The 1,153,433-nt window shown below is 45.7% G+C and overlaps 1 protein-coding gene and 1 long non-coding RNA gene across 6 annotated transcripts; both read right to left on the reverse strand.

The window, feature by feature from the left end:
* Positions 1 to 383,516: 383,516 nt before the first annotated feature.
* Positions 383,517 to 947,336, reverse strand: SLC6A9 (solute carrier family 6 member 9). 5 transcript variants are annotated; one of them, XM_085602774.1, is made up of 15 exons: positions 947,128 to 947,319; positions 843,915 to 844,063; positions 780,868 to 781,035; positions 541,926 to 542,082; positions 532,901 to 533,032; positions 492,997 to 493,279; positions 450,472 to 450,604; positions 445,705 to 445,839; positions 444,992 to 445,095; positions 436,881 to 437,118; positions 433,908 to 434,042; positions 433,364 to 433,463; positions 419,314 to 419,414; positions 418,680 to 418,850; positions 383,517 to 384,538 (listed from the first exon to the last, which is right to left on the reverse strand). In XM_085602774.1, the coding sequence occupies exons 3-15, from the start codon at positions 780,892 to 780,894 to the stop codon at positions 384,332 to 384,334; spliced, it is 1,923 nt and encodes a 640-aa protein (XP_085458900.1). In that variant the 5' UTR covers positions 780,895 to 781,035; positions 843,915 to 844,063; positions 947,128 to 947,319; the 3' UTR covers positions 383,517 to 384,331. The 5 variants fall into 5 exon arrangements, with proteins under 5 accessions (XP_085458900.1, XP_085458901.1, XP_085458899.1 ...); XM_085602775.1 differs by lacking the exon at positions 843,915 to 844,063 and having other exon boundaries at positions 947,128 to 947,336; XM_085602773.1 differs by lacking the exons at positions 780,868 to 781,035; positions 843,915 to 844,063; positions 947,128 to 947,319 and adding an exon at positions 647,095 to 647,185.
* Positions 947,337 to 995,266: 47,930 nt separating this feature from the next.
* On the reverse strand, positions 995,267 to 1,000,503 carry LOC146835114 (uncharacterized). The gene is made up of 3 exons (XR_014960387.1): positions 1,000,454 to 1,000,503; positions 999,453 to 1,000,077; positions 995,267 to 996,522 (listed from the first exon to the last, which is right to left on the reverse strand). It is a non-coding gene; the product is annotated as an uncharacterized LOC146835114 (long non-coding RNA).
* Between the last annotated feature and the right edge of the window lie 152,930 nt (positions 1,000,504 to 1,153,433).

Genomic DNA, 1,153,433 nt, shown 5'->3' on the forward strand with positions numbered 1-1,153,433 from the left:
GTGGAACCTTCTCACAGCCAGCACCTAACCCAGTATTGCTCCCCAAAATATTTTTTATCCCTTTCTTTCTTTTCCAAGGGTGTATGTGCACACTGAACAGCACCCACCGTCAGACTGGAGGAAGTCTTGCTGTTTTTCCCTTCGCCGATCATGACTATTACATTACGGTCGTAGTTGCCTTGCCTTAACTTGAAGGACATTATTACCATTGACCCTGACTTTTTTGGATTTGGATTTTAGATACCTTTGGATGGTTTTTATGACCTTAAGAACATCCTCTTCTATATACCCTTCATTATTTATGGAGGCTCTTTAATTCTGCATCTATCGCCCTGAAGAAGTCCTGTATATGAACAATACTACTTAGCTGCACAGCTCCAATGGCCAGCACAATGGCTTACCGGGGACAATGTGCAGGAGATGGGGAACTGTCCTTCTGGACTCGCTCTGCATGCATAAAGGTATTGATCTTGCACTGGCATGTGCCAAACCATGAACTTCCTTGGCTTGGAAGCACACAGCAGCACCCCCCATCAAGTGGGGAACTGGCATTGCGACTTAAAGAAGGCGGCATATGCAGAACTTGAGGCCCACACACAATCCACCTATAACACTGCACAGTCCCCACCCACAGTGGGAAGGTTACTGAGCATTTTGGAGGCCAAAACTGACTAAATATCACCCTGAACTGTCCCACTTAGTAGTTATTCTTTTGGTTTGGACCCCTCGCCCACTTTGTCTTCCATCCAGTTGTGCGATACCCCATTACAGCTTGTCAATGGTGGTGTCCCAATGCGCAACACTTATCCTACCCCAGCTTAGGCCAGCTTTGTGGCAGAACATTGGGTGACGTATCACATTCTATAGAATCCTCCCATTTTCCCACCTACCCTCATGCCTCTTCCATACCCTATAGACTGTTTGTTTAGAGTTTATTTAGTTATAAAAGTTAGCAGACTATAAGACCTCAGTATTCTCTTCAATGTAAATGGCACTGTCTTACCCTCATATTTGCACTCAAAACTCTAAGCAATTTTACAGTTACCACCATTGAGATGGTTGTGTTGACGGGGTGTGTATTTGACTGTTCTCTCAGATGGTTGTAAAGATGGTAGAAAGTTGTAATAAGCTTCCCACCCTGCTCTGCAGACCGCAATATGCCTCCCTTAAAGGACCAAACCCTTCCATTGAGATATTAGCAATCACTGGCACACAGGTCGCCCACAGGAATTCTTTGTGCAACAGTGCTACACAAAGGTCTGTGTAACTGCTGCAAAAGTGCAGAATCCAACACCAATGAACGTGATGGGCGTGCACAACTTTGTTTGTACACAGCATCTGTACCCAAAAAGCATTTTTGCCTGCCGGGTCAACCATGAACCATTTGACATTGAAATCTTCACACTAACACCCCACAGCTCTCAGAAATCAACACGTATCAGCGTATTAAGGATTTCTTTTATGCCCAGAACAAGCTGGCTAATAGTAACATTTATATGGCTGTCGTTGTAGGGTTTATTTATATATTTTTTACATACATCTTTGTATTGATACCCATTTTGTCTTTTCAATAGAGTGTGCAACAGTGCCGCAAAAAATCTGTCCTTTTTTGAAGATGTAATATTACTGGTAAAACGCAAAGACTCTTGGACAGTCATAAATTCTTATGTTAAACCAAAACCACAAGCTTATTTAGAGGCACACTTTCAATTGGTTTTAAAAAAGAGTTTCATGATGTACCGGTTTGGAGAATATGAAACCAAGGATTTGAGACACACATGGAAAGGAAAACCCCTAAACGCAAATTGCCGTTTATGTGGATATCACAACGAATCTTTATGCCATTTGATGTGTGTCTGCCCTACAGTGAAAGAAGCCCGAAGGAGACTTTTAAAACCCATGTTAAAAGATATTACCATTCGTACCTGTAGACAAACCGTAACCTGTTGGATGGAGGCAACATCAACCATTTTAATCTGTTGAGGGGCTAAGTGTCTCACCTTGATTGATACACTTTAACGAATAGTGGACAATACTAAATGAATCAGGTTATAAATTAGTTGAAAATTTTGTGTGAATCGTAAAATATTTTTTTATATATGAACAATCTTTTTATGTAATTATTTGAAAATTTCGCAATTGACTTTTAACAAATTTTTTAGTACTATGCTTTATGGCAGTAAAAACCAAATACAGTTTTTCCTGACTGATACCCATTTTGTCATTATGTCACTTCAGAATGCCGACAGTTAAGGAAATACATGAAGAAGGGAAAGTTAGTGTCCTACTAGGCAGGGTGAGTAGCCATGGCTGGTGGCCTTCAGTATGACCCAAGTTCCTTATCAATCACAGTTGCAGTCAAGTTGAAAAAGCTCAGTTTTCAGGTGTTTCATGAATGTCAGGTGGCTGGGTTCTGCTCTTAGGTTGGGGTTACCTGTTTCGTAGAGTGTCTGACCTTCCACACCTATAGAGCTGGAAGGAAGGGTCCTTGGGTAATCTGTGTCACCAGATGACTCCATATCACTGGAACACCTAGTTTTCAACTGTTAGAACCGGGGTCTCTAGTTGGCCGGGGTATGCACCCTAGTCCAAATAGGGACCACCGCTTCCGACAGGGTAGCTTGGCGCAAAGCAGGTAGAATAAACGCAGGAGGCAATGTGGAAAGTATTTGTGCAACTCACCCCCCCAACAGTGACACACTAACAACACTCACAAAAGGGTCACCACATCGGTTTTATGAAATCAAAGGTATCTTTATATAAAACTTTGGCAAGATCCCAAAAAAAAAAAGAAATATGGCAAGAATATTCCAGGCACCGTAATAAGGTTCCCAATAAGTGATGTCTCTGTGAAACGGTTGTGACTAGGCAGGTAGGAACTGTCTGTTAACAGGGAAACATTAGGGCAAGCAGCGCTGGAAACTGTCTGGTCTCCCACTAGGAGAAATGCGGATGCTTGGAACTGTTAAATCATATGCACCGATAGTGAACAGTCGTCCGGCCGGCCTGCAATGGAATACCAACAGTTCCCCGTGGCCGGCTCTCAGTGGATTCCCCAAGGTAAAGCAAGTTCCAGACACTGGCCCGGCCCGCAATGGAGTAAATACGGCCTCGGGATAAGGTGAGCAAGTTCATGCGGACCGGCTCGCAGTAGATGGGATTCCACGAATGCCCCAAAGCACAAGTCCAGGCGAACATGCCCGCAATTGCGTGCAGACAGTTCCCGGCGGTCCCGCCTCTGATAGCACTACACTCGGTGCCTTGCACTGCAGACAGTCCCCGGCAGTCCCGCCTCACACCACTGCCCACACGGTCTCCCGCCTCACGCTGCCCAAGGTAACTCAGCAGCCAGCAGCTTAGCGCACACGCTAAGCGATTACCTGGGATTGGGGCGAGCAGGCACCGGCGAGAAGCTCCTCCCTCCTCCGGGCACTTGATCCTCGATGCGCTGCACGGGGGAGGCACGGGACAGTCCTTCCGGCCCCAAGCACGGTCTCCTCGGCTAGATGCTAGCGTCAGCGGGAGCGCGCCTCAATGAAGTCCCGGTCGCTAGCCGACACCTTCCGCCAACACCAATCCCAGCGCGGCGCTCTCCTGTCGTCGCTGGGGATTCCCTTCGGTGCTTCCTGCAGCTCCCCAGGCCGGCTGCGGTGATTTCTGGGCAAGCAGAACTTGTAGTTTGGGAAGCGGTTGAGCTCCCAGGGCCTGCAGCGGTGATCTTTGGGGAAACCAGTGTGTTTCTGTCACAGCGCTTCCCAGTCACAGCGCAGTCAGGTCACGGGCGGTAATGACGGCAGTTGAAGGATGTTCCCCGTGCACCCACAGCGGCAATGATTTTAGCACACAGCACTTTAGTTCCTCCACAGCGCTACGTAGCACAGTTCGGTCCTTGGCAGCGGCGATGATTTATGGGTGATAGAATTAACCTCGCACGCCCAGTGCTACAGAGGCAGTTTAGGCAAGGAAGAAAGCGTGGTGGTCCTTATGAATTCCCCCACCAGGTAGGGGAGCAGTCAGCAGTTTGTGGTGGAGACACTCTGGGGGTGTTATTTCCAGTTCTCTCTAGCCGGGCAGGATTAGCAGGCAGTAGGGCAGCTCAGCAAATAGGGGCAGCAGTTCCTGGGAGCAGTCAGCCTCCTCACAAGTGGCAATCCTCCTGGCGCAGCAGTCCATACTCCAGCAGAGATTCCTCCAGGTCCAATAGTGTAACAGGGATGCGTGGCCAGAACCCTCCCTATTATACCCTAAGGTCAGGTGACCGGGAGGGGCGGCACTTTGTGGAAGAATCTAGGGGGCTGGAAATCCCAGGAAAAATCCAGGAGGCTCTGGGGTGTTCCCTTTCCTACCTGTCTGTCAACAGGGACAAAAGGCTACAGTTGCAAAAAGTCCCAGACCGTGCAGACAATCAGCATGCAGATGGAGGGTAGGCCTCACTGCAGAAGCAGGGCCTATGGCTGATACACTAGTGTCACCATGCTTTTAAGGGCGAGCACCTGCACCTCAGCACTGTTTAGCAGTGGTAAGGGGCCCAGAGTCCTAACTCCAACAAAAATGTGGGGTCCAGTGGGAGGTAAAGAAGGCAAAAAAATGTAGGGGAAGACCACCCTAGGCCTGACAGGTCTAACATCAACGATTTCCTTTAAATTAATAAACCTTGCATTCTGGGAGTTGTAGTCTTGGATCAGTACAATTGGACTAATATAAAAAAGGATTTACTCACACGTTTTGTTCTAATGACACAGAAACATGTGGTAACCTTACTTTGTGAAGCAAAACATTTATGGAACTTGGTCCTGCTTCCTAGACCAACCACCCTTTGGACCACAGGACTTGTGTTCAGATTCAGCAGAAGCAAAAATGTATCTGGTGTTTCTACGTGTGCAGATGCCAAAAGGAACTATTATGGTTGCCCCTGTTGATCGGTAATTTCTCTTAGTATGTACATACCAACAGGCATGGGTGTTGACTAGGTGTAGCCAGGGGTAGAAGCTTCTCCAACCAGGTTATCTTGGAGAACCCTGGAAGCGCCGCTGCTGACTCTGCTCTCCCGGGTTATAAATAAATGCAGCACCAGAAACAGAAGAAAGAGAGTTCTGAGAGTCATTAGAACATTGGAATGTTGAGCGCCCATTGAAAACAATGAAGTGCTTAGGGTTTTTAATGGCAGGTAGAAGACTGGAGCATCAACTTTCCAATGTTTGTTCACAGCTGTTGCTGTGAACAAAGACCTCACAGGGCCCTAGGAGAATTCGACCCCCTTGGGCTCCATGAGCCATTTGTTTTATTCATTAGAACATTCTGCCCTCTAGTAGCGGAATGTTCTAATAGCCTTAGAGCCCTCAGTAGCGGGCTCTACAGGCCATTAAAGGCTTGTTCCTTTGTTAAAGGCCCTCGCCTTCAGCTTGGGCCTTTTAATGCTAAAGCGGGCCTTTAATGGCCTATAGAGCCTGCTACGGTGGCCTCTAAGGCTATATTAAAACAGTTCAGCGACGTACTACTCTGCTGACATCTGCTATGATATGAAGGTCACAACATGGAATCCTGGCAAGTCCAACTCAGCCTTTCTTCCTCCTCAAGTTGCTGAATTGAGAGTCATTGCACCAGGTAGTATAAACACCTTTATTTACTTCACTTCGAAAGGGAATAGAAGTGGCAAAGAGCACCATATAAAACACATCAACATTCTGTGGTTTCCTCTCTTGCCCTTTAGTAGCAGGCAGGAGGCTGTTGAAGGGAAGGAGGGTAAGAATCAATTATAGGATATCTCTAGGAGGTTGACTGCATGATATCGCTTCTGTTACCCCTGGCATTTTTTGTAAATCGACATAAAGGTATGGGTTTTGGAGCTCAACAAATACAAATGTAAAAGAGCTGCCTCTTTTTAAGTCTTTGCTTTTACTACAATTATGCATCTAACATCCTTACTTATAGGGGCTTTCAACCCGTCCTCTTTTTCTATTGGTCTAATGTTATTTCATTCACATTTTAATTCTGCTCACTAGAGCATACAGCATGGGTAATGGGTCCGCCCGCTTCAGACATTGGCTAACTTCCCTGTGAGTGACAGCATCATGCTCTTTCACAAGGAGCAAATTTACACATAAAACCACTGCCAGCAACTTCTATGTCAATGGGTCCTTTTTGAGATCATAAATTTTTGTTTTTAGCCAATGTTTTCCTTTTACAATATTGAGGGCCTGGCAGCTTCCTCAAAAATAAAGTTTTACAAAAACCCAACGAAACCGAAACAAACATTAACAAATCCAAAGGTCTGGCAGCGAATGCTAGCCCTATTTGCTTTGCCAATGCTAGTTTTAAAAAGAAGAGAAAAGTGAGCGCAGACTAAATCGTGGCTGTATCCCCACTTAAGGCATCTCATTTTCCTTTGTGTTGCTCTGCATGTTAAGGGCCCTGTTTCTGTGGTTTGAACTTGGAACAGCACACAGCATATTTTAGACACTGACAGCCAAATGGTGAAGGCCTACAGCACAATGGCGGGGATTACCTCTGGGTTGATCCATTCAAAGGGTGACCCAGGCTGTGAATAAAATGTCTGAGCCGGCCTTGCTGGGGTTTTCAAGCGTGCCCTTTGTTGAGCACTGGACCGCGCTGCTGGGAAGAGCCGCTGTCTAGGCCAGCGGGCAATCTGGAAGAAAATTACTCAGGCCACTGAAAAAGAATATCTTCGAAAGAGTTAGTTTCATATAAGTATTTTTCTTACTTTTCAAAAATCGTCTCTATGGATCACAGCCAGTCCATTCACATCCCTCCCCTATTTCAGGTTGTATTTTTCACACTACAGGGAGCGTATTAGAGAACCCATAGACTGGTAGTAAGAAAGGACACACGTATTTACATAGTTTGTGCTGCTTGTGTGACAGGGAATACAAAATGCCATTTGCACCAGGTTAAGACATGGCCAAAGCAGGTTTAAAAAGATGTTGGCTCTGTGCATATGAGAAGAAACAAAGAAACTACAAGGCATATTATCAAGACAGGCGATAAAATTATCGCCGCTTTTGCAGCAGAAAACTGCCGCTAAAACGGCGATAATGGGCTTGATAATATGCTCTATGGAATTCCAATTGAAGCCCATGTTAGATGTGAAGGACGTCTAACCTGAGCTTCAATTGGAATTCCATAGAGCATATTATCAAGCCCATTATTGCCGTTTTAGCGGCAGTTTTCTGCAGCTAAAGCGGCGATAATTTTATCGCCTGTCTTGATAATATGCCCCTACATTTCCTCTTCTATCAATCAACTCGGATTTATAGAGCGCTGCTTATCACCCCTGGGGGTATCCAGGTGGGGAGGGGATAGCTGCTGCTGAGAGCTAGCCTTCGAAAAACCAGGTCTTCAGGCCCTTCCTGAACTCCTGAAGGGTCGAAGACGTTCAGAGCTGGAGTGGTGGGTTGTTCCAGGACTTTACGGCTAGGTGGGAGAAAGTGTGGCCGCCACTCCTGCTTCTGTGGATGTGTGGTGTGTGAACCAGGGACAGAGATGCGGAGCACAGCTCTCTGACAGGCTGCTGGAAGTTAACTCTGTGGTTGAGGTAGGCTGGTCCCTTGCTGTGGTGGGCCTTGTGGCACCGTTTGTTCATAGGGAGCCGTGTAGTGCTTTGAGGTGGGGGGGATGTTGGTACGTCTTGGAAGGTTGAGGTTGAGCCTTGTTGCTCCATTCAGAGTTGTCTGGAGTCTGTTTAGAAGTTGTGCGGTGATCCCAACATAGAGGGCAATTGCCATAGCCCAGGCGACTGGTAATAAGTGCCTGGGTGCCACTGCATCTGGAGTTGGTGGCGAGCTATTTGAATATTTTCTTCAACATGCGTAGGATGAGGAAACATGATGACGAGACAGTGTTTATCTGCTTCCTTATCGTGAGCTTGCTGTCGAGAATGATACCTTGGGTGTTCTGTGGGTGTGGGTGGAGGGCCAAGTTGGGTTGGCCACCATTCCAAGGGGAGATACTGCTCCCGAAGATGAGTACCTCAGTTTTGTCGGTGTTGGGTTTGAGGTAGTTGTTCTGTATCCAGCTGGTGGTGACGCTGGTCATGCACCTGTGAAAGTTTGATTTGGTGGTGGTGGGGTCTGAGGACAGATACGATGAGCTGAGTGTCGCCTGTGTAGGATATAATGTTCATCTCATGTACTCTGACAAGGGTAGCAAGCTGGGTCATGTATGTGTTGAAAAAGGTGGTACTGAGAGATGACCCTGGTAGGACGCCGCAGATGATGTCCTTTGGGCCCGAGGAGAAAGGCGGGAGGTGGATGCTCTGGGTTCTAACGGTGAGAAAGGGCTTGATCCATGTAAGGGCTTTCCCTTGGATGCCCACCTGGTGGAGACCCTATAGGAGGCTCTACTGGGACACGGTGTCGAAGACTGCTGAGAGGTCGAGGAGGATCAGGGCTGTTGTCTCTCCCTTGTCTAGGAGAGCCCTGATATAAGAGATCAAAACGGTTTCTGTGCTGTGATTTGAGCAGAATCCTGATTGGAGGGGGTCCAGGAGTTTGTTGGTTTCGAGGTGATTGGTGAGTTGGATGTTTTACGCTTTCTCCAGAACTTTTGCTGGAAAGCGGAGCAGAAAGATTGGCTGGCAGTTTTTGAACTCTGACGGGTTTGCAGAGGTTTTTTTTTATGAGCGGTTTGACATCTGCACGCTTCCAACCGACTGGGAAGTCAGCAGCGGTGATGGAAGTGTTGAGGATGGTGGTGAGTTCTTTGCTGGTGGAGTTCCCTAGGTTGAACATATGATGGGGGCAGGGATCTCTGGGTGCTCCTGCGCAGAGGGTGCTCATGATGGTGGCAGTGATCCGTGTGGCGAGAGGGTCCCACGCAGTCATTGTGTCTCGGTTGTGGTTGATAAAGATGGGGAGTTGTCTTACTGCGTTGCACCAAATGTTGATAAATCTGAGCCCTAGTGTCTGATGAGGGAAATGTCCTCCCCATTTAATGGTCCATCTTAAAGACCACAGTACAGATGCCCATACAGAGGTAGGAGACTGATTCCACGCCTCAGCTGATGATCTGTCTTTTAAATTAAAAAACAAACAACCCCACTCAATAGGTAAATTATCATGGCAAGGTCTTCTGTGGTAGAGTCTTGTAATTGTGGCTGTGACAGTCTCAAAGCAATATACACATTTAAAAGGACGGTATGTGCATAGAAAACTGAGCAGCGTAATTGTAGGACAATGGGCAAGACAGAAGGTACTCCATGAACTAGAGAGCGGACTGGAGGGAGGATGGTGTGATAACTGGACATGCCCTTACACCTGGTCATCCAACCCAATATGACAGCCGCATTACATGCGCACCAGAGTATGATGTGGGCATTTTAGCGTTGTGAATGGCCTGCAACGTGTCCATGATGTAAAAAGGCTGTCGATCAGTCCTCCTGTACTTAGAAGAGCATGCAACTCTTTGGTGATAGAACTTAGGTGGAACTAGTTTGCCACCTGGTAGCACCAAATGATAATGTGCAGGGCGCTAGTTACCAGCGTCACTCTCATGTGGCGAATTCTCTTTCAGTTAAGGGGAGAGGCCACGCCTGGTAGTTATTTGCAAAGCTGATATGGTGTAGAGGATGGTAAGCAATGAATTGAGACAGCACGCCTTCATCTTGCTGGGGTGGGAATCTTAATGGCCTCTTAGCACTCCATAATCCAGGTTCAGCAGACAAATGGCTGCGGTCTTCCCAACGTTATTTGTTAGTTTGCTGTTTGGTGCAAATTTTATTACACAACGTAAATATGAAAAAAATGTTGTGATATTCTAATTAGGTAAAATAGAACTATGCATGTGCAGTCAGTTGAAATCAGGGAATTTTGCAGTTTGCGAAAAAGTGCAAAGTTCCCCGAATTTTCCCATGACTAGAATGCCTAAATTTGGCTATCGCTGCAGTCACCTGAGTGTCAACGGGGAAATAGAATGGGCGCTGCTGCTTGGACCCAACATCTCCATCATGGAACTTGCTGCAGCGGCGGAAGGATATCTAGCACGGTGAGGTGGTTTTAGAGGTGCGCAAAGGTTCACCGTGTTCCATCACAATATGTACCCAGGGAGTTTCCCGTCTCGCGGTACGGAGGTCCGGGTACCATGAGGCAAGCCTCTTTCTCCTTCACACGCGCATCTCAGCTTTAGGTGACGCTGCATAAACGGCCAAAGTCGGGCTCTGCGAACAATTCAAAATGCACAAAACATACTGAGCAGCGCATGGCTGTTTCTGGGGTAACGTATACACGTCTTGGCTGCCTCAGACAGAAACAATGGACTGTGAGACAACACTCTAATCTCACGGCAACAACGTCAGAATACAGGCCGGGAACATCAAGTGGTAGCCCAGAAATTGGCAGCTATTAAAAACAGCCTCTCGCACAACACTCCCAGTTTGTTTAGTCTACGCACCAACAAAGCAGGACATTGTTTAAGACGGACTGCCAGCCCGCCAACATTTGGCAGGCAGAAGTAATCCATTCCGCAGAAATGTTTCAGCCTTCTGCGCTCTGCTCTCTGCCTTTGTCTCTTCTCTCAGTGTGTCCTGTGTCATCGCACCCCTTTTGATCGCCTAGCTACTCCCGCTGCCTTCTTTCTCGACCCCTCACTCATTTTTAATTGGTCTTTTCCTCCCATTCAGTCATTTTCAGCTCCAATCTTCCTTTTCATGGCTGCAGCTTGTTTTTTTTCTATCCCTATCTCATTTATTCTACTTCTGGGTAAAATGGATGCTCGGATACTATCTATGTGAATTTATGGGAAAAAACTATTTGAGGAAAAGGTTCCATAAAATTCAACCCACCCCTGATTAACTTGTATATTCAAAATGAAAGGTGTTAAGGAAACACACAATTCCAACATTTCTACTGCCATTTATTTGGAAAATGTGGACTCCTACTGTTTTTGCAGTCTCTCAACAGACAGTTTTTACAGTCTGCTACAGACAGCATTGTGGCCAATTCTTAACATACACTACTTATTGGGCCTTGGGTCTGCCACTTGCTCATGATTGGATGGCTTTCCTGTCTATTTGAGGTGCCTTCTCCCGATTTGATGACTTCTCTCTGTTGCTAATGCTTGTACAATTGTGTTGCAAACATTGGCAGGTGACCATCTTGTAATGTTATTTTATATACTCTAGTATTGTTGTACTGTTCCACGGAGGACATCTTGATGTCTATGAACACGGCAGCCATCTTAGCGTGGTACTCTAGTATTTAGGGTGGTACAAAAGTCCCGCACAGAATTGCATTATAAAATGACCGTTCAACACTATTTTCTGTCAGTGCTTGTGCTGAAATTGTACAAACGTTGGCAAAGCCAACAGGGCAGTTTTACAAGACTTGCAAAGTTAATAGGATAAGCTAGACTGATCTATATATTTGATAGGTTATATAGATTATTTTGTTGCATAGATTCTATCTGCATTTTTATTATTTTTTTGGGGGGAGTGGGCTGGCCATCCTAAACTTCCTGCTTTTTCCCCTGTTCTCATTCACTTCCTCTTATTGCCTCTTTTACTTCCAGATCTTGTCCTACTGCTGGTTTTTGTTCCCTCTTTATTCTCCATTCATTCTCTCTTGTCCTCGCTCTTTGTTCGTCTGCTATTTATTTCATAAATCACCATCACATATTGCCTTTTCCTCATTATTTGACCTCACAATTTTTTTTATTCCTATTTTTAAGTATCGTTGGACATGTTGCCCTACTTTGACAACCTTTATTTTAATATCTGGAAACAGGATTCAATACCTCATACATCATTTTCTACCATGCAATTAAAGGCATCATTCTACTGGAATGGAAGACATTACACCCCCCACCTCAATGACCATACACTCAGGCCAGTATCTGAGGGATGCTGTAAAGAACTAGACTGCTAACCTTTTCTCATACTGTGCCTATGCGTGAGTGCCATGCATATGACAGGGAGCTGGCAATGGGCATGGTGCTGGGGATGTGCTTCTGCTGGTTACACGGTTCTGGCCAGCTGTGGTTCACAGCATGGAAGTTCAGGCCAAGTCAGAGAGAACCAGCATCAGCTGCACAGTCCAAAATGCGTTACCTGATATCATCACAGTTACATATTTCCCTTGTTTTGAAGCCGCGGAGAAAGGTGTTCTTTCAGGGGAAGTAGTTGGATTTTATTCTAGGGAAGCAGGTTTTGATATGGAATTAATGTTGGAAATACTTTAGGTAGAATGATCAAAGAAATATGAAAGAATTGCACTGATTGATACCACTTAAACTGCACTTAGCTAGTCCTTGAGGAAAGTTCCAAGAGGGAACTGAAATGCATTAGGCATTGACATTAATGACCTAAAAAGTGTGAAGTGAACTTATTGAATGTTAATTACATTTTGAAGATGATGTGGTGATTAATTCAAGTAGATGATCATTTGTATTGAATTATCTATCTATCTATCTATCTATCTATCTATCTATCTATCTATCTATCTATCTATCTATCTATCTATCTATCTATCTATCTATCTATCTATCTATCTATCTATCTATCTATCTATCTATCTATCTATCTATCTATCTATCTATCTATCTATCTATCTATCATGATGCAATTCCTAAAACTTGAATTTGATTTTCACATGATGAATGCTCTCATTTTCAACAGTGAGAATGGATATCTCTGACTGTATGTAATTTAGCAAGGGCAATGGTGGAAGGAGATCCTTAGAAGGAGGAGGACCACCAAAACAATTTATAAGAATAGTTTTGAGCTCCATGTAAATTTGAGAGCAGGGCTATGAAATCATATCAAATGTGTCCCTCCTGTCATGCTGTGTCCCAGGAATCTTTCTTTCCTTAAACTCATGATATCCTGCAGGACTAATGATCACAATTTTTTTCAGTAAGCGTTACTCACATGTGAATCTTGGTGCAAATCTGCATTTTTTAAGTCTCCCTTCCATTTATTAAGCACAAAAAAACCCCAGAAAAAATCATGTGAACTTGCGCTCTAGTGTTACAACTTCTGTATGATTGCTATAAGATTGTACTACAGCTATTTAGTTTCACAACTAGTATCCGATCAGAACGGTCCTGAGAGAGAACCATATTCTAATTGGTTGAAAGGCTGGCAAATGAGTTTGATGAAACAAATTTCCGTTTTAACAATTCTTAATGGCCACCCTATGTTTCAGCCGTTATGATTTACCACTTTTTCAACCAATAAGAATAGGTTTCCGTTTTAGGACCATTCTGACTGGCTCATTCTGAAAACTCCAAGCCTCCCTGGCTCAGCTTTTGTGGTTCAGGGAGAAGGAAAGGATCAGAACACAGTTGTTGTGCTAGGGCACAAAATCCATCCTCAGTTATAGCCTGACACAGAGCGAATTTTAGCGATTTTTCAGACACATTCAATTGGCAGCCAATTAAGAAAAGGGGTTGAATTTCACCAACTTTGCATTTCTGCAAATTTTGTCACTCAAGGCTGATTCTAATCCTCTTTCTAAAATCTCTAAGAAACTAAATACACACAATACACTTACTTTTATCCCCAACTATTACTCTGCAGTTTCTGGAACAAAGTCCCCATAGCAATACACCAATCGTATCCTACCTATAAAACACCTAACCCGCCCAACAGCGGTGTAGTAAGGGTACCATGGGCCTTAAAGCAAGAATGGAATCCAGACTAGGCTATGGAGTAAACGACTCTCAGCCCAGCTGCCACTGCACTGGCTAGACCAATGATACTTTCCTGACACTGCTGCCGACAGCCCCACTCTCCCCCAGGTGAGAAGGAGACCTATGTTGCCACCATGAGCTCCTGTTTTCTTTTGATTAACTACGACCTCTGCTCTTTTGGAACCCCGCCCTCTTTCCATTTCGCTCATGTGTTTCTGGTTTCTGGTCTGCTTTTGCGCCCTTTATTTCTGTAAGGAAGACCTTCTGCATTTCCCATGAAAGGATGTCCTTCTTCTGTTTCTGTTGTGCCCTGTAACAGTTGGTACATGACTTTCACCCAACTCCGTAGGCGAGGAAACCCGACAACGCTCAAGCCTGATCGTCCTAGCATCATCATCTACAGTTTGACCCCTTCCTTATTGTCTGATACAAAACCTTTCATTTACACATGACTGTATAGTGGGGAGGTAGGACCCTGAGGAAAGTTCATGGCCCAAAGGTCATTCCACCCTGCTGGACTATGGACTTTCAGGAAGGGTACAGGACAGGAAGTGAGGAGGGACAGCAGGGCCTGATGGTCAGTTACAAGGAGGAACGGTGTTGAATCGCAAGACCCAAGGCTAGCTCATATAGCTGTGGAAGAACAGGAGACATCAATAAAGAAACGGTTGATAGCAATATCTGGCTGCTGATGTCTGCTTGAGATCTGTCCGATGGTAGACTGGGACCAAGATACAACATCTGGCAACGAGGGCGTATGCCACCAACTACATGAGCACCTCTGACTGCTTTAAGGGGCAAGGCGTATTTAAGACCACCAACTCGCGCTGCATGTGTGTGGTTCCACTTACAATTTTCTCACAATATTCACTAATTACAGATTGAAACCCAGGAAAGCGGCAGCCTGATATGCACAGCGTGAGTTCAGTTCAGCAGCAGTAACTCCACATAGAACAAAGGGAGGGTTGAACCTGCAAGCAGTGGTGGCACAAGGAGCACTGCATTATACAGAAGTGCGCCCCATACGTTATTGCACCCGGTGCACTGCCCAATACCAAACAGCATACTTGGTGGTGTGCTCCACAAAACCAACTAGCCCGATGTCTCCTACACACTGCAGCAAGTGAGCACAGGTGTTTGGAAAAACTATTGAGTAAAAAATATCATGTGGATAAAATATTGTGTCAAGAATATCGAGGATAAAAATATTGCTGAGGTAAGTCTCTATGGGCAAGCAAAGCTTTACTATACTAAACTAAACTCCATATGTGTGTACCTTGATAATATATATATATATATATATATATATATATTACCTACTGGCGGTCGCCAGTAGGTAGTTATAGTTAGGACCCCGTTTCCATAGGAAATCCGCAACATTCTATTTTGAATAACTTTGGCGCCGGTTGACGAATCCTCGCGAATTTCTCAAAATAGGTGGGGCGCTCCGCTCCGCTCCTACCCTGAAAGTCTCGGGGGGATTCGTCAAGCGGGGGCTGAGATAAAAGGGGGGTCCCAAAACGCGTTTTTCCCATGCATTTTTCCATAGGACCTTTAGACAGGGCTACAGCCCGAACGGCTGAACAGAATTACTAGAAATTTGGCAGAGAGGTAGTCCTCAGGTCAAGGAAGTGCCTTTTGTAGGTTTGGTGTAAACCTGTTCAGTAGATTCTGAGAAAATAGCCTTTAAATCAATATATATATCTGAGCCAGCTTACGGTACGCTTACCGTAAGCTTACTGTACGCGTACGGTGGCGTGCGCGAGCGCGATTCTGATTGGCTGTTACATCTAAGTAAACATTCGAATCGGTCGAAACCAGGAAGCGGCGGCCGCCATTTTCTCTCTCGCACTCTGAGGGGGGGGCTGTAAACAAAGGCAAAAAACATATAAAGGGGCTGTTTAGACAGCGCCCATGCACATAGCCATGTTAGTTGAGTCCTCAAAGATCCCCCAAGGCCAAAAACGGTAAATTTTTATTTTTTGAAAATTTCGCCGATTACGCTTACCGTACGCGTACGGTGCGCTTACGCTAAAAATTTTAATAAAAAAAAAAAACACTCTCTGTGCATGGCATATTATTGTCATCACTTACAAATTAAATTTAACCCCTTCGCTGCTGCGGACATTCCGCTGCAGCGCTGGGGGGGGCAGGGGGGCAGCGCGGTGGGCCTGTGCTCATGACGGAGCCGCTCCGTCATGAGCCACAGTTGAGCTGTGCTCATGACGGAACGGTTCCGTCATGACTCCGCCCATTTGCATTGTCCCCTCGCACAGGCGGGGAAACAGCGCCGCGCAGGCGGAGCGGCCGCCAACAGGATTGTCATGACGGAACCGTTCCGTCATGAGCACACGGCAACCGTGGCTCATGACGGAACGGTTCCGTCATGAGCGGGGAAGGGGTTAACAGATTACCTATCACAAGGAAGCGCATAATATGTCCTCCATGTGCGCACGGTGTGTAACGTGGGCACGCGGTGCGCGTAGCGCACTGCGTGCCCACCTTGCGTGTACGGCACTAACTGCGTAAAGTGGGCGCGCGGTGCGCGAAGCGCACCGCGTGCTCACTGTGCGCGCACGGTGCGCGCACGGAACGAACTGCGTTAAGTGGGCGTGCACGCCACGAATGGCGTAAAGTAACTTAGCATTTAAAAAACCGTACAAATTCACTGAAAAAACCATAGGTTTCACACACGTTATAGTTAGGAATTAGCATTTAAAAAACCTTGCAAATTCACTGAAAAAACCATAGGTTTCAGACATGTTATAGTTAGCGGAAATTTTACTGATAAAAAACCAATGAAATTCCCCCGTTATAGTTAGTGCAGGCAACTATAACTCACGCGACCGCAATCCTCTGCTGATGCTAATACTGTATTTAGACACTTATTTGCCCATGTCTTCTTCCATAAATTTTTAGCTATACATATATTACAAATATTTTGTTTTCATAAAGACACATATGTCATCAGCAGAAGATTGCGGTCGCGTGAGTTATAGTTGCCTGCACTAACTATAACGGGGGAATTTCATTGGTTTTTTATCAGTAAAATTTCCGCTAACTATAACATGTCTGAAACCTATGGTTTTTTCAGTGAATATATATATATATATATATATATATATATCAATGCTCAGGCTTGGGTCCAAAAGGCTTGAGGTGCACTCGAACATCAACTTGGGGCTCCAAGCACTAGCCCCCTTTATCGGTGCAGATGGCGCCAACCAGCTCCCTTTCACAGTCAAACACCACTCTCGCCGACGCGTTTCGAAAATATCTTTTCTTCTTCCAGGGCTCGTGGTGAGGGAATAGGCACGTACCAGCAGCTGTCTCTCTTTATGCAAAATAAGCGCGCCCTCTGATGGGCTGCTCTGAATGAGTCCGCGCTAGGCATCTTGGAGGTTGCAGTGCCAGATGCATTTCAATCCGTGCGTGCATTATCTGTGGGTAAAAAAGAACGCTGAATGAGTTCTCAGCTGGCAAGCGTCACCTCAATCCAACATTGATGCTCCACATGCAGAGGCTGTAGTATACTGGCCCCCGTGGCCCCCATGGGTTACTGAGGTGGTGCACACTCGGCGGTTATGGCCACCGCCAAATATCAATGCTCAGGCTTGGGTCCAAAAGGCTTGAGGTGCACTCGAACATCAACTTGGGGCTCCAAGCACTAGCCCCCTTTATCGGTGCAGATGGCGCCAACCAGCTCCCTTTCACAGTCAAACACCACTCTCGCCGACGCGTTTCGAAAATATCTTTTCTTCTTCCAGGGCTCGTGGTGAGGGAATAGGCACGTACCAGCAGCTGTCTCTCTTTATGCAAAATAAGCGCGCCCTCTGATGGGCTGCTCTGAATGAGTCCGCGCTAGGCATCTTGGAGGTTGCAGTGCCAGATGCATTTCAATCCGTGCGTGCATTATCTGTGGGTAAAAAAGAACGCTGAATGAGTTCTCAGCTGGCAAGCGTCACCTCAATCCAACATTGATGCTCCACATGCAGAGGCTGTAGTATACTGGCCCCCGTGGCCCCCATGGGTTACTGAGGTGGTGCACACTCGGCGGTTATGGCCACCGCCAAATATCAATGCTCAGGCTTGGGTCCAAAAGGCTTGAGGTGCACTCGAACATCAACTTGGGGCTCCAAGCACTAGCCCCCTTTATCGGTGCAGATGGCGCCAACCAGCTCCCTTTCACAGTCAAACACCACTCTCGCCGACGCGTTTCGAAAATATCTTTTCTTCTTCCAGGGCTCGTGGTGAGGGAATAGGCACGTACCAGCAGCTGTCTCTCTTTATGCAAAATAAGCGCGCCCTCTGATGGGCTGCTCTGAATGAGTCCGCGCTAGGCATCTTGGAGGTTGCAGTGCCAGATGCATTTCAATCCGTGCGTGCATTATCTGTGGGTAAAAAAGAACGCTGAATGAGTTCTCAGCTGGCAAGCGTCACCTCAATCCAACATTGATGCTCCACATGCAGAGGCTGTAGTATACTGGCCCCCGTGGCCCCCATGGGTTACTGAGGTGGTGCACACTCGGCGGTTATGGCCACCGCCAAATATCAATGCTCAGGCTTGGGTCCAAAAGGCTTGAGGTGCACTCGAACATCAACTTGGGGCTCCAAGCACTAGCCCCCTTTATCGGTGCAGATGGCGCCAACCAGCTCCCTTTCACAGTCAAACACCACTCTCGCCGACGCGTTTCGAAAATATCTTTTCTTCTTCCAGGGCTCGTGGTGAGGGAATAGGCACGTACCAGCAGCTGTCTCTCTTTATGCAAAATAAGCGCGCCCTCTGATGGGCTGCTCTGAATGAGTCCGCGCTAGGCATCTTGGAGGTTGCAGTGCCAGATGCATTTCAATCCGTGCGTGCATTATCTGTGGGTAAAAAAGAACGCTGAATGAGTTCTCAGCTGGCAAGCGTCACCGCCATCTGCACCGATAAAGGGGGCTAGTGCTTGGAGCCCCAAGTTGATGTTCGAGTGCACCTCAAGCCTTTTGGACCCAAGCCTGAGCATTGATATATATATATATATATATATATCACTACAAGTGCCCCGATACTTCAGAGACGTCACTCCATGAGGAAGTGGGTTTCCAACCTTTTATTAGCAGGAAGCTACGCACTGCAGCTGTACATTGAAGAGTCCCGACGTGTTTCGCAGCTCACGCTGCTTTTTCATAGGGTGGCAACCATCAAGTGACGAAAATCTCCAGCCATATTTATCCAATCCGCATGCACTCTCTGGAGAGTTGCATGCTGGTAGCTGTAGTTTGCTTTTTCCCTTCAGTGGGGTTCGTCACTAGAACTCAGTTCTTTTTGCCTTTATTTCCTTTTTCTGCCCTCCAGTGGGCTACAGACACAGTGATTAGCCTCTAATTGCAGCCTCCTCGTGCTGCATTCAAACTGTCAGATGGCAGTCAGCAGCCCCGCATTCATATTCCAAAGCGGGTGGTCCATCTCTCGCGGCTGAGGCCGCCGCGTACAACATCACTACAAGTGCCCCGATACTTCAGAGTCTTCACTCCATGAGGAAGTGGGTTTCCAACCTTTTATTAGCAGGAAGCTATGCACTGCAGCTGTACATTGAAGAGTCCCGACGCGTTTCGAAGCTCACGCTGCTTTTTCATAGGGTGGCAACCATCAAGTGACAAAAATCTCCAGCCATATTTATCCAATCCGCATGCACTCTCTGGTGAGTTGCATGCTGGTAGCTGTAGTTTGCTTTTTCCCTTCAGTGGGGTTTGTCACTAGAACTCAGTTATTTTTGCCTTTATTTCCTTTTTCTGCCCTCCAGTGGGCTACAGACACAGTGATTAGCCTCTAATTGCAGCTTCCTTGTGCTGCATTCAAACTGTCAGATGGCAGTCAGCATCCCCGCATTCATATTCCAAAGCGGGTGGTCCATCTCTCGCGGCTGAGGCCGCCGCGTACAACATCACTACAAGTGCCCCGATACTTCAGAGACGTCACTCCATGAGGAAGTGGGTTTCCAACCTTTTATTAGCAGGAAGCTATGCACTGCAGCTGTACATTGAAGAGTCCCGACGCGTTTCGAAGCTCACGCTGCTTTTTCATAGGGTGGCAACCATCAAGTGACAAAAATCTCCAGCCATATTTATCCAATCCGCATGCACTCCCTGGTGAGTTGCATGCTGGTAGCTGTAGTTTGCTTTTTCCCTTCAGTGGGGTTTGTCACTAGAACTCAGTTATTTTTGCCTTTATTTCCTTTTTCTGCCCTCCAGTGGGCTACAGACACAGTGATTAGCCTCTAATTGCAGCTTCCTTGTGCTGCATTCAAACTGTCAGATGGCAGTCAGCAGCCCCGCATTCATATTCCAAAGCGGGTGGTTCATCTCTCGCGGCTGAAGCCGCCGCGTACAACATCACTACAAGTGCCCCGATACTTCAGAGACGTCACTCCATGAGGAAGTGGGTTTCCAACCTTTTATTAGCAGGAAGCTACGCACTGCAGCTGTACATTGAAGAGTCCCGATATATATATATATATATATTCACTGAAAAAACCATAGGTTTCAGGGGTGTTATAGTTAGCTGGACTTTTCACTTGTACAAAACCATTGAAATTCCCCCGTTATAGTTAGTTCAGCTAACTATAACTCGCGCGCCCGCAATGCACTGCTGATGACGTCACATATTACATCACTCATGATATGGTCAGTGACATCACTCATGACATCACTGATGACATCTCAAATGACATCACTGATGACATCACTGATGACATCATCCAGTGAATGTGTGTTTGTCTGAAAATTAAATAAGTTTTATATATGTATATCTCAAGGTCGATGGAAGAATAAATGGGTATATAAGTGTCTAAATGGATGATTTGTTTTGGAAAAATTGATTGTGTAACTGACTAAGTGTATCATAGTGAATACATGGCTTAGTGAGTAATGTTTAAATATGTAAATATCTGTATCAGTCTCTCACTTTGTGTATAAGTGGCTGCATGGGTTGGTGAGTAGCTACATGGGTGTCTATATAGGTTATTAGTTGGTTTTTTGAGTATCAGTCTGAGTGTCTGCATGGTTCGGTGGGGGGTATTACGTAGTGCATAGGTGCATGAATGAGTGACTCACTGTTTGTATGTGTTGAACACAGCATGTGTGCAGGACTTTATGGGTGGATGAGTGTGTGTATGGGTGTGTTAGTGAGTGAATGACTGTCTCAATAGCGTCTTTATGAGTAACTATATATGTTTTAAACTAGTATATGTGACTATTGGTGTATATATGTGAGTATATGTGAGAGTGAGAGATTGAAAGATTTCCTGTATGAATAAGTATGTGTTTCTATAAGTGATTGTTTAAAAGACTAAGTATGTGTAAGTTTCTGTAGAAGTAAGTGTGGTGGTGTGTGTATAACTGTATATGCAAGTAAATGTATGTTTGATTCTTTATTAGCATGAGTGACTATGTGTGTGAGTAACTCTATGGATGAGTGGCATTGTGTAACAGGATGTATAGGTGTATGAGTACATATGACGAGTGAGTACATGTATGAGTGACTGTATAGGACTGTTGGTGAATGAGTGGATGTGTATGTGGATCTTAGAATTACTGAAGAGGTTGTTGTAACTGGTATTGGCATGTCCATTGTTTTGAAAATTTTAATCTCTATTTTTGAATGTGTGTATCAAAGGTTATATTAGGGTGAGAGGAGATCTGCCACTCTATCACAAGGATGATGTCATTTGAGATGTCATCAGTGATGTCATGCGTGATGTCACTGACCATGTCATGAGTGATGTAATATGTGACGTCATCAGCAGTGCATTGCGGGCGCGCGAGTTATAGTTAGCTGAACTAACTGTAACGGGGTCATTTCAATGGTTTTGTACAAGTGAAAAGTCCAGCTAACTATAACACCCCTGAAACCTATGGTTTTTTCAGTGAATTTCTGAGGTTTTTTAAATGCTAATTCCTAACTATAACGTGCCTGAAACCTATGTTTTTTTCTGTGAATTTCAAAGGTTTTTTAAATGCTAATTTCTAACTATGCCTACAGAGATAGGACATGTGAAGAAAGAAGAAAAAATGCACAGAAAGAAACAAAAGAAGTGCAGAAAGAAGCAACAGAAGTCCTCAAATACGAAGATAAGTGCAGGAAGAAGGATAACGTGCAGAAAGAACAAAAAGAAGAGCAGAAAGAAGCCATGTTGCAAAACCATCCTGTACCCTCAACTTTTTCAGACGGATACTGGTGGTAACTGAGTCTGACTAACCAGTCCTAGAGCCAGTGCTATGTTAAAAGACACTTAGAATACAGTGAAAACACCTACATACACTAGGGAACATTATGCGTTGGGGTCCCCCTGTAATTAGCATGACCTCCTCTGTAAGCCCCTAGTATATAATAGGGCATGGGGATTAAAACTACCTCTTAATACAGGCCACAGGGCGTTTTTGCACACGTTAACTCAGGCCCCGTCCCCTCCCTTCACCACTGTGTAAACACGCCCTGTGTCCGTTTTTAGTTGGGAGATTAAGTTCATTTGAATCCTGAGGGTCCCTAGGGTCCAACTAGCCCACTAGGTACCTCCAGTAAGTGCCACAGAGCTGCGTTGCAGAGAGGTGTAAAAAGTGGCACGGCCTGGACCACCTCTCTGCAATGCAGCTCAGTGGTGCTTACTGGAAGCACTTGGTGGGCTAGTTAGCCCCCAGGGGCCCTCAGTATTGAAGGGAAATTATATCCCCAATTTAAAACGTGCCATAGTGCGTGTTTGCACACGTCACCTCAGGCCCCGTCCCCTCCCTTCACCACTGTGTAAACGCACCCTGTGGCTGTTCTAAGTTGAGAGATTAAGTCCCCTTGAATCCTAAGGGTCCCTAGGGTCAAACTAGACCACTAGGTACCTCCAGTAAGTGCCACAGAGCTGCGTTACACAGAGGTGTAATAAGGGGCTTGGCCTCAGAACACCTGTCTGCAGCGCAGCTCCCTGGCGCATACTGGAGATGCCTGTTGGGGGCGCGTTTGCAGAGTGCTGCACGGAGGGGGCATGGCCTCCGGCACGATGCCAGTCTTTTATTTATTTTAATTTTTTAAGAAGGGGGGCTGAGTGGTTCCCCTTCTTATTCTAATTTATTGGCCCTGATGACCCCATCCCCCAGGGCTTGTCTCCTAATTATATTTTTTTGACCCCAATCCCCAGGGCCGGCCACTGTTTTTTATTATTTTTAAAAAATATATATTTATAGACACAACTAGGACATGCTGGACAAACCATCACCATGACGATTTGCGTGATATTCATAAAAAGGCGACTATGCATGCAATGAATCCACGTGGAATGTATTTACACCACTAGTGAAGCTCTGACATGTCTGATGCCCTACCGTGCCTAATCCCGGTAGACACCCTTGTCGTTTATTTATACAAACATGGGTAGCTATTGACGGGCACATTTAATACACATGCACACCAAGCCATTCAAAGGGGATTCGACAAAAATTCGACCAAAACTATGCAAGAAACCCCCCTCATGGTTAATAAAACACACATCCACTGCCGGATGTGTAATACTTTTTATTTTACTCTCTGGAAAGGGGACGAACATAACTTGAGAGTCACAGCGCGCTCCTGACAGAGCCCAATGCTGTGTTACACCCACCATTGCCTGCCGAGTGCCACACACCTCTGTGTTGTATTCCACTAGCTAGTGCATATGCTATGACACTCTCTAGCCCATGTGCACTGTAACACCACCCCATGAATATGTCATGCCACACTTGTCTTCGCACGGGTTATATTGCCCCATCTAACGTGCCTTCCTCGATGCCTATGTTATAACGCACAGTGCTATGCCATACATATTACAATCTGGGATCCATATCTTTGTCACAGTGCATATGCAACGTTACACTCCCCAGCACATATTTTATATTACAACTTTAGAGACTAGTTAGGTTACACAACACTGCCCTGTGCATATTACACTCCAAGGCGCATATCGCATAGCACGCGCTAGTGCCTGTGCTATCTCGCGCTCTCCAATGAATCTGTCATTCCGCACAATGTATTGCATATTATATTTCACGCCCGGTTCATCTTATATCACACTTTTTGGTGCATAGTTTATACCATACACTATATCTAGTTTTCATTTTCAATCGTGCTCTCAGGACTATGTTCTATATAACACTGTGTTCACCTACCCTTTTCACGGGCATTACATTTTGCGATAGGGGGTGGAGGGTCAGGGGGTGTTTCTGCCAAGTGAGCCCGGAGTCACAGTCACAAACGTCCTCTTCTTCCTGAATAAAAGTGAGATTATGCTGCATACTTGTTCATATTTTAAGTAGTTCGCACAGACACAATGTTTTAAAAACAATAAAGTTCCTAATACCCACCTTCTCTGAACAGTTAGCTTGCTGCCCCATCCCCCTCATCCCTATCCTCTGTTCTGTGAATCCATAGACTAGCCTCCTCCCTCCTGCCATGCATGGTCTGATGTGCTGCCACTGCCCTCAATTTAGTATGATGTACCAGTCCACTCCTCCTGCCCTCCATTGCCCAATTCTATGCCCCATCATTGACCTCCAGCTTAAACTCTGTGCTTAGCTTGCTGCCCCTATTCTCCTTCTCCCTGCCCTCCGATGGCTTTGTGCATGCCCCTGCTCCATCCTTTTTGCCCACCATGTCCCATGGACCTGCCACTCCTATCTACTCTGAGTGTTCTGTTGAGCTGCCACTCCCCTCCCACCTGCCTAGCATTGTCAGATGACTGTAACCTGTCCCTGCCACCTCCACCCTGCCTGTCCACATGCCATGCCCCTATCCTCTTCCTCCTGTCCTACATGGTCCATTGTACTGCCACACCCTTCTTGGCCCTGGTCTGTTGTGCTGCAACTGCTCCTCCTGCCTGCCCCGTGTGGTCTGTTGTGAGGCCCCTTCCCCTGAACTTTCTTGTCTGTGCACAGGTCCTGACCCTCCCTTCTATCCTCCATTGTCCTTTGTGCATGCCCCTGCACCCTCTTTCTTGCCCATCATAGCCATTGTGCTGCCACTAACCCTCCCACTTGCCATGCATGGTCTTCTGTGCTGCCATGGCCCCTCCCACCTTCCCTGTGTGGTCAGTTAGCTGCCCCTGACCCCCTCCCACCTTCCCTCCATGGTCTGTGTGTATGCCATCAGTCTCACTGTTGCTCTTCATGGTGTGTCTTGCTTCTAGTGCCCATCCTGCCTGACCTCCATGGCTATCTTGCTGCTCCTGCCCTGCCCCCTTGCCCCCAGCCCTCTGTTTACATGTTCAGACCCCTACTCCCTCCCTCCTGGCTTGTCTGTTCCATTGTAATGCCCCTGATCCGTCCCTCCTGCCCTTTATGGTCTGTTATGCTGCAGCTTTCTCTCCTGTCTGTCCATTATGGTCAGCTAGCTACCATTGCCTCTTGCCCCTCTGTTCTCTGTTGTCCATGTGCATGGTCCTGTCCCCTCCCTCTTGCTTTCTATGGATTGTTGTGCTGCACTCCCGTCCTGCATGCCCTGTGTGGTGTATTGTGCTGCTGCAAACCCTGATGCCTGCCCTGCAGGGTCAGTTTGGTGCACCTCTCCATGTCCCTCCTGTCCTCTGTTATCCAAGTCCATGTCCCTATCCCATTTCCTTCTATGATCCAATATACCATACTTGCGAACATTTTGAACTTGGTAAGTGGGAGATTTTGAAAAAAAACTAGGGTATTGATTTTCCCCTTTGAGTTACATTGAAAAAGAGGATATTGTAGACAGGAGACAGATCAAATAAAGCCCATTTGAGCTTAAAAACATTGGACGTTTCCTGGCTGAATCGGGTCTGTTGGCATGTATGGTTGTACTACCATTGCCTCTTCCTTCTGCCCACAATGGTCTATTACATTGCCACAGCCTCTCTTGCAAGTCCTGTATTGTTGGTTTGTTGCCCCTGCCCCCCTTTCCACTGCCCTCCATAGTCTGTTGTGCTTCCACGGCCCTTCCTGCCTGCTCAGTGTGGTTAAATTGTTGCCTTTGCACCCTCCTACTTGCCTTTAATTTTCAGAGTCCGTGCCCCTGGCCTCTGCCTCTCAACAGTATCCTAATGAACAACTAGATTGCTAACATTCTATATTTATTACAAAAGTGTGGAACGCCTGACATCATCTCGATGTAATCAAAACTGTAATACCTAGAGCATTTCCTTTAGAAATTACATATATGAGAGGGTCTTATTGGCATCAAAATTATGGTTAGTGCTCTAAAAGACTAAAATAAGGACATATTTTCTGAGTTTTCAAATAGCGACAAGGCACTTTTAAATTATTTGTTATCTTTATGTTTTTTTATCCAGTTGACCACTTGATTAAATGTTGCACTTAGGGGAGAGGATGTGGTGTTACTTCCAGAACTGCAGACTTTGCAACTGGGGAACCAGGTTGAAGTTTCTGCTTCAGCTCGACATTCTGTGATTCTGGTCAAATCACTTAGTCTCCCCATGTCTACAACCAAAATGAATTTGTTCTTGTGTGATGTAACCAATGCTCATGTAAAGCACTCCAATACCTCACAAGTCTGCACTATATCACACTGCAAAAACACAAAATAATAAGTGTTTTGCACACTTCTGTCATTGGGCTATATTTGGGCTACATCTGGGTGATTTTGGGCTACATTTGGGCTCTTTTGTCTCCGGTGGCCATCTTGGGAGATTTATTTGTTATGAAGTTTCCTAATTTCCTCATGTACTGCAGTCTCCTCAGTAGGAAATGCTTTCAGTTTTTTACTTTGATTCCATCATGAAGGTATTCAGATATGTCACACATTTGCCATAAATTCTGAATGTTAGCACTCTAGTTGCTCATTAGATCACTGTAGTAAAACTACTGTTCACCATGGAAGTCTGCTCCTGGTATTAAAAGTGCATGTTTCAGTCTGCATGTCAGAATTTTTTAATGAAATAGAAGAGGATTTGAGAAGTCACTCAAAATGTGCCCTTATTTTTTTTCTGCAGCACTAATCATACTTTTTATCGAAAAATGAACCCCCTCATTTTGTTCCTTTTTAAATTAAATGTTTTAAGTGTTACCAGTTTATTCCAAGCAAGATGGCTTCAGGTGTGCCATACGTTTACCATAAGTAGGACTGTTAGCGCTCTAGTAGTTCTTTGGAACACTCTGGGAAGCTGCAGTAGAACACAAAGGAATCAACTGACAGTCTCTGCCCTTGTTGGATGTACATGTTTTACTGAGAATGTCAGACTTCATTCTCACATGACTGAGAAAGATAATGTGAATTTACAGAAAATAAGCTCTCAGTTTAGCTTATAGATCACCTTCCAAACCTCTGTGGTAAAAGCATGAGAAAATATTTTTCTCTCAATCATGATATCCCAGCAGAAGGCTTTTTCACATGGTGAAATCACCTTAGAACATACCACAATTCCTAAAATGAGTATGGTACCATCACCAAATGATTTATAATGTAACTAAAGTCTTAAAACCTTCTATTAACTGCAATGTTTTTTAATGAGGTGCTATCATGTATATTGGTCCCAAGATGGCTGCCAACACTTCTTGGATGAAGTGCTGACAGCCAATCAGATCTCAGGATGAGATGTGTGGTTAGGCTCCGCCCACATATATATATGCTTTTAAATGCTATTTTCTCAGGAAATACTGAACAGATTTACACCAGACCTACAAAAGGCACTTCCGTGACCTTATGGCTACCTCTCTGCCAAATCGGGGGGATTCGTCAAGCGGGGGCTGAGATAAAAGGGGGGTCCCAAAAAACGCGTTTTTCCCATGCATTTTTCCATAGGACCTTTAGACAGGGCTACAGCCCGAACGGCTGAACAGAATTACTAGAAATTTGGCAGAGAGGTAGTCCCTAGGTCAAGGAAGTGCCTTTTGTAGGTTTGGTGTAAATCTGTTCAGTAGATTCTGAGAAAATAGCCTTTAAATCAATATATATATCTGAGCCAGCTTACGGTACGCTTACCGTAAGCTTACCGTACGCGTACGGTGGCGTGCGCGAGCGCGATTCTGATTGGCTCTTAGATCTTAGTAAACATTCGAATCGGCCGAAACCAGGAAGCGGCGGCCGCCATTTTCTCTCTCGCACTGAGAGTTAGGTAGTTAAATAAAACCAATACACATGTAAAGGAGCTGTTTTGACAGCTCACACACACATAGCCATGATGAGGGAGTCCCCCAAGACCCCCCAAGGCCAAAAAAGCCATTTTTTTTTTTTCGCTAATTTCGCCGATTACGCTTACCGTACGCGTACGGTAAAAAATATTTTTTAAAAAACACTATCCACACTCTCCCCACCCCCTGTTCTTTTGCTGGCCGCAGGCCACCAAATGTGCAGGGCTTATCTGAGGTGTAAAAAACCACAATATTTTTAACAAAAATAATCAAAGAAAAAATTATCCACACTCTCTCCACCCCGTGTGCAAATGGTGCCCGAAGGGCACCATTTGTGCATGGCTTATAAGCACCGTAAGCACAGTAAGCACCGCGTGCTTACTGTGCACGCACGGTGTGCGAAGCGCACCGTGCGCGCACGGAACAAACTGCGTTAAGTGGGCGCGCACGCCACTAATGGCGTAAAGTAACTTAGCATTTAAAAAACCGTACAAATTCACAGAAAAAACCATAGGTTTCACACACGTTATAGTTAGGAATTAGCATTTAAAAAACCTTGCAAATTCACTGAAAAAACCATAGGTTTCACACATGTTATAGTTAGCGGAAATTTTACTGATAAAAAACCAGTGAAATTCCCCCGTTATAGTTAGTGCAGGCAACTATAACTCACGCGACCGCAATCTTCTGCTGATGACATATGTGTCTTTATGAAAAAAAAATATTTGTAATATATGTATAGCTAAAAATGTATGGAAGAAGACATGGGTAAATAAGTGTCTAAATACAGTATTAGCATCAGCAGAGGATTGCGGTCGCGTGAGTTATAGTTGCCTGCACTAACTATAACGGGGGAATTTCACTGGTTTTTTATCAGTAAAATTTCCGCTAACTATAACATGTGTGAAACCTATGGTTTTTTCAGTGAATTTGCAAGGTTTTTTAAATGCTAATTCCTAACTATAACGTGTGTGAAACCTATGGTTTTTTCTGTGAATATATATATATATATATATCTTACCTACTGGCGGTCGCCAGTAGGTATAGTTAGGACCTAGTTTTCATAGAAAAAGCGTTTTTTGTTTTCCCAATAACTTTAGCGCCGGTTGACAAATATTCGTGAAATTTTCAAAACTAGTGGGGCGCTCCGGTCAGCTCCTGTCTTGAAAGTTTTGGGGTGAATCATCAAGCGGGGGCCGAGAAAAAAGGGGTCCCAAAAAGTGTTTTCCCCATGTTATTTTTCATAGGAAACTTTAGACAACAGCCCGAACTGCTGAGCGGAATTACACCAAATTTGGCAAAAAGGTAGCCCTTGGTTCAGACTTTTTTAGGTCTCGCCTTGTCTTGTGACAATAGCTTTCTATTGTCATGGCAACCAAGCTTCTTATCAGAAGCTTTGTCACGTCAGTTTCCTGTTCCCACCCCGTGACATTTTTTGTGACGTTTTTATTACTTTTATGAGCGCACGCCCGCTAGGGACACCGCGCTCACTTTATCTATTTATATTTTTGAGGCTATTGGCTATGCCAATGCTTAGTTTGCTATGTAGCTACAGCGTCTGCTGCTTGCTGGCAAGGACTAAGGGTTCCGAGAAGGACGCAAACAGTAACAAGAGATTCATTCCCACGCTGGAAGTGCTCTTAATCAGCTGGCCTGTGGAAGGAGGCTAGAGACAGACTTGAAAGACAAAAAGATCTACTTTCAACTACTGACACCACACGCGGCGCCCTCAAGGAATCCCGCACTCACTTTAATTATTTATATTTTTGCGGCTATTGGCTATGCCAATGCTTGGTTTGCTATGTAGCTACAGCGTCTGCTGCTTGCTGGCAAGGACTACGGGTTCCGAGAAGGACGCAAACAGTAACGAGAGATTCATTCCCGTGCTGGAAGCGCTCTTAATCAGCTGGCCTGTGGAAGGAGGCTAGAGGCAGACTTAAACGACAAAAAGATCTACTTTCAAGTTCAACTTCTGACACCACAATGCTGAAGACATGTCACTTCAGAAAAAAATATAGATTTTTTTTTTTTTTTTTTAGTACTTCAAAATGTAGTATACTCTGTATCGCCTTGTTTCTAATAGGTACTTGTAACATCTGGAATTTCACTAAATGTTACATTAAGCATACTGGTAGTGTCAGTGATATTTCCAATATGGAGTTTGAAATTCCACGGCGCATAGAGCAATGCAAATAAACAGAGGAACAAATAAATTATGCAATTAGATCTAATCAATTATTCTGAACAGTCGTCTACTACATTCAGGCAGAAATTCCTACAACCGATCACACAGGACACGTTTGTAGGGACTAAAACTTTCTTGCAACTCCACTAGGGGTTGGGGATTTGGTGCCTTGATGGTGACAGACAGTGCACTGGCTTTAGAAAAGCTTCGAAGGAGAGCTATTGATAAACCATGCTCGGCCCTGTAGATCGTGGTGGCTGCAATAACAGGACCAGCAAATAAATAAAGGTGATTATCAGCGATGCGCACATCTCGTACCTTACAAGGACCCCTGCATATTTATCCCATTTAACATACTCTTGGGATGAAATGGTCAAAAAGCTTGTTTTGCATGCAGTGCCACCACTGTAGCATGCACACAGATTTATGTAGGAGCATGGCAACCAGAAAACAACATTCCCTATCAAATATAGCACTCGTCACCGCTACAATGCAGGGGGGAATGACTACGAGGTGTAAAAGTAACCCAACCTAATGAAAACACAGACAGAGACGGTCATGCAATCAGCATGGCAAAGTAGGCCAGCATCCCACATCTGCAATGAATAACAAGCATTGGCATAGCCAATAGGTCCAGCCTTTGGGACCTTATAAGTGTTTAGTTATCCAGCACACTATCCTTGGTGCAACCACATCAAGTGTTGCATGGCTATACACTTATAAGGTCCCAAAGGCGAGACCTAATGGCTATGCCAATGCTTGTGTTAAATGGTGTAAATCCGTTCAGTAGTTCCTGAGAAATTCGAAAAAGAAAAAGTTTCGATATCTATGGCCGCGGTGGGTTCGCAAAGCCTCCCGAACACGAGCTTCACTGTGATTGGCTGCCAACATTCCAAACCAGGAAGTTGGAATAAGTCACAAGAAAACAGTGAAACAAAGTGAAAAAACAAGGTAGGTAGAAACACCCTGACCCCCTAGGCCTGCTCAGCGGGTCCCACAAGGACCCACAGAGCCAAAAAAAGCATTTAAAAAAAAAAAAAATCGGACGAATTCGCGCTGGGGTCGCGAATCTGGCCGAGAAAAAAAAAACGAAGTGCGGGCTCCTGCACTTCATTATATTTAAGCCCCCTGGGTGGGCCAGGGCCCGGGGGCACTGACAAAAATGTGTGGGGGGTCCCAATCCCCCCACACTGCCCCGGGGACCGCCACCTCCCCGGGGCTTCATTTATGAGTTGCAGGGGGGCATGCAGCCCCCCCGCAGACCCGGGGATCACCACCTCCCCGGGGCTCTTTATTTAATTTAAAACAAATGTGGGGGGAGGGCACGATATTTAATTTTGGGGGTCTGTTACGGACCCCCAACCCCCGGGGACCACCACCTCCCGGGGCTTCAAACACATTGGGATGGGGGCCGCGCGCCCCCACTCCTGGAGCCCTTAATGGCCTTGGGGGACTGCCACCCCCCAGGGCCGGCTCCTGCAGTGTCCCAGGGTACCTACCCACGGGACACTGCTGTTTGCTATGGCAGAGCGGGAGCCTGTCATAGCAAAGACTGGTTTGGATTTTGTAAGCGAGAGCAGGTTTCCTGCTCTCACTTACAAAATCCAAACCACATTGCTTTTCCACAAGGGGAGCTGCATGCTAGCAGCTCCCCGTGTGGAAAAGCAATGCCGGCTCCCGCAGGAGGCGGGGAGCCGGCGGGACCATTGGGGCATTGGGGCTCCCCCCACGGTCCCCAACGGAAACGGCTGGACCTGGGGGATGAGGTCCCCGGGGCCAGAAGTGGCCCCCTCCATCAATAAGTTAAAATAAAATGAGGCACAGCCCTGTAGTATGGGGTCCCAGGGGCCACTAGAGGCCGAAGGATGGGGGCCACTCAGCCCCCCTCCTTTAGAAATAATAATTTTAAAAAAATGTGGCCATGCCCCGGGGGATGGGGTCCCCGGGGCCGATATTGGCCTGGGGGCCCCCTTCCCGTTTTTTTAAATAAAAAAAAGAGCAGACCCGGGGGGATTGTGTCCCCAGGGCCCCAACTAATGTAAAAGAAGGGGGGACCACAGAGTCCCCGTTGTAAAATATAAATAAAAAACGGCATTGCGGCGGAGGCCCCGCCCCCTAACTGCAACACTCAACAAATGTGCCCCCTGGCGCGTTGTAAGTTGGGGAATTAATTTCGTTGAATACTGAGGGTCCCTGGGGGCCAACTAGCCCACCAGGTACCTCCAGTATGTGCCAGGGAGCTGGGTTATGGAGAGGAGCTCAGAGGCCACGCCCCTTTTTACACCACTCTGCAACGCAGCTCTGTGGCGCTTACTGGAGGTAGCTGGTGGGCTAGTTGCCCCCCAGGGACCCTCAGGACTCAAGGGGATTTAATCCCCCAATTTACAACGCACCAGGGGGCGCGTTTGCACAGTGGTGCAGGGAGGGAGCGTGGCCTGATGTGACAAGTGTGCAAATGCGCCCTATGGTGCGTTTTAAATTGGGGGATTAAATCCCCTTGAATCCTGAGGGTCCCTGGGGGCCAAATAACCCACCAGGTACCTCCAGTAAGCACCAGAGAGTTGCGTTGCAGAGAGGTGTAAAAAGGGGTGTGGCCTCCGACCACCTCTCTGCAACGCAGCTCTGTGGCGCTTACTGGAGGTACCTGGTGGGCTAGTTGGCCCCCAGGGATTCACCGTGCACTCTTCTTGCAGTACTCTAATCATCCAGTCAGTACCCATGTACTCATGCAATGACCCAGGCACTAACACATGCACTGCTACAATCCCCTGAGCACTACCCATGCAGTCCAGCTATCGCCCTGTCACTACCCATGCACTCCTCGAATCACCCAGCCAGCACCATGTACTTATGCAATGGCCCAGGCACTAATACATACACTGCTACAATCCCCTGAGCACTTCCCATGCAGACCTCTAACCACCTACACACTACTTATTCACTCCTCCAATTACCCAGGTAGTACCCATGCACTCCAGAAATCCTTCCGTCACTACCCATGCACTCCTCCAATCACCCATCCAGCATCATGTACTTATCCAATCACTCTGCCAAAATCCAAGCACTTATAATCACCATGCACTCTCCTTGTAGCAGTCTAATCATCCAGTCACTACTCATGTACTCATGCAATGACCCAGGCACTAACTCATGGCAAATACAGAGGAGGTCATGCTAATCACAGGGGTACCCTAACGCATAGTGTTCTCAAGTGTATGTAGGTGTTTTCACTGTATTCTAAGTGTCTTTTAAAATAGCACTGGCTCTAGGCCTGGTTAGACAGTCAGTTACCACCAGTACCCGTCAGCAAAACGTTGGGGGCACAGGAGGACTTTCTGCTGTTCTGTTGGTTCTTTCTGCACATCTCTTGCTTCTTCCTGCACATTTCTTCGTCTTTCTAGACTTCTGTTGCCTCTATCTGCATTTGTCTTGCTTCTTTCTGCGCTTTTCTTCCTCTTTCTTCACATGTCCTACCTTTGTAGGCATAGTTAGAAATTAGCATTTAAAAAACCTTTGAAATTCACTGAAAAAACCATAGGTTCCATGGACGTTATAGTTAGAAATTAGCATTTAAAAAACCTTTGAAATTCAGTGAAAAAAAAACACAGGTTTCAGGGACGTTATAGTTAGTTGGACATTTCACTCGTACAAAACCAGAGAAATTTGTCCTTTATAGTCAGTTCAGCTAACTACAACTCGCGCCCCCGCAATGCACTGCTGATGACGTCAAATATTACATCATTCATGACATGGTCAGTGACATCACTGATGACATCACTGATGACATCTCAAATGGCATCACTGATGACATCATCCACGTGATAATCTGATGCACCTCCTCATATACAAATATAACCTTTGATATAGACTACCATTTTCGAAACTATAGACACACCAATACCAGTTAATACATACCCATTCACTAATTCCTAGGTCTACACACACATCCACTCATTCACCCATACAGTCACTCATACATGCAGTCAACCATCAATACGGCATTATCATATGCACTCACATAGCTATACAGACACTCACACACCGCCACTCATCCATAGAGTTACTCACACACCTAGTCAGTCATGCAAAGAATCAATCACACTCCCATTTACTCACCTAGTCAGTTATACACACACCACCTCACTTATTCAAACATATACTAACACATACTTACACTCTTATACAATAACTAATACAAGCACACACTGATCGATACAGCCACTCTCACAATCACTCACTCTCACATTTAGTCATTTCTACACTCCAACACTCACATAAACTGCCTTTCACGTATGCAGTTACCCACATATGTACCAATGAGGCATCCATTCACTCACCAACAGACCCATACACACACTCACCCACCCATACAGCCCTTCACAAATGCACTCTTGAACCCATACACCCAGTGAATCATCCACTCACACATCTATGCACAGAGTCACACCCCCCACCCACCCACACAGACACTCAGGTACCCATACAGATACTGAGACAAACAATCAATAACCCATATAGATCCTCATTTAGCTACTCACCAACCCATGCAACCGCTTTCACACCAACTGACAAACTAAACTGTGTGAATGTCTGTATCAGTCACTAACCCATGCATTCAGTATGACACATTTGTTCACTCACTTATACAGTCAGTCACGCACCTACTAAATCATCCATCCTGACACTTATACACCCACTCATTCTTCAATACACCTTGGCATATATATATAAAACATATTTAAACTTTATAAAAACACAACGTCACTGGATGATGTCATCAGTGATGTCATCAGTGATGTCATTTGAGATGGCATCAGTGATGTCATCAGTGATGTCACTGGCCATGTCATGAATGATGTAATATGTGATGTCATCAGCAGTGCATTGCAGGGACGCGAGTTATCGTTAGCTGAACTAACTATAACGGCCTAATTTCTCTGGTTTTGTATGAGTGAAATGTCCAACTAACTATAACGTCCCTGAAACCTGTGTTTTTTTCAGTGAATATATATATATGAATATGCCAGTACAGGTACTGTTTTCAAAATAGAACAGCCCATTTCATGCAAATTGAAAGGAACATTTGGTGCAATGTCTAATGAACGGGAACGGGAGCTGGCGGCCGAGGAACTTTTCCTCAATTTACCTAAAGTGCCACAGGGAGGAGGAGGAGGCAGTAGAACTAATGATACGAGTGACGGGGGGCGTGGCCGAGCCGAGCTGCAAGATGGCCGCCGTGTAACGGGGCTCTGCCGGCCGAACGCCTAAATCCGTCAGTTCATCCGTTTTACGCCGACATCCTGGCCCGACAACGCTGAGGCGGAGGGTGCCCGGACGTAGCGGCACCGATCCCTGCAATCCGGACCGAAAGCGGTGCTCCCTTGAAGCCCAGGCGGTGGCTCTCCTGACTCCCGGCCGGGGATCCCAGCTACGCAAGTCCCGTGTCGCGGGCCAGAACACGACGTGCAAAAGGCCGCGGCTGCCGGAGGGGGGACGAATCCTGCGGTCCCTGGCGCCCCGGATGGCCCGGGGGGCCCTAATCTGCGGCGATCTCCCCGCCTCCTGACAATCTACGTGAGCACTGACGGGACGGCCCTGGGGCTGTGAGAGCGACGCCAATCCTGCTACCCTCGACGGTGACCCGGGTGGCGGAGTGCGCCTTCCATCAGCCTCCGCCCGGTGCATACCTATCGAACTACGGTGGATCCGGGGACTGCGGAGTGGGTGCCCGCTGTACGGCCGCCCCAGCTGCGGGTCACTAGCGGTGTGCCCATTTGGAGGGCCTGTCCCGGCCTCGGACCCGCACGTGGTGAGAGCTGCAGGCCTGCTGGGCCCGACTGTGCGTTGTAGATTCCCGCTGGCGGCGAAGACGGCCGGGCGGCCTTGGGAAGGAGCAGATTGGGCACAGTGGGCCCGTGACTTGGTCCGGACTCGAAGGCCTGTGAATACTCTGTTGGCCCCTTTTTTCCTACCCACCCTCCCGCTGAGACTCTGATGGTGTGACCCCTTTGCTGCGCCATGGGGAAGACGGATGCTAAGCAGAGGAAGCTCCAGTTTGGGAAGCACATGGCTCAGGACACTGAAACTGTCCCAGCGTCCCAGACGGTGGTCCCTGAAACGCAGCTAGAGCCGACGCAGGACGCCGAGGATGTCAAGAGCATGTTTCGGGATTTGAAGGGCTGCCTAAAAGAGATAGACGGCAAGTTGGACTCCATGGCCAGACGACTGGACGGAATATCGCACAAGGTGGATCAACACGAAGAACGACTGGCGGCGGTAGAGGCGCGGGTTGCCGACTGTGAAGAGAGTAGCGGTGACACCCGGGAGCAGCTGCTGCGCATGGACAAGGTCCTGGAGGTGATAAAGAGTCGCAACGAAGATTTGGAAGCCCGCTCTCGCAGAAATAACGTGAGAATTATTGGTATTGCGGAATCCACGAACATTGGCACTATGGAGCACTTCGTTGAAGGGATGTTCCGCGACCTGTTTGGTGAGGCCCTGTCGGCCATGTTCCTGGTTGAGAGGGCACATCGCACTCTGGGGCCGCGGCCGGTGACGGGGGCGCCGCCGCACCCGATCCTTGCCAGGATCCTCAACTATCGAGACAGAGACACGATCCTACGGCTGGCACGTGAGAGAGGTGAGCTAACATTCCAAAACATGGCAATATCACTGTTTCCCGACTTCACTCAGGCTGTGCAGGCCGCCAGGCGTGAATTCCTCCCGGCGAAGCGGATCTTCCAGAAAGTGGGGACAAAATATGCGATGTTATATCCTGCTAAGTTAAGGGTCCACCACGGGGGGAAACCGATGGTCTTCACGGCTGCGACGGACGCACTCAAATTTGCGAGACAGGCGGAGCGGACGCTGAGAGACAAACGTTCCGGGCAGGGGACACCGCCGCATGACCAGCTTAGCGACGTTGAGTAACTATGCCTACATTTTATGTACCCGTTGAACTGAAACGTATAGAGACGCCGGACAGCTTGGTTGTACCGTATCACTTGTTGCTCTATTACAGAGATTCTGAACTTATAGAGTGCCGTGGCTGCCGTGGGAAACGGAGAGGTCAAGGGATACGAGGTTCGGGGACTACTCTTGTACATTGACTGAGAACTTGTGAGGGGATCGGTGTTGGGCTTACCCCGCCGATGGCAGATAGTATATATGTTAATGGGCGGTAATGTTCGGCCACCCTGTCGCCTTTTGGACAGGGAAGTATGCCGGTGACCCACGCCCTCACAGGGATGATTCCCGTAATTTCATTGATGCAATATAGTTGTTGGGTGGGGTGGGGGGGGGGGCGAGTGTCTCAACCTGATTGGGGGGTTGGTGTGGGTGGTGAGGGGATTTGGTTAATGTTGTTTGGTTTTCTTCCACTGCACCATTTGTATGTAATACTACAGGATGATGTGGCCCTGCCGCTGACCGCTGCCATGTTTTTTTTGTTGTTACGAAATCCAGAGCGAGAGCTCTACCTGCGGACCACATGCGCGCTGCCGCTACTGAACCCATTGCTGCGTAGGAAACACCACCGCACACATACCTGACCGCGCTGCGTTGTTTTACTTGGAATATTCGTGGTCTGAATGACCATCGCAAGATCAGGTTGACCCATGCATATCTGACACGACACCAAGTTGACATCTGTTTCCTGCAGGAAACGCATTTGCCCCAAGTAGCCGGGGTGAGGCTTCGACATGCTAGATGGGGCGAAATACACACGTCTGGCTACTCCAGCTACTCCCGGGGAGTGGCCATTTTAATACGACGAGGCCTACCCTGGCAAACATATCGGGTGCATGCCGACACTGAGGGGCGCTACATAATATTGCAGGGGAAGCTTTTTCACATGCCAATGACACTAGTTAACATATATGGCCCAAACTCGGACGACCCTGATTTCTTCCGACACGTCTGGCACAAGACACAGTCGCTGGGAGAGGGCGCATGCATGTGGGGCGGCAACTTCAATGCGGTAATCTCGCAAGAACTAGACAGGGAGGGAGCGGCCCGCGTGCATCACCCGCATGTGGCTGACCTCCTCCGTGGCCTAATGACGGACTATCAGCTATTAGATTCGTGGCGCGTTCTGCACCCCGAGCGGCGGGAGGGCACTTGCTTCACCCCACACAGGGGAGCTTGGTCCCAGTTGGATTTTTGGCTTTTAACCCCACAGTACATGCATGGGTGTCGGACGTCGCGCACAGGGCGCGCACCCTTTCTGACCACTCACCAGTGGAACTGATGCTACGCGTGCCGCAGCCATATGTGACGCCCTTCGCGTGGCGCTTACCAGCGCAGGCCCTGACCGATCCGGTGTTTCGGGAAGACATATACCAACGCGTTACGGAATATTTTGAACAGAACACTGGCTCTGTTGCGTCGGAGGGCACCCTGTGGGACGCTTTCAAGGTGGTAATACGAGGTCACTGCATCGCGGGACAGGCCGCGGTGCTGAAGACCATCAGGGGAACGCTGAAGCGGCTGGAAGACGGCCTGCATGCTCTGGAGGTGCAGTACTGTTCGGACCTATCGGCGTCAACTCTGGCGGAAACACGCACCAAGCTCACGGAGTACCAGGCTGAAGCCGATAGGGAGCTTAAGTTTCTGACTAAACAGGCGGTGGCCCGCAGATATGGCGAGGGGGACCGACCGGGCAAGACGCTAGCTCTACTGCTGCGTTCGCAGCGGCCATCCCCCTTCATCTCCTCAGTGGCGACACCGGAGGGCGGGCATGCGTATACTCCTCCAACAATTCTAGATACGTTTCGGACTTTTTATAAAGAATTGTACCGCACCCGGGGTGCGCCGCTGCTGTCGGAGCTGTCGGGATACTTTGATACGATCCAGCTCATTTGGTTCAATGCACACCAAAAGGGGTACTTTGATCGCCCCTTTGAAATAGACGACATTAAAGAGGCGATAGGCGCATTGGCGGCCGGGAAGGCGCCGGGGCCGGACGGGTTACCGGCATAATTCTATAAGGAATATGCGGATCTGCTGGCTCCCAAGCTACTGGCAGTATATACTGAGGCCGTTGAAGCGGGTGTGCTCCCTGAATCGATGAGAGAGGCGGTCATTATCGCCCTCTTAAAATAAATAAAGACGCGCAACACTGCGATTCCTACAGGCCGCTATCCTTAATTAATACGGATGCAAAGATTTTCGCGAAAATGCTAGCATTGCGGTTGCAACCGGTACTGCCGCTCATGATACGGCCTGACCAATCGGGCTTTGTGCCGGGCCGCTCTACGTCTCACAATCTTCAAACTTTATTTGGGGTGCTGCACTACTTAGCCCCGCATGTACAAGCCGTAGCGGTGCTGTTAGACGCAACAAAAGCGTTCGACTCCCTGGAGTGGGGATTCCTGTTTCCCTTGCTGCAGCGAATGGGTATGAGTGAGGCATTCATTGGCTATATTCGCTTGTTGTACACCAGCATCACTGCCCGGGTACGGGTCAACGGGCTAGTCTCTGCGCCCTTCGCCATCGGGAGGGGTACGAGACAGGCCTGCCCCTTATCGCCCCTGCTATTTGCCATCGCCACAGAGCCCTTGGCGGCTCGCATCCGACAGCACCATGCAAACCGGGGCATAGGCTTTTCGTCGAGGGCACTGACCGTGTCTCTGTACGCGGATGATATCACCTTGTATGTAACCGACCCGCGGGAAAACCTTTCGCCCATGACAGGAGAATTGATAGAGTATGGCTTGCTATCAGGTGTAACCATAAATTGGGAGAAGTCGGTTATTCTACCTTTGACGGCCGGGACGACTCGCTTTTCCCCGAATTGCCCGCTGAAATGGGCGGACGGACCGGTGCGATACTTGGGGGTCTGTATCAGCACTGATATGCAGCAAATATGGTCGGAGAATTATGGGCGTGCACTGGGCTGGGTCGAAGAGCGGGTCGGCCGCTGGAAGCATTTGCCCCTTTCGCTGGCGGGCAGGATTGCGGTGGCCAAGATGGTCATCCTGCCGAAATTCTTGTATCTCTTCGGGAACATTCCGCTGCCCCTGACTGCTAGTTTTTTGCGCCAATTGCGCTCGCAGATGGTGGAGCTGGCGTGGGGCGGTAGGCTGCCGAGGGTGGCGTGGGAGACCCTCACTCTCCCGCAGCGACAGGGAGGCCTGGCGGCGCCGGATTTCCCGCTCTACGCCTACTGCGCGCAGGCACAGTTTTTACACCACTGGGTCCACCCAACGCCGTTCCAGCCACATGTGGCGATAGAAACTGATAGAGCGGCACCGTTGCCACTCGCCGTGGCCCTATATGCGCCGCACAAACGCCGATGCGCTGACATAGACCCGGTGCACGCACTTCGATGGGCCTGGGATGGGCTGCGACGCAGGGCTGGACTGGACCTCTTGTATGCTGGATCGATGCCGCTGCGACATAACCCGATGTGGGCCCCGCTGCAGAATATGCGCACTGGTGGGTGACTTGTTCCCGGGGGGTTCCTTCATCACGCTGGAGCAGATGTGTGGCGAGGAGGCTCCGACGCTGTTAGACACGCTACTTTACTGCCAGTTACGCCACACAGGTCAAAAACTGTTTCCCACGTTTCCGGCTCCTCCGCCAGATTTACCAGCCCTGGAGAACGTGCTGGCGGTGGAATCGGGGCGCAAGCTTATATCTAGATTGTACCAACGTATGCAATCTAGCCATCCTGTGGTGATCCCGGCGGCCCGTGAGCTGTGGTCTGCGGAATTGGGTTCCGACATTTCTGATGAACACTGGGATCTATGCTGCAGACTCTTGGGGGTCCTATCCCCTAATTACCGACTTCGCCTGATACACTTTAAATATATTCATATGATATATCGTACCCCTCACCGGCTCCACCGCATGGGATTGAGAGATTCCGATGCTTGCTGGCGGTGTCGCGCAGGCGGGGCGACCTTCATACATATGGCGTGGGACTGTCCCCCGCTGGCGGCATTCTGGGTCAAAGTGTTAAACATAGTAGGAACGATCACTGGTCTGCAGATCCCATGCACCCCGCAGGCTACACTGCTAGGTATATTGCCTATGGTCAAGCCCAAACACCGGAAATTGCCAGCGATGCTTATCCTACTAGCCAAACGCCAAGTTGCGATGCACTGGGGGGTGGCTACAGCGCCTAATATCAGGGACTGGGTGCGAAGCGTAGTATATTGCCAGTCGCAGCTAGCGCTATATTGGGAGATGATGCCGATGCGTTCCAGGCCAAAGGATATCTGGGAACCCTTTACTCATTGGTTGGCGCAGACAACGCTTCAAGAACTGTAATTTTCAAGTTCATTCCCTGATATTGCTGGGGGACGGATGCGGGTCGGATGGCATGTAGGGCACGCTAGACTAAATAGATGGGTCGGGAGACAGTACGGCGGGAGGGGGTGGGCGGATGGTTGGGTCAAGCGCATGGGGTTCGAATGGGGTTCGAACACTTTGTGAGGGAGCATGTCTATAGTATTACTGGTGGTGAAGTGGTGGGCGGAAGTCTCGTCCATAACATGTTATATGTACACTGCAGTGGATTGTATTGTTTTCTGTTGTTTAAAAATGCAAATAAAAAGAATAAAAAAAAAAATAAAAATGATACGAGTGACAATAACGATGTTAAAAGTCTAATGAAAGCATTGGAAAAAAACTCCCGAAGCGAACTCATTAAATGGTGGGAGATTTACTCGCTTGAGAAATATCATGAAGCAGGAAGGATCGCCAGGGGTTGAAGGATTATGTTGGCGCCTAGGTTTAATAGTCCTAACCCACTCCTTTTGAAGGAGTGGGCTGAGAGTAATCTGGAGGCATCAATGCGCCTGGTATGCTCATTGGTAAAATATGCAAAGATTGACCGCGACAAAAACAAAGAGGAAATAGTAAGGATAAGCAACAAACTAAGTAAACCTGAGTATTTAAGCAGTAAAGAATTAATCGATAAAAGCATTAAAGATATGAATGACCGGCTAAGAAAACAAGAGGCAGTGATAAAAACAAGAAAGGCGTTTAAGTTTGCCCGAGACAAACAGGATTATGAACAGAGGCAAATTTTTACATTTGCACGCAAGTTCGATAATCTGCGTAGACAAAAAAGCAGTGGTATTAATAAAACAACGATTAATGCCAGGAAACCGGACTTGGCGGCTAGCGATTCCAATGTTTCCACGTCTGATGTCAGTTTGGTCTCAAGTGAAGAGGAGTTGGATGACAGCAACCCTGGTGCAGAACGAGGGGATTTGGGTCAACTAACACTGGCTTCAGGAACAAAACCAAAGCGGCAACAGAACCGCTATTGGAGGAAGAACAAGCAATTAATGATAATACTATTATCAACCTTATTGACATTGATTTAGATCAAGCTGAGAAACAACTTTTATCACTAGGTTTGTCTTTCTGCCCTGAAAGCAATTTTGGATATTGCACTACACGTGTGGATGTCTATAAATTCATTAGGAAGATCAAACTCAGAAAGTACTTTACTATAAAAAACAACTTGGTACAGGTCCCTAAAGACAGACACGAGCTTAAGACTAACATCACTACTCAAGGATTGCAAGTTAAAGACATGCCCTTAGTTCGGACCCTACATGAACTCAATAGTGAAGACATCAAGGCTTGTAGCACACAGGAACTAGCGGAGGCAGAAGGAATTGACATCAACAAATCGAACATGAACCCTTTCAAGCCAGTTTCTTCATTTGTCCCGAATATGCATCGAGATGCCATTGATATTTACCATGACAGAGTCACTGAGGAATTGAAAAAACTGCATCACAGAACCAAACTACATCAAATACCACCTAATGTTCATACTAAACAATAGGCAGTATTAATGAATAAACTTAAGAAGAACAACACTGTCGTTGTTAATAAATCGGACAATGGTGGAAATGTAGTCTTGTGGGACAAAAAAGATTATATCAAAGAGGCATATCGCAACCTCAATGACAATACGTGTTATGAGAAAATCAATATGGCACTACTGAGAAACATACAAAAAAACTACAAGGATGAATTAAACGAATGGAAAAAAGAAGGGCTCATCTCTCGTGATGAATTCAAGTTTCTCAACAAAGAATTTCCTGTATTGCCGAATATTTATTTCATATCGAAGGTACACAAAAATGAATCACCCTTTCCTGGTAGACCAATTGTTTCATCTATCAATAGTACCTTTGAAAACACGTCGAAATATGTGGATTTTTACCTCCAAGACTTTGTCACGAGCTTACCAGCATACATCAAAGATAAAACTGACTTTATTTCAGTTGAGTAATTGTGAGTGGTCGGAAGAATACCTGTTCCTTACCATGGACATCTCCACCTTGTATACCAGCATTGCACATTCAGACGGATTGAGAGCCGTGAAATATTTTTGGGGTAAACGACCTATTGAACTATACCGCCACAATGAGATGTTGATCAAACTGGTACATTGGTGCCTTTATACCAATGTGTTTATTTTTAATAATGTGGTATTCCAGCAGCTACGTGGTGTGGCTATGGGGGCATGCTTTTCCCCCAGTTACGCTGGACTCCATGTGGGCTGGTGGGAGGAGCATGTCCTCAGGTCACAACACACCTCAATTTGGTCTGAGCATGTAATCAAATATTGGCGCTATATCGATGATGTCTTTATCATATGGCGAGGGACTAAAGATCAGGCCAGTCACTTTGTCGATACCATCAATGACAATGATCTAAATCTGCAATTCACTGCTAATATTGATTTCAATTTTGCTAATTTTTTGGACATCAGATTGGAATCAATCAATGGTAGAGTAGAAACTTGTCTGTATAGGAAGCCAACCTCTGGCAACACAGTTCTACATGCAAAAAGTTTCCATCCTCAACACACCATAGCTAGCATTCCATATGGCGAATTTATTCGCATACACAGAGCTTGCAGTACACTTGAAGCCCGTATGTACCATCAAATGGAGGCCAAAAAGAGATTGGAGTCTAGGGGCTATAAGTCCAGCGGATTAGATGTTGCTATGAGGAAGGCTAATACCCTTAATCATAGAGCTCTACTTGATCCAAACAGACATGAAAAATCCAATACTGTTGTCCTCAATGATACCCAAAACTGTGAAAATGCAGAGATAAGATTGGTTATAGGCTATAGTAGACAAGCTAAAATCATTAAACAAATTGTCAAAAAGGAATGGCCTATAGTCCTAACTGACCAAATTTTAAAGGAGGTCCTTCCGACCAGTCCTACTGTGACCTACAGTAGGGCTCATTCTATGCGCAACGACTTGGTTAAGAATAATCCAGAAACCAAGGAAATTGTCAATTGGTTGTTTCCCCGAACAGGCTTTTTTAGATGTAGCTCTTGCAGAGCTTGTAAGTTTGGTGTCAATACAGCTTCTTATTCTACACCATTTTCGAATAAGTCTATCGCACTGAAATCTCACTATACCTGTAGAACTGATCATGCCGTATACATCCTAAAATTTAGCTGTAATTTGTGCTACGTGGGCAGCACTAAACTACAGGTATATGTGCAGATTTTACAACATCTTCGGGCGATAGTTAGTTCCGACCCAACTTACCCAGTGGCCAGGCATTTCAAGGCAACACATAGCAATAATTTGAACTGTTTGCAATATTTTGTTATTGATGCCGTGGCACAAAACAAGAGGGGAGGCAACAGAGAAAAACAGCTGCGACAGCTGGAGTCACGATATACAGTAGAGCTGGACACCAAGTCCTCTAAAGGTTTGAACACCGGGGAAGACCTTCATAATTTTCTGTAATGATGTTCACATATATAGCCCTTGTTCAGATAGATTTTTCCATTTATCTGTCTTATTTTTATCTGGATATTTACAGTTCTTACCAACTTCTATCAGCTTTCATATATATGTACTATGTATTTTGACTTACATATATTGGCTATATTTAATCTTTAGCCATATATTTTTGTGACTATTCGTATTTTGGGGTATTTCGTATTCCATCTTGGTAGCCATATTCCTGCGACCTTTACCCCTCTGTGACTTACATGAGTCTCCTATGTGGCTTTTTAGTTGAGATATTGTTATATCTAACATGAATTTTTCTCAATAGGGATGGTCTTTCCCATTGTACTATGTTTGTTTCTAATTTAACTTAAATCGCGTTTTGGGGCCACGATAACATTTGGGAGTATTAATGTTTCCGCCAGTTTGTTTCCCCAATTTTTATGTATTTTTTAGTATTATCTCACTTTTTTGCACAAATTTTGCACTACTAAAACTCTCGAGGCGCATGAAGAATTTAGTCTTGACACAGATATTCATGAATATAGACCGTTCTAGAGGTATCTGTACCGAGATTTATGGATAAAATAACCATTTTTGTTGCACATAGGAGGCGTTGAAAGCTTGCACAAAATCCAGTATTTTGCACTAAATATACCATATTTCTTGCCCATCTAGCGTATTTGCACATTTATCATGCTTTGTTTGCACATGACTAGTGTTTACATATTCATGCGTATTTTGCACAATTGCGCCCTTTGCACATATTGTTATGGTCATACTACGATATTCTATATATTCACGTGATTTTTATAGATCACCCATTTGGGGGTTTGTTCTTAATTAATGAAATACAATATGCTATGTGCATTTTTCATCAATATAACCATGACTGATATAGGATTTTCTGTATAATTATTGCTTTATAGGTACGCAATCTGCATTGAATATGTTAGGCATTAAGGATAAACCATACGGGCGAAACTACAACTTTGTTTATGGTTTTCTAACTTATTGTATTTTTGTGCAGCTGAGCTGATGTGAATTTGTTTTTTTAACCTTGAACGTCTTTTTTCAATTATTTGAATTGCTCGTATGACGATGTTTTCCATATTTAGTATTTTTTCTATGTATATCATGACGTCATCCTGAGTGCCTTGACTCTGTGCCTTTAAATATCTGTGTTGTATTTCCGTTCGTCATGTGACCAAGGACACCGCTCTGTGTCCGAAACGCGTCTGAGACAGCACCATACGAAATCACTGCATTAAATAAATTCAATCTGGCATCAGCTATATCGAGAGTCCGTGTTTCTGCTTTGTGCTCGATAGCACTTGGGAAACTTTCCGTGTGGAGATATATATATATATATGTATATATCGTCAAGGTACGTAGCTGTGGAGGTAATAATAGTAAATCTAAGCTTACCTATTTGCACGTACCTTCTCAACTTACCTTCTCAATATTTTGGACCTCAATATTTTTGACATGATATTCTGTCCGCACAATATTTTTAGCTTCTATATTCTATCGGACCGCCGTGAGTACACTCACAAGTTGAAGCATTTAATGGATGTCATCATTTTGACAGAAAGGTCTACCAATGGAAATCATTTTGGCAAAGCACCTGAAATTGCTCATGAGCAGCAGGAACCAGAAGATAAAACGGCATAGTACCCCCTTTGTTTAAAAGATACAAAAATGGCATAACATGAATTAAATGGCACAAGTTAAAATAAAAACAATACAAGCCACAAGAATGAGAGCTTTTAAAAGGCCCCAGTAGCAAGAAAGAACAACACAGTGCCACCATACATATAGCAAATCTATCTTGGACAGTCACATCACTATCAGCTGAGAATGAGAGCGTCCGCCACTACACAACAGAGACATATAATCTAAGCAGGAGCCCCATTGATGTGAAGAAATGGTACAAGCAGTTCCATAAGAGTAGAGGATCACACAGCCAAGTTTGCTATAAGTATTGAAGCCTCCATAAATGCAATATGCATGGATAATTTCCAAAGGAAGAAAGACAGCCAGGACTACAAAAGTCTGAGGTAATGGTTAACACCTGGGCAGCGTCAAAGCCACTACAATGTATGGGGACATTGGAAGTCATTCTGAAGCATAATTCTGTTACACCATCAGAGAAGCAGTTCGACCAATGGAGAAAAACTTTCCTTATCAGAAGCAGCGCATTAACAAAATCAAGAACCTCCCGACCCTAGAGACTATCGAAGATTCTAAGAACCCCAATGACACTGTGAATGAGATGTGAATATTCGTTGACATGTGACAACCGAACAAAGTAAATGAAAGAGAGAACACCACGCAGCGCCCTACATTTCAGACACAATGGAACTGAACTGAGCTCATGTGTTCTCCAGAAATCGCCCTCAAAAAGGCAAGTGGACCTGAAAGAACATTTTAGATATATGTGAGGATGTTGATGACACTGTGACATAGAGCATGTTGATGCAATGAAGTGTCATGGAATGTGGTGATTTAACCCCTTGTGTGCCCCGCCCTTTCCCCGCCCTGTGCCGGGCGTTGAATTAGCGGGCGGGGTTCATGACGAGATAGTCTCGTCATGGGCACAGCGCAACCGCGGCCCATGACGAGACCATCTCGTCATGGGCACTCAAGGGGTTAAGGGAGATGTCGGAGCCCAGTTGAGGCCTGGCTCCAGCTGTACCAACAACATTCACAAACCTACGAGATAATGAACTGCAGAGAAGTGTACAAGAAGGCACTACAGATCTGGAGACAAGCAGACCGTATTTTTAATTGTCTAGTAATTACTTCTACCAGTTGAGAAATTGATTATTTTCATCATATACGGAATTGACCACGGGTATTTCAAAAGCCGTCAAGCAGGAGCCTGGGAAGTGCTTTAAAAAGACATGACTTCTTTCCACTGGCCAAGGCAGTTTTGGAAGGGGGGATTCACTGGCGCCTATAGGCTGGTGCCATCGGAGGGAAACCATTGAAATTGAACTGTGTGGCTGGCGCAGGGTGAGGAGTCTAACACGAGCGGCAGAACGATCACCTCTGTATGCGATGACACAGGTAGGGAATTAAATTGAATGTCAGTGGCAGCGACAGGTGGTGACAATTTTTTCGTGTTGTGACCTTACCTCATATGTTTTTCCTGCCTGCACATGTGAGCCTGGGTGCTTACATGTTTATGGGAGGTGGTCTTCAGCATGACACGACAAGTCACGTCCCCACTTCAGGCTTATTAATCGAGTATTGAATCGAATGCTCTACAAATAAGACAAGGAACAAGACAGACTTGGGAAATCAAGAAAGGAACTTGCTCGTATGCATTCCTCGAATAACTTATAACATTGTAACCAACCTGTTCGTGAATACTAATTTTGCACCACATTTTACATATTGTATCTAGGGGAAGCTTTTCTATGTGCTTCACTAATGAATAACTCGAGTGTCCTAAAATGGCCGCCAAAAACGCAGGAACTTTTCTGCGCATGCGTCTACTATATCTACGTAATATGACGTCTTCTGTCGCTTGGGGGCAAAATCTTTGCAGCTGCGCAATAGCTTTTAATATGGCTGCTTGAAACTATCGCACTAACGCACATGCTGTATTGTAACTAACCTATGCAAGTTTTACTAAGCTATTAATGAGAAATAAATATTAAGTAAATGGGGTTAGAGTAGAAGTAAGTGGTATACAGTGAAATCATTTAATTTTGTATTCTAACATGTTCTTTTCTCACTTTATTAATAGCTTGCATTTGGGCCTTGGAGGGTGACCGATGTTCCTATCCTTTGCGACAACTACGCATGCGCGCAACCTCCTTGCTCTGAAACTAATAAAGTCATTGGGTGACTGCCATTCCATGTGCCCAGCAAGGACATGGGAAGATCAACTCTTGACCCTAGGAGAGGAAGAAGATGCAACATTGTATTACAGACTCATCGATCCACATATGAAATGCTTGTGGGAATAAAGCTTGTGGGTATTAAAATGAAGGGGCGGGGAGCTAGACAATAGAACTAGAGAAAATTATTGCACTTAGTATGGTGTGATGTCTTCACCCCACTGCTTGGCCCAATCAAATTGCGGGCGTACATGGAATTGAAACATTTGGGGGTGGATCATACATTTGAATTGGTATAACAGAGGTAAGTTATAAATAGTTAGACACACTTGACCCACGAGATGCCAATGTATGCTGAGATGCTGCCCGATTTTGCTGCAACCTGACTGAAGAATCCAACACTAGGGAAAATTTGTGGAACAACCGAGGAGGCACATCTAGGAAGGGGTCCGGACGAGCCCGAGCCAGAGAGAGTAGCACCAGAGAGGGGTGTAACGCTGGCGTTACACTAGAAGAGGTCCCCCTCCCTGTCCTGGACCTGTCCTGAATCCTTGATACTCTGATGTCTAGGTCCTCACACCATTCTAGGTAAATATAGTTCTGTGGGTTGTGCTTCGTATTTGCTCTCTATTCTTTCTCTACTTAGGCACTGTCATCATATGAGATTAATTAATGTGAATTGAATTATAAACTAATTGAACTACTATTCCTGATGGAGAATTTTGATGTGTCTATGTGTATTCTGATTTTACTCACAACATTATTAATTCAGATAAACTTCTAAAACTCCTGCTGAGTCTGTGGTTCTTTGAATAAAAGATAAATATATTTTATTATTTCCTCCCTATTCTAATCTACTACTAGATATTTCGAAAGTGCATTTACTCAGGAGACAGGAATGGTAAGAATACTGGTGTAAAGGTTTCCTAGGGTAAAACAAAATTGATGACCAGTGGATATTTGCTAGCTCATTGAGTGTATGAATGTATATGGGCCCAAATGAGTGTTGTGTGTATGAATGTGTAGAGCTGGTAACCTCAGCTGCATCAATAGTATGGAGACTCCGGATAAGGTCATTTAAAGCAGATTCAGGAGCTATAGATGCACAATGATGCAAACGTGAAAGAAAAAAGAACTTGGTGTACTATTACTTAGGGATTGAAAGACAGAATATGCTCAGTTATGGGAAGATATGTCACTTCGTAAGAGTTTGCAGGGGTGATAGAAGAAATCATGTCAGATGTATTTTAGTTGATGATATACATAGCAATGAAACATCACATAATAAAAAATCAGAAGAGCTAGTTCTGGTTGTAAATAGGTGTGAAGAGCATAACAAAAAATAAGATTTGAAACACCTAAGAAGATATATGTTTCCATAACCAACACATCAGACTTTTAATACATTCAAGGGCAACAATCACCATTGTTACGAAAGTCAATTACAAGTTACCAATCTCTGAAAAATTACTTTTGTCACCTGATGCTACTTCCGTAGCATTTGAAAATTGAATTAATTGGTTATTATTAGGCAGACATTCAAATGCTTTGTAAAACCATCAGAAGTAAAATGTATGTAGTAGAAAAGGGGATCCATGGGCGCAAGTGGTGGCATCAGGCAAAGTTCATCATCACAATTAGACTTGGCCTACCCAACTCTATTTTTATTGAAGAAAATAATGTGAGTGTTTCCACAAGCAGAACGTTGTGTGGAAAAAGTAAGGTCATCCAGTGGAAACTCTTGCAGCACTAAGTGGGTTGGAAAAAATAGTCATGTTTTCAAAGATGAGCTGGGTAAGGGTGAAGGATCTTCATGTTATCAAAGTTCAACAAGGGGTCACACCAGTTAAATACAAGCTGCAAAATGTTCTGCATAGTGTGAGAGGTGACCTAGCAGCAAAGTTGAAGGACATGTCTGCACAGGGCCTCATTGAATTGGTAAATGTCACACTTTGATTATTACATATTTTGTTGGCGTGCAAAAAAAATGACACATTAAGACTACGTGTGGATATGCGAAGTGCGAATGAGGCTATCTGGGGGGAGAGTTCTGTTATTTAATCATATGTGTCCCGGTTTACCCATCTCCCAGCTGCTCTGCCAGTGTGAGTGTTGACAGTGGAATGTTGGTGTGACTGTGATGCTTGGAATAATTAGGTGCCTATGTGGATGAGTGGTGACAGGTGGCGGCCGCGAAGCTTTGGAACAGCTTGCCTCCGTTTTTGAGACAGGTGCATGACCTTCTTGGTTTCAGGTGCCTTCTTAAGACCTGGCTTTTCCAACAGTAGGGAGGCGCCTGATGTTTCTGTCTACACTGCTTTGTCAAGGGTTTTAAAACAGCGCCGGGACACTCCATGGAGTAGCCGCGCGCTTTACAAATCCCTCCTCCCATCACATCACAAGATGGGCTGAGCAGCAGGCTCCTGGTGGGGCTGGTGTATAAGGATTACCTGGCTGATGATCAGATGTAAATTATTACCATCCTGCAACCTGAACTTGATAAAGAAATACTTAAAATACAACTTGGCCACGTCTGGTAAGATACAACATATTTTGGCGACGACCTGGACCAAGACTCAAGTGTTCTACAAGTTTTAAAGAACCTGTCTTTGTATGGAAATGAAGAACCCAAAGAAACCTACAGAAACAAAGATTAAAGTGCCAAGAATGGAGCTCCAGGCAAGCCAGCCCCACCAGTGTCCTTGTAAGCGGACAGCCCCAGCCTGGATATGCTTCATTGGTCTGCTAAAGATGACATTGCAACAAGTAGGTAAGTGGTGTGAGGTTCACTACTTCCACATCTCAACTTTGTTACCTTCTACTTCTGGATGGATCACCTTGTTTTGTGGTGTTTACAAGCATAAACGTTTTATACAGCGGACTACCTTTTGCAGGGCATAGTTCTTTCTATTACAGTCCTGTATGTTCCAGCCATCGCGATCTCCAATGGCCTACAAAGAAAGTTTTGAGGTGCAATTTACAAGTGTTTTTTTTTGGAAACATATCAATGCATGTGCACTGGTTGGGAATATTGCTGCACACTGCATCTACATGTTTTGAAATTGAATTTGACAGCACTGTCTTTTCTGCGTGTGTTTCCACGGTTTGGGGTATGCCCAGCATTTTATTTGGAGCTCTGTCACGTTGCTTGCGACACTAGCAAGACTTTTGCATGAGTACATTACAGTGAAATCTACATCTAAACACGTTGTACTACAGGGGACAATTTGTCAGATTCCGGCTGCTGCTATGGACTTTTGAGGGTGAGCCAATCTTTGCTTCTAATGTTGTTTCGTCACAAGCAGCCGCCCCCCATGACATATGGCAGTTTAACCGCAGCGGTGCGGTTTGAAAAAAGAGGCGCGTGAGGCATATAGCACGCATGCTCTTACCCTCACCAGGATTCTCTGCGTTTTTTTCCACGTCTTGGCAGCTACGCAGCTCCCTGAGCTGCCAATGGACACTCTCCAGCTCGGACACGCTGAGAGCCACCCGGCGCTGTGTCTTCAGCGTGCCGCCATCTTGTGGTTGGATGCTGCTGCATGTACGAGATGTCTGGGAGTGTCAAGCTGGCTTCTGTTCCCCTTTGACCAACCACGTTTTAGCTGTTTGGTGTTTCGAGTATGTCGAGAAGACTTTCCACGTCAGGGGATCCTTCTGGACTAATGCTCTACACGAGGAATGTATCGGAGTGGTAAAGCATTTGCATCTGGTGTTGAAATGTTCACATTTTGCTTAATTTAACATTTTGTTTTCTTTTCTTACGGATTCAGACAATGCGGCTTCACATTTGTGTGGCTATTGGATATGTATTATGCCTGTAATTCCTGGGGGTCCACACACATTGTCTTTCAAGTTTGCATTTGGAAGGTTTACAGCAGTACGACTTTGCTGTAGTACTTTCTTAAGGGGTCATCACGTACGTGGACTTGTAATTCGACGCCTGGTAGTCGTGGCAGTGTACACGCATCGTCAATGTTTCTATGTTTCCCTCTATTGTCGACATTACTGGAGTGTGGTATGGTCTAATATTCCTAAGGAATTTGTGTGAGACATCGCTCACAAGAGGTTTTGCTGGTTTTGGTCTTGTTACAGTTTTTTTTTTAAACATACAAGAGACAAAGGAAAAGAGTTTGCATGTTTTAAAGTTTATATTGGAATAATGTTAATCACTTGCATTTTGTTTTAGTGATGCCATGGTACTACATGGGTCTTACGTCAATGTTTATGGAGACCACATCACATTGTACATATCCCTTACATTTGGGATCACGTAATGGTTTTAGTTGCCCACTTATTTTGGAAGCATAGGTACCCTTGCACAAGGGTGGTTCTAGTCTTTTAGTGGGTGGTGGTCACACATCTTTTGGTTCCATATTAACACTACTTTCCGTACATGAGGGAGGTTTTGAGCTCTTGGTGGGTGGTTTCCCATTTTATTTTTCATGCTCTTCTTTACATATGGGTTCTGTCATATGTGTGTAAGTCGCCATGTGCTACACGTCTTGTCTTGTCGGTGTGTAAGTCGCCATGCACTACACGTCTTGTTTTGTTGGTGTGCAAGTCACCATGCGCTACACTTCTTGTTTGTTTGGTGTGTAAGTCACCTCACGCTACACGTCCTGTATATATGGTGTGTAAGTCACCAGGTGCTACATGTATACATTTGTTTCTCACACTGGGTAGGTCTGATGGGTTTTGTCCCTTTCACATTAGGTTTCACTTTTACGTCAGGGGTAGGTTATGGGTGTTAGCACCATTTACACGTTTTACTTTAAATCCCCACACAGGGTGTGTTCACAATGGGTTTCTGAGTCCTATTCTCTGTGTGTATTTCATGTTCCTGACTTTAGGAATCTTGTTTACACTTTTCATTCCCTTGTTGGTGGGATCGTTGTCTCAGGGTGTGGCCCACCCTTTGCTACATTTTACATATTTTTCAAATTGTTTTATTGGGGAGGATGGGTTATATTGCTTGTCAATTTATTTATTGTTGCTTGTCAATATATTTACCCTTTCTTTCAGGTTACTTAGTGTTCAGACTCTCTCGTGAAGTTGTATTTTAATTTGCTTCCCTGAGTCTTGAACTTTTTCTCTGCTTTTGTATATTCTTGTTTATAGTTCCTCCCATGTTATATTGTTTTTTTCATTTAAAAGGAGGGGGATACGTTATATCCTGCCTATTTAATCATATGTGTCCCAGTTCACCTATCTCCTAGCTGCTCAGACGGTGTGAGTGTTGACAGTGGAACGTTGGTGTGACTGTGATGCTTGGAATGCTTGGATGCCTGTGTGGATGAGTGGTGACAGTTGGAAGATGGGCTGAGCAGCAGGCAGGCTTCTCCTGGTGGGGCTGGTGTATAAGGATTACCAGGCTGATAAGCAGATGTACAATATTACCATCCTGCAACCTGAACTTGATAAAGAAATACTTAAAATATAACTCGGCTACGTCTGGTAAGATACAACAAGTTCAAGGGGCGTGGCTTGCCGAGCTAAGATGGTGGTCCCACCTTGAGTGCGCTCCCGGACCCCTCCACCATCCGCTCGCCGTCCGCCCAAGGAGAGAGCCATTCAGCCATCTTTTCGCCGACTCGTTGCCTGTCACAAACCTGGCCGCAACCTTTGCCGTCGATTTACAATGGAGGGAGGATTTAAGAGGCGGATCGTGCGACAGGCGGGCCTCGGCCTCTAAAATGGCGGGCTGCCTTCTCTGACCAGCGAGCTCTCCAGCTCTTTGTTTCACTGAACTCTGTTGTGGCCGGTGCGGAGAGGAGGCACTGAAGGGCGCTCTCCGTGACAGAGGAGGTCCGGTGGTGCGCTGTGTGCCTGGAGCGCTCGTCTGCAGATACGTGGCTGAGGGCCCGCCCGGGCCTGCTGATCGGGCCGGCTGGGGCAGCGGGAGCCGTCAGGTGGGCCCCCCTTGCCAGAGATCGCTGCCATCATCTCCTGGGGTCCCCGCGGTGAGACGCACCCTTCGGCCATGGTTTCGCGTGGCGGGGACAGCTGGCCGAGTAGTGGCGGCCTGAGCGGTGTGGACTCCTGAGCTCACCTGGGGCCAGTGTCAGAATCACCCGGGCCCCCCCGGTCCGTGCCCGTGTGTACCGTCGCTGGAGCCGGCTGCCTGAGGAGAATCACGAGATCCGGTTGGCCAACGCTACAACACACCACTTTTGGCGGTGAGTTCAGGCCGCGGGAGGGGGTCCCGTGGTCGTTGGGAAGGGGGCCCCCTCTGCGGGTACATGCGGCCTGGCGCAGGGGTGAGCTACACCCTCATGTTTCTCTCCCCCCCTGATCCTGACTCTTACGCAACTCCATCTCTGTGGCAGAGCCCCCCCAGGACTAGTGACAGGGGGCGACGCAGTGGTGTCGGCTGCTTCATCGAGCAGCGGCGGGGGCCCCTCAGGCCTACGCTCCTCTTGCTCCATCAGTGCCACTGCATCCACCCGCCCGGCCTTCTGGGCAGCGCCTTCGGGCCAGGGGTGATCGGCCGCGTGTATCGGGCGGCGGGGGAGAGGTCCTGCCCCTGGGACCTCCTTCATCCTGGGCCTTCACGGAGCTTGTGAGCAGAGTACTTACATTTGGCACCTTCCCTAGCATCCTGCCTGAATCCCATCCTCGGGGACAGGGTCTGGTCTTGTGCGGCCCTCCTTTGGACTCCCTGGTTTGGACCCCGCGTGAGCCCTGGGGTTCGGGAGACCGGGCAGTGTTGGCCGATTCATCGGGCAGCAGTGGTGTCCCCGCGACGGGTACATCCTTCCGGGTCTTGGAGCCGGGGCCCTGGACCCACCGGGCATAAACCCTTTTTTTTAAACATCCTGTTACTGGGATCGGTGCCTTCCCTTCTGGGCGGGTGCGGCGAGGACTGGGGGTGTTCGGCCGCGCCTGTTGAGCGGCGTGAGGGCCTCACTGTGAGTTCCCCCTCCTCGGTGACCTGCATCCGGTGCCCTCCCCTGGCGTCCGTCCTTTGCCTTTCGGCCTCATCCTACACCACCACGTTGGGTGTCTCCACATCGTCCGCTTTGGTCAGGCCGCGAATGGTTTCGGGGGGTGGCCACCTCCACCTTGGGTCGTTCGTCATCATCAACCCCGGCCTCCTGGACAGTCCGGTGGCCCCCCTGTGCCCCGAGTCTCTCGGAGGGGTTTCCCTCCCTCACCCTGCCTCGCGGGGCGCAGCCGTGGGCCAGAATGGACCAGCTAAGACCCCGGCTACCCAGACCAAAATGGACCGCTTCACAACGACGGACAATGGGGCTACGGGGGGCGCTGCTGAAAAGGATGGTCCACCGGCTTCGAACCTAACCACCATCCTGCAGGCCATCCATACCTCGCAGTCCTCGGTGGAGGGGAAGATTGCAGAGGTCAGGGTGGACATGACCCTCATCCGGAAGGACCTCCGAAACGCCACGGCCCGGATCACAGGAACGGAATCCCGTATATCGTCAGTGGAAGACGACGTTTAACAACTTAAGGGGCAGGTGGCGTGCCTCCAGGCACACACCCAGGTGCTGCACCGGAGGGCCGAGGACGCCGAAAACAGATCGTGCCGCAACAACCTGCGCCTGGTGGGGTTCCTGGAGGGGGCAGAAGGAGGGCCGCCCCGCTGAATTCATCGAGAAATGGCTGAGATCCTGGCTCCCAGAGGGCTCTATTACTCCTTGGTTCGTCATAGAAAGAGCCCACCGATCCCTTGCCCAGAGGCCCCCGACGGGGGCACCGCCACGTCCGATCATAATGAGAATCCTCAATTATAGAGACCGCGACTCCATCTTGGCCGAGGCCCGCAAGCATCAACGCCTCCCCTACGAAAAGCGTTCAATCTTGATCTTTCCAGACTACACTCGGGAAGTTCAGGGTCAGCGCCGCTCGTTTGGAGAGGTCAAACAGAAGCTCAGAGCTCTCAAAATCCAGTATCGCTTCCTCTTCCCAGCACGCCTGCGGGTGGTGTTCACCAACAAAACCTTGTTCTTTGACTCTCTGGCGGATGCATGGTCTTGGGCCACGGAGGAGTGTCCCCTTCAGCCCACTGATCAGATTCCTTTCCAGGACGGGCGGGTAGATCTGCCCGATCGCACTGGTTTGCCAGACCCAAGGCCCCAGCACAACCGCTCACGTACATGCCGCGGGCATAGGAGGGCCCGCTCTGACTCTCCGTTGAATCCTTCCCGGGCGACCGGGCCGCCCCGGGAGGGCCTCCAGACTGTGCGACGTTCCGGCTCATCTGGCCGCCTAGGCCGTGGGGGGTCCTCACCAGCCTCCTCCATGCCTGATCTTCCGGACACTGCTCTTTCACGTAGCCCAACACTCCTCGGTGGCCCAGCCTGAGTCTGTTTCTACCCACCGGGCCTGGCTCCGCGGCCGGAGGCACGGGCCGGCTTACCCTGTTCTCTCTCTTCTTGGACTGGTTTAAGGACATCCTATCATGAGGAGGGGTCCTCCACGCCTTGTTTGATCCCAAGCGTTGTAGTTTGGTTCTGTACTGTGGTTATTATTAGGGCGACAGATGCTTCTGTTCCTGAAGTATAGGGTGGGGGGCAGGGGTAGGGCGGAGGCGGGGGGACCGTTGTCCCCTGGTTTTTGTTATTGTTTTTTTGTTGTCTTTTTGTTTCACCGCACCAGCACTCACGGGACGCCCCGTCTCTGGCATTGAGAGACATGACTCATAGTATCTGGGCCCCAATCACGCATCCCTGCGGCAGCGCCCTGGACAGAGCTCCACTTCAGGGCTGCCCCCCACCTCGAGACAGTCCATTAGGATGACAGTCATGTTACAGCAGGGTGTGTCCTTGTGCCTACTGTCCTGGAATGTCAATGGTCTCCTTGACCGCCTCAAGCGATCGGCGGTCCTTTGATACGCGCAGCGACAGGGGGTGGAGGTCCTAATGCTGCAAGAAGCACACTTACTGGGTAACCACTGCCCTTTCTTAGCGAGATACGGGTACGACAGGGTCTGTCACTCAGGCTTCAGGCTACGCGGGTCCCGCGGGGTTACGATTTTGGTGCAGCGCTCCCTTCCGTTTGTGGCGATGCGAGTGGTCCATGATGACCAGGGCACCTACGTGGCACTGTCCGGTACCCTAAATGGAGTACCCCTTAACTTGGTGTCATTGCTCTCTCTCCCATCGCGATTGACTGCAACCCTGGCCGCCTCCGCGGGACTCTTGGATTCCTTGCCCACGGGCCCCATCTTCCTGGGGGTGACTTCAACGCGGTTCCCTCTCCTGCGCTCGACACGACTAGGCCCCCTTCCCATGGCAGACTGACACATGCGAAACACCTAACGGACTAGGCTGAATCCCTGGGTCTTTGCGATGCCTGGCGTGTGTGGAACCTGCGGACTAGACAATTCACCCACATCTCGGCCGCGCACCATACACATGCACGCATAGACACCTTCTACATTCCCTCGACCGACTGCCTCTTGTTTCAAGATATCGCTATCCTCCCTAGGGGTATATCGAACCATTCCCCTGTGCTACTCACTGTGGGAGCCACCCCTGCCTCCATGCGTCAGACATGGAGAATGAATGCGTGGTTTCTCCAGGACAAAGACTTCCGCGAGGTGGTGGGGCGGGAGCTAAAACAATACTTCCAGACAAACGAGGGGTCGGTGTCATCTCCAGGCGTCTTATGGGAAGCTGGCAAGGCAACGATACGTGGAGTTGCCAAGGAGCAACTTAAAACCCAGTGGCGCTCCCAGCTGGAGCAACTCACCTCACATGAAGCGCAGGCCCTGCGCCTCGAGCGATCCACCGCCCTGAACCCAGACGCCTCCGAAGTGAGGCTCCTTGCTCACGTTCGGGAGGAGATTCGCCAATTGTCGCTTGACGCAGCCGAACTTCTCTGGAGCTCTTCTGTCACCAGGGTGTACGGGTGGGGAGACAAAAACGGCTCTCTCCTCCCTAGACTAGTCACCTACCCTAGAGCGAATTGGATAATTCCAGAAATTGCAGACCAAGACGGCTCGGTGCATAATTCCCAGGCCGACATGGCCCAGGCCTTTGCGACGTACCATCGTCAGCTCTACACGACCAGGACTCCCTCCCTAACCCTTACAGATCTGTTGCAGGCTGGAGTTTGTCACCTCCCTCAATTGGACTCCGAGGCTCAGGGCGATCTGGACCGTCCTATCACCCCTGTAGAAATTGGAGACGCGATTACCCTCGTCTTGTCCGTTAAGACGCCGGAACCAGACAGCCTCCCCCAGGAATTGTGTGCTCTGTATAGAGAGACGCTGACTGCATATCTCGCCCAGTTATTTTGGGAAGCGACAGAGAAAGGTTCCTTCCCCTTCGAAACCGACATGGCCAGCATTCCCAGATCTCAACCACCCTCGCCTCGATGCGTGGACTATCATCCCATCTCCCTCATTAATACGGAGCTGATGTTGTATGCTACAATACTCGCCCAGCGTCTTAAGCCCCATTTACGTACGTTGGTCCATCCGGACCAATGTGGGTTCATGCCGGCGTGTGGCACCCGTCATTGTTTGCGGAGGCTCCATACAGCTCTGGCTTATCGCAACTTGCTCACCCCCTACCTCTCTCTCCTCTTGGTAGACTGTGAGAAAGCCTTCCACTTGGTGGACTGGGGGTTCTTGGACGACGTTCTGGAGAAGATGGGCTTCGGTCCCTGCTACTGCGGTTTCGTCTGTCTATTATACGCTCGACCGAGGGCGCGCGTCCTAGTGAACGGTGTTCTGTCAGAACCCTTTCCGATCTGCAGGGGAATGAGGCAGGGATGCCCTCTCTCTCCCCTGCTCTTTGCCGTGGTGATGGAATCCCTGGCAGCCCCGATATGTTCCAGCGGGCAGGTGCTGGGCCAGGAGTGGCCCAACACAGAGATAGATAAAATCGCCCTTTACGCGGACGACGTCCTAATTTATTTGGTGGATCCCGCCAGATCGGGCCCTCACTGCCTCCAGATCCTCGGGTCCTTTAAACAGGCATCGGGCCTCCGGCTCAATCCCGAGAAATCGGTCCTGGTTCCCCTCCATATGTCCAAGGAGTGTTTTAATTGGCAATCCACTATACCACTCCGTCGCCTATCCTTTAAGTACCAAGGGATTTGGGTGACTTTAGTCCCTGAACTTAGCTGGGCCCTCAACGTTAACCCCCTGGTGAAGCGGGACAAGGCGGACCTGTCAAAATGGCAGTCATTGCCGTTGAACCCCATGGGAAGAGTCGCTCTGTTTAAGATGATGATTCTTCCCAGATTCCTCTACATGCTCCAAAACACCCCCATTAACCTTCCGAGAGCGTGGTTCCGGGAACTTGATAGCTTGGCTTTCAAATTCCTCTGGGGGGGGCAGGTCCCGACTGGCCCTGGGTGTTTGTCGGATCCCCTTCTTTGATGGGGGCTTAGGGATGACCCATCTGTATTTGTATTATCTAGCCACACGCCTGCTCTCCCTGCATGACTGGCTCAGCGGAGGATGGTCAGATCTGGCCTACAGACTAGAACTCAGTAAATTGGGCTTGTCCAACCTCCAGTCGATGATGTATGGGGCGCCTGTCCCATCTCGCTTACCGTAGGTGACACGTTTGGTGTTCCTGGCCTGGCGAGCCGCGCTGCGCCACACCGTGTGGACCCGCACACTGACTCAGTGCACACCCCTGTGGCAGGGTACCTGGATCAGAGAAGTCAATGGGCTGCAGAGCTTTCGGTCCTGGGACCTTATAGGCATTTCCCAACTCGGCGACATTTGGGTGGGTGACCACATGCGCTCCTTCCAGGACCTCCGGGCTAGGCATTCCTTGCATCACTCACAATTTTACAGATATTTGCAGCTTTGCCACGCCCTTCAAGTACACTTAACGACTGGTACGCGACTCCCGGATCATAGCCCTCCTGAGGCACAAATTATGCTGGGGGACCTGGGGAGATGGGGCATATCCCGCATTTATCGGTCACTCATTAATAACACTCCAACATCACTTGACCGACTACGGGCCCAATGGGAGAAAGAGGAAGACTGGCGCAATGCCCTTATGGCCCCCAGGACAGTCACTGCTTCCACTAGATAGCGTTTGACACAACTCTATTTTCTGCATGCTGCCTACCTGACGCCGGCACGATAACACCGCGCAGGGCTTCCTGTGACAGGTGCGGTTACAAGCCAGCCGACTTCTTTCACATGGTATGGAATTGCCCACACCTGACGCGCTTTTGGGGCGACATTGAGGAGGAACTCACTGAGGTGTTGGGTGGGAGGTCCCATATGACCCCAGACACGCACTGATGGGCATCACTGACGGGTTGGACGGGACCAGAAACTAAAAACTATTTTACACCACGGCAATGGTAGTGGCCAAAAGAGAAATAGCTTCCGCCTGGAGGTGTCCCGACCCTCCCTCCGTGGGGAAGTGGCGGGCCGGAGTGGACTGGTGCGCCACGTAAGAGAAGACACTGTACATAGCATGTGGCTGCCCCAAGAAGTATCGTAGGGTCTGGGGGAAGTGGTTGGGAGGTATGGTCTGATTTTGATGGGGATGCTCCCATATCCGACCTTTTGAATTTGTGTATCTATGGCCTTTGGGTTGTCCAGAGTAATGCAAGTAATTCTTTGTTACCGTGGTATCTTGGTGATTGGCTGGTATTTCCTGTAAAATCAAAAAAGATACAAGTTCCTCCATCCCAGAACTGCAAATCTTATTATTAAAATAGGTCAAGCATATTGGTTTACAAAGTTCGATTTAAAAGCAGCCTATCACTAGGTTGAACTGAATGTTCAGTCTTGACACTTGACTGTGATTGAAGTTGTTTTCCAATTTTTCAAAATGCCATTTTTTCAAGGCTATTCCAGACTCAAAAGAATACATAAGAGATTATACAAGTCTACAACAGTAACCCTATATTCCCCTAAGATTCTAAATTGTCACAACCGAGCAGCTCTTGTTCTAACTCAGTAACCTCCCTTAGTTCTGCCTTACTGTGTTCTAGAGCAGTTTCAATACCTAGGACCATCCAATGTCTTGAACAAGTAGAGGAGATATGCCTAAACCCTCTTCTGAATTTCTTACCTTTTCTAAAGATCCCTGGGACGTAACGAACTTGTAACTTTAGGGGAATGACACCTGCTTTAAGATAATCAGTACGCATGCAGGCATGGAGTTCAGTTCTGTTATGTTTTTTCTTGGCCTTCTCAAGTTTCTCTATGATAATCTGTCTTGGATTTAGTGACAGTGTAGATGCGTTTGAAGCAAAAAGTGATGGTCCACTAACTACTTTTGCAATTTCCTACTCTTTTATCTTGACGCACAGCAGAACAGCAGGAAGGCTTGCTGCGCTGCTGTGAGTCAAAATATTGGAAATGAGGCCCAATGAGGCCCAATGACTGCCCTATTAGATATTTGAGGATTTGGATTTAGTCCTCACAGAAGTCTGTGTATTTAGTTTGTATTTGCAAATAAGCTCCAAGTGAACACTTGTTCGTAATTAAATGTTGGTGCGCAGAATACTAAAGCTGGGTGGTCGTGAATTCACCTCAGACACTCCCTGCCCCTTTATCTCACTCTTGCGGCCCTGCTTTCTCCCTTTGTGATGGTTTTTCCGTCTTTCTCCTCCTCCGTCTTTCCGCCTTTTGTATTTTCTCTCTTTGTCTCAGTAAATGTCTGATGCGGGAAAATAACTGCTGGTTCCAAAAATGGGTGCCTGTGGGCCCCACCGGCTCATATTAAGCACTGGGTAGGACCTTGAGGAGAGCTAAAAAGAGAGTTCAAAGGTCCCCTGACCACACTGAACACTGGGCATTGGCCACTTCCAGGAATGGGGCAGGAAGGGACGTGGGGCAGGTTCATAGGGCCTGAGTATAGTTACAGGGAGGAAAGGAGTCGAGTCACAGGGATAGCAGCTAGCGCTAGCTTTTTCATCTGTAGAAGCAGGGCTTTAAGTGGGCCAGGTCTCACCAGTGCTGCGCACCGGCAGTTTTATTAAAGGAGGCCTCGAAACGGGTCTCTATCAGGCTCTGTTTTGTGCCCTGGCACAGGTGGTCCGTTTTTACCGGGCTGCAGGCACATCATGTGCGTGTGCTCACACTGCTCACTTCTCACTGGTGGAGAAGATACGGCATGATGTCATGCCAGGAGACCTTGTAGGGGAAGGGAAATCCTTTAGAGAGAGTTATTTTCTCTCAGGATTTCCCTTCTCTTTTTGAAACTCAGGAGCAGCAACATTGTCTTGGTAAGTGGAAGCTTTTTCAATATTATATAGAAGCCATAGTTGCTGCCTATTTATCTTATGCAACTAACAACCATTGACAAAGCCAATAGTCCTGACTTGTTGTAAGTATGTTACTTGTTGTATCATATATCTGGGTGCAATGACAGAAACAGCAAAATACAAGTCGGGCGGCACACTATGCTATGCTCAGATTTTTAGCTTCTGTGTTTTAAGCCACGCAATTAATTACATTAGCCACGCCCCTTTGAGATACCCCCCCTCCATTTTTTTCATCCCACTTACAGCCCTGTGTAGAAGAATGAATTAAAGAATTGGACGAGACATGAGTGGGGAACCTGTTGATATAAATAACTTTCCCAGCCCCAGTGTATGTCTGTGAGGGTAAGTGTCGGACCAGGATAAAGTAACCATGTGGAAGAAGCAAGACAAACAGAGGCGGCAGGAAGAATACATGAGAAAGGGTGGAGAACTAAAATATGAAACAAAAAAGAGAGAGAGAGGGAGAATGAGAGGAATACAGAGAGAGGAGATGAAATGAGAGAGAAAGTGAGTGTGGAAGACTGAAATGGAAAGAAAGGGAAAGAGAGCAAGAAAGAAAATAATAGGGAGAGAGAGAGAACGAAAAAAAGAGAGCTAGACAAAGTCTGAGAGGGGACTGACAGAGAGCGAGAAGGAGTCTAGGGTAAACCTAAAGCTTTTCACCTAAAACGCCTGCTTCTGATGCTCATTCCAAAAACAGAACAGAAAACCTGCTGTGTAGGCCCGAGCGGCTGGCCCCTTTATGTTTCATTCCTTTGGGTCTTTGCAGAACAGGGCGGGGATGGGGGGCGCAGGGCCGTGTTTCAAGCCGCGGGATCAGTGCCAGGTGTTCAGGAGGTTTCACGTCTCCACCTGCAGCCCTCACCCCGCCCCCTCTTCATCTGAAGTTTAATACAGTCTCAGACAAGACCCGCGCGCCCAAAGCTCTGCACGGCACTTCGGGGCAGGAAGTCGGGCGAGGAATGTTTCTGTCGAGGAAATAAAGGAGGGATTGTAAGAAAATGAGGAACAGACTGAGGAGAGAGCAGGTCGCGTGGCCGAGCTAAGGAATGTGAAATAACTGTGTACATTTAATAATAATAATAAAAAAAAGTACCTGCGGTTGAAGCTGTTACTCAGTACATCACAAAGGCCAAATGCCACGTTCAGAGCCTACGCAAACCAAACTCTGAGCTATGCAGCTGACGCAGGCGCTGAGATGTTATCACTCACAGGAGACACAGACCAAGCCACACTCAGGGGCATATTGTCACGTCAGGCGATAAAATTATCGCCGCTTTAGCGGCAGAAAACTGCCGCTAAAACGGCGATAATGAGCTTGATAATATGCTCTATGGAATTCCAATTGAAGCCCATGTTAGATGTGAAGGACATCTAACCTGAGCTTCAATTGGAATTCCATGGAGAATATATTCAAGCCCATTATCGCTGTTTTAGCGGCAGTTTTCTGCCGCTAAAGCGGCGATAATTTTATCGCCTGTCTTGATAATATGCCCCTCAGTCTCTCCCCCTGTGGATTTATTAGAAAACAAGCGAAAGGATTATAGAAGCAAGCTTTGGCAAAGCCAATAGCTCTGGCTTTAAAGAAATGTTGTATGGTAGTGTAAAGCATTACAAGTAAATAGCCTGTTCCAGGCAGGTCGCTACCCATGCCGCACAGCTCCACCTGCTGCTCCTGTGTCCCTGCACCCGGATCTCGCTGCTGCTGCGAGTTCGAGGCCCTCCTCCACCCGCAGGCTCCCGCCTGAGCCTCATCCCTGGTGGACCTGGGGTGAGCCGTAAGTTTCTGTCTGCCCACTCTGTTCCTTTTTTAGGTCTCGACTGGCGAAGCAGCGCATGCGCTGCTATCGTCAGAGAGAACCTTTTGGAATCGATTCTACCCGTGGTCTCATGCACGCGACTGCATGGACAAAGATGGCTGCTCTCGCCATCTGTCCAAAGTAGACAGCATGCACGTGTCCGTAGGACAGTGGACAGTCTGCCGCCATCTTGTTCACACCGGCTTCCTTCAACTCTGGCTCCGGCGTGCTTTCACTTTAAACAGTGCACGCTCGCGTGCGACGGACCCAGAGTTGAAGGAAGCCGGCACTGGGACAGTGGACAGTCCGCCGCCATCTAGTTTTCAGGTGAGTCGGAAGTGTGCGTCCGTGTTCGAAGAGGGCAGGGCTGGAATTTTCTGTAAGGAACATTAATACTGATTAGATCCCCCATACAGTTATGTATATATCCAACGCGTCCTGTGAGCGTCTAATAGAACAAAGGTGCACGAATGAACAGCCATCCTGTGATACTTGCTTCCAGGCTTGTGTGTGGCTTGTGCTTGTGTGTGTACGCTAGTTGTGAATTGTTTTGTGTTTACCTGTGTGTCTGTATGTTTGAGTGTGTCGAATGCGTGTTTTTGTTTCCAAGTGCCTGTGAGTTTTGGTGTGTAACAATCTGTGAGCATGTTTTTATGCAGGTGTTTGTGTGTCTGTGTTTATCTGTGTGCTGTATGCACGTGATATATTTTTATGTCCGTGCATTGTTGTGTGTCTATCTGTGAAATTGTTTCTATGTGGGCGATGTGTGTGTGTTTCTGTGTTTATCTCTGCTTGTCGGCATGTTTTGGTGTGTCGCATGTGTGTGTTTGTGTGCGTCTATGTCGCTGTGATTCTTTAGAGTCTGTACAATCATGAAAGTGATACTGTGACTACAGCGGGATGGGAGGAATGCCGATCGGGCAAGGTCGAATTCTCACTCCAAGAAATTACCCAAGCAATCAGAGGGCTAACTCGCAACAAAGCACCCGGGCGTGATGGGACGCCACCTGACCTTTACCTGAGTAACCCTGATCTCTGGGCTCCCATTATGACGAGGGTCCTAAATGCAGCAATTGCCACGGGTCTGCCACGGTCTTGGTCTACGGCACTGATTGTCCCTATGTTTAAGAAGGGGTGTAGGGACAATCCACAGTGCTACAGACCAATATCGTTGATAGACGTATCGGCCAAACTATTGGGCAGGGCAATTTTGAGTCGCTTGATGTCATGGACAGAAGAACATAACATTATAGCAGACACTCAATACGGCTTTAGGCCAGGCAAGTCTACCAGTGACCAATGCTTGAATTTGTACCTATTAATAACTAAATACACAAAAGCTGGTAAAGGCACACTATTCATGGGTTTCATGGACCTGGCGGCAGCCTTCGATAATGTTAACAGGAGCAAACTTTGGGATCTGATGACCAACCTGGGAATTGAGCCTGGACTCATTGACATCTTAAAAGAATTGCACTGGAACACCACTGCCAGGGTCCGCTGCACAACGGGGGGGGTGCACGGATCCCTTCCCCTGCACGAGCGGAGTGAGGCAGGGGTGTATCCTTGCCCCATTTTTGTTCTCTCTCTACATTAACGATTTGGAGAGAAGGTTGGTTGCCTTAAATGTGGATTGTCCCAAAGCTGGAAATCGTCACATACCGGTTCTACTGTATGCTGACGATGCCGTCCTGCTTGCCAGGACGGCCGTGAGCCTACAACAATTGGTCAATGGATTTGGGGGAACAACCTTTACAACGCAACTTTTACAACGCACTACCATTACAACGCATTTTTTACAACGCATAATCCATTACAACGCATGATATTACAACGCAGGATACTACAACGCATTTTTAAAAACTACCTTTACAACGCATTCCATTACAACGCATACTACCATTACAACGCATACCATTACAACGCATAATATTACATTATACTTTCCAACACTTACACTACTGATGCACCCCCTGGAGTTAGAATAGTAATTTTTACCCCTATACTATCCAACACTTACACTACTGATGCACCCCCTGGAGTTAGAATAGTAATTTTTACCCCTATACTATCCAACACTTACACTACTGATGCACCCCCTGGAGTTAGAATAGTAATTTTTACCCCTATACTATCCAACACTTACACTACTGATGCACCCCCTGGAGTTAGAATAGTAATTTTTACCCCTATACTATCCAACACTTACCCTACTGATGCACCCCCTGGAGTTAGAATAGTAATTTTTACCCCTATACTATCCAACACTTACCCTACTGATGCACCCCCTGGAGTTAGAATAGTAATTTTTACCCCTATACTATCCAACACTTACCCTACTGATGCACCCCCTGGAGTTAGAATAGTAATTTTTACCCCTATGCTATCCAACACTTACCCTACTGATGCACCCCCTGGAGTTAGAATAGTAATTTTTACCCCTATACTATCCAACACTTACCCTACTGATGCACCCCCTGGAGTTAGAATAGTAATTTTTACCCCTACACTATCCAACACTTACCCTACTGTTGCACCCCCTGGAGTTAGAATAGTAATTTTTACCCCTACACTATCCAACACTTACCCTACTGTTGCACCCCCTGGAGTTAGAATAGTAATTTTTACCCCTACACTATCCAACACTTACCCTACTGTTGCACCCCCTGGAGTTAGAATAGTAATTTTTACCCCTACACTATCCAACACTTACCCTACTGTTGCACCCCCTGGAGTTAGAATAGTAATTTTTACCCCTATACTATCTAATACTTACCTTAAATGTAATTTAATATTATGCGTTGTAATGGTATGCGTTGTAAAGGTAGTATGCGTTGTAATGGTAGTGCGTTGTAAAGGTATTTTTTAAAAATGCGTTGTAGTGTCATGCGTTGTAATGTCATGCGTTGTAATGGATTATGCGTTGTAAAAAATGCGTTGTAAGTGCATGCGTTGTAATAGTGTGCGTTGTAACGTCATACATCCATGGATTTGTGGAGTTTATGGGCGAATTAGATTTGTCCGTAAATTTGAGCAAATCGTATGTCATGATAGCTGGCAAGAAACCAAGCAGGAAATTTGCTTTTAAAATAGGGTCGCACAAATTGGAAACAGTGAGCTCATTTTCTTATCTGGGTCTACTGTTTGATGGGGATACAAAGTTTGATCTGTTAATGGAGGATAGATGCAGAAAGCTGGTATCGGCAAATGGGGCTATTCATAACTTTGCTCGTAGACTGGGGAGGTGGTCACCGGAACAGGTGATGAATCTGTATGTGGCGGTTAGCACCGCAAAAACCATTTACGGAGCGGAGGTTTGGGGATTTAGAGATGTAAGGCCCCTGCAACTGGAGCAAGATACATTTTTTAGGAGGATATTGAAGCTACCACAGGGTACCCCAGCAGGTATAACACACACAGAACTGGGGTTACCTTATATCACCGACTGGGTAAAGGTGAGACCCATTATGCTATGGCTTAGGTTATGGGTGAATCCCGCAGCGGAACTAAGCAGGCAAATAGCTCAGGACTGCTTGCAAATGGACAACCACCTACGTATCCCATGGCTGAGGTACATAAAAGAGACATTGGATTCAATCGACCACCTATCTCTTTTCAGTGATCCTACCTCCATTACCCCCACATGTAGAAACCAGATTAAAAGAGAGCTACTGGATAAATTTGAAGCACAAAGAGCAAGCACTGACTCCTTAAAGAAATCAGTTATAGCACACCACCGAGTGAGCAATGGAGCAGGAATGGAGCCCTATTTATATCTAATGCATAATCACCAGGACAGATTTTTAATGTGCCGTTTTAGGCTCAACCTGTTACACCACATTTTAGCTTATCCTCCAGGTTTCACAGTAACGGTTGAGCAGAAGGGTGCCTGCGGCTGCGACAATAGGTCTCCGCAGGACACCCTTCATTTTGTACTTCTGTGTTCTTTTTATCAAATCGCCCGTCGCAAATTTCTTGTTCATATCCTAACGGAGGCTAAAATACGTGAAGCCAAGAGTGCCCTGAATTTCTTACAAATGGCCGTGGACACCCGCACTTTGTGCTCGATTGTAAATTTCTTGAGAGTGTCGGTAAGATTGAGGAATACCCGTGACTGAATAATGATAAATTAATAATGTAATGTGCCCTTTGCAAAGTGCCTTTTTAAAGTTTCGTTTTTAACCTGTTTTTAATGTCCATCGGCTCAGATCTAATGTAAAAATACTGTACACTGTATATTGTATTTGTATTTTGTACTTTTTATGTTGATTTTTAATCAGCGAAATAAAGATTTACTGAACTGAACTGAACGGATTCTTTTTATGTGCCTATGTGTGTGTTTGTTATTTTATATGTGCATACGTCTGTGTGAGCGTATGTGTATGTTTGGTGGTCCATGTACAATGAAGGTGTTTGTATATGTATCCATATGTTCTAGTGCGGTGTGTGCGTGTGTTTGTCTGTGTGTGGGGGTCCTTCTTAGTACGCTCTTTTGTCTGTGTGTCATTATCTGTTCATGTTTCTGTGTTTAATTTTAAGTGACTGTCTTTGTTTGGGGATTGCGCGTGCCTGTATGCTTGCGCTTATGTGTGTGTGCCTGTGTGTCGGTGTGTTTATGCACTTATGCGTTTACCTTTGTGTCTGTATGTCTTTGTGTGTCGTATGCTTGGGTGTGTTTGCTCGTCTCATTTCCTTGAACGTGCCTGTGTGCTCATGTGTGTATGTGTACGTGCGGAAGTCTCTGTCCTTATGTACCTAGCTGTGTGTGCTGTGCACTCACTGGTGACCACAAATGCCCCCAACACATGATGCAACCGTGGCAAACACGTTGTAATCCACATGACCACAGCGTGACAGTCAAAGCAGCCTGACAGATGCTTCAAACACTAATTGGACAGTCTAGTGCTACTCGAATTCTCACTCCATTGTAGGCGCTTCCCCCAAAAAATGCCACGCTCAGAAGCGAGATTTGACGTCAATTTACAGTGTGCGGGTTTATATTTACACACGCAGGGGTGAGTATGTTTACTTGTGTGTGTATAATTGTAACTCTTTGCAGTCAGATTTTGCCAAATAGTGGTGTACGCTAGGTGAACAGTTGTCTATCCACACACTATGACCCTGATGAAAAAAGCTTCTTGGCAGTCTACAGTAGCTGAGCCTGGCGACGAGGCCACACGGAGCGGATCACACCTTGTTGCTGTCCAATAAATGAACTGTACATAACTGTAATCATTCCGAGTTTAACGAGGAACACTACAGCGTTTAACCCCTAGCAGCACAGCTGGGGAGGCTGCGCGAAACGCAGGCAGACGTCATTGCGACGTAAGAGCAGAGAAGAATTATGAGCCTGACGTAAACAGGAGAGAAATATTACAGAGAATTAACCATGCAATGGCATTTATAGCAATGCATATTCAAACTGTCACTTAAGTGATAAATGGAGCTTTATCAATAATAATTTGGCAGAGTTGGGACCATTTAATGTGGCAGATGGATATACGGCGGGAGTGTGTGGGGGGAGCTACAGCCCTCTCATCAGCAATGCCCCGACCTGTCAGACACATCACACAGTGCGGTCTTTATTGCAGGAAGCACGCCAAATCTGCCTCGTTTCAGCCCGACGCCAGCGGCTCTCAATCCGTTCAGCTGCTTAATGGGACCAGACGACCCCTTTATGCCGTTTGCTCTTCACTTGGTCACAAGAAAAGACACTTTCTCTGACGCAATTACCAGTATTTACATCCAGCAGCAGGAGACAAAGCCTTGAGCAGCGCCAGCGTCAGCGCCCTCCCTGTCACAAAAACATTATGTTATAGAACGTAAACAACACAACAACCTCACTGGAGACTTTGCGTCACTTTTAACATGGGAAAAGTGACGCAAAAGTGGCGCAAGGGGCTCATAAATCTGCCCATGTGTCTGTAAATAAAAACATCGCATCCTTCTTTTCTTTTCTTTTTGCACGCGCCATGTTTCTGATGTGCCATCAGAATCATTGTCAATGCATTTTAAAAATAAAAGTTACTTTGACGCACTTAAAATGCCCATCCAGTGATGCACAATACGGGGCAATTTGTATTTCCGTCCTCTCTTTTTTGCTCCTTCTCCTTTCGCTTGCGGTATTAAATCCATCATTCTAACTAATTTGATGTGAATTTGAGCGCACTCACCTGTGAACAAAGCGTCTGAGGTGATGCGCTCTCGTGTGTGCGCCCTGAAAATAACACGTGCCAGGCACTCTTAGTCGCCGTCCTATTTCGCTCAAAATCGAAACTCTGCGGGGGTTTCAGACCTTTTGTTGCATTGTCTGGAATTAATTTAAAAAAAAATGAGATGCACACTACAGCAGCGCCCAAGTCCCACGGATTGCAAAGTGTCTGTCTGTCTGTCTATCTAAATATCTATCCACCTCTCTCTCTCTCTCTCTCTCTCTCTCTCTCTCTCTCTCTCTCTCTCTGTCTGTCTGCCTGCCCCTGCCTGTCTGTCTGTCTGTCACTGGGAGAGGGGTGAGGGTAGTTTAAACTGCCAGTTTGTGGCCTCAGCTCCCATTAGACACGGCTGCTCTCCACTCAATAAAATAAATGGGGCACACACACACACATTTTGTGAAACCTGCGAAATCTACAAACTGCGTGGCAAATTACACAGCAATGTGTAAATCTGTGATTATGTATGGTAAAGGCTGCAGCCACAGTATGTCCTGAACTCACTTGCCCTCATCATTATCACCAATTTATTCATGAAGGGTAAACCTAGACATATACATTGCAATAAGAGCCCATTGGTTATCTGCACTCTGAAGAAAACAGTATTTTTACACTAACTGAGCTCAAACAATATGTTTAAATAATTTGCTGAAGAGGTCACATGAGTGCTATGGGTCTGATGTGCCACCTCGAGGCTCTGGCAACATTTACAAAACACTCAACAATCAGTTGTGCGGTTTATAATGTCACCAGAACCCCTCAATGGCAATGTGTACCATATAACAAGGTTACCCATTAAGTACTTATATATATATATATATATATATATATATACATATATATATATACACACACACACACTCTCTCTCTTTCTCTCTACACACACACACTTTCTCTCTACACATACCCACTTTCTCTCTACACATACCCACTTTCCCTCTACACATACCCACTTTCTCTCTACACACACACTTTTTCTCTCTCTACACACACTCTTTCTCTACACACACACACACGCTCTTTCTCGATAACACACACTCTTTCTCTCAATAACACACACCCTCTCTCTCTCTACACACACATACACACACACACACACACACACGTGTGTGTGCATGATTGGATTCTTTTATTTCTTAAAATAGTATGGTATAAAGTCTATTCTCCATGGGGGCCCATGAAACGTTTAAAATATTTCATAGGTTCCCCTGTAATATGAAAAATATTTAAGAGATCCCTGTGAAATAAGAGCGTCATCATCCTAATGAAAACCTCAAACCACTCAGCACGGCCCTACAATTGTCCACTATTTAATCAACATTTTAACAAGGAAGGTGAACTCAATCTAAACATTCGAACACAATCAGTGAGCGTTGTTAGGTGCAGCTTAACACCTTGAATAAAATAGCGTCAACACTCTTTACATGCTACAGACTGAATGTTTAATTTTTTCTAAAAGTCAACATTCTTCACTGCATATCAAAGCATTGTTCTTGGTTTGTTTCTACAGACACCCACACAGCAGAATCCAGTATTTCATGGACCACTGTCAACGAACATTAACGATGGTAAACACATTTTTTTACCTAACTGCCCTAAAATAAGTGTGTAATATAAAAAGACATAACATGTATACTGTATATAATTATATATCCCAAAAATTGTGAAGCGATCCACGTGCGCTCTCAGGAGAAAAACCACAAACAAGAATGATGCAGGAAAGGGTTGTTTAATTTAGTGGATTAAACAACCCTTTCCTGCATCATTCTTGTTTGTGGTTTTTCTCCTGAGAGCGCACGTGGATCGCTTCACAATTTTTGGGATTGAATTTAACCGGCACGCTCCGCCGGAGTGTGCGCCACCTCCCTCTTTGGGTCGCTGCAGTCGGAAGGAGCAATTTTGAGTCTGTTCGCATATAATTATATATGTACAGTCAGATAGATAGATAGATAGATAGATAGATAGATAGATAGACAGCTAGGCAGGCAGGCAGGCAGACGGATGGATGGATGGATGGATGGATATCTTATGGAGCAATCATTGGTGCTAAGGGCATCAGTGCTGGTGTCGCAGATCAGCCCCCTCGCCCCATTAGTCAATAAAATACCTGTAGGCAATCTAGTTCACAATTATTGGTATGATTTTGAAAACAGTTCGATGAAGAAAGAGTTCCTTTTTCATGTACAAATCAGAACAAATCCTGCCACTGGAACAGTTCCTTCCTGAAAATCCTCACTCTCCTTGGCTGGCAGGAGGCCCCATTTCCAGATGTACTTCTGGAAACTTCTGTGAATTTCCAAAAGTCAAACATCTGCACCCATGCACGGATGTAAGCCTATGGATACAGAGTTACAACTGGCTTTCCTGCATCGAGGACACTGGGTTTATTAAATTACGTCTCAATAGATGCTTTCGTAAGCTCAGCAGTAGAAGAGAAAACGAACTGACTTGGGTTCTCTTGGTTTTCAATGAGCCTTTATGGTCCAGGGTTTTAGTAGGCCGGGCCCTGCTGGTGCTCAGCACCGGCAGTTCTAAAAATCAGCCGCTGAGACGGGTCCCTATCGGGCTATCTATTTTTGTACTCACCCTCAGAGTGAAAAAAAAAATCTTAGCTCTGCAGCAGTGTCACCCTTTACTGCCGTTGGTGCAACTTCAATGAGACTTGTTGTAGTTCGTGCACAGTCTCATCATTTCAGGACTGAAGCATTTTCGAAATTCTATACATCAAAGTCATAGTTGTTGCTTATTTATCTTACACAACTAACAACCACAGACAAAGCCAATAGTCCTGGCTTGTTGTAGGTGTAATGTTATTTATTGTATTATATATCTGTGTGCAATGACAGAAACAGTGAAATACCAGTCGGCCGCTCACTATGCTATGCACAGATTTTAAGCTTAGGCATTTTAAGCCACTCCCTTAATTACATCGGCCACGCCCCTTTGAGAGACCCCCCCCCCCGTTTGTTCATTCCACTTAAACCCCTGTTTGTGATATTTAGAGAGCACACCAGCAGCTGCAAGTTTCATGGACTGTGCACTGGGAATTCATTTCCACACAAAGACTGAGAGTCAGCATTGAATCTGTAGCCGCCTAACGCCGCAGAGTTGCTGTATTTTTGATTTTCCAAATAGACTTTGAGTTGCAGTACCATGTGACAGCGCTATTAAATGCATTTATTTTCCCTGTATTCCAGTCGAATCCAGCTTCACCACCCGTGTGTCACTCCTGCAGGAGAGTTATTTATGTCTTACACATTCCCCGCTCAATGTTTTGAAATTATATTCGACGGGCAAGTTTAGACGGCAGTCCTATACTCATGCAGAAGGCAGTGCGATGTGCAACTGAAGACATTCGGCACTATATTTAAACAAGCATTAAAAATGCAATAGGTCTTGCCTTTTATTAAGAAAAGCCATTTGCTTTGCTATACAATACCATTAGCAAAGCAAATGTCTTTAACTTAACCAAAGGCGAGACCTGTTGTATTTTGAATGCTTGTTGTATTTTGGTATCTGTATTGTATTGTATTCTGTCTGCTGTATTCTGTTACTACATCTGTATCTGTTGTATCACTGCTGTAGTCTGTCTTCTACTACCCCTTTTCTTATTTCATTTTCGGTTCATTTTCCCCTTCAGCCCTTCAGTGTTTCTGGCTTCTCCTCTCCTGCCGCTGCATCCCCTGCGGCCCGTCCTTCCTCGCTCGCCCAATCGCTCCCGCCTCCCAGCTGCTCCTCCCTCCCACCTCCCCTTGTTATGGCGGCCACTGCGCGGTGAGGAGAGCGACCCTTGACCCTGTTCCAGGCAGGTCGCTCACCACGCCGCACAGCTCCACCTGCTGCGGCCCTGTCCCTGCACCCGGACCTCGTTGCTGCTGCGAGTTCGAGGCCCTCCTCCACCCGATGGCTCTTGCCTGCGCCTCATCCCTAGTGGCCCAGTGGTGAGCCGTAAGTTTCTGTCTGCCCGCTCTGTTCCTTTTTTGTATTTTGGTATCTGTATTGTATTGTATTGTGTCTGCTGTATTCTGTTACTGCATCTGTATCTGTTGTATCACTGCTGTAGTCCGTTTTCCCCTTTAGCCCTTCTAGTGTCTCTGCCTTCTCCTCTCCCGCCGCTGCATCCCCTGCGGCCCTGCCCCCCTCACTCGCCCAATTGCTCCCGCCTCCCAGCTCCTCCTTCCTCCCACCTCCTCTTCTTATGGCGGCCGCTGTGCGGCCGCACGCCTAAGGCAAGCCCGTCTGAGCCTGTCCGCGCCTGGACTGCGCCCAGCGCCAGACCCCCCTGACCACCTCAAGCTCCACGACACCAGACGCCGCTACGACGTCAACATCCTCCACGCACTCAACGCCGGCCGATCTACCACCTGCTTCCAGGCCACCCCGAAGCGCACCCACTGACCCTTCACCTGCCGAAACTACAGCTTCACCAGCCAGCGGGCACCAGCACATCCTGCCCCCCCCCCACCGAGGCAGGCCACAACTGTCTTAGATGCATACTGCTCAACACCCGCTCCGTCCACAGGCACGTCATCGAACTCTGGGACCTGCTTGACTCATCCTCCCCGGACGTCGCTTTCCTGACAGAGACCTGGATGAACACCTCATCGGCACCCGACGTTGCCATAGTCATCCCGGATGGCTACAAGATCACCCGCAGCGACCGCACCAACAGACCGAGAGGAGAATCCCCATCATCCACAGAAACACCCTCAGAATCTCGACCAACACCGAAGACACCCTCAGCCCCACCGAACACCTGCAATACCAGATCCACATCTATCTCAAAACCACCCTCAGAGGGACCCTCCTGTACAGACCCCCTGGACCCAGGACACAGTTCAGCGACTCCATCACAGACGTCGTCAGCCCGCACGCCTTGGCCTCCACAGACTACATCCTCCTCGGAGACCTGAACTTCCACCTCGAGAACGCTGACAACAGCATTTCCACCACACTAGCGGACAACCTCGCCAACCTTGGTCTCAAACAGCTCGTCATGACACCCATCCATTCCGCCGGACACACGCTCTACCCCATTTTCTCCGCCAGCAGCCACGTCACCTTCAGCCACACCACTGAACTCCATTGGACCGACCACGGCTGCATCCACTTCTCCTTCGAGAAACCCACCGCACACAACCACCAGCAAAGAGTCCCCCACTACAGCTAGAACAAGGTCACCGAAGACCAGCTAATCACCACCCTCGCCCGAGACCCACCAACTGACCACACCGACACAGCCGCCCGCAACCTCAGGCAATGGATGGACGACTGTGCCAACACTCTTTCCCTGATCAAGAAACCCTCAAACAGATGCACCGACAGAAGGGCTATCTGGTTCACCACCGACCTCCAGGCATCCAAGCAAACCTGCCGAAGACTAGAGAAGAAATGGCGCCACGAGCAAACACCGGACAACCATGCAGCCCTCAAGAACGCCAGCCGCCGACACCACCAACTCATTCGAACCGCTAAAAGGACCTCCTTCAAGGAACGCATCGACAACAATGCACACAACAGCAAAGAGCTCTTCAACATCATGAAGGAACTCGCCAACCCCAGCACCAGCTCCAACGACATCCCACCGTCACAAGACGTCTGCGACTCTCCAGCCACCTTCTTCCACCGCAAGATCATAGACATCCACGACCGCTCCAACATCCAGACCCCCCCGACAGCCGCCGACAACCTAGACTCACCGTCCCCCAGCCACACCAGCCTTCTGATCTCCTGGAACCACGTCAATGACAAAGACACCATCAAAACCATGAACACCATCCACTCCGGATTGCCGTCAGACCCCTGCCCCCACCACATCTTCAACAAATCGAGCTCCATCATCGCACCCCAACTCAGAAAGATCTTCAACAGCTCATTTGAGACCGCCACCTTCCCGAAAAGCTGGAAACACGCAGAGATCAACGCCCTACTCAAGAAACCCAAGGCAGACTCAAAGGACCTCAAGAACTTCCAGCCCATCTCCCTGCTCCCGTTCCCGGCGAAAGTCATCGAGAAGATCGTCAACAGACAACTGACCCGCTTCCTCAAAGAGAACAACACCCTGGACTTGTCCCAATCCGGATTCCGCAGAAACCACAGCACAGAATCCGCCCTCATCGCCACCACTGACGACATCAGGACCCTGCTGGACAAAGGCAAAACCGTGGCCCTCATCCTCCTAGACCTCTCGGCCGCCTTCAACACCATCTGCCACCCCACCCTACGCACACGCCTCTACAACGCAGGGATCCGCGACAAAGCCCTGGACTGGATCACCTCCTTCCTCACCGACAGAACCCAGAGAGTCTGCCTCCCGTCATTCCGATCCGAAGCCACCAAGATCACCTGTGGCGTACCCCAAGGATCATCCCGCAGCCCGACCCTCTTCAACGTCTACATGACACCGCTCACCAACATCGTCCAATCACACAACCTCAACATCATCTCATACGCCGACGACACCCAGCTGATCCTCTCCCTCACCACCGCCAAAACCAACTTCCATGATGGAATGAAGGCCGTCGCCAAATGGATGAAGAACAGTCGCCTGAAACTGAACTCGGACAAGACGGAGGTCCTCATCCTCGGCTCCACCCCCTCCGCCTGGGACGACTCCTGGTGGCTGGCCTCGCTAGGAGCTGCGCCGACACCCACCAACCACGCACACAACCTGGGGTTCCTCCTGGACTCATCTCTGTCAATGACCCAGCAAGTCAACGCTGTCTCCTCCTCCTGCTTCAAAACCCTCCGTATGCTTCGCAAGATCTACAGATGGATCCCCACCGGAACCAGAATAACGGTCACCCAGGCCCTCGTCACCAGCAGGCTGGACTACGGCAATGCCCTCTACGCGGGAACCACTGCTAAATTCCAGAAGAGGCTCCAACGCATGCAGAATGCCTCCGCACGCCTCATCCTCGACATCCCCTGCCCACCTGAGGAACCTGCACTGGCTCCCCATCAACAAGAGGATCACCTTCAAGCTCCACAAAGCACTCCATGACGCCGGACCAGCATACCTCAACAAACGACTCACCTTCTACACTCCCAACCGCCAGCTTCGCTCCACTGACCTTGCCCTCGCCACCGTTCCATGCATCCTCCGAACGACCACCGGCGGCAGATCTTTCTCTCACCTCGCCGCCAAGACATGGCACACCCTCCCCATCCACCTACGACAGACCCAGGACCTGCTGACCTTCAGGAGACTTCTCAAGAAACTGGTTGTTCGAACAGTAGCAGCTCCCCCGCACCCGCCTCCCATCAGTGCCTTGAGACCCTCACGGGTGAGTAGCGCGCTGTACAAATGTTTGATTGATTGATTAAAGAACTGTAGAATATTATTTGTGTAGGTAAAAGATCAGGTAACAGTTGCATTGTCAAGCCAGACCTAACATCTATGTAGATTAATGAATGCCCTCTTTCCATCTCTGCTGCTGCCAGAGAAAAACACCATAAATTATCTGTTTATCTAAGACACTTTAATAGCATTACTATGCAGGATGTGCCCCAGAAGGTTCAAGTTCTGGCAGTTGAACAAATAAAATGATCACAAGCTGTGTGGAGAACAAGCACTTCTTTTTGGAAGGACACAACTTCTGCCCAATCAAAACATGTTCCCCTGGCTCCCAAAATGTAGGCTGAGAAAAAGCCCCTCTCCTGGTGATTCTCATTCACACACAATTGGCTGGCAACAGCTGCGCTGTCAAGCAAGACCATAAAAATATCTAACCATGAGCGGCAGAGGAACCCTTCCTTATGTGCAAGCTGGATACAAGAAGTGTCTCAGTGGACACAGTAGTAGGAACCAGGAGCATGTGCTACGGCGCAGTTATCCCCCACCCTTCAGGTGCCCCCACACAGCTCAAGGCATATGAATATCTTTGGAATATAGGAGTGTCAAGGGCCCGAAACCACATTCTGCAGGGAGGCGGCATCGCTTTATGGAAGTCACTGACCAGGGGCAGCACGAGCCGTCCCACACCAAAACTGAGACTCCCAAAACATATTTTGCCAAATCAAAAGCCCACAATTTGAACTGTAAAAATGTCAACCATTCATAAAATCTGCAAACAAAAGTTTTCATCTCTATTTAATTCCAAATTCCAGCCAAAATCAATTTTCACCTATTTTGGGGCAAAGGGTAATTTACTATTCTAACTTCACTGCTATCAACCTTTGAGATATCTGCTTGACCAAAAGATTTGGTGAAGGTTGAAACTTTCAAAAGGTCAAGGTGTTGGTTAAGGCATGTTTTAGAGTCTATGGGCCTCATTTATGAGAAGTGACGCATTGCTGCGTGAAAGCAGCGATGCGTCACTTCTCAGTGCGCCCTCCTTGCGACACCAATGATGCGTCATATTGATAATATGACGCATCATGTCTCAAGGAAGGACAGATACGTCAGTAAAACTGATGTTTCTGTCGGCGCAAAAAGTGGCGCATTGCTGGAGTTGTGTCGGAAGCCTGATGCAACTCCAGTAATGTTCTTTTCACATGGGGCAAGCCCCATGTAAAAGGGCCTGCGTTACCCTTACGCCTGACATGAGGCAGCCGTAAGGTTTTGATGCATTGGCGTCCTAGTAGTGGCGCAGCGAAATCTCATAGATTTCGCAGCGCCACTCCTACGACCCTTTCTTGCGGGGGTACGCCCACCCTGCATACATTATACCTGGCGCAGGTATAATGTAGTGGAGGGGTTTACGAAGTGACGCATCTACCTAGATGCGTCACTTCGTAAATATGGCGCGACACGGCGCATGTTTTATCCCACTGGTGCATCACAAAAAGTGACGCACCAGTGGCGCAAAAGTGAAGCAGGGGCTCATAAATGAGCCCCGTTGTTTTTTAAAACTTTTGACACGCTGCCCTAAACACTAAACATATTTAAAAGTGCTTTCATACAGGATTATGAAGAAAAATGAGTTTTGGTGAATTTAATACTTGAATAAGATCACACAATTTAAGTGAGAAAGCCACAATTTATCCAGGTTTTTTCGTTTTGACTGTCTAAAACTTAGCCACTAAGACATGCTGGTGTACCACACAAAAGACAGAAACTTTCTTTGAAGTACATTCATGTTGGGAGTGCAAGATGGCGATTGTGTAGGTTCGCCGCAATAGAGCTCCTGCCCTAACGTCCCTCATTGCTTTCCTCGTGTCGGAGCTGGCGGATTCGGCGGTTTTGTGCTGACGGATGCTGGCGGGTGCGGATGCTGGCTCTTGGATCGGCGGCTGTATGCTGCGCACTCACGGATGATTCCTTGGCTGGCAGCGCGGACGGGACTCCCGCTGGTCGTGAGTGAGGTCATCTGCAGCGGAGCTGCCTTGGGAGCGGAGGAGGCACGGAGAGGAGGCGGGAGAAGGAGTAGCCCGGCAGCCCTCTACACTCTGACCGTGAGGCTTGCCTGCTCAGTCAGTGACGCTCTGCGAGAGTGGGTGTGTCACTGTAAAAAAACCTAAGATTCACCTGGAGGGTGAGGGAAACTGGACTCAGCCCTTTGCTGGAAGGAAACACGGGGATGCCTCCAAAAGCCAGTAAGCAAACCAGGGAGCTAGCAGCGCGGACTGCAATACAACTACAGGGGGTGAGACCGGAGTCTCCCCTAGATACTAAAAACAAGCATTGGCATAGCCAATAGGTCTCGCCTTTGAGACCTTATAAGGGATGTATGACGTTACAACGCATGCTGTTACAACGCATGCTGTTACAACAAAAGTTTTACAACGCGAGTGCATTGACAACGCAGGACATTACAACGCAAGTCTTTACATCGACTTGCACTAGATGGCGTGCTAACATTAAAAAAGTGTAATTTACTATTCCAACTCCAGTCCACGTAACAGTAGGGAAGGTGTTGGGATAGTAAACTACACTATTTTTAATGTTAGCACGCCATCTAGTGCAAGCCGATGTAAAGACTTGCGTTGTAATGTCCTGCGTTGTCAATGCACTCGCGTTGTAACAGTTTTGTTGTAATGGTAGTGCGTTGTAAAAGTTGCCTTGTAAAGGTTGTTCCCCCTTATAAGTGTTTAGCCATGCAACAGTTGCATAACTAAATACTTATAAGGTCCCAAAAGCGAGACCTATTGGCTATGCAAAGCGGCTGTGCGGCCACGAAAGTGAAAGTAATCGCAGTAAAGCGCGGCACGGGCGCCCGCGCAAATGCACTGTAGCTCTATGCTGGCCTGGTAGCACATTTTGGAGCCCTCTCAATAAGTCTCGCCAGACCAGCGCATACGCTGGGTCAGGCGAGACCTAATGAGAGTGCAGCTAAGCCTAGTACTGTTAAAAATAGGCTTGAAAGCACCGGCGCAGGTAAGAAAATACATTTAATGGAGAAATAACAAGGCGTGGTGAGGAAATCTTTGCTGGCTAAGTCAGGGGAAGAAGCGACTTTATCACCTGAGGGAGATAGCATGGGTCCCTTATCAACCCCACCTAATTTTTCCAACCCTGCCGTTCCTCCTCAGGCAGCCATAATGGATTTCTTCAAAATTAAATAAGTGGGGGCGAGCTGTACGCCCCAATAACAACTGTCTGGGTCAGACTTAAAGAAAACTAAGCAAAGGGCTCCAAGGGTCCAGGAGCCCATCTCAGTAATTTTGGACAAACAACAGATAGAGATCATGGTGACAGATGATGGATCTCTCTTGCAGACTACCCTCGCTCAGGAAGGAAGGGGAGAGATCCCTAGAGAGCTTACCCAGGAGGTACATAAGAACTTACCTGATTCACAGACGAAACACCAATCGTCTTTGATTTGTGGCTCTAGGGCAGGGAGCACAGCACACCCCCTCATGTAAGCCACATCAGAACTGACAGATAAAATGTTTTCCCTCACAGAGGATTCCTACTCAGGCATCACCAGTTCTAGCAACAGCGAAGTACATCACTATGTGACAACATCTGGATCTAGTACACTGGAAGCGCCCGAGACTGCTCTCAAACGTCATAGGCACCGGAGGAGTTTGAAAGCATCCAAAGGACACACTGACCCTTCAAACAGGGGAAGGCATAATACTACTCCCACACCAGGATGCTGGGATCACTGGAGGAGGGTACTGCTCAGCCAAGAAGTCACCAACATAACCAGCATGATGGTGGGGCAGTTAACATAGAACCTGCTCTGAGTCTGATATTAGAATCAATCAAGGAACATCGCTCAGAGACTACGGCAAATGGGAAAAGAGCAAGACATGCTACTAAAGAATTTGAAGGTGCGATCCGGAAGGTAGGGAAAGCATGTACCGAGATCGGTGAGCGGCTTAATAGTATGGAGGAAAGAACAGTTGCTATAGAGACTGACCTTTCTGCTGTGTGAGAGAAGACAAGCGTTCACGAAGCCCAGCTAACGGATGTCACGGGGAAGCTAGAGGACATGGAAAATCCCCTAAGAAGAAATAACCTTCGCTTTCTTGGTATAGAGGAGATTCTTAAAGGAGGTGACATTCCCGCTTTTATCTTGGATCATCTCAAGTAAGCCTTCCCGGACCTCACAGGCTGGAATTGGGAACGGGAAGTTCAGAGGGTCCATCGGTTCCCATTTACTCGCTACCAAAGTACACAGCCTGGCAGAGATACAATTCAACCAAGAGCCAGCCTGGTGTTCCTTGATAATTTTAGGTCGATTTCTTTCTTTGTTCGCCCTGATTTCTGCCACATAACGGTAGAACGTAGACGGTGTTTGCGGCAGGTAATCAAGCCTTATCAGGAGGCTGGCTTTGAGGCTTTTCTGCTCGCACCAGCCAGGCTGAAAACAATAGTAAGAGGGCTTGTTAAGTTTGTCACTTTCAAGATTAAAAGCCTGAGGGTATCTGGATCAGGTTCTATTAGAAAGGAAAAAATGTTAGTGAGCCTTGTTATTTCTGGGGGGCTATCTTTAAGGGAATCTCCTCTAAACTTTTCAGTATTATCTCCTCTCTCTTTTTCTTTCTTTCCCAGGGAACAGAGTGGTATTTCTGGGATGTAAATTTGCTAACTTTAGCTATCCGGCACACATTTCTCACATTGGGAGGTGGGTAGCAGGGGGGACACAGGGCAGGGAGCTCACAGGGCCCTATGCCATCAACATCACACAGACCTGGTTGGTCTGACTGCTTTCAATGTGGGGGGAATGGGGATGGGGGAGGGCAAAGGGGAGGGGGTTGTTCGGGCAAGTTTAAGCACACTTGAGATGATAGTTAAGATAGAGCAAAATTTATATTCTTGTTTTTAAGTTTCTGACAGCTTTTGATCATAGAATTCAGCATGCATATGGAAATAGATTGGGGAGTTGTTGTTCGCAAGATATACTCTCCACTATGGCTTGGAAAATCAAATGGCAAAACTTGATGCAAGATAATGGCTAAACTTCGCATTGCTACCATTATCTGTGGGTTGAACGATAATTCTAAAAGGAGGAAAGTACAAGAAAACTTAAAGGTCAAGAGGGCAGAAGTGTACTGCTTACAAGAAACACACGTAGCCCGGAATGATAGCAACCTTCTGAATGCATTAGGTCTGAAGGATGTCTGTCATACAACACAGGAAGTTAAGACTAGGGTGGTAGCGATATTAATGAAAGGTGATAGTGTCACACCAGGGAGAAAACTAGCAGTTAAAAATGGCAGATGGGCGATACTGGGATGCAGAATAGGGGATGTTGTTCTCACGCTTTGCTCGGTGTATGCTCCGGTTTTAGATGACCCTGGAGTATTAGATGTTTTAGCTAATTAACTACCTTCCTGGCCAGCACCCTATGTACTATGTGGGGATTTAAATATAAATGGTTCTAGAATATGCTCCGAGGGGACCAGTGCTGCTAGTAAGAGTCACACACCACAAACTATGCATTCCCTAAGTAATTTATTAAAAGATATGGGCTTGGTGGATGCTTGGCCAAGTTTGAAACTAACTGTGGAAAATGAACTCCACTCCGCTAGCGGAGGTTGCGGAGATTTGCTAACTACGCATTACATTAAAAAAACAGAACTCATGCAAAAACTCTGACTGCGCCATGTTAACTACTGCACCCAAAACCCTTTGATAAAACAACTTTACCTTTATATGCTAAAAAGCATATGATATAACCAATCCACAAAAGTGAACTTTGAAAAATATCAGGCAATGAGAGAGGTGATGATTTTTGGGTCCCCCCTAACCTAGGGGGGGGACCAAGCAGATGCCTTGGACAAAAAGAGCACATCATGCTGAACGATTCGGTGGTGGTCCCAACCTCCTAGGACCACTCCAAGCAAAGTTGTGGGCAAAAATACAATGCCAACTAAAGGCCCAGCAAAGCATTATGGGGCGAGATTCTAGAGTGCAGTGTTCGCTTTATATCTAGACCCACACCTTAGACGACTGGAAGACTCTAAGGATATTATTCCTGTAAGCATACAGGGGTGGGACACTAAGATATTGGCATATGCTGATGATGTGGCCGTAATCACTACCGACCCAGATAGAGCATTACAGGCGGTCAAAAACATAGCCGATGATTTTGGGATTCAATCTGGCTTCTTACTGAATAGGACTAAGACCCAGATTCTGATAAATAGGTTCACCCCAGCCTCTGACGGTAGGATTGTAAATGAAGCAATCTATCTCATAATAACCATCACAGCAAAGGTTGAGGTAATAGTGGATCTAAATCTTTCCCCTATAATGGGGAGAATTAAGAAAGACTTTCGCCTGTTCGGACAATCTGAGACTCAATTATGGGGAAGTGCAATTTAGTAAAAAATTATGGGGCAGATTTACAAGGCCTTTGCGCCACTTTTGCATCACTTTTCCCATGTTAAAAATGACGCAAAAGTGGCGCTTACTCATTTCGGTATTCACAGAAGTTAGGAGTCCCAACTTTAGGACTCCTAAATGCCATCTGTGAATACCGAAAGTCTTAAAGTTAGGATTTTTCTAAGATTAGGAGTAGTAAAGTTAGGACTCCTAACTTTAGGACTCCGAAATGAGTAAGTGCCTTCTGTGAATACCAAAATGAGTAAGTGTCCTCTGTGAATACCAAAATGGTAATAAGCTTAGGATTTTGTCTTAAGTTAGTTCTGTGAATCGGGCCCCTAGGGTCCTGCAAGATGACTGTTTGGTAAGGTGGGAGAAGGCTGGTTTTGGCAGGGTAAGGGATCATATTGCGTCTTTCGAGATAGTTAAGGAAAGATTCAACATTTTAAAATTGCTGCAATTAAGGGAATTTTTATATAAGAAAGCTGGAGGAGCTACAGGCTTTACACGGGTCCATTTAATGGAACTCTTTATGAAGGATAAGAGCCCCTCAATTTCACAGATATATAGCTGTCTGCTGGAGGAGTACCCGGACGATCTGAAGAAACACAGCTTGAAGTGGCAGGTCAGGCTAGAGCTATCTGATTCTTTGTTTCTCCAACCTTTAGCAATGGGGGCCTCAAAATTATGTTCTGCTAGCTTACAGTAACAGCATTATAAAACCTTCTTTGACCTGGACACATCTTGCTGCTGAGTACCAAATGCTTTTTGTTACCCAGCAGCACTCATTTTATCGACATCAGAAGAATGAAAGGCTGAGTGGACCCACCATCATTTGAATGTGTGACCTTGAGGTCGAACATAGACCCCTACAGTGGATGCATTAGTCCACTAAGCCATCAGACCAGCTTAAAGACGAGAATAAAGAATAAACCCATGGGCCATACACACCGGTAGTATGCCAGACTCTGATTGATGGGTGAAGTTGCTTGCACAATTAGGGAAGAGCATTTATGTATCGGGGCACTTAATTGGTCAGCATTTATTGGATAGTCTTTATATGCGGCTTTCAACCTTTACCCTTCTTACGCTTGTACCAGGTGGAACTACTTTATCATACGAATAACTTATTGTTTTTCAATTTAATCTGTTAAGTGCTTCTTACCTCTGATGAGACATTGAGTGCTTTAACATGCTTTGTATTCTGCACCATAGATGACAGCCTGGTGCAAAGGGTGTTTTTATCCTCTCTTATGTCGTAACACTTAATAGTGCACTGGCTGAAAGACGAGTGAGCTATGGATCACACACACTTTTTGGTTTATTTTGTGCTACTCTATAGAATCCCCTCAGAGTGACACCTTGAAGAACATGGGTCCTTAGGTCCTGAGTGTAGAAGATGAAGCCAGACTTCTATCAGGGCAGGATTAGGGATCTGTTTTACATTTTAATGATTCTGTTTCTCCGTGGCCTATGTGATGAAATCTCTGCATTCTACACCACATCTGCAGCATCCTTCGTACAAGAGACCCTTTCTAAGACTATTTAAGATCAGTAGAACCTCCTGGAGACCAATCCATGAATGATAAACACAAAATTATCATATGAAGAAGGAGAGATGTCAGATCGTTATACAGTAGACTCTGGACACTGCAGCCAGACAGGGGAGCGTCTCTCTAATGTCATCCCAAATCAATTCTCGTCAACGGCAAGTAGCAAGCAAACGGTTGGACGTCATATTGGCACTAGAAAAAAATATAGACAGTTATCTTTTTTTTTCTTCTTTTTTTAGTGCATATTGTTGATCTTTTACAACTCCTTTACCCCCTTGCCCATTCTTGTGTATGACGCTGTTTTGACGCCAGCATGATTTACTGTTGCACCACCCTTCCAACCGCTGTCATGCTAGCAATGTATACAAATAACATGCACAATTATACATTTTGAGTCATGCACTGTTCTTAGGATCCCAAAAAGGTAAAATGAATTACTGGCTCCATCTCAATTTTGGTCACTGTAGAAAATAAGCATTGACAAAGTCAATTGGTCTGTTGCTGGCAGTCGACCTTTTGGCTTAGTCATAGTTTCAAAAATCACACAAGATTGGAGCAGCAACTGACAGTAAATTACTAGTTTGTGGTTTGATGTGCCCATTGTGCAAGAGCAGAATGTTGTCGCACACAGTGATGCTAGACTATGGCTGAACTGGGCCGACCCAGTGGCCTATGCCTGTCTGCTGTAGAGAGGGAAGAAAAATTTGATACAACAACTGATCAATGTATGAAGAGAACGGGCTATAAGCTTCAATAAGTACGTTTCTTAATAGGTTTGTGCATAACTCGCATATTTCCGTGCATCGTAATCACATGGAATTACCCAAACATTCTGCAAGTTTAAGCAGAATTATACAAAAAAAGAGTAATTCTGCACTTAGTGCTATTTTCATTGTGCAAAATGGGCAAGGCGAGCGATGCATAGAGGGTGCCGCCATTATGGCGGTTTGGCCAGCCCCCGAGAAGGGAGGGGCAGGGGTCGCGCGCCACTGGATGACGCGGCCTTGCCCCACCTCCTCAACAACCTATCCAATGCGGGCAATTGGCCGGGGGCGTGAACCGGAAGCACTTCAGGTGTTTCCGGTTCTCGCGTTCGGCCAATGTCGGGGGGCAGGCAGGTTTAGATCAGCCTGCCCCCAGCAACCTTTAAAAAGGGTCAGCGGGAGCAAGAGTAGTCTCTTGTCTTCTCCCGCTGCACCTAGGGGTACCCGGGACACCAGCGGCCCCTTAAACTCATTTTGTTTGTATCTTGCAGGTTATCGAAGGAACTGGACCTGGATCGGGCGTTTTTGCTGCAGGTTATGGAAGCAGAGGAACTGGACCGGGATCGGGACTTTTGCTGTCGCGGGGACCGGAGCATCGAAGCGGACCGGTGTCGACGGGCGGAGCAGTGAGGATTGGCTGGATCAGCTGTTCGGTGTGCGTAGGAGGAGGCGTGAGCGGCCGCTGCCTGAGCCCGGTGAGTCGCGTCTGTGCAGCTGAGTGGGGCGGTGTGTAGCGCGAGGCGCACACTGGCACACAGGGGTGAAGTAAGTGCACGTTAGAGGCGTGCGCTCTCAAGGAGAAGTGTTCAATCCCTGGTGTATCAATAAAGCTAGTAAGGAGTCACTCTGGCCTAATGGTTAAGGTCTTAGACTCTTACTCTGAAGATTAGGTGTTCAATCCCTGGTCTTTCAATATCACTGTTTGCTCAGTCTAAAGTCTAGGCAATGGTATTTCCTTCAGTAAGGTTGGGAAATATTTTTAGCAGCAGTAATTGGGTGTGCCAGGCATCGGGAGCATTGAGGATTTGAATTGTGGGTTGGTGTAAGTTGATGTGAGGGGTGCCATCGGATATCAGTAGCGCCTACTGTTATATGGGGAATCTGATTTGTGCACTTTGTTGTGGGGGCATCAGCTGTTCCTGATCTTTAGCCTTGTCAGCAATCCGTTTCTTCCCTGATTAAGCGAATCTGTTGTTGTCAGCATATCGTGTCCCTGACTAACGTGATCTACCCTTTTGAACAAGTTTGCGCAGTGCATGAATGCGGGAACTGCGCTGCATGTAACATTGGGAGGGTCCATTTTTTCGGTCAATAGGGCATCATCTAATTGTGTGGCTGGGTACTGATCATTTGTGTCTCTTCTGTTTTAGGAATACTCCGGAATACAGCTGGGTCAGAGTTTTGCAAAGGCGCTAACAACGGCAAGCCTGAACTTCTAAGCGTAATTGGTGAGAGTATCTTTGGGTGCAGGGGGTGCTGCGCAACTACCATCAGGTACGGGTTTGGGCAGTGTCCCAGAACAGTGAGCAAAGGGGGTTGCGCGTCACCTAGTACGCAGTGCGCTTAGCGGGGGCACAATGGCACCAAAAGTGAGACGTATGGTAAAGAGATCCCGCACGGATGTTATGTTGGAGGCCTTAATGCAACAAGTGCCGGTTATGGGGCAGGCCCTGATGCGATTACAAGATAAAGTGGATGGTCCAGAGGGGTGGGGGGGCCCAGGCGGCCTATTATACCTCCTAGGCCGTACTCTCCACCTGTGGCAAAAAGGAGTAGGCCCAGGTCAGGCAGTAGCAGGCCCAGAGGCGGCACACGGAATGCCCCTAAAGAGAGTGTACCCCAACCTGCCGTTCCCACGCCAGACCTGCTAGATACCGGAGAGACCCTGAGGTGCCGGTAGGGACACAGCCACAGGCCCCAGGGGCCCCTCCTGTAGGGACAGAGCCACAGGCCCCAGGGGTTCCCCCAGTGGAAGGCACGGGTGGGACTGCACCGGTCCAGCCAGATATTCTAGCCAACCTGGCGGTAGTTTTGCCATGGCTGGAGACAGTGAGGAACTTGCTGCCGGCAGCGGGGACATCGGGCAGCGGGGTGATGCCATGGAGAAAGCAAGACAAATAATGTTTCAAATGGGGAAGGCAAAACCGAGTGCAGAGCTGGTAGTACCAGCAGGAGGGTCACTGCCGGCAGTTCCAACAGGAGCAGAATTACCGGGGGACGCAAGACCGGTAACTGGTGGTGGAAGTCCAGCAGCGGCAGGCGCGCCACCGGTCGCAGAAACACAGAAACCGGCTGACTCTGCTGCAGAAGGTATGATAAAAACCCTGCCACCACTAGGTTTGGGAGAACTGCGTTCATCTAGGGAACAGTTGGGGCGGCATTTGTCTCAAGAGACAAAGGAAAAAATATGGAAAGGGGTGTATCTTAACATTTTTTCTTTGTTGATAGATGAGGCAGACAGGGAAGAAGATAGGAAAAGCAAAGAGTGGTTGCTCCCCCAGGAATGGGCGAGTGTGGCCATGAAATACAGAGTTGAGGAAAATTTGGCAAATTGGGTGCAGGCATTCACCATTTACACGGCAATTATGCTAGAACAGATTCCCAAAATGCCACCTCGCAATCAAAAATGAACTTGAGGATGCATTTTGCATTAAGGAATACTGCTAAATGAACATGAATAATGAAAGAATATATTATAAAAGATATCATAGCATTGTGCCGAGGGCAATACTGTTTGTTAAAGGCCCGACGAGAGAGAGGGCATTTAACAACTGGTATAACTTGAGGCAAAGGGGCTATAAGGCTATCAAAACATTCCACCCACTGCGGGTAGAAAATTCTAAATTAAAAAAGGAGAAGCATGAAGATAAACATTGGAATGTTAGAGCAGAAGACTTATACAGGTCATTACAAGCCCAGAGCACTCCATTGTCTTCAGAGGAGCTCTCAAGTTTCCAATGTTCTCATATAATCCATAATATATATTATGATATTATAATATGTAAATAGATACTAAGTGAACTCAAATGGTGTAGGCTAACGCCAGACCTAAGAACCAGTAGGATCTGGGAGAGTAGTCGGTGTATTTTGACCGCCATGTTCTGGGCTCACACGTACAGTGCACCCCTTTGTTCGGAATGGTTTCCTCGTCTCTCTGTTACAGTCCCTGATTCTATCGCGCACTCGCTTGAGGATGTCTGAAGCCGGCGGTGACCACATCACAAGCAACAAGCCCCCTTTGTTCCCTCTCCGGCAGCTCTGACTTCTGAGCTGGGCCTCGTTTTTCGACCTGCCTTGTTTCCAATAAAAACAGCAGGCTGGTCTCATTGAAGTCCACTTCATTTCGGAGTCAAAAATCTAATTATGGCACCACATAGAAATTGAAAGTTCAGATCATTGCATTTTTCATTGTAGTCTCAACATGGATTCTATTACAGAAGCACGCAGCCTGACTATAAGAGTGCTGATGCCTAGAAACCCATTTTCCAGGGTTAAGCGATTTGTCAGCTGATGTCTTTGCTGTATCTATTTACAGGTCTCTGAGGCCGCAGTGAATATTTTCTCCTTCGTGAGTGTCTTAAATTAATTTGACCTTTCTTTGTACCCATACCTAATACACTCCTACTTGTTCATTCTGTTTTTTTTTTCAGATCATATATCCTAAGAAAGATAAATTTCTTGTAAAACTCTGCACAGAAATCACCTCTCCCCCCAGCAGTCCTTTATTAGTGTGACAGTTAGCGCACTAGTGTTTGCCGCTAGTGCGCGCCAGCCGTTCCCCGCCCCTGCGCTCACGCCGGCTGGCGTGATCGCTCCTTTAAATAAAGACGGGCGGAGCTGCGACGGCAGTCCGCGCCTAAAGTATACCTCTGCCTTTATTTAGCAGTGCCACTTGCGGCAATATCCCGAGGCAATCGGCGGGAGGGTGGGCCCCTGCCTGAATGTTATAGTGGCGACGAGGAGCGGAGGCAATTCACGCCTGCACCCACCTAGCACAAGGACTCCTCAGCAGGCCAGGACTACGTGGGCAGTACCCACTGACTGGAACTTTGCCTGCATGTGCTGCCACGGTCCCTGCCTAACCGCGACCCCAGCCCCAGCAGCTGGCACTAGGCAGCAGTACTCAACGCTGCCCTCCCTCCTTAGCAACCATTGGACAAGATACTTGGAGCCTCACAACCTGGGTGAGTCCAGCCAGCCACAGAGGAGGCCCTCACAGCGCGCCTTACTCCAAGTTAGACCCAGCTACGTGCCACGCGTCCAGGTGCACGACGGCCCATGCTATGCCCAGCATGCTGCGCACCACCTCCTGGCGTGCCTGGACCTCTCGCTAGTGAACAGCGCTCCAAACAAGTCACCTCTCCGCTCGCGCAACCACATCCATGGGGGATCAAGACAACGCGGCCCAGGCCCCTGCACCTGCGCCTCCGCACCACCCCCCCTCAGGAGTTCTACCCCCATTAAGGGAATCAGCGGACTCCACCACAGCGGCGCCTAGGTGGCAGACCTGGATCGGCCGATTGGAGAACTATTTCATTGCCACGAGGGAGAAGGATGGGGCGGTGAAATGGTCGCTGTTGCTCCACTATGCAGGTGAGGAGATCTTCCTGCTATTCAAGCGTCTACCGAACACAGGCCCTCCCGACGACTACACAGCAGCAGTCATCGCGTTAAACACTCCTTTCGACCCCCAAATGAACCCAGATTTCGAACACTTCAAGTTGAGGCAAGCCAAGCAAAGGGAAGGTGAGTCACGCAAGGCTCAGGGAGCTAGCCGACACTCACCTTGTGGGAGACCGAGCAGCGGAAGAGATCAGGGCCCAGCTAATTCTAGGGATACGCAGCAAAGTCCTGCGGGGCCTCATACTCAGGCAACCGAACATACCCATGAATGACATTCTGGTCCTAGCGCGATCCCACGACCTCTCGGCAGCACGAGCAGAGGAAATGGACATGGCATTGGTGCGGGGGCAAAAAAGAGCGTCGCTGTCAAGACAGAAAGAACAGACGCCGTCAGGACGAGAGACAAGCCCCACAGGCCACGTGACCGACAGCCGCAAACCCCAAAGAACCAGTGTGGGTACTGTGGGTATGAGGAACACCCCGCGCAGTCTTGCCCGGCACAAGGAACAACCTGCACTAACTGCGGCATCGCGAACCTCTTTGCGTCAGTGTGCAGAAGGAAGACACAGAGGAAGGAAGGGGGCCAACCCCGACAAATGCGGAGGATGGTTCGCCAACTATCGTACGTCTCTCTCACATCTCAACAAGGAGGGAAGAAAAGAGAGCAGTCTACCAAGAGGGCAATTCCACATCAGAAGACGAAGGAGAGACGTACCTAGTCTCCTTCACCCAAACCCTAAAGAGCAGGAGACGGCCCCAACCCTGCTGGACAGTACAAATTGCAGGATCAGAGGTAAATGCAGTGATCGACAAAGGTGCATCTGTGACAGTAATGGGGATCCAGCAGTACAACAAACTAAGACCCAAGCCAGAACTCAGGCCATTGAAAGCACAGATCTTTGCATATGGCAGTGACTCGCCACTACCCCTCCGAGGCAAAATGACCGTGCCGGTGCGGTCAGGAGGTGTTAAGATCACCATTGACATCCACGTCATCAACTAGGAAGTAGACACGCTGATCAGCAGTCATGCAGCTGAGGACTTAGGACTTAGGACTGGTGACGTTTTCTAGAAGAGTACAAGCAGACTAGACGGAAGAATTACTGAGCCAGTTTGGAGATTTGTTCAAAGGTCTGGGTAAGATAAAGAGAGCCCTCATACGACTTCACATAGACCCCGTCGTCCCGCTAACAGTGCTAAGACATCGGAGAATCCCGTTTCATCTCTGACCCCTAGTAGAGGAGCAACTGCAAAAGCTCGAAGACCAAGGAGTAATAGAGAAAGTATCTGGACCCACACCGTGGGTGTCACTCATAGTAATCGCAGAAAAGCCTCACCAACCAGGGAAGATCAGACTCTGCATTGTTATGCGCCTCCCGAATAAAGCCATCTGGCGAGAACGCCACCTAACGCCGACCATGGATGACATCGTGGCCGACCTGAACGGATACAAGTGTTCTCAAAGCTGGATCTAAATGCGGGCTATCACCAACTAGCCCTCACCAAAGACAGCCGGTATATCATCCGCCGCGGAGATATTCCAGAACGCAGTCAAAGAGATCCTGGTTGGACTACCCGGTGTCCTAAACGTGAGTGATGACATCCTCATCCACTCTAAGACAGCAGAAGAACATTACCGCCACGTGAGAGCCACCCTGAAGAGACTCCTAGACCACGAGGTCACTCTACACAAGAAAAAGTGCCTGCTGTTCCAGCAGAAGATAGAGTTCTTTGGTTACACGTTTACCCAAGAGGGCATACAAGTGGACCCCCGGAAGTCCCAAGCGATCAAGGTGGCAGCGGCTCCCCTCACCATGGCAGAAGTACGCGGCTTCCCAGGAATGGCCACATACTGCGGCTGCTTTATCCCAGATCTAGCTACTCTAGCAGAGCCCCTTTGGAATCTCACTCGGGCAGAGGCTATGTGGCAATGGGGCCCAGCCGAAGAATCAGCGTTTCGAGGTGTCAAGCAGGCCCTCCTTGACCACACCATGCTGGTGTACTTTGACCCTGCGAAGAAGACCGAAATCCTGGTAGACGCCAGCCCTGTAGGCCTAGGGGCAGTACTCACACAGGAACAGGAGCCTGGCCGATGGGCTGCCCTCGCATACGCCAGCAAAGCCCTATCCCCGACGGAGAAGCGGTACTCCCAAATTGAAAGAGAAGCACTAGCCATTCGGCGGGGCTGCCGGCATTTTCACTTGTACATCTGTGGACACCCATTCACTGTTGTCACAGATCACCAACCCCTGGTGCCACTGTTCAAGGGGTCAGCACCTCACCCACCGCCGCGAATTGAGAGGTGGGCCATCGGGCTCCAACACTACTACATGGACGTGGTATACCGGCCCGACGCCCAGAACCCAGCCGACTTCTTGTCGAGATACCCAGCATGGGGGCGAAGAACCCGGCAATGAGGACACTAAGGCACACCTTGACATGATCACAGCACTCACGTCCCCGTGAGTTCTGACACTCGAAGAAGTAGCAACAGCAGCAGAGCATGACCCCGTCATGGCCAATGTTCCGGATCACCATCCAAGGAGGCCTGATGCACATGTGGAGGGTGAGGAACGAGCTAAGCCTCACCCAAGGGGGCATTCTCCTCAGAGGACCCTGCATAGTTATACCAGCATCCCTGCAGCAGCGAGCAACACAACTAGCCCACGGAGGGCACCAGGGCGTGGAGAAAATGAAAGCCTGCATGAGAGAAAAGGTCTGGTTCCGAGGGATGGATGCCCGAGTGGAAGAGACTGTCCAGAGGTGCCCGTCCTGCCAAATAACAAGTGGGCCCGAAAGGCCAGCACCGATCCACACGGAAGAACACGGTCAAAGCCCTTGGGAGAAGGTAAGCGTGGATTTTGGGAGTTTCCCGGATGGGCGGGTCACACTAGCCCTCATCGACAGCTACTCCAAGTACCCAGTGGTAGAAGTTGTGAACTCAACGGCCTTTCTGCATGTCGGCCCAGATGTATGACGTTACAACGCATACATTTACATCGCGGTACACTACATCGCGGTTTTGACAACGCAAGTCGTTACAACGACTTGCGCTAGATGGCGCTCTAGGACAAGGAATAGGACTTAGGAGTAGTATAATTTACTATTCCAACTCCAATCTACGTACAGTAGGGAAGGTGTTGGATAGTAAATTATACTATTCCTTGTCCTAGAGCGCCATCTAGCGCAAGTCGTTGTAACGACTTGCGTTGTAAAAACCGCGATGTAATGGCATCACCATGTAATCCCCGCGTTGTAAACGATGTTTCCCTGTCGGCCCAGCTCTAGAGAAAATGTTTGGAATGTTCGGATGCCCAGAAGAGCTCCGCAGTGACAACGGGCCCCCATTCCAAGGAAATGAATTTCGCAAATTCATGCACCGCCATGGCATCAAGCACCGGCGTATCACCCCGCAGTGGCCCCAAGCCAATGGAGAGATTGAACGCCTCATGAGAACAATCAACAAGACGCTTCGCATCGCAGTAGTGGAACAAAGTGACCCGGCGCAAGAACTGCAGCGATTCCTGCGGGAGTATCGGAGCACGTCACACTGCTCAATTCATCAGGCACCCTGGGCGTTGATGTTCAACGGGGCCCGGCGAGACAGGCTTCCCACTGCACCAGGATGGTCCCCTCCCCCTTATTATGAAGGTCGCGCATTCAGGAGGAGAGAGAAATGCAATAACACCGCCAGCCAGACCCTGCGAGCAGTATCCCGCCAACTACAGCAAGGAGATGCTGTCATCTTGAAGGACCGAAGGCCCGGAGGGAAGTTCTGGTCTCGGTACGAACCAGGATACTGGACCGTGGTCAACAGACAAGGAACCCTAGTGACTGTCGAGAAGGAGGGGGAAACAGTAACCCGCAACCTCTCGTGATTCAAACAAGTGGACAGGCCCGCTCCTCCCGCTGACATCACGACTCACGCGGGGGAGACGGAGGTTAGCCATGAGGAGCCCCAAATGCCTAGCGAACACCACCCAGGAGCAACTGCTGAGCCGGCAAGCCCAGAGGCCGCCCGTGAGACGCCCGACCTGCTTACAGACCTGAACACCCCGACTGCTGCCTCCACCTCCGGCCGGGGGACGTCCAGATACACCTTGAGAGAAAACCCTCAATCGAGCACCCGCCTGAGAGACTTTGCCTGTCAAGTAAGTGGAACCTGTGATGCAAGGAATCCAGTCAAGGACTGAGTTGAGATGGGATGTGACAGTTAGCGCACTAGCGTTTGCCGCTAGTGCGCACCAGCCGTTCCCCGCCCCTGCGCTCACGCCGGCTGGCGTGATCGCGCCTTTAAATAAAGACGAGCGGAGCTGCAACGGCAGTCCGCGCCTAAAGTATACCTCTGCCTTTATTTAGCAGCACCACTCGCTGCATCATCCCGAGGCAATCGGCAGTAGGGTGGGCCCCTCACTGAATGTTACAATTAGGACATGGGTAATAGATGCTTGTAGCTGGGAAGTTCCAGTTATATACCTTAAATTATTCTGGCTAAAAGCATTGCAAAAAATCCTTTTCGGCAGTGTGAGTTATATAAAACAAAATATACAAAATATAAAGCCCGTCATAGATGTTCAACAACCACAGACATGATGAGGAGGTTTTCTAATAATATCATAGGAGCATCCAGTGTAGTTGAGCAGAGCCAGACTAAGCACGTGCCCTTGTTTTCAGACAACATTCAATATTAAATTAAGGCACATGCCCAGTAGGCACACAGGCCACCCTCACTACCTGGCCAGGGTCCAACTGCAGTTCAGCAGGAGAGAGTAGGAGAGCCCATGATGCAACCACAGAGTGATACCAGGCACATAAACCACCACATGAGAAAATTAAACCCTACCTCTTTACCAACATCCTGGAGCCAGCCGGGAGAGGAGCGTTTCCAGAGCAGTATCTGCTTCGCATCAGGGGCGTCACATAGGCGAGTTATTTTATTGCCCTTTGACTGCTCACAAGTGTATTTATCCTTTTGGGAGTCTTGGTTGGTGCTGAAAATGCCAGGTACTCCATGGCATTTTTGGGTGAATAGGCTGCTTTGCTGTTCCTCTTGAGGACTCAATGCTGTCTTTGAATACGTCATGCTTGGTGTCTTATAGAAGTAGCATTCTCCAAACTGCAAGCAGAATTTTCCTCCATACGATATTGTGTTATACGTTGGATTACCGAGGGAATGAGACAAGTATTGCTCTAAAGTGCACCTTTTCTTTTTTACTCTCTTAATGGTTGATATTCGTTGATATATAATCTCTCATCATTTTATTTAAGACGAAATTATGGTACGTACAAACGTGTATATGTCTGTAAGCACTGTAGTTGATATTGGTTTGAATAGCTATGACGAATATACCAGAAAAGTAAATACTCACAACGTGAAATGCACATAAAATTACACCCTTACACTTGCATACAAAGGGCCAGATTCGCAAACTGCATTTCATAGTATGCAAAGTAGTAGTACTTACTTACTACCAATGCAATTAAAAAAAACTTTGAGTAGAGCTCTCCACCTCAATCTTTTCTATACAGAGATCTCCACTACATAGGGTCTGATTGCGATGTCATCCGGAAAGCAGTCCCACCGAATCAGTTTCAGAATTGTTTCCGAATGACTCAGGTCGTGGAGTCCAACAGACCGATTATGGTGTGTCCGAACACCGTTTGGTCGGACGCCCATTGACTTCAATAGAAGCCTGTGTTCTGAACAAGAACACAGACTCCCATTGGAAAAAAGGTTGGTTGGGAAAAACCTTGCACCCTGTGGCAGGCACCTCGTGGTGCCTGCCACACTTTGCATACATGGAAAGGGGGGACCCATGGGTACCCCTATGGGCCCGATTCAGAGGGCCCCGAGTGAAGTGGGGCTGCTACGGGCCCCCAAAGTCAGATTCTGACAGCCGATCTGTGTCGGAACAACCAAATCGGAAAGGCTGTCCGAATCCAACATCCTAATCGTTCTTTCAGAAACACGGTCCGTAGACTGTACGAGTCGGCTCCAAACGACTCTGTTACTCCAAATGCCATTCGGAACCGAGTCGGACAGTTTAAATGGTTTCCGGACATCATAATTGGTCAACCGGAAATCGGATGCATTTGAAGCCTTTCCGAACGACATCGTAATCAACTCCTTAGTAGTAAATGTGGGAAGGACCGGGGAGTGACTGGAAAAAGGGGAATACTTACTACAAAATAGGAGGGCTTGAGGGAGGACATGCTTTCATTCTAGCTTAAATATGCTTTAAAGAGAAAATATGCTAAACCATTAAGGGAAGAACAGTAAGTACTATGCAGTGTGAACATTAAATGAGAACAGTATAAATCAATTTACATACACTGGATACATTCTATATAAAAATTGATAACTATATCTTAGCACTCAATATTTCAATACAGTACACTTAGATACATAAAACTAATCAATAAAGCATACTAAAAAAAATTAAACACAAATATAATAAAATAAAACATGCATAAATTAGATATTCAGTCAAAACAGCACTTAGAAATAGTAAAAAAATATAACATAATTAAGTTGACAACAGAGTATATTGTAAGCGATATAAGCACTACAATCTAACCCAATATTGGATTTAATTCCAGCTTAAGGTGGACAGAGAATATATTAGTATAGCATAGAGTTTTAGAATGATTTTTCAACAAGGAAATCATCTTATTTTCATAAAGGCATGTTATGAATGAATGAATGTAGCATTTCTATAGCGTGTGGTTACTCAAAGGAGTGTTCCGGCACATTTAGGCATGCAAAGGAGATCGTTCGCCCGTACTCCCCACTAAGGTCTGAAGAAGAATATTTTCAGTTCCTTTTTAAATTTAGCTTCTTCAGGGATCCATCTAAGATAATCCGGCAATTTATTCCACAAGTTAGCTACTTTAACAGTGAAGGATGAGCCTCCCCATCGCTGTTTCTCAAAGCGAGGAGTCACAATAAGACCCGCAGAGCTAGAGTGCAACGGCCTCCCAGGGCAGTATGCCTCGACACGGTCATTTAGATACCTAGGTCCCCTATTGCGGAGGGCTTAGAGCACTAGGGTCAATGCTTTGTACCAGATACACCGATGAACTGGCAGCCAGTGAAGTTTGTTCCCAAATGAAAATATCGAAGTGTATTTCGGAATTTTGAATAATAAGCGGACTGCCATATTCTGTATGGACCGTAAAAGCTGGATCAGATAGGACATTAGCTTAGTCCAACCTGGATAAATTCAGTGATATGACCACTGTAATTTGGGCCTCATCAGGAAGCAAGTGAAGAAACTTCCTCAACATACAAAACATCCCAAAGCAGGATTTTGCTACTGCTGACACGTGCTTCAAATGAAAGCTGGGTATCAAACAACACACCCAGACTTCTGGCCACCGCCGTTGGAGCAGGAACACTGTCGGGCCAGGGGCCAACCTAGCCAGGAAGGGGATCCTGCCCAAATAATAAGACTTCCGTCTTGTCAGGTTTGCTCTGCAGTCTATTGGCCTTCCGCCAATTTAGCAGTGCCACCAGAGAGTTGTCAAAGGCTGCCCTCTCACTGTCAGGCTACCCATCATACGCGAGCAGGAGTTGGGTATCATCAGCATAGGAGATTATGTTTTCATTATGCAATCATGACATAGAGGTAGAAACCTAATCAGCTAATTAGTTATATTTATTTAAACATGAGTTGGGGAATGCTCTGTTTTAAAAGTAATATGGGGCATATCAGCAAGGGCCGGTGATAATTATCGCTCAGCGCTCTTAGCGTGAGGATAATTATCTCCGGCCAACTCTGAATTTTATCGCGGAGATAGCGTGCTATCAGCAACGCTTATCTACAAAGCAATAAAATTCAGAGCGCAAGCTGCCAATTGTGCAATTATCGCTGGAAATACAGCGATAATAGCACAACTTTTGGCGATAGCTTGCTGATAGGGCATCACATACTTAGCCATGATATCCACCTTCCATAGGATATCATGGCTAAGTCAGTTTCAAAGCAGGCATAAGGAAGTAGCGATAACAGAGGTTATCGCTACTTTTCTTGTTGCTATGCTGCTATGCTGCTTTGCGTGAAGCTTGATAATAGGAGAAACGTCGCTTAGCAACATTTCTCCCGTTATCCTGGGGAGGAACGCCCACTTTGCATCTCATTAGAGATGCAAAGATGGGCATTAAGGGAAATGGTGATAAGGCAAGGTTTCACACAATAGCGTGAACTTGCTGTTAAGGCGATAAAATTATCGCCGCTTTTCGTCCGAAAACGGACGCAAAAGCGGCGATAATTTTTTATCGCCTTGTTGCTGATATGCCCCTATGTTTGTTAGAGTATGTAAAGGAATTTGTAAAGTTAACATTCTGCATGGCTTGAGGAAACAAAAAGGGTCCTAAAAGTTTATATGTACGTGGAATGACAGGCATAATAAATGCAGTTGCTTTCGCAGAACAACAGGGGAATTCATTAAAGGTGAAAGGCAAAATGAAAGATTCTTCCGTATTAGGCCACATAGGTTTAGATAGACCTTCATGAAATGTGATCCAAAGTTTATTTTGTCGTAGACAAAATGCTTAATGATACTGTTGAAAACGGGCAAAATTTACCCCCCCCTCCTCCTCTTGCTTTTTTAATTGGAGACGTGATAAGGCTACTCTAGACTTTTTATTAAGCTAGAATCTGTACGTTTACGGAAAATAGTTGGAATTAGAGTGGGAATTATGGAAATTAAATGTATCGCTAGAGGGGAGAGCATCATTTCAATAGAACTGAGTGTTATCCACCAGGCTAAGAATAATGGTTTCCATTTAGAAAATAAAGTTTCAAATTTCTTTGTGATGCAGTCAAAATTTATTTTAATGGTTTCCATTTTGGAATTTGTAAACCAACCCCCTAAATATTTATTCTTAGTAGGGTTCCAGGCAAAGCCTAAATTCCTGAAGGAGTCCTTAGTGTAAAATTTGTTAAGCGGTAACATTTTGCATTTATCTGAATTTAATTTATAACTTGAGAAAAGGCATGAACCTCTGCTTGGAAGGTAGGTATAGATTTATTTGAGTTAGAAATGTCGTGCCGCTGATGTCCCACTCGACACAACTCCCCGAGGCTATCTTGAGCAGGCGGGAAGCCCAGCAGCGAAACCGTGAGTCAGGGCTGGGGGAGTCAGAAGGATGCCTCACTCCCTAATTAGACTTAACTTCAAGCAGCCAGCCCATAAGAATAATGTCCCACACTGCCATTCTACACCCTGGAGGGGCCCTGCATTGGAGAGGTCATCTGCGTCTCCTTGGACCCAGAACTCCCTCTTCAGGAGCACATCATACACAGTCAAAGATGGCCACCTTGCCTTCTTAATTTACCTGAAAGTTCTCAATCCAAAACGGCGGCACCCTATTTCTTGATGTAATTGCCTATTTGCAAAGTACTTTCTTCCTTGTGTTGCAACGCTTTCTTGTGCTGTAGGTGTGTTTCCTCGCTCCTGATGCCTTTACAGGAGATATTTCCAGTTAACGAGTTCTTACTATTCCTCTGGCGTCCTACAGTCCTCTCTCTATGGTTTTCCTGCTACCAGATTTGCACTGTTATGCTCCCTGGTCTTCCTCCTACTGGAGTCTCGCTGTCATCAGGAGGTTTTTTGCCCTAGGGTTTTTTCCTCCATTTGGGGCTACTTCCTAAAGGCACTATCTGCTAGGTGGTACCTAGTGTCAGTGGCATTGTGGCTACTAGATGAGGTCACCCTTATCTCTGGCAGGCAAGGACAGCCAAAACTGGGGTTCTCCAGTCTACCCATCGCCAGAACCCTCAAGACCGGCATCAGTATACTGGCAGTTTGTAATGCCTCAAATCCAGGTCTGACTATGAAGACATGAAACAAGTGCAAGCCATCACCCAGACAGCTCAAATAGATCAAGCCCAGGCCCTGGTCCAGACCACTCAGCAACAGAAACAGGAGTGACAACAACTGCAAGACGGTAATCTGGCTCTTAGGCAAACCCTAGTGGTTAGGGTGCCTTGAAGTTCCAACTGTCTCTTCAGTAAATCCACTTTTTTCAGGAGATCAAGATAAATTGAAGGAAGGCTTGGATTCCCTTACAGGCTTCTTTGCCTTACATTCAGCTCAATTTTGGCAAGACAGAGCCACTGTCAGTTACCTGATCAGTGCCTTGTTGGGTTGGATGACGCCCCTAGTAGCCACAGAAGAATATTGTCTGCCAAATTACTCCACCTTCCTGTCAACCTTTAAAGGAATGTTCAAAAGACCAGACCTTGAATTATCTGCTGAAGAAGCTCTTTGCTATATGCAACAAGGAGGGCAAGACGTTTTGACCTACTTTACTAATTTTTTCCAGTTGGCTGCAGGTACTATGTGGGTTGAACAAACCTTAGTTACTCTGTTTCACAAAGGCCTTAAAGACGAGATTAAAGACAAATTGGTCCAGTCTGTCGGAGTGGAAAACCTCTCCATGCTGATGGATCAGGCCTTCATATTGAGCATTGAATGCAGAAATGTTGGTACATAAAATGTACAGCCCTCTTCTCTTTGGTGTTTGGTAGTCCTAGACCATCAGTATACAAGATGGAAGCTTTCTCCAAAGAGCCTACTTTCTCTTCTGGTGAACAACCCATGAACATTGTTCTGGCCCGTGGACCTCTTACCGAGTCTGAAAGAGAACACTGGCATTAGGATGGGCTATGTATGCAATGTGGGTATCTGGAGAATCTGGTTCGAGTCTGTCTGGTACATCCCCAGAAGTTTTTGGGGAATGCCAAGTCTGTCCCTTATGAAAGGAGAAAGGATGGGAAGACATCAAACCCCTTTCTTTGGAATGTATGGGAAATATGAAGCCTCACTTTTTTCCCTGCCTGTGTGTATGTGGAACTCCTGAATAGGAGTATGAAAAGGAGTTTGACCCTCTTCGGCAGTGGTACCAGTGGAGTGTATTTGTATTAAGGCTGAGCCAAAGAGTGAAAAGTTCTCAGTATCACTAAAGAGATACCTGAACAAGTGCACACTGTTGATGGTACATCCCTGGTTTCTGGTCCGTCAAAGTGGGCAATGAACTCCGCTCCGCTAGTGGAGATTGCTAACTTTACATTAAACACATGGAATTCATGAAAAAAACTCTGACTCCGCCATGTAGCGGAGATAGCTACTGCACCCACAACACTTTGTTAAAACAACTTTACCTTTACATGCTAAAAAAAAGCATATAACCAATTCACAAAAGTGAGCTTTGAAAAATATCAGGCAATGGGAGAGGTGATGATTTTGGGGTCCCCCCTAACCTAGGGAATGATAAAGCAGATTCCTTGAACACAAAGAGCATATCATGCTCAACGATTCGGTGGTGGTCCCATCCTCCTGGGACCACCCCAAGCAAAGTTATGGGCAAAAATACAGTGCCAACCAAAGGCCCAGCAAAGCATTATGGGGCAAGATTCTAGAGTGCAGAGAATATTATAGTATTAGCTCTCAGATGAGCCGGGAGAGCAGCTGCCCCTTGAGGAATGTTTTGATTTTGGAATACTATAATATTCACTGCACTCTAGAATCTCGTCCCATAATGCTTTGCAGGGCCTTTGGTTGGGATTGTATGCCCATAACTGTGCCTGGGGTGGTCCAATGGTTATCTGTAAAGACATTATTCACTGACAGTTCTTTTACACTTGGGTTTCACTATCTCCCCCTTTTAACTTCATTGGGTTTGAGTACACATACTTTCCCTTTGTTATTTGGAGAGAAAGTTACCTATGATGATAAGTGGGTATGCCGTTGAGTACACCAGCCAGCAGCCCCCTTGGTGTCACGACCGTGTGGTGCTTTCTCTCCTTTCCCACACTTTTTCCTTACTTTCGGGTGGGATAACCTCTATGATGGTCTTATGACATTGGTTTTATAAATTGCTACACCACGACACGTTGAATAGTGGTAAAGAATACACCGATTAGGGAGTTGAGAAATATTGCAAACCCCTTCAGTGTCTAAAATTGTAGTATCAGGTGTATACTGGTCAGGCCATCTGTTGTTTATAATGTGTTGAGTGGGGGCCGCCTGGCCTTTCTCTCCTCCTATAGCTCCCATTGTGTTGATAACTATCAGATGCACCCTTGCATACCGAACCCCAGGCCTGAGCTCTAGCTTCTGCAACACCATCGCAGACTTAATTGTGCCCCTAGCCTTGGAGTCCAAGGACGACATCTTCCTTGGTGACCTAAATTTCCACATCAATGACCCCAAAGACTAAAACACCGTACACCTCCTCTACAGTATGAGCAGCCTGGAATTGACCCAGACCATCCACGACCCCACACACACTGCAGGACACACTCTGGGCCCAATTTTCACCTCAATCAATCAATCAATCAATCAATCAATCAAGACATTTGTAAAGCGCGCTACTCACCCGGAGGGTCTCAAGGCGCTAGGGGGAGGGGGTCCGCTACTGCTCGAACAGCCAGGTCTTGAGTAGCTTCCTGAAGGAGAGGTGGTCTTGGGTCAGGCGGAGGTGGATGGGGAGGGAGTTCCAAGTCTTGGCTGCCAGGTAGGAGAAGGATCTTCCTCCCATGGTGGCTCTTCGGATGCGTGGAACGGCGGCGAGGGCGTGGCTGGTCGATCGTAGCTGGCGGGTGGGAGTGTAGAAGGTCAGGCGGTTGTTGAGGTATCTGGGGCCCAGGTCGTGGAGGGCCTTGTGTGCGTGGGTGAGGAGTCGGAATGTGATTCTCTTGCTGACAGGCAGCCAGTGCAGGTCTCTCAGGTGTCCGGAGATGTGGCTGTGTCGAGGGATGTCAAGGATGAGTCGTGCGGAGGCGTTCTGGATGCGTTGGAGTCTTTTCTGTAGTTTGGCTGTGGTTCTGGTGTAGAGGGTGTTTCCGTAGTCCAGTCGGCTGGTGACGAGAGCCTGGGTGACCGTCTTTCTGGTTACGGTGGGGATCCATCGGAAGATCTTTCGGAGCATGCGTAGGATGTTGAAACATGATGATGAGACGGCGTTGACTTGTCTGGTCATCGAGAGGGAGGAGTCCAGGATGAAGCCCAGGTTGCGTGCGTGGTCCGTAGGTTTGGGTGCACTGCCCAGGGCGGAGGGCCACCAGGAGTCGTCCCAGGCGGAGGGTGATGATCCCAGGATGAGGACTTCCGTCTTGTCTGAGTTCAGTTTCAGGCGGCTGTTCCTCATCCACTCGGCTACGTCTTTCATCCCTTCGTGTAGGTTGGGTCTGGCGGTGGCTGGGTCGTTGGTGAGGGAGAGGATCAGCTGAGTGTCATCGGCGTAGGAGATGATGTTGAGGTTGTGTTGGCGTGCGATGGCTGCGAGGGGGCTCATGTAGACGTTGAAGAGGGTGGGGCTGAGTGATGATCCTTGCGGAACGCCGCAGATGACTTCGGTGGCCTCGGATCTGAACGGGGGGAGGCGGACTCTCTGGGTTCTTCCGGCGAGGAACGAGATGATCCAATCTAGTGCCTTCTCTTGGATTCCGATGTTGCTGAGGCGCTATACTAGGGTGTGGTGGCAGACAGTATCGAACGCTGCGGAGAGGTCCAGGAGGATGAGGGCCACTGTTTCCCCGTTGTCGAGCAGGGCTCGGATGTCGTCAGTGGCTGCGATGAGGGCGGTCTCTGTGCTGTGGTTGGCTCGGAAGCCGGACTGCGAGTGGTCGAGGGATCCGTTTGTCTCGAGGAAGGCGGCAAGCTGTCTGTTGACGGTCTTCTCGATGACTTTGGCAGGAAAAGGGAGGAGCGAGATGGGGCGGTAGTTCTTGAGGTCGGAGGGGTCTGCTGATGGCTGCTTCAGGAGAGCGCTGAGTTCGGCGTGCTTCCAGCTCTCCGGGAAGGTGGCGGTGTTGAAGGAGCAGTTGATGATGTCCCGGAGTTGGGGTGCGATGACGGAGTCGGCCTTGTTGAAGACTTGGTGGGGGCATGGGTCGGTTGGTGATCCGGAGTGGATGGTGTTCATCGTGTGGATGGTGTGTTCGTTGCTGACCGGGGTCCAGGCGCGGAGGGTGGTGGTGGGGGTCGTCGGTTCGGTGGTTGGGTGCATGGTCTGTGCGTCGAAGCTGTTGTGTATCTCGGCGATCTTGCAGTGAAAGAACGAGGCGAGTGAGTCGCAGAGGTCTTGTGAGGGAGTGATGTCGTTGTTTCCGGCGCTGGGGTTGGAGAGCTCTTTGACGATGCTGAAGAGTTCCTTGCTGTTGTGTGCGTTGTTGTCTAGTCGTTCCTTGAATGCTGTCCTCTTGGTGGTGTGGATCAGCTGGTGGTGTTTGTGGGAGGCGTGCTTGAGGGCGGTCATGTTGTCTGTAGTCGGGTTTTTTCGCCAGGCTTTCTCGAAGGTACGGCAGTTCTTCTTGGAGTTCTTGAGGTCGTCGGGTGTGATGGAGGTGTTGATGGTGAGGGTCAGGGTGGTGCTGATTGGTGATGTTCCCAGATGTGGTGAGGTATGGGTCCATTGGGGCACCTGAGTGGATGGTCTGCATGATTGCTTCTGTGTTGTTTCTGGTGGGTGGAGGGTGTCCATTCGGTCAGTTTGCCATCTTGTTTGGTGGTGGGTAGGTTAGCAATGAGTTCTCTTGGGTTGGGTTGGTGTGCAAAGTTGCTGTAGATGTTTTTGATTTTGTTGTGGAAGAAGATAGATAGGTTGTCGCAGAGTTGTTAGGAGGCAGCAATGCTGGTGACAGTGGCTGAGGGCGAGGTGAAATCCTTGATGATCAAGAATATCTTCTTGCAGCTGTTGGAGCTTCCTTCGATGTGGTGCACTAGTGCTTTTTCTTGGTGTCTCCAATTTGCTGGTAATAGTGTCTGAGTGCAGCCTTGTATTTAGTTCTGTCTGTGGTGTTGTGGCCAGATCTCTATTTCCTTTTTAGCCATTTACAGTGTTGTTTGGTGTCTCGGAGTGGAAGAGGTGTGGCACAGCGGCCAGGGTGCCTGATTCCGGACTACGCGGTTCATGGTTCAATCCCCGGCGCCGGTGGCAGGTTAGCCCAGCACCATGTGACTCTGGGCAATAGCTCACTTAATCTGCCAGAGGGCCCCCAGCGCCGGGACACCACTTCGGAGGTAGCTGTGCACTTTACAAATACTGGTATTTCATATTATTTCATTTCATTTCTGTGCACCAGCTGACCTGCTTGTTTGAACTACTATGATTGTTGTGTTTGATGGGTGCAAGAAAGTATGTGCAGTTCTTGATCCAGTTGTTGACGTTGTTGATGTCCTTGTCGAGGTTGTCTGTGGGGCTAGGTTGATCAGTGCTGATGGCTCTGAGCCAGTCTGCTTCTGTGATTTTGCTCAGGTTTGGCTTGGAGTGCTGAACCTGGTAGGGGTGTTGACTTGAGGTGTGTTGATTCCAAAGTGGATGATGGAGTGGTCGGTCCATGTTGAGCCGCGTGGTTGAGTTTTTAAGGCTGATAGTAGTGGTGAAGATGGGGTCCAGTGTGTGTCATGGGGTGAATCCGACGTTGCCCAAGTTTATGAGAGTGCTGTTGAAAATGTAGGCTCTGGAGTCGATGATGAGAGGAGCGACAAAGTTGGTGATGTGGTTGGTAAAGATGGCTTGAGGTCTGGGTGGTCAATAGGAGAAGGTTAAGTTCAGGGTGAATTATTTGGAGATTTGCAGCTTGAAGATGTTTCATGAATTGGGTGGTGTTCTCTGTGGATATTGTGCATTTGATGGATTCCATGTAGATGATAGCGAGTCCTCCTCCTTGCTTGTGAAGGCGGTGATGTTGAGTGATCTTGTAGCCCGTTGGGAATGCTGTAACGATGTCAGAAGCCGATTAGGGGTTGAGCCAGATCTCTGTGATGAAGAGGATGTCAGGTGCATCACTGCTCAGAAGGTCCCATATTTCAGTTGAGTGTTTGCTGAGTGATCATATGTTGAGAAGCATGCATGTGAGTGGGTGTTTTCACATGTGGATTTGCTATGGTGTGTGGTGTAGGGTGAGAGTGTAGGCATTATTGGTGTTTGTGTGGTGTGTGTATTGGAAAGGGGTGTTGAGAGTGTTAGTATTTGCATGTGAGTGTAGGTGGGTGGCTGCTAGAGAACCATCAGTGGGTATAGGTGAAAGCTCCAACTGTGGTGTGGGGTGCAGCATGGCAGCAGTTGGGGGAACGATGTTCCGGGTTTAGCGACCTATGGAGTGCTGCAGAGTATCACTGGGCAGTGATCGGACCAAGGTTCCTGGCGCAGGGCATGGTCCAGGCGCGGACGGGCACTGGCGGGCTTGCCTTTAGTCCACCTTAGGCACACCTGCCGCATATGTCTGCTGCGCATCCGTGATGCAGATGCCATTAAGTAAGTCCTGGGAGGAGTCCAGCGTGCCATGATGTCACTACCCATCCAGATGGATGATGGAAAATTCAGTGATGTATTTTCCTGTGACGATGGGGGATGGCTATACATTTCCTACTTTAGCTCATTAAATCGAGACCCATTCAGAGACATTTTATGGCATGGGCTAAGTGGGCTCTGGTCCAGCCTTTTAGGGGCCCCCTTCTAGAGCCAGCTCTGTTCTGCAGAATCTTGCCCTGATGAACTTGAATAATTCTTAAACAGATTACTTCAATACCATTTTCTTTTAAGTTATTTTTAATGTTGGTGATATGTGAGTCTATTATAGGCATTTTACAAAGAAATGCTGTGTTTATGTTTCATGCAACATCCATAAAAAAGTTTCTTTTAGATCAAAACAGGACGTCGCATATTCATCTATCACCGAGATTATATGCAGTAGTATCAGTGAGCTGCTGCTTGGTTACAGTGTTGAGAACCCACGTCACTATCCCTAAATATTAGATGGAAACACATTTAGAATTTGGACGTGTGTGCCTGTGCACTGTCAGTGACCTGGCATAGAGGGCATGAAAGAGCTGAAACTGGATCATAAATTCAAAGCTGGTCCGAAAAGGGTCCCCCAAAATCATTAAGATGTCCCTGGACTCATTGGCTTTGACAGTGCTTGTTGCCAGATGTGCACCAGTCACGTGGCACACAGATGTGCAAGTGGGACGGTTCCATACCAACTTTTCAGGATGCCCACTATGTCAATGGATCCCATTAATATTCAACATATGAACATTTATCTCAAAACCTGCGGGGAAATGTGATATGGATCCAGTCCCATTGGACCTATTTGGATGCAAGGTGACACTCGATCTGACATATGTCCCACTGAATCCTCAGCTGGATTACATTTAGGTCACGTCTGATTAGTAATGAACATGTGGCTGCCCTGGCGCCCGCAGGGTGCCCTAGAAGGGCGGGCCTCTAGTGCCAGCAAGGCACAAGCCCACCCCCCTTTCTCTGATTATGGGGACCCCTCAAGGAGGAGTCCCCCTACTCAGGCAGCCAGGGGCAGAACGGGGGGGGGGTATATTGGCCTCCCCCACCCTCTGTCCTTCCTCTTTTGCGCCCCGGACACGCCATCTCCCACCCTACCGCTTACGCGGCGTGGAAGCAGAGGGGGTGGCATAGAATGTTGTAATGTTGTTCTTTTTAGTTGCAGGTGGAGTTACAGGACAATCTGGAAGCATATGGGTACCGAAGGGTACCTCTGCGCGGCACCATAGGGGGTGCCAGAGCCCAGGAGCCTCATGGGAGGTTCCTGGAAAACCGTGTCGGCGCCCAGTTAGTCCTTCGGGCGGTTGTGGGCCTCAACAACCGGGGGCTTGCCTTGCTACGCTCCGCCCTGAAAGGGGCGTGAGTAATAAGGGACCGTGATCGGGTAAGAGGATCACCGATGGGGTTCGCCCCAGTGCTGCTTGGCTCATCAGACGGGCAGGCGGCCCAGATGGTTGCCTGCCCTTGGTTCGCCCGTCAGATAACCCACCATATTACATAACGGTGTATGTAATAAACCTGCAGCAGTTTCTTACCCAAACAAAATTGGTGTGGTGTGTTTTATTTATGCGTAGTACATGCATGCTACTGTGGGGGGGTGGAGAGTGTTGCCTCCTGCTGGCGCTATGTTCCACAGCCTTTGCAGCAGATGACCCGTAGGTCGCCGTCTCTGGACATGACCTACGACTTGTACTTCTGGTTCCGAGTGCACACACAATGGGTTCTTGTGAGGCTGGTTTACATTGTGTGGGCCTTTTATTTCACACATTTATAACTGGCAAAGTCCCCAGCTATGCAGCTGTGCAGCACGGCGCTCTCCTTTGGGGGTCTTGGCAGCCAGCAGATGAATACTTAGGAAAAGTATGTAAGAGCGACTTTAAATTTAAGTAAGGCCTGCGTGCAGAAGAGAGGCCTTTAATGAACACCAGATCTGGACTCAGAGGAAATACAGGGAAAATCAATTTAACAGATTAATAGGAAAATGGCGTATTTAAAATCCAGATCTTAGCGGATTTCCTAAAAGTTGCAAATTTCTTTCGACACTGCAGAAAAGTTTCAACGTTTGGTAGCCGGTACTCGTTGTTAATCAGGGATTAATTAATAGTCTGGGGTCCGATGATTTCAACATCTAGAGGGACATCACTTTTCACTTTTTACTGCCAGTAATTATATATTTTTTCCCTGGGCAGCCTTATGAATCGTCATGAGCGGCTTTTTTTTTTTTTTTTTTTTTTTAAGAAATGACACAATAAATACCCCCAGTGGCATTTGTAATTACTCAGGCAGGGGCAGAAGTACATCTGTTAGGAGCAGCTGAACCCGTGACTATCGGGCGGATTCAAAAAGGCATAGATGGGCATGCGGAGTCGCACTCATTTACGTACTCTACATGCCTGTGTGAATTGACCCCAAAATGTCCAACATCCTATTAGTAATAAAAGTGCAAATAGGACCCAGCACTCCACTTGTATGAACTTTATTTGAAAATTCCAAGAATATTTCCCTTTTAAATGTCTCGGATCCAATTCACAATAGTAAGTATGAGTATGTAAAAGAAAGAGTACAGGAGCAGTGCTTTACACACCCCAAAATATCTTTTTGAATAAGCCCGTTCGTTTCTAGCTACTTGAAAGGCTGTCAGTCTCATGAAATAATGTGCTCCACCGGTAGTAACATGTAATGTACCATAAAAGGAGATTTTCACTCAGCCGGTGGCATTTCCTATGCAATAGGGTTTAAGGTCTTGAAATTGAGTCGTTTCTACTACCACCGAGTGAATAACATGACAAGTGCCCTAGTAAAGCACACGTTCACCCGGAGACATCTTGGTGCTGAATAACAGATGTTTATTGTTACCCAACGATACTAATTTTATCGACTTCAGAAGGATGAAAGACTGAGTGGACCTGTTGGGATTTGAAGCTGTGACCATGAGATCAAGCACTGGCCCTTACAGTGGGCCCATTAGTCCACTAAGCCACCAGACCCAGATGATTCCTGACTCCGATCGAGGGTTAAGGTTCAGAAGACCCTTTGAGTTAAACTCTACTCTTGCTTTGTTGACAAAGTTTTGTCTTTGAGGGTGTTAGTGTGATACATTTTAATTACAACCAGCAGGATGGGGTATTAATAAAGGACTGTTAGTCAGGGCTTAAAGTGGGCCGGGTCTCACCGGGTCTGAGCACCGGCAGTTTTTTAAAGGGGGCCTTGAAGACCCTGTGGTCGCATCACCATAATCCACCTCCCATGTTAGGTATGCCTTAGTCAGGAATTTAACAGACGTTAAATTCCTGCATTAAGGCATAGTTAACACGATGATTATTATCACTAAGGCTGTTTGCTGATATGGCGAAGCTGCCTTAGCGATAATTTCCCATGTAGTTTTCCCAGCCACGCCTACTTTGAATCTCATTAGCGATGTTTATCGCTGAGATGCCAGGCATTGGGAATTCGGCATCTAAAATGCACTAATGCATGTTAGTACCGCCTTGTTGATAGGGCATTAAAATTATCGCCGCTTTAGCGGCAAAAAGTGCCGCTAAAGCGGCGATAATGCCCTTGATGATATGCCGCCATGTTTTTTCCGGACTGCAGTGACAGCAGGCACATCAATGTGCGCAAGCTCACACTGCTTACTTCTCCCTAGTGGAAAAATTACAGCGTGACTTCATGCCAGGTGAGTGTTATTGGGGAAGGGAAATCCTTTAAAGAGAGTCTTTTTCTCTCTGGATTTCCCTTCTCTGTTTGGGACTCAGAAGCAGCAACATCGTCGTGGTGTCACCAGGGCTTTAAGGGGAAGCTTTCTCAATATTATATACAAGCCATAGTTTCTGCTTATTTATCTTATGCAACTAACAACCATTGACAAAGCCAATAGTCCTGACTCGTTGAAGGTATGATGTTTCTTGTTCTATCATATATCTGGATGCAATGACAGAAACTGCAAAATACAAGTCGGGCAGCACACTATGCAAAGCAAAGATTTTTTGCTTATGTGTTTTTAAGCCACGCCCTTAATTACATTGGCCACACCCCTTTGAGAGACCCCTCAGTTTTTTCATCCCACTTAAAGCCCTGCTGTTAGTCTTGCAAACTGATGTGCAGTCACAGGCTTAGGTCCAGCTGAAGACGGGAAATGGGGACCAGTTCACTCAAATTAACAAAGTACAACAGGTATGCTGTGAGGTTGGAGGAGATTGGGCGAGTGGGCAGTAGTGGGAGGTTTGTCTGCAGATCTTTGGAGGATGGACCAGTCTGCAGCTCGGAGGTGCATATCATGTGTCCGTTGTACACAAGGACAACTGCAGATAGTGGAGATGGCATTGGTGTTAGAGAAATACAGAAACAAGATGCATTTTAGAATTATGCATTGTTCCACTTTACATATTTATAATGGTAGAGTTTGCACAAAAATGCTAAAGCCGTCCTTATTTGAGAAGGGGCTGGGGGGTTAAGGACAGAGAGATACATAGTTCACGTTTGTATTTGAGTTCTTTGGGTTGCTTCAGGTGGGGGTTGCGGGGGGCGAATAAGGAGAATATGTGTTTTGTTCTTTTCTCCTTTGATCAGATCAGTTGGTTTTGGCGCTGCGGATATGTAGAGTAGGGGCCAGCAAAAGACACATTTTCTGCAAGATAGTCAGGCCTTTGTGCATGTACAACTTTGTAAGCGATGCACAGGGGCATACATGTGGGGCCAGATTTACCACAGTGTTGCATTGTCCTTGCGGGCAAGGTAACGCAGGGGCAACGCAACACTATAGTTAAATTTACTAAGCAACGCAAGTCCACCTTGCGTGGCCCTGCGGTGCTTGGTAAGTCCGGAATAATGCAAGGCAGCGCAAGTAGCTGCCTTGAGCTATTCTGCTCCAGGGAAGCATTTGATGTGTGGAGTGTGGGTGTTCCCTTGCATTCATCCATGGATTGTGGCACATTCCTAGATTTACAGTGAGTGGTAGACATGCGAATGCTTTAAAATGCTATACCTTCCCAGGGGAGGCATAACAACATAGAAAGAGGAAATAGCCTTAGAGATTAATTGTTTTTGTGCAGAAATGTGTTCCTTCCTGCACAAAAACAATCCAGCCTACAATGCGGCAACCTTGCCACAGGCCACAAGAGGACCTGTGTTTGACCAAGACACCACATTGTATGGCAGCACAAGGAGAAGACAGGAATGTCCCATATAATGTTGAATATGGCGCATTCCTGCCCTTCCCTTGAACGCAGCACAGCAAGGTATTTTGCTGCGTTGCATTGTGTGAAAGTTTGATACATCTAAGCAGTGGAATAACAAAACTTGATGGGGCCCTCAAACAAGGTACATGGAGGGGGTCCCCCATGCTCCGGACCCATTTAGGAGCTCTCAGCCACCGCCTGTGCACTGTGCCAGCAGGGGGCCCCTGGAGCTTGGGCCCCCTCGCACTGCGGGGCTGAAGAGGCTATTGATACGCCACTGCATCTAGGTTATGATGTGCACCAGAAGAGAGAGCCAGTGGATGTTTCTGAGGGGCAGGGAGGATGATGTGGTTGCATTTCCACCCTATAGTTATCAGGAGAGAAGCAGAGTGGAAAGCAGCTTTGAGTGGGGGTCACTATGGTGACAGGGATGTCGGTGACCAGAAGTTAATAATGCTCAAAGGAAAATGGCCTGCACCCACAACCTATGAGAACTCCATTTTGTCTGTTCCAATGGAATGCAACTAAGCTGTTGTAAGCCATTGAACATTCACCAGTGATAGTTTCTTTGTTTTTCACAAGAGGAATGTGGCCTAGGCCTGACCTGACTGTAACCAAGTCAGGAAAACTGTTGTAAAATCTAGGATGATGCCATGGTGGATCCTTCACAGGAATAGGTTCAGGACAGTGCTTTATATGAAAAAAATAAGTGCAGGTAAGCACCAAAAGGAGCGCTGGACTGGGGATGGATTTTGGGGGCAGGCTTAAAGGCGGTGCCAGGGCGAGTCAAAGGGTGGAAGTAAGGTTTTGACCTCTCTAAGTTTTATATGCAAGAAATCTGCATGCATTGTAAGAATGTCTGATGTAGCTGTCCATGAGTGATTACACGAACAACCATTTATATAGCACTTACCGATAAGTGTTTATTATTACCCAAAGTAATCCTTTTTTGGCAACCTTAGAATAACAAAATGTTGAAGAAAAAACAGCAAGGTTCTCAACGTATGCCTTGTAGTTTGCATGCATTTCCTTTATGCAGAATCATCGGTAACTAACCTATAGGACAAGCATTTTAACTTGCAACCTGCAGATAACACAAGGATCTCTGCAACAAAAACAGTAACCAACTGAGCTATCTACAGAAAAAAATCTGTGATCTGCATGTTTCATGCTGTGCTTCACAGCAGGCACGTTGACCCTCCATGCAATTTAATGCTGAGTTTAACCTTTGATTAGAGGCCTCACAGAACATTCCAGTAAATAAATTAACCACCAGAGTTATTAAAGTGCCACTGTACTCTGGTCTAGGTGATATTTGAAATGCAGCTAACTTAGGAGTTCCCCTTTTGGAGCGACAATGCCTCCATCAAGGACTGTGCGGGATCTTTGATGAACCACACCTATTAACCACTCTTATTAAAGTGGGAAAGGGAAAAGACCCTTTTCTTTATGCAACCCTCACCCACTCCAGTAGTGGCATGCTTCATCTCGAGTTCACCCTCACTCCTAAAGATCAGGGTGGGTTCAACCATATTTAAGGCAGCTCTTATGAAGAAGGTTGTTCAGGGGGCGTAAAACGAACACTATAAGGGTGTAAGGAGGTGATGGTCCTATGAGTCTAAAACACCAACATGTTTCAGCCCTCTTCTGAACCCAATGATGAAGCAAGCTTCTTCAAATACATGGATCAAATGTGGAGCTGCAGGCCCACTGCAACTTCCTTCAAAGACATGGATGTGTGATGCTGGGCAGTACCATTTAACGCCTTGCTTAAATACGATGAATAAGCAGAATTTAAGATGTAGTAAAAGCGGAAGGAACAGCACCGGGGTGGCTTGCCTCATACATAGAACAATTTTTCAAAACAGGTACAGCACCGGGCAAGAGTACGCACTTTCCTCACATCCATAGCATGCCGATCTGGTCAGAAACAATCCAGGCTTCCCTTGCATGCACAGAATGTGCACAGCATTGTCAGCAGCAGCCAAAGTCTGTGTGTAAACACACACACACAATGTGCAGCACTTGACAGCAATGTAAGCTCCCCTCATACACAGCACAGGTACAAGCAGCAGTGCAAGCTAATATATCCTCACATACAAAACAGATGTCACACTCTCAGCAGCATCTAAGCTTACTTCAGGGACAGAATACCCAGAGTAAATCATAGAGGTGGGTGAGCCGCTGAAGGCTTGAGTCACATGACAGACTCTGGTACAGCTTGAGGTCCTCATGAGCCCTCAAGCTGAAAATGAGTTTAGCTTCCATGTGGCTTCTAACTGCTACCCACATTCTAACCTCATGCACCAAGAATGAAAGACACAGCTTTAAACTTGGATATCAAACAGGAGTGAGCAAGAGAAAGCGACCTAGTGGCTGAAATACACAATGTGAATCCAGAAACTCTAGTCTGATTCCTAGCTTGACCATATGGCCTATTTCGGTGATCCTAAGCAATTATTTTATTTGATCAAGTCTGCTATTTTTTTCATTAATACAAACGAGAAAACCTTGAAATATGTGAGAATGTGTGATGTACAAAAATCTCTCTTGTGATTGACTACAATGTTGCTCTGTGTAAAATAAGACTATAGCCCACATACAGAGTGCAAATGACAACTGACTTCTCTCTTAGTTCACTAGTAGTATTGTCGTCAGGGTGGTGGGATGGGTGCATGAATGTTTATAAATTCATTTCTAACAAAGATCACTTTGAATAAATGCCTCTCAATGCAGTCTTATAATCCAATGTACTAAGATGAAACGCTTGTTAACATTTTTTTACTTTTTGGGATTTTGAGGACACATCATATTTTTAAGTAATATTTGTTGCACAATTTCCATGCCAAATGTTTCCATGGCTCAGCTTATGCCTGGGCTGTTAGAGCCGAATCAAGCTGCTAGAGCCAAGACAGGCCCTTGGCTCAGGTCTCCCCGTTAATTTGTTGGCTTGCCCGCCTCTACTACACTATTGTGTATAACACTTACTCGAGTTCCCCTTCCCTTACTATCTTGCTCCGAGGCGCAACATCTTGTTTTACGAGACTCTGACCAGTTTCCTCGGGTCTCAGAAAGACAACTATTCTTACTTCTGGTTTTAATAAGGAAGACTTGTCCATTAGTGACCCCAAGAAATTTACTTTGCATTTTTGTTTTAGCATAAAATGAAACAAACAAAGCTCAAATAATTAATTTTCTCAGTTCTAGCACTGTCATAAGTAAGTCTATGTTCTTCTACTGACCACCATTGTGTACTGTCAAGCAGTCAGGCTGAACACAGTGATTACTATGACTATCTTGTCTTCAGAAGTTACAAAGCAGCATGGGAATAACTTCTACTTTGACACTCTGCAGGCTGCAGGCAGCCAGGGCCGAATGGTGTACTCTGCATTTACAAACGTGAGCATGTGCACTGTTCGGCCATTCTGTGTGTCAAATATTGCCTTTGCAGTGGCTCCCGCAGGTACTTCAGTGGATTCTGCTGCTTGAAGTCTGACTCCTCTGCAGCTCAGGGAATCGGAGTCAATAGCAAGCTTCATTTGCTGCAAAAGCTGCTGTAGCCCTAGTAGGCAGTGGTTCTGGGACAATTTCAGTTTCAAGGAGCTGCCATCAATGTCACACCACTGAACCTGGGGGCTTCTGAAACATCCAAGCATCACACAAAGAACCGTACTGCCTGCTTCCTGCCTCCCGCCTTCTGCATACCCTCTGCCTCCCGCGTGCTACCTCCTGCCTTACCAATGCAGGACAATGGCAAGGGTGCAGTATGTGGCTGGTGTTGTATCTAGGAGCACACCATCACAAATATACTGCTAAAGCATGATGCAGTAGCCACTGTAATTTACAGACAGACTGAACTCTGCACAGACAAGCAATTTTACTAATAAAACTATATAGCGCACAAACAATAATGTGTGGAAATTGGGCTCATCGAATATTTGCCATTGGCCCATCACCAAGTAAAGTATATTCATTTGTTTTGGTCTTATCAAAGTCTTTGCTTTCATCCCACTTCAGAATTAAAAAATAAGTTCTTCATTTGTGCTTTCCTAATCGTTTATTTATTTTGAAATATTTGCACAGTTCATTTATAGGTATTTAACATTTTGTTCTGTATTAGAAGAAAACAACATCCTACAGCCTTTCCTTTCACACCAGCAAGTTTGCCACATAGTTCACCTTACAAATTCCCCACACTTTGCAACTTTTCTTTTAAAACGGGGAGTGGTGTTTATTTGTCGAGGCTGACGTAACCTCTGTCTTCAAACGCACATCAAATGTGACAAGACAAAAAGCAAGGGGCATATAAATGACATTGTCACTCAGTACAGCGCAGCAAGTCAACTTGAAGTGCTGCACTGATGACAGGGAAAGGGCAGGAATATACCATATTTAAAAGAATATGGCACATTCCTGCCTTTTCCCCTGCGCTGGCGTCATTTTGACTGCTTAGTGCCATTGCAGGCGCCCTTGCACCATGGTGCTTGCACCATGGTGCAAGGGTGCCTGTGTTGCATGCAGGATTGTTTTTGTGCAAGAAGAGGCACCTTCCTGCACCAAAACAATCATGAGAGCCATATTTCTCTGTCTATGTGTATGCAGCACACATAGAAAGAAGTAGTAATGAGGCAAAATATAGATATTTCTCCTTGTTACGCCCATCCTGGGAAGGTGTATCTTTTTGCCACACTCCAAGGTTTACCGGTTCTGGTAAATCTGGGCATGCGTCAAAAACCATGGGGGTTGTGTAAGAACACCCATGCAACACCCATGGAATGCCTTTCTTGCACACACTAAGGCAACACAGCGAAGTGTGCTGCGTTGCTCAACTCGAGATTTATGAAGCCATGTATGAACCTAACAAGGAACTGATTTACTAACTTTGTGGGACTATCCAGCTGATTAGTAATTTGGAAACTCACAACACTCTTACACCATGTATAATAGTTTAACCCTTTCCATGCCCCGCCTGCGCAATCAATCACCCACACCGCGGCAGATTTTTTACACCGCGGTCAACGGGTTAAGCTGAGAATGCCTTTGATAGTTCTGATTACCAAAACATATGCGTCATAATGAAGAATAGTGTTTTTCGTTTAATCCGATAAGAAGCATCAAAGTCTTATATGAATATATCCCTTGGACGTGACTGTCATTTATAATTTACCATCCATGAGTATAAAATACAATGGCGTATGGATCATGCCTGTCCATTCCGCCTGATCCTGTTTGTTGTGTGTGGAGCACTTGGGGGAGGTAATGAGATGCCCACTAACATTATATCACTGGTATTACAACTGCGGGTGCTCGTATGGCACTAAATGCTGATGAGCTTCTGACCTAGAGATTTGAGTACGATGAAACATTTTAGATTTTGGTGAAAATAGTAAGAGATAATGGAGCAGCATCTTGATACTTTTCCAATTAGCATAACTATGAGATATTGGAAATACACTTTTTTCCAGCTGCTACAAGTCAGCTTGCCAAAATTAAGAGGCATATTAACAAGCGGCAGCGATAATTATCGCTGGCAGCTCTTAGCGAGAAAAATGTTATCGCTGGCTATCGCAGGAAATTATCGCCATGCTAGCGTTGTATTAACAACGCATAGTGCAATTGCGATCATTTCCCAGCGATAGCGATGTTTTCCATGGAACATCGCTAATTTTCCAGCGATGTTCCATGGAAAACGGCGATAACCTTGCTGATACGACCCTGTGGTCGTATCAGCATAATCCACCCCCAATGGTAAGTATAGCTAAGTCTGCATTTTAGCAGACGTTAGTTTTTGGAGAAAACAGCTGTTTTCTCCAAAAACTAACGTCTGCTAAAATGCGTGGGCAGCCTTGTAACTATCGCGATGTGTAAATCAGCGATATTTACAAGGTTGTACTACCCAGTGACGCCCACTTTGCATCTCATTAGAGATGCAAAGGGAGGCGTCGGGTAAAAGGGTGCTAACATGCGCTAATGCATGTTATCACCCTCTTGTAAATAGGGCGATATTTTTATCTCCGCTTTTTTGGCTTTAAAAGCCATAAAAGCAGAGATATGGCCCTTGTAAATATGATCCTAAGTGTCTTGGGAGCTTGAATAGATTCGGATGGGTTTCCTACAAGTTGAAAGTTACTGTTATCTTTTATTTGGAAAATTAAAATTATTATAAAGATATTTTTTTCCTAAAGTACTTGGCATCATGGAATTAGTAAGTGTTTTCTTATAAGAAAAATGCTTTAGAGCAGTAAGGTATGGCATCTCTTATAAAAGAAACTTACAGATTAGTTGAGAAGTTAATCAGTTCAAAGCAGAGTTCAGATTGGGATCTTGTGGAGATGGTGCATTATTGAATTGAAACTCAAGGAATGGAAATGTTAATTAAATTCAGATGGGGCAACGTATGCGAGGCATTGCTCTATGTCCACAATACTGCTGGATTCTGAGGGAGGAGCTGCCTCTCCCCTACCTGTTTATGAAACAAATGTTTGCAACTTGTGGGAAGATTTGGAGAGTCCATAGTCCCATCTAATTGCCAATTATGCATCACTATTTACCAACCCAAATTGTGTAAGTCTTTCAGGCTCCCAAAGATTGGTCATCAATAAATGCAGCAGGTGGTAACTGGATTCATCGAATTAATAAGAAGGTGCTTTTTCATGTATAGATGATCTGAGGTATCAATAGCTGACACTTGGGCTTATAAGCATTTATAGTATTATATTGTGCAACAATTTCCATAAATTAACTTACTGTCATGTCTCTTTTGAAAAACAAGAATACATATCAGGCACTAATTGGAAATGGTGAAACACAAAATATAGGAGGAGAAGGTAACATTCTGCTAGAAGAAAGACTCTAGGTAATAAAGAGAGACATATATGTGGACATGGAAGTAGCATAGTAAAAGTAGCGTATAAAAGTTACACTATGGTAAGGGAATATACAGGAAAAGATATGATTCATAGGTATATAACATATATAGAACCAGTTGTACGACCATTTTTGCGGTTGCAAACGGGAAATCGGCCCATTTGCAACCGCAAAGAAGGTGGCGATATGTACAAACTCTATTTTGCGAGTCGGTGACTTAGAAAGGTGCCATTGTTTTGCAACCGCATTTGTGGGCGCAAAGCACTCGCAGTTTACCACCTACTTCAAGTAGGTGCTAAGCCACTCACAAACAAGAAGGGGTCCCCAGGGGACCCCTTCCCCTTTGCGAGTGGATGTGAAAATATTTTTTAAGAGCAGGGAGTGGTCCTACAGACCACTGCCTGCCCTTAAAAAATGAAACTGAAATGTTTCACTTTTCTTTTTTAAATGCATCATTTTCCTTTAAGTTAAACGGACTGAATTTAAGAAAACCTGCTTTATTGAAAAAGCAGTCACAAACATGGTGGTCTGCTGACTGCAACAGGCCACCATCCCTGTGAGTGTTAGCCATTCCCAATGCATCGCAAATTACAACCTGCCTCATGAATATTGATGAGGCAAATCATGTGCGACCCCATTAGGAATTGCAAACAGTGTCTGAGATTTTGTTCATTTTGCGAGTTGCAAAACTTCGCAATTTGCGACTCTCGAAATGGAATGGTCGTACATCTGGCCCATAGAATCAATCTTGAGGGTTCATTATGTGCCATATGAAAAGTAATCTTTAGCCATTGTTTTTAAGCTGCTGAGCTCAACGGTATACTGGCAAGAGATGTGTAACTGCCTGCAAAGTGCCACTCCTGTAGCTTACGAACACTACCACCAAGTATGTTTGTGACGCTATTTGAGGATGGCCTGTATTGGGCATGGAGAAGTTCACGTTTCTTTGTGTATAAGCAAATTGAAAGTACTTTGCCAAATAGTTTGAAGTCTGACATTTCTAGATAAAGCTGAGAAAGTTCATCTTAATCTGTGTTTCCACAATGATCCATTGTAGTTCATCTGACATAGAATAAAATTGCTTGATTAGTGTGATTCCAAATAGGGAATACAGTATTTACAACTCAGATCCTGGTTCTCTAAGGAAATGTCTGCAATTGCTAAATTGACTAATCATGTTATTTAACAGATTATTAGGAGGGACTATATTTTCAGTAGTATTGTATTGCCCTCTATGGTTCTCATTAAGAGACATTAGCGTGAATAAACTGAACCCGAAATCTGCTATGATGTAGCAATTGTTTCAAACAAAAGTCGATTCTAATGATGCTATGATATAAGGTGAGGTGCTGGCTTCTGACATGTGTACCTTGCTTGAATCTCCACAGACCCGAGAGAAGAGATAAAAAAGGGCAACTCACTGCCAGTGCCAGTCACCGCATACCCTCTCAGCTGTGGGTGTATGTTTACCAGCACTGGCAGGGAAAAAACATTCCATACTGACCAGCATCTCTCATAGATCAGCTGCTAGCTCTTTCTGGTCCTCCGCTTTCAATGTGAGGGTGGAGATCATACCTTTGGTCCAGTGCTTAATTTGTACAAAAAAATTAGTGCCAGGGATTTCGTCAGGAGGCCACTGAAGCATCCACCACACATTGCCCTGCACGCTGCCAATGATAGTAACAACACAACTACTAACCATCACACTCCTACAAGTGTGGCAATTTGGACTATTTCAGGCCCCCCAAGCTATAAGAATAACTTGGGCGGGAGGTAATAGTCATTTTTATGTATTTTGTATTAATAATTAACTGTTGTGGCCATCCCTAAATCAGCCAGACAGTGCCACCTTGTGGCAGACTGTCCCAAGCGCTGGTGTAGACAATTAAGTGCAGATGCCGAGCACAGGAAACCACAGGCTCAAATTAAGCACTACTTCGATCAGGGCGGAAAGAAACAGAGAGCGGTGTGGGAGATTGATAGGATGTCACGTAGGAGATGTTTATATTGGAGTGGCAGAGGGTGGGTGGGGATCGCAAGTGCCAGGTAGGGGTTTCTTTGGAATGTAGGGAATGCTCAGAGGGTTTTGTGAGAGTGCAGTAGAATACTAGGAAGCAATTGTGTTGTATTGGGTGAGGATAGGGTACTGCAAAGGGTGAACGGGCAGGGTACAGGATTCTCAGAGAGTGGTGTGGGAGGGAGGCAAGATGGTGGGTACAGATTTTTGTTTTGTGTGGAGGTAAAGGATGGAGGAAGGAGAAAATAATGCCATGTGTGGATGCATTAATCCTCTACACCTGCACTGCTCTCATTTATTTTATTTATTTGAGAGTTTTATAGAGCGCGGACAAGATCCTTGCGGGTATCAGATCGCTTAACAGTAAGTAAAGTTTTTATACATAAACAAAAGACGAGTTGAAGCATCAATACACAAAACATGCTACACAAGCAGGGTGATTAGGTACAACAGCACACTATCCTCATGCGATAAGCAACAGGAATATAGAATGTCCAGATTGCTTAGCCGGTCCCTTGTCCTAGTCAGGGAAATGGCCGCGCTGTGGTAGTTCGTCACAAAACATTGGGCCTTATTCAGGTGAATTTGGCCAAGAGGATTGATTTTACTTCCTTTTTGAATGAGACAGTAGAGGAGTTAAGTCTGGTTTCAGCTGGTAAAGCATTCCAGATTCTTGGGGCCATTCCTGAGAAGGTACGGTTGTATGTTTTTTTCTTGTTGAATCGCTGTGGTTTTAGTAATAGTTTTTCCCCACTTCTGGAAGATCTGAGCCCACCAGAGATAGTCAGCTTCTGTGTTAGATATCGGGGTGCGTTGTGGTGCATGGCTTTGTGCGTCATACACGCTATCTTCAAGTGAATTCTGGCTACCAGGGGAAGCCAGTTCAGTGATTTGAGGTCTGGTGAAATGTGAACCTTTCTTTTCGAGCCGGTGATAAGTCTCGCTGCGGCATTGATTGAGGCTCTTAGTGGTGCCGTAGTTGCTTTGGGAAGGCCGCAGAGAGAGACGCTTCCGTAATCCACTCTGGGGATAACTAGTGCTTGTACTGCTTGCTTGAAGTCCTTGCTTGGTAGGAAAGGTTTCAGCTTCCTCAGTGTGTTGATCTGGTAGTTAGCTCCCTTTGTAGCATTGCTGATATGTTTTTGCATATTGAGGCTACTGTCAAGAGTTATTCCCAGAGATTTAGCTGAGTCAACGATGGTAGGTTGAACATTGAGTGCCGTCAGGTGTTTTATCCACTCTTGCATTACAGGGACTTTGGTGGGTGGAGCTATAAGCAGGAATTCGGTTTTTAGGGCATTTAATTTTAGATGTTTTTTTGCCAGCCATATCTGAGTGTCCCCAAGCGTTGTGTTGAGCAGTTTGATGTCTTCTAAAGGGTTGATCTTGAGGTATAGTTGCGTGTCATCCGCGTACATGTGGTAGTGCACGTTAGATGCTTGAAGAAGTTCGGTGAGGGGTTCCATGAACAGGTTAAACAAAGTCGGGGATAAAGAGGACCCTTGCGGTACTCCTAGAGTAACTGGTACGGGTTTTGACATGGTGTTGTTGGCCTTGAATTGTTGTGTTCGATTTTGGAGAAATGAGGTAAACCAGTTTAACACTGCACCTGATTAACCCATTCTAAGCTTCAGGAGATCCAGCAGGTTCTCGTGCTTGACCGTATCAAAAGCTGATGATAAGTCTAGCAGGATGAGTAGGCAGGCTCCATTATGATCCAGGATTTGTAGTGCGTCATCAATTATGTGTATCATGGCTGATTCAGTACTGTAACCTACTCGGAATCCTGATTGGAATTTATTCAGCAAGTCAAAGTGGTCAATATGCCTTGTCAGTTGGAGGTGTACACATTTTTCCAAGAGTTTGGCTAGTGTAGGGATGTTGGAGATAGGGCGATAGTTGTTTAGGTCTGTTGGGTCCGCCGTGGGTTTCTTTAGAATGGGTGAGACCTGCCCCATCTTGAGGGTGTCCGGGATGCAGCCTTGTTGAAGTGAACTGTTTATGATCTTAGTCCAGAGGGGCAGAAGTAATGGTGTTAGGTCTTTAACGGCGTTTGCGGGTAGAGGATCGGTAAAGTGATTGGCAGGGTTCATGTCCCCAAGTATTTTACTTATGGCTTCTTCGGAGTATGTCTCAAAGGATGACCAGTTGGCGTCGTTTTTAGGGTTAGGCTGTGATAGGAAGTGGTACAGTGCAATTGGTATTTCAGGGGAGGACTTTGTGTGCGATCCCATGTGTAGGGTTAGATCATTGATGAGGTCCATCTTGATATTATCTGTCTTCAGAGTGAAGAAGGCAGAGAAATCTTCGGGTGGCTGAGGGAGTTGACCTCCAGGTGCGCTCCGAGGCTCGGAGGGAGCGTCTGTCATTGTTGAGCGTGCCATTGAACCACGGTTTGGAGTCCTTTATGGAGGCTCTCTTTAGTTGCAGGGGGGCTACCTCATTTATTATCCTGGTCATGGTATTCAGGTAGTGATTGGTAAGGTCATGGACTTCCGACGATCCAGTGGGTGGCAGGAGTAGGTTGTAACTGGACGATGGGAAGGTGTTAGGGTTTATTTATTTTGTATCTCTTTTCCAGACTTTAGGTCTTGTGGGTTGCGTCGGGTTCAATTTCACTACTTCCTTGATAAAGAAGGTGATGATATGATGATCTGACCAGTCACAAGGTTGGATCGAGTCTAGCTGAGTGCACTCTCTTTTTGAGATTATTATATCCAGTATTGAGCCTTTGTCGTGTGTGGGGCTGTTGCATATTTGAGTAAGGTCTAGGTCCTCTAAGAAGTTTTTGAGGCTATTCACCATTACATCCTTGGAGTCGTTCCAATGGAGATTGAAGTCGCCTAAGAAAATTTGTGTATTTTGGCGCCCAGTGTTTGTTGATATCATGTCCATGACGTGTTCAATGAAGGCCAGGTTGCTACCTGGTGGATGATATATCGTGTGTAAGGAGCAGAGTGGTTTGTCATTACTAGTGATGTTGAGGCATATGTATTCGCAGGAAGGGAATACCGGGGTAAGTGATCTGTTTACTGATATACTACTCCTGTGTATACAGGCGATGCCCCCGCCTGTTTTATCAGCTCTATCCAATCTGATGATGTCATAGTTAGGAGGTACTAGTATGTCAATGATAGGAGAGGAGGATTCATTTAGCCAAGTTTCAGTAAGCAGTATCAAGTCGAGATCTTGTGCGAGAATGAGGTCGGCTATATCTGCTGCGTGTCTAGCAGCCGATCTACAGTTTAAGAGGATGCATTTGATGCAGGGTGTGATGAGGGATGAAGTGGGTTCTTGGGTGAGGGGGACTCTTTTTAGGTTGTTGCCCATGATGCCTCTAGTGTTATGTTTGATGGGCCTGTGTAGGTTGAGGGGGATCGTTGGAATGGTCATTGTCAAGGGCGTGATAGGGTTCGTAAGGGCAGGGGCGTATGAGTGCAATAGAGATAGTAGATCCAACTCTGAGAGCGAAGTGGTGCTTCGGCGTGGGCGGGTTGGATTATTAATGGCGGGAACAGATTTCCAGCCGGGTAAGAACGGGATAGGGGTGTTTGTTGGGTGCATCAAGGGCCCGCTAGCATTGGGCTGTCTTGTAGTTCTAGAGAGCCATGGTTGTTTAGAAAGCAACTTCTTAAATGCTTGGAGTTCTTCTTTGATTTGATGTAGTGCACTCATGATCTCATCGAGTCTAGGGTCTGGGGTGTTGAAGAGTGGTGTTGTGGTCTGTAGTGTGGATGTGACTAGGAGCGTTGGGGTTTGGTCAGGTTTGTGGGCTAGTGCAGGTTTGGGTGGTGTGGGAGGAGGTGTAGCAGGCGCGAGAAGATGATGAGGGGATGTGGCAGGTTGAGCTGTAGATGTGGAAGGTTGGGAAGAGGGTGTAGGAGGTGTACTTGGGGACAGAAAGAGCTCAGGTGGTGGTAAATCCTCAACGTGGGGATGGAAAGTATTATTATGTTCTGACACTTGAACCGGGTGTGTTGGGCTGGACTGAGGGCTATCTGTGCCAGGAGTCCCGGAGGGTAAAGGCGATGGGGTAGCTGGAGTGTTGGTTATGGGGGAGTATGTTGACAAGTGGGACAACTATGCTCGAGCATGAGGGGTATTGGTTGTCTGTGATTTGTGCGTGTGCTTCCGCGGTAGTGCTAGGTTGGCATACCGGATCAAGGTTGGGAGGAGTGTTTGATAGGATGGTGTGCTGCGTGTTGTAGTCCTGGGTAGTCTGGGTGGCAGTAGTGTCTGAATCGGGTAGAGGTGGGGATGGTGCTGTGACCTGGCTGTCTGTGGAGGGTGACGCTGGGGTGCTTTGTGTGGTTATGGTGCAGATGGTCTGGGTAACAGTTTGGGATTTCGACACATGACCAGACAAAAAGGATGTGAGGCAATCCTACATGGTATAAGTAGATAGAGTAACTGCTAGTATTCTACCTAAATATCATAACAGATATTGACAATAATATGGTGCTCAAAATATTGCAACTACAAAAATATCATAAAGAAAAATGAAGGCTGTAGATGTTAATGTTTTACAACACTATTGAAGTTTAAAATATTGTTTAGTATGATATTTTTATAATGCAGTTTTATGGTATTGTATCATTATTTCAGTTCATTATATTTGATTCTGTGCAATTTTATTACATTTATTTTTAAAAAACTATTAGAGTAATATATTCTTGTTTTGGGATATTGGGTTTATTTGTAGATTTGGATGGGTAGTGTTTTTTTAACGTTATATCATAGGTTTAAATAACTAATGTGTTATTTATTATTTTTATGGTTATTTGTTAACTTGTTTAATGAATGCTTGATGTAACAAATTCGATTTTTAGGTTTGTAGGGTCTCCTGGGCTGCTGCCTTTACCCTCTGAAATGTGTACAAAAAAAAATCACAAATAGGGACACCTTCCCCTTTGTGAATATTTACCACCCCAAATTGGAAGTTGGAAACTTTTCGAATGTTTGCAACCGGAATTAGGGTTGCAAACCACTGATACATTGGATACTGATTCGGTATTAGAAGGGATGCCCACAACACACCCCTTCCAAATACCCAATCCGTATCCAGTTGCAATCACATTTTAGGAGTCAGAGAAACATTGCTGACTCCTAAAATTTCTTGTTTGCTGTCGCAAGCACCAATTTGGAGTGGTTGTGACTGTAAAAAAGGATTTTACACCTGGTCCATAATCTGCCCCTCCCCCACTACATACACTTTGCCCAATATTTGTTAGATTGAAGTTGTAAGTTGAGTTAAAATAGTAAATCGGACTCCCTCAATATATGCACTTTACTCAATATTTGTTAGATTGGAGTTAGAATACTAAATCACAACAATGTATGCATTTTTCCTACTGTTTGATGGGTTGTAGTTAGAGCAATGCATTTGAATTGTTTAATTATTTTATTATTTACAATGAATTAGTATTGAAGTTAGGTTACTACGTTACTGGACATTTTAACATATTTCGATAATATTTCCTTTAAAGGTATATATTTTTTTTATTGTTTGTCTATCTACTATATTTCTTTTGTGTTTTTTAAACAATTTTCTTATTTTCATCTGTTTAAGTATTTTCAAAATCCTATTTTTTTAATACATTTCCAAAACTTATAACGATGTAATACATTTAAAATGTATGTTTATACTTTTTAATTTATTAATAGTTATATGTGTTTATATTGTTTTGCAGTATTCAATAAGAAAACATTATTTGTATTATAATGATTTATATTTGTGTGCTAAATTCTTTGTGATGTATAATTTAACAATGTTATATTCATTTTTATAATTATTGTAACTTTATGTGCATTTAGAATATTTTTTATTAAAGTTAAAATATATATGTGTTATTTTTGTTCTATATTTTAGTACAATATTATTTTTTTAATTGATGTACATTTTAGTTAAATTATAACAATGTTAATTACAATTAATACATATAATTCATGTCGATATTATGCCCTCAATATTTTGGTAGTCAATAATTTTGTACATTACCTCATACGTATGTAATGTTGACTTTTTGTTTGTAGATATTTTGACACGATTATCTTTTGTATCACAATGTTTTAGTGGTTGTTAGCCTATCATATAGCCATGTAAAATAAAGAGGATGTTTTCTCAAAGGGGTTCTGCGTGACATGATAGACAACTCGAGCTTTACTCTAATCCTCCATCTGATGTTTCTCAAATCTCAGTGGTGAAAAATATTCCCCTTACTCACAATGAATCATCTATAATTTTACATAATCACCCAAGTGAAAGTGAATTGGACAGGGTTAGCACAGAATAATTGTCTGATTGCCTGTGCAGGGAGGTAACGCATGAAGACAAGTCTGACTTATTCGATTATGGACATAACCATGTCACGTCATCTTAGGAGTCTGGAATATGCACTTGGGTTCCTTTAAGAACAAGATTTATGAATGGCACATCTACAAATATGTTAGCATGAAATAATAAAATAAAATGATATAAAAAAGAACAATGAGTATTCCAAAGCCACATCTTAATCACAAGAATTTCGGTCTGTGCATGCATCTGCTAATGTTAGATTCTGAACCCTTTCTGTTGATGGCTACCGAATATAAATGCATTAGAAAAAGCTGGATGCCAGCTCAGCTCTCACCGGTAGGGAATGCTGCAATGATATTCTAAAAAAAAGAAGCAGGACACTGATTAAAAAAAAAATTCTGTGAGGAGGTGTGACCTCTTCCTGATGCATTTCTGCATTTCCAGGGGCTACTCATGATGGGATGCGACCTACTCCTGATGCATTCCTTCATTTCCAAGGACTACTCATGAGAGGATGCGACCTACTCCTGATGCATTCCTGCATTTCCAAGGACTACTCATGAGAGGATGCGACCTACTCCTGATGCATTCCTGCATTTCCAAGGACTACTCATGAGAGGATGCGACCTACTCCTGATGCATTCCTGAATTTCTAAGGACTACTCATGAGAGGATGCGACCTACTCCTGATGCATTCCTGCATTTCCAAGGACTACTCATGAGAGGATGCGACCTACTCCTGATGCATTTCTGCATTTCCAAGGGCTACTAATAAGAGGATGCGACTTACTCCTGATGCATTCCTGCATTTCTAAGGGCTTCTCATGAAAGGATGTGTTTTACTCCTGATGTATTCCTGCATTTCCAAGGGCTACTCATGAAAGGATGCAACCTACTCCTGATGCATTCTTGCATTTCCAAGGGCTACTAATAAGAGGATGCAACTTACTACTGATGCATTCCTGCATTTCCAGGGGCTACTCATTAAAGGATGCGAACTACTCCTGATGCATTCCTGCATTTCCAACGGATACTCATGAAAGGATGCAACCTACTCCTGATGCATTCCTTCATTTCCATGGGCTACATAGATTAGTACTCTGTGCCTGTTTTTAGGAAACTGTAGTTTCTTAAGCGCATACACTTAACCTAGAAGCTATAGACAGAGTAGCTCAGAGACAGGAAGCGCTAGTCTGTCTGTAGCATCTGGGTTAAAAGTCTATGCGCTTAGAAACTGTAATTTTCTAAAAACAGGCACACAGGAGCAGGGCCGTCTTAACAGCATTATAGGCCCCCGGGCAAAGCAGTGCACTGGCCCTGCCTACACAACCACTCACAGGAATAAAAATGTTTAATGGAAAATTAGTGTTAAATTCTGGTCTGCATGGGGGCCCCTATGCTCGTGGGGCCCCGTGTAACTGCCCAGCGTTAAGATGGCACTGCACAGGACACAGGAAGATGCAAGCACTGCTCGCTCTTTATAAGCTGCTCTGTCTTCTGCTCATCAGAAATATGAAAGAAAGAAGGTGAAAAAGATAGACAAAAACAACATAATACACCAAAGCTTTGATGGTTTAATTCACATGTCAATATTAGAAATGTAAAACAGTAACAGTGCTTAGGTAATTATTTCTAGTATTTCATTTTGTGTTGTACCAACAATGTCTTTTATTTATTTAGGGCTGGTGTAAGCCAAGACCTTTCGATTTTACTAAAATTATACATGTAATATACTTACTTATAGGGGCTCTCAGTCAGCCCTCAATCGGCCTTTCACATGTTTCTTCCACCCGCTACAGCATAGAGGATTGGCCCATGACAGCCATTGGCCGACTCCACGGTGAGCGACGCCATCCTGCTCTTTCACAAGGAGCCCATCCACATACAAAGTAGTTCCCTTTCAGCAAGAGTCTACAAATGAATCCCTTTAGAGACAAAAACAGTTTTAATGGTGTGCATTGGTTTCTATTTATATAGATGAGGAGGGCCCAGCAGCTCCACCAACAATAAAGGTTTACAAAAGCAATACGTAAACAAAACAAGTACTGGCAAAGTCAAAAGACTAGCAACAATGCCAGACCTACTGGTTTTGCCAATGTTTGTTTTCATCTTGTTTCAGCTACGTTCCACTATCCTATGGTCGAACCATGTTGTTGCTGTGCCTGACCGGGATACTGATTGGCTTTTCTCTTTTGACTTGAACTTGTTATGCTCCTGAAGAAAGGCAGTGCAAAGGGGAAAAAGGGACTCATGAATCCATTCCTCTGGCGGGTTCCCACAAACAGCCTTTTCATCCTTTAGCTCTGCTTGGTACAAGCTTGCACTTCATGTGGTGAGGTTTTGACTTACAACATCCCCCCGCAGGAGTTCTGCATGGCTTCTATTTGATAAAGTTTAGAGTTTTTTGTAGTTGGCGGGTTGACGCCGCTCCACCTGCCAGGCTCTGTGTGTGTGCTGGGATTGCAACCGCCTCACCTCCTAGCCTGCAGCATTTCATTGTGTCAGTTTTACGGTTCCCACCAGTACCCAGGCCCAGGATTGCTTAGGTTTGCTGCCTCTAAGTTCCAACACATTATGCCCGCAGCTCCAGCTCCTCCCCTCAGCCGCCTTTTATGATATTCATGCTGGCTGCAGCTGTACTTTCAATAACTTTAGCAACCTCTTTGTTAGGCCTCTATCGTTGTTGCACAAAGTAAAGTTCTTCAACAGACTTGGAAAGCAGAACTGGCAGGACTGGGGGCACACCATTCCCAGAGTGAGCACCTGAAGGTTCCCCCCCCCCCCGCCCCCTCCCGTGCACTCCTAAAACATTTGTTACTTTTGTTTTTCTTTTAGAGTCAGGTGAGGGCTGCTCTCTCATTTCGATATATTGTGTAGCTTTATAAAGCATACCGTCACTGTCTGTCCAAGTGTAGCAAATTGTGGAATTTGCCTGATCTCTTATTAAATGTTAAGCTCACCCTCCACCCTGCCTCCTGCCTCAATGTCTGCAGGATCCAGTTCCAAAAACACGTTTGTGACCACGTGCTGTGTTCCTTTTGTAGCCCGGGCTCAGGAGTATGTCCGTACATGACGCGTCAGTCAGCGGTTGAGGTTCTAGAAGCCAAATGACAAGAAGATGGGATTACACCTTCTCTGAGTCGAAAAGATGACTTGAGGCTTGTTGCTCTGGCAGGTATCCAGCTCCGAGAACTGACATCTACTGGGCTTTTCCTCCCCAGAAAGCAGTGCTTGGTCTGGTAGTAACTCATCTGTATTCACCTCCCATGTAACATAGACCACTCTGTTAGATATAAAATAAATGATTGTGAAAGAGCTGGGAATGCCATCACAGGACACCCAATCCATTTTAATGTAATCATTTCTGAACCTTGTAGAACATCCAGATCACTGAAACTGTTGAATGCTTGAACCTAGGAGAAAGTAAAAAAGCAAAAAAGGCACTGTAGACCAGATCCTGGACTCTGAAGCCGGTCTTCTCAGGAGGGGCCCTTGAACACTGAAACTCTTTACCTGTCTCCATCACGAAGGATCCCACTATAGAGGTGTTCAAAGATTAAATCAAGTCATTCCCACGCAAGCCTTCCTCACATAAGAAAGACTTCTGGCCAACTCACACCAAGTCCTCTCTTGAGTAGTCGAAGAAATCACACATAACTTTCCTAGACGTGTAAACTAGTCCCTTGAGATCCCTCACTTTGGTGGTTTGTGTTACAGATGTTGCCCTTCCCGGGCAATTTACATTTGAAGGGGAAGTTTGCACACCTTGTACAAGATCTGAGATATATACTTTTGGGATCCCAATGAAAAATATGACCCCTCCCTTTATTACACAGGGATGGTTCCTCCTACTTGGAATGCTAAGTGGCACCTACTTCTTTTTTCACAGAAAGTTTGCTCACTACATTACTTTGTATTTAGATGCCCTGATGTATACAACCTGGTCTTGTACAGCACTCTAATGCCCATGAGAACTTGTTTGATATTTATAAAACTATTTAAATAAATAAAGGAAAAAATCAGAAACTGACTCGCTTTTCTAAACCACAAGGTCTTCAGAGATGACAACACCACCATCTCCTTTCGTTTCACAAGGTGAGCGGGAGAAAGGTGCTATTTACTCTGGGGTTCCAAGCGTATCAACTTCCCCTGTGACCACTCTGGTAAGTCTTTCAAATGTTCAGTCTCTTCTGTGTTACATCTTTCCTCCACTCTTTCCTTCAGCTGGGTGGGCCAGATGGAGCAGATCTGTGTCAGCTGGATCACTGCAATGTGTCCTACAAGACCAGGCCAGGCCTTCTCTGGATGAATGGGGGAGGTTTTTTGGGTTCTCTCCCTTGGCCTCACCCCATCCCTTCAGATGCTTTCACCACGTTTCCATGGAGGTCCATTGTCCTGGCTGAGAAGGGAAGGTCTATTGGTCCACTAAGCAGTAATCAGACCTAACAAACCTAGCTCTCAAGTGAGCGGAGAGCCCTCTCAGTTTGGTGGTTGGTAGAAGTGAGCCCCAACAAGGCCCGCTGGGGTCCAGAGATCACATCCAGCACATGCTGGATTCTTAAGTCAGACTTGTAGAAGTGCCTTGGAGCTGTGCTGATCGCATCATGAGTGGTTCTATGCCATGCTGAGCAGTGCACATGATGAGTGGCACAGCTGTGATGAGCACATTAAGAGCAATTCAGGGCTTCACAATGAGTGGTTCAGCTGCACCAAGTGGCACACAACGACTGTGGGTACAATTCCTGCTCCGCGGCTGGAAGTTCCATTGGGTAGTCTCCTCTATGGGGGGGGGGCGCATCCAGCACCCTTCCTTATAGCATCCAGAAAGACACCTCAGGCAGGCAGCTACGTCTGGGTTTCACTCAGGGTAGACTGTTGTGCAGGATGCCCTCCAGTGCACCTCTGTCTGCATCAGCAGACCCCTCTTCCAAGGAAGATCCTCAGTAATAAGGTGTAGACGTCTGGGGGGAATGTCCCTGCACATCCATTGGAGGTTGCGGGACAGTGCGCTGGACCACAGCATTTTCTCGTGCACTCTGTGGGATGCGGCCAATCCTGGGTAATGAAAAGTCCTGGAACACCGAGTGGAAGTTTCTACCACTAGTTGTACTATCTTTTTGGATGCAGTGAGACCCTTTGGTGCATAGGTTTCAAGACAAGTCAGACACAGCCTTTGTCTTCCAGTGTGAGCAGGAAGGAGGGGTGCGGCTGGGATCCTCTCTCCCTGAGCAACCCAAAACACAGTCGAAAACGAGGAAGCAATCTTCAAACTTATGCCCATCCACCTATGGTTGGTAGCACCTCTCGGGGGACAAAAGTCAGGCCCTGGATGAAAAGATGAGCCCCACAATACAAAAGAGATAGCTGTCTCCAGTCCTAACACCTCCCATCTGTACCAATGGCAGTGCTTCTGTCTGGAACAAGAGGGCATGATTGCTCAGCAGCTGCAGCTTCCGATCTAAAGGTATCCCTTCCCTTCCTACATCCTCCACACCCCAGTGTATTGTGACTTCCATATGTTTCTGGGAGATATGCAATACCCTATGCTGGTCTGGCAGCCAACCCACCTCCATTTTCGACCCAAGTCAAGACAGACAAATCAAGAAGGATTCTGCTCTGCTCTTTAAGCAACATGGTACTGTCACTCCTTGCACACTTGTGTTTCACACCGAAGCATACACTCATACACGCTTATGCTACACTCATGCAGACAGACAGGGATGTAGCACCCGGCCTTGTTATAATGAACCAAACAGCAGGCTTACACTGTGAAGCAAGAAGCCACTCATCCATGAAGGAACCAGGTAAAAAGGCTTGCTTTGCAATTAGAAATGAATGCTGCCACCAAAGTCAGGTGCTTACAGCCTGGTGAGAGGACAGTCGTCACACTCACAAAGGAAAGCATGATTGGTACTCTCGGACCACAGAGTCCTACTCTGGGTCATAGTACCTTACTCAGGGGTTCTCCGTGCACATCTATGTGTCACACTTGAGCACTAAGCTGTTTCTTCTTTAGGTCGTGCGATCTTGTGGGACCGGGATGCAATCACAGAAGCTTGTTCCCAACTCCCCCCAGGCACCGTCACCACCGGAACACACCCTTGGTCCAGGTTGAGTCCACACCCGGGAGAAAGGGGAAGTGGATTGACAAAGAAAAAACCTTCTCAGTACAGCCTGGTTCCTCTTCGGGTGAACACCTATCATCTTACTTCCAGGTGCCCCCCCCTCTCAAGGTGCTAGTGTGTGCTACTAATCTAAAAGTAAAAGGTCGAATGTGTAAAACCTCACTCTACTAAACAGCAAAACCTACATTCACTCATTTTGCCTCTCTTTACCACAGTAGAATTCTTTAGATGATGGAAAATACTACGTCCTTTATGTATTCCTAAAATAAAACAGTTAGAATGATTTATAGGCGCTTATACGAAACATCAGAATCTTCACCCAAAAAATATTGCCCCGTCTTATGACTCCTGGAATGACCTGGTACTGGATACAAAGATTCCAAAAGGACATTTTTTTGAGGAATTTAGGGGCATATTATCAAGCCAGGCGATAAAATTATCGCCGCTTTAGCGGCAGAAAGCTGCCGCTAAAACGGCGATAATGGGCTCGATAATATGCTCTATGGAATTCCAATTGAAGCCCATGTTAGACGTCCTTCACATCTAACTTGGCTTCAATTGGAATTCCATAGAGCATATTATCAAGCCCATTATCGCCGTTTTAGCGGCAGTTTTCTGCCGCTAAAGCGGCGATAATTTTATCGCCTGGCTTGATAATATGCCGGGGGGTTGGCTTTACGTATGAAATAAAATATTACTTTAAATTAAAATAACACAGAAATTCACTGAAAAAAAACAAATGTTACAGTAATATCATCGTTAGGTGTGATAAAAATATCTGTTTTTGTTTAAACAAAACTTGGAACTTCATTGGAAAAAACAAAGTTTAAAGTAACGTTAGAGTTATGTGATAACATTAATGTTTTGAACTAAAAAACACAGAAAATCACGTTATTGTTAGCAGAGCTAACTATATCTTGCACGGACGCCATGCACTGCTTGTGACCTCACATATTACATCACCTGTGACATGTAGTATGACATCACGGATGACATCTCAAATGACATAATTGATGACATCACTGATTACATCATCCAAGGAGTTTGTTATTTTGTTTTATATTTTACATAGTGGCAGGTAACTACCATATTACTTTTCTACTTAATTTTATATAGCCTGTGTCCAGCTAATGGGCTTAAGTAAGGTATTGAACGCGCTATAAATCTTTGTATTAAAGAGTAGCAGTGTGTGCAGATGACAGCATGTTCCACACAAGATTTTTGGTACTGCAGAAACAGTTTCCAACAGGGCAACTATTCTCTGTACTAAGTACTGTAAGCAGCCTTGAGTTTTTAGACAAAACTGTCTCAGCATGACAATTTCTACATAACATAAAAGACTGTGTGCACCAAGTACTAACCGAAGTACATATGCTTGCATTGCTTCAGAAGATGAGTTATATGTAATGTTTTCATCACAGTATGCAGGGTTCAGGTAGTATAATCTTTAGCACCTTCAGGCCTTGGTTATTTTAATTGAATAGTCAAGCTTATGACAAGTATTGCATAGAGTGCATACTGTTCTTAGTAGATACATTTCAAGACTCTGTGGTGTATTTCTCCTGAGAGTTTCACTGTTTGCTAACAGTGTTGTTAGAAATGGGGGTCTCTAATTGACAGAGGTAGGTACATTTGTCCAAGTAGGGGCCCTCCTTCCCAGTGCAGGTAAGTGGGATACACTTCTGAAATAACTCCTGCTCACCCACTTAGTAGCTTGGCACGAGCAGACAGGCTTATCTCAGAGGCAGTGTGTAAAGCATTTGTGAACACATACAGTAATACAGTGAAAACACTACAAATGGACACCACACCAGTTTAAAAAAATAAGTGATCTTTATCTAAATCAAAACAAGACCAAACGACAAAAATCCACAATACAGCTATCAAGATATTCTTAAAAATAGGTTATTCACTCAAAGTTTTTAGCAACAAATAACTTCACCTGGAGTTATTACGACATTGTGACAGATGAAAAATCCAAAAGTACGGAGCTGACCCCGAAGTGAGTGGCATCAGGCGCAGAGTCAAGCAGACCCTCAAAGAAGAGTAGCTTGGAAACAATGAAAGCAAAGATGGGGCACGGCGTCGGGGTGGTAATGCTTGGATGGCGCCGGGCAGTGTCGGTCCATATGACCCCAGAGAAGCTGAAGGTTCAGTTCCTTACTGCAATGCAGGGGAGCTGAGACATCGGTTCCTTACAGTGTCTGGGAGGCGACGTCACGGTGGTTCCTTACAACGGCGCGATGACGATGGATTCGGGACTCACCCACGTCTAGTATCGACTCCGTGTTGATGATGCACTGGAGTCAGTGAAGTCGGGCTGCAGTGTGAGTCAGGACAGTGCGTCATTGATGTCACGAGCAGTGTCCTCGCCTCCGGTGCAGGCAGCCGCCTCGGTGACGGCTTTTGAGCCGATGCAGCACAGCGTCAGCAGGCGTCGGGCCTATGGTGCAAGTCGGGGCGGTGCGTCGCGTTCTTCACAAGCGGTGTCCACGGCTTCGGTGCAGGTTACGCATCGCTCACCGGAGTCGTTGTTGCAATTTCCTTCTGTGGCAGCTGAAACGGCAGTTCCACATGCAGAAAGACAGAAGAAATTAAGTCTTTGTGTCCCTGAGACTTCATAACAGGAGGCAAGCTCTATTTCAAGACCTTGGAGATCTTCCTCAAGCAGGGGACACAGCAAACAGCAAAGTCCTTCTCCTTTCCTTGGCAGCAAGTAGCCACTGCAGGCCAACCCCAGACAGCAAAACAGCACAGGGGCAATATTCCTCCTCAGCTTCTCTGACTCTTTTCCTTGACAAAGGTTCCTCTTGATTCCCAGAAGTGATCTAAAGTTCTGGGGTCTGGGCCCCAATATTTATCCCACAAAATCCTTTGTTCTCTGGTGGTAGAGAAGCCCTGTGCTCAGTCAAAAACAGTTCTGTCCTCTCTGGTGCAGCTTCCTGGCAGGAGGTGGAGACAGCATTGTGGAAGGCAGACCAGGCCCATTCAGGTGAAAGGAAATCTCCTCCCCCTACTCTAAATGCAGCCCAGGTCTATTCAGCCCAGCTTTGACTCATCAGACTCTCCGGAGCCACTGCACCTCTCCAGCCACTGACACTCCAAACCCAGACAGTCAATCCACATCCTAGCAGAGGCACACTGGATGGCTAAGCCAGAAAAAACCTACTTTCTAAAAGTGGTATTTTCAAACACAGAATGTAAAAATCACCCTCACTAAAAGGTGCATTTTAATTTTGTGAGTTCAAACATTCTAAACTTTATTTTCCTACCTTGTTCCCGGTGATAGTTAGGCTTATAAGATGTTATAAGGAAACTCCCTGTTCAATCCTATGGGAACAGGTATCCTTGCAATAGTGAAAAACGAAATTGGCAGTATTTCACTATCAGGACAAGCCACACACACCAGGGCATATCCTACCTTTCACATACGGGATATATGACGTTACAACGCATACATTTACAACACATGCCTTTACAACGCATACATTTACATCGCTACATCCTTTACAACGCATACATTTACATCGCAAACCACTACAACAAAGTTTTTAAAACTACATTTACAACGCATTCCATTACATCGCATTATACCTTTACAACGCATACCATTACATTGCATTTAAGGTAAGTGTTTGATAGTGTAGGGGTAAAAATTACTATTCCAACTCCAGGGAGTGCAACAGTAGGGTAAGTGTTGGATAGTGTAGGGGTAAAAATTACTATTCTAACTCCAGGGGGTGCAACAGTAGGGTAAGTGTTGGATAGTGTAGGGGTACTATGCGTTGTAATGGTATGCGTTGTAATGACATGCGATGTAATGCCTGAGTTGTAGTGAGATGCGATGTAGTGTCATGCGTTGTAGTGACATGCAATGTAATGGATGCGCAGTAGTGACATGCGTTGTAAAGGATGTTGCGATGTAGTGACTACGTTATAAATGTAGTGCAATGTAATGGTTGCGTTGTAAAGGTTGTTTCCCTTCACATACACTGCACCCTGCCCACAGGGGTACCTTGGGCCTGCCTTAGGGGTGACTAATATGTAAGAAAAGGAAAGTTTAGGGCCTGGCAAGTGGGTTCACTTGCCCAGTCGACATGGCAGTACTAAACTGCCTACAGGCACTGCAATGGGAGGCTTAAGTTACATTTACAGGCTGCTTATGTAGGTGGCACAATGTGTGCTGCAAGTCTACTAGCAGCATTTGATTTACAGGCCCTGGACCCACACAGTGCACTGTTCTAGGGACTGACTAGCAAATCAAATATGCCAATCATGGAAACACCAATACATAAGAATAATTTACAAAGAGAGCACTTGCACTTTTTTTTTGATAAACAAATTTTTATTGAGTTTTGCAGCATGAGAGACAACATCAAGAATGATATACAGCAGTGCATTGAACATGGCATCAATAGGTTCAATCCGGGATGTATCAGCAAGCAATTGTAAAGACCCCCTCTTCCTCCCCCATCCCCCGTCCCCGCCCCCTGCGCCCCCACCCTTCAAAACAGGCCCCCCAGCCATTTCCCCATATCTTGCGGAATTTTTTGGGGCAGCCCCGTGCAGCGTATAACGCCCGCTCCTGGGCCGCACACCAATCCACTCCTCTACTCCAGGTAGCCCTTCTGGGCGGGTCTGGGTGTGACCACACGGCCGCGATATCCCTCTTAGCCACCATAAGGGCAGTAGTGAGGAAATATTTCTCGTTACGGGACCCATCCATCCCGTCCGTGATGCCCAGCAAGGCCATTTTAGGCTCATGGGGAACCTCCCAACCCAGGACCTCCGCTAGATCGTCTTCAATCGCTGCCCAATAGGCCTCCAGGCGGGAACAAGACCACACCATGTGGAAGAAGTCCGCAGGAGCTACCCCACAGCGAGCGCAGGAGGCATCCACACGGAGGCCCGTGCGATACAGGCGGTCCGGGGTCAGATAAGCAGTGTGGAGGTAATAGATTTGGATGAGCCGCAGCCTAGCGGAGGAGGTGAGCGATCGAGGGGCCATAAGGGCGTCCCTCCAGTCCGCGTCATCCAGGGGTCCCACCCAGGCCTCCCAGCGTTGTTTTAGCCCGCTCCAGTCCACTGGGGTATTGTTAATCAGGGATTTATAAATGCGGGATATACCCCCCTTCCCCAGATACCCTAACATCACCTGAGCCTCCGGTGGACTATGGGAGGGCAATCTGGACTCTAGAGGGACGTGGGCCCTGACCGCATGGCGCAATTGAAGGTAACGGTAAAATTGAGACGGCTGTAGCGAGAAGCGGGCCTGGAGCTCTTGGAAGGAACACATGTGGCTTCCACGCCATATATCGCCCAAACAGGAGATACCGAGAAGATCCCACTGCCGAAAGCCCGCTAGGCCCACCACCTCCCGCAGCCATGTCCCTTGACAAAGCGGAGTGAGTTGCGTGAACGTCCCCGACCATCTGGTGTGTCGCAAGGCTGCGCGCCACGCGAGAAAGGGGGCCCGAACGACGCCGGGAAGCGACAGGGGGATCGCTGTGCCATAGAGCATATTTTGGATAAGGGAGAACCCGAGGCATTGCACCTCGAGTCGATACGCCGGGTCGCCCCAACCACCCGAGAACCAGTCATGGATCACCAATAGCTGGGTGGCCAGATAATAGAGATATAGGTTAGTCATGCTCATGCCGCCGTCATAGGAGGGAACCCTGCATCGATCTAAGGCCAGCCGAGGCCTACCACCGCCCCAGAGAAATTTGGTCACCGTCTTATCCAGGTCCGGAACCACGGGCGCGGAAAGGGGTACGGAGTGTTTTGTAGCATGTACAAAAACTTGGGGAGGATCATCATCTTATATAGGGCGACTCTCCCTAGCGGATTCAACGGGAGGGACTGCCACCGGAGCATATCTGATCTGGTCTTGTTGACTACAGGTGCCACGTTGAGGGCCCAGCAGAGTTCCGGAAGGAGGGTGACCCAGATCCCCAGGTACTTAAAGGAGAGTCGCCGGAGGGGAATATCCGACTGCCAGTCGAAACATTCCCGTGACGGGTGTAACGGGACTAGAACGGACTTTTTAGAGTTCAGATGAAGACCCGACGCTTGGCCAAACCGACGGAGAATCCGGCGGACCTGAGGTCCCGAGGTCGCTGGATCAGAAAGATAGAGGAGGACATCGTCTGCGTAGAGGGCAATCTTATCAGGGGCCACACCTGGCCAGTCCCATCCGCGAAGAACGGGGTCGGAACGAATCAACACCGCCAGGGGTTCCATGGCCAGAGCAAAAAGGAGGGGCGAGAGCGGACATCCCTGGCGTGTCCCCCGACCTATGGGAAACGGGCGAGATAGAGCCCCATTGACTAACACACGGGCCCGCGGGCTTGCGTACAGGACCGCTACCATGGCACGGAACCGGGGACCGAAACCCATACGCTCCAGAACGTCACCTAAGTACGCCCATCCCACTGAGTCGAAGGCCTTTTCAAAGTCGACCAACAGGAGGGCCAGATAGGGGGAAAGGCGGCCGCGGTGCGCCATCGCGACGTGCAAGCGCCGCAGGCAGTGTCTAGTCCCCCGATCCGGCATAAATCCACATTGATCCGGGTGGACCAGGGAGGCAAGAGACGGGCGCAACCGCTGCGCTAGGACCGTGGCATAGATTTTGAGTTCGGTGTTGATAAGGGATATAGGCCGGTAGTCGGAGCAGGACCGCGAGGGGGGCTGAGTTTTGGGGAGGACAACTATGGTTGCTGTGTCCGTCTCGGGTCGGAACGAGCCCATCTCCACCACCTCCGCAAAGAGGTCCCGAAGCCTCGGGGCCAGAGTCTCACGATAGTGAGCGTAGTATTCCTGGGGGAACCCGTCGGGTCCTGGGGTCTTCCCAGGCGCCAGGCGGCCGATCGCCTCTTCAATCTCCTGCAGCGCGATAGGCGACTCGAGGGTCTCAGAAACCTCAGGCCGCAGCCGCTCAAGCGTTGCCCCGGTCGTCCCCAGCAACTCCCCTAGGGAGAGCGTGGACGTCCGGGGACGGTACAGCCGGAAATAATAGTCAGCGAACGCCTGGGCCATCGCCACCGAGGCTGTGTGGAGGCCACCCGCAGAGTCCGCGATGGCCGGAATGATCCTACCCGCCCGGGGGTAAGTAGCCAGCCGGTGGAGCAGAGTGCCATTTTTGTCTCCCCAGCCGTATACCCGGGCCACCGAGGAGCGCCACAGAATCTTTGCCGCCTCCAGGGAATGTAAGCGAATCTCTTCCCGTAGGAAGGCCAGGCGACGAGAGCGCGTGTCATCATTCAAGTCCCCCAGATTGCGCTCCAGTTCCAAGGCTTGAGCCTCGCAATCCGCGAGTTTCTGGGATTGAGCCCGTCGTTGCCGCTGCAGATGCCCCTTAGCGGCACCCCGAACAGTCGCCTTGCCGGCCTCCCACAGGACGGCAGGGGAGGGGACAGAGCCCTCATTGTGAGAGTAGTAATCGGCTATCTCGCCCCCGACCACCTTCCGAAAAGCCTTGTCGTGAAGGAACCAGGCGTTCAAACGCCACTGCGGACGGGCAGAGAGGGGGGGGGGACCGAGAGCAAGGAGCACTGGCGAGTGGTCCGAAAGGCCCCTCGGAAGAATGCGCACATCCTGCACCCCTGCGCAGTCGGTAGATGGTACGAAGATGAGGTCGATCCAGGCATGGGAGTGATGGGCCGCCGATGTGTGGGTGTATTGGCGAGCCTGCGGGTGCCAGATCCTCCAAACATCGCAGAGGCCCTGAGATTCAGCCCAGGACGAGAGCTGTTTTGCGCGGGCGGCGCGGGCCAAGGATACCGGACCCGTCGAGTCCAGGTGAGGCGAGTAGACAGCGTTAAAGTCCCCGCTGAGAATGAGGGAACCCGCCGGGAGCGTCGGGAGGAGATCCGCTGTGCGGGAGAGGGCCGACGGCAGGAGGGATGGAGCCGCGTAGAGGGATATCAGGGTAAGGGGTCGCCCCTCCAGAGTGCCACATACCACCACCACCATGCCCTGGGGGTCCAACTGCACCTGGGACAGGACAAAGGGGAAGGACTTGCGAAGCAAAATGGCCACCCCTCGGGATCCCCGTGCAAAACCTGAATGCCATACCCTGTCATAACCATAGCGGCCAAGAAAGGGACAGTTATTGCCCAACAGGTGAGTCTCCTGGAGGAGGAGCACATCGATCTCTGTACGTTGTGCATATTTGAGGACCGCCATGCGTTTGAAACGGTCCAGAAGATAATTGACGTTCCAGGATAATATGCGCATGGCGGCCCTAGGGACAGGTGGGTCAGCCATAATCCAGGACAGAAGACGGGGCCAGTGGAGGCGCGGCTGAATGCGCCCCTAGAGAGGAAGGACAGCGGGACATCGGGCAGGAGAGCCGGTCAAAAAGTACATGATACCATGGCACACCAAATAAGAGGGAGTCATCCCCCACCAACAAAATCTCCCCAACGGGGAAGAAACAACACCACACCAACCCCAAACCCCCACCCCCCACCCTATACTTCGAAAACAGAAGCATCTGTCGCCCGAACCAAATGGAAGAAACACCAAGCTAAAACGCTCGGGCTTGAGCGCTGGTGGACCCCTGATACAATTGCAGTCAAGCCTGATTTACCTGCCCTTGCCAAGAGCAACACTGTCAGCGGAGCATTCTACCCCCCGCCCGGGCACCCCCCCCACCCCCCCCCCCCAAAGAAACAAAGAGAGTCAAATGTTAGGGCTGCGAGAGAGGTCTGAAGTGTCCACCAATTCGGCCGGCTGGGTTGCAGGGCCCGTGAGCCGGGGTGACACGGCCCGCCGCCCATCAGCCACGGGACTGGCGCGTGTGGCCGAGGAGGCAGATGAGGTTCTCGATCCCCAGCGTGGCCGTCCCCCAGAGCGCGTACTGATCGCCTCCCCCGTTGTGCGCTCCCGGGGTAATGTGCGATGCCGCCGACGGGTCTTCGATGTCCGGGGCCTCCCTCGCCCCCCCGCATATCCGTAGGCGATCCGCGCCCAGAGCGCTGCAGGGGGTGCTCCTCTGTCAACCAGGTCCAGGCCGCCCGTGGTGTATCGAAGAAAAGTGTCTTATACTGGAAGACAACCCGGAGGCGGGCCGGGAACTGGAGCTGGTACTGGAGTCCCAGGGAGCGCAGCTTTTGTTTTACTTCAGTGTAGGAGCGACGCAGCTCTTGGACTTTGCGGGTGTAGTCCGGGAATATCATGATTTTGTGGTTTTGGTAGTGGAGGGCGTCCGTGCGCCGGGCTTCGCGGAGAATGGCATCTCGGTCACGGAAATTTAAGAGCTTGAGGATGAACGGCCGGGGGGGCGCACCGGGGGGCCTGGGGGCCAGGGAGCGATGGGCTCTCTCCACCACGAACGAAGCCGATAGGCTGTCCGCCGGCATCCAGGACCGGAACCAGCGCTCCATGAAGTCGTCCGCCCGGCCCGATTCGACTCCCTCCGGGAATCCCACTAAGCGCAGGTTGCTGCGCCGAGCGCGGTTTTCTGCATCCTCGACCCGGCGGTGTAGCTCCTTAGAGTGGGTGGTCAGCTCCCGAACCTGGTCTTGTAGATGGCGGATGTCATCCTCAGCCGTGGATATCCGGGACTCGGCTTCCGAAATGCGGGCGGTGGCATTCCTCAGATCCTGCCGGAGAAGAGCGACGTCCACTTTGACCTCTCCCACCATGCCCTCGAGAGAGGCGCGGGATGAGTTGATGGCCTGCAGGATGGCAGCCAGGTCTGTAGCGGGGGCCGGGACCAGCTCGCCCGTGAGGCCGGGCCCCTTGTCGGAGGTCGTGAATCTGTCCATCCTGGTTTGGGTGGCCCCGGACGCCGGCTTGGTGGCCCTGTCCTTACCCATTTCTGGGGCGGCCGTCAGCGAAGGAGGGCAACGGGCTGGCGATACACCTGCAGGATGGCAACGGGTGCTCGGGCTGCCGTGGGACCAGCAGGAGGTATGGCCGGGAGGTCCCGCGGCTGGAAACGGCTGGGTACCACCAGCCTCAACGGTCAAGCCCCGATGGGCATCTCAGCGGGACTGCCCGTCCAGCCCCTGGTCGCAGGTGCGCCCGCAGGCTCCCCCCAACAAAGCGAGGCCCAGCAACGTAGTTCACAGTTCCAGGCCACCGGACCGTCACTCGGGAGCCCCTCAGCCGGTAATCGCCAAGGCCGCAACCCCTGTCTCAGCCCACCTCTCCAAGGGGACGCTTCGCCAGTTCAGTCTCCCCGCGGTCCCCGGGGGGGGCACAGTGCCACTTGTCGGGGTCCTCGGCCGGGGGCCCAAGCGATGGAAGGGGGGGGGACAGCACACACACCCCCCGGCCGCCAATGTGCGGCCCGAGTCAAGGAAGGCCCCCCCGCACCCGGAGTCGCAACCAGTTTCGGGCCGATGGAGCCGGTTCCGCGCTGCAGCCAGGAGGAGAAGGGAGGGAGAAGGGGGGGGCTGGGGGCCCGGGTCCCCCGGCCGCCGACGCACGGCCCGATGGGGGGGGTCTCCCCTCTGCACCCAACCCCACAGCCGCCCCGGTGAAGCGGTCGCAGCCAGCCGCATTCACCGCCTGATCCGCCACTCTCTGCCGCTTGGGGGGGTCCGTCCCAGCACTCCCGGGGCTCCGGACAGTATCAGCGGAGCAGGGCAGCGCCCGGCCAGCACCAACAGCACCCGCGGCAGCCTCGCGGCCGCCGCGTCCTCAACTCCAGCACGGTCAGGCCTGCGCCCCTCGTGGGCGCCCGCGGGCTAAATTTTCAGCTCGCCCGAGCCGCGGCTCCACAGCCGCCACCTTCCGTCGTCGGTCAGGTTCCGCGACGTCTAGGCAGGCTCCCGATGTCCGCAGCGACCCAGGATTAGGTTTGGAGCAGCAGGGCAGCTTCGCAGGCCCCCGCACTCCGAGCGAGCCGGCCAGGGCAGTCCAGGAGAGGAATCAGCAGGATTTGCGGGGACCGATGCCGGGAGCCTCACTGAAAGGCTTCCATGACGGTCAGGCGCCACCTAGCGCTCTGCTCGAGCACTTGCACTTTGGCACTGAACAGTAGTGGCAAAGAGCCCAAAGCATCTAGACCAGCAAAACGGAGTCCAACGCACAGCAAAAACACAGGAGGTCAAGGCAAAAAATACAGGGGAAACCCAGGCCAATGATGCCAGGTCTAACAAGTGTGATACAGAGTAAACTGTCTCCATAACGTAAACCGACCATATCGCCAAACCCGTTTCAGGAGTCGGGACTGATAAATACACTGCGAGTGCGGCGTTACTGTTTGCCTACCTGTTCTCCATGATGCCTAACCAGTGAACAAGGGAAAAGGATCACGTTTGGCGATAATGGGCGCATTGTGCTGGAGCACATTCATTTATATATATATACATATATATATAAATGTATATATATATATATATATATATATATATATTAACGCTCCAAATTCTTTCATATATAAAGAATGCAAGCACTCACGGGTGGCGTGGCAACGGGTCTTTATTTCCAGAACAGACGCGTTTCGGCGATCTGCCTTCCTCGGTGTTAACGGCACACCGTGAAACGCCATTTTTTATACATGCATCTCAGTGTGTCAAAACATAATAGACATAGACAGAGGACAGCGTGAAGTGTCAGTGGAGTTACTGGCGCCATCTTGTAATGTACCTGTATACGTATATACAATCCAAAGTATACTAATACAAAAGCGGTACCAAATTAACAGAATATATGTACAATATTCACTTTCAGTGTGTACCGCACCAATTTGGACATAAATTAAAAACTCACAATTCGTATATCACGTAAAGATGGCAGCATCACCACCCATATACAGGATAATGCCGTGTATCGGCGTTGCACTTCATGATGCCGTGTATCGGCTTACACTGGCTGTCAAACTCATTTATTTTATTTTTACATTACAATCGATCTAGTCTAAACACGTATAGCAAAGGGGTAATCGAAGTAGCTCAACACAGCAGGTTACCACAATCTGAAGACAAAGTCCATATACCCTCCATTGAATATCCAGACAAGTATATTAATTTCCCAAATGTACTGACAACTCTTCATTACTATTAAGGCCTGACGGAAACTTAGACTGAAGGTCAATAATGTAACGTGATTCTAACCTACGCAGTTTCTTCAGGCGGTCGCCACCTCTAATATTTTCTGGGACAAAGTCTAGACCAAAAAACTGTAAAACATTCTTACAATTAGGATGTTTTTCCTCATAATGTCTCGCTACAGGATATGAGGCATCTCCTTTCATTATAGCCCTCCTGTGTTCTAGTATTCGAATTTTTAAAGAATGAATGGTGCTGCCTATGTACCATAGGCCGCACGGGCAAACGAGACAATAGACTGCATAGGGGGTACTGCAAGTTAAAAACTTTTTAATGGGCCTTTTCAGATTAACATTGGGTATAGTGTAGGTTAAGACTCTATGGCTGTTGGAACAAGCCTTACACTTACCACACGGAAAGAAACCTTGCATGTGTTTCAAAGTGCCCTGCTGTGGTGGTTGTTTTGTTAAATGGCTATTAACCAATCTATCCTTTAATGACCTCGCCTTTTTAAAGGTTATCATTGGATAATCGGGAATGTCCTCCCCTATGATAGCATCACTCTTCAAGATATGCCAATTTTTGTTTAGCATCTTTTTCAAGAAATTGGACTCTGCAGAATATGTCGTGATCATTCTGAATTTACCTTCATGTGAATCGACGGAGTCTTTTCTTATTTCCGTCTTGTCCTCAAGCAAGTATTGTCTAGGGATCCCCCTAACTTTGTTTAGTGTCTTATCCAGTAATGCCTGTCCATAACCTCTAATTCGAAATCTGGTTACACATTCCCTGGCTGCTAGTTCAAAATCACAGGTTCTGGAGCTATTCCGTTTTAATCGTAGAAGCTCCCCATAGGGTATACTTTGTATCAATTTGGGGGGATGATTGCTGGTCGCAAAAAGGATCGAATTCCCCGCTGTAACCTTACGATACAAGGCTGTTTCTAGCTTGCCTTCTGAAATGAATACCTTCAGGTCCAGATAGTCCACTGCCACTGGACTTACTGTACCCGAAAAGTGTAAATTGAGGTTGTTCTCATTTAGATCCTCTATGTAACCTTCCGCTGATTCAATGGTTCCCTCCCAGACAATAAACAGGTCATCGATATATCGATACCATGCCTTTACCTGGCCTGTCACTTCTCCTCTCACATAGGTTCTGGACACCTGCTCCTCCCACCAACCCACCAACAAGTTGGCGTAGCTGGGGGCGAAACAGGTGCCCATCGCAGTCCCTGAGATTTGTTTGTAATACTGATCACCAAATACAAAAATGTTGTTGGAGAGGCAAAAGCTTGTGAATTCAATCAGCATAGAATTGTGTTCCGCAAATCTCAATTGTCGTCTATTGAGAAAAATTTGGACGGCTTTGATCCCATCTTCATGTTTTATACATGTGTATAAGCTGGTGATATCCAATACCATCAATACATACTTAGAGTCCCAAATTAGACTATTCAGTTTACTCAAAAAGTCTTTTGTGTCTCTCACATATGATTTCAATTGTAACACGAATGGGAACAGAAAATGGTCGATAAACATAGACATATGTTCTGTTAAACTTCCTTGCGAGGAGACTATGGGTCTACCCGGTGGCTTTGCCTTATCCTTAATTAATATTATGCGGTAGGCACCGCCGTATTTACAGCACCCGACCGCGAGTGACTCGTTTTTGGTGCAACTGGAGCAGTCCTCTCATATATATATATATATATATATATATATATATATATATATCACATACAATGTCCATGCATTTGGACACGCACTCCTCCAGCTGGTGATTTAGTCAAAATCATTTATTCAAAAGGAACAGGCATTTTCACTCCGATTGCTTCGTCCTGCTGCCTGACGTGTTTCTGAGCCTTCAAGCTCTTTCATCAGAGGCAGTTTGCGTGCATCAATAATGTTCAACTTCCACAGTTCCCTGCATTTCACTTAACATAACTGGCCTCCGGTGTGCCATTCTTGATAGAAATCTTTACAGTGCATGCCGGAACTTGTGGTACAATCAAAGTTAATTATTTCCTCCAGTGGATTTATGTGCACTTTCAAACCTTTTTCCAGGACCCAATTAAAGCCCTCCAGTGGGCCTCAGAGTAAGAATCCTGTTCCTGTAGTATAAGGAACCAGTTGCGCCATATTCTCACCGAACAGTTCAGGTAAGACAGGCCCCTCTGATCTTCCTGAAGGGCGGTGCGACCCTACCTGGAGGTCTGATAAGAGCTAGAACAGTTCTGGTTTCTTTTCCCACAATCTTGGGGCCCGATTCACAGAACTAACTTAAGACAAAATCCTAAACTTACAACCATTTTCGTATTCACAGAAAGCACTTAGTCATTTTGGTATTCACAGAAGACACTTACTCACTTCGGTATTCACAGAATTTAGGAGTCCTAACTTTAGGACTCCTAAATGCCTTCTGTGAATACCGAAAGTCTTAAAATTTGGATTTTTTTCAGTTTAGGAGTCCTAAAGTTAGGACTCCTAACTTTACTACTACTAAACTGAGAAAAATCCTAATTTTAAGTCTTTCGGTATTCACAGAAGGCATTTAGGAGTCCTAAAGTTAGGAGTCCTAACTTTACTACTACTAAATTGAGGAAAATCCTAATTTTAAGACTTTCGGTATTCACAGAAGGCATTTAGGAGTCCTAAAGTTAGGACTCCTAAGTTTACTACTACTAAATTGAGAAAAATCCTAATTTTAAGACTTTCGGTATTCACAGAAGGCATTTAGGAGTCCTAAAGTTAGGACTCCTAACTTCTGTGAATACCGAAATGAGTAAGTGCCTTCTGTGAATACCGAAATAAGTAAGTGCCTTCTGTGAATACCAAAATGGTAGTAAGTTTAGGATTTTGTCTTAAGTTAGATCTGTGAATCGGGCCCTTGAATTTTATCTCACAATCCTGGAATATTGTGGGTTCGTCACCCCATTATGTTGGGGTGTTCTGACAAGTGTCTTATCATACAGAGGAATCCTTGGTCCTTTGTTTTCTCTTGTCAAAGATCCAATTGTTCAGTGGATTCTACTACATACATTACATAATAAATCGCCTTTAAACGTACAAAGACTGAATTTGTTTCAACCCTCCCCTCTATTGGGTTGCGTAAATCATCCTTTCTTGTGCAACGATCACAACTGGTGGTCTATACATTAATTCAGAACACACATAATAGTCCAGTCATGGATCACAGAAACTATCCCTCAAGTTCTAAACTGTGCACAAGATGTTCCACATACTTGGAAGATATCTCACAGATGCTTGACAGGATGCCAAGTTCTTGGGCACCACCATTCAGCTGCTCTTAAATCATGTCCAGAGCTGCTCAGCCTTAGATGACTTGTGGTGCTGCTTCTCGCGGTCTTCTCACTGCTTGTCTTGTTCTCTGTGAGGTGATTCTTTGGGGGAGTACAGAATTACTGTCCCTGCCTCAGAAGGTTTTCCTAGGCTAGGACACTCCCTTTAAATCAGAGAGGTTTTTTTCTCCAGATTAGCAAATTATTAAATAGTACTTTTGTAGCTCACAATCCTCTGGGAGTGTGGGCCGTATATTTGCAGTTGTTACATTTTTAGTCGTTTGACTAGAGTTTGTGTATGCGATTATTTATGTTTTTTATGGTGTTTTCCTCGTGCATGCTTATGCATGATGTATTCCATACTGTGTGCAGACCTCATTGGATTGTAGCTCCTGTGCCCTTTTATGATAAATGCTCAGTTCTGGCATGTAGTCAGGAATAAAAATGTCATTATCCAATTTAGCTTCATTCCTCCTAAACTGACACATGTTCCACTATTTACAGCGAGCTTCAGTATCCTTCACTATGGGAAAATAAACATTTGAAGCATGTGTTAGTTCTGTTGACAAAGTAAACCCTCCAGGTTTTGATGTGTTTTATTTGTATCATTGTTAAGCCGGGCCTGTTTCAGTCTCTAGTGCCAATTTAATGAATATATCTTTCTGGGGTCTGAATTATTGTTTCATAGTTTTACCTTGATGTGTGATGACCATCTGCATGTTTGATAACGAAGCAAAAACTGGTCCAGGGGACTATGGTGTTGGTTGTTTGTTGCAGCTTCATCATGAGGGTGTTAAAAAGACTTGGACTGGCATGGTAACCTGCGGAGAGGTTGGAATCGAGGAAACAGTACTGAGACGTGTGTCATAGAATACCCAGTACAGATGTTATATTGCATCGTAAAGATAGTTCAGTGTGTGCCTCAGTTGATTTCCCTAGATAGTCTTGTAAACCATAGATTGTTTCTGAGGTCATCGCAGACATTACAATTTCGCAACCACACAATAATGAACAGCGCTAGCCAGATGCACAAAATCTTGCTGGAAAGAGAGACCAGATGCCCTGGGGTAACACAAATGCACAGAAATCTTGGATATGTGCTTCGGCCAAGATAGACTCTCTGGTGCAATGAATTGCTTAATAGGTTCACTTGGCACGGCTTCCTACGTATAACAGCAGCCCGCATCCTGGTGGACATGTTCTAGACTCAAGTTATCTCCACCTGGGATTGTTTCATGGAGGACAGATCCCAAAACCTCACGTGGTTAGATCTGCATTATTTTACACATTTGTGAGTCAAAGCATAGGTCTGTAGTACAATAAAAGTTAAATTCAGTGGGAATTAGTGGAATACATTGGGCAATGTCTAGGAATTTTGCATTTCATTGCTTAGCTGGAGTTCAGGATAAGCCAGGTAGAAAGGAAGCTCTTCTCATATTCCAGACCCTGAGTATCCCTATGTATCATTCTTTCGCCAGTGCTTCCGTGCGGAGTGACTACATAAGTGCCGAGGCTATGGTCACTGAGAGTACTAGGACGTGGGTCAGTCATTTACCTCCTGAAGCTCCTGAGGAAGCTCAGTGTTGATTCACTAGGGGGGAGCTCCCTGGGGATACTCATTGCTCTACTGAGCTTCCCAGGCTGCCAGGGTGTGGCTTTCGACTTCTATGGGCAAAAGTGGTACATTAAGACCTTCGTTCCCACCAGGGCGAAACTCCTGAGGCAGCATTTTGGACCTGAAATTAGTGATACCTATGGTATAAGTAACTCCAGGAAGAGAAATAACTCTGGCATTATGAGCTTTTCCTATGGAATGGGAAATTATCAGGGAAATTGGTGTGGAAATCGGTTTTGCTTCACTGATTTCCACAGACAATCCTTACATTCTGCACCATTTTCTATGGCCATATTTCCCAAGGTCATACTTATTGATTATATGTCATTGGAAAACCCTGAGGTATTACAGCATGCAGCAATAATACTGCATCACTTGGCTGGTAGCTGGAGTTACCGGCCGACTTAGAATGGGGTCTCGTGTCCAAATGAGTGCCAAGCTGTGTCGACTTCTTGGCACCACCTACAAAGTAGGGAAGGGCTCATTCACTCACAGATGCCTCGAGACAGATTTATGCGCTGGTTCAAAAGCATGAAGGGACAAGTTTGAAAGGGCATTGACTTGTTACCACAAGCAGTGCAGTGCACCTCTACATATCTACTTTATCATGTAATCTATTGCTTATTCTCCACATTTTTAAATTCATCCCATGATACACACCATTCTCCAGCATGTTTCGCTAATTTAAGGTACCGTATGGTGTGTGTATCAGTGGTGTTATCAACTGTGCTATGTCATTGCATTGAATTACCAAACTTACAATATGGTGTAAACAATCAAGGCTTCCTAGGGAAGCCATGCATTGCAAAAAGAACCATAGATGTGTCATTATGGAGATGTTTTTCATGGCGGGGCAGAGGAGTCATGGTGAAGCCCTACATACCATGGTCTCTCCCCCGTGACCCAAATGATATAAAAAATACTTTACCTGCCATACAAAAACCAAAACCCCACCACCTTCCCTGCCTTCCTTCCCACTCCTGAGAAAGGTGTCAGCATCAAGTGAACCAAGATTAAGGTTCATGGGAAAAAGCACGAGTGCTGAAGAATGAAGCGCAACACTCTGGGCAGGGGAAATCAGAGGCGTTGAGAAAAGGACTTCTCTCAAGGAAGTCAAGGCAGGATCTGCTGGCTATTCTATGGAACACTCAATTAATACATGAAAGAAAGTTTTGGAAAGCTCTTCATATCAGTTCCCAGAAATGATTCACTCAGAAACTGACATTTCCTAGGCGGAGGTAGACTCCCTAGTTTTCCAGCACAAGACAGAGAAACACACATTTGTGCAGCCTTGAAGTTGGTAGGAGCCCGGTCTGCCTGGTACAGGAGGGTCTCTCCCATCCCCAAGCGCTCCATGTCCACAGCCAAGTTCCGATTAGCTTCTAACTATCTAACAGTATCGGTACAACAACAATAATCCTATTCTAGCTAACAACAAGCTTGATAAGACATCTGCAGAGAAAAAAAGAACATGCAACTTGCAGATCATTGTATAGGATAGGATAGGATAGTATTTATAGAGCCCACTAATACAAAATCGTGTCAAGGCGCTGAGCGAACAGAGAGGAGTGAGACCACCAACAACCAGCTAGGAGGCAAAGAGCCAGCCAGGTCTTCAAAAGTTTCCTGAAGACCGGTTGAGAGTCTGCCTTGGAAATGGGAGGGGGCAGGAGGTTCCAAAGTTTGGCGGCTGCCCCAGAGAATGAGCGGCTACCCCATTTGGACCTGCGAAATCTGGGAAAAAAACATTTTTTTTAGAGTAGAGGATCTCAAGGCCCTCCCTAGAGTATACCACTGAAACCAAGTTCAGAACCTTGAAGGAGATGCGCTTCCTGATGGGAAGCCAGTGCAAGGCTCGGATTCCTTCCCTAGCTGACTGATACTTTGGGATGTTAATAATCAGCCTTGCCGCAGCATTATAAGTGTGCAATTCGTGTGACTAGGGCCTGGTTACAAGTTAGGCCAACTTTAAATCAACATGGCTTCCAAGCAAGGGCAGTTAGCATGATTAAATGCAAAGATCAATGTCTAGATTATTTATGTTCACCTTAAGGGGAAAACAACCACCTACTTCATTTGGTTAATAAAAATACACACAGATTAATATGCAAAACACATGTTGAATGTAATTTGCAGATAAATGTGTGTAGCACTAAATTACGCTGCCCCACTGTAAACCAAAACACACAAGGGCACCAGTATGGGGAACCGAATGGATTTTACCCAGAGATGGTCGACTGACTCCTCTTTAAGCAGTACAGGTAAAGGGCCTGTGCACCTCCATGGAATCACGCCCAGCTTTCAAAATTTGTGGTACCCTAGGGGGCCTACTTTGCATATCTGTCTCAGCATGAATACCCCCCCTATTGGAACAACTAACTTTGGAGAATAGCTGGAGATACAACCTGCCTCCTCATTAACCATGTCAAGTGCCTGTGTCGCTGACCACCGAAGCCCTAGCAGTGCCCTTAGCTCGCTATCCTCATCCAAGAATCAGCCTCTAAGGCCTGCCTCAAACTGAGCCAATCAGAGCTAAATTCATTCTCATCATCATCAGGCAGCTCTGATACAGATGCACTGGACTTTGAATTTGGAAACCAGCCCTATGAAACCCTGAAATCATATATTTTTATGTGAAAGTGAATCCCATGTTATATTGCATAGGGGTTTTATGGTGTTAACATTTCTTGGGATTTTGGGACATTGCTGTACATTTTCATCAGCCTGGGCTGAGAAACTAGGACAGAAAGACATTTCACAGAATGTTTGAAAACGTGTAATATTCTGCCTGATGCCTTTCTTCCTTTGATAGAGGTGGATAACACATTCAAGGCAACAGGCTAAGGATGTAGATTTATGAGGAGCACAGGTCTGTCACCTTGGATACCATAGATAACTATGTTAGGGTGCACCCCTTGAATATCGAATCAACAATATCGATGGGGCAGAATATAGAGGACAGATTATCAAAATAAACTATAAACAGGTAAGTCAGTCTAGGTTTTCTATACCTAACTGCACATATATGTACCTATGCTGTACATATATCTTCATGGTACGTAGATGTGGAGTTAGGAATAGTACATCTATACTTCCCTATATACACTTATCTTTCGATATTTTGTCCCTTGATATTCTTTATATCTATATATCGATATTAGTTTGCCACAATAATATTGGTGTCGATAGTCAGTAATACAATCCTATGTTAGATGTATTGTAGAACAGCACTCTTCACCACTGCACTCTACTCCACTGCACTTTACCCTAGTGCACTATAATCCACTCTACTCTACACTATTCTACATCACTTCACTCTACACCACTGCACTCTATTCTACACCACTCTACTCTCTGTCATTGCACTCTCTGCCACTGCACTCACTCTAACCTAGTCTGCATTAGTCTATGCCACTCCACTCTACTCTATGCCACTCCACACAACTTTATGCATTTTATGCCCCCCTGCACCCCTCCACTCAACACAGTTCCACTATACCCCTCTCCACTCCACACAATGCAACTTTACTCTACGCCACTCCACTCTATGCCACTCTACTTAAGTCTATGCCAATGCACTCTATGCCACTGCACTATACACGACACTACTCTACGCCAGCCCACTCCACTCTGCACCACTCCACTCTACGCCACTCCATTCTACGGCACTTCACTGAATGCCACTCTACCCCACACCATGTTATACCACTTCACTCTACTGTATGGCACTCCAAGCCACTCTACATAACTCCACTCCACTCTACACTATGCCACGCCACTCTATGCCACCTCACTCTACTCTATGCCACTCCAAGCCACTCTATGCCACTCCATGCCACGCTATGTGAATCCACTCTGTGCCATGCCACTCCACATGAATCCACTCTACGCCATGCGACTCCACTCCACTCTACCGTACTCTACTGCACGCTGCTGCACAGATTGCCTAAAAGACATTGGCAAAGCACTTGCGCAGGCAAAACCTATTGTTTTGCCAATTGCTTGTTAAAAATAGTAATAGGAGAGTGCTTAGGCCATTCTTACGGGTTTGGGTCACCTAGTGTAGCCAAATTGTTACATTTTTAGGACTGCAATGATAAGGAGGTGCTGTTGGTACTGGTATCTGGCACGGACTGTAGGTGGTGCAGACTGCACTTACTGTCTGAGAAATATCCTGGGCCCTGGCACTTATTATTTTACAAATTAAGCACTGCCCCAGTGTGCACCTTGAGTTAACAATTCTTGTGAGATACCAGTGGGAGACTGGTTTGCACAGAAAATATCTTGCAGAGAGACATTTTCTACTTGAACCAGTCTCCTGCTCTTATCTCGCAAGAATTATTTACTAAAATGGGTGCTCGGGTTAAAAAAGAGACGCGAGATACTGGGAAATCACATTTTGGTACATAAGTGTCATTTTATGAAGTTTTCACAAGAAAAAAAATACGCACTTTTGCCCAGCATGTCAAGAAGGCCATGTGAGTTCAGAGAAATGCCAACATATTGCATGTCTTTGTAACATCTAATATTTTAAATACTGAAGTGCTTCCTAGTAATATACTTCAGTATCAAGTGTGAAATGCACAATACTGTTCTGCACGACTGATTCGTGTCAGAAAGACTTACTTCCAGAGTCCCTAGCACAGACGCAGAATAAACCCTGGGCGCTCCAGGCCCATGGCCCACTCTCCATCCCCTGCAGCTTTTATTGCCCCGGAAAGTGATCCACGCCTGAGCTACACCTGGACATGCCTATAGCAAGCACAGCCTTTTTAACAAAACCTAACATAGCATGTGCATTTGTAAGTGCACGTTCACCCATAGGCATCTTGGATCTGAATAACAGATGTTTATTGTTACCCAACTCAATGGTACTCATTTTATCGACCTCCGATGGATGAAAGGCTGAGTGTACACACCAGGATTTGAACCTTTGACCATGAGGTCGAACACAGGCCCCTGCAGTAGACACATTAGTGCACTGTGCCACTAGAACCTCTAAAGTTTCTATGGCTTAGAGACCTCTTTATATCATCAACAATGTATGTCAAAATAGAAAGGTATCAATGTAACAAAATGTACCACATAATTTGCTTCATTTTTAAATTGCAGTATTTGTCTTTCCTGCAAAATTAGTGAGGCATCACTGCACATGCTCTGGTTCTGGTTCATACTTCCAGTGACCCTGTTCATACTGTATCAGAGTTACAAACCTACTACCACTTCTTGCATCAAGCATTGACTTCCATAGCCACCTACCTTTGAAGAATCAAGTGTACAATGAGTAACATGTTTACATGTTTGGAATGCAGTAGCACCCAATGACGTTGGACCTCAGTGGTAAAAGAGAGCCCCAAAAACAGATACTGCCCAATAACCACTGACTTCCCCAGGGCCCAAGAGAAAACGCCAAACCAGGGGACAAATTTACAACGAATTCACTCAATGTTGCAGTAACACAAGTTGCTGTACTGTGTTGCATGAGAGGGAGAGAGCAGAACAGCAGCATGTCTATTAAGATATATCACCGTTTTTCTCTTACCCTGCAATGGAACATTTGGGCTGCCTTGCTCCAGCACGCTCAGTGTTGCATATAGTGCAAGGGTGTTTGCGTAATATCAAGCACAGATTTTGTATTTGAAGGGCAACCTTCCAGTACACAACGCTATGATGTGGCAGAGCTTAACACCTTTATACATTTGTATGTTTGTTCTACACTACAGCACACATGCAAACTTTGTAAACTTTTGGAGAAAAGAAAAGTTTTCTCTAACATTACTCCTTTCTCGAGGTGGTGAAATTTGTCATCCAAATCCCTGTCTACCCATGTTAGTAGATAGGGATTTTCATCGAACATATGGGTGGTGAATAAGGAATGTGCTTGTTCCACCAATCGTATGCCACCTTGATGCAAAGTAGCACAGAGTAGTACAAAGTGCTACTTTATATTGCTTTAGGGCTACTTTCCAGTGCAAAACACATTTCCACCACATCTGCATATCTATAAGCTATATATACCACCAAGGTAGGGAGGTGTGGAGTTAGGTATCGAAAATGTACAGAAAACATACCTTTCAATCTTTTGTCCATTGATATTGTGGTAAGACTATTCGGTCCCGTAAATATCTGGAAAGTAAATACCTCAATCAACACTTTGCGCTAATTTGCACCACAAAACCCTGCACAAAGTGCTGATAAATTTGGTACGGGATTTTCCAAAGGTCCATTTGGGATCAGTCACAAGATGATAAGCCAAACTTGAAACAAGGGAGAGATGATGTTGATAAAAAGGCAGCCCAAATTCAACCCATCAGCAGTATAGATTTCTTACGTAAGATTTCTGCGGTTGACCAGGATCCACAAACTTGTTCCCATTTATATGAGAGGTGTTAGAAATGGGGGTCTCTAGTTGCCAGATGTAGGGACCTTTGTCCAAGTAGGGACCCTTCATCTTAGTCAGGGTAAGGGGGATACACTTCTAAAATGCCTGCTCACCCCCTTGGTAGCTTGGTACGAGCAGACATGCTTATCTCAGAGACAGTGTGTAAAGCATTTGTGCATGAATACAGTAACACAGTGAAAACACTACAAATGGACATCACATCCATTTAGAAAAATAAGCAAAACTTTATCGAAACCAACAAGACCAAAAATGACAAAAATCCAACCTACAATACTATAAAAATAGTTACTGTGCAAAATAACCTTTAAATTGCAGGAATAACGTGAAAACACAGTTCCTCCGACTCTGTAGCTATGTTTGGGGCTACCGCTATACCAAACACAACAGAGTCTAACAATTCCAGCCAACCACGTTGGTACGGGTCAGCTAAAGCGTCGACTCGGAGACAGTACCTTTCTTGTTGGGACCAACGCACCGTTGCAAGTCGGTCGGGGCAACCGCTGCGGTTGCGATGTGAAATGGAAGCGTTGCTGTGTGCGGTGTCTCCGCGGCTCGGTGCAGGCAGCGGCTCGTTGACGGAGTCGGTGAGACCAAGGTTTGCATTGCAGAGCGAGACGGTGCTCGATGCAGTGCTGGCAGGTCACAGTGCGACAAAGGAGCCGGTTGATGTTTGAGTCGGGCAGCGACAGAGTCGGTGACATCTGTTCAGCGTGTAGCAAAGCAGTGCGGAGTGCGGTGCCCACAGGATGCGGTACAGGCAGATGCTAGTTAACGGAGTCGGTGAGACCAGGGTTGCATTGTGAAGTGAGGTGGTACTCTCTGCAGTGCCTTCAGGACACGGAATCCTGCGACGGACACGGTAACAGAGTCGGTTGCCCTTTTCTTCTGCAGCGACTGAAACCAGCGGTTCCAGACGATGCCCAGAAGGATGGTGAGGTCTTTGCTTCTCCTGAGACCTCTTGAACAGGTGGCAAGCTTCACTTCAAGCCCTTGGAGAAACTTTTCAAGCAGGATACACACACAGTTCTTCTCCTTGACAGAAACAGCCACTGCAGGCCAACCCCAGATAGCACACAGCAAAGGGGCAGTACTCCCCCTCCAGTGTCTTCCAGCTCTTCTCCTTGGCAGAGGTTCCTCTTCATTTCCAGAAGTAGTCTAAAGTTCTGGGGTTTGGGCCCCAATATTTATACAGCAACATCCTTTGTTCTCTGGTGGCAGAGAAGCTCTGTGCCCAGCCAAAACAAGTTCTATCCTCTCTCGTGCAACTTCCTTGCAGGAGGTGGAGACAGTATTGTCCTTGGCAGACTAGGCCCATTCAGGTGTGAAAGAAATCTCCCCCCTACTCTGAATGCAGCCCAGGTCTATTCAGTCCAGCCCTGACTCACCCAGGTGGCTGTATGAACAGAATGAACATGCCCAGCCCCTGTCACTCCAAAGCCAGACAGTCAATAAACAACCTAGCAGAGGCACACTGGATGCTGAGCAAGAAAATACCTACTTTCTAAAAGTGGTATTTTCAAACCTAGAAGGTAAAAATCCCCCTCATTGAAAGATGCATCTCAACATTCTGAGTTCAGGAATACTAAACTTTATTTTCCTATCTTGTTCCCAAGGGCATTTATGCTTAAAAGATGTTATAACCAAACTCCCCATTCTATCCTATGAGGGCAGATAGCCTTACAATAGTGAAAAACGAATTTGGCAGTATTTCACTATCAGGACATGTCACACACATCAGGGCATGTCCCACCTTTCATATACACTGCACCCTGCCCACAGGGGTACCTTGGGCCTACTTTAGGAGTGACTAACATGTAAGAAAAGGGAAGGTTAGGGCTTCGCAAGTGAGTGCACTTGCCAAGTCAACATGGCAGAATCGGACTGCACACAGGATCTACAATGGCAGGCATGAGTTACATTCACAGGCTGCTTATGTGGGTGACACAATCAGTGCTACAGGCCCATTAGCAGCCTTTGACTTACAGGCCCTGGGCACACACAGTGCACTGCACCAGGGACTGACTAGTAAATCAAATATGCCAATCATGGAATCACCAATCTATAACAATAATTTACAAAGGGAGCACTTGCACTTTGGCACTGAACAGCAGTGGCAAAGTGCCAAAAACATCTAGAGCATCAAAACAAAGTTCAATCCACAGAAAAAAACATAGGAGGCAAAGGCAAAAATACAGGGGAAACCCACACCAATGATGCCAGGTTCAACACGTGTTCCCTCCAGCTGAAATGTGGAGAGAACTACACATCCTCTTGGAAGTTCTCTTCACTAAGGTGGAAAAATCTGGACAGACCATCAGTATTAGCGTGTTCTGTACCAGGGCAGTGTTCCACCGTGAAGTCCATCCCTTGTGGGAAATGGACCACCTCACCAACTTTGGGTTCTCACCCCTCATCTGCATCAACCATCTGAGGGGCCTGTGGTCGGTCTGAACCCGGAAGTGAGTCCCAAACAAATAGGGCCTCAGCTTCTTCAGCACCCAGACCACAGCAAAAGCCTCACGCTCAATCGCACTCCACCTCTGTTCCTGTGGAAGTAACCTCCTACTAATGAAGGCTACGGGTTGTCTAGGCTCTCCTCATTTAGCTGTGAGAGCACCGCCACCACACCTTGCTCTGAAGCATCTGTCTGCACCACCAATTCCTGTGAGAAGTTGGGTGCCTTGAACACGGGCGCCGTGCACATGGCAGATTTCCGGGCATAAAAAACGTTTTGGCAGGAGTCAGTCAAGTTCACCATCCTGGGCTGCTTCCTGGAAGTCAGCTCTGTCAAGGGGGCACAATGGAGCCATAACCCTTGAACCCACCTCTGTCTGGGTCTTAGGGGGTTCCCAAGCCAGAATTGTATCAATCTTGGGCTGTAGGGGCACCACCTGAACGCTCCCTACCTGCTGTCGCAAGTACAACACTGAACCCTGACGGATCTGGCACTTGCTTGCCTTGATCGTGAGGTCTGCCCACTGCAGTGCCTTTGACACTTCCCAGAGATGGTGCAGATGTTCCTCCCAAGTGGCACTGAGCACTGCGATGTCATCCAGGTAGGCGGCACTGAAATCCTCCAGTCCGGCAAACAGATGGTTGACCAACCTCTGAAAGGTGGCAGGGGTAATCTTCAACCCAAAGGGCATCACCCGGAATTGGTAGTGCCCCTCTGGCATTAAAAATGCTGACCTCTTCTTTGCTCCATCAGTTAAGGCAATCTGCCAGTATCCAGACTTTAAGTCAAATGTACTGGGGTACTTGGCAGCTCCCAACCGATCGATGAGCTTATCAGCTCTGGGGATGGGTTGTGCATCAGTCCTGGTAAATTAATTGAGCCCTCGGTAGTCCACACAGAACGGGAGTTCTGGCATGACACCGTGTGCGGCAGCGTTTAGGACTAACACCACTGGCCTGGCCCAAGGGCTGTTTGAGGGCTCAATCATCCCTAGAGCTAACATCTTGGAGACCTCCTCCTTGATGCAAGCCTTGACCCTGTCAGTCACTCTGTAAATATTATGCTTCACAGGAAGACTGGTTCCCAGTGTCTACATCATGGACACACCACTGAGTGACACCAAGTGGGGCTTAAGGCGGTTCACATGCAGGACCCGCAAAGGGTTCCTTGGAGACTGCAAGTCCACCAAGTAGGTGACTTTACTCTTGCGCTCCACCACTTCAAATGGCCCAGTCCACTTATTCTGGAGCGGATAAGGCTCCACTGCGGCCATGACCTATAATTTCTGTCCAGGCTGAAACTCGATCAGAGTGGCATTCTGATCACACCACCGTTTCTTCTCTTCCTGGCTGGCTTCCAGATTTGCCTGAGTAAGTTGCCTGAAGTGCTTAGCCTGGTTCCTGGAGGCCAGCATGTAGCTATATACATCCTGGTGTGGTTTACTGGGAGCTTCCTCCCAGCTTTCTTTGACAAGACTTAGAGGTCCCCTTACAGGATGGCCATACAGGAGCTCAAAGGAACTGAACCCCAAGGACTTCTGCGGTACCTCCCTGTAAGCAAACAACAGGCATGGTAATAGGACATCCCACTTATGCCTCATAGGTTCACCAAGACCCATAATCATGCCCTTCAGGGTCCGGTTGAATCTCTCAACCAGCTCATTACCTTTATTTTATTTAGGGCGTTTTATAAAGCGTTCACATGACCCAGGGGTATCAAAGTGCTATACATAGGGTTGAATGAAAGGTATAGACACAGATACATCACAAGTAAAGAGCCACAATGGGCTGTTGCAACAGATATCCAATTATAAAACTGTCGGTCCAAAAATATTCCATTAGTCTTCAATGTTCTAACAACTTCATGATGGGTATTTGCTGTTGCTCTGAAACTATTCAGAACTACATCCCCAGAGGATCAGAGTGTTCGAGGGTTCTCCTGTAAACAACGTGCCTCTGACCAATCTGGAAGTTGCTGACATTGAGACCTCCCTTGTGCCCTGTCTCTCCGAACGTCTATGCCAGGAATCTATTCATTAGAATCTTTTTTACCTTTTTTTTGCAGAAGTGGGTAGATGGGTTTGAGCGTACCTTGGGTGGTAAGGCGCTCAAGATCCTTGGCGCTGCTCCGGAGAAGGATCGTGTGTACGTTTTTTGTTTTCCGAATCTAGGAGTTTCAAGCCTGAGAGAGTTAGTGCTTCTTAGGTAGCGGTTGCCCCCAGAGATTCAAATCCAAAGCTAAGCGATGGGTAGTAAGGAGTGGTGCACTTATAGGTAACACTACACTCCTGACACAGGGACTTCATATACTTGTAGATGAAGTTGGTACTCCGGTCAGACACCACCTCTCTGAAAATCCCCATCAACGCACGACCCACCACGGGGACCGTCACAGTCCGGAGAGGGATGGCTTCCTGGTACCGGGTGGCATGGTCCACCAACACCAGGATGAGCCTGTTGCCCATGGCTGTCTTGGGATCCAGAGGCCCCACAATGTCAATACTCACCCTCTCAAAGGTGGTGCTGACTACAGGGAAAGGTTGGAGAGGAGCCTTGCACTTCCTCCCACTCTTACTACTTGCTTGGCGAGTCTGGTAAGACCTACAATGGGTGTCAGAGTTCTTACGCAATTTGGGGCCAGTAAAAGTGGGTGACAAGCCTTTCAAAGGTCTTATCTTGACCCAAGTGCCCTGCCAAAGGCACATCATGACCCAGACCCAGTAGGAAGGCTCTGAAGCACTGGGGTACGACCGGCACATGTGCTGACCCAGGCTCAGCAACCCTATGCTTGCTATACAGGAGATCATTCTCCCAGTAAATCCAGTGTGATCCAGACTGATCACCTGCTGCCTGGTTTGCAGCCTGCTGCCACAAACCAACAAATGGACACCACACCCGTTTAGAAAAATAAGCAAAACTTTATCTAAAACAACAAGGCCAAAAACGACAAAAATCCATCATACAATACTGTAAAAATAGTTACTGTGCAAAATAACCTTTAAATTGCAGGAATATTGTGAAAACACAGTTCCTCCGACTAGGTAGCTCCTTTCGGGGCTACAGCGATACTAAACATGACAGTGTCTAACAATTCCAGTCAACCGAGTTGGTACGGGTCAGCTAAAGCTTCGACAGATTTGGAGACAGTACTTTTCTTGTTGCAGCCAACGCGCTGATGCAAGTCGGTCGGGGCAACCGTCGCGGTAGATGTGAAATGGAAGTGTCCTCACGGTTCAGTGCAGGCAGCGGCTCATTGACGGAGTCGGTGAGACCAAGGCTTGCGTTGCAGGGTGAGATGGTGCTCGATGCAGTGCTGGCAGGTCACGGAGCACCGACAGAGCCAGTTGATGATTGAGTCGGGCAGCAACGGAGTCGGTGACGTCTGTGCAACGTGTAGCAAAGTGGTGTGGAGTGCGGTGCCAACAGGACGCGGTACAAGCAGCAGCTTGTTGATGGAGTCGGTGAGACCAGGGTTACATTGTGAAGCGAGGCAGTGCTCTCTGCGATGCGTTCAGGACACGGAATCCTGCGACGGACTCGGTGACAGAGTTCGTTGCCCTTTTCTTCTGCGGCAACTGAAACCAGCGGTTCCAGAGACGGTGCCCAGAAGGATGGGGAGGTCTTTGCTGTTCCTAAGACCTCTTGAACAGAGGTCAAGCTCCACTTCAAGCCCTTGGAGACCCTTTGCATGCAGGATACACACAGTTCTTCTCTTAGGCAGAAACAGCCACTGCAGGCGAAACCCAGACAGCACCCAGCAAAGGGGCAGTACTCCTCCTCCAGTTTCTTCCAGCTCTTCTCCTTGGCAGAGGTTCCTCTTCATTTCCAGAAGTAGTCTAAAGTTCTGGGGTTCGGGCACCAATATTTATACAGCAAAATCCTTTGTTCTATGGTGGCAGAGAAGCCCTTTACCCAGCCAAAACCAGTTCTGTCCTCTCTGGTGCAGCATCCTGGCAGGAGGTGGAGACCACATTGTACTTGGCAGACCAGGCCCATTCAGGTGTGAAAGAAATCTCCCCCTCCACTCTGAATGCAGCCCAGGTCTATTCAGCCCAGCCCTGACTTACCCTGGAAAGGCAGGACACACCTCAAACCCCGAAGTGGCTGTCTGAACAGAATGCACATCCCCAGCCCCTGTCACTCCAAAGCCAGACAGTCAATACATATCCTAGCAGAGGCACACTGGATGGCTAAGCAAGAAAATACCTACTTTCTAAAAGTAGTATTTTCAAACCCAGAATGTAAAAATCACCCTCACTAAAAGATGCATCTTAACATTCTGAGTTCAGGCATACTAAACTTCATTTTCCTATCTTGTTCCCAAGGGCAGTTATGCCTATAAGATGTTATAAGCAAACTCCCGATTCTATCCTGTTGGGACAGATAGCCTTACAATAGTGAAAAACGAATTTGGCAGTATTTCACTATAAGGACATGCCACACACATCAGGGAATGTCCAACCTTTCACATACACTGCACCCTGCCCACAGAGGTACCTTGGGCCTACCTTAGGAGTGACTAACATGTAAAGTTAGGGCCTGGCAAGTGGGTGCACTTGCCAAGTCGACATGTCAGTACCAAACTGCACACAGGCTCTGCAATGGCAGGCCTTAGTTACATTTACAGGCTGCTTATATGGGTAGCAAAATCAGTGCTGCACGCCCACTAGCAACTGATTTACAGGCCCTGGGCACACACAGTGCACTGTACTAGGGGCTGAATAGTAAATCAAATATGCCAATCATGGAATCACCAATCCATAACCATCATTTACAAAGGTAGCACTTGCACTTTGGCACTGAACAGCAGTGGCAAAGTGCCCAAAGCATCTAGAACAGCAAAAACTCAGGAGGCAAAGGCACAAATACTGGGGAAACACACACCAATTATGCCAGGTCTAACAAGAGGCCTATCCCATATGCCTTTTAGTGTAACTCCACAATATCTATGTTTATCCATTGCATAAATGGAAAGATAGACATTTGCATAAGTTCATAAATCCTGAAAACTGTTAAGGCCATTTCAAGGGTTTCTCCGTTTGCACAACAGTTACAGAGACCTGCTTTGCCCCGCCATCTCTTCACCACGTGGTGTGGTATGATGACTAAGGGCCTGATTACAAGTTTGGCAGTATGGCAATTGGTGCTCCACACTGCCGCACCGCCAAACCCATGGTCGGGAAGCCCACCAGATTACGAGTTTTTCTCGCGTCTGGTGGGCTTTTTGTTTTACGTTCCCACAGCGGTGCTCCTAAAAATGGGCACTGCAATGGAAACGCCAAAAACAGTTCCAGCACGGCATGGACTGTAAAGTCCATGTCGTGCAAGAACTGGTGTGCATGCACACAGGGGGTCACATGGTGTGCTTCCTGTGTGCATCCACATGGTGTGAGGCACCAGGGTGGCCTGTGGGCCTCCTTTGTTTCCTCTCTGCCACGGTTTTCATAGTGGTGGGACCACCATGAAAACAGTGGCAGAGAGAAAACTTGTAATATGCTTGGCGGGACTGCAGTGGGCCCGCCAAGCATATTGCAGCTTTGTGACTGCCACAACACCACCAGGGAACGACGGGTTCCCTTGCGGCTGCGGTGGGGCAATGGCAGTCCGATGGCCCTAATTGTAATGGGGCGGTCAGAAGACCACCCCCGCCACGCCTCCACGAGTCTCGGGCTCTATGTATAAAAAGCTGGGCTCACATCTGATTCCTGCATGTTACTAAAGGGCTTCCTGCTGACTGCCAGCCAGGCCTATGACCTCTGAGCATTTACCATTGATCCGGAGAAATTTCTGGGTCTTTTATATTTCCATCATGTAGATTTTACAATACATTTTTGTAAAGTCACAATGCATTGCTATATAGCACCTCTGTGTATAGACTGTAGGTGAAATAGATTCCCCTTGCTTGTTTTGTACCCTAAATGAACACAATTCTCACCACACTCTCTCATGCAAACATTATGACTCAAGCCATACGAGAATACAGAAATCTCATTATGCCAGACCCTAAGATGTGTTCCCTGTTCGGCTGCTTATACAATGCTAGGAGTATGCAGCTTTCTTAAATCTGCTTTTTCTAATGCACATAACTGCACTTACAAAAATCAACCTACATATATTCTGCAACAGAGGAGTGCATAATGAATACCTGTAAATATAGGACTGGGTATGCACTGATTTGGAGGTTGACTCTGGAGTGTACATCTGAAAATATGCAGCTGCATCTCTTGCAAGTCTGGCTGCTTTTCTCCATACCGACCCTGTCTGAGATGTGGCCCCTGGGAAGGGCACATGAGACCCCTATTCACTCTGCAGCTGCAGACCTGGGCGACAAGAAAGATCTACCAGGAGTGGTCAAAGTCTTGGAACGCATCAGGCCGGTTTGGTAGCCATGCGCATTGCGCCACCCATTCCCAACCCACAAAAAATGTTAAGTTCTCTTTTCCTTTTCATTTTTGAGGCTGGGCAACATTTGAAAGGTTTGTACAAGATTAGAGCAGCACATTGAACATCTGCAACGGTACTCACATATCCAGGCATCTGCGCCGTATTATCAGTTACAGAGTGAGCATCCAAGACCGCGCTTTCTAAGTCCAGCAGATGAAGGGCCAATGAACAGATCAGACTGCGCGTCAATCACAGGGCTGCAGGATTGTAGCAGTGAATCAGGGAATATCAAATCCCAAATTTCGACAGGACAGAATATTGTTGCCACAATATCGAGGGACAAGATATCAAAAGGTAAATTGACACATAAAGAACTATGGATGTGTTATTCTCTGACAATATATATATCACCGAGGTAGATATGTGTGGAGTTAGGTTTAGAAACTTGATGTTTCGTCCATTGATCTTTGTGGTAAGAATATTTGGTCACGTCAATATTAGGGATTCGATATTCCCAGCCTACACCAGGCTGATTGAGAGTTTGGGGTGGGTTTGGAGGTGGTCTGTTCCTTTTAAATGTTTCCCTGGTGGATTTGAAACAGAGGGTGATATTTACAAGGAAATGGCGCAGCACGGCACTGCACAGAATTCAGCAGTGCCACGTCATTTAAAAAATGCAAGAATGCACCCTATTGACAAGAATACAGCGCACCCCATGTTTTCCCTTGCACTGGTGCTAAAAAAAGCTGCCTAGCATCAATTCAGACAACCATGTGCCATAGGGCAAGGGTGCTTGCGTTGCAGGGATGATTCCCTGCAATGCAGGCACCCTTGCACCATTGTGCAAGGGTGCATGCGCTCAGGGATGATTGTTTATGTGCACGAAGAAACACCTTCCTGCACATAAACAATCTTTAAAGGCATTCTGCAGCATCCATAGAGCAAAAACAAGGAGAAAGAAAAGTATTTCTCCTCATTGTGCCAATCTAACGCCTGCTCTTGCATGCCATTCGTTTTTGGCGCTGCCTCAGATTTGCACATCCTTGTAAATCTGGGGCAGCGGCAAAAAGCAATGGGTGTTGTGGTGGAACGCCGACAGCAACACCCATACACAACCCTTTCATGCAGATACCTGCGTGAACGGGTACTATTTTTACAAAGCAGCATTAAGCCACGCAAAGTGGCTTATCGCAGCTTTGTAAATATGGAGCAGGGCATTGCGCCACTGGAACATCGGAAAAAGTGACGTTCCGATGATGCAAACCCCTTGTAAATATGCCTGCAGAATGAGCTTTAGGTGGGATGAACTTGTCTGCCTTTGGTTATGTTTTTTAATGCTGTGATTACAGAATGGCTGGTGGGTTGTACATATGAGTCTAAATGTAGTTCTGCATCCATGCAGAATGTGGTTAAGCAGCTAAAGAGTCTGGCTACATGATGAACACACCATCTTCACCGTGTGGGAAATATTGTTCTAGAGTGACAGTAGTACGCTAGATGAGTCTTATATGGCAAGCTCTGTTGTATTTTTGAAGGCCTGGACAGGAAACGAGAAGCCACTGGATCATTTTTCTGAAGCCCACGCAATAAAGGCATGTTCTTGATAGTTAAGGAGGTGTCGGCCATGATGTTTTTGTATTTCTATTCATGGGAAATCTGAAAGTTGAATGCTATACAGAAGAAGACTTTATCCCATTCTGTGAGAGGTATTCATACCATTTTGCACTTTTAAGCTTTCGATCTTATTTTTAATTAAAATTCTCTTTGCTAAGTCTGGCTACACACAGCTTGGGTTGTTCCATGGATGGTTCCATTGTTCCATTTGTGTTCTCTTTAGGTTTTGGCGATATAGCATCAAGTAATCCCCTTGGCACCGTGTGGGTGCAACGTAACGTTGTTTTTGAGTGAGTTTGCTCTTTGATGCATCCACTTTGCTGAAGGCCAAGAATTGTAATTATTGTTTTATTTTTAACAGATTTTCCATTATTATATCTCACCCATACCTTCATTAAGACTCGAAGATAAACGTGTTTTTCCCCCTCAATACGTAACTGTCATCTAACATGGTCCCACTCTTGGCCCTCTTTTTTCTGTTTTTAAAGTCCTTGATCGTCCTGATGGTGACCCCCCCACTTGAATTACACCCTGGGGTCGAAACATTGACATTTTCTTTTACTTTGGACAGTCCTTGAATAATATAATAGAAGATCTATGGATATTGACTGTGGGTTCTTATCTATGTTTACATGATAACTATCATTTAACAAATGTTCCTATTTCTGCCTCACAGCATTTTGCACATTTTTAGGTCTTGGCTAGCGAAGGCTGCGCTTGCGCAGTCTCGCTCGCGAGATTTAACGTTTTAGAAGTGGGGCTTTACCCCCCCCACCTATTCTTCCCTCTTCTCCATTAGCTGGCCTCTTAAATGCTGGTCAGCCATTGGAGAAGAGCTTTGTCTCTCCAAAGAAGCCCCGTCTTTTTCGGATTCGGGGCGTGTTTTTTACTTTCTTTCTCTCCTCTGGAATGTAAACATTCCAGCCAATGGCAAGAGGAGAGAAAGAAAAACACGCCCCCGAATCCGAACATGACGCTGCGTTTCTCCGAGGCATTTCTGCTTGACCTCGGAGAAAGGCGTCACTATCTACCTTTCCTCCCCGCCATGTTTGACATTTTAAAACGTTCGAGCATAAAATCGCCACATCTATGGTTAATAAACCCATCTACTTCATCCCAAAACGTATAAACAATTACTTGCAAGCGGATAATTACGAATGCGCAGCGATGAAGCGAGAGCACATACCTGCTTGTATTTTCTGTTGATCATCCATTTCCAGCCCTCCGTGTGTCGAACAGCATAAAAAGACTGAACCAGGAAGATCCACAGCTTATCACGCAGAGCCTGGATCTTGCGCGTAAAAGCCTGTGTTCAAGCAACAAATCAGCAGCTGGTTTTTAGGTCTCGCCTTGCTATCGCGTAAGCGATTGCAAAGCGAGACTATAGAATACGGGTTTCAAAAGTGCTCCCAAAAAGCGGATTGCATGGCTAGCACGCGCCCAATCACGCGCATTGTGCCGCCATGCAATCCGCCTTTTGGGAGCACTTCAAAGGGTCCGCTCCCCCGCCCCCAAGCGCGCGCGCGCGCCACGCTCCGCTGGGCTTGTTTTTCTTTTTTTTTAACTTCAAGCGCGAGGCGCGCGTGCGGCCAATGCTTGTGTATGTTTTAAATATTGGTAGAACGAGCAGCCTATCAGATCACTAAATGGTTCTGTGAAACTACCCAGGTGATGCCAATCCTTAATTCATAATGGCAGCCGCGAGCGCGCAGAGCGCGCGCTGATTGTCTCCCAGCTGGCAGAGGCCGGGCCTCGAGCAAAACGCGCAATCTGTTCCCGAGCGCTGCAAACGCAGGGCTGGCTGCAGACGTGAAGCTCGCAGCTCACATCAATCACGGATCTTGGTAAATACATTTAACCCTAGGAAAAACAGAAAGCTTGGTTTTCGTCGTTTTTATCATGCAAGTTCATACTGGGAAATGACGAACGTCTGCGAGGAATATATGGACTGTCACTGGTGATATCGTATGCACACTCGGCCGGTTTTCAATGCAACAAGAATTTTTTCCTTTTCTGCCTTGTTTCTTTTAAACTTTCACATGCACGGGCGCCACGCTACATGCTTTAGCGCGGTGCCCTCTTTTGTGCTTATTTTAGTTTTTTTCATTTTCAACGGCCTGCCATTGTTCTCCCCCTGCCGCCGCCAGCGGCAGCCTATCATGCAGCAGTACCGTGTCCGGTTCCCCCAGTGACAGGGACGAATACGGATCCAGCCGCTTTTGCTTAATTCCTTCCGCCCACCGACGACTGGCCTACATCTACATAGACCGCGGGTCTCCTGCACTTTGCCGGCACCACCAGCCCAGAATCCAGCACCTCCACACAGTCTCCTGTTAGCCAACAGCAACCCCTATGCCGGCCTCCAATAAGGACTTCCTTGGTGAAGGCTGGCACGGAGGGTGCTGTTGGTAAACAGGAGGTGGCAGTCAAGACTGCCACTTTCCGGAAACACGGATTTTGAGCTGGTGGGGCCGGCAAAGCGCTGGGGACCTGTGGCCTATGTATATGTAGGCTGTGAGGCTTGTAAAGTTGGAGGAGCGTTGCCCCTCTGCCCATCACCAGGAACCCCCCTGCGAGCACACGACACCGGGCCGTTCGTCATACTGAGGGCTGGGCTCAGGAGCCTACGTGTTGACCCCTTTGAAGGTTGGGGAACAGTCGCAGGGTGACCTTGCCTCGCCAGCTGCTTTGACAAGCGGCAGCCGTGTTCTGCCCTCGGTATCAACAGCCTTCCTCTACTCCCAGAAACACGGAGAGATTCTGCTGCAGACCACAAGCTGCATGCAGCTGGGCTCAGCGCCAGCACTTTTTAATCAAAAACTGCATTAAAAATGTAAAATTAAAATAAATGCAGGTGCCTGGCAGAAGAGTGATGCTAATAGCACTTCTTTTACAAGCGCGCACTGTATTCTGTTTACAGCATGTGACCCTCCCTTTCCTAACTCGTCACTAGGTTGGGTGACGACTTCAGAAAGGGTGGGGTAATGATGAGAGGCAGCTTTGGAGTTAGCAGGCAGGCAGCCCCGGGAAGTACTGAGCTAATATTGTGCAAGCCCGGTGCTGCTTAAAACAGTAGGACATTTATCACGTTATAAAAGGGTGGTCCCTGGCGATCTCCATTATTGCAGACCCGGGCTGTCACCATGTCTGCATGTAGCCTGCTTAGAATAAATTCTACCCTGTACTGGCACTAATGCATGTGCCCCTCTGCCCATCACCAGGAACCGCCCCTGTGTGCTCGGAATATAGTGCAAGGCATTAAGGAAAACGACATAAGACAAAATCACGCAAACAGACACAGTATGAATGCGGAAGTAACTTGCCTAATGACCATAACATGATAGACACACTTACAGGCACAAACCGAACATTTTTTAGGATATAGCCTCTGGAACTTTTCCATCAACACAGTTCAAGTAAACATTGAGCTTTCTCGATTTTACAAGGATGTCTGGTCACCCTATACAAACTCCTCCCTAAAAGTTGATTCAACGGCTATAGCCCTAAACTAGTATGCCTTTAATTGCTAGTAAACATTTCACATTCATTCGCGTCCACTACCAAAAAGGTCAGCTAAATTTAGCGCAAATGTTCTTGCTAAATAGCAGCTCCTTCCTTCTCATGGTGTGTGTTTAAGTCCGAGACCATGAAGCTACCACACAGTGTAACGTTCAAAGAGAGCGGCAGAACCTCCCAGGCTACCTATGCCACAAATACAGTGTAATGACAGGCCTTAACAAGCATTTGCAATGCAAGAGGTCTTGCATTTGCGCGAGTGTAAGCTATTGGCATTATACATGACAATGCCTTTTATTTGGGTTTTCAAAAGCAACACATATATAAAAAAAACATTGTCATTTACAATGCCAATAGCTCAAACTCGCGTGAATGCGAGACCTATTGCATTGCAAATGCTTTTTCACTTTGACATCGGTTCCACTGCTGGAACAAGCCACCTCTTGCCCCGTCCCCCCATTGTGAGTGTCAGCCCGGGCTGTGACAGTCCCGGGCACACACACAGCTGCACCCGAGTACTGATCCCTTTCACTCTGCGCCATCTCACTCCCGTGCCTCTGCCATACCCACTCCGTGCCTCTGCGCTCTTGCCGGGATCCTTTTCCCAGCCCTGCGGTGTCTCCGTGCTTTCCTTCAGTATTTCCAGGCCGCTCCTCTTTCCCTGTGCCATCACCCTCTCTGCCTTTTTCCCAGATCTGCCCTCGCTCTCCCCTTTCCATTGTTAGGCTGTGAGGCTTGATACCAGCACAAGGGGAGCGCCCGGCTTGGTTCCTGCACTCATAATTACAGGGTCACAAGCAGCACAAAGGAAGCTGCTGTGCTCCGGGGACTGGTCATGGAGGGGGAGGGGACGCGGTTCCCAAACTTATTTTCGTTTTCTTTTTAGGATGAGTCGTCGCCCTCCCCAGCCCTGACTCTCTGCTCCACCTCTGTTAATCCGCTCTGTAATCTTGAGCTGATTTCGCCTCTTCACATGGGGCGTGCGCCCTCCCCGGCGGGGTGACCCCGCCTGGTACTCCATTGTCAAATGGCCCAGTGGAGCAGATCACTTTGTCACCTCAGGCTCATGTCCCCTCTCCCACCACCCGCCCCACCTAAAAACGACAGTGTGGTTTTAACAGGCTGTGAGACTTAAGTCTGTCGAGCAGGTAAAGTGTTCCTTTGAAAGTGTTCTCTTCTTTACAAAGCACTGGACTCTGAAACATTTCCCATTCAATCATTGTCCTCTTTGCTGTGACTGCCAGCCAGAGGAGAGCTTTACACAAGTGGACACATGACCACAGGGCAACGGACTCGGGCCAACAAATTGTATGAGGTCGGCCAGTGATCTCAAGGCGGCGAGGATTAAGTGCGACCTGACCACACTCCTAATTCATGACTGAAAAGTGATCAGTGAACAACTCGCTCTTAATATTGAACCCACTTTTATTATTGAACTCGCGCTTGCCCCTTATCCCAAACTCTTCTAACTATAGTGCATAAATAATCTTGCATAGCCGTGCGCTACACAAGTGTTGCCTACCTCACCACCTCCAAAATCATTTTGATTTTTCACTTTGACATTGACTGCTGGAACAAGCCACCTCTTGCCCCGCCCCCGTGCCTTTAGGCACTTTTAAACACACTGGGCTTTAGCTCCTCCACCCCCCAACCCCCCCCCCCCACTGTTGTGCTGTTGTGTGTGTCAGCCTGGGCTGAGACAGTCCGGGGCACACACAGCCGCACCCGAGTATTTCACAGGTCTTTAAACAAGCATCTGCAATGCAATGGGTCTCGCATTTACGCGAGTTTGAGCAATTGGCATTTTAAATGACAATGCCTTTTATTTATGTTTTGGTTTTAAAAACATAAATAAAAGGTATTGTCATTTACAATGCCAATAGCTCAAAGTAGCGTAAATGCGAGACCTATTGCATTGCAAATGCTTGTTAAATTATTATTATTATTATTATTATTTATTCATTTTATTTTATAAATAATAAACGTGATCTTTAAATAGATCTTAGAATGACATCTTATTTTAATAGTGTGCTAGAATCGTGTTCAAGCGTGCTCCTTAGATGTGTCTACTACACACGCGCATGCTTTAATTCGTGTTATTAATGCGCCTCTCCACTGCATTGGGCACTCTTTTTCTAAACTGAAAGGTACGTATAGCACAGAAACAGCCAAACGCCCAGTAGAAGTAGGGTCGCCTGTACCCTGTTCCAGCATCTTCTGGGGGTAACTTGTGGCATTCGCTGAGTTCAGTTGCCTGCACCTCGCATTTGACCTTGTGTGACAGCTGGCTGCTTCAAGCGATGTGCAAGGAGTCCCGCTGAAGGGACCGCGCGCGCTTGCGAAGGCGCTGCGGCGCGTGCAGGAGTGCTCTGCTTGCATAGTGGGAAAACACTGGCACCGAGCACAACAAAGCCTTCTGATAGTAGAACCTGCGTGATGATGGCATCTAAGTGATGACATCATTGAGCTGGCTTAGGGAGTAAGTAGATTTTGACGGGAGTAATGATTGTTTGCTATGACAACGAGGCTCTCACCAGCTGCTGATTTGTTGCTTGAACACAGGCTTTTACGGACCACGGACCACAAAAGAGAAGTCCGGGTGAAATGCAGTTTTGGGGTACCACCTCTCCATCTCCACTGGTCACCCTTTACCAGGTTGTGCCTTTCACGCTCACAAATTATCATTTAAGCAAGCCAATAACGTAAGTGCCAGGACGCACCTGATTGTCAAAGGCAAGCAGTGAACTGGAAACATGGTAGCGAGGTGGCAGCCATATGTAGGGGGTCTAACATTTTTTAACTTGAATTTCGCTTCAATTAATTACCAATGAACACATTTTACGTAGAAAATAGAACATTTCCATCTCTACTCACAGGTTTAGCCTAACCTGCCCATGTTTATTACAATAAAACCTTATTATTCGTCAATATGTACTTCCATTTCCATTCCACACATTACTTATAATATCGTTTCATGCTGATAGCTTAATGACCATCCTTTAATCACCTCATTTGTCCGTCTCATTAAAAAGCAGACTTCAAGAGCAGCCACTTCTCAAATACACAATCTGAGCTGTGATCATGGTGGTCTCAGTGTGTGCGCGCCACGCTGCCTGCTGGCCGGCCTCTGGGACAACACCAGAACTGAGGAGTCAAACACAGGGGAAGAGACAGGTATAGGCCAACCCAATAATGTAGAAATCTTTTTCAGGGTCAAGTCTTCGTTTACTTTCAGTGTAGAGATCAAATCTTTATCGAAATCTAGCCCAAGGTATTTAAAACACAGAGGCTGCCATGTAAGACCGGAGTCCCCGATAATCCCTTTATCCCCAACACTGTTCAGAAGTTTGACCTCCGTTTTGTCTTTATTGAGTTTATACCCAGAGACTCTGGAAAAGTCCTCAATATCAGTCATGAGCGCCGGAATGGCCTCATCCGCTCTTTCTGACACAATAAGCACATCGTCCGCGTAAGCCGTTAATTTAACAGTGCAGTCACCAAACGGTACACCAGCTATCTTGGGATCATTCCTTATATGATATAAGAACGGTTCAATTGCCAACAAGAACAGCGAAGGAGACAGGGGACAGCCCTGTCGCGTGCCTTGCTGTAAACAAAAGGGGGAGGAAAAAGATCCACCGGCCCTAACTCTTGCCGAGGGGCAGCAATAAAGGGACATTACCAGTCTAGTGAATGACTCCCCTAAGTTGAATTGATGGAGGACAGCGCGGAGGAAGGACCAATCAACCTTATCGAATGCTTTTTCAGCATCTAGTGTTATTGCTGCAGTTGGCGTGTCTAGGAGTTTCGCTTTTTCTAATACGTGCGCCAAAATCCTTGTATTGTCACTGGACAACCGGTTTTTAAGGAAGCCTGCTTCGGATGGGTGGATCAACTGTGGGAGAACCCCCTGGAGGCGAGCGGAGAGTATCATAGCCAAGAGCTTGCAGTCTATATTAATCAGTGAAATTGGCCTATAATTTTTCGGCAGCGAGGGGTCTTTCCCATCTTTAGGAAGTACAGCTATTATGGCTTCTGCCAAAGTACCTCTAACCTCACCTGATTTATTAATACCTTGAAATAACTGTAGGAGGGGCTCGACCAAAAGGGAGGGGGAGGTTTTATAAAATTTAGCCGTGAACCCGTCAGGGCCTGGAGCTTTCCCTATTTTTAGACGTTTAATTGCAGTCTCTATCTCTGAAGTGCTAATTGGACCATTAAGAGTGACCCGGTCCTCAACCGAAAGCTGTGGGAGATCACACTCATCTAAGTATTCCTTAATCCTGGATTCCTCCACCGCCTCATTCTTAGCATAGAGATCCTCGTAGAATACTCTGAACACCTCTGTTATTCTGTCTGGCTCTGAATGCGAGTGCCCCAATGCATCCTTAATGACACTAATAGAGTTCTTCTGAACCTTGAACTTCAAGTATGAGGCTAGGGACTTTCCTGCCTTATTAGACTCACAAAGCTTAAACCGCCTACCCTTATCAAGCCAGACTCCCGCTCTCTCGCTAACTATTTTATTATATTCATATTTTTTGTTTGCCAACGCAGCAAGAGACAAGGCATCCCTATCTTTTAAATGTCTAATCTCTAGTTTCCTAATATCTATCTCCAAGGCCTCCAACTTTGCAATAAAAGTTTTATTCATCGCTGATCTAATCTTGATACACACTCCCCTTATAGTACTTTTCAAAGCTTCCCACCTAATTAGATCGGATGTGTCCCCCTGTTTATTGATCTGAAGGTAGGAAGAGATCGCCTGTTGGATTGTTGACCGGTGCTTATCACTATTTAGGATTTCATCATTCAAACGCCAAGATGTCTGACGAGAGGATGGTTTGACATTAGCAATTGATAAGGAGATGCACGAGTGATCAGACAATACACAAGGTTCAATGGTTGTAGATTCTAGTCTAGGGACGCCATTCTGGGTTATTAGGAGAAAGTCAATCCGGGAATACGAGTCATGCGGGGAAGAGTAAAAAGTATAGTCCCTCTCAGTGGGATTTTGGAGTCTCCAAGTATCCACCAAGTTAAAGCGTTTACACAGATTGAGAAAAGCTTTATGTGCTTTTGTTGACTTAAAGGGGCAATGTGAGTCTCTATCTAAAGTTGCATCCATTGGAAGATTGAAATCCCCAGCTAATATATGCACCGCGTTATCCGGAATAGTTTCAATGTGTTTATTCAGTTTGTCCCAAAAAACCAAGTCGCTAGTGTTGGGGGCATACACGTTAGTAACATAAAACCCTGTATTATCCCTACTCATTTTGGCCGTGACCCACCTACCATCTACACTCGCTTCAGAGGACAAGATCTCCACCTTAGATTTCCTTGCAACAAGTATCAGAACACCATTCTTTTTGTTCACTGCCTCAGCCCCCACAACCTCATTATAAAATGTATTCCTCAGGTGGAAAAACTGCTTAGCCTCAAGCTTCGTCTCCTGAAGTAAAACAATATCACCCCTCAGTCTTTTTACATAATCTAAAATCTTCTGTCTCTTGACAGGCTGGTTCAAACCCTTAACGTTAAACGATAATATCTTCAATCTGTCCATATTACATACTCCCATCGGAGAGCTAATTGAGCTATTTAGCATCAGAAGGTTGCATCAACATTTCGATACTTATATATTCCACAATGTAAGCACAGTTAAAGCCGCAGTAGAGCCCGACACCACCCCCACCCATGAGCACTAAAAAGATGAAGATCATGCAAGCCAGAGAAAACAAAAAACAAAGAACACATAACCCTACCCATAAAACCCCCAGCCCCCCTCCCTCCCCACCCCAAATGTACGATGTAGGCATGGTGACTGGAAAGAGATTGCGTCGGAATCCCCCCGTGCATGACCATTACCGAATGATGAAAAACATGGAACAGAGGAACTAACCCAATCGAACTGAGGCCTGTTTCCACCCCCTGTAACAACAACCATCCTGCCCCAGTAGTACAACCTTCAGGGACCTCTTCAGCCGGCCTAGAGCCAGCAACTAAGCAACAACCCGCCCCCAACATTCTTACAGACCCACATGAGCAAGCTTGTGATACATGACCATTAGCAATCGTAGCCAGGCAAACTGGCACCCATCTAGCCGAGAGGCATTAATCTAAAACATAGTATGTGTCCAGGTACCAGGAACAACTGCATACAGCCAACAGAACTGTCCTTGGGAAATGTCTTGAAGCAGAGATCGTGCTGTTGGTAACCTTCCACCTTAAGTAGAAGGAGCTCATACAGAGTTAGGATTGGCAAAAAATAGCAGGGAACGATCACTTATAACCTGAGGCCGAGGCCTGCTCAACTGCCCCCATTGAGGAACTGGTTTCCATGTCCAAGTCTTCCGGCCCATCGAGCATGCGTTTCAGTTTCATAGGATCCAAGAAAAAATGCGGAGAGCCATGGACCATCACACAATATTTTGCAGGGCCTGCAAACCCATATTGGAAGCCCCTTTTCTTTAGCAGCGGTCGAAGAGCCAGGAACGCCTTCCTAACTTCCACCGTCTCTTTACTGTAGTCCTGTGAGATGTATATTTTGACCGATTTCCATAAAATATGGTTATTTTTCCGCATGAAGTCAAGAATCTGCTCTACATGTTGATACCGCAGAGGCTTACACACAATTGCTCTAGGACCTTTTTGGTTTTTACTTATCCTGCCTGGCACTCTATGAGCCCTATCAAACTCCAGAGGATGGTGAAAGGACAGGTTAGTAGCCTGAGTAAACCAAGACTCCAGGAAGGCCACACAGCTCGCATGCTGATCTTCCGATCCTTCCGGAATGCCAAAAATGCGGAGGTTTCCCCGTCTATTTCTGTCTTCCAACTCCGCCAGTTTCCGCATAGTTTGATCCGTGGTGATGCATAAGCGCTTGACGGCTGCACACGATTTTACTTCTAGATCCTCGAGTCTGCTAATCCTCGACTCTGCTTCCAACAATTTTGCATTAGTCTCGCGATTATCTTGCCTAATAGCCGCTACCTCATCTTTGGTCGCTTTAGCCAACTCCCTTACTTCATCCAGCTTATTAAGTATCAGATTCATTGGGTCTGGAATGCTTTTCCCTCCCTTGTTGGGTGAACTTGGATTCTATTGATCAGATTTGAGCCTCTTCATGCTTTTCACAGAATCCTTACTATCAGCCATGTTAGCCAGTCGAGCAGATTCCGTGGCCGGTCACAACTGTCTTTATGCGCTTCAACCTTCACTTGGAGAGTGCCTTATTAACACCGTCACTTCTGACGATTTGTAGTAGCCAATTCGGGTAAACTCACATTAATCCAGTACACTACCACACGTGAGAACATGAACGTATCACCTGGCACCTCCCCGACCGTTACCACGCGATCGGTGGATCGCCGAACGGTAGCACGTGTTTTTCATCCAAGGGCAGAGACGTGTGACCACATCGCGGAAATCAGCATAAAAGAACAAGGCTAGGCCGCGCCGTCACCCAGGAGAACCGCGTATCAAGGCAAAGGATTTGCAGGTGAAATCTCAGGTTAACAGGGTAGCGGGTGAAGTCTCAGGGTAGCAAGGTAGCAGTATGGGAGACTGACCCCTCACAGCTTAGTGTCTGAATCACTCGCAGCTCCACAACCCCATACACAAGTCGCCGAATTAGAAAAGCAGGCCTCACTGCAGGTGGTGTTTCAGGCTCGGCCGCGCTAGCTTAGATCTACCTCGGAAGGAGTAGTCTGTCACAGTCACGCCCACACGCCGCCATTTCCACCATTTCACGTGTAGCGTAGCACCAGCCGTACTGTGAAGGATAAGACACGGTTTTGAATCAGACATCCAGCCCTACCAGGACACGATCCAGAAGGCAGTCATCACTCCCACGATGCCGAGTCCTCAATCGACTCCGTACACCCCACAGGCGCCGTAGTAGCAGCACAAAGGTTCTACGTTTATGCAGCGGGTGCCGCCATCTTGCCTGCGCGATAGGCGCCAACGACTCCTCTCCGCGCCAAGCATCTCATCCGCCCCATCTGAAACGCGCTCCTGTCCACATACCAGCTGGTCTCTGCCTCGAACCACACATAGGACTGATCCACTCCGGTTACCATCCGGCCGCCGACACACCAGCAGTCACGCGGTCCCGTTTCCTGCCGTAGTCCTCGCCGTCATCAGGCGGGTTTCGCAAGCGACGGTAGAGCCGTTTCCCAGCAGCGAAAAACCTCCAAACTTCTCCTCGGAAGCCCCCTCACATTCCGGTCACTGATTCCACTTTCTGCAGCGTTATAGGAGCGGTGAGACCCGTTCCTCCGCCCTTATACGTTACACGCACGGGCAGAGAGAATCACCGAGCCGCCATCTCTCTCGGCGTCCAAACCACGCCCCCGGACAAATGAGAATCTAATTGACACTATAGTGGATTCCACTTTTAAGCACTTGAAAAGTCTAATGGATAAACAGTTTAATTACATTTTTAAACGTTTGGATAGACTGGAAAGCCTGGTGAAGAAAGAAGATACTAAAAGAAAAGGGACCATCATTATTGATCAAAGTAGGGGTGAACGACTATTGAAAGATATGGAGACAATTAACAAAGGCACTGCAGGGGGAAGCAGTAACTGTACTACACCTGGCGTAGACAAGATATGTGAAAAGTGTAATGGTAACAAGAAGAGTTTGCCCTGTAACCCCATGCTTAGCACTTCGGTTAGTGCATTGCCATTGCCAAACGCACCTCTGGCAATTAAAACTTCTTGTCACACTTCATCACCAATAGCAGTTCTTCCTACCCCACCTGTGGCAGCACCCATAAAATTAATGTCATACCCAAATAATGAGCCTATTATTGCTACTCGGGCAAAAAAAAACATGCCGATACTGTACTTAATTTGTCGCCAGAAGCATGTCCTTATGTTCTAGTTTTAGCTGGAGTACCTCCCCTGCATGAAGACCAAAGTGAGTCTTGGGATCAACTCAAGAATAAGTGTATTGATTGGCTATTCAAGTTTAAGGGGATGGGTATGGAGACTGTTAACGAAATCCTGATGGTGCGACGGGTGGGATGGGTAGGACCTTCAACTAAAAATATTATGGGTGATTGTATAGTTGTGAATTTTAGACATCCTTCTTTGGTGAAGGGTATATTAAAATGTAACACTAACTACTTTAGTACCCCAACGGCCATAACTTCATTACCACTCGGCTTTTTTTATAGACCACCTTAAAGAACCCACTACTCAAACACTTCGATATATCCTGTACATAACCGGTTCACCGCCCTGTCTGATTTAGAGGGACAGGACTGACTACCGAGCGAACCCTCGAACACTGTAGCACAATCTCGGGATATACAAATGGGCAATCAGGTCATGATCAGACCCAGCTCTATAGGGAACTTTCAAACGGTCCGCCCGGTAGAACTGTTGCCTTTCTGCCCTGTTACTAGTGAACCCATGTCTACCGATCAACACCTAAAAATATTGAGTTGGAATATTGCTGGCCTAAAATCCAAAATGAACATAGCAGAGTGGACCAACATGGTTAGCAGTTTTGATGTTTTGATGTTTCAGGAGACATGGAGTACTAGTAGTTCGTTTCTTGAGGGTTTTGTTTGTTATAATAGTACTGTTCTTAGCCCTGAAGCCGGTCGACCTAGTGGGGGGTTATCCACATGGATAAAGATCACTGCAGGAAGTAATACTAAACCCTTGGAAACAAATGATAGTCACTTTCAGGCCACACTCTATTCGAATGGGATTACGTTATGTTTTATACATTTTTATAACAATGATTTTAGATCACTGCCCAATAGGAATTTTATTATCTTATTTGATTTTATTGATAATCTGTTAGAAGAAAAAAGGTTTGGTTAATTGGACGGAATTTGTTTGGGAGGTGATTTTAATGCGCATTTGCACAAAAGAATGGACAATACCTTAGTTATACCTGTCCTGTTAATTCCGTGTAAAAGAGGGGAAGAATTGCATAATTATCTATCGACCAGGGATCTAACTAATGTCATGGAGAAAGTTGGTTGTATGTCTGATAAAGTTCCTTTGCCCACCTTTAGAGGTCGTGGCTGTTCATCGACCATTGATTATGTCTTTATATCCTCATCCCTTGAGAACTGTCTAGTTAAGGCTGAAGTTTTATGCACTAGCTATAGTGACCACAACCCAATTCTGACAACTATTAGTTTTGTCAATAAATTTATTAAACAAAAAGAAATAGGGGCAAAGAATCTGGTGGCATCCACTGACAAACTTAAAGTAATCTGGAAGGGCATAGATAATAAGGCCCTACTTGCACAAATTATACAATCCTATCCCTTACTTGTGGAGACATGTTTGTCTAGTGGATGCCCTGATACAGAGATCATTCAGGCCTTTACTGGGTTATGTGATGGCATTAAACAGGAAATCTCTAAACCTGTCAGGAAACAAAGCAAGAACCCCAGATGGTTTAATGGCATCTGTTCACGAGCAAACCGTGATCTTCGTGAGGCATTAGCCGAAAAACCCAGGGATATGACCCTGGTTAAAACTCTGAGAGGACGATATAAAAAAGCAACTAAATTACGTACTGAGGAGATATTGAAGGAGAGGTGGGACTCCCTTGCATGTACTGCTGCAATTGAAGATGTAACTGGGTTTTGGGGTGAGGTGAAAGCTATGAGATCCATGGGATCTAATATAACCCCCATAAATTGTAACATACCTAGTAAGTCTTGGGAGGAGCATTTTGCAAGAATATATACAGCTCCAGCAATAACTATTGACTCTCACTATCTAGCTAATAAGGTTGTTATATCTATAACTTAAGTTGAAGATGCCATAAATCAAAGCGCAGGGAATAAAGCCCCAGGCCCTGATGGGTTATCAATCGACCTTATTAAATCCGAACCCGATTTCTGGTCCCCTTTACTTTGTAATGTTTTTAATAATCTGTCCAACACCACAATTCCGAAAACCTGGTCAACAAGTATCATCGTGCCCATCTTCAAGAAGGACGATAGATCCAATCCAAGGGGCAGATTTATGTTGCACTTGCGCCACTTTTGCGCCGCCGTTGCGTCACTTTTGTGACGCAGCAGCGGCGCAAATCCTGCGCCATGGTGCGGGGTATTTACAACGTGACGCATCTGGGAGATGCATCACGTTGTAAAGCCCTGCGCCACATGTAGGCGTTCCAGGGCAGGTGGGGGCGTTCCGACGCAGGAACGCCTCCTAAAAGTGGCTGAGTGAAATCTACAAGATTTCACTCAGTCACTTTTAGGCCCATGCTGCGTCAAAACCCTGCGCCTGCTTGAAGCAGGCGTAAGGATTGACGCAGCATTGTAAAGATAGGGCCCCCCAGATCATTGCTGGAGCTGCGTCGCGCTTGCGACGCAACTCCAGCAATGCGCCACTTTTCGGCACAGATGCGTCACGCATCTGTGCCGTTTTTGCCCCATGGTGCGCCGCATTATAAATGCGGCGCATCCATGGTGGCGCAGCTGTGGCGCATAATAACTGGCGCATCCCTGCTGATATGCAGGGATGCGCCAGTCGTCATAAATCTGCCCCCTAGTTGCTACCGTCCTATATCTTTAATAGATAACACACTGAAGATTTTGGGCAGAGTGATTTTTTTTATAGCAATCATTTTTATTGATTTTCATAGCAAAAGTATCAGTGCACATGTGTAATCATACAATAACAAGTAACTGCCGGGTGTCTCCTGGCCATAGGTATCTACATAATGCCCCATAGGTGGTTCAGATGCTCCATGTGCGGCCCATGGGAATCCCTCCCCTCCAGTACCCCGTCACACCCCCCACCCCCACCCCCTCCCGCCCCCCCCCCTGAGGCAGCTGCAAAGCGTCCGAAAAAAGGGGAACAATATCAGACCGGGGAGTGCCAGGTCTGGAAGATCCGCAAAGCCTCTAAGTGGGCGGGAAGACAGCTGCCGGGAGGCCCCTAGATAAGTAAGCCAGCAGAGCGCCCCAAGACTCCTCAAAGGCTGCGGGATCATCCCTATAGCACACCGCCAGGCGCTCCATCGAAAGCAGGCGCCACAGGCGGGCGTGCCACAGTGACACAGCGGGAGCGGCCTGTTTCTTCCATGCCACCGCCACCGTGAGCTTAGCCGCCCCCACGCAGAGCCACCATATAGCCTTGTCTCCTCTGGACACTCCCTCCCAATCCTCTCCCCGAAGACCCAGGATCACATGAGCGAGGTGCCCGGGGGTGTAAAGCCCAGGATCTCTTTAATCTGCGCTAAAATTTCTTCCCAAAAAAGGCTTAATACTGGGGCAGTCCCACCAGATATGCTTGAAATCCCCGAGGAGACCACATCCCCGCCAGCAGAGCGCAGAAGTCCCCGGGAAGATCCTAGCCAATTTTGTGGGGTAGAGGTACCAGTCAAAAACGGTTTTGTAGTGAGCCTCCCTTAGGCCTACCGACAAGTTATGTCTGGGAATATCCCGCCATAAGCCCTTCCACTCCGCTTCAGTTATCCCTCTCCCCAAGAGGTGCTCCCAGAATTCCATATATCTGGCCCTGGGTGTGTGTAGCGTGGTCAGCAGCATCCTATAGAGAGACGAGATTGCCCCCTTCATAGAACCCGCCTGCGTCAAAGCCAGTTTCTCCATATCCGTGAGGCTCCGGCAGCCCGCCTCCCTCAACGGTGACGCCGTGGCCCAGTGTTTGAGCTGCAAATAGTGGAACTGCTCACTGTTGGGAACCCCAAACTCACTCCTACAGTTCTGAAACGAGCGGAACACCCCCTTATCAAATAGGTCCGCCAACTTTAGACACCCCCCTTCCCGCCACTCATCAAAGGGACCCTCCTCTCTGGCTGGCGCGAAGGCCGGATTAAAGTGTATCGGGGTGTACGGTGAAGGGAATGTCGTCCACCCCTCTCTCCGCGTGACCCGATCCCAAACCTCCAGCGTAGTGCGCGTCGGCGTGCTAAGATATGCATTCGGCGGTCTGTCTCTCCTCGGTTTCCACAGCAGATCCCAGATTGATCTGCCGGCGATCGCGCGGTCCATATGAAGCCAATGCTTCTCCGATTCCCGCGCCGTCCATTCTAACACGACCCGCAATTGGGCCGCTTGATAGTAAAGCTCAAAGTCCGGCAGCCCCATCACTCCGTCCGCCCTCTGTTTCCGAAGCACTGTAAAAGGGAGCCGGGCCCTCCCCCCCTGCCACACAAACTGAGTGATCATCATCTTCAGCTGCGGAAGAAACGCTTTCTCCAGCGGGATCGGCAAAGCCTGAAACAAGTAAAGAACCCGGGGCAGCACCATCATCTTCACCGCGTTGATTCGCCCCAACCAGGATATATACAAGGGCGTCCACCGCCGCAGCTCCTGCCGCAGGTGCGGCAAAACTGTGGTGTAGTTGGCCCCATACAGCCCCGAAACCGTCGGCGTAAGCTGCACCCCTAAATATTGTAGCGAGTGCTGAGCCCATGAGAGCGTCATCTGGGATTTGAGCGAGGCCACCTCCGCTCTCGAGAGTGTGAGATTGAGTATGTATGACTTGGTCATGTTGACCTTAAAGCCCGCCACTTTCTCGAAGTCCCGCAGTTCCCCCTGCACCGCGGGGAGAGAGATATGTGGCTCCCCCAGAGTCAGCAGAATATCATCCGCGAAGAGGGAGATTTTGTGGTCCTCCCCGCCAAACCGTATCCCTTTAATGGATGCATTCTCCCTCATCGAATGGCAAGTGGCTCTATACTGAGGGCGAAGAGCAGAGGGGACAGCGGGCACCCCTGTCTAGTACCTCTAGTCAGTTGGAAGGGCTCGGAAGGTGTCCCGTTGACTACCACTCTCGCGGAAGGATGGCAGTAGTTAGCACACACCATCTCCATGAAGGCGTCCCCGAACCCAAATTTTCGCAAGGTCAAGAAGAGGAAGGGCCAATCCACGCGGTCGAACGCTTTTTCGGCGTCCAACCCGACCAGGGATGTTTTCTCGATAAGGTGGATTGTACGCTGTATATTATCGTGCGTCTGGCGCCCTTTAATGAAGCCCGATTGGTCTGGGTGGATCAATCGAGGTAGCAGGTCGTCCAGGCGGCTAGCTAAGATCATGGAGTAGAGCTTGGCATCTAGGTTCAAAAGTGCGATGGGGCGATATGACGCACACACCTGCGGGTCCTTGCCCGGTTTAGGCAGAACCGTAATCACCGCCTCTGCCATCGACTTGGACACTCGCGCCTCTTTCGCCACCGCCCGAAAACAAAGCCGTCAGATGCGGGGTTAGCTCGTCTACAAAGTGCTTATAGAAGTGTGCGGTATATCCGTCGGGCCCAGGCGCCTTGTGGAGCTTGAGACGCTTTATGGCATTCCGCACTTCCTCCTCAGAGATAGGTTCGTCCAGCCGCTCCCGGTCCAGCGCTGATAGCTGGGGGCACTCCACCCCATCGAGATACGCCGCTTGTAGGTCTTGCGCCAGCGGGTCCCCCCCATACAGCTCGCCATAGAAATCCCTAAAGGCTCTAGTCTTCGCCGCCTCCTCATGTGTGACCTGGGCCGGTCCTACCCGAATGCCTCCCACATAGGATTTCGCACGCTGGATTCGAAGCTTACGAGCCAACTGAGAACCCACCTTGTCCCCCTGTTCATACCCAGCGCGCCGAAGCCTCAGCAAGGTATATTCCGCCCTGGCGCTGTAAATCGCCCGCAATTTACCCCTCACCGCCGTAAGTCGTCGCTGTAGGTCGCGAGTGGGCTTATCTTTGTGTCTGCCCTCCAACCCCAGGAGTTCTTCCTCTAGGGCCTCCCGCTCTAGTGCCTGTTGTCTCCGCAGCGATGCCTGTAGTTGGATGCATTTGCCCCTCATCACCGCCTTGAACGCGTCCCACGTGTTCTGATATGAGGTGTCTTCGGGTGGGTTGCCCTGGAAATACTCCCCTATGGCCTCCGTCAGCTCCACCCTCCGTACCTGGTCTCGCAAGAGGGCCCCGGGAAAGTACCATCTGCCACGTCCCCGCACCCCCCAATGGAGCTCCAAAAGAACCATCCCATGGTCGGAGACCGAGATGGGGAGAATCTGCGCCCCCGTCGCCTTCCCCACCAATGCTTGGCTAATGAAAATGTAGTCTATTCGAGTGTAAGTCCGGTGAACATGGGAATAGAAAGTATAGTCCTTTGCCGTCCCGTGGAAAGCCCGCCACCCATCTCGCAAACCCAGGGAATCGAAGCGATCCTTGACTCGCTTGGAAAACACCGATGACCTGACCCCCGCAGTGTGGGAGCCGTCCAGGAGGCCATCCCACAGGCAGTTAAAGTCCCCCATCAAAATGATGGGGCCCTCCGCGAACCCGCCCATGGACTCCAACATGCGCGCTGTGAACTCCGCCTGCCCCGTGTTCGGAGCATACACGACCGCAATTGTGCATAGTTGGCCCTGAAGCCGCCCCTTGAGCATGAGCCACCTCCCCTCCTTGTCTCTGTGTGTATCCACGACTTGAAAGGGCGTGGAGCTATGGAACAGTACCGCCACCCCATTATGTTTGGTGTTGGCCGCTGAGTGAAAAATCTGCGGGAATGCCCTATGCTTGAGCCTACCCACATCCTCCCTTGTAAGGTGCGTTTCCTGCAGAGCGACTACCTTAACCTGCCTATCCACAATGTACTTCAGGACCTGCTGTCTCTTCTGGGGTGCGTTCAAGCCCTTCACGTTCCATGTAGCCCACGTCACCATCTTAAGTGAGTGAGAACCCCCCCTCCGCCCCGTGTTGTGGGATCCAACTATACCAGACCGCAGCGCCCCTCCGCCTCCGCCCCTCGGCGCCCCCTCCTGATGCCTCGCTGCCCCTCCCTAGTCCCTCACCAAGTCGTCGTTGCAGCCTACCCCTTTCACCCTCCCCCCCCGCCCCGACCGTCCTACGTCTCCCCTCCCCCCGCCCGCTCCCCCCCACCACAAAGACCCGACCATGGAACCCCACGAACCTTGGGTAGTTCCAGGGAATGTAACCAAGACCCCGCCCCATCGAACTCCTAACTTCACCAACTTGCTCCGCAACCGGCGGAGCATCAACAACATGTGTGCCAGACATAGGGCTCTAGAGAAAAACAAAAACCTCAGTGTCCATGTAACCTCAGTGTCCATGTGGAGACTGCCGCACCTCTCTCTGGATTCGTCGCAGTCCCGTTACCATCCACCTGGCCTCGCCGCTCGGGTATTCGAGTCCCTCCCGGCTGGAGGACCCCCTGCGGTCGCTCTTGAACTGTATCCCGGTGAATCCCGTACCTCCAGCACGCGACCTCTACTCACGGTGGGGCCCTCCTCGCTGGCGATGCGCCCTGCGCCACTGCTCCCCCTGTGATCCGACTGCCACGGCTCCGGACAGCCCCAGGCCTCCTCCTTCCTCCGGTTCCGTAGGGAGGCCCAGAATACGCAGCCCCTCCCCCAACTCTGTGATGTGGTGTCGTTTATTTTGCCGTTCAAAGCTGAGCCCGAAGGGATAGGTCCAACGATAGCACACATTGTCCTCCCTGAGTTTGCTAGTCACCGGGCGGAGCTGTTGCCTTCGCACTAGGGTGGCCTGCGACAAGTCCTGATATAGAGAGCAGCTGTAGCCCTGGAACGAGACCTCCTTCTTCTTCCTAGCAGCTTCCAGGATGGCCTCCTTGACCGGGAAGGCGTGCAGCTTTGCCAGGACATCCCTAGGTCTCCGGCGTTCTCCGTGAACCGGTGGTCCGACCCTGTGCACCCGTTCCAGTTTTATTTTCAGGTCTGGCCTGTTCACCACCTCCCCAAAGAGGCCAATAATAAACGCCTCCAGGTCCGGACCCTCTGCGCCCTCTTCCAAGTCTCTCACCCGTATATTCTCCCTCCGGGAACGATCCTCCAAGTCCTCTAGCTTCAGGGCAGACTGCGCCAGCCGAGCGCGGAGCTCCGAGCACTCCGTCCGGGAAGCCTGAGAGGCGCTATCCAGGGCTTGCACCTTCTCCTCCACCTCCAGGATTCGAGACCCCACGGCGTCCATATCGCGGCGCAGATCACCGAGCTTCTCCGTTAGGTCCCCACGCAGTTGGTCCAGGCTAGCGTGGAGGTCCCGTTTAAGCTCACCACAGAGATCCCTCTTGAAGTCCCGGAGCGTGGCCACCAGGTCTTCCTTCGTCAAGGCCATGCTGTCTCCTCCGCCCGGACCTCCCTCGTCTGTGGTGCTGGAGAGCGCCTGGAAGTACTTCGCCACGCGGTTTTCCTGTGGCTTCGGCGCCTTTTTTGTCGGTGGCGCACGGGACGTCCTCCCCATCAGACCGTCCCCTCCGTGCCACGCGCCGTCGCCACCACCAATCCTATGGCCCCGTTGCGACCGACCTCCACTGCTCGACAACCGAGACCCCGGAAGCTGAAGCAGGGACTGACTTGTCTCCGCCTGTCGCCCCCGCCTCTAGTCGCTCAGCTGATCCCACGGGCCGTGCCTCAGAAAGTCCTCTCCAGCGCCGACCAGCCCCTACATCACCAAGCGCCCTTCACACCCAGCGCGCCAGAGAACCAGTGCGACGGAGGCTCCCCCGATGCTGGCAAATGTCTTACTTGGCCGCCATCTTGAAGTCAGGCACCGCCTCGCGCCCGGACGCGTGGCGATCGCCCCCGGCGTCTCCGCTCCCTCCAGCCTGCATCGACCTCCGTCAGGGTGCACCTCTCGTCTCCCGGCGGCCAGATGCCCCTCCTCATGAGCGCCGTGGTGGCTGCAATCTCTGCCTCCTCGTGTGGGTCCCACGGTAAGGTGGCTCCGCGCGCTGTCCCTCCTCTCGGCGCCGGCAAGATCCGCCTCCCTCTGGCCTCGGCGGTCACTCCCGCTGCGTGGTCAGCGCGACATGCCTCCGAACACACCCCTGAGTCCGGGTGGGCCGCCGCTCGGCGATCGGCCGCGGCCCTCCGCCGCCATTTTGCCCGCTCGCTGCTCCCGGGTCAGTGCTCGCTTTCTAGCCGCACCGGGGCCGCCACATCCTCACCGCCTGGCCATTTGCCTCCACAAGTGTCCCGCGAGCGTTTTCCCCGCAGTGCGCCAGTCCAGAGCCCCCGTCTAGCCGCTTTCAGGAGTCCGTGGGGCCGGAGCTGACTCGGTGCACTACCAGTCAGCCATCTTACTTGGCCACGCCCCCAATCCTGGCAGAGTGATTTTTAATAAAATTAGGAATTGGGCAGAGGATAATCAAATTTTAAACTCTTGTCAGTTGGGATTCAGAAGTAATGTGGGAACTGTAGAACAGTGTCTGAATTTAAATCTTATATTAGGCAAATACACTATCGCCAAAAAAGTCCCTTTGTATCTGGGTTTTATGGACTTATCTACAGCCTTTGATTTTGTTAACCGATCACGATTTTGGGAGATTTTATAAAATTACGGGTTGGATAAGTCACTTGTTCACTTTTTGGCACATTTGCACAGAGACCTCAAAGCTCGGGTAAGGATAAATAATGAAGGAGAGGTCTCCGGGGATATTTCAATTGGTAGGGGGGTCAGACAAGGTTGTGTCTTGGCCCCCCTACTTTTTATCCTTTATATAAATGAATTAAATAAATCCCTGTCTAAATCAACATGCGATGTACCGAAAATTAATGGTAAATTACTCCCCGTACTCTTATATGCGGATGATGCGGTCCTGATGGGCCGCACACCCAAAGCACTCCGCGTTTTAATCATGGGTTTGGTTTCTTTTATGGCAGATTTGGACTTGTGTACCAATTTTAAAAAATCATACATCATGTCTTGTGGGCCTAAAAAACATTGTATTAATCACATAGTGTCAGGAGATAATGTTCTAAAAAGCACTGGCACTTTTCCGTACCTGGGTTTAGTTTTTTCAGACTCTGGATCATGGTCAGCACACGTGGCTCATGGTAGAAACAAACTCGGGAAGGCAGTTCATTCAATTATTAGTTTACGACAGCCAAAGCCGGCCGAGGTAGTGATACCTTTACTACAGATCTATAAATCACAATGTCGACCAACTGCAACTTATGGTGCCGAGGTGTGGGGGTACACAAACTGCAGTGACATCCAAACTGAAGAAAATAGATTCTGTAGAAAGGTGCTAGGGGCCCAAATTTCTTCACCCACTTACATATGCCACAAAGAATTAAATTTGTATTATGTCGAGGATTTTATCAAATCTCGGCCAGCATTGTTTTGGATAAAGATTTGGCGAAACCCAGCAGCAATTTTAACTCTGGAAATCATTAACGACTGCCTTAAATGTGATAGGGGCAGTTTTATACCTTGGCTTAGTGCTGTTAAGAAAAGTTTAGCTAGTGTGAGATTGGAACATATATTCTCCCATCCTTTAAACATAGACGGCAAGAACATAAAAATCGTGAGGGAGGCATTGTATGATTCATTCCAAAGGGAAAGAGGATACACGGAGCTCTATAAACCATCAATAATTAGATATATCTCCATTTCGACACTCCCAGGCAATAAAAATGACACGCCACAGGACTATCTTAAGAAAAACATTGGAAGATGGAATAGGAGCTTGCTCTTTCGCCTCAGGGATGGGAGTATAAAATACTCACTTTGCTTCCCACTCGGTTTTAATAAAGATTTAGAGAACGTGCTCTGCCCATGTGGAACTGATCATAAACAAACAACTTTACACTTCCTGTTCTTCTGCAACTTTTATATCAGATACACTAAACAGTATTTGATTTCCTATTTTAAGTCACATGCTATTATTGATTATAAATTGGCATTTGATGAAACATTGCGGCTAGGAAGTGATGATATGATTTTCAGAGTAAGCTCATTTTTGCAATCTGCGATACGATCGCGAAACACAATGAACATTTTGTTTGAGGCCCTTTTCATTCAGTTTAACATTTATGCACGGCTAATTTGTACATTGACACAGCTAGGTTTGTTGTTTATACAGTGTATATTTCGAACCTGCTAGCACTTTATTGCTATTTTTGCACAATTGTTTTGTGATATTTAACGATGTTGATTTTTATTAATCCTACAAGCTCTCTAATTTGGCGGTGAAGATTTGCATTTATCGACATCTTAAATCTAATGTTTTTGGACTGCTAATCTGCACAAATGTATAGCTGGTCTGATGTTTACATGCTGCACTCACTGAATTTATTTGCACTTTACTGCCATCTTTGCACATATGCCCATGCTATTAGATATTGTTGACTTGACACCTAACTTATTTTAATATGTGTTTTATGTTATTGTATATTTGTATCCTATTGGTGGTGATGATTTGTACTTTTCTGGATATTTTATATCCAAATAAAGACCATTGACTGACTGATGTTTAAAAAAAAGAAAGATGTCTCTCGCAAAGCACATCATGTAACATGCAGATTTTTATTTTATGTAGATAGGTGAGTGGATTACTGCTTTGACCACAGAGATCCTTTTGTTACTTGCAGTTCAAAAATTGTAACCCTTGTAGTAGACCACAGTGAGCTATGAAGGGCATTTGACTCCTACACCTTGCAACCCTGACTGTCTCATGTAACATCTTGAACATTGATTTGCACACTTGCATGATTTATTTTGAATGGATAATGTGTATGTTATGTAAAGCGCTCTAATACTCTGTATTGGGATGAGTAGCATTATCAAAGAAATAAAATAGAGCTATTTAAATTGTTGTAAGTGTAAATACTGGGACAGAGAAGCCCATCTGACATTCTTACGGTGCATGCACTTATATACAGGGACTGAACAAAGTAAAAGGCATGCATCTCTTAAGTACCTGTGAAGAGATAACAAGCTGTGTGCATTTGTTTCCTCTCCAGTGCATTTGCATGGAAGTGTGAGGTTCCAGGCCACATTCAGTTACAATACTCGATCAGAAGGAGGGCTGATGGCCCCTTAACCTCTGCCTTTGTCTTCCGCCCAGCTGGAGGTGAAAAAAAGCACTCGCCCGACACCAGTTGGTGCTGGGAATGGGAAGCAGACAACGTGCAGGAGCTGTTGAACGCTTCCCGGTGTCTGAAAATAACACTGGGACAAGTTCAACATATTTCTTGGGGTCCAACTTCTTGGCAGGGTGGACGGAGTCCACCCTGTGAAAATAGTGGGTGGACGCGGTGTACTCGCGTGTACCCCCGACTCGTGCCCTGGATGTGTGTGAGCCTCTGCAAGCTCGAGCCAGAAGCCTAGCTCTGGCTCAGCTGGAGGTCCTCTTGGAACCCTGAGCCCAAAGCGAGCTGACCCCCAATGGGAGGCGATGTGACCTAATGACTTCAGTGGCCGACCATGTATCATGAGGAGCAGGCTCGACTCCCAGTCTGGGATCAGCAGCCTGTAAATCTAAATAAAGTGCCCTCTGTGTCTGGTGTGTGGCGTCCTTATGTCCTTGGGCAAGGTTTGCCCCTCACCCACAGCTCTAATCTCATCCTCCAACCAGTAGGGCCAAAGTATTATTAACCTTTGATGTCAGAAAGAATACCCACCTGGTGGCTGAATTGAATAGAATGAAATTGGGAAATCTGGGATAAATCCCACCACCTTGCTTGACTCAATTATGTGATCCTAGGTAAATATTTTAGTTCACCAAGCTTTACTTTTGTTCAATATCACATATGAGAGCACCTTCTCATACATGATTGCAGGATTTACGCTGTACAAAAACCTCTATTGTGCTTGATTTAATAATCTGTAATGCTGGTTCATCTATTATAAGAATCTAGGCCACATATAGGATACACATGAAATCTGAATTACCTCATAATACATTAATAGCATTGTCATCAGGGCAGGGGCAAGAATATTTCGCAATGCATGTTTAAATCTGTCACTTGTTAATAAATACTACTCAATGCAGAGATTTAATCTGATGTCTTAAGGTGAGTTACTTCTGTGTGTAAAAGAAAAACACCTTTTTGGGGTTTGAGGAGACGATCATGTTTTCACACAATGTTGTTTAGTCTTAGGGCCAAGCCAGACACTTGTCTCAGCTCTGGCTCAGCTCTCTCTGTTAATGTTTGGCTTGCCCACCTCTGAAAAATGGGTTGAACACAAAGGGTCTCTGTCAATGGATCAAGAATATGGTAGAGACTGGATCCAATAAAGTTTTTCAGATATTTCAGCAGTCACTGGTGAGCAACATTTGGAAGCTGAATGGTGCAAAACTCTGCTAGGGCCTAAGCTGTCCTCGAGAGGGGGCTTCGAGAGTGGTGATAGTAAAATAAATCCAAATGTCTTGTGAAACACTCTTTGTGTGCCAACCAGTGTCTGAGGCATCAAAAGTGCAGAACAGTTGAAAGAGCAGTAAGAGTTGGGACAGCTATGTCTTGTCTATCCACCAGAGGGGCGTTGTGAACCCCCCGCTTTAGCAAATACATTGGGGGTTGTTTTCGCGATAAGCCTCTTCTGTCTGCAACTCTGTAGACAAAGGATACTAATTAACGTGAAACGAACAGAGGATGGGTGGGTGGCTTAGTGAAGGGATGGATATATGGATATGTGAGTGAAAGGGTGGATTAAGGTGAGTGAAAGGGGGAGATGGTTAGATGAATGAATGAAAGGATGGATGGATGGGTGGATGACCAGATGGATAGATGAGTTAAAGGATAGATTCATAGATTAATGAAAGGGAAGTTGGACAGATGAATGGATGGACTGGTGGATAGAGTGAATGGGTGGACGGAGTAAAAGGATTGATGAGTGAAAGGGAGGATAGATGTATGCACCACGTGAAAGGGTCAATGGATGAGCAAAAGGATGGATGAGTTTAAGAATGGATGGATGAGTGAAAGTGAGGATAGACAGATGGACAGAGTGAACGGGTGGTTGGGTGGATAGAGTGAAAGGGTGTGTGAATGAAAGGATGGGTGGATGAGTGAAAGGATGAATGTAAGGATGGATGAGTGAAAGAGTCAATGGATCAATCAATCAGGATTTGTAGAGCGTGTCTGCTTCACCAATGAGGGTCACGAGGCGCTGTGGGGTCGTGCTGTGGTATTCTGCTGCCCATTTCTATTGGTTGAACATCCAGGTCTTGTGGTTCTTCCTGAACTGTTCGAGAGATGGAGCTGCTTTGATGTGTAGGGAAGGGTGTTCCAGGTAACCCTGGGCATAGTTTGCATAGTAGCGCTACGATACGCTACGCAAAGTGTACTTCACACTACGCAAGCTACGCGAGCTGCGTAGTGCGGTAGGGAAAATGCTGTTCGCACTGATTGCACAGTGCTGGATGCTTGTCCGCACTGTGCAATCATTGCAAACGGCATCTTGCACAGTGCAAGCGGTTGTTTTCTGCCGCTCTAGTAGATTTGTACTTGAGCGGCAGTTTTCTCAATGCAGACTGGTAGTTTCTCATCGCGAGCGGTCGTGAGCATACGTGACCACTCGCAATGAGAAACCTGACCTCCCCGCATTGAGGTTTATTTTCCACGCGCGCGATCGGCAACTTGATGTTGTTGATCGCGAACAAGGAAAAAGTCTCGCCGGGATGTCATTTTGCTCGCTCGCGGTCGCCAACTTGACGTTGAGGACCGCGAGCAAGCAAAAAATGCCCACTACGCTACGTGTTTTTGCACTGTGCTACGTGCAATTCGCGTAGGACGTAGTTGCGCATACTACGCAAACTACGCGAGCATAGCGTAGTTCCAGGTCTTAGCCGCCAGGTGGTAGAAGGTGTGGCCTCTCATGTTCACCTGATGGATGCACTGGGTAGCTGCTAGAGACAGGGATCTGGAACCGAGTTCCCTAGTAGATTCGAGGAAGTTCACTTGTTTGTTGAGGTAAGCAGTCCTTCAGGGTATAGTGCCTTGTAAGCGTGGGTGAGTAGCTTGAACTGGCATCTCTTTGTGACTGGTAGCCAATGGAGTTTCCTGAGGTGAGGGGTGATGTGCATCAGTCTGGGGAGGCCGAGGATGAGTCTGGCTGATGTGTTCTGGATGGTCTGGTGTTTCCTCAAGAGTTGCTTAGTGATTTCTTTGTAGAGGGAGTTGCAGTTATTGAGTCTGCTAGTGACAAAGGCTTGTGTGACCGTTTGCCTGGTGTTAGGCGGGAGCCATCTAAAGAACATCCTGAGCATTTGTAGGGTGAGGAAACAGGCAGAGAAGACGGCGCTGACCTGCTTCTTCATGGTTAGCTGGCCGTCAAGGATAAGGCCGAGGTTTGGGGCATGTTCGTAGGTTTAGGTGTAGGGCCCAGCTCAGGTGGCCACCATTCGTTGTTCCATAGGGTGTCCTTGCCTTTCCCAAAGATGAGAACTTCTGTCTTATCTGTTGTTGGGTTTAACACAGTTGTTGTTCATCCAGATGGCAACATCCTTCATGCATTTTTGGAAACCTGTCTTTGATGGTTAGTGGGTCGTTTGTCAGGGAGAGGGTAAGTTGGGTGTCGTCGGCGTCGGAGATGATGTTGACCATCCTTCATGCATTTTTGGAACCTGTCTTTAATGGTCGTTGGGTCATTTGCTGGGGATAGGATGAGTTGGGTGTCATCGACGTAGCAGATGATGTTGAGTCCGTCGCTCCTGATAATGTTGGCCAGGGGTGTCATGTATACGTTGAAGAGGGTTGGGCTGAAGGACGAGCCTTGCAGTGATGTTCTTAGGGATCGAGGAGTAGGGAGGGATGAAGTAAAGGGAGGATGGATGGATTAAAGGATGGGTGGATGACTGAAAAAATGGATGGATGAATGAAAGGGATTGTGAATAGATTGACGGATGAGTGAAAGCATGGATGGATGAATGAGTGAAAGGATGGATGAATGAAAGGATAAATGAATGGATGAGTGAAAGGATGGATGGAGTGACAGGATGGATGGAGTGAAAGGATGGATGAATGAGTAAAAGAGTGATGAAGGGAGGAAAGAGTGAATGGATAGACCGTTGAGTGAAAAGATGGATGGATGAATGAGTGAAAGGATGAATGAAGTGAAAGGGTGAATGGATGGGTAAATGAAAGGGTGGATGAATGGAGTGAAAGGATGGATGAATGAAGTGGAAGGGTGAATGGATGAGTGAACTGATGTCTGGATGGAGGGATGAAACAGTGAAAGGATGGATGGATTGGTTTGACGTATAGGTTTGGAGACAGATGGAAATGTTTGGATATGGTTGGGCAGACGGACTGAATGGTGAAAGACCAACTGATAGATGAAAAAATGAATGGAATACAGAATATAATGGTGAAATGGTGCATATCAGTGGATGGAAGGAAGGATGAACGGATAGATGCTTGGGTGGATGAGACAAAATAGCTCTTCTGAGGAGGGTCACAATGACTTGCTTCTCTTACTTGGTGACATCGGAGCTTTGGTTTGAAGTGGGGGGTATTTTAATTTTCTGGCTACTCCCTTAATCCACCACACTGTGGGGTCAGTGCACTCCCTCAGTGTGTTTAGGCGTTTAACAACCAAACAAGGGTGTGAGTAGTGAGCCACATTATTGAAACTGCCTCCACAATGCAGTACATCAGTCACACCACCTTCACAGTGACCCTCGCCAAAGGTCACGCCTTTAAAGTTACTTTTATCCAAGGCCTGATCAGCAAAGTCACCTTGAGCCAAATCAGCATCACTGAATTTGCCTATACCCTAGCTCACAACCATGAAGTCACTTGTACCTAAGCCAAACTACCTGAAGTCACTTGTACCTAAGCCAAACTACCTGAAGTCACTTGTAGCCCAGGTCACATCAATGAAGTCACTTGTACTCTTAATATAAGGCCACATCATTAGTCACCTTCCGAGAATGACACATCTTGAAATCACTTTTATAGTGGCTATTACCATGTAAATGACCCTCACAATTGTCTTCATTACAATTACAGGAGCCCACATCTTTGAAATCGCATTTAAGAAAGACCTCAAATGCAATAGTTTAAAAGAAGAAAGTCTACTTGCAAGTAACAAAAAAACAGCAATAACTTGCACTTCTAGCTATTCAACGACAGACCTTTTAAAGAATTAACTCAACGCCAATTAAATGTCCACTTTATGACAACAACAGGAAAAGTACTTCAAGTCAAATAGACAATTCCCATCTGTTTCCTAGTTGTTCCAAAGTTTCTGGGTGGTTGGATAACATTAAAATCCGGATGAGCCTGTTCACAGGGTTTCAACATCCTTTAATAGTTCATCGTTCATTCTGTATGATATCGCCATATTTAAAAATGCATATTAAGAGTGTTTTGGATTGGAAAAGGTTTGCGTGTTGGCTGCCAGCACAATGTTAAGCCACTGGAAAAAAAACTAAACCTCAAAATCGAAGATCACTGATTGTGTTTCTGACGAGTATTTAGAACAGGTCACTTGCATTATCAGGAACCTCACTCATGTGAGTACCAACCTAGAGCCCTAGCAGGTGGTTGCACACACTGGCTGAGGTTTGACATGAACAGGACTGTCCTGCCTGCTGTCCTCAGTGGAGATGTATATATATACGGGGTATACCCAAATGACCCTCCTCTTACCTGGGTATAAAACAATATCTATATAAGCAAAAAATGGCAGGAAGGAATTAATCTATTTTTATTTGTGAGAAGAGCACACTTAATTACCCTCCCACAGTTTTTTTTCAAAACACATATGATTTCATTAATACAGACACACATATACAGTGGCACCTAATCAATTAACAACATATAATTCCACATGAGGAACCTGTGAGACAAAAATATACAAAGAAAATAAATATATCAAAATACAAACAACTAACATAAATACAGCGCATCCATGGTGGCGCAACAACATTTGGCACTGGCACAAGGAAACTGACGCATCTATGCAGATGGGTCAGTTCCTTGTAAATCTGCCCCTTCATGTTCAAATCAAATCAGAAGGAGGGCTGATGGCCCCTTAACCTCTGCCTTTGTCTTCCGCCCAGCTGGAGGTGAAAAAAAGCACTCGCCCGACACCAGTTGGTGCTGGGAATGGGAAGCAGACAACGTGCAGGAGCTGTTGAACGCTTCCCGGTGTCTGAAAATAACACTGGGACAAGTTCAACATATTTCTTGGGGTCCAACTTCTTGGCAGGGTGGACGGAGTCCACCCTGTGAAAATAGTGGGTGGACGCGGTGTACTCGCGTGTACCCCCGACTCGTGCCCTGGATGTGTGTGAGCCTCTGCAAGCTCGAGCCAGAAGCCTAGCTCTGGCTCAGCTGGAGGTCCTCTTGGAACCCTGAGCCCAAAGCGAGCTGACCCCCAATGGGAGGCGATGTGACCTAATGACTTCAGTGGCCGACCATGTATCATGAGGAGCAGGCTCGACTCCCAGTCTGGGATCAGCAGCCTGTAAATCTAAATAAAGTGCCCTCTGTGTCTGGTGTGTGGCGTCCTTATGTCCTTGGGCAAGGTTTGCCCCTCACCCACAGCTCTAATCTCATCCTCCAACCAGTAGGGCCAAAGTATTATTAACCTTTGATGTCAGAAAGAATACCCACCTGGTGGCTGAATTGAATAGAATGAAATTGGGAAATCTGGGATAAATCCCACCACCTTGCTTGACTCAATTATGTGATCCTAGGTAAATATTTTAGTTCACCAAGCTTTACTTTTGTTCAATATCACATATGAGAGCACCTTCTCATACATGATTGCAGGATTTACGCTGTACAAAAACCTCTATTGTGCTTGATTTAATAATCTGTAATGCTGGTTCATCTATTATAAGAATCTAGGCCACATATAGGATACACATGAAATCTGAATTACCTCATAATACATTAATAGCATTGTCATCAGGGCAGGGGCAAGAATATTTCGCAATGCATGTTTAAATCTGTCACTTGTTAATAAATACTACTCAATGCAGAGATTTAATCTGATGTCTTAAGGTGAGTTACTTCTGTGTGTAAAAGAAAAACACCTTTTTGGGGTTTGAGGAGACGATCATGTTTTCACACAATGTTGTTTAGTCTTAGGGCCAAGCCAGACACTTGTCTCAGCTCTGGCTCAGCTCTCTCTGTTAATGTTTGGCTTGCCCACCTCTGAAAAATGGGTTGAACACAAAGGGTCTCTGTCAATGGATCAAGAATATGGTAGAGACTGGATCCAATAAAGTTTTTCAGATATTTCAGCAGTCACTGGTGAGCAACATTTGGAAGCTGAATGGTGCAAAACTCTGCTAGGGCCTAAGCTGTCCTCGAGAGGGGGCTTCGAGAGTGGTGATAGTAAAATAAATCAAAATGTCTTGTGAAACACTCTTTGTGTGCCAACCAGTGTCTGAGGCATCAAAAGTGCAGAACAGTTGAAAGAGCAGTAAGAGTTGGGACAGCTATGTCTTGTCTATCCACCAGAGGGGCGTTGTGAACCCCCCGCTTTAGCAAATACATTGGGAGTTGTTTTCGCGATAAGCCTCTTCTGTCTGCAACTCTGTAGACAAAGGATACTAATTAACGTGAAACGAACAGAGGATGGGTGGGTGGCTTAGTGAAGGGATGGATATATGGATATGTGAGTGAAAGGGTGGATTAAGGTGAGTGAAAGGGGGAGATGGTTAGATGAATGAATGAAAGGATGGATGGATGGGTGGATGACCAGATGGATAGATGAGTTAAAGGATAGATTCATAGATTAATGAAAGGGAAGTTGGACAGATGAATGGATGGACTGGTGGATAGAGTGAATGGGTGGACGGAGTAAAAGGATTGATGAGTGAAAGGGAGGATAGATGTATGCACCACGTGAAAGGGTCAATGGATGAGCAAAAGGATGGATGAGTTTAAGAATGGATGGATGAGTGAAAGTGAGGATAGACAGATGGACAGAGTGAACGGGTGGTTGGGTGGATAGAGTGAAAGGGTGTGTGAATGAAAGGATGGGTGGATGAGTGAAAGGATGAATGTAAGGATGGATGAGTGAAAGAGTCAATGGATCAATCAATCAGGATTTGTAGAGCGTGTCTGCTTCACCAATGAGGGTCACGAGGCGCTGTGGGGTCGTGCTGTGGTATTCTGCTGCCCATTTCTATTGGTTGAACATCCAGGTCTTGTGGTTCTTCCTGAACTGTTCGAGAGATGGAGCTGCTTTGATGTGTAGGGAAGGGTGTTCCAGGTAACCCTGGGCATAGTTTGCATAGTAGCGCTACGATACGCTACGCAAAGTGTACTTCACACTACGCAAGCTACGCGAGCTGCGTAGTGCGGTAGGGAAAATGCTGTTCGCACTGATTGCACAGTGCTGGATGCTTGTCCGCACTGTGCAATCATTGCAAACGGCATCTTGCACAGTGGAAGCGGTCGTTTTCTGCCGCTCTAGTAGATTTGTACTTGAGCGGCAGTTTTCTCAATGCAGACTGGTAGTTTCTCATCGCGAGCGGTCGTGAGCATACGTGACCACTCGCAATGAGAAACCTGACCTCCCCGCATTGAGGTTTATTTTCCACGCGCGCGATCAGCAACTTGATGTTGTTGATCGCGAACAAGGAAAAAGTCTCGCCGGGATGTCATTTTGCTCGCTCGCGGTCGCCAACTTGACGTTGAGGACCGCGAGCAAGCAAAAAATGCCCACTACGCTACGTGTTTTTGCACTGTGCTACGTGCAATTCGCGTAGGACGTAGTTGCGCATACTACGCAAACTACGCGAGCATAGCGTAGTCCTACGCCCAGGGTTAGTTCCAGGTCTTAGCCGCCAGGTGGTAGAAGGAGTGGCCTCTCATGTTCACCTGATGGATGCACTGGGTAGCTGCTAGAGACAGGGATCTGGAACCGAGTTCCCTAGTAGATTCGAGGAAGTTCACTTGTTTGTTGAGGTAAGCAGTCCTTCAGGGTATAGTGCCTTGTAAGCGTGGGTGAGTAGCTTGAACTGGCATCTCTTTGTGACTGGTAGCCAATGGAGTTTCCTGAGGTGAGGGGTGATGTGCATCAGTCTGGGGAGGCCGAGGATGAGTCTGGCTGATGTGTTCTGGATGGTCTGGTGTTTCCTCAAGAGTTGCTTAGTGATTTCTTTGTAGAGGGAGTTGCAGTTATTGAGTCTGCTAGTGACAAAGGCTTGTGTGACCGTTTGCCTGGTGTTAGGCGGGAGCCATCTAAAGAACATCCTGAGCATTTGTAGGGTGAGGAAACAGGCAGAGAAGACGGCGCTGACCTGCTTCTTCATGGTTAGCTGGCCGTCAAGGATAAGGCCGAGGTTTGGGGCATGTTCGTAGGTTTAGGTGTAGGGCCCAGCTCAGGTGGCCACCATTCGTTGTTCCATAGGGTGTCCTTGCCTTTCCCAAAGATGAGAACTTCTGTCTTATCTGTTGTTGGGTTTAACACAGTTGTTGTTCATCCAGATGGCAACATCCTTCATGCATTTTTGGAAACCTGTCTTTGATGGTTAGTGGGTCGTTTGTCAGGGAGAGGGTAAGTTGGGTGTCGTCGGCGTCGGAGATGATGTTGACCATCCTTCATGCATTTTTGGAACCTGTCTTTAATGGTCGTTGGGTCATTTGCTGGGGATAGGATGAGTTGGGTGTCATCGACGTAGCAGATGATGTTGAGTCCGTCGCTCCTGATAATGTTGGCCAGGGGTGTCATGTATACGTTGAAGAGGGTTGGGCTGAAGGACGAGCCTTGCAGTGATGTTCTTAGGGATCGAGGAGTAGGGAGGGATGAAGTAAAGGGAGGATGGATGGATTAAAGGATGGGTGGATGACTGAAAAAATGGATGGATGAATGAAAGGGATTGTGAATAGATTGACGGATGAGTGAAAGCATGGATGGATGAATGAGTGAAAGGATGGATGAATGAAAGGATAAATGAATGGATGAGTGAAAGGATGGATGGAGTGACAGGATGGATGGAGTGAAAGGATGGATGAATGAGTAAAAGAGTGATGAAGGGAGGAAAGAGTGAATGGATGGACCGTTGAGTGAAAAGATGGATGGATGAATGAGTGAAAGGATGAATGAAGTGAAAGGGTGAATGGATGGGTAAATGAAAGGGTGGATGAATGGAGTGAAAGGATGGATGAATGAAGTGGAAGGGTGAATGGATGAGTGAACTGATGTCTGGATGGAGGGATGAAACAGTGAAAGGATGGATGGATTGGTTTGACGTATAGGTTTGGAGACAGATGGAAATGTTTGGATATGGTTGGGCAGACGGACTGAATGGTGAAAGACCAACTGATAGATGAAAAAATGAATGGAGTACAGAATATAATGGTGAAATGGTGCATATCAGTGGATGGAAGGAAGGATGAACGGATAGATGCTTGGGTGGATGAGACAAAATAGCTCTTCTGAGGAGGGTCACAATGACTTGCTTCTCTTACTTGGTGACATCGGAGCTTTGGTTTGAAGTGGGGGGTATTTTAATTTTCTGGCTACTCCCTTAATCCACCACACTGTGGGGTCAGTGCACTCCCTCAGTGTGTTTAGGCGTTTAACAACCAAACAAGGGTGTGAGTAGTGAGCCACATTATTGAAACTGCCTCCACAATGCAGTACATCAGTCACACCACCTTCACAGTGACCCTCGCCAAAGGTCACGCCTTTAAAGTTACTTTTATCCAAGGCCTGATCAGCAAAGTCACCTTGAGCCAAATCAGCATCACTGAATTTGCCTATACCCTAGCTCACAACCATGAAGTCACTTGTACCTAAGCCAAACTACCTGAAGTCACTTGTACCTAAGCCAAACTACCTGAAGTCACTTGTAGCCCAGGTCACATCAATGAAGTCACTTGTACTCTTAATATAAGGCCACATCATTAGTCACCTTCCGAGAATGACACATCTTGAAATCACTTTTATAGTGGCTATTACCATGTAAATGACCCTCACAATTGTCTTCATTACAATTACAGGAGCCCACATCTTTGAAATCGCATTTAAGAAAGACCTCAAATGCAATAGTTTAAAAGAAGAAAGTCTACTTGCAAGTAACAAAAAAACAGCAATAACTTGCACTTCTAGCTATTCAACGACAGACCTTTTAAAGAATTAACTCAACGCCAATTAAATGTCCACTTTATGACTTAAAGACGATAATAACAACAGGAAAAGTACTTCAAGTCAAATAGACAATTCCCATCTGTTTCCTAGTTGTTCCAAAGTTTCTGGGTGGTTGGATAACATTAAAATCCGGATGAGCCTGTTCACAGGGTTTCAACATCCTTTAATAGTTCATCGTTCATTCTGTATGATATCGCCATATTTAAAAATGCATATTAAGAGTGTTTTGGATTGGAAAAGGTTTGCGTGTTGGCTGCCAGCACAATGTTAAGCCACTGGAAAAAAAACTAAACCTCAAAATCGAAGCTCACTGATTGTGTTTCTGACGAGTATTTAGAACAGGTCACTTGCATTATCAGGAACCTCACTCATGTGAGTACCAACCTAGAGCCCTAGCAGGTGGTTGCACACACTGGCTGAGGTTTGACATGAACAGGACTGTCCTGCCTGCTGTCCTCAGTGGAGATGTATATATATACGGGGTATACCCAAATGACCCTCCTCTTACCTGGGTATAAAACAATATCTATATAAGCAAAAAATGGCAGGAAGGAATTAATCTATTTTTATTTGTGAGAAGAGCACACTTAATTACCCTCTCACAGTTTTTTTTCAAAACACATATGATTTCATTAATACAGACACACATATACAGTGGCACCTAATCAATTAACAACATATAATTCCACATGAGGAACCTGTGAGACAAAAATATACAAAGAAAATAAATATATCAAAATACAAACAACTAACATAAATACAGCGCATCCATGGTGGCGCAACAACATTTGGCACTGGCACAAGGAAACTGACGCATCTATGCAGATGGGTCAGTTCCTTGTAAATCTGCCCCTTCATGTTCAAATCAAATTTATATAAAAAGATAAAGTTTAAATAAACATCCTAGTGTGCAAATGATCAAATACGTTGAATCGCTGTCCAAATCACATTCCTATGTGTAGCCTACTCCACAATCAGGGTGCTGAAGAGCAGAAGGCCTCTAATTGAAGAGCAAGGGAAGCTGATGCAAGACGCAGATGATGTTGACCCAAGTTGAACTGAATACAAGGGGGATATGTACAAGGAAGTGGCGGAGAGCCCCGTTAGCCTTCCTGGCTTAACGCCTCTCTCTGCCACTTCTGAAAAGCAAGGCTGCACCATATTTACAAGAATGTGGTGAAGCCTTGCGTTTACCCCTGCGATGGCGCTAAGTTTAGCAACTTAGTGCCAACGCAGGCACCCTTGCACCATAGTGCAAGGGTGTTTGCGTGCAGGGGAGGATTGTTTATGTGTAGGAAGGTGTCCCTTCCTGCACATAAACAATCCTAGAATGCCATTCTGTCACTGTCATGAGTGCTGCTTCGTGCAGCACACATGAAAGTCACAAAATGGCATTTTTTAAAAATGATTGTTTATGTACAGGAAGGGACACCTTCCTTTACATAAACAATCCATGGCATTTTGCTTTTTGCATGTGTGCTGCACAAGGCAGCACACATGGAAAAAGCAAAAACGAGGAGAAATAATGCATTTCCCCTCATTTCGCCAACTTAAGACCAGGTTTTACCTGGTCTTAATTTTGGCACTGCCTCCTATATACGCCACCCTTATACATAGGGGGCAGCGTCAAAATCAATGGGTGCTGCGGTGGAATGCCCATTGCAACACCCACTGCCCACCCCTTTCACGCTAAGCATAGTGTGAAAGACGACCTTATTTACAAGGCAGCGTTAAGCCACGTTAAGTGGCATAATGCTGCCTTGTAAATAAGGCTAAGCCGCTATCGCCACCACAACGTCGGTAAAAGTGACGTTGTGGTGGCGATAGGGGTTTGGACATATGCCCCCAAGTGTTAAAGTACCTGGAGAGCGAGCACGCCTTTAGTGGCTGTGTATGTGGACTTGGACACACCCCAGCGTCGGTGCCCTTCTACAGACAGTCAGTATTATCTTAACCCTCATCAATAACTCACACGACATCATGAGGAATGAGGTTGAACAGGTATGGTGATAAATTCACGCCCAAGCCTTATCAAGTAGTATATAGATCTCCCACTGTGGTACCATTTCAATACCGTTTTTCCAGTATTCTTCGGATAAGTCAGTAGCAGAGCCTAGTCCTGAAGGAAGTACTGAATGTACTACCAACAGCACTGTAGCATGGTGCCCTTACCAGAAAGGCTGGGAAAACACAAACTTGTTCTTTAGCGTCTGGCTACAGACAGCTTTAGCTATCTCTGGCAATGCTAGTGAGTTCCTTACTGCAGATAAAGAGCCTCTGCTCATCGCGGATGTGTACATTGAGCTGTTGAAAAGATCATGTTGTACTGAGGTATTGAAACATCATGTCAACGGTGTAATGGCTACTGAAGCTTTCTGCTTCACATGTTAGAGTGTTTGTAACAGGCGCTGTGCGTCCATTGGGGCGTTGCCCCTCCGCCCCCGCCCGCAGCTCCCTCGGCGTCTCTGAACTTAGTTTACTTAAGTTCAGAGACGCTGAGGGAGAACAGACAATGCATGTCAGTCAGCATGACGTCGGACCGTGGGCGGTCGGGTGTCATGTTGACTGACATGCATTGTCAGACCAGGCAGCACTGCAGCACAATTGCGCATGAGTGAAGACGGTGCGCGAATTTTTCGCACGTGCCCAGTCATGCGCACTTGTGTTTTCACTGACTTGCGCATGCCCATTAGGAGTCCCTCGGTCTCCTAAAGGGCAAGCGGCAGGCGAAGAGTAAGCTGTGCGCTCAGCCAATCCTGGTGCTGCAGCAGCGCCAGGATTGGCTGAGGGGTTGCCACTCCAGTGCTGCTGAACTCAAGAGGCGCCATTGCCAACACGGAGCAGAGGCGGTCAGGTAAGTTTTTGTCTTAATTTTATTCTCCCTCGGCCCCGCACCCCCTCGCTTCCCCCTCCTCGTGACCCCCTTCGGAACCTCCCCCTCGCGACTGCCTCCTTGCTCTTTGAAAATGTTTTTGCGTGCATTGGAAAACAAAATGCATACTGCGCGCGCGGCTCTGTATTCACAAACGTGGTCTTTTTAAACCATTCTGCTTTCGAATGATAGAAGCAATGGGCATTAGGTCAGCTACCTTACTCTCCCTAGGCGCTATAGATAGATAGTTCATGATGTTCAACCGATTCTTGTGTGAGATGTGCTCTGTCGTAAGTCACTGCTTGAGTCCGATCCCCTACTTTCTTAAACATGCCTCCCCCACGGCGGAATTCGCCAAGGGGCAAGGCCGATGGTTAAGGCTCGGCCTTTGGGGACGGGCGAAACGGGCAGAGAAGGAAAATAACTCTGTCTTTTCCTTCATGCCCAAAGAAGACAAGGACAGTGTCCAGTTCTCCCGCTGCTGGCAGCTGCCCCCCTCCTTTTTCCCCCTCTTCCCTCTCTGTCTCGCTCCTCCTAATGTAGTAAAAACCGGTCCGAGACTTCAAGAAACAGGTATTACCTTCTCTTTCCTGCTTTCGTTTATTTGCTTCCTTGTGAAATGGATCCAAAAAAGAAAAAGACTTGCTGGAAACGTCGTCTTTTGCTGACATTTTTCAATTTCTAAGTGCAGCCTCAGGGTAGAGAGAAATAAAACATTCAAAATATGAAAATAACTAACTAACTAAAGCAATGTGGCCATATTGATTTATTCACACCTAAACACATTAGCGCCACATTACAGTGTTTGCCAGTGAAGCCCTACTTTTGTTGCCTCCTCGCTCTTTGAACAACCATGTTTTCCCTGGGTGGGAAAGCACACTATTCCCGGAGGTACTGAAATACCTGCTTGTTGGGTGCGTGCATTGGAAAACAAAATGCATACTGCGGCTCTGTATTCACAAACGTGGTCTTTTGAAGCCATTCTGCTTTCGTTTGTAATGATATAACCAATGGGCATTAGGTCAGCTCCGTTACTCTCACACGTTTCTTTCTGCACCCTCGTTCCCTTAAGTCACTGTTTCCTTCTCTTTCTATTCCCCGGTTAACTGACTTTTCTCTCTTGCTCTGGGGGTGAAGGCAGATGATGAGAAATACGCCCCGGACCGGACGCCGGACCTGAAAAGAGTAGCAGCGCTAAGCGCCCACCACCTGCAATCACCGGTACATATTAGGCGCTATAGTAGAGACTAGAGATAGTTCATCCGATTCTTGTGTGAGATGTGCTCTGTCGTAACTACTTGTCATTTGCTATGACGGGGGAATGGAGGTGCGGAGACAGAGAAAGAGATGAGGGAGGAAGGGATACTGAGATGTAGGGAGGGATAGCAAGCAAGCAAGATGGATGTGACAGCAACAAGATAGGAAGAGATAGCAAGATAGGGAGAGGTGAGCATGGGGGGTTGCGAGACAATGGAAGGGGCAGCAAGAGACAGTCACCGGGCAGTGTCAGCAGCTCCCAGCCAGTGACAGAGGAGGGGAGATGCTGAGATAGCGAAAGAGATGAGGTAGGAAGGGATACTTAGATGATGGGAAAGTGAGAGTGTCACTGGAGGAGAGTGACGCCGATAGAGCAGCTTGCAGCCACTTACAGGTGAAGGTGGTGAATTCTGAGAGAGAGATAGGTAAAGAGAAAAGTGACAGTTCACAGAGGCACTTTCACAATTGCTTTATTAACCTTCCTGCTTTCTCAAATTTGCTTGAAAATGCACCATTTTTCTTCTCATTTTTCAAAATTTTCACGGGAAGAGAATCGCAACGAACCCCCCTTATGGTGGGTCGGGCTGGCTCGCTACGCTCGCTCGCAACGGTGCAGTATGCCAATCATTTTCCGCCTCACCACTTTCAAATGTCACCAGCCGCCCCTGGTTTGTAATAATCATGCCACGTGTTCCTATTTTCTGTATTGCAGGCACGCCCGACATTGTTGCTTTGACAATGCTTGCTTTAATTTTACAGGAGTTTTACAGTGCCAAAAAGAGAATTTTCTTTGGCATATATCCTCACAACTTATAACCACCATGGAATCCTATAGCAGTGAGTTGATGCAAAAGAATGTTCAGAGCACCACCAAAGAAATGCAATATGAAGGTCCGTCGCTCTAGCGGGTCCATTCAGGTAAATACAGCTGCAAACAGTGCATATAGACAGAAGGTTGGATCCATACATATTTATTCCAAATGTCCAGTTAAACAGCAGCTGACACGTGCTTCATCGTAAAACGACTTTTTGAGATGATGGGCGACCCCCATTTGCAGACGGCATGCACTGTCTAGGGTGGAACACCATGCTTCTCCTAAGTAGGGCTAGACTGTGCAGGAGCCAGGTCTAGGGGCATGAGAGGATGACTCTGCATCAAACCTTTGTCTAAGAGTATTGACAACCCTCCACTCGTCTTCATTGTCACCAGAAGTGATGAGACCTAACATCCATCTGTCACTCTTGGGACCTGATACGCCCCTTTGGTTCATGTGAAGAGCCAAAAGAGAAATGTTTAGGTCTGGTTTGGTACTCAGTTGTCTGCAAGACCTATTGTTACCAATACTTCAAAATGGGCTTTGGCTCCACACAGAGGAGCGTTGCTCTCCAACCTCATGCTGTTGTATATTTGGTGCATTTTTCCACCTTTTATGCAGTGCGTGCATTGAAATGCACGAGGGACTATTTTACATCTGAGAAACTCACTGAATAATCACAGTTTACATTCTTTATCTCATAGATGATTTGTTTACAGAGTATTTTTTTGTTTTTCTCTCTTGGCAGTAGGCTTTTGTTAATGGTTTAGTCAGTTAACGGCATAAATATTTATTCTCTTACAGCTGCATTATTTAATACACAGACCAGAATGTGGTTGTGAAACATAACTGGAGATCTTTCTATTGTAATGTTTTTTATGGGTGCCCGGCGAGCAAGGGACTCCTCTCTCGAGGTGCGAGGACAAGGGCATGAATGGTCCTTCAACCTGCTCAAAATCCACTGGGATTAAACGAATACTAGTAGTCTGTGACTATACAGAACTTCTGCCACTTCTAAGCACTGCTAGATAACCTTACTTAATGCTACTCAATTTGGCAACCTCTGGAAGACGGATTGGTGAGTTGACTTTACCAGCATATCACCCGAGACTCGGAAGGTCCCAGCACGTGCCAGCAGCGAGTGTTAACTCTAAGCCATACTAGATGGATTAATATCAGTGGCCAGACACAGGGAAAGAAAATCAGATGCATTAATATTTACAAGTGCGCGTTCATGTTAAAGTTTACGTCCGTATTAAAACAAAGACATTTGAATGAAGGTACTAATGTTGGTGTAATGAAAGATGTGAATCTCTCGACCATGAGACACTGAAGTAATTTATTTCATCAGAGCGAAGTTGACACGGCGCTGACGGGGCATAGGGAGTGCTGAGTTAATTACTGCTAGTAATGTGGCCTTGAACTTACAGCAGGGGTCAGTGACCTTGAGGTAAAGCGCGGGTTGAATGCACATATCAAAGATGCAAGAAGCTGCCATCAGCGTTCTCTGAGAGCGGAGACGACGTCGCCAAAAGTGTTGTAATGAAACATGTGAATCTCTCGACCATGAGACGCTGAAGTCTTTTATTAGGTCTGGCGCCTACCGTTGCAGTGCGTAGCACTGCTCGCGCAGCAAGAGACCTCTTGTAGGGGGTTTCAAAATCGAGCCAGGAATCGCACACACTCGTGCGTGTGCGATTCCTTTTGTGCCACGCTATTGGCCTTTGCGTGCGTCTTTTTATGAAAGACAGCACGCAATTGGCCGAAGGCGGTTACATTGCTCCCCCCGGAAGTACTCACATTTGAAAAATCTGTCCTTCGTGACTTGGGTACAATTCCTGCCGGAGGTATTTTCCATAACATGTCTAATGCGGAGCTGTCTGCAGCAAGAACCTTAGCCAATGATAACAACATTATTATCAAACAGGCTGACAAGGGAGGGGCTACGGTGATACAAAATACTATTGATTATGATCTAGAGTGTAGACGACAACTTGACAACACTAAGTACTACACCCCCATCTCCGTTGACCCTACATCGAGACTCACCACTAAGATCGCGACCATCACTTTTGAAGCTGAAAGTAATGGTTGGATCAGCAAAAAGGAAGCTGAATTTCTCAATACTAAGGAACCTAAGATCCCATACTTTTACACTCTGCCCAAAATACATAAGGGCACTACACCAGTCCCAGGGCGCCCCATTGTATCGGGTATAGGTTCACTCCTGGAACCTCTCTCGAGGTTTGTTGATCATTTTTTACAACCCTTGGTCAAAAAAACTCCCTCCTATATCCGTGACACTACGGATATCTTGCAAGTCATAGAGGAGGCACACGACACAAGCAATATTGACCTGTTGGTTACGTTGGACGTGGAGGCATTATACACCAATATCCCCCAGCGTGCCACCTTGATGGCAATCGAAAGTGCCCTTATGAAAGAGGAATGGACATCACCTACCCCCATCTCCTTTGTGATGGAGTGCGCCACATTGGCCCTTACTGAAAACTATTTCGAGTATAATAAACAGTTGTTCCACCAATCGCAGGGCACTTCGATGGGTAGTACCTTTGCCCCTAGTGTGGCCTGTATCTACATGGCCACTTTCGAGGAGGAAGTCATCAGGCACCCCAGCAATCCTTACATCAACAATTTAACCTTGTGGAGGCGCTTCATTGATGATATTTTAATCTTCTGGAAGGGGGACCAGCAGACATGCTTAGCATTCTGCGATTGGATTAATGCCCAAAATCTATTCCTGAAATTCACACACACTATCTCTGACTCCAATGTACCTTTCTTGGACCTCATGGTCACACTAGGGGACACAGGCCTGAGCACCACGCTTTACAAAAAACCTACTGACAGGAATAGTTTACTCCTATACAGTAGCCATCACCCAAAGGCCCTTAAGGACAATTTACCCTTTGGGCAATTCCTCCGTCTCAGGAGGAACTGTTCTTCCACCAACAACTACCTAACTGAAGCTGACCAATTGAGCTCTAACCTTAGACAAAGAGGCTACCCTGAGCGCCAGGTAAAAAACTCATTGAAGAGGGCTCGTAATAATCCACGAGAAATCCTACTACAAACCAACAGTAAGGAAAGGTCAGAGACTCTGACCTGCGTCACATCCTTCACTCCTAACTCTACTGCCATCAAGGGTATAATCAAGAAGCACTGGGGGATTCTCACTGCGGGTGACCTCACTATCCCGCCCCCGCGCTTTGCCTTCAAACGCACCCAAAATCTGAAGGATATCCTTATCAATACGAGACCAAGACAAACCAACCACCATGATCAAAGCACCCTCTGGGGTCTTCCCCCAGTGAAAGGACACTATCCTTGTGGTTCCTGTGCTGTGTGCCATCAAACTGCGGTGATCAAAGAGGTGGTTTTTTCAGACTCCTTTACCTGGAGGTTACAGCGACATACCAATTGTAACACCACACAGTGTATTTACTTAATAACCTGCCCATGTGAACAGAGGTATGTAGGCATGACTATGCGACCAGTTAAGACACGCATAACAGAGCACAAGAGTAATGTGAGATGCCAGAGAATTACCACGAAACTCTATACTCACTGCAAAGAGAACAACCACACACCAGACTCCCTTAGATGGTTAATCCTTGAGGCACACCCTAGGATTACACAAAGAGCCCTATTTAAGATTGAACAGCGATGGGTGCACCGTCTGAGGACAGACCTAGAAGGCTTAAACGATCAGATTCCATGGGCAGCACTCATGGACAGATAATACAGACCTTCTCTCATGTTATTAATGTGTTCCCTAAGGAATAGATGTATCATTAACTTAGTGTGGTTGTGCTTCATTTTTCCCTAGACACATTTCGGATACTTGTTAGGTTCACTTACTCCAAGATGGCTGCCATCACTTCCATTGACTCTTTAGATGCGGCCTCATACGTCAAACACTGACGAGAACTCCCCTTTTTAGCCGACCCACTGTTCGGGCTACATGGCTACCATAATTTCTCACCCTTAATTGCGATACAATCCTTTCCGCGCAAGTACCACACCACTAATCATTGGGAAATGATGATTTCAGTAACCTTAGACTACATCTTAAGATGGCCGCTGAATTTGACACTCTTTTCCATGGCTCTGGCTCCACGCACTCACAACACATACTTCCGGGTATTCTGCCCGCCCCCTACAGAACAGACCAACCGGTATATCTGTCATGGCAACATGCCGGTCATTAGTATTCCCGGGTCGAGTGGCGCGAGGGTAGGTTGATAGCCCATTCCGGCAACAACCTTCAAGTAAGTTCTACAGCGATACTACTACGCGCCCTGATGCTAGTGATGGGTCAGGTGAGAGGTCTGTATGCGTGTCCGCAACTGATGGGGTGATGCTTAATGGTGGTTATATTCCCGCCGCTGAACTAGTAAAGTATGACTAAGACGCGGTGTTGTCAGTGCTCTCTTGTTTACAGGTTTTGATACCACATGCTGTCAGTGTGCCGCACGAGATGCACATCTATCGGTCCGCTGGCGCACTTTGCTCGGCACTCCGTGGGAGCTGGTGGCTTCCCATGGTTTTCGCCGGTTACTTTTTACGGCAAACCGGGCTTGCCCTAGACTCAACGCGTGGAGCGAGCGATTATGTGGTGGGACCTTTATTTGGTGGTTACGCATTTCTGACTGGCTGATACCTTGAACGGGTTGGCATTCACGACTTCTGTGACTTCTTCTTTCTTAGTTTGCTTCGTGGTGCTATTTTATCATCTTATTATCCCTTGTGGTTTATGACTCGCATCACAGCAGCTCATGTGACGGGATCGCACACGGGCGATATGGTTTTAATATGCTGACGATACTTGTCGGGCTAGTTATTTTGTTATTCCATGTACCATTTTGTTTCTTACTAGGACACCAGAATCTTGGTGTCCCGGTGGCGCCACGGCCACGGATAGGAGCAGGGTATCACACCACAATAGGTGAGTGTCCCATGACTCCACTATGGAGATACTTGTAGTCACTTCATATAACTTCCTTATAGGGAGCACAACACTTCCAGTCTTCTGTTTTTAAACTGTTTTTAATTTCACCTTTGTAGGAGAACTCCTACTCACTGTATAGGGTATGTTGACACTTGGTGACAAAGGACGTTTACTTGTGCCATTTGGTAAAGGGGGTAATCACCACTATGTGAGATCGACCTGTACAGTACTTATTTTAATCACTGCCTCTGCTTGGGATGCCTTCCTTAAAACTTTCCTTTCTTTCTAGGTTCCCTTAGGCATATGGCGAGATCGTTTTCCATATAACAGGTGGCAGGTAACAGTTGTACTTACCACGTTGTGTAGATTATTGACAGTTCAATAGGACCTGAGGAATTGCCACGGATCAATAGGACCACCGGGCAAGAAACATGTCGACCACCACAGAAGAGCTTAGCCAAGCTGAATCATAATATCAGCCAGCTGCCACTCTGTTTTCATTTTTAATCAGGTGGAGAGCCACCCTTAATAAAATTATATTTCTGGACTCTCCAACTTGTTTTAACCCACACACCTGCACTCACATCTACACCACTAGGTCCCTCTCACACACACTGCATCATACGGCCAGGAACTAAAGATCTCCGCCAAAGAGCCCCTTTTTAGGGTGCCCGTCGGGCATTGCAGCGCCGGCCCGACGAGGAGCAGGTCCATATGATGAAGCATGACACCTAGCTTGCTGGGTGTGTGAGGACCCTAGTTCCGAATAGAGGAATTCCTCTTTCTTACGGTCTCTTCTCTGCACCCACACTCCCCCGTCTCGCTTAGGAACTGCATACTCTTTCTTTTCAAGGTAACATTGCTCCGCCCATGGCCTATTGGTGTCTATTATGTGCACCAAAGGCCATGTGGTTTCATATATCGTCCCCAGACACGGGCGCGATAATTGAAAACACATGTTTCGCTGTGGCGCGCGCGCGCGCACCACTCGCGGGCGTGTTTGTTTATTATAACGATTGCTTTTGCGATCACATTTACTCCCGCTTGTTGTACTGTATACAAGCAGCCACACTGATGCTGAAATGTACCTGGTACCATAAATTGAATTACAACCCATAAACCCTCGTGGGAAGCACCAGTCACCAAAGACACCTCAGCGCCTTAGGTGCAGAGACATCACAGTCACCTGCACCAAAGTCCGACCAACAGCTCTCCACCACACACAGCTACTCCTTTCTGCCAAGAATGACCTCCGTTGCACTAAAATAGGCCTCTAGGCGCCAAACACATCTGCTTGTCCTGGCCATGATCTCTGGTGTATATCTATCCCCCGCACCCTGACCACAAAGACCCCATTCAACAATACGAGTGACCTCAGCAGAACCCCGTCATCGCTGACACCCTTTTACTCAATGATTTTCTGGATGGGGAGGGACTTCCAGTAGACACCAACCCACTCCTGCAATCAACAACCCGCGCTCACCAGGGCAGCCACGGACAGTCGACTGCACGGGTGACCTTTGATGCCAACATTCACCTCTGGAAGAACAGCTGGGGTCTGGCGTGCCCGGGCGGACTTTAGCGGTGGTATTTATCAAGAGTGCAAACACCTGTCCACGCCGGAAGTGGTTGATGCTGGTTAATAGGAGCTGTTGATTGAAGCGGTGTCCGGAGGTAAACCTCGCGCCGCAGAGGAGACGCAGCGTTGAAGCTTGTGCCCACTCACACATGACCTGTCTCTCTTCCATTCCCCCGTCCCGTGGGCATCCTTCCTACGCTATCTCGTCTCTAGCCTGTTTGCCTACAAAAGGTCGAGGAACATAAAAGAAATTCTCACTATTACTTCAAAGACCAACATTACAGAATTCAAAGGTACTCAGCGTTGTTTGAACTGTGTACACTGTAATAATGTAATAACCGGTAATGAAGTACATCATCCCTCTACGGGAGAAACCATAAAATTACGACACAACTCGACTTGCAATTCAACAAATTTGATCTATGCCATAAAATGCCCGTGTGGATTTCTCTACATTGGCAAAACAGAGAGAAAAAAAAAAATTCGAATTTCAGAGCATAAGAGCACCATTCGAAACGCCAATATGAAAAGTAGTTTGGCGGTTCATTGGATTACATTCAAACATTCCATATCCCAACTCAAATTTCAGGTTATTGAGCAAGTGGTCCCAACCCCTGGTAGAAACTTAACTAAAATACTTCTACAGAGCAACCTTTTTAAGCTTTGATTGGGTGCACTTCTAAGGAAGAATAAAGTTGGAACCTATAGAGGGTGCATCCCTTTCATTTTTTAATCTTCACTATTTAGTCGCACCACTTACCTTCAACAGTTTCTTTTGGGTTTATAGTGTGGACACTTTCTTTACTCTTCTTTTTGAGCGTGATGGTTGCCGATGATGATAAGAGTTGGCAGAGCTGATGAGTACCAGTCAGCAGGCTCAATTGGTGTTGCGCACGTGAGGTGCCATCACGTCTCTCTTCACATTTTTTGTTTTCACGTTTCTTCCATTAATCGACTGATTAGAGAAACATCTGGTGTATTTTACACGAGTCTTTACACCATGAGGCTCATTGGGGAGACTGCTTCAAGTAAAGTGTTTAATTATTGAAATTGAAGGTGGCAAATCTTTTGGTTACTACCCCAAAATTTGAAAATATGGGGAGCATGGAATAACCTAATTGAAAGGGTTTTGAACCATATTGTGTTTGACCGGTATACCTTCTAAAGACCTAGGTCTGTAGTGAAACATAATGATTGAGAGGAGGGCGACCTAGGTTTTGTTCCCTCTATAGCTCCTTATTGTTGTACACATAAACTCTTTACGTGCCAGGACTTATCAGCTCATACATATGACACAGAAAGTGAAACAGGGTCACTAGAGCATGGCACTACCGAGCAGTGCTGAATTTTACTCGGTTTAATTAGCTTTTTCTCCACCTCTGAAAATTGAAAGGCTGAGTTGACCTGGCAGTGATACGAATCTTCAGGTGTGCAGATTATGTCCACATATTCAGCAGTGAGTGACTTGCTCACTGATCTGCAGCTGGTGACTAAGCTTATTAATTTATCCATCCCAGGTGGTCTGCGCATGACTTCATAGTAAAAGGTTCAACACAAATGGTCCTCTCAGCCTTTCATCCTTCTGAGGTTGATAAAATAAAACATTTGGGCAAACATAAAGATCTGTAATTCAGCGGCAGGTGAATAACGTCAGGGTAACAATAAACGTCTGTAATTCAGCGCCAAGGTAACATATGGATAATAATACACATCTGTAATTCAGCATCAAGGTGAATAACATCTGGGTAACAATACACATTTGTTATTCAACACCAAGATGAACAACACCAATAGCTCAAAATGTAATAATGCGAGACCTATTGCATTGTAAATGCTTGTTTCATCAGAGACTTCACCCCATACCAGTTAGTCCAGGCGCAGCCACCAGCGCAACTGACAGATTCAAATGCATTGACGTCATCATAGAATGATGCCACGTCATAAGAACATTCACAGCCTCCCCATAGCTGACGCTGCCTAAGCAGGATATAACAGTTGGCGCTGAGGTTTTTATTAATTGCGGAGTGTAACATTAACAATGCATGCGCTCGGGGTGTTCTCAGTTTCCTTTTTGTTCTCGGAGGGTGACTGGACTGCGATAACACTTAGTGGACCAAAGATAGAAATTCTTTTTGTGGGGGGACCTTCGGCAATAAAATCCCCCTCACAATGCACCACATTATTGAAATCCCCTTCCCAGCTGACATCCTCCTTATGGCCGGCCGGAGGAAGATCTTTCTCCTACCTGGCGGCCAAGACGTGGAACTCCCTCCCCACCCCCCTTCGACTGACCCAGGACCATCTCTCCTTCAGGAAGCACCTCAAGACCTGGCTTTTCGAGCAGTAGCGGCACCCCCCTCCCAGCGCCTTGAGACCCTCGCGGGTGAGTAGCGCGCTCTACAAATGTCCTGATTGATTGATTGATTGAGTATTGAGCTCGCCCTTCATTGCTGCATTACTGGAGCTGCCTTCACAGGGGCCCTGCGTCACTGAAATCACCCTTGAAATGTACGTCTTAATTGCAGTCACTCCAGTGAATTAATAGAGGTACCGTGGAGCCTGATGCAAACAAGGGGGGTGCTCCCTGCCACCCAGGCCTTCAGTGGGGTGGTAAAGTTCGGCCATACTAGGGGTGACATTGTGTGCCCCTCTTCCAGGGCCCGTGTCATAGAACCTGCCACACTAACGATGGTTGCACCCCTGAAACATCCACACTATAAAATCACCCTTACAATGGACCACTCACTCAAATCGCTTTCACCCCTACAGCCGGCTACGTCATTAAAATCGCCTTCACAGTGAACCACGCCACTGAGTTCACGCTCACAGTGAGCCACATCACTGCAATCACCATCATAGTGGGCTACGTCACTAAATGTGTCGTCACTAAATGTGTCTTTACATTGTGCCTCATCAGTGATATCACCTTCACAGTGAGCCAGGTCACTCTTTCCAGTGAGACACAGCGCTGAAATCTCCGTCACAGATGGCTAAGTCATTAAAACCTCCTTTTCAGTGAACACGTCACTGAAGTCACGCTCACAGTGAGCCACATCACTGAAATCACGATCATAGTGGGCTACCATCTACGTCACTTAAGTTGGCTTTAGAGTGTGTCGCATTCGTGATATCACTTTAACAGCATGCTACGTCACTGTTTCTAGTGAGAATGACCCCACATTGAAATCATCTTCACAGTGAAACACGTCACTGCAATCACGTTTATAGTGAGCCGCATCACTGAACTCCCACGTTCATAGTGAGCCACATCACTGAAATAACCCTCACTGCGGGTCATCATTGAAATCATCGTCACAGTAAACCACGTCACTAAAATCACATTCATAGTGAACCACATCACTGAAAACCCACGCACTGCTGCGGGTCACGGCCTTGAAATCTCCTTCAAAGCGAACCACGACTCGAATTACTTTCACGAGTCTCGTCACTGAAATCATTTTCATATATTGAGCTGTCACTTGCCTCAGTAGTGGTTAGCTGGAGTGAAATCACGTTTATAACCTTTTACACATGTTTGGGAAGCCATGTAATCTCCGTCACTCGTGAGGGGGCCCGGCTGCTGTCTCCGGGGCGGTGCGTCGAGAGACGCTGTGCGTCCTCCTCCCCCTGTCTCACGTGGAATGTTTTGTGTCTGGAAGCCCAGCTGCCACTACAGAGAATGGGCCCAGCTTTCAGGCTGCAGTGCAGGGACCTCAGACTGCTTCTTTCTTACAGGGGAAACGCCCTCCTAGGCACAGCCGCGAGTCACTGTGAGCCAAGAAAACCCCAAGAATGTAACACGATGCCCAAGTTATTCAAATATGAAATAATTCGCCAGGAATGTGTGCCCCCTGGAAGCATTTCACCGAACACGTTCTGTGGTTTTCTCAGTGAGAGTTCATCAATAGTGTCTCGGTCATTTGCTTGCATTTTTCCATGAAAATAATAGAAAATGTCAGTGAAATATAAAAAGTATTTCTGAAAATACCTCACCCCACGGGCGCCCTAGCAGAAAGGCCAGACCCTGGAGGTGAGAAGCGCTCATAAATATCCCGGGAAAAGGAGGCCCACGCTGCGGTCTGTCTCTTGTGATGAACACGGTGCACTTTTATTCTGTGCTGCGTTTTCCACTGGACGCTGTGTTATTTTCATTGGGTATGAAGAAAGCCCGACAGCACAGCAGCACATCGTCAAGCATTGAAATTATTATTACACTGACAGGAGAGCCAGGGTAAGTCCTTGTAGACAATTTGTTAGGGCGTCAGTGCCGCGTCACAAACATATTTGTAAACAGAGTCCACCTAGTAATAGCCCCTCTGCTTTTTTTTGCCTCAGCCCATTAAGAAAGTACAGTCTGGCCTCCACAATTCGCGGACGCAAAGTGTCCTAGAGTACAAAGATCCTTAATCCATGGTGGAACTTAACACAATGAAGTAATCAACGCGTTTCGGCCCCTTCCTTTGGGCCTCTTCAGGACATTGCAAGAAGGACATTAGACACAGATATCATAGATCTTACACAGAAAATATGCATATTCATAGTTACTATCAACAGTGGATCATTTATATCTACTAGCCACACCAATCAAACTGTGGTGCTTGTTAGTTAAGACATGCTGAAGAACCGCATACATTATTGGGTGTTGGTGCAGCATTGGGGCGGACACTTGATTCCAGCCATATAGCTTTTTGGCGAACACTGGGATCTTCCTTTTTGAATTTCACTCCGCATGTGGCCACTGGACGATTGTGAGCACGGGAACTATTCTATGGGCTTCTGCAGCATGTCTTGGCTTACAGGCACCATGGTTTGATTGGTGTGAAAAAATATACAAATATACAATGTTGCAAAACATTCGCAGTTACTACGATCTTCAAGTTTGTGGTAACCCATTGGCAAACATTCATGACTGTGGGTGTCAATATTTTATAAGAGCAGGCAGTGCTTAAAAAATAAAACAATAGCTTTTTATTTTTATTTTTGAAATGCATCCTTTTTGCCTTTAAGGAAAACGGGCTGCATTACAAAAACAAATACTGCTTCATTTAAAAAGCAATCACAGACATGGTGGTCTGCTGACCCCAGCAGGCCACCATCCCTGTGACTGTAGCCATTCACAATGGGTCGTAAATTGCGATCTGCTTCATGAATATTGATGAAGCAGGTCCATTTGCACCCCACTGCGAATCGCTAACAGTGCCAAACACACTGCTGTATCTCGTAGTTTGCGATTTCCTAACAGCTAATGGCTAAAATTTGCTATTAGGAAATCGCAAACATGACATTTCATACAACTGGCCCTTCAGCTCCTAAACCCATAGGGTTATAGATGTCATCAGTAATCTAGAACATGTCTCTAAAATTCCCAAGACATTTTGGGAAACAGATCTAATCCTTTTGTTTGTCACTCATGCATGCCCAAAGTGTCACAAAGTAAAGATACAATAATGCATTTCCAAATGTTTATTGAAAAGATTTAATCTTTGTAAATGAAATATGAACTGCGATTATCAAAAAGATGAGGCACATCATAAGTATTATTAGAATGGTGAAAAACACAAAAATTCAACCATGTTAATTGTTCATAATCTTACCAACATTACTACTATCTATTTCAGGAAGCCGGCCTTAGTGCATTAATTAATGCACTCTGTCTTGAGTGTGCTAGCCTGCACACTTCTTCTGCATAGCTATCTTCCTTCTCAGGATGAAGGTCGGGGACCGCTGTACTGCATCTCAGTCACAGGTCACTGCAGCGTTCCGCAATGAGTCCGGCAGGAAGTGAACCTCTCACTGACTTCAATATGGACGCTGTTTTTATCATAAAATGGCAAGCTTATCACACTGTGCCAGAGGTGCTGAACAATGTTTTAATTAGACTGCAGCAGAGAAGTCATCTCCTACGAGCACACAAAATAAAACAATTTCTACATTTTCTGAATTGTACAACCTTGGAACTAAATGTGCAGACTACAAGGCGACAATGGCTATCTGCAAGAAATAAGTGCATAGGACATTTTCACAATAAGGAACAGCATGTGCAAATCACCACTGGATAAATATGCTAAGTTAAAATGAACAACAAAAATGGAGACTAACTATAAGCATATATAACATTGTGCACCTCAAGGCCTGATCGGACAGGCCCAATAATAATGCAAGACCTGCCTGCTTGTCTCTGCCATCCCATTCGCCTTCTGCCAGTTCAAAGATGGCGCTCATGTTTTTGCAGGCATGACTGGCCTGCACTTGTTTCAGCTGCCTTTACCCTGACGGCGGTTTGCCATTCCCAACATGGCTCCCGAAATGCACTCTTTTTTGGCCGAGTTCTCTAGCCGGCCCACCTCTATCTACCATGGGGCTGACCATTTCCGGCCTACATAACGCGCCAAGCTCACCTCGTAATGGTCGAGGTCCTGAACCAATTTGAAATATGTGCGCGTATTTACCACGCCCCCCTCTAGCACTCTCACTCTTCCAACTGGTAGAGCTAGGGTAGGTCGTCCAGCGAGTGAGCCGCTACAGCACCTTGAGTAATACCCTTGCAATCAGGTATCAATGGATGACCGGGCACTACACTACGGTAATATTAGCCAGGCAGTGTGTTTTTCCCTTCCCCACATTATTATTGATGTATACTCTTAATGAAATATCATTGCTGACTGGTATTATTGTTTATCTTTTCCTCCTACATTAGAACGCTACAATTTAGCGTTCCCTCTGCAAGCTATTGATGTAGTTTGTTACCCACGCCATCTGGGTGAGTCTTGAATCTTGTTTTAAATCATGGTGTTTGTTGTGTCGCTCAGCCTGCTTACGCCTCTAGATGTGCCACCTGCCTGTCACTCTTTCCTGCCTTTCCACTGCGTCCCTTAAGCACTCTGATACTAAAAGCATGGTAAGACTTCTACCGCATGCTGTTTTAGATGTTATTGATGCTTGTCATTATTTATTTCTCTAGGTCGGTATTACAACAGGTACTTTACATTAAGGTTGTTATAGTGCTTGGTCTACTCCTCATACTAACTAGGACGCCAACCACTGTGTAGATAGAATTTTGATTTCTGGTCCTGATGAATTGCTAATTCATCACTTTTGTGACCTTTCTATATTAGCAATCACCAATACCTTATGTCGGTGGAAGGCTAATCCAGTGTCAAGTAGACTCACGTGTTAAAAATTGTCTTAGAGTACTACTTAGTCTTCTTTTAATATTTCCTTTACACTCTATACACTTATATATACTTCAAGGCCCTATACTTGCACTTCACATTCTGGCTTGGGAACAAAAAGATCTCTGACTATGAGACCCTTATAGGGTGTCCGTCGGGCATTGCAGCACCTGCCCGACGAGGAGCAAGCCCTATGATGAAGCATGGCACATAACTGGGTGTGTGAGGGCTCTAGTTCCAAAAAGAGGAGCCTCTGGCTCCTACCTTTGGACACTTATACCAACCAAACCTTCTTGATTTCCTTGTCTTCAGGAACTGCATACTTTTTTGACAGAAGGCCCAATAATAACCCATAGGATTCCTTTCACCAAGCTAGGCCTTGTGAAAGTCGAGTGGTGACTGCTGCCACCTCATCCTGAACTGGCGAGAGTTTAGCAAGCAGCTGGGCCTGCAGAGGTTAGGAAAACATCATCTGGTTGACACTATCTTCACTCCAGAGATTGCCTTCAAACTGGCTTTCTGAGTGTTGACTTGCCACAAAGGTCTAATTGAAAACTATCGTAACTACATATTCTTTGAATACCCCTTGAACCAGAATACTCAAGTCATTGATTTACCCAATCAGGGGTCAACCTTCATTCTTTTGACTTAGTGCAAAGTTGTAATAGAAAATACATTGCACTGGTCCATTTCTGTGTGCACTTATCTGACACAGAAATGCATAAATGTGAACTAAAACCCACAAAAACAGACCATTTCTAATTGTGGGTATGGATTCTTGCCCCTCTAGCCCACACTAAAGCTACCTTTTCATATTGAAATCATTCTGGTAGATTGAAGATCTTCTCTTAATCTGAGTGGGCTACAGCTCTTTGGACCAGACTCTTCAGGACTATAGCTAATCAGGGAGTGAGAGAGAGGTCACCATCTTGATGTGAGCTGTGACTGAGCAATCCTATGGCCCAGACATTTTGCCCCGCCTAACCTTGGTTGGTTCACCTGTTGCTGGTAGGTGTTTGAGGCCCTCCTCCACCCGCAGGCTCCTGCCTGTGCCTCATCCCTGGTGGTCCAGTGGGAGAGCCTTGCTCTTCTGCTGGTCCTCTGTTGTCTGTCCTGTGTTTGTGACCATTTTCTGTCTTTTGTCAATTGTGCCTGTAAATTGTCTTTTCTGTATTTTGTTATATTCTGCCTGTCTGTACTGTTCTTCGTACCTGTGCCATTGTTGTGCCCGTTTTTGCCACCTTTTCCCACAGCTGCTTCCCCCACGGCCGCTTCCCCTGCAGGTTCCCGCTCCCTGCTGCGCTTCCCTTCCCAATTTAATGACGGCCGCTGCGCGGCTGCGTGCAGTGGGTACGCCAAAGGCAAGCTTGTCTCCGCCCGTCTGTGACCCGACTGCGACCAGCGCCAGGGACCCTGGTTCCCCGACCACCCACCGCTATGACTTAGCTGCCCTCCACGCACTCAACCCAGGAAGGAACAACTGCCAGTTGTCCATGCCCAACACCACCCACGGCTAGTTCTCATGCTGCCACTGCCGCCGAACTTTCACCACCTTCCGCACCGCCATGGCCACCGCCTTCACACCAGACACCAACACCACCGAAGCCGTGGAGTGCATCCTCCTCAATGTGCACTCCCTGTACAGACATGCCATAGAGTAAGGGTGGGGGGACAACTCCGTTCCGCCCACGGAATGTGTGGAGATTTGCCCTTCCGCCTTCCGCGATAATAGGTGGAGAAACAGGGCAAATCTCCGCACACTCGGGGGCATAACGGAAGTTGTCCGCCCGCCTCCCACCCGCCTTAATACATCAGAATAACATGTGTTAAGAGTAACCATACCTTATCGGCGGCGTCCCCGGGCTCTGATCATTCTGCAGCGCGTCTTCTTCTGGGAACTGCGCATGCGCGGGAGCCCGAGCATGTGCATTCCTCGGCAAGAATGAGCATGCGCGGGCTCCCGCACATGCGCAGTTCCCAGAACAAGACGCGCTGCAGTAGGATCAGAGCCCGGGGACGCTGCCGATAAGGTAAGGTTACTCTTAACAATTGTTATTCTAATGTATTTAAGGTGGGCGCGAGGCGGGCGGGAGGTGGGATATGCGTAAGGGAACTATGCGGAGAGTGCAGAGATTGGTTTAATCTCCGTGCCTCTCCTCGTAGGTCCCTTACACACATTATGCCCACCCTTACCGTAGAGATCTGGGACCTCCTCAACACCCTCTCGCCAGACGTCGCCTACTTCACGGAATCTTGGAGCAACACCTCCTCCACCCCTGACATCACCACCACCATTCCTGACGGCTACAAGATCCAGAGGAAGGACTGCCCCAACCACCCAGGAGGAGAACTTGCTATCATACACAAGAGCTCCCTCCGACTCTCCAACTTTACCACGAGCAACTCCTCAGCCATCATCAAACACCTTCACTTCCAGATCCAGACCAGCCCTAGAACCACTCTTCACGGCACCTTCGCCTACAGACCTCCCGGACCTCGAGCTTCATTCGCCACTACCATTGCTGACCTCATCGCACCTCACGCCATCGCCTCCATGGACTACATGCTCATCGGAGACCTGAACTTCCACCTCGACAACAGCATTGACCCCAACTCCACTGCCCCTCCTGGACAACCTCGCCACCATTGGAATGAAACAGCTTGTCACCACCCTTACCCACAAGGCAGGGCACACCCTCGACCCCATCTTTGCAGGTGGGAATAACATCCGCTTCAGCCACACCATGCAGCCCCTCTGGACGGACCACCACTGTGTATACTTCTCTTTCAACACTGCCACCGCTGTCAAACTCACTCCTCGCCCTCCGCAAAGGAACTGGATGAAGGTCACAGAGGAGCACCTCAACTCCACCCTCAGCCGTGACTCCCCCAACGCCTCAACCAACGCCAACTTTGAAGCCAAGGTATTACACCGCTGGATCACCAACTGCGCAGAAAAACTCGCACCTCTCCGCACCACTGACAGACAACGCCCTCTGAAGGCCACCTGGTTCACCACCGACCTCCAAGAAGCCAGACGCTCCTGCAGACGTCTCGAAAAACGATGGTGAAACAGCAAAACCACAGAAGACATGACCACCTACAAGAACGCCATGACAGAATACCACAAACGCATAAGATCCACAAAGAAGACCTTCATCCGGAACAAAATCTTCACCAACTCCAGCAACTCAAAGGAACTCTTCAACATCATCTAGCAATTCACCAAACCCCCCAGCGAAACCACGAACATCACTCCCTCCTAGGACCTCTGCAACAAGTTTGGCTCCTACTTCCAACTGAAAATCAAGGCCCTCTACGCCAACTTCAGCGAGCAGACTCCAGAAACCACCCTTCCCTCCAGCAACAACAGCCGGCCCACCATCACTGCCTCGACCCCAGTCACCACTGAAGATACCGCCAGAACCATGAAGAGCACTCACTCAGGAGCCCCCACGGACCCCTGCCCTCAGCACATCTTCCACAGAGCCACCTCCACCATAATGCCCAAGCTAAGACGCACCATCAATGCCACCTTCAAATCCGGCACGTTCCCCAATGACTGGAAATGTGCAGAAGTCATTCCCCTCCTCAAGAAACCCTCTGCAGACCAGACGGACCTGAAGAACTACCAACCCACCTCCCTCCTTCCCTTCGCAGCCAAAGTCACCGAGAAGATCGTCAACGCCCAGCTGGCAAACTTCATCGACGAGAACTCCATCCTCGACCGCTCCCAATCTGGATTCCACAGCAACGACAGCACAGAGATCACCCTCCTCACCACCACAGACAACATCCGCACGCTCCTCGACCAAGGCCACACCGCAGCCCTCATCCTACTTGACCTCTCCGCAACCTTCGACACTGTCTCCCACCGCACTCTCGCAGACAGACTTCACGACGACGGAATCCAGGGAACCGCCCTCGACTGGCTCTGCTCCTTCCTCGCAAGCAGAATCCAAAGGATCAGACTCCCACCTTTCCTCTCCGAACCCATAGAGATCAACTGAGGAGTACCACAAGGGTCATTGCTCGGTCCCACGCTCTTCAACATCTACATGGCCCCCTTCGCCGCCATCGTCAGACAACACGGACTCAGCATCGTATCCTACGTTGACGACACCCAGCTCATCCTCTCCCTCATGAAGGACCCCAAAACCACCAGACTCAACTTCAAGGAAAGTCTTAAAGTCTCCAGGTATGGCTCCTCAAACTCCAGTCCACATTTCTCAGTTGAAGGGGACTCTACAAACCTGTATTTTAGATCCACAAGAAATTGTGCAGTTCTAACTGGCAGACTGGAATTCTTTCGAATTGTCCATCTACGCCATTTACCTTTTTAACAACTTTGATTAGGTCTTAGATTACCACATAACCACATACAGTGTTAAAAAAAACTCCAAATAATCCCATTAAATCCAACATTAAATTTAGATTTTATGCACATTTTAAATGCTCAAGTCTGCCTCCATTCCACAATCTCATATGTACCTGTAATAGACTTTAATACAAGCATTGAGAATATGTAAATATCATCAACTCAACATTCATTCAGTTCAGAAATCTAGGATATTGTATATAAATAAAACATCATTTAGATTTTGAAATCTCCTCTTCTTACTCATTTATTTGTTTACTTTTCAGACACATAATCGGCATCAGAAAGGCTTTATGAAAGTGGCCTATAAAACATTTGAAGATGGAAGCAGCGCAGGGGCAGCATTGCTCTGCAAACATGCAGGTTTACAGCTAATGGTTAGTCTCAGGCCTTAAAGAAGAGGCAGCGAATTGCAGGGTCTTCCCAACACCGTCAGAAAGAGCAAGTCAGAGAGGACATTAGTCCCCAGTCTCCATCCTTTTTCAGGGCCCCATGCTCGTGCTGCAAAATCAATTTGAGACTTTTGCAGCAAACCTGCCCTATTGATTTATGGCACCTAATATGGCTTACATTACTAGGTGGTAGGGTGACCAACCGTCCATAAATTTCACGGACTGCCGGTAATTTGGGCCTCTTGTCCGTTGTCCGTGAAGCATTCTTTCACGGATGCCTTTTGTCCGTAGTTTCGGACTTTAGAGCGAGCTGCCCCCTGCAAGCAGCCTGAGAGTCCTGTACTCTCACTGCAGGGGCCAGCTCGGGCCCCTGCTGTGATCAGTGGCCTGCAGCAGCCCCTCCCCGACTTGGCACAGTCGGTTGTATGTTGGAACAACGAGCTCCCCAACCACGACTTCCTTAACAATGAGGTCGCAACCACTACCTCCTCTAAACCACGATTTTTTTACCACACATTCCTTTATCACGATTTTTCTTGTTAAAGGAATGCGTGTTATAAAAAATGCTTTCCAAATACTACCCCGATCCCCCACCCCTTAAATACGAATACCCCCACCCAAAAACAAAAACTCGATCACTCACACTCCCTAAAATACGAACGCAACCCCCATAACTCTAATTCCCCTCCCTTTAAATAATTACGAAACCCCCCTCCTCCTAAATACGTACTCAACCCCTTTAAATCTATTTCCCCTCTTCCTTTAATTAATCATGAAACCCCCCTCCTCCTAATTTCGAACTCTACCCCCATAAATTTTATTCCCATCTTCCTTTTAATATTCACGAAACCCCCGTCCTCCTAAATACTAACTCAAACCCCATAAAACGAATTCCCCTCTCCCTTTTACTAATCACGTAAACCCCCACCTCCTATTTACTTATTCTACTCCTTCATACTAATCCCTCTCACACCTTCTAATCACGATCACCCATACCCCCTAAATACTAAACCCAAACCCCTATAAACTAACCCCTAACCCCCACCCCATAAAAATCAACCCCTCTTACCTGTTCCTCTGCAACTGCAATGCTCCTCCGAACTCCGCCATGCTCGAACACTAGACCGTCTCAGCCTTAACCACGCACATGCGCGGTTAAGTCCGAGTCATTGTTCGGGCAAGTCGTTGTTCCGCTTTCGCGACTCCGGTACTCGTTGTTCCAGAGTCGTTGTTCAGGATGTTTCCCGGCACAGACTGCTATTGGCCCATTATCATTCTGTATGTCGGCCTAATGATCAAATACAGAATGATAATGGGCCAGTGACAGCATTTGTTGGGCCTTCTCCTGCCAGAGCCCAGGGCATGGCAAACTGCTTTTGTTTAGGGGCTCCTGTCATCTCACCAGGGGCCAGCTCTGGGGTGGGTGGAGGTTTTTTTTTTGCATATGTTACCCAGGTGCATCCAATATGCAAACGCAGGTATTTAAGTTACACTCAGGCACACAACAGATGCAGTGCAAGGTTGTCTCAACCTAATATAAACTTATTTTGACTTGTACTTGTATTGGTTTTCTATTTACTTATGTAATATTGCGCGACCTCCTCTGATGTGTCTGTAAAATGAACCTTTTGTCCTGAATTTTTGTCCTGGATTAAAATCTTCTGTCCTGAATTTTTGTCCTGAATGTTGACCCTTAGTCCTGAATTTTTACACTCACTGTCCTGAATTTGCACCCATGCCAGTTGTCCACCCTACTAGGTGGCACCATACAGAGGCGCAACTAGAGGCACATTTCGGGGGGGCTACAAAACATTTGCGGGGGGGGGGGGTAATTCTTCCAGTGATAGCTAGAGTGGAGATGCAAGGGCTCTAAGAGGAGGTGAAAAGACAACAAAGCCTCGTTAGCAAGTAAAGACCTGTGAAGTACTCGGGTGCGGCTGAGTGTGTGCTCAGGAAACTGTCTCAGCCCGGGCTGACCCACACAACGGGGGGGGGGGGGGACTTGAAGACCTTTCAGCCCAATGGGCGTTTCGCGCCTGGCACCATATACACATTACACATGAGCCGAACGTGAAGAGTTTGACCCAGGCCAGGTAAAATCTTTTCACTTCGTAGGTCTTGCTGCTTCGATTCAATATGCGGAAACTCCTGAGGGACCTTCACGTAATGAAGGTAGAACCCGTTTACAGAGGCAGAGCGGATACTTTAGGGAATGAGACACTTACATTTCCTAACCAGGAATGCAGTCCTAATAATGCCTAGTCTTGAAAAATATCAAGGCCATGCTGAGCAGAAAAGTAATGAAGATTAGCCAACACCTGTGATATATGCTACCACCGCATATGTTGATTGTCGTGTGTGCTGCCAAAACATGCAAGAGATACAGGTGGGTCAACATCTCTTGTAAGAGTCAATTAAGAGATGGACATACTAATCTAGCCTAGGCAAGATGATCGCATCAGACACTTTACCATGTTAAAGTGAGGGCAATAACTCAGATGAACATGGCAAGTCAGGCTTGGATCAGGCAGTGACACCAGACATACTACCAGAGATTAACACTCCAAGGTGTTTCTCTGCCTGAGAGGGAACTGGATGAGGGGCCGTCTCCTTAGGGATCGAAACCTCTCGTCAAGAAATGTCCATCACCATCGAACAAGACCACTCACTCTCCTGTTGGCGTTCAAGTTCAGTCATTGTTTTTGAATCGAGGTGGCAATGCCCAACAAGGAGGCCTTCAAACAGACAGTAGTGAAATGGCTAGAACTATAGAATATCAAACATATGTGAACATCTCCAGCCTATGTATAGAACTGAAGTCCAGGAGGCTCAACCAGTCTAGCGTGCTCGGACATCGGAAAGGTGTGAGGATTTTCAACGTTCCAGGCAAAATCCTATTATCCTTGAGGGGTGCTCCGCATACACAGAAAGGGCTATTTTTTCAGCCTTTTACTGTTAATGGGCAACACCACCAGGTGGGATCCCAAGGTTGCTTCTTCAACTGTTATTGAAGAGATCACTGTGTGGAGCTAAAAGGGCCTCATTGACCCCTCAGATGTAATTACAAATGCCACATATGGTCATAAGAGGAGTTTACACGTCACCTTGCCCGTAACACTATGAAAGACATGATTAGAAACTGTAGTAATAGACACCATTGATCAGTTTATTACTAGGGTGGAAAGGTCAAATTCAAGTTTATTACCACAGCATAGTAAAATTGACATAAGAAAAACACTGTTTACTACCTCCCAGACCGCAAGCACCAACTACTTTGCATAAGAAAACAACCCGCACAATAGTCAGGAGGGCTCTGCAAAGTGATTTTCACTTTCTACACAAATGTAACCCTTTCCATTATGGTTTTGATTAGACACATGTACAAGAAAAAGATACATATTATTAACCATATATGCAGATGTGCAGAGCATAATGTGCTATTTATTATTAATGTTCAGGAGGGGAGGGACATTAAGTCTAAGGCTCACAGGTTTCCGTTTTTACTGATTTTTACAGATTAATACAGACAGAAAACAATGTGTTTCCTGTCTGTATTTATTTTAAAAGCGGAAAAATACAGAAAATTGTACTTCTTATGGGTGACTCTTCATGCTGTCTTCCGTGATTTCCAGGACACCAGATGAGCAGACAGACAGCATCAGAAGCTAAAAACAGGTTTAGATTTCCATAACTCCCTGCATATGTTAACATATATTTGTATTATAATGGTGATATTTACCAGTGGGTGTAATGTTTTGCTATATGTGGCTGTTTAATTTGCTAAAACAAGACATGCAGCAAAATATGGTTGCAGGTTTTCCAGTTAAATAAATGTGGAAATATATCATTTCATGAGTCCATTTATTCTCAAATCACAAAATTAATTTGGATAAATACAATTAAGTTGGGCAAAAAATAAATATGGAAAAATACAGACAGACTTGTTAAAAAAATTAAATACCATAAAACCGGTAGCCCAAATTATGGCCCACACAAGGCTTCGCCAGTGGCGAGTCGTGGATCCTCCCCACACCCAGCTGTGGTAATAAATAGCATATTGGACTATGCACATCTGAATGTGGTGTGCAAGTTCTGTCATTGTTCTAGCCAGTGGAGTTTGGTGCCTTCATGCCTTGGTTCAGAAGATTCCATCGCAGAGCCAGGTGTAGGGGTGTTTGTGAGTTGTGTTAAGTCGCAGGCTGTACGAGGGTAATTGATGTTTTCTTGTTGTTATTTAGCTGTGTAATGCTTTTCTTGGGTGTGACGCGAGGTCTGGCCTATACGTGCAGGCCGAGGTACTAGACTTGTGCTTTGCCTGGCATCTTTGCATGTGCGTGAGTTAGCTGGAAGCACTCTCGCTGACCTTTGGTTGCAAAGACACAACTTCAGTTCAAAAACGATAACTCAGGCTTCATGCCCTGACCCCCGAGCAGCAGGCGGCCGTCGCTCCCGTGGCACTGACGATGAACCTCCACCAATCACATGTCCCTTGTCGAAAGCACGTCAGGCGTGAACTTCAGCCTTCACTGCCTGGAAACCGCCTGACCCCGGACCCACTAAAGATGTTTATGGGGGGGGGCTGCGGGGAATCTCTTCCCAGACAACAGCGGTTTCTTAGAAGTGCAGGGCTCACACATTGTGTACTGCTTGCCTGCTGACGCCCTGATATTGTGTTGATGTGTGAGGGAAGTGTTCAGCCATCTTTGTTTACCGTGTTCGGTAGAGCGGTACCCGGACTCCCCTGTGGGCGTCTGGCACTAAACATGCATCAGCGGATGCTCTGGTGCTCAGGGTAAGATGCGCTCTGCGGCTTTCGGTCCAGGAAATCAGGGTTATTACCATGGGTCACAGAGTCTGAGCAAGGGATGCTGCCCCACGCTCCCTCCATCCCCACTGGACGATGCACCTAGCTTTAAACACCTGTCATCTCACCCCAGGTCCCTCTCTCGCCCCATAAATACTTCTAAACATGAGTGAATTTGGTGAATTGTTGTTGTTAGGTAATACTTGTAAAGTGCACTGTTAGCCAGTGGCTAGGCTCCTTGGCCCAGAGTTCTGTCCAGGATAGTACTTAAAGTGCAGCTGTACCTTCCCAGTGTCTCTCTAGCCCCATTCTAGGGTCTCCCTGTCCCTTTGTACGGGGCTTCAACTCCAATACTATGTCTTGTTATCCTTGTGTACATGTCTTCCTGTCCGAGACCATGTGTTCTTATCCTTGTGCACATGTCTCCCTGTCTGAGACCATGTCTTCTTATGCTTGTGTACATGTCTCCTTGTCCGAGACCATGTGTTCTTATCCTTGTGCACATGTCTTCCTGTCCAAGACCATGTGTTATTATCCTTGTGTACATGTCTCCCTGTCCGAGGCCATGTCTCCATAGCCTAGTGTACATGTCTTCCTGTCCAAGACCATGTGTTCTTATCCTTGTGTACATGTCTCCCTGTCTGAGACCATGTCTTCTTATCCTTGTGTACGTGTCTCCCTGTCCGAGACCATGTGTGCTTATCCTTGTGCACATGTCTCCCTGTCCGAGACCCTGTCTTCTCGGCTGTTTCCGGTCCAGGGAAGGCATGGCTTGGCAGTTCGGGCTGGACTGTTCCCAAGAGGCACAGGGTCAGACTGATTTGCATATGACCATGTCTGAACTGGGGTGTCAGAGTGGGCTAAAGAACGGTGATGGATCAAACCCTGATCTGTTGACTGGGTGTGAGTGTTTGATTGGTTCTGATGCTCCGTCCATCACCACCCCCTTTTGTACCGCTTTGTTCGCCATAAGTTGGCAGGGTATGCTCAGACGTGAGTCCCTTGCTCACTTTGCCACTGGATTCAAGCAAGCCTGGCTGAAGACGGCTGAAATGCCAGAAACCGGTCCTAGGAAGCTTGTTTCCGGTCCAGGGAAGGCATGGCTTGGCAGTTCGGGCTGGACTGTTCCCAAGAGGCACAGGGTCAGACTGGTTTGCATATGGCCATGTCTGAACTGGGGTGTCAGAGTGGGCTAAAGAACGGTGATGGATCACACCCAGATCTGTTAACTGGGTGTGAGTGTTTGATTGGTTCCGATGCTCCGTCCATCACCACCCCCTTTTGTACCGCTTTGTTCGGCATAAGTTGGCAGGGTATGCTCAGACGTGAGTCCCTTGCTCACTTTGCCACTGGATTCAAGCAAGCATGGCTGAAGACGGCTGAAATGCCAGAAACCGGTCCTAGGAAGCTTGTTTCCGGTCCAGGGAAGGCATGGCTTGGCAGTTCGGGCTGGACTGTTCCCAAGAGGCACAGGGTCAGACTGATTTGCATATGGCCATGTTTGAACTGGGGTGTCAGAGTGGGCTAAAGAACGGTGATGGATCAAACCCAGATCTGTTGACTGGGTGTGAGTGTTTGATTGGTTCTGATGCTCCGTCCATCTCCACCCCCTTTTGTACCGCTTTGTTCGCCATAAGTTGGCAGGGTATGCTCAGACGTGAGTCCCTTGCTCACTTTGCCACTGGATTCAAGCAAGCCTGGCTGAAGACGGCTGAAATGCCAGAAACGGATCCTAGGAAGCTTGTTTCCGGTCCAGGGAAGGCATGGCTTGGCAGTTTGGGCTGGACTGTTCCCAAGAGGCACAGGGTCAGACTGATTTGCATATGGCCATGTCTGAACTGGGGTGTCAGAGTGGGCTAAAGAACGGTGATGGATCAAACCCAGATCTGTTGACTGGGTGTGAGTGTTTGATTGGTTCTGATGCTCCGTCCATCACCACCCCGTTTTGTACCTACCTTCTCATCCTTGTGCACATATCTCCCTGTACGAGGCCATGTGTTCTTATCCTTGTGCACATGTCTCCCTGTCCGAGACCATGTCTTCTTATCCTTGTGTACATGACTCCCTGTCCAAGACCTTGTTTTCTTATCCCTGTGTACATGTCTCCCTGTCCGAGACCATGTCTTCTTATGCTTGAGTACATGTCTCCCTGTCCGAGACCATGCCTTCTTAACCTTGTGTACATGTCTCCCTGTCCAAGACCATGCCTTCTTATCCTTGTGTACATGTCTACCTGTCCGAGACCATGTGTTCTTATCCTTGTGTACATGTCTCCCTGTCCAAGACCATGTGTTCTTATCCGTGTGTCCATGTCTCCCTTTCCGAGACTATGTCTTCTTACCCTTGTGTCCATGTCCAAGACCATGTCTTTTTACCCTTGTGTACATGTCTCCCTGTCCGAGACCATGTCTTCTTATCCTTGTGTACATGTCTCCCTGTCCGAGACTATGTGCTCTTATCCTTGTGTACCTGTCTTCCTGTCCAAGACCATGTCTTCTTATCCTTGTATACATGTCTCACTGTCCGAAACCAAGTCTTCTTATCCTTGTGTACATGTCTCCCTGTCCGAGGCTATGTGCTCTTATCCTTGTGTACGTGTCTCCCTGTCCGAGACTATGTCTTGTTATCCTTGTGTACCTGTCTCCCTGTCCTAGACCATGTCTTCTTAGCCTTGTGTTCATGTCTCCCTGTCCGAGACCATGTCTTCTTACCCTTGTGTACATGTCTCTCTGTCCGAAACCATGTCTTCTTACCCTTTTGTCCATGTCTCTCTGTCCAAGGCCATGTCTTTTTACCCTTGTGTACATGTCTCCCTGTCCCAGACCATGTCTTCTTATACTTGTGTCCAATATCTCCCTGTCCGAGACCATGTCTTCTTAGCCTTGTGTCCATGTCTTCCTGTCCGAGACCATGTCCTCTTACCCTTGTGTACATGTCTCCCTGTCCGAAACCATGTCTTCTTACCCTTATGTCCATGTCTCCCTGTCCAAGGTCATGTCTTTTTAACCTTGTGTACATGTCTCCCTGTCCCAGACCATGTTTTCTTAAACTTGTGTCCGATATCTCCCTGTCCGAGACCATGTCTCCATAGCCTAGTGTACATGTCTTCCCATCCAAGACCATGTATTCTTATCCTTGTATACATGTCTCTCTGTTCAGGACCATGTCTTCTTATCCTTGTGTACATGTCTCACTGTCCGAGACCATGTGTTCTTATCCTTGTGTACCTGTCTTCCTGTCCAAGACCATGTCTTCTTATCCTTGTGTACATGTCTCTATGTCTGAGACCATGTCTTCTTATCCTTGTGTACATGTCTCCTTGTCCGAGACTATGTGCTCTTATCCTTGTGTACGTGTCTCCCTGTCCGAGACTATGTCTTGTTATCCTTGTGTACGTGTCTCCCTGTCCGAGACCATGTCTTCTTAGCCTTGTGTTCATGTCTCCCTGTCTGAGACCATGTCTTCTTACCCTTGTGTACATGTCTCCCTGTCCGAAACCATGTCTTCTTACCCTTTTGTCCATGTCTCTCTGTCCAAGGCCATGTCTTTTTACCCTTGTGTACATGTCTCCCTGTCCCAGACCATGTCTTCTTATACTTGTGTCCAATATCTCCCTGTCCGAGACCATGTCTTCTTAGCCTTGTGTCCATGTCTCCCTTTCCGAGACCATGTCTTCTTACCCTTGTGTACATGTCTCCCTGTCCGAAACCATGTCTTCTTACCCTTATGTCCATGTCTCCCCGTCCAAGGTCATGTCTTTTTAACCTTGTGTACATGTCTCCCTGTCCCAGACCATGTCTTCTTATACTTGTGTCCGATATCTCCCTGTCCGAGACCATGTCTTCTTATCCTTGTGTCCATTTCTCCCCTAGACCAAGTGTTCTTACCCTTGTGTCCAATATCTCCCTGTCCGAGACCATGCAGTCTTATCCTTGTGTACATACCCCTGTCCAAGACCATGTGTTCTTATCCTTGTGTACATTTCTCCCTAAAACCATGTGTTTTTACCCTTGTGTCCATGTCTCCCTGTTAGAGACCATGTCTTCTTATCCTTGTGTACATGCCCCTGTCAAAGACCATGTGTTCTTATCCTTGTGTACATTTCTCCCTAAGACCATGTGTTCTTACCCTTGTGTCCATGTCTCTCTGTCCAAGGTCATGTCTTTTTAACCTTGTTTACATGTCTCCCTGTCCCAGACCATGTCTTCTTATACTTGTGTCCGATATCTCCCTGTCCGAGACCATGTCTTCTTATCCTTGTGTACATGCCCCTGTCCAAGACCATGTCTTCTTATCCTTGTGTACATTTCTCCCCTAGACCAAGTGTTCTTACCCTTGTGTCCAATATCTCCCTGTCCGAGACCATGCAATCTAATCCTTGTGTACATACCCCTGTCCAAGACCATGTGTTCTTATCCTTGTGTACATTTCTCCCTAAAACCATGTGTTTTTACCCTTGTGTCCATGTCTCCCTGTTAGAGACCATGTCTTCTTATCCTTGTGTACATGCCCCTGTCAAAGACCATGTGTTCTTATCCTTGTGTACATTTCTCCCTAAGACCATGTGTTCTTGCCCTTGTGTCCATGTCTCTCTGTCCAAGGTCATGTCTTTTTAACTTTGTGTAAATGTCTCCCTGTCCCAGACCATGTCTTCTTATACTTCTGTCCGATATCTCCCTGTCCGAGACCATGTCTTCTTATCCTTGTGTACATGTCTCCCTGTCTGAGACCATGTATTCTTATCCTTGTGTACATGTCTCCCTGTCCGAGACCATGTATTCTTATCCTTTTGTACATGTCACTCTGTCCAGGGCCATGTCTTCTTATCCTTGTGTATATGTCTCCCTGTCCGAGACCATGTCTCCATAGCCTTGTGTACATGTCTTCCTGTCGAAGACCATGTCTTCTTATCCTTGTGTACATGTCTCCCTGTCCGAGACCATGTCTCCATAGCCTAGTGTACATGTCTTCCTGTCCAAGACCATGTATTCTTATCCTTGTATACATGTCTCTCTGTCCAGGACCATGTCTTCTTATCCTTGTGTACATGTCTCACTGTCCCAGACCATGTGTTCTTATCCTTGAGTCCATGTCTTCCTGTCCAAGACCAGGTCTTCTTACCCTTGTATCCATGTCTCCCTGTCTGAGACCATGTGTTCTTATCCTTGTGTCCATGTCTCCCTGTCCAAGACCAGGTCTTCTTACCCTTGTATCCATGCCTCCCTGTCTGAGACCATGTGTACTTATTCTAGTGTACATGCATCGCTGTCCGAGACCATATTATCTTATCCCTGTGTACATGTCTCCCTGTCCGAGACCATGCCTTCTTATCCCTGTGTACATGTCTTCCTGTCTGAGATCGTATGATATTATCATATGTACATATTTCCCTGTTGCGGTGTTTCGGCCTCATGTTGAGAGACCATGTCTTCATACCCTTGTGTAAATGTTTCCCTTTAACGGTGTATGTCATCGATATCTGGGTGTCTATGTCCAAGACCATGTCGTCCTATCCATGTGTACATGTCTTCCTTTTACAGTGTCATTTCCTCCGTCTCTGAGACCATGTCTTCCCATCCTTGTTTACATGTCTCTCTGTCTGAGACAATGTCTCTTTATCCTTGCTTACATCTCTTCCTGTCCAAGACCATGTCTTCTTATCCTTATGTACCTTTCTCACTGTCTGAGAACATGTGTTCTCATGCATGAGTACTTGCCCCCCTGTCAGCGACCATGTCTTCTTATCCTTGTGTACAGGTCTCCCTGCTAGAGACCAGACAATCTTAACCTTGTGTACATGTCTCCCTGTCCAAGACCATGCCTTCCTATCCTTGTGAACATGTCTCCCTGTCTGAGGCCATGTCTTCTTATCCTTGTGCACATGCATAGAGTGTGCACTGCCCACTGGCCTTTGGGTGATGATGTTGAACCCTTGTGTTAGAAGGCTCTACAGAGCTTCCCAGAGTGATCCAGTATTCTTGTCACCTCACTTTCTCTTAGCCTTCTTCAGCGCTTCTGGCTCTGGCCTATCACCTTGCGTAAAGCACTGGACAGAATTACCAGCCAGGCTGGAGAGCTCCAAGGGACTGTCTTGAGTGTCTGAGGGGCACTTTATACATGTCCAATTAGACAGAATGAGAGATCCCTGTAGTGATCAGCTGACCATCTTCTAGTGTTCCAGCATACGCCCTACGTAACCGGCCACTCCCCGAGGGCTGGCCTCGACACTCAGCCCACACCCATCCATCACAGGTGTCACCAGTCAGCTGACCCTGCTAATAAAAGGGGCAGGGGGCACGTGCCTTGGGGCAATTCCAGTTACCCCGACTATGTGTCTGCATGGTCATTTGCATGGCTGCATGAGGGCCTGGGGCCCGAGACCTTACAATGGCGACGAGTGGGTCTGACCCCGCGTGTGTGCTGGCTACCATGTGTCATGTTTTGTGGGGAGATGTATGCTTTCCAGCCCCTGCCTGCAGTAAGCCCACATGACGACCTGACCCGGGGGCAGAGCCGGGAAAAAGGGAAGGGTGATGGCACCTGGGGACGTGAGAAGACAGCGCTAGCAGGAACAGCACCAAGACGGGACAGCACCGACCAGGACCCTCAAAGTAGGGAAGGGCCGGAGCATGTCCATTCTGCGACTTGCTGAGGCGGCCACAAGCAACCCCGCCGGCCACCGACTGTTCCAGTGAGAGGGGGGGGGGAAGGGAGGAAAACCTTCCCAACATGGTGTAACATGACTGAGCCCTGCACCAGCATCTGCAGCCCTGCACGAGGTGTCATCCTCAGAGAAGAGAGGCAAGACTGACAAGGTAGGCATAGGATGCCGTGCACCCCTAGCAGACGTCTGCTCCTCCAGGTTAGCCTAGCAGTAAAGCGTATGTTCCCGCACCGGCAGTGCCAGCTGCCTGGCCTGAAGCACACCACGTGGCGCTTTGGAAATGAGGCAACTCCGAAGTGCAAAACAACTTTGGAAAAGCACAAGAACCTACAGATCACCCATACCTGCATAGCCAGGCCCCGCGCAGCTGTAGTTAGTGAGGTCCTGCGCGGCGGAGAAGGAGTAGTTGCAGCGCAGCTGTGGATAGCTCTGCGCCCCTATCAATCACTTGTGCGGTGAGAAGTGTCTACCGCCTTGAACCAGGGCTGCAGGCAGGCGAAAGTCGCTGGGCTATGTGAGCCTGCTAGCTGCTACCAGATGTGGCATCTCCACAGGTGTGAGGTGCACGGCCATACCAGAAACTCACCCACCTTTACTGCACCTTCCTCTGCAGCGCCTGTGGGAGTGACGAGAACCGCAGAATCAGGAAAGCTCCCAGGGCCTATGAATAGTGCTGCAGTGTCACCTAGTGGCCATTGGTAGTTACTTCACCAGTTTTAAGTAAACATTGTCCAGAGACAGTCAGCAGAGCTAAGAAAGCTGCTGTAGCCCACAGTTCAGGTGGTGGCAGCACCCACGGGCATGAACTGCCATGAAAAGAGACTGTGTACCGCAGCAAGAGACGGCCAAGGGTGTGCCACACCTCCCCTGTGGGCTGGTTGTCTTTGAAGGGGATAGATAATGAACCCCTTTAGAGAGTGAAGCTCAAAGAGCCCCCCACCAAGAAATCTGCCAAGAGTACAGCTATAGCCAAGTTGAGTAAATTCAAAGGCAGCGCCCTGAAAGAGGAAAGGAACGCAAGGAGACAGCAGGCGCTATCTCAAGGGGCACAGAGACATTGCAATACTGCACCTGAGAGGCCAGAGTGAACGAAAGAGGTCAGGCAGGAGCCCCGCAGGAGCCACTGAACGACCAGCTCCCAGAGATGGCTCATGGTGCATTGGCCTGAGTGAAAGTGGCCATCCGCAGTGATAGACTGTTTGACAGCCCCTATAATGAAAGAGCTCTCAGAGAAGAAGAAGGGGAAGAGGCTGCATCAGCCGGCAACCTAAGTAAAGAATGGCCACTGTTGGCCCACCGAGCATGTCATACGGAGTGACCGACTTTGCCAAGCATGCTCGCACTTGGGCAGGACCAAGTGCCACAATGGTGTAGCCTCGAGGCACTAGCAGCGCGTCCTCGAGTGAAGAAGAGGCCAAGGATGAAGGATGACTCGTCACACTAGGAGTGGAGCACCAAGAAGATCCCTGAGGGAAGGGACAAGGCCAGTGAGAGGTTCAAGAGTAGAAAGAAGACCAGTGAAAGGTCCACAAGGAGAAAGAAAGTCTGTGAGAGGTCCATGAGGAAAAGAGTCATGTCCTACAGATAGGACAGGACATGACCAGGGAGGTCCCTGTGAAGAGAAGGTCACAGTGAGAGGCGTGGTCAGGAGACAGAGGAGAAGAGATTCACTCCTAGGAACAGGACGTGACCAGAGAGGTCCATGTTAAGTGCACATCCCAGTGAGAAGCCTGGTCAAAAAGGGAGAAGAGTGTGGCACGATGCCACATACTGGAAGAGCCGTGGAGAAGAGTGTGGCACGATGCCACATACTGGAAGAGCCGTGGAGAAGAGTGTGGCAAGATGTCAAAATGCCACGTCGCGAAGAGCAAGAGGAAAGAGGAGAAAAAGAGTGGCACAATGCCAAGTCACAACAAATAGCGATGAGAAGGTGGCATGAGGCCACAGTGCTACATTGCAAAGAAGAATATGAAAGAAGAGGAGAGAAAAGAATGTGATAGACCCGTCACACGGAAGATCACTGACAGTCATCAGTAATTGTCATTGTTGTCAAGTGCATCACTAGAACCACCTAAGGAGCACTGCACATCCAGCGTGGAGCACTATGTCTGAGAAACACCTGGAGGGTAACAAGGCGTCCCTGGCGTCATGAGAGGCTGGCCACCCAGAAACTATCTGTTATACCCAGTGAACCTGAAGCCTGCTGAAGATAGCATACGCGACCATTTGCACCATCCACCCTTGTGGGTGCACAAGAGACTTGGACGTGGTCCTGTTCAGACTTCTTCAGTGATCCCGGTCGTGGGGCCTATATGATGCTCGAACAATCCACACAGGCCCATGGCTATCCAGGGACAAGGGCTTAAGCATTAGGGGGAGAGGGGATTCTCAACAAGAGAGATGCATCTGCAGCAGCTCCACGGCAGGCACCGGGAGGCATTGAGGTTGTGGAGGGAGACTGATTATCCAAAGACTATCTAGCAGATGCCTGTGCACCAGAGTCCTGATGGCATGAGAACACAGACCCTGAGACACCCACCCTTGCAGCGGAACGAGTGACTTGTATGTGGTCCTTTGGGGAGTTCCTCAGTGGCCCCTTCACACGGCCTGGGAGAGATACCACACAGTCCAGACAGTCCTGCGGAAGCCCAGTGAAAAGGGCCTTAAGGACATCCTGCGGGAAGGGCTCCGGGCAAGAGAGGGAAGTCTGAAACCACTCCACCCATGGAAGCACCACTGCACTGTTGTAATCCGTCTTTGCAGGTTGGAACATCCATGGAGCTTGGGCGTTTTCAAAGATTTCACTGCAGCACCGCCGCTCCTGATGCACCCCCAGTTTTAGCTGGTAAAGTAACTCCAACACCAAGAGAGCAGGCTGGACTGAACAACAATGTAGAGGTCAACAGTAAACCCACAGACATGTGATCGCGAGATCCAGTACTGTCCTGTGGACTGCCGGAAGAGACTCAGTGGTGTTTTGTTGTTTTATTCTTTCCATCAGGTTTGACTCATTGTTTCTTTTCAATAAAATATGGGAGGCATGTATTGATCTCCTGGACAGGTTCTAGTGATCCAGCATATGCCCTATGTAACCAGCCACTCCCCGAGGGCTGGCCTCTACACTCACCCACACCCATCCTTCAACGGCGTCAACGGTCAGGTGACCCTGCTAATAAAAGGGACCAGGGGCACGTGCCTTGGGTCCGTGCCAGTTACCCGACAACGTATCTGCATGGTCACTTGTATTGCTGCATCAGGGCCTAGGGCCCTAGACCTTACAATACCCTTTCAAACTCAGCAGGTCTCTTGCTCTTTGCAATTCACTCTTTCTTTTGGGGTCCCTTTTTATCCATTCAACATGTCACTCTCCTTTGGTAGCTGATTGATCTTAAGCAGAAAGCCATAATAGGAGATATACACTTTCCAACCGCCGGGAAGGCGGTCGTATCCAAATCATGGTAGCGGGACCGACCGATTGCTTGTAGGGCGGTCTCATTTATGCTACGATGCCAGTGGGACGTTCGTCCGAACCAGCATCGTAATGAGACCCTAAGAGAGCTGAAAGAGGAGAAAAGATCTCAAGAGACCAGTACACCACCTATGGAGAGCCCAGGCTGGATCCAGCTTCATCTGCAATCACGAACGATGGAGGTCACCCCGGTGCCCTTGCCACAGCCTGAAACTCCAGACCCCTATAGAATCCTACTGGGCACCACCGGTGAACAGATCCACTCTGGTATAAGTGCCACCAAAGAGAAGGAGATGTATGTACAGTTCAATCAAGGTCAGGGTCCACATATTGAAGACGATCACCACCTGATGTTAAGGCATATCAGCTTGCAGATTACTTACAACTAATAAATACTCAACACTGTACTCATCTGCGCACAGTTGTTGTACAGAGCATTGCTTTGCACACTTGGTATGGATGATATGCTGATAATTCCCAATTAGGGGCAATGAGTCACAGTATTCACCAATCGCACCTCAAGCTGCAGATCAGGGGCCTTTTGGTGTAACATGGTACACTGTTCCTCTCTGCGGCGTGCGCACTTTCTTTGGGTGCGGTCTGTGCGGACAGGGACCATGCACCATATTACATGCAAAAAGCTTTGGCTGACCTGAAAATTGTGTATGTAGATTACATTTCACTTTTAAAACTGTCTGCCACAGCTGACTGGACTCAGGCAGCAACTAGCACCACTTGTCTCAAACACACATGTGTATTACAAGATAGTGCACATGCTATGAGGAACACATTCTCTTGATATGATAATGAGGCTCAGTTTAAAGAGAGGTATGTGTCCGAGGCACCTTCTTTTGAGAGTGGGAAGTGGTGAGGGAATGATTAGTTCTCCCCCATTAGCCCTTGGAATGATTTCTTGGAAGATGCTGCTTCTTGAAATGAGCTCTAAGCAAGGAAATGGATGCATCACCAGTGAGGTAGTCCAGGACACTATCAGATCACCATTGGTGTACATGGTTCCAGCATCCAGGCATGTCTTATTTATTTATTTATTTATTTGTGTTGTATATAGAGCTAGCTAGACCCGAAGGTATCAGAGCCCTTTACAACAGTAAATGTTCACATCAAAGATAACAAGTCTATATAGGAGCATCTGAGTCTTACTCACAGACAATATCTGGACACTGACACCAACATACAAATACAGATATGTAAGTCAGTGTAAATAAGAGTTCAGTTATTTATAAAGCGAATGAGTCAGAATTTAGCCTGTTTCTCCAGACCCTCTCATATTGATGGTTAATAAAACTGATGCACAAGTAGACAAAGTGGGATTCAAAACATCGAAGATGGGCTAGCGTCTGAGCTTGGCTGTGGGCTCTGTGCCTGGGATGGGGTGTTCAATTCTGGGTTGTAACTTGGGCTCTGGAACAAATCTGGATGAACCCCATGGATGTCATTTAGTGGTTGCTAGAGGTCACAGCTACGAACCATGACTTGCCCTTTGTTACCGCTAGCACTGCCTTTGGGACCCTTGGCCTCAGAGGTGGCAAATTATGTGATATAACAGACTAGTGTGCAGTTCCTAAGTGTGGGTGGGAGTATTCAGGTTTGTGATAAAGTGCCCTCACAAACCAGAGGGATGTCATGCTTCATCATTGGGCCTGCTCCTCTTCGGGCTGGCGCTGCAATGCCCGACGGGCACAAGAGAAGGGGCTCTTTAGCAGAGATCTTTTGTTGATGAAGCCGTAAGGTGCATGTGGGTGTGTGGACTAGGTTGTGTACTAAGTGCTAGGTGGTGTTTAAAATAGGTCTAGGGCAGTCCTATAGTCTAAAGCTTATCCCAGGGTTGCACTAACCTAACTAAAAGCAGACAGCCCTATCTGGATGCAATGGTCCTAAAGGGCATGTGTGGTGTGGAAGGTCGACATGTCTCTTGCTTAAGGTAGCTCCTCACCGGTCTAGTGGCAATTCATCATGACCGAGAGTGAATAGAGAATTTTTCTCAACTCTGACACTACTGCAATGCTGGTTCTGGTAGTGGGGCAATGGAGTAGTAACCAGCTTTGCATGTGAACACCAGGTCCTATTGATCTAGTGTTGTGTGACCCCTTAGTTAGTATTTCTAGGCTGACGGGAGCTTTTCAACAGAGCACCTCGTTGCTCAAAAGGGAAGGTGGCGCGGCAACTAACCGTGTTCCTACCCCTGCTCTGGTTCCCGTCGGCAAATTAAGTGCCAGGAACACAGGGGCAACTGGGGCTCCATTCTTTATTTTCTATCAATTGTTTTATTACACCAATAGTAAATATATAATATATATTATTCACTAATAGTGTAGTAAAAATGGAGAACAATAAGCTGGAATATGTCCTTCCGTGGCAGCTGAGGTAAGTAAACATGGTTTTAAATGTATGTTGTGTGCGTGCTTGCGGGTGAGAGTGTGTTCATGTGTGAAACAGTGAATGTTGGACTTGGCCCTTTTTACAGGGTTATCCCCAAACTATTTGCTTCTTCCTACTATTTTTCCTGACCTGTTTTTGTTGGCTGTAGGACTCTGGGCACTTTACCACTGCTAATCAGTGCTAAAGTGCACATGCTCTCTGGATAAATTGTGCTTATGGATTGATGTTTCCATAATTGGCTATTTGATTTACTGATAAATCCCTAGTACAGTGTTAGATTATGTCTTGCCAGTCTCATGAGGGTGATGTGAGGTACTTGTGTGAGGCACTGGATGTTAAGGCAAAGAGTAGCTTGGTCAACACTTGTGTGGAGCTGTGTGATTCAATTGTTGGAGAGCATTTTTTAAGTCCCTGTTTTCTAGAGCATGCCAACAGCCTGTGGAGTGTGAGTTCTCTGACCCCAGGGAGCTTGCACTGCAGGCAGACCTCTTGGAGGATTCCAGAGGGTCTGAAGAAGCTTTTTGGGAGTGACTCTGAAGGGGTGGCTCAGATGTTCCCCAACCAGGTGGGATAGAGGAGGTTGGTAGTGACCCTGGTGAGGCCACTTCTGGCCTGGGGGTCTTCATGCACTGTCAGGTAGACAGGAGGCTGGAGACCTGTGCCAGGCAGACTTTTGCACAACTCAGGAGTGTGTTTCCCTTGGGGGGCGAGGGTGAGTGTACTCCCCTGGAAGTCCTGGTTTGAGGCCTGGATCTCTTCACTGGCAGTTGTCAGTGGCCACTGAGGCTTGCTGTCCTGGTGGACAGAGTTGCCCCTGGGAGGGGACAGGAGTCACCCCCCAGGGGTGGACCTGGCCACACCACAGTGTTGGCCATGTGGGTACTGTATGTCTCTTGGAACACATATGTGGGAAAAGTAAGTTTAGGCGCTGCACAGATGGGGTCCACATGTGAGGAGAAGGGGTTCCCATGGGTCAGCTTAGTGGACCCTGAGAGTATGGATAGAGGGATCAGAGATTCAGGGAGGTGTAGAACGGGAATGGACCCCTGCTGTTGCAGGCCAGTTTCCATGTTCTATTGCCCCAAGCAGGGAAGCCCTTCAAAGTATGGATTGGTCTACCATGGCTTTAGGCTGGAATGAGGTTGTGTTGGACGTGGTCCTTTTTGCAGGGTTATCCCCAAACGTTTTGCTTCTTCCTCCTTTTTTCCTGACCTGTTTTTGTTCTCTGGGTAAATTGTGTTTATGAATTGATGTTTCCATGATTGGCTATTTGATTTACTGATAAGTCCCTAGTACAGTGCACTGTGTGTTCCCAGGGCCTGTAAATCAAATGCTACTATTGGGCCTGCAGCACTGATTGTGCCACCCACATGAGTAGCCTGTGTCTGCACGCAGTTTTTTACTGCCATGTCAACCTGGCAAGTGCACCCACTTGCCAGGCATTAAACTTCCGTTTTCTTGCATGTAAGGCACCCCTATGGTAGGCCCAGGGTATCCCCATGGGCAGGATGCAGTGTATGTGAAAAGGTAGGACATGTGCTGGTGTGTGTGACATGTTCTGAAAGTGAAATACTGCCAATTTCGTTTTTCACTATTGAAAGGCTATCTGCCCTATAGGATAGAATTTGAAATACTTTGTAACATCTTACAAGTATAACTTCCCATTGGAACAAGATAGAGGAATAAAGTTTAGGCTCTATGAACTCAGAATTTAATAACACATATTTTAGTAAAGATGGTTTTTAAATTGTCTGTTTGAAAATGCCACTTTCAGAAAGAAGGCATTTTCTTGTGTAACCAATCTCTGTGTCTCTGTCTTTATGTGGATTGGCTGTCTGGGTTTGTAGTGACAGGGGCTGGGATGCGCATTCACTGTAGACAGCCACTGAGGGCCTTGAGGTGTACCTGGCCCTTCCTGGATGACTCAAAGCTGAGCTGAATAGGGCATGACTGCATTTAGAGTAGTGGGAGGAGATTTCCTTGCACCTGAATAGGGCCTGTCGCCCTTGCACAAATCTGTCTCCACTCCCTGTGATCATACTGCACCAGTGAGGACATAACTGGTTTATATTGGGCTCAGAGAACCTTTCACAAAGCGCACTGTATATTGGCCTGCCTGGATACCAGCTGAAAAAATTGCAAACTATACAAAATCCCGCAGCTAGAGTTCTTCTCGGCATTTCAGGAAGATCGAGTGTAAAATAACAACTACGGGACCTACACTGGCTTCCTGTGGCTCAACGTGTCCAGTTCAAAGCCCTCATTCTTGCCCATAGAGCTCTCCACGGATCTGGCACACCCTATCTTAGGAGACGCTTTGGTTTTTATGTCCCCTGAAGACAATTGCATTCAGCGGCGCAGCGTCTTGCAGTGATACCCCGCTTTCGCCTTACTCGAATGGGGGGCAGTTCTCTATCTTTTAAGGCAGCGGAAGCCTGGAATTCCCTTCCATATGAACTGCGGAATACTCAAGACCCCAGGCTGTTTAAGAAGCAGGTAAAGATTCTGCTCTCAAATTAATCCACAGTTCCTCTCAGCTCCGCGCCGGGACACTCTTGAGTATCCGTGCGCGATATAAGTGTTAATAACATAGCATAACAGAACAAAGAGAAATGGGGTATAAGTAGTAGACCTTAAATCCCAGAGCTTTAGATCACTTACGGACTCAAGAGGAACATTTGCCAAGGAGAAAAGCTGAAAAGCTGTGAGGAGGAGTACTACCCATTTGCTGTTTGCTGTGTGGGGTTTGGCCTTCAGTTGCTTGCTGTTTCTGCCAAGAAAAGCACAAAGACTGGAACTTTGCTGTGAACCTGCTTGAAGAAGAACCTCCAAGGGCCTGTGTGTGCTGGCCTCCTGTTCTGAAGTCTCAGGGACACAAAGACTTCACCCCCAGCTCCCCCGAACTCTATTGCTGAGAGTTCCGACTTGCCAGGAGATATCTATTCCAGTTTTGTGCGTCTGGAGGTTGTTCCTGCTCTTGCGAGCTAGAAGAAACCTAAGAGATGTAAGAAAACCTGTCTCCGATGCCATCAGCAACGCTGCTGTGATGCCGTGACCTGTACCGAGGCCAGGGGCACCGCTTGTGAAGTGCACGAAGCACCGCCCGGCCTCCACTGCAGCTCCAACACCCTTCGATGCCTGCCGATGCCTGCATCCTGATGCCAGCGCTCGCAGTGACTCCGTCATCGCCTTCGCTTGCATCCTGTTATCATGGCACCGATAACCGCAGAGAGTGAATCCACGAACTCGCCAACTTCACACCGGAACCGACGCCTCACCACCGATGGAACCGACTTCCCCTGTCCTGGTTTCGACACGTCCCCTCCTCGTGGACACGAAGCCTCGCCTCCCCCTTGGCAGGACAGGGAGCTGGCCTAGACCTCGGCACCGACGCCTCACCTCCATGACGCAGTGCATCGTCATAGACTTTGTTTCCAAAGGTACTGTTTGTTTGGGGGTCCGAGTGTCTCTGTGCCCGATGCCACGCATCATGCAGTCGGTGCCGTCCTTTGGATTTATTGCTGTGACGACGTCATAATAGCCCCAGGTGGAGCTATTTGTTTTCTACAAACTTTATTTTTGCAATAACTGTTTTAAAGTTATATCTTATGTTGGATTTATGTCATTTTGCCCATGTTGAGTTTAGATAAAGATACTTTATTTTTCTTAAATTGGTGTGGTATCCATTTGTGGTGTTATCACTGTATTACTCTGTGTTTTGAGTACAAATACTTTACACATTGCCTTTGGGATATGTCTGTCTGCTCGTGCCAAGCTATCCAGGGGGTGAGCAGGGGTTACATAAAGTGTGTATCCCCCTTACCCTGACTAGAAGCAAGTGTCCCTATTTAGACAAAGGTACCTACCTTTGCCAACTAGAGACCCCCATTTCTAACAGTATATATGAATGCATTTGTGTGTATGTGCATGTGTGAGTCAAAGTGGAGGTCAAAGGGCATGTGATGTCACTTCTGCTACCCCTGGCATTTTGGTGAATTGACGTCTAGGATGAACTCTAAACAGGACTTGGCTGTTCGCTATGACCAAGCTTGGATGCAAACTGAGGGGCACATTTACAAGCCCCTATCTCCACCACAACGTATCTTTTCTCAAAGTGGTGGCGATAAGGGCATCGCCTTATTCACAAGGCAGTGTTAAGACACTTACTGTGGCGTAACAGTGCCTTGTGAATAAGGCACCCTTTCATGCTATACTTAGTGTGAAAGGGGCGGGCAATGGGTGTTGTGGTGGGTGTTCCACTGCAACACCCATTGATTTTGAGGCTGCCCCATATTTACAAGGGTGGTGTAAATATGTGGCAGCACCAAAATGAAGACCAGGGAAAACCTGGTCTTACCCTGTTGCAACAAGCGAAAATGTTTAATTTCTCCTCATTTTTGCTGTTTCCATGTGTGCTGGCTTGTGCAGCACACATAGTAACAGCAAAACACCATTGATTGTTTATGTGCAGGAAGGCGCCCCTTCTTGCACATAAACAATCATTAAAAAAATGATGTTTTGCAACTTCTATGTTTGCTGCATTAAGCAGCACAAATAGAAGTTTCAAAATGCCATTTCAGATTGTTTATGTGCAGGAAGGGAAACCTTCCTGCACATACATGTAAACCTTCCTGCACATAAATAATCATTCCCCTCAACGCAACCACCCTTGCACCATAGTGCAAGGGTGCCTGTGTTGGCTATAGGCATCTAAATTAGCGCCAGTGCAGGGGGAAACGCAAGGTGGCACTGTATTCTTGTAAATACGGTGCAGCATGCGTTTTAGAAGTGGCGGGGCACAGCGTTAAGCCAAGGAGGCTAACGCCACACTCCGCCACTTTCTTGTAAATATGCCCCTGGGTTTTGCACAGACAGCTGTGCAGGGAAGTGAGCTGGACTGGGTCACTGCCCTGTGAGCAGGAGTGTGCAAAATTCACATAATTTACTTTTGCGTAAGTGTGTGAACATTTCTGCAAAATTACATGTAAATATGTGAAATGCAAATCCGTCATTTAGCATTATATTTTAATGCACAATGAGCCATTGTGGCAATTTTTGAAGCAAGAACCCATTACAAGCAAAAAAAAATAGTGCGAAAAAAGACGCACTGCGAACAGCATTTGCTTGAGTTCTATTTCTCCTGTATGATCGCAGTAAAGTTTGTCACAAATGGTGTGTAACTAGGCAAAGTGGCATACTGGTATAATTTCAGGAATTTCGCATAACACAACTTTACATGATTTATGCTGGCGTAATTTAAGTTTTGTCCAGGCCTACGTGTGAGAGGACTGTGTGCCATGTGTTTTGCGTGTGAAAGGTTTTAACCCTGGAGCGCCAACTCATCTTTCAAGGATTAACAAAAGTCGTATAATTAGTTCAGTAATGATAATGATTTTGATTTGAGCACTTAGAAACAATTGAGTTTGTAGTGTGAACTATGCTATTGTTAAAGTTGCAAGTAAAAAGACAGGTCATAATACTCACCAATCAAGTGAAACATAAGAAAGGTATTCGTTTATGTGCCAACATATATTAAATACCACTGACAAAACGTTTCAGAAATACGAGCTCTCCCTAATTATTTTTACCACTTTTATTATTTTTCTTTAAATTATCTTTAACAGGAACTTGAGCAGCATGCATAAAACTCGAGCTAAAAATGATTAAATGACAGTGACAGTAGAAGTAAAGAGCACTAGCATTAGACAGGCAGTCTGTCAATTATAAGTTAAAAGGGAAGAAAGAGGGAAAGAAATGAAAGAAATGTCAAAAATGCACAAAAGACACCAAGTCAACTATGCATTTGATTTAAACAAAATAGATACATACACTTTGCAATTAGTGCTACATACAAAATCAAACATAAACATATTTGTCTAAAAATACTTTGAGATTTATACAAATTCATTTATCTATTTTTTTTAACCCAAATGGCCTAAGTTTTAAACCTGTGCTATTAAAACATTTATGTTGACATGCAATAAGTTTCGGGCAAGATTCAAGGTCTCACAAGTATGTGAAAAGCGACAGCAGTGAACTGCCTGTTCACAGTTCTTTCCTGTACTTTCGCCGAGGTAGGTGCAGCTGCCTGAAATAAAACTGATAAGAGTTGTACATAAGCAGGGTTTGGTAGAGATAGAGCAGAGATACAGAGCTAACAAGAACCAGTGATTTAGGACTATATTACAGGAGGAGAGTGGATGGCCAAAGAGATCACCATGTAAAGGAATCACAGGCATAGAATAGGGTAGATCACTGCCTAATTTTAAGAATAAGTGCCGGTGCTCAAAGCTGTGCCCATAAGCCAGCAGCTGGCACTATTACATGTTGATGGCTTGCTGAAAACCAAGGCTGTATAGTCTGGAATCCCAGAGCACACGCTTCCAGGTGTAGAGAACTCAACTCTTTGTGCCTCTATTGTGGGTGATCAAAACTGGGAACTACTCTGATGTGAGAAGCATCACTCTACACAAATGTTGTGTCTAGAGAGCAGCCTGGAAAGGACACTTGAAAGGGGAACTACCTCCAACCTGTTCTGAAAGTGTGGACAGTGGATCCATATTTCCTGTCAGCTTTTACTGTATAAAAGTGGAACCCTCTATGACCAAGGAAGAGAGTTCTCTGCAGAGTACTCGGAGGACTGCTGTGCAAACAGAGGTGATGTCTGCCTGACAGCCTGCTTCCTAGAGTAGAGGGGGCATCACCTTAGTCTACCTCTTGCTTTAAGAGCTGTTCACTTGTCCTGAAGCATATAGAGTCCATCCTGCCTGCAGGTAAAGGGATGGAGCCTGACAACAGTATATGAAGAGTGATTGTTTAGGAGGAGCGAGGTGCAGTAAGAACAAGACCCGTTGTAGTTGGGTCTACCAGAAGAGGAAGACCAGGGATAGTGATGTCAGTGCCCCTGTGTTGGCTGGCTGGCAGCAGTTTTTCCCCTATAGTTCATGACAGGAACCACGCTGCCCAATCAAAGATCACCGAAGCCCAGCTGGGGCTGTAATCCTTAGTGGTGTTATCTGAGCTGTTGCACCAGAAGAGAAATTTCTGCGTACGACCTGAGCCACTGTACCAACAAAGAAGTTGCAGCATGACCTGAGCTACTGAGCTCAAAGACAAAACCATGGAATGTCATTAGCTGCATTTACCAGTGACGGAGACCTGTGTTGGCTTTGATAACCGACCAAGAGTGGACTTTGGGTGGCCGCATATCCAGAAAGCAACTTGTGCATGGCTGGACCACCAGAGACCCGATTCGCCCAAGTGAGGCTGTACCAATCTTCGAGCATCTACTTACCCAGCCTCTGTGTGATGCAGAGTCTCTAGGAACAGCCATATCTGCCTGCGAAGAGCTGTCCCAGTCAACGGATCATGTCGGGTAGCTTTCTTGACAGAGTCTAGACTGTCCTAAGAGGCTGTGAAAGTAAAGGCTGGCTTGCAAGCTCTCAGAAGTGGGAGAGTGTGTGAGCAGAGGAGGAGCAGATTAACCACCAAAGCATGCCGACCCGAGCACAAACTGGAAAACCTCGCTGGCGGAGATAAAGTAAACTGTGAGAGAAACTGTGCAGATTCGCAGAGTATGGGGGTAATCTGCATCGAGCCTAATCACGCTTAACGCTGACTTGGGAAAATATGTTGAATCTTTTTCTTGTTATATGTGTAGTATTTAGTGCTAGAGTGCATTAAAATACTTTTGTTCTTGAAAGTAAAGCAGTGGGATAGACAGTCATTTATTTCCCTAATGTGTGTTTGTTGAGTGAGGAGTTTAAATCCGAGAAGCCTGTGACTAAATCAGAAGGGGTGTACTTGTCTCAGTTTGCAGAGCCATAGTAGGACAGACCCCAGGACATGAGAGGCAAACAACCCCATCCCCCACGGCTGCGACCCACTAACCTCTGCTTACCCTGTGGCATTCCCACATGGGATCTGACAGAAGTACGTGGGTGGGAAGCAGGGTGTGTAGTCATTGTTACACGAACAGTCCAAGTTCAGTTCTTTCCCTCACCTCCATCATACACACTGTCCGCAGTGTGGAATAGAAATTATTTAATTGATGTAACTGTACCTATTTTCCACCATACTTTCTCGCTATAATGCCACTACTGCCCACAGGCAAGTGATCATCTCTTACATTGAGCTGTTCCCTCCTCTTGTCTCTCCAGGTGAGAAAATAAAGACTAACTTTCTCAGCTGAAAGATTTTCATATAATTATTACTATTAGATGTTCATCTCACGTGTATTCATAATCTCAGGCTAGGCACCTGGTTGTATTTTTTTTTTTAGAATCAATCACACAACGAATTCAATACTTTAGTTAAGAGTATAAATGTGTGTTTTGCATTCGCTCAGTGAGTTTTCTCCATTCAGCCATTTTGGGGGAACTTCTGGCAAGTTGACTCTGTGATTCACCACAGACTATTATTTTTAGGTCTCGCGCCTAGCGTTGCACTGCGTAACAGTGCTCGCGCAGCGCGAGACATTTAGTAGGTGAAAAACCAGGATTTAGCAGTGACCTAGGAATTGCACACGCTCATGCGTGTGCGATTCCTTTTGTGCTACCCCATTGGCCTTTGCGTGCGTCTTTTTATAAAAGACTGAAGGCAATTGGCCAAAGTCGGGCGCATTGCTCTGCCCATGGCCTATTGGTGTCTATTACGAGCTTGGTGTGCGTAATAGACACCAATAGGCCATGTGGTTTCAATTATCGTGCCCAGACACGGGCGCGATAATTGAAATGACTCGCAGTGGCGCACGCGTGCGCACCACTCGCGGGCTTCTTTTTTGATTATTCCATGCGCTGTTAGTAACAGGTCTTTGTATCACTACTCAGTTTAACAGCACTGTTGCCGCAGAAGGGTAGACTGGTTTTATTGGAGTCGAACTCGGGAACAACTGATTACAGCAGACATCAGCGATGAGCGTTTAGCTCACTGCTGCACCTTTCTGAAAAGCAGCAATCCCCTCCTCCCTCCGGGCTGGGCCTTGGACGTTAGGAGGTGCGGTACCCACTGACCTCATGCTTATCTCTGGGATGTTGTCACTCGTCAGGAAGTAGGTCACGTGACTGGATTCATTGCTCGAGCCCATCAGCTCCCGCAGGGTGTCACCCTGGTCCTTGGCCCAGTGCAGTGGGTTTCCTTGTCCTTCTTCGTCTGTCCCATCGGTGCTCTGCGGTCTCTTCAGCGCTTCCTGCTGTAGCGCCTCTTATTGCAGCAGACAGCTGTCCTTCCTCTCTGGGCTCCCTTTCACCCCCCTCCTCTCTGCTCGGATGCCTCTGCTCTCCTAACCCGAGTGTCCGCTCCTGCTCTTCCTCTGTCCCGAGATATTTGGTCTGCAGCACGCGCCTCTCCACCTCCGACTTCAGGTGCAGGAGCCTCTTCGTCTCTAAGCCCTGCGGTGCCAGAATCACGCCCTCCTGCTGCGCCTGCCATGTCACCCTTGAGCCCTGCTGCACGTTCTCCAGTACCATGCTGCAGCTGCCCTTCCATCTCTAAGTCCTGCTGCATCTGTTCTACAGTGCCCCGCTGCAACTGCCCTTTCACCCTTGAACCCTGGACCACCTGTTCTCCTCCCTCCTGCTGCAGCTGCCCCTCCACCCTTGAACCCTGCAGCACCTGTTCTCCTCCCTCCTGCTGCAGCTGCCCCTCCACCCTTGAACCCTGCAGCACCTATTCTCCTACCTACGCGCTGCACCTGTTCTCTTTCCTCCGGCTGCAGCAGCCCCTCCACCCTTGAGCTGTGCTGCACCTGTTCTGCTCCCTCCTGTTGCAGCTGTCCCTCCATTCTTGAGCCGTGCTGCACTTGTTCTGCTCCCTCCTGCTGCAGCAGTCTCTCCACCCTTGAGCTGTGCTGTACCTGTTCTACTTCCTCCTGCTGGAGGTGCCTCTCCACCCTTGAGCTGTGCTGCACATGTTCTACTCCCTCCTGCTGCAGCTGCCCCTCCACCCGTGAGCTGTGCTGCACCTGTGCTACTCCCTGCTGCTGCAGCTGCTCCACCACCCCTGAACCCTCTAGCACCTGCTGTCCTCCCTCCTGCTTCCCCTCCACCCTTGAGCTGTGCCGCACCTGTTCTCCTGACCAGTGGTCCCGCTGCCCTGTCTTCCCCTCTTGCCCACTGCACCCCTCCGCTTGGAGTTTCTCATCATCCAGAGAAGCAGGGCACACTGCCCCCTTGCAGAGGAACAGTCTCCCCTCTTCCCCATGCCCCTCTCCCCTCCCTAGCTGCGGCTGTACCTCGCCCATACCCCCAGCTGAAAAACACCCGGCACAGCTTCTTCTCCTCCATGGCCCCCTGGCACAGACCCTGGAGCAGGGCGCCGCTCCCTCTGCCCGCTCAGCTCCAGGCGACGCCACGAGCGGGTCGCGGCGCCAGTAATTTCCTGCCCAAAGATGACATACAACCCCGGGTCTGCGCTTCCTTCCTTCCTCCCGCCTCAGCCGCCTCCATCTTCGGGTTCTTCCGCTGCAAGGACATATGGGCGCTCTCAGGGCATACCTCGTTTGGCATTCCGAGCATGATTTGAGAGTCATTAACACTGCACTTGGACAGACTACAAGCTTTCTGCATGAACTTGTGAGGCCAGCCTCAAATGTTGTCTGTAACAATGACTGTCATTGCTGCATCTTTCATAAATGCAGTACCTCTGGAGGTAAATGTGGGACTTATTAGAGTGTAATCATCGACAAAACACTGAAAGAGCTGTTGGCACAGGCGCTCAGGCCCGCCCACGGAGATGGGTCCTCAACTTTGTTCCACAGAGACTGTGGCTCTGAACTCAATCACTAAGGGTATCCAGTCTGCTGGCAGAGGTCCCAATCTTGCTAATACAGCTGCTGTGGATGTTCCAAATCAGAGCATTACAGAGCATAATATCTTTGCCTCTAGTAATATACACATTATTAGCTCCCTTGCCTCAGCTTTGAGGCAATAATTACAGACATAAATGTGATTTATGTTATATTGTGGAGAGGGGAGTTTATTTTAAGACTATGTCCTATCGCAGACAATACAGTATGTGGATTAGAGGAACCTGATTCTGGTAAATTTCTCGAACTTTGACCACATTCTGTGTGGTGATAATACGAACAGAATCCTAAAGACCCATGATCGTATAATAAGTCTTGATTTGTCCCCCAAGGAATCCTCAAATCAGATAATATTTACGGGGAGAGGAAAGGGGTCTTTGATTGACTTTATTGTACTATCCAAAGCATGTACTGGGAAGGTGATCAAGTCCCAGGTTGTAGAGAGTCATTTCAGGAATCATAACCCACTTGTTTTAGGACTTGCTCTTGTTTTATTTTTCTAATGCTTTGTTTATTTTATAGATGCAGCATAAGTGTATATTTTGTATTTCCCCATAATGCACTAATTATGACCTTTAATAGCAAAGTGATCTGCATGTCATTCGGTCCCATAAGTGTGTCAACCATTTGTGCTGCATTATATGCAGAATCCTTATGGTGACTAACTTTTAGATAACCACTTGGGTCAAGCTTGGACATTTTTCTTTGTGTTGGCCTCGGTTAAGCTGAATTACAGCAAACCTTCGTCAGGACAAACCTCCTTCCTAAGGGTCACACAAGTCTCATTTCTATGGGTGCAGATGCTCACATCCCTGAAAGGCCGCTTCTGCTCTGTCTCACATGGTCATGTGTTGGCCTGGTGTTTTGAGTGCAGGAGCTCTCAGTTGGCTGACTATTGCATATCAAGCCTCTTTCGCAGCACCCTGCCTAGCTAGCTGCTTGTAACATAATGCTCTCAATTTTAGCGTGCTTATAATATTCAGGTAGTTCTTCCATATGTGCTCTTCTGCTTGTCTCCTGCAGTGGTGTAATTGCATATATGTCAAATTATCACTCCACTGCAAACAATACATATAATTAAAAAACAGTGTCATTTACAATGCCAGAAGCTCCAACTTTTAATAATGCGAGACCAATTGCATTGCAAATGCTTGTTTCTTTTGTTAATAAACCCTTTCAGGCTCTGTGTACCCTGTTATAAGATTTCTTTTATAAGGAGTTATTTCTACGAGGTGCTTACCTGTGATTATTTAACTACGTGAATGTGTCTTGCAGCTCTGAGATGGCTCTTATAGTGTCTTTCACAAACACTGCAGAGATGCTACCTGTAACTGGCAGTGTACACACACACCACTGACATATAGCCCCTTCTAGGACAGAGCGAAATCCACAGTGACCGTCAGAATAGCTTTTATGGACAATGGACCTCATCCCACGCCGGTAGACTTTCAGGCACAGGGACATTTTTGTTTACTTTGGTTGGAGGTGTGCTCACTTTTGTCCCACATCCTGAGCACTGAGGAGCATATTTATGACCCTCTTGCGCCACCGTAGCGTCATTTTTTGTGACGCTCTGGTGAGGCAAACCTTGAAATCATATATATGAGGCCTAAAAAGCCAATTTGCATGGCTTTGAATGGCCCCATAAATATGGAGTAAGGCAGGCAGCGCAAATCGCTGTGTTGCTTTACTCTGTGCTCGGAAGTCATTCCATGGGCATTGCAATGGGTGTTCCCGCGCAACACCCATGGATTTGACGTTTCCCCACATTTACAAGACAATGTAAACCAGGGGATGCACCAAAACCTTACACCTTCAGTGGTGAGGCATAACAAGGAGAAATATCTTTATTTCTCCTCGTTTATTTCGATTTCCATATGTGCTGTATGCTGCAGCACACATAGCAAGAGGAAAAATCCTCTCAGGATTGTTTTTGTGCAGGAAGGTGCCCATGCAGCCAGAACCTGTTGGGCACAGCTTGCAGCTGTGGCCAGAGGGCACGGTCATGGTTTGCCCTGACACTCTGTGCCCTTTACCCCTGCTCGCAGTACAAACTGAACACTGGGAATAAGACATGGTCAATGTTTATTTCCATTAGACCCATTATTAAAGATATACAAGCTTTTCTTCTCATACATGTCAAAACTGAGCTTTGATGGCCTTTTTAACACATGTCCTCTAACCCTTTTTTGATTCTTTCCTGCTCCTCCATTTATCTCCTTGGTCCACACATGCTTCTTCATGGCTCTCCCAGATCCTGAATACTGCAGCCGGACCAGGCCCTAACACTTACTGTGCATTTTGCTAGAAAGCTATGTAGTATTTGGTTTATAATTAGATGATGCTGGAATTTTTCACAGCTGAGACAATGCTTCCCTCTTCTGGGTCTTTGTAGGACTGCACCAACATCGATAAAATCTATAAGTGGAATAAAGAAAAATTCAAACCCGCACATACATTCCTACTCTGGTTTTCATTCCACATAATTTGCCTCTATGATCCTAAATTATAACCGGGAGGCATTCTGAATCATTATCAAATACCATATGCGGCGGCTGACCTCCATTTAAATGTTTATTTCGCGTTATTTTATCACTGCGCGTGCAGTTTCACAATTGATTTTGCCCTTAATGTATTTATTGACAATATTGATGGAGAAAGTAGGCAATTGTTTTCTAGCGTAAATAGTTTTAGTTAAAGGATTTTATTAATGATACGTAGTATTTCAGGAATGTTGTTTTACCTTTTATGATGTAATAAGATATATGATAACATTTTATAAAGAAAGATAGGGGCATATTATCAAGGACGGCGTTAAAATGATTGCCGGTTTAGCGGCAGAAAACTGCGGCTAAAGCGGCGATAATGGGCTTGATACTATGCCCTGGAGAATTCCAATAGAAGCCCATGTTCACACCCGGCGATCATTTTTAACGTTGTTCCTGATAATATGCCCCATAGTTTTCTTTAAACATGCTTGAGGCATGGAGATAGTTAAGATAAGCACAGCCCAATAACTAGTGCACTGCAACAGTTCAGCAAAGTTTCAACCAGTGGAGCATAATGAAGAAAATATGAGCCTCCTATTAGCTTTAAAAATGGACTATGATTTCTGACTTACAGCTAGGCCATAAATCCTTACACTATCACCCATCCCCGGACTTCCACTCAGTTTCTTCTCTTGTTCCCTTCTGTGCTTTCCTATACCCTCCCTCACTCCCTTTTTTCATCTCCCTCGCCCTCCTTTCATCTCCTGATCCCTCCTTTCATCTCCTGAGCCCTCCTTCCATCCCCTGCTATGTCCTTTCATCTCCAGCTCCCTCATTTCATCTCCTGTTCTCTCCTTTTTCATCTCCTGCTTCCTTCTTCCTTCTCCTGCTCCTGCCGTCCATCTCCTGATCCCTCCTTCCATCACCTGCTCCCTCCTTTCATCTTCCGCTCCCTCCTTCCATCTGCGGAACCCTCCTTAATCTCCTGCTCCCTGCTTCAATCTCCTGCTCCCTGCTTTCCTCTCCTGCTCCCTCTTATTATCTCCCGTGCCCTAGTTTCGCCTGCTACTCCCTACTTCGTTCTCCTGCTCCCTCCTTCCATCTCTACTGCCCTCCTTCCATCTCTACCTCCCTCCTTTAATCTCCTGCTCACTCCTTCAATCTCCTGCTTCCTGCTTTCATTTCCTGCTCCCTCTTTTTTATCTCCCGTTCCTCCTTTCATCTCCTACTCCCTCCTTTGTTCTCCTGCTCCCTCCTTCCATCTCTACCTCCCTCCTTCTCATCTCTACCTCCCTCATTTCATCTCCTGCTCCCCCCTTCCATCTCCTGCTCTCTGCTTCCATCTCCTGTGCCCTCCTTTAATCTCTTGCTCCCTCTTTTTATCTCCCATTCCTCCTTTCATCTCCTACTCCCTCCTTCGTTCTCCTGCTCCCTCCTTCCATCTCTACCTCCCTCCTTCCATCTCTACCTCCCTCCTTTCATATCCTGCTCCCTCTTCTTATCTCCTGCTCTCTCCTTCCATCTCCCGCGCCCTCCTTTAATTTCCTGCTCCCTCATTCAGTCTCCTGCTCCCTGCTTTCATTTCCTGCTCCCTCTTTTCATCTACCGTTCCTACTTTCATCTCCTACTTCCGCCTTCGCTCTTCTGCTCCCTCCTTCCATCTCCTGCCCCCTGTTTCCTGCTCCTGCTTAATTAATTTATTTCTAATATTTGGAAATATGTAGGGTTTACTTTTAAAAAGTAGACTACAATTTCAACATTTAAAAAAATATTATTATTTTTTAAAATATTGGACCAGGAAAAACAAAATTACATAATTTGCCCAAAAACAACAGGATACAAATAATTGATAAACATGTATGTAATTTACTAAGTAAATACACACACTGTAAAATATTTTGCAATTTATGCATGTGGACAAATCTTCAAACAGAGAGGCATCTTTATAAAATGTCTTCAGTCATGCATTTATTATAATTGTCTAGCATGAAAGTGATGGTTAGCCATGGCCGAGCCAAATTACTTGCTAGTAATCCCAAACCTAGAAAAATATGTAGACTTTTAAAAATAATTGACAATGTAATTCACCTTTTTATATTAGTAAGAACCATAATATTCATTACTCTATAGTATTCCTATTGAGGCCTGTGTAATATGGAGGATAAAGACACATGCAGTGAAACACACAGCAGTACCATTCTTCTGATGCCGCTTGCACATCCTGGCACATATATTTTACACAAATGATCCAAATAACACGCACTCACTTTGAATTGCATTGTCTTTCATTTCACAAGTGAAAATAAAACCTTCCACTTACCAGGATCTGTTTGTCCCTCAGCTTCCACACCTCCAGGCTATCCCTCCAAGGTTATAGGTTCATATTGGGTTGAGCCTTTTCTTCCCATGGCTCCAGAGGTAGCTCTGGAGGTGGACTCCACCTGTAGCCAACGATTCTCCTTGATGTTTGGCTAAACTTTCACAAACTCGTCTTTTAAGGCCACTAAATATTTTCTTCCACTCATCAACTGATCGAGGAGTCAAGGAGACTGGATTGACCTTTTCTGTTGTGCCTTGCCAGAGCTTAGCACACGCCAATCAATCAATCAATCAAATAAACTTTATTCGGTTTCACTTCGGAGAACCATAAAAGTTTAAAAAAATGACACGTACCTAAAAACAGTAACACGTTAAAACATGATTTAAAAAGTAAAACCCGATACACAATTTATAAATAGGACCCAATACCCAGCCTCCCAAATTAATCAGTGACCATAAAGTGCAATGTGCCAGGAGAACATATCTTCCTATCATATTTACTTCATGGCGCAAGCTAAGCCTTCAAAACTAATAAACCCTACATAGATCATCCAGTGTCTAAACATCCATACAGGCCCCGGATTTCACAGTAGATTTTAAAACCCCACTATAAAAATAATACAATCCTCTTGCAACAGTTGAAGATACATAAAGGCAGGACGGGCCTGAATAAAATTCATTTTTTTAAAAATGGGAACCAAGAAATGCCTTCGAGGGGTTTCATAAAACTTACATAAAAACATAAAATGCAGCAGATCCTGTGGAGACTGACCGTCGCAGCCACAGGGAGCTAGCACTTGACCTCTACTGCATCCCTTCGGCCTAGCTAACAAGAGGTGAAAAAGGTTCATCCGAAACCTAGTTAATAAAAACCTCTCATATATTGATAAAAACCCCATAAGGTAAGGTTCCGTTGTCTGGGTTGTTTTAAGCATTAAAAACGTAGGAACACTAGGTTTCAACATCTCCTGCTCCTCCCTGTCCAATTTTCTTAAGGTTAAGATGGCTACCCTGATTAATTCCACATCCTTCTTAACAATGGATTTGGGCTTAAAAAATAAATCAACACACCCTACCCCTGAAGTAGTGGGTATTTTAAGCCCAGCGGTGCAGGGGAACACACCCTATGACTTCGAGGTTCTTCCTGTTTCAGACCTACAGAAACACAGAGTCTTCTGGGTGAAGTCAAAGATCAGTTTATTGGCTGCAGACCAATTACAGGTATCCTAGAAGTACAACAGCGTGTATGTTCTCAGAAGACTGCTGAAAATCACAGAAACGGGCTTCTTCTTAAATACAGAATATCCTGCTTCAGGCATACATTCCTTAGTTTACGATATGGCCATTACATGTATACATTACAAACGAAAAGGCAGAGTCATGATGACCATCCCACATTCCAGTTAAGCCAGCCCGCAATTATTTACCCAGCAAGGCTCAGATTCCACATCAGATATCGATAGGCCTCAATAAACATGAGCATCTCCTGTTTCGAAAACAAGCCATAAAGCAGGAACAGTCAGGTGCGAAAGAGATTAGCTGGAGGCTTGTGTGGGATGAAAAGGCTTTATGGTGTGTCAAGCCCTGATGCTAATCACAGGTGGCCAGGGGACGGGGAGCTCGTGAAACCGGACTGACCTGGGGCAGCGGAGCCAAGCTGCCCAGGTCACAGAGAAGTCAAAGGAAAGCACATGTCCTTTAAATGCCCGTATTTGCTTCATGATATGTATGTAGTCTATGTGAGGGCAACAATAAGATGGCCACTGCTCTAAGATGGAACCCACGTAGTGATGTATAATAACGTATACACAGTGCATTCATAGCTAAAACGTTATACAAAGCACTTGTACATACCTCATTGACCATTCGCGGTTCGCTAATACTGGGATAGACAGGGGTAGGGCCCTGCCTCCTACGCGGTCCCAAATTCTAAAGTACGACAGACCCTCCTTTTGCCCTTACATAGGCAATAACTATACTCATTTCAATCCGAGTCTAGGTCAATATTCACGAAGTCATGGAGATGTTGCTGTAGCATCATCCTATTACTTAGCTCGTCCCTCGATACAGGTTTCCTTACACATAATGTAGCACAGAGGCCACATATCGCAGGAGCACACTGTATGCACAGACAGAACAGGAAAAGGATGGCTAAGATCATTCCAATGACCATCAGAACTTTCCAACCCCAGGCAGATATCAGTTCCCAGAACCACCCCACCAGTGACCAATCTCCTTTATCCACGTGTATGGACTCAGATATTCTATGTAGTTTGGAGATGGCTTGATAAACTGTTGGAGCGTTGTCTGGTATGAAAATGCAACAACTAGATTGGATAACCTTACATACCCCACCGCGGTCTGCAAGTATAACGTCTAGAACCATGCAGTTCTGTAAAGTCATGAGGCGATCCGCTTGGAGCTCAGCTGTCAAATTACCAAGGGCACCAGCCGTTACATTAACAGTGGATTCAACCACACGAGTCAGTTGTCTCAGGTTCCTACTATTAACCATAGGTCCCCAAAACGGCAAGAAACCCAAGAAGAAGTCTCCCGCTTCCTGACCGGCAGTATCCTCCTTACTAATCACGCCTCTCACAACTCTGGTCTTGTGATAGTCGGAGGCGGCAGTAAATGTTGGCGGTAGCAGATTTGCAATATAACATGTGCCCGAGAAATCAGGGGGCAACCATGTATATGCTCGGTCTTGCAGATAAAATATGTACCCTTGGCAGCCAAAAACGCAGGGGAAAACTGTGATGGGAAAGTGTACGTTTCAGTACAGTCACTTCTCCCCAGTTGAGCTCTCGGATTCTGACCATTACCTTGCAAACAGAACCGGCCTATGTGGGGTACGACCCAGATTGGGGATGAGATTTTTCGCTGTCTTTCACCCAGACTAATACTATACCCCGTTGCGTTCCACCCTACATAAGCTCTCAATTCTTCTTTGGGTATGGATGAGTATGCATCGATATCTCTACTCATATCGGCAACTCCTCTCATTAAGGCTTTATTATTGGTACTAGGTCTGATGGAACGCGGTTGTCGCGGGGAGTAGGCATCTAGGGCAAAGAGAAACATGGTCTGGAATGCCCATGACGATCCATTGTAACTAAACGGCAGCACTACATAAGGAATACCCTTATTAATGGTATGTGGCATTAAACCACACACCCAGCAATTGGTTGTATTCGTAACTAGTTGGTGCTGGTGCAGGAGCTGAATAAACGAGTTGTTTACAAACTCTGATCATCTGGCTTGTTCATGTTCAGGCAGAGGGTGAAAAGAGTGTGAGGAGACAGTAGGAGGAGGTATAGGCTGTACAGTGGGTGCAATGGGCTCTTGAGAGGAGAAGAATACAAATCCTACAGTAAACACTACCATACTACATAGTATAAACAGGCATGAAAACACAAAACGTTTGCTTTTCATTATTTTACATATTCTTGCTTTAAAGTTCATTTCCTCAGCGGGTCTCTCCATCTTGAAAAACTCCATCCTCTAATCATGCTGCTCGCGGCGGGTGAGTTTCTTCTGCTAAGGAGTACGCCTGTCAGTCCAGGGAACGCCCTAGACCAACCAGAACCGTTGACCTAACGTCTTCGGCCTGTACCCCAAAGTCTTGGCACCGCGACCCTGCGGCTGAACCCGGATGGTGGTTCGAAAAACAAAAATCAAGAAAGTCCTTCAGATGGGAGAGCTCTGGTTATCAAAAAATAAAAAGGTAAAAGAAAAAGAATATTTATTTGTCCATAGGCCCTGGTCTTAGATTATAATGAAAACGGCCAGGTACTGTTTGATCTTGAAACAAGAGTTCAGGCTCTGTGGTGTCCAATCGAATTGACGGTGGCACCGCTTCTTGCAAAATATCATCACTTTGTTGTGCTGAAGTTGTGCCTTTTATGCGTGCATCACTGAACGGCACAAAACGAGGTACAGTGTCTGTTTCAGAGTCTGCGATACCCTCCTGGACCCACTGGTCATACGGCAGAGGCAAAGGGATCCTCTTCACGTGGGCGCCGTGGATCCAGTTCTTCTTCCCCTTTACTCGAACAGCTGATCTTGTAGACAGGAGTACGAGATGAGGGCCGATCCAACGAGGCTCATCGTTGCTCTTGCGCTGAAAATGTTTCACCAAGACCCACGTGCCAGGGTCGATAGGGTGTCCTGGAGCCTCAGAGGCCGGGGGGAGAGTATCATGCACCTGTTGGTGTAAAACACGCAGTTTAACCGTCAAATCATATAAGTAATCAAGCAGTACTGGATGCTCGATCTCACTGAATTTCGTAGGTCTTGGCACCCCCCATACATTGGCCGGGCGGCCAAAAACTACCTCATAAGGACTAAGTCCCACTCGTGAGTGTACGGTCATTCTTGTGGATAGGAGTGCTAAAGGCAGAGCGTCAGGCCATTTAAGACCGGTGCTCGCCTGGATTTTGGCCAATTTGAGTTTTAGAGCGCCGTTGTAGCGCTCTACTAATCCAGCTGATTGGGGGTGATTTGCAGCGTGGAACTTTTGCTTTATACCTAGTCCCTCACACACATTCTTCATCACTTTACCCACAAACTCACTTCCATTATCACTCCACACCACTCTTGGCATTCCAAACCTAGGGAGAAATTCCTTCACAAGGGCTTTGGCTGTGGATAAAGCAGTATTATCTTTTAAGGGATAGGCCTCTATCCACTTTGAGAAAGCGCAGACAACCACCAATACATATTTCAGGTTGCTGCACCTTTCCATGTGAATAAAATCTAGCTGCAAAACTTCAAATGGATATGATGGAGGCGCAAAATGGCCAGCTGGAGTTGGGGTTCCCCTACCAGGGTTGTACTTCAAGCATACCATACAATTCTTGACCACATTCTCTGCACACTTGGGAATTCCAGCATTCTGCCATACTGGAGCCAACAACTTACAAATTCCTTTCGTACTGATATGTGCCATTCCATGTGCCATCGTAACCACTGGAAGCACATATGCATCAGGTAACAACCATCGCCTATGTTCTGACAGATCAATCCAACAACCGTTCTCATCCAACTTACCCATACTTTCTCTCCACTTGCTCAACTCTTTCTCTGTGGCTTCAGCTTGAAGGGACTTTACACTTTCTATTGTGTTTTCACACATTCCAACATCACCGACCCATCTTGCGGGGCCTGCCACATACATTCTAGTCTTTACATCTTTTGCTGTCTCTTTCGTGACTTCATCAGCAAACGCATTACCACGACCAACATCATCAGTGATTTTCTTGTGCGCACTGCATTTCATAATGGCAACTTGTAACGGTAGGGTCAGCGACTCAAGGAGATCATTCACCAACTTGCCATTCTGAATCTTAGCTCCATGCGTAGTCAGGAACCCACGTTCTTTCCACAATCGCCCAAAACTATGAGCCACGCCAAAGGCGTACTGGCTATCCGTATATATGTTCACTTTCATTCCTTCAGACAACACGCATGTTCTTGTAAGGGCAATCAGTTCTGCTGCTTGAGCTGAATTTTGTGGCACACGTGCAGTTTCCACAATCGTGTGCAAAGTCGTGATAGCATATGCAGCAGTCGTATCACCATTCGGGAGCTTGAAACACGAACCATCCACCCATAAAGTACCATCACACTCAGTCAGGGGAGTATCTTTGAGATCTACTCTCCCTTTCGTCTCTTCTTCTGTTCTGAACAGACAATCATGTTGCTCAATCTCATCTAGGTCTGCTGGGATTGGTAATAGTGTAGCTGGATTCAACGTGTTGCATCTCTTTATGTGTATGTGATTTGCTAACAGTGTCAGCTCATATCCAGATAATCGCGCACTAGTTAAGTGTTGTGTCTTGGTCCTGTTTAACAATGTGTCCACAGCATGTGGAACCATAACAATCAATGTATGATCCATTACTAGGCCAGCAGATTGTCGAATAGACATAGCTGCGGCAGCTGTGGCTCTCAGACAACTTGGCAATGCCCTCGCTACAGGGTCCAAGGTTGACGAAAAATATGCACATGGGCGCGGTCTGTTGCCAAAAGGCTGTGTTAACACTGATAATGCACAACCATCTTTCTCGTGAACATACAATGTAAAAGGCTTGCTGTAGTCAGGGGTACCCAACACAGGAGCTGAACACAATGCATTACGCAATTCCAAAAAACTTTTCTGACACTCTTCAGACCATGGGATAGGATTCGGTGTGTCTTTGCATGTTAATGCTAACAAAGGTTTTGCCAACAAGGAAAAATTTGGAATCCAATGCCTACAATATGAAGTAATGCCCAAGAAAGCACGCACTTCTCTCTGTGTTCTTGGCACACTCAACTGTGCAATGGCTTGAATTCTTTCTGGGGTCAGTTTCCTTCCCTCCTTCGATAAGAGATGACCTAAGTAGGTCACTTCTTGTCGACAATATTGTAGCTTTGAGAGAGACACTTTGTGGTGGAAAGCAGACAAATGACGCAACAATGACAATGTAGCTTCTTTGCAAATCTTTTCAGTATCCGCGGCGATTAGTAAATCGTCAACGTACTGAATGAGGATAGCGCCACTAGGTAAAACCAGTGCATCAAGCTGCGCTTTCAAAGCTTGGCTGTATATTGATGGACTTTCACAGTAGCCCTGAGGAGCGCGTTTAAAGCGGAAGCTTCGGCCTCCTAAACTGAAGCCAAAAATGTCTCTGCTCTCCTCTGCAATTGGGATGCTAAAGAAAGCATTCTTTAAATCGATCACTGAGAACCATGCAGCGGAGGCTGGAATCATGGTTAACAAGGCAGTTATATCAGGGACAACTGGAAACTGTGGCACAACAATCTTATTAACCTCTCTAAGATCAATCACAAATCTGTAAACAGGTGGCTGTGAAGGGTCCGTTCGTTTTAAGACAGGTAAAATAGGACTATTGCAAACGTTGCCTCTTGTCTCTTCAACTACACCCTTTTTAATCAAATCACTGACAATTGCTAACAATGCTTTCTGACCTTCATTGGAGATCTTGTACCGGGGAATACGTGGCAATCTGACATTGGCTTTTAAAGTTACCACATATGGCGGTATTTCCAAGAGACCCACATCATTGGGACCAGTAGCCCAAAGGACATCCGTAAGGGATGACAATTCAGGTGGCATTGCATTTTTAGACAAATACATTGGGGAAATCACTTTCTTACCTAATGTAAGTTGTACTCCTGAGGGAGAACAATACAACGTAGCATGCAATCTTTTTAGCAAATCTAAGCCTAACAAATTCTCACCACAACCTGTTGTTAGGATGAGGGGTGCTTTTAACTCACAAGGTCCAACAGAAAGTGACATAGGACTAGAAATCGGGTTCCTAACTGGGGCGCCAGAAAAACCTACTGAGACATTCATTTCGCCAGACAAAGGCGCGCCAGGGAGTTTTGAATGCATAATTGAACTCTTTGCAGCACCAGTATCCAGCAGAAAGGGCTCCGTTACATTTGCTGTAGTTACTTTAACATAAGGTCCGCTCTGATCCACTGGCACTGAAACAACTCCCTCTCTCTGTCTACGGCTGTCCTAGTAATCATCATCTTCTACATTGTCGTCTTCTGCATAATAATCATTATTGTAGTACTGAGCTGTATTACCAGTCGCGTTGGCTTGCTGATCAAAGCTATTTATGGTATTTTGAGGCGGAAGAGGACGCGCGTTCTGGGGAACATTTCCACGCCCTCTGCCTCTAGGAGCTTGCTGACCACCTCTACCTCTTGCGCCATACATATTACTGTTACGCGGCATTAATTTAGGGCAACTATATTTAAAATGACCTTCCTCTTTGTAATATGAACATTGGTTGGGACCTACAGGGATGCGTGGTTGATAATAACCATTCATTTGCCGATTATTCTGAAACTGTTGGGGTTGGTGATAGACACCTTGTGTTTGCCTATAATTATTCTGTCCTCCACGTGGCGGGTAAGCCTGCTGCAAAAGGACCTTCGTCTTCAGTTCTTTCGTTTGCTTATCTGTTCTATCTTTTTCGTCTTTATCTCTGTTTTCATAATACTGTGCAGTAGCCAGTATTTGCGCTGAAGAGGAAACAGCCCAAGAACTTTCTGAATCTTTTAATTTCTTACATAGCTCAGGAAGTAGATTCTGCACAAACTTATCAACAAATAACCGTTGGCCACCTTCAGTGCTCATGTCTTGACCACTGTGGTCGATAAACGTTTCTTCAAACCTGGTGAAGAAATCGGACACTGTCTCATCTTTCTTCTGCTTACATGCGGATAGTTTATCCCAATTTAGGCGCATCGCAGGCATTATAGTTTTCATGTAGGTAATAATTCTACCAGGGAGCGCTGCTATGAGGGGCTCAGGTTTTGCACCACCAACTTGTCTAGTGTCTGCGGCAATGATATTAGCCCATGTGTCCCCTAGTTCCGCAACATGATCTGCATTACGAATGGATCCCCATAAGGGCTGTGGAACCACATTCCCAAACAACATATCTATATCGGCTAGATTCATGACACAGGATTCTGCAGTTTGTGATAACTCCTTATAATATCCTGCAGGGTTTTTACGGGGATCAGGCAATGTCTGTTTAAGCGCTAACACCTCAGAACGCTTCCATGGAACATGTACCCAAACACGCTGAAAATGTGCTGGAGCAGCAGCAATACCTTGAGCGGCATTAGCCGCAACAGCTTCCTTCCATACCGGAGGGACTTCTCTCATGGGGTATTGTCGCGCTTTTCCCTTTCTCCCCACAGGGAAATCTGGTTCAAACAACGACTGTTGACAATCATCATTCCTCAAGGCTAATAAGATCGCAACTGCTCTATTGACATCGGGGCCCACAATCGTACCTTTTCCAAAATCGAATCTCACTCGACATAACTCCTGCGGGTTTGGGTTTGCACCATTATCCTCCAATTCCTCACAGAGGAATTCACACATTTTATCAAAGACATACCTCTGTTTTGGGGCATCCCATTGGTGAAAAACGTTAACAACCGATTCCACATCATAGAGTGATGAAAAAATAATCCACCTACGCGCCATATGATCTAATGTCTTTTTCTCTTCAGGATCAGGCAGCTGACTGCGCAATTGCTTACGCTGTAAATCAGGAGTCGCACTAGATGACCCAAAGAGAGGCGACATTAGACTAGTAACTACATTAGCTAGTCGTTGTCGTGCTGAAGGAGAAGTTGAAGCGACAACGGGGGGATAGACAGAGGGAAGAAAAACAGATTCAGATACAGGTACCTGGGTAGTGTAAGAAGGAGCGCCAGGGGAAACCGCTGGCGTGCTAGGCAAAGTCGCAGGAAGCGCGGGGGTAACAGGTAACAAAACTGGCGGCCCTTGAGAGGGCTGCTGCACTGCAGGGGTAGGAGCCAGCTGAGGAGGAGCTGGCGGTTGTGGGAAGGCTTGCGGCATATTTACTGGAGGCTGCGCATTTACAAGCTGTGGAGGTGCGGTAGCATTTTGCGCATACGGGGGTGGCGAACTTAACACATGGGACATTAGGGAATCTTTCTCATTCTCTTTTGTCTCATCTTGCAAAAGGGGTGACAAAACAGGGTAACATTTATCAATCCCTAGTTTGCGCTGTCTATGTAATTGCTCATTCCTTTGTTCCTCCTCATTATCTTTAAATTGCACAGCTGCTTGCATCATTGACATACCTCTTTCTTTCTTATTTCTTTTTGCTAGCTTAATTTCCTTCTATTTGGCTTCCTTTCGCCATAGGCGGAAAGAATCAAACATCGCCGGCCGGGCTTTCTTTTTAAACAATTTAACTTCCAAATTATCTAAGATATCTGTATCGAAACTACCATTTTGGGGCCACTTTAAAACACCGTCCTTTCTGGTGTATCGGATCCATACTTCATTATATGCAATGGGGCCCACGCCATGTTTTACATAAAGCTCATAAGTTGGAGTTCCAATTGGAGGAACCGGACATGAATCCTCTAACTGGAAATCCCTTCCACAACCCAAACAAAACAATCTACAAAATACACTAGAACCAGGCATCTTCGCTCACTAGTCTAGTTTCAAACGTCAAAGGATTATCGAATACGATAGTCTCGTGAATACACGAGTCCTCTGGCTTTGGGACTTGCAAGCACCAAATCAAAATGATCCCGAAGGATACCAAATTCAAACTAGGAGACGCTCCACTTATACTTAACTGAATATTGATGATCAATGGCGTCACCAGAAGACTCTCTCGATTGTTTCGCTCTACCAAAAATCGTCAAGGGTCCAAAACAGGGCGATTAATCAGGGCAGCAGTCCTTCGTAGCCGTCGGGACGCGGAGAACCTCGCAGAAAAGACTTTTGGACCACGTCGACATGCAGGGGTCGATGAAGTGGCGGCCTTCCTCCAGAATTTCCACACGAAGCTCCTCACGAACCTCTGGCTTGGACCGGTACCGCTGAAATCGCGCCGAGTTGGGCGCCAACTGAAGTACTGGGTATTTTAAGCCCAGCGGTGCAGGGGAACACACCCTATGACTTCGGGGTTCTTCCTGTTTCAGACCTACAGAAACACAGAGTCTTCTGGGTGAAGTCAAAGATCAGTTTATTGGCTGCAGACCAATTACAGGTAACCTAGAAGTACAACAGCGTGTATGTTCTCAGGAGACTGCTGAAAATCACAGAAACGGGCTTCTTCTTAAATACAGAATATCCTGCTTCAGGCATACATTCCTTAGTTTACGATATGGCCATTACATGTGTACATTACAAACGAAAAGGCAGAGTCATGATGACCATCCCACATTCCAGTTAAGCCAGCCCGCAATTATTTACCCAGCAAGGCTCAGATCCCACATCAGATATCGATAGGCCCCAATAAACATGAGCATCTCCTGTTTGGAAAACAAGCCATAAAGCAGGAACAGTCAGGTGCGAAAGAGATTAGCTGGAGGCTTGTGTGGGATGAAAAGGCTTTATGGTGTGTCAAGCCCTGATGCTATTACAACAAACAAATAATGGACGGAATGCTGACAATGCAGACATTCTCCCCCAGTCAAGAGATCTGGGTTAAATCCATCGTTCTTTTGCCCACTACGCCACCCCAGTTCAGACATGGCCATATGCAAATCAGTCTTGACCCTGTGCCTCATGGGAACAGTCCAGCCCGAACTGCCAAGCTATGTCTTCCCTGGACCGGGATCAAGCATCCTAGGACCGGTTTCTGGCTATCAGCCGTCATCAGCCAGGATAGCTTGACTCCAGTGGCGTAGTGAGCACGGGTCCCACGTCTGGGAATACCCATCCCACTTAGGGCGAAAAGCGTTACAACAAACAAATAATGGACGGAATGCTGACAATGCAGACATTCTCCCCCAGTCAAGAGATCTGGGTTAAATCCATCGTTCTTTTGCCCACTACGCCACCCCAGTTCAGACATGGCCATATGCAAATCAGTCTTGACCCTGTGCCTCATGGGAACAGTCCAGCCCGAACTGCCAAGCTATGTCTTCCCTGGACCGGAATCAAGCATCCTAGGACCGGTTTCTGGCTATCAGCCGTCATCAGCCAGGATAGCTTGACTCCAGTGGCGTAGTGAGCACGGGTCCCACGTCTGGGAATACCCATCCCACTTAGGGCGAAAAGCGTTACAACAAACAAATAATGGACGGAATGCTGACAATGCAGACATTCTCCCCCAGTCAAGAGATCTGGGTTAAATCCATCGTTCTTTTGCCCACTACGCCACCCCAGTTCAGACATGGCCATATGCAAATCAGTCTTGACCCTGTGCCTCATGGGAACAGTCCAGCCCGAACTGCCAAGCTATGTCTTCCCTGGACCGGAATCAAGCATCCTAGGACCGGTTTCTGGCTATCAGCCGTCATCAGCCAGGATAGCTTGACTCCAGTGGCGTAGTGAGCACGGGTCCCACGTCTGGGAATACCCATCCCACTTAGGGCGAAAAGCGTTACAACAAACAAATAATGGACGGAATGCTGACAATGCAGACATTCTCCCCCAGTCAAGAGATCTGGGTTAAATCCATCGTTCTTTTGCCCACTACGCCACCCCAGTTCAGACATGGCCATATGCAAATCAGTCTTGACCCTGTGCCTCATGGGAACAGTCCAGCCCGAACTGCCAAGCTATGTCTTCCCTGGACCGGAATCAAGCATCCTAGGACCGGTTTCTGGCTATCAGCCGTCATCAGCCAGGATAGCTTGACTCCAGTCCTGATGCTAATCACAGGTGGCCAGGGGACGGGGAGCTCGTGAAACCGGACTGACCTGGGGCCTCGGAGCCAAGCTGCCCAGGTCACAGAGAAGTCAAAGGAAAGCACATGTCCTTTAAAGGCCCGTATTTGCTTCATGATATGTATGTAGCCTATGTGAGGGCAACCATAAGATGGCCACTGCTCTAAGATGGAACCCACGTAGTGATGTATAATAACGTATACACAGTGCATTCATAGCTAAAACGTTATACAAAGCACTTGTACATACCGCATTGACCATTCGCGGTTCGCTAATACTTGGATAGACAGGGGTAGGGCCCTGCCTCCTACGCGGTCCCAAATTCTAAAGTACGACACCCCTTCAAGGCTACTTTTAATATAGTTAAGCCAAGGAATTCGGGATGCATTATCAAGGGACATACACTCTCTTAAAATTAAATGGTTAAGAGTTAACTCCTTGTTCAGCCAGCACTTCAACCAAAACACAAGAGGGCGCAGAGCCAGGACATCACTTAGATAGGGGACCCCCAATTCCTCATGGGCCGCTAGGTTAGATATTCCGCGCGGAACACACAACAAGCGCTTCAAAAAGTCATTCTCAGCCACCTGGAGGGAATCCGCAGCAATGTGTCCCCAAATGTCACTTCCATAGCTAGCTATGGCCATGCTTTTGGCTTGATAAACTTTCAACATAGCCCCAATTGGTTTCTTCTCTATTTTTGAAGCTTAGCACACACTTTTTTCACCAGTTTTGCCATTAAATGGCACATTGAGCATGGTTCATCTTTAACTATTTCCTCAGCTGAAGCTTCAAGTTTGACTTCTGAAAATGTAAGGTTTTTTTCTCTTTTAGAAACCGTGGCACTGGGATACAGTTTTCTCTGGTGGATGGCAAAAGTAGAAGTTAGCTAAAAACAGTCTACTAAGGGCTGCTGTTTGACTCATGGATGCACTTCAATGGCAGGTCTGCTTCACATGCAGGCTAGAAAGGTCACTTGGTACGGGATTCTGAGTTATGCAGATTGCGGTACGACATTTTACCAACTCCAGAACTACCAATAGCTGGTACTTCTTTAACTTCAGGTGGGGAAGGTACTACTTCCCATTACATGTTTCTAGAGTAAGCGTGCATTCCCCAGTAATTCACTCAGAGATTTTAGCCACTGAAATAGCCAAAGTCACCCACATCTGGTAATTCACACAAGGTCAGTCCCTTCTATCACCGGCGCAGATGGGACTACTGTGCCATACAGAATGAGAGCATTACTGAATGTCATGTAGAATGTATTAGATATCAAGGAGCAGATTTATTATACTTTCACGCAGTGCAATGCAGCAAGTCACATTTCTGCTCTGTGTGAAAGGGAAATGGAATTATTTAACATCATACAGCACATTCCTGTCCTTTTCTTGCACTGCCTAGCACCAGCACAGACACCCTTGCACCATGGTGCAAGGATGCCCGCGTTATAAGCACACAAGGTGCACCTTCCTGCACAAAAAAAATCCTGAGAGGCATTTTCCTCTTTCTATGTGTGCTGCATATTGCATCACACATCGAAAGAGGAAATAACAAGAAGAAATAAATATATTTCACCTTCTTACGCCTTCCCTGGGAAGGTGTAGCATTTTGACGTATTCCCAGGTCTACCACAAATGGTAAATCTGGGAATGCACCAAAATCCATGGGTGGATGTGTGGGAACCCCAAGGCTCCACCCATGGAACGCCTCCCTGGGGTGAATTGCTCTGCCTTGCATTCCTCCAGATTTATCGAGCCATGTAGGGCTAAGCTAGGTGGCCTTGCATGGCTGGATATATTTGACCTTAGCTTTGAATGGTGCAAGGGTCGACACAACACAATGATAAATACAGGCCTTAGTGTACTCATACATTTGCCAAAACTAGGAAACAACTGGATATTAATGGTATTTATTACTTTGCATCTCTTCAGAAGGTAAGAAGAAACTACACTCATCTTCAACAAAAGAACACATCATGATTAAGCTTGAGGTAGTTGTTTGAAACACAGACGGAGGTGCTAGCGCTCATGTGTTTTTGAGATACTCATTTCTTTCTGTTCGCATTCAGGAATTCCAGATTTATTTTGGTAAGATGGTTATGCAGCGATGTTGTTAAGATGTTTACAATTACAGTTATGCTTAACAACCTTAGTGACAAGTTACGGAAGATAGCCGTGTCTTATAGAAATCCACTGGAGCTTGCAGACCTCCTTCACCAAGAGAAGTGACAGGTCAGAGTGGTGGAGTCCTGTGTCACTGTTTCTCTCTTATCCCAGTCCACACTTCTTCCACTAGCCCTCATGGCCTTGTCTATCTGGTCACATTATTTATCTGGTCACTGGTGGAGCAACAAGAGAAGGAAAACACATTGTTCCCATTGGATCCTGCACACAAGGTTAACACAACCAGACATTCACTTTGACAATTGGCCTTCTGGTACAATAACAATGAGGCCCTGTTAATGTTCACTATGCAGACAAAGAAACCAATGCCAGGCTGACAGGGGGAGCCAGTCCAGGGGTCTCCCTGCGCCCCATTGCCATGTTAATGGGACACCTTTTTGGCACTCCTGAATCATCTTGCCTCATTGTAGGAGAGGATGGCATAGTCCAGTGCATTGGAATTAGTGAACCTTGCAGCTTACCACAACTTTGCAATCTAATTGTCGATTCTTAGATTTCTCTCCCGCGATTCAGCACATTTGGCTTATCCCCTGAGTTCGTATCTCTAAAGATCTCTTTCTTCTCTGAAAATCGATCAGTAGTTCAAAGCACCCCCTCTTCTCTTTCTTCTGTCCATTCAAGTCTCACTCACTGCCTGGGATACTCAACTCCAAGTCTAATGATTAGCAAGGATGCTCCAATCAATTCTCATCGTGCATCGCAGATGTTGCCACTTAGATTCGTGATCATGTCTGGCATGAGTTATAGTTGGTTAGATTCACGATTTTATACTACATGAGACTAAGGGACAAATGTACAAACCTTTCATTTTGCGAGTCTCTAATTGCGATTTTTTGCGACTCACAGAGACTCACAAAATGAAATGTACTAATGTGTCTCAGACACATTTGCGATTCCCAAATGGGTGTCGCAAGGGACCTGCCTCATCAATATTTATAAGGCAGGACCGCAATTTGCGACCGATTGGGAATGGGCAATAACACAGGAATGGTGGCCTGTTGGGGACAGCAGATCAACATGTCTATGTGTTTGCTTTTTTAAATAAAGCAACTTTTGTTTTCAAATGCAGCCCATTTTCCTTAAAAGAAAATGGGATGCGTTTAAGAGATCAAAATTGAAAAGTTTTCTTTTAATTTTTTAAGGGCAGGCAGTGGTCTGCAGGACCTCTACTTGCTCTGAAAAAGGTTTGGCACCCCATTCACAAAAGGGGACCCCTTCCTGTTTGCGAGTGGCTCCCCACCAAATTGAAGTTGGTGGTAACTGCAAATGTTTTGCCACCGCATTCCTGGTCGCAAAACATTCCTACATACCAGTGTGACTCGCTATTAGGAAGGGACACCCTTAACATGCTCCTTCCTAATACCGACTTGCAAACCCTATTTTGCGAGTCGGTAATAGGTTACCAACTCGCAACATAGGGTTGGTACATGCCAAAAAGTATTTTACCGGTCACAAAAGGCCCAGACCAGTAAAATGCTTCGTACATTTGGCCGATAGTTTTATATCCACAAACACACATCACATGAGGTATAGTATCTTAGATTCGCAATCACACATCACATGAGGTATAGTGTCTTAAATTCGCAACCACACATAACATGAGGTATAGTATCTTAGATTTGCAGTCACACATCACATGAGGTATGGTGTCTTAGATTTGCAATCGCACATCACATGAGGTATAGTGTCTTAAATTCGCAACCACACATAACATGATGTATAGTATCTTAGATTTGCAGTCACACATCACATGAGGTATGGTGTCTAAGATTTGCAATCGCACATCACATGAGGTATAGTGTCGTTGATTCACAACTGCACATCACATGAGGTAGTGTCTTAGATTCACAACTGCACATCATGTGAAGTATAGTGTCTAGGATTCAAAACAGCCCATCACATGAGGTATAGTGTCTTGGATTCACAACCGCACATCACATGAAGTATAGTGTCTAGGATTCACAACCTCACATCACATGAGGTATAGCATCTTAGATTCACAACCGCACATCACGGGAGGTAGATGATCTTAGATTCACAACTGCACATCACGTGAGGTAGAGTATCTTAGATTCACAATCTCACATCATGTGAGGTAGAGGATCTTAGATTCAAAACCGCACATCACGTGAGGTAGGGTATCTTAAATTCAGAACCGTTCATCACGTGAAGTAGAGAATCCTAGATTCACAACTGCACATCATGTAAGGTAGAGGATCTTAGATTCACAAACGCACATCACGTGAGGTATAGATCTTAGATTCACAACCGCGCATCACATGAGGTATAGGATCTTAGATTCACAACCGCGCATCACATGACGCATAGGATCTTAGATTCACAACCGCGCACCACATGAGGTGTAGTAGCTTAGATTCAAAACCGCACACCACATGAGGTGTAGTATCTTAGATTCACAATTGAAAAACACATGAGGTGTAGTATCTTAGATTCACCATCGCACAACACATGAGGTGTAGTATCTTAGATTCACAATCACACATCACATGAGGTATTGGATCTTAGATTCACAACCACACATCACATGCGGCACAGTATCGTAAATTCACAATCACACATGACATGAAGTACGGTATCTTGGATTCACAGAGGTACAGTATTTTAGATTCACAATGATATATATTGTGAGGTATTGTGTCTTAGATTCACAATCACACATCACATGAGCTATAATGTCTTACATTCACAATCACACATCACATGAGGTACAGCATTCTAGATTCACAATCACACATCACATGAGGTACAGCATTTTAAAATTGACAATCACACATCACATGAGGTATAGTATCTTAGATTCACAACCGCACATCACAAGAGGTATTGTGTCTTAGATTCACAACCGCACATTACATGAGATATAGTATCTTAGATTCACAACCGCACATCACATGCGGTAGATGATCTTAGATTCACAACCGCACATCACGTGAGATAGAGTATCTTAAATTCAGAACCGCACATCACGTGAGGTAGAGGATCCTAGATTCACAACCGCACATCACGTGAGGTATAGGATCTTAGATTCACAACCGCGCATCACATGAGGTATAGGATCTTAGATTCATAACCATGCATCACATGACGTATAGGATCTTAGATTCACAACCGCGCACCACATAAGGTGTAGTAGCTTAGATTCACAACCACACACCACATGAGGTGTAGTATCTTAGATTCACAATTGAAAAACACATGAGGTGTAGTATCTTAGATTCACAATCGCACAACACATGAGGTGTAGTATCTTAGATTCACAATCGCACATCACATGAGGTATTGGATCTTAGATTCACAACCACACATCACATGAAGTATTGGATCTTAGATTCACAACCACACACCACATGAGGTGTAGTATCTTAGATTCACAATTGAAAAACACATGAGGTGTAGCATCTTAGATTCACAATCACACATCACATAAGGTATAATGTCTTAGATTCACAATCACACATCACATGAGGTACAGCATCCTAGATTCACAATCGCACATCACATGAAGTATTGGATCTTAGATTCACAAACACACATCACTTGAGGCACAGTATCGTAAATTCACAATCACACATGACATGGAGTACGGTATCTTGGATTCACAGAGGTACAGTATTTTAGATTCACAATCACATATATTGTGAGGTATAGTGTCTTAGATTCACAATCAAACATCACTTGAGGTATAGCATCTTAGATTCACAATCACACATCACATGAGGTATAATGTCTTACATTCACAATCACACATCACATGAGGTACAGCATCCTAGATTCACAATCACACATCACATGAGGTACAGCATCTTAGATTTACAATCACACATCACATAAGGTATAGTATCTTAGATTCACAACCGCACATCACAAGAGGTATTGTGTCTTAGATTCACAACCGCACATTACATGAGGTATAGTATCTTAGATTCACAACCGCACATCACGTGTGGTAGATGATCTTAGATTCACAACCGCACATCACGTGAGGTAGAGTATCTTAGATTCACAACCGCACATCACGTGAGGTAGAGGATCTTAGATTAACAACCGCACATCACGTGAGGTAGAGTGTCTTAAATTCAGAACCGCACATCACGTGAGGTAGAGGATCCTAGATTCACAACCGCACATCACGTGAGGTAGAGGATCTTAGATACACAAACGCACATCACGTGAGGTATAGGATCTTAGATTCCCAACCACGCATCACATGAGGTATAGGATCTTAGATTCATAACCATGCATCACATGACGTATAGGATCTTAGATTCACAACCGCGCACCACATAAGGTGTAGTAGCTTAGATTCACAACCACACACCACATCAGGTTTAGTAGGTGAGATTCACAACAGCACACCACATGAGGTGTAGTAGCTTAGATTCAAAACCGCACACCACATGAGATGTAGTATCATAGATTGACAATCGAAAAACACATGAGGTGTAGTATCTTAGATTCACAATCCCACAACACATGAGGTGTAGTATCTTAGATTCACAAACGCACAGCACGTGAGGTATTGGATCTTAGATTCACAACCACACATCACAGGCAGCATAGTATCGTAAATTCACAATCACACATGACATGAGGTACGGTATCTTGGATTCACAGAGGTACAGTATTTTAGATTCACAATCACATATCTTGTGAGGTATAGTGTCTTAGATTCACAATCACACATCACATGAGGTGTAGGTTCTTAGATTCACAATCATGCATGATGAATTGAAGTTAATTACATTAGTTTTTGTGTGTTCTAGATTAGATAGTAGATTATTTTTCCTAATTCATACAAGCTTTAAAGTTACAGATTTGTGGTCATGACAGGAAAGCTTATCTCTCTCTAAAGATAGGACTGTTGATGAAAATCAGACCATGTGCTAATGCAAGTCAGAAACGGTTGATTAAAAAAATATATTAATAAAAGAGAGAGCCTTTGAATCACAGGTCCATCCAGCCAGAGTGACTCGCTACAAACTGAATTTGAGCATGCTCAGCCATCAAAGACAAGGCATCATTTTATAGTGTAACATGAACGGGTCTGTAGTACAGTAGGGAAGACTCGATGGGTTAAAAACAAAGGAGAGTACAAGTGTCCAAAGACAGAGATCATGAGAAAGGAAAGACCTTCATACCGCAACAAGAAGGTAAACATTTTAGGCTGCGCATGTTTTCAACACTTTTCCATCTTGGAAGCCAAGATTTGAAAAAGAATCTCAAAACTAAGGGTGTGCGCACCCAAAATAATTTGCTTTTGCGTAATTATGTGAATTTTGGGGAAATTTGGCGAATTTACACCTATTTACACAAAACACATCTCTGTCATTTAGCACTACCTCAACACAACTACCGCAAGCAATAGACACCCGCATTCTAGTTGTCCGCACTGTTTGTGTGTGCTCAGGCTATAATTGTGCATTGAGCGGCCGTGTAATTCAGTGATATGGCATAATGACGGACATTTCGTGCTACAATACTAATGTGAAATTTCCAAAATTACACGAATTAGGCCATCTTAATTTAAAATTTTGCCTGCTCAGAATTTCAGAAATTGGCACTTCCTTCAGGTATTTGTTAACATGAGCAGCAGACATGGCTGAAGCAGGCTACAGATATCTAATGAAAACTATTTGTTCTTCTATCCATTAAATGAGAAGTAGCCTTTTTTGTGAGTCATCTTGCTGCCCTTGCTGCACATTCTTCTCAGTTCTATTCTGCCTTCAGCTTGTAGGACCACTGTTCTATTTTGCACATTAATGCAATGTCTTATGCTTTACTCTAGTTGCCCCTGGCTACCAGTTCCACCTCCAGATATTAGATTGAGTCTAGTGTTTTTGCATAGCGCATGGCTACCTGCAGACCTCCCAGTGCTGTTACAGACACCACAAGATAGTGGCAGGGGGTTCAGTCAATGGAGTATGTGGTGGAGTGACTATCCCAGCCACTCCTCTTGCCCTTTCATCTCCACTGAAGCCTGCTCATACATGTCTAGGGATACCCTGGTATGGGGCATTGCAATCATCCAACCAGGACCCACTTATTGTTCCTCGTTTACTCCCATCTTAGCCCAATAGTCTAGGTAGGTCCACAGTAACACTCTCATCGTGTAAGGAATGAGAGTGAGTCAGATGCAAAGAAAGAACCAAAGAGATGCTCTTTTTCGCTAGAAATTGAACATCTAAGTAAAGTACACAGGTGCATGCAGCAAAAACGGTGCACTCCAGCAAGTGAAAAGCAACACCAGCACAAATGTACATTACACAGGCGTAATTTGTGTAATTTTGGTAATTCGTGTTATTTGTTGTTATGTGATATTATGTCAAAAGGAATGGCAGCCCAAATTTATAATACACCGGAGTAATTCATGTAATTTTGGGAATTTCACATTATGTTTGTTATGTGAAATGATGCCTTTATGCCATGTTGTGTATTAATGATGCCGTCTGTGGCAAAATTATACCGCGGGAACAACACAAACAGCCAGAGCATGATGAACAGCTGTTGTTCACAGCACATGTGTCTTCTGTGCTGTTTTTTTGTGAAGTGGGATCTGTCCTCGCATCAAAACATGACGCAGAGGCTCATTGCGCACTAAGATATAGCACAAAATGATGGATTTGCAATGACATATTATTTTGTGTAATTTTCCTGAAATTTTGCAGAATTACATGGACGCAAACTACACAAATTTGGTCCAGACAACAATCTTACACCATTGTGACGGACGGCGCAGAAATCAGGGACAGGAGAAACCATTGTTCTGATGGAACCTACCAAGGTTTAGTAACATCAGCATCTGCACCAGGACAGCCTAAGAGACAACTGCTCATAGGAACATAGCAGGCCACAGCTCTCAGCATGAGACCAGCACAGGACCCAGCCAACAAGGAAGAAGCAACGCGGCTGCAATCTGTCCATCGCGCAGAACACCCAGTGGTATCTCTGGGCCTCCTCCCCCTGCGATTCCAATAGGTGAGTATAATGAGAAGTATCATGCCAATGGGTCACACCAGAGGTTCATGCCACCGCGCCCTCCTTCCCCCTCTCCGAGTGGATCACAGTGCAGTGTGCACTGCCAGCTGCAGGGTTTAGAGCAAACACCTGGAGCTATGCACAATCCATCCATGTACAGCACCGCACACCACATACCAAATGTGAGAATGAATCCAAAGGCACCAGTGCTGTTTAAAAGTAAGAGAAGCATAGGAGGGGGGGGGGATGGAGAAGAGGCCGGGGACATGCTGCATAAGCAATGATACTTCCCACCCATCACATCCACACTCACCCCTTAACTACCCACCTGCTGAGAACCCCACAGTAGCCAGCAGCACCTGGTGGAGGCACACCACAGCACAAGATGACACCACAGGCCCCCTTGAGGCACACACAGGAAAGTCACATAGAGGACAGCACCGGTTTCAGAATCTCTGCTACCAGAGATCCAAAAATGACCACAGAAAGCCAGCAGCAGGAGCCGTGTGAGAGTCAGCGAGAGGCCTGGTGTCAGCAGGAGCGGAGGTGCTCCTGTTTTCGAATGAGGGCCTCCACACTATGATGCACCAGTCCTGAAAAGTCCAGCAAGTCCTAAAAAACTTCACATGGGTGAGCCATCTGAAGGCATCTCTGTGTAAGGCAGTTTTTCACGTTTGACACAGTGAGGAGAGGCTCCCCCATTACTCCTCTGCCGCTGAGTAGCAGTTGAAAACAGGGACATGGGCCTGGGGGGCATAATTAACATACATTTGCTCTCTGTCTATTTGTTGCCACTCAGAGTTTCTCGGTGAAAAACCTCTCCTTAATTCCCTCCTGCCCAGCTATAAGTCAATATACCTCAACTTCACTTTCGAACTTCACTTTTGTCCCGTTTTGGTTTGTTTTCAACTTTCATTAAAGTTTACTGGTGAATTACTTTAGAAATGTTCATCACTCACAAAACAAACTTCACAGCTCTAAAACAAAACGATTTACCATTTATTTCACTAGATGGCAGCATTGCAATGACAATTAGGCAACCTTTGGTCATACTGGGTGCTGTTTTTCTAATCACGAAATGTGTAATCCGTTATCAAAAAGACAATTTTGAAGGCGACTCCTTTAACCAAAGCCGCCAAAGTACCAATGCTACGGGTCTATGTAAAAGCGTTTTGGGCCAAAAAAGACCTGTTTTACAGTCTGTGACTTCCCATAAACCCACCGGCCTGCCTGCTCCTCGCTGGCTGCAGCGGCTGCAAAGATGAGGACATGTTCCAGCTCAATTGAAATCTTTTACTTTGCTCATTTGACTACTATTTTTCTTGCCACCCAATAAACAATACAATTTAACCTCACATCCTTAACATAAAACAGGCACACACTCAAAAATAAATGTTTAAATATCACTATCCTTGATTGAACACAAAAATACATACATTTGATAATTAAGGTAAATTTCATATTCACAAATGTTTCTCTGGAACACTATTGCTGTTAGCCAACCTACATGTTTAAAGTTTCACAGTTTCACAGGCCTAGAAGCCGGAAGTACCACTGCCTTCTTCGCCTCAACAGAGGAGATTATGGCCTGATCTGTAAGTTTTCAGATGCCAGCTTGTCGGAAGCTTTTGTGGGGCTCGGGCCAAAATCTTTAACACACTGGCACTCATGAAGGAGTACCTCGCACTCCGGGGAAATAATTTAACTTTACCAGCAGCACCGGCCTTTTGCGCCACCTACTGGCATGGGCACTGTACTGCCTCATAGAAATTGAACAGGCCGGGCCTGGTCTGTGGTTTTTTGGTTGTATAAATACATTTTCGAGAAAGAACGCTGGTCATGGAAAGCTCAGCTGCCAACCGTGCCTCCTTCCGCAAGAAACGTGCAGATGAGAGTGCAGACTAAGAGGCGAGTGCCTCTGAATATGCAACGCACCCCCCACCGGCCCCCATCCGCTCTTTCCTCCTGAGTAAGGGGAAGTAACAGATCATCTTATTCAACGTTCAGTAAATATAAAGATATCAGTTGATGTATCAGTTAAAGGTTTAGCTTCTCCTCTCAGTAGACTCTTCTCACAGGGCAACCCAATATCCTACAGCAGTGTTTGCCAAACTGTGGGTCTGTTTGCCAAACTGCGGGTCTGTTTGCCAAACTGCGGGTCTGTTTCCCAAACTGCGGGTCTGTTTGCCAAACTGCGGGTCTGTTTCCCAAACTGTGGGTCTGTTTCCCAAACTGCGGGTCTGTTTGCCAAACTGCGGGTCTGTTTCCCAAACTGCGGGTCTGTTTCCCAAACTGCGGGTCGGGTGTCCGATTGTGAAAGTCTAAGCAATAACTAAAGATGCTTTTAAATTCTGTATTTATCTTGTCACATTTGCTATGTTTGAAAGACAGAGGTCGAATGTCAGGCTATGTCTTCTGACAAATTGCCACAGGTGTTTACAAACACATCTCACTTTGCAGTCAGAGAAAAAAAAGTGAATTATGTGACAACCTAGCTGGGGTACAGGGAGTGTGAAAGGACAGGCTGTAGGATGCCATTTTTTTGTGAAACAAAACAAAATGTAAAAATACCTGCAAATGGACTGTACATGTTCAACGTTTAGGACAGCAAAAATGAAGCACTTTTTTTGCAATTCTGAAGTGTGATGGAAACTAAGATATTAATAGGATCATAACAGATCAGGACATTTTACTTGGCTGTGCACAAATGATAAATATTCACTGAAACCTGATTTCCACACATTTTCATTTGTGTGCAATATGGTTTTATCAGTAAAGCTGTATGTCTGTGCAAATTTAGTGGCCATTTCAATGGAAAATGTGCTGTCTGTAAATGACAATGCGCTACCACACAATGCTTTTGTTACATTGAAAAATCGCTCACCACATGTCTATTAAAACTAGAAGGGTTACGAAGTTTGTCGTTCGAATTTGGGTCGTAGTTCTAAAAAGTATGGGAAGCACTGTCCTACAGAACTTTCTGGGCAGAGCATCTTATGTGCATCCAGCGTGCACTGCATTTCACTGCTGCTTCAGTTCTTTGCACTGTTTTATACTGTTTGTCTCGCTGCATTATGAGTCATGTATGCATGATTCCGAAATGTATGATGTTGACCCTTCCATGCTTCTCTCCCAGAAAACAACCCGACTATCCATAGGTGTCGCTTGCATAACACATCACGTGCTTGCAGTGTGGCACACATTAGGCAAATGGTTAGCCATCACCAACACCAAGAAAACCCCCCAAAAAATTGTTCAATCAATAGACTGTAGACAGAGCTGCCACACGCACCAAGCATTCGGCCATATCCCATAACAAGTCCCCATCAGGCACCAAACACCATTTTCATCCTATAATACCCATGACGTAATGCCTTTTACAATTACAACTATTAAGGGTGTTAGACCTGGCATCATTGGCGTGCATTTCCCCCGTATTTTTGCCTTTTTCTCCTGTGTTTTTGCTGTGTGTTGAACTTCGTTTTGCTGGTCTAGATGTTCTGGGCACTTTGCCACTGCTGTTCAGTGCCAAAGTGCAAGTGCTCACTTTGTAAATTGGTGTTATGGATTGGTAATTTAATGATTGGCATAATTGATTTACTAGTCAGTTCCTAGACCAGTGCACTGTGGGTGCCCAGGACCTCTAAATCAAATGCTGTAAGTGGGCTGCAGAACTGATTGTGCCACCCACAGAAGCAGCCTGTAAATGTAGCTCAGGCCTGCCGTTGTAGAGCCTGTGTGCAGTCTGGTACTGCCATGTCGACCTGGCAAGTGCACCTACTTGCCAGGCCCTAACCGTCCCCATTTCTTACATGTTAGTCACCCCTAAGGAAGGCCCAAGGTACCCCTACTACCCCTGGGAACAAGGTAGGAAAATAAAATTTAGTATGCCTGAACTCAGAATGTTAAAATGCATATTTTAGTGAGGGTGATTTTTACCTTCTGTGTTTGAAAATACCACTTTTAGAAAGTAGGTATTTTCTTGCTTAGCCATCCAGTGTGCCACTGCTAGGATGTGTACTGACTGTCTGGCTTTGGAGTGACAGGGTTTATGGAGGTGCAGTGGCTCCAGAGAGTCTGGATGGGTCAGGGCTGGGCTGAATAGACCTGGGCTGCATTTATAGTACGGGGAGGAGATTTCCTTTCACCTGAATGGACCTGGTCTGGATTCAACAATGCTGTCTCCACCTCCTGCCAGAAAGCTGCACCAGTGAGGACAGAACTGGTTTTGACTGCGTACAGGGCTTCTCTGCCACCAGAGAACAACGGATTTTACTGTATAAAAAGAGGGGCCTAGACCCCAGACTTTTAGATCACTTCTGGGAATCAAGAGGAACCTTTGCCTAGGAGAAGAGCTGGAGAAGCTGAGGAGGAATATTGACCCTGTGCTGTTTGCTGTCTGGGGTTGTCCTGCAGTGGCTACTTTCTGCCAAGGAAAGGGAAAAGGACTTTGCTGTTTGCTGTGTCTCCTGCTTGAGGAAGATCTCCAAGGAATTGAAACTGAGCTTGCCTCCTGTTCTGAAGTCTCAGGGACACACAGACTTCACCACTAGCTCCCCTGAACTTCCTTTCTGTTCTGACCTGCTAAGAGGTGCCTACTGTTGTTTTGGACCTCTGTGTTTGCTGCTGGGAGCTGGAAAAGTAATGCAACTTCAAGAAGCGTGACACATCGGCACCTGTTTCCGATGCATCGCCGAAGAAATTGTTGCAGCGCCTGCCCGTGACTCGAGAAATCGCCGCACCCCGTATCTAGTGCATCGGTCTCCGAAGTCCGAGATCACCACACCAATTCCGGCACAAACCCTGCTGTGCAGCAGCAAGAACCCATGCATCATCCCGGATCGTAGCATCGCATCCAGGCGCCAAGTCTGTCGCATCGTTGGTAGACCCAGTAAGAAACCGATGCATCACCTCCCCACGCAATAAGAAACCGACGTATCACATCATCTCCAGTAAGAAACCAACACATCATCTGCCCTGGGCAGCAGTAAGGAACTGACGCATCACCTCCCCCGGAGCAAGGAACCGATGCATCACCTTAACTGCGCCCCTGTTTGTTTGTGTGTGCGATGCATCCAAGGTACTTTGTGTGAAAAGTGTTGCATCTGCAATTTGCTTTGACTGAACTATTTCTACCATTTGAAAGTCATATTTTTATTACTGTATTGTGGATTTTTGTCGTTTTGGTATTGTTTGGTTTAAATAAAGATTAATTATTTTTCTGAACTGGTGTGGTGTCCATTTGTATTGTTTTCACTGTATTACTGTATGTGTTCACAATTGCTTTACACACTGCCTCTGAGATAAGCCTGTCTGCTCGTGCCAAGCTACCAAGGGGGTGAGCAGTGGTTATTTGAGAAGTGTGTCCCTGTTACCCTGACTAGAAGCAAGGGTCCCTATTTGGACAAAGGTACCTACCTAGGCCAACTAGAGACCCCCATTTCTAACAAAGGGTATAACCCATTGTTATCAAACAGTACATGAGACTGTAGGTTGGCACCCTCCAGCGCTCAAAATAACAGCCAAGCCATATAGTTGTGACTGAGAGCAGACTGATGGCTCGTGCCATCATCAGATGATATGTGAGTGACAAAAGATCGCGGCTCCCTCGGGGGAGCGGGAAATTTAAAACGCAGAGGAATGCATCTGCGCTTGGGGGACTTTGCGGACTCTAGTGGCGTCCTGCCCTACCTGTGTGTTTGCCGCCGCTCCTGGGTCCTGTGGCCTGTGTGTCTCCCTCGCCATTGCTTCCGGCGCCACTGCGGGAGGAGGACTTCAACCCCCAGGCGCCTGAGCGCCCGGTGACGCTGCCCACGCGCCCGGAGGCGCACAAAAGATCGCGGCTCCCCCGGGGGAGCGGGAAATTTAAAACGCAGAGGACTGCATCTGCGCTTGGGGGACTTCGCGGACTCTAGTGGCGTCCTGCCCTACCTGTGTGTTTGCCGCCGCTCCTGGGTCCTGTGGACTGTGTGTCTCCGTCGCCATTGCTGCCGGCGCCACTGCGGGAGGAGGACTTCAACCCCCAGACGCCTGAGCGCCCGGTGACGCTGCCCACGCGCCCGGAGGCGCACAAAAGATCGCGGCTCCCTCGGGGGAGCGGGAAATTTAAAACGCAGAGGACTGCATCTGCGCTTGGGGGACTTCGCGGACTCTAGTGGCGTCCTGCCCTACCTGTGTGTTTGCCGCCGCTCCTGGGTCCTGTGGCCTGTGTGTCTCCCTCGCCATTGCTGCCGGCGCCACTGCGGGAGGAGGACTTCAACCCCCAGACGCCTGAGCGCCCGGTGACGCTGCCCACGCGCCCGGAGGCGCACAAAAGATCGCGGCTCCCTCGGGGGAGCGGGAAATTTAAAACGCAGAGGACTGCATCTGCTCTTGGGGGACTTCGCGGACTCTAGTGGCGTCCTGCCCTACCTGTGTGTTTGCCGCCGCTCCTGGGTCCTGTGGCCTGTGTGTCTCCCTCGCCATTGCTGCCGGCGCCACTGCGGGAGGAGGACTTCAACCCCCAGATGCCTGAGCGCCCGGTGACGCTGCCCACGTGCCCGGAGGCGCACAAAAGATCGCGGCTTCCTCCGCGTCGCGGGACGCGCGCGGGCTAAGCCCGGGCAAAGGGCGGGCCCTCTGTGGCCCTCAGAGGCCAGAGGAGGCTGGGCTGGGCCAGAGACTCTGACCCTATGAGACTACTGACTGAAAGATAGAAACACTCAGTGAGTTGTGACACATTATATTGCGTGTGGGAAATTGTTTTAGGCCATATTTGTTTTACATAAGTAATACTAGCAGTTGAGGGTATAACTATTAGTTCAATTCAGTAAGCCTTGTTTTGGGCTGTTGTCTCTCATCAGTATGTTGAAACAGAAGGCTCCTTCTGGGCCACGTACCATGGATAATTACTTGGTGCAGGTGGTGAGCAAAATAAATACTGAAAGGCGACAGTCATTAGGGTTAAGCATTTCTCCACCACCGATAACACCTACTCAGGGCCCGTCAGTTCCTATATCATTGGATGAGAACAGTCGATTTAATATTACCAATGTGGATGTTGTGGTGGAGGGACTGCCCGACCTCGAGCAGACTCCCCCCATTTTAGTGGATTTAGAGGATTGCCCTGATAAGGTACTACAATGTTGCCCTACCCCAGTAGCGCGGGCAGTTAGAACATGTAGGAAAACCCAAAACAAGAAGGGGGGGACACGAACTGTAAGGAAATGGGTAGCCTCACCATTAAAACAACCTGAAATAGATGTGGCTGCTAAGTCGAACAATGTTAGTTTAGATTATGATACGACAAAGAACTTAGCGGATATTACTGATTTAAAGATCAGAGGTATTATACACCCTCTTGTGTCAAAAATTGAAGATTTAACGGCAGAAGTTGCAAGATTGGGCGGACTTCTTAAAAAAGCCTTGGAAGAACCAGGAAGAGTAACTACTGCCACAATTAATAGTAAATGCAATACCCAGGGCATTCTTGCTATTAAGGCTACAGGCAGTGAGGAAAATGTCATAGCTAACCCCATATCACCTCACGTGCCAATTCATTGTGACAATCAGGTTACTACTGTTATTAAAAATAACGAGGGCTGGGAAGAAATTAATAGAGGACACGTTACCAATCTTCCGCCCGAGTGTGCACCGTATGTGGTGGTATTAACAAATGTCCCACCACTAGAAAGTAGGGGTTACCAAGAAACACATGACTCTTTAAAAAATAAAAGTTTATCATGGTTGAATAGGCAATGCGGTTTCCCATTAAACTTCTCTGACCAAGTCCTGACTACCAGGAGAGTTAAATGGATAGGGAGTTCTAAGAAAAGCTCGAAGGGGGATTGTGTGATTGTAAATTTTAAACACCCACAACATGTTGCCACTGTCCTCCTAAGAGCTGCATCCCTTCCAACCTCTGATGTCAATATATGTGCTCGATCGCTAGGTTTCTTTTATAGTCATCTTAATAGCAATCAACGTGAGAGTAGCGGAATCATTACTCAGCCGGCTACCTATAGACCTCATTTTGGTATTCCAACCCAAAATAGATTTCATGTCCTTAGTTCCCTGGACTCTAATGATTGACTTATACAAGAGAGTGAGATGTACTCAGGGAGGATTAAAGGGTTTGGTGTAGACGACTGTGTTGATAAAATTATATTTACGGTCACACCACCCACGCCCCTTTTGATTCAGGCAGATACCGTCCATGAGGGTCTTGTGGATCCATGCAATTTGGGGCAATCTATTGGGGGGGCCACTGTTACTGAATATGTTATTGGCCCTGTAACTAGGAATGCTACCAGAATAGGCGCATGTTCCAGATTGGTTTGCTGGAACGTGGCCGGTTTAAAATCTAAGGGTAGAGATCCAGGTTGGGAAACTTTTATCAACAAGTATGACATCTTATGTTTCCAAGAAACCTGGTGCAAAAGAGATGTTGATTATGAGGGATTTGTGTCATATAATCTGCCAGCACGGGGAGAGGGACCTGGAAGAGCTAATGCGGGTTTACTTACACTTATATCGGTTCATCGCCGAATATTGGTGAAAAAGTATATACCGGTGGGTGATCTTGTTCAGATGCTCTGGATCTCTGAAGGCAAAGGCCGTAATATCCTTCTGATCAACTATTATAATAATATATTCGACAGCACCAGGGGTAGAATAGTAACAGACTTGGCCAATACCATTGATACTCTGAGTTCGGAATCTAACGTTGTATTTGATATTATTTGGTGTGGGGACTTTAACACTACGTTGTGTGAATTGTTACCTTTAAAGGCATGTGGGGTCACTAATAACGCTGGATGGGAGGTACCGCACTTCGGTCATGATACTTATGGGGAAATTTTGAATAATTTAATGGGATGTCATGACCTAGAAATATTGGATTGCTGTAAGGACGGAAACGGTTTGCCGATCCCTACATTCAAGAATTGGCGTTCTAACTCAGTGATTGATCATGTGTTAGTATCTTCTAGTATTGTCGACTGTTTTGCCCCACTGGAAATCGAAATATCGGTCACAAGTGACCACAATATTATTATTGTGGCCATGTCTCTATGGGAGGAGAGTGATGTAGAAGTGGGGACAACAATTGATAATATAGAAGCTCACCGGGCTAACGGGGTAAGACTTAGGTGGGTAGGGGAGAAAGCTTCAGAATTGACCACATCTATAATAAAGGGGAATTTGGTAGACATTGTTTTTATTTTAGAAAATAGATTCGACCATGAGCGGGTCTTATCTTCTTTTAAAGGGATCACACTGCCATTGATGCCAAGTTTTCCGGTCGTAACAGGGGTTGTTTAAGAACTGGACCTGGCTGGTTTGATCACACCTGTTCGGCAGCTCTGACTAGCCTCAAGCAGGCTTTAGCAATGAAGCCTAGGGATAAAAACTTAGTCATAAACTTAAGGTTAGATTATAAAAACTCTATTAAATCTAGGAAGGGGGTTCTACAGCAGCAAGCTTGGGATTCACTTAACCAAGCTGCAGAACTTTCTAATTGCTCACTATTTTGGGCAACGGTCAACTCTCCATTTCTCAAAGAGGCCATTGTACCCGAGTTAACAGCTAATGTTTCCAGCGAAGGCTGGATTATCCATTTTTCGATTATTTTTTACTCTGGTAAAATTACTGATGCTGGTTCATCTAGCTGGCCTATTTTGCCACTCGATATCTCTGTGGAAGAGGTTGAAAGTGGAATTCGGACGAGTAAGGGCGGGAAGGCTCAAGGCCCGGACGGGGTCCCGATTGATGTCTATAAAGCCGCACCTAAAGTCTGGGGGCCCCTGCTGGCCGTTGTTTTCAATGCTGCTGTTTGTATTGAGCCCCCTCCAACCTGGGGGGAGTCTATTATCGTCCTAATTTACAAAAAAGGAAGCAGGTCTGATGCAAAGAATTATCGCCCTGTCTCCTTATTGGACTCCTCTATAAAGGTTATGAGTAGAATTATGCTTGTAAGACTGGAAGAATGGGCGGAACAGGATGGTATTCTGGCAGACAGCCAGTATGGTTTTAGGAAAGGCAGGGGTACGCTTGATCAATGTGTCAATTTAGAACTGTTGATCGGGAAGTACAGTGATGCAAAACCCGGCCTTATGTACCTATGCTTCGCTGACTTAAGCAGCGCTTTCGACATGGTTGACCACTCAATTTTGTGGCCAACCTTGTTGAATATGGGAGCACCGGAGGGTATAATATTCTTTCTTGCCAGGATGTATGAGAAATTAAAAACTTGTGTGCGTTTTGGTAGGAAGGGAGAATGTACCCCAAACTTTAGTGTCAAACGTGGTATTAGGCAGGGTTGTGTTTTAGCTCCTCTTTTATTCATTTTATTTATTAATGGAATCGATGCTATTTTAAAGGAAGTCAACGCAGATGCTCCTATGATCAATGGTGTCTCAGTGCCGGTGTTATTATACGCCGATGACGCTGTTTTGTTATCAAGAACTCCTGTAGGATTGCAGCGGTTGATGGATAGCTTTGCATCCTTTATTAAAGATAGGAAATTAGTTATTAACAAAGGAAAAACGTACACCATGATCTGTGGTCCCAAGAGTCCAAAACAGACTATGAAAGGGTATTTTATTGACAATGTAAAGGTGCAACAAGTGGATAAATTCTGTTATTTAGGTATTACCTTTTCTAGTGATAAGAAGTGGACTTATGAATTCAATAATATACGCAACAAAATGGCTAGAAATGCCCACGGCATCTTTAGATTTGCCGCTAAAATTGGGGACCGTAGGACTGAGGACATGCTTAAAATTTACCAGGCCAGATGTGTAACAATTGCACTGTATGGGGCAGGAATTTGGGGTTATCATTGCGCCCATAACTTGCAGCTGGAAGAAAATGTTTTCCTTAAAAAACTTCTATGCTTGCCCGCATCGGCCTCCAATGTCTTGAGTCATCAGGAATTATCTGTTAATTATCTACTTGACTTTTTATCCCTTAGGCCTTTGATGACCTGGCGGTCTATTTGGCTGAAGGATGAGAAGTCTTTTACTAGGTCTATTATCCAGGACTGTTTGCGATTAGACAAATTTGTAGCAATACCCTGGATAAAATACATTATTGTATGTTTTTCAGATATTTTTAACCTGAACATTGTAAATGATCCCAAAGCAGTTTTACTGATCCCCAAAGTCGAGCTAAAAAGGGTTTGTCTGGCCTTTGGTGAGAGAAAGAGGGCTGTTGCCGCCGGAACTCTGTCCACTGTCACGTTTTATAACAGATATTTATCTGCGGATGGATTTCCTGTCTACTTAACCTTGGTCACTAGACCGTCGCATAAATTTGTGTTAACAAGACTCAGATTTGGAATGGTGCACCATCTGGTAGCCCATCCAACAATGAAAAAACATCCATATGGGCCTTGTAGATGTGACGGGATTTCCACGCAAAGTACATTGCACTTTATGCTGTTTTGTAAATTGTATTCTAATTTTCGTATTGCCCTTCTCAAACTGATGTTTGTTAAATATGAAACACGGACAGTTGAGCATGCAATGAAACTGAATTTTAACTTGCGGATATTTGTTTTTATACTGCAACCTTTTTAAACAAATGCATCAATTCCAGGAAAAGTATGTGTTTTTAATCAAGGGTGCAAATACTCTTAATTTTTAATTAGTATTAATTAATTTATTTCATGTCTACTATAACTTGCCCTTGTATTTTCTTATCATGTTTGTGTATTGTGCTTTTATGGTCATTAACTTGTACCGAATAAAGCTTAATTGAATTGAATTGAATTGAGTGATTCTAGGGTGAATCTTGGTGCCCTGACGGAAAGTTCAGTTGCTCTGCAAACAGTGGCGGTTTCTCCCTTGGGGCATGAGGGCGCTGCTCCATCCACATCACATAGTTTTCATTTAATAGGAATCTTACGAGCCTACAATAAAGTGTTTCGACCTCAGTACGGCACCTGACCAGGGCGCTCTTCCCATTGTTTCGGGTCAGGTGTATTTAAGGATGTGGCCAATCGTGGCAGAAGCTAGAGAAATGGACTTTGTGGGGGCATGTGTAGTGTGCATGTCAGGTTGGACAGTTGCCTTGCTGTGTCCAGCCTGACATGCATACTTGAGGCCTCTCCAATCCTCGTTGTATTAGGAGCTGAGGCGAGCGAAGACTCAGCCCCCCATTGTCTCCAATGGAGTGGAGGTCTTGCCAGCTCCAGCCAATACTGGTGCTGCTCTAATGTTGTTTGCTGTTATAAACAGCATGAGACCGGTGTCTGGATTGGTTCTGAAGGCTGGCCTGTAGTCCCATGAGGCAGTGCGGGGACAGGAAAACTGCCGAACAAGGGCAGTCACTTCAGAGTAAAGCCACACAGTGATTGGCCATTTGTCCGTGACAGTCCCTCTGGTAGCGTGATTCTTCCCTTCACGCTGCACAGCTGACGACACTGTGCGTGAGAGAATGAAGGTGGAAATACTGCTACTGAGAGAGCTGCCTGTTTGACTCTGGCTGATATGCATAGGGTAGGCTCAGTGAGGGATTCAACGCTAATGTAAAGATGAGGGAGGCACGGAGCCCTTGTGAGTAGTGGTGGGAGGGGGAAGAGAAAGCATTAAGCTTCCATGGATATAAAGAAGAGAGGCAGTCCATCCGGGACATAGATAGCATATATGGGCCTCAAAATAATGAATCATGCACTTTTCGGCCATGCCTGTTACTCAAGATGCTTCTTTTAGCCAGCCCTCCAAAATATGACTTCAGTTAACTTTTTCAAAAGGCATTATGTATAGTGAGGTTTCATCCCGTTTCTGACTAAACGCCTTCTCCCCCCGGCTTGAAGTATTGGGAAGTGTTAACACATTGCAGTTGTATGCATATGGGGTATCTAAAGAAAGGAAATAATTACTGGGTTTCTACCATGTATGCTACTGAAACAGAAAATGTGGAATTGTCATTGAAATGTTCCTCAGTGAAGGAATGGCAATCCTGTACGCTGGCTTTAAGTCGTGGATGGACATGTGAGTTAATACTCACATGTTTAAATAGCACTTAATCCACAATATGAATCCGTTTTCTAAGCGCTTCCATCAGAGGAGGGATTTGAGGCACCTGGTCACACAACGCACTGAGTGGCAGATCCCAACTTCGATGCATAAACACAGCAACACATGGTATTTCCAGAGTCCTGAAAGTGCCAGGCAGTGTACTGAAATACCAATATAACTGATTGACATTTCACAGTCTGCTGACTGAGTGGGGTCTGTCCTTTCCATCTGATAGAACTTTCTGTGGCTGTAATATCTTGAACTGAAAACAGAGCTCTCTGGCTTTGCTTAAGGATTAATATTTCCATTGAATGCTGTAAACGCTGCCTTTGACTCTCTATGTGCCCTGGAGTTGCAGATCGAAGTTATATTACTAATTTACTCTTAATTACCAATCAACTGCTTCTAGTTGTGTTTTTCTTCTTAGGCAAAACTCTACCATAAACTTTTCTTACGTCCTCTATGTTGACTAACAGATTCATTAAACGGATAGCAGGGTCTTTACCTATTATATTTATATATATACCAAAGTTGTAGTTCAGTTTGTGAACATATGCTAAGAATTCAACATGGATTCATTAAGGTGAGGAAAATGTCAGTGCTATCTACCTTTATTAAACAGTAGACTGCAGGTGTGGTGGGGTGATCGGCTGCAGTTTCGTTGACTTTGTAATAGGGAGGGGTCAAAAATGAGCCACAGCCTCTCGGTTTGAGGACCGTTGATGAAGTGTGCCTTAGCAGCATTCACCCAGCTTCAAAGCTGCACAACTGTTAGGAAGCATCCAAGGAGTCCAAGGTTGGGACCTCTCTGGTTGGGAGGGGACCCATACTGGGAGGACAGAAGATCACCTTCCACAAGAGAGAACACAACGTTGTAGCATGCCAAGGCAGATGAGCTATGTGCATTTCTCACCATATCACTTGTTCCAGAATGAGGAGAGCAAACTCACTCACCTGAGAAGGCAGAACAGGCTGGTTTCAAGGAGTGTGAGTAATTCCTAAACAGGGAAATATGAGTAGTGAGGAGAAGGGGGAGGGCTTGGAGTTTTGTGCAGATCCTCAGTTTCTCAATGTTCGTCTCACCCATAATCGATGCTTGTGGTAGGCCTCGCGTCAGCCACCCGCTCCTCAATCCTGGCTGTGGATCTGCACAGTAAAAATGGGACCGATGTTCCTGCTCTCAGGTGCAGCAAATTACCTCCTAGTAATTCCAGGTTTCAGATTAGCGGGCACCTCAGAATTGCCAAGATCGTACACTGCCTCTCCCCAGAGCCCCTCCCCGAAGGCAACTTGTATGATGCGTGTTAGTAAGCAGGAATATCTGGAGGTGGTGATGGGTCAGCCCACTGAAATAAAAACAGCCACAGGTCCAGCTAGAAGTTCCAAAGTTCCATCCCTTACACAGTTTCCGAAAGCAACCTGGTAATTCAAGAGTCTATGGAGTCCACTTATAAGTAGCAAAGGGGCAATAAACTGGAAAACACTAGTGTCGATCCAGCGTGCAGGGACTAATAATTTACTACAGACAAGGCTCAGTTTCATTACCCAACAAGTCCTTTCACGCTGAGTTAGTGAATTTCTAAACTAAATACCAAACTTACCAAAATCCAATTTGTATCTTCATTTCTAGTATACCAATTACAGCGACGCAATCGTTATATTGTTGACAGGGTTTGGCAAACTAAGACAGACTCATTTGTATATTTATAATGTTTATCTAAATAATGTGAAATAAATGCTCATCAAATTCCAACATACAGTACAAATTATAGATCATCACAGAATAACAATATCAGAGAAATAATGATAAAAACACATCTCATTTGACGGTGCATAAAGGAGTGGAAAGACGAAGAGACAAAAGGTTCAGAGTGAAATTACATTTGCAAATGATTATGCAAGTTCAGTTTTCTGTCTACACTAACCCAAATGAAATAGAAAAACTACTCCCTGGCCATGAGAGCAGTAAGGCCCCTCAAGAAGAGTTGAAGAGGCAAATACTAAGTCAGGAATCAGCAAACAGGAACAGTCGGCTCAAGAATAGGAGACAGCAAACAAGGTCTCTCCTCATGGAGGTAGGAAAGCAAACCACCATCTAACCTAACCCCTCCCACTAGGAACCTCAATTATACCCTAAATCCCAGATGTCCAACCCACATTCATGTCAGAACAGAAGATTTCTCTACACATGATTGATTAAGGAAGGGGGTGTACTGTCACACCACTCTCGTCATGTCCATCTCTCTCAATGTCTTATTGTTTATTTATTCAATTCATTTACATCCACCCCAAGAAATACAAATTCAAGCCACTGTCATAGTATTAATTTCCTCCATTCCAGTCATGTAGCAAATTCTGTGTAACATTTATCCGCCTGTGCCGCATTCTGAGGAAATGTTCCTCCACTCTATGAAGAAATTGTTTCTTCCTGCTAACTCTTGGCAGGCACACAGGGCTCATGAAAGACACTTGTCTTCCACTTTCCCCATCTCGTTCAACATTATTTTCTGAATTTATTTTCAGTCCATTAACCCAAACATTTCCTGCAGAGCAGAGCAGAAAACCATGGGGCAGATTTATGTTAGACTTGCGCCACTTTTACGCCGCTGTTGCGTCACTTTTGTGATGCAGCGGCGGCGTAAACCCTGCGCCACGTTGCGCCCCATTTACATCGTGACGCATCTATGGAGATGCGTCACGGTGTAAAGCCCTGCGCCACATTAAACCGGCGTTCCATCGGAAAAAGCCTCGGAAAAGTGACGCAGTGAAATCTACAAGATTTCACTGCGTCACTTTTCCGACGCTGCTGCATCAAAACCTTTTGCCTGCTTGAAGCAGGCGTAAGGCATGACGCAGCATGTTAGGTATGGGCAGCCCCTAAACATTGCTGGAGTTGCGTCGTGCTTGCGACACAACTCCAGCAATGCGCCACCCTTACACCAGCAGATGCGTCACGCATCTGTTTATCCTTGTGCCACGATGCGCTGCATTGTAAATGCGGCGCATCTGTGGTGGCGCAAGGGTAAACTTGCGTGACGCATCTTTCCTGGCGCATCCCTGCTGATTTGCAGGGATGCGCCAGGAAACATAAATCTGCCCCCATGCTACTACGGAAAACAAGCACAGGCATTATTAATCACTTATAATGCTTTCCTTTACGCACCCACCCAGTGCTGCATTTATCCATGCGCAACCCGAGTTAATATTATTTTTCTAACAAACGTTAATAAGATGCACAAAAGTAGCATTAATCCTTTTATTTTTCATTTATCAAGAAGCATTTGGGGACTACTCCAGTACTTTTAGTACGCGCTTGCGCAGTAGCATTTTCCCTCATGATAGGCTCTTTTCCACATTAGTTTTAACCGCACACTGTTAATAAATGTTACTGAGGGTTCAATTCGAGCAGGTTTTATTTCGCGAAAACCCTGCTTCATCAGTGTGCTGTCTACTTCATTACAATCTGACCTGACCATGTTGGACAATGTATGATCACTGTCACGCTCTGAGGACACCATACATCACACCAGAAGCGCTCAGTGTCAAGAAGCTAAAATTGTATAGATAAGGAGGATGTGCTAGTTGGGGGAATAGTGGAGGAGGTGGAAAGGATCTTTGACCTCCCTGGGAAAATGCAGGTGGGGCTCTGTCCTCATGAAGGAAGGGGCCTTGTTAGGCTAGCTTTGTCCTTTGGTTTTCGTAGGCCATATGCAGGGCCACTGGAATTATGCAGCAGGGGAGGCCCAAATCATGCAGCAGGGTTGGTTAATTTATGCGGCAAGAAAGGCAAATTATGCGGCATTTTGAGCACATTTTGGGTTAGTATTACTTCATTATTGTGTCATTTTTAAACCTGGTAACACTTTCTGGGCATGAGTTGCAACTCATTAGTACCAATTTAACACCGAAACACAGCAAAAGGCTACAGAAAGGTGACCAGTCAACCTTTACAAAGCGCCTTCCACTGCACGGCGACACGTCACTATGTTTTTAGTTACTTTTGCACCATTTGAGCTAGAAACAACATTTTCATTGTTCAATTCTGCAGATTATGCAGCAGATGATGGATTATGTGGCAAGTGCGGCAAACCTATAATTACATGAAAATTGCTGTGGCTGCACAATCGCATAATTCCAGTGACCCTGGTCATATGTTGTCTGAGTGCAGGGCAGATGGTAGAGAAAAAAATGTAAAAGCTGCACTCTGACCTAAAAAAAAGCCACAAAAATCCATATGTTTTCTCCCACTTCAGCGTAGCTCCTCACCTCTTGGTTCTGGCCCCCACATAAAGGAACTACAAGAATTTCACTGCAAGCAGGATAAACGCATTTTCAAAAACAGAAACCAGACTAGACATGTAGACGGGGGACCTTCTAAGACCTGTGTTTCAAAGGGACTGAAGGTCTGAAAGAAGGCAATGAAATAAAAAATGACAGTGTGTGCTAGGCATCACTTTTAATAATTTTTGGATGTCAGTAACGATTTAAATACAAGGGCTGTTCCCAGAAATAGAGGTGCATCTTTTATGCTTTCAACATTGTCTAAATGCCTGGAAAACAATTTGCTATTTTAAATCTTCCTGGGAGCCCAGGTCTCAGCAGGGATTGGAGGAGCTGGGAAAGAAGCAGCTGCTTTTCCAGCCTTTTTGTCTTTTCCACATGAATGTAGAACAGCAGAACCATTTTCTAAAGGGTAAAGTATGCCATTCCCGCCTGTGTTCAAGCTGGTTTAAATACTGCCCCCACACTGTCCCTTCCCAATGCTTATTCATTGCTTGTTTCTTTAAGCACGAAGAATACATTTTATTTTTATATAATGCTTGGAGCTACTCTACTAGTGTTTCTAAGTGCTGCTGATAAAATATGTTCACTACATCCACTAAATGGTGCTCATTTAACCGACATTTGAAGGATAGAATCGTGAGTCTGAGAGACAGACTCGTGACCTGCAGATCACAGCAGATGTCAGCGGGGAATGTTAATTCACAGATTCATCTTGTTATGACGCCTGAAGGCTTTGCTTGCTTATCAAGGAGCACAAATCACACTGAAAGGCACAAGAGGTAATGGAGGGCCACAGAAAAGAGTATTCAAAAGAAAGGGGAAAAAGAAAAGAATCTTATTAACAAAAAGAAAGTTGGGGAAAAGAACAAGGGATAGACAAGGCATAGAGGTGATGACAGATAAAACAACCAACAGAGAAGGGACAGAAAACTGGTGGGTGGGGGAAAGGGTAGAGGAAAGAAGAAAGGAGGACACATACAAGGAAGGGAGAGGTGGATGGAGCAGGGAAACCTTTTTAGAGGGAACAGGGAGGGAATGAAAGTATTTTATTGTGCAGTGGTGGCTGCTGGCAATAAAACTTGGTAGCTCGCGGAGGGAATAACAAAAAAATAAAACTACTTAAGTGCGCATGTCAGTTTGATCATCCTAAAATGGCCAGCCAAACCGACATGCGCACTTACAGTGTACAACTCTCCTCCTCCCTGCAGCTGACGCAGGGGATGACCCTGCCCCATCCTAGACTCGGTGGACTCAATGTAACAACTAAAACTCTCAGTAAGTGAGTGAAAAATAAAATGATAATAAAATAGTTTTATTATCATTTTATGTTTCATCTGCTGCCTTTCAGCAGTGGGGCGATGCTCCTCCGCCATAATGGAGGAGCCGCCGCTGCCATTGTATTTCGTTCCTCAACACTACGTGTCAGTCAAGCACTGAGCTCAGCTAAAAGACACGGTGTTGCTTCTGAATGTAAATGGCTGAGTCTAGTTGTTGTTGTGACTGTGGTATGATGTTTAAAGTTTTAAACGACCTGTCTTCTGTCTGTCCAGCGCCTTCCATCTGCTTCTTGTAAAAGCACCTCTGGTGATATCACTTCTAATGAAGTCACATGGGTGAAAGTTTGCACCTTACAGCCTACTGGTGACATTAAACATATCTTAACCAACTATTATTATTCTTAGCCTTTCTAAATCTTTTCTCTATATAGACACTCAGACACCGCAAATGATACATAGACATACTCACACACCTAGTCAATCATGCAAATAATTAATCACACTCCAATTTACTCACCTATACAGTTATACACACACAAGTTCACTTACTCATAAAAATACTAGCACATTCTTACACACTTATACAATTACGGAGAAGTGTGGCTCAATGATTAGAGCGGCAGACCCTGATGCAGAGGTCTAGCCCGGGACCAGGGTTCAATTCCCCGCCTCGGCGGGTCTTGGGCTCAAAAATTCCACGGACCTGATAATTCTCGCCTCGGTGCCATTCCAATCATGGAGTCCCACTCTGCAACTCTGGGCAATAGCTTGCTTAATCTCCACAACGGCCCCCACAACGCTAAGGATGCCTGGCCTCCACCTTGGGGGTGCCCAGGAGTGGACGCCTCACAGGGAAAGCCAGGATGGGTTCCACAGCGGTATTCGTACAAGCGCCTTGAGACCCTTGCGGGTGAGTAGTGTGCTATACAAGTATCAATTTACATTTACACACTGTGCAAACACGCAGGACTCAGACACATTGTGCAAACGCGCAGGACTCAGAAACAATGTGCAAACACGCGGGACTCAAACACTGTGCAAACACGCGGGACTCAGAAACAATGTGCAAACACACGGGACTGAGAAACACTGTGCAAACAGGTGGGACTTAGAAACACTGACTCGTCTTGGTCTTCTCCAAAGTCCCATTATTGTGTGTGGTTGGAGCCTCCATCTTCCTAGCAGCGTCTTTCACGGTCACGTCCTCACTCCATCTTAGGGTCTCTCTTGTCTCCTTCACCCAGCTGCAGACGAGGAACCACTGAAGCTTCTAGGTAGTCACCCAACTCTTCTAAATCCAGCCCAATCTATCTCTTGGGCTCTTCTAACTATGCACGAAGCCCTTGATTAGGATGTATTAGTTAATCACACTGAGTCAAAACACCTCTCCTTAAGTCCTGCAAACCCCATGTTAATAAGGGGACATCACAAGACAAACTAACACTCAGTTGAATGGCCAGAGAAATAATTAGTGATTCAGATTAATTCAAGCATTACCATCCACCGTGTTGTGCCGTTTGTGTGATGTGCTCTGAGTAGTGTAAGTATGTCCAGGCATGAGCCCTGACTCACGATGGCCTAGGGACTCAAGCTGCACTTCACTGAAGAGCCCCAGCAAGACTGAAAAGTGTCTTGGTTTGTTTGTGCTCTTGCTCAGAAGGCACCTGGGTATCAGTTTGGATGGGAGTTTTCAATTTGTTCAGGGCTCAGACTGACTTGCTTACTGTTGGCTCCAGTCTGAAACTGTAGCGACAAGCTAAAAGAATTTCAGTGTAATTAGCAGTGTTTAACATTGATTCCTGCCATTCACATCCTTTTTATCCAGAAATTCCGTTCCTTCCTCAGGTACCACTATCACTTTTGATCCGCTGTAATTTCTAGGCTGCATCCATGTATAATATTATAACCATGTTGTCATGTATTCTATTCATTTTAGTGCGGTTTCCATCATTTAACTTATATTCAGATGTTGTTTCTTTCTCCCCGCTTCTTCTTCCTTTGTCTTGCTTTTCTTTGGTTCTTTACTCTCTCAAAAATCATAACATGCTAATTGATTGTTTGCATTCATTGCAGCAATAGTCCTGTATTCTTGTTATACACCTATTGATTATTTCATTACTTAGCCTTTTTGCCTTGTATAAGTGCTCCAATATTCTCCTGTCAATTGCATTATTTTATTGTTACTAACTCTTTCAATAAAGCATTTCCAAATTAAAAGAAAATATTGATTCAAACATTCCCTTCCATTATTTTTGAGCTGTGGAACTTGGGGACATAGGGTGAGATGAAGCACCTGGAGAGCCACCCGAAGTAGGCGCCATGCGGCAGAGAACTAGAGGTGTAGTGTGACATTGCAGCCTAAGGTGCTGCTAAGAAGAGCCATGAGGTGCAACGTAAGACACAGAACTGAGCAGTGCAGCATGAGGTAGCGAGGCCAGAGGCTCAGTCCAAGGTAGAGAACACAGAGGTTCAGTTGAAGATACATCATTGCGTTGGAGCCTCCGGTGGAGAACACAGCCCCGTATAGGAGGACCTGGTGTAGCTGCTCAAGGCCATGACCAAGACATAAGCGGTCAATGATCACGTTCTTGCATAAAACAAATCAACACCGGACTCCACGCCGGACCACCTCTTTTTAATAGGAACCTGGGCCACCAATCCAAAACAACCAAACCCTGATAAGAAACCAAACATCAAGTATTGCAACTACCACCAGCTTGCAGAACTTCTCAGTGACCACCTCTCCGTTAGCGTCATCTCACCCTCCGAATTACCTTGCAAACCAATGGCCTTGTTTAGAGTTTGGTGGACAGGGATTCTCTCATCTATGTTGTGGATATCTTGTTCGCTGCGTTATAACTGCTTGATAGCCTATGGTGCTTGTAATACTGTGGATGGGACATGCGTTTTGTTTCTGCCAACCTCTAAATAAGCCCCAAAACCATTGCTAGATTGTGAAAGAAAGTTGTCCTCAGCACTCTTCAAACACTACTCCCAGGTTTTTACCCATTAACCAGATGATGACAGTACAGTGCAGGACTACTGTATCTCCCAAGGCTTAAAGGCAATAAAAGCAGAGAACAGAGCATTCAAAAGGCAGTGGAAGAAAGTGTACAGCACTAACGACAAGCTTTGTTTACAGTATCTTTCAGACGTAACAAAGCCTTCATCAAAAGGCCGAAGAGACTCAATGCCTTGACACATGTTTCTGAAGCTAAATGCCCATCCAGAGAACCGCACACAATCATTGCTGAATTCTGGAACAAAGACTGAACCTCTCCTGGTACCATCCATTAACAGGATCTCTGAAATGCACTGACAGCCATCCCCACCTCAAAAGCAAAGGACTTCAACAGCTACCTCCTGGGCAAGTCCTATCAGGGCAGCAAGCATATCCTCCTTCATTCAAGATTATTCGCTGCAACTTCAAACCAAGATTCCTCTCTTTCAAATCTGTCACCCTCAATGAACTCAAATAACCAATCAAAGCCACAAGTATAGCAGGCTCAACAGCAGACCCTTACCCTCCACAAGTACTCAAGAATATTTTCCTTACTACCTCTGCACCACTCCCAGCCCGAGCCACCAACTCCCACTTCCTGCCCTCTGGCAAGTTCTGAAAGGACATTAAGACCTGACCTCTAACATTCTGATAATTCTGAAGAAACAAGGCCTCAAACTCCAAACCAACATCAGTGGACTCTTTCTGGGTAAATTAATTGGCAGGTCATTCTTCATTTGCTCAGCTCTCCACATTCCACAAAGAAATAATTGCCTTTCAGATGGTCAAACAAAGATTCATCACTGGTCAGGGCACTGACTTTGCCTTGATCCCCACCTGGGGATGTCCTAAGTCCGCTGATGATCAGAGTGGATGGTTGGCCATATTCTACTACTCCTAGATTTGGGTTGTAATGCACTTGAGGAGATTGCCCGCTTCAGACCCCTAGCATATTGGAAAAGGCTTTGGACCACTACGGAGCTATTACCATACGCAAATGCACTAAAATACCTAAGAGAAGTAGACACGTCATGTAAAATCAAGTGGCTACAAAAGATTAAGTGCTCATTGGTTGATATGGGGCTTAGCCATTTGTTGGAGGATCCAGTAGGTAATTTGTTTCCATCAAAAAATGATTATAAGGCAATCTACTGGAATATTGTCACTCTTAAGACTATGTCATTGGTGAACAACACCTCTCTGACAAGCAGCTTTCTGGAGCATAAGTATGAAATCAGGTCTGAAGCTTTCTGGGATTTTATTACCAGACCATGTGACAGGAAATTGTATCACCAATTTAGAGTTGGCTCTCTCCCCATAAAAACGTTTACGTCCAAATGGCGGAATGAAACTGATATTAAGTGCTCCTCATGCCCATTGATGGATGAGTCCATTCTGCATATACTGTTTGCATGTCCTGCATATAAGCGCCGAAGATATAAATGGCTCAAGCCGATTTGTTCAAATCTTGGTACAAGATCATGCAAAACAGTACTTCGTATTTTGAAAACAGATACTCGCGAAGACATAGTAGTAGCAATGGCGAAGTTTTTGAGCTGGATGTGGGACATTCAAAGAAATAACCTGTAGGCTATAGCTGTCCCTGCTCAGCAGTAATATGCTAGTGACTTTTATATACCATGTGGGGTCTAATGTACATTAATTCTGTATTAAAAACCCATATGCTGGTGATCTTACGTGAAAACTGCTGGAATAACTTGTGTACTATCATCAATTGTTAATTTTTAATGTTTTCACATGTTGAGTATATTTATTCTTATATTCTTAACAAAAATTTTATCTCAATGTTTGTCTTCAAAAAAACTATAATTCAAATGTTTTTTATGTGTTAGTGTGTCTTTTATGATTGAAAATATCAAAATAAAGACCAAACTGAACTGAACTAGTCCTGACTTCCACACAGTACACCACCTCACATTGTCGAAGAGACTGGGCAATTTCAGAATGCAAGATAAGATATTGCAAATCTACCTATTTCTTATCAAATTCTAACATAATCGTGTATGTATCTTTTGAGTCTTTCTCTTTCTCCTCTGAGCCAAAACTTTCTGAAGGCTCCCAAATTCTTCCTCTTCTGTTTAATATATATCTTCTCCACTCAAGATATCCTCAAACCTTTCAGCCTTACCTGCTGCAATTACTCTGCACCATGATAAACATCAAAGTGGAAAATACCTCAGAATTGGCCTCTGGTGCTCTACATCACTGATACCAAGCAATGAACCAGCAGATGTCACGCAATCACATGAAGCGTAAGTCCTAAAACCAAGAATCTTGCACATAGAAATCTGAATCTGGCACCACTTGACCACCCTTTGTCCCAGGAACGTAGACTGCACTGAACCCCATCAGAGAAGTAAGGAATCTGGAGGTACCATGGATACAAACCTATCACTTCACCCAAATGCAAATCCATCTTCACCATGAGGACCCTGTGTAGTATTTTACACACCTTTGGTTCCCACAAAGGTTACTGCCCACCAGAGCTTTGGTTCACTCCCATCCAGACAAAGCCAACGGCCAGACCTCAAGGGCCATCTCTCAGGCCTCTACAGGTGCCTGCTGACCCAGGATGTTTCCTATTAGAAGTTTCTTCTTCTCTGCATCCTTAATTACATCCCTCACCCTTTCAGCTTGTATTTAGCTACCTGTATTGAATTGTATTTTCTTCAGAGCACTGCTTGTTAATCACGACACGACACAGGACCGAACCTTCTTGCAATAAAAAATCTGCCTCACCTACCAAAGAACCATTAGACCCAGACTGCAATGCCTCTGGTCATTCCTCATTCAGAAAGTTCTGCATCTCCAATACATTGAGGTCAGTGCAGACAGCCAAGCTTTGGAACTCTCTCGCTTGCTAAGACCAAGAAATGCCCACAAACACCTCAAGTTTAGGAGAACTTTAAAGACCTGACCTGGCACCTGGGCTGTTCCCACAAGCTGCTACCGATCACTTGGATTTTATATATATATTAATAAGCATAGCCCCTACAACCTTATATCTACTTCATTCACGCCATGCCGAAACACAGCTGCAAGCACACAGACGCTTAAAGGGAGCACTGCGCCAACACTCAATGTTGTCCATGTAGGTCACAGTATAAATATACTGTCTTCTACCCCTCTACCACCACCTAGGCAGCCTCTTCGGCCACCATCCAAGACAGCGCCTGGGGGCCTGCCAGTGAAGCGCTACACATAGCCTACAATACAATAAAATCTAAAGCAGGCAACTTGTGGTGTCTACTTTTTGAAAAATGGAGGATGCGGCCATCCAGGCATGATGATGCAGATGCCTGGACCAGCTCCTAAGAATGAAGACTTTGAGAGCTGCATGAAGGCGGGCCCCAAGCTCTGACAAAAGACCTGTCTCCCCATTTTCGAGCATGAAAACATCTCCTCAGCCGTCAGCTAATGAGGACATGGGGACACAGCGCCCCCTCAGGCCGGCACAATGGGCAATTTGTGTCTGGTTTTTGTCCTGCCTCCTGCTATCTCCAGGTGACTGACTTCCGACCGCTTGAAAATCTGCTTGGGCACAAGGCAGCCACTTGTCTGCGTGCCTGGAGCTGCCCAGGCGCTTTGCAGGAGCAAAACAGACATTGCAGACTCGGCGCGAGGGGTTACAGCCTGCATTCAGCAAGCAGTTTTCCCCTTCACTTACCCTATAGAATGTGCGTTGGCTTGAATGTGGTAGAGATGTCTGACAAAGGCCCGGGAAGCCAGCACCCCAGCCATTCGTTACACTAATGGCCGACAAAGTCATGTCTGAAGCGTCACTGCCTTCACACAGCGTGACTTCATCCCGAGGCTTTGCTTTGATTTACTCAAGCTGAAGAGGGGGCGTGGCTTGGCGAGAATCTGCATAGCTGCAGCTTCTGTTTGGCCCAGGATTGTTTGGTGACAGGGCTGTTAGCTGCATGTGTGTGTGCGTGCGCAGAAGTGGGTGCGTTTGAAGTGTCTGTACGCACGTATGTACACACAAACTTTACAGCGGATATCAATTTCCGGATGGTTTATGCATGTTTTTACTCGAAATAACCCTGTTTGCTTGGCATTGCTATGTTAAGGAATGTTCTTTACTCGGGGACTCCTTGTTTCCTTGCTCGTACAGCAAATCAGAAGTTAATATGCATGTAAGACAGTTGCCTTGGCTGAGACAGAGTCACATAAGAATGTGACGTGAAAACTGTTTTCTGCTAACTCACCTCAATAAGTTAGATCCAAGGCACCATAATGTCCAAGATCTCAGATATGTTTATTTACAATAGCAGTGCAGCTAATTTACAAAATATGGTTTAGCATTAGTGTGTCATTTATGCTTATGCCTATGTCTAGTTTACTATTTTTAGGCTAATCACATCTATCCTCTTGCAACTAGTGTCTAGTAGGGCTGTGGTTGTGTATGTGCACTTTCACGAGCACTACGTTGCAGTGTTGTACTCAGCATAGCATAGCTAACGTCCTTTCAAAAAATATTGGTGGGAATAATTAGCGAAGGCAATGCACAATCATGTCACGTGGAGTCACGTCATCAGAAGTGAGATCACAGGAAGTGATGTCACTTTCCACTCATGCTACTCACTTTTATGGAAATTGGTCAATTTTTCAGTGAAAGCTAAAATATAATATTTGCTATATATTTTGCATGTATGTAACTATATGTTTGGAATGTATTACATAGTACGCTAGCAATTCTACAGCGGTTATTAGTCAGGGCTGTGGGTTCCTGGCATCCTTTCAGTTTTCTCAGTTGAATGGGTGGTGGATGTATTTTGGGGTATATCGCACGGGTTGGTTGAGGTGAGGGAAACTTCAAACATGGTGCAGCAATTGTCGCTGCACAGAAGCTTGACGGCCTTGGGAGAGCGTGGGAAATCAATGTAGCTGTGCATAGCTACCATTTTAGGAATGTTGAGTTTCCAAAAAGTTGAGGTGAAAAGATGAAGTCCACCATGAAGTGTGGTACGTTAACACACCCAGGAATGCCATAGGCTTCTCCTCTAGAGACGCAGTTAAGCAACCAAGCATTAGTCAATCCAGCTGAAGGGAGGGTGTATAGGGACTAAGAGCCATATTCATAACCTGGTTTGCGTCGCCCTTGCACTATGCAACGCGGTGCAAGAGTGCTGCTAACCGTAAGTCATATTTTTGAAGCCACCCAAAGCCACTTTGCTCGGCTTGGAGTGGCTAAAAAAATATGGAGTAATGCAATGCAGTGCAAATCGTTGCGATGCGTTGCTCTGCCCTGAGTAGGCCTTCCATGGGTGTTGCGAGGGTGTTCCCACGCAACTCCCATGGTTTTTGACACATTGCCAGATTTACAAGATCTTGTAAACCTGGAAAAGCACCGAAAAGATACGCCTCCCCAGGGGAGGCGTAACAAGGAGAAATATCTTTATTTCTCCTTGTTTTTTTCTCTTGCTTTGTGTGCTGCATACTGCAGCTGCATACTGCAGCACACATAGAAAGAGGGAAAAGCCTCTCAGGATTGTTTTTGAGCAGGAAGGTGCCCCTCCTGCACAAGAATAATCCTGCCTACAACATAAAGACCCTCACACCATGGTGAAAGAGTGCCTACGTTGGAGCTAGGCTTCCGAATCGGCACCGGCGCAAGGGAAAAGGACAGGAATGGGCAGTATTGGATGAATACGCGGCATTCCTGCCCTTTCCTTGTGACGCAGGGCAGCGCAGCAAGGTAACTTGCTGCGCTGCCTTGCGCCACCAAACTTGTAAATATGGCCCTAAATATGTAGGCAGCTAATAGTAGGAACCTAGCCAGAGGGGTGGCGGGTGCAGTGTGCATTCTTTAGCAAAAAAATCACTGAGAGCCCATCAGACTATATAGGACTATGTAAGCCACGGATACTGTCAATGTGTACAATATTGTTAAAATGGTGAAATGTTATGTTATAGAGTTTTAGAAAGCGCTCATATACCCAAAGGTGTCTTGGTGTTGCCCTGAGTAAGTGAGATCTGACATGGTGTGTGGGTGCCATGTGGTCACTATTGCCAAGAAGAGCCACGTTTTCAATGCTTTCCTGAAATGTAAAAGGTTCTGGGAATTTTTCAATTCAAATGGGAGGGAATTCCATAGTTTAGCGGTACATGTTATACAGCTTTTCCACCCCAACAGGCAAGTCTGAACTTGGGCACCTTGATGTTTTTCCAGCCCGAAGAGCGTAAAGATCTCAGAGGTGTGTACCAACGGAAACGCCGACTAAGGGCTACTGGTCCGATATTGTGTAGTGCCTTAAAGGCACAAAGCCTTGAAAGCGATTCTTTTTTTCATAGGCAACCAATGCAATTGGTTCAATGCCAAGTGCAATTATTTGCGCTGCATTAAACTGTGGCATTTTGCAATAAGGTTTATGTTCACGATGGGACCTATTCACAAAAGCATTCTGGAGGATGTAAAATATTGCTCATGCAGTATTTTTTTATGTATTCTTACAATTCACAAAAGCATTCTGGAGGATGTAAAATAGTGCTCATGCAGAATTCTTTTATGTGCTCTTACAATTCACAAAATCATTCTGGAGGACGTAAAATAGTGCTCATGCAGAATTCTTTTAGGTACTCTTACATACATTTGGCAGGAGGCCCCGTAGCATGTAAAATGTGAATTTGTCGGGACATTCATATACAATTAGCACAAATAGGACTATGCCCTCTTTTCACTTTTAGTAATAGGGTGCTGGGTGTATAGGGCCGAATCCCAAAGGAATGTGAGAGAATGTTAAAGAGTACTCCGGCACAATTGCTTTCCATACTCATAAATGCTTTTATGAATCAGTGCCGTTATGTTTTATCCGTGTAATGAAGCGGAGTCTTGATCGCATGAGTAGTTTACAAAAAAACAGATAAATGTGAAAAAAAACATTTTCTATTTTAATTTCACTTTTTCGAAGTCACTCGCATATTTTCCACATTGGTTCCTACTGTTGCTTTCAACTTACATCAAAGCACAAAAGCTTCACTTCCCCATTCGTTAAGGAAAAAAGGGTGGATGGTGGGCAGTCCTCTCTGTAACAATACAGCCCCCAAAACACCCCCACGTCCCCCTGGGGCACTCTCAGGGATAAGGGGGAGTTTGCCTTAGGGTTAAAAGCCCACTCTGAAGCTAAGTGTATTCAATGCATACATTCCTATATGTGCTACAGAGTGGTGCTGGGGCACAAGGCAGAAATTGCCAGGGGTATAGTTATTAATGGTGCAGCAGGTGCAGTGGTACTAGGCACAGTGGCGTAAGGATATCACGGAACTCTGATTATTTCAGCATTATGACTCCCGTACGGTAGTCAGTGGGTCCATTTTGTTTTCACTAGGGTTCATCCCACATCTTGAAACACCACTGCCCGGAATCTTGGTTTTGCACTGTAAAATCACTTGAAAGTAACGTTTGAACTACTTAGCACCAAGGGGGCATTCCATGGGTGGTGCATGGCCGATCCCATGCAACCACACAAGGTTTTTGATGCAAAACCCTGATTACTAAAGAAAGTAGACAGGGTTTTGTGGCAAAAAATAGCACCCAGTTCAAATAGGGGCTATCACGGAGAAATGCTTTTGTTTCTCCTTTATTTTCTGACTTTGCATATGTGCTGCACTGTACAGCATACATACAAAGTGGAAAAAGTTTTAAAGTTAGTGCAAGCATAGTATTTTGTACTGGAAGGGTATACTTCCAGTACAAAACCTATGCTAGACTCGCGCAGACACCCTTGCACTATGGTGCAAAGGTGTGTGCATGGAGCACGGCAGCAAATTTCAGCACCAGCGCTTGGGAGAGGGGAGAGAGTGCCATATTTCTGTAAAAATGGCACTCTCCTACTCTCTCCTCCTCACACAACTGTTTTGTCCGCTGCACTGCATTGCATGGGATTGTAGTAAATCTGGGCGCAAAGTCCCATTCCTCGTACTAGTCATTATTTGAGAGGTGCACTTGCAGTACTTCTTAATTGCTGTTCTTAAATTCAGTAGTACTTAAGTGGTTGTAGGTGGGAGGCTTCAGCATTTATTTTTAGGGACCAGAATTTGTTTTTCATCATCACTCTTTACCCCAGAGCAAAAGAGAGAAAGGCACACAAGGGAGAAAGAAGGAGCAAGAGAAAAATAGGATAATAGAGACAAAGAGAGACAGCAGGGATGAAATAGGACATGCAAATGTGAAATAAAGATTGGAGATGAAGTCTAGGGTGTGGAAGAAAGAGATATGATGTGGAATCTATACTAGACAGGTGTTATAATTTGCCACTTGGTATGTTCCGTACTCCCCTCCCCTACCCTCCGCAATGGTATGGCTTAGAATGTTGTAGTGAAGGCAGCTTTGGAATGTTGACAGGCTACCTTCACCTTAGAGTCTCATTGCCAGCAAGCTGAGGGTGCATATATGTTTGGAACTTAATAAAGCAATATTAATCTTTACCTGGGCGACTTCTTCACTTCATTTTGACGACGAGGATAACAGCGGCTGTGGCAGGGACAGCGTGGCACCCTTCCCTGCGAAAATTTCGTATTGCTGGCGTGACGACGTGACACTCAATCTGAGAGATATTTTAATGGACTGAAACCTTGGGAACATTCCGATGCTACAATCTCCGAAGGTGAGAGGTTTAAGGCAGAAGAGGTTGGTGGTTGAGAAAAGTAATCACTGTAATTTCCACCGTAACTATGGAAACAGACAGATGCCAAGTCTGACAGCTGATGAGGGCGGAGAGTTGACGTGAGCACCCGCAAATCTAGTGGAGCACTATCGGATCAGCGTACGGAGTCCATCTGTCCACTGGGGGTGAGGAGCCCTCACGCCCCCTGCCACGGTGACTGGGTACAATTATAGCAGAGCCTTAAACCTGCCGAAAGAGTTCCGTGAGGAAATCAGCTGTTAGGAGGCGGGGCTTGCCGTCCGCCGTCCTCGAAGTACTGACGCGGGAAGTTTCACCCTCGAACCTGGCTGGCGGTGCGGGTTGGGAATCCCTTCGGCTGCTTACGAGGGTGTTAGCGAACAGCACCGTAGGGGGTGTCCAGGCCGTGCCAGCGATCAACGAAGGAGCAGCGCATTCCAGCGGAGCGTCAGCGAGAGCGCAGAGCAGAGGGGAAGCCGCCTGTGGAAGTTGTCGAGGGATTAAGCCGTGTGCTGCCTCCAGGACTGCACGGTAGGGGTGGAGGACTGTCGCTTCTCCCAGACTGTCTCCCCTCAGGGCACCATCCAAAGTTTCCTCAGAGGCACAAACTTTCCTCACGGCCTGACAAGAAAAACAACAGGAAGGAGCGTCAGAGCCTCACGGTGGGAACTCTGGGAGCTCATCACAACGAAAATAGAAATAAGACTGTTCATTGTGGGTGAAATATAGGTTGAGGTGTTGTAAATTTTCCAATATAGGTGGCCCCAGGGCTAAGGTTAGTTGTATATCGGTTAGACATTTTTAAGGAGTGTTGAGGGAGGAGAAATTTTAGTTTTCATATGCTTAAGTACCCTGACAACCCCTTATCCAGCCAACTGTTTTTTTTTGGGGGGCACAAACTTCTTAGAGCTGTAACGGTGGTCGGCTTGGGAAGGGGAGCCCGTTGGCCCTAAACATGCAATTTTGGGGGGAAAGTCCCCCACCCCTGTTGAGGGTAGCAGAGGTTCAGGAGATCATTGCACAGCGGTAAGGAGTGCACTTTTCGCAGAATGGCAGGGGCAGGAATGAGTCAACCGCCACCGTTCCTGAATGAGTTAGGGGAACCTGAGATCCCTTGGAAAAGGTGGGAAGGTATTTTTAAGTCTTACCTGATAGCCATCGGGGGTGGGAACTTCTCTAACATAAGGAAGCAGCATATACTGTTACATAATTTAGGAATACATGGTAGAAAAATTTATGAGGACATAACAGGAAGATTGGTGGACGATGAGGTCCAGGATGAAGATGAAGGGGTTGATGTTTATGAATACACATTACGAAAGTTAGAGGCACATTTTAAAGTTGGAATCAATGTGGTTCTGGAAAGGCACACATTTTTCAAAAGGGTTCAAAGGAAAGAGGAGAAAGTGTCCTCTTATATTGCAGTGTTAAGAGGTATGGCGGCTACATGTGAGTTTGGGGCGCTTACTGATTCTCTTATCAGAGACCAATTAGTAAGATGCACCAACGAGGAGAAGGTACAGGAGGAGTTGCTCACAAGGAATCCAGATCTTGAGGAAGCTATAAGTATAGCAAAAGGTCTGGAACACACAGCACTATGTATGAGAGAAATGAAAGGGTCAGAGGAAAGTAAAGAGAAAGCCACGTCTAAAGATGCGTCGAATGGGGAAGCAGTTTGTAAAGTGGAGAACAAGTACAGAGAGGGGGCGAGCAATAAGACGGAAGGTCTGAAATGTTTTAGGTGTGGGAACCACAGCAAGGAATGTCACATGTAGGAGGTGCAACAGAAAGGGTCATTTTGCTAAAGTGTGCAACGTTAGTAGTACAAAGGTGCATATGGTGGATCACAAAGAAGAAGAGGTGGGGGAGGAGAAAAGTTTTATTTGTCAGATAGAGGATGAAAGTAAGGAGGATAATACACAGTACCCCACATGTGAGATACGTCTGGATGGAGAGAAGTTCAAAGTGTATGCTGACTCGTGTTCTCCCTTTACCCTAGTAGACAAGAATATGTTCAATTAAAAATTTGCCAAGCACAACATCAAATTAGAGACAGCTGATATAGCTCCCTCAGGTTATAATAGAGTGCCCATCCCGTTGGAAGGGATGGTGAGAATGAGAATATCCTTCAAAGACAGGCACAGTGTGGGGAAGGTATATGTAACCAGGGAGGGCTCAAGTCTATTAGGGTGGAAACACCAGAAGGAGTTGGGAATAAAGCTCGACCCCAACAACCAGGAGCAAGTACTTCTCATAGATCCCCCGGTCGTGGGGTCCAATCTGGTTAAAGAATTCCCAGAAGTGTTTAATGAAAAGCTGGGGGTACTCAAAAACTACATGCATAGAATAGAACTCAAGGAAGGGGCAACACCTGTCGTGCACAAAACACGCTCCATTCCCCTATTGATGAGAGAACCTTTAAGAATGGAACTGGAGAAATTGGTGGAACAAGGGGTCATACAAGAGATAGAATGCTCAGCATGATTGGCGCCCATTGTAATAACGAGTAAGGAAGGAGGTAAAAGCATTAGGCTATGTGTGGACTTGAGGGCGTTGAATGCCAACATTGTGGTGGACAGGCATCCCCTACAGAGAATACACGAAACGTTGAGTACATTGCAGGGAGCTAAGTTTTTTAGAGTGCTCGACCTCTCATCGGCCTACCACCAAATCACGCTGCATCCTGAGTCCCAACCGTTGACTGCTTTCACCACTCCATTCGGCAACTTAAAATTTTTGAGGATGCCGTTTGGCCTGTCGTCGGCGGCATCAGCGTTTCAAAGAGCAATGCAACATGTGTTGAGTGATTGTCCAAAGTCAATGTGTTTTCAGGACGATATATTGATTTATGGGTCGAGCGAAATTGAGCACAATGAGAATGCCAAAAGAGTACTCCAAAGGTTAAGGGAGGTAGGTTTCACCACTAAAGAGAGCAAATGCAAAGTGGGAGTAACCTCTGTGGATTACTTAGGGCACACCATCTTGGAGGAGGGGATAAAGCCCAAAATAGATCTGGTGGAGGCAGTAAGGAGAGCACCCACTCCATCTTGTAAGGAAGAAGTACTTTAGTTTTTGGGCTTAGCCGAATACATGGCTAAATTCATTAAGAACTTTGCAATGATTGCACATCCCCTCAGGGAATTTGTTTTTAAAAACACGCCATTCTTGTGGGAGAAGGAACAAGAACAGGCCTTTGAAAGCATAAAGGAGTCAATAGTGTCAGCACCATTTATTGGCAATTTTGATATAAACAAGGACACTATAATCACAACTGATGCAAGCGGAAAAGGAGTGGGAGCCATGCTGTCACAAAGAGTGGACGATACGGTGAAAGTAGTAGTCTTCGCATCAAGGTCCTTGTCTGGGGCAGAGTCCAACTACTCCACCATCGAGAAAGAGGCTATGGCGGTGTATTGGGCAATTAAACATTTCAGTTTCTATGTTTGGGGTTTGCCATTCAAAGTATGCACAGACCATAAACCTTTGGTCAACTTGTTTGATAACAAGGTATTAGAAAATATGACTCCCCGCATAGCGAAATGGGTGCTAGGTTTGCAAGGCTACAACTTCAGAACAATCTATGTACCGGGCAAACAGAATAAAGTGGCCGACTTTTTATCCCGAGCCCCAGTGGAGAGACAGGAAGAAGAAGTCAGTGGCAGGGAGAGTGTCCTGGAAATTAAACTCCCGGCTATGACAAAAGAACAGTGGGACAAACACATGGAACAGGACAATACCCTTCGGGAGGTGAAAATATGGGTTGTAAAAGGGTGGCCAAACAAATGCGGAGTGCTACCTGAGCACATACAACCATTTTGGAACGTACGCAACGAGCTGTCAATAGCAGGAGAGTATCTCCTCAAGGCCGGCAGAATAGTCCCACCTGAGGGGTTAAGGAAACAAATCATTGACCTAACCCATGAGGGACACCTGGGTAGGAGTCTATGCAAGGCAAGATTGAGATCAGAATATTGGTTTCCAGGCATGGATTCGAGCATGGAAGAGAAAGTGAAAGAGTGTTACGCGTGTGGGGTTAGCGATAAATCTAAATGTGCCAGACGACCCACACTTAGTCCTGTGGAGATTCCTAAGTGCCCGTGGGACAAGTTAGGATTTGACATCACAGGCCCTATTAAGGCTAAGGGACCACAGCAATGGTACATTCTGGTGCTCATTGACTATTACTCTAATTGGGTCACCCACAAATTCGTGATCAACATCAACACCAAAGCTATAGTAGAATTCCTGAGTGACGTGTTCTCAAAGGAGGGCATACCTTCCACTTTGATCACGGACAACGGAGTACAATTGGTGTCGGAGGAGATGAGAGAGTTTCTAAGGGATATGTCCATAAAGCACATACGGACCCCATTGTACTGCCCTAGAGCCAATGGCAAAGTGGAGAGGGCTAACCGGATGTTGAAGGAGTGTATCCAACTAACAGTCAAGTCTGGGGGGAACATTGAAGCGGCTCTGAGAGACATGCTCTGGTCCTATCACACAACACCAAGCCTATCCACGGGTCATACACCCTTTGAACGGTTGAGAGGTAGAAAGGCGGGTTCTAAATTGTCACCCAATTGGATGAAGCCTAAGGAGCATGTGTTGATCAATCCAGAAGAGTTCAGTAGGAAAGTAGATTCAAGGCAAAAGAAGTACAAAGAGAGATATGACAGCAAATGGGGCGCAAAGGAAAGACCCTTTAGCAAAGGGCAAAGTGTGTATATTCGGAAACCTGTGAGTTGGGGAGGAAAAGGTGACAAGTTCTATGCCCCAGAGAAAATAAGTGAGGTGAAGAGAAATGTTGTCATCTTGGAAGATGAGAGAAAGTGGAGCATGGATCGGGTGGCAACAGGACCGAGGGAGACGGACCAAGAGGGGAAAAGGGGAAATCAGGAACTAAGACCCAGAGCAAGGGCGACCCAAGAGGGAAGGGGGCTCAGACAACGCAATCCCCCTAGTTGGCACAAGGATTTCAGAAGGGTATGAACATTGTGGGTAACCCTCTGGCCTTTTCTGTTTTGCCCCTGCTTTAGGTTGGTACACACATGTTGCTGTTTCTTTTGCCTGCAATCATTTAAGGGGGAAGATGTGTTATAATTTGCCACTTGGTATGTTCCGTACTCCCCTCCCCTACCCTCCGCAATGGTATGGCTTAGAATGTTGTAGTGAAGGCAGCTTTGGAATGTTGACAGGCTACCTTCACCTGAGAGTGTCATTGCCAGCAAGCTGAGGGTGCATATATGTTTGGAACTTAATAAAGCAATATTAATCTTTACCTGGGCGACTTCTTCCCTTCAACAGGCTTGGTATTCAACAACCCCAGTATTCAACAGGCTGAAACCTGGCTCCTTGGAAAAAGTTTAGGTACATGTACTTTTCTTTTTCTTAACAAATTAAGCACTGCACTGCCCATGAGACAGGAAATCTTCAAAGAAAATGATTTGAATATAGGTCATGCCCAACAAGACTGCATGCCAAAAAGGGGACTGATGGTTGTTTGTCCACGGTGGGTTGATCCCAGCCTCCACCGTGGGGGCTGGAAATTAAATGTAACATAAAAAAACAATTAATTTCACTGAAAAAACAGTTAATAACTGAGTCATGGTTTTGGCTTAAACATGTAAAACCAGCGACATTCACTGGTTCTGGTTATGAACAAACACAGCACATGAAATAACTCACTGCATCCACCGTGCACAAAAGGCCCATTTGTCAATGCCACAGTGTTACATCCAGTGCAGGACATGCTAAATATCATTACATGCTTATTCATTATTGTTATGAATATTTTATCACATGATGTCTCATTACATTTCCCTTTCCTAAATCCCTTCCCCACCCGCCTTTGCAAATGGTTTGCTCTATCGAACGTTGAGATGGAGTTACACCATTTTATTAATTTGGATTTTGGAAAAAAAACGAAGGTGCTCCTTTCACAGAACATAACCGAAGAAGCGAGTAATCAGAGTAGGTGTCTCATGTTTTGACAAAGAAAAGCAATGGCGGCCCTCGCTTGTGTGTTGACTAAGTCTGGGCGAGTTTGCGGAGTTCTGCTATGCGTTAAGGTTATGCTGTTTGCAGTGATAATAAGTGCCCCTGCTGTAAAATCAATCGCAAACGGCACCATGCGCAGCGCAAGAGGGCGCAGCTTCCATTTTGCTGCTCGAATAGATTTTCTACTCAAGCGGCAGCTTTCTGAATGGGAAAGGAAGGTTTCTCAATGTGAGTGGTCGCGAACTGCCGCGACCACTCTCATTGAGAAATCTGACCACCTGCAAAGAGAAATCTCGCTAGAAGGTTGATTTTCTTCATTCTCGCTCGCCAACTAGGCGAGAGCAAGCAAAGAAAAATCTCGCCAGGAGGTGAATTTTCCCCGCTCGCTAACTTGATGTTGACGAGCGCGAGCAAAGAAAAAACTGTGCTATGCTTCGCGGACCAAAGTTTTTGGGAACTCTGCGTGCTCTGCTGAGTGTGGAGTGCAGAAAACTCTGCAAACTCCACGAATGGAGTGGAGTTCACTGCCCAGTGTTAGTGTTGACCTCACGGCACTTAAAAAAGCAAACATCATTATTGATGGAGATCCCCTACCAAAAGTGAATTAACTCATATCTATTCTCGATGGAGCTGTAATGTTTTCAACATTGTATTTACGACAGGCAGGCCACCAGGTTGAACTGATGGCAGTCTCAAGACCATTACCTGCTTTCATTACTCCATTTGGTCTTTTTCAATACAAATGAACGCCATTTGGGTTAGCATTTACATCTTCTGTCTTCCAGAGAGCCATGTATCATTTTTAAAGCCATGGAGGACTATGTAAAATGTTTCCAGCACAACATACTTGCCTTTTCCAAAGATTCTCAACAGCATTATGAGGTATTGAGCAAAGTATGCTCCAGTTTGGAAGTCAAGGGTTTCACTCTTTCTCCAAATAAGTGTGAACTATTCCAGGAGCAAGTTGAGTTTCTTGGTCACAGGTTAACAGCAGTTGGCATGACTCCCAAAGAGTGTCTGATCAATGCATAAACATGGCTTCACAAACTGGCAACAAGGATCAGTTTACTGTTGGTTTGTGGCCTGTGCGAGTATTATTTACGGTTTACGCAAAACTTTGCAACCATCATGGAACCCCTTAGACTTCTTTTAAACAAAGACCAGAAATACAAATGGGGAGATCAATAGGAAGAGGCATTCAAGTTGATTATGAAAAGCGTACATATGATCCCATATAAGACAATTCACGATAGGCAAGAAGTGCACCATCATAGTCGACACCAGTGCATATGGTTTAGGGGCTGTGTTGGTACAACAACATGGTCATGACTAGTGGGTAGTAAGTTATGCCTCCAGGAGTCTTAATCCTACTGGAAGACAGTATATTATAATTGAAAAGTTAACTTTCGGCCTGAGTCAGGGCAGTGAACCACTTCCGTCATTTTATATGGGGTACCAAATTACATTTGCAAACTGACCGTAAACCTCTGGTTCATATTTTGTTACCTGAATGTGGGTTAAATTCTACGGCTCGAATTGCAAGGTTGTGCTAAAAAAAGTATCTCTATTGTGTTGATGTTTTTCCATGGTCCCGGGAAAAGCAACAAACGTGCAGATGTTCTGTCCAGGTCTCCTTATTCGGATCAGATTGAGGGTAAAGAAGACACAGGCTATCTGGGTGTAGTAGCAACGGTGTGCAAGATATGTGCATAGCAAAATATCCCTTTGAAAGAAGAAGCATGGCTTAGAGAGGATACTGGTGTTGAGATATTGGGTAAAGTGAAAGAATAGACACAGGTCAGACAGTTACATGGTGAGTTGCACTCTTTTGCTCAGGTGGCAGATTACCCGAGTGTATCTAATGGTAGCACATTCAGGACTGCCAAATCTCTGCCAGCTGAAGCTGTTAGGGGTGTCCATTTGAATGCTTGTCACAAAGGGCCCTTGAGCATGCCAGATTTAAAGTATTCTTTAAGGGAACAATTTTGGTGCCCAGGTAAGGATCGTGAGGCAGAGCTTTATCTGAGAAACTGTGAAGAGGGTGTGAAGTGTGATAAGACCCTTAAATGTATTACACTCGCTATGCATCGGGTTGAATGGCCCCATGCTCCATGAAAGAAGTTACCTTTTGATGTGTCGGGCCCAATTAAAAGTTTGCCTGCCCATATGTTATGTTATGTTATATATGCATTTATAACGCGCACAGATACTCTAAAGTGTCCCGGCGCGAATCTATGGGGGTAGGGGAATGAGCTCAAGCAAGTACCAAGAAATCTGTATTAGTTACATAGGACAAAATAAGAGGAAGCATCCTTAAACAAACAAAAAGGTTTTCAGCTTTTTTTTAAACGTACCCAAATCCTGGATGGAGCGAAGACTGAGTGGAAGAGAATTCCATATGCAATATGCTATTGTGATAGTCAATTATTTCTCTAAATGGCCTGAAGTACGTTTGCAGAACAAGTGTCCACCGAGGAAGTTTTGAATTTAAAGAGGGAGTCTTTTAGCAGAGATGGGTTCCCTGAAAGCATCGTCAGGGACAATGCATTCAATTTATATCCGAACACATGGCAGACTTCCTAACTCACTTAATATGAAACATATCTTCACAAAAGTGTACGACTCACAGACCAATGGTCTTGTGGAATGGTTTAATCGTTATCTCAAGGACAATGTCCACATGGCCTTGTAGAATGCAATTTCTGTTTCCAATCTCATCAAAGAAATGTGTGGGCATACCGTATAAGTCCTCACTCTACCAGGGGGTCAGTCCTTTTAAGTTGTTAGGGGGAAGAACTCCTTCCTCTGATGTCTGTCTATGGTGGTTACTCAAGAGATACCCACAAGGCCAATATAATGGCGAACTTCAGAATTACAATGACATTAGACAAAGGGTGGAGAGACAGCAATTCATTGCCAAACAAAGGTGTGATGTATCACTTAAGGCTAAATGTCATGATCTCTGCCCAGGAGACATCCAGGCACCTGCATCAACCCTTTAACCCCTTGCATGCTCATGATGGAACCACTCCGTCATGAGCCACGGGCGTGCTGTGCTCATGACGGAGTGTTCCGTCTTGCTGCGGCCGTTGGCGGCCGCTCCGCCCACGCGGCGCTGTTTCCCCGCCTGTGCGGGCGATCAGCGCAAGTGGGTGGAGTCATGACGGAACCACGCCATCATGAGCACAGCTCGCCCGTGACTCATGACGGCGTGGTTCCGTCATGAGCATAGCGGCGCCGCGCTCACCCCAAACCTCCCCAGCGCTGCGGCGGAATTCGCGCCGCAGCGAAGGGGTTAAAAAATCACAATCTTTGAAAATTGCAAAAATAGCCCATTTGCAATTGCAAAGTACCCGGCAGCAATGCATGAACGAAAATACAGCGAAAACACGTTTTCGCTAAAATATGGAATTGCAAATAATTCTGAGAATTGTTTGCGATTCTGTAATTGCGTCTCCCAATTAGCGAATCGCAATTAAATATTCGCAATTCTATGCTTGAAAAATTGCAAATAGCTATTCCCTTGAAAATCGCAATTTAGCAAGTGCAAAATAAGAAGGATCACAACCAGGTGGTAATCATGAGTGCAAATTACATACAGCTGAAATTCAACAGAAACTCACTTAAACACACCCAGAATGCCCCTAAACATTTCACAATGGCAGCGCTTTACCTGATGGTGAGGAGGATGAGGCTCCAGGCTGCAGCACACAGAAGGAGGCGAATACAGGAGCGTATCTTCAGAGTCCGCATTACATTGCTAGGACAAACAGAGGAGGAGATGTACGACAAGTATAGGCTCAATGTCACAATGATCACTGAATTAATAACTGAATTGGATCCCATTTTGCAGCGTCAGACACGTAGGACCAATGCAATACCCACACATGTGCAGGTCCTATGGTGCCTGCACCTACTGGCATCAGGCAGTTTTCAGGGGGTATAGCAGTAGCTGGAGGTGTGTCTCAAAGCTCACTGTCACGTATCTTTAAGGCATTCCTTAATGCCATGATGTCCCGGATCAACTCCCACATTAGCTTCCCCACAACCGCACATGAGCTGACCAAGACCAAACAGGAATTTTATCAGATAGCCCGCTTCCCACAAGTCTTAGATTACATTGATTACACCCATGTAGCAATAGATTCCCCTGCAGATAATGAATACATATATAGGAATAGGAAATGTGCAATCAAAAATACATAATAACTGACATTGTGGCTCAATACCCAGGAAGCGCCCATGATTTCTATATATTGCGCCAGTGGCATACACACTCGTCTGTCCAGGGGTGAATTTGGAGAGGGACATCTGCTTGGTAAATATGTGTTATTAATTCTCACAGACATTGTACGTATGCCAATGCATTACCGTCACTGACCCTTTGCTTACTTCCATGTAGGTGACAGCACATACGCCTTGCGGAATTACATCATAATGCCGTACCTAAATCCTACAACCCCCAATGAGCTGCGCATATCTCCACCCGGAACATAATTGAGTGCACGTTTGGGCTGTTGAAGAGCCGCTTCAGATGCCTACACAAAACAGGTGGAGCATTAAAATACAAACCAAAACAATGCTGCAGGATAGTGGCTGCATGTGCCTCATTACGAAACATTGCCACAAGGAGAGGCATTCCTACAGAGGTGTCTGACAGCAAGTCAGAGGACGACAACCAGCAAGGGCCACACCGACATGCAGCACATGGGGCAAGCGCAGCAGAAGGGCGCAGGAGAAGCACAGAAATTACACAAAATTATTTCTGAGGTGAGTAATGATGAGATAATACACGGCTATTTTGATCAAAGTTTGTTTTTCTCAAATTAAATGGATTGCAGTGTTGAAGCACACTTATCAGGTGCCCAGTAGCACAGGAATAGCATTAATGAACAAAAGAAAAATGGAAATAATAATATGACTTGAAAATCAGTCACAACTGGTGTCTCCACCAATGGTTACCTCACCATGTCTGAATGTCTGTGGACATGCCAGTCTATCTCTTCCTCCTACACACACCCAGTCGCCTTTCGGCTGCTGCATCGCCATCCCTCATGTTGGCTACAGAGGGTGCACTGCTGCGAGTGTTGCGCCTACTTGCAGTGGTGACAGGCATTGACACACTGCTGAGGCTTGAGGCCTCCTCACTCCCCTCTTCCACCGTCAAATTGTTAGACCCACTGTGGCAGCATGCATTTGTTCCACTGCAATTGTTACCTGACCCAGTGCCTTGGCCGCATCTCCACTCCAATGGGACATCTCAATCTGCATTGTGGCAGACCTAAGTGACAGCAGTGCAGTGTTGGTGGCCAGCCTATTATTTGCTTTGGTATATACGTGCAAGCGCTGCTTCATCTGGCGATGGTGTCTCGCCTCTGACACATGTCCCTCCTTCATCACCCTGGTCAGTTCCCTCACGCAATCTGTCAGGACAGCGATGTTACCTACCATCTTTCCAAATTGTGCCTGCTCTAACCGCGTGTTTTTTGCCTGCAGGCCCTGCACCCGGAGCATCTGCCCTCCAGACCACCCCAGACATCAATACGTACCTAAATCCTACAACCCCCAATGAGCTGCGCATATCTCCACCCAGAACATAATTGAGCGCACATTTGGGCTGTTGAAGAGCCGCTTCAGATGCCTACACAAAACAGGTGGAGCATTAAAATACAAACCAAAACAATGCTGCAGGATAGTGGCTGCATGTGCCTCATTACGAAACATTGCCACAAGGAGAGGCATTCCTACAGAGGTGTCTGACAGCAAGTCAGAGGACGACAACCAGCAAGGGCCACACCGACATGCAGCACATGGGGCAAGCGCAGCAGAAGGGCGCAGGAGACGCACAGAAATTACACAAAATTATTTCTGAGGTGAGTAATGATGAGATAATACACGGCTATTTTGATCAAAGTTTGTTTTTCTCAAATTAAATGGATTGCAGTGTTGAAGCACACTTATCAGGTGCCCAGTAGCACAGGAATAGCATTAATGAACAAAAGAAAAATGGAAATAATAATATGACTTGAAAATCAGTCACAACTGGTGTCTCCACCAATGGTTACCTCACCATGTCTGAATGTCTGTGGACGTGCCAGTCTATCTCTTCCTCCTACACACACCCAGTCGCCTTTCGGCTGCTGCATCGCCATCCCTCATGTTGGCTACAGAGGGTGCACTGCTGCGAGTGTTGCGCCTACTTGCAGTGGTGACAGGCATTGACACACTGCTGAGGCTTGAGGCCTCCTTACTCCCCTCTTCCACCGTCACATTGTTAGACCCACTGTGGCAGCATGCATTTGTTCCACTGCATTTGTTACCTGACCCAGTGCCTTGGCCGCATCTCCACTCCAATGGGACATCTCAATCTGCATTGTGACAGACCTAAGTGACAGCAGTGCAGTGTTGGTGGCCAGCCTATTATTTGCTTTGGTATATACGTGCAAGCGCTGCTTCATCTGGCGATGGTGTCTCGCCTCTGACACATCTCCCTCCTTCATCACCCTGGTCAGTTCCCTCACGCAATCTGTCAGGACAGCGATGTTACCTGCCATCTTTCCAAATTGTGCCTGCTCTAACCGTGTGTTTTTTGCCTGCAGGCCCTGCACCCGGAGCATCTGGCCCTCCAGACCACCCCAGACATTAATACGTTGGTCCTCCTGCCGTGTCATTTGTGACCTCGCTCTTCGCCGTCGGCTTCGGACTGTACTAATCCGGACCTGTGCTCAGGGTGTCGGTGTGGGTGTTCCTTGAGCCTGGCTGGTCTCTGGTGTTCCAAGTGCCACATCCTCGGTTTCCATTGTCTACAGTGGTGGGACTGTTGCCCTGCGTGTATTAGGAGCACAGGATGATTGTTGTGGTACCACAGGTGTGTCCATCTCATCCACAGTGGTAGTATCCTGTGTGTCCATGCAGTCACTGTCCACTGCCTCTCCTTGTTCTGCATCTGTGATGTTTAACAGTGCAAATCTACATTAATTTATGTCTGTGATGTAATGTCACATTAATCATTATTTTCCTGCAATTAAATATTTTTCTGTTACACAATTTTTGAGTCTTTTTATTTCTAATTGTGTGTTTGCCAAAGTACCTGCCTGACCTGTCTGCATCTCCCATAATGCACTTTGTTATGTTTGGAAAATGTGGACTGGATCTGCATAATGGACACTTGTGCTGTACTGAGGTGAAGTGATAATTTTCATTTATTTAACAATGGTCACTTGCATGCATCTTACCTTGAGATGTGTTGGCCACTCCAGAGGTGTCCAGCTGCGTCACCCCAACAACAGCTTCAGGCTGGAGTGTGGACTCCACCATGTCCTCCATGGGTGTGTTCCCAGTCTGTGTTGATGTTCCCCCTCCTGTCTTCCTGGCTTCCTTCAGCCTCTCGGCGACCCTTTCTTTTGCCCAGCTGCGCAAGTCGTACCATCGCTTTTTTAAGTCATCTATGATACGGTGTGTGACCCCCACAGCATTGACTTTATTTTGAATCCGGATCCATATTTTCCTTTTTTCTTGCTCTGGTACTTTCAGTGACAATTTTCCAAACAGCTTGTCATGGCTGATTACCACATCCTCAATTAGTGTCTCTATTTCCTTCTCAGAAATTTTCATTTTGCGCTTCCTGGCTGCTTGACTGTCCTCTGCTGTGCTTGCATCCAGTTTGGACAAGGGACATGTGTTGTTCACAGGTTTTCTTTCACTGCTGTTCAGCTCCTGCAGTGAGCTTCCTCCTCTCACTGTGACTGTGCACTGAATGAGGCCTGGGCTGACTGACTTCCTGCTTGTGATGGCATCAATATGCACCAACCGTGCGACTTCGCTATTAACGATTTCGCAAATAGCGAGATCGCAATTTGCGAGATTGCAAATTGCGATTGCGAATTATAGAGATTCGCTAATTATTCGCAAATTTTATGGTGTATGGCTATTTGCGATTCCTTATTTGCAATTCCTTATTTTTCCCAAATAAGGAATCACAATTTTCTGTTTTGATGCATGTGCCTGATAGTGTGCATCAGATTGCCCCTGAGAGTGGATAAAGTCATGTCTAAGTTTTCCAAACCATTGAAAATTGAAAAAATAAAGGAATGGAGCATCATCACACAGGATGGCAGATGCTGGAGTATAAAGAAGGTGGATAAGTTTCCTACAGGGCTAATGTGTATGGGTGGAGAGGTAGACGATGTTTTTTTTCTCCCACTGCAGTGGTTAACCTTTTTTATTATTTTCATATACAACAGACAAAAAATGTATGATCACTACATCTATACATCAGCAGATCATTATCCAAACACTACAGTTCTGGTAAATTCCACCCCGTTCATTATGGGTTCACCTTCTACATGGGCCTAATTACAGAGCCTCATCCTACGTCTAACCCATGGTGTGCTACCCCGTCTATCATCACTTCTTCCTCATCTTGTTTGTCACTTCTAGCATGCTAACTGATATTGACCGCTCTGTTCCTCTATGTCACCTGTGTCGCAGGCCCCCCAGATCTTCGCATTTTTCATCTCACAGCATCTGCCCGTATAGACCTACTTTTCAATAATTTTACAACGTGCCATACCTTCTTCCCTTTTCTGGAACAATGACACTGTGGCACATCCCCACTTCTGTGCAATGTCCCGTTTTGCTACCATAAACCCCATATTCACTAAAATCTTCTGTTATCTTGTGAGGTCCGAGGGGTCCCAGATACCCAACAGGGCCCTCCAGGGTTATAATTTAATAGCAGCCCCTAGGATTTGGTCACTTGTTCCCACAATGGGTGTATCTCAGGAAAGTGCCACCAAGTATGGATAAAGGTCCCTTCAGTGCCGCACTTTTGGAGGCATGAGGAATTTTCGGTCTTCCCAATTCTGTGGAGTAGTGTTCTGGTGTAATATGTCCTGTGTAGGAAGCTCAAAGCGTCCTGACATGCTTCATCAATTTCCCCAAGATCATGCTCCCATCTAGCTTTGAGCTTTGCGAACAGTCCCTGAGTATTCTTTGTCAGTGTTACATACGTAAATGATATCAGTTTATGTCGTACCCATCCAATAGCCATCTCTCTAATGGGGATTCCTCCTGAGTTTCCTCATCTTTATCTATGCTGCAAGTTAGGGCATGTCTGAGCTGCCTGTACTTAAGACACTGCGTGGACGACATGTGGTACTCTCTTTCCTGTTGGGAACAACACCATGAGCAACCCACACTTCGTCAAGTGTGGTGAGCCTATCCTGTCCCACCCCAAGAAGTCCTTAAGACTTGCCCCCTGTCGCAGTCAAGTGCTCTCCCAGAGGGGCATACTGGGTGTGATTCTCTTGCCCCTCGTCATCTCTCTGCGAATGTTATTCCATGTTTCCAAAACAGAGGAGTGGCCAGACATGCCCGCTCAGGTAAACGGCCCCTTACACCGCTTGCCTTCAGCTATGATCCCCCCATCTGTCCCCTCTCACTGCCAGGACATCTCTATCTGCATACACCCAATCATTCACCACTCCAACCTATGCTGCTTCATAGTATTTTCGCAGATTAAGCAACGCTATGCCACCATCATATTTATACCACTGCAGGGTCTGTATTCTAATACGGGGCTGTCGCCCCTACTGGAGTAGCGTCCTCAATAAACTGCATATTTATTGGAAAACGTCTTTGGCAATTTGTATGGCCAGTTCTGCAGGACATACAACAATCTGAGAAGGACTATCATTTTAAACATGGCTTCTTTGCCCAGCAGTGACAGCGGCAGAGTACTCCAATGTTTACGTCCCGGTACAATCTCTGAAACAATGGTCGAAGATTGGCCTGAGCGTGGGAGGTGGTATCTCTGGTTGTCCATACTCCCAGATATTTAAAACTATGGGGTTCCACTTGTAATGGCAGTGACAGCGGGTTCACTGGTCTCCATCACCCCATTGGGAACCAGAGGGACTTCTCCCCATTAATTACTAATCCCGAAAGCTCCTCATATATTTGAAAAATTTCATGAATTTGGGATAGCGATTGGTCAGTGCGGGTCAAATAAAGCAGAATATCATCTGCATATAATGATATTTGGTCTTCCCATCCTGAGGCCCCAGTGCAGCCCTAAATCCGGGCATCTATCCTTATGAGGGTCGCCAATGGGTCTATCGCCAGGGCAAAGAGTATCGGCGAAAGAGTGCACCCCTGTCTCGTGCTCCTCCCAACAGGGAAGCTCCAAGACAAACCGCCATCAACTTTTATTCTAGCACAGGTTTTGTGATATAGTAACTTTGTCCAACTGATGTAATGAGGCCCAAATCCCATTCATTCGAGGAGCAGGTACATAAATGGCCATTCGACTGATTCAAATGCCTTATTGGCATCCAGGGATAACACTGCCCATGGCGGGCCTGTGTCTGCTTGCGCTATATTATTGTGACGTCGCCGCTGATTTAGTCTGGTCAAGTGGCAGGGCATACAAACCTGTTCATCCAAGTGAACCAGGTGAGCCACAACTGTGTGAAGCCTGTTAACCAGCACTTTTGCCAGAATTTTGTTATCAACAATGAGTAGTGAAATCGGTCTATAGGATTTGCACTGCTGCATAGGCTTCCCCGCCTTGCGTATAAGCACGATTGTAGCTGTTCGCAAATTGCTTGGTAAGGACCCATACGGAGAGCGTCCTGGTACATAGGAGCATCGGCTTAACCACCTTGCCTGCCATTTTATGGAACAATTCTACAGGTGGACCGCTGGGGCCCGGAGCCTTCCCAGCCTGAATCTGGGTTAGGGCCTCTGTGATTTCAGTCTCTGTTAGGTTCGCTTCTAGCCTTTCCCGCTGTTCCAAGGTCAGTGTTCGAGCTGGGCAGTCTCTCACAAACCCCCTGATCTCATTCTCTGAACCACCAGCCCCCCTTACGGAGAACGTCCTGGTACATTAGGAGCATCAGCTTGACCACCCTGCCTGCCATTTTATGGAACAATTCTATGGGTAGCCCGCTAGGGTCCAGAGCCTTCCCAGTTTGCATCTGGGTTAGGGCCTCTGTGATTTCAGTCTCTGTTAGGTTTGCTTCCATCCTTTCCCGCTGTTCCAAGGTCAGGGCTCGAGCCGGGTAGTCTCTTACAAATCTCCTGATCTCATTGTCTGAACTTCCAGCCCTGGGTGCGTAGAAGGCAGCCATATATGCCGTAATGGCCTCTTCAACACGCTTGCTACCACTCCTGCCTCCAACTGCAGCACTGAACAAGTATGGATTTTCCTTTCCCTGCAACCTATCCAGGCCAACAATTTACCAGCCTCATCTTCAGCCTCATAAATGCGCTTCTGTTTGAGCAAAAAGATGTCTTGGTGTAATTTCTCACGACTTACCTGTACTCAGTGTTTTATTCCTCTAGCGCCTGACTTAGGGATGCTGTCAGATGGGAGACATTTACTTTTAAGGTTCTCTATGTCATGCTCTAGCTGTGTTAGGCACTGCACTCATTCCCTCTTGTCCCTTACTTCCCCAGCTATCAGTACTCCCCTAAGTGTGGCCTTATATGCCTCCCAGATTACACTATCACTGTCTACCATACCTTCATTTTTTTGGGTGAAAATATAACTCAGTAGCCTTGCTAGGTGCCTTAATCACCTGCTTGTTAGCTAGGCTCCAAGTGGCCATCTTCCAACCCTGGGGTTTTATACACCTGTCAGTGATTATGGTGACCTGTAGAGGGGCATGGTCAGAGAACCCCCTCGCCAAGTATTTGGTCTCCAAGAACCTCCCCATGGTGTCAGGATATAGTCTAGTCTAGAGGACGTCAAAGGAATGCAAGTAAAAGGAGAAGCCCCACTCCTGTTTATGCAGAGACCTACAGACATCCGCCAATCCCAAGGCCGGCACGAATCCCTCCAATTTCCCCATTTTGGCCTCCCCTTCCAGCTTGGTACTCATCCTGTCTAGATGTGTGCCGTATACCAAATTGAAGTCTCCCTTATGATCGTAAACGCCCTCTGAAAACCCGCTAGGAGCTACCCCATTTTTTGTAGTGTCTGTGCTTGGAGACCTGGTAGCTCACAAATATTGAGAAGAATTACCATCCCTCCTTCCCATTCTCCCAATGCAGCCATGTAGCAGTAAGCGGCATTGTACATGGTGCGAAGGACCAGGGACTTCTTTAGGTGGATAACTACCCCTCTCGAGCTCGATGTGTGTTGTGAATTTGAGGCTACCTTATACCTACCCTTCCAAGACAGTTGTGTTGCCTATCCAGCATATGAGTCTCCTGGAGAAATATTAAATCAGCTCGATATCTGGTGAAGGCCCTAGTTCCTTTTCACCCCGTTGCCTAGACCATTAACATTACACGAGAATAGGGTCAGGTTCTGCAACAGAGCCAAAGCCGTTGTGTAATCTGTGCTTTTTCTGAATAGGGGGGTATCACTTCTGCTGTATGTACGGTGTGGCTTCCATACCTGTGTGTCAATTAAAACATTCCCTCAGCGGGCACACTGTCAGATGCAACAAGCACACCACCTGTAAGTCGCTATCCCCCTAGGTCCAGTGTAGGCCCGGAGCATTCATACAAGAGTATCAGACCCCAAATACAATCCCTCAGTCGATGGTATCTGACCCTCGGGCCCATGTCCCCCCGTTTGTGCTTACAGTTCACCTGCACGGGTGACGTTCAGTATCAACTCTCAATCCAGTGGTTGGCACTACAGTAATTGCTGGAGTGACAATATCTCTACATGGCTCCTGCCCCAGATGATGCTCTGCTGATGGAGACTGTAGGCCCTTGGCCTGGTCTTCTTCCTCTTCACATGCCTCAGAAATGTCAAATCTAGGGTGACTTGAGGAGTTAGTGGATGTTGCCTCCACTACTTCCTCTTCCTGCTTACCCTTTTGGTGTGGGAGGCAAGTACTCAGTTGACCAGACCAGCACATTTAACTCTAGTGTTGGTGACCAGGAACACTGGATAGGGGCCTCTCCTGCACTCCTCCGGGCAGGAGTTGCATACTTGTTTCTTTGTGCGAATGCAATTGCTGGGGTTCAAATCATGTCCTGGGGATTCTTTGATGGCAAGAGGAACAGCATCAACCCGATGAGATATAGAATGTACCACATTAGCCAGTCCTTTACAGTCCTAGAGAACCGGGTTATCTGTGACATTCACAAGAGCAGCTGCAGGAACAGAAGGAATTTGCAAGGCTCTTCTTATCAATGTCTTGTGAGGAGACAATCCTGTTTGTTTATACGGGTACTTCAGATACTCATCAGCACCAGGGGTAAACCATCAGGCCACTCTAATGATGTGGAGGCACAGGACTTGGCCAATTTGGCTTTGATCATCCAGTTCAATCTTTCCAAAACACCCAAAGCTCGGGTCAGTAGCTACAATGTAATTTCTGATCAATGCCTAATGCTGTCCACAACTGTGCCACCTCGCTTTTGAAGTGAGTTCCTTGATCCGAGTCAAGATGAACTGGCATAACACATCACGGTATGAACTCCCGCAGTAATAATTTACCAACTGTTAGACCGTCGCATCTTGTGGTGGAATATGCCTCAACCCAGCGTGAGAATAAACACATTATGATGAGGATACACCTCAATTAATTGAATCTGGGCATCTCCACAAAGTAGATTTGGAGACAGTTTTTTTTTTTTTTTTTTGGAAAAACTTTATTGTGCAAAATAGCATCGTTACAAATATGGGCCTACAACCACCAGGGCCGGCCGCTAGTATATGCATGTCAATTGCGTGACATCACGAAGCAGCGACTGATCCCCAGAGGCTCAGCAGGGTTACAGGAGATATTTTCGGCAACTCAGCTAGGCAGGATAAAAATATTTTAAATTTTAAAAGAAAAGAACAAACAAAGAAGAACACAAGTTTTTTTATTCATTTTAAATTGAGGATGAATAATACGATGGGTTAGGTAGCACGCAGCACTTTTTTGAAACTCATATAGAACAGAAGGTCTTCATATTCGTTGTATTCATGCGATTATGATTTTTTCAAACCAAGGATTAACCTCTACATTGTTTACATTGAATGGCCACTTTTTTTTTTTTTTTTTTTTTTTTTTGAAACCGTTTATTACATGTTAAAAAAGGTTACAAGTATGGGCCTACAACCATCCGGCCGGCCGCTAGAGTGGCAGAAGCATATGACATACCTACAGTAAGAGTCTCTTGGCGGTGCAGATCGGTAAATCAGGAGATATCAATAGCGCAGGCCACATAACTCCAAGCCCACAATACGGTTTCCTTTTTTCAAAACAGAACAACACAAAAAACCACACCCGCAAGGCAACCCGCCATCCAAAGTGACGGCACGTGCTCCTTAAGTGGCGGATCCCAACCAGCAGCCAAACTCTGAAGAGGGGAATGGGAATAGATCAGGGACAGGGGAACCACATGCCAGTGGCTGGGGGAGGGGGTCGGCTAGGGGGACGGAGCTGGTGAGGCGGCCGGTAGCAGTGGCGGCTCACAAATACCCCCGCGATAGGCGTTCCAGGGGCCCCAGATTTTCACCCACGCCCCAGGCTTACCCCTCGCCACATACACTACCCTTTCACGAAACATACACCAATCCATATGTTCTTTCCAGGCCAACACCGCTGGGGGCCACTGGGATCCCCACAATTGAGCAATGTCGCGCTTAGCTATCATGTATCCCAGAGTCACCCACCGCGTCTGCGGGACCGAATAGTCATTTGGTTCCCACACATTCAGCAAGCATCTCCTCGCTTCAGGCAACAGCGCAACACGCGTCACCACACGCAGGACCTCATGCACACCACGCCAGAATCGCTCCACCTGTGGGCATTCCCACAGAATATGCATGAAAGTTGCCAAGGCACCACAGCCACGCTTACACAATCCGTCACCAACAAAGCCCATACGTAGAAGCCTTGGCCCCGTCACGTAAACCCGGTGGAGGATCTTAAGCTGGACGAAGCGAAGGCGAGCCGGGATGGCCACCTCCTTCGGAGAGGCCACCGCGGAAATCCAGTCCTCGTCGTCCAGTTCCAGCCCGTCGGCAACCCAGGCCTCGCGGAGACTAGTCAGCAGGCACGATCTGTCGTTGATCAGTTTTTTATATATAAGGGAGATCGTGCTGTCTGGGACATGGCCATCCAGCACTCTGTCCTCCAGGGGGGAAGACTCCGGAATGGACGCGACATCAGGGAAGACGGAGCCCAGCGCGTGGCGGACTTGTAAGTACCGAAAGTACTCACTGCCTTGCAGCTGAAATTCCGTCCGCAGCGTCTCAAAAGTTATGAATCCACCCCTTGTCCAGAGGTCTCCCACTGTGCTGATTCCGATCGTGTCCCACTTCTCGAAGCCCTTCGATGTCCACAGGGAGCCCAACCTCTCAGACGCATATAGCGGTGTCGCCCGGGTCAAACGGTCCTTCCACCCCATCGCTGCATTAGCCGCGTGCCAGACACGCACCATGACACGCGTCGGTCCCGTCAGACGGGAGTCGGGCGCGCCAGAGTAGAGCGCTCGATTGTAGTCGCCACCGGGCAGGAGCATCTTGTCCATTTCAAATGCCGGGTTCAGGGCGGGCCCGTAAAGGCCATGATTAATCGCAGCTAGCTGGGAGGCCCAGTAATACCGTTTAATGTCCGGGAGGGCAATCCCCCCATCGTACCACGGGAGCGTCAATTTAGCCAGAGCAATACGCGGCCTCCCGTCCCAGAACAGGCGCCGCTGCAGGCTCTCCACCTCACGGAAGTAGCGCGCCGGAACCAAGTCCATAGTGTTCTGAAGCGCATACAGAAAGCGCGGCAAGGACATCATCTTAAACAAGGCCGCTCGGCCAAGCGGCGAAAGCGGAAGACGCCGCCAGCGCGCAACGTCCTCCCGCAAGCGCTGGAGGGGGGGTAGCAAGTTCCGCTCGTAGCGGGCCTCCGGGTCTAGAGTAATATATATACCCAGGTACCGGAACCCCTGGGAGGCAATCTGGATCGGGCAGTCCCGTGGTAGGGCCGGAGCCTCCCCGGAGAGCACATACACGCAGGATTTCGCCCAGTTGATGACAAGGCCTGAGTTACGACCGAAGGAGCGCAAAACATCAACCAGGACAATTAGCGAGTTACGCGGGGAGGCGAGATACAAAAGGATATCATCGGCGTAGAGGGACACGCGGTCCTCATGCTCGGGGGTCCAGCGGAGACCACGGATAGAGGGGTGCCACCGCAGCCACTCCGCCAAGGGCTCCAAGGCCAATGCAAACAGGAGCGGTGACAAGGGGCAACCCTGACGCGTGCCCCGCCCCAGCGCGAAGGGGGCCGAGACTCGCCCATTCACCACCACCTGCGCCAATGGGCCCGAATACAACAATTTGACCCAGCTAATGAATCCCGGTCCAAATCCAAATTTCGCCAGCATCGCCCAGATGTATGGCCATTCAAGCGTGTCAAACGCCATGGTGGCGTCTAAGGACGCCAAGATGGCCGGCTCCCGCACAAACGGGACACGCGCGAGCACCCCATGCAAGCGTCGCAGATTAAGAGCCGTGTTGCGATGGGGTATAAAGCCAGATTGGTCTTGGTGGACCAAATCGCCCACCACGCCAACCAGCCGGTTGGCCAGTACCTTGGCGAGGATTTTGGGCTCCGCGTTCAAGAGCGAGATAGGCCTATAGGATGTAACCCGCTCACGGGGTCTCCCCTCCTTGTGGATCACCACGATTGTGGCCAGACGCTGGTCCGGCGGGAGGGAACCCTGCGAGTGGGCCGCCAGGAACATGGCGCGCAGGTGGGGCGCCAGTACATCCGGTCGCAGCTTGTAAAGCTCGATGGGGATACCATTGGGGCCCATGGCCTTGCCGGATGCGACCGAGCGAATAGCCAGGGCAATTTCGTCCGAGGTGGGAGGAGCGTCCAGCAAATCCCTGTCCTCCACCGTAAGGGAGGGCAGCGCGATGTTGATTTGGAGACAGTTGAAGGGACCATCAGACTTTCCAATGTGGCTCATTATGGCTCATTATCACTACAACCTTTATGCCCATATTGTGCTTCTGGCACATGGAACAACGCTGACACAGATTCTCTACAATTGATCTAAACGAAGGGTTATACTAATATGTTTTAAAGATAGACACCATTCCATCTCCACCCACATGCTTCGGGCCATGCATGTCCCGTACCATAGCATGCAGCATGGAATCGGGCAGAACCGGTTTCTCGTCACTAGACACCCAAATGTAATTGGCATCCTTCACACATCTCTCCATCTCTGAGGCAGTATGTGGCAATTCCCTCAATTCATTGATGGTGTGTACAGTATTTACCAGCATATTGGAGATAGTCTCTCCTTCTCACTGCAGGGGTCATTCATGTGAAAGGTGCTGGGCTCAAGAGCACAGTATCAAGCAATTTCGCCTTCATAATGATTGCCGCTGGTGATAAAATTGTTACCACTGTTGTGTGCAGCAAACTTCACCACAGAAATTTCTTTGGGCAATTACAAAGCTTCTAACAAGTTTGAACCACACAGTCCATTACGAATGGGAGATCCTGCCGATGTCATGGAACTTCACTGTAACCCCAACTGCCCAAAATCATGCACCGCCCCAAACCCGTACTGGCTGTCAGTGTAATGGTAACTTGGAAGCCTTCTGGAGTGCAACAGGCTCTAGTAAAGGCCTTCAAATCTGCTATGTGTGCAGACGTTATATGGCATAGGACGTACGCTTCCACAACCCTACTTAAAGTGCATACAGCATAAGTGTCTCCTAAAATACTATGTCGGTCTCTCAACAAGACCCATGAACAAAAAGGGTATGATCAGATTCAGGAAGGAGTACGTCCAGTATGTCGGGTCTCGGTTTTGTGCATAATTCAATAACACTAACACAGTTGTGGTCGAAATCACTCTCATCATCTCCCTCTGGAGTTGGCAACAGAGAAGCAGGGTTTAATGTGTTACATCTCCTGATGGAAACATTTTTGGCTGCCAAAATGATATAGTGGGTTAAGTGGTTGTTTGCCAAATGTTGGGTGTGGGTATGAGTTGTGAGAACCTCAACTGAGTGGGGAACCATTACAATTTAGGGTAACCCATCACTATCCCCTCAGCTTGCTGAATGCTAAGGATCACCGCTAAAACCGCTTTGAGACAGTCAGGCAATATTGCTGCCACCGGATCAAGAGTCGCAGAGAAGTGCTCAATGGGGTGCTTAGTCTCCCCATAGGCTTATGTTAGTACTGATAATGCACACCCATATCTACCATGAGAAAAGTGCACAAATTCTGTAGTCTAGTATGGCAATCTGAGAGTGGGTGCACTGCAAAGTAAATTCTTAAGCTCCTGAAGGCATCCATGCTTTCATCATCCTTTGGTACCGGGTCATTGACATCAGTGTGCGTCAGTCTCATTAAAGGCTTTGCCACAAAGTTCGGGATCGATTGACAGCAGTAGCCAACCATGCCCAAGAACATTTGCACTTCTCTCTGTATGATTGAGAATTTCATTTTAAGAACTGTCTCTATGCGTTCATGGGACACTCGCCTCACTCCCTTTTCTATTTGATGTTCCAGATACATGACTTCCTTCCGACAGTTCTGTAGTTTTTCAGGAGAAATTGTATGCCCATTCTCATCCAGGTAGGTTAAGCAGAGCAATCGTGTTGTACTTTCAGACTTCCTTTGTCATTGATGCAACTAAAATAAATTGTTGATGTACTGTATGAGGGTCAAACTGCATGGTAGCTTCAGAGACTTTAGATTCTTTTTAAGTATCTAATTGATGGGCTTTCAGTATACCGTTGCAAGGCACAACACCAAACAATGGTCTTCTCTTGGAACTAGAATGCAAAGAGAAGCTGCCTTTCTTCATCTAAGGGAACAGAGTAGAAGGCCTGACAGAGGTGAATCTCCATGAACCACTCAGCATCTGGGGCTTCGTCACCACAGGCCAGCATGGAAGGACAATTTGATTAATTTTTCAGAGCTACTTAACTATCCTCAACTTTTTGATTGCCTTTCGTAAGGCCATGATCGGGGAATTACATACACTCCCAAAAGTTTCTTTTGAAATGCCCTTTCCTATCATGCTTTAAATGACAGTGGTAATTCCTGCAATGGCCTGTGGAATCATTTTGTAAGGACAGGTCTGAGGGCAAAACAGTAGGCCTGGGAGTAGTTCGCGGAGCTCTGCGAAGTGACACCAAATCTCAGCTGAGTTCCGCAAGTGGCAGAGTGCAGTGCAAACTGCCGTTCACGCTGATCTTCCTGCCTCCCAAGTACAAATTCTACCCCAGCGGCAGCTCACGCTCGCTAACCTACCGTTGGCACACGCAAGTGAGGAAAAAACTCTGCTGTACTACGCGGAGCGGAGTTTTCTGCACTCCGCGAGCTCCGCGAGTTCACCTCCCAGGCCTACAAAACAGCATTGGGTCTGAGCATGGTCTTTAGTGATGTACCAGGCATCCTCTCCAACTGTTTCCCTCAAATCAATTGGTAGATCCTCCTTAGTAATGACCGGCTACACTGATGAAAGACTCTGGTGTAAGCAATTTAAACTCTGTATCAGCTGCTTGCGTCTCAATTACGACTCTATCCCGAGTATGCGACTGCAAAAAAGAGTAATGGCATGTACAAATGCTATTTTGCTAGTCACTGACTCGCAAAATAGCATTTGCGACTCCCGCTACTAGGAAGGGGCGTCCAGTCCTAATAGTGAGTCACCATGCAATGTACAATTGTTTTGTGACCACGTTTGCCGCCGCAAACCGCTAACAGTTTACCTCCTACTTCAAGTACTTCAAGTAGGTGGTAAACAACTTGCAAATGGTAAGGAGTCCTCAGGAGACCCCTTCACCTTTGTGAGTATGTGAGAAAATATTTTTAAGAGGAGGCAGTGGTCCCACTTTTTTAAATGCATCCCCTGTTCCTTTAAGGAAAATGGGCTGCATTTAAAAAAAACTGCTTTATTAAAAAAGCAGTCACAGACATGGGGGGCCACCATCCCTGTGAGTGCTAGCAATTCCCAATGGGGTAGAAAATTGTGATTGCCTCATGAATATTAATGAGGCATGCAATTTGCGACCCCATTGGGAATCGTAAACAATGTCTGAGGCACTGTTGTACATTCACTTTTGCGAGTCGCAATTGGACGCAATTTTCTCCTTGCAAAAGTGAATGTTCCTACATCTAGCCCCAGATCCCTTCCCAGCAGGTATACAGGGAATAATCAGAAACCACAAACTGGTGTTGCTCTCTGGGGTCTACTATTTTAACTGGAACATGTGCAGTACTTTGGTTGGGTTGCTGCTGATTGGTGATGCCTATTCGGACTTCTTTTCCAAAGAGGGATAGGTCAGCGACCTCAACTGTTCTAACATTCGAATGAGTGGCTCCTGTGTGCTATTAGGAAAGATACAGGATGCCCGTTAACCTCTTGGTCCACATATGGCCCACTCTCATCCGCTTCCAAGACTGTCCCAAGTACGTGCTCCTCCTCAGGCATCTTTATTAGTCCTGATAAAAATATGCAAAAGTCTCAAATATCATAGAGACTGGGCTGTTTTGACACACCATTGGGTTGTGGGGTACCAGTTATTCTGTTGGAAATATGAAATTGTTGTAATATACTTTTGTAATTAGCCCTCATGCCCTTCACCCTTTTTCCCCTCTCCCGCTCTCCCCTTCCCTGATATTGCAGTTGGTACCTCCCATCCCTAGAACGCTGAGGAGAAGCTCTTGTTAGAATGATGAGAATGCTGCCTGTCAGTTGGTGCTAGAGGATCAGAAGAATAAACGCTTTACCTACTTCTCCTGTGTCTTCATCATTTAACATTTTGGCGACGATCTATACTGTGTTGGGGACAGTTCCTGATCCTCTTCCCTTATCCTGCACCACCAACTACATTTTGAAGTTCTACTCTACTTACTCTTCATTCCACACGTAAGTAAATGGCATCGTTTACCTGTTCAGTCATCTTGCGGTGAGTTCTCCTCTGCCAATTCCGAATGCTTAGTTGTTTCGACGTTGTCGTTACTGTGTGAGACTCTTGATTTTTAAGAAGACTGTTGCTGTGTGTGAGGAAATTCTAATTAATCCTCCGTCACATGTGCCTGTGGAAGGCTCCACCAGTGTTCCTCAGTGTCTCCCTGCCTCGCTAGTCTCACATTCCTGGCCCCCTTGCCATTCGTTTTACCTGCTGATCATCTTCGATGCGGACAGGCACAGCTTTTTTGGCTTTTGAAATGTTTCTTTGAGGCGAGTGGCAGAGCCATGCCTTCCTGTCAGCCGGTGTGGGTCTGCATGAGGAGAGTGTTCTTCTTGGCTGATCGACCCCCGCGCTGACGGTTCCTTGCTGACGGCTTGGCTGCTGTCTCCCTCAGCTCGTCATCATTTCTCGTTGGGGCGAGTGGCGGAGCCCTGCTTTCCTGTTAGCTGGTATGGCGGTTTGACTGCTGTCTCCCTCAGCTCATCGTCGTTTCTCGTTGGGGCGAGTGGCGGAGCCATGCTTTCCTGTCAGCTGGTACGATGGCTTGGCTGCTGTCTCCCTCAGCTTGTCATCATTTCTCGTTGGGGCGAGTGGTGGAGCCATGTTTTCCTGTCAGCTGGTGCGGGTCTGGGTGAGGAGAGTGTTCTTCTTGGCTGATTGACCCCGCGCTGACGTGAGCAGTGAAGGTGTTCTTGTTCCTGCCAGCTGACTGAGCTGGCTCGGAGTGGTTGGCGTGTCCATTTCCTGTGTCTGTCAGCTACTGCAGTGGAGCGGTGGTGCTGTTGATCCCCCTTCAGCTGTTTAGTTCCAGCTTTGGGAACACACTGCAATTGTGGAATTTATTTTCACGGAGCGTCTCCTGTTCACACAGAGCTCTTCACTCTTCCTCTACCTCTGCGTTCGCATGAGGTCGCCTGAAGTTCATTGTAGACGCCACGTGTGCCTTCCTTGCGCTGATGGGCACTGCTTTCTCTAAATTTGATGATTCATCACACCTCATTGTAAACATCTAAGAGTGTACTGTGTTGTGGATCACCATACCCCGCCTTCACAGTGAACTTGCTGCACCCCAAGTATACTATTAACACTTTATTGCCTGTCTGATCGCTGATAGGCACAGCTTGCAGAAACTCTTCTCTTGGACCCAATTGTATTTCTATCACATAGAACACTTTCAATTTTCTCCTACTACTGCTGTGTTCTTCCTTCACACTCTCCACTTCACTGTTCTTTTATCTATCTTCTCTTTCATTTTCTTCTCAATCTTTACTCCTTTTCCTCTTTCTTTTTTTCGCAATCTCTCAACCTCCTTCTTTCTTGAATGAAGAGGGTTAACCACTCATCCCTTGGAAAAAATGGGTTAAATCTTTTTTAATCCTATTTAATATCTATAGGAGGTGATAGATTCTCCAATGTATGAAAGCAACATATTCTCTTATATAATTTAGGCAAACATACCAGAGAAATGTATGATGATGATGATTTACCTGATCTTGCAGAGGAAAATCAAAGTGCAAATGAAGTTGTCATGGGTGATACTCAACAAGATGTTTATCATATTACCCTTAAGAAATTGGGTATTCAGTTCGGGGAAAAGTTAAATGTAGTTCTAGAACGACATAAGTTATTTTCCAGATCCCAAGGAAAAAATTAAAAAGTAGGTAATTACATAGCAGTTTTAAGAGGTTTAGCGCTGCCACGTGCGATTTTGGTACCTTGACTGAATCTTTAATTAGGGATCAAATGGTGAGGTGCACCAGTAATAAAAAAATTCAAGAGAAGCTATTGGCTGAAGCACCTGATCTTAAACAGGCCATAGACATTGCAAAAAGCATAGAACATACTGCCTTCTGTATGAGTGAAATGAGAGAGACGGTTGATGTCAAGCAAGTCAATGATAAAAATGTGTATATAGTATTAGAAAAAGATGATAAAAACAAATCTGCTACTACTGAGAATTTTAAGCAAAAGAATGAACCTACAAAATTTAAATGTTACAGGTGTGGAAATGTGAACCATTTAGCCAATAATATTAAGTGTCCTGCCATAGGATTGGTATGCAGGAAGTGCAATAAAAGAGGGCATTTTCCCAAAGTTTACAGAGACATAAAAAGCAATGTCACTCACTTGGTCAATTGTGAAGAAAGTCATAGCGAAGATATAATTTTTCACATTGCAGATAATTTAGGAGTCTAAAACAACAATGATCCCACATGCAATATACTATTGGATGAAGTTCCATTCACAGTCTTTGCTGATTCATGCTCCCCATTTCCCTTGAGTAATGAATCATATTTTCTGGAGAAATATAAGAGCAAAAGTTATACTTTTCTACCTTCGGTGGTTATAACAATGACCCCATACCATTGGTTGGAATGCTAGTTATGCAGATTGGTTTCCAGAATAGATCCACCATTGGGACTGTGTATATAAAAAATGGTTCAAACCTATTAGGGTGGAAACACAAAAAAGATTTAGGGATCAAGTTAGATCCCTATGCCCCAGAACCGGTCTATCTTGTTGATGAATCCGTGACTGGCAATGATATATGTGAGAAATTTCCTGAAGTTTTTTCCAACAATTTAGGCTTACTCAAGGGTTAACTCCATAAGATTAACTTGAAGGATCAGTACAAACCTGTTGTACATAAAGCCAGGTCTGTTCCATTGCTGGTACGGGATCCTTTAAAAAAAATTGGTTAAATTGGAAACCAATGGAGTCATTAAAAAAATTGAGAGTTCTGAGTGGCTTGCCCCCATTGTCATCGCATCTAAGGAAGGGGATAAGAGCATCAGGTTGTGTGTCGACCTGAAAGATCTAAATGCAAACATTTGGGTGGACAGACATCCTCTCCCCAACATCAATGACATGCTTAGCGTCATTCAGGGAGCGAAGTACTTTAGCGTTCTGGATCTTTCGTTGGCATACCACCAGGTAGCTCTCCATCTTGATTCCAGGGCTCTCGCATCTTTCATAACCCCATTTCGGAGCATACCAGTATTGCAGAATGCCCTTCGGATAAGCATCCACTGCAGCAGTATTTCAGCGTATCATGCAACACATTTTGCAGGGCACTGATAAAGTTCTATGTTTCCAAGACGACATCCTTATGTACCGCGCGTCCAAGGAGGAACAGAATAGTCTTTGAAGAAGTTCTGAGGAAATTAAGCAAAGCAGGATTTACCACACAGATTGACAAATGCAAAATTGGGGTGAAATCTGTAGTGTACCTTGGTCATACCATCACCAGGGAAGGTATAAGTCCCAAATCCAGTCTTGTAGATGCAGTTAAATTAGCACCAGCACCTTCCAACAAGGATGAACTGAAGTCATTCTTGGGCTTGATTGAATATATGTCCAAATATGTAAAGAACTTTGATGCGTGTGTATATTCTCTCAGATCTTTGTTGAAGAAGGGCACCCCATTTGAATGGAATGTTGATTGTCAAAAAGAATTCTCACATATCAAACAAGCCATCACGGAAGCAGCCCTTTTGAGCATGTTTAATCACAATGCCAAAACCATCTAAACCACTGATGCCAGTATGAAAGGGTTAAGTGCGTCACACACTCACATTGTTGACGGTAAAGAGAAAGTAATCGCCTTCGCATCCAGAACACTTAGTGCCCCTGAGCGAAACAACTCTACCATAAAAAAGGAGGCTCTTGCCTGTTTTGGGGCGGTAAATCATTTAAAAAAAATTCAATGGGGTATCCCATTCACCTTAAGAACCAATCACAAACCTCTTCTACCTTTGTTCTCCACCAAATGCATCGAGAAGGCCACCCCCGCATTTCTAAATGGGGGTTGGGTTTACAAGGTTTTAATTACAATATAATATTTTTACAAGGTGAAAAGAACCAGGTTGCAGATTGTTTGTCTAGACTTCCAATTGATGTAGAAGATTCTTACACTAAACCCTCTGACTATGTCATTCTTTCTATTGACATTTCTGCCATCAGTAAAGATGAGTGGGAGAAAAGTGCACAAGATGACACTCTAGTGCCCCTCAAAGAATTCATTAGTAAAGGGTGGCCCAAGAACCTCAAAGATGTCCCTGAGAAACTTAAACCTTTCTGGATTGTAAAAGATGAATTATCTATTATTGGTAAACACATACATAGGTGCAACAGGATGTACGAACGCATTATTCAGATTGCTCATGAGGGTCACCCCGGCAGGAGTTTGACACAAAGCAAGATTAGTAATAATTACTGGTTTCCCAATATGGACTCTATGACAAAAAAGGTGGTAATGGATTGTTTGGCCTGTGGGTCCAGTGACAAGACCAAAATCACTCGCAAGGCCCCTCTCCTTCCCATCCCAGTTCCCTCCAAACCGTGGGACAAGTTAGGAATTGACATTATAGGTCGCCTCAATTTACTTAATCCCTCTCACAGCTTCAGGTTTGTGTTAATTGACTATCATTCTCACTGAATTTGCTCTAAATCTGTCACTACTATCACCACTTATTGAGTTTCTTAAGGACACATTTTCCAAAGAAGGTATTCCCAACACCATTGTCACGACAATGGAGTTCAATTTACTTCTAAAGAAATTTAACTTTTTCTGAAAACCGTATCCATTACTCATTTAAAATCTCCTCTGTATTGTCCAAAGGCTAATGGGTTTGTCGAAAGGGCCAACCGGATGATAAAGGATACAATCCAATTGGCTTGTGTCTCCAAAGATTCAGTCAACTATGCCATAAGAAAAATGTTGTGGTCTTACCACATTACTCCCAATAGTATTTCTGGAGTATCTCCTTTCACTTCCCTCAAGGGAAGGAATCCGGGCTCTAAGTTGCTCAATGGGGGATGTCCCTTTTGGGTGCACAGAACAACAGTCTCAGATAAAGTTACAAATCATCAAGCTGTGTACAAATCCAAGTATGATCAAAAATGGGGAACAAGCAACAGAGAATGGTACCTTGGTCAGTGGGCGGTAATCAAAAGACCTAATGTTAATCATTATAAAGTTTCTTCCTTTTCCAAACCTTTGAGAATTAGACATGTTAATAACAACTCTGTGTCACTGGAAGATGGTAGCACTTGCAGTATGGACAATGTTGCAGTTTGCTCCAAAGTGTGCACTCCTAAGTGTAGCAAGCTCGAAGGATCAGAAGAGTTCCCTCCCAGCGCCAGACCATCCAAAGATGTCAGGAGTCATCATCCACCCAGTTGGCAAGCTGATTATGAAATGTAACTCCTTCCTTGTTGGGGACTTATTCCCACCCTACCGTGTTGTAACTTTACTATGGACACTCATCTTTCTGCCCTTATTTTTCCCTTTCAAGGGAGATGTGTTGTAATATACTTTTGTAATTAGCCCTCTTGCCCTTCACCCTCCCGCTACCCCCTTTCCTGATATTCCAGTTGGCACCTCCCATCCCTAGAACCCTGACGAGAAGCTCTTGTTAGAATGTTGAGAACGCTGCCTGTCAGTTGGTGCTAGAGGATCATAAGAATAAATGCCTTACCTACTTCTCCTGTGTCTTTGTCATTTAACAGAAATACCACCCTGCATCTGCACTGGGCTAGAGGAATTCTGCAGCATGCCAGACTTTGGGATCTTTGGGGCTGACATACGTGTTCTATGTATTGGAGCAAGCTCTCTTTGCCCCGCAAGTCTGCGGCTTGGGCATTAGCCATGACCCGATCTGGGTTTTAATGAAATGACACCCCTGCATTGAGAACCCCTCCTTGTTGCAAATGTGGCAAGTTGTAACCTTCTTTAGGGCACTTATGCTGGTTCCTGACACATTCCCTCAGCCTCTTCCCATCCCAGGGACATTCCCTCCATATAGCATGGAAACTCCTTGCATTGTCATCCGGTAACTGGGATCTACTTCAGGGTCATGAAGAGGGACTTTACATCCCTATGCCCTCCACTCTGTGCTAGCTGGGTTTGGGCTATCATATACTTCTCCTTAAGTCCTTTTCACTTGGCTTCCAACATTTCACTAAAATATTTTACGCATTGCTGGCTCTCTACTGGTTTGCTCTGCCTACGTAAAACACCTTGGATAATATGGTTGCTGGTCTTGGGTCTCCGTCCCTGCACAAAAGAGGCAGAAAACTCCATGTTATCTCCAAGTGGATCGTTCATTCCTCTGTGCTCCATGTACACCTGTATTAGCCTCTCAAAGTAGGTGTGCCCCGACTCTTTCGGCTCTTGGGAGGTTTGTAAAATCTTGGTCTAATTCATTTATTTTTGGGGAACCTTCATCTTTAAGTGCTTGATAACCTCGTTGTATTTATTTTGACTATGGGCAAAGGTGCATTTGTCTCTGCCACCCTAGGGGGTTCTTGTGCTAGCCGATCAACTTCCCTCCTCCATTCAGCCCACAAGTTCTTTGGGACCACCGCCTTAAATAACGCACCCAAATCTTCCCACAAGACCTTTGAAATGATCACAATCTTTTCCACCTGTTCATGCTATTTATCAGGATTCTCTCTGAGTTTTGGAAGGGAGTTTGCACAGTGGGAAAGAGCTGATAGTGACCACGGAACATGTAAATATATGCTGCTTCCTGAACTTCTCTCAAGGGGTATTCCTTCACTGTTCCTCCTATGGCTCCCTCCTCATCTCCTTTATCACACTACTTTATTTTTGCATTGACCTTCTCCTTCCTGTACCACAATTCTCAGAATTTCAGTCGCACTCCCTACCCTAATGTTCTCAATGAATTCCCTTACATGAGTACGGAATCCTCTCAACTTCAACAACTTTAATTTCATCTCACCCATCATTATTCTAACATTTTCTGCAGCCTCTTTCTCTGGGTTATTACAATTCCACACTCATCTGCCACCTTTTCCATCTTTGCATGCACCTCTTTTGCCACTCATGTTGCTTCCTTCCTTACTCATCTAAAGCAACTCGCTCTCACTATAATGCCCTAAAATGGCAGTTCCCATGTTTTTGTTAACAATGTTTTTGTATTTTGTTTTCAGCTCAGTGACTTTAAGTCCCTGTGCGGTGTGCCCTGTGCTTAGGGGATTTACTAGTGGGGCAGTAATAATCGCTTGACTGCCTGTCATAATGCTAGCCAAACCTCCTTCTTGTGAGTGCCCTACGGCTATTGCTCCTAATCTCAGTGTGGTGTCTTGAGGTATGCTTGAAAGGGGTTAACTGGATAGAGTGCAAACAAGTGCTTCAGCCGGGGGGAGCGATTGTGGTACTCGATAAAAGATGTGTGCTTACTACAACAGACATAGGGTTATGAGCAGAAGGTGAAACAGTAGTCTCAGTGTAGCCTGAAGGAGCACAAGCTTCCATGGAGAGTTCTGCAACTGTTCCAGTCTTGGCTACTGATGGGGCTGTGGAACTTGGTACACCGGCCGCCACTTCATATGGGGGTGGTCTTATGCTGAGGAGCTTGCCTATGAATGCGTCCTCTTGCTCACTCTGTTATTTACTAAATGTGATAAACTGTTCTTATGTAGTTACTTTAGAGTGTTGTTTTATGAATACTTGATGTTAAGATGTATTTGGAATCTTCTACATGTCATGTGGTTCTAAGCATGTGAAGGTTCTTGATATGGTCAGTTGTTGGCGACTCCTGCTTGCTAATGGATGAGATCCTCTTTTAAGCAATAAACCTGAAACCTTCTTACTGGTACCCTGTGTCAACTCTTATTTAAGCAAATGCTTCACTCACTCTCTGTTTCTGTCTCCTTTTTAGGTTTCTCCTCTATCTCTTCGCTTTCTATGATGGGATAGGCTCCAATGGTCTCAATGCTATCCCCCCTCCATTTTCTCTGCCTTTCCTCGTCCTGGGGGCTTCTCCATGAATGAGTCCTACTACGGATATAAATTTCTTCCTTTTCACTTGCCATTTGCTCCCAAATGTTTAAGGCTTCAAACTGTGTGCACCCGCCAACCAATCCATGCCCGGCATCTTGATGAGCCAATGCCCGAATACAGCCAGAATTTCCTGAATCACTTCTCACAAAATATTTCATTTGCCTGCTTCAACTAAACAGAGATCTCTATGATAGCAAGAACATTACTTACTTTCACCCAACAGCTGACCCTGGACTTGTGAAAGTCACTTTACTCAGTGCATTCACTCCTGTGCACTAAGGAAGAAAACACTACTGAGTTCAATTAGTACAGCCGTGCATGAGAAACTTACATCCCTATCTTGGTGTGACTGATAGTGCCTCACAGAGCACCTCACCTTAGCAGAACAGTCCAATACTCTAATTTGTGGTGCCTCTCTTCTGTTCTATGTGTAGTAATCTGTACATTTGTCAATTAAAAAAAAATCAAAGAATAACATCAATAGCACAACAACTATGATTCCCATATATCCAAAAGCTAAAGCCACATAATAATTGCTCTCAAAATCCGTCCACTGCGTTCCACCACAATTCCACTACAACTCACAGAGTACAGATTTCACGATTAGTTTGCTTCCTTTGCATGCATGCAAATCCCTATTGATACTCATGCCGTTCGTCTTCGCCCACCTTGCCTCTGGAAGCAAGACCAGGTCAGGACTAGGACCTTGGGCGAAAAATGCTTGGACCGTAAAGGTGCAAAAATCGGTTCTATAGCCAATTGGGTTTGTCAATTATCGGTAAGATCCAATCAGAATCATCACCTGTGCTACCAGATCTGTCAATGCGTTGATCTGTCTTTCAACTATGCCAAAGCGTGCCAACGGCTAGGACCGGGATCTGTGTAGTCTCGATACGGACTTTGGTGCTCCCCGACTGAACCCGGCTCTAATACATTTGAGATCAAGTTCAATAACCAATGCTGAAACATTCTTACTAAGAATGAAAGACCCAGGTTAGAGTTTGCAAATTTATTTAAGGAATTAATAGCCAAAATGCATGCAATTCGCCATCAATATGTTTAGCAGCAAAACGTACAATTCATAGGTACAAAGAACCCAGTAAAGTTTTTAATGAAATCCGATATTCCTTCTGAAGGTGAGAAGTAGGGCGTTCAGGAGTTCAGAGCAAGGCACGTCCTTTTATAGGACTTTAGACAAAGACTTTCCTACATTTCTACACAAGAACATGGTTCCCAGGATACGCACCTATGGGGAACAAGCTAGAGGAAACATTTGACAACAGAATACATTTGAGAGTTTTCCAATAGTAGTATTGCAGTGGATTTAGTCTTCTCACAGTTTATTCAAGCATCCTTGTTGATGCATTGCATATCGATAGCCTGGGACAGTTTGAAAGTCCTTGGTATGGTGCTGGGAGAAACATCTGGGACGACTCTTTATTAATTAGTGTGAATTTGCTCTTCTGTTTTTTAGAACAAGAAAAAACAGCATTAGTAGGGGTGGGCAGTAAATTCTGCACCACCAGCAGAGTTTGCAGAGTTTTGCTGACTCCGCGCTCTGCTTGGCAGGGTTTGCCCCTGCTGCCCACCCTTGCCTTGAGCTGCACATGACCTTGTAGTCCTGCTGCAGCTCCACTTTAACACCCGCCCCATTCATCAGCTATACCTGGGTACAGTTGTTTTCCATCACCATTGGTATATTCATGGCCACTGGAAGATGTGACTGTGCAGCTGCAGCGTTTTCCACATAGGGATAAAGGATGTAGCCTTAGGACTAGAGCTTTCGACTTCGAAGCTGGGGAACCGGGTTCGAGTCTCGGCAACGACGCTCAACATCCTGTGATTCTGGGCAAATCACTTAAACTCCCTGTGCCTAACAAAGATTAATATGTCCTTCTATAACAAAACTGGTGCTCATGTAAAGCGCTCTGATACCCGATGTCTCGGGTCTATTTCACGCTATATAAAACTCTAAAATAAATAAATATATATATATTTTATATATTATATATATATATTAATATGTCAGACACGCTGCGTGATCCATCACCTGCTGCATACTTTACAGACTTTAATTAAAAGAAAATTGCTTTCGCAAACAAGTCAAAAGTTATGAAGAGTTCTGCACAAAGGGCATCACTCTGCACCAGCCGCATTATGAAAGTTAACGGATCCCTCTCAACTGTTGACTGCAGGGATTAGCCTTTATTTACAGAAATGACTGCGACACTCATAGTGTAAGTGGCAGTGCATCTGTCTGATCGACTGGGCCAAGAGTTGTCGTCTTTAACAGGAAATAAAAACCTTAATTACAGCTACTGGAATGATTCCTTCTTTGTCATGTCTTTTCATTTCAGGGTTTACACAAAATAATTACAATAACTGGGTGTGTATATACAACACCGGGGTACGTAAAATAAATAAGACCCGTCTCATAGCGGACAGGTCATTGATGTGATTCTGCTGCCACCAAGAGTTTACTTTCACCACTGCCGCATTACAAGCTGTGAGTGATCAGGGCTAACCAGCGAAGAGCAAGGACAGCTCACACCTGGTGAATAAGGCTGCAACCAGGGGCGTAACAAAGGCCCCCGCAGTGCGGGGGCCCCGAGCTCCAGGGGGCCCCTTCAGCCCAATACCCTGTCAGCAAAGCTCCTGAGTGTGGTCGGAGGGGGCGGGCACATGGCATGCCCGTGAATTCGGCATCTCACCTGGCGGCAGGCGGGCAACTAGAGACAAATTTCGGGGGGCGAAAAAGATTTCGGGGGGGCTAAGTCTTCCAGCCATAGGCAGAGTGGCTGTAAGAAGGGGTGAAAACACAACAAAAGCCTCATTAACGAGTAAATGGTCTTTTAAAGACCTGTGAAGTACTCTGGTCCGGCTGCAATTAGACGGACGCCAGCCCGCGAGGCTGTCTCAGCCGGGCTGACACACATGAGGGGGGGGGGGGGGGGGGGGGGAGGCTGAAGCCCGGTGAGCTGAATGGGTGTTGCGCGCCTGCCTGGCGGTGACTGAAGGCACCCTCCTGAGAATACGCTTGTGGCCTGCTAGCCTGCGGTCTCCTGAAATACGCAGCTGCAATAGGCCCTACCACGAGTTACTGGAGGCGGAGTGATTGGGGTCGTCACCGAATGCCGATGAGGTGCAGTGGGTGGTAGCGCCACACCGAGTGATACAGGTCCTAACGACGGGCGGTGGGCGTCTGCTGTTGATGGGAGCCGAGTGGTGGACCTGGGGAGGTGAGTGAGGCCAGCACACCTCAACCTGCACCAATGGGGGATCCCTTGTACTGCTACCAGGCCAGAATCGATTGGGGCACAAGATTGCCTTTACTGCCAGAAGGGAAAGTTGCCGGCTGCCTCTTGAGTAGGGTGGAGTGGATCTCCATGGAATTCCACTAAGGGGCAGATTTATGAGCCCCTTGCGCCACTTTTGCGTCACTTTTCCCATGTTAAAAGTGACGCAAAAGTGGCGCAAGGGGCTCATAAATCTGCCCCTAAGTTTTTATGTTACTCTGCGGAATTCCACATAGTGAAACCCCGCCCACCCACAAGTACTTGTTATTACGTGGTATATTACGACAGTGATTCAAGATGGAGGACAGTGTAAACACAGTTCATGTTAGCATAAGCCCAGTTTCTAATGCATTTAAAGTGAGAAAAAGGAACACAGTTCTCACACTACTTTATGATGAGACAAACTGCCAGCAGACAATACTATGGTATCTCTCTAGCAGTAACATTAATCACCAGAGTTATCTTGACATTTTTATTGTTCCCTGCAAACTGCTGGACGCACAAGGAACTCTGCAGCAGGTGTTTTTAAAACCATAAGTTACTTCTAAATATAGATCCCCTCCTGAACTCAGTGCCAGGTGTGGCTGCACTGATTGCAGTGCCTTTAAACCGGCCCGCGGTATGACCTTTGGACATGTCGAGTCAACTCTGGATGAAGGGTACGTGCTTTGTCTCATTTTCATCAGGGGCGTAACAAAGGCCCCCGCAGCCCCCGCAGTGCGGGGGGGCCCCCGCGCTCCAGGGGCCCCCTCGCAGTCACCTGGCAAGCCTCTTCATGAATTAAATGGCCGGCTAGCGGCTTCTTAATAAAATGGAGCGCACGCAAGCCTCGGTGGGCCCCGCACTCCAGGGGCCCCCCGCCCCCTCACACTACTCAGAAAGCCACAGAGGGCTCGCGCTCTTAATTAAATGGTTGCAATTGCGCACGCAAGCGGGGGCCCCTAGCCGGGCCTCTGAGCCTTTAGTGCCATAGCGACTTGTCCAGTGACTAGGGGTGGCGACAAGACAACCCGCAGTATAACCGTGCCTTTCTTTTAATAATATTATATTGAAAAAAAGGTGTTTGTGTTATGCGCCAACTCTACACGTGTCATCCTGCGCGATGTGCAAATAGTGAACGGGCCGGGTAACGAAGTGATTTGCTCAAGGTCACACACATACACTAAATGGTGCGCGGGCCCCTGCCGGGCCTCTGACTGAGGATATTTATTAATTCATTAAATTGTGGTGTGTGGGGGGTGCGCATGCTCACGTTGTCTGCGAGGTCTTCAGGGTGGGACAGGGGCTGATGACCAATGCCATTTGAATTTGTTGTCAGACATGCGCATTGCGAAGCGTCCGCAATTAAAAGTGCGCGTGAGACTTGTGAGCCTGAGGTGAGCGAGGCATCCAGGACCCAGCCATGCTATGCCTAACACCAGAGACTGAAAAGGATCGTTCTTTGACCTGCCTTTTGTGCTGCCCGCTCGCGCCTGCCTCTGAGTCTGAAGCTCCAGGCCAGCCCTCAGGTCAGGTGAGTGAGTCTGACCGAGGCAGAAGAGGGGGCCCCCGCGCTCCAGGGGCCCCCTCACTCAGCAAGCCTCTTCTGCTCTTCATTATGAATTAAATGGTTATGGTGCGCACGCCCACCACCCGGCCTCCTATAATAAATTAAATGGTGCGCACGCACGCACGCCTGGGCCCCGGCTGGGCCTTAGAGGAAGTCATAAATTAAATGGTGCGCACGCATGGAAGAGGCTGTTCGAGTACTGCCCCGACGGTTGTAAGCGCCTCCCAGCACTGCAACTGTGCCCTTGTGTACGTCGTGTGATCTAACGCGTTGGTAAGTATCTAGAAATACATATTCCTGAAAAGCAATCGCCATATGTTTGCATGTAGATCTGTTTAAAACGTAGTTTGTTGGAATTAATTGGGACATAAATGTGAAAACAAATGTAGTTGTTTCAATGACTTAAGAAAGGAGGCAGTTTATTTTAGACATTTCTCACCGCCTGCAGCTCGTAAAAAAACGATTGCATTAAATCAGTCACTAGTGTGTACAGAGGGAATGCTGTGCACGTTACTCTGCACCACAGGCACAACTAGAGTCAAATTTCGGGGGGGGGGCTACTAAAAATTTCAGAGAGGGGGCTAAGTCTTCTAGCAATAGGTAGCAGGGGCTCTAAGAAGAGGTTAAATACACAACAAAGCCTCATTAACAACTAAATGGTCTTTTAAAGACCTGTGAAGTACTCGGGTGCGGCTGTGCGTGTGCCCGGGAAGCTGTCTCAGATGGGTGACACAGGACAAGGGGGCTGAAGCCCTTTGAGCCCAATGGGCATTGCGCGCCTGCTATGCACTATGATAACATACATACAGGCTTCCTTGCCTGCTGAAGCGTTGCCTGTTTGCATTTCTGCTATTTTTTCAAGTGACAGAGACCGAGTCAGTGGAGTGATATCACGTGTTGTGAAGACCCCTGTGTAACACTTCGGCCTTGTCCCTGTGAAAGACCAATACTATAAGACTGGGACAGAGTCAGCTGTTCAGCCTGGCAAGTAAAATTCTCTGCGCACAACACCCATATCTGGCTATAGAAAACAAGCTAAGACAGCTTGTCTGGAGTCACAGTGCAGAGAATAATTCTGACAAATGGGTGCTAACATTTGAATTTGAAAAATAGGGTTTGCTGAGCCACTACACTTTGTTACTAAGATAACAAACATGGTTCCTTGCCTGATGAAGCGTAGCCCGTTTGCATTTCTGCCATTTTGTTCATGGCTCGGGCACATTATATGTTCATTTACTCGCCAAAGTCAGGCCCGTGATCAGCAGCTGCCTGCAGCCAGTGGGGTGCCAGTCCGGTCATGACGTGTTAAACTCACTTAGAAGTTCTGCATTGGCATGGCTGCAGGCGTGACTGCTGGTAGAGGCCCAGGCTGTGACAAGCGTGTGTGTTTACATTCTGGCCACATTAAGTTTGCGATTTGTTTCTCAAACGTACATGGGGGTAATTTTAATAGGTTTCTGACAATTTCGGCTATGTTGTATGGGAGAATATTGCACCGGCCTCAGCCTGTGAGGATAATGGAAAATGGTGCTCAGCCTGTCTGCCTGCAAGTCAGCTGACTGACACTGTGTGACAGGCAGCTGAGATACCTGGATCCCTGTGTAACTTGTCTTGTTCATGTTGAAGGTTCACACATCCTTCCTGTTAGGCCGGGGGTCCCACGTTACATGGACAGAGAGAGGCCCTAGGGTCCTGATGTTCTCCTGATTGATTGCTGGCAGGTAGGGGACCATAGGCTGGCAATGATTTCTGGTGCTTTGCTGCAGTTTTAAAATTTTCTTGGATTTTCTTATTGCTCAAATGGGTATAATTTCAGATATTTATATATTTCCCCCGTCTTCATTGCTTCATTTTGCTCGTGCGAAAGTGTCACTCATAGTCATTGAAATGTCACTCATAATTACACTGAAGTTATGAAAATGTCACACATAGCAATTTTAAACCTTGGCAGCTATGCGTAAGACATCACGTTGCATGCATGTCGCAGTAGAGGTACGCAGTAGGCAGTTGTATGTCCGATGGGAGCTATCGTTCTTTGAGTTAAAAGGCACACGGTTCGCTATGGTGGCTCCGATAGATATGGAGCTGAAAAAGGTAACATGCAATTATATAACTCTATATTTTAATTACAGATTTGAATGGCCGAAAGTACATTCAATCCTAAGTACCAAGACTGTAGCTTTGTTCCAGGCACAAGATCGCTTGTATGTACCTTCCTACCGGAACCGAGAAGCGATGCCTGCATATTATAACCGATACTCCAGTTTGCCATACGTAAAACCCAGTGACGAAGGACACAGGCCATATTTTTCGCTAAGCCCCCCCCCATCATTCAATCAAGAAGCATCTGTTTGTGCCCCACGTGTCTGTATGTATATCCACCCCATGCTCCTCTATTCCCTGTTGTTGTGCCTGAAAGAAGGCACATGACCTAACACTGATGGAGCCGTTCATCAGTGACACTCTCAGCTACTCACAATCACGCATGTTGGACAGTGTGGAACTACGCAGTTTTCAGCAGCTATGCCCCTCTGCCTTATAGCTGCGCTGTAACGCTTAAAGGATAGACATGCCTATTTCCTTGCATCTCTGCAACCAACTCTCTGCTTCGGAACAATCAGGGCGTGCAGGTATCACAGACACACTTTACTTTATCTTTGCCCGAAGAGCAGCACTCTGGGCCAAACGTGTCTCTGTTCCCATTCTTGAACAGGAGACCTATTTGGTAGAGTAATTTAACTGAGAAGGAGACCACGTTCCTCGGCTTACAAACAGAACATAATGGGGACTTATACGCAGGGGTTTAAGTGGGCCAGGTCTTGCCGGTGCATAGCACTGGCAGTTCTTATATGCAGGTGCCAAGTCGGGTCCCTAACGGGGTCTCCCTTTTTGCACTCACCATGAACAAAATACATCTTACCTCTGCAGCAGTACCACCCTTTACTGCCTTTAACCCCTTCTGTGCCCATGACGAGCTGGACTCGTCATGGGCCGCGGTTGCGCTGTGCCCATGACGAGTCCAGCTCGTCATGAACCCCGCCCGCTAATGCAACGGCCGGCACAGGGCGGGGAAAGGGCGTGGCACACAAGGGGTTAATGTAACTTCACAGAGACTCGTTATAGTTCTTTCCCAGTCCTACCATTTCAGAACTGAAGCATTCTGAATATGCTATACTACAAAGGCATGGTTGTTGCTGATTTATCTTATGCAACTAACGACCATTGACAAAGCCAATAGTACTGGCTTGCTGTAAGTGTAATGTTACTTGCTGTATTATATATCTGGATGTAATGACAGAAGTAGCAAAAAACCAGTGGGGCGGCACGCTAAGCATAGATTTTCAGTTTATGTGCTTTTAAGCCAAGCCCTTAATTACATCAGCCACGACCCTTTCAGAGACCCTCCAGTTTTTTAATCCTACTTAAAGCCCTGCTTATATGAGACCCTTTACAGACGTGCCACACGCTGAATCAACGTATGTGCGCAGCCACCCTTTACCTCCCAACTACTTGCTACATGACCCAGCACTTACCTACCCAGACACTCAATGCGCGCTTCACCCAACACACCGACAATGCTGGTGGGGTAATCGCTACTGGATGCATGCCCGCACAGTTCTCTATGTAGCCTGTGCAAGAGCACTTTGAAATACTTGCCATGATTAGGCACATGTTGTTCCTTGCAATGTGCCCATAACTCCCAGGCTTCGCATGTTTTGATTTTTGAGCATCCGGGGATAAGTTATCTTCACCTTGAAAGCGACGCTGTTTAGGCTCTGGGGCTTCAGGAGCTAACTGTACTTGACATAGTTCTCATTGTCTAACACGGTTTGCCTGAAAGCAACAATGTGCACTGATGCATGAGATGACGAGCACTGTACATGCCTCTTCCCGGTATCTCCGCGCCTAGATAAATCTCAGTCTGGAGTTCCCACCTTGCCATCCCACTTTTCCTGTGGCATTTGATCGTCCAGACAGAGTCGTGGATAGCACCACAGCAGCTATCACAGGCTGTTCGAAGGATATTTCAAAAATCAATGTCAGACTCACCGAATCCAACAGAAAAACACATGTAAATGATCGAACAAAATCTTTGTAATTCCCATACCAAGTACAAATCCATCAATCTATCTAACCTACCCTCCCTTTCAGACACATGACTAGTAGGATGACATCTATGATTATAATACCAATTATTTTCAAGGAGAAAAATGAAAGTACATCGAAGGCCAGGCATACACCCTCCCCATCCGCCAAAAAAAGGAACGTAATGGGGAGCCACAGTCAAGGGCCTATAAGTCAAGGGAGCCGCTCGTCTAAAAAGTTTGGAAAACACTGCTTAAGATGTTCCTGGTGCCATCTGCGAATATGATGGCCCTAATTACCCCGTGGGCTGACACATCTAGGTCCATGGAAAAGACATTTTGTTTATAAAGCTTAGCAAAAAAAATAAATTGTAGCAAAGGTGGAGAATGTTTAAACTCTGCATAAGTGTTTCTGTGGTGGTGCACAAACAAAAGAGGAATTAGTTTGACTAAATAGGTTTGATTTATGTATGCTGCTTGCTGTACTTGTTATTGTTTTACCAGTCACTTTGAAATATTTGCACCTTCATGCACAAACCAAAAGGTTATTGGTTGACTAAAGTGGTTTGATTTTTGTATGCTGCTGCCTGCTGCACTAGTTACTGTTTTGCTAATCACTTTGAAATATTTGAGCCTTCAAAAAGGGAATTGTTAGTTTAAACTGGTTTGATTCTTGTATGGTGCTGTAGCAGTTGCTTTGATATATATGTGCCTTTATGCACACACCAAACAGGGAATTGTGTGACTAACCTGATGTCATTTTTGCATACTGCTGGACTTGTTTTTATTATGCACTTTGAAAGTATTTTCACGTTGATGCAAGAAGTTTATTTTTTTACTAAACGTGCTTGATTTTTGTTTGCCAGACTGGTGATTTCTTTATTGTGCACTTTGAAAGTATTTGCACTTTTCTTTTGCTTTACCAACTACTGTTTGTATAGATTGTCATTAGGTACTTGCTGATGTGGTTTGTTTTTATTCTACATGCAGTGTTATTTATGGTGTTGCTTTCACTTGTCTGTAATACGTGTGCCTTAAATCTTGTATTGACTGATACCGCTTGTGTCCTCCGTGTGTACTGACTGGCGCGCTAATACTTCCGGGTCGCGTTCCCGCTATATAAACATTAACACTTTTTAAAGTGCAGAGTGACTACTTCTCTATATTTTGTCTACAGAAAGTGAACAATACGTTAATCATAACAATTCTTCTTGAATGCTGCTAGTTTGTGACCGGTTTAGTTGTTTGCAGCTTAAATAAAAAAAATCTGTGAGGTTCTCAGCATTGTATCTTGAAGTCTGTTACGAAGCTCTGTGGTTATACTGAATAAGCAGCTACCATGTTGTTGTTATATGACATCCCTTTATTAATGTAATAACTGCACTTTCACAATTGCTCTATTAACCTTCTTGCTTCTCAAATGTGCTTGAAAATGCACCATTTACCCACTCTTTTTTCAAAATTTGCTCCGGTGGAGACCCCCCCCCCCGGGCCCCCTTTAATTGCTCAGGCTCGCTCGCTCCGCTCGCTCGCCACAGTGCTCTCCCATAGAACATTTACGCCTCACCACTTTCAAATGTCACCAGCCACCACTGATTGTCAGTTGAGTCATAGTTATTCTTCAGCCATAGGCAGTTCCTGAACAATAAGACTGCTCTTTGGCATTATTCTGATTGCTGCCGTTCCTGAGACAATAGGTTCGCTCCTTGGCATTGTTCTGATTGCTGCCTCAGTTTTGACGTTATTGTTACAAATAGTGTAGCCCATATGTTTAGAGGGTTTCCCACTTTCGCATTAGAACTTTGAAAAAGACCATATAGAGGCATTTCATTTAAATGTTGGAGGTTTCAAATCAAAATATGCCAGATTTTTGGGTGGTGGGGCAAAGTGGTAGGTGATGGGCCGAGCCGCCGGGGGGCCCCCTCCATGGGTTTTGCAGGGGGGCCCCCTCAAGTTTCGTTACGCCACTGATTTTCATTATGGGTAGACAAACATTAACATATTTTCAAGGTTGTGATCCAAGCCAGCCAGTTAGAGAATTGCAAAATGATGAATGGGAGAAAAAAATCATCTCATCCAATCAGACTACATTTTTATTCCAATTGCAGTTCTCAAGATCAGTTGACAAATGACCCTTACATTTTCTTTGTCAATTTTCTCAGAAAGTAGATATATGTTAAGCACCGTACATAGGGGTTGATCCTTCACCTCTTAGAAGCTCTGAGGAAAGGTCAACCCATTCCAGGAGCCACACTGTTTGTTTTGGTTGTAACATGGGTTATAGAGATGATGCCCTCTAGAAAACAGTGCCTGACAGCGCAGGCGCGAAAAAAGCCAAAGACACAAAGGACTCAATAGCACTGTCCCAGTAGTTGAAGAGTTCTTGCAAGGCTGAAGTTTTAGATCTAGGTAAGACCATGCCTGGAGTGCGTGTGGAACTGGCAGGGCTGAAGCAGAGCTGAAGTAAGACCTGGAATAAGACCTGGGCTGGAGCAGAACTGGAATAAGACCAGGACTGGAGCAGAACTGAAATTAAAGCAGGACTGGAGCAGCGCTGGAGGGCCTGGCGCAGAGCCGGAACTGGGAGGCATGGCGTGGAGCTTTAAGACCAGGATTGGAGCACAGCTGGAGATCGAAAAGCAGGGCTAGAGCAGAGCTGGCGTATGAGCAGGACTGGAGCACAACTGGAGATGGAACTGACAGTCATATAGACTTGGGAGGACAAGGAGAATTCCGGTCCAGCATACAATCTCCTCGGAATTCGTACAGTGTAACTAAGGTATTACTGTTCCGCACGGATTAGTCAGACTCTCCATGGGGTCTTGTAGCACTCACTGGGAGTGCATGCTCATAGGAGCAAGTGACCTCCCCCACCGAAGGTTGCATGCTGCCTCATTGCGCTGACTCTGCAATGCCCATCGGGCCCCACGAGAGGGCACTTTACCGAAGATCTTTTTATAATCACCATTGGAGGACTGGTGAAGTGACTGCGTTCCAGTCGGTGAGTGAGAAGATTGGGGAACATGCGACTTAAAATTAACTATATACCTGGTGGAACTATTGATTTAATAGGGACCCAGGTATATGATTAATTAAAACAGTGTGAGAACCTACTCGACACAGTGATCCAAGTCTCTCAGTACAAAGGTATAGTAAATGCTACAAGATCAAGTAGCTCTACAATGATCTTAACTATTGGTCAACATGTTTCATGCCTAAATATGTCATGGTGGGATCAAGTGGCATTTCGTCAGGACCTACTTGGTTGCATTCCTAATCTTCCTAAAAGAGAGGGAGCCTAAAATGTCTTACAGCGTCCTCACCCTTGTGGGTGGTGTGAGAATCCAACTAAAAACAGAAAGAAAGTAAACACTCACACAATTACTTGTATAATTGTATTAAAAGTTACTAAACGTCACATCAAAATAACAAAACTGGACTTTAGAATATGCACCCATAGGTAAAACAAACATGAGCAGTGGAAATTGCAGTGCGATCACAGTTGCATTCATCAGCATGCGTCTGGTGTGAAGAACACAAGTTGTGGACATATATGACAGTAACCCAAACGGATAAAGTAATATAGTCTGTCTCACTCTCCTTATAGTAGGTAAGGTCCCCTTAGTGAACAAGAAAATAACTCACTCAATGCAGGCTCTAAGAACTATGTAGGTATAAGTATTAAGCAACTGCTGCAGAAGAACAAACAGTTACAAAATGCTGTGGGAAAGCAGAGACCCTTGGAACCATGCTCCTACTGCCATTTAATTGTGTCAAGTAAGTCGTTGGTACACAGGCCTACGCCGGTCCTCAAATCCAAAGGTGGAAGAGAGTCAAATCGGTGTGCTATTTAAAGGCCCCAGGGCAGGTGGAAAAGTGTCCTTAGCTAGGCCTTGGCACCGAAGCGAACGGATATCCAAGCATCCTTGTGGACTGACATGAGGATGGGGAGGCAATGTCAGGAGTTGCCAGGCAACGCCAAGATGCAGAGCAAATGTGGGCTCATTGCTTGAGACCCCAAATCTCCACAGCGTAATGGAGATCGAGGATGGACCAGCCACGGACAGTGTTGTCTAGCAATCTCGCAATGCATCTAGAGCGACGCGGTCAAGAAACCCGCTGGGTCGGGGAAACACATTGCGCGATCCCTGTTAGAATGTCATAGTTAGTTGTGTCCATAATGTTTTTTCAAAAACAAAACCTTATGGGGATGTTATCTACTTGAAAGGTCTCTAGTACGATCCTTCTCAGTTCCTCCGGAGTATGATTATCCGCAATGATGGGCATACTTAGTTTTCTTGTGAGACGGTGGCAGCGGATGTTGCTACGGTGTTCGTTGATTCTTCTTTTGATTTGCCTAGTGCTCTTTTCGATGTACCATAAGCCACAGGAGCATGACACATGGTAAATGCAGTTCCTTGTCTGGCAATCAGTATGTTTTAGTAGTTTCCATGTAACTCTCAAGACCAGATCAATCTCTTTGGTGGTATGTGTCAGGTGGCATGAGCTGAAGTGGCAGCAGGGATAGTGTCCCGTCACTGGGGCTAGACCCCAGGTGATTACGAAGCTCTCAGGGTCTTCCATGCATCAAGGTCTAGTATGTACCACGACATCATGAATATTGCTGGTATAATTGAACGCAAAAGGAGGTGTCTTAATCTTGGTGTCGCTACTATTTAAAATCGGCCACCGTTTTTGATAGCCTTCTTAACTAGGTTAGACATGGGGGTGGATGTGGTGCACACGTCAGTTTAGGTTGTGCAATTTTTTGGCGCGGTGCCAGTACTGATTCTCTGTGATTATTGCAGGCAGCGTTCACAATGTGTCTTGGGTAGTTGCGATTCTCCAGTTTATTCGCTAGGGCATCTGATTGGCTCTCAAAGGTGGCCACTTCACTACAGTTCCTTCGCAGTCTAAGGAACGGTCCTCAGGGCTCTCAAACAGAAGGAAACTGTACCTGTCCATGGCTTTGGGGAAAGTTCTTGTTTTCAGATATCCGCCCTCTATCTATATCATGAGGTCAAGAAAGGATCATTCATTGCGGGAAACCATTGTTGTGAACTTCAGTAATGGGTCACACTCAATGATCCAGCCGGTGAATTTGGTAATAACCGAGGTATCGCCTCTCCAAACGATGATGAGGTTATCAGTTGTACCTGTGCCATAATTGGATCCTTGAGAGGTAAGGGTTGGTGGGGTCGAGAATGTATTCTTCCTCAAAACTATACATGTAGGGACATGCATGGCTAGAGGAAAAAGTACTGCCCATCGATGTCCCTTAGCATTGGAGGTATTTATTTATCAAGTTTTATAAGCATGGACTTAACTCAAAAGAATGAGAGCACTTTACAGAGTTTGTACAGCAACATTTTCAAGCAATACACATAGACCAAAATATACAAATGGTAGAGCAGATGGACCATATAGGTTCGGGGTAGCGAAGGCAGGTTGTTTCATAAGTTGCAAAAATAATTGCACATTTATTTTCCAAGGTAGTGATGTTCAGGCTCTTTGATGCTTGTAGGGGAGGAGCATCAAGTCAGATTGACTATTTTAGGGTGGAGGATTCAGGTATTGGTTGGGAAGAAGTAAGTTAAGATTTTTTCGGAAGTGTGGGAATGATTGATTGTCACATAGATCCTGCGGCAGAGCCTTCCAAATTCATTATAGTTGATTTTCAAATTGGAAGAGGTTTTCCTTCCAGGTCAATGTTACACATTCCATAATGAAGTCAATTGGAGTCAGGAATCCCATGTCTCTTCCCTTGGTGTCTCTTCTACGACCAGTTAGGTGGCTTCCTGGGGAATGTTGGTACAGGGGGCTTCTACGTCGAGGGTAATCAGGAGATCAACGTTCCCACCAACACATATGGTTTTTATGAGGTTGAGTATGTCAGTGGTGTGCCTCAAAAAAGTCAGTGTCTTCTCCTCCAGGGGCTTCGTGAAGTGATCACAAAACTTCGACAAAGGTTCAAGAAGTGATCCAATGCAGAAGACGATAGGTCCCACTGGAGAGGATCATGACTATTTAGGGATTTTAGGTAAAAGTATGCAGTATGGTATCCTGGGACTGAGATTAAGAAGGAAATCCGCCTCTTTTCTGGTGATCTGGAGTTTAGCGGTCAGATCCTGTGAGAAAGGTTTATAGTGGTTTACATTGCTCAGTAGTCTTAAGCATTGTTTCCTGTAGTCTGGAGCAGAAAGGATAACAATTGCTCCACCATTGGCTGCTGGTTTTATGGCGATTGCCTCATCGCTTGCTAGTGTCTCACATGAAAGGAGCATTTAGGTAGAAGTTTTTGAACATAATTCACCACCGCCTTCTCAAGGGTTGTGAAATGGAACTGGCAGACCAGCATCAGACTTTGAGTAAGACCAGGACCTTAGCACAGCTAGAGCTGTCAGGACTGGTGTAAGTAATACTCAAACCCCTAGTTAACTTGTTGTCATACATTTAGACAATCTGTTAAACCAAAGGTTATATATCTACCATCTGTACTAGTAGGGATTGGATCACCAAATTTAGAAGCATTAAAATCTGTCTGTTATGTTGGTGGTAACCCGTGGCTCCCAAGTTCCCTTCGTGTGGTGAACTATGGCTAATAAAGCCAATACACAAAATAATGTGAAAAAATGTGAGAAAGGATAAGTGGTGCCTCACGGTAGTAACACCATGGGGGTAAGCAGGAAGGTACCCGCCTGCTACCTCAGGTTCTCATCATCAGCTACCACCCATCCAAAGCAAAAGTGTGTAGAAAAATGAAAAGAAAACCATCAAGACAAGGTGCTAAGGTGTGTTAGCTAATGTTGCCTGTGCACCAGCTGGTGCGGCAAGATCGACTCTACCATTGGAACAGAGGGGTCAAACTATAGCTCCACCGGTCCCAATATAAAACCGAACTAGATCACACTGGCTATCAATATTTATTCAGTGCTGTGTGTCTTATTTTATTTATTTATTTTGAACGTTTTATAGAGCGCGAACAAGATCCTTGCGGATATCAGTGCACTTTACATAACAACCGGCTGTAAGTAGAACAAACAAAAGTATGCAAGTAACAATCATATAAAACCATAATTCAAGCAAATATAGTAGGAGGATTAAAGCATGGTGATGTATATTATAACAGGAGCTAAAGAACTCAGGTCTGAGTAGATAGTGCTCATGTAAATTTTGCCATGAGAAACGCTTTAACTTCTTTTTTGAAAGAGGCGGTGGAGGCATTCCGTCTGGTTTCAGGGGGAAGAGTGTTCCATATTTTGGGCGCCATCCCTGAGAAGGATCGTTTATAAGTTTTCTTTTTGTTGGACCTTTGTGGTTTCAGTAAAAGGTTTTCAGCACTCCTAGAAGACCTTAGACCACCAGAGATTGTCAGTTTCTGCGCGAGGTAGCTGGGAGAGCTGTGGTGTAAGGCTTTATGAGTCATGCACGCAGCTTTTAGGTGGATTCTAGCTTCAAATGGAAGCCAGTTCAAGGTTTTTAAGTCCGGGGTAATGTGTGCAGTTCTTTACGAGCCAGTGATGAGTCTTGCTGCAGCGTTGATAGACGCTCTTAAGGGCGCTGTTGCAGCATTTGGGAGGCCACACAAGGAGACACTTCCGTAATCCACACAAGGGATAACTAGAGCTTGTACTGCCAACTTGAAGTCCTCGACTGGCAGGAAGGGTTTCAGCTTCCTTAGGGTATTTATCTGGAAATTAGCTCTCTTTGTAGCGTTACTGATGTGGTTTTGCATCATGAGGTTGTTGTCGAGAGTGATCCCCAAGGATTTTGCTGAGTCCACGATAGTTGGTTTCACGTTGAAAGCGGTGAGCTGTTTGATCAAGTCGTGCATTAAGGGGATCTTGGCCGGTGGTGCTATGAGGAGGAATTCTGTTTTTAGTGCGTTCAGTTTGAGATGATTTTCTGATAGTCAAGACTGGGTGATCTTGAGTGTGGAGTTGAGCATATTAATGTCTTCTAGGGAGTTGATCTTGAGATATAGTTGTGTGTCGTCCGCATACATATGAAATAGAACATTGGATGTCTGCAGGATTTCAGTGAGCGGTTCCATGAACAAGTTAAATAAGGACGGTGAGAGTGCGGACCCTTGCGGCACCCCAAGTGTTACAGGAGAGGAATTGGAGAGCGCGTTGTTGACCTTGAATTTTTGTGTACGGTTATGCAGGAAGGATGTAAACCATTTTAACACTGTGCCTGACAGACCCATTCTATGCTCCAGGAGATCTAATAGTTTCTGGTGTTTGACCGTATCAAAGGCTGAGGAGAGGTCTAGCAGGATGAGTAGGCACGATCCATTCTGGTCAAGGATTTGTAACGCATCATCAAGAATGTGTGTCATCGCTGATTCAGTGCTGTGACCAGCTCTGAAGCCTGATTGGTGTTTATTTAGGAGGTCAAAGTGATCTATGTGATTGGTCAGTTGTCGGTGTACACATTTTTCCAACAGTTTGGCCAAGGTCGGAATATTGGAAATGGGACCGTAGTTTTTAAGGTCAGTAGGGTCAGCTGTGGGTTTCTTTAGGATAGGTGAGACTTGGCCTACTTTGAGGGAGTCCGGGATGCAGCCTTGTTGAAGTGAGCTGTTAATGATTTTGGTCCAAAGTGGAAGAAGCCAAGGCGAAAGGACTTTGACTGCATTAGCCGGGAGAGGGTCAGTGAAGTGATTGGCCGGTTTCAGGCTGTTGAGAATCTTGCCTAGGGCGTCTTCAGTGTACGTCTCAAAGGAAGACCAGACTGCCTCGTTTTTAGGGCAGGCCTTAGGGGGGGAATGGCATGGCGTGGGTGTAAATGAGGTGGTGATTACCGTATGAGGAGCAGTGTGTAGTAGTCTGTCATTAAGGAGATCCTTTATGATGTTGTCAGTCTTCAGATTGAAGAAGGTAAAGAATTATTCACAGTTAGGTTGTGGGCGAGCTAGGTCTCAAGCCCGTTGGGGTGCTTCCTTGGATTGATTTTTGACTAGTTCGAAGAGTTTTTTTGGGCGGTTTTTAGCTTGGTCTAATTGATGGCTGAAGAAGTCAGCTTAATGCGCTTAATTTTTTTGTAGTATGCACTTCTCTTTTTCCTAAGCAGTTTGAGGTGGTGAGCCGATGGGACTGATCTCCAATTGCGTTCTGAGGACCTGAGGGCTCGTCTTTCCTCATTAATTAGAGCGTTGTACTAGGGCTTGGAATCTTTAATGGGAGCTCTCTTAAGTTGCAGAGGGGCTGCCTCATTAATTATCAAGGTCATAGCGTTGAGATAGTGATTGGTGAGATCATGGACGTCAGAGGTGCTTAAAGGGGGCTGGAGCAGGTTATAGCTGGAGGAGGGTAGTGAGTTGGGGTTGATTTTTTTCAAGTCTCTTTTGCCGGTTCTTTGGTTTTGTGGGTTGCGCTGAGTTGAGTTTAGAGGTTTCTTTGATATGAAAGGCAATAATGTGATGGTCCGACCAGTCACATGGTTGGATCGAGTCCACCTGGATGACGTCAGCTTTGGAGATAATGAGATCAAGGGTTGATCCTTTATTGTGTGTCGGACTATTGCAGGATTGGATGAGGGCTAGATCATCCAGGAAGGTTTTGAAGCTGTTGACCCCCGAGTCATTATTGTCATTCTAATGGAGATTGAAGTCGCCTAGGAATATTTAGGTGTTTTGCCGCCCGTTGTTAGAGGAGATCAAGTCCATGAGGTGTTCAATGAAGAGGAGGTTGTCTCCTGGGGGATGGTAGATGGTGTGGAGTGAGCATACAGGTTTGCCCTTGCAGCTGATGTTTAGGCATAAGTATTCACATGAGGGGAAAGTGGGCGAAATGGCTCTGTTTATGGTGATGCTGCTGCGATGTATACAAGCTATGCCACCCCCTATCTTATCCATTCTATCTAGTCTAATGATGTCGTAGTTCGGTGGGACGAGGATGTTGAGGAGAGGGGTGGAGGATTCTGTTAACCAGGTTTCAGTAAGAAATAAGATGTCAAGCTCCTGAGAGATGATGAGGTCAGCTATGTCGGCTGCATGTCTGGAGGCTGATCTGCAGTTTAGCAGAGTGCATTTCAGATGGGGTGCAATGAGGGAAGAAGGGGGACTTGAGGGACAAGGATTCTTCTTAGGTTATTATCACAGACTCCTCTGTTGTTGTGTGTAGCGGGTCTGCAGGGGTTGAGGGGGATAGTCGGTATGGTTATCTGAGAGGACGTAAGGGAGTTGGGGAGGGAGGGTTCGTAAGAGTGCAGAAGAGAGAGGAGATCGCTGTCCGAAAACGGATTGGTGCTGCGCATAGGGCGTGTTAGAGTGTTGTAGGAAGGAACCGTTTTCCAACTGGGAGGGGGCATTTTAGAGGCAGATGAAATGAGGTCCAGGTGCTCGTGTGATTTATAGGTCTTTGAGGGCGTGAGGCGCAATGAATGTCTCAACAACATCACCTTGAACAAATGGAGCTCCGCTTTAATTTGGTGCAAGGTGATCATAATTTCGTCTAGTCTAGGATCTGGTGCGGATGAGTGAGAGGTAGGAGGGTGTGTTGTGCCTGAGGGAGGCTGATTGGGGGGGTGTAAAGTTGGGGTTGCTGGCTGTTGTAAGGGAATATGGATAGGATGGAGGGTGGTTTGCTCAGAGGGAAGCGTAGTATCAGAAAGGGGGTGAGGTGAGACATTATTATCCCGCAGTCTACGTGGGGGTGGGAGACTGCGCTGTGGGGAGTATGTGTCAGGAGAGGCCGGGTCAGGCAATGGGGAGGTGGCGGAAGAGATAGAATCAGAGGGGTATAAACTGTAAGGGGGAGAGGAGCGGTGGGCTTCAGAGGAATAGGTTGCCCATCTAAGGGAGGCACATAGGCTGACGCAGTCGTGCTGGGCAGTAGAGTTAACGGGTCAAGTGCAGTGACGGGGGGGGGTGTGGATGGTAGGGGTGCACGGGGGGGAGAGCTATAAGGCACCGGTGTCAGTGGTGGCTGGGGAGTATGCGGGGCAGGGGTGTCAGACGAGCCGGGCGGTGAGGGCGAGGTTAAACGCTGAGTGTGGGAGAGGGGGGTAAATTGTGTGGGGGAAGGACTAGAACCGGGCAGAAACGGGGAAATATTGTAAATTAGGGTGGGGGAGTTAATCCAGTCTGTGTTGCCACAGGGAGCGGGTTGAGAAGGCAGCTGTGATATAGACACCCGGTTTTTAATGATGGGGAAGATGTTATCTAAGAGATTTAAATTATGATCTGTGGCTTGAATGAGGCACCATGGGCATACCTGTACCCTCAAGCACTTGTGAGTGTGTATGCAATCACTATCACTGGCTTTCACAGTCACTTCCCATTGTCAATCGTGACCGCATCGGTGTCGGATGTTAACTCAGCACCCGGAATATTAAAATAGACAAGTTTTGGTGCAGGGTGGAGTGATAGGCCCACGCCCTGAAGAAATTGCCGTGAGTTTTTCCCTTTGGCAATGAAACATGTCGGCTTTTAATGAGCAGACACACAGCACTGTATAAATATTGATAGCCAGTTTGATCTAGCTCGGTTTTATATTGGGACCGGTGGAGCTATATTTTGACCCCTCTGTTCCAATGGTAGAGTCGATCTTGCCGCACCAGCTGGTGCACAGGCAACATTTGCTAACACACCCTAGCACCTCGTCTTGATGGTTTTCTTTTCATTTTTCTACACACTTTTGCTTTGGATGGGTGGTAGCTTATGATGAGAACCTGAGGTAGCAGGCGAGTACCTTCCTGCTTACCCCCATGGTGTTACTACCGTGAGGCACCACTTATCCTTTCTCACATTTTTTCACATTATTTTGTGTATTGGCTTTATTAGCCATAGTTCACCACACGAAGGGAACTTGGGAGCCACGGGTTACCACCAACATAAAAGACAGATTTTAATGCTTCTAAATTTGGTGATCCAATCCCTACTAGTACAGATGGTAGATATATAACCTCTGGTTTAACAGATTGTCTAAATGTATGACTACAAGTTAACTAGGGATTTGAGTATTATAATCACCCTGTGAACAGGTCCTTTGTTGTGTACCAGTATCTGAGTGGGGGATGACCTGTTCTCTGCCCCTATAGCTCCTTATTGTGTTAGGACTGGTGTAAAACCAGGACAGGAATAAAGTTGGAGCTGACAGGCTTTGGACAGAGCTAGAGTAAGACCAGAACTGCAGCAGAGCTGGCAGTCATAGAGCAGAGTTGTAGAAAGATCACAACTGGAGCAGACCTGGAGCTGACGCTAGCAGGCTTAGAGCTGAGCTGGATCAGGCAGGGCTAGAGCAAACAGCAGCTTAGGCAGACATGACTGAAACCAACAGGAACTGGAGCACAGCAGGATTATAAACTGAAGTTGGAGCGAAGAATCCAACAGCAGGAGTTGCGACACACTGGTACTCGCTGATCAGAGGCTTTTTATATAGTGTTAGGCCAAGAGCCACCAGGCTGGAAGGGGAGGCATCAGAAAGAAACAAACTGGAATAGTATAGAGATGCGGCGGCAATCTTAGAGTGGAGCCTGAATTTGGTGGCCATCTTTGAATGGACTCTCACTAAAGTAGCGTTAGACTGGCGCTTCCCAATAACAGGCATCCTCTTTTCCTGTCCAGAACCATACCTATTTAAGCCAAATAAATCCCTGAAACTAAGGTGTACCAAACAGTATATTCCTTTCCATGTTTATGTTAAACCATCTATTGGCTTTTGCTGTGCAGAAGTATCAAAAATCCGGTGGGAGATGCAATGTTTGGGACACTAAGGTAAACATTTCCCTACTTCTTTAATATATATGAAACTTTAAAGTGTCTTGTTGGAGTGCATGTGTAGTTTTTGGAAAGATTTGTGCATAGTTTTGTTATACACGGTTGAAACTAGCAGTCAAAACACCTTTCCAATGGATAGAACAACTTTATAAGTACAGCATCACTGTCAACAATAACATATCAGTTTGATGGGACATTAAAAATACAATTGAAAAATAAAGATCCCTTTGGGATTCCCCAGGTAAGGTTAGTTATTTGACAGTAATGCCTCTCCAAGGCACTGTTCCTGCCCTTGCAGTCACTTTATAGTAGACATCATCAATGTAATTACTAATTACATCAATCGTGGCACTACATGTCTATGAGTGGCTCCCCTTCTCCCAATAAAGAACAGATGTCCTCACAGAGAACATAACACTACAGATACTCTGACGTTGACAAATATGTGCCCTGTTTGTGCATGAATAAAGGGGCTTACTAAGATAGGCACAAAGTATTACTCCAATTCATTTAAGCTTTACAATGCTCATCCTTTCCAGATGGGAACCATCCTTATCTATCACCTTTACAATTCCCTACAAACCTGACACAATAACTTTCTGCAGCACAGAAGAATAAAAACATACTGTAAGATCTCCTGCTCTCTTTTGTCTCTCTCTCTCACACATGCACACACACACACATACAGACCTCACAGAGCGCTTCCTTACAAGAACAAATAGGACAAAAATACAAGCTGAAAGAAATACACAAATAAAAAAGAATAACTGCCATATACAAAAACACCACCCTCAACTGTCGTATTCAATTACTTGAAACGCGTATGCCCTCATTACAAGTGGCCTGGAAAATGGACACGGTATTTAACTACCCCAAGAGTTACCAACACCAAAGGTACTGGTAAATTTGGAGTGGGGAAAATTTGGTCCATCTAAGAGTTGGACTCTGAGGAACAACTAAGAAATTGAGTCTAACCAGAAAATGTATCACTGGCTATGATTCTCCTGGTAATTCCATATTTGGGACTGGACTTTCACACCTAGATTTCAGTTGCTTTCAGCAAGTAAAAGTAAAGAAAGCATAGTAAAGAGATCTCTCATAATTCCGATGGGGCCAGTAACTGCTGTAACAGTCACCGTTGGAATTGAGAGGCCACCCGTAAGGGCGGCTCCAGTCCTTAGGACCCTCTGACAAACGTGTCTCATGAGAACTCCTCGTACAATTTACAAATTTATATTTACCCAGCCCCCATGCACCACACCCTGCAACCTTCTAAAATGTTTCCTTGAGAAAACCCGGCTCTCTAAGCACCTCTATGCGCCACATTTACTGGGGTTTGTCAGAAGGGTGCTTCTTCTATTTTGCCCAGGTGTAATAAGCAGCACCTTTTGCAAGGCATTAGGAATGTACTTCAAGGGAAGAGAAAACATGGCTACTGGCACTATCTAGTGGTTTGGCCACAGACACAAGCTGCCTCATTAGTAGTGAAGATAGCAGGCTTATTTGCACTTCGAAATCTATAAGTAAATGTTGCTTAAGGAGAGCATGCCCCTGGAAAACATAGGATATGGTGCATAATGCATCCTGTGCCCCAACCCCACTTCTTTGTGGTGGCTCTGCCATGACTTCAACTACTTCAGTCGAGTCCTGATAGAAAAAGAGAGATTTTCTGATCTGGAGCTGCGGAAGGATACAAGCTATCCAATGAGAAGGATGGTAAAAAAGCTATAGTCCAGGGGAGGGGGAACACAAAAGTGGAAGGAAAGCCTTAAAAAAAAAAGCAAGCAAACTGACAAAAAAGCCAAACAAAGGTAAGCAATGTGCTGATCCACAGCACATTTTATGTATTGGTACTGTGCACACCAGGTCTTGGACAGCAGACAGCTACAAGTTATCTGTAGGGGACATTTTTCTAGCACTGGGAATCTGAGAAAAGGCTCAGTATGAATTTATAATACATGGGATTCAGCAATCCCTGTATAAATGCCCATCTCTACTTTCCTTATAATTGGAGACTTGTGACACACAGAGCAATAAAGAAAAGATGAAAAGATATCAGAACTCATTACAGTCAAGTTATGAGGTCACAATGCTTTCTGCCAGAGCCAGCAGCCTAGGTGAAAGGCAGTTCAGGTCACAGAGCATAATTAGGGCAGCCGTGTAAGGCAACGAAAACAAAACATTGCTTTCTTTAATTTGCCCTATTTTTCTAGCTTACAGTGATGAGCAGGAAGAAAATTATATTTGTTTCCTTCCTTAGACAATTATCAAAAAAAGTTCGAATCTTTACGCATGTTTCTACAAATTCTGCTGAGCTATTGCAGATTTTAGTTTTAAAAACAGACTAGCATTGAACTGTTTTTAATATCTTTTTGCAGCAAATATTTAACAAGTTTTTGATGTGTTTAATTTTGCACTAGAAGCTCTATTTTTATTCTTCATGTTTGCAAACCTGCTCTTTGTTTTATCTGAAAGAGCTATGCACCAAGGTTTTAAGTGGTTTGCGGTAAACATGGGGGTGTGACCGTGTATTATATAGGATAAATTACCCCCTGTCTTACAGTATAAGGATTTTGCAAGACACCTCATAATTCAATAACCTTATAAAGTAACTTGGCCTTTGGCCTTGTTTGTCTATGGTTATGGAATTCCTCAGTGACTTAGAATATCCTTATAACGTAAGGCAGGGGGTGCTTGATCCCTTACATAATTATACCTCTTAAAAAATGTATTTACCAGGGAGAAAGCATGCAATACATTTTAGGATACCTAGTCTCCATTGCCTCCAATGCATGATGTGTGTGATATGCATTAAGCAACAATGATATTTATGTGTATTGTTTGCCTGTATAAATCTACTTTTCGATATGCACAGTACTACGTGTATAACAAGTGTAAGGTCTGGGGGCCCCAAGAGCACTTGGTATTGCCCATGATAAGCAGCAAGCATGGTAGAAGATTTTTTAGGGCTCTAGTCAAAAACTTTATGTTGAGCCCTATTGCAAGAGCACCTTTTTCTAACTTTAAAAACAGGTCTTCGAGGGAAAGGGAAAAAAGTCAGTTCCATCATCTTGCACGATCTAGTGGTGTAACTTATATTCGATTCCTTGTCATTAAGAAACTTAGTAGGCTTGCTTCAAAATCCATAAATACATTTTGGGCACATGTGTGGTACCATAATAAAGCACAAGCCCAAGAGCAAACATGCCACTTCCTTTTGATTAGCAGTAGCCAATTCTGGCAGCAGCGGATCACATGTCTCGTGCAGGTGAAAGAGTTAGACTGACTGTTAGGGTGCCACTACTCTCTGGGGGAGGAGAAGAGTGCATGGTACCAGACCCTCTTTGCTCATCTTCAGGTCTTCTTCCAGGGCTCTGAGATATGTGGGCCCAAGTCACATCATCTTTAGTTCCTACTTTTTGTTTCCTCCTTTGGAGGAGGAAGGGAGTCAGTACAGAAGCATGCCTCTCTTTAATCCAAGGGATAGAGATTTCTGATCGAATGTTGCTTTCTCTCTTGGAGGAGGGTATCTGAGAGATACATAGGTGCCAAGTTTTCAGACTGCTTTTGTGTGACATTTCCATGTTTTGCGTGTGTTTGTGTGTCATTCAAATGCCTGACGAGTGACACTTCCAGTGATACTTTACCACAAGTAGTTATATCCATGCAATGAGATTAATTTGAAAAAGGATCGAGTGTCCCCTTCAGCTCAACACTCCTCCACCCCAGAGACAAGTTCTTTCACTCGCCGATACACTGCTGTGCTTGGACGCCTGGAAGAATGGCAAGGCAGAGAGAGGCCACTAAATCAGTGTGACAGTGCATTTCAGTGCGGTGATGCGGAGATCTGTACTGAAATGCGTAGTCTAACCTAAGATGCGTGGGACTTGGCAGGGCTGCATGTTCTGCACTTGTGATAGGGTGCCCAAGCGCCAAATAGTTCAGCATTTTCAATATCAGATATCATTTACATACATTCAGAAAGCAATTTAAAGCACACCAAAAAGGGAAAAATGGTGCATTCATTGGGCTTTAAAATACACCCCAAAAATTCCCAGTTTTTAAACAACCCATAATAACTGAACTAAAAAAAGCAGTGGTGCACTTTGAAATTTGTTCTCCACAAAAGTTAACCCCACTCTGCATGACCACAGATTAATAACAAACACTGAATATTTATATAAAATCTCCCCCTCCCCCAAGTAGATCTAAGAAAAAAAATGACAAACGTAAGAAAATAAAGAGGCAACACACAAACCAGAATATAAATTTTCATTAAACTCTATGAGACTTTTAAAAATCTACAGATCAGGAAGACACTTTTACAGTATAATAACCAAGAAACAATACACATTTACACAATTATTGCTATTAACAAGTACAAGTTGAAACAGTAAACATTTGCATTATTTTGTAACTTCACAGAGGAAATCAACACCCACGCAGGGGGGAAACAGACACTTTTTAAAGTTTTAATGTTGCTCATGCATTAAATATGACATTTGCTGGAAATGCCGCTTTATTCACAGGAAGGCTGTAAACAACATTATGGCAAATTGATGAGAAGGAGCACAGGGGCAGCAAAAAGTTTATGTGGGGGACACTTTTAGGGTTCAACATTCGGTTTCCAGAGAGCACAGGTCGGCCATTATGAAACTTCCAAATTCCCCAGGCTGCCATTTTGCCTTGGGATCAGAGGCGCTAATTAACAGCCGATATTAGTAAAGTGAATTTTTCCATCTGTTTATATTCAGCAGTTTCTGGTGTTGGGTTGTAAAGTAAGCTTTCTCTGAGGCATACTTTTTAATTTCTTTCACCTGAAAATATAACTGATTGAAGTCTAATGTCTGGACCGTTCCCTGCCCCTCTTACTACCAAGAGATGTAATGCTTTTATTCTTTTTTGGAGCGAAGGTCTGGAAACTGAGTACTGGGCTTCTTTTCTTACACAAATAAGTGCTCCATTTAGAAACATAGTTTGGGTTTTCTTATTCTTGACAATCAAAAAAACCTGGCAACATTTCTTAACACTGAAATACTTCATATCCAACTATGAAGGTACCTATAAACAGCTCAACATAATTGTCAAGACAATGGGTGAAAGGAAGAAAGGATCCTAGCTAATAGTGGTAGACTTGCCCTGTGGAAACCAGGTGATTTTCGATCTGCTAGTGTACTTAATAGGTTTGTAGAGGTGACACCGAGCCATGTCAGACAGTATATGCCTCTAAGTGGCACCAGACTTTTCGAAAATTACCCAGTTTTCCTACTGAGCATTCAATCTTTAACTATCAACAAAAAAAATCTAGCAATATACCTCTCCCCTAAGCCTTGCCACAGTCAACTCGCCACAGTGCCATAATAAATCTCTCAACAGAAAAAAGAGTTTTGCACAAAACATCGCACTGACAGACGTTTTTGGAAAACACAATCAGGAAAACACAGTGGACTGAGGTGTAAGATTAGTTGATTTAAAAGTGTCGGTCCCTTCATTTAAACATTGCAATACTAGAACCTGGACCTAAAATCCAGTGCTTTAGAAATATGAAATTAAAGAGAATGTCAGTAATACAATTGCAGAAAGTTAGGACACACAGACTTTATTGAGAGCCAATGGCCACGGATGAGGTGAATGTACATCTTTACACAGTGAGAGCTTTGCAGTCCTTGTGTGTTTTATTTTACATTAATTGTGGTCACTGATATAGTAAAATAAGACATTGAATAGATTGCAAGCATTCCTCTCATCAATTTTGTGTGTTTCATGTACCGGCCTAAGTGGCATGGTTATGCCCAGATGTGGGTCCCGTGCTCACTGTGTCACTGGAACCAAGCTGTACCTGGCTGATGAGCCCATAACTAGGGCAAAACTGGCCCTGGGTTACTTTTGTCACAGTTCAGGGAGGACCTGGCCTGGCAGTTCAGACAGGACTGTTCCAACGAGGAGCAGGGTCAAGACTGATATGGCTGTAGGTGACATGGTGAACAAAAGAACGATGGGTTGAGATGCTAACCGAGTGATTGCCAGAGGTTAGACAAATTACAAGTATTCATCCCATCACCTTTTGTGTGTTTCATTGTATTAGACATCAATAAATAAAACAAACTGCGTAGTATCAGCCCACTGCCACTTTTCTATGATAAATGTTCTGGGTTTAAGCGGGGCTATCAGATATCTCCATAGTACTGAAGACACAACGCTCTAGTCGTGAACCTTCCTTCAACAAACCATTACAAGCTTATACTATGGTCCCATTGGTTCAATAGAACTGACCCAAGGATATGACTGCCAGACTGCATTAGATTGCTGGAAAATAACACAGATCAGTCCAGCCGGTCCCTCACCAAAATGATCCATCACTAAACAATACATTAGAGTATTCTAACCTCAACGGCTACTATCCAATATGTCTGCAAATAACATAAAACAAAACCAAGTACAATATCAATAGAACTCTTTGACTTTGATCACAAAGATCCCAGAACCATCAAGAGCACCCAGATTTTGAAACCACTACAGCTTACAAGTGGTAGTAAGAACATGTTATGAAAAGGCACATAGCGTACTAAAACAGTCTTGAACTGGACCTTACATGCCTAGTGCCATTAAATCATCTAGTAACCATAGGTGTAGATGCCTATGTGCCTCCTTGATTCTAAAGGATCGCAGTAAAAGTAGCAGAGGGGTGACACCTACTTTGTTGACATAAATAACAACAGTGCTTGGTTGGTGTCTATGGACCATTTCTGGACTAGAGGAGACACTCTTCCATCACCATCAGTGATATGCAGACCTGTGCCAAACATGGGGTTTTGACACACTTTTCATGCAATACTACATCCAATTGTGCCACTCCTTTTGAGAATGTCCATACAGCCATAGAGGCAGGCTGGTTCCTGTAAAGAATGCTCAAATTATATGTCTGATTTGGAGATAGGTAGGCCTAAGGAAAAACAATTTCAGAATGCTGAAATGGTAGCCAATTTAGAAGCCAAAACAAATAAAGGACATTTGCTAAAGGCTGGATTAGCTGCATGCCACCCAATGGTGCAAAGGTTATATGGTGTGTGGTTACTGATACCCGAAAACACATTTGTGGCCAGGTATGCCGATTTGTAGTGTGTTTGTGTCTGTGTCTGTGTGTGTATTAAAAGTAATACTCATCGATTTGACCACCAATTGGCACTGTGGACTTCCCAGACTTCCACCTTTCCAATATATCCATGTGCCTGCCTGCCAAAGGGCTACTGAAATTGCTGTGATCCACAGCCTTAGGAGGAGAGCTACTATGATCTGGTGGGCTGAGTCCATATCCTACTGAGCCCACCTATGGTACCAATGAGCACAGACACCAGCAGTTTCAATAGAAAGGCCAATGAAAGCCTAGGCATGGACTCTTGAAATGATGTCTCTTTGTGCCTGCATGTCATGAAGTGGTCCCTCCATATTAGCGGTTGAGACACACTGGATGGACGGGGGTTATGTTTGTGTTGTGCATAAAAATATTGACTTTGAAGAATTGAATTCACATTGTTATGCTATGTTGATCTATATAGCGCTCTAATTACTCAAGAGGGTATCCAGGCGCTTGGGCAGCTGTGTAGGTGTGTGGTCTCCAAGGTGCTTATATGAAGAGCCAGGTCTTCAGCTTCTTGCAGAAGTGAGGAGGAGGCTCTGACGTTTTGAGGGAGGTCATTCCATGTCTTGGGTGCGATGTAGGAGAATGAGCGACTTCCAGTTTTGCTTTGCATTAGAACAGAGTATCAGAGTGAAGTACAGAGAAAATGTTAATGCACATGTGGCAGCCAGAGCAGGTACCTGGCTCATTGGTCTGGCTGCATAGAAACAAAGAAGGAAGAGTCCACCTGTATTTTCGTAGCCTCATGATTGTCCCTGAGAGCAGTCTATCCATACTTCAACCTCTTCAAAATGGCAGCTCAGTGAGTTGTGTCCCCTTACCCAATACTTGGGAGGGAGCACAGGCCTTCAGAACTGTGTGTGAAAATCAAACCTTAAGGATCGGGGGGAAACAGCCCATTTCATGACAGGATGATGCTTCTGAGATGCAAAAGCACCACGTTCCAGTCTTCCGATTTCCCTATAAACTTGTAGTTATGTGAAGGGTTGGCCACTGACTTCCTTCATACTGAAAGCTCAGAAGATATTGTTGGTTGACAACATGGAAGAGAAGCATAACAAACCTTGGACATTATGTGGAAAACAATATGTTTACTGATCAGTTAGAAACTAGCTTGAGAATATACATTTATATATATTTAAAAAAATAATTACACACTATTTAGCTACTCACTACAAAAGTCATAACACTGTACTGTTGCCGTTTTTATGCTACAGCAGGTAAAGTACTCACCCTTTCCATAGCCCCCCCCCCCCAAAAAAAAAAATAATATACAAAAGAAAAAAACTATTTTACAGACTAGCCTAGTTGCAGAGGAACATAACTTTACAACTGTACATGGATGGAGGGCAGCAGGTACATGAAGATATCCTACACATGACATGCAAAAAAGGGGTGCAAGGGACAGGGTTTCACAGAGATGTGGTTCCAAGGCTTCTGTGCATGCCCCTGTAGTGTAAGTAAACTGAGACCTGATTAAGCCGCGCCCACTCGCACACCACGCAATCCTGTGCACGCCTAGCCTTTTATGGCATGACTGGTGTCCCACCACAGATGAGCTTAGAATCTTACATTGCTGTCCAGTTCGTACTGTTGAACCCCGATGAGTACCGAGAGAAAAACAAGGTAGTGGAGTTGGAAATCACAGTGTACACTCCTTTCTAGGTCTATGCTCCAGTCACCAGAAAACATCTCCCTGGGTTCATCACCAGCGGATCATTAACTGACGTTCAAGCCATTTAAAGATAAAATGTACCTATAATACAGAAAAGCCAGGAGTAAGTAGCAGTGAATCAAGTGGTTGGGTTGCCTATCAAAGGACAGGAATGTACTCCCACATCAGAAGATGTATACGGGCACAGTAGTCTTTACACCCTTATCGCCTATGTCTGAGATGGTAACGCCCATTATAGAGGAACAACTGGTAGGTTTTTAAGGCTTTTTCATATGCCTATACCCTACATTTGCTTAGTTATTGTGAGGAAATACAAGAGATGTGGCGGATCAGTGGGACTTTTTGACTTCTTTCACAGCAAGCCACAGTTTTGTCACTGTAAGTGGAATTATGTTTACAGTCACAATAACTGTACACTGTTCCTCTTCCCCTTTATGAAACCAGCCAAATAATAATGAAGGATTTAAGATACTTTGTTTGCCTAAACCTATTTTTTCCCCATTTTTCTGCATAATTTATATTAACTTTGTTCTGTCATTGCAGGTCACAAGTCACTGACCTTTGATATTTTTACCAGTTTTGAGGATTCGATAAGACATGATTTCTGGGAGAGATTGATCTAGGATTGTTCAGAAATTGTACTAGAGTTTGGGTTCATATTTGTAGAATAAACATTTTCTCGCCAACCATATTTAGACATAGTCATAGAAGTCGGAAGAAGGCTGGCAGGCAGATGACTTCCATTTTATGAAAATACAGTACTTTGCACGCTGGTACATTCTACTCGTCAAAAACTAAAATATTTCCTAGTATTAGCTAAATGAATTAATGGTTGCAGTTTTCTTGTATGGCTATTGAGTTAGATACAAGCTATCAAGCAGCCTAAATGTGTTGTGAAGATGGGAACTAGAGGAAGGTAACAAGCAGGAACAATTTGAGGACTTCTGCCTTTGAATTCATAAACTCAGTGGGGTTCTCCTCATTTACCCAATCTAATACAGTGAGAAGGTAAACATGTTTCTTGTGAATCTTAAATGTGGATGAACGGGCATACATGTATGCAGTTGATGTTCTGCAGTCACTAGCAGAGGAAATACGAGGGAAGAAAGTCTGAGAAACACTAAAATAGTAATTAATATATGATTTTGAAACAAGTCAAATTAGCAACAATTAAAATAACCCCCTTTCACTATTTATTAATATTTTCATTACATTCCAGATTTGTTTCGCTTGCCTATTACTAAATTGGTGTTTTTCTTAGAAAGTTTGAAGATTATGAATCTATATATATATTAAATACTTGCCTGTAACAATAGTTTCGCAACAATTTATCATAGAGTCATCTGCATGTCTAATCTACAGATTTCCTCTATTCTTTTCAGCAATCAGTCTTCAACCCCCTCCTTTTTACCTATCGCTAATGTGTACGTCCGCAGCCACATGAAGCTCATAGTGCCAAGAGCGCACTAAACCCATGCTATGATTGTAACCATAGGAAGCTGGCTGAAAGCACACTAGAAAAAGACTATAATAAATATGTTTTTGCTTCATATGTTTGTTCACAACCTTAGAAGTAATGTGCTGAAATGAAAGGGTTACCATAAAGTTTACTTTTCAAAATACAATTCCTGCTTGCTTTGAGTCTTTAAAATTTTGGACGAGTACTGGTTACATGAATTTTTGTTCATAAAGTGAAACTATTTTAAGGATTCACAAGGGCATTATTCACCCTGTACATTTCACATTGTCTGCACATTGACTGAGTCCCAATTTATCAAGCACACAATTAACACAGCAGCAGTAGGAACTAGGGAAAACGGTCAACCACAAGACATGTTAATAATATTATTAAAAATAATTATAATACAATGAAACTAAAATAGGATGCAAATATGAGGTACGTGCTAGGCCTGTCAAAAACAGAATTAGCGTTAAAGGAAAAAATATCTGAAATGTAACGGAATTATACATATATCTTTTACATTTTTCTACAAAGAAAAATGAAAAACGCTTCTTTGTTTACAGAATTTTCAGCAAATCTGGGCTAAATCGTGTGAAGTAAGCCTGAGACCTTTTTATTTTTGCAAAGAACTAAATTGTCATGCAAATGTTCTGCATATTCTAACATTTTTTTTATAAAAATCAATGAAAGAATTTTGTATTTTTTGCACAAAACACCAAATTTAGGTAACTGCCACGATAAGAGTAAAGATTTTATTTCGATGTCCGGAAGACTTTGGGCAGAAATGCATTTTAGGAAAATGTGTTCATTCAACAATATGAACATATCACGTTAATATTCCTCCCCTTTGGCAATAGCAGCATTTCATGCTTTTGGGGGTGGGTGGTAGTGGGTGGGTGGAATTTCACTCTCACGTCTGTTCAAGACTACAGTTTTTTTCTCTGGTCCAACTTTTCACAAGTCTTGCAAATGCTACGATTACTACCTGTAGTTGGCAAAATATTCTGCATGTGGGATTTCACATCAAAATTGAGACATGTGCTAGTTTAAACGTTACAAAGAAAAAGGGGTTTAATATTAACCTGCAAGAAAACAGCTTCTCCGTTTTCAGTAAGTACCAACTGGCACTTGTGAGGAAATACTGACGAACCGAGGACATATTGCCGGATTGAAAACTATGCAAGAGCGCAGACGTTGGAAAACTACGCTAACGACGGGTCGTCCAAAAACTGGAATCTTTGCAAGACTTTTCTTACTAAATTAAAACTTTGCACATAAGGATAGAGAGAACAGCGGAATAGGTAATCAGAAAAATCGACATTCAACTGAGTTAAACTTAAGGGAGCTTGTCTACGCTCAACTATGCATTGTTTTATGCTCACGGGCTCTAACTAGTAGCAGTAGATCAGGATGCAGTTAAGTGATAGCAGCGTCTTCAAAGTGACCAAGAAATCGTTATTTACCGGATAATAATTTCCCAGGCTGGCCGTAGACCAACTGGTTTCTATTTATGATATGATAGCTGCATCCCACTAGCTTATGAAAGAGGTAGATTGGGCTGGACATCCAGCAGGTAAATGGAAAGTATGTAATAACTATTAACGAAGAACTGACTGCACGTGACTGAGATCTTGCACACAGAAAGGGCACTATGGCGTAATAAAAACGTTGTCTAGGTGATTTGCACAAATATTTGGAGGCGTCGGAAATATTAAAAAGGTTACACAAAAGAAAATGCTTTTGTTGTAAAAAAAAAAAAAAAAAAAAAAACAGGCGGAAAACTTGACAGATGAAAAGCGGTTAATATGCTTTCTTTCCCAAAAGGTTAAAAACAATAGCTCACCATGCCCCGAGTCCTGCCCATTGTACTGCCCAGAGTAAGTAAAAGGCCTGACTAAAATAAGCAGGCACACCCGGTTTAATAAAACTGATTTCTTGAATGTTCTGGGGAGCTGTTTCTTGGCGCATAACTATTTCTGCCCACAAGGCATCCATATATTGATCTGCGTGGCAGCGCGTGCCACCGGGCCACGGCTCTGCGTTGCTACGTACAATGCGCGCGCGAGAACAGCATCCACAAGAGACTGCGCGTTTACGTCAGGCGCGGAAACAGCGGGAGTGGACGCAGGGACTCCGAGCACTCCAACTCCAAAGCTTAAGCGTCTTCTTGTGAGTATGGCGGCACCGTACGTGCTGGATCACACAAAAACATAGGGCACGGCAAGAGCATGTCTGTAGGCCATGGGAGGGATGTGTCACGATCCAAAGATCTAAAGTCCCGAGATTTATTTAACCAAGGAGGGTGCCTTCATTTTTGTATGAATTCCAGTACGACATGCTATGAATGCAGACTTTAGAACTTCAGTTTGATATTGTTTCACTTCTAATTTTTGAAGACCATCTTCTGTGAAAAACTTATCAAATACGGGCTTGCACTTGTTTGCGTGACTGCAGTTGTTTTAAATAACCAGATCAAAAATGTCAGTTAAGTGTACCACCTTTTACATACAACTGCACGTTTGGAGCTCGGTACAACTTTATGCATTTATTATCGGTTAGGCCACCGTAGAGGCTTGGCGCACCCTCGTCTCCATACAGGTTAGTTCCCTCTTCTGCCGGTAATAAAGATACAGCGCAGAGGGCATGAAAAAGCAGGGGGCAAGTGGGTGGGATAGAATCTGAGAGGTGGATACAGGAGTTGTCTATAACTGCTTTAACAGCTCAGACCTGAGCCCAGCCTCTTTCAAGACACGATTAAGTGGAGAGGTGTGGCTCACTGGTTAGAGGCGGCAGACCCGTAAGCAGAGAATCGGCCAGGGACCAGGGTTCAATTCCCGACGCGGCAGGGTCGTGGACCAGGGTCAAAACGGACTTGATAATTCTCGCCTCGGTACCTACTCTAACCAGGAACACACTCAGCAACTCTGGGCATTAAGCTTGCCTCATCTCTACAACGGCCCCCCACAGACGCCGGGGATGCCTGGTTTCACCTTGGAGATACCCAGAAAGGGACCATCTCACAGGGATAGCCAGGACGGGTTCCCCAGCGGTCTACAGCGCCGGGACGCCCCGTTGCTGGGGCAGCTGTGCGCTTTACAAGTCTACAACATTTACATTTACATTAATGCTCCTCATACCTCAGGGAAGGATCTTTTTTATTGTTCGTGAACATCATTATTTGTATACATTAACAGACCCCATTCCTTCACTCACACGTGACATGGAGATACAAGTGTGTGCTTATATATGTATATATATGTGTGTGTGTGTATATATATACACACACACATATATATATATATATATATATATACACACACACATACACAGACACCTCAAAAAGGACACGAGGTCTTATCCTCAAGGGAGAGGGGCATTTCCTTAGGATAAAAAATGAGCCAAAAGATAAAGTATTCATAATGTAAGACATGCAGTGTGGAAGAACTTACAACTGCAATGTGCACAACTTTTCAACCCTACTTCAAGGGCAGAGCCTGCTGCTTGGCAGATGTGTGCCAGACTGGATTTTTGATATCTTTGGGTCTGAAACCATTTGGTTCAACAGACATTAGTGGACATGGTACTGAATGCATGAGACAAGACAACCACGGAATCCCAGGAATGACGAATGAATGGGATAGCCTTGGGACAAACACGGGAGATCCAGAGTATTGAGGGAGTAAGGACAAAAGCCGCAGAGATTATACGATCAGCTGGAAACGGCAGTCGGGGAAATATGGGCCTAATTTCTACCACCATATGCAATAGGTCTATGCCTTGGTGCGGATTTTGGAAGTCAGTACTGGGAAAGGGCGACTTCATAGGTGGAAAATGTTGAAAAATGCAGACAATATTTTTGGAATCTAAGATTGCTAGCGCAAATACAGTGGCAACGTACACTCACAGCACTCTGCTCTGCAAGTGGAAAGCGTCCATTCTAAGATCAACAGCACTTGGCAATGTGGACAAAGTGGAAGATGTTCTGCCTGGTGACGCCATCCAACTCTGATGTGGGCTAAAGACGAGCTGTGAAAATTGGAAATTACATAGTTGCACACATTGGGGGTATATACTTTCTGTCTAGTCCCTTGTTCTACATTAGTATCTATCAACAGATTAGAAGTGCGCACACAAAAGAAAGTGCTAAATACACCGAGGTCACTCTGGGGGAAGGTCTATTTAGTATTTACTTACTAAGCCACCTCTAGGAAAGTTTTATTTTGCTCAGCTTCGGTGCAGTCACTTTTAGAAAAGATGCATCCCTATGAAGTCCTAAAGATAATCAAAATCGAATTGTACTAATAGGGGGTTTTAATTTTGCCTGGCTCATCTGAAACAGGTTGTATTAGCAGAGCCATTGCTGACATACAATTGGGTAACAGTGAAAACATATCACTCTAGGAGAGCAACCAAATGGGCCAAGCATGGCCAGTTGTAACACTATAGTAAACATGCTTGCGCATGCACAGAGTAGGTATTTCGCTGGTTGATAAAACCATTCAGGGAAGTGCCAAGTAGATAGAAAAGTTCTTTGACAATTTTTCAAAACTGCCTCTTAACTTAACCTCACAAGTCCTTGACAGAAGTACTTGTAAGGTCCTGACTAAGCACTGGAGGTATTAGGGGAAACTCCAGTCACAGAAATGCCATTGTTCAAGAGTTTATACCCAGTTTACTTTGTGTATGTGAGTGAGGCATATGCATGCACAGCAGTGTAATAATGATCTTTATTGCAGGAGTGAGAGAAAGACCATAAAGCGGGATTGGCATACCTGTAAATAGCACTTGCCTCACTCACTAGAAACCCTTTCCCTAAAAAATACTGAGGACTCCGCTGTGCTGTGAATAGCATAATAGTTTATAATGTAGTCGTGAACACTATTCCATTAATATAATAGTCATATTTTAAGTGTAAATTAGGGCCATATATACTCCCTTTATTTTAGGTCTGCATTAGAAACCCCTTTATATCTGTTTCTTCCTACCGTCACAATGCAGGCCTTACTACTACTCCCACGTCACCCATGACATCATTCTGCAACAGCCAATGGGAAGAAGCATTTCTTTCCCATAGCGCCACTCGGGTCCAGGTAGCAGTTTGCGGCCTAGTGACAGGGCTCGGTTGCAGTGCCCGTTCTGAACCCAGCCCCTACTTTGAAGTTGGATTTCCCACGATTCAGCCCAACATACACAAAGGAATCTGTAGCTGCACTTTTTGTTTACAAACACACACTCTCCTAAGGTTTGAAGGTATTAAACTCAACCATCTAGAAGTATTTCATTATCCTGCTCTTAGCGCTCTAGTCCAAGAACAGTTTGGGGACTTGGCAAAACTCTGTTTAAGCAGCAGAATGCTGACATTTAATTTTTTAATGCTGGTGCTGGAAACCTTCTGGGTTTGAGAGCACATACCGTCAACAGAGATGGGACAAATCTGGCCGCTGTCTAGCATGACAGCACAGGTTTCAACAACTGGAAGATTTTTTCTTTAACACCCTTATCAAGACTAAAGTCAAACACTGTAGAAGTGAGTTCAAGAATCAGGTACTCCTAAGATGAGCAGCTTATTGCATACATATATATGTTTATTATAGATGTAGACTAATAAGCATATATATATATGTATATGTGCACATATGTATTGCAGACACACATCCACACTTACATGCTCAATACTACCATGGAGGAGACTACCTGAATAACTCGTGGTGTACAGGATCATGCTGTATTTTATCTGCCATAAAAATTGCTCCACCCATTCTCGTTCACAACAAGCCACTCAGATGGCCACGTAAGAGACAGGTGACGCTCACAGTCAGTTTTCTTTTTTTGTGCATTTTTCTTTTCTTTTTTTGTTCATGTACGTTGGCACATTTAGTATCACTAGTGTTCCTAGACGTATCAAATGCTGGTGACACGTTTAGCCATGGCACCTGGTCCTCGCAAACCAACGGCCTCTTAACAGAGCCCGGCACCTGGGTTTCGCGACTGCATTTTTTGCATTGTAAACAAAGGGTTAAAAGACATACCAAAAAACACAGATAATAAAATAACTGTAAGAAAGAGGGAGAGAGGAATATAACTTTCTGAGATGGTCTCATCTCCCCTTGGAGATAAAAAAAAAACAAGTAAAATTCTGTCCACAAGTAAAATGGACAGAAGGGTCCCAGGAAGACTCCTCCACCTGATGAAGAGGGCTGGCTCCTCTCCGGGAAAAGTCTGTGCCGCGCAACTATTTTCTGATCACCGGGGATGGGGGAGGATGGGACGCAGGAGTAGGGAGTTCGGACCTTTCGGAGGAATGTGGGAGATCGGGAAAATTGGGGGAAGGTTCTCCAACAGCGTGCGAGCACCCTCTCCCCCCCAGCGGTGACAATATATTTTTTATACTTTAGAGTCCTGGCTGTGCACAGAGCCGTTGCTTCCCTGGACGGCGAGGCGGATCTCATCGTTCTTCGACTTCTCCTGGTGCAGCAGCTGGGTCTCCAAGTTCGAGTCTGTTGGGCTGGTCGCTGGCGCGTAGGCCCCGGTCCGGTGTTCTAACAAGGCGGGGCCCCAGTCTTTGCTTGGCTTTGTCGCATTCTTCAAACGCTGTTGAAGACACAAATAATGATAACAAAAGCATTAGAAAGCATATAAGTCACTGTTGCTGTAATACTTTACTATTGCATTATAAAAAGACTTAGCAAGGTTTATATAATCACAGTGGGACACCACAAGCAGATTGCCTCTAATAAATACTTTTAGTAGGATTTTTTTAATTCCATGAATCTGCAGTTATGTTTATGCCTACACATGGGTGTACATTTGCTACATCCAGTGTTGTCTTAAGGAATTCAAGGGCCCTGGGCGAACAATGTTACTGGGCCTCTGCCAATGCTTGTCTTCAGTAGCCTTAGGGATGTGATGCAGAAGTTGTATACACTGGGTTTACAAAAAATTACTCTATGAGGACAGTTCCTGTTCCGTGGGGTTCCTGTTCCTGTTTCATGGTTTCACGCTGACCGCAGCCACTCCCGCTGCCGATGACGGACGTGGAAGGGAGGAAGACGCCGATACCACCTCTGCCCTAATCCGCCGCCTTGACTGACCCCCACACACTGGATGGCCTACACTGCGCCTGCTAGCCACGGGCGTGCCTAGTACGGTCAAGTGTGACCGAGGCTTAGTCTAGCAGAGCGTGGCTCTCTCGCCCCATTGCATCATACCGCTCCAAATTGCCAACAGCCGCACCAGCGACCGTGCCTGCACAGGGGAGCGCTGCCTAGGTGAGCCGCGGCAGCAGCAGGCAGACAGGTACTACCGCGGCAAGCGGCATATAGCAGTGCACAACGGCAAGTGCGGTCGCCATTAGTCAGTGGCCGCAGTGATCTTGTGCCCTCGGTGGTCTCACGGAGGCTGCCCGATTAGATCGCTCTGTGAGCCCCGCTTTCCTCCTCTCCACCTGCTCCTAGCTCCCTTGCTAACCATCTGGAACTAATCCCATACCTTGGGAACAGTGCACAACCACGTCTTCTCCAAAGGCCATTTCCCTGCAATACTCCAGCACTATCAAGCGAAGCAACTACACCAGCAGAAGTACATAAACGGAATGTCAGCCATTCATTTGTGCAAGGAGGAGGAGGAGGACGCCGCTCCACTGCTGGTCGCTGCTCTTTGCAGGCTTGTTGCGGGCGGGCTTTACCTTGAGCCCCACTCAGAGTCCCCACAGAGCCCTCCATGGTGCCTTGCGGCTGTTTTCCGCCCCTGGAGAGGCACGCGGAGTTGTATAGGCTAAGCAGCGGGAATGAGAGTGGGAGGAGGAGTGTGTTGGAGGTGAGAGGTGAGAAGGGTGCTCGGCCTTGGAGGACTCACTTCATCTTCCGGCAGCTCTGTACATTGGCTTTTGCGGACTTTTGCAACGCAGTCTGAGCTGCAGTGTGAGAGTCCTTTGTCAGCTTTGTGGAGGTAGCTCGAATAGACAGATCAGGTGGTGTCTACGATCTCGTGTGCCCGCCAACGTCTCTTGCCTCCTCTGCTGCCCTGCCTTGCCTTGCCTGCCTTGCCTGTCACCTTACTCCTACTATCAGTAGCTGCCAGCAATTTGTCTATAACCCTCCGGCGACTTTCTGGCTGGACAAGCCACTCACCTTTGAAGGGGAGTCCTTTTAATGTATTCTACTGTTTCTTATTCTGAGTGCTGAACCCTGCCTGCCTACCCCAATCAGAGCCAACGGGGCAAATTTGTTGTGTTGGTTCCGACGGTTCCGGGCTTGAGCAGGACTACAGCTCCCAGCACCCTTAGCGGCGGGGCAGGAGATGCCGCCCTAGCAGCGTGGAGAGCGCCAGGAGGCGCTTAAAAATACCGCAGGGTTCCCGCGGCGCGGGCGTGCCTGTCACAGACCGGAGAAGGCTGGGCCCGCCCCCCGAATATTGGTGCTCGGTGTTCTGGACATCTTTGCAATATTTATTGACAGTTTGGGTTATCTCATCTCAAGTGCCTATAACTGTTATATCTGTTATTGCTATTGCTTTGGATACATGTTTACACAGTGTAAGATTGGAGCTCTGTAAGCACTTTAAGTACACACAGTTAGGGAAGATGACGACACATGCTGGGAAAGGGAGGAAGATAGCAAAAGGTGGGGGGGTTACTGGGACTTTGGACCAGTTCATAACTAGGGCCGCAACAGTATTGGAACATGAAATAGCTATTGCTTAACGCCGCCTGTCATTAGAACCTCTTTTTAATAAACGCTCTTCCCTGGGCCCCACAGCGACAGCCACTAGTCCAGTAATACTTGGAAAATAAATATCTCCTGTTGACGCTAACAGGGGAAATAATAATGACCGATCATTAGAGGTGTAGTCCAACATAAATGTAACAAGGGAGGTCAGTAGTATTATTGACACAAGTATTGAATTAGTCTTAGATCCTACATCTAATGAGCCTATACCGCATCCTCCTACAAGGTCTATAGATACAAATAATTTGTCAAAAACAGCTTATGGGCAAGCTACCGTAATAAAAAGGAAACGCGGAGGGAGTAAACAGAGGGGAAGATGTCCTAAGACTGTTAAAATAGCAAAAACATCTAAAACAGTTGTTACAGAGACGCAACCTGTATCAACCTCAACATCTGCATTGATCAATATGCCCTCATCAACTGCAATAGCGCGTAGTCAGACAGAGTCCCCATCTTTTCCACCCCAATTTATGGAGGGATTCATGGAAAAAGTAGTACATCTTATGAAATCTATGATGGCTCCACTTTAGGAAAGGGTAAAACGGATTAGTGAAAAATTAGAGGCTTTAGAACAAGTAACAACATCTAGTTCTGATACATTAAGGCAACTAGCAGACAGTATACAAAACCTGACTACAGTAACACAAAATCTAACTAGAGACCCAATTAGGGATCATAACGCTACTATCGCTTTATCCTTACCCTCCGCGATCCCAACTGTCCCGATATTAAATGGCTAGGCTGATAAACTTTCTGGGAGTGGGACTATGATGGCTGAAAAGGGGGGTATGCATGCTGGGGAGAGTGAGGTGGACAAGGTGGATAAGGTTCCGGGACATGTGGGACAGATCAATAAGGCTGTATATCCAATTAAGGAATCGTTTACAGCTGTAATACCAAAGAGAATGTTCCCACATATTGACTTACCCCCAGAATCATCCCCATATACAGTAGTGTTATCTGGTGTCCGGGAGTTAAACCTCGCAAAAACGGAATCTTATTCTGAATTAAAAAATAAGGTTACATACTGGCTGAATAAGAATAGACCCCTCCCGCTAAACATGCACAGAAAAATCTCATTTGTCAGAAGATTAAGCTGGGTGGGGCCCAGAGAAAAGGATATACAGGGGGACTATATTATTGTTAATTTTAGTGATAGAAGGGTGGTTAGCCACATCTGTGATTGGTATCACCAGAGAGGAGAAGGTGGTGTATATATATCCGCGATCCAAGTTATTTTTATCCCGCATCCTCCTCTCTGGCACTAAACAAGCATCAATCGGGGCCCCTGCACAAAGGTACGATGGAGGGGCATAGAACCAGATTTAATATTCCCACGTCTAATCAATTCGATAGGCTTTCAGAATTAGAGGGGGTGGATTGACTTAGTACAGAGGGCACAATTGATAGTGTGATCCCTAATCTGGTGGATGGGATTTCTTCCCCTAAACGGCCTATAACTGTCACCACTAATACTCCTGAAACTTACACTTCGATTGAGAATTCCCAAAATCTATCAGTTATTTTGGGTTCAGCTGACAGAAACAATAGAGTAATATCAGTTAGTAAGATCCAGTGTAATTCTTTAAAGGAGAATACAAGTACAGGCCAAGTCCATGCTAGCTCTTGGGGCAACTCTAACTTGAGTATACTTTACTGGAACACTGCAGGTCTGCGTTCAAAAGTGGCGAATGACATTTGGCTTAGTTTTGTCCACAAGTTTAGTATTCTTTGTATACAAGAAACATGGGCTATATCTGAGATACACTTAGAGGGCTATAAAACGTATTTTTCCCCAGCATTACCATCACCCTCTGGTAGAGCAAAAGGTGGTCTGATTATATTTGTTTCTAATCTTGTGCAGATCAAGAAAATAGTCCCAATTAAATTGGAATCGAATTTCCAAATCTTAATCCTGTACCCGAGTAAAATTGACATTTTTATATTGGTCAATTTTTACAACAATCTCCACCCAGGAGAGTTTATAAGAGTGATAAAAGAAATTTTTCTTTCCGTCCAGGATATAATTAACAAGGTCACCAAAGATGTGGTAATTATTTGGGGTGGCGATTTTAACCAAACTTTGTGTAGGATTAGCGATTATTCAGTTTGTGGTATTAAGGATGAGAACGAAAACCCGATAACTCATTTTCCCCATACTACATTAGGGGATTGCTTGAATGAAACCTTATGTGGCTTAAACATAGCTCTGGCAAATGACATGGTGAACCCCTCAATTCCACTTATTCCTACTTTCAACGGTAGAGGAAGGTTAAGCATAATAGATTTTATATTTATCTCCTCCAAAGCTGGATTTCGAGTCTTGAATTTTAAGACCCATGATATCACTATTAGTGATCATTACCCAAACAGTATTACCCTAAATCTTCTGCAGAAGCCAGATAGGCACAATATAAGGAGGACCCTTAGGCAAAACACCTTGATTTTAGATAGGCTTAATGGGTATTCACTTAAGTGGGAAAAAGTGGACCCATTGGACATCACCACGAGTGTGGTTAAAAATTCACGAAAAGCGATCGAAAACTGTCTTGATTTGGCCACCACTAATGAGGATGTTATGACTAACTTCGCGATCGTAACAAAATCAATAAAAGAAGCCCTTCACGTCAAATTGAAAAATAGTAAGCCCAAAACCAAAGGATGGTTTGATAGTAGTTGTACTAATGCATATAGAAAACTAAAAGCAGCATTACATAAAACAACAAGCATTTACAATGCAATGGCCTCGGCAATATTATAGGTAGAGCTATTGGTAGAGCTATTGGTATTGCTCATTATTTTTTAATCATTTTTGTATCCCTAAATAAATGGCATTGTCATTTCTATTGGCATTAGTTTTTTTTTTGCATATGTGATACCTATTGCATTAGCACAGAGTGAGGTAGTGAGATAGAGAGAGCGTGAGGTATTGAGAGAGAGAGTGAGGTAGTGAGAGAGTGAGGTAGTGAAAGAGTGAGTTAGTGAGTGAGGTATTTTCTGACGTAGTGAGATAGAAACAGTGAGTGATGTTGTGAGATGGGGAAAGATTGAGGTAGTGAAAGAGAGAGTGAGGTAGTGAGGGATGTTGTGAGGTATTAAGATAGAAACAGAGTGATGTAGTGAAGTAGTGAGATAGAGTGATGTAGATGCCCAGAAAGGGGGAATGAAGGAAGTGACCTTGCCTCGAGTCTCGCCTTCAGGGCAGAAGTGGGCGTGGCTGACACTTGAGGGTCACATTCACCACTCTACTTCCGGTCTAGCATATATGGAAAGGCACAGCTCTCCAAGAGGCTTGTTTACTATTCTAATAGTCTGGGGGAAAATGTAAAATTAAACAAGTTTTCTTTTTTATCAACGGCTTCAAAGTAGTTTGGAATTGTGGAAACTGTGACCAGATGCGCCTCTCAGGGCAAAAAAGTCGAAACACACAATGCATCCAAGAATGACGAAGCAAGTGCCTGAGGTGTGCGTAAAAGCATTCTACCCTGTGATTCGATTAATCACAAAAGTCAGGTTAAAGGATGACGTGATTGCATCACAACCTGCGCACGCGCAGTTCTCAGGGATCAGTACAATCCCTTGAATTTAGTGTCCCAGTGGTGAGCGCAGTGGAGAAAAATATTGTATTTCCCGTTGCTCTGGTTAAAAAAAAGTAGAGAATGAACTGCCTTAGCCCTCTCTTAGGAAGTGGAAAACATTATTGAGATGTAGGGGGAGGGGGGGGGGAGTCCTTGGCCTCGGTCGGTACCCCTGTACGTGGTGCACCATTGATAGCTACGCCCCTGTATAAAATTGGCAGCAAAAAATCAGATTATCACGGATATATAGGCGGTGTATTTTTTCCACTCCGCTGTGAAGCCTTTAAACGGGAAGCGTCTTCAATATTTTTGTATTTATAGTTTAGTTACAGAATAAAGAATTTCGGGCTTCGTTTGTTGAACGTACTTTCCGCGTTATATAATAGTCTATATTTTTCATAGTTTGAAATAATGCAAATAATGTAATAAATGTAAGGCATACATTTTTTATGGTATTTAAGATGCTCTCTCAATTAAACAAGAAAAAACACCATATCGGGGAAATTAGAAGAGACAAATGTTGCATAATGGCTGAATTAGTCGACGTCACTTAACACATGAAGGTGACATCTCATCTCGTGATACAGCGCTACAGCGCCGGTAACTGTGGTAAGGAGCGCCATAAAAACCTAATCGTTATCAAGCTACCACCCCCCCCCCCCTCATTCCATACGTAGGCAGAGCCCCCTTCCCTCAGAAGTTCTCGAAACTTCCACTCCTGTACTTTTCAAACTACATGGGACAAACATAACACCGCAAAGGCGCTCCGGAATCCAAGTAAAATCGGACACTACGGAAGGTTTGTCTGACGAGTGTAGGAAGGGACATGACGCAAAGTTACAATGTATCGACATCATCATGTCTAAAAAACACAATGATGTACTTTGTAATCCCCTCGTGTACCCAGTACCTGTAATAATAAATTATAATTAAATCAATACATATTATGAGCCAACTCGGGGGTATTCATTCCTTTTATCGACCGTGGAAAGATGAAAGGCGGAGTAAACCCGGTTAATCTACTCACATATTCTGATAGAGGTAAGAAAGCGTGCATGCATTCTTAGAGTAAAATTTAAGACATTGCATCTGAATGAGTTGATCTATACACGCTGGACACGCTGGGACCACAGGAATAAGGCAGAGCAAAAGGCAAGCACACCACTGCCTTTCTCCGAGGCAAAGCAGAAATGCCTCGGAGAAACGCAGCGGCGGTTTCAGATTCGGGGGCGTGTTTCTTTTTCTCTCCTCTTGCCATTGACAGGAGGAGAGAAAAACACGCCTAAAAAGGGCGTTGCTAAAAAGTGGAAAGAACACCAAAAAACACGCCCCCGAATCTGAAAAAGACGGAGCCTATTTGGAGGGACGGCTCTCTCCTCCAATGGCTGGCCTCCGTTTAGGAAGCCAGCCAATGGAGGAGAAGCAAAAAGAGAGGCGGGCTAAATAGCCACTCTAGAAAACATTAAATCTCCGACTTCCGGTTCTGCCTTCGGCAGACCGGTAGTCCTCGACCTAAAAAAGGATACCCAGGAAATTGTCACTCTTAGAAGGGAATATAACCGGGTTATAAAACTTAGGAAAATAGAACTGAAAAAAGATCTATGGGCTCAACTCCATAAATCCTGCACCTTAAGAGATAGTGCCGCTTTTTGGGCAGTTATAAAGTCACCTTTTTTGTCAGATTCTAGAGACAAGCCCAAAATTGATGTCGCGATAGATGAACAAATATGGGTTGAGCATTTTGTGCGGATTTTTGGCACCCCCCCATAATGGGCATGAAACACATAATGCACAGGTCCCAACCATTACTGAGTCCAAAATAACTCCATTCCAGATTGCTCTTGATATAGCGCACGAAGAAGTGGAGCTCGCAGTGAGGCTAGCAAAAATGGAAAGGCCCCAGGTCCCGATGGGGTCCCAATAGATCTTTTTAAATTCAACATGGACTTGTGGATCCCAATTTTGACCAGAGTCCTATGAGCATCCTGTGCTGTAGGGCTTGTGGACTCGTGGTCAAAATCCATTCTTGTTCACATTTTTAAACAAGCATTGGCATAGCCAATAGGTCTCGCCTTTGGGACCTTATAAGTGTGTAGGCATGCAACAGTTGCATAACTAAATACTTATAAGGTCCCAAAAGCGAGACCGCGAAAGTGAAAGTGATCGCGATCACGATCAAACATCAAAGCGGCCGTGAAAGTGAAAGTAATCGCGGTAAAGCGTGGCGTGCGCGCCCGCGCACATGCACTGTAGCTCTAGGCTGCCTGGTAGCACTTATTGGAGCCCTCTCAATAAGTCTCGCCAGACCAGCACATGCGCTGGGTCAGGCGAGACTTAAAAAGGGGACCGCCAATCCCCTTCTTGTTACCGTCCCATCTCTTTGCTGGACTCTCTGGGGAAAGTGGCGGGGAGAGTTATCCTAGAGCGACTCCAACAGTGGGCGGACGATAACAAGATCATATCAGATATTCAATTTGGGTTTCGAGAAGGACTTGGTACTACTGAGCAAGCCCTCAATTTGTCTCTTTTGATGGGCAAGTACGTAAATTCTAAGGGGGGGGCTTTATATTTGGCGTACGTTGATCTGTCGGCAGATTTCGATTGTGTTAGTCATACTAAGTTATGGTCCACTTTACTGGATATGGGGGTAGAGCAGTCTCTTGTAAATTTTTTGCATGAATTATACTCTGTTGCGACGGCCAGAGTGAGGTATGGTGTTGGGGGGGAACTAACGGCGTCGTTTAGGGTAGAGAGAGGGGTTAGGCTGGGCTGTGTCCTGGCCCCCTTTCTCTTTACTCTCTATACAAATGGCCTGGAACAGGATATGGTAAAAGGGTGCCAGGACCTGCCTATTATTAACAATCGCCCAATACCGGCCTTACTCTACGCCGATGATGCCGTGATTTTAGCTCGCACCCCCTTAGAATTACAACGTGCTCTCGTGAGATACAGCACTTTTATGGCCAACCTGGACCTGAAAATTAACATTAAAAAAACTTTTGTTATGTCCTCAGGTTCCAGAATTAAGAAAATGAAGGCTATTTTTATCGATAATGTAAAACTTGAGAGTACTAACACATACCCGTATCTGGGAATTGTAATAGATCATAAAGGTTCCTGGAGGCACGCTATTGAGTCAAGGAAATTGCTTTTTATGAGGGCAACAATCGCGTTAGTTAATTTTTCGAGGAGATTGGGAACGAGGCCTCCCACTGAACTCATCGAGATATATAAAGCTAAATGTGTAGCCATTGCAACATATGGGGCCGGCGTGTGGGAGTATGGGAAGGTTGAAGCCCTACAAAAGGTTGAAAATAGTTTAAGGTTTCTTCTCGCTGTCCCACAGGGCACTGCGATTTATTCTTGCCATTTGGAACTGGGTCTGTCTTATTTGACAGACTTAGTTAAAATCCAACCTCTCCTCTTATGGCACCGTATTTGGACATCAGATAAAACTATCTTCTGCCAAGGGTTTATTCAGGACTGTATTTCTCTAGAGAATGCTCATAAGATTGGGTGGATAGCTTACATTAAAAACTTTTTGTATGACTTGGATATGGCGCAATATTATCAATACTCCTATCCTAATCTCAGAATTCTCTAGAAAAGCATTAAAAAAAACACTGCTTGACGCACTTAGAATACATGCGGCTGACCAACGAGGCCAGCAAAATAACATTCCAACATATGTTATTAATTCAAACAACTCTGTCCATCCAACCCTACTTAACTTTCAATCTTTCTAGCTACGAAAGATTTTTGTTAACTCGGTTTAGGTTGGATATTTTCCACCGTCTGGTCACTTTCCTATAAATAACTAACGACTGGGGAAAGAATCTACAATCATATCCTTGTGATGATGTCTCTGCCCAATCTACAATCCACACAATCCTATTATGTAAGTTTTATTGTGAACCAAGGAAACGTTGGCTTGTACCGATTAAAAAAATTATGGGTTTTCGAAGGTGTCGTATCGCATTTTTCTCCCTCCAATATTTGGATGAAGAATGTTCTGCTAAAGCCATAGCTACATTTTTGAAGTTTGTTATCAGACAAAGGCCAAATTTAGACTAAGCTGAGAAATTTATTCGTCAGGATCATACTTACTTTTATTGGCTGTATAGCTTAAGATGTTTTTTTTAGACTGTTTTTAATTGTTTTTATTTTTGTATTTTATTAATTGTGAAAATCGTGATAGTTGTAGATGAACTTTTTCGTATGTTCTTTATCAGAAGAACATATCTTAAATTTTAAATTATTTCATTTGTGTAAAATTTTCTTTTAACATGTACTTTTATGGGGGTTTTTTCTCCAAATATGTCCCCAATATTCTATTGTCTAAGAAGGAACCTTACACCTATACGCTAAAAATATTTTTTTCATATGTATAATTCAATCTTGTCTTCTTTAGGCTAGCAGTAAAGTTTCTGTATGTAGTCTAGTATCTCATTTCTTGTGTCATTACAAATTTATTTACATTATTTTATGTTTTCTGTTATTTTAATTTATAATACTTTCATCACCCTTACGTCCTCCCTCGCTTGAATTCAAAATAGTTGACGTCTCCCCTAGACACCAGTCCCACAAAGAATCACCCGATATAAAGCCCCCCATCATACCTGCTGTCTTTTTTTGTCTCCTATTATAGATACAGACAGTTGACGTGGGTGGGGCCGCGTTGACCAACGAAATGATAATTTTTTTAAATCAAAAACATGGAGCAGACAATTCTGCTGAAGGAATTTCTCTTCTGTTCGCAGCGCTTTTGGAGATTTGGAGCTGAGCTGCACGTTTACTGCGGTGGCTTAGTACAGCAGCTCAGCAGAGGGCACGCTGGCACAAAGGTGGCTGGGGCAAGGTTTTCCAGGTCGAGGATTTCACTGGCTGCGATGCATGCAGGGAGAGTGGTGCTATCCTGTGCATGGAATGGCAAAGAAGGTACGGTCCCAGTGGGGCACCTTTTTGTTCATTTTGCAGAGCATGAATTTAGCCAGTAAAATGAGAGCATTTTAGGGGCATTCTTTTGTATGTCCTTTAGTCTCTAGGTGTATATTTCAGGGAAGGGGAATGGTTATTTTCAGTGTTGGTATGCACTTCGATCTGATAAGATGTCGGGTAAGAAGGCTGCTAAGAGGAAATACGTAATGTATTCCTCCTCAGATAAATAGGCTCGCAGGTCTGGTCTTGGAAGAGTGGAATCAGTTACTTGTGTACCGCCTCTCATGTTGCAATCAGATGTGCAGGGCATGATTGAGGCTGCAATTTCAAGGGTGTTGGCTAACACTAAGTGCAGACCCAGTTCCACTTCTGCAAGGAAAGAAATGGATTATTCAGATTCTGATAAGCCCTCTACTTCATCTGGAAAATACCTTCGGAGAGAAGATGTGGGACATTTTGTCACATGTTCGGGGCGATTTGGGTTTCCCTTCTTTTCATGTGGATGAAGGTGGCGAGGTTCTTTTTCCATAGTATATCAAACCATGTGCTACGGCCGTGCCATTCCATTAATGCATTAAGGATATGCTTATGGAGGAAGAGAAGGATTTGGATAGGATGGTGGTTCCTCGCTTTCTACAAAACCTTATTTGCTTGAGGATAATGACATTCTTCCTCATAACGTTAAAGTGGATGCTAAGTTAGTCAACATGATTGGTAGGAAACATTTTTTTAAAACAAATTTTATTTGTCAAATAACACATATAGGGCAGAGAGCTCTGTGTCCCAGAGACTTCTGCAGCATCAACATACATCACCTTGACTTTGACAATTTTCTTCTAAATACAGGAAAAAATGAAAAGCAATACTGATGAAACAGAACAAAAGAACTATACCCCCTCATTGAACTGTCGACCATTTCAGAGCAACAAAGCCAGCAAAAACTGTAAATATATGTTCGCAATGTGTCATTACCCAGGAGCCAGCTTTACCACCACACACGTATAAAAGGGAACACAAAAAGAGAGGGGAGAGATTAAGCCGGGCCTGAGCGCTGGGTCGGGGCAGGTTCTAGCACCAGGTCGCGATAATTCGCAGAGCGCCTCCAGATTAGCAAGTGCTTACGAGGACACCTCCTTGCCACAAAAATAGGAGCCCCAAGCCCATACAAAAGTCTAGGTGATTCTTCCACGTAGAGATAGAGGGCGCCACTGTTGCCTTCCAGGCCCAGGCGATATCCCTTTTGGCTAAGGTAAAGCCCAAAAGCATGAGATGGCATTTATAAATGTTGCCCCCGATGCCCTCCATAACGTGCAGGAGCACTGATTTGGGTGAACAGGGAAGGTCCCAACTCAGAACTTCTGAAAGGCAGGCCATTACCCCCCCCCTCCAAAACCGTGCTAGTGCAGAACAGTGCCACACGGTATGCAACAAGGTACCCTCCTCATGCTCACATCGAAGACACACCGGGGAGGCCACCAAGCCCGCCTTCCACAGCCTGACCCTGGTATAGTATACCCTATGGAGGTATTTAAACTGGATAAGCCGAAGACTAATTGCGATGGGTCCCCACGTGGGGAGGCCAGAGCCTCCGTCCAATCTTCCTCCTCCATCGAGCCCACGCATCCCTCCTGAAATCGAACTCGCTTTTGCAGGGTTGTAACTACATCTTCCACTCCCAAGATTCTTGTTTCGGTTTCAGTGATGCGTGCGACCGCATTCTGTAGGTCTTGCTGCAGCAGCATGACATCGGAGCCTACCACCCCAATCTTGGCATCGAGGATGTCCCTGGACTGTGTGATGGCCGCCATGACGGCAGCGTTGTCGGGCACGTCTCCATGTGTCCCCCCTGATGCCGCCGCAGAGGCCCACCGGGCCTGTGAATTTGTCTATCGTGCTCTGCTTAGTCGATCCTCCCCCAGGCTTACCTCTCGTCATGGCGGGCCACGCACCTCCCCTTGCCCCAGATAACATTCTGCTAGTCACCGGCACACCGCCGCTCCGATAGTGGAGTCCATGTGGTCAGAGCAGAAGCTACACAGGTGTAGGGCTACGGCTCTGGTGGCCCGCTCTGACCGCCAATCCCACCACTGCCGATGCAGAGCACAGGGGCGGGACACGGAATCTAGTACCTCCACACGTGCTCCAAGGAGCGCAGCAATCCAAGCCTTCCGCCGGTTGTTCCAGTAGGCGCTCACGCGGCTTGACCAACCGCTGATAGGAGTGCTCTGCACATTGGGAGGGAGAGGGCGCCGTGCCGGTCACCCACCGGGCAGCAATATGTGCGAGCGGGCACGCCCATTCTCCTGCCCGGACCTTAGGATACCTGTCATTGCCCCACAGCACCTCCAAACGGCACCTCCCCGCGACCCGGCAAGATCGCCGAATCCCCGGAGTCAACTTGTTCAGAGGGGCAAGGGAAGCGGAGGCGTCCGAAGAGCAGGAGAGATGCCGGCAAAAAAGAGGCCCAGATCTCCGAGGGCCCCAGAGGCTGGCTGCGCAGCTCGACAAGCCGCCAACAGTGGGATATTGCCGGGCGGGAGGGAAGAAACACGTTACTTACCTGTAACAGCAGTTATCCAGTAATGGTGTCTTTCATAGATTCACATGCCTGAATCATTCCCCGTCGTCGAGACGGGAGCCTCCGGTACATAAAAAAGTAATGTCCTATAGACATACATAGAGAAAAATAGGCCTAAGGGCCTCCCCTTAGTAGCATATCCTAGTCCTTATGTAAAAAGGACCAAACTCTTAGAGTCAGCCAATCAGCTATCACCTCCCTCTAGAACCTTCCTGGCAGGAGCCTCAGTCCCTCAGATTTTCGTACGCACCAAGCTAGGTAGGCGTAATATAGTTAGAGAGAGGCGTGAGTCCTTCCAGGGGAGGCGGGAGGGTTGCATGTGAATCTATGAAAGACACCAATACTGGATAACTGCTGTTACAGGTAAGTAACGCGTTTCTTATCCAGTATTAGGGGTGTCTTTCATAGATTCACACGCCTGAATCAGAGTAGTTAGCAATACATTATGCACATTTCTGATGTAACATGCCGTAAAGATATTTGAGATAATACACTATTATCATATCAGTTTGAAACATTGGCATACATCAAAACAGTAAATCAGTAAAGAATGTGCATACCAGGATGGCGGGATGTTGGAAGGCTCACCTCACTGGAATAGATGGCGAAGCACCGCCTGGCCCACTGCCACATCCTTCGTCAGTTCGGCATCAAAGCAGTAGTGTCTGGAGAAGGTGTGCGGTGACTTCCACGTCGCCGCTCTACAGATGTCCAAAATCGGCACTCCAGCGAACAGCGCTGCTGATGTGGACATCGCTCTGGTGGAGTGTGCTTCCACTCTGTCTCTCAAAGGCCGTCCGGCCCCTTCATGGCAGAATGCTATTGCTGAAGAGATCCACCTTGAAATGCTCTGTTTTGTTAGAGGCATACCCAACCTTGGCCTACTGTAGGCCACAAATAGCTGTGATGACTTCCTGAAGCTCTTTGTTTTGTCTATGAAAAACTTAAGACACCTTTTGAGATCCAGAGAGTGGAGTGTCCTTTCTGCTGCCGTGGTAGGGTTTGCAAAGAAGGAACGTAGAACCACCGGCTCGTTGAGGTGAAAGTCTGAAGGCACTTTCGGTATGAACTTGGGATTCGTCCTCAGCACCACTCTGTCCTGTTTGAACTGCATGAAGGGTTCCTGAATGGAGAGAGCTTGCAGCTCGCTGACTCTCCTGGCAGATGTTAGAGCGAGCAACAGAGCCGTTTTCCATGAGATGTACTTGATGGAAGCTCGATGAATGGGCTCAAAAGGGTGCTTCATGAGTTGGTTGAGGACCAAGTTGAGGTGCCACGTCGGTGGGACCCGTCGAGGTCTTGGGAAGGACCTATATAGCCCCTTGAGGAACTGTTTGATAAGCCTACTGGACCAGAGAGACGGGCCTTTTAAAGTCCTGGTAAAACGTGAAATTGCCGCCAGATGCACCTTTATGGATGCATGCTCCAATCCCGACTGCGCCAAGTGTAGTAGATATGGCAATATCTGTTCAGGTGTGATATGGAGTGGTCTCAGGCCTTTCTCTAAACACCAGACGCAGAAGCGCTTCCATTTGAGAGAGTAGGTTTTGTTGGTACTGTCCGCCCTCGCTTTAGCTAGCACGTCCCTGCAGTCCTGCGGGATGTTTAAATGGCAGAACTCTCTGTGCTCAGGAGCCAGGCCGATAACCTGAGCGATTGCAGGTTCGGGTATTGCACCTGCCCGTTGGACATCGTCAGCAGGTTCGGGTGCTGTTTGAGACGAATCGGTGTCCTGATGGAGAGGCGATGAAGGTCCGAGAACCAGTGCTGCCTCGGCCAGAACGGGGCAATTAGGATCAGGGTACAAGGCTCCGCCTTCATCTTCCTGAGGACCCTGGAAATCATCGGGAACGGCGGAAAAGCGTACGCAAATACGCTGAACCAGCCTATGGAAAAGGCATTTCTGAGCGACCCTGGTTGGGGATGCCAGCTTGCGTAGCTTGGGCATTTGGCGTTCTTCCTGGTGGCAAACAGGTCGATTCCTGGGACTCCCCATTCCGAGAATACGTGTGTTAGCGAATTCTCGTCGAGCTCCCATTCGTGGGAAAGTGACTTCTGTCTGCTTAGGGCGTCTGCAATGGTGTTGTCCTTGCCCGGGACATAGTCCGCTTTGAGAGTGATCCCATGGAGAACCAGCCAGTTCCAGATCTTTTGCGATTCGCGCGATAGAGTGAGCGAACGCGTTCCTCCCTGTTTGTTCAGGTAGTGCATCGTCGTGGTGTTGTCCGTTCTGACGAGCACCTGGGAGTTCTGGATGCGCGGTAAAAAGGCTTGCAGCGCTAGATACACAGCCCTCAACTCCAGAAGGTTGATATGGAGATGTTGCTCCTGATCTGACCATTTGCCACTCACTCTGAGGTCCTGAAGGACAGCTCCCCAGCCCGCCAGAGATGCATCGGTGGTGATCACAAGTGGCGCTGCTGGAAGCAGGAACGGCAGTCCCGTAGACAGATTCCTGTAATCCTTCCACCATTCGAGGCTTTTGGATATTCGCGGTGTTATCCTCACAATGTCTTCGAACGAACCCGTACTGTGAGTCCACTGGTTCGTGAGGGCTTCTTGCAATGGACGCATCCGAAGCCTGCAGTGAGGGATGAGGAGAATACAAGAAGACATCATTCCCAGGAGTGATTTGAAGGTGCGAACTCTTAGGGACTTCCTTGATGCCACCGCCGTGGCCAGCGATATTATCTTGTTTTTTCGTTCTTCCGAAGGAAATGCCTTCACACATTCCGTATTCAAGGTCGCCCCGAGGAAGGTGATGCTTCTTGTTGGGGACATATAGGATTTCTGGAGATTGAGAGTGAATCCGAGATGTTGGAAAAGATTGGTACAGGCGTTGTAGGATTTGGTTGCGCCTGCAGCTGTGGGTGCCTTTACCAGCCAGTCGTCTAGGTAGGGGAAGACTTGGTGACCCATTTGACGCAGGAAAGCCGCCACAGGAGAAAGGCACTTGGTGAAAATCCGCAGAGCGGATTTGAGGCCAAATGGCAGGACCTTGAATTGGTAGTGCTGGCCTGCCACCTCGAAACGTAGAAACTTCCTGTGCCTCCTGAGTATCGGGATGTGATAGTAGGCATCTTGAAGATCCAAGGATGTCATGAAATCTCCTTTTTCTAAGACGCCTAGAATTTCTTGGAGCGTCACCATCCTGAACGACTGACTCTTCAGGAAAGAGTTGAGTGCCCTGAGATCTAGAATGGGCCTCCACTTCTTTTCTTTCTTGCGTATCAGAAAGAAGCGGGAATAGAATCCTTTCTCCCTCTGAGCCGATGGAACCCGCTCGATCGCTCCTTTCTTCAACATCTCCGATATTTCCAGGAGAAGCAGTCGTAGATGCTTGTGTGGGAACCTGCGGGGAGGGGTTGCAGGTGGGATGGTGGTAAATTCTAGGGAATGGCCGAATCTTAGGAGTTGGAGTACCCAGCGATCCGTGGTGATGAGGCGCCAATTTTCCAGGAAATGGGTCAATTTTCTTCCAATTTGTAATGAGGGAGATGGTATGTGGACTGGCTGGAGTAACTGGTCACTGGCGTCCGCCGGTGCCCTTCTTTTGGTTCTTACCCCTGAAGTTAGATCTTCCATACGAAGACTGCCGACCTTGTTGCTGCTTCTGCTGGTACTGGGTCTTATTCTGGAAGGAATATGAAGACCTATTTTGGTAGGATCCTCTGTAGGAGGACTGGCCTCTAGACTTGTTGCCCCGAAAGGACTGATTCCTTGCTTGCAAGGTTCCAAGCGCTCTAGCCGTGTCAGTGTCCTTCTTGATAGCTTGGAGCGCCTCATCAATTTTTTCTCCGAAAAGATGTTGTCCGTCGAAGGGCATGTCCAGTACCTTCGTCTGCACTTCCTGCCTGAACGATGTTGCCTTCAGCCATCCCTGACGGCGCAGGACTGCAGCCCCAGCCAGTTGACGAAAGCCTGTCATGGCCACGTCTATGGCACAGTCAATGATTTCGGCCGCTGAGGTTTGGCCCTCAGAAAGTAGTGCCTTGACCTCCTCCTGAACTGCGCTTGGCAGTTCTGCTAAATATGGGGCTATATCCTCCCAAAGTTGGCGGTTATAACGCCCTAACAGGGCTATGGAGTTGGCCACCTTGATGGTCATTGCCGAAGTGGTTGAAAACCTCTTGCCAATTGTGTCCAATTTTTTGCCTTCCTTGTCCGGAGGTGCTGACAGAGGGGAGGAAGGATTACGAGAATTTTTCTGGGCCGCTTGGGTCACGACCGAATCCGGCTTCGGGTGTCCATTAAGGCAAGCCGGTGCCGTGGATGGAGCTTTGTACTTCTTGTCCAGGCGCGGAACCACCGCAGGTACGGATGCCGGCGTCAGCATTAATTTCTTTCCCTGGACCCAGAGAAAGTCAATGATAGGGATTGACTTCGTCGACTTTTTCGTCTGCTCCTTAAAGTCATGCAAGAAGCACTCAGTCTCCGTTGATTCCATGACCATATGAAACCGCGTCGCTGCTCGTTCAACTATCTTATGAAAACCGCCAATATCCACTGGCGGTGAATCAGCCTGGCGCGGTTGTGGGGAAGGCGGGGAGGATGCGATATACTCCTCCTCCTCATCCTGGTCCGTCTGGTCTTCCTGGACCTCATCCTCTTCCATCTCCTCAGGCTCCTCATCCGATGACTCAATCATCTGAGGTGGCGGTTTCTCGTGGCAGACCTGAGTCGCTGGTCGTGATTGCTTTGGGGCTGCCGTTGATGGAATTGTAGTAGGCACTGGGCCCCCTGTGTCCAGTGCTGGCGACTCCGGGAAACGTTGCTTGTAGTCCCGGATAAGGAATTTGAGGTCATTAACGATCGACAGGGGAAGACATACCATCGGGGTAACCTCCGTGCGAACCTGTTTCTGGACGGGGCGTTCCTGCCCGCTCGTCTCCTCCTGTTCCTCGTCCGTGCTTTGGCATTTGACGTACAGTTCAGACGGGGAAGTAGCCTGATCAAAGGGCTCTTCCTCCGACTCCTCACTCTGAAGAATTTCCATAGGCAAATTGGTTTGCACCTTACTTGGAGACGTCGTTTCCGGTGTAATCTGTGGTCTGTTCAGTTTGCCAGATGCTGATATCTCTACAGGAATCCCTGCTGTCTTCTGTGCTGACATTCCTGCCAGTTCGGATTCCCCCCTGGACGACGATGACTTTCCCGTCGACGATACCGTCGTCGACGGCATGGTCTTCGCCGACGGCGTCTCCGTCGCCGATACTCTCCTCGTCGACGATGTCTTCGTCGACGATGCGCTCGTCGACGATTCATTCGTCGTCGACGCCTTCGTCGTCGATGCCTTCGACGTCGACATCTTCGTCGACGATGCCTTCCTCGTCGACGCCCTCGTCGTCGACGTCTTCGTCGTCGACTCTTCCGTCGACGGTGGACTCCTCATCGACGATGTCTTCGTCGACGGGACAATCTTCGTCGTCGACGATGACTTAGACGCCGCCGACGGTTTTAACAGTATAATAGACGAAATAGGAGTACCTGTTGACGACGATGAGGGGGTGGTCGTCGTCGACGAGAAGACTGACGACGCTGTCGTTGTGGACACGGTCGTCGTCGCTGTGGAGACATGACCTGGCGCCCTTTTCTGCGCTGAGGAAGGTGTCGCCATTTGGCTGGCCGACAGGGTAGGCTTCTTAAAAGTCAGAGAGTCCTTGCCAGACACTGAAGACTTTGTAGATCTTGCCTCTGAAGACTTCTTGTGTGTCTTCATAGGAGGAGCGCCTGAGGGGCCAGGAGACGTCACTCTCGGTCTCTTCAGGGAGACTTCAGAGGCTCCGGAAAAGCTTGCCTCTGAGGAAACCACACTCTCCCTGTCCTTGAGCCTGTCCAGCCAGATAAGCAGGCGACCCTCTCTGTCTCTCAAGGTCTTGTGAGGGAAAGACCTACATATTTTACAGTCCTTAGGGACGTGGTCCGGATACAGGCAATACAGGCAGAGGTCATGCTTGTCGTCCACATGAAGCCTCTTCTTCCCACATGAAGAGCAAGCCCTGAAAAGGGCTTTCTTCTGGGATTCAGACATGCCAGGAGTTGTAGAAGAAATAAACACTCACTGCAGTAACAAGAGGCCTGAAGTGGTCTGCGTTCAATCCTTGAAGTAGAAATTCACCAAAAAAGTGAACAATCTGGTTTGAAAGAAATCCTGAGGAGAACTCAGGCTGGAGACTCCCTAGCACAACGTGCGGTAGAAAATCTGAGGGACTGAGGCTCCTGCCAGGAAGGTTCTAGAGGGAGGTGATAGCTGATTGGCTGACTCTAAGAGTTTGGTCCTTTTTACATAAGGACTAGGATAGGCTACTAAGGGGAGGCCCTTAGGCCTATTTTTCTCTATGTATGTCTATAGGACATTACTTTTTTATGTACCGGAGGCTCCCGTCTCGACGACGGGGAATGATTCAGGCATGTGAATCTATGAAAGACACCCCTAATACTGGATAAAGGGAGGTACCACTGAAGCCTGGGCCTTCGATGTGAGCACTCCATGGGCGACAGTAGGGAAGCACGACTCTGTCCTCGTGGGTGCCCCTAATAGACCCCCTGGTTGACCCCCCAGTGGCCCGACCAAGCCGCCAAATGCCCGGATCAGTCTGTGCAGGAGGGGGGGAGGAATGGGCGGAGGGACCCAGATGGCAAAGTGGGCGCCGGTCGATGCAAGGCCCCAAGTCCCAGAGGGCCCGGATGTTACTCATGGGGCCCCCAAGCTGCCGAGGGAGAGACTCCGCTGGGTGGGGGGGGGAGGCAGGCACACGCTGCTAACCAGCGGGGGCGGCCAGTCCCAACACAGCTTGAGGCCCAGTCAAGGGTCGGCGACTCACCGGTTTTGCCGCGTGCACCCCTAGCGCCTGTCTCGCGGGCCGACACGACCACAGATCAAGGGAGACCTGCCCTGTAGCTCTCAGGCCGCGGGGAGGATACCAGGCTCCAGCAGGAGACACCTTGCCGGGAGGCACTCCCAGGAATCTGCCCGCCTCTTCCACTCAGCGGGCCAGTCCAGCCGCCGCAGCTCCGCGACCCCGCCAGGGAACACAGGAAACGTCGCACGCAAGGTCCCGGCTGTCGTCGCTCCACCGCCTCATGCCTCGCCGTGGGTCGGGACCCGCCTCAAACATGGAGCGCCAGGTTGCAACACCCTTGAAGGGCAGTCTTGAAGGGTGCAGACTGGCCAGAGCAGCAGGATAAATGTAGGATGTAGATCGAGGCTGGACGGAGCTCACTTAGCACACGTCCGTCATGATGGCTTGCTAAGTCACGCCCCCGATTGGTAGGAATTTGATTAATCCGAAGGACTGAGCCCCTTCAGATCCCTCTGATAAGAAAGCCGCCTCAGGTCTGAGGACTTTGACAAACTGGCAGTGGCCATACAGGAGGGGCCTGAGTGTTGGAAGCTGCTAGCAGATATGGAGGAGCAGGCATGATTGCTAGCTGACATTTTCTCAGATGTGATCAGGATGACGGAGAGGTCAGGTGGAGCACAGATAATGGCCAGAAGAAGTGTATGGATGAGGGAATGGAAGGCTGAGACGGGTGAAAAATCTTTGCTTATGAAGCTACCTTTTCAAGGTAAAATGCTGTTCGGTCAACAATTGGATTCCATGATTTCTAAGGCACTGAAGGATCTCACACATGCCCTCACTTATAAAGGGAGATCTGGATTGAAGACATTTTGGGACAAGTGGGGCATAGCATCTCCACGTAAGGAGTATGAGTCATCTACCTTCCGCAGACAGAAGTATCAGCCAAGGTAATTTTCTCCTAAGAAAGAGGTGGGTAAGAAAACTGCATCCAAGAAGAGATCCTGACTAGTACGATTCGTCCATGCATCCGCAACCAGTTTGGTTCAAAGCACAGGGACCCTGTTGTGTGCTTTCCAGCCGTTTCCCCTTCTTCAGTCATTCCTAGTTAGGGTGAGGAGGGCTCACGTGTTGCTAGTTGCTTCTACATGGTGGCCCACAGCCAATTGGTTTCCTCTATTGCTTGCTATGAAAGTGTCCCAGGAGTGGTCCCTGCCTCTTCTTCCTTCTCCTCTCGAATTTCAGTCCTCAAGCAGGAAACCCTATGGAAGCTTCACCTAACGGAGGGGGTTGAGGGATCAAGAAGTCTCGGAGAGTTTAGTGGATGTGCTTCAAGCCTCAAGATAGCTGTCCATGTGGCATTCCAATAATAGACATTTGAAATCCTTTTCTCGGTGCTGTGAGAAGAGGAATTTGGATCCTACCTCTGTTAGTTTAATGTTGATTATGGAATTCTTGCAGGACGGTTCAAGGCTAGAATTGGCTGTTGCTACATTAATTTCAATGGACAGCTATCCGGGCCTTTAGGCATCCATGGTGAAATCTGACAGATGATGGAAGTCTAGTTTCTAGGCTTTTAAAAGGCTTAGCAAATAAAGGCACCAGCTAGTTATGTCATTTCCTACCTGGGATTTGAACCTAGTGTTGCGGGTACTCACTAAGGTGCATTTTGGGCCTTCAGATCTAGCTGATCTTCAGTCCCTGCCTCCTAGATTATTGTTTTTTGGTTGCAATAATGTCTGCAAGGAGGTTGGGGGTGTCAGGGGCTTTGTTTTGCAAGTTTCCCTTCTGTAGACTATTTCAGGACAGGGTGCGTTTGGTTCTGGTTACTTCCTTTGTTCCAAAGGTCAGTTCCCCCTTTCACAAAACAGCAGGAGTGTATTCTCCCAGAATTTATTCCTTCTCCCTACTCAGATGAAGAAAGGAGATTGCAACCTTTAGATAATAGGAGGGCTCTCCTCATCTATCTGGAAAGGGTTCAACCTTTTACACAGACTGAAGTTTTCTTTGTGAATTTTGGTCCTGTAAGGAAAGGAGAGTACTCTACAGTTTTGACTTTGAGCTGGTGGATGGATCAGAGCTCTGATTGTTAAGGCAAATGAGGTTGAAGGGGTCCAGGGCAGGTCTACCTGAGGCATGTCTTCCACAATGGCAGAATTGCAAGGGGCTTCAATTGCTGAAATTTGTAGGGCAGTCATGTTGTCTGACCCTTTTACTTTTACAAAGCATTATAGGCTTTCGGAAGTTTCTTGCATAAATTATGCATTTGGTTACATAGTGCTCTCCTCTATGATTTAATAGGGGGTATTTTGTGTTCAGGTTAATGAAATCTTGGTTCTTTTCTTTGCCACAGTCAGTTGTCCATGTGATTTGCTTGTTATCTCTTAACTGGTATGAATTCGAGGGAGGGATGTAAGGTTATTGTTTCTAGTTCTTTCGGTAAAGGCATTACTCTGAGTTCTAATCTCTTTAATTCATAATCACTCCCAGTACAGAATAACTGACTAGTAGGTTGGTTGTGAGCTTTATTACTGTGCAGGGGGTATGACGGGGACAGGGGCTTTTTATTGGGTGGCACTTTGTTGGGTTGGTGTCGGGGAAGGCCTCAACTGTTATGAATTAAAGCGAGAAAGTAGGACTCCGAGTAATGCCATTACCGGGAGTCATAGAAGCATTAATTAATGCTGAAAATGGTGTACGTTTGACTTAATTTAGTAGGCACAGTGGTCCGTAACTCATTATGGAAACTGTGCTTGTTTGAAAATTACAAAAATAATTAAGAATAAAATGACAGTTTTACAGCACTAAAGTAGTGTCAGATTGAACAAACTATATTATGGAACTTCTTTCCCATAGTAACCTTTAATTTACTGCTTATACTACATTTACTGGAAACTGAAACATGAACTGCCCCTTGCAGGCGAAGCAAGGGTTTCACATTATGTACCGCAGCGGTACAATGTACTAGACATACTGCTAGTATTTCTGGTCTGAAATAATGTTATATTGTAACACTACTACAAAAATAGTGTTGCAGTATAACTTTAATGCGCAAGTAGAATATTACACTATTACTGCCCTGCATTTGTATAATGTAGCAATACTAAGGTCGTAGAACAAGAATGTCATAATACAACAGTGTTTTATGATACTGAATCAGGATGATATTCAAATATTATGATCCTAAATCAGCATACCTTTGGATTATTTCTACACTACCATGGTGTATTTTTAGAGCATTACGCTGCAAAAGTATGGAGCTATTGTACTTAGGTAGCACCAAAATATAGTGTTGTGCTCTACAGTAACACAGCATTATGCTTCTATTAATGCAGTTCTTATAGTACAGTCTTCTAAACAGAACGGAACTAACATATTACGTTCCAATAACGATACTGTTTGAGTCTATTCCGTTACAGTATTAGTTGACCGTGGTAATTCAACATTGGTATAGTCTTAGCACTACTTTATCACAGTACCAACATTACTATCTCAGATCAGTACTTATTGCAGTAACAAAGATCTATGATAATTTATTACATTAGAAAAGTAGGAACCCTTTTTGTAACATTGTTGGCACCAAAGCAGTAAAATGCTACAGTCTCACTTTAGAACTAGAGTTTGGTTTCCATGTACTACTAAACAATAGTATTATGGTGCCCTCATAACAGACTGTTGCAATATTACATTGTTACGTTGACAACATTTTACATTATAGACACAGTTGGATGTGAAAGTACTGGTGTAATTCAGATCAGTACTACAATGTAAAGTTTTAAAATAAGGTGTTCCGATGGTGACGAAAATTATAGTTTTGTGTTATTTTATTACTTCCCTTTGCAGTACAATCATAAACTATTACAGTACTATAGCAGTACACTGTCAGGTATTGACAAGGTTTATTGTTGGAATTTGGTGGTAGTGCAGAAATAAAGAAAACACTACTACATTTTAAAACTGTCGCCATATTACAGTAATCCAGTATTGCAGTACCATTTACTGTTGCAATGCAAAGGCTAAGTCAAAGAGAAATAGTGGTTCTTTCCGGATTGGTACATAGTCCAAATATTTCTGTATGTTATTTAAGGCTTAACAGAATAGTTGTGGCTAAACTCATGATACAAACACAATTCTAAAAGATATGCATATATGAATATGCCATATGAAAATATGGAATCCTAAACTCAGACCGGAACATAAATAGGATTTTTTAATGTATGTATATTTTATCGTTGCATATGTATAGAAACGTTTTTAAAAATAAATATATTTTATTTTCAAACAAATAAGGAAAATGCACATCATCACAGAGATTCTATTTCTTCTGCCTGATTCAACTTATAGTTCACCTTAGAACCTATCACTATAGTATAATGTATAGGAGTATTAATCTTTCCTATACAGTTTCCCAGCCCAGGATAATCCGTCCGTACCCAGTGTCAGTTTGCCTTTATCATTTCAGTCTCTTTTAATTTCCACGGTGGGCCCATTCTACTTTTTCTCTGGACTACTGCCAAGGGTCCTATATTTTATGGCAAGACCGGAGGCTCATATTATGCTTTCTAATCTTGCATTTATTACAATATCAGCCCAGGGGGCCAAGCAAACCGCTGACCAATGGGAACAAATAGAATCAACAGCAGTAACCAATGAAAGAGCAGTTCCAAGTATAACGATAGCTCTGACTGCGAACAGCCCTCTTTTCTTGCTGCTCGCAGTCAGATAAGTACCTCTCTTCCATTTTTGGGAATTATTTATTGTTGATATTTCTATGGTATTATTTATTGTTGGAATGTTCTATAGTTAGCGCGCTACTGCCGATGTAAGACTTTGAGCTCTGTATCCCACTATTGCGTTTTCCCGCAGGTGCCTGTAATTGCTCTCTTTCGCCGCGCGCGCGTTGACGGTTGTTTCAACGCATCGCGCGACGACCGTTTCTCCCATTTCCTCATCTCTGTGAACGGTCTCCTCCTGCTCGGATGGACTTCATTTTCCTTTGCTCCTCAATGGAGTACTGGCCCCTGCTCTCCGGTTGTGCTCCACCACAGTGGGAGTAGTTTCCTCTGATTTTGGTTTCTGCTCGACACCCATAGGCGGTGCCTGGTATTAGGTTTAGTTAACCCTTTTCCCTCTGAGTTTTCTTGCCTCTTTGCTTTATCATGTAGATTGACAGCTCTCCCGCCTCTGATATGCAAAATGATGAAGGGGAAGCCTTCAAAAATTATTTAAATGTTTTTGTAAACTCTTCTGTGGAGCATGCAGTGGAAAATTCCATGAAGCGCTTTTCTAAAAATATGGAAAACTCTATGCTGTCTCCGATGTCCAAAGCTTTGGCCCATTCTGCGGGGGATAGCATAAAGAGGAAATTGGTACCCTCCTATACTAAACATGATTTTTCTGATGCGTCACGCATGGTTAGCGAGGTTTCCTCGTGCAAGGTTGAGGACGTGGTGCCTCCCAGGCCTCCTACTAAGGAGGGGAATTCTGTTTCAGATGGCAAACGTAAAGTTAAATCTAAAAATGTGGAGGTACCTAAAAAACGGGTAATTTCCCATATATTGGACACAGATGACGATATGAATGACGCAGATGATTTGTTTTACCCTCTTTGCTGTCTCTTCTCTTCCTAAAAAATTCAAATCTGATTATTTTTCCTTCACACCGGTTTTGGACTCTGAGGGTACTCCTATGTTTGACCCTTCATCTATTCAACACCCAAACTCCACGGGAGTGGTTCCCGGCTTCCCATGTGGGTGATTACATTTCTGCTAGGTTTCGCCTCCCATTGGACAAATCCTCCAGGTCCAAACTAAAGTCGGAATGCCCTAAGCCTTCTCTGCCTTCTAACATCACTATTGCTCCGACTATTGATCAACCTTTATTCACTTTCTTTGCAAAATTTGGCAAAGATCCCCGCAAGGGGGTGGATAGGGCCTGGTCCACTTGTCAAGACAAGTTATTGGACATAGTGGGGTCCCTTGCCCGTATTTTTGATTTGGCGGAATCCGCTCGTTTGGATGGCACAGATTTGGATCCTCAGGATATCTCCTTATGGGTACAAAGGGCATTTTGTCTCCTAGGAAATGCCAAATCTGCCATTATCCATGAGCGCCGTAAAGGTCTCCTTTTTAAACTGGACTCCAAATTGGCTAATTTGGCTACTCTTGACCCTAGAATTAAGGCTGATGGCCTTTTGTTTGGGAATTCTTTGGTTAAAGACCTAAGCAAGTTTGTCACCACCTTCAAGAAAGTTATTTCTCCTCTGGTTTTTGGACGGGCCGGCAGAGGCAGGAGTCGCTTTGCCGGTTGTCCTTTCAGAATCAAGGCTCCAGAGGTACTTCCAGTTTCGACTATCAAGACTACAGACCCCAATTCTACCCCCATAGAGGTCAAGGTTTCAGAGGCCGAGGTCAGAAGAACTTCCGCAACAATTCCCAACAAGGTAAGCCTCTCAGATCCTCCTCCGGTTCGGGGACGTTTAAAACAGTTTGTTCAAAAATGGCGAACTCTGATTGCGGATCCGTGGGTCCTAAACGCTATCCAAGGTTATCTTATAGAGTTTTACGCTCCACCTTTCCAAACTGTTTTCCCCCCGCCTCTTGTCGTTTCTTCCGACATGGCAAATTTAATTTCTATAGAGGTTCAATACCTTCTTCACAAACAGCCAATTCTAGTTGCTCCTCTAGATCATTCAAGCTTCCTCAGTTCCATTTTTCTTGTGCACAAAAAAACCAAGAAAATCACCCTGTCATAAACTTGAAGTGGTTCAACCAATTTGTGGTTTATCGCCATTTCAAAATGGAAACAATTATCCATCTCAGGGATGCTCTTCGTTTGAACGATAGGATAGTCAGAATAGATTTACAAGACGCGTATCTTACGATTCCAATTCATTCCTCCCACACAAAATGTCTTCAATTTCAGAGGTTAGGAGTAACTTACCGGTTTTGCTCCCTTCCCTTCGGCCTGTCGTCTGCACCATGGTGCTTTACAAAGATCATGAGACCGGTGGTCACATATCTGAGGTCACTTGGAATCAGATTAATTATTTACCTCAACGACATCTTGATAATGAACTTGGACAAGCAAACTCTGTTGTCCCATTTGAGCATCACTCGATCTCTCCTTCCAGACCTTGGTTTCATTCTGAACCCTGAGAAATACATGCTCATTCCTTCTCAGTACATCGATTTCTTAGGCTTTCTCGTGGATGCTTCCACTGCTTCTCTTCATCTTCCTCAGTCAAAGGTCTCAGCTATAAATTCGGAAATCTCTCAAGTGTTTCGGACCTCTCTCGTCTCCCTCAGATCTCTCGCTCAGATTGTAGGTCTGCTCTCCGCCTCAATTCAAGCGATTTTTCTGGGGCCTCTTCATTATCGTGCCCTCCAGCACCTAACGATTCGACATCTGCGTCAAGGCATGGCTTATTCCGATCTCATCTCTTTAGACCAAGTGTCTTGTTTGGAACTTCAATGGTGGATAGACCATTTAAATGCGTGGAACGGGCTAACTATCTTTGCTTCGGCCCCAGATCTTGTGTTAGAATCCGATGCAAGTCTGTCGGGTTGGGGCGCCCGTTATGGTACAATATCGATTGGAGGTACATGGTCCCTTGAGGAGTCCAGATTGCACATCAACTGTTTAGAGATGCTGGCAGGCTCCTTTGCAATCAAAAGCCTAGCAAAAGACAAGGTACGCTGTTCCATTCTTCTTCGCATGGACAATGTTTCTGCGGTCCGCAACATAAACCATCTAGGAGGCACAAAATCCAAACCCCTCGCGGAGTTAGCAAAGAGTCTCTGGGACTTTTGTGTTCTCAACAAGATCTCTCTCAGCGCAGAGTATCTCCCGGGCGATCTCAACTCAGACTGAAACTCTTGTTATCTTCGGGATTCCAGCGACTGGAAGATTCTTCCATCCGTCTTTTTATCTCTTTGTCGAAAATGGGGCCCTTTTCATATCGATCTTTTTGCTTCTCGCCTCAACTCTCAACTTCCTCATTTCTTCAGTTGGCGCCCGGATCCTTTAGCTCTGGCAATAGATGCTTTCCTCCAAGATTGGACGCCTCTTCTCAACTACACCTTTCCTCCTTTTGTCATGATCAACAGGGTCCTCGCTCAAGTCAGACGCCAGATTGCCTCTCTAGTGATAGTGGTCCCTTTTTGGCAGCCTCAGATTTGGTTCCCATCTCTGTTGGAGATGATGGTGGACTTCCCAGTCCTTCTTCCTGCTCGCAACAACCTTCTTCTGGACCCTTTGGGTCAGTCTCAGTCTCATTTTGGACAACTCCGTGGTTCTGTCCGCATGGTAAGTCTCGGGGGTATCCAACCTGACCTTCTCATTTCACAAAAAGCTTCTCTCCTCATCAGCAGAACCTGGGCTCCAGGAACAATTAAGGCTTACAAGTCCGCTTGGACTTTATGGTCAAGCTGGTGTGTGGGAAAATGTATTGATCCCTTTTCAGCACCTTTAAATCATATTGTCAATTTTATGGCTTCTGAAGCCAGTGCAGGTAAGTCCTACAGAACTGTCAATCCGTATAGATCAACGATTTCCCTGAATCATTCTCTGATTGAAGGCAAGCCAGCGGGTGCACATCCCTTGATTTGTCGTCTGTTAAGAGGAGTAAAATTCTCTAAACCTCCGTTGGCAAAGTATTCTAAACTATGGGATGTGAATTTAGTTCTCCAACTTTTTACTGATTGGCCAGATAATTCAGATCTTACATTAAAAAGGCTTTCGGCTAAACTTACGATGTTGTTATGTTTGGTTTCTATTAAACGTGTTTCTGATGTCAAAGTGATGGATGTTTCCTCTCGTCAGTTCACCCCCTCTGGGGTGATGTTTCATATTAACAAACGTACAAGAACTAATTTGAACTCTGTTTTTTTATCCCTATTTCCCTTCCCAACCTAACCTGTGTGTGGGTCAATGCCTCAAAATGTACGAACAACGAACCCTTGGTCTCAGAACGTCCTCTCATTCTCAGCTTCTCATTTCTTTCCGCAAACCGCATAATCCTGTTTCTTCTGCTACTCTTGCCCGTTGGGTTCACTGGGTTATGTCCCTGGCTGGCATTGATGTTTCGGTCTTTGGGGCCCATTCCACCAGGGGAGCCATGGCTTCTAAAGTTTTTTGGGTCGGCTCCAGATTGGAGGACATTCTGAGATCAGCGGATTGGTCCAATGACAATGTATTCCGAATGTTTTATTGTAAACTGCTTATTAATGCTGCTTCTTTGGTTGTTGACAAGCATAATATGAGCCTCCGGTCTTGCCATAAAATATAGATTTTCCTAGTAATTTATGACGGAAAGTCTTAATTTTATTAAAGACACGGAGGCGAATATTATCCCACTGCAACACCTTTTCATATGTGTTTTTACTCCCTCCCTACAGCGACTCCAGCTCTGCCTCCCGCTTCTTCCTGATCGGGACCATGGTCTTCATGAGAATTCTGTTCTTCTACGCGATGTTCCTTCGCCCATCAGCGATTCCTCAATCCTCGCTCCTGCTTCAAGGATGTCTCTGCTGGATTGTGGTCAAAACCTCTTTGCTTTAACTTTAGCCTTTTGTATTGTTTATTCTATTTTCCCTCTGTTTATGGACGTTATCTAGTCTGCTCGCCGATGAAAAGAGGGCTGTTTGCAGTCAGAGGTATTGTTATACTTGGGACTGCTCTTTCATTGGTTACTGTTGTTGATTCTATTTGTTCCCATTGGTCAGCAGTTTGCTTGGCCCTCTGGGAACTGTAGTTTTTAGTGCTTATCTTGGCTGCTATTGTAATAAATGCAAGATTAGAAAGCATAATACTCGCCTCCGTGTCATTAATAAAATTAAGACTTTCCGTCATAAATTACTAGGAAAATCTACATTTTGTTACATTACCACTTCCTCTAGCTGCATACATCAATCCATATTGTTTTCCCACTGACCAGTGTGGGAGCTGGCTGCCCCACAGTCTAAGGATGTTCCTTTGTGTTACCACGAGTGCAAGATTACAGAGTAGCTATGAATGTTTAGGTAATGTCCGGTCCCCCCGATGCCCAGTTTCATCAATTGGGGTTTCATTTTTAGCTCCTAACCTATCACCATAGTTAATCATTATTTTATCTCTTACAAGAAGAGTTGTGTCATAGGACAATCCCAAAGTGTATGTATGAATGTACCCACTTGCCTTAGAATCTCTGAGGCACGTATAATTTCCACCCTTCCGATTTTCCATAAGAGAGTCCAAGTATACAAGACACTTAATTCTATAAGCCAAAAGTCTGCCCTTTTCTGCCACTTCTCTAAGACATCTACAAGCTTTATTTCAATCTTACTCTTTAAGTATTCCTTCATCCTCTCGCCATTTATCCTTGAGCATGTCGAATCTCCGCAGTCAGTTACTAACCAATATTCTATGTTGTGAAATGATGTGTATTGTTATGGGAGTTGTCAGAATTCTGATATTTTGGTGAAAGTGACTCTTCCTGTACATCCACCAAATATTCAGCATTTTTTGCAAGAGTCTTTATACCTGTGTATATTTGTGGATGTGTGTGTTTGAGAATTCAGATTACCCGTGGAATTCCCCAAAGGTTTTGAGGAGTACCAGGCCTCCAATATCTTCCTAAGTTGAAAATCACTATTTCTGAAACTCCTCTAAGTCCTACAAATCACAAAAGATTTTTGAGTGCCACAGTGGGGGTCACCGAAGTGAGTTTATCATTCCAGACCATCTTCTAAGTGGGTGTTTGCCATGTTTAACTACTTCCTGAGTCTGGAATAGGCCCCTCAGGGGAAGACCTGCCCCCATGTAGCAGTCTAATATAGCTTCTCAACCCAAGAATTTATCTGAACACAAAGCACATCAACTGTGGCAAAGTAAGCCTCTAGGATCTCCAAGGGGTTATTCAGAGGTGCATACAGGAACTTCGGTAAAACAGCATATTTTAAAGTGCTATCCTTTTTAACAGATATTTTGGAAGGTTTCACCAATTGTCTAGATCTACTCTAAAACCAGATAAACACTAAGTCAAATTTTCTTTAAAAACTCCTCCTTGTTCTTAGCTGCATATATATCCCCAGATACATAAACCCTTTTGGAGTGAAGCTCATTGGGCAAATTCAGCTTTCTGGAGGAGACCATGCTGCACAGGAAAATACAACTGATTTGATATAGAGATTGAAACACTCACCATACGGGTTACTGTCACAATCCTAGGAATTGAGAGTTAGGGGTTGGCCAGGTAAAGTAGGATGTTGTCAGCATCATGGATAACACACCTTTCGACACTTCTGATCTCCTGGTCCCTCTGGGCATTCTCCCAACTAGGCCCATGGTGTTCAAAGAAGTGAATCTTATTTCAATCCCATCACTTTCAATTTATGTTTTATATGGACTTGTCTCATGTAATCTGGAAATCCCAGTATTTTCTGTGCCTCACATTTCACCTCAAACTGGCTGTAGGTGTGTTGAGAACCACAGGGAATGGTGAGCTTGTTAGCTAGACAGGTGGGGTTGCAGGTCATGAAGGCTTGGTAAGAGATGCGGTTGGTTTTGAAGACAGTGCAAGAAGAGAAGGTGAGCCAATGGAGTTCCATCAAGGTTGGGAATAGATTTTCATATTTTTTCAGGCCTTCTATGAGATGCTCTGTGGGATGTAGGAAGTCAATGTGGAGTCTGGCAGGTCATGGAGCAGGGTGTTTCCATCATCCAGATGCAAGAGAATGAAGACTTGAAAAGCAGTGCAGAAGCCCGTTTTTCGGGAGGTTTCACGGACTTCAGTAGAAAGAGCAGGCACCAGGTCATTTGTCTTCATTGAGGATGAGGTTGGTGTCCACTATTAATCTGAAAGCCTTGGCAATGGATGCAAATTGTAGTTTGAATCCATCCAGGTTCATGTCACTGAGCCAGGTTTGGATGAGTTGTTGCTTGTTGTTCTTGATGAATAGTAGGAATTCTGACTTTGTGGGGTTGAGCTTCAAGTAGGTGCTGGACATCCATGCATGGATGAGGGTTTAGCAGTGTTTCAGGCATTGGAGTCTGGACATTGGAGAATTTGAAGCATAATTAAGTGCCATCTGTATATTGATGAATTTAGATGCTGTTATCAGTGAGTGGAGCCCAAGGATGCTGTTCCATGAAGAGGTTGAAGATAGTGGCGGACAAGTGGGAACACTCATGGGACTCCAAAGGTGTTAGAGATCTTCAGGTACCTAAAGGTGCTCTTGTGAGCAAACTAACATCATTTGGGTGGCTAGTAGGAGAACCAGAAAAGAATATTGCCCATGCATCCCATTTGAGACTTCAAGGTGTGAATGAGGGTGTGAAGATCCACAGTGGTTGAAGGTAGCTGAGAGATGCAGCGATATCAGATGGTAGGGGTCACCTCTGACTATGATTAGGAGGGTATCATCTACGATTTATTATGTAGCTGTCTCTGTGATGCAGCATGATCTGTAGCTGGATTGGTAGTCATGCAGGAGATGATTGGTGTTGATGGCATCTTGGAGCTGTGTTGACTGCATTTCCAATTTCTTGCCGATGAAGGGTAGATGACTGATGGACTGGTACTTGGCGAGGTCAGCAGGGTCTAGTGTAGGTTTCATCAGGAGTGGGCGAATCTGGCCCATCTTGAAAGACGAACATGTTGATGAAGATGAGTAGAGGTGAGAGGCACTTTGATTGGTGGGTGACAGTATAATGATCGGTGAATCACAATGTGAATAGTAACAACGTGGAGTGAACAATGTACAAACAAAAGTTGAAAGTACACAGTATGATACTTTTATTTGTAGCAACATCTGTGAGGTAGGTCAAGGATAAACGATAGGCACACTTAACTGTGAATCACATAAAGTCGGGGACATTTTGATCCCATATATGTTTTATGAGAGTCAGCTTCAGTACTGGTACTTAAATGGTTACTGTGGCATCCCTCAGGCAATAGCAGTCAAGCCCTGGATAAGCATTTAATTGCACTTTAATCCTTGTGATAATTATTAATAACAAATTCTTCTTTTTTTGTACAACAAAGACTTTCCAAGATGGTTTCAATGTTTACCACAGTCCATAATTTCTAATGCTACTCCTTAAAACAATGCATCTATTGCATTGCAATGGAATGTTAATGTTACTGGGTTTTTATAGAGCGCACAGCTACCCAACGGCTTCCTGGCGCCAGCTCCAGAGCATGGTCAGCCTAATGGGAAAAAGCCAAGTCTTCAAGGCCTTTTTGAATGCTAGGAGACTAGAGGAGGAATGGATGGAAAGAGGTAAATCATTCCAGGTCTTAACAGTGCCCAGGATGAAACTTCAGCCTCCCCAATTACCTGTTTTGAATCTGAGCACTGTGAGGAGCTTTGCACTTGAGGATCGAAGAGTTCTGCTGGGAAGATACCAGGACAGCTTTTGTTTTGAGGAAAGCAGGGCAAGAAGTAACCGCTTGGAGGTGAGATCATAACCTAAAGACTAATTGCATGATGGTGAGACAGAAGTACTCCTGTGGGCTGATTCCAGATGTGAATGACAATGTATGTAAGCAATGGCTCAAGGTGCCTGACCTAAATCAACTACTAGCTGAATGCGGGTAGACACAAAATTCACTCTGTGTCTTATTAACAAGATGCCTAGCTGACAGCTAAAGCTGATCAAAATATCTTGGAGGAGAAACCACCAATGCCCAAAGAGGATAGTATTTGGTCAAACATGTATTGCTTTCAAAGACAGAGTATTTATCTTCATTCATGGATACAACACCTACCAAATTATGGTATGTGGACAGTCTTTTCAACAAATCATATGTAGCAATCAAAGTTTAAATTGAAATGAAAAAATAGTATGCTCTTATTCATGAACAAGAGAACCCCATTAGCATCTGTTATTAAGAATTGAAGTGGGCACAATCTGATAATGTTTATGTTCTCAAGGCCATCTATTTGTATCCAGAAATTCAAGACAACTCTCACTACACCCACACTTTAGCAGAATTTCTCTGAAGACTAACCATGTAGTCAATATTCATTTTTTTGACTGGACTGCTATTGAATAGCAGAAGCGTCCTATAGTACATGTCCATTCACCACCAAAACACAAAGAGCGAAGAGATGTCCCTGTCCCACCTACCTGTAGAAATGTATCACCCTCAGACCGACAAATTCGGAAAATGGCATAACCAGGAATACAGACGACAGACGAGAGTGCCATCATGAAGCCCAGGGTGATTGCCCACGTTGGGTAGACGTAGGTACTATAAGTGATTGGCCGATACTGGATGACTGTGAAGATCAGAATGAACTGTTTGGGGAAAAAGGAGCACAATGAGGAGAAGAGCATACATGGACAATTCCAAACAATGAACATTCAATAAAGCGTTTTTGTTTCAAATGTCCCATAAAGTCCCTTCAACTTAGATTTTTTGGGAGTTCTACTTTTTTTTTCAAAAGAACGCTAATAAGTAGCTACTATTAGTAGAAAACTAGATGTTGCATTTCCTAGTACATAATTATTAACTTGTCTTACATGGAAACATCAATTGATATGTCTGCCAACCAACTTCCCTCCTTTCACCAGTCTATCCATAGACCTGATTGATCCCGTCTCCCCTCAATTAACTGCCCCTTTCAACTTCCCTCATCCCAGGATGACTCCATTAGTGTGATACAACTGTGGGTGTAACAGCGTTTAACATTGGCACTCATTTGTTCTTAAAGGCAATGCATTCTTATCACATCCAGCTTAGTGCAGATCAAAAACTTACAAAAATGATGGCAGGGGAGAAAAACCGCCAGCAGATCCTGAAGAAAATGGGAGGTGGGAAGCCCAGCATCATCTCAATGTCCCGGAAATAGTTTCTGTGTCCTAAGGAGGGGAAATACAGGATTTAACTAGCTTATCAAACACAATATGCAAATGGGAGTTATGTGAAACAATATCATCCTTATCAAATAGAATAAATAAACAAATAAAATCAACATCTGTTCAGAAGAGCTAGATAGCCATTTTTAGGATAACCACCAGTTACATGAATGAGTCTTATTTTCGTCAATTAATTGTTTGTGAATTGATTTCATGTGGACAGCCAGAAAGTCTAACATGGATCCAGCCAGCAGGAACCAACAACAGGTCCCCCTGATGGAGACAATGGTTACTCAACCTTGTAAATCAGACACTTGTACACTATCAAAATGCTGGATTTAGATTGATCTAATATTTACCCAGGAGATCCATATCTAGTGTTGAGACAAGCCCAATTATATCAGCAACCCACATATCTTCTTCCCCTAACGCATGCCTGCGCATATGTTACAGTACTTATAGAGAATTAGAATGTTCACATAGGTCACCAAATATGCCTGCACAGGAAGACATACTGCTAGAGAACACTAAATTAGAATTTTTTTTTTCCTAAGCAGAAAGCTGAATATGTTGAAAATGGTTCTTACTCCCTGCTAGAAGTTGGTGAAATAAATGAGCCACAAAACATTTGTTTTCATTTGTTCCAATTACATACTTAAAGTGTTCTAAATCTTATGTGGCCAAGACAGTTTCAACTTAGTTTTAAAATAGTAGCCTCACTGTTCTCTCCGATTTACAACACTCCTTATTTTAATTATGTTTAATTTAGTCTCTTGTGTACAATGGAACATTTTGATAGATAAATACATATTTTTTAATGTGCTTTACAATTTCCTTATTTCACTCACTAGTAAAATAATTTTGAAGACAGTGCATCTTTAGGCATGGCGATACTACCACTGACAAAAGGAATTGTAGATAAGTAAAAAAAGACAAATTGAATGCCCAAACAGCAAATCATTTGGAGTGTCTCTCTACTCCAAGGAACCCAAATGTATTACCTCTAAAATATCTACTGCTATACATTTAAATGGAAGATAAAAACTCCTTTGATATCTTCCCAAATGTCCTGTTAAAATTAAAGATGTATTAAATGACAGAGAGGATGAATAGCCTATGGAAATAGATATAGATAGGGAATGCTCCGCTTGGTAAGGGATCTTCTCAGTAATTATTTTAGCCAATGGAAAATATATTATGTAATAACCGATAAAATACCTATACTTTCCCTCACATTCTGTAACAAACTGTTATCATATCTGCCTTAACACCCCAGGACTCATTTACCTCAGCCTGCTTGACAGAAAATACTTTAAATCCAACAGCTCATATTCCGCAACCTTGTGTCCTCCTTTGCCATATATATTGTTGGTTATTTAGTTGTTCATTAGATTGATGAAGATGCAGTACACCAATGGGGAATCAACAGATGTACTGCTGCTTTTGCTGGTGTGTTTCACTAAGCATGCCAGACTTTTTCTGACATGCATGAGGAAAGCATTTAAGAATTTATAGAAAATGTGTCATTTTAGCCTTTTAGAGCACTAATCATAATTTCAATGACAAAATGAAATCCCTCATTTTGTGAATTTACTGCAGTGTTCTCATTAGCAAATGAATAACATTGTGCAGCTCCCATTCCAGCAACATGGAGTTCCTTAATGTTTTCATGAATATAGAATGTTGGCGCTCTAGTTGTTCATTAGAACTCTGTAGGGAAGCTGCAACATAACGAGGAGGAATCAGCTAAGAGACTGCTGCTGCTGTTGGAAGTACACAATTTACTCAGCAAATCTTTTTTCCCTCACATGGCTGCATAACATATTTGTGAACTGATAGTTAATGTGACCTCATTTTAGCTTCTGAAGCTCTTACCATCATTTCCATGAGAAAATCATGACAAAAAGCTGCTTCCTCTCAAACATGGTTCTTCAAATCCAAGAAGAGGATCATGTTAGAAGTCACCCTCTTCCAAAAATTCGTGTGGTACTGCCAACAAATGATTTACATTGTGACATAAATTATCACTCTTTCTATGCATAGCTTTTTGTGGTCCTTATAACCAGTCTTTCACTACAATACATTTCAATAGGACAAAAGTGGTTTTCCCTTGTCAGCAAGTAAAATAAAACAGCTGTGCTCACTGTAACCCTCCACTTAAATAACTCCATGAAAAACACACTATCTAACAATTTTGTGAATTGCACACCACATTTATGGGTATAATTTATAACCGCAATTTTATCCAAAGGGAAGGGTACTCTCATGTAGTTATTGATCAGGTAACAGTAAGGACTCAACCGAGAGTTCCCTTCCCCCTTGATAATAATGCTAATGTCGACAGTGATCAATAGGTGTTGTACACTGTACCTAATACAATGCATAACCACAGTGTGCCAGATGACCAGGTGATAAGGACTAAATAATTGCCTAAAATGGCCTTGAAGGACAAGTTACTTACCTTTGGTAACGCCTTATCTGGTAGGGACAGGATCTAGCTGCAGATTCCTTACCTCTGAATTCTACCCAGGCACCGGAATAGATTTGGAAAACAATTTCAGCAGTACCTCGGCTTGTCGGTAGAGGGCATTGTGCGACTTCGTAGTGAGGTCGACCACCGAATATGATGTCAACTAAGTCCATATATGCCCCTTCCCAACGTGCTGACGTCAGTTTTTTCGGTGACTACATTCACACCAAAAACGCAGTGCCACTTACGGAAACTGGCCAAGGAGACAGTGGGCCAATAAAGAGATATCTCTTTCTCCCTGTCAGTACAGACATATCTGCAAGAAGGAGGATATCCCAATATCAAGCAGGATATGAACAAGCATTTGCAATGCAATAGGTCTCGCATTTACGGGAGTTTGAGCTATTGGCATTGTAAATGACAATGCCTTTTATTTATGTTTTGGTTTTTAGAACATAAAATAAAAGGCATTGTCATTTACAATGCCAATAGCTTCCTCGCGTGAATGCGAGACCTGTTGCATTTTCAATGCTTGTTAGATGAGCTTCAAAGACTATTGAATGGAAGCATTAAAAGAAAACCTCTCATAACTGTACCAACAAATAGGTCTTTTTTCTCACCAGGCACATGGCATGCATGATTAGAAGCTGTGTAGAAATAGCGCTTCGCGGTACTGTGGTAAACACTAATGTACTGGAATCTTTATTTGAATCCCTTTCGGAGCAGTCAGTAAAAGTGGCAAATATAATTGAAAAATTGAGCAGTTAACATGCACCTTTTGGTTTCACTTTTCCAAAATTATCCTACATAAAATCCAACTGAGCAATGTGCTGGGGGTTACTCACTTGGTGCACATGGGGTCTAAGTTTATACTTTTTGACAGGGCTGTTTTAAATTACCAGTCCGGCCCTGGACGTGTTCAAGAGTCGAGTCAATGACAAAGAAGTGGTCCAAATGCTATGTTCAGAAGGGGGAGGGTGTGGCTTAACGGCCAGTTCAGCCGACTTTGGCGCTGAGAGATCCAGGTTTAAGTCTCGTCGTGTGCTCAACATCCTGTGATTCTGGGCAAATCACTTCCCCCTGCCTACGGACAGCGCCTACAGACCCTCACGGGCTATTAGCGGCGCTATACAAATCCAAGTATTATATTATAGTATAATTATTAACAAGAGAAAGAGGCAGCCAAACGACGAGGATCAAATGTTCAAGCAAAATGGAAAAAGTGGCCTAGAAGGAGACTAGATAAGAGGGGGGGGAAGGAGTGGCCCGAACGCTACTCTTAAAAGCTGATGAAACACAACTAGTAGAAATGGACAAAGTATTGAGGAACTATATGCAGCCGTTCCAGGCGTTCTGAATTTCCGGTACCGACGGGAATCTCTGTACGCAATTACGAGTTTGCAGACCAAGAATTACTTGGCATAATTCTGCATGGAAAGCTGCATGTTTAAAGCTACACATCAAATTTTTAATGAAACTGCACTACAGCAACAGCACCGGCCCTGATATAATATTAATGGCCGCCGAGCAGCACGGTAGCAGCAGAAAGCCTTTTAGGCTCTTACGCAACACGTAGCTAAATTAATTATTTGCAGGGAAAGGATCCCATACCCCCGGCAGCCTCCGAGGGATCAGTGAGAGCCGGACTGCGGAGGCGCTCATTAGCGACCCTCAAATGTCAGACACCGGGAGGAAAGAAGAGGCCTGACAGGGAAGGAGACACAGAGATATGGAAGGGAGGGGGCACGAGAAAGACAGGGACAGCGAGAGACAATGATGGAAGAGGTGGTGATGGAGCGGGCACAAAGAGGGGTGAGGGCGCGAGGTAGACGGGGACTGCAGGTTAGACAGGGACAGCGAGGTACAATGATGGAAGAGGTGGTGATGCGAGAAAGGGAGCGGGCACAAAGAGGGGAGAGGGCGCCGGGTAGACGGGGACCACAGGTTAGAGATAGGAAATGATGGAAGGCTCGTGAGAGAGAGCAGGATAGAATGGGGAGAGCAGGAGAGACAAAGAGCAGTAAATTCAGACACAAGCGAAGAGAGAGAGAGAGCAGTAAATACAGACATAAGCGAAGAGAGAGAGAGCAGTAAATACAGACATAAGCGAAAGGGAATGGGGTCGTAAGAGAGACAGAGGCCTAGGAAAAGGAGGGGAGCCAGGTAGAGAGCAAATGCGTATTACAAAGAAAACAAGACAAGCCCGGCTTCTAAAGTGGTCTGGACGCGAGCGCTCGCCGCGCGAAAGTGAACGCAAATGTGTCACGGCGAGACGCTGCGGAGCGTGGCGTGCGCGCGCTTGGCGGGGGCGGGGGAGCGCATTCCAGGCGGGGGAGCGGACCCTTTGAAGTATGATGCCGAGGGCGCCAGTGGGCTGAAGCGCTTCCCCAAACGGATTGCATGGCGGCACGATGCACGTGATTGTGCGCGTGCTCGCCATTCAATCCACTTTTGGGAGCACTTTGAAATGCCCCTCTTACTAGAGTCTCGCATAGCGATTGTGTAAACGCAATAGCTAGGCGAGACCTAAAAATGTGAATAAATCAGTTTGCAGAGCAGGGAGGATGGGAGGGTCGGTAAGGAGTCTGCAGCTAGAGCCTGTCCCTACAAGATAAGGCGATACCAGAGGTAAATAACGTGTTCATCTGATAAAGACATCTAGCTGCCAATTCCTTACCTTTGAATCAGATACCAAAGTCAAAAACATCCCCGGAGTGGGACCTGCGAACTGATTGGATCAAAATCTCTGATTAGAATGAGCTGATGTCCAGCTGGAGCATAAGAAGATAGAAGAGACCAGCTGCTCTAAGGGAGGAAGACTAGGAAGAAGTGCTCTGCAGCTGAAGAACTGTGATAGGAACCACAGGTAATGAAAGCAGAAAAAAAGCATGTAGCTTTTCTCCTGAAACAAGGTTGGCTGCAAGTAGAGGAATCCAGGACAGAAAGGCGACTCTAGTAAGCTATAGCTCCTTGCCACAGGAAAGCATTATCTTAGCCAAATTGTTTCATAGAAACAGAAAAAAGGAAAGCCAAGAATCCATCCACACAGAAGAGAATGGAGCAAGATCTGAACAAGAAGCCAGCAAAGAAAGACAACAAGTACAACAGTTGTGTTGATGGAAAAACTACCATAGATAAACTACCATAGATAGAGGTAGCACCTCTGGAATCACCTATACCGATAGTCATATGAAAGGAAAAAAGAGAACACTGGTAGTTGTACGAAAAGAAGGAAATATAAATATATATATACATATATATATATATATATATATATATATATAGATAGATAGATATTATCTACTGGCGGTCGCCAGTAGATAGTTATAGTTAGGACCGTGTTTCCATAGAAAATCTGAAAATTCTATTTTGAATAACTTTGGCGCCGGTTGACGGATCCTCGCGAAATTTTAAAAACTCAGCTCCTACCCTGGAAGTCTCGGGGTGATTCAAGCGGGGGCTGAGAAAAAAGGGGAGTCCCAAAACGCGTTTTCCCCATGCATTTTCCCATAGGACCTTTAGTCGAAGGTACAGCCCGCACGGCTGAACAGAATTACTTGAAATTTGGCAAAGAGGTAGTCCTCAGGTCAGGGATGTGCCTTTTGCATATATGGTGTCAATCTGTTCAGTAGTTCCTGAGAAAATTGCAGTTAAAAGTACATAAATATCTATAAGCGCGCACCGTGCGTGCACCGTGCGCGCACCTTAACGTGCGCGAGCGTAATTGTGATTGGTGGTTACATGTCAGTCAACATTTGAATCGGTCGAAATCAGGAAGTGTTGTCCGCCATTTTGTGTGTGACAGTGAAAACGAAAGGTGGAGAACGTGAAAAGGGGGCAGGGTACAGAGTTCCTGACCCCCTAGCTTTTGTCAGGGGGTCCCTGAAGGACCCCGAAGGGTGAAAAAAACATTTTCTTTTTTTTTTAAATCGCGAGGTGTCACTCCTGTCTGGAGTGACAGGAAGAGAGTTGATATTTTGGGTGCTGAAGCAGCCTGGACCAGAAAACTGTAATGAGTAGGATGGAGGAGGAGACAGGCCGGGTCACTGGGAGCCAGACAGTGTCTGTGAGAAATAGAGCGATCCACAGGAGCATCTGTATCAGGTTTAGACCAAGCCCCCAACATAATGTCAAATAGAGCTTCACTATAAGAAAGCACTGTCTCTACCCCATGTTGGACTTGATGGAGAATGCCAAGTAAGATATCAGTTGTCATTTCCACAGAAGAAAGTGTCATATCCAAAAAGACAGAAACTCATCTAAGTATGTCAGCTAGAGAGGAACTCGTCTTTGTGGCAAGCCCAAGAGAAAGGAGGCCCGAGGCTGGGGAAGACTCCAATATACTAGCTTCACCCAACTCAGTCAGCCAGCTGTCCTCCATAGGAGGATGCGCAGTGTCAGAGATGGGATGGGGAACCAAATCCTCTCTATCACCTCCATAATCATGTTCTTCAGAAGGGAATACAGGAGGGGGCTCTATAGAGAGCTGAGGAAAGGTGCCTAAGATAGGAGGCTTCATTGGTGCTGCATCCAACGTCGTCCAGCTCCGAAGCGGCGAGGCCCCTGCATCTGAAAGAGAGAGTGGTGTGGCATCAATCAGCACTGCCGGCATCGGAGTCTGCTGATCAGACTTTGGCGCCAAAGGTGGGAACACCAAAGGGCTGTGCACTGGCGTCGAAATTGACCTGAAGGCTGAACTGAGGCCAAGGGCGAACCTGCCGGTGTGGACCCAGTGACGGCTGCCTGCACCTGCTTGGAGCCCAAGGGCCCTCCAGGGGAAGGGGAAGACCCAAGGCTAGTAAGACGAGAGTTATAATATTCTCACATCTAGGTCAGAGTCGCCCCAGCTCCAGGATAGGTTTGAATGCGCAGGTTAGACATGCACAGACACTTCAATTGAATATTGGGAACAGGCTTTATGTGGCAAAGTTGGGGGCTCGCGCGACTTTGACCACCTGCGTCATGACTTACCTCAGGACGTTGATGGAGAGTAACGTCTACGGGAACAGCTACTAGAGCGGGCCCGCAGCCTGTCCATCAATCGCAAAGACGACAGAGGTCGATAAGAAGTCTTGGAAGACTGCGATATTCGCCCCGCTAGGAGCTTCATTTGACGTTCCCTCAGCGCCTTTGAGGCGAAGGTGGCGACTCCTCTGAGTCATGGTGCTCCCCGAGGCACCACATACAGTGAGGGTCTGTGGCAGACATTTGTCTCCCACAGGACCCACAAGGCTTAAACTTCGAGGACATGAGAAATTGTTTGAAAGCACACTGTTCCATTCGACGAAAACATCGCAGTAGGCCTAAAAACGGCCTGAGGAACCGCTTACCGGATCCGCGTTGAAAGCTCTGAAAAGAAGAAACTGACATCAGCGTGTTAGGAAAAGGCATGTATGGACTCTGTAAATGTCACATCTGCTTGTCAGCGTAATTACGGATTTGCACAACGCCCTCTACTGACGCTATCTCCCCTAATTCTACAATCAACATCACTACTATTACCTCTGACACTGACAGAGAACCTAGGGCCAACTTCAGATTGTTTAATAAGGAAAACTTACTTCAGATAACCACTTCGCACCATGAAGTGGTCACTACCAACCCTCACATCAAATCGATGCTTCTCACCTGCAGCTCCCCAGTGAAACATGCAGCTGATATTTCTGAACTCATCATTTCGCAAAATTTGGACCTCTTGATTCTCACTGGAACCTGGCTTAATAATGCCTCCTTCCCAGTTTTTGACATCTTAATCCCTCCAGATTATGCCATTATCAGATGTGATCAACTTGTTGAAACTGGGGGGGGGCAGGCATTGCTTGCATTCATCTTTTCAGCCTCACTATAAAGCAATCTCAAAATGCTTTTTTGTCCTTATGTGAGCAACTAGTCACCGAAATCTAGAATAATGGCAAGATTGTCTGTGTGCTCCACACGATTTATCATCCACCTGGTGAGAATCTGTTCTTCATCGAGCCAATCATGGAGGCCATTAGCTCTTGTTCGGACCAACTCAGCCATATCTTCCTCGGCGACTTTAACCTTCACTGGAATTACACAAATGACCCTTTAGTATGCTCCTTTAAGGCTTTCCTCTCTGATCTCAATTTCACACAGGTCTGTAAGGGACCTTCCCACAACAAGGGCGCCACCCTCGACCTTATCATAGCTAAAGACAACATCATACACTTGGCTGACATTCTACCCTGTGACTGTTTGGATCATCATCAAATTTCCTTCCACTTCCTGGAAAAGATCATGCGCAGGCAGGGCAAGGAAAACTTACTTCAGGTAACCACTTCGCACCATGAAGTGGTCACTACCAACCCTCACATCAAATCGATGCTTCTCACCTGCAGATCTCCAGTGAAACATGCAGCTGATATTTCTGAACTCATCATTTCGCAAATTTTGGACCTCTTGATTCTCACTGGAACCTGGCTTAATAATGCCTCCTTCCCAGTTTTTGACCTCTTAATCCCTCCAGATTATGCCATTATCAGATGTGATCAACATTGTTAAAATTGGGTGGGGGCATTGCTTGCATTAATCGTTTCAGCCTCACTATAAAGCAATCTCAAAATGCTTTTTTGTCATGTGAGCAACTAGTCACCGAAATCTGGAATAATGGCAAGATTGTCTGTGTGCTCCACACGATTTATCATCCACCTGGTGAGAATCTGATCTTCATCGAGCCAATCAAGGAGGCCATTAGCTCTTGTTCGGACCAACTCAGCCATATCTTCCTCGGAGACTTTAACCTTCACTGGAATTACACAAATGACCCTTTAGTATGCTCCTTTAAGGCTTTCCTCTCCGATCTCAATTTCACACAGGTCTGTAAGGGACCCACTCACAACAAGGGCGCCACCCTCGACCTTATCATAGCTAAAGACAACATCATACACTTGGCTGATATTCTACCCTGTGATTGTTTGGATCATCAAATTTTCTTCCACTTCCTGGAAAAGATGATGCGCAGACAGGGCAAGGAAAACTTACTTCAGATAACCACTTCGCACCATGAAGTGGTCACTACCAACCCTCACATCAAATCGATGCTTCTCACCTGCAGATCTCCAGTGAAAATGCAGCTGATATTTCTGAACTCATCATTTCGCAAAATTTGGACCTCTTGATTCTCACTGGAACCTGGCTTAATAATGCCTCCTTCCCGGTTTTTGACATCTTAATCCCTCCAGATTATGCCATTATCAGATGTGATCAACTTGTTAAAATTGGGTGGGGGGGGGGCATAGCTTTCATTCATCGTTTCAGCCTCACTATAAAGCAATCTCAAAATGCTTTTTTGTCATGTGAGCAACTAGTCACCAAAATCTGGAATAATGGCAAGATTGTCTGTGTGCTCCACACGATTTATCATCCACCTGGTGAGAATCTGTTCTTCATCGAGCCAATCATGGAGGCCAATTTAGCCATATCTTCCTCGGAGACTTTAATCTTCACTGGAATTACACAAATGACCCTTTAGTATGCTCCTTTAAGGCTTTCCTCTCCGATCTCAATTTCACACAGGTCTGTAAGGGACCTTCCCACAACAAGGACGCCACCCTCGACCTTATAGCTAAAGACAACATCATACACTTGGCTGACATTCTACCCTGTGACTGTTTGGATCATCATCAAATTTCCTTCCACTTCCTTGAAAAAGATCATGCGCAGACAGGGCCAACCTCTTCAAGCTAAACAACCAATTCGCAATCTGAGAGACATCAACATTAATGTTCTAACATCCATCACCAAGAACAGGCTCAAGCCACCTCCAACATGACCAACCTGGACGATCTTTCTGATCACTACATTAGCACTTTGGCTAATATTTTCGACACTATTGCACCGAAGCAACACAAAAGGATCCCAGTCAAACAATCCAAACCTTGGTTTAATGGCCCCCTTAATGATGAATGCCGCAAACTTAGGCTTTCAGAGAGGCTTTGGAGAAACTCTCATTCCACTTCAAGCCTCATACAGTTAAGGTTGAAAAGGACTTACAACAAGCACATTCGCAATGCTAAAACCGACCGTTGCAGGGCTCAGCTTGACGTCGCTAAAAATAGACCCAAGAAGCTCTTCGAAATCATCAAGCAACAAACAAATCACTCTTCCAACCATATTTCGACACCCTTGATCTCCCTCCCTAGTGGGGAGGTCTTCTCAGCACATTCCTCTGAAAAGGCAAGAAAAATTGAACTGAAGCTACAACCTGCCACTCCAATTTTGTAGCCTCTGAACTACACCGCATTATCGCACGAACCCATGGAACCATCGGTATGGTCTTCACCGTCCTTACACATAGGTTGTTCTCCCAAAAACAACGCCTCTTTGAATTCTTTTCTGCTTCCAGATGACACAGAGCTGCTCCACTCTATGGCGTCCTTAAAATCTTCCTATCATTTCAGCGATCCACTACCTGCTAAGTTTTTTAAAGATCTCAATGCGTCCACTCTCCCTCTTTGGTTTCAGGACATTCGCAAATCTCTCTTGCAGGGGAGGATTCCTGACTGCGTCAAGATGGGTCAAGTTACTCCCATCCCTAGGAAGCCTAACACCGATCTAGCTGATCCAAAAAACTTCCGGCCTATCACCAACATCATGACTCTAGCTAAATTGCTCGAGAAATGCGTCCACACGCAGCTCTGCAACCACATAGAGAAATTTCAACTCCTTGAGCTGTACCAGTCGGGTTTCAGAGCAGGTCACAGTACTGAAACAGCACTAACTCACATTGTTGATGACGCCCTGAGATCCCTTGATCATAATGTCCCTTGTCTCCTCAGCATTTGAAACCATCAAACATGAAAACCTGATTGCTCTTCAACATAGGATGGGTCTTTCGGGCCATGTCTTAAATTGGTTTGCCTCTTTTTCACAGAACCGCACACAAAGAATCAAAGTTAACCATTCCTTGCAACCAGTACACCAGTTACCATTGGAGTTCCTCAAGGCTCCGCACTTTCGCCAACTCTTTAGAACCCTTTTATGGAACCTCTCTCCAATATTCTGAACCGTTCTAACATTCACTACCACATGTATGCTGATGACATGCAACTGTTCTTGAAGATCTCCTCTCCAGAGGACATTAAAACCTTTAAATGATGCACTCTTACAAACTCAACAATGGCTAGCCCAGAACCATCTCCTGTTAAATACTCTGAAAACAGAATTCCTTCTGATTGTCCCCAGCAACCACTCTGCACCTACCTTGGGCTGGCTTAAACAACTCACTGCTCATAACTGCACCCCTCATGTTGTTGACTCTGCTAAATCGTTGGGTATTACCTTGGACAAATACCTAAATATGCAAGCATATATCAGTGCAACTATTAGGGGAGCCGATCTTCAGCTCAACACCCTTAAGAAAATCAAGCCTTTCCTTCCGCCCAAGGACATCTGGCCTGCAGTACAATCCCTGGTTATCTCTCAACTGGAATATGGTTTGGTGACCCTTGCTGGGCTTCCAAAAGCTAGTTTGGCACCGCTCAGAGCCACTCTAAACTCATCACCCAGGCTCATCACAGGCTCCAGAAAACATGACCACATCATGCCAGACCTAATTCAACTAAATTGGCTGTCTATAGAAGCTAGGATACTTTCCGAGATAGCTTGCTTGACGCATAAAGCTATCCACTACAACACCCCGGTTTACTTGGCTAAAAAGTTTGAACTATCTGTCTCGAGATGGAACTTAAGAAGCTCGACCACAGTACTTTTGAAACCTCCCAAATTCAAAAAGAAAAGAACTTACAATCGTGCTTTCACTGGTCTTGCTCCAAGAATTCGGAACGCTATTCCTCAAGAGATCAGATCAAACCCATCCACTGCATCTTTCAAGAAACAGGTCAAATGGCTAATCTTGAGTGAACATCAACCGCATTAACCTGGCTTACCTTCCCTAGACTCCTCTCTATCCGGATTTGATACTTCTTTTATACCGTTTTGTTTGAATTTTAGGCTTTCTGTTCACTTGTTAGCTCGTTCCATGGTCCTTCTGAAACTGGACTGGTCCCTCTGGTCGGGCTGACTCTCCTGCCCCTTGACATTGGTCGTAACCCCCTTTGTTTGACCTTGTGATTATTTAACAACCACATTTGTTCCATTGTGTTGTTTTATTCTTGCTTTCACCATTTTGTACAGCGCTCGGATACCTGTAAGGGTCATGTTCGCGTTTTATAAAACTTTTCAAATAAATACTGACGCACAGAGGTGCTGCTGAAATTGTTTTCCGGATCTAGTCTGGTGCCAGGTGAGAATTTAAAGGTTGGGAATCTGTGGCTAGATGTCTCTTATTAGATTACCAAATTCAATGTTTCTAGTGGTGTGCATCAGTAGTACACTATATGGAGATCAGTCAAATTCTGCAGCTACAATCCCTGAATTCTAAAACACTCATCCTCACTATATTTCTGGCCACATGTTGCACCTAACTTTAAAGACGATGCATGGACTAAATAGAATTAAGAGATTAATCACAGAATACATTTATTGCGTTTGACAAGGTTTCTTTTCATTTTTAAATTTGTAAAGCTATTAAAATTGGACATTTGCATTTTACAAGACATGTCGTTGGCATGTTGACAGGAAAACAGTCCTTTTCGCTCATCTCTTTGGACCGTGAGTCAGCCACTGCCTGTCAACAAGGTGATCACAAGTCAGATAGCAAATAGTGACATGCTAGATCAGTGCCTCTGAGAGGCTGGTAGAGCAGGGAGACTCATTTACATGCAAGGCTAATCTAGGAAGGGATATATGTAAGGAGGACCGTCTGGCGTTTGGACAGCAATGCATGGCATAGCTTGGTGCCTGAAGCAGGATGGCAGGGGAGTGATGGAGGCACAAATCGAGGCCCTGCAGTGCTCCTTCCAAAAGGACATGAAGGCTGGGGTCGAATAAATCACATGTCAGATCAATATCGCTGGAAGGCTGTTAGGTAATGGGACAATTATATTTTAGATTATCTTCTGATTAATTTGCCTGCTAATTAAATCCAGATGGTGACTGGTCATTGAGCAACCCCATCACCACACAGGTATACGAAACTAAAGGCTAAGGGATGTTATTAAGTTCCAGAATTTAAAGGTGAACTGTAACATCCCAACTGGGGGGCATTATTCCTTACATATACATAACGAAAAATACCCTATAAGCATTCCATGTAGGTTCTGGCCCTTTTCGGTCTATGATAACTGTGGATAATAACACATGTTGGTGTCTCCAGTCAGTCGTCTGACAACCATCTAGTGCAAAATGACCTGCACGTCATTTGTCTGCTACTAGTCAGATTACAGACCACACATTGGTGCCTTGCTGGTAACAACAATTTAGAATAACTGCCGGTCCAATGACATGAACCGTAAATCTAGTGATGGGCATCTCCCTAGCCTGTATTTGTGTCAAACCATGTGGTCTTCAATGACTACAAGCCTGAACCTCCCACAGGAGCAGTGCCCTCTTCGCTACTTACCGTAGACGTACATGATGGACAAACACATAATGCATGAGATGATGACGAGGGAGAAACTTGCAGCATAGTTATCCATCAGAAGCAGCCAATAGATGCCAGCCTTTCGAGACAAAAGAAAAAAGATTGAAGGAAACAGGATCAACGGCAAAATGAGAAGAGAAGTTCATTTGATTAAAGTACTTTACAAAATAACCAAAACAGAGAACACTTTAAAGATTTGGTTGTAATTTTTAACCAAATAGTGAAAGGGCTGATCTCTGTCACTATTGTTTACATGACAGCAAATGTGAAATACTTCTTCACAATAGAGTGATTCTTATTAGTCCTTTTTTTGTTTCTGTTCTGGCTACCATAGAGCATGCCCACCAGGGCGGAAGTACAGTGATTAAAAATGGTCAGAAGAGCCAATCAGCCCCGGCAGAGCAGACTATGATTTTTAAGGTTCCTCACCCTTCTGGTAGCATGCTTAGCAGAGTGTGAGATCATTGAGAAGCAGACTCAGAGAAAAAGCAGGGCAATCAAATACTTTCAAACCATTATTTACCTGTGTGGTAAGAGGAATGCCCAACAGAAAGCCCACCACAGCCACACCCAGGGTCACAATAGTCTTCCACCGGATGATCCAGTCATTTCCGATCTCATCCACGATGGCCGTCACCAGCGTCTCAAGAAGACAAAACTGTAGACAGAAAGAAACATCATTCACAGAGACTAAACGCCACAACTCACATTTCAGTGAGCACAGTGCTAAATGGATAATCACCCCATGGGCTACCAGAATCCCAAAGAAACATTGGGTAAACACTTGTAAATCAGCTGTGGGATATCAGTGTTTCTTTTACATCTTTGGGTTGATGTTAAAACAAACCTTAGATCTTCATTCAAATCGTCTTAGCTCTATCAGAAGAGTAGGTTTGCTTTAGCATCAAAAAGGAGATCGGAAGGATGTCAAGGATTGTAAGTTTTGATGTCTATGTCTTCATTTAATGATTGTCCTAGTTGGGTGGGTTTTTCAGAACTTTAGACTTGGTATAAAATGCATTCAACCTGTACATATCACCTCCGCATTTACCCCTAAGTTACTGATAGCATGTTATATGGACTTTCCTTTTGATATTGGGGAGGAACAGCATTGTAGCAAGACAAATGGAATCATGATAGTCATTCACACCATACTGACGACTCTGCTACAGACAGAAACGTGGAGAGACAACAGCTAACCTAAGACTCTCTAACCAGACCACCATCAGAAAATGAACGGTGAATTCGAGGGTATTATTTGAACATTTCTAGCAAGTAACCAAAAAAAAATATTACCACGAAAACTATACCCACAATATATATTTTTGATGCGGTGTGAACCAGACGTTACCTACCTAGGCATGTAGAGTTAATTGAGAGGGGAATGTGGGCAGTCCCCCCCCCCCCTCCCCGCCCCCCCAAATAAGGAGCAATGCTGACACACAAACTTTTGCACAGCCAATAGGCCTAGGTTTCATATTCAGTTAAAAGGCAGACCTCTTGTCTTTGTCCAGGTTAATTTACACAAGCAATATGCAGAAGTAGAGTTGCTGAGCACAATAAGGAGATGAGCTGCTGGGCGCTCTGATAGTTACACGAGCACCCAATGGGAGCAGCTGCAACAAATCAAGGCAGCTGCTGGGCAAGCCCAATTTATGAGCATTAATCCGGTAACAGCAGCCTGGGAGCTGCCAGCTGCGCTCAGTGTGTGAGCAGTGGCCCAAGCTGCAGTAGTAGAAGAGTCGTCAGGTGCACCGAATGTGAGCAGTGGCCTGGCAGTAAGAAGAGAAGAGCTGCTCTCTGGTCTGAATATGTGAGCAATAGCAGTTGCGTCATGACGATAAAAGAGCGGCCATCTTACAAAAAGATGTAAAAAGGGACCTTTCGTACCTAGTAATCAAATGCAAACTCTATAGCAAAAACCTTGAATAGCCACACAATGCCATCTCTATATTTTTGAATGTTCATGACATGAGGTTTTTCAGTACCTAATAAATGGCCTTTATATCAAGGGAAATAACTGTTTCTTGGTAATAGTAGTGAGGGAACTCTAGTTGCATTTGTATAAAGCCTCATACTCCTAAAAACAGTCTCGCCAAATCATAAAATGGGTTTCTAATTTTCACATAGATCCAAATTCAGACACCTCCAACAATTTTAAATCATGTTTGTGAAAGCCAAAACAGGACACTGTTCTTTGATAAGACAAGCAGTATGCAAGTGAATATCAGCTGAAGTAAGTCTAAAGAGGGCACCGTCTGTTGGAGAATTAATGAAAACTTTGAAGGAAAACGGGCATTTAAAAAAAAAAAATAATATATATATATATATATCTCCAAATAGACTCCTTCCCATTCAGCCAGTCTTCACAGGGCAATAAGAAAGAGCGTGGATCACCGTGGCTCGTCAGCTGTAATTTTATTCAAACTCTCCAAGTAGTGCAGCAGCCATGACGCGTTTCGTCCCTCACAGGGGACTCGATTAAAAAAAAAATATATATATATATATATTCACAACAATCATTTGATACCTTTCACCAAGAAACGATGCCAAGGCCACAATGAATCCTTTAACAGCGTGTTTTATTTCTTTTCAGCCAAGTCACTCGACTTGGCTGAAAATAAATAAAACACGCTGTTAAAGGATTCATTGTGGCCTTGGCATCGTTTCTTGGTAAAAGATATCAAACGATTGTTGTGGAGATTTGGGGTTCACGACCCCGCCAAGGCCCACCGCTGCAAGAGGCTCGGGTTTCTTCACGGAAACAAGTGGTGGGTAGGTATATATATATATTTATTTATTTTTTTACGGAGTTTTTATAGCGCAAACTTGACCCAAAGGTATCGGGTATCAGAGCGCTTTACAAGAGCAAAAGTTGCGTTACATGAGGACACATTCATTTTTTGGTAGGCACAGGGAGATTAAATGATTTGCCCAGAATCACAGGATGTTGTGCGTCGCAGCTGAGACTCGAACTTGGTTCTCCAGCTCCAAGGTCGACTGCCTTAGCCGTTAGGACAACTCCTCTCCCCAATCACATGGGGTCATGGTGGTCTGCTGACTGCAGCTGGCCACCATCCCCGTGATTTTAGCAATTCCTAGGGGGTCACAAATTGCGACCTACCTCATTAATATTCATCAGGTAGATCATTTGGGACCCCTTAGGAATCGCAGAACGTGTACTACACACTTTCATACATGCTGTTTTGCGATTCCCTAATTGTGAATCGCAAAGATTCGCAATTAGAGAATCGCAAAACATTTTTTTGATACATCTGGCCCTACATGTCTGATTTCAGTGACCTACTTCAGTTTTATATGACTTTTCTAGATTTTTACACTACTCTGATTGGTTCTTACTTGCCAAACATGCTGCACGTTTAGTTGAAAATTGCTTTTAAACACTATCCACACTCCACATCAACAAAACTAGAACACAATCAAGAGCAACCCTACATGAGTGCGCATGTCATTTAGCTCACACTGAGTTCCATACCTGAGTTCCAAGGCCCAGCAGGATGAGCATGAAGAAGAAGAGCACAGACCACAGTGGTGAAATAGGCAGAAGGGTCAGAGCTTCGGGATAGGCCACAAAAGCCAGGCCAGGACCATGATCAGCCACCTGGGAAACGTCAACTCCCAGATGGTTGGCCATAAAGCCCAAAATGGAGAATATGACGAAGCCGGCGTAGACACTGGTGGCACAGTTGGTAATGCTGATGATGATGCTGTCCCTGAAAGTGTCAGAAAAGGTAAGGATGAAAAGCAAAGCCATGGCACCTTTCCAGTACAAAACAGAAGACAAACACGGATAACACTCTCAACATTAAGTTATGATATGTTTTCACAAGATTAGCAAAGTAAAATTGAATTACAGAAATGGAGTAAGATCCTACAGTTTGCTAAGGCCCTTAAACCTCAAATCCTAACTGGTGTAGGTAGTGTGTAGCCTCTGGAAAGGTTGGCAATTGGATACATTTACCCGTGCATGGGTACACCACCAAATCATATTTCAGTACATTTTACCAGCTGGTGCAGTTCAGGCAATAAATAAATGTCTCTCTTTGCAGAAGTGATACTTTTGAATCATCAGAAGGAATAAGTTATGCTTAATTATCCAATCTTCACTATGTAAAAGGGCTTTTTAATGAAAATATGTTCCATTGCCTTATGGGGACTGACTTACTGTGCTTCTGTTCAAATCTTAAAAACAAATCTGTTTGATTGTTGTTATGGTTGACGATGAATACATCTTTCCTTTTATGGGTTTGAACTTTATCCAGTGCTTCTAGAGTATATTCGATGGAGTATGGGAATTTCACACATCTAATAATGTCTTGCGACGTCAGAACTTGATTGTAGTGAGTAGTAACTGTTGCGTTCTGATGTCATTTCTTTAAAATCAGTGACTGTATGTGTCAGAATTCGCCGATTCTAAAGACATTAGAGACCTGTTTTTATGCAGGAATTGCACAATCCCATGTATCATAAATACCTTTTTAGGTCTCGCCTGGCAAAAGCAGCGCATGCGCTGCTCTCGCCAGGAGAGAACCTTTTGGAATCAATTCTGCAAAGGCTCTCATGCATGCGTCTGCAATGGACAAAGATGGCTGCTCTCGCCATTTGTCCATTGCAAACAGCATGCCCGTGTCCGTGGGACTGTGGACAGTCCCACGCCATTTTGTTGCCATAGCAACAAAATGCCGCTTCGCGTGTTTTTTTTTTTAAATGTCAGTCCCCCCGGGGCACAAGCAGGCATCCACTTCTGTCTTTTTGCTGCGATCAGCTGTCCTGACAGAAGTGGATGCCTGCTTATGCCCCGGGGGAACTGCAGGACAGCCCTTAAGGCATCTTTTATTCAGGCTGTCAGTTGTGCTAGCTGCAGTTGAAATAAATGAAGCATTCAGTTGTCCAGCGTTGCCTCCCCCTGGGAGGGTGCTTGTGATAACAAATGAAATGCAATGACCCGTTTGTCGTTTATGGATTCAATAAATTACTTCTTGACCCGCCACCGAAATGCTGCAGAGCAAGCAAGCATTTCCTCGCTCCAGGCCTTTATGCAGTTCTAATGTGTAAATGATGTTGCTGTGAACAGCCTCCCCTCATCTCACTGCAGTGGGTGCGCAGGTGATAAACACGCGTGAGGGGAAAAATCGTGAAAACATTTATGCCGCCGCCCTTAAATCTGCTACACGAGGGCAGAGCGACACTGAGCCACCAGACGGGTGCATAATCAGAAGGGCCCCGCAGCCGCCAAGCCCGCTGCTTCCCTGCGTTCGCTGTTCATTTACGAAGTCTCAGCCCCTTGGGTGTCATGAAAGTAAAACCGCACCTGCAGCTTCCCGGGCCTTGATTTAGTGCCCTAAACAGTGCCTAGAGAGTGGATTAAGCTGGAGAGCGATCAAACCTTATATGCAATCCGATTATACAAACTGCTCCTTGCACCGACCTGATTGAAGCCATTTCCCTATAGAAACGTTACACTCACTTCGGTGTAAAAATGATTAACATTTGCTGACGGCGGGTCAGCTTTTCACTCCCAGTGTAATCCGTTATCAGGCACTGTGCCCGTCAACCTTTTTTTTCTCCCTTTCTCTCGTAAAGCGTGGGGCCCTTAACCAGAGAGGGAGCCGCAGGACCGTCCGTAGCCTCGCTTCATCCGAAAACGTTAAGATGCATGAAGGCTATTGTACTCACAAGAGCGGTCAAAGGAGAGATGTGTATCCTTGCGGCTAGAGCTACCGACTGTGGAGCTGGGGAACCGGGTTCGAGCCTGCTGTGACTGGGCAAATCACTTAATCTACCCGCCCCTTCCTAAAATGAAGGTGTCCTTTTATAACATAACTGGTGCTCATGTAAAGCACTCCAATGCGTTGGGTTCGAGTTCGCGCTATATAAATCTTAAAAAAAATAAACGGACTCTTTGTCTCTCCACCCAGCCATGCCTATTGGAATCGCAGACAAAAGGCAGCTCTGGTAAACCTTTTAATAAGTTTCCCTATGCATACTGTGGCAAGAGAGGCCTTTGCGGTACAGGGGAAGCCGCATTGTTGTGTCTTCGCCTTCACAATTAACAGACTTAAACAAGCATTGAAAATGCAATAGGTCTCGCCTTTGATTAAGTTAAAGCAATTTGCTTTGCTAATGGTATTGTTTAGCAAAGCAAATGGCTTTAACTTAATGAAAGGCCAGACCTATTGCATTTTTAATGCTTGTTAATGAGGACTGTGGTTGAAATATGCAATGAACATCAAACAAGTTATAGGAACACCATTGCCGGGCGGGGGGCAAGATGGCGGCGGTGTCCTAGACCGCTGCGAGATCCTCTCTGACCGGCATCGGCTCTGACTATAATGGACTAAACGGGTGCTTTTCAATATCGGAAGAAAATATGTAAACTTATTACTTCTTTAAACTACGCTAAGGCTTTGAGATTAATTTTGAAAAGATTTGACGCTGCAGGCTTCTGCGAGCCTAATGGAGTTGGAGGAAAGCTCGGCGATCCCAGTCTCTAATCACTCTCACCTGCGGGTCCTGGCTTCTTTGATCGGTTTCGTAGTGTTGCGGGCAGTCGGACGCTCACGGCTGATTGGAACTTGCACTGAAGCCCTTGCTGCCACTGTTCGGGGGAACGACACAGTGACCGTACAAAATCCACAAAGTACACAAAATACCTCCACCGCTCTGGGCATGGCAGGCCTGGACCGAGGCAGTTCAATGGCTCCAAAGAACGCCGCAGCTGCGGCAGCTTCCAAAACCCGAGCAGCAAAGCAGGCGCTCAGGGATCGCGAGCTGGCAATGAAACGTGGGGAGCTTTCCGACTCGGATAAAACTAGCTGCCCGGACGTAGCCTCTGTGAGATTGTGTAAAACAACAAAGCAACTGCCGCTTACTCCGGGACTCGGCCCCTCGGTAATGGAGCTTCTTCAAAAAATGCCTGGGATTCCCTCCCCCGCTCCCGTATCTACCACCACGGAGGTGATCTCGCTGACCCAGAATGAGCCGCCTGGAGGTGGCACTCTCGAGCACACCCAGCAAGAGAAAGTCACGGCAAGTTTAACTGATACTGGTTTGGTGGGCAGTATACCGGGCAATCCAGAGGGAGAAGGGGGAGAAGGGGGAGAAGGGAGCATTCAACCACCACCCTCCGAAGTGCAAGTGCAAATGGTCGAAGACTTTGAAGGTAGGGGTGCTAAAGTTAATTGTTCCTCTTCACTAGTCACAGTGGTTTCTAATGCTCCTCCCGTGTCTGTCGATTCTACTTCACTCATAGACACTGTTGCAACTCCCATTCTACAACCGCTTGTGTCTTCCTCCTCTCAACAAGGGGGTGTCATTGGCCTCCCTACGTCTTGTGCTGTATCAAATCTATCAAATCCCTCTAAAAATATTGTACATCGCGCCCTGGTCCTCAGTGGGAAGGCGTCCAGGGCTTATGCTTCTGACTCTTTTGATACCGATAAAGATCCGTCGGATTTTTATTCTATATCTGAAGGTTTGGAAGAGCTTAGATGGTCTCAAGAGTCAGATTCGGACTCAGATTCCGAGATCAACACTGGTCCTGATACTGCACCAACTGAAAGTGATTATGACCCTGCTCATGGAGAGTCTAGGGAGAGCAGGCGGTCCGTGCTGCGGAAGAGAAGGAGCCTTCATGGAGCATCGGGGTCAGCACGGGATTATTCCCTAACGGTGTTATCAAACTCACAGGACCATGCCTCTGTGTCTCATCCCGAGTTGCCCGCCATTGAGCCGCAAAGCACTACATTATCAGCTGTTATGGATACAGTACTCCAGGCTATCGCTTCCCATCGGGAACAGACTTCTAGGGATGGTCGCAGGGCGCAAGTAGCTCTTCATAAAGTTCAAGGTGTGGTCCGGAAACTTTCTAAAACAGGCTTTTGGAACCGGCTATTTGGTCATCATATTCAAGATTCAATAACTCTTTATTTATTGGGACATGATGAATCGCTCGGTCATAACACGGAAGAACAAAGGATACTTTTTTTGGGTACTGCTATTTTTCGTATTATTTTAGCCGCACGGTGGAAAGATTCTGAATCACCTACTTTTCAGATGTGGCTTAGCCGGTTTTTAGCAACATATAAACAGGAGCTATTAATTTATAGTTCTAGAGGTAAAAAAACCCGGCTTCTTGGGGCTCAGATTTGGGCTCCTATTTCTAAATGGTATCTAAAACATAGGTCCAATGATATACCTCTTTTGAACTAAATGAGCTGTCCGTTTCTTAAGTTCTATGTTTCTTTGGCTTCTAAAATTAATCAAATGTTAGTCCCCTCTGCTGGGCTTTATATTTATGTAAATCCTGATTTGAATTCTTAAAAAAAAAAAAAAAAAAAAGGAACACCATTGCCTTGGCTTCAAAAACACATCTCAGAAGCAGCCACTGACGTTTATACAATCTGCACATGGCAGTCAAAATGGACAGGGGGTGTCAGAAGTGGCATGGTGCCCCAAATCCCGCACTTTCATGGGCACCATAACCAAGCCATCTTAATGATGTTGTTTACTTGGCCATACCACTAGATGGTGTTGTAGACAACCTTTTCTCATTATTAACACTTGGACCCAGGTCCCTATGCCACCTGCCAAAATGGAAGAAGTGGTCAGAGGGCCCCTTAATGCTTTTGCCCCAGGCCTCTCATTAACTTTTAACAAGCCTGAATCGCCATATAAAACAGGCCCAGAGCATTGAACTTCATGAAGCCACTTACCTATAGCGGGAGAAATGATCTTGTAGCTACTTATTTTTTTCCCAAACAGGAGTGATGCACGCGACATGATAAAAACACAAATTTTACAATTTATTATTGCACTCTCTGTAACTACGTGAATGTGCAAGTCGCCATTGCTTACTCTTTCTCCCCCATGCAGCACCACTGTTGTCTCCTCTCAACCTCGCGTGTGACAATATCTGTGCTCTCTCATGTCATGTTCATGGATCATCTATGCTCTCGCCACTTCTCTGACTTCAGTGCCCTCTCATCCCACTTTTATTTATTGTTTTATATAGCATGAGCCACACTCGAAGGGCGTCAGATCGCTTTATATGAGTAAATTCCCTAATCAATAATTGTATATGCAACAAGGTTCAAGTATATTCTCAATGAGTTTCTCAATAGTACAAAAACAGTGTATGAAGCACCAGAGAACACACACAGCCGTAAACATTGAACTGAAGGGCACGTGAATGGGAATATGATGCACAACATTTACAAGAATTACTGGAAGTCACAAGTTCATATTGAACACCTAAAACCGAGAAGTATGAACAAGTGATTTACAATCAAATCTCGATGACAAACTAAAGAACGAAAAGTGAACTGAGGATAGAACGCCACGATCTCTAGTGAGATTTAACTGGAAGTCAGGGCTGAAAGTGGCTTCAAATCAGATCCTTCTTGAAATATCTAACAGGAGGCAAAGATATGCAAATTTTGTGACACTACCTGAAAAAAGACCGAGTTAAGGCGCACTTTTGTTTTGAAGGCGGGAGGTTCTGTAAGACTTTCAGAGACCGAGTAAACAAATGTAATGCAATATAAGTGCATTGCCACCTCATTTAGTTTAACTTGGTTCCTCTCCACCCCACTTCTATCAGTCCTTTGTTACCCAATTTCTACAGAATGTTCTTCTCTTGTGTCATAAGTGCCCTCTCCTTCCTCCTTCTCTTGTCAAATCAATGTAACCAGTCTCAACTTCTCAGTTGAAATTAGTGTCTACTCACTTTTCTCATGCACCATTTGCACTCACTCATCCCCTTCCTTTCAGCAGTCTCTGCAACCAACCTCTCCTGTGATATCTGTGATCACTACTTCTGATGTGATAAAGAGCCCTCAAATCCCTTGTTTTCTTTCAATATCAGTGCTCACTACACCCAACTTCACGTGTGCTAACTAGTCCCCACGTATCATGTGACTTCACTGCCTTTTCAAACTCGCATCTCTGAAGCGATCAGTGCTCACTACTGCCCACTTCTCTTGTGACATTGGTGGCTCACTATAGCCCACTTGTATTGTAATGAATTAATTCACAATTAGGATGACCACCTCACTACGGACACAGTCTCCAGTCCTGAACTTTTCACTTGCAAATCATTGTTTTCAGGTGTTAGTCTAATTCAATGGATGCAAAGCAAGACTACAACTCCCAGAGTGCATTAGGTGATGACAAGAAAGCTCAGGACTGGAAACATTGTTTGTAATAATCTGGAAGAAGGTGGTAACCCAATCAACTAAGCTTGTGGCAACTATGCCCTACAATCGCCACTTCCCTTGTGATAGCAGTGCTCACACAGCTTGCTTCTCTTGTGGCATTGGTGTTAGCTGCACTCTCTCCGTGTGATTGAAGAATATACTAATCCTACGACTTTTGAGATCGTGATGGACTTTAAACCCCACTTCTTTACATCAGTATTCACTGCTACCCACTTCTCATGTCAATTGTGTCCGCTAATCAACACTTCCTTTGTCACGTCAGTCCCCTTTCCAACCCATGTCGCTTGAGATATCGTGGCTCATTGCTGCTCTCTTCTTGTGACACTGGTTCTCACTATTGTCTACTTCAATGTGCCATCTGTGTCCTCTTCACTTAAATTCTCTTGTTCTTTCTGGTGCTTTCTCTTGTTCTAGTGCTTCTAGAGTATATTCTATGGAGCATGGAATTTTCACACATCTAATAATGTCTGTTGGTGCTTTCTACTCTACATGTCCCCATGTGACGTACGTTCCTCTCCACCTCTCGTGTAACATTAGGTCTACTCCTGACCCCCTCTCCTGTGACAATGCATGCTGGAAATATCCAAAGAACCTTACAAGGTACTGCCAGGGAATAATTTGAGTACTTGAAATCCTTTCGCAAGGAAGAAGTGTGAGATTTAATGGTAAATAGTACAGTGGCACGTGGAGTTGGAACATGTACCATGCCTCAGCGGACTGTAGACCTAGTGTAAACATTTACACATTTATGTACAATTTAAGTGCATCCACTTGTTTGTGAAATTGTGAATAAGGCACACTGGGTTGGCTTCTCTGTAAGAGCCATGGTAGGAGTAGCCACTCTAGACTGCTGAACTCAAAAGGGCTAAAACAACCTTGTGACTCTGACTTTTTGTTAACTGAGTAATTCTTTGAGAATCCCTCGGTGTGGTGATGGGGAGTCTAGTTCACAACGCTGTTCAAAGGGGTGTTGGGTGTCAAAGGTTTGAAGTTCAGCTGTACTCTACAGTACCAAGTGCTTATCGGCATCCTCTGGCTACACTGCTTAGTAAGTAGGTGTGTACATCAAGAATGGCTGGAGCTACACAAGGATAATTTTCAAGTAAGAGTTACAAAGTCAAATAAACACTGTCAATCTTCACTGCTTTCTTTAAAAATATTGTCCTAAGCTATGGCGTCCAGAGTTTTGGCCTTGTTGGTCCAAGGAAGACACAAGCGTTCCCAGAAAACATGAATTTATTGTTGTACTATTGTTCAGGTCAAATGCAAGTGTCACTACCTACAACATGTAAACAAGGGAGGAGCGCACAGTCTGTGAACAGACATACTCCCCATATCTGTAAGCAGAGCCATATGTAGCCGGACTCACCTGTAACAGTTGTTGTGGAACTTGTTGTAAGAAGCCATTGTAATAAGGCCTCCCCAGGCACAGCCCAGAGAGTAAAATATCTGTGAAGCGGCGTCTCCCCAAACCTGCATTGAAGCAACAACAGGTTAACTTAAGTAAATTATAACAAAAATAAATCACAGAGGAGTGCCTGTGTGCACACATAGGCAGCTATCTTAAAAAGGTGCTTACAATTATTGTTAAAAAAATAAAATAGACAAAGCCCATTTCAAGATGGCTACTGCTAGCAGTGACTTTGCTAAATGCAAGATACTGCAAGTGGCAGCAAGGGTCTGGTAGCAGCGTATAGGGAGGTGCTGAGCCGCCCAAAAATAAAACATGTTCCCAAGGAAACAAAAATATTTTTAGAAAATATATATGGACACAAGGACGGCCACCTTACAATGGTTTTGCCATAATGTATAACAAAACGCATTCAATGATGGCTGCTCATGAATCTTTTTGATATGTTTTATTATTCTGTACTGTACTGTCATGGCGGACATGTTGCTTCTACAGCCATCTTGGAAGGGAAAAACAAAATAGCATTGGCAAAGCTAATAAATAGCTCTGTGCCCTTATAATAAAGAACAATGCTTGTTATGTGTTCCACTCAACACTGTTGTTGAAAGTTTCCAACACCTAGGTGAGGTGATGGAAATGGACTGAGTGCTAATGACGAAGATGCAACAAACCTTGGCATCGAGAATCTTGTCCCACTGAGGTGTCAGGTAATACAAGATCCCAGTCACGGCTCCTTCCAGGGTGATCCCACGGATGAACAGGATGGTGAGCACCACATATGGGAATGTGGCTGTGAAGTATACCACCTGGGAAGAAGAACGAGTGGGTAAAAAAAGGTATGGAATAGGGAGGGGAAGAACGAAGACATGTCAGGAGGAAGGAAGAGGATGGTAGAGAAGACATGGATAAGGGTAAAGTAAAAAGGCATGTCAGGAGGAAGAGGATGGTAGAGAAGACATGGATGAGGGTAAAGTAAAAGGCATGTCAGGAGGAAGAGGCACTTGTTAGACAAGGTATGGAATGGAGAGGAAAAAGGAAGACATGCCAAAGAAAAGAAGAGTCACAGAGACGGCATGGAAGAGGCAGGTGAGCAAGGCATGTTGCAAAGAGCAGATAAAAAGCATCAGGAGATGTACAGTGAATACAGAGAAGAAGCAAGTAAGAGATGCATAGAGACATACAGAGAAAGGGGATGGGCAAAAATGTGTGAGGGTAGAAATACAACAGAATTGCAGATGGGAGGAATATACATTTTAGGAGAGGGGAAGAGGAGTGATTAAGAAGATGGGAGGAAGAGAATAGGATTGTGAGATATGGAAAGGAGAAACAATCAATAGAGAAATGTGAGGTGCAGACAAAAGACACATGGAGAAGATGCAGAGAGATGGTGAATACCCATGGTGACAGAGAAGGGTTAAATGGAAAAAAGCGAGAGAGAAGTTGAGGAGCAGGAAATTAAAAAGGCAAGATGTGTAAAGAAGAAATCAAAGAAGAATCAAGAAATATGTAAAAGCAGGATTTGTGAAAGAGAAGCGAGATATAGGAGGAAGAAGTTATGCCAGGCTCACAAAATATATCGAAAGGTATGGTGGGTGAAAAAGACAGCAGCAGAGAGGAGCGGTAGCAAGAAGAAACAGTGAGAGTTGGAAGAAGACCCAGAACAGTGAAAGGGAAGGTGAAGATAGAAAGGAGGCACCAATCCAGAAAAAGAGCAATCCATTATTTGATTGTCTAGGACCAAAGTGAGCAAATATGTGGCTTATTGTGAAAGAAATAGATTTATTAGGGGGGGGGCAAAAAATGTCCTAAAAATGAAATATTTGTAATCAACTTGGAGAACTGTGCCTTTTCAAGGACTGCTTTTTGAAGGTATAGTCTTTAATCAACTTTCTGACTCAACGGCCACCCATAGCTCGATATATGCGTGGGTGTGATCACCGAGGTGGATCACTATAGGTGTTTGTGAGTATTTGACGAAGAGATATTCATATATGTAGAGCATGAAGTCCCCCTAATAATCGATCTGACCCTACCTAATTATCAGCTCACCAATGATGGGAAAGCTCTTGACTGAGGAATCGAATATACCACTGTAGCGTGGAAGGAAATGAGGAGCTTTCCATTTCTGACATGTCCTGGAGGGCCGGAAATAACAGAAGGAGAGGAGTGAAGGGCCTGGTCAAGGGTCATTTAAGGTTAAGAGTGTGATCAGAGTGATCATTTTGCATTATACAGAACAATGAGGAAGCAGAAGGTCAAGGCTATCAGGGACGAAGAGATATCAGTGGACTGGTGAGTTGCCCTCAGGCAAATCCTAAGGGCCTGATTACGAGTTTGACGGTGTGGCACCAGGTCCGCACCGCCGCCACACTGCCAAACCCATGGTCAGGCCGCCTTGTTTTGGGACGTTCCCACTACAGTGCCTCAGAAAATAGGCCCCGAAATGGGAAAGCCAAGGATAGTTCCTGCACAGCATAGACTGTAAAAATACATGCCGTGCAGGAACTGAGGTGCATGCACACAGGAGGACACATGCTATGCTCCCCTGCATGCACTCCAGAGGAACATCCTCTCTGCAACAATTTTCATGTAGGAGGAACCCCCCTGAAAACCATGGCAGAGAGGAAGCTTGTAATATGCTTGGTCGGATTGCGGCAGTCCCGCCATGCATATTGTTGCCTCTACAGCGCTGCACCACCGCCAGGGAAAGGCGGTTCCCTGGCGGCTGTAGCAGGGCAATGGCGGTCCAACCACCCAAATTGGTAATAGGGCAGTCGGAAGATCGCAGCCACACCACCGCGGGACTGGCGGTCCATGGACCACCAGACTCAAAATTAAAACCTTAGTGAGGACTTCAGGAGGGTGAAGTCAAAGGAACTGTGAGGGATTGATTATGGGGGTAAGTGACACTGAAGGAGCTGGAAGGAGCCACATGAAAAAAAAATAAAAGAGGAGCACTGACTGGCCTCAAAAAGCACCAGACAAATAGTATGTAGGAAAAAGGGAAATCAAAGTAATGGGCTCCAAACGAAATAAAAAAAAATCTATTTGCTGAAATGAGCAGAAATGAAGAGGCTAGGGATTATGGAGCTGTTTTAGCCTCATCTACTTTGACTGCAGCTATGAGACAGCACCCTATGAATTTGAGCATACATTTGTGGGTTTCTGTGTGTGGCAACAGTATACAAGAAAGAGAAAGAAAGTCTGTGTGGACGTGTGGGTGGCCATTTAAACTGTGTGGGTGCAAATTATGTAAAAGGCTACACTGGCATCAAGATGGTTCGTGTGCATGACCGCATCATATGGACAGATTTGTGGTGGACATCCTTTGCATGTAAGGGATAGTGTGTCCTTACAGAACTGGGACAAATGAGTGACGATAAAGTTAATCTCGATAGACAAGGATCACATCACATGTGAGAAACAAATACTCCTGATTCTCGGGGACCACATGGAAATGGAAGACACTTCTGATACACTGTTGATCAGAGAAGAAGATACTTCATCACATTGAGCATCAAATGAGGAGTGACAAATCTACTCATGCAGTGCTTAATTTGTAAAATATTAAGTGCCAGGGCTCTGACCAGGAGGCCACTGCAGCTTGCACCACCCATGGCCCTGGTCATCACTGCCAAAACAGCTACTAAGCATCTCTCTCGCATGTAAATGCGGCAGGTCAGATTATTCCAGGTCCCCAAAGCTAAAGGAATGGCTGGGGAGGCAGGTATTAGCAATTTTAATGTATTTTGTATTCCTAAACAAACGTTGTTCTGCTCATCTCTAAATTAGAGGAGCAGCGCCACCATGTGGTAGACTGTTCTAAGTATAGTATTGACAATTAAGTGCCGGTGCCGAGCACATTGGCATGACATCAACTGGACGGAACCTCTGATACTTTGAGGATCACATCAAATACTTCAGAGTTTACATCACAGGGGCAAAGGCTCCCGAAACTCTGGTGATCACATCAGGGGTGCCTATGCCTCCGAATTCTTTGGGGATCACATCACAGGACCAAATGCTCCTGGCACATTAGGTATCACATCACAGGATCAGAAGCGCCTTATACGTTGGGGCTCACAACAGAGGCATCAAAGATGTAAATGTTGTTGATAAACTAAATCAGATGAGCATATGATCCTGAAAGACGTCGCATCCTGGATGAGCAGCAGCTGTCTGAAGCTCAACTCGGAGAAGACAGAAGTCCTTGGGCCCACCCCCTCAGCATGGGACAACACCTAGTGGTCCACCGCCCTCGGCAACACCCCCAAACCCCACGGACCACGCCCGGAACCTCGGCATCAATACTAGACTCCTCCTGAACTTTGACCTGACAGATCAATGCCGCCGCCTCCACCTGCTTCAACACCATCTGCATCCTTTGCAAGACCTTCAAATGGATCCCACCGAATCCAGAAAGACCGTCACCCACGCACTCATAACAAGCAGACTGGACTACAGAAACGCCCTCTACGCCAGAATGAAATCCCTGCTACGCAAACGCCAGACCATCCAGAACACAGCGGCCAGACTCGTCCTTGGCATCCCACAACATGACCACATCACCCGACACCTGCGAGACCTCCATTGGCTCCCCGTCCAGAAAAGAGTAACCTTCAAGCTACTAACCCACACCTACAAAACCCACCACAACACCAGACCCAAATACCTCAGCGAAAGAGTTTCCTTCCACATACCCAAGAGAAACCTCTGCTCTACCCACCTCACCCTCACCGAAACCCCGCACATCCGCAGAGCCTGAGCGGGTGGAAGAGCCTCATCTTACATCGCGACAAAGACCTGGAATGAACTCCCGATAAACATCAGATGCTCTCCCACTCTGCACACCTTCAGGAAGAGCCTCAAGACCTGGCTCTTCGGCTGACTCAGACCTGAACCCCTCCCACCCCCTCCAGCACCTTGAGACCCTCATGGGAGAGTAGGGTGCTTCACAGTTCCCTGATTGATTGATTCACTGGGGATCACAAGAACGAAGTAATAGGCATGAGAAGAAAAGGTGGTGATGTCAGCAGGATTTTGCACAGTATCATAGATACTGGTTGATAGCAGATGACTGAATGGAACTCCTGACACATTAAACATCACGTGGGCAGGAATGAAAGATGGAGATTCCAATATATGTCTGCGACTAAGTCCAAAAGGGTTTAGGATTGTGTTTGACCCGTTTCCGGCCAGAGCATCAGGGTAAACCTTTGCCACAGCATCCAAGAAGTAATGGTTCACTTTTACATTTTAGAAAACTTCTTACAACCGCTCTCTAGCTGGAGATGCATCCCTAAACCTCAGCACTCTGCTGACTCGTCCTCAGGTTTATTTGTGAATGATGATGCTGATGATACGAGCCACAACTGAACTTGTAAGAACAGAGACAAGCGCAAAGCAAGCCAAAGAATAAAGAGAGAGAAAATACTTGCCTTTCCTGATGACTTGACTCCTCTAATAAGACAGAGAAAGACCACGATCCAGGAGACCCCGAGGCAGCCCAGCAATGGTAGGCGGACTTCCCCAAAATTCCCAATGTCATCAGAGAGCTTCAGCACATAGTTTCTTCAGCATGCAACAAGAAAGAGAGAGAGAAAAAAAGTACAGGAATAAGACTCACCTTTCAACAGTTCACGTACATCGCACATGGGCAAACCAAAAATACAGTACAGGTGGACACAATGCTATGAAAGGCTATTTTGGGAATAATAGTGAGCGCACTTGGAATGCGCCATCCATTAAGGATGGGCTTGTTGTCTCACTGAACTGTAAAGTCCAGTCAGGCTTTCAGGAAAGCAGCTAGAAAGAAGCAAGAGGAAAATGACAAATAATGAATTTCAATCGAGATTATTAATTGTGAAAACTACTGCATTTTACTATGCAGTCAGTCAACAAGACCAGTCCTAGTGGGCATAGATGGTCTCTACTTCACTCCCCACTACCCGAGTGGTCTCACATCTCAGACAAGATGAAAGAAAAAGTTACTTACCTGTACGTTTTTTTCTCTGAATATGTATGTTCTTAAAAACCCACTTATTCAGAATAATTTGTGTGATAGATTAAGGATGTTAGGGCACTTTCAGTAAGAGTCAATCTACTACATTCATTACAACCAAAGTAAATACTTTCAAGCTTTGAGAATTTAAAGAAACTCGCACAACCAGTAGCACCATTCGATGTTCGGACCTTTGCACTGTTTGTAATTTAAGCCCTGTACAAGTTCAATTTAAGGCCTTGTGCTTGGAGAACACATGGGCTCTCCCACCTGTGCACATATGTACAGGGTTCCTACTGGTAGGAGCCCAACACCTTTTGGGTTTATGAATGGTCCCTGGAAGTAGAGTTCCTCACACCCGTTGCCAACAGCTCTCCTGCCAGCCGCCTCCCAGCAGAGAGATCGGCTCACCCGCCCACCTCTCACTCACTGTTCTCAGTAGTACAGTCCTGCAATCTGCAGGAGGCCCCTCCTGTGGCTGGTTCTTCCCCGCGGTGCCCAGCCTTGCTCCCGACAGCCCTCTGTCCCAATCGATGAACAGAGGAATACTGCAGACAGCTGTCCAGCCGGGCCTAGAGCTCCTTGATGTTCTACCTCGGAGGCTGCAGCATAGCCAACTCCTCCCTGGCCTACACCAACTGGATGGCCTCTCCTCTCTCCAGGCTCACTGCGCACAGCTTCATTTGCTGGCCATTCGGGTACATTGCACCTGCTATTCAGCCCAGTATCTTCTTCCTCTCCTGGTCCATCAGACGCCTTCCTCCGCTGCCGCACAAGCCTGCCCCAATTGACCACGCCAGTGCCCTTGTTCATGCCTGGCCCTTCTTGGCCACCTCGAGCAGAGCAGCAACTAAACGAGCAGCCACCTGCTAGCTTCTGGGGCAGTGACACAATGGCAGATGATCAACAAGCACGAGCTGCAGCCGCTCCAGCGGTGCCAGGCTACAGCCCCCACACATCTCTGATAGTGCTTCCGCCTTTCAGCGCCCTCACCAACCTAGCCACTGCTGCACCGCAATGGCACACATGGACGGGCAGTTCAACAACTACTTCTGTGCCACGGGGGAAACGGAGAGCACAGTGAAGAGGTCACTTCTCCTACACTTTAGCAGAGAAGAAATTTACAAGCTATTTGAGACCCTACCTGGAACATGCATGGATGAAGATTACAACTCGGCGTTGCAGGTCCTTGATGCATACTTCGACCAGCAACTTAACCCAGACTTTGAGATTCAAGCTGAGACAGGCTTGACAGAAAGAGGATGAGAACATCAATGCATTCCATGCCCACCTGCGGTTACTTGCCAAAACCAGGGTGGATGACTACTATCCCAAGGAAGTATGGGCTCAACTGATCCAGGACTGTAGGTCTTCCACCCTCAGACGCCTCATTCTTCACCAACCTGGCATCAGCCTTGACACCATCCCGGTTCTGGCTGATTCCTATGAACTCTCCAACAGTCATGCAGAGGAAATGGAGCTTGCCCTCAACAGACCACCCAGAACATCTGGACCTCCCGAATCCAGCTCTGCCCAGGTCAAAGTTGAGAGGGTCGAAGCAGTCTACTGGCGGCCTGGGAGGCCTTAACCAATGACACACTCCGCCTCCACATAACCCAAGTGTGGAAATTGTGCCATGAAACCACACCAAGGCGATAACTGCTTGGCTAAAGGCAAGACCTGCTCCAGGTGCGGAAAGGCAACCACTCTGACCGTGTCTGACAGAGCGCAGAACAAGATGAGGTCCTAAGGAAGAGTGTGACCGGAACCTTCAATTAAATGCCTCACACTCAACGACGAACACTCCGAAGCGGATAACACTGCCTCACACTTTGTCAAGTACGCCCTGACAGTAAGGAAGACGTTATCTTCACCGTCTTCATAACTAAGCCAGAGGAAGGGAGGAAGAAGCTAGCCCCATGTGCACCGTAATTGTCTGTAAGGTATTGATCCCGGCCCGGATCTATGCAGGGGCATCCGTCAACATTATGGCTTTTGACCAATTTGAAAAACTACAACCAAGTCCTCGCTGGAGGTCGCCAATGTCAAAATCTTTACATATGAAAGCAAGTGACCACTACAGCTGGCTGGCACCATCGAGGTGTCAGTATCATGGGGAAGCTGAAGATTACGAACTTGCTTCCACATTACCAAGGAGGGCACGTGCACCCTCCTGGGCTGTAACACTGCAGAAGATTTAGGACTAGTCTTCTTTGTCCAGCACATCCACGACAGCCACTTGGGAGACATCTTGAGAGACTTGCCAAGACTATTTTAAGACCTCTGCTGCCTGCCAGACAGGCAGATGAAACTCCACACTGACCCACCGCCGCGTACTCTTCCATCTGAGGCACTAGGTTGATGAAGAACTGAGGAAGTTGGAGCAACTGGACATTATAGAGAAAGTCTTTAAACCCACCCGTGGGTGTCCCCACTCGTGGTAGCACCAAAACTAAGACAACCTGGAGCTGTCTGCCACTGGGGTGAATGTATGACATTGTTCTGCATTCTGTCCATCAACTGTTGTTTTTGCATCTGCATGGACATGTGCCTACCAAACACAGCAATACGCGAACGTCATCTAATGCCCACCATGAATGAAATCATATTGAACTTAAACGAGGCGCAATTATTTTCTAAGGTAGACCTGAACGCAGGGTACCACCAGCTCGAACTGGACCCTGAATGTCAGTATATCAGCACCTTCTCTTCTCATCTCGGCTTCAGAAGGTACAAGGGCCTCAACTTCGGCATCTCATTAGCAGCCTAGTTGTTTTAGAACACCATCAGGGAGGTGCTGTCTGGACTTACTGGAATCACCAACATCAGTAATGGCATCCTGATTTACTCCCACACTGTGGCAGAACATCACAGGTGGATACAAAGGGGGGAGTAGAATGAGAGAGCTAAGGAAAAGGGGCGTTCATGAGTGAAACGACAATGGGGTACTATGACCACCATAGTAAAGCAAAATTGGTGGTCAACGCCAGCCCCGTGGGGCATGGGGCAGTACTGATGCAAGAGGCAAGTCACAGAACAAGGGTCCCCATCGCGTACGCCAGCAGGAACCTCCAGGGACAGAGTCCAGGTACCCCCATATCGAAAGAGAGGTCCTAGCCATATGATGGGGATACCGTCAATGCCACCTCTTCCTGTGCAGCCAGTTATTCAAGGTCATCACAGACCACAAGCCTCTTTGCAGGCACAGCCTGGAACCCACCACCCAGAATCAAATAGTGGGAAGTCCAACTACAAATGTACGACTTTGGAGTCACCTGCTTGCCAGGGGCCCACAACCCAGTTGCATTCCTGTTGCGCCACCCACAGGCAGAAGGAACCAACGTCAAGGATTTGGATGAATGGACAAAAGACTTCATCAACATGGTGGTACAGGGGGCATGCACCATGGCACTGACAGCTGAACATACACTGGAGGTAACTAGCTCAGACCCCTACCTCCAGAAAACAATGGAAGGTCTGTGTCCGAACATGGTGCCACTTCCTGGAGTGGGCTTAAGGGTGGAATGCTGAAAAAAAAAAGTCATCCGAACCCAGCTCTGGTGCATTCGCCACAAACTTAGCTATAACACGTATGAACTCTTGCTAGAAGCCTCTCGCATTGGGTTACCAAACGAACTGTGGACGTCAGTAGTGACCTTGATGCATCAGGGGCAGCAAGGAAAAGCCAAAACCAAGGCCCGGTAGCAGATGAAAGTATGGTTTCCTAGAATGGATGAGCTTGTGGATAACATGGTAAGTAAGTGTGTCCCCTGTCAGATCACGGGGGAGGAACAGCACCCATTCCTGTAGCCACATGGAGAGTCGCCTGGGTACAAGGGACTATGATCACTGCAGAGCGCTTGGGCGAGACCATAGCTAGGCACAGCTAGGCACAGCGCGCACCAAGCTTGCCCTGACGGGGAGTGGGTACAAACGGGGGGGGGGGTGGTCACCTGGGCCCCTGAATCAAAGTAGCGGAGGGCCTGATACAACAGATATACTTCCGGAATTGGCAATAAGCAGACCACCATTAGGCGATCAAGCAGAAAGTTCAAAGGCTGCACCCCGAACCCAGCTGGTTCCTCAAAGAGTATGTGCGGAGCCTAGGTGACCGTGGAGAATGTTCCCAAGAAGAAGGCGCTAGCTGAGGACTAATGTGGGGAGCGATGTAGAGTGCCACCCGGTCTCTACATTAGTAAAGTCACGCTGCACACACCCCAGAGGCCGGGCTCGACCTAAGGGTATACATAAAAGGGTTGTGGACCATCGAGGCTACACCCATGCAAGTTATGCGTATCTGTCTGCTGTGCATTCATTACCGCCGCAAAGTGCGGTGCCTAGGCCGTAGGGGCTCCGCACTATATAACACCCATGCCAGGTGTTATATAGTGCAGAGTATATAGTTATGCAGCATTGCTGGACTTCTCCATGGGCAGAAATATGCCTTGGTTGCTGTGTCTGCCCATCTCTCTTGGTCTGCCACTTTGATCATTGCCTTATTTCTGGAACACAATTACCACAGATTTCTGCTGCCGTGTTATTAAAACAGGAAATACTGTAAAGCTTTAGTTGCCTTGGCTGGAAATGTTCATTGGCCCGAGAAGCCAAAAGCATTAATCTCCTTTTGTAGGCGGAGCATTTGCACAAACGGTGCGGCCATGCCAGTCATACGGTAATCCCCCAGCGCAGACAAACATCTCCAGAGATAGCTTTGCACTAAAGCCCTCAGTATTGTTCCTTAATACAAACAATTCGTGTCTACTCGCCCCCTACTCTGATGACGACAGCGCGTAAGCAACAATGGGGTTTCTCCCAGGGATTGTGTTCGTTTTCCTCCTTGCCAGGCGCCCTCGAGGTCCTTATCGGCCTGTCTCTTTGTGAGGGGATGATAGAGCGTGGAGGGTGGCAGAGTGCCCCCACCAGAGTCGCAGGAATGCACCTCAGCCTGCCCAGCGACTCTATGGGCGCGCGCGAGGCCTCGAATTCTTCCGACAGGCGGCTTCATTCCAGGAAGTCGTCTGCATTCAGACCACTTCCTGTTAAAGAAAATGGCCGGAGGAGCTGCCTTTCAGAGTGGCCTGTCAGAGTCGATGAGGGACTTCCTTCCTCTGTCGGCCTCATGAGGGCCTTCAAAGCGCCACCACCATCCCACCTCCTCAGGAAAACAAAAGCTAATGTATGTGGCACAAAGTAAAAGTATTGCCAGCAACCCACGAGTGATGTAGCACGAACTCCACCGGCTCGGAGTGTGCAGACCGGCTTACATGATTTGCATGAGGGTGATATACAAGCAGCGCCACTCTTGTTAATTAATATCTTTCCCTCCCATTGAAATGCAATGCAAAAGTGTTTATTTGACATCGGGAAAGTTATTTGCGGAGCAAAAAATTGAGGGACATCGACCTACGTGTCACCATGGAGAGCTGACAGGACACACTTGTAGGGCATTATCAGTGACCGTAAAAGCAACTCACTGTTTGTGGAATTGTTTAATTCAAGAGAGGAACACAATAAAAATTATGTGAAACACTTTTCTGTACAAGTCTAGGCCAGGCACCGACAGGTCGAACCTGTGCAAAGCTGGAGACCAAAGTAAGATGCGTGCTGTTAAAGTCCCATGTTTCTTGGGCTGCTGCAAGTAAGTATGTTATATTTAGGATAACCACATTGCTTAATGTTACCCGGACATCACTTTTTCATTCCTGGACTTTGCTTTTACATTACAGTGTTATCAGGTGTGTTGGTCCAATTGGCTCAATTAAAATGAACCAAGACTACAACACCCAGAATGCACTGATGGGTTAAATCAAAACCTAGCACTGGAAAAGTTGTGTTTCGGACATATGGAGTTAACGACTCACCCTAGTTATGCTACCAACATTTGTGTAGCACACTTTCAGACATTTGTCTTTGCCATGCAGATGGACATTAAAACTACTCCGTGAAATAATCAGCAGTGAAGGGGAACTGTTATCAATGGTGCAGCAGGTGCACTGCCACCGACGCCCAGTGATATGATGGGGCACACTGCACACAAATCTAATTTTCATATCCAACCGAGGGTGGTGGGGGCATTTCCCACGCATGCATTAGGGTCCCCACTGCAGTTGCCTTGGCCCCTGGCACAGACAATTAGAAATGCCATGTGCTTCTTCACTTCTGGAAGGAGCTTGAGACCACTCTTCTCAAACAAACTCTTTTCCAAAGCTTATTGTGAGGTAGTGGTTATAGGTGGTGAGACTCACACGGATTTTAGGGGGAACTAGGATATACTGCATCATCAGATTTTGAGCAAGAAGATGGCAGAAAACTGAGAAAGGAAAACAAGACAAAGTGAGAAAAGTAGGAATGATAAGGGGCCCAGATGAAGGACATAAAGAGACAGGAAGTGTAGTGTGGTAGAAGAGGCGTGAGTGGAATCATATTGGTTGCTACTAGTTGTATTATAACCACCCTGCTGTGCACTTCCGGGAAGACGTCCCTCATCTGCTGGAAGCCCCAGCATTTTTCTCACTCCACTGCCCTCTTCTGCCTACTCCCTTTCTATGCTGAACCAATGCCTTATGGGAAGTCCGACTATGCCTGCCCTTTTCCATGAATACTCCCTCCCCTGCCACCTCTATCTTAGTCACCCTTCACTTCATCCCTCCAACCTCCTTTGCAGACTCTGCTCGCATATAGCGCTTCGCTGCTGTGCAGCTAAGGTAAAGCTACATGTCTCATACATGCATATATTTATGCCATATATTTATGCTTATTTACTCTTTCTTCTTATTTCTAGAAAATTAACCAATATTGACCATGTGTTTAGCAACTGATTTACAACAACCTTCCGTCCTCTTAGGAAATCAATAACACATTATCGGTGTAATCTCTTTGCTCGTTAGGCCTACTCCGATTCATTTCGATTGAGAGGTATTACTCGTTGTGACATTTCACACCGCTCATGTGCTGTTTTCCCAATCATTTGAATTAGCAGTAGTATCGATATTTGGCTGATTACATCATTCATACTTGATTGCCTCTATTTCAGTGTGGACTAACCATGCATGGCTATGGGCACGAAGCAGGCAAGTGTTTCGCACACGTCATTCTTCATCAAGGATTCTTTGAATTGCTGAGTTTAGTAATAATTCATGGTCATTGTCTTGTACCTCTCTGAAATCTTGCACTGTGCCATTAAAAGTATGACTGTCAGCAATTATACATACCAGGGGGTCTACCTGCTGGTGACAACTGCTGCGTGCTGGGTATTTACCTGCTCGGGGGCAGATGCTGTCTAGCCAATCAGAACAACCATATTTGTGTATTAACAACAAAAAGGAGCTGATGTCTCATGTTCAGTGACAGCAAGTTCTATGAGAAGGCAGCCTGTTAATGCAAAGCTTTAACCTTTTGACCTTCAACGTGGACTAGGGACTTTCAACAAATTAGTTAATATGGGTCAAAGAACCATACCAGGCTGATGACACACCAATTTTTCTTTCGATGTCCCAGCCTTAGGGAGGGCAGTCATCACAGATCCGGCATGCTAACTTGAACTGCAACATTGAAGTGACCATTATCAAGTGATATGATTCAACTGCATCCATCGAATGGCCATAATTCTTCTTGGTCTAAGATAAAGCGAAGAGTTGCATTTTGTGTGAGGCATCTGGACTTCTGGCCACCAGGAGTTGGGTCTGGAGGCCAATTGGGAGAGAACTGAGATAGCCGAGCAGCACATTCAATGATGCTTCTACTACAAGTGGTAGCGTGTTGGCATGGTTTGCTTCCAATCAAAAAAGTATGGAAGAAGCGATTCTTGGAAACTGAGCTCATTTGCTTCTCTCTGAGACAGAAGGAGTCAGAGGGGAAACGAAGGTTTTGCATTTTTACCTTCTGGGAATTCATGAATTAAACCACCACCAACAGAGGTAGAAAGAGGGACTTTGGGAACATTAGTAAAGCATGCTACAACATACAGTACTACGACAACGTGCAGTACTGCTTTCAATATGCATTTTCCTCTTTAAAAAGGCTATCTATTAAACATATATCATAGGTAACATGTTATAGTGCACTGTTAACATTCACAAATGACTTAGCTGCAGGGTTGTGTTTTTCTTATCTCCAGGCCCCTCAAAGCAGCACATTACACAGGTATGCATTATTTGTCTCTACATTTACAAACACACTAACATCACAGTAGTCGAGGGTCATTCCACAGGAAAGTAAAAATCAAGTATTTGGCTCAAAGACTTAAAACCTTTGACTAAAGTTTACCAGATTTCAAACTGCATCGCGGGATTCACTTACTACTTACTGTTCGGGAAACTTTTCAATTATGCCTGCAAAGACGGGTGTATTCGGGGAATCGTAAACAAGTGGGAAGTTCCCTGAGGTTGCCTTATGTGGTGTAGTTAAAATGAAGCAGGTTCCTGCACCCTGATCTTCCATCCAACATGGATCGGGGATTGGAGAAGAAACCTGGCACGACTGTAAGAGGGTAACCAGCTGCGGTAGGTCTAGATCCTGCACCACACACAGCAGAAGTTTCCACTACTGTACAGTGCCGCTATTTTTCATTTTTTAAAAGTACTTCCCCAGACTTTTATTTCGTTAATCTTGCAATTTAATGTTTTTTAAACTGTGCAAATTGGCGAGCTATCAAACTTCACACAGCTCCAGGGTTTACACGGGCGAAAATTGCTTAAGATTAATCAAGTAATTCATAGCTTGAAAGATGAGTTTTGAAAGTCAATTTTGAGCACGGATTTAACGATCTCAAATCAGAAGGCAAGAAATCCCATTAAACTGGACATGCACATATATATGGCTTACATTAGACTTGACCACTTGAGAAACAAGTACTGACAAAGCTCATAGGTGTCAGTTTTATTGCCAAATGCCAATCTATGCAGCATTAACACATCAGCATGAGGCAGGTAGGAGGGAATGAGCAGCACGGACAGAGGGGAACAGCTGTAAAGTAGTCCCTGGTTCAGGTCAATGCAGGCAGCGGCGGCTTCTCCACTAACGCAGACGAGCAAAAAGGAAAAATAAAATGATAATAATACAATGTTATTATCATTTTGAGGAAGTATTGCGGGGCGGGGTGGTGCTGGGCTGTCGTCACAGCCGGTAGGGGGAGGAGTGTTTGGTGCACTTAAGTGCGCATGGCAGTTTGGCTGTCCGTCTTGGGCCAGCCAAACTGTCATAAACAGTCATGCTCACTTAGCATGTTCTCCACAGCCTGGGTGGAGAACATGCACAGACTCTCAGTCAGTGGCATAGCTAGGGCTTTTGACGCCCGGGGCAATTATTTAGTTTGCCACCCAGTGTCGGTAAGAGTGGGATGCTGGCAAAAGACCACGACAAGCGTGGGTGGGGGGATGCGGGTGACAGATGACAACGAGCAAGAGGGGGGCGTTTAGCGACACAGACGAGGGAGAATAAACAAAAAAAATTACTGTGTGCTCGCTGCTCGCAGCTCCCTGTCACCCCAAAAAAGTGACGCCTGGGGTGGACCGCCCCACCAACCCCCTTTAGCTACACCACTGCTCTCATTCTTTGTCTGAGAACCGAACAGGGGTGCTCAGACGAATCACAACACTGCTGTCATGCTGGTGACAGCAGCACTGTGATTGGCTTAGGGGAGTCTGTGTGCATCGCTGCATCAATTGAAGAACAGAAGAGGACGGGCGGTGGCAGGAACAGAGGTAAGATAATTTCTTTTCCCTACCCCTCCGCCCCACACTTACTATTCCGTGGCCGCCGCCACTTAATGGAGGCCCTCGAGTGGAGGTAGGAGGTATCGCCCAAATAGACAGTAGCATTAGATGATAGATGAATACTCACTGGGTTGAGCCAATACATGGTTGACAAAGTCTCAAGCCAATGGCTACAGGAGGCTAGTTGAAAAAAAGCCAACAGCTGAGAGGGATCCATCCAAAGTCTACTCTATGTTTCATGTTAGCAATAGGTAGGTCTGACGCTGCTCTGTTAAAACCCACTCCTGAATACCCATTCAACATTGTTGCAGGCTTATCTACAAATTCCCATAAAATCGTAACAAATGCAATGCTTAATTTGAGCCGATGGTTTCCGGGGCTCAGCACCGGCACTCAATTGTCAACACGGGTGCTTGTTACAGTATGCCACAAGGTGGCGCTGTCTGGCTAATTTAGAGATGACCACAACACTGTTAATTATTAATTAAATATACATTAACAAATATTACTATTACCTGCTGCCCAAGCCGTTCTTATTGCTTTGGAGCTAGAAATTGTCCGAATTGTCACACTTGCAGTAGTTTGATGGTTAGTAGTTGTGTTGTTACTAACAGTGGGAGCGTTGCAGAAGCAATATGTGGTTCAAGCTGCAGTGGCCTATTAAAGAAAGCCCCAGGACTTTTTTTTTTCTTTTTTTACAAATTAAGCACTGGACGGATTAATATTAAAAAATGATGTGCCCAGCACTCCACAAAGCCCTTACCAATGCACGTTTTGCAAGCCTGGATACTATCTGACCAAAATAAAAGAGGAGCTACACAACTCGATTAGTATAATGTGCATTTCAAAGACGTTCTGTAAAACGTTACACATGCCATACGCTGTAATGAAGGCCTACTCAGACAAACACATTTACATTCTTTTCAAGTAAGTTATATTTGAACATACACATACATTGAAGCTAGGAATGTACAGCAACACCAAAGAATTTCCATTCAGACCAACACATCGACGTTTATAGAAAAAAATGTAAAATCATCCCGGATCTACACAATCCGTTTGCCAGGGTCAAAAGCACAAGAAACAAGTGACAAGACCAAAAGAGAAGCCATATGCATTTAGGAAAAGTCTACTAATGCATGCGCAGTACTGTACAGATAAGGAGGACATAAAACCAGAATGCTCATCTCCACACCAAGTGATGCAAAACGTTGCTTACTCAGTAATTGTCATTCACTTAATATAAAGTTTTCAATGAGAACAAGCTTATTTGAGGTCGACCTTGAAGCTGGGGAACCGGGTTTGCGTCTCAGCAGCAACGTTCAACATACTGTGATTCTGGGCAAATCAGTTAATATCACCGTGCCTAACAAACATGAATGTGTCCTCATGTAACGAAACTGGTGCTCATGTAAAGCGCTCTGATACCCGATGTCTCGGGTCTAGTTCGCGCTATATAAAACTCTAAAAAAATAAATAAAAAAAAAACAATGGGTGCAACTAAGGTATCCTTATTCCAAATGCACTGACACATATCAGTTGTGGGGCGCTTACGAAAAAAAATGCACATAGCGGCATTATACGACACCCTTAATTTAGCCTAAATAATCGCCAATAATCCACAGAACACAACATGCACCATTTAGGAAGGATTAAAGTATTTTGGAAACGCTATGAAGAGATATTTAAAAATACACTTTAGCAAATGAGTCTTAACACTTATGCAACTTTTTTGTAGGCGCTGTGGTCTGCATAACCTGTGACTTTTGCTTTTTTATACCCCTCGGTTTCATTTATCAAATACATGATAAATAGTGCCTTATAACGTGCTTCTACAGCAGATTTTGCCATTTTGTATTGGTATAAATAGCAACAGTTCCTATGACTTATCTCCGATTAATAAAGAGATTATTACCGAGTTAAAATGCCCCTCCTGGGAATTAAACCTGCGTCCTACCTGGATCCTTGCACAAGGCGCTATAACCGCCTACATGTATACGAATGTCAGCAGCAAAGTTTCTTCAGAGTTTCTATTTTTAGTGTAGTTCTCATAAACTGCTGCAATCATACAAGGCCACATAGAACTCAGAATAAAATAAACCACCTCTAAGATTTACTTTCCCATGTTATACAAATTCTTGGAGGGAAAAGGTGAACGTTCTAGAGCACATCTCATCACTGCTTTTATTGGCAAATGGTTTCTGGACTGCTTCCGGTACCTGGAGCCGGAGGAGGGACTAGGGGATTGGGTGTCGGGAGGAAGCAGGGCTACAGACTCTGATAATCAACAGTGGGGAAGCCAAGAACGCCGAGGTCCTCCCTTACTGTGTGCTGCTGCAGACAAGCAGGGACAGTCATTTCCAGGAAGCTAATTCACCCGATTGCAGCAGTTCAAGGATTTTCAGCACACCAGGCAAAACAGAATGTTGCCAGCTGGAACACTCCCCATACAATGAAAAAAGTAACATTTACTAACTTAAGGATACCATAACATGGTGCCCCAAAGCTTCTGCCTTTCCTCTTACTATGGAAGTGGCATTGTGGTTGCTGCCCCTCTTTGTCTTGAATAAAAAAGGATTAATTTATTGAGGCCAATTAATCAGTTCACTTTGGTTTATACATATGATTTAATGCGAACAGTTTGTTTTTATGGGGATGTTAGTATGGGTCCTAGACCCCATAAAACCTATGAACACAGAGGAGATGATGTGGCGTTTTGCCAGCATGGACATCATTTGAGGGTAGTCAGGAGTTCATAGCTGTGACCTCTAGCTTGCTCCCCGCTACTCCAGGCACTTCCTTTGCGACCTCTGGCCTCAGAGGAGGCAAACATTTTGAGAGTTCCAAATGACATCTGTGGGCCAGAGCTGCTGACTTTGGAACTGGGGAACCAGGTTGGAATTTCAGCATCAAATCAACATCTAATGATTCTGGGAAATCCCTTAACCGCACATAAAAAAAAAAAAAAGCGACGTGTAATTTATCTGGTGCACATGTACTGTTCTCCGATACCTTCAGTTCGAGTTTGCACTATATAAATCTGCATACAACAAAACAAAAAAAACAAGTAGAGAGCGCTCGCCTGTGATTGGAGCCAGGGATTAGCATCAGGTGACCGGGAGTTAAGAGGGCACCCATGGTAGGAGTAAAGGGCGGTGATAACCCAGTCTCACAACCAAAGGAAGCAAATACTAGAGAAGCGTAGTTGTACCATCGCATTAAACAACTAGTACAGTGCCCCTGATGAGGGAGTTGGGTGAAGATTGGCGAAGGGCAGGATCATAACCTGTGAAGGACAGTAAACCAAACCTTGGAAATCAAACACAAACTAAAAATATAACCAACAGGACCAAAAATGCCCTAAAAATATGCACCACAAAGCCCCCCCCCCCAATCTAAAAAAAAAAACATCAGGAGACAAGCCAAAGGGGACAACACACCACGCACCACAAAGCGGGTGAGGCAATGCTCATTTGGCCAGACGCTCGTGTTGGACCCGGCCTCGTAGAATGGCCCTCCGTGCCCCCGCACCACCGAAACCTGGTGCCTGCAGCCCAAGCACGCGGCCCAGCCGACCTTTCCCACCAGGACACCTGCACCAACCCCGGGCATCCCCGTCCATGGCCTCTCTCCTTTCGGCCACCCCGGGCCCGCGTGCCCACTCCCTGCAACAAGATGGCCGCCCGACCCCAGCGCGACCCGGGCCTCGAGGCGCCACTCCGGCTGGAGGACATCACGCTTCCAGGGGATGAGAGAGGGAGGAGCAGTTTCTATCGCACCTCTGAACTCCCCTGGGACGATGGGTTTCGATCGGCCCTCCAGCCTCCCTGCGGGCTGGCTCCGTGCCTGCTGGGTGTCTGGGACTCCTCCCGACCCGGCCCTGAAAGGATCAAAAGACAATAGCAGGAAACCCCGACAAGCGGCCCCCAGGTGACAAGACCCCTGCCTGCGCAGACTCCGGACATCAAAGCGGGGTCGACCTATAACAAGGGGTGCTCTGAGACTGTCCGGCAGATTCGACGCTGGAACAACGAGAGCCTGCTGACGTGGTCGCGGCTCCTGGAACTGGAACCCACCTGAGCCCTGCTGAGTGACTCGCGGCTCCCTGAAGATCGTAAGACCTCCGAACTTGTACCTGAGCCCTGCTGAGTGACTCGCGGCTCCCTGAAGATCGTAAGACCTCCGAACTTGTACCTGAGCCCTGCTGAGTGACTCGCGGCTCCCTGAAGATCGTAAGACCTCCGAACTTGTACCTGAGCCCTGCTGAGTGACTCGCGGCTCCCTGAAGATCGTAAGACCTCCGAACTTGTACCTGAGCCCTGCTGAGTGACTCGCGGCTCCCCCAGACTCTCACGGTCCCGCCGGACCCTGACTCCGACCACGTATCCCCCAGCTCGAGGATTGTGAGCTGTGCGCCGGATACGTCCCTGCTTGAACCGTTACCAGAGACTGTCCCGCTACCCCCTACCTTTCCGAGACTCTTGAGCCCGTGCTCATCTTGTACATATTTGCAGTGATACCTATTTGATAAAGCTTGTTTCTGAGAATACCCAGTGTGGTCTCTCTGTGTCGTGTGGTGCCAGAAGTACGATCCTAGTTGCGAGATTCCTCCCCCTGGGGAATCTCTCGCCAGTGCCCGGCTACAATACAACACGGGTGGGACTCAGGGAAGTCAGGACCCCTTTCCGGGCTCCTCTGAGGTCGCCGTCTAACACTCCCAAAGGAGCAGCATCTCTAAAGAGACAGTCCCCTAAGTAGCAACAACTAAGGACTGAAGGCCTTCAACCACTAAACCATATAGATACCCACAACAGCAATTAACACACTAAAATACAGAGAGACAGATACACGCCCAATGTAAACGTCCCAAAGCACAGAACATCCAGAAGTCAGCACTAAAATGACTATAGCTCCGCCCACAGGGTGGAACTTCCCCACGGACTGCACCCCTCAACCACCACCTCTTGTGGCATCCCAAGACCCCTGCCAGCCTCACCTTGCGCACGCCTTTATAGATATAGAAGTGGAGCTCACGGCCCACATTGAAGCAGACCCGGTCCCCGTTGCCAGACTGGTCGTTGACATTGACGAAGGAAACCTTGACGGGGTTGGAGCCTTGCGAATTAAAAGGCACCCGGTTGGGACGGCTGTACTCGGAGTGGCTCAGCAGCTTGTAGAGGCCTTCTCGGGTGGTGAACTGGGTCTTAATCTCGTTCATCTCCTTCCTCCTCCCTCCGCCGCCATCTTGGGGAGCAGCATTCATCCTGCCCTATGCCCAACACTAACACAGCACACGCGCAGATCTACTTTGCTTCACTGGTCAATTCTATCAAGGCATGGAAAGGGAAAGGGGACACTGATGCGTAGCTCAAAAGCTAAAAGCATTTTAATAACAAGACTTTAAGGTGAAAAAACACACGGGGATACTACAGAGGGAATCTGATTCGCGATAGAGAGAGCATTATCGGTTTTTTTCTACAATGCTTTTTACCATGAAAGACTGCATGGGTAAGGAATCAACTTCTGCTGGCCGGTATGTGTCCCGCCAAAGATCGAATTTACCAACGATGATTAAAATTTCAGTTTTGTCTGTTCAGCTTCAATTTCCATCCAGTTTCGAATAAACTACCTTGACTGACTCGTGGAGAGCTCCTGCTTTCCACAACAAGTAAAGAGGAACAAGCCGAGGGCACCGGAAGACACCACCGCCTTTCTCCGAGGCAGAGCAGAAATGCCTCAGAGAAACGCAGCGTCCTTTTCGGATTCGGGGGGCGTGTTTTGCTGATATCTCCTCCAGCCATTGGCTGGAGGAGATAATTAGACTTTCTTCAAAAAACACGTCCCCCGATCCGAAAAGGACGGGGCCTGATCGGAGTGACGGGACCTCTTCTCCAATGGCTGGCCAGCATTGAAGAGGCCAGCCAATGGAGAACAGGGGAGAAGAGGGGCGGGTTCAAGCCCCTCTTCTCCAAGTCATTAAATCTCGCGAGCGAGACTGCGCAAGCGCAGCCTTCGCTAGCCGAGACCTAAAAACCACAACATTGTGCCCCTAGGCAGGCTTTAGCATTGGTTGCCCCTGGCGCAACAGTTTTTGTTCGTGCCCCCATCAAGACCTCCTTCATAGATTCTCTCACTAGCACCCGCAAATGGTGCCCTTCATCTCTCCTTACCCCCTCTCTCACATTTATATTTTTATAGCATCACTTATCCCAATGCAGACTGGCAGCGCGCTTTACATCACAAACATTTTACAAAGACGACGCGTCATTCAAGTTGGAAATCAATGTATAGGAAATGTTACTTAAGACAATGAGGATTACAAGTTGTAAGAGTCACAGCTCATCATAATGGTGAGCATTATATGTGTAGAGTGCTTGGTCTAGAGAGAAACGAAGGGGCAGATGAACTAAGGTTTTATATGATGCACAGTAACCAAAGTTGCTGCACTGCGTTGTGTGAAGAGGAGAGAGCACAACAGCACCATATCTATTTACATGTAGTGCTGTTTCTATCTCCTCTAGTGCTAGCCTGCATTAGACAGCCGTGCACCAAGGTGTACGCCTTTGCACCACTATAGTGCAAGTGTGTTTGCTTGAGGTCAAGCTTAGGTTTTACATTGGAAGCATACCGTTCCAGCACAAAATTCCATGCTTTGACAAAGTTTAGGACTTTATCACGATGTATGTGAGCTATAAGGTGCAGCACACATTCAAATTGGAAAGGTTTGGAGAAAATAAATCTTGTATCCATCTTTATGCCTGCCTCAAGGAGGTGTAGTTTTTCTAATGCCAATTCGAGAATTTTACCAAGTATTTTATCGTTAAAGTTCAGCATTGACAATGCTCTATAGGGAGTCACCCATGCTGCGTCTTTGATGCCTTTCGACCAAAAGTAGTAGATATGGATTAGCATCAAAAATCCATGGGTGACTGCATGTGTCAGTCCTTGCCCCATTAAGATCTTCTTGACATAGAGTAGGGCATAGTACTACTTTGTGTTACTTTGGGGCTTCTGTCCAACCCAATTCAAGATTTGTGGTGTAAAGTAAGACCCAAAACAACACTTTGCACAAGGCTTGCATACCACGTGCAAAGTGTTAGCAAATCCACCCATAAACATAACACAATGATTGGGCTTTTTAACTACTAAAATTGTATTGCTACATAAAGGAACCCTTTTTAGCAACCTTAGAATAACAAAAGATTAAGAGGAAAAACCAATTAAGTTCTAATCCTGTGTCTTTCAATTTGCATGCAGCAGTTTGATGCTAGTTCATAGTCTAATGTGCTATATTGGAAGGATTGTTACTTATTAACTCCAACTAACAATAAGATCTATGTGACAAAAAACAAGCATTGACAAAGCCAATAGGTCTCACCTATAGGCTTTGCCAGTGCTAACTTACTGGCTATACCAGTGTTTTTACCAATGCTGTTCAGCATTGGTAAAAAAAAAAAAAAAAGCATATGTATTTGTATGCATGTGTACTGAAGCTAGATGGGCTCCAGCATGAGTTCTCAAAGCCCATGGCGCTCCAAGATTCTTGAAAGTGTGTGTTCAGATAGGAAATTGTAACTGTCGGTCATCCAAAAAGCTTTTTAAACAAGCAGCCGTGCGGCCACGAAAGTGATTGCAATCGCGATCAAACATCAAAGCGGCCGTGCGGCCGCGAAAGTGAAAGTAATTGCGGTCAAGCCCGGCGCGCTCCCGCGCACGTGCACTGTAGCTCTAGGCTGGCCTGGTAGCACTTTCTGGAGCCCTCTCAAAAAGTCTCGCCAGACCAGCGCATGCGCTGGGTCAGGCGAGACCTAAAAATGTGACAGACTATATACCAGTGAGGAACAGAGGAACTGGAAGTTGGCGGGAGAAAGCAAATGGCATTGATGTGCACAGTGTTGAGTTGGGAATCAATGAAAGGGTTTTTTTATTTTGAAAAAAAATGTGGAGGGATGGCAGAGCAACGTGTAAAGCACATGGGGATCGGAGGGTTAAGCGGGAAGCAGTTTACGGTAAAGAGAGATTTGGTTAGCTGCCAAATCGTCTCCTGCCCGCAGCCACAGGTTACTAACAACCGTGGCCTCCGTAATCTAACCCACGAACACCGACGAACATTCTGAGAGCCCAGCATTCATATCTTCAGCCTAAAGTGATCTTGCTGCTTATTGGTGCCTCCCAATTTCTCTCACGTCAGTCCTGATGAAGACCCCAAGGCGCAGTTTCCTGTTCTCTATAGGGGTTGAAACGTTGACAGTTTTTTTGCTTTGTTGTCAAACATGGATGACAGAGATTTGATATCTGCTTCAATTATGTTGTGATTTGTCATATGTGTGCAGGCCAGTTATCTGGCTGGATAGGTTGTAAATATTGATTGCTGATGTAAATATGCGCACTACATTCCCTCTTCACATCACTATCACAAATCCCTCCCATGCACTTGCCACCCCATCCCTTGTGCACCTGCTCTTTCAAAAAATGTGTAAACATGAAATACATTGTGCTTTACAAGTTGATTAGAAGGATCAGTGGCTTATTCCGACCGCCAAAACTCCACCTGTAAAATATTAAGCTGGAATATAGCTGGGTTGAAAAGCAAGTATAGTGATAAATCTTGGTTAGAAGAGATAAAGCCCTATGATATATTGGCATTCCAGGAGACGTGGGATACGAACCTCAATTTTTTCATAGATGGGTATACATGTTTTTTAATTCCTGCTAAACGAGCCCAGTTTGGTAGAGCAAAGGGCGGCTTGGCAATGTTTTTTTCCCTGAATTTGGAAGGCTCCTTAAAACAGATTGATATGAGCTGCCATAATGGATTGGCAGTCGAGCTATCCCGCTTACACTTTGGGAAATTATTGCTAGTTAATTTTTATAATTCTCACGATAGTGAGTGTTTAAACGAATTTTTATGGTGCCTAGAGGACTTTTTAGTGGTATATAAAATTAAAAACCCAGAGGCTGAGGTCATTGTTATGGGCGATTTTAATATACACCCATGTGGTTATGAATGTATTTCTGATGACTCAGATGGTCCCCGGTATTCAGCTTCGGTGCACCTTGAACACACCTTGCAAGGTGAAGCCCTTGAGAAACTCTTGGCCACCGTAAATCTTTATGAATCTGGATGTACCGAGGGAGGCTTGAAGGAAGCCACCTATAAAGGAACTGATAAAGGCACAGTCATTGACTATATCTTCATGTCTGCGTCAGTTCTAACCAGAGTTGTATTATATGCGGTGAGGCTCTCAGCCTTTAGTGACCACAACCCTGTTATTTTAGAAATGGTCCTGGGGGCACAATTAGGTTTTAAAGTATCTGAGATGATGGGAATTAGGCGAGAGGTGAAACCAATTGATCAAGGTAGGAGACTGAAATGGACAAAAGTAATTCCAGAAACCTTTATGGAGGAGGTTTTGTCCAATACAGAGAAGGAAGTTAGTATTTGTCTGGACAGTAATGTATCAGGTTTACTGATTATGGAGGCTTTTGACTCAATTTGTAAGCAAATTCATAACAACCTTACGGTACAAACGCATTCCAAACCTACTTTTAAAGAGAAAAGATGGTTTGATAAAACTTGCACAAGGGCACATACAGCACTCCTTAAAGCATTAAAACGTTCCCCAAGAATTGGAGAGGAAATTAAAGAGTTAAGGAAGTCCTATAAACAGGCTATTAAGAACAGGAAAAACCAAATTAAGAATGAGGCCTGGAAAAAACTTTTGTCACATGAGGTTCTTGGGGACAGTGGGAAATTCTGGCAAATCATTAATGAGCCTTTTTTTCCTTTTTAAAAAAAAATTTTTATTGAGCAGATTCGAGAAATACAAAAGCGAAATGTAGCGCTATACAACAAGGGAAAGCACAACAAACGAAAAAAGCAATCATAATCGAAGGTTTAGGGTGGCAGAACAAATAACAAGTACTAAGCGTTTAAATAATAAGGTCAACACAAATAAGCTTCCAATTACATTTCTTGGGGGGGGAAAAAAAAAAAAAAGCCTTTATATATAGGTGTATTAACAAGAGGATCTAATTAGTCCCTCAGCTGCTCATACCAATTAGTTATTGGTGACCAAACTTGTTCCCCATAAAGTCGAGACTTTTTCCCTCTGGCTTCATAAATTGCTATTTCTTGCTTGTATATTGCTAATAGTCTGTTTAGCCATCCCTGGAAAGTTGGTGCTTCGGGATCTTTCCATCTTGTTGCTAAAATTACTCTATAGACCGCAGTGCCTATGTAAATAGCAGGAATTTCTAGGTTGGTAAGGCCAAGAGAATCATCGTATCCTAACAAAAACAGAGTGGTTGATGTTTTTATCACATGCCCGAAAATTTCGGCCCAATACTTAGTGATGGCATTTTTAAGCTGTTCTAGTTTAGGGCAATCCGAAAGCATGTGTATAAGGTCAGCAGGTCCTAGAGTACATCTAGGACACTTGTCATGTTCTATCTTACCCCACGAAAACAGTTTGAATGGTGTGTAATACAAATTGAATGTAGTTTTATAGATTTGGGCCTTTAAATTAGAGGCAAGTAAAACTTTAGAAGACAGGTATAGAGTCATATCTATATCAACATTGGCATTATTCAATTTATAAGCCCATCTGGTTTCTATATATTCAAGGTCATCGGGGTGATTTCTTATGAAGATGTCATATAAATTGCTTATTCTGGTAGAATGTTTTCCTATAAGGTCTAGGAGTGGTATGGGTTTTAATTCTATGTTAGATATAATTTGTCTAAGACTTGTGTAGATTTGAAAATTTTTTAAATAGTCTGTGGGTTGGATATGATATTTAGCGTATAGTTCGTCAAATGTTGTTTTGCCCTCACTATCCAAAAAGTCCCCAATGGTTATAATACCTAGCTTCGCCCACCGCCTTGTTATATTATCATTGAGGTATTGCGGTATGACTGCGCTATGCCATAACGGTGTATATTTGGTATATTTTGAAATTGAAAGTATTTTAATAATTCTATTCCAGGTTTTACGGGCATCTATAAAGGTCTTAAATTTAATTTTTTTAAAGTAAGAAGGTTCTACTTGTCTCAGTAGCAGACCTCTTGCTTTGCTGCCCAACATTAGCTTATAAATTGAAGGTAAGTATTGACCATAATCGTTATTAATGTTGGTGCCGGGTGTGAGGAGAACCACGGTTTGTTGTAGAAAAACGGCCCATAGATAGGAAGTTAGATTTGGGATTGCTAAGCCACCTCTAAGAGATGGTAATGTTAACTTAGCTAGGGCTCTCCTTGTCTTCCCATAGCTCCAAATAAAGGATGATATTGCACGATCTAATGTTTTGATTGTGTCATTGCTAACAAGAAGGGGAATAGCTCGAAATAGATAGAGGATCTTTGGGAATACCACCATTTTAACGTAATTTCCTCTGCCAATTATGGAAAGGTAAAGGTTATTTACTCTGAGTAAATCTGTTTTTATTTTTTTAATTAGAGGGTCATAGTTTATTTCATTAATTTCGTTAATTTTTGGCGAGATGTTCATTCCAAGGTATTTTGCCGTATTGACTCTGTATGGACTTATGAAGGGCGTATTGGCAGTAGATAGCACCATTGTTTTATCTTGGTTCAGTGAGTACCCAGAGTATAGACCAAAAGTTCGGGTAGTTTCTTCAATATCAGTTAAGGCCTCAGTGGGATTAGTTGTTAGAACCGCAACGTCATCGGCGTAGGCAAGAACTTTAGTGCTATAAATGCCAACATTGATAGGTTTAATCACTGGTGATGTTAATAATTTGAGAATTAGAGGGTTAATATATAATGCGAATAATAGTGGAGAGCACGGGAAGCCTTGTCGTGTACCTCTTTGGATATTAATAATTGCAGACTCACAGCCGCCAGTCATTACTTTTGCCTCGGGGTCAGCATAGAGGGCTTTAATAGATTTTATAAAGACCGGGCCAATGTTGTTGATGGCTAGTATTTCCCAAAGAAACTGCCAAGAGACCCGGTCGAAGGCTTTCTCAGCATCGAGCAAGATCATCGACATCTGGCCCCCCCCCTACTCCCATGATGTCAAAGAGGGAGATCACTCTACGTGTATGGTCGGTAGTACTCTTGCCAGGTATGAAACCATGTTGCCAGGGAGAGACCAGACGTTCGACAATCCTGCTCAAGCGATTGGCAAAAATTTTAGCATATGTTTTTGAGTCTGAATTAATCAGGGATATTGGCCGGTATGATGTTGTTAGTTCTGGTGGATTATCCTTTTTCCTGAAGATGACTATGTTCGTTTGCTTCCAGGATTGTGGAGGTTTACCATGCCATTGTATCCCAAGAAAGAGATCGTGCAGGAATGGGATGATTAAGTTGCCCAATATTTTATAAAGATCAATAGGTATTTTATCTGGTCCCGCCGCCTTTCCTGCTGCTAATTCGGCTAAGGCGAGTTCTACTTCTGTTCTGGATATTTCTTTATCAAGCTCTTCCTTTGTATCGCCATCAATGCTATTGCCCAGATTAGTCTCTTCAAGCCAGTTCTCTAGGAAATCCTTAGTATCAGCTGCCGACCGCTGATCTTCATTTTGATACAGTTTTTGGTAATAATCATGGAAGCATGTAGCTATATCCTCTTGAGTGGTATATTCCAGCCCACCATGTTTGATGCTCTGGATAGAGTTACGAGACTGTGATTGCCGAGTTCTAAGGGCAAGATATCTCCCTACATTCTCTCCGATCTCATAGGTTTTACTCCGCTTCGCTTGGAGAATTTCGGCCGCCTTACGAGTTAAGTCGTTGTTAATCTCGGCTTTAAGCACTAAGATCTTACTAAGAGTGTCCTCGGCCTGAATCCCATAATGTAGCTGATTGGCATGTAAATATTCTAATTCTATAAGTCTATTTGTCAATTGAATATGTATTTTTTCCCGCTCTTTTTTACGACTGGCAACAAAAGTAGCGGTCTCACCCCTTAATGCGGCCTTGAAGCAGTCCCAAACGTTGAGCCGAGAGGCACTATATTGATTAATATCAAAGAATTCTTGAGTCCATTGCCTAATATGAGTAATGTATTCTTGATTAACAAGAAGTTTGCGGTCAAATGTCCATTGTGGATAGGCCTTCTTATAGTTGGGGACTTCACATATTAAACAACGTGCGTTGTGATCCGATATTGTCTTTGGGGCTCTAACAATAAAAGCATTGGAAGCAATATCAATGGTCGTGTAAATGTAATCTATGCGTACATATTTTCTGTGGGGATAGGAAAAATATGTATATCCAGGATCCCTTCTATTCTTTAAGGACCATATGTCTCGAAGATTGTAGCTAAGAGTCAAGTTTTGTACTGCCCTGAACACTCTTGGTTTTCGACCCATATAAGTATGTTGATTTTGATTATATTGTAGTTGGTCCATTGTTAGATTAAAGTCGCCACATAAAATTAGGGAGCCTTTTTTTTCCAATGAAGACAATTCATGTCTTGATTGCAATATCTCGGATGACCAGTGGACGACCCACTTTGAAAAAATTTACAGAAGTCAGGGGGCCGAGAATTCACAAAATGCGATCCATAATCTAGAAATATTGCAATCAGAGGCCTTCACGGAAACTGAAGTAGCTACGGCCATCTCAGCGACCAGGATAAATAAGGCGCCCGGACCAGATGGGGTCCCAGCAGATCTTTATAAAAGTTACCCCAGACTCTGGGCAAGGGTTTTGACAAACGTTTTTAATGCTGCTAGGTCTAATATTTTCCCTACCTCTTGGTCAAAATCTATCATTATACCGGTTTTCAAAAAAGGCAAAAGGGATGATCCCTCTTGCTACAGGCCCATCTCTTTGATCGACTCTGCCGTTAAGATACTCGGCAGAGTCATTTTAGCTAGGATAACAAATCACTTGGACGGTAGTGGGACCCTATCTAATGCACAGTATGGTTTCAGAGAAAAAAAGGAGCACATTGATTCAATGTCTTAATTTACAGCTCCTTATTAGTAAATATACTGTTGCTAAAAAGGGTTCCCTTTACTTGGGATTTATGGACCTCTCAACAGCTTTTGATCTAGTAAATAGATCAAAGCTGTGGCAAATTTTATTAGATATGGGTATTGATAGTGCATTAGTAAATTTTCTAGCTGACCTCCACTGTGGCTTAATTGCTACCATTCGAGTTACACAAGATGGGAGGTGTACGAAGTACCTTAATTCAGAAAGAGGGGTGAGGCAGGGGTGCATTTTAGCACCCCTACTCTTCACATTACATATAAATGCACTAGAACCAGCCTTGAAGGGAGCATCGTTAGATGTCCCAAGAGTGGGAGATCTACCCGTACCCGTTCTCCTTTACGCTGATGACGCGGTCTTACTGGCCCGCACTGGAGTCGGTTTAAATAATCTGTTATCCGAGTTTGATAAGTTTATGGAGTCACTTGATTTAAAAATAAATGCTAAAAAATCACATGTAATGATTGTTGGGGAACAAAGTAGAAAGAAAAAAATGATGACATTTATATGTGGGAAAGATAAGGTTACTCGGGTTCCTAATTTTTCATACCTAGGTATCCTGTTTGACGAAAAAGGGTCCTGGGGCCCGCAATTGAAATTAAACAGAAATGTATTCGCTAGATCAACATCCGCCCTTATGGGCTTTTCAAAACGCCTTGGAGCTAGACCCATGGAAGCCATTTTGAAGATATATAAAGCAAAGTGTCTCGCAATAGCCACTTATGGCTGCGAGATCTGGGGGTATAGCTCACAAGACCAACAAGTTCAAGTGGTGGAAAATACATTCCTAAGAACCCTACTATCTGTGCCACAGTCAACCCCTACCTTTTCGATACATGTAGAGTTGGGACTGGAATATGTAACAGACAAAGTGAAAATGGCCCCGATATTATGTTGGCTCAAGACCTGGCTTAATGATGAGATAACTTTAAATCACATAATTCTGAAAGATTGTTGATCTCTAGACAAAGCCAGGAAAATCCCCTGGATTGCATATATTGAATCCACCTTTAAAAAACTTGGTAGGCCAGATCTTTTTCTGGCACCGGACACCATTAAGAAAACGGACATAACCCGGATAAAAGAGGCCATGCTCAATCTTTTATCAGCAGATAGGGAGGAATTAGAACTGAAAAAGCCGTTGGTTAGACATCATTTTGGGTTAGTATCCGAACCAGGCTTGGAACCCTATCTGAATTTGGTTACACGTCCTTTTCATAGATTTCTGCTAACCAGATTTCGATTTAATTTAATTCATTATATTATAGGAGATTTCCCTAATTCGGAAGTTCCGAATAATGCTGAGCCCTGCAAATGTGACAATGAGTCATTACAAGATACTTTGCACTTTGTCATGTTTTGTAAGTATTCTTCAGACATTAGGAATCGGTATTTTATTCCAGTGCTGAGAGATGCAGGGTTCACTCAGGTCAGACCGGCCCTTAGCTATTTACAATTGATGAGTAATGCCCGGACTACTTTTTATGTTGCGAATTTCTTGGTGGCAGCGGTCCAGTCCAATACTAAGAAGAAAAAGGCAAGACGTGGGGATATCCTATTTTGACTATGATTGTTATTGTCATCTCATCTAGATTTTATCAAATGGTTATAGTTTTTAATACTTTTTAGTATAATATTTATTGAATATTTTAATGAATGCCCAATTATGGATCCGAGGCTTGAACCACTCGTTTCTGGATATGCTTTTTGATAGTATACGTAAACAATTGTTTTGGTATAAATTGTGCTTAATTCTTAAACTGGCCATTATTGTAATGTGAAATGTTAATGTGTCTTTTTATGATATTTATTTTATCGAATAAAGTATTTGACTGACTGACTGAAGTTGATTATCTCCTGTTTTGTGATGAAATAAAGTCACAACCTTAGTTGGTATAATTTAATGGTGATGTCTAAATTTCATTAGCTAACAAAGATTTTTTTCTGTTTTTGTATGTGGTTTGACGGTTCGCCGCTGTGACAATAACTTTTGTACCATACGGTAGAGAGAGGGCAAGAAAATACTTGCAGTCTGATAGAGTGCTAAAAGCAAACGAAAGTAGCTTACACTTTCAAAGGTGATTATAGAATGAAGCAAGTCAGAGGAACATCAGCAAAATTTTCATTTTTTTGTTGTTGCAGTTTTGTAAAACGTAAACTTGACCAGAAGGTACTGGAGTGCTATACACGAGCACCAGTTACATTACACATAGTCAGATTTATTTTCTTTTTAAGGCACAGGAAGATTACGTGGAGTGCCCATAATCACAGGATGTTAAGCCGACGCTGAGACTAATAGCACTGAAAGCGTTTTAAAGAAAGCGTGCATTGAAAAACTGTGCTTGTTTATAAGCTAAGCCCTGTTGTCCTGAGAGATCTTATCAGTAGAAACCAAACATGTAACACAACAGCACTTGATGTAAGTGCAGCTTTGTGCAGCGTACAGTGTGTGTGGGTGAGGATTATGTAATCTTCTGAGTGTCCGCTTCTGCTCCTTTGTGTTGACGACTCCTACCCAGATGTCCAGAGCAGAGATGGTAGTGGGGAGAAAAAGTCCTGTGTGCCGATCCCACCATTAACAAGAACAAATGAAACCTTTGGTGCCTTTCACAGTTTTGTATTGCGCAAATTAGACCAGAAGGTATTGGACAGCTATACATGACCACCAGTTACATTACACTTGGTCCCATTCATTTTCTTTTTAAGGCAAAGGATGATTAGATGATGTGTCCAGAATCACAGGATGTTACGCCGATGCCCAGACTAATGGCACCGATAGCGTTTGAAAGCAAGCAAGCATTGAAAAGCTGTGTTTGTTTAAAGCTAAGCCCTGTTGTCCTGAGGGGTCTTATCAGTAGAAACCTAACGTGTAATAACACAACAGCGCTTGATATAAGTGCAGCTTACAGTGTGTGTGGGTGAGAATTATGCAATATTCTGAGTGCCCCGCTTCTGCTCCTTTGAGTTCACGACCCTAACACAAATGTCCAGAGTAGAGATGGTAGTGGGAGAAAAAGTCCCAGTGTGCAGATCCCACCATTAACAAGAACAAATGAAACCATTGGTGCCTTTATTGCTATGGACAACCAAAAGGAACCCTGAGGCTGCAATGCCAGGACAGGAGGAGGGGCCATCAATCACTGTAACAGGAGGAAGTGTGAACATGCATGAATGCAGTGCGATGACAAAAAAAGGTTCACTTTGTGAAATCGCCTGGGAGAATTAACATTTTATATTCATCAATAATACTTAAAACTCCATGTAAAATACAATTCAGTAGATAAAAGCAGTATTTTCATTGAAAAATATGAAACCCCTGTAAACATAACTTCTCGCTGCAAATTGAAAGGCAGGAGGAGCAGCTGTGCGAGAGGAGACCCTTCCGATGTCGCCAACTATTAAAAAAATATATATATACGGTGCGGGACAGGAAAAAGAGCGTCAGCGGGTAAGTAAGAATCAATGCAGGATCATTCAATTAAAAAAAGTGTGCTGAACAAACGATAAATAAATCCAAAAGGAAGGGGACATGGAACAGGGGCAGTCGCCACAAAAAGTGAAAACACACCCAAAGGTGGGACAAAGAGCAACGTTTCACCAATTAAAAGAAAGCAATTTAGAAAGGCATACAAGGGAACAAATGGAAAGCAGTAGGCGTGGTCTAAGGCTATAGAGGAGATACAGCATGCCTTGCAGAGCAGCGCATGTGCGCCGCTAGGCTAGACCTAAAATTGCAATAACCCACTGAGCTAGCAAAAATAAATACAAATCTGTGATCTTCACATCACAAATTGTGCTTTGCAGCAGGAACATTAACCCTCTATTCTACTATATCACAAGTCAAAACTGTGACTAGACAAATGGCAGATCCCTCCCTCAAGTGCATAAACCACAAGTGTTAATATGCCATGGTAATTTTCCCATGAAAAATGCCATGCATACAAAAATCTTGTCAAGCTGCTGTTATCTCAGTTCAGTCTTGCACGCAGAGGGTGCCCCCTGAACCTTGGCACCCATTTCAACAGCACCCGCCCCACCACCTGAAGCCGGTACTGTGGACTTAAAGCAATTGGCTAGTTATGGAACCCAGTGTTGATCCCATAGTGCCTTACACATGGCATGAATTGCAAAGGCTCATACAAAACATCACTTATGGGTTAATCGTGAGTGGTCCATATTCCAAAGCCTAATTTGAAGCAGTAATTGGTGCTGCTCCACCCCCTTTCGCCTACATCTCCATTTTGCAATGGTGCATTTACAGGACCCAGAATAAGGGCCCAGATGTGCAGCCTTTCTGTCATTAGGGCCACAATCCATCACCTCTATACATAGCTTTAAGTATATGAGATGAGGAATAACAGGACCTTGGGGCACACAAAGGAGGATGGGTTTAATTCAAGTATACACATTGCAATGCACATGTTTGGCATTAATGCTTTTCACCCCTATGTTAAACCTTTTGCCACACACTCTCAAGTTCCCTGTTACTTATAATGTGTATTTTTAACAAAAAATAAATACTTATGGGAGGTGGAGTCACACCATAGAAAGAATAACAGCCTTTCTAGTTAGAGCTAAATTGGAATTAATGGGCAGGCAACAGCGGCGATATGGTGTGCGTACAAGAGACTGTTACTCTATGCCACATTACACCATGGCACATAGATGAAGTCCTCTACACAGGGGAGAGGAAGGAAAAACTAGGCCCATCTCAATTATACCCAGCACCACCTGAAGAAATCCACAGGAGTGAAGAAGTGAAAGGGGCTGGTGCTACCAGGGACACCAGTCAGGTAAGCTGCCTCTGATGACGCTGTAATTGTGATTCACCACAGCTCCCTTGGATGTGAGGCTTTTGAGAAGTTGGGCGACACTCCTTGAATGGACTCAATAGATGCTCTGAGGACCACAGTCTTTGTTTGGGAACATCACAGGCAACGGAAGTGTGAGGACAATATGGCAGCTGAGTGTTGATCATATACACAATGTTTGGGAAGAGCACGCCACCTACTGGTAGAAAACCACAACTTCAGCCTGTAATCCCAACTCAATAATAACTATGCTTCACCTTGCATTTGAAATTGGCCTATGAGCCCTCACCTAGTTGCCTACGCAGTCTGATTGATCCTATATTCATTACACATCTCCCTGGAACATAATCTATCAAAGCATAAATCCTCAGCACTTCAACATGTCTATACCTCTATAAGACCTTACGGGTCTTTATTGATACATGGTGATTCTGAGGAGATTACACATCAGGTGCCAGAGCTTTTCAATAGCTACAATTCTCAGAATCCCTGACTAATACCAAACGTAGCATACCCACCAATGACAGAACATTGATAGCGTAATACTGAAGACCATTATGATGAGCTCCAAAGTATTAGGATCTTGATATCGATGGTGAAACAATCTAGTTTAGAAACTAATAAAGAACTTGAAACGATACATGGGGAACGAACTTCGTTATGAACTCAGCTGTGTAAATTCAGTGAGAGTATAAATGCTTTGAAAGTTAAACTACTGGAGAATCCAGACTGGGGATGTAAGACATATTTAGAAAAGATTGACAGAACTAGAGGACTGGTGCTGGAGAGAAAACATTAGAATTTTTGGAAATCCAGAAATACAAAGAGGGAGTTGACATGATAACCTTCCTTTCTTCTTTCTTACCTAAGTTTGATTTCAACATCTCATCTCCTCGACTTCCAAAGGGCTCATAGGATTTGGAGACTTTGACAAATTACAAATAGGTCATGCAGGGCATTATTATTATACCTTTTGAGACATCAGCATGCAAGATTGATCTTACATACCTTTAAAAACATTGTGTATATAACTATAGAGGACACAAGGTCAAATTTGAAGTTGATTTTTCCCAAGAAACTTATAATAATAATAATCACATTTATAAAGCGCCTGGTTACACTACGCTAGTGTGTCCCCGCGCTGCAGTACCAGCTACACTCGGCATCAAAAGAGGGGAGCTAAGAATCAGGACATAGCAAGGGGGGGTCTACACAGAGGGGAAGAGATATGTTTTCAATCTTTTCCATTCCATTCAATTCTGTTTCAGCTTGATGTCTTTAGAGTAGTGTGATCCCTGCACCACTTGAAAGCTGCGCTCAGCCAGGAAGGATTCCATCCAATTCAAGGCACTACCTGCCACACCTCCTTTCCTAAGACATTGCCACAGGGTAAGGTGGGCAACAGTGTTGAAGGCGGCAGTTAAGTCTAATAAGATTAAGGCCGCTGTCTGACCCTCGTCTACATATTTCTGAATGGTCTCTATCGAAAAGAGTAGAGCCGATTCGGTAGAATAGAGGGCCCGAAAACTGGACTGGGTAGGATGAAGGAGATTATGTTTGCAGATATGTGCTGTTAGTTGGATATTTACTACCTTCTCCGCAACTTTTGCAAAGTAAGGAAGCAGAGAGATAGTGCGCAAATTATCAAGTTGGTCCATACTAATATGGGGTTTCTTTTGTAATGGTAGGACAACTGCCTCTTTCCATCTTTTTGGGACTATTCCTGAGGTGAAAGAGAGCTCCAAAAGATGTCTAATGCAGGGCTCGAGCATCTCAATACACCCTCTAAGCACCTTAGGGGAGGCAGGATGCCTGGGTGAGCCTGACTTAATGCTGATGGCTATCTTATTGAGAATCTCGGGGGGGGGGGGGGGGGGGGGGGGAGGGCACGATAAATTTATCGAGGCGTTCTGTCTCCAATATGTCGACAGGTTCCACCGAAACCCTGTAGCCATCGCGTGCAGAGTCAGGAAAGGAGTAGTAGATCTTCTCCACCTTCTCCGCAAAAAAATCAGCCACTCGATTGCATGATTCCTCTGAACCTGCAATAGGTGCTGCAGTTTTCGCTAGGGAGGATATCTCTTTATAGACCCTGAACAACTCTTTAGTTGAGTTCTCAGCAGTCTCGATCCTTTCCTTATAATAGATTGCCCTGGCCTTTCTAATGAGCGCCTGATAGCTCTTAAGGCTAATTGTATATTCGCTCTTCACCTGGACTGAAAAAATCTTTCCTCCACCGCCTTTCTAGGTGTTTGCATGCTGATTTGGCAGTTCTTAACTCATCGCCATACCAGGGAGCTGATTTTTGTCTTCTTCCTGACATTTTTAATGACCAGGGTGCGGTGCTATCTAATGCATCCGTGATGTGCCTCTCCAAGGCTCCACAAGCAGAATCAGCGTCCAAGACGCACGGTAACCCTCCCTTTAAGAGGGCCCTGTTAAAATTCCCCTGAGAAAAACCAGCCCACTTCCTATGTTTTATTTTGGTCTTAACTTTCTTCTGTACCTTCGGCAAGGGCAACCTTGCCGTAAAAGGAATCAGGAAATGATCGGACCATAGAACCTGGAGGAGGGGCTCCACTTCTAAGGCACCCCAGTTGGCAAAAATAGGGTCGAGTAAGTGGCCCAACTGATGTGTGGGGAGTTCTGATTTTAATGTTAATTGTAAGGCTGCCAATTCCTGACAGATCTCTTGAGCCCCAGAGTTAAGTGCGTCATCAAAGTGCAAATTTAAATCACCCAGCACTAATAACTTCTCATATCGTAGTGCTGGTTGTATGAGGCACTCAATCAGACTAGGTGAGAACGGTGTAGAGGGTCCAGGAGGTCTATAGACCAGAAGCCCCTTAATGATGTAATTGGTGGTTGTCCTAATCGTAAAAACACCTGCCTCGCTATCTACTATGTCAACCGGCTCGAGAAAGCACTGGATAGCGTGTTTATACATGATCGCAATCCCCCCTCCTCTGCCGGAGAGTCTATCCACTCTAGAGATCCCATAGCCACTAGGGAGTGCCTCAAGGATTTCTGGTGCTGAGTCCTCATCCAACCAAGTCTCTGTGAGGAACAGCACATCTGCCTGACCATCTACCAGATGGGCCTACCTCCTCATCCTCCACCCGAGCATTCGCCGTAAACTAGCAATGTCTACATTTCCAGCTCTTGCTCTCTGCCATTATGCTATGTCTACACTGCTTACCCGTAGTGGAACAGAGCGCGTGTAGCTGTTGTGAGCTATAGTAAAACCCGAGTCCGAAACTACCAGGGGTTCTGGCCTCGGGCCCTGGTCGGCCGCGGACGGGTGCATATGGGCTTGCCTTTGGTGTGCCTTTGGCGCGCCGGCGGCAAGCCCACTGTCTGCCTAACCGCAACGCGGCTGCCAGCCCTGGGCCCATTAAAGGAATACTCTCCCGGCAGCTAGACCGCTGACCGTGCCGAGCGGAAATGCCTGGCTCTACCTTCTCCGCCCTCCGCGCAATGGTACCGCGTCGGACTGAGGCGGGAAGGACCAGCAATCGAGCCCAGGACTCCGCAATCAGGTAGAAACCACAAGCACCCCTAGTGCTCCCCAAAAAAGTAAAAACAGAAATAAACAATTCAAAAGATCTGAGCCCAAGATTATGTATTTAAAATGCCTTGGTATGCCGTACCGCAAAGCGGGTCGAGGGACACTGCCACTGTCCGCCTAACCGCCTCTAAAGACACTTTCTTGCATTGCTTCTGGCTCTCAAGGAAAAAATCCTTACATATTTTGTACGAGACCCAGCACTGATGTTGGTGACCATCAATGGCAAGACAAGACAATTCACAAACCCAGAAGATCTAGAGCAAACACTGGAATGTTTGGAGTCAAAGCTTGAAACATCCTTGCTCATAGACACACCTCTCAACAACTTACCATACAGGACAAAAGACCACGAGAAAGATACCTATCTAGATCCCATTTAAAAGTTTAGACAGTGCAGTCAATGATTGAGGCTGCATTTGACAAATGTTTGGAGAAATGTTTGTCTATTGAATGCAGTTGAAATAATGTAATTTTGTTTTGTAAAACGAATATGTCGACGCCCGGTCCTGTGTGCCCTGCATCTTTAGGAATGGGGCTGACAGACAGAAGATTGTGACATTTAGAGAATCTGTTCAGGAACCCCTTTGCTCATCCAGTTTATTTAAAGATAGTCTTCCATTGCTACCCATCATGCCAACCACTAGCACAACCACACCAGATTCCCAGGGGGCTCTACCAAATCAGTCTATCCCACCTTGCGTACAGGGGCCAGTAAGGTTGGTGGGTAGAGACTGTCACAAGTCATAAAGACGGTTATGAATCCCCACGTGTTGTCCTGGCCGTCCTCCCGCTTCAGCCCCCTACGTTGTGATACTAACTGGGGTCCCTACTTTGAAACAATGGGGAAGAGAACATTATCCCAGTCTAAGAAATAAGTTGAGCCACTGGTTGTCACACCTGGGTGGCGAACGGCAAACATTGGTCAAAAGGTTCATCATGGCTCGGATGGTGGTTTGGGTAAGGCAAACTCCCAAAACCCTTCAGAGGGATTGCATAGTCATTAATTGTAACTGTCCCAGAGCTGTTCAAATGGTCTTGAATCTAGCTAGGAGGCCCATCCGTACGTCAAACATTCAGCCTTTTTCCCTTCATTATTATTATCGTCCGCTGGCAGTCCAAACCTATTCATGACCTAGTGACAGCACTGGCTACAAGGCCCCGCTGTCCATTGTTGCCAGGGATCATGCCATACCCACCTAAAACAGATATGCGGCTCTGGGGTCAGATTCGCTTGACTGATCGACACACCTGCTGATTCTCGTAACAGAGGGGACATTGCTGGTGACCAGCCTGTGTTTGATATTAGTAAGGGGATGTGCTGAGGCATTTGTCACTGGGGACACAGAGTAGTTAGGGGGAAGGGCATACAGAAAGGAGTGCTTACCATGACAGTAGGGGTTGACTCTCTTAGTAAAAACAATACCCCCGGAAGTCAGATGAGTAAAGGGGATCCTACTGCCAGGCACCCCATGTTAGCCTCCTGCAACAACATAAGAGCCGGATTTATTCTAGTTGGGGATTTTAACATACACAATGCTCACAATCTTTCACCTCATGTGACCACATAAGTAATGAAGATTGTTTGCATATGGAACATAGCCATTTTGGCTCCTTTCTAAATCATCTTCTCTGAGAATTTTATTTGGAGTGTGTAATGACTAAACAGTTTCAGTGCCTGAAAGGAAGCTTTCCTCCCACTTTTGCTGTTCGGGCCAATTTTCTACACTAGATTATATTTTTGTTTAAGTCTCCTTGTGGAACCTTTAAAAATAGTTTCAGATTAATGTTTCTGGTTTTAGCAACCATTATTGTATTACCATTGACATCGCTGATCTGTTCGCTTGGGCCCCAGTTCAGGGTAGGTTTCTTCACATGGCTGGTGTGGCGACAGATCAGATTAAGGTGGTCGTAGGTAATTCTGGAGAACATTTTGAGCCCTCTTGTGGTGGTCAAGCATGGAGAATTTGAAGCATGTCTGATGGACTTGTGTGCTGATATTGCTTTTTAAATGCATATTCTGGGACTAGGAAGGAAATTAAGCTAATTGGTAACGAGCAGTAACCCACAATAGTTTAAAAAACACTGCTTGAGAGCCCACAAAATATTAATGAATGCCCTTAAAACTACACCCAAAGATCGCTGTTCAATAGCTAGCAGACGCATTGCATACAAGAAGATGTTAGACATGAGAAAGTCGGCACGCAAAGAGGAAGCTTGGGAAGAACTGATCGAGGCCTCCTCCAGGGCTGACAATAGTACATTTTTGGAGGTGGTTACCCAACCATTATTTAATGGTAAAGAGGCCCATTCCATTGCATCAGAGAAAAGGATAGAGCACTTTGAGTGCATTTATAAAGCCCCAGTTAATAAGGGTCAACATGAGCCTTTCCTGCCATCCACTCACTAATGCAATTTAACTTTTACTGTTGAGGAGGTACAATGACTACCCCTAAGGCCCCCTGGTCCTGACGGGATTCCTGTAGACTTATTTAAGGCGACATCAGAAGTGTGGGCACCGATTTTAACCCACATGCCTCTAATAATCGGACTATATGCTTGGGCCTCCCTGACTCAGTCTCAATCGATTGTCATCCCAGTGTACAAGAAAGGCTCAAGAAACCTACCGAGTTCCTACAGACTTATCTCCTTGATTGATTCTGTAGTTAAGTTGATGGGTAGGGTCGTCTTGGAGAGGGCTATGTCATGGGCAGAGGGCAGTTCCATTCTCTCAACTCTGCAGTTCGGGTTTTCGCCAGGTCTCTGCACATATGATCAGTGTTTAAATATTTTCTAGGTAATTACCAAGTACACTGTGGCAAGGCCTAGGTCCCTGTTCACTGCATTTACTGACCTGTCCCCTGCCTTTCACAGGGTGAACAGATCCAAACTGTGGCGCATCTTGCTGGACTTGGGAATTGATCTAATGGTCATCTCTTGTCTTAGTGAGCTAGACAGGGGTATGACGGCAGTTTTCTGGTATAATCTGGATGGCTCCAGTTCAAGCCCCTTCCCTTTAAATTGTGTAGTGAAACAGGGATGTATATTGGCCCCATTTTTTGTTCACTTTGGATGTGAATAATCTAGGGACCAGGTTATTAGACAAACAGGTGGACTGCCTGTGAGTAGGTAGTCACCAGATCCCTGCAGTGTTAAATGCGGATGATACCGTGTTGCTTGAAAGAAGTGCCTTGGGTCTTTAGACACTGTTCAATGGCTTTGTCACCTATATTAATAGCCTCGATCTGTCAACCAACCACAGCAAATTCGAGGTGATGGTCTTGGGCACAAGGGGGACCAAGTCTAGATCTTTTCATGTTCAGGACCATCAGCTATTTAAGGTTCACACCTGTACATACTTAGGTGTGGATTTTGACGACTGTTCCTCTTGGGGCTGTCCCCGTCTCTTTATACAATGGTACTCTTTCCTTTTCCTCCAGAATTGGTAGTAAGCCAATGCCTATGGTGCATTGAACAAGATATACGAGGCAAAATCAGTCTCTGTAGCCGCATATGTCAGCCATGTTTGGGGTATATAGATTCCTCTGAGCTCCAGGAGAAGGAAAATGGTTTCTGTAGAAGCCTTTGGTGGTTCCGCACACTCATAGTTCATAGGAATTGGGGGCTCTCTATTGGGGAATGACCTGAGAGTCACCTTAATAGGGAGATAGTTATGGATTGCATGCAGCTCCATTGGTGGAGGTCAATTAAATGGCTAGTTAACACACGGGATACCTTTGTTAAATTAGGAAGAGTAGCTCTGTTTGACTCACCACAAAATATTGTGAAGGCAGACATTTTCTGGACACGTAAGAACTTTCTGTTGTGAGGGAAAGTAATAGGAGAGTATTTACAACCCAAGAAGCCTTTGGTACGTGTCCACGCATAGATCTTAACAGAGCCTGCCATTAAACCCTACTTGTTCAAAGTACATAATGGTCATCATCGGTTTCTCCTCACCAGATTACAGTTTAATCAAATACCCCTGTTGCTGCCATAAACTGGGCCTAATAAGGAGTTCAGACAGTTGGGACCCTGTATATGTCATTACTTTTCTGCCAAGGATCTTGTTAATTTTATGCTTTTTTATGGCTTTTATGATGCTCCTCCTAAGACCCTTTTGTTACCTCTGTTGAAAGCCCTGCATTTTGTCTAGGTCAAGCCTGCTCTCGTTTACCTCCAGCTACTCCCAGATGTTCGAGTAGTTTATGCGGTTGCCTGCTTCTTGGCATCGTCCTTGAAGCTGAGAAAGTGGTTTGATGCGGATACTGGATGAGATCATCCTAGTTTGTGCCCTGTTTTTAAATGTACCACTGGATTTGGCTCAAGCCCTAAAGGTTTAACATAGTATAATGGTTCTGTGACCTGAGATTCCCTGTCCCATAGCTCAATACTTTTTTTTACTGTATATGTCGTATGTCCAATGTGAGGATGGTCTGATTTTACACGTTATGCACTTTACTGTTGTTATATATTTAATTTTACATATCTGTTAATGTGCTATGTTGTGTACCCATATATTATGCACTTTATCGTTGTTTTGCTGCCTTCATGAAATTATCTGAAAGGTTGCAGCCTAATCTCGAACTGTTTTGGTTTATGACTAGCGCATACTGTTTTTATAATTGTTTGGCTGTTTTTAAAAAAAAACTTTCTTCGTATTTTAATGAGGTCTTTGTTATGTCAGAACAGTTGAACTCATCTTTAAGGCATTTTCATGATGTTTTGCCCCCACTTTGAGATTGTTTTTCTATGTATAGTCTAAGGCTGAGCTGTTTTTGACTTGTGATTAGTGTGTATTATTCTATATTTGATTATTTATCATAGCATATTGGTTTTGTTTTCAAAATCCTTGAGTATTATATGTCTTGTCTATTCTATGCTATTGATTTCAATCACAGATTGTACTATATGTCCATGTGTGCATTTTGTGTTAATATCTTTAAATATTACTGTATGTTCTGTTGTTTTATGTGCTTTTATAGTCTTACCAATACTGAATAAAGTTTTTTATGATGATGGGAAACATGCACAGTACCAAACCCATATACCCACTGACCGAACCAGGGTATACCATAAAAACAATACTGCGGTTCTGTGGAACTCTTTTCCACATATTACCAAGAAAATGTCTAACAATAAGCTCTCCCTCATCAACTTCATTTGTTTATTCTCCAAACCGGTATTTCATATTAAATCTAATTTCTCAGTGGTGCAGTGGACAAGGTGCTAATTGGTGCAGTGAATATAAAATAATGAAAATTATACATATATATAAGCAGGATGACTCACAATGTTTGTATATATACAGTCCAGTACATATTCTGACTCCTGTTTAAAGCTCATTGAATATCAGACAGTGCCAGTTATCATGGTAATGTTTCGACCTACCCCTCAGTTTATGTGGGTCTCCTCAGGACAAAAACATTCTGTTTGGCACACTACAGCGAAACTGTGTACACTCTTTGCCTGTTGGGGTAATATAGTCATGATGCCTCTAAAGTCGGCCTCCAGATGTCAACGGTTTGCAAAAGCTGCCGCACCTTAATCCAAGACCGTCTAAGCAGCACGACTCTTCAGAACGTCTGCTCTTCAGCTACTGTCAGAGTGGATTAGGTATTCAACATGCTCGCTGAACGACACCTGCCTCTTAATGCAAACATTTTGCGATCTTTGGAGATCTATAGGTCAATAGGAGCTCATTCTCGAGTTAGGAAACTCTAGAACACCTGACAAAGGCTGTTCGATTGCCTCAGTACAACGTGAAATAATATTGAGACCATCATTATGGCAGCTTCTTAGTGTCCTTATATTTCTGGTACATTAATGTTAGAATAGTAAAGAAGGCAACCTCTACCATATTTACTACCATATGTATATACAATACCATCTGCTCAGTACAGACACTGTTGGTCTTTTACCTGGAACACAACGGAAAACATCTCTTTTACCGCATTATACACTGACCTCATCCCTAAACTCTATTATGGCTCACACTAAACATCTTGGTTTATGGTCGCCTGACATGAATAGGCTTTCTCCTTATGTTAAATGGAAAAACAATTGACCCACCTGGCTACTGAAAACCTGACATTGCTTTCTTGGAGGACACCTTCCAATACGTTAAATCGAGATTTGGTAGGTAAAGTGATTTCTTTCTCATACTCAAAATGCTCTGCTGTTGTATCCCTAAACAATACTACAAATTACAGGTAATTGAGGTGGCTATTTTGATATCTATAAGGGCACCAGCCAGAATACTAAAAACACTGATAGACATTTAAGGCCAGTATGTCTTTCCTAAGCTATCAATCCAACAGATTATCTTCAATGTTGGATCAATGTTTTGACCCTAAAATTTGACAAGAGACTTCATATCTATGCTGAATAGATTATTTTCAGAATTTAGACAAGCTAAATTTATTAGGCAAGGTAAATTTATTGTGGAGGGAGACTGGCACATTATGCTTGACCTGGTCATTGACACATCAAGCATTCCTGAACTTAGAAATAACAATGACCAAGGCCTTGTTTAAATATCTTATGGAAGACCACTTGATAATGGATCTTTAACATCTTTTAGATTCTTTGACCAGAGAATATACATTACTCTGCCACCAACGTGGAACTGAATCAAGGATTGCCTGCTTTCCACTGAATGGAGCTGTGTTTCCTAACATCTTTGATTGTGGGATGGGATGGGACTCAGTGGCATATTGAACAAAGTACCAATCTCTGCACTAATAGACATGTAACTAGTGGTCCCTAAATAGAAAACCTGACAGATGAACATAGTGGCATGCAATCTGCAGAAACAAAAAAACTGTGAAGAAACATTAAAGACTACTTAGATCTCAACACACTGATCTCCCCACAGTGTATCTGGGCAGCTGTGAAATCATATGTAAGAGGAATTACGATGACGGTATCAGAAGCACGCACAAGAGTGAAAGATAAAAGGAATGCACTTGAGATGAAGATAGAAGCGCTTCTAAAGCAGTATCAAAAACATTCACCCAATTTTACCTTAGGACCGTAAACCAATATTAACGTAACTTGAACCATGTTTTCAACCCTGATGGAGAAATCTTTGTCCCGTATTAAAGGGAGGAATTACAAACAAGGAGGGAAAGCAGGGTGCATACTGGCCGCCCAGTTAAAAAAAGAGAGAGGCACAGTTGCCCATTTCTGTGATCTATAATTTTGAGGAGACCTTACTGTTACATCCCACTGAGATCTATATGAAGTTTACAATTCTGAAACTTCCTTAGATACCACTCAAGATGATAAGTTGATATTTTGTATGTCCTCCATTGATACACGCACTCCCAAGCAGAACAATGTCTGAAATTAGTTTAGGACGCTTGGATGCCTCCTGAGCACGTTCCGTGAGGGCATAGTCTAATTTCAGAAAAAAAGATAAAGACGCACCATGGATGACTTTCTATAGACCATTGTCAGCGTTTACCTTGGACTATAAAATACTGAGTAAGATTCTGTAATAGACTCCTCACTAAAGAGACTAGGGGCCTCCTTACAGTAGCAGGAGAACTCAAGCTAATGTTGTACGCAGACAACATCCTACTTATGCTTAGTACACCAGAGATGTCATTGCCAAGTACTGATAAGACCCATCTCAGAATTTTCCACCTTTACAGGGGTATAAAGTCAATCAGACTATGAGAGAAGCTATGCCTATGACATCACAACATCAAAAAGTGTTTTGGCTGGTCTGCCTTTTGAATGGATAACACTACAACTAAAGTACCTAATTGTTTTGGTCAGCTGTGGTATAGAGTTAATGGTGAATGAGAATGTAATGGGTCTATTTGACGAAATGAAAATTAATTTTGCGAAATGGGATAAACTACAACTTTCCTGTGGGGAAGAGCTCAAACCTAAAAATGGTAATGGCCCCACATTTTAGTTGTCTTCTGAATGTTGCTACTGAAAATGCCCACCCATACCCTGAACATAATAGAAAAAAATGGCAAAAGACTACAAAAGGGATTTGTCCCCTCTCTGACTTGTGATGTCAAACTTCAATGCCAACACTACTTCTGAGTTACTAAGACTACTCCAGAGGTATTATAAGGCACACCATCTTTTGCAAGTGGCATATCATTTAAACATGGAAATGCCAGATTGGATTATACTGGAAAATGTTATACAAAGCATCACTGGGGGACCAAAGTGATTTACAAACAACTCAAGCAAACAAAGGACCCACATAAACCAGTTTTGACAGCCATGCTACCTTGTGTGACGATCTACACATAAACAGAATGATGTCTACATCCCACTGTGCCTACCTGGATCAATGCAGAGCTAGCAATAATCAACACGGTGGTGGTGTGCTGGCCCAACTGGATCACTAAGAGGAGTCATAATCTTACCCATATCCTTATCAATGATCTTATTAAATATTTCACAGAGTTGTCACAATAGTTTCATTTGGGAAATACTCAATACTGGAAATAATCCTAATTACAAAATCGCTTGATGACAAAAACTAAGCAATATATATTGAGGCATAACATAACCCCCTTACAGGACTATAATTAAATGAGGCCACTAAAACAAAAACAAATTGGGATTATATGAAACCATGATTATAGAACTATACTCGAAACCCACTTAGAACTTTCTTAAACATACACGGCAAGGGAGACTTCACAATCTTACACAGAGGAAGAAAGGTTGGAACTTATAAGAACTTGTGATAAAAGTTCAAGGCAAGCACGTCCTAAATTTAGTTTTGTAAAGCCTTGCAAAACTGACACTGTTCACCATGTAAGTTGCATACAGTTGGACACAATGCCGGCACTGTAATCAACCGGATGGTGATATGATCCCCATCTTATGGCACTGTGCAAACTATTAAGCCGCTTTGGCAACAGATATGACACACCATTATGACTAAGAGTGACATAAATCTTATACCCTTAAGGGAATTGGCACTTCTGCGTGACTTCCAGGATATAGCTGGTGAGAACATTCCCAAGAAAAGATGGTTGGACACTGCTGTGGTCCTTGCTGAGTTGTGTATCCTCAAACACTGGAGAAGGCTATATATATGTCCAGAGGAATGAGTACTATCGCTATCATCTATGGCAAACTATGAACAGATGAGCTACAGGATTAACAATCAGCTCTCTGTGGTCTATGAGATTTGGGATGCTTCTCTTGGAAGAACATAACAGAGAATGGTACCTTACTGTTATTCTTTGCTAAGGATTGCTGTGTACAGACACTTGTAGAGAATTCTTTTGGTATGATGACTGATGCTAAAATGGGCATTATGGCAAGATTACTGTCATCACCTACGTGTAGAAATTGAACTCCATTAAAAGTGTTTCCTGTGAGCTGGTAACAATGTAATATATTTGTATTGCAACTTACTGCCTTTACATATCTGCACAATGTTTCTGAAAGAATAATTCCTTTCACATAGCTTTGAAAAACACAATAAAGGGATATATATGTTTAAGGGGAGATATTGTTATCTTAAGTAAGATTTGTTTGGCATTTTCTATTTTGCAAAATACCACACTATTCTTCCTTAAGACAACAATGACCTCCCACAGGCATATATCTTATTTAAAAGACATTATCTGCGCCAGGGAATAAGGTCAGAAGGTGGGACACCATTCTGTCATTTTCTGGATCATTGGGGAAGTTACAAAAGTTACATTAAATGCAAGTCATAACTACAGAATCAATGTAATAAATATAATGGTAAATTAATGATGGCGGCTACAGACACAATTGGTGTTCTGCACAAGATCAGAAGATGGCTCGGTGCAAGACAAAATGGCTGCCCTACCAGTGAATGAAAAATCAGTCTTGCACAACAAAGGAAGATGGTTTGACAAGATGAATTATGGAAGGATAAATATATTCACCTCCAGTACTCTTCACTGGGACTGGTCCTCTTCAAGGTCTGGTTCACTAAGCTGGTAAGGTTAAGATCTGGCAAAGCTGAATGGGACAGGCTGGAAGCATTGGTAGCGTTGAATGGAGAATTAAGAACACCGGCGCAGTCTGGCGTGTTCCAGGGATTTCCGCAGTACGTCCATGGTAGCACCCGCGTCATGGAGGTGAAGAAGTAGTAAAAAGCAATGCAGATGACCACATTATAGTAGATGCCGATGTATGTGGAGACCACCATCATCCCGTAACCAACTCCTGTAATAGAAGAAAAAACAAAAAGGAAGTAGCATGCGTTAAAAGTGCAAACTGTACCATCTCCCAGACATTGCATGGTAGAATCTTAGGGGCACATGTCGTTTCCAGCAGAGAGGTTTTCCCACCAGTATCAATGTTTAGGAACCTTTTATCTACACTCCCTCTTTGGGATATATCCTCTTCCCTTACTGCTTTGAACAATGACATTGACCAGTTTTTGCTCCCATGATGCGTTCTCACTTGATTCTCAGTCACTGCTTTCATTAAAATCTCTTTGGTATACATCAGAAGGATAAAAGCCTCAGATACCTCTAACAGGATTCAGATTTGTAAACCGACAGCTTGGGACACCTCTGCGCTGGGCGTTGATGCGGCTGAGTTGCTCTAGGAAAGTAACTTTGATCATGATCATGGGGAGGCCTCTCTTCTTACACATAATTTTGTTAATTGAAACCACAATCCAAACTACTCAGAAAAGGCATGTGCTCTTCCAGGGAATAGGAAAGTTAAGGAGAGAGGGGCCATTGATAAAGTTAGACCCTACTTCATCCTACTTCAACCCGAACAACCATAAAATTAGCACACACCCCCAACGCTGGGGGCAAGGCTAAGATTTCCTCTTTATGCCTCCTCAAGTGACCCTGTCTGAGAATTTCTTGAAAGGTGAACAAACATCCACCTTCTTGGGGGCCATTGGGTTTGCTGCTGAGTGGGTGATTATGAAGATATTGCTTCTGTGACTGTAGTTGGATGGCCCTTACTCCATCTATGGGGCACTCTGGGGTCCAATTCAGTGCCCATTAATGTCACCACTGTTATATTATTTTTTGTACTAATAGGGGGCACCCTACATTATTTCAGCAGTGCTTCAAAGTACTGTAATAGACTTTGACAATCCTAGTGTAAATTAACATGTCTAACAAAAAGGAAATCGAAATGGTCTCTATTCAGAATCAAATTTCCTCTTGCTTGTCCTTTTCCGCCCTCACTCCACGAATGAGCATCAGTTTAAGTTCCGCATCGATGTGGGTGAACTTTAGATTATTGTCATTTTGGTCTCTGAAATGGTTCAATAACACCCCTTCTGAACACAACAGGTGGTTCAACAACGTGAAGAGAACCCAACATTGTCTTGGTTACTTGCCCATAGGGTACTCATAGGACCCCTTAAATCCACCTGCTATCCTTTGTTCTACCACACTTTTAAAATGTTGTAATTTTTTTAACGTTGGCCTCAGTTATGTCTGGGTGTTTCATAGCAGGTCTTCTTGCTATTTTCAGGGACAAGTTCTGTGTCGAGCAGCTTCACACCCAGATGTAGTTGTGTCAAAGGAGCTTCAATCTTTCTGTTCAAACCTTCCATCCTTTGTTAGCATGCCCTTAGCTCCATATCCTCTTCTGCCATTCCTACCACCCTCCTCAGTGCTATCCGCACTGGTCTGAACTCCCCACCCATTATCCATCTAAGGCCACTGCTTTACACATTCTTCCTTTTCCCAGATCTCATGACTTTGATTTGGGCCTAAGGAACTGTCTAATTCACCTTGTGTGGTTCTCTCCCATAACACTCCTTTCAGGACCCCTCATTCATTTTGGATATGAAAACAAGGGCTGGCACCCATGCTGATGCAGCCTACCCCAATAGGCACTCTTATGCTACATGGCCTGGTGATGCCACACCTGAGGGCATAATTGTAATTTAACATCCCCTTTAATGGTAAAGTCAGATTTTAAGTCACAATTCTAACAATGCCACTTTTAGAACATTGGTATTTTCTTGTCCTATCCATTTGGTGCCTGCAGCACGTGTCCTGGGTCACATGACTGGGTGTAATTGGCAGTTGGCCTTTGTGTATTCCTTATTTATTTATTTTATTTATTTACAAAATCAAACGTATAATGTGCGCAGCTACCCCGAGGAGTTTCGCGGCGCAGGGAGGGAGTAGGGAAGAGTAGAAGTGATCTGCATAGCCAGTATGAAAAAGCCAGGTTATTAGACCCTTAGGGAAAGCAAGAAGGGATGTCCACTCTCTCAGGGCAGCTGGCAGGGAGTTTCACAATAGTGGCCCTAAGTAGGAAAAAGATCGGCCTTTCATACGAGCCAGCAGAGTTTTTGGCATAACAAACAGAGTCGGCAGAGAGGATCTCAAGGGGCGGGAGGGATGGTATAGGTGAACTAAATCCAGGAGATAATTAGGGGCCAATTCCAATTTGACCCTGAACATATAGCAGAGTGCTTTGAACTTGATACGGTTCGGCACAGTCAGACAATGTTGACCACGAAGAAGGCTGAAGACCGACGTAAACTTGGGTAGGTGGTAGAGAAGCCTGGCGGCTGCATTCTGCTCAAGCTGCAGTCTGTGGATAGTCGATTTATCGTCTCCTAAGTACAGCACATTGCCATAATCCAGTCTAGAAACAAGGGCCTGGATCCCTGTCCTCTGTGCTGAGAAAGGAATCAGCCACAGGAACTTTTTTATCCACTTAAAAACTGCAAAACAGGTGGACATCACCTTGGCCACTTGTAGTTTCATGGATAGTGACTCGTCCACAATGAAAGTGTAAATTTAGGAGTAATTGCAAGTCTGAAGAGTAAAGCTTTGCAGTCGGATGCCGTGAAATCTTCAATTTTACAATCAATAGTATTTTTGTAAATAATTGGCAAACCACCAACCTGTCTTGTGCTGCCTGTCCTTCCATACTATAAAATAATAGGGCGGAAGCGCTGCCACTACATCCGGGGCCAAGCCCTCGTGGAGCCAGGTCTCTGCCGCCAAGACAGCATTAGGCTGCCTGTCCACTAGGAAATCATAAAATGTACAGTTGGTGTTTAGGCATGGACCGACAGTTAATGCTATAAAAAAGGAACTCAGTGGTGGCCTCCTGTGGGCTCAGAGGAGAAGTCTTACAGATACCTCCGTTACAGGAAAACATTGAGCCACTCACTTCATCCCAGGGCCCCACGCTGTGCGCATCGTGTTTTGGAAAAGATGTACAATAAAACAACTCTTGCAATCGAGCAGTCCAGCCTCAATCTCAATGAGTCTGCAGTAAGGTGAGAACTCCTGACGTAGCGCTATAAGTTGTTGCGCTGAAAAAACACGTCTATCCATTGTAAAAAGACCAGGGGTTGTGGCCCCGAATGGATGCGGATGGGCCCAGACGGACTTGCCTTTGGCGCACCTTTGGCGTGGCAGTGGAGCGCCCACTGTGCGTCCGCTCCCTGGCAGTCTTATGAAGGGCCGAACTGCGCACTGCAGAGAGGGAGCGACACCACCAGTCTTGCGGGATCCCCAATTTAAAAATAGAGAGTTCTGATTGGCCTAGGTAAATTTTTCTTCTGTTGGGTCATCTTGCTCCTATGGGAGTGAGTGATTTGATTGGCTGCCAGCAACATGAGAAAGTTGTTGCTAGCAGACATTACAGGACTTTTGGACTTAGACCCCTGTCCTGAAGTAAAAAATAAAATCATATAAAGGGGCAGGGTAGGAATACCCTGCCCCCCTAGGAACCGATGGAGGGGCACCCAGAGTGACATGGTCCCCTTCCCCCGGGCCAAAGGACTAAAATAAAAAGAAATTGGCATGGTTTGCTGCAAACCCGTTGGATCGCAGCAGAAAAAAGCAAATAACAAAATGGCTGCCGTTATTTGAATATATACATATATGGGTATAGGGCATCAGTAGGGCCCCCCTCCCAAGCCCATGTAGGGCTTTGTGGACCCCATCCCCCAAGGCCGGGTATATGTAAGGGTAGGGAGGCCTATGGCACCCTTCCCTGAGCAGTTTTCAGCCCCGGGCACCCCAGCCCCGGGGTTCAAAGAATTATTTAAGGGAAGACGGCACATGGCTCTCCCCTCCATGAGCCGTTTTCAGCCCTGGGGATCCCCCACCCCCCTCCCCCCCAATGCCCAAAGTATTTTTTAAGGGGAGGGATGGCTGTACGGCCTCCCAACACGAGCCTTAAAAAGGCCCTGGGGGCCCCATCCCCCAGGGCTATAACTTATCTTTAAAGGGAGGGGGACATGCAGCCCCCCCTTCCCTGAGCCTTTAATGGCCCCATGTATCCCATCCCCTGGGGCCAGCTGACTTGCTGGACCAGGAAACATGTGTTTGCTCCAGTCTGGCAGGAGCAATTTCAAATCTCCTGCCAAACGGGAGAAAACACAAAGTCTGTTCCCAGTGGGTGGGAGCTTTAAAAAGGCTCCCACCATCTGGGAGCAGATTTGAGATCTGTTTCCCTGCCCGCACTGATGGGGGTAGAGAAACATAGCAACATATTGCTCCCATCTGGAAGGACCAGCATACATATCTGCTTGGTGGGTGCCCCAGGTGGGCACCCATCTATTTAAAATGGAGGCCCAGGAGGATGGGGTTCCCGGGGCCAAAATAGACTCGGGGAGGAGGGGGCCGCATGGCCCCCCTCCCATTTAAAAAAATAAAACACAGCACCAAGGGATGGGTTAATTGGGGCCTAATAAGGCTTGAGGAGGGGGTGTGCAGCCCCAACTTCCATTTATAAATATGCACAGCCCCAGGGGGATGGGGTTCTTGGGGCCTAATGAGGCTCATGAAGGGGGGGGGGGGGCACCACCCCTTTCCCTTTTTTATATTTTGCCCGGGGGGTGTCCCTGGGGATTAATAAGGCTCAGGGAAGGGGGCTGTACCACCCCTCCCCCTTTTTATTATATTTGGGCCCAGGGTCCACTTTTAAATAAGGTACAACCCCTGGGGATGGGGTCTCTGGGGCCTATAAAGGCTCGAGGAGGGTTCTCCCCCTCCCCTTTTATTTACATTTCGGCCCCGGGGGATGGGGTCCCTGGGGCCTAATAAGGCTCGAGGACTGGGGGGGTGAATGCCCCTTTCCCCTTGTTTGTTAAGTTTGTCCTTACGGAGTTAAGGGCTGAAAAAGGCTCAGGGAGGGGGTCCACATACCCCCTTCCTATTTTAATTGGCCCAAGGAGAAGGGGTCCCCGGGGACTATTAAGACTAAGGGAGGGGGACCACACTGCCCCATCCCTTTTTTTTACATTTGGGCCCGGGGATGGGGTCCCCAGCGCCTAATAAAGCTCGGGGAGGGGGGGCACGCAGCCCCCCTCCCCTTTTAAATACGGCACGGCCCCGGGGGGTGGGGTCCACGGGGCCTACAAAGGCTTGGGCAGCAGGCTGTGTGTCTCCCCTACATTTATTAATTTCTCTGCCCATGGGGATGGGGTCCCAAAAAGGCTTGTGGAGGTGGTCATTTGTCCCTGCCCTTTTTAATTGGCTTTGGCACCGGGGGATGGGGTCCCCAGGGCCTGAGAAAGGCTTGTGGAGGGGGACCATGCAGCCCCCTCCCCTTTTAAACAAAACACGGCCCGATCGGATAGGGTCCCTGGGGCATATGAAGGCTTGGGAGGGCTCCCTTCCCATTTTTTAATTGGTTTGGCCCTGGAACCTAATAAGGCTTGGGGAGGGGGCCACATGCCCTCCTCCCCTTATATTTTGGTGGTCGAGGATGGGGTCACCAGTGCCCAACAAGGCTTGGGCAGGGGGGCTGCATACCCTCCTCCTCTGTTTAATTGTATTTGGCCCAGAGGAATAGGGTGCCTGGGGTCTTTTAAGGCTTGGGGAGGGAGGCCAGACACAGCTTCCTTCCCAGTTCTTACTGGAAGTTGCCCTGGAGGATGGGGTTCCCGGGGCCAATTAAGGGTGAGGAGGGGGATGCATGCCCTCTGCCCTTGATATACATGTTTTGGCCCCAAGGAATAGGGTCCCTGGGGCAGGAAGGCCAACCCTACGCTGCACATGCCAAAGGCTCTGCACGGTGTGGGGCTGGCATTCTACTGGGGGTTTGACTACAGGGCCTGGTAGCAGGCCTAGGTGTATGGCCAACTCCCTGCTCGGCACAGCGAAAGGCTGTGTGCAATGTGGGGTTGGCTGCCTGCAAGGAGTTGGATGCAGGGCCTGGCTAATTTAAGATGTCATGAGTGATGTCATTAATGAGGTCAAAGAACATGTCATACGTGAGGTCATAAGGAGAGCAATACGGGGGGTGGAAGTTATAGTTAGCTAATTAAATATATATTATAAAAAATATTACCACTATACCACAGTACAGCAAAACTGCAATGAAGAAAGCCTTTTACTCCCCCAGATATGCAGGTCGGTCGGGGTATATATATATTTATATGCTGACTCGGTGTTCACCGTTCTCCGTGCCCTATTTATATGGGGCATAATGATAATTGCCATTGAATGTAATTTGTCTGCCCATACAGGGCTTGATTGAACGGATGCTCATTAATTTATGCATCCTGAATTGCTACCTCACTTAGATCATTGTTATTGTTACTTTGAACTCTGAAGGCTGTATATTTATGCTATTACGCAAGATTAATATTCATTTCCTCAAATGTGATTTATTTATTATCATATGCCTTTTGTTTATGTTGATCACCGGTGAATTTAACCGGAAGCGATAAAATTGATCCGGATGAAATTATATGACATATGTATGCAATTGCGTGAGATTTATACTCCTTATTATAATTGTAATTCATTTATTTAAGCAAGTCTTCTGTTTATGTCAATGACTGGTGAACCAGAACTGAAAACAGTGATCCGGATACAATTGTACTAAAAAAAACTGCACTCTGTAAACAAAGTCGAAAAAGGGCGAATGCCGAAACGCGTCCTGGCGTTTATCTCGGACATAATGAATTAAAGATTTTTCCGAGAACCTTGTTGAGTGCGGTCCCCTTCATTCGAGTGGAGTTTTTGGAGCTGAATATATATATATATATATATATATATCTATATATATCATACCCAACTCTCCAACTCGTAGAGAAACGGAGTCGCACTCTCACGATTGGCTGACAAATACTTTTATTTAGCAATGATGGTGGCAGTCCTGGCGCGTTTCGGTCCAAGGTGACCTTTCTCAAAGGTAAGCCATGCACTTTTTGATGCTGTTAAAGTCCTCACATCGATTGCCTCCTTTTGTAGTTTCCGTCCCTCTAGTGGGCGTGGTTATCATTATACGGCATGCTGGTACATGTGGTTCATTTAACAGTAGCATTTTCAAACCCTCCAGTGGGTAGTGCATTTCGTTTTATTCAATATTATTTATTTAAGTATAGTCAATGTCAGCATGCAATCATGCTCCAAAACAACTCATTTTCAAAGCTGCTCGGAAACCATACCGTAGACAGTCTTCGGTAGCAGCCACTTTCCCTTTCTGCTTTCACAAGCTTTTTCATCTTGTGGTTCCTGACGGGAAGTTTGGCGCGCTTGGTGGTTGTGCGTAACTCCCGCGGCCGCTTTACATCATACCCAACTCTCCAACTCGTAGAGAAACGGAGTCGCACTCTCACGATTGGCTGACAAATACTTTTATTTAGCAATGATGGTGGCAGTCCTGACGCGTTTCGGTCCAAGGTGACCTTTCTCAAAGGTATATATATATATATATAATTATCTGCCAGTGTCAATATCCATTGTCTTCACAGCCCTCATGTTACACACGGCTGCTCCGGCCGTGGAAGTATGCACCGCCACCATCATTGAAAGAGGGTCTGTGTGGCTGTGGAAATCACAGCCTGTTCCAGCGCAGGAAATGTTAACATTTTTGAGGTGATTAAGCAGACCTGAAGCCCACCGGAGGGCTGTGAAGACAATGGATATTGACACTGGCAGATAATTGTGTTTTAGCAACAGACCCCACCAAGGGGGAAGAATCGGGACTACCGTGCCCAGCATGCTTTTCACTGGAGAAAACATGCAAATGAAAGGGGAAATACTACGTGGCAGTCCAGTCCTGTTGTTACAGCATGCCCACCCTATGATTAAGGTGCAGGTGTGCACTGAAACGCATCAGGGACTTCAAATGCAGGTCTGGTGAATCGCTTCTTGTTTGAATAAAAGTGCTGATGAACAATTTCCTGTGGAGTGCTGCTTCAGAGCTTGGAGGCTTTTTTGGGAATATATATATATATATATACACACACACACACACACACACACACACACACATACACATACAGTCTGTGGTCAGCCCTCTAGGGGAAGAAGACAATAAGCATCGAGGTGTTAGTTGGAGCATGTCAGGCTCTGTGAGAGGCTTATCATACTGCGTCATCTAAAAGTGCACCAATCTAGTGTCTCAACCTAAGATTCCCCGTTTCCCTTCCTTTCATTTTGGATGATGCTATATGTTGGACATTTCAATAAAGAGATTTAAACAATAAAAGTGCACCAATCATATGCCTCTTAGAATCTCATGGTATGAATAACGTGATACATGTTCAATCGTAGGGTCATCCAAGGTTCTCATAATACTGCGTCATCTAAGGGTGCACCAATGATGGGCCTTCTTAGAATCTCATGGTATGAACCACGTGGTACGTGTTGAATCGTAGGCTCATCCACGGTTTTCAGAAGGTTTTCTTGGCTCAGAAGACTTGCCTTATTAGTATGTAGCAGATCTAAAAACGACTATAAGAATCCTGACTTGGGAACCACATTCTGTGGGTTTACTTATGAGGGAGGAGATGTGGCCATAAGACAAAACCGTGGTAGCAACATTAGATGACCCGAGTTCTAATTCAAGGTTCACTGATTTACCACATTGACTGACGCTATGCAAATCACTTTATCGCTATAGGTCTCAATTTCCTTTTCTGCCAAAATAGGAAGGTTCAGTAAAAAGCACTATGAAAAACTCAGACATACAAATAGGGAGTTGGCCATACGCCTAAAAACCACACTGATAAAGCCCATAGTTCTCGTGTAGGTGAGAGCAACTGGCTTTGCCAATGCTTGTTATTATGGTACCTGTGCTGCGTTCTATTCTGCCTATCTTGAGTGTTGCGTCAGTACTGTGGTCTACTGTAGCTATTTTCAGTATGGTATCTTTACTGTGCTTTAATATAACTATTATCAGTACACTATCTGCTCTCTGCACAACTTCTGCTGGTTTCTACATGGTATCTGCACTATACTTCATTAATGTCCTCACTGTGCTCTCATGCAGCTATTTTCAGTACTGTATCTGTACTATGTGTATTTTGATTACTTTATCTACATCGTTCTCTAGCATACATATTTTCAGTACTGTGTATGTATCATGTGTTTTATTTACTATATCCACCCCGTGCCCTATGGTACCTATGTCCAGTACTGCTTCTATACCGTACTGAATAGGATTTTCTTCCTGTATCTGCACTATGCTCTGATGTGTCCAGCCCATCTCCAGTACCGTCTGTGCGCTGCCCTGGCCAGCACTGGTTCATACACTCTTGCGGTTTCCTCCTCGCTGCCTCTGTGGTCTTCAAGATGCAGAGAAGGCCCTCTCAGCCCTACAGACTCCTGCCTTGTATGGAGCTGATGACAGCTGAAGAGACATGATGCAGCATGACAGCAAGCTTCAAGCACACTCTTCCACTGAACAGCACCAGTCACTGCTCCGCCAGGTTTCATGCTGCGATGTGCCCGTGGCTAGCGGAGCATCAGGGAATCAGGACGAGTAACATAAGATGTCTACTGAGCTGAGCATCTAGGGTTGAGCCTGGTAACTCCACAATAACCTAGACTGCTGCATTGAGAAGGGAGAACCGAAGAAGGATTCCTACTGAAAAGTGAAAACCCAGCACCGAATAACCAGCACAGCCACAAAAATAAAATCCAGTCAAGCTAGTGGTTCTAAAGCGTAAACTCCTGCATCTGCGGTGGACTGTGTATGATTGACGTGGTTCCAGCAAGGGAAGAAGTTTCAGGAGCGATAGATTTCAGCAATGCCAAGGAGCTCTAAAAATAACACGAGCAATGAGTAGGGATTCAGCAATTCTTAGTGGTTTGAGTAATGCATTGGCAAAGCCAATAGGTCTCGCCTATGCAAGAGCTATATACACTGGTGCGGATTGTGTTCAGCATGGATAAAAGTTAGTGGTGTAGAGTAAACTCTTGTGGATTGTAAGAGTGGCATAGAGTCAAGTGGAGTGTCATGAAGTGGGGTGGCAAAAAGTGTTGTGGAGGGAGCAGAGTGTCAGAGTGGAAGGGCAACGAGTGGAGTAGAGTGTCAGTCAGTAGCGGCTGGTGCTATTAAAGTGAGGTGAGAAGGGGTCGGGGCAAAATTTAAAAAACGTTTTAAAACAAAATCCTGCAGCCGGCCGCGTCGCGCTCTTCTGCTCCTCTTCTCGCAGGCACAAGCTCCCTGACTCCACTGCAGCCAATCCTGACGCTGCTCTCATGGTGCGAGAGCTGCGTCGGGATTTGCTTGAGCACCAAGGATTTGCGCTCCAAGGGAGACTGGGAGCCTAGGCCCGCTGCTTCAACCCAGCTACACATCTGGGTTGGCGAAAGCTTCAGTGCGCTTGACTGTTTGGTCGGCCTGAGACAGCTGGCCAAACCATCATGCGCACTGATCACAGTGCACTACCACTCTTGCGCCTGTCATTCCCCATGGCTCTGCTCCCAAAGACTTGTCAGGAAAATAGAAATAAAACGATAATAAAAAGAATACAAGGGGCACTTGTTAAAAGGCTTTGCTCAACTCAAGGAACAAATTCAAGCTGGGCAGCCTAAAACAAATATTGTCAGCAAATAAAAAGCAAGCAAATGGGAGTTAAGAATCACCAAGCCAATGGTAAGCAGTGCATTCCCAGGGAAGTTTTCAGAATGTCCACAAGATGTTTATAGCAAATCAGACAGCTGGACTGTCTGGCAGGATTCGACCTAAAAGGTAATGTAAGCAACAACGACAATTGATGCTAGCAATGACAATGGACTCCTACACTGATTCTTGAAGCAGCCTTCACAATGACAAATGATTCCAGCAGGGACAAGTGATTCCAGCAGGGACAAGTGATTCCAGCAGGGACAAGTGATTCCATCAGGGACAAGTGATTCCATCAGGGACAAGTGATTCCATCAGGGACAAGTGATTCCATCAGGGACAAGTGATTCCATCAGGGACAAGTGATTCCATCAGGGACAAGTGATTCCAGCAGTGACAAGTGATTCCATCAGGGACAAGTGATTCCATCAGGGACAAGTGATTCCATCAGGGACAAGTGATTCCCTCAGGGACAAGTGATTCCCACAGGGACAAGTGATTCCCTCAGGGACAAGTGATTCCCTCAGGGACAAGTGATTCCAGCAGTGACAAGTGATTCCATCAGTGACAAGTGATTCCATCAGGGACAAGTGATTCCATCAGGGACAAGTGATTCCAGCAGTGACAAGTGATTCCATCAGGGACAAGTGATTCCAGCAGTGACAAGTGATTCCATCAGGGACAAGTGATTCCATCAGGGACAAGTGATTCCAGCAGTGACAAGTGATTCCATCAGGGACAAGTGATTCCATCAGGGACAAGTGATTCCATCAGGGACAAGTGATTCCATCAGGGACAAGTGATTCCATCAGGGACAAGTGATTCCATCAGGGACAAGTGATTCCATCAGGGACAGGTGATTCCATCAGTGACAAGTGATTCCAGCAGTGACAAGTGATCACAGCATTGAAAAGTGATTCCAGCAGTGACACGTGATTCCATCAGGGACAGGTGATTCCAGCAGGGACACGTGATTCCAACAGTGACAAGTGATTCCATCAGGGACAAGTGATTCCAGCAGGGACAAGTGATTCCAGCAATAGCAAACTAATCCGGCAGTGATGAGCATCCCCAGCCGTGACAAGACCAATAAATAACAAGTGATTCCAACAATGACAAGTACAGTGATAAGGAATTTCAGTAAAGACAACCGATTCCAGCAGTGATAAGCTTTTCCAATAAAGACCAGTGCAAAGACAAATTATATAATCATTGGCAAGCCCTGTCAAGCCCTGACACGCAACTACAGCAATGACAAGCAACTCTTGCAGAGACAAGCAACACTTGCAGGGACAAGGAATTGCAGTCATGATACGCAACTCCAGCAATGACAAGCAACTCCTGCAGGGACAAGTGATTTGAACAAAGATAAAGGTAATAAAAGCAATTCCAGCAAAGACAAGGAACTCCAGTAATGAGACCCAACTCAAGCATTGACAAGCAATTTTAACAGCGACAATCAATTTAAATAAGGATAATTTCAGTAACAAGTAATTCCAGCAACGAGAATTAACTCCAGTAATGATAGCCAACACCAGCAAAAAGAAGCAACTCCAGCAAAGACAAGCAACTCCAGCAAAGACTAGCAACTCCAGCAAAGACAAGCAAATGTGGCAACAGACTCTAGCAGTGACAGTCCACTCCAGCAATGACAAGCAACTCCAGCAACGACAAGCAACTCCAGCAATGACAAGCAAATGTGGCAACAGACTCTAGTGGTGACAGTCCACTCCAGCAATGACAAGCAACTCCAGCAAAGACAAGCTACTCCAGCAAAGACAAGCAACTCCAGCAAAGACAAGCAAATGTGGCAACAGACTCCAGCAGTGACAGTCCACTCCAGCAATGACAAGCAACTCCAGCAAAGACAAGCTACTCCAGCAATGACAAGCAAATGTGGCAACAGACTCTAGTGGTGACAGTCCACTCCAGCAATGACAAGCAACTCCAGCAAAGACAAGCTACTCCAGCAAAGACAAGCAACTCCAGCAAAGACAAGCAACTCCAGCAAAGACAAGCAACTCCAGCAAAGACAAGCAACTCCAGCAAAGACAAGCAACTCCAGCAAAGACAAGCAAATGTGGCAACAGACTCCAGCAGTGACAGTCCACTCCAGCAATGACAAGCAACTCCAGCAAAGACAAGCTACTCCAGCAATGACAAGCAAATGTGGCAACAGACTCTAGTGGTGACAGTCCACTCCAGCAATGACAAGCAACTCCAGCAAAGACAAGCTACTCCAGCAAAGACAAGCAACTCCAGCAAAGACAAGCAACTCCAGCAAAGACAAGCAAATGTGGCAACAGACTCTAGCAGTGACAGTCCACTCCAGCAATGACAAGCAACTCCAGCAACGACAAGCAACTCCAGCAATGACAAGCAAATGTGGCAACAAACTCTAGTGGTGACAGTCCACTCCAGCAATGACAAGCAACTCCAGCAAAGACAAGCAACTCCAGCAAAGACAAGCAAATGTGGCAACAGACTCTAGCAGTAACAGTCCACTCCAGCAATGACAAGCAACTCCAGCAACGACAAGCTACTCCAGCAAAGACAAGCAACTCCAGCAATGACAAGCAAATGTGGCAACAGACTCTAGCAGTGACAGTCCACTCCAGCAATGCCAAGCGATTCCAAAAATAGCAATTTATTCCGGCAGTGACAAGCAATTCGCGGCAAGCTGTTCCAGCAGTGAGAAGCAGTTCCAGCAACAACAGACAATCCCAATGTGATAAGTGACGCCAGGAGTGACGAGCACAATAACAAGTGATTCCATCAATGCAATTCAAGCAGTGACAGCGATTTCAGGAACAAGTGCAATGACAAGGAATTGCAGTAAACCCCAGCAATAATATGCAATTTAGAGTTTTTCCCATAAAGACAAGTGCAATGACAAGTGATTCTATCATTGACAAGCACTAGCAAGCAATTCCAGCAGCGGCAAGCACTTCTAGAGGTGGCAAGCACTTCCAGAGGTGGCAAGCCCTTCTAGAAGTACTAGGCACTTCTAGAGGTGGCAAGCACTTCCAGAGGTGGCAAGCACTTCTAGAGGTGGCAAGCACTTCCAGAAGTACTAGGCACTTCTAGAGGTGGCAAGCACTTCCAGAGGTGGCAAGCACTTCTAGGGGTGGCAAGCACTTCCAAAGGAGGCAAGAACTTTCAGAAAAAAACAAGTACTTGCAGAAATGACAAGCGATTCCATCAGTGAGAAGCGACTCCAGCTGTGCCATGCGATTACAGAAATGACAAGTTAGTCCAGTGATAAAAATGATTTCTCTGTTAAAAAGTGCAATGGCAAGTGATTCCAGTAGTAGCAAGTAATTCCAGGAATAGCAAACGATTCCAGCAGTGATAAGCTTCCCCAGCAGTGACAAGCACAGTAAGAAATTCCAACAATGACAAGGATTCAAACAGTGAAACATAATTCCAAGAATGACAAGTGCAGTGACAAGGAATATCAGTAAAGATAACCGATTCCATCAGTAATACGCAATTCCTGCAGTGATAAGCATTTCCAATAAAGAGGAGTACAGCAAGTTTTTCTATCATTGCTAAGTACTGACAAGCAACTCCTGCAGGGACAAGCGATTCGAACATGGATAAATGCAACAAGTGATCCCAACAGTGACCAGCAATTCTAGCAAAAAGAAGTGCAAAGATGTACAATTTCCGTAGTGAAAAGCCATTCCAACAATGAGTAGTAATTCCCTAAGCTATACAGGGCAGCAAGGGACGAGAAAGTTGCTGCTAGTGATAGGAGCCTTGCTAGGTGGAATAATAGACTTCACCCTCAGCTCACGCAGAAGGAATGGGATTACTGCTGTCAACTCACTAGTGCATTTACTTCTAATGGCAATCTGTGCATTATTGACTACAAATATCTTCATCAAGTATACCATACACCATTTAGATGGCACAAATATGGCCTTCGGGAGAGTGATGCATGCAAAAGATGTGGGGCTCAGGGAGCAGATTTCTGGCACCTGGCTTGGGAATGCAGTCGGGTGGCTGAGTTTTGGGCAGAGAGTGACACACAGGCTTCAAGTTAGGACTACTGTAACCTTACAATGTACCCCAAAGTGTGCCTACTGTGTTTCACACCGTATCTGAAGGGTGTCACTGGTACATTTATTAGAATTGCTCTGCTAATGGCGAAAAGGAGGGTGGCGATGAAATGGGAGAGTTTGGATGCCCTACTGCCAGAAAACTGGATTAAGGACCTTGTGTATTGTAGGGAGAACCTTGAACTGTGTGCAGAGGAGCTACCTGCTCCCACTCGGCCCAGGGACATTTGGGAACCATTAATGCAATATCTGCGGACCAGAGATCAAGAGGCGTCATCGGAAAGCGAAGATGGATAGAACTGTGCATGTACAAATATTAATCAGACATGTGTAACAGCAAATATGAATGTATTGAGGGCAAATGGGCAATAGGAATGGATGGCCACAGGTTATTTGTTCACTCTGTTTCTTTTGTGTAGGCGATTTTGTCCTTGTATGCAATGTAAGACTCTAATAAAAGGAGAAATAAAAAAATAAAAAATAAACAATAAGTAATTCCAACCGAAGTAATTCCCCCCAAAAGAAGTGGTTCCAAGCATTCTTTAAGATTGACTGTCCTTCCCTGCTAGAGAAATACGCCTCTATTCCCACTCCAGAACTCTCCGATCTTCATCTGCTCTTCAGCTAGTCCCAAAGAAAATTAGGAAGAGGTAGATTGGCAGCTTTTTTCAGCATCCTCCGTGGGCTGCTGAAAACTATCCACAGCAACCACGAACCTTGGAGATAGATGCTGAAGACACACCTTTTCCCATACTAGTCTGGCATTGTGTTGCTATGTTGGATAATGTATTGCACTGCTATGAGAATTTAGCACCAAGTGATCAGAAGAACTATGATGATGTATTCTACAAGCATGGAACTGGCTAGCAAGATATATCTAGGAAAGTTGATTCTGGTAAAGAGAACCATTTCCAGAAGTAACCAATGACACAAGAAATTGCAAGACACCCAGTGCTTAACTTGAGCCGGTGCATTCTGGTGCTTGGCACTGGCACTTATTGTCAACACAGGCGCTTGTGACAGTCTGTCACAAGTTGGTGCTGTCTAGCTAATTTAGAGATTACCACAGTCAATTATTAATTCAACATACATTAGAAATTACCAAGACATTCTTATAGCTTTGGGTGCCTGAAATAGTCCGAATTGTCATGTGATGGTTAGTAGTTGCGTTGTTACAATCATTGGTAGCATGGCAGGGGCAATGTGTGGTGCAAGCTGCAGTGGCCAGCTGACGAGTCCTGGCACATATGTTTTTTTACAAATTAGGCGCTGACACCCCAGTCATAACAACTGAGGCAAGCAATAACAAGCAACTTTAGCGATAGTGCACAAGTTCTGGGATTACTAGTGACTGTGGATATAGGAAGCGTTCCATGAAATAACTAGCAAGTCCCACCATAACAAGTTTCTTCTGCGATAACAAATGAGTGACTACAGTGACAAAAAGCAATAAAAAAATTAGAAGACATTCCTACGATAGCAATATCAAGCTACCCACTCATTAATAAACCACAAATATGCAGAGTAAAGACTGTATGGAGGACCACTTTCATCAATGAAGATGTAAGTTTTATCAAGACCTGTTTCCGGACAAGCGAAACATCTTTCAATGATGGACCTGGGAGATTAGGACTACGATCCAACTGGCTACAATGACATAAGAAATAGAAGGGTCTGGTTAACATGTACAGAAAAGGATATGTCTTTTGGAGGAAAGATGCATGCAATCTTAGCAGTGGTGGATGAGGATGAACTTAAGAGTTTTCAGGGTTAGCAGGATTTAGGGAACTGGGGGAAGGTAGCATAGATCTTGGAGTTCTCCCGCAACCTTATGTCGGTGAGCTGGAATAGACATAGCTTTGCACACTTAAAAAAAAGTGGCCATTGGATGAAATCCTTCAGATATACTGAATAGTGCTTATGCAAGAAACATGGTTGCAGGAGGACACCAACGTAGAGGGTTTTGTAACTATCTCAGCCCCTGTTCGAAACAGAAGCAGATTATCAGGAGGTCTAATATCCCTCATCTCCACTAAAGTAGTAACACATTATTGAATCGTTAGAATCATCAGGGGCCACACAGGTCGTAATCGTGAAAGTCCGCCTACAGAACAAAGAAAGGAAGGTCTTTCTGTTAGTGAATGTGCACATTCATAAAGAGGTGTTTGATGTTTGGGATATATGGATTGGTGATTTGGAAACCGTCATTAATAATAATGCTTTGTTGAAATATCCGCATGCAATTCTGATAATGGCTGGAGATTTTAACTCAAACCTTTTTCCAAGTCAGGCTGGTACCGTATTACAAGATTTGCTGGATCAATACAATGTACTGATAGCTATTTTGTCAGTGGGGTCTCCTTCAAAGAGGGATAAGTCGCTGGGGAACCGGCTGGCCAGAATAGGCCGATTTGTCTAAATGGGTGCATGGGTATAGACACCCCTACGGCACAGACTTTTCGGGCTGGCAGGCAGAGGCGTCCGATTGATTACATTTTTGTATTGGCCTGGTAGTTTGGTGTGATTTACTGCTTTAACGTATTTCGCTGCAAAGGGAGTGATCCGTGGGCTCTCGCTTTTACTTTTAACTATGGGGAAGCACAGCTTTGCAAAAAGGCTCTACCTGCGGCTATGGGTTTTCCACGCAGATTAACCACTCGATTAGATTCAGAACACCTGGGAGCGTATCCAGTTTGCAGGTAACAGGGTGTATAAATGGTGCCCCGGAAAGGGGAAGAAGATTTATTAAGGTGATATAAGGAATTGATGGATAATGTTCTTTCGTGTTTAAGAGTTAACATACTGTCAGATTGGAAAATGCAAAAGTTTACACAAAATGCGCAAACAATACTTGGTTTGACACACTCTGCCAGAAATATAAAAGTCAGCTGAGAAAGGCTGTTCAGAACTACTGCCTCTATCAATTAGGCGTCACTAAACAAGCAATAATCCTCCTTACAACGAAGTACAAGCAGTTCATTGGGGAAAAGAAAAGACAATTTTAATATACTCAGTAGGAGGAAATGAGAGTGTATTGAATTGAATGCTGTGTTACTCAGTGCCCCGGGGGTATCAGGAAGAGTGGGGTCAGAATACTAGTAGCTGGTTTTCCTTCCCTCAATCAGGATACGAAGAAGGACGCCGGAGGAGATGATGGAACAGATATGGAAGTGTACCGTCAGCGCAGAGCAAGTTGTGGAGCCGACTGGCCTGTGGAGGAGATGTAAAGCATCGCAAGGGAGCCGCAAGCTCTGAAGGACCCCTGCAAAAACAGTTCAGCGATGGACCCCTAAGAGGTGAAGACGAACACCGTCAGTGCGGAGGGAGATGAAATGTGGTATCCAGCTGGAGCCACAAAACTTCCCCAGGGAGAGGCGTTAAGGGTAGGCAGCCGTGGCTCTGGGATGGATCCGTGGTCTCAGGCAAGTGAGTAAAATAGGCGCAGAGGGACTAGGGAGTGTCTTGGTGAGTGGTTGCACGCGAGTTCGTCACCTGATTGTAATCACTCCACATTCCGTCCCGCATGTTTGTTTGAAATTAGCTGTTTCTTACACACTTAGTCATGTTAAAAACTGCACAACTAAATGAGATATATATTCCAGTGTATTGGTCATTCTCAAATAGAGAAGAATGCCTCTTACTACTTGTCTGATATCCTTGCCAGTATGCTTGCATCACTTTAGTATGACGAGAAGAAAAAACAAACTAGAAAAGGGTTAGGGAAGAACACAAAACATTGTGGTGGCAGATTCTACAGGTGTTGTTTTTTTTCTCTCCGAGGTGATTCCCCCCTCCGAGGTGAATCCCCCTTGAGTTTCTGGAAGAAAGAAGAGGGATACCAGGGGTAAAAAGGAGAAAATCACAGTGACCCATAGTTCAGCCATATTCGAATGAACACCATAGAAATAAAAAAATAACTTATTAAAATTTCCGTAGGTCAGTCTGATCCATCATCCTGAAGGTCCGGGGAACATAAACAATTCTGAAAATTAGTGAATCAGCTAAACATTGATACCCAGGTGCTGTCCAATGTTCAATTGAGGAGGACTCCTGGATAGCATTTTTGGAAAATGTACGTGGTCAACCAGATGAGCTGGCGTGTATGCAGCCTGCATCTCCCCAAGTTATTTGCTCGCCTCAGGTAGACTCTAGGGAGTCTAAATCAGATCTGGTAGATAGGCAGCTGTCTGACTGGTTCTCAGTAAAGAATATCAGGTCAATTATAGCATCCCTAAGGTTGAGTTGGGCAGCAGGACCAAACAATATTCTAGCAGTAATAATAAAAACTAATATCCACCGGTGGGCCCACGTGTCTGCTAGTCTGTTTAAAGGGATATTATTGACTAGGATGTATCCTGAATCCTGGAAAGGGTCAATTATGAAGTCTATTTTGAAGAAAGGTTGGCCTAGCCAACTATAGATAATTAGTTTGTTAGATATTTCAGAGAAGGTTTTCTAAAACATTCTCCTGAGCCAATTAGAAGAAGTGGTTAGGGCCAATGACATTCTTCCTCTTGAACAAAGGGGGTTCTGGGAAGGGCACTCTACCGCAGACCACTGCTTCCTACTATGGGCAATCCTTAGGAAATCCCTGGCTGTTAGGCAGAGGCTGTGCTCTTTTATTGATTTCTGCACAGCTATTGATACAGTGGATAAAGGGCATCTGTGGTCAAAACGGAGTGCTTGGAGTATTCCCCTGGCCCTGCTTTCAGCCCTTCAGGAACTCTACACGTATAATTGGGCATGGGTGGAACTGGATAAATCAGGGACATTATTAGTAAAACATTATATTAGAAGGGGGATGACACAAGGCTGTGTCCTTGGACCCTCCCTTTTCAGCTTTTATGCGGCGATTTACCTGCTGCATTAAGAGGAATTAAATCATTCTCCCCCAAAATAGAAGACACCCACATCCCTTGTTTATTATATGCAGACAACTTGATTGGTCTTTACTATACAGCCCTGGAACTCCAGATGAAACTAGATGCCTTAAGTCTTTATTGTACATAAACTCGATTAACTATTCAATTGGAGAAAATGAAGATTCCGGTTTTTGGAAGAAAGTTAAAGAGTTTTAAATGGTACTTGGAATCCAATCAGATTGAGATTGTGCTCCTTTGCAAATATTTGGAACTCATGTTCTCAAGTAATCTGAGATGGGGCAGTATATTGACTACACAAAGACCAGTATCTTGCTCTAGACGGGCTCACTTGTAAAATTTAACAAACATTATTATGGTTTTCGTGGGCCTCGCTAATGAAAGATTGGAGTAGCAAAATCCCTTTGACAGCCCTGTATGGGGTGAGATTTCTTGCCTTGGAACAAAGGTATCCATGGGATGCCCTCAAAGGGGGGGCCCTAAAAAGATTATTGTGTCTACCAAAATGCACAATGATACAAGGGATCCAGCGAGAATTCAATTTAACAACCTGGTATCTTATGGCTGGAACCCGTTTACTTAGGTTTTTGAGCCAACTAGATCAGAGGGATCAGCCTCTTAAAATTTCGAATTTGTGTTGGAAGGAGATTCTAGTTATGAAAGCGAATGGGCCAGAGCAGTTGTCAATAGGTTTAATGAGTTTAAAACGCTGTTTACTTCCTCGGGTCTGTTATCAAAATGGGATCCCTTGACCTCTAAATGCCTATTGAAGGGGTTCACAGCCATTGTTTGCACAAATCGTGATGTTAACTACTTGTCAAAGAAGTCTTCTATTAACTTTATGTATAACTCCTCAGGGCATGTGGATCTTTTTCCATATATGTTCAGTCTGCCTGATCAGAATTACCAATTAGAATTGCTCACATTTCGACTGGGGTTAATCCTGTATATTCTATTCAACAGTACTATTAAAGCCAGCAAATCCATAAGTGGCCTAAAGAAAAAGCAGCCCATTTGCCATATTTTGGTAGAATTTTTGCATTTTAAATCAGTGTGAATTAGATATTAAATACCCTTGCCTATCAAATATCGGACACTGTCTAGGTAACGGATTGCACTTTTGTCGTATATGGATTTCTTCGACAAATTTTTTACCCTACCATAAATATAAGGGCGGAATTATTTTTGATAATTTTGTTGTATCTTAAGAAGCTATAAGTCCGGTTTTATAGGGTAGACGATTTTGTTAATTTTACTGGTTTTTATTGAGTTGTTTTGTAGGTCTCTGTTGTAAGAACACGTGTACAAATAAACTTTATTTTACTACTACTAGAAAAAAAACAGCACTATTAGGTCTTCTTTCATTTGCTTTTCCTCCTGACCGAATACAGAAATTAAAAATTGACTGGAGACCCAATGGATTTCTCTAGTGCCTGCTTCCTCAAGCTTCCTTCACACAGATGATTGAAATCCATGATGCTCTTTCATACAATCAGAGTAAGGCACTTTGAGTGTTGTGTGATGTGCAGGAGTCTCATAGTTAGCGCTCATTGATTAAGAAAGATTGCCATGATGAAAGGAGATATTTTATTGGATATTAATAGCCAATATGCAAAGTATGCAAAACTTCATTTCCGATAAACTCCCATCTTTTTCTGTATAGAAGAACAAACCAACAGGTATGATGCAACAGGATCATCAGAGCCTAGAAGGGTCTTTGGATAATCTGATTTAGGAAGAGGGGAGAGGGTTCTGGTAAACAAGTAAAAGGAAGCGTCAAGCTACAAGTTAACGTCGAGAATTAAATAAGAATGTGCTATGTGTAACATAGATAGCCACACCTTTCTGGACACATCAAAACATTCCAATACATTAGATGATTAATACATGAAACCTTGACTGTAAATTAAACTATAATAAGGCATATTAAGTATATATTATACGTAAATAGTTGTCTCTGTTCTATAAAGTCCCGTAGGTTTAGAAACGTTCTGGTACAGAACTGGAACCAATTGACTAAACAAGTGGCTAAGGCTAGTAAGGCTGGTGGCCTGAAAGCTAAAAGCCAACTTCTGCGACATCACTACGAGCAGTAAATAAACTGAGCAAATAATTGATTCCAGCCATAAAGAGAAATTCCAGCTATAATAAGCAGTGTTAGTGGTAATATTCGATTTCATGGATTAAGAATGCTTGCTGCAACTGGAAGCAGTAACAAGCAATTACTACAATAAGAAGCATTTAAAAATAATAAATAATTCATGTCTAACTAAAAACGTAAATAATGACTAAATCCAGTGACAATGTGTGACTTGAGAGATAAATGCAATAACAAGACATTCCTGTAAGAATAATCCCTTTCTGCATGAAAAAGCCAGCAAATACGACGTTTCCCTATACACTAAAGAGTGTATCCTACAATAACGAGCTAGTCTATCAAAAGCAAGAGCTGTAAGCAAGAATAAGCCATTTAGGCTCATTATCAAGAGGCAAACGAGCCAATTATGGAGCAAAGTGGTAGCTGGCTGATGACTAGAGTGCTAAGCTCTCCAGACTCCTGGGAAACCCTGGTTTCTTTTCCCACTACCCACATCCCAGTGAGTTTGAAGGAATGTGGTCTCTAAGCCTATTCCCAGCATCCCCACTTCTGAAGTAAATCCATGTAACATTTTTCTGGACTTGCACCACACTGAAATTAACTTCAAGCAAAGACCATAGCCTGAAAAACTATTTATGAAGACTCCTGAATGCTCTTTTTTGTGCATCTGACAAAGGGTAAAAAATTAATTCTGGCTTCCATGAGTCGTGACAAGCTGTTTTGATTCCTGGATAGCTTTTGCAGCTTTCTGCTTTGTCCGCTTCCACCTCATCCACTGTTAGTGACTGCAAGTTTGCTAATTCTTGCACATGCACTTACAAGGTGAGCAAGGAAGGTGGAGAGAATGAGAATGGCAGATTGCTAGATAAGGCCTCACCATGATTCTATAACTTGAGTGGTTCTTGGGTCCTGGTGGTGCTGGAGCTAATGTACTGTATACCTTCATACGAAAGAGCTTTTTCCTGAAGATGTTGAAATCAACAACATTTATGAGGCCCTGTAAATGCAAGTGACTGCCAGCGCAGCAAGCGATAAAAGGCTCTCACTCTTGTCCCCTGGTTCATGTAGACCTAGTGGACAGGTATGCAAGAAGCAGGTTGGATACTGCTACCTGCTGGGAAGATTGGAGCATGTTGATGCAGATCTTACTGCTTATGCTGCCACTAGGTGCAGGTCTAATTAATTGGGAAGAGGTGATTCTCGACTCCACCCTGGGACTCAACAGGCAGGAGGGTTGAGGGCAGCAGCACATTTGAAAAAGAGGAGCCACCTGGCTTGATTACACAGTTTATGAAAACTGATTGAAAGACCTAAGACCTGAAGCAGCATATACGCATTCTTCTAAAACTCTCACTGAAGCAGTATCTAATACTTCATAAAACTAGGAAATAGGAGAGGCAGGGTCAGTACAAGTCTTGATGAAGCAAAAGGGAAAAAACATTTGCCTTTGGGGTGCCCCTCCTGCAAAGCACCGGCAGAGAGCATAGCCCACTTTTTGTTTGCTTGTCCCGCCTACAACAGCGCAAGGGCAAAATGGCTAAAACCTATCTGTAGAGATCTGAAGACACGTGACTATTGCACTGCTTTACGTATTTTAAAGGCCGACCCGCGAACTCTCTTCGCCTGTGGCGTAGCCAAATATCTTGGTCGTGCCTGGATTGTAAGGTTTATACACTTGAGCAAAGTCTAGTAATTAATTACGTCTTCACCATCACTGTTGTGTCCCTTTCGCCATCCATTGCACAGTCACTTTATTTCTGTGAGCCACTTCGCATCAAAAGGGAAAAAAGGGCTCCCCTCGATTAGTAGGGCATCCAAATGAACTTTGCAATTATTGTCTCTAGATCTGAAGGCATTCTGTATTTGATGAGCCTAATGTTGGTTGTTTTTTATTCTTTTAATTGATGTTTTATATCTTTTTAACTTCTTTTATTAATTGATGGATGTAATAATAGAACTGCTTTCAAGATACTGGATATCGAAATAAAGCTTTTTGAATCTGAATCTGAAAAAACATGTGCAGGAATGCGTGAGAGGAGAGGTCAAAATGTCCAACATCCAAGCTTTTCAAGTCCCCATTAAATAGATCAAAGAACAGACCAAACGGAGCATGTGGCCATCGTTACACTGCGTAGCTCCTTCTTTCTTTGTTTAGACCATTTCCATTATTGTGATGTTAGAGCTCTGGACATGAGCGGGAACAACTGCCCATCCTTACATCAGAGGGAGTGTAAACATGACAAGACACTCTGCAAGATCATAAAGTGAGCAACCCAACCACCCATATGGATGCAGGGCACGTTCATCTCAAATAACGTTTTATCCAGATAGCACAAAAACATTACAAACATATTTACTGTGATATGGAATAAGGACAATCACTGGCTTACTTAAGAGACACATTGTCTCATCCTTACTCGTGAATCACATTTCCATAAACCAGCCTGCAACATAAACTTCCAAGCCAATAAGTCATACTTGCACCACTAGACGGGCTGGGTTGCCACATAAATGATAGATTGTGTGCTATATAAGTTCCAAATAACAGATGAAGCAATACGAGTTGGGAGTCGTGAGACACTCCAGAAAAGGGTGGTGGAGGGTGAAACATCTTCCCCAGCCTTGGAGCATGCACATAGATTATGCCACACGGGAGCTGCGATTAAATATTACTTTATTCTCAGCATTCACTCACACACTGCACATTACATCATACTTTCCATAACCACACCCTAACACCTCCCCACATATCATGTAGTTCCAGTTCAGAGTATGCCCAGAACCACGAGGGTCTTAGTGTGTATAACACCAATATGCTAAATCTCCTCCTTTGCTGAATAAGAAGAGGCAGACATAATTGAAAATCACATCTCCTCAATTAGTTGGTGAGGCGCTCGTACTTGTCTGCTGGCTCGGGTGATTGAGGTCCACCCTGATCGGGCAACAGTGAGACAGGGTCAGGTGCTTGAGACAGACTTGTGGGCGGGATCTCCTTAGTCTTGGTTTCAGAGAGGGGACAAGTGTCGATGTAGGTGTTGAAAGTGCGATGTATCTCGAGTGATGGATTTCTCAGGACGATGTGCACCCACCATATATCCCTAGCACGCCACGACCTGTAACGAGTCAGCGGCAAAAGGAGAGCCCAGTTTCTGTTTTTGTCTCTGTTTAACTAATACCCATTTTCTCCTTTGTCAAAGACTGTTTCCTGGGTATGGCGGCGCTGATCTGCATACGTTTTCATTTTTCTTTCCCAAATCGTGTTGGTGTCTCGAACTTGGTCAGTATTTACTGGTTGATCCAGGGTCCATTAAGGTAGTTTGGTTCTGATGACTCTCCCAAATAGCAAGGTGGCTGGACTGTCACCAGTTGCAGAATGAGGAGTTGATCGATAGGCCCAGATGGCCTGGCACATGGCTTGGTTCAGATCTATTCCCTCCAGGGAAACTCGCTGAAAGGCCTTTTTGAGTGTGCCCATGAATTGTTCAACACCACAATTGGCTTGGGGTTACAGCGGGGTACTCTTTTGGTGTTTGATGTTGAGTCAGAAAATAATTTCTTTGAACTCTTTGGTGTTAAAAGGCAGGCCATTATCAGATTTGAGGATCTCGTTATACCCCACGCTGCAAAGATTTCATCATTCTGTTCTATAACTTTGTCATGGGTTGTCGAAGATAGGGTTTCCACCAAACGAAAATGTGAATATTCATCGATGACTACCATGAGATGGTGTCTATTTCCTAAAGCCCAAACAAATCAACTGCAACTCTCTCCCAGGCAGGGGCAGGAAGGTCCGACATTGTCACTGGGTGCTGCGTCACCTTGGGGGATATACGAATGTAAATGAGGCATGCTTTGAGCTCCTTCTTGACTCGCTCATCTAGTCGTGAGAACCACACTCAATCTCTTAAAGCTCTTTTGGTGATTATGATGCCATGATGTCCTCCATGGACCGGCTTGATGACCCACTGCCTTAGGCTCTCCGGTATGATGATTCATAAGCGTCTTAATATCACGCCATCTTGGGTGATCGTCAACTCTTCTTGTACATTTTAGAACTTTTGGAACCCAACAGCATCAGCAAGAGGCCCGGTGCTTCTTCTACATGATTGCGTTGTGATAAGTTCTTTGATGATGATCATGTCTTTGTGTGCATTGGTGGCAGCAATGATTTGTTCCACAGACAGAGCCGCTGGTCTGCTGGACCACACAATGAAATTGAGATACTTCTCAGCCGTTCTGCATGTCCAACTGTGACGATATATGGCACTCGTGAAAAGTAATTTGATGGGTTTTGATTCTTCCCAGGTTTGTTTACAATCTCATAATTGCCTTAACCCCCAAATCTTGATATAGGGGCATCTTAGCCTTCGGGTTTACAAAGAGAGTGAGCAACGCCTGGTGGTCTGTAATGATGGTGAATTGGCTTTCCATAGAGGAATACATGAAAAATTTCGCAGGCCCACACCACAGCCAGACTCTCCTTCAACTGAGAGTAGGCAGGTGTTATTTCAGACAGGCTTTGACTGGCATAAGCACAATGTGTCTTTGAGCATTCGGGTGGGTGTTGTGTTGGGCAAGAATTGCCCCCAGCCCCACAGGGCTCACATCAACTGTAATTTCAGTATGTAACTTGGGGTTGAAGTAGGCCAATTCCGTTACATTCTCAATCGCATGTTTTATTTCTTTGAAACTCTGTTCACATCCAGGAGAGCATTGAAAAGGGACATTTCGCGTTGTCAAGTCTCTTAACAGGGGCACTCATTGTAGCACAATTCTAAATGTACCTTGAGCAATAACTGGCTATGCCTAGAAAGGATCGCTGCATGGTAACATCCCTTGGGGGTGGGGGGAAGGTAGGGAGTTTTGGGGTGGGGGGATTGGAAAGTAGATGACAGTGCTTGCACCTTTTCTGGGTCTAGAGTCATTCCCCCATCAGAGAAGGTGTGCCCAAAAAAGTACATTTGGTTTTGTGAAACTCACACTGCATTCAGAGTGAGACCTCCATCAGCAAGTAACTGGCACACTTGGGTAAAGGCTTTGTCTTGTTCCATCTATGTTCTCCCAAAAACAGTACATCATCACTGTAATTGAAAGCATGTGTAACAGGTTAGATTACCCGCCAAATAACATCCTGAAATATCTCAACAGCCGAAGATACTCCAAAGCTCAGTCTCTTATAGCTGAACAAACCAACAAGAGTCGAAAAGGTAGTAATACCTGCAGTTCTTCTCCAACTCGAGTTGATGGTATCCTTTATTCAGGTTAAAATGGTAAAAGACTTTGACTTTGTTAAATTGCATGATCATGCCTGCTATGTGTGGACCATTGCATTACGCAGATCAACATAAATGCGCACCACTCTACTGCTTTCCTTTTTCAGTACCACTACTATGGGCAAAACCCATGGCATGGGGCCTATGGAGAGTTCAACAATGTCATGTTTTTAAAAAGCTTCCGACTCTTTCTCTGCAGCTTCTTTTAATCTGAAAAGCAGTTCTACTGTGCTGCTGAGCAACAGGGCAAATGTCTTCATTAATACGAAGCTGCACTTATATTTTCTTGAGTTTTCCCAGGCCTAGGGTAAGCGATGGGAATCGGCTTGTGATCTCAGACTGTGCACAGAGGTTGTAGTTGAGGGATATCAACCCCATGTCAGCAGCTGTGACAAAGCTGAGAAAGTATGCACTAGACAAGGTCCCTTGTAGAACGTAAATGGTGGCCTGCATGGATGTCTTTTTGTGTCGCATTGTCCCTGTAAACGACCCTTGGCTTCGTAATGGTTCAGAAGCAGCCCCAGTATATACCTTTGTGCCAGGCGGACTGAGAAGGGGCTGTAATACCTTTCCACTGGCATAATACTAATCGACACGCACGACTGTCTATGATGAAGGTTATCAGGTGACCATTCACTTTCACTGTGATTTTGGGACAGTGTCTGAATGAAGTTTGGCAATTTGTTTAGGAAATTTCCTTGAACTGTGATCGTCTTTGCAGGCAGCTAACCCCACATGTGCACACCGTCCTTTGGTAGACACCATCAATGAATACCAATCTTCTTCGTAGGAACTCAATAGTGACGTTGATGAGCCTTTGTACGACGAACTTGAAAACAATTGATTTTGCCTGATTTCTACTTATCGGAACTGATGTTGCTTTTTAGGTCGAGCCTAGCGCAGCACGCATGCGCTGTCCTAGGAGATGGCCTCTTGGAAGCACTCCAGACTTCCCAGAGACTTCTCCGTGTGGGTCGGACTCCTCCCACACATTCCAATGGCCTTTGTGTGTGACTTTCAATAATAAAAGCACGCAAATGGCCAAAGACGGGTGCATGTCCCGCCTTTCCTCTAAACGTTCACTCCCATGGCCTTTGGGTCTCGGGAACGAGCAGCGGCGCACAGGCTGGCAGCTGGTCGTGGATCAGGTTACTAATTTATAGCGTGGCGCTTTCACTTTCGCATCCGTGCTTGTTTTGTGTATGTTTTTACTTTCTGCCACCACTCGACACAAACCAGGTGAGGAAAAACGTGTTTTAATTTTACAGAGCAACTTATAATTTGAGTTGCATGTGAGCACGGTAGGTTGTGTGGTGGTTCTTCACATATTTATGTTTACTTAGGATTAACTTTCACAGTTTCATGTTGTTAAAGCTCAGCCACGAAGCGTTCAACGCAGGCAGCATGCGAGGCAAGGAGGCACCATGCATAGCTCTTATTCCCCAGCCTCTTATGGCATTTTCACAAAATACCACTCAGTGCCACACAATTACATGCCACATTTACACTCTACTCAATGCAACATAAAAACACTCCACATAATACCACTCAGTGCACATAATTACACTCGAATCAATGCAACATAAAAACACTCCACAGAATACCATTCAGTGCCAAATAATTACTCTACTCAATGCAACATAAATACACTCCACATAACACCACTGTGCAACATAATTACACGTCACAATACACTCTATTCAATGCAACATAAATACACTCCACATAATACCACCACATAATACCACTCAGTACCACATAATTACACTCTATTCAATGCAACATAAATACACTCCACATAATAACACTGTGCCACATAATTACATGCCACATAATTGCACTCTACTCAATGCAACATAAATACACTCCACATAAATGCACTCTATGCCACATTCCACCAATCAACATAAATGCACTCCACACCATGACACAATTTCACCAAGCATAATTTCACTCAACACCACAGTTCTAGGCCACACATTCAACTCCACACATTTCCAATACACACCACATAATTAAACACCAAACAACATATTTCAACTACCCAACTTCACAATCCACAATGCACCTCCAATCCACACCATATAGTGGCACCACCTGAGCACCAAACATCACTCACTACCACCATTTTGCATCAGCGCACCACCTAAGCATCACCTAAGAGCCACCTAAACATCACCTAAGCATTACGTCAGTCTGCCCTCGAAATCTGGCATCTGTTGATTCTCCCCTAGTGTCCGTCCACTGCTCGTGTTGTAATTAAATTAGTGTTTTACAACCTCCACTCTCCTGTTATTTATGTCCCGCTCCCCCATAACAAAAAAAATTATAACAAACAAGCATGAGAACAGGTAGGAAGAAGTTGCCAGCAGTGCAAGTACAAAAAAACTAGAAGACATTTTTTATGTTAGAATCTTTTTTTAATCACGTTGTTCAATTGTATATAATGTTGTCTTAGTTTGTATAAAGGTAACAAAAATGCTCAACACTTTTTATTATAACTTTTCAACATGATGCACAGCAGCCACAATGCTCTACAACATAGCCAAAAGTTCTGGCTAAACACATAAGGTCCCAAAGGCGAGACCTATTGGCTATGCCAATGCTTGTTTGTTTTGTGAGCATGGCAAGAGTGCTTCTGGAACGTTCTCGCGTCCATCTTTTCTTTTCGTCATGACACTTGATTTTTCCTTTGCCTGGCACACAGTTATGAAATGGTTATGTTTCCCACAACCTTTGCAGACTTGTTCTATGGCTGGACATTTACCTTCATGGGGAAAATAAAATCCACATCGGAAGCATATTTTTTCGAAGATGCCAGCTTACATGCATCTTGTTTTTGATTGTACTTGCTTTACACTCTCAATGCTGATTCATTGTGTGCTGCGCCTGCTTCTAGACCAGCAGCTTGTCGGTCTGCTCGTTCTTCTGCTCTCGCAGCCATCAGCATTTTCTCTAGACTGTAAGTTTCTCTCACCATGCGCCTTCTAAAAGAATCTGAAAGGCAGCCATCGATGACTCTGAAGCAAATAAATAGAAAAATACAGAGGCACTCAAAGAAGTCCAATCATTATGTAGTATGACCAATAAAGAATTGCTGTTGGCTCAGAGTTGTGATGGTTTCAGTTTATTCTTTTGACGGTTGTTCACATTCCTTGCGTAAAAATTCATTACAAACAGGCAGCCGACACGTGTTTTGTCATGTAGACTTTTTCAAGGCTGAGGTCTGTGATCAATGCAGATATTTAAATATTGACAAGATGAAGTGCCTTGACTCTCAGTTGCATAGCTTCTTCATCGATGAAGTCACAGAACTTGCAATGTTTTATGAGTGTATTAAGTCTTTCAACAAACTTGTCCATTGTTTTACTAACCTGTTGTCGTGCTTGGTAGAATGTATACATTTTATAATCAACATTCGGCATTGACTTGAACATGGCCTCAAGCACTTTAACTCCCTCACCTGCAAGTTTTTTCAAATATTTGATGATCCTGTTATCATCTTCCTCTAGCGCATCTATGAAGTAATCAAATGTTTTGATCCAGGCAGCCCACCTGGTACCAATGTTCTGCTTTTTAGAAGTGTCGACTGGCTGTAGTGGTTTCAGGAAAACAGCGGCATCGTATTTCACGCTCCCTTCTCCCAACATTGTGATTACATGCGTTGTTCAGCCAACCAGGGTGCAGGCAGCATTGACAACTTCTGCAAGCAAAAATCGCTGCAGAAGCATGTGTCGCAGTATGTTTCACCCGCCCTTGATGGGAAGTTCTCTGTTTCCCGTACCTTGTTGGTGTTATTATTTCTTGCTTCATCTGACTAATTGCTCTTTATGCGGGGCTCGGTACAGTGTCTCGGTCAACCAGCAGCGTTTTTTTTGGTGGATATTTTGAATATGCGTCTCTGCAGGGCTTCGATTTTTTCCTGTGTACGTACAATGCCTAGAGCACGGCTTTGACTTTACATGTGCCAGTCGCTGGCAGCGTTGCACCAAGCCTGGATACACATGGCATGCAAACTCTCAGGGAGAGCAGTCTTAGTTATCTCAGGCATGTATCCCCTACTCGTCACCAGTTGTAGCATTTTCCCCAGCTTTGGTTCATGCACATAGATTATTTATTCTTCAGCATTCACTTGCACACTGCCCATTACATCATATTTCCCATAACCACACCCTAACACCTCCCCACATATGATATAGTTCCTGTTCAGAGTCCACCCAGAACCATGAGGGTACTAGTGCGTATAACATCACCATTCTACAGAGGGAAGTAGGATGGGGTTGAGGTGAGTTAGTGATAGTGACAAGAGCTAGTAGATTAAGGAAGGGAAAATGCTGGCATTTATACCATCAAGGTTAGACAATCAGGAATATTAGTACATCATAACAGTGTGTGCTCTTGGTAGTCAGACTCCAAAAGGACATCAACACTCAACTCAAGTGAAGAGTCAAGCCTTAGCTTTTCAGCATATGAAAGTGGGGAGGAGCCCAGGGCAGTATAGACTAAGAGTCTTATTTAAAGGCCCTTAGTCCCAAATGTGGCTCAGTCACAAATGTAGCCAATCCCCTGTCTTACAAATGCATTGTAGCCTATGACACTTGTAACACAATGGACTGGATATCCATCACTTTTTAAATAAGTGTTTCATCCGCCAAACTCTAAATAAGGCCCTAAGTTAGCAACCATCTCATCAGTTGCAGGTGGCAATGAAGCAGTCTAGAACAGCGGTCCTTAACCTGTGGTCCGGGGACCCCTGGGGATCCAATGTGCTCCGCAACTGCTTACAAACGTAAAGATTGTTAACAGAGTAATAAAGTGTAAAGAAGCAGAATGTAAAACTGAAACATTTCAAGCGTTCTGTAAATGTGAAGGAATTTGAAATTGGAGGCTAAAAATTAAGTTGGTATCACTGGCTTAAACAGAATATAGTATGGGGGACGGGTGACCTCAATCGAATTTGTAAAAGTTCCAACTTTCCAATTAAATTACTATTATTTATATTTGCTTGTAAATTAAATTAAATATTTCCAAATGTGTGTATTTGTTTGATGAATGCTTGTTTCTGTGTATTGTTTTGCAGTTCAAATTATCACAATTGTTTAGTCCAGTGTCCCCTCCTTCCAATAAAGATTCAGGAGGGGTTCCTGGATTCCAGTAATGATTTAAGGGGGGGGGGAGGGAGGGTTCCACAGAAGTCAAAAGTCATATCGATGGAAACACCAGAGAGCCATCAAGTAAACAATTGCTTGTGTAGTTAGGATCCCGGCCATGCTGGAAGAGGGCATGGCTCCCCAATTACCCAAATAGCGAAACAGGTCAGAAATTGTATCAAAGAAGCAACTCCAGCAGAAAGGAAATCATTCTGCACAACAATTATTCCACCCCACTGCTACTGTGAGGGGGTAATCAAACTGGGTTTATGGTCATCAGGGTTTATATCAAAGTCATTCCTTTGGCAGAGGGTCTGCTTTGTTTTCTGATTTGCCTGAGGCCATGGCAACACCCACAGCTTTTGTGGATGCCCTATTACTTTCGATCATGCTTTCAGAACCTGCTGCCAGGGTTGCCAAGCCCCAGAGTCATTCTAGTTACAAGAAGCTAGCATTTGTCACAATGATTCTCCCAGTCAATTTGAAATAAATCATCAGCTCAAGAATCCGTGTGGTCTTTCATGAGAGAGATCCATTGTGGCCCCTTGATTTGAAAGGAAAAGTTGCAAAGTTAGAGACAGCCATCTAAAGATACACTTAGTTGTATCAATCTGAAACTCAAAGCAATTTAAGACAAGTTATAGGAAGTTAAACATCAGCCCTGGTAGACAAATAAAATGTTTGTAAAAGCAGAATATGGAAAAAGGGACAATCTAAAATGTTTCTTATTATGCTAAAGGAGAACCTGTTCTCAATTCTGTCCAACACAAAATGTTAGGGACCTATTATCATGGCAGGTGGATTGCCGCCGCCCGACCAGCAGACCCGATCCGCCCGCCAAAACTCCCCTCTGGTCGGCTATTTACCCCCGCCACATTAGCATGGCAGGAGGTACCGCGGTGGACGGAAAGACGGTCCGCCACTTTCCCGCCGGCAGCCAATCGTCACGATTGCCTGCCGGGTGGAAAAGGCCCATAATATGGTGGTGGTTGATGTGTGCGGTGGAATGCCTTTCCATGGCGGAGACTCCACCATGGAAAGGCATGCGGAGTTTACTTTGGGGGCCCGTTACTGGCCCCCGGGGGGTGGGGGCTGCAGGTGGCAGGCACCGCGTGGTGCCTGTCACGTTGTGCATGCAAATGCACAACATGCATTTTTAACATTGTGGCGGATGCTGCTTACAGCACCATCCGCCACAATGTTAAATATGCGGGATGCGACTGCCAGGGTGGCGGTCGCATCCTAATGGGCACAGCGGGACCACCGCACCTCTGGCGGGCGGTCCTGGTTACAGTTATGGTGGCGGGCGCCCACCATCGTAATGGGCCCCTTAGTGTTAAGTCTCAAGCGCACATCATAATCTCATAAAAAATATTGCCATTCAACACCTCCCCAACAATTTCTGTTTTTTTTTTCAGGCACCTAACACCTCAGAGATATCTTGATAAAGATTTCTATACCCTCGCAACCAATTCCTTTGAAATGGTTTGAATATATATTCTCTCACTGGGATTAATAGCTGAGCAGAGAGGAACATTTCATCCTTCAACACCATCAGTGTGGTGCTATTGACCAACTTTAGGACACTATTCGTTTAAAGGTTTTCTAATAATATTTTCCTGTCCTGCTGTGTAGTCAAAGAAGCCAGCCTGTTGTTGGCTTAACTTTAATTTAAAGACTCGGAAGGATGAGAGGGCAGGAACAGGCCAAAGAAAGTGGAATTCTGGATGTCAGATTTCTCTAGCAAATGAAGGAGACATAGCACACGTGACACTGGTCACGTAATGGGTCCTCAGGGACTGCATTGTTTTCAATTGCTTAAGATCGTTGTGTTCCACTGTTTTTCTGATCATGGTATAAAAATACTAATGGTCTTTACAAGAATTAGTTTGACTAGTTTAGGCTCACAAGTAAAGCAGTGACGTCATTGATGATTTACTGGCACACACCTGTGACTTTATTGTCCTTCAAGGGTTCCATTCGGGATTGGACACCAACCGATATGGGTTTGATAAGAATATGACTTTGGCTACAGGGGCAGTAACTATCGTGACTGAACAATATCAAAGGAGTGACTACTTTGAGGTTGCATGTGGCCATTGTATATTTGTTCTAATACCTGACAGAGACGGCTCTTTCTCTCGGATTAGTGAGTATGACTTGTGTCATAAGAAGGAGTTATGAGTAGGTAGAATGGAATGATTTTAGCTATCCTAATACCACAGACCTTACATTAATAGAGGGCAATTGAATGTTGTGATGCCCATAAGCTAGATACAGTGATTAGTGGATATCACTACAGTTGCAGTCAAACTTGAGCAGAAGAAAAGCTTAGCTTAGCTAAGCAGTTCCTAAAAGACTCTTGTTGAACTTTTAGCATTGTTAACATGCAAACAATGTAGTATTTGCTCTTTAGGCTTGATTAATTCACTTAGCTTGACTGCATGTTTATGTATAACGATATAAACAATACAGAGATGAGAAGCCCCGTTCTCCTAAGAATCTTTTTTGTCACATCCAATTTACTGCTTTATCGAAGAACAAGGATATCAAGTTGCATTAAGTCAATGCATGTAAACTCACAATTCACCAAATGTATACAATTAATTTGATGTCTTAGCCAGCTCATTCTAATTTTGGGGTCACACACAAGATTTATAAAGTTTACAAGTAGTTACTTATGGGATTATCAAGGAAATTAGGAAGAGAAGTAACGTCTAAGCCTCACATTGCAAATGATTAATGAGGATCAATTGAATATGGAAGGTGGTTTTAGGGACTCAGTCAGAAATTATATTCAGTAGGAAATTTTAAAGTTGAAATTAGAAAACAGCTGTGTAGAAGCTAGGGCTCAATCAAACCTAGATAAATATTTCAAAGGACCATTTTGAATATGGCAAACTATACTCCAAGTCTATTGATATGCAACTCACACGTGAAAGATTCAAAATCACTTTAAAACGATTCACTCTCTGGCAACTGGGAAGAATTTGGTGCCAAGATTTGAGATGATTTTTAGTAGTACTTCCAAGATCTTCACAAATCCAAAATATATAGTGTTTGAGAGTGCTGGCTACACATTGACATTGACTTTTTACTTGTTACACAATCGGGTTTATCTAGTCGGTGAGCATTATTTTCTTTAATGATCTTCCCTATTCCACCCATGACCTCGCAGCACGCGGCCACCTTTTATATTGTTATTAGTCATGTTTTTTAAAATTTCATGTGCGGTTGGCTTTAACTATAGCGCCCGCGCCTATTTAATTTACGGCGCCTTTTGCTTTCACTTTAGCGGCTGCACATATTTATTTAATTTACTGCGCGACCGCTTTCAGTTTAGCAGGCGCTAAAAAAGCGTTCTTTCTTTTTTTTTTTACACTTTGGGCCTCACTACGATGTTGGGAGGAAACGTTCCGCCCGACACCGCTTTGGATTCAGGATCCAACCGACTTGCAGTCAGCGATTCCCCCTGACTGATTACGATGCTTCCGAACACTGTTTGTTTGACCGACAACACAGGCTCCTATGGGGAAAATGGGTGTCTGCGGAAAACCATGCACCCTGTCACGGGCACTCCATAGTGCCTGCCACACTGTGCATGGTTTTGCAGGGGGGTCCTAGGGTACTCCCTCAACCCAAACCGGAGGACTCAGGATGAAGGGGGGCCTGCTAGGGGCTACGGGCCCCCAAAGTCAGTTTCTGACAGACTTCTTGTGTCAGACAGACCAATCGGAAAGGCTGTTGGAATCAGACTTAGTTATCGTTCGGGCGGAAACGCTGTCCGTTAAGCTGTATGAATCAGCTTTGACCAACTCGTATTTTCCGAATGCCACTCGGAACCGATTCGGAATGACCGAACGGTTGCCCTTCCATCGTAATCGGTGGGTCAGAATTGTTTCCGACCGAGTCGGGCAGATGGGTTCCGACACGGTCTAGGGGTATCAAACGGTCGGTCGGAGGCTTTGTGTAAAAGTGCCCCATACGCGCTTTCACTTTAATGTTTGGGCACCCCTTCCCTTAGATGCTGCTCACTATAACCTGAATACGGCGAGCAGCGTACAAAGAAAAGGGCGGCGCCATCATTAAAGTGGTCTCACATTTGCGAGAGTTTGAGCTATTGGCATTAGAAACGACAATGCCTTTTATATATGTGTTGCTTTAAAAAACTCATAAATAAAAGGCATTATCATTTACAATGCCAATAGCTTAAAATCTCGCAATTGTGAGACCTATTGCATTGAAAATGCTCATAAATTCAGGCATTGAATTCTTGAGGTCTTTAGTTCCATAGCCTAATTAAATAAAAACACTGGCTTTTAATGGACCTACTCACATGGCATGGGCTTGCATGCCATGGTCACACATTAAATGGCAATAAGTGGCAATAATAAGACAAACATAATAAAATGGGTTAACATGCTAAAAACCTGATTCCCGATTCAAATACCTTGTTAATATGAGAACAGCTGGTTGAAGCAAGTATTCACCTTCCGGTGACAAGTTCCTAGATTTAGAGAGGTCAGTGGGTCCTGGTGTTAAGTCTTCCAAGTGCCATTATAGTAAATGCGGCCAAATAGTGATGAATTCCATACATGGAAAATCAGGTCCAGTTAGATGCAGCATTTTGATCTCAGTATTTCAATTCTCCAATTGGACAGCCCCCAAACCCCCAGTTTATATTGATAAGTTAGAAACAAAAGCAAAGAGTGTGTAAAATTAACAAAATCAGTCAATAGCTAATGTTAGTGTACTCCCAGAAAGTTTATTTTTATTCTGAGAATCTGTACGGTCGCTGATATATCCTACCAATAATAAGTAACATCAGTAGTGGCCAAAAATCTGAAAAATAGTTAACCATCACAATAAGTCGTACTTCTAACCATAGCCATCAATCGCAGCAACAGCCTGCAGTCCCGGCATGAGCCATTAACAGGCCATTTCCTCTGTAGTAATCAAGAGTTACTGGTGTAGATAGTAGGAATAACCAACAACTCCAGCAATATCCAGAAATCACACCAGTAACCTGGCACCAAAGCAATTACCCGCAACATTAAATATAACCACATCATTAACCAGAAGTCACAGCAATAACAAGCAACGGTAGAGATAACCAACAACCACAGCAGAAACCAACCACCACAATAACAACAAACAATTTTAGAAATCACCTGCAACCATATTCAGGAATCCAACAAATAACTCTATAACCGTCAAAGTCAGCCGCCATACACCACAATCAGGGAGAGCAATATACAACGGATATCAATGTTCACACAGACTGACCTCTATCCTTGACACTCTTTTTCAGTCACACGTTTTCGCCCAAGTCCGCCACTTAAAACAGAATAAGGAACTGATTTAAATACTAGCGGGCAGAGGTAAGTCCATCAGGGCGACAGAGAAAATTACTCCATCGTCCTGACGGAGTCCCCACCCACCAAATTCAGAAATGACAGCCAAGTCCGCTGTAATTTCTGAAGCATTGGCAGAAATCGCCTTCATCGCTACATTTACCACTTATAGCGCGCCATTTTACCACTGGTCAGAGCATTCAATCAATCAATCAGGGAACTGTAAGCTCGCTACTCACCCATGAGGGTCTCAAGGCGCTGAGGGGGGGGGGGGGTTCGCAGATCTGTTTAGCTGAAGAGCCAGGTCTTGAGGGTAACTGAGTTCAAAACTTAAAATTGACCCTGGTGTCAATATTGTTGCATAAATTGGCTGCCCTCTCTTAGCATCAGAGTTGGACTCACCATAATGGCTTTAGTGCATTTATTGTACATCCACTCCTGCAAGTAACTCCCGGACTCCTTAACAATATGTCTTCTCGTTATTTGGGTAAAAGTGTGGCGTTATGCATGAGGAGGTCAATCTGCAAATATATAGTTATGTGCGGAAAAATGTATTATCGGATATCACACTTAATGTCAGATCTATGTGAAAATGAAAAAGTAATAATGAAAAAATATCAAAATGATGCATACAAAATGAAGAATTCATAATAGTTCATTTTATATTAGGCTTATAATAATGAAAAGTTCATAATATTGCCCTAACCCTAATGCTAACCCTACCCCCTCCTCTAATACTAACTCTTTCTGTAACCCAAAACCCTAACCCCCAACTCTCATCCTAACCCTAATTTGACCCCAATCCCTAACTCTAATGCTCCCACTAACTCTAAACATAACCCCATTTTCAACATTTATACCCTTTTTAGTAATTGTCATATTGTTATTTAATAAAACAATTATTTGTTTCAATTTTCTTTATCATTTGCTCATAATTATTTTTAAAAGGTCTTATTGTTCACGTTATTTGATTTTGGATTTAATATTTCGGTATTTCTTTAGTGTGGTCTTGCTTATGATATGGCCGGAATTACGGATATACTGTGGGACTGGCATCTCCGATTCTAGCCAGTATCCCTGCACCAGGTCCGGTGTCTCATTGTCCAGGATTATCTGGTCAGGACTTTGTGGACCTGATAATTCTGGGCCTGGAGACACTTACGATTAAGGGTGAAGTAATCTCAACCAGAGTTACTGCTCCAGGTGATATTGTTTCACTTGTAATGAGGGCCATATTGTTGGGTTAACTCACAAGTTGGTTTGCAATAGTTATTGGATGCTACGTGTACTTATTTCGACTGTCACAGTGTTGGTTAGAACAGGAGTCTAACTCATTTTGGGTTCTGGCGGCTACCTATAGCTATTACAGGTTACAGAGTTTGGTTAGTCCACAAATCTATTCTTTAAAGTTAGCATCCACTGTGCTTCTTTAGATCATACTTCTCTTCCTTGTGATTATTCGATGCTGCCTGTTCTTATTACATGGGCCACAATGTTTGTTAAAGCAGCTCTTGCATGGGTTTCTTACATTGGATGTGCTGGCAGTACACACATGCCACAGCAGTTGGTCTGACAATATGTCTACTCCTTTGCTATAGTACAAGCCCTGTTTATGTATTGCGGGGTCACAAAATTGGATAAACCACAAGTTTATTCCTTGTTGGGAAAAGGATGCCTTATTCAACTCTGGAGACAGTTCCCTATGACCGCCCTGTTCCAGATCCCATTGGGCAACAAAGTGTTGAATCCATGTGATAAATATTCTTCAAACATTCTAGTGTTGTACATCACAATGTGTGCTGTCAAGCTTATTCTCCTCCATGGTAGTTAGTACTTTTTAATTTCACTAAGGCAAGGTGCAGATACATATAACATGTCCTTACTTCCTACGGCTTTACTAGTTCCTATCCAGCGATAGAGGATGGCCTCTTCAAGGGAAACCTCAGACGTCTCTGCTGATCTGTTGGTTATTTTAGGACTTTCACTCATGATAAGGTCTCTCTATCAGAGGCGGCGATTGGACTGATGTAACAGATGATTTAATACCAAGAGCTTCTGCAGAATATGGTGATAGTTTTCCACCAGGTTCCAATGCCGCTGCACCCGTAAGGCAGTATTAACACAATCACCTCTTCTCATACTTTGACTCCGATCGGACACCTGACATTCGTAACAGGTTGCATCATTCTCACTCGGTCTATCTTACCTTTAAACATGGGGCTGACCCGCCACACTCCCAGGCATCCCTGGCTGGCAAACTGGCCAAAGGAGAGTTCCATGAAGAAGAGGGGGATGCCGCAGAATATAAGCATGATGAAGTACGGGAAGAGGAAGGCACCTGTGAGAGAGAGGTCAGAGAATAAAACAAAGTTACACAAAAGGTGGAGCCCAGAAAAACCGAAGTGAAACGACACCATCATTGCATTTCACTATGGGACTGATTTAGATCTCGGCGGACGGGTTACTCCGCCACATTGGTGGCGGAAATCCCTTCCGTCAAAATGTAAATCCCATAGGATATATTGTGATTTATATTTCGGCGGATGGGATATCCTTCACCGTTGTGCCGGAGTAACCCATCTGCCAAGATCTAAATCAGGCCCCATATAGCCTTTTTATAAATAGATAATGTATTTGTGTGTCTCAAGTTTTGAATGAGGAGGTGTTTTTGCTGTTCTGATGGTCTTTTATAGCCTTGGCAAACACAAAATGGGGGCATCAGTCTAAGCATAAGAAGCTATGTTATTATTTGAATTACAGGGCACCTCTTTTATTTGTAGAAGCATCAGTAGTGAATATGGCCACTCTTGGCTGTTTCCACATGGAAGCTAACAGATATAAAATGAGAAATTAAACTTCTAACAACCAGTTGTCATTCCTATTTAGCAAGGCTAAGGATCAAATGGGCAAATAGACTTGTTCTCCCTCTTAAAATGCAGCTCCATAGTCAAGAAGTATTGGAGACTTATTTATAGCTTTCGAGTCTCTAGTGTGGCACCTTAAGATAGAGTCTAATGTTTGAATTGATGTTTGAGCTTTGAAGTCTCTACAATCATAGCCCACCCACCAGCAAAAGACTTCACTCTCCTATCAGTCAGAACCTCCGTTACTCCACCGTTTACATCCATCACTCCCAAAAACGTGCAGGCTTCAGTCTCACACAACTACCAGTCTTCATATTACAGCATTTCTAATTCTTCACTCAGGTACCACTCAAAGACTTCACTGTCCCAGCACTTACAGCCATCCCTTCTCTACCACTCACATGGCTTCATCCACCCGTCACTCAAAGCCTGCACATCCTCTCAAATTACAGCCATAATTGTCCCAGTCCATACACGTTTCTCTCCACCCACACATTCTTTGCTATCTCACCACTCATAGCTTTCCCTTAATCACCGATCAGGCTCCACTCCTTTCTTCTCACAACCATTGCTCCTGTACCACTCCTAGTGTTGACTCCCCCATCACTTCCAGCCTTCATTCCTGATCCCCTGATAGCCATCATTCTCCAGTATCTCACTTCTCTGTCAATTAGTCTTTTCACCGCAGCTACTCAAAGGGACTTCTTAAAAAAAAACATCAAATCACAAAGGTATTTTAGTGTATGTAAAGAGAGTACACAGGAATATTGCTTTCTGTATTCTTTAATGCCTTTGTGATTGGACCACACAGTCTTTATTGTGCCACCACTGTGGTCTTACTTCCCACCACTTAAGGACTAGTTTCTCTCCACACTCATAGCTATAACCCGTCTGCCACTCAGATATCGATCCCATACTCACAACATTCCCTCCCACCTCCAGTCACATACATCACTCCTACACCAGTAACAGCTTTCACTTCCCCATCAATTACAACATTCAGTAGCCGGCGGCACACAGCTTTCACTTCCACACCACAAAATTCAATTCTCCACCACTCAGCATCATCTCATCCTCGCCAATCATATTCTTCACAAGAGGTGTATAGTCTGGCTGTTCTTCCATGCCTTTCTGGAACCACTGAAGTGGGAGGGGAGGGGAAGATAATAGGGTAGGATACTACATTTGAATAGCGCGCGATACAACAGGAGTTGTATTCAGGCACCGGTATAAAGTGGAGACTTACAAGGGTGGGAGACGGAAGAGATTAGAATAAGTGAGTCTAAAGCTTTTGAAAAAAACAAACTTGTTATGCCATACAAATCAGGAGGAACTTTATTCAGCGTCATCACTGGAAGGAAACATAGGTATCTTCCACCGATAGTCCTGGGTTTGCAAGACAGCAAAGTGAAACACATGGTTTTTTAAACGCATTTTATGATTTTAATAGTACATACCGAAAAAACATCTTTTATTCCTTTGATGAAACACAATATCTGTTAGTTCTCTTAGCTTATGCCAAAAGAACCTTTCTTAATCACTGAAAATCTATCTTGTCCAATACACAGTCATCCAAAGTTCAAGGCTTCCTTGTATGCAATCTCTGTCTTGGATGTCCATCCTCTTTTCCCTATTCATCTTCTCTCATTACTGCAAAATTCTAGTTTCCTTTTAAGGGCACCGCATCTTTTCAAACTTTCTGGGGCATCTTCATGCACCCATCTCTTGTTACTCATGCACCAATCCATATGTATGACCAGAACCCCGATTCCAAGTGTCACTTCCAGTGTCTTGCAATGTGTCCCCTGGCCACTATCATAGTCAAAATGCAAAAATTACAGGGTAGCATCATAGTACAGAGGCATCTCGCCAATTTCCAATAATGCCATTTCTACCAGCATATTGACCTCCATAGCTATACTATTTTGTATCTGCATTTCACCCCTTCCCAGAAAAGCCACATTTGGAGGCATTCGCGTCATGTATGTAGGAATATTCCCACAACATGTTGACTACCCTAGCCCCTAGCGCCTTGACACCTTCGGGTAGTGGTTTGAGCTTTACAAATACTGGACATTTACATTTACTACCCTCGAGGCACTTGTCACCTCGTGTTATACCAAACGCAGTATATTTGATGGAGGATTTTAAGATGGACTATTCTAAAATCTCCCATATGGTAACTTCCTACTGGTACGTACTGGCCTCAATCTAATCTTCCTCTTCTCGTGTCCCAATATCTTGTTCCCATATTAGTCGGCCTTCGCTTTGCCTGAGTCTTGCCAGAGTCCTGCCCGTCTGCGTCCGTCAGCGTCTCGGAGGCGGCAGAGCGGCGGTAGGCTCTGGTGGTATTTTGTTCTTAGGCAAGATGATTTGTTATTCTGCCAGGGAACTTTTCACATTGCGGAAATGTTCCTGTACATGCCGAGCCGTGTTCCCGGGACGTTAAAGGGGTAAGCGGCTTTGCCCGGGGTGTGGTTGGGTGCCTAATTATGCCCCCGTTTCCTCACAAGGGAGAGATGAGGATCGAGTGAGACATCTTTTCCTATTGCTCAATACTAGATCGGTAGGCAAGCATGCTCTGGAGATCTTTGATCTCCTTGTGAAAGAAAAGCCACTCTGCCTGCTGCTGACCGAAACCTGGTTGGGGGAGCTGTCTAATCCAGACATCATGGCAGCGATTCCCCCGGATTATAACATCTTCCGGCAAGATAGAGCCAAAGGCAGGGGTGGGGGGGATAGCGGTGGTAGTGAACGAAGCAGTTTCCTGCTCTATTCTTCCTCTTAACGCCATTGCAGGATCTGCATCCCTTGCTTTTACCATCAGACTGTCCCCGCAGCAAGCCCTGAAAGGGCTGTTGGTGTATAGATCCCCTGGCCCAGTTGGATCCTTTTTCGACGATCTCCAGGTCGCCACTGCTGAGCTGGTCTTGAGTGCGCAGCACTCTCTTCTGGCAGGAGACTTTAACGTCCATATGGATGTTGCCGGTGATTCGGATGCCAATAAACTGCAGGATATCACGGCTTCTCTGGGCCTTGCCCCTTTTCTCACAGGTCCTACTCATGATAAAGGACACACCTTGGACCAGGTCTTCTCTTCAATCCCTCTCTTTGATATCGAGCTCCTTCCGGTGCTTTGGACTGACCATAGGCTGGCCAGATTCTCGATATTAGCCAGCAAGAAACCCCCTTGTAGTGGGCCGAGACAGCATGGTACGGTGCGGAGGGCTCTGCATAGAGTTACACCTGAGACGTTAAGTCAGGCGGCCGAGGACCATCCGTGCCCTATATCAGGCAACTTGGAGCAGGACGTTGAGTCCCTACAGGGGTGGTTGACGGAGAGGTTGGATGATCTTGCCCCAGTTATGGCCCGAGAAATATGATAAAGAGGGTCTCGGCCCCCTGGTTCACTGAGGCACTGCTGGCCACTCGTCGCCAATGCAAGGTGGCAGAAAGGGCGTGGCGCCTCCATTATGATCTGGAGGCCAGAGCGGCCTACAGGTCAAGGGTTAAAGCCTACCACTGTGATATTCTCCGTGAAAAAAAGGTTTTCTTGGCCAGGAGGATTGAGGCCGCCTCAAACTCATGCAAGGAGATCTTTGCGGTAGTTAGGGAGTTTATGGCCCCCAGATCCAACCTGCCTCAAGGGGTTCCATCTGAGTTGTGGGTCTGTAACCTGGCCAGATTTTTCACGGATAAGATTAAGTCCATTCAGGACTCTTTCGCAGTGGGCTCAGCCGTGGTGCATGCGAGCGTGATGGTGGGACCGGTGTGGCGGCCTTCACAGGCTGTGGTCCTCGCAGAGTTTCCACCTATTTCCACCGATGCTTCCTTGGCGCTTCTGGCCAATCTTAAGTCGGGTTCGCCATTAGATCCTTGCCCGGCCAAATTTTTGGCTAAGATGGCGACTGTGGTCAACCCTGTGGTCAACCCACTTGTGAATTTGTCTCTGAGGGAGGGGCAGGTTCCATCGCCCTGGAAAAGGGCGATGGTGATCCCCCTCCTCAAGAAGCCTGGGCTGGACTCGGAGGTATTGGCCAATTACAGGCCGATCTCCCTCCTTCTGGCGCTGGCCAAGATCACGGAGAAGCATGTGCACGGTGTTCTTTCCAGCTTTCTTGAGTCCAGTGATCTGCTACATCCTTCACAGTCCGGTTTCCGTCCTAATTTAAGTACGGAGACGGCACTGTTGGAGGTGTCTGAGATCATTAGGGAGACGCTGGACTCTGGAGGTCGCGCTATGCTTGTCATGCTCGATCTCTCGGCGGCCTTTGACACCGTCCCCCACGAGATGCTTCTCGCCAGACTTTATGACATCGGTCTGACGGGGACGGTGTTGGATTGGTTTTCATCTTTCCTGGAGGGCCGCCGACAAACGGTCTGGGCCTCTCCGAGCTCCGCCGAGATGCCGCCATTGGGAGTCGGTGTTCCGCAGGGATCTGTGTTGAGCCCGACTCTCTTTAACATCTTTATGACACCTCTGGCGGCACTGGTGGAGTCTTCTGGGGCCCAGATCGTTTCTTACGCCGATGACACGCAGCTGCTTTTCGTGTGTGGAAAGGATCAGGCTTTTGATGAGGAGAATATCCGGGGCTGCTTGGAGTCGGACTTTAACTGGTTCCAGTCGAATGGCCTTAAGGCCAATTCAGATAAATCGGAGGTGTTGTTTTTTAGCTGCTCCCTCGACCCTGATTGGCGGGCCTGGTGGCCGTCGGATATGTGTCCCCCTGCCCTGGCTTCGCTGGTGGCAAAGAATTTGGGTGTAAAGATGGATAATAGCCTGACACTGGTGCCACATGTTCGTGGTCTTACGGGCACTTGCTTCGGGCTACTCAAGATGCTCCGGAGGTTTTTGCCTCTGCTCTCGGAAGAGCACAGAAAGATCACTGTACAGGCCTTGGTTGGTTCCAGATTGGACTATGCTAATGTCCTGTACAGTGGTCTCCCGGACTATCTTGTTCAGCGGCTGCAGGCTGTGCAGAACGCTGCAGCTCGCGCTATTTTTGGCCTCCATAGGCGAGTTGGAGCCTCCGGTTTGTTGCAGTCGCTTCATTGGCTGCCCATCCGGAAGCGGATCATGTTTAAAGTTATGACGCTGGCGCATAAAGCGCTTTTTGGCATGGGCGCGAAATACCTCCAACGCAGGCTCGCCTTCTACCGCCCTGCCAGATCCTTGCGATCCGAATCTCTGTTCTTGGCTGTGGTTCCTCGAATTAGGAAGGCACGCTCTGGAGAGCGCTCCTTTAGTCTGAGGGCCCCTCAGTTGTGGAACACCCTCCCTTTGGCCCTACGGTCCTCTATTAATCTGCTTCACTTCAGGAAGTGCCTGAAGACCTGGCTTTTTAACCTCTAGTATTTCTGCTGTTCTTTTTTTTCCGTTGTTCGCTGTATGGTGTTATGTTTTTTATACTGAGCTGCCTCGATAAAGCGCCGGGACACTCCTTTGGAGTAGCCGTGCGCTATAAAAATAAATGTATAACATAACATAACATAAGTGGAGTCTGCATATTATTCTTCAGGGATGTATAGACTTTGGAAATTGTGTACCTTTGTACTGGGGCAGAGAGCACCCTACATTTCAAGTGAGGGTTCTTCTTTAATCTTCTGTGTATGTAGGTTGTGCTTGTTCAGTGCATGTTTCATTTGTAGGTATCTAAATGATTGTGAATGTCAGAGATCATATTCTGTCTGAAATTCGTTGAATATCACCAGAGATCCCCCAACCTGGAAATATCAATTGAATCCCGTTTCTGGGATTCGCAGTTCATCTAGAATTTGGCGATCCCATAACTGGGTTTCTGGAGATAGCACCCTTTCCCATCTCATTTTAGGATTAACCTGTTGCCAGATTTTAGTCACTGTACATGTGTGGTATGGCCATATTTTCAGTGGTCTTCTGCTATAAAGTATTCCTGAGTGTACCATAGACCCACGCACAAAAATATGTATTCATCCTAAGGTCATTTGGTGCCCCACATATCCAATCAATTAATATTAACTGAGCAGCCCATAAGTATTTGAGCATCTCAGGCAAGGAATGTCAATCCCCCCCCTTCTTTGCCCCGTCATAAACCCTTCTAGAAGCATTGTCATGGCTTTCTGGGCAGGTCCGGGTGACAATATTTTAATCACCCACTTTAAGGAGTCATCTTATGGTCGTGAAACTATTTTTATTGCTCCCAATTGCCAAGAGCGCTCCTTTATTGTAACCAATTTCTATTCTCGGATGAACTATGGACAGATCCTTTATGTGGATATCACAAAAAATAAAATTTCCCAGATGACAGGCAGAAGACAATTAAAAAGCCTACCTATTACTTGAAGATGTAGACATGTCTTGCTCCAGAAACAACTACAGAGAATTGTCTAGACTGAACAGAAGTTGGTGCAAGAGTTACGAATTAACAGTATTGAACTTGTTGGTACTACTAAGAATTACAGAGGTGGCATGGTGAGGGCAAATTTTCCCTTCTCCAAGAAGAATCTGAGGTTCAGATATTGGAGTAACAAGAGTGACCAGTCTGTCCATTTATTCAGGGAAGTACTGGATACAACTAGTGAGCTGATATTTGACTAAGGTTTTGAAACATAAATTTAAGAACTCGGAGCAAATGTGAATCACACTTTCTGCAGAAAGCTTTGAAGTTTGAGATCGCTGTTGACTAGGTCATAAAAAGAACATAAAATATTTTGTGCAAAAAAAAAAAACATGAACTCTAACATGGAAGGTAAGACAAAATGCTTGAGCTGTATCATTTGTACCCGGCCCGTAATATTTCGCTTTCCATGGACCACATCTAAAAAGAAATATTACTGAAAATAGATCCACCAGGCTTCCGTACCATACAGTGTGCATAAATTCACTATCACATACCCTTCACATATTTGATCTTATCCTTCCACATGTGAGTCAATAAAATAAGTGGTTCATAGCAAGGACAAATGGGGAAATTTACATCTATATTGAGTAACCAATCGAAAATCTGGTTCTTCTTCTTTTTGTTCTCACTCAATCACTCACTCATTCATTCGGGGATCTCCTAGGTATTTAATCATCTTCACATGTAACCGAGAATGTCAGTACACTCAAAAAACATTTTCTGCCTCTCGACATTGCCTATTTAACAGTACCCCCTGATACTCTTATGTGTAACAATATAGATACAACTGACAAAACATGGATTTGAAGCAAGATATTTTTCTTTGCAATATGTATTTTCTTTTGCAAAGGTTGGCAGCATCATCAGTGGGGATGCAAACATTCTGTAGAGGCATCAGGGGAATTACAAGTTTAGCAGGTAGATCGGCTTGACCAACCAGATGTCAGTACCACAGTGAAGTCTATGTTATCTTTCATTGTTGAGTCGTCAGTGGGCGAGGATGCCCTACTCCTCTAAGGGATGACCACACAGTCCCGTCCACTCAATTGCTTGAGATCTAACCGTAAGTGGCTCCCAGGAGCTCAGGATCTGTGTGTGCATTTATTGTGTGGTTGTGCCCTAGTACCACACAGCAAAACCCTAGAAATCGGCATATTTCTTTTCCAGTTGTGAAATTCTAGCTCTTCCATGGTGTACGCCACGGGTGCTCAGAGTTGATATCTGAGGGCCAGACCCATGCCACACTTTCAGGATAATCAAGGACTATGTAAATGTTTACCTTTACATTGTATATAATTATATCCCTTGTAGAGACCCTATAATCTGTGGACACATTTTTGAAGTCCCTGGATTCATGTGCTCTCTCCCTAGATGTTCTCATTAACATTGAAATAAGACCCTTTTGAAGCTATTAACTCTGGACAAGAATCTTCAAAGTATTATTTAATGATACATCTTACCTGTTTTCTTCAGAGTACATGTATGTTTTGTGCAGAAAAACATTTTAGCTGTCAGAAGTGCTTGGCACCTGCAGGAGCACCAGTGTGTACACCCATTTTTTTAACCGATTTAGTAATAATTGGGAAATTCTACAACATCTGTGTATTTCAGCAGCAATCCTCCAAAATTGTACATGCCATTATGTTCGGCTGGAATGCAATTCTAACTGAACCCTGCTCATACATGCTAAAAATTACATATACTGGTTTGCTCGTGCACCAATTTATGAAATTATGCCAATGCTATCCTAAATCTATTCTGTACAACCCTGCATAATATGTTTGCATGTTCTGCTATGCTCATCATACCATTTGGCTACTAAGATGAATTGCCTTAAATGCAATTTTTATTTATGTTCAGTGCATCATTTTTGCATTCTTGTTGTACTTGTGTACATGACTAATCCACTTAGAGTGGTAGAATTTAATACCCAGCCAATCTTCTTTTGCCTCAGAATAGCTGCACAATTGCTCAAAGTAGGACTTACCTCCGCCATTCCTGTAGCAAAGGTATGGGAAGCGCCAGACATTGCCCAGTCCCACAGCATAGCCGACGCTGGTTAACACAAACTCAATCTGGTTGCCCCAGTTTCCTCGTTTCACGTTCTCGTCCCTCTTCACCGGCTCTCCAGGAACAGCACCATTCTAGGACAAACACAAAACCAAAAGATCCAAAATTAATTATTGACAGTTCTGTACCCTCTGCAATACTCTTCAGCATAGAAACTGATATCAGATAAGGTCCTCCTGGGCCAATCTGCCCCTCTAAACCCTTGGGTCTCTTATGTTCCACACTTGCCACCTTTAAAGGATGCTCAGCTTTTTCTGAATTTAGATAGCGTCCTATCTCCGAAATTTGGGAGCCCATCTGTGAATTTACCACCCTTCTTTGCATCGCTCCTAAGTATTAATATCAACTCACATTCTGTCGCTCATACGGCATGTGCGTATCAGAGGATGTAGTAATCTACCATAACGTCCCTCTTCGTGCTTCCTAGATAACCTTTAACAATAGAAGCAACCCTCTAAATATAATTCTTCATAAAAATCTTCTTGTATCCAATCTTTTCTTTTCTCATTCTCTCTCGAATGTCCTTTTTCACACTTTCTCTGATGCCATGTGCTATTTTTTTGAACTTCCCAAATGTCTACATTTACCACATTTTTAATACCGTTTACTTCAACCACTCCTCTTCCCTTCCTAAAGCCATATCTGACCAAACTACCCCACCTGTTAAAATCTCTATAATTCTACTATCCCAACAATAGGAAAACCATTTTATTTGCGTCCGATAGATAATGACTTTTCCATATATTGATTTCAGTAATTATTCATTAAGAAAGCAGATTGATTGGTATATTACCAAAGCCATGTTGGTGGGCTTTGTCTAAGATGTTAAGGGAGGGGGGTACCTAGGTATCGTGATACCTCCGATCTGTAAATTTCAACCTACAGATGGCAGCCAAGTCAACAAACACTATGGCACAGGTCTTAGAATCCAGGAGAAATGCCTTGGTAAAGATGGGGGCAAAAACAACAGTTGATGGACAGAATGCAGAACAATGTCATACATTCACCCAAGTACAGAGATCTGGGCCGAAATCCATCGTTTTTTTTGCTCACCATGCCATTCCAGTTTGAACCCAGCCATATGCAAATCAGTCTTGACCCAGTGCCTCATGGGACCAGTCCAGCCCGAACTGCCAAGCCAGGTCCTCCCTGAACTGGAACCAAGCATCCTAGTACCGGTTTCGGGGTTTCACCCCTCTTCAGCCAGGATAGCTTGATTCCAGTGGCATGGAGAGCACGGGACTCATGTCTGAGCATACCCGTCCCACTCGGGGTGACAAATGCAAAAACAACAGTTGATGGACAGAATGCAGAACAATGTCATACATTCACCCCAGTACAGAGATCTGGGTAAAGATGGGGGGCTGTCTTAAGAAAGATCCTAGTGAGTGAATATTAATCTCCTAAAAATGTTTGTGTCACACAAAGAAACATCGTTCACAGATGCTTCAAACTATATGGCACCGAAGAGAGAAATTGATAGAGCAAAGTAGTAAGTTTTTAGAGGGACAATGAACCACAACAAAAGATTAGCAGGTGGTCTGAAAAGTGTATTTATCAAATCATACAGAAACAAAGCAAGTCATCCATGACAGCAAAGCACAGGGGAAGATAGCTAAATCTGTGCAGTGGAGAAGCAAGGGTGTCTAAGGACAAACACCCCCTTCCCCCAATAGTTAACTAAAAGAAAGGTATAATCAGGGTGCACTGGATTCCTGACACACCTGGACTCCAGTGCCGAAGGATAACTACACCCTACATCTGTGCAGCATGAAGGCACAGTTGGCGGGCAGAAGCAAATGTGGAATCAGAAAAGGAAATTGTTGAGCCAATACTGTTCAGCATTATCAACTAAACAGACTCAGAGAGAAGGCCATTACAAATGAATGAATGGAGAGGAAGAGGACTCTAGGTCTGTTACAATCAAATGAATGCACCCAGATAGTGGACACTTTATTAAGTATTATAGTTTTAAATTATATCTAAAATACAACATAAGGTTTACCACCTGGAAAGCAGAAATCCTTTATTACAATACATTTCTGATATCACGTATCTTAAAATAGTTGAACAATGGTGAGCTAAAATAAAAAATGTTTTACAATGCATCAGATTGAACATTTCTGTTCATGCAATGTAGCTATGATCTTATGAATTGATTGAATACAATGTAACACAAGCAAAACAAGACAGCGGACACACCATGATGAGAAATCATCTTAGACAAACGAGACTTCCATTACAGAAGAGAGGTTCAGCGGGCCTCCAGCTCTTCTCCCCTGGTTTAGTCGACATTTTCTGCTAGGGTGGTTCCCTTGTCCGTGCAAGAACTTCTTTATCGGTATCTGCGATGTAAAACCGCCATGGCAGATCTCTCGGCGCCTATGTTAGTTCGTCAGATGGACCCTCCTGAAGCAGGGGCTACATTTTAGAAAAACCATAACAAATGCTCCCATGCACTATGCGCGTTCTCCCAGTACAAAGCGAGCTTTTCAGGACTTTATCAGGTCAGAACCTCTACGGCTCTTATGGCGGGACAGGGCAAAAATATATTGTTTGCACCATATCAGGTCTGTTGCAGAGGTTCTAAGGGAGGCAGGGCAACACACATAATAATTAACGGATTGATCTTTTTTTTTTTACGATGTTATTCTTTACCGAAAGAACAATTTCACATACCTGTGTCTCCTGACCCACACGGTTACTAGTCTGAGCTGAGATGAGCAGGTTTATTTCTCTGTAATCTGGTTTGAAATGTACACCTTAATATTTCAACTCTTCTTAACTCATCAAGATCCCATTTAATAAAATTAGGTTTCAAGTAATATGAAATAAAGAACTGTATAACTCACTAATTTCGCATACGTTTCTAAAAGATCAAAACTCCTAGAAATATTCCTATGACTCAATTTAATTGTTTAAAAATCAACTTAACTTCTCGCATTCAACTAAACTTTTCATTGAATCGTATCCCTATTCCAAATGGCTTGAGTGCAAATCCAATAATGCCATAATGGAAATGTCTGCCTTTTTCCCTGCCCGCCCCCTCGCAGATGAGATGAACGGCTGCCTCCTATCATCCTACTTTAAAGAAACAGATGATGTAAACGATGAACCTCCAGTCAGAATATGGAAATAGTTCAAGTTAAGCGAAGAGCTTCTCTACCACTTCCAGTTCCCTCTTTTCATATGTACCAACCTTGCATTGTATAAAAATAGGTTGGCAGCTTAGAAATGATATTGATGGGGCATATTAATATATTTTGTTATATTCAACATAATTAGAAATTACTGATCTAAGAATACCATGCGGTGCAGTGATCATCTCACCGAGGCATCTTCAGAAGCTTTCTAGAGCTTCACTGTTCCCCTCACTCGAACTGACGATGCCTTATTATAGTTCTGCGTATTCTTGCACTTTGTCTAATTATTGTAAAGTGATCAGATACTCAGCTGGGTCTGGTTTGCGCTATATGAAAAGAACTCATAAATAAATAATTATAGATGCTTACTGTAGTTTATTTAGTTGACGTACTTGTTCTACCTATAATTGGTGAAAAATTAAATTGAGGTAAGAAAATCGACAACGTTTGTCTTTTTTAAACCAATGGATTCTTGCTCACACTAAAGAAGAGAGCAAGGGTTTCGCTTATCGGTAAAGCAGAGAAACAGGTTTTAAAGCGTTTTCCTCCGAACCCATGAATTAATCCGCTCAAATGCTTGTCCATCAATAACGTTACAGAATGAAATTGTGGCTTATCTTTATTTACATTGATTATCTTTAAAATGTTGCCTCCACTCCATTTCCTTTTCAGACAAGCGCTGTGATGATCTAATGACCGGTTGACAGGTCGCATCTGATCACATTGGAATCAGAAGATTGGCATGGTGGGAGCTCCATGAAGGACCACTGAGCAGCAGAGGGAGGACTCAATAACTATCTTTGTGTTTCACTCTGTTTAAATTAGAATATTCTGCCATCCAAAGGAGGACTTTTTAATAATAGGATACCCCTTCTGCATTGGGCTATTCCCATTGTTAAAGGCCTGCACCTCTGGCCCATGACTCTGGGAGAGGGCCGTTAGCGACTGGTATAGACCTTGGCAAAGGGCTCTAATGCTATATAGGAGACCTGGGAGTGATGCGACAATAGACCCATAGGATATATGCTCTGTGTTCTTGTTCTTAAAGGAGCTGCTGTGTGTGGTGGCATTAAAGCAGGCTGCAATACTATTAGCCTCTGTGTATTTAATAAGATCCAGATTTTCTGACCACCAGGGCTGATGAAAATCTACATTATAATGGAGCTTACACAGGTCTCAGCATACCTTACAGCTAACTTCAACCTGGCTGCATGTGGAGAACAGGATTTTTCTTATGGCCTAGAATAAAGCACCCACTCCAGAAGAACAGGAGCGGATTGGGAACCAAAGCAACCCTTACAAAAATGTTCAGTTCAGGCCCTTTTCCTTTCTCCCCTCTCTCTCTTTATATGCGTTCATTGTCTGTGTCTCTGCCTAGCTCTCTCTCTCCTCTCAGCATCCTTGCTCCCGCTTTCCCTCCTCTATCTGTTTGTGACCCTCCAGGGCTGGTTCCATAAACACAGGGGGATAGAGGTGCCAGTAATGGCCCTGGACCATCAAAAACAGACCTCCTGTGGCAGCTGCTCTCAGGGGAAATGCCCAAAGAGATAATGACCAGTCTGGCCCTGCTGAAGACGTGAAAGCAGGGAGAAGCTAACAAGGATGGGCCAGTTATCCCTAGGCTGATGGCTCTGGGATACAGGTCAGTAGGCTTTGACAAAGGTAAAGCCATGTGGCACAAATCTAACCGAGGTTTAATAGGAGAGTGTTAGAAAACAGAGACCATTCAAAGTGAAGTGGGGTGCCACAAGGAGTGGTCCACTGTCAGATGCACTCCAGTCAAAAACTACAGCTGTAGCGACTGCAAGCTTGCGAAGTGCAAAAGTGGTTTGAACTTTTTTTTGTTTCTCCAGGTGGGAAATAGATTTTTCCAGGGAGCAACCCCTTTTCCCCCAACCCTATGAAATATGGAGACCTTCCATTCCATTTCCCATCCTGAAAATAGATTTAGAACACATGTTTACAAGATGGCAAACTAAAAAGGTTTGGAAAATACCCACAAATTAATTTGTGAGGCTTGCAGATACCCCCTGAATGCAAAGAATCCTTCCCAAGTCACAGATGCTCACGTGAAAATTGGGCCATACTGGTGGGAATTCCACGTGACCAAGTCCCATCTGAGGAGGCAATCCCCTACCACCCCTGATTATGTGCATCAGAAATGGCATTTAACCTTTCCAGATGTCTATATTTGTGCACCTAGGCTGAATTTAGATGTGCACATAGGTTGTAGCTCGGTAAGGACGGAGATTCTGCTACACTAAGCCGCATATGATTGTGGGCGAGCGCTCGTGCATCTATAATGCCTCGTGCATGCCCCTGCCCGCGACAGTGACATCATGCCAGATGCTTGTTAAGGGCACAGGAATTAGAGCGGATTGCTCGTTAGGCAGTCATCAGCCAGGTTCATCCAGGCATGGAGCACCGAAATGCACTGTTTTCGTCCTGGGCACATTAATTGGCATGCTGTTAGCTGTCATAATTTGCTTTTTTAGTTATGCCCGTGCACCGTACAGAGCATGCTCACATACCAATAAGAACATTTAAAAAAAAGGCACAACCCTTATTTCTTCTCACTAATGAATAAAAAATGCTTTGTAAATAATTTTTGCAAATCATACCAGGATTAACCCTACATTCATGGTAACCTGCTTGATTTATGTTTTAAATAAATCCTTCAGAACGATGTACTGTTACATTCTAAAATAGCAGTGATCAGGCACGCTGCATGTTAGCATACAAAGATTTGGGCAGATGTTCAGCTTTTTGGTGAAACAGAAATAACCCCAGGAGTCTTCTCCTGAATCGAAGTCATACATTTCTACATATTTATTTTTTCGGAGAAAAAACTTTTTTAAATCTCCAATTAAACAAGGGTGTGTGTTTCTTTCCATTTCGTGTTTCAGAAGGGCACCAACTAACAGACTTGTATATGTATTTCTAGTGTGGGAAACTACTCGCAAATGTTTGTGAATAACCACAAACTACACGTTTCTGAGCAGTGAGTACATTTTGGATGGCCACCACCCATAGACCATCTCCTTTTACTCCCCACGGCACATAATTTAACCAAGTGAAAAATCCACATTATTGGTAGATTTTCCCGAGAGTTTTAGGGCACTTTAGGATTCAAACACACCACTAATTTTAAGATTGAAGATGTGGAATTAAGATTCAAGATACCATTTTTTTTTTTTACACCATTTTGCTTTTTGATGCCAGAAAAACTTTGTGAAAAGAGTGACAACATTATTTTAGTGTTACAGCAAACAAATGATGGACGGAATGCTGACAATGCAGACATTCTCCCCAGTCAAAAGATCTGGGTTAAATCCATCCTTCTTATGCCCACTACACCACCACAGTTTGGACCAAGCCATATGCAAATCAGTCTTGACCCTGTGCCCCATGAGAACAGTCCAGACCGAACTACCAGGCCAGGTCCTCCCTGGACCGGAAACAAGCATCCTAGGACCGGTTTCAGGGTATGCCACCCTTCTTCAGCCAGGCAGCTTAAATCCAGTGGCACAGTGAGCAAGGGACCCACGTCTGGGCATACCGATGCCCAGACGTGGGTCCCTTGCTCACTTTGCCACTGGATTCAAGATAGCCTGGCTGATGAGGGTTATGAACCCGAAACCGGTCCCAGGATGCTTGTTTTCAGTCCAGGGAAGACATGGCTTGGTAGTTCGGGCTGGACTGTTCCTATGAGGCACAGGGTCAGACTGATTTGCATATGGCCATGTCTGAACTGGGGTGGCGGAGTGAGCTAAAGAATGATGATGGATTAAACCCAGATCAGTTGATTGGGGGTGAGTGCTTGCAATGTTCAACACTCCGTCCATCATCCCCTTTGGTTTTGCTTTGTTTGCCCTAAGTTGGCAGGGTATGCCCAGACGTGGGTCCCTTGCTCACTTTGCCACTGGATTCAAGATAGCCTGGCTGATGAGGGTTAGGAACCCCAAACCGGTCCCGGGTTGCATGTTTTCGGTCCAGGGAAGACATGGCTTGGCAGTTCGGGCTGGACTGTACCCATGAGGCACAGGGTCAGACTGATTTGCATATGGCCATGTCTGAACTGGGGTGGCGGAGTGAGCTAAAGAATGATGATGGATTAAACCCAGATCAGTTGACTGGGGGTGAGTGCTTGCAATGTTCAACACTCCGTCCATCATCCCCTTTGGTTTAACGTTATTTTTAGAGCATAGTTTTCCAAGTATATTTGCTGAAGAGCAATAGGCTTTACCAGTATTTTGATGCGAAGCCGGTGAAATATTCCAGTACTTTATGGTCTAGTACAGTACACTGGAGTATTACTTTTCCGGTGTTGCATTATTGCAGCTCTGTAGCGCTTACTACCCCTATATGGGGAGCTGAATAGCACCAGCTCCTCCGCTAAGGCAGAGGAATGTCACTCCCCCCCCCGCCAGCCTCAAAATTTGAAAAATAAAACAATAATAAAACGTGTTTACTATCGGTTTATTTTTCTTCCATTGAATGAGTCTTGGGGGCGTGACCATCACGGGGCAAGGTACGAGGGGGAGTGGTGGGCACTGCCTTCAGTGCACATGTAGGTTTGGCCGGCCATCTCAGGACGGCCAAACCAACATGCACACTAAAGCTGCCTCCAACCGAGCTGAGTTGCCGGGTTGGAGACAGCAGGCAGAGGCTCCCAGTCTCCCTGGGAGCGCAAATCGAGGGTGCTTAGGCCAATCCGGACGCTGTTCTCATGCATGAGAGCAGCATCAGGATTTGCTGCCTGTGCTGCAGCAATGAAGAAGCAGAAGAGCGGCGGCGATGCGGCAGGTAAGTATTCATTTTTGTGTGTGTCTTTTCTTCGTCCATCCCCCCCCCCCCCCACACACAGCTGGCACTGTATCTCTGTCTTTGACCCTGTACAGCCTCAGACGCTGTATATATTTCATTGCTGTACAACCTTCGGCCCTGTATAGTATTCATTGCTGTACAGCTCCAACCCTGTAAAGAATTAATTGTTGTACAGCTATTCACCCTGTATAGAATTCATCACTGTACAGCCTCCGACTCTGTACAGAATTCATCACTGTACAGCCTCCGACTCTGTACAGAATTCATTGCTGTACAGCTCCAACCCTGTATAGAATTCATTGCAGTACAGCCTCCGACCCTGTATAGAATTCATCGCTGTACAGCCTCCGACCCTGTACAGAATTCATTGCTGTACAGCTCCAACCCTGTATAGAATTCATCGCTGTACAGCTTTTCACCCTGTATAGAATTCATTGCTGTACAGCCTCCGACCCTGTATAGAATTCATCGCTGTACAGCCTTCGACCCTGTATAGAATTCATCGCTGTACAGCCTCCGACCCTGTACAGAATTCATTGCTGTACAGCTCCAACCCTGTATAGAATTCATCGCTGTACAGCTTTTCACCCTGTATAGAATTCATTGCTGTACAGCCTCCGACCCTGTACAGAATTCATTGCTGTACAGCTCCAACCCTGTATAGAATTCATCGCTGTAACAGCTTTTCACCCTGTATAGAATTAATTGCTGTACAGCCTCCGACCCTGTATAGAATTCATCGCTGTACAGCCTCCGACCCTGTATGGCTCTCCACTGCCTTTCAGCTGGTTTTGAACTATGGAAATACCACACAGATACAAACATACATTTGGCATCGCAGCAACAAAGCAGTGGCAGAGTCTTACTCTCATGGGCCCACTCTGAAAAGGTATTAACTATGAAAGAACATGTACGATGAGTTCAGAAAATCAGTGCGGTGAGTCTAGTAATGTTGAAAGAAATCTACATTAAAGAGTAGGCGCTCAGTGTCTATATCAGCACAGCCATTCTGGAGAGGGAGTCCTCTCTCACTTCCAAGACAACATTCACTAAGCTTGTAGTAGATCTTGTAGTGGAGCCTGCACTACTCAAACTTCCTGTTGTGTCAGTCGAACCAGAACCAAGAGCTCCCAAGATGCATTGCACTCAAGAATCTGCATTTTCAAATATGTCCATGCTGAGGAGGCACCCGGTCAGGCCCACCATGGTTGGAGGTGGTACCTCTGGCCTCCAGTTGGATGACTCACGCTCTCTGGTATCTCGTTAGGGCTGCGTGAAGCTACAGCCAGGGCTTAAAAGTAGTTCTTAGAGTCCATCCTTTGGAACATGCATCGCTGTGCATGAAGCAAGGACTCATCCCCTGCAGGGGTTTCATGGTGCTTTGGCTCTGCTGTCACAGCAGGTCCTTGATCATTTTGCCCATGGCACCTGTGTGCCAGATTCCTGAACAAAGCAACTCTAGGAGCGAGAGAGTGCTTATCCGTGACCTTGGGAATCAGGCACGACGCCAGTGCTGGCTACTGCAGGTGGATTTGGCTGGTTCTTTTCTCCCCAAAAATGTTTCTAGCCTTGTGTAGGTCCTGGAGTGGACTCTGCCTTTTGGTTTTTACCACCAAACATCCTCAAGATCCTTTGCGGTTCCTATTTGCCTGGTTCCCATAGTTGATACTTCTCCTTTAAGCGTAGGAGTAATTCTTGAGTAGTACTTGCTGATCTTTGCACGGTCCTTCGTGAGTATTCCTTGCTCCCCTGGCATCTAGATCGATGTGTTTACACACAATCTGCATTCCCTCTGTGCTCCAGCCGAAGCCCCTGCTTTAGCGCTCCTTCCCAGCCCACCGCAGCTATCAGCCTGGATTGCATGCAGTGATTACCCTCTCTGTGTGCTGATAGGTTGGGATTATCCTATCTAGTGAGGTTTCTTGGTTGTGTATTCTTCTGGTTGCATTCTTGCTGTTCCACGTTATGCTTTACTGAGGCAGATGAATCTGTGCAGCTGAACCCAGTCATCACCTCAGGTGACAGCGCTCCTGGTCATGCTTCTCATAGTACATTCATTTATTTTCTGTATCTTAATGTCTTTTATGCTAAACATGTGTGCTTTCTGTCTCTCTTAAAGTTGCCTAGGTGGCCCTGATGAGAGAACAGTGTGATCACATACTTGCCTACCAGATTCTTATATTGCTAGTTTAACCCCAATAAACAAACCTTATTTTCTCAGACATGCGATGCCTGACAGCAACACCAACTTTGTAGTTGGGTTCTTATGCACTTTTCATTGAAAAATAATGTATTGGCTTGCTGAGGAGTATGGTTCAATTTCATAACTTCACAAAATTAGTCAAATCTTTAGTATATCTGTGCAAGTTTTTGAATGCCTTGTTTTATGGGGCTCTGTCCAGTAGGGATACGTTTATTGGGTGTGGAGGCCAACAGGAAGTGCTTTCCATTCAGCTCACATAGAAAATGTTAGTCGAAAACATGAGGAACAAAATTTGCACCAAACTTAGCATGAAAGTAGAACTTAACTCACAGAGCTTTTTGTGGTTTGACCGAATCTACTCACTGTTTAAATATTTGAATTTGAAAACTGCATTAAAAAAGCTGCAAAGGGTTAGTTAAAATAGATATCCAGACCCATGGACCTGAGCAAAGTTTTATAACAGCAGTCAGAGGATAACATGCATCAAAGCATGAATCCTAAAATAATATATCTGGTGGCAAAGGGGAGGGGGGGGGAGTTTGATGAAGCGATTAGGGGAGCAAACCAAGACTAGAGGGAGGATATGAGGAGGAGTTCCAAAGGGCCAGATATTGTTTTATTAACACATTTTTTTAAAGTTTATTTTTTGTAATGACAATCCTGAAACAAACTTGAGAAAAAAAAGTCAGTGTAATTATGCATGTCAGTGACTGTCTGCAGTGAGTACTGTACGACCGGACCCTGTGCCCAGAGCCCACTATTTTGGGCCATAAGGTAAGGAGTCCAAAGGTGGGAGGAGAGCGGTCGAGAGGGAAGGTGGTCTCAAGTTGTGGGGGAGGGATCTGCAGCTGAGAAGTGTAGGGGGTTTAGAGTCACAGAGTGTGAGGGCTTTAGAAGTAATATTTACAGCCCCGACGGGGAGCTGCGTCCTGCCACTCCTCATCTTCCTTTAGTTCTATCCAGTTTTGGCCGATTTCAGACAAAAGAAGGTCTAAGGGACATCTTGTAATGAGAGCCAATGAGGTTTGGCGATTCGTTCAATGCGGTCAGCAGCGTAATGCATCCTGATTGACAGATCTACTTTTCCTGATCTTCAACGTGATTCTTGTGTAGTTAGTACTACAGCCTCCTTACAAGTTGTTTGAATGAGTATCCCTTCGGCTTCAAGCTTTTCATATTGTATATGAGATCCACAGTCCTCTCATTTTAAGACAATTAATAGTGTCACCACATGCCTTCTTGCTAGTGTGAACAATATGCACCACGGTTGTGTCAATATTTGCACGGTAGGGTGCTAAATCCACATCATTGCCATGAAAACTGAAAGGACTTTGGCAGTCCCACATAACTGTGCAAGGGATACTGAATGATACAGGGAAATTAAAAGCGTTCTATAAACACTGACAGCTAGTGCGCCAGGTCCATGGCACTTTTATGTAAACAGGGAAAGACAGTGACCGCGTGCAAAGTTCATGGCACCATCACATAAATATTGAAAATCAGTTTGCCAAATCTGTGTAATTGTTATAGAAATTCTGAAAGATTGGGTGCCAAAACCATGAGATTGGCATTTAATTACTGAATGATATTTTGACAAATCCACTTACGTTTTATAGAATTACCATAGGGCAATGCATGAAAGATGGCCAGTAGTGTGTCTCCGCTGCATCACCCGGAGGCCCGCAGCCGAGTATCTGTTGGTCACATGGCACTGAAGGATGCCATGTGATCCATCAGCATCAACAATGAAACGTAATCGTGGACACACATTGTCCGTAGATTCAGTTTAGGAAGTCAAAACACAGCTAGAAAGAGTGAGCTAGAACGAGTGCAGGACCACGCTACACCACTGGCTATCCATTAGATATTTGTGCAGGGAATACTTTGTACATTACCAAGTAGTGAGTGAGTGATTTCCTAGTCTGTAATAGAGCAGCAACTTCAGGAAGGTGCATGTCATCGCTTTGGAGACTCTTGTTATGAAGATCAGGACAGTGTCGCAGACGCATCGCATTGTAAGAGTTCTACTGAGAAGACAGAGGTTTTGAGGCAAAGCCTAGTGCCTTCCAAAACCGAACAGATCGGCTGCTTTCTAACCTCTGCTTATGGTTGAAAAAGCTTTGATCCAATCATCATTTTGTGTTGGCCTCTTCTAGATCCTGTATCAGACAAGGACCATGATTGAAGCCATGACTGGAAGGAATGCTTCTCAATGGAGGTGTTGTATTCTAAGTGATATTTTATTGTTGCGTTATTTTCACCTTTATTGTTCTAGGTATATTTTGGATCTGATATTTTGTGTTTGTATATGTATCTCCTCACTTTCATTGCCTTCACTAGTCGGAATGCTCTGGTTCTGGATTGTTAACTCGCTAACAGCACGTGAATGGCAGATGGCGATTCAGATCCAGAGAAGGCACAACTTTGGTCAGAGGGATCCATTTCTTCTGGAAGTAGATAATAAAATCAAGTTGGCAGTAATTTGGATTGCCTCCTTCATCAATTATATTTGAGGGAGGAACTTAGCCCCGGAGCCCGTGACCACAGTAGCATCTCGCAGTGGTGCAGTTCGTTTTCAGCTTTGTCTCTCATTGCAATGATTTTACATCCCAGGAGGAGGAGGATTTCTCCTGAACATGGTACTCACATTTGGCAACTTGCTGGGTGTTGTTAAAATTTCAAAGGAGGTTACGGGTGACGCCAAGGTTAGACAACATGGATTGCGAGTCTATGAATGGAGAGTCACATGAGGTCACATGACCGTGTAACATCAGCCCATCTTGGAATGGTCATACGAATGTGAGGTAAGAGAAAAGCCCATGTGATCACGTACTGTTGGAACACCTATCTTGGATATGGCCAGATCATTATCAAACCATCAGCAGATTTAATCTGGCGTGATTAAGCTGTGTATCCGTTTTAACAGTTCATCAGTGTGGTTGATTTACAGAATATTATGGCAACCGCTGCAGTAAGACTTACCATATAGTTTTAATAGAATAGCGTTGGTGTCAATTTTGATATCCACAGTATTTACTCTAAAGTGTGGTTGAATACTATGTACAGCATCAACCATTAGTTCCTTGAACTTTGTTATTCATTTGAGTTACACTGTAACAAGGGGACAGAAGCAACTCTACAGACTGTCACACCATGGCAATAGGAGGACATCTGCAATAGCCTTCTAACTTTTTACAAAGTCCTGGCAGACCTCAACAGCAGTGGAAATACGGGATAAGGGTGTTTTAGAGCTACTTCTTAACCATTGATGGGGTGAACTTCTCTCCACCCAAGAAACTAGCACTACTATTTAATTGTCTTGGAGCGGAAGGTCAAAACATATTTGGTCATCTACCTGAAATACAACCAGACAAGATTGAAATGGATGGATGGTATGTATACCTTATAGCTCAAAAAAAGTGTTCCTTACAGTTTTCGGATAAATTAAGTGTGGTAGTTGAAAGAGTACATTTGTATTCAAGAAATAATCTAATAGTGACACTATTGACCAGTATGATGCTTCTTTAAAGACTCTAGATTGCACTTACAATTTGAACCCTTATGTGTTGGTCAACACCATTTTCAAAGTTGTATTAAACTGTGCTTCAAAAAATGTTTAGGAGCATATTTTGCGTTGTACAAATTCAACAGTAATAGAGACCACCAAAATGAGTAAGGGCAATGAACGTTATGCCAATCTGTACATGAGATATCTAGGGAGATTAATTAGATGGACCACATGAGTGTCAATGTTCTTAACAAAGTCCAGGATAAAGTACCTGGAAACAGTATAATTGTTTCACAGAGTATAGATTGTTACAGATGTGGTTCAAGTAACCACGTAGGTAACAGTGTTAACGGTCCAGCAGTTGGAAAAAGTGTAAGAAGTTTGGTCACTTCATGAGTTTGTAAGACTACTGGTAACTCTATGAAAATGAGTAGGGTCTAAAATGAGGAGGTTCAAGAGCTAACAGAAAATATTTTAAATATTTTAACCATATAAGTGGAAAATAAAAAAGGGAGTGTAATGAAGAAGAAAGGCTCATTTTGCATTGTGTATAGGAAATGTTAAATTGAATATTATGGCTGACTTGGGTTCACCAGTTACTATGTTACAGGTTGACAATTTTGGGGCAATACGATTTATGCAGGTCTGATATTAGAACTGTTGCATATGGCAACAAAGAAATCAAGACATTAGGATTCTTTGAAGACGCTAAACAGTTTATGGGTGGAGAGATTATGACAAAAATGTATGTAGCAGTAGATGGCAGAGTCATAATCTGTTAGGTAGACTAAGGTAGATTAGGTATGGTACTAAAATCTGGTACTGACATGCCTGTAATGCTTGTTACAGAAAAATATGACAATTTAACAGACACTTTCGAAAGATATGAGAAGGTATTGGTATGGTTATCCGCTTTGGACATTAAATTGTATTGAAGGGAGGTGCTGTAGCAGTGATTCACAAAGTATGTGATGGTTCCCTTAAGCACAAGAGAGGATTTAAAAGTTGAATCTTGGTGAACTGTGTAAAACCTTGATCATTCAGCCAGTGAATGCGTCAGATCGGGTCAGTGAAATTGTAAATGCAAAAAAAAAAGTGGGAAGATCTCAGATCTTTAAACAAAAACATCTTGGCTTTAATTCAAGGTTCAGAAATTATTTAAACTTAATGGGGGTGCGAACTTCTTAAGTTCCATTGAATTATATGATGCTTATTATCACCAGGCTGCTCTTGAAAGGAAACTGCAATTGCTAACCACTTTAATAACACCTTTTGGGGCATACAAATACGGGAGGTTGCCTTTGCCTCTGTGGCCAGTGTTTTCCAAAAACGGATGTATCATCTTGTTAAGGATGTTCCTGGGGTGCAAGCATTCCAGGACAAAATTCTTATATTTGCAAAATATGTTAATGAGCACAACTGAATATTGGACAAAGAGTTTAAGTAACTTACAAGAAAATGCTATGGCAGTAGCGAGAGAAAAGTGCAAGTTCCTACCTGATTCAGTTGATTACAAAGGTCACAGAACCACTGCTGATGGTATTAAACTCACGGATGATTTAATCAGAGCATTGAGAGATGTCCAGCATCCAAAAGATAAGGATGAGCTTGAATTATTTATTGGGTTTAGTGATTTTTACTCACGATTTGTTCAAGGTTGCTCTACTATCGTGGAACCTTCAAAAAAAATGTTGGGAACAAATGAAAATATGTCTGGACAGGTAAGGAACTTGACGTTTTGGAAATATAAAGGAAATATGATCAAAAATTCCTGCACTGAAAACTTTTGTACCGGGACGTCAGTGCACAGTCACTGTGGATGCTAGTGGAATTGGTATTGGAGTTGTTTTGTGTCAGAGGGGGTAACTATGAAAACACTATAGCAAATGCGTTGGGGGCTTTAAGAGAAATGGAGCCGCGATATAGCACTATTGAAAGGGAAGCTACTGCTTGTGCTTCGGCTACTGAGACATTTAAAACTCACATTTGGGGAACAAAATGTATTTTATGCATGGGACAAGAAACCATTAACGTACCTGTTGGGTAACAAGTGTACAGGCTCTGCTTTTCCTATACTAGGTTGTATTTTATCCACGTTGCTAGAGTTTCCGTTCGATGTACTCTATATTGCTGGTGGTACCAATGCATGTGCTGACTGTTTATTGAGATGACCTTACAATGATGATTTGGAGTAGAGTGAGATGTTTGGAAAGGAATATGCTGTTGCAGTTTTGGATGTGGTTAAATCTGGTCAGGAGAGAATTCCTGAGAAAGAGTGGCTAGACAAATGTGATGTTTATTTTTCAATGGTTAAAGTAATGCCGAGGATGTGTTCCAGGTGGCCATCAGTCAAAGGTCATCAGAGGCAACTCGTTGGGTTTTTATCATGTTCCTGGAAAGTTATCTGTAGAGAATGGTGTTTATTGAGAGGTTGGAAGTTTGTTCCCCCTATTTGCTTGAGGCAGAGAATTGCCAATTTAGCATATTCTGGTCATTCAGGAGGACAATTAGGGAGCGCAGAACTGACGTCATCATGATGCAAGATCATTTCTGCCGAAGAGAGTGGCACTATATTAATGCCTCCATTTAGAACTTCTGAAGTCATTAATTCCTTATTTAACACCCCTTTTGGATTTTAAACTTTGATAGAGGATCTTCATTTTCTTATGTTTTTATGGCCAATTTATGCGTCTTTCTATATGAAGTTGCTATACGTTTGGTGGCTAGGAAGTAGTCCTTGCACATAGAATAGTGATCAAGGTATGGGTTTATTTAAAGAGTGATACTTCATGTCTAACCAGTGCCAAGGCAGCCACTCAGATATGGTCATGGTTGACATTCCACCAGGATCGTAATGTTCTTTGCGTACCCACGGTTGCACAAACCCCCCCACACACTGCCCAAGCAACTAAACTAAGTGAAAAAAAATCCTCTAACACAGAGAGTTTTCCATATGAGATCTTGTACACTTCAGACACCCATCTTCAAACAAACACAACAAAAAAGTGAAATATAAGAAACAAAACAACACACTCAAAGAACTACCCCCGACCTCGTGAGCTCAAAGCGCCCTTTAGAAAGCCTTGGGTGGCTCTCTGACTCAGGGGATGTGTGCTGCCTACTGTCCATGTGATTTCAGTGAACTGACAACAGTGGCTGTTACCAGCCGTTCTTTTTACTGCACTAAAACACTAAAATGTGAGCAGACACAACAAGTTATATATATTCTGTTCTTTAAACCTCCAATGTGCTGGTTTCTGCCTCAAGTGAGGATAAGCAAACATTTCATAAAGTAGTATTCCACAGTATAAAACATCTTCCCTAAAAATCTCCTCACTGAAAAAGCAGCGGCCAGATTATTCTCTGCAAACCATCCAAAGTAATGGGTGGGCCATGTCTCAACTGCAGGAGTTAAATGAAGCCCTTCCTCATAAAGGCTCTTGCACCCACAGGGAACAGCCCCCCTCCTCTCAACCTAACAGCCAACAGGACGACCGGCTTGTCCCCTGGAGCCCTCTTCCTCCCCAGGAGCCCCTGGGGTGAAGGGAGGGCGTTTCTCCATCTTCCAAAGCACCTTTATGCCGCCATTGCTTTTCCTGAGAAGTTCCCCCCTACTTTCACTGCCCGTTTTGTGGTCAAATAACATTTTTGCACAGTGGCAATGTAAACTTGGAATCAGGAGCCACAAAACAAAGGCAGAGGGGAGGAGCGGGGAAAACAGCAGTGCTGCATGTCACGAAGTTGAAGCCAGGGCATGACGAGGTTGGATACCCCGTTTAATGAATGTGAGAACACGGGCATTTCTGGCTGCCAACATCTCGAGGGCCCAAATTGAATCTCACAGCACGCACAGGGGAACAAAAACCAACTTGAGGAACAGCAGGATCCAGCAGGCAGGCCCGCTCTCTCTCTTTCTCAAGACACTTCCAGGTTAAAGGTCACCCCCACAACCCCAGGAAGTTCCTGTTCATGGAGAAGTGCTACAGCATGGTCAAAATAATTAGTGAAGATTAGAAACCAGGGGGTACAGCAGCCAGACTGCATCTCACTAATCCATTTTGATGTGAATGTTTTCAGAGCATGCACCAAGCATTTAAACATTTCTATGCGACTAACAAAAAGCCCTCACAGCAGGTTCCCCAATAAGGCTGTAGGGTTCCAAATCTGAATCTATCGTGGGCACCAAACACACCTTTTAATTCTGTTATTTTCTTATTCTAGAACATTTTTGATAAATACCACACATTTCGGAAAATGTTGTTATCTAGAAAAAATACCATGCTTGAAACAATATTTAAATTACCGTGAAATTACAATACCCCTTTGGGGTGCATTAATGATCGTAATACTGGGGTTTCATGTAAAGACTACATTCACCATACAGATGACTACTATGGTATTTTGAAATGGAGTACAAGATATTCCTTTCTTCGGCCACATACAGTCTTACCCATCATCTGCAACGTACCCCATCACTGCCCTCACTCCCTGCTCCCGGGCTTATGGAAAGGTCAGTCGGGTCTGGGCTTCTGGGGGACTCGGGATCTTCTGTCTCCTCCTGTACCATGGTAGTGTCCTGGAGAAGACCCTTCTGCGGCCCATCATGGTGGCTCATGGACATCAAAACACATCAACCCATCAATGAACCAGGAGCTTGGAAGGCTGAGGAAGCCTGTTGGCGAGGAGATCAGGGAAGAAGCCGTGGTGATGTCAGATAAGGTGCGATGAACACATCTCTGGTGGCGGGCCACGTGATGAGGGCCCGCTGTGCGCAACAGAGAGTGCTGCAGGAGGACGCGATGGCTGTGTGGCATTTTATTACCACACTGAACCACAGGACAGCATGACTGCTCTCTCCTCACCATGGCAACGTGCTATGATGTCACAGGGAGTGGAAGGGTAAGAGGAGGGGAAGCAGTGTGGTGTACTCGTCCTAGCACTGAAGGTTAGTATTAGCTCTGTATTGACATAGACTGGGTTTTAGGCAGGAAAATGTATCTACACAGGAGGCTGTAAAATAAACTACAGTTGGTTTAACCCGTTCTAAGCTCATATCAATTAAATTATATAAGTATGCGGATTATTTGATGCACAAATTGATAACCGTTCAGCTAATACAATATTTGCATGTTAAAAAGGGCTCAGTAGCCTTGCTATTGGGTCTGGGAACACCATGAGACACAAATTAGGAAAAGCCCAAAAAAATAATCCAGGTGAAAGGAAACTTTAATCAGCTGAAAGAAAACTAAAGAATCACCCCAGTCTTCCCACAACACACCAACAGCTTTGTGAGGCTTTACTGAGGGCTGGACATTTTGATTTTCTAGCCTAATGGGTGCTTCAAGATTCGACTGTGCCTTCAACCCTCCATCAATTCACCTACATAGTCGATCAACTGCATACCCATCACTTCTGAATGTCATAAGATTGTGTGCATCTTCTTGCCTAATTCTCCATGTGCCTCTATAGTTAGTTGTGGATCTATCTAGTTGACCTAATATCTAGCAATTTTTCTATTTAGATATTAGCGTATACAGATATCACACTTGTGATTGGTTGGTCAAGAGCAAAGTTGGCCTGATGAACCATAAGCTTATAGAACGATATGGAACCTGGTCTATGGAGCTACTTCCTTTACTTGTTAATCGTGTGCAGATGAGAGCCTATTCCGTACATCTGTAAATGGCCTGAGGCACCAACATGAGATCTTTCGAGGCAGCTAAAGGTACAATAATAGAAGGGCAGCCATTGGCTGCAATCGCATGCAGCCGTGCCTAAAGGTGTTATACTTGGACTTGAGTTGCTATATGGAAAGCATCAAACACTAAACCAAGCTGTTTGAAAATAGGATGAACCCCTACTCCTTCCCAAATAAAGGTCAAAGTCATGGGGTAAAGTTGGAGACGATCACACTTAATCATGAAGTTGAAGCAGTCGTGAGTCGCTTTTTATGGGAAATGTCTCTCTACATGCTCCTTTGAGGACAGGACTATTGCAGTCGCAGCGCTAGACTACACTGTTGTCATGGCCTCTATGGTGGAATGAAAAAAGTGCAAATATATAAGATTCAAGTTTCTCAAAATGTATTTGTAAAACTGTCCGAGGGACTCAAAAGGCGAGATTCTATATCATGAAAATGACATGCTCTAGATTGGCTGCTAACACATGCCAGGGCATTGTTCAGGTAGCACATATTACTTCAGAATGCTACTTTTCTAGGTGTTTGCAGAACAAAGTTAGCCAATATGGTCGAAGTAGATAGAGTCGCACTCTCTGCTTGCCATATAATACGGAAAATGTACCCTTCTAGAGACAACGCTGACTCTCTGATACTAGAATAACCTGCCATGAACGGTCTATTTAGTCTGAACTTAGCTTTATTCACCCATAATTCACAGGATATAAATATATTGTATGGATACAGATGCACAGAGTGTATTATCCTATTCATTACCTTTATTGAGTGTGTGGAGGGCCCAAGATTCTCGAGCTGCAAAGCCTTGAGTGTGCCATGCTGCCTCCAAATGCAGGAACCTGTTAAACAAGCTGCCTACATAAAGCCTAGGCTGGCTTGTTTGACCTTAGGGGACATCTTCTCACCCAGACACAAAAGATTTGGTGCCAGATCCGTTTGTATTCTAAATGCCCCAGTGAAATGCCTAGTATCTCCCTAAAAACTTGAATTATATTTCGGAGTGTTAGAGAAAAAGTTTTAAGGTGCATTTCTTCCACTTTCCGTATGGTCGGACACACTGGACTAGACACAGAAGACCAAGGTGGGCCCCTAGGCCAGACCTAATCCACTAACTAAGAGAGAACATCAGGCAGTCATATGCTAAAGACCATCCCTACTCACTTTGGGCTTCCATTCACAAGGCACTTCCATTCAACCTGCATTTGCAAGGAGGCAGAGAAAATGATGTACTAACTCACCAGTTCCAAATGCAACATATAATACTGTCCTATATCACCAGACTGCGCAATACACTTTGCCACCATTCTTGCATCTCCCTCTGACTCTGTTTCTACAAGGCAGCAGAAGAAATGTACCATCATCTGACCACCTTAAATAGATGTGGATTCTGGTTTTAAGAATGTTATTAATGTGGGAGCCAGAGGAGGGTTGCTTATTGAATATCAGTCTGGGAGCTCAACTGTGTCAGCTAAGGTGGTTTGGTCTCCTTAGCTCTCTGCCTAACCAAGTCTCTTCTCACCTAGCTATTGCCCTCTTCTATGATAGGCATATACAGCTTTCAGCATGTCCTGCTAATGGTGTTTGCAGCAACTGGCCTATCCAGCTTTTAGACCATCTTGCTATTGGCTTATATAGCTCACAAGGATTCAGTTTCACATCAGTCCAGCTATCAGTCTAAACAGCTATTGCCCCGTACAGATGCGAGCCTATCCTGCTGCCTCTAAGGCTCATCTATGAGCTGATACATCTATTATCCTTTACAGCTTCAGGTCTATCCAGTTACTCACCAGACTGGCTGCTAGTCAATACAGGCCTGCCAACTGGTCAGTCCAGCTACTAGGTCTATCCATCAATTGGTCTACCACTTTCTAGCTATTCTAACTAATTATCCATCTAGTCTCTTGGACATACAACTACTGGAGTATCCAGCTTTTAACCTATATAGATTTTTAATTATGAGCATCCATTTTATATAGCTTCTTGCCCCGACAACTTCCAGCCTATCTTGTTATAGATCTAGTCAGCTATCAACCACCCTAAAACCATCTTTAACCCTATGTATGTGACCGCTCAGCCCTCCACAGGGCTTGGTCGCCCCACTCACTGCTGCCGCTCCTGCCTGCCTTTGCTGCCTCCTGCCTGCAGATTCCTTGGCTCGCTGCCCGCTGCTCCTGGGAATTTCCCGCTGCTCCTGGGAATTTCCCGCTTCCTGCTGCTTCTTGGAATTTCCCGCCGCTGCCTCCCTGCGGCCCCGCCCCCCTGTGATTCCATTCGCCGCCCCGCTCCCGCCACCCAGCTGCTCCTCCCTCCCGGCTCCTTACTTAAGGGGACCGTAGGGGACCACAGAGTGTGACCGCTCAGCCCTCCACAGGGCTTGGTCGCCCCACTCACTGCTGCCGCTCCTGCCTGCCTTTGCCGCCTCCAGATTCCTTCGCTCGCTGCCCGCTGCTCCTGGGAATTTCCCGCTGCTCCTGGGAATTTCCCGCTGCTCCTGGGAATTTCCCGAAGCTGCCTCCCTGCGGCCCCGCCCCCCTGTGATTCCATTCGCCGCCCCGCTCCCGCCACCCAGCTGCTCCTCCCTCCCGGCTCCTTACTCAAGGGGACCACAGAGTGTGACCGCTCAGCCCTCCACAGGGCTTGGTCACCCCACTCACTGCTGCCGCTCCTGCCTGCCTTTGCCGCCTCCTGCCTGCAGATTCCTTCGCTCGCTGCCCGCTGCTCCTGGGAATTTCCCGCTGCTCCTGGGAATTTCCCGCTGCCCGCTGCTTCTTGGAATTTCCCGCCGCTGCCTCCCTGCGGCCCCGCACCCCTGTGATTCCATTCGCCGCCCCGCTCCCGCCACCTAGCTGCTCCTCCCTCCCGGCTCCTTACTTATGACGCCCCCAGAGCGACCGCACAGCGGACGCGCGCAGCGGGAGCGCCGATTGAGCGCCGAAGGTACGCCAAAGGTAAGCCCGTCTGCGCCCGACCGCGCCTGGACCGCGCCCAGCGCCAGATCCCCTGGTCCTCGCCAGCACACCCTGCACATCTACGACGCCAAAACCCTCCACGCACTCAACGCCGGCCGAAACACTGCCTGCTACCGAGCCACCCCGAGACGCACCCACGGACCCTTCACCTGCCTGACCTGCCGCTTCACCGGCCTCCGACCCAACACCGCACCTGCTAAACCGAGCCCCAACAACAAACACCTGATGTGCATCCTGCTCAACACCCGCTCCGTTCACAGGCATGCCGTCGAACTCTGGAACCTCCTCGACTCGACAGCACCAGACATCGCCTTCCTGACGGAAACCTAGATGAACGCCTCCTTAGCGCCCGACGTCGCCATCGCCGTCCTGGAAGGCTACAGAATCACCAGGAAAGACCGCGTCAACCAGACAGGAGGAGGCATCGCCATCATCCACAAGAACACCATCCGCATCACGACCAACTCCGATGACACCTTCACCTCCGCCGAACACCTCCACTTCCAGATACACACCGACCCCAAGACCACGCTCAGAGTCACTCTCGTCTACAGACCACCGGGACCACGCACACAGTTCAGCGAAGACATCACAGACTTAGTCAGCCCGCACGCCATCAATTCCACCGACTACATCCTCCTGGGGGACCTCAACTTCCACCTGGAGGACAACAAGGACCGCAACACCACTGCTCTGCTGGACAACCTGGCCAACCTCGGACTCAAGCAACTGGTAACCACCCCCACCCACTACGCCGGCCACACACTTGACCCAGTCTTCTCATCCAGCAAATACGTCACCTTCAGCCACTCCACCAATCTCCAGTGGACTGACCACAGCTGCGTCCACTTCAGCTTCAGTAAAACGATGACCCACCACCACCCTCAACAAGCCCCCCACAGGAGCTGGAACAAGATCACCGGCGACCAGCTCACCACCTTCCTCAGCCAGAACCCCCCCACCAGCTCAACGGACCCCAACGAAGCCGCCAACAACCTCACACAGTGGATCACCAACTGCGCAGACGCCCTCGCACCACTGAAGAAGACCCCCCCCCAGCAGACGCGGCAGCAAGAAAGCCTCCTGGTTCACCGACGAGCTCATCACCTCCAAGAAGAACTGCCGCTCCCTGGAGAACACCTGGCGCACCAACCAGACCACAGACAACATGACGGCCCTCAAACACGCCACCCGCAAACACCACCAACTGATCCGCGCCACAAAGAAGACAGCCTTCATGGAACGACTGGACAACAACACCCACAACAGCAAGGAACTCTTCAGCATCGTCAAAGAGCTCTCCAACCCCGACGCCGGAAACAATGACATCACTCCCTCGCAAGACCTCTGCGACTCCCTCGCAGCCTTCTTCCACGACAAGATCGCCAACATTCACAACAGCTTCGGCCCACCAACCACGAACCCCACCACCGAACCGATGTCCCCCACCGCCACCCTCCGCACCTGGACCCCAGTCAGCACCGAAGACACAACACGCACAATGAACACCATCCACTCCGGATCCCCTACGGACCCCTGCCCACACCACATCTTCAACACGGCCGACCACATCATCGCACCCCACCTCCGTGACATCATCAATGCCTCCTTCAACACCGCCACCTTCCCGGAGTGCTGGAAACACGCCGAGATCAGTGCCCTGCTGAAGAAACCAACTGCAGACCCCTCCGACCTCAAGAACTACCGCCCCATCTCGCTCCTCCCGTTTCCTGCCAAATTCATCGAGAAGACCATCAACAGACAGCTAGCCGCCTTCCTCGAGACCAACGGATCCCTCGACCACTCGCAATACGGCTTCCGAGCCAACCACAGCACGGAGACGGCCCTCATCGCAGCCACAGACGACATCAGATCCCTAATGGACAATGGGGAAACTGCGGCCCTCATCCTCCTGGACCTCTCCGCAGCGTTCGACACTGTCTGCCACCGCACCCTGGTACAGCGCCTGAACAACACCGGCATCCAGGAGAAGGCCCTGGAGTGGATCACCTCATTCCTCGCCGGAAGAACCCAGAGAGTCCGCCTCCCCCCGTTCCGGTCAGCGGCCACCGAAGTCATCTGCGGCGTTCCACAAGGGTCATCGCTCAGCCCCACCCTCTTCAACGTCTACATGAGCCCCCTCGCAACCATTTCACGTCAACACAACCTCAAGATCATCACCTACGCCGACGACACCCAGCTGATCCTCTCCCTCACCAGCGACCCGGACGCCGCCAGAGCCAGCCTACACGAAGGGATGAAAGACGTCGCCGAATGGATGAAGAACAGCCGCCTGAAACTGAACTCAGACAAGACGGAGGTCCTCATCCTGGGATCATCACCCTCCGCCTGGGACGACTCCTGGTGGCCCCCGCCAAGCCAACGGACCACGCACGCAACCTAGGCTTCATCCTGGACTCCTCCCTCTCGATGACCAGACCAGTCAACGCCGTCTCGTCTTCATGCTTCAACACCCTGCGCATGCTTCGAAAGATCTTCCGGTGGATCCCCACCGAGACCAGGAAGACGGTCACCCAGGCCCTCGTCACCAGTCGGCTGGACTACGGGAACGCCCTCTACGCCGGCACCGTCGCCAAACTCCAGAAGAAACTCCAACGGATCCAGAACGCCTCAGCACAACTCATCCTGGACATCCCCCGACACAGCCACATCTCCGGACACCTGAGAGACCTGCACTGGCTCCCCGTCAACAAAAGAATCACGTTCCGACTCCTCACCCACGCACACAAGGCCCTCCACGACCTGGGCCCCAAGATCCTCAACAGCCGCCTGACCTTCCACAAGCCCACCCGCCAGCTCCGCTCCGCTCCGCCAGCCTCGCTCTCGCCACCGTCCCCCGCATCCGCAGAGCCACCGCCGGAGGAAGATCCTTCTCCTACCTGGCAGCCAAGACATGGAACTCCCTCCCCATCCACCTCCGGACAACGCAAGACCATCTCGCCTTCAGGAAGCAACTCAAGACCTGGCTGTTCGAGCAGTAGTGTTCCCCCCTGCCCCCCCCCCCAGCGCCTTGAGACCCTCCGGGTGAGCAGTGCGCTATACAAATACCTATGATTGATTGATTGATTGATGTAGCTAGTTGCCTAATAATCCATCAATTCTCACTCTCATTCTTGCTTCTCTTATTAGACAACACCAAATTTATTGTTCCACGTTGCCCTCGCCTACATCCTAAGAACTCTCCTTAATGAGGGCATCCCTTTTCATGAAGTATGCTCCTACAACCTTCAAGGCACCAGAGATAGAAGACAGTTAGAAGACAGTTTCTCAGCTGGAGAAGTTGGCCTGCTCCTCCAGCTTTAGGATAGAATGAGACAAGGAGGCAAGTGAACTGCCATCTGGTCTGCAAATATCCTATACTGTTGGACAGACATCTAACACACAATTGACCTTCACCTACAAAAATATGTCTTTGAAGCATAGCTTATGTGGAACATAAGATATTATCTGGCCTAACAAGAAGCGCCATAAATCATGACATTGCAGACTTAAACTACCCCATACGCCTTGAACAGTTATGTTGGGTTTTTAGCCTTCAAAAAGGGCTCTAAGCATTGGATCTCAAGGGCGGTCGTACAGGTACCAGAGGGGGGCCCAAACTTTATATACTCTTTCTACAGCATGGGGCCCAGCAAATTTTCTGGTAGACAGCAAATTTTGCTTGGTCCAAAAAAACAATAATTTAAAGAATGTTTAGATGGACCACAGTGTTCCATATACAGGCTCACAATGTGCGTAGCATTCAACGTCTTACGTTCAGCGTCTCAGAGCATTTTGATACAACTGTAAGGTGGCATCTTAGCACTACATAAAGCTCCCAAACAAACAATTCAATGTAAAGGAGGTTACAGTGTTCAAAGCAGCAGTCATACAGAGTAAACAGTCACCTATAGACCGTGTCAGCCACATGGGAAGCATTTCCGACTCATCCTTTCATCTTTCTGGGAGTAGCACTGAGTTGGATACATAAGAGCCCATTCTGTGATAGGGAGATTTCCAGTCCTTTAACATATCAGCCACTACTGCGGTCCTTACACAAGATAAGCGATAAGCACCTCATCAATAAAGGTCTGGCTCAGCTCGAGGTCCTCTTGGAGCCTTGAGCCCAAAACAAGCTGATCTTTCATGTGGCTGCTGTCTGCCAACCCTCAAGCACCAAGAATTCAAGAAGACAAAACCTTTCATTTAAAACATGAGACAGAAAGAAATGCCCATCCAGTGGTTGAATGGCACATTGTGAAACAAGAAGCGGGCAATCATTGAAAGCTCGAGTCAGAAGCCTGGCTCTGGCTCATCGTAATGTCCTCTTGCAACCTCAAGCCCAAGAATGAGCCAATCTTTCACAGGAAGTGATGTGGCCTAGTAGCCACAGCAGTCCACCATCCAACATGGGGAACCAGGTTTGAATCCTGGCCCCGGCTCAACATCCTGTGAATACTGGCAAATCTCCCATGACCCCAAAAAAGGTGCAACAGTCTTTGTCTGGGGTGAAAAGCTCTAAAATACTTGGACAAGGTTTGCACTATGTAAAACTGTCAGAAGATGTTGATTCTGCCTTTCACCTCCACTCTAATCTCATATGCCAGGGATTAACGGCCAAGCATTAACCTTTGATGGGACAAAGACATACCCATCTAGCAGCTAAATTGCACAGCTGGCTCTTCCTCCCCCTCCCCCCCCCCCTGGGGGGGATTTACCTCCCTTTCCCCTCTTCTGCCTTCCCTCCCGGTGTCCCTTTTCCTCCCCTCCCCCTATCTCCCCCCCCCACCCTTGTCTCTCCCCCTCCTGCCCCCCCATCTTCTTCCCCCCTCCTGCCCTCGGTACAGACCCCCCCAGTTGGGGGCATCTGAGCTTGCTGAGCACCTGCCGCAGCTACATCGGCGGGGGTGGTTCGCCCGAGCAGCGGCACCAATGTTCTTTGTTGGTTTGGGGGTGGTGGGAGGGGGGTGGTTGTGGGGTAGGGTTGAATTGAGTATTATATCGTTCTGCACCCAGCAGATACAGTACAAGTCATTTGGGATGCTGGTTTTGTTGCCTCGTTCGCTTACAATCATAGAAATTGTTGGAAATGTAGAAAAACACTGATTGAGAGGCGGATCTACGTAAATTGGATACCAGCTCTTAGACTTTTTTCAGAAAAATGTATAGATGGCACATTGATGCAGGATGTAACTGTAATTTAAATGTGATGCTCAATAAAGATATTTTCACCAAAAAAAATAGCAGCTAAATTGCACAGTACAAAATGGACAATCTGGGATCAAGCCCACCTTATTTCACAGAGTGATATATACTTGTATAGATAGGAACTTTACTGTTTGTTTAATTCAGGAATGCTGTGGGTATGGAATGTAAATATGTCATGGATTATGACGTGTTTATGGACTGTCTTGAGGAATGGTAGTGGTGAAGGTGGAAATGCTAATAGAAGGGCTAGAGTTCGTTCATTACCCATCAGATTCCGAGATTATGTCATGTAATGTCATTATTATTCTTTTCTGGAGTTTGCATTAGTTTTATATAGTTTGTCTTTTAGACCTTTTTTAGGAATTTCGTAATTTGTTTTGTTGTGAAAAGGGAGATGGTGTTATATACTTGTATAGATACGAGCTTTATTGTTTGTTCAATTCAGGAATGCTTTGGGTGTAGAATGTAAATATGTCCTGGATTATGACGTGTTTATGGAATTTCTTGAGGAATGGTAGTGGTGAAGGTGGAAATGCTAATAGAAGGGCTAGAGTTCGTTCATTACCCATCAGATTCAGAGATGATGTCATGTAATGTCATTATTATTCTTTTCTTGTGTTTGCATTAGTTTTTATATAGTTTGTCTTTTAGACCTTTATTCTGAATTTTATAATTTGTTTTGTTGTGAAAAGGGAGATGGTGTTATATACTTGTATGGCTACAAGCTTTATTGTTTGTTTAATTCAGGAATGCTTTGGGTGTGGAATGCAAATATGTCATGGCTTATGATGTGTATCTGGAATGTCTTGATGTAGCTGTTATTCAGTCTATGAGGCTACTTGCAGTGGAGATTGGTCGTGGGTCCTTCTGAAGAATACACCTCACTTTATTGGACATGCATCCTGTTTCCTGGTGGTGAATCAAAACTGCATGCAGCACAGAGCTGCTTTTTGTTCATTATCACACAAGAGCACCTGGGTTCAAGATATGCTCTGCACATCAAACGCTTGTGCTTGATTTAGCATCCTGTAATACTGCTTCATCTATAATACACAACAACTGATCTGCCTTTTAGTTCATTAATAGCATTGTCATCATGGCGGGGGCAGGAATGTTTCTTCGTGCACGTTAAAAACATTAACTTTAAAAAAAATATTTCTCAATGCAGAGATATAATATTATGTACCTAGGTGAAATGCTTGAGTGTTGAATAAAAACACGTATTGAATTTAGAAGACACCTTATTAAATTCTAACATGATATTTGATGCATGATTTACATGCCAAATATTAATTATCAAGGGTCGGGTCCTCGAGCCTGAGCTAACCCTTGGCCAGCTCTCCCTATTAACTTGTTAACTCGGCCACCTCTATGTGAAACCATAAAACCTGGGATCAATCCCAGCTTCCCTTTTGCAGCGGTTCCTTTTATTTCATTATTGCATATGAGAGCACCTCAAAATATGTGAGTTCAGGATGTGTGCTGTACAAAAACAACTCATTTAACAGATCATAATTATTAGATCATATTCTTACTTCACCTATAGTTAGAATCTAGGTTACAATAAGGTGCACATGGTAACTTAATTGCCTCTTAGTTCACTAATGGCATTGTCTGTTGTCAGATTAGTGACAGTCATGGCTGTTTCTAAGTTCATGTTTAAATGTATTACATTTCTCTTAATACAGCGACATATTGTGATATACTAGGGTGAAACGTTGCCACTTGTGCAAGAAATGCCGCTTTATGAATTTTAAAGAGACTTCTTCATAGTTTTATTTTGCACAAATTACAAGCCGAGCATTTTCATGGCTGGACTTGTACACAGGAATTCAGCATTTGTCTTAATGTACACTATTTTGAATCTCGCTCTTATTTTCCCCTCACCCCCATCACGAAGAGCATCACCGGGCCTCTCCCAGGCTAGACTTCTTCAAAAATACAGGTATGTATGTGTATTGCCTTATCTCTGCAGCCACTCCCACTCTTCCCCATGCACTCACTGAACTTTCCGATTTAAATGGTTTCCACTCTTCCTCCCATATCTGTTTACACCCCTTGCTCTCATGTTCAGGATGTTAAGGTAGACACAGCATGCTATCTCAGTAATGGTCTCAACTGCTCCTTGTAACCAGGTCTGACCATGCTACATTTAATAGAATGACTGTGTACCTCAAACCCCATGGCCCAGTCACCCCTGGCACAACCCGGCCAACTCAAGCGGTGCAACCGCTGAGATCGAGACTGACGAGAGCGCCAAGTGAGAAGGTCTGGCAACGGGCCCGGTGCAGCACTGTGCCTGGCGGAGTCTCCATAGCGCCCTACAGTCACACCACCAGGAGTCAAAAAATGACCTCAGCTATTCTTCCCAGCACAAGGAGCTGGAGCTTTCACTTGGCTCACAGCCCCACAAGCTGATGTTTTCCTCCAGCTCCTCAGCCCTCTTGTTGTCACTTGCTGTGCGCGATACAGCCCTTTCTTGGGCACAATAGAGCCTTTCTAAAAACACATTAGGAAATGGAAGCTAGGTTAAGAAAAGCAGCTGAAGCCGCAGGCTTAGTGGATGTGGCCCCTGGAATGCAATAGACAAGTGTACGCTTTAATTGGAAGGAGTGTCGGGCAATACAACTTGTGGGTGCTCAGAAATTAAAGCATTCTAATCTGAAAAAACTTTACCCATGATGATTGGTATGGTAGTACCAAGCCCGTCCAGCAGGGCGAAACCACGCTGCTCCTTCCTCTTCCTCAGGGCCTCTTTTCAGAAGCCATACCCTTATTTGTCTATGCCCCACTTCGGTTGACTTCCTTCTGAATTAATGTCCTGCTTTTTGACTCCTCCCTAAACACTCTGAAAAGAAACAATGCTACATGGCAATATCTAATATATGAGTATTTACTCCTTGCCTTTGATCATTTAATCTGGGTCGTCCTCCTGTCATTCAGAAGCTAATTTTGAACCCGTATTAGGGTTGATAAATAATTGCATCAGGATGGATGCCATGCAGTTTGGCCTTTCATTTAACAACCTGATCCATTCTAGAATTTGAAGACTTGGTTCACTTCAATTGAACTCCTTGCGCCGAACAACCAGATTTTAACAGTCTGGAAAAGTAAACACAGGAAAGACCAAACTCCTCTTTTGTAAGCCACATGACATCACTTAGACTTATAGGGGGCAGTGCAAAATATATACTTCGCCCATCCACTCTGTCCATTTTCATGCCTGCTGTTACTACCAGTAGCGGCTGGTAATTTTTGAGAGTAATGCTGGGGTGTAGTACTTGCTCCAATTTCCAGTGAACAGTTCTCCCCCCAAAAAAGTTTGAACACAAATTAGATACAATTTTGCATTTTAAGGCATTACTTTCAAATACATCTGTTCAATTATCATTGGTATACTAACCCAATAAAGTCTAATGTTCCCCATGTGATATGGTCGCCATTTTGCATTTTGTCCTAGGCCCACATGCCACTGTTACCACCTTATGCCAAGACTCATGGGTGACCCTCAGGCACAGAAACAGAAAACTGAAGACTGCACAGTGAATACACTATTCATTATGCAGGTATTCAGCTCTCAGTCTCTTTCATTTTACATTTATTCTCTCCCATCTCGTCACAGAGCAAGGGGGAGCAGCGAATCTCCCCAACCCCACTTCCTCATGACAAGATGAGAGAGGATAAGGGGCAGCAATTGACAAAAAGCCTGTAGAGCTCAAGCATAAGCACTCAAGCTACCTGAGTGGGTGATGCTTTCGCGCATCACTAACTTGGTGGCAAAACCATGGATAGGCAAAGCCTCTGAGGCAAGGCCTGGGTCTTCACCCTGGAGACTCCATCAAACAGTCGGACCAGCCACTTCTATGCACCTGCCAACAGGCAGATTCACTATCTGAGGGAGATGCTCTACCCTCACTTTTTGCAAGGGTCTGCATTTCTTTTACTATACCAATAGTAAATAACAGATTATTATTCACTATAAGTATACTTGAATGAGGCAGAAAACAAGACGGACTGAGTCTCTATGCCCATAAGTGTGAGCCACCACTGGTCACTATACAAACTCTGCACAGTCTCCAGATTTACCATTACTCATCAAATATTTAATACCTTGTGTTGTAATGTACATGGTTTGTTCCTTAATTTCTTCCTCCACTGCCTTTTCTTTATCTTGTCCCTCAGTGCATTCCTATTGTACAACCTCTGAAATAGACTTGTAAATCTTTCATGTTTTCTTCTCACAAACATGGCAATTTGAGTTATGACTGGAAGTGTGAGGCTGAGGAGGGTTTTTCTCCCTGAATAAAGTCAAGTCTTCTATTATCAGCGGACTCCTCATTTATAACATCTTGTTGTCAAAGAGCTGCATGAGCTGGTAAATTGAACCAACTGATATATTGCATTGGTTGACTAAGCCTATTTCAGAAATTAAATGCAGAAATTAATAATTAATTTACCTTTTCCTGTTTAAATATTTGTGAGATATTACATTTTCCATTTCTTCCAATTGCAAAAAACAATATACTATACTGAATGTGGGGGTCGTGTATTAAGTCAATTATACAAAAACTGCAACATAGGGAGAAAGCTAGGTAACAGATAATGTCAGAGTCAGTAATCTGAACTTTTTGGAGTCAGTAATGAAATTTGGTTAACAGCAACATTTGCAAAAACTCTACTACTATTCAATACCAGTGACACCATTATATTTTGTTATATCAGAAATATTATACACCCAAAACAATTGCCTAAAATGAATCTAGATGCTAGGAATCAAATTAGGATTATGTACACAACTTCAATCAGTCTTTTGTTTTATATATATTCTGGTCGCACAGAGCAATTCTTGAATATAATCACACGGATAAGATGGAACTTGGTCTGAATTTGGTTTTATTTGGTGTGGGTTGAAAATCTATTAAGTGATTTACTAAAGTTTGAACAATGTTATACTTGGCTTCTACAGTTGCTGTTTTGATGACAGCTAAATTAAAGGGTTCCCTCCTTTGGAAATTGGTTTCAACAATTTAAATTCATATTCACTATGGAACCTGTAATTCCATTAAAAACGGATTCAAATGAAAATCACAATATTGACAAATATAAGATCATTGCTGAATGTTGAGGAAGTGCCATTAGTTCCTTTTCATGCTTTATAGATGGCACTTTAATATACACCAGGTTTTAAATCCTATATTATTAAACTCAACCTTTTTTATTTTGTGACTTGCTGGAATTACTATTGTAACTTGTTGGTAACATATTCGAGTATGGAGTATCTTATTTACAAACACTGACTAATGGAGGAAATAGCTAATCTTTTTTTTAAATCACATTTAGTAGCTATACTTGATCTTACGTCTATAGCATTTAAAGACTGCTTAAATCTTTGGGGAGGGAGCACAGTGAGTCGTGAATTGAATTAGGAGGATTAAGCTGTGAAACCTTTGGGGCGAGGTCTCTGAAACTGCTGGGACATTACATTTCCAAGATTTGATTTCAAATATAATTTAGGAGGACTTCAAAAAGTGCATTAAGAAAAGAATAGGAAAATTCATTGATAGAGGTTATTAGTATCTTTGCATAGTTATGCCATGTAAACAAACACCTACTACCAGACACCCAGGTCTCAATCCTCAATTATTAGTGCGCACTTTTTAACTATTTCTTTTAAATAGTGGCTTTATTAAAGTCAATGGAGGCAAATCGAAATCAGGTTTCGAAAGTCTTGCACTTCACTTTGCTGGGAAAAGGATCTGCTGCCAAAGAAACATTTTAAAAAAGAAGATTAAACTATTCCATGTAAAGATCTTTTTTCTAAATATTTGGATGAAAACAATTGCTGATAGAGATGTGAATCTAACGTAGAAGACAAACTGCAAAAATACATATGCCAGTCAAAAACAAGGGATGCAATGTAGGTACATCCCTTGTTTTTGACTGGCATATGTATGTATTAGGTGCAAAATTATAAAAGTGCTCATCTGATGCATCAGTTACTTTCTGGATACCATTGAATGGTGGTGGGGGTGCACACTGTCCACATCTCTGCGTCCACAGAGAGACTAAAGATACCACCCATTTGAAAGTTGTGATATTTCAGTGCTGCATGAGTAGGAACAAGGAAGGAGAGGGAGGTAACAAGATTGTAATTTAGATCAAATGAGTACCATTAAGATGGTTAATGTTAGCATCTATTAAGCATCAAGAAGTCACTTTTGTTTGTGGCGCATTGCAAGTAGTCAATAGTATTTTCCCTCTAAAAAGCCCAGTCTCTAACCCATTCTTGGGCTTCAATGTGTACGCACTCATACAAATTGACTGAGAACAACTGTTCTGAATATTTGTGCGAATGCAGATATGTCGACTCGCATTGTAATCAGCCCGCCGGGGCCTGGCATCAGGCGCTCAGTGCACCTGACCGTGTCATTCAATTAGATGTGAGCGCAGAACGGATGTGATGGGCAGTTATTTTGGTACATATTTTCCAGACAGAACAATCTGCTGGGATCTAATCCTCCATAACAGTCCGGTTCAAAGAAGGCAAGACCTGGTGAAGAATGAGACCGCGGTAGTGGATGTTACCAACTTACTCATTTCCGCAAGAAGAAACATGTCCTTCAAGTAAATCGTCCCAGCTAAGAGTAAATGATTTTCCTGTAACCATCTGCTACAGACCATCATATCCCAGAGTTGCATGCACACATTCTCCTTCCATTAGATCTCAATTTTCTTTCATTATTTATTATTTTAATATTTATTGCATTTATAGAGCGCACTATCACCTATCAGGCATCCTGGCGCTGGCATATACGTGCCCTAAAAGACTACTGTTACGGGTGGACGCTAGAATAACCCTATCATGCACAAGGAAAGAGCCAGGTTTTTAAACTCTTCCTAAAAGGCAGAAGGTCGACCAAATGTCTCATCTCCATTGGGAGCGTATTCCATAATCGGGCGGCAGAAATGCTGAACATTCTGCCTCCGGATTTAACTTTTTAAAATCTTGCCACCTTCGCTAGTCTGGCTGACGAGGAGCGAAGGCTTCTTTCAGGGACATACCAGGCAAATTTCCTCTGCAAGAGTTCCGGTCCTAATCCATGCAGAGCCTTAAAGGCTATGCAGAGTGACTTTCATCCATAGGTGCCAGAGCAACACCCCACATACACCCAGTCACCACACATCATCTCTTCTGCAAAACAGAAATTGCCTCAACCTTCTAGCCATTGTGTCTTTCTGGCATGCAAGTTTCTTCTTGATCTTGTGCTTCTTTCATAAAAACACATTTTGCAAATGTTCTTGGCTCATTACCTTCTGCTTCAGCACCGCTCTTCCACACAACCCGTCCGCTCACCTTCCAGGCTTCTAAAGGCACTAATCATGCCACACAACTCTACATTGACCTCATCACACTCCTTTGGATATTCCTGATTTTCTTTTCTAGCTCCCTTCAAATGTGCCAATCCCTGAATGTTACACCTACTTCAATATTCTAATAAAACTGAGACACCAGCCAACTCACCTGTGTCAATCAATAAGACACAGTGATGCCTTTCTGAACCATCCAGGTCACCTTGACATGACCATGCTTACCAACTCATAGTTTCTTCCTATTAACATCTTGTGTTACACTACTTGTTGTTCTGTGCTTGAATGTGCTTAACCTTCTCTTGATCTGTTGCGCTACCTCTTCCGGGAAATTCACTTCCTTTTTCTGAAGACAGTGTCACTCTGGATATCTCTCACTCATGAACAGCCTTGCACCCACAAAATTGTGACACACCAGAAATATTAATATTCCTTGTTTGGAGTGCCCATTAGGCTTGTAGAGATTTTAATTAGGTCGGCGAAAACCACAAAATTACAGGATTTAACATTAAGCAAACTTATTGAATTTTCTCAAAAATTCTGCCTTACATGATTTCACAGAATTTATTTTTTCCAAAGCGTGCATCTTCTGTAAAAAAAAAAAAGTGTTATTTCATACCAGTGTGAAACTGGTTCACATATAAAATGCCTTGCTGAGAATTTTTTTTCCCACTCGGGTAAAAAAGTGAAATTCGACAACAACAAATCATATTTGGTAACAAAAGCATCATTTTGCCAAATTTTCATGGAATGCCATGAAAACTTGCAAGAAAAATGATGTGATTTCACCCAACTCTAATGCCTATGTTAGCATGTGAGTGGGACTACTCTGGGCCATTCCAATGTTCAAAGCCACTGCAAAGTACTCCCAACAATCCAATTGATTCTTTTCATTTGGCCAGTATACCGCAGGTGGTACAATGAAATTAATGTTTTCTTGAGGTACCATTCATCCAAGAATCTTCTCATTTCCCCTGACGCAAATTTCAATACCATAGTCATAAACGAACGCCATAGTAAAACCGTTTCTCGCCAATTCAAAATAAATAAATGCTGGACATCGTTGTTAACATCTCCATAACACTCACTTCAAGTCATTAATGATACAAATCCACACTACTACTGCCATGCTTGACCGTGCAATAACAAGTGTTACTCTTAAGTGTTAGTCTGGTTGAAATCTTGTTTTACTCACCATCACGTGTTACAATAAAGTTTTTTGTCACTGTGCAACACACAACTGATGCTCCAAGAGAACGTTTTAGAATTTTGCAACACTCCTGCATGCACTAGTATCGCACCCTCAAGTAGCATGATGCTCCTGTAATGTATGTGCTGCGAATGAAGTGTGCTTTCCATTGTCTCTGTAGGAGAGGGCCAGCCCATCCCCTGACCAGCAGTGTTTGCTGTTACACTACACCAACTTCCAGCAACGAATTGATGTAACTCCCTACTCCGCAATGGTTCTACCATTGCTTGCCTACCCCTCCCCAACACATTCTTTCAATGAAATTATGATAGATATATATTTATTTTTGTGAGGGCCTGGCAGCTACAATTTGCTGCCAGGCAGCTCCTTTCTTAAATGCACATTTTCCTCCCTAATTTACCACTCCAGTGCCAAAGCCCACCATCTTGGAACAGTAATGAAAAATAAAATCCGGGCATCATTATGACACATGTGGGTACGTGTCATGATGCATGGCGGCCATCTAAGAATGCATTTCCTTTAATAGGAACTCTTTGCAAGACCGTCTCAAAGGAAACCCATTCCAAGATTTCCAGGCATGCGTACGCATGTGGCTTCATGCATACATTTGCATACTGGTGCAAACAAGCACTGGAAAAGTAAATAGCTTAGCCAACTGAGGCAGAGACCTATAGCTTTGCCAGTGTCTGCAGGGAGTGCCCGACAGTCCATCCCTAAGCAATTATTCAAGTTCTCAAAGCCATATGAATTCTGAGCTCCCCATTGTGCTCCTTGTCTTTTACAGCACATGACAAGCAGAATGATATTTCAATCAGCCTGACCACCTTTTGACACACAGATCCTGTAAGTGATTCTTAAAATCTCATTTCTCGCACCCAGTGCCATACTACGCAACCAACCTATGCCCCACAGGTCTCAGACTATGTTTGAGTTTTCTCTTTGCTTGGAACTTTTCTGTTCTCTCAGTTCATTCCAGCACACCCATTCGATCCTTGCTGAACACGGTCATCCGTTGCTGCCGCTGGAGTCTGTCCTTCCAGGCATACGAAATTCCTTCAAACAAAGTCCATCTTGGAAACTCTAGACCCAACGTGCAACACGCATCTTACTCTATGTTGCTCTCCTCATATAATACATCTCCAGGACACAAAAACCTCTTGCAAATCCATCTTTCCACCCGCGAGGAGATCACGCCAAATATTGCTTGACTCCAGGCATTGACTTTGCACTTGAGTAGGTACTGACTGTGCGTCCACCAGAAGCATCACTATTTATTCAGCTGCTTCAGCTTCACAGACCAATGGCCCTTCTCTTTTCCATTTATCAGCCAACACGTAAACAACATTTCTCATGGCCACGCTAACTCTTCCTCTCCTCCCCTTACCAAATGACCTTTACTTCTCTTCTTCATTTTATAAGTTATTGCAAAATGGCTGCTTTTTTCACTCTTCTCTAGTCAGAGCTGAACAGCTGTCCCTCTTTTTCGTATGTTCCGAAACAATCAATGACAATTACCCTCTTCTATTTTGGACATCACAGATTCCCTGACTTGCCTCGCTTTGCATACTGGTGCCTTCTTATTATCTCTTGCTTGTAGCAGCACTTTCTGTTGTTGCTCAGGCACCTATTCACTAAGGAACTTAACTCACAACTCTAACAATTATATTATTTTACAAAGTAATAATGCACTGCAGTGTATGACTCTTATAGCACATACTTTTTTTTCTGTACCCTACACAGTGGCATGGTGGACAGTTGTGTTCCCCTGCCCTGAGCCCACAATTGCACAACGTTGGACATCCTGCCTTTTGAATTTTTGGCCATAGCCTGACACTAATCTCCTGTAACATGCAGAAGCCTAGGTCTCTACCCTGACATGAGTGAAGTTCTGGGCCTGTCGTGCAACCTGCAGGGTCCACCAACTGTGCCCTCGTTGAACTGCCAGAGTACTACCGTCCCTCTCATGGGTTTAGTACAGAGGGCAGTGAGACAGCATTCTGTTTTTTGTGAATCCATAGCTGTGACCAGACCTTATTATCTAGAGCACTGGATAGGAGGCCTACTGCTTCCATGCACTGATGCAGATCCTAGTACTACAATCCAAAGAGTATGTTGTGTATGTTTGTGTACGAGGCCTGCGTGGTGCATGCATTGTGTGTATGAGTGGGCCATAGTAATGGACGCATGTGGAATGGGTTTAGAATGCCCCTGCCCTAGCCTGTAGCACCGTGCTATATGAACTTGTAGCATCAATAGAGAGTTCTCCAGTGAATGCCCCTATAATGTCTGTCAAGGTGGCTCGTCAACGCATCTCCCTGCTCTCCAATGTACGACTGCACGTCTGTAGATGTAGCACCGTGCTATATGAACTTGTAGCATCAATATAGAGTTCTCCAGTGGATGCCCCTATAATGTCTGTCGAGGTGGCTCTTCCCCGCATCACCTTTTCTCCAATGTACGACTGCACGTCTGTAGATGTAGCACCGTGCTATATGAACTTGAAGCATCAATAGAGAGTTCTCCAGTGAATGCCCCTATAATGTCTGTCGAGGTGGCTCTTCAACGCATCACCTGCTCTCCAATGTAGGACAGCACGTCTGTAGATGTAGCACCGGCTATATGAACTTGTAGCATGAATAGAGAGTTCTCCAGTGAATGCCCCTATAATGTCTGTCGAGGTGGCTCTTCAACGCATCACCTGCTCTCCAATGTACGACTGCACGTCTGTAGATGTAGCACCGTGCTATATGAACTTGAAGCATCAATAGAGAGTTCTCCAGTGGATGCCCCTATAATGTCTGTCGAGGTGGCTCTTCACCGCATCACCTGTTCTCCAATGTACGACTGCACGTCTGTAGATGTAGCACCATGCTATATTTACTTGTAGCATCAATAGAGAGTTCTCCAGGGGATGCCCCTATAGTGTTTGTCGAGGTGGCTCTTCGCTGCATCTACCTGTAATGTCGGTATAGGTGGCTCTCTAGTGAATAAGAGTAAAATGTCTGTAGATACAGCTATCTAATATAATATGAACCTGTAGCGTCAATAGAAAGAGCTCGCCAATGTATGGCCCTGTAAAGCCTGTAAAGGTATTTCATGCATCAATCTGTATTGTTTCTGAAGGTATCATCTTGCAGCAATAGGATGTATCTGTAGAGAGCCCTCCTTTCCGATGTGCAAGACGAAGCACGCGCTTGAATAGATCCCAGTGCCCGGTACAAACCTGTGCTTTCTGTAGAGATCCATTTTAAAATGCTGAGACAGCCTGCTGAAGATATGAAAAAAGTAAAGACTGCAAGTCTAGCACCTTTACCCAGGGTATTCACCTGTGAGGTCTGTAGAGCTAGTCCTCTTATCTAAGGTATTAGCTTGTAAAGCCTGCAGAGAGAGCTCTCCACATGGAAGAACCTCTCATTTCCATCCAGACAGACACAGAAGTTGTGACGTGTAGTGAACCGGTCATGTCTCCAAGGATAGCTCTATTTACGACAATATTGTCCTTGTAGAAAGCACACCTGTGTAAGGTCTGCACCTTTAATATCTGCAGAACTAGCTCTCCTATGTAAGATATTCACCTACAAAGGTTTTCATTCTATTGAACCTTAATTATTAATATGTAGCGTCCTTTGAGCCAGATCTCCTGTATGAACCACTTCTGTCTGGAAGAAACACCCGCCTTCAACCCGTAAGTCGGTGGGACCTGCAAGAACATTTCTGCCAATGAAGGCACCTTGCAGGTGGGATTTATAGATCTAAAGGGAAAGGTAAGAAGTCAGCATGTAAGTTCTGGAGCTAAGTCTCTCTGTATCTGAGGTGCGTCTGTCCCTATAGATGTAGTCTACTCTCAGAATGTTCTTAGGTTGTGAAATGCCTCAAGTAGCAATGCGCTGCGCTGCTGTAGCACTTGCTGCAGGCCCTGACCGGCACAGTGCGCTCAAGTAAGACGAGTCTAGAAGGAGGCTGTAATCCCTAGCCGTCACCAGTTACCTGGAGATCAGCTCATTATAGGTGGGCTAGAAGGCATGCGCTCAGCAAGGATCACCCACAATGCAGAGTGAGCCAAGGGGCAGGCCAGGTTTTTGTGCCCCTTGGCCAGGGGAAAGGGCAGACGCTAAGAACATCCAACTCTTTCTCACTTGGGCGACCCTAATTCTGGAAGCGAGACCTGGCTTGAGGACAGCTCTTTGGCACTGCTGTCGGCTGGTCATAAAAGCAAAGAGATGTCTTCCAAGGCTACGAAGCATTGTCAAACCCAGAGGCTCCCAGAAAAGACAGCAGCCTTCCACGCAGATGGCTGCTATGAACCAAGCTGGACAGTAAGACCCGGATTCCTGCATGACCAAGGACAGGTTTGCAGGCGGATGGCTCGGCAGCTGATAAAATGGACGAGTTTTTCCACCAGCAGTGTCAGCGCATTTTTCATCCTAAGAGGATGTATTAGTGCAACAGACTCCGCAATGGGATCAGTGCCCAGGTGATGTGTGGGGTGCTACATAGTGCCCAAAAGCAGAAATTACACTGGACACCAATGGCAGTGCCAGTTGGGTTTCTGCCATTGGCCGATAGAGCAAGTGATGCATTATCAGCTGCTTACACCCACATGACACTTCCAGGGACGTTCATCGAAGGAGGTGTCCTTGCCTATGTCTTTCCGTACCTCTCGTGCCTAGAGACAACGCTGCAAACAAGCGTGAGAAGAAGGCATCTATCATGGACCGGTCACCTTTCAGATGCTAATCAGGCCTGGGTACCACAATGACTCTTTGACTGGTCTCTGCCATTCCTCACCAGCAACATGCTTTATTCACGCGGCCGGATGAATGAGGGGGACCGGCAGCGCCCCGTCACCCGCACCAAGACGGATTGACCACCCTCCCTCCAACCACCAGATTTATGTTTGGGAAGCTCCTTCGCCAGAAATCCCCTGTTCTTCCATTAGAGCGTTCCCACGGATCCAAAATTACCGCCCAAAAAAGACAAAAAAAGCATGAAGGTAAACATCTATAGAGCTAATGTAAGGAAAGGAGGAATGCAGAGGGACTCAAGGGCGAGGCTGTCAGATCAGAATGGGCAAGATCAGGGTCGGGGTCAGAGTTCAAAATATCAAATTGATTCATTTTCAGCACACTCAGCCCTCTTCTCCCAATCTTTCAGAAGCAGAACAATGAAAGCATCTCCTTTTCATGGACAGGAGGCCAGTTCAACATCCAACAAAAACGTGCAAGGGGTGAACCGGAAGAACACAGAACACAGCAGGACAGGCGGGTGAAACCTTCAAGGTCACGGGGAGGTCTTTGTTTCTCTCCTCTTCAGTCACCCATCCTGCTGGGACACAGATGGTTCACCATCATTGTGTCCCAGTACCATAAGGTCCTTTTGACATGAGCTGCATCCCTTCTAGCACTATAAAGTGAAAAGGAAGGCTCAGTCTGGGGGTAAAACTGTGTCAGCTTTGCATCGTCCACGCGAACACCTTGAAAAGTTATGCCCATGTTTAATTCAGCTGTATGGGTGTACTTTAACAAATAGGTGGGCAAAATCTTGTGCAAATCTTTTTTTTTTGTGTTATGCATGTTTTGAATACTTTTACACCATAAGAAAATATCTGAGAAGAACTGCAAACCGGATGTTTCCCTGTGCGAGACATATCTACTACAAGCAGTACTTCGGGCCCGCGACATCTTGCGTGACTTCTGTACGCCATTAAGTACAATTTGCACACTCAGAAACGTCGAAATGTATTTCTTGCAGTACGAATAATTTTCAAACAAATTATGCGTATTTAGTTAGGAAATTGTTTTTGGAATTTTACCAACCATTACACATCCCTTCCTTTTGCATGGTGGATAATGAAAGATCTCCCCTGCAGCAGTTTTGGTCACGTGCTGTTTTAGGGGTCAGAACCCAAGACTCCAGCTTCCAAGTTCAGAAATGTGACCGCCGGACCACGGCTCCTTCCATCGCGAATATCTTTCTTTTATCCTCTCTCAGTAAGTGTTTCGTGCCACATTGTCTCTGTCCTGCTTTGCTTATCACAGAGGTTTTCTACTGTGTCCCAAACTGGGCATTGCGCTGCCGCTTTGTCTGGAGCACTATCTGACGGTTAAAAGGCTCACGTTGTCAGAGTTCAGGGTGATGGGTAGGTGGTGCTAAATTCCAGACTGTACCTCAAATACCAGATTTGAAACAACCTGGTAAAGGCCCTCGATAAGAGACTGTTCAGTACATTCAGTACATTTCTTCAAGTGGCGGCTGGAACCGGAAGACTAACTTATAATCAGGGCTCCCGGTTTTATGGTATTTATTTTTAACATTTCAGTCTGTATCTGTACATATTTATATTTTGGCCATCTTATTGGTATTTATCCACATTTATTTGGTGTTTTGAGAATAAATGGCGTTGTAAAATGGTATATTTCTACATTTATTTTGCTCTTATCCGTGCACTCTTACGTCAATACCGCTTGCGTTTTAACAAATTAAGCAGCCACGTATATAAAAACACTACACCCACAGGAGTATATTGGTGCTATACTACAAATATATGTATGCATATGCCTGTATTTAAGGAAATCTGATCCTGTTTTGTAACTACCCATGCCGTCTATCTGCTCAGCTTTTGTCTGGAATTCTTGAAAGACAGCATGGAGTGTCTTTCACAAAAAGCACAATTTTCAGTATTTTTCCGCTTTTAAAAATAAATACAAGCAGGAAACGCATTGTTTTCTGTCTGTATTTATCTATAAAAGTCTGTAAAAACTTAAAACCGAGAGCCTTACTGATGATCTTTGAGAACGCAGACGTTCGCAGCTTAGGTTGCCCTCGCACATGAAAGGAACAGGTGTATGGTGGCGTGCAAGATGTCCAACCTAGCTCTGATAAACCAGACAGGGATTTCTGCATTTTCTTGGACACTTCCATACTCTGTCGTCCTGTACTGGCCGCATACTCGTACTGGACTCCGGAAGGTCCTCATGTCATTGATAACATCTCAACTACCACTTGCATGCCGTGGAAGAGCTATAAACGTAGAGTGTCCCGTATATGTCAAAGGATCCTGCCTTAGGTAAGAAAGACGCTTCACCACAAAAAAAACACAAAAAACCAACTATCACCCTGTACCCTATTTAAATCCATTACGGGTCCCATTTGCCACAACGGCATCTCAACCTAAATAGGTTTAGCCAGCGTTTGTCTGCTCAAAGTGTTCTGCCCTTGGATAGGCTCACTTTTGCCATTAAAGTGTCAGCCATTTTCCCAAAAGTTTTCTCTTTGAAACCAATCCCTGCCTACTTAGAATGGACAATATCACAAAAGTCATAGGGCGATATTCAAGACTGGTGACATGCACGCATTGGGGGTATATTTTCCTGTGTTATACACCCTAAGCCCTCCGGCAAGCTGTCCACTTTCTTTGTTTCAACCTTCAATGACTCCCCACCCTACTCTACCTACCCCTCGATTCTCATGCTCACCCGAAGCCCTCCCTGTCTCATGTAGCTCCCTTTGACCTCGCCTCAACCTAATTTAACACCTCACATAAAGAATACTGAAATGGTAGAATTCCTTATTATGGCTTAATGGTGACCTTTGACCCATGCAATAGATTAATTATCCCATGCCATTAGTGTCTGTAACAAGAGAATAATTTGACAAAAATTACAGGCCGTGATAGCTTTACGATAGTTATTGGAGTATCAAATTAACAATAATGGCTTATTGATCTAGTCTGCAGTCTATTGTGCGGGGCTTCAACAGCACAATTGGAACAATGGAAAATAACCCCTTTGCAGAGGAGGAACAGGTCTGCGCAATGGGACTGAACTGCATCTGCAGAATGGTGGTGAGGGGGCAAGTTTGATGCCCCATCTATAAGTGATACCAGACTAGGTATGTGCAATCAAGTCCCATGGCAGGGCGCAGGTAGGTGCCATTTCACCACTAGGCATGTTAGGGACGGCATGGTGAAATAAAAGGCAGCTGTGGCTCCGCTGCCAGGATATGCAGAGGCAAAACCTAACGTCGGGCAGGAGTTGTCAAAGGTAGACTGAAATATAAAGAAGCAGGAAGTTCTTGGCATGCTGCGGACTCAAACTAAGGCAGGGCTCAGCAGCAGGACGCTGACTTTCTATGGTGTCCACCTCACTGACCAAATTCTTTCGACCAGTTTCTAGTTTTGCGATATGACCTATATAATAAAAGGGTGGTTGCAAAATCTCCGGTCACAGGTGGTTGCCGAAAGACCTCCCTAAGCTATATTAATTAGGCATTTTGCTATTTGTGACCACCTGCGACGGGCTACAAACACAGGGATGGTGCCCTGTAAGGAAAACAAGGCAACCAGCTATGAGTATATGTTCCTAAAAGGGCTTTTTCCCTAAAGCAGCCTGTTTTAAAAATAAAATCTCATTTGGGAACACCATTGAGGAACAGGCAGTGCTTTCCACGAGGTCGCTAGACACAATGTCAAAAGCGGAAAATGTCCTACAAGGACAGCTTCCACTTCGAGAATCAGTTACCACCTCCTTTGAGGAGTCAGTAATGTTTCAATGGTTTGTAACCCCAAATGCAATCCCAAACCATTGAGGGAGCAGGCTCCTTGCGTACTGAATCTTTATTTTCCACTTGGTCCAGATGCCTACACTGAGATGTGAGAGGGATTGAATAAGGGAGAAATGCCACTTTCGTGGTCTATGACCATCTTTATGACTTGTCACGACTCAACAGTGATAAACTTATGGAAATTACAACACTTGTTTAGGCAGAAAATAGTTTCACTTCTGGTAAAACAGCTCATTGCACGTGGTGTTTTGACCCACTCCTCCTGTGCTTGATCTTCAAGGCCCACAGGTATGGTACATTACACTTTTTATATGAAGACTGTTCTAAGACATACTATTAAATCCCATTTTTACCTTAAGTTCAGTCCAAAGATAACTTTGACGAGGTCTATTTTTAGGTGTAGTAGTATCCACACGCCATGATGGATTTCACATCTGTGTAGTTGTCTATAAAATGATTTCAACACTAATTTCTTTGAGAGTGAATTTAAATTCCTGTCTATCAGTGAATGTGGATTATATTTTCCATATGATTTTGATATTTCATGATTCCTCATGGAATGACATGTCAGATGCTCAACTAAAACCCTCGAGATCCAACTAGCTGAGCAACTGATCCATCTTGTGCAAATCAATTCATTACTCTGTGCCTAAGTTCCCCAGAGTGACTTCCATCTCAGGAGCCAGGTACAAAAAGTAACATTTTTGTATTTACATGTTTGTGTATTGAGGGAACCGGATTTAGATCGATATGAAGTATTTTGCTAAACTCAGAGATGCTAAAATGAAATTCTGTTTGGGCGATCCTCTTCAAAGATGACCTCCTCGTAAATCCCTTTAATCCGTTTTCTAGTTAGTAAACTCACTGTTTGTGAGTGCAGACTTGCTGCCCAGTGCCCCATCTGACAGCACCGAGTGGGCAGTCTCCTCGGGGCTCTGATAAAACACACCACGAGCTTTGTGTGGTAGATAAACATATTACTACAAATGTCCACGTGTGGGGTTATCAGTCATTCGAAGGTTGAGCAACGATGTATCAGTCACAATGAAGACAACTTCTTAAGAAGAACTATGGCTCACAAGTCTAATTCAATGTTTCTGTTTTCAGACAAACATTGACAAAAGACCATTGTTGCCCATGCTATCAGAACCTCATTGGTGTATGGATTGGTATAATAATAATAATAATAATACTGATATTTGTAGAGCGCGAACAGCTACCTCACAAGGAGGTGTCCCGGCGCTATAGACCGCTGGGGAACCCGTCCTGGCTATCCCTGTGAGATGGTCCCTTTCTGGGTATCTCCAAGGTGAAACCAGGCATCCCCAGCGTCTGTGGGGGGCCGTTGTAGAGATGAGGCAAGCTTAATGCCCAGAGTTGCCGAGTGTGTTCCTGGTTAGAGTAGGTACCGAGGCGAGAATTATCGAGTCCGTTTTGACCCTGGTCCACGACCCTGCCGCGTCGGGAATTGAACCCTGGTCCCTGGCCAATTCTCTGCTTACGGGTCTGCCGCCTCTAACCAGTGAGCCACACCTCTCCACTATAGACTTGCATGATCATGGTTTCTGGAATTGGAGAAACACAGGCTCAAAGGTTGTTGTTACTATGTCCCTGCCTCCTTAGAATCATAAAATTGACTGAGAACCTTCAGTATTCAATTGACCATAAGCCCATGTACAATCTGAAATGGCCAGGTAGGATCAAATGCCTTGTACTGATGCTCCTTGCTTAGGAGATGGGGAGATTCAGCCTTTGCCAGCTGACCATCGCTGCTTCGCATAACGCAAGCAGAGTGAGACAGTGATTCTCCACATTTATTTCTCCGATCCAAGGCCGGTTTACAGATTTCTGTTCATTCTGATTTCAGAAATCATTACTCCTCACAAAACTATGAATTTCTCTTTTTTTCATTTAACACTAACCAACAGCTGTAAAGTTTACTCAGAAAGCATGCTTTGGTGTAAATCTGGTCAGCTTTTTAAAGAAAATTAGTGTTTAATGATGGGGCTCTGGTTGGGTGTGAAGGAAAATGTTAGAAATATCTAGAACGTGCATTTGCAGGACTCCCACGGTACCAGTACAATGGTACTTCAGCAGTTCCAGAATTTAAAACAAATACTCAACCTTGATTGGTCAAGGGAGTTTTTTTTTCTATGGTACTGTGGTCTCGTCTCTGCAACCGGGGTAACAGATTTTTCGGACTGGCTGGTCAAAATGTGTTAGCCTCCATTACCCGACATGGGGACCTGGACCCTGACTGCTGCAAAAGAGTCACATGACCACTTGGCCAGTAGGGTGGGTGGGAGATTATAGGGACCCCCTCAGATTTTTTTGTATTTTTTTATAGGATTATGTTCAACTTATAATATGATACAAAAAACATAGAAAGTCACTAAAAAAATAATGAAGGTTAAATGGACAGTATAGTTAGGCATGGTAATAAGGTCTTAACATTCGTTAAAAATAACAGAAATTCACTGGGAAAAAAAATTACGGTGATGTTATATTTAGGTGCTGAAATGAGATAAGAACTCACATTTAAAAGATAAAAAAAACTAACATTCGCTAGTTACAGTTTAGTAAACTATCTATAAATTGTGCCCCCATCGTCCACTCCTATTGACCTCACAAATTACACCACTCATACATGTTAAAAAACATCATTGATGACATCTCCAATTGCATCAAAAGTGACAACATTCATGGCACTGCCAGCCACATTACTCCATAGCCCTTACTTATATTAAAAAAGAACATTGATAGTAAAACCCACAGTCATATACAGCATAGAATGTGTACACGTTTTTGTGCATAGAATGGAAATAGTGTGGACCCTGGTGTACCCTGGCTGTGGTTGGCAAACGTTATATGGTGCACGATTAACTACCAGTAAAGTGCCGGGTGCAAGCAGCACTCCATGTTGAATAAGGTAAACGCTGAGAGCATCTGCTAAGGGTTGCAGAGGCATGTTTCAAAGTAAGTTAAGACTAATTACATTTGCCAAGAATCTGTTAGAACAGCCTAAATGTGTGCTTAGAACAGAGTGTCCACATGTGGATGACCGAGCACATGCTCAAGTTAAGTAGTTGTCCTACAGTGCTACAGACACATTCAATGTAAAGTGGGGGTTCATGAGGTGTGGATGCTTATTTGCAGACTTCCCAGAAAATGTTCATGCATTGGACATTGTGAACTAATGTAGACTGTAGGAATGGCCCACTTGGAAATGGTTTGGCTCACAGTGTGCTTGTAAGATTGGTTCCAATTGGTACCATTCTGCTCCTCTCAGCCCATAAGCTGGGTGCCATTCTCCTCATCCAAAGAATGTGTGAAGTGTATTTCACCAAACTACAGAGAGCTGCCCTTAGGGCCTGGCTGATGGTGTCTTACCAGTGGTTACTGCATAATTGTCAATCTATTGATTTTTATTGTACATCATGTCAGGTCTTTAATGGGGTGACCGCATTAATGAGAATAGAGTACAAGCGCTTTTTGGAGGCTGGTCAAGATTTAAAAAGTGGGTGACACCATCAAACCTATGGACGCATTTTACTTGTTAGGGGGGTGAACACCTATCAAAAGAGAGTAAAATCATCCACCCAATGTGGGTGAGGTATATATGCGATTACACAGCACGTTAACAAAGGTTATGCCCATTATTCATTGATTGGTGATAGAAAATGACTCACAGTTGTAGCTTGTTGAATTACTTCCAGTCCACAGTGCTTACAGCATGCTGCCAGGGTCATTGGATGATGTAATCAGTGATGTCATCAATGTAATTTTCGATGCCATCAGTGATGTTATCAAAGATGTTCCTTAACGTGCCATAAGTGATGTAATAGATGTCCTAGGCGGTGCTTATAGTTTAGAGAGTTTTAACTTTCATCCCACTTATATCTGGTGAATCTGGTCTCATTTTAACACCTACCTATAACATCTCTTAAACGTTTGCTTTTTCACTGACTTTCTGGGTTTTTTAACACATGTTGAGATTTTATCACCAAGCTTAACTAAAGCATCCCTTTAACCTTTGGTTTTTTCCAAATAATTAAGTGGTGAAATTACAAGGCACTGCTCGAATGGAACAAGAGAGGTCTTTGCTTCTTGCCTGAACTTCATCGATTCTTGTTTCACTACAGAAATGTATGTAGCAGTTGAGTTCCAAAGTGTGAAGATTTATGAAGATGGGATTCTACACTAAAAACATTTGCACCTCAAAAGTTTAAGGGACAATTTATTTTAGGAGAGATACATTAATCCTGAAGACAAATTTGAAGGATGAAGATGAGGCTGAAAGATGCTAAACAAACACGACATGAACGTAGTGAAAGAACCACAGATACACTCCAAGCTGGTTGTAGACATAACATAGGGCTATTTATTTACAGCCCCCCTTCATTGAGTGAAATACTGGAAAAGAAGGAGGCTGCAACTGATCATCAGGCAGCACCAAAGTTGAGGTGCTCTAGGGAGATTTTGGTGGAAACACCTCACAGGCTCCTACTTGGTAGAAGCAGAGACACCATGGACTGTCCAAGGCAAATAGCAACAAATGGAAACAGTCATAAACATGAGAGCAACAGAGTACCTCAGCTCTACATACTGCCACATAGTGAGTTTTAGTAGGAAAAGTTAGAGTGAGACAGTCCTTTCAAAGGAAATAACTATGGGTTCTAGGCAAGCAATATTTGTGAGTGAGAAGAGAAAGCCTGGATGGAATCAAAGCATGGAGAAAGGTAACGCAGCTCAGTGCTCGTACATCGTAGGTTTGCGAAACCATTAATCTAGGCATAAAATACCAGGATACAACAGTTCACTGTAGCCCTGAATGAACCAGGCAGGACTAGCATTGGGCAAAAACATTGGCTTTGGACCATTACGCAGTGTAGTAGCAGAAGGAGGTCAGGGAATTTCAAATGCAGGGAAGTCAGCTAAGAATGTAAAGGCCCACAAGGAAGAAAACTTAGCACTAAAAGCCAAATTTCAAAGTACTGTGACAAGGGGACTCGTCAGAATTAAGATGGCGGTATCTGTGCGTAAAAGGCGGAGGGGACGTAAAATTGAGAAAGTCTATTTCCAAGTGATTTTAATGGATGAATGTTCATAGTTGAATTAAGAAAGGATAAAGGAAGGCTTAAGTGCAAGCACTTTCATTTGAGTTATGATGAGGGCATAGATCACAGTGTAAAGAAATAGGCAAATGAGGCAGTTCCTACGCTTCCCTCCTTCAAGAGCTGTACTGAGGAAGAGGATGACACTGATGAAACCAACACTTGAATCAGTCTTGCTTAGCTTTAATTCTGATAAGGTCTACTACTTTATGACCAGCGTTGATGCATCACACAGAGTGCTGTATGGATAAAGATAGGGACATACTGGTGCAGAAATCTTAGGTATATGTTCCAAACTGCATATACTTAAAATCCTTAAAGTGACATCATCAGGTAATGATCCTGGCGAACCTAAAAAATTACTTTCTTTTTGTTTTCTCTCTAATCTATTTCCATTTGCACATGTTTCTGCAAGGCATTCAAGGGTTTTTATAATGTGCAACTTTTACCAAGATCCGGATAAATTGGATTTTGGGTCTGCATGACGAATATCATAAGGTGTGGGCAGGATAATTTCCATTTAATCATAACTACATAAAATGCTTGTTTAAGGGGGTGCGGAACATACGATCATTAAATATACCATTGGTTGCTATAAAATTTAGCAAAATAGAGATACCAGAGGACGGGGCAGATACAGTCCACTTTACAAAATAGAGGCGGTGAGGAGACGTTTGTGAAGTGATGCATTGAAGGAATATCTGGAGGACACACCTTGTTGTATCCCTATTTGAAATATCTTGAATTCAAAGATGGAACAAATAACCAAGGGAAGGCAATGCCATAAGTATCAAATGGATATCTTTGAGTATGTGACTCGACTCACCGATTAAAGAAGAGGAAGGAGTCGCTAGGTTGCAGCAAATTCATAGACAAGGTTCCACATGAAGAATAAAGAGACGCTCTACCGAGATACCGTAGCAAGGACACCTATGATGGAAATGTTTAAACACCTCAGGGGTGTGAGAGAGGAGTAGTTGTTCAGTGGGTACCTTGACTTTACTGATGTTTAGGAGCAGTGACTCGTGGGAAGCAATGGGTATAACTTTCTTTGAATGGGTTGTAAAGCACATTAGTTCACAAGGAGAACTGGACAGTGCCATTTCTGTTCAGAATAGGTCTATTCACGGGTGTCATTGTTCGGTCTTAGTTTTGATAGTGCAGCTGTGAAACATACCTATTGCTGACAATATACATAAAATGGACTTTGAGTTCATCGCTTTCCAACACTGGCTTTCTTCGGCCAGCCTTCTTCACCCATTGGCTTGTGGCTTTATCAATTACATCTTGACTTCATGGTTACCAAGCTCTTTAATGCTATTGGCTCTTTGAGTGCATCATTCCACTACTAATCAAGTGCCTGCGTTGAACTGAAAGAGGGGCTACTTTACAACTACATCCATTTCTATCCCCTTCTGCTGACTCCCTCCCATATATACAAATGTGCTAATGCTGCATGTCTTAACACATTAAACTCAGACCTCTTTTGTTTACCAATGCTCGTGCTCATAATGGATAGGTTTTCCTATTTCTTAATTTTGAATTGTATGATTTGTTTTAATGAGTGAGCAATGCCACCAGTAAGCGAGTTAACTGCTTGTTGTTGACATTTGCCTGTGACCTACAGTCATGTCTGATTCACTGAAAGACCTAATCGACCTTTCATCCTTCTGGGTACAAACTCAATTTACCATTAAGTTGGGTAACAGTAACACCTGTGATTTTTAGTGCAGCGCAATGGCATTAGTGCTGTATTCTTCTCAATATAAAATTCGAATTATAGGAGTGAGTCTGTATCTTTTCCATTTTCCAACGTGGTGCTGGCTGCTCTGGCGGACTAACGTCAGCTACCCAGAGAGATGTCAGAGTGCATTGTTGGAGCCGAGATTAGACAATGTCAGCACCAGGTATGATAGGAACACAGGCGTGTCATCTGAGTAAACGTCAGTCATGAGAGCATGGGTGCACAATGTGAGTGATGGAGTACAATCGGACCAAAAGTGTGTCACGTGAGCATGAGTGCGCAATGTGAGTGATGGAGTACAATCGGACCAAAAGTGTGTCATGTGAGCATGGGTGCGCAATGTGAGTGATGGAGTACAATCGGACCAAAAGTGTGTCATGTGAGCATGGGTGCGCAATGTGAGTGATGGAGTACAATCGGACCAAAAGTGTGTCACGTGAGCATGAGTGCGCAATGTGAGTGATGGAGTACAATCGGACCAAAAGTGTGTCATGAGAGCATGGGTGCGCAATGTGAGTGATGGAGTACAATCGGACCAAAAGTGTGTCATGTGAGCATGGGTGCGCAATGTGAGTGATGGAGTACAATCGGACCAAAAGTGTGTCACGTGAGCATGAGTGCGCAATGTGAGTGATGGAGTACAATCGGACCAAAAGTGTGTCATGAGAGCATGGGTGCGCAATGTGAGTGATGGAGTACAATCGGACCAAAAGTGTGTCATGTGAGCATGGGTGCGCAATGTGAGTGATGGAGTACAATCGGACCAAAAGTGTGTCACGGGAGCATGGGTGTGCAATGTGAGTGATGGAGTACAATCGGACCAAAAGTGTGTCATGAGAGCATGGGTGCGCAATGTGAGTGATGGAGTACAATCCGACCAAAAGTGTGTCACGGGAGCATAGGTGTGCAATGTGAGTGATGGAGTAAAATCGGACCAAAAGTGTGTCACGGGAGCATGGGTGTGCAATGTGAGTGATGGAGTACAATCGGACCAAAAGTGTGTCACGAGAGCATGGGTGTGCAATGAGAGTGATGGAGTACAATCGGACCAAAAGTGTGTCATGTGAGCATGGGTACACAATGTGAGTGATGGAGTACAATCGGACCAAAAGTGTGTCATGTGAGCATGGGTGCGCAATGTGAGTGATGGAGTACAATCGGACCAAAAGTGTGTCATGTGAGCATGGGTGCGCAATGTGAGTGATGGAGTACAATCGGACCAAAAGTGTGTCACGTGAGCATAGGTGCGCAATGTGAGTGATGGAGTACAATCGGACCAAAAGTGTGTCATGTGAGCATGGGTGCGCAATGTGAGTGATGGAGTACAATCGGACCAAAAGTGTGTCATGTGAGCATGGGTGCGCAATGTGAGTGATGGAGTACAATCGGACCAAAAGTGTGTCATGTGAGCATGGGTGCGCAATGTGAGTGATGGAGTACAATCGGACCAAAAGTGTGTCATGTGAGCATGGGTGCGCAAAGTGAGTGATGGAATACAATCGGACCAAAAGTGTGTCATGTGAGCATGGGTGCGCAATGTGAGTGATGGAGTACAATCGGACCAAAAGTGTGTCATGTGAGCATGGGTGCGCAATGTGAGTGATGGAGTACAATCGGACCAAAAGTGTGTCACGTGAGCATGGGTGCGCAATGTGAGTGATGGAGTACAATCGGACCAAAAGTGTGTCATGGGAGCATGGGTGTGCAATGTGAGTGATGGAGTACAATCCAACCAAAAGTGTGTCATGAGAGCATGGGTGTGCAATGTGAGTGATGGAGTACAATCGGACCAAAAGTGTGTCATGGGAGCATGGGTGTGCAATGTGAGTGATGGAGTACAATCCGACCAAAAGTGTGTCATGAGAGCATGGGTGTGCAATGCGAATGATGGAGTACAATCCGACCAAAAGTGTGTCATGTGAGCATGGGTGCGCAATGTGAGTGATAGAGTACAATCCAACCAAAAGTGTGTCACGTGAGCATGGGTGCGCAATGTGAGTGATGGAGTACAATCGGACCAAAAGTGTGTCATGGGAGCATGGGTGTGCAATGTGAGTGATGGAGTACAATCCAACCAAAAGTGTCATGAGAGCATGGGTGCGCAATGTGAGTGATGGAGTACAATCGGACCAAAAGTGTGTCACGTGAGCATAGGCGCACTATCTGAAAGAAGGGGTGGAATGCGAGCAAAAGTGTGTCATGTGAGCATGGGTGTGCAATGTTAACAATGGCATTTGTGAACAAAGTCATGGAATTTGAAGAAAATTGTGTTGTGAATTCACATGCGCAATGTTAAAGATGTGACTTCTGAGCAAAAGGTTGTTGTGCGAACAATGTGAGAATTATTTACCTATGTGAGTGATGGAGTACAATCCGACCAGCAGTGTGTCACAAGAGCATGGGTGTGCAATGTGAGTGATCGAGTACAATCGGACCAAAAGTGTGTCATGTGAGCAAGGGTGCGCAATGTGAGTGATGGAGTACATTCGGACCAAAAGTGTGTCACGTGAGCATGGGTGCGCAATGTGAGTGATGGAGTACAATCGGACCAAAAGTGTGTCATGTGAGCATGGGTGCGCAATGAGAGTGATGGAGTACAATCAGACCAAAAGTGTGTCACGTGAGCATGGGTGCGCAATGTGAGTGAAGGAGTACAATCGGACCAAAAGTGTGTCACGTGAGCATAGGTGCGCAATGTGAGTGATGGAGTACAATCCGACCAAAAGTGTGTCATGTGAGCATGGGTGCGCAATGTGAGTGATGGAGTACAATCCGACCAAAAGTGTGTCATGAGAGCATGGGTGTGCAATGTGAGTGATGGAGTACAATCCGACCAAAAGTGTGTCATGAGAGCATGGGTGTGCAATGTGAGTGATGGAGTACAATCCGACCAAAAGTGTGTCATGAGAGCATGGGTGTGCAATGTGAGTGATGGAGTACAATCGGACCAAAAGTGTGTCATGAGAGCATGGGTACGCAATGTGAGTGATGGAGTACAATCGGACCAAAAGTGTGTCACGTGAGCATAGGTGTGCAATGTGAGTGATGGAGTACAATCCGACCAAAAGTGTATCATGTGAGCATGGGTGCGCAATATGTAAACAAAGTCGTGGAATTTGAAGAAAATTGTATTGTGAATTTACATGCGCAATGTTAACAAAGATGTGACTTCTGAGCAAAAGGTTGTCGTGCGAACAATGTGAGCATTATTTACCTATGAGGAGACCGGTAAGCATAGGTGAAGAATTGGGCACTGAGAGCTACAGTTTGTGTGTTGTATAATATACGGTCTACTCTAGTCCTTTGTCTATCTTGCGGTGCTCCTGTGGTGCTGACTTATTGTGAGAAGCACTTGAAGTTGTAAGTTTGTGTGCTCCATGTGTGACTGGCCATACCGCAGTGGAGGCGGGGGGTGGAGCTAGTGAGCACCACAGCCCATGGTGTACATGACATTTATCAATACTCCTTTCAGATGTGGCTGGTGTTCTTGAGTCATCTTTAGAACACGCGAACCACGACTTAATAGCGCCTAAACCGACTACAGATACCACGCTTGCATTGTGAACAGTGGTGGTGAATAGGAACAATAGTGGGCTGGGTGAGCAGAGATGGGGAAGGGGACGAGAGGGGCCCTAGATGAGTGGAACTCCTAAATGGACTCATCTGTGCTGAGGAGCCCGGGTTTTGCAGTGCAAGGGCTCAGTAGGAGCTTGTGACAAATGCTTGCCAACGTACCCGACTCTCGTATATGTAGAGCACTTTACGACATCATAATGTAGTCTTTAGAGGTGGGCTAGCTTACAAATGAACAGGGAGAGCCGAGCCAGAGCCGAGTCAATGTTCTTCCCCGGATCTTTGAGGCTAGGCACGAGCAGCGCCCTGAAAATATTTGCTATGTAAACCATGTAAAATACGATATCATCTCTTCAAAATTAAAACAAAAAGTGTATTTCTTTAACGTGTGCCACTGAGAATGTTTATTCGAAGTTATAGTTTCGTTCTTAACTCATATTTGATAGTGCTTTCATACGCAATAACGAAGAAAAAGAGTTTTTGTGAAATAAAATATTTCCCTCAGATCACACAATTTAAGCTGGGTAGCTGCGATTATCCAGATTTTCTGGTTTTACATTGTACAAATCAGCCAGTAAATGGGTATGTTTTTACCTCTTAGTGCATTTTTTTTAAAACATAGCACAATCTCTACCTGAATCCTACTGAACTCAAAGAGGATTGCTGATAATAACCCCAAATCTCTTAAGGATGCGCCTCCTTCCAAAATTCACTGAAATGGATACAAATGCTGGGAATTAGAGGGAAATCGTGTTATCGGATGAACTGCCTGCATAAATACTTCTGGGAAAAACACTTCAACGTTTGTGTTCCTTCTCAAAAGGGTGTTGTGAAATAACCATTTATTTTTGGATTCCTGCTGTCAATGAGGTTGTGCCGGCTCACATGAGACCTTTTATAAGGTGCTTGGAAAGCAACTGTTGGGAAAGTGGAGCGGGACCGGACTGGGTATGGGGCAACTGCTGATTGAGTGTGGGGCGGCCGCTGACTGAGTGTGGGGTGGCCACTGAATGTGTGTGGGGCGGCCGCTGACTGTGTGTGGGGCGGCCGCTGACTGTGTGTGGGGCGGCCGCTGACTGTGTGTGGGGCGGCCGCTGACTGAGTGTGGGGCGGCCGCAGACTGAGTGTGGGGCGGCCGCAGACTGAGTGTGGGGCGGCCGCAGACTGAGTGTGGGGCGGCCGCAGACTGAGTGTGGGGCGGCCGCTGACTGAGTGTGGGGCGGCCGCTGACTGAGTGTGGGGCGGCCGCTGACTGAGTGTGGGGCGGCCGCTGACTGAGTGTGGGGCGGCCGCTGACTGAGTGTGGGGCGGCCGCTGACTGAGTGTGGGGCGGCCGCTGACTGAGAGTGGGGCGGCCGCTGACTGAGAGTGGGGCGGCCCCTGACTGAGAGTGGGGCGGCACCTGACTGAGAGTAGGGCAGGTGCTGGCCGAGTATGAGGCAGCCCCTGACCGAGTATGGGGCAGGCCCAGGCTGAGTATGGGACAGGCCCAGGCCGAGTATGGGACAGGCCCAGACCTAGTATGGGACAGGCCTAGGCCTAGTATGGGGCAGGCCCAGGCCTAGTATGGGGCAGGCCCGGGACAGGCCTAGGCCTAGTATGGGGCAGGCCCAGGCCTAGTATGGGGCAGGCCCAGGCCTAGTATGGGGCAGGCCCTGGCCGAGTATGGGGCAGGCCCAGGCCGAGTATGGGACAGGCCCAGGCCGAGTATGGGACAGGCCCAGGCCGAGTATGGGACAGGCCCAGGCCGAGTATGGGACAGGCCCAGGCCGAGTATGGGACAGGCCCAGGCCGAGTATGGGACAGGCCCAGGCCGAGTATGGGACAGGCCCAGGCCGAGTATGGGGCAGGCACCAAGCCGAGTATGGGGCAGGCACCAAGCCGAGTATGGGGCAGGCACCAAGCCGAGTATGGGGCAGGCACCAAGCCGAGTATGGGGCAGGCCCTGGCCTAGTATGGGGCAGGCACCAAGCGGAGTATGGGGCAGGCCCTGGCCTAGTATGGGGCAGGCCCTGGCCGAGTATGGGGCAGGCCCTGGCCGAGTATGGGGCAGGCCCTGGCCGAGTATGGGGCAGGCCCTGGCCGAGTATGGGGCAGGCCCTGGCCGAGTATGGGGCAGGCCCTGGCCGAGTATGGGGCAGGCCCTGGCCGAGTATGGGGCAGGCCCTGGCCGAGTATGGGGCAGGCCCTGGCCGAGTATGGGGCAGGCCCTGGCCGAGTATGGGGCAGGCCCTGGCCAAGAATGGGGAGTATGGGGCTGCCGCTGGCCAAGTATGGGGCAGCTGCTGACTGAATATGGGGTAGGCTCTGGCCGAGTATGGGGCAGGCTGTGGCCGAGTATGGGGCAGGCTCTGACCGAGTATGGGGTAAGCACTGGCAGAGTATGGGGAGTATTGGGCATGCCGAGTATGGGGAGTATTGGGCATGCCGAGTGGGGAGTGTGGGGCAGCCGCTGGCCGAGTGTGGGGCAGCTGCTGACTGAATATTGGGCAGGCTCTGGCCGAGTATGGGGCAGGCTCTGACCGAGTATGGGGTAAGCACTGGCAGAGTATGGGGAGTATTGGGCATGCCGAGTATGGGGAGTATTGGGCATGCCGAGTATGGGGAGTATTGGGCATGCCGAGTATGGGGAGTATTGGGCTTGCCGAGTATGGGGAGTGTGGGGCAGCCGCTGACCGAGTGTGGGGCAGGCACTGGCCGAGTGTGGGGCAGGCGCTGGCCGAGTGTGGGGCAGGCGCTGGCCGAGTGTGGGGCAGGCGCTGGCCGAGTGTGGGGCAGGCGCTGGCCGAGTGTGGGGCAGGCGCTGGCCGAGTGTGGGGCAGGCGCTGGCCGAGTGTGGGGCAGGCGCTGGCCGAGTGTGGGGCAGGCGCTGGCCGAGTGTGGGGCAGGCCCTAACTGCGCTATTTGGAAGGCGTGCAGGTGTCTCAAAAGAGCCTATGTGAAGTGGATACCCCCTCTTCATTTTAGTTAAAGCAGTCTTTCTCTTTCACCCACTCCCGCAGCCACCAACAGCAGAGATAGCCTCTGAGTACGGCGATGAACACAAAAGAGGACAACTTTGCAATGCTTGCACACAGATGACTTTCCCATTCAGAGCCGCTCAGCCCGAAGTAACAACATTACAAGCTTCCATTTTGAATCCAGCAGAAATTACCACTTCCTATACAGCCCCCTCAGCGCCTGCACTGGAAGAGGCGGAAGCTGTAGCAAACAACAACATTGACAGCCTTTGTACAGAAACCTTTCACGTTCTTACAACTTTTCTGCATTCTATAAAATTCTCAGGCACCCCAAGTCTTTCTCCTGAACCCCTCTATCCGTTGATCTTGCGCCCAGATAACACATCTCTCCTGAAGCTCTTTTAACGACACAGCTTTTTTGCTCTTTCCTGAACCCCATTATATCTCTTCTGAGCCCCTTCATCTCTCTTCAGTATTCTCTCCCTACCTCACATGTCTCTTGTTTTGGTAGTCCCTCATGTTTCACATACTGCCTCCATCTCTCTCTCAAGCAGCCTCTCTACATCCTTCCTCACCACTTTCTCCCCTTGCTGCTTTCAGCTCACCAAAGGACTTTGCATGGTTTAGCAGTCCTGCATCTAGCATCTTCCTGCCCCAATGTGGCTTCCATTGATTGAAAACATCATAGACATTTTGCTGACGTGGCCTCTCCTGCTCAAGCACGAGGAACCGCAAGGCTTGGAGGTAAGCCCTCCTCATGTGGTGGCAGATCAGGAGATAGTCTAGAGATTCGAATCCACCCCCATTCCTCGCAGAATTACTGCAGAAAAGACCACCATGCCTTCAGCAGAGTATTACTGACAGTCTGTGGGGGACCCGCAACGTGTTAGGGAGAAAAGATGGCGGTTCACTGACAACATTCCATGCCTTTGGAATGGCATTTCGAGTGCTCTCAGTTGGTGCAAGGCATTCCATCATTAGAGAAAGACGTTGGTAGGTTTTCAGCCCAACGCTCGCCCCAAACTTTGCTTCCCCCGTCTTGAAGGAAGCCACTTTGGGGTGAAAGAGATCTGTAAATGTAGTAGATTTTCCATCATGGGAGAGGAGCTAACTCAACCAAAAAATACTCTAAATCTGGCTATATGTCCTTGTTTGAAGTTACCTTTCATCCTCCATCTCTTCGGCTGCCCCTCAGTATGCCCTGACCACAGACCTCTTCCTGCCACAGTCAAAACTATTTTTATCTGGTGAACCACCCTCTACTATTTTTCTGTCATTCTTCCCGTAGATGTAACCTGTAGGAGAGTCCACAGAGGTTTTGTTGCTGCAACCAAAAGTGCTACAATCATTCCCAGTTACCACATTTTGACGGTTAAAATCTGAAGGCCTAAATGCCGCTGTGATTGGTCTCAGGAGTGTGTGTATGTATGTATGTATGTATGTACTAATAACTCTTTGTGCTTCTGCTAGACTTGCCTATGACTTGACATCTGGATTGCCTGCTCCTGCTGCAGGGCTTCCTATAGCACTGGGAAAGTGCTGAAACATGTAGACTGAAAATGCTGACCCGGCTCACCGTGTACCTCCCAGTCTGTTCGTTTCCAGCTCTTTAAAACTGTTTTCTACCACCTATGTTCCATATTGTCTTTCAACACCAGGGGCCACTGATTCTAAAAGAGTAGTTTAAATGTGTGGCTATGCTCCTGTGACCAGTATACTAAAGTTTTTATCACCAGCGAAGCTTCAGGTTTTGCCTTTCACCAAGCTTGCAAAGTTTCACAGTTTACCTTTGCCCATTGAAAGTTCTGTCTTTTGTAAGAATATTTTCTCTTTATTCAAACCCAACCAAAAGACTTTCTCTCCAAGTTTATAATTTGTGGCACTTTTCTATGCGTAATGGTAATGTGCTGAAGAGAATTGCATGGCCCTCATTACACATAATGTGGGACTTCTGATGGGATAATATGGCTTTTGCAATACTCGCTTGTTGGTATTAATATGAGGTTCCAAGCATGTCACTTTACGGTGAAGAGCACCCTCTTCCAGAATCCAAGGTGCGAGGTTAATCCAGTGGTCATTGTTGGTTATTGATATCAGTTTTGTGCTCTCGAGCAAACCATTCCTTGCATTTACTCCAGTTTCTTTGTGGTAGATTCATTTAATGGGAGTTACACAAGATCATTCCTAGAGACAGTGCTAGCTCTTGCAGGGATGAGAGGCATGAATATGTAAGGTGGAGGAGATTAACTGTTGTTAGGTTTCAGTGATATGTCTTTAAAGAGGAGGCTGAGTTCTATTATATGAAGTGTGGGCAAACTGCAGATAAAATAACTTAGTTTAAAAAATAAGTCTGGACAACTTGATCTAAGCGACGCAACATTTTTATTTCAGAATATTTTAAGGTTGGCACAGTGCACAGCTGTTTTAAAATGTTATTGTCAAGTGACCACGGATGAAGTGAACGTACACAAAAGGCGCTACACATGGCAGCGCACTACAGGCAGTATGTGGTGGTACTTAAAGACCCCAAACCTAGTGCTATTTATTTAAAACTGCGATAGTTGGTCTGGGATTGGATATGGCGAAGGCCTCTGCTCTTTCCTTGGAGGACTTTGCTGTGACACATATATATATATATATATATATATATATATATATATATATATATATATATATATATATATATAACCTATTGGCGGTCACCAGTAGGTAGTAATAGTTAGGACCTATTATCCATAAGAAATCCGCAACATTCTATTTGGAATAACTTTGGCGCCGGCTGACGAATCTTTGCTAAATTTTCAAAACTCGTGGCCCGCTCCGGTCCGCTCCTATCCTGAAAGTCTCTGGGTGATTCGTCAAGCAAGGGCCGGGAAAATAGGGGGGTCCCAAAACGTGTTTTCCCCATGCAATTTTCCATAGGGACCGTTAGTCGCAGCTACAGCCCGAACTGCTGAACGGAATTACACAAAATTTGGCAAAGAGGTAGCCCTTGGTTCACACTCGTGCCTTTTGGTTAAATGGTGTAAATCCGTTCAGTAGTTCCTGAGATATTCAAAAGTAAAAAGATAGATATATCTAGGGCCGCGGATTCTCCAGAGCACGAGCTTTATGCTAATTGGCTGTCAACACTTCAAACCAGGAACTGTTGGCAGCCATCTTGTGCCTCGGTAACCGAGGCACAAGAAAGCAGTGAAAAAAACGCAAAAAACGCAAAAAGGGGGCAGGGTAGAAACACCATTTTTTTTTTTTTTTTTTTTTTTTTTTTTAAATCGCTCGATGTGCTTAGGATCCGCTTAGGATCCGCGCATCCCGCAGTGGAAAAAAAAAACGAAGCACGGTCTCCCGCGCTTCGTTTTTAATTAGCCCCCGGGGGGCCAAGTCCCGGGAGCAATATGCATATTTGAATGGGGACCGCCACCCCCCGGGGCTTTACTGAATTATGGGGGGGGCTCTCAGCTCCTCCCAGCCCTTGGGACAGCCACCCCCGGGGCTTTAATATACATAGGTGGGGGGCTCACTGCCCCTCTGCCACCCCGAGGACCGCCACCCCCTGGGGCTTTTTAAAAAAAATAAACCACGTGTAGATAGTTTCTGAATAGTATAGGTCCTGATGAACTGCGATGGATCAGTATTGACCGCTACGCATGAAACATGTCGACCACTTCACATGAGTAGAGCTGAGCTCTTTTGGACCACTGAGCCTGAGCACAGCCACTCAGCTAGTTTTTAAGAAGGTGGATTATTATTCTAATAAAGTTTTTTTGCGGAATATCCAACCTTTTTTAATATCACTCACATACACCACATCTACACTGTTCTTTAGGGCCCTCACACCCACGCACCAAACGGCAGGAACAAAAGATCTCCGATAAAGAGCCCTAGTTAGGAAGCCCGTCAGGCATTGCAGCGCCGGCCCGACGAGGAGCAAGTCCATATGATGAAGCATAACACCTAGCTTGCTGGGTGTGTGAGGACTCTAGTTCCGAATAGGAGGATCCCCTCATCCTCTTCCTCTCCTTGTCTTTTTCCGCCTTGTGGGAACAGCATACCTTTATTGTTGATGAATTTTATGAATATGAAATAAAGGAAATAAAAACAAACTTTTAAATACAAATAAGGATTTGTGGACTGCTATATTTCCGGGTGCACCATTCCACTTCTTTGTAAATCTAATTTCTGCTGTATTGAACAATGGCGGGTACCACAAAAGAACTGCACCGGGTCATAATTGATTGGAACTTTATGTGAGGTGCGGTTAATAAGTCCGTCGTTGGCGTTTGGGTTTTTAATAAAACAATCCTTTTCTAAAAATAAGTCTAGAGTGTGAAGAAACTCCAACAAACATTCAACAATTAATTTGTAAAATGATTTTAAAACAAAAGCTGAATATAAAAAAAATCTGCTTTCAGATACTTTTCCAAATATAAATAATTGTTTCATTTTTACAATAATAATTGAAACAGGACTATATTGACAATGCTGCGGTGATAATGTAAGCTCTCTACCCTGCATATAAATCCTAATGTAAACAGATTAGCCAGTATCTGTATTATCAACCCTTGGTATCCGTCTCTATATCAATGAATTAAAAAAATGTGTTATTATATTTTACTGTTTACCAACTCATATATAATATTGTTGTCCACGGTCTTTTAGAAACTACTGCTCTGTAAAGTGATGTGCCACTCTCTGGGTTTTGTTTGCACAGTTTAAAAAAAGCTAATGAGGAAATTAGCTAAAAAGAGTGGTAAGTTTATCAGGACGGTCACTAGCAGATAGATTCCCTAACCTCTTTACTTCTACAGACCATGTTTTCACTGGACATAGATTGTTTTATGTTTATTTCAAAATAATATCAACATGCCAAGGCCACTGGTGAGTCAACAAGACCAGAACAGAGCCAGCCACATCTCAGAAACATATAGGAGGTATGTGTCTGAGGCCCTGAACTGTGACCTCTGATATCCTTCTTGGTATCCCTAGTGGCTGTTCTGTCTCAGCACTACATTTGGCATGCCCTATCACACCTCTCAGCATACGCCGCGCTGGAGTATTCTTACCGGCAGGACATCTATGTCTCTGTACAGGACAGTCAAGAGTTTGGATGCTCCATCTACACTCTCCATTCCCTTTATCCGTCTCTTCATTGCTGCACTCTACTTTCTGTGCCATTTCTCAATCCTCCTTGGGAGAATTTACCCCACAATCCCTTCTGCGCATCTCTCCTGTCCCCTGCCTATCTCTTTGCACACCTCATCTTCACACCCTCTTGTCCAGTTGTTCTACACCACCTGTCTTGGCCAAACTACTGCCCCTCTTGATGATTAACTATCCTTGCTGCTTCACATTGGGCAAAATCACAAGCCAGACAAATCCCAGATTACTTACTCCCCTTCATCAACAGCACCAACACTCATCTCACTTCCCTAGACATAGTTACACACGCCCCCTGTGCCCATAACCTAACCTCTTCTAAATCACCTTAGCCCCATAAGCAAAAATGCTTGAGAACAGGTTAAACAACCCTCATTAAACACTGCTTGGAAAAAAGAATCACAAAAAAGAGATTGTTCGGCAACGTTTGGAGTGTATCAGCATGTGAAATCATCCAACAGATACCTAGTTGACATTGAAATCGGATTAATAGCGGGAAGGCAGAATGCATGGGAAACTATGCAGTTACTGTCCTGTGAGGTCTTGTTTTGGTGGAGGTCAGCCAGGAGGAAACGGAAGTGGACAGACATGGATTAGGACTGAAAAGATGGATTATGAGACACAAAAGAGGGATAATGTTGTTTTTCACGACATCCCACTTGATATGATTGGGAGAGAAATTTGGGACGTCCAGCAGTAACTAGTTAGGGGTCAACAGAGGAATAGACAAACAAATGGACAGCGACATTAAAGGTGCCAAAGAAATCGGTGACGGTGCAATCAAACAATATTTTTATGCTTCTCTCAAAATTCAAGTTTCAGAAACTTAAATATACCGAAAGAGTTGTTGTGTAGTGAAGTACAGCTTCTGATAATTACTTTACTGTAGATCAGTTTATTAATCTTCAGGTGGATTTCTGTTAGATTTATATGTAAGAAGCGTATTTGCTTGGATTAGTATTCATGGAAATCTAATTTCAGCTAAAAAAAAAACTTTAATTCAAAAGTTAGAATTTTTTTAAGTGAAAAAATATTTTTGCTTACTTCCAATTTATTGTATTCTAACTTTATTTGGATCAATTGTGCTTTAGAATATAAATTAATAAAATATGAAGAAAATAATTTGTGAGACTGGTTTTAATTATTTTCATAATGTACTTTTATTAGATTTCTTATTAAGGACAATGTCAGATAGCAGATTAAATTCAGGATGAATACTAGAGCAATTATTCAGAATTCTGTCAACTACTAAACCCAAAATTTGGTATATTAGCCTAAAGCCAAATGAGAATGGGTCGATTGGAGAGCAGAGAAAGGTATACGGTAGTACTACTCTATCCTGCACCTGTGGCCCTGCTATCAGCTTCAAACCACTCGATTTATAACTCTACCAAACAAACTAGTTTCATGAAATGTAGCTAGAACAAATACTTCCAATTATAAGTGGGATGCCTACATCAAAAGACAGTCACTCTATGATAGTATGATGTCAAACATTAAATATTCGTATACAGAAAATAGGCTGCAAAGCTTTGATATATCAAACTATACAATTTCTAAACTGTTTTGTTCAATTAAACTTGACAAATCACAATTTACATTACATGTGCATCAAACTACAACTTCAATTCTGAAAGTAAATCTGCAAAATTGTTTCTATCTTTTTTTGTTTTTGAATTTGTTGACACCAATGAAGTAAATATCCACGATGATTGTAAGGTTGTTGCAAAAAGTGAAGATATAATTGCACTAAAGACAAAGACAAAAAACTGTTATCCAGAGATCAGCCAACATGTTTCGCGACTATCATATGCCCCTTCTTCAGGGCTTTATGTTCAATCATGAATATTTCCTGCTGCTATAGATTCCAGCAGTAGTCAACTTCAGGTGTAAAGAATATTTTCACTCCTTCTTTCTTAATAACCTTACAAACGGTTAGCTAATGTGCTGATTAGTAAAAGCAACATAGAGTAATAGTCGTGATTCTATTCCGTTCCTTGTCATTATCACTGGGTGTGTGCCTCACATAGCCTGTGATGCGGCCCACCAGAATAAAGAGGATCAATGAGACAATTCACTAGCCATGCGGCGTTCTGCAGGAGCGCCGACTGATTCATCGCTGACATGGTAACAATAAGGCAAGTGATACTTTTATACAGAGGAGGGTACTGTTGAGCCTAGGGATGTGAGATGTATGTCACCATCTTTGTAGTAGGGCACAGTTGCTGGACAATCCTAAAGTGGACAAAGGCTTAGAGGCAAACTGGCCTACAAGGATATCAGGAGATTTAACAGCAGTGTCAGTGCTGCTGGCAAGGCTGGTTAGGCTGGGGCCTAGTCACATATATGTTAGTCTTAGTCTTATATGATGTGACTAACTCTGGCTCAGCTTGACATGTGCCCGTCAGTAAATCTCCTAGATTTTCCATCAGATGAGTTCACCTTTTCAAAGTTACCCTGTTCGAGATGTCACCAACCGCAACAAGCTTTTGCCCTCTGCTGGGCATAAAGTAGAGAGTGAGTTTTTTATAGACTGAGCAGCCTCCATCAGAGATTTCAGATTTCAACACATCCTGCAGGATGTGCCAGTCTAAATCACATTGATCCAAAGGTAATTAGTGAGTGCTTTGAGATGAACATTGCACCATAGGCTGCCAATGCTGTCTGTGTTTAAGATGGAATTTACTTCATACATTGCTACATACTTCCCTGTCTGAGACACAAATTGGTGCATAGGTGATAATGGAAAACCTGACCTCCTCTTGTTGCTGTGTTGACCTATGCGTCATCCATTTTATATCTGTCCTCTTTGCCAGCCCCTGATCTGTCCTTGGCACTCCCCTTGCACAATTGTGTGTAAAGAAACTAGATTGGGGTATTGCAAAATATGTATACACGCAGAGGCAGCACAAAAGAACAGCTGGCGTCTGCTCGGAGTTTCCTGACAATGGTTAATCCATGAATAAAGTGTACATAGATAGCATATCTTGTTATGCAGCCCCAAGACTCAAAGTTGCTTAAACACCAAGGCTGTTGGTGTTTATATTACCTCATTGTGATTGTCTTTCTCAAGCTCTATTTACATCATTGTGCATCCCCTGTTTGTGATCTTTTCCTATAAAAGCCCATGTAATCATTGCTCAGTGTGCTTCCTCCTTGAGTTTCCCTTGGTGCTTGTTGGACGAGGCCCCAACTCATGAGTGTTAATAAATGATCTGATCTTTGCTTCACTCCAGTGTCGATTCTCCTTACTTGTTTGAACCCGTGGACCAAGGGTGACCCTGCACACTTCCACAAATTGGCACCCGAACGTGGGGCCCCATCAAAGGTCTGCAGTTGGACCGGGGAAGTAGATCGTGTTGGTGAGAAGAACTTCACTAAGAGGTGCATCACCTGAGGAGACTAGTTCTCGTGGCCAGGGTGATTTTTCGGCTTCCAGACTCTGACCTTCCCGGTGGCTGTTGACCTGGACTGGGGCTTCTGGACGGCTATTTGGAATTGATCATTTGATCACAGAGGATCGACAGGTGGGAGTTGAAGACTACGAATAGGTAGGATTGTATTGAACCGATTTTTGTTTGTTATTATTTATATATTATAACCATGCCTGTGTTTAGTAAACTATGGAAGTTTTGTTGTTGCTGCTCCGATAAGCAGCGCATTTTGGAAGAAAGTCAGCCGGCGCCCCCAGCAGTATGCCGAATTTAAAAACGTATGTTAAACATGGTATTTATTTGTCCCATCATGTATAGTGCATTGTGGAACAAATATACAAAAGGGATCCCCAATTTCAGTGGCCATTAGAGGGGATGATGGACCCTCAAACTTGAGTACTTAGAGAAAGAATTGTTTGCTAGGAAAGTTAGACCAGTTATGATTGACCGTTTGCGTATGTGGAGGAAGGAAGTGAAGGAGCAGCAGCTCAAGGCAGAGAAAATGAGAAAGAAAGAGGAAAGGAAGACAGTTTATCAAAACTTTAAGCAATTGAAGAATAAGGAAGTTCAGGATAAAATAGAATGTTTAGACCTAGAACATAGATTGACAACATCTAAAGAATATGTTGTTAGGCCAACGGCGAAAGCCCAGGTCCACCATAATGATGCTGACTCAGAAACCGACGGATTATTTATTGAACGACCCCCACCCCCATACGCACCTTTGGCACCCCTTCCCCCTGGACCACCAAATCCTGTACTTCCTGTACCGCCGACCCCACCGCCTCCACCGATGATTGTCCAACCCCCTACTTTTAAACCTGTGCAGATCCATCCCTTATCCCCCCAATCCCAAGCCAACGCGCATGAACCGGCAGATGGTTCTGTACCAATCCCAGTGCCCTTAATTCTCCACTCTGCCATACCTCAGCCACGCCAAGAATTAGTAAAACAGATAGTATTGAGTTGGTTAAATGATTCGGAAATGGAGGCAGGAGAAATGATAGACCAGATACAAGATTTCTCTGAAGGCGAGCTTCTTTGTCTTGTAAACAAACTTTCTTACCAGTTTTTGGCCCAATGGGAGATGATTACAGGGGAAAATGGTCCAGACGATGTTAGAGCCATTAATCAGCAGTGCCAGGTAGGGGCCTTCCCTGTAGGAAGGGTTAATACCGCCATAGCAATAATAATGCAGCACCGTGACAAACTTTTTGCCTCTCCCCGGATAAGACCTATGAGGGAAGCCGCAACCCAGTTTATCCCCGGAGAGGGAACGCCAACAATGATGATCCTAACAGCCCCGATGCTAGAGCCCATTTCATGTATAATTGCATATATACACCCTGGAAAAGGACGGATGTTTTCACTCTTCAAGCCTCTTTACCTGATATTCGAAAGAACCCCAGAGGTTTTTATGATGAAGTACAGGCAGCCATTGACTCTTGCGTTATGACGCTAGCTGACATTGATATGTTTTTCGGCATGATCTTACCGCCGGATATGTGGCGACTCACCCAGAAACAGGATCATGTTGTTGAGTTAGGAGGAGATTGGACTGCAATAATAGCAGCTGAAGCTGATAAGAAGCCTGGTAAAAAACCCAATCAGCTCATATTGGACCTCCCAGGCAACATACTAACTTATATAAAGACGATAATTCTGGCACGGAAAATAGATTGGACGCTCTGTACTGCTTGTAAGCTAAGACAGGGGGAGTCCGTCCGTGATTTCTTTACTCGCTTTGAGGAAGTTTCCTCTAATGTATGTAATAGCCCTATTCTTCCTGTCCTTTAAAGAGGGCATGGAATACAGGAAAAAAGTTTATTGATTTGTGATTGATTTGAGAGAAAGTAGAAGATAGTAGTTCCTCAATATTCTGTTGTTTCTCAGATAAAGTTAATAAACCTGTGGGATTTTCTCACATGCCCGTTAAAAGCCCTATTTCACAACAACGGAATGTTAGTACAAGGGTCTCCAACATTTTCTGTAACAAAAGTCCCTAGTGATGAAAAAGTGACCACCCCATCAAAGAGTGTCAGTAGTGATCACATTGGTGCATGAGCCAGGTTTTCAGCAATAATGAAAACAAGCATTTACAATGCAATAGGTCTCGCATTTATAAGAGTTTGAGCTATTGGCATTGTAAAATTGCAATGTCTTTTATTTATGTTTTGGTTTTAAAACAAATAAAAGGTATTGTCATTTACAATGTCAGTAACATAAACTCGCATAAAAGTAGTGTGTGGAGTTCAGCAGTGTGCGGCGTGCAGCAGTGTGCGGTGTGCAGCAGTGTGCGGCGTGCTGCAGTGTGAGGCGTGCAGCAGTGTGCGGCGTGCAGCAGTGTGTGGCGTGCAGCAGTGTGCGGCGTGCAGCAGTGTGAGGCGTGCAGCAGTGTGAGGCGTGCAGCAGTGTGCGGCGTGCATCAGTGTGCGGCGTGCATCAGTGTGTGGCGTGCAGCAGTGTGTGGCGTGCAGCAGTGTTTCGTGTAGCAGTGTGAGGCATGCAGTACTGTGTGGCATGCAGCGGCGTGCAGAAGTGTGTGGCGTGCAGCAGTGTGCTGCGTGCAGCAGTGTGCTGCGTGCAGCAGTGTCGTGCAGCAGTGAGTAATGCAGCAGTGTACAGCAGTGTGTGGCGTGCAGCAGTGTGTGCCGTGCAGCAGTGTGTGGCATGCAGAAGTGTTTCGTGTAGCATTGTGCGGCGTGCAGCAGTGTGTGGCGCGCAGCAGTGTGTGGCGCGCAGCAGTGTGTGGCGCGCAGCAGTGTGCGGCGCGCAGCAGTGTGCGGCGTGCAGCAGTGTGCGGCATGCAGTAGTGTGCGGCGTGCAGCGGCATGCAGCAGTGTGTGGCATGCAGCAGTGTGCGGCGTGCAGCAGTGTGAGGCGTGCAGCAGTGTGAGGAGTGCAGCAGTGTGAGGCGTGCAGCAGTGTGAGGTGTGCAGCAGTGTGTGGCATGCAGCAGTGTGTGGCGTGCAGCAGTGTGTGGCGTGCAGCAGTGTTTCGTGCAGCAGTGTGAGGCGTGCAGCAGTGTGCGGCGTGCAGCAGTGTGTAATGCAGCAGTGTGCAATGCAGCAGTGTGCGCAGCAGTGTGTGGCGTGCGGTAGTGTGCGGCATGCATTAGTGTGCGGCATGCAGCAGTGTGTGGCGTGCAGCAGTGTGCGGCGTGCAGCAGTGTGCGGCGGGCAGCAGTGTGTGGCATGCAGCAGTGTTTCGTGTAGCAGTGTGAGGCATGCAGCACTGTGGCGTGCAGCGGCGTGCAGCAGTGTGCGGCGTGCAGCAGTGTGCGACGTGCAGCAGTGTCGTGCAGCATGCAGCAGTGAGTAATGCAGCAGTGTGCAGCAGTGTGTGGCGTGCAGCAGTGTGCGGCGTGCAGCAGTGTGTGGCGTGCAGCAGTGTTTTGTGTAGCATTGTGCGGCTTGCAGCAGTGTGTGGCGTGCAGCAGTGTGTGGCGTGCAGCAGTGTGTGGCGTGCAGCAGTGTTTCGTGTAGCAGTGTGCGGCGTGCAGCAGTGTGCGGCGTACAGCAGTGTGTGGCGTGCAGCAGTGTGCGGCGTGCAGCAGTGTGCGGCGTGCAGCAGTGTGCGGCGTGCAGCAGTGTGTGGCGTGCAGCAGTGTGAGGCGTGCAGCAGTGTTTCGTGTAGCAGTGTGAGGCGTGCAGCAGTGTGCAGCGTGCAGCAGTGTGTAATGCAGCAGTGTGCACAGCAGTAAGTGGCGTGCGGTAGTGTGAGGCGTGCAGCAGTGTGAGGCGTGCAGCAGTGTGCGGCGTGCAGCAGTGTGTGGCGTGCAGCAGTGTTTCGTGTAGCAGTGTGAGGCATGCAGCACTGTGTGGTGTGAAGCGGCATGCAGCAGTGTGCGGCGTGCAGCAGTGTGCGGCGTGCAGCAGTGTGCTGCATGCAGCAGTGTCGTGCAGCATGCAGCAGTGTGCAGCAGTGTGTGGCGTGTAGCAGTGTGTGGCGTGCAGCAGTGTGCGGCGTGCAACAGTGTGCGGCGTGCAACAGTGTGAGGCGTGCAGCAGTGTGAGGCGTGCAGCAGTGTGAGGCGTGCAGCAGTGTGAGGCGTGCAGCAGTGTGAGGCGTGCAGCAGTGTTTCGTGTAGCAGTGTGAGGCGTGCAGCAGTGTGCGGCGTGCAGCAGTGTGCTGGTGATCTTTTTGAAACATGGTGAAGTGGTGTCATTGGAACAATAACTTGCTGCCATCATGCCTGACCCAGATGAACAGATTCTGTTTGAACAGCCTGACATTGTTCAGCCCTGATACAAAATGCGGCCAAGGGCCGAAAAGAACTATAGACTTTGATTGAAGAAACTATCTCTGGAGAGGTAGCAACCCATGCCGGTGGTCAAGACCGCCAACGTCCGGACCGGTACATAGTCTTGCCAGTGAGGCTTTGAAGCAAAAGACACTCAGGACTTAATGCTCTCTGATAGTGTAGTGAGGGTATTTTGGGAGAATTGAGATTACATTGCTCTGTTTCTGGCTGATCGTTACGCTACTCTGTTACCTTGGCAATCAAACAACAAATACTACAGTAAGAGGAAGGAAGGTTAAGAAACATACAGGTTGGATATAAAAGATCAGAATAGGGAATAGTGTTAGGTGTTCTTCTGAAATAGGTATTTGTATATAGATTAGGTTGAAATGGGTAGAGTTGTCGATCTGCCATTAAGGCCCTTTGGGAAGGTATTTTTTGACCTATTAGGAGGAATAGAAGTACTTGCCCCGAATGCCCCCACTAAAAGCTGACAGTTTTGGATTAAAAGGAGAAAAATGGGGATACTTGTATGTTTTCTATTGTTAGTATTGGGATTTTTGGGTCTATTTTGGAGGTTTGAAACATATTACCCTATTCATAGCCTAGTCCCCCCTACTCCTACCCCATCTGAACATTATCACTTCACCTTGTCCTCTCTTAAGGATTCACACTGCCAAATATATAAGCACAATACATGTGTTCAATATTTACATAAAACACCCTTAATGTTAATTGAGCCAAACAAAAGCTTCACAAAATAGCTGCAGAAATACACCAGGAAAAAGGAACATGGACTTGGTCAGAATGGTTTTGGGGTATGTTTTCTACTTGGGGCTGGAAAATATTGATGGTAATAGTGATAATAGGATCCATCTTTCTTACTTGCTGTTGTTGCATTCAGTGTGCCCCTATTATATGTACCGTTTGCATGTCGCCCTGTAACAATATCAAGCCTCTCCCAGTTAAAGTCCATGCATTGAATAAACAAATGATGGTACAACAGGACATTGATCAACTTATGATGGTTGATATCCAGGACTAATATATGTACCTTGAAAATGGATTAGCATAGGCTAAAAAGGAGGGACTGTGAAAATGTAAAACCTGACCTCTTCTTGTTGCTGTGTTGACCTGTGCGTCATCCATTTTATCTCTGTTCTATTTGCCAGCCCCTGCTGTCCTTGGCACTTCCCTTGCACAACAGTGTGTAAAGAAACTAGATTGGGGTATTGCAAAATATGTATACATGCAGAGGCAGCACAAAAGAACAGCTGGCATCTGCTCGGAGTTTCCTGACAATGGTTAATCCATGAATAAAGTGTACATAGATAGTGTATCTTGTTATGCAGCCCCAAGACTCAAAGTTGCTTAAACACCAAAGCTGTTGGTGTTTATATTACCTCATTGTGTGTGTCTTTCTCAAACTCTGTTTACACAATTGGGTGTCCCCCGTTTGTGATCTTTTCCTATAAAAGCCCATGTAATCATTGCTCGGTGTCCTTCCTCCTTGAGTATATCTTGGTGCTTGTTGGATGAGCCACCCGCTCATGTGTGTTAATAAATGATCTGATCTTTACTTCACTCCAGTGTTGATTCTCCTTACTTGTTTGAACCCGTGGACTAAGGGTGACCCTGCACCAATCTGTCTGGCAGAAGGCACACTTCCACACATAGGTTAATAGGGACATCTATGTGATGAAAATGGATTTCTAGTTTACAATGGATGGCGCTGAAATAAACACAGGCCCATACATTACTAATAATGTCCTTGTTTCAGATGGACATGAGTCCAGATATTCAAATGCAAATGACAATACGTTACAGTGAAGTACCTGTTTAAGAGGCACATTGATGCCTCGATTACTATGGAGGTCTCTTAGATGAGCATGTTCGAAGGTCACTATGGAAGCTCCTGTGTGAGAGTACCACTGGTTCATATTACTATGTCCATCCTGGCTTATAACTGGCATATGTGGTACTAAAAAGTGCCTTTTTTTTTTTAGAGGACCACTGGTCTATGTTCATCAATGGAAGCCCCTGTTTCAGATAAACAAGGTTATTATGGATGTCTTCGTTTAAATTTACACAGAAGCGTAGATTACTAAAGATATCCCTGCTTGAACATTGGTCTGCAGGGTATTATTTAAGCCACAATCTGAGAAACAAAGGTTACTATGGATGCTTCGAATTGGGAGGAATGAGTGGATATAGGCCACTGGATCCAGAGGGCAGTATATGACGAAATGATATAGAAAGGTTGCCACAATTATGGCACAAGAAAGCCAAACTGTGCAGCTATATGTAGCAAATTCATGCTATTTTGTCATTTTAACACAAGTTATACAAAATGGTTCAAAATACTATGCAAAATACAAAGATTTCTTACAAAAGAAAAGTGTACACATTTCCTTTATCACATTCTGCTGAAAATATTATTTACCAACAAATAATGAATTTGTGTTGCATGGAATCACAGGTGCACTACATTATCACCACCGTCCCTCCTAACTTCTAGATAAATTGACTTGTGAAAAATGCACAATGTTGCCTTTAGCAGAAATGAAGCCTACGTTTGTGCGCTTCTTGTAATAAATGTGTGCCAATATTATTCTACACATCTCACGTGTCCCTTAGAACTGGGTTTGGTTTTACTCTATCTCCACACTATTAACTATATTACTGTAGGAAGTCTACCTTTTCTGTGTGGTCATTCCAGATTTGTAGCTGTTGCTAAACCCTCTATTTTTGCTGCCTTTAGAACTTTGTACACTTTACTCCTGCTAACCAGCAGTAAAGTGCCCCTCTACATGGTCGAATTCGTATATTCCTAATTGTTACATTTAACTTCAACAGCCATTTAACAATAACGTCTATTGTATAGCCCTAATTCCCAAGTTCATAGGGCCCCCTGGGATGGAAGGACATTTATGGACATTGCATAATCTCTTAAATGTTCTATATTGTTTTGATCCGTCTCTTGGACCCCCAGTAGTCCCTGAACCAGACAGTGGGCCTAAGAAAACCTCTGTGGTCTTAGGTTCACCTCTGTGACCATTGCTTGCTTTTGCACCAGCCCTGGAATGATCGATGCCCCCTTCTGTGCCTTTGCCAGCTTCCCCTCCAGCTGCCTTGTCAGTGAAATCCCTTTAACATTTGTAAGTACGATGACAAATATAAAAAACACAGAAAACATGGATTATTGAACAAACAGGCACCAATAAGCCTCCCCTGGCAAAAGAAATGCAGCCACATTAAAAATATCAAGGTCACTTGTAATCTCATTATTCAACATGTAATCCTCAATTTAAATGTAAATCTAAAAAAAAATATTTAAGTACAACCTATTTAACTATGTAGTCGCAAATCCCTAATCTCGCAAACTAAAAATAACCCTGAATCTGAATTTGGTTTCCATGGAGACCATTAACAAAACTCCTTTTGTGCCGGTCAGGTCCATCAAATGGACTTTCCGTGCCATTGTCCTGCAATCTGAGCCACGCATCAGACTTTAAATTCTGAAATAATAGGCACTAAAATAATGTGTGAACACCATTGAAGTTGGCCGGCGGCCTCCATCAGCCATCCAGCACTTGTGCGATATCAACATATGGTCCAGGACAGAAAAACTCCGGAGTAAACCCCCGAATCTGTAGGCCCTTGAAACCCTTCAAGTGCACGAGCTAAATCCTGCAAACTTGTCAATGCCAACGCTGGCAAAAGTATTGCCTTGTAAATTATATGGGTTGGGAACATTTGTGTAATTTGCATTTTGAATAATTACTTGTAATTCTGCAAAAAAGTATGTGAAACTGCTTGAAATGCAAAAATGCTATTAAGCAGTATATGTTACTGCAAGATGCGTCCTTGCGTCAATTTAGATGCATTTTGTGCTTAAAAAAAAAAATAGCGTAAAAAATTCAAGCATCTCAAACAATGGCCGCGCACATTCTGGTTGTTGCTTTGTTCCTGTGCTACCAAGCTAAAGGGTTGCCGCCAAGACGACACCATACGGTGTGAAGGTGTAATTTTGGAAATTTCCCGTAACAAGCATAGCATGAAATTTCCAAAATAACACAAACTTACTCTGGAATAATGGAAATTCCACCCAGGTCCACTAATTCCACCCAGGTCCACTAAAGTTGCCTTTTTTTTTTTTTACAGTTTGCCAGCGTTGCAGCTGATCTGTGGGGAAATGATTCTGGCTGTTGCGCAAGACCAGATGCCACCTCTCGACTGCTAGTCATGGTCCTGATGGTGACACGGCATACCTCCCTAGGCCTAAAGATGGGATGCAGGACAGTGAAGATTGTAAGACACCCATCTGTAGAGCAGTGGTTGTTGTGTTATCCCGCTGCCACTAACAGCTAGGGCAGCCCTGAGTCACATTGCGGAAACAATATCTGGAGCCGGAAGTGCCGGTCCCTCTTGGGTGGAACATACGACTGCAGGGAATGGATTAGGTGGAGTCAAGCATCATTGCCTTGTTTCATGATGGGTCTTCACCTGCCTTTCACACATTGCTACAGCAGACAAGACCTGCAAACTAACCTCACCATTGCCCAACAACAGCGAGAGCGCCCTCAAGGAATGTGGAGATCCTGACGTCACACCATGATTCAATGACAGGCATTCATGTCCCATGCCACACACTTACAGGGGTTGGTGGTAACTCCCAGGAGGCCAGAGGCACCTGGAACACGAGGTTAGGATAACTGGATGCCAAAGGACCACAAAGCACCAAGAAGACCTTGGGTTGTCCCATGAGGCTTCTGGGCTTGTGTTTCAATTATAAATATTTCAGTCACTCTCTCGTCTACAGGGCTAAAAGTGAGAGATGGGAAAGTAACCGTGGTAAAAAGCCCCGAAGAGCTGGACAGCTGAACTAGGACAGGTGTGGTGAGGGCCACAGGACCGAACCACCCAAAGGAGCTCCCGCGGCCCAGACATCACCACGTTTTCAAACATAGAACAGCATCAGAGGGTCACTGAGAAGGAGACTGCAGCCTCGCCTGAAAACATTGTAATAGAACAGAACTTTAGTAGCATCCTTTAAAAGTCATGCAAACAATGAGTAGGCATCTGCCAAAGGTCTGCGCCCAGGCTGCAGCCGCCCTTTCAATATCCACCTAGCTGCAGCACCCCGGCCAATGCATCTCGCCCCCAGGTCTGTAATATACCTAAACAGAGCACTGCGCGCGCACCTCCAGCCTAATGCCAAAACCTCACCTATTGCCGCGTTAAGGTCACACCCTGCTCAGCCTATGTTCCTCCATCCTAAATAAATGTCCTCGCGGGGCAGCTGTGGGGTCCTCGCTCTGCTCCATGGCTACGTCGTATTCCTTATCTGGACATATCTCCTTAGAATGTGACTACACCCCTCCCAAGCCCTGTAGGGAGGCAGACAGACACCTGTTCACCCACCCACCCCCACCATCAGTCCCCTCTCTCAAGGGAGGCAGTGCAAGTGGACGCACATGCGCAGTGTCTACCCAGGGCTTGGATCGGATTGTTTTGAACTTTTCGTGTCTCTGGGGTCTTGGAAAGGAAATGAAGGACCAGCTGGTGAGAGGGCTCGTGCTCTCTCCCTTCAATACCAACCATTCTTGCGTCACATGTGTAGCACATGTATGACACGGGCTTCTCCAGCAGGACTAAACTGGACTATTGGCAGGAAAGTGTGCAGCTGGGTTGGCACTGGTGCATGATGTGGATAGAGTCGTGTAAAGGTTTTGTTTCGTCAATGTGTGTGAAGAGCCCAAACTTTGCCATTTCCAAACCCTGCAAACGTGTCTGGTTTACCTACGTCATCGCGCTGCAAAGTTTTTCTCGGAGTGATCGAACCCAGCAAAGCTAGAAAACGCGGGCAGTCATCTTCACACAATTATAACTTGCGGAGAGCTCGTGTTTGCTTTGTGTACTGTGCTTTTTGTTCGCATTTAATACGAATATCTGCAACATAACGTGAATATTTTCACGCAGATGCAGCGACTAAAAAAGTATGCACACTTCGCGAAGCTGTAAAGTCTCCCACAGACCCGTGCAAATGGTGTAAACAAAGTTTACATCTTTGCACATAACTGAAAGTGGCCCTGAAGTACTGACAGTCCCAAGTACAGTGACCCCTTTGTACTCAGGGATGCCACTTATGCAAGAAGTCACCGGGCCACTGATGGCTAGAGACACAGGCTGATAAGTGACCCGATCGGCCACCACCTCAACCAGTATACCCATTTCACACTGCACGTGCCCACCCAATTTGCTCTTTTCACCAGCACCTGCCCACCCAATTTGCCCATTTCGCAAGGCACCTGCCTATCTAGTTTGTCCATTTCAACCAGCACAAACCCATCCAGTTTGTGCATCGTCGACAGCACCTGCCCACCCAATTTGCCCATTTCACACAGCATCAGCCTCCCTCAATGTGTCCATTTCACACAACACAAACCCACCCAGTTTGCACATTTCAAACAGACACAAGCCCAACTTGTTTGTCCATTTCATACAGCACAATTCCATCCAGTTCAGTTTCACACAGCACAGACCCACCCAGTTTGGCTATTTCACAGAGCACAAGCCCACCCAATTTGCACACTTCACATAGCACGGACCATCCCAGTTTGGCCATTTCAAGCAGCTCAAGCCAAACCAGTTTGTCCATTTCAAGCAGCTCAAGCCAAACCAGTTTGTCCATTTTCGATGGCACCTGGCCATCCAATGTGCGCATTTCACACAGTACAAGCCCACCCCACCTAGTTTGTTCATTTTACACAGCACGGGCCTCCCCCAATTTGTCCATTTCGCACAGCACAATCCCATCCAGTTCAGTTTCACGCAGCACAAGCCTACCCAGTTGACCCATTTCATACAGCACAAGCTCATCTAGTTCAGTTTCACACAGCACAAGACCACCCACTTTGGTTATTTCACACAGCACAAGCCCACCTAATTTGCACATTTCACACAGCACAAGCCCATCCAGTTCCATTTTACACAGCACAAGGCCACCCAGTTACCCAGTTAGTCCATTTCACACAGCACGGGCCATCCCAGTTTGGCTATTTCACACAGCACAAGCCCACCCAATTTGCACAATTCACACCACACAAGCCCATCCAGTTTGTCCATTTCACACAACACAAGCCCATGTTATGTTATGTTATGTTAAGCAAACTTATTAAGCGCAAGGCTGCCCCAACAACGGGGCGTCCCAGCGCTGACAGACAGGAGGCTATAGAGAGGAAGACTAAAGAGTAGAGAAAAGCCAGGTTTTAATCAATTTCCTAAATGCCCAGTGATCTTGTGTGCTCTGAGCAGCAAGAGGGGCAGCATTCCATAGGGCAGGGGCCATTGCCCCAAAGGAGCGCCCCCCTGCGCACTCGGGGAGTACAAGCCAGGTGCAAGGCAGCGGAACGTAGGGCTCGAGTCGGAACATATGGTGAACTGAGCCCTTGCAGGATTGGAGGGCCTTGGCCATGTAGGATCTTGTGCGCAGTAGAGTCTTGAACTGGACTCTCTGTTCAATCGGCAGCCAGTGAAGACGGCAAAGAAGATTAGCGGCATGGTAGTGCTTTAGTAGGGCAAAAAGAGTGCGGGCTGCCGCATTCTGTGCCCGTTGGAGTCTTTTAGTTACAAATTTGTTCACGCCGAGTAAGAGCCCGTTGCAATAGTCTAATCCAGACTGCACTACAGATTGGATGATCATTTGGCGGGTGGGTGCATCGAAGTTTCCCAAGATGGGTTTCAGGCCGCGTTAAGAGGCCAAAACAAGTCCCCGCCACTTTTTTTGCGTGGTTCTCAAAGGAGAGGGCATTGTCCAACAGGACCCCTAAGTTCTTGACACGGTTTTCGGTAAAGGGGGTACCTAGAGCCGTAGGCCACCATTGGTTGTCCCATTGATGGGTATCACTGCCCAGCAAGAGCACCTCAGACTTAGAGTTCAGTTGCAATCAATTATTTGCCATCCAGTCTGAGATGGGCAGAAGATCCTCTTGGGATTTCACTTGGTCCTGTTTAAGGTTACTGGAAAGGGTAAATACCAGTTGGGTATCGTCAGCATAAGATACCATACTGATGTTCCGTGATGATCCCGTTCCATTTCACACTGCACAAGCCCACTCAATTTTGTTATTTCACGCAGCACAAGCCCATCTAATTTGCACATTTCCCACCTCACAGGCCCACCGAGTTCAGTTTCACACAGCATGCATCCATTCATTCAATTTTCTTATTGAACACAGCACAAGCCCACCCAGTTTGACCATTTCACACAGCCCCAGCCCTTCTAGCTAAATGCAGCCAGTGATGGCACAATTAATGCAATAGGGCCTTATCCAGGCTCACCTGCCTCCCCTCCTGGGTTCTTGGCCAGAATGCTCCTGTGTGCCCACCACCAGGAAACACTGAGCCACATGTGGTGCAGATTTAAGATGGTGGAAAAACCAAAGCAAGGGCGTTGATCTTGAACCCGTGTGAGATGGGGGTCTGCCCTGCGGCCAACCTTGAGCAGTAACTGCATGGACTCGAGAATCCAGAGGAAAGTGGAACTCGATGGGCCTGGGGTCTACTTTAACTTCGGCTGTGCAAGCGCGTGGTGATGTCCTGTGTGTGAGATCAGTGGTGGTCTCCTCAGTGCAAAGATACAACCATGTGTGGTTGAGAAGGACTCACCTACAGCTGCAACAGGGCCTAGCACCTGCCAAGGACTTATGTTTTGATAAGAACTTTACTCCGCTAACCCAAAATATCTTCAGCGGGTCTAGTGGCTTGGAATGGCAAAGACATTAAAGAGGGCCTTTTCCTGCCAAGCACCCTCCCATAAAACACATTGTTCAAAGACCCCAAAAATGTCATCTTCTCCCAATTAAAATGTTAACTATCGGGAAGCAGATAAAAAAAAGTGACTGCATTTATAGAAAAACTTTTTAAGTGACATCGGTGGAGCGGCCACTCAAAAAGTCTTACAACTCTGCTCTGTGTTGCTTTCTAACCTACAATAAATCCAGTATTGGGATTAAAAAGATATAATGCAAACGAGGGAGCCAACATTCAGGGCGGAGCCACACAGCGCCCCAGAAATGTTCCCAGTAATGGTATTCACTGTGCGCCTCTCTTTCTCACTTCAGCCGTGCAGACAGCGCTGTGATGTTCAGGGACCTCTTTTCAAGGCACACTTGGCCAAGTACAGTGGGGCATCCTATTGGTTCTCGGAGGCCCTTGTGTAGTGGCCGAGGAAGCTTCGGTCTTCCTTTTTGTTTCAATCTTAAGCCTCTCTGAACCTCCCTCTGTGCGCCCTTAAGTTACATCCTGGGTCTCTGGAATCATGCGATTTTGCAGCAGTGGCTTTTTTCACAGAGTGAATGGTTTGCCGCATTTGTCACATAATCATTTGCTGCATAATCTGCCGATTTTAACACAAAAAAAATGTTTCTAGCTCAAACGGATCAAAAGTTACTGAAAACACGGTGATATGAGTTACTTTTTCTTGAATTTGAGGCGTGATAGCTGCTCAGTATAAAGTGCTCCACTGCCCCAGTAGACGGGGCAAGAGCTTCATATACGGGGCATTTAATTACACGTGCTTAGCCATTCAAACCTCCTAAATCAACTCTGACATCAGCACTCTTAGGCGGCCTCGTGCCTGCCTTCCTTGTGTGTATTTTCCGTACACTGTGCGAGGTGGATAAGAACAGCGGTTTGAGATGTGCCAGCAATTTGCCACAATGTCTAATAGTTGTAACCACAAGATGGCGACAAAACACTATAAAGAACGTTAAGGCACGTCATCAGAGTACTTTTGAAATTCACTACAAAATCTTAAATCACAACATTCACAATTCAAGGTATTTATACCAAATAAAATCCTCTCTGTAGTAAACTTGTAAATAAATTGCTCCTACTTGCAGCAAATGAGTGTGGTGCTTCTCAGAGAAAGTCAAAGGTGCTTGACTCTTGAAATGTGTGACTTTTGAAGCTTTTTTTGAAGTTTTTTATAGAAAGAGGTCGACCCTAAGGTATTGGACCTCTTTGCACGATCACCACTTACATTACATAAGGTCACATTCGTTTTTATTTTATTTTCTAGGCACTTGGGAATAAGTGATTTGCCTAGAATCAAACGCTGTTGAGCCGACGCCGTGACTCGAACCTGGTCGGTAGCAATGGCCGTAAATTACGTTACAAAGACTCCAAGCTTTGTAACGAGAACGGTAAAGTGTCTCAGTATCAGCGGTTTGTGCTCAGTGCAATTAACGACATTTGTATTTTACACAGCGCTGCTGCCGTTTCCTGCTGCCTTCTGTTACTGCAGGAAGGTTTTGCCCAGGGGGGTAGGGGGGGTAGGGGTGGGAGGGCTGGAGATGGGGGGATGATGTCACTCCTGCCTCACAGTTTGAAGCTCCAAATAGAGTCCCCTTATTTAAAATGTTGTATTACGCTGCCCATTGAGACAAAAGATCACATGGGGTACGAATGGGAAAGCGAACCTTTTAGGACACCCTATTCACTTTCCCTAACTTTGACCATTTTTAGAGTAACTTGGCAAAATAGGAAAAAATGTCCAAACTAATTTAGTGCTGTTTGAGGCACATTGGAAAACAGACCAGCCTACTGGTTATAGACCACTAAAAATCACAGTTCTAATGGATTTCGTTTGGAAACTGAACATATTTCGGGCAGTGTTTAACCGGCAACTCCAAATATCCATATATATTTCACTTGAACATTGCTACAGGGGAATTGCTTGAGATGCGGGTGCATTAAATAGGCCTTTTTCTGAACAATTTGGTAAATAAATCTCATATTTTGCACAGAGGACACATAATCAACACACACAGAGCCACTAGACAACTCCAGAGGCATAGTTGAAAATAACCTCACGAGAACCCCCCTCACAGTCGAACCGACCACCAAGACGCGGCTAAATTGTATTCTCCTAAACTGCAGATCCGCATCTAGACATGCAGCCGATATAGCTGACCTGCTACTCACTGACGATCCAGACATTCTAATCCTGACGGAAACATGGCTAAATGAAGCTTCTACTCCCATCATGGACATCTTGCTACCCCCTAACTATGACATCACCAGACTAGACAGAACGGATAGGCCAGGCGGTGGGATAGCGTGCATACATCAGAACAATCTAACAGCGACCAACTCCAATGCCCCCGCTTTATCCTCCTGTGAATACCTCTGCGTAGACATCACTAGTAATAACAAACAAATATGTACCTTTCACACATTCTACCACCCTCCTGGAGATAACCTCACATTCATAGAACACCTCATGGATATTCTAGCGTCAAATGACAGCCAACAAAATAAGCAAATATTCCTGGGGGACTTCAACCTTCACTGGGATGACCAGAACGACCCAGGGTAAGCAGCCTCAAAGCTTTCCTCTCAGACCTTAATCTTAACCAAATTTGTAACAGCCAAACACACGACAAAGGCGCAACTCTCTACCTAGTAATCTCCAAAGTGGACTCCACACAGCTCGACTCGATCCTCCCCTGCGATTGGTCTGACCATCACGTCATTACATTCCAAGTCATGGAACCGGTTAAACGACTTCCATCACAACCCCTGAGAACTAAGGTCTGGAAGAGAAACCTGAAAAACGTCGGCTCTGACCTTCTAGCATCCTCTAATTCAAACCTAATATGTCCCCCGGAAGACTTAGCCGATGTCCAGGGGCTGACCAATCACTACTTTCACTCCATGAACAACCTACTTGACAAAATGGCCCCTCTTCAACTGAAAAGAACTTCCACAAAAGACTCAAAACCTTGGTATGATGGGAGACTAAATGAAGACAGACGTTCACTTAGCGTAATTGAACGACGTTGGAGATCCGCACCCTCAGTTGACCAACACAAACTACTAAGAACCTCCAGAAACGCCTACTTCAGAAAGATCAGAAAATCTAAAACCGACTTCTTCAGGATTCAACTAGACCAAGCCAAGAACCGCCCCTAAAGGCTTTTCGTTCTTATCAAAGCTCAAACCAAGAACGCACCCATTCTCCCTAAGGCTATCCCTGACACTCTACCCAATTGCGATGAATTCGCCTCCTTCTTCGCTTCAAAAACAGAATCCATAAAATCAGACCTACTCAAGGGCCTCTTATCCCTCTCAGACTTCATTCCTCTGTTACTACCTCTCTGGACCAAGATCATAAATACTTCCCTCCTTCAAGGATCCATTACAGACATCCTGAAAACAGGTCAGGTATCCCCTATCCTAAAGAAACCAACAGCTGACCCTTCGGATCTGAATAACTATTGTCCGATTTCCAACATACCTATGCTAGCCAAACTCTTGGATAAATGTGTTAACATGCAGCTGAACAGACACATTGAACAATTCAACCTGCTTAACCAATTTCAATCATGCTTCCGTGCAGGTCACAGCACCGAATCAGCCATGACACATGTAATTGACGACGCTCTAAAAATCCTGGACCAAAACGAAGCCTGTTTACTAATCTTCCTCTACCTGTCATCAGCATTTGACACCGTCAAACACAGCAACTTGCTAGAACTCCTGAAACACAGAATGGGTCTGTCTGGAGCTGTATTTAACTGGTTCGCCTCTTTCCCCCAACATAGATCCCAACGATTCAAGGTCAATCAATCCCTGTCCAACCCCATGCCAGTCGCGTTAGGAGTGCCGCAAGGCTCCTCCCTCTCACCCACCCTTTTCAACCTCTTCATGGAACCACTCACCGAACTTCTCAGTCTCGCCAAGATTCACGTCCATATGTACGCGGACGACACCCAAATCTACATCAAGATCCACTCACTCGAAGACATCAAATCGCTCAACACAACACTACAAAAAACCCAAAGATGGCTGTCCGAAAACCATTTGAAACTAAACTCCCTCAAAACTGAGTTCCTCTTAATCGCTCCCCCTAACAAACCATCCACTATCCTGGACTGGCTGAAGCACTTGACAGCTCTCAAAGGACAACCTCTCATCGTCGAAGCAGCAAAATCGCTAGGTGTAACTCTGGACAGTAACCTAAAGATGCAGAAGCATATCAGCGCCTCCACAAAAGGAGCCAACTTCCACATGAAAACCCTGCGAAAAATGAAACCCTTTCTGCCAGCCTACGATTTCAAATAAGCAGTTCAAGCCCTAGTAATCCCTAGAGTGGAATATGGGGCAGTAACCTTATGCGGCCTCCCAAGGTCGGAGACAGCCCCGCTACTCAACTCAACTCAGCTGCGAGACTCATCACGGGCTCAAAGAGAACCTCTCACATCTCCACAGACCTCAGAGCCCTCAACTGGCTACCGCTTGAAGCTAGAATTCATCTGAAAATCGCTTGTATGACGCACCAGGCCCTACACCACAATTCCCCGCACTACCTAGTTCAGAAACTGGTGCTCTCTGTGGGCACGAGAACCTCCAGGAGTGCCAAGACTCTTCTTCTGAAACCACAACGATTTGCCCCAAAAAAAAGCTATAACCGGTCCTTCTCTGGTATGGCTCCCAGGATCTGGAATGCTTTGCCCATTGAAACAAGATTGAACCCTTCCACTGCCTCCTTCAAAAAAGAAGTGAAAGCGATCCTCATGGCCAAATTCACGTGAATATATTTTATTACTAGTTCTGTTTTTGTGCTCCATACTGTTTTTTTTTTCTCTCGCTAGTTTTTACATTTCCGAGTATGTATATGTGATTCACTTCTAACTTAGTTTGCTATGTCTTCTCTTGTTTTCTACATCTGACGTGTAAAGCGCTCTGATACCCGCAAGGGTCTTGTTCGCGCTATATAAAACCGGCAAAATAAATAAATAAATAAATAATAAAATGCAAGCCCCTGTCTTACCAAGACAGGTATCAGTAGGACAGTGGTACCCTGGTTGGGTGTCATCTGGAATCGAGTTGTGAGGCCCTGCACTCTTCATATACGTTGGCAAGGGTCAGGATATATTTCAGGGCAGACAGCCACTGACGTGTGTCAGAACTTTACACTGTAAAATGTTTTCTGTGGCGCCCAAACACATCACTTGCGCACAGCACAGAAAGGAATAGCAAACCAAGACCTGCGCGGCCCAGCCGAACTTTCTATTCCTACACGTGCTTCAGGATTATGACCTCCGCCATGTCCCTCATCAGGAGTAGCTCTCACGCCTGCTTCTGCCGGAAGTGAATCTGCAAGTACAAGGCATGCGGGAACGTCGCACTGATACAGTTCACGAATAGTCCCACTGTTCAAATGTGGTCAAATCCAACAATGTATATTGGCCCAAAAATGGGGAATTACCGAGGGACTCCGGCAAGCACACGCTGCGTGGTTATTCCCCATTTCCCAAGAAGCACTCTATGTGTATATGTAATACTGCTGTATTTTGGAATCCCGGAATGACGGATACCCATGGTACTGGTAATTCTGACGACAGGAGTACCTTTCAGATATTCCCACGCCCCACGTCAGGGGTACCTTTGTCTCCAGTCTGTCTTTTCTCTAACCAAGGGGTCACCGTCCCTCAATTCACTGTTTTCAAGTTTCACAGAACTTTCTGGAGTCACTGCACAAGATTTCTTCAGCAGGCGTTTAGTGGTTAAAATACTCGTCCATGGGGACATTTGTTGCTATGGAATAAAGTGCAGTGGTGGGGTTATAAGCATCACACCGTCCAACAAAAAATGATGCTCGATCCACGCCAGAAGGATGTAAGACCGAGTCAGCCCTGCCAGAACTTAACACCAGAGGCTCTAAGCAGCAAACAGTTGCTCAACAAGTACTTCACTGGTATTAGCAACCTACAAAAAGTAGTGTTTACAGGAGTCTTCCTAGGGGCTGTTAATAACAATCATACCATCTAATAGAAACATATAAAATGAGTAACTGTAACAACAACGATAATAAGAATAGATTATTATAATTATTAACTCGTTTTATTATTTTATTTTAGCAGTTTTTTGTTTACTAGGGTGTTCATTATAAGTTTTATTTAGGTAGCACCCCTATTAGTATTAGTGGCAGCATTAGAATGCACAACACAAATCCTAAAACCTCCACTTGCTTGATTAATAAATGCGATTATTAGCCAACACATTGTCTTGTTCGGCCTCAGAGGGATGAAAAGCGTAGTCAGTCCTGCCCTGATTCAAGACGATGACAAACGGTGCACATAACTCATTGAACTGATTTGCAGTGCCTTTCATTAACATACTAAGTTTAAAATATGCTCTTTCGAGTTTAGGAGATGTGGTTTAGTGCCCGAGAAATTACTGTCACTGCCCCGGCCCTCCCTGCCTCCAGAGACATTGCACTGTGGGGAAACATCGGAAAGTCTAGGCCGATCAGTCTCTTTATGCCAGGCTGGTGTGGGGTTCAGTATGCGTCCTATATCCTAAACTTCAGAAAATGCTTTAGTATTAAAACTGAATTCATGGAGCACGTGTGTAAAGTTTACCAAGTATACCTTGAAAAAATTGTTAAATTAATAAAATCTTTTTTTGTGCAGCATTCAGTGCAAGGGTTAACAAAATCAGGATCCTCTACTGGGCACATAAACAACTGGGTTACTTTGAATTTAAATCTGCATTTCATATTGGGTCACGTGGAAAACCACTAAGAAAATATTGACTATCGAGTAACTAAAAATAATGGTACTCGGTAGGGATAGTGTGGATGCTGAAAACAAGAACACCAGTCATGGTGGTAGGGCAAACACCGTCAGACTTCAGAAAAATAAATGTGGGGGGCAAAAAAATGTATGTGGGGGAGAAACTGTCCTTTACATATCTACTGGCATTCTTATACTGGATGTAATAATAACTGAGCAATATTGCTTAAAGTGCAGGGCAATACTGGATGTTAATGGCCCTCTCTAGCATTAAAGGCCAAGTGTGACTGATGAGGCCCAAGGCAACTAAGAGTTATTAATACCCTTACCATAGGGTGATAAGGTGATCAGCATCATTGGGATTCAAGCATGAAGCCTTCTGTGCTCTACAGTGGGTAACTTATTCCGCTGAGCTATCTCACAATGTCTTATCATAACTGCTTCAAAATCAGCTGCTGAAACAACATGACACTACATTAGGAGGGCAGCATCACAACGCCATGTAATAATTTTAAATAAATTTACATATGGGAAAATCCAGGCAGCGTTTTTGGGGTCAAGGGGAAGAGGAGGTTGCAAATGTGTCAATAAAGTGAAGACATTTGAGCAGCTAATGCGATTAAACAAATAAATAAAGTACCAATGAGGCCGTTCCCTACATGCCTCCCAGAAACGGTGGATTATCGTTAAGCTCTTGAGTTTTTAACGAAGAAAGTTCCCTACAAAGGTGGTTAACTCTACTTTGGAGGTCTCCTTAAAACATGGCTCTCCTGGCTATTTTACACCAAATAAACAAAGTGAGTGCATCTTACTTTTTTTTCTGGAAATTTGGTGTCAATTGGATGGGTGAAAGCAGGATATGTTAATTTCCGATGAAGCGCGTCAACCTTAATTATTACGTTACAAAGTTCATCCCTTTAATATATCGATCTAAACACACACATTCTCTAATTTTTGTCCTGCTGCTCCATTTTGGCCTAAACTTGTTGCAAACTTTAGCCACATAATTTTGGGGGAACACTTGGTTCAGATGGATGAACAAGGATTGAAGTTGGAGAACCATGCAGAGAGCGTTTGTACATGGAAAGAAGAGTGAATCTCAGGTAAGGGTTATACATGTATACAGAGATATGCACTTTATACACATTTATTGCATGCTTGGCGATATCAAAACCCATCCTAAGGTTTTCAATCTGCAAGATTGTTAAACCCCTGCAACCAAGGGAAACACAGCATGCTACAATTTCAGGGCTGAGTTCTAATGATGGTAGTAAACCTCAAGGCTGAAGGCAAAACGGTTTGTAATCGGGTCACCTCAAGATAGCAATATATATGGAATAAAGCACCCGTTCCATACATTATAAGGATATTGCAAGTCACCCTGGAGTTCTTGATCATATAGAGGAAAAAGTTCGAATTCCTTAATACGGTCACGGAAATCAGAGTTGACTTGGAATGTCCTTTATCCTACGTCAAGGGGTATTTTACTCTGCATTAAAACATGGTCACAGTATTGTCTTTCCCACAAACCACTTGAATCCCTAGTGTCTTATTCTTTCAAAAGAAAAGAGATAGTATGTTTTCAGACTCAAAGAATAAAAGTAGAATCTGTAGTGCAAACTTAAACACACCAAAAAGCAGTTAGAAATTTGCTGTGAACATTTATTAGAATCAGTTTAACGTAAGTCAGATCAAAGAAATTCAGTAGCTCAGAATATCTAGAAACACTCACAGATTCTATCTTTCCTGTAGTGACCTATGTTGTGTAAAAAAACCACTTTTTTTGCCATTAATATCTCCTTTCTGCTGATCATTGTTCGTTTTAGAAAAACAGATCAGGAGAATGAAAAGCCTGGTCTTGTTTTTGTGTCTTAAACTGCAGCTATAATAATGCTTCATGGCTTGCCTTTCACCTTGGCTACTGGATATGGATGTCACCACTCTGCTGTAATAATGTATTGCAATTGTGCAGCTATTTCATTTTCTTATTACAGGTGGCAGGTGGCTAGAGACATCACACATCGGCTGTAATAAGGAAATTAGAGTCACTTTCACACAGGCATAGTAGGTGTTCATGTATTGTAATGAGCTAACTACCCAGAGAGCAACCCCTTCAAACCGAGGGGATAGTTATTAAAACCAAATGCTGCAATTATTTCCCCTTAGTTCCATATTAAATCAATCCCAAATATTCCACACGCATGAAACAAATAATACACATTCAAATGAGGGAAAGAAGCAAATGAAAATACCAAATGTCTAGAAAAATAATAATTCTAATCACAATAAAAACACATATTACATGGCATAAATTGACAAAGAAAGAGAAACTGTATCCTAAATCAAATCAATATGTCTTTAGGCCCATATACCTCCACTATGTATATATATCATAGGGCATTAATGAAATTCATCAATTGTAGGTAAATGTGCAGTTTGGGTGGATTGTAACACAATTACTTGTGGACGCGTTTCGGCGAGATGAACATTTAATTTCCACCTTCTTCAGGACCGAAACAATTTGTCTTTTCCATACAGATTAAAAACTTTGTTTTCTAAAAACATCTCTACTTATTCTAGTAATAATCTCAATTGTTGCTTGCCGAAATACAGTAAAGATAAGGACCACAGCACTAAGCGGTTAAGACCAGGGGACCAGCATCATCTCCGGACTTCACAATCCACTCCAATATCTATATTATACTGTTTTCAGCAGGAGAATGGTCTCTGGTGTGGGCCCTTTAAAAAGGTCTGACCCAAAAGACTTGTATTGAGTCCTGTCTATATCCACATGTAGTTTCAAAAATTCGCTGTCTAGGGGCCCCTTCAACAATATAGGAACAACAGGCACTCCCAGAATACAGGCAACCTATTCTCCAGGCACCTGGCCTTCCTTGCAGTGCCTGGGTGGCTATAGACTGGTATGTGGAATATTTGGGATTGTATTTAATAAGAAACTAGTAAGGAAATAATTGCAGCTTTTGGTTACATGTATTGTAGGACAGTAATACAAGATCAGCAAAGAGTTCTGGTGACACCATGAACCACAAAGTTGGCTATAGAATTCCTTGCAAAAGTCAACAGAATCCAGAAATGGTAATAGAAGGCCATGATAATGAATACATGAAGATATGCTTTAAAAATGGGAAAGAAAGTACCAGAGTTTTTTTTAAATAGATGGTGAAGTGAAATAAAGTACATACAATTGTGATATCTAGCTTATCTATCTAAACTCTCTCTCTCTCTCTCTCTCTCTCTCTCTCTCTCTCTCTCTCTCTCTCTCTCTCTCCCTCTTCCTCTTCCTCTTCCTCTCATGGAAATATAGCTGAGTCACTTATTTCTTGGATCTCTATGTAGGTATAACTATATAACTGCATATAGATGAGGAAATACACACAAAACATTATGAATACTTATATAACAATAAATCATGAATCCACTGCATCATTGCAAAAGTATTTCTGGAAATCCACCAATCAAGACACCCATGGTGACACCACCAGCATCATCCAGGCACCAGAAACTCACCCATCACCACCCCATAAATACTGCCAAAGCCTCTAACATTTGCCGGCTCCTTGGGTAGCCACTGCAGATGAAGAGGGCGTATACAACACATAAAACAAGTCTACCTCTGAACGCTTACTAGCTCTAGCTACAATTCAATAGCGGGGCGCACAGATGGTGCTGCATTGCTCCAAATCACAAAGTCTCAAGTAAGCAACCATGACAGGAACTCCCAAACTGGTCTACATGCACCAGAAGATGCTCCCGCCAACCACCTACAGTGAGTGCTACAGTGGCAAGGCCAACATCCCAAAACCTTCTGACCACCTGACAAATTAATTGGGGTAGAGGAGGCGACTAATCCCCCCCCACCCCCCCCCCCCCCCCACCCCTATAAAAAACAAAGCATCCGCAGCCTTATTCAGTCGGTTCCAGAACCACGGATTACGACTAAAGAGGGGAAACCAAAAACAAATAAAACAGGAACAAAACCAGTTTAAAAAAAACCCCTACCATGCATAATCCCATCTCTTGGTGTTGGCACCACGGTCGCAGGGGGTGCGAGCTTCTCTCCCTGTAAAGTGCCCACCTCGACGACGCAGACCCAGGATATCGCTTGCTTTCTTCCTCGCTCGTTATTTTTTCATCTGGCGGGGAGCGCTGGGGGCGGGCTAGCTGCTGTTTGCGCTTTCCCAGTTCTGTAATTGGTCTCTTATTGTACGTACAAGTTGTGGTGCTTTTCACAGGAGCAGGGGGTGAAAAAAACAGGCCTACCGCTTCTTGGCCGTCAATATAAATGTGAAAATGGACAACACCCCATTGGGAACATGGTTCCTCCTTCTTTTCAACCAGTTTCCCATTTCCCCCCTTCTTCCTTTTTACAGCTTGTCGACCTGTCAAGCTACGAAAACTTATTGGGACCAGGCTACTGGGCGCCTGAGAACGAGAGATGTGTGGAGCCCCAAGTTCATTCACGTTTCCATTCTCCCGCACCCCCTACCCAGGCCTCTGTTCACCTCCCTTTCAAAGAAAAGTGCACTGAAGCCCTCCTTCACCACCCCCCCCTCCCCCAATGCCTCCCATGCCACCTCGTCGGCACACACACACAAGGCCCAAGCCACCAACCCCACAAGAGGACTTCTGACCCCGCCACCCGGGTGCCACAACTACCCGGGAAGCAAGCAAAATATTTAGCGTCGAGGAGCAGGGATGAATGAAAGGCGGCGCGAGAGCGCACGTGCGCGGATTGAGAACGAGGTGGCCCTGCTCGCGCGCCCCTCCCCGCGCGCCCACCGCGCAGTCTCGCTCCCTCGCAGCCCCTTCGAGGGAAATATCGAAAGTGTATGTTGGCCCATAAGAGTGGGAGAGCCCGTTCCCCCTCCACCCCCAACCCCGAGTGAATAATCGCTCTGGTGAAACAATAATGCGGCACTGAGCAACACAATTCCACTGGCTCGTTGTATGGTCTCCCCGGGAGCGCCACACAATGGTTCCTTGATGCATCGGGAAGTTGGTCAAGGCTCTTGTTGGGGGTTCCGTTTTTTCTGCCCCTCCTTTCACGTTCTCAACATTCGCTGCTTCTCACAAGCTCGGTCTCTTCCTCTGATATAATAATTACGGTCACGGTGGCCATTTATTCCTAGGGTGATCACAAACTGAATGGTCTGTTAATCAAGAAAGAATTGGTGTTATTGCCCATCTCAATAATACTAAAACCACCGACCTCAGACACATGAAAACAGCGAGTTGACGCTGCCGTGATTTGAGCGTCTAATGTGCGGACGAGCTCTGTAGCGGCGACATTCACTTGAGTGCCACTTCTTTCATCACCTTCAGCTCTCTCTGCCTCAGGGCCTAAGGTGAGCATCGCTGCCGCGAAGTGTCCAAACAGCGACATAAGAAAGAGCACGAGAGGAATCTTACTATTAAAATAAACAAAGCATAATTGCAAAGTCACGTGGGGCCAGATTTATGTCCATTGAATTGGATAAAAGTGGTAGTGATTTGCACCCCAAATTTTAGCGAATGCAATGGTACTTTGTGAACCAACCTATTTACTAATAAAGCATTTCACAAAATATTGAATCTCAGTAGGTAGAAATTCGACCTACCTCATGAATATGGATAAGTTAGGTCACAAATTGTGTAACCCCCTATGATTCGCTGCCGCAGATCACCATGTCTGTGATTCCCTTTAAATAAAGCATTCTTTTTTTATTTTATTTTTAAATGCACCACATTTTCCTTAAAGAACAGGATGCCTTTCCCAAAAAGAAAAAAGTTTGTAAACTCGTGGTCCTCGACAAGAGTTAGAACTTCTTATGACCCTAACAAACATGCAGTAACAGTTCAACAAGTTCATTACTTTAGGCCATATCCTACCAGGTCAAGACACTGAGTGCCATACACAATGCTGTTCCTCATTGCCCAGATGACGATCAGCCCAGTTCATGCACACTTTTATTCAGACTCCCCAAACCCAAGCCTCCCACCTTCTCAAACACACACGATCAGTCCAGGCCTAAATTTGCTTAAGCCGTGCAGACCAGGCCAGATGCCGACAAGCACTCGTCTACCCGACAGACGCTGTTAAAGATGGTCAGCAGCCGGCTAGTTAAATAGCTGGCCCATCCAATCTCCGCAAGCCACCGCAGCCCATGCAGATTCTTGAGCTGTGCCGGTGCCCAGACTGTTTCCCATTGCAGGGTTTCTTAGGGCCCGTTTAGTACTTTGGCGGTGTGGGAGCGGGACCGCCACGCCATCGCCCCGCTCCAATACCATTAAACCAGTGTGTGCGCTGCCTGCCAGATTACAACTTTTACAGTCACTGGTGGGGGATTCTTTGGCGGTGCCATGAAGTAGGAATAGCAATGGGAACATCAAAGGCACTACCTGCATGGCATGGAGTGATGCAGTCCATGCAGTGCAGGTATTGGGGTGCATACACAGTGGGCCACACAAGGGGCCACAACATGTGACCCCTGCATGCACCCCATGACCCTGAGGCACAAGGGGGGCCCTGTAGGGCCCAATTTGTTTTCTTTCTACCACGGTTTTCATGGACTAGGAACCGCCATGAATGCCTCGGCGAAGAGGAAACTCGTAATATTCGTGGCGGGACCTGATAGTCCACCAAGCATATTGCGGCCTCAAGAGTGCCTCACCACTGGTGGTTGCTGCAGTGCAATGGTGGTCTGACCGCCCTAGTTGTAATAGGGCAGTCGGACCACCGGTGTGGTGGTGGCATGACCACCACGCCACCATGAGATTCATTATCAGGCCTTTAGTGTTCATCAAGAGGGGCCATGGCCCCATATTACAATCATAACTCCTGTCAGGATAAAAGGGAAATCCTAAATCCAGGGCCGGTAAGGCGATCTTTTCTGTTATCTTTTCAAAACCACAACATCAAAGTCTTAGACAGACAAGCCTTTAAGGAGATCTTCCACAAACTTAAAATGGCCAAATAGAACAACATAGACATTCATTTTTTCCAGTAGATGTTCTTTGCAAAAAACAGAGGCAAATCACTATTACATCAGGGTCCAAGCAAATAAAATATGACAACAGTATAATACACAACCCATCAACATAAAACTGCAAACGGGTCCCTCCACCCTCACCACTGTCCAAAAAGAAGCCTTTGAATTAATTTCCAATTAACACGAAATATTCGCAGTGTTCAGATGTTCTTTATTCCATGACGCAGTGCAACAATGTTCACAGCCAACGAGTTTCGCCCAAGCATGGGCTTTTTCAAGGCTGTTTGGGAATCATACAAAAATATGGAATGTATCTTTACTCAGTACACATAGAGAATTCATGTACAAACCATAGTAAAATCAAAACGAAGGAAAAAAGACCTTAAAGAGTAGTGAAGATGAAAGGAAAAGAAAAGAGCATGCTGATGACGGATAGGGAGAAACGCCAAAAAGTTGATTCAAATATAAAAAAAAAAAATATAACTAAAATAAAACAGTGCGTAATGAACCGAGTTGGTGAACTACCGTGAGTAGGCTAAAATCACCCATGTGCCCCATGTGAGGCGTGCAAGAAACTAAACCTGCATAGAAGTGGCAAAGCATTTGGGCTAACTCAAGTGACTGGACACGGTTGCCAGAAAAGAAATGCACGAGAGCACAAGGTCATGGAATAAAGAACATCTGAACACTGCGAATATTTCGTGTTAATTGGAAATTTGTTCCTGTGTTGTATTACCTATATACAGCTTTTTACTTGTGTTGCCTCTCATATTTCTAAAAAACGTGTTGTATTTGTGGTCTTACAAGCAGCAGGCCATTTGAGGTGGGCAATACTAGCACTACTGCAAGGTGACAGGTCTAGGCTGTGCATTCGTATATAACCTAGCTGCTTTTCTCTCTTAGCCATAAGCCTTTGAATTACCTTGTCAGCAGACTCCTGTTTCAACATTCTGCATCTTGACATCCAATCAGCAGCCAAAGAAATCTAGCTGAAGCACCAAAACAACTTCAAACAAAAACTCATGAGGATACCGTCCCACACAAACAAACGAGACCCATCAATACGGTCACCACCCAAATACCGCATGTGGACACCCGCGACCTAACATCAGTAACCGAAAGCCACATATCATGACTAACCAAAAATTGATTTCAGAAAATGTGATTACCATCCTCAATGAACTAGTTCCAATGATAGTCAAAATCTTTCACATAGAGAGGCCAGGACAGGGAAAGTGCACCCCCTGCCACAAAACGTAGAGCTAATATGGAAAGAATGACCAGATATCTCAGTACTTGTCATTCAAGTGCAAGGCCACTAACTGTACCAGCAACCTGAACTGCTTAATCATCCTTTCAGTCTCCACCATGAAACATTCCTAGAATGGGTACTGCACCTACAGAACACAGTCAAGAAACTCATGCTTATAGGAGACCTCCACCCGTCTAAGTTTATGGTGTTATTTTACCTCCTGCCATTTTAGTTTCCTGCCAATAAGGCGAGATCAGCGATTCAAACTCTAGTTGTGCGGTTGGTTGCCCACCCACTCACCAACAATGCTCCTTACATCTTGTGTTACAGCACACCCGCATGTTGCAAGGGTGGCAGTGGCAAGCCCGTCTGTGGCCGTTCACACGCGGTCCACGCCTAGGGACACGGCCCATTCGCATCTGACCTAAGCCTCTGATTCCCTACTGTTCAGACATCCTAACAAATCTCAGACATAAAAGTAAGTGTGCTTTCTCTTTTTATAATCTGCAATCCGATGGCTCCTTCTCATGTAGGGAAACGAAGTTTTCACTTTTTTACTGAAAAATAACACCCTTCCACTGCCTTTTAAGTGTTACCCTCTTAATGTCTGATCCCTACCTCAACACCACTTTGAATTACGTGTTTTTTATTACTTATTGCAATCCTGAGATATTGCTTATTACAGAAAAATGGCTTAAGGAGAGTTCCTTATAATTTATTACTCTAGCACTGCCCATCTCTGAAAAAATAGCCAAAATAGACCAATCCTTCCTTGTATCTCAGGTCCCTCCCTATCCCCTATTTTCCACCGACTCTTCTTCTAAACCTCCCTCCCAATTAACTCTCCCCCTTGACTCCTCCTCCCACCTTCTTGCCACTACCCCTCCGGATAACAGCCTTTCTAATTCACAGCTTAAAAACAACGCCTCCTGGCACAATTTCCAACCCATAACAGAGCTTGAAGTCTCTAACATCATCTCTAAACTCAAACCGTCCTCACACACCAAAGACCCTCTTCCTACGAACCTTGTCCAGGAGCTTAAGCACATCATTGTCCCTTATTGGACCGCTATGATAAACTCCTCCCTTACCATGGGATGTGTCCCTGCCACCCTCCAACTCGGACAAATCACTCCCATTCTTAAAAATCCCAATGCCGACCCCAACGAAGTTAATAATCTCCGCCCGATCTCCAACATCCCCCTGCTTTCTAAAGCCTTTGAAAAATGTGCGCAGCTTCAACTGGACAAACACATTGACACTTTTGACCTAGTTGACTCCTTCCAATCCGGCTTCCGAAAAGGCTGTAGTACTGAAACTGCCATGCTAAACATTGTTGACGACATCCACCACTCCCTAGATAATGGCGAGACCTGCCTACTTATTCTCCTTGACCTCTCTGCATCATTTGAAACTGTTAACCACCCTGCCTTACTTAACGCGCTCAAAATTCGCTTTGGCCTCAATGGTCCTGTCCTCAAATGGTTCTCGTCCTACCTCCAACATAGAACACAACAAATCAAAATCTACAAATGCCTCTCAAACCCCACACCCGTCTCCCTTGGTGTACCCCAGGGTTCTATTCTATCCCCCTCTCTCTTTAACCTCTTTATGGAACCCCATACCCTCATTCTAAAACAAGCTGGAATCAACTACCACCTCTACGCGGACGACACCCAACTTTACCATAAGATTAGATCCCACTCTGATGTTCTGCACCTTAACAGCCTGGCAAAAATCCAATCCTGGTTCCACTCCAATCATCTCAAACTCAACCCTAAAACATCTGAAATCATTCTCTTCTCTCCAAAAAACAACCCTCATCCTATCCAAACATGGATCTCTGACCTTAATGCCCTCAACTGTCCGCTCTCCCTTTACAACTCAGTAAAATCTCTTGGTATCACCATCGAAGATAGCCTTACCCTTCAGGACCACATTAAAAACTCGGCCAAAGGAGCACTCTTCTCTCTCCGTCATCTCAAGAAAATGAATCCCTTCATTCCGGCGGACGACTTTAAAACGGTTGTCCAATCTCTAGTCCTCGCAAGAATAGACTATGGTAACGCTATCCTCTCTGGAACCCATAAAGTTCACCTTGTCCCTCTCAAATCTGTGCTCAACCTAGCGCCCAGACTTATCACTGACTGCAAATGTTTTGACCACATTTCCCCAGCCCTCATAGCCCTTAAATGGTTACCCATCGAAGGCAGATCCTCATACAAGATTTCATGCATTACGCACAAAGCCCTTCATCAAAAGACCCCGCTGTATCTCACTAACAAACTCATCAAAGCGGGCTGCTGCCGACCGTTGAAAAGCACTAAGGCCCTTCTACTTGTTCCACCTCTGTTAAAAAAAGAAATCCACACAATTGCGCTCTTTCTCCGGAAACACCCCTAACATCTGGAATGCCCTCCCTAAAGACCAGCATTGTTACCCCTCTTACATCAGCTTTAAAAAAGACCTCAAACTGCACCTGCTCTACAAATATTGGAGTCCTTAAGCCTTTCATTTCGCTCCTTTTCTACTCTCTCTCTTCCCCCTCCTTTCCCCTCCCCGCCCTCGCCTTTTTCTTTCTCATCTCCTTCCTTCCTTCCTTTTAGTTACTTCCTCCCCTTCGTTAGTCCATTCTTCTTCTCCCCTACTCCCTCCTAACCACCCACTACCCTCCAGCCGTCCTCCTTCTCTCGTTACTGTTTAGTAATTCGATTACCTGTGTTTCAAAGACAATTGTACCTCGGCACTCTAACAGTTAACATAAAGTAATTTTAGTAAAAAAGTGAATAAGTATGACAAGATGGCCTATTCAAACGATTCTGCATCAATAATTTCCTTATTATATCTCATGAGCAAAAGAACATGGAAAGAGTATGCATCATTTAAAGAGAAGAGAACATCAATTGAGAGTACTTTTTGTATGGGATTTAATATGGTTTGACCCAAGGTTCTTTCTTTTTTGGAAACACTATGTACAGTTCAGAACACGATACTTATGAGTTCAAACACAACAAGGCACATTATATGTGATTTCAAATGCAATACATAGTTTCAATGTTGCATTAAAAGATTCTTCACTGAGAGCACTGTAAACAAGTATATAAGCCAAAATGGAGGTCCTAATCCTAGAGCCTTCCAGATGTTGGCGGTTGGAAACAGTCAGAGACAGCCCAGTTGGGAAGTAGCCAAAGACAGCCGACACGCGTTTCGTTACTTTGCGTAACTTTATCAAGGCTTATTTTGCGTATTGTTGGTCTGTCACAATGAAAAGAGGTTTAAATTCAGATTCCCCACGCATTTTGTGAGGATATTGGGTGGTCCTTAGTTTGTTTTATATGTTGGGTATTCCAACCGTTGGAAGAAGTGATTTCCAAAACTAAGTCAAGCGACAGGTTTCAAAATAGTATGGACCTGAAAGAGTATGGTGACTCAATTCGCCCCTTCAAGATTCTAGGTCTGTCCATGCAGTAATCAATTAATCCATATGGGAGTAAATCACAAAAGTACATATGTAAAAAATCTAGAGAACGAATAGACTGTAATGCAAAGGGCTTTGATAGTGTGGAAATTTAGCTTGCAAACTGAACATTATCTGCGCCATCTTGCCTCTCCCCAGCGCCACGCACAGCGAATGCACGGCCGCCATTTTAGGCACCCACTCTCTCCCCGCTCATTCTCGATCGCCAGCGCTTTCCCCTGGCGCTGCGAGCATCCCCCCGCGCGCCGGCCGCCCCCGCTCTCTCATACACGGGCCATAAACCCTCTCATTCAGCGCGACCCTGCCATGGAACCACATCCCACACCTGACCGACATCCCATACATGGTCATGCCCCTCCTTGATAAACCCCCTTCCTCTGCGCCCCATTGTCCGAACCGATCCCAGGCCATCACCTAGCCCTGCGGATGCAGTTTATTGCTCCTACTGTAAGGGAAACACCCCACATCAAAGGGATTACGGTGGATCAAAGCCCCTACCCCCTGAGACCCGGCCGGTTGCACACACCCCCGGGAATTGGCGGAATATCCAGCTGCGTGATAGCCATCTCCTACTGTGGGTGGGGTGGGGACTTCTACTGTAGATATGTGTGGGAACGAGCTTGAAGTGGGGGTTCCAAGGAATGTCTTCCCGTACATCAAAGCCTCAACAAGAATGTACCATATGTAATAAAGCAATAAACCTGTGTATAAGAGACCAGGTCTCAGAGATGCAGTTAGAGCACCTCGTGACGATACCTTGCTGTCTGATCTGATGTGTTCTGCTCCGACGGAATAAAACTTTGTTTCCTGCCTTCCATTCTCCGGCGCCTGCCTCTTTCATTGGTAAATTATCGAGTGGTATGAGAGGCGATTACCGCCGGGCAAATACTTGAAAGGTTATCGATTAAAACTGCCGCTACCATTTAACAATAGGTCCTTTTAAGGAAGTGGCGTGGTCGGAAGATTCGGAGTAATCCCGTCAAGTGCGTGATTCAATTACCTGTACCCATTTTATTTATGTAGATAGTTCTTTCTTGCCGCTCTGGCACATGTAAAAATGTATTTTGCTATTTGTTCTCTGAATCTTATCCTGTTTGAATCCTGCGATATGAAACTCCTGTACTATATCCATACTCTTGTAAAGCGCTCTGATACCCCCGGGTCGAGCCAGCGCTATATAAAACGTTTAAATAAATAAATAATGAGTACAACATATTTCGATTTAAATGTCACCTTCAACTTGCTATCATATGTTGCACCATTTTTACCTGTTTGGTCAATCCTATCCCACCTGTTCGTGGAGGCTGGAGACCTCTTACTCAATTAATCTAAATCCCTGCGTTAATTGTTCAATGGCTATTCTCTATCTCCCGTCTGGGCCTGCAGCGAATTTCCTAAGTAACATCAGTGACATTTTGGCCCCCTTTGTAAATAGGCACGTCAACGTCTTTGTAACAGCGGACTCTAACATTCACATGGACAACCTCTCACAACCACTTCCAGCACAGTTCAAGATGCATTAAAATGGTCTCAACTCAATAATAAAGACACTCACAGAGGTGGGGTCAAACCCTAAACCTAGTCTTTAGTAGTACACAGGGTGACTAGCACGTGATCAGGGTGATGCCACAACACACGTGACCCAACATGGTCACGTGACCCACCCCCGTAAGTGACATCTCTTCCAGGGAGGAAGCCCGGGAGTCCCGGTAACAGAAATTACGTCACTTCTGGGGCGAGAAATCTGTCACTTTTTGCTTGATAAGAAAGGTATCCCTGTGTACTACCAGTCTTTATCAACACCATGGCTATGCAATCTCTATGTCCAATTGAGTTCACTTGGTCCAATTACGTGGGGATCCCTTTTACCATCCAATATGCTTCCCTTCATTACAGTCCCCCAAACCCCTTACTTCAAGGCTTTCTAAATCCTGGAGTAGAGTCACTGTGGAGGAACAATGTGCTTCTCATCTGATCTTTCTTCTCCCTACCAGAAAATATCTCCAAAGCTGCACACAACTTTAACAACTGGAATTCCCTACTGTGGAGAAAGCAGCCCCAATATAAATCAATTTTCAGCAATATGCTGTAACCCCAGCTCACCATGGCTAAATGATAAACTTCAATCTGGAATAGTCTAAATGCAAACAACTAGAACATCAATGGTGTCAAAACTATGATCCCCCGGCTAAGCGGACCTATGAATCCGCTCTTAAATACTACTTCAAATTATTTAGGAAAACATGCTTTCACATAAATGCTATATTCCTCAGTGAAAGCACCCCAAAGTGATAACTGCAGTGGTTAATTCATTCCTTCTTGCAACAACAGACCTGCAATTAAAGGGCTACCCCTTCACAGGAACTTTGCAATAAAATGTCTTTTTTTCCACAACAAAATTGCCACACTTGATGAAAGCTTTTTGGATCAGTCCACCCCTGATTTGGGTACTCCAGATGTCCACCTAACTCTCTGATTAAGCGTCTCTATCTCTCTCACATTCCTCTATTTCAGAGGAGATATCATCTGGAGCTAACTTGGCACATGCAAGCCTGACTCACCACAGGCACCCAAAAGGTATAGATGTAAGAGCCCCAACCCTCACACAACTTCTGAACCTATTGATCACTGCGTCACAAGTGGGGCTGTAGAACTGTACTGGTCTGGATTGTGACTGGTCTAAAGTCAGAAACGAGGGTGAGGACAAACCTGCTTGATATATCCGACCTGCGCTCCATAGCTGTCAGCATCAAATTGTACCTTTGTCCCTCGCTACCACGACCATTGACTATCGATTCCACTTTATGCTTCTTTGTGCTATTTCTACCTAAAACTTTACAAATTCATATCTCTTGTTCCCCTTATTGATTTTGTGTCATTTTGTTTATTACATTTTACTAGGCCTGGGTGGTAAATTCCGTTCCGCTTGCGGAATTTGGGTAATTTTGCGCTCCATGGAGAACGCGGAATTGCCCAAAATTCTGTGTTCCGCGGCTTTGCAGAATTTTTTGCTTGTTCGCATCCTCAAAATTAGTGTTTGCGAGATATTTCCCCCGGAGCACGCAAACAGCGTTCGCGAACAGGAAAAAAGCATCGCGAACAATCAATTCTGTGTGTTCGTGGAATTTCTGCGTGCTCGCTGAGATTTTTTACCGTTTTGCGAAGCTTTGCGTAGCTCGACTACGCAAATTCCGCCCACCCCAACATATTTTGACTGTTTTGGTACTGCATATATACTTTACACGTTGCCCTAAGTTAAGCTGGTCTGCTCTATGCCTTAGCTACCAAGGGGTTGAGGTCATTAATTTAGTTAATTGAGTTAATTTGAGTTGACTTAATTTTAGTGACTTTGAGGGTTCACCCTGGCAAGAGTGGTGATTATTCCTGGAGGTGGGTAGTCAGACACTCAAAATATTAATCCAATTTCTTACAGCACCACTGATATACAACTGATTGAGTTTCTTTTGGATAAAAACCCTGAATTGCAAATTAACTTTAATAAGTGTCTCGCAGAAGGATCTATATGATTCCTGACAAGATTGAGATGCTACTTTTTGGACAATCAATCCTCCAGGACCTGGTCTCCTTATTGATGCTGTACAAGGTAGGTATCACACCACTACCAAATTACAAAAAAAAGCTCTCCTTCTCTGCACAGACTGGGGAAGTCTCAGGGGCCAGGTTGGCCCTGCTTATAGCATATAAGAAAATAAGTTTACTCCTGCAGAAATATGCAGAATCATAGTAAAATCGTAGTCCATGCTCTTGTTAGCTCCAGATTGGACTACAGTAAAGTCTTGTTCCTTGGCACCTCTAAAGGCATTATACATCAGCTCTAGGTGGCTGAGAATGTGGGTAGCAGACTCATCTTTAACAAACTCAGCAGCCTTTCTGCTGCTCCAGCCCCTAAAGCGTTTCATTGGCATTGGGCAGCCAAGAGTACTCGTTTTAAGACTCTTGTCCTTACCCGCAAAGCTATCATGGGCATCGGCCCTAAATATCTCCAATATGTAATAACATGGTACACACTGCCCGGGACACGTAGACCAGAGGGCCAAAGACTCCTTTTAGTTCTTCACTTTCATAAAGATCCAATGGGAGGTCCTTCCTTGAAGTATGCAGCTCAAAATCTTTATTCTCCTTTATTCTAATGTCATTGCAACTGCTTACATTCTTTGTACTATGCATTTCATTACACATCCATTACACTTCAGCATTCTAAAGTTGTCCGTTAATTCAAATGTAGGACAGCGATTTGTTGCGGACTAATGCAACATAAAACACACAGAAGGCGATGGGAGGAATCACTGCAATTTGTCTAACCACTGGTAATCGCTTGGGCTAGCATCCCAACCCATCTTTCATTTGCCCACCAAGTCTTCTCAGTTTGCATCGTTCTTTTGCCCACAAAGTCATCTTTACACCCAGCTATATGAAAGTCAGGCTTGAACCTGCCCAAGTAGGAACAGACCAGCCCGAACTGCTAATCCTGGTCCTCCCTGAAGCAGAACACAAGCAACCCAGGACCGGTTTCGCCCGGATTGGAACTTCTGTGCCAGCCACATGGTGTGGCTTCTTGTAATAAAGTTCTTAGCTCTGCTTAATAGAGTCCTTACTGCACCTCCCTATCGCTCGCGTCATCGCTCCCAGTCTTTCTGCATCCTCCTCTCTAGCATTCACTACCCCGTGTGGCTCCATCATGGTTTATCCCCATCCCTCACTCCCTCTCGGCCCTGTGTTTCCATCATGCAATCTCCTTCCTGTCTCTAATCCCATCTCTATCGCTCCCTCTCTACGCTCACTCTCCTGCATCATACAATATCTGCAATGTCTCTTCCTCCATCACTCTGTCGTTCTATCACTCACTCTCCTTCCTGTGTCTCCATCACACAATATCCTCGCTGTCTCTCTCCATCACACATTCACTATCGCTCACTCTCCTTCCTGTGTCTCCATCACACAATATCCTCGCTGTCTCTCTCCATCACACATTCACTATCGCTCACTCTACTCTGTGTCTGTCTCCATTATATAATACTCTCTTTGGCTCTCTCATCACTCATTTTCTATCACTCACTCTCCTGTGTGTTTCTCCATCATACAATATTGTCTTTGTCTCTCTATTCATCACTTCCTCTCTACACCCCCTCTCCTCCCTGTGTGTCTCCAATCTTGTCGGTGTCTTTCTCCATCACTTCCTCTCTATCACTCACTCTCCCCCGGGTCTCCATCATATAACACCTTCTTTGTCTCTCTCATCACGCATTCTCTATCACTCACTCTCCTCCCTGTGTGTCTCCAGCAGATTATCTCCTTTGATTCTCTCCATCACTTCCTTCCTCTCCATCACTCACTCTCGTCCCCGTTTCTTGATTTGTCGTTTCCTTCTCCCTTTATCTCTCACACTCTTTCCTTCTGTTCTCGGCCACACAAAGGTCTCTTCTCCATCACTTATGTCCACTCCTGCCCCCGTCATTCTCTTTCACTCTTTGCTGCTGCCTCTCTCTGTTCATCTCTCCCTCTAGCCTGTCACCTCCACCCCCTCTGTCCTTCCTGCAACACTCTCTCCACTTTCTCTGCAGATCTTTCCTAAGTACCTATTCTCTCTCCCCCGATCTCCTTCTTCAGCGCTTCGTCAGGCGCAGTAGGCGCTATATATTCTAAATAAAATTACAAGGAGTTCTGTAATAGGCGCCCTCTCTCTCTCTCTCTCTCTCTCTCTCTCTGCGCTGCTGTCTTCTCTGCGCCTCTCTGTCGCTCTCTTTCCTCGTCTCTCCTTCCCTTCTCGTTCTACGTCCATCAAATCCTTCATGCTCTTACGGGACCTCTCTTACCTGCCTTCTGCTCACTGCTCACCCTCCCCACCCTGTCTCATTCCCCATCACCTCCTCTCCCCTCTGACTTTCCCTTCCTTTTCTTTCCCTCCAAGACTTCACCCCCGATCGGTCTCTGCTTCTTGTCTCCTCCACCCGGCTCTTTACAGGACATGCCCATCCGCTCTACCCTCCTCACAGCCCCCTTCTCTGGTGCTCGCCCTCTACACTCACTCTTTGCTCAATCCTTTCAGGTGTAGTTGGAAACTTTGTACAGCAGTGTTACGCGAGCACGCGGTGGGGGTGGGCGGAGAGGGGGTGCTGAGACAAAGCCCCCACACTGATAAAGCGTCCCTATAATGTTTGGAGCTTAGACTGATAGGGCAGTGGAGGGTGAGGGTGTTGGCTGGGGAGTTAAGCTCATCTCCAACGTTGCGTTTATATAGCGCCCAAAAGCCAATTAAACGCTTCTTGACAAACTCAAAGAGCCGATATCCAGTTTGACCACGCATTTATCGGGGGCGTGGGGTGACCAAGTTCTGAAGTAACTAAAGGCAGTCTCTAAGCGCTATAGAAAACGCCACTAATAAATGCGGTAACGCGACGGGCAGAATTCTGAATAATAGAAAGACAATGGAGTAAAAGAAACTGCCAGGACCGGACCAGAGCAAAGAAACGCAAAAGAACTGGAAGCGCCAACCACAGCTGAGAGAGGCTCATTGGTAACACTCTGCCCAAGTCTATCTGTGTGGTGGGTATTCAAGGAGCGGGTGATGCCCCCTGCGCCCCTCCCACACTCATCACCCGCCCCTCATCCCCCTCAACTTTCTCCTCGGTCAGCAGCCGCCTAGATGCTGCAGCCGCGCTTCGCGAATCACTAATTATAAAAAAACAAAAAAACACGCGAGCTTCCGAAAGTACTAAATAACAACCCCTCTGAGTGACTGATGCCCAAGGCGCATCGATGCTGCGGGCCATTATTAACTCTATAACACACAGTGCCGTGAAATGTCTTCACATGCTAGGGGAGGGGGACGCCGGACACCCACCTGCCCCCTGAAGCAGGGCGCGTACTGCAGCGCCTGGGCCATCCTTCGAGGAGCTGGCAGCGGTCCTGGTCCCCTGTACACCTGGCGCGGACTCCAGGAGGAAGAGCGGCGCTCTGGCTCCGCCCCCTGCCTGACCTCGGCCCACTCCCCCTCCCCCGGCCCCTCCGCGCCGCACGCCCTCTGCCTCATTTGCTCTCCTCCTGCAGTCCCTGCCCACAAAGCGCATATTACTCTCGCCTCATTGCCTCTGGCGGCGAGGTCCACATCCGCGCCAGCCCCAGACCCCTCATTCCTTGTCCAGCTGACCTCTGACCCCGCCGCACCACCCACAGGAGAGCAGCGAGAGGTGGTGTCCCTCTGTGCCTGCCTGGCCTCTGTCCTCGCCACACCAACCCAGCTTCTCCCGCATACACTGTTCTTCACTTCTACATCCATCTCTATCCCCCGGGCAAACTTCACCAACTCCGGACCCGCTACCGACTCCTTACTGAGCAGCCTTATCACCCCCGCCCCCGGGCACTCTCCTCCTGGGTAAGGGTTAATGTCACACAGGCTCTTGCTCTTCAACACTTTTGGTGCATAGACCAGGGCTTTAAATCGGCAGGTGCTGTCCGGTGCTGACTTCACTTCTTTAATTTGAAAGGGAGAGTACCAGCTCTTCTCATCCCTGCTGCTGTATATTTAATAGAGGAGTACCAGCACTTCTCCTCCCTGCTGCTGTACATTTACCGGGAGAGTACCAGCACTTCTCAGCCCTGCTGCTGTACATTTACCGGGAGAGTACCAGCACTTCTCTTCCCTGCTGCTGTATATTTAATAGAGGAGTACCAGCACTTCTCCTCTCTGCTGCTGTACATTTACCGGAAGAGTACTAGCACTTCTCATCCCTGCTGTTGTACATTTAATTGGAGAGTACCCCCTCTTCTCATATCTGCTGCTGTACATTAAATGGGAGAGTATCGGCACTTTTCATCCCTGTTGCTAAACATTTAATGGGAGAGTACCAGCACTTTTCATCCCTGCTGCTGTACATTTAATGGGAGAGTACCCGCACTTCTCATCTCTGCTGCTGTACAATTAATGGGAGAGTACGCGCACTTCTCATCTCTGCTGCTGTACATTTAATGGGAGAGTACCTGCACTTTTCATCCCTGGTCCTACACATTTAAAGAGAGAGTACTGGCACTTCTCATCCCTGCTGCTGTAAATTTACCGGCAGAGTACCGGCACTTCTCACCCCTGCTGCTGTGCATTTAATAGGGGAGTACCGGCACTTTGCATCCCTGCTGCTGTACATGTAATGGGAGAGTACCCGCACTTCTCATCCATGCTGCTGTACATTTAATGGGAGAGTACCGGCATTCTTCATCCCCGCGTCTACACATTTAATGGGAGAGTACTGGCACTTCATCCCTGCTGCTGTACATTTACTGGGAGAGTACTGGCATTTCTCATCCCTGCTGCTGTACATTTACAGGGTGAGTACCAGCACTTCCAATCCCTGTTGCTGTACATTTACTGGGAGAGTACTGGCACTTCTCATTCCTGCTGCTGTACATTTAATGGGAGTACCAGCACTTCTCATCCCTGCTGCAACACATTTAACGGGAGAGTATGTAATTTTCATCCCTGCTGCTACACATTTAATGGGAGAGTACTGGCACTTCATCCCTGCTGCTACACATTAAATGGAAGAGTAATGGCACTTCTCATCCCTGCTGCAACACATATAATGGGAGAGTACCGACACTTTTCATCCCAGCTGCTGTACATTTAACGGGAGAGTGCCCTTACTTCTCATCCCTGCTGCTGTACATTTAATGGGAGAGTACCGGCACTTTTCATCCCGGCTGCTACATATTTAATGGGAGAGTACTGGCACTTCATCCCTGCTGCTGTACATTTACCAGGAGAGTACCAGCACTTCTCATCCCTGCTGCTGTACATTTAATGGGAGATTACTGGCACTTCTCATCCCTGCTGCTGTACATTTACTGGGAGAGTACCAGCACTTCTCATCCCGGCTGCTGTACATTTAATGGGAGAGTACTGGCACTTTTCATCGCTGCTGTTCATTTACTGGGAGAGTACCAGCACTTCTCATTCCTGCTGCTGTACATTTAATGGGAGAGTACCAGCACTTCTCATTCCTGCTACAACACCTTTAATGGGAGAGTACCGGCACTTCTCATCCCTGCTGCAACACATTTAACGGGAGAGTATGTACTTTTCATCCCTGCTGCTACACATTTAATGGGAGAGTACTGGCATTTCATCCCTGCTGCTATACATTTAATAGGAGAGTACTGGCACTTCTCATCCCTGCTGCAACACATATAATGGGAGAGTACCAGCACTTTTCATCCCTGCTGCTGTACATTTAATGGGAGAGTACCAGCACTTCTCATTCCTGCTGCTGTACATTTAATGGGAGAGTACCAGCACTTTTCATCCCTGCTGCTACACATTTAATAGGAAAGTACCAGCACTTTTCATCCCTACTGCTGTACATTTATTGGGAGAGTACCGGCACTTGTCATCCCTGATGCAACACATATAATGGGAGAGTACCAGTACTTCTCATCCCTGCTGCTGTAAATTTAATGCGAGAGTCCGGCACTTCTCATCCCTGCTGCTGCACATTTACCAGGAGAGTACCAGCACTTCCCATTCCTGCTGCAACACATTTAACGGGAGAATACACACTTTTCACCCCTGTTGCTACACATTTAATGGGAAAGTACCAGGACTTCTCAACCTTGCTGCTGTAAATTTAACGCGAGAGTACCGGCACTTCTCATCCCTGCTGCTGCACATTTACCAGGAGAGTACCAGCACTTCCCATTCCTGCTGCAACACATTTAACGGGAGAATACACACTTTTCACCCCTGTTGCTACACATTTAATGGGAAAGTACCAGGACTTCTCAACCTTGCTGCTGTAAATTTAATGCGAGAGTACCGGCACTTCTCATCCCTGCTGTTGCAGAATTAATGCGAGAGTAACTGCACTTCTCAGGAGGAAATATGAACTCTGAATAGAGAGTATCAGCCCTTTCGTATTTTCATACAAAGTACTGGTATGGCCCTTTCCTTCCTTGGCATCCCTCATGTAGAGTTTAGGGAGAGTTGTATGATAAGCATGTAATTATTACCCATGATCCCCTCTTCACACACTGACCAGCTGCAGCATTGCAAGTTCCATTCAATCACACACAAACACACGTAGAACATGGGCAGAAGCAATGCATCCTACCACGTACACACAAAGCAGGCATTGCATAGGCAGGTACAGAGGTGCATAGGGCACAGGCAGAGACTGTGATAGAGCTGGAATAAGCAGCAGTGCAGACTCCCTGCATAATGTATGGAGGTGGTATTTCGAAAGCACAAACCCGCCAAAAGGCAGTGGAGCAATGTACAGGGTCAAAGGCAAGCACAGGGTCAAAGAGCGATAGGATAGGCAGCCGGTTCGCGGACTGTTAACGCATTGTGATTATGTATGTAGGTAGGTATATGGTATTTCCGTAGCACAAACCCAGTCATCAGGCAGTACATGGTCAAAGACAAGCACACAGTCAGCGAGTGACAGGGGAGGGGAAGCTGGCTTCTGGGAGATGAAGTTTATGTTCACTGCATTAATGATGTTCTGTTCTTTGAAGAGGCCCGTCTTTAACTCTTTCCTAAATCAGTGCAGGCCTTGGGCTAAGTCCCTCCCTCTCTGGGCCGTCCTCATAAGCACCCCTGGACCAGCATCCCGCAACCTGAGCACACTCGAGCATATCTTCGACACCAGATTGGAATCACAGGTGGGCCAGCTCTCGTCAGGACGGCCACAGTCCAACCCTACACCTTCAGATATCAGCCATCGCCCTCTAGAAGGATGCATACTGAGGATCATGTTTCCAAGGCACAGAGATCCATCACCCATCACTATGCAGAACATTAACCCGGACTGTAATGCAACCGGCGGCCATCTTGAATGACTTTGTTATATCCTGAGTATTACATTTAATTGTAATCAGCCTAGGTCCTCCTAGCTGCTCAGCCAGAGTGACAGATGGTGACGGAATGTTGGTGTGACTGTGATGCGTGAATGCCTGGGTGCCTGAGTGGATGTGTGGATGACAGTTGGAGATGGGCTGAGCAGCTAGGCAGGCTGCTCCTGGTGGGGCTGGTGTAGGAGCTGGTACATGGCTGATCCTTGATTGATACCACTTGACTTGGAACTAATAAAGAAGACTTAGAAACTTACAACATGGCTACCAGTGTCTTCATGTACAGAGCACAACATAATTTTGTCGACGAGCGGACCTGGACCCAAGGGTGCTTAAGGACTGAACAGTAACCCAGAGACTACAAAGAAACCATTGTAACCAGCGCAACTACAAAAAAAAAAAAAGAAAGAAAAATACATGAAGCAGAATGGAGTAAAAGGCAAGCCAGCCCCACCAGTGTCCTGTCATCGGACGGCTCCAACCACCACCACCGTGTGTGTCCTGCCTGATGTTACTCCATGGACTTGACCACAGGTATGGTCTGTATGTTAGGGTATGAATGGACTGACTTTCACCCTACCACTTCCTTTTGAATCTGCCGTATGGATGTATCCACTGCGCAAAGGAATTGTGGCTGTTCAAGATATGAGTTATGGTCTAACTCAGTGAATGTATTCACATGTACCACACAGGAGCGGTGTGGTTCTGCCAAGATAGGTGTCAAGGTGTAACATGGAAAGCACAATTATGGATTTTCTTGTCTGCTGCAGTATGGAGGTGCACAAGTACTGTGTTTGCCCTGGATTGTGGTGTTTTTACTATGTGGAGTTGTACAATGCAACAACCAAATGGAGGTCTTATGGAGCTGAACCATACTGCTAATCCACAGAATTGAAGCTTGCATTTATATTAGGTTGCCCGGGACACTAGTGCGAAAGGAAGTACAACTATGGTGTTTCGCTTGCTCAATATGGGAGAAGAAGTTTCACACACACGATGTTTCAGACGATTGCACTGTGAAGGTTTGAAAACCCAGTCACGTAGTCTGCAATCAATCTGCGATATTTTTGTGCTTTGGGAATTGTGCCCTTGTTTCTTTCCTGTGTTGCCGAGGTCTTTTGGGGGTGAGTCTATTTTATTTTTATTTATTGCTGGCATCCCCATGACTATTAGCGGTTGGGGCACAGCGTTTGGATTTAAAATCAGGGCTCGAGCTTTCTACAGCGCGCTTTCACTCAGCGTTCTCAACTCGCGCGCAGCCTTACCTATATTCGACTGTCCTGTTCTGTCACCATAGAGCCCTCTGATGTCCTGATGTCCTGGCTGTTCGTAATGGATTCCTGCTTCTGCACGCCGCATGCACAAACGCGCTGTGAACCCTCCGGCGCGATGTACGCAGCGTGCCGCCATCTTGTGGTTGGCGGCTGGGATCACTCTGTTCATCCTTGTTTGTTTTGCCAACCGCGTATGGATTACATGCGTCCTGTGAACTTCGTTGGGCTGTCACATTCTCCAACTGTCTGATGCTGGCTCTGAAGAATAACTTGTGGAATAATCAACATGTGGAACCGTTTTTGGGATTGCTTGGGTGACATTCTCCGTTTCAATTTTGTCAGAGGTAATGTTACATCGGAGCTGGTCAACTGTTTTTCTGCTGCAATTGAGGTTCATCCTACGATTACCGAGGTCAGTTGGTCAAACGCATGGAGGCCAGTGGACACTGCCTTGAGTTCCTGTGGTGAGTGCCAGTTTGCTTTTGTTCCTTTCAGCTGCCATCTGGTGTCAGACTCGAAACTGGCTGTGTTGCTGTTCTCCAAGGTGTACTTCACACACGTGTCCTCGGTCTGAAGTTTGTCGTCTGTGGTACTTCAATGTGCGGCACACTATTTCGGTGACAGGCACATGCACATCATATACTTTGACTGCGTGTATAAATGGGATGTTAGTTAGTCTGCAGTCGGAAGATCCAATTGCCAATGTTACTGTGTCTGGGTTGTCCCGATGTCCATGGCATGTTGCTGCGGTGCCGGAAAGATTCATGCCTGTTTTTTTATGTGTCATATTGCAAGGAATATTTAATTCAACTGTATTAGGTCTGTACAGTGTGATGTTGCTTGTGTTCTTACACTCAACATGCTGAGGATTTATATGTGACAACTAGGTAACATGGTGAAAGAAAAAAAAAATTCATACGTATTTTAGTCACTATGTGTATCATTACTTTTAGGCATGTTTTCTATTTAGTTCCCTTACGCAAGGGTGTTTGTTTCCTGGCACAACTCGGGTGAGAGATTGCTCACCAGTTTGGGGCACAGGTCACTTGTGTTCTACAGTATGTGGAATGGCATTAGTAATATCAAAAGTTTAATATTTTGTGATGCCACAGTTTTATGCTGTTGATTGGTTGGGACGTCCTAGTGTCCTGGTGGGTGTACATCACAGTTTCCCCCTTACATGAGGGTGGTTCTGGTCTTGGTGGGTGGTTCCCATCTTCTTGTGTTGTGTGTGTAAGTCGTTTTACGTTGCACGTTGGTCTGATGTGTTGGTAAGTCGCCTTGTGCTGCACGTCTTGTCTGCGTGTATGTGTGTAAGTCGCCCTGCGCCTCACATGTTGTCCCGTGTAAGTCGCCCTGCGCTTCAGATGTTGTTGTTGTTGCACGTCAGCTGCAGCACAGATGGCCTCTAATGGAGACCCTTCCAGCGGGCCTCTCTCTTCTACTGCTCCAGTCCCTGCTAAGACTATACAAAATGGCTTCCTCCGAGGGCGACGGTTTGGCACCACACAAAATGTCAGAGTGGAACCGCCAAGTAACTCATAGAAAGCTACTGCTGTGAAGTGCACGGACAAACCTACTAGTGTAAAGTGCACGGACAAACCTACTAGTGTAAAGTGCACGGACAAACCTACTAGTGTAAAGTGCATGGACAAACCTACTAGTGTAAAGTGCATGGACGCTCTCCTGGTCCTTTCCTGCCATCCCACTCTGTGTGCCGCAATCAAAGATAATCTTGGATCACCACTCTGGGCGCTCCTGCACAACACCAAAGACTTCCAGCATAGGCCACACTCCAAATACATCCTGCCACACAAGCACTCCAACATCAGGGGCGGCTCTTTCGTTGGAGCGGAGGAGCCTTGACCAGGAATATGTTGTCAGCCCTCCTCACATGCAGTTTGGGAGGCCGTGGATGTTTGAGTGATTCCAGCCTTGGGGTGTTTCACCACAGCTGCTCCCTCTTCTGTGCAAGTGACCGTGGGTGGAGTTTGATATTCCTCTCTGCCTCTGACGGTTCGGACTGTGATGAAGTAGCCTACATATGTAAATCGCCCCCCAAACCCCTTGAAAAATAAAATGGTCATTTATTACCATTTTATTTTTCATCCCCGTCCCGAGGCAAGTATCGCGATGGAGGCGGGGCCACTGCTGAGTGAGAGCAGCAGGGAGGAGGGTGGGCTGTCTTTGCACTTATGTTTAAAGTGCGCATGTCTTTTTTTGCCAGCTGTCTTGAGACGCCCAGCCACACATCCGCACTTTAAACAACACAGTTGGGTTAGAGTGGAGAGCCGGGTGAGGCCGCTCCCTGCAAACAGGGTGCTGCTCTCACAGCATGAGAGCAGTGCCCTGGTTGGTCAAGGGAGTTCCAGCTTTCAGTTCCTGTGGAGGCCTGGAGCGGAGGATGTAGCGTTCACCTGGTAATGTTTTTGGGGTGTTTTGTGCACACACAAAACCGGCCCCCATTAACAAAAATGGCCCCCACTGCTATAAAACGGACCCCGACCCTTCCGGACCACTGGGAAAACACCTGTTGCCCACTACGGCCAGTCCGGCCCTGCTAAGGGCTCATTCTCTACCTTCTACCATAGTGTGCTGGTCCTTCAGAAATGCCTACAGAGAAAAGGCCCCGCCTTGACCAGGAATATGTTGTCAGCCCTCCTCACATGCAGTTTGGGAGGCCGTGGATGTTTGAGTGATTCCAGCCTTGGGGTGTTTCCCCTCAGCTGCTCCCTCTTCTGTGCAAGTGACCGTGGGTGGAGTTTGATATTCCTCTCTGCCTCTGACGGTTCGGACTGTGATGAAGTAGCCTACATTTGTAAATCGGGCCAGTTTTGAACTTATTATAAAGACACTCTGTATGAGGATTTAGCAATGTATGGGAGTTTGCATGCATTTGTGTTTGCTGCAGGCTATGCTTGTTGTAATACTAGAGAAATCAATAGTAATAACTGGCCGACCTGGCCATAAAGCATGCCCATAAACTGCTAAAAACCGGCCCATGCGCTGATCTGTCAGACCAGCCCATTACGTACCGCCTGCCTGCTCTACTGACCAGTCCGATCCGGACCGTGAATTGTGGTATGTAGGTGGAAGACTGCAGCTTCTGCAAGGCCCAAACCATTGCCAAACATATTTTTTCAATTGTATCAGCGCCATGATGAACTGGTACCAGAAAGAAAACGTCTCGGCTCTCTCTCTATGCCACATGACCTGACTGTGAACACTGAGGCCTATTTGGCTAATGCAAGTCAACATCTTCCCTTCGCTCGGTGTCAAGGGCTTGTACAAGGGCACCCTGGTCAGGTCCACAGTAGTGGTAAAGATGGTGGCAAACCATGGGCCCATCAACTTTCTAACCGCGAGAGCACGATGCCGGTCATATGAAGCTGTTGGGTGTCAGACACAACCCTTTGCATGCGTCAGTTTAGGAACATTGGCCACAGCAATCCCCCACGGGCAGCTGGGGGGCTCTCACGGGCAGCTGGAGGGCTCTCACGGGCAGCTGGGGGGCTCTCACGGGCAGCTGGGGGGCTCTCACCTGCAGCCTTTCGGAGATTTCAGACTGAACCTCTGACCTGAAATGATCCGGAACCTTGGCATGACGCCATGGGCACATCCAGGCACTATTCTTAGAATAGAGCTGACCCGGGGGTTGGTGGGTGTTCTGCTAGGATGTTGACACTGATCAAGAGTCTAAATGTAGACGTGACCCCCCCCCCCCCTTCAGGAGCTCTCTGGGAACAGGGTGTCTCTGGCCGCATCTTCCCCATCGGACAAACCAACAACATCAAGTTCCTGCAGCTGTAGGACTTCATCATGTTGACATGGAATGCCCGATAGGCATGCAGAGATGGTCCTTGAAGGCCACCATATAGTTCACCTAAGACAAAGCATAACCTTCGTGGAGGGGCCGATCCAATCGGCCTTCATCCGGTTCGGATATGGTACCAACCAAAGCCTATGCTCTGAGGTTTGATGAAGTTTCCATGGGATTCTTTACATACAAGATCCGCTGTCATATTCTGTTCCCACGACGGTGACTTCTGGGCTGTCAAATACAACTTTACGCACAATGCCATTGGCGAGGCAATACAGCAGGAATAGCAGGGGTCCTGCAGGGGTCCACTGGTCAGGGGTGTGCCTGCTCTGATGAAACCCTTAGGGCCCAGTACATCTTTAATGGGCTGTGAACACCAAGTTTTCTACAGGTAGCTAGCGACTGACGATCAACAAAGGCGGGAAATGCATCTATTCAAATCCCCCCATAAGTTTGGGGTAAAGTGCAGCGTCTTCCAAAGGTTGCTTTCTCAACGTCGTGACACATTACAAACTACACAAGCCCCAGGAGTGCGGAGGAGCAAAGTGGGCCTGTAGCCACCTGTAGGCTAGCATCCTAGAGAATATAAGACGTGCAATGACGCAGTGACACGTAGAAGTCACGCAGTCGCGTCCACCGAAGCAGCGGTTACGTTCCCACGCATCAGAGCACTTTAACCTCTTTTCGTCTTCATACTTAATTAAGCCTCACGGAGGGACATCCGGCTGCCTGAACCATCTCTGCATTCGGAGCACGTGCAGAAACCCAGAACACCGGAGAACGTGCGCGCGGCGAACAAGGCTGAAGGAGGGGGCTTACTGTGGAGTTAACGTTTGTGCAGGACAAGGACATGAGTGTACCATGCCTCACAGTGTGAGAAAGGAGAAGGGAGTGACGCAGCAAAGCTTCACAGCGACGCCTCGTGCGACAGGACCTGCTCCAGAAGGCTCCTTAGGGACGGGTATTTCACCAGAATCAGTGTGCCAATCATAGTGCTGTTGAATGCCGCTAGACCGTAATTATCTATTAAAAGGAAACCCGCCAGCTGTACAGTTTATGTCCAGCGGCATGGACTCAGTGGCGAAAGCAAAATGATGCCCCCCTGCAGAATGGTAAGCAGGTCAGGCGTGCCGGAAGACCGAGCACTGAGTTGGTTTCCAGCTCGTCTTTGGAGGATCTAAGGGGCTAGGTGTCCATTAAGGGTGATGAAAACCAGGAGGGTTGTATTTTTTTGTGTGTAGGAGGCGCAGTGCTTAATATGAGACGGTAGTTTCTGGTGCTCGGCACAGGCACTTAATTGGGAACACCAGCGCTTGTGACAGTCTGCCATAAGAATGAGCTATCTAGCTAATTTAGAGATGACCTCAACATCAGCTAATTATTAATTCAATATACATTCAAAATTACTGTTCCCTGCCATCTAAGCCATTCTTTTAGTTTTGGGGGTTTGCAATAGTCTGAATTGTCACACTTGTAGGAGTGTGATGGTTAATAGTGGTGTTGATACAATAATTGGCACATTGGCAGGGGCAATGAGTGATGCAAGCTGCAGCGGCCTCCTGACGAGAACCCTAGCACTTAATTTTTTCACAAACTAAGCACTGAGGAGGGGGTTTGATAGGCGTCTGCGTGCAGAAGTGCCTCTCAGGCAGCTCTCGGCATTAAGCCTCAGTCCATCCACGGCCCTGCCCCCTCCATACAGGGTGGTTTTTTAGGTCTCGCCTGACCCAGCACATGCGCTGGTCTGGCGAGACTTTTTGTGAGGGCTCAAAAAATGCTACCATGGCCAGCCTAGAGCTACAGTGCATGTGCGCGGGCGCGTGATTAGGAGCAGAGGCTGGCAAACCTCGTCATGCTCATTAAGCGCCCGCGATCACTTTCACTTTCGCCCGCGATCTCTTTCGCAGCGCCCCTTTGATGTTCTCGTTCAAAGAACATCAAACATCAAAGAACATGTTGTTTTAATGCTTTGCTGCATCCGTTTGACTTACAGTGTGCTTTCTCTTTCCACAAACTCGATGTTTGTGTTCCTTTATTTTGAGATGCTTTTAGTATTAGTGTTTTGTGGCTTAAAGAATATTAAGGAAATGTTACTGTGAAACAACGTTCACAGTGTTTATTTCTGATCGCAGCGGCTGCTTCATGTCCGTTGCACCATTCAGGGAGTCCTTTCGTTGGAGCTTTCATGAGGGCATGATGAGGAAGCTGGAAACTTTTGGCACATTCTCTTTAAAAGCACAGCATGTTGGCAACTGGTTAATCGATTAGACCTATGTAGCGCTTTAGATCTCAAAGCGCTATGGTGGGTGCAGCAGTTACAACTCATGAAATATGGGGTGCAACTCACAAGGAGGGGGCAGGTTTGAGTGCACATTGGCTGCAATCAAACTCTTAAGATGATGGGCTGTGTGTATCCATTATCAGCACTCAGTCTTCGCTAAGTGATCTTGTTTGTTTTGTTGTTGTGTTAATGCTTTGCTGCTCCCGTTTGACCTACAACGTGCTTTGTCTTTCCACAAACTCGATGTTTGTGTTCCTTTATTTTGAGATGCTTTTAGTATTACTGTCACACACACAACCACACACACAACCACACACACAACCACAACCACACATACAACCACACACACAACCACACCCACAACCACACCCACAACCACACAACCACACCCACACAACAACCACAGAACCACACACACACAGCCACACACAACCACACACACACGCACAACCACACCCACAAACAAACAACCACACACACACACAACCACCCACACACCCACCCACACACACACAACCACACACACAACCACACACACAACCACACACACAGCCACACCCACACCCATGCACACACACAACCACACACAAACAACCACACACACACAACCAACCACAGCCACACCCACACAACCACACACACAACTACACACACACACAACTACGCACACAACCACACCCACACAACCACACCCACCCACACCCACAACCACACCCACACCCACACACACACACAACCACACACACACACAATCACACACACAACCACACCAAGCATTGGCATAGCCAATAGGTCTTGCCTTTGGGACCTTATAAGTGTTTAGCCACGCAACAGTTGATGTGGTTGCACCAAGGATATTGTGCTGCATAACTAAATACTTAGAAGGTCCCAAAAGCGAGACCTACTGGCTATGCCAATGCTTGTTTTATTTTCTTTCAAGCTACAAGGTCTGAGGTAGAGGTGGGCAACGTTTTTAATATAACGCACAGTTAGTCTTAATTGGGAAACTGCCCTCGGTTAAGTCAGGCAAAGTTTCCTGACTTTGCCCTATTTGCTGAGGTGTAGCTAATGCTGTACTATCAAACGTCTAATTACCATTTCCTGTTCCATAATGTCACTGAGGCAGGATTTCCTGCAGCAGCGAATTGTCACGGCACCCTGCAATCCATACCCCTCCCATTGGTCACCAGTTAAGGGTGCAGGAGACGGTGACAGTCGGCAGTGCAAGGCACAGGTGAGGCATGGCTGTAGGGGCAGATTCATTAGAGGAAAACGGGGTGGCAAGGCTTTGCAGGGCAGGGACATGGGAGTGGGGTTTTGCCAGAGTTGCGGGATTAGCACTCCGAGCAAGGGATGCGGACCTGCCAAGAGGCACCAGTCACACTTTACCTTCAGCCGCCATTCAAGGCAGTGGAAACATTTCCCTTTTTCATGAATTTCAGTGAAGTTATCACTTTAAAAAAAATCTTTACAAGCTTCTCACCTCGCGAAGCTTGCATACTTTAAAACAAATTGAAAAAGTTGTGAGTTGCAACACTTTGCACGTCGCAACTCTTATATGAATTCCAGTAGGGCCGACTCAGCCTTTCATTTCTCTCAGGTCGAAACACGAGTACCACTGAGGTTTAGATTCCCCACAGGCCAGTCTGATTCTGTTGCAACCTCAGTCCGTGCTGGGAGCAGTTATGTTTACTTAATGCAAGTTCACAATTTGATACTGTGTTCAGAAGCCACTGAAATGCCGTCTTGATAAGGAGGTGCACCAGTAACCAAAACCGAAAGAACCTTTCAACTATCAGCTTTTTGGATCAAGAATCAAGATTCTACCTCTAAGGCCAAGTGAACAATTTTCTAGAGTACGAGAACTGTCAGTAACCAATTATATGTTACATGATAGCGGCTTTTCTAAATCGTTATTTAACCCCATGCTTGCATTTGGCTGGATGAATAACTGTCCAATCAGAGTCTTATTAAAGATCTAACATGAATTTGATAATAACTGGGTTAAGAGGTTTATGGGCTATGAGATGAGTAGACGTCATCAGGGCCTGCACTGGAAATGTTATCCTGGGTCATAATAGGCACCTCTTCAATAAGGCGTAGGAGTGTCCAGGCCCCATCCCATATCTCGTATTTGTCTACCTGTCACTTTACCTGCTATCAAGCGGATTAGAGGGCCAGGACTGGCTATTTCCTTCTCTAAAGTCTAGACCAGCGTGCAGGACTTGTTAGCTCGCCACCCGGCGATCTTAAGTTTCCCAGTTTCATCAGGACCACTAAGAAATAAACTAGGGAATTGGAATTGCCAAAAGTACCGGTAATTCCTCATTTCTCAGGGGACTCTCAGGGTCTCACACGTAATAACTGGAAACTACTCCCACCCCGCCCAATTTACCGATTACCCTGGTACTGATTTCTTGAGGGGGAAGGCCTGTTCGATACAACTCCAGGGATCTCAGTAATGGGGCTTTAGTTAGGGTGTGCCAAGAAGCAAACATTCTTGAAACCTTCCTGCATGTCTATTAAAGATTGTAACTTTTCATAGTTTGCAAAGTTTTTACTTCTGTATATTCATGTGGAGTTTGTGACTCTACTAAAAACTTATGTTGAATTTGTCATTGTTGAATGATGAACTAAATGGTTCTACTGAAGACATGCTTGACAAACAACAAGCTCAGCAAAATATACATTTGCGAAGAAAAATTCTGCTTCCATTTGGCGCCATCGATGTATGATCTAAATATTCAAAAAGTGTGAACCGCACACAGTTAGTCACATTTCCTTTACAGGATCCTATTAACATGAAAATTGTCTTCATATGTGGAGAATAAATCCTTATACAGGTCGCGGTGAAAGAAAACAGAGAGTGTCACCTCTGCAAAGGGCAAAAGAGGACAACTCAGTGGGTAGAATACAAGTTTGCACAGCCTTCTCAACACTCCTATTGAGACACTTCTAATTGAACAATTTTTCAGTATTCAATATTTTTCAGGAAGGCATCTCCAGGAAGCAGCTAATGCACACCTTACACTGGGGTGTCTACCATAGGTCCAGGAGGGCTGGTTCCTTGCCAGGCTCCAGCAACTCCAGATAAGATGCATTTTACCTACAAATAATCTTAATTAAGTCATTTACAAAGTCAGCGGTTGTCCTGAAAATCTGGCATGGATCTGCACTCCCTTCACCTATGGTGGCTACCTTCCCTCTAGCATTTTAGGACAAATACAAGTCAACAATCCAATGAATGATACTGGGGAAATGTGGAGACAGAGCACGTACAGTCACAAGGAGTGAACCTGGCGCCCTGGGGTAAAAGGGCGTTGTGAAGATGGGATTGAGTGTAATGCCCTGCAATCTTGCAAGCTTTGCCACTGACCTTCAGGGTAGTATCTTGAGCGCCGTTAGTGAGCCTGCAACAGCAGTCCTTTTTAGGTCTCGCCTTGCTATCGCATAAGCGATCGCGAAGCGAGACTATAGTAAGGGGCATTTAAAAGTGCTCCGAAAAGCGGATTGCATGGCGAGCACGTGCATCGTGCCGCCATGCAATCCGTTTGGCATCGCACTTCAAAGGGTCCGCTCCCCCGCCTGGAATGCGCTCCCTCGCCCCCGCCAAGCGCGCGCACCACGCTCCGCCGGGCTTGTTACCTTTTGTTGTCAGATCCAAAAGGCTCATATACCCACTGATGTGTTTTGACTCAGACGTTGAAGTAAGTACACACATGGAAAAATGGACAGGGATGTGTGGCAGCGAGCAATCAGCACCGCCTTGCGTCTTTATTTATTTTCTAAATGGCGACGCTTTGACTTTAAGCGCGCCTTTCATTGTCTAAGAACAGAGTCACTTTCACTATAAATTGGCATTTCTTTATTTCACACTGGCAACCCAATTGATTTGCTTTTCTGAAAGTTCCGGGCCAACAGCTCGTTGTTCTCCTGTACCCAGATCACCCCCCTCCCGCTGTTCACTGTTAACCCAACTTGCTCTCCTGTCCCAGCATCTCATCTCCCCACCCCTCCTCCACGCTGAACCACTTTCCTTCCCGCTGTCTCCTGAGCGCTGATCGCTTGATTTACAGCCTCAATAGCTTTAACTCTAATTTACAATAAAAAAACCTCCACTGTAAACAAAATAACATACGTGAAAACATTACCACTACTTCATTACTGTCTCTACGCTCTCCTCGTCACACTGTCCTTCCTTTCACCTGGTTACAAAGTCCCTCCTTTCACATTTTCACACTATTCCTCCTTTCATCAGATGCTCTCAGCTTCTTAGTGGACTCCTCCCTTCACCTCAGCCTTTCACTGTGATCTAGTGGCACTCCTATCCAGTACTTCACGGGCTATCTCTCCACTCGTCATTCTGCCCCTCCTTTCACCGGAGGCTTTCTTTTTTTCACCCAGTCACTTATTTCATCACAATCTTTCAGTCTCTCATTGCGCACTCCCCTCTGGCACTTCATGGACTCTGCCTTTTCACCCTGCTCCTTCCCTCACCAGAGTCTCTGCTTCATACCGGACTCCTCCTTTCACCTCAGCTTTTCATCTCTCCTAATGACACTCCCCATTGGCTGTCTCTCCGCTCTCCGTGTCATTCTGCCCCTCCTTTTACCAGAGGCTCTCTGTTTTTAGCCAGTCCCTCTTTTCATCCCAGCATTTAAGTCTCTCCTTCATCTCATCCATTCTGTCTCTTTTTACAGGTCTCCCACCAGTACTTCATGGCAGTCTCTCCGCTCGCCTTGTCACACTGTCCCTCCTTTCACCTTGTTAAACTGTCCCTCCTTTCACCAGAAACTCGGGGCTTCTTAGTGGGCTTCTCCTTTCACCTCAGCCTTTCACTGTCTTCTAATGGCACTCCCCTCCGAAACTTCACGGGCTATCTCTCCCCACGTCATCCTGTCCCTCCTTTCACCAGAGGTTCTCAATTTCTCACCCAGTCACTTATTTTATCACAATCTTTCAGTCTCTCATTATGGCACTCACCACCGGCACTTCATGGGCTCTCCTTGTCATCCTGCCCCTTCCTTTACCAGAGTCTCTGCTTCATTCCGGACTCCTCCTTTCAACTAAGCCTTTCATCTCTCCTAATGGCATCCCCCCACCGGTACCTCACGGTCTGTCCCTCCCCTCTCCTTGTCCTCCTGTCCCCCCGCTCTCCTCGTTACCCTGTACCTCCCTTCATCAGAGGCTCTCTCTTTTTATTTCCCATTAACTCGTTCTCCAGCGCCGCAAGGTCATTCCAATGGCAATAGCACTATGTAAATATAATTACTTTACTGCAAATAAAAAAGCAAAAGTAAAAAAGATTGCCATTTTCAATGCCAATAGCTCCAACTTTAACAAATGCGAGACCTATTGCATTGTAAATGCGTGTTTTTGTTCTTGTATACCATAGACTTCGAGCCCACTCCCTGCTTACCATTGCTTGGTTATACTGTCACTTTCATTTGCTTGCTTTTTATCCATTAGCTGGAATGTGCCTTACTTTCTCTTCTTGTGTTTATCCCTCCCCGGGGACATGCCCTAATTAATTGTGTCCTTCCACTGCTTGCTTTTCAGGCGCTACTTTTTTCTTTTTCGTCAAGCACTCCATGAGAGCCCTTGTGTTTTTCAGCTGACTTCCTGTGTACTTCTATTGCCCCCACTGCTGTGCTCTCTGTTGTTCTCACGCTCGTTTGCTTCTCCCCCATGCCTTATGTGTTGTGCTTGTCCTTGTGTGCTTCTCCCTTGCATTGCTTTCTCACTCGTGTGCTTCCTCCTTTGGTGGTGCTTCCCCCTCCCACCGGCACGCTCTCCATTGCTGCACCCTTCCAACTGCCTATATTTTTAAAAAAAAGTATATATGTTTTTACTGAGGACCAAGCAGTAAATTGTTGCTGCCTGTCCACCTTAATAGCACGTTTGTGCCACTTCTATTTCTTTTATTTAACTGATTCATCCCGGATTTATAAATAAAAAAAATTCAACCCGTCTCATTTTGCAGGCATGCGTGCATAGTAGAGCATGCATGCCCCCAAAATGAGGCGTCCATGTGATTGTACCTTTTTTTTACCTTTTCGTCATGCTTCAAAGCATATTGCTGACTCTGCAGAGCACAGCTGAAAGGTATTGGCTAAACCAATAGGTCCAGAAGGCAAGACTTATTGGCTTTGCCAATGCTTGTTTTCCTTTCTTTTCAACAACACTGCCAACAGACGTGTATTAACCACTCCATCAAAACAGCAGTTGTGGCAAAATACACCCCCTAGCAACCTTACCTGTCAATACCTCAATGCAAATAAGTAATACTTAGGCTCAAGGGCCTCCAACTGATACACCATCATCTGTTTTACAAGTCGGCTGCTATCAGATGAATCGATTACACAACCTGCAGCATCCATGCACCACATCCAGCTCTTACCAACATCATCTGCCACATCATTGTCTCTGGTCTAATAACAGCCAGAGATCAATGACAACTACAGCAAAATTACTACACACACCGCGGCTGTAGATATCACCCGCTGCATCAATACAGCGACCACTACATACATTCACCGCATTATCAATGTCCTCAGCCTGATCAATACCTCTAGTCCCATCCGTATCCCCGAACCTTGACATACAATCAACTCCATCAAAATATAAAGCGCTGGTAGGGCGAACGTACGGCGAACACCAATAGCATCAGCCAGGCTACTGCCCATGAATTCACAGAAGGATTATACTGCTGAATATCGACCCCATAAAATCATGGTACAAGAATATAGGAGACAAAATATTGAGTGATTAAAAAAAATCCAACGATACGTGCATATAGGGAAGTACAGATTTACTATTCTCATCTCCACATCTTTGTACCTTGAAGATATATGTATTGCATAGGTACATAAATGTGGAGATGGTATAGAGAGTCTATACTCACTTACCTGTCAATATCTTTTTGATTTTCAATATTTTGTCCTCTATAGTGTGTCCATCGATATTCTAGGGTCGATATTCAGGATGCATTCCTCAGCGAAGTAACATACCCAGGAAAGGGTAATGAATGTGCACAACCGACCCCCAGAATACGGGTGAAGCAGCAGTGGGGAGCAAGGGTACATGTCAGTGCTTTCATTGGAAATATAGAAGTGCAGGTACTCACTATTTAGAGTACCTGTTTGATCCTGAGAAGTGCTAGTACTCTCCTATTAAGTGTATTACAGCAGTGCTTAGAAGTGCAGGTTCTCTCACTTTTCAAAATCCAGAAGTGCAGGTACGCAGTGTCAGATGGTACCTGCCCATTTGAAGCCCCGCTAAATTTAGAAACCAATTGGGGTTCTGTGAATCATAAAATGGTGTTGATGCTCTGCTCGCAGGCACCCGTCTCTTGAGTTATCAAAATTGCAATTCCTCGACGCCTCCATCTCTGACTCAAATCTGCTTCCTGCCTGGAGATCTACTCACAGCTTGCCGAATGAACACAACAGTGTGATGCTACACCAATCACTCATCGCCTTGTGCTCCATTTCCCTTCTCTACCAAACCTAGAAGCTCTAAAAAAAAAATTCAGTTAGAAACGAAACAAAAATAAAACAGTATTTAGTGAATCCTGCATATATACATTTTAAACACATGGACTAGACAGGCCACCCACTCCATCGTGTGCCATCATGCTCCATTCACTATTAAAGATTTTTTTGCTTTTATATTTTTGTGCCTCATTAAAAATGTACAGAATGTAGTTTTACTCGCAGTTACATATTTTCACACTGATTTTATGCTAATACCTTTGAAACAAGTTTCCCACAACATGTAGAAGTGTGTTTTCCTGACTCATGTTAACTAGGGCTCAACTGGGCCTGGAAGCCATGTGTGTCAAAATTGATGCCTGTCCCCGTCACATTTCAGTGCTCATCATTTCTGCAGCACACAGTCAAGCACATACCCATTTGTTCATTTCCACTGCCGTTCTTCTTGTTATCAATGACGTTTTTCCAGCTGGATCCTAATACTGTATCCTTTCCCAAGGATCTTCCGCTAGCTCGCTATGCCCTGGTACTTCGTGATAGTTTGCTGCTGTTCATGATGTAGTTTGTCCTGTCATCTACCGATGACATTAGCACAGAGTGGGCAGAATCGACATTCATGCAATATGGCGTTTAATAAAACTGCATTCTGATTTGCTAATATGATGATACTTCTGTTCACACTATTATGAATCTGCACTGTCTATGTTCTCCGAGAAGATTTCGTATATAAATCCTCAATTTGGAGGGGGGGGGGGGGGGGGGGGGTCAGAAGACTTTCCGATTCTACTAGAGATGCTGTTCATTTATTTATTGGTTTTGCTGTTCACTTGCAATTTAGAATGTTTTTGATTTTTCACTTCTCTGTAACGCTCTATTTGCTGGGAGCCTTCATGACAATATTCTGTACCGCATCTTTTGAATTTTTGTAATAAAACTTTTACATTAATTTTGCTGATCTAGAACTTCATTATCGAGTGGGCTCTTATTTAATTAACCCTGTTTTTTGATTTTTTGGGAGAGGAGTTACCTCGGGACACATTGCCTTGTGAAATTGAGGTTTAACACTATCTCCAGTTGATCAATCCGGGGGCATTCCGCTTATGTCACGTCTTGGGTGGTAACATTTTCACACATCACCCTGCCCTGTAACACTTCTGAGGGTCAGAATTAGGGCAGTGAAAATATTTTCTGTTGCAACATTTGTGATGTTTTATTGCCGACTTTTTTGCTTTACCATTTAAGCATGATAATCAAACTTTGCGAGAATTTGTGTCACACGTATCCTTTTTTAAGATCCAGTCCCCCATTCTGAGTTCACTGTATACTCTGCCGGAGATAACGGGGCTGGGTCTCTTCCCATCTGTAAACAGGGATCATGAGTGAATCCAGCAGAATGGGTAATATTCAGCTGCAGTTAGAAGTTCTTGGTTCTTTCTAACAACTTCCCCCTGATTTCATGACCGAGATGAACACAAATATTTACCACCTGCTCTGAGCAGGTGGTGTATATCTGAGGGGATGCGGGTGCAGGTTGAGGGGTTACACGGGGAAGGGAACTTTACTGGGGGGGGGGGGGGGGGGGAACCTCTGTACTGCCAGCATTCACAGTCTATAGGTGTGCCCTGAATATTGAAGTAGAATATTGTCGTACAGAAATATCGAGGCCAAAATATTGAAATCAAAGTATCGAAAGGTAAGCTTGTATTGATTTTCTGTACCTAACTCTAGAATATATACATCTCTGCATGGTCATGGTACATGTATCTTCAAGGTACGTAGATGTGGAGTTAGGAATAGTAAATGTAGACTCTTTATGCACTTGCCTTTCAATATTTTGTTCTTTGATATTTAGTCTATGATATTCTTTGATCACAGCATTCCTATCCTCGATACTCAGTAGTACATTCTGGTGTGTACAAGCAGGTTACTTCATGAGCTCCTACTTGCACCGTGGGGTCTTCTCTCACGGTCTGTCCTGATCTGCTGTCAATGTAGTAAACTTTTAGTTTTCTTAAGATACCTCCTGAGTTCACTCACCAACCTCCTCCTTCATGCACCCCTCGTTTGGTGCCAGGCGGTTCGTTCTGCTCTTTGGGACGTAAATGTTTTGCAATAATCAAATAAACAAGCATTGGCAAAGCCAAAAGTTCTTGCCTATGCAGGAGCTATTGACTTTGCCAATGTGTTTTAGCCATGTTGTACGGCAGCGTGGCCGCTGTTCGGCATGGCTAAAAGTTGGTGGCATAGAGAAGAGTGACGCTGAGTCTCGTAGAGTGGACTGGCAAAGAATGGAGAAGAGAGTTGTAGAGTGGACTTATGTTCTACAGCTGAGGGTGTACTATGAAGTGCATCATGGAGTGAAGGGCTGAGTTGGGGATATCTGGAGAAGGGCATCCCCTGGAGGTGAAGTGGTGTAATTGCACCGAAATGCATTTACTATTGGTTATTTCTTTTTAGGTGGACTGAAAGTCACATGTGTAAAGTGAAGTACCTGTGTAAGGTGATGTTAAGCTAAATGGAGTTATGTTGCTGGACCTTCCTGCTAGGCGGTCTGGCTGTATTTACGTAATCCCATGCTTTTACCTGTGATTCCTTTTAAAGTGAAGAGGCGCACTGCAGAAGAAGTGTAGTTGCCAGGAGTACTTCTTTTGAAGGGACTGTAAGTCACATGTGTAAGGTGATGTTAAGCTAAATGGAGTTATGTTGCTGGACCTTCCTGCTAGGGGTCTGGCTGTATTTACGTAATACGTTTACTATCGGTCACTCTAGTATACTCAATGCACTCGGTCTTAACCACACAAGTCCCCGGATTTCTTCCGTTATTTGCACGTCCATCTTTCGTTTCTCAACCGACTCGTGTGTATTTATCACGCACTTAAATAAAGGGCACTTTGATGGTTCTCCTTCAACAATGTCACGCACTTTCAAATTAGGTCACCTTTATTGTTTCTTTTAGCATGGTCACGTATTTTTCAACAGTTACGTTCACCTATCATTAATGGAGATAGTGGAGTGTCTACTTTGTAACTTTGATATTCCACACTTCAACACGACTATATCTTTGCAGAATCTTCATTTTGCTTACGAGGACTCTCGATTGATTTGCCTTTTGTTACTTTCAGCCTCAAGATTTACCCCTGAGGAAGGGTTTGTTATGAACCCGAAATGCATTGGGTTTATTGTTGATATTTCTGCAAGACGGATGATGTTGTATAACACAGCAAAGAATTTAATCAACATATCAAATTCTATTGGACGCAATTCATATTGAGAATAAATCAATTGTTTTGTGAACGCCATGATCACTGGTTTATATGTTTTCATTTGGATAAGATTACCAGAGGCTTCTAATTAGCCCTCAGAAATTGTGCTCGCGCCAGCAAAAGGAATTTTTTTCTGTTTGCACTATAGACTGGATGTATTTACGTAATCCCATGCTTTTACCTGTGATTCCTTTTAAAGTGAAGAGGCGCACTGCAGGAGAAGTGTAGTTGCCAGGAGTACTTCTTTTGAAGGGACTGTAAGTCACATGTGTAAGGTGATGTTAAGCTAAATGGAGTTATGTTGCTGGACCTTCCTGCTAGGGGGTCTGGCTGTATTTACGTAATCCCATGCTTTTACCTGTGATTCCTTTTAAAGTGAAGAGGCGCACTGCAGGAGAAGTGTAGTTGCCAGGAGTACTTCTTTTGAAGGGACTGTAAGTCACATGTGTAAGGAGATGTCATAAGCCAAGTGGGGCTATGTTGCCAGACAGTCCTGCTAGGGTGTCTGGCTGTATATGCACAATCCTGTGATTTGATCTGTGATGCCTTTAGGGGCTGTAATTGCAATGCATTCAAATGATCAACCAAGGTGATGAGTACTGTCATTCTAAAGTGTGCGTAAACATGGATTCTTGCTGCTGCGCTTAGGTGAAGACCCCAGACTGCTAGCCCTTAAGATATAGAGGTGCATACTTTATGGTCAGTAGGAGATGCTAAGTCAGGGTCATGTGTCACCAAGGCAGGTTTACCCCTTTTTAATGCTTGTTGAGGTAATGGGGTGGGTCGCCACTGGGATGGTGCCAGTGCGCAGGGCCCTCGCTCCAGGTTATGTTCAACTAACTGCATTGGGGCAAGTTGATGTGCATACATGGGACTGGTGGTACTAGACCCCCCCCCCCCCCCCTGCGGCAGGGGTGGAGATGTTATGCAATGTCACAAAGTAATTCCAACAGCTTATGTATATTTGTAAATTGGTGCATGGTATTGAGTGGTGTGTGTGTTTAATAAATGTACTCTTACTTTTATAAAGGAAAGTACAGACTGGACAATCAATTATTGAGTGTTATTTTTGTGCACCTGCAAATGGCGATTACTAGCCCACACCACCTCCCTTGAGTAAGCCTCAGACTGCTCTGCAACGCTACCCTCTGAGAGTCAGGCGCTACAATTGGGTGTTTGGTTCCCAGTGAAGGACAAATGTAGTCATGTTATTTGTGCAGGCCTCACAGATGCTGCCTCGTTTTCCAACAGGCGTGAAGAGACATAAAGTGGAGTTGTGGAGAGTAGAATGGAGTGGCCTAAGCTAGATTGGTGTAGAGTGCATTCGCATAGAGTAGAGTATTACAGAGTAGAGAGGCATAAAGTGCAGTAGCGTAGAGTGCAATGGCGTATAGTGGAGCAGCGGCAGCTGGCACGGATCGGAGTTAGGAAGGTGGGAGTGGGGAGGGAGGACTCGGGGGGGGGGGGGGGAGGAAACAGGTATAAAAAAATAAAATAAAAAATAAAAAAGTACATTCTCGCTGCTTCCTTGCCGCGTTTCTTCTCCGTAGTCCTCCCTCGCTCTGCCTCAACAGGAAGCACACCCAGACTCCCAATCAGCCAATCACCAGGCTGCATTAGCAGTGTTGTGAGTGGTCTGAGCACCATGTTTCGACACCCAGACGCTCACTGGGAGCCTGGGCATGTTCTCCACGCAGGCTATACTGCATGTGCAAGACTGTTTTGGGCGGCCGAGAGGCCGGCCAAGCAGTCATTGTGCACTTAGGAGGGTGCTACCACTCCTCCCCTACCCCTCACCCTGCAGAAGTAGGAGAAAATAAAATAACGATAATAACATGAGTTTTTATCATTTTATATTCCCTTTTTTTATTGTAAAAAAGTAGTGAGGCGACGCTCCTCCGCCTTAGTAGAGGAGCTGCCACTGGAGTGGAGTAGAGTGCAGCGGTGCAGAGAGTTCAGTGGTGTGGAGTGGTGTAATGTGTAGTGGTGCAGAATAGAGTGCAGTGGCGTGGAGTGGTTGAGAGTGGAATATGCATGGTGTGGTAGCACACTGCAATTACAGGCAACACGTTTTCAATTAAAATGACTATTACATTTGCTAATATAACTATACAGCACACAAAGGATAATGAGTGGAAAAGGCATCACCTAGTGTATTGACTTGTTTTCATCATATTAAAGTATTGGTTTCCAACACACTTCAGACTTTAGCAAAACGTGCCTCATTTGTGCTTTCCTAATTCTGACATATTCTCAAATACTTGCACAGTTCATTTAAATGTTGTCATGTGCTAGAATAAACGTTTTCTACCCCTTCACCCCCCACTATCCAGGAAGAATATCACATAAATCCTCTCACGTTGAAGTCAGAGAAAGAAAAATAAACACCAAGCTCCCTCAAACACAGAGCCTGAGACACCTGCCCGCTGGCTTTCAATGTGCAGCAAATATACCAAGATAAGTACAAGATGTACAGGCCTGTCTACAGAAATGAGCACTGGTGTATGGATAGAAGGAGTGGTAGTGTGAACAGGTTTTCCTTCTTGGGAGGGCTGAACTCAAGTGGTCAGCCTAAATTTTAAAACAAAGGAAGTCTGTAAACAAAGCCAGAAATGTGAGTTACAACCTACAAAGCCAATGAATGGTAAGCTTCAGGTGGAATGCATTCCCAGGGAAGCTTTTTGAATGTCCGCAAGATGTCTTTAGCAAACCAGCCAGCTGAACCGTCTGGCAGGCTTCGACCTAAAAACGACCATCCCCGGGTAGAACTTTCCACTTTCAGATTAAGGCTGATTTCTAATCAGAACAGTCATTTTTATTGCAATTGTTATTTTTATTTACGCGTTTTTCGGTTGTTATAACCATTCCAATATCCGCAAATCACAAGTTAGCGGTGGATCAAAAATGAAAGCATTAGGAACAGATCAAATGGGATTTCCACCAGGGACAGGGCGGCCCTTTTCAGAGCAAAGTGACTTGGAATCCGAAAGCCCGATCTTTTCAAGACCTTCAAACCCGCCATTAGAAGACGCGCATCCTGGAGCTCGTAGCACGAGCCCTTTGTACAGCACTACGGTGCCCCCTAGAGGCTGGACGTAGTAAAGACATTCAACTGACTACAAGGCAGAATTATACTGACGGAGTCGCCAATGCAACAGGTGAGGGAAATCGGAAAACCCACCAAGCATAACGTGCAGAATAAAGTAAACACTCAGCAGGACAATCTACAAACTACACAACCTGATATCAGGGGTTTTATCAGTTATTCATCGTGAAACATTCAACTCACTACAACTTTAGGGCCTAAAGTTGTAGTGAGTTAAATGTTAGGCTTAACTTTTGTTTGAGCTACTTAATAAAATAGTAGCAGTGTCTCGTCATATTGCGAGTACTGTCTCGAACGCGCAGCTTCGAAGCACTATAAACAACAGCAGCTATCATTACTTCTCACTCATTTTAATCGCCAAGAAATTATGAAAATCAAAGTGGATCGTCTGGGATTGCAGCCTGCAATTTGTAAAACGATCATAGCCGCCGGCAGTTCACCCCCTGAGCTACCACAGCTGTTTCTTTGAGGTACTACAGGGAGCGCGTAGACCACCGTTCAGCTGTGGGGGTCGCTCATCCTTATCGAGCAGAAGTTGAGGCGGTGACCCACCCACCACGTCACCGAGCAATATTAACCTGATGTAACCCCCTCCCACCCCGTGCTTTCATTTCCTCTCCCTCACTCGTCTCCCATAGTCTCTGTGTGACACTGTGCCATGCTGCGTCACGCTTCACTCTTCACTGTGCCATGCTGCGTCACGCTTCACTGTGCCATGCTGCGTCACGCTTCACTGTGCCATGCTGCGTCACGCTTCACTGTGCCATGGACCCGTCACACAACACCAAGCCACACAATAACACACGGCTTTACATCACCTAAATCAAAAGGCCCCTCACACCACCTACCCACAGAGCCCACCTACGTCACACCACGCCCTCCAATCCAAAATCACATCTCTTGTCACTGCTTTACTCCAAACCAAACCACACTGCAGCACACATCACTGCAGCGCATCTGCTCATAAAAAACCACCGAAAGGCAGGCCAGGCCTCGTGGAGGGCAATGCACAGCCCCAGCTGCAACATCTGCAGCTCTTTGCCCGAGTCCAGTGGTTCTTAACCTATGGTCGGGGACCCCGGGGGTCCGCGAAGCCTACTCAGGAAGTCCGCAACTGCTGAGAAAAATAATTGTAACCGATTAATAAATTATATATAAATAAAGAAGTAAAATGTATAATAAGACATTTTAAATCATTCTGTGTATGGGAAGGACTTTGAAATTGGAAGCTAAAAATGAAGATAGTGTCCTCAGATTGCAGCGCATCAAACAGAACACAGAATGGACAACGAGAGGCCCCTAATTTAGAAAAGCTCCAATTTTCCATTAAAATAAAAATTCATTTTTTAAAAATATTTGTGAATTGATTAAAATACTTAATCATTTGTCTATTTGTTTAATGAATGCTTGGCTCTGTATTTTTTTTGTTTTGTTTTTCTGTTCAAATCATTGAAGATGCTTGAGCCGGGCTCCATGGCTTCCAGTAATGACTGAGTGCAAGTCCTCGGATTCTAATAATGATTCAGTGGGGCTCCATGGGTTCCAGTAATGACTGAGTGCAAGTCCTCGGATTCTAATAATGATTCAGTGGGGCTCCATGGCTTCCAGTAATGACTGAGTGCAAGTCCTCGGATTCTAATAATGATTCAGTGGGGCTCCATGGGTTCCAGTAATGACTGAGTGCAAGTCCTCGGATTCTAATAATGATTCAGTGGGGCTCCATGGGTTCCAGGAATGACTGAGTGCAAGTCCTCGGATTCTAATAATGATTCAGTGGGGCTCCATGGCTTCCAGTAATGACTGAGTGCAAGTCCTCGGATTCTAATAATGATTCAGTGGGGGTCCATGGGTTCCAGTAATGACTGAGTGCAAGTCCTCGGATTCTAATAATGATTCAGTGGGGCTCCATGGCTTCCAGTAATAAGTGAGTGCAAGTCCTCGGATTCTAATAATGATTCAGTGGGGGTCCATGGCTTCCAGTAATGACTGAGTGCAAGTCCTCGGATTCTAATAATGATTCAGTGGGGCTCCATGGCTTCCAGTAATGAGTGAGTGCAAGTCCTCGGATTCTAATAATGATTCAGTGGGGCTCCATGGCTTCCAGTAATGAGTGAGTGCAAGTCCTCGGATTCTAATAATGATTCAGTGGGGGTCCATGGCTTCCAATAATGACTGAGTGCAAGTCCTCGGATTCTAATAATGATTCAGTGGGGCTCCATGGCTTCCAGTAATGAGTGAGTGCAAGTCCTCGGATTCTAATAATGATTCAGTGGGGCTCCATGGCTTCCAGTAATGACTGAGTGCAAGTCCTCGGATTCTAATAATGATTCAGTGGGGCTCCATGGCTTCCAGTAATGACTGAGTGCAAGTCCTCGGATTCTAATAATGATTCAGTGGGGGTCCATGGCTTCCAATAATGACTGAGTGCAAGTCCTCGGATTCTAATAATGATTCAGTGGGGCTCCATGGCTTCCAGTAATGACTGAGTGCAAGTCCTCGGATTCTAATAATGATTCAGTGGGGGTCCATGGCTTCCAATAATGACTGAGTGCAAGTCCTCGGATTCTAATAATGATTCAGTGGGGCTCCATGGCTTCCAGTAATGAGTGAGTGCAAGTCCTCGGATTCTAATAATGATTCAGTGGGGGTCCATGGCTTCCAATAATGACTGAGTGCAAGTCCTCGGATTCTAATAATGATTCAGTGGGGCTCCATGGCTTCCAGTAATGAGTGAGTGCAAGTCCTCGGATTCTAATAATGATTCAGTGGGGCTCCATGGCTTCCAGTAATGACTGAGTGCAAGTCCTCGGATTCTAATAATGAATCAGTGGGGGTCAATGGGTTCCAGTAATGACTGAGTGCAAGTCCTCGGATTCTAATAATGAATCAGTGGGGGTCCATGGCTTCCAGTAATGACTGAGTGCAAGTCCTCGGATTCTAATAATGATTCAGTGGGGCTCCATGGCTTCCAGTAATGACTGAGTGCAAGTCCTCGGATTCTAATAATGATTCAGTGGGGCTCCATGGCTTCCAGTAATGAGTGAGTGCAAGTCCTCGGATTCTAATAATGATTCAGTGGGGCTCCATGGCTTCCAGTAATGACTGAGTGCAAGTCCTCGGATTCTAATAATGATTCAGTGGGGGTCCATGGCTTCCAGTAATGACTGAGTGCAAGTCCTCGGATTCTAATAATGATTCAGTGGGGCTCCATGGCTTCCAATAATGACTGAGTGCAAGTCCTCGGATTCTAATAATGAATCAGTGGGGGTCCATGGCTTCCAGTAATGATTACGAGGGGTCCACGGTAGTCAAAGGGTTAAGAACCACTGACCGCATCAGGCCATACAGCAGCATATCACATACATAACACACCACTGGACAGGCCATGCCACATACAACTCTGCATCTCACTATTCCCAGCCGAACCAGACGCAGAAGAATCACATCATGCTCTCACCACAAGACAGCACTCTCCTCGCTGCACAGCCTCCTCAAAGCATTCATACAACCCAAATCCACAACTCATGACACCACATTCTACGGGACCACAGCCAAATCACGCCCAATGAAAGCATCCCACACTGTTCTCATCCTCCTTAACTTAAGCCACTTTAAACAATGACACCGCCATACAGTTCCTTCCATCGCATTGTTGTATGTTGTAGAAGAAACCCCAAGTGCAACAGGTTTGCCCAGACATGGGTCTCACACTCGCCGTCTGACAGGATTCTGGCTATTTCTCTCTGAGAAGACAAGCAGATCAGAACCGCTCTGAAGTTGCCTGGGTTCCCATCTAAAGGGACCTGGTCTGGCAACTCGGGCGGACAGCTATTGGAGCAGGCCCTGGACGGATGAGCGTACGCATGGTCTGTTTCTAGGTTTGCTTAGTGGGTAGAAACCAATGGTTTGGAGTGTGGCCCCAAGCGACAGCTAGTGGTGAAGAGCGATTCAAGCAAGCCTTCCAGCATCTCCTTGTATGTTGCAGTAGGCCACCATACCATGAAATATCTCACCAAATCACACCACTCTTGACAACCACGTCCAACGCCATATTTTACACACACAAACACCAACCCCCGCAGACCATCTAACCCTTATTGTTAAACATGCACTTGAGCATTTTACCAAACATAACATATTCAAGAGTCTATGAAATTTAGCAAATGACTCCAAATATTCACGTCTTTCACAACAAATCGAGAAGCAAACATCCCTGGATGCGCGATCCACACACACCACTGAATGAAAACAATAGCAGAGCAGAAGCACGACGAACAGACCTTCTTCTGGTCCAGAGGGACATTCCCAGCCACATCACAGCGCCTCAGTCACTCGTGTTCCTCTTTTTCCCAAAAGGCAAAATATTCTCTGTAGAGAAATCCCTCCGCAGCTGGCTGTTAAACAGGAGCGCGTCCCTGTCTCTTTCTCCTACAGGAATTGGACGTGTTCCTCCCTTTTACAGAAGGTGGTTTGTGCTACTTTTCAGAGTGGAAAACACTGGGCGATAGCAATGTTCATAACCACAAACCTAGCGGATTGTTGGTGTTCACGTCACTTGTATTTCCACCCCCTCCCCCGTCTGTCTCCTTAACCCCCGATCTCACACTTAACGCTGCAGTCAATGCGCCTCGTTTCCGCCATATGCGGCACAAATGCCCAATGCTCCAAATTCTGTGAATGGGGGTCAGTGCAGTTTCAACTGCACATGATGTTTTCGAGCACCGGAGTTTTAACTGAATGTGCTTAAAAAAAAAGGCTCATCAGAACCTGTGTCGAATCAACTATCACCGTTTACTGGAAACTTCCTCCCACGGGAAAGGTGTGACCTTGTTGTTTGTGCAAACTGAAAGATAGGAACCTGTTTGGAAAGAGTTAAACTACTCATAGAGGCCGTCAAGCAATAAAAAAAAACCCTCTGCATGAAGGTTATGAGTTCTGGCGCAGAGTATCTTCCTAGACCCAGGCATGCAACCTTTACCCATGCCCCACAGACCTGGGATGAAAGGCCCCCTCTCACTCACATGCCACACCGAGGGGAGTTACAGGCAGGATGTGTCTGGGGCACCTTTTCAGTCCTGGCTCTTCCTTTGATAATGCACTGTTATCTGATTCAAGAGTTTAATTGATTCAACTGAAGCTAACGAGGACCACAACTCCCAGAATGCACTGATTTGTTAAATAGAATTAGTCATGAGAGTCATTAGTTTATTTTGAACAGACAATCCTACAAAGTAGGTAAATAAACAATATTAAAAATGAAAGGACAGTAGCATCGAATAATAACATGTGATTATTCACATAATGAGAAGACTGTTCGCGGCATCTTCTTATTCTCAACACAGCCCCAAGATAACAAGAATTAATTAACACAGCAAGGAGTCATTAAAAAAAGATTAATGCAGGGTGACAGTTTCGAAACAACCGATCCTTTGAAACTGGATGTGAATATTTCCTTCTGGGCATCCTCTGGAGATGGCAAAACTGCATAATATGTAGAGCAGCATGGTAGATATGTTATTACACAGACAAACACGCGTGCTCTCCGTGAGCCGAGCAGTCTGGGAAGCTAACTTTTCCAATAAAGTGTCCCAATCTACATTTAGTCAGAATTGTTAATTCGTTCTGAGAATGCACCCACCCAGAAAATATACCATACCCCTTGCAACTCGTAGTAGCCCTTCCCATGAGTTTTACACGCTTGCTTGAGTCTCTTTTCCAAACGTTCACACCTAAACAGGAGACCACAAGCAACTTTCCAAGGTTGCCACAGCTGTCTGTTTTCCTAAAGAGGCCTGTGAGCCAATCACAAAAGTGCCAGTCACAAAAGTGCCAGTCACAAGGGAGCCAATCACAAAGGAGCCCATGCTAAGGACACTCCAAGAAATACTTCGCACATCATCCAAGGTAAACATACCCACTAAACACAAATGTACACGCATTACAGGTCTGACTTGCATTCTAAGTTCCAACTATTTTTTAAAACAACCAGCTGCAGTGAATAAACAAAAAAACTGCCTTCTTGAAACAAAGCGTCTATGAGATAAATAAGTTAATGTGTAATGATTTAGTGTACTTTTGAGAGGCAAAATAGTGCCTTTGCCTTTGAATGCATACATTGCATGGGAGGTGGAATGACACATCAAACAGCCAACAGCATAAGGTGAGATATAAATGGCCCTCTGAAGCGTTTTTTGGTAAGAATTTTATTTACACTTTCATAAGCGATATTACCACATGATCGCATTTCAGCTCTGCCCACAGACAACTGTTCATTTCTGTACTTAATTGTTGCTAGTCCTATGTCAGCTATGTCCTACCACAACGCTAAGGCGCACCTCGGCAGCCTGTGCGGCTCTTCCTAACATGGGTTAGACCACCCCTCTATATTGTTGTCATGAATTCCATATTTTTCTCCACTTATTCACCCATCGCATGCCCCCATAAACTTGCGCCTGGAGTCGCATGCATCAGTCCATGTCCTTCTTCCAGCTTTTCAAGTCAGGAGGGGGATTTGCTTTCCATTTTCTGTGACGTTCCTTCTTACCACTATTAGCCAAGGCTTACGCAGTGTTCTGTATGTTGGTTTTGAAGCATTAGGAGCACCAGGTCAGCAGACAGCTGTGTTGTCAAGTTAGATTTTAAACAAACTAGTCAGAGTGACATTTAGGTTTCTCCATCCTGAAAGCCACTGAGGCCGGGGAGCAGGGCTGAATCTATCTCATATAATCGAATATAACATTGGTGACCCAGTTCCAAGCAAAGGAAGTATGGAACTGGAAAAGTAGAAAACTATGACCAGTTCAAGCTACTAACAGCCCTCACATTTCCTGAAGGGCCATTGCAACAGTAATCCAAGAGGTTCCTGGGGCACCAGCTATTCAGCAGTAGGTACCGGCTCGCCTAAGACTATTACCTCAAGTAAACTTGCCCATGCCCAGTGCAGCATCCCAAGATGCTATCTATACCTGTTCCCCATTTAACTATCAACCATCAGGCTGGAACAGCGAACCCTGCTAGGGTGATGTACAATGCCTCAAAATCATGGTGAATGTATTGAATGAATGAGTAGATAAATCTTTAGTGTATAAAATATATTAAACTATTCGTACAATATAAAAAGACGTTAAAATAAATCGCAAGCATATCTACAAATATTCCATAAAAGCAGCATTTCAATCACAATTCGTTAAGATTACAATAGACACAATCTAAAAATGGTGAATTTATTGAAGCCCACTTCACTGCCACATCCTGTTCACCCTGTTGAATATTATCTCAGTAGGCGGAGATCCGGCAACACAGCTGTGTGTGTAATAAGGCACACATTTGAGGGTCACTGTGTCTACTCTTCTGTATTCATACAGGTTTGATTGTGGTGTGTGATACACACATGCTCAATACACAGAATTGAATTCTCTGGACATTGTTCTGAAATAACTTGAGAACAGAGCCCCTATTCTCTTTACTTTCAATAACGATAACAGAATTTGGTCTAAACGTTTACTTTGTGTTTTAAATAACCGTTATAAAAAAAAGTGTGAAAAGGGAGGTAGATTTTACATGTCCATATAACAAAGGAAACAGATACTATAACGGAATATTATGGTACAAATGTAACTTAGGCAGGAGATATAGCTTAATGGCCAGAGCTGCCCATTTTGGAACTAGGGAACCACGATTCACATCCCTGCCTCGGCCCATAACTCAACCTCCTGTGATTAGGTGCAAATCACTTAATCTCATTGTGCATAAAAAAGTGAAATGTTTTGTGTCATATCTACTTGATGCACAGCAACTTGTATTGCCTCCCAAAACCCCACATAGTGTACAGTGCTGAGTAACACAACATCTAACAAAGTCCTCTCAGCCCTCACTAGGTTCACGTTATACACATAAGAAAACATACCCACAATAACACACACGCAATGAGTAACACAACATCTAACAAAGTCCTCTCAGCCCTCACTAGGTTCACGCTATATACATAAGAAAACAAACCCACAATAACACACACGCAATGAGTAACACAACATCTAACAAAGTCCTCTCAGCCTTCCCTAGGTGCATGCTATATACATGAGAAAAGATACCCACAATAACAAACATGCAATGAGTAACACAACATCTAACAAAGTCTACTCAGCCTTCCCTAGGTACATGCTATATACATGAGAAAAGATACCCACAATAACAAACACGCAATGAGTAATACAACATCTAACAAAGTCTTCTCAGCCTTCCCTAGGTACATGCTATATACATGAGAAAACATAACCACAATACCAAACACGCAATGAGTAACACAACATCTAACAAAGTCTTCTCAGCCTTCCCTAGGGACATGCTATATATATGAGAAAACATACCCACAATAACAAACACACAATGAGTAATACAACATCTAACAAAGTCTTCTCAGCCTTCCCTAGGTACATGCTATATACATGAGAAAAGATACCCACAATAACAAACACGCAATGAGTAATACAACATCTAACAAAGTCTTCTCAGCCTTCCCTAGGTATATGCTATATACATGAGAAAACATAACCACAATAACAAACACGCAATGAGTAACACAACATCTAACAAAGTCTTCTCAGCCTTCCCTAGGTGCATGCTATATACATGAGAAAAGATACCCACAATAACAAACATGCAATGAGTAACACAACATCTAACAAAGTCTACTCAGCCTTCCCTAGGTACATGCTATATACATGAGAAAACATACCCACAATAACAAACACACAATGAGTAATACAACATCTAACAAAGTCTTCTCAGCCTTCCCTAGGTACATGCTATATACATGAGAAAAGATACCCACAATAACAAACACGCAATGAGTAATACAACATCTAACAAAGTCTTCTCATCCTTCCCTAGGTACATGCTATATACATGAGAAAACATAACCACAATAACAAACACACAATGAGTAACACAACATCTAACAGTCTTCTCAGCCTTCCCTAGGGACATGCTATATACATGAGAAAACATACCCACAATAACAAACACACAATGAGTAATACAACATCTAACAAAGTCTTCTCAGCCTTCCCTAGGTACATGCTATATACATGGGAAAAGATACCCACAATAACAAACACGCAATGAGTAATACAACATCTAAAAAAATCTACTCAGCCTTCCCCAGGTTCATGCTATATACATGAGAAAACATACCCACAATAACACACACGCAATGAGTAATACAACATCTAACAAAGTCTTCTAGGCCCTGGCTATGTTCATGCTATATACATATGAAGGCATACCCACTATAACAAACATGCAATGAGTAATACAACATCTAACAAAGTCTTCTCAGCCTTCGCTAGGGACATGCTATATACATGAGAAAAGATACCCACAATAACAAACACGCAATGAGTAATACAACATCTAACAAAGTCTTCTCAGCCTTCCCTAGGTACATGCTATATACATGAGAAAACATACCCACAATAACAAACACGCAATGAGTAACACAACATCTAACAAAGTCTTCTCAGCCTTCCCTAGGGACATGCTATATACATGAGAAAACATACCCACAATAACAAACACACAATGAGTAATACAACATCTAACAAAGTCTTCTCAGCCTTCCCTAGGTACATGCTATATACATGGGAAAAGATACCCACAATAACAAACACGCAATGAGTAATACAACATCTAAAAAAGTCTACTCAGCCTTCCCCAGGTTCATGCTATATACATGAGAAAACATACCCACAATAACACACACGCAATGAGTAATACAACATCTAACAAAGTCTTCTAGGCCCTGGCTATGTTCATGCTATATACATATGAAGGCATACCCACTATAACAAACATGCAATGAGTAATACAACATCTAACAAAGTCTTCTCAGCCTTCCCTAGGCACATGCTATATACATGAGAAAACAGAACCACAATAACAAACACGCAATGAGTAACACAACATCTAACAAAGTCTTCTCAGCCTTCCCTAGGGACATGCTATATACATGGGAAAAGATACCCACAATAACAAACACACAATGAGTAATACAACATCTAAAAAAGTCTACTCAGCCTTCCCCAGGTTCATGCTATATACATGAGAAAACATACCCAGAATAACAAACACGCAATGAGTAACACAATATCTAACAAAGTCTACTCAGCCTTCCCTAGGTACATGCTATATACATGAGAAAACATACCCACAATAACAAACACACAATGAGTAATACAACATCTAACAAAGTCTTCTCAGCCTTCCCTAGGTGCATGCTATATACATGAGAAAAGATACCCACAATAACAAACATGCAATGAGTAACACAACATCTAACAAAGTCTACTCAGCCTTCCCTAGGTACATGCTATCTACATGAGAAAACATACCCACAATAACAAACACACAATGAGTAATACAACATCTAACAAAGTCTTCTCAGCCTTCCCTAGGTACATGCTATATACATGAGAAAACATACCCACAATAACAAACATGCAATGAGTAATAAAACATCTAACAAAGTCTTCTCAGCCTTCCCTAGGTACATGCTATATACATAAGAAAACAAACCCACAATAACACACACGCAATGAGTAACACAACATCTAACAAAGTCCTCTCAGCCTTCCCTAGGTGCATGCTATATACATGAGAAAAGATACCCACAATAACAAACATGCAATGAGTAACACAACATCTAACAAAGTCTACTCAGCCTTCCCTAGGTACATGCTATATACATGAGAAAACATACCCACAATAACAAACACACAATGAGTAATACAACATCTAACAAAGTCTTCTCAGCCTTCCCTAGGTACATGCTATATACATGAGAAAACATACCCACAATAACAAACATGCAATGAGTAATACAACATCTAACAAAGTCTTCTCAGCCTTCCCTAGGTACATGCTATATACATGAGAAAAGATACCCACAATAACAAACACGCAATGAGTAATACAACATCTAACAAAGTCTTCTCAGCCTTCCCTAGGTACATGCTATATACATGAGAAAACAACCACAATAACAAACACGCAATGAGTAACACAACATCTAACAAAGTCTTCTCAGCCTTCCCTAGGGACATGCTATATACATGGGAAAAGAGACCCACAATAACAAACACACAATGAGTAATACAACATCTAAAAAAGTCTTCTCAGCCTTCTCCAGGTTCATGCTATATACATGAGAAAACATAACCACAATAACAAACACGCAATGAGTAACACAACATCTAACAAAGTCTTCTAGGCCCTGGCTATGTTCATGCTATATACATATGAAGGCATACCCACTATCACAAACATGCAATGAGTAATACAACATCTAACAAAGTCTTCTCAGCCTTCCCTAGGTACATGCTATATACATGAGAAAACATAACCACAATAACAAACACGCAATGGACTGGCCAGTCTCCACTGGCTGCCTGTAGCGCAGAGAGCAGCATTTAAAGCGGGATGCATTATCTTCAGGGCTCTACAAGGTAAGGGCCCTGGATTCATTAGCTGCCTGCTGGTCAGTTACACTCCCTCCCGTGCTCTCCGTTCTGGCCAAAAGAATTTGTTAGTCGTGCCCCGGATCAGGAAACAACGCCAGGGAGGAGGATCTTTCCACTTCCTGGCTTCCTCCCTGTGGAACTCCTTACCACTGCCACTAAGACTCCACGAAGATCTGTTAGCCTTTAGACAGGCTTTTAAGACTTGGCTCTTTAAGCAAGCTTATCCTTAGTTAAATTTTCTTTCTTTCTGTCACATGTTATGTTTTGCTAGTCTTCCACAGCGCCATGAAGCCTACGGGCGTACGTGCGCTTAATAAATTTAATTTAACATAACATAACATAACAACATCTAACAAAGTCTTCTCAGCCTTCCCTAGGGACATGCTATATACATGGGAAAAGATACCCACAATAACAAACACGCAATGAGTAATACAACATCTAAAAAAGTCTACTCAGCCTTCCCCAGGTTCATGCTATATACATGAGAAAACATACCCAGAATAACAAACACGCAATGAGTAACACAATATCTAACAAAGTCTACTCAGCCTTCCCTAGGTACATGCTATATACATGAGAAAACATACCCACAATAACAAACACACAATGAGTAATACAACATCTAACAAAGTCCTCTCAGCCTTCCCTAGGTGCATGCTATATACATGAGAAAAGATACCCACAATAACAAACATGCAATGAGTAACACAACATCTAACAATGTCTACTCAGCCTTCCCTAGGTACATGCTATATACATGAGAAAACATACCCACAATAACAAACACACAATGAGTAATACAACATCTAACAAAGTCTTCTCAGCCTTCCCTAGGTACATGCTATATACATGAGACAACATACCCACAATAACAAACATGCAATGAGTAATACAACATCTAACAAAGTCTTCTCAGCCTTCCCTAGGTACATGCTATATACATAAGAAAACAAACCCACAATAACACACACGCAATGAGTAACACAACATCTAACAAAGTCCTCTCAGCCTTCCCTAGGTACATGCTATATACATGGGAAAAGATACCCACAATAACAAACACGCAATGAGTAATACAACATCTAAAAAAGTCTACTCAGCCTTCCCCAGGTTCATGCTATATACATGAGAAAACATACCCACAATAACACACACGCACTGAGTAATACAACATCTAACAAAGTCTTCTAGGCCCTGGCTATGTTCATGCTATATACATATGAAGGCATACCCACTATAACAAACATGCAATGAGTAATACAACATCTAACAAAGTCTTCTCAGCCTTCGCTAGGGACATGCTATATACATGAGAAAAGATACCCACAATAACAAACATGCAATGAGTAACACAACATCTAACAAAGTCTACTCAGCCTTCCCTAGGTACATGCTATATACATGAGAAAACATACCCACAATAACAAACACACAATGAGTAATACAACATCTAACAAAGTCTTCTCAGCCTTCCCTAGGTACATGCTATATACATGAGAAAAGATACCCACAATAACAAACACGCAATGAGTAATACAACATCTAACAAAGTCTTCTCATCCTTCCCTAGGTACATGCTATATACATGAGAAAACATAACCACAATAACAAACACGCAATGAGTAACACAACATCTAACAGTCTTCTCAGCCTTCCCTAGGGACATGCTATATACATGAGAAAACATACCCACAATAACAAACACACAATGAGTAATACAACATCTAACAAAGTCTTCTCAGCCTTCCCTAGGTACATGCTATATACATGGGAAAAGATACCCACAATAACAAACACGCAATGAGTAATACAACATCTAAAAAAATCTACTTAGCCTTCCCCAGGTTCATGCTATATACATGAGAAAACATACCCACAATAACACACACGCAATGAGTAATACAACATCTAACAAAGTCTTCTAGGCCCTGGCTATGTTCATGCTATATACATATGAAGGCATACCCACTATAACAAACATGCAATGAGTAATACAACATCTAACAAAGTCTTCTCAGCCTTCGCTAGGGACATGCTATATACATGAGAAAAGATACCCACAATAACAAACACGCAATGAGTAATACAACATCTAACAAAGTCTTCTCAGCCTTCCCTAGGTACATGCTATATACATGAGAAAACATACCCACAATAACAAACACGCAATGAGTAACACAACATCTAACAAAGTCTTCTCAGCCTTCCCTAGGGACATGCTATATACATGAGAAAACATACCCACAATAACAAACACACAATGAGTAATACAACATCTAACAAAGTCTTCTCAGCCTTCCCTAGGTACATGCTATATACATGGGAAAAGATACCCACAATAACAAACACGCAATGAGTAATACAACATCTAAAAAAGTCTACTCAGCCTTCCCCAGGTTCATGCTATATACATGAGAAAACATACCCACAATAACACACACGCAATGAGTAATACAACATCTAACAAAGTCTTCTAGGCCCTGGCTATGTTCATGCTATATACATATGAAGGCATACCCACTATAACAAACATGCAATGAGTAATACAACATCTAACAAAGTCTTCTCAGCCTTCCCTAGGCACATGCTATATACATGAGAAAACAGAACCACAATAACAAACACGCAATGAGTAACACAACATCTAACAAAGTCTTCTCAGCCTTCCCTAGGGACATGCTATATACATGGGAAAAGATACCCACAATAACAAACACACAATGAGTAATACAACATCTAAAAAAGTCTACTCAGCCTTCCCCAGGTTCATGCTATATACATGAGAAAACATACCCAGAATAACAAACACGCAATGAGTAACACAATATCTAACAAAGTCTACTCAGCCTTCCCTAGGTACATGCTATATACATGAGAAAACATACCCACAATAACAAACACACAATGAGTAATACAACATCTAACAAAGTCTTCTCAGCCTTCCCTAGGTGCATGCTATATACATGAGAAAAGATACCCACAATAACAAACATGCAATGAGTAACACAACATCTAACAAAGTCTACTCAGCCTTCCCTAGGTACATGCTATCTACATGAGAAAACATACCCACAATAACAAACACACAATGAGTAATACAACATCTAACAAAGTCTTCTCAGCCTTCCCTAGGTACATGCTATATACATGAGAAAACATACCCACAATAACAAACATGCAATGAGTAATAAAACATCTAACAAAGTCTTCTCAGCCTTCCCTAGGTACATGCTATATACATAAGAAAACAAACCCACAATAACACACACGCAATGAGTAACACAACATCTAACAAAGTCCTCTCAGCCTTCCCTAGGTGCATGCTATATACATGAGAAAAGATACCCACAATAACAAACATGCAATGAGTAACACAACATCTAACAAAGTCTACTCAGCCTTCCCTAGGTACATGCTATATACATGAGAAAACATACCCACAATAACAAACACACAATGAGTAATACAACATCTAACAAAGTCTTCTCAGCCTTCCCTAGGTACATGCTATATACATGAGAAAACATACCCACAATAACAAACATGCAATGAGTAATACAACATCTAACAAAGTCTTCTCAGCCTTCCCTAGGTACATGCTATATACATGAGAAAAGATACCCACAATAACAAACACGCAATGAGTAATACAACATCTAACAAAGTCTTCTCAGCCTTCCCTAGGTACATGCTATATACATGAGAAAACAACCACAATAACAAACACGCAATGAGTAACACAACATCTAACAAAGTCTTCTCAGCCTTCCCTAGGGACATGCTATATACATGGGAAAAGAGACCCACAATAACAAACACACAATGAGTAATACAACATCTAAAAAAGTCTTCTCAGCCTTCTCCAGGTTCATGCTATATACATGAGAAAACATAACCACAATAACAAACACGCAATGAGTAACACAACATCTAACAAAGTCTTCTAGGCCCTGGCTATGTTCATGCTATATACATATGAAGGCATACCCACTATCACAAACATGCAATGAGTAATACAACATCTAACAAAGTCTTCTCAGCCTTCCCTAGGTACATGCTATATACATGAGAAAACATAACCACAATAACAAACACGCAATGGACTGGCCAGTCTCCACTGGCTGCCTGTAGCGCAGAGAGCAGCATTTAAAGCGGGATGCATTATCTTCAGGGCTCTACAAGGTAAGGGCCCTGGATTCATTAGCTGCCTGCTGGTCAGTTACACTCCCTCCCGTGCTCTCCGTTCTGGCCAAAAGAATTTGTTAGTCGTGCCCCGGATCAGGAAACAACGCCAGGGAGGAGGATCTTTCCACTTCCTGGCTTCCTCCCTGTGGAACTCCTTACCACTGCCACTAAGACTCCACGAAGATCTGTTAGCCTTTAGACAGGCTTTTAAGACTTGGCTCTTTAAGCAAGCTTATCCTTAGTTAAATTTTCTTTCTTTCTGTCACATGTTATGTTTTGCTAGTCTTCCACAGCGCCATGAAGCCTACGGGCGTACGTGCGCTTAATAAATTTAATTTAACATAACATAACATAACAACATCTAACAAAGTCTTCTCAGCCTTCCCTAGGGACATGCTATATACATGGGAAAAGATACCCACAATAACAAACACGCAATGAGTAATACAACATCTAAAAAAGTCTACTCAGCCTTCCCCAGGTTCATGCTATATACATGAGAAAACATACCCAGAATAACAAACACGCAATGAGTAACACAATATCTAACAAAGTCTACTCAGCCTTCCCTAGGTACATGCTATATACATGAGAAAACATACCCACAATAACAAACACACAATGAGTAATACAACATCTAACAAAGTCTTCTCAGCCTTCCCTAGGTGCATGCTATATACATGAGAAAAGATACCCACAATAACAAACATGCAATGAGTAACACAACATCTAACAATGTCTACTCAGCCTTCCCTAGGTACATGCTATATACATGAGAAAACATACCCACAATAACAAACACACAATGAGTAATACAACATCTAACAAAGTCTTCTCAGCCTTCCCTAGGTACATGCTATATACATGAGACAACATACCCACAATAACAAACATGCAATGAGTAATACAACATCTAACAAAGTCTTCTCAGCCTTCCCTAGGTACATGCTATATACATAAGAAAACAAACCCACAATAACACACACGCAATGAGTAACACAACATCTAACAAAGTCCTCTCAGCCTTCCCTAGGTACATGCTATATACATGGGAAAAGATACCCACAATAACAAACACGCAATGAGTAATACAACATCTAAAAAAGTCTACTCAGCCTTCCCCAGGTTCATGCTATATACATGAGAAAACATACCCACAATAACACACACGCACTGAGTAATACAACATCTAACAAAGTCTTCTAGGCCCTGGCTATGTTCATGCTATATACATATGAAGGCATACCCACTATAACAAACATGCAATGAGTAATACAACATCTAACAAAGTCTTCTCAGCCTTCGCTAGGGACATGCTATATACATGAGAAAAGATACCCACAATAACAAACACGCAATGAGTAATACCACATCTAACAAAGTCTTCTCAGCCTTCCCTAGGTACATGCTATATACATGAGAAAACATAACCACAATAACAAACACGCAATGAGTAACACAACATCTAAAAAGTCTTCTCAGCCTTCCCTAGGGACATGCTATATACATGGGAAAAGATACCCACAATAACAAACACGCAATGAGTAATACAACATCTAAAAAAGTCTACTCAGCCTTCCCTAGGTACATGCTATATTCATGAGAAAAGATACCCAGAATAACAATTACGCAATGAGTAACACAATATCTAACAAAGTCTTCTCAGCCTTCCCTAGGTACATGCTATATTCATGAGAAAAGATACTCAGAATAACAAACATGCAATGAGTAATACAACATCTAACAAAGTCTTCTCAGCCTTCCCTAGGTACATGCTACATACATGAGAAAACATACCAACAAACACGCAATGAGTAATACAACATCTAACAATGTCTTCTCAGCCTTCGCTAGGTACATGCTATATACATGAGAAAAGATACCCACAATAACAAACACGCAATGAGTAATACAAAATCTAACAAAGTCTTCTCAGCCTTCCCTAGGTACATGCTATATACGTGAGAATACATACCCACACTAACAAACATGCAATGAGTAATACAACATTCAACAAAGTCTTCTCAGCCTTCGCTAGGTACATGCTATATACATGAGAAAAGATACCCACAATAACAAACATGCAAAGAGTAATACAACATAGCCTTCGCTAGGTACATGCTATATGCATGAGAAAAGATACCCACAATAGCAAACACGCAATGAGTAATACAACATCTAACAAAGTCTTCTCAGCCTTCCCTAGGGACATGCTATATACATGAGAACACATACCCACAATAACAAACATGCAATGAGTAATACAACATCCAACAAAGTCTTCTCAGCCTTCGCTAGGTGCATGCTTTATACATGAGAAAAGATACCCACAATAGCAAACACGCAATGAGTAATACAACATCTAACAAAGTCTTTTCATCCTTCCCGAGGGACATGCTATATACATGAGAAAACATAACCCCAATAACATACACGTAATGAGTAATACATCATCTAACAAAGTGTTCTGAGCCTTTGCTACGTTCACGCTATATACATATGAAGATATACCGAATAGAACAGCTATGCCATGGGTAAAGTTACAATTGACAAAGGCTTCTCAGTCCTTGCTAGGTTGACGTTATGTACATACCTACTACAACAAACATGTCAGAACTAATACAATATCTAACAAAGTCTTCTGAGCTCTTGCTAGTTCACGCTACGTACATATGAAGACACACCTACTATAACAAACACGCAATGAGTAATATCGTTCAATCATCTCAGCCCTCGCTTAGGTCCATGCTATGTGCATTTGAAGCCATACCTACTAAAACAAACAAGCAATGAGTAATATAACATATAATGAAGTAATCTAAGCCTCCGCTAGGTTCACTGTATTTGCACTTGAAGACATACCTACTATAACAAACACCCAATGAGTAACACAACATATAAGAGAGTCATTTTAAGGTTCTAGTAACGTTTACAAACCACTCAGCCTTTAATCTTGTGGTTTATAGACATGTACCAAGAACTTCATAATGACATTATTGGACCTCAAACGATTAAATGTTATCTTAACGTCTGTTGCTTTGTGTAATTTAGTTTCAAAGCACTTTTAGCTTTCTAGTAACTTCCGACCCAATCGAACGATCTGCATGAACTATGCTTATTGGTAAGTTCGATCCTGTGATGTTTCAGTCATGTTGGTCAATACTGGGAAAGTTAAAGGAGAGTCCCAAAACTAGTATTTTCCATTCGGAATCCGACAGAATTGCAGCTCTTCCACCACAGCAGAAACTGCTGCAAGGAAGCACCCCAACCTGTAATAAACAGGGGTTTACTCTTTGCTTTAATGTTCATTTGTTTGGTGGTTCTCCAGTAAACTCAAAAGTAAAATGTAGCGATAGCTTGGCAGATGCGTTTGTTACATGGTTTCCCGTCGAAAGCTGAAGTTGAACCCACAAACATCTTGGCTGAGACATTTCATTAATTTCAGTCTTTTCAAGTTTTGTGCACGACCTCACCTGGATCAGGACCTGACCCTCATTGAGAAAGAAAATAGCTCCAGCCACATTGGGTAAAGGTGGGCACCTCGAGTCCCACGGGTGTCAAGAGCACAATCCCGCAGGGTGGAAGCACGGACATCTCCAGAAGAAAGGTGTAGGTAAGGTAAGCTCCTTGATGGGTTGTGAACCAGTGGTATGTGTACTAGCTGCCTCAGATCATGACCACTGTGGAAAATGTCTCACTAGGTTAAAGGGTGTAGGGCACAAAGCTTTCATGGACAAGATGCACTGGGGGTAGAGGGGGCACAGTGCATGGTCAGAGGATGAGGCCATCACAACTAGCCAGTGCCGCTGGTGGTGATCAGCGGAAGTATAACACACGAAAAAATACTTGAGGGTATTAAAGTCAATCTGAACCTATTTATTGACTTATTCTAGTAGTGGGTCATCAAAAGATTTTTGAGAAGTCGTCTTACCCTCAAGTTATCGAGACATGCTTCATCATTTGACGACCTCTCACACCCGGGTAAGGATAGTACTACCCAGGCGGACTCAACCGAGGGAAGCTACTCTATCCCTGGGAGTTCTTATAAATCTGTATTCAGGACCATTAGACTCGGTCCTGTTTTTTCAGGGGACAGTTTTAGATATAAATATACCTGGTGGTACACTCAAGACAATCCTTTATTCAGCGAGTACCACTGATATGTTTAAAACACACTTAAATAGGGTCGGTCTTCTAGTGTTTTACAATGGATCACTAGACCTGGAAGTCCCAATTACCAACATGTTTCAACCGTTCTAAGAGCCTAAAGAGGTCTAAGGTCTTTGTCAGGGTAATGTGATAAAGAACAGTGATATGTTGTAGGCATGCAAGCAGGTAAGTTTGATATTTCCAGAAAAAAGTGTTGGTAAGGTGAGCTCCTTGCTGGGTTGTGAACCAGTGGTATGTGACTGGCTACCTCAGATCATGACCACTGGTAAAGATGTCTCACTAGCTTAAGGGGTGTTGGGCACAAAGCTTTCATGGGCAAATAGCACCGGGGGCAGAGGGGGCACAGTGCATGCTCAGAGGTTGAGGCCATCACAACTATCCAGTGCCGCTGGCAGTGATCACTGGACCCTGGGGTGGAGCGGGCACAGTGAACTGCAAGAGGTTGAGGACCTGGGCAGTGACCATCAGTGCCGGTGTACAGGGAGTGAGCGCAGGGCACAGACAAACTGCTTTCTGCAACTGCATACTGGACACAGCCCAAGGCCACACCCAGCAGGATCCAGGGTGAGCGGGACTGGACACAGGGCATGGCCAAAGGCTCCTTACCAGCGGGTGAGGTCGCTAGCCAGCAGATACTGTAGCAGTGACGTAGCTAGGACATTTGCCGCCCACGGCAGTCCCTGCGGCCACATGTAAGAGCAGGGAGGGTGCTGGTGATTCCTGCGTTTGCCGCCCGCGACAAATGCAGGTAAGAGTAGGGGGTGGGGGTCAGGCTGCCGCCCCCTCACCCTCCACTTGCTACGCCACCGTACTGCAGAGAAAGGCCAAACTCTGTACCCCACTACACCCATCTCTTGCTCTCTACGATGCCCTCTATACCCGCTGTGTACTGTAGCGACCCGCTGCTCTGTAGGCAGGATCACACTACAAAAATTCCATAGACAGACATACACAGTTGGCATGGCTGCAGGCAGTGAACTGTGGGCACCAGTGTTACCGGGACAGGCAAAAAGGTTTCAGTGTAGATTGCTCAGTTCCGCATTACCAAATAGGCAAAGTAGGCGCCGGCCTGTGGGCCCCGCTCCTTTTAGGGGCCTGCGACAACAGATCAAAATAATATTGATTTGATCTTGAAAGAAAATTACAATCAAGCTTTCTTAAATTGTATCCAAAAGATAGGAAAACGAATCAACTCAAAGAAAGGAAAATGTTACATTAAAGACTCTATTGAGAAAATACTGTATGAATGTAACGTACCCATAAACAACTTAAAGTACATAAACCAGAGTCATCAGATTCACATAACAGTTTATCTCTTAAAAGCTCATCTTCTGGCAGCTGTCAGTTTGTAAAAAAAAAAATCCGGCGCAAACTAGGTACATGTTAATTATTAAAATTGTTGGTTGGTAAAATGTAAAACACTTTAGGAGATAATTTGCAGGGGGGCAACATTCCGACTGCCTAGGGGCCCCCACAGGGTTTAATCCGTATTGAGACTGCTTGTATTCCAGTTTGAGAGGGGGTGGGGAAATATAGCCAGCCTCCACAGTCGCCCCTTTCACCAGCCATGAGGTAGATAAATAGTCAAGACATGACCTAAAAGTGGGGAGAGATGTGGTCTAACGGCCAGAGCTGAGACTTTGAACTGGATAACCAGATGCTAGTCCCGGCGCCGAATTTTAAAATCCTGTGATTCTGGGCAAATCACAAGACCTCCCTGTACCTAAAAATAAAACGACCTGACCCAGTGACGTGTATTCTGGCGCTCGTGTAAAGCGCTCCAATGCCCCTGGGCCCAGTTCGCGCTATATAAAACATACGTCTGTTCCATGGAACTCGGGTGCTTGCCGGTCGCTGGACCCGCTTCCTGGTTTTGCCGACGATCACCGGTTTATGCTCTGTTTCCCTTTCATTAATGCTAATCACTTCTGCAGCATTTGCTGGGTTATTTTTTCCCTTTAATTTCATCCTTGGCCAGGGCTCTCTTACACTTTCATGAGGCAGGATGGCTCGCAGGGTCCCAGCTGTTCCCATCACTGGAGAACATGCCCAACCAAGCAAGCCATGCGGATAAAACAGAACACGGAGAAGCGGTCTGGGGAGGGGGCGGAGGGAGGCGGGGGTGGGGGGCACAATGCGAGAAGCAGCTACAGCGAAGGGTTGTGGTTGGAGCTGGGCGAGAAGGAGAAACGCGCTTTTCATACAGCATATGGCCCAACGGCATGCAGGTGAGAGGCCACGCGGCAGCACGTGCGCCAGACGCATTCCTGCACCGTCCAGGAAAAGAACTGCAGCTCTGGGCTGGGCTCCCTCTCACCCAAGACCCCGCGTGCAGGTCCCTCTTCCCTGATTGGCCAGGCTGCCACTTCCACACCACAGGCTGGGGACAGTTCCATCATGCGAGTACAGAGATTTCCTGACAGCAAGTGCCAGAGGAGCGAAGGTCAGAGCTCCTCCAGACAGACATAGCGGACGTGTGTCTTAATCAGTGCTTGAAATGGAAAAATAGAAGTGCAGGTACTCTGTAAGCAGAGTACCTGCTTGTTTCTGAGAAGTGCCGGTACTTTCCCTCTCGAAATAAAAAAGTGCCGGTGCTCCGTACCGGACAGTACCGGCCCATTTAAAGCACTGAATGCCAGTGGTTGAAGTGCTTTAAAAAGTATGGGATACGTGCTGTGTGCACTGGGTGCGGGGTGAGTGTGGGGGCGTGGTCAAAGATAGCTAAAAAACAGAGTATTCTGTAACTTTAATCTGTCTTTCATCTTCAGTTAACTACATATAATACAATGGACAGCTTTAATGAAAATGAAATGCAAGTTATGTTAATCAGCGGGAAACGCACAATCGCACATGTTGAAACCTGTCTAAGTTAACGCGCGGCACCAGCGAGCCACAGAATTGAATCCTGGTCGGTGCAGCGGAGAACAGTGACTTGTGCATGTTTAGTGCTACGAGAACCCAGTCTGTGAGAGAAAGCACTGTGAATATGCAAGTCATTATGTTAAACTTGCATTACACACAGGATAAAATAAGCTGCTACAAAATGTGCAAAAAGGTTTGAGATAAAGAAAGCGCTTCCAAAATATAGATTTAACTAATACTCAGTGTACCAGTGCATTTTATTTATATAACGGTCTTTGAAAGCACACACTTAGAAGCTTAGCTGGTAGCTCCCTTCCAATACCTCTCAAAAAGGATACATGTGTCCCATCAGGAAGTTTCAAGTGGTTTCAACAGTTAAAGCCACGACCAGCTTCCGAGCACCCTTTACATTTGCAGATTGACCAGTTGTGCACATTTACATTTCTTTCAAGCAAGCGGGCACCCTGGCAAGAAGGTTTGTTTAGCCTCCCTCGCTTTCACAGCACAGGAGAGACTCCCTGCAGTGGCGTGGCAAAACTTGAGGGGGGCTCTGGAAAGTACATGGAGGGGGCCCCCTCAGACTACACTCAGAAGCTCTCAGGCCAGGGTTCTGTGCTGAGGTGGCCCCCTGGAGCTCGGGCCCCCCGCACTGCGAGGGCCTTTGTTGCGCCACTGACTCCCTGCCTTACACTTCAGCAAGAGCATTTTAACTGTCAGAATGAATCGTCCTGGAGCAGTTTTGTTTTCATAAAAAGTAGGTGGACTTCTTTTCTAAAATTAAAAGCCTCTCAGACCCCCCACCCCCCCACCCACTTTGACCACTGCTTAATACTAGAAAAGATAGTGGCAGTGTAAGGATTATGCAGGAAGTGACACTGGGCTGGCCTCGGCTGCTGGAGGCGGCACAACGTTGTCTGCTTGTAGGGACAACATGACCCCTTACTGGTGGTGCCCAAGGAAACCTCCAAGTAATACTGGCTGCTGGGAAGAGCTGGTGTGTCTGAGGTGTTACCCAAACAGGGGAAGGGTTGTTGGAACAGAATATGGTAAAAGATGAGAAAACCTCCTGAAGTCACCTTGTGGTTGTTGCTCATGGACCGCACACCTGTTTCTAAATACAAGTATCTGATCATTACTGTCCGAAGCATTCAAGGAGGTGCAATCTCTGAAGACTTGAGCTCCCCCAAAGGGTGATTATGACTGTGAAATGCACACGAGGGTCAGGGGCGGCTCCTCCTCAGGAGCCGAGGCGTGTCGTCCTGCCTGCTGCGAGTGTAGCAGGCAAGCACAAACAATTAAAATGCTATAATAATGCCATTTTATTTTGCCACCAGCTTGCACCGTGTACAGCGCGAGCATGAGGCAGGGCTAAATTCTGAAATTGCAGGATTACTGCTGCCAATTTCAGTGCCCATGTCGGGTTGGTCGGCTGTCGTGCTACGGCCAGCCCAACATGAGCACTGTAGACACTGCAATCCCCGGGCTGTGAAACAGCAGGAGAATTACTGGCACAGGCCCCCAGCTTCAAAATGAGCGCTGGGTTAGCCTGCTCCCACCAATTCTGGATCTGCTCTCGCTCATGTTGAAAACATATCAGCTCCAGGATTGGTTGGATTTGCGTTCCACTGAGCAATGAGGAAATCCTTCCATTGCTGCTCATGGACGCAGGGGAAAGTGCCATGCCGGGGAGGAGTGCTGAAGTTAAGATGAGTTTGGCGCCATTGCACCCAACCATATTTTATAACCGCTAGCCGCCACTGACGAGGCATTTGCTTACATCTAATCTGATAAGGACCTTAAATTTAGAAACAAATAAGTAACTGTGGGGTGAAAGACTGCAAGTACCAGAATTCGCCCGGGCTTTACTTCAGACCAGTAACTGAGTACTGCATATGCTGACACTGTGTTACAAGTTAGAATTTTTAACCAATAAGTGCGCACATGACAGCCATCTCTCGAGAAGCAGCAGCAGTGTCTTGGCTCCCATATAAGGCTTGTCACCTATTCCGTCCCTTTGCTGTTATCAGCTATCGTTTGATGCATATGCACAGTGGGTAAAGCGGATGATGTACGGCCTCATTTAGGGGTTGAAAAGAGGCCCTCTGTCTGTCAGAATGGCAGAGGACAATAGGTCTACCACCCTAATGGACTCCCTTCCACCAAATCTTGAGATCACCGGCCGGCCCAGGTGGTTCCTCTGAAGGTACCAAAAGTCAGATTTGAAGGCTTTCCACAAAACTTTGCTTTTCAAAGACAAACTCTCATAGTGGAAGTTTGTTTTAGACAAAGTAAGTAACTAATTAATCATAGACTGGATCGTGCATATGCTACCTCGTTACCTTTATTAATTAAAGAGGATCTACTATGGTTACCACTTACGTCTTTCCGATCCAGACAATCTGCTCAATCCATATCCATTGTTACCAATTATGAACCACCATAAATGTTATAAACTTTAGAAAGGTACTATTGCTTTTGTTTTTCCTCTCTTTTTTAGGAAATGTTTATGTTGATTAATACTTTTTTCCTTCTTTTTTTTCCTCTCTCTTCTCCCTACCCTTCCCCCCAGTTTCTTCTCCCTCTTTCTCTCTTTTTTTCTTATAAAAATCCAAAATGCAATAGCTTTGGTAAAATGTTTATGTTTTTTATTTCAGGCTCTAAACTTTTAATCCATCAGTTTATGTATGGTTAACTTTTGCTGGCTTTATATTCAGATTTTTGTTTGATTCACTCCCGGTTAATAGAGCCATTGATTGTTCTGTTTTCATCTGTACATTCATTCTGCTTGAACTGAAGTGCTTGTATATTTTGTCTAATTGCTGTACTTATATACTTTAAATAAAGCATTCTAAACTTAAAAAAGCAAATAACTAATGACCCCCCCACCCAAGAGTTTTTTTCCTGGGTGTAGTGGGGTCATTATATGTATGCATATGCTCATCACAGCCAGGGTAGCCCTAGCAGTGACAGACCAAAAACAAACATTGGCATAGGTTTCGCCAATGCAAAATCAATTGTCTTTGTGAATGTTCTTTACCTTTATCACAGCAGTGCAAGCTGCTTTGCAACATGCTTTGAAGTAAAAAAATAAATTTAAAAAAGGGTTATAACGCGGCCAGTGTTGACCATGCCATAGTGTGTTTTTTTCCTTTACACACTATCTTGCACAGCAGCCTGTGCTGCTGTGCAACATGTAAAAAAACAGCAGGCGGGTGGTGTTTGCGGGGGGCAACACATTGGAGAGTGGGAGGGGGTGAGTGAAAAACAATGAAGGGTTGGGGCGGTGGGGAAATATAGGTGGGATGAAGGAGAGCTACTTTTGGACATGCACTCAATAAGAGTAGCTGTCCAAAAGTAATAAAAGCTTCCCTGCAGGAACCTGTGGCCAATGGAAGGACACGGACCACAGGAAGCTGTATTTGGTCCATGCTCCAAGTCAAGAGATGCCCAAGGAGGAAGCTTAGGTGAGGAGAAGGGTCTGACAAATTAAAGGAAAAGAGATGTGAGTGATGTGGGAGTCAACCAATGGTAAGTAAAGGTAAGTAATTATTATTATTACATTTATTAGGCGCACAGCTACCCTGATAGGGTTTCCCGGCGCAGTGAGTCATAAATTAGACTAGGTAATTCAAGCCGTTTGCTGAATGAAGAGCCATGTCTTAAGGTCTCTGCGAAATTTTAGATAGGAGGATTCCGACTTCACATGGTTAGGAAGAGAATTCCAGAGTTTCGGACCAAGGTACGAGAAAGAGCGTCTGCCCATTCTTGTCAGTTTAAACCTGGGAAGTGTTAGATTACCCTGGGTAGAGGAACGCAGAGTGTGGTGTGGTATGTAAGGGCAGATGAGTTCTCTCAAGTATACTGGAGCTGCACCTTGTTTGATTTTAAAAATATGGCACAGAGCTTTGAATTTGATGCGGTTATTAACGCAGAGCCAATGAAGATCCTGCAGAAAAGGAGTAACCGAGTCTCTTCGTGCAATATGACAAAGAAGGCGCGCTGCAGAATTCTGAACCATTTGCAGCCTCCTAACAGGTTCCTTATTGCAGCCTAAGCAGAGAAAATTCCCGTAATCCAATTGGGAAATTATAAGGGACTGGACTACGGTTCTTTGTGTAGAGAAAGGAAGTATCCCAATTATTTTCCGCAGCCATCGTAATATGGAAAAACAGGTTCCTACTGTGCTTACTGCTTGTTGTCTCATAGAGAGTTGGCTGTCAATGATGAAGCCTAGATTACGGGCTTGGGTAACCGGCTGGGGAAAGGAACCCATTTCTTGAGGCCAATGAGAGTAGTTCCAGAGATGTTCATCTTTCCCCAAGATGATGACCTCCGTTTTATCCCCGTTTAGTTTCAAGCAGTTGGTATTCATCCATTTCGAAACTTGGAGTACACCGTTCCTTAAAGAAGATATTGTGTCGTCTTTAGAGGAGGATAACGAAAAGATGATTTGAGTATCATCTGCATAGGAGTATAGGGTGAGTTCTGCGTCCTCAACGATGGTAGCAAGGGGACGCACATAGATATTAAAAAGTAGTGGACTCAAAGTAGAGCCCTGAGGAACTCCATATGCAGAAGCTCGAGATGTGGAACAAACCCCAGAAGAGAAGACCTGGAATGAACGGTCACTCAGAAAAGAGGACAGCCAAAGCAGAGCTGGACCTTCGACACCTGCTAACTGAAGAGAATTCAGCAAGATAGGGTGAGACACGGTGTCAAATGCTGCACTCAGATCTAATAAAATGAGCGCCATGGTCTCACCCCGATCTAAACATTGCCGCAATTTTTCAGTTACTCCCAAAAGGGTAGTTTCAGTAGAGTGGTGCGTTCTGAAACCTGATTGGGAGGGTTGCAGATATCCCGATTTTTCAATATGGGTAGTTAAATGAAAGTTGATATGCTTTTCCAGGATTTTAGAAAATACTGGTAAAAGTGAAATGGGGCGGAAATTTGCCAAAACCGAAGGATCGGCATTGGGTTTTTTTAGTAACGGAATCACCATTGCGTGTTTCCAATCCATTGGAACATGTGATTCACGTATTGATGTATTTAGAAGATCTCTACAAAGTCTCAGTATGGGTGGGGAAAGTGATTTTAGAATATTGGCATGTAAAGGATCCAGAGGGGAGCCCGAGTTTACCCTGGATAGACAATAATTAAATGATTCCTCGTTGAGGAGGGGCCACTGTGAAATTTTCATTGTGTTAGGATCGGAGTCCTTTTGCACTATATTAGGGAAGGCATCCATATGTCTCATGCCTGTAGCAGATAGATTTAAGTCCTGGGGCAAAGTAGGAACAAATTTACTATATATTATCTTCACTTTTTCAGTGAAAAAATTGGCAATATTATTGCATTTAGTAATATCCAGGGCAGGGGGTGCAGGAAGAGTGTTTGCCCCGAATAGTTTTTTGACCCCTGAGAACAGAACTTGAGGTTTGTTCAAGGCATTAGTAATAGTTTTGGAAATATGCATAGCTCTTGCTGCCTTACCAGCTGTGTGGTATTTGTGGAGGGCAGTCTTGTATTCCATTTTACAATTGGGATCATAAAATTTCCGCCACTTCCTTTCCAAACCTTTGCATTGTGATTTCAAGTTCTTCAGATCTTCATTAAACGATGGAACAGGAGTCCGATGGGAAAAACAAGTTTTCGACGAGGGAGGCAGACAAAGATTTACAGAGGAAAGTAACCAGTTTGATATTGCCTTATTTAACGGAATAAGTGGAAGTGTTGAATCTGGAAGATTCCCTTCCAGAAGATCGTTTAACGTGTCTAGGTTCAACTTATGCCAAGGTCTCTTATTCCTAGATTCATATAATGGCCTGGATGTTGAGGAATCAAAAACCTTGAGTTGAAAAAAGACCGCGTAGTGGTCGGACCAACTTAGAGGCAGAGCTGGGTGATTGCATACAAATGAAAGATTTGAAAAAATAGGATCTAATAGATGCCCTGCTTGATGTGTAGATCCCTTGTTATGAAGAGATAAACCAAGGGCTTCCAGGTTGGCTATAAGAGTAATACTATCTGAATTCGTAGGGTCTTCCAAATGAAGATTAAGATCGCCCAAAATCAGAAAATTTGTAGCGTGTAAAATAAAAGGGGCAATTAAATCTGGCAGAGACGATGACCAAAGTTTTGCATGTCCAGGGGGGTGGTAAATGAGAAGTCCAGAGATAGTAAATTGCGGAGAGAGGGCAAATCCAAACAGGACGGCCTCACAACCTGGGAGGGGTTGGGACTCAAATTTACAAGAATAGCCCGATTTAAAAATAATCCCTATTCCGCCGCCCCTTCCCGTGCTCCTATCACTTCTGACAAAGACATAGTCGGGAGGAAGGGCCTCAGCAATATCTGGTCCAGAAGCATCATGGAGCCAAGTTTCCGTAAGGAACAGGGCATCCGGTTTCCTTGAAAGTAAAAAGTCATAGATATGAGCCCTATTTATTGGGAGTGAGCGACAATTTAGACTCCAGAAGTGGAAAACCTTGTCTACTCCTAGAGATGACTTATTCTTTACAGTGGACGGTCCTGAGTACCTCTGGCGTTTTTTAAGACTGCGGCCAAATGCGAAGTGGCAGTTATCGCATACAAATCTTTGCTGTAGACATGTGGCTACGGTGCATTTGGGAAAGGCCTGAACTCGCAAGGACCTCAAGTTCGCCGCAGAATATTTAATGATAATAGGTTTTACAATAACGTGTGAAGAAAGTTTACCTGGCACTGAGCACGGCAGGGCGCGGACGGGCGCAGACGGGCTTGCCTCTGGCGCGCTATTGGCGCGCGCGCGCTGCGCGCTTGCATCCGGCAGTCCAAAGTAGAGGCCGGTGCAAGCTTATAGGCTCGCGGTAAACTCGCGAGTCACGTGATCGTGAGGAAGTCAGTAGCAGAGCGTTTTAGAACAGCGCCATGTCTGAGCAGTGCAAAGCGGCAATTACAGTAAGTTTTAAAAGAAGGAACAAAAGCGTTCCAATGATTTCCTTTTGTTTTATGGTGCGGGTAAGCAAATAACAATCAAGCAAGTACAGTTAAAAATAAGAGCCGGTTTACTAAATAGCCGTCATATATTACAATTACAATGTTTAAAAAAGGGGTGGCCTATGCCCTGAGTGCAGCGAGCTAAGATTTCTAAATGCAACTCGTAAAGAAGAAGCTGAAGACCTGGCTGTTCGAGCAGTAGCGGCACCCCTCCCCCCCCCCCCCCCCCAGCGCCTTGAGACCCTACGGGTATGTAGCGCGCTTTATAAGTGTCACTGATTGATTGATTGATTAATTAAAAACAAGAAGATCGTCTTCCGACAAGCGGCGTCAATTACCACCAAGTAATGGGCAGGCTCTAACCCCTTTTATGATTTATTTTAGTTTTTTAAGCATAGCTTTCACAGACAGCGCATGAGCACTATAGCCAAAACCTAAAAAGGACATGAGGCTGTCCACCCTAAAAAGGGTGGGTGGTGTGCTGCTCTTACTCCGACAGGCAGCACTCTGGCAGATTGTTGGAGTAAGTTTACCTTTGATGGAGCCAATGGCGGTTCTTGCAATGAAAAGTGTACGATCTGCCGCACTCTAAGAAAGGCAGCTAGACAGGGTACTCTGATACCTTGTGATAGAGCACCATGTCGGCCAAACTTTAGATCAGTCCCATAGTTCATCGCTGTTAAGTGGTGGAGTTGGTGCAAATTAGAAGAGGTTGGCAGGTGGCAAGAAGGGCCAAATACTTTATATAAAGATAACAATCTTATCAGGATTTTTTTGGGGGAGTTATAAATCGGATGTGCAAAAAGAAGGCTTCAATTGTAATTAATAAACACAACTGTAAGTATATTTTTTATGCAAGGGTATTCTTGCATTACACTTGATTCATGGACTATGCATTCATGTGTCATTTCTGCTTTTATTACACATACATTGATTGCGTAAGTTTCTCTTGCGGGAGATTTAGTTGGAACAGATGATGTTTGTGGGAACTTTGAAATAGGGCATGCCCCGAGGCCAAATGCTCTCCTCTACCAATGTTGAGTGCATCACAAAGTGTGACGACAATATACGGAGATGGTACCTTGTGGATTTTTCCTACGGGAGGAATACCACACATTCAGCTTTCAAACACATGATCCCCCGTGCGTAGTATGCAGAAAACCTGAATTAGCACGGTATGTGCAGGAAAAATGAAGCTTTTTCACTGGCCCAAGTAATTAGACAAGAGACTCCGGCCGAATACAGAGGTGATGATCTGGACAAGAGGAAGTCTCCAAATCTGTACACGTGATGTGCTGCAGGATACGTTTTTGCATCACTATTCATTGAAACATTGTATCGTAATGCATCACAAGGCACCCTGGGTAAATGACAGAATCCATCCTAATTTAGGCAACTGGCCATTTCTTTCCTAACTGTGGTGCATGAATTTACTTGAATTAATTTGGTTAGAATTCATAGTCACCTCTCACTAGTGACTGATCCGTGCCCTCTTCCATCACCAGGCTCCTAAGTTCACCCAGAGGCGGATGCTATTAGGGGGCACAAAGGCGCTGACCCACTGCCTAACTCTGCCACTATTTGCTTGGCATGTTACAGCTTTTACATGAAAACTAGGGGTGGGTGGAATTTGCATAGTCACGCTACGCAAAGCTCCGTGAAATGGTAAAAAATCTTCGCGAGCACGCAGAAATTCCGCAAACACGCGGAATTGCTTGTTCGCGATGCTTTTTTCCTGTTCGCGAACGTGGTTTGCGTGCTCGGGGGGAAATATCTTGCTAACACGCATTTTGAGAACCCGAACAAGCAAAAAATTCAGCGAAGCCGCGGAACGAAGAATTTTGGGCAGTTCCGTGTTCTCCGCGGAACGCGAAATTACCCAAATTCCGCAAGCAGAACGGAATTTACCGCCCAGGCCTAATGAAAACAAGCAATTTCACGGAACATTTATTTGCATGTAAACGCTGTAAAGTCGCCTTGCCAGCACAAGAGGGCTCCACTAGATGGATTGCGCGTGTGTCAACCAGGCCTCACACAGACACAATACATATCTGACACGCTGCACTAGCCTCAAGCAGTACACCATGCCAGATAATGGAGAAGCAGGGCACGTCAATCACACGCCATTTTGCCCTATCAGAAGTTGGATTAGAGAAAAAAGGTCTACCTAGGTACCGCCAACTCTAATCCAGCTTCTGATTGGACGGAAGCTCGCGGGCCAGGCTCTCGTGTTCTTTTTGGCAGAGATAAGTGATAGACTGGGAAGTCCATATCGAAGACTGCCCCAGGTAAGTTATTTTTTTTTAATCAGCCTGTGTGTGTTTGTGTGCTTGGGAGTGCGTGTGTACGTCAGCATTACTGCCTTTGTATGCGTGCGACTGTGTGTGTTGCGGGTGTATGTATCTTTGTACTCTTCACCATGTGCTAAAGTGCAGTTATGTGCATGTAATTAGAAAGTCTGCCTGTGAGGTATTCTCCAAGGGGTTGGAGTATGTTTACGTAGACCATGGCAGTGGACCCCCGAGGTGGACTGCATCTTGCTCCCGCTGCATCAATACAAGGCCCATTCAGAATGGGAGGCCTGGCTCCCGCTCTGACCTGCATCATCTACCATTTATGACACCAAGGTCTCGAGAAGGCGTGTCCATGAAGTGCGCATGGGTAGAGCCGGATAACAAGGTGAAGTCAGGAGAAACACGGTCGTCACCTGTAATGTCTAGTGAGTGCATGCACCTGTTTTAACTGATAAAACATCAGAGGGTTCCAACACTGCACAGATAATATGGATCACATTACAGTTTCACTTGGGCCTGCAGGTGAGATAAATGCTGTGCCCCGATGGCTGAACTAGATGTTATCAGTTGTATATCCTGCAAAACATGTAGGGCAATGGGGACAGAAGACGTGTTGCAGGGTAGTGGGTTGTAATATGACTGACATTTTACATACATTTACTTTAAGCTTCTGAAGTTTAACCAAGACAGAGTGCTTTCTTTTAAAAAGTTGCTGTTTTAGTGTATATATAGCATCTGAGGAACATTTGACACCTTTTGGCCAAGCAGTGCAAGAACTATTGGCTTTGCCAGTATGTTTTAGCCATGTTGTACACCAGTGTGTCTGCTGTTCAGCATGGATAAAAGTTAGTGGCATATAGGAGAGTGGCATGCAGTGTCACTGAGTGGATGTAGTGTCATGGTGTGTCGTGTATTGGAGTGGCATAGAATGGAGTTGCGTAGAGTCGTGTAGAGTAGAGTGGACTAGTGTAGAGCGCATTGGCGTAGAGTGTTGCAGAATATAGTGGATTAGAGTGCAGTGGAGTAGAGTGCAGCAACATAGAATTCAGCGGCATGCAATGCAGCGTCGTAGAATGCATTGGCATAGAATGGAGTGTTGCATAGCAGAGTGCAGTGGCATAGAATGAAGTGATGTGGAGTGGTGCAGAGTAGAATAGGGATGCATAGACTACAGTGTTGTAGAGTAGTATAATGGTGTAGAATGCAGTGGCATAGAGTCCAGTCCTGCAGAGTCCAGTGGCATAGAGAAGAGTGATGCAGTGTAGAGTGGTGTAGAATGTAGTGGCATACAGTGCATTAGCACAGAATGCAGTGTTGCAGAGTAGAGTGCAGTGGTGTAGAGTGCAGTGGTGCAGAGTAGAGTGCAGTGGCATACAGTGGTGTGGAGAGGCATAGAGGAGAGTGGACTGGTGTGCATTAGTGTAGACTGTTGCAGAGTATGGTGGGGTAGAGTGCAGCAGCATAGAATTATTTGGCATACAATTCAGCATCGTAGAAGGCAGTGGTGTACAGTAGAGTAGTGCATTGATGAGTGCAGGAGCAGAGGTGCACAGTAGAGTTGTGCAGAGTACAGTGGCATAGAGTGCAGTGTTATACAGTACATGGGCGTAGGGTGCAGTAGTGCAGAGTAGAGTGGTGTAATGTAGAGTGGCATAGTGTTCAGTGGTGGAGAGTGCAGTGTGGCAGGGTAGAATATTGTAGAGCACAGTGGTGTAGAATAGAGTGGCATAAAGAGCAGTGGCTCAGAGGGCATGCAGTGGAGTGCCAGAGTACAGTGGCGTAGACTGCAGTGGCATAGAGTAGATTGTTTCAGAGTAGAGTGATGTGGTGTAGAGTGAAGTGGTACAGGGTAGAATGCAGTGGCGTAGAGTAGCACATAGTGTAATGGATTAAAGTGGTGTAGAGTGGAATGGCATAGAGTGCAGTGGTGCAGAGTTGATTTGAGTGGTGTATAGTGGATTGGCATAGAGTGCAGTGGCATAGAGTTGAGTGGTACAGAGTAGAGTGTATTGGTTCAATGTATTGGCATAGAGTGAAGTGGCATAGAGTGCAATGTTGCGGAGTGGTGTGGAGTGGCATAGAGTGGAGCTGTGCAGAGTAGATAAGAGTGACCTAGACTGGAGTGGTGTAGTGTGCAATGGCGAAGAACACAGAGGTGTAGAGTAGAGTGGTAAAGAGTTCATTGGCATAGAGTAGAGTGGTGCAGAGTTGAGAGGTGCAGAGTTGAGAGGCGTAGAGTGGAGTGGCATAGAGTGGAGTGGTGCAGAGTGGGGCAGAGTGCAGTGGCATGGAGTGGTGTAAAGTAGAGTGGTGCAGAATAGAGTGCAGTGGATTGGAGTGGTACAGAGTAGAGTGGAGTGGCGTACAGTGGAGTATGCATAGTGTGGTAGCACACTGCCATTACAAACTACGGATTTCCAATCGAAATGACCATTGCTTTGAACAGACATACAGTTTTACTGATAAAATTATACAGCACACAAGCGATAATGTGTGGAAATGTCATCACCTAGTGTATTAATTTGTTATGATCATATTAAAGTATTTGTTTCCAACACACTTCAGAATTAAAAAAAAATGTGTTTCATTTGTGCTTTCCTAATTCTGGTATATTCTGAAATACTTGCATAGTTCATTTAAATGTTATGTGCTAGAAAGAAAACATTTCCTACCCCCAGTATCCAGCACGACTGTCACATAAATCCTCCCACTTTAAAGTCAGAGAAAGAATAGCAAACTCCAAACCTCCTGGAAGACAGTGCCCCACATTTGACCTTGATCGTTGAATCCACAGCAAATGTGACAAGATAAGAACAAGATTTACAGCCTTTTTATAGAAAGGAGCTCTCATGGAAGAATACAAGAAGTAGTAATGTGAAAAGGCTTTACTCCTTGGGTGGGACAAACTCACTCTGGACAGCCTAAAACAAATAAAGCCAGCAAATGGAAAGCCATAATACGAGTTATAAACCACAAAGCTAATGGTAAGCAACGAGAGGAATGCATTCCCAGTGAAGCTTGTTGTATGTCCACAACATGACTTTAGCAAACCACACAGATGCATTGTTTGGTAGGCTTCGACCTAAGAACTTTCTCTTGCATGTGATCAGAAAAGGAGTACACAATTTTACATTTCACAAAACAGGCCCATCTTTGCCCCCCAATACTTGTTGAGGAAACTAGGGGCTGTACTATGAACAATGTGCTGGTATGTGCACCAAACGTTTTGCCATGTGCTGAAACCAGGAATTTCTTCATAAAATGTGCACCAACTGAAGAAAAATGTAATATGTAGATGTGTGATAATCAAAAGATAGAGCATAGACCTTTACCAATAGCAAAGTATATAATTCATAGAAATACAAATGCAGCTGTGCAGACGGGTCTCGGCAAACCAATTTTTGATCAGACACAAGTTATTTTTGGTACTGCCTCAGAGCATTACAGACAGAGGAAGCCTGTGTATTCGGATATTTGGACACAACTAGAGGTGGGTGACCCAGTGAATTCTCAAGCCAGGCTCGAGTCAGATGACTGGCTCTGGCTCAGCTAGAGGTCTGCTCGGGTCCTCGAGCCAAAATCGAGGTGAGCTTTCAGTGGCAGCCCACAGGGGCACCAGGGAGCTAACCAGCTGCCCCGCTCTCCTGCTACTTGCTTGGCACGTTACTGCTGTAATATGCTTGGCAACTATGGCTAGCAAATCAGAGGCCGCTGCCTCCAGCTGATGCTTCTCAGTGCAGTATTTCATTTTGTGCTTATTTTAAGACTGATTTGCATATGGCTGGGGCCAAAACTGGAATGGCATGGCGAGCAAAAAACGATGGATTTAACTCAGATCTGTGACTTGGGTGAATGTTTGATTTGTTCAGCATTGTGTACATCATCTATTATTTTTTAATTTTTTTGGGAAGCATTACCCTGCCACATTTGTACAGTGGCATTTGTTTTTCAATTTTTTCAACTTTAATGTGGCAGAGTTGTGCTTCCAATCAAAAAACATAAGCACTGAGTAGCGTGAGCAAGCGGCGGCGACCTCCAATCTGCTCTCCATAGTTGATGGCGTTGTAAATAAACAGTGCGTTTTGGCTTTGAGGCGCTTGCTGTTGTATGCCCACCACTATTAACATCAACCACTCGCCACTGAGCACATCTCAGATCTCACCACCCTACACCGTAAAAGAGACATGAGCTCACAGGAGCGTGATTGACCCGCCCACCTTCAGATTTCAACCAATAGGGTAGAATGATTGCAGTCAGAGGAGCTCTCCGATAGACGCTGATGACACAATGGTTCAGCAATTTCACAAATCCCAACTTTTGAATGACAACTTAAAAAGAGGCTCTTTCAACTATTGCTCTCTCCAGCCAACCCTACCAATAGCCTTATGTTGTTTTGCAAAGTTTGCGCTGTACAAAAATCGCAATAAATATATAAGTCGGCAGATCAAGACCTTAAAAAGAATATAGACTCATCACTGTCGACTCATAGTGCATTATCTAGGGCCAAGTAGGGAGCAGGGGCCAAATTCATGTTACAACAATGATGCAGGGAGCCATGACTTGCGTGATGTGTTACAACTACCGGTATTTGTGCGTTGCCAGCAGCCTGCAAGGAGTTAGCAATACCCAAATCACTTTGAAACCACAGCAGTGTTGACAACAGTGCAGATACGGACGGATATGGCAATCCTGCTCCAGGCAGACCACCACTTCCAGAAGGTACTTCCAGCTTCATTGCTCGCTGCAAATCGCTGCAAGGGATGGCCAGGAAGGGACCAACGCGGTGTTTAAAGAAAGTTTAAACCTGTTATAGGGACAGCAAAGCATGATCCAGTGAGGTTCAAGTCATTTGGGAGTAACCAGGTAGAAGGTTCCTGCCTGGCTATCTTCCGTATGTGGACATAACTACTATTCATATCAACTACTCGTTCAGCGGGATGAAATCCTTCCTCTTAGGTCGGCCGCGAAGCTACAACGCTTGCTAGTCTTTCTCACCATTATTAACACAGGCCAATAGCTTTGTCGGGCTCACCTATTGTGGCAATCCATGGGTCAGGCTCACTTATTGCCAAGGCTTGCACAGTCTGAGAGGCTGACACATGCACACACATGCGCTTCAGTGAATTGGACATATAGTTGGTACCTCAAAGGGATCAGTTCTCACCAACCCAAAGAGCTACAACTAGACGAAGGCAGGCTCCTTAATCCAGCGAGCCCATCGTGTTATCTACTGATGTAGGAATCTGTTGAGAGGAAGCACATTTATTTTTGCATGTTTCAACATGGCTGCGGGTTTGCAACGTTATCCTTGGGAGCAAAGGATAAAAGGACTCTTACGTAAAGAGCATACTGTGTATAGGGCAGCGAGTGGAAGAGAATGTGCAGGCAGAGCTCATGATCCTTTGGAAAGAGGAGCAGCACAGCCTCCAGGGCACTGGAACAGCTGGCCCACACCCCCCTTTCTACCAATGAGTCACAACTCAACCCATATCTTAAGTAGGCAGAGCGCGCCCTATATTTAGACAAGCCAGGCTAAGAGAGGAGCTTACAGCTGCCATCCACCTGTAAAACAAACACACACATCTATTTGCAATAGGCAACCACACAAGCACACACATGTATTCATTAGAGCACCATTTTGTTTGAATAAACACCAATTGGGTTCAACATGCACTTGATATTGTGGTTCGCATTATAAATGTAATAAAAAAAACAATACTAGTAAAATTAAAGTTACGGCTTTTAGAAAAAGATAATTTTTTTTATTTAAGTGGAAGTTTGATAAATGTGTTTTTAGTAAATGTTGCCACATATTGTTATTTGGTAACTTTCCCTAGCAATTTGTATTTTAAAAGTCATACCGAGTGAATCATGAGCCGAGCAAAACTGATGGCAGGCGCTCTGATCGAATCAGGGAGTAGTGTGACACATAAGTCGATTAAAGTTTTAAATGAGGCATGAATTAAAAAATGTGGGCCTATTACTAAATGGTTGGGAAATGTTATCATAGAAAGATACAGATGAAGTAAAATCGAAAGAAATATTCATAGGGAAATGCTGACTGAGGCTGGAGAGGGGAACAGCTGGAAGTGCATTAAAGGTGGAACTGGGCCTGACCAGCATTCGATATAGATATTTTTTTAAGAGTACCCTCGCTCTGGAGTCAAATAAATAATTTTGGCTGAATGTGCAGTCCCTTATATGGTTAACCACTATTTAGAAATGCACCAGAAAGGATTTTGACAGGAGAACTTCGAATCCATCTAAAAAATAATTAGGTTGACTAGCCGGGTCTGGTGGCTGAGTGGACTAAAGTAGCCACTGCAGGGGCCTGTATTCGACCTCATGGTCAGAGGTTAAAATCCCGGCGGGTCCACTCAGCCAGTGCTTTAAATGGGCCGGTACTGTCCGGTACGCAGTACCGGCGCCTTTTTATTTTGAGGGGGAGAGTACCGGCACTTCTTAAGAGAAGTGCTATACTTTTAATTGGAGAGTACCGGCACTTCTCAGAAACAAGCAGGTACTCTGCTAGAGAGTACCTGCACTTCTATTTTCCCATTTGAAGCACTGCACTCAGCCTTTCATCCATCTGAGGTCGATAAAATGAGTACCATTGAGTTGGGTAACAATAAACATCTGTTATTCAGCGCCAGGACACCTACGGGTAATCGTGCGCTTTACAAATACACCTGTTATGTAAAGAAGAGGCAGGGCCCCAAATTAGTAATGGGTGCTGGAAAAGAAGGTCAAAAGTTAAGGAACGGTCAAGAGTGAGATGCATGATATGGAAGGCATCAAGTTGAATCGCACATACGTGGATATGGGTTCCACGGCTACTTCAGGCCTGCCTCAAACATATTTGATTAAAATCCAGCCACGTGAAATCAGAAGATGGATGATAACCTTGAGATTAGGTCGATTACCGATTACAGAGGAAAATGAGATTTGGGCAGAGGAAAGCAATTATAGATGTTAGTTGCCCACTGTGTACTTAGGGACCACAACCATTAATTCATAAGTTATTTTTCAGTGTATTACGATTTTAATCAGAGAAATATGTCGCTACCAATCTTTAGGAAGTTGAATATTCAGGAGAGTTCATGCTTAATAAAATTTTTTCATGAAGTGTGAAGACACGAAATTATGTTATAAATTGGGAATTTTTCAATAATATTTTTTTAACTATGAAAAGGGAGAGTTTTTGTGAGTTCTTATTGCACATGAATTGAATGTTTTTATGATGTTTGATTGCCTTAGAAATCAAGCTTAGCCATAAACTTTAAATACATGTTCTGATTAATTATGCCTTTGTCCACCAGTTATTATTGATTACTGTGGAATTTTTGTTATTGTCTCAAAGGATTTGTTGCTCCAGACTGATACATTTTCCTTTGGATTGGCTTTTGGTTGTTGAAACCTTATTTTTTAGATCAGGAAAAATCCTTCCTATTCGTCCTTCTGCTTGAGGGGTACACATTTTGGCTATTCTATGGAAACTGGACTCACTGAAACTTCAGTTGCTGCCCTTTCACCTACTCAAAATCCGTAATATCAAGACTTAATTGTTTGAAGTCAACAATTTCTCCAAGTCCCTATCACAATGGATCCTGGGAAAAAGACTTTGTTTGAGTGGACAACTGTATGAGTGAAAGGGACACAGAAAATCAGAAAAGAGAGAACGATTGAGGATGGAAAGAGAACTACATAGGGAGAGTGGGAAAGAAGGGGGTAATGGGAGAAAGAGAAAACAGATTAAGTGTGAGAAGAAAGTGTAGAAAATGAATGAGGCAGGAGAAGAGGGGTGAGAGTACATCGGACAGGGAGAGAGAGAAAAAATAAAAGGCGACGAGTCTGAGAGAAAGGAAAATAGAGAAGGGGGACAGAGTGAAAAATCTAGATAGATTGAAAGATGGGGGTACGGGAGAGAGTGCAGGAGAAAGGGAGAGTGTGCAAGAGAAAAGAGAGCGGTAGCGCTGCAGAGTGGACGTGATATAAAAGGAATGGGAGAGAAAAAGAGCCATGGCAAGGGAAAGAAGGAGAAACTTGGAAAGGGAAGGAGTTAAAGAGGCAAGGAGTGAGCGAAACAGGAAGGACACAAGCGTAAACCACCTATGCGCTTATGTTCCTGACATGGCGTTACGCACATCCGTCCTAGAATTGTGTTACTTTGTTTTGACCAATTTGATCCTGTTATCTCTAGGATTTAGTAAAAAATACTTTTCAATAATTTCCTAGATTTGGTCAAATTACCTATAGAGACTTCTATTTGATTGGATTGCACCTACATTGAGGGACCTTGATTTCTCATGTGACATCATGAGAACTCACTGTCCTTCAACAGCGGCCTGAGTGGGTAAAGTCGAGGGGGGGCGCATTTCGACAGATGACAGAGGAAAAAGTGATTCTATAGTTAATTTTCCCATGTGGTCATCTGTCGAGTCCCCCCAACCGCCCCACCGCTCTTTACTTGCACGGGCCACTGCTGCTGTCCTTCTGTGTCCTTGGAACACAGCCCCTGGAGGACTGACCTGCTCGCTCTTGTACCGAGGACAAAGAAATGGACTCCAAGGATCATAAGGCTGACCTCTTGTTATATCTACAGTGACACAACAAGCTACAAAGAGACTTTTTCCTGCAACTGCCCAGCTGACCAATGGCAACTGGACCTGGACTGTACCCTCCTGTTGGCATCTGTGTTCCCATCATGAGAGTCTCAAAGTGCCTCCCCTCATGTCCTAGGGGGCTTGGGAAGGGTACTTCGGTGGTGGCTAGGGTCTTAAAGCACTGAGGCCAGAAAGTAAAATCTTTGACCAGGACGCACCTAGTTAGTGTATTCCACCCGCGCTCCATCGTGGTCACATCAAATTGCGCCTAGGACCGGTTTTACCGCAACTATTGACTATCATTAGGATTTGTGCCTTTTGGCACTATTGCTACATGAAACTTTAAAAATTCTTATATCCAGTTCCCCTTTATGGATTTTTGTCATTTTGGTGCCAATTTGTTTATGACATATTACACTATTTGTCTAATTCAGTTATGGAATTTTTATTGTTTTGTATTTAAATGTGATTGCTTTTTTTAGTGCTGCATAAATACTTTACACATTGCCTCTAAGTTAAGCCTGTCTTCTCTTTGCCATAGCTGTGGAGCTTAAGTTTATTTAGTGACTTTAATGAACAAGGATTGTGATTATTTCTTGAGTTGGGTTCTCATCCCACTCAAACAATAACCCAATTTCTTACAGGACAAAATGACGTGAGAGGGTCAAGTGTGGAAAGTAATGCTGGAGTAGAGAAAGAAGTGACTGAGGAGAATATCGCAGAAGAGTATATTATTTACTGTAGAACAAATGACCGAGTGGAAGGTTTGGTAGTAGAAGAGTAAAACAAAAATATTGGAGGATTTCAGATGTGATTTCTGAAATATCTGCATGTTACCATTTTTAGTTAAATGTTGTGTTACACTTTTATAAGCAATGTTTATGTCATAAAAAATGTTAACTTCATTTTAGGGTTACCTGTACATTTTTGTTGGCTTTTAGGTGCAAAATATTTTAGAATGAATGAATGAGTAGCAGCAGGAATATGGATGTCCTGGGACAAGATAGATGATTTAACGTGTGAAGAACTCACAGCTACTAGCTTTCATTTCAAATAGAGTCTATTGCCCCTCTCCCACATGCACCTTTGAGTCAATGTGTGTTTACCCTGCCTCCTTATACATTGTTTACATTAACTTTCAGGATACAGGGACCACGTCCTGGAGGCCTGTAATGGCTGCCACAACATATTGTTCAGGTTGTGGCCAGTTAATCAGGATCATCCCTTTTATTGCGGCCAATCAGAGCACATCTGAATAACTACAGTCCAGATATGCTTAATTTTGCAACCTCTTCATGCGCAATCCAAGCACCCCCTTTAAGCCCTACTTTCGTGAAAACAGCTACATCAAATCACAAAAAGAATGTTTTCCAATCAAAGTTCCAATTTTTTTTTCCAAATGTGGTGTAATTTCGTTCACCTAGTTTTTCGGTATCGGAAAGCAACATTTCCTATGGGAATTAACAGCAGAAATCTTTTTTTTTCTCCACCCCTCCTCTCACCTCCCAATTTTCTTGGCATCTGCTTGACTGATAGGCATGAAACATTCCAGAAAGGAGCTGAGGTGGATGAATGTTTTTGGAAAGTTTTGTGAAGATTAATCAAAGGACACTAAAAAAATGTTCTTCCTATGGAAACTGTAACCTAACTATAATTTGTGTATCTTAAAAGTAAGTAAGTCAAAAAAAGAATGAATATTTTGTTTAGCTCACATGTCATCTTTTGCTGTATTTTACATAACACATATTTATTGGGAGAATGGAATACCCACGGCTGAATGGCAAATATGTCTTCTTCCTTTCTTCAGCAAAATGCTTCAGGCCCTCGCAAATAGTTCAGCTTTCTTGCCATATTAAAATGTTACCTATTATTGTGAAGGGTGAAGGAAATGTAGCTAGTCTCTTCCAGGAGGAGGGATCCAAATACTTTTATATATATTTGTTCGCAGCCTGCTGTTCTAATGTGATCTATTGGCGAAACTATTGAGTTTGGAGCCAAGGCACCAGCGATCTAAACGCGGCATCCCCACTTGACCCCTTTTGTGATCCTTGCCATATGATTTGGGACATTCCATATATTATGTTTGTCCCTCTGTTCCATTAGCAGTAGAACATGAGAATGCTTCAGAATGGGGTTTAACCCAACATGAAGAGCAGTATAATAAGCTGGAATAACCTAGTTGTTGACAGGCATTTTGCACACATTCTCCCACCGCTTCTTTGTGAAACTGTGTCCAGTGACTCCATCCCTCTAACCCCAAGTAACCGACATAGACAGTATAGTCCGCCCCTCACTGGCATTTTTGTTGACACGGACTTTGCTTTTTGGCATATGGTTCTAAACCTTCAAAGGAACGACCGTGATGGTCACCCAGTCAGAGATCAGATCGGAATGTACCCAAAAAATCACTCCCTCGTGGCTGGCCCGGAAGTAGGTCAGTCCCCCAACACGACCAGAACACAAGTTCAAGGGTCAGTTCCTGTGAAATAGCTGTGGGTGTCTACTGCAGTGTGTACTCCAAGCCCAGGCTGGGTAAATATTTGGACATCTGGGAGCTGGCCATTGCCCAGGGAGTAATAAAAACACCCCCGAGCCTCGTTCAATCCTGCCGGGATGCCGAAGTCAGATGGTGTCATGTATATATGACAATTTGGATGTCATTGTTAACTTGTTGGGTTGCCGAATACAGACGCCGCTATTTGCATGGAAAATTCAAGCGGTATCGTTTACACGCTAATCTTTAAATGACCAAAAAATTTCCATGACATCTAGTTGTCCCCGAAATGTTAACATCTAAAATTCTTTCGATGAATTTACTGTCTACTTGGACTAAATATTTCTATGTCCTATATTGATCAAACCTTGACAGGGTCTTCAATCCACATATTAATCGTTTTGTCCTGAAGATGGTCTACTTGATGTAATACATAAAAAGACCGAAACGTCGACAAGTTCAACCCATTTTCGATTAAATGAATTGTTAAACAGGAATTTTTTATCAGATGAAACTTTTTATTTTTAAATAAGTCTTTGAAACGGTCGATTTACGTGAGTGACCAGTAGATACTTCTATATATATTTTTCGTTTATCTCTGTCACATATGTATATGTGAATTTTGCTCTGTACCCTTTCAATTAATTGATTGAATTATACATTTCTACAAAAAAGTATACAGCCGCAATTGATTAATTCATTTATTTTTTATTTCATTAATTGATTTATAAAATGTACAATATCTAAATTAGAGCAATCTGCCACATTGTGGCACTGTTTGTCTAAGAGCTGGTGTTGACAATTAAGTGCTGGTGCTGAGCACCGGAAATCACAGGCTCAAATTAAGCACTGAGCATACCCCCTGGTTTAAAATGCATTTTGACTCATTCATATGCTCAGTTCCTCAATACGTAGGAAATACTGACTTGACGACTTATAGGTAAGATATCTTTCCTTTTCATATTTACATTTGGGATAATAGCAGTTTATTTTTATGGAGCTCTACAAATCTGGAGGCCTCTTCAAAGGCACCTGTAAAACAACACATGATCATAGACCTCTAGGAAACCTACATGTGATATTTATATGCAAATGCGCACAGTCAGCTGTATATTTTCTTGCACGCACAATACACATTGCTAAGTTTTTACCTCACCTATGGTTGTAAAGTGGGGAGGGGGCACATTAAGTTTATAAGAGCCTTTCCAATGATGAAGTGTCATTGATGCACATTGACTTGATCCCTGCATTTGGGGTTCAAGCAATGACAAGCTTGGGTGTCCACCACTGGTTGGGTGGGACTACAAACAAGCATTGGCATAGCCAATAGTTCTCGCCTTTGGGACCTTATAACTGTTTAGCCATGCAACAGTTGCATAACTAAATACTTATAAGGTACCAAAAGCGAGACCTATTGGCTATGCCAAGCGGCCGTGCGGCCGCGAAAGTGATCGCGATCAAACATCAAAGCAGCCGCGAAAGTGAAAGTAATCGCGGTAAAAGCGGCGCCCGCGCACATGCACTGTAGCTCTAGGCTGGCCTGGTAGCACTTTTTAGAGCCCTCTCAATAAGTCTCGCCAGACCAGCGCATGCGCTGGGTCAGGCGAGACCTAAAAATGTGTAAATATGTTGCATATTTATTATTATCGAGTCAGGGTGAGTTCTTTAAATTCCTGGTCTTTCTCTTTTCCATGGAGTATCATGCATTTGAGTGAAGGCATTCTCCAGGAAACGCGTGGCATTTCGCATCCATGGGACTGCTCATGTGACCTGAGCCCCACCAATTATTGGGTGACCCTGGCTCCCCTGGTTTGGATCGGCGACTGTCAGTTCTCATTTTGCCCTCAAGCATCTTACAACCCTTACTTCATCATTCGTTGTTTCGACCTTAGAATGTCCAGCACAGTTCTTCAGCAGCACCAAAACCACTTCACCAGTCCTGTACCTCATCATTGGCTCTCAAAATTCAATGTATGCTCGAACTTTGAATCATGCATTGCTCTAGGTTTTTAGTTTTTTATTAAACATCGTCTCAGAATATGCTGCAAAGTCGGCCACCCTCAAACCCAAGTAACCGTTTCCCATTTTAAGTTCATCAGTTTTAATATTGTCTATCTAAGAAAAGTACGAAAACATTACAGATTACTAGTTTCCCACATATATAAAATGAAAAAATCTTCACATTTTAAAATTAGATTTTCGTAATTTATAATATATACCACAAATTGTAAAAATGCACAATTATACACCAGATGATCACTGTTGTATATAAAATCCATTACGTGCTTTATTGGCCTAATTCTATAAGCATTAGCATGTTATGTACACATGGGGCAAATTTCATATCCAGATTTTGCATAATCCCTTCTCCATAATGGCTCTTATTTTTAACAGTGCTTAGATGTATGCCCTTTTGAGTTCTTTTTAAGTTTTGCTTCCTAAAAGTGTATTTACCAATTGGTGGCTGCAGTTGGTACCGACTGGTATTTGTCATATCTCACACCTTGTGTCTGGCCGAATGCAGCAGTGGAAAGCAAAACCACTTCAGCACTAACCATGGTGCACTTCATTTACACTGAAAGCTGTTCCTCGAGTGTGCTTTAGTTAATTTTCAAGACCAAAAATGGGAGTGAGCTACGTACATATCGAATGCCTAACAAGATTTTGTGTCTTTAGATTTATATATTTTAAAAAAGCATTAATGGAGGGCGGCGCGGTACCATATCTCACTCATCTGACCTGCCAATACCATTGCATGACCTCACACACAACTCCTACGCTTCTGGCCAGATGGATAGTACAACGAGAGAGACATCAGTTTGGTCCCCGCTCCTCCGACATGCAAAGGCAGCATTACAACTTACATCAAGGTCCACACAAGATGGAAAACAGTGCTCCATTGTCGGATAGTTAGGCTTTGTAGCTGCACAGTATTTATTTAATCTCTTTTGCCAGCTGAGTGGTCCACTCAGATAGCATTGGTCCTGAAGAAAGCCCCTGGCACGTTTTTCGGGGAGTTAGTTGGGCAGAAACATGTTAGCCTCTCTACAAGGGCAGAATAATGCGCCTTTGCTTGAACTCTACTCACTGGAGACCCCAATAACACTTGTCCACCAGCAGAAAGTTTTAACAGTTTTCTGCATCCCACATTTATATTACCTGCCCACCAGAAGCTTCAGACCACTGCAACCAGAAACTGGGCAATATCTCCACCTCGAAATCCTCCATCCTCCAGGTGTGGAGCTCCCTTTGCTAGAGCTCCTCTAACAATGTAAGGAGGGCCTGATGCTGATGAGTGGGTGAGGGCTTCCGTCCTGTAACATCAAGATTTTATCACACCTTCTGTCACTGCACGAGTCTGCTTCATTCAATAATACCCGAGGACTCAGTGTTCATCATTTTAGCCTCACTCATCAGCATCACCAGCTGCATTACTGATGGCATCCTTAGTGACATCATTTTTATCACCGATAACCTCGTCACCAATATCATACCGCCAGGAAGCGCATCTTCAAAGAATTGCAGCTCATATCACATTTTGTCCTATAATGAATTAATCAACGGTTGGCCTATTTAACTGAGATTTGAATTTGGGTCCCATGGATTGCAGCCAGAGTGCCAGCTCGGTCAGGAGGTAAGCACATGTTCAAATGTTACCACACAGTGGTTCACTAGTGAATGACCCAAGCCGATCACTTCCAAAGTCAACTGCGTGAATTTACTACATAAAGTGTATTCTGAGCAAACGCCTGATACCAGGCCGTCACGCGCTGGCAGCACACGCACAGTGGCATGTTGGAAAGTGACCTCTTTCACTGCACTTACATGACCTAGACGCGGGCACCCACACATCAATGCATGCCATTCCATGCCCTACAAGCTAAGACAAGAACATGCACCCGACATCATAAGGCAAACCTTCAATGCATGCCTACATAAAGGGTGCCAGACTCCGAGTGCTAAGTGACCTTACAAGTGATGGTGACAAAACTATTCAGTATAACTATTGCTTGTAAGTGAGCATTAGTAAACTGCCGATAATGGTGTCAAACACAATGCAATTTTCCATGTGAAACTATTTACTCTAAAGAGGACATGCCAAAAGTTACAAATGCCTTCATAATATTACACGGTAGAATTCATTGATGCCAGGTGCCCGGACATTGCATAATTCTTAAGTATTTACCAACTTTAACACTCCAAAAATCCTAAACACACGCCTATAGAACAGGTCAAGAGCCATCAACAGATGCTTGCAGAGTCCACCCTCACTCCTGGGGTTTGAATGTTCTGGGCATTGGGCAGAAGTAAATATTGGGCACACTATTAACTCTGATAACTCTGGGCATTGGTGGCCGAAGTGACACTCAGAGCAATCACGCTCTTATATTTCACAACTACTGAGACATTAAACTTGCAGACTCCACCACCTCCCTCCAAGGATAGGAACAGCATTTGGCGGGGACAGGGCATGGCACCCCCGCCACGCTGAGGCGTTCGCCGTGCATTACTGCACCCTCTGCTCAACACAGATCTAGACTCCATTTGGATAAGGGGGTGAGTCTGACCCAGAGCATGAAGAGAAAAGGAAAAAAATTGGTAAAGAGAAAGATATGAAACCAGAGATAACCAGAGAAAGCAGGGATGAGAGAGAACAGTCAAGAACGAGCTAGGGAGACAAAAAGTGTAGGGTGGTGGAAGAAAGAGGCATGAGGTGGAATTGGTCTTCAGCAGGACTATCATTCAGTAGCAATAATGGGGGGGCTCATTACAACAAGCATTTGCAATGCAATAGGTCTCTCATTACTGATAGTTTGAGTATTGGTGTTGCAAATAGTAATGCAATGCCAATAGCTCATACTTTCAGTAATGCGAGACCTAGTGCATTGCAAATGCTTGTGTAGTGAGCCAAGAACCAGCATTGTATGTCTCTGTGAAGTACCCCAAGCTGCTCCTAGAGGTCCCTAGTGAGCAAGCCCCTGCATATCTCGGTGCAGTACCACAAGCTGCTCCTAGAGGTCCCTAGTGAGCAAGGCACCGGCACTGCATGCCTCAGTGCAATACTGCAAACTGCTCCTAGATGTTCCTAGTGAGCAAGGCACCAACACTGCATGTCAAGGTATAGAACCGCAAACTGCTCATAGAGGTCCCTAGTGAGCAAGGCACCAGCACTGCATTTCTAGGTGCAGTACAGCAAGCTGCTTCTAGAGGTCCCTAGGGAACAAGGCATCAGCACTGCATGTCAACAAAGTTGGAGTTATTGGCATTATAAATGGCAATGTTTTTTACCTAGGCATGTTGCAGGGCTCATTACCATATGTGGGTAAAAGAGGACATCTTTTGGTCACATATGGTACTGCAACCCGCAGAAGATATGGTAAATCCACTCTGCCCATAATGCATTGCATGCAAGACAGTACTAAGAGTACATTCAAATAGCTATGTCCATATATACAATTAGTAGCTTTGAAATGTGACGAAATAATTATTACATTCATTTCGGATTAGGTTGTTCTCTGTGTGGAGATGATGAAGAGCTATTTATAGACGGTTTCATATAAATGTGGGATGTTCTAGTGAGTGAAGTAACCACTGCCAACCTAGCTTAGGACCAAATTGGTGTCCTGCCTGAAGACTTTTAAGAAAATAGTGTCTTGAGGCTGTAATTAAAACCTAGGGAGAAACAACACATGTAACAGGGGGGGTGTCCTCATGGGAGGTTACAAGAAGAGACAAGGCGGTACTAAGGAGGGACTACTAAGCCTATTGACCAATGAAAAGCCACCATTTACAAAGGACAGCGATAGGAGCCAATTAAAAAGATGGGTGGAAAGTGGGTGGAGTTTACGCCCATATTCTGAATACAGCATGTCTCGAAGAGACAGAAGCGCTGCCTAAGCGAGACCTAAAAACATTAAGCGCATGCACTTTTTAATTTTTAATTTTATTTTAAAAACAAGCAGTAATCTCTACCCAACCAATGAGGAAGTCATTCATCATCGATTGTGGATTGTAACAGCTCTTTCTGATTCAAACTTCCTGGTCTTTCTGCTAAACGGTTAAAGCTCTGACTTCTGACAAAATGGACTTCTTCTACCACTTCCGGTTCATTGTGAAGGACTGACTCTCCCATGGTCTTCCAAGGCCAGCAGGGCTCCATGTTGGATGACTCAGGGTGCGCAGCATGCGTGGTTGGGGGGGCAGTGGCCTCAAGCAGATGCCAGCCCTGGCTATTTTTAAAAACAGAGTTGGCATACCCACCTGGCACACTGACTCATTCCGTCAGCCTTCAAAACGAACAGTGTGCAAACATCACATTTAAAACCCAATCCGGCTAACAACAGAACGAATGAATGCACAAAGAGGTGGTGAGGGGTGAATGAGGGAGCTTAGCCTGGAGCTGCTCATCTGATACCCAAGTTCCCAAAGAGCTAACAATTGTAAACGCCAATCCTCGAATTACAATTATTTTGTATTTTTTCAATACACCGTATTATTCTAATTCAAAACTCAACACCACTCACCATTTCAATCATCTTTGTGTCTACCAAAAATACTTTACAGCTGATCACCTGCCTGCCAAAAATGTTTTTCGATTCGCCCCAAAATTAGACTCTTCCAACAAATTAGAAAGGGCATGCAAAGTTTAGATTTCGATATAATTGTTGCAAATTGTCACGATGCAAGTTTGTCACTTTTGAATTTGTTTGCCAATGGTAAAGATTTTGTCAAAAAGTTGAGTGGAACCATTGTTGCTGGGGAATTGTTAAGCATCCGTTTCTTCCAGCTAACCGACTTCACAAGGGTATCTGCAAATAAAAAAGTGCTTTCAGCAAAAGGTGTGAAGTTGTTTATGAAACGACATCTTTGCACAACCCTATCTGAACCCTAGTACTTTGCACAGCCCTACTAGCCTGGACACTGATTTGCCAGTGTTCACCACCCTCAAAAAGAATGGCGGCCCCCGGGTGTAAGTGAAGGTCGCAGACCAGTCTTCCCCCGGGGCACTTTGCTCGATGGCCGGAAGGACAAGGTGGGGAGGGATTAAAATAGAATTGGGGGAGGGGCGGGAGTTGGGAGGGTATAAAGGTATCAGGGAAGGAGGATCCAGCCTCTTCTTGACACCTGGCACCACCGGGAGTGCAGAGGAAAATTTAGTGAGAAGAAAAGTTAGAGAAGGTTAGTGGGGATAACGTGGGCCCAGCAGTCACTGGGTTTTTAGCATTCGGTATAGGTTTTCCCCGATAGCATGCTAATGTGGGGCCCAGGAGTCGCGGGGTTTAGCATTCAGCATAGGTTTCCCCCAAAAGCAAGCTAATGTGGGGCCCAGGAGTCGCGGGGTTTTAGCAGTCAGCATATGTTTCCCCCGATAGCAAGCTAATGCAGAGCCTACCTCTAGGAGCTGGGTGGTTCCTGCGAGTGCAGCTGGGTACCGCACCGCTCGAGTCCTGCAGGGCTGGCCGGGCGAACTGCCTGGGGCCTGGTATTAGACCAGGTGAGGGGTCGGCGTCATCCCTCCCACGCGGTGCAACTGGGGGGCTGCAGTAGCGATGGCGGCATGAGAAGAGGAGCCGCCACACGCTGTAATGGTGTCCGGGGGGCAGGGCCATAAGCGACGCCTTCTGAGGAACGTGCGGTGGCAGAACCTGCCCACGAGGCTCCTTTATTTATCTGGCGGCCGCAAGTTTGTGCGGAGGAAAGAGGCACCAACAGGAGCCGGCACCGCGTAAGGGGGCCAGCGTGTCCCAGCAATATATGAGCTTTCTGAGGAAGGCGGGCCTACGGCCCCTCATCGGAAGAAGTTCCCCAGGGAGCAGGTTTGGGTAGATATCATGCAGACAGGCTCCTGCATGTAAGATGCCCAGAGGGGCTGGGGGCCCAGGAATGGTGAGGTAGGGCAAGGGACTGCGACGCGCGAACCATGAGCCGGGGGTGGGCCTTGAGGTGTGAAGCATCAGGCAGCAGCTGTCCTGGGGGAAATGGGGGGACCCCCTTAGCCGGCGCAGCTGGAAAAGGGGGACTGGGGCAGGTGGGGAAGGTCAGCAGGGGGCCTGGTGGTGCTCAGGACCCACCAGCTTGGAGCAGCCTGGGGGAGGGGTTATCAGGACCGGTAAATGAGGCCGGTAGTAAGGGGACACAGCCAGCGGGGTGCACGACGGCACTGGGACGCTGGCCAGAAGCAGTAGGGGGGGGCCACGGTGGCCTACCATCCAACGAGGGATCGCGCAGCAAATCCTAATACATATGAGTGTGATTGAACAGAATGGCGCGGATACTAAGTGTATGAAGAGGTGTTTGCGACGATGTGTGGGGCACAATGGCGGGAGAGGAGGAGATGGTGCTGGGTGATGGGGGATGAGAGTGTGAATGGGAGGGAAGTGCGAGGAGTCACTGTGGCCTAGCAGTAAAGGGCTCTGACCCCTACTTCAAAGGTTACGGGTTGCAAACTCCGGTGTTTCAAGAGTTGGGGATTTGCATGATAAAAGGCTGAGTGATAAAGGGAGGAGGCTGGAGGGAGGTTGCGGGGGTGAGGAAAGGCAACCAGAAAGATTGGTGTGTTGCAGGAGGCAAGTGCGGCCACAGATGAAGTGGAGGGCGAGGAGCAAAGAGGAACAGCAGCGCCGAGCAAGGACGAGGAGGTCTTAGGCGGACACTCGGGTAATGGCAGCTGCGTTGCCAGTGTGGGCAAAAAGGGAAAGCGGGCAAAAAAGGGGGGTTAAGCTTCACAAATTGCCAGGCGCGGAAATGGAGCGACAAAGGGGCCGAGGCTGCCCGCTTATCACGGAAATGGAAATCTGCTTTCCGGAGTTATACCAGCGTTTTTATGGTGTGTGGCTTGCGGGCAGGGAATCGCCCTGCGGAAACTTGTGGATATTAGCCGTAAGGCACAGCAAATTGGGGACTGTTTCGCCAGGCCAAGTTACAAGGGGGAATATACACCGAAGGGGACAGGAGTTATGAATGCAGGGGATGACATCGACACAATACTCAGCATCCACACAAAAAGCCAGGGCGGGCTAGTGGCTTATCCGCCCCTTTCAAGGGGAACCACTTAACAGGGAGCGGAAGGGTATAAATTGGGGGGCAGGGGGATCGGGTTTCTTTGGCCGTCAAAAACAGGCGGGTTTCACCACGGGGGACAGTGGAGACCTTTCAAACTGTTCTCTGCGACATACAACCATGTAAATTAGGGATGAAGTGTAACAAGAAAAAGGAGAGACATGTATTCTCAAGAGGTTTCACGTTTGGCTATCCTGGAAGAACGGGGAAAGGCCAAAAAGGGAGAGGGCAGTCAGGGTCAAGGGACCCATACCCAGTAAGTTTGAGGCCATGGGCCCATGGTGTTCGAGGTATCCTGATAGGCAGCGATTAGTGCGGGGTTTATCGAAGGTGTTGGGTAGGACAACAAGTCCATGGGGACATAGGAAGGCAGACGAGCTGTAGTCAACTTGCAAATTGCCACAGGGGTAGCAGAATATGGGAAAGATGCCAACGAGGGCATGTCTTGCTGGTCCGGTACGGACGGCATCCTTAGGGGAGGACTTGATCAATTTATCTTCAGGGACGGCGCATTGGAAAGATGTACATTTTATTGAGCAAAGAAAGGGGGCAGTCAATGAGTTCGGCCCAGTGGAAGTCCCCAGGGGTGGTATGCCTCGGTGAAAGAAGCCATTCGCCTGGGGGGGTGAGTGTGTGGACGGGAGTAATAATGGCGTGGTGTGATGTCAAGTCGGCTCTTTCAATAATTCCTATACACCCATGGGTTTTCGCTTGGTATGCAATTTGATGGGGGCATAAATGTGGGCAAGGACTTGCCGGGGGGGGGCAGGCATGCTATGGGGCCCTTGTTTGAAACGTTTTATCACAATCAGTGGGGGGTTTTTCACAAGGAGCAGTGGGCTTCAGGGGAGCCGCAGTAACTGGGCGGAAATGTTGTTCGTAAGAAAGGGAGCCCACGGGTAGGGTAAAGGGACTTTGGGGAAGTAGCGCATGTTATGGGTTGACCTTGGCGACGCGAGAAGCGGCTAGGCCCAAGGCAGTCGGACATATGTGGGTATTTGATTCTGGACTCTTAACAGAGGGGGGGGACGCGGTTATGTAAATGGAAAAGGAGGACACCCAAGTTTTTTCTTGGCTGTAGGTTGTGGGTGAGAGGAGAGCTGAGCCGAAGGCAGTGTAGAAGGTGCTGATGGGAGTTACATAAATTGGAGGCGGGACGGGTGTGAACAGAGAGAACAATGGTCGTTGCCAAGGAGGACTTAGGGCAGGGGCAGGCTTGCCATACCATAGGTTGAGGATTTAGCTGGAGAAGGCAATTTTTGGGGGTGGCAAAGGTTGGCTGATTGCAAGGGTGTCTTAGGTTTGCGGAGGTAGGACGTGGTCTGGCAGGTGCAGAATGTTAGACACAGCAAGAACTTGTAGAGTGTGGAATGGGTGGGGACGGTTGATGGATGGGGAGTCGGCCATCACACATTGGTTGAATCAAGGGGAAGTATGGCATTAATGTATTTTTCCCAGGGTTGGTGGAACTGGAGGGCTGGGGTGTGAAACTTTGAAACAGGACGGGATGGTTCGATATGGAGAGCATGACAGTTTGGAATTGGCGGATATGGGGGGGGGGTTGTGAGAGGCTAGCACGTTTAAGTGTGGCGGGGTGCTTTTGACAGAGACCGCTGACGACTCAACTGAGGGTAGGCATTTATGGGGCAGGGTCGTTTGGGTATTTGGTTGAGTCGTGGTTAATTTGAATGAAGTGGCCAGGGAAAGTGGAGCGTGGGTTTGATAGAGAGTGGGAGAAAAGCAGAGGGCCTAATACGAGACGGGCAGCTTTGGGCCAGGTAGGGGACCGGCTCTAGCTGGGAAATTTTTTCCAGGAGTCTTGGGTAAAGCCCACAGGAAGCAGGCTGGGGCCAGACAATTGAGGTGGGCATTTCCTACGCATTGGGGCTGTGTAGGCAGTGTTCAGGATGGACCATGGGTGGGTGGAGCTGAATTTGAAAAATGGGAATCTGGGGGCCCACGCAATTGTTATGAGAAAATATAGGTACCAAAAGGGTGTTTTTGTAGGACTGGGTTTAGAACAGAAGGTGCGGGGGCAAAGTAAAGGGGGAATAATTGATTACAGGCCTAACCATCTTCTTTTATACTACAGGATACGGGGGAAGACCGGGAACCAAGTGGGTTACCTGGATAGGTGGCTCTTCTATCATGCGTTGGGCAGCCAAGGATGCGGACCAGCATGTGTATGGACGTAACCGGGCTGTCGAAGCAGCTACCAGCAGGTGGCATGGTGGAGGTAAAGTGGAATGCATTGGGGGACGTTGGTTGTCAGAATGGATGAAACCGGGTGAAAAAGGAACTGTCCAGACATGTTTTGATACACGTGGGAGAGAATGACATAATGCGTCGGTCAGGACGGACATTACGCCAATCCCATGCAATGGGCTCTGGTGCAATAAGGAGGAATTTGCTGAGATTTGGTTACTTTTAACGAATTGTGCCTCGAAGAGGATGGAATGGGGGGGCTGCCGAGCAGGCAGCGAAGGGCACAACCCGCAGGTACTGGGATAGGATCGTGGTGGGGGGTATTTGCCAGACAAGAATTATGGTTTCTTGCACAAGGGAATTAAAGGAAGAACAAGTGGTTGTTTAAAAAATGATGATGTGCACCTTTCGCGGTAGAGGAAAGACGCAAGATATGATTGGACCGAAGGATACAGTTAGTAAGTGGTGGAAGGAATTCCACATGGGGCCGCAGGGTCGGCTGAAGGGAGGCGAAAGGTGCACAGGTACTGGGGGGTGGGGCAGTTAACTGCCCTACGAGGGTTTCCTGGTTGGCGGTACTTTGGAGGGGTGGTGAGTCACATACGGGCAGATCCACCCCTCCGGGGGGGGGGGGGCAAAGGCATACAGGTGACTGATAGCAGGGCGCAGGAGGCAATGAGCAACTAAGGAAATTCAACAGAGGATGCTTGGAGGGCAAGTGAAGGTGAGAAGGGGGAGATGAAGGAGGTCACCGAGTGAAAGGGAAAGAATCAAACAGGTGAGATGAGTTTGAGAGTGGTGAAGGAAGAATGATTTAGTATGGGATGGAAAAAGTATATTCTTGCAATTATGTACCGTTAATAAAGTTTGAATGTTGCAACCATGTCCTATTAAAATGGCCTTTTACGCTTCAAGTAACAGCGTGTAGTGTAGTTACTGCGCGATACAGAAATGTATCCGATAATGTTGTAAACTATTGTCCAAGCATGCATTTATGATGAAATGCAATACATGCAGCCCATGTACTGACTCATAGCTATGGTGTTAGTACATACGCCATAGACCGTAATTATTCCACAAAGAGGAGGCAGTCACAGCAACAGCCCGACCAGAGGATCAGTTACACCCAGGCCAAGACAGGGCATGCTGGTGTTCGAAGGCTACATGAGTCTAATGGAGAATCTCAAACACCACCGTTGCTTCAAACCAGCAGCCTGGGCAGAAGGGATAAAAGGGTGGTCCTAAGAGAGAGATTTGGTTCAAATTTGCAAACTAGGTTAAATTGAATGGGCCCCACAGTCTTATGGTAGGTGTCCTTTTCTAACTAATGTTATTGAACAGTATACTTTTACAATCTAAACTTTGAGCCCATTACAAAGCATACAGGAGTGTCCCGAGCAGGCTGTTCTCTCTGCAGCATCTCTTCTGCAAACAGACTTCTCGACAGCAGAATATTTCCTGAGACCCCAAGGGAAGACGTCAGCAGTCACAGTGTGCTCCCATGGTCAAGGTTGCATCCGAAACCTCGAACGGCCATCTTCTGAATCACGGGGACACATGTTGTCTGACCATGAAACAGTTAATTCCAGTTATAGACAGCCTAAGTCATGGCATAAGGTGGTGGGTGGGGCTGCTCATTAACGGAAGGGACTACCGTTTTATTCAGCAATTTCATCTGTGATTGAAAAAAAAAAACAGGGGTCAGCCACAAGGTTTAAGAACGGTATTAGAAAAAAGAACAGGAGCTGGGAAAACGGTCACCAATCTAGACAATTTTAATAACCCAATTGAAAGGAATTTGGCCCTAGAAGCGCTTGTTACGTCCATCTAAGTGAAGAATTTGGATAAGGAGCAGTGAATAGCAGGGGCATCTGCAAACAGATGGGGGGTCGGGGATCTCTTGAATTAGCCCAATGAGCATTCAGTGGGGAATCTGGGCAAGGTCAAATTTTGCTTCCCTGTCAACGCATCCTTTCCAAGGGGAAATGGACGTAGTCGCGGATCAGCAAGGAAGCAAAGTCCCTCACTCAACAGATCACACACCTCGATAGCTCTCCCTTATCCCAGTCATCGATCGTGCGCACAACATCTCTTCACTCCTCTCCCCTTCCTGGCCTCAGGAAGCTCAACATCTCTTCACTCCTACCCCATGCCTGGCCTCAGGAAGCTCAACAGCTCTTCACTTATCCCCCATCACTGGCCTCAGGAAGCTCAACTTCTCTTCACTCGTCACCCTATCACTGGCCTCAGGCACCTCAACAGCTCTTCACTCATCCCCCATCACTGGCTTTAGGCACCTCAACAGCTCTTCACTCGTCACCCTATCACTGGCCTCAGGAAGCTCAACAGCTCTTTCCTTTTCCCCCCTCACTGGTCTCAGGCACCTCAACAGCTCTTCACTCGACCCCTATCACTGGCCTCGGCCACCTCAACATCTCTTCACTCCTCCCCCATTCCTGGCCTCAGGAAGCTCAACAGCTCTTCACTCATCCCCCATCACTGGCCTCAGGAAGCTCAACAGCTCTTCACTCGTCACCCTATCACTGGCCTCAGGCACCTCATCCGCTCTTCACTCATCCCCCATCACTGGCCTCGGGCACCTCAACAGCTCTGCACTCATCCCCCATCAATGTCTCAGGCACTTCAACAGCTCCTTACCCATCCCTCATCATTGGCCTCGGGCACCTCAACAGCTCGTCCCCCATCACTGGCCTCAGGCCCCTCAACAGCTCTTCGTTCATCCCCAATCACAGGCTTTGTGTATCTCAAGAGTAGGGTGACCAAACGTCCGTAAATTTCACGCACCGTCTGTCATTTTGGTGTGATGTCCGTTGTCCGTAATCATTCCTTTTACGGGCGCCTTTTGTCCGTGATTTTGGACATTAATTCAGCGTTCCCTGCGAGAATCCCCAAGACATTGAAAGTTCTCAGGGGCCAGCTCGCACTTCTCTGTTGAACTCCAGAGGCTGCACCAGCTCCTCCCTGCGCTCTCACAGACTGTGGGCAGGCCCATTGTCATTCCGACTGAGGCTTTTTATCCCCTTTCGAAATACAATGCGCCCCGGTGGGTGAGATGGTAGTTACAGAGGAGCTTTCCCCAAACAGAGGACTGTGGGGAACTTGCCACCATGTGTAATTTGTCAATGTTGTACACAGAGTGAACAGGGCAGGAGCAGTGACGGGACAGAAGAGGCGACAGGAAAGGAGAGGTGCTGGGGCAGGAGAGGTGACCGGGCAGGAGAAGTGACGGGGCGGGAGAAGTGACGGGGCAGGAGAAGTGACGGGGCAGGAGCGGTGATTAGGCATGAGCAGGAGCGGTAACCGTGCAGGAGCAGTGAACTGATAGGAGCAGTGAACAGGGCAGGAGAAGTGATGGGGCAGGAAAAGTGACCGGGCAGTAGAAGGAACAGGAAAGGAGAGGTGACTGGGCAGGAGAGGTGACTGGGCAGGGGAGGTGACCGGGCAGGGGAGGTGACCGGGCAGGGGAGGTGACCGGGCAGGGGAGGTGACCGGGCAGGAGAGGTGACCGGGCAGGAGAGGTGACCGGGCAGGAGAGGTGACTGGGCAGGAGAGGTGACCGGGCAGGAGAGGTGACCGGGCAGGAGAGGTGACGGGGCAGGAAAGGCGAGAGGGAAGGAGAGGCGAGAGGGAATGAGCGGGAGTGCTGACCGGACGGGAGCAGTGAACGGGGCAGGAGAAGTGAACGGGGCAGGAGAAGTGAACAGGGCAGGAGAAGTGAGCGGGGCAGGAGAAGTGAACGGGGCAGGAGAGGTGAGAGGGAAGGAGAGGCGAGAGGGAAGGAGAGGCGAGAGGGAAGGAGAGGCGAGAGGGAAGGACAGGGAAGGAGAGCCGGAGTGGTGATGGGGCTGAAGAGGTGACGGGGCAGGAGAGGTGATTAGGCATAAGCAGGAGCAGTGACCGGACAGAAGCAGTGAACAGACAGGAGCGGTGAACGGACAGGAGCGGTGAATGGACAGGAGCGGTGAACGGACAGGAGCAGTGAACAGGGAAGGAGCAGAAGTGACGGGGCAGGGGAAGTGAGGGGCTGGGGAAGTGACCGGGCAGGAGAAGGAACAGGAAAGGAGAGGTGACGGGGCAGGAAAGGTGACCGGGCAGGAGAAGTGAAGGGGCAGGAGAAGTGAAGGGGCAGGAGAGGTGACAGGGCAGGAGCAGTGACGCGACAGGAGAGGCAACAGGAGAGGAGATGGGGCAGGAGAGGTGACCAGGCAGGAGAGGTGACCGGGCAGGAGAAGTGACGGGGCAGGAGAAGTGACGGGGCAGGAGAAGTGACGGGGCAGGAGAAGGGACGGGGCAGGAGAAGAGACGGGGCAGGAGAAGGGACGGGGCAGGAGAAGGGACGGGGCAGGAGAAGGGACGGGGCAGGAGAAGGGACGGGGCAGGAGAAGGGACGGGGCAGGAGAAGTGACAGGGAAGGAGAAGTGACAGGGAAGGAGAAGTGACAGGGAAGGAGAAGTGACAGGGATGGAGAGGCAACAGGGATGGAGAGGCAACAGGGATGGAGAGGCAATGGGGCAGGAGAGGTGACGGGGCAGGAGAGGTGATTAGGCATGAGCAGGAGCAGTGACAGGCCAGGAGCGGTGAATGGACAGGAGCGGTGAACGGACAAGAGCAGTGAACGGACAAGAGCAGTGAACGGACAAGAGCAGTGAACGGACAGGAGCAGTGAACGGACAGGAGCGGTAAACGGACAGGAGTGGTGAACGGACAAGAGTGGTGAACGGACAGGAGCGGTGAACGGGGAAGGAGAAGTGACAGGGAAGGAGAAGTGATGGGGCAGCAGAAGTGACGAGGCAGCAGAAGTGACGAGGCAGAAGTACAGGGGCAGGAGAAGTGAGGGAGTAGGAAAGGAGAGATGATGGGGCAGGAGAGGTGACCGGGCAGGAGAAGTGACAGGGCAGGAGAAGTGATGGGGCAGAAGAAGTGACGCGGCAGGAGCAGTGACAGGACAGGAGAGGCAACAGGAAAGGAGAGGTGACGGGGCAGAAGAGGTGACGGGGCAGAAGAAGTGACGGGGCAGGAGAAGTGACGGGGCAGGAGCGGTGATTAGGCAAGAGCAGGAGCGGTAACCGTGCAGGAGCAGTGAACCGACAGGAGCAGTGAACTGATAGGAGCAGTGAACAGGGCAGGAGAAGTGATGGGACAGGAGAAGTGATGGGGCAGGAAAAGTGACCGGGCATTAGAAGGAACAGGAAAGGAGAGGTGACCGGGCAGGAGAGGTGACCAAGCAGGAGAGGTTACCGGGCAGGAGAGGTGACCGGGCAGGAGAGGTGACCGGGCAGGAGAGGTGACCGGGCAGGAGGAGTGACCGGGCAGGAGGAGTGACCGGGCAAGAGGAGTGACCTGCAGGAGAGGTGACGGGGCAGGAGAGGTGACGGGGCAGGAGTGGTGACGGGGCAGGAGAGGTGACGGGACAGGAGAGGCGACAGGAAAGGAGAGGAGATGGGGCATTAGAGGTGACAGGCAGGAGAAGAGACGGGGCAGGAGAAGAGACGGGGCAGGAGAGGCGAGAGGGAAGGAGAGGCGAGAGGGAATGAGCAGGAGTGCTGACCGGACGGGAGCAGTGAACGGGGCAGGAGAAGTGAACGGGGCAGGAGAAGTGAACGGGGCAGGAGAAGTGAACGGGGCAGGAGAAGTGAACGGGGCAGGAGAGGTGAGAGGGAAGGAGAGGTGAGAGGGAAGGAGAGGCGAGAGGAAAGGAGAGACGAGAGGAAAGGAGAGGCGAGAGGGAAGGAGAGGCGAGAGGAGAGGAGAGAGGGAAGGAGAGGCGACAGGGATGGAGAGGTGATTAGGCATGAGCAGGAGCAGTGATGGGCAGGAATGGTGATGGGGCAGGAGTGGTGATGGGGCAGGAGAGGTGATGGGGCAGGAGAGGTGATGGGGCAGGAGAGGTGACGGGGCAGGAGAGGTGATGGGGCAGGAGAGGTGATTAGGCATGAGCAGGAGCAGTGACTGGACAGAAGCAGTGAACAGACAGGGGCGGTGAATGGACAGGAGCGGTGAACGGGGAAGGAGAAGTGACGAGGCAGCAGAAGTGACAAGGCAGCAGAAGTGACGGGGCAGCAGAAGTGACGGGGCAGCAGAAGTGACAGGCAGGAGAAGTGAGGGGCTGGGGTAGTGAGAGGCTGAGGAAGTGACCGGGCAGGAGAGGGAACAGGAAAGGAGAGGTGACGGGGCAGGAGAAGTGAAGGGGCAGGAGAAGTGAAGGGGCAGGAGAGGTGACAGGACAGGAGAGGTGACAGGACAGGAGAAGTGATGGGGCAGGAGAAGTGATGGGGCAGGAGAAGTGATGGGGCAGGAGAAGTGACGGGGCAGGAGAAGGGACGGGGCAGGAGAAGGGACGGGGCAGGAGAAGTGACGGGGCAGCAGAAGTGACGAGGCAGCAGAAGTGACGAGGCAGCAGAAGTGACGAGGCAGCAGAAGTGACGAGGCAGCAGAAGTGACGAGGCAGAAGTGAGGGGGCAGGAGAAGTGAGGGAGCAGGAAAGGAGAGATGATGGGGCAGGAGATGTGACTGGGCAGGAGAAGTGACTGGGCAGGAGCAGTGACTGGGCAGGGGAGGCAACAGGAAAGGAGAGGTGATGGGGCAGGAGAGGTGACCGGCCAGGAGAAGTGACAGGGCAGGAGAAGTGACGGGCAGAAGAAGTAACGCGGCAGGAGCACTGACGAAACAGGAGAGGCAACAGGAAAGGAGAGGTGATGGGGCAGAAGAGGTGACGGAGCAGAAGAAGTGACGAAGTAGGAGAAGTGACGGGGCAGAAGAGGTGATTAGGCATGAGCAGGAGCGGTGAAAGGACAGGAGCAGTGAATGGGGCAGGAGCAGTGAATGGGGCAGGAGCAGCGAATGGGGCAGGAGCAGCGACGGGGCAGGAGAAGCGACGGGGCAGGAGAAGGGACAGGGCAGGAGAAGGGACAGGGCAGGAGAAGGGACAGGGCAGGAGAAGGGACAGGGCAGGAGAAGGGACAGGGCAGGAGAAGTGATGGGCAGGAGAAGTGATGGGCAGGAGAAGGGACAGGGCAGGAGAAGGGAAATAAGCAGGAGAAGGGACAGGGCAGGGGAAGTGACTGGGCAGGAAAAGTGACTGGGCAGGAAAAGTGACAGGGAAGGGGAGGCGAGAGGGAAGGAGAGGCGACCGGGCAGGAGAGGCGACCGGGCAGGAGAGGTGACCGGGCAGGAGAGGTGACCGGGCAGGAGAGGTGATCGGGCAGGAGAGGTGATCGGGCAGGAGAGGTGACCGGGCAGGAGAGGTGATTAGGCATGAGCAGGAGCAGTGAACGGACAGGAGCGGTGAACGGATAGGAGCGGTGAATGGACAGGAGCGGTGAACGGGGAAGGAGAAGTGATGGGGCAGCAGAAGTAACGAGGCAGCAGAAGTGACGGGGCAGCAGAAGTGACGGGGCAGGAGAAGTGACGGGGCAGGAGAAGTGACGGGGCAGGAGAAGTGACGGGGCAGGGGAAGTGAGGGGCAAGGGAAGTGAGGGGCAGGGGAAGTGAGGGGCAGGGGAAGTGAGGGGCAGGGGAAGTGAGGGGCAGGGGAAGTGAGGGGCAGGGGAAATGAGAGGCAGGGGAAGTGACGAGGAAGGAGCGGTGATCGAGCATGAGCAGGAGTACTGACTGGACAGGAGCAGTGAAAGGGCAGGAGCAGTGAACGAGCAGGAGCGGTGATGGGGCAGGAGAAGTGATGGGGCAGGAGAAGTGATTAGGCATGAGCAGGAGTGGTGAACGGGTAGGAGGAGTGAACGGGTAGGAACAGTGACCAGGCAGGAGCAGTGAACGGGCAGGAGTAGTGAACGGGCAGGAGCAGTGATGGGGCAGGGGAAATGACAAAGGAGCGGTGACTGGGTAGGAGAAGTGACCGGGCAGGAGAAAGTGACAGGGCAGGAGAAGTGACTTGCACTTATGTTCCTTGCCTATTTATTTATACACTATTGCATGACATCCACTGATGTGTCTGCGAAGCATACCTTTTGTCACTAATATTTGTCCTGAATTTTAACCTCCTGTCCTGAATTTTTGTCCTGAATTTTGACCCCTTGTCCTGAATTTAAACACTCACCATCCTGAATTTGCACCCAAGACAGTTGGCCACCCTACTCAAGAGCAGTCATTCCCTAAAATCGGCCTCAAGTACATCAACAGCTGCTGTGCACTTCAGTAGCATTTCACTCTTTCAAACTCCCTATCACTGGACTTGTGCACCTCATCAACTCTTCACTCATTCACCATCACCCGCCTTGTGCACATCATCAACTCTTCACTCATTCACCATCACCCGCCTTGTAAACTTTATCAGATCCGCACTCATTTCCAGTCACCAACCTTGCACAAACAGCTCTTCACTCATTCTCAGTCACCTGCCTTGCACAATTCAACAACCTTTCACTCATGCCCCACCACCAGTGTCACATACCACAACAAGTCTTCACTCTTTCACTATTACAAGAACAAGCATTGGCATAGCCAATAGGTCTCGCTTTTGGGACCTTATAAGTATTTAGTTATGCAACTTTTGCATGGCTAAACACTTATAAGGTCCCAAAGGCAAGACCTATTGGCTATGCCAATGCTTGTTGTGATTTGACACCTATATTTGCAGTGATAGTGATGTCAGGCCTATATCTGCAGCAATAGTGATCTCACACCAATATCTGCAGTGATGGCAATCTCACACCAACATTTGCTATAATAGATATTCCACACTTACATCTGCAGTAATAGTGATATCACAGCTATATCTACAGTGATATCGATCTCACACTTGCAAGCGCAGTGACATTTAGTGCGCAAATTAAAAAGTAATGCAAAGTGCTCTTCAAAGTAGCGTGTGTGAAACAATGATGTATATGAGCCTGTAAGTGTAGTCACTATTTTAAATGCATGCAGTATTCTATTCCTGTATATAAAGAAATTAACACTAACTGTACGAGCTTACACTGCAGCCTAGCGAACTGTTAGAAAGAAGATGGGTCTCAGATATAAAAGAAGCCAGCAGTGCGGTTAAAGTAGCTGCTGGGCCAAAATGTCTAAATAAGGGAAGGCACCACTTCGATGTTTAATCCGCAACATGTTGAAGGCTGGCGCTTATACAAGCTATGGTAGTAGCATGTACAGGCACAGTGCGAAAGCTAGTTTGTATATTAGGAGTGTGTAGAGCGTAGGATTATATTATACTAAAAAGTGCACATACAGGAAGCGCACTGAAGTGAACTGCAGTGGAGGTGCGCTTATAGTTAACGGTAGAGAAATGCACAGTGAGACCTTAAAAATGGCACAAATAGGAGATGTAGCTCTGTAATTTAAAAAACTTACCGTGTTTGTTTGCAGCTAAAGTAGTGAAACTTTTAGAGTTGGCGATGTCTAGGTATGGCATTGGATCAAGAAGTAATTACAAAAGCTTGTTCTGTTCCATTTAAGTACCGAAATAGTTTTTAAAAAAAGGAACCCTGTTTTAAATCACAAAAGTATAGCACATGGCCTTAGTTAAAAAAAATGTACGTGAGGTAGAGATGGGGTGCTAATGTTCCCTTGTCTGCCAAGTAGGTGCGAACGTTAGATTTAAGGATGAAAGGGTTGGTTAGGTGTGGCCCAAAGAAGAATTAGAGGGTATGTTTCACTTGTGCGGCCGCTAAAGTGAAAGTAATCATTTCGCGGGCGCTTTGTTGTTCGCAGTGGCCGCGCGCCTCACTGAGAACATCAAAGCGCCCGCGAAATGTACACGCAGGCTGCCCAATGGTGCGCGCACACATGCACGGTAGTTGGGGGCCTGAAAAGTACTCGTTTGCACTTCCAAATCCCCGTTTTCTATAGCTCTCGCCAGAGCAGCGCTGAAGCGCTGGCTCAGGCGAGACCTAAAGAGGAGGTCAAGGCACTAGAATCCTGCACTAGTCAGTCAAGTATTTGATAGTTTTGATTGGAATATGGTGCTAAGAACCGGGAACGTGACCTTCCTACGTCCCCTCTATTTGGGCAGATAAAAACACATGAAGCAAACTGGCTCAGCACTCATCTATTGTAATACACAGTTTCTAAGGTTGTCAGTAACACATAGAAATCAAATAGTTGAACATTGACAAGGCCTCTTCCAAATGAATCAAATAGAACATATTCTTCCTTTATTCTTTTGTTGACGATTCTCTTTGTTAAAAACACAATGCACAATTCATAGCCGACGCGGCGCGTTTCGTCCCAATGGGACTTCTTCAAGGCTGTTGTGTATTTAGATAGTTCACAAGAGCGTCGTGTAACACTTTTAAAAGCTGTTTTTTTCAAGATGAATCTGCATGCACGAAAACCACGACCGCTGTATGTCGTGAATATTGAAGCGTATCTAGGTGTTAAAAATGAGTAAAGTGTCACTCAGGAGCACGATCTGGAGTCTGGTATCAAATAATAACTCTTTCACTATTACTAGCCTTGTGCATCTCATCAGCTCTTCACTCATTCATCACTGACCTTGTGAAGTTCATCGGATCTTCACTCATTCGCAGTCACCGACCTTGCACATTGCAGAATCTCTGGGCTCATTCTCCATCACCAGCCTTGCGTCCCTCAACAGCTCTACATTCATGTCCCATCACCAGCCTTGCATCCCTCAACAGCTCTGCATTCATGTCCCATCACCAGCCTTGCGTCCCTCAACAGCTCTGCATTCATGTCCCATCACCAGCCTTGCGTCCATCAACAGCTCTGCATTCATGTCCCATCACCAGCCTTGCGTCCCTCAACAGCTCTGCGCTCATTCTCCATCACCAGCCTTGCGTCCCTCAACAGCTCTGCGCTCATTCTCCATCACCAGCCTTGCCTCCCTCAACAGCTCTGCATTCATGTCCCATCACCAGCCTTGCGTCCCTCAACAGCTCTGCGCTCATTCTCCATCACCAGCCTTGCCTCCCTCAACAGCTCTGCGTTCATGTCCCATCACCAGCCTTGCGTCCCTCAACAGCTCTGCGCTCATTCTCCATCACCAGCCTTGCCTCCCTCAACAGCTCTGCGTTCATGTCCCATCACCAGCCTTGCGTCCCTCAACAGCTCTGCATTCATGTCCCATCACCAGCCTTGCATCCCTCAACAGCTCTGCATTCATGTCCCATCACCAGCATCACGTACCTCACAGCTCTTCACTCATTCATCACTGACCTTGTGAACTTCATCGGATCTTCACTCATTCGCAGTCACCGGCCTTGCACATCTCAGAAGCTCTGCGCTCATTCTCCATCACCAGCCTTGCGTCCCTCAACAGCTCTGCGCTGATTCTCCATCACCAGCCTTGCGTCCCTCAACAGCTCTGCGCTGATTCTCCATCACCAGCCTTGCGTCCCTCAACAGCTCTGCATTCATGTCCCATCACCAGTCTTGCGTCCCTCACAGCTCTTCACTCGCAGTCACCGACCTCTTGTACTTCACTTTCCCCATCACTGACCTCACGCACTTTTTCACCATCACTGTCTTCTTGCACATCAGTAGTGTCTTGCTCATTCACCATTGCTAGTATTCTAGTTGCGCATTTTTAGACGCATGGCTTGTACACATGGTTACAGCAGCCATCACACACACACACACTGCAAAGAGTGCACCGTCTCCATTAGCTCCTCGGTACCGACAGACAATAAAGAGTGCACAGTCTGTATTGCTCTCGTGGTAGAGACAGACATACAGAGTGTGAAAGGGACAGTCTGTATTACCTCCTCGGTGTAGACAGACACAGATCGACTGCACACAGGGCACTCTCTATTAGCTCCTCAGTGCAGACAGACACACAGACTGCACACAGGGCACTCTCTAGATTAGCGCCTCGGTGCAGACAGACACACAGACAGACTGCACGCAGGGCACTCTCTAGATTAGTGCCTCGGAGCAGACAGACACACAGACAGACTGCACACAGGGCACTCTCTAAATTAGCGCCTCGGTGCAGACAGACACACAGGCAGACTGCACACAGGGCACTCTCTAAATTAGCGCCTCGGTGCAGACAGACACACAGACAGACTGCACACAGGGCACTCTCTAGATCAGCGCCTCGGTGCAGACAGACACACAGACAGACTGCACACAGGGCACTCTCTAGATTAGCGCCTCGGTGCAGACAGACACACAGGCAGACTGCACACAGGGCACTCTCTATTAGCTCCTCAGTGCAGACAGACACACAGACAGACTGCACACAGGGCACTCTCTAGATTAGCGCCTCGGTGCAGACAGACTGGAAACAGTGCCCTCTTTGCATTGGTTCCTCGGTGCAGACAGACACACAGACTGCAAAAGTGCACTCTTTTTATAGGTTCCTTGGCGCACGTGGACTCACAGATTGCAAAGAGGATGTTTCAGCTCATTGGTGCAGACACACTGCAGACAGTGTACTCTCTGAATGAGCACCTCGCTGCGGTCAGACACACACGAGCAGACACACTGCTAACAGGGCACTCTCTGTATTAGCTCCTCGCTGCGGACAGACAGACAGGTGAGAACACACTGCAGACCGTGCACTCTCTGTATTAGCTCATTGATACAGACAGACACACGGATACAGACAGACACACGGATGCAGACAGACACGCAGGTGCAGACACACTGCAGACCGCGCACTCTCTGTAATAGTTCCTTCGTGCAGGCAGACACACACACAGACTGCTAACAGGGCACTCTCTGTAGTAGTTCCTTGGTGCAAACAGACAGACAAACTGTGAAGAATGCACTCTCTGTGTGAGCTCGTTGGTACAGACAGACACACCGAGAGGCTGCTAACAGTGCCTCTGCATTAGCTCCGCTGTGCAGACACACACGGACTTTGAATAACCCAGTACTTGTACTAAAGTTCTAGAAGTGTGAAGCTCTTAGTAGGCAGACCTAAGCCAGAGCCGTCCAGAGACTGCAAGGAGATCACTGCCCCGCGGAGCTATCCAAGTGCTGAACACACTGTTCGGAGTCTGGGCTGCTCCTGTGCACGTCTGTGTGCGCCCCGCTGCACCCCGGGAGCACGGACACCCCACAATAACAGCGCCCCGCTGCACCCCGGGAGCGCGGACACCCCTCAATATCAGAACCGAACGACAGAATGGCATTAATCAAATAACCACCCGCGGAAGAGAGGTGGGAACCATGATGAAACGGCGCCTGGCAAGGGCGGGAAGAGATGGCACAATGGGGGTGGTGGGCGGGGTCGCCGTTAGGAGCCTGAGGTCTTATGAGCATTGCAGTCAACAAGCAAAGCCCGGGCAGCACTCTGCTGTAAGGGCACACTGGTGAAACGCAAACCATCAATCACAGAGTCTGGGACCCGAGTGTGCCACACACCAGCCACAGGCAGTAGGTAGCTGCACGCACAACTGCGTCTTGTCTCACATTTTTGTCTACAACCCTGCGTACGCACGGCTGCAAACTTGTTAAAAACTAGTTTGCGCAATCCCTGCTGTGTGACACCAAAACACATCGCACATGCACCCACAAAATGCCTTCGAATATGTGACGTTACAATGCCACATATTACATCGCGGTAGGTAACAACGCGGTCGTTACAACGACCGTGTTGTTACCACACGTGCCTTTACAATGCAAGTTATTTCTACAACTTGCACTAGATGGCGCGCTGGATTTAGGAATAGTATAAATTACTATTCCTACTCCAGTTAGAGTAACAGCAGGGAATGTGTTGGATTTAAAATCCAACACATTCCCTGCTGTTGCACGCCACCTAGCGCAAGTCGTAGAAAAGCCTTACGTTGTAAAGCCACTCCTGGTAACAACGCGGTAGGTATAACGACCGCGTTGTTACCTACCTGATCGGGTAAGAACAGCGTTGTAAACGCTGTTTCCCTATGCCTTCACAGAGGCAGACGCTGCTGCCACACAGTGGTAAGGGAAGTTCACACAGTACGAAGGGTGAGAATATGTGCCAGGGGTAAAAGAGCTGTCCCGAAGATCTGGGTGCCAACGGGGAAGAGCTGAGGGCACACACAGGATGATGGGGGCCTAACAGGCTGGGGTGGTTCCTGAAAGCAGGACATGACAGGAGGCAGAACTTGGAGGTGCTGGTGGCAAGCGGAGGAGCGGGCCCCATGGAGCTGTACGGATGCGGGCTGGCTACTGGACTGAGTGCAGTGGTCCGGCTGCAGCACTCCTGCTTAGCAGACCACACACGAGACTTTCAAGAGGACGTGTGTGGAAACAGGGAGCCCGAGTGCGCTGGCCCATGGCTGTATGTCAGAACCACGCAGGCAATTTTCACACCTGCCTTAGGGGAAGCGCTGGACTTAGGAACAGTATAATTTACTATTCCAACTCCAGTCTGCGCAACAGTAGGGAAGGTGCTGGACTTAAAGTCCAACATACATCTAGCAACGCTTTCCGTAAGGCAAGTCATTGTAATGACTTATGTGGTAGAGGAATGCGTTGTAAAGCTGCATTTGTGGTTCAGACCACGTTGTTAAGGCACAGCATGGTTCGAGCTGAGATGTAAAAGCCGTTTCACACGGCACACAGACCTTCTGCGTGTTGCCTGGTGTTTAAATCGCACCAGACTTCTAGCTCATGTTTCCCCATTAAATCAAATATTGGTTTGAGCAACAATTCCTTTCTCGTTTCCATTTATCCTGGTTCCAAGTAGTCCCAGTTTTGGGAGAAAAGTGCACAAGGGCACCAGGATGTAAAGTGGTGTGAGCAGGATCACACAGTGTGTTCAAGCTGTGAAACTGGGACGAGAAATGCTGATCACCGCTCCATCCTCATCTCTCAGTGAATCTTGTCCCTCATCTGGTAAAAGATCCAGATACCTTAGGAACAGAGAAACCCCCAAGTATCGATGGTGCCATTTGGTCCCAGAACAGAGAGTGACCGGTCCCCACTGCCCCGTTCCTTCACGCGCCGTCACTTTATCCGAGTTTTTTACCTTCAGAATTGAATTGCTTATGGTTTGAACAGAAGCTGCCGTCCTGCAAGAATCTGCAAGCGCTCACTTATGCTGTCGCTCAATGTGCATTGACCCTACACACTGACATATGGTTCCTAGGTGTAAGGCGAACAAAGAAATTAGGTTAAAGAGACAAAAGAGGACAGGTAGGAGCTGAGCACCAAAGGGCACAGTGCATTGAAGGTCACACCTGCCAGGGTTAAGGCCTCGACGCGTCAAAGAACCAAACAAAGTGAAGAAGCAGAAACGGCAAATCCGGAGACCACTCGCCTTGAGGCGGGAACAGCGACCCTACAGGGCTGAGGCGATTAACGTGCCCGGCTAATCCCTCCTCGCATCACTGATGTGAAGAGAGCACTTAATGTGCTGCTTATATAGCACTTTCCACCCAAAGCAGCTTACCGGCAAATATAACGATATTACCCGTGGCTGCCTTCCAGCCCGGGCTTGCGTCACTGACCTGGCCGGGTAGGTCAGCCGCGAGCTGGCAGAACTTCAACAGTTAGTAAATGTGCCACCGGAGAATGCCCCATCTCCTAAGGGGGCGACCCCCAGCCGCGCTTCCGGTCTTTGTGAGCCTGGGTAATAAAGGGGGGAATGAGGGTTTATAAACTTATCACGTGTACTTGATTCTTGACTCACACTTCGTGGGAAAACTGGAGGGACCCAGAAGAAATGAGAAGCTGGGGTCATTTCCAAAGCCCAGTCAGGTTGGGCGAGTCAGTCTTTCTGACTGACTGTACCCCAACTCGACCAGCCTTGAGCACTTTCGGTCTAGAACAGACCACCTCTGTACTTCGAGGGGCAATTTTAACTCATTCGGTCCCAAGTGTGGCTTACAGAATGTTCCACCTCCCTTTATTAGGAAACAAAAAGATAACTTCCACTCTGAAGGCATCTGGCTTCACCCAAAGACCTTCCACCAAACACCACCACCGACCTCAACGTCTTAACCTAGTAAAGACAAATGCAATCAAGGCAAGACAGTCACACGGACCAACCTGCTGTTTTTATTTGCCCTGGTCTAGCCAACCCTGCTTGGCACGTTTAGCCTTACATCCTTCTGCGCTCGACAACTTTAGGACAATAACATTGGGGTTTTGTCAGGGATCTGAAACAGAATTCATCTCCAAAGATCCCCCACCCTGAAGGCGCAGGAACCAGCGAATGGGCCGTGTGGACAAATGTAATATCATTGTATCCGATTGGTTGAGTAAACAGGGCTTCTATGGAGACCAGGGCAGGAGCTCATTTTGTACCTGCCTCGCGCTGGGCTCCCGGGATCTATGCCCCCCCCCCATGTTCTCAAGATGGTTTTGTTCATCTGATTTGCTGTCATTTTTTGCTATTGCTCACTAGGTCTTTTTTACTCAGTGTTTACTCTAGCATGTATTTTTTTTATTCATTTTTAAGAACCGCTTGCGATTCTCCTTCTCTTTAAAAATGTAATGCATATCATGCTAACGCGCCTAAAAGTGATTCCGTTTGCAGTATGTGCTATGCATGCGCATTCATTTTTTTCTCAAGAACTAATATACAAGTACGTAAACACACTTGCAACAACTCTGCCACGTGTCAGCCAATGGAAGCTACCCACCCTACATGGATATATCAGAAATGTCAGGACCAGTGTACATTTCTGGCGGGAGACGGAGTGAGAGCTCGTGTAATTTTCCAAAGCATCTTTTTAAATCCGTTTCGACGCCCCCGCATCCCACAAATCATGTTCCCCCACCTGCATGGGGAGCACTGTGCACCAAAATAGGCAGCTGCAGTCCCCGCGCCCCGGGCCGGCGCCCCAGCTGTGCCCCGTCCTATTGACATTGGCCTGCCGACGCCATGACTCCCGCTGCAGGCCCTGCTGCAGTCAGCAGACACAGAGAGCAAGCGCAGCCGGGAGCGCGGGAACGAGCCGGAAAGAAATGGCAAATAAAACGAACAGATGTGTCTTCCGCTCCTTGCTGACTGACCCAGACCATCAAATGGTGCCAAGGTCGAAGAGACATGAGTCACGCGGGAGAGTCGCGCGCCGCGTGGAACCTCTGGTCCAGTTATTCGGCCCGGGCCTTTTATCCTACAATCATGGCGTCTATCAGGTACGTCTTCACGTGCCACCGCGTCATAAGGCCCAAGAGCCGGAAGGTTTTGGACTGTGATAGGCCAATGACGGCTTCCAGTTGTGAGTCTCCATAATAGTCTACAGGACCTTTGGCAATGACCACTAAAGAGCCCGTTTTTACACAGTGTGACAACACACTGCACTGCGGGGCCTTCCCAGCACACATTCACCTGACAGATGTTCTTAGTTTGCCACTGCCAAGGGTTTCAGTCCCATCCTGTAAGAAGGTCTCCAATTGGCCAGTCGCTTCACTCTAATATCTGTTTAATGAGCGGAGGGTCTTCAGCTATTTCACAAAATGTAGACATCTGCTGCCTTGGATCTGATACACTTGACCACAGCTGGTACATTTGGGTGGGTGGAGGGGGGCTGGGGAGACGGAGCAGAAGGAAGCAGGGTGCACACCTCTCAGTTGCTAGATTTGAAAGGGCCACCAAGCTCAAAGTTATGGTCGAACAAATCCACATATATTTCTTCCGGAATTACTTTTTTTGATGGTTCCTACCTGCTGAACCTGACATTTACAAAAATCTACATGTTCAAAATGTTGGTCTTTATGTATGTGCAGAAAATGGATAAGTAGGTGACTAGCTGCCATCCATATAAAATCTTTGTAAGGCTGTCAAGGGCATTCCATTGAATTCCTGCAGTGATGCCAAGGATTGAATGAGCAAGGAGTCTATGGTACCTTGTCTGCCAGGGCAGGCTGAGGAGCTTAAGGGAGTTAACAGAGAGATGTGCAGCTTTCAGCCTCTTAAAGTTGCAATGAGGATTCCCTGACATCAGATGTTTACCCGGTTTGCCCATCCCAATAATGCCACTAGACTCCAAAAACACTTTAGACAACCAGAGCTGAGAAGAGAACATTCATTTTACCAAAAATGATGGTAAATCGAATTGCTCAATCACTGCGTGTGCAGAATCTGCTCCAAGTCGGGGCCAACGGTGTCAGTCTTCATGGGTCTCAGTCCATTGCTGCTCTTGCGCAGTGGAAGGACAGACTACGCCACTGGGAATCAGAACATTCTGTACATCTCTGCTCATGCGCAGTAGATAGTCAGCCTGCAGCACAGGGGATTGTGGGATTCTTTACAACTCTCCTCATGCGCAGCAAATGACCAGACCACAGTATGTGGAATTATGGGATTCTTTATATCTCTGCTCATGCGCAGTAAATGGGTGGACGCCAACTGCAGCACGGGGAATTATGGGATACTTTATATCTCTGCTCATGCGCAGGAGATGGGCAGACTCCAGGCTGTAGCAGGGGGAATATATGGTACCTTATATCTCTGCTCATGTGCAGTTAAAGGCCAGACCGCAGCACGGGGAATTATGGGATTCTTTATACCTCTGCTCATGTGCAGTAGGACAGACCACAGCACAGGGAATTATGGGATTCTTTATACCTCTGCTCATGCGCAGTTGAAGACCAAACCCAGCACAGGGTATTATGGGATTCTTTATACTTCTGCTCATGTGCTGTAGAAGGCCAGACCACAGTATGTGGAATTATGGGATTCTTTATATCTCTGCTCATGCGCAGTTGAAGACCAAACCCAGCACAGGGTATTATGGGATTCTTTATACTTCTGCTCATGCGCTGTAGAAGGCCAGACCACAGTATGTGGAATTATGGGATTCTTTATATCTCTGCTCATGCGCAGTTGAAGACCAAACCCAGCACAGGGTATTATGGGATTCTTTATACTTCTGCTCATGCGCTGTAGAAGGCCAGACCACAGTATGTGGAATTATGGGATTCGTTATATCTCTGCTCATGCGCAGTTGAAGGCCAGACCGCAGCAAGGGTCTGAATTATGGGATTCTGTACCTGAAGCATCGGTTCCACCAATCCTGTGTCACTGCACAAAGACGACTGCTGCAGATTCCATCGCTTCCTTTAGTGCTCGAGGGATGGTCTTTTCAAAGCAGGAAGAAAGAACACTGGGGAGAGCCTTCTGCTGTTTATGAGAGGAGGGGAACTGGAAGGTTGAGTGGAAGAGAATGAAAAGCGATGGAGAACTGTTTCAGACCCTCCTGGTCTCCCAGCAGGTTCCCACGATGCTTCATTCAGGGAAATGGATATGTTCTTAATATTCCACCCTGAGAACTGAGGAGAACCCACGATTCACAACCACAGTCACAATAGTTGCCTGCTTCCCGAATTTCCAAAACTCCTTTGACTAAACCTGACACAAAGGATTCCTCCCAAAAATCCAGAAAAAAATGGAAATTTAGGTAAAGTGTGTCGTGTGATTAACAGAACTTGCAATCAGACAGAAAGCAGTGAGAAAATAAACACCAACAACGACAAACACATTAAAAAAAGAACAAAAAGGGTGACAGGGTTGCTGCATAAGCCCATCCCATTCACTGTAGACATGAATGACTTGGCACCATCTTAGATTAGTTATCACTGACCGACTATTACTAGAAGGCACAAAGAGAAGCTGCCTGCTCTGCACAGGTGATCGGTGCTCTGGGCCCAGTGCAGCCAGGTGTCTGGTCGCACGGGCTCTCTTTTGCAAATGATGACGCTTTGGCAGTGATTCACGAGTAGGCAACTCCAATAGTCCATTGTGGGTTCACGGCTTACCATCCAATATGCCAAAAGGTAAGGCCAACAGCTGGAACTAAACGGATGCATGTAAGGACATGCCTCTTTTGGGATGATCACCCCCAAAGTTTTAGACTGATGCTGCTGTCTTTTTTTTTTTACTTTCAGAGTTCACTGAGGCCTGCTAACCAGACTCAGTGTCAGTGCTGTGGCCCTAAAAGTGTATGTTTAACTGGCCCATACCCTATTGGCATACACTTAGTTACTTCTAAGTCCCTAGTATATGGTACCAGGGGTATCCAAGGCCTCTAAGTTGAAGTGTCTCCTCAGAGACTGAAGCACTTATTGTGGCACTATGAGTGTGGCAAAGTAAAACATGGCTCCCAGCCTGCCACAGCAGACTGGTAGAGCAGTTTTAAACTGCTAACTTGACTTTGCCATTTAAAGTCATGACAAAGTCCATACCTTCCTATTTAATATATAGGTCACTCCCTAAGGTAGGCCTTTTGATCCCTAAGGCAGGGTGTTGCAAATTAAAACGGTAGGACGTGCTTTTATATGTGCTAACAGTAAAAAAACCAAATTGTCAGTTTTACTGTGGAAAGTCTGGTGGCCCCATAGGCAAGTACAGTGTTAACACGGACTACTCAGCTGCGCTAACTTCTGAATTGGACTACTAAAGTCAGTACTTCAAGGTTTCAAAATAATTGTTACATTGAACCTGCCTTGATGCTCAAGTCGAATTTAATTTAAGTTTTAAGGGCAACTTTAGAAAGTTGCCACTGTGTTGCTCACATTTTCTAGTAGCCATTTGCGGTTGCTGACCAGAAGACAGTATTATGCCCTCCTGGTGAGATGTGCGAATGACTCCTAGGAAAGGACACAAAAGAGGACTGCCGTTGGAAGAGGTGTTACTCTGCCTGGCAGGATGGCAAACAGGGTGTCAGCCCAAAAGGCGAGCTTCAAAGGAGAAGCTGCCTTTGATGGGCAACTGGTGGACACAAACAAGAGAGACTGCTCTTTTGTACTGGGAGACAGATTGGTGTCAGAGGGAGAGAGTGGGGAAACGGTAGACAAACCAGTTTTTCTCTGAATGTGTAACCCTCAGGTAGCCACATCTCTAGGTTGGGCTACCCAGCTCCACGTACCGAGAGAAGGATTCTGCCACTTAGTAGTAGGCAGAATATTGCCCTCTGGGAAAGCTAGATGCTACTCATCTCAGGAAGTCATCATCTGGCGGGGGTGACCTGCTAGTCTATTGACTTGTAGTCACTACATCCCCTGAGTGCAAGTGATGGACATAAAGTGGCAACTCTGGTACCCATACCTTAGATCACATCTGCACTGGAGAAAGGACAGAAGAAGGGCTGTTCAACTGTTCCCTGGACCAAGCAAAGAGAGTCTGCACAAAGATAGGGTAGCGCCTGCTGATCTTGGGCTAGCAAAGAGAAGACTGTGCCTGTGGTGTCTTGCTCAAGGGAAGCTGTTCCCAGTTTCCAGACAGAAGAGGTGCACTTCAAGACCTAGGTAGCTGACTCCCTGTTACACTAGACGGCCACAAAATCTAAAGAAGCCACCTTGGTGAGTTGGTAGCCACATTCGCTTGATCGCCAATGGCAGCTGAAGCACAGTCTGGGAGACTGGGAATCCGGACACTCAAAAGTTGCACACAAAGTCTGCTGGACCCAGGAGAGAGGTCGGAGTGCAGTTTGGTCACCCAAGACGGACACTAGCATCAGTTAAAGGGAACCACTGGTTGCGCTGTGACCGGCGATCAGTAGACCGGTGGCAACTGTTTTTGGCTGGACTTTGAGGGACAGCGACCCCCAAGGCCAAAGTCGCCCCACCATGTTTATGGACCAAGGGGTGGCCCCAGAAAGACTCCAGTCAACCAGCTCAGCATCCACAGCATCATCAGCATCCTGTATGCCTTGCATCAGGACCCCTCCATTGATCTCTATGATGGTTTGCCCATAGAGCCAAACCTGGAGACTGCTTTGACTGCAAGGTAACTGTCCTGCTAACCCTTGCTCGACCCTAGTTACATGCTCCCTGCTGGAGTTGGTCGCCCAAAACTGGCCGGAGTAACCAAACACAACTGACCAAATATTTTCTTAAATAATTACCGCCCAATATCCAACATCTCAACTCTGGCCAAACTCTTGGAAAAATGTGTTCACACACAACTTGGCAACCACATAGACCATTTCAACCTGCTCAACCAATACCAATCCGGCTTCCGTGCAGAAAAGAGCACTGAATCAGCCATGACCCATATAGCAGATGATGCACTAAAAATCCTGGACCAAAATGAAGCCTGTTTGTTAATCTTACTCGACCTATCTTCGGCCTTTGACACCATCTAACACGACTAATTGCTAGATCTTCTGAAACACAGAATGGGATTATCCGGATCAGTTCTCAACTGGTACACCTCGTCCCTTCAAAATAGATCACAAAGATTCAAGGCTAATCAATCCCTGTCCAAGTCCGTCCCAGTCACTTTATTTTTTTTTTATATCTTTTTTTTATTGAAATCAAGGCAGGACATATGAAAAACCAAGTTACCCGTACAATGGCAATATTGCTACGCTACAAGCGATACTTGAGATATAATGATCACGAAACAATAATTACAGTCCCCAATTAAACATATGCAGATCCCATTTACAATATCTTCTCTCGATCTTGGAGGTTCACACATCTCTCCCCTGTGAGTGTTCCATTGCCCCCAAACTTGCTTCCATTTATTTGGGCACTCCCTGGCTTCGTATATGGACTTTTCCGTGACCATGCACCAGTCCATATTTTTACCCCATTCTTGTATACTCGGTGGGCTCTGAGCCCTCCACAATCTCGCAATGTTTCATTTTGCCACCATCAGCCCCAAGATAACCCATATTCGCTCCTTGGAATTCAGGCCGGTAGGGCCCCATATATTTAGGAGGGCTAATTTAAAGTTGCAATCAATCTGCAGCCCCAACACTTCTTCAATAAAGTTCACTACTCCCTCCCAATATTTCTGTATAGTCATGCATTCCCAAAGTATGTGGACAAAGGTTCCCTCCTGCCGACACTGCCTTACGCAGTCACCATCTGAGCTATATCCCATGCAAACCAATAAGGGGCCCGACAGATAGGATCTGTGGAGAAGCTCCAGCTGCACCAGGCGAAGCCTGGAGGAGATGGCCACCTAACGAGGGGAGGCCACCGCCGCACGCCACTCGCCGTCATCCAATCCCGCTACATCGTGGTCCCATTTAACCCTCAGGTAAATCAGGGGATCTACCATGTTGTTAATCAGCTTTTTATAAATGAGTGATATGGCCTTTTCTGGCAGGTCGCCATCTAGAACTGTATCCTTGAGTGGGGTGGACTCGGGGAGTGCACTACCTTTGGGGAGAACCGCAAGCAAGGCGTGTCTGATTTGGAGATACCTGAAATGTTCAGATTGCGCAAATTCGTATTCTTGCTGCAGCCAAGGAAAAGGGACCACCTCACCTGACTTCCACAAATCACCCACCTTGGATATACCTATGAGGTCCCAGCGATCAAAGCCCCTCGAGCGTATCAGCCTGCTCAATTGCTCACTATGCCAGAGTGGTGTGGCCTGTGTAAGATTCCCCTCCCATCCCAAACTTTTGGTAGCTGCTTTCCACACCTGCACCGCATGTCCGGTTGGGCCAGTCAGGGCAGGCTTCAACGACCGCACATAAAGGGCCCCATCAAAATTACCTCCCGGGAGGAGCCATCTGTCGATCTGGAAGGCCGGGTCGCCCTGCGGCCTATATATACATTGGTTAATCGCCACTAGGTGAGACGCCCAATAGTACTTCCATATGTCTGGAAGTCCGATGCCCCCATTGAACCACCCTAACGTGAGCTTATGTTGCGATACGAGGTGGCTTACTCTCCCACAGCAGGTCCCGTATGATACAATCGATTTCTTTAAAGTACGAGGATTCAAGAGGGTGCGGAGTATTATGCAGAGCATATAAGAATCTGGGAAGGGACATCATTTTGAATAGGGCCACACACCCCAGGAGGGACAACCGAAGCGATTTCCAATGTAGGACATCAGATTTAAGACACATTAGAGGCGGCAGGAGATTGCGATCATAAAATCTGGACGGATCTTTAGAGACCCAGATCCCCAGGTATTTGGTCCAGTTTATAGAATAGGCAGCATATCTTCCAAACACCTGAAATATGTTCAAGACCACATTGAGGGATGCAGCCGGGGATGCCAGATAAAGCAAAATATCGTCCGCATACAGCGATATACGGTCTTCCCATCCAGACGTCCATTTGAGGCCCCTTATGACGGGGTCCTTGCGGACCCACATTGCCAGAAGCTCAAGGGCCAGGGCAAAGAAAAGCGGAGACAAGGGGCATCCCTGCCTGGTGCCCCTGCTGAGAACGAAAGCGGTAGATTTCCTGTTGTTGACCACTACTTGGGCGAGCGGTTGTTGGTAGAGAAGCCGAACTCAACTCGTAAATTCAGGCCCAAAACCCAATTTATGAAGGACTGTGAACATATAGGGCCACTCAATGGTGTCAAATGCTGAAGCAGCATCAAGAGAGACCACGACAGCATCCTTCCTAATTGTGTCAGCACGGCACAACACCCCATGGAGGCTACGCAAGTTGAGGGATGTGATCCTAGCAGGCATAAACCCTGACTGGTCCGGGTGGGCCATGCGGGTAATGACCCCGAGCAGACGAGAGGCAAGGACCTTTGCCAGGATTTTTGCTTCGCAATTGAGCAGCGAGATGGGTCTGTAGGAGGAACACTTATTACACGGTTTGCCCATTTTATGAATGACAATGATATTAGCCAGCCTCTGTTCCTTGGGCAGGATTCCCCCCTTCTTACTCTCATGAAACATTTCGGTGAGATAGGGAGCTGTCTTGTCCCCTTATGAGCTTAAACAATTCAATGGGCAAGCCATTAGGGCCCGATGCTTTCTTCCGCGTAAGTCATGAATGGCTTTTTCAACCTCTGTAACTGTGATATCTAGGTCAAGATCGGAATGCTCCTCACCAGGGAGCGAAAGCAATGAAATATCCTGCAAAAGTGAGGAAGCCTCCTCCTCCATGTGCGGTGGTCGGGACGTATAGAGTGACTGATAATATTGGCCGAATGCATCCGCTTTATCCTGGGGGGCAGTGAGGCGGGAGTGTGTCTGTTTCTATCTCAACCACAACGCGCTGAGCCTGATCTCTACGTACTAGCCAGGCTAACAGTTTGCCAGCCTTATCACCGACATCATAAATTCTGCTGAGCGTGGCCCTATGGTGCGATTTGGCAGCATAGTTGCCAAGTAGGTATATTCCTTGACTTTACAACTCAGTTTCTGCCGCACCTCCACCGAGTCATGTAGCCGAAGTGCTTCCTCTAAGTGTAAGATTTCTCCCTCCAAGCGAGTCATATCTGCACACTTCTCTTTCCGCTGTCCCGAGATCTGGGCCAAAGTCAACCCCGTATAACAGCCTTATAGGCCTCCCAAAGCGTTGTCGAATCTACTGACCCGTCGTTCTCCTGGAAGTAAAGGTCTGACTCACTTAAGATCTTGGGGAGTCGTAAGATACCAGGGGTTGATCGGGGCCGTACGGCCAACCGTGGCCTCCCCCACCTCCAGGCGACATAGGATAGGTGAATGGTCGGTGATTACCCTGGCCAAGTGCTGTATTTCCTTCACGCTGTCAAGTTGGGTGCGAGCGTCAGAACATAGTCTATGCGGGACATACTACGGTGTGCACTTGAGTAGAAAGTGTATTGTTGCTCGGTCAGGTGCAGTCTTCTCCAGACATCCACCAGGTCCATCGCTCCAAGAAAGCTGTGGATCCATGTGCAGGAGGGCGGCAAGGCTTTCTGGGGCCATTGGTCAAGGGAATCAGAGACAATGGAATTGAAATCGCCCCCAATCAACACTCTGCCCTCCGGCAAGGCTAGGAGGAGATCCCCAAGGTCTGCAAAGGCCTGGGTGTGCAATCCTGGTGGTACATAGACAGAAAGGAGGTTGATTATGCGCCCTTCCCAGGTCCCGGAGGTGGCAACAAACCTACCATGGACGTCTGTACGGACAAGATCAATTGTCATGGGGAATGATTTCCGGACCATTATGCGCACTCCCTGGGAGCCAGATTCAAAAGCAGAGTGCGCCACCAGTTGGAAACCCCATTGCGACACGGCCTTACAAGCATTTCCAAGCAAGTGCGTCTCTTGTAAGAGGACTACATCAGGGGAATGTCTTTTCAAAAATTGGACCACTATACCCCGCTTGATCTTGTCTCCCAGCCCGTTGACGTTCCACGACAACAGCTTGAGCCCCTGTCTAGTTGTCGTGCCCATCGCTCCCTATTGCTTGTTCACTTAGTTGCAGGGGGAGCCTACCGTGAACGCCCAAAGGGGGGGATACAGCAGTAGACCACTTTCCCTTCATAAACAGAAATACCAGAAGCATGTAACCAGTGATTGCCTTTCCGTGGAGCCAGTCATATTTGTCATACCTGAGAAACAGAGAACAATACAAACGAAAACTTCCCCCCATCCCTTGCAATAGAAAGAACTATGAACAGTACACTGGATATATTTCATGACGGAGAGGTGCTGTGAACAGGATGTCCACCCCCAAACAAACACATGACCCAACAAAAAGACAAACCCCCCACTCCCAGAAAACCACCTTCCACCCCCCTCCCTGCCTCCCTGCATGGCGGGCAAGAAACCACCCACCTCCCCAAACTTGCAGAGTGCCTTTCGCCCACCCTAGAAAACTTGTATGTGCTGGTACCAACCCCACTCCCCGAGGCAGCGTTTTATGGTGAACTTATGCCCCCAGCACTTGTCCCCAGAGAAGAGGTAAAGCCGGGAAATAGTACCATTCAGTGTGTACCCTCAACACCCCGCTTTATATACATAGTTACGTCTCTGATGTCTTCATCATCCGCAGCAGGCGAACCGAGCAACCGACACATAGTAGGCGTTACACACAGAGTATAGTGTGCACAATGGGTTCTCTTGTTTGGACCGCATCTGAAAAAGTTCGAGAGTCTCACTGCTCCTCCGTTTGACTATGAACCGGTGAGGCATCTGCGATGACGACATCAGTCTTTGTGAGTCTTTGACCTCTGTCCGTCCGTGGCTGATGTACCGTCTCACGGCGATCCTTGTTATTCCGCTTCTCGACCGTGCGCCATACCTCGAGTCAGTCCCACGTGTCCTCAGGGCTGGAGAAGAACCAGGTTTTTCCTTCCGCTTCGACACACAGCTTTCCGGGGAACAGCATCGCGTACTCAATCTCTTGTCCACGCACAGCTCGTTTTACCTCTATAAAGATGCGGCGCTGTTTCTGCACCAGTAGTGTAAAGTCAGGAAAGAAAGTGATCCTACTGTTATCAATTGTGACTGGCGGGCCTACACTTGCCAAGTGTAATATGACATCCTGATCTCTGAAGTTGAACACCCGTGCCTGGAGGGGACGGGGCGGTGCTCCTGGTTTCGGTCTGCCACCAGGCATCCTGTGCACCCTTTCAATCGAGAAGCAGTTGGATACTCCCTTAGGTTGGAGGTGCTGTAACACAAGATTTTCAATGAAGAGATTGGCCGTTTGCCCCTCCGCCCGTTCAGGCACACCCAAAATGTGCACGTTGTTGCGGCGCATACGGCCCTCATAGTGATCAAGCTAATGTGTTAACAGTTCCTGGTTGGCCTGCAGATCCGCAACTTGGCGCTTGAGAAGATCAGAGTCAGCCACTAGTTCCTTGGACGTAGAGTCCACCTCAGAGAGACGTTCATTCGTTTTACGCATATCCGCCCTGATCAAGGAGACTTCAGCCGCGACGGTGTCAATGCTGCCCTCTACGGATGTGTGCACCGCGGTGATGGCTGCTAGTATATCTTGCAACGTAGGCTCTGGTGGGCATCTTACTTCTTTGGGAGAAGTCAGTGTATCGCCTTTCCCCTTTTGCCAGGCAAATTTTTCCAGCTTCGTTTGGCTCGCATTACAGCCACCCCGGCCACTGGTCATGTTGTATTCAGCGCTTCAATCACAGCAGAACGAAAAGGAGGTGTCTAGCTAGCTACTCACCACCGCCTGCGTACGGGACCAACACCAGACCGGCCTGTCGGGTTTCGCCAGCTAGGTTGCACTGGGGGCAACGGTTACTGAAGCACTCGCTCGAGAGAGCAGGTGTAGGGCTGGATTACGACCCCGGTGTCCCGGTCAGTTATGCCCTGCGTGTGTGCTGTGATGCTGGTAGTGCTGGTGGCCCTTGGCAGTGGCACCGGTGCTGCGCCACTATGACTGCCTGCGGAAGATGAGTCACAAGAGTATTCCCCAGCTACTGGTCTCTTAAGCCATGAGGCGAGCTAGATTCGCTGTCCGTCTCCCATTAAAGACGGGGGACAATGATGGGTGCCGTGCACACCAGGTTTCTTAATTTCAGGGGCACTACTCCTCCGCTGCGTGTTTCCTACCTGGCGGATGGTGGTAGGGTAGCAGGGGGGAGCCGATTGCTCCGCGGGCGTCCGGCCACATCAACCAAGTTTAAACTTGGTAGGGAGCTGGAATCAGTGCGGCCCCCATAGGCGCCACGTAGAGCCCGGGACCGCTTTGGCCCCCAACGCTGTCACTACAGGAAAGTCTCGGCAGCAATCCACACTCACCAATGCAGCAGTCAGTCTGAGGGCCAGCACCGGCGAGGAATCATTGAAGGCAGTGTGTAGTCTCCTGTGCACGCCCCACTAGGCACCCTCAGGCCTTTGGTGTAGTTTACAGGCCGGTTGCAAATGGGCCCCGAGGCACGTCACCCGCCCGACACCAAATCACCGGGGACTCCACCGCCGTCGATCCGGCAGGATCGGGACCAGCTCCGGATGCACAGAAGCGGCCCCCCAGGAAGCAGCAAGCAGGGGCCGCACCTCGGCCTCAGAGCAGCGAAGTCTGGCGGCACGCGCCCCCCAGGCCGCACCTCGGTCCTCCACGCACACAGTCCAGGTCCGGCTCAAGATCTGCAGTTGCGCCCAGCGACTCGGTCCAAAGCCGACTGGGTGATTCTCCTCCCCTCCGGGAACAATCAACAGCAGTTGCGGGTGATTCAATGCCGGACAACACTGGAATTTACAGATTAATTAGGAGTGGTGTGAGGGAGCTCCGCTAGTGTGCGGCTATTTCCCTCTGCAGTTGGCCACGCCCCGTCCAAGTCATTTTAGGAGTCCCGCAGGGATCAACCCTCTCCCCTACACTTTTCAACCTATTCATGGAGCCACTCACCAAAATTCTCAGCTCTTCAAACGTCCAGTATCACATGTACGCAGATGATACTCAACTATATTTAAAGATCCACTCTCTAGAGGACATCAAATCTCTGAACATAACACTACAATAAAACTCAAACTTGGCTGACCGAAAACCATATGAAACTAAACACCCTCACAACTGAATTCCTCCTGATTGCACCTCCCAACCAATCTTCCATCATTCAAGAACGGCTGAAACATCTAGCAGCACTCAACTGCCAACCTCTTATTGTCGACTCTGCGAAATCGCTGGGAGTAACGCTTGACTGAAATCTAAACATGCAGAAACACATTAGCACCACAACAAAAGGAGCACATTTTCAGATGAACACCTTGAGAAAATTAAAACCCTTCCTTCCAGCAAATGGCTTCAAACTGGCAGTTCAAGCACTAGTAATCTCAAGAGTGGAATATGGAAGTGTCTCTCTCTGCGGTCTTCCCAGATCAACGACAGCTCCTCTAAGAGCATCAATCAACGCAGCAGCCAGACTCATCATAGGCTCTAAAAGAAACTTTCGCATCTCCCCTGACCTTAGAGCTCTCCACTGGCTACCTTTTTAAGCCAAAATTAAACTAAAAATCGCATGCATGACTCACAAGGCCATACATTACAACACTCCGAGCTACCTGGCCCCGAAACTGGTGCTTTCTTGTGGTAAAAGATCCTCCAGGAGCGCCGGTAACCTCCTACTGAAACCACAACTATTTGCCAAGAAGAAAACATAAAACCGTGCGTAATCGTGGATTGCTAGCAGGATTTGGAATGCACTGCCCCCAGTAACCATACTGAATCCATCTACTGCATCTTTCAAAAAAGAAGTGAAATCTCTTCTCATGTCCAATTTTACATGAACTATGTATATAACTTGTAATACGACTGTCGTTCTGTATAGTACAAATCTACATCTTCTGTTTCAAATATCTCCCCTTGTAAAGCGCTCCGATACCCGTAAGGGTCTTGTTTGCGCTATATAAAACCTTCAAAATAAAATAAATAACATTTTCCAAAGTTACAAACTAACCACAAGCTATGGTAGTAACCAATGCTGTTAGCGAATGCAGTGAAAAAGCTGTAATTTCCTGAATAATTTGTAACTCCAGAAAGCTCCAGTGGATTTTGTTTTTTTTGGTGTCTAAGAATGGATACAGATAAGAAATATTTTAGCAGGTGATTTACCCAGCTAAAACTTATTTTATGTGACAATTCTACCACAAAAATTACTTTGTAGGCTTTGTTACTGGCATTTAAAAAAAAAGAAAATATTCACTAAGTGCCAGAAGCAATGTAGCTACTTTCTTCACATACACTTAAAAATCCCTCATATGGACTCACATCCCTTTAATCCAGGTACGAATGTGGATTTCTCAGTGAATTAACTTTTAAAAGAATGGTTAAATATAGCATTTAATTTATTATTAAAGGAAAAATAACCACTGTTTTTAATGAGTCCGCAAATCTCTGCACGCTTTACATATTTTGACAACCATAAGATCATTAACTTTCTGATCGTTCTGTCGCTTTCTAATGAAACTATTCGATAGAGGGGGAGCGGGGGATTTTGACAGGCCTAGGACAGGCCTCCCTTAAACAATAACAGGTATTTTCATCTTTAGACCACACCCTGATAATAAATATTCAAAGTGCTCCCTCCATCAAGGTTGAGCCCATCCTGGTTTATAGGGACCAGGGTGAGACTGTGATGACGCATGCTGCTAATAAAGTGGACAAGGGTCTAAAAAAACAAAAATCTATTTATACAATAGCTGATTTTTTTCGAATCTATAGTTTTCTGGGTTCCAGGGCACCTGCTGTTTTTTGCTTTTAATTAAACACAGGCAACATGCACATTTTCTAGAGTTCTTGATTGGAGACAAATGAAGGAAAAGGGGAATTGATTCCCTAAAAGGAGGATTTGCGGGGAGGCCTCAGGCCCGCAAACACCCAATAGAGCTTCCAGCCACATATGTACTAAAACCAGGATACCACCTGCCTGTGTTCATTGTCAGCTAGCACTGAGCCGTTTTCTGAATCCCGGCACAACACCATGCCCGCTGTGTGGCCTTGAGCCCGAGCATGGCCCAGAACAGCCACAGAGGCTCTCACCACAGGACAGATGTTGACATCTGGAAGCAGCCTTTCATTGTCAGCATGTGGGAGGGCTATCAGAATGTTCAAAAATACACTGTCTCATTAAGGACCACATGTCCCCTGTTATGGTACCAAAGGGGGGCCCACCTCTGTGGTCCCTTGGAGCTGGTTAACAAGTGCTCAGCCGCCAATAAAGTGCCTTTGATCCTTGCTCATGGGGCAGCATTTGTGCAGCTGAAAACACAGGTCACGGCTCTGACATCCACAGTGAGCTCGGAATGATGCAAGGAACAGATTTTTACCCTGGATTCCCACCGCTAGCAAAAACATCATATTTGCAAATCACAGCTACAATTTTGCACATTTTAATACCATTTTTGGTGGCACCATAAGGAAGCTCTACCCCCGCCAGGATACCTTCGTGAGGGATATTGTGCTTTACAAATAAACATAACCAAACATAGCCTAACCTAGTCTAACATGACAGCTAAATAGCTTCCTGCAGGGATGTGCTGGGCCTGCGATGAACTCTGCGGCCATCTTGGAAAACCAACCCCTCTGCATGAGGGATGCATGTCCAGCCTCCATACGGCCATCTTGGAAAACCAACCCCTCTTCATGAGGGATGCATGTCCCTCCTCCATACTGCCATCTTGGAAAACCAACCCCTCTGCATGAGGGATGCATGTCCCTCCTCCATATGGCCATCTTGGAAAACCAACACCTCTGCATGGGGGATGCATGTCCCTCCTCCATACGGCCATCTTGGAAAACCAACCCCTCTGCATGAGGGATGCATGTCCCTCCTCAATTTCTGAAGTACATTTCACATACTTAAGAAAATCCTGATTCGCAGAGACGTTTCCGGGTGTGAGTGAGACTAGTGTTCAAGGGCACACAGTGCAAACATCTTACACAACCTCAAGGGCGTCATTCTCCAGTACTGAAGGGTCTGTACTTTCTGACAACCTGACCGGGCATTACCTGAGCTTCTCACCGACCCATGCAGTTATTTGAAAAATAGGAAGAAATGGCTTCTATGTAAAACAGTACTGGGGATAGACATGAAGTTGTATACTGAAGCATTATTCGTAAATCTATGCATGCAAAATATAAAGATCAGACTTATTTCAGATTTTTTTTTAAATAGACTAAACGTTTATATTATGTTTATATCATCAGGAATTGTCAATCACACTGAAAAAAAACAATTTTAACAGTGAAAATTAATAAAATAAGCAAGCTAACTTCTCAAACCTATCCTCCCTCCAAAACACGCCACTTCCGTTAGTTTACATGCAAAATAAAAAAGTTAAAAAATCTGATACATCGTGAAAACCTGTCCTTGCTCTAATATAACAAAATGAACTGGATCTATTGATTGCTCAAAAAGCACATTAGTCTACTCGCGTGCATTGGTTCATAGAGATGAGAAGGGTCTCAAATAAAAGGGGCATCTCAGGGTGCAAAGGGCGTGGGAGTGAAAATACACAGGACTCTGTTCTAGGGAAGGTGTCATGTGAGAAGGCTAAAGAAAAAGCAGAAAAGAGGGGGGGGGGGGGTTGGTGCTGACCTGTGAAGGTCAATGTAAGCGAAGGTTGGGGGCAGGCAGACGGTGGTCAAATAAACACAGGATCTGCCAGTTGTAAGCTGGTCCCCAATAACATCGCAAATCATATATTGTTACGCATTCTAACTCACAGTAGTTATATTACAGTGGTCTTATTGTATTTAGTGTTTCTGGAATTATGGTACTTATTTTGGATATTTCCATAAATATTCATCCATATTTAATGTCTCACCTTATTAGTATTTCTTTATATTTATATTTTGATAGCGTTAAAATGAAATTGCAGCTGGCATATTTCAACATTTAATTAACTGATGGATGCCCGTTCACACTTCGGTGCCTGTAGGTTTGTAGTGCACTAAGTTCCCATACACAACAAGCCATACATTCACCTGAAAACATCAGCGCCGAGTTACTCGCACGTGATATTCAAGCTTCATTTCGAAATAGAAACCTTTTAACGCCCTGCAATACCCAAGCCTTCGCGACCGACAGCACGGAGAGATAGTCAAAAGAATGTCTCATTCATCTATTTTCTGGTTTGAAGAATAAGCATTAGTAAAAAAAATATCCGTATGTATTTATGTTTAAAAACAAACAGAAGCTTTAATAATATATGCAAATAAGGCCATGATAAACTAAATGCATATATGTATATGAATAAAACTTTGCCATTTCCGAACTCGAGTCAGTTAATGTAGCCCTGAAACCATCCCAAGTGGGTAAGAGGCAGCTCCCAGAAACAACTCTTTCATGTAGTGGGCGCTTTACAAAACAATGAACAAATAATGGCTATCATATATAATTATAATAAGTGGGGAACGCTAATCTCCCTAGAACAATGTAGGATAAGATTCATATTACAGGCTCATTCCGACATAAAAACGTGCCTGTATTCCATCACTTATATTTTGTAATAAAGTATTACAGGTAACTAGTGATGCCACCGCATGACCACATGCAAAGTAAGCTGTGCAGGCTTGCCCACCATCCTGCCTTGACCTCTAAGGAACGCGTGGACGTACTCCTTCCAATGGACTTGCAGTAAAGTGAACACTGAGGTAGGACAGCTTACACCAGCCCACAGCCATGCTTTCCCTTCTAACTGGAGACATTATAAACATACGGCAACTCAACCACAAAGTTAAATAACTCTTATAAAGGCCGTCGACCTGCAGTCTCGTGCCTCTATATGGTCACGGAACTCCTCTGTGACTTACAATGTGTACATAATGTACAGTAGGGGATTTGCAATAGTCTGGAGCCTATGCTTCCCTAGCAACCCGACTCTACTTGGTTTGGACAAGACAGGCCAGAAGGGACTTAGAAGAATGCGAGAGTAATGGTAGGAGGCTACGACTGATGTAGGGATGGATGTCTTGGCCTTTGTAGAATGCCAACCTTGCTCAAGAGCAACCGACCCCTCAATAGTGGGCATAGTCTGGAGCCTACGCTTCCCTAGCAACCCGACTCTACTTGGTTTGGACAAGACAGGCCAGAAGGGACGTAGAAGAATGCGAGACTAATGGTAGGAGGCTACGACTGATGTAGGGATGGATGTCTTGGCCTTTGTAGAATGCCAACCTTGCTAAAGAGCAACCGACCCCTCAATAGTGGGCATAGTCTGGAGCCTACGCTTCCCTAGCAACCCGACTCTACTTGGTTTGGACAAGACAGGCCAGAAGGGACGTAGAAGAATGCGAGAGTAATGGTAGGAGGCTACGACTGATGTATGGATGGATGTCTTGGCCTTTGTAGAATGCCAACCTTGCTCAAGAGCAACCGACCCCTCAATAGTGGGCATAGTCTGGAGCCTACGCTTCCCTAGCAACCCGACTCTACTTGGTTTGGACAAGACGGGCCAGAAGGGAATTCGAAGAATGCGAGAGTAATGGTAGGAGGCTACGACTGATGTATGGATGGATGTCTTGGCCTTTGTAGAATGCCAACCTTGCTCAAGAGCAACCGACCCCTCAATAGTGGGCATAGTCTGGAGCCTACGCTTCCCTAGCAACCCGACTCTACTTGGTTTGGACAAGACAGGCCAGATGGGACTTAGAAGAATGCGAGAGTAATGGTAGGAGGCTACGACTGATGTATGGATGGATGTCTTGGCCTTTGTAGAATGCCAACCTTGCTCAAGAGCAACCGACCCCTCAATAGTGGGCATAGTCTGGAGCCTACGCTTCCCTAGCAACCCGACTCTACTTGGTTTGGACAAGACGGGCCAGAAGGGAATTCGAAGAATGCAAGAGTAATGGTAGGAGGCTACGACTGATGTATGTATGGATGGATGTCTTGGCCTTTGTAGAATGCCAACCTTGCTCAAGAGCAACCGACCCCTCATTAATAGACAGGGCACCCAGGAATATAGAATAATTGAGGGAGTTTTTTTGTGTTTTTTGGTCTTTTATATACCAGTAGTACGGGGTTTGCTGTGCAAACTATGTATATAATGTACATCAATTTGAAATGCTAAATTTCATATAGTAATATGGTATATAAAAGATGCAAAAAACAAAAAAAAGAAGAAAATTATATTTATTTAAAAAAAAATGTTTAACTTTAGAAAAAATGAATTTAAGTATGATTTGCATAAAATATTGCCATAATCACTGTGTTAATACAGCAAAGGGCAGCCCAGTGAGCTTTTCTAGCCAATATTGAATCAGATACAGGTGGAGTGGGCGCGCTCTTGTAGCTTATATGGTTGTGGCAACATAGCATGCCCGTCATGCATATGAAAAGAAAACTCCTTCACAGAGCCATTTTAAAGCGCATAATCCCAATAAAGAAATCTTAGCACATCCTTATTAGTAAGCGGCCTTGAAAGGTTTTGAAGGGGACGAAGAAGCACTTCTTAGAGCTTCTCTCCCTCTCTAGTAGGCTATTAAAGGTTCATCCTGGGCACAGTGCCGGATCAGGACCCGTGGGGGCCGCCAGGCTGTCGAAATTTCGTGGCCCCCCTCGCAAAAGATGAGCTTTTAAGAGTCAAACGGTTATATGAATCTGAGGACTCTGGTTTATGCACTTTAAGTTGATAATGGGTGCATTACATTAATACAGTATTTTCTCTATAGATTCTTTAATGTTAAGTGTTCGTTTCTTTGAGTTGATTCACTTTATTATATCTTTTGGAAACAATATTAAAGAAAGCTTGATTGTAATTTTATTTCACGATCAAATTAATATTATTTTTATCTGTTGTCATCGGCCCGTAAAAGGAGGGGGGCCCATAGGCCGCGGCCTACTTTGCCTACTTGGTAATTCAGAGCTGCCGGGGATCCTTCGATGGCTGTTGGTAGCGCAGAGGGCTGTAGCAGAAACAGTTTATGAACTCTGCCCGCAAAATCTACTTGTGCCAAACAGATGAAACCCAAATCGGATGAAAATTAAAATCGCACACAACAAACTACACGTGATGTCCAGCGCGCTCGAGAGAAAGCCAACGGCCGAGTACAAACACAGCATCTGCGAGCAAAGCGCAAAGACGCAAGTGGACATATATTTTACGCACTGATGAAACGGTGTTAACAAGCAGCTAGCTGACACCCCGTCTGGCACAGTGCTGCTGCGCTCTCGGCCTCCTGTGAGGCGCATTTGCTAGTCCCTTCATTTTTTGCTGCTGAGGAACAGTTTATATTCGCGTCGGGACCCAAGTTTGAGCGGCGAGGTCCTGCCGAAGGGCAAAAACAGCGGCTAGAGGTAAAAGAATCCTTGCATGATGGAACCCTGGACCCACCTGCGCAGAAGTATGCGCGGGCCCCAGATTGCGGCTCGGGGGGCGCGTGCCCGCGCGCCGCATGACGGGAGCAGAGACCAGATGCTCTCTGGGACGCGGTGCGCCCAGCGCGTTTCGTGCTTCACGGCACTTGCTCCCGGGCGATCTAGCATGAATCCGAGGCATCCGCGCAAAAATCTGCTTGATGTGGGGCGCAGCGCGAGGCCTCCGCCGTCCCAGACTGCAGCTGCGCCCCACTGCCTGGCTAGGGCTGCGCAGGGAGGGACTGAGTCACAGTGAGGTCTGTGAGTAGCTGAGACTTCCTTTCGGCCTTAGAGGGGGCAGGGGTCTCTCCTGAACTTCCGTACCTGTTTTACAAGGGTCTTACTCCAGAACCTTGGGTGTAACACTGTTACTCCTGAAAGGACATGCGCGTATCAGGTGAGAGAGTTTTGAATCAGGCCAGGATATATTTAGAAGGAAGTCATACCCAGGACAAGAGTGAGACACAACCCGCACTGTAAACGGAGCTAGAAAAGAGGGGGGTCCGGCAGATTCCGGATCTGCTCCGTCCCAGCGAAAGATGCACATTGTGACCTGGTACAATTCGCCAACGCCAGGACACATTTCGCGAAGCATGCACATTTTGTGCTTGGCATTGAGAGAAACGATCTGAACAGGGTGTGGGAGGTCTTTCATTAAAAGTTCCAGTTGAACCAAACACAAATGCCTCACTTGAAGGGCCACCAGAACTCCTTTGTTCCAGTCTCATCCCGACAGAGCTAACTGGGTGCAATGCCATTGAGGGAAACCATGTCACTCATCTAGTTACTTCAAATGTGTGTAAGAAAGGAAATATGATTGAGGCTTTTTTAAAAAAAATACTATTCCGAGGGCTGTAATTAGGTGATATGCTTGCACTTTAAGAATATCAATGCATGTCTATAGATCTATAACTACTTATAGATGTCTTACTAAAAATCAGTTATTACTAGCCTAACATAACCACCATTAAGGGGCATGGCAACGGTGGTGGAGTACCCTGTTCGTCAAACTCAAGGTCCACTCTCCTAATTTTGAGTAAGGTTGACCGCAAATTTTACTGACATTGAGTAAAATTTACCTCGTCGTGTGTAAAAATTCTTCTGACGAGCCAACAGAGTAGGGGCCATCAGAGGTAGGCCATGCGGCTGTCCTAGTTAGAATGGATGGTCTGATGGCTTTTTATCTTACTGTCCGTCACCACCAGGTATATCTTGTGGCAGTGTGAAACAGTATAAAAAAAAAAATGCCTCACACCATGGAAGAAAACTCCCTGGTATGGGGGTCATTAGTGGGTTTTTTTTTTTCAAAAACAAACTCCCGCTTTGGGAGTTTGTTTTGAAAAATAAAATATTTGGAAACGTTTGAGTTGTCCAACTACTTTTTCATACATTAAAATGAACCAACATAATGGCGGTTCCTGACAATGTATAGAGGTGTCCAGGAGGTTGACAGACCTCGTTAAATTTGGCAGGCGGAGTTTAGGCAGGGTGGTGCATATGTAAAGTTCTCTGCCATCCCGTCTGCCTTTACTCTGTGGGCCAAACTGTGAATCAGGCACTCCGTCTAGAGAGGTACAGCGGGTGAAAGCAATGGTCTGGCATGCTACCCGAGTGATTGTCCGTGGTTTCACTATTCGCAAACATTCATCCCATCACCTTTTAGGCAGTTAATTGCCAGGAATATTGCCTGGAAACATGATACTGGCACAACTTCCAAGGCCTAATACTGCCAACCTTGGTACATTCTAAAAAGTAGTAAATTTGCCTCCACTCAATGACTACTTCTTTGGGTGCAAATTTCAACTTTTTGTGCACTGGTCAATACATATAGGTTTATGGTCTTGACCTAAAAAATGACCAGGTTACAGCCTTTAGTAAAACCTGCTTGATAAAGAACAACAGACATTGCACACCGGACTCCGGGCCCCCAAACCCAACTACCAAGCCAAGAATGCATTTATCGGGGGGAGGAGGGGTGCCACAACCCAAACCCCCCCTGAAGTTACGACCCTGCCAAAGATTGGAAAAAGTAAGGTTGTAAACGTAGGCCTTTCGTTTGCATACAGCTCCTAATGTTCTTTTATAAGGCACTAATTGGTCCACTGAGCTATATACATAGAGTGCACATCTGTGACCTGCAATAGGATGTGTTCTGCAGCCGGCACATTGACTCTAGGCTATTTTATGAGTCAAACCTATGACTAGGTTACCCACAGCTCTCTCCCGCAAGTGCATTAACCATCAGAGTTACCTTACCGCTAGTGTACCCTGGAACTTCTGGCCAAACAAAGATCTCTGTAACTCGTGCCTTCACCTCCTAAAATGTTTTAAAACACAGTCTGTTTGTGACCAATTATGTAAGCCCTAAGAGATTTAAAATCCCATTTGTCCTCGTTGCAAATTACTTTAGGGGAAGACTTTTAAAAAATAAATACATCATTTGACTGCCAGATTTGTGTTTCCTGACTCTGCCCCCTTTATGTTTCAACACCTCGACCCCCAGTTTATGGGTTCTCAGAATATATATATTTCTTTTTCCAGCAGTGAATGTAAAACAGTTTCATGGTGTCACACGCACAAACCTCTCTAGCTGAGAACCCAGAATGCACGTAGCCTGCGGAAGCGCGGCTCTCGCCTCACCTTTCACCCACTGGCATTTGGTGAAGACAGAGTCGCTTTCTCTGGAGAAACAGGCGCCCCTTCGGGAGCACGCAGACCTTTCCCTCGTCAAGGGGCCGGCGAGAGCAGAACTCGTTCAAAAACAAATGTCACAGAGCGGCCCTGCCCTCCGGGCGCAGCCGCGAGCAGTCCCTGAAAATGGCGGAGTCCACAAGGTCGCCCAGGTTCAACATGGCACCTGCCCGCGGAATGTGTCGGTGCGCTCCTCACGCAGGGCCCTCCGGGTTCAGGCCTGGGACTCTGAGTCAAGTACACAGGGAGGATCGCGCTCCCGCAAAAGGGCTTGAGGAGACGGGACGAGGTCTAGATAGAAAGGAGCAGGAGAAATATGAAAAACACAGATCGCAGGATACTCAGTTCAATGTGAAAGTAACTCAACCAGGTCTTTTATTTGCATTCTGGGATTTGTAGTCCTGTTTATTCCATTAGAAAACCAGGACTGCAAGTCTCAGAATGTAAATAAAAGGCCTGAACTGAGCGAGCTACTCAGGTATGGAATTGGGAAAAGTGAGAGTTCTAAAAATAGTGCTTTGAACCCCTTAGTCTGGGCCCTTCCCAGCCGCGGTCCTTGCAGGTAACAGCGAAAGGGGGGATTTCGAGGGACGATGCCGAGGGAAAATTAAATAATTAATTTTCTCTCTGCATCGTCCCTTGAAATCCCCCCTTACCCCCACCGCTGTTACCTGCACAGACGTGGCTCCTTCCAAATGTAGGCAGCCTGCGTGCAGCAAATGTGTGATTGCAATAGTGTTGAGTCTGTCTGTGTGCACAGCTGGAGAGGATTTATTGGGGTCTAAGGGAAGAAGCAGGGGCTCCGGCTCTGGAGATTGGAAAGCACACTAGGGCAGCGGCAGAGCAGGGTATCATGGGTCCTAATGAAAGCCAGAAAACCTGGCTCCCTCATCTGCTTGTGTTTTCGCCCTAAGTTGGCAGGGTATGCCCAAACGTGGGTCCCTTGCTCACTTTACCACTGGATTCAAGCTAGCCTGGCTGATGAGGGGTGTTACCCCGAAACTGGTCCCAGGATGCTCTTTTCCGGTACAGGGAAGACATTGCCTGGCAGTTCGGACTGGACTGTTCCCATGAGGCCCAGGGTAAAGACTGATTTGCATATGGCTGGGTCTGAACTGGGGTGGTGAAGTGAGCTAAATAGCGAAGATGGATTCAACCCAGATCTAATAGTGACTGGGGGTGAGTGTCTGAAATGTTTGTCCTCCGTCCATCATCTACTTGTGTTTAACCTCTTGCCTGGTTTGGTGGCAAAATACAGCATGAAATGTGGTGCATTTGGACTCTTTGATCCCTGGCCCCTGGTGCCCCTGCACTTGCTGCACTAATGATACCCACACCCTTCTGAGACCCACACGTTGAAAGGGCAGAGGCACAGAGACGATGGAGTCATGAGGCATACATAATCCAACAAGAGCAGGAGAAAGAGGGAAAAGTTCTGCAATCCTCCCAGCGATTTAGATTCACACGCAAAGAAATACCCACTTTGTCTCTATCGCTACTGTCTTAACCCATAAATAATAAGATATAAAACGGTCCTTTTTGGTAGATAAAAGAATCCCCACATACAATTTAAAAGCAAGCTTCATCATCAGGTCCTGTCTCAGAAATAGTAGTAACCAAGTTAGGATAACCTAGAGGAGTCACCATTTTAAATTTTATTTCTGGTACCTCTTGTAAGATTATAACCAAACGGAAGATGGAATAGGACGTACAGATGTAGAGCACCGGGATAACCTGTGCTTCAAGGCTATAACTGTAAATGTATTTATATAGCTCTTACAACTCCTGATGAGGCATTGAAGCGCTTTGCACTGATGGGGCGATCTTCAGCTGTGAGTTAGGGCGGCGTCCTCGATGCTGCTGTTGAATGTCTATAGAAGAGACCCCCCTAAACTGGTGGTATGTATTAGACTTCCCCTGAAGCACAGTGAGACAGGGGGGTTGCGTTAGACATCCCCTGAAGCACAGTGAGGCGGGGGATGTATTAGACTCCCCCTGAAGCACGAGGAGGGGCAAGATCCTTATTTCACGCAGATGCCAGGCTGTTGGTCAAGAAATTCCCAATCAGCCTAAAACGGGTCCTGAATTTCCTTGAGTGTCAATCACTCAGAAATAACCGAAGGGTTAAACTGGGGAAAAGTACAGAGCTGTACTGTAGATTTAAACTAACTACATCTTGGAGTTTATTACACCAGACAAATATCTTGGATTACAGCTGGATGGGGGCATGAGCTGGGCCCTGAAGTTTCATTCCTAGAGTCACTCCGCTGTCGCTCTAGCAGAAGCCCTGGCCGGATTGAACCAGATCCTAGTGGCTACTCAGATTCGGCCTTTAGAATGCATACATGTCCATATTCTTCCGACCTTAACACATTGTGCCACTGTAGGGCTTCTAATACAGATCTGGATATATTAGAGGTCCCGGTTCCGAGACGTGGTTTGGTCTATGCAATGCTGCATTATTTGAGGCTATCAGATTGCAACTGTCTATCTGGTCTGCATAGACAAAACGGAGATCCCGATCTCCAGAAGTAGCAGCTCCTCCTGGGAGTCCTCCTTGTGGCCACCCGACCTGGTTCGCATGCCGACCCCCACTTACCACGTCAGAAACCTCAGCATCATCCTTTATGACAAACTCATGATGAACAAACAGGTCAACTCTGTGATCGCATTCTGCTGCCGCATCCTCAGACAGTTTCACAAGATTTTCAAATGGCTCCCCACGCACACAAGATGCACGGTCGCCCAGGCCCTTATCACCAGCGGACTCTACTACAGCAGCGCACTCTACGTTGGCTTCTCCAACCAACTCACACAAAAACTTCTGGCCCGCCAAAACACCGCCTCCAGACTCATCCTAGACATCCCCCAGAAGCGCTCACATCACGCCATACCTCACTAAACTGCGCTGGCTACCCATCCAGACACGTCACAAATCCAAGCTGCTCAACCACGCCTGCAAAGCCCTCCGCAATACAGGACCAGCGTACCTCAATGACAAACTCCAACTCTACCAACCCTCCGGACAGCTACGCTACACTTCTCTCTCCCTCTCACGGATCCGAAGCAACCACCGAAGCAAGACAGAAGGCCGTGTTTTCTCTTACATCACCTCCAAAAACTGGAACGAACTTCCTCAACACATCAGGACCTCCACCTCTCAACTTCCACAAGAAACTGAAGGTCTGGCTGTTTAACTAGGAGCACAGCCGGGCCTACGCTCCTGGATGCACTCACGGGTGATAGGCTGCGCCATACAGATCTACAGAACAGGGATGCGCCCGGTCTGCCATCTAAATTGTCAGTACCAGGTAGTTTGGAATGCACCCCGTATGCTTCTAAATTTGATAAAAGACAAACAAATACAATCAAATAAGTTTAAGATAATATAAGAAATCTGCATTAGGATCCCTAGGGGAAAAGGACATTTTTGGGCCATTCTTGACTGAGAGATAATGAAAAAATGTGGCATTTGTCAGTGTCAACAAGTGTTCCAGATATGCTGGTTTAGCCTCTTTGCATGGCAAGCACACATTGGAGACATCCCTGCACTGCATCTTTGTCAACCATTGTATTATTCTGGACATTCATAGTCCTGCAGGGTCTCTCCAGCCATACAGCAGAGCAGGGCTTCCTTGTTTGCACCCGGCATGGGAACAATTAAAATTACACTAGCGTAATTTCAGGTACTGCGTGTTAGACTATTAAACACAGTTCCTGAAATGCTACTTCGCATTATTCTGCACCGTTTGTGGCAAAACTTTACCACACAAACATGCAGAAATAACACACTTTAGTTGCCTGCGCCACTTGTGTTTTTCGTGCCATTTTTTTGCACCCTTGCCGCAAAATTTGGCGCTGGACACATTTAGCGCTAAAACATAGTGCTAAATGACAGATTTCCATCCCATTCCATTGCGCATAATTTTACAGACATTTCCATGACGCAAATTTCACACACCTCTGGTTTGTAGAAGCACCTAGCTCTTGGAGGTGCCACCCTGCTGTCTACCCTAGTTGCCCCTGCAGAGGCAGTAGCTGTGGAGAAGGCTCTCGGTTTCCCAGAAGCCAGTGGGCGGCGCTCAGTAATATGGCTGCCCTCTTTCTGCGGGCGTGAATGACTTGCACGGGACTGGGTGTGGCAGGGTCCTCTGTGTGTGATGCCTTCTCTTATCAGACCGCCCCAGCTGCACACGTTCGTCTATCTGCCCTGGGAGGGGGGCGGGGCCCAAGCAGTGACGACGTCAATCAACTAACGAGGAATTCCTGGACACCACCGGCGGGAGGCAACGCCCCTACGTTCATAAACTCAGGTTCTGTTAAAACTGCACGCGGTCTCAGTTCCAGAAATACGAGAGCTAGCAGGCAGTGTGAGCACAGGGGCAGCAGGCAGTGTAGGCACAGGCAGGGGATTTAGGTGGGATTAAAAACTAGGGGGTCTCTTATCGTGGTGTGGCCGATGTAATAAGGGCGTGCCTTAAAAAACGTAATTTAAAAATCTGTGCTTAACATATTGTGCGTCCCGGCTGGTATTTTGCTGTATTTGTCATTGCATCTACATATATAATACACCAAGTAACATTACAAGTACTACAAGTCAGGACTATTGGCTTTTTCAATGCTTTTAAGTTGCATAAGATAGACTTGTAACAACAATCACTTCGTTGTATATAGCATTGAAAATGCTTCCATTCTTGTGGGAAGAGGTTGTGGCATAAGGCTAGAGCTGCCGACCTTCGAGCTGAAAAAGCAGGTTCGAGCCATACCTCGACTCAACATCCTGTGAGTCAAAAAACTGAATGCGTCCTTGTGTGGTGTAACTGGTGTTTATGTAAAGCGCTCCAACACCTTTGGCCTAGTTTGTGCTATATAGAAAACTGATACAACGGGTCTCTTTGAAGTTACATCAAAGGCAGTAAAGGGTGGTCTACTGCAGAGATAAGTTGTTTTTTTCGCCCTGAGGGTGAGGACAGAAATGGAGAGCCCAATAGGGACCCGTCTCAGCACCTATTATTAAGATCTGCCGGTGCTGAGCACCGGCCAGACCTGGCCCACTTAAAACTTTGAGCACCAGGGAAGCAGAGAGTGCGAGCAGAGGGGCAGCGGGCTGTGTGAGCGCAGGAGAAGCAGAGAGTGCGAGCAGAGGGGCAGCAGGCTGTGTGAGCGCAGGAGAAGCAGAGAGTGCGAGCAGAGGGGCAGCAGGCTGTGCGAGCGCAGGGGAAGCAGAGAGTGCGAGCAGAGGGGCAGCAGGCTGTGTGAGCGCAGGAGAAGCAGAGAGTGCGAGCAGAGGGGCAGCAGGCTGTGTGAGCGCAGGAGAAGCAGAGAGTGCGAGCAGAGGGGCAGCAGGCTGTGCGAGCGCAGGGGAAGCAGAGAGTGCGAGCAGAGGGGCAGCAGGCTGTGCGAGCGCAGGGGAAGCAGAGAGTGCGAGCAGAGGGGCAGCAGGCTGTGCGAGCGCAGGGGAAGCAGAGAGTGCGAGCAGAGGGGCAGCAGGCTGTGCGAGCGCAGGGGAAGCAGAGAGTGCGAGCAGAGGGGCAGCAGGCTGTGCGAGCGCAGGAGAAGCAGAGAGTGCGAGCAGAGGGGCAGCAGGCTGTGCGAGCGCAGGGGAAGCAGAGAGTGCGAGCAGAGGGGCAGCAGGCTGTGCGAGCGCAGGGGAAGCAGAGAGTGCGAGCAGAGGGGCAGCAGGCTGTGCGAGTGCAGGGGAAGCAGCAGGGCACAAGTCGGGGGTACATGCTGGTATACGGCATCTACCCACTACCGTCCACCCTGCCAAGAAGCTGAGGCCCACTGAATTATGCTGAACGTGTCCCATTGTAATTTCCAGACACCAGGACACTCTGCAGCACCTGCATGTTGACTGCGTTCCATACCCAGCAGCAACGGGGAAACATAGGAACACAGCTTGTTATCACTTTACAGGCACTTAAGGGAGATGTGCTTACGACTTTGCTCATCCCCTGTATATAAGAGATATGCACACACTGTAGGAATGCCAGATGCATTGGTGTGTCCCACTATTTACTCAAATAACAATTTAAATATCAATATTATTTTTCTTTTATAGCGCTGCTCATCCCAAAGCAAGTTGTCAAAGCGCTTTACGCAACATACACATGGACAATAAATCATGTAAGTGTGTACATCAATGTACAGGATGTGTTACATAAGACAGTGAGGGTTACAAGGTGTAGGAGTCACATGTTCCTCCAAGCTCAATGTGCTTTATTAGAAGGATTACACTTTATGAACTGCAAGTAACAAAAGAATCTCTGTGTTAAAAGAAGTAATCCACTTACCCATCTAAATAAAATAAAAATCTGTAATCTGCATGTTAGATGATGTGCTCTGCGGGGGGCACAAACCCTCTATGCTACTTAGAATCAAAACCGGTACTAGGCAAAAGGCAGTTCTCTCTAGAAAACGCGATCACCTCCAGATTAATCAAACCATTATTATTATCCCATGATATTTACTGGGTACACAAAGATCTCTGCAGCAGGTGCATTGAACCCCATAAGATATTTAGAAATGCAGACTTTGCAACCAATTAAGCGAAGAGATCTCCTGCCATGTTTCTCCTTGTTGCCAAATCCTTTGTGGCAGAGTATAAAAAAAAAATTGATCGAAGCCCAGGTTTTACATCGGGGCTGTGCTGTTTTTTTTAGCGCAACCCCAATGCAAACTCTCATTTGTGAAATCTCATAATGCGCTTAAATGTACTCATGAGAGGCCTGCCAAACTGTTGTGTTAGGTCCTAATATCTGGTGTCACTGTTGTGATGTCACTTCCTGTGATGCCACATGCAATGTCACGTGCCGGGATGCCATGCGTCACAATGTCACTTGCATACTCCCTAACTTGATTAGTCCCCCCCTTCCTTTTTAGGTCGAGCCTGGGCAGCGCATGGGCTGCTCTGCGAGTCATGCTGTATTGAGGTAGGGTCTTGAAGCTCCGCCCACTCTCTGCCCACATTTTTCATTGGCATGTCTCATTGTCCACTGTAAACTTTGGCTGTTTATTGGTCAAAAGGCTTAGTAATCCCTCCACATTACCACCTGGTCTTATTTTCTAACCTCCCATGGCCACACCCCCTGTTACGTGCGTTGTTGATCGGCAGGCTTTAATTACAGCCTCTGCGCACTATTTTATAGCCCGCGTTTCCAATGCAATAGGTCTCGCATTTGCAAGAGTTTAAGCTGTTGGCATTGTGAATGACAATGCCTTTTATTTATCGTTTTTAAAAACAGCACATAAATAAAAGGCATGGCCATTTACAATGCCAGTAGATGAGGCTCTCATAAATGTGTGACCTAATGCATTGAAAATGCTTGTTTAGGACTGGTTTCTTGGGAAGCAGGTGATGTGAGCAGAAGGGCAGCAGACAGAGCGAGCATAGGATCAGCAGGCAGGGCAAGCACAGGATCAGCAGGCAAGGCAAGCACAGGGGCAGTAGGCAGAACAAGCACAGGGGCAGCAGGCAAGGCAAGCACAGGGGCAGCAGGCAGAACAAGCACAGGGGCAGCAGGCAAGGCAAGCACAGGGGCAGCAGGCAGGGCAAGCACAGGGGCAGCAGGCAAGGCAAGCACAGGGGCAGTAGGCAGAACAAGCACAGGGGCAGCAGGCAGAACAAGCACAGGGGCAGCAGGCAAGGCAAGCACAGGGGCAGCAGGCAAGGCAAGCACAGGGGTAGCGGTCAGTGTGAGCACAGCGGTCAGTGTGAGGGGCAGCAGTCAGTGTGAGCACAGGGGCAGTGGTCAGTGTGAGCACTGGGGCAGCGGTCAGTGTGAGCACTGGGGCAGCAGGCAGTGTGAGCACTGGGGCAGCAGTCAATAGTCAGTGTGAGCACTGGGGCAGCTGTCAGTGCGAGCACTGGGGCAGCGTTCAGTTTGAGCACTGAGGCAGCGATCAGTGTGAGCACTGGGCCAATGGTCAGAGTGAGCACCTGGGCAGCGATCAGTGTGAGCACTGGGGCAGCAGGCAGTGTGAGCACTGGAGCAGCAGTCAGTGGGGGCAGTGGTCAGTGTGAGCACTGGGGCAGCAGGCAGTGTGAGCACTGGGGCAGCAGTCAATGGTCAGTGTGAGCACTGGGGCAGCAGTCAGTGTGAGTACTGGGACAGCAGGCAGTGTGAGCACTGGAGCAGCTGTCAGTGGGGGCAGTGGTCAGTGTGAGCACTGGGGCAGTGATCAGTGTGAGCACTGGGGCAGCAGGCAGTGTGAGCACTGGGGCAGCAGTCAATGGTCAGTGTGAGCACTGGGGCAGCAGTCAGTGTGAGTACTGGGACAGCAGGCAGTGTGAGCACTGGAGCAGCTGTCAGTGGGGGCAGTGGTCAGTGTGAGCACTGGGGCAGTGATCAGTGTGAGCACTGGGGCAGCAGTCAGTGTGAGCACCTGGGCAGCGGTCAGTGTGAGCACTGGGGCAGCAGTCAGTGTGAGTACTGGGAAAGCAGGCAGTGTGAGCACTGGAGCAGCTGTCAGTGGGGGCAGTGGTCAGTGTGAGCACTGGGGCAGTGATCAGTGTGAGCACTGGGGCAGCAGGCAGTGTGAGCACTGGGGCAGCAGTCAATGGTCAGTGTGAGCACTGGGGCAGCAGTCAGTGTGAGTACTGGGACAGCAGGCAGTGTGAGCACTGGAGCAGCTGTCAGTGGGGGCAGTGGTCAGTGTAAGCACTGGGGCAGTGATCAGTGTGAGCACTGGGGCAGCAGTCAGTGTGAGCACCTGGGCAGCGGTCAGTGTGAGCACTGGGGCAGCAGTCAGTGGGGGCAGCAGTCAGTGTGAGCACTGGGGCAGCAGTCAGTGTGAGCACTGGGGCAGCAGGCATGTGAGCACTGGGGCAGCAGGCATGTGAGCAAAAGTGCAAAAGGCAATGTGGCAGTGGGAGCACAGAGGCAGCTGGATGTGCGAGCACAGACTCAGCGTGAGCATTAGTGCAAAGGCTGTACGAGCACAAGGCCAGCAGGCAACTCCAACCATTATTGGGTGTCAATCTACATGTGCAAATTAGAGAATCGGTGAGAGCAAGGAAGCGGAAGAAGTTTATGAAAACTTTCATTTTCTAAAGGTAAAATATGTTTTTCAAAGAGTACTAGAGATGGAAAATGTTGGTACAGTCCGTTAATGCTGAGCAAAAGCTGGAAGACTGTTTCCTCTCCCACTGACATCTTAATTATTGCAATAATAGTATTACTTCTAATAATGATAGCTTGTTTTATAGGGTGCTTCATACCTCACTTCTGCCGCTTCCAAGCACTGTAAATGACCAGTGTTTCTATTACCGAGGGTATTGTTGCTTACATTTTTGCCACCTAGAAAGAGTGGAAGGCTGAGGTGACCATGGTGTAATTTCAGCTAGTGATTGCAGCTCACAGCAGATCTTCATAAACAGTTTAACTCACTGAGACATCTTCGGTGAGGCCAAAACGGCAGTGAGCTTTCTTCGTGATCGCCACCTGACTGGGCAATTTTTCTTTTTTCAAATCAACTTGTTAAAAGAGAATATAAACTGAATTGTGTATACTTATTGGTTTTATACAGGCCATACAAAAACCCATGAATGACAGCAAATGAAACAAGCATTGGCATAGCCAATAGTCCTCGCCTTTGGGACCTTATAAGTGTTTAGCCATGCAACAGTTGCATAACTAAATACTTATAAGGTCCCAAAAGCGAGACCTGTTGGCTATGCCAAGTGGTCATGCGTCCGGGAAAGTGAAAGTGATCGCGATCAAACATGAAAGCGGCCGCGAAAGTGAGAGTAATCGTGGTCAAGCGCTGCGCGCGCGCACATGCACTGTAGCTCTAGGCTGGCCTGGTAGCACTTTTTGGAGCCCTCTCAATAAGTCTCACCAGACCAACGCATGCGCTGGGTCAGGCGAGACCTAAAAAACAGATAGTTTGCCTTCATTGGACATAGATTAAGCATGCATTCGTAGGAATAAAAATGACCAACAGAGTTATACATCTTGTAGGAGCTGGCAAGTAGTCCATGCATAAAGCAACAGAGGTGGGAAGAGACTTTAAATTAGTCCTTAGGTTTCTAGGAAATGTAACCTGAGCTTCAGCTCTGGCTGAAGGACTTCAAGAGCTCTTGGTAAAATGAGAGTTTGACGTTTAGGCGCTCCCAAACCCATGGCAAGAAGGCCATGTTTGAGGCCATGTTTACTATGGAACATCTTCCTGTTGGCTTTCATGGGGGCACCAGAAGGCATCTTCCTACGGTGACCGAAGGGTTTAACTGGCAGATAACATGAGGAGTTTTAACTTAAAGGCCAAAAGAATCGTGTTCAGATGTGGAACCACAACTAGAGAATGCAGCGCATTTTTAAACAAGTCATTATCACTGCGAGGTTGGTAAGGATGGGACAGGGTCAGTCGCCTGTCATGTGAGACAGGCCAGTACCGCTGGCAGGCCAGTTGAGACGAGGCAGAGCGAATGACAATACATGTCATTTGCTCTGCCTCGTGGTTACTCACGGGTACCCGTCATTCGCTCTGACTCAAGGAGGCTGGCAACTTTCAAAGCCAGAGTTTTCCTAAAAGTGGACTGACCCAACCCCAGCAGCAAAGGCCCCGCAGAAGCACCGACGTGTTGCAAACCGCCTATTTGTTTAGGCGGCCATCCAGCCCCAGGCATTGTTCACATACAAATCAATGTGGCGAAACGTAGGGTTGTGCGATAGCGCTGAATCCCGCTTCTACGGGTAAGGATTTGGCTCCAAACTCGCAAGATTACTTTCTATTCAAGTTAAAAATGGAGGCGTGACTAGGCCTGGGCGGTAAATTCTGTTCCGGTCGTGGAATTTGGGTTGTTTCGCGATCTGCGGACAACGCGGAATCGCCCAAAATTCCGCGGTTTTGCGGAATTTTTTGCTTGTTCGCGCTTTCAAAATGCATGTTCGCGAGATATTTCCCCCCTGAGCACGCAAACAGCATTCGCGAACTGGAAAAAAGCATCGCAAACGGACGGAACAAGCAATTCCATGTGTTCGTGGAACTCTGCGTGCTCGTGGAGATTTTTTACCGTTTCGCTGAGCTTTGCGTAGCCCTGGTGCCGACTTAACGAGGCCTGCCTTGGCGCGTGCCACTGTATGCAAAAAAATCATGATGGAAAGATGCAGCCAACGAGCCGCCAATCACAAGGCTCCGTGGGTCCGGTCGTATTGTTATTATTATTCTAGGCTAGCTGGTTTGTGATTGCTAAAGTTGTTTCGGATCAGACTTGTTTTAAAACAGAGTTCACATTCCATTCTTTTTGTTCTGCTCTTTCCATTAAGCAGCCAAAACCAAAAACGAATGCAAAATTCCACTGCCGGATTCGCAAAGCCATTTGCGCAACTGAAGTATGCACCATGCATGGCTTAGGAGTGAAAACTCACATTTGCAATCCAGAAAAGAAAGCGTTGTACTTTTTAACTAAAGTGAAATCAGGAAACAGAGTACAAATAATATGACAACAAAGCTACATACGTGTTACGGAATCTGCAATAGACGAGGGAAGATCTCAACTTCAGTGTTTTTTCTATGTTTATTTCCTCGTTTAGACAATCTGTACAAACCTTCCCGCAAAGTGTTCTTTTCCTCCTCTTCTTTTTTTTTTTTTTTTTTTCACTGGTCCTCCCTCTGTAGGGGGAGGTGGGTATGTGGATGTCCCAAGATGCCCCTTGTACATTTCCACAGAAGTTTTTTTTTTAACTGACACAACACAAGTGCTGGATGTCCCCACATGTGAAATGAAGTCATAGCTCAGTCCGACACCCAGTCCTTTAAATTTGGGGTAATTTGCGAAACGGTTTTAAAAAGGGACAACATTGTATTAATATGTTGTTTACTATACAGTGACCCAAGCTTGCGGCTCTTACTTTGAGCATCAACTCATATGTGAAAACCTGAAGCTTTCTGTAGTTTTTCATCTAGAGGTCATGTTGGGTCCACAGACCAGGTTGTTGAAATTTGGAACTGGAGCCATGTTCAGTCCTAAACCGCCATGCTGTTGTTCAGGGGAAGGACAGGGCGTGCCCCAAAAGCCACAAAAAATAGTAATATTGCTAAAGCAGTTCACCAAGTTGAGTTGTAGGGTAACTCTATGGACTTGGGATCATGTGGCTACTAGGCCTGGGCGGAGTTCGAAGTGACACAAAACTCTGCTGCGCTACATGCAGTTCTGCAAGCGGCGAAGTTCATTATGTTGCGCTGTTCGTGCAGATTTTTAGTGCCAGGTGTTTGTCATGCGCTTGACAATCAGCACAAATGGCATGCGCAGTGTAAGATGGCGCAGCTTCTTTCTGCCGCAAGAGTAGGTGTTCTGCTTGAGTGACAGCTTCCTCAACATGAACGGAAGCTTTCTGAACACAAGTGGTAGCGGCCAGCCGGGTCCACCGCCTTTGAGAAATCTCACCGGGAGGTGGTCTGGAGTAAGATTTTACTCGTTCCTTGCTCGCCAACTTAACATTGGCAAACGCGAGTGAGGAAAAAAGTCCATTCCGCTGTGCAGAGCGTAGTTTTTCGAACTGCGCGCTCTACGCAGAGTGGAAAAAACTCTGTGAGTGGAAGGGAATTTCACACCCAGGCCTAGTAGCTACTAAACATCTGTATGGGATCGCCATGACCAGAGCAATGAAATGACACAATTCTATGCATTTTCGAGTTACTCAGGGGGACCTATAAACAGCTTTTGTATGAACATGGTCCTAGGCTTCCAGGGACCATGGTGTAGCTGTGCAACATACTGGGCATGACCACAGGGCATGCCCTATCAATATTACTTGGCCTCAGGCCACAATCTGCACCGCATGGGGTATAGTCTTGCCAAGGCCCTAGGCAGGGGTTGAAAATCCTTAGGCTATGCCCAGTGCCTAATAAGCGTCTGTAAGATATCTTCAGCACCCCTTTTCAGAAAGTAGGTGCCACTAACCAGGTTTCTGTTTCATCAGAGTACTTGTAGAGTGAATGTGTTTACACTCTGCAAGGCCTACAGAAATGTAATATGAGCCAAACAGCCCCGGCTCTATAGGGATGGTGATTAGGCACAAAAAATCATTATAGCTAACCAACTAAGGCTGTCATGTAGGTCAAAGCACCTGTGGTAACATACCAGAAGGATAACTTGTCATTCTAATACACTGAAAATGCATGTGCCTCTTAAAATATGTGCCTGAAATTCAATGTCTCAGGGCATGAGAATTCACCAGTCACACTTCTCTACAACCAACACACTACGATCGCGGACTTGAATTCAACCAACACGGTGCCAACTTAGGCTGTGATTATGAGTTTGGGTGTTATTTATCACACCTGATAAATAACAATACCACTGGGCATGTTATTTATTGGGTGTGATAAATAACACCTACTACGAATTGGTGGGGAATAACATGCAGATTTTGGTGATTAACGCACAAAAATCTGCATGATACGGTAAATACTGTTTGCTTTTCCCGCGTTAAAGTTTGACAGTTTTGACCTGATGTAGTTTTAGAGATTTAGTATTGAATGTGTTAAATACCTTCAAACTTAAAATTCCAACCCACACGGAAACAGGAGTTTACATATGGGTCGGAATTAACCGACCCACTCATAATCAGGCTCATTGAACTGTCTTGTATAAAATATTCTACATTTATACCACACTCGTTTGTAACCGGCACAATGGGAAAGGATACACAGAAGGTAACACACCCTCTTTGAAAGTGGCAAGAACCTCCACCATGCACAAAGTCATGTAAGGCACCACCAAAACCATATCCTAATGACTCTATATCATCAGCGTTCAACACAATCACTTGTACCCACCACTCCTACCGCTCTACACCACAAGCATGGTCAAACAACATCATTATAGGAGGCAAGAAATTCACTTAACAACTGGTGTTAAGACTCTTTGTTATATAGAGCTATTCACCTTCACTAACAAAAACCTTACATATTCCTCCAATAAACCTTATTTTGAGGGAATCTAATGCTTCGGATACACAACCTAAAAGCAGCTCCATTCATAAGGTAAGGCTAGCTATGCACCGACTCCCCACCCAGTGTGCTGCTCATGACCTCACATATGATGTTGCAAATTGCATTTTTCGTGACATGATCAATCACGTCACCTATGACATCACAAGTGACACATTGATGACATCATGGTCTTGAAATAGACAGATGCAACATCTCAGCTGCCTTTAGTGCAGAACAGGGTGCACACAATCTCACAGTCATAGGCGTGATCATATGCACAAAACAAAGTCACCCTGACATAGTCCCGGACAGCAGAAGAGTGATGCGCTGTACGTGGTACCCAGGGGGAGTCATGAATCTGAGAAGATGTATGAAAGCAGGTACAGGCACCAACACGCAGTGACTACAGTACAGTCTCATGCAGATGTATTTTATCTGCCGCGCCCATGGTCACCAAGCTCCAGGCTTGAAAAAAGCCCCAAAAATGTGGACAATGGCTGTTGCAGCAGTGGCCTCTTCTGGTTGTTTCTGATGGAAAGGACTGCTACATCATTCAAAGTGTATTCTGAATAAACGGTACATTAGATCTATGTCTTTGCACCCTCTGTGAGATGATTGGGAGTCAGGCACTCAGATCTGTAGGCTGCCACCACCAACACACAATATCAGTGGATAAGTGGACCTAGAACAATATGATCCTGAATGATGAGGGTTAGGACAGATCTACCTCCAGCACTTCCAACAAGTGGTCGTTGAGGGTGAGACTGGAGGCCGGAGAGCAGTGCCAGAGCAAGAAGATAGGCCTCAGGTGAGCAGTCCTTCTCTAAAGGAGTCTAAGCCTACGGGGACCCAAGACCACGCCCGAGGCTGCCTAGACTGATCCAGCAGTAAAGTGCACAACACAAACCACAGCTCACCTTTGCGTTAATTCAAGGCTAGACTACACTCGTAAGGAAGAGGACCAGTGAATGCAAGCACAAGATCCTGCATTGAAACGGTCCCTCATGCAGAGCGGCTAGCAAAGGTGTAATCGATATTTAATGGGTTACATTTTCTGGTTGAGAGCAACTGTTTGATGGCTCAGCACGTTCCTAGAGGACTAAGCTCCTCTCTAAAAGGAAGACTACGTCAGCAGGCAGCAGACGCACTAATGGAGGAGAGTTTCAGAGACCAGGGCTGCATCCATCTGATCCGGCGGAGTTGACTCACCAGGATTCCCTCGCCTTTCTCTGCCATGGCTGCCACTGGAGGAGTTGAGAGAAGAGGGATTCAGGGTCCTGGTGGTTTTCCACGAATAGCAGCAGATCCCTTCTTCTCCTCCAGATGTTTCCTTCCCGGGTGAAGTCCTTATTCTTGGTCCCTGGGGACTCTTCAGTCCTAAGGAGAATCAAAGAGAGGGTTCGATCAAGAAACAAGCATCACCAGACAGCTACTGAGAAGGTAAAGAATGAATTCAACAGACTTTAAGTCTTAAGCACTGCTCTTTTAGTCACAGATGTAAAAAACATAAAAATAAGCTTTCCAAGTACCACCTCCACTTTGATCGCTCATAATAGCTTTGCTGATTTTGAACATATTTGCGGTTTAAAATCAGTACATTGTGCAAAATAATGTATGCAGCGCTATATTGTAGACAGGCTATGGTGACAATTGAGAGAGAGTAGTTAGCTGCAGCGGCGTCACTAGGGTTGGTGTCACCCAGTGCGGTAACTCCTGGTGACGTGTGGTCCCCACCACCCGCACACCCCTAGCGACGCCACTGGTAAGTGGTGCCCACGAAGGTGGCACAGGCCTGAGCCAGCGCATCGTGTGGGTGAAAAGAGGTGCAAGCCTATCAACTTTGAAATCATTTCCACTATGTGACGGTAGGGAGAACGAGGAAATAGCGCTTTGAAGGGGTAGGGCGATGACGAGGGTTGCGCCTTGCTACCCACATATAGCCATACCTAATCGAAACTCCCCCTCCGCACCTTCAATTAAGAAGCGCCCTGCAGCTGCCTGTCTTGTCCTGGACTGGGCTGTTTTGTATGCGTAAATGGGTTAGTGGAGCTCAGAGCATGTGCGCACACGCACGAGCTGGGAACCTACAATGCGCGGTGGTTACAGCTCACTCTACAGTTCACCGTGTGTCACACAGTTCTCACCGGCCCGAGAGAACACGTGATGAGTGCCGAAGCCTTGTGTCACACAGGGCGTCTGTCTGCGAGTGTCTCCTAGTGTGGGCCTGTGGAACTGTCACTGTGTCTGCTTGCTTTGGTGTCACCCCATGCGATGGTGTCACCCGGTGCAGTCCGCACCCTCCGCACCCCTCTAGTGACGCCACTGGGTAGCTGTGAGGTGAACACATTAACAAAATAGTGATGGAATATTGGCACGCGTGGCACACAGAGCATGGACTGCGTAAGTGATCCTAACTTGAGATATACCACCACCAGGAGGACCTTCAAAATAGCCCTCAAAAATCACCACTACCACCTCGAAGGCTCTCTGGGTCAATGGACTCCCGTTCCACACGGAGATGTAAACTACTGCTCAGAGAAGCCCATGAACACCTATTCATCTCTAAGGTGAAATGTATGCTTTAAGTGCAAGATGCATCTGTTTAAGTTACATTCATATATGTGGGAACTCTAAAGCAGGGAAAGTCCTCTGATATCAATAAAGAGGGATCTTTACTAACTGTTCTTTAATCGGAACCTCTTGTGTGCTTGTTCCTCCATTTCTGGGTAGGCAGTTTCCCATCTTGTGGCCTTTTCTTTAATGTCCCTTTGTCCAGCTCCACTGTCTGTCTGTCCATCCCAGTGGATGCAGGAAGTACTGTGCAGTGTGCGGGATCCCGGACAGAGCTTCAGGGTCCTACTTTTATTTTGCATAAAATCTTTAATTTCTCAGCATCTGTGTGCATTTCCCAAAAAAATGCTAATTTCACACACTTCTGTTTGTCAAACTCCAGATCATTTGGGAACCAGGTGGAGCTGCATAACCTGGTGTGTGGGAGCTCATGCATGAATGGAATGGACATTGTTTAAAGAGGAATTATCGAAAGACAACAATATCCTGACTTTTCCACTGAAGCCAGAAATGCCCTGTGCATTGTGCCTCGGATCTCAGTGAGCACCGAGGTACCAGACACATCCCAGACTGCAGCCTTCCTTCTGCGAAACAAAACTGATAAACCTGTTTCCACGATGAAGACGGTCCACAAACAGACTCACTTTCGGTTTTGCGATGAGAACTGCATCTGCTGGTCTAAAAGAACAGCTCATAGCTCTGTGAGTCATTGATGACGTGTAAGCACCTTTTTGTGTATGGCTTTGTAACTCAATAAATATTTCCTAGTCAAATATCTTCCTGCGCTCTGGGTTGACTTTACCAGTGAAGCTAGCTTTGACACTGGGGTGTCCCTACCCTGAAAGCCAGGGGGCGCTGTGCAAAGGCAGCCACTTATCGCTCCTTGTGGTCCCACCCCACACCTGCATAGCCAGTACTTCCGGGCATCAGGAAATAGGCCCTCATCAGAACCAACAAGCTGCATGAAGAGAAGCTTGGCACCAGGCACAGAGTAACGCCACTGCCCTCTGCATCTGCCAAGACCAACAGACTGCACTGCCGTGAAAGGGCAGGACTTCCAGCTACAGCACAGTTGCTGGAACCAGCCCACCGTGACCGAATGGAAGCTGGCACCTCACCAGGCTGGCACTGGCGGGAAGCAGCAGAGGAAAGCTACTGGGCTGCCTGCTGTGTTAGTTACACCGTGGAGGTGTTTCCTTGTATCATGGGCAGGCTGTTGGTTACGTCACAGCACGTAGATGCTTTGTTATACGGGGGAGGCAGGGGTGTGTGTGTGTGTGTGTGTGTGCGTGTGTATACACGTGTATACACACACACACACACACACCATAGACAGGCTGCTGCATTTGTTACACCATGTACGTACTTTGTTGTACGATAGGACGGTTTAGCATTGGTATGGCGGTGGGGTGCTTTGTTGTACTATTGACAGGCTGCTGCATTAGTGACACTACAGCTATGCATTGCGGTACCTTAGGCATGCTGCTACATTAGTCACACCACAGGTGTGCTTTGTTGCACCTTCGGCAGGCTGCTGCATTTGTTACACCATGTAGGTACTTTGTGGTATGATAGTGCGGTTTAGCATATGTAAGGCGATAGGGTGCTTAGTTGTACCTTAGCCAGGTTGCTGCATTTGTTACACCATGTAGGCACTTTGTTGTATGATAGTGCGGTTTAGCATTTGTAAGGCAATGGGGTGCTTTGTTGTTCCATAGGCAGGTTGCTCCATTAGTGACACCACAGACGTGCCTTGTTGTACTTCTGGTAGGCTTCTGTGTGTGTGCTTGCTGTATGATGAGCAGGCTGTGTTTGTTACAAAATGGAGATGTTTTTTGTGCCATGGGCAGGCTGCAGCGGTTGCGATGGTTTGTGTACCATAGGCAGCCTTCGTGTGTTGGGAAGCTTTATCGTACAACCGCAGGCTGCACTGGTTGCAAATGCAATACCACCGAGGTTATGGCCTGGAAGTGCTTTGGTCTATGATGGGTTGGCTTCGTTTATTTCACCATTAAGATGCACGATTGAAGCATGGAAAGGCTGCTGTGTTTGTGTAACATTGAAGTGATGCAGTATATGAAACCATGATGGATGGAACGCTCGAATGAATCTCAGCCACTGGTAATCACTCGGGCCGCATCCCAGTCCACTGTTATTTTGCACACCATGCCAACTCAGTTTGGACCCAGCCATATGCAAATCAGTCTTGACCCTGCTCCAATGGCAACAATCCAGCCAGAAATGCCAGGCCTGGGCCTCCCTGAACCAGAACACGAGTAACCCAAGACCGGCTTTGACCCCGATGCCTTTGCTGTATGAGGTTTGTTACACCATGTAGATGCTTTAGGTACCATGGAAAGGCTGCAGTGTTTGTTAGACTGTGTAGAGTTTTGCTGTATGAAGGGTAGGCTGCGGAGTCTGTTAAACAATGGCTACCATGCAGTTAGACCAGTGGCGTAGAAAGAGGGGGGCACAAGTTTTAGGGGTGGTGTCCTCCCTCACTCTTATCTGGGCAGCCACCGCAGGAATCACCAGCTCCCCTCCTGCTCTTACATGCCACGCCCGCGGGCAGCAAACGCAGGGACCGCCACGGGCACCACTTGTTCTAACTCTGCCCCTGAGTTACACCTGCCACACACTGAAAAAGAACCCTGGCCCGGGGTTAGAGAAACTGTGGTAGAGTTTTGAGAGCATCGCGGTCTTGGAACAGGTGTGCTTTAGTAATGTAGGAACTGGGCCTTCCAAGCAGTAGGGACTGGAACCCGGATGCTGGCGCTTGGCAGTCTCTGGGAATGGTCTTCAACACAGCAACCTCTTCTCTGAACATTTGAATCACAAACGTCTTCGAATAAATGGGTACTTCTCCAAACATTTTTATTTTCCATTCTCTTTGGCTAATTGTACATTTTCTATTCTTGCATGAGGACGCTCATGGTTCCATATAGAAGTAACTGAACACAAAGGGACCAAGTTTTTGATCCCATACAGGCAGCACAGCCACAAAACTGAATAAATCCAATCAATTAAATACTATATTCTTTTTCTACTCTTCTTCCATTTGCTACTCAATTTCCTTTTCATAATTTTTCACTTTTCTTCAATCCATTTTATTCATTCAACTTCCATGCAGAAATGTTCACAAAAACACAGGAAAGATGGTTGCCACAGGTCACGTTTTCTTTATTAAAGGAACCCAATGCATTTCCGGATTGTTCCCTATAGAAGTAAATATGGCCATTTCTAATTTAGATCCAAAGGTAGCATCTAATTTACAGGAAATGGCAAAAAAAAAACATATAGACAAGAATAAGGGGAGCATTGACATCTTAATAAGCGCAACCGTCCCAACTATTGACAAGGGTGGCAATTGCTATACTTAAAAAACCAAGAACTTTCTTCATTAGTGGTACAGAATTATTAAGAAACATATCACATTCCTGTTCAGAAACAAACAGCCCCAAGGATCTCTTGGAGTCTTTTGTAATTTCCCCTTAGCTTTCAAGGGAGAATCTCGAATGTCGTACTGAATAATAGAGATTCAATTTTAGATTCATTAATCTTGTAGCCCCCCAAAACTAGTGTATTTGTTTATTTTTCTTACAGCCTACCGAGCTGTTCTTATATTGTTTATATTCAGGGCTACTGGTATTATGAGGCAAGGGAGAACCAATTTATGCAGCAGAGTCGACTGAATTGTACCCCCAAAAAAACGTAAATTCCGCGACCTAATGCGACAATTTTTGTGATCGTATTACTTCATAAAGCTATAATTTATTTACTTGTTAGCACTGTCTCTGCACAGGTTTCACCTCATTAGTACCAGTTTAACATCTAACTAGATTAATAAGCAACTGAAAGATTACCAGTCAACCTTTGCATAGAGCCTTCTACTGTGCAGCAACATGGGTCACCGGAATTTTAGTAACTTTTGATTTGTTTGGGTGAGAAATAGCATTTTTTTGTTATACTCTGCATATAAAGCAGCAGATGGATTACGTGGCAAATGCAGCAAATACATATTTATATGGAAAACATAACGGCCCTCGTTATATCAGTGATAAAAATAAAGGGATGCCATCTCCACATAATTTAACCCATGAAGTTTCAGGAAACGCACTGCGATTGCATTATGTAAGTGAATATATTGGGCCAAGTGTTAACTAAATAAAGCAAAAGGTATAGGAGAAAGGAGGCATTCCTGATGGGTATCTCTGTTGGAGCGCATATATCTTGGTATAATGTAGAAGTTGATCTCGGGAGCAAAGGGGAAACTTGAATTTTTCCAGTATTTTAAACAGAAACCTCCAGTTAATGGGATCCAAATTATTTGCAACATCCAACAAGATAATCGCTGCTGTTATTGTATCTATGCTCACTAGATCGATACCTTACGACATATAATGCGCATTGGTCCTTTGGTTTCTCCCTGTTATAAAACCGTTCTGGTACTTCTGTATGTAACTAGGCGCGACGCCGTACACTCGTTAGCTAAAAAACCTTTTAGTCAGCAGTGGTGGCTCCCGCTAAGGCGGAGGAATGTCGCCCACTGCTTTTTGCAGTGTAAAAAAAGGACAAATAATACGATAACTCAAGGTTATTATGATTGTATTTCTTCCTGTGTGGCATCTTTGCGGGGCGGAGCTGCTCTCAAAGCAGGGGGAGGAGTGGTCTGCACTCCCTATGTGAGCATGAATGTTTGGCCGGCCATCTCGGGCCAGCCAAACTGTCATGTGCACTGTGCATATTCTCGACCCAAGCTGCATTACAGCCTGGGTGGAGAACATGCCCACCCTCCAGTCCCTGGTTGAATGCCAAAACATGGTGCTCAGACCAATGACTGGGGGTGAAGGTTTTGCCAATGTGCAACATTCCATCCATCATCTTGTGTGTTTTGCTCAGACCAATCACAACATGCAGCATTATGATTCGCTGTGGGGAGCCTGGAAGCCCTGGTGCTTCCTGTTTCCCCCATAAAAGCCAGGAAGAGGACGTAGGAGAGGTGGCGGCCAGCTGGCCGGTCGGGAGTGATGGAGCAGGTAAAACATGATTTTGTATACCTCCTCTAATTTGCATGAAATTAATTACATAATCATTCTAATAATTAATTTACATAACATGTTTGCAGTGGAAGTGGTACCTTGATAAACATAAATACACATGGGACTAAGTTGCTAATTGCATGGCAAAATGAAATAATTAACAATGGTACGCAAACTAACCTTAGATTGTGTTGAAATAGTAAAATTACATGGTTTATATTGCTTTGTGATTGTATTGTGGCTTAAAAGTATCGTATGGTAAGTATTATCGCCTTAAATGTTGCTGCAGCTAGGAAAATACTAATACATATTGGGATTAGTGTGGGTTTGAACATTAGAACCTTCATTTCTACATATTAATTGCTGCTATGTCTATTCTCGCTTAGTTAACGTTCAGGCCTACTAGGCCGCAGTACTCAAGATGGCGTTCTCTGAAGCAGATGCCACCCTGTGCGCGTGAGGATTTCTGCGCATGCCCAGATGGTTCTTGAGATCACGAGGTGAAATGAACTCTTGACATCATGTTCCTTGTCAAGGTCGATGTGTTGGGGACTTGACCGCAAGCCAGAAGATGACCATATGAGAACCACGGAAGAGACAAAGAATGAACCTGTCAGTAGGACCCTTTTGCCTTGAAAAGATACATTTGCTGGTCCCTGCATGGGAATCGGAAGGATTATTTCAACTTGTGAATTCGTGCCAAGTCACTATGTAGAACCAGTTTGCACTGGGAAAAGTGCAATGAACTATTGATAACACTGAACTGTCCAATCAGAACATTTGGTCTGCCCCTAAAGTTGCCATATTTTGTATGAAGTAAGGCAAAGTAAGGTATAAGAACCCCTCATCAGTCATCACAGGTGTTCTTCGTTGTTCTTCTCTTTTTCGCTTTTTGGGAAATAGTTTGCAGATGGTGTAGTGTAGTGTAGTTCCCATATCCTTGATAGGCTCTGCGCATTGGAATAACATACACTATAGATTTGACATAGGACTGAGGTCAGTAGGTCTCTATCGAGTATATTAAACTTAATTACTTGTGTGTGCCAGCTAACTCAGAGGTCACTAGGAAACTTCTCGAATATACAAGAAGGGATTAGTCTCTGACAAACGTATAAACATGACAACTTTGTTTCCTTTTAGAATCAGAACAGTCTCAGAATCGTGGAAACAATAGATAACAGTTTCACTCAATCAGTCAATCGTGCATTCTTCGTTTCTACGGAGTTGCACAGAAATAAAGAGACGGGCGCATCAATAAAAGGGTTTATTGAACAGTCTTATTTCTCAAGCAAGAGATATGAATTGCTACAATCGTAAGACAGACTGCGAAGTACAATATGTACGAGGTTAGCAGTAAGATAAAATAATACTGCAATAGCATGGTTTGCAGCTATGACATATTTTAAGCAAATTACATACATAAATAACATAAGCTAAAATGTGATACTCATCTGATGCTTCTAAATTTTTCTACTCCAGTGTACCTAACCTAAATGCAGTACGAGGTTTTAAGTAGGTGTCACTTCTAAAGTATAGCTAGCTATATTTTAGTTTAGCCAAGAGTTGCCAAAAGTTTCTTTATGATCTAGTCAGCTCCATACCTTAGAATGAGAGAGGTTGGAATCTCTTTTCTGGACTCGATAGTCTAACCCCCCGCAAGGGAAGTCAGAGAGCACTGGAGCTGGATTCTTTGCGAGCAGGATGGCAGCGTCAGGTCAGTGCATCAGGCTGGAACTCGATCTCCTTCCGAACTTGCCGTGGCGAACAGCGTAGTCTGGGTTGAATCGAATCCTCCGGGAGCCGCAATTTGCCAGGGCAAGTGCTGGTATATTTATACCTTGAAGGTGTCTAGGAATGTCAGTATTGACGTAAAAGTCGGGCAGAGGAACATCATGAATGAACCCCTAAGGAATAGATGTTCATGCATACTTAATGAGTTCTTGGAGAAATCAATATTCAAGCTGAGGGAAATACCTAAAGGCTTAAGGGTCTGGTTTTCCAAGAATTCGTTGTGACGTGGATGGATGGATGTAGGTGGCCATGCCTGTATTTGGTTTGTACGGACAATGTCTAAATAAGGGCCGGATTTCTATGTCCAAATAAGGGCAATGTGAATTGTACCTATATAAGGGCATAAATCGGGAAACCTATATACGGAATCTAAATCTGCACACAACAGTAGTGGCCATTGCGGTTACTGTTTGTTTGGGTAATCTCAGATAGAAGGAGAGATCCTTTTGGGTGGTTCCTTTATTTTTTGACTTTTCTATTTTTCTATATTCTACCTGATGGTTTGACTCTTGATGAGGGTTAGACAGCCTGTCAAAGAGAGTCTTTACCTGAGAACGCGGATAACCCCTTTTTCGATCTGAAGCTATTCGTCGCCTATTCATTGGTAAATGATTTATTGCAAATGTTATTACATTTATGTTTAATGAGATTTCTACATGCTTAACTACTCTTTAATAATAAATACAATTTCAAATTATGAACTGTAGTAAATAAATGCAAGACTCAAGGGATTGATTAATGATCTAGATAAACAAAATTGAAATAACAAGAAACGAGTTTGTGGTTCTTAAATCAATCGCTAAAGATATCGAATGTTTTCCGAGACTATAATTGTGTTTCACCTGGTTCTAATTCACCCAGTCCAACTAGTTGGTTCATCGACCAAACAGTGGAGTGCCTTGATGATAAAGTCAGGATTCTGAAAGTTGTATATAGATGATGTATATAAAGTAGTAAGAAAATGTAATCCTGATAGATAAGGTACCCACATGTCCAGCAGCCCTTTTCTCCTATGTGCAGATTCGAGTGAGTGTTGTGCGGATGTGAAGTGTGTTGGTGTTATGGGCCCCACCAATGAATGCATGAATGAATCTTTGTGAATAAGAATCTGTGACATTAGGAGAATATGTAAATTTCGTCCTTCGTGCTGGATCAGTATTTCGTGGTAGCAGAGGTGATGGTTACTATTGTACTGGTTTGGTGATTATTGATTTACGTTGTAACACTATATGTTGAGTATTGTTTATGTTAAGTGTAGTTGGAAATTTGAAGCTTCTGAGAAGTAGGGAGTGGATTTATGTGGCAAGAGAAGTCACATGGAATTGAACATTGTCTGGTTTCAAGAATTGTGATAACACAGAATTGTGTTATGTTAGGGAAATCTACGTATGAATGTGTGTGAGTGGAATAGTGATAGGTTTTCTTGTGAAACTCTGGCCTTAATTCTCAGGAGCACTGTACTCTCCACATGTGTTTTATCCCCAGAGAAACGGGTTTGCCTTTTGCTTGTTAGAAGGGTTAGGTAGATGGAAGTGCTACTTTATTGGTGCGTTAGTGTGAGTCGCTCTAGGATTGGTCAGAAAACTGAAAAACCGTGAAAAGGTGAATCGTGGAGCTTAATTTATTAAGAGTTTGGAAAATAAAAACAAAGATAATGTATTACGATCCACCTGAAAAGGAGAAAAGGTCATGGTTTGGAAAAATTAAAGACCTATTTAAGAAAGATAAGCCGATTGTAACTAGAGAAGGACAGATACTTCCTCCACCGAAATCGCCTGCATCTTTTATGGTGGCAAAATATGGTTATCGTACATGCATTTGGTTGGAAAACTGGGTACAGTATACCAAAGATGGAGTACTAGCGTTTCCGGACAATGGTTCATTTAGTCTAGCTGTACTATGGAATTTGAGGGAAAGAATGATGAGTTTGGAACCGAAACCCAGACCTACCCAATTTGAGGCTTTGACTGAATGGGAAGAAGAGATGTATGAAAGAGTAAGGCATCGGAGTGGAAGAAGGTATAATTATGTGTTTGGTAGATATTATAGTCAAGAAAGTCATGGTGACAGAATGAGAACATGGCGTAATGCGAGCAGGACTGATGGCGTGTTTCCTCTGAGAAGTGCTGGAGATACAGGTGGTAGAAAATGTACAGAAAAAAGAAATAATACGGAGTCAGAAGGTTACAGATATGGAGTCAGTGAATCTGAGGATGAAGTGCTGGAGGACATTTTCTATAAAAAACCACCTCCATATCAACAGCATTCTGCGATGGTGACACCAAGTGAACCACCAAAGGAAACTGTAACAAATATAAGTTTTGAACAGATGGCGAATACATTTGGGAAAAATAATCCATTTAATGATTCAGAAATGTCACAAACGGTAAGATCTAATAACGAAAGATCTGTTAAATTAGCTAGAACAACACAGGAATTAACTGAAAAGATTAGAGAATTAACAAAGAATATGGCAGCAGTGACTGTGCCTGTAACTATAGGACCAGTGATACCAGTGTTTGATAAACAAAAGGATAATGAACATTGTTCAACAGTCCCGTATAATGGCGGTGTGCAAAAGGAGAAAGAAAGGACTAGTTCAGGAGAAAATGAATGGAAGATTACTGCAGGAATATCAGGATTAAGTACACCTGAATATTTGACTGTAAACCAGAGTCCAGCAAATAAAACACCTATGGCAACAGAATCAGCCACAGAAACCCCAGAGAAAATGGTAGATAAAATGAGAATAGCGACAACCCCTGTAGGACCAAAGTCTGAAGAATTACGTGATTGGTTAAGGAGTTTGCAGAGAAAGGATACAGAACCACAACCGTCAGATGTGGCAAAATTAAAAGTAACTTTAGAAGAATTAATTGTAGGAACCATTCCCACTGAAAAATTAAAAGCATATCAAGATGAGGAATTAATGTTTTTATGTAAACGCATTACTTGGAGAGCAAAGACTTTGCATGAAAAGTTAGAAGAGACAGCGAATGAAATGGGAATAGATTTTGAAAAAATAAGGTCATTGCAGAAGCCATACAGAGTAGATTTTACTGAAAAGGACATTGAAAACTTGAATACTGCAGGAAGGTTAACCCAAATTAAAGAGTTAATTGCATTATTAAGAAAATGGGGTGATGTGGACCGATGGAAAAGGAGATGATTTAGAAGGAGAGAGGAAACTACAGACAAGGCCTCTCTAGCTTTTCCAATGAGAGAGAAAGAGTCAGTGGTAACAGAATGTCCCATGAGAGAAATTCCGGGAGGAGGATATGTACATGTTCCATGGACTAGACAGGATAGTTTGTCATTTACAAATGATTTTCCAAGGCTGAGAGAAAAACCAGTTGAATGGTACAGACAGGTAGATAGGTTTTTCAAAGGTATTATGGATAGATCTGAATGGTCTTTTTGACATAATTGTACCTGCAGATTTATGGACAGAATGTAAGATCCCCATAGATTGGCCAACTCAAGAATATCCTAGGAATCATAAGACAGGAGCCCCAGATCCAGAAGTAACGAAAAAATATGATCAGGTAATTACTAGGCCTGGGCTAAAATTTCGTTCCGTTTGGGGAAATTGCGATAATTTGACATTTTCGCGTTCCGCGGAAAGAGCGAAAATGTCAAAAGTTCCGCATTCCGCGGCTTGGCGATAATTTGTTTCTTGCTCGCGCTGTAAAATAATACATTCTCGCGCGCGATCGCCTTACCTGAATCCCTGCGTTCGCCGACAAGTTTTCTTGATCCGGTCGCGTTCTCCATGAGATGATGTATTGTTTTTAGCCATTTGCGCTGTCTCGCGACAGTTCGCGCGCGCAGTGACGTCATGCGTCGCGCGATCACGTCTTTCTTCTCGCGATCATGCATCGCGAGACAACTGAAAACAAGATGGCCGCACCCGCGAGCAACCACATGGGTAAGTTGGCGAGCCGCAACCATGCAGAAAATCTCGCGAACATGCGGGAAAAAAACTTCCGCATCTTTGCGATATTTCCGCGTGTTTGCGATAATTTTTAACATTTTCGCGATAATTTGCAAAAGTGGATTTCGCAAATTCCGCCCACCCCTAGTAATTGCGTTCAGTGCATGCATATTACGAAAGGTTACTGTTGGTTTTTAAGCAATATAGTGGAGATGAGAAACTAAGTGAAAAGGATTTGAGTCATTTTGTTTACAGATTTGTCTATGGTTTAAGGCCTGAAGTTAGTGAAATGATTAAACAACATACGGTAGATTGGCAAAATAAAAAATATAGATGAAGTATTGCGTCATGCAAAATATTTTAGTGATGAAACTGAAGCCAAACAACGCAAGTTGAAGGAAAAGGCAATGTGGGCACAGGTTAAAGTAGCGGAGCGACTAGAAGCCCAGTTAATTGAACAAACCAGTGGAATAGGGCAAGCAAGACCAAAACCTAATATTGGGAAAGGAAAAGGACAGATCAGCATAGATTAAGCTAAATAGAAGAGGCCATGTCATAATTGCGGGAAGTTAGGGCATTGGAAATCAGAGTGTAAATTGCCACTGAAATCTAATGGTGATAACTCATCATTAAATCCACAGGTGCAGAATGAGGTGAGTTGCCAACCGCTGCGACAGCAGCAGGTTGTTACCCAACAGTGTCAGGTGCCAAAGCCATCTTTTCCACAGAACCTAAATCCTCAAAGATACAGTAATGAGACAGGATTCTACAACGAAGAACAGGTAACAAAGCTAGCGCACGCTGGTACCATTTTGCAGTATTGGCTGCAATGCGATGATATTGAGTCAGAGGAGAGCTAGTGACGGTGCCTAGGAGAGGAAGAGGAGTGCGTACTTGGCGCAACTCTAGAAGTAGACCAGACGGGACCCTTTCTGGATGGAAAGGTGAATGAAGTAAATGTTACTTTCCTAGTGGACACTGGTGCTACTCGTTCAACTGTTAGATCAGCTGAAGTGAAAAATCTTCCTCTCTCGGGTGAAACAATTCAAGTGGTTGGAGTTTCTAACAAACAGATAAAAGCCCATTTTACCAATCCTCTCAAGGTTAGAATAGGGAAATTTGCTGATATGCATCGTTTTGTAGTATGTGACACTAGTCCTGTAAATCTGTTAGGTAGGGACTTGCCTTGCAAAATGAACTGCACCATCTTTTGTACACCTCATGGTATAGCTTTTGAAACCCCAGATGATGATGTTCTTTATAGAATGACAATGGCTAATCTAGAACCAGAAATTACTGATGCATTTGTTGTATTTGATCCAGAGGAAATACCTCAGGAATGAAAAGAAACCGTGAAAACAGAAGTGTGGGGCTTCACAGGGGAAGATGTCGGATTAATGAAAAGGGTAGATCCTGTGAAAATAACTGTAAAGGAAGGAGTAAAGTACCCGAATATTCCTCAGTATAAGTTGACACCAGAAATAGTTGCAGGAGTAACACCTATAATAGATAGAATGATTGAACAAGGACTTCTAAGAGAGATAATGAGCAGTCCATGTAATTCACCGATCATTGGTTTGAAAAAGCCAAATGGGACATTTAGGATAGTGCAGGATTTGAGAAAGGTGAATAACATTGTTGTTCTTTGCTGTCCCATTGTGCCAAACCTTTCAGTAATTCTATATCAGATTCCCTATGATGCAGAATGGTACACAGTCATTGATTTGTGTCATGCTTTCTTTTCTTTTCCATTGCACCCTGACAGCCAACAAATTTTTGCGTTCCGGTTTGGCGAGTGTATTTTGGCATGGTGCCTTATCCCTCAACGGAATACAGAAAGTCCTTCAATATTTAATCAGATCTTAAAGAAATCACTGCAAGATTTAAAGATGCCAGAAAGTTCAGTGCTAGTCCAATATATCAATGATCGTCCAATATATCGATGATCTATTAGTAGCATCGAAGACGCGAGAAGCCTGTGTTGTTAACACAATTGCACTATTGAATCATTTGACAGATGGAGGACTTAAAGTATCACCATCAAAATTGCAGTTTTGTCAGAAAGAAGTACAATACGTAGGTCATAAGATTGAAAGGAGCCTGAGGAAAGTAACATTGGATAAAATTAAAATCATTAAAAGAATGAGAGCCCCAATGACACAGAGAGAAGTCAGAATGTTTCTTTGAATGGTGGGGTACTGTCGCCAGTGGATTAGTACGTTTTCTTTGATTGCAAAACCATTGGTACGTCTGACAAATATTGATGTGAGAGATCCAATTGAGCTGAATAAAGAAGAGATGAAATCTTTTAACAATTGAGAGACAGCTTGAGTGAAGCACCGGCTCTTGGAATGCCTGATTATGAAAAAGAATTTGAGCATTATTGCAGTGAAAGAGATGGACGTGCTCTTTCCGTGTTAGTGCAGAGACATGGAAAATTGAGACGACCAATTGCCTATTTTTCAGCTGTACTAGATCCAGGCAATGCTACAGCGACTGGATGTTTGAAAGCAGTAGCTGCTACATGTAAGAGCTTGGAACAAAGTGAAAGAATTGTAATGGGATATCCTGTGAGAGTGTTTGTTCCACATGATGTGGCAATCCTTTTGACAAGAAGAAAACACAGTTCATGACGCATGGTCGTCTAACCAAATATGAAAAGGTGATTTTGGGTGCTACAAATGTGAGTCTTGCAAGATGCACTAATGTGAACCCATCGACTTTACTGCCTGATGCTGTGGATGCGGAAGTAAAGGATGATGTTGATCATGATTGTATGGAAGTGCTTGATTTTTGCACCAAACCGCGTCCTGACATAAAAGACGTGCCTCTGAAGGAGTCTGACTATGTGATGTTTGTAGATGGTTCATGCCTAAGAACTGGAGAAGGAATTTTGAGTGCTGCATATGCTGTGTGCACTGTAGCAACCGTTTTGGAAGCATCTTGTTTTAATGGAGTACGATCTGCTCAAGTTGCCGAGTTGTTTGCATTGATTAGAGCATGCAAGTTGGGAAAGAATTTGCGAGTCACTGTGGTTACTGACAGCTAATATGGGTTTGGAGTGGTGCATGACTTTGGGCAGATTTGGTCCCAAAGAGGTTTCTAGACGTAGAGTGGAACTCCAATTAGAAATGCAGAAATAGTTGGCAAGTTACTTGAGGCGATACAGCTGCCTAAAGAAATAGCTGTCATAAAATGCACAGCACACAAGAAAGAAACAGATTAAGTGTCAGTGGGTAATGAACTTGCAAATGACATAGCCCAATACTGTGCTTGAAATCGGACTTCATTGAATCGTAACAGGGAAAAGGAAATGGATTTATGTCCCTTGCTTTTTACTAACACAGTAAGTATATGGGATGAAGTGAGACAGTAACAGGAAGCAGCAGGGGAAGAGGAGACAAAACAATGGATAATATCAGGATGCACACAACGGGAAGTAGACAGAGTTTGGGTTTACAGAGATGGAAGACCAGTAATGCCTGATAGCATGATCTCTACCATGGCACGGATGTACAATGGGCAGGCACACATAGGAAGGGATGCCATGATTAGATATTTCAAACAAACTTGGTATAATGCAAAATTCCAGCTTATAGCTGAGAGCCTTTGCCAGAGATGTCTCATATGCCAGCAATTTAATCCAGGAAGGAAAATTGTGGTGAGCTTGGGAACCATAGGACGGGAGGGAGGTCCTTTCACTCGTATGCAGCTTGATTTCATTTAAATGCCCTCATGCAACAGGCTAAGATATGTACTGGTGATTTTTTGTCTGTTTTCTCGTTGGGTTGAGGCTTACCCGACCAGAAGGAATGATGGAGTTACTGCAAAACTCCTACTGAGAGAGTTCATTCCCAGGTTTGGTTTCCCAGTAACGAATGAGACAGATAGAGGGAAACATTTTTAGAATGAAATTATAAAACTGATTTGTGAAGCATTAAAAGTACAACAAAAATTGCATTGTGCCTACCGACCAGAGGCTTCTGGAGTGGTAGAACAGATGAATGGCGCAATAAAGAACAGATTGGGAAAAATGTGTTTAGCCACAGGTCTCAAATGGTCAGATGTCTTGCCTCTTGTCTTAATGAGCATTAGATCAATTCCTGATAGGAAGACTGGTCTGAGCCCCCATGAGATTATAATGGGCAGAGCAATGAGACATGTTTTTATTCCTATCAACAAACTGCTGCTTATATCTGATGACTTCGTCTTGGACTATTGTATAGGATTGACTGATATGGTACATTCTGTGTTTCATCAGGTTGGACCAGATGCGACCACTCTTGAAAAGAAACCAGCTCATGACTTGAGTCCTGGAGATTGGGTCCGCACACAAGTACACCGAAGAAGAAATTGTCTGGTTCCACGCTGGGGAAAACCACGCCAAGTGATTCTGACAACGACAACTGCTGTGAAGTGTGCAGGGTTGAAGAACTGGATTCATGCCAGTCACACTCTTCGAGTCCCAAATACGGAAGATCAATCTGAAGAACAACATCAGATATCAGATACATGGTATCAGATACCAGTTCGGAATCAGAATCAGAACAAACAAAAACAAGACAAAAACCAGAAGCAGATGAACAAGGTCAAAGTCAAATTATTGGTCAGGGAAATGTACCATTAAGACGACACCTTGAAATTTCAGATACAAGTTCTGAATCTGAGACAGAGCAAGCAGGAATACGAGAAAAAACTAATCATGAAACTGGAGAAACTGAACAAGTAATTTTGATCAAGAAATCCTGAGTACAGGTACAAGAGAAATTCAACCAGAAATTATAGAGATAGAAGGAGAGGAATTAGATACAGAGAGTGAGGGTGAAGTGATAGCGGAAGAACCCCGAGGAGGTTTAGGGATACAACCCAAACAGGTAGAAAAAGGGTCAGATAGTCAGCAGGAAGATTGTGTGGAAGAAACACGAGGGGGAATAGAATCAGACAGTGAACCGGAAGTATGGAGAATAAAATTAAAAGAAAGTGATATTGAAACAGAGACAGAATCCGAAGAAAGAGAAACAGAAAATAAAGGGGGAAGAAATTTAAGAAAAAGGGCTTGGAAAACCGAATGACAAGAAAAAGGATCTAAATTGAAAAGGCTAGTGAAAGAAGATATTTGGCCCAATAAAATCAAGAAATTGAGATACCGATTGACAAGAATAATGCATGATAATGCTGAACAAGTGAATGAAGTGTCCAGTCAGGAAAAACAAGAGGACACGGATCAGAAGCACTGGATGTCTGTGTATAAAAAGAAGAAAACTACAAAATAAGATAAAAAGAGAAAACAAGAAAAATAAAGAGAAAGGAATAAGGTAAAGAGAAATAGAATTAGAAGAATTTAAAGAAAATGTGTACAAGAAAACAAATGAGAACAGTGTGGAGAACACTATTGTTTAAACTAACAAATGCAAGTGGATTCGAATAAAACCATTTCCTAACATAAACTTTAGTGAAATTAGTGAATAGTGGTGATGTTTAAAAATCACCAAAGGGGGGATTGATGGAGCAGGTAAAACAAGATTTTGTATTCCTCCTCTAATTTGCATGAAATTAATTACGTAACCGTTCTAATAATTAATTTACATAACCTATTTGCAGTGGAAGTGGTACTATCAATATTTGCACCTTGATAAACAAATACACGTGGGACTAAGTTGCTAATTGCATGGCAAAATTAGATAATTAATAATGGTACGCAAACTAACCTAAGATTGTGTTGAAATAGTAAAATTACATTATTGCTTTGTGATTGTATGGTGGCTTAAAATTATCGTATGGTAAGTATTATCACTTTAAATGTTGCTGCAGCTAGGAAAATACTAATACATATTGGGAGGGTGTGGGTTTGAACATTAGAACCTTCATTTCTACATATTAATTGCTGCTATGTCTATTCTTGCTTAGTTAATGTTCGGGCCTACTAGGCCGCAGTACTCAAGATGGCGTTCTCTGAAGCAGATGCCACCCTGTGCGTGCGATGATTTCTGCGCATGCCTAGATGGTTCTTGAGATCACGAGGGGAAATTAACTCCTGACATCATGTTCCTTGCCAAGGTCGATGTGTTGGGGACTTGACCGCAAGCCAGAAGATGACCATATGAGAACCACGGAAGAGACAAAGAATGAACCTGTCAATAGGACCCTTTTGCCTTGAAAAGATACATTTGCTTGTCCCTGCATGGGAATCGGAAGGATTATTTCAACTTGTGAACTCTTGTGCCAAGTCACTATGTAGAACCAGTTTGCACTGGGAAAAGTGCAATGAACTATTGATAACACTGAACTGTCCAATCAGAACATTTGGTCTGCCCCTAAAGTTGCCATATGTTGTATGAAGTAAGGCAAAGGAAGGTATAAGAACCCCTCATCAGTCATCACGGGTGTTCTTTGTTGTTCTTCTCTTTTTCGCTTTTTGGGAGATAGTTTGCAGATGCTGTAGTGGCCATTGCGGTTACTGTTTGTTTGGGTAATCTCAGATAGAAGGAGAGATCCTGTTGAGTGGTTGTTCCTTTATTTTTCGACTTTTCTATTTTTCGATATATCCTGTATTCTACCCGATGGTTGGACCCTTGGTTCGACAGCCTGTCCGACGAAGTCTTTACCTGAGAACTCGGATAACCCCTTTTTCGATCTGAAGCTATTCGTCGCCTATTCATTGGTAAATGATTTATTGCAAATTTAATTACATTTATATTTAATGAGATTTCTAAATGCTTAACTACTCTTTAATAAATAAAATTTCAAATTATGAACTGTAGTAAATAAATGCAAGACTAATGGGATTGATTAATGATCTAGATAAACAAAATTTAAATAACAAGAAACGAGTTTGTGGTTCTTAAATCAATCGCTAAAGATATTGAATGTTTTCCTAGACTTTAATTGTGTTTCAGCTGGTTCTAATTCACCATCAACCAGTCTAACTAGTTGGTCCATCGACCAAACAGTGAAGTGCCTTGATGATAAAGTCAGGATTCTGAAAATGGTATATAGATAATGTATATAAAGTAGTAAGAAAATGTAATCCTGATAGATAATAAGGTACCCACATGTCCAGCAGCCCCTTTCTCCTATGTGCAAATTCGAGTGAGTGTTGCACGGATGAGAAGTGTGATGGTGTTTATGGGCCCCACCAATTAATGCATGAATGAATCTTTGTGAATAAGAATCTGTGACATAAGGAGAATATGTAAATGTTGTCCTTCGCGCTGGATCAGGAGGTAAGTGATTATTATTTTTTCTACCACTGTACCCTTCCCCCACCCGCCCCACTGCTGCTTCCGGGTAGCAGCTGGCACTGGTAGTCAGTATTGAGAGCGTTATAGGACTGTACAAGGATTGTTCGGTGCTCGATTTACCTGTTTTAAAGAAATATATGAACACACCCTTACAAAAAGAAAAGGGAATGGGTCCTCCTTCCAGAATTAAATTGAAAACTGTAGTTAGAAGCTTAACCAGCGAACGTACTAATGTTTTGTAAAATTCGGATCCAAAGCCATCCTCTTTAGAACTCGATAGTTGTTACATCCTTTCTCTGACCTCATTTTCTGGTGTAGGCCTCATAAGCAGATCTGCTGCTCCAGGGTTCAGGGCTAGCAGCCTTAACTCCTGAAAGAACTGTTCTATCCCATGCCCCTGAAGTGCCAGATCTACCTATGGGTCATTATACAGTGTTACATAATGGCTTAAAAATATATTCTTTATCCTGTTGTTATCTTTACTGAACTGGCCTAAAATGGGATCTTTAAAGCATCACAACAAATTTTGATTCTTTCCCCCTTTGTGATCTACGCTTAAGTGTCCCACTCTCTTCCCCTCTTTACAAACTTGGCGTTGGAATGTTTGGTTATTTAGAACCTCTCATGTAAGATAAAAAATCTCTCATTTTTCCTTACTGTCCTACCAAGTTTTAAGGGTTAACTGATTTATATAAAAGAGCTGCCTGATATGCCCAATCTGACTCATGCTGTTCTTGGTTTTATCTCAGCAGCACCAAAATATGTCCCAGGCTCTCCAGCCTGCAGTGTTCTAGGTTCCCCAGAACTGCAGAGTTCTAGGCTCTTGAAATCTTCAGCATTCTATGCTCTCCACACTAGCAGTATTCTAAACTTTTCAGACTTGCAGTGTTCCAGGCTCTCCAAACCTGCAGCTTTCAATTCTATCCAGACTTGTAGTGTTCTAGGCTTCCGAGACTTTCCACGCTCTCAAGATCTGCAATGTGTCTGGTTCTCCAGCTTGCCGCATTCTAGGCTCTCTGGACCTGCAGTATTTAGGCTCTCCCAACCTACAGCATTTTAAGCGTTAGAGATCTGCAGTGTTCTAGGCTTTTCAGACCTGCAGTGTTCCAAGCGCCCCAGACCTGCATCATTGTAGGCTCTCCTAAGATGCAGCGTGCTCGGCTCACAAGGCCTGCAGTGTTCCGGGCTTTCAAGAACTGCCGTGTCCCCGGCTTTCCAGGCCAGCAGTGTTTTCGGCTCTCCACAATCTAAAGTTCTAGGCTTTCCAAACCTGCAGCGTTCTATGCTCTACAGACATGGAGCGTTCTTGGCTCTTCAGACCTGCAGGGGTCCAGGTTTTCGAGATCTCACGTGTTCCTTGCTTTCCAAGCCAGCAGTGTTTTGGGCTCTCCAGAGCTGCAGCGTTCTAGGCTCTCCAGAGCTGCAGCGTTCTAGGCTCTCCAGAGCTGTAGCGTTCTAGGCTCTCCAGAGCTGCAGCGTTCTAGGCTCTCCAGAGCTGCAGCGTTCCGGGCTTTCGAGATCTGCCATATTGCCATGTTTCTTGCTTTCCAAGCCAGCAGTGTTTTAGGCTCTCCAGAGCTGTAGCGTTCTAGGCTCTCCAGAGCTGCAGCGTTCTAGGCTCTCCAGAGCTGCAGCGTTCCGGGCTTTCGAGATCTGCCATATTGCCATGTTTCTTGCTTTCCAAGCCAGCAGTGTTTTAGGCTCTCCAGAGCTGCAGCGTTCTAGGCTCTCCAGAGCTGCAGCGTTCTAGGCTCTCCAGAGCTGCAGCGTTCCGGGCTTTCGAGATCTGCCATATTGCCATGTTTCTTGCTTTTCAAGCCAGCAGTGTTTTAGGCTCTCCAGAGCTGCAGCGTTCTAGGCTCTCCAGAGCTGCAGCGTTCTAGGCTCTCCAGAGCTGCAGCGTTCCGGGCTTTCGAGATCTGCCATATTGCCATGTTTCTGGCTTTCCAGGCCAGCAGTGTTTTGGGCTCTCCAGAGCTGCAGCGTTCTAGGCTCTCCAGAGCTGCAACGTTCTAGGCTCTCCAGAGCTGCAGCGTTCTAGGCTCTCCAGAGCTGCAACGTTCCGGGCTTTCGAGATCTGCCATATTGCCATGTTTCTGGCTTTCCAGGCCAGCAGTGGTTTAGGGTCCCAGATCTGCAGCGTTCTAGGCTCTCTGGACCTGCAGGGTTCCGGGCTTTCGAGATCTGCCATATTGCCATGTTCCTGGCCTTCCAGGCCAGCAGTGTTTTAGGCTCTCCAGAGCTGCAGCGTTCTAGGCTCTCCAGAGCTGTAGCGTTCTAGGCTCTCCAGAGCTTCAGCGTTCCGGGCTTTCGAGATCTGCCGTATTGCCATGTTTCTCACTTTCCAGGCCAGCAGTGTTTTAGGCTCTCCAGAGCTGCAGCGTTCTAGGCTCACCGGACCTGCAGCGGTCCAGGCTTTCAAGATCCGCCGTGTTTCTGGCTTTCCAGGCCAGCAGTGTTTTGGGCTCTCCAGAGCTGCAGCGTTCTAGGCTCTCCAGAGCTGTAGCGTTCTAGGCTCTCCACCAGAGCTGCAGCGTTCTAGGCTCTCCAGAGCTGCAGCGTTCCGGGCTTTCGAGATCTGCCATATTGCCATGTTTCTGGCTTTCCAGGCCAGCAGTGGTTTAGGGTCCCAGATCTGCAGCGTTCTAGGCTCTCTGGACCTGCAGGGTTCCGAGCTTTCGAGATCTGCCATATTGCCATGTTCCTGGCCTTCCAGGCCAGCAGTGTTTTAGGCTCTCCAGAGCTGCAGCGTTCTAGGCTCTCCAGAGCTGCAGCGTTCCGGGCTTTCGAGATCTGCTATATTGCCATGTTCCTGGCTTTCCAGGCCAGCAGTGTTTTAGGCTCTCCAGAGCTGCAGCGTTCTAGGCTCTCCAGAGCTGCAGCGTTCCGGGCTTTCGAGATCTGCTATATTGCCATGTTCCTGGCTTTCCAGGCCAGCAGTGTTTTAGGCTCTCCAGAGCTGCAGCGTTCTAGGCTCTCCAGAGCTGCAGCGTTCTAGGCTCTCCAGAGCTGCAGCGTTCCGGGCTTTCGAGATCTGCCATATTGCCATGTTTCTGGCTTTCCAGGCCAGCAGAGTTTTCGGAAGCGCCTTGAGAGTTAAAGCTACTCAGCAGCTGACTCCAGGGTACACACTGCATAAAATAAGTTGTTAGACCAGATTCTTGGCAATAGCAGGGCTTGTTTTTTCCCAGTGCTCCGCCCCTGCAAACAGAACGGCAGCATTTATAGAATGCTCTCCGTTTTCCCAGGTGACACCGAGTACAGCTTCCGGATTTCGAAGAAACCTAATTTTAACTCGAGTGGGCTCCGGGTGCATTAATGTGCCTTTGCCTCCTTCAGTTCAAGTGCAGACAGGTGCAGCGATCACTTCACTGGAGATCTTTAAATATATTTGTATCCTCCCAGTAAAAATAAGTGTGGACTAATATTACACAGACTTTTGGAACACGTGTACTGTGCCACAGCTTGCAGTTCAAATGTCATGTTACCACAGCAGAGCTTAACTGAAGTGTGGAAACAGCGCTTAATGCCTCAGGGAGGTTTCATGCTAGAATCCTTTCACAAAAGGAGAGAACCAGGGCCCATCCCACAAGGCCTGGTTGTTGTGATGCTGCCTTGCTGCACATATGTAACCCAATGTGCTCCCTCGTGGTGAAACACCTTTGTTTATAATTACTGCACATGCAACACGGCCTGGCATAGACCATACATGCAGATCCAAGGAGTGTAATATGTCATTTATTACACTCAAGGGAGGGGATGAGAATCATGACCCACTGCAGGCTCTCTCTCTCTTGAATCATTACCCCCCCCCCCCCAACCCAACCATGTTAATAAACATATTACATACTGTGACGTGAAAGTAACACTCAAAAATGCAAATAAATACCAGATTGCATATTGCGAAGAGAAATGAACTATCGAAAATGGAAATAAATAACGTATTGCACTCTGCAGTGGAAGTGTGGCAACTGCATACATGATTCACCTGGAACACGTACCTGGTACTTGTGGGGAGTGAAGAAGCCGCTCTCTAAACCTGAAAAGACGGGAAGGAGATGCTGTGATAGAAGGGGCAGTGGGATAATTCAAGAGGCAATGTGTACATTTCAATGAGATCACATTGTACATGTTTGCAGTTTTAGACACAGGGAGAACGTGTGGCAGGGTGACTAAACAAGCATTGGTAAATGCATTAGGTTTCGTCTATATGAATAATAAGAAGCTGTTTTTTGTTGCAAGTTGGAGCTTGCTGAGTAGTTGTACAATAGAAGTTACTGAAAGTCTGTTAAAGTGTTAGGATTTGTTCATGTACAAAAAGGCAATATATTGTCCTTCTACTAGTGGTATAGTAAGGGTAAGTAAAGGCAAATTTTGAAAAATGAAATGAGAGGGTAAAAATTGAATTAATTGATGCAATAGCAATATTATGTGTTTAGAGGAGTTCTGGGCTCGGTGCCACTGCACGTGCTGCACCAGTCAAATCATGCTCCCAGTGCCTGCAAGATAACTGCATTTTGTGACTGCCTGCTTGGTAATAAAATATAGCAATATTTGAGGTTAGAGGCACTTGTAACTACCTGTTTTGTAGTTAATTATTGCAATATTTGGTGTTTAGAGGGGTTCCTAGAGCTTTGGGCCCTAGTGTCACTGCACCTGTTGCACAATCGAAATCATGAATCTAGTGCCTGCAAGGGAACTGCACTTGTGACTGCCTGTTTAGTAATTAAATATGGCAATTTTAGGTGTTTATAGGTGTTCTGACAACTTTTGGGCCCGGTGCCACTGCACCTACTGCAACATTCAAATAATGACCCTGTTGCCTGCAAGATAAGTGCATTTGTGGCTGCCTGTTACATTGTAAAATATAGCAATAATCAATGTTCAGTGGGGCGCCTGGAGCTTTTGGTGCCAGAACCACCACACCTACTGCACTATTGAAATCATCCCCCTAGTGCTTGCTAGATAACTGCACTTATGACTGCCTCTTTAGTTGTAAAATATAGCAATAATCAGTGTTTAGTGCTGTGACTAGAGCTTTTGGTTCCGGTGACACTGCACCTGCTGCACTATTACATTTATAGCCATAGTTTCTGCTAGATAGCTGCACTTATAACTGTAAAATATAGCAATATTTGGTGTTTAGTGGAGTTATGACAACTTTTGGCCCTGGCACCACTGCACCTGCTGCACCATTTAAATCAAACCCCTTCTAACTGCAATTGTGACTGCATGCATAGTAGTACATTTTATCTGAAAATGCCTACAAAGTGCAAAGAAAGGTACTGATGCAAGAGTAGGAAATACCACAAACGCTCTAAAACTGAAGTATCTGCTTTACACAACAAATTAATAAAAAAGCAAGTTTCCCAAATACTGCTGGAAGCAGTCTGCCTTTTCCCTGGGAAGATAACTTATTTTATAGTTTCACATTCCCCAATATCTCAACAGTGAACGGGGCTTATCAATGTGAACAGCTTTAGTAGAAGATAAGTATTGTAAATGCGTACAGCCAGGGGAAGAGAAGTACCTGTAAACAGTACATGCTGTGTAGCCTTAATATAAGAAAAAAGTTCCACCCACTCAAGCGGGATCTGGATGAGTACTTTGGCCCTGGGAACTGATAAGAGAATCCCCTTTGAAGGCGCTGTTCAGGCGAAACCTAAAAAGAACCACTGCTCGAAAAAAATCTTGTGTTTATGCAGTATTATGTTTATGGTTTGTTAGGGGCCGTCTTTCAGGGGGTTGTTTTGAATTCTTCATCTTGGACCAAGGTCCTTGGTAAAAATTTGTACCCCTTTCTACCTTTCGCATAGCGTCTTGAAGATGCTCTTACAAATACTAAGCACTGCAAAACTCCGAGGCACTCTCTTGTTACTTCAGCTATGCCCATGTCAGATACGCTTCATGCTCCTACTAGGAATGCATACATTTAGAATTCCTCTGGTGATGACAGTAAAACAGCATTACCGTCATGGCGCTACGTCAGAGCTTTCCACACTGTGTGTCCCGACACAGTACTGTGTCGCCTGCAAATGGTGGGTGTGTCGCGGGCCCTTAGCACATAACTGCTGCTAATTAAGAGGCATTCCTAGACACTCTGCTCTATGGGGGCCGGGCGATTCACAACAAAGCCTCATTAACAATAGGCCTGGGCTAAATTTCCGTTCCGCTCGCGGAAATTGCGATAATTTGCCATTTTCGCGTTCTGCGGAGAGCGCGAAAAAATGTCAAAATTTCCGCATTTCGCAGCTTAGAGATAATTTGTTTCTTGCTCGCGCTGTAAAATAATACATTCTCGCGTGCGCACGCGATCGCCTTACCTGAATCCCCGCGTTCGCCGACAAGTTTTCCCGATCCGGTCGCGTTCTCCACGAGATGTTGGATTGTTGGTAGCCATTTGCGCTGTCTCGCGACAGTTCGCGCCCGCAGTAATGTCATTGGTCGCACGATCACGTCTTTCTTCTCGCCATCATGCACCGCGAGAAGAGTGAAAACAATATGGCCGCGCCCGCGAGCAACCGCATGGGTAAGTTGGCGAGCCGCGACCACGCAGAAAATACTGCGAACGGGCGGGAAAAAAACTTCTGCATCTTCGCGATATTTCAGCGTGTTTGCAGAGATTTTTAACATTTTCGCGATAATTTGCGAAAGTCACTTTCGCAAATTCCGCCCACCCCAAATTAAAAATTAAATGGTTTTTTAAAGACCTGTGAAGTGCTCAGGTGCGGCTGTGTGTGTGCCCGGGAAGCTGGGGTGAGGTGACAGAGGGTGACAGACAGAGGGAGACAGAAGGAGGGAGACAGAGAGAGAGAGACAGAGGGAGGGAGGGAGAGGGAGGGCAACAGAGGGAGGAAACAGAGACAGAGAGAGGGAGACAGAGAGAGGGAGACAGAGAGAGGGAGACAGAGAGGGAGAGAGGGAGGGAGACAGAGGGAGGGAGACAGAGGGACGGAGACAGAGGGACGGAGACAGAGGGACGGAGACAGAGGGACGGAGACAGATAGGGAGGTAGAGGGCGACAGACAGAGGGAGACAGACAGAGGGAGGAGGGCGACAGAGGGAGGGAGATAGAGGAGAGGGAGGGAAACAGAGGGAGGGAAACAGAGGGAGGGCAACAGAGGGAGGAAACAGAGAGAGGGAGACAGAGAGGGAGGGCAACAGAGGGAGGAAACAGAGAGAGGGAGACAGAGAGGGAGGGAGACAGAGGGAGGGAGACAGAGGGAGGGTAACAGAGGGAGGAGGGTGACAGACAGAGAGAGGGAGGGAGACAGAGTGAGACAGATGGAGACAGACAGAGGAAGGGAGACAGAGAGAGAGGGAAACCGTGGGAGACAGAGAGAAAAGGAGACAGAGGGAGGGAGACAGGGGGATGGGGTCCGGGGTAAACAGAGCAAGGGAGAGGGAGACAGATAGAGGGAGACAGATAGAGGGAGGGAGACAGAGGGAGGGAGACAGAGGGAGGGAGACAGAGGGAGGGAGACAGAGGGAGGGAGACAGAGAGAGAGGGAGACAGAGAGAGAGGGAGACAGAGAGGGAGACAGAGTGAGGGAGACAGAGTGAGGGAGACAGAGTGAGGGAGACAGAGTGAGGGAGACAGAGTGAGGGAGACAGAGTGAGGGAGACAGAGTGAGGGAGACAGAGTGAGGGAGACAGAGTGAGGGAGACAGAGTGAGGGAGACAGAGTGAGGGAGACAGAGTGAGGGAGACAGAGTGAGGGAGACAGAGTGAGGGAGACAGAGTGAGGGAGACAGAGTGAGTGAGCCAGAGGGAGAAAGACAGAGGGAGAGAGAGAGAGACAGACAGAGGGGGGAGACAGAGGGGGACAGACAGAGGCAGGGAGACAGACAGAGGGAGACAAACAGAGGGAGGAGGGCGACAGAGGGATGGAGACAGAGGGAGGGAGACAGATAGAGGGAGACGGATGGAGGGAGACAGACAAGAGGGAGACAGAGGGAGACAGAGAGAGACAGAGAGAGTGAGAGAGGAAGAGAGAGATAGAAAGAGGGAGGGAGACAGAGAGCGAGAGGGAGGGAGACAGAGAGTCAGAGAGAGGGAGAGAGACAGAGAGAGGGAGGGAGACAGAAACAGGCAGAGACAGGGACAGATAGAGACAGGGGCAGACACATGGAGGCAGAGACAGACAGAGACAGAGAGACGGAGAGGGAGACAGAGAGAGGGAGGCAGGGACAGACAGGGACAGACAGAGACAGGGACAGACAGACAGATAGAGGCAGAAACAAGGACAGACAGATAGAGGCAGACTGAGACAGACAGAGAGGCAGAGAGTGGGTGAGGGAGATGGAGGGAGACAGAAGGAGAGAGAGAGAGGGAGACAGAGGGTGACAGAGGGAGGGAGAGGAAGGGAGACAGAGAGAGAGACAGAGAGAGGGAGAGGAAGGGAGACAGAGGGAGGGAGGCAGAGGGAGACAGAGAGAGGGAGTCAGGTAAGACAGAGGGAAGGAGAGGGAGACAGACAGAGGGAGGGAGACAGAGGGAGACAGAGAGAGAGGGAGACAGAGAGAGAGGGAGACAGAGAGAGAGGGAGAGAGAGAGGGAGACAGAGGGAGAGAGACAGAGGGAGACAGAGAGAGAGGGAGACAGAGAGAGAGGGAGACAGAGGGGGGAGGGAGACAGAGAGGGGGAGGGAGACAGAGAGGGGGTGACAGGGAGACAGCGAGGGAGACAGAGAGAGAGGGAGAGAGACAGAGAAGAAAGACAGAGGGAGACAGGCAGAGGGAGACAGAGGGAGAGAGAGGGGGGAGGGAGGGAGACAGAGGGAGAGAGACAGAGGGACCGAGACAGAAGGAGGGAGACAGAGGGATGGAAACAGAGGGAGACAGAGAGCGGGAGACAGATGGCGACAGACATAGGGAGACAGACAGAGAGAGGGAGACAGAGGGAGACAGACAGAGGGAGGAGGGTGACAGAGGGAGGGAGACAGAGGGAGCGAGACAGAGGGAGCGAGACAGAGGGAGCGAGACAGATAGAGGGAAACAGAGGGAGGTAGACAGACAGAGGGAGACAGAGGGAGACAGAGAGAGAGAGGGAGGGAGAGGGAGAGAGAGGGAGGGAGAGGGAGAGAGAGGGAGACAGAGAGAGGGAGAGAGAGATAGAGAGGGGGCACAGTTTTTTTTGCTCTAGCCCCGCCCCCTCCCCCACAAATGTGTGGCCTTTTTTGTAACTTTCGACGTGTTGGTGCTTTTAGAAGGAATAACGCTTCACATCTTGGGTTCATAGAGTACTTTCCTTCTCCTGTAAGTGCATTACTAGCGTATGTTCATGTTCTGAATGTTGCCATCCGTTTTATTGCTTTCGCCCATATCCTTTTTCAGAATGCATTTTATGTTATTTGCCTGCTTGGGTGATGTCAATCCTTTGGTCTTAAGCTGTGTAGCAAAGAAGCATTTTTCCTCTTGGATTTGGATGAGGATGTCAGGGGTAGAGCTTGTGGGGCTGTCTTGTAATACCCCTCTGTTTGGTATCTATGTTTTCTGGAGTATTCTTAAGTGAAGGCTTCAGTTGACAGCCAGGTCACTAGGGTGAGTTTATTTTGCTTGCGGCGATGGAATTCAGTTTTTATGATTTCAGATGTGATAGTTCATTGTGAGCCATTAATAGTTTAACATTGTTACTCCCATTTTAAAATAAGAAAACTTGTACAGACCTTTATTAAGGAGATATTAGTAGATTGTTCATACATCTCTCTTTTTCTCATGCAATGAACCATTCAATGTATCTTCTATTGTAGGCCCTTGCTGGTATTGTGTGGGGGTCCTGCATGCTGGAAGGAACTATTATAACTATAATTAGACTTTTTATTGGAAAGAAGCGCTATGACTTATGAAGAATGTGGTATTCAACTGTACATAATGCTGTTTAGTCGTGTTACTCTGTCACTCACTGGACATTCTTACAGGTTTCCCACAAGAGAATGGTCCATGGTTAATCAGGAAAATTCATAGCACTTTATCCTGCTTCACTGAGAAATCTCACTAGGAAATGGGGTGAAGTCAGGTTTTCAGGACATTCTTGGTGCAGAGTCTTTCTGTGACTGAAACCATCAGTCAGAGTTACAGCAAGATTGACTCACCCTTCCATACTTCCAAAACATTGGTAACTATATTGCCTGTATATTACAGCACTTAGAAACGGAGAGCGGTCCCATCTGAGTTCAATGCGCAGAGACTAGCTGATAAGTTGCATGATTGTTTTACCACTCACAATTTCCCCTTCCTGAACGGATATTTGCATAACTCATATTCAGCAAGGTAGCAGGCGGACTTTCTGCATGGTTGAAAGGGTTGGCAGTGCGTGAACCAGCCCTCTTTGTGCCATAAATCACTGGGGCATGTGTCAAAGTGTGCAGGATTATATTCTTGCTTCAGGCACAAACCTAACCTTACACCCAGTTTTGCCAGTCACTGTCTTTGTTAGAACAGATTCACAATTGCTTTAGTAACCTTCCTGCTTTCTCAAAATTTGCTTGAAAATGCACCATTTGCCCACTTTTAATTCAAAATTTTCTTCCGGGCGAGAACCTCCCCGAACCCCCCTTAGGTTGTTCGGGTTCGCTACGCTCGCTCGCTACACTGCCTTACTGTGTCCCAAAATGATGTCTCTCCAAAAAGCACGTCACCAACATGAAAAGTTTGGAAAGCTGTGCGCTACGTACATCTCTGCTTAAGAAAGATATTTGAAGCTAAGTCAGTTCTGCGTATTCTGCGGCAAAAAGTGAATTTTGCTGGTTTTTTTCTCCAACAAAACCAACACTATGTGGAAAAATGTTACTCTTTACCAAAAAAAGTGCAGCACGTTCTTTATTTCCAGAAGATGGGGATCATGAAAAACATGTTTTGAAGTTGACGAAAGAGAACTGTACACATCTGTACACGTCACATGTTTCATTGCATGAGGACAATCATCCGCCTGGACCCCTCGTCTCTTTATGCACCCCTCCCGGTCCCTTATGTGACTGATCTTAAACTAATTAACCATTCTAGTTCCAATTCAAAAGAATCTTGGTCCAAAAGCCACACTGAAATAAGGGTCTCATTATGGGATCCACGTTACTTCAGGAGGTAATGCTGCAACCGGTAAATAAAGGCACACAGGGGTGCGGTATTTACCGAGTGCGTGATTACCTACCCATTTCACATTCTACAGCTTGGAGTGAAATAGCAATATCGGCTGTTTTCACCCAGTCTGGTGTTGAAAACTCAGAATGTTGGAAACTTTACCTGCACCGCGGTGATGTTGGGCGGGGTCGGGGAGAAGTGCTGTGTTAAGGGCACCTAGAGCCACAAGTAGAAAGCATTTTTACGGTCGCAAACGGTCCAACTCGCAGGGATGAAAGTGTTCTTTTTTAAGGATATGGCACTAAAGCTGAGACAGGTTAATGTACTCTTACATTGAAGATACTGGACTCCTGCTGAGAAATACCAACAATGCTCTTGTTACCAATACTGCTGAGACTAGGAATTGCTCTGCACATAAATTTACTGCAAAGAAGGTGAAACATTCAAACACTCTGGTATTAAAACAGGGCACTCCATTTACATATCAATATGATAGCATTAAATATCTGGCAGACCTGCATGCAGATTAGAATTAGAGAGAGTACAGAGATTTACCAGTACTGTAGAATAGACCTGGGCACAATTTAAATTACGCCAGTGTAATTTGTGTAATATTGGGAATATCGCCTTACTCACAAAATTACACCATTATGCCACATTATGTAATTATGCTGATTTTTGCAGCAATATTTCCCTGAAATGTTATGTATGTATGCACATTTCACCCATCCTACTAGATTTAAAGGTTCTGAAGAGAAACACCAGTATCTTAAATTAAAGGTCGAACTGCTTACACAGTTGGTAATTCATAATTACTACTGTTAAGTGCCAGCACTCTCACCGACAACATGGCAATCAAGAAGTACAGAATCTGTCCCTAAACCTTATGAGAAGAGATGCTGCGAGCTCACACCCCTTTCAAAACACTGATTCTACAAAAAGGTTTCTTGCCAACAACTAAATAAGCAAGAGGAAGTGAGAAGCTAAATGGGGGCAACGCTCCGCCTTCGAAACATTGGAGGAGTGTGGGGAACCAAGAAGGCGATAGGGAGGACGAAGTACCTTGATGAAAGTGTGACTATAGGAATCGCCCCCCCCCCCCCCACTTCCTCATGAAGCCTTATTAACCAGAGGATTTAGACCATTAAAGGAAAAAGTCCAATATGGTCTGTATGGATCCATGCTTCATGATACTAATGTTCGTACACAGTTGGTCCTGAAGAAAGCCTGCTGACCCTTGGTAGCACTAGATACAGGCTGAAACAGGTTGAACTATTGACCCATCGATGTTAGGGGTCATTATACCCACTAAACATCCCACTGTTTTTAATTTCGTCACAGGACCTTGCTAGTAAACAGGACAGATCCTGAAGGCGATTTTAATTGGCACTTGTTATTCCTTAGAAAGAGCTCCGCTTACAAACTACGTAGAGCCCACCCACTCACACTAGGTGTAGTTGGTGAGGATCCGATGATGAAGCATGCCACTGGTGGTACGTGTGGGTGAGGATCCTACTAATATAGCCATGAGACAACAGGGACGTGCCAATTTACCAGGGTGCGGATATTCTACCATTGTGAGATATATTGAGACCAGTCAACTGACCTCTTAGATGTTAGGAGTGCACAACTAGATAGGTTAACCCTCTCTTGTGAATTTCTTGCCAATAACAAGTACTGGCATACGCAATAGGTCCGAGTTGAATGTGCTAATGTGTGAGTCACCAGAGATAGAACCAGCTGGAGCAGACAGAGTGAGAATAGTTGTAAAGTGGTCCCTCATGCAGGGCAATGCAAGTACTGGAGTCGAGATAGAGTGAGACACCCAACCAGCCAATAGCATTAGGCAAGAAATGAACACCCTACTGGGTTGAGCCAAGATATGATTGTCAAAGTCTCCAGCCAATGGCTGAAAGAGTTTGGTCGAAGAAAAACAATGGCTCATTGCAGCTGGTCCAAAGCCCACTCTATGTTTATTGTTAGCAAGAAGTCCGTTTGAAAGTGTTCAAAAAGCAGACTTAAAATGGAGGAACTAAGCTCCGCTGTTCAAAGTTGGACTGCTACATATAGCATTAAATATAATGTTAAGCATTCACATGTTTAGCGTTTAATTTTATTCCAATGGAGAAAATGACTGTTATCTTAAGTGTGTGTTTTTGTTCAGTGGTATGACAAAGGGGGGGGGAGGGGGGGGGGGGTCGGTCATCCCCGGCGTCATGATTTGTGGTGGCTCATGCCCCTCCCCCGCTCTTAAATGAGTTAGCTGCAGGGACGGTAAACGCAGGAAATATCACCAGCACGTACCCCCTATGTTCTTCAGCGCGGCTGCAGGGCGGCAACGGCAGGGACTGCCATGGACGGCAAAGTGACTAGCTGTTACGATACAGGTAGGCGCAGCCTGAATGTTGCGATAGCGTGGACAAGGCAGTAATACCACTAGCAGTAAGAAACGACACTCTTGGTTACTGGTGTGAGCCGGAAGGTCACGAGCAACCCTGGCCCCTTTATTTATGCTCTCTGGCCACGCCTGGCCAGAGAATGATACATTGTGAGGGGGTGCTTCCGGGACAGGGATATATCCTGATAAACTAGACCGCTACATCCCATCTCAAATCAGTTCTTTTCTATCTCGTGTTAGAACCAAGTCACCATGCAAACTCAGCCAGTCTGTGGTGTGGTCGAGGGTTTGGCCTGAGGTTATAATGATGTTGGTGATTATTTGAACCTCTGGTAGGGCTGACGGCTTCCCCTCCACTGACCACGACTTGAGGGTTGCACTCCACATCAGGTGCTGATGGAACTTGACCCCGAGGAATGTCATCAGTGAGAATAAGTTCTGTATCTCCAAATGTGGTGTCGGTGCCTGATGCATGTTCGGGGCCCTGTTGTTCGACACTTGCCCTTGGTACCTTCTTAAACCATGAGATGTTTCTGGTTATTACTTTTCCGTTCCGCTCAACGGTCACGGCTGTCCCTTGGACTGTCCGCACAGTCCACAGTCCTGCCTCATATGGAGTGCGGAATTTTCCTCCACTTCTACGATTCCTTATGAGGATCGTACATCCTGGCATCAGTGCTCGAGCCTTTGCTCGCCTTCGATGACTTGCTTTGTCGTTATTCGTTGTTCTTCGAGCTTGGCTGCTTGTTGGGTTATATGGCTCGGGCTCCCAGTTGTCAGCCACTGGGAAGTTATCACGTCAGGGCCCTGCCAGCATCAACGACCATGGAGACCTCTGCGTTGTACAGTGAGGTGTGCTGTGGTATTCTCGTAGAAATTTCTGCAACTTGACTTCTGGGTCAGTGTGTTCAGCTACTGCTATGCGTAGAATCTTATTCACTGTTCGCATAAAACGCTCAACTTCTGCATTGGCTTGTGGCCACTGTGGTGTGATGCGGTGATGTTTTATCCCCAACCGGGTGAGGAAGTCTTTGAATTCGTTACCTTGGAACGGGGGACTGTTGTCTGTCTTGGTCACATGCGGTAGGCCAAATAATGCAAAGGTTTTTGTCAACACTGGTTCCAGATAGTTAAATGCTGTGGATGGCAGGACTTCAACGCACGGATATTTCGTGTAGCTGTTAACTAGAACTGCTGTGACCCTCCAGTCAGGGAAGCTCCCGAAGTCACGGCTCACCCAGGACCAGGGTGATGGGGCAGGATCTTCAGTTATCACTGGAGCTGGTGCTTCTGCGCTTCCCGTGAGTTGGCATGCTCTGCAGTTTCTGACGACATTATCTACAGCTTCCTCGAGTCCCGGGAACCACAGCTTTTCTCTCATCTGGGATTTCATCCTTCTTGTACCTTGATGACCTTCGTGTGCTAGTACGGTTGTGCGTTCTTGTAGGCTTGAGGGATGACGATGCGTGATCCCCTCAGCAAGATGCCGCACTCAGCGATGCTGAATTCATCCCGGATTCTCCATATCTTCCCCAGTCGGGACCTGTCAGTTTCGTTCCATTCTTGGATGTCCTGGAGAAAACCCTCCTAGGAGCCTTTCTGTATTGCGTCTATTACTCTTTTGATGACCATGTCTGATTCCATGTGGGACTTGATTTCGTCCCTTGAGATTGCTTGTGGGCATGACCACTGGGAGATCATGTTGACAAACTCTTCTGTTTTCCGCTCCTGATCAGAACCCGCCTCTGCAGGGTGTGCCGGATGACGTGACAAGAAGTCAGCTGGGTTCTTGGCCCCGGGTCGGTATACCAGTTTCAGTTGATAGTGTTGGAGTTGTGTCGCCCACCGCTCGATCCTGAGCGGGGGATGAGGCGCAGTTCCTTTGAAGAGCGGGAGTAGTGTTTGATGGTCCGTCACCACACTAAACGGATGGCCACTGACATACAAGTGAAAATGGTTGCAGGCCCACTTTATGGCAAGCGCTTCTCGTTCTATTTGAGAGTAGCGAGCCTCGGTCGCTGTCAGTGCTTTGCTAGCAAACGCCAGTGGAGCCCAGGTCCCTGGCTCAGTCTCTTGAGTTAGTACAGCTCCTAACCCCACTGGGCTGGCATCCACTATCAATTCTGTTGGCCGAGTTGTATTGAACTACCCCATGGTTGTGCTTGCTAATAGTGCCGACTTTACTTTCTGTAATGCTTCTTCTTACACTCAAGTCCATCGCCAGGCAGAGTCTTTTTTCGTTAGATTACGTAGTGGTTCTGCAATCGTGGCAAGGTTCGGGATGAACCTCCCGCAGTACGTCGCCATGCTAGGTGTCATTAAGGAAACGGCATGCGTAGTATCCCGTCTTCAGCGTATGCTATGTGTCGGTATGTTAGGAACACGTGTACTATCTAATCTTCAGTGTGTGCATTATATCAGTAAGGAAAGGCAGCGTGTACTATACTGTCTTCAGTGTGCACTATGTGTCTGTAAGTAAAGGGCATGTGTAGTATCTAGTCTTCAAAGGGAACTGTGTGTTGGTAAAGAAAGGTCATACATAGTATCCTGTCTTCAGTGTGTACTGTGTCAGTAAGGAAAGGGTATAAGTAGCGTCCAGTGTTAGTAACTAAAGGGCATTTGTAGTATCCGGTCTCCAGTGTGTGATGGGTATCTATAAGTAATAGGCATGCGTAGTGTTCTGTCATCAGTTGCACTTTGTGTGGGTAAGGAAAGGGCATACGTAGTGTTCTGTAATCAGTGTGCACTTTGAGTTGGTAAGGAAAGGGCATACGTAGTGTTCTGTCATCAGTGTGCACTTTGTGTCGGTAAGGAAAGGGCATATGTAGTGTTCGGTCATCAGTGTGCACTTTGTGTGGATAAGGCAATGGCATGAGAAGTATCCAGTATTGGGAAGTAAAGGGCATGCATGTGTAGTAAGTATCCTGTCTTCAGAGTGTTTTGTCGGTAAGGAATGGGCATATATAATGTTCTGTCATCAGTTGCACTTTGTGTGGGTAAGGAAAGGGCATACGTAGTGTTCTGTCATCAGTGTGCACTTTGTGTCGGTAAGGAAAGGGCATATGTAGTGTTCGGTCATCAGTGTGCACTTTGTGTGGATAAGGCAATGGCATGAGAAGTATCCAGTATTGGGAAGTAAAGGGCATGCATGTGTAGTAAGTATCCTGTCTTCAGAGTGTTTTGTCGGTAAGGAATGGGCATATATAATGTTCTGTCATCAGTTGCACTTTGTGTCGGTAAGGAAAGGGCATACGTAGTGTTCTGTCATCAGTGTGCACTTTGTGTCGGTAAGGAAAGGGCATATGTAGTGTTCGGTCATCAGTGTGCACTTTGTGTGGATAAGGCAATGGCATGAGAAGTATCCAGTATTGGGAAGTAAAGGGCATGCATGTGTAGTAAGTATCCTGTCTTCAGAGTGTTTTGTCGGTAAGGAATGGGCATATATAATGTTCTGTCATCAGTTGCACTTTGTGTCGGTAAGGAAAGGGCATACGTAGTGTTCTGTTATCAGTGTGCACTTTGTGTCGGTAAGGAAAGGGCAGATGCAGTGTTCTGTCATCATAGTGCACTTTGTGTCGGTAAGGCAATGGCATACGTAGTATCCTGTCATCAGTGTGCGCTACGTCTTGTAAGGGAAGAGCATGAGTAGTATCCGGTGTTGGTAAGTAAAAGGCATGCGTAGGAGGAGGTGCGTGTGCCTGCAGTGTCGGCTTTGGCGGGGCGCATGGCGAGGGGTGATAGGCCACGGTGATGGATGGAATGTTTAGTAAGGGAGGGGAGGCGGGGACTCGGGCGCTGGAGTGGGCGGGCTAGGGGGGTCCGTTGGAGGCTTGGCAAGGCCTGCACTCTCCGGGCTGACAGTTCATAAAGATGTCCCTGTGTGCCTCCGTGTGTCGTGGATTTACTACTGAGGCCCCCACGGCCGTCACTGCGGCGCCTCTCAGCGTCTCCCACTCCTGCAGAGGGACAGGTTACAAGTCTCGTCGTGCACGAAAGAAGCGATAAATCAAAACAAAACACTCTTACACCGCTCAGGATTCCAGATCGGTTTCATGGAAATCTGGGCGGGGAAAGTAGTGCAGTTGTCAATCAGCAGGAAGAGTCCTCAGAGTTCAAGGAAGTATGGGATATAAGCAGAACAAGCCGCAGAAAAAATAAGCTTTGTCAGAGCCACCTGGAATTAATGTGCAAACCCATACAAACTCAGGTATTTCGCGTGCGTTGCCCACGCAATTAAACAGGGGTCAATTGGCTTTGCCAATGCTGGGAAAAGAGTTGCAAAAAAGATTGTTTCCATCTCAAATAAATACAGGAGATAAAGAACCGGATGTGATAAGCAGTGCAATGACTGAGTGGACTTTACTCATGTACAATAATCCCTCATGTATTCTAAATGGAGTTCTACCTTGAAGGCGGGATGATACACTAACCAGCCAATAGCACCAAGGGAAAGAGCGATACTCCAACCAGCCAATAGCACCAAGGGAAAGAGCGATACTCCAACCAGCCAATAGCATGAAGGGAAATGGCGAAACTATGGACAGAGCCAAGACGCTGCAAGGGCTTTTTCAAGAAACACTAGGAAAACAAATTAAAATCATGCTGAGGGGATTTACTGTTGATGAATTCAAGTAGTGTTGACATAAAATCTGCTTACTACACTTCCAAATTATGGCGGCATAAATACCTGTAATGGATGTTTGGTGAAGTCTTGTAAAGCAGTTCTCAAAAGAGAGTTCCTGTTTGACATCTCAGAGAAAACAAGTATTGGCAAAGCCAACAGATCTTGCATTATGGACCTAGTCGCTAGGTCAATGCTGTGCAGCAGCAGCAACAAAAAAAAAGAAAACAAAGCATATACATAGATGCAATGACACGGCTGCTATTGCTGGTTGAGTCATTCTATAAGCAAGTTCATGAATTATGAAGAATACATGGTGATGTATGCATGCGTCTAGACAATAACGCATAGGCCATTTCTTCGTGTTTCTTTGACCGATATACGATGGCATAAGTCACTTAGATTGGAAAATAAAAAAATGAACCAAATTTATATGCAGGGCACTTAATGGAAAGTGCTAGACTCTACAAAACATATAAATAAATAAATATAGGTATTAACGTGTAGTTCTATTATTTAACCAAGCCATATTGTTGACACTGCCCGCTCGGGCATTATTTTATGAGAACATAATTTGTCTTGCCACTGGCATACTTTCATTACCAATATATCAGGAGGGTTATTGGGGCATTTATCACAACGTAGTGATAACTTTTGGCAGATATGCCATCAATACACAGCACGTGATTCCAAGATGGCGGCTGTGTTTTTAGCGTGGGAAGTACTACACCAGGTTCAATTGTTGGAGATCCAGTTCTGGGTATGCACTTCACTCTCCAATACAACGCTCAATCCAACAAAGGTCTTTTACTGCTACTGTATTTGTGTCACGGTATTTTGAATGTTTAATTAAATGGCACATATTTTTACTGTTAACCACCACGTTCCAAAATGTCGGCCTTAATTATGTTATATAAATGCAATTACAATACAATACAATACAATACATTGAAAAGCATGTACTGCTAGCTCGTTTGCTCTGTTTACCACTTCATTAATTTCACTTGCATTACTTAATGGAAGTGGAACGAGAGGACAGTATTCAAACACCTGTCAGGGCTTTAAGTGGGCCGGGTCTCACCGGGTCTGAGCACCGGCAGTTTTTTTTATGGGGGCCTCGAAACTGGTCTCTATCCGGCTCTGTTTTATGCCCTGGCACAGGCGGTCCGTTTTTTTTTTCCCGGACAATGTGCGCGTGGTGAGCATTGTAGAAGAAGGGAAATCCTTTAAAGAAAGTCATATTCTCTCTGGATTTCCCTTCTCTTTTTGAAACTCAGGAGCAGCAACATTGTGGTGGTGTCACCAGGGCTTTAGGTGGAAGCTTTTTCAATATTATGTACAAGCCATAGTTGCTGCTTATTTATCTTATGCAACTAGCAACCATTGACAAAGCCAATAGTCCTGACTTGTAGGTATGATGTGACTTGTTTAAATAACAGGAACAGCAAAATACAAGTCGGGCGGAACACTGTGCTAAACAAAGATTTTTAGCTTACGTGTTTTAAGCCACACCCTTAATTACATTGGCCACGCCCCTTTGAATCCCCCCCCACCCAGTTTTTTCATCCCACTTAATGCCCGGACACCTGTGATCAAGGCAACACGTTCACCGAAACCGGTTGGGTGCTGCCTGTGCCTCCCCAGCACTAACCCTGATGTTTATGATGTAATTAACATATATGCAGCAACTGGGAGTGCACGCTTTCATTTCCAGGCCGAGGAAGAAGTTGGTTTGTAGCGATTACATCTCCCACACCACCAGCGTGCACTGCCGCTGTAAGGGCCAAGGACTGAGTGGGACTAGGAGACGAGAAGAATATATATATATATAAAAAAACATTGGCGCTCTAATATCCCATGCAAACACGATCATGTTCAGCGACGCTGAACGGTTAGAAGCGGCAGAGACTGTTTTTAAAGGGACAGCACATGGGCAGAGAAGAGAAGGGGAACAACAACCTAACGCAACACCGAGCAACCTACGAGGCTGGTTCACTAGATTGGAGAGAACCTACGAGAAAGAAATCAGGAAGTGGTGGGAGGCCACTTCCCTACAACGTTACTTGGATGTGGATAGGATCCCGAGGGGCCTGAGAATCTATACAATCCCCTCATATGAGAATCCAGACCCAAACCTCTTAAAGGAATGGTCGGATTATACGAGAGCCTCAGCAAAAGGGATGGTAGAAATTCTCGTTAAGTACGCCAAGAGTGATAGAGCAAAGCTATTGGATTAAATTCAAGAGATTGAAGGCAACATATCAAAAGATACAGATAAGGAACTTATCGACACCTTGAGGGCACGTATGAAAACTCGCTTAATAGCCTATGAGAACGATATAAAGAGACGCAAACAGAACAAGTTTGCACGGGACCAACGAGACTATGAGAGCGGGAGGGTGCTGACCTTCGCTAAAAAGTACGACGCACCTAGAAAAGCCCTACAACAATCAAGAGGTGACACAGTGGTAACTCAGAGGGATACATCGGAATCGGAAGCCGATCTCTCAGAAGCAGAAACACCTAGAGGCACGGGGGAAACACCGTGTAACGCGGATCAGCTTTTTCCCGAGGAGTACCACCTAATCAAAGAGTCATGGCGCAAATTTCCACAGAGAAGCCGCCCACCAGAACAGGACGGCGGAAAACAAGGAGAGGAGGGCAGAATAACAAAACAAAATTACAAACCCCGCGTAACGAGGAGCAGACGGGGCGGAAAGAGGAAGTAAACAAGCTCTCCATCATCAACCTTTCCCCTAGAACACTCACTCAAGTGGAGAGAACCGTGTTACAGAAAGGGCTCACCTTCTGTCCCACAACACAATGGGACTACACAGCAATGCGAATTGACTTGTATCGTTATATACGCAAGCTCAAACTACGTAAAATATTTGCCATGCACCCTGAATCCAAAACAAAACAACCGGATACAGGAGGATCCACCACAGAGAACCTCGCAGGAAGTGACTTGGAAATCCTCACAGTGATGCGGGATTTACAAGAATATGAGGACATTGGAGAAGCTACAAATATTCCAGATGCGACTCAAATTTTAATGGAGATAGGGGTAAAGCAGAGCAGTGGCAAAAGCCAGTTCAAGACACAATCTAAATTCATACCACGAACCCCCTATGATGCCATTGATTGCTTCCATGAGGCAGTAATCAAAGATCTTGATAAACTAAGAACTGATGATAAGACTCCTGGAGGGAGAAGAAAATATAATCTCACAAAAGCTCAATGGGAAGCTGTGAAATCCCTCAGAGATCACCCCGAACTGGTAATTAAACAGTCAGATAAAGGGGGTAATGTCGTAATAATGACAAAGGAGCAATACAAGCGTGAGGCCTTACGCTTACTTGGTGATACACAAAGCTATGTAAAAATCAAGAGAGAAGATTACAATAGGAGCGTATTGGCGTTCTACAGCCTGTTGGAAGAATGGAACAATAAAGGAATCCTAGAAATCAATGAGCTCCAATATATGAAGGTTGAGTGTCCTGTGTTACCTACATTCTACCATCTTCCGAAGGTACACAAGGACATTAAGGAGCCTCCAGGACGTCCGATAGTTTCCTCACTGGGAAGTCTATTGGAGAAGGCTTCTATTTATGTAGACTCCTTTTTGTTCCCCATGGTCAAGGACCTGAGTTCATTTATCCTGGACACAACAGACTTCATTCGTCAGATTCAAGGGATCTCCTGGGATGATGATTTATTGTTAATAACTCTTGATATAACTAGCTTATATACAAGCATTAGACACTCCCAAGGATTAGAAGCCCTTGAATTTTTCCTGAGAAGCCGAGCCCTGAAGTTCCAGGAACATAACAAAATGCTATCACAAATTGTCTCATTTTGTCTGCGTAGTAATATTTTTCTATTTGCAGGAGAACTTTACTTGCAGACACAGGGTACCGCGATGGGCACGTGCTTCGCCCCCAGCTACGCGAATCTCTTCGTGGGCTGGTGGGAGAAGCACGTGGCCTGGGCGGGTGACAATGAGATCTGGCTTGATAAAATAGCCCTATGGACTAGGTACATCGACGACCTCTTCATAGTTTGGAGAGGCACACAAACAGAGGCAGAAGAGTATGTGAGGGCTTTGAATGAAAATGATTACAACCTCAAGTTCACGAGTAACATCAGTGGAGAGGAGGTAGCCTTCTTAGATCTCCTGGTCTTTGTGGCAGATAACAAGCTGTGCACAAAATTGTACCGAAAGCCAACAGCGGGCAACACTGTCCTGCACTCTTGGAGTCAACATCCTCGGAATTTGATCAATAGCATTCCGTATGGGGAGCTCTTAAGGCTCAAGAGGAACTGCTCCCGTTCTGAAGATTTCCAGGAGGCAGCCGATGAGTCTCTATTGAGATTTAAAGATAGAGGATACAAGAGCAAAGTGCTGCAGGAAGCAGTTGACAAGGCAGGTGGTAGAAGCAGACAGGAGCTACTCACCAAGAAACAGGTCCATGATAGCGCTTTGGAAGAAGACCAATCTAAGGTCAGATTAATCATGACCTTCTCGGCAGAGGCTCACAAAATTAGGGGCCTCATTCAGAAAAATTGGGGAATTCTCCAAACTGATGGGGTCCTGGGAAAATTGATTTCTCCAAATCCTGATATTACCTTCAGGAAAAGTTCCTCACTGAAAGATATTTTGGTGCGCAGCCACTTTGAGGATAAACAAACCAACTATAACCGGTTTCTTTCCTTGCATGAGTTGCAGGCGTGCAAAAACTGCAAGAAGGTGAAAGACTATGCAGTGCCAGGCAAAAAGTTTAAAAGATCCATTGACAAACTTCTTAACTGTAATTCCAGTTTTGTAATATATTGCCTGGTTTGTCCTTGTGGACTGCAATACATTGGAAGCACCATACACCCAGCAAAGAAGCGCACCTTGGAACACAAAAGAGCCATAACAAACAGGGACAAAACGTACCCAGTGGCGAGGCACTTTGCTGGGTTGCATGGTGCTAAAAGTGACAAACTAACATATTTTTGTATAGACCAGGTCCCAGCGGGAGAAAGAGGAGGGGACAGAGTCAGGTCACTGAGACAGCTTGAGGCGAAACTCATAGTGGAGCTGCGCACCAAAACCCCGGGGGGACTTAATCAGGAGGAGGAACTCTGGTCCTTTATTGGATAAAATAATTGAAATCCAAACGCTGTCCCTTTGAAACACCTTGACAATGGGGAAGAATGGCAACTGACCACTCAGACAATCACAATGAAAGATAGCCCATTCAGGGCGTTATTTCTGTGACAAAAATCGAGTAAAAACAACCCAATTGGGGTATAAATTAGCAGGGAGCATAAATTAACACGTTTATGATCAGCAAACATTGTGTTTTTATAAATTCAAAAGCTGCATGTATAGAATTCTGTATACTTAATTGCGAATTGAAATGCATGAATATATTTTTGATTTACAAACTTTATGTCTTTATAATTTGAGAGGAATATGCAAAGAATTCTGATTATATATTTAGGAATCATAACGTGGAACCCATAGACTTGATGTCTTAATTGAGTACTGAGAATGGTGGCATTACATAGTGTTAAGATGGCCGACAATCTTCCCACATTGAATATCTGTATATATGAAGTCCGCTTTTCATTTCCATTCTTCTATGATCATGGCAACCAATCAAATGCATAAATAGATTATGGAAACTGAACGCTATTGACATTGACGAAGGCCAGGAGGCTGAAACGCGTTTGTCAGCAGATCGTGTACAGATCGTGTTTTGCAACGAATCAAAATAAATTACTTTATTGCATTTGACCAGAGTGCGCAGCAATCTTTGAAAACTGTGGCAGAAATTGATTCGCGAGTTCCGCCCTCGCGGCTGGAGCACCCGCTGTGCTGGGAGCAGGATAACTGACGGAGTACGTGGAAAATAAAAAAAATATATATATATATATATATATATATATATATATATATATATATATTACCTACTGGCGGTCGCCAGTAGGTAGTTATAGTTAGGACCACGTTTCCATAGGAAATCCGCAACATTCTATTTTGAATAACTTTGGCGCCGGTCGACGAATCCTCGCGAATTTTTCAAAATAGGTGGGGCACTACGCTCCGCTCCTACCCTGAAAGTCTCGGGGGGATTCGTCAAGTGGGGGCTGAGATAAAAGGGGGGTCCCAAAACGCGTTTTTCCCATGCATTTTTCCATAGGACCTTTAGACACAGCTACAGCCCGAATGGCTGAACAGAATTACTTGAAATTTGGCAGAGAGGTAGCCATAAGGTCAAGGAAGTGCCTTTTGCAGGTCTGGTGTAAATCTGTTCAGTATTTCCGGAGAAAATAGCATTTAAAAGCATATATATATATCTATATGCGCGCAGGGTGCGCGCACCGTGCGAGCACCCTAACGTGCGCGAGCGTAATTCTGATTGGTGGTTACATGTTAGTCAACGTTCGAATCGGTCGAAATCAGGAAGTGTCGGCCACCATTTTGTTTGTTTTCAGTGCGAGAGTGAAAAAGGAAGGTGGCGAACGTGAAAAGGGGGCAGGGTAGAGAGTTCCTGACCCCCTAGCCTTTGTCAGGGGGTCCCTGAAGGACCCCGAAGGCAAAAAAAAATTATTTATTTTTTTTAAAAATCGCGGGGGTGCGCGCACAGTGCACGCACCCTGAAAAACACAAAAAAAACCTTTTTTTTTTACAAAAAAAAAAAAATAATAAGCAGGGTGAAAACCAAAAAAAAAAAAAAAAGAAAAATTTAATACGTAGTTTATTGTAAAATAAATATATAAAAAAAATAATACATAAATAAATTAGCATTTAAAAAACCGTACAAATTCACTGAAAAAACCATAGGTTTCACACACGTTATAGTTAGGAATTAGCATTTAAAAAACCTTGCAAATTCACTTAAAAAACCAGAGGTTTCACACATGTTATAGTTAGCTGGACATTTCACTCATAAAAAACCAATGAAATTCCCCCGTTATAGTTACTGCAGGCAACTATAACTCACGCGACCACAATCCTCTGCTGATGACGTCAGATATTACATCACTGATGACATATGTGTCTTTCTGAAAAATAAATATTTGTAATATATGTATAGCTAAAGATTAATGGAAGAAGACATGGGTAAATAAGTGTCTAAATACAGTATTAGCATCAGCAGAGGATTACGGTCGCGTGAGTTATAGTTGCCTGCAGTAACTATAACGGGGGAATTTCATTGGTTTTTTATGAGTGAAATGTCCAGCTAACTATAACATGTGTGAAACCTATGGTTTTTTAAGTGAATATATATATATATATATATATATATATATATATATATATATATATATATATTGCCTACTGGCGGTCGCCAGTAGGTAGTTATAGTTAGGACCCTCTTTCCATAGGAAAACCGTAACATTCTATTTGGAATAACTTTGGCGCCGGTCGACGAATCCTCGCGACTAACTAACTAATGGGGCGCTACGCTCCGCTCCTACCCTGAAAGTCTCAGGGGGATTCGTCAAGCGGGGGCTGAGATAAAAGGGGGGTCCCAAAACGCGTTTTTCCCATGCATTTTTCCATAGGACCTTTAGTCCGAGCTACAGCCCGAACAGCTGAACTGAATTACTTGAAATTTGGCAGAGAGGTAGTCCTCAGGTCAAGGAAGTGCCTTTTGTAGGTTTGGTGTAAATCTGTTCAGTAGATTCTGAGAAAATAGCCTTTAAATCAATATATATATCTGAGCCAGCGTACGGTGCGCTTACGGTGCGCTTACCGTACGCGTACGGTGGCGTGCACGAGCGCGATTCTGATTGGCCCTTAGATCTTAGTAAACATTCGAATCGGTCGAAACCAGGAAGCGGCGGCCGCCATTTTCTCTCTCGCACTCTGACAGGGGGTTGAAAAACAAAGTGCAAATCATGTAAAGGGGCTGTTTACACAGCTCCCAAGCACCTAGCCATGTCGAGGGAGTCCCCAACGATCCCCCAAGTGAAAAAAGGCAATTTTAATTTTTTCGAAAATTTCGCCGATTACGCTTACCGTACGCGTACGGTAAGAAATTATAATTAAAAAAAAAAATATCCACATTCTCCCCACCCCGTGTGCAAAAGGTGCCCGAAGGGCACCTTTTGTGCATGACTCATCAGAGATAAACAAAACATATATTTTACCTGTCACAACGATGCTCATCATATGACCTCCATGTGCGCACGGTGCGCGAAGCGCATCGTGTGTCCATGGCCCATCTAGCGTAACGTGGGCACACGGTGCGCGAAGCGCACCGCGTGCGCACCGTGCGCACACGGAACGAACTGCGTTAAGTGGGCGCGCACGCCACAAATGGCGTAAAGTAACTTAGCATTTAAAAAACCGTACAAATTCACTGAAAAAACCATAGGTTTCACACACGTTATAGTTAGGAATTAGCATTTAAAAAACCTTGCAAATTCACTGAAAAAAACCATAGGTTTCACACATGTTATAGTTAGCTGTACATTTCACTCGTAAAAAAACCAATGAAATTCCCCCGTTATAATTAGTGCAGGCAACTATAACTCACGCGACCACAATCCTCTGCTGATGCTAATACTGTATTTAGACACTTATTTGCCCATGTCTTCTTCCATTAAATTTTAGCTATACATATATTACAAATATTTTTTTTTCATAAAGACACATATGTCATCAGCAGAAGATTGCGGTCGCGTGAGTTATAGTTGCCTGCACTAACTATAACGGGGGAATTTCATTGGTTTTTTACGAGTGAAATGTACAGCTAACTATAACATGTGTGAAACCTATGGTTTTTTCAGTGAATATATATATATATATATCTCAGCAAAGGTTAGAGAAGTAACAGAGGTGTGGGTGTAGAAAGCAACAGGAAGTTGGGTGGGAATAAAATTAAAATAATGTTAGTGGGGGAGCAGAAGAAAAGAGGCACACGAGTAAGAGACCAACATGGAGCGTGGGGGAAATAGGGATTTTGAGGGGGAGAAGCACACGAGAGTGAGAGGGCAGCACACAAGGAAGAGAGCAACATGTAGCACAAAGGCAGGTATTTTGTGGGGGAGGGGGATAAGCACAAGAGGGAGAGAGCTAGAAAACCTATGCACTCTCATTGACGGTTTAGCAAAAAAAGGTTAACACATTTTCCTGAAAGTGAGCAGTAGAGGGATACAAGTCAGCCAATTAAAAGGATGGTAAGGAGGATATGTTCAAGGGAGGGACAAACACAAGAAGAGGAAGTAAGAGGAAAGAAAGCCATTAAGAAGCAAGCAATGAGAGTGGCAGCAATGTCAACCAATGAAAGCAGCTTTCAGGCTCCACGCCCACAGAAGGTTTTTGGGAAAGTCCACAAAAGGTTTTTCACAACCAGATAGCTACAAACTGCGCTGTTGAAACAATAAGACACGTGTCAGAAAATCACCGCCATCTGTCACCCGGTGACAAGGAGATCAAAATGTTTGCTGAACCGTTAAAGAGGTGTGGCTCGTAACAGTAGTCCAAACACTAGTTCACCTGAAACCACAACCCGGTGGATTCTCGGTCAAAGGCTTTTGAGTATCAGGGTCATTTGTTACTGGGTAACGTTGTGCACATGCAGCTTCCTGTTTAAGTGCTACAGTACACAAATCAAATAATACGTCATGCAATAACAAAGCATATTATTTATATGGTCTGCCTGCCAGGCATTCTGTTGAACAACAGCGTTTTATACCTGGTTTAATGAGTCACAGCGCAGTAAATCTATTCAGATACAGAAGTGCAGCTTCCACACATTTTCATACGTATAAAACTTGAGGTGAGGGGTGTGTGGGGTAGAGTGTTTGAAGATTTTTTGTACACGAGGGAAGTTTCCAATGTTCTCAATAGGTGAAGTTTTCGAAGCCTTCCTGTTTACAAATCACAGGTAATTTTCAGCAGTGGCTCTTGTGCTACAGCGGAGGATCGTGTTCCCCCCAACCTCCCACTGAGAGCCAGCTGAGGGAAAGGGGAACAATAAAATGATAATAAATTGGTTTTTATAATCATTTCATTTTTTCCTATTTCCCTTTGGAGCAGGGGTCTCCAACCGGTTGATCGTGAGCTATCGGTAGGTCAGCAAGGCCCCGCAAGTAGATCGCGCCAGTAGCGTTGCAATTTAGTAGCCCATTAACATTGTTAGAATATTTTGGCCTTATTTTTGATGGAGACGTTGCCCACCCTCACCAAAGGAATTACTATGTTTCAACTTGGTAGAAGTTGGGAAAAGATACAAGGTTGAATTATGGCAGTTGCTGCTGCCTAAATAATCACTTTTTTCATGAATTAATTTTGAGTACTTGGCAGAATGCGGTGTGCAAAGCACTATTTGACTTCGAGTGCTAATGATCCCAGTGCGCAAAAGGCTGTACATGGTCTCAGATGCTGCTGACTGCTTCTTACTTAAAGATTGCTATATATATATATAAACATCTTTTATTTTTTAAATGAAACGTTGCTTTATTTCAAACATTCTATGAATCATTTAAATGTAATGATTACATTTCATCATTGAAATAAAGGAGCATTTAATTTTTTTCAAATAAATAGCAGCATCTATGTGAGCACAGTCGAAACCCGGGGCACATAAAACATTTTTATTTATTTAGGTTTTAAAACGAAGTGAAACGCTGCCTTTTTTAATGACTACATTTAATCGTTGAAATGTAGCAGTTTAATTTTTTATTTTTTTTTTAAATGGGAGTTGAGATACAGACAGTAATGACTGAGAAAATGTGGTGCATTTTTAATTTTTATTTCTTTGGAATGTTATAAATGGCCAATAACTTCTCTTACTTCCGACTTGGGAATCGCGGTCTCCAAGTAGCTGGTATCCAGCAGTTAATTAAGCCTCTGGATAGCAGCTATATAGCTATGCTCATTCACACTGACTCGAAACTGATGATCATCAGGGAGGCAGCAAGAATCAAAACTTAGTTGGTGTCTCTCGGAAAATTGTGCGAATTGTTTGGCCTTTAGTAGCTCACGACGATTTCCACTGATCAGAAGAAGCTCTCACTACAGAAAAGATTGGAGATCCTGGCTCTAGGGCCAGCCAAGTCTGTGCAGGGCAGGGTTTGGCTCTCGACACAGCCAGCAAGGGAGGAGTAGTGCACGCTGTAAGTGCGCATGACGGTTTGGTCGGCCATCTTAGGCTGGCCAAACCGTCATGCCCACTTAGGTGTTTCCAACCCAGCTGTGTTGCTCAGCCAGGTTGGAGAAATAGTACAGACTCCCAGGCACTGTCTGAGTGGCAAACCAAGCCACTCAGACCAGTCCTGGTGCTGCGCTCATGCCACTGAGAGTAGCGCCAGGATTGGGTGGGGAGCCTGTGCTTGTGTCCCAGGGACTGCTGGGAACCCATCAGGAGAGAAGAAGAGCACCGAGGCGGCCGGCAGGGTCGGAACAGGTACGTTAAAAAAAATTATTTCCCTAATCCCCCGTCCCTCCCACCCCCTTGAGATTTGAGGTGGCTACCACTGGTAATTTTTACATATTGCCGAATGACGTTAACTCTAAGCAAACCCATCCAGTGTGGAAAAGTGATATCGAATTTTCAAGTTTACCTTTTCAACAGAAATTTTTTGCTGAGGTACTGATTTTTACATAAACGTGGGAGAAACCTAACACTTTGGAGGTTTGTAAAATTACAAAAAAAATTCTAGTACTTCTCCAAGGTTGGAGACCGAGAGGTAGAGAAGTTGGGCTTCGGCGCATGGAAGTCTTTTCTGTTTGTTCATGGGTGAGAGGACAGCAGGAAAGAATGTCAAAACTTAACACTTATGCCACATTTATGCCAACCTACCTCTGTTGCCTCCCAGGGCTTCCATGGAAGAACTTTCCTGAGTGAATCATAAGCAGGGTCCTTCATCTACAATGATCTGAAGGCATGGAAACACCAAAGGAAAAGTCTGAACTAACTAAATGTGTGCAGCCCAAACATGACCTAGCAGTGAGTGGTACCCGGGCAGTGGCATCCAGCTGTGGCACAAGGAGATTCTGGAATGCTGGAAATCCCTTGGGTTAGAAATCAGACACAAAACTATTTGATTGCAGTTCAAATAAACTGTTTGACATCAAAGCATCTCCACCTGGTGAAGGTAGTGCCTATTGGCGCAGACAAAGTCTTCCCAACTCACTGAAAATTACTCTTGCACCTTTCCAAGAGCCTCGTTTGGATACTGCAGAGTCTCCAAAATCACCACCATTGACCTTGGCAACATTCAGTTTGCATCTTCAGGTTTTCACTTCATATTTCACAATGTTACTTACGGGGATTGGAGCGCAGCACCTGAGAGATGACCTTCGGGCTTCTTCAACGCCATCCACCATCGAAAACCCCGGATCCTTACGTTCGACCATCATCAGGGATTTCCTCAGATGCTCACTCAGATCCCAGGTGTCCAGACCACTTTGCCACAAGTGCCTTCTACCCTGCAGGAGGGTCCCACCAGATCAGTGCACCAATCGGAATCACTAAGAAATGTCTTTGGACGGGGAGGGTACTGTGAGGGGTGTGTATGGCCTGGTAGCTGCCAACTGAGCCACTTCCTTCAGTTCATACCTGTGCAGCCCTCTGTTGACATGTCTAGTAGCCTTATCAATATAATTGATTTTACCCAACGGAACTTTCTGTAGACTATATCAACAATACCCAGGTACCGCGGAACACTGAGTTACCCCGTTGACTTTAATAGTAGCCTTCTCAAGCTTATCTTTAGATTAGGGGCTGTAACTAACTGCCTGTTTACACGGTTCCCCTGTCCCTCTTCAAATCTTTTTCTTACTAATTTTTATCAATTCATGAGTTACAATGAACAAAGTTCAGATGAATTAATTAGTAATGGTTGTCCACGTAAGATAAGAACCGTTTTTTCCCGGTTTGAATCAAGCATTTGTGATATTCTACTTTTCATAATGTCACTATATTTTCACCACATTTTTATCCAAATAGAAAAAGAATATAAACAATAATGTTTCTTTATTTGTATTGAAATTGCATTTGTACATTGCTTGGTACACCATTGTGAGGCACTGAAGTACATTATTCGACATGTACTACCCTGCGCCTTTGGTGAGTGCTTGGTTGGAAGGGTGATGTACTTGCTGTGGGCCTATGTTTGGCTCTTATTCATTTGCAGTTGTTACTGTTTCAGCTGCATTGATGGTTATCAGCTTACGATCCACAGGTAGCGAGGGCTAGGTGTGTTTTATGTCATCTGACCCTCATTTTGCCTATATTCCTCATACCAATCTGGTGCAACAGGGAATGCACACTCATTCTTCACCACAAAACTTCTAAAGACTTCTCAAAGTTGATCCATCTTAAATTGCTAAACAAATCAAGTAGCTTTGTGTGAGCTAGGCCTGTGCGGTGAACTCCGCTACGTTCATTGAGTTTGCAGAGTTTTTTCCTTTCCTGCCAACATTGAGTTGGCGAGCGCAAGTGAGGAAAATCTAATGCTGACCACCTGCCAGCAAGATTTCTCAATGTGGGCGGTCACGACATCTTGCGTTGAGAAACCATCCGTTCGTGTAGAGGAAGCTGCCGCTCGAGTAGAACATCTACTCGAGCAGCATAAAGAAGCAGCGCCCTCTTGTGCTGCGCATGGTGCCGACCGCACTGATTTTCAAGCAGAGGACAAACACCCGGCGCTAAAAATAAGCACGAATGGTGAGACCTTACGCACTCCGCTGCTTGTGGAACTCCACGTATCGCTGCTGAGTTTTTTGGTCACTTTGTGAAGTTCCACATAGGGGAACTTCATGAATTCCGCCCAGGCCTAGTGTGATCATCACACCAGAGAGGGCACATAGAGAACCTTCTCCTGTTCTAAGGAGGCCAGAACCTTTCTATGGAGGCCAGCAAAAAAAGATGGCAACCCTAGTTTGGTCACACGCGCCTCAAAGGCAGTAGAAGATCCAGCTACAAACAGAGCTGAAAATGCATGCTTTGCAGTCCATCACACGCAAGAAACCTTCAGGATTGGTCATTCCCATCACCAACTCCCAGTTGCAAGTAAGTTGAGGCAGGATGAATTTAAAATTGCAGCAGCAAAACAACTATACAGTTCACAAAATATGAGGATTTATACAACACATTGGCTTGCAATGGGGCCGCTAATGCATGACCATGCGCCTTGTCCGACAAAGTTATCTTGAAGCAACGCAACCAATTTCAGTGACCAATAGGAAGGTAGATTGAACAACACCAGCAGTGCTGCTTGGTTGAAACTTTGAAGAAGGATAATGCACTTAGAGCACATGTTTGGTTGGAATAAGGTGTATTTCTAAAGGTTGCATTTATTATCCTGTGAAAACCGTGTGTATTGAAGAGCTAGAATGTTAGGAGTAACACAAATGCATTTCAAATCCAGTGCACCAATGCTTCATATTTTTCCAGAGATGGAATGAAAGATGAGGCATTGTTGGTAGTGGTACCCGCCCTCCATTTTGTGCCTTCTGGTCCAGCCTTTACATTTTTACCAAGTGATCTCAACATCTTCGAGCTACTTAGGTGCCCACAATGTTGTTCCCACCACAGAATACTAGGTCAGCGGTCAGGAAGCAGAGTCCTGCTACCTACCGGGGTTCATAATGAAAGGTGGGAGGGGGCTGCTGTCCCCAATCATGCTGTGAGAGATGGACAGTGGGTGGCAGCTGATTCCTGCTGCTTTGCACAGGCCTTCTTATGTCTCCTCCTGGGAGTGAGGTCTGACAACCACCTCAGCAAGTGCATGCAGTTCTCCGTAACTGGCATCCTTCACAGCCCATTTACAGGGTATGGCGTGATTGTTCCAACGTGTGGCACGCAGAAGGCAGAGAGTGGTGTGCATGGCATTCTCTGCCAGAAGATACTGCATGGTGGGCAGCGTTGTATTCCCTGCATCAGGGTAAACTCCATTCTCAATTTTATGTGCTTTTTATAGTCCCTGTGGCCTGTGCTTGAGGATGTTTCACCCTTGCCTGGGTTCTGGGCTGCAATATAAACACAGTCTACAGTCCTGCCTGAAACGGAGGACTGATCATAAGTGGTTTGCTGCCAGGTCAGCCCTGTAAAAAATAAAAAAATACCCCGCAATAGCCAAAACTGTCTCTTGAAATCTGGCAGGTGTCTGGGGGTGAGTGGTCGAAAAGTTTCAGCGCTCCGTCCATCATCTTGTGTTTGCTATGTTCACCCTAAGTTTGCAGGGTATGCCCAGACATGGGTCCCTTGCTCCCTGTGCCACTGGATTCAAGCTACCCTGACTGATGAGGGGGTGTTACCCCAAAACCGGTCCCAGGATGCTTGTTTCTGGTCCAGCGAGGACCTGGCTTGACAGTTTGGGCTGGACCTTCCCATGAGGAGCAGGGTGAAGGCTGATTTGCATATGCTGGGTCTGAACTGGGGTGGTATAGTGAGCAAAAGAACAATGGATTAAACCCAGATCTTTTGACTAGCGGGGAGTGGTTGAAATGTTTCAGCACTCCGCCCATCATCTTTTTAGGTCTCGCGCCTAGCGTTGCAGTGGGTAACGTTGCTCGCGCAGCGCGAGACCTCTTGTAAGGGGTTTAGAAAGCTACCCACACGCTCGTGCATGTGGTTTTGCTTTCCCCGTCTGGCATTGGCAATTTAAACGGCACGTGAATGTCCCGTTTTTGAAACGCCCATTCCTGGCAGTGGCCAGCACGTGCAGCAGCGTGCATTCGCCTTGCTGTCGCTGCCGCCGCCCCCCCCGCTCCTCTGTGGTGCACGCGCACCACTAGTTGTTGACAATAGCGATCACAACACGATCGCTTTCAGTGGCGCTTGTTTTCTTTACTTTTGGTATTATCGCGGCACCCGCGCTTTACTTTTGATGTTATAAGTAAAGCGCGGGTGCCACAATTATACCAAAAGTAAAGAAATATAAAAAAACATGTATTTCTTTACTTTTGCTATAATCGCGGCGCTCGAGCTTTACTTTTAACATTAAAAGTAAAGCGCGGGTGCTGCGATTATACCAAAAGTAAAGAAATAGATTTTTTTTCTATTTTTTTACTTTTGGTATAATCGCGGCACCCGCGCTTTACTTTTAACATTAAAAGTAAAGCGCGGGTGCTGCGATTATGCTAAAAGTAAAGAAATAGAAAAAACATCCATTTCTTTACTTTTGGTATAATCGCGGCACCCGCGCTTTACTTTTAACATTAAAAGTAAAGCGTCGGTGCCGCGATGCTTGTTGAGCTGTGCAATAAACCCTGCTTGCATTTTAGAGGGAGAACTGCAATACTGTACTTCACAGAAGGCACAGTCATAGCCACTGCCTGATATTAGAGGGTGCGCTGATGTACAGTACTTTCAATATTGCAGACGAAACCGAATAAGTGGGCATGTATTCGAGAAAGAGGACTTTAATAGATTGTGCATGTTGGTGAAGAAGAAAAGTGTTTTAGTTGATGCCAGCATTTCTAAGGGACGGCCAGAGAGCGCGCATTTGAAAGATGCCCTCGTTAGAATTGTTCCCGCATTTCAAGAGCATCTAACAGCTGCGCCATTCTTTTGCCTGCGTTTCAAAGAACGCTGCAATTAAGGAAAACGTGAACACAATCCCGGCACAGTATCCCTCAAGAGACGAATGTGCATAACGGAAAGTTGGTAGGTCGTTTCCCAGTTTCAAAGCGGTGCGGCGTGTCCTGTTAATGGTATCAAGGCAGCTCGCGCAGGAAGTTCTGAGACCCCCAGTCATGAGAGAGATTGTCAGATGGCAGGTTGGCGCGTCCCAACAGCCTAGCCTTTCATTGGTTGCAGTTGTGCACACCTGTCATAGCTGGAGTGTTTACACGAGCTCCAATAGACTAGCCAGCGACATGCGCAGAATATCTGCACCACTGCTGGAAGCGAGGGCTCCTCCGGCCCGGAGAACGCCGGGGACACTGTGGCACACATGCCATTAGACCCGAGTCATGCAGGCGACTCCAGATTTTGAAGCACAAAATGGCCTTATTTTGGCTGTCTGCCCCTGAAGTAGCATCTCCTTCAATAGACGTCAATGGGAGAAATACATTTTCTCGATTTTTTTTTTTTTTTTTAAATCTCCCACTTTCCTCCTCCAAAATGTTGCCATGCATGCTGTGGCAGTACTCACTCAGCGGCTGCCCTCCACCCCGAGCCGGGCACAGAATATCCGGGCACTCCTCGTGCGTGAAGCATGAACACAGTGGGTGGGCGGGCTCAAGATGACGGACACTGGGGTTTGCTCCACAGGCTGCAGTTTCACTTAACGAAGGGCGAATCTAGTTCAGAGCTCCCTGTTCCAATGTGTTCCTTTGCTACTTGGCCTTTACTCTTGGGTTCTAGTGCTCGGTATATCCCGGGTGACACACTTTTATAACTACTATTCGTTTAGCGGACAACTTCGCCAATGCTAAGTGTAGCAGCCTCTTTTACTTAGCATACATAAGGGTTAAAATACCAGCAATTTAGGTTACCAATCATGTGTGTGATACGTTGTCTTGCATTAGTGCCTGGAGAAGAGAAACTACACAGATCATAGTACAAATCCAACCCGGGCTAAAGTTTCCTGGGGCAAATTCCAGTTGACTAGTTACAAATGGTTTCTACTGAATCCAGCTCTCTATGAAAGACAAGCATTTGGCAATGCAATAAGTCTCGCATTTACGCAAGTTTGAGCTATTGGCATTGTAAATGACAATGCCTTTTATTTCTTTTTTGGTTTTTAAAACCAAAATAAAAGGCATTGTCATTTACAATGCCAATAGCTTAAACTCGCGTAAATGTGAGACCTATTGCATTGCAAATGCTTGTTATGTTTGTAGTGGTTGCACCAATACACCTCTTTGTGGCAATCTGTAGCCTCCCTCTTTGTGCTCTGTCGGGACCTTGAGGACACCATGGGACACCTCCTCTCACTCCGGATGCCTGCACAGCCTCTCAAATAAACATTTGTGTTGACTGTATGTTGCCCCACTTCACCGTAGAATAGGTGGCCATAACGGATTGCCTCGAAATAAGCATTTCAAGCGCAGCCCACATTTCCTCCAGTTGGTTATACATACTGGGCCTCTAGAGGAAGCCTGGTGTAGATTTGATCTTGAACTCAGCAGACGCTCTACAGCGAAGCTCAAACAAGGCATTGACTGTGACTCCATATTGCCAATGCCTCATCAGGACCACGCCCCAGGCACAGGAAGAACGGTTGTTGATGTCTTTTATGTGCAACTGAAGCGAGTGGTTAGCACAAGCAAAGAAAGAAGCTGCTCCAACCCGCTGGATAAACAAAAGTCCTAGATGACAGAGGCCGATGAGAAGGACAATGGAAGAAAGTGAACAAAAGATGGCGACTCTCCCACTTTTATGCTACTGCATGGAGGTGTGTCCTGTTGCCTGAGGTTGGCCGTCCTGGTTGTGGTATCATTTGAACACTCGTTGCGCAATGCAGGGAGGTGGAAATTTGAAGGTCCGGTGATCCCTAGCTTTAAATCAGCTTTCACGCCCAGCTCAAGGTGGGGGCCAGCTGCCTCAGTGGATTCCTCAATCTAGACTGCACCACACAACTATGAAATCTTGTCAGCCTAACAATGTCTGCCTACCCCCGCCCCCCACACTGACCACTTCATTCCTCAGCGGCCCAGTTAACCAGACATCTGAGTGATGCTGCCCAGCTTCCTTGGCCAAACGACCAATGCTTTTCTGTTTGGGGTTTGACTCCCGGATACTCTTTGGGGTGATGGATTTGCTGAGTATGGAAGGGTCACTCCAACACAGGCTCAAGACCCCCGAGCTATCGTGCATGAGCCCAGAGCTGTGGAGAAACTAGGATAAAGGGAAGATGATCATGGCCCAGAATGATTCACCCTCTCCGCCCCTAGAACCAACCGACTGAGAGCCAGAGTAAGGTGGACATGCTCAGTGGATACAAAGACAATAGTCTTTGTAGCCCCGTCTCATAGCCCAATTCTGCCATTAAATCTCTATGTTAAAGTCAATATATCCTTGAGACTATTTTGTGGCGAGTTATAGAGTCATGAATAGGGCGTGATTTATGGTTGGTGTAGCGGACTAGAACTAGCGAATTCCAGATCTTTTTAGATTTTGCTTTGGAATCACATTTTTTCTTTATTTGTGCTTTTTCTCAGTAAATTTCAAAGTTTTTTTGTTTTCTTCAAAGAAACATTAGGGTTTGGATTAAAGTCCACTGCACATGCGTCCAGCCCCCGCCACCCAGGACCTTTCCTCCTCGGTGATTCAACATTTGGAAACCAAAGTTACATCAAATTACACTAGCACGGAAAATATCTATTAAAAGCATTACGATGCTCCCGATTTTCACTCAAAAACCCAACTTGTGTAGAACTTCGTGACTTTTGTGTATTTTGCATTGATTGATTGATTTGAGAGCAATATTCGAAGCGCACTAGAGACAAACTTTAATTCACACACCCTGTCTGCAATATAACTTTCGTATGTTGCACTGAACTTCCACAAAGTGACTATTCACACAGAAATGCACAATTAAGGTTTCATGGAGTATTTTGTAGAAACCACAACATTGTAATGATTACCACTTCTTTTTATAAATCTTTTTGGACAGATGTCTGTATTAGCCGAATTGAGTGATTTCTTTAGCACGTGTACATTTTTTTTAAACTTTTTTTTAAATGTATCTTTATAAAAAATAACTTCTACAAAGAAAAGGCAAAACACGAATGATGCTATTGTAACAATACGCAAATTAGAAATCTTAAGTAAATAAAATAAATTATATAGCTTAAGTGAAGAATTATTTATCAAAGTAAAAATGCTAATGGGACAAGTTAGAAGAAAAATAAAAGTAATATAGAAATGTCCTCATTATACTTCAATAAACCCAGATTTATTTCCTATCTTGGGTGCGAGGGACAACTCAAAACTCACAATGTCTATCAGCACTTTTAACAATTCGGCTTTAGATGGGGATTGTGTGTTTATTCACATTTAGACTACCGCATTCTTGCTAATATACCAGCCACAAAAAAAAAATCTCTTCTGTTTCATTGCCATAAGAATCCGTAAGGGTGCAAGTTCTCACACTGTGGTATAAAGATGCTTTATTTTTTTGCGTGAATGGGGTCACATCCCATCAAAAGCTTGCAAATAAACTCCCTCATTACCTCAAATCGGGTATCAGCTTGTCTTCTTTGGAATATATGCCATTTGGCGTGGCTAGCCGTACACCTGATGTAACCTCCTTAAGGGATGAGACATAACATGTGATCCATCTATTATGATAGATTGTTCCAGGGTGGAATTGCGTGTAGATGTACCGGCCCCTCTCTACATTGAGAATGGATAGGCGAGGAATGTGAATAGGTCACATTGGTGAATAGGACAGGTAGAAGGGTGAAGGATGCTCCGGTTTGTATCCTTCTGCGGCAGTGGTACAACAGGTGGCCTATTGGAGTTTTCCCTTAGAAACAGAAGGGCAAGTTGAAGGACTGCATAGCGGGTGCCTCGCTCTCCGTGTAGAAAGAGTACGACTGAATGTTGCTTAGTGGAAGGGAGAGTGTACCTTAAGTTGCCAGTAATACATTGTTATAGGAGGACGAGTCAAATATAGGTTGCTAGGTAGCAGAGATATTACCTGGAGGAAGAGGAATATTATTAAGAGGCTGATGTTTCACATACATTGCCGTGCATCCCTGCTGAATGGCCTTTCAGGAAAGCCTCACCTCCAAGGGTGGGTGGATCACAGGGATAGCCAACATTTGCAGAAGGTGGACATAAGGCCTAAATTAGGCAACGGGGGTGTTCCTTTAGGTAATCCTGGTCGCAAAACCTATCCAAATGATAAATTTGCTTACGATGGCTTCCAGTTGGTAGAATGTTCAACAGGCATTGTGAAGCACTGTGTCAAAAGGTGGTTGGCATTGTGCGAAGGTACCAGGAATCTCAAACAAGGGGTTCCTATTCGTTCGTCAGTCATTTTAGAGGAACACCATTCTCCTGGAAGACAAGGCATGGCTAACCTTACATCTAGGTTCCTTTAGGAGCAGCTTAACGGCCCGCCCTGAAAACTCCTGTGGGTACTAAGTTTTAACAATTATTTCACGTGCACTCACTTTCCACTACCTTGGTCCTGAAGAAGCGCAAATGACCGTTTTGGCGACAAATGCGCGAAACATGTTGACTTTACACATGGGCACAGTGTGCCATTGGGACAACACCATTTGGATGGGTTTTTACTCTGGCAAGGGTTTAGCAAAAGCCAATCTCTTTCTCTGAAGATTCCCCTGCCAGTTTTAACTGAATATGATGCACTCACTTTCAATTCCCACATAGGACCCTTACCCCACACACCCTCATGCATCATCCGGCATTATCAAAAGATCTCCGCCAAAGTGACCCTACGGGGGACCCGTAGGGGATTGCAGCGCCGGCCCTACGAGGAGCAACGCCCGATGATGAAGCATGACACCTTGCGGGGTGTGTGAGGGCAACAAGAGGCAAGATTTTCTTCCTCTCTAGAATGGGTCCATCCCAACCTAGGATCCTGCTTCTTCTTTTTCCCTTCTTTCCTCTTTTTCAGGCATACAGGTGACTTTTTGCACCTTGCCACAGGAACAGTGCCCAATTTTCTGTCTAAATACCCTTACATCTATGCCTATCCAAGAAGGCGGCCTCTCGGCCTCTCTAGTGTTTACTGCCTAAAGTTTCCAATCTAATCCAATATGGTGCCACTCTTCTCCTGGGATATAATTTTTGTCTAGATCACATAAGAAGAGGTTTGGGCTGGAGAAGAGTCCATCGCAACACATTAGTTCCCTGAATTTTGGATGCATACATCATTCATTTTGTTACCTTTAAGTTGCTGTTTTTTACTCCATTTTCCTGTAGCAGGATTTCTCTAGATTATCTTTTCTTGGAGTTTTTATGCGGGGATCTTTCTCAACCTTGATTTCACAGTGGCTTTGGTGCCTTGATTTTCGACCTCAGTATCACCTATTCAATTCAAGTAAGCATTACCCTGACTGCCAAGATTTCTTTACACTTTGTAATTGTAATTGTCATTTGTAGAGCGCATAATCACCATCAGGTCTCTAAGCACTGTGAGAGGGAGCCCTACCCTAGCATGTGGAGGGGGTGCAGATAGTTAGGTTGTGCCCCAGGCTTCCGCAAAGTGGAGTGTTTTTAACTTCTTCCTAAATGGGAGGAGGGCATGCTCCTTACTCAGATTCTCCGGCAGCTTGTTCCATTGCACAGGGATTGAGGTTGAGAAGGCTCTGCCTCCTTTAGAGGTCATGCTAAAGCGGGGGCAGGCAAGCAGGCCGGCCTCCGAAGACCGAAGTATCCTGCTAGGAGTGTAGGTTGCTAAGCGTTCTTTAATGTACGATGGGGCTTGGCCATAAATGGCTATGTGCGCGATGCAAAGGCCCCTAAACCTAGTTCTCTGCCTGATAGGGAACCAGTGCAGCTGGCGTAGGAGGGGGTAGCGTGGGCCCTCCTGGGTAGTCTGCAAATTAGTCTGGCAGCATCATTCATGATGACCTGTAATCTGGTAAGCAACCTTTCTGGGAGGCCGATGTACGGGGATTTCCCGTAGTCCAGTCATGACACTATCAAGGCTGATACTGCCGTTCTGAGTGTTGCAAATGTGAGAGGGGGGCCAAGTTTCCGTAGCTGTCTAAGCAGGCCAACACTTGTTGCTAATATGGCCGATACCTGCTGGGGCATAGACAGCTTGGCATCGATTTTGATGCCCATGCTTTTTACGGCCTGGGCTGGTACAGGGTTAGCGCCCAGCTCTTGTGGCCAATAGAGGTCACTCCAGGGGGTTAGAGTCTGTGGTGATGGCAATACCTCAGTCTTCTCAGGATTGATTTTGAGGGAATTGGCCATCATCCAATTAACTGTATATCTTAGAATGTTTTGCATTCGGGAGTATGCAGCCTGGGAGTTGTCTATCTGGATAATGATTTGGGTGTTGTCAGCGTAGTTATAGATCTGACACTCCATAAGATTCAGTGCGGCTATCAGGGGCTGGAGGTAGGCGTTGAATAGGAGAGGTGACAAAGCCGAGCCCTGTGGCACCCCGCACAAGAGTTTGCCGGAATCAGACATATGGTCACCCAGCTGTACTCTCTGTGATCGGTCAGTGAGGAAGTTATTTTAGTATGTTTCTCCCTGGTCAGGCGGTAAGGTCATGATTGGTAAGCATAGTTTTTGGTCCTTAGCGGCCTGCACCATGGAACTCCAGGGGCAGTTACAGCCGGTCGGTAGGCTGAAAGGGTGTGGGGGCCAGGGAGTCACTCTTTCCAGTAGGCTGGTCAGTCAACCCAGCACGCTCATGCGCACCAGGGCGCAAGGATGCAGAATTGCCTTGCTCTGTTATGGAGTTAAGGCTCAGGGCGTAGGGGGGACCAGGGGGAGATATCCGTCCGATAAACTGGACCCCCTACGCAATCTTACTCCAGTGGAGTCTTTGTAGTTACCGGGATCTGGGACTGCCAGTCACTGACCTTGCCGTAGGCTCTAGCAGGGATACGCAGAAAGTAAAGTATATCATGGTTTAGATTACGGTAGGAATGGCTATGTATTAGAAACATGTTAAGGTTAGCCAAGTAACATCTTGTACCTATCAATGTAACTGGACTTTCTGTGTAATTGTACACAATGTAAATAATAAGTTTAATGGTTTTTTATTTTGTAATAAAATATTGCCAGGGTTTACTACTCCGAATCCAAAAGAGTGTGGTTTGAAGTGCTTGCCTTGGAGGGGGGAGGGAGTCCACATCCAAGGGCGGTCTTGGGTCTAAAGTGAAAGGGGGACTTAGGCAGTAACAGGCCATAGTGTTTTCAGACATTAACCGGCTCTGATGGATCAGAAAGAGATGTGTGGAGATCCACAGAAGATCCAACAGATGAATCCTCCTGAAACTCTGCCTTGTCTGAAGGCTGATACCCTGCGACGATGTCGGATGAGAGTGAGAATAGATGAGCGAGGTTCCTACCAAGGGTGATTCCGGTACACACATTCACACTCTAAGTCATGTTCTGGGCCACCTTTAGAATTTCCACAAATACATAGCTGCATTCCTGGTAGGTGGGGATGGCTTACCTAGGAGTGCGGGCATCTTTGACTTCTCTTGTCTAGTAAGGCAAAAACCTTAACATTTCGGTGTACAGATAGCAGGTCTATGTTTTTCAATTTTACATGACTATGAGAAGTGTACTAAGAAAGTACAACCTTGCTTCCGGATGACCAGTTCCTGATCCAGGACGTCCCTGGGCAGGACATCCTGGAATTGGAAAGGGTGGATGAGAAGGTTGTACCCTTTGTCAGTAACCAAAGGGTGTTGCAGAAGCAGCAGCATGAAAACACAGAAACATCAAGAGTGCAGGGGATAGACCGTGGTCAGGCTGTTGCGACTGTGGGAGAGCCAAAGGTGGGTCAGCCCGGATGGGACTCTTTGTGTGTTGTGAGGGGCTAAAAGCAGGACACAGCATGTATGGCTTCTGAGCAGCAATGCTGCCGCCCCTTGTGTACCTGCGCAGGTACGGGGGATAGTAAGAGTAGGACGCTGCTTACTCTGCATTATTTAAAAAGAAATCCTTACTTTAACATTGTAGAAAAATTCCATAAATGCACTTATTTAGAAAGGGCTACCTGATTTCGATAAGTTTTTTACCATAAACTGTAATGAGTAATGCAGATATAAATTGGGACTAGCATGCTAATGGTCCAGGATCTCCATAGCAGAAAAGTGGATCTTTTGCACTCTGATGCAGGCATACAACTGTTCCCTAATTATAAAATCAGTGTTAAATACACGGAATACCACTCTCCATACACTTAGTACAATTATTTCCACGTTCTAACTTTCTTCAAATATCGGCCTCTGTCCACACTCTCAGAATAGGATTATTCTGGGCATTTTTTAAATTCTAATAGATCAATCCCTATCCCTCAAAACCTGAGGTTGCATACCATTATGGAGGGCATGTGAAGGTACAATAACAGATGAGATTATTAACAACTGTAAAATTAGATTTGAGCATGAGTGAACAGTTGCACATATAGAGATCAAGGAAACGATGACATTGCATTAAGAACAATCGTTCACCTAGAAAACGCGAGAGCGGCTCATATATCAGGTACGTTTGTTTAATTTCGACTCCAGAAAAGCTCTGTAACTCATCCAATGTAAATTATAAGAAAAATCAGGAAAGAAGTTAGAATGAAAATAAAATTGCTCAGGCAGATCCGCAATCATTCCATGTTTGTATATTTAAGTCAAATAAATATCAATATATTTATAAATATTTTAATCCATTGAACACCTATTCTGATGCTGAAATTGGGTCTGAATTGCTTCTGGATCTAGACATGGTCTTAAACTCTTGTGTATTATTAGAAGAAAGCCTAATAGATCTTCAATAAATACTATCTGCTATATTTCAGATCATTATTTTAAAGTTTGGTCCTAACTAAGGGATAACGAGAATAAAGTGTTCAACTGTAACTCATTAACCAAGTAGAGTGGAGCAGATGTGACCCACACACTCATGTCAATTGCTTTCGACTTCTATTCTCTGTTCGCGGGGCAAGAGCCAACCTACCTGGCCCACGGTCAGTACCCGGCACGCTCCATCCAATTTAACGAGTGCGTCTTGCTGGGAGGAAGGCGCCTCAGTGGTAGGCGGGAGCCAATATTCACCATGGCTGGGACACGCCCATAACATGCCTCGCTGCCTTAGATGGACAGTATCTGTGGGACAAGATACAAACAGAAGATAGCGCAGCTGTTTGTTAGGAGCGGTCAGCGCTGAAGACCCAATGAAAATTGCATCACTTTCTACAGTGTACAACACCAGTTCAATGAAACATAAGTGCCTATTTCGGTTTGTTATATGATGTTAGTTGCTTAGAAAATTATGCCATTGTGAAGTATTTGCAATATGTCAAGGTAACATCAATATGTAAAATTTACCTTGGTGATGAAAATGGTGTCAGTCTAAAACCTGATTGTGTTCCAACAAAATCTGCAATTTTTCCTTGTTTAATGTATTTTACCAGTAAATCCCCAAATACAATTTGCAAGGAGTCTAAAGTACAAGCACTACTATGTCCTAGCTGAATCAATGGAAACATAGTAAGTCTCCTTTTACCATTTTAGCTTATTTTGCCCTGAAATATCTTTTCCTACCAGAAATGACTGGAAGTTATTTCTGAGGGGATGAAAGGTGGTCAGGATTCTGCCTCCTCATGTAAAATAGAAAGGGTTAGGGGCTCTCAGGTCCAAGAAAAAGTACTGCGATCGCCTGGATGGTCAAGGACAAAGGACAACGAGGTGGAATGACTTGTTGTGGGCTGTCAGGGCATCCATCAACCAAGTGTTTTGTCTCTCACACTTATGTGTGTAGGGCGCCACTCTGGCCAGGGTCAGAGTTAGAGTTATGACCACAATAGGGCTTGATGACCTGAGGGAGTATGAGAGGGCCTTGGAGCGCGAACCCCTGGCCAAATGTTGCTGTCCTTCTGGCTAGCAGGAGTAGGTGAAATCTGGAACTTTAAAGATGGTGTAGTTTCTGCTCAGGTTGCCATCCTTGGTTGCTCTTCCACTTCCTTTCTCACTCATGAGGTGTATTTAGCATCAGAAGGCAGTATCCCTGCATTAAAAGGATGTGTGGTTACAGTCCCGGTCACCAAATCCACTTTTTACCAATTTGGCATAATTTTACTCATTTGACAGCATCTCTGCCTAGCACATATTGCCATATGGACAACCAGGCCTTCACTAATTAACCCCTTTGTGGGGTGCTGTCCCTCTGGCTAGGTTGGATTGCCTATAACACAGACCATCCAGATAGCTCCCTGCGTCTTTCCCAGCCCTACCATAATTGAAACCATGAAAAACAAGCATTTACAATGTAATGGTCTCAGCATTGTTAAAGTTAGAGCTATTGGCATTGCTCATGACATTATTTTTGTTTATGTTTTTGTTTTTAAAACATTTAAAGAAACGGCATTTTTATTTACAATGTCAATCGCTTAATCACTCTCAAATGCGAGACCTATTGCATTTGCACCCACACACAGAGCCCCACACACAAAGCCACCCACACACGAGGCGCACCTCATAGGCCTTCGGTAGGAAGTGGCGCGTTTCCTTCCTTAGGGAAAATAACGGAGTTGGACGATGGTAGCAAAATATATACGGACAATCTTACCTAAAATGTTAGTCTTAGTCATTTAAGCAGTTGGTGGACGGGGATGACGCCATGAACACCACCATCTTTCTCCGAGGTCAAGCAGAAATGCCTCGGAGAAACGCAGCGTCATTTTCGGATTCTGGCGTGTTTTTCTTTCTCTCCTCTTCCCATTGGCTGGAATGTTTACATTCCAGTGGAGAGAAAGAAACTAAAAAACACGCCCCCGAATCCGAAAAAGACGGGGCTTAAATGGACAGACGCCCCTCTCCTCCAATGGCTGGCCTCCGTTTAGGAAGCCAGCCAATGGAGAAGAAGGCGGGTTCAAGCCCCACTACTGAAAAACGTTAAATCTCGCCAAGCGAGACTGTGCAAGCGCAGCCTTCGCTAGTCGAGACCTAACAACACAGGCCCTACATAGTAAATTATAACCGCTAGCAAATTTCAGCTAGATTTTGCATGCCTGTTTCTAGCACCTCTTCCATCACATTGCTAGGCACTGAGCCACAATACAGCATCACATGGTCACTCAAGAATGCACAACACCAAAAGGCCCCCCACATAGAATCACAACAAACAAAAACACCCTGACAACAGTACACTCCGCTATGGTGTACTTGTCCAAAGAGAAAATATTTTGCACTACACAGCAGGGTATGACGCGCTGTATAAAATGGACAACAATATACAATACTCTACCCCTAAAGTGGACTATACTTATGAGGTGATAAAACCACATGAGGAAATATTGTTACTTCACATTAGGGTTATACTACCCTGGATGGTAGGTTTACAGCTTCCACTGGAGAACTGTGTGCAGCTGTGTGTTTACCGCGCATTAAAACCATACGCCTTCCTGTTTCTGACCACTCTTTCCCTTGCAAATTGCTCTAGGTAATACCTGCAGGGATATACAGAGGGACAAACAAACACCAGGTCTGAACACAGACCTCACTCAACTCAGAATCAAAAATCAGACGCAAGCACCATTTGTGCCAGAGTTTAGAATTACAACTTGATGCCGAATGAGCCAGCTGTAAGTGCCCGTGTCTCCAATCCTGGCTTCTACTAGTCCCAATATCTCACCTTTCAAGAAGGGCTTGGGGACTGCCAGTAGTCACCCGCTGTTCCTCATCAGTGGCATACAACTTGATTGGCCAGATTGCCCCATGTCACTGGTACAACAGTTTTCAAGTAAGTTCTTGGCTTTCCTAATGCAAGTTGATTTTATCCTACGGATTCACCTGAAATGAGGCAGGACAACAACTCCCTGTATGTAAAATATCTATTAATGAATGCCCCATTCTGGAAACTGGTGACATGGAGTCATCTGATCACAGCGACAGAAGGGACACTGACAACTCTGGTGCCAGGTTCCCCATTGCACTTCCCCTTGAGGGAGGATGTCTTTGGCCTAGGAATGAATGGGCATGTCAGAGCTACATTTTTGCTTCATGGACTTTACTCCTTGTTGAGCGAAGAAGCTTGTGAGAATGAATGTCTTGGTGTCAGACAATCATTCACTGACTCTACCCATTCAATGATGCAATGATATATGTATATGAACAATGGGTAGAACGTAGAAGATTTTCCTGAGTTTTCTCAATTTGGTAGATGTTGCTGTTTATGAATTATCTCAAGAAAGAGAACTAACCCATCTTTGTGTAACCAGCCGCCACAGAAGCAGGGCAGAATGCAAAGAGTTGTGGCCTTCTTCTTGCGGACCTACTTCACAACAATACCCTTAGTTTTCTATTTCTTTACAGTTGTCCTGACATACCCGGACATGCCCCCCTCGCAACCATTACCCATCCCCCACTTCGGTCGTTGGTTGTGTCCATGTAGCGCTGACACTGTCCGGAGCCTGTTTCCAGTTCTTGTTGCAGGTGAGGTGTCAAGGACCCCAGAAGACCTACAGGAGTGATTAAAGCAAGCACAGATGGCCCATTGGCCGCCTGTCAGATGTGTAGATCCAAGTTATGGAGGAAACCAAAAGCCTGTTGATGCAAGAATGTTTTAGGGATTTTCTGCAAATCATACAAGGTGGAGAAGGGGGTGTTCCAGAGGAAGGAGCTCTGAAGACCTGCCCTTCAGGCCCCAAAATGTTTGCACGTCACCTTGTGAACTGAAAGTTGGATTTGGCTGACATCAGGTCTGGGGTTGGACCTTATGACATCCTTTGTGTGAAACGGTAGGGGGAACACTTGGCCATGAAAGGCCTTACCTATGAGGCACTGCATTCTAAATTCAACTTCTTAATTTCGCCAGGAGCCATTGGCTCACAATCAGTGCGGGGATGAGATATGGTCTGGGTGCTTCGAGCCAAGGACAGAGCGTGCCGTGCGATTCTGCTCTCGTAGGAGCTTCACCCCTTGGCCAGACTTTCTCAGTTCCCACTATATGTTCTCTGGATTGCCCCCTGGTCCTTCTTTAGGGTCTCTCCTGCGTCCCTCCCCCGGTCAGTGACTCGTCCTATCCAGGTGTAGCCAGGGAAACGAGATTTATTTCGGTGACTTCAGAATTACAGATTTAAAATACAATGCCCCTAGCACAAACGGATCCTAAAAACTGGACAGGTGTCACGCAACAAACCTCCATCGAATCTTTCCAAAAGTTCATTGGTCTCGAGTCACTTCTAGGTTCGTGTTTCCAGGTATTATGGAGGGAGGTGAGAACCTCAAAACCTCAAAAGAGGAGATGAGGCAAAGGCTATTCCTGCAGCAGGACAAAAACCCATATTGTTTATGAGTAATTCATGTCTTTTGATTCAATCTGCAGAGTTACATCGCATGCAGGTTGTTCTCAAAGTACCATTTATTTTATCAGGTACCTGAGAAGAGTCACAAATATTTTGCATCTCTTTGCAAGGTCTACTATATTGATCCCAACAATGCCTCCTAAGGAGGCACCTATATAGTAAATATGTTCTATTTGCAGGGGTCCAATAGGGTGAACACAGAGTAAACCTGACACTAAGCAGCAGTTCTAAGACAGAGTGGGAGGCCAGCCCCAAGCTCCACACCATTGTATCACAAGAGGTGTGTACATGCAGGCAGGGCGTTAAGTGGGATGAAAAAACTGGGGGAGGGGGGTCTCTCAAAGGGGCGTGGCCAATGTCATTAAGGGTGTGGCTTAAAACACGTAAGCTACAAATCTGTGCTTAGCGTAGTGTGCCGCCCGACTTGCATTTTGTGTTTCTGTCATTGCATCCAGATATACAATACAACAAGTAACAATACACCTACAAGAAGTCAGGACTATTGGCTTTGTCAATGGTTGTTAGTTGCAAAAGATAAATGAGCAGCAACTGTGGCTTGTGTATAATATTGAAAAAGATTCCCCTAAAAGCCCTGGTGACATGAAGACAATGTTGCTGCTCCTGAGTTTCAAAAAGAGAAGGGAATCCAGAAAGAATATGACTCTCTTTAAAGAATTTCCCGCCCTCTACAACGCTAACCTGGCATGACGTCATGGCGTAACTTCTCCCCTAGTGAGAAGTGAGCAGTGTGAGCACGCGCACATGATGTGCCTGCTGTATATGTAGTCCAGAAAAAAATGGACCGCCTGTGCCAGGGCACAAAACTGAGCCCGCTAGAGACCCGTTTCAAGGCCCCCTTTAAAAAACTGCCCACCCGGCCCACTTAAAGCCCTGCGTGCAGGCTTGTTTTCTGCCGAGTACCAAAGTGTACACAAACTATTTTACTCAAGGAGGTTAGGAAGGGACGTGCTATTTAATGTTGTTTCTGTGCTTCAATGAAAAACAAAAGCATCGTTATAGAACGACTTGTTGGTTATGTCTGCTCAATCGGCCTGTTTGATTTTGGGATGGCCTTGGTGAAATTGACCATTCCGCTGCGATGCATAATTTAGTTAATGGCGTCACACCAGTTGCTCCATTTTGCTACATAAATTTGAACTTTCCTACCTGTAGTACAGTTTATGCATTAGAATGAACTACCACTATCCTGTTTCACTGTGGGCCTTTGTAGAACAATATTTTTGGGGGGAGTTTTATATAGCGCAAACTCGACCCGAAGGTATCAGAGCGCTTTACATGAGCACCAGTTATTATAACAGATGGACACATTAATTTTGTTAGGCACGGGAGATTAAGTGATTTGCCCCGAATCACAGGATGCTAGGCGCCCTAGCGAGACTCGAACCTGGTTCCTCAGCTTCGAGGTCGACCGCTCTAGCCATTAGACCACAACCTCTCCCAAACTATTAATGCTGCTGCTAGCATTCTCCCCCCACCCCCAGGGCACAGCAGAATGCAAGGCTGCCACATTGAATCCCTGCTCCCGTTTAGCAAAATTGCCGATGGCTTATTTTCTTAAATTTCTTAATTTCATGAATGACTGGAATTGCACACCTGCTGTGCCAACTACCAATGATTGTTCACTGAAACTCCTCAATGGCTTATCCCATTAGCACTGATGCAGTAACACCCTAACACTGTCTTCAAGGCACGCGTTCGACCAGGGAGCTCTCCACTAGCCTCTAAGGGGGGGGGGGGGGGTATTTCCTTGCCTCCTCCAGTGGGCTAAAGCAATAATCTCTATTGGTCTAACTGGCAGCTGACTGGGATAGGAGAGTTGCCCCAATGACCTCCCTAATAAATCAAAGATTGCTAAATTGATAGGATGGCAGAGTAACCTTTTCCCCAGTCGTGGGCCTAGAACTGGCTCAGTTGGCATCTTTTTAGAATGCCATCCGTCACTGCATGCTGGCCTCTACACTCCATCTCACGGCCTCTGCACTTATTGGTTGGGCTCTTCGCTTTCTGAAAGACTCTGACCACAGCTCACTCTACCCGCTTCTTCACTCGTTTCTCTTTAGAACTTGTTGATACCATTGGGCACTGGCGTAACGAATCTTGAGGGCCCCCCCCCTGTAAGGTACGTGGAGTGGCCCCCTCCGGACTCAATCACGAGCTCTCGGGCCAGAGTACTGTGCTGAGGGGGCCCCCTGGAGCTTTCCCCACCCACACCGCGGGGACTGCAGGAGCCTGTGTTACGTCACAGCCTTTGGGAATCATCTACATCATTCCACCTATAACCGCATACCCTGATACTGATTTGTCCACAAACGTTGCTTCTGAATGCAGGTCTGAAGAGTTGACCTAGCTGCAACCCTTCGTGGAAACTGTCTGGGCCTCCAAAAAATGGCTGATTGCATTCTTTCTTCCTCGTTCTACTGTAACTTGCTGCTGCCTCTGTCGTTCATAGACCCGAAGGGCCCGAGAGGCATGACCAGTAGTCCGAAACATGTAGAAATATAATTAAAGAGAGAACCACTGCTTTCAAGGCTTTTTACCTCTGATGATGAAGAGGCATCCAAGCTGCAGGTACTTGTAGATGGCCTTCTTGATTTCAGGAACGCGAGGGTTTGCCAGCAGTCTCGGTTATATGACACACCTAGGCATGCAGGGCCAGGCTAGCCATTCTGTCATGCTAGTATTATCTCAGTGGGCTGTAGGCTGGGGGGGGGATGCTAGTTTTTAGGTCTCGCCTAGGCAGCGTGCATGCGCAACCCTAGGAGGGCCTTTAGCCATCGGTCCGCTCCTTTTCAAGCACACTCGTGCTTGTGCTGGCATCCACCCTGCAGGAGCGAGCAGCGACGCACGTTTTAATTGAAAACATATGGGTTTGGCGCCGCCGCTGCTCGCTCCCACAAGGCGGAGGCCAGCACAAGCACGAGAGTGCTTTAATACAGCTGCTGCTTGTTTGCGTTCCAGCAGTAGTCATTCACAGTGATTAAACACAGCGCGGGCCGCGCTTTTTTTTTTCATTCGCCCCTCACTCTCTTTCTCTTTCACTCGTACTCTCTCTTTCGCTCTCTCTCTTTATTGTCGCAGGTCGCATGTCGCACAGAGACAGCAATTTGTCATACAATGTTCTTTGTAACGACAATTAACAATAGCCTCAATATAAGGCAGACACTACGGAGACATAAAATATCACATTATAAGTTTTCCCTTGTGCACGGCTCTCTCTCCAAAGTGTCCCATCACATTCCATTTTACTGCATTGCATTATGTTTGCATGTCACTTTCCTACTACCGGCTGCGGGGCCTAAAATGCTTGAATAACTCAAGTAGTGGCAGTACTTTATCTGCTATTATTTCAAAACAACAATCAACAATTGCTTCCATTTATGGAGGAAAGATACCATAGAGCCAACCACAGAGAAATTACCAGGGCTTGTCCATGTCCACCACCACCACGTCCACCACCACCACCACCACCACGTCCACCACCACGTCGTCCACCACATCCACCACCACCACATCCACCACCACGTCCACCAGCATGTCCACTACATCCACCACCACATCCACCACCAGGTCCACCACCAGGTCCACCACCACATCCACCACCACTACCACATCCACCACCACTACCACATCCACCACCACTACCACATCCACCACCACCACGTCCACCACCAGCACCACCACCACGTCCACCACCACCATGTCCACCACCACCATGTCCTCCACCACCACCATGTCCTCCACCACCACCACGTCCACCACCACCACCACGTCCACCACATCCACCACGTCCACCACATCCACCACGTCCACCACCACCACCACATCCACCACCACGTCCACCACATCCACCACCACGTTCACCACCACCACGTCCACCACCATCACATCCACCACCACAATGTCCACCACCACAATGTCCACCAACACCATATCCACCAAAACCACGTCCACCACCATCACCCACCACCACCACGTCCACCACCGCCACGTCCACCACCATCACGTCCACCACCACTGCCACGTCCACCACCATGTCCACCGCCACGTCCACTGCCATGTCCACTGCCACGTCCACCACGTCCACAACTGCCACCATGTCTACCAACACGTCCACCACCACCAACACCATGTCCACCACCACCACCATGGCCACCACCATGTCCACCACCACCACCATGTCCACCACCACCATGTCCACCACCACCACATCCACCCCCACAATGTCCACCACCACAATGTCCACCAACACCATATCCACCAAAACCACGTCCACCACCATCACCCACTACCACCACGTCCATCACCACCACGTCCACCACCAGCACTACATCCACCACCACCACGTCCACCACCACCACGTCCACCACCACCACGTCCACCACCACCACCACGTCCACCACCGCCACATCCACCACCGCCACATCCACCACCACCACGTCCACCACCACTGCCACGTCCACCACCACGTCCACCGCCACGTCCACTGCCACATCCACTGCCACATCCACGTCCACTGCCACGTCCACCGCCACATCCACCACATCCACAACTGCCACCATGTCTACCAACACGTCCACCACCACCAACACCATGTCCACCACCACCACCACGGCCACCACCATGTCCACCACCACCACGTCCACCACCACCACATCCACCACCACATCCACCACCACCACATCCACCACCACCACATCCACCACCACCACGTCCATCACCACCATGTCCATCACCACCATGTCCATCACCACCTCCACGTCCACCACCACCACATCCACCACCACCACGTCCATCACCACCATGTCCATCACCACCTCCACGTCCACCACCACCTCATCCACCACCACCACCACGTCCACCATCACCACCCGTGACAGGTAAAGTATCACTGGAGGGCAGGGGTAATAGGAGTGTCAATACCGGCTGTACATAGGACATTTAAGGATGCATTGGGTGCAAGAAGACGGGAATAGGGGCTAGAAGTATTACACCAGACCCATGATACATTTTGAAGAGGCGCAATGTCACAGGGGCTCCTGTAAAAGCACTCGCAGCATCTCTACGTCATAGTGGCATACCTGCACGAGCCACTCACTCAAAACAAGCATTGGCATAGCCAATAGGTCACGCCTTTGGGACCTTATAAGTATTTAGCCATACAACACTTGATGTTGTTGCACCAAGGATATTGTGCTGGATAACTAAACACTTATAAGGTCCCAAAGGCGAAACCTATTGGCTATGCCAATGCTTGTTAAGTAGGTGGCCTGCCATGACCTTTTGAGCTCATTATAGTCATAACTTCTTGCAACGTGGGAAGGTTTTCAACATTTTGCTAGGGGTGATCTTGGTTTCCAATCCAGTCTGGTTTCGAGTCATGTTTTTGTGAGGATTATTGATTAAAAATGCAACTTTTCATAGATTCATAGAACTCATTAAATTGGTCTTAGAATGTAAAATTAAAGGCAGAGTATTCTAAAACATTGCCACACCAATGGAGAGTTCCATACCATGGTAGCTTACTGCTTTGGATCTAGAGGCTGAAAGAAAGGTCTGGCCAGATGAATTCAAAGAGCAGTTGGGATACGCCCCTCACATTTGATTGCTTAAGAATCTTTTGATTGGTTGCTATAGCTGTCAATGCTTTCAAACACACTGTGCTGCGACTGGGAATCCAATGAAGGCCTTAGTGCAGCACGGACATGCGCTCCCATTTAAAGAGCCAGTGATAAGCCTTTTGCACCATCTGACAATGATAAAGGATCTTTACTGGGAAGGCCAAGTAGACTCAATTTACAAACTCTAACCAGGACTGGGTCAGTGCGTACGTCACCGGGATATTTGGCTGTTTCTCAATGCACAACGTATTCTTTTGAGGATTCTCAACTGTACAAAGCAGATGATAGCACCTTTGGTCACCTGGGTATCAAGGGCTAGGTGGGAATATATAAAGATGCTTTGGCAGGGTGAGGGGATGGACAGATAACTTGAGGATAAATACCATATCGTCACAACAGGAGCATCGGAAACATGACAAGGGCTTTCAGTCACTGGCCCTCTTCATCCACTGGTGTCTTGTTATGCAATTCACGATTTTCATTCTCCCTCAAAAGCATGCACCATAAGGCAGTAGGTCTACCCTTTCACAAAGAGCACATCCGCACACAAAGTAGTCCCCCTCAGTGGCACTTATTACAAAGGCACTATGTACTTTTTGAGATCAAACAAGTGTTTTTCTTTTAGCCATTGTGTTAGGTCTCGCCTGACCCAGCGCATGCGCTGGTCTGGCAAGACTTTTTGTGAGGGCGCAAAAAATGCTACCATGCCCAGCCTAGAACTACAGTGCATGTGTGCGGGTGCGCGCTTAGGAGCAGAGACTGGCAAACCTCGTCATGCTCATTAAGCGCCCGCGATCACTTTCACTTTTGCCCGCGATCACTTTCGCGGCGCCCCTTTGATGTTCTCGTTCAAAGAACATCAAACATCAAAGAACATGTTGTGTTAATGCTTTGCTGCGCCCGTTTGACTTACAATGTGCTTTCTCTTTCCACAAACTCGATGTTTGTGTTCCTTTATTTTGAGATGCTTTTAGTATTACTGTTTTGTGACTTAAAGAACATTAAGGAAATGTTACTGTGAAACTGGACAACGTTCACAGTGTTTATTTCTGATCACAGAGGCTGCTTCATGTCCGTTGCACCATTCAGAGAGTCCGTTCGTTGGAGCTTTCATGAGGACATGATGAGGAAGCTGGAAACTTTTGCCACATTCTCTTTAAAAGCACAGCATGTTGGCGACTGGTTAATCGATTACACCTATGTAGCACTTTAGATCTCAAAGCGCTATGGTGGATGCAGCAGTTACAACTCATGAAATATGGGGTGCAACTTACAAGGAGGGGGCAGGTTTGAGTGCACATTGGCTGCAATCGAACTCTTAAGATGATGGGCTGTGTGTATCCATTATCAGCACTCAGTCTTCGCTAAGTGATCTTGTTTGTTTTGTTGTTGTGTTAATGCTTTGCTTCGCCCTTTGACTTACAACGTTCTTTCTCTCTCCACAATCTCAATGTTTGAGTTCCTTTATTTTGAGATGCTTTTAGTATTACTGTCACACACACAACCACAACCACGCACACAACCACACACAACCACACACACACAATCTCACACACACACAATCGCACACACACCACACACACACACACACAACCCCACACACACAACCACAAACACACAACCACAAACACGTACAACCACACCCACGACACACACAACCACACCCACAACCACACACACAACCACACCCACAACCACCCAGCCACACACACACACACAACCACACCCAACCACAACCACACCCACACAATCACACACACCACACACACACACAACCCCACACACACACAACCACAAACACACACACGTACAACCATACAACCACACCCACACACACAACCACACACACAACCACACACCCACACACAACCACAACCACACATACAACCACACATAAAACCTCAACCACACATACAACCACACACACACACAACCCCACAACCACACACAACCACACACACACAACCACACAAACACACAACCACCGACACAACCAACCACACACACAACCACAACCGTAACCTCACCCACAACCACACAACCACACCCAACCACACAACCACACACAACCACACCAAGCATTGGCATAGCCTATAGGTCTCTCCTTTGGGACCTTATAAGTGTTAAGCCAGGAAACAGTTGATGTGGTTGCACCAAGGATATTGTGCTGCATAACTAAATACTTAGAAGGTCCCAAAAGTGAGACCTATTGGCTATGCCAATGCTTGTTTTAGATTGACTAGTGCTCGCAGTTTTTACAACAAGAAAGTTTTGCAAAAAACATAACAACCACTTACAAAGCAAAAGGACTGACATCCACCAGCAGGCCCATTGGCTTTGCCTGCACTTGTTTTTAATTATCGAACTTGAGTGCCAAAGAAGGTAACGTCCGACTCTGCCTTGTTCAGCTGGACCCCTCTCTGGCTCATCCATGTTTCCAGGTCATTGGTCGCCTCCTATGCTCAGCACAAAGACTGCACCCTGACCGCTGATTATGCATCGATCAAAGCAAAGGTTGCCTCTAATTGTTAAACATACAGGAATATAGGGAGCAGACCTGTGTCCAGAAGAGCCTTTCTGTGCTGGAGATGGACCTCACTCAGGGCTTGTACTTCCACCAAGCACAGTAAGGCAAGGCAAGGCAATAAGCTTAAGGCGGTACCTAGTATTTGGATAAAAGTACTGTATAGGGTCCAAAAAAGAGACTTTTTAGAGTGCAAGAGGCTAAACGATCTTCCTTGGGGCATTATCCCTGACCAGACTCGTGAGTAAGGACTGGGACGAGAAGGAGGAATGTGGCGAGCCCTCCATCAAACTATGCAGGAGCATCCCACAGGCACCTCACCAGTGACAAAACAAGTCTTACACTACAAGAGGCCCAGAAACAATAAGAAAGGTCAAGCTATAGCCGCCCAGTGCAAACAACTAAGAAAATCAGAAATCCCTAGTGTAATTGGATTAAATGTATTAAAACTTTAAGACTTTAAGACTCTAATCCAATTATGCGATGCATTTCCCTTTTCAAGCAAATGTCTGGCCTGGACATATTTGCTTTCAATCATTGTTTTCACTTCCTTTCAATGGGGCCACCTGGGTTAAGGTCGGTGGCAGCAGGTGTTGGCTTACAAATTAGTTTCTCTAAATGTAAAGTTCTAAAGTAATTTCTGTGGTAAATGAAGACCAAATGGAATTGAATTAAATTAAACTATCCAAATATGTTCTACAATATCAATTACCTCACTCCAAAGCCAGGCTCTTTGAAGCCCCTTGTGAAATTAGATTTTGCCACTTGGGCGCTCTTTTTTCCATAGAAACAATGCCATTTTAGGCCCGTTTTTGCAGTCCAGTGCCTCTTGGGGTGATATAAGGCAGATTCTTACATTGGCCTTAATATATGATCACACTGTAATTGTTTTAATCATTTTATAGATGCACCACAGAAACAACTAAAGCAAGTGGAACAAGACTCTAGTTGCAGCTTATGACTTAAGACATGTGCAGCATGCAGTACAGTTTTCAGTCTTGGAAAGGGGTTCCTGGAGGGTGGACAGAAGCTTTGGGTTATAATCATGTTGTATTTATACTTCTCACTGAAGTGATGCTCCCTGGAAAAGATAGAGCATAATAAAACTGTTAGGCGCAATGGCACCCAGGGGTAGGGTGCTAATAATGTCTCAAATACGTATAGACTTTTGACAGTGGCGGTCGTGTTTATAGAAGATGGTCCTAAGGAGCCTTCATCAGGACTCCTATGGACCAGATTCCACAGGAACGCGGATACCACAAATAACCATTGTGAGTTCTTGGAAAGTGAGATTTGGCCTGATGAGATCCATTCAAGGGCAACAGGAGATCCCCTCACGGAAACGTTCATAGGATAGAGAATATAACACAAACAAGCACTGGCTCAGCCAATTGTCTGGCAAGTACTGTGTGAAGACAGTTTTCATGGGAAACTTCACTGTAGCATGAGGGGGCTGGGTGGGTGAGTGCAGGAAGGGGTTCTGCAGCCCCTGCTAGGATAGAGAAGACGATTCTGCAGCAGATAGATTTGTGCTGGCTCTATGAGCAGTAAGGAACTACTTTATCACATTATCAAATCTGGGATGTAAAGTCAACTGAATGGTGTAAACATTCCGGAATAGAGTGGGCATGTACTGGTCACATAAGTGGTTGCACCATACATCGAGCTGTCTGTAGACAGGTACTAGCTTGCTCTATGTCAAGATCCACGGCCTGTTGATGTTGATAAAGCAGAGTGGCAGGAAGTGGGCATTTCTAACGCCAGGCAACAAAGAAGCAGAAAGAACCACACCGGAAAAGACAAAGACAGACCTGCACGCCAACTAGAGCGTCTAAAATTGAAAGGAAAGTAGAAAAATGTAAAGGAGATTAAAAAGTAATTACAACTCGAATGTAAGGACTATATACCTTTGCTTAGGAGTTGCAGGGGCAGCACTCCATTGGAGGATAAAAATGTTGTTTTCTGCCTGGGAAGGAACATCAAGGGAGAGCAGCTTGTGTGGGGAAATAACCTGCTAATTAAACCTTAAAACGTTTTCTGGGTAAAACAAGGTGCTTATTACTGGTTTCTACAGGAAAGGTATATTTATCTGCCATTTTCTAAGAATAGCGTTGCCTCTTCTGAAATGAGCAGTTATTTTTTAAGAGTACCATTTTCTGCTGTCCGCGAGTCTCTTTAACTGTCCGCTTTGAAGTGTTGGACTACTTTGCTACCATGCACTTAGCTTTCTGTAGAGTTTCACCCAACCTGCATCCCTATCCCTCATGAGTTTGCACCAGATTCTGCCCCAAGGCTGCCTTTGTGGGAAATCTGAACAGGATCTCCCCTGTGGCCCATGGAGAGTTCTTGAATGGCAGGCCCTACTCTTGCTCTGCGTTGCATAGCGTCTTCTCGCGATCTTTGGTGCTGGATCTCGTGCCCCTAACTCCCTCTGCTGCAGACTCTGCTCTCAGTTTGCTCTTGCAAACCTGCTTGCATGTGCCTTGCTGGAGAGATAGTAATGGCCAATGTATAAGCAGCACGTGCGGATGCGACACAATGGACACAAAGTACACATTTCTTGGTCCGGTTGACCGCTTCGAGCTCCACCTCAACAGAGCAGCATCAAATGTTTTATTAAATGGACGAATAAACAGGCTCGAAGAAGGCGCTCCAGTGACACCGCCCCTCCCATGTCTGCAACAGGAAACACGTTGTAGACACACGCTGACTGGAAGTGCCCCACCCCCAACCACTATCTACCTCACTCACAGCCTGTGCACCTCACATGACAGCAGCAGATAAAAGCAGGCAGACCCCCGCCCCTTCCACACCCATCAGAAGAGTCCCCCTGGCTGGAGCTCAGAAATGAAGTCACTGTGTACCATGTAATCCACCACACCAGTCCTGAAGCATTCTCAGGGCAGACCATTCTTTCCTACACTAGATTCAGGATAAAGATGATATTTAAAAAAAATCATGCTGCCAAATTCTACGAAATGTAAAAAAAAAAACTAAAAAAATACTACAAATGATCGCAAATTGGTTTGTGATTTCCTGACCTACTTCTGTGCCTGTGTTAGATTGTTGTGGTTGCCACCGAAAGCTCCCCATCACACGACATGCTTCGACCACTTCCCAGCCCCCGCCTGCTCTGCCATATCCTCAGATTCATTGTTTTGCAATTCATGCTTAATCCGCTGTGTTTCATTCCAGCGCATTTGAAAAGAACAATCAGATCAGATTGGATTATGGAGGTGCGCATGCGCAGCGGACAGTGCTGCGGTGTAAGCAGGCTCCACTGGGCTTTCACTGGCTTACTCCATGTACCGGCATTATTGCAAGACTCCCCAACCATTATCCCTTGCAACTGGTATGTCTTAGTGTTTCAGGGCAGGGTTTCGCAGACCTGTTGGTCATGGGGCCCCCATGATGGTAGCATGGTAGGGCACGATCAGTTAGACATTTTAACCATCATCTAAAAAGCCATCATGACCGGCAACCCTGCCTATCTGGCTCACAAGCTCACCATTTCCAGTGGCTCTCGGCACAACAGTGACAAGGAGACCATCAGACTGGAGACAAAGAAGTGTAAACAAATCTACAAAAACAAGGTACCAGGCCTTCTCCGTCTACGTCGCCAGGATCTAGAACAACATCCTTGTATCCTTCAGGACCGCCCCGATCCTGCTTCAGTTTGGGAAATTGATGAAGACACACCTCTTAAAAGAATACGGTATCATGGTGCATTAACAGTCCAATCAGGTGCTGACTGAATCTTTGCCTTCGACCCTGTACAGCACCACGCTGCCTTCCAGCTAGGATTGTGTATATAAATACAACATACATTAAAACAGTACATAGCCTGGTAAGTGATGGTGAAATTTTAGTAGAATAGTTAAGACACTGTAAACATGGGCGCCTACAGGATACAGGCATCAGGCAAATGAAAAGTCTGAGAAATATAGTACCAAAAATATTCAGTGTAACCATGATACATTTCAACATTGGTGAGAATATGTGCATGCTTGTAGTGAAAGATGAGGATACGTTAAGCCATTTGGACATTTGGCCAAGTGCCCTCTTGAGTGGAAAAAGGTTCATCAGCATGATAGTTAGACAGGTAGTGTGTTTATTGAATTCCATGGGGTTGCAGAGTTCTTAACCTACAGCATCAGCTTGTATGTTTATTCTTTTTACTTTTTTGATAAAAGGATACAGGAGCACATTTGTCTGCAAACTAATAAAAGGTAACTGTATTTTCTATTGCACTGTGTTTGTTTTTATTTTATGCTGGTAGCCACCATTTGATCTTCATTAATCTTAAAGCACGTAGAGTAAGGAAGGAAAATCCTAAAAACAAATTACGTCGGAGGACTTGTACCCTAGAAGGATGATCATGGATGTATGCTGTACCTCTGGCAGAAGCAGCCTCAGTTGAAAAGAGCAAGTGGTGGTGCTGAGAAGAACCGTGGAATGAAGCCAACAAGGCTGCAGAAGGCTGGGTGCTATGGATGATACCTAGTTTGGTGGTTACCAAGACAGTCAGCCAGAAACTACCCCCTATTGTGTGAAGCTCTTGGGTTCTCCTCCCTCAAGCATGGTCTTGCACATGGACTGCCTCATCATTTGATCTCCTGCCACTCTCTCGACAGACACTGCTCTCTCAAGGGCTGCACCTAAAATGCTGAAACCTGATTGAGAACAGCATCTAAATGCAACCTCTACAAGGAACACCTCACTTGCAGGCCTCTCTGTGACAACACCCTCTACAATGGAATCCTAAAGGGCAGCAGCTCACACACTATAAGCAAGGGGCTCAAAATACTGTTATGAAGCAGACACGACACCAAATTACAAAAACTCTGGGATAAAACTACAAAACAACTCTCAGACAACATCTTTAGAACAGAATCCTCGGGCACATATGCTGGAACAATAGAACCGCGGAACAAAGCCTCTTCACACTCAATATGTATATCCTATGTGGAGACAAGTTCCAAAGCTTCGGACAGCAACAATGTGAGGCACTCACAAGGAATTGTCACTTAACATGTATCCATGAGCACAGAGCTTATAATAGAGGAAGGACATGGCACATGTCGTCATGCACAATGAAAAGTATGTAAAAGATAATCAGCATGTATTATCATTTTGCACATAGAACCAGTCCCTAACGGGCCACCAAAATTGGAAGCACAAAGCGAAGTCCTGAATTAGATGCACAGGTTCATCTTAGAGCTCATAAGACAAATTATGCAAGCAAAGATAATAGCAACAACAATAATGTATTCCTCACTTCTTTCATTTCTAGGCACTATAGATACCAGGGGGTCGATTCCGATCCTGGAGAAACCGGGTACGAACCGTCGGTCGGAGCGTTTTCTCCGTCCGACTCGTATCCGGTAAAAGCACCATACAAACATGCAAGTACGATCCGTACGGAAACACCATTTCCGTACGATTCGTACAAAACACCGACCGACACAAAAACACATACAAATGGGATCCGGGACGGCGCGTACGCGACATGCGGATGGAGTTAGGCGGCTTTTTACGTACCAGCAAGTACGATTCATACCGACAGCACTCCGGACGGCTATATTTTTACGGCACACAAAAAGTGCCGGTAAAGCCAAGTACGCCGCGAAGCGTGAGGAAAAGGGGGCCCGGTACGTGCCGGACACCCCCCCAGCCCCCGCGTATGTATGGTGCGGACCCCCACCCCACCCCCGTATGTACGGTGCGGACCCCCACCCCCCGTATGTACGGTGCGGACCCCCACCCCACCCCGTATGTACGGTGCGGACCCCCACCCCACCCCTGTATGTACGGTGCGGACCCCCACCCCCGTATGTACGGTGCGGACCCCCACCCCCCGTGTGTACGGTGCGGACCCCCAGCACTACGCGTAGCGCTGGGGGTCCGCACTGTACATATGGGGGGGTGGGGGTCCGCACTGTACATGGTGGGGTGGGGGTCGGCACCGTACATACGGGGGTGGGGTGGGGGTCCGCACCGTACATACGGGGGGTGGGTTGGGGGTACGGCACGGACATACCGGGGGGGTGTTCGGCACGTATGCGGGCACATGTTTGGACGTCTCCATGGTTGCTGTGGAGGTTCGCTCCGTACGGTGTTTTTACCATACGGTTGTGGATTCGGACGGACGGGACGGATCGTACTTGCGCGTTCGGACATCGGTTTACCGAGTCAGATGTATAAACGTCCGGGGATGTGTCGGACACTTTTTCCGACCCGAGGACGTGTCGGGGTATATTCCCAATGCGATTCGTATGGTGTTTTTTACATACGAATCGTACTTGCCAGTTTGTATGGGACTTGTACGATTCGTACGTATAAAAATCCCGATACGATTCGTACGGGGAATATTTCTCCAGGATCGGAATCGACCCCCAGATGTTTCTATTAGTCTGTTTCCCAGTACTGAATTTACCTCACTGAGAAAGATGAAAGACTGAGTCTGCCTCGATGGCACGGAGCTCGGGATCTGTGTCAATGCAGGCATCATTCAGCACTGCACACGGCTGAAGTCTCTTCACTTCCGGGGTATGGTGGTAATGAGAGATGGGGCACGCTGGCAGCTAGAGCCTCAACCCCAGGCCTAGTCCAGCAGTGAGTGACCCAATGAGAGTGGGTAATTACAGGGCTGTACAACATCTGCCTTGTGCACAAGTTTTTCAAGAAAACTCTAGTTCTCAAGCACAGGCCACGCGCATCTAGTCACTTGGGAAGAAGGCTCTAGCTAGTCCATCACTGGCCGTCCTGACGGAGACAAGAGGTCCTATGTATCAGGCAGGCTGGAAGGAATGGAGCAGAGTCAGTCCAACCGGTGTGCCCGACACAGGACTGACTCCGTCCCAGCCCTAACTCCCTTTTGAAGGCAGCAGCTTGACAGGAAGCGTGCCTGACAGGTCGGGGCCTCAGAGAGGCTAGTCGGGTTGGTGCAGTCATGCCTGCTATGTTACAGACCCCGTCCCAGCCCTGTCCCCGTCCCGCTAAACTTTCTAAACTGCATGCTGTGAATTTCAGTCTCAGCAAAATGAATCCACGGGTGAATGCACCTGCTGCAGAGATCTATGTGCAATCTGCATTCAACCCATTTTAATCTTATGGGATCGATTTATCCTTGCTTGGGATGTTGATTAAATGAGTACCGTAGGAGGATGATGGGGAGGATGACGATGATGGGGAGGAGGGGGGGGAGGCATGAGGTCAAGAGGAAGAAGGAAGAGGGAATAGGAGCAGGGAAGGAAGATATTTTTCAAAGTGCTCTACTACTTTCACCCGCATCCTGGTGCTAAGCAAGAACCACACACCAAAGCGGTACAACAGAGACAAGCGCATAAAAAAGAATTATTAAATAGCGAAGTCTTTGAAGCTTATCTGAAGTATATGGAGACCCTCATGCGGTGCAGGGATTGGGGTGGGGTGTTCCAGAGAGGGGCAGCAGTGAGGGATAAAGCACCCCTTGCCCTGGATTTAAATGCCTTGGGTGTGGCTAATATACCTTCAGCCAGGAGTGCAGGGTGCGAGGAGAGTGATAAAGAGCAGCTGTCCTGCGCAAAGAGGGTGGGGCGGTCACAAATGGGACGGACTAGAACCATGACCTACTGTCGCCCTAACCAAAGGCGTAACGAAACGTAACCCCCCTTGCAACTTACACGGAGTGGCCCCTCTCCCTGGCCAACCACCTAGAACTTTTGCTGAGGGGGCTACGGGAGGCTTATGTTACGCCACTGGCCCCTGCACCAGATAATGTGGGGACGTCATTGGTGGTTGAGTGGAGGCTTCTAAAAGTAGTGTTTTACTGGGCCTCACCACGGGGGCTTTTGTTACTCTACTGGGCCCCACCCTGTCTAACCACCAGGGGGCCACACCCCTTATGTGAGCACATGGCAGCAGGAGATGCCAGAGATTGATCTGAGAAGTGAGCTCCCTCCGCACAGTACCTGCGACTGACAGGTTGTTGTTAACAGAGTTCCAGTCATCAAGTGGCAGCCAATGGCATCAGAGCTTGCACGTGTCTGCAGGCGATACCATGGTTAAATGTCTTTACTTGGTAGCTAGTGCTTGGAGGCAGGGCACAAGTCCTAAACAAGCATTTGCAATGCAATAGGTCTCGCATTTAGGCGAGTTTGAGCTATTAACATTGCAAATAACAATGCCTTTTATTTTTGTTTTCGTTTTTAGAACACAAATAAAAGGCATGGTCATTTACAATGCCAATAGCTTAAACTCGCATAAATGCGAGACCTATTGCATTGCAAATACTTGTTAAAAAATCTGCCCACTAAGGACAAAGTGTGAACTGGAACTAGTGGTCCTTGACAGCCATTCACCCGAGTTAGAGCTCCCAGCACATCCAAAACCATATTAATGCGGACTACACTAAAATAATGATACCTGATGCCCAGTCTGTCTCCATGCCACATACATTTCCGACCATCAGCACCTTGGTGCCCTGCCTTCCAGCTAACCAAGCCATGCTCCTTGTCTCTATCCAGACTGCCCTCCCCAGCATTTACCGGCGGCGGGAGAATACAAACTGCATTGCCATTCCTGATTGATGGATTAATTCACCAACCAACCCTTCTACCCACAGACTGGAATTTGCAGATTTTACCACCGAGAGACCGAAATCTACACACCCCTCTTTATCACTGAAGCGCAGTTTGTGACTTTTAGGTTTAGCTGTGCTTGATCTAACAATGAGCATTATACGTGCTGCATACAATAACCTGTCTACTAGGAGAAAATACTATTTGTTTAGTATTATTCTACTTAATATGTAAACCACTGCTGATAAAATTGGTGTGCCTGCTATAACACTGTTTCCTGCACCATTTTACTGACAGGCACATTTTCTTGCCCCCACAATAAGCATGCCTGCGATGGTCAAAGTTTTATGTTTAAATGTGAACATTTCTCTGGTGCTAGCACCACCTACACATTGTCCATGCATTATTCTTCTCCTACAAGGTGCCACCTAATAAAGCAACTTACTGTATTCAATTTGACTGTTATGTTGACCTGCTGTTGTACAGGGTCTTAACCCCTGAAATGGTCTGCTTTACAATCAACAAAGCGAAAAAATACAAATAAACTCACATGCTTATTTCCATAGAAAATATAATGACAATCTTCCTAAAAGTGAAAAAAGGCACTACGGTGCGAACAACATGAATGAACATTCTGAACAAAATGATATCGAGCCTGCTGCTGCAGTTTTCCCCATCTTTTTTATAGCTAGCTACCAAACGATTACAGATGTGCACTAATAACTACTATCAGAATAAAGTGATGGTAAAGCTAAACACCATTTGATAGCGTGTTTGTGTCAAAGTAAGCATATATTCAAAGGATTTGTCCTGTCAGGGATGGCACCAGTGGGAAGAAGTACGTTTTCTATATCCTCTTGGAAATTACCACGGAAAACATACTCAAGGGGACAAAAACAAGCATTTACAATGCAACGGTCTCGGCATTGTTAAAGTTAGAGCTATTGGCATTGCTCATGACATTATTTTTGTTTATGTTTTTAAAACATTTAAAGAAACGGCATTGTTATTTACAATGTCAATAGCTTAATCACTCTCAAAAGCGAGATTTAGTATGCGAGCATTATTTGGGAAGTTTGGCAAATCCATAATTATGAGGAAAACGCTGCAGCATCGCAAAATGCCAGTGGCCCAGACTAATATGCATGATTAGTATTTGGATTCCATGCCCATCCCTTCTTTGTCCTCTCTGCTGAAACTGCTGTCTGAAGTGTCAAATTTTATTAATACTAAACAAAAATCGCACTACCGTGCCAGGGCCAGACTTGGCGCTGATAATGATTGTTTGAAAAGGGAAATTTGAAAGGATACGAACTTGACCAATTCTGGTTTCAAAATATAAGAGAACACTGTAGAGGCATGCGTCTACCGACTGTTATATATAATTTGGGATATATTTCTTAATCTGTCGAGTTCAGCCACTGCATGATTATATTGTTGTCTCTTTTTGAAACTCAGGAGCATTTACATTGTCGTGGTGTCACTAGGGCTTCAAGTGGATGCTTTTTCAATATTATATACAAGCCACAGTTACTGCTAATTTATCTTATGCAACTAACAACGATTGACAAAGCCAATAGTCCTAACTTGTTGTAGGTATCATGTTACTTGCTGTATCATTATGCCTGGATGCAATGACAAAAGAGACAGCAAAAGTCGTATAGACCCCACGCAACACCGCCCCCCACCCATTTTTTTTTATCCCACTTAAAGCCCTGGGTAGGATACTCAACAACAGGGCCGAACTGGAACCCCAAAGTAGGCCTGGCAATTATGTCGGACCAGCTGGAGGGTCATGGGGGAGGTTAACTGTGAAGCACTTTTGCTACAGGAAATGCCCGATGCCCGGGCAAGCCAGCCCGGCCCTGCTCAACAACCCCGTTCTCTCCCGCATTTACCTGTGATCAGGCGCGCATCACCCATTGAACTCAAAGGGCTTCAGCACCCCCCCCGTCGTGTGTGGCAGCCCGGGATGAGACCGCTTCCCGGGCAGACACAAAGCCGCACCCGAGCACTTCACAGGTCTTTAAAAAGACCATTTGCATGTTAATGAGGCCTCGCTGTTGGTTCACCCCTTCTAAGAATCCCCGCAGCTCCACTCTGCCTAGATTCAGCCCCCCCCACCCCCGAAATCAGCGCCACTCTGCCTACTGTTTAAAGATTCAGCCCCCCCCGAAATTTTTGCTTAGCCCCCCCCCCCGAACATTAACTAGCAAGTGATTTCGCTGGTCGCTTTTTCACAAGCTCTGAACTTTGGCAGTGATGTTTCCCCTTGATAGAGAAGTTTCAGTTTCTGTTTGAGATACACGCTTATTGCACCTCCGCTGCTGACGCATGTATATTTACATCAAACTCCTTTTACCGCCACTCAGTGCCTTGCTGCAACAGAGAATCTTTGGTACCTCAGTACTTGCAGCGTTTTGTAAAAAGTATATTTCCAAGCAGTCATCGAACACCACCGCCTTTCTCCGAGGCAGAGCAGAAATGCCTTGGAGAAACGCAGCGTCGTTTTCGGATTCGGGGGCGTGTTTGTCTTTTCTCTCCTCCAGCCATTGGCTGGAGGAGAGAATGAGACTTCTTGCAAAAAACACGCCCCCCGATCCGAAAAGGACGGGGCCTGATCGGAGTGACGGGACCTCTTCTCCAATGGCTGGCCAGCATTGAAGAGGCCAGCCAATGGAGAACAGGGGAGAAGAGGGGCGGGTTCAAGCCCCTCTTCTCCAAAACATTAAATCTCTCGACTTCCGGTTCTGCCTTCGGCATACCGGATGGTCCCGAGACCTAAAAACACTTACAAAAAAATAGGAGTGTTTGTTCCACGGCACAGCCTGTAGTGTTCCAGCTCTATGCAGGTTTGACCTAAATAGGCGCTATAAAATGAATGCCGGTGCTCTACACAGAGGAGCCAAAAACACGTGGCAGCAACCTGCCTACTTTTTTATAAAATGTAATACCTCGTTATGACACGAAAGGAAGTCGTAGGAATTTGAGCGATAACGGGGCCGTCTTGTACGTCGTTACTCGAGCGCTGAGCAACAGAGATACACTTGTTGGTCGGGCCTGTGTATTTTACACTGACTCAGAAGCTACATTATGGTCTTTTAAGATGGTTGGGTGGCGATGAAAGCTCACCGTGTACACACGAGTATTTCAAGCTTCAAAAGCATCATGTTCTCTACACTCAGCAAGAGGGGTCCTTTGCGCAGACTTTTGCTCAGTGAGGCAGAGAATGACGGATGACGAAATAGATATCGCAGAAGACTTGCCTGCGAGCTGGTCCCCTCGTTTTATTGGCTGAGAAGACTTAACTACCCCCAACTGTTTTTCTTTGAGGCTCGTGCACAGCAAGCGAGCGACTGAATGTCCTGAGCTGCGCCTGTGGCTCGGAGCTCGAGATAGCTGTAAACTCTGGAAACAAAAAAAAGCTGTCACCATCACGCTTTCACTTTAATTAAAAAAAGGAACTACACTGAGTAATGAAGGAGACCGTGTCACGCCGCAAGCAAACAATCTAGTCTGGATGGGCCGTGGCAGAAGAAGACAGGGCGGTAACAAAAAAGCCTCACTTTCAATCGGAGGCCAGCGTTTAATATAAATGATGATGCCAGCCAATCAAAATGATGGGCGTGGCTACAAGTCCACTACAGAAATTTTCTCGATCACAATAAGCCTCGCAGAGCGAGGAGCGCATGTGCGCTCCAGCGCTAGGCAAGACCTAAAAATGAAATGGGGCACTCTCCAAGTTAGGTGGTATCACAGGAACTGACATCACAGTGCATGGCATTGCAACAAGTGACATCACAGGAAGTGAAATCACAGCATGTGACAGGTTCCTTTCCATAAGGACTGATAAACTAACTCTGCTGCCAGCCTAGCCCCCCAGGTGTAATATTCCATGTGCAGCACATTTACATGTAGATGTGATTGCTTTAGCTGCCTGGTGGTTAACACATTTGATGGAAAGACCTGTTTTTGTCTAGTCCTAGTTTTGACTTAAAGTAGCATACAGGGTTAATGCGCCTCCTGCAAAGCACATCATGTAACATGCAGATGGCAGATTTTATTTTATGTGGATAGGTAACTAGGTTACTGCTTTGAACAAAGAGATCCTTTTGTTACATGCAGCTGCATTGTAATCCTTCTAGTATAGCACAGTGAGCTATGAAGGATGATATGTGACTCCTACACCCAGTAACCCTCACTGTCTTATGTAACACATCCTGTTCAATGATTTACAAACTTGGGTGATTTATTGACAATATAATATGTATGTTTGCTGTAAAGTGATCTGGCATCCTACATTGGGATGAATAGCGCTGTAAAACAAATAAAAAAAGCTGGTATTTTAATTATTATTTTGCACTGGGACAGAGTAACGTATCTTACTTTATTACACCGCATGAATATATATTATAAATGTGGGTCCTAACAAAGTCAAAATAGTGCAGCTCTTCTGCGCCTTTGAAGTGTTAACAAGCTGCTGCTTTTGTTTCCCTTCCTCTACATTTACATCTAGGTGTGAGGCTACAGACAGCCCCCAGCCTGGATACTCGGACAAAGAAGGCCAAATGGGCCCTTAAGTTCGGCCTTTGTTATGGCCCAGCTGGAGCCTCAAATGACAAAACCCCCGTCCCCACGTTGCTGCTTGGAAGGAAAGCAGGTAACGAGCAGGCGCTGCTGAATGAATCCCGGTGTCTCAAACTAACACCGGGACGAGTTAAGCATGTTTTAGAGTGGGGCTAAACTTCTTGGCAGGGTGGACGGTGTCCACCCTGTGAAAAGAGTGGGTGGACGCCGTCCACCCGCGTGTACCCCCGAATGGAGCCATGCTTGGAGGCAAGCCAGTGGGGAGTCGGTGCTTGCACAGGAAATGGGAGAAGTTGTGCTTGCCTAGAACCCGAGGGTGTTAGTGCGGCCACCAGCGGGCCTTAAGGTAGTCAGGGCTAGCAGGGCACACACATGGAAGCAGTGCTCGCATGGGAATCCGGTGCTGGAAGTTGCCACGCCAATATACGTGTTTGTCGTTTGGACTCTATCTCCCATAGGTACATGTAAATTGGATAAGAATGTATGATGGAATCACGTATTCCATTACAACGTATACCGTTGCAACGTGGTTACAACACGGCTGTTACAATTCCACCACAGTACTTTTACCATGTATTACCTTTACCACGAATATTTTTATTATGCATAAGCCTTTACCACGAAAATGTAAGTATTTTACAGGCAAAAAGAAACCCTTTATATGCATATATAAAGGGTTTATACATACCTGTCTAATACTTACATTCCCGTGGTAAAGGCGAGCATGATAAAGGCATATTCTTGGTAAAACTTCTACAGGTAGGTACAAACCCTATTTTTGGAGATATATCTATATCTTTAGAAACCCACAATCCCTCAAACCATACCCACCTAAACAAACCCATGGCACACAAAAACCTAAACTGTAAGAATCCTCTCACCCACCCAAAAACCTAAATGCACCCCAATATTACACTTGCCACCCAAAAACCCATGCCCACCCTAAACCCTAATATTACCCTTGCCACCCAAAAACCCATACACAACCTAAACCCTAAAATGACCCTTGCCTGCCAAAAACCCATACACAACCTAAACCCTAAAATGACCCTTGCCTGCCAAAAACCCATACACAACCTAAACCCTAAAATGACCCTTGCCTGCCAAAAACCAATTGGGTGCAGTAAGCCGCCGCTCTGTAATGGGCCATCACTAACAACATTTGTCATTTTTAGGTCTCGCCTAGCGACGCAGCGCATGCGCTGTTCGCTTGCGAGATCTATTGTTGTCGATTTTGCTTGCGACGGTGGACAGGAGACGTGCACGCGTACGGACAGGAGATGTGCACCCGGCGTTTCAACACAGCGTGCGCATGGCGTGCTTTCTCTTTCCCTCCCTCCCTCCCTCCCCCCCCACACACACACAGAATGAGGCGCGTGCGCACCCTCGCTCTCGCTCTGACCTGCGGTGTCACTTCACAAATGGAGCAGTTGATGGCTCGCTGACGGTAATTGAATGCTGTGTAGAGACCCCCCTCCCTCTGCAGGGCTTCTCCCAATCACATACATGTCACTGGAAATCCTGCATTGGCCTCGGAGCGGGAAATGAGGTGCATTCCGCCGCGGGCTTTCTTTACTCGCGGTCTGGGGGAAATCACCCGCGATGACCTACCCAGTTCGAGGCACCTGCAGGCCCTGCTTTCCAAAGGTTTTCCAATTTGCCTTGCCTAGGGGGAAGAAGACTGTTTTCGTTTTTAATTTGCTGAATATTAAAAGCGGGGGCCGTCGGGCGCGCGTGACATTGGCTGCAGCCAGCTGCGGCGTGGAGGGACGCGCGCTGACTCCACACCTGTGAAGGCCTCGCGGTGAGCCTCCACGGGGCAGGCCTGCCCCCTCCTTCAGGGACACTCCTTGGCGGGAGAGACTAACTGACTGTCAACTTTACTTTCCGTCAGTGATTTAGGGTTTGTAGACCTCTTCCGCATATGATAACGTTTGAAACATTTACATAAATCCTTTTAGAGTGACCACCTCAATCAGGTCATTATTGAATGAACGAATGAATACATGAATGAATCAACGAATGAATGAACATGCGGATGAATGGATGAGCAGTCCAGCAAGGATGCTCCGGCACTTACTGACACTGTCTACCTTCTTGAACTTTTCACTAACAAATGACTAATTGCAGGTGTGCTAGTTTAATTAGTCCAAAGGAAGGAAAACAAGACCACAACACCCAGAATGCATTAGGCTATCACACGAAATTCCAGGACTAGAAACAGTGTCATGGAGGGAGATGTTTCCCCTCGCTCCTATCGATCACAATACAAACTGGTGGACAGTGCAAACACTTTGCTGTAAACTTTCTAGATATAATTAAAGTAATTGTGCATCCTGTTCCCTCACTACACACAGCTATAACCATATATATATATATTTTTAAAGGTTCTACTAAAATTGCTGCAAATATATTCTAATTCTGAGGCTCTGCATGTAAGACACAATTGGAATCTAATCAGTAAATCACTTTCTTACCATTTAACATTAACTTGATTAAGCCATCATGGCAGCCTCAGGCCCTCCCGCTCATGCAGGTAGCTATGTCTACAGCCAGACATATAGCACACAGTGCATTCTAGGCAGTATTTTTAATGAAAAGCCTATAATTACTTTTTCTAATGCAGCTGTATATGAACCTCGAGTGCCCCGAGCATAATGTGTTTCACTTTACCTTATTGTTAATGAGTGCAAGGGTGGGGTGGTATACACAAGGGAACTGAATTCATTTAACAAAAGGATAAAATGCTGCTCTGCAAAGATGAATGCCTGAAGCCCTGTCAACCGAGCTTCTGAAGCGCCCCCCAGGCAGACATGTACTGGGACCTCTTTGAAGGAAGTACCGCTTGGAAGGGAACCGGGCATCCTGGAACTTGCAGGAGACTGGGGCCCCAGATATCCTTCCAAAAGGACTTCCTGACCTAGTCACCTCCAACACGCCGGCTGCAGGTGTCACCGGCTCTAGAGGCGTGTCGTAGGGCCTTATTTCTCCTGGTAGAAGTGGACAAGGTAAATAGTCATTTATCCAAACGTGCAGTCTCTCACAAAAAATATAACTGCTTTTACAGAAACCGAGGAAAGAAAAATTTCTACCAGTTGGTCTAACTTAATATCCTACATTTTAGGTTGAATTCACATTTACTTTTCATGGATTTAGTCACAACGGAAAATAGTTTATAACGAAAATATTAAAGTGCTTTTCATGTAACGCTTCATACCACATCTTGCTATATCTATGTGCTGTAAACAAGTGCTCTTATTGTTATCCAGGCCAAAGATGCTCACGTTACTGACCTCTGGAGGATTAAAAGGCCAGGACTCAGGGAGGACAAGCAGCCATTTTGACTTAATAACTTTTGAGCATGTCACACGCTCGTCTGCGGTTTCTAAATGTTTTAAATAACGTGTTAGTTATATTATTTATGATTTAAGGCCTTAGCAAAAATGCAAGACTGAGTCGTTTTAATTCTGACTCTTTACCTGACAACAACTGCTTTGTTTGAGTAGTGAATGTTGGTTAAATACAAATCCTAGCTAAATTCAATAGATACCATCTAAGACGCAACTGGTCAACAGGAATTTCAAACACAGATTCAAACTAGGGGATCTTAAACTACTTTTTTTTTTATAAAGCAACCCTTGTGTAATTTTTTATGACAGTCTTTGTTATATAATCATAAAACAAACAACAGCATTTAAAAAACACACAGAGTTAACAACATACCCCACAATACTGAAACCATGTTATCTCTTTTTTCAATTTTTTTGTAGTGACACTGGGTTTTAATTAAACCGCTTTGAGGAAAACGTGCGTCTCCCCCTCTGCTTATACATTGCTCTCTAGCTCTTTACTGCTGCCCCCCACCTTGTCCTCCGTGTTACTTCCTCCGACCCACACCCTCTTTCCTTTGTCCGTACCTTCTCCTCCCCCACTGCCCTGTATATTGCTTTCCATCCATCTGAACGCTGACCCCTCCACCATATTACTTTCACAACACACTGGCCATCCATGTTGCTCGCCCCCACCATCCTGCAATTCTATAGGTCTCGCATTTTAGAAACATTGACCTATTGGAATTGTAAATGAAATGGCCTTTTAGGTGTGTTTAAACACATAAATAAAAGGCATTGTCATTTACAATGCCAATAGGTTAAAATCTCTCAATTGCGAGACCTATTGCATTGCAAATGCTTGTTATCCTGGCTGGGATTATGTGTCAAAATGGAAGAGACTCCAAATATTCTTCAAAACCCTCATCCCCATTTTTAATAATCACACTGTGCATACTTTCACATGTTAGTAAGGCCTGCCTGACCAGAATAGTACATTTGTCAATCGTGTATTTGATTGCATTTTTTGAACGGTATGAGAATTCCACTGCAGTGTTTAAATAAGTCTAGACATATTTAAACATTGACAATTTAATAGACTAATTGTGAAAAATTCCTAGGGGAGAACGGATGATTTTATTTTTCTACTGGAGAAAGAGGAGGTCTGGCATTAAACAGCTTGAAGACCGATGCTCTACCCTGGAAGTGGGCACGATTCGGACCGTTACATTTTTAGGTCTCGCCTGATCCAGCGCATGCGCTGGCCTGGCCGAGACATTTTGTATACGGGCTTTTCAAAGTGCTGCCGTGGCCTAAAGCTTCAGTGCACGTGAACGTGTACGCGCGCAGCGCCATGTGTCTTTCCTCCGCAGCACGCGATCGCGATCACTTTCACTTTCGCGGCCGTGGCCGCGTGGCGAAAGCTTGTGTATGTTAATGCTTTTTCAGCCACAATTTGGGAGCCTTTCTGGGATGCAGAACAGTGAAAATGTTGTCTCAGTAATGCCTACCATGAGCTATCCTGTGAGCTCTCTTTTCTGACTTAGATGCCCACAAATACAGTTCAAGCGTGTATGTGACTTGCAGGTTTGCAGACTATTGCATGTCGTGGCGGTGGAATACAAACATCCAATGCGAATCAATAATTCAAATGAAAAACACCGAAACACGTTGTGCTCTAGAGCTCAGGCTCTCCAATTCAGGTTGTTATACGGAAATGTCAACATTTTATAAGGACTTGAATTGGGTATTTTCTGAGGTGTGTGCGATATTTTCAACGGCTCTCATTGAAACTATGAGGTTAGACTACGAATCGCATCTTTTAAAAGTGGAGTTTCGTGAGCGCATAAACGACAGGCTCTAATCTCGGAAGATGAGTGGATATTTTCTTAGGAAACGCTTAAAACCCAAGATCTCCAAGAACAGACTTAACCCCCCAAAAAGCGGGCTTTCGGTCACCTTGGACCTAATGTTCACTTTGCCGAGTCAATGATTTCAACTTGGCCACCACATTGCTCTTTTCTGTTTATGTTAAAGAAGGCGCAGATGCACAGTCTGTGTTTACACTGTACTCCGAAGTAAAAGCTGCAACACTGCAAGCAACCAGGTAACAAACACTGCGTGAACGACAACACGTGTGGTCATACCGAAGGAAAGGTTTGCAATTCTCCCACGTTTAGGTTACCCGGTACGCATTTGAAGCCTGTACCGCTAGTCTCTTTTGTGCATTATAGCAGTGTCATGAGAGGTTTAAAACCCGTAGGTAAAGACCTCAAACTTTAAAAGAGAGTTACCACTCCATCACTCCATTTTACGTGTCAATTCCTCAATATTGTATGCAAACTTCAAAGCTCTCCTAGGAAGTCAGCCCATGTTTCTTTCGACGTATAACCTTCTAATATAGAAACAATTGTTTAATATGCTGTCACTAACGTGGCTATTTCACTCTGGTTTTGAAATTACACAGCAGCGCATATGGACATTGCGTCTTCGCTTTGAAATGTTTCGTTATGGTCGCTGCTAGACTACCCGAGGTCAACAGAAATTATGACATGATACACTTTGTAATTCCCAAATATTTATGTGGTTTTTAAAAATAATTTTCCTATACACGTAACATCTAATAGAATGAAGAGGGCTCCAAATAATGTACACACTTGTTTTAATTGGCTCCTGTCACAACCCTTTGTAAACTTATGGCTTTTCATTGGTCAATAGGCTTGGTAGTTTAACCACCTTGCCTCATCTTGTAACCTCCCATAAAGACTGGCCCTCTTACATGCGTAGTTACTCAGTAGGCTTTAATTACAGCCTCGGAGCACTATTTTCTTTAATTACTTTCGGCAGGTAGGAGATGCTCCCAACTGCTTTTATCTTATTTTTAGCCAGCCTGTGCCTTTCTTTTACCAGCGTGTGCCTTACTTAATGCATCCCACGCCATATCATTTTTTTTTTTTAAACCTCCGCGACACCGCGCTTTAACTTTAATTATTATTTGTGAAAGCGCGACATAGTGCGCTTTTACAAAAAAAAACACATTTGTTTGTCAACTTAACAAACAAATGCTTTTTTTTTTTAAAGCACTCCACCCCGCGCTTTCACTTTAATGGCGGCCGCGCACCTTTCTTTAAACGCAGGTTGTCTAAAGAAAGGGGAGTGGCTGTCAGTAAAGTGAAAGCGCGGCATGGAGCGCTTTTACAAAAATGCATTTGCAATGCAATAGGTCTCACATTTGCGGGAGTTTAAGCTATTGGTACTGTAAATGACAATGTCTTTTATTTATGTTTTAAAACCCAACACATAAACAAAAGGCATTGTCATTTACAATGACAATAATTCAAACCCTCACAAATGCGAGACCTATTGCATTGCAAATGCTTGTTTGACGTAGGTTTGAGTTTAGGAAGGATGTGTTATGGATCGCATCAACCTTCCGTCTCCCTTCTTTTGAAGACTGAGGTTGAATGTGTCACACATGACCAGTCGCCATGTGGCAGGTGTGCGAGGATTAAAATGATGGGTTTCATGCCTTTAGATTGTCCAAGGTTACTCAAATACAAATTTAAAAGAATTATTTATTAAAAACCTAGGCTTTAAAAATGTTTGTTGGCCATTAAACGATGCATGCATTTTTAAAAACCAGAAACATGCCAGTTTTAAGAGTAACCATGACTAGAAGAGCAAACCTGAGGGTTTTGATTTAAGACTTTTCAATTGACAACGGGGCGGCAGAAGCTGTTTTAGGCGCAATAAGACAAAAATATGTTTCAGAGAAAAAAAATACAAAAGAACAACATTTTCGACGCGCAACGCAGATGAGTATTGACTGGCATTGCTTGGCCTACACTGCGGGGTCCTTTAGCCATGTAAGGAACCCAATCACCTCACTGATGGCGCGCTGCCACCAGCTCCCGCTCACAGGCCAATTAGTACCAACTGCAGATCCTAGCGCCTAGCAACAGCGAATGAGGTTTTGTTCTTAAGGAACCCGCTTCACCCCTCCATAAGGACTCTTCAACAGAATCTGTTGCTTGAAAACCGTGGTCTGTGTGTTCAATTATCACTTACCAAAGCACTCGAAGCAGCCTGAACCTTCAGAAAACGGGTTTGAAAGGGAGACTGGGGACTATGAGCCGCAGAGTGCATCTTTGGGCTTTTACTCCATACCGCCCTCCACTCGATGGCGCACCAGCCCTTGTAAATGGCCTACCTCTGACCACACAGGGAGCTTACGGATTACCAACCCTACATGCTCCTCCGGAGTCAGCCATGGCTGCTCCCACATGGTACTGTTGGGGGTGGGTCAAGTGTACAAAGGGATTACTGTGGTCTTGCATGTTGAATGAAATAGCATCTCAGGCCTGGGCATCCTTGGAAACCAGGAGTCTTCACCACTGACGCAGCAATATGACAAGTTAAACAATGCATTGTAAAGGTCAGCGCATTGTAATATGTGTGGTAAAGGCACGAGTTGTCAAAGCATGTGTTGAAACAGCGGATAGTCGAGAGAAACAGTACTTTCGGACATTGCGTCAGCTACCCATTGCACAGTTTCCTCTCAGTTTGCAATAGCGGGTTAAATTAAACCTGCGGGTTCTACTTTTGGTGGTTTCATTATTCCTCCGCCTTCTCAAGTAGACTTCAATCTTCTCAGAAGTCACTGTGGGCCACAAGTACCTCGAATGTGGCAGACCCAGGCTGTCTTGGGGGAAAACACACTTCCTGTCTCCAGTGTTTGCTGGGACTGCGCATGCTCCAATCGCTGTTTGCAGGCCTAAACCAGGGTGAGGTGGGAGCCCGTATGGACAGAAACATGTCGAGAACTCTCAGGAGCTGCTCGCAGGTGATTGGTTCCACGCAGCACCATTCCAGTCCCAAGGATCACATCGGATTTTAGGCAGCCGTGTACAAACGTTTATAATGGGAGAGAAGTCTTGGGCAGAGCTTGTTCGCCTACCCATACTTCAGAGTTTCATTCGCTTTACAATTTGAACGCTCTGGATTCGTTTTTTTATTCTCTCACACACTGAAAGTATGCCGTGACGATTTCTAACTTGCACGAACGTGCACGTGCTGTTTTCACACGAGTTAACACTAGGACAGCTTTTATCTCGACCTTCAAACTAGGATGGATACTGTTTTTCCAAAAACGTGCGAACATTGGATTTTAATGTAAAAATCCACCCGCTGAAAACGTTGCAAGTTACGGGTATTAGTCGTAATATTGGTGAGAATTGTGGGAAGTTTGAAAGAGAAAAATTCAGCATTTGAACACATTGCTAATTTAGAACTCTACCAGGGCCCAATGTGATCATGGGAACTTAAGTATGAATTGCCTCCTGATAGCAGGCACCATATACTCTTAACAGTAGAGCTCAGTGCCTGTTGAGGTTAAAAATGGAAATAAAAGGAAAAAAGCACACACAAAAAAAAAATGTATATATATATATAAATATTAGACATTTTCACTTTGTTTTCTCCACAGGAACATGACGGCTTCAAGCAACGCTCGTTGTACTCTAAGGCCAGCCCTAAGATTGAACCCTGGGGACAGCCCTGCACCATGTGACCTGAGCTCTCTCTGAAATCCGAGCCAAAAATTTACAAAACCCGATTGGATGAAAGAGCTTTCTAGGCAATCAGCCGCAAATGGATGCGTGCTCTAGCTTTTGATGCCAGATTCAAAGTCTTTGTGCCACCTTTATTTTTTAGAAGCCAGGGTTCTGTGCACAGCCTTGCAGGTTGCCAAGCTTCTGCCTGACCTTGGTTTACTCCACCAGCGGTTATTGAATGTACCCCCATTGGATTTGCATGGTTTATACAGTCCCTGGATTCTAGCCGGTGGTGCTCCCAAACCACCTGAACATTGGGACTGTGAGGAGAACACGGTCTCACATGCACTGGGCCTAGGCAATTCTGTAGATTGTGTGTGCACCGGGCCAGTGTGTATTTGTAAGGTGCGCGTGCACCGGGCCAGTGAGTATTTGTAGGGTGCGTGTGTACCAGTCCTATGTGCATCTGTAGGGTGCGTGTGCACCGGGCCTATGTGTATCTGTAGGGTGCGTGTGCACCGGGCCTATGTGTATCAGTAGACTGCGCGTGCACCGGGCCTATGTGCATCTGTAGACTGCGCATTCACCGGTCCTATGTGTATCTGTAGACTGCGCGTGCACCAGGCCTATGTGTAGCTGTAGAATGCGACTGCACCGAGCCTATGTGTACCTGTGGACTGCACGGGCTATGGGCCTACGTGTATATGTAGAATGCACGTGCACTGGGCCGATTTGTATCTGTAGACTGCGCGTGCACCAAGCTGATGTGTATCTGTAGCCTGTACATGCACCGGGGTTCAATGGCCCTACTGAAGACAGTACCTGCAACAACACTGAAGTTGCATTTATTAATTAAAAAGCAAAGTTTGTATTTCGTGGGGGAGATGGAGCACATGTTGTTATTCGCTCAGATCGCCTCCATCTACTCATTGGACACGAAGATCCAGGGAGGTGGGAGAAAGAACTCTCTCCCACCCGTTGAGCTCTCTCTTCTCCTCCAGGTCGTCAGTAATCTTTGGGCGGATTGGATTGTTCAGGGCGGCAGGGTTCCTTTCCCATTCATAATACAGAATAAAGAGATGAAGCCAATTAGCGAGACTTGGCGGTACTCCTCGCAGGATCTGTACTTTTCCACTGGCATCTCTTGGATAAGAGACTTGTTAGTACCAGAAGAAGTTAAGTATTGGTGTCACTTGGTGCGAAACTGCAAACTGGGAGAAGTGGGGCTGGTTCTGCAGAGTGTGAGTGGAGAATGGGCGTGCAGAGTGTGAGAGTGGCAGTGCAGAGTGTGAGAGTGGCAGTGCAGAGTGTGAGAGTGGCAGCGCAGAGTAAGAGTGTGAGCGTGGCAGAGTGGTGAGTGCAAGAGTGGCAGAGTGCAAGAGTGGCGGAGTGCAAGCATGGTGTAGTGCAAGCGTGGCAGAGTGCAAGCGTGGCAGAGTGCAAGCATGGTGTAGTGCAAGCGTGGCAGAGTGCAAGCGTGGCAGAGTGCAAGCATGGCAGAGTGCAAGAGTAGGCGTGGCAGAGTGCAGGCGTGGCAGAGTGCAGGCGTGGCAGAGTGCAGGCGTGGCGGAGTGCGAGAGTGGCGGAGTGCGAGAGTGGCGGAGTGCGAGAGTGGCGGAGTGCGAGAGTGGCGGAGTGCGAGAGTGGCGGAGTGCGAGAGTGGCGGAGTGCGAGAGTGGTGGACTGCGAGAGTGGTGGACTGTGAGAGTGGCAGAGTGCAAGAGTGTTGGTGCAGAAAGAGTGCCAGAGTGTTGGTGCAGAGTGCGAAAGTGTTGGTGCAGAGTGCGAAAGTGTTGGTGCAGAGTGCGAAAGTGTTGGTGCAGAGTGCGAGAGTGGCGAGGCAGAGTGTGAGTGGTGGGGCAGAGTAGGAGTGGCGGAGGAGAGTGTGAGAGTGGTGGTGGAGAGTGGCTGTGTAACACAGCACTCTGTCACTCCTTTGTTTTAAACAGGGTGGCCCCTCGAGGGGAGTAAATCACCACCCCTTGAGGAGAAAACAGAGCAAAGAAGAAAAATATGAGGGTCACTCCACATTCAAGACTGGGTTTAATTTTATTGTTGTAGCACAAACATGAATTAACAGTTTACTAAATTAACATTTAAAAAATCCATTTATATCCACTGCCACCAGGATTACCGCACCCTTACAGGGCCATTAACAGTGTGGAATCTCCAATGGGGAATAACATGTAGAAATTGATATCACCTCCACAGATTTCCAAAGGTTATTCTTGAATTCTGTTTTTTTATGGGTACATGTTCCACCTGGTTTTGCTGGTGGATTTGTTTGCAGTTTCAACAAGAATATTACTACTTGCATTAATACTTTTATGATGCAAATTAGAGGAAAAACGCAATTTCTGCCCAACTCAAATTTAAGAGGTCTCCATAATTAAGCTGTAAAAGATTAGAAACGATACATTTTCTAGACAGATTTCCAGCATTAAATTGATCTTTCCACAAAGTCCTGCCTCACGTGTGCGACATGCACACACCAAGCAATCCATGTGATTCGCAGTAGTTTGAAAGCCCAGTAACTCTTAAAGGCTTAATATAGAACCCGACTTTCATAAACCCACCCAATTTTAACCCATCAGAGATTACGCGGCACAGAGCAATAAAGGGACTTCTACAGATTTGACGTTGGTTGTGGAACACAAGCACTGCATTTTCTTACAGATGGATTCAAATGGTGATATGTTGAGGATTACACAAAAAAGCATGTACTTGACAGATTTGGAGACTTCTCTGCATCAAAAGCTTAACAGTTTAGCAAATGGATGGGCAATTTGTTATACTGACCTAGCAGTGAGCATTGCACGCCTATGACTGGTTCTCTAGAAGTTCCTCCTAAACAAATTCCAGAATGTGCCAATGCATAACCATGTGGTCGTGAAGGAAGTTCTCTCACACCGAGAATACCCGCCACACAGAAACCAGCTGAACAACTTCCTTTTTGGCCCACAAAGTTACATTGCAATGAAAAAAAGGTTTACAGGAACACCAAGGTCAACCAAAGAAGCAAGAGTAAGTATTTAGTTTCCAGTTTATTTCTACATGATGCCAAGAGCTGAAAACTATATACCCCTGCTGAAGGAAACAAACAGAGTCTTGGCACAGGCATCCACACACAGAATGTCCCACACAGATGCCCATAAGGACCTATATGGCCCCTATCCAATATGGTCCATGGCTATCGAATATAATCAATGACTAAACACCTCATAATTCCACTGATACACACAAGAAGCTACCTGGCCACTATCCAAAGAAACCATCTTTAACAGCCACATTGTTCCACTGATCCACAACAGGGTACAGCAGGCCACACTCCAAAATATTCTACCCCTAAGCACCACGTCGATCCATCAATCTACAACATCATCTTACACATTCTCTATCCAGACTATGACATCACTAAACAACATATCAATCCACTGATCAACAATAGGATCTTGCTGGTGACTATCCAATATATCCCATCCCTATACACCACATCGATACAAGGAACTACAACTGGATCTAGCCAACTGCTATCCAGACTACTACATCACTAAACAGTACATCGATCCACTTATCTACAATAGGATTCAGCTGGAAACTATCCAATACCTTCCACCGCTAAAGAATACATCGATCTACCAATCTACAACAGACACTATCCAGGACATTGCACCACTAACCAACATAGATCCACTGATACGTAACAAGATAAATATGTCAATTTTCCATCAGTAAACACTACATTGTTTCCACTGGTTCACAACTGGATATAGCTGTCCACTATCCAATATATTCCATCGGCAAGCAAAACCTGTCTGGCCAATATCCAAAACTGCTTAATTCTAAACAGCACAAAACAGCAATTTACAATATCAATAGACAACTTGGATTCCAGTAAAAGAGAATACCATGATCATAAGGGCACCTGGATTCTGAAAGTGCGTCGGAACCATACAAAACGATGGGAAAGTGCAGTACAAATTTACTTAGCATAGAGTAACATATTGACTTAATCCACAGAGAGTCTCGAAGTATTTTACACTCTCAAAATTACAAGTCTCAAATATAAATGGTCTTCTACTACAAAAAAGGATGTTCATCTAGACAAGTTCACTTCTGACAACACAGTGGGTTAATGATTCTGATCTGATACATAATCTTGCGGGCAACCTGCATGCAAAAGTGAGTCCGGCTCAACCATTCATAATATCTTGGACAATAATGTAATTATTAGGTTGCTCAGTTTTAACATTTATATTATATTCCCCAAAATTTGCCAATCTGTTAGTAATCATTGCATTCTTTTACCTCTCCTCCCTCAAAATAGCTTAGTGATGTGGCTTGTGGTAGGGTAGAGGGATCACACAAGCATGAACTGACCATGCCGCTCTCACCCTGATCAGATAGGGAAATAGATAGTGTTTTGTATAGCACACAAAAATCCAATCAATGCACTGGGGTGAATTTAGAGAAGGCACTCCAAGTCTGGTAGTAGATGAAAAGGTGAAAAACAAAAACTGAAAAAACAAAAAAACATGACCTTCATGTCACATGACATTGCAGGATATACCCCTTCTTAATTTCCAACTACAGCCAATTCAGATTTTCGCAAATTTCCAATTTTGAATGCCAAAAAGTGAACAGCTAAGCATATATAGGTCTGTATGTATGTATATATATATATAGCAATCTTAACAATACCCTTTCATGCTTATAGTGGGGCATACATTATGCAAAAAAGAAGCAGAGAACCCTGGGTAGTTCCCAACTTCAGGTGGAAAGCAGCTCCTGTATAGAGCACCCTCCAACAGAGGCAACACTACATTTGCTCACCTCAAATGTCTGTTTTTCTAGCAAAGTTTTTAAGCATAGGATTAACACAGTGCTATCCACGTCGAGCTTGAAAGAGATAAAGTCTATTGCCATTCCAATAGCAAAATCGCCAAGCACAGAGCCATCCACGCTGATTTGTTGAATGAAAAAAAACCTTTTACCACTCCAGGCACAGAATTACAGCTTTGGATTGTTAAAATACCAATCAAGCCAACCTGGAATGAGTAACAGCAACCCTGACACAAGGTTTGCTGTTAGTATAGCTCGTCAGAGAGGTTTGCTTTGTCCAAAAACAAGGATCCAGTATAAATCAAAACAATACCCTTACATGCTTAGAGGGCTGCATAAATAATGCAAAAAAGAAGCAGAGAAACTCTGGGTAGTTCTCGAGTTTAGGTGGGGCACAGCTCCTGTACAGAGCACCCAACAAAACCAGTGACATGGATACGTATCACGTCTTTCTTGGATATTGCATTTCTTTGTGACTCACTGTACCTTTGGAATACCGCTTTTGATATGGTTTCTGTGGGGATCCTGATTTTTGTTCTGATAGATATATATTTCAGATGAGATTTTTTTTGTATCACTTTCTGGATTTCCTTAACATCATGCCGATTTTTGAAATTAGCTATAAGAATATATTAGCCTAAGCCTCTTTGTATTTCTCTTTGATCGTTAATCAATGTTTTTATATTTTCAGATGTGTGTGTTATAGAGGGAAAGAAGGTGGTACAGTGAAAGAACATATTTTAAGACAATATGAGCAGAGGTACCTTGAGGGGCAGATAGGAAGGTAACTGGAAGGGGTTGACAAACAGGGGGAGCCCCACCTCCCCCGCTTGCAACAGCTGTGGACTGTCTGACAATCCCTTCCATTTAACCAATCTGACAAGGTAGGTTTTCAAAGTAGTGACAACAACTTTACATTTTGCAAGGTATAATTGCTGGTCGTTTTTGCACGATACATCAATTTCTCTTTATGAACATAGTGCAACTTCACTTCTCAATAAAAGCAGTGGCCTGGAAAAAGGAACAAACATTGCGTGATGTCACTTCCTGAAAAAATGATCTCACCATTGTTAATTACTCTGGGCACACTTCAGTCCATTGTTTTTTTGCTCGCTGTGCAAATACAGCCAGGGGTTAACAATAAGCGAATCAGTTTTGCTACTCCCCCAAAAGGGGAGTCCAGCCAGAGCTGCCAGGTGCCTGGATACCGTCTCGGGTGATCAGTGCGCTATACAAATCAACATAACATCACTTCTTAATGGTAACACAAACAACCTTGGATATGTTAGGGCCATTTGGGCCTCCGCAGTGAAGTACAGCTTGAGCCTCCTGGGTTTTTGATGTTATTTCCACTGCTCTGGAGATTTTGGATGAAGTCTTACTCATGTACATAGGTAATGAAAAGGATGACGAATATATATTAGAAATCAGTGAGGAGCTAAATATTGTGATATCTGAGGATAGAATGGACTCCATGAAGAAAGTGAAATAAAGTTTGGAGGAAGCGATAGCTCAGAAGAACGACAGAGCTCAGAGCAAGACTTAAAATTTGAAACAATAAAAATATGAAGTTGCTAATTACAAAAAGGAGAAGTAAACAAGCATTAGGTCTTGCATTTGTGAGAGTTTAAGCTGTTGGTATTGTAAATGACAATGCCTTTTATTTATCGGTTTTGATAATTAACATAAATAAAAGGATTTTACGGTGCCTATAGCTCTAACTCTTGTAAATGCTATTTTATTTCAAAGAAGCAGCCGCCATTGTCCCAGGCTGCTTGGAAAGAGAAAGCACGCATTGCGCACTGAATGTAGCAGGAAAGCATGTCATACCTGCAGTAGGAGAAACTCGTTAATGAAAATAGTGCTTACAGACTAAATAAGACATGCTGTGTAACAATAGAAGTAAAAGGGCTAGTCCTCATGGGAAGTTACAAAGAAAACAAGGCGGTACTAAGGAGGGACTAACCAGTCTATCAACGAATCAGAAGCCAGCATTTTCAAAGGACAATGACACAAGCCAATGAAAAAAATGGGCAGAGAGTAGGCGGTGCTTCAAGTCCATACTCTAATACAGCATGCCTCGCAGCGCATGCGCTGCCCAGGCTCAACCTAAAAAGGGCACATCATTTCTTAACACAAAGGATTTTATACTTCATGCATGGAATACGAATGCAGCTTGCTCCAAAAAGGTAAGAAATTACCTACTTATAAACATTGTCAAGGGCGAGAAGGGCCCTAAATTTCTAGTTACATTCACCTTGTGCCAAGTTAACTAGTGCAGTCCACATGCTTTCTCAGATTGACGCCTGAACCCCTAGTGTTCCATTTTGTAACGCAGAATCAACCGAATCAGGTGGAATGGTGATGCACACAAGGGATAAACAGACCTGTGTGTAATTTATGGGATTTCACTGTATCCATTTTATTGATCAAGCTTCTGATTTATCTGCTCCATTTGTAGTCTCTTTCAGTGTCCATAAATTGGTCATTTCGGCAAAATGCAAGCTTAAATGTCCATACCTCTTTAGCCACTGATAGGTGTGCTGCACTTGTGAAACTCTCGCTTTTCCTTAAGACACTAGGGGCCAGATGTATCAAAGGGTTTTCCCTATTCTGTGTCTATGAGAAAATGTGCTGATACATATGGCCCTAAGAAGACAAGCGTTTGTCAAGTTTTAATTTTAAACTGCAATAGTTAAATATTTCAAGACGTTTGCAAATGAAAGCTTCTTTTCATAGCTCCCCAAACTCCATTCCAAGGTATATGCATATGACCGTTACGTCATTACCGTGATATAATGAGTTGCTATAAAACCCTTGTTTATGTTGATTATCAATTATTCCTTACCTTGTAAAACATCTGCAGGTCTCAGTCGCGGCACACTGGAGTTTACTAAACGATTGTGGTTCCAGTCTGGATGACGATCCTTTGTCAACCAATCATGATATCAATACACCGGAGCCTGATCTGCATATTGAGCATTTTGTCCTAGCGTGCACCACGGTGCACCCTGTGCTAAGTGCACAAGGCGCAGACGGGGTAGTGCTCTAATTTACACAAAATAGTGCAGTATCCTCTACACAGGCGCAAACACCGACAGACGGCGAGAGCGCATTAGTGAAAGACATGGCTGAGGAATGAAACTGCAGCTGTGACTTTGACTGGAGGTGGAACGGCATGGTCTGTAAAGGGGGACGCCTCTGGGGGTTTCTCTGACCCTAGTGCCATCTCCTTAGAGTTGCCCTCAGGGGTGCAGAAGCTGGGTGCAGATGTGGCACACAGTCAGAGTGCCTCCTGACAGCTTCTTTGCCTATGTAGCTGCACCTGTAATAAGTCACAGAAGCAAAGGAAGAGTGTTGCAAGGGGCACAGCCCCAGTGTGATTGCACCAGTGTAAAATGTGCACACTGTAATTTGTATTATACAAGGGGTGCCCAAGCATCCGCGGTCCCTTCTATAATACGAAAGTGCCCCTGGTGCACAAGAAGCACAAGCAAATGCCCAGTGCCCTCTGGGAAATGTCTGTAATGTGCCCATATGCAAAAGACTGCCCAGTCATGAACACAGATGCTTAGCCAGTCTCATGGATTGCCACAAACCTTTTTAAGATCTAGAAGGATGAGAAATGATGCCACCCACTGAGGCATCTCAGGAGAGATTAGAGAGTATGAAGAAAAATGCAAGTATTTACATTGGTAGTATTGGGGGAGTGAGGATAGTAGAGAGGAGATCTGATAACGGATTTAAATACCCCAGTGGTATAAACACAATGGAGGAAATGAGCACATTCCACTGAAAGTGTTGTGCAAGAATGAGAGGCGGCAGAGGTCTAGAAAATGGGCCGGCTTGATGGCCAGGCGGTCCTTTCCCGCTGTCGTAGGTTTGTGTACATATCACTCCTTGGCTTTTCAGTGGCTCTTAATGGCAGTGGATGTCAAATGGAAGGTGCCCGGTTGAAGTTGGTCAGCAATGTAACCATGTGTATGGAAGGCAGATAATCCAGACACAGAGCTCTGGGAGCAGCCTGCACTTCCATTCCAAGCCCTGTGTATGGGCGAGACTATCTGTGATCTCAGCAGCGTCAGATGCTTGTATCACAAGCCTGTATCTGGGACGCTGAGCACTGCTATGGATTGATACCATCCTAGGGGGCAGAAAGGAAGAATGGGCGAGAGCTACAGGCCTGGGGGGCAAAAAGGAAGAAAGGGTGAGAGCTACAGGCCTGGGGGGCAAAAAGGAAAAAAGGGCGAGAGCTACAGGCTTGGGGGGCAAAAAGGAAGAAAGGGCGAGAGCTACAGGCCTGGGGGGCAGAAAGGAAGAAAGGGCGAGAGCTACAGGCCTGGGGGGCAAAAAGGAAGAAAGGGCAAGAACTACAGGCCTGGGGGGAAGGGGCAAAAAGGAAGAAAGGGCGAGAGCTACAGGCCATGCAGGTCATCCCATGGCAGCCGCCTTCTCCATGAGGTACCATCTCCTGTTTGGACTTGTTGGTTTGGATCTAAGGTGGGCCAAGACCATATTTTGTCACGGTGGACACGTCTTTCCCTTTCCTCTCCCCCCACGTGACCTCTCAGCTCTCCATCTGAAATGCATACACCTTGCTGGAGGCAGTAGACAAGTCCAGCCAAAGCAGAGCGTCGGCTGACCTTCTCCCGGGGCACAGCAGAATTCTTTCCCAATGTTCAGATAATGTCCAATGAGAAGGTTAATTACAGAGTTCATTGGGTGAAACAGATCCACCTACATGGAAGACATGAGTGTGTATATATATATATACACATATACATATATATATATACACATATACATATATATATGTCACAAGAAAACCTCCACTTTACCGGGGGCCCCCAATCCTGCAGGGTGGGCTCAAAAGCCAGGAACGGAGATCCTGGAAACTGCAATTCTGCCACCAAAGGAAAAGAGCCCAACACCGACTTGCTGACAGGCTGACTTTTATTTGTCATGAAATGCAGAGAAAAAATGCACTCTTTAAATCCTTACGTGTTTCAGCCTTAAGCCGTGCTCACAGGTGAGTGCAATTGTATTTCTGTATTCCAAGTGGTCATGTGGCTAGTTATTGCAACCACAAACCCCAGAATGCATCAGTATTTTGAATTCGCAGCAGGACATGGCACATCTCCCAATTTTGCGTAAATAGCGTTTTTACAACCAATGTCCATGTAAATTATGAACAAATCTGCAGATGCTTACTGGTCAAATTCTGTTACTAAATATATATATATTCCTAAACATGGCACATTAATGATAGGTTTGAAGATTTTAATATTTATTTGAAGGACTTGTAATTCTGCATGCTTTCTGCAAATGTTTGGCCCTTTACAGCAAAAGCTTAAAAATGCCATAATTCCATCAAGGGGGTTTCTGACATGATGACTGCAAGGTGGCATTATTAGATCAAAATGCAAGCCCCTTGGTATAAAAAAAATGTTTGCTAACTAGTAATTAATATATATTTTAAATCTAGGCTTTCCAATTTTTTACATTCCTAATAAATAGAGTATACAAAATAATTATATATAAACATCATTAAATGTTAAGCTTGGGCAACAGCCCCACAATACATCACTTTGCACTTTCCACTAACAAAATCATATTTTGGCTCCAACTTTGGTAAGTTTGGACCAAAGTCCATCAAGTTTCAAACGGAATCCTGGAAGTGACTCGTGCATGCAAATGTGACATTGATTAACCGAGTCCCCAAAATCATAGTTGAAAGTACCTAGGCAAAAACATCGAAAGAGGACTATCGATACATGGTGTCCTACATAGACCACACTAAAAGTGGAAAAGAGTAAAGGTGTCTGCATATAAAGTCACCAAAGCTCACTTTTACCGAGAACCTTCTTGGATCATCGATCAGCTTCACAAATGTTGAAAAACGATCCAGTTATTTAAGAAAAAATGTTTAAACAAGATCTACATCCAAGTATAAATTTCCACAATTATTGACGTTGCAGAAAAAAAAACTGTCAATCACAGTAGGAGAATATCTGGAAAACAGAACAAGAGATGAATTCACAAAGCCATTCCAAATGCACACTCACACCGTAAACTTAATGCCATTCACAGAAGTTAAACCGATATTACATCTGATCCAGTAAATGTACACTCTGCCAAACAAATACATCTTAGATTTGATGACTACACAGCCATTGGACCAAATGTGTACACACGAACACTCATGGGTCAACCTTTGGGAACACACAAGAGAGAGATAAAAAAAATTGTTAATAATAATAATAATAATAATAAAATAGCATTTGCAATGCAATAGGTCTCGCATTTACGCAAGTTTAAGCTATTGGAATTGTAAATGACAATGCCTTTTATTTATGTTTTAAAAACGAAAACAAAAATAAAAGGCACTGTTATTTGCAATGTCAATAGCTGAAACTTGCGTAAATGCAAGACCTATTGCATTGAAAATGCTTGTTATACTTGTCTTTGTTTTAATTAAGATATTTCATCATTTGTGTATACGTTGGATAAATACTTATGTATTTTTTGTTCAAATCCTCAAAAATGCTTAGCCAGGGTCCCCACCTTCCAATAATGACTTAGTGGGGGTTCCCGATTTCCAACAATGATTCAGTTGGGCCCCCAGTTTAGTAATGATTAAGTGGGGGGCCACAGAAGTCAAAAGGTTGAGGACCTCTGGTGTAGACTGTACAGGAGCTTCACATACCAGTAGCCGAACAGAAAACCAAGTGCTTTATGAAGCCATTCTCCAACAGTAGTATCTACCACCACCCATGTGTGGATTCAATATAGAGGATTCATTCTATAGACTGTGCTGCACAAGAGATATTCATCAATTTATCTATCTATAACCCAACCATGCAAAACCAATCTAACCCTACTTCATGGATTGTTGTGCTTCATCTACCCACCTCCTAACTGGCTCCATCCATCCACCAGAGTCCATCCAACTCCTTTCATTTACCTACTCACCCACCAGCTGACTCCATCCATCAACCTACCTACCTATTAACCGACTTCATCCATCCACTCATTGGCTGACCCCATGCATCCTCTTACATACTTCATCCATCCACCACAAACCAACTCCATCCACCCACCTACCCAACCAACCAACTTAAAACATCCATCCATACACCCACCAGTGACATCTATTCATCAATCCACAATCCACTCATTCAACAAATGTACACACCTGCTGCATAGATCCATGTCCTTCATCCATCTGCATACCAGCGGACTCCATCCATCCAGCCAACTAGTGGCTGACTCAATCTAAGCATCCACCCACTGGCCAGCTCCATGCATCCACCTGTTGACTCCATGCCCCAACTGACCCATTCACTCATCCATCTGCCAGCTCCATCTTCCATCCATTCACCTATCCACTTACCACATCCAGAGATATACCCACCTACTGAATCATCCATCCAACATGCAAATCCACCCATCCAACATCTAACTCAATTCAACCATCCGCTGGATCAATCCAACCATAAAACTCCTTCCAGCCACCCACTGACTTGTGCATTCCACTAATTCCGTCAATCTAACCACCATTCAACTCCATCCACCCTCCATCTCATGCATCCACTGACTCCATCCACCAATGAACTCCATCCACCCACTGACTCATGCATCTACTGACTCCATCCACCCACTGACAGATACATTTGCTGACTCATCCACCCAACCACCACTCATCTCCATTAGCCCACTGACAGATACATTTGCTGACTCCATCCACCCACCAACTCATGCATCCACTGACTCCATCCACCAGCCAACTCATGCATCCACTCACTCTATCCAACCAACCACCACTCAACTTCATCCACCCACGGACTCCATCCACCCAACCACCACTCAACTCCATTCACCCATTGACTCCATCCACCCAACCACCACTGAACTCCATTTACCCACTGACTCCATCCACCCAACCACCACCACTCAACTCCATTCACCCACTGACTCCATCGACCCAACCACCAATCAACTCCATTTACCCACGGACTCCATCCACCCAACCACAACACAACTCCATCCTCCCACTGACTCCATCCGCCCAACCACCACTGAACTCAATCCTCCCACTGACTCCATCCACCCAACCACCACTCAACTCCATCCACCCACTGACTCCATCCACTCAACCACCACTCAACTCCATCCACCCACTGAGATGCATCCACTGGCTCCATCCAAACACTGAGTCAAATCTGTCCACTCACTGGCTCATGCATCCACTGACTCCATCCACCCAACCACCACTAACCACCATTCACCCATTGACATATACATCTACCGACTCCATCCACCCAACGACTCATGCAACCACTGACTTCATCCACTCAACCACCACTCAACTCCATCCACCCACTGACTCCATCCACCCAACCACCACTCAACTCCATCCACCCACTGAGATGCATCCACTGGCTCCATCCACACACTGAGTCAAATCCGTCCACCCATGACTCATGCATCCACTGACTGTTAATTTCTTAATTATCACAAGCATTGCCTGCAGCAAACACAAACGGATGATGCTTCCTATATCTTGCAAATTGCACAATATCTATACATCATGTCTTTACACATTCACAGGAGGCCCAGTTTGCCTTTGTGGAACTCTTTAGTCATCCGGTTCGCTAATGTGGGCCACTTTGATTTTAGGGCCCAGGTCTACTTTTTGTCCAAGTCTCAAACTACCCACACCCCCTTCACACTCCACAGTCCCTCTCCTTTTCACTACCTCCTCCACACCCCCTCACGTCCTCTCGTACTCACTACTGAACTCTCCCCATCTAACAGTTTGAGCCCCTCACTTCGGGACACTCGCAGAGTCTCTGCTCCTCACTTTCCAAGTCCCCAACCCGCCGCCTTCCTCGTACACTCTCTCCACATCATCATCTTCAGCTGCCTTCAGGTAGCCGCCGCCCCTCCCTCCCTCCCCACGTCCATGAAGTGCCGTCAGCGCCTGACTTACCGTGGGTCGCTTCCACTTCACGTCCTGCACCTTGAAGGAGCTGGATCCCAGCTCATTGAAGCCCAGTGAGGAGGCAATGGCCGGAAAGGTGATGTCCTTGAAGAGCTGCCCCGATTGCAGGCACTTGGCACGCAGTGCCTTGAAGTCCTGAAGCAAGTATTTGATCGCCTGCTTATTGGTGCCCAGGCCATTGGCTAGAGCCTACTCCTTGGCCAGCGTGGCCGCTACCCCAGTCATGGTGTGGCCTTAGAGCGGACAGAGGGGGCGCCCTGAATGGGCTGCCAGGGAGGGCAGTGCAGACAGCAGGCTGAGGGATGCCAGGAGCGGCTGGGATGGCAGGAGGAAGCAGGAACCCCGGCCCGCTAGCAGCATCAATAACAGACGGGTGTGGCTCTGCTTTAAGACACAGGGCAGCCCTCTAACACGATCCACCCCTGCCCATCCCACCCCAGCTCCGCAGTGCAATCTCTTTCACCAGCACCACTCCACCCCGCCGCTGGATCTGCCCTGCCCAAGCTGGGTGCTGCCCTGAGCTTAATACAGCATCACTGGTCAGGCCAATGACGTGAAAACCAGAGGCACCCCAAGTCAGGACTTTAAGTGAGATGAAAAACAAGCATCAATCTCAGCAGCAAAGCTGGCGACCCAGTCCGGATCGGAGGCAAAAAGGGGATCAATAAAAAACCCTCATTTCCAATGGCAGGCCACCGTTTAGCATAAACGGTGATGCTAGCCAATGGAAATGAGGGGCGGGGCTTCAAGCCCTCTTCTCAAACACCTTGTTGACATAAATCTCGCCGAGGCTAACAGCGCTTTGCGCTGCAACGCCACGCGAGACCTAAAAAGAGATAACTTGGTTTTCCCATTGACTTCCTTTGAGGTCAAGGAAATTACAATCAGGAGAAAACTAAAATATTGCCACTTTTTGCTCCAAGAAAAAAAAAGAATAGTCTTCCACTTTTAATGAAAATGATAGCATATTTTAGTAACGCACCTGCCAACTCTGTGGGAAGAGTTATTCATCTCTTTGAGAGGTGCACAGAACCGGAAGGTCAGCCCCATTCACTTCCAATAGAGAAAAACTTCTCTTTACACATGAATAAATTGAAACAGTTCAGAACCACATATTAATAATGTACATCATTGTTTGTTCGTATTAGTTCAGCACGGTTATTTTATAGATACACACACATACAGAACATATAATTCTGAGACTATCAATTTTTTGGGGAAGATAATTCTTTATTCATATTCTTCTTTTATTGTTACCCTTAAAACAGTAACTAACTTGTTTTGTCCCCATAGACTTCTTCCGGGCTCTATTCATTAACCATATTAGTATCATGTTTGTAACATTGTTAGTGTATCAGTTTTCTTAAGAATGTTTTTTCTTTAAGTCCTCTGGAATTCAACCCAAGCATGCCAATTAATGCAATGCGTCGTGACATGGAGTAATTTAAAAATCCCAGTATTCAAGACGAATATTCAAAGACTATTCACAGATGTGCAAATTGCGCTGCACCGTGGCGGCATCTGCTGCTGCCCTTCTCAATGGCTTAGCCATGCTGCCGTGGTGGGACCGCTGACTACGGACCACCGGCGATGTCGTAATGGGGCTCTCGGTCAGGCAAAGACAATATTAACAAAAACAGAAGAACTTCACTCCCTAAAATTTTTAATGAGGCCACAACCTTGATGTGAGATGACAGCTTACTGTCCACTGAACCTTTTTGGGCATCTTTTTGGATGTCAGATCATTAAGAGGAGTCACAATGGACCCATAGTTCTTAACAAACTTCCTGTAGTACCCAGTCAAGCCCAAGAAAGCTCGGACCTGAGTCTGGGTGGTGGGAGGAGACCAGTCCTTGATGGATTGTATCTTACTCTCCAGTGGTTGAACTTGGCCTCCACCTACAAGGTGGCCCAAGTACACAACCTTACTCTGCCCTATCTGGCCCTTAGTAGCCTTGATAGTGAGGCCTGCCTTTTGCAGGGCCTCAAGTACCTTCTTCAGGTGGATCAGGTGATCCTCCCAGGTGGAGCTAAAGACAGCAATGTCATCAAGATATGCTGCACAAAAGTCATCCAACCCAGTAAGGACTTGATTCACCAACCTTTGGAAGGCGGCAGGTGCATTTTTCAGACCAAAGGGCATCACCACAAATTGGTAGTGCCCTCCTGGGGTTGAAAATGCTGTTTTGGCTTTAGACTCCTCAGCTAGCCTGATTTGCCAATAGCCAGCTGTCAAGTCAAATGTGCTCAAAAACTTAGCAGAAGCTAGTTTATCTATGAGCTCATCTGCCCTTGGAATAGGATGTGCGTCTGTCCTAGTGACAGCATTGAGTCCTCTGTAATCCACACAGAACCTCATCTCTCTCTTGCCATCTTTGGTGTGAGGTTTGGGGACCAGAACCACTGGGCTAGCCCAGGGGCTCTCTGAGGGCTCAATGACACCCAACTCCAGCATCTTGCGTACCTCAGTCTTTATACAGTCCCTAACATGGTCAGGTTGTCTGTAAAGTTTGTTCTTCACAGGAAGACTGTCACCGGTGTCCACCACATGGGTACACCAGTCAGTTTGACTAGGTATCAGTGAGAACATATGCTGAAATGATTGTAGAACTTGTCTACATTCAATTTGCTGATGCTCAGTGAGGTTGCCTCCAAGGGTCACTCCTTCAACTGAACCATCTTCAGGGTTCTGAAACAACAGGTCTGGGAGAGGGTCACTCTCCTCCTCCTGTCCCTCATCTGTAGCCATGAGCAAGCCCATGTCTGCCCTGTCAACATATGCTTTTAACCTGTTAACATGGAGTACCCTGTGGGGACCCCTGGGAGTGCCTAGGTCCACCAAGTAGGTAACCTTTTCCAGGATTGTATGGGGTCCAGACCATTTGTCTTGGAGTGCTGCTGGGGCCACTGGCTCCAACACCCATACCTTCTGTCCTGGCTGAAACTCAACCAAGACAGCCTTTTGGTCATGCCAAGCTTTCTGCAAGGCCTGGCTTGCCTCAAGGTTTTTAGATGCCTTCTCCATGTACTCAGCCATCCTGGAGCGGAGACCAAGTACATAGTCCACTATGTCTTGCTTAGGCTTTTTGAGAGGTAACTCCCATCCTTCCCTCACCAGACATAGGGGGCCTCTTACAGGGTGCCCAAACAACAATTCAAAGGGGCTGTAGCCAACTCCTTTTTGTGGGACCTCTCTGTAAGCAAACAGAAGGCAGGGTAGAAGGATGTCCCATCTTCGCCTGAGCTTTTCAGGTAATCCTTTGATCATACCCTTTAGGGTCTTGTTGAATCTCTCAACAAGCCCATTGCATTGTGGGTGATAAGGAGTGGTGAACTTGTAGTTGACACCACATTCCTTCCACATAGCTGTCAAGTATCCTGACATGAAGTTGGCACCTCTGTCAGAAACCACCTCCTTTGAAAACCCCACTCTGGAGAATACTCCCAGTAAGGCCCTGGCCACAACAGGAGCTGTTGTGGTCCTAAGGGGAATTGCCTCTGGATACCTGGTGGCATGATCCACTACCACCAGTATAAATCTGTGCCCAGATGCAGTGGGGGGATCCATGGGACCCACTATATCTATTCCCACTCGTTCAAAGGGGACCCCCACCACAGGTAGTGGTATTAGGGGGGCCTTTGTTGTGCCACCTGATTTGTCACTGGCTTGGCAGGTCACACAGGAGCGACACAACTCCTTGGTATCTTCATTCATGTGAGGCCAGTGAAAGTGAGGGACAAGCCTGTCCCAAGTCTTGTTCTGGCCTAAGTGTCCTGCTAGAGGAATATCATGGGCCAAGGTAAGAATGAAGCCCCTAAATTGCAGAGGTATAACCAACCTCCTGGTTGCACCAGGTTTTGGGTCTCTAGCCTCTGAATAAAGGAGCCCATCATCCCAATACACTTTATGGGTACCTTGAGCATTCCCAGCAGCCTCAGCAGCAGCCAGCTGTCTGAGGGGTTCAAGAGATGGACAGGATAACTGAGCCTGCCCCAAGTCAGCCCTGGAAGGTCCCCCTGTCCCCAGAAACTCAACCTGGTCAGGTTCAAGCTCTTCAGGGACAGTTCCTTCAGGGTTCTCTAGATCATCCTCCTGGGAAGACTGATCATCACTTGGAGGCAGGGGGGAAGGCACAGCCTTAACCCTCCTGTTCTTCTTCTTGGTAGGTGCTTGGTCCATTGTTCCAGGATCCAAGACCTGAGGTTCAGTAAGGCACTTTTTGGCCGGTGACCTGGTCACAGCAAGGACATGTGGTGATATACCTAACATCTCTGCATGTGTCCTGTACTCCACTTCTGACCATAGAGAGCTCTCTAGGTCATTGCCCAACAAACATTCTACTGGGAGGTCTGCACTAACCACAACCCTTTTGAGGCCAGTTACCCCTCCCCATGAGAAGTTAACAATAGCCACACTATGAGAAGTAGTGGTATTGCTGGCATTGGTCACCAGGTAATTCTCACCTGGTATGTAGTGTCCAGGATCCACAAAGCCTAGTGTCACCATAGTGACACTGGCACATGTGTCCCTGTAGGCTTAAGCCACTTTTGCATTTATTAAAGGAGTCTGTCTGTACTTGCCCAGATTACTGGGGCTCACAGTCAGGGACAAATCCATGTCCCCATCACAGATCAAGACTGCCTGTGTAAGGGTTCTGTCTAGGTCAGAATCTCCTTCAGTTCCCATAGTGATTCCCACTACACCCTTTGTCTGGGGACCAACACTGCTAACAGTACTACTGGGAGCAGGTGCCTTAGGGGCAACAGTGTTGGGAGCTCCACCCTTCTTACAATCACTAGTCCAGTGAGTTGTATTCTTGCAAGACTTGCACCAGGGTTTCTTTGGACCTTCTTTCCTTTAGATTGTTGGGACCCACCCTTATTAGTACTAGTTTGGGGCCCTGTTGAAGACTTCTGGTCTTTGGATTTCTGGTCATTACCCTTTTGGTCTGTTTTCTTCTGATCACCCTCTTGGCCCTGGTTCTGGTTCTTTTGCTTAACCCTGGTTCTGACCCACTTGTCTGCCTTCTTTCCCAATTCTTGGGGAGAGGTCAGATCCGAGACAACCAAGTGTTGATGCAGTTGCTGGTTTTGACAGTTATTTAAAATCTGTTCTCTCATCATCAAATTGTACAATCCTGCATAATCTGAAACCTTACTTCCCAGCAACCAACCCTCCAAATCCTTAGTGGCACATTCAATATATTCAGACCAGTCTTGAGTCTGTGTCTTCTGGGTATCTCTGAACATTAACCTGTACTGTTCAGTGGTTAAGCCTAACCCATCAACCAGGACACTCTTCAGGGCTCTGTAGTTTCTGACATCCTCCTCTCTAACAGTGAGGAGTCTATCTCTGCCTCTTCCTTCAAAGGAGAGCCATACGATTGCTGCCCACTGGTCCTCATGAACCTGCTGTACTTTGCAGGCTCTCTCAAGAGCAGTCATCCACTTGTGGATATCATCCCCACTTGTGTAGGGGGGGCACAACCTTGGACAGGTTCCTATTATCAAAGACCCTATCTTTGTCCCTCGGGACAATGCTGCCACCAGTGGGTATAGACCCACTCTCTCTAGGTTGCCTAGCCTTGTTCAGTTTCTCTTCCATCAGGGCTACTTCTAGCTCCTGTTTCCTGATCCTCAGCTGAGCTTCCTGCATTCTGGCCTCATGCTCCCTCCTCTGAGGGCTGATCATCCTTCTCCTGGAATGACCCGGAGAGCCTCTAGAGGCATGAGAGGCATTAGAGTCACCTGAGTGATTCCTCTGTCTCCCAAACCCCTGGTTAAGTCCACTGGGGAAATTCAATGGGGGGGAACCCATTGTCATTCCCAAATAGCCTTAAGTTAGCTGAGCCAAGTATAACACTTGGCACTGGGCTATTTCTCCCATCAGAACCACTACTATGATCAGACTCATCCCCTTTGTCGTCCTGGTCCCTATGCTGATCCTCATCATCTGTAGTCTGATTCTCAACTAAGGGGCGACTGTTAGGAAGGGGTGCTTCAGTAGCATCTTCAGAAGGAGGGCCTCCTGTTCCAGTCCCTAAGGGGCCTAACTGGGAGGCTTTCTTGAGAGCTCTCTGATCTTCATCAGTTTGCAAGAGTTCTCTGAGTTCAGCAGAGGTAGGGTTCCTGGGCTGTTTAAGGCCCCTGGAATTAGCCAACTGCCTGAGCTCATTCTGGTTTAGGGTGGCAAAGATGGATGGTGCCCTCTGGGGGTCACTCTCGACAGAGATGGGTACGTTGGACCCCTCTGCCCCAGCCATTGTGTGGGTGGATGTGTTGCAACTACCTACACTTGGGTTTTCCTACTAAACCTATCTAGTAGTTGTAGTCATGGTGTGCTACTCCCTTTGCTCTACAACAACTAAGTACAGTAGAACTTAAGTATATAACTAACTTGTTTTATATGTACCTAAAGGTACCTGTATGATCTTTCAATTGGTAACAAAGAGATTTCAGAGGTAAAACACAGCAAGCTCAAATCCAACCGCTGCTCACCAATGTGAGAAGTTGGCCTGGTGTATGATGTTCACTAATTAAAGTGACCACCTTGTACCATGCCAAGCAACCCTTATGGTGTGGTTGTAAGTCAACCTTTTCGGACTAGCTGCCCTAGTGGTAGCGTAGGCTAAGCAGTCTTTGAGGCTAAACTCGTTTAGGCGTGTTAAGCAAGCTGTTTTACCATATGTAACCCCCCTTTATACCAATGAAAGGACACCACACAGATATATATTCAAAATATATATGTATTTATTACTCAAAGTATCCCCTAGACTCTTTATGAGCACAGGAGCACAAATCGTTAAACAAGAAAGTATCACAGTATACAGAAGTTGCACTTTATATGGATAGGCCCTGGTGGCCGCTCAAACCATATACTAAAATAGTGGTATAAGTACCACGAACAGGAACGGGAGAAGGCCTAGGGCCTCTAGAATCGCTGGGCATACAAGGAGCTAACTTTAGTTAGTGACCAGGAGGTCCACAGGTCGCGTGTGCAGTGAGGAAAGTTACACGCGGGCTCCCATAGGTTTTCAATGGGTGCGTAAATGTTCCAAAGTTACTGCTAGAAGGGTCTTCTGGTTGGACTACGAATTCAAGACTTCAAACCTAGGCACTAGAGATGTTACTCTACACTTGTGCACCGGAGTGCCAGCTTTACCTCACCCACAGGAAGCGGGTGCATAGGTCTCGAGGTGCGTCGGGTTTCGTCTATCTGTTCAATGGAGCCTGATGACAAAGATGCTGCAGGCGGTCGGTCCAGAAGAGATGCGGTGGATCCAAGGGTGGATCGGAAGTGTAGAAAACCTGTAAGCAGAGGGGACAGTGTTCAAAGTCACTAGCCAGTGACCAGCGTGGAACCAGGTAGGTACCAGGCGATGTCGGGTGCAAACAGGTGAAGAAGTGTAGCTTGTCTCTGCAGCCACGTGGTCCCTGAAGGTAGACGACGTCCAGGAGTCGGGTCACGAGCTGTCCCACACAGGCTCTCGCTGTCGGCGGTGTCGGCGACTCAGAAGAAGCAAACAAGCCTTGGCAAAAGCAGGAGTCACAGGAATCGAAGAAAGCTGTTAGCTCTGACCAGCAAGGTCAGAGGGGCTGCTCCTTTGGAGGGGAGCAGGGGCCGGTCTGGAGCAACCAGACCAACATCGTAGTTTTCAAGAAGGTTCACCAAGATGGCCACTAGCCAACGGGCCAGGGACCGGGTAGGCGCGTCGAGTTGCAAAGTGCAGAGGGGCCCCACGCAGATCGTGGAGATGCTGGAGGGCTCACCTTTGGTGCAAATGCTGCTCGGATGTTGGGCTTCTCAGGACCCAAAGCACAACTCGGAGGGAGCCTCTGTTGTCACGCTTGCAGCTTGTCGAGTGTCTTCCAAGATGGCTGGCTCCACGTGTCTCGGTGCCTCCACGGGTTCCTTCTTTGCAGGGACTGTGGATCGGGCTGTGAGAGGTCTGGAGGTCCAGTTCTTGTTGGTCTCTGGGCTCGGGCTCCGGCGGGAGGCGGTGGCAAAGCAGACGTCGATTCGCTGGTTGGTGCTTGCGTTAGCAAGATGGTCACTCCCTGACCATAGGGGAGATTTCCTTCAGTCTTCTGTGCAGCAGAACGTCGAAGTTCCCGTCTTCTTCTTAGTTTCAAGTTGATTCCAGGATGTCTGAAGTCTTAGGACACAGCTCCTACCTTTAAGCGGATACTAGGGGCCGGACTACCTGCTAGGTCCCTCCCTAAGGGTGGGACCAGGAAGGGGGGTGGTTACACCCCCAATCCTTTGTCCAGCTCGCCCCAGGTCTGGGGCTGGTGTGCCCCAGGACCGGTTTGAACTGGCATATGCACCGAGGCTCCTTGTGAGCCTCAGGCATGTCTGATTCTATTCAAGCCCTACCTGACCAATACACAAAATCCTGTCTGGGGTGGTGCTCGCACCTCCCCTGGCAGGCAACCCTTTGTCCACGTCTCCCAAGCTGGAAGGACTCCCAGCAGCAGGAGGGCAGACTTGTGTCGGTGGTGGCAGCATCCATTTTGTGGAGCTGAGTCTATGTCTGATTTTACCCGGGTTTCAGGATCTGTACATGTCGTGTCCCTCTAGAAGGGTGGAATGCTAACCCCGTCGCTAGAATTGGCGAGGGGTTAGTATTCCAATTCGTATGACACCTTACTCGACATGTTTTGATAAAGCCAAACCAAAGATAGCATTTAACCGCGAGGTTCATAATGCACTTAAGAGTATATGGTATGGCGATATCTGGAAACGGTAGAAGGAAGTTGTTCCGACTACTGCAGACAGGCTCAGCTCATGCCAGAGCACCATCTCACATGAAACCAAGCACTCTGCCTTCAGGATTGTTAAGGCCTGCCATAGGAGTGACTTATAGGTCCACATGTGTCCCATTTAAGGTTAGGTATAGGTATACTACACCTAAGTAAGAGGTGGATACACCAACTTACCCCAGCTGAGTGATCAGCCGGTTGTGTCAAATTGTTAGGCCAGGCCAGGGGTGGCACAATACATGCTTCAGCCCCTGGTGGCCTTAGATACACCAATGCCCTGGTTACCTAGTGTACACTGGTACAGGGGCTCATAGGGTGATCCATTTCCAATGGGTTATGCACCTAAAGTGCATAGTGTCAATTTATCAGAGAGAACAGCAGGCTGGGGGTCTGATTAGCAGGCCCACAGCCTCAATACTTCAAAAACCAGTGAAGCAAAAAGCAAAAATTTGGGGTGACCATAGGATAGCAGACCCTACTCTCCTACACTTGAGACAATGTCTGGAGGGGACTTCAGTTGCATCTGGGAAGAAGCAAAGAGAATTTATGTGGCAGCTGCAAGACTAAACAGCCAAACTAATAGAAACAAATCAGAATCTCCAACTTTCCTCCTTTATTGAGAATAATCATCTTTTGGATGATACGCAGTTTGGTTTTAGTAAAAATCATAGTACCCAAACTGCTCCGATTGCATCTACAGAGGAAATTGGAGCATCCCTAGACAGAGGGGACAATACAGTCCTTACCCTGTTGGATCTTTCAGCAGCTTTCGATATGGTCAACCACGAGATATTGGTTGACCGTATGCAGAATCTTGGGATTGGAGACACAGCCCTGTCCCTACTAAAATCCTTTCTAAAGGGATGCCGACAAGTGGTGTCACTGGGCAAATTTAATTTAGATACATATTTCTTACCTTGTGGGGTCCCACAAGGCTCTTCCCTATCCCCTACCCTTTTTAATCTTTATATTACACCTCTTGCCTCCCTGATGAAATCTTTTGACCTGTCACTGGCGTCATACACCAATGACACCCAAATAGATGGATAGTAATTGCCTGAAACTAAATTCTACAAAAACAGTGGTCATTCTGTTCGGCAATGTCCGTCCATTTGGTCCCCGAATTGGTGGCCATCTGATCTAGGCACTCTACCAATGCCAACTTCTAAAGCAAAGAATTTAGGATTTTGATGGATAGGGAGCTAAAATATAAAGACCAAGTCAACAAGGTCACCTCCTCTTCCTTCTACTTACTTAGAATCATCATAAAAAAATAAATAAAAAAAAAACATTTCTTCCAGAAGATCTTTTGAAATCTGTAGTTATTTATTGCCTTAATTCTATCACGTTTAGACTACTGTAATGGTCTGTATGTAGACCTTCCAAAAGGCCCACTTAAGAAACTACAAACCCTTCAAAATGTAGCCACACTATTCCTACAAAAATGTTCAAAATCCCACTTCGGCTAGATCAGCCTCCAGGCTACTTCATTGGCTCGCAGTTAGCCATCGTATGGCCTTCAAAGCACTCTGTCTAGCCTACAAGACCCTGTACGGTAAAGCCCCATCTTATATTAAGGAAAACCTGGAAAGGTACATACCTGGTAGAACCCTCTGTCACAGTGCAGCTAGATTTATAAAGGTTGCTACTTTCAAACGTGCAACTTGGGGTGGAAGAAGCTTTTTCAGATCTATGGCTCTGCAATGGAACAGTCTTCCGCTTGAATTGAAAACAGACTCTTCACTCTTTGTCTTTAGGAAACAACTTAAAACCTGGCTTTTTAACTAGTGACCCTATGGTACCCATATTCAGGACTCTAATGGTTCATCTCTGTTTCGCATAGCGCTCTTTGGAAGTCTCATTCATTCATTCAAGAAGGCAGAGCGGAAGGAGTCCTGGGCCTTCTGTCTAGTGTGACAGCTGGCACTACAATGGACACCTTTGCTTCGCAATACAGCAGACAAACATTAACAGACAATGATGTGCACCAAAGACCACCCCCTCTTTCACGTGGAATTTCACCCGGCTGATGCCATGGTGTCCCATCACCTCTTGTGTGCTGTTCTCACTGGACACCACACACTATCTGTGCCTTGCCTCCAGTGACCTCTGCTTCATTGTCAAGGGCTGTGGCATGCCAGCGTGTCACTAAAAGGAGAACTTTACACAAACTAAGGACTAACCCCGCACTGAAGGCCAATCCAGAGCAGGAACTCATCCACTAAAAGGGAGAGAATGTGGCCTAAGGGCTACAGCGGTCGACCTCAGAGCTGGGGAACTGGGTTCGAGTCTCTGCAGAGCCACTCAAATCCTGTGATTCTGAGCAAATCACTTAATCTCCCCGTGCCTAACAAAAAACAACTGGTGCCCGTGTACAGCGCTCCAATACCTTCGGGTCTAGTTTGCACTACATAAAATGCCGGGGAAAAAAGGGCAGTCCAGAGGGTCTGGAAGAGCCATGATTAGAGGGGAATAGGAGCTATTACAGGGCAAGACGGTGCCTCTCTATGTAATGAAGCTGCAGTAATGCCAGAAGCCAACTGGCCAGTAAGGAACTGGGAAAGCTGAAATACATGATGGAGACTTTGAAAGAAGTAAGGCAGTGCTGGGGCAGAGACTGGGGACTCACACCTTTGAGAACTAAAATGTTACAATCTTGTAGACTGAAAAATTGGAAAAGTCAGCTTTAGTAGCTCTTCCCAGCAACGTGGAAACCTCTGAGAATGCTTCCAGAGGTAGGGCTGAAAATCAGTCCCCCACCTCTAGCACAACCCTTGACCGCAGCCCTGAAGCTGCAAACCCCCCACACTGTTGCCTGAGCTCCTCCCTTGCCCCCTGGAGAGTTCCTTTCTCCATTCCCCTGACACCCTTGTGCTGTCCCTGTGAGCTCGAAACACCCACACTAGAGCTCTCACCCCATACACAATCCCCTACCACACCTTTAGTGCTGATTTTCAGTCACACAATGTCCCGCCCTTCTTGATAGAGGATTGGGTGATAGGCATTGACGCAACAGGAGATTGGCCAGTAGAGGAGGCTGGAGGTCACGTGTGGCAAGAACCACTTGTTCTTGTTCTACATTGCAGTCATCAGGGAGAATGAGGGAGGGCGTGTCAAGGAGGAACTGCAACTCCTCCATGAAACGCTGATTGTGGTAGGAAGAAGATAGACAAGAGTAACATTCAATTGTTGGGGGGCATGGGTTATTGGGTGTGGGACTGTGAGCCAGTACTTCATTTGTAAAATAAATAAGTGCAAGGGTCCCTGTCAGGAGGCCGCTGCAGTTCGCACCACCCATTGCCCCAGCCAATGACTGTCCCTACACAACTAATCATCACACTGCTACAAGTGTTACAATTCAGACTGTGAGAGGCCCTCAAAGCTCAAAGAATGGTATGGGCCACATGCATTAGTTCTTTTCAATTATTAAACAACTGTTGTCCCTATCATCTCTTAATTACACAAACAGCTGGTAGCTGCCACAAGCACCGGTGTTGACTATTAAGTACTAATGCCAAGCACTGGAAACCAGTGGCTCAAATTAAGCACTGCTCTAAGCATATATTCAGGTGCTCAAAAGCACTGCAGTGGGGGTAGGGCTGATTGAAATATCTTGATAAGGAGAGGAGAGACTTCACCTCACTCTACTGCAGCGAGTGGGTCGAAGGCAATAATAACGGGAGTAGATGAGGGAGAAATAGCAAAGAAACCGCCTCCCATCTCAAGAGGGTGGCCAGGCTGGCTAAGCCCCACCACAGAGCTGTTCTTTGACATCTAGTCAATGGTCGCCCCCTCTTACACAAGCCGTCAGCACCTCTTGTCCTTTGGCCTGACGTCCTGTTCTCCACTCGTGCTGATCACACACATTGTTCGTGTCCCTCCTTGAAAGAAAGGCTTCTCGCTGCAGCTTTAGGCTTCGCACAGTCGCGCCAACGAAGCGGTGTAGGAAGTGTGGGAAAGCTTTTCTGGTGACTACTATGACCAGGAATGAAGGTGATTCAGATGGAACATTACTGTTGGTCAAGCAACCACACACTTCGTACAGCTGCAAAACAACATGTTTTGATTGTAGAGATGCAGAGGAGCCAAGCAGAGCACAAGGAATATAGAACAGCCCATAGATGACTAGAACAGCAGACGACCCATCATCAGCACAGGATTCCAAGACCACCGCAGATAGGCCCTTCATCAGCATTGGATTCTAAGACCACTGCAGATAGACCCATCACCAGCATTGGATTCTAAGACCACCGCAGACAGACCCATCATCAGCACAGTATTCTACGATGACTGCAGACTGACCCATCATCAGCACAGGATTCTAAGACCACGGCAGACAGGCCAATCATCGGCACAGGATTCTAAGACCACTGCAGACAGGCCAAATCATCAGCACAGTATTGTAAGACAACCCCAGACAGGCCCATCATCAGCACAGGATTCTAAGACTACCTCACACAGACCCCTCATCAGCACAGGATTCTAAGACCACCACAGACAGACACATCATCAGCACAGGATTCTAAGACCACCGCGGCAGACCCATCAACAGCACAGGATTCTAAGACCAAAGCAGACAGGCCCATCATCAGCAAAGGATTCTAGAACCACCTCAGAGAGGCCTATCATCAGCACAGGATTCTAAGTCCACCGCAGACAGACCCATCATCAGTACAGGATTCCAAGACCACTGCCGCTTCCACACCCTCCGTGTTGGCATATTGCGCATCATTCTTGTTCTAGTCAATATTTGATGCCCTTCCTTGATGCTCTACAATCTGGCTTTGGCATGTGCGTGCATTAAAAATGAAATGAATAGTGATGCATAGAATTGATTAAAAGTAATTTCATTATATGATGAGAAAAATGAATGCTTACATTTTAGAAAGGTTATTGAAGTGTGCTAAATAAAGAATAAATGCTTGCATACATTGAGCACATGGACCCATCACTGGACAGTATGTCAGGGTTCTCCAGGAGCACACATGCCCGTTATGAGCTCTACGTTAAGGCCCTATTAGAAGATGCACACGTGTTATCGGGCAGTAAAGTAAGAAGTAAAACAGCACATGGACTTTTTTTAATCTAATAGTACATTGCAAGGCAACATGCAAACACAGATACACCATCAAGCCAGGCATCAAGGCCCTAAAAAAAAAATAATGTGCAACTGTTGAATTTCTCTGGTTTTGTAGGAGTGAAATATGAGCCTAGCTATAACGTCCCTGTAACCTTTTTTTTTCCCACTGAATTTCTAAGGTTTTTTTAATTCTATTTCCTAACTATAGCGTCCCGTAACCATTTTGTGCAACACCGCTATCCAACTGGAGTACTTTCTACTGGCTAATTAGTAAGTGCTACCCTGCTGGGTAAATGTTTAGTGCATCTCCTACACTACAGCTGTGTAAAGAACGCCAAGGAAATTTCTCCAGTGACCTTGTGTGTCAGCAACTTTGCCAATGTGGAACTGCAGGGAAAACACACTTGGATGTTTTGTACTTTACAGAAGAAAGTGTTTCTTTGTTTGGTGGAGATGCGATCATAGTTCTAGACCCAGTCTCCAAAATCGTCCCGAATTGCTCTGAAACATTGGACAACTCAACCTTAGACAGCTCCAAGCAACACAGAATCCCAACTATTTTCCTCACCCGAAAGCAGACGCATGCTATCAGGAACAATATCTCTATAATAGCCAAAAACCTTGACACCCCTCACACTAAATTAATTACTTCATCACTACGTGCCATGCTTCGCAACTGTAGTTCTTTTATGAAGCTCAAAGTGGAAATCTAAAACACCATCCCTCAATACAATCTTGACCTCTTAATCCTAACTGAGACCTGGTTCAACAACACATCCGACAAAGACTTGGAGCTTCTACTTCCGCCAAACCTCATCAAAAGGACCGAGCAGGCAGAGTCGGGGCAGTATCTCAGTCATCTACAGAGATTCACTACAATGCGAGGAGATACCAAATGGCTCTTTCTCCACGTTTCAATGCCTTAATCTAGATATTGGGCTCAACACAACTTTCCCTTCACAGTAAATGTAATCTACCACCAGCCCAGGTACTGACACTGCCATTGCTGAGGAATGCACTGACCTCATAACTGACCAACCCACTCGGAGCAACAAAGTGATCTTTCTGGTAGACTTCAACCTTTACTGGGGCACCACAGAAGACTCTACAGTGAACTGCTTCATGTCTACTCTCCTAAAATGATTTGATCTAACATAACTTTAAACCAACACAGTAATGGCTCCATATTAGATCTAATAATATCCAAAGACAACGTCTCTCAGTGAATTATCCTATCCCAGTAAACTGGTCCAATCATTCTCTCAGTCCCTAACACTCTCTCACACCATGGTAATGAGTCAACCAAAAGGAGCAACTGGACACCAGTAACAGACACCACTACTCCCATCAACACAGTTCAGAAGATTCTCCTTACTCCCCATTGGCCCCACCAAAAATTTGAACAACGCTACCCCCCCACAGCTTTGCATGCCACTGATGCACATGACATTGAAACTCCACTCCAAAGCACAAAGAAACATCTAAAATCATCAGTGCAATAGTTCAACAAGGCATTTTATGAGAAAAGAAAAGCCTTAAGAATCTTAGAACAGAAATGGAAACGGTTGTCCTTGACTACCAACCTCAATAGCCTCAGAAATTCTAGATTGCGATACAAAAACACATCTTCTGGGTGAAATCCAACCACATTAGGTCCCTGCTGGACTCAGCCAAGAACCAAAGTAATTCTTTGATCTGGTCAGAACTGACAATAACCCCTCCACGCCTACATCTAGCAAATTTGAAGACTCGCCATCAAAAGCAAAAGTGTTTCTACAGGTCTTCGAATCCAAAGTTCAAAGGCTACTACACCATGATGTCCACCAAATCTCTCTGCCTGTGTGAAAATCCAAAGAGACTTGGTGTTAGATCTGGGGGTCTCTAGTTGGCAGAGGCATACACCTTAGACCAAATAGGGACCCTTGCTTCTAGTCAGGGTACAGGGACACACACGGTAGATAACCCCTGCTCACCCTCTAGGTAGCTTGGCTCGAGCAGTCAGGCTTATCCCCAAGGCAATGTGTAAGGTATTTGCACGTAGACACCACAATGATCCCCCCTCCGCACACCACAAACTTAGACCACACAGGTGAGTTATATCAAAAATAATATATCTTTATCTAGTTTCCGCAGTTGAAATCAAGCATCACAGGTTTACACAACAATCGCTTTCTTGGTTGGTCGGGATCGTCAGACGATAGTCTCTAGTCTCTTGAGTGATTCGATACTCACTGAGGATGAATCAATTTGTAGGCTCTCGATGTTTTAGGCAGCTACGTTGCTCCGGCGGTGTCACTGCGCTCGTTGCACGAGCGCTCCTCGGGCTGTTCGATGCAAGGATTCCACAACTCCCTCGACGAGCCCCCAGTGACGATGTCGACGTCACCGGAGTCAGCCACTCACTGCGCGGCTTCGTAGAGCAGGGAAATACGACTCTCGGTCTGCGTCAGGCCTCCGGGTCGCGGCAAGGCACGTGCCGATGAGCACGTCGATCTTCTTGATGCGGCAACCGGTGTCAGGCCCGGCTCGGTGCGGTACTCTCCAGCAAGACAGAGAGCAGCCAGCCCACCTCACAGGCAGATGTTGAGAAGCTTGGTAGAACAGTCCACGGTCCCTGCGGCACACAGCAGCGCAGGTGGGACACAGCAGAGTCTTGAGTTCTTGGCAACCTTTCTATCCCTGGGTTGCGAAACAGGAGGCCAGCTCTTCTCAGGCCCTTGGAGATTCAGTTGAAGACACAGCACACAGCAAAGTCTTGTTTGGTCAAGTGGATAGGGTCAGCACACAGCAAGACCCCTTCTCCTCCTCAGCTTCAGTTGCACAGCAGAACAGGTCAGCCTTTAGAGCACACAGCACGGCAATCTTCCTTTAGTTCTTCAGCGGTCCGTCTTTCAGCAGAGGTTCCTCTTGATGGTCGAATCTCAAAATCTGTTGTCGGGGGTCTTGTACTTATACCCCTAAAAGTCTTTGAAGTCTTTGTGCAAGTGGGTCCTGAGCCCGGTCTGATCCAGTTCTGGGTGTTGTTGGAGCACTTTGTTTTCCTGGTCTCTACATTCTTTTCAGAGCGAGGGGCAGAGTCGTCAGCCGCCCAGCAGGAGGTGGAGCCAGCGGAGTGGCAGGCAGGCACAGCCCTATTCAATCCCAGGTGCTATCTCCTCCCTCCACTCTCCTTGCGATTGTCGCCATTCAGCAGAGGGCTGACTCGTCCAACCTCCCGGGGGATCCCCAGCCCCTGTCACTCTCAAACCAGACAGTCAATCCACAAGCGCGCCCATGCACACAGAAGGGTCAGACAAGAGAACAGCTACTCTCTAAAAAGTACTGTTCTCCAACTCAGGATTTAAAAACAATCTCTCCTAAAAGATGTGTTATTAAATGCTGAGCTCAGGGATATCAAACACTCATGTCTTATCTTGTTCGTATGAGAAGATAGGCGGATAGCCATCGGCACCCGCCTCCCTCATGTTAGCCTATGGAACAAGATAGCCTTGCAGTAGTGAACACACAAAATGGCCGGTGTTCACTACCAGAACATGTTACCTGCACTAGTACATGCTCTACCTTCTACATACACTGCACCCTGCCCAGGGGGGTACCTTGGGCCTTCCATAGGGAGGACTGACGTGTATGAAAAGGGAAGGGTTAGGCCCGGCCAGTGTGGACACTGGCCAGGGGGACATGGCAGTCCGGGGACTGCAGGCAGGCCTGCGGCGGCAGGCCTGAGACACTGTTTTAGGGCTACACAGGTGGGTGGCGCAATCTGCGCTGCAGACCCACTAGTAGCATCCGTCATCACCAGCCCTGGCACACACAGTGCACTTTACTAGGGACTTCATGGTGATACAGATGTGCCAATCAGGTATATCCAATCAATGCGATATTTTACACAGGGAGCACTTACACTCTGGCACTGATTAGCAGTGACAGAGTGTCCAAAGCATCTAAACCAGCAAATCGAAATCCAGCACAGCATCAAAAATCCAGGTAGCAGAGGCAAAAGATAGGGGAAAAACCCACGCCAAGGATGTCAGGTCTAACACGTGTCCCCTCCAGCTGAAAGCGGGGAGAACTACCCACCCTGTTGGGAGTTCTCATCGCTAAGGCGGAAAAACCTGGACAGACCATCAGCATTGGCGTGCTCTGTACCGGGACGGTGTTCCACCGTAAAGTCCATTCCCTGTAGGGAGATGGACCACCTCAACAGTTTTGGATTCTCACCCCTCATCTGCATTAACCATCTGAGGGGCCTGTGGTCGGTCTGAACACGGAAGTGAGTCCCAAACAGGTAGGGCCTCAGCTTCTTCAGGGCCCAGACCACAGCGAATGCTTCCCTTTCAATAGCGCTCCACCTCTGTTCCCTGGGAAGTAGCCTCCTACTAATGAAAGCTACGGGTTGGTCCCCGCCCTCGTCGTCCATCTGTGAGAGTACTGCTCCCACGCCTTGCTCTGAAGCGTCTGTCTGCACTACGAACTCACTCGAAAAGTCAGGCGCCTTAAGCACCGGTGCTGTGCACATTGCAGTTTTCAGGGCATCAAAAGCAGTTTGACAGGCCTCGGTCCAATTCACTTTCCTGGGCTGATTCCTAGAGGTTAGTTCCGTTAAGGGGGCAACAATGGTGCCGTATCCCTTGATGAACCGTCTGTAATACCCGGTGAGTCCTAGAAAGGCCCTCACCTCTGTCTGCGTCTTGGGGGGTTCCCAAGCCAGAATGGTATCGATCTTCGCCTGTAGGGGCGCCACCTGGCCGCTCCCCACCTGGTGTCCCAAATACACCACTGATCCCTGCCCTATCTGGCACTTACTAGCCTTGATAGTGAGGCCTGCCTTCTGCAGCGCCCTCAACACTTCACAGAGGTGTTGCAAGTGTTCCTCCCAAGTGGAGCTGAACACAGCAATGTCATCCAGGTATGCGGCGCTGAATTGCTCCAGCCCGGTCAGTACCCGGTTGACCAGTCTCTGGAAGGTGGCAGGGGCATTTTTCAATCCAAAGGGCATGACTCGAAACTGGAAGTGCCCCTCTGGCGTTGAAAATGCCGACCTCTCCTTTGCCCCGTCAGTTAAGGCAATCTGCCAGTACCCCGAAGTCAAATCGAAGGTGCTGAGGTACCGGGCAGCTCCTAACCGATCCACGAGCTCATCAGCTCTGGGGATGGGGTGCGCGTCAGTCTTGGTGACTGCATTGAGCCCGCGGTAGTCCACGCAAAACCGAAGTTCTGACGGGCCACCGGGTGTAGCAGATTTCTTGGGAACGAGGACCACTGGGCTAGCCCAGGGACTGCTAGAGGGCTCAATTACCCCTAACGCCAACATCCTGGAAACTTCTTCCTTGATGCTGGCCCTGACCTTGTCAGCTACTCTGTAAAACTTCTGTTTCACAGGCAGGCTATCTCCAGTGTCCACATCATGGACGCACCAATTGGTGACACCTGGTGTCAGGGAGAACAGGGAGGCAAACTGACCCAACACCTGGCGACAGTCGCTCTGCTGCTCTGGGGTCAGGGTGGGCGAGAGGACCACACCATCCACTGACCCGTCTTGCTCCTTGGTTGCCAGGAGGTCAGGGAGAGGATCACTATCCTCTTCCCCACCGTCGTCGGTAGCCATGAGCATCGTCACTTCAGACCTCTCGAAGTGGGGTTTGAGGCGGTTTACATGCAAGACTCTAAGGGGCTGCCTAGGAGTCTTCATGTTGATCAGGTAGGTCACCTCACTCTTGCGCTCTACCACCTCATATGGCCCGGTCCACTTGTCACGGAGCGCACAAGGCTCCACCGGCGCCATTACCCACACTTTCTGCCCGGGATGAAATTCTACCAGAGTGGTATTCTGGTCGTACCATCTTTTCATCTCCTCCTGGCTGGCTTCTAGGTTCTCCTGAGCGAGCTTCCTGAAGCGCTGCGTTTGGTTGCGGATGGCCAGCACATAGCTGAACACATCCTGGGGGGTCTTCCCACGGGATTTCTCCCACCCCTCCTTCACCAGTGTGAGAGGTCCTCTAACAGGGTGGCCATACAGTAGTTCAAAGGGGCTGAACCCTAAGGACTTCTGGGGCACCTCCCTGTAGGCAAACAACAGGCATGGTAACAAGACGTCCCACTTCCGTCTCATGGGCTCCGCTAGGCCCATGATCATACCCTTCAGGGTGCGGTTGAACCTTTCAACCAACCCATTTCCTTGAGGGTGGTAAGGAGTGGTGAACTTATACGTTACCCCACACTCCTCCCACAGAGACTTCATGTACCTAGAGATGAAGTTGGTACCCCGGTCGGAGACCACCTCTCGAGGGAACCCCACACGGGAAAAGATCCCCATCAATGCACGGCCCACCACGGGGGCTGTGATTGTCCTGAGAGGGACTGCTTCCGGGTACCGAGTGGCGTGATCCACCAAGACCAGGATAAACCTGTTGCCTAAGGCGGTCTTGGGATCCAGGGGCCCTACGATATCAATGCCCACCCGCTCGAAAGGGGTGCTCACTACAGGAAATGGCTGGAGGGGCGCCACGCACTTCCCTCCGCTCTTACCACTGGCTTGACAGGTTTGGCATGACTTACAAAAGGTACCGACGTGCTTCTTCATCTGGGGCCAGTAGAAGTGGGTGACAAGCCTGTGATAGGTCTTGTCTTGCCCCAGATGTCCTGCGAGAGGCACGTCGTGAGCCAGACCCAGTAAGAAGTTCCTGAAGCGCTCGGGTACCACCAGCACACGGGCTGCACCGGGCTCAGCGAACTTAGGCTCACTATACAGTAAGTCATCTTCCCAGTAGATCAAGTGTTCCTTGGACCCTAGGCCTGCTGCCTGGTCTGCAGCCTGCTGCCGCACACCAATGAGAGAAGGGCACTCCTTCTGAGCCTGGCAGAATTCCTCCCTGGAGGGGCCACCCTCTTGCTGCCAATGGGTCAGCTCAGGCAACTCCCCCAGTTCGGCCACCTGCTCCCCTGTAGGTTCCAGGGCATCCCCCTCAGGTTCTGCTTCCTCCTGGACCGTGGGAACAGCGGGGGCCGGTTTCCCGCGCCCTCTGCCCCTTCCTCTCCTGGCAGGTTCCTGGGCCATTGTTCCAGGCTCCAGCTCTACTAATTCACCCTTACTGGCTGTCATGGCACGTGTGGATACGCAGATCCACGCTGGCAGTCCTAGCATCTCCAAGTGAGTTCTGTGCTCTACGTCCTTCCATGGAGAACTCTCCAGGTCGTTACCCAACAGACAATCTACCGGTAAGGCATCACTGAGACAGACTTCCAAGGTACCAGAGACTCCCCCCCATGTAAAGGGGACACGTGCCATCTTGCAGAGGCGAACTGAAGTGTCAGCTGCCACTACTGGGCGGAGCACATTGGGAATGACTTGCTCTTCAGACACCCACTGACACCTGACAGATGTCACACTAGCCCCGGTGTCTCTCAGAGCCTCTATCTCCCTCCCATTGATGGTCACCTTCTGCCCGTATTTCTTAGTGTTAGCGGGTATCAAGGCATCCCGGACCATCTCTTGGTCTCCTAACGAGACAAGGGTCATCATAGCTAATCCCTCTTCCCCACTGGAAATCAAATCCCCTCCCAAAGCTACACTAGCTAACCCTGGGACTGGAGCAGCAGCTGGTGCTGGGGGTTTGTTGGGACATTTAGGGGCGATGTGCCCCACTTCCCTACAAGCATAGCAAGTAGGCGGTGGTCTGTTGCCCTTAGGGGGCCAGGACCTCTTCGGCTTGGGGGCCCGGGTCTCCTTCTCCTGGGAACTGTTTTGGGGCCCTTTAGAGAACTCCTTACTGTTACCCTTGTCCTCCCCACTTTTCTGCTGGGGACCCTGTCCACCCTTGGCTGGCATACTTACCACCCCTTTGTTGACCCTGGTGCTAGTCCAGCGGTCGGCCTCTTTAGCAAGCTCACTGGGATCAGTTAACTTGCTGTCTAAAAGATGCTGGCGCAGCTCTGGAACACATAGACTACTCAAGTGCTCCCAACTAATCAAGTGACACAACCCCACATAATCAGTAACTTTGCTGCCCTTTATCCAACCTTCCAGTGCACGCGTGTACATACTCACACACTCCACCCACGTACTCGAATCAAGTTTCTTGAAGTTCCTAAACTTCTGTCGGTACTGTTCTGGTGTAAGCCCATACCTGAGGCATAAGGCCTCCTTCATCGTGGGGTAGGTTAAGGTCCCTGCTGCTTCTAAGGGTGCTAAGACATCCCTCCCAGAGGCCTCAAAATGCTTCCACAAACCCGCTCCCCAACTTTTCTCAGGCACTTCATTCATCTTTAAGGCAAGCTCATAGGATCTAAACCACGCATAGATATCCTCACCCCTCTGATAATTCTGCACCAAATCTTTCGGTATGTATACTTTACCCGCCTGTACTAGTTGTGCGCTGCCACCATTCGGACTGGACGCCACCTGTTTGGCTTTAATGTCCAGCTCCCTCATGCTCAACTCATGAGCCAACTGGAGTTTCTTCTCTTCCAAAGCAAGAGCATTCCTCCTCTCCTCCGCCTCTTTCTCACTGTCAAGGCGCAGTTTCCTTTCTTCCGCTTGAGCTTTGAGCTTAAAAAGTTCAATCTCATGGGCTCTAACCCTTTGGTTTTCCTCCAGCTCCTCTGGAGAGAGGCTCCTACTGGAATGGGTGCTGCCAGCCCTCGACGCTGGCCTGTTCACTGGCAGATCATCGGATCCAAATCCGTCCTCCGGTGTGCCATCCCCTTCCGTAGTTTCCTCGGTTGCGCCATTCTTGGCCTCCCACCAGGCCCTTAGAGCTTTCTGTAGCTCCGTCTTGTTGGCGCTGCCCTTCGCTGGGCATCCAAGCTGCTTGCAGAATTGCTTTAGTTGCTCCTTCTTATACTCGAGCAACTTTTTCACTTCAAATTGCAATTCCGACTCCTCGCCTACTCCATTCTGAGACATGATGCTTCGTCGATCCTCCAAGAATAGTCTTCGCAAAAAAAAACTTCGTGCGATGCAACTGCTTACTAGATTAGTGATGTACGAAGAATCACTGTAGGTCAAGTGCAAATACTGGTTCTAATCCGCACCGCTGACCACCAATGTTAGATCTGGGGGTCTCTAGTTGGCAGAGGCATACACCTTAGACCAAATAGGGACCCTTGCTTCTAGTCAGGGTACAGGGACACACACGGTAGATAACCCCTGCTCACCCTCTAGGTAGCTTGGCTCGAGCAGTCAGGCTTATCCCCAAGGCAATGTGTAAGGTATTTGCACGTAGACACCACAATGATCCCCCCTCCGCACACCACAAACTTAGACCACACAGGTGAGTTATATCAAAAATAATATATCTTTATCTAGTTTCCGCAGTTGAAATCAAGCATCACAGGTTTACACAACAATCGCTTTCTTGGTTGGTCGGGATCGTCAGACGATAGTCTCTAGTCTCTTGAGTGATTCGATACTCACTGAGGATGAATCAATTTGTAGGCTCTCGATGTTTTAGGCAGCTACGTTGCTCCGGCGGTGTCACTGCGCTCGTTGCACGAGCGCTCCTCGGGCTGTTCGATGCAAGGATTCCACAACTCCCTCGACGAGCCCCCAGTGACGATGTCGACGTCACCGGAGTCAGCCACTCACTGCGCGGCTTCGTAGAGCAGGGAAATACGACTCTCGGTCTGCGTCAGGCCTCCGGGTCGCGGCAAGGCACGTGCCGATGAGCACGTCGATCTTCTTGATGCGGCAACCGGTGTCAGGCCCGGCTCGGTGCGGTACTCTCCAGCAAGACAGAGAGCAGCCAGCCCACCTCACAGGCAGATGTTGAGAAGCTTGGTAGAACAGTCCACGGTCCCTGCGGCACACAGCAGCGCAGGTGGGACACAGCAGAGTCTTGAGTTCTTGGCAACCTTTCTATCCCTGGGTTGCGAAACAGGAGGCCAGCTCTTCTCAGGCCCTTGGAGATTCAGTTGAAGACACAGCACACAGCAAAGTCTTGTTTGGTCAAGTGGATAGGGTCAGCACACAGCAAGACCCCTTCTCCTCCTCAGCTTCAGTTGCACAGCAGAACAGGTCAGCCTTTAGAGCACACAGCACGGCAATCTTCCTTTAGTTCTTCAGCGGTCCGTCTTTCAGCAGAGGTTCCTCTTGATGGTCGAATCTCAAAATCTGTTGTCGGGGGTCTTGTACTTATACCCCTAAAAGTCTTTGAAGTCTTTGTGCAAGTGGGTCCTGAGCCCGGTCTGATCCAGTTCTGGGTGTTGTTGGAGCACTTTGTTTTCCTGGTCTCTACATTCTTTTCAGAGCGAGGGGCAGAGTCGTCAGCCGCCCAGCAGGAGGTGGAGCCAGCGGAGTGGCAGGCAGGCACAGCCCTATTCAATCCCAGGTGCTATCTCCTCCCTCCACTCTCCTTGCGATTGTCGCCATTCAGCAGAGGGCTGACTCGTCCAACCTCCCGGGGGATCCCCAGCCCCTGTCACTCTCAAACCAGACAGTCAATCCACAAGCGCGCCCATGCACACAGAAGGGTCAGACAAGAGAACAGCTACTCTCTAAAAAGTACTGTTCTCCAACTCAGGATTTAAAAACAATCTCTCCTAAAAGATGTGTTATTAAATGCTGAGCTCAGGGATATCAAACACTCATGTCTTATCTTGTTCGTATGAGAAGATAGGCGGATAGCCATCGGCACCCGCCTCCCTCATGTTAGCCTATGGAACAAGATAGCCTTGCAGTAGTGAACACACAAAATGGCCGGTGTTCACTACCAGAACATGTTCCCTGCACTAGTACATGCTCTACCTTCTACATACACTGCACCCTGCCCAGGGGGGTACCTTGGGCCTTCCATAGGGAGGACTGACGTGTATGAAAAGGGAAGGGTTAGGCCCGGCCAGTGTGGACACTGGCCAGGGGGACATGGCAGTCCGGGGACTGCAGGCAGGCCTGCGGCGGCAGGCCTGAGACACTGTTTTAGGGCTACACAGGTGGGTGGCGCAATCTGCGCTGCAGACCCACTAGTAGCATCCGTCATCACCAGCCCTGGCACACACAGTGCACTTTACTAGGGACTTCATGGTGATACAGATGTGCCAATCAGGTATATCCAATCAATGCGATATTTTACACAGGGAGCACTTACACTCTGGCACTGATTAGCAGTGACAGAGTGTCCAAAGCATCTAAACCAGCAAATCGAAATCCAGCACAGCATCAAAAATCCAGGTAGCAGAGGCAAAAGATAGGGGAAAAACCCACGCCAAGGATGTCAGGTCTAACACTTGGAAACTATTAAATCCTGTTACAGAGGAAGACTTACTCAACATTATCAGAAAAACAAAACCCTTAAACCACTTTGTAGACCCATTCCCTGGTGACACTGCAAAAGACCTTTATAGTCCCATGCTTCCCCACTGGCCAAAACTGGTGAATCTCTCCCTCAGCCAAGGAACATTTCCTGACTGCCCCAAAACTAGACAGGTCACCCCCTCTTTAAAAAGCCCTTTGCAGACACCAACCACCTCAATAACTATCGTTCGAACACCAACCTGCCTTTCCTCTAAAAAATCATTCAAAGATGCGAAGCGGACAAACTCACACAACACAACAAAAACCACAACGCGAGTAGAAAATTGATGCCATCTTTCTGCACCAATTACATTTAGTCAAGAGGTCGGCCAAGAGTCCATCCTTACCCCAGCCCTACTCAACCTATTCGCTGGGGCACTCAAAGTTCTTCTTAAGAAGTCAGGAAGCTTCTGTCACCAATATGTAGATGATACACAGCTGTACCTTAAGGCCTACTCACAAAACGATATCTCGCTTCTTGACACCACCCATAACTGGATGATCTCTTAAAACCAACAGATAAAACTTTCCAAAACTCAATTTCTCCTGATCTCCACCTCAAACACAACAACTTCACTGAAATCCTGGATGGGGACATAAATCATCCTCAAAAGTAAACCCACCACCGTTGACAGTGCCAAGTCTAAGGGAGTCATCCTAGACAAAAGACTCGACCTGCATTCTCACATCAGCCCCATGGCAAAAAATGCTCGCTATCAACTAGGTCTTCTGTGGGGAATCTGCTGTTACATCCTAGAACAAGATCTTAAATCTCTTGCTCATAAACCAATCCAGAATGGACTATTGTATCTCTCTCCTGACTGGTCTCCCCAAAACCGATCTCATGCCCCTCAAAACTATTCTACCCTCAGCAGCACGGTTCGTCTATGGGGCCAAAAGAAAAAAAACATATTACTCCCTTGCTGATCACTTTTCATCGATTGCCAATTGAAGCAAAGGCTATCTACAAGGCCACCTGCATCACCCATAAAGTCTTGAATACATCCACTCCCAGTTTCCTATTGGACAAACTCCAGCTATCAGGTGGTTCCAGACCATCGTGGAATGCCGAAGCAATGTTCCTTGAACTCCATCCTTTTAAAGGGAACAACAGATGGCACAATCCTTCTCGGGAAGCACAACCAGAATCTGGAATTCATTACCTCCAAATTTGCACACAACTACCTCACTGCCGACTTTCAAAATGGATCTGAAAGCCCTTCTCTTCCAACTGTATTTTAGCTAAAACACTGTAATCAATTCTTGGCACAGACCTCTATACTACCTCAACCTTTTCACTGCTGTATACTACCTCAACCGTAGTTTTTACGGCCAAATATAACTTTTGAGCACCCTTTATACTCCATCAACCTTTTTACGGCTTTCATACATTGTGTTTTATTTAATAATCTACCTTGTTGTCCTTTCAGCCTTTGTAATTACTTATATCTGTATGGTTTATCTTAAACCATCTGTAACTTACATGTAACAAAATATTTCTCTGTTAAAGTGCTCTAGCGCCTTTGAGTAGTGCCCGCACTATAAAATTACGCCTAAATAAATTAGCTGCTGGACTAGAGTGCCTTGAGGTAGCCGAACACCCCTCTGGTCCTGGCCGCAGGAGCAGCCGGACTCCTCCAGTAAACACAAGTAAAGAATGAACTGCACAGCTCGGGCTCCCTCACCTCGTCACCAGGGCTCCCCTGTGTCTCCTTGTATTCGGCCTTTAAAGCTCTTTCTATATCCTCTCTGTGACCCACTCCATCTCCAACCTGCTCCTTTGTTGCACCTTCCCTCCATCTCCACCAGGTGCTCGCCATGCCCTCGTCTTTCACTGAAACCGAGTCGAGTTTCAAAACTCACGTGAATTATAGACACTTCCAGGTTTTTGTTTTTGAAAACGTATTATTCCACTAGTTGTTGAACCATCTAAAATAAACTTCCCAAAACCGTCACAGCCCCCCCAAATAAGTACACGTGTACATGCATCTGCCATAACATGTCGCTTGGTCATAGTGACTGGGCCTACCATCAAGTTCCTTTTGTGTCCAGTCCAGCTGGAGTTTGTCCCACCAGAGAACCCATATTTTGGGGGTTTCAGTCCTCTCAATCACAACTAAGAGTGATTTATTCAGCTTATTCAGTTTGTTTCTTACTGTCTGACTGTAACGACATATCTCCTATTTTAAGAAATGTAGAGGGAACTAAGGTAGAATTGTTTCTACTATTTCACGCAGAGGGAACTCACATATCACCCTACATCATGAAACCCCGTCTAATAACATAGTCTAATGGAACACGCCGAGGGAACAAACCTACCACCCCACCTACTGAAAGACACAGAGGGAACTAACAGAGCACCATATCTCATGAAAGATGAAGAAGGAACTAAGAGAGCACCATATCTCATGAAAGATGAAGAGGGAACCAACATAGCACCCTATCTCCAGAAAGATGAAGAGGGAACCAGCATAGCACCCTATCTCATGAAAGATGCACAGGAAGTAACATAGCGCTCCGTCTAATGAAAGATACACAGGAAGTAACATTGCACCCTATCTCATGAAAGATTGAGAGGGAACCAACATAGCACCCTATCTCATGAAAGATGAAGAGGTGGGCGGAATTTGCGAAATTGACTTTCGCAAATTATCGCGAAATTGCGCAAAATCTCCGCAAGCATGCGGATCTTTCGCGAGGATGCGGAGATTGCTTTTCCCGCCCGTTCGCGGTGTGTTTTTGCGTGCTCGCGGGGAAATATATCTCCAACTTGCCCATGCAGTCGCTAATGGGCGTGGCCATTTTGCTCGCGATGCTTATTTCCTGTTCCGGGTTGAATGAGGTATTCGTGATTGCAATAACGTGTTCGTGATCGCAAACTCTCACGGGATAGCGTGACCGGCTACCAACAATCCAACATCTCGTGGCGCGTGCGAACGGATAGGAAAACTCGTCAGCGAACGCAGGCACCCGGTAAGTCGCGACCGCGCGAACACATTTTTAATACGAGAACAAGAAAAATACTTCCGTTTCGCAGCAGATTGCGAAAATTTTGACATTTTCGCGCTCTCCGCGTAACGCGAAAATGTCAAAATATCGCAAATTACTCGAGCGGAACGAAATTTACCGTCCAGGCCTAGAGCCAACATAGCACCCTATCTCATGAAAGATACACAGGAAGTAACATAGCGCCCTGTCTAATGAAAGATTAAGAGGGAACTAACATAGCACCCTATATCATTAAAGATGAAGAGGGAACCAACATAGCACCCTATATCATTAAAGATGAAGAGGGAACCAACATAGCACCCTATCTCATGAAAGATGAAGAGGGAACCAACATAGCACCTTATCTCATGAAAGATGAAGAGGGAATCAACATAGGACCCTATCTCATGAAATGCACAGGAAGAAACATAGCGCCCTGTCTAACGAAAGATGCACAAAAGTAACATAGCGCCCGTTTAATGAAAGATACACAGGAAGTAACATAGCACCCTATCTCACGAAAAATGCAAAGGAAGTAACATAGCACCGAGTCTAACGAAAGATGAAGAGGGAACAAACAAAGCACCCTATCTCATGAAAGATGCAAAGGAAGTAACATAGCGCCCCGTCTAATGAAAGCTGCAGAGGGGAGTAGTAACAGAGCTCCATGTCTAGTGAAATACATAGGGGAAACTAATAAAGCACCCTGTCTAATCAAAGATGCAGAGGGAAGAAACATAGCCTCATTTCTAATGAAAGACACAGGGGCAACTAACATAGCGACCTGCCTAGTGAAAGACGCAGAAGGAAGTAACAGAGCACCATGTCTAATGAAAGGCACAGGGGGAACTAACATAGCACCCTGCCTAGTGAAAGGCGCAGATGGGACTAACAGAGCACCTTGCCTAATGACAGACACAGAGGGAAGTTAATTAGAACCCTGTCTAATGAAAACAGCAGTGGGAACTAACAGAGCACCCTGTCTAATGAAAGACTCGGATGGAATAAATGTAGCACCCCATATAAGGACAGCTGCAGAGGGAACAGAGCACCCTGTCCAATGAAAGGTGTAGCAGGGATTAACATAGCACTCTCTCTAACTCATAAGTAACATAGCATAGGGAATTTAACAAGTGCGGTGTCTAATACAAGATCTCTTTGTGTATTTGTATTTGTAGAGCGCAACATTCATCCTGACGGATATCACGGCGTTATCTAGCAGAACATGTAGTAGGTTGTGCTGGGGGTCTTCGACTGCTCATGCTTATGTCATTGGAAAAAGGTAAGTTTTTAGCTGTTTCCTGAACATTGCATAGTTCTCAGAGAGGCGCAGGTCCAGAGGTAGTTCATTCCAGTGTTTAGCTGCCAGGTATGAGAATGATTGGCCGCCTGTTCTGACTTTCTTTATGTGCTTAGGCCTAGCTAATGCTTGGTGTCGTGATCTCAAGCACATTGTAGGGATATAGAATTCTATTTTATTCTGAAGAATTTTAGGTCCCACGTTGAGCAGTTCTTTGTGCGCATGACTCAACAATTTGAACCTTGCTCTTTAGCGCATAGGTAGCCAGTGAAGCGGTTTCAAGCATGCGGACGCGGAGCTAAATCTACCTGTATTGCATACCAGTTTAGCGGCCGCATTTTGCAGCACTTGTAAGCGTGAGAAAAGGTAGTCTGCCATGCCTATGTACAGGGCGTTGCCGGAGTCTAATCTGCTAGTGAGTAATGCCTGTGTAACCGTCCTTCTACATTCTAACGGGATCCATGGAAAAAGCCTTCTTAGGAGTTTTAGAATAGCAAGACCTCTTCCACACAGAACCCGCACATGATCCTGCATGGACAGGGTGTTGTCGATGGTTATACCTAGGTTTTTTGCGCACTGTTTGGGCGCTGGGGCGTCTTCCAAGGATTGTGGCCACCAAGTGGGGTCCCAAATTAGATGTGCTCCACCGAAGAGCAATATCTCGGATTTCCTGCGTTTAGCTTAAGGCAGTGTTTGATCATCCATATTGCCATCTCTGAGAGGCAGTTGTTTAACTTGACCTTGGGATCCTCATGCCTATCTTCTATGGTTATCATCAGCTGTGTGTCGTCTGCATAGGAGCAAATACTAAGGCCCCACTTCCTACTTATCAATGCCAAAGAAGACACATAGGCATTGAAAAGTGTCGGGCTCAGGGAGGCTCCCTGGGGGACACCACAGCTGATGATTTTTTGTTTCGAGGAGAACTGGCCCATTTGTACCATCTGGGTTCTGTTCCTCAGAAAGGAGTTGAGCCGTTGGAGAGCTTTGGCATGAATACCCTTTTCATGGAGGATTTTCAACAAAAGGTCGTGTGAGACCGTGTCGAATGCCGCCGACAGGTCCAGTAAGATCAGGGCAACGGCTTTTCCTTGATCCGTCGATGATCTTATATCGTCGAGGACGGCCAGAAGGATGGCCTCTGTACTGTTGGTAGCACTAAAGCCAGTTTGGGAACAGTCTAGAAGTTTGTTAGCCTCCGAGTAATTGGTCAGTTGTCTGTTTACCAGTTTCTCCAAGACCTTGGAAAGGTATGGGAGCTGGGAGATGGGACGATAGTTTTCTGAATTATGAACATTTGTTCCGGCTTTCTTCAGCAGAGGAGTCACTACAGCCCGTTTCCATACTTCTGGGAATACTGTTGTATCCAGTGATCTATTAAGGAGGTGAGTGACATAGGGGCATATTATCGGAGTGATCTGAGAAAATATGTAGTGTGGGCATGGATCTAGGGGGGATCCTGATTTTACTTCCGACATAGCTCTCTCGACCTCTAGTTCTGTACGAGGGGTGAAGTTGCCCAACTGTGTTGCACCCTCTGGTTATAGAGGTGAGTGTTCCCAGTTGGTCAGGGCTAAAGAGGAATCATTGGTAAATGATGAGTAAATTGTGCTGATCTTGTTGGCGAAAAACTCGCTTATCTTTTCACAATTTTCCTCAGGAGGAGGCAAGGTTTGAGACAGACTAGCTGGTTTGCAAAGCTCCTTCACTACTCTAAAGAGTTCTTTGGCCGAGTTACAGTTTTCTTTTATCCGGGTAGAAAAATAGGTCTTCTTTGCTTTTTAATGGTGTTGTTGTAAATCCTTAACTCAGTCCTATAGCTTGTTCTATCTGCTTCCTGTTTAGACAGTCTCCAGGAGTGTTCTAATTATTTACACTTCCTTTTCAGTATCTTAAGATCCTGTGAATACCACTTCTCAGATAGAGGCTTGTTTTTGGGTTTGGATGTAAATATGGGAGCAAAAGTATCTAGGGTCCTGGTAATTTCAGCTTCGAGTTGTATTGCTTCTGGATTGGCTGGGAGAAAATCTCGGGTAGTTAGGTTATCTGGGGAAAAGTGGGCTTGGAACCGGTCCTGGGTAACCAGTTTCCAGGCTCTATTTGCCTCTCGTGCAGTTTTGAGGGGTTTAGTAGCATTCGCCGGCAAGTTAAAAGTAAAAAATACAAGTGAGTGATCTGTCCAGGATACAGGAGTGATCTCCTGGATCCTTGTTGACTCTATGTTAGAGAATAGTAAATCTAGAGTATGCCCAGCTCTATGTGTGGGGCCTGTGATCCATTGCTTGAGCAGGAGAATCTGCATATCTCTTTCTAGGAGCCTAGCTGCGGTGCTATATACTTCCTCGAAGTGTACATTAAAATCTCCTATGACTAGGTAGTGTTTATATTTCAGGCATAAAGGGAAAAGTTGAGTGAAGAGTTTGGTGCTCAGCTCGGTTTGATGGCCTGGAGGATTGTAAATTACTGCTCCCCCAAGCAGCGTGTGGTTATTACTAGATACCTGAAACGTTAGTACTTCATGCTCTCCCATAAGCACCACTTCAGAATGGAGACAGGCGAGGTGGTCTTTAAATATGATTGCCAGCCCACTGCTAAGTGGAGGGTGGCCTGTAAATGGGGCAGAGGGAGGGCACCTAAGTTCAAGGACTGGCTAGAAACGATGATATTTTGGCAGGATCAGCTTGCCTTATACTCTGACCTCCTTCCGTCAGCTTCCCGATCCCGAGACATTTGGGGTCCCCTGAAGAATTACTTATTGCTGACCCCACTGGTACCTGGCGAAGCTGCCCCCTCCTCCCCATCCAGATAGACGACTAGGCTACACGCAGCGGGGTGAGAATGACCTTGGGAGTTCCTGGGGTGCGGACCGCTGATGGGTATGCAGACAGCAGCTTCCGACACCCCTGGAGGACGAGGCGGCACACTGCTCCCATAGCCTCGCAGTAGTCGGGCACCTATGGAGACTGGTTGGTAACTGTGGGAATCGGGGAGGCTACACGGCTTACTGGGTGTGCGGGTGTGCTTGATGTGGTGGCATGAGGAGTTGGTCATGATGGCGAGATATCCACTGTAGTGCTTACGCCCTTAAGACTGTGTTCTGTTGTTCCGGGCGCTCTCTGAATCGATACGCTATTTTAATTTTTTGAACCACTCTCACCGTGAGGCTAGTTGGTTGTGTTCCTAGTCAGTTGTTATTTAAGGCTATTAAGGCTTGTGATCCCTTGTTCCATTAAACAGCAAAACTTACATATATCTTGACGCGGCTGGCCCTTTTGGGTTGGTGGCGATACGCTGTGTACACCTTTGCCTCATTCTTAGTATAGCACGCTGCCGGCCAAGAGTCGTTGTAGGCATTATGCTGTGTACGGAGATCATATGCTAAATTAAGGTTTTGTAATAAAAAAACATTTTAAAAAATGATTGCCAGCCCACCTCCCTTCCGTCCCTGTCTGTCTTGTTTCAGAATTTTGTATTTAGGGGCAGGGCGTTGGCGATATCAGGGAGATTGTTATCCCCCAACCATGTCTCGGTTACAAAAAACATGTCGGGTTTTTTCTCATTTAGAGTATCCCAAATATCAATGGTATGTTTGGGTATTGACCTGGCATTGAAGTATAGGCATCTAAAGGTGTGCTGGTCATCTGTCTCTGTGTGGGAATAGCCTGAGGATGCTAGGCTCTGCCATTTACAGCCATGACAGGAAAACGGCCCTACGGTGTTTCCTGGACAGGCTTTCACGCATAGCGCTTTGTTGTAGCTTGTAAGGTTAAGTGATATGGCTAGCAGGGATTCCTTTGAGTATTGTTTGCTTGGTCTTGTAATTGTCTTTGTAGGGTTAGGGGGGGGCAGGGGTCGTGGCCCCTGGTCCCGAACAGGGGCGGACGGGCGCAGACAGGCTTTTCTTAGGTGCGCCTTCTGCGCGCCAACGGCGCGCCCGCTGCGCGCGTCTGCTGCGCGAACACTGAGATATCGGCCCTAAGTAGGCGCAAGCGCGGGAACGTGCCTCCACCCCCTCCGGCCCGGAAGTGCCTCCCCAAGTTCACTGGTGCTGACTGCCCCGCCCTCCACACAATCGGCACTCAGCGGTGATGGACCGGGGCGGGGGAACCAGGTGCCGCCTGCAAGTGCTGGGTGAATGGGTTTTGCAAGGTAAGCCTAAAAACAGTAGTTAAAAGATAGTGCAAATAGCAAATGAGCAGAGATTCATTAAAAACAACACAGTTCTGTTCAATTTTAAAAATCACCAGTAAAATGCCGCCCGGAAGCCTCTCCGAGTTCTCTCCACTTCTCTTTCCCTCCAACCCCGCCAGCTCAGGACCATGATAATACACAACATCTCAGATTGGACAACCCAGTGCAGTGACCAGCTAAGCAAAGTATAATCATAAGAAATACACTAAAGGGACCTGCTGAGCTGTTCAAAGTTACAGCATCCTGAAAACCATAAAACGGTGTGACTGTCTCTCACACTTCATCATCCACCACATTCTAAGTGATGCGTCCAATACCGCGATAACCACACCGCTGTGGCCATCATGCACGACGTGGAAACACTTCCCAAAGTGGATAAAAAGCAATTTTAAAGAGGAGACAGTTATAAGGCAATACAAATCAAAAATTAAAGGAAACATTAGGTAGAAAAGATACTTTTGAGAAAAAAATCCAAAATGACAAACTTGGATGGGGTTTAGAGGTAGCGTAGGGTTTTAGGGTTCGGGTATGTGTGATGTGTAGGGGGAGGAGTGTTTTTTTAGGGGTCACGGATGGGTGGAGTTCAGGTGTATAAATGGGTTTAGTAATCTGAGATAGGTGGAGTTTGGTTAGGGGTGGTGAGGGTTATTTAGGGTTCCCAGATGAGTGGAGTTTAGGGGTAGTGGGATTTTGGGGGTCAGGGATGGATGGAGTTTAGGGGCAGAAAGTGTTTTTGGGTTCGCGAATGGATGGAGTTTACGGTGGTGAGGTGGTTTAAGGGTTCAGGGATGGTGAAGTTTAGATCCTGAAAAGGATTAGAAGGGCTCTGGGATGGGTGGAGTTTATGGGTGGTGAGGAGTTTTTAGGATTCAGTGATGGATGCATTTTAGAGCTGGTGAGTGATTTTAAGGGTTTAGAGATGGAGGAGGGTAAGGCGTAGTAAGGGCATTTCTGAAGCTTCATTTACATCTTGCAAAATAAGCATGCAAAAGGCAATTTGGGGGAAAAAAGCAATTTTATTAATTGGTTTCTATAAAACCGTAAATGTCATTTGTCCTACAAATTTCCATTAAAAAGTTTAAGTGAAATAGTTTCTCAGTAATGGTATTCTATGAAATTGTTTTTCTAGGAAATTCCATACAGCCATTCCAAGCACAACTTAAGCATGCAGATGAGAGAAGAAAAACACTGCCAACGCCCTGTGACAAATCGGACCAGCACCACACCAGTGATGAAACCCAAGCAGTTGGAGAACACTTCGCTGCTCCCTGTACAGCCTAATACTCTGAAGTGGCTAGAAACTGATTTGGAGGCACTCTAGAAAATCATTCTCTGACATCATACCCAAAATCTTACATTTTCATAAGTATGTGCTCTCTTGCCCTGGAAGCTTAGGTAAAGCCTACTTCACAGTGTCCCTTTAGGTAGGTGGGTCCTGTGTAACTACCTATATGTTTCGCCCTCGCCTCTCCCCCCACTGCTTCCATCCCCAACAGGACGACATATAACAGAGACCATCCAGGTAGACTGCCGCTTCTTTTCTCTGTATCTAGCACAGAAACCATGAGACATAACAAAGGACCAACAGTGGTTGAGTAACCATCTCTTACACCTTCTCCATCACACAGGAAGGACCTACACACCCCTCTGGTCATTCACAACCAACAACAAAAATCTTCTTGTATAGTATCACAACGAATAAAATGCACTGCCAACCACAACGGCCAGCTATATAAATGCAACAAACAAACTATGGAGTCTGAAGGGCATGGAGTGGACATGGGTCTTAGATGCGGCGACTATATCACTCAAGGCCATGAAGGACACTGACTCCAGGCCACAGCTTTTCACCAACAAATCATAGATTTTACTTATGTTGGTGTAATTAGTTCTAAGGAAAGCAAACAACACCAACACCCAAACTGCATTAGGCTATTTCAGAAAAAAACAGGACCATAAACTGAGTCCGTAATGACCTGGAGCGCACACCATGGAGCTTAAACTCACTGGCCCAAATTCAATCTCTTATTTGGCAAATGTCAAGAAAGAGGAGGAAGTGGCCAGGAGGTTAAACTTGTGCACTGTCCACATAGCAGTAAAATGACAGCCTGTGTTCTCCAATTCAGCACTGAGCGGTTTCAGGTACATATTACAGAACAATGGGGAACGTGTCCTTCACTGGCAAGAAGGCAGTGCTTAATTTGTGCCGCTTTTGCTGGGATGTCAGCATCTGCACTGGTTTCTTAATGACGTCATATATATGACAGTCCACCACATGTTGGCACTGTCTGCCTTTTTTCCAACAGAACACATATGCAAAGTGCTTAAGAATTAAATATACATTTAAAAAAATACCAGCACGCCAAAGTCAATCATACATCTTTGGGTGACCACAGACTCAGGATATTGCTGGGTAGTAGGCAGCGTTGATGGAGCCATCTAGCAACCTTGGCAAGGGCAGAGGGTGGTAAAAAAAGCATGTGACCTCCAAAGAAACATGTTGGGCCCTGGCACTTATTTATTTACAAATTAAGGACTGATAATAGTGGCAGTAGTATGACCAGTTGAAGTACCTGTAGTAGTGTTACTCCCACTTGCAGCAGGAGGGGTTCCTACTGGTACCTGGAGTGACACTGCTTGCACGCCTTCCAATTATAGGAAGAAGAAACAACGCTACCAGTGGTATTAATGGAAGTCATCGTAGGATGGATGGCCTGGACGCGCTCTGAACAGGTAGGGAAACACATTGATGAAAAATAAAATATAAATCTACTTTTAGCTTTGCACATTCACTGCTTTAAAGAACTGTGGGCTGCATGTTCTGCCTCCTGCTAATGGACTGCAGCCAGTTTACAAATCCAAAATTCAGGGGCGTAGCTTGGTCGGTAGGTTTGTAGGGTGGGGGTATAGAATGTTAAAATACATTATAGGAAAGCAGGGTGCATGAGAGGGGCCCAAGGGGCTGTGGAAAGAGAGAAGAATGTGGATTGGTAAGAGTACTAAGTGAGAGAGAACACAATCTTTTGTAAAATAACCAACATTTCCGAGGACTTTGAAAAAGGAGAGGGAGCGAGTGTGTGAGTTTTGGACTGAGGGTTTAAAAATTCCAGGTAAAATCCGAGAAACTCCTCACCATAACTATGCATCAGAAAATACATTTATCAGGGGGTGTAAAACCACAAACACCCCCTCCCCTCTTCCCTGAAGCTACACCCCAGCCAAGATTAGCCTAAGGAAAATTCTCCCAAAAGTGTTAAAAGTAAGATGGAAATCGTTTTGGAATTCTAAGAGTATAAAGCATTATAGAAGGGAACGCTGCTGTTTACTTGGCACGAAGTGCATTTTCCCTGTAAGACAGATAAGGAGAGACAGGGGTGCTTCCAAAAATGCTACAATGAGTATAGAGAGCTGGCAGGGGCACAAACACACTGTTTACCAGAGGAGTAAAATGTTCCTAGGATCCGATGGGTGGCAGATGTGGTCCAAAGCCACAAAGGCGCAACAGGCAGGCACCTGCAGGACACTGAGCCCCATAGCAGCGGGGGGTATGAAACTACACACAGGAGAACAATAGTCCATTACACTGAAAAGTGTGAGCTACAAGCTCGGGTTGTAGCTGCCCCGTGACAGCCGCACTCAAAAAGCGGGGGAGGGAGGGTGCTGGCGAGTGCAGCCCCGAGAAGGCAGGTAAGAGCTTGACGAAGGCCGCTGCCTCAGAAATGTGAGTCCCCCCGCCCCCCTCGCTACGGCACTGGCAACAAACCTTGGGGCGAAATGATTTCACGAAGTAAAGTCGCAGCAGTCGGCTTCAACGGAGGTTTGTACCTGGCTAGCAGACCAGCAGACCCTCGAGGAAGAGGGATGGGTGCGGGGCTCAGGCCCAGGGTAGACGTCATCTACACACTATTTTCAGAGGGCAGGAGCCATCGGAGGAAGAATGACGTTAAAATGATGCCCCGTGAAAAACATCACAGGTACTTAAGAGAGAAAGGCATCGGAGTTGTTTCAGTCCCTGTATAGAAGAGATATGCTTACCAGGCGCGCAACACCCATTGGACTCACAGGGCTTCAGCCCCCCCCCCCCCCCCCCCGTCGCGTGTGGCAGCCCGGGATGAGACAGCTTCCCGGCGCACACCGCACCGAGCACTTCACAGGTCTTTAAAAGACCATTCGCATGTTAATGAGGCCTCGCTGTTGTTTCACCCCTTCCAAGAGCCCCTGCAGCTCCACTTTGCCTATGGCTTAAAAGACTCAGCCCCCCCCCCCCCCCCGAAATTTTTTCTTAGCCCCCCCCCCCCCCCGAAATTTGGCTCTAGTTGCGCCTCTGATGCTTACACTGTAAGAACGCCAGGTGTGTGGTCCCAGTATTTACACAAATAACAATTTTAATATCACTACTTTGTTTCATTTCTTTTATAGCGCTTTAGCACTATTCATTCCAAAGCAGGGTGTCAGAGCGCTTGACATCACACGTACAAATTATACATTGACAATAAATCGTATATGTACATCAGGAATGTGTTACATAAAACAGTGAGGATTACAGGGAGTAGGAGCCACGCATCCTTCATACCTCACGGCGCTATATTAAAAAGATGACCATTTATGAACTGCAAGAAACTAAAGGATCTCCGCCTTACAGCAGTGGCCCACTGAACCATTTACATAAAATACAAACCTGTCATCTGCGTGTTACATAATGTGCTTTGCGGGGGAAATGTTAGCCCTCTGTGCTACTTTGATTCAAAACTAGGACTAGGCAACACACAGATCTTTCAGCAAACACTCCTGCAGAGTTATCTTACCACGATTATCACGGCGGGGCTGGGACCAGCAACCGTCCCTGATAGAATGATGCTCGGCCAGCCCCGGGAGAGGAGGTGTGGGGGGGGGGGTGCTAGTGAGAAGCACCGCTCCCGCTTTGTTGGGGGGGGCTGATATTACAGCACTGCTGTACATCTGACCCACAGTAACAAAACCAGACCCCACAGGTACAAACCCCCCCCCCCCTCTTCTCCGGCCCACCAGGGAAATGCCTGGTGCCCACTACGGCCTGTCTGGGCCCGATTATTATCATTCCCAGAGATTTAGCTGCACCCAAAGATCTCTGCAGGTGCCAAAACTCCGGCAGCTTGATGGGGCAGGGCTGCTCTGCTATCAGAGCAGGGGGGGAGGAGTCGTGGTCAACCTGTAAGTGCCCATGACCGTTTGGCCAGCCCTCTCAGTCATGCACACTTTGAATGTTCTCCACCCAGGCTGAATTATAGCCTGGCTGGAGAACATGCCCAGGCTCTCATTCCCCGGCAAAGCGCGGAACCATGGCGCTCAGACCAATCACAACGATGCATTGCAGTATTGTGATTGGCTTAGGGGACAATGGGTGCTTCCTGTTCCGGCTGGAGCGGAGGGACAACGACAACGAGACGTGGGGAGGAGGTTGTTTTTATTTCCTTCAGCCCCTTCCTCCCTGACCCCCACCCACCACCCCTGATCCGTGCCAGCCCCCACTGCAGTGGTCACACCGGAGGTGCTGCAGGTCGCAGTGGACCGTACCACTCCAATCGAGGTACTTGCCAGACTGGGAGACCAGAGACCATCAGGAAAGAGTGACTGGTTCGCATAGGAGCTGTAAACAAGCTGCACATCCTCCGGTCACTGCCACTCAGGCAACCTGGGAGCTGACAACTGACCCCAACTTTAAGCAGGCCTGTATTTTTCACTGACATTTCATAGGTCGGGCTGTAGTTTTAATTTGTCAATTCTAAGCATGCGCCTACAAGTCCCAGCAGGCAAAGTGTTGTTGGCTAAAAAGACATTGACAATAAATCGTATATGTACATCAGGAATGTGTTACATAAAACAGTGAGGATTACAGGGAGTAGGAGCCACGCATCCTTCATACCTCACGGCGCTATATTAGAAAGATGACCATTTATGAACTGCAAGAAACTAAAGGATCTCCGCCTTACAGCAGTGGCCCACTGAACCATTTACATAAAATACAAACCTGTCATCTGCGTGTTACATAATGTGCTTTGCGGGGGAAATGTTAGCCCTCCGTGCTACTTTGATTCAAAACTAGGACTAGGCAACACACAGATCTTTCAGCAAACACTCCTGCAGAGTTATCTTACCACGATTATCACGGCGGGGCTGGGACCAGCAACCGTCCCTGATAGAATGATGCTCGGCCAGCCCCGGGAGAGGAGGTGTGGGGGGGGGGTGCTAGTGAGAAGCACCGCTCCCGCTTTGTTGGGGGGGGCTGATATTACAGCACTGCTGTACATCCGACCCACAGTAACAAAACCAGACCCCACAGGTACAAACCCCCCCCCCTCTTCTCCGGCCCACCAGGGAAATGCCTGGTGCCCACTACGGCCTGTCTGGGCCCGATTATTATCATTCCCAGAGATTTAGCTGCACCCAAAGATCTCTGCAGGTGCCAAAACTCCGGCAGCTTGATGGGGCAGGGCTGCTCTGCTATCAAAGCAGGGGGGGAGGAGTCGTGGTCAACCTGTAAGTGCCCATGACCGTTTGGCCAGCCCTCTCAGTCATGCACACTTTGAATGTTCTCCACCCAGGCTGAATTATAGCCTGGCTGGAGAACATGCCCAGACTCTCATTCCCTGGCAGAGCGCCGAACCACGGCGCTCAGACCAATCACAACGATGCATTGCAGTATTGTGATTGGCTTAGGGGACAATGGGTGCTTCCTGTTCCGGCTGGAGCGGAGGGACAACGACAACGAGAGACGTGGTGAGGAGGTTGTTTTTATTTCCTTCAGCCCCTTCCTCCCTGACCCCCACCCACCACCCCTGATCCGTGCCAGCCCCCACTGCAGTGGTCACACCGGAGGTGCTGCAGGTCGCAGTGGACCGTACCACTCCAATCGAGGTACTTGCCAGACTGGGAGACCAGAGACCATCAGGAAAGAGCGACTGGTTCGCATAGGAGCTGTAAACAAGCTGCACATCCTCCGGTCACTGCCACTCAGGCAACCTGGGAGCTGACAACTGACCCCAACTTTAAGCAGGCCTGTATTTTTCACTGACATTTCATAGGTCGGGCTGTAGTTTTAATTTGTCAATTCTAAGCATGCGCCTACAAGTCCCAGCAGGCAAAGTGTTGTTGGCTAAAAAGACAGCCTTTGAAAAATGTCCTCCTGAAGGCACGGGCTAGTTGTCAAATCTGCGATCGGAGGTTGCGAGGTCACTGGGGGGGGGGGGGAGAAGGGGGGAGTGTCTGACAGACTTAAGCCTGGCAAACTCTCAAAGAACCCTCGCTTGGCCTGTCCTGAGGAACCCTGGCATCTTCCCTGGCACACAATCTGGCATCACTGCCAAGCCTGCGTCGGCCTCTGGTTTCAGACCTGAACATAGAAAGAAGGAGAATTGAGCGAGACATCAACTGTTTGGCTAAGATTAATGGTGTCCAACAGATAAGTTCCTCTGTTTGTAGTTGCTGGTGAGTGGGTGTCTGTCTGTACAACATGGAGGGAGCAGACCAGGGGAAAAATGGATTCTTTAATTGTGCACGACACTGGCACGACAAATGTCTTGAAGTTCTTTTTTTTAATAAAACCCTTGAAGACTGCAAAGTCAAAGAACCTGAAAATCTCACTTTATTGTGAAAACCCATTCAAAAACCAATTACAACCTGAGAATTCTAGAAGCTGCAAAGCTGCAAACACACTGACATCGTATGTAAAGTAGACCGATTTTTCCTTAAAACCCTGCAATTTAAAATTAAATAGAAAAAACACCTAGTGGCAGCTCTTATGTCCCTCGGTGGTTGCGGCAACAAGTTAGGAGACTCACTGCCACTCGGTGGCACGCATGGTTTTTCCGTGCCAGCAGGAATCTTGCCATGGCCCGGTGGGTGTGTTGGCGCGAGGCTACTTCCGCTCATGCCAATCAATGCTGCCCCCTCAGCCATGCACCGAATGATTCCCAAGAGACAGAGGTCTGGTCTCTTCATCTCCCAAACTGCTCTCAAAGACTTATTTGAGTAATTAGTAATTTTCTATAGCGTCGGCTAGACCCAGGGAGTGACAGGGCGCTTCACAAAACAACAGTTTACCAGTTGTGTGTAACCCAGCTGGGACTACACAAATACCAAACCACATGCTGAGTGGTTTGGTATTTTTGTAGTCCCAAAATATGACATACCATGGGCCATCTTGAGGATTTGTGACCCAGGGTATGTCATATTTTGGAACAGAACAATGTTGAATTTGTGAGCCATTTTGTGATAGTGGAGGATAACGTAATTCCCCAAATGTTTGAACTACGTTAAACTTTCAGAAACTGAATCCCACAAAATAAGCTGATATGGGCCTCACTCAGGCCCCAAAAATCAATAGGATTACACTGGAGAAGAAGAGACGTTAAGATAGAGAAATAGAGAGGCGTGGTACAAAGAGAGGGATCACCTGCCCAGGGAGGCCTTTTAAATCAGAGGGCCCTGGGAATGACCTTATACATTATAACATAGAATACATGTGCACAGCTAGCTGGTCTGAGTTACATCATCTGCACTCTGATTTGAAGCGACGAGGGGTGCCTTCAGAGGTTCCAATCCTCTCTTCGCGGTGTCACACAAGGATGCTGTCCTGGTGTTTGGAGGCATGGAGTCCCAGAGCATACAGGCACTTATGGAGAAGGCTTTAGTGTGATTGTCTTTTTGAATGGTGAATTTTCAAGGAAGTGGGAGTCTGCACCCCATGGTTGACGCTCGTCACTTGAACTGTTGGGCTTCTGGACTGGAAAGGTTGGGGAGCCCGACTGAGGAGTCACGTGTATTGCAGGCTAGCTTGTATGCACCCCTTGCCTCAGTGGGGAGCGGGTTCAGTGTGATCAGTGCGATCTAGGATTGGATGGCTTGCACCACTGGCCAGTCTTGCCACAGTGGCTGCTTAAGTGCTGCTTAAGTGCTCTTTAAGTGGGAACCTTCTTTTTCTCCTCACAAAGGCAACACCTCACAATTTGTGGAAGAAGTTTAAAGCTTTACCCAACCCCGGATAAATATCATATCTCTCAAATGTTTTTTGCCAGCTTAACTTTTGTGACCTTCACACACTTAGCAAATTCAAAAATGGACAACATTTTACACATCTTTGCTGGGAGAACTCTACAAGCCCGCTATTAATATATATAATTGTAGTTTTATGTCTTGTGTTTTTTTTTTACTCTAAGCCCATTTATCTGTGAAAAAAAGCAGGCTTATGAGAGGATATAAAATTTCACATCAATGAGGTATATATCCCTGGTCTTCCGATACTTACCCTGTGCTGCAGTGCAACAGAGAACTAAACTCAGCCCTGCATAAAAAAGCACTGCTCCTACAGAACCATTTCCGTTTTTAGGTCTGGATGACAGCGCAGCTGCTTGAAGACCTATTGTTACACAGTTTGTACATTCTACATACAGTTTGCTGGGGCTGCCCCCAGAGGATTAGGACCCTCTCAAGTCATGCGGGTTGTGTATCATTCAAGTGCTTCCCTTGGAACGCAGGAGGCACTTTTTCTCAATCACACTAGTATTCACTATTGTAACAAAAATGAGCAGAACACGAGGCTAGAGCCGGGCTCCGATAATGCGAGGCACCTCTGAGGCCAGGGGTAGCAAGGGGCAAGCGAGGAGTCGCAACTGTGACCCCTGGCGACCCTTAAATGACAAAGTGCGGCTGGTACAGGTGAGAGCGGTGGGGCGGGGGCAGTCGACATGCAACGGGATACGGAAAATGAATATATAAAACTACTTCCCTGCGGCGTGGCGGCGTGCGCAAGGTAAGTAGTTTCATTTATTTTTTTCCCCTATCTAGTCGTATGTCGACTGCCCCTTCCCCTGCCCCACCGCTCTTACCTGTACCCGCTGCGCCTGTAAATGACGTCCATGGTCCTGGAAGTCACTGGTATTAAGTTGGGTGTAAACGAAAGACAGCTATGGCGCCCCCATGCCCAGGCAGTGGGAATCTCTACCATGCAGGTACCTCTTGGTTTGTTAAATATCTGTCAGGGGCAGAGTTGGCCTTTGCCTAGAGAGCGCCCCGTGCAAAACCACATTTGGCACCCTCGCCCGTTTGTCTTCTGTAACTGTGTGCTGAAAAAAAAGGGAGGGGTTGGGGGAGGTGAAGGCGGCAAGAGAAAGGGAGGCTAAGAGGGGAAAAAAAAAAGAACTGTCAAGAGGCAGACTCGGGCACCAACAGCACCCAGAAACAGTGCTTAAATGCGCATGTCCTGTCAGAATAAGACTGCCTCGGACAGCTCCTGCGCCCCTCTAAAGGTCTGCGCCCTGGCCATAGGCCCAGCTCGCACATGCTTAAGGCCGGCCCTGGGCGGGGAATGCCGCACGCGAACGTGCAGCCTGTAAATATTTATTTTCCCGTTGTCACCAACCAATAGTGACCGCGATGAGAAGATGAGGATAGTCACTTTCGGTTTCTGTTTTCGGATCCCACGGAGGCTAGCTGGGATTCCCACCTAGGTATGTGTGGGGTTTAGACACGCCAGAGCCGTGACACACAGTAGTGCGAGCTGCTGGTCTCACCGCTGACGGAGCAGGGTGGGGGGCAGAGCCCCTGTCGTGGGCGGGTGATGAGGTGGAGGGGGGGAAAGAGCCCCTGCGATGGCCGGGGAGGAGATGTGTTTGTGTGTGTGTGTGTGTGTCGGGTGGGGGTGGGGCAGGTCAGAGCCCCTGCGATGGACCGGAGGCTCCCTGCGGGCTGGGGGTAGTGGTTACATCAGCTGCCACGTGTGCCAGACCGTACAGTAGTGTTAGAGACAGACACGCCCCTCGCACGTGCTGTGGAAAATTACAACGCATCGACCTAGCGTAGGAGGCAGGCGCGGGCACGTTCTCCCCGTCACCCCTCAGCCCGCACCCCCATATTCAGGGTGCTCTAGTGGCCCCTCACCTTCGCCCCGTGCCTGGTCACAAGCAGACACAGTATGAATGGGGGAGGGGCATACTGTCAGTGTACTGCAAGCAGTCATGTAATGAGCAACAAGCAGGCAAGGCATGTACCCGCTACAGCAAACCAGCAGAGTACAGGGTGCATAGGGTACAGCACGCAGGCAGGGTAGGGAGTTTAGGGTTGTCAGTCAATACCAAGGCAGACTTGGAGTGCGCACCACACAAGAAAGCCAGAGGGCGCACATTACACCAGGAGACAGGCTAAGAGCGCACTCTGCACCAGAGGCAGGCAGAGGGTTACTGACCACCGGACAGACAGGCTAAGAGCACGCACTGCCCCAGAGGCAGGCAGAGGGGTAACTGAGCACCGGACAGACAGGCTAAGAGCACGCACTGTCCCAGAGGCAGGCAGAGGGTAACTGAGCACCGGACAGACAGGCTAAGAGCACGCACTGTCCCAGAGGCAGGCAGAGGGTAACTGAGCACCGGACAGACAGGCTAAGAGCACGCACTGTCCCAGAGGCAGGCAGAGGGTAACTGAGCACCGGACAGACAGGCTAAGAGCACGCACTGCCCCAGAGGCAGGCAGAGGGTAACTGAGCACCGGACAGACAGGCTAAGAGCACGCACTGCCCCAGAGGCAGGCAGAGGGTAACTGAGCACCGGACAGACAGGCTAAGAGCACGCACTGCCCCAGAGGCAGGCAGAGGGTAACTGAGCACCGGACAGACAGGCTAAGAGCACGCACTGCCCCAGAGGCAGGCAGAGGGTAACTGAGCACCGGACAGACAGGCTAAGAGCACGCACTGCCCCAGAGGCAGGCAGAGGGTAACTGAGCACCCGACAGACAGGCTAAGCACACACTGCCCCAGAGGCAGGCAGAGGGTAACTGAGCACCGGACAGACAGGCTAAGAGCACGCACTGCCCCAGAGGCAGGCAGAGGGTAACTGAGCACCGGACAGACAGGCTAAGAGCGCACTCTGCACCAGAGGCAGGCAGAGGGTTACTGACCACCGGACAGACAGGCTAAGAGCACGCACTGCCCCAGAGGCAGGCAGAGGGTAACTGAGCACCGGACAGACAGGCTAAGAGCACGCATTGTCCCAGAGGCAGGCAGAGAGTAACTGAGCACCGGACAGACAGGCTAAGAGCACGCACTGTCCCAGAGGCAGGCAGAGGGTAACTGAGCACCGGACAGACAGGCTAAGAGCACGCACTGCCCCAGAGGCAGGCAGAGGGTAACTGAGCACCGGACAGACAGGCTAAGAGCACGCACTGTCCCAGAGGCAGGCAGAGGGTAACTGAGCACCGGACAGACAGGCTAAGAGCACGCACTGTCCCAGAGGCAGGCAGAGAGTAACTGAGCACCGGACAGACAGGCTAAGAGCACGCACTGTCCCAGAGGCAGGCAGAGGGTAACTGAGCACCGGACAGACAGGCTAAGAGCACGCACTGTCCCAGAGGCAGGCAGAGGGTAACTGAGCACCGGACAGACAGGCTAAGAGCACGCACTGTCCCAGAGGCAGGCAGAGGGTAACTGAGCACCGGACAGACAGGCTAAGAGCACGCACTGTCCCAGAGGCAGGCAGAGGGTAACTGAGCACCGGACAGACAGGCTAAGAGCACGCACTGCCCCAGAGGCAGGCAGAGGGTAACTGAGCACCGGACAGACAGGCTAAGAGCACGCACTGTCCCAGAGGCAGGCAGAGGGTAACTGAGCACCGGACAGACAGGCTAAGAGCACGCACTGTCCCAGAGGCAGGCAGAGGGTAACTGAGCACCGGACAGACAGGCTAAGAGCACGCACTGTCCCAGAGGCAGGCAGAGGGTAACTGAGCACCGGACAGACAGGCTAAGAGCACGCACTGTCCCAGAGGCAGGCAGAGGGTAACTGAGCACCGGACAGACAGGCTAAGAGCACGCACTGTCCCAGAGGCAGGCAGAGGGTAACTGAGCACCGGACAGACAGGCTAAGAGCACGCACTGTCCCAGAGGCAGGCAGAGGGTAACTGAGCACCGGACAGACAGGCTAAGAGCACGCACCGTCCCAGAGGCAGGCAGAGGGTAACTGAGCACCCGACAGACAGGCTAAGCACACACTGCCCCAGAGGCAGGCAGAGGGTAACTGACCACCGGACAGACAGGCTAAGAGCACGCACTGTCCCAGAGGCAGGCAGAGGGTAACTGAGCACCCGACAGACAGGCTAAGCACACACTGCCCCAGAGGCAGGCAGAGGGTAACTGAGCACCCGACAGACAGGCTAAGCACACACTGCCCCAGAGGCAGGCAGAGAGTAACTGAGCACCGGACAGACAGGCTAAGCACACACTGCCCCAGAGGCAGGCAGAGGGTAACTGAGCACCGGACAGACAGGCTAAGAGCACGCACTGCCCCAGAGGCAGGCAGAGGGTAACTGAGCACCGGACAGACAGGCTAAGCACACACTGCCCCAGAGGCAGGCAGAGAGTAACTGAGCACCGGACAGACAGGCTAAGCACACACTGCCCCAGAGGCAGGCAGAGGGTAACTGAGCACCGGACAGACAGGCTAAGAGCACGCACTGGCCCAGAGGCAGGCAGAGAGTAACTGAGCACCGGACAGACAGGCTAAGAGCACGCACTGCCCCAGAGGCAGGCAGAGGGTAACTGAGCACCGGACAGACAGGCTAAGCACACACTGCCCCAGAGGCAGGCAGAGGGTAACTGAGCACCGGACAGACAGGCTAAGAGCACGCACTGCCCCAGAGGCAGGCAGAGGGTAACTGAGCACCGGACAGACAGGCTAAGAGCACACTGCCCCAGAGGCAGGCAGAGGGTAACTGAGCACCGGACAGACAGGCTAAGAGCACGCACTGGCCCAGAGGCAGGCAGACAGGGGGGCTTCTCACCACTGGTCAGACAGGCTAAGAGCACACACACACACTGCACCAGAGGCAGGCAGGTAGGGGGCACTGACCACCAGGAGACAGGCTAAGAGCACACGGAAGGCTGATACGGGGTTACTGACCACCAGGCAGACAGGCTTGGTGCAGGCAGTTAGGGGGCACTGACCATGAGGCAGGCTAAGGGCACACACTGCACCAGAGGCAGACAGGTAGGGGGCACTGACCACCAGGCAGACAGGCTAAGGGCACACACTGAAAATAAGCAGGCAAGTTAATGGGGTTTACTGAACACTTATCTGCCAATACTGTGGCTTCTAACCACACCAAAGGGTGTGTAATTGGCATATGGCACTATTACACTGTTCATAACATCACACACCTGCAATCACCACGAGCCAGAGAAACATTTGGGGGACAAAACATTGGGGCGCAAAGTCTCTAAGCCTCCACAGGGTGGGTGCGGGTGGACAGCTGTCTTCACGTACCTTCCTGCTTTGCACCCCACTTCCTAGTGTAGGCAGGGTTGGATTGGGATTGAAAATCGGCCTGGGCACCCTAAAAAAAAAAAGTAGCCCACATTTGCATATTGCCTTTCCGCAAAACACTGTTCGGCGAAATTTTATTTTTAAAAAAGAAAAAGGGGGGGCTGAAAAAAAATGCATGGATTAGTTAACACTGGTGAAACACACCTGAAAACAAGCGAGGCCACTTCTGCTCAGGCCCCCTGAACCTGCTCAATATGTATATATTAATGGCAGGCCCATCGAGAGACAGGGAGTGACACCCCTGGCATTGATGAAAGGCAGGTAATGGACGCCCATCTACCTCCAGAAAGGCCACGCAGGCACCCACTGGGCCGCTGGTGGCATCGAACAACGCAGAAACAGCCCAAATTGTCCCCCCTGGCTTCTCCAAACAAGCATTGGCATAGCCAATAGGTCTCGCCTTTGGGACCTTATAAGTGTTTAGCCATGCAACAGTTGCATAACTAAATACTTATAAGGTCCCAAAAGCGAGACCTATTGGCTATGCAAAGCGGCCGCGAAAGTTAAAAGTAATCGCGGTATGGGTCAGGCGATACCTAAAAAGCAGCCCACAGCTGGAATTCGGATACCGGCCCCTCGGAGTGCCCACGTTACCAATCTGATACGGAGGCAGCGGAGTGTAGGGCTATAATGCTGCAAACCTATGGCTAAGTATTTGAACATCCTTTACAGAGTGCAACGTAACAAACTACGCTGGGATGACTCCAGTACAATACTCAAAACACAAACACACTTACAGCTCATTCAGAACCGGTCAACTACCAAGTGGCACACAACCAACCATCAGCAGGCGCGCAACACCCACAGCCCCCCCCCCCCTCATGTGTGTCAGCCCGGCTGAGACAGCCTCTCGGGCTGGCATCCGTCTAATTGCAGCCGCACCCGAGTACTTCACAGGTCTTTAAAAGACCATTTACTCGTTAATGAGGCTTTTGTGGTATTTTCACCCCTTTTTACAGCCGCTCTGCCTATGGCTGGAAGACTTAGCCCCCCCCGAAATTTTTTCAGCCCCCCCCCGAAATTTGGCTCTAGTTGCCCGCCTGACCATCAGTATCTGTGTACAAAATAACCCCGGCTGGCAGGAAGCGAGGAGGCACGCACGCTGCCCCGACCGCGCAGCCAGTATTGCTATTTGTATATTCATGCAAATCTTGTTTTTGGCAGAAGGGCAGGCCGGGAAGCCTGCAGACACGGCACGTGCGCTCGTGAGATGAGAAGAAAAGGCATTGTGACCTCAGGTGCCATTCTCAAGAAACGCACATCTTCAGACTTGGCTTAGATATATTCACCTTTGAAAACGAAGACTTTAAAACCACAGGAAGTGCCAGGCTGTCAGTGCCAGCACTTCAATATTGCAAGTGGAGACAGCTTTACATATCACAGCTCCATGCCCTTGGGTTATGTAATACATTATATAATATCAACAGGCCTTCCAACTTTAACAAAAATCTTACCTTTGATGAGGGGGGGAGGGCACAGGGCCTTGGGAAGGGGAGGGGGGAGGGGGGGGAGGAAGCAGGGCCTCGAATGAAAAGTACATACGAGGCACTTTTGCCCCCACTGCGCCCCCTCCTAAAAAAAAAAAAAAACAGAAAAAGAAGGCTTAGCTGAGGCTGGTGCAGATGTGCTGTGTTTTTGGGGTGTTTCACGTCCCTTAATGGACGTCGGCAGTTCAAAGCCTCCGGAAGTGAGCTACAATCCACTATTGACAGTGGTTTTCAGCTGGGTTTCCCTGCCACCGTGTGATATTGTCTCCTCACCGGGTGACCATGTGATGGGAGCCGATATCGTGTGTCACACGGTGACACCGTGCGAGCTGGCAGGTCGCTATCAATCATAACGAAGGCTCACAGGATCCCGTTTTTACTGATTTTTACAGATACAGAACGAAAACCATCTATTTTCCGGACTGCATCTATTTTTAAATATGTATAGACACCGGTTCTCTTTTGGAGGATGCTCACTGCTGTCAATCACGGGTGACAGGTCAATAACCGAGCAGACTGACAGGCAAGGGAGTTTAAAAAAGTCAATTTAAGCGGCTCTATAATGCATATAGTTTCAAATGACTGTATTGTACTCTACACGGATAAAATCAATTGGCCATTGAAACATGAGTAAACATTTGACAGTTAAATAAAGGTGGAACTATACCCATTAATTGCAGCCTAATTTTTTACACTAAGCACACAAGATATATGGACAAATACAGATAAAAATGAACAAAAATAAATGTGGACAGTTGCAGTAGGCACTGTAAACAAAAAGCAAAGACAAAAAAAAGAGCAGTTGCCCAAAACTCAACCTGTTGTGTGTAATATTTGAATTCTGCGCAGTAACAGGTCACTATTACCCAACACAAGAGTGTTAGTTTTGGAGACCTCAAGCTAAGCATTCAAGCATTTTACCTACAGGTGTCTGGTGTCTGTGTTGAGCGCATCTGCCCTACTAAGCTACCCAGCCAGCGGTTCCACCGGGCAGTCCTGGCAGGCTGCAGTACAAGTACAAAACGTTTAATAGGATAGTAACAGCACTTTACATCCGTGCGTGCACTTCTTGACAGACATGCAATGCATTTAGAAATGTAATATTCGCTTATCAGCGCCTGCTCTTCTCAGCAGGACTGCACTGGCTTTTTATTACCACAGAGCCTTGTCCAACGGACATGCACTGCCTTTCATTGGGTAGACAACTGCGTTAAGGGTTTTAGTATATAGGAAGTGATGGCGCTTCAGCAGATATGCGTATAGTGTGTATGGGTGAGCAGGTCGGTATGGTGCTATACAGGAAGGGGAAACCCTTGTAACCCCTCAATATGTGTAGGGAAAACCCTACAGCAAAATGATACAGTGTTATCCTGTGCATACATACAATTCAAAATTCGTAGAAGCAACTTTAAACACAAGTAATATTTTTAGAGTTCTTCAGTGATACTGGATATTCTTTATTCTTATGAAAAACGCAACCAGCCGACACGTCTTTCGTCGGGGAAGAGTAATCCCCAGACTCTTCAGGGCTGAGAAAAGTTGAATGAAGTGTAATCCCGCAACCGGTGATAATTCCAACCCGGCTGGGTACAAAGTTGCAAAGAACAATAGTAGGACAGCAGAGTAAGTCTGCATGAAAACTTGCAGAAGTAGTATATTCAGCGTGCCGGTGATAATTCCAACCCGGCAGTCAGCACATGTCAAATAGAAAAAAACGAGTCTGAGTGGGGGAGCTTGGCTGAAAACGTCACGTTAGTATTTGTGCAGCAAGTAAGAGATGGCAAATAGTCCAAAAGTAGTGTATTGAAATCCTATGCAGACGAGATCCAACCGAAATGCGGTTAAATGTGAATGTCAGAGTGGTGATAGCAAAACGGCAGAACACATCATTCTGTAGCTCACTCCACCCCCCCAGTTCAGACATGGCCATATGCAAATCAGTCTGACCCTCTGCCTCATGGGAACAGTCCATCCCGAACTGCCAAGCCAGGTCTTCCCTGGACCGGAAACAAGCATCCTGGGACCGGTTTCGGGTTCATAACCCTCATCAGCCAGGCTATCTTGAATCCAGTGGCAAAGTGAGCAAGGGACACACGTCTGGGCCTACCCTGCCAACTTAGGGCGTACAAAGCGATACCAAAGGGGATGATGGATGGAGCGTTAGAGCAAATCAAACACTCACCCCCAGTCAACTGATCTGAGTTTAATCCATCATCATTCTTTAGCTCACTCCACCACCCCAGTTCAGATATGCAAATCAGTCCACCCCAGTTCAGTTGTTCGCCCTAAGTTGGCAGGGTATGCCCAGACGTGGGTCCCTTGCTCACTTTGCCACTGGATTCAAGATAGCCTGGCTGGTGAGGGTTATGAACCCGAAAGCGGCCACAGGATGCTTGTTTCCGGTCCAGGGAGGACCTGGCTTGGCAGTTCGGGCTGGACTGTTCCCATGAGGCACAGGGTCAGACTGATTTGCATATGGCCATGTCTGAACCGGGGTGGTGGAGTGAGCTAAAGAATGTTGATGGATTAAACCCAGATCAGTTGACTGGGGGTAAGTGTTTGATTTGCTCAAGTGCTCCGTCCATCATCCCCTTTGGTATCGCTTTGTTCACCCTAAGTTGGCAGGATATGCCCAGACGTGGGTCCCTTGCTCACTTTGCCACTGGATTCAAGATAGCCTGGCTGGTGAGGGTTATGAACCTGAAAGCAGCCACAGGATGCTTGTTTCCGGTCCAGGGAAGACATGGCTTGGCAGTTCGGGCTGGACTGTTCCCATGAGGCACAGGGTCAGACTGATTTGCATATGGCCATGTCTGAACCGGGGTGGTGGAGTGAGCTAAAGAATGATGATGGATTAAACCCAGATCAGTTGACTGGGGGTGAGTGTTTGCAATGTTCATCACTCCATCCATCATCCCCTTTGGTATCTCAGAACAGCAGTTAGTTTAGAAAAGCACTAGCGCTTTTCAGCAGTATCTACACTTTCCAGCACTTCTAAATCTAACAGAAATCAAAAACAATCAGTACTGTCCAGAGGGACTGCCCTTCCCCATCACCGCCCTCCCCTTATCCTCCCCCCCTTCTGGTTAGGACATTACCCGGGCTTCTCAGCAACAGTACTGGCGCTTTTCAGACACGTTACCTCCTACAGAACAATACCTGCACTTCTCAGCAGTACCTGCACTTCTCAGCAGACCTCCATTACCCACACTTCTCATGAACAGTATTGGCACTTCTCACAACAACAGCTAGTATAGAACAGTACCAGCACTTTCCAGCAGTACCTGCACTTCTCATTAGACCTTTAACAGAATCAACTCAGTACTGTTCAGCAGACCTACCCCCTTGTAAGGATAGTACCAGGACTTCTCTGGAGCATTAGCGCTGGTACTTCTTAGATGCACAGTACCTACTATAGAACATTGCCTGCACTTCTTAGCAGTACCTGCACTACTCAGAAGACCTCTGAGAGCTCTAGCAGAACCAGAGCAGCATCTTCCAGCAGAATTGCCCCCCGCCCCCCATTTTTGTAAGGCCATTACCTGGACTTCTCATGAACAGTACTGGCACTTCTCAGAAGCGCGTTACCTACTACAGACCAGTCCCCGCACTCCTCAGCTGTGAGCCGGCACCGTGTGAACACACACAGCTGCATTTGTTATTCTCCAAGACTGCTTGAACTCTGTCAGAAGGGAGGGTAGGCGTCTGTGGTTCATTTTTAGCCTCATACCTGACATTCTGTCCTCCCCCAGCCCAGTAAACACAGTGATAACAACAGTACACAGCGGACCGAGTAGGAACGCGGCGGAACGCCGCTGCCCCCCCTCCCCCCAGGCTTCACTCTGAACCCATCCGCCTTTCATACACAGGGGTGGCTCGTCCCCGGTCAGACATGTAAAGATAACATACATTGTTCTCCTAGGCAGGTAACTCGTATAGGGGAGAGATAAACAAATACGGCGTGCACGAGACAATTCAGTTTACAGCGCACCCTTTACAAGCATTGTAATCAGGGAATAACACATATAAAACTGGGCGGCAATTAGCTTATGTAGTAAGGTCACACCGTGACGTCACTCGCCTATAATATTCTTCATACGAAGTATGACGCAGAAAAGCGAAAGCAACTTGTCTGAAGTCAGATTTACTTGTTTCAAGTCCCATGTATGATTTATGTATATCAGTGTGCGACTGAGCGCCGGAATGACTGCACGTGACAACATTTGAAACCGTGAAACTTGGAAATTACATGTTAAACTGGTTGTTCACCGCCAATAAAATGTGCTCGTGTTTGCAAAGTTAACCATTTACTGTTACGCCATTTCTTTCCCGCATTCGCACCTTTTAACATGTGAAGGTGTAAGGTGTGCAGTCAGTTAAGAGCTACAGGGAACCTTCTGCTGACCTATGACACTGACAGACCCTAGAGGTTGGGAGCGGCGGAGGGTCACATTACAAGCCTACGAAATACCTTTCACTTTCCGAAATGGGACACAAAGTGACACCACGAACACTTATCGCCCCCCCGCCCGAGGGGGACAGAGTTTCCCCCTCTGACATAAGTGGGAGGGGGTCTCTGTCCATCGGTGTGCACCCCCAGACTTTAATCGACATAAATGAAACATAATAAAACCCTTGTAGAGGTGTCCCGAACAGATGTTCGCATCCTAACTCGGTGACACCCGCTTCCGCCCTCGAGGTTTTGTTTTACAAAACTCTGACACTTTCGTACGATTCGGTTGACGTGAAGTATGACTACAATTCCCAAAATGCACTATTCTAAATAAGGCTCAAATGGTGACCCGGGTGGACACGCATCCTCTGGTGCTAATAACACGGGCAGTGTCCGGCGCTCAGGGACCCTGCCCACCTCATCAACAGGTCTGGGTCTCCCTGAGCACAGGCGTCACCCAGTGCAGAGAGCGGAGGGCCACAACGACTTAAAAAGTGACCTCACAGGTGTCTTAGAACAGCAAGCATTAGCCCGGTCAGGCTTGCAAACGCCTCTCTTACAGTGACAGTCCCAGCTACATAAGGTCCCCTGCCCCCCCCCCCCATACATACACAGCATAAGTTGTCCCCGGTGATGTGCAAGCAACTTCCCCACACCTAGGCTTACACACTGCCCCACACCTAGGCTTACACACTGCCCCACACCTAGGCTTACACACTGCTCCACACCTAGGCTGGTAATTGCAGTCCTGTCCTAAAGCAGCGACAAGTGAGCATGCCACGAAGGAAGACTGAATGAACCAGTCAGACTCACATGGACGACCCAAGACCTCCGCGTACAAGTTTGCATCAGACGTGAACTTTCGTGTGCAAGCTGTCAGAGTGCACGCGCGGCTGGCAGAGAGTGCAAGGTTGGGCACCAGTGCCCGTCTTACCATGCTGCTACGGCGCTCCTCTCCCGGCTGTGTTGTGGCACTGTCAAAGGGGTTCCTCCGGCCCTTAAAGGGAAAGTTGCATCAGCCTTTCGCGGCTCCGGAGGAGGTGCCAAGGCGGCTCCGCTCTGCTCACTAGCAGCGGCTCCGGCTCCTCCTTTCACGCTCCGGGGCCGAGCGATGTTTAAATGAAACTTTCTTCATCTGAGGGCAGCGCTGCATACCGCAGCCTAAGCCACGCCCCCTCGGTGACACAGCCTACGCCCCGTTGGATGATGGACAGTCCTATGATGCTTGGGACAGCCGCACCGAGAGCGATGCTGAGATCTGCGACCCTACTGCTCCCGGCTTCGGCAGTGGCGCGGGCTGACAGCGTGGCATAGGCTGCACTTTGCCGAAAAAATATTTTTTCCTACCTCTTTCCTAAAGTAGCATTGAAACTAAACTCACCACAGTTAAAAGTCAGCGCCTAGAAGGAAAAATATGTGTGTACAAACTGCAGGCGTTTTGTGCTTCTGAGGGGAGCTCTCCGGAGCGCTTTAGCGCATGTGCTGTTCTCATCCAGTTCAGTTCTTCTGTGCTTTCTGGCATTTGTAGTCGTGCGTGCACCATTAAATAGGGTGACTGACAATGGTTATTCACATCGCTTAGGCACCAGAGTGAGGTATGAAGCGCCAAATAGACACAAAGTATAATTTTTAAAACATTTATTATTTAAACTCTTGTAAATTCAGGGCTCCACCTGCGCAAAGAGAAGCCTGCATGGCTGAGACTCTAGCGCAGGGACCCGGGAAACTTCAGAGCGCTTTCCCTTAATGAATGCCCGTTTCACTGCTGTCAGGGGTGCAGCAGAATATTATCGCTAATCCATTACCACACCCCATACCCATGCTGACCTTGTAACACTATTTGATGTTGTGATAGCCACGTAGAACCCTTTCCATGCATGACACCTTCAGACAGATGTCGGCGTTTCATGAACAGCCCATTGCATGCAGGGAGTTTTCAACACATATTTACCACGTGAACTACAGGTCCCAGAATGCAACAGACCCTTAGCTAAACAAGCATTTGCATAGCCAATAGGTCTCGCCTTTGGAACCTTATAAGTATTTAGTTATGCAGCAGAATATCCTTGGTGCAACAACACCAACTGTTGCATGGCTAAACACTTATAAGGTCCCAAAGGCAAGACCTATTGGCTATGCCAATGCTTGTTCTTTTTGTTTACCGATCCAGGCTAGAACTTTATGTAAAGTCAATAAGCCCCAAAGGTGGGATCTATTGGCCTTGCCAGTGCTTGCATTTATATGATTTCTTTCCCACAGATCTGCTCATATTGGTGGGTCAAAGGCCCGTCCCGTAATGTTTAACGCAGCATTACTTTTCCCAATTCTGCATTCTACCTTTGTACTCCAGTTCCTGATCTGTTCCCCCATGCAACACAGTGAATCATGAAAAAGAGCCAGAGAGACTAAAAACAGGAGAAAGAAGTAACATCAACCAAGAAAGAATTCAGATGCCTGTGACAATCGGAATGTATTCCACTGTAGGGTGTTATTCTACGCAAAATCTGTTACTAGAGACTCGGGAATCTTTATTTATTTTGATGAATTTCTAAAATGAAGAAAGTCAGCCTGATGTAAAAAGGCTGTCAAAACTTTAATTTTGAGAAAAGTTAAAATGTCAAATTGCCTTATCCACGAAAATAGCTGAATGTTTGTTTTGAAGGATATCATAATAAGAAGGAAACAAGCATTGGCCGCGCGACGCGGGCGGAAAAAGTGAAAGCTCCAGATGGTGCCTCGGGTGAACGCAAGCGCTAGGCCGTGTGGCGGCACTTTCAAAACCCGTACACTAAATGTCTCAGCCAGACCAGTGCAAGCGCTGGATCAGGCGAGACCTAAAAAACACAGACTTGCTGAAAGTGCTACACCTGGAAGATGTCACGTGGCAGCTATTTCCAGTATTAAAGGATGGCATGACATAGTTTCCTTCGCCGTTCCTCCTTCGTTAGAAAGCCTTCCTGCTAAATGTATTTCAGCAAAGAAATGAGACTACGGCAGGCTGATGGGTTGGTCTTTCTCTAGCCTCTCTCCCTCCTCAAAGTCTACCCCCGCAGTCCTTCCCTCCTATCACAGAGCCAGCCGACCCCCACACCCTGCATTCACTGAGTTGCTCCAGATTATCATCAGAGATCGAAGGGTGTGGGAACTAACGGGGACTGAGTTGCAGCATCTTTGGACTTATTGGTAAGGTGTTCCAAAGCAAGTGGCGGCAAGCAAGTAAGGAGGGTGGTAAGCGGGAGGGGACAGAAATAAAAGTTACAAATAAGGTAAAAAAAAATAACTCCACTTACCTTCCTAGCGCGACGTCCTCCTCGCTACGGTCTTCTCCAGGCAGGCATGCTCCAATGCGGGACCCAGGAAACTGCAGTAACCAATCCTGGCACTGTTCTCATGCAGCATGAAAGAAGCACCAGGATTAGAGGGTGCGGACTCCTTTGGCGCCCCCGAAGACACTAACGCCCTATGCTGTCTCTAACACAGCTGTCATAGACAGTTGGGTTAGAGAGGTTTAAAATGCGCATGTCTGGCTGGCCGTCACAAGACGTCTGGCCAAAAAGACATGCACGCTTTAAACTTAAAGTGCCCTGCCCCTCACTACTTTCTGCTGCTCCCTGATTGGTAGCAGCAGAAATCAGAAAGCCCCGCCCCCGTCCTGACGCTCGGCATGGGATTTTGAAAAAATAAAATGGTAATACATTAACTTTATTACCATTTTATTTCTCCATCTCTGGGTGTCATTTTTTAGTGGGGCAACTCTCCTCCGCCTTAACTGAGGAGCTGCCCCTGATGAAAGAAGTGCCAGGATTGGAGGGGTCGGCCTCTCACGCCGCTTCCGTGGACCCTAGAGCCCTATATGCTGTCTTAGACAGCTGGGTTTGAGAGGTTTAAAATGCGCATGTGTGACTCGCCATCGCAAGATGGCTGGCCAAAAAGACATAAGCACTTTAAACTTAAAGTGCCCTGCCCATCACTGCCTTCTGCTGCTGCCTGATTGGCAGAAGCAGAAATCAGAAAGCCCCGCCCCCCGTTCTAACACTCAGCTCGGGACGGGACGCTCCACCGCCTTAACGGAGGAGTCACCCCTGTTCAAAGCTTTTAATAGTCATTCTTGTAGTTCTGGAACGTTTTTCTCTGCAGTTCAAGAACACCTCTCTTTCCCTTACCATTGGGCTCGGCGTCCACTCTAAATCTATTGATATTAATTTACTAAATTGGCAGGGCTAGAGGAAGTGAACTCATGCACCCTTTGACCCCCCCCCCCCCGATGACATCAGAATTTACTACTTGCCCTGACCTTGCCCCACAACACCCTCCCCTTCCCTACTACTGAAATAGCAAGGAGCACAACCACAGAAAATTAGAAGTTGGTCATAGTTTATCCCACCCACTATTAATTACCCCAATTTTAGGCCAAAACTTGTAATAAATGCTTCGATTGCAGAGCTTCCAAATGAAGTTTCATAGCAAAGTGCGGACAGTTTTACATTCTTGAGATTCAAGCAAAGTAATTCCAATTCCCTTCCATTGCCACACACCGGCACACCTGGGAAGAGGCCGTCCTCAGGTGTTAACTGGTCTTCCTTAATATTCAGAGCGGCCTAGTGTCCCAACCTCCAAGTCCTGCACATCTGGGATTGCAGAGTTTTCGGGAAGACTCTTAGCAAAGGGCCAGTCAGGAAAGGATGCCCTGTGTTGAGAATCACACATTGATAACGGCTTCATCAATTGCATTGTATTAGATTGTATTTAGTACTGACATAGCGCCTATTGTGTTTGGCACAGATATAGCGCCTTGCAACCACGGATGTGGCAGATGCAAGTCAATTCACATTCGGCAAGCACAAGAAACGATCAAAGGCCACTCTACCTATGTCGAATAAAGGCAAACGACTCAACATTTTGTACTATTGACTTCAGGGGAAGGACTGACATCTTAGACTGTTCTTGAAGAACAAACATACTCGAATGATATGTGTTATGCAAAGATGGAGTCACAGATGGAGTCTGTTTACCCAGGATAGAGGGATGTGGCACACGCCACCCAATACTGAGATCACTTAGTATGTCTGGTGAAAGGATGAGACCTCAGAGTGTGACTGGAGGGTGTACAGTTTGTAAATATGCACTACACAGAATGTGGTGAGTGAGCAGCAGATGGAGGTCGATGGTCGCAATGGTTAAAATGCTTTGACTTCAGATACATTAAGTACCAGGTACAGGTGCAGTTTAAATGCTTTTCTGTGATTAGTGCGCATCAGATAGTTTACATAGTTTGGTCAGTTACACTTGTATTGTTTCTTTCACCTATATAAGCACTGTGTATTGATGCATGATATAGGTACTCTAATCATAAACATTCACAAAAATACATTTTTTGAGGGCTTTGGGGTGCCATGTGAGGTTCCATGCGCATCAGACGTAAGCCCAGTGAGATTTAATTACAGCTGTGTAATTTGTGCACTTTTGTGAATATTGAGTTACATTTCTGAAGTTACGCCCCTACACTGTAGGAACAGCGCAAATTACCAGACATGAGTGACTGTCATCATGGTACTTGTGTTTTTGGTGCAATGTTTTAAGCACGGAGAGAACCCTCATGTCTAAAATGGAGGTAAGGACGCATTTTACGCTGAAATATGGTGCTAAATGCCATATTTGCATTATGCATGATTCCGCATTATTGAATGTAATTTTCCTCAAATTTGTCATAATTACACAAAAGTAAATTACTCGAATTTCGCACACCCCTAAGTCAGAAGCTGAGGATAAGTGTATTGCACCAAGAGAGTAGAAAAGACAAAATTGTAACTGGTAGAATGAACAGATGACAAAAGCACTTACCAGGTTATCAACAGCAGTGCTTCTGCAACCCCTAAGGGAAGGAGACGGAGAGTCACTAGGAGTAATTCACAAATGCTAAGCGTGGAGTCCGGCCTCATTTGCATTTGTTGTAAGATTCCTTTGCTTCATACTGGTTTGCTTTGCTCCTGTATTTGTGTCCCTGCATTTTCTTGTCTTTTCCCTTTTATGCTTTTCCTTAGGAGACAGGGGTTTGCTGTCTTGTTACTTCACTTTGCAGCTCAGACTACAAGGTTCGGTTCGGTTCCCAGCTTGTGTCCAAGAATGTCGAATCCACGCATTGGTGAAGTCTCACTGGAGCGGTGACGTGGGAACCTATGGTAAACCTTGCTCCTGTTAAACGGATCTAGTTAGCACTACCTGACCAGACTTCTACCAGACTATGACCAGCCATTTTCCAGGGAGAGTTATCCTGAGTGCTAAGCTTGTTGGTGTCCATCTGCGGCCATCATCTCAATCCATGAGGAATGACCTGTCCAGTGGCCGGAACACGAACATCCAAGCACAGCTGTCTCACTTGCTGTCCCTTTTTATCCCATGAGCCTCTCCTTCGAACACAAACCTTGACTTTGGTCTAAGTCAGAGTTACGGTTAAAAACCCTTTAAAAAGATCAGAAATTTGCCAGTTAAGGGGAGCTATGCAAAATATAACTCCCTTCTTAGTTGCTGCTTACAACTTCGCGCATGATGTCACAGATACCATCCATCGGAAATGTAGTCATGGAAGACATCATGGGTAACATCACACATCACACCACCATTGACTCCATTGAAGACAGCAGTGAAGCCATGAATGGAACTCTCTGTCACATCTACCTACTGCTAGTGTTCATTTGGCTTCTGCAACGAGCAGCTCGTGGGCTGCCGGTAGCTCTCCAGCTACATTTATGAGTCGCCCTCCTGTGTGCGGCCCGACATACTAAATTGGAAGATTTTCTTGGTTGAATCCATATATTTACACCATATTGAAAAGCATATACTTGAGATGAAAATGTGTGCATTTTCAACTCACAAGGTGATGTTTGCATAAAAATGGCTGAATTTCCAAAATATATTTAAAGCTGATATTTCAGTAATAAAACATGCAACAGTGGGGCGACATTAGTAATTGTATTACCTTGGGCATTGCAGCTGCGGCTGTTATGCATTACACAAGTAGAGGCCTTCCACATTGACATTAAAATCACTGCTGGCAACCAAGCCTGAGGAATTGGGTGGAAGACTTGAATAGATTGGCCACTAATGTAATCTTGTCTGCTGTGGTCCCTATAACAACCAGTCGCGGCTCCTACAGGTAAGCGCGGTGGGGCGGGGCGTGGGGGTTGGGGGGGGACGTCGACAGATGACAGAATAGGATTTATTTATTTTCCCCACTCTGTCGACATCCCCCTGCCCCTCCCCACCGCCCTATCGAGCTTACCTGCAGGAACCGCGACTGATTACAACATTATATTATTATTGGTATTTCAGGAAGATTTTTTTTGAAAGTAAGTAGCTCTTTTTACAGAGACGTTTGGAGACCCAAGCTGTAAATGCATGTATTGAAGAAGCGTCTGCAGTCAGTTCCACAGTACAACGACAGCAACATTAAAAAAACATATTACTTTGTAGCATTGTTGAGTCTCTGCAGGAAATCACTTCACTTTCTGATACAAATGTAACAAGAGTTGTCATTTTCACACAAAAAACACAGCCAGAGCTGACAAAAGGCGACAATGCCAGACCATCATGAACTGTAAGAAATGCACAAATAGCAAATGCAAACAAGCATATGCAAACAAGCATTGGCAAAACCATTAGGCCTAGTCTTGGCAAGCGGGTGTGATGGCTCATTTTTAGGTCTAGTCTACCAGATCGCACAGATATCTGGTTGCAAAAGAACTATTGCGGGTTTAACAAGAGTTTACTGGGGCTTACACTCCCACCCATGGATGACATCACCGTTTTTACTGTCACTCTCATTTGTTGTCTTTTTGTTTGGTGATTTTCCTTGCCCCCAGCTTGTCTATCTTGTGTTTGTCAACTCCCTTGAACATATCCCTTTAATCTGCTCTCTGATTGGCTGGCTTCTGCCCTTCCACTGCTCAATGTTAGGGAACGACTTTTTCTTTTTGGCCTAGCACTGCAGAAGAGTGCACGTGTATTTCCAACTTCCTCCCTCTTGTTTTTCTTCCTTCCTAATCAGTGGCGTCTGTAGACGTGTTTTTTTCTTTTTGTGGTGGGGGCACACACTGGGTCACAGATACAACGGATAGTGCCAGTGTGCATATCTATAATTCTTTTCTTGAAATGTTTAAATCTGACTTTGTATCAAAGTGCATATATTGTTGTCTCTGTGTTTAAAGCACACATATATATAAAGTCAGATTTAAATATTTAAGGAAACATATATTCTTGTATATTGCCTCAAATACAGCCTTGCAATGAATGGTATGAAAGGGAGATGGACAAAAAAATGTGTGTGGCAAGGTGCAGTGTCTGTTTTCTTTTCTGTGTTGCCACTTGGCACATTCGACAGCTATGGTGGTGGGACCCAACGGCGTTCAGGACAAATTGAACTGGACACAGACCTCATCTGTCCCCCGTGAGCGGCACCACTGCCCTAAATACCCATCCTGGTCTGCTCTCTCCCTCGTGTGCTGCATGTGCTGTCTCATGTGTTTCTCCCAGTGACAAACTCCCACCCATACTCCATGTTGCTCTCCTTCTCATATGCTTCTCCCTCATCATCTGTATTGCTTTTCCCTCATGTGCTGTTTTTACCCCTCCCTAGACCAACTTCATTGTGCTTCCCACCCACCCACCCGCTCCACGTTGCTATCCTACCCACCCACCCACTCCACGTTGCTTAACACCCTCCCACCCACTCCACGTTGCTCATCCATGTTGCTTGACTCCACGTTGCTTCCCACCCACCCACCCACCCACCCACTACACGTTGCTTCCCACCCACCCACTACACGTTGCTTCCCACCCACTCCACGTTGCTTCCCACCCCTGCTCCATATTGTTTCCCATTACCCCCACCTGCTTGGTCTTTCTTTTTAACATATATTTTTATTTTGGAGGTCCAGGAAGCAAGTTGCTGGCAGCCTTCCACCTAACAAAAGCAATTTTACGCTACTTCAATGTAATTTATTTTTTTACTAGTCCCTTTCGGATTATGTTATATCCTAACTATATTGTAGTTTATGACATTCATTTCTCCACCAGTGGAACCCTGTAAGGATGATGTAACGTGGAATGTTGGTGTATGAAAACCACAGTTGGAGAAGGGCTGAGCAGCATGCTGGCTGCTCCTGGTGGGGCTACTCTTGGGCTGAACTACTGCTGTACTACTAATCTACAATAAATACTTCTAAAACATCTCAACCAGCCTGCAGTGATCACTACAATTTTATGGCGACAAGTTGAAGCAAAGAATCTGCGTGTGCTACCTCTCCGGCCTTACAATTTCAAGTCTGGAGTATCTGAAGACCTACTCTCAAGCTAAAGCAACTCCTGTAACTACAGCTGCGCTTACTCTACTACTGGCACACATCAGCCCGACCAGTGACCTCCCATCGGTCGCCCTCTACACACAGTGCCAGATCCAGTCTCTACGTAGCTCAAGTCTCTGTCTGCTGTTCCTACAGCATCTCAAAAGGTCTTTTCTTGCTGTCCCTACCTCGTCTCAAAAGCTAGTTCCTGTTGCCTCTACAGCGTCTCAACATGCAAGGAACAAGGTAATTTGCCACACGATCAATGTTATTGTCTATATACAGACTAGAGCCACTTAGGAACTCTTGCTACCTAGGTTTGTGTGAGCTTCATTGGTTTCGCTTAATGTCTGGTTTCACACGAACTATGCCACAAGCAAGTCATGGTCTAGCACGACAAAGATGACTCTTTTCAACATCTTCACGGCTCTGGACACACTCCTCTATGGAAAACACACACGGAGCCATGCTGTGAATTTTTACAATAGTCACACTTCATTTTGGCACATATGGTGTGTTCCCACGGCCATCCTTCTTACTTGAACATTATGGTCATATGGGGTAAGTTCATTTTAATTTCTTTTGGGCCCCATATTTCCCCTGGTCTTTTGTCGGTTAAACCGCCACATCATTTGTTTCAAAACGAACGCGCGAGCTCGCCTACCTTCACCATGGGGTCCCGCGCTGTTACCTTCGGTGACGTCCTGCCATCACCATTGTGGAGTCTTCTGCTCTTACGTCTGTGGCACTCTCAGCTATGCCTGTGGTCACTTTGGTGCATTGACGTATCGTGAGCCACCCAGAACAAACGTCTCTGGACGTGCCACCATCTTGAAATTGGCGTGAGCAGGCATTCAAGTTTCCTTTTAATGCTCCTTGATCAGTATTTCCTGCGGTATCCTGCCAACCATTTTTTTTTGTCTTGTCCAATAAAGTTATTTTCTGGTTCAACATCGGATCGTTTTCACCGTTGCGGTGTGAGGAAACTAGCTCTTCATTATGGGGAAAATGCAGTGCACCCCAGCGCAAACAGCACCGGACTGGCTGTCCATCACATGTGATACAACGTTATGTACATGGAGCACAACATCGGGTGCATGGATCAGTTGCTCAAGATAAAGACACTGTACTGTGTTTCCAGATCATGTGGTGAGTTTTCCACAAGCGCATTCGTTTTTCTGTCTTCAATCTGACATGGTGTCTGCTGCAAAGTATTTTGCTTATGGCAAATTCAGGTACACTCCACCACCTGCAAAGTATTTTCATGTGGCAAATCTCTGGAGCTGTTTTGTTTCTACAATGTCCTGTTTACCTACTATGAACGCCTGTCCCATTGGATCACGGTGACAGGCACACCTTTGCCATTGATGTTTTGGGAATTTGTAGTGCATTTTAACATATTATAACGTTATTGTGATTTACAGTCATTAGACATTTAGCGATCTACAGTATTTCATATTTATTGGTTATTTCTGGTTGTGCACGTTCAAAAACCGTTTTGTGTATTTTCAAGACGTCATGTCATATGCACTTTGGTATGTAATAGTCTAATTTTGCGGTTACATCACATTGTGCACAATATCTGTACCTCTATACGGGTTGGGGTTTTTTGTCCCTTTGTTACAGTGCTCAATGTTTTTACCTCTTCCCGCGGTGTTTCATGTGGGTTGTATTCCCGCTACTCTACTGCACAACATTGACCTCTCCACGAGGTATGTCTCTTTTGTTACAGTGCACAACGTTTTTATCTCTTCATGGGGTGTTTCACGTGTGTTGGATTCCCGCTACTCTAGTGCACAACATTGACCTCTCCACGAGGTGTGTCTCTTTTGTTACAGTGCACAATGTTTTTACCTGTTCATGGAGTGTTTCACGTGAGTTGTATTCCCGCTACTCTAGTGCACAACATTGACCTCTCCATGAGGTTTGTTTCTTTTGTCTCGGTGCACACTTTTACCTCAAGTTTCACGTTGCGAGGCTGCTGTCCCGCATTCTCTATCACACGAGGTGTTGCACGGCCTTTTGTCCCCCACATACATGCACATTTCTTGACTTCTCCGTGAGGTGTGTTTTTTTTCCCCCTCTTTGTTATGCATATCAATAGACCTCCAATTGAGGTACATTTCACGGTCTTACACCTTCACTACTTAGAGCAATATATAGACCAATCTTGTGGTTGCCTCTGCACGTTCATATTGTTACCCACATGGGTGTATAGTTTGGTTTTTGTCCATTAACTATAGTGCATTGGTTCACGTTTGTCTGGGCGTTTTCTCTCAACTCTGTTTTCTCTTTCAATCTCAACACTCTAGCCCAGTACTTTTCTATTTTTTTACTCAAATGTTTTTCATATTATGGAGAAGTATGAGTTATATAATGTAGTTCTCTTCTTCTCTGTCTTCTTTTTTCATCATGCTCTGACCTGCCTCTGTGCACATCTGTCTGGCCAATGGGTGTGCAGGTGGTGGTCATCGGTGATTTTTCCTTCCATTCTTTTCTTGTTCTTCTTTTTTTTATTTATAGAAAGGAGGATGGTATATGAATTGTGTTTATCTGTTTCCACAGATTCTTGGTTGTTTTCTTCCTCTCTATCTCTGCCTTGTTTCTTCCTGTACTCTCCCCTCTATTATGTTCATCTAGTTTCTACGTCTGATTTTACTTTTCTCTTTTCTGTTTGGAAGAAAAGAGGATACGTATATAAAATTGTAGTGATCACTCCAGGCTGGTTGAGATGTTTTAGAAGTATTTATTGTAGATCAATAGTACAGCAATAGTTCAGCCCAAGAGTAGCCCCACCAGGAGCAGCCAGCATGCTGCTCAGCCCTTCTCCAACTGTGGTTTTCTTACACCAACATTCCATGTTACATCATCCTTACAGGGTTCCACTTGTGGAGAGATGAATGTCATAAACTACAATATAGTTAGGATATAACAGATTGTTAAATTAAAAAAATTGGCTCTGGCGTCATTTCATAGTCACGTATGTCTGGTGACGCTTGCACTGGTGTGGCTGGCTGCATTGTTGCACCTTTTCCAAAATTATTATTATGGGCGAAACGCGTCATCCACCATACCGAAGCGGCAGCGTAAAAAATAAAGGAAAAGTAAAAAACTACGCACTTACCCGGCGTTCGTGTCCCATTTGTTCGACTCCTTGGTGTTATATATTTCTCTTTACTATTTTGTTTTTACTATTGCCCATACTGCACAGCATCTTGCTGATGCTGTAAAGTGTTACCAAAAGGCATTGTCAAAGCCAAAAGTCCTAAAAGCAAAATTGGCTTTGCCAATGCTTATTGTAAAAATATGTCACAAACTGAAATAAAAGAAAACATTTCCCACATCCTAAATGTGGCAACCAAGTACTTGCATTAAAAAACAATTGAGCTAGAAACAAAGGACTGTTACATATACTTTTAATAAATCAGTGTGGTGCCCAGTAGCAGACAGATGTTCTTAGAACAGTGGTAGCAGCCCTTTTCACTTTCAGTTCCTCTCAGAGAAAAATATGATCTTTATTGGAGCAAATAAATGACACTGTTGACTTTGACGTACTGTAATCTGAAGGCATAGTTTAAACAAAAAAGGATCACTATAAAAAGTGAAACAAAACGGCTAAAGAATGAAAAGGGAAAAAAAACACAATGGCTAAATAGAGTTCTGGCCACCAGCCCAGCTCAGAAGTGTACTTCTTTTTAGGGTGATGTGCACGGGAGATCGGAAAACTGCCATCACTCACAGTGCAAGACAGCCAAAAGCTGAAGTGGGCTGGCCCTGTTCCGCAAGCAGTATGCGGTGGTGAGCAGATGCAAAATATGAGTGACAGTTTAAAAGACCAATGAATGGATAGAGCTCACCCAAAGCGCCTCTTAAGGGGCCTATTAACAAATTCCATTTTGTAGTATTACTAAACATACTACAAAATGCTGGTCACAAACCTACGTATGGAGTTTCCGCCTCTCTTATCCTTTTATGTGCGGAGATCTCCACTCCGACTGCGAAATCTTCACACACATAAGTATATGTTTTAGTAGTAAATGTGGGAGGGATACAGAGGAGTGACTGAAAAATGGGGAATACTTCCTACTAAGGGAAGGGGAGTAGGGAGGAGTAAGGAAGGGATTAGGGAGGGCTAGAGAGAGGCTTGGGGAGGGATGTCAAACTTCCCACAAAAGAGTAGGACAATAGCTATTCTCAAACTGCACTTCTATAGTTACTACAGCCAAACACGGTCATAAAATGGAAGTAAAGTACTCCAGATCAAAGCTGGAATAATTCTAGCGCACAACACATGGCCAACCACTGGCATTGCAACGCCCTCCCATAGAAAATAATGGAGTTAGGGACTTGTACTAAAACCCCACAGGAAATAATGTTAAAAAAAATTACATTTATTTAAATAGCTAAACATATTAATAAGCAGAATGTATTGTCAAGAAATATAAAAACAAAACATTTGTAGTTTAATAATATATTTTAATACCCTATTTTCCCTTTTATTACTGATGTAACAAATAATTTGACTACATTTACTTAATTACAATTAAATATTTGCATACATCAAATTTTAACAATTATTACTGCATGATCAATTACAGTCCTTCTTTTGAATTTTCAATGTAAATTTGAGCAATCTTTTTATTTAATATATTTACATCAATTTTATCTGAATGTAAATGAATTTAATACTGCTGTACCATTTCATACAGTAGTTATATATTTATAATAATTAAATAAAAATCATTATAGTGCTATTTCCTAAATAAAATATTTCTACAAACTTTGCAGAAGTTTATTAACATGTTTTTTATTCTTCAATCTGCTTTACCATAGGTAGACTCCGCAGTTGATGGTGGAGAGCTCTGTATGATAACGTATAAGAAAAAGTAAAAAAAGTCAGTGACACTTGTTAAATAATTTTATGTTAAACGCTATTATAAAATAATTTTTATATTAATTTTAATTGTAAAATAAAAACAATAAGTAGACTACGCAACTAAAAGGCTGTTTAATGTTCTAACATGGGGAAATGCTTGATTCTATAGCTTAGCGATTGTTCTAAATGTGTGACATATATTTTAAAAGGATTTCAACACGTGCAACACACCTGGTAATGAACTCCACCACCCACCTCCAGATGAAACTCATTTCAACAACTAATCACAGCCATGCAAACCACATAAGAAAGGTACACATACACCAAATCTGTGCCATCACTATGTCGTTGATCTTCTTTGTAGGTTTGCCCCTTATTTTGAGGAGGAATTATATGAGGAGGAGGAGCGAGAGGGATTTTAGGCAAAGTAAGAATATCTTTGGAATGTCCAGGGAAGCTGTTGTTGCCAGATACCACTTGATGCCTGATGTGACCCTGTGCATGATTTCTGTCTGGGAACAGGAGCTGGATTTACCTACAGCCAGTTCTCAGCCTTTTGCTGCATATGTCAGTACAGGCTGCACTCCATTCCAAGGACATGGGATCTTTCCAGAGGGCCTCCTCTGACAACGTTGGCATCCAACAGGCAAGCCAGTCTTGATGCTTGCATCATGTACTGAGACGCATCAACAGAAGAGTGCACCAGTTTATCACTATGCTACACTCAATGGTAGGAAGGCAAAGGGTGTCAAGAAAATGTATGCCTTTGCTCTCTTCCCTCGTGTACTAGGTGACACTGACTGCACCCACATGACACTTCAGCAGCCACCTCATCACAGAGCCCACCTTTTCCGCAACAGACGCAGCTGTCACTCCATCAATGTGCAGGCTGTCTGCGATGCCAGGGGCTGCTTCAGTGACGTGTATGCTGCCTTTCCCGGAAACTCACAAAGATTGTTTTATCCCCGACAGTCGCCTCTTGTACATAATTTCATTGCTAGGTATTTTGGTGAAATGTGGCTTGTTGGTACACGAGCCCTACATTTGTATCTGGGGGTGGCGTATCAAACATGATCATCCATCACTACATCACAATGCCCAAATATTACCCTGTCATACACTGCATGTAGGTAGGCATGACGTATTACAATTACAAATTATGGCCCTTTATTTAAAAATCACATTTCTTTTTTACAAGTGATGGCTGGTATTCTCTATCTCTCTATCTCCTCACTCCCTACAGATGTTAAACCCCAGTATCTCAGCAGCAGTAAAATAGGGCAAACATAGGTACAGGAGCTATTACAATGGTAGCAGTGGTTCTATAAACCACACATCCCTACATATCAGAGGCCGATTTATAGATAGTGCCAAGTAACTGAGAGTACAAAAAGGATTGAGCAGGTGCTACAACAGACTTTACACTTTGTTTCATGAATGTGTAGTAAGGTTGATTGCAAGAGCATCACCAACAAGACGTAACAATGCGTGTCTGGAGTACAGGTCGCGCCTGTAGAGTACAGGCAGTAATATAGTAATTTATGCTATATAATATCAATGGATATTCTTGATTCAGCCGGCTTTCCAATAACAAGGTACAGTGCGCCTGGAGTAAAAAAGAATTCACAGTATACACAAGTAAGACAAATGTGCCACGCTGATGTGTCTCCAGATATTGTGCAATAGAGTAAGTTGTGAAGAATCTCAGTAGATTTCGAAGAACAACAAATAAAGCGACATGTTTTCATGGTTGTAAAATACAGGTAGTGGTAAACCGAGAAAAGACTGCAAATTCAATAGGCTTGTTAGGACCATAAACCATCATAGACCATCTTGCTGCCCCACACACCTCTGTATTAACCTATGTCAGCTTGTTTGAATAAGTTGCTCATTCGGTGAATTAGCAACACCTCAACTTAACCAGCTGCTCAACTTTAAGCACATTTACATTTTTGATTCCCTGCATTTTGATAATAACTAATTTCCTCACTTCACCAACTGCAAGTTGACTGCTAGCCGCTTAATTGCACCTTTGTGCCAAGTGTCTCTATAGCTAGCATGGGAGAACGTTTCAACTATACATATATTTTTGTAAATGTCTATCATCATTATAACACAGAAAATAAACCTTATTCTTTAGGCTACCTCTGGCCCAAACAATGAATACTGATACATTTTATGTGATGCTATACACTGTGGTATTTTGTGACACAACCTGAACACCTGCTTTGATTGAGTATCCCACATAGCTCTTTCTTTCGTTATATACTGTTATTTATTTATTTATTTATTTTCATATTTTGTTCTTTACCCCTCAGGTCACGATCACTGCATGCTTATGATAAAGCTGGATTCTTATCTATCTTACCATCACCAAGAATCCTCAGGCCGACTGGATGTTTTTACCTGCTGAATAGTGTAAAGGGGAGGAAATCCAATTCATTCAAATTAACCAAATGGTTTCCATCTATAAATCTGAAAAGACCAATGACACCAAATTCAAAATGTAGGGGTTTATTACAAAGCCAAAAATAACTGCACATACAAGCACCTCATCACAAGGTTAAGAAAATAAATGGGCACTAGTACAAAAAATATCCCATGCAGGAGTCACATCCGAGTCAGAATAAGAAGAATAGTTAGCTCCAGAAGCATCAGGCAACCAATAACTGCTCCAATCTCAATAGTAGAAGTCATTAACCTAAAAGGAAAATGGTTAATCTATCCCTACACTAACTCTAGGATGACATCTCTAATTAGCATTTTCCCCAGGCAAAGAGTAAAAAGGTGTCAGTAGTGAAGACTTCCTTAGAAGTGCACTCACTTTGCTTAGATCAATAGCCGAAGCTACAGAGCTCGTTCTAAGATGATCCTTCTAGCTCCTCACCTAATCCTCGACTGCTCAACCCACGGGGCACTGTCCCTAATTCAAAATCACAAAATCGCAGAACACGCCCTCATCACACCTCTTCAGCCAGGCCTTCCTATTGTACTTTTCCATCGAAACTTTTACTTCATCCAAGACGGTTCGGCCTGACCTTGGGTCCCAGGCACCTTCTCCGCTGAAAGTATCATATCTGCATTCCAGTATACTCCCATGTTGGCTTCTCCTACCATCCTAACGAGCTAGGTGTCCTTGCACCTGCAACAGAAACATGGGAACGAGAAACCTTCCACTCTCTGAGATCTGCTGACTTTCTCAAAACCCGGAGCCTTCCCAAGGGAAACAATTTTCAGCCTACAATATTCAGCTAACATAAGAACGAATAGGCCTTTCTTTTAAACGTATATGCGATCAGGCCTCTACACATTTGAACACACATTTCTAAAATCATATTAAAAGCATTGGTATTCATTAATGTGCATTCATGAATAAGCAAACCTACACATACAGACTTCTAATATGGTGCATGTTCAAACCTAGGACATCACATTATACGTGAACTAATTCCTTATGCATTATCTAAAATACATTTTCGATTAAGCACTACATTGAACTTCATGAATGACATAATTATATTTCTATTCGCACTATTATATGCTAATTTAGTATTACATTTCAAAATCCACAAGTTAATCTTTCACACTCTAAATATATGAGTGCGGACTACCTGTGATTATGATGCACCCCTACAATTTCAGAATAACATGGCGCTCTATCAGTTCCCCCCTTTGATGACTAGTGGCATCACACCTTCACACAACTTCCTTGGAGAAAGAACCGACCTAAACAGAACTTGTTGCCATCCTCCCCCGTTGGAGTCTCTCCATATTCTTGAGGTTTTGATATTGACTGTCCTGCAGTCTGGCCATTCTCATTTCATTCTCTCTAAGAGCTCTCTCAACCCTGTTTCCTTTATACCACTTAATGGCTCTGACAAATCCCCACAAACAAACCAAAATCATGACAAGAGGCCTCAACACATAGCCAAGGAACCCTCTCCCCAAATTTGCAAACCAATTTCCCACTTGACTGAATCCTTTTCCATTCTTTTCCCAAACACCCTCTTCAGTCAAATCCTCTATCTCGTGATGGATTGTAATGATGTTACTTATATATTTCTCCAGACCCTTACTGTGGTCTGGTATATAAGTACAACACTCCTGAACTTTCAATAATTTCAGACTCCACCCTCTTTTGCCAACAAAACATCTAAAGCAAGGCGGGTCTGCAAAACCATTGTCCTTATCGACAACATCTCTCCATCCACAAGTAACAACGACTTTGCTGTATTCATTGATATCTCATCAACCACAGTCGCCAATCGTCTGATTTTCACGTCATTCAGAATCACTCCCAAACTTGGTATTATCGCTCCAAAAACATCTCCAACCACTGCTCCTGCACTCTCAGCTCTTTTCACTCTCGAATGCTGTCCACCTTCTAAAAGCTCCAAATCCTCAGCATGGTAAATCTTCGGAAAATAATCCCCAAAAAACACGTACCATACCAGTTCGCAGGCAACCTAACATAGGCATTCTTTCCACACACATAATAAACAGTCTGTATCACTTGCACAGAGCCTTGCAGAAAGTTCTTGGCAGAATCTTCCATGGTAAAAACTTGATCACATGTACTCTGTCCCACTGGGACCTTTTCATAATAGGTCTGATACCGTCTCACACACAACTTTCCCCTCTGCTCCTTGTCCAGTGCTATAGGACCATAGCTCCCTTTTGCCCTGTGAGATCTCTCTTCTTCAGTCCAATCTACTTGACTGTCTCCTGTATCTTGTGTCTGTGTTAGCTTTCTATATCTATCTTCTACTTGATCCACAAACGTTTTCTCTACATCTGTCAATGAACATGTTAAGTTATGTCTGTGAGCATATGCTGTATCTAGTTCCAAAGACAGTATGAAATACTTCTTAAGCCTATCCTCTGATTTGTAGTAATCGAACTTATTCAAATGCTTATAAGCCGGAACCTCAGGAAGCACTGCATCGTAATTGGAAAATAAATACTCAAACTGACCTTCTTTCATAAAATATGCTAAGCAACAGACTACATGAAATCTCATACGTCAGTGGAAGGTGGTGATACCTAATACCCTCGTCCACTGAAGCTGGTATCTGCATACACACATAGCAGTCTTTCGCATCCATCGCATCCACATATTCATATAGCAGCCTGGCGTACGCATTAAGCTTAAAATCACCTCTAGATAAATCCATGTGAAATCTACGACTTTCTTCGATTAGTAAAGCTCTCTCAGCTCCTATGGTGACCTCCTTTTGGCTAGGAGTGGTGGTTGTAAGGGTCCCTTGCACCTCCACTGCCTGCTCATGTGGAACAATATACAAATCCACAACTATTATGATTATAGAAACTATCACTCCACCTACTAGTGTACCTACTACTAATTTGGATCTACGGGGTGCATCTCCAGCTTTCATGATTTTGGAAAAGTTCTCAAAAAGTTCTTGGCTTCAGCAGCAACCACTTAAGAGTCTCTTTTCTCTTCCACACGTCGCTTGCTAACCAGTTCGAACAACGCTCCGAAAAGCTGCAAATTCCCCTTGCAATTTCAGTTCCCAATTTACACAGTCCACAAAAAGACTTCCTTAGCCCTCTTTTGTCTTCTCCACGGAAAGTCCCTAAGTTTATTCTTCTTCCACTCGGGGCTAGGTTATCTACTTGATAGACTTTTATTTACAACAAAGTTCACTTTCAGTCCAAAATAAGATCAGCTCCAAGAATCTCTAAAAGATGCTGCAAAAGTTCAAGAGGAAGAATTATAATTTCATGATTCGGTGGCTCAAAACCAAACGTTGGAAAGGTCAATCTGTGCAGTATCAGTTCACAAACTTTACTCAGAAGTGGGGGATTCGGAACCGTTAGAGTCAGCACTCCTTCGATTTCATGTCCTGGAACCACCAATCCCACGTAGATTTTCACGTTAGGAATCTTGCTGACCACAGTCACGGATCTCAGTCTCCTGGAACTCACCACCCCTGGCATGAATCACAATGTACGTCCATCTCTGACAAGGCACTCTTGTTCTCCTCGACCTTCTCAGACCTTCTTGAGCCTGCTCTCAGTCACTTATTTCCGATTCAGACATCTCAGACACTGGGGCAAGGTCTCTTTCAGGTGCCAACCGTAGATCCAATCGCAGGCCAAACTTCTTCTGCTCTGGTCTTACTTCTGCTCTCTCCCTGAATACCCTGTGCGCCACTTCCTCCTTCTGCTGAATTTGACTCTACTCCACCCACAGCAACACTTTCTCCATCTGAGTTAAGGTTGGGGTTCTGATTGACAAAACCCCCTTCAGCTTGCTCTGGTGCACAACCATCTGCCTCAGCAACCCTCACAGCTTGACTTGCCCTCTCATGTGGCCCTGCCACATCAGCTGGATTTTCATTCACAAGAGGGGCTGTTTCTTCCAAGGGTGCTGAAACTCTACATGTATGGGAGGCATGCACCCAGTTTGGCAATCCTCCACACTTCACTGCTGTGTTCGTCACCAGTATCACCTGGTACGGGCCTTGCCACCGAACATCCAGGCAACTCTTCTTCACGTGCTTACAAACAAGTACCCAGTCCCCTGGACACAGGTCATGGCACAGGTCACTCGAGGCTGGAACAGTTGCGGCTTGCACCTGCTGAGACACAGAACGGACCACATCAGCTAGTCCTTTGCATTAATCGAGAATCAAATCATCAGTGATGTTAATTAAAGCAGTAGCTTGTACTGCTGGCAATCGCATTGCCCTCCCTATCAGGATCTCATGCGGGGACAACCCAGTTCTCCTGTCTGGAACACTGCAGATACTCATGAGCACAAGTGGCAATGCATCAGGCCACTTCACAGACGTTGATGTGCACACTTTTGCCATCCGTGCTTTCAAATTCCCATTAACCTGTTCCACAATCCCAGAAGCCTCTGGTTGATAGATGCAATGTAACCTCTGGTCCACATTCAATGCGGCACAAAGCAATTTCATGATTTCACTGTGGAAATGTGTGCCCCTATCTGATTCCAAAGAGATCGGAAAACCGAACCTCGGAATAATCTCCCTCAATAACAGCTTAGCTACAGTGAGAGTGTCACACCTACGTGTTGGATAAGCCTCCACCCATCTTGAGAAAACACACACCACAACCAAAATATACCTCAACACATTACACTTTGGTATTTCAATGAAATCCAACTGCATCCTATTGAAAGGTCCTCCTTACCTCCCAATGTGACTCAAAGTGACCACAGTCTTCTTTCCAGCATTCATCTGTTGGCAAGTAACACACCTCTGACACACTGCTTCAGCAACCGCACAAAAGTTCGGGTTGTACCATGTCTGTCTAAACACTCGCACCATTGCATCTCTGCCAAGATGTACTGCACCATGTATCAGCCTTGCCATTGGGCTCAACAAGTTTTCTGGTAACACTGCTCGACCATCACTTGAAACCCACACATCAACATCTCCTTTCTCACATCCTGATCTGTTCCATCCATCACGTTCCTGTTCAGTAACCTCATCTTGCAATCATTTTAGTTCCTCCCACGTATCTACCATGGCCGACCTCATGTTGAACTCGGTTCTTTCTTGGCTCTCTCCTGTGTAATTTCCTGTAAATATACACCCATGCTCTGCACAGAAACGGGCAACTTCATCCGCATAATTATTGCCCAAAGGGACAAAATCAGTTCCATTTCCATGAGCCGCACACTTCACCACAGCAATTTCCCTGGGACATTGTAATGCATCTAATAGCTGTCTCACATATTCTCCATTCCTAATGGGTGAACCAGATGATGTCATAAATCCCCTCAGTGACCATAACTGTCCGAAGTCATGAACCACACCGAACCCATACTGGCTGTCAGTGTAGATCGTGATTCGAATTTGATCAGCAGCCAAACAGGCACCAGTCAAGGCAATGATTTCAGCTACCTGTGCAGAGTGTACTCCTTCTAGGCAAGCAGCTTCAACAACTCCTGTGATGGTACATACAGCAAATGCTGCTATCAACCGACCAACATTGTCTCTTAGGCATGAACCATCTACAAACAAAATTTCATCAGGATCCGGGAGTGGTTCATCGACAATGTCAGGTCTCGACTTGGTGCATAGTTCAGTCACATCGAGACAATCATGGTCCTCACAATCTTCATCATCTGTGTTTGGAATAGGCATCGATGTAGCAGGCTTCAAAACAGAACACCTTTTCAAAGTCACATTCTCTGCGGCAAGTATGACTTGCTCGTAACGTGTTGATCTGTTGTTCGTTAGGTGCTGTGTCTTGGTCCTCATCATTAATAGTTCAACTGAATGTGGCACATATACAGTCAAAGGTTGCCCCATCACAATGCTCTCACATCTTTCAATACTGACACCTGTTGCGGCAACAGATTTGAGACATCCGGGCAACACAGAAGCTACTGGATCTAAAGTAGCTGAGAAATAGGCAACTGGTCTACGGACACCTCCATGACTCTGAGTCAAGACTGACAATCCACAACCTTCTCTCTCACAACAGAACAACGAGAAAACCTTGTTGTAATCAGGCATTCCCAAAGCCGGGGCATGACACATGGCCTCCCTCAGCCTTAAGAACGACATCAAACAGTAGTTGTCCCATGGTACTGGATCACTCACATCCTTGTGCGTCAGCCTCTGTAAGGGCTTTGCCTCAAACGAGAAGTTGGGAATCCATTGATGACAATAGCCAACCATCCCAAAGAATACTCTGACCTCCCGCTGAGTGGTAGGCACCGGCATATTCATTATTGCCTCAATTCGATCTGGTGACACCTTTTTCCTGCCTTTATCAATCCTGTGACCCAAGTACTGTACTTCGCTCAAGCAGTACCGCAATTTGTTCGGAGACACCTTGTGTCCATTCTCTGCCAAATGATTCAGTAGGGCAATGTATCAATCCTGCAAGCGTCTTCTGTTTCTAAGGCAATGAGCAAGTCATCGATATACTGCACGAGAACTGAGTTTTGCGGCAACACGAGGCTCTCAAGATTCTTCTTCAAGATCTGATTAAAGATCAATAGACTCTCTGAATACCCTTGTGGGATACAACACCACGTTAACACACAATTTTCCATCTGGAAAGCAAAAAGAAATTGGCCTACCTCATGGAGTGGTATCGAGAAGAATGCTTGGCATAAGTCAATCACCGTGAACCACTCATCTTCACATGGGATCTGAAACAGTATCACTGATGGATTCAGTACCACTGGGCGACATGGAACAACTATCGTGTTGACCTCTCGCAGGTTTTGCACAATCCTGAATTTCCCACTCAGTTTCTGTAGTCCCATGATAGGTGAATTACATGGGCTACCCATGATTTCCTTCAGAATCCCCTGCTTGAACATGGACTCGATTACAGGCTTGATCCCTGCAATAGTTTTGTGTGACAAGTTGTACTGGGATGTTTTAGGAAACTCTGCATTTGGTTTAACCTGAATCTTAACTGGTTCTACACCTTTGATCAACCCAATCTCTTCTCTGGTAAAATCCCACACATCTTGCAACACAGAATCTCTCAGATCAAGTGTAAGCTCTTCCACTGTCAGTGCTGGGTACATTTCTATACACAAGTGCTGATTGGCAACCTTAAAGGTCGCATTGTCATCTTTCGTCTGTACTTCAACCCCTTTAGGTGTGCAATAGATAGTACAATTTAACTTGCACAGTAGATCTCTTCCTAACAGGCAGACTAGACTTGAGTCACACACTACAAACCGTTGTCGGTCTCGGGAAGTTCCTATTTTCACAGGAATCGGCTCTGTCAAAGGGTTAGTCATTTTCTTGTTTGCTACTCCAACAACTTGGATCGATTGTCCTGAGAGGGGTAGTTTAGGAACTACTGCTGATCTTACAGTAGAACTGGTGGCACCAGTATCAACCAAAAAGGTGGTAGGTGACTGTCAACATCTGCTTCCACAAACGGTCCCCTCTGTTCTACCTCCAAGATTGCTCCAAGTGTGCAGTCCTCCTCCCCCTCAGGCACTCTCATGCCAACGGTTCTGGGCTGTACTCTTCGTACCCCTCAAAAAGAGGCATCTGCTGATAGGTCCGAGTTCCCTGTGGGACCCTCGGTGGCTGAGGAACTTGTACCTGCGGACTGAATGTCCCCCTTTCATCGATCTCGGCCTTGTCACTGTATTGACCATTTAAGGTCCTGAACTACCTCTGCCTTCTGCTGCACCTGGTTTGCTGGGTTCAAGGGACACTCGCGTTTCCAATATCCCATCTGGTGACAAAGATGACACGCAGTGGTCTTTTTCAATGTTGCCACATCCATTCCTGTCTTAGTGTCTACAGGTTTTCCTTTTCCCTGCCCTTGCACATTTTGATTCCCTTGATTATTTCCTTGTCATCTTCCCAGCGCCCCTCCACTAGGTTGGACCTGAGCCGTTTGCATCTGGAAACGCATCAGTTTGTCTTTCAACTTCCGGTACTTTGAATCTACCTCGTCACTACAGTACCTTGCATACTGCAAGATTTCATCTACCGGCTTGTTCTGCCAGCAAATCAAATGTTGCTGTATCATGAGACTAACCTCTGGTCTCAATCCCAACACAAACTTAGAAAGAAATTGTCCCATATCCTTGGGGTGTAAGGTATCTAACCCACTGTACTGTTTGAAGGCTTGCAAAAGACGTTCGTAATACTCATGCACTGTCTCTTATGGTTCCTGAACGGTTTGGTCTATCTTAACACAATCAATATCTTGAGGTGAGACTTTCAATTTCAACCATGTAATCACTTGTTCAAACTTTTTCATAACTATAGGTGATGGACCATTCGTGACGGAATCCCTCTCTGGCTCAGAAGTCGGCCATTCAACCGCAACTTTGCAAGCTGCCCATAAATCGTATGGTACGACAATATCAAACAATGTGTTCAAATCAACCCACAACACTTTCGAGATTTTGACAAAGCGGTCAACCTGCTTGTACCATTCAACAGGCTTTTCCCTCAGCTGAGGAAAATCGTTCGTAAATGCAGCCAAATCACCTCTACTCCAAGGCACATGAATGAATGAATGAATGAATGAATGAATGAATATTGGATTTATAGAGCGCGAACGTAGCCCAAGGGCGTCAAAATGGAGTGCATGCACGTACCCTCCATTTTGTACCTCTCGTAAAGGGTAATTCTCTACCTCTAACATCCCTCCACCCGGAGGTTGCGTGTCTCCTACAGTCTTTTTGGAGCTCTTCTTCTTAGACCACCTTTCCTCCCATTTATCGAGCATGATCCATGCGCGCATCCCTACAATCAAATCTCTGATGTGTGTCCTCAATCCTATGACCCTCTTTTCTTCCAGTTCTTGATCACTATACTGCAACCTGTGGCTCCCCTGCAGCGCCTTCGTTTTGGACAAATCCACCTCATACCTTTTTGCCAAATCTGTCAGTTTCTCATGCGCAGTTCTCGCCTTACGAGTCACATCTTTTGCTACAAAAAGCAGCTCATCCTGTTCATAGATTTCTATCCTGTCCAAAGGCAGATTTCAAATAATTATTTCTGCTTTCAACCTCACTACATCCAACATCCTTGCCCTCATGGCACCTTTCAACGATTCTCGACAAGGTGCGCCATTCCGTTCATCATACTCGCAGCTCTGAACTCGAGACCTACTCTCTTCTGTCATGTTCCTAGAGACTGATCTGTTTCCAGGCTCATCCTGCTCCCCATTCCCTGTTGTCCTACCATTTTCATTCCTCGCAGGTGGTACCCACATTCTCAAATCTGATCTCGACTCGGCCAAAGACCTTGGTCTCACCGGTCTCACATCCACCTGTCCTCTAGAGGAGTCTGCGGTGGCTGGCAGTGGCGTACTCCAGTCTATACGTCTTGGAGCCTGTGCTATTTCAATCACTGTGCCATTCCCTTCGGTAGTAATTCTCTCTCCCGCAGTTGACTGTGCTAGACTGCCAATTTTCACCTGATCTGGGTCATAGACCGATACTATGGGTCCAATGGTAACCGGTACTGTTAAAGCATCCGGTAACCTCACAGTTCCCGCTGCTTCTGTACCTACCGGAGACTGCATTCTCATGTCCTCTGTTCCTGTCAACATTTTCCCTACTTCTCTCACATGTGACGGAGTCTGTGGTCCACCAATTCCTTCTACTGGCATCGACTTTCCTTCATAAGAATCTGGATTAAACAGAGGTGGTCTTTCTGACAACAATCTCTCTACCAAGCTGTCATCCGTATCACTATCATCCTCCTCTACGCTCTTTGTCTGCGCGCTTCCTGTCCTTTCTTTTAGCGGATATAGTCTATCCCCCTCAATGGTTTCCACTCTCCACCTTTTCTCTAGTGCATCCCACCTCGCATCTTGGAATGCCCTGATCGGCTTCTTCACCCTTTCCTGACTCCTATCTCTTTTCCTGGCATACGCTGCTCTAATCCATGCATGTAGCGCCTCAAATTGTGTCGGTCTAGGCAAAGGTTGCAAAGAAGACATCACGGATTTCAAATGGTACAACATGTCTAGACTGAAAGTACCATATCGTGCGAAAATCAAATCTCCCTCTCCTTGGGTCATTTGATGACAATTTTCAAGCCAAATTAAGGTATGCAACCCTACATTCTTTGCCATGTAATGTGCCGGAGTATCCTCGAGAGGGGCTTCTTCTGCTCCCCGAGTAACCACATGTCTGTCGCCTCTACAAAGTTCTCGTAAAACTTTAAAACATTTCATGATGAACTGATTTTTGTTAGCGCACAATATTTTCATTTACTTCCTGATGTCAATCCACCAATACCAGCGCGACTCACACCAACCAACCTATCGCAGCCCGGCACCGTCTAACGTCACTGTTCCCCCGCTTGCTGCTGTTCCCCTCCTTCACAATTCGCTTCTCACCCTTTCACGCGTCCCATTCACACTCTGAAGTAATTATCTGTCCATGAAATGACCGGACAATCACTTCTTTGACTGTCTGTCCACCAAACAACCGGACAATCTCTCGAAACTGTTGACCTCAAATCTGGCAACGGTCTGTCCGCGAAACGAACGGACAATCGCCTCTACATCAATCGATAGGATTCAAGCTCTCGATGTTTCACATACAGCAACCTATTCTCACTCACTCACACATACGCTCCCTATCATCCATGGGTTGTCAATGACGTTTCATGACTCCCACAATCTCTAGTCAACAATCTCAACTCTGGGTGTCTTCTACACCACGATCTCTTATCCCGGGATATCAAAATCAAATCTCTTGGCCCGCTCACGGTCCAAACCTCAGTCACACGACTCTCATTCCAACTCTGTAAGACAGCACACACTCAGATCAACACAGCAATCTAACAAATATGACCCTGTTCATACTAACACTACCACAAACTGCTTCTTCCGCCGCACCGTTTCCATCAACCGCCGTCGTCCTCCGCTTACAATCCAATGGATCACCATCGCTCGAACTCTATGGGACTCAGTAATCTCTTATCTTGATCTAGATCTCCCCTTACTATCAGAGATAACCATCCTACTCTGCTACCAACTGATAAAGCTGGATTCTTATCTTATCTTACCATCACCAAGAATCCTCAGGCAGACTGGATGTTTTTACCTGCTGAATAGTGTAAAGGGGAGGAAATCCAATTCATTCAAATTAACCAAATGGTATCCATCTATAAATCTGAAAAGATCAATGACTCCAAATTCACAATTTAGGGGTTTATTACACAGCCAAAAATAACTGCACATACAAGCACCTCATCACAATTTAAGAAAATAAATGGGCACTAGTACATAGAATATCCTACGCAGGAGTCACATCCGACTCAGAATAAGAAGAATAGTTTGCTCCAGAAGCATCAGGCAACCAATAACTGCTCCAATCTCAATATTTGAAGTCATTAACCTAAAAGGAAAATGGTTAATCTATCCTAACTCTAGGATGACATCCCTACTTAGCATTTTTCTCCAGGCAAAGAGTAAAAAGGTGTCAGTAGTGAAGACTTCCTTAGAAGTGCACTCACTTTGCTTAGATCAATAGCCGAAGCTGCAGAGCTCGTTCTAAGATGCTCATTCTAGCTCTTCACCTAATCCTCGACTGCTCAACCCACGGGGCACTGTCCCTAATTCAAAATCACAAAATCGTAGAACACGCCCTCATCACACCTCTTCAGCCAGGCCTTCCTCCTGTATTTTTCCATCAAAACTTTTACTTCATCCAAGACGGTTCGACCTGACCTTGGGTCCCAGGCACCTTCTCTGCTGAAAGTATCATATCTGCATTCCAGTATAGTCCCATGTTGGCTTCTCCTACCATCCTAACTCCTAAAACAAAGGGTTAGTCTTTCTAACTAGCTAGGTGTCCTTGCACCTGCAACAGAAACATGGGAACGAGAAACCTTCCACTCTCTGAGACCTGCTGACCTTCTCAAAACCCAGAGCCTTTCCAAGGGAAACAATTTTCGGCCAACAATATTCACCTAACATAAGAACGAATAGGCCTTTCTCTTAAACGTATATGCGATCAGGCCTCTACACATTTGAACATGCATTTCTAAAATCATATTAAAAGTATTGGTATTCATTAATTTGCATTCATGAATAAACAAACCTACACATACAGACTTCTAATATGGTGCACGGTCAAATCTAGGACATCACATTATACGTGAACTAATTTCTTATGCATTATCTAAATAACATTTTCGATTAAGCACTACATTGAACTTCATGAATGACATAATTACATTTCTATTCGCACTATTATATGCTAATTTAGTACTACATTTCAAAATCCACACGTTAATGTTTCACACTCTAAATATATGAGTGCGGACTACCTGTGATTATGATGCACCCCTACAATTTCAGAATACCATAGCGCTCTATCCCTTATATGATGTGGTTTTCCCTCCTTACCCACAGATCACACCAATTTTTTCTCATTGTGGTCTTCTTAAGATGAAGCCACCATTGAAAAGTGCCTCTTCCCCACTATGCTACTTATTCTTTTAAAAAGCTTCTTTTGCTCTATTCACAGATTTCTTTATTTTAGTCCTACCCTTTACCATTTCTTCTTCATATCACGCTCATTTTTGTCTTAAGGTAACTATTATTTGCTGCATTTCCCCGATGCCCAATATGGCGGCTGTTTTAATTCTAGTCCTTTTTTCTAGCTCACCAGTTCACTCATAGGCACTCCTTTCATGCCCATGGCACTACTAACACCAGCACTACCTCTGCTGAACAAGTAACTCGGCCTTCCAAGTTTTTAGGTCCCGTCTGAGCCAGCACATGCGCTGCTCTGGCAATACGTTTAGTAAGTGGGCTTCAAAAAGCCGACCACAGCTTTTTGTGTGGCCTAGAGCGTGCGGTTACGCGCACAGTTACGAGCACAGGCGCCATCTGGCTTTCCTGCCTCGTCATGGCTCATTAAGTGCATCGCTCGCGGGCACCCTTACAGCCCGCGATCACTTTCCTCTTTCACGACTGCGTGGCCAATGCTTCTTTTTATTTCCTTTTAGTGTGCGCGCGCCTCCTCGCTCACACCTCTGCCCTTCATTGCTTCCGTCCTTCCGGCACCTGTCACTCCATATGAGCACACTCGCTGAGAGTAATGAGCATCCACTTTTAAGCAATGCTTGTTTTATTTGCCTATTGCTTTGGTGTTAAAATAAGAAAAGAACATTGTCGTTGTATATGTTGCAACATGCTCCATAATTTGTATTTTCTTGTCCCATAATTTTGCCTTTCTTGCCACACAATATGTTTTTTAAATGCCGCAAACTTTGTGTGGGGCCCTTATCACACTTTTGGGCACACTCAAAAGGGGGGATGTTACGGAGACAAGTTACCATCTCCAAACTAATTCTGGACGTGGTCGCCTATCGCCACCTGCAGGCCCAAACTATAATTTGAGTGCTGTAATCATATGTAATCGCCACAAGAAAGATCTGAATGGCGTCTGTTGATAGGGTTGAACGTGTGATTTTAAGGAGTTCTGCCTACAAAAGGTATTCCCTGTTCTTGTTTCCAAACATCCTCTCTTCATTCTTCCCTGGTTTATGTCACCCTTCCATGGTCCATTCCTTTGTTCTTCTTACATGTTCGCTCCCTCGCTTTCTAACACTCTTCTCTGTCGCCACGCGTTTCTTAATTTCCAGCCTGTCGTTCCCCTTTCTCATTTTCTATCCTGCTCTCTCAGTCACCATCTCTCTTCCCCCTTAGACCTACCATCCTATCTTCTCTGTTTCATCCCTTTCTTTATAGGGGTATCTCTTCTTTTCCTTTGATGCTCTCCCGAACTATTTTCTGTCCCTGCCGACCCAATCTACTGCTCTTTCACACACTCGCATGAAGCGCCTTTTCTCACCCTCTTCTCCTCCCTTGACATCTCTTTCTCTCCCCTCTTAGACCCCTTGTTCTCGCTGGTCTTTTTCATTCCAGACTCTCTTCCATTGCTCATGGGCTTTCCCCACTTTTCCTCCCCTCACTCTCACAGAATCTCCGCTCCAGTCCATACATGAACGCGCCAGGACATCATACATGGTCTCACTAGCTCCTCCTTTTCTCATTGCTTTCCCTATCTTCTCAACCGCAGATCTCTTCATACTTTGCCCCGTCTCCATCTTTTGTCTTTTTCATTCCAGTTTCCCGCCACTCTGTCCCCCTATACATCTCCTGCTCATCACTCTTCTGAACCCTTCTTCTCCCTGGTCCTGTTTTTACTTTGTGCTTTCTTCGCCCTCTTTTCTCCCTCACTTCACCATCTTCTCGGACCCTTATCTTCTCTTCTTTCCCTTTCCTATTTTTATATCTGCATTGTCCTTTTCCATCACTCCCTCCCTTATGTTGTCACCTACCTCTCTCCCGCTTTATATGTCTACCCTCTTCTGACCGCTCCTTTCGTCACACCTTTCTTCCCCTTTATAGCCCATCTCTTTATCCTGCCCATCTTTCATATTCTGCCATATTTTTCCCTTTTTACATTACCTTCCCGTGCTCCCATCATTCTCCCTTCATAAATTCCTTATTGTCTTGCACACTCTCCAGCCCCCTCTGCCCTTACCAATCCCACCTCTCTTTCATCTCTCTTCGCACCTTGCCATGACACTTCTCTCCCACCTACTCCATCTTCAATGACGTCACTTCATTTCAAGAACCTTTGATGTTCCTAAACACACCTTGCCCTCAGCCCACTCCCTCACCCAACCCCCCTCGCTCTCTCTCTACACTCTCTTACTTCACTTCCTGTCACTCTGTCCCTCCTGCTCCTTCTCGCCTTCCTCTGACTCTCCATCTGTCTTGTTCTCTGCCTGCCCCGCCCTCTCTAGCCTCTCTTCAACAGTCAAAGCCTTCTCTTTCTCCCCCCTCTCTCGCTCTTGAATTCCCACCTCCCCAGCCCTTCTCACTCAGACAAATATATAAGCCTCAGAAATCCATTTCTGGGGAACCTTGGTAAATTGTAATTGTATTTATATAACACTTACTACCCCTGACGAGGTGTTGAAGCGCTTTACCCCTGGCAGCATGCTGCTACCGAACCCAAGGTTAGTGGCTAGTCATGTTATTGATTATTGGGGTTAGTTTAGTGACTCAAGCAACTATTCCATGCATTCACTAGAATTTCCTTGGGGTAGATTAAATAAATAGCAGTTGGGTGTTAACATTAGTGGGGTGGGGGAGTGGTTGTGGTATGTGGGTTGATGCAGATGTTTATTGGGATTCTTCATGCTGATGTTTGGTGGGATTAATAAAATACAGATGAATTCAAATATTCTGAACCCTTCCATGTTACAAGCAATAGGCAGTTCTCGGGCACAGCCTCCTTGTCCCAGCCTCATCGCAGCCCTGGGCCCTTTGCGCAGCAAACCACTCACTGGTCTTGTTTGAAGACCTAAACCTTTCCATCAAATAGAAAACAAGCATTGGCATAGCCAATAGGTCTCGCCTTTGGGGCCTTATAAGTGTTTAGCCATGCAACAGTTGATGTTGTTGTACCAAGGATATTGTGCTGCATAACTAAATACTTATAAGGTCCCAAAAGCGAGACCTACTGGCTATGCCAATGATTGTTTTCTTTACAGAGACCAGCGCTTATAATCTACCTTTGCCTGCTTATACAACTAAAAGCAACATTACAAGTAGCTTTCGAACTACTGATTCCACTAGACCAGTAGAAATACTTATTATAATGCAATGGACCACTTCTGCCTGTGAGGCTCTCACGTGCAGCCTCACGATGGCTAGCCGCGGGAGTTGTGGTTACTATACTTGGGCATAAAAGCCATCACTTGTTCTGCTTTCGCTAAAGAAACTTGGGCCTCTCACTTTTGTTTTATTACACTGTTGTATTTTTGACCACCGCTCGACACCTATTTTGTTGGTTTTATACACAATGCTTCATTTGTCTAATGTTCCCTTGCTCCTGTGTTCCTTTAAACAACATACTGAACATACAGCATCTGATACAGAAAGAACTTCCCTTTTCATTGCAGCCTCCTCTTGTTACAGAACATTATAGTTCTTCACAGACATGATTTTCCATTCAAGCACTTTGAGTGCCATTTTTTTCTTCACACTTTCATTGGTCACATTTGCTTATTTATGTTTCTCTTTTGCCCATTCAGTTCTGACCAATGAGGCCCTCAACCAACATCTCAGTTACTACCACAGGGCCCCACTTCAGTACATATTGTCCACTTTACTGGCCATATTAGGTAATATTTTTACTACTCACTTCAGGCGCCATGTTTGCACATCAGGTAAGATCTTCCTCTCTGTACTCTATCTTTGCAGTCTAGTATGTACACCACTTTCCTACATTGGGTATGTGGCTGTAAATTTCTTTCTCTTATCTCTAATCGTAATCCATATTGTGTCCACATAACTTTCATAACTGGACACATAATGCAATCGAGCAGCTACACTCTTTGCCTCTTCATGTTTTCTGCCATGTACACGACACCAAAGATGCAACCAGGTGAAATAATCTCAATCTCGTATCCTACTAGATACTAAATAAAGCTGGGTCTGGTGGCTGAGTGGACTAAAGCAGCCGCTGCAGGGTCCTGTGTTCGACCTCATGGTCACTGGTTCAAATCTCGGCGGGTCCACTCAGCCTTTCATCCATCTGAGGTTGATAAATTGAGTTGGGTAACAATAAAACATCTGTTATTCAGCACCAGGATACCTATTGGTAATCGTGCGCTTTACAAATACACCTGTTATGTTTACTAGACCTACTGAATTCTTATTCCTTTCGCAGTTTAATACTTGTCTTTACAGCCTTTAAAAAGTCACTTGTAATGACAGTGGCGGCCAGCACGGATCTGGGATGGAGAGGTGTGGGGTAGGGGCTAGGGGGTAAGAAGGTATAGTTGTAACAAAAAGAAAAATTCACTTACCTCCTCGCCGCTCTGTCCCACATAGTCTCTCCTCGCTGAACAGGAAGCAACCAGGCTCCCCTGAGCCAATCGCAATGCTGGAATGCAGCGTTGTGATTGGCTCCCCTAAACCAATCACAATGCTGCAATGCAGCTCTGTGATTGGTCTGAGCGATGTGGTTCGGTGCTCAAATGGGGAATGGGGGCCTGGGCTTGCTCTCCATGCAGGCTGTAATGCAGCCTGCATGGAGAACATGCTAAAGTGCGCATGACAGTTTAGCCAGCCCGAGAGGGACGGTCAAAGCATCATGTGCAGTTTAGTGTGCCAACCCCCCTCCCCTGCTCTATCAGGAGAGCAACCCCGCCCTCATGCTGCTGCAGCAGGGAAGAATAAAATGACAATAATATCACATTATTATAATTTTATTTTTCCTTTCTTTTACTGCTGCACAGCAGCAGTGGGGCGACGCTCCTCCGGTCTTAGCGGAGGAGTCTCCACTGTGTAATGAGACATGCCGACTGTATTTTTTCTTCTTCAAAAACTACAGCAAATCTCTGCAACTCACCTCACTAGGGCTGGAGACTCCGCACCCAGGGCGGTGATCTCCACCTACCGCAAATAAACAGGAAATAACATACAGTAACATTTTATCTTCATTCTGAGCAATCCTCTCCTCCAAGGAGCATTCTCCTCTATCCTGTGGCTCCTTGGCACATTACACCCCAGTGATGGAGCATGGACTAGTTTGTAAGAAACTTGCTTGTACTCAATTCACTCGTATAACTTATTAACATGAAATACTAATTGTGTCTTGTGACTAATAATCATGCATTTCATATAAATAAAAGGTTGAGAAGCTTGCTTATGTGTTCACTAACCATTAAGACAGATAGTGGACTAATCGCGGCTGTAACAGGGAAAAACGTGAGTGCGCATGCGTCAATTGCATCTACGCAATGTGATGTCTAGCGGCTTGGAGGGAATTTCCTGCGCATGAGCAGAACGCAATAATATGGCGTCTTTAAGACCCACATGCATGGCACCTGCTTTGCTGTTTAGAAAATGCCCTATTTACTAACAATGAATGCGGGGAAAGTATTAATAAATAACGGGAAATAGAGTAGAGGTGGGTGGTAAACAGTGAAACCATTTATCTGTGAAATTAATATTTCCTCTCTTTGACCTTTTTATTAGTTCTTATTCGGGCCTTCTCGCTATGACATGAGTGCTCTGAGTGAGAGTTGTCTGCGCATGTCCAACCGAGGTGCACCAGGGAGGGATGACACCATGTTTGAATCACAGCCAAGGCCACGGACTGCTAAACCCTGGGAACCCAAACATCAAGAGTTCAACCACTAAAGTCATATGGGACATTGTTGATAATTTGTTGCAGATATTAATAAAATCTGAATGGGAAAATAAAGAAGGTTTATGAATTAAGGGGCTGGGTTTATGAACAAAGGACAACTTGATTAAAGTGCTATACCAACATGGTGTGATGATGACCTAACGTCCCTTGCCTGTCCAATTAGATCTCGTACTTTTACGATATTGCAATTTTAGGGGGTGGTACATGAATCCCAAAAGGTATAACTGGGGTAGTTTAGTTAGTTAGAGAGAGTTTGAGGATACAAGGATGCTATGCAAGCTAGATACGAGAAGTGATGCTGTGAGCTAGAGGAGCTGTTGGAGTGACGAGTGATGCTGATGAAGAATTTCTTACCTTAAGAAACTGACTAGAAAGAAGATCACGAAAAAATCTTGAGGAGAAAGAGAGTGTCAGAGAGGGGTGCAACGAGTTCGTCTGTTCTAGAGAGGTCCACTATCCTGTTCTTATTCCTGTCCTGAAGCCTTTGTCGCCACCCTTACCAGCTCTTGGCCAGGGAGTTGGTCTTCACACCATCTTGGGTAATATTGAATCCGTATATTTCTGATGTACTGCTCTCTCTCTATCCTCTCCTTTCTGAGCAACAGTCATTGCATTGAATCTGAGAGTGTATTTGATTAATTGAATCTTCCTTCCTTGATTGATGGTGCTTGTGGTGTGCATTTGGGATGGTTCACTCACATTTCAAATTAGAGAAAGGTTTTTAAAACTTCTCGTGTCTGTGCTTATTTTGCGTATAAAATCAGAAGTAAAATTAAGGTTATGTGCATCTTCACCATCATATAGTTCCAACTAATTTGGTCCATCGACCAAGTGGAAAGAACTTATTGATCAGTGAAAGGTTAGTCAAGAAAAAACTAATCTTGAGGAATTAATCAACTATATATAAAAAACTTTGAACCCCGGCGGTCTTGCCAGATATTGTGTGTGTACGTTTTGATGGGCCCAGATGAATATATGGTAGTGGAGTATCTGTTGTTGGTGCACTGCAGGTCTAAGGAACTTGAAGAAAAGCCCCACTCGCATGACCCACACCCCAGTTTTCAGACTCCAAAATTAAAATATCATTACACAGGCTGTCATAGACAAGTACCCTCAGCTTTCTAGGGGACCTGAAATGCAGCTGACCAACGCAGCATGGGCTCCAGTCTGGCAGGACATCACCACGCAATGCAGTGGGTGTCCACACATGGTGGGAAAGCTGGGCCGCAAATTCTGAAAAGACCTATGTTGCTGGGACCATATTAAGGCCCAGGACATTATTGCCTTGTCCTACATACACAGCACTCCCATAAGACACCCCTATTCCGGAGCGTCCTCAAAGTTGCCTAGATGAACCTCCATGCTTCGCTGAAAGAGTCTAAGCAGCAGAAAGACAGTAAGTACATGTATAGTAGTAATTGGCACATAGGTGTATGTGATTTGTGAGAGTGCAGCCCTGTCACGTTCACTGTGATCTTTGCCATAACCTTACTTATTTTACTTTACATGTTTTGTTGTTGCATGAACGTTTTGAAACTTCACATTTAACCCCTTCACTGCTAGGCCTCCCCCCCAAGATAAGCCTTATTTTGGCTATTTGGGGTAGTTCGTGCTTAGGTCCCTGTAACGTTTTGTCCACATACGGTATCTACGGCAAATTTGCGTCCTTTTCTTCCAACATCTTGAGGATTCTAAAGGTACCCGGGCTTTGTTGGATTCCCCTGGAGGGAACCTAGAAATTAGCCAAAAACAGCAATTTATTTTTTTTAATGGAAAAAAGTGCTGCAGAAGAAAGAGTCTGATTATTCCCCTGCAAATGGTATTAACAAAGAGTTTGTGGTGCTGAAATCACCATCTTCTCTGCTTTTAGGGAGCATTATCAGAAAACCAACATTTTCTACACAGTTTTATTATTTTACTGGGGCATAGCCTATTTTTGTGCTTTCAACCTCCTTCCAGTTAGTGGTAGAAACAGGAGTTAAAGCAACAATGGATCCTGAAAATCTATACATTTATGAAAAGGAGACAAAGAGGCCTATTAGTATGGTGGGCAGATCACCACCGCTGGCTCGGCGTGGGCGATCCGCCCGCCATCACACCACAATTTACCCCCCACCATATTACTATGGCGGGGGGTACCGCGGCGGACGGAAAGTCCGTCTGCCGCTTTTCCGCCAGTCGGATTGCCGGCCGGGTGGAAAAGGCACACTATATGGTGGCGGTCCCTTGCAGGCACCACCATCCATATTATGATGTATGTGGTGCGTATGCCTTTCCATGGCGGAGAATCTGCCATGGAAAGGCATACGGTAAATGGCCTTGGGGCCCCGTTGCGGGCCGCCGGGGGGTGGTGAGGTGGGTGGCTGCACTTGGGGGGTACCCATGGTACCCCCCTTCATTGGCATGCACAAGATGGCAGGCACCACGTGGTGCCTGTCACGTTGTGCATGGCAATGCACAACATGCAACTTTTACATTGCGGTGGTTGCTGCTTACAGCACCGCCCGCTGCAACGTAACAGATGCGGGATGCGACCCCCAGGGTGGCGGTTGCATCCTAAATGGCCCCGCGGGACCGCCGCACCCCTGGCGGTGGCTCCTGTTTTCCGTTACGGTGGCGTGATCGTAATGGGGCCCAAAATTCTGAATTCATTAAGGGGTCATTTGTGTAGATCCTTCAAGGTTTTTAATAGAAACTAAAAGTTGAAAATAAAATATATTGAAAGTGAGTTGAAAAAAACAGCTATTTGAGCCAATGTTTTCACTGTAACTTCTTCTAAGTATGACAGATGTTTTAAAGCAATATACCATTACATCTGCTGGACTCTTCTGGTTGTGAGTATATATAGGACTCGTAGTTTCACCAAGAACCCGAGTAACACAGGGCCAATAACTGAGCTGCGTCTTGCAATGGTTTTTCATTGTGTATCGGGTATATAACAATTCATTTGGTAAAATATAAAGAGTGAAAAATAGGTACCAAGGAAACCTGTATTATTCCAAAATGGGACCAGGGGCTACTGCCCCATCTGCCTCCTGGGGGAGCAGAAAGACTGTGGCATCTTGTTTTTGGGGTGAGGGGGCATTGGCATGTCCATTCGGGGCCGACCCCACCACTACGTATAAAAATACATTAATCCCTGGTGCCTAGTGGGGTTTCTGTCCCCCCGGGAGGAAGATCAGGGGCTATTGCCACCATCTGCTTCCTGTGGGGGGCAGAGAGACTGTAGCATTTTGTGAGGGGGTGGGGCATTGGCATGCCCATTCTGGGCTTCCCCCACTCCTGAATGTTTGGAAGAAAAATCCCTGGTGCCTAATGGGATTTCTGCCCCAATGGGGGCAGATAAGGGGCTATTGCCCCATCTGCCTCCGAGTTGGTAGAAAGACTGTAGCAATTTTTTATGGGGTGGGGCATTGGCAGGCCCATTTTTGGCAGCCCCACCCCTAGGTATAAATTACAAACACCTCATCTCTGGTGCCTAGTGGGCTTTTGACCACCCGGGGGCTGTTCAGGGGCTATTGGTCTCATCTGCCTCCTGGGGGTGTAGAAAGACATTTGCCTTTTTTGGGGGGGGGGGGAGGGTGGGGGCATTGGCATGCCTATTCTGGGAAGCCCCCACCGCTGCCCTAAAAAAAAGAATCCCTGGCGTCTAGGGGGCTTTCTTACGCCCCCCTTCCCCAGGCAGATTGGGGGTAACTGTCCCTATCTGCCCCCTAAGGGGGTCAGAAAGACTGATTATGTCACTTTTTATGGGGGAAACAAAGGCCCTTGCCCAAGGGGCTGCTCCCCCTCCCTGGTGCCTAGTGGGTGTATTCCTGCTTGGGGATCGCCCTCCTGGGGTGATCCCCAAGCTGGGATTCACTAGGAAAGGCTACCATTGGAAAGGGGAGATTCTCCCCTTTCCAACGATATCCCTTCCATGTAATTCGGTGCTCACGAGGCTGAGATGGCCCCACGAGCACCGAAACAATGAAACTGAAACTAAGGTTCTGTTTCATTTTCAATGTAATGACGTCAGCGTGTCATGCGCATGATTGTCATTACATTGAATTTTAAAAAAATGCTCGGGAGGTTAGGGAAGCTCTTCCCCACCGCTCGATGCAAAAAAAAGTAAAACCCTCTACTGCATGCAGCAGAGGGATTTTGTGCGCCTGTGCACATGACAGAATGGTTCCGTCATGTGCGCAGGAGCCCAGGTGCTGTCATGAGCACGGGAGGGGTTAATAACATGCATGCTTATTGTTTGCCTTTGTTGGCTTGAATACTAATCTGTATTTGACATGATGTAAATGCTGACATTGGGTACCTTTACTTTACCTCCTAAACACCATACTTTTGGATGTTTTACTTTCTAAATTCACTAGCAATTATAGAATAATGTGTTGAAACTTTGATGTCCAAAAATACACACCAGTTTAAAATACTGTGAAAGCTGGTGATAAAAAGATGTCCTCAAATATAAATAATGTGTGCAACTACCACAATCAAATCAGAACTACCAAGAGGAATTTTATCCACAACAAAATCCTCGCCAACTCGACCAACCCCAAGGAACTCTTCAATGTCATTCAGGAATTCAATAACGCACGCAGCGAAGCCACAGACTTCACGGCCAAGGTCATCGAGAAGATCGTCAACAGACAGCTAACCCGATACCTCGAAGAAAACAGAATCCTGGACCCTTCCCAGTCAGGGTTCCGCAGCAACCACAGCACCGAGACCGCACTCATAGCCGCCACCGACGACATCAGGACACTGCTGGACAATGGTGAGACCGCAGCCCTCATCCTCCTGGACCTCTCTGCCGCCTTCGACACCGTCTGCCACCGCACACTATGCGCACGCCTCCACGCCATAGGGATCCGAGACAAAGCCCTGGAATGGACCACCTCCTTCCTCTCCAGCAGAACCCAGAGTGTCCGCCTCCCAGCATTCCGATCCGAAGCCTCTGAGATCATCTACGGCGTACCCCAGGGTTCCTCCCTCAGACCGACACTGTTCAACATTTACATGGCCCCGCTCGCACACGTCGCCCGACAGCACGACCTCAACATAATCTCCAACGCCGACGACACTCAACTGATCCTCTCCCTCACCAAGGACCCGATCACCGCCAAAGCCAACCTCCACAAAGGAATGAAGGCCGTCGCCGACTGGATGAAGACCAGCCGACTGAAGCTGAACACAGACAAAACGGAGGTCCTCATCCTCTGCTCCAACCCTTCAGCCTGGGATGACTCCTGGTGGCCGACGGCACAGGGAGCAGCCCCAACACCCACCGACCATGCACTCAACCTGGGAATCATCCTCGACTCAACGCTCTCCATGACCAAGCAAGTCAACGCCATCTCCTCCTCCTGCTTCAACACCCTCTGCATGCTCCACAAGATCTACAGGTGGATCCCGACAGATACAAGGAGAACAGTCACCCATGCCCTCGTCAGCAGCAGATTTGACTACGGAAATGCCCTCTATGCAGGAGCCCCGACCAAGCTCATCAAACGACTGCAAGGCATCCAAAACGCCTCGGCACGACTGATCCTCGACGTACCACGCCACGGCCACATCACCCCCCCACCTGAGAAACCTGCACTGGCTGCCCGTCAACAAGAGGATATCCTTCAAGCTCCTCATCCACGCACACAAGGCACTCCACAAGACCGGCCCAGCCTACCTCAACAAACGACTTTGCTTCTACATCCCCAACTGCCAGCTCTGCACCGCCGACCTCACACTCGCCACCGTCTCACGCATCCGAAGAACAACCACCGGCAGGAGGTCCTTCTCCCACCTCGCCGCCAAGACCTGGAACACCCTCCCACTGAGCCTACGACAGACCCAAGACCTGCTGACCTTCAGGAGGCTACTCAAGACCTGGCTGTTCGATCAGTAGCGCCCCCCCCCCAGCGCCTTGAGACCCTCACGGGTATGTAGTGTGCTCTACAAATGTTTGATTGATTGAAGACCTCTGAGACAAACTTGGAACCTACTTACACCTCAAGATCAAAAACCTCTACGACAACATCATCGACCACCCATCAGATGCCACAGCCGGACCCACACCCCCTGGAGACACCAGCCATCCAACCATCTCCAACTGGACACCAATCACGACCGAAGACACTGCCTCGACCATGAAAGGCATCCACTCGGGGGCTCCCACTTACCCCTGCCCTCCTCACATCTACCACAGAGCCGCGGCTGTCAATGCACCCAAACTGCAATGCACCATCAACACCACTTTCAAAGCAGGCACCTTCCCAGACGATTGAAAACGTGCAGAAGTCAGGCCCCTGCTCAAGAAGCCCACGGCGGACCCCAACGACCTAAAGAACTATCGGCCCATCTCGCTCCTCCCCTTCGCATCCAAAGTTGCAGAGAAGACAGTCAACAGGGAATTGACACGATTCATCGAAGAGAACGCCATCCTCGAACCGTCCCAATCCAGATTCTGAAGCAACCACAGCACAGAGACCACCCTACTCGCCGCCACAGACAACATCCGCACATTCCTGGACCAAGGCCACTCCGCAGCACTCATCCTACTCGACCTATCAGCGGCCTTCGACACCGTCTCCCACCGCACACTAGTCACCAGACTACACAACCCCGGCAAACAAGGAACAGCCCTAGACTGGATCCAATCATTCCTCACCGGAAGAACCCAAAGGATCAGACTGCCACCCTTCCTCTCCGATCCCATGAAAATCACCTGCGGAGTCCCACAGGGCTCGTCTCTGAGGCCGACCCTCTTCAACATGGCCCCCCTCGCTGCCATCGTCCGACATCACGGCCTCAACATCATATCCTACGCCGACGATACCCAGCTCATTCGCTCCCTCCCCAAAGACCCCACCACTGCCAAACTCAAATTTCAGAAAGGAATGCAAGACGTTGCAGTCTGGATGACCAACAGCTGCCTGAAGCTCAACGCCGAGAAGACAGAAATCCTCGTTCTTGGAACCACCCCCTCGGCATGGGACAACACCTGGTAGCCAACCGCCCTTGGAAGCCCACCTCACAGACAACACCAAGAACCTCGGCAACGTACTCCCTCCGCAAGACCTTCAAATGGATCCCCCAGGAGACAAGAAAGACTGTCACCCACGCACTCATCACCAACAGACTGGACTATAGCAACGCACTCCACGCCGGCATCAACACGTCCCTACTGCACAGACTCCAGACAATACCTAACACCACCGCCAGACTTGTCATTGACATCCCCCGGCACAAATACATCAGCCAGCACCTACGGAGACTCCACTGGCTACCCATGGAGAAAAGAGTCACCTTCAAGATCCACACCCACGCCTTCAAATGCCTGCACAAAAACGGGCCAAAATATCTCAATGACAAAATCAACTTCCACTTACCCAAAAGAAACCTCTGATCCACCAACCTCGCTCTGACCAAACCCTGTGCACCCACAGGGCCAGAACAGGCAGAAGATCTTTCTCCCACATAGCAGCCAAGACCTGGATCGAGCTACCGGCAGACATCAGGAGCGCCCCCTCCCTGAACACCTTCAAGACCTTCGGCTAAGCAGATCTGCTGATCCCCCCGCGCCCCTCAGCACCTTGAGACCCTCACGGGTGAGTAGTGCGCTTACAATCCCCTGATTGATTGATTGATTGATTGAACTTGTCGTGAACCTACATATGAAATAGATAAAAATGAATTTTGACATAACTCAACTACAACCTACCCTTTCACCTACTTTGAATGGCTAATCCCTAGCTATATTGTGAATTCGTAATTTTAAGGTCTGAAAATTCACAATATTTTAGTGTGTAGGCACGATAGTGAGAAGTTTTGTAAAGCCATCTCATAGTCAGTTAAGAAGTATGTGGATATGCATTATTGACCTAATAATTTAATCAAGTCTCTTTTTTTGCTTTTCAGAGGACCATGCTGTCCAACAGAGAAGAGAGCAGTACCAGGGGCAAGATAAGTGATCCTCGGAGGCGGGCACAAATTCTCAGTACAACCAGTGAGGAGGAGGAAACCACCACCAGCAGGGGTGGTGGAACGTCGCCCATATGGAGAGTAACTAGATCTGCCTAAAAGAGACTCTGGGTGGTAGCTGAAGAGTCACTTGGGTGGCCAGTGGATGTGGGCACCACCAGCTAGAAGGAGGAAGTGGTTTTGCTCCTGGTCTCGAGGAAGAAAAAATTGTGGTGCTCTAAGAGCAGGTTCCAACATCATCTGGGGTTCTGGGAGCACTCTCTTGGGTCATCTGGGGTCATCTGGGGCTTAATCTGAGAGGTCTGGATGCTCTGAGAAATATTCTCTGAGCAGATACAAAATCTAACGAGCGCCATGACCTCATTGACTGCAGTGATTCTGTCTTGTCTGCCTCCCCAACCCCACACCTCCTGTAGTTGCATCTTCCAGTCCGTCTTTCCTCAGTGTTACCCCTGCTACCCCATATGTTTTTCTTCCCATGGTGTTTCTGGTCCTGCCACAGCCAGACAATTTACGCCAGCATCGGAGGATGATCTGATCACAATTGTCAAAGCTTAAAGTAAGGACAACCGGTTACTTTTGCCCCAAAACCAGGAACCTGAGATGGACACATCATTAGGCCTGGGTGGAGTAGCGGAACTACGCGAAGTGAGTAAAAAAATACACCGTGCTATGCGGAGTTCCGCAAGCGGTGGAGTGTGTTAGGTCTTGCTGTTCAAGTCGATTTTAGCGCTGGTTGTTTGTCCCTTGCTGAAAAGTCAGCGTGAACAACACCATGCGTAGAGAAAGAGGGCGCTGCTTCTTTCTGCCGCTCGAGTAGATGTTCTACTCCAGTGGCAACTTCCTCAACGCGAACCGAAGGTTTCTCAAAACGAGCGTTTGCGGGCATCCACGACCGCTCGCGTTGAGAAATCTAACTGGTAGGTGGTCTGGACCAAGTTTTCCTTGTTTGTGCTTGCAAACTTAATAGTGGCGAGCTCTATCGAGGAAGAAACTCCACTCCACAAAGCGGAGCTGACTTTTTTGTAACTCCGCATGCTACATGGAGTGCGGAGTAGGAATGACTCTGCAAACTCCACGAGCGGAGCGGAATTTTCCGCCTGGGCCTATACATCATCTGCCTTGGGGGTCTGACTTTATTTTTTCGTCAGTGGACTTAGGACTTTTTCTTACCCCCCTTTATATATAGACTAGTTTCCTGGATGCTTCCTGAAGTATTATTATTTGTCCAACATCCCACCCCCCAAGTTTTCCTTTATCCTCTGAGTTAATGTTAAATTTTCTATTCTTTTGGCCCTTTCCCAAGGACAGTTTTTCTTTACCGCAACAATATATGATTTTGTTAAAAAAAAGTTGTCATTTCTATAATCTTTTGAACTTAACCAAAAATCTGTCTTGCATTTGCAAATCATACTGTATATACACATTGTATGTCAGCCAAAGGAATTGTTTCTTGATTTAGAAGATACTTTCTGTATCGAAGTGAAATTTAAAAATAACTTTCACTTAGAAAATGAGCACAAAAAGATAGCATAGGAAGCACTAACATATGTGGTAAATGCAATAGAAAACATTGACCACAGAGGAAAGGCTGACAAAGGTTTGTGGTGTAAAAAGTGTGCATAATAATATTATACATAAATGGACAGAATAATAAGTGAACAAACGTATTAACATGGTTTTCTCTTACTATTCTGCTTACGCAGTATTAGTAGTGAGAGTGTTTGAGACTGTGCTCAAGTTCTGGCTGTTTCTGGTGTGGGTGGTTCGGTTGGAGGAGGTGGTGCTGGTGGTGCAGATGGTGCAGCTGTCTTTGTATTAACTCCTGCTTGCATTGGCCACAAAGATTGAAACTGGCATTTATGGCTGATTGCCTCCATCATCTTCATGGCCAAGGCATGGTGCCTTGCACTTTCTTCTTTAAAGTTTGTAGGTGGACTTGGTGCATCTTTGCCATGTCTTGGTAATACTTTGCAACATTATCCACAAGTCTGCCTGTCAATCACCTGAGAAAGTTTAGGGAGTAAAGAGGCAGCCCATGTAGTTGCTTGTAGTTTGCAACCATAACTGTAACTACAAGGGCTGCATCCTCTACAGTGAAACTTCTCTTCAGCACTGACAGCATAGTGGCTTCTTCGTGATGTAGTGGTGGCTACACGGTCCCAAAGATAAAGAGGACAGAAACAAGACCTATGGTGTGGGTAGTAGTTATGCAGTTGTTTGGGACTGTGTGTCAGGTGTGTCTGATTTCTTTCAGCTGCATATCATTTTTCTTTTAACTGCAATGCAGAGGTCATGCAGAGGCCATGCAGAGGTCTCCGTTCCATGAGTCAATATTCCAGCCGGTATACATTGATCTCCCACTCACTGTCAGTGCAGAGATCCATCCAGACATAAAATACGGTTGTAAGTTACGTCTTTCCCTACTCCATCCCCTAAACTGTGGGGGTGGAAACATGTAAGTTACAGTTTTTGAATAACTTTACACTCAGATTTTGTAAAGAGCGGAAAGTAGTAAAGTTACTTAAAAGTGTAAGAGTGAGTTACACATGCAATTTACTCACAAGTGTACATTATCGTTGTGAATATTTTTATTTTACAAAGTTTTATATAGTGCAAACTTGACCTGAAGGTATCGGGTATCTGAGCGCTTTACATAGCACCAGTTGCGTTACATGAGGCCCCTTTAATTTTCTTTTGGATCGGGGAGATTAAAGGATTTACCCAGAATCACAGGATGTTCAGCGTCGTTGCCGAGACTTGAACTCAGTTCCACAGATTTGAGGTTGACCGCCCTAGCTCTTAGGCCAACTCCTTTCCCAGAACAGCCCTGTATGTATTTACATGTGTATGTATTTTATATCTATTAAATTTGTGATTGCATGAGCCTGGCAAAAACGCTAAAGCTATCTCTAGACCATACCTAAAAATCTTTCTGTTGAGCAGTGGGCATGTGAATCTTCTACAACTAAGGGGCATATCTACAAGGCGGCGATATAAAATTATCGCCGCTTTTGCGGCCGTTTTCGGCCGAAAAGCGGCGATAATTTTATCGCTATATCAGCAAGGTTACGCTATCGCGTAAAACCTTGCCTTAGCGCCTGAATTCCTGACGCCTATCTTTGCATCTCTAATGAGATGCAAAGTGGGCGTTCCTCCCCAGGATAACGGGAGAAATGTCGCTAAGCGACATTTCTCCTATTATCAAGCCTCATGCAAAGCAGTATAGCAACAAGAAAAGTAGCAATAACCTCTGTTATTGCTACTTTCTTTATGCCTGCTTTGAAACTGACTTAGCCATGATATCCTATGTAAGGTGGATATCATAGCTAAGTATGTGAGGCCCTATCAGCAAGCTATCGCCAAACTTCGTGGGATTATCGCTGGGTTTCCAGCGATAATCTCACGTTTGGCAGTAAGCGCTAGGATTTTTATCGCTTTTGAGATAAGCGTAGCTAATAGCACGCTATCTCAGCGATAAAAATCCATGCTAGCCGGCGATAATTATCCTAGCGCTAAGTGCGCTTAGCGATAATTATCGCCGGTTGTTGCTGATATGCCCCTAAGCACTTTGGGTGGCTATTTTATTCCGTGGCACAGCAGGAGATAAATCCCCTATTGTGCATTATTTCTGCAAAGGCATAATGAGTACAATTTACAACTTTCCACTGCACGGTCCACGGTACAGCATCTTATCGTCTGATTCCCCCTCACTGTAGCAATACAAGTAGAAGATGCTGGCATGCTAAAATCCTCTATGGGAAGGGTGTTCAAGTATGTCCCAGGTAGAGCACTCCATGCCAGATTTTGTGGATAACATTTAAGGTTAATTGAATAGTCAACCTGATACAGCAATGATGATTAGGTAGCTGTGGACCTAAGCTGGAAATCTCCACACTAGGCCCTGATGACGAGCATAGGTGGTACTTATCGCACCTTATACATTACAATATCATGGGTACTTTATTTATCGAGTGAGATAAATAGCACCTATTACAAGTTTTTGGGAATAACGTGGATTTTAGTGTTTAATGCACCGAAGTCCTCATGAAACAGTAAATTATGTATGCTTTTCCCCTGTCAAATTTATTGGAGCCTGAAGTATTGAAGACAGCTGATGATTCATGCATCAGATAATTATTAGATTTGTTCGATACAACCAAACTCTTAATTCCGACCACGGATTATGCACGGGTCATCATAATTAACTGACCCACTCATAATCAGGCCCTTGGAAATCTGAAAAAGGCCTCTTTTGTGGAGACCTCCAGCCACTCATGCCTGTGCTGTGTTTCCTGGAAGGAATCCTTCCTTAAATGCCTGCAGTGAGCTGTGACGTGTGCACACACATGTGTGGGATGGGATATTTCCTGCTGCCTCGAAGTGTTGCTGAAGATAATATAGTGAACTGCTTAACTTGTGCTGGATTCTTCGAAAGATCACACATTAATGTTGAAAAAGTGGCGGTAATTGTGGAGGTATGAGGATGGCTGTTTCTGTATCTTCGGTTTGTTCGCCCACAATGCACAGAACAATGCACCGCCCAGGGCAGATTAACCTCACATCCACTGAGCTGTAATCCCAGCCTCTGGCGGGCTTTAGATGCTGACTGGCTGGGGGAGGGTCGAGGGGACCACCGCCTCTCAGTGATGGCTGAGCGCAATCTGGCAGCAGCAGAGAAGCAACGGGGGCCTGGTACATTCCAAGCATCAGGGGACAACTCTGAGGCAAGCAGAATTCCTTCTGTTATGTCTGCTAGATTTGCAGGGTTAACAGGTGAATGACAGTGTTGCTTTTTTTATCAACCTAATGCATTCTGGGAGTTGGAGTCCTGGTTCACTTCCGTTGATCCAAATTAACATATCTAAAAAAATGATTCGTGGTGGACTAGCCTTTGGTGCTATGAAGTCATCTGGTAACCTGATAATACTATATATTTTTTTGTGATAATCTTTGTAGGCAATCCACAATCTGTCCTCCCTTTACATTTTCATAATAAATCCCATCACATGAATGGTTTGCATTATGAGGTAAAAAGGATTTGTGAGCTAGCGATGACCGGGTCATCAAACTTCTTTGCACCAGCCCAGGGGAGGAAAGAGTGGAGGTCCCTGCAGAACACAGGAAGAGGTACTTGCAGAGGCCTCAGGGTGCAGAGGTGAGTAGTTTGTACAGTTCACCCAGTCCTGGTGTTTCTCAACCCTATGGCACTCGTTATCCTGCGTTTATAATGTGGAAATCGAATTACAAGTGACAAAAAGCAAACAAAAAAGCAGATTGCAAAAACCACGCCCTCCAGATTCGGAAACCACGAGGTCTCTATATGACGCGAGAGAATGTTCTACATCAGGGGTGTTCCATATAGGTCTAGAAGGGGCCCAATCAAGGCCAGACTTGGCATCAGATCGCTTTACATGAGCATCAGATTAGATCATTCTTTTTCCAGGCACAGGGAGTTTGAGTGATTTGTAGAGAATCACGGGATGTTGAGATCCTGACAGGACTCGAACCCGGCTCCCCAGTTCCAAAGTTGGCAGCTTTGCCCGTTAGGCCACATGTACATGCAATAAATTTAAATGTTAAATGTCCACTAAACTGAGGATTGCCCAGACAGAGTATTTACTTGAGAAGAGATAGATCATTGAACTACATTAAAACCACACATGCTGATGTATAAACTGCCTTCTTTTTACCTGTTGTGCCCATAGTATTCACAGACGCGCTCAGCATTCTTGTTTCAGACATATTCAGACTCCTTCTCTTGTTTGGCTTTTTAAGCCGGGATTTGAAAAATAACTAACAGCATCTGAAAGTTTACATTATTTGTATCTTTTTCCAGGTCCTTTTTAGGTCGAACCTACTGGACAATGCATGCGCTGTCAGTTGCAAGGCATATTATGCCTTAATAAGAACATAGAGGGGCTTAGAGCCCACCCATTGCTGACCATTGCTTGTCTTTTCTTGTCAATCTCATTTGCCTCTTCTTATTAGTGTACCTGCATGTTAATCTTTTGTTTGTCCCTCCCACAGAGCATTGACTCTGTACAATCTCTTTGATTAACTGGCATCGCTGCTTCCACTTGCTTGGCGTTCCCTCCAGCCCTCCCCTGCATTGCTTCACACACACACCCTTGTTGCTTTCGCTCCCCTCACTCACTCTTAAAAAAAAACACTTTGCACTTTTCTTTTTTAATTACTGATCTAACTTGAATTGATAAATAAAAATAACAAAAACACCTTTGTCATTTTGTGGCTGTATGCATGACAGGGCCTTTCCCACCAAAAGTTCAAAGAGGAGCCCCCTCTTGTGTTGACTCCAGTTTTCTCAGCTTCCTCTTTTGTTCAGTGGGGCTGGGCTGTTACCAACCTAGAGCCAGAGTGACAGGCAATTTACAGATGCAGATTTTTTATCCCACCCTTCCCTCTTCAGGAGCTGAGGGAAGCACTGTTCATTACTATTTTGTATGGGGCGGCCTTTGTTCCTGCTGTTGGAGAGAAATGTACTTAACTTGGCACAGCGGTGGGAAAGAGGCCTGGCTTCAGATCCTCAGCTGAGCCAGAGAAATATAGCAATTCTGAATGGCCCATAAGTTATACAGATTTCTTGGAACTCGCAGATTTGATTTTCCCACACAAGTTCCACCCCATTTTTATATCTCACTAGATTTTGTAGGCGAAAGGGAAGCCAAACTGCACTCTTAGGCACTTCTCCCCCATGTCTACATATGTATATAATAGAGTGCAGAAAAAACTGTCATTCACACTGACATTCCCTATTAGTGTACACTCACATTTTTAAGGCCTACTCCGGGTCAATACCCAATCCTGCAGCCCTCACAAGTGTGCACACATGTGCACACATGTTCACATGTAACGATCCAAGTGCCCCTTATCTTAGCTGCGTCACAGCAGCCTTATCTTAAAAGACAGACATTGGGGGTAAACACTTGTACTCTATTTGCCATCTGATTACCATGGGTGAGACACAAAGTGAGACTTACCCACAGTAAAACGTCCAAAACTGGGTGATCCAAAAAGCAAAACATACAGGATTACTGAATTGGTGGAACCCAATTGCAACACTGAGTAAATGCCCGCTTTAAAATATAGAAAGCCCATTCAGCAGTATCAATCTTGCCTTACATTTTGCTTCTTGAGTACCTTGGAAATATAATATGTTCTAAGAGCAAATCCTTAAATTAATAGGCATTAAACATTCGCCAGTCAAAGAAAACATTGTTATCCTTAATAGATGTGGGGGGTAGCCTGTCCAAAATCGCCAAACGTTTCTTCAGATCCATGCAAATACCCCTGGTTGACAGGTGAAATCCAAGATACTCAATGACATTGGCTCCAAACTAACTTTTTTCCAGCTTGCATGTTAGTTGGTGCTGTCTCAATCAGTTGAATGAATAGTATGAATGTTCAGTGTTCTCTTCCTGGGTTCTGTTTTGAAAAAATAAATTTTGTATTAGGTAATTGACATAAATAATGTGTAAAATATAATGATGATGTCATAAATGAAGATTGATTTATATGTGGGAAAAAAAATTATATTATATAAAAAAATAAAAAAAAGGATAATACAAAAATACAATAAACAGGAGTAAAAGAAATAAATTGAAGTGGTAAATTGGTGTTACTTGTTGGTAAGCACAGGTTGACTTAGATTTTCTATCAATATTTTGATTAATTATAAGAAATTAGAATACAGGTCTTGAGGGAGCATTACTTGTTAGGTTCTTTACTAATAAGTAACCCAAGTGTTCTAAAATGTCCGCCAAAAACGCGGGAAATCTTCTGCGCATGTGTCTTCTACATCTACGTAGTATGACGCCTTCTGTCACTTGGGGGAAATCTTTGCAGCTGCGCAATAGCTTTTAACATGGCTGCTCGAAAACCCTCGCACTAACGCACATGCTGTGCTGAAACTAACCTATGCAAGTTTTACTAAGGTATTAATGCTAAAGAAATATTAAGTAAATGGGGCTAGAGTAGAAGTAAGTGGTATACAGTGAATTAATAAAATTTTGTATTCTAACATGTTCTTCTCTGACTTTATTAATAGTTTGTATTTGGGCCTTGGAGGGTGACCGATGCGTGAAAACCTTCTCGTTCTGAGACCAATGAAAATGATTGGTGACTGCCAATCCATGTGCCTAGCAAGGACATGGGAAGATCAACTCCTGACCCTACAAGAGGAAGAACTTGAAACATTGTATTACAGATTTATCGATCCACATATGAAATGCTTGTGGGAATAAAGCTTGTGGATATTAAAATTAAGGGACGGGGAATTAGACACTAGAACTAAAGAAATTTATTGCATCTAGTATGGTGTGATGTCCTCATCCAACTGCTTGGCCCAATCAAATTGCGGGTGAACATGGAACTGAAACATTTAGGGGTGGATCATACATTTGAATTGGTATAACAGAGGTAAGTTCTAGATAGTTAGACACACTTGACCCACGAGATGCCGATGCTATGCCGTGATGCTGCCCGATTTTGCTGCAATCTGACTGAAGAATTCAACACTAGGAAAAATTTGCGGCACAACCGAGGAGGCACATCTAGGAAGGGGTCCGGATGAGCCAGAGCCGGAGAGAGTAGCACCAGAGAGGGGTGTAACACTGGCATTACACTAGAAGAGGCCACTTTCCCTGTCCTGAATCCTTGTTACTCTGATGTCTAGGTCCTCACACCATTCTAGGTAAATATAGTTCTGGGGGGTTGTGCTTTGTATTTGCTCGCTGTTCTTTCTCTCCTCAGGTACTGTCATCATATGAGATTAATTAATATGAATTGAATTATAAACTAATTGAACTTCTATTCCTGATGGGGAATCTTGATGTGTCTATGTGTATTCTGATTTGACTCACAAAATTATTAATTCAGAAAAACTTTTGAAACTCCTTCTGAGTCTGTGGTTCTTTAAATAAAGATACATGTATTATTGTATTTCCTCCCCATTCTAATCTACTACTAGATCTTTCGAACGTGCATTTACTCAGGAGACAGGAATGGTAAGAATACTGGTGAAAGGTTTCTTAGGGTAAAACAAAAGTGGATATTTGCTAGCTCATTGAGTATATGAATGTATATGGGCCCAAATGAGTGTTGTGTGTATGAATGTGTTGAGCTGGTAAACTCCGCTGCATCACATGATACCGGCCCATGGTGCTCTAACTGCCACTGGTCTACAGAAACCACTTACAGCAGGGGGGCTGCACTCATTGTGACACCAGTTGTCGTGCCCCAGAAGAATTGCACAGCCTTGTGCACATTTGGGAAAAATATTCACTCGTACTCCATAGTGTTACCAAATTTCATCCAATTTTATTTCCATTTTTTTGATCCATTTTCATCCGTCACGTCAAAGAAATGAAGTTCAAAAGTTTTCAGCATTTTAGTTGCTCAGGAATTGCCCATCCGGGCCTATTCACAGGCATGTAAACAAGCTCCATTCCTCCAATACATTTGAATAACCCAATGCATTTCGGTCTGATATCGACCGTCCTCAGGGGTTTCTAAAATGATTTAAAAATGATCATCAGCCCCACTCATTTTTAAACAATATTAATGCTCAAGAATTAATCAAAAACCCAAAATTGTATTTACAACATAACTTTTATCAATCAATATGAACCACAAACGTAGTGTCCAAATCATATCTCCTGTGTTTGAGTTCAAACCAACTTTATGGTCATTCATTATGAACAAACAAATAATGCCCATCCATTGCCATACATCCCTCCCTCTACATCATCCCCATTATTTACCTCCACCAAAAAACCTCCCCATATCAAAATAACAATAATCTATCCCTCGATCCAACTATCGTTTGACCCCACGGCTGTACCGCTCATCTTACTCCCCCCAACACCCCAGTTTGTACCTCCAATCATATGGTTATTAACGGCCTGTACAACCATCAAGTTAAAACGCCATCAAATCCAAACGCCATGGCTCCAAACCCGTAATCACAATCTTCCCGGTTTTTTAACCAGGCGTTACCTGCCCCACCTGTGCTCACTCTGTGATGTGATTCCCAAAATGCTGAAAACTTTTGAACTTAATTTCTTTGACGTGACGGATGAAAATTGATTAAAAAATGGAAATAAAATTGGATGAACTTTGGTAAAACTATGGAGTACGAGTGAATATGTTTCTCAAATGTGCACAAGGCTGTGCAACTCTTCTGGGGCACGACAACTGCGTGTCACAATGTTTTGATGCAATGTTAAATTTGCGCCAAGGAACGGAGCGCATAAGAGTGTATGCACGCCAAACTGGATTATAATATAGTGAACAAAAAATGTGGGGTAAACTAAGGGTGTGCTTCAGACTTTTTTTCAGTGAATTACACAACGCACCTGGGCATGGTGGCATCCAGATCACAAACAACATCATCCCAAACAGGGCAACTAGGTTCCCAGAAGAAGCACGCTTTGAGCCCACGAAGATGCTTCATCTGTAAACCTGAGAACAGAGGTCAGTAACAACTTGGCGACTGGCCTAGTGGGAAGAAGCGGGGTTGACAGAAATGGCACACAGTATGTGGAAACATCAAAGATAGGCGAGTTGCACTCCTTATTTACTGCAAGTTTCTCCGATTTTAAACTTTTACTTTTAACCGTTGCGTGCACAGTGGCGTCGCGCTCAGCCCAAACAGCACGTTTTTCGAAACAACAACATTTTTGGGACAACCTTCTGCCCCGATCCACTGGCACTGCCAAAACTGCATTTGCAAGTAATTGTTATTCTCATATTCATCTTATCCAATGTTCAAAACATTATTTATTCCCATAGATAATCCATGTATTCCCTTTAGAATGATTCAGATCTTCATGCAAGATAAGGCCATTTTACATATTTCTGATGCTCCTGCCGGGCCATCCGAACCTCTTTCTAAGAACACGACTTAAGGCAAATTCATCCATAGCAGTTTATTTAAAATCCAATGCATTTCGGGCCTCAAGGGCCCTTCGTCAGGGAAAACTGAAAGTAACAATTACACACGTTTTAATATGTCATCTCAAAATACAAACTGACAACTACAATAATGTTTAATGCTTAAAATAAAGCTCTTTTCTTAGTCACAATGGTTAATTCGATTGAAATGCATACTATGCCATAATAAAACCTTTCTTTCATGATTAACATAAGTAGCTACCTATCGCTAAACCGTAAATCACCATGCTTTAGCCCTGACTTCTTGCGCTCCCCATCTATCATTAACTTTCTTCCTAAACATCCCCATTCCTAATCTTTCCACCCTCGTAATGCTTGCTCCCAACTTTCAATGTAAACATTCTTTCCTTTTTTAGAAAACAGCATTTCCTTGTCTGAAGAAGCATAACTCATTTGATCCTACCTGCTTAGAAGCAAAACAACCTCCTCGCTCCGTCTCAAATGTGATTTCTCCTTCCCCTTCCACCCTCGTGACTTTAAACACACTTTAACCCCTCCTCGCAAGAAGCCCTCCCTCTAATTACCACATGATTAGCACCTGTGTCAATTAAAGAACTCCCGGGTTTCCCTGAAAACACTACGGTACCCATGATGCATTTAAACATGAATGAATACTGTATTATTAATCATGATTAGTGCAACTCTATTCATTAAAAAGTATAGACAGTCTTTAGAACATGTGACTGATCCAATGTTTTGTTACTGTAATGTTCTCGTTTTTCCGACACCAAAAATAAACTTGCTGTGTGACCTTCGATGTTCCGTCTTGCATGAAGAAAAAATAATGAAGCTTCATTCCAAACTCTTCCTTTTGTATGATTCTCTTAATGGGTGCTAACTCGAAGGGGCATTACTTGTGTAAACATCAAAGATAGGCGAGTTGCACTCCTTATTTACTGCAAGTTTCTCCGATTTTAAACTTTTACTTTGTATGTGGAAGCATACCTCCCTGCCCCCTGCGTGACCTAGGAATTGTGGAGGAACTATGTAGTGGGGCCACCTAGAAACAATTACCCAAGAGCACATCTACAGACTGGCACAAGTAAGGGAGTATAATCCTCAACACCTGCCAAAAGCTCACTGCCAAAAGCAGAGGAAGGGGTCCGGTGTCTCACCCAACACTCGGGGAGAGGGACAGGCTACGCTGCAGGCCTGACCACAAGCTGCAAAGTGCTCTGTTGGGCAAATGAGAGCAACTCAGTTGAAATCCAAGACCCAGGGTCAATATACAGACCCCAGTAGAGAGCAGCTAGTATGAAACAGAGGGGGGACCTGCTTTATGTCAGAAGTGGGCCCTGCATCCAATGGAACAGAGCCTCAGCAGAGAGGAGCCTGGGATCTGGGGGCAACAGACCGCATCATCACCCAGAATTTTCTGCTAACAGCCTTCCAGAAAATCAAGAAGTTAAAGCAGTAAAAACCGAATTACAACTGAACTTGAAGGAGGCACAGAAGTATAACATTAGCCTAAGGGACACATTGAAAGAGCTGGGGACAAACCCGTGAGAGCAAGTTGAGTACTGCAAACAAGTTCAAAGATGTGAGAACGTAGAATATATATATCACTCTGTTTGTAATAACAAGTGCACACCTATCACACTGTTTGTATTGACAAGTGCAATTTTATTTTCTACCACCTTAAAGCCATCTAAAGCCTTAGCATTATTGCACATTTACACGTATTTTAAATGCACCGCCATTTTGCTACCTGGGTTGTACAGTGGTCACTTTAGCCTAACCATCCTAGTAAGAGTGACCTCATTCTGAAGTTGGCATGAAGAAGCGAGGATTGTAGAAATTAATCTGGCTGGTCTTTTCCTTGATGAACCTGTTAATGGATTTTCCGGTCTCCTAACATTCGTCCCATGCAAAGAGCCTGGCACCTGCTTATTAGCACCTAGCTGTAGGCCATCGTCCCTCAGGCATTCCTGCTTATGTTTGCTTACATTGAGAAAAAGTGTGAAAGGAGCACCAAAATGAATGGTCAAGCTGACCAGGGGACAAAGCTTTCTCCCCTGTTTCCCTTTGCTTAAGTTGATGCTTGCTGGCTATTTTTCCATTAAATTAGTCCTGAGTAAAACTTAAAGTAAATTGGCGTAATTCTCATAATTTTAGAAATCGTGCATTAGGCGTCTTACGCAAAATTCCAGAAATGATGCCATAATGTCACATCCTGAAATTACTCCGCCATTTGTAGCAAAGTGATAGTGCGGTGACAATAAGAACAACCAGGGAAACCAGGGATAACCACATTAGTGATGGCGCGCAGATCTTGGACAAGTCTGTATTTGTATCACACCTGCTAACAACTGGTACTAAACCCCCTGGTCTGCAATGATGGGATGTATTCCAGCCTCGCCTTCACACTTAAGTGGGTGCTGAGCAATTTGAGACAGTTTTTTCCTGTGGTGTGATCTTGATTTTCACGGGCACCACTGAGGTGTTGAATCCCACACCATTGGCCTCTGTGGACTACCTGGGAAAGTAAATCAGTTAACTTATGTGTCAGTTCGGCACTATTTAGAACCAGGGCCGGACTGGGAACTGAAAGCAGCCCTGGCAAATTTTCACAGAGCAGCCCCAATCGGGCGTGTAGCGAGCGAACATAGCGAGCGAGCCTGACCACTACTAGGGGTGTTTGGGGCTGGTTCTCCCCCATGAAAATTTTGGAAAAAGACAGACCAAACTGGTGCATTTTAGAGCACATTTTTCATTACAAATTTAATTGTATTAACTTTTAAAGCAAAGTAAATAGTAGATGATGACCTTAAAGAGCACCAGCTTATCCAGTCATTATACCTACAATTAAGGCAGGTCAGGTGCCTCAGTGCCTGGCTGGTCATGAAGGGTGGTGGTGGTAGACAGTGGGTGTGGCGGCGAAAGTAAGTGTACGTGGGCCACGGCCTGCGTGCACCGGCCGCACGGCACCCTGTCAACTGCGCACGTACAGTGCAGTAGCTGGGTGGACTGGTATGGTAACTTGGGTTGAATTTAGTAGTGCGTGTGCGAGGCACACGCACTACTAAATTCAACCCAGCTACTGCACCACAGCACCTCTGTCAGTCTGTGGGGGTAAAAAGCACCACTGCCATTCGTGAGAGAGGTCACCCCACCAATGGCAGTTGTGCTTTTTCTCCGCAGAGCAGATGCAGGAGTACACACTGCACTGTGCATAGCTGCCAAGGTTTCAGATTGCTATGTGTGACATTTTCATGAAGTCAGTGTAATTATGAGTGACATTCAATGACTATGAGTGACACCTCTAGGGTGTGAGTTGAGGGGCCGAGGGGAAAGGGACATCACTGCCTTTTAGCGTGCTTCAAGGACATAGAAAGCGGACAGAGACTTTACACGAGGGGCTTGGCATGGCTGTCTGTGCAGAGCAGCACAGACGTCGGACACAGGCCTGGAAGCAGGACAGCCTTCTGATTTTGTTGCTAGGAGCCGATTTTTAAAAAATCGGCAGCACCAGTAACAAAACCGGACCCCTGTAAAGAAACCGGCCCCCACCCCTTCTGGCCTCCCGGGGGATAGCTCAGTGCCCGGTATTACCAGTCCGGCCCTGTTTACAACACGTTGACTGTTAGTATTTTCACAAAGCAAAGACGGTATCTCATTCTCGCGGTGTTGGGGTATGTTGAGGTAGACAACATCAGGGGTAGGGAAAAGTATGCAGCTAAGTTTTAAGAATGCCTTTGCTAACGCTAATTATTTCTGATTGCTGGCTGGCTATTTTGCATTAAACGCATGTTAGACATTTTGGATCTCATGAGTGACGTGTGTTTTTTTTTTACTGTTTACACAGATATCCCAATCCAGCAGCTTTTGTATTTTATTAATCAGTTTCAGTGTCCTTTTTATACCAGCTTGAAGATCAATAAAATCTTTGGTATTGCGGCACATTACACCCATTTTAAATGTGCTGTGGGCATAAAACTTCATGTTGTACATTGCACATTTTACTGAACTGTGCTAGAGAGGCGTAGCCACGTTCTGACATTGTCTCTATGAAGTGAGGGTTTTAGGAAATAGTGGAATCAACTCCTGGTAGTTTTAATTTTATCTTTCTCTCGCAAGGTCTTCTCACATTCCTTCCCACAAGAAGATCTCGGCACCTTCTCATTTGTAGCTATCTACAAATTTATATTTGTTACGTGTTCCCTCTCAGATTCACTTGCATTGAGAGGAAATCTGTAGGAATGGATTCTAGCATTGCCTGCTCCAGACGATCAAGGGTGAGTCTCTGGTCCATTGAAATGGCAGTTGTCTTGCATTATCTTTGAATGCGTCCTGCATATTTTGCATTAAACACATGTTAGACTTTGTTGACTATCCGGAGTGTTGTGTTTTCTTTTAATGTTTGCACAGTGTATCCCTACCCAACAGATTGGCTGGTGAGGTAAGACTTAAAAAGTAAGCTTGCCTGTCAGTAATGGGGTTAAGGGTGATGGAAACTGGGTCTGGAATATGAAGGGGAACACACTGGTTTGAAATACCAGCTATGTCTATGGAAAACCCTGAGAGAGGTAATAAAGGGAGCTCAGAGGTTTTCAAAGCAGAGTGGCTGGCACTGGTATCTATAATACAAGAAGTGTGTTTAACATTTATCATTCAATTCACATATGGGTCTTTCTGATCCACACAAATCACTCAGTACATTCAGGGCACAGTTGCTATCTGTCGGGCAGTCCTACTTTTCAGGATGCAGTTGTTCTCAGTGATTTGGTTAATTTGAAGCAGATCAAACAAGACAATGTTAGGGCAATCACTTTTCTAAAACAGATACAATTTTATCAGAACCCTCCTCCCCCACCTCCAACCGTATTCACAAAGCAACACAACTTTTAAGCCAGTTATGGATTGTTTGACACCTAAAGGCATCAAATACTCCTGGAGCCCTACTTATAGGGTGGTTTTTCAGAGGGAGGGCCTGTAGTGGTCTTTCATACCCCATAAAGAGGCAAGAGCAACCCTGGATCTTGAAGTTGCAGAGTGGTAGGACCAGTCCCTTGTAGAACCAAGAGAGGTGGCAACCATGAGAGAAAAATGGCAACAGGATTCATGCCGACAATGTTAATTCCACCCCAATACAGAACAAATCACAGACAGCAAAGAGAGAGTTATCCAGCACCTCTGCAGGGTTAACAAAGACACTGAAAAAAGCAACTAGTCCAAATGAGTGAGAAAAGTTAGGTGACTCAGACCCGTAAATGAGTAGCAAGATTTGAGAGACCCGGAGGGAGCAATCTGAGACTAACAAGACAACTAACAGGGTGGAGGAGGATGGGGGTTGGGTGTGGGGCTGCCATTGCGGGAGTCGACAGGACTAGTAACCCCAATGTGATCGTAAACCACTATAGACTGACCTTAAATTTCTAAGAGCAAGTGAAAGGTAGGAAAGTGAGACTGTGAGGTTCCTTTTTTCTTTTCAGGTTACAAATGTTTAGAATTCAGGGGAGGATGAAAGATGCCTGTCTTGCTGATGAGACAATACATACCCACACATGAGCCACAGAAGCATCAAAAGTTGGCCTGATATAGAGGGCACCTACACAACCATATATGACATTCGAGACCCTAAAATTGAGAGCCACTACTTTTAACCTCACAGGTCTCAACAACCCAACCCAGTGGGTGAGATTTCTACAGGAGCAACACAACTTCGAAGCAGATGTTTGTTTCCAACAAGATACACACCTCCACCTCCTTCAAGCGGAGTTGCATAGAATGTGTTATCAAAGTTACTCTAGGCAATACAGTGCCTTGACACCATCAAAAACAATGGGGGTGGATAGTCTTATGAGTTTATAACACACCATCGTTAAGCCTAACTGAAAAGCAGGCAAAGCAGGAAGAGCAGTGGCTGTAGGCGGGACAGACTCTTAACTTAGCAGCGGATGTATGTCGTTACAACGCATACTTTTACAACGCATGCACTTACAACGCATTTTTTACAACGCAACATCCACTACAACGCATTCCATTACATCACATTTTTAAAAACTACCTTTACAACGCATTCCATTACATCGCATACTACCTTTACAACGCATACCATTACAACGCATAATATTACATTGCATTTAAGGTAAGTATTGGATAGTATAGGGGTAAAAATTACTATTCTTACTCCAGGGGGTGCAACAGTAGGGTAAGTGTTGGATAGTATAGGGGTAAAAATTACTATTCTAACTCCAGGGGGTGCAACAGTAGGGTAAGTGTTGGATAGTATAGGGGTAAAAATTATTAATCTTACTCCAGGGGGTGCAACAGTAGGGTAAGTGTTGGATAGTATGGGGGTAAAAATTACTATTCTAACTCCAGGGTTGCAACAGTAGGGTAAGTGTTGGATAGTATGGGGGTAAAAATTACTATTCTAACTCCAGAGGGTGCAACAGTAGGGTAAGTGTTGGATAGTATAGGGGTAAAAATTACTATTCTAACTCCAGGGGGTGCAACAGTAGGGTAAGTGTTGGATAGTATAGGGGTAAAAATTACTATTCTAACTCCAGGGGGTGCAACAGTAGGGTAAGTGTTGGATAGTGTAGGGGTTTTAATGTAATATTATGCGTTGTAATGGTATGCGTTGTAAAGGTAGTATGCGATGTAATGGAATGCGTTGTAAAGGTAGTTTTTAAAAATGCGTTGTAGTGTCATGCAATGTAATGGAATGCGTTGTAGTGGATGTTGCGTTGTAAAAATTGCGTTGTAAGTGTAGTGCGTTGTAATAGTTGCGTTGTAAAGGTTGATCCCCTTAGCAGCAATATACACCCTAACCCGGGACAGAAGAAGTTCCTGAGAAAGAATTAATAGAATTCTCTTTGAATCCAGTTTAATAGAGGAAGATTTTATCTTGATAATGAGCTCCACCCACGACAGAGGGAAGACCTTGGCTTGAAGACTTAGGTCAACTGCTGGCAATAGACTATTCCCGCTTCTCTGCAGCCCACCAAATGGATGCACATATGGATTATTTACTGCAAGACAAAAGTCTACTACATTTAGTGGAGGATGTTGACCGGAACCCCAGATACTATCCTATTACTGCCCAGTAACAGCATCTTTCAAGTAACATGCCGGAGACACATCTTAATGTAAGGCAAAGTGACACTTGAATGACTCCATCTTAAAAGATAAAGTTGTTGCGCATGACATCAGAGAAAATATTACGGGATTCTTGACTTTTAATTACACCAGTGAGGTGAGTAGGAGAGTAGGTTGGGAAGCCCTGAAGGCAGTAATTACAGACTTGTTCATAAATGAGGCAGCATGAATCAAATGTATGAGAGTGATAGCACCCAAGAGGGAGCTGGGGGTGCAGAAATCAGAAAACAGGAAATGGGAGGCATTTCATTCCTACCATCAGGCAGTATTCACAGTTGAGACCTTTAACCATGCAGAAACAAAATCCTATCTAGACTCTCTGGCCCTCTCTAAATTGTTTGAACAAGAAATGGAGTGAGTGGATAAACCTACAACTAAAGAGGAAGTGCTGGGGTGATAAACACTTTGAAGTCGGCGAAAGTATCATGGCCAGTTTCACCCCACCTTTAAATAGTTTGAGCACCCCTTGCCTTCCACCTCTCCAGTCATTACAGAAGTCAATAAGGCCCCAACTATGGATAGGGGCCACACATACCATGTTGGAAGCAACAATCCCCTTGATAGCTAAACCAATAAAGGGTGCCACTTAAATGCACATTCTGTTCCCTAGTTTTCCACGGATGAAAAGATTTTCATCCAAAGTTTAGCAAATTGACTAGACAGGGGAATGCCCTATCTTCACATGGGGATGAATGACTACTGATAACACCAAGAAAGCCCTCCGTCTGGTTGACATAGCAAGGAGCCATGACAGTGAGGTAATATTCTTGATCTTAAACACAGAGAAAGCATTTAATAGGGTAGACCGGGATGCGAACAAGACAGCTTGAGTAAGTTTAGTTTTAGAGATCGCATCATGGAGTGGATTGCTGCCATCTATGATTTATACCTTACTCATTAATGAGAGATAATTTTCACACAAAGTGTCTGTTTAGTTTCACTATGAAATCCTTTAAATTAACAATATTACTTTTTGATTATGGTGGTATTCTGGATTAATTATTTGCAGCCAGTGCTATTGGTATGCGATGCATATGTGGGGAAAGCTTGGCCCTGTGACTAATTCCAATGGCATTAGGGAACCACCAATGTTCTGCTAATGTGCCATTATGAACAATTGTTTGCACTGAGTATTACAATTTGTCATTTTTAATTTTTGTTCTTTCTTGATATAGCTACTCCTGCTGCTGGAGGTTACCCATGCCCGCAGGACATAGCCAATTTGCTGTGGCGCCAGAGGATAGAGGCCCTCGTGGCCGAATACGGCTGGCTGGTGACCTTGGCATACGCCTCCAGTTCCTCCTGCCAGCTTGGCCAAGCTCCATCCCAGCCACACCAACCCTAGAGCTGCCACAGGCAGGGCCCACCAATGCTGCCAAGAAGAACACACCCGATCGTCAAAATTAATGAAAACAGACCGCCTCCTCCGCCACACCCTATGTGAGCTGACACTGCTTCAGCGTGACCAGCAGAACCTGAATTCGGAAGTGGCCTGCCTATATGCATGCCTGCATGCATGCCTTCTGAACCCTTTTTTAATTGACTTTTTTTGGTGGGAGGGAGAGTGTTGTGGGTGGAGATGGTGGGAATTAGGAAGAGAAGTAGAGAAAGGGTCAAACATGATTGACAAGACATTTGGGGCTATTTGCTTGGGGAGAGGGGTGGGCCTGTTGTGGGGCAGGGGGCAAGATTCCTTTGTAAAAAAAAATATAATTGGGTATTTTCTTTCTAATGCATATCACTGGCAATCTATCTTTGGCTTTGCACTGCTTTTTAGTTCGAGACTGTGTTTTTTTCCGAACAAAAGCTGCCCCCTGAAATAGTTATATACTGTACATCACCTTTTACCCCTAGACTGGCTCTACCTGAAGGTCCTTGCCATATATGTATTTGTTAGGTTACTTACTTTACTTACGTCCTCTTCCTGCAATCCTGTATTTCCAATACCCCACTACCAGAGTGGTAACAACAGACTAGTCTCTGTGCTTAATTTGTAAAAAAATAAAATGCCAGTGCTGTCGTCAGGAGGCCACTGCAGCTTGCACCACAGATTGCCCCTACCATTCTGCCAATGATAATAACAACACAACTACCAGCCATCACACTCCTGTAAGTGTGACAATTAGGACTATTCCAGGCCCCCAAAGCTATAAGAATGACTTAGGTGGCAGGTAGTATGAATTTTTAATGTATATTGAATTAATAATTGACTGTTGTTGTGGTCATCTCTAAATTAGCCAGACAGCAACACCTTGTGGCAGGCTGTCACAAGTGCCGTGGTTAACAAATTAGTGCCGGTGCTAGCGGAAATCTCTACCTCAAATTAAGCACTGCCAGGTCTGTTTGTCTTATTGCTTGATGAGGTTAACTTTTGCCACTTTTGCAGCACCCAGCCACTTATCAAAGTGTATTCTAGTTAGTTAATGATACCCTTGTCCCACTACCCTCTGTAACAATTGACCACTAGGGGGGCATGCCCATGCCTACAACATACACAGCAATCTTAATCTTATTTATCTATCTCTGCTTGCCATAAAAACAATAACTTCAGTAAAAGTTACTAACTAAATTAGTTCACTTCTTAGTTCTCTTACCCGAACAGAGGAAGCGATGGCTGCTACCTCTCTCAATCTTCCAAAACCTTATTGCAGGGTTCCCACAGTAGTAGCAGGCTGGCACTTACAGATTAGACTTCACAAGGGAGGTCCCACTCCCACCTTTTTCTAATGAGGTGAACTCCAACTGTAGAATTATTCAGAAAGAGTATCCATCACAGGCAACTAGACTGAAAGAAAACCCAGAGTTAGTATGTTATTATCATAACTTTTCAAAGACGGTGACCAGACCATCACTACGACAAAACCACTCATATTACAAAAATGAGCAATAGACACTTGTGAGCAAAGGGGAGCTAGTGCTTAATTTATTAAAACAATTAAAACTAAACATGCAAAATACTTAAGTCAGGAAAAGGTTAAGCATTTTAAGCATTTCAAGGCCTGATTCTGGAAGGTAAAGTATGTTAAACTTGTGGTGTTAGTTTACTGATGCAGTTAAAGTACACTACTAGTAACTTTTACATCAGTAAATTTCTGTGTAGTAACTTTGTCAGAACTAAGTAATCCCTATTACTTTAAAAGGAGTTACTATTACTTACTACTAGTTAGTTACTACTAAGGTTACTTACTACTCATAAACGTGCTAGTAGTTCACTTAAACTGCAAAAGTGAATCTACACCAAAAGTGTATTTTCCTTTACCTTTGTAAGTAGGGCCACACAGTGGACACTAGTAAGCCGGGAGCTACTCTTGATTTTAAAATTGTACTTTGCTTATTTTTTAATCTTTGGGCACTTACCCCCCTCTTTCACTTCCCCGTTTGTCTCCCACCTGTCACAGCCGATTAGGCGCTGCAACGGGGCTCGGGGAACGATCGCCGCCATCGCTGGGGAAGCCCTAGGGGTCGTCGCTGACGCTCGGCCACGCCTCCTCCTCACTACTATAAAAGGATGTCCCTCTCCCGGCCTGCGCCCGTCCGCGCCAGGCCGGGACCCGGGGCCCCTCATCATGCCGTTTCTGATTCATATTCCCCTGCATTTTTGCTATCCCACTGTGCCGACTGGCCTATTAGCAAATCTTTGGAGGATCGCATTAATACTCTTGGTATCCTTCAGCCAAAGCCTATTAACTCGCTGATTCATTTGCTCAGGCCCCAAATTTTGGCGTCACCGTCAGCATGTTTACATCCGCCCCCTTCCACCCGCACATGCTCCTTCCCTACAGCCACTATCTACCTCCTCAACACCCGCTCCGCGGTTAGACACCAAGTGGAGCTCTTCGACCTTCTGGAAACCTCTAACCCTGATGTTTTGTTTCTGACCGAAACCTGGTTTACTCCTGATTCCTTGCCAGATGTTTTAGCAGCTCTTCCTACTCCGTACTATGTTCTCCGTGCTGACCGCCCGGAGGGAAAGACTGGGGGTGGAGTGGCGATGATAGCTCGCTCCAACCTCCAGTTTCAAACCCTCCCTCACTCTCCTATCGCAGCAGTTGACTGCTTGATTGCTCGTTCTACTAATCTTGCGACCCCCCCTCACTTGCGTACTTTTCTATCCACCTCCTCAGTCAATGCCCCACTTTATCCCTGCCATTCAGGATCTATTAGCTACCCTTGTTTTGAATAACTCAGCTGTATTGTTATTAGGTGACTTTAACTTCTGGCCGGGTGACTCTCGTGAGGACACTATGTCTAAAGAGTTCAATCACACGCTCCAGTGTATGAATTTTACACCTCACATTTCCCTTCCCACACACATACACGGTCATACCTTGAACCAAGTATGGACCTTCAATCAGTCCATTTCTATCCCTCTGGTGCTCCCTTGCGCCTGGTCTGACCATTCTTTGATCTCTTTCTCTCTTGATTTGCGGGTGGCCGTTAATCCCTCTCTCCCCAAAAACATTTATGCTCGTAATTGGAATCGCGTGGACGTGCCCGCTCTCTGCCACTCCCTGGCTTCTTCATCCCCTACCCTTGCTGACACTTCTCCACCTGTGACCTAGTTGCCCCCTTTAAACGGATTCGAACATGCCGCTCCCACGACGTCAACAGATGGTTCACCGATGACTTAAAAACTCAGAAACTTGCGCTAAGGCAGGCTGAGCGACGCTGGAGGCACAGGTACTGTCCGGTTCTCAAGGCCCTCTACTTGGCCCTCCTTCGGGACTACAAAAAAACCATACTATTAGCCAAGTCGGATTACTTTTCCCGGAAAATCCTTCAAGCGGCCAACAAACTCAATGAGATCTTCACTATTGTACATGAACTTGCAGCCTCCGATAGAGTCGCCCCTAAGCCTATCCCTTCCCAATCCCTCTGCAATGACCTCAATGCTTATTTCATTGAGAAGATTGCAACGATCAAACTTCATATCTCGCTACCTCACCCCTCCTTTTCCTGTCCCGTCCCACCGATCACTCTCTCCACTCTTGACCACTTCTCCTTGATCTCCAAGGAAGCCTTCCTCACCCTTCTGAGGAAGGTCAAGACAAGCTCTCCTGCTGACCTCTGTCCTGCTCATATCCTGATGGAGATCTTCTCCAACTGCCCGGATCCTCCCCTTACCCTGCTCAATTCCTCCATCTCTCAGGGTATTGTCCCTGACCTGTTTAAGGCTGCTATAGTCATTCCCATTATAAAAAAGACGGGTGCTGATCCCTCCATTCTTTCCAATTTCAGACCTATCTCTCTGCTTCCTTTCCTAAGTAAGATCTTAGAGAGCCATATCACTTCTTGCCTCTCTTCTATATTGAAGACAATCACCTCCTTGCCACCAACCAGGCTGGCTTCCGTCCGGCTCATTCCACGGAGTCCGTTGTTCTCTCCGTATTGGATGAGCTCCGGAGGAGTGCTGACATCAACTCCCCTCAGGCCTTGGCCCTCCTCGACCTATCCGCTGCCTTCGACACGGTCGACCATTCTATCCTTTTAGACCGTGTCGGGGTGCCGGCGTTCGGGGGACGGCTTTGGCCTGGCTCACCTCCTTCTTGACGGACCGCTCCCAGGCCGTCAAATTGGAAAGCTTTTCTGCCCCCGTTTGCCCTGTCTCCTGCGAGGTGCCTCAGGGCTCGTCCCTTTCTCCTCTTCTTTTCAATCTTGATATTTATCCTCTGATCGTTGCTTTGCAGGAAATGGAGGTCACTGTATTCAATTATGCTGATGACCTTCAGCTTATTTTTGACTTCTCTCCTTCTCTGGATTCCACTCTTAAGTTCCACTCCACCTTGACATTCATCTATGATTGGATGAATCTCAATCAACTTAAGTTGAACCCAGAGAAGACGGAGTTGGCCCTCATTGGGGGTCCCTCCAATCCCTGGACCCCCGCGTTTTGGCCCCCTACCTTTGGTTCCCCTCCCCATCCTTCAGTGTCGGTGAAAACCTTGGGCATCAAAATTAGCCAAGATCTGTCTATGCGCCCCCAGATCAGCTCAGTGGTTTCGTCTTGCTTTCTATCCCTCAGAATAATCCGTAAAATCTCTCGCTACTTTTCATTTGAAACCCTCAAACACATCATTTTGGCCATGATTCTATCTCGCCTGGATTACGGCAATGGCCTGTATGTTGGTATTCCTGCATACGAGCGCCGCCGTTTGCAGCTTATCCAAAACCAGGCAGCTCGCCTCATCTATATGCTTCCGAAATTCCATCACACTACTCCTCTGTTAAAGACTCTTCATTGGCTTCCCATCCTGGAACGATCCTTATTCAAGATGGGCTGCCTGATCTTCCTGTCACTGTCCGGCACGGCTCCAGCATTCATCAGATCAAAGATCAGTGCCTATGTCCCAGGCAGAACCCTTCGCTCTTCTACTCAATACCTTCTCAGCGCCCCTCGCTATCGCAGGAAAAAATTTGGCAGCGCAAGATTCTCTATCCTTGCTCCCCACTTCTGGAATTCACTTCCTCTTACTATTAGATCTACTTCCACCTAAACACACTTTCGTAAAACTCTTAAAACTCACCTATTCTCCATGGCATACCCATCATAGCTAACTTCTTTTTGCCCTTCTGGATAATCTTTGTTTAGCGCCAAGAAACCGCTTGGTAGTAGAGCGCTCTATAAATTCCTTCAACTTCAACTTCTACCTATCGTGGGGACAGACATTGTTCATCTAAGACTCTCCACCATGATGATGTTGTTGTCCGTTTCATGCCTGGGTGGGTAAGTGAGGCTGGCGTGATCTACTGTATTATTCAGGTAAGAGAAGATCTTGCATTGATTTGGTGTTGCTTTCACCACATCTGCCCCACCAAGTGTGTGAGATCCATTTATGGTGTAAATAAAAAAAGTCAATATATTACAGAACTTGGGGTAAGAGGGTTAGGAGTTTGATGAATGGATGGGGACGGGGATTTGGGGAAAGGGTGACAAAGACAAACACAACAACAATATTCATCAGGTCGATGAGCAGCGCATCATCATCAAATATGTTGAGGTAGGAAATGAAGGAATGACAAAGTTCAGTTAATAAGTGCATTGCACGCAGTCCTTTAGCCCCAGAAACCCAAGTTTATGTAATTGTTCTGTCACCTAGGTTTTAAAAATACAAATTAGGGAGGAGTGGACCCACACAGTGCTAAAAATTATGATTACGAAAAGAAAAATGAGACTGTATATAAATGCCAAATTGGGTGGTGCATCTGCATCCTTCTTCTCGGAATGTTCATCTTGGGAGCATGGATGAACCAGTCCGGTAAGGTAAGGTAAGCAAGTAGCTGCATGTACCTGGCTGATCAATCTCACTGCTGTCATAACATTTAGCCGAGTGCGTCTATCATGTGACATGTCTCCAGTTGCAGTATTCCCCCTCAAAACCCTAAACACTTAATTTGAGGAGGTTGAAATTTGAGCCAGCACACCACTCAATGTTTCCTAAATCAGCGCACCTCCCTGTAGTCCACAGGGCTAAGTAGACATTTTTGAGTCATGTTGGTTTCTGTTTGAAGTAGGTAGGCATTTTTCATCACTTCCTTCTTCTGACTACTGAGGTAGTTCTGCCCTGAGTCCTAAGTGTGAGTCCCCATTCCAGGCCCAAATGAGATGATTGAGAGCGATAGACCTATAATGCACTGCTGTTGAAAATGGTGAGAATATTATGGGTTGTCCTCGACATTGGATTTTTTGTCTTCTAATGTGCTTTGATTTGCAGGGGGAGGTGAAAGGGAGAAGGGGAGACCGAGACAGAAAATGAGGAGCTTTATTTTGGTTTATGATGTCCTGATTTATTTGTTTTTCACTTGTCACAACCAAATACAATCTATTAATCAAAAGAAAGAAGAGCAAAACAATTTGAGCATATTGTATAGATTTGTTAACTAAACTGTCTCTGAAAAAAAAAAAAAAGTATAGCAAGGAATGGACCATGCAAGTAAATCTGGCTGAGTGTGAAAATGGCAATCACATTCAGGCAGAATTACCCATCAGGCCCCAAACATTGCAAATCGTCAAAATCAACTTTACAAATTAGTTGAACAACACCCTCATAGTCTGCCACCACATGAATCATCATCACTTACACTCGCTCAATATATATTACTCATTGGTGTAATAGTTACCTGTTCCAAGCATGGTGCACATCTGTCTATTGTATCTCCTCTTTTTCCCTGGGCGCAACAAAAAGAGCCGGTCTTGTAAAATTAATGATCTTAACTGGGATAACCCAGCTAGTGAATGAAAAAAAGAAGGCTAGCGATGGGAGGAATTATCTTCATGTCCTTTAAGCAAATGGGGGTACTTATTCTGTGCACACTAGTCTAACTCCAGTCCAGTCCATGCATGTGGATACATGTTGGGGTTGTATAAGTCAGACACCAAATATAGAAACATTTAGCCGGCTATATCCATTTTTTTTTTTTTGCAAAGTAGTTTGACGATAATGTGAAAGTTCTATGATGGCCTGCTCAGTCAGGGAAATAGAGTTCATCCTCAAGCTCAGGGTTTTCGCCCAGAAGTTGGTCAGCCAACACACTTCAGTCTGACCAATCACCCTCATCCTCCTCCTGTGATGTTTCAGGAACAATGTAATCTTGTGTTATAAAGTGTTGGTTCATTTTAATAATGGTCAATCTCTCCATGTTTTGAGGTGAGAGACTGGTCGTTCTGACTGTTGACAATTGCACCAGCTTCACTGAACACACGCTCAGCAGAAACACGGGCTACCGAACAAGCTAGATACTTTATTGTCAGCCTTCTGAGCTCTGGTCATTGGAGCATCTTCCCATGCCAATAGATCAATGGACGATCCAGGTAGGTCTCTTTTGGGTCATCTAGATAGTCTTGGACCATCCTCTGAATGGTAATTGATGCTGCCACTTGCTCAACTGCTGTTGCCTTCGCCTCTGCACTTGATTTACGCCCTGACACTTTAAACCATGCAATTGCAGAGTTTGGGTCTGATTCTTCTGTTACTGGTGTTGTTGCTGGCTGCTGTGAGACAACAGCACTGCACTTTCTGGAGGTTGAAGGCTACATGCCAAAACTTCTGCCCGGGACTCTAACTTCCAGCCATTCTTCTTCCAGGTCTCACGCTTGCTCAACAATCCACATCTTGTATTGTGAAATACCCCCCTTCTGTAAAGGGAATGAAAGTGACCAGTAATTGTTTGTACCGCAGATCATGCATTTTGGCACAGATGTATTCTTTAGAGGACACACTGTCTCTTTGCAGCCTTGTATTAACAGCCAAAAGAAGGATTATGCTCTGAACTAACTCATATGCTTCTTCGTTCACACCGGCGAACATCTTTGACACCTGTTTGTAGCAGATGCAACAACAGGATTGCTTGGCTCATCGTATAGTCCACCTTGCTGTATTCTCATGTGAAAACCTCGAAAGGAAGTATCATTTGTGTCAGGCCATCTCCATGGTCATGCTTTTCCCAAATGCATTCCATCCTCTTTGAAGGACTGAGGGGCATATCAACAACAACCGGCGATAATTATCGCTGAGCGCACTTAGAGCTCGGATAATTATCGCCGGCTAGCGACGATTTTTATCACTGAGATAGCGTGCTATTAGCAACGCTTCTCTGATCAGCGATAAAAATCCTAGCGCTAACTGGCTAACGTGAGATTATCGCTGGAAACCCAGCGATAATCTCACGTTAGCTTGTTGATAGGGACTCACAAACTTAGCCATGATATCCTCCTTCCATAGGATATCATGGCTAAGTCAGTCCTGAAGCAGGTGTTAGGAAAGTAGCGATAACAGGTGTTATCGCTACTTTTCCTGACGCTATGCTTCATAGCGTGGGGCTTGATGATAGGAGAAATGTCGCTAGCATTTCTCCTATCATGTCAGGTCACGAACGCCCACTTTGCATCTCATTAGAGATGCAAAGCTGGGCGTTAGGAATCCCCACGCTAAAGCAAGGTTTCACGCGTTACCGTGACCTTGCCAATATAGCGATAAAATTATCGCTGCTTTTCGGCCGACAACGGCCGCTAAATCGGCGATAATTTTTTATCGCCTCGTTGTAAATATGCCCCATAGTCATGATCGGTCTGTAATGCTCAAACAGAAGTTGCATCATCTAGTAGGTCAAGTTCCACGGTGTTGCCACCTCCATGAGGCCTTTAGCCAGTACTCTGTTAGCATTCTGAAGGATCGTTAACTGCTTCTGGGCTTTAAAAGACTGCCAGAAATGAGTGCAGATTCTTCTGTAGGTGACCAGTATGTTGCTGACCAGGTCTTCTTTTTTGAGAAAGAACTGCACAATCATGTTGATGCCATGCGCCAAAAACAGGGACCCTGAAAGATCCAACATGGCCTGCACTATATTACTTCCATTGTGGCAACAAATCCAGTTTTGAGACCTGTCGGTCATAGCCATTCAAACACCTTGCTGTTAAACTCTTCCAAGATATTTGCAGCTCTATGGGATTACTCCATGGTGAACATATCTGCTGTTGCATGCCGCCGAATGCCCTAAGAACATTCGTCAACGATGAGACCTGAAAATAGCTGTTGCCTAACTCCTAAAAAAGAGATCCAGTGTGCAGTGATACATGTAATCAGTTGCTTGACAACTGGTCCTCATGTCTGTCGTCAGGTGGATAGTGTGAACAGCACTCTGCTACATAGATTGGCCAATCAATTGCAGCACACCATGATGGAGCGCTGGAACAGTAACTCTGGCAAAATAGATCCCCTGCTGGGAACCTTCCATTTCACGTAGATGGCCACCAAAAAGTCTGAATATCGCACTCCTTCTGCAAAAGAAAGAGGCAGGTGGTCCAGTGCTTATACTTTAGCCAGCTTCATTTTGTACAAACGTGCCATTGGGCGGTTGCGTTCATAGGTCCCTTCCAGTCTAAAAATACCTGTAACAGTAGCTTGTTTTTTTTCCTTTACGGTACCACTGACACAGGCGACTTCCAGAGAGAACCAGGAGGTGGAAGACTCAATGTGTGTCTTGGGTGGAATTACATTATGCGGCGGTGTCTTCATCTGAGTCTTGTGCCATTTGGAGGCTGCTGATGCAGGTGATGCTAGCACACTGCAGGGGACAGGGCTGCTCTGTGTAAAGCTGTAATCCTTTTCTTACTCATCGCCTCTTTCTATCACCATGATCGGAGCTGCTTCTACTCTATCAATCCCACCACCATCTATCTTTTTAAGGTGCGCCTCGCAGCAGATAGCATGATGTTTTTTCATATGGGACGTTTGGCCACTAACACCATAGTGTAAACCAGGCTTACCTTATTGAACGCTTGTGTGGCAAATGGAGCATATTGCAATTTTATCATTCTGTTTGCTTATCGTAAAGAAGTCCCAAACTGGGAAGGAGAACTTTTTTATTGTGCCACTAGGAATGCCTGAAGAACTGGAGGTAGGTGGTTGTGTCGTTTGGCTCTCTGCAGTGAATATTTTGACTGAAATAATGGTGGAATCCGGTCTCACTGGCGGTGGTGGTGGTGGAGCCAGTGCCACATCCCTCTGACCAGGTTGAATAGGAGGGGTCATTTGGCTGTCCTTTGAGCTGCCTTCCATACTGACAGTCACAGGCTCGTCCTCATCACTGTCAATTTCCATAATTCTAAGGCTTTCACAAATTTTCCTTTGTCTCTTGTGGCTGGTCTCAGACTTGGCTGGGGTCCAATCTCTATCCAGATCATCAGAAGGGGGCTCTTAGAAGATATTGGAGAACCCTCTCTTTTTCTGGCTGGAAATCATGAAGCCAATGGTTTAAGAGCTACATCTTGTTCAGCAGGAAGCTCAACCTCCTGTTCTGCTCCGACTTCATGAAGGACTTTTGCTGGCTGTGGTTCCTGCTATCCACTTTGCTCAGTTTTCTGTGATGATTGGTACTTTGCTGCTGAGACAAATCAATTCAGACTCACTGCTCGTCGCCAGGATTAGAGTGGCTGCCTCGCTGAGAGACATGGGCTTGGGCTTAGGCTGGGGTGGTGCCGTTGATGTGGGATTGCTGGTCTTAGTTTGCTGCCCGGAGGATGGTGTGGCAGGCAACCCCGTTTCCTGAAAAAGGTGGAGGGCGCTAGGCCAGTGGTGGCAATCTGCTTCTGCTTCTTCTCCTCCTCACTGGCCACTTACTTGACAGGAACACCTTTCTTTGGGGTCAAACTCTGTCAGTTGGCACTTAGCTGCACAAGCGGCAGCAGAGGCGGACTCAAGTATTATGGTGTGGTGTCACTTTGTGCAGGCCTTCTGTCTAATAGTACTATGGGTGATGTTTCTTGTGCACTTAAAAGCAAACAAACAAGAAAAACATTCAGTGAAATGTGTTATTTTTGCAGTTTGAATTATTCATGTAGACAATATAATTTTGTGATGTTATCCCAAATAATTAACCACAATAGTGTCACCATTCCAATCCAAACCATACACGTAATATAATAAGTTTGCTATAAGTGCCTCAAAGGTGAGACATCTGTGGCAGGCAGGGTGGTGCTGGCAAAAATTTAATAATCCTTCAAAAATTAATGCTGGTGTGCACCTATGGCCTAAGAGACCTATGGCAGGCAAGGGGTGTGGGGAAAGTGGAATAATCCTTAAAAAATGAATGTTGGTGCTCCTATTGCAGGGAGAAATTACATAATCCTCTTAAAAATGATTACTGGTGTGCACCTATTGTAGGCACAGGGTGCAGGGGAAAATACGTAATCAAAGAACGAACCTGACAGTGGAACCCTCTATAAACAGCATAGGAAAGCTTTTGGTTTGCGGTTTTTCCTCGTTCGTCGGTTGTGACGTCCTGTATTTTGAGGATTCCATGCCAGCCTTATATCGGTTGCAGTTTTGAATCTGGGCATGTAACTTACGAGGTTTTGAAGGTATACGAATGGGTTGACCGTTGAAATCACAGTGACCCATGATATTGCCCTTTATATTATTCTACATGATGAGAAATTCATTTGAAGCATAACTACTATATCTTGTGACCTGCTTAAGATGTGGGTTCTTCCGTATATACCTTTATTGATACGTTCCCTATATGAATAGGAACCTGAACACCCCGGCCAAGATTCAATTATAATTTGGATCATTGTTGACGAAAGTCTTTACATACATTCTTGAAGTCTTCTATGAATCATCATTGGACTACTTTGAAATTCTTTATAAATTCACATCATCTAGCTTCCCATTAAGAGGAAGCTGGGGTGCACTTTTGACATGAATTAAGCCCCCCTTAACTGGGAATGATTTATGCAATATGGATCTGGTTATCGACTGGCTCCTTTCTTTACAAGAGTGACTTCCTCTCTAAATACTCAGCGCCCTGAAGAAGTCCGCTTCAAGGACGAAACGCGTCGGCTGTGTCGTTGTGAACAGTGATGCTCATGACTTTGTTTTAAAAAGCCATTGATTCTGGAATAAGAATAAAAAGAAAACTTTGGAAGAATACTTATTCTGGAAATGGACCTTATAATTGTTCTTCAGTGCTATCATTGTGTGGTGCACCTGTGCTTTTGTTTAAATTGCAGGGGAAAATACATAATCTTTAAAAAATGAATGCTGGTGTGCACCTATGGCCTCAGAGTCCTATGGCAGGGAGTGAAGGGGAAAATGACATAATCCTTAAACAATTAATTCATTTCTAGCATCTCCCTGCATGCAGCAGCAATGCCCGCTCCCTTGCAGGTGGCAAGGAGTCGTCTGGGACCATGGGGACCCAGACGGTCCCATAACACACCTGGTGCCCTGGATGGGACTAGGGCACTTAGGGACACATGGCCAGGCCCCAGGGATGGGGTCCCCATGACTGAAATCAGCCTGTGGAGGGAGGCTGTGTGGCCCCCTCTTCACTGAATTGTGGCCAGGTCCAGGGGCATGGGGTCCCCAATGCCAAAATTGGCCTGGGAAGAGGGGCCACATGGCCCCCTTCTCCCATTAAATTTTAGAGGGTTGTTTTGGCCCTAAAGCTCATTCCACAGATATTAAACGTCAACGGAAGGCACCTTCAAATATAATCATACCAGGTGCCCCTGTTGAAGCTCCACTTCTGGATTTGGCGAAAGCAAAGCAAGTGTGTTTTCTCTGCAATTCTATTTTGAAAAATGATCTGAAATTCTTTGTGGAAGTGATTGCATTGGTGATCTATTGGAGTACAATCTGTATGTGATGGTGGCTAGTGGGCCCTTTATTGTCCTGTCCTGGTGAGAGCAGAGTCCATGGTTCTCCCTTTAAATTACTACTAGTACGCAAATGTGAAAAACACTTGGAAGCTTCACTCGTTTGACCCCGCTCACCTTAATAATATGCCTTTTGCCAGGATGATGCACAGCTTAACAAGCGCCCCCCACGCGTTTCCTGCTGATTTTGGTGAGGAGTTCTTCATTCCGAGGAAAAGGAGGACAACTTCACCAAACAAAGATGCACTTACTTCATATATTTAAGAGGAAACACCCTTGTTTGGTGGAGATGTACCTCTTTTAAGTCTTGTTGTCTTCTCTATGGGAGGATTCATGTTATCACATATTTTTTTATAAAGATGCACCAGGAACAATTGAATTGCTTAAACGCACACAAGGTCATTGATGACATTTCCTCATGCTCCATTACAGCTGTAGTATAGAATACATTCTGGACATTTACCAAAGGAGGTAGCACTTAGTAATTAACCAGTAGAAAGTATTCCACTTGGGTAGATATATTGTGTGGAACTGTGGACTCTTGTTGGATAAAAGGGCAGGTGCAGTTTCTTTGCGGCTGAGTCACTAACACAGCTACTGAAACACCCACACTGACACTTAGGCACCCATTCACAAACTCAGGCACTCACATACCCTCTGACAGACCCACAAGGACACTGATACACCCACCCACTCAGACACTCACACACCTACTCACAGATGCACTTAGACACTCACTCAGACACTCATGCACCCACTCACAGATCCATACAGCCATTCACGCAGCAACTCACAACCCATTCAGACCCTCATGCATCTACTCACAGACCTACTCAGACACATACACCCTCTCACAGACCCACTCAGACACACACACCTATTTACAGATGTACTCAGACACTCATGTGCCCACTCACAGACCCATACAGCCACGCACACAGCCACTCACAGACCCACTGAGATTCACACACTCACTCACAAACCCACTCAGACACTAACAAACTCACTTACAGACCCACTCAGACTCTCATGCACAAACTCACAGACACACACACTTATGGAGACACTCACAAACCCTTTCAGGCACGCTCACACCCACTCAAAGACCCACTGAGACACTCACTCAGATGCTCATACACCCACTCACATTCATACACCCACTCACAGAGCCACTCAGACCCTCACACACCCAAATGAGAAACTGATGCAGCCAATCTCAGACCCACACAGAGACTCACATACCCATTGAGACACTCACACATTCACTGAGACACTCACTCACACACTCACTCTCAAAAGGTTACAAGTTACAGTTAGTAAATAAAAATTGGAAAAAACCTGAGAAATCCACTTACAAAATCAAAAGTAATAGGAATGTTAAAGTTAGGAAACAACATTAAAAAAACTTTGAAATTCACTAAAAAGGACGTTATAGTTGGGAAATAGATTTTTTTTTAAAACGTAGAAATTCACAGAAAAAAGAAAGGTTACAGAGATGTTATAGTTAGGCTCAGATTTCACTCGCACAAAACCAGTGAAATTAACTTGCTCCCCCCGCAATGTACTGCTTATGACCTTAATGACCTCACATATTACATCACTCATGACATGGACAGTGACATCAGTGATGAATCTCAAATGACATCACTGATGCCATCATCCAGTGAGTGTGAGTGTTTTCTAAAAGATTATGAGTGTTAAACATATATACAAAGGTACTGCAAAAGTTAAAATTGTATACTTTCTGTATTACTAATGAGTGAAACTATCTCTAACATATATCATATGAGTGGCTGTGTGACTGTGTGTATCTGTAGGTGAGTGGGTATCTGAGTGACTGTATGGGTGTGTAAGTGGCTGTATGGATGTATATGCAGGTGTGTGAGTAGCTGTGTGGGTGAGTGACTGCATTGATGAGGGAGTGAGTGTGTCAGTGGATATATGGGTGAGTGAGTGGCTATTTGAGTGGCTATATGGTTGGGTGAGAGGGTGTGTGAGTGACTGTATGGATGAGTAAGTGGGTGTCTGAATGGCTGTATGAGTGAGTGACTGGCTGTGTACATGGTTGTATGGGTGAGTGAGTGGCTGTTTGAGCGGCTATTTGGTTAAGTGAGTTGGTGTGTTGGTCCCTGTACTCTAGAGTAAGTATCTCTGTGAATGGTTGTACGGGTGAGTGAGGAGATGTGTGAGTGCTTGTATGGATGTGTGAATGGGTATGTAAGTGGTTTTGTGGGTGTGTGAGTGCTTGTATGGGTGAGTGAGTGGCTGTGTTAAGAGGCTGGAAGGGTGAGTGAGTGGGTAGGTGAATATGTGGGTGTGTGAGTAGCTATATTGGTAAGTGAGTGGCTGTATGGGTTAGCGACTGTTTTATGAGTATCTCTATGGATGAGTGAGTGGTAGTGTGAGTACTTGTATAGGTCTGTTAATGGTTATATGAGTGGTTGTGTGGATGTGTGGGTGGGTGTATGAGAGGTTGTATAGGGGTGTGAGTGCTTCTGTGGATGATATTATCAGTGATGTCATCAGTGATGTCTTTGAGATGTCATCAGTGATGTCATTGGCTAAGTCATGAGTGATGTAATATGTCAGGTCATAAGCACTGCATTGCGGGGTCATACGTTATAGTTAGCTCAACTAACTACAACTTCTGAATTTCACTGGTTTTGTTTGAGTGAAATCTGAGCCTAACTATAAAATGTAACCACTAACATTTGCAAGTGAGTGTGTGAGTGAGTGCATGAGTGTCTTAATAAATATGTGAGCGGGTGTATGAGTCTCTAAGTGGGTATGTGAGTTGATGTGAGAGTGAGTGTCTGAGTGGATCTGTGAGTGGGTGTGTGAGTATCTGAGTGCTCTCTGTTTAAGCCTCTTCTGCTTTGTTTTGCCTTTTATGCTTGTTTTTCTGACCTCTGTTTTGCCTTTCCTGCTCATTTTTCTCTCTGTTTTACCTTTCCTGCACGTTTTTCTGCACCCTGTTTTTCCTCTTCCTGATCGTTGCTGACCTTTATTCTGCCTCTTTACGCTCCTTTCTGACTTTTATTCTGCCTCTTTCTGCTAGTTTCTCACCTTTATTTTGCCTCTCCCTGTTCGTTGATGATCATTATTTTGGCTCTTTCTGCTTGTTTCTCACCTTTATTATGCCTTTTGCTGCTGGTTTAACCTTTGTTCTGCCTCTTGTGATCTTTTCTCACCTTTATTTTGCCTTCTGTTCATTGCTGACCTTTATTTTACATCTTTCTGCTCGTTTCTCACCTTTATTTAGCCTCTTGCCAATGGTTTCTGACCTCTATTTTACCTCTTTCTGCTAGTTTCTCACCTTTTATTTTGCCTTTTGTTGCTCGTTTCTCACCTTTATTCTGCCTCTTCCTGCTCGTTGCCGACTTTTATTCTGCCTCTTTCTGCTCGTTTATCACCTTTATTTTGCCTCTTCCTGCTTGTTTCTCACCTTATGTCTGCCTCTTTCTACTCGTTTCTGACCTTTATTCTGCCTCTTTACGCTCCCTTCTGACTTTTATTCTGCATCTTTCTGCTAGTTTCTCACCTTTATTTTGCCTCTCCCAGTTTGTTGTTGATCATTACTTTGCCTCTTTCTGCTCATTGCTGACATTTATGTTGCCTCTTTCTGCTCCTTTCTCACCTTTATCTTGCCTCTTCCTGCTCTTTGCTGACCTTAATTCTGCCTCTTTCTGCTCATTTCTGACCTTTATTCTGGCTCTTGTTGCTCTTTCACCCCGGGACTGTGGGGGTTGGAGCCTCAAGGCCCCCACGGTCCCAGCAGGCTCCCCGCTTCCTGCATGAGCCGGCATTGCTGCTGCACGGAGGGAGCTGCTGGAAAGGCAGCTCCCTCCATGCAGGAGCAATCTGTTTCATCTCTTTTCCTGCCCACATGTCTGCTGGCAGAGAAAGAAATGAAACATCCACTTCCAGTGGGCGGGAACACTTTGACTGCTCCTGTCTGCTGGAACTGGAGTGTTTGCTTTAGCTTGTTGGGAGCTGTCACAGCTCCCACTAAGCTAAAGCAAACAGCTATGTCCCAGAGGTGGGCACCCCAGGACATAGTAGAAGCCGACCCTGGGGGGTGGCGGTCCCCAAGGCCATGTATGCCTCCATGAGGGGGGCCACACAGCCTCCCTCCTTCTAGTTGCATGGGCTGCCCCAGAGAGGTGGTGGTCCCCAGGACTTTATGTGGCCTTGGAGGCCCCTCCCTCTTTTTAAAGTTATGTGCCCTGGGGAGGTGGGAGTTCCCAGGGCTGGGGGTTCGTACGCCCCCCCCCCTGCATTTATATAAAAATGAGTCCCAGGGAGGTGATGGTCCCTAGGGCAATAATAAGCCTTAGGAAGGAGGCCCGTGCACCCCTTCCTTATTTTGTTTTATTGAAATGCCCCCGGCCTAACTCGGGGCTCTTAACAAAACAAGTGCGTTAGCCCACACTTGTTTTATTTAAATGCTTGCTGTGGATTCCCTGCTTCACCATATTTCTGTGGCAACTTTTTAAAAAACAAAATTCTTTTGGGCTCTGTGAGGGTCACAAGGGGACCCTACAACCACAGTTAGAGGGTCAAGGTATGCCTACACTTCCCCCTTTTGTTTCTTTTATACATTTTTTGTGGGTCTCGACTGAAGCAAAGTCCCAAGATGGCTTCCTGGTTGAAATGTTGCTCCCAATCACATTTCAGCACAGGGACTGTCTGATCCTCGGAGGATCTGCATCGCTATTTATACAAATTTGGATTTCCCTTAATATTTCCAAAACTACTGAACAGATTTAAACCAGTTTACAAAAAGGTGGCTTTCTGGATCAATAGCTACCTTTCTGCCAAATTTGGTTTAATTCCGTTCAGCGGTTTGGGCTGTAGCTGTGTCTAAAATTCCTATGGAACATTGCATGGGGAAAATTTGTTTTCTTTGCCCCCTCTTGATGAATCACCCTGAATCTTTCAAGACAACAGCTGAAGTGAGTAGCAAACTAGTTTTGAAAATTTCGAGATGATTTGTCAAACAACGCCAAAGTTATTGGCAAAACAAAACAATATTTTCCGATGGATACTAGGTTCTAATTATAACTACCTACTGGCAACCGCCAGTGGGTAATATATATACACACAACAAAATAATAAAACCTACAACTAAGAAAATAAAAATGTTCCGCACATTAACTTACATGGGTGTTGTAGGAATCTGACTCTCTATATACTATACTGAAAAGAGGTATAGTGTGCAGAGAGTCTAGTAGATCCCCAGAGGCTTTACAGAGGCTGAAGGAAATAATACTAATGCTTTTGTGGTAGTGTGGGCAAGCAGGTTAACTTATCAGAGGTCTTTTTTAAACTCTTTTCATCAAAAACCAAAATTGTTGAACATAAAAAGAGCATTTATATTGTAACATCGATCCCATTTTTACAGTTGAATGATCTATCATTAACAAGTCTATAAACATCAATAATGACTACAGTTGGTCCCAGAATCCCTCTTAGAGACCATGATATACCCACCATGCCAACCACATTTTCTCCCCTTTCTTAGAGCACCCTCTACTTTTATAAATCACGAATTCTGCTTGCCAGCAGCAGTCCAGATCGTTTTCCCATTCCTCCAGTGTTGGGGTGGACATCGCCCCCCACTTCCTTGCTATATTGCGCTTAGCAACCTCAGCCGCTAACACCAACCATTGCTTCACATGTTGAGGCCAATCTTTGTTAGCCTCAGTTATTAGAAGGAACCATTTGGGATCTAGTGGGACTTCCATACCCACCACCTCCAACATCTCCCTAGCTATATTTGTCCAGAATGCATGAATGCTTGGGCTTTCCCAGAGCAAGTGATAAAAGGATCCCTCCGACCCACATCCCCTGTGACAGCTCGTACTTTCACACCTCCCTATTCTATGAAGCGCTGATCTGGGGTAGTACACTATATGCAGTACCTTGAGTTGAATGAGTTGGAATCTGGCTTGACTCGCCACCTCCCTCAGGCCCTGGAGTACTTCCACCCATTGATCCTCATCTAGGGTGCCGACGTCTGGTTCCCATGTCTGTCTAAGTGTGTTTGTGAGATCTGGGGCATTATTGATTATCTTTTTATAGAGGAGGGATATTGTCTTTTCACGTATCTGCTCTGTAAGTACCCTATTCTCTAGTGGGCCAACTTCTACTATTGTTTTTCCTTCCCTGATGTGTTTCCTAAGTGCATGTCCTAATCGCATGTATGGAAGCCATTCCTTCGTGTAGTCTAGTTGCAACTCTTTAAACGTGACATACGATCCTCCTCTCCAGATGTCACCTAGTGTCTCTATTCCTAGCAATTCCCATTTGGTGAAGCTTCAAAGCTTCCTACTTCCTTCAGAAAATCTCCTGCACAAAGTGGCGTCATCCAAGAGAGTTTCTTCTTCCATCCCAAGTACTTCGTGGGCGCTTTCCACACTCTCACCACCGTCCGTGTATTTGTTTGGAGGAGTCCATCAACTCGCTTCCTGTAGTGCAATGTCTGTGGACCTCGCAGTCCCATGGCTAGTCTATCGACCCTGAAAGCTAGTTCCGCCCACTCCTCAAACATCCAGCCATTAACGTTCACCAACTGCACGGCCCAGTAATAGCCACGAATATCCGGCACCGCAAGACCCCCGTCAAAGACCCCCCTCTGGAGTTTACACAAAGCAATATGAGAAGAAAAAACACTCCATAATAGTGCCCTGATATCTGAGTCAACTCTCCGGAAGAAGCCAGGGGTGCCTCATATAGTGAGATCTAATTTATCAGAGTTAAGCATTTGTTGTACATACAGTGGCAATAAATGACACTCAAACTCAATGAATAAATCTGAGCCAAATTTATAAAATAGTACTTGGTTATATTTAATTTGCAGAACCACAAAACTTCGTCATAGGTAAATACGTTTTTCAAAAGAAATACCTTTCAGTTTCAAAAATGGACACAGTGCAATTTTCAGACTTAGCAATGTTAACCTATCGGAGTAAGAAAACAGTCAGCACACATAGGGATAACATCGACTTACAAGACAAGTCATCATAAGTTAAGGGAAGTATTGGGCAAAGTTCAGTTAAGCAGCAACAGTGCACCGCCAGTGGCACAGGTGCGGCTGGGTGCAGGGTGCAAGATCAAGGTTGGGTGCCCAATGCAAATCAATGGGGATTGGGGCAATCAGACTGAGGCTGCTTACAGGTAAGTAGCAGCGGCTTTTTTGGGGGGGGGCAGTCTCCAGGGTTTTAAGCAAGCACTGGACTGGGCCCAAGGCAGCACCAACACTACACCATCAGCGTCACAAGGGCAGCCGGGTGCAGAGTGACAACACAGCATCGGGTGCCCAATGCAAGGCAAAGCAGAACGTCCAAATCGAATAAGGGCTGCAAGCTCAAGCTAGGAGGCTGTATGAAGGAAACCTACAGCTGCGGAGGTGAGGAGCGATGTTCGGGACGTATGGACACCTTTTGTCCTTTGGGTATCGGAAACGACTTATCAGAGCAGGTTGGGGTTGGGGGTCTCCGAGCAGAGGCGATGTTGAGAAGTCCAGGAGCATTCAGCTCACAGTGGGCTCAGGCTCTGGAGCTCCAGCGAACCTTACTAGAACCTTTGGGCCACTTGGACTCAGGCCAGAGGCGTCGGGTGCAGAGGTGGAGCCGGGGGCAGGCATCTTCGGGTCACAGCATTTTTACTTTGAAGATGGTTACTTCTTGAACCGGTAAGCTGTTCTTGGGAGATCTTGATCGATTTAAAAGGCAGACAGTCCTTCCAAGGCTTTGGAGGTCACTGGGCCTAAGGGCAGGTCTTCTTTTGGTGCAGGATTATCGAGGGCTGCAAACAGGCCGGTAGGGCTGGGGCCATGTCAGTTGGTTTCTGCAGTCTTCTCTGCTGGTGCAATGCTGTAGTGTTCGACTCATCAGTAACTGCAGTTCAGGACTCGGGGGGCCACCTAAATACTACATTTAGGGGAATTTAAAGGGAGTGCCAGGTAGTAGCTAATGGGCTACTTACCTTAAGGGTGACTGCACCCTCTAAATGCTCACCACACGTGGGATGTGGGCATATCCCTGGTCCTGATTGGAGGATACCCACCATCTTCAAGATGGTGAGCACTGAAAAGAGTGCTTCACCTCCTCTCTAACACCTGAGGGGTGGAGTTGGCAGAGGTGGGCACACTTCCTATCCTTTCTATGCTTTTCCACCTGTCCTCCCATCAAAAAGGGGGTGAGGACAGGAAGGGAACCTGCTCCCTCCTACAGGAGATGCTGGGGTCACATTCTAAAGGCGGCACAGCCTTTGAAGCTCCCTGCCACAGATGGCTCTTTATGACCAGGAGGAGGTGTGAACACCTACGTCCAGGAAAGGCATTGTTCTTGGCCTCAGAGTGCACAAGCACTCTCTCCATGTGGTCAGAACACTGCCTGGTGGTAGCAGGCTGGCTCAGGCCAGTCGGTGACCACATTAGGGATTGGTAGGTTTTAGGGGGCCCCTCTAAGGGGTCCTCTGCGTGCAATTTTTAATAAATATGACACTGGAATCATTGCAGGTTTATTATGCTATGATGTTTGGTACCAAACATCCCACACTTCAGTGAAGCCATCATGAAGCTAAGGAACTCATAATGATGAGTATCCAGCACAAGTACTTTCTATGGTTTCCCTGACCACTTACAATATCCAGGAATCAACAAGGGTGTCTTGCCTATATCTCATGCAGTGTCTGTGGGCATGGCACCCAGGGATGTGTGCCATGTCGACTCTTCAGTTTTGTCTGGACCAAGATATGCAGGCTGTATTGGCAGTGTGCATGTGCTTGGTGTGGGGACCCTTAGGGTGGCACAATTAGCGCTGCAGCCCTTAGGGACCCTCTTTAACCACAAGGCCCTTGGTACCAGAGGTACCTTTTAAAAAGATCAGGCACAGGGCATCTGGCTGGTAGGGACAAGGTGCACTTCAAGTCGAAACTACATTATTTTCCAGGAATAAAGTGGGTGCTAACCATGTCCAAAAGAGGCACTTTCCTACAGGTATTAAATAATTAATTAAAACAGATTTAATACATGTATACATTATATATTAAACAATATTTGTTCAACATCATTTTGGAAAATCTCACCTTCAGCAAAATGTTTATTTTGATTTATTATGTATTAAAATATACTGAAGGTAAACATAGAGTTAATTCAAAATAACGAAAGTGCAGAAGTTTAAAAAAAAAAACAAGTATATTATTAAGTTTTATGTTAATAGAATTATTATATATAAATATATATATATATATTCACGGAATAAAACATAGGTTTCAGGGACGTAAAAGTTACAAATTAGCATTTAAAAAACCATAGAAATTCAAGGAAAAAAATGTAGGTTTCAGGGACGTTATAGTTAGTTGGACATTTCACTTCTACAAAAGCAGAGAAATTCGGCCGTTATAGTTTGTTGAGCTAACTATAACTCGCGCCCCCGCAATGCACTGCTGATGATGTCATATATTACATCATTCATGACATGGTCAGTGACATCACTAATGACATCACTGATGACACCTCAAATGACATCACTGATGAGATCATCCAGTGAATGTGTGTTTCTGTAAAGTTTAAATATGTTGTATATATATATATATATACATATATATATATATATATATATATATATATATATATACATATATATATATCAAAGGACACTCCTGCTCCAAACGAAGAGGCACGTACACAGTGTGTGCATGGGAAAAACTTCTTTTATTGTTATTCAGGTCTCCCACGACCCCTGCTTAAAAAGAGACGCGTTTCGCCTGCACAGCAGGCTTTGTCAATCTAATTGGCGCCCTAGAATTTTTGAACTATATAGCCCTCCTCCCTCCATCAGGCATGCAATGGACATAGAGAATGGACTGTGACATCGGGAAAATAGCCAATACAGCATACTGGTTTTGACATGCAAAAATACAAAGATGCAAATAATTCATTGGCAAATATGAAAGGCTGCATGCTGCGCAAATGAGCAGGTAATGTAGACTATTGAGCTTGATCACATTCCCGATGTATATATAGCAGTGTGAATATGTCTCGTTAGCCTGAGGTTTAAACAAGTCAAAATGACATGCCGAGGTGCATATACAATGGTTAAAAATATGGCGTCAATGCTCTCAAAACATTCTGCCGGTCACCTGCAGAAATAAAAAAAAACTGCTTAAAATGCAGATAGTGCTGTAACATGGCAATGCGTTTTAATTCTTCCCTCATTATCTTGTGACTAAGCAACATAAACAACTGTCCGGTTAGGTAAATGCAAGTCTTGCACTGAATGTAACTACATCACACTGTGTTGTCCACAGCATGCAAACACGAACACCAGAAGTGAAAGATGATAATGAAGCCACGGGGTTCTGGTTTCTCCTGCTGTATGTGATGATGGCAAAATACCGGCCTCGAAGAGGGAGCTGTTTTTCTCAGTGGGACCACATGACCCATAATCCCCTTGGGCAGCTCCGGTGTCCGAAAACATTTTTTTAGATCTTGAATCAGAGTCATTCCGAAAGTGCAAAAGTTACAACAATTGTCAGTGTCCTTAACCGGATGGATGTTACACAAAGGACTGAGAACTCAAATTTCAAATAAGTGGACTGGAAGTACCGCAATGTCAAAGTAATTTAAACAACACGGGATGGATCTTCATCATCGGCATGCATGGGGTTGGAGGAGACCGATGAAAAATAAATAAGATGTATCCAACACACCTCACCGCTTATGCATCAGCAACCGCAGTGCCCAGTCTCCAAAGGGCGTCAGCATTCCGGACAAGGCGCCTCCCGCTGCAGAGAACAGACAACCGTGCTGGCAATCGGCAAGACCGCCCCGCTCCGCCATCCAGACTCTTTACAGTAGTCGTCCTTGTTCCTCTTCCTGACGAACTCTCCGGGGGCTCTACTAGATAGCATTACCATGCTCCTCCAGCAACCGTTGCGGTCGAAAGTAGAGCCCAAACTGACTAGTGGTACGTGTATTGCGCCGACCACCGACGCTGAATTTTATCAAAGGACACTCCTGCTATATATATATATGCCAAGGTGTATTGAAGAATGAGTGGGTGTATAAGTGTCTGAATGGATGATTTAGTAGGTGCGTGACTGACTGTAGAAGTGAGTGATTAATCTTGTCTTACTGAATGCATGGGTTAGTGGCTAAACTGTGTGAATGTCTGTATTAGTCTGTCAGTTGGTGTTTAAGCGGCTGCATGGGTTGGAGAGTAGCTGCATGAGTGTCTATATGGGTTATTGATTGGTTGTCTGAGTATCTGTATGGGTGCCCGGGTGTCTGTGTGGGTGGGTTCGGGGGTGTGTGACTCTGTGCATAGATGTGTGAGTGGGTAATTTCCTTGGTGTTTGGGATCAAGAGTGCATCTGCGAAGGGCTGTAGGGGTAGGTGAGTGTGTGTATGGGTGTGTTGGTGAGTGAATGGCTGTCTCAGTAGTACATGTGTGAGTAACTATATATGTGAAAGGCAGTAGAGTGTTGGGGTATATAAATCACTATATGTGAGAGTGAGTGATTGTGAAAGTGGCTGTATAGATGAGTGTGGGCTTGAATCAGTGATTGTATAAGAGAGTAACTATGTGTTAGTATCTGTATGAATATGTGAGGTGGTGTGTGTATACCTGTATAGGTGAGTAAATGTGAGTGTGAATGATTCTTTGCATGATTGACTAGGTGTGTGAGTAACTCTATGGATGATTGGTGATGTGTAAGTGACTGTATAGGTGTATGAGTGCAAATGATAGTGCTGTATTGCTAAGTGACTGCCTGTATGAGTGACTGTATGGGTGAATGAGTGGACGTGTGTGTACACCTAGGAATCAGTGAGTGGATATGTAGTAACTGGTATTGGTTGTCAATGGTTTCGAAAATGGTAGTCTGTGTTTTAGAGTGGGTGTATCAAAGGTTATGTTACGGTGTGAGGAGGTGCATCAGATTATCACGTGGATGATGTCATCAGTGATGTCATCAGTGATATCATTTGAGTTGTCATCAGTGATGTCATCAGTGATGTCACTGACCATGTCATGAATGATGTAATATGTGATGTCATCAGCAGTGTATTGCGGGGGCGCGAGTCATAGTTAGCTCAACTGACTATAACGGACGAATTTCTCTGGTTTTGTACAAGTGAAATGCCCAACTAACTATAACGTCCCTGAAACCTATGGTTTTCAGTACATTTCTATGGTTTTTTAAATGCTAATTTCTAACTATAGCGTCCCTGAAACTTTTGTAAATGAAGAGATATCGTTGTAGTAATCAATCCGGTAAGCAGTTAGGTAGATTATGTAAGTTTATTAGTCATAAGTAAGATGGTACAAGAGAGCCCCACCGGTAGCAGCATCCTGCTGCTCAGCCCCACTCACTCAAACTGACCACTCATTCAAACCATGCATTCACGAACATTCTGATTACATCACACACACAGGCTGAGCAGCAGGGAGAAAGGAGACAGAATAGTACAGAATACAACACATCTCCCTCCTTCAAAACAAAAGAGAACAAAAGAAAGTATGAGGGAAGAAATACAGTATGCCAAACGATGACAAAGAAAGAATTTCCAATAAGCAGATCAACAGGAAATAGGATAAGATGATTACAAATCTAAACTGCAAGCTGAATAAACAGAGGAGAGATATCAGAACAGCTATAGGCACAATGCAGAATAAATTGGATGGAAATTGTACGGTGGCAATACAGTGTTAAAATGGAATATCGGACAATGAAGATAAATGCAGAATGATGATGAAAACATCACATCATACAGATAAAAGAAACGTCAACAACACACACAACTCGCACTCGCACTCGCACTAAATATATGAGAAATGTCAGACGTCACAGAGACAAGAAACGTCAACATCACACCACAACTCGCACTCGCACTAAATATAAGAAAAATCTCAGACGTCACAGAGACATCACCTGCCAATGTACCACACATAAACCACCATCCTTCATCAAAAACCAAAACCCGAATGTCACGGATCATTTCAGTTGGCCAGACTGGCATGAAAAGCAACAAACGGAGAACCAAAACTTAAAAATGACGCCCCAAGAAACAACAAACGCTGAAGCGCAGCAAAACAACACACCCACACAACACGGTACACAGAACGGGGTGTATGACTGCCTATAACGCACACCAAGGCAAAACACACAGCACAAGGTACATGACCACCCAAAACACGTGGGATACATCACTTTTCAAACCACGTTTCATTAAAGTTGGGTTGGATGTCATCGCTTCACACTAAAATGAGATCTGGACAGCATGTGCAACAAGATTACGTTTTCCTGATACTGCCTGGAAGTTTCTGTGACGTGCTTGGAGGTATCGTATTAACCCTGTTCCCATCTCAATCTTGAACAATCTTTTCCCACGTCAATCTTGAACAACGCATCTGAGCAGTGGAACAGTGCCTGTCAACAGTGTCAACAGTGACTGTTTTATTTATTTCAGTTATTATGTTGCCAAGCACGAATCTTACTGCGCTTTTGTGACAACGGTGTCTACTTTAATTATTTTAATTTATTGTGTTGCCTTCAAATTCGTAGCCCTTGCCTATGCATATAGTTTTGTCCTGCCATGTGTTTTACCTACATTTATAAGCTGTTATCTGCTGTAAGGAGTTATTCACTTATATTTTATTGATCTAGAGACTAGCTTTCAACGTGTTATGTGTACCATGTTTGCTGAGTATTTGCAGTAATGAATTTACGCGCTTTGTTCAATTTGTTAGCGTGTGTATGTGCATTTTGGTGGTCACTTACTCTGTACAGAGTTTTACCTTAGTGTGCGTTTTGGGGAGTCATGTACCCCGTGTGCTGGGGAGTCATGTACCCCGAGCTGTGTGTTTTACCTTGGTGTGTGTTTCGAGGAGTCATGTATCCCGTGCGCCGGGGAGTCATGTACCCCATGCTGTGTGTTTACCTTTGTGTGCATTTCGGGGAGTCATGTACCCCGAGCTGTGTGTTTTACCTTGGTGTGTGTTTCGAGGAGTCATGTATCCCGTGCGCCGGGGAGTCATGTACCCAGTGCTGTGTGTTTTACCTTGGTGTGCGTTTAGGGAGTCATGTACCCCGTGTGCTGGGGAGTCATGTACCCCATGCTGTGTGTTTACCTTTGTGTGCATTTCGGGGAGTCATGTACCCCGTGCGCTGGGGAGTCATATACCCCGTGCTGTGTGTTTTACCTTAGTGTGCATTTCGAGGAGTCATGTATCCCGTGCGCTGGGGAGTTATGTACCCCGTGCTATGTGTTTTGCCTTGGCGTGCGTTTCGGGGAGTCATGTACCGCGTGCACTGGGTGTCACATACCCTTGCAGTGTGTTTTGCCTTGGTATGTGTTTGAAGAGTCATGTATCCCACGTGTTTTGGGTAGTCATGTACACTGTGCTGTGTGTTTTACCTTGGTATGTGTTTGAAGAGTGATGTATGCAGCGTGTTTTGGGTAGTCATGTACCTTGTGCTGTGTGCTTTGCCTTGGTGTGCGTTATAGGGAGTCATACACCCCGTTCTGTGTACCGTGCTGTGTAGATGTGTTGTTTTGCTGCGCTTCTGCGTTTGTTGTGTCTTGGGGTTTCATTTTTAAGTTTTGGTTCTCCATCGTCCTGCTGCTCAGCCCCACTCACTCAAACTGACCACTCATTCAAACCATGCATTCACGAACATTCTGATTACATCACACACACAAGCTGAGCAGCAGGGAGACAGGAGACACGAAATAGTACAGAATACAACAGAAACCTATGTTTTTTTCAGTGAATTTCAAAGGTTTTTTTAAATCATAATTTCTAACTGTAACATCCCTGAAACCTATCGTTTTTTCAGTGAATTTTAAAGGTGTTATAAATGCTAATTTCTAACTATTCCTACAGAGGTAGGACATGTGCAGAAGAGGAATAAACGCTTAGGAAGAAGAAAAAGAAATGCAGAAAGACTCACCAGAAGTCCAGAAAGAGGAAGAAAGGTGCAGAAAGAAGCAAGAGATATGTACAAAGAACCAACAGAGGTTCAGAAAGAGGCCTTGTTGCAAAGTCACCCTGTGCCCACAATGTTTTGCTGACTGGTACTGGTAGTAACTGACTCTGACTAACCAGGCCCGGAGCTAGTGCTATCGTGAAAGACATTTAGAATAGAGTGAAAACACCTACATACTCTAGGGTACACTATGAGTTGGGGTACCCCTGTGTTTGGCATGACCTCCCCTGTAAGGCCCTAATACGTAATAGGGCAGAGGGATTAAACTACCTCTACGTCAAAGGTGTCGAAAGAGGCAAGAGAAGTGCAGAAAGAAGCAACAGAGGTGCCGAAAGAGGCAAGAGAGGTGCAGAAACAGTCAAGAAAGGTACAGAAGGAAAGAGGGTACAGGGGTGCAGAAAGAGGCAAGAGGGATACAGAAATGTGCAACAGAGGTGCAGAAAGAGGCAAGAGAAGTGCAGAAAGAAGCAAAAGAGGTGGAGAAACGGGGATGAGGGTGCAGAAAGAGGCAAGAGGGATACAGAAATGTGCAAATGAGGTACAGAAACAAGCAAGAGAAGATCAGAAAGAGGCAAGTGAATTGCTGAAATAAGCAACAGAGGTGTAGAAAGAAGCAAGAGAAGTGTAGAAAGAGGCAAGAGCAGTGCAGAATGAACCAACAGAGGTGCTAAAAGAGGCAAGAGGGGTGTAAAAGGAAGGAAGAGATGTGCAGAAAGAGGCAAGAGAATTGCTGAAAGAAGCAACAGAGGTGCAGAAACAAGCAAGAGAAGTGCAGAAAGAGGCAAGAGAATTGCTGAAAGAAGCAAGAGAGGTGGAGAAAGAAGCAAGAGAAGTGCAGAAAGAGGCAAGTGCGGTGCTGAAAGAAGCAAGAGCAGTGAAAAATGAACCAACAGAGGTGCAAAAAGAGGTAAGAGGGGTGCAAAAAGAAGAAAGAGACATGCAGAAAGAGGCAAGAGAATTGCTGAAAGAAGCAACGGAGGTGTATAAAGAAGCAAGAGAAGTGCAGAGAGAGACCAGAGAATTGCTGAAAGAAGCAACAGAGGTAAGGAAAGAAGCAAGAGCAGTGCAGAAAAAGGCAAGAGAAGTGCAGAAAGAAGCAAAAGAGGTGGAGAAATAGGGGAGAGGTTGCAGAAAGAGGCAAGAGGGATACAGAAATTTGCAGAACAGGTACAGAAACAATCAAGAGAAGTGCAGAAAGAGGCAAGAGAATTGCTGAAAGAAGCAACAGAGGGGTAGAAAGAAGCAAGAGAAGTGCAGAAAGAGGCAAGTGAGGTACAGAAAGAAGCAAGAGCAGTGCAGAATGAACTAACAGAGGTGCAAAAAGAGGCAAGGGGGATGCAAAAAGAAGGAAGAGAAGTACAGAAAGAAGCAAAAGAATTGCAGAAAGAAGCAACAGAGGTGTAGAAAGAAGCAAGAGAAGTACAGAAAGAGACACGTGAGGTGCAGAAAAAAGCAAGAGCAGTGCAGAAAGAAGCAACAGAGGTGCAAAAAGAGGCAAGAGAGGTACAGAAACAGGCAAGAAAGGTGCAGAAAAAGGGTACAGGGGTGCAGAAAGAGGCAAGAGGGATACAGAAATTTGCAACAGAGGTACAGAAAGAAGCAAGAGCAGTGCAGAAAGAAGCAAGAGAAGTGCAGACAGCAAAAGTTGTGGAGAAATAGGGAAGAGGGTGCAGAAAGAGGCAAGAGGGATACAGAAATGTGCAAAAGAGGTGCAGAAACAAGCAAGAGAAGTGCAGAAAGAGGCTAGAGAATTGCTGAAAGAAGCAACAGATGTTTAGTAAGAAGCAAGAGAAGTGCATAAAGAGCCACGTGAGATGCAGAAACAAGCAAGAAAGGTACAGAAAGAGGAAAAACGAATGCAGAAACAATAGGGGGGCAGAAAAAAGCAAGAGAAGTGCAGAAAGAAGCCACAGAGGTGCAGAAGGAAGCAAGAGAACTGCAGAAAGAGACAAGTGAGTTGCCAAAACAGGCAAAAGAGGTACAGAAAGATGTAACAGAGGTGCAGACAGAGGCAAGAGAGGTGCAAAACAGGTAAAAGAGGTGCAGAAAGAAGCAAAAGGGATGCAGAAATTTGCAAGAGAGGTGCAGATAAGAGCAAGAGCAGTGCAAAAGAACCAACAGAGGTGCAAAAAGAGGCAAGTGAGGTGCAGAAGAAGGCAAGAAAACTGCAGAAAGATGCAAGAGAGTTGCTGAAACAGGCAAAAGGGGTGCAGAAAGAGGAAACAGGTGTGCAGACTGAGGCAAGAGAGGTGTAGAAAGAAGCAGTAGGGGTGCAGAAAGGGGCAAGCGAGGTGCAGAAAGATGCAAGATAAGTGCAGAAAGAAGCAACAGAAGTGCAGAAAGAGGGAAGAGGGGTGGTGAGAGAGGCAAGAGGGCTACAGAGGTGTAGAATGAAGCAAGAGAAGTGTAGAAAGAGGCAAGTGAGGTGCAGAAAGAACCAAGAGCAGTGTAGAATGAACCAACAGAGGTGCAAAAAGAGGCAAGAGGGGTGCAAAAAGAAGGAAGAGATGTGCAGAAAGAGGCAAGAGAATTGCTGAAAGAAGCAACAGAGGTGTAGAAAGAAGCAAGAGAAGTGCAGAAAGAGGCCAGAGAATTGCTGAAAGAAGCAACAGAGGTATAGAAAGAAGCAAGAGAAGTGCAGAAAGAAGCAAGAGAAGTGCAGAAAGAAGCCACAGAGGTGCAGAAGGAAGCAAGAGAACTGCAGAAAGAGACAAGAGAGTTGCCGAAACAGGCAAAAGAGGTACAGAAAGATGTAACAGAGGTGCAGACAGAGGCAAGAGAGGTGCAAAACAGGTAAAAGGGGTGCAGAAAGAAGCAAAAGGGGTGCAGAAATTTGCAAGAGAGGTGCAGGAAAAAGCAAGAGCAGTGCAAAAGAACCAACAGAGGTGCAAAAAGAGGCAAGTGAGGTGCAGAAGAAGGCAAGAAAACTGCAGAAAGATGCAAGAGAGTTGCTGAAACAGGCAAAAGGGGTGCAGAAAGAGGAAACAGGTGTGCAGACAGAGGCAAGAGAGGTGTAGAAAGAAGCAGTAGGGGTACAGAAAGGTGCAAGCGAGGTGCAGAAAGATACAAGATAAGTGCAGAAAGAAGCAACAGAAGTGCAGAAAGAGGGAAGAGGGGTGGTGAAAGAGGCAAGAGGGCTACAGAGGTGTAGAATGAAGTAAGAGAAGTGCAGGAAGAGGAAATGAGGTGCAGAAAGAACCAAGAGCAGTGCAGAATGAACCAACAGAGGTGCAAAAAGAGGCAAGAGGGGTGCAAAAAGAAGGAAGAGACGTGCAGAAAGAGGCAAGAGAATTGCTGAAAGAAGCAACAGAGGTGTAGAAAGAAGCAAGAGAAGTGCAGAAAGAGGCCAGAGAATTGCTGAAAGAAGCAACAGAGGTAATGAAAGAAGCAAGAGCAGTGCAGAAAAAGCCAAGAGAAGTGCAGAAAGAAGCAAAAGAGGTGGAGAAATAGGGAAAAGCTTGCAGAAAGAGGCAAGAGGGATACAGAAATTTGCAAAACAGGTGCAGAAACAAGCAAGAAAAGTGTAAAAAGAGGCAAGAGAATTGCTGAAAGAAGCAACAGAGGGGTAGAAAGAAGAAAGAGAAGTGCAGAAAGAAGCCACAGAGGTGCAGAAGGAAGCAAGAGAACTGCAGAAAGAGACAAGTGAGTTGCCGAAACAGGCAAAAGAGGTACAGAAAGATGTAACAGAGGTGCAGACAGAGGCAAGAGAGGTGCAAAACAGGTAAAAGGGGTGCAGAAAGAAGCAAAAGGGGTGCAGAAATTTGCAAGGGAGGTGCAGTAAAAAGCAAGAGCAGTGCAAAAGAACCAACAGAGGTGCAATAAGAGACATGGGGGATGCAAAAAGAAGGAAGAGAAGTGCAGAAAGAGGCAAACAAATTGCTGAAAGAAGTAACAGAGGTGTGGAAAGAAGCAAGAGAAGTACAGAAAGAGACAAGTGAGGTGCAGAAAAAAGCAAGAGCAGTGCAGAAAGAAGCAACAGAGGTGCAAAAAGAGGCAAGAGAGGTACAGAAACAGGCAAGAAAGGTGCAGAAAAAGGGTACAGGGGTGCAGAAAGAGGCAAGAGGGATACAGAAATTTGCAACAGAGGTACAGAAAGAAGCAAGAGCAGTGCAGAAAGAAGCAAGAGAAGTGCAGACAGCAAAAGTTGTGGAGAAATAGGGAAGAGGGTGCAGAAAGAGGCAAGAGGGATACAGAAATGTGCAAAAGAGGTGCAGAAACAAGCAAGAGAAGTGCAGAAAGAGGCTAGAGAATTGCTGAAAGAAGCAACAGATGTTTAGTAAGAAGCAAGAGAAGTGCAGAAAGAGCCACGTGAGATGCAGAAACAAGCAAGAAAGGTACAGAAAGTGGAAAAACGAATGCAGGAGCAATAGGGGGGCAGAAAAAAGCAAGAGAAGTGCAGAAAGAAGCCACTGAGGTGCAGAAGGAAGCAAGAGAACTGCAGAAAGAGACAAGTGAGTTGCCGAAACAGGCAAAAGAGGTACAGAAAGATGTAACAGAGGTGCAGACAGAGGCAAGAGAGGTGCACAACAGGTAAAAGGGGTGCAGAAATATGTAAGAGAGATGCAGAAAAAAGCAAGAGCAGTGCAAAAGAACCAACAGAGGTGCAAAAAGAGGCAAGTGAGGTGCAGAAGGAGGCAAGAGAACTGCAGAAAGATGCAAGAGAGTTGCTGAAACAGGCAAAAGGGGTGCAGAAAGAGAAAACAGGTGTGCAGACTGAGGCAAGAAAGGTGTAGAAAGGAGCAGTAGCGGTGCAGAAAGGGGCAAGTGAGATGTAAAAAGACGCAAGATAAGTGCAGAAAGAAGCAACAGAAGTGCAGAAAGAGGGAAGAGGGGTGGTGAGAGAGGCAAGAGGGCTACAGAAAGTAGCAAGTCAGGTGCCGAAAGAAACAAAAGAAGTGCAGAAAGAAGGAACAGATGTGCAGAAAGAGGCAAAAAAGGTGCAGAAAGATATAAGAGGGGGTACAGACAAAGGCAAGAGAGGTGCAGAAAGAGGGAAGAAAGGTGCAGAAAGAGGCAAGAGGGTACAGAAAGAAGCAAATGAGTTTCAGAAAGAGGCAACCGACATGCAGAAAGAGGCAAGAGAGATGCTGAACATAGAAGAGATTTGCAAAAAGAGGCAAGAGAAGTGCAGAAAAAGAAAGAAATGTGCAGAAAGAAGCAACAGAAATGCAGCAAGAGGCAAGAGAGGCGCAGAGTGAGGCGCAGAAGGAAGCAAGAGTGGCTTGCACGCCATTAGTACCAATTTAACACACACATTTAGCAATAAGTAACAGGTGACCATTCTATGTTTGCAAAGGGCCTTCCAACACTTGTCGCTGCATTTTTGGTAACGTTTGAGCCGTTGGAGCTAGAAGCAAGGCTTTTTTTGTTCAAATCTACCGATTAGGGAGAAGATGATGAATTATGTGGCTAATGCGGAAAATGTATTATTGTGCGAAAGTCGGTGCAGCCAAACAGTCGCATAATTCCTGCTCATACCTCTGACTAGGTCTAGAAGTGCTCTTCAGTGATTCTAACTTAAGACAAAATCCTAAACGTACTACCATTTTGGTATTCACAGAAGGCACTTACTCATTTTGGTATTCACAGAAGGCACTTACTCATTTCGGTATTTACAGAAGTTAGGAGTCCTAACTTTAGGACTCCTAAATGCCTTCTGTGAATACCGAAAGTCTTAAAGTTAGGATTTTTCTCAGTTTAAGAGTAGTAAAGTTAAGAGTCCTAACCTTACTACTCCTAAACTGAGAAAAATCCTAACTTTAAGCCTTTCGGTATTCACAGAAGGCCATTTAGGAGTCCTAAAGTTAGGAGTCCTAACTTTACTACTCCTAAACTGAGAAAAATCCTAACTTTAAGACTTTCGGTAGTCACAGAAGGCATTTAGGAGTCCTAAAGTTAGGAGTCCTAATTTTACTACTCCTAAACTGAGCAAAATCCTAACTTTAAGACTTTCGGTATTCACAGAAGGCATTTAGGAGTCCTAATGTTAGGACTCCTTACTTCTGTGAATACCGAAATGAGTAAGTGCCTTCTGTGAATACCAAAATGAGTAAGTGCCATCTGTGAATACCAAAATGGTAGTAAGTTTAGGATTTTGTCTTAAGTTAGTTCTGTGAATCGAGCCCACTGTACCTTGCATCATCAGAGAGAACAAACAGCGCTTTGGCACAGGCACCTGTGTTTATGAAGGACAAGGATACCCCTATATGCGAACCTGGGGTGATACAATGTAGAAGGGAACAATGGTTCTGGATGGCCTATGAAGGTCCAGGACAAAGAGAAGCCCTTAAGAGGGCGGATGATTTTGTATAGGTACAAAGACTCATATGGGAGAATGATACTTAATATAGAGAAAAAGGGACAGGAGAGGTCAATATATGACACTTATTTATTATACACAGGATGAATTCAAGTGCTCACATATTTAGTGACAACAAGCGTGACGTGCAGGTGAGGGTGAACTTTTAAAAAAGAGCATCGCATTGGCAACAATAGAGAACCATTTTCTTGGTTAAATCAGTACAAAAGGTTCAAGTTGCGTAAGGTCGACGACGTTTCGAACTCAATTATTCGAGTTCATCTTCAGGACAAATGTGAGCATATGAACTTTAGCATATGGGAAGGTAAGTAATAGAAGGTGTCGACAATTGAGAGTGTTGCACCGGTGGTGTCACCACAGCGGTGAATGCCTCGAGGAAGAACGATGGCTTGAATTCAAAACTTTATCCAACCTGATCAAGCTAGGAAGGAGGGGTTCCGGTGCCGGGAATTTAATTCATTTCAGGCGGCACACGGTTCATTCAATGGGGGTCTCGCGGGGGGGGGTGGGTTGGAGCGGGTCCTGTTTGCGTGCAAGTACGCACAGGCACCAGCTCTTAGCTCAGTCTCTAATTGAAATACAAATTCTGCCCTTCTTACTTCAGTGGTAACTCAGTTGTCAGCTACTTCAACCAAGACAATGTTTTGATCTTTGTGAAGATCCCTGAGCACCAAGCCACGACCCGCCCTCATTCATACCATTTTGGAACCTTAAAATATTTATTATCAATTATTTCAGCTTAAAGCCATATCATAAAATGACAAAATTACGGCCAACCATAAGAAGATAAAACTATTCACAGCATGCAAATAAAAAAGAAAATGGCGGCCTAGAGCATCAAGTCGTAGTAAAAACAGTAAAGCCATCCAACAACTTCAGTATGTTAATAATGCATAAAAAAGTTTTCATGATCAGTTAGATGGCTAATACCAGCCTGCCGGACAGGAACTGTGCATCAGCCCTCAATTTCTTCTTTACTCAAAATATACCAAGCAGGCCATAAATAAGAGGTGACAAGGCACACTATAGCAATAGCATCTGTCCTATAGCACAATGATGGCGTATCCTGATAAAACCTTGTTCCGAACCTATTAAACAAAGTGCAGAACCAATTACGCCTTGGACATGCAGTTTTTGTCTAAAAAGGAAGAATAGTGTGATATTGTGTCCTTATCACCTAAAGTGTGTTTACAGTCTTGAACAGACGACACCCATTGGAAGCGGTACACTCTAGTTTGCAATAATCCGAGCCTAAACTTTATATATAATGTAAAAAATCCAGGTATGTGGTTCGGCTAGGTGTGTAACGCTCAAAATAGCTAGCAATTCGGGGGTTGCCGGTGTGCCTTCTTAATGACTGCAAGGTTCTTGCTGTTTATTCGGCTAGGGCCCCACCAGAAATACCCCAGGCCTAGCTCACCTGGGGGCATAACATCAAGCACAGCGTTAAAATTATCGCCGCTTTAGCGGCAGGAAACTGCCGCTAAAGCGGCGAGAATGGGCTTGATAATATGCCGCAGAGAATTCCCATAGAAGCCCATGTTGACACCAGAAAATCGGCTTCTATGGGAATTCTCTGCGGCATATTATCAAGGCCATTATCGCCGCTTTAGCGGCAGTTTTCTGCCGCTAAAGCGGCGATAATTGTAACACCGTTTCTTGATAATATGCCCCTAAGTGCTTTTGCGTAAATGCTCCCCCCCTACTACACCCCTTTGTGCATCCTGTGGCTACTACTTCCATGGCAGATTGCAAGTACATGCTTGCCAAATGGTTTCTGTTTAGTCTAATCTAGTATAGGACACGTCTTAAGGAAGCTATATCTGCTATGGGCCAGTGGTGGCTGGCAGGGAACAGGGGTGGTGGGGGGAGCAAAATATATATATTTTTAAACCACTTACCTCCTTACATCAACCTCCGTCTCTCCCTCGTCATTGCTTCGTTGATGAGTCCTGGAAGCACACAGGATCCCCTAAGCCAATCACAATGCTGCGTTGCAGTGTTGTGATTGGTCTGAGTGCCGTGCTTTGGCGCTCAGACGGGGACTGGGAGCCTGGGCATGTTCTCCACGCAGGCTGTGTATTATAGCCCAGTGGAGAACATGCAAAGTGCGCATGACTGTTTGGTCGGCCAAAGACGGCCTGCCAAACCGTCATGCGTACTTAAGTGCACAAACCACTCCTCGTACAAAGCAAACACAAGGAGATGATGTATGGAGCACTGAAACTATTCAGACACCCACCCCCTGTCACAGATCTGAGTTGAATCCATCATCATTCTTCAGCTCACTTTGCCACCTCAGTTCAGACCCTGCGTTTGCTTTGTTCGCCCTAAGTTGGCAGAGTATGCCCAGACGTGGGTCCCTTACTCACTTTGCCACTGGATTCAAGCTAGCCTGGCTGATGAGGGCTGTTAGAGCAAAACCGGTCCCAGGATGCTTGGTTCTGGTCCAGGGAAAGCATGGCTTGGCAGATTGGGCTGGACTGTTCCCATGAGGCACAGGGCCAAGACTGATTTGCATATAGCTGTGTCTGAACTGGGGTGGCAAAGTGAGCTAAAGAATGATGATGGATTCAACCCAGATCTGTGAGGGGGGTGAGTGTTTAAAAAGTTTCAGCACTCCATCCATCATCTCCCTGTGTTTGCAATATGTAATCTATGCCTGTACGAGCCTAATCCTATTGTGTTTTTGATTATTGTGAGACTGCCATCTATTGTTTTATTTTACTTTTTCATCTATCTCGTCTTTATCTGTAACGTGTAAGTATGTAAATTTCCTCATGTAACGTACTTGGTTCTATTGTGAAGTACTCTGACACCTTTGGGTAAAGTCCGCGCTATATAGAATTGATTAAATATAAAAATAAAAAAAGAATACGTTGATGGAGTCTGCAGCCTGTTAGGGGAGGAGTGGCTGCATTTTGGAGCAGCTGAAGGCACTCCAAGGATTGTTCTTGCAGTCAGAGGTAACAGGCATTAACCATCACACCAGCCTGCTAAGGCCAGACCTATTAGCTGTGCAAGGAACGTTTGTGCTGAATTTATGTGAACAATGACCTGTTGAAGGCTCTGCATGCCCTTTAAAGCAGTGACCAGTGGTAATTTGTTAATCAGGAGGCCACTGCAGCTGCTCCAGTCATTTGCTCCTGTCAGCGCTGTCTATTACAGAACCAGCACAACTACTAACCTTGAAATCCTACAAGTGTGAAAATTCAGACTATTCCATGCCCCTAAAGCTGTAGGGGTGGCTTGGGAGGCAGGTAATAGACATTTTACAGTATGTTGAATCAATAACCAACTGTTGTTGGGCTCGTGTCTGTATTACACAAACAGCGCTACCACATGGCATACTGTTATATGCGCTGCTGTTGAAAATTAATTGCCAGGGCCGAGCACCGGAAACCACCGGTTCAAATTAATCACTGGCAATAACAATGGAAGTATACCATGAAAATACATTTAAAAAATAATGTCAATGTAAGCAACACTGATAATTGTCCTGAAGGGCCATATCAGGCCATCAATGACGTACATATGATAATTACTGTCCATAGAAGGAGGAATTGGTTTTACTGGTTTCAATTGTCAGACACAGGTTATGTCCACTGTGGGCACACCCTGGTGTTGCAGTAACAATGAAGGCCCAGATTGTGAACCAATTTAGTGGATATCGGACAACGGGCCATGATGACTGGCCAGGTTGAGGGATGAATCTTCAGGACATCATTTATAGTGCTCCAGACTTTGGGGAAGTCATGAATATTAAAAGAGGTCCTATTTTCCTGTCTCCTGAGGCACTCAAATGTGTTAATGCTTCCCAGGTGGCATGATGTATTTTGAAGAAAGTTGTCTCAGCAGCATATCTTGCAGTCTAGTGGACATCCCTTCTCATCTCTCATGTTCCCTAAACCTGTATGTTTTCTAAACTATTATTGATTTGTTTTAAATTATACATTTTCATTGGTAACGGATCAAATGATCGCTGGCTAAGCTAATAGGTCTCACCTCTGAGAGTTATTGGCTTTGTCAATGTTTTGTAGCGATGCTGTAGAACAGCATGGATGCTTTAAAGTGTGGCTAAAGCTAATTTAAACAAGCACTATGATGCAGTCAGGGCATAAGCGTATTTTTGAAAGTGCATTAACGATGGATACATCATAGTCCTTTTTTATTATTATTTTTAGCCATATTGCACAGCAACTATACTGCACAACAGCATGGCTACAAATCATTGCCAAAGTCAACAATGCCCATGCTGTCCAGCAAAAACAAAAGGTAATGGCAGAATGAATAGTCTCAAAGACGAGATCTATTGGCTTTGCCAATGCTTGTAAGGTCTCAACACAGGAACCCTGTAATTCTGAGCAAATCAGCTAATCTCCTCATATGTGAAAAAGAAAATAAATATGACATTTAGCAAAAAATCCTATCACAGAAAGAAAGCAATTGTGCTCATGTTCATGTCTTGGTGAAAATACGTTTGGAAGCAGATAGCATCTGTTTTTAAATAATAAATAATACATAGTAATAGATAATAGAATAAAATAATAGATAATGTCTTTTTTCACAATAAATATCCATTTCAAAGGAGAAATGGGCTTATTTGAAGTGTGTGTGGCATAGTATCACATAACTACAAATGGCAAGGGGTTCTACAAGGACAATAGGGAAGAAGAAAAAATAAGTGGGACCTCAATCACAGTGCAATCAGCAGACAGCTATCAAGCTGAAGCACTCATTACTTAGTCCATGCTCCAACTGAAAGAAGAAGAAGTGAAGCCAGCACGAGCTGGCCAATAAGAAGGCAGCAAATAAAAGTGACAATGAAGCCAACAAAAGTTATGCAATGGGCAGGCTGCAACTCCCTTGTTGTATACAATATCTCTTGCAAGAGAGAGCGCATGTAGCTCATGAGCTATCAAAGGTGAGACCGAAAAAGGTGCACACTTCATAAACAGAAGTCATCAAGGGAAGAGTACAGCTATCTGCAAAAGTGTCATGTAGAACATAGGACTGACACACCAGATAAGGAGTCAGGAGCCATTTTTTCTTAATCTGGGTGCATCATTATTTTATATTATTACTTATGTTGCCTCCACATCACAACCTAGGGGGAGAGGAGTTGGCCTAACAGCTGGGGCGGTCGACCTCAAATCTGGTGAACTGGGTTTGAGTATCGGAAATGACGCTGAACATCCTGTGATTCTGGGCAAATCACTTACAGGCACATGCATCAAGCCAAAATGTGGTCGCAAAATTAGCGATTAGCAATTTGCGAGCGCATTGTAACCCACAATCGCAAAAATACCGACTCGCAAATACCGGGAATCCAGAAATAGCGAATCCTTATCAGCGAAAATATTAAAAGCGCGAGCAAATAAAGAATCGCAATAATTAATCGCCAAACGATGCATCAAAAATCGCAAATAGCGATTTCACCAAAAATCGCATTTTTGCAAGTGCAGATTAAGGAGAAGCAGAAGCAGGTGGTAAAAAAAAAAAATATTTTTTCACTACAGCTGATAAGCTGGTGAGGGGTATTGCAACTGACCAATGAGTCCATAGAGGACGCACACAATGGCGGCACACTACGTGTTTGTGAGGAGGATGAGGATCCATGCAGCAGGCCAGGGCAGAAGGAGATTCCAGGAGAGGATATTCTGCCTGCGCATCACTCATTTGTGACAAACTGATGAGGACTTATATGATTAGTACAGGATCAACGCTGCCATGAAACTTTACCTCATAGCTGAATTCGAAACACTAATGCAGCGCAAGACACGTAGGACCCATGCCATCCCTCCCCATGTTCAGGTGTAATGTTGCATGCACCTACTTGCATCAGGAGGTTTCCAGGGGGCAGTGGCAGTAGCGGGAGGGGTATCACAAGGCTCCCTCTCACGTTTCTTTAGATCCTTCCTGGCCGCCATGATGACTCTGATCCACAACCACATCAGCCTCCCCACAACCCAAAGGGAATTGAACTCACCCAAACTCCATTCATATCGAATTGCACAGTTCCCTAATGTGATATAATGCATAGATTGCACCCACGAGCCATATGTCCACCAGCAGTCAATGAGTAGATCTTCCGTAACCGGAAATCGTATCACTCCATCAATGTCCAAACAATGTGCGATGTGAATAACATCATGACCGACATTGTAGCGCAATATCCTGGGAGCATCCATGATTCATACATCTTCCGATATATAGGCATACACACACGCCTGCTCAGGGGGGGATATGGCGAGGGACACCTGCTAGGTCAGACAATATACTTATGCACACAAAATCATTCTGTAATGGCAATGCATACCTGACACAAACACATTCCACGCTACCCTGTAGGTGACAGTGCATACGCCGTGAGGAACTATATCATGACTCCATAGTTGAACCCAGGCTCCCAACAGGAGCAGCGGTACAACGCAGCACACACCAGGACAGGTTATGTGATTGAATGGACAATTGGATAGCTCAAGAGTCGCCTCCACACCCTGCACAGACCTGGTGGTGCGATGCAGTACCAGCCGGTGACCTGCTGTAGGATAGTGGCAGCATGTGCAATGTAGCACAACATAGCTACCACGAGACGCATACCCATAGATGCCTACGGCACTGCGGACAACCAGCCCCCTGTACACCCACGACACCCGCATCCTGCAAGCTCAGTGGAGGGGCAGTGGAAACGTGCACACGTCACCCAACATCACTTCAAAGGTACGTAATCATGAGACAGAAACTATCATTCTTTTCATGCAAAGTTTTTATTTGCACGTGAACATGGACTGTTGTGTGTCTAAACATACAAGTAGCTTAAGGGTACATTCACGGCATATACCAAGGCACTAATCAAATAAGGATTCGGACTTCATTACCAGTCCCTCTGTATGTCCTGACCATGGTTACGCCACCATGGCTAATTGTCCGGAGGTATGTGTGTGCTCAGTGCTTCCTCCCACGCACACCGAGGCGTCTTTCGCCTGCATCGGCATCCCCACCCATTGGTGCAAGTGTAGGTGTCGAACGACGTGTACTACACCTCCTGCCAGTGCTGACTGGCACAGACATGCTGCTCAGGCTGGATGCCCCCTCACTCCCCTCATCTCCAGTGGCATTGCTGAGGCCACCTGCACCAGCTTGGAGCTGTTCAACAGCAGTGGTAACTTGGCCAAGGGCCCTGGCCACGTCCCCACAACAATGCCCCATGTCAATCTGCATTGCCACCGACCTCCGTGACAGCAGTGCAGTAGCGTTGCACAACTTATTGTTGGATCTTGTATATCCAGCCAGGCGCGCCATGAATTGGCGATGCCTCCTCCTCTCGGTGTTGTGTCACTCCTGCATCACACGCACGAGCTCGTGCAATGTGACGTTGGTGTGCCTGTTGCCTTCCACAACTGCTTGAGTGAGTTCACTCACGCGATCTGCCATGGTGGAGAAGTTCTTGGTTAATTTAGACATTTGAAGGTTGATGGCTCCCATGGGTCGTGCCTGCTGGCGCTGCACCCTCATCATTTGCAACTCGACACCTCCCCAGACATTTGGAGTCGATGCCTCCTGTGCTGATATGTGACCCCTTGCCCTGCGTCTTCACGTCATCTGGACCGGTGTCTGCGGTGTGGTGGTGGTGGACCTGACACTAGGCAGGCTTTGTGCAGGTGCCCTTTCAGGTTCCGGAATGCTCTCCATTGGCTGAAGGGGAGGGACTGTAGCCCTGTGTCTTGTGGGTGCCTGGGATGTGCTGGGAGGTGTGACTGGTATGGCAACGGCAGTCTCTGCAGTGGTCTGTGTGCTCTCCCTGCATTCGCTCTCATCAGTGTCTCCTTCCTCTGCACCTGTGATGTGAAACAGTGCAAAATTAATATTTGTTTGGGCTAATGTTTTGCAACATTGTGATTTTGTTGGCTCTAACGTTCTCACTGTCTGTAATCACTGTCTGTAAAGCATTTTTGGCACAATGGCCACGCAAAGTGCAATGTGACTCACTAATTGGTTCAGGGGACTACGAATCCCATGATGCATTAGTAGCTGTACATGAACTGTGGCCTGGGGTTGATTACAGCTGCTTGCCTTCTTATTACTGTATGGGCGCTATTATTATTTACATTGATGGGTATATTATAGTGCCTCTTACCTTGTGTACTGCAGGCTGCGCCGGATGTATCCATCTGCGTCACTCCCACTGCAGCTTCTGGCAGAATTGTGCCCTCCACCAGGTCCTCCAGGGCTGTGTTGTCCGGGACTGTTGAGGGTCCTCCTCCAGTGCTCTTTGCCTCCTTCAGCCTCTGTGCAATTCGCTCCTTGGCACGGCTCCGCAGATCATACCAGCGTTTTTTTAACTCTTCAATGCTGCGGTGTGTCACACCCACAGCATTGACTTTTGTTTTTATCCGGTTCCAGATGCGTCTTTTCTCAGCCTCTGGGACTTTTAGGGAGAGCTTCCCAAAGAGCTTGTCATGGCTGTTTACAATCTCTTCAATGAGGTACTCGAGTTCCCTCTCACTGAATTTGATCTTTCTTTTTCTGGCCACTGCCCCCTCCTCTGCTGATGTGTGGGCCATTTCTGGTGTTAGCAGTAGTCTGGATGCCAAGTCTTCCTTTGCACAGCTCTCCACAGGCACTCTGCTTCCTGCTCTGGCTTCCTATGAGCACAGACTGCAACATGGGAAGAGTTACTTCCTGGTTGTGAGGTCATGAGGCTGCTCCCAATGCGACTCTGTAAAATTGCGATCTCGCAATTAGCGATTTCGCTAATTGCGATCTCGCAATTTGCGAGATCGCAATTTGTGTGTTTTCAGCGATTAGCGATTATTTTTGTTTTCTCGCGATTGCGTTTAGCGATTTTTTGCGAATCGGTAATTTTTCGGTATCTGCGTCATGCATAGGAGATACCGAATCCTTATTTGCGATTCCTTAAAAATCGCAATTAAGGACTCGCTATTACTTAGCTTGATGCATGTGCCTGCTTATCTCCCCGCGCCTAACAAAAAATGAATGTGTCCTCATGTAATGCAACTGGTGCTATGTAAAGCGCTCTGATACCCGAGTTGGGTCAAGTTTGCGCTATATAAAACTCCGTAAAAAAAAGCCTCAGCTCCTTAGCTCCTAAATAGGGGTGGTCTAATAATTCCACTCCACCAGCGGAGTTTTGCCAATTTACGTTCTAGACCACGAAGTTCAAGGCAAAAGTCCACCAACTACTGTGTGCCAGAGGCTTTCACACATGCAGCTCGCCAACGTTAAGTTGGAGAGCACAAACAAGAATATGCATCCCCTAGTGTGAATTTTGGGCACTTGAAGGCCTCCCAGAGAGATTTCTCAACAAGGGCAGTCATAGCAGGTCGCCACCATTCGCATTGAGTAAGCTACTACTCGAGTAGAATATCAACTGTAGCAGCAGAAAGAAGCAGCACCCTCTGGCAACCCGCGTTGTGTTGTTTGCACTGATTTTACAGAGCGGAACAAGCTCCCGGCGCTAAAAATCAGGACAAGCTTTGCAATGTGCCGAATTCCGCCCACTCACGGAGCTCGGCGAAATCTCGTGGACTTTTTATGTTGCTCCGTGGAATTCAGCAAAGTGAAACTCTGCGAGTTCCGCCCACCCATTAATCCTAAATCCAAACGCCAATTTCCAGTAGAAAACTTAGACGGTAATTAACACAATTCCCTGTTTGCTGACTAACTGAAGATGTCTTAAAAATTCTCCACAAACTAATACTAGAATGCACTGGTTGTATGGCAGGATATGTGCACAAATGGACATCTTCTCCACTGATGCACAGGCAATGTGGTTTCTGTTAGAAAGAATAAAAGAGATAGTTCTCTAATATGTTTGTATCACATTTTACCCATGTATTTTTAACTTAATTTTGGGTTTAAGGAATGAATATTTTAAATATCTTGCTTGATTTTTATTCTTTTTACCTTGAAAAGATAGCAATGCATTAAATGTGCTTAAGAAGGACTGATATGCTCAAAGTGGAGATGTTATTTCGAGCAAAGCATGATAATTCAAAGTACAGACATTAAGGCTTCAGATATTTGGTTCCCTCCAACTATTTTGGTTTTGTAGAGTTGCTGTCTAATAGAAGGATGAGAGGTAATACATAACCTAATGCAGTGGTTCTTAACGTGGACCATGACCCTGCTTACTCAGGGAGTCCAAGATTGTTTAGAAAGTTAAGTATTATTTGCAGATTAATAAGGTATATACATAATAACAATGTAAAACTGAACATTTCAAAATGCTCTGTAAATGTGAAGGAATTCGGAAATACAGGCAGAAAATTAAGTTTGTATTCTTAGCTTGAAAGAGAGGATACATTAGAAGCAAAAAAGACAAAGTGATATGCCAGAGCCCAGCATATCACTTTCCTTTTAGGAAATAATATCACATTTTTAAAGCTCCAGCCTTCCCATTAAAACTACAATTTCGATATTTGTATTTTTTTTTATTTTTGTCAATAAAGAAAATGTTTCATAATTTCTGTATTTTTTATCTATATATGTTACTGTAAATCTGTCCATTTGTTTGAAATTCAAATGGTAGAAATTACTTAGGTTGGGATCCCTGGCTTCCAATAGTGATTCACTGGGGGGCCACAGAAGTCATAAGCTTTAGAACCCCTGATCTAATAGAATTCCATGGAAATGCAACAGTAACGTCATGGTTTCCCTGCAGTAATGGTAAAACAAAATCAATATCATGTCGTATAAAATTGATGTTCAGATTTCTAAAATCACATTCAGTGCACAGTGACATAGAAGACATTTTTTGCCTGGCTATAGACTAAGAATGGACATTTGATCAGACATATGGGTGACATACTTTGAACCTGCTTAATTCCCAAAAAAGGTTATGCAGATCATATAAATGTGAGCTCTGCAAGAATTTATTTGAGTTAGAATCCATTGTTTACTTCTAAACTATATTAGGGATTGTGGGTCACTGGACTCTACGTGGAGCAATGGAAGGACACTTGGTCATAACATTTTTGCTTTATTTTTTTAAACCACAAAACCAAAATAACCAATAAAAACTGTTAAGCATATCCATTTGCACAAAACATTTGTAAAACAAGTAAGTAAAAACAACTTTAGAAAATAATTATATTATCATCTGGACTGCATCAGTAAGAAACACCCCAATAATAAAACACACAAAAATAGAGACATGCACCAAAGTGTCAGGTAAAACTCCTTTTGCGCATAGGAAGCTGCAAACAAGTGTAAGCACTCGGGTTCCATAAAACACATACCTGCCCAATCTCCAAAATTACAAAATTTGCAATAAACTTAACAAGAGGCTTAAATATTTAGTGACCTCCAAGGGGTAACATATCCAGAACATAAGAACAGATCATTTATTACATTCTAAGGGGGATATTCTCAAGAACATGGGATAACTATCGCAAAATTTGCTCAACGCAACTTTGCACATCGCAGTCTATTGAGGGAAAATAACGCTGTGTTAACGTAGTATTCTCAACCCTGCGGCACCATGCGATAGGCACACGATAACACGCCAAATGACCGCGTTAAAACGAACGCGATGCCAAAAAAACGCAAAAACAAACGTGGAAAAAGTTGCGATGTGGCCAAACGGGTTACAAAAATCAGCGATAACCAGTGACAGGCCTGCAATTCCCACGCGTTATGTGTGAAAATGCACTATAAAAGAACAAAAAAAGGCAAAAGAAAATAAACTGCTTAGCATCAAGGATGCACCCGGACCGAGTGCAGATGACAACGCGAACCCCACAAGCCCCACAGACAACCAGCAAGGAACCCCGGGCTCGGGGAAGGCCAAGAAGAAGAGGAAGAGGATGACGCGGTTCAGTCCGCAGGAAAACAGGATCATCGTTACGGAGGTGATAGGACACTACCAACAACTGTTCGGCACCTCAAACGTGTCATTGGCAGCACAAACGGAAATATGGCAGTCCATCCTGAACAATGTGAATGCAGTCGGAGTGTCGAGGAAGTCAATGGAGGAGGTCAAGAGGCGCTGGCTTGACGTGAAAAGCCAAATCAAGCAAAAAGTCGCTGCCAACAGGAAGGCAGCAACGGCGACTGGAGGTGGGAATCCTGCGCCACAGGAGGAGCTGGATGATCTGGAGCAAATGGTGGCCACAGTCATCAGTGTGGAGACGGTGCAAGGAGTTTGGGGGCCGTACACAGCTCGAAATGACCTGACCCACCAGCAACAGGGTGAGTAACGACCAGGTACTGGGGGGACTGGGGGAGAGATGGGCACAATGGCACACATGCACAATCATGTGTAGCACACTGCACACCCACAATGAGTGTGGAACCTGTCCCTGATACCCTTGGCACGCTGCAGCACACATAGAAAAACCAAGTAGTCCCCCCTCCACTATGTGCCCAAAGGGGCCCCCCTCCCTATCACCAATCACACAACCTACCCATGCACATGTGATGAATCCAGCTAAGCAGCGGCTTTGTGAGCCACACTGACAATGCAAGTGACACTGCATGACCAATAGCATGGCTGCAGTCAAAATATATGACATGGTGCATGCCACAACACTGAGGTGGCCCAGTTTGGATCACACCCTCCACTGAGCAGGTCACACTCTGTCACATCCACGTGCACATGCAACCCCTGACATCAACAACAAAACTGCAGACAAACAATGCATACAAGTACAAAAACCGTCCAAGAGCACAAATGACCAAGTCGCCAACATCTCTGCACTGTAAAAGCACACAAGTCAAAGGCACACCTCTTCAAAGGGATAAGGGGCCGCTAAATTGGAGCTGCAGGGGTGACTCTCCCACAATGCAGCACACACACATAGCAATCACAGCACATCAACATTTACGACAATGTGGTACAAGGTGCAACACTTTCACTACAGAACAGAGGACACAACTGGTGCCGCATGTGCTAGAAACTGGCCAATCACATCTGGCATAGCAGGACACTGTGAGATGAAAATGTACGAGTACAACCTCACATCCGTCATGTAGTCCAAATGTCCACTGTCTCCCATCAAATAGCCATCTCCTCCAAAACACTCACTATGTACATTGTCATGCAGTCTGTATGTAAACATCTACAATGCGTCAACATACATGGGACACACTGTTAACCTGCATCTCCCCTTAACATTGCAGTGGGACAATCAACACCTCCTGAAGAGCAGACCAGACATCTCTTCAGTGATGATGAAGAGGACGCCCTGGACATTTGCTCAGACAACCTCCAACGGCTCATGGACAGCCTCTGCACCACATCCCCAGGATCAATGCAGCCCAGCTGCATCGAGGTGACTCCACCCCTGCACAGACCACACAGCAGGAAGCACCCAACACCACGGCTGGCACCCAGCACCTCACTGAAGAACACATGACGTTCCAACGCGTGTGTTAGACTGCCAGAAGGAGCTGCCTGCACATGTGCGTCTGGGATTCGAAATCATGGCATCCAAACTGGATGCCATACGTGGGTGTCTAAGTCCCATCAGGGACCACTTACGGTCCATTACGGACACCCACAGTCCGTTACATGCTCTACATCAATCCTTGGCTGACCTCGCTGGAGCCATTACTCGGATACAAGAACTGTCTAGTCAGACATGCCCGAGAGATGACAGCACAGAGTTGGCACAGCTGCGGAGGACAATGGAGAACATGGAGTGATGCAGGCTGGAAGGACGGCTGCCACGGCTGAACACCACCAAGATGTATCTGGGATATTCCATGCCCTGCAGATCCTCATCATGGCATTGATGCCACAGAGCCTGTCCCAGATGACTGCTGCAGGAACTTCGACACACACATCTCCTCCCCCTGATGTGTCAGTGGCACACAGTGAGGCAGCCATACTACCTCTACCCCTAATGTGCCATTGGCACACAGTGAGGCAGCCATAACACCACCATACACACCTGGAACACCTGACACAGAAGACATATCAGAGGATGAAGATTTGGATGGTAATGACTCTGTGTCAAAAAGGAGGTTGTAGTGTTCTTCCCCGCCATATGACCTGTTCTTGCTTGGTTCAGCCCTCTGCATCAAGCCCTGGAACAACACCTTCCACTTTCCCCCCAAACACTCTGCTACATTCACCTGGACCCCGACATGGACTGCCATAGCTGCACTGGTTACCAATGACACAGCAATCAGGCTGTGGACTGGACTCTTCCTCTTCCGACTAACTTGTCATTCCCCAGAGGACTCTGGTTGGCACTCCACTGTGCAACCATGTAATGCGGGGTGTGCATGGCCATGTACTGCTCCAGCTCCGGCACTCCACAGAATGTGAATAAAACATTCCAAATCACACAGATGTGTCATGTCTATGTTCAGTCAAGAATAAAAGCATGGATGAATGTAGGGACATCGATTGCACAAAAAGGTACGCCCTGAGAAATGACATCAATGCCCATGTTTGACTGTGACACACATGGCCAATCACATGTTTGTGAAGGTGTGAACTAGCTGTGGCCTCATTGCTCATTAACAACAATCTCGCAACCCCCCAACGTAGCCCCACGTCCATGTATGAAATATGGCTCTGTGTGGAAATGTCGAAGTCGGTAGCAGGACCAAAGTAGTGTCCCCCATCACATGTGACAACAGTACATCTCTTCGCATACCTACACACACTCAACTGTGTGGACACAGCCTGTTTTGATGGATCACATTGATCCACATGGCAAGAAGTTAGATACCATACTCACATTGCTGAAGACACGTAAGTGCACAGGTCTTCCAGCAACTTTCCCAACCACAATCTCTGGTTCACAGAGGTGGAGCTGCCAATGGGGACTCACCACTAAATGAAATGCGTCCATCAGTCCCTCTCTGTGTACGGACAATGCTCATTGAAGCATACGATTTGGCATTCTAATCAACACTCATCACAGTTGAACACTAGTGAAGTTGCATACACTTTATTAGCATGTGCGTGTCAGTACAGGCAAGACAAGGGCCACAACATGCAGACCAATGGATCATATACTAACAGGCAGTATAGGAACATGTAGAGGTGCAAGACATAGTGATGCAAACATGAACAGAAATCATCACGGATGGCAACGGTCTCAGCCCACCTTGCCTGCTGGACGAGTCATGTGATGTTTGACATACGCTCAATGCACCGTGTCAGGGGACACCACTCACAGCCCATGGGATCTGCATAGTCCTGTACCACAAGACTGCGCGGACTGTCTGCTCTGCTGACAGTGAGCAGGTGACGGAGTCCAAAAGGGTCACATGTAGAACTACATTGCCATGTGTGTACGCTCCCTCCAGCAGGGTGTCAGATTGAGGAATGTTGCCATGCGCTGCTGTCCACTCACCTTGCACAGGTATGTTTCATCCCGCAGTGTTGCTTGCACATGCATTCTGAGTCCAGGCAAATGCAGACATGTCCACTGTAATGGTGGGATATGTGACCATTTCTCCAAGATGCAAAAGGGTGTTGGGACCTGTGCAATGGTCACAATCTGTTGTGGCTGCAGGAACGTAGTTACTCGTCCATGAGATCGAGTGCAGCTTCATAGGCAATCAGTTCCAGGAATACATTCGTCGACTTCAACTAACACGAGGGCGAGCCAATCCATTAGCTGTTCCAGACAGATGTGCTCCGTCTAAGCAGTTTCACCAATCCGCAACACAGCCCAATAGGGGAGTGCCTCAATGTGGTCACTGCACACGAGGAAGTGTGCAATCTCCCATTCCCAACTGCCAGCACATACGCCAAATATCAAGGCATCCCATTAACGGGTATCACGGTTACACTCCTGGTCGTGGGCCAACAGGCGGCGCACACACATGTCATAATCCAGTTCAGCTACTGTTGTGTTGGATAGGCAGACATCCATGGGCCACTCGAATATGCATGATTGACAGTGGAACCAGGGCTGGACGCAGGTGATGTACTGAAGTGGGAAGCTCAAACGGTAATTGATCCATAGCACAGCCAATGGCAGTGCCCCCAACAGATGCAGCAGTTGGTCACGGTACAGTTCCACGTGACACGGGTTGTGCATGTGCCCGGGATATCCTGCCATTGCATTGTTGGGTCTCGAAGAACCAGCACTCTTCTGACCTGCGGCTGTTGTGGGAATGATATGCCACAGCTTGGAGCAATGAGTCGTATGGGTGTGCAAAGTTTGGATGTATGGGTTTTGCTGCGCTTAAGTGTCAAGGGCATTCCATCCAGGACTATCTCGGGCAAGGTCTTCTGTGTGTAGGGTGTGGATACGTTGTTCTTTCATTAGCGCTATGGTGTATCTTTCAGGGGGTGCCCGCCGCATACACTGCCAAGGTCGTAGGTGCAGATGTCCTTTCGACTTCTCTATTGGGACAAAGGAGGTTTCATCCATAATGTCAGTCTGGCTACTGCTTGCATTCTTGAAATGTGATGTGGCTTTCGCTTTGCAAATGAGGCTCGCCTACGCAAATAATAGTGCATCACTCTCTGTGGTTCAACCAAATAATTGTCTTCATTGAACAAATTTGTTAATTAATTGCTATAACCACCAACACTCACTGTACATATCTATCCACCAATTTTATGTTGCACCGTTTTCCGCTGATTACACATTATCACTTGCGTCGCCACTTTTTGTGTCACTTACACAATTGAGCACCAAGTCCAATTCGGGTTGTTTTTTCACATTTCATGCCTACAGTGCTGCTACAACTGTACTTTATTGCGTTGTGTAAATATATGATGCCAAGTGCACTATTCAAAAAATTGTTCAGAGTCTCCCTTTTTCTTCCTTGCAGTGTGTTGTACATGCATCTATGATTGTCCTGTATAATCATACCAGTTGAAAATTGATGTTCTTTACCTCTCGTACCTACCCACATCTCAACGTGGTCTATGGGTTATACTCCTGTTGTTACATACAAGACACTGCAACAGAGACAAACGCATCAGTTGGTTTCCTGTCCAGCCCAGAAATGAACCACACACAGGACCCAGGGATGTTTCTCTCTCTTTCTCTCTCACTCTCTCTTCCTTTCACTGTCTCTCTCTTCTTCTGTTACTCTCTCGCTTTTTCTCCCTCTCTACCCCGTTCTATCTCTTTGATGAGCGCATGGGCATACTTGGCAGAGTACTGCTACATGGAAATTGAACACAAACTCCATGTAATCACTCTGATAAAATATCGAGTAACTCTGGGGCAGATTTATAAGCCCTGTGCATCACTTTTGTGCCGCCGTTGCGTCACTTTTGTGACGCAGCGGCGGCGCAAAGCCAGCTCCATGCTGCGGCAGATTTACAACGGGACGCATCTAGGGAGATGCGCCACGTTGTAAAGCTTGCACCACATGTGGGCGTACCTGCACAGGGGGGGGGCGTTCCGGCGCAGGAACGCCTCCGAAAAGTGGCTGAGTGAAATCTACAAGATTTCACTCAGTCACTTTTCCGGCCATGCTGCGTCAAATCCCTGCACCTGCTTGAAGCAGGCGTAAGGATTGACGCAGCATGTTAGGGATAGGGGCACCCCGAGCCTTGCTGGAGTTGCGTCGCGGTTGTGACGCAACTCCAGCAATGCACCAACCTTACGCCGGCAGATGTGTCACGCATCTGCTTGTCCTTGCGCCACGATGCACCGCATTGTAAATGCGGCGCATCTGCGGTGGCGCAAGGGCAAACTTGCGTGACGCATCTTCCCTGGCGCATCCCTGCTGATTCGCAGGGATGCGCCAGGGAACATAAATCTGCCCCTCTGTCTTTTCCATGCCAAAATGCATATAGTCATTTCCCTAAAGTGAAAATGAAAGTTTTGCAAGCAGTGAGAGAGGTGATGATTTTGGGATCCTCCCTAACCTAGGTAGAGAACCAAGCAGATGCCCTGAAAACAAAGAGCACATCTTGCTCAACAATTCAGTGGTGGTCCCATCTTCTTTGGACCACCCCAAGCACAGTTATTATGGGCAAAAATACAATCCAAACAAAGGCCCTGCAAAGCATTATGAGATTATAGTATCCAATATCAAAATAATTCTACAAAGAGCTGCAGTTCAACTCGTCGTTTCTAGGTGTCCCTCACGAGTCAAATGCAAAAGCATTGAAATGATTACATCAAGCTGCAGTTCCACTAGTCATTACTAGATGTCCCTCACGAGTCATAGGCAAAAGCATTGAAAAACCCTTTCATGAAATTGCAGTTCCACTAGTCGTTACCATGTGTCGCTCACGAGTCAAGTACAAAAGCATTGAAACCCTGAGCTGAGAGTTAATACTATAAATTCTACAAAGGGCTGAACTGCAGCTTCATGAAAGGGTTTCAATGCTTTTGCATTTGACTCGTGAGGGACATCTAGTAACGACTAGTGGAACTGCAGCTCGATGTAATAATTTCAATGCTTTGCATTTGACTCGTGAGGGACACCTACTAACGACGAGCTGAACTGCAGCTCTCTGTAGAGTTATTTTTATATTGGATACTGTAATATTCACTGCCCACTGCTAATCTCGTCCCATAATGCTTTGCAGGGCCTTTGGTTGGGATTGTATTTTTGCCCATAACTGTGCTTGGGGTGGTCCTCAGAGGATGGGACCCCCACTGAATCGTTCAGCATGATATGCTCTTTGTGTTCAAGGCATCTGCTTGGTCCTCCCCCAAGGTTAGGAGGGACCCCAAAATCATCACCTCTCTCATTGCCTGATACTTATCATTTTCTAAATCCTCTTTTGTGAGTTGGTTATATGCTATTTAACATGTAAAGTTGCTTTATCAAAGCATTTGTAGATGCAGTAGCTATCACCACTACTTGCCTGAAATATGTGTTTTCCATGGAATGCGTAATCTTTGCACACTCTGATACTGCCTGAAATATGTGTTTTTCATGAAATGCGTAATCTACGCACACTAATGACACCCCTTCTTATCTTGAATTTTTGTCTTGCACACTCATGACACAACTTCTTATCTTGAATTTTTGTCTTGCAGGCTGTGACTTACAGAATGCCCATGGGAGACCCGCCATGACTCTTCCAAATATTAGTATTGAGTTACATTTGAATGAATCATTCTTTTTGGGAAATTCAAAGGTGAATGAATGATTTACCTTTGTCTGTCCACACATGAATGTTAATTGTTGTTCTTCTGCGGCTTCAGGCGAATTGTTTGGTTCAGGAATTTGCAAAGTTGATGTGAACTATCTCCGTCCGGGGGGGTGGGGAGGGGACCCGGGGTAGGGCCCAGGAAGAGGGGGGGTTCCTGGTGGTGGCGGGTGTTGTGGCCCTCTTGGGTGTCCGAGCAGCCTGATCAGTGGCTCCATGGCATCTGTTGTTTTTCAGGTGTGGCTGTGTGCTGAGCTCCCTTTCATGGTGCAGGTTGTTGTCCGACTTAACACCAGGTAGGAGCAGGTGTTAAATTCCTGCTGCCATTGCGCCATATCTCATGTTTTGGGATCTTATTGCAGATCTGCGTGGTCGTTGAGAATGTTGGGAAGTGGTGTTGTCGCAGCTTTTTGCACGGGCATGCCTACTCTGCATCTCATTAGCGTTAGTTGCCGGTGTCATCCGTGGCATTGTATTTTGCGGGTACTATCGCATGAAAATTGGTGATATCAGCTGTTAGCACCAGCTTGTGAATGGTGCGATGAATTTATCACAACTTTGGCTGCGATAAAGTGCAGCTAACTCGGAGATAAGTCCTTGAGAATATACCCAGAACTGTTTTTCTCATTTCATTTGACAGCTTCTATTTTGGAGAGAGAATAGGGCTAGTACTAGTAGAGTCCAAGTGAATCTTACCACAGAAACATCACAAAGCACCCATGTGACCTCATTTATGTGAAGGGGGGCTTCCAGGCATGCAATTCAAAACAGGCTGCTGCACCACAAACTACACTTTCTTCCACACATGCCAGATAACTTTCTCTATCCCTGTTTTGGCTTTCACTTTAAAAAAAAAAATTCTTTGTGACTAGAACCTGCCTTTTTTATTCTGTTGTCCCTTCTTTCTCTGCATTTCTCTTTTCTTGCCTTTATTCTCTCCTACTTTATCTTTCTTTTATAAGTCCTACTTCGTTTCTTTTTTATTCCTTCAGTTCACCTTTCATTGATTTATGCCAAATTTCAGTTTTCCCTTGATGACAGTTGCCTTTTAAAACCCCTCTGTCTCCCTTTATCTCCTTCTTTTCATTCACCAATTTTCTAGTATACCTTTCACTCTGTATTTCACCCTTTAACATTTACACTGTTGTAGGACTTACATTTAGCCTCCATTTTAGCTTTTCGTTTTAACTTAGCATTCTTTTCTAATGGTGGTTTGTGCACATTTCCCCCGAAATGAGACTGTGCAACATACACATTTATTCCTGGTAGGCATTGTCGCCCTGTAGTTTGCACAATTAGTTCCAGGGTCACACAATTGAAACACAATGTCCTTGTTATATTTTTGTGCTCGTAGGAGACTTCTCTTGCTCCCCAGACTAACGATTCTGTGGCTCAGTCAGAAAAGGATGGTTTAATTGTTTAAACAGCATCCATGCTGAGTTCGGTGAGAGGCACTCCACACCTATGTTATTATGGAAAATGCTGTGAGCTGTGACAGAGAGGTAGCCCTGCGGGCACCAATCTTCATCCTGAGAAGGAAGATAGCCATGCAAGAGAAGGGTGCAGGCCTGTACACTTAGACTGTGCATTTGTTAATGCACCGAGGCCAGTTTCCTGACACAGAATACCAAGGTATGGGTTTTGATTATTCCAGCAGGTCTGAGAGAAGGGTACTCCTACTACAAATATATCAGTGATAGATAGGAGTAACATTAGGCATAATTAAAATGGTTGAATTGTTTGTGTTTTTTTATCATTCTAATAATGCCCATAACAATGATGTGTTACATCTGTCTAATAATCACAACTTATGTTTTATTTACCAGCATAAGAGCTTTCCAAGAAAAATTTGAAAATGCAATATTGTTTCTTTTCTTTGTAGCACCTTTGGCATGCAAAAGTCACAAACAAAAGCATTATATCTGTTTCCACGAATTCCTTGGGAATCACACTGGTCTTGTTTGAGGTTACCAGTAACATTTATAACTCTGAAAGGTTAGGGGTTTAGATGTGGTACTGTAAGCTAGACAAAACCAACATTTACTGATGATATTAGTAGGCTCAGTCTCTATATTGTAAAGTTTTGTTGACGTTATACACAGTCCTACTAAATTTGGAGGAACCGTATAACAACATCACATGACCGTTTTCCTTTCATCCTTACTTTATTGCATATCCTTTTACTCTGTATCTTATTCAGCCCTAGTTTCTTTTTTCTCATCCTCAACATTTTCACAGCTTTCTAGGAAGGAAGGTGTGGGAGAATGCCCATGTGAGAGTGGTGGATCCCTATACTACCTCAAAGAAGAATGCCCCACATTGTGTACCTGCCTTCTAACACCAAAATCCCAATGACCTTTTACCACCCCAGCACACCACATCATTTGATGCCTGTGACAAAACACTTAAGCAGCCTTCCAATTCATGCTATCCCCTACATTCTCTGAAACAACTCCTTGACAAGAACCCTAGATCACAGCTGACATCTCCACAGCAAAAACCAAGATGAGGACACTCCTGTGCAAATGCTGAAAGCATAAGACCTCAGAAAAGCATGACTTAGCTTGATTAAACTGTCTTTGACGCTAGACAATGCCAAATCTGCACAATTTCAAAATGATTGCACTACTGAATATCAACATAAAGAATATCGACATACAAGACAACAACATCCAGGACACAATATTGAGGGATAAAATATTGAAAGGTAAGCTCATTTAGGGAATTATAGATTTACTACTCCTAACTCCACATCTGTGTACTTTGAAGATATATGTACAGAGTACATATATGTGGAGTTATCTATAGAAAATCTTGACTTACCTCTCAAAATATTTTTTCGATATTATGTCCTAGATATTTAATATCCTCAATATTATGACTTCGATATTTAATATGCACACCATTCAAAACTTAATCTCATCTCTGTGCCCGCATCCCCAAAGTCTCTCACACGTGATCAGCAAAGGAATCTCCTCACCACGTTGTTACATTATGATATATTGCAGAGCATATTTACACATGTTCCATGCACATGAATGAATTGTAGTGCATTCTATGTTCCAGGTGAATGTTGATCCTGGAATCCCTGGATGCACGGCTGGGAGTTGAACTGGAGCTGTCTTAGCCGTAGGACGCTATGCTGAGTTGTCAAGAATAAACTTCTTATATAAAATGGATTTCTGGATTTAACACATGTCCTTCCATCACACACTGCACACTCTCAACCACACACTTTGTGCCAAGATCATTCTAGCCAGTGACATCCTTGCTACTTTTCTTTCTCCTCCTCCACCTCCATCCTTCACCCCACCACTTTCCACCAGCTTTACTCCATCACTTTCTCACACTTCCAACCTACTTCGCCTATAGAACCATTCCCCGTTCTGAAATCTGCTACCACATCTTGCACACCATCCAGCCCAGTCAGCTCTCAAGCTATTTAATTCTTTGCTAGTTCAGAGTGCTAGAACCCTCTGCTTAACATCACTTTTAATCACTTGCTCTCAACTGTCATTTATACACATTGCTTCCAATTATCTGTGGTTTTACCCCTCCGAAAGAAATACAATGATGTCACTTCCTCCACTTCCGACTATAGTCTAGTACCACTCGTCCCTTTCTTTTCTAAAAAAGTGGAGCACAAAGACTTCAAATGACTCAATAAGGACCCCTCATCCCCCCAACTTGCTAATTTCATCGAATCTGGCTTCTGTGCCACTCATTCAAAATAAACAACACTCTTCTACATGGCCAACTTCATCTCCGTTTGAGACTTTGGATCACCCAACACTATTCCATTCCATTCATACTATTAGTATGATTGGCACAGCTCTTCAGTAGTTTTCCTCCTACCTACCTGACTACTAATTCTCAGTGTAGCGGGACTCAAATAGATCCCCACTGACTACTCTTCTGGTGGGCTACCCTCCCTGATCAATTCTAGGGCTTCTGCTACTCTCTCTTTACACACTCACTTGTTGACATCCTCTTCTCTTTTGGTTACTCATATCATCTCTATGCCGAGAACACACAAATCTTCTTTCCCACCCCCATCACTGGCTATCTCCGGTCACATATCTCTATCTTATTGAGGTCAACACTCAGCTCTTCTAAGATGGAAGTCCTCTACTTTCACTCTTCCTCTACTCCCAGAACGTCTACAGCCTCTGCCCCTCCCCCCGACAGCTTGCCCTTCGCCTCCTGAGTTAGCATTATAGCTGCACCTTTGACCCTGTCAGTGAGCTTGACAGAACTCATTACCACCATTGCCACAGCAATTTGACTCTAGATCTTACACATATGAAAAATATGACCATCCCCATCACATATCACTGTGGCACTACTTAAATGTCTTGTTCTTAGCAAACTGGGCTTTTGACCCCAGCTGCTAGTGGGCATCCCTTCGCATTCTTTACCACACTAAATAAGATTGTTAATTTCTCAACCAGGACCTTATTCAAAGTGCCCACACACACTCACTCACCTCTCTCTGTTGTCAGAAAGATAGCTCTCCTTCACCTGTCAGTTAAACACAGGATCCTCTAACACCTGCTGACAGTTGTGTAGTGGTAATTCTCCCCCCCACCTCGCCCTCCGAACCACACCACCAATACGACCTGCTATGCTCTCTCCAGAAATCTGCACTCCTCACACCAAAACTTACTGGTCACACCTAACTCCAGTGTTTCTGTTTTTCTTATATACTAGGCCCGTGTCACTAGAGCACCCTACCTCCTGACATTTCTGTCTGTCCCACACTTAACAACTTTAAAACTAGTACAAGGAGCCACCTGACTTGATTGGAGAGAAAGACTACATAATAACACACATCACATTCAGATCTACAAGTCCGTCTTAGGGATGGGTCAGGTAACCTTTGTATTTGTTATTTTGTTCCACTAAGCTGCATCTTTGTACAATAACTCCACCACTTTATGTTCACTGGCATGCCTACTGTCAAGCTATGCACTGTGCCTGTTCTCTCATATTGTACTGGTTTGAGGATGGCAGCCTGCTCGTGTCAAATACAAATGTTAACATTTGTGATTTTCTGCCTTTTTTGCGACAATTAAAAGTTGATGAGTCAAGAAGGGAAAATGGAGATTGTCGTGGAAGTGCTTATGCACCCATTATACGTCTAATTATTAAATATTTAAATAATCCCATAAAATGACAGATCTTAATTAAAGAAAACCTTTCTTGCCCAGTACAACAAAACACCATGTCGATGGACACACACAAAGCGAACCTCCACCCCTATTGATCAGGCTTTGCAGGGCAAGCCGGCAGTCACAACTGCATGTAGAAAAAGTTTATCTCAAACCCTTCCAAATGGGTGGAAGAGGGAGATTTTAAGGGGAAGTGTAAGTTGTGGAGTAAAACTAGTCTGAGTTATGAGGAGTAGAGTCATTGACAGAAGCCTGTAGTTGGCTAAGACGCAGCATTCATTCTTGCAAAGCCTTGCACCAACTGGCAAGGAAACAACGGAAAAGCAACTCTGCCTTCCCTTCTGTAGCTGAAAAGTATCTTTCCTTTGTTGCCAGTCACTCGGGGCAGCTGTTGCCATACACAAGACAGGGTAAGTGCCTGGTAAGCAGGGGAAGAGCAAGGAAGTGCAAGGAGGTTTAATCCTCAGGTTTGTGCTGAGTCTGAAAATGTATTTATTAAATCAAAAGACTGTGGATCATAGCTAAATTGGAGCGGGGGATCTGCTCTCAGCCAATGAGACGAGATCTTCGAGCGTCGGGATTCAGACTCAGCAAAGACAGGGAATCAGCAGGGCCGGACAACAACAGCAGGCAGGAGCAGGGTTGAGCTCATGAGGATGAAAGCGGGTGCTCTTTGAACGTATCAATAGGACACACAGAACCAGCAACATTTTGTTGCTGTGGTTCATGTCAGGGTTGGGCTGGGATTAGAAATTGGCCCGGGCATGCTAAAAAAAAAGTGGCCCACTTTTGCATATTGCATTTACTCAAAACACTGCTTCGGCAAAGTTTTATAAACACCTGAAAACTTCTGCTCAGGCCCCCTGCCCCCGCTCAGTATGCACACATTAATTGGCCGGCCAAGCGAGAGAATGGGAGTGACACCTCTGCCCGTTGATAAAAGGGAGGTAATGGACGCCCATCTGCCTCCAGAAAGGCCACTCAGGGACGCACTGGGCTGCTGGCGACATTTACATAAACAAGACACAGCCCAAATCGGCCCCTCAGGCTGCCAAAAAAGCAGCCTAACGCGGGAACTTCGATACCAGCCCCTTAGCCATTGCCCGAGTGCCCGCTATACCGATCCGACCCTGTTTCATGTCTCATCTTTGAAATGGGCACTTCTGACCAAGAGTGTTAGCATGAGCAGAAAACATGGCTGTTATAGGTTTCATTAATCAAGTGTTATATATTAATACTTATTATTGTTATTTTAAATATTTAGAAAGAGCAGTGCTCACCAAAGGTAACTTGCCATTCAAATAACCTATCTGGATCATTAAAGTCACCACATACAACAACTTCTGACCGACCCAAAAACCCAGAAAAACCAGGGGGCATATTCTCAAGCCCCCATCGCCACAACAATGTCATGCCATGATTTGTTTATGTACAGGAAGGATTCCCTTACATACCTTTTTTTAAAATGCCGTTTTGTAACTTACATGTGTGCTGCATGAAGCAGCACACATGTAAGTTACAACTGGCATTTAAGGTTTGTTTATGTGCAGGAAGGGACACCTTCCTTTACATAAACAAACCTTCCTGCTTGCAGACACCCTTGCACTCTGGTGCCTGCGTTGGCACTAAGTTGTGAAACTTAGTGCCATCGCAGGGGGAAACGCGAGGCTGCACCATGTCCTTGAGAATAGGGTGCAGCTTTGGGTTTCCGAAGTGGTGGAGAGAGGCATTAAGCCAAGAAGGCTAACTCCTCTCTCCGCCACTTCCTTGAGAATATGGCCCCAGGTTTTTAATACTTTTCTGAATTTCCCCTAAGGGGAGTTTCTCTAGGGAGGATGCAAACATAATGGTAATGTGATTTCCACATCCTTGTCCCTGTGACCAAGAAAACATCACAGAGAAAGATCTTCCCAGGATAACTGCCACTAAAAAGCCTTTTCTGATCTCTTAAGATGCATTTCTGTTTGGAGAAGGAAAAACTCACAGATAACGGGTTTGGTCATGGACCGAAAAGGACTTTGTTCACTACAGGAGAGGGATTTAAAAATAACTCTCTGCTTTCCTTGAATCCAATGTAAGTTAGGTCATGCAGAATGTAATCTCAATGCCAGTCTGGCTGAAGCTTGTTTAGCGCTTTTGGCGATAAGACCGGATAAATGCATGACTGTAACCTCATCGGAATGCAATAAACACATTTGATAACACTCTTCTATCTTTCCTAGAGATGTTTGACCCACATCAATCCTGTTTCATACAGGATACAGCATAGCACCCATATTTACTGGTGTCTTAAATGACTTTGCAGATGCCTTGACCATTTTAATTCCGCTTGATCTATCTTCAGCCTTCGATGCAGTCCGCCACAAGACTTTCCTCTCCGGCCTCTTTGGCAGAAGGATCAGAGGCTGTGTCTTAAACTGGTTACAAACTTTTTTACTCGAGGGCTCTCAAGAAGTATTCATGCTACCATTTGATTAAATTCTTAGATAGATCTCTTGTAATATGCCGCTCATTGAGCTTTACTTTCTTTTCTTAAGACAACGACACTCAACTTATTCTGAGATTGGATGGCAGCTGGCCTAAATCCGGGCTAAACTGAAACAGTGTGCGTCTTCTATCTCTTGTTGGATGGACTCCAATCCACATAGGCTCAATGTTTCTAAGGCAGGATTCTGTTTTTAATGGACCAGTCATCTAGAATCTCACACAGTGCCCTAAACAACTTGCCTCTACCTCGCCTTCTCTCCCAGCAGCAGGGAATCTGGGTGCTCTCTTTGACATGAAACATTTTGAAGAAGAGGGTTCCAAAACTTACCACAGAGTACCTTTCTCTTATACCTACAAATCCCAAAGTAGGTTCTCTCATGCATTTCATACAGTCCAAAGGAAAACTCATCCAAGCCCCAAACATGGCAAGATTAGATCATCGCAATGCGATCTTCCTTGGTCTTCCCCAAAAACAGACATAAAAACATGGCGGCTTGCCTATTACTAGGCATGAGGAAATTCTGTCACGTCTTGCATCACCTCAAAAACCTTGATTGGCTTAGCCTTTAGAGCAGATGTCTTTTTAAATCACTTTTTTTTTGCCTTCGGGCTGTGACAGCCTCATGGCCCAGCTACCTTCAAGAATGTTTCAAATGCTCTGTGCTCTCTCTCTCTCTCGCATGCCCTTCTCTCAGCCTCACAAATTTCCTTACTGTTTCCTACCCCTGTCTTCAAAATCTGAGGGGATCATCCTTGAATATTCTCACAACCAAGTCCTGGAATTAGCCTCCAGGAAACCTCTGACAGGTTAACTTTCATCTAGTCTTCAGGAAAAAACAAACCATCTTATCTATTGTCTCTGTGATTCATGTTGTTATATATATTTTTTTCAAATTCACTCAAAGTTGGTTTTAGCACTACAACTCTCTTTTTCCAATAACGTTTGTGCTTTATACATTTTCTCATAAATCCATTCAAATATGTGGATATTTTGATGAAGAGATAACAGATGTATATTCCACTTCAGTGTACACAATTGAAACAGACAAGCATTCACTACAAATGTATTCGGTCAGACATTGTCCAATGCATGTCAAATTTGACTCTTCTTGACGTTTTTGTACAGGAATGGACTTTTCATTGAGGCACAGAGGCTAAAATTGGAAATTCCAAACGGGGTGTGGGTCTCTGAAAAGAGATGCAATTCCTGTGTTAGGCCTTTACATTTAAGTTGGCTTCCAGGCATCCTAGACTCTACACTTAATAAACAGATATACATATTTTCCACCCTCAGCCTAGGGTCGCCATCTGTTTCAAAGACAAAATGGGTGTCAGCATCATGCATGAATAATGAGAGAAAAAAGGATGAATTATAGTGGCCAAATGGTCCATGTATAAATGAAACAATAATGTGGACAGCACAGAATCTTTTAGCAAGCCACAGGCCATTGTTTTAGTTTCATATATAAATATCTACAGTGTGATCTGACCAGTTAGCCAGAAAACTATACAACCATGAAAGAGATACACCTTTGATTTTGTACTATTTCAATCGATCTAGCAGTAACTGATGATCCACAGTATCATAGGCTGCGGAGAGAACAAATAGGATCAGAGCTGCATGCATATCCTGTTTGGCACAAGAGCAAAGCTTGTCCAAAACGCCTGTCACCAAAGTCCCTGTCCTGCATTCTATGTGGAATCCAGGTTGTACAGGGTGTAATATGTTTTGAGACTTTATAAACTGCGACTGCTGATTAAATTCTTTACTGACAAGCAGGTTGGCCAGTTATGGCAACCGAGAGAAAGACCTTTAGTTATCAACACATTCTGGATCTAACAATGTTTGTTTCAATAGTGGAAGAATGCATGTTTTTAAATCCTCAGATATGCCTCGGATGCATTGACAATTGATGTTAAAGAAATGGTTTGGAATAGTAATTCTTTATTCTGTCTGGATGAAATAAAATAGATTCCTATACTAGGTGACTTAATATATTTAATTAATAAAACAGGTCTTAATCCCCAAATATTTAGGGTTGCATAAACAACTTTGTAGCTTCTGGTAAAAACAAAAGATTGCTCACAAGAGAGGTAATCGAGGCTTTGCGAGAGTCCTTATTCCGTTTATTTTTTAATCAAAATGATCCGCAAACTGATTACATTTGGCTATGGAACTGGAGCCTAGAGAGAGAGCAGTGGTCACCTTTAGCCATTTAATAACATTAAATATAGACTTTGACATATTTGGAGCTTAAATAATTTTGTGCGCAAAATGAGATGTTTTTGCTTTTTGTATTGCCTCTTTGTAAATGTTACTAACTGCAATCCACTTTCGCTGATGGTGAATCGTTGCATTGCCAGATATGCTCCAAAGGACGAAGAGCAACTCTTATTTTAACCAACTTTTTGCTATTCCTACAGAGTTAAGGGACAAGGTCCTCCGAAATGTTGGTGAATTGCTCATTATACTGCTCTAAAGTGAAAAGTTGGACGGAATGCTGAACAAATCAAACATTCACACCCAGTCACAGATCCGGATTTAATGCATCGCTTTTTTTGCTCACCACTCTACCCCCAGTTTGGACCCAGACATATGCAAATCAGTCTGGACCCTGCTCCCCATGGGAACAGACCAGCCTGAACTGCCAGGCCAGGTCCTCTCTGAACTGGAAACAAGCATCCTGGGAGTTTTGGGGTATCACCCCTCATCAGCCAGGCTAGCATGAATCCAGTGGCACAGTGAGCAGGGGGCCCACGTCTGGGCATACTCTTCCAACTTAGGGTGACAAAATCAAAACGAACAGACGATGGACAGAATGCTGAACAAATCAAACATTCAACCCCAGTCATAGATCTGGGTTTAATCCATCGTTTTTTTGCTCACCTCGCCAATCAGTCTTGACCCTGCTCCCCATGGGTATAGTCCAGCCCAAACTGCCAGGCCAGGTCCTCCCTGCAACGGAAACAAGCATCCTGGAACCGGCTTTGGAGTATCACCCCTCATCAGCCAGGCGAGCTTGAATCCAGTGGCATAGTAAGCACAGTATAATCTGCCTGTGAACTTAATTGAACTGGTATGGATAAAAACAGAACACTCTTCACATTCTGGCACCAACTTTGCTGCCAGTAGCAAGTCCAGATCCAGTTACACATTCAAGAGCACTCACAGTAGAATTGGCTACATCCTCCAACACTTTACCAACTCATTGGATCTCTTTCACTGACAGGCACAGCCCAAAGTTCGGAAACATTATGACAAGGATATCTGCAGTCTCTGAAATGGTCTTTTTCATTCTCTAGTGCAAAGTAGGAGGTGGTATATTTGAGCATCTTATAGCTCGTACCACAGGCTAGGAAAGCAGGAACCAGACCAGTCCCTGGGAAACGACCAGGGCCGGACTGCGAACGCAAACCAGCTCGAGAACGCAAACCAGCCCAGGCAATTAAGTGAGATTGACCAGGGTTGGGGGGGGGGTCAGACACTGCTGCTGCTTTTGTTACAGGGGACCGATATTGCAGCACTGCTGCAAAACTGGCCCCCAGTAACAAAAACAACCCCCACTGGCCCAAAACGCACCCCCACACTTCCCACCCACTGGGAAAACGTTCAGTGCTCGCTATGGCTAGTCCAGCCCTGGTAAAAACATGTAAGATTTGTTGCACAAATATAATAATTTTCACTTTGTCCAGAAACACTACTCTCGACGAACAGTACTCCAGAAAAAAAAACAGTTCTTGACTCGTTGACTTAGCAAAACAAATTGGGAAAGGTCTGTGCTATGTGCAGGATATTCACATTACGTTTGCTGTGCCTCAGGCCTGCATTTCCCATCTTCAAAACCAGTCACATGGGGACACATACAGCACTAAGAAAGGTTCATGTCTTGTTTCTATTGATCCAAGATTTGCAGGAACGTGTTGCCTTTGTAGATCAGTTGTCTACCTCTGGAGAGAATAGCCAAACACAGTTATGTTGACTTTTGCCTGTCCTTTGCCCCCCTCTCCTGCTGATACAGGCCCACCATGAACCAACCAATTGCGCGTACAGCAAAGAAGGCCAGGCAGACCTATAGAGGGTTAAGAAAGCTGGGATGCTTTCCACTACCAGGGATGCAGTCCTCAGCTGTGGGCAGGAGGTGGGTCTGCATATCGGCTGATCATACCTTGTGCATCCAGGGAGGCAGTAGCTCCTTTGCTGGGAGCTTGGCTTCTGGTTTTGTAGTTCACTTGCATTTTGATGTGTGAATCCAGACTGGCAGTCCTCAGTACTTTAAGAATTGTTAATGATGAGCAGAACTTGATAGAGACCTAAAATTCTGGGATGAAGCAATGTCTTGTGCTGCTGGATTTTCACTTGGAATCAGCTGCCAGGCTGCTGGTTTTGCCACGCAATGGATGGGCTGTGAGGCAACGTTTCATCTACCTGAGAACAGAATATGTTGAAAAAGTAAATCAGTTATTTGCAATAAATTAAAGTGACACCCTCTGACAGGTATAAATCTTGCAAAGCTGGAGGCATTGATGATGAAGACTAATGAATCATAGGTTTACCTACTAAAATCGTGTGCAGGTCAAACTTATTTTTTTTATTAGAATGAATGGTAAAGCATCAGGCTTCTACACATATTATTTGATATTTTAATTTTCGGTAGTCCATTAAAGTGTTCCAGTTGCTGGAGGACTCTTAGTGAAAGGTGCAGTGAAAATGCTGGTGAATGCCTAGAGCTTGGACTAGTTGCCTGGACATATATATATATATATATATTCAGTGAAAAAACCATAGGTTTCACAGACGTTATAGTTAGCTGGACATTTCACTCGTAAAAAACCAATGAAATTCCCCCGTTATAGTTAGTTAAGCTAACTATAACTCCCGCACCCGCAATCCACTGCTGATGACGTCACATATAACATCACTCATGACATGGTCACTGACATCACTCATGACATCACTGATGACATCTCAAATTACATCACTGATGACATCACTGTTGACATCATCCAGTGAATGTGTGTTTTTCTGAAAATTAAATAGGTTTTATATATGTATATCTCAAGGTCGATGGAAGAATAAATGGGTATATAAGTGTCTAAATGGATGATTTTTTTGGAAAAATGTATTGTGTAACTGATTGATAAAGTGTATCATAGTGAATACATGGCTTAGTGAGTACTGTTTAAATATGTAAATATCTGTATCAGTCTCTCACTTTGTGTATAAGTGGCTGCATGGGTTGGTGAGTAGGTACATGGGTGTCTATATAGGTTATTAGTTGGTTTTTTGAGTATCAGTCTGAGTGTCTGCATGGTTCGGTGGGGGGTATTACGTAGTGCATAGGTGCATGAATGATTGACTCACTGTATGTGTTGAAGACAGCATGTGTGTAGGACTGTATGGGTGGATGAGTATGTGTAAAGGTGTGTTAGTGAGTGAATGACTTTCTCAATAGTGTCTTTATGAGTAACTACTTATGTTTAAAACTAGTATATGTGACTATTGGTGTATATAAGTGAGTATATGTGAGAGTGAGGGATTGAAATTGTTCCTGTATGAATAAGTATGTGTTTCTATAAGTGATTGTTTAAAAGACTAAGTATGTGTAAGTTTCCGTAGAAGTAAGTGTGGTGGTGTGTGTATAAGTGTATATGCAAGTAAATGAATGTTTGATTCTTTATTAGCATGAGTGACTATGTGTGTGAGTAACTCTATGGATGAGTGGCATTGTGTAACAGGATGTATAGGTGTATAAGTACATATGAGTGAGTACATGTATGAGTGACTGTATAGGACTGTTGGTGAATGAGTGGATGTGTATGTGGATCTTAGAATTACAGAAGAGATTGTTGTAACTGGTATTGGTATTTCCAATATTTTGTTATTTTTTAGTCTCTATTTTTGAATGTGTGTATCAATTGTTATATTAGGGGAGAGGAGGACTGCCACTCTATCACAAGGATGATGTCATCAGTGATGTCATCAGTGATGTCATTTGAGATGTCATCAGTGATGTCATGAGTGATGTCAGTGACCATGTCATGAGTGATGTTATATGTGACGTCATCAGCAGTGGATTGCGGGTGCGCGAGTTATAGTTAGCTTAACTAACTATAACGGGGGAATTTCATTGGTTTTTTACGAGTGAAATGACCAGCTAACTATAACGTCTGTGAAACCTATGGTTTTTTCACTGAATTTGCAAGGTTTTTTAAATGCTAATTCCTAACTATAACATGTGTGAAACCCATGGTTTTTTCAGTGAATTTGTATGGTTTTTTAAATGCTAATTCTTATATTTAACGTGTGTGAAACATTTCTTTTTTTTTTATCTTTGCAAGGTTTTTTACATCTTTTTTTTTTACTTTTTTTTCCCTTTAAACACTATGGTAAAATTTAATGCATTCTGCAATATATACATTTTCACCTTTTTTAAAAAACAGGTAAGATATAGTAGTATAACATAGTGAATCTTTTTTACAAATTTCTTTTAAATTTTTTTTTACGGTGCGCGTACGGTAAGCTTACCGTAAGCGCACGTTTTGCTTTATGTACGTAATATTTCTACTCTGTTTGCGTATGGTTACGCAATTTGCGTAGACGTCCGTACTTCCTACGCGACGCGTAAGCGCATACTTTACACGCGTACGCGCGCGCGCACGTTACGCCGAAGTGTTCGAGCGTGCATGTTATGCGCACGCGCGCGTGTCTTTCGTACGCGCATGCGTACTTTTACCGTAAGCGCTCCGTAAACGTAACGTACGCGCACGGTTGGTCATGTGATCAAGAAACAACACTTTTGATTGGTTTAAACTACTTTCAGTTCTAGAACCTTCCTACACCACACCCATTCCCCTCATTACTGCTTGTGACCCCTTAGGAGAAGGAGCTGAGTTGTCTTTGTGATACGATGGCAGAACAGCAGTCCTCTTCTGAGAGTGAGCCTGGTAGCAGCATCATCAGAGAGAGAAGGAGGAAACAAAAGACTTCTTTTGTATGGGAATATTTTACCTATCCAGAGGGGTAAAAAAAGGTAAATGCTCCTTTAGTCACCTGCTCACTTTGTGAGCGTGTCTTATCTAGAGGGAATCCAAGGAAGAAGTATTCCTTTGGAAATCACTCTATGGTTAGACACATTAAGGATAAACATCCCAGGACTTATGCTCGACATACTGGAGAAACATCTCCAGTAAGTCACCCGAGCACACCTGCAGAAGCTCAGCCGAGTACATCTTCGGCAGCTCAGCTGAGCCCTTCCTCTGCGGTGGGAGCATCACCCTTTTCTGCTCCTCTGGATATAAACCCTCGTTTTGGGAGGGTTACAATGAGGTGCACAAGATGTCATGGCCTTATTGTTCATGCGGAGACCAGTGTTTCCCTCATAAACAATAGGATAGACCAGCACATCTGTGGTCCTTGTTAGTATTCCCATTCTTTATTTCCTCTTTCCCTTTATGAACACAACGGTTCTTTTAAGAGCCAACCTTACCTCTTAACTTTAAAAAAAAAATGTTAATGACTTTTTTTACCGTACGCACATTTTTTTTTTTTGTTTTTATTTTTTAAAACAAAAAATTTTTAATCACCCTACAAGGTCCTTGATAGACTACTACAGAAATGAGAAAAGCATAGAGAAGAGTAGTGAAAAAGAGTGAGCATTAAAGTAAATGTGTGATAATTCCAGAAATGTCACACTTACCTGACAATGAAAATAACTTAATTAAAAAGAAGTGATTTATTTAACTTTATATAAAGAAGTTTATTTTTCATATTTTTCCTTTCTCAATCTGTAAAAAAAGAAAAAGGTATTAATATTTAACAATACATTTTAGAATACAGTGCACATATTTTCATATTTCAACAAACATTTTTTTGCCCTTTTTTTGCTGTTTTCAGAATATATTGCATTTCACTGTGAATTGTAAAAGCAATTGCATTCATCACTTAACAGCGGGCAAAAAAAATAAACAATCTGAAAGATTGTTTAAAAAAAGCCCAGAATCTCTTCTCACTAAAACATACCGTAATAGAAATGTAACATTTGCAATAAAAATCTCACCTAAGAACAATAACTAATTCCAGTAAATATCGTCTGAAAATTGTGTTGCATAAGCATAATCACCAAAATAATTTGTGTCAAAGAAGTCCACAATGCAAATTATTACCTTTCCTTTAGGCCAAATGGTAATTTTTAAAATATTTTTTGATGACATTTCCAATGGTAATCCAATTAAATTGTAATAATGTTTTGTACAGATGTTGCAATTTCTGTCTAAAATTTTGGTTTCAGAAAAATTAAATAGGAATTTGCTAAATCAAAAGGCAAACGTTGCTTGAAAACCAATTGAGAATCATTATACAGTGTCCAGCCTTTTTCACATTTAAGAAAAACTGTGTAATGACCAGAAGTTACAATAGGCCCATCATGGAAAATTATTGCAACTGTGACAAAAGTTTTTCCAGAAATTGATAATTGCTGTCCTGTAAATTTCTTTATTAAAGTGTCCAATTTTGTTCCATCAGCTCTACAACGTTGCATCATTAAAATTACATACTGTCCATATTTCTTTAAAAATAACGTTGAAAACATGTCTGATTTACATTTAGAACATTCCATTTGCTTGCCAATTTCAAAGCACACTTACTACTGTTTTCTGTGATTTTAGGCAGAAAATGAAATTTGCTTGCCAATTTCAAAGCACACTTACTACTGTTTTTTCCTCCAAGTGTTAAGTACTCTAACAGTCGCATACATTTTCATTACATTTTTCAGATACAGAAAACAGCACATGTGCAAACAGCTTTTTGAGACCATGAACATGTGTGCCCTTGGTGACTGACTACACTCCAGCAAAAGAAATCAGCCTTAGTGATGTTGAATGTATTAGTGTTACTCACTGCTACCTGAAACACCACTCACTTGTGAATACTAAGCATGATTCTACAGGATAAACTGCTGGGTGTGTGCTAACAGTCTGCTTATGCAGACTGTGTATTTTCAGTTGCAAGAGACATATGCATGGATACTTCCAAAAAGAACCGGAGAGACACGAAATACATCTCTGACAGCAATTCCTCTGTGCTCACAGACTCATGCAAAAATCACCACATACATCCCCTCTCAAACTCATAACTCACCTTTAAAATTACTTAGTTGAGAAAGAAATGTGGCACTCAAACAGCAGACTATCAGAGTCAGAATATCAGAGCTGTACACCTCTCTCCTCTGAGCAGAACCAATTAATGGCAATGTTTCCCTCTCTTTTTTCACACATATACATGTTAATTACAAATCTCAGTGCTTCCAACTTTTTTTCAAATGAAATCATACATTTCTATTGGTTGAAAACTTCAACCCTTTTCCAAATGTACCCTTCCCCCAACTTGACTTCTGCCTGCTACCATAGCAACAGCTCATGGAACACTGCTGTGAGGAGAGAGGTCAGAAGTTCACCACACAATGTTTCAAATCGAAAGACCAAGAGTGCTTCACCTGTCCAACCTAACAGCAAATCCAAGCTATTCTTCTGTGGGAACACAATTTTCTGAACCAATACAAAACATGCTTCTAAAAATGTACACATACAGCCTACTTTTTACTGTAAAAAGATTTGAATCAGCCAATGAGTTCTTTTTATTTAAAAAAATATGTATGCCTCCATTTTCCAACTGTCTTTCATTTCATATTGCCATTCTACTGAAAGACACCTTCTGAGTGCATCCAGATCTCCTTGAAAGATGTTCACAGTGTGGATTGTAGGTCACAGCTATGTCTTCCGGAGTGAAAAGTATGCAGAAAACAGAGGTATGGTGAGAGACCTTGCTTTGCCAAATGTAGACATTAAATGGATTGGTCAGAGAGGGTTAAAATGGCACCAATTATTGCCTTTGGTGAAAACCTTTCAACATCTCCCACAGCCTAACCTTATTATTGTGCACTGTGGTGGAAATGACCTAGGCACTTTAACTGGTGTAGGTCTGGAAATGCTTATTAAGGACACCTTTGTGCAATTGATGTCGCTTTTTCCTCAATCTGCCTTTGTATATTCTAACATATGCCAAAGGCAAAAGTGGAACTGGTCCAACCAATTTTGTCCGCAGATTGACAAAGCAAGAAAGCACGTCAACAAATCTGTTTCTGCTTTCCTCAGAGACTATGGTATGGGTTCTATATACCACAACAACTTGCGTTACAACATGCAAGACATTTATAGAGGAGACGGTGTACATTTCAATGATGAAGGGAACAGAGTCTTCCTCTTGAACTTTAGACTCTGCATCAGTACTTACTTGTAAGTACCAAAAAACACTCAATGAACACAACGGCTCTTTTTAGAGCCCCCTAATATCTTAACACTTAAATTTGTTTTTTTCTTCTTTTTTTTTTATTTTCTACCGTACGCGTACGGTAAGCTTACCGTACGCGCACCCCGCGATTTTTTTTAAAAAAATTTAAATGTATTTTTTATACTTTTATGGCCTTCTTGGACCCCCTGACAAACGCTAGGGGGTCTGCAACTCTCTTCGTTGCCCCCTTTCCACGTTCTCCTCCTTTGTTTATCAGTGTGAGACACACAAAATGGAGGCCGACACTTCCTGATTTCGACCGATTCGAATGTTCACAGTCATGTAACCACCAATCAGAATTAACCTCGCGCATGGCAGCGTGCGCGTACGGTAAGCTTACGGTACGCGCTCGGAGCGCGCCTATAGATATATATATTGATTTAAATGCTATTTTCTCAGCAAATACTGAACACATTTACACCAGACCTACAAAAGGCACATCCCTGGCTTGAGGACTAGCTCTCTGCCAAATTTCAAGTAATTCTGTTCAGCCGTTCGGGATTTAGCTTGGACTAAAGGTCCTATGGAAAAATGCATGGGGAAAACACGTTTTGGGACCCCCCCCTTTTTCTCAGCCCCCGCTTGACGAATCCCCCCGAGACATTCAGAGTAGGAGCGGAGCGGAGCGGAGCGGAGCGCCCCATCTATTTTGAAAATTTCGCCAGGATTCGTCAATCTGCGCCAAAGTTATTCAAAATAGAATGTTGCGGATTTCCTATGGAAACACGGTCCTAACTATAACTACCTACAGTAGATAATATATATATATATATATATATATATATATATATATATATATATATATATAGCCCGAAACGTGTCGGCTGAATGGACTATGTTTTTGCTGATTCCCCCCTCATGCTGCAGCCTTGAATATTAATAAATGCAATTGCTGTACTTACCCCGTGTGTGGGATCCTTCGTTAAGGTGAAACTTTGCGGATTGTTGTGTAACGGCTATTGCCTAGCCGTGGAGGATCCTCGCTGCGTTAAGCAGACCTGGGTGCGCCATCAAGCGGACACCCTTCAGGACGGGAGCTGCTGGTTCAAGGCACCGAGGTGCAGACGTGAGTGTAGGGGCCGGCAAGGCGACAAACTGAGGTTTTATTCATTGCAATGTGATGGACTTCAAAGCGGCTCACTGGAGCAATACTGGTGACACTTCAAGTACCATAAGGCTGTGCAAACGGCAACGCCCACGGAGGAGGGGTATTAGTATTAACACAGGTGCACCCAACGTGTGAAGCACCATTACGAACACAGCCAGCGACAAAGGGCAGGAGCCCGAAACACGTCGGCTGAATGGACTATGTTTTTGCTGGTTCTCCCCCTCACGCTGCAGCCTTGAATATTAATAAATGCAATTGCTGTACTTACCCCGTGTGAAGAGAGCCTCTTAGCAGGCAAGAACCCTCACTCACTTGAGGATGACATGCTTCATTATTGGGTTTCCTCCTCACACCTGGAATTGAAGCTCCCTGGTGTGGGCTATAAATCCCCAAGGGGGAGGATCTGAGGTGTTTTGACAATGGGCGATGCTAGTGGGTCAGTGAGGGGCAGAGTGCACCGAAAGTGTGAATAAAACTATCTCCAGAGGGCCAGATAAACTGTATTCAATGGTCTGCTGGGACAGGACTAAAGTGAGAGGACTCTGGGATTTAACTAAATATACCCGTGTAGATGGTCAACATATTTCTGCCCTTAGTTGACCCCAAAAGTGGTTCAGGGGCATTAGTCAGGACCTGGATAATTAGTCACTCTACTTCATAAAGAAAAAATAATTCAAGATATACTGCCCACATAAAGGTTATCCTCATGAGGGTGGTAATGGCTGGTATGTGCTCTGGGTCCACTGTCTTTCTGAAAAAAACAATCAATGCAATCATTAATATAAAGGAAGAGCTCGCAAGTGACACAATATATTTGGAAAGCTGAACATGGTCTCCATTCATACTGTTAATCACGTGATTATATAGTGTTTGCCACAGACCAAGGTGATGCCCAGTGATTATGCTACATGAGTCATCTTACCGACAGTGAGAAAAAGGAAGTCCGCTCACAAGCCACTGGATAATGCTTCTACTGCAAAGCTAAAATAAAATCAACATAAAAATAGGGAAACAGAGAGAAACCAAAACATGGACGGATCAAAGCCTGTGAGAGTTTCTTATTCACACTTGCATATACAGTCCACTCTTATAAGGTATGACAGTGGACCCACAGTACATACGGGCCATTACCGTCCTCTACAGGCTAACCTTTAACTGGCCAGTATTTCTGAATTATTTGTCCTTTTTGAAGCAGAATGACTAATTATTCAGGTCCTGATGAATGCCCCTGAACTCCATTTGAAGTCAACTAAGGGCACAAACACGTTGACCATCTACAGGGGTATATTTGGTTAAATCCCAGAGTCCTGTCATTTTTGTCCTGTCCCAGAAGACCATTGGATAAAGTTTATCCGACCCTATGGAGATAGTTTTTTTCACACTTTCTTTGCACTCTGCCCCTCACTAACCTCAGCTTATCCACCTTAGGGAGTTGTAGCCCACACTAGGGACCTTGCAGTCCAGGTGTGAGGATGGAACCTAATAATAAAGCATGTCATCCTTGGGTGAGTGAGGGTTATTTCCTTTTAGAAGCTCTCTTCTGGTAGTAATATAACACATGACACAGACATACACACATATACATTGATATTGGATTTTGCAATTTCTTCCTTTCTCTTAAGATTTGAGCAGATGTACTTTTTATGAGTTTTACGATACATAGGCAGTAGTACGTATCTGGTTGGACCTCCCCCGCAAGAGCCCTCGGGTTTATGTGATAATTGTAAATATGCCCACACATGTGGCATGGTAGGCTTGCTCCCACCCAAAAACATACAGACCATGAACAATAAGCACATGCAAAATACCATCATGTAATCATGGTAGGTTGAGTTGTTAGCGGCAGACATTTTACCAGTGTTGTCACACCATATCCTATCCTAAAGCCTAAGACATCCACGCCTTCTCCAACGTGAGTTTTCACTTCCCAGTGTTGGTTCCTGCACAATATTGAGGTAATGAAAAGTGGGCACAGGGGCTTCAGTAGACAGAAACAAATACAATGGTACATCTAAATCAAGAGACAAAGCAGCCTTCTTTTCAGAATTATCAAGAAGAGGTTTTCATAGCAGAATTTGTCCTGTAATGTTTGGTGAGAGGCACATTGCTGCCTTCTTTTGGAGCTGCAGAGAATCTACATAAGCCCCAATGTGTACTGGTGTATGTGCTGAAGTGAGCAATTCCCTCTGCATCTAGAGAAGCACGCAGCCATGAGAAACTTAAAAAGGTATAGTCTGTGAAAACGGTAACACTCTTCTTGGTGGCTAAGCGACAAGATTGAGTACAAGCAACAAGTTCTGTGGTCTGGGCACTTGCAGTAAATATTAGCTCTCTTCTATTGTGTGTTAGGCACAAATAGCATATTTGCTACCAATCTCAATCAATTAATCAGTCAATCAATATATTCATAAAGTGCACTACATACCCCCGAGGGTCTCAAGGTGCTAGGGGGGGGAGGGGTTGGTGCTGCTACTGCTCTTATAGCCAGGTCTTGAGAAGTCTCCTGAAGACCAGTAGATCATAAGTCTGTCGCAGGTGGATGGGGAGGGTGTTCCAGGTCTTGGCGGCGAGTTGGGAGAATGATCTGCCACCGATGAATGTTCTTCGGATGCGGGGGATGGTGGTGAGGGCGAGGTTGGCAGAGCGGAGCTGGTGGTTCGGGGTGTAGAAGGTCTGTTGAGGGAGGTTGGTCTGGTGTTGTGGAGTGTCTTGTGAGCGTGGGTGAGGAGCTTGAAGGTGATCCTCTTGTTGACGGGGAGCCAGTGCAGGTCTCTCAGGTGGGGTGTGATGTGGCTGTGGCGGGGGATGTCGAGGATGAGGTGTGCAGAGGCATTCTGTATTCGTTGTAGTCGTTTCAGGAGTTTGGTCTATGCTCCTGCATAGAGGGCGTTGCCGTAGTCCAATCTGCTGCTGACGAGGGCCTGGGTAAGCATTCTTCTGGTTTCGGTGGGGATCCATCTGTAGATCTTGCGGAGCATGCGGAGGGTGTTGAAGCAGGAGGATGAGACGGCGCTGACTTGCTTGGTCATGGAGAGTGATGCATCGAGGATGAACCCCAGGTGGTCGGTGGATGTTGGTGCAGTTCCTAGTGTGGTCGGCCACCAGGCGGAGGGAGTGGAGTCGAGGATTAGGACCTCCGTCTTATCAGAGTTCAGTTTCAGTCGGCTGTTCTTCATCCATTCAGCAAGGGCTTTCATTCCTTTGTGGAGGTTGGTTCTGGCGGTGGAGGGATCCTTGGTGAGGGAGAGGATCAGCTGGGTGTCGTCGGTGTAGGAGATGATGTTGAGGTCGTGGGATCGGACGATGTTGGTGAGCGGTGCCATGTAGACGTTGAAGAGGGTTGGGCTGAGGGATGATCCTTGGGATACGCCGCAGATGATCTCGGAGGCTTGGGATCGGAAGAGCAGGAGGCGGACATTCTGGGTTCTGCCAGAGAGGAAGGAGGTGGTCCATTCCAGGGCCTTGTCGCTGATCCCTGTGTCGTGTAGGCATGTGCATAGGGTGTGGTGGAAGACGGTATCGAAGGCAGCTGAGAGGTCCAGGAGGATGAGGGCCACGGTTTCTCCGTTGTCCAGCATGGCTCTGATGTTGTCGGAGGCAGCGATGAAGGCAGTTTCGGTGCTGTGGTTTCTGCGGAACCTGGACTGGGATGGGTCCAGGATGTTGTTGTCCTCAAGGTAGCGGGTTAGTTGCTTGTTGACGATCTTCTTGATGACCTTCACCGGGAACGGGAGCAGGGAGATGGGCCAGAAGTTCTTGAGGTCTCTTGGGTCCGCCTTGGGTTTCTTGAGCAGGGCGTTGATCTCAGCGTGCTTTTAGCTCTCCGGGAAGGTGGCGGTCTCGAAGGAGATGTTTATGATTTTGCGGAGGTGGGGTGCGATGGTGGAGCTGGCCTTGTTGAAGATGTGGTGTGGACATGGGTCTGACGGAGAGCTGGAGTGGATGGAGTTCATTGTTTTGATGGTGTTGTCGTCGTTCATTTGGGTCCAGGCGAGCAGGGGGTCGATGTGGATGGTGGGCGGTGATTCTGAAGTGTCGGTGGCTGTCTGGGGGGTCTGGTTGTTGAAGCTGTTGTGGATGTCGGTGATCTTCCGATGGAAGAAGGTGGCTAGGGAGTCGCACAAGTATTGCGATGGCAGGATGTTGTTGGTGTTCGAGCTGGGGTTGGAGAGTTCCTTCACGATGTTGAAGAGCTCTTAGCTGTTGTGTGCGTTGTTGTCGAGGCCGTCCGTGAAGGAGGTCCTTTTGGCGGTTCGGATGAGGTGATGGTGTCTGAGGATGGCGCTCTTGTGGGCTACATAGTTGTCCGGGGTCTGGTCGTGGAGCCATTTGTTCTCGAGCTTTCGGCAGGTGTGCTTGAAAGCCTGGAGTTCGGCGGTGAACCAGATGGCCTTTCTGTCGATGGATCTGTTGGAGGGTTTCTTGATCGGAGCGAGCATGTTGGCGCAGTCGTTGATCCACTGTCTGAGGTTGCGGGCGGCAGTGTCAGTGTCGGTTGGGTCCGTTGGTGGGCTTCGGGCGAGTGTGGTGATTAGCTGGTGTGCCGTGACTTTGCTCCAGCTGCGGCGGGGGTTCCGTTGAGTGTGGTGGTGCATGGTGGGTTTCTGGAAGGTGAAGTGGATGCAGCGATGGTCGGTCCAGTGGAGTTCGGTGGAGTGGCTGACGGTGATGTGGTTGCTTGCAGAGAAGATGGGGTCCAGCGTGTGTCTGGCGGAGTGGGTGGGCGTTGTGACGAGCTTTCTGAGCCTGAGGTTGGCGAGGTTGTAGATCAGGGTGGTAGAGTTGCTGTCATTGTTGTTCTCGATGTGGAAGTTGAGGTCTCCGAGGAGGAAGTAGTCTGTGGAGGCGAGGGCGTGCGTGCTGACGAGGTCGGCGATGGAGTCGCTGAACTGAGGCCAGGGTTCGGGGGGGTCTGTAGACGAGAGTTCCTCTGAGGGTGGTGTTGGCGTTGGCGTTGATGTGGATCTGGAAGTGCAGGTGTTCGGCGGTACTGAGGGTGCTGTCGGTGTTTGTCGAAAGCCTGAGGTTGTTCCTGTGGATAATGGTGATTCCTACTCCGTTGGTGCAGCCTCTGCGGGTGATCTTGTAGCCTTCCTTGATGGCTATGGTGATGTCGGGGGCCAAGGAGGTGTTCAGCCAGGTCTCCGTCAGGAAGGCGGCGTCCGGGGAGGATGTGTCGAGCAGATCACGAAGTTCGACGGCGTGTTTGCTTATGGAGCGGGTGTTAAGTAGTATGCATCTGAGGTGGTTGTGTCCTGACGCGGTGGGTGGTTTGGTGGCTTGGAGGCTGGTGTAGCTGCAGCTCTGGCAGGAGAAGGGTCCTTGGGTGCGCTTCGGGCGGCCTGGAAGCAGGTGTGTGATCGTCCGGAGTTGAGTACGTAGAGGGTGCTGGCATCGTAGTGCGTCGGTCGTCGCGGCGTTGACGGGGCCCAGGGGCTCCGGAGCTGGGCACGGGCCAGGAGCGGATGGGTGCAGACGGGCTTGCCTTAGGTGCGCCTTCGGCGCGCCAGCGGCGCAGCTGCACAATCGCGCAGGGGTCTGCATTAAATAGGAGAGGGGAGAGAGTCTCAGCTGGGAGGCGGGAAAACGGGCGCAGGTGGAGGGGAGGGGCATGGGTAGCAGTGACGGGATGGGGGAAGCACGAGCGGGCGGCGATGAGGGAAACAACGGAGGAGTCAGAGAGAACGGAAAGCAGAAGATGGAGGCAGAACAAACGGGGCACAAATACTGAAAATCACAGAATGACCACAATACTGTGACACACAACACTTGGAGGAAAAACAATTACAATTACTGGCAGAAACAAAATAACCACACAATATAGACAGGCAACACCTTGGGGAAAGCAGCAGCCTCGAACACCCAAGGCAGGGGGCTCCGCAGGCAGCGGCAGAGAGCAGGAGCTGTGAGGAGAGTCCAGGCCTATGACCGGAGTCAAGGTCTCACGAGCGCTCCTCCGTAGCGGTCTGCATTAAATAGGAGAGGGGCTGGAGGCTCAGGTGGGAGGTGGGAAAACGGGCGCGGCTGGAGGGGAGGGGCCTGGGCAGCAGTGGTGGGACGTGGGAAGTACGAGGGGGCGGCGATGAGGGAAACAACAGAGGAGTCAGAGAACGGAAAGCAGAAGCTGGAGGCAGAACAAACGGGGCACAAATACTGAAAATCACAGAATGACCACAATACTGTGACACACAACACTTGGAGGAAAAACAATTACAATTACTGGCAGAAACAAAATAACCACACAATATAGACACGCAACACCTTGGAGGTAGCAGCAGCCTCAAACACCCGAGGCAAGGGGGCTCCGCAGGCAGCGGCAGAGAGCAGGAGCTGTGGGGAGAGTGCAGGCCTATGACCGGAGTCAAGCGCCAACCACTATTTCTAAAGCAAGATCTTTTAGATATAGAGGCGGACCCCTTCCTTATCACGTGTTCAACGATGCATCCATGAAGTTATTCAGATGCATAGAGTCTGATTTAAACCCTGGCGGATGGCCGGTGGGTCCGCCAGGGCAACAGAGTAAATGACTACTAAATGACTGTTAGGCAGGTGGTCATTTATAATAGACTCCGCCACAGCTAAACTTAAGGTCCACCCACTATTAAATTTAGCCGGCGGACCACTATATTGATAGGGAGAAAACTCTGTTGCCGTTGTGACTGAGCACCCTCTCCACCAAAATATAAATCAGGCCCTTAATGAGGTGCCAATTGTAATAATGGAGTCAGGCGGCTTTCCATTGTAGGAAGTGAGAAACAATGATGCAGGTTTTAACACGCCATGCCTTATCAGTGTAATATGAGAGGACAGCTTACGATCGTATTTAAAACTTTGACATCCTCGGATTAAATGATGGCGTGTTTTAGTAGTCAGTAACAGAGTGACAACAGCATGGGAAACAGCAACAGTGAGAGGCAATCCCAATGGAAGAATTTCAGACACTGCAACCAGGTGGCTATCTCCTGCCATTGCATGCAAGCACGGGGGCAGCGGCCGCAGCATCCTTAGCAGAAGAAGAATATGTAATTGACTTCTTTGCACCACCGTGGGCCTGTGATAGCACACCGTGGCCAAAGAACTCTCAGGACCATACAATAGGATTTGAATAACTGGGCAAGCTTAGGCTTGGAGCTTAATGCAAGGCAGTCATTAAAGGTTCAAAAGTGTCTCTTAACTGAGGTCTTGAAGGGGCTTTATGATGCTAGAATAACCTAAACTCCACCATCGACAATAGCCTGCCACCCCTAAGATGGTGCATGTCTAGGACACAGAGGGTGTGCTAACCGATGAATAGCCCGGATGCAACCAGTGGACAGGTGTTTTTATCTGTCAGAAATGTTATGACCTAAACAAAGGACAATTGATTGGCAGAACAAGGACAATTGATTGGCAAAACTGCAATTTCTCTTGCGAAAAATTGTGCGATGCTTAGCTGATTCGTTTTACCAATCACGTTTGCATTGGTGCAGAGAATCAGAGGCGACTAATTGCCTGTCTACATAATGAGGGCCTTATTTATGAGGCCTTGCGTCAGTTTTGCGCTGCCGTTGTGCTACATTTTGTGACGCATCCGCGGCGGAAAACATGCCCCCTGTTGCCCCCTATTTACAAAGTGACGCATCTAAGCAGATGCATCACTTTACAAACCCCTGCGCTACATTATACCTGCGCCAGGTATAATGTATGCAGGGGGGAGTTCCAACGCAAGTAAGCCTCGTAGAAGTGACTCAGTGAAATCAACGAGATTTCACTGCGTCACTTCTAGGATGCAAATGGGTCAAAACCTAACGCCTGCCTCATGGCAGGCGTAAGGTTGACGCAGTGCTATATGCATAGGCCTTCCCCTGCATTGCTGAAGTTGCATCTCGCTTTAGACACAACTCCAGCAATGCGTCATTTTTGTGCCGACAGATACGTCAGTAAAACTGTCGTATCTGTCATTCCTTGCGACATGATGCGTCATACAGTAAATATGACGCATCCATCATGTCGCAAGGAGGACGCAATGAAAAGTGACGCATCACTGTTTTCACGCAGCAATGTGTCACTTTTCATAAATGAGGCCCTGAATGAGGTTAGAGCTACTGGGAAATGCCAAAGTGTACACATTTTTCGTAAGTGCTTGCACAAATATGGAAGCTGCCTTGTCTACTCAAAAACTGAAAATGCAAAAAAATAGTTGACTTTCAGTGTGGATGGGAATAGAAATGAAAGCAGAACACGGTCTTGTACAAAACTATAGGTTTCCCCACCAGATTTCGTAATCTCAAAATGCAGGAGTTTTGCAAAAACTAGTTGTGGTGACTAACACACATTACTCTAGTAATTCTGCACTTGGAAGACACATTCTTTCCAGTGGGAGGGGGTTTAGTGGTGATTTTACATCGATACAATGCGTGCACTAACATCAGTCACCTCTGGAACGGATTCATAACAGTGCATGTGCCACTATAACAGAGTGTGCTACAATGAGATAAGTTATTATAATGTACAATGGATTACATTTACAGTGCACAGGTAGTAAGGGTATACAGTACTTGGGAATGGGTGGTGAATAGGGGTTACAATGTTTTTTTTTTTTTACGGTTAATGGAGGAATACTTGTGAGCGGTAGTGTGGAGTGTATGGAGTTAGTGAATAGGTAAGGGGTAAGGGGTATCAAGGGGTTTTTATTGTTCAGAAAACTGTAACATTGAGCAATATTAGAACATTGAAATGTGGAGCACTCCATTGAAGACAATGGTGTGCTCCGCGCGGGCCTGTAAAGGCCCGCAAAGCAACATTCCAATGTTGTTTTCACAAAGGCCTCTCGGAGCCCGAGGGGATTTAAAACCCCTCGAACTCTGAGAGGCCTTTGTTTAATTTGTTAGAACATTCTGCCCTCTAGTGGTAGAATGTTCTAATAGCCATATAGCCCTTCATAGCTGGGCTATACCGGCTATTAAAGTCCCGCTCCCATGTCCCTCGCCTTCAGCTCGGGCCTTTAACGCTGGAGCGGGCCTCTACGGCGGGCTATAAGGCTATAGTAAGGGATTCTTTAGTGTTCCAGGATTAATGCTATTAGAGGTAGAAAGGAGTTTGTAGGATTCAGAGAAGAGTAGTGTTAAGGAGTAGTAAGGGGTCTATAGGGTTTAGGGATGAGTATCGTTAAACCCTAACTAAGGAGTTCTTAGGGTTTCAAGGAATGGAAGCGTTAAGGGGTAGTAAGGAGTTAGAGGGTTCAGGTAAGAACAGCATTATGTGGTGGTGAGGCAGATTTAGGGTTCAGGGATTGGTAGTGATGAGTGGGAGTAAAGGGTTATTTTTTTTAAGACAGGTAGCTTTGGGGGCAGTAATCATATTTTAGGGTTTACCAATATGTAATGTACAGGGTAGTGTGGATTTATATGTATACCCCCCTCACACACACACGTGATATAATGTGTTGTGATGTAATGTGAGGTTGTTTCTTAGTTGAATGGTAAATGGCAGTGTGGTGAATGAGAATGCATTATGATTTTCATTGTTGTTGTGCATGTGTGGTAAAAGTGATGCGTGGTGTTTGGTGCATGCTGTTGTAACATATTTTTTGTGGTATGTGAAGGGATTTCTTCATAGGACTTTGGGTGATGTTTGGTGTTTGTTGTTGTAACTTATATTCATTGTGGTATGTGAAGAGATTTCTCCATAGGACTTTGGGTAGTGTTTGGTGCATGCTGTTGTAAGTTATATTCATTGTGGTATGTGAAGAGATTTCTTCATAGGACTTTGAGTGGTGTTTGGTGTTTGTTGTAACTTACATTCACTGTGGTATCTGAAGAGAATTCTTCATAGGACTTTGGGTGGTGTTTGGTGCTTGTTGTAACCTATATTCAGTGTGGTATGGGAAGAGGTTTCTTCATAGGACTTTGGGTGGTGTGTGATGCTTGTTGTTGTAACCTATATTCATTGTGGTATGTGAAGAGAATTCTTCATAGGACTTTGGGTGGTGTTCGGTGCTTGTTGTAACCTACATTCATTGTGGTATTTGAAAATAATTCTTTATAGGACTTTTGGTGGTGTTTGGTGCTTGCTGTAACCTCTATTTATTGTGGTATGTAAAAAGAATTCTTTATAGGACTTTGGGTGGTGTTTGGTGCTTGTCGTTGTAACCTATATTCATTGTAATATGTGAAGAGAATTCTTCATTGGACTTTGGGCCATATGTATGAAAATGCCCATTTGCGATTCTCAAATAGCGATTTTTTGCAAATCGCTATTTGAGAATCGCAAAACCCTATGTATGTAGGATTTGCAATAAATTTTGCGATTCCTACATATTCCTTAATTGCGAATCGCAAATTGCGATTTGCAATTAAGGAATACCTCCCCATTCATTCCTATGGGCCTAGAGGCCCATAGGGATGAATGGGAAGACATTCTCAATTTGCGATTCCCAATTAGAGAATCGCAAATTGCGAATGAAATTTCAAGGGTGCCAGGGTGTCAAAAGGACACCCTGTTGCACCCCTGAAATGAGCATGGGTGCAGATGTGTCGCACATGCCCTATGGGCATGTATGTGAGTCACATGGCACTTTGAAAAATGCATAAAAGTGCATTTTTCAAAGAAATCGCAAATTACCACCAACTCGAAGTTGGTGGTAATTTGAGATTCCTTACGTCCAAATTGCACTTTGTGTGTGCTTTTTACATTGCATTTAAGGAATCGCAATTTGCGATTCCTTTAATCACAAAATAGGGAATCGCAAAATTTGCAATTCCTTATTTTGCGAAGGGTGGTTTGTGTCATACATATGACACTGCTGTTTTGCGATCGTGAATGCCTAAATTCTCTGAATTTCGGCGTTTGCGATAGCAAAATTGCCTTCATACATATGGCCCTTTGGGTGGTGTTTGGTGCTTGTTGTTGTAACCTACATTCAGTGTGGTATGTGAAGAGAATTCTTCATAGGACTTTGGGTGGTGTTTGATGCTTGTTGTTGTAACCTATATTCATTGTGGTATGTGAAGAGAATTCTTCATAGGACTTTGGGTGGTGTTTGGTGTTTGTTGTAATCTTCATTCATTGTAATATATTAAAAGAATTCTTAATAGGACTTTGGGTGGTGTTTGGTGCTTGTTGTTGTAACCTATATTCACTGTGGTATGTGAAGAGGTTTCTTAATTGCACTTCATCAGATTTGAATAGGGTCAACAGTAAGGCTACATCTTACAGCATTAGCATGTTGGGACCATGGGGAAGCTGGAACCCGTTGTAAGACATCAGACTTATCTTACCATAGTGCTGAAAAGAGACGTCATCGCACCAGGCTGACTACCAGAAGCCTCACTTATGACTGACTCAGACACTAGACCCTTCCCTCAGCAGGCACTCTACACACACTCCTTTTTACATCCTGCCAGTCCCCTGCTCAAGTCATGCATGCTGACAGGCCCTGTCTGCAGATGCCAGATGCCACCGTTATGTCACCTCTTCTAGTCTGTGACCAGCACTGACACATTATACATTCAATTGGAGCCTGCACAGAGGGCACTCTCTCCCTCACAGTCCAGCTACTTTCACAATAAAGAAGAGGGTGCAAGCGGGGGGAGGGGGGGTCGGGTGAAGGGGGGAATGGATGATTTGAATGAATGCCTGTGAACGGTCGTGGAGGGTAATCGCGATATAGCTGGGGTGCTGGAACTGTCCTTTGAACATTAACTTCTCCATGATCAGGTGACTGGGCGGTTGATGCCACCATGCTTATTTCACCCTCAACCTTGCATTACGCCCTACCTTTTACACTGCTCTGACATCAAAGTGTTCCTCTGAGAAGCAGACGGGAAGATGTAATCCACCCAGTACTGGAATTAGTAACCTCATCCAGACCAAAGGACATAATGAAGTGATACTCTGAGAAGCGGACTGGAAGATGTAATCCACCCAGTACTGCAGTTAGTAACCTCATCCAGACCAAAGGACATAATGAAGTGATACTCTGAGAAGCAGACTGGAAGATGTAATCCACCCAGTAATGGAGTTAGTAACCACATCCAGACCAAAGGACATAATGATGTGATACTCTGAGAAGCAGACTGAAAGATGTAATCCACCCAGTACTGGAATTAGTAACCTCATCCAGACCAAAGGACATAATGAAGTGATACTCTGAGAAGCAGACTGGAAGATGTAATTCACCCAGTACTGGAATTAGTAACCTCATCCAGACCAAAGAACATAATGAAGTGATACTCTGAGAAACAGACTGGAAGATGTAATCCACCCAGTACTGGAGTTAGTAACCTCATCCAGACCAAAGGACATAATGAAGTGATACTCTGAGAAGCAGACTGGAAGATGTAATCCACCCAGTACTGGAATTAGTAACCTCATCCAGACCAAAGGACATAATGAAGTGATACTCTGAGAAGCAGACTGAAAGATGTAATCCACCCAGTACTGGAGTTAGTAACCTCATCCAGACCAAAGGACATAATGAAGTGATACTCTGAGAAGCAGACTGGAAGATGTAATCCACCCAGTACTGGAATTAGTAACCTCATCCAGACCAAAGAACATAATGAAGTGATACTCTGAGAAGCAGACTGGAAGATGTAATTCACCCAGTACTGGAGTTAGTAACCTCATCCAGTCCAAAGGACATAATGAAGTGATACTCTGAGAAGCAGACTAGAAGATGTAATCCACCCAGTACTGGAATTAGTAACCTCATCCAGACCAAAGGACATAATGAAGTGATACTCTGAGAAGCAGACTGGAAGATGTAATCCACCCAGTACTGGAGTTAGTAACCTCATCCAGACCAAAGGACATAATGAAGTGATACTCTGAGAAGCAGACTGGAAGATGTAATCCACCCAGTACTGGAATTAGTAACCTCATCCAGACCAAATGACATAATGAAGTGATACTCTGAGAAGCAGACTGGAAGATGTAATTCACACAGTACTGGAGTTAGTAACCTCACCCAGACCAAAGAACATAATGAAGTGATACTCTGAGAAGCAGACTGGAAGATGTAATCCACCGAGTACTGGAGTTAGTAACCTCATCCAGACCAAAGGACATAATGAAGTGATACTCTGAGAAGCAGACTGGAAGATGTAATCCACCCAGTACTGGAATTAGTAACCTCATCCAGACCAAAGGACATAATGAAGTGATACTCTGAGAAGCAGACTGGAAGATGTAATCCACCCAGTACTGGAATTAGTAACCTCATCCAGACCAAAGGACATAATGAAGTGATACTCTGATCAGTCTGGCTGTCTAGAAAGAGCGAGGAGAGATAGTAACTATTCTTTTGCTAACTCCTCCTCCATGCCCCAACACTATCAATGAATACAGAGAAAAATTTGCACAGGCTCCTGGAGGACAAGCATGTTTGACAATGTTGATGGAGTTATACATGATGGAGATTTAGATTACCAGAGAGAAGCTGAAATGTTGCTCTGAAAAAAGATAAAGGCAAACATGGACCTGAAACCAAGGGGAAAGGGAGAGAGATGCAGCATCTAAGTCAAAAAGTGGAATACATGCATTAACGCGCTGATGCATACGGTGACAGGTCAGTTGGCACAGAACATCCACAATCATGCTGGCAACAACCAAAGGACAGCACAGCCCAAATACAGTCACACTGCCCACACCCAGCGCGCGACACACCCCAGACATGGTCAGACTCCCTAGATTCCCGCAGTAGCTCTGGCAACCACAGATGCCCTACCATGGCAGGTGGCACGAGATACTGCAGCCTGAGACCAAGATGCCGCCTATATCTGATGCTGTTGGACTAATGCAGTTCCGTTGCTCGCGAGGATGGATCAACCATGTTGCATTGTCCTGTTCGGATGGATAAAGGCCCAATATTGGCATCTTCCAAAAGTGACACAAATATGTTTACTGAAGGGGTGGAACCATCTCAAATAGTGAAATATGTCTAGTATGGCTAGATACTAATTAGAAAAATAAGCAAGGGTGGGTGGGCTCAAAGGGAGGGACATGTACAGAACCCACCAATCGGGCCTTTCAGACAGAGAAGAGGGACATTTCGTTCAGCTATAAGATACCAAACCTGGAATGGTTGATCTTTTCTCCCTGGACCTCAAGGCACATCTTGCAGGGACCATGAACCGTGTGGAATGGAGGATCTGGAGACACACAGGACTGCCCTCTTCCTTGGTGACACAACCATCGTTCTCTGGACAGCTAACAGGGCATGAGCATCACTGTTAATTCTCAGTGAAAGACCATTATCCCAACAACCAGATGAGTGCTGCACTTCATTCTTAAGACCTGCCCTGAAAAGTGCACTGCACCTCATTCTTAATAACTTTATGAGAATTCATTCTTAGCAGACACAATTACTATTTATATATTTTCAAGGGAGATCTCGCAAGCAAATGTAACTATTTCAAATAACGTAATGGTTTATGACCTACAGTAATATTCAGACCTGAAGAGCAGCAACAGCAAAGAGATGGAAAGGCCAAAACGTCCAGGCTGTTTCCCAACAAGTTCAGCCCCCCCCCGATCACAGGATCTGTCTAATTCAGTCTGAAGGGAAGGAAGAGATGGGAGGGGAGAGAGATGCTTGGAAAATGCACAGCAGCACTGCGCATAATGATGGCGATTGTTAATGTTAATTGCATCTGTTGTAGATTTATTTACGCGAGAGGAGCTTTCTAAATCAGTAACCAATATTGCGAGACCTATGGTTTCAGACAGAAAAGGAAGTTCTTATATTGCGCATAATGATAAAATAAAGGCATGCCAGTAGAGCTCCCAGACTGCTCCACAAATATTTCAGTTCAAGTCCTAATGGTGAAAAGCAAGAAATGTCCCCGGGAGAGTCAATACCAACAGCAGGATTCAGTTCCCAGGTAAGGTTCTCTGTAGAGCCTTCTGCAGGGCACAGCAGCCAGACAGCAGCACAAGGAAGGAATGTGCTCCCTGCAACAAGGAGTCCAGGAAGGGTCACTGCTGTAAAGTGACCTTTGACACTGCTTTCACTTACCTGGCAGCCATTTTGTAGTCTCCTAATCCGGCACAAACTCTGCAGAATGGACACCTCTTCCTGTGCGCGTGCAGCAGATTTATGCACCAGTTGAGAGCTCCTGGACAAGCATATTAGTTTTGGCAATCCGAGCAGTCAATGTGGCCAAGCGACCAACTGGGCCTCTCCATCCCGAACCCAGCCAGGTGTGCTGCATGCAGGGCCTGTTTGCCTGAGAGTGAGCACCACACAGGGGACAGAGAGGGTCTCATTCCTCCTATCTCCCAGGATCTACATGTCCCACAGGGCCCAGCAAAAACATTTAGCCCCGACCCATAAGAGTAAGAGTGGGTCTGAAGCTCAACTTCACATGGAGCAGCTGAGGTGTCAGTTTCTAGACCACTGTTGTTTAACATGGATTTCAAAAGGCGTGCAAAAGGGTATTTTCAAACTATATAACATAGCAAGTTGTTTAAAAACAGATGACAGGTAAACATTAGAAAGAGCCTGTTGTATTTGGAGGGCAGGGTCTTCACACAAGAGTCTGAAGTCAACTGTTTCATGTTAGGCTCTCAGGATGCAACCACTACCTGATAGGGCCTGTCAGGGGTCCTGTGCTCCCTCCAGCTGTGTGATAAGTCCTGTCGGGGGTCCTGTGCTCCCTCCAGCTGTGTGATAGGACCTGTCGGGGGTCCTGTGCTCCCTCCAGCTGTGTGATAGGTCCTGTCGGGGGTCCTGTGCTCCCTCCAGCTCTGTGATAGGGCCTGTCGGGGGTCCTGTGCTCCCTCCAGCTGTGTGATAGGGCCTATCGGGGGTCCTGTGCTCCCTCCAGCTCTGTGATAGGGCCTGTCGGGGGTCCTGTGCTCCCTCCAGCTGTGTGATAGGGCCTATCGGGGGTCCTGTGCTCCCTCCAGCTCTGTGATAGGGCCTGTCGGGGGTCCTGTGCTCCCTCCAGCTGTGTGATAGGGCCTATCGGGGGTCCTGTGCTCCCTCCAGCTCTGTGATAGGGCCTGTCGGGGGTCCTGTGCTCCCTCCAGCTGTCATCCAGGTCACTGCTTCATGCAGTACACAGACACCAACATTCCAAGCATCCTCACATTCTCATAGCAGCCAGACTCAACATTCTACAACACGCCCACTCATCCCAGGAATACATACACACATGACGTCACTGCACCATCCCTTTCCATACACGCTGAACAAACCAGGCCTGCCAATTCACAATATCATATGCTCTCCTTACACATAGAACACATGTACAAACCAGACCATCACCAATGTAGTCTGCACCAGTCAAACGCCTCCCATTCGTAAACAAAGGCAACCGGTAACAAAGGAGGTGAAATAACAGCACAGCTCAACATTTTACAGCAGACCCGACCGGCCCATGCACACTCAGACACATCCAATCACCACAGAGCCACATAACCTGGTAGAACTATGAACATTCATCTGCAGGCTGGAAATTGGTGTGATGAAATTATATCCGATTTTGCTCGGATCAGAGTAAAATTATGTACAGTTGACGTAAAGTCAATACTTGTGTAAAAGGAGTAACATCTGGCAGCCTCGGATTTAATTCTGACTAGGATCAGTGAACACAGATGCACAGCCGAGCAGTCAATGTGATTGAAAAGAAAACATTAAAAGAAAGGACGAAGCAGTATTAAAACGGGCTGGGTCTAGAAATGATGAAGATCTATGTTGGTCTTGCAAGATATGAAAAAGAAACTGACATGACAAAATGCATAGACATGCACCAGAAATCACACTGAAGAACCGAAGGGAGCAAGTGACAAGGATGAGTCCAAGCAAGGCCAGGCTACACATAGCATAACGTGTATTTGTAAATCGCATTTTCACCCAAAAAGGGTTTCTTGGCACTAAAGAACAGCAGTTTCTTGTTACCCAATTCAACAGTAACATTTTATCAAACAAGGAAGGATAAAAGGCTGAATGGACCCACCAGCCCGCAAAGTTGCGACCAAGAGATTAACACAAATCCCTGCAGCGCGTGCATTAGCCCAGTGAGCCACCAGATGCGTTGGACAGCCCAGTGCGTAAATCTAACCGAATGATGCTGACAAGACGGGAATGTCTTTTTATGATTATAAATACTAAATTGATTAGATCCTGGTTCGAATAATAATAACAAAAAGAGTTGAGATCACATATTGGGAAAGCCTATCAAGGGAGGACAGAGACTTCAGTTTATCGAATGACAACTTTGCGTGCACTTTGACTCTCAGACATCACAGAGCTGACCTTTTATTTCAGGTTGATCCCATCAATTGGCGAACCCCTCTTTACTTCTGAGAGACTACAAACCGGGAAGATAAACTACAGCACCCTGTTACTTTCTATTTCTGCCTCTGCCTGAGATCAAGGGCACAGCTAGTGCCAGGGGTACTAGAGGGTGAACCGGGAGAAGCATCTGTTACACCCGACCACCCCTAATTGCCCACTGTGTGGGAGGGCATAACCGCCAGAAGACCCTCCAATTATACTGGATGGCAGAGCATCGGGGGACCTCAGCTATAACCTTGACACGGCTACGAGGACATTTATAGAGTTCCTCCTCGCTCCATGCATAGGATGCTTAAGACGTCATGAGCCAAATGTCCCATTCACCGTCTATATTTCCATGACTACGAGTACTGCAGTAGTCAAGGTCACCCCGCCTCCTCAGTTTGACCTGTGAGGGACCATTATTTTTAAGGCGCTCCAACTGTCCCAGGCTATGTGCACACAATGGGGCAAATTTACAAGCCCCTTACGCCAAATGTGCCAAATGTGCATTAGTGGTGGCGCACGGGTGGGCAGATACATCGCAACTTTTCTGGCGCATCCCTGCTGATTAGCAGAGATGTGCCAGAAGTAGTAAATCTGCCCTGTAGTATCTATTGGACCCCAAACCAACTGTGAGAATGTCTACATGTTCAATGCAATGGTCTCATGAGAAGACTCTGGAATGTATTCTGTCATACAATGTTTCTTGTCGCCCGTTTTCTGTTGCTGCTTGTCCTGAGAAACATGTACCCATGTAGAATGTACGACTGTCTTTGCTTAAAGTCTTATAACATTACGTCGATTTCGAGGGGAAGAGAGAACCCCTTTCCCCGCTCTAAGAAGCCGAATCTATGCCGGATTTCACTTAGAATTGTATTGAGCTCTTTGTATGATTTATATGATATGCAGCAAATGTCTTAATTATAATTTGTGAGCTGCTTACGCTTATATACAGCTTTGAACCAACTACCCTTGTCTGTCATTCTTGTGCGAATGTTTATCACCTGATATTGTACAAAAGAGACGGACGGGTCCAGTCGGAGAGCACGTGATCCATGAATAATATTTAGGGCACAGAGAGACCTGATACATTTAGGGACAAAGTCTGAGTGCCTGCTAAACGTGATTTAGTAGAAAGTTGAAGGTGACACCCCAATCAATACTACAAGAGGCTTCATACCACACTTTTCCTCCCCAAAAAATATCGCCAGGTTTTCATGTGACTACTGTGACATTCCTAGTTTCGCAGTTCGAAAATGGGGGAAAACAAGTGGTATTAAAATATAATGCTCCTGCGCGTCTTGGTGCAAACGGCTCCCATTTTGCGATGACGTCGTCGGAGCGTGGCCTCCTGGGCATCCCAGATGGCACCGAGAGCCGGCTGTTCGTCACGTGGCGCGCGGCCTGGTCCTGCAGGGAGTGACGCACTGCCTCGTGCCCCGTGTGCCAGCCCAAGCAGGGGCGCAGAGGAGAAGCCAGCATGGCTCTGCCCCCGGGGCTCCGCTGTGGCGGACAGAACGTCCAGGCCGCGTGGGGAGGAAGAGACAAAATGTGACATCCCGTCTGTGATCAGACTGAGCAGAGGGCACGGAGCGGCGAAGAGCAAGCACATATCCACGCAAAATACAATAATATATCACTGATAGTGCGGTGTGCCCGAATGTCCCGGAGTTATCTGTGCGAGGGAAGGGCAAGCATTGCTCAACCGCTGCACTGCTGGAAATAAGTAACCCACCGGTGCCCCCCACGCATTGCGATTGTACAAGTGCTTTAAGGTAGTGGAAACTGTGCGCAATATTTGAAAGCAGGGGTGTTAGCTGTGTGAATAAACACAACATGTCTTCTCACTGAGATAAATGTACTGCTGGCATATACAAACAGGGCTTTAAGTGGGCCGGGTCCTGCCGGTGTTTTTAAAAGCAGGCGCCGAGACGGTTCCCTGTAGGGCTCTCCATTTTTACCCTCAGGGTGAAAAAGACCCTTAACTCTGCAACAGTACAACCCCCACTGCCTTTGATGTAACTACAAAGAGACTCGTTTTTCAGTTTTATGCAGCGCAAACCTGGAGCGCTTTCCATGAGCACCGGATACATCACACAAGGGCGTATTCATTAGGTCTCGCTGAGCCAGCGCATACGCTGCTTTGCGAGAAATTTAGTGTGTGGGTTTTAAAAGTGCTGCCACAGGCTTTTGGTGGCATAGCGCTTGCGTTCACGCGAGTGTGCACAATCGCAGCCGCCATCTGTCTTTGATCGCGATCATGATCACTTTCGCGGGCCACGCGGCCGTGTCACTTTCACGGCTGCCCGGCCAATGCTTGTTTTTCTTCCTCACGGAAAGGCTTTCAAGGGAGGGCAGAGCATTTGAAGAGAAGCAGCAGCCTCCGGGCAAAGTCAGCGCTTTTAAATAGGTGAATGGGGGTTTTAGGCGATGAATCACAGCTACTAAAGGAAATGCATGTTAGCTTGGAGCCTGACCTTTCCTCGCCCGCCCACTTAACATCTCCCTCCACGATTATTTCGATGCTCCTGTTTACGAGGCGGCCGCGTCAAGGTCCCGTGCTCCATGGACCAGCGTCACCGCAGATGAGCGCCGTAAAAAGTTACAGTGCCGGCATTTACAAACAGAACGGAGGAAACAGCTTTTGAATAGAGCACCTGCTGCAGAAATGTTGTGGCTTCGTAGCGCTGCAAACAACCGGTGCTATTATTATGATCCAGTGTGCTGGTACGCATGTTGTCTATGTCGAATGACGAGGCACTGACCCAGGCCTGAAAGGATTCAGACATGTGACCTCTGGTTTTACAGATGTCAGGTGCGAGTGCTTATCTCGCTGCGTTGCAGGACTGGTTTTACTGCCGTGACGTCGCTAATAGAAGAACAAAAGCGTTTTTTTTCAATCAGTACCTGATTGGATTTTTTCGCATCTGCAAGTTTTCTGTTGATATTGTTGATATTGATCCTGTTTGCTTTATGTTGTTATGCTTAACCCCTTCAGTGCCCGCCCCTTTCCCCGCCCTGTGCCGGCCGTTGTATTAGCGGGCGGGGTTTATGACGAGCTGGTCTCGTCATGGGCACAGCGCGACCGCGGCCCATGACGAGACCAGCTCGTCACGGGCATTGAAGAGGTTAAGGTGTGTTGAGTATTTTTGGTGTCTATTGCCATAAACCCTTTTTGAAAATAAGCTTTAAAAAAAATCGAATTATTTAAAATGTACCCCATTGCCCACTGAGTTATCTGTTTCTTGCTTGCTGTTTTTGTTCTTGAGTTTAAAGTGTGCCAACAAGGTTATTGGGTGCTTTTATGCCTTTTAATGTACATCAGCTGCTCAGAGCCTCTAAAGACAAAGCAGAAACCCACTCAGTGCAGGGGTTTCCAGGTCATCTTCTCTGCAACTTTGGGATGTTGTCTCTTCACCGTGACTGTATGATCGGAGGTTATATTGCATGAGACACAGTGGCACCATGAGTTGGTAAATCTGCATTACAGTATCTGGCATCAAATTGGATAACCAGAGCTTTATCAAGATACACCAAACGAGTAACTTGAAATTCAGCAAACCTGACCCCACCGTGTGAATAGTAAGCAGATTTGTCCAATCAATTCTTTTGGATGTGGTTGTGACAGCTGAGGATAACTTTGCTGTTTAAGGCACCTTTTCATTAAATTCTCTACTTCTGTGTTGTAATTAGTAGTACATACTACTTTGCCATAGGATAAAAACAGATAATTTGGTTGATTTTATCAGTCCAGACATCTAAAGACACTACACCATGGTTTAAAGGAGAAGACTGATGATGTGACACTAGTTAACACAAATGGGTGCCAGATGCGCCTCTCTCACTATCACTATGACAAGTAATTCTACAGCGGCCATGGAAACATGGCGACTGGATGTGTTCAAGTATTCCAGTTTCCTGTTACTACCAATGATTCTCTTTATCTCGTCATTGTGGGATGGAACATAGTTGTGAGGAAGCACGGGGCCAGACACAAGTTTGCTTCTTGTGGATGCCAGCAAATCGATGCCATTACAACCTGATCTTTCACATATCATGTCAGGTGAGCACCATTGGACCACAGGAGATGGAACAATTGACTGTATTGAGTGGTTCATGAGTCCCATTTAGATCTGTTGTGGGAGCCCTTATCTCTTGGATAGCTCGCTCACCTAACATGGCTCCTGCCCTAGTGTCTCTCCAGGGCTATGGTTGCTTTCACCAAATGGATGTAAGTAGCCAGCCTAGGGATTCACCATGACATAGTGCACGTCCTGATTAGGGATTCACCATGACATACTGCACTTCCTGGATTAGGGATTCACCATGACATAGTGCACGTCCTGGATTAAGGGTTCACCATGACATACTGCACTTCCAGCCTAGGGATTCACCATGACATACTGCACTTCCAGCCTAGGGATTCACCATGACATACTGCACTTCCTGGATTAGGGGTTCACCATGACATACTGTAGTTTCTGGATTAGGGATTCGCCATGACATACTGCACTTCCTGATTAGGGATTCACCATGACATACTGCACTTCCTGGATTTGCATAAGCTCTGCCAATGAAGCGCTCTGCAAATATTCAATTGTGGAGGGTTGTAATAAGGTATACCATGTAAGAGGATGCAGGCAGCAGCTCGGATTACATTATCTACATGGTGTTCCTAGTGGTGTGCTGCTCTGTGTAGATAAAATAAAAGTAATTGTGGTACAGACGATCGATAGATAGATAGATAGATAGATAGATAGATAGATAGATAGATAGATAGATACATACATACATACATACATACATACATACATACATACATACATACATACATACATACATACATAAATGTGGCCTAATGGCTAGGGCGGTGGACCTCAGGGTGAGGGAACCGGGTTCGAGTCTCGGCAGAGACGCTCAACATTCTGTGATTCTGGGCACATCACTTAATCTCCCCGTGCCTAACAAAAACAAGCATTGGCATAGCCAATAGGTCTCGCCTTTGGGACCTTATGTGTTTAGTTATCCAGCACAATATCCTTGGTGCAACAACATCAACTGTTGCATGGCTTAACACTTATAAGGGCTCAAAGGCGAGACCTATTGGCTATGCTAATGCTTGTTTTTTGAATGACAGGAGGTCAGGCTCGAAGGACGGCTACTCTAGCCTTAGGCCGCAACCTCGCCCGCAAGAGCAGTAGCAGTTTTAATAGTATATACAACAAAGTGATAGCTGTTGCTCATTTATCTTATGCAACTTACAACCATTGACAAAGCCAATAGTCCAGGCTTGCTGTAATTGTATTGTTACTTGTTATGTTATATATCTGGATGAATGGACAGAAGTAGCAAAATGATACCAAAGGGGATGATGGACGGAGCGTTAGAGCAAATCAAACACTCACCCCCAGTCAACTGATCTGGGTTTAATCCATCATCATTCTTTAGCTCACTCCACCACCCCAGTTCAGACATGGCCATATGCAAATCAGTCTGACCCTGTGCCTCATGGGAACAGTCCAGCCCGAACTGCCAAGCCATGTCTTCCCTGGACCGGAAACAAGCATCCTGGGACCGGTTTCAGGTTCATAACCCTCGTCAGCCAGGCTATCTTGAATCCAGTGGCAAAGTGAGCAAGGGACCCACGTCTGGGCATACCCTGCCAACTTAGGGCGAACAAAGCGATACCAAAGGGGATGATGGACGGAGCGTTAGAGCAAATCAAACACTCACCCCCAGTCAACTGATCTGGGTTTAATCCATCATCATTCTTTAGCTCACTCCACCACCCCAGCTCAGACATGGCCATATGCAAATCAGTCTGACCTTGTGCCTCATGGGAACAGTCCAGCCCGAACTGCCAAGCCATGTCTTCCCTGGACCGGAAACAAGCATCCTGGGACCGGTTTCGGGTTCATAACCCTCGTCAGCCAGGCTATCTTGAATCCAGTGGCAATGTGAGCAAGGGACCCACGTCTGGGCATACCCTGCCAACTTAGGGCGAACAAAGCGATACCAAAGGGGATGATGGACGGAGCGTTAGAGCAAATCAAACACTCACCCCCAGTCAACTGATCTGGGTTTAATCCATCATCATTCTTTAGCTCAATCCACCACCCCAGTTCAGACATGGCCATATGCAAATCAGTCTGACCCTGTGCCTCATGGGAACAGTCCAGCCCGAACTGCCAAGCCATGTCTTCCCTGGACCGGAAACAAGCATCCTGGGACCAGTTTCGGGTTCATAACCCTCATCAGCCAGGCTATCTTGAATCCAGTGGCAAAGTGAGCAAGGGACCCACGTCTGGGCATACCCTGCCAACTTAGGGTGAACAAAGCGATACCAAAGGGGATGATGGACGGAGCGTAGCAAAATACCAGTGGGGCAGCACACTATGCTAAGCACAGAGGGGCAGATTTACAATAACTGACGCATCACGGCATATCAGCAGGGATGCGCCAGTTATTGTGCGTCACGGCTCCGCCACCATGTATGTGCCGCATGTACAATGCGGCGCACCATGGGGCAAAAACGGACAGATGCATGACACATCTGTGCCGTGAAGGCAGCGCATTGCTGGAGCTGCGTCACAAGCGCGACGCAGCTCCGGCGTGCCCTATCTTTACAATGCTGCGTCAATCCTTCCCGCCTGCTACAAGCAGGCGCAGGGTTTTGACGCAGCATGGGCTCAAAAGTGACTGAGTGAAATCTTGTAGATTTCACTTAGCCACTTTTAGGAGGCATTCCTGTGACGGAACGCCCCCCCCGGCAATGAACGTCCACTTTTGGTGCAGGGCTTTACAACGTGACGCATCTCCCAGATGCGTCACGTTGTAAATACGCCGCAGCATGGCGCTGGTTTTGCGCCGCCGCTGCGTCACAAAAGTGACACAACGGCGGTGTAAAAGAGGCGCAAGGGGCTTGTAAATCTGCCCCAGATTTTTTAATTAAAGTTTTCTAAGCCACGCCCTTAACTAAAGTGGCCACGCCCCTATGAGAGACCCCCCAGTTCTTTCATTCCACTTAAAGCCTGGGCATACATATGATTCGGCTGCACATCATGAGGGTGATCTTCAGCCTGTTCCTGCTTACTAAGCATGCTGGGACATGTAGTTCCACTTTTCCTATTATGAGTTTTGGCCAGGGCCTACATCCAACATGGCAAGGTTAAACCTTCAGGGTAAAGTGTCAACCAGTGCGTTCTGCAAGGAGGGGACAGTGGCGGCTGGTGGAATTTGGAACTAGTGGAGCGTATGCAGACCGAATCAACATATGCAAGCGAGCGCAGCGAATGAGCCCGATGGCAATAAGAGGGGTTCAGGGGGGTTCTCCCCCCGTGAAGAAGTTTTTTACAAATTGGCATCTTTTTGGTGTGATTTTCAGCACTATTTCTGTGATAAATGGACTAAAAATTCAATGCTTCTAGGCATTCCTAAAAGAAAACTCCTACATTATTTCAGAGAATTTCTGGGTTGCCAAGCAAGTCTGACTTCTGAAGAGGGGTAGGGTACTAAGCAAGACTGCTTTGGCTCTACCCTTTCCAATAGAGAACACTAGTTATCGATGTGAACAAGTTCAATGGACAAATCTGGGGTCTAGGGAGAGTCCCCCTCCTGAGAAAGAAATTTAAAAAAGATTGGCAAATGGTGCATTTTAAAGCAAATGAATGCAGCGATAAAGCAAGGCTTATTAAGCAGTGGGGACGTATAGTCTTGAAATATACTGCCCCGTATCTTCTTGCATTAATTTGTTCAAGTTACTGTAATATGTAAATTGCTCCCCAAGATTACACATGGAAATTCCCCATACAGCTCAAATGAATGCCTTCTGCAAAAATCTGTGTAAATGTTACAGGTTTACCATCCTTCTGGGATTAATAAAGTCTGAACTGCTCGTGTTGGGTGACATAAACAGATTGGATTGTTCACGCACCATCACTGCTGCAAACGGCTTGGATACATAACTTATGACAGGGGTGCAGAATAAAAGAGCTATAAACGACTTGGATGCATTGCATATGACAGGGTTGCAGAATACTTTAAGGGCAAAGAAAGCTTCGTACGTGGTTTGAATGCACAGAATATAACTGGGATGCATAAAACATTACTGCGAATGACTTATGAACATTTAAATCATCAAACGCTGTAACATGCTTTCATTCTATAAATATTTTTATAATTCCTATCAAAAATACACTAGAGAGGAGAAATACAATGTCGCTTAAAGGCCTGGGTAAATGACTCACTAATTATCGAGCACCCATCAAGAATCAGCCTCTTGTAATTAACACAGGTTTTTGGTTTTAAAAATGGAGTTTCTGACATCATAAAAGGGTTTTCTAGTTTTGCAAAATGGTTTTGTAATAATGTAATCAGATTCAGCACCCAAAGGGGGAGAGGAGTTGGCCTAACGGCTAGGGCGGTCGACCTCGAATCTGGGGAACTGGGTTCGAGTTTCGGCAACAACGCTGAACATCCTGTGATTCTGGGCAAATCACTTAATCTCCCTGTGCCTAACAAAACTGAATGTGTCCTCATGTAATGCAACTGGTGCTATGTAAAGCACTCTGATATCCTATTCGGGTCAAGTTTGCGCTATATAAAACTCTGTAAAATAAATTAAATAAAGTGTCTTCCTGACATCACAATAAATCTTCCTGCTATCAAATGCAGGTCTCTGACATCACAACAGGTCTTTCTAATACAACAATAGAGTCTATAACAGCACAAGGCAGCTTTATTCCATCAAAATAAGTCTTCTAACTTTCTAATAGAGCATCATGACATTCCAGAACGCTGCATGACATCACAAAAGAACTGACATAACAATATGGTTTGATGACGTAACAATATGAATTTGTGCCTTCACAAAAAGCCTTACTGCAATCACAGTGGATCTTCTTGACATGACAACGGGAGCGTCATGACATCAACACAAGGACTTCTGACTTGACATGGGGATCGTGACACCACAGAAGGACCGTCTGCCACCATCCTCGGACTTTCTAGCAACAAAACAAAATTTGTTAGCTTGACAATTGGACCTCCTGCCATCACAATAAGGCCTCCTAACAGCGCCGGTAAGGGGCTCCCTGAATTCATTTAATGCCTCCCAAGCGTTAGAAGGGGCTTTCTGACCTTGCATTGAGGTCCACATTCTACGCCTTTCAAACCGTACCACAATGTTTTCTGGCATAGCAAAAGCTGCTGACATTCCAATAAAGATAACTAAATGAAACAAAACAAGGCTGATGCATGCAAAAAGACATATGATATTACAAACAGCCGGCCAGGCTAACTTCAAGTCCATTTTCACAAGCCATTTCTCGAACTTTTGCCTTCAGTCATTTGCGCTCCAATGGTTATTATCTATCGTTTTAACTCCCTTTTTTAAAAATCTAATTGTCATCGCACTCTTGAAAGATGAAAGGGTGAACTGGCGTGTCGGGCTTCTAACTCATCAACTAAAGATTATAAAAAACGTCAGCATATGTGTTAACTCACATGACTGTAGCACTCCTAACTTTGCTCTCACTTACTGTGGACTGTACTGGTACGGAAGAGTGCTGGCTAACTCGGCAGAGGAGAACAACCTTAAATACGAGCTGAAACAAATGTTTTGCACGACCTGGGTAAATACTGCACCCGAATTACACAAACAGTGCATACACAGCGTAGGGTAGTACGACGACCTAAGAAGGCACGGACAGCTGAGCGGGAGCAGAGAAGCTTAACGAGGAAGAAAACGACCAGGGACGCAGCTAACAGGTGACAGGGGGACGCAGCTAACAGGTGACAGAAAGGCTGGGCTTGAACCTTACCAGTCAGAAGTATCGTTTCCTGGTGCCTCAAGGATCACTGTGCCCGCACCCTTTCCCTCCCGCCGTCACTTGCAGAGGTGGCCGCTGTGTGGGGGGAGCGCAAGGAAAGACTACACTTCCCAGCATTCCCTGGGGGCCGGAAATCGCCGCCAGCGCACCCGGAGGCGCTATTTAGCGGACCTCGACCCCGGCAGAGCGGGGGACGCAGCTAACAGGTGACAGAAAGGCTGGGCTTGAACCTTACCAGTCAGAAGTATCGTTTCCTGGTGCCTCAAGGATCACTGTGCCCGCACCCTTTCCCTCCCGCCGTCACTTGCAGAGGTGGCCGCTGTGTGGGGGGAGCGCAAGGAAAGACTACACTTCCCAGCATTCCCTGGGGGCCGGAAATCGCCGCCAGCGCACCCGGAGGCGCTATTTAGCGGACCTCGACCCCGGCAGAGCGGGGGACGCAGCTAACAGGTGACAGAAAGGCTGGGCTTGAACCTTACCAGTCAGAAGTATCGTTTCCTGGTGCCTCAAGGATCACTGTGCCCGCACCCTTTCCCTCCCGCCGTCACTTGCAGAGGTGGCCGCTGTGTGGGGGGAGCGCAAGGAAAGACTACACTTCCCAGCATTCCCTGGGGGCCGGAAATCGCCGCCAGCGTGCCCGGAGGCGCTATTTAGCGGACCTTGACCCCCGCGACGCGGGCAGCGCGCGGGCAGCGCCGTGAGAAGCCCGGGACAAGGGCGGGACAGTCTGTGACAGTCCGGGACTGGTCCGAGCTGGGCTGAGCTGTACCCTTGAGCGCCGCATGTGCAAGGACCTGGAGGTATTCGTCCATGGTAAAGCGTGGAAGTGGCACAGACTTGTGTTAGTACCTTGTTTAGTGTATGCAGTTGCTAAATACTTATTGTGGTTTAATACCCCATCCGCCTGCTTTCACAATGCCTATAGGTCCAAGTGACACACTAACATCAGGGTTAGGCACTCTTGATAATTATTTGGTTAAGAAGGTAAATAAAATAAACAACGAGAGAAGAGCCTCTCTGGGTATGGTTAGCCCTTCAAGTATTAGTCTAATCTCCTTGACAACTGCTGAGTCCCCGAGGGCGCATGGGTCTTGTGAGCTGTCCCCTACAGCTGACTCTTCGGTAGCTGCCCAAATTAATTCGGATTCCATACTTCCAGATATCTCAATTATGAGTGAGACCACGGAAGATGCTACCCATGTCACCAGACCAGTTAGGAAATGCAGGAAACAGAAACCTTTAAAGGGGGGGATAAGCCCAATAAAAGGGTCAACACTATCGTAATGGTACAAGATAATACTGATAATATTGATGTGCCCATTAACCCCTGTGTCGATGATAATGGTTTAAATAGCCCTCTACTCCCTGATCAATTTGCCAATCTGCTTAGCACCCTAGAGGTTATGCTTGAAAGTAAACTCGAACAGATGTTGCAACCTATTGTTCGGAAACTTGATTTTGTGGCCGATGAGGTCAACAGGCTGGGTGGTCTATTAACCAAACATATAAACTTGTTAGACAATAACCATAAAAAAATGATGGAAGTAATACGGCTAGAGCCTATAGTCAGAGCAGAACCCCATCAGTCGACACCCCAGCTCCCCATTACCTTACCCCCTGTTTTACCCTCCCTACCAGTGTCTATTCCCGTTCATAGATCTGATATCCCAGTTCCTAGGGGGTTGGCCGCAGCCCCCGTAAGACAGGGAGAAATGAAAAGTAGATCCTTAAATTTGCCCCCGGCTTGCTCCCCTTATGTGGTGATCCTTACTAATGTCCCGCCCCAGGAAAGCCAACAATATTCAACGTTTAAGGAAACACATGACTCTCTTAAAGATAAAACCGTCTCCTGGCTGTCCAGGAAATGTGGATTCCCTCTAAATTTATCTAACGACATTTTAACTACTAGAAGAGTGACCTGGATTGGGTCGTCAGGTAAATCCTGTATAGGGGATTGTATAATAGTGAATTTTAGATACCCTCATCATGTGGCCACTGTTTTGTTGAGGGCTGCTTCTTTGCCACAAGATGGAAATAGTATCCAGGTGCGTCCCCTTGGGTTTTTCTATGATGACCTACCCAGACACCCTTTGTCTAGATTAAAAATGGGTAACCACTTATTACAGAGAGCTTCGAGTCCGTTTACCTTTCAGGGACCAAGTGGAGATCATCACTTTATGCATGGGTCCAACATCCCCACGCGAAACCGTTTTGAGGTTTTTTCTTCACTGGACTTATGCGACTGACAAGAGGCTGCTGAGGGCAGTAGGGTTGAGTCTCATCTTTGTTTGGCTCTCCAGGATTTAGACCAAGTTCCCCCGATTACTGTAGGCAATACACCCACTGAAACGATTCATGGAAATTCCAAGGGGCCGACAATTAAGCTCTTATCCTGGAATGTGGCAGGTTTACGTTCAAAGAGAGATAACCCCTCATGGCTAAGTCTCTTGAAAGATTATGACATCTTGGCATTTCAAGAGACCTTGGAAATTGATTGTGATTTCTGGTTGGACGGGAACACATCCTTTTTTGTCCCCGCATTAAATTCTGCGTCCGGGAGGGCTATAGGGGGTTTAGCGACTATGGTTTCGGTGAAATTTAAAGGGTCAGTTAGTAGGTTAGTTTGTCTCTCTAATAATTTTCTTATCCTCGAATTTAACTTCCCCGATAAAACAAAACTATTATTAGTGAATTGTTACAATGCCCAGCAAGGGGTCTCGCCAAATGTTCATTTAGTTTGGCTGTCGAATTTTTTAAATACTTATAATCTAAAGCAAACCACTTTATGTCACTATATTTTGTTAGGTGATTTTAACGTGCACCTTTGTAGTCATAACTGTCTGATAACCGACAATGATGGGCCTGATTTTATATCCCCGCAACATTTTGAGCATTCAAGTAAGGGGGAAGCACTGGAAAAACTTTTATCTGAGATCGGCTTGTACGAACCAGGTTTCCCCGATCAAAGGTCGCGGGTTCCCACTTTTAAAGATAGGGACAGCGATACAATTATTGACTATATATTTTTTTCCTTGGGCTTTTAAATTTTGTTGTGTCCTACACCGCTATACAGTCAATCTTCAGTGACCATAATCCGGTGACACTTGAATTGATTGATGGCCTCCAGTTTTTAAACTCTTGCTCCCCTCACCTGGTGGTGGCCGATCTGAAGGCAAAGGATCAGGGGAGGAGGTTACGCTGGAGCACGGTAAATCCAGAGGAATTTTTCAAAAGTATTTCCTTAGAGGTGGCGCCGGATTTAGAAATCTGTGGAGACCATCACTCTACGGGGAAAGAAGTAATATCCTCGTATGAAGCTATCTGTCATTTTGTGGCAAAAGAGCTAACTTGTAAATCTAGGTCGGCCACTGATAGCTCAGTTATGGGCTGGTTCAATCATAAATGCACTAAAGCCCATAAAGATCTCAAAAAAGCTCTCCAGGCTTGTCCAAGGAACAAAAGCCTAGTGTCACAGCTTAGAAAAGAATACAAAAAAATTATTCAGGATAGGAAAGTAGAAATCAAACACAATGCCTGGGTTGAACTTATGGACAAAGCCACTATAAAAGACAGTGCAAAATTTTGGTCTATAATTAATACACCCTTTTTTTCTAATACAAATAATGGTGTCTTGGAAACTAATATCGCAGAGGAGGATTGGTTGAGTCATTTTGAAAACATTTATGGCAGTCACCTTGAATTTGATACCTTTGTGGGACCAGTCCCTGACTCTTCCTCAGCACCTCTCAGGTTTCACATAGGAGAGGTTATAAAAGCAATCGAAGACTCTGCAGGGAAAAAGGCCCCTGGCCCAGATGGAGTTCCTGCCGACATGTACAAAGCTAATCCTCTGTTTTGGGCCAACATATTGACAAATGTATTTAACCACTCGGTCTGTGTTGGTTTTCCTAAATCATGGTCCAGGTCGGTAATAATACCGATTTTTAAAAAGGGCCAAAGGGCAGACCCTAGATGTTACAGGCCCATATCCCTCCTGGATTCCTCTATTAAAATTCTGGGGAAGGTCATCCTAGCCAGGATAACGCGGTGGGCCTCTGACAATAATATCCTGTCAGATGCCCAATACGGCTTCAGAGCAGGGCGGAGCACAGAGGATCAATGCCTGAACCTACTTTTAATAACAGCTAAATATACCAAGGCGGCCAAGGGTTCCATCTATCTTGGCTTCATGGACTTGTCCACGGCTTTTGATTTAGTCAATAGGACTAAATTGTGGACAATGCTCCTGGAACTGGGACTTGATGGACCCCTTGTGCATTTCCTTGCTGAGCTCCACAAAGACCTGAATGCTTGTATCAGGATGACCTCCAAGGGACATTGTACATCTAGTTTTAAATCCGGTAGAGGGGTACGACAGGGTTGTATTCTAGCCCCCATGTTGTTCACTTTATATATAAATGCCTTGGAACAAAACTTGTTGGCAGCAACTCCGGACATCCCGCGTATGGGAGGTTCCCCGATCCCGGTCCTCCTGTACGCGGACGATGCCGTTCTTCTTGCCAGGACCCCTCTGGCCCTGCAAAGACTGCTTGACTCGTTTTGTGACTTTATGACCAGTCTGGACCTGGTAGTTAACTATGGGAAATCACATGTGATGTCGCTGGGTCAGGCCAAGAAAAGTGTTAAGCCTTTTTTTTGTGGGGGAGAAGAAATATTAAGAGTGAAGACATTCACCTATTTGGGAGTAGTTTTTGATGACAAATGCTCCTGGTCTCCTCAGCTCTTACTAAAGGTTAATTCTGTAAGAAATTCCTCTGCGGCAGTTCTTGGTTTCGCAAAAAGGCTAGGTGGTAAACCGGTTGAGGCAATATTGACAATTTACAAAGCTAAATCCATTTCTATTGTAAGTTATGGGGCCTCAATTTGGGGTTATATTAAACCCGATGCGATTCAGACAGAGGAAAATAAATTTTTGCGCTCTCTTCTTGGACTCCCACATTCAACCGCTTCCTACTCAGTCCATTTGGAACTTGGGATGGGCTTCATAGCAGATAAAATCAATTTAGCTCCTTTACTGCTATGGATCAAAATTTGGTTAAACCCGAATTTATCCCTTAACCATAAGATCTTGAAGGACTGCATGAGACTGGATAAGAGGAAGAAAATTCAGTGGTTGTTGAACATCGAGACGTCGGCTGCATACCTAGGGAGACCGGATATTTTCCTCAATCCGGAATCCCTTTGTAAGGCAGATTTGGAGTGGGTGAAATCAAACTTCATTAGACTTAGGGAGGCCGAGCGGGAGAGAGTTGAGTTGGGTAAATCCTCTGTCAGGGGGCATGTTTTGCTAACAACATCTTCAGGGTTGTCCCCATACTTGACATTAGTTTCCAAACCTTTCCACAGATGGTTATTGACCAAACTGCGATTTAACCAAATACATATGGTCCTTTGGGATGTGGAGGGATGGCATAGACCTGTAGATGTTGCTCCATGTAAGTGCGATGACCATTCCCCCAAGACACTTTGCACTTTCTACGGTTTTGTTCATTCTTTAAACAGGCTAGGAAAAAGTTTATTATACCACTGTTAAAAAGCATGAATTTTGTCCAGTGTAGGCCAGCTTTAATGTTTCTAACTTTTTTAGAGTGCCCATTAATCATGTTTTGTGTTGCCAGTTTTTTAGCAGCATCTGTTAGAGAGAGGAGGGTCAGACTCAAAAATGCCCAAGACAGTGACCCCGTTTCAGTATCTGGCAACAAATGATCTTGTATTAACTGTTTAAAATGGAATTGGCCGATTTTTAAATCTTTTAAAAGTTAATGAATTAGTTTTTAGCCGAATATTTTAATTAAGATGTTTTATATTTCTGTATCTAGCACATACTTTTATGATTTTAAATTATCGAATAAAGTGGTTTTGACTTGACTTGACTTGACCAGAGGAAACACTGCACATGAGAACACACCACATTTCAGTAGGGAGGAACACAGCCTAAACGAAGCACAGACAGCAATTCTCTAGGATGCAACAGAGTCTGGGCTAATGTTGCACAAAAGAGCACAGCACAGTCCAGAAGAGCACTGGGGAGCACATTGCGGGATCAAATTGCACTTATTATTGTAAAAGCAGAAGCAAATTGCACTTATTGTACGAGCACTATGACGCCACACAACGCATGAGGTTGTTTCTTACTGGGCCTTGCAACTCTTCTCACCAAAGCAGAGAAGGACCAGGAAGTTTCAGAGTGTAGTATCGGCAAGTCAGGAGGGGTGCCATGGTGTTCCAAGGGAGAGGTCCCCCAGGCTGGAGTCTCTGCAATCCCCCGAAACCTGCCCCTGAACTGCAAGTCTGTGTCTTCTGTCGCAATAACAAGGAGATGGCAAAACTGTACAGCACCCACAGCCTGAAAGGCGCGGATGGCCGGGTGCAGTGCCTGGTGCTACGGCGGTACACATGCCCACAGTGTGGGGCCAGTGGAGACCAGGCACACACCATCAAGTATTGCCCACTCTCGAGGGCAACGGATAAGGTCCCCAGCATCCAGTGCAGCCGTCTCCCTCAGGCCAGCACAACTAGTAGTCTGATTCACAGCCCCATGTACAGCGTCCTTATCCAGGGAGGACAGAGGGTTCCGAGCGGCAAACCCAGCTCCTCAGATAGGTGGCTTCCTAGCAAAGGTGCCCGTGTTAATAAGCCCCCAAGACCCTGCTTTTTTCTGCAGTCCGGGGATCGGGGCAAGCTTCCACAGTCTCCACTTGGTGGTACTCAAACGCGCTGAGGAAACAAGGTTGCACAGCCACAACATATATTGAATTGGGTAAAAAAATAAAACTTTGCGGGGGGGGGGGGGGGGGTGGTGGTCGTCCGGGTCGCACGGGGGAGTTTAAAATAGAAAACAAAACTTGCTTGCTGCTTGTGTGAATGAGGCCATGTGGCTAGTGGGGCAACGCTCCAGCGCCCCAATGGACGCACCGCCACTGGGAGGGGAAGCAGCCTAGTCTTTCTTACCCTGCCCTGCACATTCTTCAACATTTCCGAGTTACCTTTCTTAGTGAAATTAATTTGGAACAGTATTTTTAGTAACATTTGCATGTTGTTATTCTTTGGACGACCGTGCGAATAAAATGTGTTATTGCCATCCAGCTGTTCGACACCCACTGTCCATCTTCAGAAGCAGGAGAAGACCCGAGTGCATCAAACCCACCACTTCCAGGTTCAGTCAGATCTCCGCAGTTGATGCGTTAAACCATCGATCTTGGTCACTTTATCCACACGTGAACTCTACCTGGACAACCCACGGTGTCTCACTGTGTGACCCTGGGCTTAATTATATACTGCCTCCGTTCCTTATCTGTGAACACAGAGGCCCTTACTAGCATGCCGAATTAAGGGGCATATTATCAAGCACAGTGTTAAAATTATCGCCGCTTTAGCGGCAGAAAACTGCAGCTAAAGCGGCGATAATGGGCTTGATAATATGCCCTTGAGAATTCCAATAGAAGCCCATGTTGACACCAGAACATGGGCTTTTATTGGAATTCCCAAGGGCATATTATCAAGCCCATTATCGCCGCTTTAGCGTCAGTTTTCTTGATAATATGCCCCTTAGTTTTTACTTTTTCCATTTAGTTTGTTTTTTACAGCCCTGAACGTGCCACGGTGCTGAGATTTCAGTGGATTTGCAACAAAATAGAGTGCATAGATAAAGTTAGACTGAGAGGTAAGGCACAGTTCAAACATGGTCTCTGTCACTGCTGAGTTAACTGGTGTATTAAATAGTTGAAGTGCTGAAGTAGTGGTATTTTACCACCCCAAGTAGTGGTAGGACATTTGTCACTGGAACGTTAAAGGACTGGGGTGATTTTGACTGGAAATGCAGCAGCATTTGTTGACATCTCTAAAAGGAATTACGGAGCACAAACAGATCAATACACATTACTACCTCCATCACTCTGCTTTCATACTACAGTGGTAAAAAGAGTTTGTACCCAGCACTGTGATACTTTCCGCCACAGACATAGAATCGCACCAGCTATTACACAAAATGTGTTCTGATCCAGCCCTGTATGCTCTTTGCTTCTCTAGGTTGGTAATACTTAAAAAAATATTTTTATTGAACAAGAAGTAAATATAAAGAAAACTAAGATGATGCACATATTCCAGCACACCATACATAAACAGTATTCATTTTTATAGTTGTCAGCTTAAACCATAACAATATATGCATTTATACCAGAATTGCTTTAAAGTAGATTTAGATCAATAGAATAGCAATTTTTAAAAACAGTTTACAAACTGTTAATATGTGCTTGTTATATCAGAAGCACATACCTACATACCATGTAGAAACATAAACAAGGGCAGGCATAATTGCACCGGAAACATCAGGTTTAATAATCAGCACAAGGTAAAAAATATCACATTGTTTATATTGTGCAAGATAAGCATTTCTGGAAAAAACAACAGTAGATCGATCCTATAGCGCAGTGCAAGTGTATCAGAACACGTTTTAGCGCCGTGTGTCTGAAACAGAGGAACCAGCCACTTCCTGCGAGCAGTTCTTGATTTGGTACAAACATGCATGTAGTGTAAAAATAGTTTCCCTACTCACTTAGGGGCATATTATCAAGCCAGGCGATAAAATTATCGCCGCTTTAACTGCCGCTAAAACGGCGATAATGGGCTTGATAATATGCTCTATGGAATTCCAATTGAAGCCCATGTTAGATGTGAAGGACGTCTAACCTGAGCTTCAATTGGAATTCCATAGAGCATATTATCAAGCCCATTATCGCCGTTTTAGCTGCAGTTTTCTGCCGCTAAAGCGGCGTTAATTTAATCGCCTGGCTTGATAATATGCCCCTAAATGACTGTCACAATAACCATTGCTGAATACTCTCATCTTTCACTTGGCCACATAGGTTCTCCTTGGCACTGTACCGGGTCCACACATTTGATACACAATGTACTGTGGGCCTCAGAGTAATTTCTTTCTAGAGATGCTTCAAAACCAGTTTTTTTTGTAGGTCAAATATCTTTTCAGAATCTTGATCCTTTTCAGAGGGCAAGCAGGACCTACTGGGCTCAACCATGGGGATTAAGGTCTTTTACTCCTGATGCGCCGGGGTCCAAACTACCATGAGCTCTGAACAGCTGGCCACATCCCCCTTTAGCTTTAGAGTCTGAATAGTAGTGTGGGTCGAGCAGTCCAAGGCTTCTCGGGCGGGAGTTACATGTAGGGTGAACACAGGCTTATAACTTAAAATACTTCTTGCAAACCCAATAAATGATTGTTCAGTCAAATAGTTGATTTTATATAACAGGTAGTATTTATATACGAACACAAAATATGGCACACCACAAATAATATACAAGGCAGACCCACTAGCCTTCCCTGGGTTAGCTTCTCAAGTCCCACCTCCCACCTCCCCGTCCAAGGTCTTTTGCTCGAGTCAATAGACTTGGTTACGAACTTTGCGCAAGATGCTATTGTCGCTCCCACAGATACAAGCGGAGGCCCCAGCTCGCAGAATAATGCGCCGCCAGTGGCCGTGACACCCGGCTTAAATGCGGGAGCGCCCAGGGCTCAGATAGTTCCGCCACCAGTGGTCGCGCATCCTGGCAGCGGCATCGCGCAAGTGTGGGTTCAGTCGGGGGGTTTAGCGCAATCCCCTGGTGTAATGGCAACAACATCGCACGGGCAGGCCCTTAACAATTGTCCTGCGAGCGCAATGGCCCTCCCACCGGCGTACCCAGGTTTCTCGGGGTCGGTGGTTACCGGTCAATTCCCAGGCGGGGTGACGCCAGCGCCGCAAGGGCAAACGACCGGCAGTGGCCCTACAGTCGCAGGGGCAACAGGCAACACAGTGCAAGGGGCGGTGGTGCCGGGTGTGATGGGGCAGCCTACACTCGCGTACAGTCCCTTGATCTACGGTTCAGCCTCCATGGCTCTATCGCCCTCTGCGGGCAACACATGGCATGTGCCCCTGGACACCAAAGAGAAGATACTCAAAGGAGAGTACGTGGACGTATTCGACCTCATTAATGCCGGGGTTGTCCCAGGAAAAACCAGGGGAGGAAAGGAGGGGGATTACAAGCAAAAGAGGGTATGGGTGGAATGGTCGATAAAGAATTGGATCACAGGTTTTGCCATTTATGCGGCCATCATGGCAGAAAGGTACCCCGCGGTGGCACCCCAGTTGTTCAGTTATATTTCCCTGATTCATGGGGCGGCTTCCGAATTCCCGGGGACGGGGTCGTTACAGTATGACACTAAGTTCCGCCAAATGAAGGCAGTGCACCCTGAGATAGCTTGGGACCAACGTGAAATTAATGTGTGGCATGCGGTGTTTTATTCTACGGTCCCCGGGAATAAGAATAGTTACCCGAGCCAGAATCAGTCCTTTCGGAGTGACAGAGGGGCAGGGGATAAGAAACAGGCCTGCTGGCAGTACAACAAGAACGAGTGTACCAGGGGTGCTTCATGCAGATACAAGCACTGTTGCTCATTTTGCGGGGGTCCCTCCCACCCAGAAACTAGATGTTTCAAAAAATCAGGGAAACCAAGAGAGCAACCACCCCACAATGCAACCAAAGGACGGCCCCCTCAACCATCCGAGAAACCTGCCAACTCCCATTAGGACTCATGTACTGACACACCTCCTTAGCAAATATGGTAAAAGATAGAGGCGCAGTTTTTGCATGATGGTTTTATGTCTGGTTTCCGCATCCCTTCATCGGCCACCCCCGCCAGTGTGCCGCCTCGCAACCAAAATTCAGTACTGCAGAACTTGGAGGCAGCGGAGCAAAAAATCAAGAAAGAAGTAGCCTTGGGGAGGGTGGCGGGACCCTTCAAACAGTTGCCGAAGCCGGATCTTGTATGCTCACCCCTAGGTCTAGTGCCCAAAAAAGAGGCAGGTAAATTTCGCTTGATTCACAATTTGTCCAGCCCCCCGGGTCTATCTGTTAATGACAAGCTTGACCCAGATCTATGTACGGTGCGCTATACAACATTCGATACCGCTATACAAAAACTGCAGGCGCTGGGTGGTGGAGCCTTAATGGCTAAGTCAGATATCGAGTCAGCTTTTCGACTATTACCAGTTCATCCTGAGGATACAAAGTTCTTGGGTTTCACGTTCAAGGGCGAATTTTTCATTGATCTCTGCATGCCCATGGGGTGCTCTATTGCTTGTGCTGTATTCGAGACTTTCGCCAGGTTCCTAGAATGGGCAGTTCAGCATTTCCTGACATCAGTTACTTCTTATGGTGTGATACATTATTTAGACGACTTCTTGTTTATGGGCCCTCAAGGGTGTCAGTCTTGCAGACAGGCCTTGCGGGCTTTCCAGCACTTGACCAAAGCACTGGGCGTGCCGCTTTGCGAAGAGAAGACTGAAGGGCCTACTACGTGTTTGACATTCCTGGGCATTGAAATTGATACTAGAGAAGGGGTGTGTAGGCTTCCACAGTCTAAGGTGAATGCATTTAAGGCAGCAATAGACGCTTGCTTGGGGGCCCGGAAAGTGACATTGCACCAATTGAAAGTCTTAGTGGGGCAGCTGAACTTCGCCTTGAGGGTCATACCGATGGGCAGGGCCTTCTCTAGGAGTATCGCAAGGGCGATGTCTGGGCTTCGCGCCAAACACCATCACACTAGGTTGTCAGCGGAGGTAAAGAGCGACTTGGCCATTTGGAAAGATTTCTTGCAACACTTCAATGGGTCAGTAATTTGGCAATTGCCGAGTAGTTCCAATGTTGAGCTTGAATTGTTCACAGATGCGGCAGGCAGCGTGGGTTTTGGCGCAGTGTTAGGTTCTAAATGGTGCATGCAGCACTGGCCAGAAGAGTGGGTAAGGCACGGTCTGACACAGAATATCACCTTCCTAGAACTGTTTCCAATCATTGTAGCCTTGCATGTGTGGGGAGATATTCTGGCTAATAGGCGCATTGTGTTCTGGTCTGACAGCATGTCGGTGGTGATGGCGATCAATAATCAGAGAGCGAAATGCACCTGGGTGCTGCGACTTCTAAAAGATCTAGTGTTGCAATGTTTACGGCACAATGTGTTATTCACTGCTAGACATGTACCGGGTGTTGACAACATAGCCGCTGACGCCTTGTCCCGTTTTAAGTTGGCAGAGTTCCGCACCCAACGGCCGCAAGCAGACAGAGAGATGACGATCTTCCCAGTGGGGCTATGGAAGCTTGGTGCCCCACTGCCACTGAATTGATAACTGCGTCCCTGGCCCCCAAGACCAAATGTATGTATGAGAAGTCTTGGCAGTCATATCAAGGGTACCTAATTGGAGAGGGGTTAGCGGAAGCATTCTCTCCTCCAAGTGTGTTGGGGTTCATAGTGCACCAAAGAGCCAACGGGAAGTCAGTAGCAATGATGAGGAGACAGTTAGCGGCAATAGCATTGTTCGCCGGGCTAGGGGGGGCCACAGACCCAACAAAAGATCCTAAGGTGCGGAGAGCTATGAAGGGCTGGGAACGCCTAAACCCGGGGGTCAAGGACAGTAGGAGACCCATAGTCATAAGCAGGTTGGTTAATATCCTGGAGATTCTGCCCAAGATTTGCTTTTCGCCATTCGAGGTGCAATTATTTAAAGTGGCATATGCGCTAGCCTTTTTTGGGGCATTCAGGAATTCCGAATTGGTTCCCTCCTCTAAAGCTGACAGGGTGGGGGGTATATGGTGCGAGGACCTAATCCTGTCTGGGGAAACCTTGAGAATCAGGGTCCGAAAATCAAAGACAGACCCCTTAGGTAGGGGTAGTTGGTCCCAACTGATGGCTGTGAATGGGGCTATGTACTGTCCAGTAAGTCTGACGAGGGAGTTCCTACAAATCAGGCCTCTGGGAGGTGATAAGAGGTTCCTTTTGCATGCTGACGGCAACCCTCTCACTAGATTCCAGTTCAGCAGGGTATGCAAGCTTGCTCTGATTAGTTCGGGGGTAGACGCAACGGACTTTACGTCTCATTCTTTCCGCATTGGTGCAGCCACCACGGCGGCGGGGCTGGGGTTACCGGAAGAGACAATCAAGAGAGTAGGCCGTTGGAAGTCTACGTGCTACGAGCGATATGTTCGCCCGCAATTAGTTTGAGTTGCCAGCGTTGCCTCCTTTTGCCTCGCATTGTCTTGCTTTGACCACGTGCCATCTCCACTACTCTAGGTGCTACGACTCGGAAGGCCCAAATATGTTGGTGCGGCCACTCATTTATTCGCAGGGCGGGACGTGCCTTCAAGAACTCACGCGAGGAGAAAAGACAGGATTTAATTGGTTTCAGCCACCATTGGGTTGGGGTAGGCGGTCAGCATTTGGCGGAAGTGCCAAACGATTTGCAGAGGGCCTTGAATAGAGGTATGCCCACCCCCGATCTTCTAGTGATTAATTCTGGAGGCAACGATATGATCCCCGAGGGCCGGAGGGGCGTAAAAGAGTCCTTGTTCTCAGCCCTCGCAGCGGTCAGGAACATGCTCCCCAATACCTTATTGTTATGGTCTGAAGTGATACCGAGGCAAGTGTGGGCGCGAGGGGCTCCTCCGAGGGCAGTGAATAAGTCCGTAAGGAGACTAAACCAGTCAGTGGCGGAGATCTTAAGGAAATCAAGCATCCGGACCATAAGACATAAAATGATACAAACCTCAAGGCCAGAACTCTATGCGACAGACGGGGTGCACCTGTCTGAGACCGGTAATGACTTATTCTTGCAAACAGTGCTAGGGGCCATCACGGAGGCTTTCGAGCGCGGGGGGGGAGGTCGAGTTGGCCAGTAAGCACCTCTCCCTGTGGCGGGGTCCTGAGCAGGAGAAATCACAGGGACTCCGTTAGTAGGTGCCATTTTGACCCCAGAACAGGTCTAAAAATCATTTCATGGGCTCCGGGCTGGCGAGAGATCTGGGGCTGACCTGCTGGTGGCTCTGGATTCTCTAGCTCTACCCTGGAAGCCGTCGGTGGTCACAAGTGGTGGCAGATTATTTACCTGCGGCTCGGTTGGCCGGAGGGCGGTCAACCTAAGGAGAGCAGGCTATCTTGGTTGTGGCCTGCTGGCACAGCCCGAAGGACAAGCAAAGGCCCCTTGGAGAGCGGGTTGTAAATATAATTTTAAGGCGTGATTTTGAAGATTTATTGGAATGCTGTGGTGTTTTTAAGAAAGTGTTTAAAGATTATGCAATAAATAAGACGGACCAATGGTAGGATTGGCCAAGAAGTGTATTTAATAAAACGTGCACACTGTGAAGACCAAATCTGACTCAGGTGTCTCCTTGAGAGGGTGAGGTGAAGCTGGGGCAAGTAAGGCGGGGGACAAGTGCGCTTTGTATGCCTTCTATGAAGGGCGCCACCCCCCTAAGGGGCATGGCGCCGTTAGAGGCAGCAAAAGCGCCGGTGGAGGAACATCCCTTCCGGGTCACACATCCCGGAAGGGGGCCAGGGCCAATGAGCCGTAAGCGGAAGGGCGTCGTGAGGGAGTTTAAGGCAGGTGACCCGGAAGTGGTCTCGTGGCGCGAGGCTTGAAAAGCCTAAAAAATTGGAGACGCCCCCTCTTTTGTCTTTTCACCTACCAGGGTCGGAGGTCGCAGTCAAGTTGCCCACCCACCCATCCCTGAAGCTAAGGTTTGGGGTAAGCGGGGTCCTGAGCAGGAGAAATGACAGGGACTCCGTTAGTAGGTGCAATTTTGACCCCAGAACAGGTCTAAAAATCATTTCATGGGCTCCGGGCTGGCGAGAGATCTGGGGCTGACCTGCTGGTGGCTCTGGATTCTCTAGCTCTACCATGGAAGCCGTCGGTGGTCACAAGTGGTGGCAGATTATTTACCTGCGGCTCGGTTGGCCGGAGGGCGGTCAACCTAAGGAGAGCAGGCTATCTTGGTTGTGGCCTGCTGGCACAGCCCGAAGGACAAGCAAAGGCCCCTTGGAGAGCGGGTTGTAAATATAATTTTAAGGCGTGATTTTGAAGATTTATTGGAATGCTGTGGTGTTTTTAAGAAAGTGTTTAAAGATTATGCAATAAATAAGACGGACCAATGGTAGGATTGGCCAAGAAGTGTATTTAATAAAACGTACACACTGTGAAGACCAAATCTGACTCAGGTGTCTCCTTGAGAGGGTGAGGTGAAGCTGGGGCAAGTAAGGCGGGGGACAAGTGCGCTTTGTATGCCTTCTATGATTGTTCAGTCAAATAGTTGATTTTATATAACAGGTAGTATTTATATACGAACACAAAATATGGCACACCACAAATAATATACAAGGCAGACCCACTAGCCTTCCCTGGGTTAGCTTCTCAAGTCCCACCTCCCACCTCCCCGTCCAAGGTCTTTTGCTCTCCGTCTGTTACGTGAGGTGACATCCAAGCTAGGTTCCACTAGTGAGTTTAAGTCTTAGAAATTCCAGAATAACTCGTCGAAAGTCAAAGTGTCCCAGCATCATCGCACGTAAATCAAAGGAAGTTTCTTCCGCAGTTCCGCAGCCCTGTATTCAGTTTCGCCTGCTCCTGCTGCAGTGATGGTGCAGAGTGGCCCAGCGCGTCTGCAGACCTGCACTGAGCACAAGTCTAGATACTGTGGCCAGGCCAGCAGGGGTCCACAACTCTCCTCTGGTCACAGAGTAAGTCTTCCTGAATCTGGCAGCAGGTCTTTGGTGCTCCTGGATTTGGGTACTTGAGTTGTTGCTCTTCTCTTTTGGGTCATGGCCTGCTTCTACTTCATGGCTGCATGCTATTTCAGGGTGACGGCTCTTTCACTTGACCATGGTCCCCTTCTCCTGCTGGCATACCAGGGGTTGTGATCAGCAGCATACTGAGCGACTGCCCCTTCAGGTCACATCGCCGCACAGTGTGATGGCCCTTCTCTCGTCGCAGCACTGCACCAAGGGCAATGACTCTTATTGTTCACTGTGGCCCCCACCTGGAATTCAGGGGTCATTAGAGCGCACACAGGCAGACAGCCTGATTGGTAAAGGGTCCAAGTGTCCACATATCCCATACTATGCTCCAAGAATCCACTTGGCAGGACTCCTGCTGAACTGCACTCCCTCCACGTGATCTTCTCACAGGGTCCTCTAGTCTTGGGTCAAACAGAAGCTGGTTCTCCAGGCTCCAGACAAGTGTTCTAGATTCTCCTGCCTGATATTACCTCACGGAGCATGGGAGACTGGCAGACCCTCGGTCCTGGTCGCAACAGGCATAACTTGTGCTGAGCTTCTCCACGCTGATGGACAGCATTAGTTTGACAATTTGGTAGCCTCAAGCTCCTCTTTTTATACTCTATTTCCAGACACCAGTGTGATTTGACCCCTTGACCCAGCCCCGGTTAAATTCCTGAAAACCGTGTCGACCAACATAGCCCCTACCATCAGGGATCTTATCAACACCTCTCTCTCCCAAGGAACGGTGCCCTCTAACTGGAAGAATGCGGTCGTCAGGGCCTTGTTGAAAAAGTCCCATCTTAACCCGAACTACATGGCCAACTACAAACCTATTTCGCTGCTCCCATGTGTCAGCAAAATTGCGGAAAAACTAGTGAATGCGCAATTGTCCCAATTTCTTGAGACAAACACTCTTCTGCGTCAATCCCAAACAGGTTTCCGGCCCGGCCATGGCACGGACACTGCCCTCCTCTCCGTCATCGAGGAGGCAAGGTGTATCCTGGATTCAGGAGGATCAGTGGCAGTGATCCTCCTGGACCTCAGTGCCGCCTTTGATACGGTGGACCACCGTGTCCTTCTACACCGCCTGGCCAGGGCAGGAATTGTGGGAACTGCACTAGCATGGATTGAATCCTTCCTATCCGACCGCTCCTTTCAGGTGTGGGACGGTAACTCACGTTCAGACTCACTATCACTTAAGAACGGAGTTCCCCAGGGATCATCGCTCAGTCCCACCCTGTTTAATGTATACATGGCCCCGCTAGAAGATGTCGTGACCCCGTACAGGATAAAAATAATAAATTATGCTGACGACACTCAACTCGTCGTTTCCTTGTCCCACCTGGATAACCACCCAGACAGCCTGCTGAACTGTCTCCAGGACATCCACACCTGGATGTGTGAATCATCCCTGAGGCTGAATGGTGCAAAAACTGAAATCATGCTCCTGGGCAATAAATGGACGTCCATCCCTCCATCAGTTTGGCCGAACGCCTTCGGTGAAATTCCAACACCTAAAAAAGAGATCAAAACACTAGGAGTATGGTTGGAACCTGACCTCACCATGAGGACTCAGGCTGTCAAAACAGCTGGCACCTGTTTTGGTCTCTTGCGATCGGTGCACAAGATCCTCCCTCTTCTCCCCCTCTCATCCAGGAAACTTCTGGTCCAGGGGCTCATCTTAGCCAGGCTCGACTACAGCAACGCCATCTATCTTGGGGCACCGGAATTTACCCTGGCTAAACTCCAACGCACCCAAAATGCGGCGGCTAGGCTCATTATGAACCTCCCACCCAGAGCCTCAGCCAAACCGGCTCTTAAGGCCCTACACTGGCTCCCCGTTCGCCAGAGAGTAGAGTTTAAAGCCTTGTGCACCACCCATAAGCTCATCAACGGGGTTGGTCCGGCTGCTCTGAAAGATATGGTTATCCCCTACAAAGCCCCCAGACTCCTTCGCTCCGACGCCGAACATCTGGCCACTGTTCCAAAATTCAAGAAGGCTCGCACAGGTGGTCGCCGCTTCTCGGTCAAAGCGTCCACAGGATGGAATTCTCTTCCACGCAGTCTACGTTTGGAATCCTGTCACGCTCTATTCCGAAAAAAACTTAAAACCTTCCTGTTTCCCAAATAGTCCATCTCCTCCTCCCCCTCTCCTGGTCCACAAAGATTTACAGCGCGGGGATGCCTTCGGGTCACCAGGCGCTTTAGAAATCAATCAATAAATAAATAAATAAATAAATTTAGTGTCTCTGCCTTTGAAGTTTGTGTCCTGGGCATTGACCCCTTTAGAGTACCCACTCCTCTGCTGTCCTATTCCTCCAGAGAGCAGACCATCTCAGCAAAACAGTCATCGATCTTGATAGCCCTAAACATGGTCCCACGGAGTGACTAGAGGTTCACACTTAGATGTCAGCCTCAGTAATATGTGCATCAAAAGGGCCCCAGCCCAACTTTTATTATCTGTCCCATCTCTTTCCTGAGACATGCCCAGGCCAATATGACCAGGGACCTCTTTCAGAACCAGGGACCTCTTTCAGAGGTAAAGAGCGCCTTTAAAGTATACTGAAGAGCCTGGCTTTTCCTTCCTCCAGGGTGTGTCACACCTAGCTCTCAGGAATGCAGCAATCTACAAATCTGTCTGGGAGTAATCCGCTATCCCCACATTCTTCTCGTGCAAGCCCTGGATTCCCAATAAGAATACACAGTCCTCAATCACTGTACCACCTATAGGCACTCATGCATCCTTAGCACTGCACTCAAAACCTGCGTGGACCTTTCCAAATACTGCTGCCATGGACACACATACATAACAGTGCACCGTGTCAAGACATGCCCACCAGCTCCCTGTACTGCTGCCACAGGCACACTTACATAATAGCACGCCGTGTAAAGCACATGCTTTGCTGACACTTCATCTATTCTGATGTATGCCAAAGGTCATCTAAGCATGTAATGGAACTTCAATCGAGTGGGCAGTAGACCCCAATCCCTTGATGCAAGTAAACTGGCTTGGCTCACCACAAAACACTACACTGTCACCACTGTGCTGATGCTACTTATGTCTTGGTAAGGGCAGTAACCCTTCTCCACAATAATGGTAGCACACTCTGCACCTCTCCTGGTCTAACCATACCTACGGGCAGGCGTAGGTCATGGCGCACATGCCATGATCTGTGTTGACCTATGGCCACAAATTGTTACCATGGATCCAGATATCACCGCAGCTTGGGGGGCTCTGGGCAGGGGCAACTTTTCCGCCACAACACATTGGTATCGTAGTCAACGCCCTAACAAGGTTCTGTGATTTCAAATAGCCAAATTTTCTTCTTAATGTTCCTGATCATTTCTACATTATTAAGAAGGTGGTTTTCCCAGAGCTGATGAAATCCTACTCCCTTAAGGCTGTTTTCAATGAGCAACATCCACCAATTTGCAGTGGATTCCATTACAGATTCCACCTCGTCAGGATTCTGAGGTGGATTCTGGGTTGAGAGTCCGTGTGCAGGTGAACCCAATACAGCATTGGGCAGAGAGCAACTACATCATCAGTAGCCCTAATGCCACAAGTCTTGTCTCTTGCCCCCTTGTACACCAGCTGATCCTACCGTTAAAGGTTAGAACAACACCAAGAAGCCAAAAAACTCAAAGGCAGACTGACCTGAGGGCTACCAGCTGCAATGAAATTTAAAAGAGTAGCCAATTAACGGGAACCTTCTGCAGAAGACATTCATTGACGTTCAATCAGACAGCTCTAAAAATCCTCCGCTGATGATTCCATACCTCACTCTCTCTCACCAGACTTCGTTTATGAAACTCTTGCCACCCACTTTCCACAGTGATAATTGGATGGGCTGCCTCGAAGACCCCTCAAATTTTCATGTTCTTTCTGAAGTGCACTGACACTTGTGGGGCTGAGTAGCGCTATATTAGAGTTGAAAACCATATGCCCATACAGCATTAAGAGTTTGTCTGAAAATCAAGTTGGAAAGATTTTTTGGAGAGTGAATGAATGAGTTTCTCTCTAATGAAGGAGTCAACGCACTCCAGAGTAATAGGCCAAGTGTAGAGAGGTGGCCCTGCCTCAAGAAACGGGCATTAGAAGTAAGAATACCACTACACGGAGTTGGAGTTCAACTAAAACTCCATGAACTTCTCCTTGTTCTGTCACATGCCAATTAATAAAACAGAAACCTCACATACCTTTGATCACATAGACATCTCACAAAAGTGAAAATGAAAACACAGCAAGCAGTGAGAGAGGTGATGATTTTGGCGTCCTCCCTAACCTAGGGAGAGAACCAAGCAGATGCCTTGAACATAAAGGGCACATCATGCTGAACTATTCAGTGGTGGTCCCATCCTCCTAGGACCACCCCAATCACAGTTATACAATTCCAACCAAAGTTCCTGCAAAGCATTATGGAACGAGATTCTAAAGTGCAGTGAATTTTATAGTATCTAATATCAAAACATTCCTCAAGGGGCAGGCTCTTGGGCTCAGCTGAGAGCTAATACTATAATATTCACTGCACTCCATCTCGCCCCATAATGCTTTGCTGGGCCTTTGGTTGGCATTGTATTTTTGCTCATAACTTTGTTCGGGGTAGTCCTAGGAGGATGGGACCACCACAATCGTTGAGCATGATATGCTCTCTGTGTTCAAGGCACCTGCTTGGTTCTCTCCCTAGGTTAGGGAGGACCTCAAAATCATCACCTCTCTCACTGCTCTCTGTGTTTTCATTTTCACTTTTGTGAGATGTCTATGTTATCAAAGGCATGTGTTTCTCTACTCACATTTTCAGATGTTACATTTTTCTTTGCGTTTAATTTCTCTACAAGAGTGTGCTTCAGCCATCTCCCGCGTGTACTTATTCCTCCATGTAACTATCTCAGTCCCTTCCATCCACACACCCCGTTGTCAGTGTGCTTCCCAAAGACTTTCCTGCTCCCCGTGAATTTTCTGTCTGTTGGTCCCCAGCCTCTCTCATCCACTCTGTTTTCCTTGTGATTGGCCCTGCCCCTCTCACACGCTTTTTGTAGTCCATGAGCTTACCCCAGCCCCTCTTTACCACCCTCTATTGTCCATGTGCTTGCTCCTAACCCCTCCAGTCTGCCCTCCATTGTCTGTGTACTTCCCATCCCGACTTGACTGTTCTCTCCCACCATCCACATCATTCTTTCCCTCTGTGCCCCTCTCTCCCTTTGTGTTGCCTTGGGGGCATGCAGCTAAAACAAAAGCAAAAAAAAGCACTATGAAGCTCCCAGCACTAATGCATTCGGTAGCTCTGCTGTACAGCATGGTTACAAAACATTGCCAAAGCAAATTGCTTTCATAGGTAAGACTAAGGCAATGCTTGTTTGCCCTTTGTAGCATTTCAGCAATATTTGTTAGATTACTTTTATTGATTACCTTAAGAATGCTTAAATCCAATTTACTGATGTCAAATGATAGTCTCACTGCAGTCATTTTACCATAATTTTAGAAACTGCAAACAGCTTTGGGTTCATGGGGAACGTGCCCACTCAAAGCGGGGTTTTAGAGGTCCAGGGTTGCATTTCAAAAGATACAGCTAATCAAAACACCTTTCTAGTAGCAGCTAAAGTGATATATGTTTCAGAACTAGTTCTAAAGGCAGCTCATCGAGGATTTCAGAGTCCCCTTCCAATGAGCTCAGCTTGCATGCTTCATAGCCTTCTATGAGATTTCGTAGGCCTTGAAGCAGGTCATACAATTGTGGCAGAATGGCATTGGTGCTGAGCCTAGCCTGGGTCTCTGGTACTGAGGTTTGTGATTCATTTGCATCTATCAATATGACAAAGAAGGGATGGAGCCTACACGCTTGGGTGGTGACTTTGTGAGCATGGAAGGCTTTGTCAAAAAATGCTAGATTGTCTTGAGCCACTTGTGTCATAACTAGGGGTGGGCAATAAACTCCGATCCATTGGCAGGATTCACAGTTTTCTCCACTCCACGCTCCGCTTGGAATGCAGTTCTGGCAAAACTATGCCAACCACTGCATGGTGGAGGTTTTTCTCTTCCTTGGCTCGAGCGAGAATTTGTGTCCCCTAGTGCGATATTTGGGTGCTAGAGCAGATTTCTTGATGCACCAGCCGTGGCAGGTCATGACCGATTCCGTTGAGAGAGCTGCAGCTCAAGTAGAAAATCTACTCGAGTGGCACAAAGAACCAGCTCCCTCTGGAGCACTGTGTGTCGTGTTCCGCCTTTCAGATAATACAGAATCTCCCACACAGTGGCTCAAACAGGGCGAAGCAAAACATAAAACACAATAACACCTAGAAAGGGGTTTACTTTACAAAATGAAAAGACTCTCTTTTTAAAATAAGGCTTGGGGTTTTATTTATGCAATGCTCTCTAACAGAAAGGCTTTCCCAGATGTCAAATGAAACACATTCAAATGTATATAGAGATATATATTTATATGAAGCAGTAATATCACACTTGGTAAAAGCAACAGTTAAATGCATGAATAATACTAATGAATAAACATGCAGCAAATAGTACTGGATGTCCTGCAAGATATAATCGGAAAGATATATACACTAAATACATCAAATGATTACTTTGGATGTGCACTCTGACTCATTCACACATCACAAAGAAAACACCTCAAATGATCACAGCCACTGGAACCACGCTTCACAAAGGCACTTGTCAGAAACAAATCACCTCACCCGATCGTTCACTCAACATCCTTGCCTAGTCAAGCTGGGGGGCCCATTCACAGCTGGGCTTAGACTCTCGACCGGGACTCAGGTTCCGTTCGTCTTACGGCAGTAAGTCTACTCCGTAAGTGAGCTCCCACCCTGGCTGTCAACAACCCTCTGCTCTATAGTCTCAAATCACACTAGAAGGTTCAAGAGTCTTCCCCTCTGTGCCAAGGAAACTTACTGAAACTGGCCAGCTTCCAGGCAAGCATTCCACGGCAGGAAGTAGTTCCCAGGTTCCCTCTACATTCTCAGATTTCCAGCCGTGATCTTGACGAAGCTTACGAAAGCCTTCCAGGGTACATTAAACAATCTCTCGCAAAACAATCCCAAACAACTTGCAAGCCTGTCTGTGCGTGCAAAACAGCTCAAGCAATGCAGAGTCAGAATACAGGTTGACATGAGGCCATGTCAAAGCCAATAGTAAGAACTTAATAATACTTGCCAATGTACAACACAATGCACATTTGTGCACCACTGCCTATAGCATCACATACTTGATGTCTCAATGTACAACACAGTGCACATTTGTGCACTACTGCTCATAACACTGCACTTCGGAACCAAAAAGTACATTCTACACCTCTCTCTCTCTCTCTCTCTCTCTCTCTCTATCTCTCGCTCTCTCTCATGCTTTCAAATGCACATCCAGCACGTTCTGTTCTTGGCAAGGCTGTTCTACTGTGACAGCTCCCACTTCAAAACTATGAGAAGAGAAACAAGGCATATGCAGGACATCGTACATTCAGGCTAGGATAAAATAACACACCAAAGTCAATTAAAATGATGGTAGTCAAAGGGGGTGTCAGACAGTGCCTCTCGCACTACACTGTGTGGTGCAGTTTGTGTTGATTTTACAACGCAAAATCCGGCACTAAAAATCAACACAAGAAGCGCAGTGCAGTTTTTATGTAACTCCGCCGAATTCTACAGAGATTTACTCCACGAGTTCCAGGCACCCCTATTCATAACCCTTTGAATGCCTTTGTGTGAGACATCAGAAAGGATGCTCAAGTCGTTTATTGGAATGAAAAATGCCAGATTTATGAAAGAGGTGGGCAGTGGTAGTTTGGGCAGTATGCCTAAGTAGTCATCAGAGTCTCCAGGAGTTTATGAAGAGTAATATCTTAATATCTTGTCCTGTCCTTGCTTTGTGCTGTTGAAGGTAGATGATATTGAAACCTAAGTCCTAGCTTTGGTTAGTGGTGGTTTTTGCTGAAGGTTGCATATTGAATTGTGTGGTGGGCTGGTTTAGTGCCAATGACACCAATAAGTTGCTTTCTCTGGTATTGGGAGCACCCCTACTAAGTCCAGGCAAGGTCTTGCTTGCTAAATATTATTTGAGTCCTGGGTTCCCCCTCCTCACCTCATCATTTTGAAAAGTATAATAATTACTAGAATTACCTGACCTACTAGAGGCATTGCAGCCCTCATGATTTAAAGAAGTTGATAGTCATTTTTTCATCCAAGACAGATAGAAGTCAGTGAATAAATATAGTTCTCCTGATTTTTGTAGAATGAGCTTAGTGGTTGCATGTTCAGTGCTGTATCCTAGTGGATGAGTATGTACATTTATCCATGAGTGCTAAGGAATGCTGGGCCACACTTCGCTACTCTGGCTTCCTCTGTCCTGAGTTTTCCATCACTGAATTTGACAGTGCCAGTCCCCTCGGTGTGTTCCATGTTTTTTGCTGCCATTCACCAGACTGGAGCCAAAGTGTCCACCACACATAGTGGAGTTCTGCCTCCAGAATCGTCATACAAGGTTATAGACACTGATGGATCATGGCAGGTGATTATAATGCAGGGGCAAAGGCCTCTTTGCCTGTGGCGGGGATGACGCTTTGTGTCCCCCTTTGTTAACGCTTTTGCGTATACCCATGATGTGTGTGCATTGCGTTGTCTGTGTGGCATATTACACAATTATTTTGTTAATGGAAAACTGTACACATGGAGAACAGTATTCAATAGAGAATAAATTGACTGCATACACCAAATGGTGGTACTCCTCTTGACCTCTGTGCCTCATGCTAGAGTGTGGCTTTGGTCAGAAAGGGATTCAGATAGCCTGATCAGTCATTACTCTGTATTCAGTCAGAAACATATCGATATGGGTGGGCCAGATGTTACTGGCCTGTTCCTTTGTCTATCAAACAGTGCCCACCAAAGCAGAATCAATACTGGTCCCATATGGCCAGTAGTTGTATTTCAGCTGAATTCCAAAAGGTGCTTCTCTGCATCCACTCCGCGAGGTGTCTGTTGGTGCTGTTCTCCTTAACACCAGGACTGGGATTCATTAGTAGTCCAGCTGCAGTAACTGGCACTGAAAAAACAAACTGTACTGTCCAGTGTGTGGTGAGAAGATGACCCTTGAGAAAGAGGACACACAGCATTGACTAATGACCTAAAACTTCCTGGAGGAGGACTCGAAAATGTGAGCCACAAAGGGGGCTTCGGCACCTGCACTCAGCTGGCCACGACTGGCCTAAAAGCCTCTCTGGGGCCAAGAGGTGAAGATGTGGAGACACATTACAGGACTACAAAAGACATGATCCTATGTCACCCTCAGACTGACCTTCACATCCTTGACTTTGTGAGAACCCATATTTGACAGAGAGGCAAAGCCTCCTCACTCTAGGACTTACACTAGGGCATCATTTGCTGTAGGTGGTCACTCTGATTCCAAAACAATTTGAAGTATCCCTCTTCCTTCTATGGTTTTGAAGATATTACAGAGCGTTACATCACATACCTAAAATACATCTGCTGCTTTGGAGCAACAAGCACTCTGTCCAACCTTTATGAGTAAAATAGGATGAAAACAAGGAAGATATCCTTACTTTAAGGAATAGTTGGACCTTGATTGCATATCCCAGTTCATCAATTTCATTCGGCAAGTTTGAGGTTTCACTAGGGGCCCATGGGAACCCATTAAATGGAAAATCATAAACACAAATTGGCCACATTCGTGATATGGGTCCTTAAGTTGTGATGCCCCGAGAAACCTATATGGCTGTCAGTTCATCTGCAGCTTCAGTGCCATTAACTGTGTTGAAATGTGTCTTTGAGACCAGTTTCGATTTAAACTTCTCCCACCCTGAAGTGTGGTCGTTTGTGGATGACCAATTAAAGGATCCTCAGCGGTCCCCTTAATGGACACTGAACATCATTATGGACACTGATTGGGACCTTTGCTATTTCTGAAATTTGGGATTTAGGTTTTTAGACTTTGGGGCCAATTTGATGGAGTCTTATTGAGCTGGGCACAAACTCACTGAAGTACTCTGTCTTCTATCCTGTACTGCTGAAAAGGTAGGGCATAGGTCATACGCATCTCAGCCATTAAGCACTGTACTTACTCCTGACACTGTTACTGGCCCCAGAAGGTGGCAGAACATCCTTTTTGTGTTGTCCTCAATGTCAACTTCCCAGCATTCCTATCTGTAAAGAAACTATTATTTTTCACATACATAGCTCTGACTGAACTCTGTGTTTATCAAGTGTGATTATTTCTGTCATGAAGTATCTGAGTTCCAAACAGCACTATGAGGCACTACAGGAATGCCAATAACACACAAAATGTAGTAATATTTTCCTAGTTGGAGAGCAGTAGCGCCAGAGCCCTTGGGGCAGGAGTGGTGACTAACAGTGCACTGCATAGGACCTGCCCAGTTCCTACAAGGCCTCAGAAGATGTCAGTTGTAACCATGCGTGTGGCTTTGTGTCAAAACTGTGAAGTTCAGGGGCGTGGCTTCCATTGGTGCAGCAGATACAGTGACACCGTGGCCCACCGAACTCTTATAATTGCTGTGTTTCACAGTTCAAACAGAGGTCAAGGGGGGTGTTTATCTCCTTGCACTAGGGGTCAGTGCTTTAACCACTTCTGTGCCCCACCCTTTCCACGCCCTGTGCCGGGCGTTTCATTAGCGGGCGGGGTTCATGACGAGATAGTCTCGTCATGGGCACAGCGCAACCGCGCTCCATGACGAGACTATCTCGTCATGGGCACTGAAGGGGTTAAATGGGCCGGTACTCACCGGTACTGAGTACCAGCACTTTTATATTTTCGCCCCTTTAGTACCGCGACCTTTCCTCTGAAAAGGAGAGTACCGGTACTCATGACCGCCCGGTTTTGATGCGGTTGGTGCTACGCTCCTGAGCTCCATCCTTGGCAACTCTTTCTGCATGGCCTGGAATGGGTTACAGCGCCTTTCAAACGAAGCTGAAGCCTGGGTTGCGCTGGTTTAAAAGCGCCAGCTCAGCAGCTCGTCTTAAGTAGAACACAGAGCAGCATGTGCCTCTCTGGAGTGAAAGGTGGAGTATTGCTGCAGGGTGTCTTTCAGAGGGAGTCGGAAGGTAATCATAAAACCTAAGAGGCGCAAGTGTGGGCCACATTGTTCAGGGCATGCAGCTTGTTAGCATGCCCACGGTTTTAAACGCCCGCAAATCTTCGCTCATCAACAATTTAAATGAAAGGGATTTGCATGAAACAAAATCCCTGCCCTCTAGATTAAATCAATACATTCATGCTTTTTTTTAAAACTGCAGTACTAGTACTGTTTCATCAGTGTGCCATTTTTTGATAAACATTTGTTATATACCCATAAACTTAGGTAAGTACTATGTAAATGGTTATATATTTTTACAATGCATGCATATTTTTTGCATACAAAGCTTAGAAAGGTAAAGAACATAGCCCCGCCCCCTTGCCCCGCCCCAAACTCCAACCCCAATCCACTGCTTATTTTTGGTGAGTACCTGCACTTATTTTTTTCCATTTAAAGCACTGACTAGGGTCCATGACGCACGTTCTAAGGCACTCGTGAAGATATGATATATGAATCCTGGGGCATATCAGCAAGGCGAGGCGATAGAATTATCGCCGCTTTAGCGGCCGTTTACGTCCGAAAAGTGGCGATAATTTTATCGCCTAATTAGCAAGCTCACGCTAACGCGTGAAAACTTGCGTTAGCGTAGGAATTCCTAACGCCCAGCTTTGCATCTTTAATGAGATGCAAAGTGGGCGTTCCTGACCTGACATGACAGGAGAAATGTCGCTAAGCGACATTTCTCCTATCATCAACCCCCACGCTATGAAGCATAGCGGCAAGAAAAGTACTGATAACCCCTGTTATCGCTACTTTCCATACGCCTGCTTCAGGACTGACTTAGCCATGATATCCCTTGGAAGGTGGATATCATGGCTACGTTTGTGAGGCCCTATCATCAAGCTAACGCCACATTGCGTGAGATTATCGCTGGGCTTCCAGCGATAATCTCACGTTAGGCAGTTAGCGTGAGGATTTTTATCGCTTTTGAGATAAGCGTTGCTAATAGTATGCTATCTCAGCGATAAAAATCCACGCTAGCCGGCGATAATTATCCTAGCGCTAAGTGTGCTTGGCGATAATTATTGCCGGTTGTTGCTGATATGCCCCCCTGTTCTTTGATCCAGTGCCACAGCATGCGCTGGCGACACTGAGACATTCCATAAATAGCGTTTACTTAAACTCGTATTCAAACCTGGTGGCAGAGTATTCCAGGAGCTACATTACTCCGGCCATTAATAGTAACAGCGAGATCTTACACAGCATTAGTGGTAAGCGATACATATGTAACAGTTTCAAGAACGCCGAGAAGCGAGAGAGAACAGGCAATGGGCATAACATAGAAATCTGCTAATAGGAGGTCGCTATCAGTGACAACAGTCACCAAGAGCATAAGGGCAGTGAGTGACGTCACACACCACCTGACCTAGATGGCATTATTGGAAGTAACATCACATCACCTTCAACCAAACTGACATCACAGAAAGGGATGTTGTAGGAGAGATCATATTAAAGACCACGTTAAGTATACAATTAGGAACATGCATTTAAAGCTCACAGGAGCAGATACCGATGCCCCGAAATGATCTTCTAGTCTTCTGTTGCATTGTGGGCCTTGCAGTTCACCTTCTGCATCACGTAGAGTGGGCAGCCCAGAGTTTCTTACCCACTGCTTTAGGTAGCTTTCCGTAATACATTTATTTATTTACTCATGCATTCTGTTTCTCATTTTATATCGCTATCTCAGCCGAGAAGCGGTTATCAATGTGCTTTACAAAGAGAACAACAACGGAGAAGGGCAAACTCCCTACAATCAGCGCAGAGGCAAGAGCAAGAGAATAGCAAGAAAGCAGAACCAGAAATGCAAACACAAACATCCGATATCAGTGAATGAAACCAACAATGACTGACAATTACCAAATGGAATGTCTGCGAACATGAGGAGCTTGGATCACACATCAGGTACAGGAAGGGTGGGGGTGGAAGCGGTGTCTCAGCATCAGGTACAGGAAGGGTAGGGGTGGAAGAGGTGTCTCAGCATCAGGTACAGGAAGGGTAGGGGTGGAAGAGGTGTCTCAGCATCAGGTACAGGTAGGGTGGGGGTGGAAGAGGTGTCTCAGCATCAGGTACAGGTAGGGTGGGGGTGGAAGCGGTGTCTCAGCATCAGGTACAGGAAGGGTAGGGGTGGAAGAGGTGTCTCAGCATCAGGTACAGGTAGGGTGGGGGTGGAAGCGGTGTCTCAGCATCAGGTACAGGAAGGGTAGGGGTGGAAGAGGTGTCTCAGCATCAGGTACAGGTAGGGTGGGGGTGGAAGAGGTGTCTCAGCATCAGGTACAGGTAGGGTGGGGGTGGAAGCGGTGTCTCAGCATCAGGTACAGGAAGGGTAGGGGTGGAAGAGGTGTCTCAGCATCAGGTACAGGAAGGGTAGGGGTGGAAGAGGTGTCTCAGCATCAGGTACAGGTAGGGTGGGGGTGGAAGAGGTGTCTCAGCATCAGGTACAGGTAGGGTGGGGGTGGAAGAGGTGTCTCAGCATCAAGTACAGGAAGGGTGGGGGTGGAAGCGGTGTCTCAGCATCAGGTATGTGAGGGAGAAGCGATGGGGCAGGAGATTGAGCGAGAAAGAAGGAGGGAGGCTGAGTAAACTTGAAGGAAGGGGAAGCTGATAGAGGCGCCAAAAATATCAGGTAGCAGCATCCAGAGCAAGCATTGGCAAAGGCAATAGGTCTCGCCCTCGAGTGAGGTAGTGGTGTTTGTTTCTTTGCATTGTTCTACAGTAGTGCAGGCGTATAGTTGGTGTGGTGGAGGAAGTCCAGTGTCAGTAGCAGAATGCGGCCATGTCTCTTTGGACCCGCTGTCCCGAACTGATGGAAGTCGTCCATTCTTTTAGCATGACATGCTTAATTGTGTAAGCTTTAGGGCAGTGGAAGAATTTTGCCTCATTTTGTACTTGAAGCATTGTTTCACATTGCTTGATTGGTTAAACAAAAACATAAAATTAACAATGTACCAATGAGGAAGTCTGATCAATTGATTGCCCACTGTTTACTTTAGTTACAAGGTTATGACTTGTCTTTGCAATAAAGTTAAATTCATTCACATAGACCCCGCTCATTCTAGAATCGCACAGAACCCTTAAAACCGGGAAAACCAGGGATCTTCCTCGACATAAATGAAGCAAAAGATATGGCCTGCACATTATAAAAAAATACGTTATTGCTAGTAGGAAATTACATTATGGGTAGTATATGGTAGTAAACAAAACAAAGTTTTCTGTCTGCCCCCTCTCTCCTTGACAACAAAATGGTGCACTCTTTCAAAAAAACAGTTTAGTGTGGAAAATTACTGATGCAAAAATGTACAAGAAGAATTGTTGCCATTGTGGTACAATAGCTGTTATGTTATGTTATGTTAATTAGGCTTTTAAAGCACACTTTTACCCAAGGGTGTCCTGGCGCTCAGCCCTGTCTCACTGGCATCCCTCTGCACCTAAACTTATTCTGTGAACAGCCTCGTTTTCAACCCCTTCCTATAAGAAAGGAGATCCGTAGAGTTCCTAAGATGCTTTGGTAGGTTGTTCCAAGCATTCGTGGCACCTAAGATAAAACTCCTGCCACCCCAATTGGCCTTTTTTGCTCTTGGAACCATCACTCGCTTTGCTTCCATAGACCGCAGCACTCTCCCAGGAACATACCACTGAAGGCGCCTTCTTAGCTATTCCGGGCCACCACCCATCAGGGATTTAAAAACCGTACATAGTGCTTTAAATTGGGCACATTGTTTTATAGGGAACCAATGAAGGTGTCGTAGGCCATTTCTAACCGATACGAACCTTGGTGTGCCCGTTAGCAGCCTTACAGCAGCATTTTGCACCATCCTTAGTCTATTGAGATAAAAAAATAGGAACAGATTAGCTTTGTAATTGGAAAATATTTACAAATATTCCTGCAAAGTTAGTTTAGGGTGCAGCAATGACTGGTATGATAATTCTACCATTCAAGTTTTTTCAGTTTCAATTGCTTTTTTTAACCAGCAGTTTGCCATTCTGGCTTGTTATGCATTTAACACTATTACATAACTGAAAATGCTGCGTGGTCTAAGGGAGGTTTGATGCAACGTTAAAGTGTTGTAGGGGAGAGGATGTGGCTTAACAATCAGAGCTGCCGACTCCGGAACTGGGGAACCGGGCTTGTTTCTCGGCGTCGGCTCAACATCGTATGATTATGTGCAAATCACAATGACAAAAAAATAAGTATACATTTGTAGGGGGTTAGGACTAAGAGTATGAAAAATATGGCAAATATGTTAACATCTCTTGTGAACTGATCGGCACAAGTCCCAGGAGACACCATTTGTATTGTGCTTGAAGTGCACGTTTAATAGTCTCTAGAATGAATCGTACTGATCTGATGTGTCAAACAAAAATATGCAGTAGATGGCAGCTGTTTTACCTATGGTTCAAGCTACACAATCCTGAACTGAGGAGGCCACAGATGTGGCTGGGCTACCCATGTCCATCTGGGAAGTGGAAGAAAGCACCAATTTCTGCAAGGTACCAGATACCATGCCTGGACTCTGTCAGCAGAGTGACAGGTATTTAGAAGTTGTTAGAACTGGGGGTCTCTAGTTGGCTGAGGCAGTTACCTTAGTTCAAATAGGGACCCTTGCTTCTAGTCAGGGAAAGGAGGGACACCTTCTTTGATAACCCCCTGTTCACCCCCTGGTAGCTTGGCACGAGCTGCCAGGCTTATCTTCAAGACAATGTGTAAAGTATTTGCAACCACACTTCCAGTGACACAGTGATAACACCACAAATGGACACCACACTGATGTATGAAAATAGCGGTATCTTTACCAAGAAGAAAAATACGGTAAGACCACACTATAAACATCCAACATATGCGCATTTGTAATATTTCTCTTTGCCGGTTATCAGGCCAACAAACACGTGTAGGTTCTTGCGGTATTAATGAGCAGTTCACAATGTTCAAATGCAGTCCTAATGCAATGCTATGCAGTTCATAATGCAGTTCGTATTGCCAGACTAATGCAGTTCGTAATGCAAGAATAATGCAATCCTCAATACAAGTGATCAGGCAGTTCCTAATGCAAGCTTAATGCAATCCTCAATGCACGTAATCAGGCAGTTCGTAACGCAAGAATAATACAATCCTCATTGCCCGTAATCAGGCAGTTCGTAATGCAAGTATAGCGCACTCCTTAATGCAAGTAATAAGGCAGTTCGTAATGCGAGAATAATTCAATCCTCAATGCACGTAATCAGGCAAGAATAATGCAATCCTCAATGCACGTAATCAGGCAGTTCGTAATGCAAGGTATAACACACTCCTTATTGCAAGTAAAAAGGCAGCTCGTAATGCGAGAATAATTCAGTCCTCAAGGCACATAAGCAGGCAGTTCGTAATGCAAGTATAATGCAATCCTCAATGCAAGTAATAAGGCAGTTCGTAATGCAGGAATAATACTAGGCCAATTGATGCGATTAGCGCGGGCACCACTAGGCCCCAACCACAGTCCTGAACTTCCGAGGGCAGCCCTGGTGCTGTCGGGCAGGTCCGGGCCACTCGAGGACTCCGTGTGTCTAATGCGATGCAGCGGGGGAGAGACGGGAGCACTCCGGTACTCCTCCTGCATGCCTCCCCAAGCCACACACGCTTGCGACTCCCGACCGGAGTTCAAGTCTTACCTGGGGCATGCGCTGCCTCGCTCTCTCTCTCTCTCCCCGCTCATCAGACATCCTGCTGGGCGCTCCTGATGACGACGCAGCTCCGATGCAAGGCAAGGCTATAGCCAGAGAGGTTACGGCGCTGCCTTCTCCATTGCCGACGATCTTGGACAGATTCCTCTTGCAAACAACGATCACGATTACCTCACGACTTCCTTAGATTTACGAAATCCTTCAGCACGGTGCGGCTTGGGCCGGCGGCGGCGATCTTGATCCGCAGCCTCAGTTACGATAACGGCTCGGGCCACAAATAGCTACACAGCAGCTTGGACGATGATTCACGCTGCGGGGGCATTGCAGTCATGCGGCACTTTCCAACCAGCACCACGGACCCCACGACAGTCACAGCCTGCACACGCACAAAGCGTCGCTGAGACTCGGTTGGGTTTCGGGCCACACAGTCCCGGGGCAATGCTTACGAAGGTCTCAGGCTGCAAAAAGCACACACACACAGCGCCGCTGAGACACACTTGGAAACTTTGATGTTCCTGAGTTTCCACAACAGGGAGCCAGCTCTCCTCGGGCCCTTGCAGACAAGTTACTTCGGGACACACCACACAACAAAGTCCTTTCAAGCAGGGGGACACAGCACACAGCAAAGTCCCTTAGCCTCTTCTTAGTTAAATCAGCAAACTGCAGGCCAACCCCAGAACACACAGCAAGGGTCAGTCCTTCTCTTCAGTCTCTTCAGCTGTTCTTCCTTGGCAGAGGTTCCTCTTGACTGTGAAGTAGTTTCAATCCTTTTCAGTCTTGATCAGTCAAACATTCAGGGGCTTCAGCTCTCATAGTTATACCCCTAAATGTCTTTTAAGTCTTTGTGTTCAGGGGGCACTGACCCTTGTCCAAACCAGTTCTGGGTGTCTCCCTGCCAGTGACACCTTCTTCCTTTGATAGTGGGGGTCTGGTTCCTCAATCACTCAGCAGGAAGTGGAGCCATTCTTTTATGGCAGCAGCCCAGGCCTCTTCACATTCAGGGGGCTACTCCTCCCCCCTACACTCCAGATGCAGGTCAGCCTGTTGCTGTCTTACCTACTCCTCCCCTGGGTCAAGACATTTCCTAGATCCTATCCCGTTCAAATCCAGACTGTCAATCCACAACTAGGCATAGACACACAGAATTGTTAGAACAAAAAAAACAGCTACTTCTAAAAACGTGATTTCTAAACACACAATTCAAAAACCACCTTCACAAAAAGATGTGTTATTAAATTGTGAGTTCAGACACACTAAACTTCACCTCTCCATTAAGCCTATGGGAAGATAGGCTGAATACATATTACACAGCCTTCCCCTTTCTGTCCTATGGGCAAGATGGCCTTGCAACAGTGAAAAACGAAATGGAGAGTATTTCACTGTTAGGACATGGTACACACCTCATTACATGTCCTACCTTTCACAGACACTGCACCCTGCCCAGAGGGGTACCTTGGACCTACTATAGGGGTGTCTGATATGCATGGAAAGGGAAGGGTAAGATCTGCCAAGTGGGTGCACTTGTCAGGACAACATGGCAGTTAGCAAACTGCGCACAGGCACTGCAGTGGCAGGCTTGAGTTCCCTCTTTAAGGCTACTTGTGTGGGTGGCACAATTAGTGCTGCAGGCCCACTAGTAGCATTTGCATTACCAGCCCTGGCACACATAGTGCACTTTACTAGGGACTTTACTAGTAAGGCAAACATACCAATTATGGACAACCAATTACCATAACACTTTATACAGGGAGCACTTGCACTTTGACACTGATCAGCAGTGGCAAAGTGCCCAAAGCATCTAAGTTGGCAACACCATATCAGAAAAAAGGTCTAGGGGGAAGTCAAAACGTTTAGGGAACTTTAGCCAAAAAGGGCCAAGTCCAACAAAAGTGTTCCGAAGAAACAGTACGCAATAATTAGAAACAAAGAATATATTGTAAATGTTGACCATGGAAATTGGTTCAGTCTAGAGAGTCGCCTTTGAGTGGAGGAGAAAGGAAAGAAAGACTAAAAGCCCTGCCGCCAGATGGAGGCCTTTTCTGTCCACTGTGTGCCAGACAAACGGGTTTCTGCGTGTTTTCCCAGATATGAAAAGTACATATTTATTCTGTGCTGTTTTGTTAAATGCTGAACAGTTCATATGATACTTTCACTGAATCCACGATAAGATGGTGTAGTTACTGTTCCATTTATCAGCTCTAACAGCCTGTCTGTTTGAGCAACACTTGCCACTGAGGTATAGAGGTTGTTTACAGTTTACTTTTAGGAACACAGCTAGCAGATAATGAACCTAAAATTCCGAAAATACAGGCTAAACATGAGCACAAGAACAGCTCGGGGGGTGCAGGGGGGGGGGGGGGGGTCAGTAAACAGCAACAGAGTGTCAAAACACGGGTGATCAAAAGTGAACAAAAGGGGAAATTCCCAAAACACACCCAGGGCTTGGGGGGCTGAAAGCAACTAACAAAGAGGGAAAGGATACAAGTAATAGGACACTGCTCCGCGGGAGGGAGCCAGACACCAAAAGGACAGACAAAAACAAAGATTACCCACATACATGCAGACTTTTGGAAAGGACACATAAACAAACAAATCAAAGACGATGGGTGGGCTGTAAGCCCACAGGGAAGATACAGCATGTCTCGATGAGACAGCGCATGCCCGATACTGAAGGCCAAAGCCTGAGCAGAGCCTAGCAGTGATGTCATATGCCAGGAGGGACCACCGCAGTTCGGACTACTGTGAAGATCGGGCCGGTGCCTGAGTACTATGATGTCATATGACCTTTAGGTCGCAAGGAAGCTTCAAGTATTGTACCTAAATTATTCCAGTGAACTGAGGAGGATGTTGTGGATGCATTGCCACATCTCTGGGACATCGATCGGTAGAATCAGAATCCAAACCCCCCCACCCCCCATAACTTACTGTGCAGTAGAAGCACCTCGATCACTGCTGGAGCCGGCTGTGTAAGCTCAGAGAAGAGCCCAGGCTGGGTGCTGCCCTGCTTCGCGTATGCAGTCAACTCCCCGAACCGGACAGGAGCATTGTGAGCGCCCACGGATGGGGCACTTACTCAGACACAGCAAAGTTCCTCTCTGCTGAAGTATGTAATACTGCTTACAGGCCTATCAGGTCCCGGGGGACTAACTGCTAAGGGCACTTTGTCGCTAAGAAACTTTTGACTTTTTTGCTAAGAGTCAGAGTGGACTCTTGGGTTAAGGCCTACTATTGAGCATTCTGTTATACCTTGATTTTCTTTCCCTGCTGCTCCGCCAGTATGAATGTGATGTGTATGTGGAATGTTAGAATGCTGATGAGAGAGTAGAATGTTGGAGTGCCTGGTTGTGTGTGTGAGAGAGACAGTTGGAGACTGTGGGCTGAGTAGCAAGGATGCTGCTCCTGGTGAGGCCTCGAACTGTCTTAACTACCTAACTGATGAACTGCCATCTTGTACCTACCATCCTCCATCTAAGCTTAAATAAACCTCTAACTTATGTTATACCTCCTGGCTACTTCTGGAGTTCCTTGGATTCATCCTTGTAACACATTCCCTGGATACGGCCACCAGTGAATGGAGAATGACCCCTGCCACATTCTGAAGAGCATTTGCGACAGGGATTTGACAGTGAAATACTAGAGCCCTGACCTCAAGGGGAAATGTGTTGATCATATATGTCCTAACATTGCTTTGAATCCCTAGAGTTAGAAATTAAATATTTCTTTTCATTATAAATATAAGTACTTGACTGGAGATTGATTTATTGACACAGCTGTGAACAAACCTGTAGCTATACTCAACCCCCGAGGGAGCGTTTGACTGCTTGTCCTCAGCTGCCAATGAGAGTCAAGTGCAGAAGGGAGACTTGGTCCAGTTGTTCGGGATCCATAGTAGGTCAGGCCCAAGGACCTCAGGAGTAAAAAGGGCTGAGCCCCACGGTCGGGCCCAGTAACCCTGTGTGCCCCATGGCCCTCTGAAAGGAGTTCTGACAGTAATAGTATGGCCACCCGGTGCAGTAACACACATCAATCTGTTCTATTATTACCAGAATCATTTTGACCTTCTGTAAATGACGACATGCCTGATGTTTTCCCCTGGCCTGTTTATTGGCTGTGAACAAGGCAGGCATTGTTTGTCTCCCTGCCCTTGTCTCAGCTCTTCCTGATGCATCCTGGACTGCTCTGAATAACACATCATCACCCATATCTTTCACCGTGCTACGGTATGCTGATTATTACACACCCTGAAGATATGAGTTCTACCTGCTTCTTTGTTTCCGGTGTTATTTGTCATAATCTAATCACCTGCACGAGCTTCTTTATGGCAGAGGCAAACTTTATGGCAGTCAGGGGTAACGCCTTCGTCGCGATTGTCAGCCTCTTGAAGACCAGATACAGTTGCTTCCGGTTCTATCTCCCAGACACTTTGAAGTCTAGCGCCTTTAAAGATATAGACGGACATTAATGGAGTGAGTTGTGCGGGATTTGTAAGCTCACCTAACCTAACTTGACCTGTCTGAATATCTGTTAATTTCTTTCTTAGATCCGCTATTCTAGCGCTGAGATACTGCTACGGGGGTGATCTGTTCGTTCTTTATAAGCTCCCCTAACATATGCATCTGTGACAATGGAGCCTGTTAAGCCATCGCATTGTTTTGGTGATCTCTTCCGAAACTACAGGCAAAGGGGGAGCTTCCTAAGATTTTGCGCCGTGTTCGTGTCACAAAAGTGATGCAAAATGGCGCAAAATCTTTTTTTCTTAATTAACTTTCCAGCGCTAAACTTCTTTAGCGCTGATAATAAAGTAAAAGTAATGCGAAGCAGCGCAGTGCGCTGCTTCACATTACTTTGTGCCATGGGGGCGTGCAAAGGGTGGTGCATGGGCGTTCTCATGCAACCACCCAAGGTTTCTCACGCTAAACCCAATTTACCAAATACAGTAGATTAGGTTTGACGTGAGAAAACTAAGCCCTTTTAAACTAGGCACAAGGAAGGAGAAAAGCCTTCCTTTTCCGACTTTGCATGCATGCTGCACTGTGCAGCACGCATACAAAGTGGGAAAAGCTTTCCCTTCTGTGTAGGCAAAGTATTTTGTACAGGAAGGGTATGCTTTCTGTACAAAACCTATGCTGGACTCACACACACACACACACCCTAGTGCTATGGCACTAAGGTGGTGTGTGGGTGGCGCACAGCAACTGTAATCAGTGCCGGCGCAAGGGAAAGGGGAGGAGAGAGCCATCTCTTTGAAAATATGATGCTCTCCTGCTCCCTCCCTGTCACGCAACGCAGCTCAGTCTCGCAGGGGGCTGCGCTGCATTGCGTGGAGATTTGGTAACTCTCCTCCAAATATGTTGAACTGATTTTCCCCAGGGGCCAGAGATGGCCTCGCAGACTTGTTGCCTAGTTGCCTCAGCAGCAGGTGGTTTCCTTTCCAAGGTGAGTTGCTGTTACTAAGTCTCCCTCATTGCATCTAATGCCTGGTGTTGTGAGCTCTGCTGTCTGCAGCTCATGCACGTCTTTGTTACTTCCTGCATGTGGTGCATACGTCACAATCTCATTGACAAGTGGGTCATGGCCTGCTTCTGCATCTATGGGCTGGTGTGAAAGGGGAGCATGAGGTGGTCCGCAGCCCGTCATGGGTGAGCTGAACTGACGGCAAGGGACAGAGCACCAACAAGAGGAAAGAAAGGCTTTGAGGCACCCATGGGCACCCGTATGTAGCTGGATTCACAGAAATACATTGAGCGCCAGAGGGAAACTCTCACGTCTTTCACGCTCTAGTCAGGTGAGGGCGGGGCTCCTCGGACATATATACATACATATGTGTATATATATATATATTCACTGAAAAACCCATAGGTTTCAGGGGTGTTATAGTTAGCTGGACATTTCCCTTGTACAAAACCCTAGAAATTCCCCTGTTATAGTTAGTTCAGCTAACTATAACTTGCGCCCCCGCAATGCACTGCTGATGACGTCACATATTACATCACTCATGACATGGTCAGTGACATCACTGATGACATCACTGATGACATCTCAAATGACATCACTGATGACATCACTGATGACATCATCCAGTGACTGTGTGTTTCTGTAAAGTTTAAATATGTTTTATATATTTATAGTGAAAGGCCTGTGGAAGAATGAGTGGGTGTACAAGTGTGTGAATGGATGATTTTCTAGGTGCGTAACTGACTCTATAAGTGAGTCATTAAATGTATCTTACTGCAGACTAGTGACTAAACTGTTTGAATGTCTGTATGTGTCTGTGTGTAGGTGTATAAGTGGCTGCATGGTTTTGTGAATACCTATATGAGTGACTATATGGGTTATTGATTGGTTGTCTGAGTATCTGTATGGGTGCCTGAGTGTTTTGTGGGTAGGGTGTGTGTGACTCTATGCATAGATGTATGAGTGGGTGATTCTATGGGTGCATGGTTTTAAGAGTGCATCTGTGATGAACTGTATGGTTGGGTGAGTGTATGTATGGGTGTGTTAGGGATTGAATGTATATCTCAGTGGTACATGTGTGACTAACTACATATGTGAAAGGCAGTACATATGTGTGTAAGAGTATATAAGTGGGTATATGTGAGAGTGTGTGATTGTGAGAGTGGCTGTATGGATGAGTGTGTGCTTGTATCAATGATTGTATAAGAGCGTAAGAATGTGGGACTATTTTTATGAGTAAGTGAACTTGAGTGTGTTTAACTGTATAGGTGAGTAAATTGGACTGTGTTTAATTACTGGCACAACTGACTAGGTGTGTCAGTACCTCAATGGATGATTGGCGGTGTGTGAGTGTCTATATAGGTGTATAAATGCATATGATAGTCTTGTACGGAGTGACTGTAAGTATGAGTGACTGTACAGGTGAGTGAGTGGAGGTGTATGTAGACCTAAGAGTTAATGAGTGGGTATGTAGGTATTGGTAATGGAGTATCTATGGTTTTCAAAATGGCCGTCTGAAATTTTGAGTCGGTGGATCAAAGGTTATATTAGGGTGTGAGAAGATGCACTAATTTATCACATGGATGATGTCATCAGTGATGTCATCAGTGATGTCATTTGAGATGTCATCAGTGATGTCATCAGTGATGTCACTGACCATGTCATGAATGATGTAATATGTGACGTCATCAGCAGTGCATTGCGGGGGCGCAAGTTGTAGTTAGCTGAACTAACTATAACAGGGGAATTTTTAGGGTTTTGTACGAGGGAAATGTCCAGCTAACTATAACACCCCAGAAACCTATGTTTTTTTCAGTGAATTTCAAAGGTTTTTTAAATGCCAATTCCTAACTATAACGCTCTGAAATCTTTGGTTTTTTCAGTGAATTTCAAAGGTTTTTTAAATGCCAATTCCTAACTATAACGTGCATGAAAACTATGGATTTTTCAGTGAATTTCAAAGGTTTTTTAAATGCTAATTCCTATCTTTAACTTATCTCTGAATATCATGTTTAATGATTTTGATTAAATTTCTATATTTTTCAAATTCAGTGTGTCAATTTCATAATTTTTTTTTTTTAAATACTTTAACAGCATTTTCTAAACTTTTTTTTTCAATTAATTCTTTTAAAAATTAAAAAATATTATTTGAATTTAATGGGTTTTTCAAAATATTTTTTTTATATTTTTCAAAATATTTTTTTAACTATATCTTCAAAACTTTATTTTATATATTTTCTTTCCATGTTTTTGGATCCGCGCACCCTAAGCGATAGCATCCGCGCATGGTATGCATCGGGTACGTGTTTAGTGCGCGATTGCAATGCGACCGGTACGTGACTCCCAGCCTATACGCGACACGTTCAATGTACGTAACGCGACGTTTATGCGCTTCCGCGATCCGTCATCTGCGTCTATGATGCGGTAGGTGCGTGGATCCCGCGAAATATTGAACATTTTAAAAAACATATATATGTATTTCATGTGCATATTAATTGAAGACAAACTCTAAACTAGTCTTAAAAGTAATATATTTTTACATGTAATCCTATATTTTTTTTTAATTCAATTTCGCGGATGCGCGCTGGGTGCGTGATGCGTAAGCGCAGGGTGCGCGGATCCCATGTGACCTGCAAAAAAAGAGATTTGATTGGTTCATTACACATCCTGTTCTAACTATTGAAAGACCCCACCCAATTCAATCATTCTTCTTTGACCTTCTTTGGAGGAGCATCTCTTTACAGAGAAGAAGATTTTTTAGACTAAGTTTACACTTAGCTCTAACTTTTTTCAACTAAAAAGGGCTTCAGGGCAGCAGGTATCACCTGCATCTCCTCATACATCTGAGGATGAATTTTTGGAGGAGTTACCACGCAAAGAACGTTTTTCTTCAGTGGTGTGGAAATTTTTTACTTTTCCCGAGGGGCAGAATAAGACCAATGCCACCTTGGTCAAGTGCAAGATTTGCAAAAGAGTGCTGTCACGAGGGGATCCTAACAAGAAATACTCGTGCGGCACAGCAAGTATGATGAAGCACCTGAGGACCCTTCATCCAAACAATCTTGCATGACAAGAGTGCAAACGGATGAGAAACACTCCTGCTCCTGCGCCTTCCACCTCATCGCAGCCGAGCACCTCAAGAGTGCATCCATCAGCCCAAAATTTGGACATCCGTCCTCAATTTCAATATTTAAAAATACTCTGCACTAAGTGCAATGCGACTTTGTGCTTCGGTGAGCAGTCGATCGATCTGATCTGCCGCCGGCAAGAAAGTCACATTTGCTATTTTTTTTTATTTTCTATGGTTCCCTGAAGTTCATTGTTTGGTTCCTCCTGTTTTGTTTTTTGGTTTTTTTTTGCAGGAAAAGCAAAAAAAATTACAAATTGTTCAGAAAACCCCCCAAAAAATAGAAAAGAAGAAAGAAGAAAAAAAAAAGTTCTTGTAAGAACTAACTTTCCTGGTTAAAAAAAGAGCTACATTTCTTTGTTAGTGTGTGAAAGTTTAGATGAATGTATGTGTAGTACGTAATTGACTGAATGAATGCATTAGTAGCATATGGTGAATGTATAAGTGCAGAACTATGAGGAAGTGCTGCAGCATCACACAGTAACCTCTTTAACTGCAGTGTGCTGTAGTACTTCCGAAGCACAGGGATGCAACATATGTACATACATATGTTGCAAATCTATGCTTCTGTCTGCACGGCTGCTTAAACTGCAGCCATGTGGTGACACAGGCACCCTTGCACCATAGTGCAAGGATATCTGTGTCATGTGCTGTTTGTTTTTCTACAGGAAGACACACCTTCCTGCACAAAAACAATGAGAAAATGCATTTTTCTCCTTCAATGTATGCTGAACATTTCAGCATGCATTGAAGATATAAAAATGTGGAGAAATTAAAACAATTCTCCTTGTTGTGCTTTCCTACACCAGTTTTAGAATGGTGAACCATTCACACACATATCGAGATTTCTGATTTCTGATAAATCTAGACATGTGTCTTGTTCTATGAGTATTAAGTGCAATCATGCACAACAACACTTATAGAACCCCCTTTCAACACAAAGTGGTCTACATGATGAGGTTGTATTTACATGGAGTATAAAAAGTGCACAGAGTGCCTTTTCCTCTTTTTGTAAATATGAAAGAGTATCTTACACAATAACTATGTTACAAAAAGTGACATATTTCCGTTTTTAAAATTCCTTGCGAATGATAAAAGGTAAGCACAGAGTTTTGTCTGCAAAGATGTTCAAAGAAGAATGATTGAAATAATTGCGGTCCTTCAATAGCTAAAATGGGAAATATTATGAACCCCTCAAATCTCTTTTTTTGCAGGTCACATGATATCTGATTATTGTCAGATTTCAAAACTACATAGGTATAAACAGAGTGTTTTTAGAAACATGTTTCAACTTTGTAGCTTCTTGCAGACCTCCTCATTCTGCATATTGAGACTTAGTTAAACTTACCTTCACAGTAATAGGAATAAAAAATGGTACACATTTTTTTCACATTTTCATTCCAATCTAAATTCATAAAAATTGCTTATTTTAAAATTTTGGATCTGTGAAAGAAAAGGAAAAAAAATTATAACATGTAATAATACATTTTTTACAACACAGCATAATTTCCACACAGTCATTTTTTTGCTGTTCTCAGAATATATTACATTTCACTAAAAATAGTGATTTAAATTGTACACATCACTTAACAGCGGGCAAAAAAAAAAACAATCTCAAAGATTGTTAAAAAAAAAACAACATGCTATTCTCAAACAAAAAAACAAGATACAAATCACAGATATATAAAATGCATACATGTAACAAAATTTTATAAGTAACTTACAAAAACTGTAAATGTTGTCACTTTAAAATATTCACTGAATCTAAGGATGAATTTTTGGAGGATGCACCACGCCCACAACGTTTTCCTTCAGTGGTGTGGAAATTTTCTACTTTTCTCGAGGGGCAAACAAAGACCAATGCCACCATCGTCACGCGCAAGATTTGCAAAAGAGTTCTGTTACGAGGGGATCCTAACAAAAAATACTCGTGCGGCACGGCAAGTATGATGAAACACCTAAGGACCCTTCATCCAAACAATCTTGCACGAGAAGAGTGCAAACGGATGAGAAACACTCCTGTTCTGTATCTGTAAAAAAGAATCACAAATAAATGTATATTAATAACTTTCAAATTTATACTATTCCATTACTGTACAAACACATTTTATATAAAAACTGACTAAGAAACTATAGCCCTGAACCACAAGTGTGACGATCGTTAAAACACTACATGCATAGTGCATACTACTTTGAAGCAGTTCATGCCCTAAAGCCTACCTCACTAAAAGACTACATGCTAACTGACTAAATGATTACAGTACTATAAGGAGACACACTGGGTGAGTGACAGGTTGTTTGCTAGAAGTGTATGAATACTAACTAGGGAATTGAAGGTGTCAAAGACAACTATGTAGGTGATTAGAGGACTGCATCCATACTGGATAGGCATTTAAAGCAGTCCATGTGCTAAGGCCTGGCTCACTGCATGAGTACTTGGGTACTGACTGAATGATTAAAGTACAGCAAGGAGAGTGCCTAGGTGAATTTATAAGTGGTAGGCTTTTCGCACACGGAATAGATTAGTACTTGGTATTGAATGGGTCACTAGAGGAGTGCAAAGGGAGTGACAGGATGCTTGCTGGACTGTATGGATATTGACTAGGGAATTGAAAGTGTGAAAGACAAGTGTCTAGGTGGTTAGAAGACTGCATACATGGTGGATAGCGGTTTTAAGCAGTCCATGTGCTAAGGCCTGGCTCAGTGCATGAATACTTAGGCATTGACTGAATGATTAGAATACTGCAAAGATAGTATCTTGGTGAATTTATAGGTGTTTGGGTTTTGGCACAGTGAATGGATTAGTACATGGTGCTAAATGGGTCACTAGAGGACTGCAAAGGGAGTTACAGGGTGTTTCCTGGAAGTGTATGGATACTGACTAGCGAATTGAAAATGTGAAAGACAAGTGTATAGTATGTTAGAAGACTGCATGCATACTGCATAGACATTCGAAGCAATCTATGTGGTAATATATGGTTCACAACATGAGTACTTGGAAACTGACTAAATCATCAGACTACTGCTAGGTTAGTGCCTGGGTAAAACTTTTAAATTTTCAGTTCTGGCACAGTGAAGAGAATAGTACATGGTACTGCACTTTATTGTCAAACCCTGACTCATTTTTATCAATGCACAAGCAAAGAATAGCTTCTAAAGCTACTAAAACTTGACAACATGACCAATTTTAAAACAGTTATCTGTCATCAAATACACTATGTTACCAAATGCTTCTCTCACAATCCTTACCCAAATGTACACAGACTCACAGTGTGATTTTAGACACGCAACACTATCCCTAGCAGTTTACCAAAACTCATTCACTAGTCTAGAAGAGGTAATGGTACTGCACACAATCTACATATTTAAGTACAGCACATTAATGTCAAAGCATGACTCATTTAATCAACGCATAAGCAAAGACTGGCTTCTAATGCTACTAAATCTTGACAACATGACAGGTTTTAAAAGAGTTATCTGCTAAAAAATACACAATGTTACCAAATGCTTCTCTCACAGTGGTTCCCAAATGCACACAGACTCACAGTGTGATTCTAGACAACAACCACTATACCTAGGAGTTTACCAAAAATCATTCACTACTGTGGAACTGATAAGGGAACTGCACACATATTTCAGGACTGCACTTTTGTGTCAAAGCCTGACTCATTTAATAAAAGCATAAGCAAAAACTGGCTTCTAATTCTACTAAAACTTGACAACATGACAGGTTTTAAAACAATTATCTGTCAGCAAATACACAACGTTACCAAATACTTCTCTCACAGTGGTTCCCAAATGCACACAGACTCACAGTGTGATTCTAGACAAGCAGCACTATCCATAGCAGCTTAGCAAAACTCATTCACTACTGTGGAAGTGGTAAGGGGACTGCACACAATCTACATATTACAGTACTGCACTTTAGTGTCAAAGCATGAATCATTTTATCAATGCTTAACCAAAGACTGGCTTCTAATGCTACTAAAACTTGACAACATGACAGGTTTTAAAAGAGTTATCTGTCAGCAAATACATGATGTTACCAAATTCTTATCTCACAGTGGTTCCCAAATACACACTAACTCACAGTGTGATTCTAGACAAGCACCACTATCCCTAGGAGTTTACTAAAACTCATTCACTACAGTGCAAGTGGTAAGGGAACTGCACACAATCTACATATTTCAGGACTGCACTTTTGTGTCAAAGCCTGACTCATTTAATCAAAGCATAAAGCAAAAACTGCCTTCTAATGCTACTAAAACTTGACAACAAGACAGGTTTTAAAACAGTTATCTGTCAGCAAATACACGATATTACCACATACTTCTCTCACAGTGGTTCCCAAATGCACCCAGACTCACAGTGTGATTCTACACAAGCAACACTATCCCTAGCAGCTTAACAAAACTCATTCACTACTGTGCAAGGAGTAAGGAGACTACACACAATCTACATATTAAAGTACAGCACATTAGTGTCAAAGCATGACTTATTTTATCAATGCATAAGCAAAGACTGGCTTCTAATGCTACTAAAACTTGACAACATGACAGGTTTTAAAAC

Source organism: Triturus cristatus, chromosome 4_2, assembly GCF_964204655.1.
Source record: "Triturus cristatus chromosome 4_2, aTriCri1.1, whole genome shotgun sequence".
Taxonomy (NCBI): domain Eukaryota; kingdom Metazoa; phylum Chordata; class Amphibia; order Caudata; family Salamandridae; genus Triturus; species Triturus cristatus.

What these genes read in the sequence shown, in the direction of transcription:
- SLC6A9 (XM_085602772.1), bottom strand. Translation starts at nt 560,310, where the DNA reads ATGTCCATGAGCCACCATGATGGGCCGCAGAAGGGTCTTCTCCAGGAC. An exon ending in GAGTCAAGTCATCAGGAAAG is followed by an intron (nt 445,840 to 450,471) that starts GCAAGTATTTTC and finishes TCTTCTTCCCAG; the next exon opens with GTGGTATACTTCACAGCCAC. An exon ending in GTCCATCATGTACGTCTACG is followed by an intron (nt 419,415 to 433,363) that starts GTAAGTAGCGAA and finishes TCCCCTCCTTAG; the next exon opens with GACACAGAAACTATTTCCGG.